Source organism: Lissotriton vulgaris, chromosome 5 (assembly GCF_964263255.1).
Source record: "Lissotriton vulgaris chromosome 5, aLisVul1.2, whole genome shotgun sequence".
Taxonomy (NCBI): domain Eukaryota; kingdom Metazoa; phylum Chordata; class Amphibia; order Caudata; family Salamandridae; genus Lissotriton; species Lissotriton vulgaris.
Genome location: NC_141693.1, coordinates 1,288,491,229 through 1,289,330,821, shown reverse-complemented (window position 1 = coordinate 1,289,330,821; position 839,593 = coordinate 1,288,491,229). Strand labels below are relative to the sequence as shown.

The 839,593-nt window shown below is 44.7% G+C and overlaps 1 protein-coding gene across 2 annotated transcripts; it reads right to left on the bottom strand.

Annotated features, from left to right (window-relative positions):
* Nucleotides 1–230,037: 230,037 nt before the first annotated feature.
* On the bottom strand, nucleotides 230,038–778,645 carry CACNA1S (calcium voltage-gated channel subunit alpha1 S). Of its 2 annotated transcripts, none has more exons than XM_086923168.1 (44): nucleotides 778,339–778,645; nucleotides 654,961–655,066; nucleotides 623,269–623,408; nucleotides 610,291–610,433; nucleotides 608,960–609,112; nucleotides 578,874–579,079; nucleotides 578,075–578,178; nucleotides 574,652–574,800; nucleotides 569,868–569,946; nucleotides 558,371–558,531; nucleotides 527,025–527,250; nucleotides 520,283–520,490; nucleotides 499,636–499,756; nucleotides 494,971–495,085; nucleotides 470,029–470,119; nucleotides 468,242–468,311; nucleotides 464,308–464,440; nucleotides 462,528–462,657; nucleotides 461,644–461,703; nucleotides 456,455–456,561; nucleotides 446,934–447,021; nucleotides 446,097–446,204; nucleotides 441,515–441,567; nucleotides 418,490–418,636; nucleotides 415,090–415,291; nucleotides 410,487–410,645; nucleotides 408,918–409,028; nucleotides 405,750–405,833; nucleotides 403,730–403,789; nucleotides 389,865–389,993; nucleotides 385,238–385,303; nucleotides 375,719–375,810; nucleotides 345,673–345,832; nucleotides 334,711–334,838; nucleotides 334,218–334,314; nucleotides 331,588–331,690; nucleotides 330,848–330,949; nucleotides 308,704–308,828; nucleotides 285,297–285,425; nucleotides 283,693–283,925; nucleotides 276,219–276,286; nucleotides 248,203–248,309; nucleotides 234,442–234,600; nucleotides 230,038–230,658 (listed from the first exon to the last, which is right to left on the bottom strand). In XM_086923168.1, exons 1-44 carry the CDS (start codon nucleotides 778,497–778,499, stop codon nucleotides 230,413–230,415), a joined length of 5,619 nt encoding a protein of 1,872 aa, XP_086779294.1. In that variant the 5' UTR covers nucleotides 778,500–778,645; the 3' UTR covers nucleotides 230,038–230,412. The 2 variants fall into 2 exon arrangements, with proteins under 2 accessions (XP_086779294.1, XP_086779295.1); XM_086923169.1 differs by having other exon boundaries at nucleotides 276,234–276,286.
* Between the last annotated feature and the right edge of the window lie 60,948 nt (nucleotides 778,646–839,593).

Sequence of the window (839,593 nt, the reverse complement as noted above, 5' to 3'; positions counted from 1 at the left end):
CAAAAATAGTGGATTATCATCTTCGAGATAGTACAGTGATGACGACCCATGCACTTTGTGGTATTAACCACAATGTCCTAGGCTTACATTTCAGCCCATAAAAGTAGCTGACTTAACAGAAAATTCATTAGGAGTGCAATATAGATTTTAAATAATAATAATTAATGAATATTTAATTAAATGAGAGTATATTTCAGACACATACCACTCATATGCCCAAACAGGCTTGCAAAGCGAGTAAGCTTAGGCTTGAGAACTAATAGTGGCTTTGCCATGCATTCTACCCAAGTGTGCGTCTATGTTACGCTTCAGGCTTTCTAATGTTTTTGCACTGGTGGCTCCCCCGCTAAGGCGGAGGAGCGACACCCCACTGCTTTTAAGCAGTGTCACTTAAGAACAAATAAAATGATAATAACTTTGTTATTATCATTTTCTTTTTTCCATGTTGTGGCAGCTTTGTGGAAGGGGCGTGGCTTCTCTGCTGATAGAGATGGGGAGGGGAGGAGTGGTTTGCACTCCCTAAAGTGCGCATGAATGTTTGGTCGGCCCTTTGGGGCCGGCCAAACAGTCCTGCACATTTTGCATGCTCTCCATGCAGGATTTGTTACAGCCTGCATAGGGAACATGCCCAGCCTCCTATTCTGTGGCTGAGCGTCAATCCACAGTGCTCAGACTAATCACAACGCTGGTTTGTGTTGTAATTGGCTATCTGGAGACTGGGAGCCGGGTGCATCCTGCTTCCGGCTTAAAGCCCTGGAAGCGGGCAAGAGGACAGAGAGGAGGCGGTGACGACGATGGGCGGCAGACAGTTAAGTGTGTATTTGAATTTTTTTGATTTCATTCCCTCCTCCCCCTAACACCTTAAAAAACCAACCACCACTTTCTCTTTGACAGAGTCCCACAAGATGTGACAGGTCGTGTCACACAGCCGCACCTGAATATAGCTCAACCAGGGTACTCTCATGGTGTTTCCTATTTGGCAGGCGCGTAACACAGGCCCACACATGCCCCGCAGTGCGGGGGCCCTCAGGATCAAGGGGGGCCCCTCAGCACTGCACTTCGGCCTGAGAGCTCCTAATAGAGTCCGGAGGGGGCCCCTCCACGTACCTGGCAGGGGGGCCCACCACTGCGATTTGGCGCACCCTTCTCACCATGTACTGGTAAAAGGCCGTACCCAAATAATCCTACAGAATCCAAGTAGCTACCTGGTCCTCCATGGGAGCAACCTTTAACCCAACTCTCCTACCAATCAGGGTGCTCGCTGGAATACCAATTCCAGGGAGCCTGCTGCAAGACTGTGCTCTTCTGTAGTGCTCTGGATTTAAAGTGCTTTTCCACTGTGGTGAAGTTGAGGATTTGATAAGGCATGTTGCAGTTCTCCTTTAGTAATGCCCTTGGTGTTGCACACAGTAGCACTGGAATCCCATGGGTTTGGGTTGATAATGAGGTGCATTCAGCAAACCCCAGCACAGTATTATTTTGGGAATGCTTTGTTTTTGGAGTTGCACTTAGACGGCGCGCTCTGGATTCGGCGCTCCAAATCATTACATGGATGCCGTGGGTTTGCAGTGTTGAGTATGAGACCCCTGCAGCTGCAGGGGGTTCTCCCACCCCTCGGCTGCCGCTGGAGTATCCCCGCTCCTTCACGGTACAGATCTGCAGAGCTGCACAGTGAATGGCTCGCTTCAGGATCCCGGAAGCCGGCTCTCCAGCCCTGTCACATGCTGCTTTATTCTCCCATCATGTGTGTCCCTTCCACAGTGCACAGTAGACACAGTGTCAGCTGCTCCTCGGCCAATGGCCGCGCTCGCTCCTCAGCAGACACAACGCCGAGCGAGAGGTGCCATGGCAATGGGGCTTCACTCAGACACCACCCGTCTCGTTCCTTCTGTTATTCCGATCGAATTTTACTTTATAAACAATACTTCTATGTTATGAAGGAATCAAGCAATATACGGTGAAAAGCGCGACTGGTCGCACGTAGCGCAGTTTAACACACATTTGCTGAGAGAGAGAGGGGGGGGGAGAGTGAGGGTGTGTGTTTGAGAGGGAGGGGGATTATGCTAATTGAATAGGTATGCTTTTGGCATCTTTCTGATTTACGGGACAGTTGTAGCCTTTCTGAAGTCGGTGATAATGTTCTTCTTGATCCCGATTACAAGGATGGAGAAGGCATGCTTTCTTGTTCATGTGGGTCGATTCACCAAAATGCCAGGGGTAGCAGAACACCACACTCCCTTTCACCTTAATGACATCACAGGTAGTGACATCATATGTCCCTTGACCCTGAATTTTCCCAGGAAGACCTGTTACTCGACCCGAACATCAATACTATTTATGTCGCTGACTTTCGAGTATAACTGCATGATTAATATCACAAGATGACACATGTCTTTTTTAGATACCACCTATTGTATGGGGCTGACCTGATTTTTGAAAGTTCTGGGACATAATATCAGCCCTGAATTGTAGTGAACAAGTGAAGCAAGTAAGCCAGACCTCTTCTAGAGGGTTTCTCTACCTGCGATTTTAAAAAAAGAATGGAGGATACCGTGTATTTTAAGGCACACTTTCACATACATTTGCTAAAATGTTGTTGGTGATGAAAGGACCCTCAATAAATATTCAAATCCTTTCATAGTGCACCAATTCAGTGAAACCTATGTTCCAGAGAAGTTGAGACATTTTTTTTCGAAGTGTGGTTTAAAGTGTGGAATCGGTTCCCCCGTATGTCAAAAATCACCTCCATTGTGACAGGGCCAGAATTTTGTAATGGCTGCCCCATATTACATGGTTGCCAACTTATAGAAAATTTGCCACAAAATATGCTAGTGCCACCATTTTGCTAATAGTTCTGTCCATGTACCATATTGTCACAAATTACCTCACTATGTCAGGGCAGCTGTTTGTCAAGGTTACTCTCCATATGCCAGGTTTTCCATCTTTATGCCAAGATTTACCTCCATTGTGCTAATACTGGCATTTTGCCACAGGTATTCCCATGACAAGAAATTCTTCGAGTCTGCCTGTACATTTCTCGGGGTACCTACATGCCATAAATTACCTATAGTATGCCAGTACCAGTATTTCATCATTGGGGTCTTTTATGCAAACATTTACTGCTAGTTCCTGTATATTGTCACAGGTGTTTACCACGACAATAATTTCCTTCTATATGCCAGGGACGGTGACAAACTCGCAATCATCACATTGCATTCGTGTTCACACTCCTATTCTCTTTTAGTCATACTGATTATCTCACTCATACATTGTAACTTTTATCGACACTCAAGCCCAGGTCTACCGTAGCTTTTCACCAGATTTCCATCTCGTTTGTGATGCAAACGCAGTGCATAGTGTTAGGGTGGTATTTGCCATCCAACGCAACACAGGATTATGTTGGATAGTATCGAAAAGTAATGCAAAGTTCTGCTATGTGCTGCTTTATGTTACTTTGCGTCAAGGGGATGTTCCATGGGTGGTGCAAGGGCATTTCCATGTAAACACCCATGAGTTTAGATGCAAATCCAAATCTACAAACACTGGTAGAACGTAATTTGCAGGAAAATCTTGTGTCTCCTTTAGGCAGGGGTAACACGAAGACATGTTTTGATTTTTCATTGTTTTCCAATTTTGCATTGTACAGCACATATAGAGAGTGAAGAAAGACTTAAATCATAGTTTTTGTACTGGAAAGTACTCCTTGCAGTATCAAACCTATGCTTCAGAGAACATGCACACCATTGCACTATGCAACTATGTTAGTAGATAAAGCACATTTTTCTCTCTCCCTTTGACGCAAGGCAGCACAGTAACTTTGGTGTAGAATTGCCTTGTGGCAAATATTAGTAAGCGTGGGCTCCAATCTCTTGCAATGTCACCCACTCCCTGTTACTGACTCTCAATTTCACTCACACACACATACAGACACACGTTCACATATAAACACAGTCTCTCACACATAAACACACTCTCACCCACAGGCATATAGGCACTATACATATAAAACATTTTTACTTACCTCAGCTGCCACCAAAGGTCCCTTTCCAGCTAAGTGTGCTTCATTTTTTTGGCACTGATAGTGAATTATAGCATAATATTCACTATTAGTGCAATGAAAAATGGTTTGAAAATAACGAATGCGGAACGACCCCAGTGTTCGTGGCACTGATTTTGCTACCTCGAAGGCCAGAGGTAGCAAATGCAGTGACAGACATCTCAAGGGGAAAGCCAAGAGTTGCAGATGTGACCCCTTTAGAGCCGTAACTGATGTCCATATTCATGCATCATAGTTTTTGCACTTCTATATTTTCAGACTTGGCCTCTGATGTGGCTTTGTCCACGTAGGGCGGCTAGCTTTGGGACAGTCACAGTATGGTATGGATCCCAATTGCTTTGTAAGTGATGACGTTGATCTAGAAAATGATATGGGTCTGAAGGGGAAGCCAATATAGTTATTTTAGCACTGGGGTGATATAGCATGCCTTTGAGGAGTTATTTGTGCTCGACAGCAATGCCTTTTTAAGGGTGGGGATCCGTAATTGATGGCGAACTGTATCAGGAACTGTAGATAGGTTTAGCAGGATCAGGAGGCAGGGGTAGTTTCTGTTGTTGATGAGAAGGGATTAGTCCTCTACTTGATGACTAGTTCTTTCTGTGCAGCAGTGTTGACTGAAGAGGTTTTGGTAGTCCTATAAAATGTTGTTCTTGTTGGTCTGGTTCTGTGGTTGGTTGGAGAATGTCTATGTGATGATTTTTCTTGTGAATGGTAGATGCAATGGAATTTGGCAAAGTCTTTTGGCTAGGCTACGGGGTATGTTTCATCTGCAAGGGCAACACTTTATTCAGTCATGAATCCTCTTTTTGCTGAAGGAGGAGCTGGCATTGTTGAGGGGGATTCAAAACACCATAAAGAGATTTAACAATGTGTGAGGGTAAAACGTCATCATCATGGGAAGTGATATTGAGAGTGTTGAGGCTGTTGGTGAGTTTCAATAGGAATTTGATTGCAGACCATATAGGGCTGGACTAATAGGGTTTCAGAGTTTGTGTGGATTTCTGACTTTAAACCTGGAATACAAATACTTTATCTGGAGTTATCTAGGATGTATTCAGAAAAGTATTCTGGAATAGCATACCAGGCAAGGATTTAGGCTTTGCTACTTTGGTGCATTGTTTTGCATAAGTCCTTGTTTCCTAGGATATTATCTCTCGCTCACTTGTTTCTTAAAAAGAGAAGCAAAAAGGATCCTCTTTTGTAGAGATTTGTTTTTGTTTTCTTTAGTCACATATTAATATTAAAGTATCATCAATGGTGGGGAAGCGCTTGCTTGTTGTCACAGTGAAGGCTCAATACTGATGTGTTCCTTGTTTTACAGCTGACGAGCTTATCATATTATGAATCATTCCTATCACAGATTTGCTTCACCATTCACTGAAGGTAATCACCATAGAAATGAGAATTTCTGGTATTCTTTTACATCTACGATAGAGATTCAATTTACATTTCAACTCTGAGAAGTCACATGGCTTCAACTTTCTGCAGAGAGTCAGAAATACAGAGATTAACAACATATAGATAATATATTAGTGTTAGAGACATAGATCTTAGAAGATTAAATACTTAAAGCAGGGGTCTCCAAACCGGTCCTGGAGGGCCGGATCCATGCCAGATTTTTTGGATATCCCCATTGAGATACATGTAGTTATTTTAAAAATCTGGCATGGATCCGGCCCTCCAGGACCGGTTTGGAGACCCCTGACTTAAAGAGTTATTTCATACTTTAGATATCAATGATTAGCTTAGCAAAGTGAAGATGTCCAATGTCCCTTTGTTTCTCTTGTCCCACTCATTTTTCCTTGGGCCTACTGAGAATCACTGACAGAATATCGAAGGTCAGAACATCGACCTACAGATATATCAAAGCAAGAATATCGCAGTCAATAATATCGACAGCCTAGCTACATTATGGTAAGTACAACAATATTCGAAAAAAATATCGATGTCAAGAATATGGTTGGTAAAAATATTGTTTTTTAGTTAAGTAAAAAAAAAAAGTAAAATAAAGTAAATAATACATATATTTAAAATAAACATAGTTTAAAAAATATTTCAAAATGTTTAAAAATTATAATATCTATATATATAACGTAAAATAAATATAAAATATACATATAATATATAATATATATCCTTACTTATTAATATCTTTTAATACTTATTTGAATAACTTATACATTGGTAAAAATATCTTAGGAATTATAAATAGATCTAAACACATAAAACAATAATATAAATACAAATTAAATAAATATATATAACAATTTTAAATTTAAAAAAAAATATTTTAAAAATTAATTATATACTACATTAACTAAAATAATACAAAAAATATTAGATAGCGGAGGGAATAAAATGAGTATTCCAACTGCAAACAGTGCAACAGTAGGGAAAGTGTTGGATAGCGTAAGGATAAAAATTACTATTCCAACTCCAAACAGTGCAAAAGTAGGGAAAGTGTTGGATAGCGTAGGGGTAAAAATTACTATCCAACTTCAGTGACTGCAACAGTAGAAAAATGTACTATTCCCACTCCAGTGAGTGCAACAGTAGGGAAAGTGTTGGATAGCGTAGGGGTTAAACTGTCATTCCCACTCCAGGAAGTGCAATAGTAGGAAAAGTATTGGATAGCGTGGGGGTAAAAATTACTATACTATTCCACTCCAGTGAGTGCAACTGTAGGGAAAGTGTTCGCTAGCATAGGGGTTAAAATGTCTATTCCCACTCCAGTGAGTGCAACAGTAGGGACAGTGTTTGATAGAGTAGGGGTCAAAATTACTATTCCGACTCCAGGAAGTGCAACAGTAGGGAAGGTGTTGAATAGCTTAGGAGTAAAAATTATTATTCTCACTCCAGTGAGTGCAACAGTAGGGAAAGTTTTGGATAGCGTAGGGGTTAAAATTACTATTCCAACTCCAGTGAGTGTAACAGTTGGGAAAATGTAGGATAGCGTAGGGGTTAAATTAACATACTTATTAATTAAATAATTTGTGTAAAATATATAACATATTAATAATCAATTAACAAAAAAATTAATAATAAAGACCAATAAAACGGAATTAATATTTACTTAAATAACAATAAATTACTTCCCACCCTATTCTCCCATAAACACACAACCCTATACACATAAAAAATAACACAATTCATTTAATTATCAATTAATAAAAAATTATTACCAATTAATAATAAATTAACAATTATTTAACAACACAAATAAATAAATAAATAATACATTTATTATAATTAATATAATGATAAATTAATCAATTGCTAACAATTAATTACCAATTAATAATGACCAATACACTAATAATCAATAACAATAAATAAAAAGATATTAACTAATTATAATTACATTACTATCCACCCTATTCCCCTATAAACTCACAACCTGCTCTGATACTAAAATGCAAAATGTAGATATTTTTTAAACTAATTTCTAAAAATGTAATACATATATTTACAACAATAAAAATACATTACAAAAAATGTTAAACATACATATACAATACGTACTAAAATACATAACACTAATATAAATATCGATATTATTAACAACTATAGTTTGCTAATGATATTACTTACTTTGATATTACTTACTTCGATATAAAAAAACAATATTACTTACCTGAAGGTCGATATTCTAGTCACCAATATTCTTGACATCGATATTTATTTATTTATTTATTTATTTATAACGTTTTATATAGCGCGAACTTGATCCCGAAGGATAAATATTTATTTATTTATTTATTTATTTATAACGTTTTATATAGCGCGAACTTGATCCCGAAGGATAAATATTTTAAAACTGTTGTTTTAAACTCGGACTTGCCTTACTTGCAGCGAGATAGCTTCGCCAGGCAGCATCTTCGGGACAGGCGCTGTTAATCGCCTCGCCGAACGGACCCGCCATCTTGGGTAGGGAAGGTCGACGGTCCAGTTGACCGCCCCTCCCGCCCTCCCTGGATACTTAAGGGCGGTCCCCTACATCTCTGGGATAGTTGCTGAACCTAAAACATCTTTACCCTGAGGCGGAAGCCGGGGCCCTTAGCGCTCTCTTGCGCACTCTTTGACCTAATTTGAATATTAGCTGATCGGATCGGAACAATATTACAAGCACAGGCTCTACTGGGTAGTTGTGCTCGAGCACACGCTAGTTGGTGCCGAGACACTTTTAAAAACTGTAAATATTTTAAAACTGTTGTTTTAAACTCGGACTTGCCTTACTTGCAGCGAGATAGCTTCGCCAGGCAGCATCTTCGGGACAGGCGCTGTTAATCGCCTCACCGAACGGACCCGCCATCTTGGGTAGGGAAGGTCGACGGTCCAGTTGACCGCCCCTCCCACCCTCATCCCTCCCCCCCTACCATGTATAAAAATAACGGACTTGCACGTCCGCGCAGCGGGCGGGCGCAGCGGGCGCGCCGGCGGCGCGCCAAAGGCGCGCCAAAGGCACGCCCGTCTGGGCCCGTCCGGGCCAGGCTGGGCACAGGGCCACCCACTATGCCCGTTTTGCACGAGCATCGTATTAGACATTCAAGGGACTACCTCCTTCAATTCTGCGAGGTAAATTCTCCCCCTACCCCGATCCCATTAATTACTTTCCATAACGATGCTCCTGTGATCTCCCCCAACCAGACAACCAATAGCTTCAGTCTGGCCCTATTGAACTGTAGATCGGCTGTCAAACATGCGTTAGAGATAAAAACACTTATTCAGGACCTACAACTAGATACTCTTTTCCTCACGGAAACCTGGCTAACGCCCCATTCAGATGCCGATATTGTGAGCATGCTACCCAAGGATTACCTCATACACCATCAAAACAGAATAAAAGGCATAGGAGGCGGATTAGCGATTATTTACAAGAATTCCATTACTTGTAGGTTACAAGAAGGAGGGATTGAGGACTGTGAAAGTGCTTACTTCTCACTCCAACTAACTCCCAATAAATCCATGTCTGGTCTTTTGATTTACCGCCCGCCGGGGGCCACAGGTAACTTCGTCAGATCATTACTGGACACCACCACTTCCTCTTGCACCGTGACCCCTAATTTTATCCTGCTCGGCGATTTAAACCTACATTGCGAGGACAGTACTAATAATACTGCGAGGGACCTTATCTCAGAACTGAAAGTACTTGACCTCCACCTGCTCAACTCCGAGGCAACCCACACCAAGGGTCACCTCCTTGATCCTATATTTGCCAATCTAACAAAAATTGAAACTCGCCCTGCACTCCCCCTCCCCTGGTCTGATCACTTTCTCATCCCTTTTATATGGCAAACCAGTAAACCCATTTGCCACTTGCAAACGCCTAGAGAACGCGACAGATCTTGGTCTAAAATACCTCTTGAAGAATGGACACAGGAGTTGACACGATCTACCCCCTACGCAGATCCTGATCCTGTGTTAGCCAACGATAACTTCACCAACTGGATTACTTCCACCTTGGATATAGTTGCCCCGAAGATAGATCTAAAGAAAAGAAGTACCACTTTTAAAACACCATGGTTCTCACAGGAACTCAGGAACCTTAAGAAAACCTGTAAAATCCATGAGCGTAAATGGAGGAAAACATGGGATCCTATTACCAAGGATGAATATAAAGCAGCGATGAGGACCTATAAAGCGGCGCGGAAAGCAGCCCAAGCCTCCTTCTTTGATAAAAAAATTAAAGCTGCCTCTAACTCTTCTCGTGAGACTTACAAAATAGTTAAGGAGCTCCTCACTATACCCAACACCCTCTCAAACCAACAACCCACAACTGACAGATGCAACCAAGTAGCCTGTTTCTTTCAAAATAAAATCATCAAGATCCTACAGTCACTTCCTCCTTTACACGATGACAATCCTCTGACTGCCCCATCAGTCACTGTCAGCGGCCCTACTTTAGACAATTTCAGTTTACTTTCCGAGGACGATTTTGTAAAAACCCTTTCAGACTTGAAAAGCGGTTCCCCTAATGATCCTGCACCTATCCACATTCTCAAACCAGTTGGACCCACCATTTCGTACCTGGCCACCAATCTTATTAATGCTTCGTTTAATCAGGGAGTGGTTCCCCCTAATTGGAAACATGCCATAGTGAAAGCCCTGCATAAAAAACCGGGTATGGACCCCACAGATTTGACTAACCTCCGCCCAATTTCACTCCTTCCTGGTTTAAGTAAGATAGCTGAGAAGGTAGTTAACAAGCAATTGTCTGCCTTCCTTGAAACCAACAACCTCCTTTGACCCACTCAGACAGGCTTCCGCCCAGGCCAAGGGACGGAAACAGCCCTTTTGAAGGTTGTTGAAGAGGCAAGATGCATCTTGGATTCGGGAGGATCAGTGCTACTGATCCTCCTGGATCTAAGCGCTGCATTCGATACGGTGGACCACAAAACCCTCATTAAGCGCCTTTCCGGTGTAGGTGTAAGGGGCACAGCCCTTTGCTGGTTCTCGTCGTTCTTAAAAGACAGAACATTTCAGGTCTGTGAAGGAAATGTGCGATCCGACATTCTCCCTCTCCAGTGTGGGGTCCCCCAGGGCTCCTCATTGAGCCCTACACTCTTCAATATATACATGGCCCCCCTGGATGACGTGGTCTCCCCTTTTGGGATAAAAGCCGTCACATACGCTGACGACACCCAAATGATCGTATCATTCTCCCTGGAAGAGGACAAGGTAAAAAATCTCCATGACTGTTTAGAGGGTATTCATGCATGGATGTCCGCCTCAAGGCTTAAGCTCAATGGTTCAAAAACTGAGCTCATGCTGTTGGGAAATAAAATATCTTCTCTTCCATCTGCTATGTGGCCAGCATGCTTAGGTCCTCTCCCTCAACCCAAGACTGAATTAAAAAGTCTAGGTTTCTGGCTTGAACAGGACCTTTCCCTCAAAACGCAAGCGGAAAAAACAGCCGGTACCTGTGTGGGGTTACTGCGTTCCATCAGAAAGATCCTCCCTTTACTTCCAGGACCCTCTCAGAAACTGCTTGTTCAAGGTCTAGTCTTATCAAGACTAGATTATTGCAATGCTCTCTTTCTTGCAGCCCCGGAATCCACGATCAACATTCTGCAAAGAACACAGAATGCCGCAGCCAGGATTCTCACTGGGACCTCTCGCAGGGTCTCAGCTAAACCCGCCCTCAAGGCACTACATTGGCTGCCGATCCGCGAAAGGGTCAAGTTTAAGGCCCTCTGCACGGCCCATAAAGCTTTGCAAAATCAAGGGCCTCCAATGCTAAAAAACATGATCTTTCCATACAGACCCAATAGGCCCCTTCGCTCAGCTCAAGGCCATCTGGCCACGGTCCACAAAATCAAAAAAGCCCGGACTGGAGGACGCCGTTTTTCGGTCACTGCGGCCACCTCCTGGAATGCTCTGCCATTTCACCTCCGCTCTGAGGCCAATCTGCTGAAATTTCGCAAGCTCCTAAAAACCCACCTCTTCCCGCAATATTCTTCTTCTCTTTCCCCGTCTTTCCCCCTCAGTAGTTCTGCAATATCAGCGCTGGGACGCTCACGGGCAGCCATGCGCTATATAAGTCCCAAATTTCATTTTATTTCATTTCAAATTTCATTTCATTTCATTTCATTTCATATCAGAGCGCTTTACAATTAGACGCAAAGGTAACAAATCAGAACATTAGTCTAACATTGGGAATCTAATGGGCATTGAATCAACTAGAACAAACATAACAGCTCAATATAACCTGATGATGTGGAGAGAGCATGTGGTGTGTCTAACTGATGTGGAGAGAGCATGTGGTGTGCGTTAGCAGATGATGTGGAGAGAGCATGTGGAATGTCTAATTGATGTGGAGAGCATGTGGTGTGTGCTATCAGATGAGGTGGAGAGAGCATGTGGCATGTCTAACTGATGTGGAGAGAGCATGTGGTGTGTGTTATCAGGTGATCTGTCCCTACGATATAAAAAATCGATATTAGTGTAGGTTGATATAAAAAAAAACGATTGTCTGACTGTGCACCCCTATTGATGACTGGCAAAGTGCTTTTTGGCATGGCTATCAGTTGATTTGAGTTTAGTGCAAATACCTTCTTCACATCAGTGATGCAAACAACTTTGTGTTGGGTACATGCACCTGGAAAGACATTTCTCTTGTGCCTAGATCATGCTTTGAAAGAAAGTCTGGGGCCTTACCCGAGTTTCCATAAGTAATAAAACCTTGCCATTTGTTGACTCAAAGACATCCTGTCAAAAATTTAAATATATAAAAACCATCAGTAGAGCGAAATGTCTAGTATTGTCACAAGTACGTCTTACCTCTCATTCTCAAAACACATTTTGCTTTCTGTAATCCATGCTTAACTGGAATACATACAGAACACTGTGCTATGTGCAGCACCTCATGGTCAATATGTTCTTCAATAAAACAAATGCTCTCTCTCTAAAATACTCTACTGCTCCTTCTGGTTTGTCTGCAGTATATCAAATTTCTAAAAGGTAAATTTGACTGTATCAGTAAAGGATCCTCTGAAATCTGTTCATGAAAAGGCTTGGAATCTTGGCAACGCAATTTGCTTGAGTGGTTTAAGCGTGTGGTAAATCATATATGGTCTGTTTAAGTGAAATCCAAAGAAAAATCTTTAGTTTTGGACAAGTATTATATGTTTGCTGAGTTAACAGAACACGACATCGGTGAGTAGAAGTAGGAACCCTTGGGGCCTGATTTAGAGTTTTGTGGATGGGTTTCTCCATCACAAATGCAACGGACAGTCTGTCCACATTATTCCAAGTGATGTAGGGTAGAATGCACTTTTGATGAGGTGGAAGGGATATCCTTCATGCTTGTGACTGAGTAAACCATTCCCCAAACTTCGAAATCAGGCCTTTAATTTCATTGTTAGTCGGGTAGACTGCATACACTGCTATCCCAGTATGGGATTCGTCCTCCATGTAACATTTACATGATGTGACTACCATCACTTTGTTCTGCCAAGTTTCAGAAAATAATTTTCACCCTGGGTTTTATATTAAAACGAATTTGGACCAAAATGTGTCAAGTCATCCTTTGTTTTTAGATTTGGTTTCAGGCAGCCTTAGCAGTATGAAAGACCTAAGTTCATCAATTCTTCAAAAAAGAACAATAGGAAGCAGAGAGAGAATGGGGTTTGGTCCAGCCTGCTTCAGCCATTATCTTTGTCATGTTTTGACGATTTGCCACTGCTTGCATGAGCCGTTCATCAAGACTGTGGCATTTCATGAATGTTTATTTACATTGTCTTATTTATGTTTCCCATAGGTTTTGGTGATGAGACTTCAAGTAGTCCTTTTGTTAGACTAGAACTAATGTATGTTTTTTGATCTATTTACTTTTCTGGCATGATACACTGTATTTGCTGGTCTGTGGTCTTTTAGTTTAGGAAGTGCGTGCTATATGCATGCATTTGCCTCCTAAATGACACAGTAATATTCACTAATTACCTTTTCAAATACATTTGTTTTTCACTGCTGTTATGACAACCTGTTGTTGTGTTTACAACTTTTTGATCACAAGCTAAAGAATTACGTAACCGCTCTTTAATGATGCAACAAAAATAGTCTCATTTTCAAAAAGTATCAAAAATGAAATATTTTGCTAGGCAAACATTATATTATGGTATAATTATTTACAGAGCACACCGGTTAGCCCAGAGTTGTTGTGTCACTGAATATGAGGACAATGAAAAGAATCTACTAAAAGATGCAGAGCTATGAATTAAATACGTACATGTTAGAGCTTTCTTAAATGCAAAATGATCACAGGGAACTTGTTTCTGGACTGGTAAAAGATTCCTTTGTTTGGCTGAAACAGCAAAAAAAATTGGACACCACATCTGTATAATGAGCCCCTTTTCTGCCCTGCTCCGGTGCAGAGGATTTTTGTTTGGAAAGTAAGTGCTTACTTTTTCATGAATGCACGTTGTTGATAGAATGTCTAATGAAGAAAACAGAGACCTATGAGTAGAATTAATTTACTGGAAGCTGTACCATTTATGTTCATCACTTACAATGTAAGCTTGGCCATCTGGCTAACTTTCTAAGCACATTTCTTTGAAACAGTTTAACTCTTGTAATTCCGCTTGTTCAAATAAGGCGTCTTAATCCCAGTTCCATATTGTTGTAAATCATTCATGATGTAGCTATATTATAGGACTTTTTTGCTCGGACACTTGGTGGCAACACACACAAAGGGGCATATTATCAAGGGGGTTTATCTCTGCTTTTTTGGCTTTAAAAGCCAAGAAAGCGGAGATAAAATTATCTCCCTATTACCTAGCTGTCGCTAACACCAGTTAGCAACAGCTAGTAGGAGATAGCGACCATCTTGGGCCCCGCTTTGCATGTCAGTGATATTTATCACTAATGACATGCAAAGTGGGCGTGCCAAGATGTTAGCGACTGAAAACAGTCGCTAACATCGCTATCTCCTATTACCAACTTTTGGAGATATTCGCGCTAAGCGCGAATATCTCCAAAAGCTAACACCTGCCCTGAGCAGTTCTTAGCCATGTTATCCAATGGTAGGTGGATAACATGGCTAGGAGCATTAGCTCGGTAATGCATGAATATCGCTGACTTTTCAGTGATATTCATGCATTTCAGCCGATTTTTATCGCTTAGGAGATAAACCTTGATAATAGCAAGGTTCCTAAGCGATAAAAATCGCCGCAGCTCGGCGATAAAAATATTGCCGCTAAGCCAACATAGCGATAATTATCGCTAGTTGTTGGTAATATGCCCCAAAGAGACCTATTACCAAACATTACCCCTAACCAAAAGCCATTCCTATTGGCTGAGATAAGTATTTGTTTTTTATTATAAAATTCTGACAATATAGTTTATCCGGTGCCTTTGATGTGACTGTCAAATACTGGTGAATTAAGTCATAGGCCCAACGCACAATTCATTTGTGCTTGTAAATCAGTTCTATAAACTCAATGGTTAGATTTAAGGTTGCAAGGAAATCCCAAAATGGGACCTTGCTGTTTTAAACCCTTTTACCTCAGCATAATATTGCCCCATGATTGTGTAACATTACACAGCAATACATTACAAGCAGTGGGTGGGACGTGGGTGTTTCAAAGTTGTGGTTAAACTTGACAGTTGACAGTTGGAGAAAATCCACAAACATGCGAGTGTGAGTATAGTCACAAAAACATCTTCAACTATTTCCCACTCTGAAAATGGTTGGAGATTTACTTCAGTCAAGGATTTGAGTAGGAAAGCGAACAGAACACCACAATCATATTGATGTGTACAGCTAGGGTTTTTTCATTGGGAAACATTTTCCAATGGAGAAATAAAATAAAGAGGAAAATCTGCCATTGCACAGAAGCATTAGATTCCTTTAGTTGAATTGTATAAGGTGTACAATTTCACAAAACGCTATTGTATAAGAAGAACAAGAAAAAGCAACTTTCCTAGGCTTTCTCCTAGATTCTGTAACAGGCTCGGCATTCCAGGTGTACTCCTGGAAACAGGAGTGTAGCTTAGTCAGTGAGATTTGAGGGGTGTGAATCTCAAATTTCCCTGCTAAAATAAGGAATGGGCTGCAGGGTGGAATGGTGTGGTGACCAAGGTCCGGGATCAGGGCCGGCTCTAGGCATGTGCAAGCTGTGCACCTGCACAGGGCCACCAAACCCCAGGGGCCACCACGCCAATATATATCCTTAATATATTAATCCTCTGAGGATGGATACATATTTGTGTGGTGGCCCCTGGAAGGGATTTGGCGGCCTCCGGCTCTGTTCCACTTCTAAACACCCTGACCCCCTCCCCTCTTTACTGGCCTGCGTGCTCCGCCCCGCCCGGACCCCTTCTTCCGGGCCCCCTACCTATGCTCCTTGCCCAGGGCCACCATGAGCCTAGAGCCGGCCCTGCCGGGATACTCATTTCTATCAGGAACGGTGTCAGTACTGATTTTCATTAGATGGGATCTGTTGAGAGTGGCACAGCAGGTGAAAAACGTAGGGTTGAAATGTTACCCTGAGCATTTGGCACTTGTTAGACTATTTGCAAGCATTCATACCATGATTATTTGGGTGTTTGATTGCCAGTAGTATGTCTGGAAACCTGAGGCTGGTACAGCTTCCAAAGCGTGCTACTGCCAATGTTTTTAAATTCCAAAAAGTAGTAAAATTACACCCATTGAAGGAGTACTTCTATGGGGGCAGATTTATTCATTTTTGATAAACTAGTCACTATATTTATTTAACTTTATGCTCCAAGAAATTACGTTAAATGCTTTTTATGAAATGAGAACAACAATAAAAACAAACACAGACATAGCAAACCCAACTCAGAGCCCCCAGACCCAACTACAAAGCCAAGAATACAGGCCCCATACACTTAATGAAGTGATGCCCCAACCCATTCAACACGGGCCTGGTAGTTCTCATGACTGTCACATACAACACACCGCCCTGAAGTCCCTAACCTGGGATCACTAATTTTAAATGTATTTTTATTGTACACACTCTTATTTGTCTCTGCTACGAGAAGACTTGATTGTAGAGTTGTCAAATCGGTGGATGTAGGCATGTTTCCAGTTCTCACCTTTCATAAAATCATTTTATCAAGTGACCAACAGTCTCAGGTACTAAGCGCAAGTCACAAATAAAGGAGGGCGCACCAGCAAATTAATAGGACGAGCCGAGCCTCTGTCTAGCTAAGCTCTAAGAGTCCATTCACTGGCCAAATCCTGATGGGACATTTATTGTGCAACAAACATAATGGAAAAATAATAATCATGGGGCATATTACCAAGCAATAGCGATAATTATCGCTATTGCTTGGTTAGAGACAAAAATTTACCGCAGAGGTGCGGCGATTTTTACCGCAAATAAACCTTGGTAAAGTTGGTAATAGGAGATAGCGATGTTAGCGACTGTTTTCAGTCGCTAACATCTTGGCACGCCCACTTTGCATGTCATTAGTGATAAATATCACTGACATGCAAAGTGGGGCCCAAGATGGTCGCTATCTCCTACTAGCTGTCGCTAACTGGTGTTAGCGACAGCTAGGTAATAGGGAGATAATTTTATCTCCGCTTTCTTGGCTTTTAAAGCCAAAAAAGCGGAGATAAACCCCCTTGATAATATGCCCCACAGTCTCTTCATAATTCACAAAATTATATTTCTTTACCATGCATACATTTTTCACCTTAGTACATTAGATTATATGACTGCATAGAAAACATTTATCAAAGGTTTTAAACATGACACCTCCCCCTACCCTCAAGGGGGCAATTGGATAAGGGGGTCAGCCTAGCACGAAAAATCTGTAATGTGGCACCACCAAACCAGCGGCCTATGGCTAGAAACCCTGTAACGAGAATTCTACGATGACTGTATGTTTTATGTTGTATGTAAAAATAATAAAAACATGTTGAAATTTTAAAAAAAAGAAACATCAATGGCTCACCCTTAACAATGCCATTAGTGAACTAAGAGGCAAGTCAGTAGTCTTGTAAACCCTAAATATGGCCTAGATTCTTATTATAGATGGAGTAACATTATTGTCTATGACATCAAACATGGGAGATACTTCTACAGCACACATCCTGAACTCAAAGTGCTCTCATGTGTGATAATAAAGAAAAACACGGCTGCAAAATAAATTTTGTAGGGAAGCTGGTATTTTGAAAAATTCAGCCACCAGATGTATCTGTCTCTCTCTCTCTCTCTCTCTGCTGTTTTAAATCAAAGGTCACTGTTCTTTCTTTTATTCTTTGAGAATTATGAAGACCGACACAGACACAGCAGACCGGACGCACGGCTCCCAGACCAAACTGTCAATCATTTATTTGGGGGTGTCACACCCCAAACACCCCTCTGAAGCTAAGCCCCTGCCTGGAAAGTTAGGAGAATTACACAAAGTCTTAAGTGTACACCCATGAGAGGTAGTAGAATTTATCCTGTGAGAAGCTGCCATGTTTTCAACGTTCTTGGCTTACAATGACTATCCCACTCAAGCACGCTATCACACCTGAATCTGATTGCCCCGTTTCAATGGAGAAAACAGAACAACCGCCACAACACCCTCCTGGATTTTGTCGACATTACACTGCTGTCTATCCTTTATCCCAATCATTGTAAAGTGACAGTCTGATGGCGTTACATTGATGCCTTTATAAAGAGACATGAATAAACACTAGGATAAATCCTCCATTAACTGAAAATCAAATTCAGAAAAGGGAATGCTTTTTAGTCGCAATTTTATTATGCATTCAATAATATTTTATAAAATCTGTTTGTACATTTGGAAATGAAGCATTGAAGGAAAAAACAAGAATTCAAAGGGGACACATGGAAAAACAATCACTTTGGAGCGAACCACCATTCATTCCTACAATCATATCACTTTCACCAACCATTCAACAGCATACAAACTACTCTCACACATACCATATATACATTATCTACAACGAGAGAATCAAAAACACTGGTGCTGCCTTAATGTGAACACGCTATTTGTACTCTGTAATGGAAAATAGAACATTAACACAGGTTTTACAATTTCAGAACAATCTTTTGCAAATCCAACGAAAATTAGAGGGAGTCCAACAAATAGCTAAGGATCTATGCAAAGTTGTGACTCTCAGATCAGTTGGCAGACCAGTATGAAGATGGGCCTACGCGTTTCGAATCTCCTCTAATCTCTTGGAGATTCTCATCAGGGCCTCGGGCAACTAAATAGAAAAGAAAAGAAGAAAAATAGAAATGAATTCTTGTGGATAACAGAAAAAATAGCCAATATATAGCAGGTAGACACATTAAAGATTCTCATAGAATAGTCACACACTTCAGAATCTCTTAAACTCAGTGGAATCCCAGCCTACACTATTCCTAATAGGAAATACATCCATGGCGTAGAGCACAATTATCAGGGCTCAATATGACTGGCAGCATATGCTGCTGCAGAACGAATTTAAACAGTGGAACAGTGACCCCTCAAAAAAATGAATGAAGGGATGCATCTGAGCAGGGTCAGGGCAGTAAGGGACTTACCACCTAATGTTGCTGGCGGTAGTCCGGGACAGAGAAGTATGGAAGCAGGGTGCCCAACCCTCTGTAGACAAAAAATGATGAAGTTAAGTTATGCTGTGGAGGTTTAAACGGAAGAATCGAGAAATCACGGGGTGTATGCCTCAATGGAGTATCTTACCACTAGAGCGAGCATAAAGTGTCCTAACGCGGTGTCAAGAGATGAAAGAAGATGAAAAACCTGAGCTGGCGGAACTGTAAGGCGTCGTGTCAAATGCTGAAGGAATCAGCGCGTCCTGTATAGTGAAAAAACAGGATGGAAGGTTTCAAGGCTCAGATCGAGCAAAAGCAAATCCATTTGGCTTCGCTGTTATATTAATAATCACCTTAAGATCCGGGACGGGGAGCTTGTGTTATTCAGGCATCCTCCGTAGGAAAAGTAGCGTCAGCACAAGCAGGCGGGTGTCCGGTGTGCTGTGGGAGCCTAAAACACACGGCGGCATAAGTTAAAAATAGCAGCGTGGGGAAAAAATGCTCACAAATGCAGAGCTGTGTGCTAGGGGGCTAGGGGGGCAGGTATAACTTACCAGGTTTTCAAGGCGGAAGTACTGGATACCCGCAAACGGTCGGCGTCGTTGCTAGCGCTGATCACTCGCGCATGCGCATTGCCTGATCGCGAGTGGCTGCACTTTATATATTGAGTCTCGCTAATCAAGTGGGATGGTTCAGGGGCGGTCCAAGGCGTGTTCGTGGCTCACAATGCTACAATATAGCATGGAACGCAGCGGGGCTTGCAGATACTCGGAAAATGTAATCTGACCTCAGGGGGTTGCAAGCTGTCGGCCCGGGGCATCCATCTAGGTTGGTGTACAGTGGGGCTTCCAGATACTGGGAAGATGTAATCTAGCCTCAGGGGATGGCAAGCTGTCGGCCCGAGGCGTCAGATATACACAAAAACACGTCCGGGGGTTACAATTTGAAAATTTCAGAAAGCTCATTTAAACCAGACACTGCAGTGTCAAATTTAACAATTAGCATGGCTTCTCTTCTGGACAACAAAACGCTCATATCGCCTCCTCCAGGGTTCTTTTCTATCTTGGAAATCACTGTCCATTTGAAGTCATTTAGTCCATGTTGCTTCTTGTTCCAATGGTTTACTAACGGGGCATTTTCAACTTTTCTCTTCAGTCTCGATTTGTGTTGCGTAATGCGTTGCCGCACTTCCTGCTCTGTCTTTCCAATGTACAGACAGTTACATGGGCATATGACTCCATAAACTACAAATTTCGATTTGCAGTTGCTGAAAACCTCATGTTTCCATGATATTCCCCTATGTTGAAAGACAGTGCCCTGTATAGTTGTTTCGCAACAAAGACAGGTGCCACATCTATGGTGACCTAAAACGGGTGTCAAACCCATCATTTCTCGTAGGGATGGTTGGTTCTGGGTGTGCATTGCGGCTCTCACCACATGGTTTGCCACGCTGTTCTCACGTTTGAAAGCAAAAAGCGGGGGGTCTTTTAGGCTCTCATCAAGGTTCCGCACCAGGTTCCAATTTTGGCCAATGATGCGTTTTAGCCGGTTTGCATTCGGACAGAAGGTGGTTACACAAACTTGTCGTTTCTGTTCAGGTTTCTTTTTGCGTTCCAACAAAGTTTCCAGAGGGGTCCACCTCGCTCGTCTCATGCAGTCCCTCACTAATCTTTTGGGGTACCCCCTATCACAAAGTTTGGACCCAAGTTTCTCTGCATGGTGGGAGAAATCATTCTCATAGGTGCAGTTTCTGCGTACGCGCAGAAACTGCCCATAAGGCAAGTTGTCCCTCAAGCTTCTAGGGTGATTACTCTGGTAGAGTAACGCTTTATTACGATCTGTGGGTTTAGTGAATAAGGTGGTTGCCAACCTTCCTGCTTTTGGAAAAACCTCCACATCTAAGAAGGCGATTTTAGCTTCAGAGTGGGAAAGACTAAATTGGATGTCCGGTGTCCTGTTGTTGAGCCATTGATGGAATTGTATCAAGTTGTTGACTCCCCCTGTCCATTTCATAAAGACATCGTCTATAAAACGATACCATTTGTGAATGTATGCTCCATAAAGCAGGAAGGTTGGCAACCACCTTATTCACTAAACCCACAGATCGTAATAAAGCGTTACTCTACCAGAGTAATCACCCTAGAAGCTTGAGGGACAACTTGCCTTATGGGCAGTTTCTGCGCGTACGCAGAAACTGCACCTATGAGAATGATTTCTCCCACCATGCAGAGAAACTTGGGTCCAAACTTTGTGATAGGGGGTACCCCAAAAGATTAGTGAGGGACTGCATGAGACGAGCGAGGTGGACCCCTCGGGAAACTTTGTTGGAACGCAAAAAGAAACCTGAACAGAAACGACAAGTTTGTGTAACCACCTTCTGTCCGAATGCAAACCGGCTAAAACGCATCATTGGCCAAAATTGGCACCTGGTGCGGAACCTTGATGAGAGCCTAAAAGACCCCCCGCTTTTTGCTTTCAAACGTGAGAACAGCGTGGCAAACCATGTGGTGAGAGCCGCAATGCACACCCAGAACCAACCATCCCTACGAGAAATGATGGGTTTGACACCCGTTTTAGGTCACCATAGATGTGGCACCTGTCTTTGTTGCGAAACAACTATACAGGGCACTGTCTTTCAACATAGGGGAATATCATGGAAACATGAGGTTTTCAGCAACTGCAAATCGAAATTTGTAGTTTATGGAGTCATATGCCCATGTAACTGTCTGTACATTGGAAAGACAGAGCAGGAAGTGCGGCAACGCATTACGCAACACAAATCGAGACTGAAGAGAAAAGTTGAAAATGCCCCGTTAGTAAACCATTGGAACAAGAAGCAACATGGACTAAATGACTTCAAATGGACAGTGATTTCCAAGATAGAAAAGAACCCTCGAGGAGGCGATATGAGCGTTTTGTTGTCCAGAAGAGAAGCCATGCTAATTGTTAAATTTGACACTGCAGTGTCTGGTTTAACCCCTTAAGTGCTGCTGACGGCCAATGGTCGTCAGCAGCGCTACCTCCCCAGTGCTGCGCACGACCATTGAACGTCCATTCAGCACTAGTTCTAATGGACAGCGCAGCACTGGGGAGGAATGTGTAATAGCAGGTATGAGGTTAAATGAGCTTTCTGAAATTTTCAAATTGTAACCCCCGGACGTGTTTTTGTGTATATCTGACGCCTCGGGCCGACAGCTTGCCATCCCCTGAGGCTAGATTACATCTTCCCAGTATCTGGAAGCCCCACTGTACACCAACCTAGATGGATGCCCCGGGCCGACAGCTTGCAACCCCCTGAGGTCAGATTACATTTTCCGAGTATCTGCAAGCCCCGCTGCGTTCCATGCTATATTGTAGCATTGTGAGCCACGAACACGCCTTGGACCGCCCCTGAACCATCCCACTTGATTAGCGAGACTCAATATATAAAGTGCAGCCACTCGCGATCAGGCAATGCGCATGCGCGAGTGATCAGCGCTAGCAACGACGCCGACCGTTTGCGGGTATCCAGTACCTCCGCCTTGAAAACCTGGTAAGTTATACCTGCCCCCCTAGCCCCCTAGCACACAGCTCTGCATTTGTGAGCATTTTTTCCCCACACTGCTATTTTTTACTTATGCCGCCGTGTGTTTTAGGCTCCCACAGCACACCGGACACCCGCCTGCTTGTGCTGACGCTACTTTTTCTACGGAGGATGCCTGAATAACACAAGCTCCCCGTCCCGGATCTTAAGGTGATTATTAATATAACAGCGAAGCCAAATGGATTTGCTTTTGCTCTATCTGAGCCTTGAAACCTTCCATCCTGTTTTTTCACTATACAGGAGGCGCTGATTCCTTCAGCATTTGACACAACGCCTTACAGTTCCGCCAGCTCAGGTTTTTCATCTTCTTTCATCTCTTGACACCGCGTTAGGACACTTTATGCTCGCTCTAGCGGTAAGATACTCCATTGAGGCATACACCCCGTGATTTCTCGATTCTTCCGTTTAAACCTCCACAGCATAACTTAACTTCATCATTTTTTGTCTACAGAGGGTTGGGCACCCTGCTTCCATACTTCTCTGTCCCGGACTACCGCCAGCAACATTAGGTGGTAAGTCCCTTACTGCCCTGACCCCGCTCAGATGCATCCCTTCATTCATTTTTTTGAGGGTCACTGTTCCACTGTTTAAATTCGTTCTGCAGCAGCATATGCTGCCAGTCATATTGAGCCCTGATAATTGTGCTCTACGCCATGGTTGTATTTCCTATTAGGAATAGTGTAGGCTGGGATTCCACTGAGTTTAAGAGATTCTGAAGTGTGTGACTATTCTATGAGAATCTTTAATGTGTCTACCTGCTATATATTGGCTATTTTTTCTGTTATCCACAAGAATTCATTTCTATTTAGTTGCCCGAGGCCCTGATGAGAATCTCCAAGAGATTAGAGGAGATTCGAAACGCGTAGGCCCATCTTCATACTGGTCTGCCAACTGATCTGAGAGTCACAACTTTGCATAGATCCTTAGCTATTTGTTGGACTCCATCTAATTTTCGTTGGATTTGCAAAAGATTGTTCTGAAATTGTAAAACCTGTGTTAATGTTCTATTTTCCATTACAGAGTACAAATAGCGTGTTCACATTAAGGCAGCACCAGTGTTTTCGATTCTCTCGTTGTAGATAATGTATATATGGTATGTGTGAGAGTAGTTCGTATGCTGTTGAATGGTTGGTGAAAGTGATATGATTGTAGGAATGAATGGTGGTTCGCTCCAAAGTGATTGTTTTTCCATGTGTCCCCTTTGAATTCTTGTTTTTTCCTTCAATGCTTCATTTCCAAATGTACAAACAGATTTTATAAAATATTATTGAATGCATAATAAAATTGCGACTAAAAAGCATTCCCTTTTCTGAATTTGATTTTCAGTTAATGGAGGATTTATCCTAGTGTTTATTCATGTTTATCAGCACTGGCACCCCATTTTGTTGTTTATGATATAGGCTCAGCCTTGCTGATCAGAGCCAGCCCTATTTTGTTTTTCATATTTATAAAGAGACAGCATCAATGGACTACTGATTAACCCAGGGCATGGAAGCATGAGCTGCGGAAGGGAGATATTGGACAGCAGAAGTAAGAGGGAAGGGTGGCAGGTGGGAGGGAGAGGGGGCATGTTGGCTCTGCAAGCAGGATCAACGCAGCTATGATGGGGCCAGCCGAGTTGGGAGTGGGTTTAAAAATGAGAGAAGTCTAAATCTACGCCTGATTGCATTTATTGACAGTCTATTTCGCTTAGACATACCATTGTATTTGTTTGAATTTAAACGTTCTAGAATGTGCATCTTGGGCATGCGTGGTGTGGTGATATCCCCAGAGAAGTGCCACACTGGAGCAAATGAATACCTCATAAAGCTGTGAAATGTTGTCAGATTAGGAACCCACCTTAATGTGCTGAACCGCATTCTTTTGAATCAGCACATAAAGGTGTGTATGTGACTTATGAAGGTGTGTATGTGACTTTGAATGGAAGCCTGGTCCCCCCCCACCGGTGAGTAGACTGATGCTTTGTGTCCTCCGCTACGGTGTGCACCCTGTTTGTTGATCCAATAAAGTGTCCGCTTCTTCAATGCATCATCAATACCCAGAGTTGTTAAGTGCATTTTTGTCGGAATGGCATTATATTTTGCAGTGCTGCACATTACTGACCTGCTTAGTCTAGCATTTTGCATGGCATGTGACATCAATTGAATGTACATTGTAAAGATTTATAACAACCTTCAGATATACATTACATTTATCCTCGGCTCCTGCTTCTTCAGCACATTTCAGGGACACTCCGGTATCAGCAGCTGTGACTTTCCTGAGAATCTCTCATAATACAATTTTTTCACAGAGAAAGGGAATCCCCTTATCCTATGTCTTGGGAGTACGTGCAAGTGTAGGGAAGTCCTTCCAGGGTTCTTATATCTATACATTTAGGCTTATTTACAATAATTTCCATTTACAGCTCTATATTCACTGAAAAAACAAAAGTAAGGTGCAGTTAGGTATACAAAACAAAGCCGAACAGCCACTGAAATTTGTCAACTACGATTAGGTAAACTAACAATAACTTACAGCCCCATCATGTGTTGCTTATGACCGTACATATGACATCGCTCATGAGGTTTTAAATGACATCATTATGGCATCAATCATGATGAGACAAATGAGTGTCTGATGATAAAACTGCTGACAGTATCCAGATATCCCAATAGTCTGCCTTTGGCCATGTACATGTGAAGTCTTCAACCAAATGATTAAGCTGGGGCGATTTCCAAGTGACTGGAAGGTAGCCTCTATTCTCCCTTTGCTTGCAAAAACTAATTTAGATCTTACAGACCCCAATAATTACTGGCCGATTTCGCGACTTCCTCTAATCGAAAAAGCCATAAACTCTCAGCGGACCTCCTTTATTGAGGTTTCTCACACACAAGAATGGGGGAGAGACACAACCACTACTGCAAGCTCCCCAATCACAACTGTAACGCACACAGGGAGGAGTAGTACGTATGAATCTCTTCGAGAGCGGTGGCACATGCTTTGTGAAAAAATGGGGGTGACAGTAACGTATTAGGAATTGCTTCACCCTCCTTACTGCCAAGTTGTCGACATGTTTCAGCTGTTTGACTTGTGCCTACAATTACAGGTCACCACAGCATTCAACAGGACCTTTCAGATCCCAGTTTCTTAAAATCCCTCAATGCCATGCTGAAAGTTGTCACGCACACTGGTTTGTCCATGTTCTGTTTTTCCACCTTCTCCAACCGGTTGTCCCTGTTGGTGTTAACAGCTCTCTTCCTTGCTTTTTTTACCACTCGTCTGGGGTATCCTCTGTCTTGTAGTTTCTCCTCCAGCAGGTCAGCTTCCTGGTGGAAGGTGGTGATGTCCGTGCAATTGCGTCGGAGGTGGAAAATTATCCCACCGGGAGGTTCCACCTCATTGTTTTAGGGTGGAAACTCTCAAAAGAGAGAAGGGAGATTTTGTCAGTCAGCTTGTGAAAAACCCATGTGGAAATTTTACTATTTCTGGGTTCTATCAAGAGGTCCAGGAAAGGCAGTTCTGTTGTCTTCATTATCGTGGAGGTGAAATGTAGTAGGGGGTTCCTGCTGTTCAAGAACTCAAGAAATTTCTTGACTGAATCCTCATCACCCCTCCAGATCACTCGGACGTCGTCTATAAATCTCCTCCACAGTTTGATGTTGTTGGTCCAGGGATTGCCCTCTTTATATATGTTATTATTTTCGAATGCTCCCACACAAAGTCCTGCCAGGCTGGGAGCCAGCGTACTCCCCATTGGTGTTCCGTGGGTCTGGATGTACAACGTGCCCTAAAATTCGAAGAAATTCCTCGTTAGGGCTATCTCCGCCAGGATTAAGATTTAGATTAAGTGTGATATTGCCATGCTTTTGTTTCTGTAAGACAGAGGTGGTACAAGCCTCCGTGGAGGTATTAACTATATACATTCTATAAAAAAGAGTGCTGGTTGGTTGGATGGTGTGATATATGTTGTACTTTACAACCGTCTCTTCGTGAACAGCTGGTTCCGGGGACTCCAAACTCGGGGCATTGAGGGATTTTAAGAAACTGGGATCTGAAAGGTCCTGATGAATGCTGTTATGACCTGTAATTTTAGGCACAAGTCAAACAGCTGAAACATGTTGACAACTCGGCAGTAAGGAGGGGTGAAGGAACTCCTAATACTTTCCTATCACCACTATCCTTCACGTTTTAATCCTAGTCAGTGGATCTAGGATTAAATTACTTACAAAAGACACCACTTTACTAGTTTAATCTTCACTGCACTTTTTCTTTCAGTGATCCCAGGATCCATTACCTATATTATTATTTTTTTATATGTTTGTATTGTCTTCCCCTCCCTTTTGCTCCATCCCAGGCGTTGGTCTGTGCATGGGTGTATTGAAAGAAGGCCGATGTTGATACATGTCACAATTTGTGAGTGAGGGCAGTATTTTTTCACGAAGCACGTGCCACCTCTCTCGTACAGATTCATACACACTACTCCTCTTTGTGTGTGTGACTCCTTTATTGAGGACCATAGCCATTTAGACCCCTGCCAATTCGGCTTTAGGAAACACCACAGCACCAAATTAGCCCTGGTACATGGAACGAATTAGACAGACGTTGGATGGTGGCCGCAACACTGTGCTAATTCTATTAGACTTAGCAGCAGCATTCAACAATGTCAATCACAATATCCTATTGAACTGGCTTGCAGACATTGGTATAAAGCCCTTTCTTTTAAATCTTTCTTGTCAGGCAGAAAGCAGTTGTTGCAGTAAACAACTTAAACTCTTCCTCTTTCTCCCTCCCATGTGGTGTCCTCGCGGCTTGCCTCTTAGCCCAACACTTTTTAATATATATGTGGCCCCTCTTGCCAAACTCATTAGATCATTTGGTTTCTCAGCAGCAACATACGCAGATGACACCTAAATAGTGGTCTCAGTTTCAACTAACCCTGCAGACACAGCAAGGCGGTTCTTTATCTGCATGCAGGAAATAGGGAAATGGATAGCCCAAAACTGTCCAAAGCTGAACTCAAGTAAAACTGAGATACTGCTCTTTGCAAAAGATTGCTCTTTCTCATCCCATGATTGTTAGCCATCTGACCTAGGTCAGCCCCCCACTCTGGTTAAGAAGGTAAAAAACCTTGGAGTAGTCTTTAACAACTAACTTAGCTTTGAAGGACATGTCAACCCTATCACCTCAGCCTCCTTTTTCACCATGAAACATAACAGACAAATGTTCCCTTTCATGCCCAAAGACCTACAGAAAACTGTAATTTCCACCCTGGTTCTCTCAAAAATAGATTACGCCAATGCGTCCTTTGTCAACATTAGAAAGAGAAGACTTAACAAATAGCAGATTCTGCAGAACTCTGCCGCACGCCTATTGTTAGGCATCCCCAAAAATAAATCAGCCTCAGCTGCTCTTCCCCTTCTTCATTGGCTACCCATAGAGAAAAGCATACATTTTAAAGCCCTATGTATTGCCTTCAGGGGAAAAATATCCTTTAGGACTAAGCCCCCAATCCAGCACCCCCTAAGGCAAGCCGTTATAGCGACTTGCATGCAGAACAAATGCGTGCTAAAGACACGTTTGTTCTAATGACAGCGTTTCCAAGGCATGCATGAAAAACGCATGCGGAATACCGTCATACATTCCTTCAAGGCACTCCATTGAGAATGTCCAGATTTCTTCAGGCTAAATTTTCGCTGGTACATCCCTCCCAGAACCCTGCATTGAGAATCTGCTTTTAACTTGGTCATTCCAAGCGCAAACAGAGCTCAGTGGGGAGGTAGAAGCTTTATCTGCAGTACCTTCCTATTTTGGCACCGTCTTCCATTGTCATTAAAGAAGGAGCGGACCATCTTACTTTCTGGAAAGCCCTTAAAACATGGGTCTTTAAACTATAAGTTCTCCATCACTCTTAGCTCTCCAACTCAGAGAATCTCGCGCCTAGACACCCCTGGGTAGTAGTGAGCGTTTTATTAATTAATACTTCATTTAATTACAATGGGGGCTAAGCAGAAGGCCAGGCCTTCTGCCTAACTGTCTGTTAATGACTAACCCTCAGTGTGCAAAGCCTATGGCTGTACACAACAGGTGGTTCACCACAGCTGGACCGTGCCACAGGGTGTAGATTTCAGCTAGGCCCTACAACCAACCCTCTGCAGGCTGCCAACCCCAGCTGTGTATGACCTCCAACTGTGCACCAGAGGGCCTAACCCTCCACTGGTATCCAGCCCCTATGGTGCATGACTTCACCCAAACAGCAGGGTCGACAGCGAATCCTACAAGAAATAAATTTTTAAAAATACTTATTTTATTGCCATGGGGGCCACTTTTAAGGCCTCCCACGTGGTCCTAGGTATGAGGGCAGTTCACCCCGCCCCTTTATGCCCTTTGTTCTTTTCATTTTTCCCAACACAGTTCTAGGTACACTGTGTTAGATAATGGCAGCTGAAGCAGAAATTTTTCAGTGTTGGCCAGCAAATGAGATCACGGTGTATTTATGAACCTACAGCAGGATTCATGAATCTGCAACGGGCAACAGAAGAAAAAGCTCACTAGATCAATGAAGTACCTTTAATTTTTTTGTTACTTGGATTTGTGAATCCTCTGAATTTGTGAATCTGCTGAGGATCCTTGAATTAACATTCCAGATAGCTATGAAATGTAACCTCTACGAGTCAGAACAGAAAAATTAAATCTCGAATTTCGCGAAAACGTTTGAAAGGCTTTACACCACCAAAACAATCACTTTCTTAAGTAAAGTTCAACTTACATGCACAGTTTGGTGTAATTCTGTTCATCCCTTTTTCTGTACTGAGGAGCAAATAGTCCTATGGGAGGCAAATGCTACTTTTGGGATGATCTGCTCTCTTTTAGGCCCCCTCTTGATGGATTTATACAAAACTTGCCATGTAGAACCCAAAGTGGAAGTACTTTTAAAAAAAAGTTCAGTCGAAGGGTGCCACAGTTATTAAGAAAATTTAAAAATGCCTTTTCTATGTAAACCGTATCCTTACCATAACTACAGTGGATCTATCACTGCCTCTGTAGTAACTAATTTGTATAGCAATACATGGCACACTTTTATTTGATTCTTCCCCACACAAACAATATACAACAGTTTTGGTGGTGTAAGAAGAGTTTTATTTTCGTGGTTGAGCGAGTTTGACAGCACGATTGAATATTGCAAAAGTAAGTTCAACCCTGAAACAATGTAAAGTGCATTTACATCCCTAGTTGGTCACATTGTCATATATTAATAGTTACAGAAATACTGCATGTTTCACAACTTTATTCAACAAAAAATCTGACAGAATCTGTCCTCATTAAAGACAACACTTGTATTTGTATCCCTAAAAATAGCAGTGCACCTCCTTAGTCCAGGAAAACTCTAATCTCATTCACTTGATCTATAAAGAAGCAAAACACACTTCTAGGTACTGACCCAGATGGACCAGCCTGGGGTGCCAGGTCCCTGAATTTTGTAATGTCTTAAACACAAGCCCAATTATGGGTGCCCCAGATAGGATGCAAAATGTATGGCACCATGTAAATTCTGATACCCAAGGGTTTGCAAGTTACAGAGTGCTGTAAATACTACCTATCAAAGTTCCTCCTCCTAAACGTGGGAAAAGCATGAAGGTCTTGGTGCTTTTCCACCAAAATCTAAATCTCTTGGAAATTTACTGGGTGTTTGGCCTGCTGAGTTTACAAAGGAAAAAATGCAGGGCATTCAGATTTCCCCACACCCACTACATTTTCTGTGTAGAGAAGTTCGCATGACTTCTGATATTTGCAGTACCTGCTGGTAGTGTGTATCTCCAAATACAGCATATAGTTTCAAGGGTGGTGTTTGGGGTGTTACAACCCCTAATAAATGTATCTGTAGTAAACAGTTGGGTATAGGTGCTCTCAGTCGAATAAGGTGAGGTCTCAGTCAAATTTCACCAGAATTTTTAAATACACACACAAGGGCCTGTATGTTAAATGCCACAAGGGGATAGCAGCACTCATTGTGCCATCCACTACAGTGACAATATAACCATTACTGCAGGACTGCCACCAGTAGCCTGATCTGCCAGTTTCAACTGGAAATTCAACCTGTCAAGATAACCCTCTTCTGATATGCCTACACCTTCTTTTTAAATATTTACTAGCAGCCCGTCCCAGCATTGCCTGGGGTAGAAAGGGGCTGGGGGCAGCATTGTAAGCCTCTGTGCACCGCACCGCACCCCCCCCCACATTGCCCTGTCCGCATCCCTCCCGCATCCCACCTTGACATTGGCTATACCGCCTCCCGCTTTGAGCCCGCCGCCCGCCGCCCCGACCTGACATTGAGCATTGAGCATAGCGCATAGCGCCGCTTTGAGCCCGCCGCCCGCCGCCCCCCGCCCCGACCCGACATTGAGCATTGAGCATAGCGCATAGCGCCTACCGCCTCCCTCCTCGCGCCTCGAATCTCCCGCCTCCTGCCCCGGCTTTGTAAACCCCCCCCCCCCAGGTCCCGACTTACCTCCCTGCCCTGCCACTGCTCCTCCGCTTCTCACCGCTCCATATTGCTGTTGCTGGTAACTCCGCTCCTCCCCTCAGGCAGACGCTACTCTTGTCCTCGCTCTTCCTGTTGCTGTGAACGACGTTACTCCCCTCACGCATACGTCGCGGCCGGCGCTACTTGCAAGGGACTACTTTATTTTTTATATGTAAATATTTTAAACAACGTTTTATTTTTATTTTTATGTAGCCTATGTCCTTCTGCTTGCCCTGAGGTTTTCTAAGATGTCTTGCGTGTTCAGATTGGTGGTGTAGTTTTCGAGTTTACCTTTCCCAAAGGTGCAAGTTCTCTCTTTATAATAGTAGTATAGATAACTCACCTAATTTTCCATTAGGCAAGCTATATGGTATTTAAAAGTAGAACATTTAAATGTTTTGTATTAAACATGTTCTTAGGGTGACTAGCGCCTCAAAGCTTTTTTCACTGTAGCAGGCTTGTTTGTTCAATAGGAAAGCACGTGGAAGCAATAATAAATACTAATATTGTATCTTGCTAGTTACAAACATAATTAAACCACTATTTTGAATAGTTATCAAAAACCTGTTTCAGGTTTGAAGTGGTATTGTTTTCTATACTTTGCAGAAAATTATCTTTTAGAAAGTTACCTTTACCTTGCCTGAAGTCACTGGAAGCTAAATCTGCATTTTGCTCTCCAACTTCTGAAACCAGTAATTAGCATTTGGATAGGCATACATGAGGTGTGAACTTGCTCAAATGACCAAAAATAGGCTGTGCTGAATGGGCAGAGATGACCCACCTGAACCTGGAATAATATTCAGGGAGGGGCAGGAAGATAAGTTTTGACATTAATGTGTTAATTATTGCTTGAATGTCACATCCTGCTTAACCACTTTGCTGGGGCTTTTCATTTGACACTTGGTGCACACTTCAAAGAGGCCTCCAAAGCCAAAGGCAAATGATAACTTACACGTGAAAAGTGCCTTTCTTTTGTCCCCTCAGCTAGCCAGGCTCCTATCACAGTGGACCTCTTTTTTGCATTACAGTGCCACTGACTGTTTCACAGGTCTGCTGAATTTACATACATAACATTTAGTGTGCACTGCAAAAGGATGACAAAACTATTATTGTGTATCCCGTGTCTGGTTGCTGACAACTCACCTTTGTTCTACAAGACTTCAGTCTCTGAGGTAATTGTGGGTACGTGACTGCATTAAACTGCATTTTGGTGTTAGAGGTTTGGGGACACTAGAATTACCATTGTGCAATTCCCATGCATATTCCCAGCCCTCGTAGCCCAAGCTTTGTGTGGGCGAAAACTTTAGATATCTTGAAAATGCCCTGTTGGACAGGCCACATGAAGGGCTCGCTCCCTCCCCGCACGACCAGGCCCGAGCCCGGCTCCTCAAGTGTTACACGCCACCACTACCCGTTTTCCGTCCCCTCTGGGACCCTTGCCTCTGAATATCTCGACCTCATGGGCCCGATCCCCTACCGGCCTGCTCGCCCGACCTGGGCGCCATCTTGGACACAGCACCACGAGGCCGCGTGGCCTCCGATCGACCCTAACCCTGGGCCTGGCCAGGCCCCGACATCCCGGCACCACCATCCACCCAGGAGGTGAGCGGACTACTTCGCAGGTCAATGGGAGAAAGAGGTGTCGATGGCTCTCCCCCGCCAAGGGCCGATCAACCCCAGCTCCCCCAGGCGCTGGCTCCACCCCCCTGCTGGGTGTCTGGACTCCCTCATCCCGGACCTCCCGACCTCCAAGTGCGAGGGTCCGGACATCAAAGGGCGCCAGACCTATAACTTGGGCAGCTCCAGAGCAGGAAGGCAGTTGTATCCTGGAGTCGAGAGACGCAGTGAAGAACTCATCCTTGACGGACTACTGGCGCTGCCGTAGCCCTACCTAGCGAACTATCGTCCTGCCTGCTGGCGCTGCCGCAACCTTCTGAAACCTTCATTGTCGTCGGGACCTGCTGGCGTGGCCGCGGACCGTTTGTAACTACCACCTTCATCGGGACCAGCTGGCTTCGCCGCGGACCGTCGCCTTCAACCATCTCGGGACCTGCTGGCTCCGCCGCGGCCCGATCATCTAGAACGCCGAGCTCGAGGATTGAGAGCTATTTCATCTAACCAATTGGTAACAAGACTGTCCCGCTACCCCTTTCCCCATCCAGAGACCAGAACCGAGGGGACCCCTGAGTCCAGACCTCCCTGTACCATTTTACCGTACTTAAAGAATTGCTTATAAAGTATCGTTGAACCTTATCCTTGTGTGGTGTACGTCTGTGGGGGGGAAGTTACTTGTCTGTACGATCGCTGGAGACGGTTCTCCCCGGAGACCTCTCCCCCTATCCTCGGCCGACCCTCCCGGTCCGTCTAACATTGGTGGCCAGCGGCGCGATCCGAATCACCGCATAATCGTACAGAGAGTAGCTCACCCCACGACGAAATCACAATGACAACCAAAGAAAGCGGATCCACCGAGAAATTCCAGATGGAGAAATTGGAAGAATATAGCCATCGTGAGTTGAAACAATTCTGCATTGAACTAGGTATCACTACCACCGGTCTAAGTACTAAAGACGATTTCAAGCACGCCCTTGAGTCCTGGGCAGAAACCGGGGCCGTCAGACCCCCGGACCAAAATGTCGCAGCAGCAGAAAAAGACACCACGGCTCCCGAGGAGCGAAGAACGGGTCTCTCGCAAGACGAGATCCAAGAACGAGAAAGAACCCGACTACATGAACTAGAAATGGCCCGGCTCAAAATGGACGGTGAACTCAAGTTAGCCGAACAGAAACTAAACCTAGAACATCTGCGGCTCCGAGAAGAACGGGAAGAGAAACAAAGACAAAGAGAGCTCGAGGAAAAGAGACTGGCATATGAACATGAGCGCAAATTAGCTGAGATAGGCTTACGCAAGCAGAACAAAGAATTAGGGGTGCCCGAGCAACCTCGCACCCCAGGGGCAACAGAGAAAAAGGTACACATCCCCAAGGATGTCGTTCGAGAATATTTCCGAGAGGACGACATCCAGCAATGGTTCAAGGCCTACGAGATCGCTATGACCTCCCACCGGATCGATCGAAGCGACTGGGGAGCCGGACTATGGGGGAGGTTCCTCAATGAGGGCCGCGATGCCCTGCTACAGCTCCCAGACCATCTGATGACCTCCTATGACCACATGAAAGCTGCCCTCCTCACCCGCTATGGGCTCACACCCGAAATGTACCGCCAGAGGTTCCGAGACTGCACCCGAATCCCGGGTACGACTTGGGTGGAATACGTGAACTATTTCAGCCGGGCCTTCGAGGGTTGGATCAAAGGAAGCAACGTCACAACTTACGAACAACTCTTCAATCTCATGGTATGGGAGCATCTGTCAAACAACTGCTTCATCGAGCTCAGGCAGCACCTCCTCGACAGCAAATTGACTGATCCACGGCAGCTCGCCGCCGAGGCTGACCGGTGGGAAATCACCCGAGTGGGCCAAAATGGGTCCTATGAACAGAACCGGAACCACCACGGTCAGCACCGTCCCCGAGAAGGAGAAGGGGGCCAAGGACGAGGAAAGGACAACGCTCCGGCCGCCCCCGCTACCACACCCCACCCCCGGCCAACCGGGGCAACACCCCGGCGCGGCCGGGATACAGAGCCAATGTCACGTGTCACCGATGCCAGCGAGTCGGCCACTACGCAAACGACCCAAATTGTCCACAGAGCCAGACTCCGAGACCCCGCCAGATGGCTGCCGCCGCCCTGGGGGAAGAACAAATCTCCGAGGAACATGAAGACTATGAGCAAGAACACCAAGAATGGGAGCCAGCCGCCATGACTCTAGCATGCTTAGGGGGAAGAGACATGGTCCCGCGGGTCCCCCTACCCGCCAACACCCGGAAGTACAGTCAATGGGTGAGCATTAATGGACGCCGGGCCGAAGCCCTACGTGACACCGGGGCCAGTGTAACAGCCGTCCGCTGTCACCTGGTGACCCCAGAACAGATCCTGCCGAACATTCTCTGCCCTGTCCGTTCAGCCGACAATTCGGAGAGTCTATGTCGGATGGCTTGCGTCCCCTTCGAGTGGGGAGGAGTCTCCGGCATGTTGAAAGTGACGGTCCGAGATGACGCCCCCGTAGACTGTCTCCTGGGGAATGACCTTGAAAGCTCCCCGTGGGCCGCCGTAGAAAGGAGAGAGCACCTGGGGATGTTGGGCATCCCGGACTGGGCGTGCATCACCACCCGGTCCATGGCCGCCCGTGCCATCCCCCGACCCGAAGAACCTGAATGGCCGGCACCTCCTCCCCCGGTTGCTCCAGTAGAAGACGCCGACCGGGCCGTCCCCCCAGAACAAACTCCCGAGGGGCCCGTTCAGCCGCAGGACCTTTCCGGCCTGGATCAGTGGCATCAGGAGGGGGGGCCCACCCAGGAACAGTTTCGCCAAGAACAGAAGACCTGTCCCTCCCTCGAGGGACTCCGCCAACAAGCCCTCGCTCAGAGCGCAGGGGATACTTCCGGAACACATTGGGTCTATTGGGACAATGACCTGTTGTACAGCGAACAGAGAATCACGGAGTTAGGGGCCAGTCGAGTGCTAGTGGTGCCCCTCCGCTTTCGAGACTTCTTGCTAAACCTGGCCCACGATGTCCCCCTGGCTGGCCACCTGGGTCAGGATAAAACCTACAGTCGCCTGGTGACCCACTTTTTCTGGCCTAAGATGAGGAACGATGTACTCCAGCACTGCCGGTCTTGCCCCACGTGCCAAGCCAGTGGGAAGAGCGGCCGCAAGCTGAAAGCCCCCCTGCAACCATTTCCAGTGATCACCACCCCGTTCGAGAGGGTGGGGATAGACATTGTGGGGCCCCTCGACCCCCGTACAGCACAAGGACATCGGTTCATCCTGGTACTGGTGGACCACGCCACCCGCTACCCTGACGCTGTTCCCCTGCGAACTGTGACAGCCCCGGTAGTCGGCCGGGCCCTGATGGGGATCTTCTCCCGTGTGGGCTTCCCCCGAGAAGTCGTCAGTGACCGGGGCACAAACTTTATTTCAAAATACATGAAGTCCCTCTGGCAACAGTGTGGGGTCACCTACCGATTCACGACCCCCTATCACCCTCAAGGAAACGGGCTCGTTGAGCGGTTCAACCGCACGCTCAAAGGGATGATTGGGGGGTTGGAAGAGCCCCTCCGTCGCCAGTGGGATGTGCTACTACCGTGCCTTCTCTTTGCCTACCGAGAAGTCCCCCAGAAGTCCCTCGGCTTCAGCCCGTTTGAACTCTTGTATGGACACCCGGTACGAGGGCCGCTCAGCCTAGTCAAAGAAGGCTGGGAAATGTCCCCTCTAAAGAACCCTCCAGATGTTTTCAAGTACCTCCTAACCCTCCGCAACCAGACCCGACGATTCAGAGAGATGGCAAAAGCAAACTTGGAGGCCAGTCAGGAGGACATGAAAAGGTGGTACGACCAAAATGCCTCCTCCATTGAATTTGAACCCGGCCAACAAGTATGGGTAATGTCCCCCACCGAACCATGCGCCCTGCAAGACAAATGGACGGGGCCCTTCAAAGTAATCGAGCGCAAGGGCCCTGTCACCTATCTCATCGATATGGAATCTTCACGGAACCCTCTCCGGGTTCTCCATGCTAATAGACTGAAACCCCATTTTGTGCGTTCAGAACTCAGCCTCCTGATGGCAACAGACAATGGAGCCGAGGAGGACTCCGAACCCCTCCCTGACCTCCTACGGACTCGGGAGAAGGACGGCTCCGTGGACGGGGTCCGACTCTCGGAGGCCCTCACCCTGGAACAACGCCAGGGATGCCGAGACCTCCTGCTGCAGTTCGCCAGCCTGTTCTCCCTCACCCCAGGGGTCACCCCCTGGTGCGTACACGACGTGGACACTGGGGACAGTCCCCCTATCCGCCACCGGGCCTACCGCGTACCAGATCGGGTACGGGCCTGCATCCAAGAGGAGGTGGCCAGGATGCTCACGCTCGGGGTCATCGAGCCCTCCGACAGCCCCTGGGCCAGCCCAGTAGTACTGGTCCCCAAAGCAGCCGCCCCCGGCGCCACACCACAACTCCGGTTCTGCGTCGACTACCGGGGCTTGAATGCGGTCACCAGAACAGACGCACATCCCATTCCCCGGGCAGATGAACTAATCGACCGCATGGGAGCTGCCCGCTACCTCAGTATCTTCGACCTGACGGCGGGCTACTGGCAGATCGGCCTCACACCCCGGGCCCAAGAACGATCTGCATTTTCCACTCCTGATGGACACTATCACTTCAAGGTCATGCCATTCGGCATGAAGAATGCCCCAGCAACGTTTCAGCGGCTAGTTAATCAGGTTCTGGCGGGGCTTGAAGAATTCAGCGCCGCCTACCTGGACGATATCGCTGTATACAGCCACCACTGGTCCGACCACCTCCACCACCTCCGAGAGGTACTACAGGCCCTTCAACGAGCTGGCCTCACGATCAAGGCCAGCAAATGCCAAATTGGCCAGGGGTCCGTGACCTATCTCGGACACCAGGTGGGAAGCGGTCTGGTGGCCCCTCTGCAACTCAAGATCGCTGCCATCCAGTCTTGGCAGCCCCCCATCACCCAGACCGAGGTACGCGCCTTTTTGGGACTCACAGACTACTACCGGCGGTTCGTGAGAGACTATGGCAGTATTGTGGGGCCCCTCACGGAACTCACATCCAAAAACCACCCAAAGAAGGTCAACTGGACCCCAGACTGTCAAGCGGCCTTCGAGAAGCTGAAGGCCGCCATGTGCTCCGCCCCGGTGCTCCAGGCCCCCGACTACAGTCGGGAATTTATCGTCCAGACGGATGCCTCCGACCATGGCATTGGGGCAGTCCTTTCCCAGTTGAACACCGAAGGACTTGACCAGCCAGTGGCTTTCATCAGCAGGCGACTCCTGGCCCGAGAACAACGCTGGAGCACCATCGAGAGGGAGGCCTTCGCCGTTGTATGGGCCCTCAAAAAGCTCCGGCCCTACCTCTTCGGCACCCACTTCCGGGTACAGACCGATCATCGGCCCCTGCAGTGGCTAATGCAGATGCGGGGGGAGAACCCGAAACTACTACGTTGGTCCATCTCCCTGCAGGGGATGGACTTCACTGTGGAACATCGACCTGGGCAAGACCACGCCAACGCAGATGGCCTGTCACGCTTTTTCCGCCTCGACGAGGAGAGTCCCCAAGAGGATGGGTGACTCTCCCCGCCTTCAGCTGGGGGGGACGCATGTTGGACAGGCCACATGAAGGGCTCGCTCCCTCCCCGCACGACCAGGCCCGAGCCCGGCTCCTCAAGTGTTACACTCCACCACTACCCGTTTTCCGTCCCCTCTGGGACCCTTGCCTCTGAATATCTCGACCTCATGGGCCCGATCCCCTACCGGCCTGCTCGCCCGACCTGGGCGCCATCTTGGACACAGCACCACGAGGCCGCGTGGCCTCCGATCGACCCTAACCCTGGGCCTGGCCAGGTCCCGACATCCCGGCACCACCATCCACCCAGGAGGTGAGCGGACTACTTGGCAGGTCAATGGGAGAAAGAGGTGTCGATGGCTCTCCCCCGCCAAGGGCCGATCAACCCCAGCTCCCCCAGGCGCTGGCTCCACCCCCCTGCTGGGTGTCTGGACTCCCTCATCCCGGACCTCCCGACCTCCAAGTGCGAGGGTCCGGACATCAAAGGGCGCCAGACCTATAACTGGGGCAGCTCCAGAGCAGGAAGGCAGTTGTATCCTGGAGTCGAGAGACGCAGTGAAGAACTCATCCTTGATGGACTACTGGCGCTGCCGTAGCCCTACCTTGCGAACTATCGTCCTGCCTGCTGGCACTGCCGCAACCTTCTGAAACCTTCATTGTTGTCGGGACCTGCTGGCGTGGCCGCGGACCGTTTGTAACTACCACCTTCATCGGGACCTGCTGGCTCCGCCGCGGCCCGATCATCTAGAACGCCGAGCTCGAGGATTGAGAGCTATTTCATCTAACCAATTGGTAACAAGACTGTCCCGCTACCCCTTTCCCCATCCAGAGACCAGAACCGAGGGGACCCCTGAGTCCAGACCTCCCTGTACCATTTTACCGTACTTAAAGAATTGCTTATAAAGTATCGTTGTGGGGGGGAAGTTACTTGTCTGTACGATCGCTGGAGACGGTTCTCCCCGGAGACCTCTCCCCCTATCCTCGGCCGACCCTCCCGGTCCGTCTAACATGCCCAAAGTGAGTAGGTATAACCGTTTGAACCGTCACTCCACTTGTTATGGGATCCCATGGGTCAATCCCGCCCACTAGCTTGATCCAAGCATAAATACGACATCAAATGTATCAAGGGGAGTGAAACCACACCATTCTCAGAAGTCTCTTAAAAAACTGTATTGAGGCTCTCAATCGCTAGTTTCTATCAATGGTATTTATTATCTCCACTGATGTACCAGAGGCGGATTGTTTCATCATTGGTTCTCACCCCCACAAGGAGGAAGAGCTTCTGGGTATACAGATGTGGTGGGATCTGTAAGTGTGGAGTAAAATTAACCCCTTTAATAAACTTTAATAAACCTGGGATTGGGTAAAGTTGGAAACGAGTTACACAATCTTCACATCTTGCAGTATGGTCAACATGTTTCAGTCATCTTGCACCTCGATAGGTTACAGGCTTTATTCAGGACTTCTAAATACCAGATTCCAATGTAACCAGCTAGGACTATCACTAATGGAACTTGAAAGTGAGTACATTTACTTACATATTCTGGGAATTGAAATGCCACTGCCTAGAGGAGGGTCTGTCTGTGCCCCATAGGATGTAGGGAAGAGGCGAGTAAATTACCAATGCAGCACCTTTGTTGAGAAAATGGCCCTTGCTCTGCCTGTAGCGTCCTCCCCATCCAGCATGGACAGGGGAGGTTGCTACAGGCCCAGAATATGTAAGTAAATGTACCTACTGTTAAGTTCCAGTAGAGATAGTCCTAGCTGGTTACATTGGGGTCTGGTATTTATACTCCCCATGATAACTTTTGGTATTGCAACAGGAAGCTGAGTGAACTCTTTATTGCTTCTTACTCCCCCTCCTTGATTTTTCTGATAGATGTGTCAAGCCCAGGCAACCACTTTAGAACACACCTGGACCTGTGTGAAGATGAGAAGAAGACTGAACCTGCGGTCTGACACCTGGGAAGAGCCTAGAAGACTAGATCTGCTGCCTAACACCTGGGAAGAACCTGGAAGACTGGACCTGCTCTCATTGCATCTTGGTTAATCCCGTCTGCTCTGTTCCATAGCTACCACAGGGCTGAGTTGATTTTTTTAATTTACATTAGGAATTTTCCCTGCAGAGGACTGTGATTACTACATGAGATAGGTTCTTATCCGCCTCGAATAATAACCCAATTTCTAGCACCCAATCTTCATGGCCAAGATACACCCCTTTCAGAGCTGATCTTGTGATCAGGCCTAACAGGAGAGCCTAATCCCCTCCAGGTCAGAAAACGTCCAAAGATGAAACTCTTGAGTCAATCATTCTGTTGATCGTATGCTTCAGTAAGTGCTGCACGACAGTAATACTAAAGACGGGCGGGTCAGCTCGCATTCAGGTGATAACCCTTCCTACTTTCTATGTACATTTTTTTAACTAGAAAATCTCTTTTCACTACTGGCTGCTGGGCAACAAGTTTAGTGATTTAAAGTGCTCTTTAATAAATAAACTAAAGAATATTATGCCAAATTTTGGGACTAAACGCAGCGTCTTTGGGGTGGGGCAATGGAGGCAGCTTGGCCCATCGCTACCTTCAGCAGGCCCGTTGATGGTTGGGGCGAGGCATTCCCCAGATCAGAGTGCACATTCACTAGTGTTTGTCAGCAGCAGATATTGTCAAGTTTGCAATATTTTCAAATCTGGAATTGAAACTATTTGAAAAATATATATTTTCTCGTCAATGTGACGTAGTACTCTTTTATAATTTTAAATCACCCCACGTAAATTTTCAATCTCATTTTCTTGTGTGGTATTTTTTAAGTGTGTATACAAAATGTTTTGCTCTCCTTTCACTCTTGATTCTGAGCTCAGTGGTTATGCCATGTGATAGGTCTACTGCTATGTGTTTCCACAAAATAACCCAATCCACGTAAGGTAATTACATTTAGCATAAGATATGGTAAGCAAAAAACATCAAATTCAGGACACGTTAAATATTTTGAATATTTCTCATCTTTAAAGCATTTTCACTATAAAGAGTGTTCATTTGACGGGACAAGCATTACATTGTATTTTATTAGACAACTATGCCTTGTCTTAGCTATTTAGCCTACAGATATTTGCATGCTGGGACGCGTAGTTTTGCTTTTCTCAACGTAGCTTAATAACAGAATTGACTAAAAGTGTCATGTGTAACACGGCGCCACTTGATAGTCATTGAATTACCGGAATTACTAGAGGCATTACCCTGTCCATCCGTCACCCAGCCTATCTCAGACCTAACAAGACGATATAATCAGACTCCTCCGCAGCCCTAACCCATAAACAACTCATCTCTGCGCCTCAGCCCCTCGCCGGCTCGTGTTGGGCGGCTGCCAAGCCAAGATCTTCGACGCCGCCATTATTTCCTGCCATCCTCCATAAAGCGGTCGCCTGATGGCTTTTCAATGATTGTTTAAGTGACTGCTCGGTTGACACAATGAGCGCCATCTATAATTCATGGAGCCAGGAGGGAGGGCGCCAGCTGCGGGGAGCGGGAGCCCTTCCGGGCAGCGGGGAAGCCCAGGGCCGAGGGCAGGTGAGCGAGGAGCGGGGACCGATGGGATCTTGGCTGGGCCCCGGCAGGCTGAAGTAGCCACACTTTGCATCTTTAAAAAAAAAATAAGGCGGTATTCCTGCTGAGCGCGCTCCGGCTCACCATAGATTTCATGCACAGTACGGACAATTCTCTGTAGAACGGATATATTTATACAAGGACAGCTCAGCACGATTGCTGTGCATTAGGCTCTGCACTGCCCAGTAGGATTAGCACAGTATTGGCATGGCTCACCACGGCTGCCATTCTTTGGGACAGGGCGGACATCGTTATATGCTTCATAGGACACCTGCACTTCTAAACAGAGATCCAAATATAAGGTTTTGATAACTGTCAACATCTGTCAACTGTAGTGAATGATGTATTTTTAATGGGGCAGTGTCAGCTCTATCTAGTAAGACTGCAGATTTAAAAGGCAGTGCACTGACACTTCTGATCAGGATAGCTGTTCTTTCAATGTAGCAGTTTAACCACTTCTTACCAAGGACGATCTGTTTTTAGGTTTTGCCTGGCGAAAAGATGCGCTCTGCGCATCTTTTTCGCGCAGGCGAAAACCTAATGAGAATAGTACGGGAGACAAGAACGGCCCTCGTCTTTCATTGGCTAGCTCCATAAATGGAGGCTAGCCATTGGAAGACGGGCCTGTCCGTCAATGCCGCACCAGATTCGGGGGCGTTACCGAGAATTTTTGGCTTTTGGCGACGTCACTCTACGTCAGCCAAAAGCCAGGAACGCCCCCGAATCTGGTCCGGCATGGTCACCCTGCCTGCCAGACGCTGCTCCCTCATTCCTCGCTCTGCTCGCAGCCCTCCGTGCCCACGCCTCATTGCTGCAGGCAGGCGTAGCTCACCAAAGCGCTTTCCGCGTGTGTAAAGAAACACCGTGAACATTTATGCAAAAAACTTGCAATAGTGAAGCTGCACTTTAAAACTTTTTATTCTCTACGGGGAAAATATTATTCTCCATGGAGAAGCCCACTCTCAAAAGGTTCTCTGTACTTATAAAAGAGCCTTCGGGTCACCTAACTTTAACTTGTGTGCGCAAAAAGCTTTGTGAATCTGGCGCATCTGGTGTGCTTCCAAAGCACCAGAACCTGTCCTCAGAATGGAGACAGTATTGCTCCCGGTTATTTTTAGAGAATATGAAATATTTACCAAAAATGTGCTGGCATTTGTATAACTTTCTTAGTTCTTCAGGTCAGCCGTTCCTTAATTCATACCAAATGCACATACAACGTTCCCCCAAACGTGTCTTTCTGTGCATCGATGACAGACGCAATTTGTACCTAAATAAACTGTAATTTCCAGAGGAATTGAATTACTGAGTCCTCCCTCTGGGGATCAGATCCAGCGGTGAACCCGAGGTCTCTGCAGCAGGCGCATTTACCAATGGAGCTGGCTAGAGCCCAGGATGTTTACGGCCATGTATCCTGCTGGGTACAAGGGGCCCCCGAGCCCGATAAAGTGCCAGGACCGCGTGTACCGCCGCGCTTCCCAGAGCCACCAGAGATCAGCCCCGCAGCCCACCCTCTCCCCCTTATAAGGCGGCTGCCCTCCCAGGCCACCCTGCCATTGGGCGGGCTCAGCCCTGTCTCCAGAAATCAGAGTAATCCTCAGTGACTTTATCCCACTCACTCCACCTCCGGGAGCTGCTGTTGCTGCTTCTGCTCGCTGTGGGATTAGCGCCCGTGGATTATTGCTGCGCACGGAGGGACAGAAGACCCTGCGCGCTCTCTGCTGACTGCGGCTCCCCGGGCGCAGCGGCCCCCTCCTCGGCGGGACCCCGTCCTTCACCTCCAGTCCTCGCGGCTCCCGGGACAGCGCGCAGCCCTCCAGAGACTTTTGGGCTCCTTGAAGACTTGCTGGCTTTTCACTCCCGGGGCCCCGCAACGGGCTGTCTCAGATAGACCACTCATCACATCTCCTTCTTTAGATGAGCCCTAGCAGTGCACCCCGGGGCAGAGAGACGGTCACCCCCGTTCGTGAGTCCCACGTGCATGCCAACACAAGCGCCTCGAGGCCGGAGCTGCGCATCCTTAACTCTGCACAAGTCTTCGCGCCAGGCCAGCGGTAACTGGACTGACAGCAACAGACAGGTGTGCCCTGGCCCCCTGAGCGGGCACGGAGCCTTCCATAGCCAAACACCGCCACCAGGGCACCTGGAAACACACCTTGGCCTGCAACTTCATAGGGGCCCGCGCCCTATGACCCTTAAGTGCACAAGCGAGTACAGAGGCTTGTGAGGGGCTTCAGCAACATGAACAGCCCCCGGGTTCTCCCCAGCTTGCATTGCTTACCTTAGGAATCAGGAGACATCTTCGAAGCAAACTTTGACCACGAGGGTGGGATGAGCCAACATCCAGAAGCCATTTAAATGTACCAAAGAAACTCAGTAACCTGGATACCAAGTTTGCTTTGCCTAGCGCCTTATTGCAATTGACATGCACTTTATATATTGACACTACACTTATCAATGCCCACCTCGATGATACTCCTTCTGTTATCTTCGAATGAATGAATTGTTGAGTTGGGCCCACCTTCTTTCGAACCTTTGGCCAACTGGGTCGGTCACACGCAAATTTTCATACCCCGCATTCAACCTACCAGTCTGCCACCAGCTGGGTGAGATGGCGCTGCCCGCTGACCTGCCTTCGATGATTGACACCAGGCGGACACCCCACCTTCTTCTGTAACCCCCATGGGAGGGTGCCACGCCGGTCTTGCGTTGGGCAGATGAATTGTCTTGCAGACTGTTGGCGCCTCAGCTGGTGGTCGCTAACCATGGATTGGCAGAGGAAGCCGTCAGGGCACCATGGCTGGTGCCAGGGGTGGCGGACGTGGAAGCTGTGGGCCTTGCTGTGGATTGTGGCCTCCAGCTGTCCGATGCCCGCGGCGGCTGCGCTGAAGCCAGGGACCCTGCCGGTGGAAACGTAAGCTCTCCATCTATCTATCTATCCATAGACTTCAGGCAACCCCGATGCAAAAATATCCCCTTTTTAATCGTTTCGGCTTATGTTTTAATACTGCCAAAAAGTCGAGCATGGCGGAATAGTCATTTAGCGCTTGAACAAAGGTCCTTTCGCGCGAGGCGCATGGCTTTTTCGATTGCATTTATTTTATTTAGTTATGATCTTGTCACAGGCCCGTTTCTTGGCGCTAGCGTAGATTGTAATCAGATGAGAGACGCTGCTCGTCGCCAGAGACATTTTGAGGCTTGTTCCAATCCGGGGGAGGATGGGTTAATGAGAGTCCGCAGCCAGAGAGGTGCCTTTATTCCATTTCACATGCAATCTCTGCAACTTATTTTTCTGCGATTTTTCCAATTCCATTTGTTGTAGTGTACAGAAAACAGGAACATTTGGCACGGTGGGCCCGGGGCCTGCTGTTGCATCACTCCTACGGCGCTGTGCTGCCGGCCAGGAGTTCGTTCGCTCGCTTTGCAATGGAGATATGTGCGCTGTGGCAGTGTCGCTGGCTGTGGGTTTATCTGTGTGCGCGTGCATGAGCATGTCATGTATGTAAGCATTTCTAGCTGAGAGAGTCTGTGAGACCATGTGCTGCGCGTGTGCTTTTTAGTGTCAATCATGTCTGCATGCGATGTGTGTGTTTCTTCGATGTGGGTGATGTGCCGCCGTGTTACCGCATGTGTGCTCTTGATGGCTGCATGACAGGAGATGCACAGGAACACATCCTGCCTTTGCTTGTAGGCGCATAGACGTATGTCACACAGGCGCTGGTATTCAAACACCGATTCGGTACTGGCACGACCTCTACATTCGCAAGTGTTGTGGGAGCGCCCCACATTCAGAAAGGGCACCCTTTTTCGCTGTGGCAGTGTCGCTGGCTGTGGGTTTATCTGTGTGCGCGTGCATGAGCATGTCATGTATGTAAGCATTTCTAGCTGAGAGAGTCTGTGAGACCATGTGCTGCGCGTGTGCTTTTTAGTGTCAATCATGTCTGCATGCGATGTGTGTGTTTCTTCGATGTGGGTGATGTGCCGCCGTGTTACCGCATGTGTGCTCTTGATGGCTGCATGACAGGAGATGCACAGGAACACATCCTGCCTTTGCTTGTAGGCGCATAGACGTATGTCACACAGGCGCTGGTATTCAAACACCGATTCGGTACTGGCACGACCTCTACATTCGCAAGTGTTGTGGGAGCGCCCCACATTCAGAAAGGGCACCCTTTTTCTTGTTTAAAAGGCTTTTATTGTTTTAATAGTTAATTTCAGCTGCTGGTTTGTTTCGTTTTTTCCCCTGGGCGTCTGGTGGTGTGTATGTAAACTGTCAGTTGGTCTGTGTGAGTCTTATGGTGTCTGTTGGTTTGTGGGTGTCTAGCCGTGTCCCCTAGTGTTGAATGACTTTTATTGGCCGCTGAGTCTCTGCCGGCGTCTGTTGGTGTGTGGGCATGTAATAATGAGTTCGTCTTTGACTTCTGACAGCTTGGATTGTGTTTTTTCAATGGTTGCTGGTTTCCGGCGTGCTTTTTTGATGTATAACTGTTGGTCAATGTGCAACTCAGTGTATTGATCTTTTGTGTCCGAGCTGCGTTCCCGTTTCTGGGTGTCTGGTCTGTGTTGGTCTTTTATAGTATGATGATGATGTTTGCTTTTGTGTTGTTGGGCAGTTTTTTGTCTTGTGTGTGACAATGTCTCTTCATTATTTGAGTACCTGACAGTGAATGTTTTTGTCGTGTGTTTGGCAGTGCCTGCGTGTTATATCACACCTGTTACTAGTTGTGCCTGTCTGTCCATTGGTGTGTAACTATCTAAGTGTCAGTGAGTGCTTGATGGGTGTCAGAGATTTTTCATTGGTCTTTGGTTGTCTGATAGTGGTTGCTCATCTTCGGTTAATTTTGTACTTTATATTTGTCTTTGACTCGAAATTTTGTTTGTTCATGATAAGTTTCTGACTTGAGGTTAAGAGTTCCTCCTCTTACCCTGGATCTCCACGTGATGTGACCGGCCTAGCTGGCGCTGTGGGTGTATTTCAGTTTGTTAGACGCCATGGCTGCATAGGTGTTTGCATGTCTCTACAAAGAAAGCAGGGGCTTGGGAACATATTTATGATGTGTGCATGCTGTGCTGTGCCGAGTATTACACAGTACCTGCATAATGTTTGCTGTGCAGAAAACTGCAACACAACATGTATATTTTTAAGAGCTACACAAAGTTAGCAGTTATGCATAAAGGGGGTTCACCACTCACCCAGTCCCCCTTGTGCTGAATAGGACTGAACATGTTAATGGCACGACATCCATGCATCCACCAACTCATCCATGCAAGCATTACAACAAGAGCCCGCAGCTCTCCTTCTCTCCTCGCCCCCCCCCCTTCCCTGAGCCCGCAGCTCTCCTTCGTCTCTCCTCGCCCCCTTCCCTGTGCCCTGCTATTGTAAATGACAATGCCATTTATTTATGTTACAAAAAAAAACATAAATAAAAATAATGTCAAGAGCAATGCCAATAGCTCTAACTTTAACAAAGGCAAAACCATTGCATTGTAAATGCTTGTTTTTAATGGTTTGTAGATCAAGCACTGGCAAAGGCAAAAGGTCTCGCCTTTCATAACAAGACACAGAGATATGGGCTTTCCCCAATGTTTGTATGGGTCGTGCATAGTTAAAAAAAAAAAAACAACAAAGGAAAAAAAATGTTTAATCGCTGCCGGTGTACAGGCACTCATGTGCAAAACTAAAAACCTAGGTGGCTTTTTGGGAGTCCTTTTAATTTAGTTTACAATAAAGAAAATTCAGGGTGGCAGGGATTGAGTGAGCATGTATAAGGTTGCATGGGCAGCAATCTTTTAATGTTTTTTATTGTAGGAAAGTGCCCCCTTTTGACATGGTCACCCCCACTTTTTGCCTAGTATTTGATGCAATTTTGACGGAAGTGCACGGAGTCCCTGCTAACCAGGTACCCAGTGCTCTTTCACTAAAACAGGGTAATTTTTCAATTGTTCTCCAGTGGGCAACACAATTAGCACCTCTATAGCACCTCTATAAGCCCCTAGCCAGTGGTACCCCTATTACATAGAGCATGGATACTAAGGGGCTGCAGCATGTATTGTGCACTCTTATGGGACCACCACTAAACTCAAGCAGACTGGAATTGCAGGCTGTGTGAAATTATGCAGATAAATGTGAAAGCACGGCAGGGCACACACACTGGTTACCATACCCCCAGACACTGCATGCAGTATATGTTAGTCACCCTATAGCAGGTCTCACATCTCCGTATGGCAGTGTACATTATATTACATGGGAGGACATATCTGCACAAGCAGATATGCACCTGTGCTGTCTAGTTCACTTACTAGGAAGTATAAGTGAACAGGGATCCCCTGCAGGTGAGAGCCCGAGCTCTCTGAAGCCAGGAACAATGCCTGCTCTGGAGGAAGGTGTTCACACAGGATGAGTAGTGAATCTGCATACCAAGGACAGGGACCTCAGAGCTCCTGTTGCCTTTGATATGCAACCCTGGCTTCTCCCAGGCCTAGGAGATGCCACCCCCTGCCCTAAGGCCCATTTGGCACAAGGACAGGTGGGAAATTAGCTATGATAGGAGGTGTGGGTCACTACCAGGCCACTCTTACCCCTAAGGTGGGCTGCCTGATGTGACCCACGAAACAAGGATTACACCATCTTGGTGGAATTAGGAACTCTGGGACAGGGTTATGCCCACTCGCCACAGGAAGTGAACATATATGGGGCATAGTGACCCCAAGAGTAAGTAGTCTATTGGCTACGACCCTTCACTCCCTTTAATGCCCCTAAATTCAGTATGTAGGTGGCCTCCTGACACTAGAAACATAGACTCACCTGACACAAGAAGAATGACCAAGAAGAGCAAAATAAGAAAGAACTGCAGACTACTAGTCGTTAACCCACATCCTTTCCCTTTTCTCGTTCACAATGAGTGGCACAAGGTCTCGGCATCTGTTCTCCCCAAAGTAAATGAAAATGGAACATAAACACTGTGTGTGTCAAAAAGAAAAAAATGCCGTCACGCAGCATATTTGTTTAGGAGATTAGACAAAGTAAATCACTGTTTTTCTCACAAAAAAAGCGTGAATGCCGAGTGTGATAAAATAAATGACGTCAGCAGAGCGCATTTGTTTCTGAAGCAAGCTAATCAAAGTTACCAATGTAAACAAAAATTCTGGCTCTATTGAAAACGGTGAAAAAAGTAAACACGTAAAAACGGACTCTGGAGCAAATGAGGTTGGATGAGGAGGAGCGCAGAAGGGGAGGCTGATGCTAGTGGGTGAGAGTGGAAAGCTGCAGCAAGTCTTGGGGTTTAGTGACAAATGGTGCTTTGAAGTTTGAACGCAAGCATTTTACCTTTTTTATATGACCTGGGCATGGCAGCAGACACAGGCAGGATGCTGCAGGCCACCCATTTAAGGACATTCCATTCGCTATCAATGGCAGCGTGAACAAAGCAAAGTGCGGCCACTATATTTAAAGAACACAGCTCAGGGTGCTCGATGCAACAATTAGAACAAGCACGGACCCGAAACTAAAAGGAGGACCGCGCTGCAGCCGGAGCATGGGGATCTCTTGTCTTTATCGGGCTATACGTTTAACACATGGCACCATAAAGATAAGAAAGTGTTTTGCGACAGACGCAAAGCAGGCCACAGAGTCCGGCAGGGAGGCGAAAGGGCGTCTACAAAAAACCCTAGATTCCAATGACAGGCCACGGTTAAGCATAAACGGTGATGCCAGTCAATGGAAATAAGGGGCAGGGCTTAAAGCCCGAATCTGAAAGTCCTAGTTAACAATAACTCTCGCGAGGCGAGCAGCGCATTCGCTGCCTCGCCACGCGAGACCTAAAAAGGGAATGTCGCAAGGTCATTGAGTACCATGCCTGTGAGACTCGAAATGGTGGAACGCGTAAGCGTTGGTTCCTATTGAAATTGAAGGAATGCTTTCACTGCTAGAGCACCCGGGTCTGGCATCCAACTGTAATATTTCTTCAGTTGAAACATCAGCCAGCTCGCAAAGGGATCTAACTCCAATGGACCTCAAATCGGTACAGTTTTCTGAAACAGCACCTGTTCAACTTCCAGCTTCTGAAATCCCATAAAAACCTTAAATTCCAGTCTGAGTAATGACGTTCCCTCACATAGGATGTGCCTGCCCCGAGCATTAAAGTAGCTGGTGTGCCAAAGGTGCTCCTAAAGCAAGCCCACCTGCACCCATCCACACCCAAATGGGACCAGGGGCAAAGGATGCTGCCAGTTTGTTTGTAGATAAATGTTGTTTGGTTCATACAAGGGAGGCCCTAATTACCCTTATGCCTAGGGAAGGTGTGATGAGGAGAGAGCAGCTATCCTGGAGGGGGGAGGACTGGAGCCAAGTTCCCTATGTGGCTGGACTATGGAGACTCCCTTTTTGAGGAATGGCTGTCACCAGAGTTGGCTTTCCCCGGGCACTCCAGAGTAGATCTGGGGAAGAGGATTCCCAGGACTAAGTATGTGCACTAGTGAATAATTGTTCCCTTTTTAAACATGGTCTGGATGTTAAGGAGAGGATCGAGACATCCCAGGTGGACTATTTGTTCATCACAGAGACCTGGACCAAAGAGGTCTCAGTGCCAGATTTTGCTTTAGCCACACCACCAGGTTTTGTGGTGGTGAGAGTGGACAGAATAGCTCGTGGAGGGAGGGGTATTAATTTTTTAGATTTGTTGCGCTGCACACTAGAGAGGGTCAACACCCCCATTGATGGGTGTAAGGAAGGACACTGGTGGAGCGATTATTGACCTATCGTCCGCCAGGCCCTAAAAAGGAATTTATTTCAAAGGGGAACCAAGACTTGAGCCTTTTATTGTTTGCAATATCCTTCTAATTTTGGGGGTTATTAATCTTTACCTGTAGCAAGAGGGGGACCGAGATATTAGTGCCTTCCTGAATCTTATGAGAAGTCTCGGTTTGACTCTTGAGTCAGGGCCCTACTCACAAGGCCGGTCATACATTAGATGGGATTTTCGCTAACCATGGGTGTGATAGAGCGCGCAGGTCACCCACTATAAATTTACCATACTCACCTGGGCCCATATTCAATAACTCATAATTTAATCAGGTAACCTTCGCTCTACTACCAGTTATTTCACTTTCTAGGTTCTATACCATTGACTTACCAATACTTGTCGCTGGTACTTGTAAACCTATTGGATCAGGGTGTTAGTTTGAAGATAGAGAAAAAATAACATTTACACTCATGTAATGCCCACAGACTCAGGAAGTTTTAAAATCTATATCTTAGTTTTTTTAAATGGTCATGATCCAAAGATTAAACGCCAAAAGACACTCAATAATGAAAATCAATACTAGAATTTAACTATGCAAAAGATGTATTAAACAGTTTTCAAATATTTAGCAATAGGGAGGGTAGAAAAGGAACATAATATGCAATCAAAATGATTTTGTGCGTTTATCAAAGGGAGGGTAAGAAGAAGGGAACATAATATGCAATCGAAGCTTTAACGGTAGGAAAGGTAAAGAGAAAGAAACAAAACAATGACAAACCCACACAAATGTATATTTACCTAGAATGGTGTGAAGACCAACCCTGGCCACAGGTCAGTTTTAAGGACAGAACCCCAAAAGTTGCAGTTGGCAGTAGGCTAGCAGGTGCAGGTAAAGCCCAATTGGATCAGGACAGTGATGGAGCAAGGATTCGAACGTTACGCGACTTGCTTGTACTCATGAACCTCGAATAAACATTAACGTCATAACAAACACGTTTGGTTTATTATTATTGCACTTTTACACTACACGGAGTTGTCCCAGTGACGCTTGCCTATGTGTTTACTAATCCTAACTACGCTTGCACCTAAAATGGTCGCTACTATGCGGGATTCTAGTCTGCGCATGGGTTGGTCATACCCATGTGATGTGACGCACTAGCAGTTCTGGAGGCAACTTTTCGCTCATGTGCAGTACAGCTAAATATGGCCGCTTTGTTCTAACATGCTCTTCGCTTGCACTGCTGCTTCAGCACAGCTATTCCGTTCTGTTTAACTCCTAATGCTATAGATATTATAAAGTAAGGGGTGTAGTATGGCCAATCATGGTATACAGTGTATTCATTTCTTCTATGTTTCTAAATTGTTTTCGCTTACTTTTCATGTATCGATCTTTGGGGGCCTGGGAGCGGTGCGCCACTCCATCTTTGAAGTTCGTGTGGTACTAATCACGTGATGAACGAAACGAGAACCTTACAGTAGTGGAACCCAGCCAGCTGGCAGCGAAAGCCAAGATGCTCCTGTGAATCGACCTGTTACCCAGCAAGACAAGCTGAATTGTACCTAATTTTGATACAATTGTATTAACTTATGTGTACTCTATTGTTTGCTGAATTTCTATGCCATGGGAACTGGAATGTAAGGGGTGGGTTCGAAAACTGAATAATTAGTATGGGAAAGTTCAAATTATAGGTGGTGTTATGACCTAACCACCTCTCTTGTCCAATCCGAAATTGGGGATCCTTCCACTTGCAACATTGGTGGGTGGTACACTGACCCGAAAACAGTATAACTAGCCTAGGTTTAGCTAGAGAAATTGTCCGACTTGTCCGAATAGCTGACCTGTCACTGACCCTACGAACTCTATAGGTGACTAATACAGAGAGCTGCGGAGCACTCTGTCCGTAATTTCCACAAACTCAGTCTGGGGTGGAGAAACCTTAAGTGCTGGCGGAGCACTTTGCTAGGATATTCGAGAACCCAATCGGGGTTATTGGCAGATTCCTTGCAGAGAGGGCATAGCGCAGGCGTTGCATCCGAAGCTGCAGGTGTTGGTTGTACCCTTTGATGAGCCCAGTCCTGATCCAAATCCTGGGGTTATCCTGTCCTGACTGTCCATGAGCTGTACCTGCTCGCCTACTGGCATTCCAAGTCCTTGAGGGTCCATTCCCGCCTTCCCCAACTGACCCGTGGCCAGGGTTAGTCTTCATTCTGTCCTAGGTAAATATAATATATGTGAGTGTTTATCTATCTAAATCTTTTCTCTCCTATTCTTCTGAATAAAGCAAACTTGCCTATGTGATTTCCTCTGACATCTGACTCTCACGTAAAGTATTATTCTAGCATGTTCCTTGTCTTCTCCCTACCTTTACTTAAACACTGAACTGTTTGCTCATCTAGTATGTTCCACTCTTACCCTCCCTATAGAAAATAAGTGCATCTTGAAAGGTATCGTTTCTTCTAAATCGTTTAGTATATTCAAATTAACAGTTAGTAGAATGTTCCCTTGTTCTTACCCCCCCTTAAGTAACTTGGTAAAAGTCTGTTAGACAAAATAAGCGTGTTCCCTTTTTCCCCATTTCCATTATTTTTCCCAAAATACTAGATGATCCTTGCTTTGATTCATAGTTACACTATTTTTCTAATCTTGGTTATAGATGTTTTAATCTGTGTAAATTTCATTCTCATGGCATACGACGAATTTGATGATTAGATATAGCTTTGAAAACTTCTTGTGTTTGTGGTTATTACAAAATATAAACAGTTTTGTAAATATACATGCTATTTCGTTTAGTATTATCTTCCTGCCCCTGCTAGCTCCTGATCTATCGTGATCATAGGTACCCGTGACAAGGATTTGGTAAGCCAGGTACACGGAAATAAATAGAAAGGAAACTCGAATTGCTGATAGTGGTGTGTAGGTTACCTGATTTATGAAATACAGTGATAAACACGTTATGGGCCCAGGAGTGTATATTTGGTAAAATAAGAGTCGGGTGACCTGCGCGCGCTATCAACAGGACCACCAAAGGTTAAGACCGGCACCCACATTTCAGTTGCAATGCCTGTGCTACTCCCTCTCTGCAGTTAACAGCCAGAACCCCAATTGGGTTATCGATTTCACCGACAAAGTGCTTCGTCAGCACTTCAGCTTACCAGAACCCCGATTGGGTTATCAAATCTTCTGACAGAGTGCTCTGCAGCCCTCTGCTCTTGGTCACCTATTGAGTGCGTTGGTTCAGTGACAGATCAGCTATTCGGACAAGTCAGACAAATTAATTAGCTAAGCCCACCCTAGTTATACTATTTTCCGAGTCAGTGTACCACCCCCCAATGTAGCAAGTGTAAGGATCCCCAAATTTGATTGGACAAAGAATGAGGAGAGGTCATCTCACCATCCCAAAATGAAACTTTTACCAAGGAATATTATAATAATGTTCCCGCCCATCAAATTTTATTTTCTTACGTATGTTTTATTCCACCCGACAATGAAGTTCCAATATTGGTTACATTTGAGTCCATTTGAGAACTTTAACTTCCTCCGGAGGGTCAAGAGGTAAGGTTCCCACAGGCATCTTCTAGCAAGTTGGCTCTTTGGCAGTGTTTCAAAGGTCATTCTGCTTCATGGACTTTGTGATTCGGGTGCAGTCACAGTTTCTCCAAGATGGAGTTCAGCAATAGGCGTCAGGCCCAAATTGATTTACATGTAAGAATAGAAAAGAAACAGTTTGAGAACACAGAATAAATTAATGCACTGTATACCACTTATCTCTACTCTATTCCCATTACTTTATATTTAACTATTGCGTTAAGGTTAAGCAGAACGAACAGCTTAGCAAAAGCAGCAGTGCAAGCTTCATGCATGCGGTTACACAGAGCAGCCATTTTAATTCTAGTGCGCAAAAGCGAAGTTTCCCCCAAGCGAAAGATACATCATGTCATGTGAGTATGACAGACGCATGTGCAGTAGGAAATCCCGCGTAGCAGCAGCCATTTTATTTGAAAGCGGATTAACATTAGTAAAAGCACATATGCAAGCTTCCTTTGGATGTCGTGTAATGCGATATTAATAAAACAAACATGTTGATTAGTATATTAACGTTATGTCGAGAGGACTGAATACAAGGAAGTCGCGTTACGTGCGAATCCTTGCTCCATTAGGTGGATGTTTGTTACTACCCTGGTCCAATCATAGCCTTGTCTTTTTTCAAGTGCAAAAGGCATGTGTGAAAATAAATAAGCAGAGTTTGCAGAGTACCATTTAGAGGATCGGGAATTGGGAAAATCAAAGGGGGAGCTCACTCAAGCCCTCGAAAAATCTAAAGACAAGGCTCTCAGAGGTCTAGGTGCCCCCGCAGAGAATTTCAATAATTTGGTTAGGTCAGCTGGGAAAGAGGTTGTGCCTCTGACGAGGATTGGTTCAAAGAGCAGAATGAAACCATCAGCCCTGTTATTCTCCAAGAAGTTTAAAGAGCTCCAAAGATGGGGGCGGAGCTTGCCTTGCTTCAAGATGATATTTATAACAAAGGAGGGAGGGAGAAAAAAGTGGATTCATCTCCCCGGGTATATTTCATAAACAAAGTGGAATCCACTCAGATAGTGATAGTGATCCCTACTGTGGTGGGGAGCACTCAGTGTTGTTTAAATACCCCTCACTCACCAACAGGCCCCTTGGTGTCATGCTTCATCATCGGGGTCTTCGCACCCCTCTACGGGATGCGGCGTGCTACGACCGATGACTACGTGGGATTCAGTAGTGATAAGTGATAGTTAAAAAATACCTGGCTCGTGGGGTGAAAAAACTTTTAGTTAGCCCCTGGGCTTGTATCATAAAAGGGGTGCGGTGAGAGGTTGTTAGTGTATAATTATGTACATCAACATCATATGTTGCTTCAAGATGGCCACAAGGTAGAATCTCTCTGCCATTCCGGCATACTATCCTTCACGATCCTATCAGTAATAACATGTAACTCACTGTGATGCTGCCGCCATCGACTTCCATTGACTGTCTTGTGCTACCGTTCCCCAGAAATTGGATGCTGAGTGCTGGTGAGGTCCCGACTGGAGGCGCCTGGATGGAGACCTTGGTGTGGCCTGGTGGCGGTGTGAGAAGAGACACGGTAACATATGTGGTGAGGGGGCTTACTCGGCCTCAGTGACGGCCACTGGCTGTGTAGGCTCCGGCCGATGTGCGGGTGTTGCAGAGTCCAGCCCAGTGTTTGCAGAGGGCTCTGTGCCTAAAGAGCGTGGCCGGGTGTGTCCTGACCTCCCTGTGATCTGAGGAGTCGGCCTGGACTAGCCCTGCCCGAGAGGAGGCTGCTGCTGGGAGTGGCGGGGGTGGACCTCCGCTCTGGGTCCCGACTCGGTCATGCTACTCAGGGGTGATGCCTGCATTGCGGGGGGCCAGGTTGGCGGCCCTGGTGACTGGTTTGGCCTTTGCTGCGGTGGCAGGGCCCGCAACGTTTTGGTACTTCTCCCCGGACAGAGAGCCATGATCTGAGAACACTGCTGGGGCTATTGCGCGGCAGCCCCCTCCAGGTGGCGGGGGAGCGGGCTGTGGCAGTTGCTGTGTGCCCCTGGAGTTTCTGGCACCATATAATTGCAGCAGTGGTCCCTCCCCACGTGAGGATAACTTCACACAGAGGTGGTGAGCTTTTTTATTTGTTTTCAACTGTATCTTGCTGGGGTATCTACGTTCGGCACTGCACCGCAGACTGTGTATCACGCTAATTTCCTGGTCTACGGTGAGAGTGGTGCCCTCTGTTGGGAGCCTTGGACATAGGGCACTGGGTGGAAGGCCTACAGCACGCCTTTGTGGACACTGCGATAACTTAGTGTCTGGCCGTCTCTAGAAAGTCATTGTAGGGTGACTGCAGGTATCGTGCAGTTGAATCCCATGACCACACGCCGCACCCCTGGTGACACTTGTGGACTTTCACCTTGGGAAAAACCGAGAAATCCCAATTCAAACTGCAATTTGAACCACGGAAATCACACAGGCAAGCTGAACAGGAACAAAATACCTCCAAGTTGGGTTCTGAGGCTGGAGATACTTCTACTGACTCGGATCTGAAACAGATACTGACAACCATGCAAAGTAGCCTGAATAAAATAGATGGGAAAATTGATTCATTATCATTTTTCATGGACAGGCTGTCTGAAAGACTAGATAAACATATACAGTTGAAAAAAAGGTCTCTGAGGCTGAGGATGCTTCAAATTCTACTTTGCTCTCTCATACGACCCTGGATAAACAGATCTGGAGTGTGCAGGCCAAAGTGGAGATTTCAGAAGCCTGGGCAAGGCTGAATGATACACAAATAATTGGAATTGTAGATTCCACAAACATTCCGAACATGGAACTCTTCGTGGAACAACTTCTAACTACACTGCTGAGGAGAGACTGTTATTCTACCATATATGTATTGGAGCATGCGCATGGCTCGCTGGCCCCTTGGCCGGTGCCTGGGGCACCACCATGCACAATTATAGCAAGGCATTACGAGGATCTCAACTGTGCGCTCCGGAGGGCTACAGAATTACAGGAACTCCAGTATAAAGGTATGGCTATTTTCCTCCATCCGGACTTTTCGCAACAAGTACAGGATGCTCTGCGTCAATTTGCATCTGTCAAAAGGAAGCTTCGGGAACTACCATTGGACCATAACATGATGTATCCTGCCAAGTGGAAAGTCTATGCTGATAGGAAGGTTCACATCTTTACTAACTCTACGCAAGCCTTGCAATTCCTCAAGAGGAGAGATGGCGTTAAATCAAAGAAAGGCTCAGCTAGCCCTCCGTCAGGGCTAAAGAACGACACTCCACAAGCTTAAGAATAAAGTCCTGTTGAAGTGCACTCCGGAGGACCTAAGACAAGAAATGCAGCAGATGTTAAAGGGATCTAACCCATAGCCTGGAGTTTGGTGTGCATAGTCGGGACATTATGTAATGAAGGCAACACACCAGTGGTCATACCAGCACGATTCAAAATGGTAGTTTGCCTACTTTGATGTATGCCATATTACAGAGCACCATGCAGTCAGTTGATCATCATAAGACCTTCAAGGAATGTGGACGATCTACAAGCTAGTAGCTATCTATATGGGGGCGTACACATTGGGCGGGTTAATTGGGAGGCATAATGAGTATAAAATATGGATATCATAGAGGTTAAGTTGACACTAGCATGGACAAGCATGCCGGGATGGAGAGCACTTTGAGCTGGGCAACATCTGCCATGTAGTGTGAACCACAAGGGGTGTGATCAATGTTTTCTTGCTGTTAGTTGTATTATTAGAATATCTTTCTTTCCTTTTCTTATTTTCAATTAGGGGGTTCGGGAGTTACTTAGACTATGCTCGTTTGGGGATGGCATAGCGTGGGTGGGGGCATTTGAGTTGCAAGTAGGAAGCATGCATAAGTGGACTCAAAGATTCACAGCTAGATTGGATAGGTTTATAAAACACATCATGATACATATAGATCATGTAAGGCAATGCAGAACCTGTGACAGACCTAAGGCTTGATAGGGGAGTGCGATTCCTAACATGGAATGTCAGGGAATTAAACAAACACAGAAAGGTGTGGAAAATTATGGTGTACCTGAAGAGACACTGTATAGATGTTGCTCTGCTCCAGGAGACACACTTGCCTCCTAACAGTAGTATGCTCATACAGAAATACCTTCAGGGCAAGTTTTGTGCTGCTGGGTTCAGTTTGCAGTCTAGAGGCGTCCTAATGTAGGTTAACCCAAATGTAAGAATTACGCTGCATGAATTTGAAGCCAATCAAAATGGAAGATATATTCTAGCGAGATGACAAAAAGATAACTTTACATTTAAATTGGTCAATGTATATGGACCTAACTATGATGACCCACAGTCTTATCACAGGTTAGGCTCTCAACTAATGTAAGATTCTAACATCAGACTAGTATTGGGAGGAGACTCCAATTTTATCCTAGACCCCGACAGAGACCGCTATAAGGGACCCACTCGCCGCCGGTCAGCGGCAGCCAGCGCTATTACTGACCTTATGGAAGAATTAGGCTTCATAAACGTGTGGAGGTGGGGTTCTCCGGACAAGGGGGCGCTCACTCACTACTCAGCACCCCACAACACTCACACTTGAATTGACTATTGGTTGGTCTCCAGAAGTTTGCTTCCCAGCGTTACTGCATGCTCCCCCCTCGCACGCACATATTAAGATCCTTAACTAGTACTTCAAGAATTAAAGGTTCCCACTGGGCAGGCTGCACCAATCTTCTGGAGCTTTCCCCCTTACTCATTAATGGACCCAGTATTTGCTACAGAAATAGCTACATCAATAAACATTTTCTTTGAAACGAATATTGTCTCAGTAGACAATTTTGTCACTATTTGGGAGGCTTTTAAGGTCTACATCAGAGGGATAGACATCTTTAAGTGTGCAGAGGTACTTTGGGCACTGAGGGACAGATTATCTAGGCTTGAAAAAGACATTTCAGCACTTGAACAATCTTTCCAGAGAGCAGGTGACAAAAATATTCCAGGGGATATAAGGGTAGCTCTCGAAACCTTCAGGATACCGCGGATAGTGAACTGAAACACCTCAGTAAATATGCTACAGCAAGAATCTATGGGCAGGGCGATCGACCAGTAGCTACATTAGCAGCACTACTGCATCCTAAAAGAGACGCAGACACAATTATAGAGATACTTGACGAGGAGGGCCTCGCCCTACATGAACATATAGACATTGCATGAAGGTTCAGCAAATACTACTCTGAGTTGTACACAACGCAAGCATCCCTGGGTGACGATGCTATTCAAGACTACTTGGAACATATTCAAATGGCATGGCTTACTAATTCATATAGGGAGCATCTTTAACCCCCTTGCTCCTGGTGAAATTAAGGCAGCACTTAAAACAAGCGTGCTAGTAGTGCCCCTGGGATAGACAGACTCACAGTAACCTTTTATAAGACTTTCCTGGATAAATTAGTACCCCACCTGATATTTCTATATGAGGACATGATTGGATCTGGAGCCATGCCCCCCTCCATGACAGAGGCCCTGATCATAATGCTATTGAAACCCGGAAAGGCTCCCAAAGCCGGCACATCATAGAGGACCCTTTCGTTGCTGAATGTAGACACAAAAATATTTTCCAAAATCTTGGCCAATCGGTTGGCTCCGTTGATACCGCTAGTAGTCCTGCCAGAGCAGGCGGGCTTTGTTCCAGGTTGCAATCTGACCCTTAATTTGAGAACAATTTTTGTTACTACTCAAAGACTTATTCAGGAAGCTAAAGCAGTGGCAGTCTTTTTAGATGCCGATAAAGCGTTTGATTCTGTTAAATGGGCCTTTATGAGGGGAGTCTTGAGGCGAATTGGTGTAGGTGAGATCTTCCTTAAATTCGTTACAGAGCTGTATACGCTCCCCACTGCTAGGATACGGTTGATTAGGATCCTCACATCCCCCATTGCTATCTCCAGAGGCACCCAGCAGGGTTGTCCCTTGTCCCTTCTCCCATAAGCTATAGTAGCCGAACCCTTGGCGTGTGCACTTCGAGAGTATCACAGCCACAGAGGTCTGCGGTTCCCAGGATATCATTTAATTATTTCAGCATATGTCAACTTGGCCCTGTCTGAACATCTTGTACGGACCAATGCCCTCGACCCCACACAAAACGGATTCCGTGCCGGCCACAGCACGGAAACCGCGTTACTTGTGATGGTGGAACATCTCCGTGAAAGGTTGGATGCTGGTCAAACGGCGGCGCTTATATTGTTAGACCTTAGCGCCGCCTTTGACACGGTAGACCACAGCATCCTCCTGCATCGGCTTGAGGAGACCGGCATTGGCGGTCAGGTGTTGCAATGGTTCCACTCCTTTCTAGATAACCGCTCCTTCTGTGTTGCCATCCCTCCCTTCAAGTCCAATTTCCAACCGCTGGCCATGGGGGTTCCGCAAGGGTCCTCGCTGAGTCCCACATTGTTCAATCTTTACGTGAGACCACTGGCTGATGTCGCTAGGCAGTGGGGCCTAACTTTGGTCTCATATGCCGACGACACACAGCTGGCGGTTACTCTCAGCGGGGATGCGGAGACTGAGGCCCCCAGGTTTCAGTCTGGACTGAAGGCGGTGGCTAGCTGGTTGACAGGCAACTGCCTTCAGCTAAATGCCACAAAAACGGAGGTGATGGTTGTCGGTAAGGGAGTGGAGCTGTGGGGTGACCAATGGTGGCCCTCTGAGCTGGGACCCACTCCGACCCCGGTATCTGAGGTGAAAAACCTGGGGGTCTGGCTGGATGCGGGCCTCTCCTTTGTAGGGCATACTAAAAAAACTGCGGCCTGTTGTTTCGGTCTCCTAAGGGGCTTGAGACCTATTCTCAAGTTCTTTGACGCCCCGACCAGGCAGCTGGTGATCCAGGCAACTATCATCTCCCGCCTGGATTATGCCAGCTCTCTTCTGGCTGGGGCTAACCAGGCCGAGCTAACCCGTCTGCAGCGGGTTCAGAATGCTGCGGCGTGGGCGATTGTCGGCCTGCCCAGATTCAGCTCTGTGGCAACTGTCCTTCGTACCCTACATTGGCTCCCTGTCAGGAAGCGCATCCTTTTTAAGGTCTTGTGTCTCGCTTTTAAGATTCTGAGAGGTATTGGCCCGGAAATCCTATCCAGCTGTCTTTCCTTTTATGTTCCCACCCGCACCCTCCGTTCCCAGGGTTTAGCCCTTGCGGTGGTCCCCAGATTTAGGCTTAGTCGCATGGGTGGCCGCTCGTTTAGTGTAAAGGCCGCGTCAGCATGGAACTCCCTTCCTGTTGAAATTCGTCTGATGGAGGACCTCTTGACTTTCTGGAGGGCTTTAAAAACTTTCCTGTTTTAGCTGCTTTCATGTTTTTAGTTTCCTGTTGTGTTATGTTCTACCTTGTCTCTGCGCCGGGACGCCCCTTGGCTGGGGTATCTGTGCGCATAATAAATCAATATAACATAACATAACATAACATAACATATGCTGAAGATACACTGCTTTATGTTCAAGAGCCAGATACACATCTTACTCCTGTTCTCTTGGAGGTGGTACAATTTGGGCAACTGTCAGGCCTCAAAATCAATTGGTCAAAATATGTGATTTTCCCACTGTCCCCCGCAGCTCCTCCTCCTAAATTAGACTTCCCTATGCAATGGTCCGATATCTTAGGATATAAATCCACACGGATCTTGACATAGTGATGGCAGAAAATTACGGGAAAGCCATTTCCAAACTTGAAGACGAAATTTCCAGAAGTATAAATTACCTCATTCCCTGATGAGATGAATCTCCATCATGAAAATTGTTGTACTCCCTAGATTCTTGTTTCTATTTTTACATATCTCTATGCTGCTACCACATCATATATTTGCTACTCTGAGAACACTGATGATAAAATTGGCTTGGGCTGTCAAGCACCAGAGGGTCAAATGGGAAATATTGGCCTTGCCATACTCTGCGGGGAACTTGGAGCCCCAGACCTGGAGCTATTATCATGTGGCACAGGCCTCACACACATGTGGTTGGATATATTGCCCATCGGACTTACCACACCTGTATATTGAGAGGGTAGGGGCTGATCCAGACACTCTACCACAAACCCAATTTAAACCCACAGTTAGGTGGCACAGCATCTTAGACTCCATCAACTCCACTAGGCATGCTTGACATAGGCTATTAGAGATCCAACAGAAGTCCTCATGTACTCACTGTTAACCCCGGTATAATGGTCTACGTGGTTTTCAACAGGAACGGAAAGGGATGTGCTCCGGTCACTGAAAATACTGGGCATATTTAAGATAGGGGATTTCTTTCAGGAAGGTGTCATATGTAGCTGGGAGGACTTGACAAGTGAGGGGCTGGAAGATTCACCGCTAGACCAATTTCAGTATCTTAGAGCTAGAAATGCGTGGAGAGGGATACTTGGAGAAGATATGCAAGAACCACCGGAAATGCTTGCACTTACACACATTATGTGTGCAGACTCTCCTGCAAAGTTAGTAACCACACTATATTCTCTCTCACAAGAGTCCAAGCGTACACAACCTCTTAAGGCCCTACAAGATTGACAGAGTGACTTGGATTTAGTCACGGCAAATGCTGGAAATACTACTATTAAGTCACTAAGCATATATCCTTAAATGTTAGACACAACTTAATACATTATAAGTAGGTTAACAGAGTAAATTTTACCCCGACAGACTGTTTCGTTATGGGTTGCTCAAAACTACTTGTTTTGATCGTTGCTCTGAACATGAAGCTGGGTTCCAACATGTTGCCTGGCCATGTCCTGATATCTTGGGATTCTGGCATTGGATCTTTTCAGTGCTGAGTGAGATTATGTATATAAGCAAAAATGGTTCTGTCGGGTAAGAAACAGTTAATAATAGATGCTCTAGATGAGTAGCATAAAATTCCAACACAACCTCTACATAAAAAAATATACATAATAACTGAAAAGATCAAGAGTGAGACAATCAACTCAAATTGTTACTTTTATATGAATTACGCCATTCAATGATATCCACAGTAAACAAAGAGAAATAAATGCTGTCAACAGGGAATTTACACATAAGTGACATGTGAAGTGACAAAGGTGTTTTCAGTGCTCCAATATGTGAACAATATATACAGTGCAGGCATAAATACAATTTAGCATATGTACAGTTTGGGAAGTCAGAGGTTTGATGGTGCAGTGAATCCTATCCTTAGTCTGATGAAATCCTGCAATCTCCTAACGTAGAAGTACGTTGACGTTTCGACCCTAGCGGTGCCCCAGTGGGTGGTCACAACAGGTCTTCCTCAGGACGGGAGAAGAGGTGGGGTAGGAGGGGTTTGCCTCCAGATGACAGCCTATGAAGTGAAAGAATGTGTGTGAGAGGTTGCACATTTCCACCAAGCACTCAAGAGTTATTCAGATAGTCCAAAAGTAAACTACAGATCCATATATTTCACTCTTCTTCTTTATTGCTTCATAAACTTTCTCATAGTAGATTTCATGTACACAGCCAACACGTGTTTCGTCTTGTCAGTATATGACAAAATGACTTCTTCAGGGCAAAAAAAACTCCTAGTGGATCAGTAAAATCACTTCTCTTCAAAATAGCGTATAGCTAAGTTCTGTCAACTTAAGTAAATGCAGCATATAACTTCCCAGCTTAGAACGCAGCTCATCTGTTTTACTGTCCGTAGTTATTCACAAGTCTTGCAACAATATCGACCATATGCGCAGTCCAATCCGCGTATCTGCAGGGACCCGTCTTCTTCGATTCCGGCGTGTGTGAGAGGTTGCCAAGAAATGGTCTCATTAGAGATGCATAACTGTAGGACGGGTTAATACTCACCCTAGTACGGCCCGAAGATTGCTGGCCTTGAGGAAATGGATGGCTGAGTCACCACTGCAAAGGAGAAATTAAAAATATGTGGTGTGTGGCTAATTAAAACAAAAACAGCACGCATAAGGGTTGCTGTTTGGAGGTACGAGAGAAGTGGGTAACTTCACTCACCCTCAATGGATCGAGAAATTCTTGGCCTGATGGGTGAGGCAATCCATGGCCACTGGAAGGGAAGGATTCAGAATCAAAGCCAAGGCGGGAATGCTCGAATCGAGTTAATGCAAGGAGTAACTCAAGTGTGATTAAACTAAGACATGCAGCCAAGCGGTTAATCAATAAGGCCATGTTGCGACGAGATGTGTTGGCATGGTATCAAGTGTGAAGCCAACTACGGGAGATCGATGTGACCCGTGTGTTCTATGCGGTTATTGCGGTTGATACCAGATGGAAGACTGTACGAGCCGTATTTGCATTCATATAGGTGAGCCTCAACACGCTGATCCGCAGATTAGATCACTATCTGGGGTTATACACCTTGTATAGATCGGGCTCGCACTTTGTTAAGCGTCATTCAATCTTGCATAGATCTGGTGCTCACATGGTCATGCGATCGCGCTGACTCGCAATTCCACTCGCTATGAAACACTTATTCACGCCTACCCTTTATTTTTATTTTTATTTTCATCTTTGCCGCGCTGGGCACGATATATTCGTCCTAGGTTTAATTTCACTCGGCATCCTCTCTCAATCATTTGAAACTGGGCAGGCACCTTGACAAAATGAATCACATGGTGATGTTTTTAACTTTGTTTACTTCATTCACTTCTTTTGTAATAACTGCATAGAACACACGGGTCACATCGATCTCCCATAGTTGGCTTCACACTTGATACCATGCCAACACATCTCGTCGCAGCATGGCCTTATTGATTAACAGCTTGGCTGCATGTCTTAGTTTATTCACACTTGAGTTACTCCTTGTATTAAACTCAATTCGAGCATTCCTGCCTTGACTTTGATTCTGAATCCTTCCCTTCCAGTGGCCACGGATTGACTCACCCATCAGGCCAAGAATTTCTCAATCCATTGAGAGTGAGTAATATTACCCACTTCTCTCGTACCTCCAAACAGCAACCCTTATGCATGCTGTTTTTGTATTAATTAGCCGCACACCACATATTTTTAATTTCTCCTTTGCAGTGGTGACTCAGCCATCCATTTCCTCAAGACCAGAAATCTTCGGGCAGTACTAGGGTGAGTAATAACCCGTCCTACAGTTATGCATCTCTAATGAGAGCATTTCTTAGCAACCTCTCACACACATTTTTCACGTCATAGGCTGTCTTCTGGAGGCAAACCCCTCCTCCCCCCCCTTCTCCCGTCCTGAGGAAGACCCGTTGTGACCACCCACTGGGGCACCACTAGGGTCGAAACGTCGACGTACTTCTACGTTCAGAGATTGCGGGATTCCATCAGACTAAGGATAGGAGTCACTGCATCATCAAACCTCTGACTTCCCAAACTGTACATATGCCAAATTGTATTTGTGCCTGCATTGTATATATTGTTCACATATTGAAGCACTGAAAACACCTTTGTCCCTTCACATGTCACTTATGTGTAAATTTCCTGTTGACAGCATTTATTTCTCTTTGTTTACTGTGGATATCATTGAATGGCGTAAGTCATATAAAAGTAACAATTTGAGTTGATTGTCTCACTCTTGATCTTTTCAGTTATTATGTATATTTTTTTGTGTAGAGGTTGTGTTGGAATGTTATGCTACTCATCTAGAGCATCTATTATTAACTGTTTCTTACCCGACAGAACATTTTTTTAATATATATATACCTACCCAGATTCTGAGGGACACAGGGTCACACCGTTTTGAATACTTACATTTTGAGTGAGATTATGTGGCATGACCTAGTGCCAGACCCGCTACTTGCACTGCTTGGGTATGATAAGGTAATAGATAAAAGTTATAGGAAGCTGGTGGCGATGGGCCTGCTGCAAGCGAAGCGCAGGGTAGGAATGCGTTGGGCTAAAGGGCTGACACCATTGATAGACGACTGGAGAGCAGACATGCTTTACTGCAATATGCAATCTGATATATACTATGAGCTGCTTCCACCACAGTGCCGCCCCAAGGGCTTTTTGGGACTATTTCAGCAGCACTTAAGAGGGCGAGAGACTGAGGTTCCGGTAGACCAAAATGGCAAAATAAGTAATCGCTGAGCGCCTACCTTAATTGCTGCCTTAACTACTCCACACGAACACAGCACGATCCCAAGAGGATTCCCCCTTCTTGCGTGGGGGTAGCCCCTGTAGATACTAGCCGGTGTCTGCATAATACCTTGTCAAGTGAATTCAGAATGTATGTCATGCTCAATCCACAACTTGATGTCTCTAAAAATGTATTTCAACAATGTTTAATTGTATGTATTGCTTTTTGCTTTTGTTTATACTTCCATTTCGTTGATCTGTGAGTAAATACTGTATGAGTTTTTGTTTGTATATTGCAAAATTCTATAAATAAATATTTTAAAAAATGAGAAGCTAAAATGTTTTCAGTAAAAGTTGTTTAATCATATTGGGGGGGGGGGAAGAGCTCCAAAGACAATGTAGGAGACAAGAACAGAAATGGAGATTTGCCCCGAAGCCGGCAGAGGAAATTAAAATAAGGGAGCTTATTCTCAAATATAAAAGTAAGATCAAAATAGCTATATCCACATAATTCCCCCTTAGGATATGGTCAGCCATGTATGTCCCAAGAGAGCTTTTTATTATTGTACACCTCTTGACGTCTCCTCCCAGGTAGCAGGGTTTGGAAGGCTCTTTTGCAATAAAGGAGCAGAATTCTTCAAGGAGAAGATCACAAAGATCTATGATGATTTTCTTCCGATCACCATTAACTCTGTAGACTCTTAAGGTAGTGCGGCCTCTTAGCGTGGAAGGTGGAGCCCCTGAGACTTCACACTTTCTCCCCGTTGACTGGGCCTACGATTTAAATCTTGGTAAGGGCTTTACATCGGGTTCTCCCGATGACCCTTGTCCCCCCAGGGTCATGCGGCTAGTTCCTGATTTTATGGCAGAGGCACAGGGACGTACTGGACTTGCACCCACAAGGTTGGAAGGAGGCGATTGTTATTCCCTTAAAGAAATAGCCGGAGGGTGACTCATTTGCTTAAAAAACCTGTGCCCTACTTCATCATTACCTGCTAAGTTCTTGAGAAGTATTTAACCAGGAATTAGCTAAGTACTTACTGGATCAAGAACTTCTAGAACCTTCGCAAAAAGGGTTCAGGAAACATCATAGCACTGAATATGCGCTTGTAACTACTTGCAATATTATTCCGAGACAAGTTGATCAGAGAGCCTTTGCTACCATATTTCCATCACTATTGATGCAGAGGCTTCGACAGGCAGGGCTGAAGGGGGTGGCCTTTAGACTGTTGAAATCTTACCTTTGAAATAGATCTATCACAGTCAGTTTCGGAGAATTTAGAGCTCCCACATTTCAGCTTCTCTGCTGGGTTCCCCAGGGTTATCCTTGAGCCCCACTTTATTTAACTTGCATGTTACCCCTTTAGCAAAACGGGTATGTTCTTTTGGGTTCCCAGGTCATCGTGTCTATATCTGATGACTGGGGCGTGGTGACGGACAGGATGCAAGAGATCAGCAGTTGAATGAGGGACAACTTGCTGAAAATTAATCGGGAAAAAACTGAGATCAGGTGTTTGGAGCTGATAGCTTCATTTGGACCAACCGTTGGTGGCCAGAAACATGTAGAACTCTCCCTAAACATGTGTTCGCGGCTAGAAATATGTGTGATTTTTGATAAAACCTTGTAGTTTGACACCCAGATTAATAGAAAAGCGAATTCTTGCATCTGGAGTATTGGCATTCTGAAAGAAATATTACCTTCCCTTCCAAATAATATGCTTTAAATAAGCTTAAAATTATCCAGAATGCTTCTGCATGCGCAGTTCTAGGCATACCCAAGTTCTCCTCAGTTAGGGAAGGACTGAGGTCTCTTCATTGGCTACCAGTAAAGAAGCGGGTGCACTTTAAAGCACCCTGCTTGACTCACAAAGCCCTCCACTCTCTGGAATCGAGTTATATCAAATCAACCCTGAATTGGTAAGTCCTGATCCTGATGAGATCACTGCATTCGGGTAATCAGTATATGGTAACTGTTACTCTGTGTAAGAATGTTAGGTGGGCCGAACAAGCCTTTACTGTGGCAGCTGCCAGGCTCTGGAATGGCCTTCCGGCGCATATAAGGTGCCTTAGGTCACACCTGTGATTTCGCAAGCAGGTGAAAACTTGGAGTTTTGTAGATTAATTTCTCTTTTGTAAGGTGATCTTTTTTTTGCTATAATTGCCAAGTTGCTTTCATAGCGCTTTGATGCCTGACTGGTCTCATTCGCTTTATAAATGCTACAAGTGCAAATACAAATGCAGTAACGTTCACCTTCCCAGGCAAATTGACTTCCTTCACGCTGATCTTGTGTTCCAAGCAAAATAACCAGAGCTTCTTTGCTTATTCTGACAGGTCTAAGGATCTTGTTCCACCTAAGCAATTTCTATACGCTGCTGCAGAAACATTTTCCATTTTTAGCAAAACCGCTGTGTCCTGTAAACAATGCTTGAAAGTCATAAGGGCATAAAGACCTGCTGTCATCTCTAAATAGTTTATATGATGCAACCTCTCTACGTGTGACCACAAGCTGCCAGTATCCAGAGCACCCAAGTCCGCCCCCTCAATCGGCTTACCTTGCATCCGACTCCATGTGTGAAGTCATGAGAGAGTCCAAAGATCGCCCTGCCATTCCAGGCATCCTAATTTTCCATCCAACAAGATAACTCTAATCTGGTTTTCCCATCCAGAAACACCTTATCTCCATACAACAACCCTTCCCTAAGGGCCTTTGCTTTTACCCTCTGCAAAGACTAATAATGTAAAGGGCCCGGAAAGATTGCCTGAATAGACAAAGACAAAAGACCTAGGAGCCAGGCTAGTTCCCTCGGTGCTGGAGATTGTCATTTGAGAACAAATCTTGTCTCTTTTCAAATTTTGGCAGGTGTGAATGGGCAATGAGAAACAGAGAGGTAGTATGGTCAAAACAAGAGTTCTTATTTGCTATTTCTTTACAAAGTCACCACGAGGAGTCCCTGTATCTTCAGTCTCCAGTGGAGCATAAAAATGAACAAAAGGAAGAAACACAGGTTTTAGGGAATGTGTTTGAGTCCTGCGCTTGTCAAAAAGGGGAGGGGAGTAAGGGAAGAACACCATCACACAGCACCACCACCGAGTGTTGCACGCTATGACGTAAGCAGACCATTACCCAGGCCTGAGCGCTTTACGTGGGGATCCTTTAGCCTTCCCCCTCCTTGCCTATGGAATCCTTCCCATAAGGCCTCTCCTTCCCGAACCACCCCCGGATACGACCACATACCTCGGGTAGCCACGCTCCTTCGGGAGCGCGGCTAGTTTGCTGGCGATACCGGATAGGGTCCGGCTCCCTCCTCTTTGTTTCTTGGTCCCAGAGTCCCTCTGCATCCTGTAATGTCTTCTGCCCGCTATCCACCGTAGGCTCGTCAAGCCGCACAATGGACTCCCTACTCCTCCCTTCTGGATACCGTCTGTTTGGCCTCTCTCCTGTCTCGAGCACCCGGCTATTTCCTTCAGCAAGCATATATCCCGTTAAGAGGTGAACTTCCTCATTTCTCTCTCGAGGCTCATTGGAGCATGTGATGAGGTCACGTGACATGGGGAGGATTCCAGGAAATACGGGGAATTAAAGGGACCATCACTGTCCTTGGCCATGGGTGACTGCAAATAAAGCACGGGGAAATATAAGGAGGCAATAGGTTGCCACATCCTTCGTCCAGGTCCTGGGATGTGACATTGTGACAGCAGGCTTCTTTAAGGGCAATAGCAGAAACCACGTTCACAGTATCTATTGTGAAGCCCAAGAACTCTAGAGACCTTGAGGGTGTAAGACCGGATTTCTCCTCATTTACAATGAAGCCCAAACTCTCCAAGAGGGGAATGACCATATGCAAGTCCCTCAAAATCTGCCCTTTGCATTGGGACATGATGAAGATGTTGTCCTACTAAACGATCATTGGTATACTTCTCTACCTGAGGTAGGATGCTACAGCTCTCATTATCTTGGTAAAACACCACAGTGCCGACGAGAGTCCAAAGAGTAGCGCACTGAATTGAAAAAGTGGACCATGCCAGGTGAATTGAAGGTAAGGTTGATACTCGCTGGCCATGGGAATCGTGAAGTAGGTATCTTTCATATCTAACTTCACTAGCCATTCCTTCCTTAGCAACATGTCCCTTAACATATGGTTCCTCTCCATCTTGAAGTGCCTGTAGTCTAGGAACTTGGCCAGATCTCCTAGGTGTATCACGGGTCTCAAATCCTTGTCCTTCCTTCCCACTAGGAACGGTGTTCTTATGAAAACCTTGTGCTCTAAAGGTACCTGTAGGATAGCTCCCTTCTGCAAAAGTATTTTTACCTCTTCTTCTATAATTTGCTGTTGAACAGTGGTCAAACTCCTCTCTCTTAGAGGAACTGCCTGAAAGGGTTCTTTCCAGGAATCAATTTTGAACCCACAGACCGTTTCTAAGACCCAAGGATTTTGTGTATATGTTTCCCAGACTTGGGGGAAAAATGTCTGAGGTGTCTCCCACCCTTCCCAGGGAAGAAGGTAAAATTGCAGTACTCACCCTGATATCCAGCCAGATGACCTTGTTAGAAATGGGGGTCTCTAGTTGGCTGAGGTAGGTACCTTTGTCCAAATAGGGGCCCTTGCTTCTTGTCAGGGTAAGGGGGATACACACTTTAGATACTCCCTGCTCACCCCTGGGTAGCTTGGCACAAGCAGACAGACTTATCCCAAAGGCAATGTGCAAAGTATTTGTAATCAAAACACACAGTAATATAGTGATAACACCACAAATGGACACCACCCCAGTTTAGAAAAATAAAGTATCTTTATCTAAACCCAATAAGACCAAAACATCAAAAATCCAACACACAAGTGATAAGAATATGACTTTAAAAAGGTTTCAAACAACTTGGCCCATAGAAAACTATGGATGCTTGATTTCTCTCAAAGTACCTGTAGTTGCGACAGCATTCACCAGGCCAAACAGCTGCTGAGATGGGAAGCATCAAAAAACAAAGAGATGCATCAGTTCCCGAGACCAAGGGGAGGCAATGCGGCAGTCCTGCTGCATGCAGGACAAGTGATGTGTCAAATCCGGTCTGTAGGGGGAAGTGATGCGTTGATTCTGAGATGGTTCTGGGCCGCTGGTGAAGCATTGTAAAACCTTGCCACACAGGTACGATGTGTGGAATTCTGGGATGCATTGGAGATCGATGCGGCTCCATAGAGTGGCACTGCGTTGGTTTCTTCAGCTACGATGCCTCGATGCATCAGTTCTTGCAGTGGTGACAGGTACTGTGTCGGTTTCTGCAGTGGCGCACAGATGCGTGGAGATTCTTCTCGCACAGCAATGATGCATCGGAAAAACTACCACAAGAAGAGCGATGCATCAATTTTCTTGTAGTTGTGTTGCTGTTCCAGCTCCCAACAGCAGGAAAAACCTCCAGAGGCCCAAAACAGACACAGGCACCTCCTGGCAGGTCTGAACTCCCAGCAAGGAGGTTCAGAGGAGCTGGGGGTGAAGTCTTTGTGTCCCTGAGATGACAGAACAGGACGCAAGCTCTAGTCAAGCCCTTGGAGATCTTCCTCAAGCAGGGGTACACAGCACACAGCAAAGTCATTTTCGTGTGCTTCGCAGAAACAGCTACTGCATGCCAACCGCAGAAAGCACACAGCAAAGGGGCAGTACTCTTCCTGCAGTTTCACCAGCTCTTCTCCTTGACAAAGGTTCCTCTTGATTCCAGAAGTTGTCTAAAGTTCAGGGGTTTTAGGTTTAATACCTATAACCCAACATTTCTTTGTTCTCTTTGTGAAAGGGTCTCTGAGCCCAGTGCAAACCAGTTCTGTCCTCACTGGTGCAGCATGACCACATGTCTCCCTTCTGAAGTGGATTCTGAATCCAGCGTTTAATTAACTTGGCTTCATGGTCAAGGGGCCATCATTCAGCACTCTTAGGGTGCTTGATGTTGTCTGGTGAGAACATTTCCTCTCCTAAGGGATTTTTGATTACATCCTTGGAGGTAGAGGGGGTGTCATCCTCCTTAAAGAGTTTGTCCTATCAAAGTCTCTTTGATCCAGGTCCAAAACATATTCATCTAAGGGGGTTTTGATAAGAGGTTCCTCCTCTCCCATAAATCAAAACTTGAATCCCACTTGGGACATCTGAATTACCTGCGGTGCATCGGACACCTTTCAGCTCTGTGACGCATAGGACACCATTACTCTGCATGGTGATTAGGGCTCCCTTCTCCTTTGAGACGCTTAGACTTCCCACCTTCCTACCGGTGCTTGGACCTTGCATCTCTTTAAATGGTATACCCCCTCTCTCAATGTGCTTGGGCTTTCTCTTCCTCTTACCTCATTTGCCACCTGGTGGATTGAAGCAGAATCTTCCCCTGAAATGGACTCATAATCCCCGTCATTTTCAGATCCTCTTATAACCATGACCTGATCAAGGGTCCCGCGTACAAAAGTATGCATCTCATGCTGAATTAGGTTTTTGATCAGCTCTTCATTGATTTTTTCTCTGTGAAATCTTAGAATTCTCTCCTTCCTCATGAGACATGTTAGTCTATAATGAGGAACAGTAAATATATATGTCAAAAGGGAGAGGCAAGTAATAGTCTGCAACAAGAAAGCTCTCAAAAAAGGGATTCAATCACAAGATCCTTAAATAACAGGCAAGCGCTGTGGGCTGAAGAGGAATTCAACGAAGGGCATGCACTTGGTGAATAGCTGATCATGGGGACATTGTAACTGTCAATGTGACGTGTTATAGTGTTTCCCATCAGCCGCCCCGGATGCTTGAAAGCATATTGCTGAATGCCCAAACAAAGATGGTGCTGGGTTATGATTAGGGATGTTGTCCGGAGATTTCCTCTAAGCCTGACCGAAGCGTCATTGCCTGCAGGGACGAGTTAGTTGAAAGAAGCTTACAACGAGCACCCTCAGGGTAGTCAGAGCTGCCCTAAAAACACCTGATAGGCTGCCACAGCAGTGCAGGGACAGCACTGCAGGGGCTATGGCAACCAGAGTTGTGCTGAGACAATCTTGTCTGTCTGAGCCCTGTAGTCAGAGACTGCCTCGAATCGACAGGCAAAGAAGGCCTCAGATCGTGCTCCTGGCAGACGCTCTGCGTCAAAAGGTATGCTTGCTTAGTTAGCAAGCGGCACAAAAACAGGGTTTACCACATTTAAACTAAAATAAACAAAAGGTATCAATCCATAACTTGATTAATAACAATTTAAGTAAATAAAATAAGAGATAACGATCCAGGGAATGGGTTCCATAAATTAGAAGCCACGTGACTAGCTAATCTTAACAAAACAAAATACCAAGCATAAGCAGACGAAAATAGTTAAATATAACAAGACACAGGGCTTTAAGTGGGTGGGGGGGGGTCTGAGCACCCCCAGTTTTTTTTTGGGGGGGCTCGAAAGGGGTTTCCAGGGGGCTCTACTTTCGGGTCTCAAGAAATCCTTTGAAGAGAGACACTTTCTCTCCGTATTTTGCACAACAATGTGACTGCAACTGCAATAATAAAACACATTGCACTGGAAATGCAACAAAGATTGGTCTGTTATATCAGACAACACAACCCAAAGATCACAGTATTAATTGATGAAAGAACTTCTATTAGCAATGCTTCTACCTCAATCATCTACCTCCGTGGCATTTTTGGAAATGAAAGTACCCCAGTGACCATCTATTTTGGCCTTCTGGAGCTGGCAGAAACAAATGCCCTTGGCGTAAAGACAGCTCTCCTAAGCTACTTCGTAAAAGTTAAACTCACAAAAAGTCTGCTACATGATATCTTGATTGCAGTATGTTCAGATGGAGCAGCAGTAATTTTTGGTAAAAAAAATGAGGAGTTAGTAGCATTGCTCAAATCAGAATTTCCAAATCTTGTACTGACATGGCACTGTTTGGCTCACAGACTAGAACTTGCTGTGGCCGATACAGTTGATGAGGTTGCCGGGGTCAATCACTTCAAGGATTTAATGGGCTCATTGTATGACACATACAGCATGTCACCAAAAAACCAGAGAGAGCTAAATCTGGCAGCCAGCGATATATGTGTACAGCTTCAGAAGATAGGGAAAATGCTTGATATTAGATGGGTAGCATCCAGTTACAGATCTGTGAAAACTGTTTGGAACTGCTTCCCTGCCTTGTGCAAACATTTTGAGAATGCTTCTAAAGACCCATCCAGACCCATAAGAGACCGGAGTAAGTATGAAGGTCTCTTAAAGAAGCTTACATCCTATTCTTTTATCGGAGATTTGGGGGTAATGTGAGATGCACTTCAAGAGCTCAAAGACTTATCACTCTCCTTACAGAGGAGGGATATTACAGTCGTTAATGCCCACAGACTTTTGGTTTGTCAAGTACGTATATTTAGAGAAATGAAGGACTCACCAGGGGAGTTTGCTTCTGCGGCTCAGAGAGCATTTGACGAGGGCAAATTCAAGAATGTTCCTCTTTTCCATGGTAGAAGTAACTTTGTTGCCCTTAATCAAAATCAGTTCTACCAATGTCTGTCTATAAATATCAATAAACGATGTGCCCCGGATTCTGAGAAAGTACTTATAGATACCTTCAGTGTGCTAGATGCAGGCAACTTGCCTTCTGGTGATGAATGCATTCTTTACGGCAGTGGTTCCCAAACTTTTTTGACCCGTGGCTCCCTTGCCCTAATTGGCAGTTGGCCGTGGCTCCCCCCCATTTTTTTACCGGTAGACGGGTGGGTGGGGATGTAAGCCCGACCTCGGGAGTACTTCCTGTTGCACTCTAACTGCCCCCTCTGTCCATGCCTGCCCCCACGCTCTCAGACTGCCCCTTCTGTGCATGCCTCCTTTCTTCGTGCCCTGAGACTCCCCCTCCTATCCATGCCTGCTCCCTTCGTGCCCTGAGACTGCCCCTTCCCTCCATGCCTCCTCCCTTTGTACCCTGAGACTGCCCCCTTCCTTCATGCCTTCTCCCTTCGTGCCCTGAGACTGCCCCTTACCTCCATGCCTGCTCCCTTCGTGCCCTGAGACTGCCCCTTCCCTCCATGCATTCTCCCTTTGTGCCCTGAGACTGCCCCTTCCCTCCATGCCTGCTCCCTTTGTGCCCTGAGACTGCCCCTTTCCTCCATGCCTTCTCTCTTCGTGCCCTGAGACTGCTCCATTCCTCCACGCCTTCTCCCTTTGTGCCCTGAAACTGCCCCTTCCCTCCATGCATTCTCCCTTTGTGCCCTGAGACTGCCCCTTCGCTCCATGCCTGCTCCCTTCGTGCCCTGAGACTGCCCCTTCCCTCCATGCCTTCTCTCTTTGTGCCCTGAGACTGCCGCTTTCCTCCATGCCTGCTCCCTTTGTGCCCTGAGACTGCCCCTTCTCTCCATGCCTTCTCACTTTGTGCCCTGAGACTACCCCTTTCCTCCATGCCTTCTCCCTTCATGCCCTGAGACTGCCCCTTCCCTCCATGCATTCTCCCTTTGTGCCCTGAGACTGCCCCTTCCCTCCATGCCTGCTCCCTTCGTGCCCTTAGACTGCCCCTTCCCTCCATGCCTGCTCCCTTTGTGCCCTGAGACTGCCCCTTCCCTCCATGCCTGCTCCCTTTGTGCCCTGAGACTGCCCCTTTCCTCCATGCCTGCTCCCTTCGTGCCCTGAGACTGCTATATACATTTACTCCTGCGTATAGGTGAATATACCAACCTCGCCCCTCCCCAAGTAACATCAGTCCATTTTTAGGTCTCGCCTCTCAATGCGCATGCGCATTGAGAAGAGCGAGACTATAGGGCTTTAAACAGACTTTACCCAACTGGCGATTTGGTGCTGTGCCCTTGCGCTTTTAGGTCAATGCGCAAGCGCATTGACCTAAAATGCGCGTGCACATCATCAAATCACCATCTGTTCCCTCATCCGCACTCCTCCCACACCTTTGAAGTGAAGCTTAACTTCACTTCAAAGGCCCTGCTGCTTCACACCCTCATCGCCGCTCCGCCCCCTCCCCTGCCTGCCGTGTCGCATTTATCTTCCCCTCTCCCCACAGCAATGCCCTCCTTCTTGGTTTTTTGTGCATTTTCTAGTACAATGATTATAAATTACATGTCCTACTGTGCCACACTTATTTTCACTGGCGGCATATTTTAGACACTCCCACTTACCAGTTTGTGTCTGGTACATAGGCATGTAAGTAATACCTTGAACTCTTACAATGCCTTTTCGCGATGCACTGCTCAAGAGGTTTCAGTAGGGTAGCAAGTGTGCGTCAGAGCTTTAAATTCATCTTAGCAGGACAATTAAAAAAAAATTGTTAGGAAAAATACAACGAACACGCGTTGCAGGAGGTACATTAAATTAATCAAACCCAAGCACGGCTAGAACCACGGTACTTCGATGGATTTGATATGCTCTCTAGACGGTTTCTAATGATGCCAGTAGGTGGCAGAGGTTCGTAAGATTCGACACTAGAAGAGGCCGGGACGAACCTAACTTGTGTTATATGTTTTGAAGGAAATATAATTTCGAAAAACCACGTCCAATGGACTGAATTCATTTTCGGCGTTGAAAAAGACTGCCTTTAAACCTGGGGGCCGGGATATCGAACGCACTTCTCTTCAATGGACTCGCTCCTACAAAATGTATGTTAACTTATCACTTAAGTTATTTGTATGTTGATTACTAAGGGGCGCCTTAATCGGTAGGGGAGTCGGGAGGGCTGCAAACACATACAGCAGAGAGAGGGGCCTCAAATCTGCAGGAGCGCACCCCCGGAAGCTTTGCTGCCATAACTTAGTCGAGCATTCATTGCACGTGGAGAAGTGTGGCTCAGGGGTTAGAGGCGGCAGACCCGGAAGCTGAGATCGGCCCTGGACCAGGGTTCAATTCCCCGCCTCGACGGGGGTTGGGCTCAATAATTCCATGGACTCGATAATTCTCGCTCCGGTGCCTACTCGACTCACGGGTTCACACTCTGTGACTCTGGGCAATAGCTTGCTTAATCTCCACAACGGCCCCTCGCGGCGGGATGCCAGGCTTTCACCTTGTGGATACCCTGCCGGGGTATCTCACAGGGGAATACCAGGACGGGTTCCCTAAGCAAGCGCATAGATGCATGCGATGTGGGCGATTTGCGCTATATAAATACATGTACATTTACATTTACGCTCATTTCAGCAACGCTACCCTTGTGCTGGGCTGCGCTGCAATCAGAGTGGTTTACGGGGGGTTTCCAATGCTCCCCGCACCACTCACAAATAATTTTAATACTAACCAAATTATATAAATAACGCATTCTATTAAAAATCAACGGATATCTTAAAAAAAGGACAAGGTATCTCGCTCTCTTCCCGCCTCCCTTCATACACATATGCCACCCCTTCACCCCTTCCCCCGGATCTATCCCCACCCGCTGTCCTTCTCCATCCTCCATCTGCCCCTGGGATTCCTCACCAGGATTCTGCCTATTCCACCACCACCGCTCCTTCAGCAGCATTTCAGCGGCGTCCGTTACCAGGGCAACAATCAGGTTGAAGGGCCGTGTGCACTGTGGTTGTGCCGACATGTAAGCTCGAGTAAGTACGACCCAGGCTTAAACTTATATTGAAAAACTTCAATAGCGAGTGTCTTCATATTTGTGTGTATATTTATTTTACATTTCATAATGTTTGATTCTATTCCTTTTCTAACTGCACAGCGTTTTTAATATTTGCAAACAGAAGTGTTTTGGTTGTTACTACGTTTATCAGAAGGCTATACTTTTGTCTTTAAAGATGGCTACTTCGCTGATGTCTGACTTTACTTTCTGCTTTATGCAAACGTGCCATTATGCATTGAGCATTTTTGTATTGCCATTGTGCAAGCGCATACAAATGTATTTTATTTTATTTTTATTTTATTCATCACACACCCTCACATCCTCCCACCGTCACACCCTCACCCACCCTCACACCCCCTCACCCTCACACCCTCACTCACCCCCTCATCCTCACCCCCCCTCACAACCCTCTCACCCTCACTCAGCCTCACACCCTCACCCTCACACACCCTCACCCTCACAGCCCCTCACTCACCCTCACACACTCACACACCCACTCACCCTCACCCTCACACCCCCTCACCCTCACACCCCCACACCACTCAGTGCTACAACTCATTGGTGTGTGTAGGTGCAAATGCAATGTTCTTGGATTTTCGTCACAATAAAATACACTGAACATAATCTTCACAAAATTTATTTACAAACGTTTAAGCTATTGCCATTATAAATTACAATAACTTTTATTTAAGTATTAATTATTTACGAAAATTAAAAGCCATTGTTATTTGTAATATCAATAGATCTAAGTCACGTAAATACAACACACATTGCATTACAAATGCTATAGGTGGCACATTTGCGAAAGTTAAAACTATTGACATTGTAACTGACAAAGCTATTAATTTTGCTATTTTCAAAACCAACACATAAATTAAAAAAGTGTCATTTACAATACCAATCGCTCAAACTTTCCTAATGCGAGACCTATTGCATTTCCAATGCTTGTTTTTAATGTCAATGGGTACCCCACACTGTACAATGGTTCTGTTCATCAATTCATGCCACGGGCATAGCTATCAGTAGTGCAGCAGATGAAGTGGCACCAGGGCTCATGTATGTTATACTTAGGTGTGGAATGAAAAGCTGGTAATGCACCGAGGATTTGGAACAATATCCCCATATCCATCTGGACAGCCCGCACACTACATCGTCATGCAGTAACAGACCACCAACCATCTACCCCTCCTATCAAATGTTGACTGAGTCTTTGGCTTTGGCCCTGTACAGAGGTCTGCAGACATTTGGCTAAGTTTGTGCTGTATTAATACCACATACATACAGGCATAATACACTAATCAAACAAAATTGGGGAATTTTCTTAAATATAGAAGACTTGGAGAGACCTAGGCCAAACCCTTCTGCCCACTCTGATTATAATGAAGTATTTCCTCTAAATAGAACTTCAAAATATATGTACCTATTTTATCAAGGTTATGATTTCGACTTTTTATGTTTTTCTGCTATCTTCATCAAGAAGGTTGCTTCTTGCAAAGGAGCTTCGGCAATAGTCAATCGCTGGCACCTCCTGTGATGTCATTGTCTGTGATGTCACAATGTAAGCAAATCAGAGGAGCTTCACTAATTTCCCCCCAGAAGCCTTGGGCCCTTCAGCCGTGACTGGATCCTGGGGTCCCAGGCCAGAGAGGCTTCCTCCTTGATGCTTGAGGGGATATTATTAGAAATACAGCAGAAGGAGAAGCTGAATTACCAAGATTATATTAGACAGAACAGCACGAAGCAGACTCCAGGTGTCAGTGGGGGCGAACCATTTTTTCTTATTCAGATAATCAAGTAGACATGTCCATGAAAAAAAAAGCCTCTGCTTGGTTTTATGGTTGAATATAGGCACTGAGATATTCTAGTCGAAGGACTATAGAAGATTAGCACACATATCACTTGAGAAAACCAGCTTCAATAATGTGCAGCTAACCTCTCTGGACAGCATGTTAAGCATCTGATTACACGAGCGGTGCACCCTACAGCAGCTGTACCACACTACATATCCCAGCATACAGCTCTTCAAAGCAGCTGTGATTCAGACAGTCATCAGCATCTCCTTCTGAGGACCGACCTCGTTCCTTTCACAGCCGGTGCTGCAAGCACAGCCAGCCACCGATGTGGCGACCAGTAAGGGGACAAAGCTGACCCTCAGCAGCCCCTCAGCTCCTTACACGTCAAGAGAGGTCTGTGCTCGCGAAGCAGTGAGGAGACCTGACGTGTGCTCCACCAGCACAATGGTTCCTGGTTGTCCAGAGACAGACAGCTGTCCGCTCGGGTCTGTGATTTCAGGCGGCGCACAGCCTAGGCAGGAGACCACGCTTCACTGTGAGGGGCACGTTCTTCAAACAAATGCCAGATAAATGCGCATGCCTACATCTTCTCAGACAGCAGTAGTGAGCAGAACCAGGTAACATTTATCCACTGTGATGGTGAAAGGAATGTGCTGTAACAGTGCACTAGACATGCACTCTGAAGAGGATGCATCCTGGTGTGAGACTGAATGCCTCGTGCACACCGGTAACGGTGCACACACACACACACACACTGTTCTTCTTGTTAGAGCGCACACACAGCCGCACCCCAGCACTTCACAGGTCGTTAAAAGACCATTTGCATGTCAATGAGGCCTTGCTGTTGTTTCACCCCTTCCACGATCCCCTACAGCTCACCCTTTCTTTCCATTCCTGTTTCCTTAAAGCGGCGGATCTGACACAATTATGCAGGTGTCATTTCTAAATTTCTAGCGCTGCCACTGCAATTTCCCACATCGTGCCGCGGCACCCCTGGCAACTGATAACGGCGCACCGGGGTGCCGCGGCGCACGGTTTAGGAACCACAGCTTTACGGTGAAACAGATATCCAGAAACTGTGTTCAGATTTTCAGCTGCCAGCAAGAGATACTATCCAAGCTTTTAGACTTTTCAAAGATTTTGGTGGAAAGAAAACCCCTGAAGCATTAAAAAAGTTAGTAGGTTGCATGAAAACCCTGCCAGCAAGTAATGCGGATTGCGAGAGTTTTCAGCGCAATTAACTTAATTGCTTGTCCAACAAGGGCCTCTATTCTTGTAGAGACCATTTTGTCATGCTTATGGGTAAAACTCAATGGTCCTCCATTTGAAACATTTGACGCAAAGCTGTATGTAAGGAGCTTGCAGGCAAAAGGTAGAAGGTCTGCTGAAGAAAACTGTTGTGAGAAACCCCAGCAAAATAGACACAGTGAATATCTTCAAGGGTTTTGGGAAATCCTGCAATAGATTTCTAAGTAATGTAAATAAGTTTTACATGTTTTTTAAAGTGTTTGGTATTTTATGGCTTATACTTAATAAATATACCTTTTTGCCTATTTTATTATCTTTTGCTGGATGCGACTTTATGATTTTCTTAAGCACACAATGCTAGTTATCTTGATTTAGACCACACCCCTACTAGGATAGGCCACACCCCTTTTAGAAATGTGCCACTCCCCTTTTAGAGCACCTCCAGTGTTTTCCCCTACTTAAAGCCCTGACAAGACATAATAGGGTACTTATGTGTGAGGAGCAATACTTAAAAGAGGCAGCTTGCTCGGTGTATGGACTTATTATATGTATTGAGTGCTCGGTAAGGTTTCTATTATGATGTTAAATTCTTTAAAGTGCTGCATGGAGTAGCATTAAAGGAATAAATACATAATGGTAGCCTCCGATCCTGTAATGAAATTCCAAAATGGGATGTCCCATTACCAATAGAGGGTGGAAGAACAGGCAATGAACTAATGTACCACACAGCGCCAAGGAGGACACAAGCAAGAATCTGAAGACCATCTCCCACCGATACTGCCAAGAGGGAGACCAGCAAACAGCTGTTATCTGTACTTACCTGCAGAACCATTGTTCCAAAGGTAGAACACCTACCGTAAGAGTGGAGAGAACGTGCTACCAGAAGTTAGTTATCATAAGCCAGAGAGAACATGAGGAATGAGAGCAGAATGACTGAGCCACCTACGAAGACTCAATGAAAGGGAGCAAGCAAGATCGAGCAGCAGAAGCAAAGCACGCACTGACAACCGACTTCCCCGTCTGCCCCCTGGTTCTCAGAAACCCTCAGACTGGAAAGGCAATGATGTAGAAACCTAGAAAGGCGATGGCGCAAACATTACGACAACAATGATAGATCTGCATACAAAAAAGCACTAGCCACATACAGAATTCTCCTCACCACAGAAAAAGGCAAATTTTACCTCACACAAATAGAATCAGCCCAAAACTCCGGCAAACAACTCTTACAGGTAGTTACAAAATTATCCCGTCCACCGGTGAGTGCAACCACAGAACCCTCTCAAACTTTCTGTAATTCTCTGGCAGACTTCTTTAAAGGAAAGGTCGACGACATCTACTCTAATTTCACATCCAAGGTCGCTATTAATCACCCAAATCACAACATAAGCTCCAATTCCCCCACCACCACATTCCGCGAAATTAGTCAAACCTCCACCACGCAGATATCAGAACTAATAGCAACTACCAAATCAGGATCCCCCCTCAACCCTTGCCCACCTTCCATCCTCAAGCCTGTTTCAAACCTAATAGGGCCTGCTCTTACTAAAATCTGCAACTCCATGTTCCTTTCAGGTTCTTATCCATCCATTTGGAAAAAGGCTATCATGAAACCTTTATTAAAAAAAAACCTAATCGTGATCCTGTAGAATCTAAAAGTTACAGACCCATTGCATCACTTCCCTTCCTATCCAAAATATTTGAAAAAATCATGAACATCCAGTTGTCCCAGTACATTGACCAGAATAACCTCCTTGACGACACACAATTTGGATTTAGGAAAGGCCATGGGACAGAAACTGCCCTCATAAAGGCATCTGACAAAATTAGGTTGATCCTTGACCAAGGCGGTGCGGCAGTCCTGATACTATTGGACCTGTCTGCGGCCTTTGACAAGGTCGATCACACCATCTTGATCGACCGTGTATCCTCCATTGGCATCCATCATAAAGCTAAAACCTTTCTGACCTCCTTTTTATCTGACTGTAAACAGTCAGTTAAACTTGGAGGCTACTATTCCCCTGTTTTCACTCTCCCTTGTGGAGTACCCCAAGCATCCTTGCTAAGTCCGCTTATTCAACATCTATGTGCCGGACTTGGCCAGGGTCATCAAAGCACATGGAATAAGGCTAACATGGTACGCCGACGATACCCAGTTGGTAGTGGCGGCACATAATGATGGAGGAGCTATTGCTGCCAACTTCCAAGAGGTCATGTTGGCTTTAGCTCCTGGATGGCATGTAACTGCCTAAAGGTTAACTCCGACAAAACGGAGGTTATGATCTTTGGCAGTCTTACCCCCTCATGGTCCCCAGTTTGGTGGCCTACAGATCTGGGCCCCCCTCCACTACCTGTCACGAAGGTCATAAACTTAGGAGTAATATTTGATGACAAATTGTCTTTTATCAGCCATGCAAATGCTGTGGTTTCTTCTTCATTCTACACCCTTAGAATGGTTAGAAAACTCCTGCCTTTACTCCCGCCTAGTGCCGGTAAGACCCTCATGTGCACCTTGGTACTGTCCAAGGTCGACTACGGTAACAGACTCTTATTAAATGCGCAGGAGAAAGTCCTCTACAAAATGCAGCTAATCCAGAATGCGGCAGCAAGAATTTTTGACCCGCACCCCAAAGTATACCTCAATATCTCCCATCATTCGACAACTTCACTGGCTGCCGGTCAGAAGCCGCACCGCTGTGCATCGCCTATAAAGCTATTAACAAAACAGCAAAAAGCTCTGCACACATACACCCCCAAAAGATTCCTACGCTCATCCTCTGCCCACCTGCTCACAATCCCGCGCACGAAAAACAGTAGCCTGGGGAGACAGACGATTCATAGTGCCCGTTTCCAGACTATGGAATACCCTCCCCCTCAACATAAAAAACAGTCCATCCTTGTTGCTATTCCGGAAACAAGTAAAAACCTGGCTCTTCAATCAGTAGCCCCATCAGCGTCTCTTGGATCACGTTCAGCGCCGAGACACCCCAGGGTATTTGGACGCTATATAAATCGCATAAATAAATAAATAAATAAATAAAATAAACAGACATAGGTTGAGAATGAGGGACAGACTGCAAAGAATTTGACCTTCACGCTGCATGAAAACATCATAAAATACCATTATGCCTCAGCTTCCTTATCTGCCAAAAACTGGCAGCACCAAGAGGCCACTTGGTTTGTTGTGCGTGCTATTGAAGAGCCTGTCTTCATTTGATCACTCACCCTTTCACAATTAGCTGATCCAAGTCGTATAGGTGGCCACATGTGAACTTACTCAGACCAAACCTTTCATTCTTTAGATGCTGACAAATACAAGAACCAGTTTCAAACGAGCAACAATTTTAACCTCATGGCAAGTGAATAAAATGGGAAAGGATCCACTGTGTAGTGCAGTTATAAACGACGCTTTCCAAATGCCTGCCCACATCTTCCCATTCAGCCTTTAGAGGCCAAATAACAGTGAGGGCATGGAAGTGTTCTGAGACATACACAATTCAATTCGTCCCTGAATTGTTACCAAGCAAACAACTCAGACTAATGTCTTGATGAAATGCAGTATGGCTTGATTATACTCTGTCGGATAGCTAGCTGCCAAATATGTTCAACAATCAAAGGCCTTGTTCTCTCTGCTTGGGACCTTCTGGAGTGATGTCACACTTCAAAAGTAATGACCCTTAGGAGCACATTTTAAGAAGTTATTTCAAATTTACGGTGACAAAGCAATTAATAACATAAGGTGTGCTGGATGAAAGCACTATAAGAACAAAACAACTGGTTTGTATGCTGATTAAAATCAATAAAATATGTTTTCAAAAAAAGAACAAAACAAATTAATATTGTAGTACTTGCTATTATTATCATCAGCAGCTTTGGCTACTATGAGATTCACGAGGATAAATTTGCTTTAATTTGTAGACAATTATTTTAATACTCCCTCATCCATACTGAACAAGGTGTCTCCCCTTTGAATTACTCAATGGCAGGATTGCACAATGGGACCTTGGCAGTACAGTCTGCTCCGTCTCCCCCTCGGGCTGGCTCTGCAGTTGAGCCAGTGTAGGAGGCTTGGCATGGAGTAGATCCTTCACAGCATGTTTATCCTGTGCGGTGGAGGCACCACAGGGAGGCGGTTACCCATCTGTGGTCAAACCATGCCTGGGAAACATACAGATTATGCAAACATCTGGTACAGCGGGCCAATAAGTGCTCTGTGATTGGCCGCTCTCTACCTTGCCCTGTGGGTCTGTACGTTTTCTCTATTATAACTAGGTGTGAGAAAGTGGCTTTGACCATCTGAGCATCCCAGATTTTTTGCTTTTTTACCACCTGGTTTTGGACCTTTTACTGTGGGAGAGCCTTATAACCTGGGACTCACCCACTGTAAACTCATGGTAAATTGGACTGCACATGTTTTCCGCAAGTGTCTGTCTTGTAAGATAAGGCCGCTGTGATGCTGCCAAAGTAAGGAGCACTGGGCTGATTGTATGTGGACATGTGTGTACACATGTGTGCACCCATGTAAGGGCTGCAAGGGGAAGATTCATGTTGTGTGCATCCTAGGAGTGTGTACAGATAGACTGGTGCAGAAGCGACTATGCAGAGTTGGGTGGTGACATGGAGTAGGCCTTATAATGTGGGGTACATATGTAAGGGATAGTCAGTATGCTTTACTGTTTCACTGTAGGAACACTCTATTATATTTCTCTGTAAAAGGAGGCCACATGGGGTAGTTTCAGTTCCCTTGGGCCTACAAACTGCAGACACGTATGAAAGCAACCTGTACATTGTGTGAAAATAACCATTCTGCTATGTCCAAAGGCATGTCTGTACTGTTTATGGGTCGTCCAGAAATGTCATATTCCTCTGACTCAGCTCAGAACCAGATCCCAGGCTTTGTGTGACCCTGCCAGGCTGGATTAATTACCTTACTCCCCAACCTGAAGCATCAGAAGCATAGCCCTTCACTGCCAGCATTCCCCAGGGCTGAGGTCTTCTGTCCAGGAGAGAAAGATGGGGTGAAACTGCAGGGCATTATTCAGCAGCTATTACCCGGTGCCAGTCACCAGGCCTGTTCCAGGCCCAGACAGTGATGTCAGCGAATGGGGGAAGTGGGGTTTTCACAGACCATGTGGCAGGGGACCCCTGGGCGATGCCATATTGAAGTATTCAGAGTCATGTTCAGGAAGGTGGGATCAGGGGCAGAGAGGTGATGTGGCACTGCAAGATAGGCCAGAGGTGCATTTATTGCTAACTCCCTCTGCCCCTCCTTAAAAGGTTTTGCGCAGGAAGAGGAGCTCTTTCTGGGAGGTGCGCTTGCTGAGGAACACTGGGACTGGAGGCTGACGCCATGGGCAGTTGGAAGGAGGAACTCCCTGACTGTCCCCAGGGCACTGGACTATGCCTCTGAGGGAGTCCTGGAATAGGGAGTGAAATCCTGAGTTTTGGGCAAGGAGAGAAGCCCAGCAGAGAAAACCAGGTAAAAAGCTAGCACAGGGAGCCAGTAAATCTTTCTCCCCTGCTGTGTACATCCTCTTGGGGACCAGAAGGCAGAAGGAGCGTTCTCCAGGTGGCTGGAGCTGGCCACCAGGAGCAAAAAGAGGCCAAGATTGTCAATATTAGCCCAACAGGGCCCGAGATATGCCCCCAGAATAAAGGCAACCTTTGACCTCTACTAAACCGATAGCGAAGCGCGTGGGCTCTGCCGCCAGTCTCCAACGGTCCCCTAGGGTGGGTCAGGTCCCAGGTGATGCCCCCAGAATAAGACAAAGCCGGTGAGCGGTGTTGTGCCTCCCATGAAGGGCTCTGAACAAAAGGGGGGAAGCGCTGTCGCGCCCCACCTGAAGGTATCCAAGAGGCCCAGGATCCCATCCCTGGGCCCGAAGAAGTGAAAACAGGGAGCGTCATTGCGTCCCTGCCCCAAGAAGATTCCAAGGAACCCAGGACCACAGCCCTGGGTCCCCGAGCAGTGAAGGAAGCCGGGATATGCCTCCAGAAGGTAGGCGACCTTTGACCTCTACTTAACCAACGACTAAGCACATGAGGCTCCGCCGCCAGTCTCCAATGGGCCCCCACGGTGGGTCAGGTCCAGGGCACTCACCCATAATAATAAAAAGCCGGGAAGAGCAGTCGTACTTCCAGTGAAGGGCCCTGAAGAAAAGTCAGGGAGTTCTTTCGCGCCCCCGTGAAGGTGACCAAGGGGCCCCAAAGAAGTGAAGACAGGGAGCGCCATTGCGTCCCTAACCCAAGAAGATTCCATGGGACCTAGCACCCCAACCCTGTGAAGACAGCCAGGGAGCACCGTCGCGCTCCCCATGAAGAAGCTCATGCGGCCACTAACCCGGTCATCCAGCACACGTCTGACCTGAGGAGGATGGCTGGCTCACATGGCAGCACACTAGTGTGCTTGCCGCACGGGTACCAGGTGAGAGCTGCCGGTGGTGGGCTCTCCAAGCTGCTCTCCAGCATCCTTCCTGTACGCGGGGTACAAGTGGGAACAGGCCTGAGAAAAATTGGAGCGCGGCTCTCCCCAGAACAACGGGGGAGCCGCTGCTCGAATGTGAACGCTCCACAGGGAGAGCTCCATAATGCACTGCTACTATGGTTGAAGGGTTTGTGGTCAAAATAAGTCCATTAAGAGTTTTCATGTTGTGCCACACTTTCTAGGGTTGGAAGGTGGTAAATGTGCAGATGTGCATTTACATAAAGATGGTCCCATGGGGACTAGATTTCACATGCATTGTTTTATGCTAAATATGATTTTTGAATACAGGTGACTAGCATCCATGACAAGGTGCCAGATTATAATTACATAGTCCTGTAATTTTAAATGTGATGCCCTTTAGGGGCTGTGATGGAATTTTATTCATGTTATCAGTTATGATAAGGTTACCACGCTTCCAAGTCATGCTTAGACATTTATTCTTGTGAATGCTTTAGTTGATTAAATCACAAGACTGTCAGCCACTGTGATGTAAGTGGTATACTTTATTGTCATGTATTACGTTCCAGGCCCAGACAGTGATGTCAGCAAATGGGGGAAGTGGGGTTTTCACAGAGCATGTGGCAAGGGACCCCTGGGCGATGCCATATTGAAGTATTCAGAGTCATGTTCAGGAAGGTGGGATCAGGGGCAGAGAGGTGATGTGGCACTGCAAGATAGGCCAGAGGTGCATTTATTGCTAACTCCCTCTGCCCCTCCTTAAAAGGTTTTGCGCCGGAAGAGGAGCTCTTTCTGGGAGGTGCGCTTGCTGACGAACACTGGGACTGGAGGCTGACGCCATGGGCAGTTGGAAGGAGGAACTCCCTGGCTGTCCCCAGGGCACTGGACTATGCCTCTGAGGGAGTCCTGGACCAGGGAGTGAAATCCTGAGTTTTGGGCAAGGAGAGAAGCCCAGCAGAGAAAACCAGGTAAAAAGCTAGCACAGGGAGCCAGTAAATCTTGCTCCCCTGCTGTGTACATCCTCTTGGGGACCAGAAGGCAGAAGGAGCGTTCTCCAGGTGGCTGGAGCTGGCCACCAGGAGCAAAAAGAGGCCAAGATTGTCAATATTAGCCCAACAGGGCCCGAGATATGCCCCCAGAATAAAGTCAACCTTTGACCTCTACTAAACCGATAGCGAAGCGCGTGGGCTCTGCCGCCGGTCTCCAACGGTCCCCTAGGGTGGGTCAGGTCCCAGGTGATGCCCCCAGAATAAGACACAGCCTGGGAGCGGTGTTGTGCCTCCCATGAAGGGCTCTGAACAAAAGGGGGGAAGCGCTGTCGCGCCCCACCTGAAGGTATCCAAGAGGCCCAGGATCCCATCCCTGGGCCCGAAGAAGTGAAAACAGGGAGCGTCATTGCGTCCCTGCCCCAAGAAGATTCCAAGGAACCCAGGACCACAGCCCTAGGTCCCCGAGCAGTGAAGGAAGCCGGGATATGCCTCCAGAAGTTAGGCGACCTTTGACCTCTACTTAACCAACGACTAAGCACATGAGGCTCCGCCGCCAGTCTCCAATGGGCCACCGGGGTGGGTCAGGTCCAGGGCACTCACCCATAATAATAAAAAGCCGGGAAGAGCAGTCGTACTTCCAGTGAAGGGCCCTGAAGAAAAGTCAGGGAGTTCTTTCGCGCCCCCGTGAAGGTGACCAAGGGGCCCCAAAGAAGTGAAGACAGGGAGCGCCATTGCGTCCCTAACCCAAGAAGATTCCATGGGACCTAGCACCCCAACCCTGTGAAGAAAGCCAGGGAGCACCGTCGCGCTCCCCATGAAGAAGCTCATGCGGCCACTAACCCGGTCATCCAGCACACGTCTGACCAGACGAGGATGGCTGGCTCACATGGCAGCACACTAGTGTGTTTGCCGCACGGGTACCAGGTGAGAGCTGCCGGTGGTGGGCTCTCCAAGCTGCTCTCCAGCGTCCTTCCTGTACGCGGGGTACAAGTGGGACCAGGCCCGAGAAAAATTGGAGCGCGGCTCTCCGCAGAACAACGGGGGAGCCGCTGCTCGAATGTGAACGCTCCACAGGGAGAGCTCCATAATGCACTGCTACTATGGTTGAAGGGTTTGTGGTCAAAATAAGTCCATTAAGAGTTTTCATGTTGTGCCACACTTTCTAGGGTTGGAAGGTGGTAAATGTGCAGTTGTGCATTTACATAAAGATGGTCCCATGGGGACTAGATTTCACATGCATTGTTTTATGCTAAATATGATTTTTGAATACAGGTGACTAGCATCCATGACAAGGTGCCAGATTATAATTACATAGTCCTGTAATTTTAAATGTGATGCCCTGTAGGGGCTGTGATGGAATTTTATTCATGTTATCAGTTATGATAAGGTTACCACGCTTCCAAGTCATGCTTAGACATTTATTCTTGTGAATGCTTTAGTTGATTGAATCACAAGACTGTCAGCCACTGTGATGTAAGTGGTATGGTTTATTGTCAGTATTACGTGCTCTCAGTCAGGGTTATTTGTAACTATTGAATGTGTTCCCACTATGAAATGCTGGTGCCAGTGGCAAGGGTCCTCACTCCAAGTTATGGTCAACCCTTGGCATTTAGGGACAAGATAATGTTTATACATGTGAGTGTTGTTATTAGACCCCCATCATGTGAGAGGGGTATGAATATTCACACAATGTAATCAGCTTACGTACATTTGTAAATTGTTGCATAGTATTGAGTAGTGTGTGTAATAAATGTACTTTTCCTTTTTCTAAAGAAACGCACAGACTGGACAATCATTTATTGAGTGTTATTATTGTGTATCTGTGAATGGTGATTATTAGCCTACACCTCCTTCCTTGAATAGGCCTTGGGCTGCTCTGCAACGCTTACCTATGAGAGTGAAGCACTATAATGGGGTGTTTGGTTCCCAGTGAAGGACAAATGTAGACCCATTACTTGTGCAGATCACACAACTAATGCCTCGTTTTCCAACATTGATGTCTAGCGACGGGATAGATAGTATCTTGCCCTTACAGACAACAGGAGCACCAAATGACAAACATGCAGTGACTGCGGCCTGGAGGCGTACACTCCTGGCCCGAGCCCAGCACTGAGAAAGACCTATTCAAAATGTGACAAGACGAACCATTTTGCATGAGTGTGCATGATTCGATAGAGAATATAGAACCCTATGTAGGTGCTGTGTCACCTCTCCATAAAAGACAAACCTCAACCAAGAATCATTCAACTCATGACCCAAGACATACAGAGCCAATACAAAGATGGCGATGAGGATATCTTCTGTCTATCATTCACAACTCCAGGCAATGAGAAACGACGACTCACAACTGATGTGTGAGGTAACCTTTATGGACACTACTGTGAGAGTGCTGATTGACACAGGCATGTCAGTCATTGTTATGTACATATACCAATAATAAGCTCTCATGTCCAAGCCAAATTTAACTTTCACAGGCACTCAAATCTATGCATATGGTGAGCATTGCCCACTACTGCTTGTGGGCATAATGGGAACAATGGTGCAGAATGGAAGCATCAAAATACTAACCAGTTTTCATATTACCTCTGACAGAGTGAAAATCTTGCTAAGTTGTCAGACCATGGAAATCTTAGGCCTGGTTATTATTAGTGTCAGGTTTAGGACATTATCAAACTTTTTCAAAATCGATTCCATAGACTAGGATGCCTAAATGTACTTCTGTCAAACTCCACATGGACAACACAGTGAAGTTCTTAGGCACAGAGTAATACCCTTTCACCTACAGATGGGAAAGAGTTAGAGACCCTAGAACAGTTGGTTGCCATTGAAAACAACAGTGGTCCCACAAATGGATATCGCCCACAGTCATGACAACAAAGCCTACACACCTGGAGTGGTGCAATTGTGCCAGGGAGCTAGATAGGGAAAAACACACAAACGGGAAAGAAGGAGGAAGAGAAAGATGGAAAAACCTTCACCAAGTGAGAGAGCAGGAACTTAAACATGCGACACAAAAGGACAGGGAGTGTCTTACAGTAGATTAAGGAAGTCTCAGGTGGATTCAGGACTACGTAGCTTTGGTTTTCACTGCATTGTCATTTAGAAGTGCCAGCTGATGGCTTTAGAGCATCAATTTGGGCGCTAGCACTCATTATTTCAAAAATTAAGCACTGAATTGTGCATTGACATGCAGCTACCTAACAGTCATCCAGCATGAACAGCACATCACACCAAGAATGGGCGATATCATTGCAGACCTTAATGGGGCGTTTTGGTTTTACAAATTTGATCTTAATGCCTGATACCACCAGCTACTGCTGGACCAAGGTAGTAGGTATATTAAATATTTTACATACTTGACCTAAGGAGGTATAGGTGCTTCATCTATGGAAGCCGAAGGGTTTCAGAATGCAATCAGGGAGACACTTTCTGGCCTGGAGGGTTTTATTAACATCAGAAATAATATCCTCATTTATTTTACAACCCTGAAGACTATTACTGCTTAATGGTGACCCTTCAAAGAGGAAAAAAACAAGGCTTGAGCCTTCATAAACACAAATGCTCCTTTTTCAAGAATACGAGGGAATTTATTGGTCTGAAGGCTGACACACAGAGGGAATCCAAAATGCTTCTGCCTCAATTAATGCAACAGAAGTAAGGCGCTTCTGGGCATGACCAATTATTTCAGGAGATTTGTTCCAAAATTGGCTGCACCATCTGAACCACTGAAGGGTTTTATAAAAGCCGATACCCGTTGGGCAAGGGGAAAATAAACACGCCAAAGAAGCTTTCACCATTTTCAAGAAACGCCTACTCCATGACACCAGGTTGGCCTACTTTGACCCAGGCAAAAGTACTGAACTTATTGTAGGTGCCATCCAGATGCAATAACATGACTAAGATGGATGAGCACTGTTAGATTTGGGGGTCTCTAGTAGGCACAGGTAGGTACTTGTTACAAATAGGGACCCTTGCCTCTAATCAGGATAAGGAGATTACACTCCTAAAATAACCCCTGCTCACCCCCTTGGTAGCTTGGCACGAGCAGACAGGCTTATCTCAGAGGCAGTGTATAAAGCATTTGTGATCACATACAGTAACCCAGTGACAACACTACAGATGGACACCACACAAGGTTTTATGTAAAAAATAAGTATACTTTATATAGATTTACCACAAGACCATAAACGACAAAAATACACAATGCTGTTACTTTATGATGGTAGATTTAGCTTAGTTTAGTTCAGTTCTTAAGATGCGACACTTTGGGGCAATGTACCTTACGATGCGTTGAGCTTCCACAACAAGCAATGTCGCAGCGAGGGAAATGTAGCAAAGTTCAGGTGCAAAGAAATAAAGACGTGAAGATCTTCCAGATGTGGAACGCTTCTTATGGGCCCCAATATTTAAACTCAAAAATCCTTTGTTCTCTGAGAGGAGAGTGGCCTTTGCCCAGTCCAAACCAGTTCTGAAGCACTCTGTTTACCAGACTTCTCCTTTCTTTTCACAGTGCAGGGCAGAAACATCAGACACCCCACAGAGGGTGGTGCCAGTATTGTGGAAGGCAAATACAGTCCTGGAGCACTTTGTTGACAGGACTCCTTCTCTTCTTTTATTGTGCAGGGCAGAGACATCAGCCGCTTCCCAGGAGGTGAAGCCAGCATTGTGGAAGGCAGGCACAGCCCGATTCAAGGTTCAGGTGCAACTCCCCCCTCCCATCTAGATGTAGATTTCTCTATTCACCACTGGGCTGACTCATCCTGTCTCTTGGAATCCCCCAGCCCTTTCACTCACAAAACCAGACAAAGGAATACACAACCTAGCACTGGCAGGCTTTGGATAGTTAGACAAGAAAATACCTACTATCTAAAAGTGGTATTTTCAAATACAGAATGTTAAAGCCGGCTTCACTAAATGATGCATTTTATCATTCTGAGTCCAGGAATACTAAACTCAAATTTCTACCATGTTCTCTGAGTCAGTTAGGATTATAAAATGTAATAATTCTAACAGCCCATTCTGGCCTATGGAGAACAGGTTGCCTTGCAATAGTGAAAAATGAAAATGGCTGTAATTCACTATTAGGACATGCCACACACCTCAGGGCTTGTCCTACCTTATACTTACAATGCACCCTGCCCTTGGGCCTATCATAGGGGTGACTGATATGAAGAAAAGGGAAGGTTTAGGGACTGACAAGTGGGTGCACTTGCCCAATCAGCATGACTGTACCAGACTGCACGCAAGCTCTGCAATGACAGATCTTAGACACATTTTACAAGGCTGCGTCTGTGGGTGGCCCAACCACTGCTGCAGGCCCACCAGCAGCATTTGGATTTACACACCCTGGGTACACTCAGTGCACTGTACTAGGGTCTGACAAGTAAACCAAATAGCCAAACATGGAACCACTGATTAATACATCAATTTACAATAGGGAGCACTTGCACTGTGGCACTGGATAGCAGTGCCACCGTGCCCAAAGCATCTAACACCAGCAAAAATAAATGAGGCAACAGCAAAAATGGAAGGGAGACCCACGCCAATGGTGCAAGGTCTAACAAGCACCCATCGCATTTGCAAGCCGGGCACTGACAGACACGCAGACCAGGTATGCCCAAAGAGAGCAGGAAGCATTGGCGATCAGTGTGCATGACGCACCCTTATCAAGGGGGTATGTAAGCATGTCCATCTATAGGTCTACAAGAGGGAGTTCTGGGACATGACAGACCACAAACTACTAGTTAACCTATATGCAAGGGCTTCACAACATCCGCGCCGAGAATTGAGATGTAGGTGGTTCAACTCCAGCAGTACACCTCCACAGTAACACACAGATCTGGGGTTAGTAGCCCTGCTGACTGCTTGTGAAAACATCCTCCACCACTTAGGCCATGAGCGGCGGCTACCAGAAATGAAGCAGAAGATGTGATCCAACTCGTAATACAAGGGACCTGTCCGAAGGGCATGTTGACAGGAGAGATAACAGATGCCTCCTGTGAAGATGAATGTATTCCAAAGGAAATGCAAGCAATGCGACAGCTTAGGTGGAAGGATTATCTGCGAGAGGCACACCTCTGGAACGCCAGAGACAAACTGATGCTCATTCAGATGCGGCAAGAGAGGGGAGATCTGAACACCTCAGAGGGAGGGCTGTTGCTGAGTGAATGCCATATAGTGATAGCAAACACACTTTATAGGAGGGGTTTCCAACTGGCACACTTAGGTCACCAGGGTATTGCCAAAATGAAATCCTGGCTGAGGGAGAGGCTGTGGTTCCCAGGGAGGGATGAGGTAGTAGAAGGCTGAATACAAGCATACCATACCTGTCAGGTAATGGGTACCATCTACCCAGACCCTGTGAAAAGATCAAGAGCCATCTAGGATACCAAGGTCTGGACTTATGTAGCTTTCCAGATAGACCCTTGACACTAGTGTTAATTGATTCAAAGTTTCCCGTAGCAAAGCTCACAGAATCAATAGCCCTGGGCAAGACACATCTGCTTCTACAGAAGGTGCTCTCCACGTTTGGGTTGCCTACTGAAGTCAAAATCGACAAAGTGCCTCAGTTCCAAGGATCTGAGTTCAGTGACAACCTAAGCCAACTAGGAATCAAACAAAGGAAATAAACACCACAATGGCCAGAAGCCAAGGGTGAGAAAGACTGCTTTATGCACTCCGTCAAAAAAGCGATACAGGTCGTAACATATCAAAGTGGCTATTTAGAATGGAGCCTTCACCGGTTCTTGAGGCTATATCGCAACACGCCAAGCAGAACCACCCAGTGTTCCACTATGTCCCTTACTTTTTCAAAGAACATCACATGATTGCATTTTTGCTGGACAGACATAGCACCCATGACACCATCCTGACCCAACAAGGGTGCAAGCACATAAATAAACTGGCAAGCCAAAATAAGAAAGCCAAGTACTCCACAATAATTTTTGACCAACACCTAGGGTGGAAATGTTGGAGTCTATTGGAGAGAGGTCTGTGGACAGTTGATGATATCAACACAGTTGTTAACAAAGGACTCATAATATGTCATGGTTTAGGATGAAGAAGCAGCAGAAGACCATGAGGGAGAAACGATTAATCGAATGGATACCCCATTCCCTAAAGTGGCACCAAACCTGACAGTGCGCCATCCCCGGAAGGCACACTTACCAGCAGTCCTAGTGGTAAAGAGTAGAACTGGAGCTCAGCTAGGGAGGAAGGCCATTTATTGAAAGGTCCCAAGCCAAGCCTCCAAGCCAAACATGTAACCTGCAACAACATCCAATCCCTAGCCACATTTCACTAGACTATGTATGTTGCACTCACCAAAATACCAATAACTCCAAAAATTGCAAATAACATGCATAAAGTGGGAAGTAGAAACCTATTGTACCCCCACTTAAAGGGGACATCGCATGAGAGTTCACCGGTGGGTGCAGCTGAGGAGATAAATAACAGGGAGATGGACGGATGTGTCCTCAGCCATTATTGCGTGCAGTGCATCAAGCCTAGCACCACATGCAGAGTAACTACTGTGAGACAAAGGTTGTGTTCTGGATTTTAGGAGACATTGCCTGAGATCTGCACTTTCTATTGAAGTAGCAGAGATTCTGCCTAGAAGCCTGCCTGCTGAGAGAAGGAATGAGTGGGTTTCTGGATCTGCAGGAGGAGAGACTGTTCAGGGGTAGAAGCCCAGTAGGCCCCAGTCATTGGGCACGAACAGAGAGAGTGAGTGACAACCAGGGAGCGAAGCCAGGAGGAGCCCATGTGTGGAGGGCTCCCATGTTGACCTAAGTTTTTTTTGTTGCTATAAAGCACTTTAAGAATTCTAACAAACTCTAACCAATATGCCTGACTAGCAGTAAGCCATGCTGCTGAGAGACCTCAACTCCTGAAGACATCTACACGATCAATATAAGCTTGGAGGCTGCACCTGCAATCCCAGTGTCCCCGCCACAGCTGGCCAAAGGAAGTCACTGCTACCGATGATGTTAACTGCTGCACAGAAATCTCACGTCCATCACAGGTTGCAACCTCAACTCCTACAGTTTAAAGCCTGCCACCGCAGGAGCAGGACGGGGAACAGCCATCACAACGCAGCTTTTACTATGCATTGCTATTACATTGCATGCGTTACAACGCATGCGATGTTACAATGCGTAGTAAAAACTACTCATACCATTACATTGCATGCGCTTTTACAACGCACGCGATGTATTGGCTATCTACGTCGTTGTGAGGAAACTGAGGCTGTTTCCTCACAACGATGTGCATCTCTGTGAAGCAGGAACCGGGAGCTGAGACGGCAACGCTGGAACTATGAGGAAAGGGTTAAGGCTGATTGGGTTATGGCTGGTGTAGGGGTAGTGTAGGGGAGGGAGTAGTGTTGGTAGTGTTGTAGTGTCATAGTGTTTTAGGGTTTAGAGTAGTGTAGGGGTGGGAGGAGTGTAGTGTTTTAGTGTTTGTTAGGGGTAGTGTAGGGGTGGGAGAAGTGTGGGTAGTGTTGTAGTGTCTTAGGGGCAGATGTATCAAAGCAATTTATAGTCCCAAACGCTGCGATTCGCAAAAAAAGCAGCATTTGTGACAAAAAATTAGCCAAACAGAATATATGAAGGAAATTGCATAGCAAAATTAAGGCATCGCAAAATTTGCGATTCCTTAATTTTGCGTAAGCATTTAAGGAATCGCAAATTGCGATTTCTTAAATGCTATGCATCAAGCATTAAATTATTGCGATTTCTCCTTAAGAAATCGCAAATTACCACCAACTTCAAGTTGGTGGTAATTTGCAATTTCTTTAACAAATGCATTTTTTGGCATTTGTGAAGGTGCTATATGGTGCACATACATGCCCTTAAGGAATGTATGTGCGCCATATGCGCACACATGTAAATTTCAGGGGTGTATCAGGGTGTCCTTATGACACCCTTGCACCCTTGAAATTATTCTTAATTTGCTATTCTCAAATTGTGGATCGCAAATTGAGAATAACTTCACATTCATTTCTATGGGCCTTCTGACCCATAGAAATGAATGGGAAATTATTCCTTAATTGCGATTAGCAATTTGCTAATCGCAATTGAGGAATTTTAAGAAATCGCTAAAAAATTGTGATTGTTTATATACATACCATTTTGATATTCTCAAATAGTGATTCTCAAAAAATCGCTATTTGAGAATCGCAAACAGGTATTTTGATACATCGTCCCCATAGTGTTTTAGGGTTTAGGGTAGTGTAGGGGTGGGAGTAGTGTGGGTACTGGTTTAGGGTAGTGTTGTAGTGTCAAAGTGTTTTAGGGTTAGGGTAGTGTAGGGGTGGGAGTAGTGTAGTGTTGTAGTGTTTATATAGTTAAGTGTTTTAGGATTTAGGGTAGAGTAGTAGTGTAGTGTTTTAGGGTTTAGGGTAGTGTTTTAGTGTAGTGTTTTAGGGTTTAGGGTAAGTTTGTAATGTTTGTGTAGTTAAGTGTTTTAGGGTAGTGTAGGGGGTAGTGTGGGTAGTGGTTTAGGGTAGTGTAGTAGTGGTTGTGTAGTGTAGTGGTTTAGGGTCAGGCTAGTGTTGTAGTGTTTGTATAGTGTAGTGTTTTAGGATTTAGGGTAGTGTAGTAGTGTAGTGTTTTAGAGTTTAGGGTAGTGTTGCAGTGTTTGTGTAGTGTAGTGTTTTAGGGTATATGGTAATGTTGTAGTGTTTGAGTAGTGTAGTGCATTACGGTATGGTTGTAGTGTTTGTATAGTGTAGTGTTTTAGGGTTAAGGGTAATGTTGTAGTGTTTGAGTAGTGTTTTAGGGTAGGGTAGAGTTGTAGTGTTTGTGTAGTGTAGTGTTTTAGGGTTTAGGGTAGTGTTGTAGTGTTTGTGTAGTGTAGTGGTTTACGGTCATGTTGTAGTGTAGTGTTTTAGGGTTTAGGGTAGTGTTGTAGTGATTGTGTAGTATAGTGGTTTACGGTAGTGTTGTAGAGTAGTGTTTTAGGGTTTAGGGTAGTTTTGTAGTGTTTGAGTAGTGTAGTGCATTAGGGTTTAGTGTAGTGTTGTAGTGGTTGTGTAGTGTTTTAAGAATTAGGGTAGTGTTGTAGTGTTTATGTAGTGTGTTTTAGGTTTTAGGGTAGTGTTGTAGTGTTTGTGTAGTGAAGTGTTTTAGGGTTTAGGGTAGTGTTGTAGTGTTTGTGTAGTGTAGTGTTTTAGGGTAGTGCTGTTGTGTAGTGTTTTAGGGTAGTGTCAGGGGGGTAGTGCAGGGTAGTGTAGTGTTGTTATAGGTAGAGGACTTGGGGTCGGGAAGGGTTGTGTAGGGGTAGGGTTGCCACTTACCTAGCAAACTTTAACCACAAGTATAGCTTTACCATGCATGCCTTTGCGTTGTAAGGCATGCGTGGTAAAGGCATACTTGTGGTAAAAAGTTGCGATGTGATGGCATGTCGTTGTCATTGACATCGCGTAGTAATACCCGCGTTGTTGATAGAGCGCGCAGGTCGCCCAAATCTTTATTTTACCAGATTTCACGCACTTGGGCCCATGACGTGTTTATGACAGTATTTTTGTGAATCGGGCGATTTTACATGACACCATCAATAATTCTATTTGTTTTCTTACCACTTTTACCAGAGTGCCTGACTTACCACAGGCACCTATTTTCCTGACGGATCAGGAGCTAGCAGTGGACAGGAGATAAGAATAACCAAAATACTTAATACATTTATTAGCACTTTATACCTTATATATAATGATCACAGACACCTGGAGGGTTTTAAAGATTTTATATAGTAAGTTTAAAATCAGAATGCCATGAGGATAACACTAATACAGATTAGAATATCAATAATCAAAATTATTACTACAATGTAACTGTGAATGAGAGCTAGCACCATTGAGTGCGAGTGGAAAACTACTGGGTAAGGGTAACAGGGAACATGCTATTCAGTTTTCAGGCTTATACTAAGGTAGGTGAGTTTAAAACATTTTAGTCAGTGAATTTGCTAAAGTCCTACAAGTGATTCAAACTGATCTTAGTCTAAATGCTAATTTTCGCCTAGATTCTAAACACACGTAAATTTAGATCACACTAATTAAGTAAAACAGTTTCAATAATATCCTACAGGTAGGGGAAAAAATGGAACATAGCTTATAAACAGTTTGCAGGTAAGTCTTTTGGAGATGACAGAGAGAAATACCATGGGCAACGATGCTTTATTAAAAGAAAAGAAGAAAAGAGGATAGATAGACGGACACCCACAATTATATTTACCTAGGACGGGAATGAGGACTAACCCTGGCCACGGGTCAGTTTGGCAAAGGCGAGGACAAGGACCCTCAAAGACTTAGGATGCCAGTAGGCGAGCAGGTACAGCTCATGGACAGTCAGGACAGGATACCCCTCAGGATTTGGATCTGGACTGGGCTCACCAAAGGGCCAGTGGCGTAACGAAACTGGAGGGGGCCCCCCTGCAAAGCACATGGAGGGGGCCCCCCACCCCTCGGCGGCCCGACTCACCACCTACTACTTTGCCCCACCACCCAGAAATCTAGTATATTTGATTTTAAACCTCCAACATTTAAATAAAATGCCTCTATATGGTCTTTCTCTAAGTACATTGGAACTACACTTACATCACATTCAAACCTGCTTCCTCTTCAAGACCAGCTACTGCACACACGACAACCAGAAACTATACCACTGCACACCTGGCAGAAAAAAAAACACCTCAGGCACACAGTGTTGTCTAGAAGGCAGGACATTGTCATATTAGAACCAAATTGTAAACACACTAAAAACAAAAGAAGGTTTTTCCTATGCAAGCAACCAGGAATTGGAATATCAACATCAGAAAGGCCCTATCCTGAAAGGACCTGAAGATTTGCCTTTTCAAGAATGTTACAATGCTTAGCAATAGAAATCCCCTTTGTAAGATTCAGCTTTTTGTAGATGATAATGAATCATATCCCTGGACTCTTAACAATGTAATTATTATTAATTAGCTTATAAAGCACACTGAAACCTAAACTGTATCCTGGTGCTGGGATAAACGACAGATTCCAATTACAATTAGATAAGAGTACCGGGTCAGGCATTTTGTTTATAAAGCCAGGTTTCTAAGCTTTACTAACACAACCGCTGTGGATCTTCTGCAAAGTTGAGCAACGTGTACCAATGTTGAACAGCTTTTTCTGAGGAGTTGCCTTCCAACTAAATTGCCGAACATAGCGTTCTGGCTGGAATAAAAAACGTCAACTTATTATGAGTTGCCTTCCAACTAAATTGCCGAACATAGCGTTCTGGCTGGAATAGGAATAAAAAACGACAACTTATTATGTATGTAACATGACCCTTACCATGTAGAGCCCAATGGGCCAAGCAATTAAGAGAATCCCATCCTAGGGAATCCAAAGGCATCCTCTGCCATTTTAAGGCTAGTTTTGCAGCCACATTCTGAATAAGCTATAAGCCCTTAAATATGCGTACTGCATATCCTAAGAATAAGAAATTGCCACTATCCATATGGTTCACAATTAATACCTAGACAACCACAGGCCAAGCTTGAGAAGGAACGAGTGGTTTAACATTCAAACCCTCCCTAGATAAGTCTGTGCTATGTGAATATACATATACACAAACCTGGCCATACCTAAGCAGTCAAAAGTACCTCACTTGGTTGTTTGGGACCTGTCCAGAGATTTACCAAAGTCTCACCTGATCATTATGTCCAGAACAGAGACCAGTCAGTTTCCCAGTTCATTACCACTAACTGGGTCACAGATTTGGGCGCCCGTAACAAAAAAAAGTGACCTGCTGCATCCCTCTGCCAATCTCAATCTATTACAAATGCCTATGAATCTCCAACTGTGCATCCCTAAATAGTTAAGCGTCCTGTAAGCATATAATGTCATCCTCCATTACATAGGGGCCTGTGAGCTCCATACAATGATAATAAATAACACTAGTAAAGTCTTCAAATTGTTCAACTGCCCTTTTCTGACCAGGTTCGGAGATATGCAGAATTTCATCTGCCAGTCCAGAGATGTGTGAGCTTTTAGCTCAGCTATTCTGGAGAAAACTGAACCTCCATTTAGCAACTCTTTACCAGTATCGAGACTTTCAGGTCTCCCAACAGGCCACCCCTTACCACCTGGCAAACAAAGAGTTTCCAACTAGCTATGTGAGAGATGATGTGAAATATGCAACTCTTTCACATGGACATCCCTAACCTCTTCAGAGACAAGCAGGTCACCTCCTTTGCTGTCCCTAACCAGGGTTAGAGATGCACACACATGCCATGCACTACTCAGGTTCACTGTTCCCACAAAGTGCTGGGTATTGATTAGGAAGCTGTAACTCACCTGCCCATCTGCCTAGCTCATATGTGGGCAGCCATTTAAGTAGGGCCTAAAGGCGTGCTAGATTCCTAGAAATAGATCTTTGGCCGACACAGGCTCAACACCACCTTGGCTTATCCACCTGTAAGATGAATGCAGTCCCTTCTCTTAAATGTATGTAAGAGGTTAAGTGTAACACCAACAATCAAGGCTCTGCTTTTTAGCTAAAAGCTTTTGTATTCTGGAATTCTACTTTCCTTTTAAAGTTTACATACGGATTGAAAACTCTCAGCACTCAAAGTGCTGCTGTTTGCTAAAAACTCAGCAACAGAAGTCAAACATGACATAAGGTAACTTGGCAGTTCCTTCACCACATCGTGCTACGATAAAGGGATACCATTATAAAATTAGAGGACATTCAGAAGTATTATTAAAAACATGAATTTTCAATTAACAGTTATGAACAAATGAAAAGATCAGTAGAGGGGTGTTGAGAGGACCTTGATATAAGAATTAAAAGGATTGGGACAGTTCTGGGTGAACACCAATCCTCAGGAAGCAAAGATACCGCTCAATACCTTGTAAGTACAAAAACAAGCTTGTGACTTCTGTTAGTATAGTGATAACAGCTGGACAGCGATTATCTAGTCTGCGAACTGGTATGTGTTCATTGGCAGTGCTAATAAAGTCTTCCAGGAGGTGTTCTCCAAAAATGACTGATGTCAGACCATCTCTTTGACATTAGAAATATGGTCGTTGCGATTTGGATTTAAAACGTCAGTGTTCTTTTTCACTATTGCATGCCAGGTTATCAGTGCTGTAAAGTGCCCTTGTATCCTTTATATATTTTATAACATATGGGAACACCCATGTAAATGATACACTGGTGACTCTCCAATCTTTTCTAATGGCTGTACAGGCAAGAGATGCAAACCAGTGTCATATTCATTACTGCAATGCTTATTTGTACTGTCAATGAACTAAAATATATTTAGTTCAAAGGAGAATTGTGCAAATGCTGCAGCACAACCATTGCAATTTTCATACGCCAATCGACTGCCTGCATGGAAACTGAAGGATTGGAGGCCGACTTTATGATGCCCTGGCGTCCTCCAAGGAGCCCTGCTCAAAATGCTGTGACAACAAACAACCAGGAGTTCCTAGCGTAACTTGAGCCCTCAGCCCTGGCTTAGACCAGGTATCATATTTAACTAAAAAGCACCCCGTTGGAGACAGCAATACCTTTGCCTCCAGTCAGCAAAAATGTGCTGTGCCCTGTAACTTCACAAGTAAGCCGACACACAAACCTATAAATTAATGTTATCAAGTCAAGAAAAAGTGAAGAAAATGAGTGTGGTATCAAAGAGCAATTGTGGACGTCAAGGTATGGGACATCCTGTGTGCAAGATAAGGGAGTAAAACAATGTCTATCAAACACCATTTTGTGTATATGGTATTGTAGGCTAAGTGTTGTTACATGAATAATTAACATTTATAACGAACAATACCCTCTTAATTGTTTTTGGCGGCTGCTGCGGGTGCATAATACACTCACCTATTTTACTGCAATTGGTACTTGTGACGGGCAAGATGCAAGAGAATATTCCACAACAAACACAGTAACCCAATGTAAAACATTACCAGAACACAAACCAGATACCTGCAGGTTGGTTACACGCAGGGAATCTAAACAGGGGCCTTTGTTTTTTCCAATTTTTATGTTTCAAACCTCTGACTAGTAGTTTGGAAACACCGGGTCTATGGGGTAGCTGCACAAATTTCCGAAGCCATCTTATTTAGTATTGAACCTTGAGGTGCTTGATACCTAGAAACCTATGTAACAAGCTCCTCAAGCTCATAGACAGTAGGTATATCTGTAACTAATAAAGTAAAAGAGAACATCAGTTGGTACGTGTTCATTTTTCTGGCAATATGTTGAGTAATTCTGTTTTTCAGTTATGTTTTTTTGAAACTCCTATGACGCATTGCTGTATGGCAAAGACTCATTATTACATGAAACAGGCCACAGTGCTGCTGCTGATGTAAATGCTGAGAGCAGTAAACGACAACCTCTGAGACCCTCTTGCCCTGAGGAAATTTCACTCACCGTTCCCTTGTTTGCACCTTAGTACCATCTTCGGTTCCGTTCAGTGGTGCTTCAATGCTTGTTCGGCCTTGTATGAGCGATGGCGGTTTAGAGTTTGTACAGCTAAGTTGCTGTGGGGGTGGTGTTTTGCTGCCTGCGCAAAAGTTGTAAGTTATGCTTCAATTCCACTTGGGGGAAGTGGGAAGCGTTACTGCTCAGGTGAGTTGTGGGAAAAGACTTCGTAGCCGGGCAGGCATGAGAGAAGACACTGGTGGGGCAAGGAGGCTACACCATTTAATATAAAAAGCCAGTAGTGGCTGGTGAAATGTGTAATTGGTAGGGCGTAAACACCTCTCTGAAATTGCAAGGAGCAGGCAGCAAGGCAAGCGAGCCCAAGTGATGGTGAGTAGATAAATGTATATAATATTGATGGTTCTTCTGAAAGGCACCATGACTGCAATCGGAAAATGCCTCAATCTCCCCATCCTCCTGAATTTTTTAGGCCCCTTTGAAGGGGTAGGGTCTTCATAGTGGCTTATTCACTTGTTAAGTTTACTTTGTATTATACATGTATGCCCTTTTTTTCTATATACTTTTTTCCATCAGCATACCTCACATCTTGTCCCTTTACCCTTCACACCTTCTTTTATTCTCTGCATTTTCGTTTAATTTTGTTTTGTTAATTTTTTGGCAACTGTATTTTCTTCACACATATTTGCACAATTTCAATTGGAATACGTGACCATTGCTCTGTGCGCTCTGCATGGAGGCTAACTATTGAATGACCATGTCCTCTGAACACCGTTTTGACACAGTGGCATGCATTGTAAGAAGCTTGTGCAGCTTTAACCACCAATTACAGAGCTCTCAGTCATGGCCAGTTACAAACACCTGGAAAGGACTCACTTCAAAGTACGCACTAAACAAGTGTAATAGGACTCATGAAAAAAAATATAGAAACACAGCATCCTGCAAATAGTGAACCCTTTTAGGGAATGCAATATTAAGTAAAACATGTGAACTATAAATAGAAATTAAATAGCTGATATAGATTACCTATAATGTTTTGCATTCATTATTTATAAACCGATCAGTGTTTTTGCCATTACAACTAGGAGCATCAATAAAGGACCCTAGGGTACCCGTTTCAGTGTCCGTTTTAAAGTATTACTGGCACTCTTAAAGCTCTGACCTCACCTGAAAGTATTGTCATAACCTAGGACACATGATATGCTGTGATTAAAGAGTGGCTAGCAGATGCACAGTCATATGGCAAACGTTTTTTTCACATTCCAAGGCACTGTAGCTCTGTCCTGCCGAAGAATACAAGTTACAAGGTGAGCCCTAGATTTTTTAGCAAATCTGAATTAATGCATGATATTCGATAAAGAATATCACTGACTGCAAACCTTGGAATGTTGAACAAGAATGTGTCCTGTATAGGCCGGCACTGTATTGACAAACTTTTGTGAAGGTGGAGGGATCCGCATTTGAAACTTGCTAAACTAGTGTTTTTCGTGGCCCAAATGCATTTTGCTATTTGGGGTCTTGGCAAGATTTCAAAATAATTTCAAATAATGCACGATTCTATAATTATTAACTTCCGTCCAATACACAGTTCCCTCTGTTCAACAGCAGCACTTTAACATTGTGAGGCCTACAAATCACCATGTTTCAAACCTTACCTCACTGAAGAATGAAGTTTCTACATCAGAAGCGCCAATATCCAGTAATTCTGAAGGGAGGGAGGCAGGGAGTTCCTGGAGAGTGGCCCGCACTGATGCTTAGGCTAACTGCCGATGACGCAATGAAAATATCCAGAGCCTCTTTTGAACCCGGCCCCTTTCACATTTCGTCACAGGGAGAGGTGGGATCTGTAAGTCTCGCTGATCACACCCTGCCCTGTGACGAGATGGAAACAGGGCCTCTTCGCTGGTTGACAGACACAGCCTCGGGAAGTACAGGGCTTAAGCCTAACATTCCCGTGCTGTGTTTAATTAGCGAGGCTGCACCATTAGGTTAAAGCCTGGCAAACTTGGGCCGGGGCTGAACTGAAGAAAGGCAAGCCCTGCAAATAATGGAACAGCAGCACATGTGTTTGTAAAACAGGGCCTTATTGTTTTAATGAGTAAAAATGCGGTTCGCGGCAGGGAATATAACAAATAAAAAATAGAAAGACAACAGGAAATCAGAAGGGGCTTGGCCCACTGAAAGGAACCCCCACTATAAAGAGCAGAGGCCCGGCCAGGCCTGCGCACCTTTTACTGAAAGAAGAGGCTTAAAATCCCGGCCGGCCCAGGGCCCCCGCGTGCGCAGATGCACACCATTCATTTAATGAAGAGCGAGCCTCTGAGACCCTGGGCCCCGACCGGGCGACAGGGCATGCACACCATGTAATTAATGAAGAGACTCTGAGGCCCGGCCGGGGCCCAGGCGTGCGTGTCATGTGCACCATTAAATGTATAAGAAGTCGGATGGGCGTGCCGTGCGCACCATTTTTAATCATGATTAGGTGAGGGGGCCCCTGGAGCGTGGGGGCCCCCCCGCAACGCTTGGGCTGCGGGGGCCTGTGTTACGCCCCTGCAAAGGGCACGACCAACACCTGCAGCTTTGGATGCAACGCCTGCGCTACTCCCTCTCTGCACGGAATCCGCCAGTAACCCCGATTGTGTTCTCGAATCTCCCAGCAAAGTGCTTCGCCAGCACTTAAGACTATTTCCACCCCTTGGAGTTTGTGGGAAATTTCGGACAGAGTGCTCCGCAGCTCTCTGTATCAATCACCTATAAAGTTCGTAGGGTCAGTGACAGGTCAGCTACTCAGACAAGTCGGACAATTTCTCTATCTAAAACTAGGCTAGTTATACTATTTTCGGGTCCCTAGACCACCCACAAATGTTGCAAGTGACAGGATCCCCACTTAGGATTGGTCAGGAGAGGTGGTTAGGTCATTGTCACCACCTAAAATTCTGTGTTCCCATCATTAATATTAAATTTTCGTTCCCACCCCTTACATTCCATTTCCCATGGCATGAGAAAGGTGTAAAACAATAGAACACACATAAACTCTATACATTTGTATCTATTTAGGTACAGCCGAAATCTTCTCCCAGTGCACGGAAGATTTTCCCAGGCGCATCTCAGCTTCAGAAGCCAGCTGGCTTGGTTTTGCTTCTGCGCGGTGTGGGTTTTCCCTCATCACGTGATTAGGGTGACATGGGTTTCAAAGATGGAGCGGCTCCCCACTCCCAGGCTCACAGATACGCGGTACATGAAAAGTAAGCGAAAACAAATTAGAAACACAGAAAAAATGAATACACTGTACACCATGATTAGCTACACTACACCCCTTACTTTATAATATCTATAGCATTAGGATTTTAGGCAGAAATAGACAGCTAGACAAAAGCAGCAGTAGCAAGCGGAGAGCATGTTAAAGACAAAGCGGCCATTTTAGCAATACTGCGCATGAGCGAAAAATCCCTCCAGAACTGCGAGTGCGTCACATCACATGGGTATGACCGACGCATGCGCAGACTGAATTTCTGCGAAGCAGCGATTCTGTAGTATGCAATGCCTCATTACGATTAATAGACACATAGGCAAGCATCTCTGGGACACCCGCGTGTAGTGTGAAAGTGCAATATTAATGACAAACATGTTGGTTAATGACATTATAGTCAGACCGAGGTTCTTGAATGTGAGCAAGTCGCTTTACGTGCGAATCCTTGCTCCATCAATCCCCTCTTTGATGATATTTACTATCATCACTATTAATGGAAACAGATGCCAACTTCAATTCTCATCCATCTCAATCTCCACAAATTTGTTGTTAATTCTTTTCCCTGCATCCTTATTAGGATGGAAATTCTTGGCCTTTTTGTATATTTGGTTTCTCAGCTCTTCTAATTCCAGTTCATCAACATTCCGTTTCACTCCTCTCTTATTTACTGTATACTTCTTTCTGCATTTTTGACATTTGCAGCAAATTATAATAATCAGCACAACCAAACGTATTCCCGCTATTGGCATCAGTATTTTCCCAACAAGACTAGGACCTATGTTAAGAAACCAACTACCTACAGAGGAGAGACCATCAGTTAGTCTCTTCCAGGCACTATCAACCTCCAGTGGTTTGAGTTTTTTTTCCAAATTAGTTATGTTTTGCACATATTTCTTAATTTCTACGCTCTTATCAGGAATGTAAGTGCAACAATGTTGCGCCTTCAGCATCCTGCAGACTCCGCCCTCTTTTGCCAATAAGGTATCAAGAGCAAGTCGATTCTGTAAAACCATTGATCTGATCGCAACCATTTCAGTATTGACCAGCAGGAATCCAGCAGCAGTGTCAGTTGATAACCGATCCACTACTGTAGACAATTTGCAAATTCGGTGAGTATTCAGAACCACTCCCACTCCAGGTATCAGTGCACTAAATATATCACCTATAATTTCTCCTACACTTTCTCGTCTACTACGTACTAAACTATTAGTATTTTCATTGCTTCCAGCGGCGTTGTTCACATGGTATATTTTCGGGAAGACAATGCCAAAATAGCAGCTTCCATACCAGTGATCCGGCAATTTGAAATAAGCCTTGTTTCCACATATATAATAAATTCCGGGAAACACAGGTTCTGACCCATTTTTGAAACCCCAACCTCCAATTACCTTGTAATTGTGTTCGCATTCACTGGAACCGATGAATACATTGTTATAATAACTAGTCTTTTCTCTATGAAGACAGAGTTTCCCTTTTCGTTCGAAGTCCAGCAACAATGCAGGATTAGCTTCACCATTTGAGGTGCTTTCTATGTTTTCAGCCCATTTAGGAGTTTTCTGTCTCTCGTCATTTGCCTTTCTCTGGAAACTCTCCCTTCTCTTTTCTGCCATTTTCAAGAACATCTTCTCTTGCTCATGTAATGAACAAGTCAAATTATCTCTACGTGCTTCATTTAAATCTATGTCACCTATAGTCAGAAAATATTCTCCCATATAACGAGTCACGTCACTTTTGGTATGTACAATGTTCAGGTTTCCCCGAATAGGAAGTTCAGAAAAGATTACGTCAGAGTTTGAATAGTAGTACTCTAAGGTGCTTCTATAAAATAAGCTTGCTAATATACTACAGGAAATTCCATAGGTCAGGGGTAGATGGTGATAGGTCACACCTTCAGCTACAGAAGTGGGTAGCTTCATACAGACATAGCAATCTTCTATTTCCATGGCTTCTACATAGTGCACTAAAAGATTTGCAAAGACATTTAAATGTGTTCTGTTTTTGATTCTGTGATAATGTAGTCCTTCCTCATCTGATGCATCTAAGTCAGGTCTGGTTTGTTTCAGGCTAACTGCATTCTCACGTCTTTCTACACTTCGTGGTGTTTCTTCGGTTTGTACAACTTCTGTGTCTGGCGTCACTTGTTTAATAGGGTACAGGTTAGTATCTTTACTTATCATAAAAGGTATAAAGACTGTTAGTCCTAACCATATTATCAGTACTATTGCTACGCTACATAAGCATATTTTACAGCATGTTTTACAACAGTTTCCTCTAGGTCTTCCATTCACATTTGAATCAGACATTTTGGCTCACAAGAAGCTTTCCAACCCCTCTTTGTAACTTTACACAAGAGGCTTACGCAGTTTCACTTTCAGGTTGGGTCTTCTTATTCGGAACCCTGATCAGTAATTGATTCTTTGTCACTTTTGTCGCTTTTTTCGAGATCATCAATTTCTTCCAGCACCAAGTAGGTCCATTCAGGACTTCGATAATTTTTGTTTTGTCTTTTTATTCTGGTACTTCGTCTGTTTGGCTGAATTCCTGTTTTCTGTCTTTCACTGGCAGCCCTTTTTCGGTCTTCTAATTTCTCTTCTACTGTCTTTAACCTCAGTTTCAGTCTTTTTATGTATCTGGGTTCACTTTTCTTTTTGAGCCCTTTAGTTGTCACTGTAATTTTGCTCTCTTCACGAGCCCTTTTATTTTCGTTCAGTTGTGGCACTGTTAATTTGACGGTATCTTTTTCCCTTCCTGTCTGACTAGTCCCAGGTCTTTCTTCAGTTTCTTTTGCCTGGTCTCTAAGCTGGCCTTGTTCAGGTATATTTTGGATTTGTCTTTGATTCTCAACTGTTTCAGCCTCGGCCTCCTGAACCCGTTCGTCTATTGCTATCTGTTCCTGTTCATGCACTTCGAACCCTTGATTTTCTTCCGCATGAACTTCAGCCCTAATTACTATCTGTCCCTTTTCAGTTTCTGGAGTCTTTGGAGGAGTGTCGATAACTTGGTCTGTCCCTACTTGACCTATTTCCGGATCAGGTCTGATGTGAATCTCGATAACCTGATCTTCTCCTTCTATTCCTGTCTCAACCTCACTATCCCACTCTCTGTCTAGGTAGGAATACTTTCTGGTTCTTATTGGATCAAGAATCAGATCGTCTGCTGGGAACCATTCGTCTTGACTGGTGCTCGGTAGTATGACATCAGCTAGATCCGGACCCTCATCTGGAGACTCCTCAGCTGCACCACCTTCAGCTTCAGTCGCTTCCTCTCCGGTTACCCGCTTAGTATGGCTGGCATGGATCCACTTCGGCACGCCTGCGCACTTTACTGCAGTTGTAGTGACTAGGATCACCTGTCTCGGTTTTCCCCACTTTGGTCCGAGGCAACTCTTCCGGGTGTGTTTCTTCAACACAACCCAATCACCAGGTTTCAGTTTATGAGCAGGAGTGGTTGGCCAGGCGACGGCGTCCTCCCCAATCTGGTGAGAGATAGAACGCACTTGGTCACCCAGCTGCCTGCAGTATTCTAGTACCAAATCATCAGAAATACTTAGCAGTTTGTGTCCAGGTACCCATGCCTGTCGCATCACTCCTCCCATTAGTATATCATGGGGACTCAGACCTGTCTATCGGTCTGGAATGCTTCTCAATCCCATCAGGACAAGGGGCAAGGCTTCTATCCAGTTCAATTTTGTAGAGTTACACATTTTTGCCAATCTTGATTTTATAGTGCCATTCACCTGTTCGACTACTCCAGAAGCCTCTGGATGATATGCACAGGGCAATTTTGGGGTAATCTTGAATGCTTTATAGAGTTCTGTTAAGATTTCGTTGGCAAAATGCCCACCTCTGTCTGTTTCAATTGTTTCTGGAAAACGGTACCTAGGTATTAGTTCCCTTAGTAACTATTTGGCTACAGTAATAACATCATTTTTCTTTGCTGGGTAGGCCTCCACCCACCTTGAGAATAGGCAGACTATAACCACGACATACCTATATCCTTTGCTCATGGGCAACTGAATAAAGTCAGCCTGTAGTCTGATAAAGGGACCTTCTGCCTTTCCAATCGTACTCTGGTCCACTACTGTTCTTTTTCCTGGGTTAAATTGCTGACAAACCAAGCACCTCTGGCAAATTGTCTCCGCAATGTTTCTGAACTTCGAATTGTACCACACTTCTTGGAAAACACGGCACATTGCATCCCTCCCTATGTGTGTGTCTCCATGTATCAATCGGGCCATAGGAGCAACCATACTGTCTGGCAATACAGGCATACCCTTCCCACAGACAATAACACCATCCCTATCCCTAGGTTGACATCCATCTGTCTCCCATCTTTCCTTTTCTTCTTCTTCTGCTGCTTGCTGCAACTCTTTCAGTTCCCTCCAAATAGATACATTCTCAAATACCATAAGTTGGCAGCTGTTTCCGCCTCCCCATAATTTGATTTTTAGGGACATTTTGTATCGGGCACAATATTGGGCAATTTGGTCAGCATATCGATTTCCGGCTGTCACATCGTCGTTGCCAGATTTGTGAGCAGCACACTTGACCACCGCCAATTCTTTGGACAACTAGATTGCTTCCAGTAGGTTCTGTACCACTTTTCCATTTCTGATAGGGGTACCTGAGGAAGTCATGAATTCTCTTTGCAACCACAACTGGCTGAAGTCATGAACAACCCCGTAACCATGTTTCCCTTGTTTACAAGCTATTGCCAATGCAATTAATTCAGCTACTTGGGCAGATTTTATTTCACTTAAGTAGGATGCCTCCAGGGTCATTTCTAGAGTGACTACGGCATAGGCAGCACTCAGACCTCCATCCTCATGTCTTAAACAGGAGCCATCCACAAACATCACAAGATCTTCTACAGGTAAGGCTGTTTCTTTTATATCAGGATGTGGTTTGGTGCTAAATTCAGTTAAGTCAATGCAGTTATGTTCCATATCACCCCCAATTTCTGCACTTTGGGTGTTTGGTAACAAGGTTGCAGGGTTCAGAATATTACATTGGGAAATTATCACATTTTCTGCACCTATAAGAATTCTCTCATACTTAGTCAGCCGACTGGGTGTGAGATACTGGGTCTTAGTTCGGGTCAGCAGAATCACAACTGAATGCGGAACATACACTGTTACAGGATGTCCCATAACAATGTTTTCACTTTATTCTAGACTAATGCAAGTTGCAGCTACTGCTTTCAGGCATCCAGGTAATCCAGCAGCCACCAGATCTAGAGTAGCCGAAAAGTAGGCCACTGGACGTCTAGTCAGACCATGTTCTTGTGTCAGGACTGAGAGTGCACAATTGTCTCGCGTATCACAAAACAATTCAAAGTTTTTTGAATAGTCAGGCATTCCCAATGCAGGAGCCGAACACAGACAATTTCTTAATTTTATCCAGGCTGCAATACTTTCGTCATCCCAGGTAACTGGATCTTGTACTCTTTTCTTGGTCATTTTTATCAATGGTTTGGCTAGAACAGCAAATCCCACAGTCCACTGTCTGCAGTACCCTACGACTCCCAGGAATATTCTGACTTCTTTCTGGGTTCTAGGTAATTCCATATCTCGAATTATTCTAATTCTTTCTGAAGTGACCCTTCGGATACCTCTCTCTATATGGTGCCCCAGATATTTCACCGAGTTCTTACAGAACTGCAATTTGTCAGGTGATACTTTATGTCCTCCCTTGCCTAGATGATTCAATAAGGCAATGGTGTCAGTAACACAGTCGTTCTGACTTTTAGACGCCACCAGAAGGTCGTCTATGTACTGAACCAAAACTGATTCTTTTGGCAGAATTAGTGATTCAAGACCTCTTTTTAAAATCTGAATGAAAATCGAAGGGCTTTCTGTCTACCCTTGAGGGACACGATTCCAGACATAAACATGACTGTCGAATTCAAATGAGAAAATAAATTTGCTGTCTGGATGCAATGGGATGGAAAAGAATGCGTGACACAAGTCAATAATGGTAAACCATTCGGCATTCCATGGGATCTGGTACAAAATCACTGCAGGGTTCGGCACAATAGGACAGCAAGGTACAACAATCTGGTTTACCTTTCGCAGGTCCTGTACTACCCTGTACTTTCCGCTAGGCTTTTTAATTCCAATTATGGGTGAATTACAAGGACTGCTCATTACTTCCTGTATTATGTTTGCCTCTAGCAACCTTTTTACTTCAATTGCAACTCCAGCTTTCACGTTTGCACTCATTTTATACTGTCTGGTTTTCGGGTAAAAAGCATTTGTTTTAATGGCTATTTTAACTGGGTCCACATTTGCCATTAAACCCACATCTCTCCCAGTGAAATCCCACACATCGGGTATCACTTTTTGTTGGAGCTTTTCAGGTAAGTCCTGTATTGTCAGTGTCTTCATTTCTGTGTCGGGCCTCAGTAACATCAATTTGTACAGGCCATCTTCATCTGGGGTCTGAATTTCGACGCCCTTTGGTGTGCAAAAGATGGTATAGTTCATTTTGCAAAATAATTCACGTCCCAGTAGGTTCACTGGACTAGAGTCACAGACAACACATCTGTGCATTTCTTTGAAGTTCCCTATAGAAACCTCCATTGGTTCAGTTACTGGAGTACTGATTATCTGATTTGACACACCCACTACTTGGATGGCTTCTCCCGAGAGGGGTAGGTTTGGAACGTTCACTGTTCTCACAGTAGAACGGGTAGCACCAGTGTCCAACAGAAAGGTGACGTCATTCCCTTCAACCTTTCCTTCAATGTATGGCCCTGTCTGGTTTACCGGTAAGGAGGCGCCAAGCAAGCACTCCTCGTCCTCCCCCCTCAGGCCCCGTCAGTATGGTTCATCACAGAGGAATGTATAATTTAACAGGAATTGCGAAGTTGCTGCATTTCTCTCATCCCCTCCTTCCCATACCTCGATCCCCTCATTTTGCTGAGCCTGATTCTTATAATTAGGTCTAGGAGCTCGAGGCAACGGATGCTGTTTTACCTGTTGCTGGTTCTTTCGGGGCCCCTCTTTCTGCACCTGTGGATTTAAACCATTTAAGGGGGCATTACCAGCCTGCAAATGTGGACACTCGTCTCTCCAGTGCCCTATCTGACCGCACCCGTGGCAGGGAAATTTCTTTTTGGCCTCTTCTTTACTCATCTTTACCTGAGGCTTCCCCCCTCCCCCAGAGGTAGTGTTTTGAGTATTATTATTCATTTTACTTAACTGTTTCTCTTGTTGTTCAGCCAATTTTACTTGCGCCCACATAACTTTTTCCTTCAGGGCTTTTCTTTTGTTCTCCAACTAATCTTCACAGTACTTAGCGTACTTGAGGACCTCATCTATGGGTTTACCCTGCCAACAGATTTTATTGTCTCTGATCCACTGGGATATTTCAGGCCTCAAACCCAACACGAATCGATAAATGAAATGGGTCATATCCTTCATTTCAATATTATCGATTCCACTGTAGGTTTTGAATACCAGTAGCAGTCGTTCATAGTAGGAATGCACTGTTTCATCACGATTTTGGGCAGTTCTATCTATTCGGGTCCAATCAGTTTCTTTTGCGGGCACTTTCTCTTTTAGGTATTGTATGACTTTATCATACTTTCTCATTACATCCGGCGAGGGAACTCCGGTTCTGGAGTCTCTCTCATATTCTTCACTGGGCCAATCAACTGCAATTTTGCATTCTGTCCACAAGTCTACGGGAACTACAATGTCAAAGAACCCATCCAGGTCCTTCAGGAGACATTTCTGAACCTTCACGAATCGCTCAACCTGCCTATACCATTCGACAGGTTTCTCTCTTAATTTTGGGAAATCATTGGTAAAGGACACAATATCCTGTCGGGACCATGGCACATGCACATATTTCCCACCTGGTACTTCTCTCATGGGATACAGATTTTCTGCCTTTTCTACCTCTTTTAGAACATATTCAGAAGTCTTTGGTTTGGCCTTACTGTCTTCCTTTTTCTTTGCCCACCTGGCTTTCCACTTATCTAGATCTCCCCATTTCTGTGTTATGTTCAGCAATTCCCTTATCTGTATCTTCTTCCCTGACACATTCATATTTTCTAAATCCTTGTCGACAAATTCTGTTCTGTAGGGTTTCTGTAATACCTTGGATCGACTAACATCTATTCCCATACTTGCGGCTGTGTCCACTAATTTTTCATGGAACACTCTAGTGTTCCGGGTAAGGCTTATGCACAGGAACAACAACTCTTCTTCCTCAAAGGTATTTAGCCTGTCTAATCCTACATTCCCAGCTGTCAGTTCCTCCAGCTCTATTCTTAGCTTGTATATATCTAATGGTTTCCGCTGAGGGGTTTCTTTTTCCAATTCTCTGGACCATCGTTCTATTTCTTCCGGAGTCACTACGGGGGCACTCCGAGTACCTGAAGCTGTTTCTATCAGGACTTCCTTTACCTTGGTCTGGTTTCCCGACCGTGGCACACTGGTTTCAGGTTCCCTTATGGGCAGATCCATCAGGGAGATCACTGACTCACATTCGCTTGCCTGATCATCAACTATGAGCGGCTCCTTTTCTAGGCGGTGCTACAATCGCCGTAATAACTGGAGTTCTTGGACTAGCCTGTCTATCCCGATAAATGGGAACAACTGGACCAATAGTAACTGGAATTGTCAAAGCTTCAGGACTGGGATTTATCTGAGCTATGGTCTGAATTAGCTCATTTCGCTGTTTAATCAATGCTTCTTTTTCTCGTTCGTGCAAAACCCTTTCCATAGAGTTGTCATGCATTACTTGGGGTACTAATGGAGGGTATATACTCGGGGCAGTTGGGATCGCCAAACTTGGTCTGTCATCCCCAAAGGGTCAGTAATTTGGGACCGCTGTGCCAGGTCTACAAAATACATCACTACCACTGATTTTGCTACCAGTACCAGCTACATCTGTCTCACTGGCCCTTCTACTTCTAGGATGTCGGAAAAATTGATTTTTTGAGCTTAGGGGCCCAGACTCTTCAGCATAAGGAGGTGGATTTTTCATTAATAAATCTTCCAGGTATTCATCCTCTGAGTCCCCCATAGCCATTAAATGTCGGGATTTCTCTGTCCTCTTTCCTCCCTCTTGTTCAGTTACCCCAAACATTGGAAACAGTCCCTCAACCATCATATTCTGTCTCCACTGTTTCATCTTTTTCTCCTTGGTTTTCCGCTGCAACTTTGGATACCACTTACTCACTCCCTTATCCATTCGGGGTCTATCTCTCTCTAGAGCCTCAATCTCCCATTTCTCTAAAGCTTCGTATTGCGTTAATCTGGGTCGGGGTGTAGTTCATTCATTCGGGTCCTCAAGTTAAACAGGATTCTACCATTAAAGGTACCATCGAGGGGAAATGCTAGGACTCCGTCATCTTCAGTATACTTTACCCAATTTTCCAACCATACACAGGTATGATACCCTTTATCAAACATCATAAATGATGCAGGAGTAGTAGGTGGTGCAATGATTACACCTTCTTTAGTTCTAATGGGCTTGTCTTTCTTGAAATAGTTCTTAATCTTTTCGGCAAACAACATTTTTCTCTTGCTTCCGTACATATTGTAAGTTCTACCTCTTAGCATCTGCTCCTTTTGAAAACCTAGATTTTTCGGATCAGGTAAAAATTCAGGATACCACATACACCTCTCCAAACTGTCTTCAAGCTCGGATTGATTAATTTTGTTTACAAAAAGGCTTCCAATGCTAGCGCGTCTTTCAATTCACAGCAACCAATCAGCGCAGAGGTTGCAAACACTCTTGACCAATGGGTGCGCGGCCCCTTCGTGAGACACAGTCTCACTCCTCGGCACTCACCCCTCCCTTACAATACTAGCTTCGCTACACACCCGCTGGCTCAACCAATACCAGCGCGGCACGGAGTGACGTCAGTGCAGCCTTGCGACCGACTCCCTCCTTCACAAGGTAACGGAAACTTTGAATTTTTCTTAAAGTGCAAGTGCTCAGTTTAGTTAACATTCGCCACTGTGCTTGAGGGTTTTAAATAGGAAAAGGGTTTTTCTCTTACTGCAAGTAAACCACTTCTGTCTACTTTTCATTCACTACGGATAGATCTCTTCTGCCTATCCTCTCACTCAAGCATTAGAGAACCTGCTACTCCTTTGACTTATCCACTTCTTTCCGGGATATATACTAAGTCAAACTTTCACCAGCGGACTCCTCTGCTATCACTCAAGCTCCGAAGAACCTATTACTCCTTCCACATGTGACCCTTACTAGGTGATATCACAACGGGAGTTTCAACAGTGGACTCGTAGCTATCATTTATTCAATAATTTATTCAGGAAAATCCTAATTAGTGCTTCTAGTTCTGCCTAACCATGCACTAATCTCCCTCCCAGCCAGTGACCTCACAGCCAAGTGGATTCTACTCACCACTTGCTATTCTATTTCCGCGGGGATTCTAGACAAACATAGAACAACCACTTACAATTTTGTTAATTACATGCAATAATATAGCAGCAATTCATAAATCTTATTTCAAACCTTTATAACATTTAAATGCAATAATAAAACTTATTTTAGCAGCAATAAACATTTTTTTTTTTAGCAGCACATTTTATTTTTCACAATTCATCAAACTATCTTAGCTACCTATCTTAACTAGTCCTAACCATCTTACTGCTGATAGAGCGCGCAGGTCGCCCGACTCTTTATTTTACCAGATTTCACGCACTTGGGCCCATGACGTGTTTTTGACTAAGGGTGGGCGTAAAATCCATTTCGCGGGCGAATTTGCGGATTTTCCGCGATTTCGCGATCCGTGAATCTCGCAAAATCGCTGTAAAATCCGCGAATCAGCGGGGACGAATTTTCAGCCAAGCAAGGGTTACAGCAGCAGGTGCAAAAGTTGAACCTAATTTCTTTGTAACCTTTTACAAAAGGGTTACAAACAAATTAACTTCTACTTGGACACCTGCTGCTAATTGCTTCCTGGCGCCTCGTTGCCTACTTGCAACTATTCTCTGACCCTGCTCTGACCCTTGAAGCAGGGTCAGAGAATAGTTACAAGTAGGCAACGAGGCACCTGTCCAAGGAATTAAACCTCATCAGGAAGCACTTACAGATATAAAAAACAGGTAGAAGGGAGAGGATGGCAAATACACCCATTTTGAGTTGTCAGGAGGGGTTAAACTAAAAGAGACCTTTACAGCACAATTTTCATATGCATTTTGCTAAAAATAAAAAGCTGTATGTTCTGTAGGGGCAACTCAGGAATCTGGTCCTTCAGAGATCTGGCCTCTCTTTCTTTCTCTCGTTCTCTCTCTCCCTCTCTCTTTCCCTCTCTTTCTCTCTCTTTCTATCTATCTATCTATCTATCTATCTATCTATCTATCTATCTATCTATCTATCTATCTATCTATCTATCTATCTATCTATCTATCTATCTGTCTGTCTGTCTATCTATCTATCTATCTATCTATCTATCTATCTATCTATCTATCTGTCTGTCTGTCTGTCTGTCTGTCTGTCTGTCTGTCTGTCTGTCTGTCTGTCTGTCTATCTATCTATCTATCTATCTATCTATCTATCTATCTGTCTGTCTGTCTATCTATCTATCTATCTATCTATCTATCTATCTATCTATCTATCTATCTATCTCTCCCTCTCCCATAAACGACTGCATGGGTAACTTCGCTATGCAAGCGGCTCACGAAGACGCAAAAAGCCAGTGAACACGCAAAAAACCCCGCGAACACGCAAAAAAACAGCGAACACACAAAAAAACACAAATCCGCGAATTCGCGCAAATTCGCGAATTTTGCGGATCGCGAAGTCGCAAATCCGCAAATTTGCGGATTGCAAATTTGCAAAATTCGCCCATGCTTATTTATGACAGTATTTTTGTGAATCGGGCGATTTTACTCAACACCATCAATAATTCTATGTGTTTTCTTACCACTTTTACCAGAGTACCTGACTTACCACAGGCACCTATTTTCCTGACGGATCAGGAGCTAGCAGTGGACAGGAGATAAGAATAACCAAAATACTTAATACATTTAATAGCACTTTATAGCTTATATATAATGATCACAGACACCTGTAGGGGTTTAAAGATTTTATATAGTAAATTTAAAATCAGAATGCCATGAGGATAACACTAATACAGATTAGAATATCAATAATCAAAATTATTACTACAATGTAACTGTGAATGAGAGCTAGCACCATTGAGTGCGAGTGGAAAACTACTGGGTAAGGGTAACAGGGAACATGCTATTCAGTTTTCAGGCTTATACTAAGGTAGGTGAGTTTAAAACATTTTAGTCAGTGAATTTGCTAAAGTCCTACAAGTGATTCAAACTGATCTTAGTCTAAATGCTAATTTTCGCCTAGATTCTAAACACACGTAAAATTAGATCACACTAATTAAGTAAAACAGTTTCAATAATATCCTACAGGTAGGGGAAAAATTGGAACATAGCTAATAAACAGTTTGCAGGTAAGTCTTTTGGAGATGACAGAGAGAAATACCATGGGCAACGATGCTTTATTAAAAAAAAAGAAGAAAAGAGGATAGATAGACGGACACCCACAATTATATTTACCTAGGACGGGAATGAGGACTAACCCTGGCCACGGTTCAGATTGGTAAAGGCGAGGACAAGGACCCTCAAAGACATAGGATGCCAGTAGGCGAGCAGGTACAGCTCATGGACAGTCAGGACAGGATACCCCTCAGGATTTGTATCTGGACTGGGCTCACCAAAGGGCACGACCAACACCTGCAGCTTCGGATGCAACGCCTGCGCTACTCCCTCTCTGCACGGAATCCGCCAGTAACCCCGATTGGGTTCTCGAATCTCCCAGCAAAAGCTTCGCCAGCACTTAAGACTATTTCCACCCCTTGGAGTTTGTGGAAAATTTCGGACAGAGTGCTCCGCAGCTCGTTGTATCAATCACCTATAAAGTTCGTAGGGTCGGTGACAGGTCAGCTACTCGGACAAGTCGGACAATTTCTCTAGCTAAAACTAGGCTAGTTATACTGTTTTCGGGTCCCTAGACCACCCACAAATGTTGCAAGTGACAGGATCCCCAACTTAGGATTGGTCAGGAGAGGTGGTTAGGTCATTGTCACCACCTAAAATTCAGTGTTCCCATCATTAATATTAAATTTTCGTACCCACCCCTTACATTCCAGTTCCCATGGCATGAGAAAGGTGTAAAACAATAGAACACATATAAACTCTATACATTTGTATCTATTTAGGTACAGCCGAAATCTTCTCCCAGTGCACGGAAGATTTTCCAAGGCGCATCTCAGCTTCAGAAGCCAGCTGGCTTGGTTTTGCTTCTGCGCGGTGTGGGTTTTCCCTCATCACATGAATAGGGTGACATGGGTTTCAAAGATGGAGCGGCTCCCCACTCCCAGGCCCACAGATACGCGGTACATGAAAAGTAAGCGAAAACAAATTAGAAACACAGAAAAAATGAATAAACTGTACACCATTATTAGCTACACTACACCCCTTACTTTATAATATCTATAGCATTAGGATTTTAGGCAGAAATAGACAGCTAAACAAAAGCAGCAGTAGCAAGCGGAGAGCATGTTAAAGACAAAGCGGCCATTTTAGCAATAATGCGCATGAGCGAAAAATCCCTCCAGAACTGCGAGTGCGTCACATCACATGGGTATGACCGAAGCATGTGCAGACTGGATTTCTGCGAAGCAGCGATTCTGTAGTATGCAAGCCTCATTACGATTAATAGACACATAGGCAAGCATCTCTGGGTCACCCGCTTGTAGTGTGAAAGTGCAATATTAATGACAAACATGTTTGTTAATGACATTATAGTTAGACCGAGGTTCTTGAATGTGAGCAAGTCGCTTTACGTGCGAATCCTTGCTCCATCATTGTAATGGCACTCGTGGTATTATTATGCGATGTAATGACATACAACCGAGCAGGACCGCTGTACATGTCCACCAAGCTCAATTCGAACTGCCACTACAGAAAACTGTGGGTGGAATGAGAGACTGAGGAAGTAGCTTTAGGGGTGCAAAATGAATTTAAGATTTTCATTGAGTAAGCACAAAGAGGTGAAAGCAAATTGAACTGCTGAGCACATGTACGTGAACTGGACTTGTTACTGATCAATCTCTTGTCGGGTACCAAATAGTGTAGCATCTCATGCAAGATTGCAAACAGGACAGCAACTGTTTCTCTGATTCCCTTGATTTTATGGCACGACACGGAGGCCATAGTATGCAAATCTCCTTTATTACCACAGATCAGTAGCAACAATAGAATAGAATTTAGGGAACATTCTGAAAAGATGACCAGTCCCTCTCTGACCAGGTATCTTCCTTCTTTGTTGCTGCTGCTCAGAAAGATAAGTACTACCTCTTCAAGCTTAATAACTTAACTTATGATTTGCTTTATTTATGGCACATGGTCTATGCTTGAATGTTAAACGGAATATATATAATCCTTATATGCCACTTGAACTGTCAGAAAGGATGTATTTATCTATTTTAAGCCTGATTTAAGCACTTCTTTTTTTTGTCAGCAGTGACTATTTATCTACTTTAAGCATGATTTAAGCACCCTTTGTCAGCAGTGACTACCTACTATATTCAATCTCTTAGATCACTATGTTTAGAGTGCGAGCGGTTTTGTGTTGAGGAAACAACCTTCACGCGCTTTATTGACTTCAACACTGATTTATTTTGGAGCGGTACGGTCCAAGTCGTGACCTGTGCACACATCATGGGTTCTGTTGCCCCTTGATTGCTACACAGGCTGTCCGTGTAGGCCCCCTGCTCTTATTCCACGTTCTTGTTTCAAACGGAATACTTTTGAAAAATACACCTCACGCGACGATACGCTAGAGGCCTCGCTCTCCTCCTGCACACAGCCTACCTCCACTCATCGTTGCCCGCACTGCTCTCATTCCGCTGACTCCGGGGGTTGGGCCGACTCCCTGCATACATGATTCACAGCAACACGATGGACACAACAAGTGGCACGCATTAGTGGGAACACGGCCATGATCTCTGCAATGACACACATTAAAGGAAAGTACATTAGCGAGAGACCAAGCACGCGTCGTAACGTGCGTCGCAACCATTTTGTGTACCTAACAACAACTGCTTATTTCGGCAATTGCGGTTACGACAACGGTCTTCTCACGATCAGCTATACTTCAACACGATTTACTCCCTAATTTCGCGCGATTTAATCGGTAATTTTTCCGAATAATTCAAAACCTGTACCTCACTATTTTTAGAGTTTATTTAGATAAAAAAAGGGCATATCTATTGACAATGACTATATCCCCATCTATTGACCAAAAGCTAGAAGAGCTCGTCAATAAGGCTTTAGAGAAAGCCTTGGGGTCAATTGACGATGCCATTAATAAAAAATTGGACTCTATTTCAAACTTATCCTATGTCCCCTCTACTAGCAAGGTCAATGGAGTAACCAAAACTAATAAAAAGAGAGCTATTACTGGGGCTCAATCTAAGAAGGGCGCAAAGAAGCCAAAGAGCTCTATTTCTACAGGCCCTAGGGGCGCTGACCGGATTGGTGCCTCGGGCACCCCAGATGGGCAAGATAAAGGCCCTGAGCTTCCTATCCACATCAACAGTGATGAGATCTGGAAGATGATCATACCAGAGGAACTGGAAGCTTGGAAGGAGCTTCTAAGGCCTCGGGGTCTAACACTATGCTCCTGGACCCATTTGGGGAAGAAATGTTCGATCCCCTACTAATTAAGCACCCTCTCTCTCCCGAATGGACCCCCTCACAACACATCGTTGACTACCTTTCCTTCTGGCTAAGAAAGGAAATACCTCAAGAAGTCAGATCTAGGCTTAGGTCTGAATGCCCACGCCCCTCCCTACCGAATAAAATTACAATGACCCCGGAATTAGATCCCAAAGTTGTGGCTTTTATAGCCAAAAAGTACAGAGACCCAAGGAAGGGTCTAGACAAAGGGTTAAAATCATGTCAAGACTGCCTTCTTGACGTTATAGGACCACCTACTAAAATATTTGAAATGACAGAATCCGCCTATGTAGGGAATAACCAAATTAATATAAAAGAACTCGGGGAATGGGTGCAAAGAGCCACATGCCTTGTTGGCAATGCGAATACTGCCATCTCCACCGAAAGAAGAAAAGGAGTTCTACTTAAAATAGATTCTAAACTCATTGAATTAGCCAAAAGAGACGGAGGTGCTGACTCACAAGGACTCCTCTTTGGTGAAGATTTCATCAAAGAAATGGCTAAATATGTGAGCGCCTTCAACTCAATACAAAAATCACAAAAAGAAATTTAAAAAGTATTCAATGATAGAGTTTTTACCAGGGCCGGGAGAATGCAGGGTCGTTTCCCCGGCCGCGGAGCACAATCCTCAAGACACTTCAACACCCGCGGGGAAGATTCTCCAATAGCTACGGCTCCCACCAATTCTTCCCACAAAGACAGAGAAACTGAGGACGCTCCTTCAGAGGCGAACGGAGACAGCGTTCCTTTTCTTCAGGTTGGAACCTTGAAAGACCATTCAGATACCCCTCCAAAGGTGGGAGGGAGACTACGCCAGTTCGCCTGGAACTGGAACTTAATAACACAAGACATTTGGGTCTTACATACAGTAAAGGGTTACAAAATAGACTTTGTAGGTATCCCTTTTCAGACACAATGCCCTTGCGAGATCTCATTCTCACTCAAAGACAGGGACCTGGTCTCCAAAGAAGTTCAAGAATTATTTAAAAAACGGAGCAATAGTCGAGGCAGAAAATATAGGCTTCCTCAGCAATGTTTTTCTAGTGGAAAAGAAAAACAAAGAACAAAGACCTGTAATAAACCTGAAAGACTTAAATCGTTGGGTAGTCTACCAACACTTCAAGATGGTGGGTATACACCTCCTAAGAGACATTTTGAGGAAAGGGGACTGGCTCACGAGGTTAGACTTGAAAGACGCTTACCTAACAATTCCCATCTGGGAACCCCACCAAAAATTCCTCCAGTTCACTTGGTTAGGAAAACTCTACCAATTTTGCAGTCTCCCCTTCGGACTATCGTCCGCCCCTTGGTGTTTTACCAAGGTACTACGCCCTGTAACCGCTTGGCTCAGAGAGAGACGGGTAAGATTGATCATATGCCTAGACAACATCCTTATAATGGCCCAATGACTGCATCTCTTCACACAAACCTTACAATCCGACTTCTAGAACATTTAGGTTTCATCATAAATACAAAGAAATCTTGTATAACTCCCAGCCAACAAACACAGTTTCTACTTTCTCACTCTGAAAGCAGAACTGAAATGACCTTCCGAAAAAGTCAGGAAAGTGAGAAAAGAATTGAGGAAAGCTCTCGCGAAGAAGACCTTCCCTCTAAGAGTACTAGCGAGAATCGTGGGCATCCTATCCCCAACGATCCAAGCTATTTTCCCGGGACCCCTCCATTAACGGGCACTCCAAAGGCTAAAGGCGAACGCTCTAAGATCAAACCACTCATACTCCCATATGATTGCTCTAGATCATGAGTCGAAGACAGAACTGCTCTGGTGGCTGAGGAATACGGAAGCATGGAACGGCAGAGCAATTTTCAGGGAGCAACCAGATCTGATAATAGAATCAGATGCGAGCTTGGAAGGATGGGGAGCGAGATGTGGGAATTACTCAACAGTCGGTCGTTGGACCGCACGAGAGAAGAGATTCCATATCAACTGCTTAGAATTACTGGCAGGTTCATTTGCAATTCGCTGTTTTACACCCAAAACAGCGAAATGCTGTGTGACATTACGGGTGGACAATGTGTCAGCAGTCCGTTATGTCAACAAACTGGGCAGACCACACTCCAAGGGCCTGGCGGACCTTGCGAAGAGCTTTTGGGAATACTGTTTGAACAAAGGTATTTCGGTTATAGCACAACACATTCCAGGGTTGAGCAATGGTGTGGCAGACTGGTACTCCAGGAATTTCAGGGCCTCAAGCAACTGGAGACTAGACAGACAAACCTTTTAAACTATTCAATCGATATGGGGTCCTTACAAGACAGACAATTTCGCGGACTGCATGAACACACAACTGAAGGAATTCTTCAGTTGGAAGCCGGACCCTCATGCTCAGAGGGTAGATGCCTTTCTACAAGACTGGAGGGGCCTGAAGCCTTATGCCTTCCCGCCCTTTGCACTGCTCCCTAGGCTTCTCCTCCATGCTCGACGCTACAACGACGATATGACTGTAATAACTCCTCTTTGGAGGTCCCAAGCCTGGTTTCCGGTCATTTTGGAAATGAGCATAGACTTCCCAATCCTGATACCCTCGTTCAGGGAAATACTCTTAGGCCCAGAGGGAGACGTTCATCCCCTCGTATTTCAGGGTCTTCTAATTCTGACGGCATGGAAGATTTCAGGAGAGAATGGAAAATACCGGGCTTTCGCCAAATGCTTTCAGACTCATCTCTGAGTCATGGGCTCAAGGCACAAGGAAGGCATATCGACTGGCGTGGAGAAAATGGGTTCGCTGGTGATTTCAATGGGTTCACGATCCAGTTTAAACTGATCTAGTTCATGTTATTAACTACCTATCTAACTCTTTACTTCAGAACTCTCTTATAGAACCGTCAATGTATATAGATCTGCAATGTCTGCAGGACACTCCCTTGTTGATGGTCTCTCTGTTGGACAAAACTTACTTACTAAAAAGATTATGAGAAGCATGAGAATCCTTAATCCTCCAACCGCTAAATATACCGCCCTTTGGGACGTTACACTGGTACTCCAAACCTTATCATCCTTGGGAGAGAACTCTTCTCTCTCCTTGAAACGTATCTCTTTCAAACTCACTGTTTTAATATGCCTGGTATCTTTCAGAAGAACCTCTGACGTCAAAGCTTTAGATATTTCTAGCAGATCTTTTCAACCAGAGGGTGTATGTTTCTACCTTAAGAAAAGAACCAAAACTTTATCTTCTTCTATTTTCTATCCCTTCTTTTCTCAAAATGAAAGACTATGCGTGGTTAAATGTCTGAAAGAGTATGAGAGGAGGACTGCTAATCTAAGATCGAATGAAACTCAATTATTAATTTCCTTTAGATTTCCCCATAAAGGAATTTCTTCACCAACTCTGGCTAGATGTGTGAAAGGAGTTATGTGTGAAAGTGGTGTGAACACCTCCATTTTTGGAGCTCATTCCCTTAGGGGCGCTTCTGCTTCCAAAGCCTATTTCCTTGGTGGTGGTTTACAAGAAATCCTTAAGGCGGCAGACTGGTCTACTGATAGTATGTTTAAATCTTGTTATTTTAGACCAATCTCTAATGTGATTGATAATGTCCTTAATGCACTTTGAACTTGCATAATATGGCCTCCGTGCCGTGCCATAAAATTTAGATTTTTCACAGCCTGCTGGGCAGAAAATCTGGATTTTATTAAGGACACGGAGGCTAATATTATCCCGCCTCTTTTTTGGTCTGTTTTTATAACCCACCCTTTTATTTGAACAATGTTTCGGAAATGTATTCTTCTTCTTTCAGAATAAGAAACTACTTCCCTCTGGACTAGGAGTTGAACATTTATTTGTTGGAATCCTGTTCTTTTCCTCATGTTGAACATCTTTCTTCGCAGCCTGACAAGAAGGAAGATACCTGGTCAGAGAGGGACTGGTCATCTCTTCAGAATGTTCACTGAGGGCCATATGTATCATCATCACTATTTGCGATTTCTAAATAGCGAATTTTAAGGAATCGCTATTTAGAAATCGCTAAATGGTATGTATGAACAAAATCGGTATTTTTTAGCGATTTCCAATTATTCCTTATTTGCGAATTCGCAATTTGCGAATTCACAAATAAGGAATAATTTCCCATTCATTTTTATGGGCCAGGAGGCCCATAGAAATGACTGTGAAATAATTCTCAATTTGCGAATTTGCAATTTGCTAATCGCAATTTGAGAATTATTTCAAGGGTGCAGGGGTGTCTCAAGGACACCCTGCTGCACCCCTATAAATTACATGTGTGTGCATATGGCACACATACATGCCCAATGGGCATGTATGTGCGTCATATGCCACCCTCACAAATGCACAATTGTGCATATTTACAAGAAATCGCAAATTACCACCAACTACAAGTTGGTGGTAATTTGCGATTTCTAAACCTGAAATCGCAATTTTAATAAGCTTCATACATAGCATTTAAGAAATTAGCAAAATTAGGAATCGCAATTTTTTGCAATTCCTTATTTTGCTAATTTTTCATACATTCCGAAATCGGTAAAAAGGCCGTTTGCAATTCGCTAGGGCTGAAATTCTGCGAATTTCGGCCTTAACGAATCGCAAAAGGCTTGATACGTATTGCCCTAAGTTCTATTCAATTGTTGCTACTGAGCTGTGGTAATAAAGGAGATTTGCATAATATTAGCCTCCGTGTCCTTAATAAAATCCAGATTTTCTGCCCAGCAGGCTATGAAAAATCAAAATTATGCTGTGTAGTATTACACTATGCTGCATGATTAAAATACTTTATTTGAATCCAAAAAACAATCACTAGATGGACAATATGGTTTTGTGCCTAATAGTTGACTGCTGAGTTCTGAGCTCTTGCTGCTCCACACCACCGCCCTGAGAAGCCTTTGACTGCTCGCTTTTGCTACACCGAGAGCAAAGTGCATAAAGATGTGCTTGGCCCTGTTTTAAGAGTCACAGTAGGAGCAAACCAGTTGTAAGACCTCAACCAACATGGTTGGGACCCAGTAGCTCCTATCAGCCTTATGCTCCCACCCCCTTTTCAAACCCTGAAACAGGGACCAACCGCCACTTTCCAAGAGAGCACCAGCGCCGTATTATACATAGGGCACATTTTGCCAGTTTGCACCATCACACAACTTTCAATAGGTGTGGCCAGAGCACACTGGGATAGTGTATCCTATTATAATGACTGCACTGTAAGCAGGACTGCCACAAACTTGTGCCTGCCCTGCCGGCAGAGCATTCAGTGAAAGACAGATTGGCTGCATTTTAAAGAAGTGAGTAGCTGCACCTGCCTGCAGATGAGATCTTGCGGGAGGCAATGCAATACTTGGGTCTGCCTTCAGTGTGCCTCATAAGGGCCTGTTTGCCTCTGCGCCCTCGTCCATGATAGGGCACAGGTGCAGAGACAAAGTTATTTACTTAATTTCCATGGGGCCACACCGCTCTGCAAATGGGGGTGTGCCCTCTCAAGATAGCACTGGTGCACATAGAGTGTCAACACTATTAGTATTACAGGGAGATTTGAACAAGAGTCTGCAGCCCCTTCTGTAATACCATAGTGCCGTATGGGCCCACAAAACGGGTGCACATGCCTGGTGCATCCCCCAGGGCAACATGAATAATACAATACACATACCCCAGTCTGACCATATTCATTTTCTTTCTTTACAAAAGCAGGTAAAGATTCCCCAGATCTGGAACAAGCTCCCGGATAATATGCACAGGGAAACCACTCTACTTCCGTTTAGGAGGAATCTCAAAACCATCTTGTTTACTGAGGTATTTGGATAATCCACCTACTGCGCACTTAGTATCCTTGGAACTAAGGGATTCCTGGCTCCTGGTCCATGCTGCAAGCACCTGGAGACCTTTGGTGATTGGTACTCTACAAATATAATCTAACAATAACAATGTCCAAACAATAACAATCTCTTGTGTTTAGTAAGAATCAGGGTCCTGTTCTGTATAATGCTGTGAGGATTTTGAATACACTCTCTAATTGAGGAGGTATATGTATTGGCTCTTTACACAGCCTGAGATGGAGGCCTTAAATGGCAGGGGAAGAGTCTGTGCATAGGAATGTAATGTAAATGTAAATGTGATTTGTAAAGTGCAGGCAAATGCTAGAGCGGGTCTTGGCGCTATAGGAGGCGGGCAGCAGTACGGAGCTGTCAGAGAAGGAAGATTTCTAACAGATGGTTGTGTGCCTTCTAGTCCTGTGAAAAGAGCGAGGTCTTCAAGGCCTTTCTGAAGGCCGGTAGGGAGGGAGCATCTTTTAGAGACAGTGGTAGGCTATTCCAAAGCACAGCGGAGGTCCTGAAAAAGCTCTTCCCGCCCCAGGTTGTCTCCTGATTGGGCGGAGTGTCAGGTTCATGGCAGAGCCTGAGCGGAGAGTCCGCCCTGGGACATAGCATCAGAGCTTCTCCTTGAAATGGACTGACCCCTGTCTATGCTGTGATTTGCAGGCCAGGCATGGGGCCTTGAACCTGCAATGTTGTCTTACTGGTAGCCATTGGAGATTCCTAATGGATCCTCTAGCAGATTCATATTTTAGAATTTTGAGAAGAAAGCATGCCACTGCTTTCTTCAGAGTCTGGAGTCTCTTCAGGGGGCCTGCTGCCAGGTTGAGGTAGAGGCTATTGCAGTAGTCGATCCTGGGTAGTGCCAGTGCAACAATTTCAGTTTTCAGAAGTTCCGGAGGCAGGAATTTTTCAATCTTTTTTACTAGCCTCAAGAAGCAGAAAGAAGCTGCAGTAATTGTATTCACTAGCGGCCACATGCATCATTGTAAGGTTTTGCGATTCCTTATTTGCGATTTTTAGGGAATCACAAATATGGAATCGCAAAATGGGATGCATGATTTTAATTGCATAATATTTGCGATTCGGTAAAAATCGCAATTTTTACTGAATCGCAAATATTATGCAAATTCTAATTTGCGATTTCGCAATTCCCGTTGATTCCTATGGGCCAAAAGGCCCATAGGAATCAATGGGAAGGCATTGACATTTTGCGAATTTCAATTAGCGATTTGCAAAATGTTAATGCATTCCATGGGTGCATGACAGTGTTTAAAATGCAAATTTGAGCATTTTAATACTTTTTCGCAAATTACCACGAGGTGCACCCTCGTGGTAATTTGCACCCCCTAATTGCGAATTCACAATTTTAAAAACAATCATGCATTGCTTTTAAGGAATCGCAAATTTGCGATTCCTTAAAATCAATTGCATTTTTGGAAATCGCTAAAAATAACGAATTTCACAAAAATGCATGATGCATCCCAAAAACTTATTTAGAAATCGCAAACGGCCGAATTTACCGATTCGCACCGTTTGCACTTCCTAAATAAGTTGATGCATGTGGCCGTTGGTCTTTGAGCTTCAGCTCTTTGTCTAGCTGAAATCCAAGATGTTTTACTTTATTTACTGGTTCAAGAGGATGGCCCAGCTCAGGCAGCCACATTTCCAGGGTTCAAAATTAGAGATTGTTGCTAAAAGTTATGACCTCAGTCTTTGCGGCATTCAATTTTAGACAATTGTTGTCCATCCAATCGCTAACTTTGCCCATGCAGGTCCTAAAAGCAGGGCCAGAATTGAGTTCAGATTTTGCTAATGATACCACAATTTCAGTGTCATCAGCGTATGATGCTAGGGAGAAGCCAGAGTTTTAATGAGGGTCATCAGTGGTGTGACATATAGATTAAACAATGTTGGGCTAAGTGCTGAGCCCTGGAGGTCTCCACAGGGCAGGGAGAAAAGCCTGGAAGTAAAATTCCCCGATACCACAGTTTGTTGTCTATTGGCCAGGAAAGATTGGAGTAAGTATAGTGCTGAATCCTCGAATCCCCAAACTCTGCATAATGTCAACTAGACTCTTATGGTTGACCGTATCAAATGCCGCTGATAGATCCAGCAGAATCAGAGCCGCCAACACCCCATTGTCCAGAGTTTCCAGCATGTCCCCCATGGCTACCAACAGGGCAGATGCTAGCGGATGGTCTTTGAAGGATAAAGAATAGAGATTGTTTTGATTCCACCAGACACAAGAGTGGTCAGAACTTCTGGGACTCTAAATCCTTCTTATTGGTAAGGACTGTTTTGGGACTGAAAAGTCCCTTGCATGGTGACAGATGTGCACCCTGCCCTGAGGGCCCCAGCTGTACTGATGTCTGCATCCCTTGTGCAGATTTTTGTTGTCATGGGGTAACACGGATCATGTGTGTGCAATATGACATAGGTCTCTCTCTTGGATTGTGATCTTGTTGGACAGGGAGGGGTGCCCAAAGTGTTACCCTCATAGCGGTGGAAGGCTTCTGTCTTTACCTGGAGTTAAGTCGAACAAGAACGGTGGGGCAGCATACCATGAACAGGAGTGAACAGGCCTTTTTACCTGTGTCACTGAACTGAAAACTACAGGCTCACTCATATAATGTTCTGTTGCTGCCTGCTTAACCCACCTTTAGCCTACATTAAGTTAGTGTGTAGCACTGTGAAGCTCACGTGGGGTTGCATTGGTGTACTGTGTGTATGCATGCCTGTGAATAGTAAAATAATCGAAGACGTGAAGGTCTATTTTGGGAAACCCAAGGTTGACTGGAGGAGCATGAGAAGATAGCAGAAACCCATGAGAAAGTCTTGTGGATTGCTGCATTCCTGTGAACTGGGTGGGACAAACCCTGGAGGAAGGAGAGCCAGGCTCTATAGTACACTTCAATGCGTGGCCTATGATGTAGAGAGGTCACTGGAAAGGGGCCTGGGCACATGTCAGGAAGGAGATGGAGCTAATAAGAGAATTATAAAAAGAAGGGCTGGGGCAACTTTTGGATGGACTAACAAAGAAGGTTGTAGGGGCTAGCACTGCCTGGTTAAACAATAGTATTCACGGTAATGGTCTGTAGCATGCTCCAAGAGGTATCGCTGTCTAGTCCATACATCATAATTCTAAACACAGTCTAATACAAAGTTGCCCCGTCACTGGGGAAGACTCCTCCAAGCACTGCAAAAAAGACTGAAAAAGTCTTGTTCACTAGGTTATGTTTAATAAAGTTTATACATCGATGATTGGTTCCCTCCCACAGACTACATACAGCGCTCCATTACCTCGAAGCGCTGTGACTCCCTCTTCGCTTTTGGGCAGAGTGGTCGCTCCCCAGTGTCTCAGACGACATCTGGTATCGTTGTGCTGCGCTTTCTATCAAAACTGCCTCATTATTATTGCCTGCAATCTGCCTTGCTTGCCGCTTTGCTCTGTATGCATTTTTAAATTGCCACTAATTTTGACTGTGATTGCGCGTTCTCCCCAAGCGCTCGGCTGTGCTCACCCCTCCGCTGCCATTTTGTTTGTTGTTGTCGTCCTATTAAGCCCGCCCCGCCTCCCAGCTGAGCCGCCCTCCCACAGACTACATACAGCGCTCCATTACCTCGAAGCGCTGTGACTCCCTCTTCGCTTTTGGGCAGAGTGGTCGCTCCCCAGTGTCTCAGACGACATCTGGTATCGTTGTGCTGCGCTTTCTATCAAAACTGCCTCATTATTATTGCCTGCAATCTGCCTTGCTTGCCGCTTTGCTCTGTATGCATTTTTAAATTGCCACTGTAATTTTGACTGTGATTGCGCGTTCTCCCCAAGCGCTCGGCTGTGCTCACCCCTCCGCTGCCATTTTGTTTGTTGTTGTCGTCCTATTAAGCCCGTCCCGCCTCCCAGCTGAGCCGCCCTCGTCCCTCCCCCTCCACTATCCATATATGACAGTTGCTCCCGCGCGCGTTTACGCGCAGCGATCGCGCCCCTTGCGCGCCGAAGGTGCGCCAAAGGTAAGCCCGTCTTTGCCCGTCCGCGCCTGGACCGCGCCCAGCACCAGAACCCCTGGTCCTCGTAATGTCCACCCCCCCCGCATTACCTACGATGCCACCACCCTCCTAGCCCTTAACCCCGGCCGCTCCCCCAACTGCGTCCAAGCTGCTCCTGGACAAACCCACGGACCTTTCTCATGCAAGTCCTGCAAATTCAACGGCACCGACACCAACTCCGCTACGATCACACCACAGATACCCGACCCCAACCACCTACAATGCATCTTGCTCAACACCCGATCGGTCCACAGGCACGCCATAGACCTATGGAATCTACTAGACACCATCTCTCCGGACGTCGCCTTCCTAACAGAAACATGGATGAACGCCTCTTCTTCCCCAGACATCACCATTGCCATCCCAGAAGATTATAAGATCATACGCAAGGACCGTTTCGGCCACACAGGAGGAGGAATCGCTATCGTCCATAAGAAATCCATCCACATCTCAACCAGCTCAGACGTCAATCTCGCCAACTCTGAACACCTTCACTTCCAGATCCATATAAACCCCAAAACCACACTCAGAGGCACCCTACTTTACAGACCTCCAGGACCCCGTGCACAATTTAGTGAGGACATCACGGACTTCATCACTCCACACGCGCTCCCCTCCAAAGATTACATCCTTCTGGGAGACCTCAACTTCCACCTTGAAAAGAACAACGACCGCAACTCCACCACCCTTCTGGACAACCTCGCCAACCTCGGACTTAAACAACTTGTCACTTCCCCCACCCACATCGCAGGTCACACACTCGACCCTGTCTTCACCTCCAGCAATCATGTCTCCTTCAGCCACACCACGGATCTCCTTTGGACTGACCACAGCTGCGTTCACTTTACCTACAACAAGCCCAAACCCAACAACAACCCCCAACCAACTCTGCAAAGAAACTGGAACAAAATCACCATCGACCAGATCTCCTCATCGCTTCTTCTAAACCCCCCAGCCCACTCCTCAAACCCCGATCAAGCCGCAACCAACCTCACCCTATGGTTATCCAACAGCGCCGACATCCTAGCACCACTGAAAAAACGACAAATCAAACTCGGCAGCAAGAAGGCCTCCTGGTTCAACGATGATCTTAAGAAATCCAAGAAACTCTGCCGCTCCCTTGAGAAGGCCTGGAAAAAAGACCCAACCACCAGCACCAAGGACGCCTTCAAAAACGCCACCCGCATACACCACCAACTGATCCGAAATGCCAAGAAAGCCGCTTTCAAGGACCGACTAGATAACAACGCCCACAACAGCAAGGAACTATTCAACATCGTCAAGGAATTTACCAATCCCTCGGCCAACTCCAACGACATCACCCTCTCCCAAGCCCTCTGCGACTCCCTAGCCTCATTCTTCCACAACAAAATTGCAGACATCCACAACAGCTTCGACAACCAACCCGAAGACCAACCCACCCATCCCCCTGCAGGACCCCCACCTCCCTTGAACACCCTCAATGATTGGAAGCCAATCTCCACTGAGGACACCATCCGTCTGATGAACTCTATCCACTCAGGATCCCCCACAGACCCATGCCCCCACCACATCTTTAACAAAGCAGACTCCATCATAGCACCGCACCTCCGAGACGTCATCAACTGCTCCCTCGACTGCGCAACCTTCCCGGAAAGCTGGAAACATGCCGAACTCAGCGCCCTCCTGAAGAAACCCACAGCTGACCCCACCGAACTCAAAAACTACCGCCCCATCTCGCTCCTTCCATTCCCGGCCAAAGTCATCGAGAAAGCAGTCAACAACCAGCTTGCCGCCTTCCTTGAAACAAACAAATCCCTCGACTCCTCACAATCCGGCTTCCGAGCCAAGCACAGCACTGAAACCGCCCTCATCGCTGCAACAGACGACATTCGAACTCTCCTGGACAATGGAGACACAGTCGCCCTCATCCTCCTTGACCTCTCTGCAGCCTTCGACACAGTCTGCCATAGCACCCTTCTACAACGTCTCAGAAACATTGGAATACAAGGAAATGCACTGAATGGACCACCTCGTTCCTCACCGCAAGAACCCAAAGAGTCCGCCTCCCACCATTCATCTCAGAAGCCACTGAAGTCATCTGCGGCGTACCCCAAGGGTCCTCACTCAGCCCCACCCTTTTCAACGTATACATGAGCCCCCTCGCGGCCATCGCACGCCAACACAACCTCAACATCATCTCCTACGCGGATGACACTCAACTGATCCTATCACTCACCAATGACCCTAGCACCGCCAAAACTAACCTACACGAAGGAATGAAAGAAGTAGCCGAATGGATGAAGCACAGCCGTCTGAAACTGAGCTCAGATAAAACAGAAGTCCTTATCTTAGGTACCTCCCCCTCTGCCTGGGACGACTCTTGGTGGCCAGAAGCCCTTGGAAAAGCACCCATCCCGACGGACCACGCACGGAACCTGGGCGTCATCCTGGATTCCTCACTTTCGATGATCAGACAAGTCAACGCCGTCTCTTCATCCTGCTTCAACATTCTTCGCATGCTCAAAAAAACATTTCGTTGGATCCCCATCGAAACTAGGAAAACGGTCACCCACGCTCTGGTCACGAGCCGACTGGACTACGGAAACACCCTCTACGCCGGAACTACCGCTAAACTCCAGAAAAAAACTCAAACGAATCCAGAATGCTTCAGCCAGGCTCATATTAGACATCCCGCATAAAGAACATATCTCTGGTCACCTGAAAAACCTCCACTGGCTCCCCGTCAATAAGAGGATCACTTTCCGGCTCCTAACCCACGCACACAAAGCACTCTACGAAACCGGACCCGAATGCCTCAACACACGACTGTCCTTCTACACCCCCCGCGCCAGCTACGATCATCCAACCAAGCCCTTGCCACTGTACCTCGCATCAACAAAACCACCATGGGAGGTAGATCCTTCTCCTACCTGGCAGCTAAAACCTGGAACTCACTTCCCACTTACCTTCGCCTTACTCAGAACCACCTAGCATTCAGAAAGCAACTTAAAACGTGGATATTTGACAAGTAATTCCCCACCCCTCTGCAAGCGCCTTGAGACCCTCTGGGTATGTAGCGCGCTATATACATTTTTTGACTTGACTTGACTTGACATGTATATTTTCAATCCATTAATTTCATGGTAATATCTGTTTTAAACATGTGATCAGTTGCTTGAAAAGTCAAATGCATATACCAACAGGTTTTATGTGTCCCAATGCATTACGGGCTCTCACGTCAGCCCTTCATCAGGGGATAACTCTACAAATAGAAAAAAGGCATGGCTGTCAGCCTAAAAGGAAACTTCCTATGTTGAACATAATCTCAGGGAATCTTAACCAAAAACGTGCATGGCGGTGCTGAACTTGTGAAGAACGGGCTGTGCATGAATAAGGCATGCAAGTGTCTTTTGTGGCGTTGTTCATGAATAATCAATGCTGTGAAAACCATTTGAAACGTGATGTGCAGTGAAAGTCGGTGTTTCCTAATCACCAGAGTTAAGAAACGCTAATGTCCATGCTTTTGGTCGCCATAAGTGTGGCAGGGTATGCTCAGACGTGAATCCCTTGCTCACTTTGCCACTGGATTCAAGCAAGCCGGGCTGAAGACGGCTGGAATGCCAGAAACCGGTCCTCGGAAGCTTGTTTTCGGTCCAGGGAAGACATGACTTGGCAGTTCGGGCTGGACTGTTCCCATGAGGCACAGGGTTAGACTGATTTGTATATAGCCATGTCTGAACTGGGGTCGCAGAGTGGGCTAAAGAACAGTGATGGATTAAACCCAGATCTTTTGACTGGGTGTGAGTGTTTGATTGAATCAGATGCTCCGTCCATCACCACCCCCTTTTGTACCACCAAATGTTACAGCATTTCTACATTGCGATTCACCAGAAGCCTAGAAGCCAAGTGTAAGTGAACAGGGTAAATGTGCAGTGTTATGGGCCCCACTGGTGCATGTTTTGAGTGTTTAAAGGTTTCAGGGAAATGGTGAGTGATGATTAGAAATTATTTCTGGAGCCACGCTGTAGCACCACCACAGCTGGGCATTGTAGCTCCTGCTTGCCCCGTGGTCCTCAGAGGGGGGGTTCTGACAGTCTGGGTTTGGGAGAGGACATTGGCTAATGCTCATTAGCCCACCAGTAATTTCCATTAAATATCACCAGACTCTGGGTGGGAAGACTTTGAGAAGCAAACATAACAAACTTCAACTATTACTCCCCAACTCAGCAGTGATTATTATTTTCTCTAACTTTGAAGGATGAAAGGCCAAATCGGCTTTGTGGCCTGCAGATTTCACACCGTTTTTTGCAGCAAACGTTCGAGTGTTTGAACTGCTCTCTGGATTTAGATATCAGCAACTATAGTAATTAACACCAAGAGCTCTCACGTTTCCCAGTTTAACACTTGATTAGCTCCCCTAGTTCAGGTATTTTCTTTAAATTCTGGTTCTTTTAGTCCTGATCTTATAATAGGTGAATCATGACTACAAATCCAAGCATGCGATGGCAAGAACCTACACGGGATGAGCTACTCACGCATGAAACTGGGTAATCTGAGACATATGTAACGCCATGCTTCCCCCTTACCTCTCCCTTGCTTTTACTCATTTCCTTCTTACCTCTGCAGTTTTCCCTTAGCGCTTTGAAGTGGCCTGAGGTTCGCATGAACGGTAACATAACACCACGTCCCCTCCTTCCTACCCATTCACGCCCCTTCCTTCCCTCTCTCATTCCACCTTCCCTTTTCTGTTTTGCTGCAGCATCACTGCGAAGTACTTTCAGTGCCGCTGAAGCGCTATATAGTACGGAATAGACTAATGCCCGTTATCGCCAAACGTGTCTTCTTTTCCCGATGTCCACCCATCCTACAGTTCCAAATAGTGGACTCGGACTCCTGCGGGCACCTACAGAAAGGTTTTGTTCCTCGTGCCTGGGTCAGGCTTGTAGTGTCCTGATCAGGGCTGCCCAAGGCTGGCAGGAGAGTGACTTCACCTCCAGATTTCTGCTGCTTCACCGCTGATTAGGGCGAATTAGAGCCTTCAGATTTAGGGCATGAATTAGGTCTTTCAGTGGAGATCGATAATAAGATCTTAAGCTGCGCTCTCGCTTGATTGGCAGCTGGCGCAGTGCATGCAGCTAATTAGGCACTCTCTAATTGGAAAATCTCCCTGGCAGTCTGAGCAGGCTGCGGGTCCAGCTGGGATGCTGAAGCGAGGATGCAGCTGCCAAGGGGCTCGGGACCAGACTACGGCACGTCAATGGGGACACAAGGCTCCAGTCCAGTGCGTTCATTTAAAACTCACTGCACTCCGCAATTTGTAGTCTGGGTTCGCGAAGAGTGATGAAGTTGAATCAAGTTAGTAAAGGGCCCGGATTCGGTTCACTGGGCTGCCAATGTCGCTGTGTCACGTAGATCTGCTTTAAAAGCCTGCTTCGGGGGGCATCGTGGGTCTGTATGCCACTGGAACACCCGGTTGCGAATCCTGAGATTCCATTGTGCAATGCCAAGTCTTTAAGCGGGATGAAAAAAGTGGCGGATCTCGAAAAGTGGGGTGGCACGTGTAATTAAGGGTGTGGCTTAAACATGTAAACTAAATTACTGAGGCGCGTGGAAGCTAGTGTTTTTCATAGTGTCTCAATCCGGTTTCCTCTATTCTAGACATGTACGCCCTTTTCATATCCCCATCTCGCCATCGGCATGTCTTACACCATATCTCTTTCCTCTTCAGCACCCTCTTTTCACTCTGCCCTGAATTTGCTTCATCGCTACTCCTTCACTTCACCACCACCCACCAACACACAATGCACTCATTCTCTAGTAAGCACTGCGTTTTCGTTTACTTTAGCCTTGTCAACAAGCCCACTCATCTCTGTGCTCTGCAGAGAGGCCAAGTACTGAATGGCCATATATTTCGAAGTACTTTTTTGACCCACAGAAAGGCTGGCCATATATTCTGAAGCACTTTTTGACCCACAGAAAGGCACAGTGAGAAACACACACAGCCTTCAGCCACAACTCTAGAACTCAATCGTGGCCTTTTTAAAATCCTGCAGGCGACTGAGTTCAAAGTATGCACTACACTAGAGTAAAAGTCTGCACACAAAAAACATACCCTTACACAACATTCTGGAAACAACTAACATTCCTAGGAAATGAAAGTAAAGCATGTGAAATATAAACTGGAGCTAAAAAGCTAAATAAGATTACTTTAAGATTTTTAACATTCATTGCTCAAAAACGATCAGTGCTTTTGTCATTAAAGTTAAGGACATGGGGACCATAGGGACCTGTTTCAATGTCCATTTTTAATTGCTATCAGTTCTCAGACCCAGAGGGACCCAGCCCACTTAAAGCCCTGGGCAAATGTTTAGTGAGATATGGGCACCTCCATCTATGCATGCTTGCTGCGGGCAATGCTTGTGGAGTTACCAGAGAAAACTAGCATTGGCAAAGCAAATAGGTCTTGCCTACTAAAGAGCTTTGCCAATATGTTTTAGCCATGTTGTATATCAGGGTGCCTGCTTATCAGTATGGCGAAAATTTAGTGGCATAAAAAATAATGGCATGGAGTGTAGTGAAGTGTCGGGGAGTAGAGTGCAGTGTTAAGGGGTGGCATAGAGAGTCATGGAGTGGGGCACAGTAGAGTTGAGTGGAGTGAAGTGGAGGGTCATGGAGTGGCGTGGAGTCTCATAGAGTGTTGTAGAGAGTAGAATGTTGCAGAATTAAAGAGCATAGAGTGGAATAGAGTGTTGTAGAGTTGGGTGGTGTAGAGTGGAGTGGCATAGAGTTTCATACAGTGGAGTGGAGTAGAGTGTCGAGGATTGAGTGGAGTGTCGCAGAGTGTCGTAAAGTGAATGGCCATAGAGTGTCTTAGAGTGGAGTTGCATAGAATGTCATGGAGTGGCCATAGAGCAGAGTGGAGTAGCATAGAGGGTGTTGCATAGAGTTGAGTAGAGTGTTGTAGAAAAGTGTGGTGTAGATCAGAGTAGATTGTCATAGAATGGAGAGGCATAGAGTGGAGTAGTGTAATAGAGTGGAATGGTATAGAGAGGAGTAAAACGTTGTAGAGTGGAGTGTCGTAGAGTGGCGTGGCATAGAGTGGGTGGAGTGAAGTGACATATAGTGGAATAGGGGAGCAGAGTAGTGTGTTTTAGAATATAGTAGAGTAAAGTAGCATGGATTGGCATAGAGGGAGTTGCGTAGAGTGTTTTATAGTGGAGTAGTGTTGCAGACTGGCAGAGAGTGGATTAGATTGTTGTAGAGTGGAGTAGAGTGTCAGAGTGGAGTAGAGTTTAATGGAGTAGAGCGTCATAGAGTTGAGTATTGTGAAGTGGAGTGTTGTAGATTGGAATAGAGTGACCTAGAGGGGAGTGGTGTAAAGTACTGTGGTGCAGAGTAGATTGATGTAGAGTGCAGTGGCGTAGAGAGCATTGTTTATGAGTAAAGTGGTCAATCAATCAATCAGGGGCATTGTAAGTGCGCTACTCACCCGTGAGGGTCTCAAGGCACTGAGGAGGGGGGCGCAGATCATTTTAGCCGAAGAGCCAGGTCTTGGGAGTCTTCCTGAAGGTGTTCAGGGACGGGGCGCGTCTGATATCTGCCGGTAGCTCGTTCCAGGTCTTGGCTGCAATGTGAGAGAAGGATCTTCCACCTGCTCTGGCTCTGTGGATGCTTGGGGTTTTGGCCAGTGCGAGGTTGGAAGATCGGAGGTTTCTTTTGGGTACGTGGAAGTTGATGCTGTCGTTGAGGTATTGGGTCCGTTGTTGTGTAAGCATTTGTAGGCGTGAGTGAGGGAAGCCAGTGTAGTCTTCATAGGTGTTGGATGATGTGTTCGTGCTGGGGGATGCAGAGGACGAGTCTGGCGGCGGTGTTTTCTATTGTCTGTAGTTTGTGGAATAGGGACTTATTGATGCTGGCATTGATTGCGTTTCCATAGTCCCGTCTCCTGGTGATGAGTGCATGGGTGACTGTCTTCCTTGACTCAGGGGTGATCCATTTGAAGGTCTTGCAAAGGATGCGGAGGGTGTTGAAGCAGCTGGAGGTGACGGCGTTGACCTGTCGGTTCATGGTGAGTGATGAGTTGAGTATGATGCCGAGGTTTTTGGTGTGGTCTGAGGGGGAAGGTGGGCTTCCAAAGGTGGTCGGCCATCAGGTGTTGTCCCATGTTGAGGGGGTGGTTCCAAGGACGAGCACTTATGTCTTCTCGGCATTGAGCTTCAGGCAGCTGTTGGTCATCCAGACTGCCACGTCTTGCATTCCTTTCTGGAAGTGGAGTTTGGCGGTGGTGGGTTCTCTGGTGAGGGAGAGGATGAGCTGGGTGTAGTTGGTGTAGGATACAATGTTGAGGCTGTGTTGTCGGAGGATGGTTGCGAGGGTCGCCTTGTTGATTTTGAAGAGGTTGGGCTCAGTGATGATCCTTGTGGGACTCTACAGGTGATTTTCGAGGAATCGGAGAGGAAGGGTGGTAGTCTGATTCTTTGGCTTCTTCCGATGATAAACGATTGGATCCAGTCCAGGACTGTTCCTTGTATGCCAGCGTCGTGCAGTCTCACGACTAGTGTGTGATGAGAGACAGTGTCAAAGGCCGCAGACAGGTTGAGGGCTGCGGAGTGGCCTTGGTCCAGGAGGGTGCATGTCATCTGTGGTGGTGAGTAGGGCGGTCTTGGTGCTGTGGTTGCTTCGGAATCTGGCTTGGGATGGGGCGGGATGGCGTTCTCTTTGATGAACTGTGTCAGTTTCCTGTTGACTGTTTTCTCTGCAACTTTGGCTGCGAAGAGGAGGAGCAAGATGGGCGGGTAGTTCTTGAGGTCGGTGGGGTCAGGTTTGGGCTTCTTGAGCAGGGGCCTAACTGGTTCCAAGACTGTCGCAGAGATATTGGGACAGGGTGATGTATGTGGCTTCGCTGCTTATGTTGGTGAATTCCTGAATGACACTGAAGAGTTCCTTGGAGTTGGTGAGGATTTTGTTGTGGATGAAGTTCCTCTTGGTGGTTCTGCTTTGGTTGTGGTAGTCCTTCATGGCATCCTTGTAGGTGAAGTAGTTTCGGTTGTCTTGGTGTTTCTCCAGTTCTTCGGCTTCTTGGAGATCAGTGGTGAACCAGGAGGCTTTCCTGGGGTGCTGTTTGTTGGGGTGCTTAGCGGGGCAAACTTGTCTGCGCAGTTGGAGATCCAAGTGTGGAGTTCTCTGGCTGCGATGTTTGCATTGGATGCCCAGGTGTGGTTGTCTTGGGTGAAGGTGAAGTTAAGTTGTTTGTCAGTAACCTTGCTCCAGTTTCTTTGTGGTGGGCGTGAGGCTGGTTTGGGTGCCTTGGGTTTGTCGACGGCGAAGTGTACGCAGTGGTGGTCGGTCCATGGCGGTTGCTTTGTGTGGCTGAAGTGAACGCTGTTTCCTGCAGTGAAGATGGGGTCAAAGGTGTGTCCTGCTCTGTGGGTGGGTGTGGTGGCGAGTTGTTTGAGTTCGATGTTGGCGAGGTTGTCACGGAGGATGGTGGAGTCGCTGGGGTTATTGAGGTGGAAGTTTAGGTCTCCAATGAGTATGTAGGTCATTGATGCGTTGGCATGTGGTGCGATGAAGTTAGTGATGGTGGTGGTGAAGTGTGTCCGGGGGTCTGTAGACGAGGGTTCCTCAGAGTGTAGCTTTGGGGCTGGTCAGGCTCTGGAAGTGCAGGTGTTCGGCAGAGGGTAAGATTTTGCTGGAGGTAGTGAGGCAGAGGGTGCTCTTGTGGGCGATGGCGAGGCCCCTTCCCGGGTGGTTGGGGCGGTCCTTCCTCTGGATCTTGTATCCGTCTGGGATGGCGGTGTGGACGTTGGGGCGGAGGAGGCATTGGTCCAGGTATCCGTAAAGATGGCAATGTTAGGCGAGAGAGAGTCGAGTAGGTTCCAGATTTCCATGACGCGTTTGTGTACGGAGCGCACGTTGAGGAGTATTCATCCTAGGGTGTCGCCGGTGCTGCCGTCGGTGGTGTTGGAGGCCGGGGTGGTGGTGAGGATCTGGCGGCACTGGAGGAAGGAGAATTGGCTGTGGGTCGTGTTCGGCGAGGCCTGTTAGCAGTCTCTGAGTCTTCCGGGTTTGAGTGCGAGGAGGGTGGTGGTGTCGTAGCGATTGATGGTCGGAGATCCAGGGTTTCTGGCGCTGGTCGCGGACGGGGGCAGACAGGCTTGCCTATGGTGCGCCTGTGGTGCGCAAGCGGCACGACCGGGCAGCAGCCACCATTAAGTAGGGGAAGGGGTGGGATGAGCAGCTGGGAGGCTGGAGGTGTCATGGAGAGGAGGGAAGGGCCACAAGGGCAGCAGTGGCGGGAAATGGAAGCGGGGAGAACGGAAAACAGGCACAAAACAGACAGATACTGCCACTAAAGTCTATGGCAAATGAATAACAAAACAAATAGCAGAGAATAAAAATAACACAACAAATATCAGGGAATACAAGCACCCAGGGGCGGAGTCAGGCAGAGGCAATCAGGCAGATTCACACAAAGGAATCTGCAGGCAGGAGTCTCGAATTTCTCCCAGGAAGAAGGTGGAGGCTCAGCCGTGGCGCAGTAGAAGCAGAGCTGCTGGGGAGAGAGTATGCCTTCGACCAAGGGTAAAAGGTTTTACTTTGGTGTAGAATGGATTGGCATAGAGTGAAGTGATATAGAGCTTTGGCCAGACGCTCACTGACCTGTGGGGGGTCATCCAGGCAGGGCTCCGGACTTCTGCAGCCTCAGCGCTGCCCTCTTCCAGCATTCCCCAGGCTCCCTGCTGCCTGCCGCTTAGCACGGACGCGGCGAGGCGGCAGATCGGGGACTTCATCCCCCAACACCTCTAGCGCCTTGGAAGGCGTGCTTCCGGTCCCGCCCCCCGGAGGTGCGCTAAAGGACAGCGCGAGCCCCGGGGGAGCGGGGAACTTTGGCCAGACGCTCACTGACCTGTGGGGGGTCATCCAGGCAGGGCTCCGGACTTCTGCACCCTCAGCGCTGCCCTCTTCCAGCATTCCCCAGGCTCCCTGCTGCCTGCCGCTTAGCACGGACGCGGCGAGGCGGCAGATCGGGGACTTCATCCCCCAACACCTCTAGCGCCTTGGAAGGCGTGCTTCCGGTCCCGCCCCCCGGAGGTGCGCTAAAGGACAGCGCGAGCCCCTGGGGAGCGGGGAACTTTGGCCAGACGCTCACTGACCTGTGGGGGGTCATCCAGGCAGGGCTCCGGACTTCTGCAGCCTCAGCGCTGCCCTCTTCCAGCATTCCCCAGGCTCCCTGCCGCCTGCCGCTTAGCACGGACGCGGCGAGGCGGCAGATCGGGGACTTCATCCCCCAACACCTCTAGCGCCTTGGAAGGCGTGCTTCCGGTCCCGCCCCCCGGAGGTGCGCTAAAGGACAGCGCGAGCCCCGGGGGAGCGGGGAACTTTGGCCAGACGCTCACTGACCTGTGGGGGGTCATCCAGGCAGGGCTCCGGACTTCTGCACCCTCAGCGCTGCCCTCTTCCAGCATTCCCCAGGCTCCCTGCTGCCTGCCGCTTAGCACCGACGCGGCGAGGCGGCAGATCGGGGACTTCATCCCCCAACACCTCTAGCGCCTTGGAAGGCGTGCTTCCGGTCCCGCCCCCCGGAGGTGCGCTAAAGGACAGCGCGAGCCCCGGGGGAGCGGGGAACTTTGGCCAGACGCTCACTGACCTGTGGGGGGTCATCCAGGCAGGGCTCCGGACTTCTGCAGCCTCAGCGCTGCCCTCTTCCAGCATTCCCCAGGCTCCCTGCCGCCTGCCGCTTAGCACGGACGCGGCGAGGCGGCAGATCGGGGACTTCATCCCCCAACACCTCTAGCGCCTTGGAAGGCGTGCTTCCGGTCCCGCCCCCCGGAGGTGCGCTAAAGGACCACGTGAGCCCCCCGCGTCGCGGGATCGCGCGCGGGAGAGCGCCCGGGGCTAAGCCCGGGCAAAGGGCGGGCCCTCTGTGGCCCTCAGAGGCACGAGGAGGACGGGACGGGCCACCACACTTGGCATCATCACAGGAGAAGGTACAGTCAGGTTCTATCCTTTCTATCCCTACCGCTTTGAGCTGTCTACTCTTGTCACCAGGATTCTGTCTCCCAACTACAATGTCCATCTGGGAAGAGCTGAATGCCCTCTGTGGCACAAACTATATCCCGGATGCACCAACCACCCCCATAGTGACCAGAGTCACTGATCAAGCAATTTGCACTCCCCAGGCATCCCCCGATACAACCCTCTTTCCATCTAATAACTGCAGCCCCTCTGTACCTGGCCCCAACCCAGCCTCATTACCATTGGATAAGGCTGAGACTCGATCCCCCCTACAATCGACCCTTCTGGCCCAAATTGAGCGACTGCTATACACTGCTCTATCTCCACTGGTAGTTAAAATTAATGATTTGGGGGACAGACTGTGCAGGATCGAGAAAACTGTAGTACGGTCATACCCACAAACCGGAAACACTGCTATTCCCACACGCTCTACTCCCACCAACACCCAGGAAAGGTCTACGAACAATGCCCCCAGGATACTGCAAACTTGTGACTCCCCTGTTATACCACCCATCCAAAGTGGTCGCAATGATACCCTTAATCACGATGATGCCCCACATAGAGCTCCTGTGATCGCACTAAAAAGAAGGCATCGCATTGATTTACCCCCCGAAGCAGCCCCATGCGTCACCGTTCTCTCTGGGGTCCCTGCACTCAGACCGGGAAAACGTGAACTGCATCAGGACCTACTGAACAAAGCCGTCTTTTGGCTCAAAAACAATAGACCACTACCTTCTGCGCTAGACGGTGGGATACTGAACGTCAGAAGGGTGGGGTGGCTTGGTCATCTGCCCAAAAATGTTCCGGGGGACTTGATTTTGGTTAAGTTTAAACACAGGAACATTGCCCCCTACTTGCGATCTACCCAGCCCAAACTTGGTGATGGCTCCATCTGTATTTGGGACCTGCATGACTTTTACCCTGGTCCCCGAGCACCGAATCACCATAACAGCGGGTGAAAAAGGGGGATTCTGTGTATCTTGGGTTGTTATTTTGAATGGTAAACTATTTTAGTTGGGTTTAAACCTATTTTCTTTTTAATTAGGCAATGTTATGTTGAGTTATTTTTGCATGTATTCATTTTTTTGTGTGTTGCTTTTATGGTCAAAAACCGAATAAAGCTTATTTGATGATGATGATATAGAGCAGAGTGGTGAAGAGTTGAATAGAGTGGAGTGGCACCGCATTCATTGCAGTGGCATAGAGTGGAGTGGCACAGAGTAGAGCAGCGTTGAATGCAGTGGAGCAAAGAAGATTGTTTCAGAGTAGAGTAAAGTGGAATAGAGTGGAGTGGTGCATGGTAGAGTGGAGTGGTACAGGGTAGAGTGCAGAGATGTAGAATAAATCAAGTGGCATAGAGTAGAGTGGTGTAGAGTGCTGTGGCATAGAGTGGAGTGATGCAGAGTAGAGTGGCATAGAGGGCACTGGCGTAGAGTGCAGTTGAGTGGTGCATTGGCCAGTTGTTTGTTCCGGTCTGAATTCTTTTTTGATCAGGCACCCACAAGTTGTCGGTGAGGAAACCAAGAACTAGGAGAGGAGTACAGGGGCTGGAATGCCTTTTTTTCAGACTCAGAAACTGGGGTCTAATAGAGTAGGTGCCCCTGTGACAGATTACTGGTGAAAGGAATTTGCCAGTCTAATGGAAGGAGCTGGGTGGCAGTTTCTCAGCTGTCCACCGGAGCAGAGATAGACGTGTCTGAGGCTTGTGGAGGCTTTCGTCTTCGAAACACAAGGAGACTTCAGACAGCTTTACAAGATAAGGAAACTTGCTGCACATCAACATCGAGGGAGATGGGGAAAGATCAATGTTATCATTGAAGGTGAGACTGATTCTCCCCTGATCCCTCCCCTGTGCTGTGGGAGTATGCGTGGGCTTCCGCTTACCATCTGTAGCAGAGGAAAAAGTTCCCTGTTGAAGAACTTACCATTTGAACCCTTGGTCCCTTCCACAGGACTCCACATAGTCACTATCTTTGTCCTTGCTTATGATGTAGTGGTAGCAAGTAGCATTGTCCCTGTGGGGGGCCTGCTCTTAAAAAATCTAGACTGTGAATAGTGGTATCATTGAGCGTACTGGCATTCTGGCCATCCACTACCCTCCTTCAGCTAGCTCACTGTCTACTGGACTAGTGGGACTCTAGTAACTGTGCCAAGACACCAGGCACCCCTATTCAGACCCCTGGCACCCCAGAAAAATGTCTTTGCCAAGGAAGGGTAGGCAACTCTGTTGCTTTGGGTGGTGATGTTTGGGTGATTCTGCTGTTTTAGTTACATTAAGCTGATATGCTCACATATGTTATCTGGTTACAGTTGCCCATCTACCAGTATGTTTCTCCCTGTAAATATGAGTTAGGAATACCTTTATGCACACATAAACTATTTCCATCTATATCACCAATTATAGAAGTTGGAGCATATCATCTTGAATATTTGAGGCCTCTATTCTTCTGTGAGCCTCATTTGTTTACGTAATTGCCATTTCTTTTATATCCTGGGAGCTGCCTTAGTTATCCGTGTTATGTTTTGTCTCCTTTGTTTGGTTATATTATTTTTTAAAGTTTTGCAGGAACTGAAAGGTTTGTGATTTCCCAAGCGGCCTCTTCCTTATTTTGGGAGGGTAAGACTACTGCACTATGTCTGCTTTGATACACTCTACTGTATGATACTTAATTATTCTCTTAGTAATGTGACAGCATGAGTTTGGCATCTTTTCACGTACAAATTTGCTCACTATGCCTGTGCATGTGGACACCACTTGTGAATGAAATGGGTTTAGTCTACCTAGTGATTTTATACAATTTTTAAGATTTTGTTTGGGTTTGTGTTATCTTTTGGGGTTACCTGACATAGGAAGTTCATAGTGTAAGTGACACAAGTATGTATAGCATTCCTAGTTTGAGAGAAATCTTACTCTTTTCTTGGTGAGGACTAGGTTAATTTCTTGATTTGTTTCACCCTGAAGAAACGCCAACTGCGGTGCGAAACATGCCGACCAATGCTTTGTAGTATTTCCATAAACAGATTTTTGTAGAGAAGGTAGGTAATATTGTTTCTGTAGTCTTCTTTCTTTGTTGTTTTTAATCTTGACATAGGTGCTCCTGGTTAGAGTAAAAGGTTACTATAGTACCTATAGGCAATTTTAGCTTCACACTTTCCAGTTCCTCACTGTGTCATACTTTAGAATTCACATTACTCCTTTAGTTCCCGTTGGCACTATTCAAAAAGATCTCAGGCCCGTCAGGTATTGCAGCGTCACCCCTACGAGGAGCAGGATTAATGTTGATGCACTCCACCTATCAATAGTTGTGGGATCTTGCTCCTAATTAGCAACTTGCCTCAGGTGACCGGTGTCCTCCCCTAACTAGGTTTGAGGAACATAATCCACGGAACAGTGTACTTAGTTGCTGTGGCTTTGGGAGGTGGGACAGTGGGTGCCCCGGAAAGATTTGATTTCATATCAACTGCTGAAACCCTTACACTGTAATACAAGTATTGGTACCATTGCTCTAGCTCTGAAGAGTAACCCTGTGCAACATGATCGGTTAAATGCAACGTTAATTGTGTTTTTATAGTGCTTAGTGTCTAGACACTAGGGGCCCGATACACAGAACTAATTTAAGACAAAATCCTAAACTTACTACCATGTTGGTATTCACAGAAGGCACTTACTCATTTTGGTATTCACAGAAGGCACTTACTCATTTCGGTATTCACAGAAGTCATTTAGGAGTCCTAAAGTTAGGAGTCCTAACTTTACTACTCCTAAACTGAGAAAAATCCTAACTTTAAGACTTTCGGTATTCACAGAATGCATTTAGGAGTCCTAAATGCATGCTTTCATGTCCCTGCTGCGGAAACATTAGTTACTGTATGTAAGAAAGTTAAATCAGGCTCCCCCCGTGATCCGGCCCCCCCCAAAGTACTCAATGCCAGTCTGAATGTGCTAGAGCCGCTGTTCAGACATGTTATCCAGCTGTCTCTCTCTTCGGCCACCCTGCCGGGTGACTGGAAGAAAGCCATAGTTTTACCGATAAAAAAAAAACCTAATGTAAGTCAGGATATAATGGAAAATCTCCGCCCAATATCTCTTTTACCTTACTTAGCTAAAGTGACGGAAAAATTGGTGAACACGCAGCTCATGGAATATTTAGAGTCTAACAATATGTTTCATGGCTCTCAGTCTGGCTTTCGTAAGAACTACTCCACTGAGACTGCCCTACTGAGAGCAACCGAAACTTTACGGATGGGCGCTGATGAGGGGAACACTATGGCACTCATCATGCTAGACCTCAGCGCTGCTTTCGACACCGTGGCACACTCCACCTTGCTACGGTGTCTGAGCAGAGCTGGGGTTACAAAGGCAGCTTGGGGATGGCTCAAGGACTTTCTCTCTGACCGTAGTTTCCAGGTTCAGAGAGGTATGTTCCTCTCCGACAGTGTGGCCTTAGAACAGGGGGTGCCTCAGGGCTCTGCCCTGAGTCCCACCCTGTTCAACCTGTATATGGCTCCATTGGCAGCGGTTGTTCAGTCATACGGCATAGATCTTGTATCTTATGCCGATGACACGCAGCTGCTCATCTCCCTGTCACAATCCCCGAAGCTAGCAGCAGCCAATTTTAAATCTTGCATGCAGGAGCTTGCTGGCTGGATGAATCAACACTGCCTTAAGCTCAATGGGGCTAAAACGGAGGTGCTAGTGATAGGGGGAGATGGGGCGAGCTGGACTCAGGAATGGTGGCCGCCATGCCTTGGCTCTCTGCCCATCCCATGCAGTGAGGCCAAGAACCTGGGGGTCTGGGTAGATCCTAAACTCTCGTTTGAGAGTCATGTGGACAAAGTGGTGGGGAAATGCTTTGGGGTTATGAAGACCCTAAACCGCACTCTGGACCTATTGCCACTGGAGGCCAGACGTATTATGATCCAAGCTCTGGTCACTTCTCGCATGGACTATGCGAATGTGCTGCTATTAGGGACCACGGAGAAGAATCTGAGGAGACTGCAAGTGCTGCAAAATACGGCGGCCCGGTTAGCCCTCAGACTCCCTAAAAGAACAGCATCCAAGCCTACTTTGGCTGCCCTTCATTGGCTGCCTGTGAAGAAAAGAATTCTTTTTAAAGCTCTCCTTTTTTGCTACAGGATAGCCTCTGCAGAAGCGCCAGGGTATTTGAAGGATCTTGCCATCCCCTATCTTCCCCAAAGAGCACTTCGCTCGGCAGGTATGGGTCTCCTGACAGTTCCTCGTGTTAGAAAGGCTAGGATGGGAGGCCGCTCCTTTCGGGTGCTGGCTACCACCCAGTGGAACTGCCTTCCACTTGGAATCAGACTAGCCAACAATGAAACCACGTTTCGGAAACTCTTGAAAACACATCTGTTTGCCCTAGAGTGATAGTTGCTTCTCCTCCTTTCTGACTCTTACTCCACAGCGCGGGGACACGCCGGGATGGCGTCACCAGGCGCTTTAGAAATCCCTTTATTATTATTATTATAAAGTTAGGACGCCTAACTATACTACTCCTAAACTGAGAAAAATCCTAACTTTAAAACTTTCGCTATTCACTGAAGGCATTTAGGAGTCCTAAAGTTAAGAGTCCTAACTTAAGATGAGCTCCTATTGGTGGAATACTTACATATTTTACAATGTTTCATTACCGCAAATCGGTGGTTAATACATGATTAATTACAATTAACCCCACACAGAACTTGTGTCACCCCGTATGTTCTAATCTTGCCGTGTATCGGCTAATGGCAGTCCCCCTATTTGGAACCGCAAATTGTGCTTCTATAATGTCTCCATTATATTTCTCAATCAAGCCGTGTATTGGCCAATTCATAATACCCATTTGTCTATGCATGTTTCAGAAGAGATGCAAAACAATCTATTCATTATAAAATTCATTCAGGAATTTATCTAAAAGCACTCATGTACACATACTAGATACCGAGGTATACTGTTAGCTCTTCACCACTGTTCAGTCCATTTGGAGTCTTCATTTGTAAATCAATAATATATCGTGACTCCAATCTCCTTAACTTTAACACTCTGCAGACTACCATTTTCGAAACCATAGACACACCAATACCAGTTACTACATATGCACTCACTGATTCCTAGGTCTACACACACATCCACTCATTCACCCATACAGTCACTCATACATGCAGTCACTCATCAATACAACCCTATCATATGCACTCGTTCACCTAAACAGGCAATCACACACCGCCACTCATCCAGAGTTACTCACACACCTAGTCAGTCATGCAAAGAATCAATCACACTTCCATTTACTCATCTATACAGTTATACATACACCACCTCACTTATTCATATAGATACTAACGCATACTTACTCTCTTAAACAATCTCTGATACAAGTACATACTCATCCATACAGCCACTCTCACAATCACTGACTCTCACGTATAGTCATTTATATACTCCAACTCTCACATACACTGTCTTTTAGATAAGTAGTTACTTGGACATGTACCACTGGGACATCCATTCACTCACTAACACGACCATACACACACTCACCCACCCATACAGCTGTTTCCACATGCACTCTTGAACCCATACACCCAGTGAATCAACCAATCACACACCTACATACACTCAGGCACCCATACAAATACTCAGGCAACCAATTATTAACCCACATAGACACTCATGTAGCTACTCAGCAACCCATGCAGCAGCTTACACAACAACAGACAGATGGATACAGACATCCACACAGTTTAGTCCCTAACCATTCAGTAAGACACATTTAATCACTCACTTATACAGTCAGTCACGCACCTACTAAATCTTCCATCCAGACACTTGATCACCCACTCATTCTTCAATACACCTTGGCATATATATAAAACAGATGTAAACTTTATAGAAACACACAGTAACTGGATGATGTCATCAGTGATGTCACTGACCATGTCATAAATAATGCAATATGTGATGTCATCAGCAGTGCATTGCGGGGGCGTGAGTTATAGTTAGCTGAACTAATTATAACGCCCAAATTTCTCTGGTTTTGTACGAGTGAAATGTCCAACTAACTATAACGTCCCTGAAAACTATGTTTTTGTTTCAGTCAATTTCTAAGGTTTTTTAAATGCTAATTTATACTATAAGGTGCCTGAAATATATGCTTTTTTCAGTAAATTTCAAAGGTTTATTAAATGCTAATTTCTAACTATAATATAGCAGTCGCGTTTGCAGAGTGGTGGAGAAAGGTGAGCATGGCCTCCAAACAACTTTTAGCAATCCCACTGTGTGGGATTTAGCGGAGGTAACAGGAGGGATAGTTAGCCCCCAACGTCAACCTTGGTTGCCAACTACCCCTTTTATTACCTCCAGTAAGTCCCACACAGAAGGATTGCTAACTTGTTATATCAGGCCACCTTGCAAATGAGCCCCCTGGCGCGTTGTTAGTTGGGGGATTAAGTCCCCTTGAATCTTGAGGGTCCCTGAGGGCCAAGTAGCCCACCAGGTACCTCCAGTAAGCGCCACAGAGCTGCGTTGCAGAGTGGTGTTCCGAGGCCCCGTCCTTTTTACACCACACTGCAAACGCGGCTTCTGGCACAATGCTGCTCGGAGTTTGAGGTCCACTTGTGTTCTGAAGTCCTCAGGACACAAGACAACCTCATCACCCCACCAGCAGTGCACCAGAAGCTGTGTTTGCAGAGTGGTGTAAAAAGGTGTGTGACCTCGGACCATCTCTCTGCAACGCAGCTCTGTGGCACATACTTGAGGTACCTGGTGGGCTAGTTGGTCACCAGAGACCCTCAGGATTGAAGGGGACTTAATCACCAAATTTAAAACGTGCCAGGGGTGTGTTTCCACACTTTTTATATCAGGCTCCTCCCTGCACCACTGTGCAAATGCGCCCACTGGCGTGTTGTAAGTTGTTGGGATTACGTCCCCTTGAATCCTGAGGGTCCCTGGGGGCCAACTAGCCCACCAGGTACCGCCAGTAAGCTCCACAGAGCTGAGTTGCAGAGAGGTGTAAAAAAGGGCGTGGCCTCAAACCACCTCTCTGCAAAGCAGCTCTGTGGCGCTTACTGGAGGTACCTGGTGGGCTAGGTCCCTCAGGATTGAAGGGGACTTAATCCCCCAATTTAGAACGCGCCACAATCGACATCTCTGCCATCAACAATTCAAATTTCCCCTCCACACGTTTTATCACCCACCCAGAGGAAACCACTCCTTTATTGAACATACCATGGAGATTATCTCCTCTAACAGAAATGGATATAAGAACCACATTTTCCTACGTGATTTTAACAAATCTCTGACAGAATATCGAGAGACAGGATATCGACAGACAAAATATCGATGCTGGAATATCGAAGGCAAGTATATCGACATCCTATCTACAACATGGTAAGTACAAAAATATCGAAAATAAAATATCGATGTTAAAAATATCGTAATTAAATATATCATTTCTTTTGTTATTCAAAAAAGAAATATAAAGTAAATAATACTTTTATATCATTTAAACTTATGGAAAAATATTTTAGAATGTTTAAAGTGAATAAATAAAACATATTTAATGTTAAACATTTAATTAAAATTAAACATACAATATGTAATATATATTTAATTAATTATAATATTTATTATTCTTTTAATTAATTTAAAAATATTAACAAATACTATAAATTACTAATACATCAACATTCATAAAATAATAACATAAATAATAATAAATATTTATATTTAATACATAAAAACAATGACATATACTTTCAATATTTAAAAAAGTAATTAAACACAACATTATGTAACATAATAAAAATATTATAAAATACATAAATAAATATAATTTATATTGGATAGCGTAAGGCTAAAAATTACTATTCAAATCCCATAGGGTGCAACAGTAGGGAAAGTGTTGGATAGCGGATAGGTAAAAATTACTATTTCCACTCCAATGAGTGCAACATTAGGGAAAGCGTTGGATAGCGTAAGGGTAAAAATTACAATTCCAACCCCAAAGGGTGCAACAGTAGGGAAAGCGTTAGATAGTGTAGGGGGTAAAATTAATATTCCCACTCCAGAGAGTGCAACAGTAGGGAAAGCGTTGGATAGCAAGTGGGTAAAAATTACTATTCCCACTCCAGTGAGTGCAACAGTAGGGAAAGCGTTGGATAGCGTACGGGTAAAAATTACTATTCCCTCTCCAGTGGGTGCAACAGTAGGGAAAGCGTTGGATAGTGTAGGGGTCACAATTACTATTCCCACTCCAGAGAGTGCAACAGTAGGGAAAGCGTTGGATAGCGGGTGGGTAAAAATTACTATTCCGACTCCAGTGAGTGCAACAGTAGGGAAAGCGTTGGATAGCGTACGGGAAAAAATTACTATTCCCACTCCAGTGGGTGCAACAGTAGGGAAAGCGTTGGATAGCGGGTGGGTAAAAATAACTATTCCCACTCCAGAGAGTGCAACAGCAGGGAAAGCGTTGGATAGCGGGTGGGTAAAAATTACTATTCCCACTCCAGTGGGAGCAACAATCGGAAAAGTGTTGGATAGTGTAGGGGTTAAAATTACTATTCCCACTCCAGAGAGTGCAACAGTAGGGAAAGCGTTAGATAGCGGGTGGGTAAAAATTACTATTCCCACTCCAGTGGGAGCAACAGTAGGGAAAGCGTTGGATAGCGGGTGGGTAAAAATAACTATTCCCACTCCAGAGAGTGCAACAGCAGGGAAAGCGTTGGATAGCGGGTGGGTAAAAATTACTATTCCCACTCCAGTGGGTGCAACAATCGGAAAAGTGTTGGATAGTGTAGGGGTTAAAATTACTATTCCCACTCCAGAGAGTGCAACAGTAGGGAAAGCGTTGGATAGCGGGTGGGTAAAAATTACTATTCCCACTCCAGTGAGTGCAACAGTAGGGAAAGCGTTGGATAGCGTACGGGTAAAAATTACTATTCCCACTCCAGTGGGTGCAACAGTAGGGAAAGCGTTGGATAGAGGGTAGGTAAAAATGACTATTTCCACTCCAATGAATGCAACAGTAGGGAATGCGTTGGATAGTGTAGGGGGTAAAATTACTATTCCCACTCCAGAGAGTGCAACAGTAGGGAAAGCTTTGGATAGCGTAGGGGGAACAATTACTATTCCAACTCCAAAGGGTGCAACAGTAGGGAAAGCGTTTAATAACATGGATTTTTATTTTAACATACTTCTAAATAATGTTTATATTTGAAATAATGTATAATTAATTTTTCAAATACATCAACATCAATAAAAATCAATTGATAATTAATAAAACCAATTACATTTGATTAATTAATTGACAATAAATTAACAATAAACACCAATAAATAATAATTATTGAATATTACACATCAAATAATAAATATTAAATAATAAATCATTTATCATAACAATAAAATATTATTTAAATGTAAATGAATATTAAATATTAAAATACATTATACACATTATTATTATTTTTTAAAATGTTTAACAAATAATTAAATAATTATTCTAGTTATGAAAAAATATTTACATATTACAAATATTAATTGACAATTTAAAAAATAAATATCCATTAAAATAATTAATTACCAATTAATAATTATTTAATACATTAATTATCCATAACTAAAAATGTATAAATAATTAAATATTTAAAATAACATTATTTTCCAACCAATACCCCTATAAACCCACAACACGCTCAGGTACTAAAACATAACATTTAATTAAAATTAACATTAATTACCAATTAAATAATTAATTCATCAATTAAAATAATTAATTGCCAATTAATAATTAATTGCAAAATAAATTATACATAAATAAATATTTTATTAATTACTATTACATTACTTCCCACCCTATTCCCATATACACCCACAACCTGCTCCGGTACTAAAACATAACATTTAATTAAAATTAACATTAATTACCAATTATATAATTAATTTATCAATTAAAATAATTAATTGCCAATTAATAATGAATTACTAATTTAATTATACATAAATAAATATTTTATTAATTACAATTAAATTACTTCCCTCCCTATTCCCCTATGAACCCACTACCCGCTCCGGTACTAAAATATATAATTTACTTATAAATAAATGTATTAATATATAAAATTAATACACATATAATATAATTTATTTTAAATAATTAACTAAAACATATAACACATACATAATAAAAAACAAAAAAATAATACAAATATCGATATTAGTATCATCAAAATTAGTTACATCGATATATATGCTATCGATATTACTAACTTCGATATTACTTACATCGATATAAAGAATTTCGATATTACTTACCTTAGAGTTGATATTCCGTCCAATGATATTCTTGACATCGATATTCTGCACCTTCGAAATTTCAAACACGATATTTTGGTAAGTCGAAATTTAAAACTCGATATTTTGACTGTGTACCGATTTCAACATTCACTAGAACAATATCAATGACCCGCTCGTGAACAGTTTCAGCTCATTTCCCGAGGACCTCAACCATATGCAAGTCTGCAACATCCTGACCAATATTAAAGGAGCCACCCTTGATCTAATCATTCCAAAAGAGAACACCTTACAAATTTACTTTATTCTTCCTTGCAACTGGACTGACCACCACTGCATCACCTTCTTCCTAAATAAAAAGGCAATCACCTTTAAGGGACAACCAACAAAAGCCAAACACTGGGTCTGTGATACCCATAACATTAACTCACTCACTATACCGACTATTTGTAATGACATCCTACTCCCGCCCTTCTCTATGATCGACGCCCAGGATCTCATTGATCGTTACTTCAACTCCATGTCCACAATCATGGATAACGTTGCCCACAAACAACTAACAAGCATTTGCAATGCAATAGGTCTTGCATTAGGAAAGTTTGAGCTATTGGTCTTGTAAATGACAATTTTTTTATTTATGTGTTGGTTTTGAAAATAGCTAAATTAATAGCTTTGTCATTTACAATGCCAATAGTTATAACTTTAACCACATCGCTGCTGTGGTTATTTTTCCCCTGTGCTGGAAATTGCCATTTTGCTGGTGTCATGACGAGCTCAGCTCGTCATCAGCACAGCTCAACTGTGCCTCATGACGAGCTGAGCTCGTCATGAGCATGGAAGGGGTTAAAAAATGTGACTCCCATAGCATTTGTAATGCACCATGCTTTGTATTTACGGTACTTAGATGTATTGATATTACAAATAACAATGGCTTTTAATTTTTTTAAATAATTAATACTTAAATAAAAATGATTGTAATTTATAATGACAATAGCTTAAACTTTTGTAAATAACTTTTGTGAAGATTATGTTCAGTGTATTTTATTGTGACGAAAATCTAAGAACAGAAGTGAAATATTAACATATTTTTTGTGACATTTGTAATAACGCTTGAAACATTGAGAGAACATATTTGAACCAGTGATGCTGTGATGGTACTGAGTGATGATGCTGTGGTTATACTGAGTGATGCTGTGGTTGTGCTGAGTGATGCTGTGGTTGCACTGAGTGATGCTGTGGTTGCGCTGAGTGATGCTGTGGTTTTGCTGAGTGATGCAGTGGTTGCGCTGATTGATGTTGTCGTTGCGCTGAGTGGTGCTGTGGTTTCGCTGAGTGGTTCTGTGGTTGCGCTGAGTGGTGCTGTGGTTGCGCTGAGTGGTGCTGTAGTGGTGCTGAGTGGTGCTGTGGTGGTGCTGAGTGGTGCTGTGGTGGTGCTGAGTGATGCTGTGGTGGTGCTGTGGTGGTGCTGGATGGTGCTGTGGTGGTGCTGAGTGATGCTGTGGTGGTGCTGAGTGGTGCTGTGGTGGTGCTGGGTGATAATGTGGTGGTGCTGAGTGATAATGTGGTGATGCTGAGTGATGCTGGGGTAGCGCTGAGTGATGATGTGGTGATGCAGAGGGCAGAAATGCACAAAAAACGAGTGTAACAGAGGGCAGAAGGGCAGAAAAAGAAGAGAAAAACGAGTCTAACAGAGGGCATAAGGGCACAAACACGAGTCTAACAGGGGGCCGAAAGGCACAAAAAACCAGCTCTATTGATTGTAAGCTCTAGAACCCTGTGCACACAAAACACTACTGCACGGCATTTTACATCATTCGAGAAAGATATTTATTTTCTGGATATTTCGACATTTCAAAGCACAGAAGAGAACAGCTGTTATTATACAGTTCAGGGGTGCACAAGTGAAATGCCAGGATATCCGTTTGGCATCAAGTAAAACAACTGTTTGCTGAAGGTACTTGTGAATCCATGATCTTAAAATATTTCTGCTCCCTTTTCAGAGACTTCTGTGCTATCCTTTACTCATTTTTCTTCCTTCCTCTCAGTTATCTTTAAAGCTGCAGTTGGCACCCAAAGGTGCTCTGTGGCTTAACGGCTACGGAGAACGACTTTGAAGCAGGGGGGCCAAGTTAGAGAAAAATTAATGTGTTCATCTGTAATGCATCTGGTGCTCATTTAAAGCGCTCGGATACCTTTGGGTCAAGACGTCTTTCTGTGGATGGAAACAAACCACCTCAAGTGCAACACAAGTAAGACAGAAATCCTCCCCATGGGGAAAAATGTCAACTTCTGTCCTCATCTTTGGTGGCCAGAGGATTCCACAGCCCCCCCCAGACCGTCACAACAGCAAGAAACCTTGGAGTCACCTTCGATACTGACCTATCCTTCGACCAACACGTCAGGAAGGTGGCAGGAAGTTGCTTCGGAATCATTAAATCCCTCAAAAAAAATTTTGACTTCCTACCAACGGATGCTAGAAAGGCGGTAGCTGTGGCGCTAATCCTCTCGCGCCTGGATTACTGCAATGGTCTAATGGCAGGTGTGAAAAAAGTCACACTCAAAAAACTGCAGAGCGTCCAGCATTCTGCTGCCAGACTGGTGCTCAAACTCCCCAGGAGATCTTCAGCATCTACTGCTCTGAGAACCCTCCACTGGTTGCCTTTGCACAAAAGGATTCTTTTTAAGATCCTAATCGTTGAATTCCGGGCATTTAACCACACTGGCCCCAAATACCTAATTAGTCGCTACCCCCACTACAATCCCCAGAGGACTCTGAGATCCTCCAATAATAACCTACTAAAACTAGCTAATTTCAACTTAAAAACTAAAGGGGGTAAAACCCTCACCCACCTATCTTCCAGAGCATGGAACTCCATGCCCCAGCACCTGAGGTCCCTGACCAAGGAAATCCACTTTAGGAAACAACTAAAAACATGGATCTTCAGTCTATCAGACGAGTATGTGCTGGACGCCATCTAATCCTGCCTAATTTCAACCTCATGCATACTTTCCAGTTAGCGCCAGGATGCTCCTTCCGGAGTGACAGTCGCGCTTTACAAATACCAATACCAATACCAATACCAATACCAAGTTCGCGCTACATAAACCTGCACATGCACAAAATACGATGCAACAGGCGAAACCTCAAAGACTAAATGCAATTTGGAACAAACGGACGAGTGCTGATGCCTTTCACATGCATCCACCGGCACAAATTAAGCACTGCGACCCATCCATCCTTCCCCCCCCCCCTCACGTCTACTCACTTATCCGTCCAACCACATATTGCGCATGATGAACCACTCCCGTCCTACACACAGAAGGCCTAAAGAACGGACTACACTGAAGCTAAAAGTCTGCACACACAATCCACACATGCTGCACAAAGGAAACACGATTACACAGAACTTCAAATATTACACACATATTAAACCCGAAAAACCTCATACATAGACACCCTAAATGTTATGTACACAGAGCCCTGAATGTTTTGCACAGAAGCCCCAAATACCGTGGCCATAAAATCCCTGGTATTTGCAGAGGCCTCAATAGTCCCCATACAGAGTACACTGAACACACTAGCCCCAAAGCTTGCACACAGACCACAAAATACTGTGAATATGGGACCCTAGAAAATACACACAAACCCAATATTCTACAAACGGAATCACAAGTTGATGCACACACCAGAACCCTGAATACCGCGCGCACAGAACTCAAAGGCTGCACATGACATCACCTTAACACATGGGGTGGCGGATGTTTAAAAAAGTGTGCAAGTGCACAGCATGTAAGCAATTAGGACTGTAAATACATGTGTGCAAAAGTCAAAGCATGCTACAACCAGGCGCACTGTTTGTGAAAAATTTCGCCCCATTGCGAATAGTGGGTGTTCAGTTCTCCGTAGTCCCGCAAAGTTGAAGGCGAGGCCTTTGGCAAAGATTAATTTACCACTTTTCGCTCTTACTTTAACTTTTACTGTATTAGAGTGCCAAACAGCTAAGAAGTGTGTGTGTTGTGGGGAGGGGGGGGGGCAGAGAACCGTATACAGCATTATTAGTTGTTAGGGGCAGCCTTCCCTCCATTCCTACCTGACTCTGTTGTACTGCGATGTGTTTGTCTGCTGCTCCTCCGGCGCCCCAGTCTCTACCCTGCCTCGTCTTCTCCCGGCCTTTGTGTCTCACCGTGCATCAAGTTAAGTTTCTTTTCCTGAGAAAGTGAAAGTGAAAGCTAAGACCAGCTTAGTCTGCAGCTGCTGACTCCACCTTCAGTGTTCGGGAAGGATGCAGAGGGGGCGGCGCGTGGAAACTCGCGCTCCGCAGGCAAGAGGTATATTTAGGGTGACAAGACTCCTAGCCCGTTATTAGGAGTGTGCAGTATCGGCAACAGAGTTGGTTGGAGTCACGACCCGTGAGAGAAGAGCGGCGGGGAGAGGAGACACCTTGCTCGGTGTGTGGCCAGGGAGCGGCGTGGGGCGTGCTCGCTGGCCAGGGATTCAGAGGCGTGTAGTGAGGCTGCGGTCGGGGAGCCGGATTTGAGCACAGGACATGGCAGCAGAGGAGGGTGAGCTCGCTGTGTACTGAAGTGGTGAGTATGTTGACTTCAAATATTCAACTCACATCGGTGCGCCGTGTATTACCCGATTACGAAGTGGACAGCGGAATGCCATTGCAGTGAATACGCACGTTATTCGTGTTCCACATTTCGGATCTATTTCATAGGTTATTTGCCACACAATACGGAGATTCGTGATCCTGTAGGCATCTAAGTCCGGTCGCACGTTTGCTTTTTAATTTCCGAAAAGTTAGACCTCGTCAGCTACACCAGGGAGACATACGCAGCGTTTTGATGACTGCGCTAAAGGGTCCGGTGATTGATCGATTTTAAATACACAAAGGGCTAACACCAGAAGTTTTCTTGAATCAGTGAGATTCCTGACGTTGTAGTGCAATATATGGCCACCTGAGAAAGCTTTAGCAGCCGAAACGCGCGTTGTGAACTACCCTGCCATATTGCAAAAATCACTTGTTGTGTTCTTTTTCTTAATTCATTATAAATACATTTTACTATATACGCGTTGAAAAGGAATGCACTTCTGTATATTTTTGTATAATAATTGATTCAATTGTTTATCATTTCACCGATTGCACATGTATTGTCTTTTTTATATATAGTAAAATGTATTTATAATGAATTAAGAAAAATAACTGCCATGAAAAAAAGAAGTTATAAAAATAAAATATCATAATAAATTAGTACTAGAGTGTTTCTAGTCATTAGTAGGTTAGTTTTCTCTCCCCTTTTTCAACCAGGCACCTAACCCGGTGCATATTTGCTCTCCTTTTACCCCCATATCCTTCTTCTTACTGCCTTGAACTCAAAACCCCACACATCATTGACAAATCCCTAGGTATAACCCTGGACAAAGACCTGTCCATGCAAAAATACATCAGCACCATCACCTGAGAAGCTAACCATCAGTTGCATATTTTTCGGAAGCTAAGACCTTTCCTCCCCTCGGTAGACCTCACAACTGCGGTACATGCACTTGTGCTATCAAGATTAGATTACGGTAGCACTACCATGGTGGGCCTCCAAAGAACCTCACTTGCACCATTGAAGGCTGCACTGAATGATGCAGCTAGGCTCTCCACAGGTTAAAAAACACACAATCATATCACCCCCGATCTTCAGTCACAGAAATGACTATCCCTCGAGGTCAGGATCCATCTCAAAATTGCCTGTATGACCCGTAAAGCATTACACCACAACATCCCCTCTTACCTGGCCCAGAAACTGACCCTATCAGGTGGTAACCCTCCAGAAGCACTAGTTCTTACTTCTTAAGCTTCAAAAACCCCAACAAAAGAAAACCTATCTCCTACATCAACATCAATAAAAATCAATTGATAATTAATAAAACCAATTACATTTGATTAATTAATTGACAATAAATTAACAATAAACACCAATAAATAATAATTATTGAATATTACACATCAAATAATAAATATTAAATAATAAATCATTTATCATAACAATAAAATATTATTTAAATTTAAATGAATATTAAATATTAAAATACATTATACACATTATTATTATTTTTTAAAATGTTTAACAAATAATTAAATAATTATTCTAGTTATGAAAAAATATTTACATATTACAAATATTAATTGACAATTTAAAAAATAAATATCCATTAAAATAATTAATTACCAATTAATAATTATTTAATACATTAATTATCCATAACTAAAAATGTATAAATAATTAAATATTTAAAATAACATTATTTTCCAACCAATACCCCTATAAACCCACAACACGCTCAGGTACTAAAACATAACATTTAATTAAAATTAACATTAATTACCAATTAAATAATTAATTCATCAATTAAAATAATTAATTGCCAATTAATAATTAATTGCAAAATAAATTATACATAAATAAATATTTTATTAATTACTATTACATTACTTCCCACCCTATTCCCATATACACCCACAACCTGCTCCGGTACTAAAACATAACATTTAATTAAAATTAACATTAATTACCAATTATATAATTAATTTATCAATTAAAATAATTAATTGCCAATTAATAATGAATTACTAATTTAATTATACATAAATAAATATTTTATTAATTACAATTAAATTACTTCCTTCCCTATTCCCCTATGAACCCACTACCCGCTCCGGTACTAAAATATATAATTTACTTATAAATAAATGTATTAATATATAAAATTAATACACATATAATATAATTTATTTTAAATACTTAACTAAAACATATAACACATACATAATAAAAAACAAAAAAATAATACAAATATCGATATTAGTATCATCAAAATTAGTTACATCGATATATATGCTATCGATATTACTAACTTCGATATTACTTACATCGATATAAAGAATTTCGATATTACTTACCTTAGAGTTGATATTCCGTCCAATGATATTCTTGACATCGATATTCTGCACCTTCGAAATTTCAAACACGATATTTTGGTAAGTCGAAATTTAAAACTCGATATTTTGACTGTGTACCGATTTCAACATTTACTAGAACAATATCAATGACCCGCTCGTGAACAGTTTCAGCTCATTTCCCGAGGACCTCAACCATATGCAAGTCTGCAACATCCTGACCAATATTAAAGGAGCCACCCTTGATCTAATCATTCCAAAAGAGAACACCTTACAAATTTACTTTATTCTTCCTTGCAACTGGACTGACCACCACTGCATCACCTTCTTCCTAAATAAAAAGGCAATCACCTTTAAGGGACAACCAACAAAAGCCAAACACTGGGTCTGTGATACCCATAACATTAACTCACTCACTATACCGACTATTTGTAATGACATCCTACTCCCGCCCTTCTCTATGATCGACGCCCAGGATCTCATTGATCGTTACTTCAACTCCATGTCCACAATCATGGATAACGTTGCCCACAAACAACTAACAAGCATTTGCAATGCAATAGGTCTTGCATTAGGAAAGTTTGAGCTATTGGTCTTGTAAATGACAATTTTTTTATTTATGTGTTGGTTTTGAAAATAGCTAAATTAATAGCTTTGTCATTTACAATGCCAATAGTTATAACTTTAACCACATCGCTGCTGTGGTTATTTTTCCCCTGTGCTGGAAATTGCCATTTTGCTGGTGTCATGACGAGCTCAGCTCGTCATCAGCACAGCTCAACTGTGCCTCATGACGAGCTGAGCTCGTCATGAGCATGGAAGGGGTTAAAAAATGTGACTCCCATAGCATTTGTAATGCACCATGCTTTGTATTTACGGTACTTAGATGTATTGATATTACAAATAACAATGGCCTTTAATTTTTTTAAATAATTAATACTTAAATAAAAATGATTGTAATTTATAATGACAATAGCTTAAACTTTTGTAAATAACTTTTGTGAAGATTATGTTCAGTGTATTTTATTGTGACGAAAATCTAAGAACAGAAGTGAAATATTAACATATTTTTTGTGACATTTGTAATAACGCTTGAAACATTGAGAGAACATATTTGAACCAGTGATGCTGTGGTGGTACTGAGTGATGCTGTGGTTGCGCTGAGTGATGCTGTGGTTATACTGAGTGATGCTGTGGTTGTGCTGAGTGATGCTGTGGTTGCACTGAGTGATGCTGTGGTTGCGCTGAGTGATGCTGTGGTTTTGCTGAGTGATGCAGTGGTTGCGCTGATTGATGTTGTCGTTGCGCTGAGTGGTGCTGTGGTTTCGCTGAGTGGTTCTGTGGTTGAGCTGAGTGGTGCTGTGGTTGCGCTGAGTGGTGCTGTAGTGGTGCTGAGTGGTGCTGTGGTGGTGCTGAGTGGTGCTGTGGTGGTGCTGAGTGATGCTGTGGTGGTGTTGTGGTGGTGCTGGATGGTGCTGTGGTGGTGCTGAGTGATGCTGTGGTGGTGCTGAGTGGTGCTGTGGTGGTGCTGAGTGATAATGTGGTGGTGCTGAGTGATAATGTGGTGATGCTGAGTGATGCTGGGGTAGCGCTGAGTGATGATGTGGTGATGCAGAGGGCAGAAATGCACAAAAAACGAGTGTAACAGAGGGCAGAAGGGCAGAAAAAGAAGAGAAAAACGAGTCTAACAGAGGGCATAAGGGCACAAAAACGAGTCTAACAGGGGGCCGAAAGGCACAAAAAACAAGCTCTATTGATTGTAAGCTCTAGAACCCTGTGCACACAAAACACTACTGCACGGCATTTTACATCATTCGAGAAAGATATTTATTTTCTGGATATTTCGACATTTCAAAGCACAGAAGAGAACAGCTGTTATTATACAGTTCAGGGGTGCACAAGTGAAATGCCAGGATATCCGTTTGGCATCAAGTAAAACAACTGTTTGCTGAAGGTACTTGTGAATCCATGATCTTAAAATATTTCTGCTCCCTTTTCAGAGACTTCTGTGCTATCCTTTACTCATTTTTCTTCCTTCCTCTCAGTTATCTTTAAAGCTGCAGTTGGCACCCAAAGGTGCTCTGTGGCTTAACGGCTACGGAGAACGACTTTGAAGCAGGGGGGCCAAGTTAGAGAAAAATTAATGTGTTCATCTGTAATGCATCTGGTGCTCATTTAAAGCGCTCGGATACCTTTGGGTCAAGACGTCTTTCTGTGGATGGAAACAAACCACCTCAAGTGCAACACAAGTAAGACAGAAATCCTCCCCATGGGGAAAAATGTCAACTTCTGTCCTCATCTTTGGTGGCCAGAGGATTCCACAGCCCCCCCAGACCGTCACAACAGCAAGAAACCTTGGAGTCACCTTCGATACTGACCTATCCTTCGACCAACACGTCAGGAAGGTGGCAGGAAGTTGCTTCGGAATCATTAAATCCCTCAAAATTTTTTTTGACTTCCTACCAACGGATGCTAGAAAGGCGGTAGCTGTGGCGCTAATCCTCTCGCGCCTGGATTACTGCAATGGTCTAATGGCAGGTGTGAAAAAAGTCACACTCAAAAAACTGCAGAGCGTCCAGCATTCTGCTGCCAGACTGGTGCTCAAACTCCCCAGGAGATCTTCAGCATCTACTGCTCTGAGAACCCTCCACTGGTTGCCTTTGCACAAAAGGATTCTTTTTAAGATCCTAATCGTTGAATTCCGGGCATTTAACCACACTGGCCCCAAATACCTAATTAGTCGCTACCCCCACTACAATCCCCAGAGGACTCTGAGATCCTCCAATAATAACCTACTAAAACTAGCTAATTTCAACTTAAAAACTAAAGGGGGTAAAACCCTCACCCACCTATCTTCCAGAGCATGGAACTCCATGCCCCAGCACCTGAGGTCCCTGACCAAGGAAATCCACTTTAGGAAACAACTAAAAACATGGATCTTCAGTCTATCAGACGAGTATGTGCTGGACGCCATCTAATCCTGCCTAATTTCAACCTCATGCATACTTTCCAGTTAGCGCCAGGATGCTCCTTCCGGAGTGACAGTCGCGCTTTACAAATACCAATACCAATACCAATACCAATACCAAGTTCGCGCTACATAAACCTGCACATGCACAAAATACGATGCAACAGGCGAAACCTCAAAGACTAAATGCAATTTGGAACACACGGACGAGTGCTGATGCCTTTCACATGCATCCACCGGCACAAATTAAGCACTGCGACCCATCCATCCTTCCCCCCCCCCCTTCACGTCTACTCACTTATCCGTCCAACCACATATTGCGCATGATGAACCACTCCCGTCCTACACACAGAAGGCCTAAAGAACGGACTACACTGAAGCTAAAAGTCTGCACACACAATCCACACATGCTGCACAAAGGAAACACGATTACACAGAACTTCAAATATTACACACATATTAAACCCGAAAAACCTCATACATAGACACCCTAAATGTTATGTACACAGAGCCCTGAATGTTTTGCACAGAAGCCCCAAATACCGTGGCCATAAAATCCCTGGTATTTGCAGAGGCCTCAATAGTCCCCATACAGAGTACACTGAACACACTAGCCCCAAAGCTTGCACACAGACCACAAAATACTGTGAATATGGGACCCTAGAAAATACACACAAACCCAATATTCTACAAACGGAATCACAAGTTGATGCACACACCAGAACCCTGAATACCGCGCGCACAGAACTCAAAGGCTGCACATGACATCACCTTAACACATGGGGTGGCGGATGTTTAAAAAAGTGTGCAAGTGCACAGCATGTAAGCAATTAGGACTGTAAATACATGTGTGCAAAAGTCAAAGCATGCTACAACCAGGCGCACTGTTTGTGAAAAATTTCGCCCCATTGCGAATAGTGGGTGTTCAGTTCTCCGTAGTCCCGCAAAGTTGAAGGCGAGGCCTTTGGCAAAGATTAATTTACCACTTTTCGCTCTTACTTTAACTTTTACTGTATTAGAGTGCCAAACAGCTAAGAAGTGTGTGTGTTGTGGGGAGGGGGGGGCAGAGAACCGTATACAGCATTATTAGTTGTTAGGGGCAGCCTTCCCTCCATTCCTACCTGACTCTGTTGTACTGCGATGTGTTTGTCTGCTGCTCCTCCGGCGCCCCAGTCTCTACCCTGCCTCGTCTTCTCCCGGCCTTTGTGTCTCACCGTGCATCAAGTTAAGTTTCTTTTCCTGAGAAAGTGAAAGTGAAAGCTAAGACCAGCTTAGTCTGCAGCTGCTGACTCCACCTTCAGTGTTCGGGAAGGATGCCGGGGGGGGAGGCGCGTGGAAACTCGCGCTCCGCAGGCAAGAGGTATATTTAGGGTGACAAGACTCCTAGCCCGTTATTAGGAGTGTGCAGTATCGGCAACAGCGTTGGTTGGAGTCACGACCCGTGAGAGAAGAGCGGCGGGGAGAGGAGACACCTTGCTCGGTGTGTGGCCAGGGAGCGGCGTGGGGCGTGCTCGCTGGCCAGGGATTCAGAGGCGTGTAGTGAGGCTGCGGTCGGGGAGCCGGATTTGAGCACAGGACATGGCAGCAGAGGAGGGTGAGCTCGCTGTGTACTGAAGTGGTGAGTATGTTGACTTCAAATATTCAACTCACATCGGAGCGCCGTGTATTACCCGATTACGAAGTGGACAGCGGAATGCCATTGCAGTGAATACGCACGTTATTCGTGTTCCACATTTCGGATCTATTTCATAGGTTATTTGCCACACAATACGGAGATTCGTGATCCTGTAGGCATCTAAGTCCGGTCGCACGTTTGCTTTTTAATTTCCGAAAAGTTAGACCTCGTCAGCTACACCAGGGAGACATACGCAGCGTTTTGATGACTGCGCTAAAGGGTCCGGTGATTGATCGATTTTAAATACACAAAGGGCTAACACCAGAAGTTTTCTTGAATCAGTGAGATTCCCGACGTTGTAGTGCAATATATGGCCACCTGAGGAAGCTTTAGCAGCCGAAACGCGCGTTGTGAACTACCCTGCCATATTGCAAAAATCACTTGTTGTGTTCTTTTTCTTAATTCATTATAAATACATTTTACTATATACGCGTTGAAAAGGAATGCACTTCTGTATATTTTTGTATAATAATTGATTCAATTGTTTATCATTTCACCGATTGCACATGTATTGTCTTTTTTATATATAGTAAAATGTATTTATAATGAATTAAGAAAAATAACTGCCATGAAAAAAAGAAGTTATAAAAATAAAATATCATAATAAATTAGTACTAGAGTGTTTCTAGTCATTAGTAGGTTAGTTTTCTCTCCCCTTTTTCAACCAGGCACCTAACCCGGTGCATATTTGCTCTCCTTTTACCCCCATATCCTTCTTCTTACTGCCTTGAACTCAAAACCCCACACATCATTGACAAATCCCTAGGTATAACCCTGGACAAAGACCTGTCCATGCAAAAATACATCAGCACCATCACCTGAGAAGCTAACCATCAGTTGCATATTTTTCGGAAGCTAAGACCTTTCCTCCCCTCGGTAGACCTCACAACTGCGGTACATGCACTTGTGCTATCAAGATTAGATTACGGTAGCACTACCATGGTGGGCCTCCAAAGAACCTCACTTGCACCATTGAAGGCTGCACTGAATGATGCAGCTAGGCTCTCCACAGGTTAAAAAACACACAATCATATCACCCCCGATCTTCAGTCACAGAAATGACTATCCCTCGAGGTCAGGATCCATCTCAAAATTGACTGTATGACCCACAAAGCATTACACCACAACATCCCCTCTTACCTGGCCCAGAAACTGACCCTATCAGGTGGTAACCCTCCAGAAGCACTAGTTCTTACTTCTTAAGCTTCAAAAACCCCAACAAAAGAAAACCTATCTCCTATCCTTTTCCAGAATTGCCACAAATATTTGAAACTCTATCCCTACTGAAATCAGATATAGACCCATCCACATCCACCTTCAAGAAAGAAGTAAAACTCTTAATATCCAACAAGCTCCTCTCACAGCGAGGACTCGCCCCATCTCCCCTAGATCAATCCCTCCTTCATATTCACCGCTACCTCTTATATCTCAGTAATATGTTCTAGACCCGGACTTATGATACATCATGTGCTCCTATTTCCTTATTAGCTATTAGATGATGTGTATATAACTGTATATTCCGTTTTTTTATTTAATGTTAATTTTCCTCCTGTTGAACCCTTTTTCTTCGTACACTATTTGAAAAGTGATCTATATATATATATATATATATATATATATATATATATATATATATATATATTACCTACTGGCGGTCGGCAGTAGGTAATTATAGTTAGGACCTATTTTCCATAGGAAATCCGCAACATTCTATTTGGAATAACTTTGGCGCCGGTTGACGAATCTTCGCGAAATTTTCAAAACTGGTGGGGCGCTCCGGTCTGCTCCTCTCCTGCAAGTCTCGGAGTAATTTGTGAAGCGGGGGCTTACGAAAAAGGGGGGTCCCAAAACGTGCTTTCCCCATGCAATTTTCCATAGGAACCATTCATCGCGGCTACATCCCGAACTGCTGAAAGGAATTTCACCAAATTTGGCAAAGAGGTAGTCCTTGGTTCAGACTCATGCTTATTGCTTAAATGGTGCAAATCCATTCAGTAGTTCCTGAGAAAATCACATTTAAAAGTACATATATATCTTTGGGCCGCTGGCCGCAGTGGATCCGCGTATCCTGAGTACACCCTAAGCGCACTGTGCCGATCGTGCGCTGAATGCTAATTGGCTGTCAAGTGGTTGTCAACACTCGAAACCAGGAAGTGTTGGCAGCCATTTTGTGCCTCTGTAGAAGCGAGGATCTAGAAATTATTGGAACAAGTGTTCAAAACGTATAAAGGGGGCAGGTTAGAAATATTTTGACCCGCTAGTCCTGCTTAGGGGGTCCCACAAGGACCCTAGTGCTCAAAAAAATGTTTTTTTTGCTGTTGAAAAAACAGAGAAATGTGCGCTGGGTGCATGGATCAGCCATAAAAAAAATAAAAGCCAAGCGCGGGCTCCTGTGCTTGTTTAAAAATTAGCTACCTGGAAGGGCCAAATCCCGGGGTCTAAAATATAACATTTGATGGGCGTTCAGAGGGGCCCTGTAGCCCGGGGACCGCCATTTCTCGGTGCTACAAAATAAAAGGGTGAGGGAGCTCAATGGTCCGTCAAAGCCCTGGGGATTACCAACCTCTTGGTCTTTTTATATTTTGGGAGGGGGACTGCGTGGTCCCCATTCTGGAGCAGTCCAAAGCCTTGGGGAACACCACCCCTCAGGAATGGCTCCTGCTGTGTCTTGGGATGCCTACCCTCGGGACACTGCTGTTTGCTATGGCAGGGTGAGAGTCGAGGTTCCCGCTCTGTAATAGCAAACTTGAGGGCATATTAACAAGTGCCATTTTGCCGCAATTTTAAAAAAAAGCCAAAAATGCAGTGAAAATTATATTGCCCTATTTACTAGGCGACTTTAAGATGCATTAACGCATGTTAGCAGTCGGTTTGCTAATGGCTTGCCTCGTTTCTCCAATGAGTTGCAATATAAGCGTTCCCAGTGGCAAGGTAGGTGTTCCTATGACAATATAACATGGAAGAGGGAGGTATGACAACTGAGGTTCCGTGACGATCATAAGTGGTGTTTTCGACTCGCACGAATATGGTCGAGTCTGGTATCTATGAACCGCAAATGACGAGTTTAGTGGGTGTACGCGTTTTCGCTGTGCTAGCCTAAACCGTTCGTTTGTTTCGTGGGTTTCTTCATCCGAGCCCACGGGTTCCATCTTAGATGCAGCATCCATTTTGTCTCTTGCCCTCAAGTAGCCAGCGAACGGACGCTGTCCGCTTCGCGACCCTGGGATTCCCAAACTTTTGCGGAAGACATGTTTCCTTTGACAGTGCCTTTATGATGAGGGGGATGGACCTGTAAGGCAGATGGCCCCGCTCGAGGCTCATCTTGCCGTGCCGGTCTATTGTCTAAGTTGTGCAATCATTAAGCACGTCCCCTTTGATGCCTGCAGCTCGTGTTTCCCGATACCACCCCTTTTACACCCTTTCCGATCTCCCCACTGTTTCTGCCTTCCTCTGCACCTGTTTCTGTCCCTTCCTCGATTTGTTTACTGCTGATTGGAATGTACTAATGGTGAGAAGATGGGCTTTTACAGTTGGGAACTACCAAACGTTTCTGTACTTATGTTCCGGGCCTTGAATACATGAAAGCAACCCCTTATGGTCTTTACGATGGGAACCGAGTTGTAAACCTTTGTGTACTATGATATCTTATGCATGAAAACTGTATATAAGGAGCGATCCACAGAGGCAAGTTGAAGCAGACTCCTCGAACCTACACGTGTTGTACTTCCTGTGACTTCTGTGTTCCCTGCAGTAATAAACCTCGAATCTTTGACGCCGAAGGAAGTGTCCCGTGTCTCTGTCATTTGTACGCCGGAACAGGTTACCCACGAAGGTTTTAGGTGTTATCCCTGGCACCGCTGGGTCTTAAGAAAACCCAGTCCTTCATTTGGCGCCCAACGTGGGGCTGCATCAGTGGTACCGGTCCAAGCCCGACGATCGTGAGGAACTTCGTGTGAAATCTCCGAGGGAAGGTGCACCCCGCTTCATCGATCCTGTTGTCGAAACAAGTGGCCCGACGACTTTTCCCGCGAAGATCCCCGCCTCCTGACGGCTGCGACGGACTGCTGCCCTGACTGTAGACCTGTTTTGGCGCCTGGCGTAGACCTTTGTACAGCGAGACGATTGACGGGCCTTCCTGGTGATGCCATCGATCTTTGAGTTAAGTATTTGTGGGTCGCTCCCAGAGTCCTTTGTTGTGGGTGCTTAGTTATTGCATGGTTCCATTGCATTTGTGGTTCTTAGTACTTGGTTCTTTGTTGTGATATTTGACGTCTGCAGTCGCCAAAAACCGAGGTTTTTTTTTTGCTCTATACAGGGACATTGTCAATCCTATAACCCTTGACGTTTGTGAAACTCGGTTAGTGTGCAAGATGCCTGGCCGTAGCACTTTGTTTAGTTGCTTTAGAAGTTGTGGTGCGGATTCCCGACTGGAGGACTCGTGTCCGATACCTCCGGTTGGAACTCCAACTTATGAGCTGTACAGTAAACACGGTTTAGGTCCAATTACATTCAATGAGTGTTGGGTTCGCTATACTAAAAAAGACGGTGTCCTTAGTTGGCCACCTCATGGTAGTTTTGAGACCCCGATTTTAGATAATCTTGAAGCTAAATTATTCCAGAGAAAAGCAAGGCCGGCCATGTTTGATTCCTTTCGGTTGTGGCGTAAAGAGGCCAAGCAGAGAGAAATCAAACAGATTAAACGTAATAAGAGAGAAGGAGTTGTTACCACGGTAAGAAAAGCAGAGCAGTTCCAGCGAGATAAGGAGGAAAAGGAAAAGGAAGTTTTCGATAGATTGCAGCGTATGTCTGTAGATAAGTGTTACCCCGCTTTACCGACGGGTACGGATAAGAAGGAGGAATCGGTAGAGGATCCCTTGTTGTCCTATCTCTTGAAATCACCACCTCCGTACGCACAGGGTACTGTAGCTCCTGTGGTTCCTCCTGCCCCTGTTCCTCCACCTGCTCCTGTTCCACAACCTGTCCCCGTTCTTCAACCCGTTCCTGCTCCTCTACCTGCTTCCGTCCCTACTGCTCCTCCGCTTGTACTTCCTCATACTCCTGCTCCCGCTGCTCCTGCTGTTCTGGTTACTTCTGCTGTTTCTTCTGTTCCTGGTACTTCACTTGTTACCCCGTTGTGTTACTCTTCTTCTCCATCTGTTCGACGTCGTACCCCTTCTGTTGCTGCTAACTTCTTTAATTCTCTTGGACCTATTCTTGAGTCCGCTGGTTCGGACGGTCCTCAAAGACGAAGTCAGCTTCCCGGTAGTAGGGAACGTGACGCACTGTATAACATGGCGATGGGTTGGATGAAATACCCCCTTAGAAATCCTCCACGTGTGGTGCTTGATACGTTCTGCCAATTCAACGTACCGACACAAAGGTTTGTGTTTGAAGAAATGTGTACGGTGCTACGTGACCAAATATCGGCTGATGCATCTGACGATGTCATGACTGCTTTGACTGATCTTCAGCTTCAGTTTGCGAGCGGAATGTTGGTGGGTACCAATGTTCGACGTGCTGTCGAGAAGTTGTTGTCTTTTCGTCCTTCTATAATGCCTCGGGCATTGTTTTTAGAAGACATTGAGGGACCATTAGCAGCGCCTGGTCAGTATCCCATGCTCGAAGTTCCACCAGTGTGGATGCCTGGTAATGCACAGGCTAATCCTGTTATTCTGCCACATTTTCAGAGAGTGTGGATACATCTTCCGTGGAAACGGTCGGAAGTTTTGCAGGTAAAGCAATCTTTGCCTGACCCTTGCAAAAATCCTGCAGGGTATTATAAAGAATTATCGCAGCTTGTGGATGCTACGATAATGAATCTTGCTGATATTGATATGTTGTTTGGCAATGTCGTGCCGCAACCGGTATGGGCAAAGATTCGTCAGGAAGACCATGCGGCGGAATTAGGCAGTGATTGGAATGCATTGGGGGCTGCTGATGCATTGCAAGTCGGTGGGGCCAAGCCCGAACAGCTAATTACGGCTTTGCCCCAGAGAATTATTACCCTTATGAAAACGCTTATGCCAGCTATGAAGGTGAATTGGGACAAACTGTCCGCTTGCAAGCAGAAGAAGGATGAGAGTGTCTCTGATTTCTTTATGAGATTTGAGGAGGCATTCATTGATCACAGTGGTCAAGATATGGGTACTGAGGGAGGTCAGCGATTGTTTGTGGAAAAGTTTGTCTCAAATTTGTTGCCGGACTTGAGCAACAAATTACGAAATTCAGAAAGTGCCTGGGCTGTTTCCACTTCTGCTCAAATATTGGCCACGGCCCAATACTATGAGAATAGAGAGAAAGAGGAGAATGATCGTGCTGATAAGAAGACGAAAGAACTCAAAACTAAAGTGTTGTTGCAGCAAGCGTATCCTCCACGTTCGAATCAGAATGATTCGCAACAACGGAATCGATCGCAGTCTCAGTCGAATAGGTCACAATCACGAAATGACTCCTCTTCGCAGAGATCTTCGTTAGGGTACAATCAGTGTGCCTATTGTAGGGGAGAGGGTCATTTGAAATTCGATTGTCCAGTTTTGCGTGATCGAAATAGTGTAATTCATCTAGAGGAGGTCGTGGTGGTCCTCAACAGACATCACGTGGTAGAGGTCGCGGTGCTCAAAATGATCGTTCCAACAATTCTTCTGATTCTAATAATTGTTTTGATCAGCGCGGATCGTCGCAAGGGCGATCTGCTCAGTACAATGTGGACGATTATTACGTCGATCAGGACGCTGACGGCGGTAATTACTAGGACAGCCGTGGACAAGGAGAGGGAGTAGTATCAGTTCCGGTTGATCAGAGAGGGCCTTACGTCGCAGTTGCCACCTCGGGCGTCGTTGAGCCTTTTCTGTTGGACACTGGTGCAGCGAAAAAGTTCCATAATACATTCGAAACTCCCTGGCGCACCTTTGTCTGGCTTAACAAATGTTTCCGTTGGATTCTCTGGCGCCCCTGTTAGCAATCCGGTTTCGTGCCCTTTGCCTCTTACAATTGGGCCTCGTGAGCTGAAAGCTCCGTTGATTTTGACTACTGGTTGTGGTGAAAATCTCTTGGGCCTGGATTTGCTGAAACGTCTGTATGCTACTTTGTATTGTTCTCCTGCGGGAGTAACACTTACGTTGGGTGAGAGAGCTGTCTCTCCTATGTACTTATCCATCGACAAGCTTCCACCGGAATTGAGTTCTCTTCCTGCATCTTTGTGGGCAACAGGTCCCAATGACGTGGGCCTGCTTGACATCTCCCCTTATATTGTTCACTTGAAATCTAATGTGCGACTGCCACGTATTCCCCAGTATCGTATCTCCCTTGATGGTGAACGAGCGTTGTTAGAAATCATCTACGATTTGATTGAGAAAGATGTTATTGAGGAGACTCGGGGAAACGTGTGCAATAGCCCTGTACTGCCCATTTGAAGCGCACTGATCCATCAAAACCCCCTGTTTATCGTTTTGTTATCGATTTACGGGAGGTGAATAAAATTGTGATTCCTCAGTTCCCTGTGGTGCCTGACATTACGGCTCTACTGACTCTGATTCCAGCCTCTGCCTCCTGGTTCTCAGTGATCGATCTGAAGAATGCTTTCTTCAGCATTCCGATTGCTGAGGAAAGTAGGGACCTTTTCGGTTTCTCTCTTGGTGGCCGCAGCTTCAGGTTTAAACGCGCTCCTCAGGGCTACTGTGAGAGTCCATCAATATACAACCAAGCCTTGAAGGGCCAACTTGATGCGTTTGTGTTGCCGGTCGGTGCGGCCCTGATCCAATATGTCGACGACTTATTGGTGGCTGCTGATATTCAGGACATTTGCAAACTTGCTACGGTTTCATTGTTGCAGCATCTCTGTGACTTACATCACAAGGTGTCACCTTCTAAACTGCAATATTGTTGTCAAGAAGTAACCTATCTCGGTCACTTATTGTCAAAGGAGGGAAGAAGGTTGACCCCTGAGAGAATTGCAGCGATTGCTCGAATGACTGTGCCAACGACTCAGAGAGATGTGCGTGCCTTTTTAGGTATCACGTCATACTGCAGGCAATGGATTCCAAATTTTTCATTGCTAGCGAAACCATTGGTGGCTCTTACGTGCAAGGATGTTCCAACTCCTTTACCATGGACGGAAGAAAGTCAGAAAAGTTTTTCTGAACTGCGTGATGCGTTGTGTTCGGCCCCTGTGTTAGGTACTCCTGACTACAGTAAGCCGTTTACAATATACGTTCACGAGAGGGAAGGTTGTGCGTTGAGTGTTTTGACGCAACAATTCGGCGGTAAGCAACGTCCATGTGCATATTTTTCCTCGACCTTGGACCCAGTAGCTAGAGCATTGCCGAGTTGTTTGAGAGCAACAGCGGCAGCTGCGGTGTCCATCCGACAATCTGCGGGATTGGTCATGGATAATATGCTTACGGTGATGGTTCCGCATGCAGTTGACACTCTTTTGAATCGTACGAAAACTCAACACCTGACGAGTGCAAGGTTGTCTGGGTATGAGTTGACGCTTTTGGCAAGTCACATTCAAATAAAACATTGCAACGTCCTGAACCCGGCGACTTTGTTGCCAATCAGTATGGAATCAGACGAAGTAGCACCTCATGACTGCTACTTACGAACGGAGGAAGAAACAAAAGGTCGTGTAGACCTGAAAAATACTCCATTAGAAGATCCCGATGGGACCCTGTATGTGGATGGGTCGTGTTTTAAGTTGCCGAATGGCGATGTAACGACTGTGTATGCTGTGGTGACATTGAGTACTGTTGTGGAAAGTGCGAGATTGAATCAGAATTCTGCTCAGGCGGCAGAGCTGATCGCTTTGACTAGAGCGTGCGTGTTGTCGAAAGCGAAACGGGTGAATGTGTTTACGGACAGCCAATACGCATTTGGCGTTGCCCATAGTTTCGGACGTTTGTGGAGAGAGAGAGGTTTTATGACATCGCATGGTACGAAGATTCAACACAGACAGCTCGTGAATGATCTTTTGGATGCACTTACATTGCCCAAGCAGGTGGCGATTATTAAATGCAGTGCACACCGTAAGGTGACGGATGATGTTGGTCGTGGCAATGCATTTGCGGATGGGATTGCTAAGGAGACTGCCCGGAATCTCAGTACTAGAATGTATGTGACGAGTTCGGTTAGGTGTCCTACAGAGACTGGTATGTGTGAGGACACCATCGAGAGTGTGAAAGCGATTCAGAACGAGGCCACTGAGTCTGAAAAGACGAAGTGGAAAGAGAGTACGGGAAAGTTGGATGCGAATGGTTGTTGGATTGATTTGTCGGAGAATAAGAGGTGGATGTTGCGGGATGCGTATGTACTAGCTGTTGTGACGATGGCACGCGGCTTGGCACATATTAGTGCGAAAGGTATCTGTAAGTTGTTGTCCCCTGTATGGAAGAATGATGGTATTACAAAGTGTGCTGAGAGATTGGTTAAGAATTGTATGATATGTATGATGTACAATCCTGGAAAGGGAACCCCTACACCTCCTGGCCATTTTGCTCCCCCTTCATGTCCCTTTGAAGTGATTCAGCTAGACTTCATCCATATGGAGCGATCAATAACCTGAAATACGTTTTAGTTGTGGTTTGCGCGTTCTCCCGATGGATCGAAGCCTACCCTCTCAAAGATAACACTGCTCTGTCCACTGCAAAAATCCTACTGAAGGAATACTTTCCTCGGCTTGGAATGCCACAAATTGTATGGTCTGATAACGGAAGTGAGTTTGTGGGGAGTGTGATGAAGAGTGTGTGTAAGGGCCTTGGAATCACACAGAAATTCCACAGCGCCAATCATCCCCAGTCAGCAGGTTTGGTTGAAGGGAATAATGGCACCCTTAAATTGAAGTTGGCGAAGATCCAGGCTACGACTGGTCTCTCGTGGCCTGACGCTTTGCCTTTAGCTCTTTTGTCAACAAGGGCGACTGTACACTCCCGAGTAGGGCTTAGTCCCTACGAGATTGTGTTCGGCCGCCCTGCAAATGTTTGGGGGGTCCCTAGACCGAGTGTGTATTCTGATCTTGAGTACCCAATGTTGATCGACTATCTGCATGATCTGACTGCTAAACTGAGGTTAATTCACCAACAGGTCTTTGAAGCACTGCCGACGCAGACGGAGGGTCCAGGCCACCAGCTCCAACCTGGAGACTGGGTGGTAACTCGAAACTTTGGACGGAAGCGCAACCTTGAGCCCCGTTTCACTGGACCCTATCAAGTGCTCCTTGCCACGAGGACTGCTGTTCGTTTGGAAGGACGCAAAAACTGGGTGCACGCCACCCATACTAAAAAGGTACCTATACCTTTACCAGCAGACTCGTGGGTGAGGAAGGGCATCGCCTCGTCCGAAACAGAAGCTGTGCAGACCTTCGTCCCTTTTAGCGACGCTCAGTCTGTTGGGGAGCCCTCAGTGCAGCAGGACGACATTGTTGAACATTTGTCATCGGAAGACTCAAGATCTGAACAATTGATTGATCAGCAGAACTCTGCCCCACCATCGGATCAGTTGTTTGACGAACAGACACGTCCTGGGAGAAGCCGATATTTTCTGCGATCCAATATCAAAGACTAATAAAGCTCTACTTTCTCCTTTGACATCCACGTTACCCCATTGACACCATTCAGTCTGAACACACTTGTATAATTGTGGTTTTTGTAATAGTGTGAGTTTGTTTCCATATATGTGTTTTGCTTCCACAGCTAGGAGATTTTGTATATATTTGTAAATAAAAAATACCTTACATGCGGGTGGACCGTGGGGCAGCGCGGGTACTTCCTTCTGGTTAGTAGGTCTTGACACTAGGTCGAAGGCCGTCGGTTCCTGGGAACTCCTGGGGATTGACTATTACTACACGGAACGAAGTGCGTCAAAAACGTTGCGGACGGTTTTAGAGGATGGCTTTCTCTAAGCTGGTGGATTTGGAAAAAGCTCAGGCCCAAAGATTCAAGTTGCAGCAAATTGCTCGTACAAAATGCTTCATGTTTCAGGTGTTCCTTCTGTTCTTAACTATTTCTTCGCTATTGGTGGGTGGGGTGTATTACATGATACAGTTGTTCTTGCCTTCTGCCTCACCTACCCCTTCTTCTGAACCTAAACCTACATCCACTGTTTCTCCTCATTCCTTCCACATCCTACCCCAACACGAGCAGGTCAGACGTGCAGAATTTATGAATAATTCCTTTGTTCAGCTCCTTCATCAGCATCAGTTGGTGGTTAACACTACCAATTGTTGGGTGTGTGGGTTAATGCCACATACCACCGATAAGGGAATTCCGTACTTGGTCCTCCCTTATAGTTCCCAGGGTTCAGCTCGAGCATTCCAAACAATGTTTCGAAGTGCACTAGATTCCTACCCCAATCGAGAGCCACGTCCTCCACACTTTGGTCCCGGTCCGTACCACAAGCCTTTGGCCATAGCGATTGCTGATTTAGATAGGGATATCTATGAGCCGTCGCTCATCCCAGAGGAAGAGGTGCGGGCCTATAGGGATCTGAGTGAGGCTGAGTATAGTGCGCTTGTGGGCGAAAGACAGCTTAAAAGCTCGTCCCCAATATGGATCGTACCCCACCTTGGTAATTTCTGTCTAAAAGGTCGTGGCCGAAGCCCGAGAGCTCATCTTGGAGAGAGTGCTTGCTCCGAGACGTATGTCTTACCGATGCTCTCTTCCCCTGTGTTTCTGACTGCCAAGGGTACGTACTTTGTCTGTTACGATCGTGCATATACATGGTTGCCCCTTGACTTTGCGGGCACATGTTATATTGCAAATTTGTTGCCACCGACTTTTACAGTCGCCTCCGATTACCAAAAGATCCGAATTGTGAGGGGCGTGATTAGCGAAGAGGACACTGCCGGTCAAGAGGCAGGAGACTTTTTCAAGGGTTTCTTTCCGTTTTGGGGACCTATGGTCAATAGTAGGAACCTGAGACAGTTGACCCGAGTGGTGGAATCGACAGCTAATATAACTGCCAGTGCCCTTGGTAATATCACAGCAGAGCTTCAGGCGGATAGGCTTATGACGTTACAAAACCGTATGGTTTTAGACGTTGTCTTAGCAGATCGAGGTGGAGTATGTAAGGTGATCCATTCGAGCTGTTGTATTTTCATTCCAGACAACGTTCCGACTGTCTATCAAGCCATCTCAAAGTTGCATAAGATCTCTGAGTCCATACACGTGGACGTAGGGGATTGGACGCTACTTGGGTGGTTTTGGGGCCTAATGTCGACTTGGGGTTGGAAAATTCTGATGATCATCGGGGCTGTTGTAGCATTCCTGTTCACGTGTTGTCTTTGTGTGCAGTGTGGTCCTGCCTTATGTGGCCTCTGTGCTACGACGTGTATAAGACAGCCGCCTGTTACCAAAGGAACTCTGATGGACAGAATTATGTTACAGCAACATCTAGATGGTCTGATGAATATCGAGATCGATTATGATTCCGACTAGTGCTTGCCTACATGAGGGCAAAAGGAGCGTCTGAGGTTCCGTGACGATCGTAAGTGGTGTTTTCGACTCGCACGAATATGGTAGAGTCTGGTATCTATGAACCGCAAATGACGAGTTTAGTGGGTGTACGCGTTTTCGCTGTGCTAGCCTAAACCGTTCGTTTGTTTCGTGGGTTTCTTCATCAGAGCCCACGGGTTCCATCTTAGATGCGGCATCCATTTTGTCTCTTGCCCTCAAGTAGCCAGCGAACGGACGCTGTCCGCTTCGCGACCCTGGGATTCCCAAACTTTTGCGGAAGACATGTTTCCTTTGACAGTGCCTTTATGATGAGGGGGATGGACCTGTAAGGCAGATGGCCCTGCTCGAGGCTCATCTTGCCGTGCCGGTCTATTGTCTAAGTTGTGCAATCATTAAGCACGTCCCCTTTGATGCCTGCAGCTCGTGTTTCCCGATACCACCCCTTTTACACCCTTTCCGATCTCCCCACTGTTTCTGCCTTCCTCTGCACCTGTTTCTGTCCCTTCCTCGATTTGTTTACTGCTGAATGGAATTTACTAATGGTGAGAAGATGGGCTTTTACAGTTGGGAACTACCAAACGTTTCTGTACTTATGTTCCGGGCCTTGAATACATGAAAGCAACCCCTTATGGTCTTTACGATGGGAACCGAGTTGTAAACCTTTGTGTACTATGATATCTTATGCATGAAAACTGTATATAAGGAGCGATCCACAGAGGCAAGTTGAAGCAGACTCCTCGAACCTACACGTGTTGTACCTGTGACTTCTGTGTTCCCTGCAGTAATAAACCTCGAATCTTTGACGCCGAAGGAAGTGTCCCGTGTCTCTGTCATTTGTACGCCGGAACAGGTTACCCACGAAGGTTTTAGGTGTTATCCTTGCACCGCTGGGTCTTAAGAAAACCCAGTCCTTCACAACAGCGTTGTATTTACAAGGTGGCCCTGGATTTGAGGACCGATAGCAAAACTCTTGGTAATTGCGGTTTATGTCAGATCCTAACATCGGTTCTGAAGTAGACTTAAGCATGGTTAATATGCGAGATGGATTGATATGTTAAGTCCACAGTCTTATATTAACAAGCTTTTCGCTTGTGAACATGAATTATTGCTGTATGTCTCACGATATTGGGGGTATATTTACAAGGACAGTGTTATAATTATTGTCCCTTTAGTGTTAGGAAAGTGTTGTTAAAGCGGCCAGAATGGGCTTAATAATAGGTTTTTGAGAATTCCAATAGAAGCCCAGGTTTACACCAGAACATTTTAACGCTATCCTTATAAATATACCCATTACAGACTCCTAATTTTACCGTAAAAACAAATATCACCTACTACTAATTTTTATTCTTCCTCGGGATCCCATTTCATGAGCGTATATTTAACGTTGGGGACTGTAGGTGGTGGCCCAATGTCCCTACGGTGCCAGTCAGCTCCCTGCGTCCTTCGGAAGCCACCATTACTTTTCCACAAAGGGACCTCCTAATATGCAGCTCCCCATGGGGAAAAGCATTCTTCTTTGCATTTTAAAAGAGAGAGTAGGTTTTTGTGTTCTCTCTTTCAAAATGCAAACCAAGTTTTCTATGGCAGGGCGGTAGCCTCGTCTCTCACCCTGCCATAGCAAAAAATATTCCGGTAAGACAACAAAGGATTTTAAAGTCCATTATTGGCGTTTTAGCTGTAGTTTGCTGCCGCCAAAGCGGCGATAATTTTAGCGCCCCTATGTTTTGGAATGTCGACAATCCCGTCTCCCATTTAAATAGGCACAAAGTATTTAGTGAAGTGCACACTGTGAATCATGAAGCAACAGTGTCTGATTGTGAATGATAAATAATTGCCCATTGTTGAGTACAGAGTAGGCAAATTGTACATGGGGTTTTGTAACGTCAGTGGCTATTCCTTGAGCCCTCTCTTGAGGTTAATTTGAAGAGTTGTCTACTTCTTTTGCTCGTAATGTACATAGTGTTCTGTCGTCTCAGTTTGTTTTTTCCTCTGTCATGTAGAGGATCCTGGGTAAATATAACGGCTTCTGTATAGCCAGTACCTTTCAACCCTACCCCCAAACTGCTTACTGCCTGTTACCATAGCAACAGTGCGTGGAACACTTAACTGAGCACACAGGTCACAAGTTCACCACACAATGTTGCTAATCCAAACAGCAATTGTGCTGGACTTTTTTTAATTTTCCATAGGAACTGTTAATCGCAGCTACAGACTCTGGTAAAGAGTTAGCCTCAGCATTATACTTCTAGTTATAAACATCATTTCTACTTTTGATTTTTAAATCTTCTCTAAGCATATGATTATCGCACTGAATAAAAGTGAAATGTTGTCTGGAAAGAAGACGTATACACTCAGTTTTTTAAAAATTTACTTTTACTAAAACAAAAATAAATAAATAGAAACATAACTTTAACATAACAGTATAATGAACAAAATGTGAGATGGACTCCAATTGTAGGAGCATAGGTAACCTTCAAAACAAAAATTAAAATAAGTCTTTAAAATTAGATCGATGTGATTGAAGGAGGTGAGAGATTACATATCTACAAAAAGCAAGATCATTTATTCTCACATGCACACTCAGGGTAGTGCACCCTACCCCTCCCACAGAATCACGCTCAACAGGAGTCTGTAGGGCAGAGCTGCTTGTAGGCTTAGGCCTATCTAATGGTATAGATGGTATTTAAAATGAGACAGAGATTTGACTGAATGAGGTCAAAGATCACAAATTGACATAACACTTGGCAATATTGCTTATTCGCACGTGTGCAGTGTGCCTGATACATACCACCCCTCTCATAGGCCCACGCTGAAGAGGTGTCTGTAGGGAAGTGCCTGCTGGCTCAGATCTACAGTATGGTCCAGCAGGTCTTTAACATGATTCAGAGATGAGACAGAATTAGGTGAGAGATCACGTCATTATGCAGGACAATATTTTTTATTTGCAACACGTTTAATTGGAGGCATTGTGTATCTAGGCCGCTCTGCTTACCTTTGGCAAACACTGTTTTCAGCAGTGCTCACAACTTGATTTCTGCTTTTGTTCTATACTGCAGACTGTATTAAATTCAGCCTTGATTTATTTATCGCAAAACACACAAGATGATGGACGGAATGTTGCACAATGGCAAAACATTCACCCAGAGTCACAGATCTGGGTTTAATCCATGATTATGTTGCTCACCAAGCCACCCCAGTTCAGACATGGCCATATGCAAATCAGTCTTGACCCTGTGCCTCATGGGAACAGTCCAGCCCAAACTGCCAAGCCATGTCTTCCCTGGACCAGAATCAGGCATCCTAGGACCGGTTTCTGGCCATCAGCCGTCTTCAGCCAGGATAGCTTGACTACAGTGGTGTAGTGAGCACGGGACCCACGTCTGGGCATACCCTTCCCACATGGGGTGAACAGCAAAACACACAAGATGATGGACGGAATGTTGCACAATGGCAAAACTTTTACCCCCAGTCACAGATCTGGGTTTAATCCATCGTTATTTTGCTCACCAAGCCACTCCAGTTCAGACATGGCAATATGCAAATCAGTCTTGAACCTGTGCCTCATGGGAACAGTGTAGCCCGAACTGCCAAGCCATGTCTTCCCTGGACCAGAATCAAGCATCCTAGGACCGGTTTCTGGCTATCAGCCATCTTCAGCCAGGATAGCTTGACTCCAGTGGCGTAGTGAGCACGGGACCCATGTCTGGACTGTTCTCATGAGGCACAGGGTCAGACTGATTTGCATATGGCCATGTCTGAACTGGGGTGGCGAAGTGAGCTAAAGAATGATGATGGATTAAACCCAGATCCGTTGACCGCGGGTGAGTGTTTGATTTGCTCAAGCGCTACGTCCATCATCCCCTTTGGTATCGCTTTGTTCGCCCTAAGTTGGCAGGGTATGCCCAGACGTGGGTCCCTTGCTCAATTTGCCACTGGATTCAAGATAGCCTGGCTGATGTGGGTTATGAACCCAAAACCTGTCCCAGGATGTTTGTTTCCGGTCCAAGGAAGACATGGCTTTGCAGTTCGGGCTGGACTGTTCCCATGAGGCACAGGGTCAGACTGATTTGCATATGGCCATGTCTGAATTGGGGTGGTGGAGGGAGCTAAAGAATGATGATGGATCAAAAATAAGATCCGTTGACTGGGGGTGAGTGTTTGATTTGCTCAAGCGCTCCGTCTATCATCCCCTTTGGTATTGCTTGATTTATTTATCTGCAGAGTGGACAGCAGCGTCCATAACTTGAAAAGAGAAACAATGTGAGAGAGATGGAGAGAGAGAAAGAAAGAAAAAACGACATTGAAAGTGTGAGAGAGAGAAAGTAATAGATGGAGCAAGAGAGCTAGTGTTGATTCTGGAGAAAATGTTCGTAGCTCACCTTTTTGCCTCCGGTGTGTGTCCAAGCATGTGCCAGTTCATAGTGCACCCTGAAGGTTAGTGATCTGAAAGATAGTATAGAATTATTAATAGCAGAGTACATACAACTGCACACGTATATTTCTGTGTTTTGCCTTTGGACACTCAGGATACTGTATTACATCAACTTACACTGCAAGGAGGTGTCTCTGTGCTCTTTTTCTCCCAACTACTATACCCATGCAGTCCCACTGCATAGCGGTGAGTTCTCATTACTGCGTACCCAGACTGTTGCACCCCATTGACTCCCAGTGTCTGGAGGTGAGTGCCCTTTCTTGCGCACCCAGACTGTTGCAACCTATCCACTCCCACTGCCTGGAGGTAATTATACATTTGTACGCAGTCAAGTTGCTGCACACTATCCACTCTCTCCGCCCACAGGTGACTTCTTGTTGCTTTGGAAACAAGCTTCTTTGCTCATCTTGTGCCATTGGCGTGATTCAAAGAGGGTTCACCACTTGTCAAAGCAGCCTTCTTATGCGTTATTACGATGGCCACGGATCATCGCAGAATCCTAAAACGTTGAGCTTTGGACATGTTGGGAGGGGAGAGGCGACACCAATTTGTGAAACACAACCTGTTAGATAAAAAGGAAGATAAGATTATATGTAATTTGTTCATCAAAGGAGAGAGGAAGTGAGAGAGTGACTGAAAAGAATATTCTCAGCTCACCTTTCTGCCACCGGTGTGTCTTCCACTACGTGCCAGGACATAGTGTACCTTAAGCTCTACATCTAAAAGATAGTAAAAGAAAGATGTTATGATTGGTAATTGTCACTCTCCTAATGTGGAGTAGAATAATATCGCCCTTTCACACACCTTACCTCCCGCATTAAAAATACAACTATTTGTACAGTTCCAACTTGTTTAATAGGCTTCGATTTATGAAGAATTGGTAAAGTAGTAATGTTTTCCATCCGGTTATAGAAAACAAGTGGTGCACAGTGATACACGTGGTTTCAATCATCACGAGCGACGGACTTTTGACCGACTATAAAAACTTTCCTGCTATAGGAAAAAAAATACAAATGCAATAAGGTACGGTATATAGGAGTGCGTACACCTAAATCGCTGCGTTGCCTTTTTGTATCCAGTCTGCTGCACCCCATCTACTCCCTCCGCTGCGCACCCAGGCCTCACTGCTCACCTTTTCGCGGACAGGGTACATTCTACATCATGCAGTCCTGCTCTGTCACCAAGAAGTCTCACATTTGGTGCTGAGTCTTGATATCACTATGGCAAAGGACATACTCGTGCACCCATCATCATCGTAGGTTCCTCACCTGCTCAGTCCTTGCGGTACCACTAACTCAGTGACCAAAGAGGCCACGCACGTGGTGGTGGGCCCCGTGTTCGGTAGTTCGGGCCTACTTGAGGCGTCTGAACCACCAGGACGGGCCATCACAGTGCTTGGGATGGGAGCAACTCTAAAATGGCGTATAGCACGTGCGCCCCGTCTTTTTTATTGGCAGGGTCACTTGTGTTGTGACGCATGTGCTGGATGGGTGTGGTGTGGGTGTATACCAGCTATGAGGGAGTGTGTGTGTGCCGTTCTGACAACTAGACCTGGAACTAAGAAATCAATACAATGGAAATCAGGGCCATGTAGTGTTGATGTGTTTTCTTGGAAGCGGAGTGGGCTGGACTGACGTATGCCAGTGCTATGCGAGGCTGTGAACGATGACTCCAGAGCTATGGGCGTGGTTCCGTCGTGAGCTATATGAGAAATCAACTGATTCGGGTGTCCGTGTTGTAGTGCTGCCGTCACCCGGGTCTTAAACCCAAATGTGTCATTATGTCTTTAAAGTCCCACAACATGGCCAACATGGAAGGCACGGGGTATCACTGACCCTATATTCATCCATAGTTACACACATAAAAGATGGTGGACATGACGCATTTCTGCGAATATGAATGTTTGTTGTACATTCAGTGGAGTGTAGTAGCTGTAGTAATACAGGGCTATGAAAGTTTTTTGGCACATGAAGGGCAGCTAATATATATATACGTATGTGGTCATTTGGGTATACTGTCAAACTTGGTGCTGGAAATCAGTGTTCGAGGCTTGTAGTCGCGTCCACATCCTGTTATTGTAGAGAAATAACGTAATCTATGCGTGCCTGAAAACGTACTGTAAATACAGTGCTCATGTAAATTGCTTCTATAATTTTGGGTCGACTTCGCACTATATAAATATGCTAAAAAAGAAAAGAATTTAGCAATAGCACACACTGATACATTTACTATGCACTTTGTTTGCATTACATTTAATGATCCCGTTTGTACGTTTGTATTTGTAGAATGAGCGAGAGAAAGTTATATAATCAAAGTTTTTGCTACTGGCAGAGGTAAAGATGGTTGCATACGCTATTTACAGCACAATATAATGTGGTAGGGGCAGGAGCAGCATTTTACAAACATAATAAATACACAGACACAGATAGATAGATAGTTGAAGTGGGTACGGGCACCTGTGCTCGACTCCATTTTATTACGTTGCTGTTGGTAACAAGTAGAATAGTAATCATGATATCATACACAGATATTCAATCATAAATGGTTTATGTCTTCTGCTGTGCAAAGGTAGGATATATGTGAAATAATACACAGAAGATTCTATCGTAAAGGGTTTATGAGTTGTGTTGCACTAAGGTAGGGTCGGTTTGTGTGGAGCCTGCGATCATGCGTGGTTCAGGCAGACCGCACTGGTAAGAATGTCTTTTGATGATTGAATTTTGCCTTAATAAGGCCACGTGGTGATTATTTATGGTGCACTGAGTTAGTGGCACATCTGGTGCTCAGCATGTGCGCACTGTGCGATGATGCATGGTTCGAGCGGTCTGCACTGGAAGCATTGTCTGTTGCCTACTGGACTGCATCATCTTTAATCAGATGAAATACAAGATGAAACATGTATGGAATACATTGTCGTAATATATATGTGTCAGGGACATTATAGCTCAAATTGGGACCTGTGCTGTCTGCAGTGTAGACTGCCATTGAGTGTGCCATTGCACTTGCAGCGTTAATTTTATTATTCAACTAAATCTATAACTGATATAAAAAAAGTCCGCAGTGTAGATCGAAGGCAGTAGTCGACACAGACATCGAGGAATGCTTTTTGTCACATCCTTTAACAAAATCTGAGGACATAGAGTACAATTGTCTCTGCCTTAAATAAATCGAGACTGAATTCAATGCTGTCTATAGTGTAGATGCTAAACTTGTATCAAGTTGTAAACTCTACTGTCCGCAGTGTAGATCGAAGGCAGTAGTCAATACAGACATAAGTCTGCGGTGCTGTGGCGCTGAGTTCGCAATGGGCCTGTATCGAGGAGGCACGTGGTAATGGCGGCAGCCAAGTGGCAGAGTGAGGACCTTCGCTGTGGCAGAGTCTTTTCTCTTTGCAGAAGTGAACCACGCCCAAGGCATAGCCTAATTATTTATACTCTTATGCTGGAGTTGCATACGTTGGACCAGCCCACTACGCTTCTGCTTCAATGGGGGGGGGAGACAACACAGCTACATGACCGAGATATTCCCCAGAGTCTGAGATAATATGGTTGTGTCCACTGTGCAGTACAGTACACGTATCAATAGTATATCTACACACGGAAAAGTTTTTGGTTTGTATAATGAGTTGTGTATAGCATTTCACTGGTAGTCTTGGTATTGTGTAAATTATTGTTGATGTGCATGTTTCCTCAATTATACATAGTTAGTTGCCACATCTCTGAACATTGAGCTAGTGTGCTGTTGTGGGGATATATTATTTTGGGACGGTCTGTTGTCCTGTTTTGCGCTGCCTCTGAGGTAGTAGAGGGGGAGGGGTCAGGAGGGGTGGTTGTAGTGGTGGCGGCGCTGGGTGTTGTAATTTTATTGTGTGTTGGAAGTGCATAATTAATACTTCTATCACATATTCATCTTTAAATATGGGTGTGAGTTGGATGTAATTCACGCATAGTCGACGTCCTTACACTAGTTAGATGTTGATATTAATTTGTTAGTGGTAAATGGAACTATCCACTCTTTTTTTAGGTAGCATTGCAGATTTGGTTTGTTGTTGAAAGTATGGGGAAGTGGTGTTTTTTTTTCTTTTTTTTCTACAGGAATGTCTCATTTGTATATTATTAACGTTAGTTGTGGTTGAGCAGCCTTCAGGCTAAGACTTGGAGACGAGTTAAGCGAGTTGTTTTACCATTTATAATCTCTTGAGTACCAAATGAAAGCACACGACACAAGGTATATATCAAATATATATGTAGTTATTCTAAACACAGCCCCTCTGCACTCTTTATGAGGTCAGAGGTAAAAGTACTATACAAGGAACTTAATTAGCATACGATAAATTGCACGGTATGCGTTATGCCCTAGGGGCCTCACAAACCATATACTAAAATAGTGGTATAAGAACCACGTGAGAGTTAGAAAGCAGACCTAGGGCCTCTGGAATCGCTGAGGCTGCCTAGAACCACCAAAGGTTAGGATGTAGGAGGCTTACGGGAGACGCGTGCAGTGTCTAAGCACAGACGCAGGTTACCTCAAACTTTCTATGGAGAACGAACAAGTTACAAATTTACAATTTAAGGGCACTTTTAGGTGAACTACGATGGAACCCTTTTAGACTAGGACACTTCGAGAGTCAAGACCCACGGGAGCACTGGAGTACTCATGTTACCTCACCCAGGGAAGCCGGGTACAAAGGTGCCTTTTAGTGTCGGGTTTCATCGTCGATTCCTATGGAGAGGTTGAAAGAAGTGCTGCAGGCGTCCAGAGGAAAAGTGTCCGGGTGGATCCAAGGGTGGATCAGAGATGTGAAGAACAGTGGCAGCTGGTGACATTTGAAAGTGGTAGGGCGTAAAACAATTGTCGTACCTCACTGCGGCGAGGGTGCGTAGCGTGCGAGCGTGAAGCATTTACTGAGGGTTGGGGGGTCTACCCCCCAAAGAAAATTTTGAAAAAAGAGTAGGCAAATGGTCTATTTTCAAGCAAATTTGAGAGTGTGATACAATCCCAGAAGTGCTGCAGGCTATGCTCAAAATATATATGTGTCATATATAATTGACCTTGTATTGAACCCCCATCGCCCAGCAGGCCCCTGCGTAATGCCCCTGCTGCCTCAAGGCTCCATTTAAAGTGTTGCTATGCTCCTGAGAAGTGCCGGCTATCACCTGGCTTGTCAGCAAGGCCTTGTTTCAAGTTTGCCATGCAAACCCTTCAAGCCATTACGGTGCTACACAACCTATGCATCTATTTTGACAAAATGAAGCACACAGTAGCATATCATCACATAAGGAAAAGCCACACAGTATAATAAAAAAGATTTGTAATATAAAGCAATGTAATTTACAAAACATAGTGCATTTGAACAAGCCATAGCATAGCATACTACACCTGCTTTCTTGCTCAGGAAGTTTCGGTTATATTTCCTAATTTTTTCAGGAAGGAGGAAAGAATTATCTGGATTTCGAGTACAGTTTTGAAAACCCATGTCCACCTGCCTGCCTGTCGAGGCCTACCAGTTTCTGGTAATGAATATTTCTCATCAGAATCTCATGTGATCCTGCTTCATCTTGTTAAAATTCCCTTTTTAGGATTGAAACAATATTTTCCTTGCTTAGGAATCACCTTGCATCAGGCATGTGTCGATCGAGTACCTGAGGTTTCAATTCCAAGGTCGACTCAGTTTTTTTAAGCCTTTCTCAAATATTTGCAGTAAGGGCAATAAAATAGAGAAACTATTTGTAAAATGATTTCCTCCCCTAATTGGAATATAAGTTTGCTGCAGAGGTCTAAATAACTGTTATTACTGTGTTCGGACCCACTTTTTCTGAGACTGCCCACGGACACCTGTTCAGGCCAAGATGAGAATGAGGGGCTCAATCAAACCCTTGAATGAAGTGCTTGTCAGATGTCTGTTTAGACTGCTGGTGACTGCCCTGCTTTTCCCCTACAGTGCTGGGAATGCCTCAGGCAGCAGCCCTCTCCACATGCCTTAGTTTTTGCAATAAAGAGTCCAGTTTTTCAAACAGTTGACTGAGTCACTATTCCCGGTCAAAACTGAAGTCACGTTTTTCACAACTTTTGTCATATGCTTTCAGCAAGCATTGTCTCTGATTTAATTCTCCTTCTACAATTCAGAGGTCCTTTTTTTAATTCAATGCATATTTCAAGTATTTTTTTAATTAGTGTCACATACTAGTACATAGATCATTGCATATCATTCTTATGATGCGGGTAATGCCTCCTTTAAATACAGTACAGATCTAATTTAACCTTTGGAAATAGGTTTTGGTTAAAGCAACTAGTATGGCGTTTATAGGAATGCATGGCTGCACATGAAAAATAAATGTGTACAAGAACCAATAAAACACTACATATTCAGAAAATGCAACCAAACAATAACAGGACACCACCATTTTCAGTGAATATGGTTATGGTTTCATTAGAAATTATTGGCAGCCTTCACCGAAAAGAACTCCATTTAGATAGTGTTATGTTGTCCTTCTTTATCTTGCATCTCCCTCATTAGATTCTAACCTCACTTGCTTAGAATAGGAATGCTTCAATGTTCTTAGAATAGGAATGTATTTGATATTCCAGGTCAGTTACGACCTGAAGCTGTTGGTGGATGAGGCAATTAAACCGGACTCGTAAACCTATATTTGTTTCCTATTTATTTCATCCTGGAAACACCACATTAATATTGGCGACGATCCTACCTCTCAAACGCCTCAACACACAGCTGTCTCCATTTCGAACTGCCTCCCCAGCGGCTGAGAAACATAGAAAGGAAGCGTTGTCTTCCCAGCGGCAGATCTGACGATTCAAAAGAAGATAGAAAACTGCTTGGTGCGGTGAGGAGCAAGGTGGGAGGTTAATTAAAATAAAAGGGGACTTAAAAAAGAAATAAATAAAACAGCGCGCTTTATCTAAAAGTATAAGCCGTTAGAAGTGCTCGCGTGTCAGTGCTCGCGCTGTTCGCGTGTTATCGCGCGATCCGGTTGACAGTGCGTTTCAAAGGAAGGCTTGGAGCGTTTCAATGACGCGCTACGCAAACGTGATCAGGAGGTCTCTATGCGTTCCAAGCTCCTGTGCGTTTCAATGACGCACATGCTGGTGAAACAAACAAACGCTGTCTAATCGCGTTCTAAATCTAAAAGAACGAAGGAAGCAAGAACGTTCTTTTTACAAGATTAGAACGTGGCATTGTTCCCAGGAACAAGCAAAGAGGGTATTCTCACAATTCTGATTCAATTATTACTTGAACAAAGACTTTTATAAAAAAAAAAGGAGAAACAAAGGGAATAGAAGTTAACAGATCTTTATTACACAACAACATATTTTACAATGAGAGTTCTTTTAAGGAAAAGTACATAATAAAGAGATTCTATTAAGAAAAAACACAGTAAAAAAAGGTGTGCACAAAAAAAAAGGGAAAGAAAATGCAAAATGTAACTCAACCTGCATTCTTTTTAATAAGTCCTGGTGAGCCAAATGTAAAGTGGCAGAAATGGAAGAAGATATTTGCAAATTATGCTGGGTTTGCGGCACAAACCTAAGTGCAGAAAGGAAACATTCTTTATTGTTACACTGTTTAGGAGGAGAAGGCCAAGATGTATTGGAACACTTGCCAGAACTCACAGCGGCAGAACAGAGAAACTTAAATGAGTATGAAATTGCTATAGAACAATTAGATCGGCATTACCTCCCAAGGTTGAGCACAATAATGGAGAGATACCATTTTGGACTAAGAGGTCAAAAGAGGGACGAGTCTGTGGAAGACTATGTATCAGCATTAAGAAAATTGGCCTCTTCGTGTAAATTTGGACAAACATTAGAGGAAAGAATAAGAGATCAGTTTGTTTTGAAGTGTGCTCATGACAGCATTCGAAAGGAACTATGGCTAAAGGATGAACCACCCTTGGAGGAAGTGCTTGTAATAGCAAAACAGGTAGAACACATGACCAAATGTGTAGATGAACTGAAAGGGGAAAAAGAGAAGATGGTGGAACCGGAAAAGAAAACTGAATCAAAAGTTGAAGAAGTCGTTTGTCAAGTTCAAAAAGAAGATAAAGTAGACAGTGGGAAAAATGACAATGGGATGAATAGATTCAATCCGAGTTTTAATATGTCTAACAAATTTTCTTGTTTCAGATGTGGCAACTCCGGTCATTTAGCTAATTCACCAAACTGTCCCGCATTGAAATCTATTTGCAATGATTGTGGAAGAAGAGGTCATTTTACAAAATGTTGTAGAACAAAAGGTAATAAAAGGGATGGTACATACAAGAAATGGACACAACCACAAGTGAAAACTGTAACTTTTCAAATTAGTACTGGGCCATTAGAACATCCCACACATTTAGTTAAGGTAGATGATGCCATGATTGAATTTAAATTTGATTCATGTTCTCAAATCACCATGATTGATGAAGAGTTATTGCACAAAACTTTTGGGAAAAATGTAAAATTGTTCAAGAGTGATATCTTACCCTTAGGGTATGGCAGTAAACCCATTAAGATTTTAGGTTATTTTATGGCCACTATGGAATTGGGATGCAGAATCATTCCAGGGAAAATTTATGTTATTAATTTTGGTGATGCCCTAATTAGTTGGAGGGACCAACGTGACCTTGGAGTTACACTTGATCCGAATGCCACACCTCAGGTGAGAATTCTTGAAGTTGAAAACCTGTCCGACATGTTTGCAGAAAAGTTTCCCTCTGTGTTTAAGGATAAGTTAGGATGTTTAATTGGCTATAAGCATTGTATCAAGCTTAAGAAAAATGCAATTCCTATAGTAGCAAAGGTTAGAAGGATTCCACTTGCAGAACAAGTGAAGGTGCAAGAAGAGATAGAGAAATTAATTGCAAATAACATAATAGAACCTGTAGAGGCCACAGAATGGTTGGCTCCCATTGTAGTAGCGAAGAAGCCAACTGGAGAGATTCGTTTGTGCATTGATCTAAGAGCGTTAAACAAGGAGGTGGTGGTAGACAGATTCCCGTTACCCAACATAGATGAAATCGTAGGCACGTTAGAGGGAGCGAGATACTTTACCACCCTGGATCTGGCATCTGCCTACCACAAAGTTGAATTGGATACTTCTTGTCAAGACTTAACTGCATTTGTAACACCAATGGGTACCTTTAGGTTCAAAAGAATGCCTTTTGGATTGATATCAGCTGCCTCTGTATTTCAGAGAATCATGACACACATACTTAAAGGTCTTCAAGGGGTAAAATGTTACCAAGATGATCTTCTAATATATGGGTCAGACTTGCAAGAACACAATGAACGTGTGTGTGATGTGTTGAGAAGATTGTCTGACTCTGGTTTGTCTCTCAAAAAGGAGAAATGTAAATTTGGCTTGGAAGAAGTAAATTACCTAGGTCACTGTATTAAGAGTGAAGGGGTTTTTCCAAAATCTGATCTAGTTGCTTCCATCAATAATGTGGCAGAGCCTGTTAATAGAGAGGAGTTGTTATCCTTTCTCGGGATGGTAGAATTTTATGGGAAATTTATCATACATTTTGCGGACAAGACAAAGAACATGAGGAGACTCACTGGGAAAAGTGTCACTTTTGTCTGGTCTGATGAGTGCAAAAAGGAATTTGAGGGTATAAAAGAGGAATTAAAGAAAGCTCCATGCTTACAAGCATTTGTTCCTGGTTTACCTGCGTTCATATTCACTGATGCAAGTGATAAGGGATTAGGAGCGGTTTTGGTACAAAATAAACATGACCATGATTCTTTAATTGCATGTGCATCCAGGTGTCTTCGTGGTCCGGAATTAAACTATTCCGTAATTGAAAATGAATCATTAGCGATATATTGGGCTCTAAAAAAAATTCAAAAATTTGGTTTGGGGGACTAAATTTATTGTCAAATCTGATCATAAGCCATTAAAAGAAGTTTTTTGTAAAAAGGGGTTAGATTCTATCTCTTCTCGGATTAGAAGGTGGATCATATCCTTACAAGAATTTGACTTGGAAGTGCAATATTTACCTGGTGTGTCAAACAAGGCTGCTGATTGCTTTTCTAGATTGGTGAAAAGTGATGATGCAGGCTGTGTAGATGACTATGTTGATGAAGATGATTATCTTAATGTTTGTGAGGTTACAGAGGGTGTAGTAGGTAAAGAAGATTGGAAAGAGGAATTGTTAAAGGATGAGGAGTTGGTTAAGGTAATGTCTCTATTAAAAGATAATAAGCGTATGGACAAACCTTGGTCCTTGGTTTCTCAGGAGCTATCAATTTCAGATGACATGCTAACTCGTGGTTTGAGGCTTATACCTCCTTTCTCTTTAAGGAAAAAGTTGTTGTTACATGCACACTCTGGACATTTGGGCATAGTAAAAACCAAGGAGATGATTCGTACCCAGTTTTGGTGGCCAGGAATGGACTTAGAAATAGAACGCATGGTTAGAGACTGCGTTGAATGCTGTGCAAGTGACAAGATTCTAAAAGTCAGGCAAATGCCTATGGTATGTAGAGAGTTACCCAATCATCCTTGGGATGAATTAGCCATTGACATTTTAGGGCCTCTCTCTGGAGTTTCTGACACACCTTACCTGATAGTTTTAATTGATTTGTATTCACGGTGGATTGAGGTACGCGCAGTTAGTGAGATTACGTCAAGTTCTGTCATCAAATTTTTATCTGATATATTCTTGAGAGAGAGTTTCCCAAATAGCATATTATCAGATAACGGTCCACAGTTCTGTTCTAGCTTGTTTGAGGAATATCTTAAAAAATGTGGGATATTACACAAGAGAACATCTTTATACCACCCTGAAACTAATGGTTCCGTTGAGAGGGTCAACCGTACATTGAAAGAATGCATTCAGCTCGCAAGAGCTAGTGGTTTGAGTTGGAAAGATGCACTAAGGGAAAGAATAGATGCTTATCGTTGCTCCCCTCACTCAACTACTGGAAAATCTCCTTTTGAGCTATTCAGGGGTAGAGTTCCGAACACGATGTGGTGTCCAGGTTGGATGAATCTGAAGAAGGGGTTTGTGGACAATCGTGTTGGTGCTTGGAGGGAGAGAGAAATAGAAAAACAAACTTGCAGGAAAGCATATTTTGACAAAGTTAAATGTGTTAAATTTCATGAAGTGAAGGTAGGTGACCTTGTAAAAATAAAGGCACCTGTAGGGAGAAGGTCTTGGTCCAAGTATACTAATATCAGGCCCGTCATTAAAGTCTTTGGTAATGCTATCAAAACACAAGATGGGAGGATTTGGAACAAAAGTCGAGTTGTGGTTGTTAAATCGAAAAATATTACTCAGGCTGACTCTGATACCAATTCTAATCTTTTTGGTATAAACAACCCTTCTCGCTCATGTGCCAACTTTTCACCCAACACTCGTGTGAGGAGTCAAAGATTACGCAGTGCTCCAATGTACATGAAAGATTATGTGTAAGCAATGTTCATTTTTTCTTCTTATTTGTTAACTTCTTTTATCTCTCTTTTACGTTTATTCTTCATGTCATTATTTATTGTAAAGAAGGGAGATGTGTTATGTTGTCCTTCTTTATCTTGCATCTCCCTCATTAGATTCTAACCTCACTTGCTTAGAATAGGAATGCTTCAATGTTCTTAGAATAGGAATGTATTTGATATTCCAGGTCAGTTACGACCTGAAGCTGTTGGTGGATGAGGCAATTAAACCGGACTCGTAAACCTATATTTGTTTCCTATTTATTTCATCCTGGAAACACCACAGATAGCAGTAGATGCCAAGACAGATAATAAGCCTTGTTGAAGGTAGTATGTAACCCAAGCCATGGAACACATGAGACCACGCAGAAATACGAAGTAAATAGGTGTTCCTCAGTGCACCCAGCACCTCCCACCACCACCAGTCAAGGAAACACTAAATAACTGCTTGTAGACAGTATGCATACTGTAATACTGATAACGGTTCTGTAATTGTTGTGAAGGCTGTGCATGATTTATGCAAAAATATAAATCATAGTACACAGAATTCTGCATGTGGCTGTAGATGGTAAGTATATTGTACGTAAACAGCTAAACAGTATGAATTTTTATGATGGCAGAGTAACCCGATGTGAAGCATGACTCTTAGGTTGGTGGGCGAGGGTTTGCCTCCATTTTTTGTGCATCCCACACCTTATCCGGAATATCCAGACAAACGTTCTACTCCAGCATGTGACTTGTTCACTTTTATTTGGCAGAACTTTTAGGATGACATGCAAAAGGTTCAGACAAGTAAACCTGGTAGTGAATTACTCTTTTTTTTTATATTTACTGACATGCCCAACACTCAAGTTTTCTCCAATCACACATCAGGCAAATAAACGTCATTTTCAGTACTTGCTCTGTCCTCGTTATGTCACAACATGACAAATGAAAACTGAGCCAAGACAGTTAAACGTTTTAGATTTTCTTTACTTAAAAAAATGACATCTCTTTGACTGGGCCTTACCTGATCTGTTGCTGAACTGCTCCCGAGTTCAGAGTCCTCCGCTCTGGCTCCTACTCTCCCGAGTCCGACATGACACAAGAGCAGTCACTACAGTGCAAAGGCACTGCGCTGCAGCTGACAACTCGGAATGCCTCTGGCTCCAAACACGCATGCAGTCTGATTATTTTCTTAAAATCCGTCTTCAATGTCGGATTGCCACTGCTGCAGAGACTTGCGCGGGAAGCAGACTGCGCAGACTCAATTTCTCCTTTCCACCTGCCACACCCATTCCCAACTCGTCACAGGGTAGGGTCCCACCCACGCCCTGTAACAAGTTGGGAAAGGGTGTGGTGCCAATGCTCTCCACTCTCTGATTGACGTGGAGGCTTAGAGATCCCGGGCTTGTATTTCAAACGCCCGGGGCTAACTTTGCCTCCACGCTATCAGGGGGTGGAGACTCGGCCCTGAAGCTAGGTCTTTGCCGAGCTGATGACATCACAGCCTTCAGGGCTGTGAGGTTCTCAGCCGGCAAACACCTAGGCTTCTTTGGGCCTCGCCTGCCCGGGGAGCAGCACGCATTGCAGTCATGTGACACTGGTGACGTGACCATTTGATTATGTTGTGCAGCCGTGAGTTGGGCAGACAGTGCCTGTCAAAAGTAAAAGGGGGAATTTTTCTGTAAAGCTTTTTTAAACTGTATAATCATTTTGATTTATGAGCACTGAGCAGCATTGTGAATTTAACGGGGCGGAGCCCTGACGCCCTCCTGCAGAAACCGCCACTGGTGAAGAACCTGAAAGCAGAGGGGAAAGAGTCTGGGCCACTAGCCAGTGAACAGGATGGCGATAGGAAGATGCCACCAGATGTTGAGTGATTTCAGGTGAAAAGGTGAAGCTTGTCTCTTCAGCCACGAGGACCAGGAGGTGTCGACGACAACCAGGAGCTTGATTAAAGGTGTCCCACAAACGATCTAGTTGACTGTGGTATCGGTATCCAGATTGGACCCAACATGCCTTGGCAAACGCAATCCATGCAGGATGTCGAGATGGGCTTAGGTGCAGACTAGTAAGGTCTGAGGAACTTCTCTTTTGAGGAGAAGTTGGGGCAAGCCTGGAGCAATCAGGAAAGCAAAGTAAATCAAGCATTGGTTTTCTTGGGGGCTCACTAGCCAGCAGACTAGGAACCGCAAAGATGCGTCAAGCGGAAATGCACAAAGCGGGCCATGGGACACTCGTGGAGTGTGGGCCTCTGAGCTTCAGTGCAAAAGGTGCTCAGGCTGGGGCTTCAAGCACCCCAATACACAACTGCAGAATACCTCAGGAAGTCAGTGCTGGAGCAGAAATAATAGACTTACACCTAAAAAACAAGCCAGTCCTAATGGCTTTGACAGTGCATGTTAGCAGTCTCAAATAAATGAGTAACAACAATGATTTTGTTGTGAATGATAACAATTGAAAATGTTTCAATTCTGAAAATTTGAGTTGGAACTAAAGATTGCTAAGATCCGTGGAAAAGGATGTGATCTTCAGAGTGTCTCAATCGCTTCAGTTGTTCCCCTTCACGTGAATTTCATCCGCATCTCTCACTCTGTTAGACTCTTATCCCTTTTTTCTTCCCACATCTTTCTGAAATCCTCCATCTCTAACACAAGCCACAAACAAATAAATGGAATTATGAACAATCATCGAGCCCTAAAGGTGTTTCCATGATTTAGACCTGTAAATAAACTTGTATTAAACAGCAACAGAGCAGAGGAAATAGAGAGTGCACTGAGGAAGGGTATTCCCCAGGGGGAAACCAATGGAAGCATCCCTAGTGTTAGGATCAGACTGAGTGTTGGGATTCACAGACAACACTGATGAAAGAATGGGTGATACCCAATAAGATCAAACACGACAAACAGACCAAATGTCCAAAAGCGACCCTGTAAAAACAGATCAGGTGATCAATCGGTTTGCAGATCAACAGCACCTAGGAGACAATTTAACTCCACTGGGCATCAAGGACGACAGCAACAACACCACACTGAAAAAGCTTCAGATGACTATAAACAGCCCAATGTTACATGGTAAGCAGTCGATAGATGACACAATGGAGAGGTGTTCTGGTAGGCAGACCCTGTTAATCTCAGAGTATCGGTCAAGGGCCGCTGGAACATTCTGGGGTTATTACAATCTCAGGAAATAACAATGGATATAATCACGAGTGACATAGAATCAATCCAGTTTGAGCACCCACAAGGAGATAACAAATAGGGTGCGACTTTGGTAACATGGGATACACCAACAATGACCAGGAAGATTTTTGCTATAAGCAGCGGAAGCTTTTGCTGCTGATGCTCAGCAGTACCTTTTGTATGAGGGATGAGCGGTGCACTTTTCGCTCTGAAGATGGGACACTTGGAAAGCACGCTGCTAATGCCTGGCTGTGCCTGTTCTTTGTGTGATGCTTGCACTGTTTGTGTGCTGTTCCTATTTTTAGAGGGAGAGAAGCTTGCACTTATTTCAGAAGCATCAATCACGACCACTATTTTGTACCTGTCTGTTGGTGCCATGGGAGTCCATCTGGCTGTGGTGTCTAACCATTATTGTGTGCATTAGGTGGATGTCCCTGACTTTGGTTAAAGACCTGCAGGAGGGTTCCCACCTTTCTTAGAGAAGAACACTCAACATCTCTGGGTATGCTGGGGTTATGGAAGGGTAAGGCGCTGATACTTAAAACACAGTTTGGGAAACTCTGTATATTATTCTTTTTTTAACCTAGCAATTCTGCCTGTTTGCATTAAATAATATTTCGGAGTTGTTTAGACAGCTCTAAAATACTTTTGATATGTTTTAATCTTGTAGTTGCTGATTTATGTTTATATTCAAAGGTGGAAAATTATGGATTGTGATGATTTTTGTGTTTTTTTTAACTGACCTGACATGAAAATAATGCCCAAAACAATGCTCCCGTTTCAGTTCTCTTAAAATTGCTTTAATAGTTAACACACCTTCACCAGAGCATTGCATGTAAAGTACAGTTAGATCTCATGTTTGTAGTCTGAAATAGATTGGAGGGCAATTTCTTGTGTTACAGATTGCCTTGTGTAACCGTTGCCCCATTTACTCCCTTCCTTTTGTATGTACCTAAAGACTCGCACCATCATTAGCCGGGTCTTGTGCCTTAGTGGACTAATGCGTCCACTGCAGGGGCCTTTGTTTGGCCTCATGGTGACAGGGTCAAATCCAGTCGGGTCCATTCAGACTTTCATCCTCCTGAGGTTGAAAGAATGACAACCACTGAGTTGGGTAACAATAAACTTCTGGGTTGGTGGTGGGGGTGTTGACTCATACTTGGTGTCTCGCATCCTCTTCCTGCCTCAGCCTGGTTTTATCCATCCTTTCCATCATTGTCTCATTTCAAGTCATTGTGTTGCGGTGTCTGTAATTTGCTAGGGGGTGAGGAGACATCTTCTGGGGAAATCAAACACCTACAAGCCATTCAGATGATTCAGTGTTTTCTAGATTAGTATGCATCCAGCTCGAGCTACATTAACTCATAACCCTACAACGACAGTGCCCATTAGATACAGTTCTTTTCACCATTATATGAATAATACAGCTCAAACTCATAAAAGTGTCTGTTTGCTCTTTCAATGGCATGTCCTTTCAAGTTATACTGACAAATAATATCCTATCATTAATTGACATATCCATTGTAAAAAATGTTTGGTCAACTTACTACATCTACAAACGCTTACAATCGCATTGAAGCCACATAATTAGGAAAGTTAGCTCAAAATATATGAACTACTTGAACCCGAGCAATGGACAATTGTGTACACCCCAGTAGAACTAAACACATTCCAATGAACTTCAGCACATTAATCCACATACATTCATAGCCTTAAATGTGTGATGCCATTTCTATATTTTCTATCAATAGGGAGAAAGAATGAAGAACCACTGGTTCCTTGCTATGTACCTCACCCTTTGTTAAGGGTTCTATGGTCCAGGTAGTTTCAAACTTTCTTCATTGCACACTGCTAAGGATTCCTCATCATATTCTATTATTATTCAGCTTTCACAAAGCCTTGCTTCATTTTATTCCTTTGTTACTCCAAGTGTGATCAGCTGCTGCACCTGGGCTACTGAAAGGCCTGCTTTTGCTGCATATGCCTGGTCTGCTGATGTTTGGTGACTCTGACCTATATTTCTCTGAGGAGAAAGTGGACTAGAGGGTACAATACAGTACAGACTATCCCATAAAGACCTTTTACTGGCTGGCCTTACATTTACAAGTAACAGAAAACAAACACCCCTAACCCTGTCCATTACTACTGTTCAGTGGCACCAGCCCCTCCTATCCTTTTTAGTTGGGTATACTTTGTTCCTTGTTGGGAAATCTCAGATCCACAATCCCTTAACATTGTTGATTAATCTACCCCCGTGCTAGTTCCAAGGCCTTCTTTAATTGCTTAAGTGCAGAATATAGCAATGTCTGACTCCAGCTCCTGCGCAATGATTTCGGAGTTCTATAAAAATTACATTTTACTGCTTAGGTGCAAATTTTCTCTTGTCAACAGGGTAGTTTTGTGTCTATTTGTTACAACACTGTGCTCGCTTGTGTTGAAACCTTAAGACCGCTGCCCGAAGTGACCTTACTTTACCACTATTCCTGCCTGAAGGTAACAGCAGGTATGGCCTTGAGACACCATTATGTATTTGGCCAGCCTGGATAATAAAACAAATCATACATTAAAAGTATACATACATAAATACAAACACTTAAGGGGGCGTGGCTTGGACGGCGATGTAGGCGGCAGCGGACCTCGGAGCTCCTCCGAGGCCGCCCTACTCCCGCAGACATCCTGAAAGCTTTCCTGGTCCCTCGAGCTCGGAACGGGCAGCTGATGCCATAGAGCCCGAGCCGACAGGGAGTTAATGTGAATTCGGGAACCCCGCAACGAGAGAGCACTTTTTACCGAGCGCGGGGCAGCCTGATTCACTTGGGGACAAAATGGCGGCCGGAGCGCAAGAGGGGAGCGCCTGACCGAGGCTCCCACCAGCCACAGGAGTGACCGCGGAGGACTGGCGATACAGGCGGTAGGAGCAGGACACTTGCCCCCATGGGCCCGCAGAGTAGGGGGCAAATAGAATTTCTAGTGGAGTGGTGTGGCTCACTGGTTAGAGGCGGCAGACCCGGGAGCAGAGGTCGGCCAGGACCACGGTTCAATTCCCGACGCGGCAGGGTCATGGACTTGGGTCAGCGGACTCGATAATTCTCGCTTCGGTGCCTACTCTAATCAGGAGTCCCACTCGGCAACTCTGGGCATTAGCTTGCCTAATCTCCACAACCGCCCCATCAACACCGGGGATGCCTGGCTCCACCTTGGGGACTCCCAGCAGGGACCATCCCACGGGGAAAGCCAGGACGGGTTCCCCAGCGTTATACAGTGCCAGGAAACCGACGGGTAGCAGTGCGCAGGGGAGCCCCACAAACGACCAGGCAGTAAAGTGCCTGACTTCAAAATGGCGGCGCCCACGCCGTACTTCGAGGCACATTGTTAAGGTGCTTGGGGGGGCAGCGTGAGGGCCAGAAGGGGTCATACCACTGCAGTTCCATGCCGACAGGAGCGTGTGGCCTAATACAGAGGGTTACAGACAACCACGGACACTGGCGGTCCACTAATAACTGCAAACTTGTCAAGGGGACTAGTAGGGACGCGTGGAATTGCCCTAGATAGAAGAAACCCACAGGCGGTGGCCTACTGAGGAACCACGAAGACCCACCCCGAAGCTGGGGAGGTGGGGAGCGAATAACGGTGACAGACGGAGGGGGCCTCCTGCTCTACTGGTGAGACTGGAGTATATGAGCAGCGGCACCTTCCGAACGGCGCGGCGGCCCCCGTTGGGGCTCCCTGAGAGGCAGGACTGGGCTCCTATGCGCTGCGAGGAAGAGCAGAAGACAACCCCATGTGCCGCCAGATATAGGAGTTCTACGGTCGGAGGGGAACTGCGGCGCTCCATGAATTGGCCGCTCCACGAGAGCCTCTGAAAGGGTGCTTCTGTCGCATTGAACATTGACGCAGAGGCCCAGTAACGCGGCGACGGAGGAGGTGCTGAGGGGCCGGACACTCACTGACCTACCCAACATGGGCAGAGTGACCAAAAAGAAGGGGTTTGAGGCCCTGTGACTGGATGACCCGGGAAACTCTATGGGGGACGAAGAATTGGTGCCGGAAGGTAGTGCTACCACGCATCCACAAGACCCTTCCTTGGGTGACATCATGCAGGCCATCATGGCATTGAGGGAGGCACTGGAGAAATGAATGGACTCTATCGGATCTGACCTCTCCATACTAAAAGATGACCATCGGAAACTCAGGGAACGAGTGGCATCTCACGAACTGACCATGAAGGACATTCCGGTCACGGTTGATGCCTTGTAAACGCAGCTCAATGAGGTGGTGCCGAAGGTCCGCGTGCTGGAGGTGAGAGCAGAGGACAGCGAAGGGCGCTCCAGATGTAATAATCTCCGCATTGTAGGAATTCCAGAGCGAGAGGAAGGATCCGACGCTGTGCACTTTCTTGAGACTTGGATAAAAGCGGAGGTGGCGCCTGAAGGTCTCTCTCCCTTCTACGCGCTGGAGCGAGCGCATAGGGTTCCGGCACGACCTCCAAAGCCAGGGGCCCACCACACCCGATGGTGGTGAGGCTCCTACACTACCCTGACCGCGACTACATCCCCCAGAGAGCCAGGGAGTTACAAAATCTGAGAATCGGCAACAGTAATGTAATGATTTTCCCGGACTACACCAGGGATGTGGAGCGCCAAAGAGCTTCCTTCATGGCGGTGAAGCGGAAATTGAGGGCCTTGCACCTTCCTTATGCAGTGCTATTCCCGGCTAGGTTGCGGGTCACTGCTGATGGGAATACGCACTTTTTCCTCGCACCTCAAGCCGCCTGGGATTGGCTAGAAACTCGTGGCAAGTCTGGAGGGAGATCACCAACTGCGACATCGCCTCAGCGTCGATCCCCGGCCGCTTTATCAAGGCATTGTCCAAGCTCCCCAGCAGAATGGCGACAGGAACAAGACAAGGCGGTTTTGGCAGTGGCGGTCATCAGCCACAGAGTGGTTATCCTGACCAGCAACACTTCAGAGCATACAAGAAGTGGAGAGTATAGCCCCAGTTCCAGCAGCATCCATGGGCTCTCGGAGACAGACTTACCAATCGTCACTCCACAAACGGCGGATGGGGTGTTTGGCTGACTGAACAGTTGCACGACCAGCCTGAAGTTGTGAGGTATTGGGGTGGCCTGGACTGGGTGCCTGATGGGGGGTGGACTGATGGAAAGGGCAGCGAAATTGATGGGGGGGACCAGGGTAGAGGGACATGTTTGCATGGGAGTGGGAAGGGGCTTAGGGGGACTTCTGAGATTATTAACTCGGAGCTCCAAGCAGCCTGAACTGATTGGACTTTCTACGTGCCTATTGTTTGGATGGGGATGCCGCGTTGGATGCCTGTCCTGGGGAGGGGGAGTTGGGGATGTTTGAATTGTTCTATTTGTGGGGCTGGTTTCAGGGGACCTAGGCGTGTCGGGGGGGCGATGAGATAGAACAGGACCTACAGCAATGGGACCAACATTAGGATACACATGTCTCACATGGAATGTGCGGGGCATGCATACTATGCATAGGCGACATAAGATACACTCCTTCTTGACACGTAGGGGGATACAAATTGCATTTCTCCAGGTGACCCACCTTACTGCAAAGGAGGGGAAGGCGCTCCAGCGCCACTGGAGGGATCAAGTTTACTACACTACATACTTGGCATATTTGAGGGGGATCTTAATATGGGTAAGAGCTGGAGTTCCCTTTCAGTGCACCTCACCATAAGTTGATCCAGAGGGCAGATACGTGGTGCTTCAGGGGAAGCTAGATGGTCGGGACTTAACGCTTGGGTGTTTATATGCCCCTAACCTCGATCCGCCAGCCTTTTTCTCATTGTTATCCCATAAATTGGCACCAGCTTTAGTAGGGCCTCTACTATTGGGGGGCGATTTTAATTGTGTCACTGACATCGATCTAGATCGCTCACAACCACCCTTGCCAAATGCACCAGTGGGTAAACTGGCAGAGACGCGGTCTACCTGGCAGCAGACTTGGGGATTGATTGACACTTGGAGGGTACAGCACCCTTTAGATAGGGATTACTCCTTATTCTCCACCCTCCACGAATTACATGTCCGCCTGGACGCATTCCTATGCTCCCCCGAAGTGCATGGGGAAATTACCAACAGCGAGTATCTAACTCGCACTATTTCTGACCATAACCCGCTGATGGTCCAGTTGAGGTGGTTGCAGCTGCGCCCCAGAATTCCTACCTGGAGACTGCGACCAGAAGCGCTTGAGGATCAAGTTTTCCGAACCGCTATAGCTAGGGCCATTGAGAAATATTTTCAACTTAATACAGGGACTACGGGATCGGTGACCACTGAATGGGACGCCTATAAGTCAGTAGTGCGAGGGAGTTGTATTTCGGCGGCATAGGGGCCCGGAAATCATTACTACAAGACATCAAAAGAAATGATGAGCGATTGCGTGCCCTGGAATTAGAACACCACGAACGGCCAGATAAGCAAGATGAGTTATTAGCAGTTAGGGAAGCAGTTGCAACGGCGGTAGAGCACCTACTGTGCTTTGACTACAAAGCCTACCTCGCACGGGCACATTCAGAGCGGGATAAGTCGGGAGCCCTTCTGGCCTGGTTGGCTAATCCGGCTAGGCGCGGCTCTGTTATATTGGAATTGAGAGATCAGACTGGGGCGGCCCACTATGACCAGCAGGGAATAAATGAGCTGTTTTTTGATTACTATACAGAGCTCTACCGTAGTAGGGTGCTTCCATCAGAGGTAGACTTACAGGCCTTCACCGGAGGGTTGGAGTTACCGGATTTGGGAGATGAGGATGCGAAACAACTGGGACGGAACATCGAGGTGCGGGAAGTGCGAGTTGCCATTAAAACCATGGCACGGAATAAAACGCTGGGATCCGACGGCTTTCTGGTGAATTTTATCTCACCTATATCAACCTCTGGGCACCTCGTCTGGCATGGCTCTATAACGAGGCCAAACGGTTGCGGGGGCTGCCGGAATCCACCAGGGAGGCGATCATTATCCCGTTATTGAAGGCCACGAAAGCAGCCCTGTGATAGAACGGCGTATCGCCCTTTATCCATGCTAAATCTGGATTACAAAATCCTGAGCAAAATCCTAGCGACCCTGCTGCTGCCCCACATGTCCACGTTGATCCATGCTGATCAGTCCGAGTTCATCCCCGCCCGCAACACAGCGCTTAATAAACGACGGCTCCTACATGTTCTGGAGGCTGACACCTATGAAGTAGATACCGCAGCGGTGTTTGCTGTAGACATCGAAAAGGCTTTCGATAGTCTGGAGTGGGATTACCTCTTCCATGTCATGCAACGGATGGGGCTGGGGCCGGATTTTGTGAGCTGGACGGCCTTGTTGTACAAAGACGCCCCGGCCAGAGTGCGAACGGGAGGGGTGATCTCCGAGGCATGTAAAGAGGGTAGGGGCACGCACCAGGGCTGCCCCCTTTCCCCGTTGTTGTTCGCTATGGCGGTGGAACCTCTTGCAGCGCATGCCCGCTTGGGGCAAGCATTCCAGGGACTGGACGTATAAGGGCAGATCCACCATATCGCACTTTATGGGGACGACCTATTAATATTTTTGGCAGATACGGGGGATGCCCTGCGGGGAGCAAAATCACTGCTGAGACCCCTAAGTGGGGTAGCAGGGCTGAAAGTCTACTGGACGAAGTCGTGCATATTCCCGACTCGCGGAGGCAGAGAATGCCCGCGATCTGCAGAAGGGGTGAACTGGGAAGAGAGACGTTTGCCCTACTTGGGTACAGTGATTTACCACGAACAGGGATACATCCTGGACGGAAACGTGGGGAAGGCGATTAGGAGTGCCAAAGCTAATTTTGAGTACTGGGGCACCCTCCCTTCATCTGTAGCGGGACGATTGGCACTGCTCAAAATGGTGACACTGCCACCCCTGCTCTACTACTTTAGGACTCTCCCGACCTGGATTCCGGCGAGCTACTTTCGGAGACATCGGGGAATGGTCAGTTCCTTTCTGTGGGGTTCGGGCAGGCACAGGGTGGCGCTTGGGACGCTCATGAGACCCGGAGCAGAGGGGGGATTAGCAGTCCCAGACTACGAGACATACTCCCTAGCTGCTCAACCTCAATGGCTCACCCAGAGGGTGGCGAGGGCCACTAGGGAAGAGGGGGAGGCAGGTGAACCGACGGGCCCCTTGCTGGTGCAATCTCGTATACTACTACGCCTCCCGCTTGGAGATATGCAGCTCACTCAGGAGTTTGCCAAAGCACGTAAATCTTGGCACAGATATTTAAGACGAGGGGTAATAGTGACCCCTTATGCGGCCGATATCCCTTTAAAAGTGTGTAGAGCACTGCCACACGGAGGGACCTGGCGCAGATTGGAGGACTGGGAGCAACAGGGTTTAGCGACAAGAGGAGACCTATACGAGGATGGCAATATGCTGCCATTTGATGTCCTCAGAGACCGTTTTGAATTTTCTGGGGGAGACTTCCTGGTGCATGCTACGCTCACGACAGCGATTCGAAAATACTGGAAGGCGGGCTTGATGGAACCGCCCCCCTCTATGGGCTGCCAGTATGCTGTGGTCGCGGCGGGTACAGTAAAGGCGGTCTCTTGCTTGTATATGCGCATGACCCACGGAGCCATAACACCAATGGTAGACTTGAAGACATAATGGGAAGCGGACATAGGAATGGAAATACCAGATCCGGCATGGGGCGGGATAGTGGAGAGAGCCTGGAAGAGTACGGTGCATTTTCACATTATACAAAGGGCGTACCTGACACCCGCCCGCTTACACAAATACTTTTCCAGCACTGTCCTCGGCCTGTCCGAGATGTACTCAGGAGGGCGCAGATTTCAAGCACATGGTATGGGCGTGTCCGGAGCTCGATTCCTTTTGTCAAGGGGTGACGGCACTATTAGGGGACGTTACCGAGAGGGACATACAACCCACTATGGCGCACTGCATACTTCATTGGTTTCCCCACACCCCAAAAAACAAAATCACTAGTAAATTTATTGATCTGGGTTTCCTCTTAGGCTAAATGAGCCATAACCTCGCAGTGGAAATCGAGCAAAGGTCCCACCGTAGATAAATGGAAGCAGGAGTTTAGTAAATGGGCCCGATGTGAGGGGGAGGTTAGTTTACAGATGGCGCATAGAACAGGTAATGAACAGGCGTTAGAGAGGGCGAGAGCCTGGGAGAGATTGTTCATGGAACTCACACTCCCTGCAGGCGAGGACGGAGGGACCCCTGCGCATAGCCCTTGGACACACCGGCCGTAGGGGGTCAAGAAGACAGGAAGTCGCTGAGTACTACTTGGTTGCACAGTGATACCCCACACTGGATAGTGAGATGCATCTTACTACATAGTATCTACTGGTCCAATTGCGAGATAGGAGTTTAGCAGACAACCCCTTTAAAGCCCAGTGGGACTGCACCACGACACGCCGAGGGGAGGTGGGGGTGGAGAGTATTGAGGGGGGGAGGTGGGAGGAAGGGGAGATTATAGTTAAAGTAGGGAATAGTGGTTGGAGGGGGGGCTCATGGGGGAGGGTAATTGGTCCGGTTGCAGTTGGTTACATTGCCACTTTAATAATTCAGAGCGCAATAGTATTGTGTACACAAATTCCACAGATGCATATGGTCATTAATGGCGTCATAGCCTGAGGGTAGGGCGCTGTCTACGATTATTTATTATCCTATAGAAATGTAATGCAGGACTTTAAGCAATGATCCAAGAGGACATTAAATATAACACTAAAGCCAGACCTACCCTGCGCACAAGTGTGAAATATCGCATGTATGTGCAGCTGCCAATGAGAGACCCCTCTGAAGCCTTTGTTACACTGCATCCAGAAGGAGAATTAGGGAGCTGGGTTTGGGGGCTATGCTCTATTCTTTGTACGAAAGTTGTTATATTGCATGCAGTTACGAACTTCATAGGGTCAATATTTGTATATGCTGAAAATATATTCCTTATGCTGCATTGTATGTGATAATTAAGACTAAATGCCACTAAAGTGTGTTTAAAAAAAAAATACAAACACTTAAGGGTTTTTGGTCAACCCTCTTCATCCTTCGGTTTTTTCAGCAGGTATTCACATTTTGCATTTCCCCTCCCTCCCAACCCACCTAGGCATTAAACATGGGGCAATGCATCAGCCCACTTCTCACACATAGGGCTTCATTTATGGGTTTATTGCTTTAGGGCAGCCCAGCAGGCCTTGCTGGTGTGCTGCCCTACAGCAAAAGAAAAGAGCAGGAATGCACTGTATCTATTATATATGGTGCATTCCTGTCCTTTTCCCCTGCGCTGGTGCACAATGGGCTGCTGTGCAAGGGTGCCTGCGTTGCGGGGATAATTATTGTTATTGCATATATATTATTGCACAAAAACAAACACAAGAGGCTTTTTCCTCTTTCTATGTGTGATGCAGAATGCAGCACACAGAAAGAGGAATAACGAGGAGAAACCAAGATATTTCTTCTCATAGTGCCCCACTTACGCCCTCCCGGGGAGGAGTATGTTTTTGGCACTGCCTCACAATTACAATTTCTCGTAAATCTGGGGCAGTGTCACAAAGCCATGGATGTTGCTGGGAATGCCCCCAGCAACACCGATGGAACAGCCCTTTCACGCAGTTTTCTGCGTGAAAGGAGCACATATTTATTAGGCCATGAAAAGCCACATAACGTGGCTTTACCTGGCTTTATAAATAAGCAATTGGCCCGTTGCTCCACCGGACCATCAAAAAAGGGACGTTCAAGTGGCGCAATAGGGCCCGTAGGGCCTAACAATTGAGGCCCTGAATCCCTTGCATTGCAAGTGAAAGCATTTCGCAAGATCACATGTCCACATCTGCCTAAAAAGAAGAGTCCTTCAGTGGCAGGTCTAGGGGACCAATAATTTATTTTGCAGGTGCTTTTTCTTTCTATTATTACAATTTTTTCTTATTAGTCATTCTTATGCTTTTTAACTATATCTTCAGGTTACACTAAATCAAAGACAATAGTAGCTTTTTTTTGCAATAATAAGAATGATATTTTGGAATGATGTGTTGTAAGTGCGCCTGCCTGCTAGGAACCACCAATGCTGTTCTAATGAAGATAATATGCAATTGTTATTAATTTTTTACATTTTAAAATGTTTATTGCAAGCATAAGTCTTCCATCTTTAGGGGCAAATCTGTTCTTTTTTTATTTTTGGGGCACATGATTGCAATAGAAAGTAAGGAGAAAAAAAAACTACACCCCAGACTAGACTAGACCTATTGGCTTTCCAAGTTTTTGTTTTCTTTCTCACAATATCCACACAGATAGGACAACAAATGGAGCCTGTCAGTGCTTCCTACACTGTTGCAACTGAAAATCAAAATCCCTCATTCTGCAGTGTTTATGTGAGGATATATCATTTTGTTGTCAGAGCACCAGACAAGGAAATCTGTCTCCCTCTTGGCTATAACAACGCATTAGTGTCATCCTTTCTCCAGCAGCCAGTTTTAAACTGCCTTAATTCAGGTCTTAAAAGATATGTATCTGGCATACTGAGTTATGATGCTTTTACAGGTTTACGCATTGTAGCTTTGCTCAATCAGTAGAGTGATAAACAGGGGTGGATGGTTGGAAGGTTGAGTTTGTAAGCGTTTGCTCATGCACGTGCGTCCGTGTGTCATTGCCAAGGATTGCTTTCTGTGTATTCTCATGATACGGCTAAAATACAATGAAATTAAACACACACCTTACACGCACTACAGTGCATGCACCAGAATGAAAAATCAAGACAATTGGTTTGATTTTTGTATAGTAGTGCATGCACACAGACTCACAACATTGATTTGAATAAATCATATATCAAGGTCCTCTATCTTGATGTGGACTACATGGATGACCAATGCTCCTCAAGGTAAGTTTAAAATGTCATAACACATAAGGGACTTAAGTACTGGAGGAGACATGTAAATTCTGTCCTATACTTCAGTATAGAAACCGGTTTTGACCTACATGTTCATGTTAAGTTATTTGAGAAGTCGCCTCACCCATAAGTTATCATGGCATTCTTCATCTTAGGCAACATCTCACACTGGACACATTAGCACTCCAGTGGACCCAACCAAACAATATTAGGGCTTCTTACATATTTTTTACAGGACAAATTCAAAGGTCCAGATCAAAAGTAAAAAAAAAAACAGGGGTATATACAAAGGGGATTTCTTTATTAATGGGTACCCCTAGTATAAGTGAAAAATAAAGCTGTGGTATAAAGTTTGGAAATAATTATTCACCTAACGATTTTAAAATAACTATTGACTCTCCCTTGGCCATTACAAGTTTAAAATGTATGTTACCACCACACCAACCTCACTACACTGGCCCTACATTGATCATAACCTGTTTTAAATGTAAAATAATTGTTTATTTTTTTATGGTAATTTGGTTTTCCTAAGTATAATTGCAAACCTATCAATTAATGTATTTTAATAAAATGCTATTTAATTACCTTAATTTAACCTTGATACTTAAACAGACACTATATTTAATTCTAAATAAAACACTTACTTTTGTAATGCTAACTATAAAACGAATCCTTAATTAATTGTAAATACATCCACACAAATAATTACTTTTCCTTAACTTGTCGTAACTCTTAAATAATATTAATTTATTCATAATTAGTTTAATGTACTAATTATCACTAACCAAACCTAACACTAACCTTAATGAGCTTACATAATTGACCCACGGCGGATAAAGAGGGAGGTGTGGAAGGGGCTTGTGACTCACAGAAAAAAAATCATTCTTGCACACTGAAAGCAACTCCTGCCTTGGCCTTGGGGGCTCTGCTCCTGGATGTGAAACGGAGCACAAAGATTCGTTAAACAAGAGACTGTCCCCGCCAACTTGCTAATTAGAACTCACTCCTTCAGCAGATGTCAAGTGATTATATGAGACCACCTGCCTGAATAAGTAGGCCTTCAAGAGGAAACAAAGGTGTCTTCACCTCATAAATAGGTCAAAAGCTATGGAAGCTTTCAAATTCTCTGAAACATGATTTACTGAAATAGTGAATGATGATGAGAGAGGAACAAGAGAGAAGAGCAAATATGTTGCATTCAGTCTTGATCAATCCAATAAAACGCAACGTATTAGGTGACATTTACATGCTGGTATTAAAAAAGTAATGAATATGAGATATTCGGCTGAGAAACGGTGTTATTGTAACATTCATAATGTTGGCCTCGATTTCAAAATGGATGTTGCTGCTTGTTGACATCTTCCTTTGCACATAGTCAATTCTCTGTCCTTTCCCACCACGATCGTTCATTTGTTAATAATGTTTTGAAACACGTCATTATAGTAATGTATGTTGGATTTATATAGCGCTCACCCAGGGGCCTCTAAGCGCTTGCCTTGGAAACCCGTCCTGGCTTTTCCCTGTGAGATAGTCCCTACAGGGTATCCACAAGGTGAAAGCCAGGCATCCCGCCGCGGGGGGCCGTTGTGGAGATTAAGCAAGCAATTGCCCAGAGTCGCAGAGCGTGAACCTGTGAATCGAGTAGGCACCAGAGCGAGAATTGTCGAGTCCATGGACATTTTAGGACTCAAGACCCCACCGAGCCGGGAATTGAACCCTGGTCCCAGGTCTGACCTCTGCTTCAGGGTCTGCCTGCTCTAACCAGTGAGCCACACTTCTCCACATGATGTACAACATGATGTTCATTCTCAAACATTGTTTTCATGCTTCCTTAGCAAACATCTTTGCAGTGGCATCGATGCAGAGTTATATTTATGCAGTGCAATCGATATTGTAGGGTTCTACCATAAGCAGCTAGGCAAATAGAAAAACGTAGAGCCAAACATCAATGGAGGTAGAGAGCAACTCATCTAGAGGCATCCATTCACACACAGACCATTAAACATATAAAGAACGAAGCACACGGATGACCAGTCATATATGTACATCTGCACACAGAACAAGCTTTCAACCAATTACCAAGACTAACAGAGATACAGGTGTCCTTTCACACGGATCAACATATAGGAGCTTCCACACAATTAATCACATGCAAAACTCAAAGAGGTATACATACACACAACACACACTCAATTACACAAAAGACAAGCAGCTTTGCATAGAGGACCCAGGATACAAACAGAGAGGGATGACTGAAAATATGAGTAGCAGATGTATACCGTGTTCATGTGCTCCTTAGCATCATTTTGTAGAGGAAATAACATTTAGAATGGAAAAAATATTAGAGTGTCAAGTTAACACTCATTTAAACCTGGGCCTCTCCTTGAATAATGGGTGATAGAAAAATTACGTTTTCATGCTCATCTAGTGGTCACGATGCAAACGAAAAGCAGAACAAAAAATTGAGAACACCTTGAGGATTTCTAAGTGCAGGATGGCTGATCAGTGCAGTCATTGAGTAATGGGCATGGGTGGGCAAAGTTTGTTACACTCACCCAGCTGGACGAAAGTAGAACATTTTATGCACTGGAAATTGGGATAATTTGGCCTCTATAAACTAGGCAAAGTTTCTCGACCTAGTCCAATTCGCAAAGGTGAAGTCAAGCTTCCCCACCTAAACAGGAAATGGTCATACCTTCCAGGAAATCCGGTGGGTGCAGTACCATTTCATTGGCAGTACTCCCTCTCACGCGCAGATGACTGACCGACTTCTCACTTCATTATCGCCAATGCACTGTGGCCAAATACCTAGGTTCAAAGTCACATGGCAGAATGAGCTCCAGGCTATGACACTTGCCCCTTTGTAGGGCAGAGACTGCCTAGCTGCAATAAGGCCTTTCCCAGTATGAGTGTGAGATTAGATTTGTCCGGGAGGGTTGGTGATATTCTTTGGTCCTTTCCGGGCCTTGGCCAGGGCTCTGGAAGAACTAGGGAAGAGTTTGTGGAAAGCTTGAGGCTGCCACCAGTTTTAGCTGCAGCATACGTACGCTGTAATAACCTTTATAGTCAATGACCTATGTCATTAGGGACTTGGATATATTTTGATAAAATCTAGGCAGGAAAAGTGTTAGGTTTGTATTTTGATTTCGCCAATCATGGCTGTGTTTTAATTTTAAAAACTGTGATACGCACTTGTTAAGATAGACAGCGTGAAAACGGTGGAAGCAGATAAAATGACTGCTTGTCGGGCATCTGAAGAAATGGCGGGGCCCGGGGTCGTAGATTTTCAGCCCTACTCTATTTAGATATTTTTGTATGGTCTTTATTTTACACTACACATTTTTGTAGTGCATATGCAGCCCCAACATCTTCAGTTCAAATATCTTTATTCGGCACTTCAAAAGATACCATAAAAGTACATAAAAACATTCAAAAACATGTTAAAAAGATAAAAGCCATTACATTCATACATATCGGGGGTTTCCTATTATCCAGTCTCTATTTACAGGGCATTACAATCACTTATCTCTCTCGTGTTTCTTATTCTCATTGCCACCCTAATAAAACTCGTTGTGCAAGACAGTGTGTGAGCATCTGTAGCCTTCTGCAAAAACAATAGGGCTGCCTTGGTGTGTTTGAATTTTGCTCGTTTCAAGATTCCCACTAGGAACTTACGTCTGGGAGATGAATAAAATGAGCATAACAATACGAAGTGAAGGGTATCCTGCGGAGACCTATTGTCGCAGCCGCAGGTACTTTTCTGCTCCACCGTTAAAGTAAAACCAGAGGGAACAGACAATAGGTGGTGCAACATGTTGAACCTAAAATGGGTTATGTAAAATCTGTCTTGTGCGCAATGAGTCACTGTTAAATAGGGTTCCATTCCACTTTCCGTTTTCAGTGATCTATAAGACACAACCGTGGATTTGCGCTCTTCTATGGCCACCCTGCTCATCGTTGTCCATTCGCCAAACAGTTTCTTGACCGTTGTCTTATTCTGGGCGATAAGGGCTTAAGGCACGGTATAGAAGTTCTTACAACCAATAGCCTCAAAAATGTCTTTAACATATTTTATCCAGGGGATGGAGCTCCCTTTGTCGCGATTCAGGCAGTCTTTGATGATTTGCCTGCTCAGACCAGCCTCAGGGTTAGTCCAGATTTTGACCCAGGCCAGGAGCGGCCTGATCTTGATTTGATCTTTAATATAAGGTTCTCCCAATTCATTGTGTATTATGTAGGATGGGGTGCTTTGTGGTACTTTCAAGATCCTTCTAAAAAACGTATTTTCTTCTGCCTGGACCTGGTATGTGTTTGCAAAGCCCCAAACTTCCGACCCATAGGCTTCTTTAGCGCAGCATATTGATCTGTACAATTTCATCAATTGCTCCGGGGACCATCTACCCAGTCTTCTCCCATCGCCCATTATAGCCCAGACGAGGCCACCAGATTTGCAGCGTGTTTTTCCGCAAGTGATTTAAACTTTAGAAGCCCGTCGAATAGTACACCTAGGTAAGAAAAGGACTGGACCAGACCTATTTTGTGGGAGCCTATCTTATAAGCATAATTCTTATTTGGTCTTGCCCCTGCTAACATGACATATGACTTGTCCAGGTTTGCTGATAGATCAATTGTGGCCATAAATCTTACGAATCCGTCAATCAACCTCTGCAGCCCCCGCGGTGTTCGGGCTAACAGCACCGCGTCGTCCGCGTAAAGCAGGACGGGAATTGGGCGGGAGCCTATTTGGGGGGAATCCACTCCAAGTTCACATAGTTCCCTGTTTAAGTTGTTAATGTACAGTGAGAACAAAAATGGAGCTAAAATACAGCCCTGCCGCACTCAGCTCGTGCATGGGAATGTTGAGGTCTTACTTCCATCATGATTATAGCGGACAGACGCAGATGTGTTCCAGTGTAGGGCCTTAAGGATGTCAACTAGATCTTGTTCCACCCCATGGCCTATCATCAGGGCCCATAGTTTCTCCCTGTTCACATGATCAAAAGCCGCGGAGAGGTCCATGAACCCTAGATAGACCACCTCCTTACTGGCTATGGTGTACTTAGCGATCAAGAGGTAGAGGTTCAGGCACTGATCCGTGGTTGACCTTCCCTCCCTAAACCCATATTGGATGTCTGTTATTTGCTGGTTACTATCAGCCCATTCTGACAGGCGTTTTAGAATGACACGTCCCAACACCTTCGCTGTGACATCGATGAGGGATATTGGGCGATAGCATTGGGGGTCATCCCGGTTCCCTTTTTTCAATATTGGTACAATCGTTGCCGAGGACCAAGAGCGTGGCACGCCTGCCTCTACTGCCGCATTCAAGACCCTCATGAGGATGGGAGCCCACAGTTCCACTTTGCTAAGGTAGAGGTCGGGGGGGGGGGTATACCATCTGGGCCAGGCGCTTTGTTTTTGGTAAGCCCCAGAATTGCCCCTTCCACTTCTGCCAGGGTGATCTCTAGCCGTGCAGTCATCTTTAGCCTCTGCCCTTCATCATGGTTTGTTTCGCCTGTATGATTTTACAAGTTCTGAAAGTGGGCCTGCCACTGCTCTGGTAGGATGGTGTTCAGGATTTGTGGGGTGTTTGAGTCCTGGAAACATGGTTTATTTATAATTTTCAAAAACTCGGACAGGTCTCTTCTTTCTGCAGCCTCCCTTAAATCCTCCCAGGCTTGTGTTTGGAGGCTAACTTTGCGAGTTTTTAGCATCTTTTTATATATCAATCTGCTTTGGGCTACTAGAGTATTATCCATGGGACGCTGTTTTAGGCTACATTTGAGGTCTTTATGTGCCTTTGAGCATTCTTTGTCAAACCATCGGGGTGTGGTGGCTACTGCCCTGATTTTGGTGGTCTTTAGGAGTCCGTCGATGAGGTGTGCCATCTCTTCGAATGCAGTCACTACCGCCACTCCCTCCTTATTTGGGTCGAGGCATACATTTATTGCATCTGACCCTGTGGTTATTAGGCTTTTATAAAACTTATCCCCGTCTATTTTGGCCCTTCTAAGCCTTCTCCCTTCGTCTGTTATCCTTTCTATCATATCTACTCTGGGTGGTGCATTCTTAAGTTTTAAACATTTTAGCCCCACCACCAATGGATTGAGGTCGCTAAATATACTGTTTTCAATTGCCGCCCTACTGACCTATGTTTTAAGTGTAGGGGAAACCATGATGAAATCTATATGCGAGTGACATCCTCTACCCTTGAAGGTTGGGCTGGGTTCTCCAACGCTACCCATCTCGACCATGTACATTGCATGGACCAGATTATGCCTTTTCTTCACCTTGTCTATTTCCCACCCCTCTGGAGAGTGCACAAAGTGTGGCCCTTTCTCAACTGTGCACCGTGACCAGTCCTTGTTTAGTGGTCTTAAATTCCCACAGAGGTGGCAGTTAAAGTACCCTACAAGGACGACACGAGGGGCGACTACTGCCTTTGCCGCCGATAGCTGGGCATTTAAGCGGGAGTCTAGTTCTTTTATTACATTTCCCCTGCTATTTGCACCTACAGCGTTATTCCAGTTTACCAGTATGATGTTTATCCCTTAAGAGCGAAGGCCTATCGCCTGCATATTCTGCAATTTCCAGTTACAGTTGGACCAACATCTATTTTTTAATCTATTTATATATACAACTGAAATTGGGAACATATGTGTTAGACAGGACTTCAAGAAAGTTAATTTCATTCCAGGTTCAAGAAACATCACAGTAAGAATCTCAGGATCACCATATACTATGTCGTAAGTGCTACCATGTCAGAATGAACATATTAATAAAGGTCACTACTTACCTGCTTCTGTAGATCACTTTGGAAGTCTGCAGCTTTTTTGCTTTTTCCTGACAAAGTCTTTTTTTGTGACCAGGGAACGTGTGCATTTTGATGCGGAGCAGAGAGTGTTGGCCAAGTAGCACCCTCACCAATAGTAGTGGCTGGGTAATATTACTTCACTAGGCCGTAGATTGCTAATGGTTGATGGTGGCTGAGGTTCTATTAAAGGCACACACCTTTTTTATTTGTACATTCAGGAGTGAAGTGTACCTACCATTCCTTTATACAATCAATTTAGATCCCCATTAAATAAGGTTTTGCTCCTCTCTGCATGTTTGTGGTGTATTATGACGGACAGCATGCATAGGACATATGTTCTCCCAATAGAAACTGCAAACGGAGCGCGAGGAAAAGGCTCCCCTAGGTGTTGCCTTTTGGCCATTAGCTTTCCCATAGTGATATCCCTGGATTGCCTTATAGTTTGCTTGGGGGAGAAAGAAACTATGAAATTATAAGGAATTTTCATTCAGTCACAGCCAGTCCTCATCCCTGCTAGAGCAAAAAAGACAAAACGTGTTTCTCTGCATTTGGCTTCTGTTTGCAGACCTCCCCAGGAACATAGAAATCCTGATAGGAGTGTCAAGTCAACCACTCCTTGAATCCACCTCCTGTGACTGCTTGTAGCCTCTCTTTGTTTTATCAGATGTTGGGAGTTGCCAGGACTTTGCAAAAAACACAGGAATTCCTCGGTATCATACCTGGTATGCACATTCTTCAAAATATTTGGCATATGTTTCACCCTTTTTAAAGGAAGCCTGGATGATAGGCCCAGCTCAGGTGGTCCAGAGTTATGAATTGTGAATGTGCCCCATCTTTCAGGTGGCTTTGGCTTCCTGTCCTGGCCCCAGGTTGACATAAGTACTGCTTCCCTTGACGAACTATATTGTATTCACCTGAGCTTGACATTTCTGCATCCCCAAGGTTGGGGGTGTGGCTAAGGGGTTGTTTATTTGTTGGCTGGCTGGTTGGTAGGGATCGCCCCTGATGTGGAGCACATGAGCAAGGACTAGCAGACTGAAGCAGGCCATCTAAAGGAAGTGATTTCTTCAGAACCTCACGGACCAGAAGACCACAAATGTTTGTTTCATAGTAAAGGATAAGAGGTACAGGAGGCATTCCATGACAGCGAGTGTGGTCAGATGCATCACTCAAACCCATCCGGTACTATCTCTGACTTTGTCACTACCAATATCACCCCTTATTCAGTCTTATGGCAATATGGGAGATATGTTTCAAATCCCTTCCCCAAACCAGTCGGCCAGACTATGAGCCCTGCAACTGACTAGAAACAGGGTTTAAGAAGCACAGAGTGTGTGCTCGGGCGCTCTGCCAGAGTATGCGCAAAAAAAAAAAGTGTAACGGTAAATGAATGGTTGTGGTGCAACAGGCGAGTGGAAAATCCCTTTAACCACTCAAAAGTATGTCAGGGGAAACTGACATACAACAATGTAAAACAAGGAAATGCCTATGCACACACGAAATAGGGTACATAATAGTGAAAAAGTTATGCCAACATGATTATATACTCTCCAAGACAACATAAGTAATCAGAATTAGAAAGCAATCAATGTTAGGATTTCGGAGTATGTTTAATGGTTCCACAACCAGCCAACACGTGAGCTGCACTCCAGTCTCCCAGGTCGCCGTGTTCCAACGTGTGGACACACATTGGAACACGGCGACCCAGGAGACTAGAGTGCAGCTTATGTCTTCTCCATACAAAACTCAAACTACGAGTGATCCCCTCGGTTTGAAATTAGAAGTCAGCAACTCCAGGGCTTTCCAAACTGGATTTCGTCTCTAGAGTACGACCACCACCCGAGTTGTCTCCCTTTGCGCCCTTTATCTTGACAGTGAGTTTTACGCCAACTTGACTGTGTTAACTTGAAACACTCTGGTTTAACCTTACAGATTGAGTCTACAAATTTGAATTCTACTTGATCTTTCACGTGCCCTGCCGGGGCGGAATTATCACCAGTGGAGCGACCTTTGAACCTTCTAGACAGACACCGCAGCCCTGAAGAGTCGCATGATTACTGTTCCAACGCGACAAAACACGTGTCGGCTGGTTGTGGAACCATTAAACATACTCCGAAATCCTAACATTGATTGCTTTCTAATTCTGATTACTTATGTTGTCTTGGAGCGTTTATAATCATGTTGGCATAACTTTTTCACTATTATGTGCCCTATTTCGTGTGTGCATAGGCATTTCCTTGTTTTAGACTATGAGCCCTGGTACGATGTCAGAAAGAGTTTCCTGCACATGACATCTCATGGGACCGACCAAAACCCGGTCGTGGTCCCAACCGACTAATTAGGATGAGACCGAACACTGTTCGGTTGTATTCCTATACTTTACAATGGGAGCTTGTATTCCGGCCAAAATGCATGCTCCCATTGTGCAATAGGATGCGCAGGTCATCCCTGCACCCTGTGGTAGGCACCTTGAGGTGCCTGCCACAGGGTGCAGGGATCAACAGAGGGCATCATAGATGCCCCCTTGGCCTCCAACCGGCATTTCTGTGTCGGAAAGGCTGGAACAGAAAAGTTGCTGAAACCTGACATCGTAATCCCAAGGGTGGAAAGACCCGCCTTTGGGATAACTGACAGCATTCCGACTGACGGACGGGCTCTCTGAGCCCGTCGGAAGCCAGTCTGAATGACCAGTCGGATTCCTTACTGACCGCCTCTATTGTAATGATGCGGGCGGAAAGGAATCCAACTGGCAAATTACGATGCTGTCAGAAAGGCTCCAACCGACGGTCGGAGCCTTTTCCCACAGTATCGTAATTGGCCCATTAGTGTTCCATTACTAAGGCTATTCATTTTGATTCAGAACCATGTGACCCACCTCTACCTCTCACAGTTCTGGGGATATCACAATTTCACAATAAGAATGTATTTTTGGACACAAACCACCAGTCCCTGTTTGTCTCTTGGTAGCAAGAACTGATGGATCCACTGGGTAACAAACCTCCTATGTACTCTCCTGACACCTAAAATGTAAACCACAACTAGTCAATCATGGAATAACATTGATGCTAGCTTGTGAAGTAGTGCGCTACCTGCAAAGCAGATGCACATGTTAATAAAGATGGAAGTGTGGGCATTCACCACACTTACAATTTAGACTGTCTCGACGTGTGGCCGCTTACTCTCTCTATGCTGGGACTCTCAACTTAATCCAATAAGTCCTAACAATTGTCAATGGAGTCAGAGTTTGTAGTTACTCTTTTTCAAGAGAACACATACTAAAAATAACTCCATTTTGAACTCACATTACTCATTGTTAAATTTTATTTATGTGAAGCATACATCTCTGAAATGCTGCACGACTATTTGCGTTGATGTTACTTCTTATTATCTGTGATCACAAGATGTCGCATGTCTCCACTGATTTAGATATCCTTATAGTTTTAAAAACCTTCAGATACAGAATAAAATCGGAAATTAAGTGATTTGTATCTTCTTACACTGAGGTATGGTAAGCAGGTTGTAATTCAATGGATGTCATTTGATGTCAAGTTAATGGTACCACACCTTAGGGCCAGTCTTGAGAAGATGTTTGCACCACTGAACTAAGTTAAATGATAATCTGTGGTCCGTGTAAGATGTCTTTCACTGCTAACGGCCTGAGATGAACCGGCATGCTCACATACATCTTTATTTAATTAGGTTTTCGTGGCTTTAACTAGAATCGGTGACACCAAGAGAGCACTCTTGTGATGTTCTTATTTGTGTACATTTCGTCTGGTTATTTCATTTCCTTTGTGAATTTACCCCTCATAGCAAGAATGGAATATGATTGTATTGCTATAGGCTGTATCATTTTAGTTGATATGGAAAGTGCCTTTATGATTTCCAATGCCATTAAATAGTTTTAAATACTGTTGGGTGAATATTTCTAGAGCGTCTTCACCAATTGTTTTTATTATCTCTACCAATTTTAGTTTGTGCAGTGTTCTAAAACGTTACAATACTCCTCCTTTCTCAGCTGTGTAGGAAATGTGCTGTATGTATGGCTGTTGGTGTTTTGTATTCCGATATGAATGCTTGCTGGGATCGGCTGCCATTTTAGACATTTGCTGTTTACCAATAAAAGTGTCTCTATGCATGAACTTCCTTTGAGCTGGGCTGAGCTTCTCAACTTAATGAGGTACCACGCTAGTGCATTTTCAGCACCACTAACCTCCCACTTTGAACAGTTTAATTTGGGAATCACTTTAGTTGGACCTAGAACTGGTTTTCCCCCAACTTTATCCAATGCCCCCGTCACTGGCCACTAGTGCCCATGCAACTCATTACATGCATACTTAACTTTGGGAAAATAGTAATTTAGCACCCTAAAACTATTATATTTTGGAGCTGGAAATCAATTTTGTCTTTTGTGGTCTTCTCTTAAAGAGAATGTAACACATAGTTGTACAGACACAGTTATCACAGCCCTTGAACTAAATAAACGAAGAGGAAGACAGTTACATCATCTGACAGCTCACAGTTGTGGTAATGAGCAAAGCTAGAAATCAGTCAATATTTTCAGACTGTCAGAGGCTGTGATTTGTGGCAGAATGCAAGTTCAGCATGACTGGGAACTGCATCACAGATCTTTCTTTAAATATATAGGCTTGGAGTGTTATTCAAGATGTGTTTGTAAATGAACTTTGATACTAGTGTGATATGCTTTCAAAATGCAAATGCATCTGAGCTCCTTTGTGGAATTGATTTCTCAGAGACTGGTCAGTTTCAACTGCTGGATGCCAATTTTATGAATTTCTATCATTGCTTTCTTGCCAAGGGAAAAGGCGACTCCTTCTCCCAGCTACCTTGTCATCTGCACAATCTAATTACATGAAGGGAACAAGTGTCTTCAAAGATAATCCACTAATTGGAGGAAAAAGCTAATAGGCTTAAAAAAAACCTTGGTATGTGCAATCAGGATTGGAGAGCAATATATACTGTAGAAGAGCAGACAGGCTGAATACAAGGAAAAAACTTGTGGGACAAAAAATATGGCCTGAATGGGCAAAGTGCGCGACAACTCCATGTGCAAGTTTTGGTTTTGAAATTTGGTGGGCTCAATAGTCAGACAGGGCATGCCATGCATTAATTCCCACACCAAACACTATACACCTTCTGTAATAGTAGCAAGCTATGCTTTCTGCCCGTAGTACCAGCATAGCATTCCCGATTATTTTCTTGGTCCTTCTTCCTTCATTTCAGAACAATTTCGCAGTCCTTTCCAAGGTTCCAGAGCTCCTTCTTTGAGAGGGTCTGGATTCCACTCATCTCTCAAGTCGCTGAACTTTGTATGAAAAGTGGCTGAATTAGCTCTATTGGGCCCATCTCTATGGTTATAATCTTGATAGGTTTACATTGTATAATCTACCTTTTTTGTTTTATCGTTATGTGTTTTACTTCTATTGTGCATATAATATTTGTTTGGGACTTGAATGCTTTCATGTTATTGTTCATAATCAACAAATAATGAAATAAACAACCTCTAAACACTGGTTCCTGAAAGAGTGTCAGTTTTAGGTATTTCGGAGCTGGGCGTCATATCTACGCCTATCAAACTCTCTACCAGAAACATTGCTTTAATTAAACACCATTCTGCTATGGTTCAGCACAGTATATAAATGCTATCAGTCACTTTAATGTATTAATGCTTAGGCTTGCCAACAAGAATATATATATATATATATATATATATATATATATATATATATATATATATATATATATATATATATATATATATATATATATATATATATATATATATATATATATATATATACATATATATATATATATATATATATATATATATATATATATATATATATATATATATATATATATATATATATATTTTTTTTAATTCTGGAAATTAATTCAAACATTGTGAAATGTTGTTTGGTTAAAAGTAGTCAGAGGACTATAGTTGACAATTCAGTGTTATCGCAGTCGTTCATTGGAAAAATCTTGAAAAACAAATTAATTAGATTTTGTTTCTAGGCAAAATATTAATCTTTTCTGGTTGTTACTAGTGGTATCTTGTCCAACATAACTTTAGTGGCAGGAACCGGAGTGATCTTTGGTTTCTGTAATCCCTTTCTGCCATAGTAGTTTATATCAATGGGTCAGATGAACCAGTGAGGCAGGTAAGTGTTGTATGGAAAGATTAACACATGTTCACCCACCAATTTATCATGTTGCTTCTCTATAAGAGCTCAAACCATTGTTGGCCTCCTTTCCGCGCTGCCCATTTAAAGCTATTGTATCCGGTAAATAGGATCGTCTAAAAGTGAAAAAGGTCTTTTTGGTTACAATAATCTCAACCAGGAAATTATGTGAGCAGAATGCATTCCTCTGCTACTAACTTTATACCATCACCCATAGGGATACTTGACCTCTTACTAATCTACGCTATGGAATGGCAATTTCCCTTGAGGTCCATGTAATTTTGCTACAGCCCTTTAGAATATTTTATTATTGTACATTTTGAATACCCTCATCATGGTGAAATAGATTTTAAGAGCAGGACCGCAGATGTATCCAATATCAAATGTGTTGATCTCAGAGTGTGAAGAGTGTAGTCTATCATTTGATTTGGAAGTAAGATCTCCATTTCTGAATCTGCCATTGTTATTGACTTTTTTAACCTCTTGATACACTCAATAGATTAGATGATGCACAGGCATTTCCAGTGGCTCCTACATTTGGATTATAAAAGGGACAAGTAGAAGTTTTGACATTCTTTACAAAACCTTCATTGTTCTGGATTACATTAGTTCTTTTTAGGTTTTCTCTGCCCCTTTCTAGGAATAATGGCTATTTGTTATCAAAATTAAAGTTTGCCAGCATGTAATCCTTACAAGACCCACTCTATTGTGAGTGCTTAGAAGAGCTCTAATACGAGATGAGGTTTGTAGAAGAAATTCACTGACTCACCGCTTTAATGAATAATTCGAAACATGTAACCAGCTCTACATTCCTCCAATAAGATATCCCTTCATTTATTGCATTATATGATTCATTTCTTCATCCACTTAAAATTACATTCATGCATCCATTCTTGTTTCATTGAGCGCATAAATTCATCCATTGAAGTACTTTGCAAATGTCATTCGAACTGATTAATCAATCAGCTGCATTTGCATAGTGCACTACTCCAAGAGGCGAGGATTACTCTGGACCCTCACTCACTTAGGGTTCAACAGTACACATACTTACGTAATAAGAACACTAATGATTTAATTCATCCACCCACATACTTACTATCCTTGGCCAACATTACAACTTTAGTTAAAATATTTTCTGGCATTATTATGACATCATTGACAGTCCACCAAGTAAGGGTCCCTGAGCATCATATGAGAGACCCTACTGAGTGTTAAGATGAATCATGCACAAATTACCACAACAGAATCCACTATCCGAATTGGGGAGCTGCACATACGAGGATTGGCATTGTACAGCCTTTGTGAAATGAGGGCTTACTTTACAGCTGTTCGGTATTCAAGGGTAACAATGGCAATGAATTTTTGTAGGTAGCACGATCAAGCAATTCAAACAATGAATAATGGAACATGTTTTGGCCATCAGGATGGGTGAAGAAAAACACCCCAAAACACCTAGTAGGTAGCTGTGAATGTAAGGAACAGCATGACTCAAATGATAAGCACCTTCAATTTACAGGTGTATGCCACCGAGGAGGCACCCAAGAGGTGACAACCGAGAGCTAAAACTACGACAAATGAAAAACACAATAGAAACTGGTGGCCTCAGTTCATGTGAAAGAATATGATATTTTCTTGACTCATGAACACCTCATAAAGTGTAAATGTAAATGTAGTGCTTTTATATAGCACACGTATCACCCCCGAAGGGGTCTCAAGGCGCTGTGCACATACCGCTGTGGAACCCTTCCTGGCCTTTCCCTGTGAAGTGCCCACTCCTGGGCACCCCCAAGGTGAAGCCAGGCATCCTAGCGCTGTTGGGGCCGTTGTGGAGATGAAGCAAGCTATTGCCCAGAGTTGCAGAGTGGGACCCATGATTGGAATAGGCACCGAGGCGAGAATTATCAGGTCCGGGGAAATTGAGCCCAAGACCCGCCGAGGCGGGAATTGAACCCTGGTCCGGGCCAGACCTCTGCATCAGGGTCTGCCGCTCTAACCATTGAGCCACACTTCTCCATACAGTAAAAACTTTTGGGCAGATTTATGTTGGTGATGCGCCACTTTTGCGTCACGCAACTGCGGCGTAAACGTGGCGCATCCCTACGACCCATTTACAATGTGACGCATCTAGGCAGATGATTTCACTCAGTCACTTTCAGGCCAATGCTGCGTCAAAACCCTGCGCCTGCTTGAAGCAGGCGTAAGGCTTGACGCAGCATTGGACAGATAGGGCACAGCATTGGACAGATAGGGCACCCCGAGCCTTGCTGGAGCTGCGTCGCGCTTGCGACGCAACTCCAGCAATGCGCCACCTTTACGGCACAGATGCGTCACGCATCTGTGCCGTTTTTGCCCCATGGTGCGCCGCATTGTAAATGCGGCGCACCCTGGGTGGCGGAGCAGCGACGCAAATAACTGGCGCATCCCCAATCCCTCTACATCAAGCCAAACTATAGAATTATATTTTTAGACCATATTACTTCTGAATAATTGACCTGGTTTATGAGTTGGAACCCTGGCATATGTAATTTTACATTGATTTTATTAGCTCTGGAGGTATTGACTGTATAATTGCTAGTATTTTAGATTTAACTTTGACATGTGGGATCGCATGTAGTCTCCTTTTATTATATACAATATATATATGTATTTACTACATATATATATGTCATTGACCAAGTTCCAAAAAGTGTAGGAGGCGGAGACAGGCTGAAAAAATTAAGGCGCCTCGAATCAAGGTACATTCTCGAACTCAATTCCAAGGCCCTGGGGGGGTTTGAACCGTGAAGAAGATCTGAGTACACATCTGTGACATGTCGTATAGCCCCATCTGAAATGCCAACTGTCCTGTAGTTATAAGTCTGTGCCCTAATAATGTTGGTCAAGTCAAGGAATGGAGAGCTGTGGTGACCTCAATTATACGTTCCACACTGTACAGTGAATTGTGTAAAAATGAAATGTTTTTAAAGAAGGGCACCTCCACTTTTTTCACTTTCCCTTTTCTTTCACCTTCACCTTCCCTTTTCTTTCACTTTCTTTGCCCGCACTACAGACAATAGTGGCATGAACGCCCACTGGGGCAAGATCTCTGAAAATATTGACGAATTGCAATTATCATGGTGTAATCAGTCTATGCCCACTATGGGCTCAATGTCAAACCTTTACGCGATGCTTATTTCAGACGTAATTTACACGCACTGTGCGATTAGTTTTCTAATCTTAATCTTAATTAAGTGTAATGCTTAAATGATTATGTAAATAAGGTTATTTTTACAATGAGCATGCAAAAGGTTCGAACACTAATGAATGTGTATCAAGTCATCATGACTGAATGCAAAACTACTAGTCTGTTTTCACTAGCAGTTGCTCTGTAGTTTTAATCACGTGACTGTTTGGTTGCACGAGTTTCTTTAAATGGCGTCTGTTATTTATTGAAGTATCGGTGAACAAGCCTGCTGGTCAGGCGAAACGCGTCCGAGGGCGACAGAGAAATAAAACACTTTGGTCTGCACAAGTCTCGTCACTGGTAGTTTTTCTGCCTAGGAGGTGAAGTGTTGTCGGGACTGGCTCCAGAGGTCCCGTGTGAGACGAGACGCCCGCTGTTTTGGAAGGTGGCAGTTTTTCTTCTGGAGAAGGAGGAGTAGAAGATATATATATATATATATATATATATATATATATATATATATATATATATATATATATATATATATATATATATATATATATGATTGTGTGTGGGGAATATATTTGTGTGTTCATACTTAGTGAAATGTATATTTCATCATTTAAAGTTAATGTTTTCATAATGAATTATTTATATTTTCCCTTTTTATGGTTTATACTGTATCATTATTGTGATTGAATATATTTAAACATATGAATTATTGTTATTGCACTTTACAGAAATAAATAGGCCTTCTGCCAGTTATGCATTACTAAATGTCCCGTCATTAATTATGATGGATAGGTAACAGAGATGTAATGAATTTACCTTGTGAAAGCCGACAGGGGTGGGTGAAACATCGGTTTATGAGTGACATCACTCACTCTTTTCACCTTTTTGCACATGCACACTGGCACTTTCAGAATGCACTTTCACAAATTCATATATTTTTTTAACCGCCAGTATAGAGCTGCTGACTTTTCATTTATCATGATTTATTATTGTTATCATTAACAGGTTAGACACGAGCCAAGGGCCTATAACTGGTAGCACTTGGTGGCTTTCATTGAAGTTCTGCACAGCATCCTGCAAGCCACACCCCCTATGAATCACATTCAGTGAGAAGAGGAGGTACCGCAGAGCCATTGGCCACCCAGAGACAGACTGCTCAACTCTGAGGGTGGAGCAGCTGGGTCAGAGTTCACACCGCACACATAAGCATCAAACAGCAGGAGGAGTGGGCACTGTGGAACTACTTCAAATCTAGACATTCATTGTTAGATACTGCCTACATTTTAAGCACTCTGCCTGGCTGCTCATAATATCTTGTTCCATTCCTTGCTTTAAATATAGCAATTAAATCCAGTGTCTCCGCAATCATAATCATGATGGAAACATTGTATTTATCTTATTTAATGTATAAATTTTAAGTGACAGCATATGTTTTCAAATCACTATGTTTTAGATTTATTTTTTGTATTTTTGGATCTAAATTTGAGGATGAAATGTACGTATCCAAAACATATTCTTTTTACAACGTACACTTTGGAGGAGGTAAAGATTCTACCTATCGATTCAATTAGATATTTATTAGTAAAAGCATTTAAGTAATAATGGTACGTAATATACTAATGCATTAAATACATGTGCTACATTGTTTTTTATATCACTTTTAATAAGGAGTTCAAATAGTTAGATAGATTCAATTAATTATGAGTTATAATGTATTCAATTAATTCAACTAAATCATTAATGAACTATTTGACTAGATTCCAGCGCCTTTTCATATCTTTTATAAATCAATAAATTCAACATGCACTAACATAATGAACTAGTTTATTATTTTAATACATCCATACAATGATTAATTCTTTATTCATTGCATTCCTTCTGATCATTCTACTTTTCTCCCACATTTTAATGGTTTACGTCCAGAAATAAGCACACTTGCTTATAAATTAATATTGTCGAAATTAATGAATATGCCATCATCAATAACATTAGTACATTGAATGACATTTTATGATGCTGTTTTTTCCCATTCAATTATTTAAATAATTCAACACATTGAATTATTTATAACGATTTATTTCATAGAATCTATCAATTCAATTATTTAACTGAATTAATGGCTTCCTTCAGTGAATTCAATTATGCATTCTGCCCATTACATCCATCACGCGCCCACCGAGGGCAGCTGCAAGGCATGGGAGATTCACAAGAACCAGCATCTAAGGGCAGCAATCAGGGGATTCTTCACCACAAAGTCATTTATTTTTCATGCACACTAAAAATTACAACTAATTCATTTACTTTGAGAAACTAAAAAAAAGAAAGTTATTTTGACTTCGGAAAACAAACTTTGTTGAATAAATTATCGTAATAAATACTCAAATCCTATATACTGTTGCACATTGTGGAGGCGTCAGGCCTGCTGCTTTGTAGAAAAAAACAATAAATGACATTTTTTTCTAGCTTCCCTGCATAAAGTTTATTGAGTGCAATGTATTTTGCTGAGGTATGAAGTGCAGGAAAATTCCCTCCACTCTTTCTCTGGCACCCTGACCACCCCACACACAAAAATATTAAATCCCCTCCTTAAGGGGCATTTTGGGTCTAACAACAGTAGGTGTACATTGCAATATTTCACACATTTTTTTTAAAGAAACAACATATACTAAAAAATAAATGTTAAAAAATGTGACTCTCGATCCATTGGGTTATTTCTCCTTTCTGCGTAGAGCTACCAGTATCTCATACAGATGGAGAAACACCCACAAACACATTCCTTTACATGAGGCCATTCACTCCTTATTGTTCCAAATATTTTTGAGATCTTGTTGGAACCATCAACTGCTATGCAAGCCCCTCGTCCCAAAACCTACTTTTACTCATGAGGCCTTATACCCATTACTTGCAAACGTTTGTGCTGAATCATTTATCGCTGCACAAGATTGGCTATCTTCGGAGCAGAATGCACAGTGGCAAGTCAATGTCAGAATGAAGACGACGCATCCACCCTGGATGTGCAGTGAGTCTCCTGATGGACAATGGGAAGGCAAACTGATGAAGAAAATAAAGACCAACCAAACACTCGGAAGTCGCATGTTTTGAACTGTTTAATGACCCATCTGGCTCAAAAGTAACAGAACGTTGACAGGAAGAGAAGGCTGGAAATCCCATTGGCTGACACTGTACAATCTCAATGACCATATAACACTTTCAAGGGTTATTCCAAGTATCAGTGCTCCTTTAAAGCAAAATAAATTTGCTCTGATGCTTCTAGCAGTGCCTCCCACCATGTTTGCACTGGCCCAAGACTAAACCAATCAGAACCTAGCGCAGAAAATAAAGAGCCAGGATTCCATAGTCACTCTTCAGCAACTGATGAAAGCTCCTTAGAGCACCAAGGTCATGATGGTGGTAAGTAAACTGCACCCTCTGTGGTGCGGTGCCCTCAGTAGACTAGGTGTGTTTCATACTCCAGTAATGAATGTTGCTCGGTCGATGGTGCTAGGACCATAGCACTCCCTCTTTACCAATGACGCATCGGAGGAAGCAGATGCAGACCTCTCAGGGGATGTCCTTTGCTTGACCAGCTGAGCAGCCTCCTTCTCAAGATCACCAATCTCCATGTCAACTGCCTCAGCCATTTCATGTTTTGTTATAGAGATAAAAGTGGGATCAAGGGCCAGGACATCAAGCCCACCGCAGATCAGAGCCTACAGGAAGAAAAGACAAAATGGAGGCAACAATGGTAAGTGGTTTGCTATTTTCAGATCAAGAATTAGTTCTTTATAATTTTCACATATCGATGGCCAACTATCGGGGCAACAATGTTTTTACTCTTAGGGGTAGATGTATCAATATACCCTTTTGCGATTTCTAAATAGCAATTTTTAAGGAATCGCTATTTAGAAATCGCAAAATGGGATGTATGTAGAAAATCGTTATTTTTTAGCGATTTCTTAATCTTCCTTATTTGCGAATTCGCAATTTGCGAATTCACAATTAAGGAATAATTTCCCATTCATTCCTATGGGCCAGGAGGCCCATAGGAATGATTGTGAAATAATTCTCAATTTGCGATTCGCAATTTGCTAATCGCAAATTGAGGATAATTTCAAGGGTGCAGGGGTGTCTCAAGGACACCCTGCTGCACCCCTGAAATGTACATGTTTGTGCATATGGCGCACAAACATGCCCTATGGGCATGTATGTGCGTCACATGCCACCTTCACAAATGCCAAATTGTGCATTTTTAAAAGAATTTGTAAATTACCACCAACTTCAAGTTGGTGGTAATTTGCGATTTCTTAACCTAAATTCGCAATTCCAAAATGCTACATACATAGCATTTAAGGAATCGCAAAATTGCGATTCCTTAAATGCTTAAGCAAAATAAGGATTAGCAAATTTTTGCGATTCCTTATTTTGCGAATTTTTGTTTCATGCCAAAACATGCAAAAAGACCGTTTGCGTTTCGCAAACGACTTGATACATCTAGCCCTTAGTGCTTTATGAAGGAATTTCAGTGAACATTTCAGAAAAGATGGATAGCCAGAATGCACTGTAAGATTATTTTTTAAGAAGCTTTCGCGCTAAGACTCTTGCACTTATATTGTTAGAGGACCTTTTGCTTAGTTCAATGAAAGCAAACCTGCCTGCACTCTTCATGAAGGTTATATTATCTCATCAAGCCCAGGAAAGTTATGTTGATCATGATCTGGCTCACTGGTGTCCATGAATGCACATGGGTGCCCCACTGAGAGTCTGTGGAAGCTGTAGTGCACTCACCCTGCTCAAGGAATTACCTATCCAGTGATATAAGACCTATCTCCCTACAGGGGCACTGCTTTGTTGTAGAGACTATCTAGTCCAAGCGCAACTGAAACCCATACCATGTCTTCGGCCACATCAGGTTGCAGCGTTTTATTATTTCTATGTACGTCTTTGCTCAGTGAACTAACCTGCAAATTGACCAACCCTGCCCTATTCCCTTCACATTGTGCTGAATTAACCCTCTAACTGGTGGCCTATATGATCTCCCGAGATCAAGGTCCGACTAAATGGAACGCCTTTTGAGTTTTCTGCTATTGTCGCTACTCTGGCTGGTGTTGTGCCACTCACAGCAGTACAACACTGTATCTGTATTCTGTTCCGACCCTTAGCGCCATTGACTGCAGTGTTTAATATATGGGCTCTGTGGCATATTTATAAGCACATATAATCATTTACAATTTCTAATACACCTTATTAAACCGTACTATAGATATATTAGCAAATGCTTCACTGAAAGAGCGCCTCATCTGCGCTCATGCGAATAATAATAATACATTATGTAATTGTGCACATCAGCGTGTGTATTTTACTTTTTATAGTACATTTCTCTAAATTACCCATAGATCTGTGCTCAACATTTTGATGGGGGCATCCATATGAGATTCTGCTTAGCATGGTTTTCCATACGGATCGTGAGAGCCAGATTTGTGATTTCAAATGATCATTTTGCACCTTTGTATCAATATGCATTTTTTTGCAGAGAACAAGATATCCACTTTTAACAATGGCCACCATTGCACAGAGAAATGGTTATAACAACTGAGGGGCATATTATAAAGGGGGTTTATCTCTGCTTTTTTGGCTTCAAAAGCCAAGAAAGCGGAGATAAAATTATCTCCCTATTACCTAGCTGTCGCTAACACCAGTTAGCGACAGCTAGTAGGAGATAGCGACCATCTTGGGCCCCACTTTGCATGTCAGTGATATTTATCACTGATGACATGCAAAGTGGGCGTGCCAAGATGTTAGTGACTGGAAACAGTCGCTAACATCGCTATCTCCTATTACCAACTTTTGGACATATTTGCGCTAAGCGTGAATATCTCCAAAAGCTAACACCTGCCCTGAGCAGTTCTTAGCCATGTTATCCAATGGGAGGTGGATAACATGGCTAAGAGCATTAGCTTGCTAATGCATGAATATCGCTGACTTTTCAGCGATATTCATGCATTGGGGCCGATTTTTATCGTATTTGCGATAAACCTTGGTAATACCAAGGTTTATCTGCAATACAAATCGCCGCAGCTCGGCGATCATTTTTTCACGCTAACCAAGCAATAGCGATAATTATCGCTATTGCTTGGTAATATGCCCCTTAGTGCTTTAATGTGCTTTTGCTTATATTCAGAAAAGATTCAGCTATAGCTACTGTTACCATAAGGTTGTGATTCGGAACATGGGGGCATATTATCCAGGGATTTGTTCTCTACTTTTTTGGCTTTAAAAGCCAAGAAAGCAGAGATAAAATTATCTCCCTATCAGCGACAGGGTGCTAACACGCAAATTCGCATGTTAGCACCCTTTTTCACTACGCTTCCCTTTGCATCTCTAATGAGATGCAAAGTGGGCGTTCCAGACCAAAATAATAGGAGAAATGTCGCTAAGCGACATTTCTCCTATTATCAAGCTTCACGCTAACCCTATTAGAGACAAAAAAAGCAGCGCTAACCACGATTAGCGCTGCTTTTTTTACACCTGGTATTTTTCTGACTTAGCCATGATATCCTATGGAAGGTGGATATCATGGCTAAGTTTGTGAGCCCCTATCATCAAGCTAACGCCAAACTTCGAGAGATTATCGTTGGTTTTCCAGCGATATTCTCTCATTTGGCAGTTAGCGTGAGGATTTTTATCACTTCTGAGATAAACGTTGCTAATAGCAAGTTATCTCAGCGATAATTTCCGGCGATGCTTAGCGATAAAAAAATCGTTGCAAAGCCTAGTTAGCGATAAATATAGCTACTCGTTGGTAATATGCCCCATGGCTAGCAACTGTGACTGAAGTAGCAAACCATTGACCCATTCTATTGTAACTCATTCCATGATGGCCAATCCTTTCACACCCGCCTCCTTCTGAATCGCAATTAGTCACAAAGGGCATTTTATAAGTCAGAAAATAATTTCATGCTCGAAATGTATACTTTGTATATGTTCCTTCTGTAGTTGCAAAGCCTGTGAGTTTGTGAATCATGGAATTGGCAACAGTGATAGGGCTTAGCATATGCTGCCCATGCAGTCTCAAGAAAATGTCCTCCTTTGCTGGGTATTTAGGTGGTTCAGCGGGTGTTGTTTTTACCCCTTAGGCTCAGGCTTTAAAGGCATTGGCCTATCTTGGTGCATATCCAACATGCTGAGAATAGAATAACAGGCTGCTGCAATATTATGACCAAAATATCAAGGACCAAAATATCAACAGGTAAGTATGTTTAGATATTCGGTACCTAATCACATATATATTTATTAATAATCTATATGCCTTCAAAATATGTAGACGTGGAGTTACGCATAGTAAATCTAAACTTCCTTAGATGCACCCACCTCCTCGATACTTTAGTTTTCAATATTTTGATTACAATATTGTGGCCACTTGATATTCCAGCCTACAAGCCCTACATGCTCCCAGCAAGCACGCAGTGCTCTTGGCATCACAGGACCAGCCTTACCTGTGTGATGAGATGGTCAGTAGCAGGGGTGTTAGAAGAGGAGTCAGCTCTCTGTTTGTTGTGACTGGAAACCTGGCTTCCCAGCAACTCAAAGTCCCATTCGGAGTCTTCAGTTCCATTCTCAAGGGGCAGTTGGTGGGCACTGCCAGTTCTGGAAAGCTAAAAGGAATATAATGAAAGTTGATGAGAAGGATTTCTAGCATTAGATGTAGGCTGATAGACATACATGATACGGTCTTAGTGCGCATACCTGGAAGGCACGGAATAGGCATGAGAGTTGCAGATACAGGATTATGAAGGAAGGGACAGGAAACAGTATGGCACATGGAAGTACAGAGGTGTTAAAAGACCAGTATAGTGTAAAGCAATAAGTGGATATGTGTCCCTGGGCAAACATGTGAATGTGAATGTGGAGAAGCAAGAGCAGGGAGATCTGTGGTTGGGCTTTTGATCAGTGGCATCCGGCACAGGTAAGAGCGGTGCGGTGGGGCGGGTGTGGGGCGGGTGTGGAGCGGGGTGGAGGGATAGTCGACAGATGATGGATTCGTTTAAATGAAATTAAAAAAAAAATTAAAAAACCTTGCACTCGCATAGTAAGTGGTTTTATTTTTTTGTAATTTAATTTGAACTAATCCGTCGTCTGTCGACTCCCCCCATCCGACCCTCCCCTGCCACGCCTCACCCCTCTTTCCTGTGCCAACTGCCACTGCTTATGATTCTCTGTTGTGCAGCAGACTCACAGACTTCCCTGTAGAGTTCAACAGCTGAGCACTATAGTCAGCCACTAAACACCACTCGTTATGGGATTAATCCAAGTTGCTTCAATGTTGAAGGATGGTAGTGAGAGAGGAGTAGACTATGAACACAGTGGAGGCAAGAAACTAAACAAGACCGACTGGAAACCAAAACAAGTCCTATTAAAAATGTTTACATCAGGCCCACACTGCAGGAAGTTGCGACTAGAATGGGGACATGGGGGCCTGGGTGGGCCCTGGCAGCTAATTTTTCTTTGAAAGCAGCCTCCTAGATTGTAGCAACCAGGGGAAATAGATGAAAGAACAGGCCTGTCCTGGGCCCAAGAATTGTGTCTGAGTTTAAGATAGGTGCAGACCATTAAAACACAGTGCTAACACCATTGGGGTTCCTTGAGCAGCATATGACTGGTCTGTTTATTAAGTGAAGGCTATGGGTTCCTCTTCGAAATAATCCACACACAGCTTCCAATTGTAATGTTTAATTACTATTGCTGTCTACTCACTCTGTGTGTCTGAAAATGAAAACAAGAATTGGCAAAGCCAATCTGTTTTGCATTGGCTGCCAACCTTCTGGCTTTTGCAATGCTTTGGTTTTGTTATGGTTTTTGAAAAACATTCCTGCTGGTCAAGCTGGTAGACCTGCATCAATTTAAATTAAAATAGTGAATAAAAGAAAACAATATGTTTGGGCCTCTAAAAGAAGACATTGCATTGGGTGTGCTCTTTGTAGAAAGGGCCATAGGCAGAAGCAGGCTGACCCATGCGGTATCCTCGGAAGCTTGTTTCCGGTCCAGGGAAGGCATGGCTTGGCAGTTCTGACTGGACTGTTCCCGTGAGGCACAGGGTCAGACTGATTTGCATATAGCCAGTGTCTAACCCAGGGTGGTGTGGAGTGCAAAGAAACAATGGATTTGGTCCCAGATCTCTGTAATGACTGGGGTGAATGTATGACTTTGTTCTTCATTCTGTCCATCAACTGTGGTTTTTGCGTATGCTGTAGTGGGTAGAAGAAGAATGTGAATGACACAATAGCATGCAAGTAGATAAGGAGGTTTGGCTGAAAGTCCCCAATGAGAAGTACTTATAACTTTAGTAAAATCAAGAGATCTTGGTTACGGTCCGACCTAAATATGAGCCAAAGATAACTCCTCTCTATTTAACCAGCACCAACAAGTATGATGCTATAAATATATTTTAATCATCTATTGTCCATCCTGTTTCTAAGTACTCCTCAACTCAAGATCGCCAAAGATGGTTGGCTAGCAGTTCTACGGGGAGCGAGTTCCAAAACTTGGGTGCCAGGTGGAGAAGGCTCTTCCTCCCCATTTCGTCCTCCTGAATCTGGGAACAGTAAGTAGATTTCTGGAGGCTGAGCGGAGAGTTCTGGTAGGGGTATAGAGGCTAATTAGCCCCTTCCATGCGGTCGCGATTCCCTTGGTGTGCTGTAAACAACACGAACAGGGGCGGGCCGTGACGAACCCCAATCGTCATCAGCACACGAGCACCGTAGTGCATGACGGCTGGGGTTCGTCATCAGCATGGAAGGGTTAAGGACCTGATCCCTTCTGAGCCCGAGCCATGGACAGCCCTGTGAGCGAGACATAGGAGTTTAAATTAGATCCTGGCCTGAATTGGCAACCAGTGAAGATCTTTGCTGGCCTTTGTTGCAGAGGAACGCCTAGGTAGAATTAAGACCATCCGAGCTGCGGCATTCTGGACCACCTGGAGACGCTGAAGTGATTTCTTGTTAATGCCTGCATAAAGCGCATTACAATAGTCAAGTCTGGACCCCACCAGGGCAACCGTTGATTGTCTACGGGCATCAGGTGATAGATAAGGGGCAATCTTTTTAGCGTCCGAATGATGGCACAGCATGTGGACACTGTTTTATTGACTTGAAGGTCGAAAGAGAGGTCAGGATCTATAAGAACTCCCCCAAGTAAGTAGGCCACCAGTCCCCAGACCAGAGATCGTAACTCCCTCCAAAGACCAGGACATCCGTCTTTTCTCCATTCAGCTTCAAATAGTTGAGGATCATCCAATGCGCAACTGCTTCCATGCAGGCTCTAAATTTAAAGGCAGAATCTTTTATTGACTTGGTGGTAGAGACGATAATCTGGGTATCGTCGGCATACGATAAAATCTGATACCCAAAAGATCGTATCATTTCAGCAAGTGGGGTCAGGTAGATGTTAAACAAAAGAGGGCTCAGCGGGGAGCCCTGCGGGATCCCACATTGCACCGCCTGGGAAGATGACAAAAATTTACCCAGTGTAACTCTCTGCCTTCTCTGATGTAAAAAGGAGGACAGCAGATTCAGGGCAATGCCCTCCACACCTATCCCCTTTAGCCGGTCAACCAAAATTGAGGGGGAAAGGGTGTCGAAGACTGCCGTTAGGTCCAGCAGCACCAACAGCGTGGTCTGTCCTCTGTCAACCTCTGATCTGATATTATTGATCACGACAGTGAGGGCAGACTCGGTGCTGTGGGCGGCACGAAACCCATGTTGGGAGCAGTCCAGCAAATTTGCACTCTCCAGATATGCGGCTAAATGGTGATTTAAGAGGGCCTCAAGCATTTTAGCGGGGGCTGGGAGCAGGGAGATAGGTCGATTTTTTTTAAGACTTCCGGATTCAGAGTTGGCTTTTTTAAAAGGGGTCTCACAACTGCTGTTTTCCAGGACTCTGGAAAGATCCCTTCTGAAATGGCTTTATTCATGACCTCTAGCAGAGGGGGGAGGACCACCTCTCTGCATGCCTTGAGCGTTTTTAGAGGGCAGGGGTCAAGGGGCGAACAGGGCTTAGTAGCGCCAAGAAGACGGTTGATATCTTCTCTTGACAGCAGAGGGAAACTTGCTAGGCAAAAGGGGGAACCAGGTTCAGAAATCTCAGGGGCAGAGACTGAAGGTTTAGGCGGAGATGCCTGAATGGCATCCAACTCCAGATTCAGAGATTCCAGGGAGCAGTGTATGTCCTCAATTCTAGTGAGAATGTGGTTTTACATTTAATTATACATGTACATACTGGTACTATTGTCTTTAAAGCACAAGTTACTTACCTTTGGTAACAATATATCTGTAAGAAACATTAGTAGTAATAGATGCCTTACCTTAGAATTACCCCCAGGCATCAGACTGGAGCCGGAAAGTTTTTCATCAGCAGTACCCCTGCGCGTTGGTAGGCATTGTCGTGCAGCTGTGTGTGTGTCGTTGGCTTCGTTGGCACCGTGATGACGTCTTTAGAGATACTTAGACGCGCCCACGCGTGCTGACGTCCTTTCTGTACACGACTTTCCGCGCCTAGAACGCAGAGCCATGCAAGATACTGACCACTGGTGCCATGATACCAGGGCCCTGAAAGGGATGACCGTAACCCTAGAAATCAGTTGGCAGAACAGGGAGGATGGGTGGGGCGGTAAGGAATCCATCACTACTAATGTTTCTTAGAGATATATCATTACCAAATAGTAAGTAACTTGTGCATCTGAAAGAAACACGTAGTGATAGATTCCTTACCTTAGAATAGATACCCCAGCAATACCAACCCCGGTGGAGGGTCTGCGAACCAAGATCACACCAGAAAGTCCTGGAGAACAGAACGTCCAAAGAAGTCGTGTCTCCGGACTTGGTTGTCCAGGCAGTAGTGCTGGGTAAACGTGTGTAGCGAGGCCCACATAGCTGCCTGACAAATGTCCTGCAAGGGAACGCCGCGTCCCAGAGCAGTAGTGGCTGCCATCGCCCTGGTAGAATGGGCGCGCAGCCCCACTGGAGGCTCATTTTTAGCCAAGGAATAACAAGCCTTTATGCACAGAACGGCCCACCGAGAAATGGTCCGTTTGTGCACCGCCTGGCCTTTCTTAGGGCCCACGTAGCCAACAAAGAGTTGGTCATCCACCTGGAACTGTTGTGTGCGGCTCAGATAGAAAGAGAGCGCACGTTTTGGGTCCAGACGATGGAACCTCTCTTCCTCTTTAGAAGGATGGGGGGGCAAAAAGAAAGTGGGCAAAGTGATGATCTGCCCGATGTGAAAGGCAGTGACAACCTTTTGCAAAAAGGAAGGACGAGTCCTCAGAACAGCTTTGTCCGGATGGACAGAAAGAAAAGGAGGTTTTGAAGAAAGAGCCTGGAGCTCACTCACTCTTCTGGCAAAGGTGATGGCAAACAGTAAAGCAGTCTTTAGAGTTACAAGATGTAGAGGGAAATTATGAAGTGGCTCAAAGGGAGCACATATCAGAAAGGTAAGAACAAGATTCAAGTCCCACTGAGGCATCACGAACGGAACAGGAGGAAACATGTGCATGATGCCTTTCAAGAATCTATTTACCACAGGGGACTTGAAAATGGAAAGGGTGATATGGGAGCCTCAGGAAGGCGGAAATGGCCGAGAGATAGCCCTTCATAGTGCCCAGAGCAGAGCCCTGCTGGGCCAAAGAAAAAAGAAAAAGAAGGACCTCTGAATGAGGGGCAGAAAGGGGATCCACAGCCTTTGCTGTGCACCATGCCACAAACGTATTCCACCTACAGGCGTATACCGTTTTTGTGGAGGGACCCTTGGCTGCCAAGATAACATTACAGACTTCAGTCGGCAGGTCAAAAGACGTCAACTGCCGCCGCTCAATCTCCACGCAAGGAGGTGGAGGCTGGAAAGGTTCGGGTGGAGGACCGTCCCCTGCTGCTGCGACAGAATATCATCCAGAAGAGGCAGGCGGATCGGAGGATCGATGCTCATACTGAGTAGCTCGGGATACCATACTCTTTGAGCCCAGTCCGGAGCCAAAAGAATAACTTGGGCCCGGTCGCGCCTGATCTTCTTCAGCACTCTGGGCAGAAGTGGTATAGGCGGAAAGGTGTACAACAGACCGCAACTCCACTTGTGATGAAAAGCGTTGCCGAGGGAGTGCCGCCTTGGAAAATCCAACGCGCAGAACTGATGACATTGCGCATTCACTTCAGTGGTGAACAGATCTAACCAAGGCTCTCCCCACTGCTGAAAGAGACCTTGTGGCACGTCCGAGTTCAGACGCCATTCGTGATCCATCATGCACTGACGTCTTAGTTCGTCCGCCCTGGTGCTCAGAGAACCTGCCAGGTGTTGAACCACCAGGGACATGCCCTGATGTTCCAGCCAAACCCAGAGACATAGAGCCTCCTGGCATAGGGTCCACGACCCCAACCCATCCTGTTTGTTGCAGTACCACATGGCGGTCCGTGAACACCTGCACTACACTTCCCCGGGCAGAGGGAAGGAATGCCTACAGTGCCAGTTGGATCACCCGAAGCTCGAACAGGTTGATGTGGAGCTGGGACTCCGCCAGAGACCAGAGGCCTCTGATCTCCGCCTCCCCCACGTTGGCGCCCCATCCCAGAAGGGACGCCTCAGTCGCAACTGTATGCTCCGGTAGGGGAAGGGAGAGGGATTTGCCATTGGCCCAATCGCAATCCGTGAGCCTTGCAGTGCCCTCCGAGATCTGGACGTGATCGGACATGTTGCCCTGTTGCTGTGCCCACTGGAACTTCAGGTCCCACTGCAGAGCCCGCATATGCCATCTGGCATGATCCACAAGCAGGATGCAGGAGGCCATCAAGCCCAGCAGCCGAAGGGTCATCCTGACCGAAACCCGAGACAGAGGCTGAAAGTTTGGAATTATAGCCTGAATGTCCCGGACTCGCTGTTCTGAAGGATAAACCCGAAACTGCGCCGAGTCCAGAACCGCTCCGATGAAAAGGAGCTTCCGTGAGGGAATTAGATGCGACTTCGGCAAGTTGATGGAGAACCCCAACAAATGCAGGAGGTCGGCCGTGGTCTGGAGGTGGGAGACAACTGGGGTGAGCCCGCCTTCAACAACCAGTCGTCGAGATAGGGGAAGACTGAACCCCTGATCTGCACAGATTAGCTGAGACCACCGCCATCACTTTCGTGAACACCCGAGGGGTGCTGGTAAGGCCAAAAGGGAGCACAGTGAACCAAAAATGCTTGTGGCCTACCATGATTCGTAGGTAGTGTCTGTGAGCAGGCAGGACGGGGATATGGATATAGGCGTCCTGCAAGTCCAATGCCACCATCCAGTCTTGCGGGTCAAGGGCAGACAAGATCTGAGCAAACGTGAGCATCTTGAACTTCTCCTTCCGGAGGAAGTTGTTGATGTTCTGAAGTTCTAGATTAGGATGCAGGCCCTTGTCCTTCTTTAGAACCAGAAAGTAGTGGGAATAACAACCACAACCTACTCCTGGCGTTGGAACGCAATTGATGGCCCCCTTGGCTAAGAGGGCAGCATCTTCCTGCTGGAGAAGCGCCAAGTGATCCCCCGACATGCGGTGGTACTAAGGTGGCATGGCTGGAGAGGTTGCCTTGAATGGGAGGGAGTAGCCCCTTCGGACAATTTGCAGCACCCACTTGTCCGAAGTGATGTTGCGCCAGTGGTGGAGATGATGGCGTATTTGTCCACCCACTGGCGTCTGATGGGCCTGAAAGGTGGGACTAGGAAGGCTTTGAAGTGGATGTTGCGGGGGTGGAAGTGGACTGGTCCGCCCACTGGCCCCCTGAACCGCCTCAATGGTTCCCACGTCCACGGCCACGCTGAGGTTGTTACTGCTGTGGCCTGTGGCTTTGCGAATGCTGTGGGGCTCCCCTTCCGTAGCCACGAAAGGAGCAAAAAGCAGAAGGCGGAGGAAACTAAGTGGCCGACAGGCCCAAGGACTTGGCCGTAGCCCGGGTGTCCTTGAAGCGCTCCAACGCACTGTCTGTCTTTTTGCCAAAAAGGCAAATGCCATCAAAGGGCATGTCCATCAAGGTGTTCTGCAATTTACAGGGGGTTGCCACATGCACAATATTTTTCCTCATTTAATTCTTGTTTTATTCCACTTGGTTAGTCATGCTTGTTTTCTTCAGCGTGCAGCCTCGGAAACGTGGCCTGCCCAAATGCCTCGTATGTGAATACATATCAAAAAGCTGGAGCAACATTCCACTCCATCCGGACGCACAGCTTATATTCCATAGTGTCTTCACTCAAGTACTCCACAAGTTTATCCATGTTTGCATGTTTTTATTCAATAACTTTCACTTTTAACTCCATCCTTAATTCTGTCACTTGCTGGGCAGTATATGTATAAAAGCATTTTTGATGCCACAGATATGCCTATCCAGGCCTTTTTCTGGGACATGATGTCATACATCAAACATTCTTAAGAGTGGATCATATAAACCCAATGCATTTCGAGCTTTAAATTGCCCTTCCTCAGGGGTTTACTGTAAACATTAAACATTGAAGCATAACATTAGTTCGATATTTTCAGACCACTTAAAAACAACAAATTTAGAGACAAATACCTGTTAACATGTTTAACTGAATATCTGACGTTATCCCTCTAAACACACATTTACATACTTTACACGATGTACCCAGAGAAGCCCTCCTAGCTACTTCCTTTACTCCATCTCCCCAATTATCAATGTTTTAAAATCACTAATCCCCGTGATTCACCCAGTCCACCTAAATAGATCGTACCTTTGTCCAATGTTACCATGTTCTCTTTCAAAGGCGTATCTGCTTTCTAACGCCCACGGGTATCAATACCCTCAAGCTGTTGCACCTATTTCAAAAGCTGTGCACTAAACTCCACCCTTCCCTTTCAATCAATCCCGTCACGAAGACTGCCTACACGACTACAGTTCCCATCAACCACTGTTGTTAACACCTGGTGTCTCACTTACTTCTGGGCCTCTCAACAAAACAATTGTGTGTGCCCCGCCCACCCTAGTTTGTCAATTACACGTCAGTAACCTATTTAGTCAATATTTGCAGCATTGGCATTTTCAAAACGAAGCATAAAGCTGATGTGACAACGTGCTGTTTTTATTGTTATACGGCTCTGTTATTCAGTCCGAAAAATAAAATGAAACCGTAATGTTTGTACTTCTCCGTTAATGATTTAATTGTTGCTGCGTTAAGGTGTTCTGGACATCCCCTGAGAAGCCAGTTGTCCTCAATCAGGCGTGGTGCCGAAGTGCCACCGTCGTGGAAATGGACCTGCCCAGTGAGTCAGCGGTATCCAGCCCACAACGTATGGTGAACTGGCCGCAATCGCTTGGGAGAGAACTGCCTGGGTCTCCTCCGGGCAGTTGGGCAGCAGCTGCACAACTGTGTCCCAAAGAGAGTGGGTCTGATGGCCCAAGAGGCATGCAGTGTTCACCGACCGCATCCCTAAGCTGGCAGATGAAAACAGTTTCTTGCCAAACTGATCCAGCTTCTCGGAGTCCGTATCCGGAGGTGCGTAGGGAACGTGCTTTGGGAAGCTGAGGCTTGGACATCCAAGCTCTCAGGGGTGTTATGTTGGGTAAGGAAGAGAGGGTTGCCCGGAGCCGGGCAATGGCGTTGGGCAATGTTCCTATCCACAGGAGCCCCTGTGTTGTGCCTGCACGAAATGCCCAAAAGAACAGCCGTCAGTGCTTCAATAAATGGCAGCAAGGGCTCCGAAGAGGTAGCAGCCGGTTGGAGCACTTCTGTCAGGAGGTTAGTCCTGACGGCCACCGTAGGGAGTTCAAGGTGGAGAGCCTTGGCTGCCCTATGCAACACCACTGCGTAACTGGCTCCCTCCTACGTAGCGATGGTAGGAGTCGACAGCTTTCCAGGGTCAGGTGAGGTGTCACTGGCCTCCTCCAAATCCTCTGCCCAGTCCGCATCATAAGCACAGCCTTCTGCTAGAGGGTCCTCAGACCCCTCCCAGTTCTCCCATTTCTCTGAAGTCTGTGGAACAGGCTCAAAATAAGATGGACAGACATAGGGCATTAAAGGCCACATCAGCGTCGGTATCGGCATCGAGCGACCTCAATCCGGCACCGTGTCCGGGCTGAAGCTGTGGACGATGTTGTCCCAAGGAGCGGGCGACGTCGGAAGCGGTGCCGGGGAGATCGGCGCCGGTGGAGGTGACACGAGGTCAACCGGTGTCGATCGGGGTCCGATCCCGGATCCCTGAGGGGCCTGCGGCGCTGGGGCCGGAGCTGGCAGCAACCCCGGGGCAGGATCCGCCAGAGATTGTAAAGCAGGAGCCCCTGTTGGGCCCGCAAGACCCGTAGGCACACTGGCGGGGCCAGACGGCCCAAAGAGTCGGGCTATGGCAGCAAGAAACTCTTGCACCTGGGCAGGCATCGCCCCCGCACCTGGACAGGGAGGGTAGACTGGAGGTGACGTTGCAGGCTCCGCCTGAACCTCGGGGTGGCACCGGGAAGAAGACTTAGGGCCAGATGTAGGTAGCCAAATACCGGTCGGTAACGGCCGATTTCGGCAGTTACCGACCGGTATTTGGCTTTTGAGATGTAGGGGGACAGAAACAGGCTCTTTCGGTATTTTTACCGAATCTGTAAATATACCGGTCGGTAAATTTACCGATCGGTATTTTTACAGATTCGGTAAAATTGAGATGTAGGTGGGACTCTTCTGAGTCCCACAAGCCTTACAGAATCGGTATTTTACCATCAAATTCAATTTGATGGTAAAATACCGATTCCGGTGTGTATGCACATGTGTGCATGCACACCTATGCCATATGACAGGCAGACCTGCCCTTAGGGCAGGTATGCCTGCCACATGGCACCCGAGCCTCTTGTGGGGGTGCCAGAGGGTGTCAAAGTGACACCCCCTGCACCCGTGTTAAATTCGGTATTTACCGATTCGGTAAATACCGAATCGGTAATGCCCATTCATTCCTATGGGCTTCAAAGCCCATAGGAATGAATGGGCATTACCGGTCGGTATTTACCGAATCGGTAAATACCGATTTTTACCGATTCGGTAACAAAAACATCTGGATAGTCCTACATGTCCCCCCTTCATATTTACCGATTCTTAATTACCGAATCGGTAAAATTCGGTAATTAAGAATCGGTAAATAAATCCTACCTACATCTGGCCCTTAGATCCAGAAGAGTGGTGATGACGACTCCGCGACCGGTCCCTCGACCTCCCACGGGACCGGGACCTTGAGCGACTTGGAGCCGACTCCCAGGCTTCAAGCAATCGGGACCGCTCGCGCAAAGTCTTCGGCGCCATGGCCCGGCGGTCGGGGGACAACTCAGGTCGTGGTCGCGCCCCAGGCAGTAGACAAACACGCAGTGGGAGTCCGTCACCGACATCATGCGATGACAGTCCCCACAGTTCTTGAAACCGGGCATCCCTACGACACCAGGAGGCGATCAATTCGAAAAGAGGAGGTAAAAGGCCTAGAAAAAGTCAGTCAAAAATTTACTGGGGGTACTTGCTCTTCCCGGATCTGCGCTTGCTGCCGCGGAAAAAGAAAGGACGGACGTCAGCGCGCGTGGACACGTCTAAATAGCTCCGACAACGTCATCACGGGCCAATTCTAAGGTAAAGAATCTATCACTACGTGTTTCTTTCAGATACAAATTTCTTATAATATGTAGAAGTGTGTTTTTCTGGCCTAAATTTGGGCCTAGCATCCATGGTTTTCAAAATGGATGCTTCCCTCCTGTTAATTTCACTGTTCGTTATTTCAACAGCACACTGTCAAGCTGAGTCATGCTTGTTTATTTCAACTTTCATTGTTTTTGCTGATGTTCTTGATGAATCTCCCCAGCTTGGTCACAAAACTGCAACTTATTTCAAGGTTCTTTCACTAGCTCACTGTACCCAATTAATTCATAATAGCTTGCTGTTGTTCATATATCTACTTTATTCAACCATCTCCAGATGGCATTCGCATAGAGTAGGCCAGAATCACTGTAATGATATTCATGTAGTGCCTGCTTAGGTGCTAAGGCAATATCACGCTTAATAAAACTGTGCTCTGAATTGAAGCAAAGGTAACACATTTGATTACACAACAATGATTCTGTAGTTTTACTGATTTAATATGCAAAAAAAATGTATAAAACCCTCCATTTTGGGTGTGAACCAGAAGACTATCCTGGAACACTTTCCTGTGCTGCTTGGGATGCCGTTCATTTCTCCCTTAGTTTATTTTGCTGCCCGCTTCGGACTTATAAAATGTTTGATTTTGCCCTTCTCTATTTGTCAAGATCCTTCATGGTAGTTAATCTGTACTGCATCTTTTGAATTTTGTAATAAAACCCTTACCATTTTTCAGCTGATCTAGAACTCAGTCATTGAGTTGTCCCTTTCAGTTAATTGATTGTTTTCTGATATTTTGATGGTTTGGGAGGTGCCTTACTTTAGGGCACATATTGTCTCATGAAATTGAGGCGTAACACTGTCTCAAATTCATCGAATTCTGGGCGTTGTGTTGAGGTAACTAACATTTGGGGAGTCAAAAGTTCAGGGTCCTGTGCGACCACATCATCTATGCCCTAAAAGTATTTTAGAGCAAGTGAGCAATGACATGTTGAAACATATTTTCTCAAATATGCTAACTGCTGCATCGTTTGAGAAAAATAGAAGCTCTTGGCTCCATGGGTGCAGGCTCTGAAGAGGCAGAGTCTGCCATGATGGCTGGCTGGTTGGTGCATTTAGTCTTAATTTCATGGGTTGAATTTTTAACTCTAATTTATATGTTCTGAAATTATTTTACAGAGGGCTTTGTAAAGTGGGAAATGTAAAAGTGTAAGCAGACAATAAAAGTGAGAAAAGACTTGGAACAGGGCTGAAAGAAGGCACCTGAATGGTAAGATAGGGCGAACTTTGGGGTACACCAGAGTGAAGCTACAGGGCCACACACAACCAACCTGTTCTGATTAGGTACACTATTATACGAAGAAAGGAAATCCATAGTTTCTCCAGTTTGGCCCATCAAGTTCATGCAACCGCACAGACATGTGGCTTTTGTGGTTTCCATAAGCAGGCCGTAGTGGGCACCGGGTGTTTCCCCGGTCGGTTGACGGGCTGGGGGCTGGTTTTGTACCCATGGTGGCTGGTTTTGTTACTGGGGGCTGGTTTTGCAGCAATGCTGCAATATCGGCCCCCTGTAACAAAAAAAGCGGGAGCAGTGCTTCTCAATAGCACCCCGCCCCACTCCAGGGCTGATCGAGCAGCTATTGGGCACGGCTGGCTGCTGTTCCTAGACTGGCCCTGGTGGTCTCCAACTAGCCTGTTTCTCCGAGTAATTCCAACATAGAAACATTGGGAATCCAGGGAACAGCCAACCTGTTCCTCCCCCAGGCATGCTACAAAAAGAATACTTGAAATCTGAGTGGGTCTGTTTCTCACTTGGAATCCTGGGAACAGCCAATCTGTTCCTCCCAGGCATACTTCCAAAGTGATAGTGAGAATCCGGGGAACAACCAGTCGGTTTCTCCCAGCCATGTTTCCAAAAGGATAGTTGGATTCCGGGGAACATCCCGCCTATTTCTCTTACTACAATGAAGTACTGGAAACAACTGTCTTGGTTCTCCCATGCAAGCTGCCAGAGGATGCATGAGTTCACCCACCCTTTTGCTGCTGGACAAGCTACTATATAGATACAAGAACTGCAAAACACTTCTCAAGTATTTCCTTCCTACATATGCTACTATACCAAGAGAAGGAACTCAGAGATCTTGCCAATCTGTTCCAACTACACATGCTCCTGTTATAATACAAGAAGAGCAGAGCCTTCTTCCAGTCTGCTGGACATCTAATATGCACTTACAAGAAACACTAAGCGCCTTCCAGCCTCTAATTTTTGACGTGCAGTCACATCTAAACAGGAAGTACAGTACTCTGCTCAAGCCTATAGCTGCTGAATGTACAACCATACATATAAAAGACATACACCTTACCGCTACACTGCTCTGTCTAACCATTATAAAGTAGTAATACTGCAAATGCAGAGATCCTTTCAGGCTGTTTCTTTTCACAGTGTTCTTCCTTACGCACAACGAAAACCTATACTTATGCTCTTATACTCCTATGTATAATACCATACATATATCAGAAGTGCAGAATGCTTTTCAACATGTTCCTCCAAAGTTCACTATCACACGGATGCAAGCCATGCACAGCTCCATGCTAACATAGGAAATCCAGTCCCTACCATGGAGCTCCAACCAGCCCGGCTTACCTGTTCTACAGGATCATGAGGCCTGGGTGTCTGGAGTGCTGTGTTGACAGTGGCAGAATTGTGATGGACGTTTCCTAGCATTTGCTTGCGGAGTGAGTGTTGGTGACCTGGGAAGAAGAAGACAGATAAGAAAGGAAAAAAAGGAAAAAGAAAAGAAAAGTTAGGAAAGGAAGAAACGCCTTAGGATGTCTCTTATTCTCAAGTGATTTAGGGGTGGGCAAAGGCCATAGGATAGATTAGATTCTTTGGTTCTAGAAGACGCGCCTGACCATGCTAAGAAAAGCAATATATGACTAGTTTTGAACATATTGCTTGAGTATGTACCCCTCTCAAGTGGTCACTGGGGTTCTATGGGAATTTTCGGAGGAACACCCACTATCCCCTGCATGTGTCATTAGGTTCCTGTACAAACTCAGAGAATGCCTCCGTCACAGGGCAGCTGAGGACGAAAGGATGATGGTACTTTATATATCACAATCCTTCCTTGTTATATGAAAGATAGATAATAGAGGAGTGTTGGACCTGGCCCTTTCTGCAGGGGCATCCCAGATTTCTGCGTTTCTTTGCTGAACCCCTTTTTGTTGGCTTTTTTACTACTAACCAGTCGTAAAGTGCATGTGCTGTCTTACGAAAACAGGGTGCAATTGGTCTACACCTGATTGGTACATTTAATTTGCTTGCAAATACAGAGCATATGGTACTAAATGTATTCCGGCTCTGTAAATTAAAAGCTAATAGGGCGCTGCATCACTCATTGTGCCACCCACTAAAGTAACCTATCAAAACACGTCTCACGCCTGCCGCCATAGCCTGTAGTGTAGATTTAAGCTGTCATATCAATCTGGCAAAATCCTAACCTTCCTTTTTAATACTCATAAGTGACCGCTAAGGTAGGCCCTAAAGGCTCATTGTGCCGGGTGCTTGGTATTTAAAAACGAAAGGACATAGGCTAACCCGGTCACTCCACTATCGCACGGCCCCGTGTGCCTGGATTCTGCTGCCCCTGCCTGCTTGGCCCTCTTGCTGCTGCCTCTCCTTAGAGCCTCTGCTCTCCAGGCTTGCCCTCGCTCTCGAGGCTTGCCCAGGCTTGCCCCGATCTCCAGGCTTGCCCAGGCTTGCCCTCGCTCTCCCCCGCTCCGCTTTCCCGATCTTTGCCCCCCTCTGCTCCCCGCCGCTGCTCTCCCGCAGCCCCGCCCCCTCTCCTGTTTCCCGCTCCCCATTCGCCACCCCGCTCCCGCCTCCCAGCTGCTCCTCCCTCCCACTTCGCCCTAAATGGCAGGGACCGCGCGTACGCGCAGTGGTCACGCGCAGCGGGCACGCCGATTGCGCCCGTCTACGCCCGTCCACGCCTGGACCGCACCCAGCGCCAGAACCCCTGGACCCCGCCAGAGCCAGCCAACCCGACTGAGCTACGACACCGCCACCACTCAAGACCGGCCAATATCCAGCCTGCTACCAAGCCACCCCGAAACGCACCCATGGAGCCTTCACCTATCACGCCTGCTACTTCACCTGCACTTGGTCCTGCACTGCGCCAGCCAAAACAGCCGCCAACAACAACCACCTCAAGTGCATCCTGCTCAAAACCCGCTCCATCCACAGGCACGCCATCGAACTATGGGACCTCCTGGACAAAACGGCACCAGACGTCGCCTTCTTCACGGACACCTGGATGAACGCCTCCTCAGCCCCCGACATCGCCATTGCCATCCCGGACGGCTACAAGATCATCCGCAGGGACTACGTTAACCAGACCGGAGGAGGCATCGCCATCGCCCACAGAAACACTATACGCATCAGGACCAACACCGACGACACCCTCGCCACCGCAGAGCACCTGCACTTCCAGATTCACACCGACCCCAAGACCACCCTCAGAGGAACCCTCATCTACAGTCCCCTGGGACCACGCTCACACTTCAGCGAGGCCATCGCAGACTTCATCAGCCCGCTCGCCTTCGCCCCCCCGACTACATCCTCCTAAAAGACCTCAACTTCCACCTGGAGAAGGACCAGGACAACAACACCACCGCCCTACTAGACAACCTCGCCAACCTCGGATTCAAGCAACTGGTCAACACCCCCACCCATTACGCCGGCCTCACGCTCGACCCTGTCTTCTCCTCCAGTAACCACATCTCTTTCAGCCACACCACGAGCTCAACTGGACCGACCAGAGCTGCGTACACTTCAACTTCAGGAAAACAACGACCCACCACCGCCCTCAACAAACCCCCCGAAGATGCTGGAGCAAGATCACCACCGACCAATTCACCACCTCCTTGCGCCTAAACCCTCCCACCAACACCACGGACACCAACGAAGGAGCCCGCAACCTCACACAGTGGATCACGGACTGCGTCGACACCCTTGCTCCACTGAAAAACCCTCCTAGCAACCTCAACAGCAAGAAAGCTGCGTGGTTCACCAACGATCTCAAAGACTCCAAGAAATCCTGCCGTGATCTCGAGAAAGCCTGGCGCCACAACCAGTCAACGGATAACATGACAGCCCTCAAGAACGCCACCCGCAAACACCACCAGCTGATCCGCACCACCAAAAGGTCATCCTTCAGAGAACGACTGGACAACAACACCCACAACAGCAAGGAACTCTTCAAAGTCGTGAAAGAGCTCTCCAACCCCAACGCCAGCGACAAGGACATAACACCTTCTCAAGACCTCTGCAACTCTCTGGCCACCTGTTTTTCACCGTAAGATCGTCGACATACACAACAGCTTCGGCGCTCAGAACACGTAACCCACCACTGAACCTACACCCCCCACCACCACCATGTGCGCCTGAACTCAGGTCAGCAGGGAAGATACCACCCACACGATGAACACCATCCACTCGGGCTCCCCAGCCGATCCCTGCCCACACCACATCTTTAACAAAGCTGACTCCATCATCGCACCCATACTTCGGGACATCATCAACAACTCCTTCATATCCGCCACCTTCCCGGAGAGCTGGAAGCATGCAGAGATCAGTGCCCTCCTGAAGAAACCCACCACAGACCCCTCAGACCTCAAGAACTTCCGCCCCGTCTCCCTAGACCCATCGCAGTCCGGATTTCGAGCGAACCACAGCACCGAGACAGCCCTCATCGTGGCCACCGACGACATCCGGACCCTGCTGGACAACGGAGAAACCGCCGCCCTCATCCTGCTCGACCTTTCAGCTGCGTTTGACACGGTCTGCCACCGCACCCTGACAACCCGCCTCCGCCAGGCCGGGATCCAAGGAAAGGCCCTGGAATGGATCACCTCCTTCCTCTCCGACAGAACCCAAAGAGTTGGTCTCCCGCTCTTCCTCGCAGAAGCCACCAAGATCATCTGCGGCGTACCTCAAGGCTCCTCGCTCAGCCCCACCCTCTTCAACGTCTACATGAGCCCCCTCGCAGGCATCGCACGCAAGCACAACCTCAATATCATCTCCTACGCCGACGATACCAAACTGATCCTCTCCCTCACCAACGACCACACCTCCGCCAGAGCCCGCTTCCAGGACGGAATGAAAGACATTGCAGACTGGATGAAGCTCAGCCACCTGAAACTGAACTCAGACAAGACGGAAGTCCTCATCCTCGGCCCATCCATCTCCGCCTGGGACGACTCCTGGTGGCCTCCTGATCTGGGCCCCCCACCCAAGCCCACGGACCACACCCGCAACCTGGGCTTCATCCTTGACTCCTCCCTCACGATGGCCAGCCAAGTTAACGCCGTTACCTCCTCCTGCTTCAACACACTCCGCATGCTCCATAAGATATTCCGCTGGATCCCCACTGGAACCAGGAAAACAGTCACCCAGGCCCTCGTCACCAGCTGTCTGGACTACGGGAACGCCCTCTTCGCTGGGACCACCGCCAAACTACAGAAAAGAATCCAGCGCATCCAGAACGCCTCAGCACGACTCGTCTTGGACATCCCACGACACAGCCACATCTACCCCCACCTGAGTGACCTGCACTGGCTCCCCGTCAGCAAAAGGATCACGTTCAGACTCCTCACCCACGCACACAAGGCTCTCCACGACTTGGGCCCCGAATACCTCAACAACCGCCTCACGTTTTACACGCCAACCCGCCAGCTCCGCTCCGCCAGCCTCGCCCTCACCACCGTCCCACGGATCCGCAGAACCACCACCGGAGGAAGATCCTTCACCTACCTGGCGGCCAAGACCTGGAACAATCTCCCCACCTACCCAGGACCATCTCTCCTTCAGGAAGCAACTCAAGACCTGACTTTTCGAGCAGTAGCAGGCCCCCCGCCCCCCCCAGCGCCTTGAGACCCTAGCGGGTGAGTAGCGTGCTTTACAAATACTCTTGATTGATTGATTGTTTTACATGCCCTGACAGTGAAAAACTTCGAAAGTGCTGACTCAGATTGGAAGCAGATAGAGAAGTGATTTTTACGCTCAAATAAATTGTAATTTAAAATCCTCTTTAATGGGGACGTCTGATTTTAAATTACAATTTGAAAAATGCCACCCTGCCTTTTTGCCAGTGTCCTGGGCTATTTGACTGTGAATGGCTTGGGTATTGGGTTGTGTATGGATCCCAGACATGGGAACCAAGAAGGCCTAGGTATAGAGGAGTAAGATCTTCCTGACAGAACGGCTGTTCCCAGTCCTGATTACACTTCAAAGGGCTTCCTGCAACATGCACAAAGGAACGTGACACCAGGCATGGTGCCTTTTGTCATCCAAGACAGTTTGGATCTAAACCCAGAAACCTAGGGTAAGAGGAGGAATGGACCAGTACCAGTTTTAGGTGTCGGTCAGGGAGTTCCCCTGCACAAAGGCTGGCAACAATGATACAAGTTTTATCTTCAGAACGACTCATCAGAACACTCCTGGACCTGTGGAAGATTCAAGACAAGGACTACCTGCTATCAGAAGGACTACACTGCAGCTGAAAGGACAGCTTTCCTGTCTGAAGAAGGAAGACTGGGCTTGCTGCATGGATCCCAGGCTACCCAGAGTGACCCCAATGGTCAGTTGTCTGACCACCGGTGTGAGATACAGGGACACACCAAGCTTCCAGGGACCTCCATGCAACTGCAGAGCTGACCAAAGCCAACTGGTCCAGCATGGACCTGCCCTGAGCCCTCTGCTGGCCTCTGCTGAAGTGAGTCCTGATTCCAAAGAGGTGCCCATTAGGACCTGGACCCTTGGCTGGCATCAGTGTGAACTCCTACTCAAGAATATGTGAAAATCCTGATGTTTGGGCTCCTCCTAACTGTGAAGTAACCTCTTTGTCTCAAGAATCGACTGCCTGCACTCACTGCTAATTCAAAGCTCCACAGGAACCTGTTCTTCAACCCGATAGTGGCCATCCACGACAGCCGGCAACGGGAGACTGGCATTTCACGCCAACAGTAACCTTACATGCCAGCCAATCATTTGGAAGCTCCTGCAATGACTGCCTCTTTGCAACTACAGCAACGACCTTCTGCAATAAGCGATCTACTCTTTGCGCCAAAAGCCTCCTCCTCAGCATCCCCTCCAATGCGAATAGAACTCTTTGCTCTGGTCACGTGAAAGGTAACTCTTGAACGGGACTAACATGGTCCCTGTATCTGACTTGTGCTTAATTGCAGTAGGTCTAAACATGTGACGTTGCCCCACTCCCGCATGACCAGATATTCATGAGTGGTTCTTTGTGCTACTTGGTGCTATTTTCCCCTAAAAACATTAAGAAATATTATCTCTGGTTCTACTGATTGGATTTGGTTCATTCTGGTACATTTTATGTATTAAAATATACTCTATTTTTCTAAATTCATTTGATGAGTTTACTTGGGTTATGTTTTCACTTTATTACTGTTTGAGTGCTGCATAAATACTTCACACATTACCTCTAAAGTTAAGCTTGTACACTTTTGTGCCAAGCTACTAGAAGGTTAAACACAAGTTAATTTAGTGACGTTTTTGGACTGTGGTTGGTGCTTGAATGGGGCTTCCACCCTTCTCAACTAATAACCCAATTTCTTACAAAGGGCGTTAGACCAAGCATGCAGAGCATAATGCCTGTGCTCCAATGAACCACTGGTCACTATCAACAAAGGACGCAGTACACAAGGTAGCTCCTCAACCAGCCAGTACAACTATCTTGATCTTCGTGAGGACTTTATTCAGTGTGAAACTCGCAAGGAAGAACTCATTGACAGAGAAAGAAAAGAGACGGTCCCCTGATATAACAAAAAATCCACAACTCACCATTCGTTAACGTGAGCTCCTCCAGTGGCTAGATATAAGCGGCCTGAGAAGAATGTCTACCTCAGCTACTGCCCGGTAGCTTGCTGGGTGTGTAAGGACACTAGTTCTGACAAGGAGGATCCCCCTCCTTGGGCCTCCCCACTAGTTGTCCATCCATTTGGGGAAAAGCGTACCCTTCTTACTTTACGTACCAGGAGTTATCTCTGCGTATGTGCAGCTCCTCTTTTTGCCTGGAGACTTATGTAAGTAGGTTGCTGTGAAGCCAGAAGGCTGCCTCCATGGGACTTTGGCGGAATGACTGCCACTGCCCCCCCCTTGACCTGGGAAAACCAATGCAGATAGCTTTCCAGTTCATCTTGTAGTGCCCCACTTGCTGCCCATCTATTCTTGCATCTATCCAGCTGTTCATCATCCAGCGACTGTAAGGTATTTTTGACCTATTTACACTTCTCCATGATGGTTCCACAGTGAACCCCTTACTCACAGGAGGACAGGCCATCCATCTTTAGATGAATACCCAAACGTTGGGCACTCTTTGAATGTTTCTGCTTTTCTGATGTCTGTATTGCATTCATTGTTATGCCTGGAATCCCATCTTTTTTTTCACATACCCTTGGTGCAGCCTTTCCTTGTCACTGTGTGCTACATCTTGCCCTTTCTTCCATCTCTTTCCCCATAGCCGGGCGAGGCCCTGGTTTCCTCATAACCACCAGAAACTACTAGACATACCTTAATTTACCTCCTCTTGTGCTTCACCGGCATGGATATCAATCCGTACCACCAACAACGACCTCTTCGATATTCCCACAAGTCCACCATCAAAACAAGACTACTGGGCTAGAGTGCGGTTCAGGGGAGAACCGAGTCCACTGGGCCCTGCTGTGAGTATTGTTACTAGATGTGTCTGTAATAGTGCATCAGCATATATCAGACGTCACATCAATTCCTGCTTTTAAAAGGGATCTGAAACATAATCTCCTTAACGACCTTTCATAATCTGTACCCACCGTTGTATTGGGTCTATTCAAATCCTCCAATGCAAAGATAATATCATCTTTTTATAGACCAAAAATTCCAGTTTTAATGACATGTTCTTTGTTTGTGTCGCTGTTATTCTACACCCTGTCTCTGTAGAGCACTCAGCCCCTTTGGGACAGATTTACAATAAAGTGATGCATCTATAGAGATGCGTGACTTTTCTTGCACCACCCTAAAAAATGCTTGCCTCACCATGGATGTGACGGTGTGCCCTGATGCATCTGTTGGGGCAAAAGTAACGCATTGCTGGACGCAACTCCAGCAATGCATTTTGTGGTCTATTACCACTACACTGCGTCACTCCTTACGCCTGCTTCAAGCAGGCGTAAGGTTTTGACGCAATGGCGTCCTAAAAGTAACGCAGTGAAATCTTGTAGAATTCACTGCGTCACTTTTACGAGGCATTCCTGCGTAGGAACGCCCCCCCCCGCATACATTATACCTGACGCAGTTATAATGTGATGCAGGGCTTTAAAACGTGAAGCATTTCCCTAGATGCGTCACGTTGTAAATAGGGCGCATTGTTTGCGCTGCCATTGCATCACAAAAAGTGATGCAATGGTGACACAAAGAGGCGCAAGGGGCTTGTAAATCTGACCCTTTGTTTCCAGGTGTTGATGCCCGGCATCAAGGACCTAAACATCTAATATATACAGAGGTAAACTCCAGATGCTAAAAGGCAGACTTAGTGGATCTCTACTTTGCTTTAAATTTTGGTATAGATTTTTTATGATTATTGTAGTAATATTATGATATTCACTCCAAAAAGTCCTTAATATGTGGTCTTCTTTTTTGTAGAGTATAGTAGTTATATGTGCCTTATGCAGCTGCAGTGGCTCCTGCTCATCTGTGATGTCCACTCATTTGCCATTAAGAGTCTGAGGGCATGCTTGCCACTTGTCTGCACCCACGTGCATCATTGATGATAGCCGGAAGTCCATTACACCGTCGAAACTGAGACACCTGCTGGACACCTTTCACTAAGGTCGAGTAATGAGGTGCTCTGCACTGAAGGCAGAACATCTCAGTCACCCTCCATTGCATGTCATCATCGCACTCTGATTAGAGTGCCCTTAATCCCCTTTGCTACCAACCCCAGCCTCGCCTTGTTTAAAGGCAAAAAGCAGAATTCATTTTCTGAAAGGAAACAATCCTCTCATGTATGTATATATATATATATATATATATATATATATATATATATATATATATATATATATATATTAGCAGCCCGTCCCGACGTTGTCCGGGTATGAATTGCTGCCGGCCAGTAGTATATTGTTTTGTAGGATTTCGTTTTGATAGCATTTCTTATCTGTGACAGGCCTGTGAAATGCTCCGGTTCACAGTGCACTGCTGATGCACTTAAGAGTGCGCGTTCAGTATGTGTGAACTCAAGTTTCCCTACTTTATTTTTTCTTGCAATATTATATAGCGCGAACTCGACAACATGGCATGAGCACAATTTACATTACAGAAGAACACATTCATTTGTGGTGGGCACAGGGAGACAAAGCGATTTGCCTGGAATCACAGGATGCCAAGATTCGAGCGTAGCTCCCCAGCTCTAAAGTTCGCAATTCTAGAACTTGTGGCAGGAGGTGTGCTAAAAGTGTATGTCGGTGCTGGCCATCAATGAGAGAGAACTGTGCATTTTTGAAATGGGTGGTGAGAAAATATGACATGATTGGTCCTCCCAGAGTTCCATTTTCAACTACCGTATATTAGGCAATTCAGTCAACCATCCTGCACATTCTGTTTTGGTCAGTTGAAGGATAAAAGCCATATTTGACTTCCTGAATATCATTTTTACTTATTTCTGTAAATCTGATTAATTGGAGTTTCCATTGAAAAGACCTCAGATTAGAGTGATCATCATTTCTCTTCTCTTGGCTACCTATCTTATTTCCTGTTCTCTTGTCATTACCTTATAAAAATGCCCCAATGCTGCTCAGTGATGGAGCACCAAGTAAAACTAAAACATAAGATAAATAGTAAATTAGGTTTTGTGGTGATCCCCAATGCTAGAAATGGAGTCTGTTTATGATCCTGAAGTCGATCCTAAAATGTGTGATACAGGGGTCTAAGCAAGTTGGCTCAGAGGGGTAAACTTGCTGTAAGTGTTCTGTGAGACAATATGTATTATGCAGGAGACAACTCAACAGGAAATTGATTTGGGTGCAAATCTTTTCTTCTCAAGATTTTCCCAACCATTCCTTTTGAGATTTACTGGAAATATGAAATATTTGGTGTCTAGTTTTTGGGTTCCTCCCAATCTATAATTACCCAAACAGCATTTGTAATAGATCTGTACATATTCTTGAGATTCTCTTTCAACTTTTTGTATTGTACATATTTGTTTTGTATGCAATATCTGATTTGTTTACATTTGATGACCAACACTATGCAAGTTTCTTTCATCCAGTAAAATTACTTTTTTTTACCATTGAAAGAGCATGTTGAATACACTCATTATGCTCCTTGTCTGGTGTTATTTACAACAAGGGGTGGTGAGGGACAGAGTCTCTGAATTAAACAGAATACTCTCACCCAGTCAAGAGATCAGGGCTAGATCCAACACCGTTTTTTAGCTCACTGCACCATCCCAGTTTCAGAACCTGGTTGTATGCAAATTAGTCTGTTCCTGTCCCAGTGCATGATGGGAACAGGGCAAACCAAACTACAAAAGCCAATTCTTACACTGGGAAGGAAACAAGCTACCGGGGACCGGTTTCTGGCATTTCAGCCTCTTCGGCCCGGCTTGCTTGAATCCTGATGGTGCAATGAGCAAGGGACTCACATCTGAGTATACCCTTCCACGCTTAGGGTGGACAAAAATATTTACAACAAGGGGTGGTGAGGGACAGAGTCTCTGAATTAAACAGAATACTCTCACCCAGTCAAGAGATCAGGGCTAGATCCAACACCGTTTTTTAGCTCACTGCACCATCCCAGTTTCAGAACCTGGTTGTATGCAAATTAGTCTGTTCCTGTCCCAGTGCATGATGGGAACAGGGCAAACCAAACTACAAAAGCCAATTCTTACACTGGGAAGGAAACAAGCTACCGGGGACCGGTTTCTGGCATTTCAGCCTCTTCGGCCCGGCTTGCTTGAATCCTGATGGTGCAATGAGCAAGGGACTCACATCTGAGTATACCCTTCCACGCTTAGGGTGGACAAAAATATTTACAACAAGGGGTGGTGAGGGACAGAGTCTCTGAATTAAACAGAATACTCTCACCCAGTCAAGAGATCAGGGCTAGATCCAACACCGTTTTTTAGCTCACTGCACCATCCCAGTTTCAGAACCTGGTTGTATGCAAATTAGTCTGTTCCTGTCCCAGTGCATGATGGGAACAGGGCAAACCAAACTACAAAAGCCAATTCTTACACTGGGAAGGAAACAAGCTACCGGGGACCGGTTTCTGGCATTTCAGCCTCTTCGGCCCGGCTTGCTTGAATCCTGATGGTGCAATGAGCAAGGGACTCACATCTGAGTATACCCTTCCACGCTTAGGGTGGACAAAAATATTTACAACAAGGGGTGGTGAGGGACAGAGTCTCTGAATTAAACAGAATACTCTCACCCAGTCAAGAGATCAGGGCTAGATCCAACACCGTTTTTTAGCTCACTGCACCATCCCAGTTTCAGAACCTGGTTGTATGCAAATTAGTCTGTTCCTGTCCCAGTGCATGATGGGAACAGGGCAAACCAAACTACAAAAGCCAATTCTTACACTGGGAAGGAAACAAGCTACCGGGGACCGGTTTCTGGCATTTCAGCCTCTTCGGCCCGGCTTGCTTGAATCCTGATGGTGCAATGAGCAAGGGACTCACATCTGAGTATACCCTTCCACGCTTAGGGTGGACAAAAATATTTACAACAAGGGGTGGTGAGGGACAGAGTCTCTGAATTAAACAGAATACTCTCACCCAGTCAAGAGATCAGGGCTAGATCCAACACCGTTTTTTAGCTCACTGCACCATCCCAGTTTCAGAACCTGGTTGTATGCAAATTAGTCTGTTCCTGTCCCAGTGCATGATGGGAACAGGGCAAACCAAACTACAAAAGCCAATTCTTACACTGGGAAGGAAACAAGCTACCGGGGACCGGTTTCTGGCATTTCAGCCTCTTCGGCCCGGCTTGCTTGAATCCTGATGGTGCAATGAGCAAGGGACTCACATCTGAGTATACCCTTCCACGCTTAGGGTGGACAAAAATAATTACAACAAGGGGTGGTGAGGGACAGAGTCTCTGAATTAAACAGAATACTCTCACCCAGTCAAGAGATCAGGGCTAGATCCAACACCGTTTTTTAGCTCACTGCACCATCCCAGTTTCAGAACCTGGTTGTATGCAAATTAGTCTGTTCCTGTCCCAGTGCATGATGGGAACAGGGCAAACCAAACTACAAAAGCCAATTCTTACACTGGGAAGGAAACAAGCTACCGGGGACCGGTTTCTGGCATTTCAGCCTCTTCGGCCCGGCTTGCTTGAATCCTGATGGTGCAATGAGCAAGGGACTCACATCTGAGTATACCCTTCCACGCTTAGGGTGGACAAAAATATTTACAACAAGGGGTGGTGAGGGACAGAGTCTCTGAATTAAACAGAATACTCTCAACCCAGTCAAGAGATCAGGGCTAGATCCAACACCGTTTTTTAGCTCACTGCACCATCCCAGTTTCAGAACCTGGTTGTATGCAAATTAGTCTGTTCCTGTCCCAGTGCATGATGGGAACAGGGCAAACCAAACTACAAAAGCCAATTCTTACACTGGGAAGGAAACAAGCTACCGGGGACCGGTTTCTGGCATTTCAGCCTCTTCGGCCCGGCTTGCTTGAATCCTGATGGTGCAATGAGCAAGGGACTCACATCTGAGTATACCCTTCCACGCTTAGGGTGGACAAAAATATTTACAACAAGGGGTGGTGAGGGACAGAGTCTCTGAATTAAACAGAATACTCTCACCCAGTCAAGAGATCAGGGCTAGATCCAACACCGTTTTTTAGCTCACTGCACCATCCCAGTTTCAGAACCTGGTTGTATGCAAATTAGTCTGTTCCTGTCCCAGTGCATGATGGGAACAGGGCAAACCAAACTACAAAAGCCAATTCTTACACTGGGAAGGAAACAAGCTACCGGGGACCGGTTTCTGGCATTTCAGCCTCTTCGGCCCGGCTTGCTTGAATCCTGATGGTGCAATGAGCAAGGGACTCACATCTGAGTATACCCTTCCACGCTTAGGGTGGACAAAAATATTTACAACAAGGGGTGGTGAGGGACAGAGTCTCTGAATTAAACAGAATACTCTCACCCAGTCAAGAGATCAGGGCTAGATCCAACACCGTTTTTTAGCTCACTGCACCATCCCAGTTTCAGAACCTGGTTGTATGCAAATTAGTCTGTTCCTGTCCCAGTGCATGATGGGAACAGGGCAAACCAAACTACAAAAGCCAATTCTTACACTGGGAAGGAAACAAGCTACCGGGGACCGGTTTCTGGCATTTCAGCCTCTTCGGCCCGGCTTGCTTGAATCCTGATGGTGCAATGAGCAAGGGACTCACATCTGAGTATACCCTTCCACGCTTAGGGTGGACAAAAATATTTACAACAAGGGGTGGTGAGGGACAGAGTCTCTGAATTAAACAGAATACTCTCACCCAGTCAAGAGATCAGGGCTAGATCCAACACCGTTTTTTAGCTCACTGCACCATCCCAGTTTCAGAACCTGGTTGTATGCAAATTAGTCTGTTCCTGTCCCAGTGCATGATGGGAACAGGGCAAACCAAACTACAAAAGCCAATTCTTACACTGGGAAGGAAACAAGCTACCGGGGACCGGTTTCTGGCATTTCAGCCTCTTCGGCCCGGCTTGCTTGAATCCTGATGGTGCAATGAGCAAGGGACTCACATCTGAGTATACCCTTCCACGCTTAGGGTGGACAAAAATATTTACAACAAGGGGTGGTGAGGGACAGAGTCTCTGAATTAAACAGAATACTCTCACCCAGTCAAGAGATCAGGGCTAGATCCAACACCGTTTTTTAGCTCACTGCACCATCCCAGTTTCAGAACCAGGTTGTATGCAAATTAGTCTGTTCCTGTCCCAGTGCATGATGGGAACAGGGCAAACCAAACTACAAAAGCCAATTCTTACACTGGGAAGGAAACAAGCTACCGGGGACCGGTTTCTGGCATTTCAGCCTCTTCGGCCCGGCTTGCTTGAATCCTGATGGTGCAATGAGCAAGGGACTCACATCTGAGTATACCCTTCCACGCTTAGGGTGGACAAAAATATTTACAACAAGGGGTGGTGAGGGACAGAGTCTCTGAATTAAACAGAATACTCTCACCCAGTCAAGAGATCAGGGCTAGATCCAACACCGTTTTTTAGCTCACTGCACCATCCCAGTTTCAGAACCTGGTTGTATGCAAATTAGTCTGTTCCTGTCCCAGTGCATGATGGGAACAGGGCAAACCAAACTACAAAAGCCAATTCTTACACTGGGAAGGAAACAAGCTACCGGGGACCGGTTTCTGGCATTTCAGCCTCTTCGGCCCGGCTTGCTTGAATCCTGATGGTGCAATGAGCAAGGGACTCACATCTGAGTATACCCTTCCACGCTTAGGGTGGACAAAAATATTTACAACAAGGGGTGGTGAGGGACAGAGTCTCTGAATTAAACAGAATACTCTCACACAGTCAAGAGATCAGGGCTAGATCCAACACCGTTTTTTAGCTCACTGCACCATCCCAGTTTCAGAACCTGGTTGTATGCAAATTAGTCTGTTCCTGTCCCAGTGCATGATGGGAACAGGGCAAACCAAACTACAAAAGCCAATTCTTACACTGGGAAGGAAACAAGCTACCGGGGACCGGTTTCTGGCATTTCAGCCTCTTCGGCCCGGCTTGCTTGAATCCTGATGGTGCAATGAGCAAGGGACTCACATCTGAGTATACCCTTCCACGCTTAGGGTGGACAAAAATATTTACAACAAGGGGTGGTGAGGGACAGAGTCTCTGAATTAAACAGAATACTCTCACCCAGTCAAGAGATCAGGGCTAGAACCAACACCGTTTTTTAGCTCACTGCACCATCCCAGTTTCAGAACCTGGTTGTATGCAAATTAGTCTGTTCCTGTCCCAGTGCATGATGGGAACAGGGCAAACCAAACTACAAAAGCCAATTCTTACACTGGGAAGGAAACAAGCTACCGGGGACCGGTTTCTGGCATTTCAGCCTCTTCGGCCCGGCTTGCTTGAATCCTGATGGTGCAATGAGCAAGGGACTCACATCTGAGTATACCCTTCCACGCTTAGGGTGGACAAAAATATTTACAACAAGGGGTGGTGAGGGACAGAGTCTCTGAATTAAACAGAATACTCTCACCCAGTCAAGAGATCAGGGCTAGATCCAACACCGTTTTTTAGCTCACTGCACCATCCCAGTTTCAGAACCTGGTTGTATGCAAATTAGTCTGTTCCTGTCCCAGTGCATGATGGGAACAGGGCAAACCAAACTACAAAAGCCAATTCTTACACTGGGAAGGAAACAAGCTACCGGGGACCGGTTTCTGGCATTTCAGCCTCTTCGGCCCGGCTTGCTTGAATCCTGATGGTGCAATGAGCAAGGGACTCACATCTGAGTATACCCTTCCACGCTTAGGGTGGACAAAAATATTTACAACAAGGGGTGGTGAGGGACAGAGTCTCTGAATTAAACAGAATACTCTGACCCAGTCAAGAGATCAGGGCTAGATCCAACACCGTTTTTTAGCTCACTGCACCATCCCAGTTTCAGAACCTGGTTGTATGCAAATTAGTCTGTTCCTGTCCCAGTGCATGATGGGAACAGGACAAACCAAACTACAAAAGCCAATTCTTACACTGGGAAGGAAACAAGCTACCGGGGACCGGTTTCTGGCATTTCAGCCTCTTCGGCCCGGCTTGCTTGAATCCTGATGGTGCAATGAGCAAGGGACTCACATCTGAGTATACCCTTCCACGCTTAGGGTGGACAAAAATATTTACAACAAGGGGTGGTGAGGGACAGAGTCTCTGAATTAAACAGAATACTCTCACCCAGTCAAGAGATCAGGGCTAGATCCAACACCGTTTTTTAGCTCACTGCACCATCCCAGTTTCAGAACCTGGTTGTATGCAAATTAGTCTGTTCCTGTCCCAGTGCATGATGGGAACAGGGCAAACCAAACTACAAAAGCCAATTCTTACACTGGGAAGGAAACAAGCTACCGGGGACCGGTTTCTGGCATTTCAGCCTCTTCGGCCCGGCTTGCTTGAATCCTGATGGTGCAATGAGCAAGGGACTCACATCTGAGTATACCCTTCCACGCTTAGGGTGGACAAAAATATTTACAACAAGGGGTGGTGAGGGACAGAGTCTCTGAATTAAACAGAATACTCTCACCCAGTCAAGAGATCAGGGCTAGATCCAACACCGTTTTTTAGCTCACTGCACCATCCCAGTTTCAGAACCTGGTTGTATGCAAATTAGTCTGTTCCTGTCCCAGTGCATGATGGGAACAGGGCAAACCAAACTACAAAAGCCAATTCTTACACTGGGAAGGAAACAAGCTACCGGGGACCGGTTTCTGGCATTTCAGCCTCTTCGGCCCGGCTTGCTTGAATCCTGATGGTGCAATGAGCAAGGGACTCACATCTGAGTATACCCTTCCACGCTTAGGGTGGACAAAAATATTTACAACAAGGGGTGGTGAGGGACAGAGTCTCTGAATTAAACAGAATACTCTCACCCAGTCAAGAGATCAGGGCTAGATCCAACACCGTTTTTTAGCTCACTGCACCATCCCAGTTTCAGAACCTGGTTGTATGCAAATTAGTCTGTTCCTGTCCCAGTGCATGATGGGAACAGGGCAAACCAAACTACAAAAGCCAATTCTTACACTGGGAAGGAAACAAGCTACCGGGGACCGGTTTCTGGCATTTCAGCCTCTTCGGCCCGGCTTGCTTGAATCCTGATGGTGCAATGAGCAAGGGACTCACATCTGAGTATACCCTTCCACGCTTAGGGTGGACAAAAATATTTACAACAAGGGGTGGTGAGGGACAGAGTCTCTGAATTAAACAGAATACTCTCACCCAGTCAAGAGATCAGGGCTAGATCCAACACCGTTTTTTAGCTCACTGCACCATCCCAGTTTCAGAACCTGGTTGTATGCAAATTAGTCTGTTCCTGTCCCAGTGCATGATGGGAACAGGACAAACCAAACTACAAAAGCCAATTCTTACACTGGGAAGGAAACAAGCTACCGGGGACCGGTTTCTGGCATTTCAGCCTCTTCGGCCCGGCTTGCTTGAATCCTGATGGTGCAATGAGCAAGGGACTCACATCTGAGTATACCCTTCCACGCTTAGGGTGGACAAAAATATTTACAACAAGGGGTGGTGAGGGACAGAGTCTCTGAATTAAACAGAATACTCTCACCCAGTCAAGAGATCAGGGCTAGATCCAACACCGTTTTTTAGCTCACTGCACCATCCCAGTTTCAGAACCTGGTTGTATGCAAATTAGTCTGTTCCTGTCCCAGTGCATGATGGGAACAGGGCAAACCAAACTACAAAAGCCAATTCTTACACTGGGAAGGAAACAAGCTACCGGGGACCGGTTTCTGGCATTTCAGCCTCTTCGGCCCGGCTTGCTTGAATCCTGATGGTGCAATGAGCAAGGGACTCACATCTGAGTATACCCTTCCACGCTTAGGGTGGACAAAAATATTTACAACAAGGGGTGGTGAGGGACAGAGTCTCTGAATTAAACAGAATACTCTCACCCAGTCAAGAGATCAGGGCTAGATCCAACACCGTTTTTTAGCTCACTGCACCATCCCAGTTTCAGAACCTGGTTGTATGCAAATTAGTCTGTTCCTGTCCCAGTGCATGATGGGAACAGGGCAAACCAAACTACAAAAGCCAATTCTTACACTGGGAAGGAAACAAGCTACCGGGGACCGGTTTCTGGCATTTCAGCCTCTTCGGCCCGGCTTGCTTGAATCCTGATGGTGCAATGAGCAAGGGACTCACATCTGAGTATACCCTTCCACGCTTAGGGTGGACAAAAATATTTACAACAAGGGGTGGTGAGGGACAGAGTCTCTGAATTAAACAGAATACTCTCACCCAGTCAAGAGATCAGGGCTAGATCCAACACCGTTTTTTAGCTCACTGCACCATCCCAGTTTCAGAACCTGGTTGTATGCAAATTAGTCTGTTCCTGTCCCAGTGCATGATGGGAACAGGGCAAACCAAACTACAAAAGCCAATTCTTACACTGGGAAGGAAACAAGCTACCGGGGACCGGTTTCTGGCATTTCAGCCTCTTCGGCCCGGCTTGCTTGAATCCTGATGGTGCAATGAGCAAGGGACTCACATCTGAGTATACCCTTCCACGCTTAGGGTGGACAAAAATATTTACAACAAAGGGTGGTGAGGGACAGAGTCTCTGAATTAAACAGAATACTCTCACCCAGTCAAGAGATCAGGGCTAGATCCAACACCGTTTTTTAGCTCACTGCACCATCCCAGTTTCAGAACCTGGTTGTATGCAAATTAGTCTGTTCCTGTCCCAGTGCATGATGGGAACAGGGCAAACCAAACTACAAAAGCCAATTCTTACACTGGGAAGGAAACAAGCTACCGGGGACCGGTTTCTGGCATTTCAGCCTCTTCGGCCCGGCTTGCTTGAATCCTGATGGTGCAATGAGCAAGGGACTCACATCTGAGTATACCCTTCCACGCTTAGGGTGGACAAAAATATTTACAACAAGGGGTGGTGAGGGACAGAGTCTCTGAATTAAACAGAATACTCTCACCCAGTCAAGAGATCAGGGCTAGATCCAACACCGTTTTTTAGCTCACTGCACCATCCCAGTTTCAGAACCTGGTTGTATGCAAATTAGTCTGTTCCTGTCCCAGTGCATGATGGGAACAGGCAAACCAAACTACAAAAGCCAATTCTTACACTGGGAAGGAAACAAGCTACCGGGGACCGGTTTCTGGCATTTCAGCCTCTTCGGCCCGGCTTGCTTGAATCCTGATGGTGCAATGAGCAAGGGACTCACATCTGAGTATACCCTTCCACGCTTAGGGTGGACAAAAATATTTACAAGAAGGGGTGGTGAGGGACAGAGTCTCTGAATTAAACAGAATACTCTCACCCAGTCAAGAGATCAGGGCTAGATCCAACACCGTTTTTTAGCTCACTGCATCATCCCAGTTTCAGAACCTGGTTGTATGCAAATTAGTCTGTTCCTGTCCCAGTGCATGATGGGAACAGGGCAAACCACCGTATACTCAGATGTGAGTCCCTTGCTTGAATCCTGATGGTGCAATGAGCAAGGGACTCACATCTGAGTATACCCTTCCACGCTTAGGGTGGACAAAAATATTTACAACAAGGGGTGGTGAGGGACAGAGTCTCTAAATTAAACAGAATACTCTCACCCAGTCAAGAGATCAGGGCTAGATCCAACACCGTTTTTTAGCTCACTGCACCATCCCAGTTTCAGAACCTGGTTGTATGCAAATTAGTCTGTTCCTGTCCCAGTGCATGATGGGAACAGGGCAAACCAAACTACAAAAGCCAATTCTTACACTGGGAAGGAAACAAGCTACCGGGGACCGGTTTCTGGCATTTCAGCCTCTTCGGCCCGGCTTGCTTGAATCCTGATGGTGCAATGAGCAAGGGACTCACATCTGAGTATACCCTTCCACGCTTAGGGTGGACAAAAATATTTACAACAAGGGGTGGTGAGGGACAGAGTCTCTGAATTAAACAGAATACTCTCACCCAGTCAAGAGATCAGGGCTAGATCCAACACCGTTTTTTAGCTCACTGCACCATCCCAGTTTCAGAACCTGGTTGTATGCAAATTAGTCTGTTCCTGTCCCAGTGCATGATGGGAACAGGGCAAACCAAACTACAAAAGCCAATTCTTACACTGGGAAGGAAACAAGCTACCGGGGACCGGTTTCTGGCATTTCAGCCTCTTCGGCCCGGCTTGCTTGAATCCTGATGGTGCAATGAGCAAGGGACTCACATCTGAGTATACCCTTCCACGCTTAGGGTGGACAAAAATATTTACAACAAGGGGTGGTGAGGGACAGAGTCTCTGAATTAAACAGAATACTCTCACCCAGTCAAGAGATCAGGGCTAGATCCAACACCGTTTTTTAGCTCACTGCACCATCCCAGTTTCAGAACCTGGTTGTATGCAAATTAGTCTGTTCCTGTCCCAGTGCATGATGGGAACAGGGCAAACCAAACTACAAAAGCCAATTCTTACACTGGGAAGGAAACAAGCTACCGGGGACCGGTTTCTGGCATTTCAGCCTCTTCGGCCCGGCTTGCTTGAATCCTGATGGTGCAATGAGCAAGGGACTCACATCTGAGTATACCCTTCCACGCTTAGGGTGGACAAAAATATTTACAACAAAGGGTGGTGAGGGACAGAGTCTCTGAATTAAACAGAATACTCTCACCCAGTCAAGAGATCAGGGCTAGATCCAACACCGTTTTTTAGCTCACTGCACCATCCCAGTTTCAGAACCTGGTTGTATGCAAATTAGTCTGTTCCTGTCCCAGTGCATGATGGGAACAGGGCAAACCAAACTACAAAAGCCAATTCTTACACTGGGAAGGAAACAAGCTACCGGGGACCGGTTTCTGGCATTTCAGCCTCTTCGGCCCGGCTTGCTTGAATCCTGATGGTGCAATGAGCAAGGGACTCACATCTGAGTATACCCTTCCACGCTTAGGGTGGACAAAAATATTTACAACAAGGGGTGGTGAGGGACAGAGTCTCTGAATTAAACAGAATACTCTCACCCAGTCAAGAGATCAGGGCTAGATCCAACACCGTTTTTTAGCTCACTGCACCATCCCAGTTTCAGAACCTGGTTGTATGCAAATTAGTCTGTTCCTGTCCCAGTGCATGATGGGAACAGGCAAACCAAACTACAAAAGCCAATTCTTACACTGGGAAGGAAACAAGCTACCGGGGACCGGTTTCTGGCATTTCAGCCTCTTCGGCCCGGCTTGCTTGAATCCTGATGGTGCAATGAGCAAGGGACTCACATCTGAGTATACCCTTCCACGCTTAGGGTGGACAAAAATATTTACAACAAGGGGTGGTGAGGGACAGAGTCTCTGAATTAAACAGAATACTCTCACCCAGTCAAGAGATCAGGGCTAGATCCAACACCGTTTTTTAGCTCACTGCACCATCCCAGTTTCAGAACCTGGTTGTATGCAAATTAGTCTGTTCCTGTCCCAGTGCATGATGGGAACAGGGCAAACCAAACTACAAAAGCCAATTTTTACACTGGGAAGGAAACAAGCTACCGGGGACCGGTTTCTGGCATTTCAGCCTCTTCGGCCCGGCTTGCTTGAATCCTGATGGTGCAATGAGCAAGGGACTCACATCTGAGTATACCCTTCCACGCTTAGGGTGGACAAAAATATTTACAACAAGGGGTGGTGAGGGACAGAGTCTCTGAATTAAACAGAATACTCTCACCCAGTCAAGAGATCAGGGCTAGATCCAACACCGTTTTTTAGCTCACTGCACCATCCCAGTTTCAGAACCTGGTTGTATGCAAATTAGTCTGTTCCTGTCCCAGTGCATGATGGGAACAGGGCAAAGCAAACTACAAAAGCCAATTCTTACACTGGGAAGGAAACAAGCTACCGGGGACCGGTTTCTGGCATTTCAGCCTCTTCGGCCCGGCTTGCTTGAATCCTGATGGTGCAATGAGCAAGGGACTCACATCTGAGTATACCCTTCCACGCTTAGGGTGGACAAAAATATTTACAACAAGGGGTGGTGAGGGACAGAGTCTCTGAATTAAACAGAATACTCTCACCCAGTCAAGAGATCAGGGCTAGATCCAACACCGTTTTTTAGCTCACTGCACCATCCCAGTTTCAGAACCTGGTTGTATGCAAATTAGTCTGTTCCTGTCCCAGTGCATGATGGGAACAGGGCAAACCAAACTACAAAAGCCAATTCTTACACTGGGAAGGAAACAAGCTACCCGGGACCGGTTTCTGGCATTTCAGCCTCTTCGGCCCGGCTTGCTTGAATCCTGATGGTGCAATGAGCAAGGGACTCACATCTGAGTATACCCTTCCACGCTTAGGGTGGACAAAAATATTTACAACAAGGGGTGGTGAGGGACAGAGTCTCTGAATTAAACAGAATACTCTCACCCAGTCAAGAGATCAGGGCTAGATCCAACACCGTTTTTTAGCTCACTGCACCATCCCAGTTTCAGAACCTGGTTGTATGCAAATTAGTCTGTTCCTGTCCCAGTGCATGATGGGAACAGGGCAAACCAAACTACAAAAGCCAATTCTTACACTGGGAAGGAAACAAGCTACCGGGGACCGGTTTCTGGCATTTCAGCCTCTTCGGCCCGGCTTGCTTGAATCCTGATGGTGCAATGAGCAAGGGACTCACATCTGAGTATACCCTTCCACGCTTAGGGTGGACAAAAATATTTACAACAAGGGGTGGTGAGGGACAGAGTCTCTGAATTAAACAGAATACTCTCACCCAGTCAAGAGATCAGGGCTAGATCCAACACCGTTTTTTAGCTCACTGCACCATCCCAGTTTCAGAACCTGGTTGTATGCAAATTAGTCTGTTCCTGTCCCAGTGCATGATGGGAACAGGGCAAACCAAACTACAAAAGCCAATTCTTACACTGGGAAGGAAACAAGCTACCGGGGACCGGTTTCTGGCATTTCAGCCTCTTCGGCCCGGCTTGCTTGAATCCTGATGGTGCAATGAGCAAGGGACTCACATCTGAGTATACCCTTCCACGCTTAGGGTGGACAAAAATATTTACAACAAGGGGTGGTGAGGGACAGAGTCTCTGAATTAAACAGAATACTCTCACCCAGTCAAGAGATCAGGGCTAGATCCAACACCGTTTTTTAGCTCACTGCATCATCCCAGTTTCAGAACCTGGTTGTATGCAAATTAGTCTGTTCCTGTCCCAGTGCATGATGGGAACAGGGCAAACCAAACTACAAAAGCCAATTCTTACACTGGGAAGGAAACAAGCTACCGGGGACCGGTTTCTGGCATTTCAGCCTCTTCGGCCCGGCTTGCTTGAATCCTGATGGTGCAATGAGCAAGGGACTCACATCTGAGTATACCCTTCCACGCTTAGGGTGGACAAAAATATTTACAACAAGGGGTGGTGAGGGACAGAGTCTCTGAATAAAACAGAATACTCTCACCCAGTCAAGAGATCAGGGCTAGATCCAACACCGTTTTTTAGCTCACTGCACCATCCCAGTTTCAGAACCTGGTTGTATGCAAATTAGTCTGTTCCTGTCCCAGTGCATGATGGGAACAGGGCAAACCAAACTACAAAAGCCAATTCTTACACTGGGAAGGAAACAAGCTACCGGGGACCGGTTTCTGGCATTTCAGCCTCTTCGGCCCGGCTTGCTTGAATCCTGATGGTGCAATGAGCAAGGGACTCACATCTGAGTATACCCTTCCACGCTTAGGGTGGACAAAAATATTTACAACAAGGGGTGGTGAGGGACAGAGTCTCTGAATTAAACAGAATACTCTCACCCAGTCAAGAGATCAGGGCTAGATCCAACACCGTTTTTTAGCTCACTGCACCATCCCAGTTTCAGAACCTGGTTGTATGCAAATTAGTCTGTTCCTGTCCCAGTGCATGATGGGAACAGGGCAAACCAAACTACAAAAGCCAATTCTTACACTGGGAAGGAAACAAGCTACCGGGGACCGGTTTCTGGCATTTCAACCTCTTCGGCCCGGCTTGCTTGAATCCTGATGGTGCAATGAGCAAGGGCTTGGTAGTTTAGTCTGCCCTGTTCCCATGATGCACTGGGCCAGGGACAGACTGATTTGCATATAGCCAGGTTCTGAGCTGGGATGGGGCAGTGAGATAAATAACGGTGATGGAACAAGCCCTGATCTTTGGACTGGGTAAGAGTGGTCTGCTCAATTCAGACACTCTGTTCATCACCACCCCCTTTTGTAAATCGATTTTGGCCACTATAGGTGTGCAGGGTATACTCAGACATGAGTCCCTTTCTCACTGCTCCATCAGGATTCAAGCAATCCGGGCCGAAGAGGCTGAAATGCCAGAAACCGGTCCCCGGTAGCTTGTCTCCTTTCTGGTAAAGAATTGGCTTGGTAGTTTAGTCTGCCCTGTTCCCATGATGCACTGGGCCAGGGACAGACTGATTTGCATATAGCCAGGTTCTGAGCTGGGATGGGGCAGTGAGATAAATAACGGTGATGGATCAAGCCCTGATCTTTGGACTGGGTAAGAGTGGTCTGCTCAATTCAGACACTCTGTTCATCACCACCCCCTTTTGTAAATCGATTTTGGCCACTATAGGTGTGGCAGGGTATACTCAGACATGAGTCCCTTTCTCACTGCTCCATCAGGATTCAAGCAAGCCGGGCCGAAGAGGCTGAAATGCCAGAAACCGGTCCCCGGTAGCTTGTCTCCTTTCTGGTAAAGAATTGGCTTGGTAGTTTAGTCTGCCCTGTTCCCATGATGCACTGGGCCAGGGACAGACTGATTTGCATATAGCCAGGTTCTGAGCTGGGATGGGGCAGTGAGATAAATAACGGTGATGGATCAAGCCCTGATCTTTGGACTGGGTAAGAGTGGTCTGCTCAATTCAGACACTCTGTTCATCACCACCCCCTTTTGTAAATCGATTTTGGCCACTATAGGTGTGGCAGGGTATACTCAGACATGAGTCCCTTTCTCACTGCTCCATCAGGATTCAAGCAAGCCGGGCCGAAGAGGCTGAAATGCCAGAAACCGGTCCCCGGTAGCTTGTCTCCTTTCTGGTAAAGAATTAGCTGGGTAGTTTAGTCTGCCCTGTTCCCATGATGCACTGGGCCAGGGACAGACTGATTTGCATATAGCCAGGTTCTGAGCTGGGATGGGGCAGTGAGATAAATAACGGTGATGGATCAAGCCCTGATCTTTGGACTGGGTAAGAGTGGTCTGCTCAATTCAGACACTCTGTTCATCACCACCCCCTTTTGTAAATCGATTTTGGCCACTATAGGTGTGGCAGGGTATACTCAGACATGAGTCCCTTTCTCACTGCTCCATCAGGATTCAAGCAAGCCGGGCCGAAGAGGCTGAAATGCCAGAAACCGGTCCCCGGTAGCTTGTCTCCTTTCTGGTAAAGAATTGGCTTGGTAGTTTAGTCTGCCCTGTTCCCATGATGCACTGGGCCAGGGACAGACTGATTTGCATATAGCCAGGTTCTGAGCTGGGATGGGGCAGTGAGATAAATAACGGTGATGGATCAAGCCCTGATCTGTGGACTGGGTAAGAGTGGTCTGCTCAATTCAGACGATTTTGGCCACTATAGGTGTGGCAGGGTATACTCAGACATGAGTCCCTTTCTCACTGCTCCATCAGGATTCAAGCAAGCCGGGCCGAAGAGGCTGAAATGCCAGAAACCGGTCCCCGGTAGCTTGTCTCCTTTCTGGTAAAGAATTGGCTTGGTAGTTTAGTCTGCCCTGTTCCCATGATGCACTGGGCCAGGGACAGACTGATTTGCATATAGCCAGGTTCTGCGCTGGGATGGGGCAGTGAGATAAATAACGGTGATGGATCAAGCCCTGATCTTTGGACTGGGTAAGAGTGGTCTGCTCAATTCAGACACTCTGTTCATCACCACCCCCTTTTGTAAATCGATTTTGGCCACTATAGGTGTGGCAGGGTATACTCAGACATGAGTCCCTTTCTCACTGCTCCATCAGGATTCAAGCAAGCCAGGCCGAAGAGGCTGAAATGCCAGAAACCGGTCCCCGGTAGCTTGTCTCCTTTCTGGTAAAGAATTGGCTTGGTAGTTTAGTCTGCCCTGTTCCCATGATGCACTGGGCCAGGGACAGACTGATTTGCATATAGCCAGGTTCTGAGCTGGGATGGGGCAGTGAGATAAATAACGGTGATGGATCAAGCCCTGATCTTTGGACTGGGTAAGAGTGGTCTGCTCAATTCAGACACTCTGTTCATCACCACCCCCTTTTGTAAATCGATTTTGGCCACTATAGGTGTGGCAGGGTATACTCAGACATGAGTCCCTTTCTCACTGCTCCATCAGGATTCAAGCAAGCCGGGCCGAAGAGGCTGAAATGCCAGAAACCGGTCCCCGGTAGCTTGTCTCCTTTCTGGTAAAGAATTGGCTTGGTAGTTTAGTCTGCCCTGTTCCCATGATGCACTGGGCCAGGGACAGACTGATTTGCATATAGCCAGGTTCTGAGCTGGGATGGGGCAGTGAGATAAATAACGGTGATGGATCAAGCCCTGATCTTTGGACTGGGTAAGAGTGGTCTGCTCAATTCAGACACTCTGTTCATCACCACCCCCTTTTGTAAATCGATTTTGGCCACTATAGGTGTGGCAGGGTATACTCAGACATGAGTCCCTTTCTCACTGCTCCATCAGGATTCAAGCAAGCCGGGCCGAAGAGGCTGAAATGCCAGAAACCGGTCCCCGGCAGCTTGTCTCCTTTCTGGTAAAGAATTGGCTTGGTAGTTTAGTCTGCCCTGTTCCCATGATGCACTGGGCCAGGGACAGACTGATTTGCATATAGCCAGGTTCTGAGCTGGGATGGGGCAGTGAGATAAATAACGGTGATGGATCAAGCCCTGATCTTTGGACTGGGTAAGAGTGGTCTGCTCAATTCAGACACTCTGTTCATCACCACCCCCTTTTGTAAATCGATTTTGGCCACTATAGGTGTGGCAGGGTATACTCAGACATGAGTCCCTTTCTCACTGCTCCATCAGGATTCAAACAAGCCGGGCCGAAGAGGCTGAAATGCCAGAAACCGGTCCCCGGTAGCTTGTCTCCTTTCTGGTAAAGAATTGGCTTGGTAGTTTAGTCTGCCCTGTTCCCATGATGCACTGGGCCAGGGACAGACTGATTTGCATATAGCCAGGTTCTGAGCTGGGATGGAGCAGTGAGATAAATAACGGTGATGGATCAAGCCCTGATCTTAGGACTGGGTAAGAGTGGTCTGCTCAATTCAGACACTCTGTTCATCACCACCCCCTTTTGTAAATCGATTTTGGCCACTATAGGTGTGGCAGGGTATACTCAGACATGAGTCCCTTTCTCACTGCTCCATCAGGATTCAAGCAAGCCGGGCCGAAGAGGCTGAAATGCCAGAAACCGGTCCCCGGTAGCTTGTCTCCTTTCTGGTAAAGAATTGGCTTGGTAGTTTAGTCTGCCCTGTTCCCATGATGCACTGGGCCAGGGACAGACTGATTTGCATATAGCCAGGTTCTGAGCTGGGATGGGGCAGTGAGATAAATAACGGTGATGGATCAAGCCCTGATCTTTGGACTGGGTAAGAGTGGTCTGCTCAATTCAGACACTCTGTTCATCACCACCCCCTTTTGTAAATCGATTTTGGCCACTATAGGTGTGGCAGGGTATACTCAGACATGAGTCCCTTTCTCACTGCTCCATCAGGATTCAAGCAAGCCGGGCCGAAGAGGCTGAAATGCCAGAAACCGGTCCCCGGTAGCTTGTCTCCTTTCTGGTAAAGAATTGGCTTGGTAGTTTAGTCTGCCCTGTTCCCATGATGCACTGGGCCAGGGACAGACTGATTTGCATATAGCCAGGTTCTGAGCTGGGATGGGGCAGTGAGATAAATAACGGTGATGGATCAAGCCCTGATCTTTGGACTGGGTAAGAGTGGTCTGCTCAATTCAGACACTCTGTTCATCACCACCCCCTTTTGTAAATCGATTTTGGCCACTATAGGTGTGGCAGGGTATACTCAGACATGAGTCCCTTTCTCACTGCTCCATCAGGATTCAAGCAAGCCGGGCCGAAGAGGCTGAAATGCCAGAAACCGGTCCCCGGTAGCTTGTCTCCTTTCTGGTAAAGAATTGGCTTGGTAGTTTAGTCTGCCCTTTTCCCATGATGCACTGGGCCAGGGACAGACTGATTTGCATATAGCCAGGTTCTGAGCTGGGATGGGGCAGTGAGATAAATAACGGTGATGGATCAAGCCCTGATCTTTGGACTGGGTAAGAGTGGTCTGCTCAATTCAGACACTCTGTTCATCACCACCCCCTTTTGTAAATCCTTGTCTGGTGTTGGCTTCTGGCGTCACTGACCCATCCCTGTGTGTTTGTCCACCTTGGCCAGCCAATGACAATAGAAATCTGTATTGAGTATCTGCCCTTCTACCAGCTAAACCTGCTTCCTGCTCCACTGACTTCTCTGGTAAAGCGTGTGAAAAGCCTTTCTCCACAGATTAGCGCAGCGCTCTACGGGGGTGGTTCAAACTCTACATGTGGCATACAATGCCCTCTCTTTTTTCTGTACACCACGCCTAAAGTCCGATCTGATGTTGAGCCAACATTCTGGAACCTGCAGTTTCAACTATCCCATGATACATGCTGACTTCCACGTCCCTGCAAATTGCTGCTGAATGAAGCACCAGTGCTGGTTGCTAACGTCCCCATGATATGGGACCACTTGTAAAGTATCTTGTGTCCTGACTAGTACTCAGTGGGATCCTATGTACGTTTTTTTCCCAGGGGCCTGACGTCAACTCATAGTAGGAGGTTTCTGCAGCAATAAGACACCATTTACAAAGAAGGAAGGTACTAAGACCAGGCTTGCTTGATATAGGCTGGCCTAGTACCACAATAAATCTGCTCCTACCAGAAGAACTCATACCAAGGACAGTGGTCAGCGGGGTCTGCTGCTTCCACTCAGCTGCTGCTTTCAACCTGAAAAAGAGGAACACCACAGGTCAGTCCAATGCAACATGGGCTTGAGTCAATCTGTGGGAGAAGTGAAGTGTTAAGGTTGGAGGATGGGTCAGAGATTGTCGCCTAAGACTACAGCATGAACATAAAGTATCACAGTCCAGAACAATACAATTCTAATCTACTAATCACAGTGTGAGGGACAGCAGGGGCCAGAGCATACGAGAGAACCTGGTTAGGAACCTTCAAACTGAGTATGGCAGAGAAGAGAATTAACAAATGGCGACGGAAACCATGATAATCTGGGCACAAAGAAATAGCAAGGCTGATAAATGTACAACTTCTGAGCCACTGAATTTATTCATTTTAGACAATTCCTATGTTGATTTTACATATTTCCAAGCACTTATTCAGATACAGGTGCAATGTGTTAACAGGTAAGTCACGGTGAAGTGTTCAATGTCTAGATAAATATACATGTTACAACGATAACTTACATAATGGACCCAAAACTGTCCGACAGCATATTAAATCAAGATATTAAGACCTCAAGCCAAGTCCTCTATGATGACTTGGAGCTGCATGCTCATAAAATCTGATATTTTAGAAGTACATGAATGTTATCATTTGTAATACCAGCATCACAAGTCTTCCCTGCGAAATGTTCTGCAGGAGATCTTTTTTCTCACCTAAAAAGGTGCATTTTAAGAAAACAGGCGTTGATATGTACATCTTCAAGCAGGTCCTGGTTACAGCCTCTGTGACTGAAGTTTCTGTCACCAACAGTTTGTGTGATGAAGAGCAGTGTATGGTGCATATTAACATGGCCACTCCCAGGAACCTTTAAAATGACTGCACTCCGTTACTCTGTATCACAGCACATCATATCCCTTAATCTGATATGTAACAAAGTGCTCTTAATTTGGCTTTTACATCCAAGACGGAAGGAACTTCAGGCTGCATGGAAATGGCCTGCTGTCACTCAGAAATGCCCTTAACCATGAGCAGTAACTTTACAATACAATATCTGCTACTCAGCAGCCAGGTGCACTAATATTTCCTAATGTCGAAAGTTCCTTTCCGGGACTTCCAGAACCAGGGAATGGACCTTAGTGGACTCTGGAGTCTGGGAGAAGAAGGAAATCAGCTGCAGGGCTCTTTCGGCAATGTGAGACAGCGGGAACATTTTGCCACTATCAGGTGGGGCTCCTTTTAGCTCCTTTTGTATTGTTTTATGCTTCCCCAGCTTTGCAAATTATTAAGCTGACAAGATCCGTGCACCCCTAATGTAACTTGTGGGTGTTGTACAGACCCCTTGCATCACTGTCTTCATTACCTACTGATGTAATACCTGCTGGTTATTTACTTTTGCCTCCAAAAACACAAATTAATAACATCTTAAAGATGTATGGTAGATCAGATTGCATAACTGTGTGTGACAGTTTTATACAACAGATAGCATGACAAATTGCATGATAAATTATTTACAAGCTGTGTGACAGCTGTGTCAAACAGAATGAAAAAGACTAACTTAATTTGCATGTCAAATGTTGCTAATCTTGTGAGTAGCCCTCGGAGTAGTATGTCTAACCTTGCATCCTCTCCTATGTAGTTCAGAAAACAACTAAAAATCTTCATATTTCCCAAATAACTCAGTTTAAGCATTGGCTTGGTTCAGGTTATTGTGGCACCAAGTAACCCAGATCGCAGTGAGCAGAGTCCAGGAAGTGGTAAGGAGACAGACTAGTGCTGTCTCTCCCCAAGACAAAACGTTGTTCAAAAAACGATTTTCACTTTCTGTGTTTACTGTCTATGCCTGTGGTTGTTACAGCTAAAAATGTTCGTTTTAGCCTGCCTGTGATTGCATATTTTATCACCTGTGTTGTGTTTTAAATTTGTGGATTTCTCTGCCAATGATTGCCTTCATTTAGTGTGTTGAACGGTGGGATTTGCAGTCCAACCTCTGTAGTTTGCCCCTCTCATTCCTTGGTGACAATTCTGTTTTCCCTCCAAATTTAGCCTTTGCTCTGTGCTAAGACCTGTATGTTAAAACAGTGCACTCCCAGCCACCATTTTGTGTTCACAAGCCAGTGAAACCAGCCCCCCTGTGCCCCCCCCCCCCCCAGCAACAGGGATTTTTTACATCAAAGGGTGCTTCTGTGAGCTGTTTAAACTGTGTTTTACTAGGACCTGTGCACTTTGTTTTTTGGCCAGCAGGCGGAGTAAAGTTTTATTCACACAGTATTGTTAGATCTCAAGTAAGTGATGCCCTTACCTGCTGAAGTCCAAAGTGTGGATTGAGCCTGTCTATCTCCTAGGAGATTCTGAACAGGAGAAGCAGCTGCCCACCCCCCACCCCCAGGCCAGCAGACCATTGGCTATTCAGATACCAGGCAAGTCTGGGCCCTCCTCTCATACCTGCCCAGGCCCCTTAAGGCCTTTCTGGGTGCACCCCAAATCATTCTCATCCATCTTGTGAGTTGCAGCCTACCTGTGCCCCAGATTGCAGTGAGCAGATTCCAGGATTCTGAACAGGAGAAGCAGCTTCAAACTCCCTGGCCAGCAAACCTTGTCTGAGGTCGCTGGGACCTTATATGGTCTGCTAGTGGTTGGTACATATCTACACTGATTGGTGGTTGTATCTGGTGTTTCTATTAGATTCGGATTAATGTCCTTATTGGTTGGGTATTTGAGGGTTCTGATTGGTTTCTGGGTCTGTGATTCAATCATTGTAGGGTTGGGACTAGGGCTAGGGTTAGGATTTATATTGGAAATAGGGACTAGGGCTTCCTATGTTATTGGTTGTTGGGAGTAGGGTGGGACTAGGGCTAGGGTTAGACCTTTATTTGGAAGCAGTGATTAGGGCTTCTGGTGTGATTGGTTGCTGGACTAGGTGTGGGACTTAGAGTAGGGTTAGGCTTTCTATTGGAAGTAGGGACTAGGGCTACCTGTGCCATTGGTTGCATGGATTTGTTTTGGGACTACAGGTAGGGCTGGGGCCTTTATTGGATGTAGAGATCAGGGTTTTTTAACTGATTGGGTGCTTGGACTAGAGCTAAGATTGGCTGTATGGTCCTGGTCTCCTATTGGTTCTAGATTTTAGGGCTAGTGTTGTGATTGGATAGTGTTAGGGCTAGGGTTCCCATTGGCTGAAGGGGTCACCTGGTTACTAGGGCTATAACAAAGGCCAGGGTTAGGGCGTCTCAGCCCGGGCGTTGAGGCTAAGGGCAAAGAGGACAAGGGCAGTTGCCTGTTTGAGCCTTTTAAGGGCAAAGAGGACAAGGGCAGTTGCCTGTTTGATCCTATTCGAGACTGGTCGGGACTAGGGCCAGAAATGCTGCCCTTTTTCTCATTTAGCAATACCCAGCCCACACCATTCACATCCACAAACAGAGCAACACACTATGCACAGATTAATGTACCAGCCTGCACTTCAAACCCAACCAAACAACATCTACACACCCTACTATCCCAACTACCACACATATCCACCATCACCTACAAACAGTACACAACTCTATCCTATATCACTAACCTATACACTCATCACTAACACAACGCCAATCAACAACATACATAACTACATCCCATTCAGACACACCCTTCCTGCTGTAATTACACCTACCAGACCACCTTTTATAACTAACAAACGTATAGTCATCCTTCAATCAGTTGTCCAACAAACACCCTCTTCTCCCTTCTACGATAATAACACTAATGCAAAACACACACACTGCACACCACCACACTTGGTAACTCTTGCAACAAACCAGTCTAAGATAAACACTCTCACCTCTACTTCATTCCTTCCTACACACAACATGCACTCTACTCAAACACATCACCACCCCGTTACATCACATCCTCCTCTCACAAACAATACTACACAACCAAATCAATTTCATGAAACATATACATCAGCACCCTTTTTCACTACTCATCAAAAGCAAAACATATCACACACACCAGCACAACAAGATCTTCAAAGCGCAACACCTCATAACACTTACCATCACAAAATACAAATGTATACCTACCTTTCAAACCACACAAAGTAACAAAATCCAATGCCAAGCTTTCACTCTTCCACCACACCTAACACAGATATAGCAATACAGCACCTCTCTTCTAACCGCCTCTCATTCATTGGACAATTTAGAACATTAATAGATGACCCATATGTTACACCACCTCCACTGATTCATACACCTTCCACCTTAAACACACACAATAAATATAAGCAACATGCCACACATCACAACTTTGCTTCACCATGTCTACTTCACAACAATGTTACACCACAAAAGCAACACAGCACTCCAAATCACTCTCAAACACCATCTCCAACACATACACCTGCAGACCCATCAAAATGCCATCTTAGCATGCTGGATAAGGAACACGATACAGAACAGCTACACGATTGCTATCCTAATACCAGCACTAAAAACACACCTGCTAAAACCCACACAATACTGATCACGTGTGGCGATTGGAAACATTACAACCCGCTTGCCGCATGGCCTGATGAACTGGGATCACTGCCTAAAGTGTCGAAGGAAGTAAGAAACCTCGGAACGACCATGGACTCCAAGCTGTCGATGAATGCTCAAGTGGATAGACTAGCAAGATCAAGCTTTGCTACTATAAAAAAGCTACAACAGATTTTCCCTCATTTGGGATTCCCACACAAGGTCCAAGCTACCATCTCCCTTGTTCTGTCCAAACTCGATTATGCCAATAGCCTCTATCACGGGTCACCTTTAACGACCATAAAAAGACTACAACGGATTCAGAACTCGGCTGCCAGACTACCCTTGCATATCAAACCGCGAGACCACATCTCCCCTGCCTTGAAAGCCCTGCATTGGTTACCGGTTGCCAGAAGATCCACGTTCAAGCTGCTTTGTATCACCCACAAAGCAATACATGGAATGGGACCGCTCTTCATCAGGAATAAAATCACCAAACACATTCAACAAAGAAACCTCCGCTCTAAAGGAGCATCTCGCCTCAAAATCCCACCATACAAGAAAAAAACCATGGGTGGCACATCCTTCTCAGTTCAAGCAGCCAAACTATGGAATTTTTTACCCCCCAACATAAGGTCCACCGACAACCACCTTATCTTCAGAGAACTACTCAAGATTTGGCTCTTCCCCACATAAGCACCATACGCAAAGAGAAATTTACAGCATATCCCTCTGTATACAATCATTTTTTTCTCACTATAGATATGTACCTATCTTTGTGTATTACTTTGTTAAACATGTCAAATAACTATGTTGTTGAGAGAAAAAATAATAATAAATAAATAAATAAAAATCATCTTTGGTCTACATGTACATACTTCCATTGTACATCTATGTACCTTCCATGCACTTGGATCTGTGTGTCTGTTACTTTTCTCCTGAAAAAGCATATCCAATGCACTACCCTATTTCTCACCCTGTGCCTCTATCAATATCTTTAATCTACATATACTTACCTCCTTTATGTATCTATATACTTTCAATGTAATTATGGATCTATATATTTATCACTTTCTTCTAATTTAGCATTTCCAATGCACTACCCTATTTATCAGCCTATACTTCACTCAATATATCTTCTAGCCTAACCTTCTGACTCATCTCAAACTTCTTCCACTACTCCTTCCAATGCACTACCCTATCTCTCATCCTATACATCAATCAATATATCCTCTACATCCACTCTCTCATTTATCCCAAACCCCATACCACTACTATGGTTGTCAAAATAACCCTTTCTAGACTCTCTCCTACTCTACCCCTCCTTGCACCATCTGACACCTCTTTTACTATACCGATACCCTAAAACACACCTTTCTAAACTCTTTCCTCTGAGTCCTCTCCTCCAAAACTCCTTTTTACTCATCCAAAAGCCCCCCCTCCTTTTGCTAAGACCTAAAAAAAAAATCACTCTTTTAACCCTCCACTATCCTTTTCAATCGAAATTAACAGACTAACATGTTAACTTATCAAATTCCATATTAAACTATACTAATATACTTCAAATAACTGAATAACATATCCACTACTCAAATTACTTCATTTTTTTTTTTTTTACTATACTAATTTTCAACAGAAATCCTTTATGGGTTCCGGAGTGGCGTGCTACTCGCCAGAAAAGTGATTCAACACCCATCAGGGATAACAATTTCTATATGAAGTAAATCTTTCTTCCCCTTTTATCCCTCCGCTATCCTTCTCACTCCAAGTAACTGACTAATATCCACCACTGAAATTACTTCATATTTCACCGTATTAATTCACCACTAATCCTTTGTAGGCTTCCTGAATAGCGTGCGTCAACAAGCGCTATATAAATACAAACCTTTGTCCTCCTCTATCCTTCTGCTATCATTCCAAATCCAAATAACTGACTAACCTATCTACCACTTAAAATGTACTTGCATGCTTCACTATACTAATTCAACACTAATCCTCTATGGGTCCCAGATTTGGGTGCTACCCGCACAAAAAGTGCTTTGACGCCTCGTCAGGGTTGTTATCGCTATATAAATGCAATTACAATACAATACAATACCATCACATCTATGCAGTGCATGGGGAACCAAAGTTTAACATCGATGAAATTGAGGTTTTGTATTGCGAACCTAATGCTCCTTCAGGTATTGTTTTTCATCAAAGTTATACAATTTTTACATGAAAAATGTTATTGTACAATATTTACTTAAAGTCAAACAACCAAAATGTTGAATGAGTAGATAATTGTCTCCTATTAAAATACAGACTTTACTAGCAGGTCTTTACTCTCGACTAATGCAAATGAGTAGAGTTAGACAAATGGTTAACAGTGCGGCTGGCACTGGTAAGATCGGCGGGGCCATGGGGCCAACTCGGTGATGCGGTGAGCTCACGGTAAGTGGTTTATTTTTCAATTTAAGATTACCTATCCTGTCATCTGTCATTTTAACGCCCACCCCGCCCCAACGCTCTTGCCTCATGCTGGCCGCTACTGATGGTTATGTGCTAACAGCACTTCACTTGATAGACAGATTGCCTTCATACTCTCACAAATATTTGTATACAATTAATGTGTGCAAACAGTGGGAGAGATTCACACACAAAACATATGATTTATGAATTAGTCAGATATTTTTTTTCATCCTATACAGCAATACCAAGTTTGGAGTTTGGAGTTCGAAACAGTGAAGAATATTTACTTGTGTAAAAGAAATACTTACTAATAAAATAACACAACACAAAATAATCCTGCCAAATCATAATCTTTGGAAATGATGTGTGTAGGATCATTGACCCACCAAAAGACAGAGATAAAACTGAGTCGAAACTTAAACATGTGCAAACACAAACATCTCCCAGACAGACAGACAGAAAGATACTTCTGCATGCACCACAAGGCAGAAACTTCTATCCCACCTTGAGACGCCATTGATGTTGCCATTGTTGAAGTTGCAGTTGTTGGCGTTGCTGTTGCGTTCCAAGGGGAAGAATTCCACCTCTGGCAGGAAGACTGGTGAATCCAGATCTTGCAGGTCATCGCTTCCAGCCTCCGAGAAGCGGAGTGGCCGCTGGCTGGCCCGATGGGACTGAATGGGGCTGCTGTGCTCAATGGGGAAAGAGTCGGCTTGACCGAAAAGACCTCCAGTTCTCTGAAAAAGAACAGAAACAGGACATGTTCTGTAATATCTAATGTGGCCTATTGGGAAAATCTGATTTTTTCTCAAACGTGAAAATTACTGAAAGAGAGAATGCCTAATGCAGACGTGAACCAGCAACTCAAAAGGGGTCTTTAGGGATCTTGGATGCTATATGAGACAATCATATTTTGAAATTGTCTGGAGTCGCCTGCGGGTCCCAATATATATGGATTTTAAACAAACAGCTAAATCCACTGCATTCAAAAGTAAAAAATGTTTCTTTACAGCAAAAAGGGAGGGTAGGCCATATATTCCAAACTGGAAATACAATTATTTAATACCTGTACTGTGCTAACAAGTGATGTACAAAAACTTTTTTTATTGGAGGTAAATGCAGGTCCAGCAAAGCTTCATCCACTAAAGATTTTCAGGACGACATCTAACTATGTAAATGTATCCCATTTAGATTAAATGTATATAGCGTATTGTACGTAAATAGCATGAAAACGTTGAATGGACCCAACCATCCTGGGCCTAAAACCGACTCCTCTTCACCAGAGGTTGTTACATTTCAGGACCACACTTCTGTTTCCTGGGATGTTACTGTGGTTGCTACAACTGCTTGAGTCTCATGAAGGGTCTGCAGTTTTGTTAAAGTCCAGTACACTAGACCGCCATGATTACAACTGAGGATTTCATAACCCACAACATGAAGAATTGTTCCCTGAATTGGAATGGCAACAAAGGCAAAGAAAAGCGTTGTACATAAAGTGGGTCTTTAAGTCAGAGAAGGTTGGGAGCAGAATGGTCTCAAAATAAAAAAAAGGACCCAGAAATTTTGAGTGTGCGTGTTATTCCCCATTCCAGGGACTCCAGCTCAGAATAAGTCAGAAACTTTAATTTAGAGAATATGATGTTCCCATACCTAAATCAAGCACTTAGTATTTCAAAACTGTGCCCAAATGGAAGACAGACTGTTACAGGTCTTCCATAGACCCTGAAGACAGACTAAATATAATTAAAGTCTGGAAGCAGAAAATCACTGTACAAGATCTGATGTATTCATAATAAAGGATGTATTTCAAGTGGATATGGTGTGCTGGTAGCTCAATATTGCACATGCAAATAGAATTGCTGGGTAAAATATATAGACTGAGGAACTGTCTAAATCCCACCTTGCAAGACTTGTTCTTTACATTTAGAGGGAAATTCTAGATCTTGTCTAAAGTGATGCCTCACCATAGCCTAGTTTTACAATAGCCTTACATATCAAATCAGTAAAGCAACTGGGCAACAATGGTCAGAGATAAAACTGAGAGACGGATAAACACAATGTCTGTATTCAGTGTCCCAATCCCCGAGCATCATTAGATCCAAACTCACCCTGTATATCCCATCCTCCAAGGCTGCCTCCTCCATGGCTCTCTCCAGCTCCTCCTCTGCGGTCAGATCTCCAGAAATTGCTCGGTGGATCTCATGACCAGCCTCCTCTTCGATGGTGCGCAGGCCAGCCTGAAAACGATCATAGAGACCAAAAATGTGAAAAGCAACACAGCCAGTTTGCCAACCACCACAAACCATCTACAAGAACAGCGCTTCCTGTAAAGCCACCAATACAATTTCTGAGGGGCATTAGGCGGCCATCACTGGCATGAGGAGTGGAGACACTCTATTACCAGCACTGATCTTGAACAGCCACTTGGCAGCCGACAGATATCAGGGATTGGATGTTTGTAAAGCTGAAGCTTTAGAGCCTCAAGTATATTTCATATGTGGGAAGAGCGGTCATGCATTATTCTGTGGTTACAGTGTTTTTTTTTCTTTTTCTACTGAAGTTCAAGCTCAAATCTCTGTCTGTCTCTCTACTGTTGAGGCATGGATGTCCACCTATTTTCAGAAACGTTATCCCAAAAACACATTTTACCCTGCTTCATCACATATCTCTCCTGCTCTTGCACTTTTTAACACTGTCAAATATATTTTCTGCATCACCTCGTGACCTTACATTTTATTTCGATGTTTGCTCCACTTTCTTTCCCAAATGCCTCTAATTCTAAAATCGGCCGTTTTCCTTTATACAGCATTTGTAAATGTGATCACCGCATCCCTTCTCTTCTTTGAGATATTAACTTTTTTCTAGAGTATCTTAATTATTGTTGTCCTCTTTGGTTTTCTCTAACCAAGCATATTAGAGTGGCACTCCAACTCCAAATTCTTCCTTTATTGTTCTTTGATTCTTGCATTCATATCATGACACGTCTCTCTGTACCTTGCTGAACTTCGTTGGCTACCCGTACTTGTACAATGTAGGTTTCACTTCTTCAAATGCATTCAGTTACTTCTTTTATCTTCAGTGTTCCTTAGTTTCCCTATATACTTTGCCGCAAACTCTTGGGTCTGCCTTTTTACTCATTATATACATTTCAAGACTTTAATTCAGTGCTTAATTTGAGCCTGGGCCCCAAACCTATAAGAATTGCTTGTGCGGCTGGTATTAGTTGTTGTAATGTACATTGCATTAATAAACAACTATTGTTCTGCTTATCTTTTAATTGTACAAACAGCGTAACCATGTTCAGCTGTCATAAGTGCCGGTGTCGACACTTTAGTGCGGGTGCCTTCCATCTGTCCAAGTACTATCCAAACTATGAAAAGAACATCGTCGTCCTGTCTCCATTAGGAGTCCATCAAACCTATCCAGGTGTAAAACGTTTCTGAATTTCCTTCAATTATCTAAGCATCCTTTTTGCAAATAAACATACGCTGCTTTAATGTCATTGGAGTCTTGCTCTGGGCAGTCTTTCTGCTTGTTATGTACAACCCCTTTGGTTACATCCGATATAAGAAGTACACATAAACATGTAAGTTACTGTGTTATAATGCATCATCACCCACTGGAGCAATGCGAAGCAATGTCCCAAGACGGCAGACGTTTTCACGTATAACAATTGGTTTGATTATTGCTCTGCCTAAGAAAGTTTTGAATGTTGAGGCTTTTTTAAAGAACATTTTCGAAGTGCTAATTAACAGTGTTTCATTTTTGGAGCTCGCAATCATGGTCGGTCGAGTTGGCCTTGTCGGGATTTAAAACAGTATATATAATCAAAGAGAGAGAAAGGGTAGGTAAGCCACTCTTAAACTCTTAGCGAGCGCCGCCTACGGGCGAGGATTTGTATGGTCCTGATGAATGCTGAGCTGACTATTGGCTCGCTCAAAGCAGAAACATGTCGACCTTTGCACTTTTATGTTTAGGACTCTTTGCTTCAAATTAACCAAACCATCTATATGTCCGACTTTCACCCTTTTTTAACGGAGTTAGAACTCTCCCTTCATTAAATAAATATTTTTCTGGTTTGGAGAATAGTCCATACTCCTTTTAATTCACCTCACACCGTTGGGTACTACTTCACGTACTCACAACAAGGACCCAATGAAGACAACTGACTACCAACTTTCAGTTGGTGCCTGAGGGTTCTTTTTCTTCACTGTGTCTGCAAAGCTCACCCTTTGTTTCCTTTCCTTTTTTGATTATACTTTTTGGTGGTGGTAACTGAATATCATTGATTCTGTCACGGGCACCTTGTTGGTGTATTCATGAAGCCCTCACCCACCAACCTAGTTGGTGGCATGCTTCATCATCGGGCCCACCCAGTGACACCTAGTATGTCCCGGGTGTGCTACGACGCCTGATTACAGCTGAGCTGGTATATTGCTGAGAGTGCAGTGAGGTTGGGTGAGTTGTGATTTAAAACGGCTTGGTGGTGGTCCCAGTACCCGAGGGTAAATTAAATTTTAATAACTGGGCCGTCACCAGCGGTTAAAAGTAAGGCTACAGGACGCGTAAGGGTGGCGAGTTACTGCCCCCTGCGTCCTTCAGATGGTCGACATGTTTCAGCCAGTGCCTTAGAGTATTCTGGCTTTCCTCAGGGCCGATTTTTAAAAAGGTGTGGTGAAATAAAACAGACTAGTGTTGTGGTACAGACTATGTGATACACACACTAAGGCGTTTTTCTATATGTGAGAGGGGGATTCCCTTCTCATTCATACCTGTACAAACAAACAATTATTAAGAACAAGGACAAAACATTTACAGAGAGAATCAGTAGTCAATTTAGACATATGGTCAACAATGCTTTGGTGGCCGGATCTATAGTGCAAGGTGAGAGGACTATAGTCGGCTAGGTGTGATGGTACGGGTGGTGCCATCAGAGTGAAAATACGCGACTAATTAGGAGCGTGGTGTGGCTAAAACACGGAAATCACACTGAAAGGAGTTGACTTAGTGTGGCAGGGCGCAAGAAAATTGTTCTTACGCTTTGGGTTATTAGCCAAGGCTTCCTGGAGGGAAGCGGTAAGGGGATGACCCTATGGGAGAAAAAGAGATAGGCTGTAGGGGTTAGGGACCTGTGAGGAAAGAAGCGCTTACCCAGTTTGTTGTTTGGAGGCTTGTCAGGTTTGTCAAACTCACAGTCTTACTGGTCAGAGCCTGCCTTGTACCTGTTGTCCTGCCCTCCAGGAAGCCATGGCTAATAACCCAAAGCGTAAGAACAATTTTCTTGCGCCCTGCCACACTAAGTCAACTCCTTTCAGTGTGATTTCCGTGTTTTAGCCACACCACGCTCCTAATTAGTCGCGTATTTTCACTCTGATGGCACCACCCGTACTATCACACCTAGCCGACTATAGTCCTCTCACCTTGCACTATAGATCCGGCCACCAAAGCATTGTTGACCATATGTCTAAATTGACTACTGACTCTCTCTGTAAATGTTTTGTCCTTGTTTGTTTGTACAGGTATGCATGAGAAGGGAATCCCCCTCTCACATATAGAAAAACGCCTTGGTGTGTGTATCACATAGTCTGTACCACAACACTAGTCTGTTTTATTTCACCACACCTTTCTAAAAATCGGCCCTGAGGAAAGCCAGAATACTCTAAGGCACTGGCTGAAACATGTCGACCATCTGAAGGACGCAGGGGGCAGTAACTCGCCACCCTTACGCGTCCTGTAGCCTTACTTTTAACCGCTGCTGACAGCCCAGTTATTAAAATTTAATTTACCACGGGTACTGGGACCACCACCAAGCCGTTTTAAATCACAACTCACCCAACCTCACTGCACTCTCAGCAATATACCAGCTCCGCTGTAATCAGGCGTCGTAGCACACCCGGGACATACTAGGTGTCACTGGGTGGGCCAGATGATGAAGCATGCCACCAACTAGGTTGGTGGGTGAGGGCTTCATGAATACACCAACAAGGTGCCCGTGACAGAACTAATTTGAGTACTGTAACACTTTGGTCAACTTAAGCTAGTCCTTTTTGTTTAATCACATATAAACCCTAGGGGACTCGGACTAGCTACCTAGTCCTCTCTCTCCCTCTTGTTATACGCAACTGAATATCATTACCTCTCCCCCCCTCCCTTTTTTTGTTTTTCGTTTCAGTCACTCTTCTGTTGTTTGATTGTGGGATTTAAAACAGTGACATTCAAGTCACACTGGATGTCACCTGTGATCACTCAGTTCACTGAGACGTCCTGTGGTTTTATGGAAGTGCATCTCACGGCGACTGCGCTCATTGGGTGCCTGCTGGCTCTGGCTGCCTTTGAGGGCACGTGAAAACTCGGGGTCCCTGCCTGTCAAAGCTTGGCAATATTGCGAGTTGTTTTGGAATTCAACATTGTACACTCAGCCTGTTCCTTTACCTTTTGTCAGTTTTTTTGACGTACATGTCCTTCATATCTGGTTTTCCCCGCCTTCTAGTACTGGCAGCCCTGGTGTTCTTCTGCCTTTCTGAACTTGTGGGAGTTTTCACCCCAGTTTAGGGTTTATATAACTGTTCTCTGCTCTTCGTTAAAATTGTTGTTGGTGGTTGTCTATCTGTTTACTCCATGTTTAAAATCAGCACGAGGGTTCTGCTTCTTTCTGCCACTCAAGTAGATGTCATACTCAAGCAGCAGCTTCTCAAAGCGAACAGAAGGTTTCTCAACGCGAGCGGTAGCGACCGTCCGCGAAGGCCCACGTTGATAAATCACGCCAGGAAGTGGTCTGGAGTAAGATTTTCCTCGCTCATGCTCGCCATCTTAACGTTGGTGAGAGAGGAAAAAACTCAGCTGACTTTTTCGGAACTCCGCACGCTACGCGGAGCGGGAAAAACTTTGCAAACTCCACGAGCGTAGTGGAATTTCATGCCAAGGCCTATTAATTACTTGCATTGCAAAATATCCATTCACAGGGACTTTCAAACACGCCTGCCTCATGAATGTTTATGGAACAGAAGTCAAATTGTGACTCCCTGCTAATGAGTGTTAATGTAAGGATGGAGGTCTGTAAGGGACAGCTCACTATCCATGCATTTGCAATCACTGAATGCTGTCATTTTGCTCCTTTCGACTGTTGGCGGCCAAACTGTGGAACTCCTTGCCTGTATCTATTCGTAGCATTGATGAGCTTCTCCCTTTTCGGAAAGCCATTAAGACTTATCTTTTCCCTCTGACTTAGGTTCTTTTCTCTCTCAGTTTCCTTTTCCGGTACAATGATACGGTTAGCGCCGGGACGCCCCTTAGCTGGGGCAGCTGCGCGCTCAAACAAAACATTAACATAACAAACATAACATTTTGTAAAACAGCCCCTGTGCCTTAAAGTGTACAGTACTGTGTTGCGTTGCATATATATGGTCACTCATTCAGGGCATAGCTAACAGTAGTGGAACAGGTACAGTGGCACCGTGGTTCAGGAGTGCAGGAGGTCCACTGTTCCTCTGTCTAAGCAATCTTTAGGAGGGCCCATTCACTGCTTGAATTAAAACCCATCACACCCTTTTTACACACATTCATGCGCACATGTGATGCATGCTTAGATCTCCTAAAGCCACTCTTTGGTTAATAATTTTATTTGCAAGTAATTAAGTCTTCTTAATTGAAATACTATTGCTTCAGTCTTCTCAACCCTACTCTAGTCAGATTTGCCTTTATTTGCACTCAATGCAGCATTGCGTTTCAGAGTCACACTGCTGTAGATCAGCAAATGAACTTTATGCAAGAGTCACTACTATGTTCATGATGAACAGTAACAGTGGGGTAGTCTTAATGCAAGGATGTAATGATGTATACCTGCTACGTGAATTCATTGTTAAGACATGTAAGCCCAATTTAGATTTAGCAACTTGTGCTCAAATAAGTGAGCAGACATGCCACATCAGCCTATAGTTTTCAATAGCAAACTGAACAGCTACCAGCCACCAAGCAGGCCCTCGTCTTATAGAAGACGCCAAGTAGCCCCTACTCAACTATGACATTTTTAGCCAGTACTTATTTTTTGCCAACAATACCACACTTGCTGGGTTATTTCAGACACATTTGTCAACCTTTCTGACTGTCACTGCATAAAGAACCCTAGTGGGACGAAAGGGCTTAGAGCCCGTTATAGCCTAAGAAATCTCTACTAACTTCTTTAAACTACTACAAGTCAGGCTTCTGAATCTGCCTCCCGGGTCTGAGGAGGATGCAAATCCCTTAACGGACATTTAGGGTGCAGGACCCACCACCCAGATGCTGGAAGCTTACTCCATGTAGAGGTTTCCATCTCATACCGTGTTCATCAGATGACATCAGGCCAGGTGAAGGTTGCTTATATCGTGTGACACACAGTAGGACTGTCTGATCTGATAGGTCTGTTAATATGAAAAGAGAAAAGTAGAACTACAAATCCCAGGATGTACAGTGCTTCTGACTAAAACGTCATGCCTGACAGAGCGTCAAACAAGACATGGGGCTCCTGAGAGCCATTGAAAAGCATTGCCTGACTCCATCGGTTTAACAGCTTAGTGCAATAATGTAGAGAAAATGCGTCTTCACCGTATAACACTGCAGGGTAATTGCACAGGTCATCAAAAATAAATAGACTTTGGGCTATTCAATCAAATTGTTCAGACACGAGATGAGATGATCTCGTCTTCTCGGAAGTCCTGTGCTCATTTACTGGAACATTCACCTTTAACAAGCGGCTGTGCAGTCACCTCATATTCATCATCGAAATTGAATGCCCTTTCATCCATGCCTTATATTAGTTCAGACATGTATAGTCTGCATGACGAAATGACTCTGATACAATTAATGTGCTATCTCCCTTGTAACCTGTGCTGCACGAGCTGGATCAAGTGTCTCCTGCAAGTGACACTGCAGTCACCTTCTTACTACAGTGGAGGCCATCTTTCATGGCGTGGGCCTCTGAATGACTGCTTGGAGAGAGGAATCAGGGTCCATACCAAAATACCATGGACCTGGGCAAGCTCACAACACCACTGAGCAAGGCCCTCATCCGGATGGTCCCAAATATGTACTGCACATTGCCTTAAAGGCAAAGAACGAGTAGGCAAAGGGTGCATGCAGAAAACCAAACTACTTGTACTGGGCCTTGCCAGGCAGAACACAACACCTTCGACTAGGTGGTTCAACTGAAAGAGTGTTTTAAAACTCTATTGCTGCATGTGGCACCCCTAAATAAATGACCAGGAACATGACATTAAAGCGGAAGGAACCTCTGACCATTCCAAAATGGATCACAGTTTTTTTAACCACTTGCACTCAGTGGCTTCACCATTAGGGTGGAGGAGCAATGTCCACTAATAAAAATGCCCCCAGAGAGAAAAAATTAAATGGTAATAAAGTTAATGTGTTACCATATCACCTTTCACTAACCTGTGTACAGAGCCAACTATCAGGACAGGGCGGGGACATTGCTGCTGAGTGGCAGCAGCTAGGAAGAGTGGTGGGCTGGGAACTTAAGCTTAAAGTGTATATGTCACTTTGGCCGGCTGTCTTACGACGGCCAGCCAGACATTCGCAATTTAAACCTGTCCAGCCCAGATGTCTCAGAGGCACTGGAGGCCTGTGCTTGCTCTCCACTCTGCTTAGACAGCTGGGTGGAGAGAGCAAGAACAGGCCTCCACTGCCTCAGGAGCACTAAGCGAGACCGCTCCATCCAATCCTGGTGCTTCTCTAATAGTGGTTAACAGCATGAGAACAGTGATAGGATTGGTTAGGTATGTTGGCTGGGGCTAGCTCTGGATGAGAGAAGAACACCGGGCCCGGAGCAAGGACATGCAGCAAGGTAAGTGAATTTTTTTTTTCTTCTTTTTTTTTTGAAAACCTTTATTGTGCTTAAAACATGATACAAATACGGGCCTACAACCGGCAGGCCGGCCACGATACTTTGAAGCACATGTGCAAGCATTACGTGTCCCCAGCGCCATCAGGCAATACAGCTAAAATTAACAGCAGTTACACTGAACGGAGACATGTCGCCAGGGAGAAGGAGCATTGAAGGTTAAATTTTAAAAATTTTTATCTGAAAATAACGCAGTGAAGAATAGAGTCAAGGAGAACTGAGTCCGTACATTCGCTTCACAGCATGGGCAGGCAGCATCAAGAGAACCAACAGTTAGTGAGAATCCTCCAGTCAGGATGGTAGTATTGCACAAGTCAACAGTAGAAACAGTTCGCGTCCACGTACCACCCCCAGCGCCACCCGCCCCCTACTGAACCCCGGTCACTCAGACCCAGAACAGAAAAGAGAAAATTATAAAAAGGAAATACATAGGCACCATAGAAACCAAGGAAAAATAAAATATAACCCCCCACCCTACACACATGCAGAGGCTACGGCCTGCCCCCCCCCCCAGCAGAGTGTTTGTCACCCCAAAAAACCCGAAATTTAGGAAGAAAAGGAAGGGAAGAAAGAGAGAGGAAGAAAAGACAAAGAAAACCATTCACTAGTGATAAGGGGAGCAAGGAAGAATAGTCCCAGATCTCCCACTGAAGGAGGTGGGGAGGAGCCAATACAATAACAAAACTCCCGGACACCCATCCATTAGCGAATCCCACGCCATTAAAATCTAAGGGGACTAAGGCCAACAACACAGGATATGAGCAGCTCCAATTCACGGTCGAAGGTGTCAGGATGGACAAGAAGCGGATAAATGTGAGGAGCTGTAGCGGTGATGCGCGCCAAGAAGGCGCCGCGATTCCAAATCACATCAAGTAGGCCAATACAAGTTGATACCCGGACCCCCTTAGTGCTATCTAAGTCGCAAGCGACCAATACACCACGGTACCCACCCAAAACCCCGCCCCAGCCAGAACAGAAACTAAGATGACCGCCCCGGGCAGTGCAGAGACAAAGAGTTAAAATGGACGCCACCCTATACAGGCAACCCCCCGTCCCAATAGTCGTTGTTGGCAAGTCAGACACCCCAAAAAAATTAACAGAGCCGATGGCTCCCTAGGTACCAGGGTAGTCAATTGTGGCTCCGACTGTGCCGTGAACAAGAATGCAGTAACACAAAGGAGGCGCTGGGAGCGAGAGCCAAGCGATATCCAATAACTCCCAACCAGCTGGAAAATTCAATTTGCACTCTGCGTGCGGTCCACACATTCCCCCCACACAGCATTTTGAACCCGACCCCCATCAGGTAAGAGAGCAATGCAGCAGACAAACAGTCTAGCCCTGACCCGATTTCGGACGCCCTTCAGTACACAACCCTCTATGAGTGTCGACCCCCTCATCAACAAAGGAACAAGATGGAAGCAGAGAGGAAGGGGGAGACTCACAAGCACAAAATGGACGACACCACCTACCCAATAATGCTTTGGTTACAATACAGAGAGCCCCAAAATTACTCTGAAAAACCAAATACAGCAGGGGAAAAGGCGAAGGTTCCAATGAACGAGTTTGCAAGGGGGCCAGGAGTAGAATAGCCAGCAGTCCCACCTCCGGTATTAGCAGCGATCGTGTTGAAACAGTAGCCGAGTGCAGGAACAATGTATCCCCGGCAGAGTCGGTATGCGATCGTCTGTAAACGCCAAGCATGGCAGGGCGGAACACAGTCTCACTGGAAACACTCGGCAACTCAGTATCCTTAGCAGGAGCCGTCAGGGGAGCGATCTGTTGTTGCTGAGAGCAGTCCCTCCGAATCTGCGCCAGGTCCAGGGCGATGTCGTCGAGCTTGTCACATAGCTCCTGGGAGTCTCGCCGCAGCGTCGCCCGTAGTTCACGTAGGGCAAGCAGGACATCTCCGTAGGACAGGGTAGGCAGTGTGCCCCCCCCGCCCCCATTATCGGAAGGTGCAGGCAATTCGATCTCCGGCGCGGCCATGGCATCACAGGCAAGGGGCAATGGCGGACGGTCTTCTCCGTCCCGCGGGTCAGCGGGGACTTCCATAGCGCCCACCAGCCAGGCACAGAAACAGGGGGGGTGCGATATGGGCCAGCAGTCGCTCCGTCCCCCACCGCTGCGAGCTGCTATGTAGCGTCGCCAGTGAGGAGCCCACGACAGCAAAGCCAGGCGGTTTGGGCGAACGGGCAGGCAGCAATATGCGGGCGAGTCCCGCAATGGAGCCGAGTCGCCCCCTCTCAACTCGAGACAATGGAGCCGGAGTGCTGTGCAATCTTCCCGGCAGTCACGTGGCAAGCACGATGTTCAGCACTCTACGGCACCCGGGATGCTGATATCCACGTTCCAGGGAGAGCAGCCCCTTCCAGAATGCGAGCGCTCCACAGGCAGGTTGCTCGTCTCCACTCCGCCGAGGTCCGGCATTAGGCGGCGAGGAGCGCTGGGGCAATGGCGTCGGGACTGGCACCAGGGTATCTCAGCCTTCCGGACGAGCCGAGAGTCCGGAAAAACATGGGCGAGATCAGCACGTCGCCCCCGTCGGAGCAGCCGATGAGTCAGACAGGATAACAGGCAGGATAGTTCGACGGGGCGCAAGGACTGGCGGAGCCGGGAGCTTACACGTCCGCTCCGGTCGCCATCTTGGCTCCTCCCCTCGGTAAGTGAATTTTTATTAACTTTTCTAATGTATTTAAATTGCTAATGTGCATTAAATCGCCGACATGCATTACATTACCATTTTTTTAAAGGTAAACATTTTAACTTTAAAACGATAATGTAATGCATGTCAGCACTTTAGATAGTTATGTGATTGCAAACATACACCCACCATGGCATTTGCCCGCCCCACCACTCGCCATAGTTGGCAGCTGCCACTGCTCATTACCCTGGGTAATAGGCGTGTTCCTTATCTTATGCACCAGAGCACAGTGCAGGCTGCAGCGACGTCTTACCAGTAAGGTGAGTGGAGAGTCAGGGACTGAATGTTGCAAATTGGTGGTGGTGCATTAGATTAAAGCGTATCACTACACCATGCTGAAATGCAACGCCTGCCATTGGTGGACTACTTGGCAGGAAGAGGAAAGATTTCCTATGAGAAGAGGAAGAGCTTTTGGAAGGAAATAGTGCTTTCGTTCACTTTCAACCAAAATGTAGCTTCCGTCTAAGAGCAGCACACCCAGATAGCAAAAGATGAAAATGCGGAATTCTACAAAAATGTAATTAATCAAGGGCATGGTCTGAAATTGAGTTGTCATTTCTCTTAAAAATTCTTGACTAGAGAAAAATGGGCAACTTAATACTGCTTTACATGTCGCAGCCTATAGCATGACTGAGCAATGTATTCAAAGGCAAGATGGCTCTGTGAGGTAATCAGTCACTGTTTAAATGTTTGCGATGTGCAGGTCACAGGTTTAGATACCAGCACACCCACCTTAGCCTCTTATTCTTATTGGGATGTTCAACTTAGCGGCATTAAACTGAGTAACGGTAAGACCTGTTATTTACAGTGCTTAAGATCAACGGTATTAAATGCTGCATAAAAACAAGTTGTTATTGTAATGTATCAACAGAGACTCATTGATAATAAAACCATCATCCAACCTTACATTTTGAAAACAGCTCCAGATAGACATTTTCCACCTGGCATTTTATGAATAAACACTCCCTCCATAGCCTGGCTCTGAGTCAGAATATATAAATACAGAAAAAAACTATTTATTGAATACCAAAAGAACAGACAAATAGTTTGCACTCTGGAAGGACTACCTTCTTTACCACTATCATTGTTTGCCAGGTGGTGGCTACCAACCGCTTATGTATTATGGCAGTGCGCACTTGCAACAATGGGATTGGTTAGCACTGTTGCATTGACAAAAGACTAAAGTTGCTTTGACAAAAGACTGATTTGGCACCATCAATTTTGAAAGATGATTAATAGCCACAGGGGGACATGTTAAAAATAGAGCGCGATTAGTTTCACCTTTCAAAGATTATTTAAAAAATTGCTTACGTTGACTGGCTTCAAGTTGTATTTTGCATATTTTAAGGACCTTATCCACAATAGCTCGATTCAGATGACCTGAGCCATCATCCATGCTGACATTTTTTGATTTTATACCCCGATTTTATGCGTGTGTTGAATTTTGACAGTCCTATTGGCCACCCTTATCCATTTCATGAGTCCCCACTCACATCCTCGGTGCCTATTGTGGAACTGAGGCCTCCAAAAAGATACCACCATTTGTGTCTATGTGTTGTGTGTTTGTGTGTATGTCTTGCACATAAAAAGAAAGATGACTGCTTGCCCACAGAAATGACAGGGATGGCCCACTGTCCACTTCGCCTTCCTTCTAGAAGCTATGGAACTGACATACACAACATTTCCAGACAGGCTGTCAACTGCCTGGTGGCACACAGGCAGAGCTCGCCTGCGCTGCCAAGCAACTACACCGCCAACCTTTCAAGCTGTCGAAGTCTGGAAAAAACATCTGTACTGTTAAAGAGTGATAATGCCAGCTGCAGTCGGATTGGTCAAAACCCACAATTTTAACACTGCTTTGAGTTTAAATGGAAGTGGACCACTGGCATAACTGCCAAGAAATTAACATAGAAACCAAAATTTTCTACACGTGATCTCATTTTTTTCATCTAAAATAAGGCTTTTCTTTTCATTTAAAATTGTCTTGGATGGAGAGTTTCCCTGAGATGGGTTAGAATCTGTCTTTTGGCTGATATAGCTCACCGGAAGATTACCCACTCCATGGTGACTAGTCTCTATGGGAATACACTTTGAGGTGCTTTTTTGAATGACGATATTACAGAGGCAATGAGTGAAAATGTGACATGTCCATGCACAGAAAAGGTATGTGACATGATTCGCCCCTACATCTATTGGATAATACAGATTTATCTACTGAGGTAATACAATAACAAGGTATCTAAAGCCTTTTCCCGTATCCTCAAAGTCTTACGGGCCATTTAGCAGTTAGCACCAAGATGCTGCATTTTTTCCTTGCTAACCAGGATACTGAGTAGTTGGAAAGCTGGGAGTTTAAGGCCTACAGGAGAAGCTTGGCTGTGAAGTCAAAAGTGTGGAGGTTGAATCTGACACAATACAACTAAGGAATAAAGATACTGTTTCAGTTAAGGGTATTGATTGAAAAGGAATAATTAACAAGAATTTTGGGGTTGCAGCACAGTAAACTTTGATATTTCTAGTGTTACTGGCCAAACGTTACAGACAATAAAAGTGTTTAGGCAAGGTCCTTGTTCTGAACTTCATAGACAGATTCTGATCCTTTTGGGGATTCGTTTAGAGGAACAACTCATTTCTGAGGGGGGCTCTGTATGTTTTTGGAAGACTGTAAAAGTTTGGGACCTATTGTTCACGGACTCTTGTGAAGGTTCTCTAATTGGTGTAAGAGATACGAGTATTTGTTATTCATTTATCTAGATGCGGGTAATTGCTCAAATTAACCAAAAGTATAGAAAAGGCCCTCATAGTCTCTCTATGAGGTACACATCAAAGAATTGGGGAGGCACTGTACAACTGCATGGCTCAGGAGGATCACAGGATTTGTGGAGACGGATTTGTGCTTACACCAAGCTGGATGGAGGGTATGGAATACCAGCGCTGTTTCAGAAGTGGGACGGAGAGTCCCACAGAAACACATAGAGCCAAGCAAACAGTAGCGCTGCGGAGCTTGCTCATCAGGGAGAGTCCTGTATCCTGTAGTTAGCTTACTTGCACTTGAAAACATGTGGACATGTGGAGCTGACTTGGAGAAGCACACAGGAGAGAGAGCGAGGGGAAAACAAAGCACAGTAAAGGTGGAAATAAGTACACGCGAGAGACAGCTGGAAAACATATGCACCCTTGTGCAGTGCTTAAACAATAAGAAACAAGCATTTGCAATGCAACAGGTCTCGCATTAGTTAGAGTTAGAGAATTTGGCATTGTTTATATTTAGCTGGATATGTTTGCTGGTTTGTGTACTGTGTGTGTTAGTGAATGGCAGGTTTGTATGTATCTGTCGAGTAAGTGTGTGTATTATATCGTTCCCATGCCATGTTTACATTGCCAGTGAGGCTAACAGTAGACATATACACAGAGACAAACATACAGAGAGACACATGCACCAATACACACATAGAGACAAACACACACAAACGCACACAGAGAGACAGGCACGCAGATAGAAACATACACACAGAGACACACAGACAGTCACGCACACATAGAGACAGACACACGTATAGAGACGCACACACAGACAGACACACATAAAAACAAAGATGCACACACAGAGAAGACACGTACTTACAGAGACGAATGCACATATAGAGACGCACACACATAGATAGAGACGCACACACAGAAAAATACACGCAGATAGAGACACGCACACCGAGACGAAGATGTGCACCGAGAGACAGAAACATGCACATGGAGATGCACACACAGACACAGATTCAGAAACGCGCACACAGCAAAAAACACACACAGACAGAGATATGCACACAAGACAGAGACATGCACACAGACACAGAAATGCACACACAGAGACAGAGGCGTATACATAGAGACGCACACACAGGGACAGACATGCACACACAGACTGAGACACACAGAGATACACAGACACACAGATACAGACACACAGACAGATAGTTAGGTAACTAAATGGGCTAAAGCATCCGCTACAGGGGCTTGTGCTTAACCTTACGTTTACAGTTGTTTTTAACTGTATGCCCACCCCTTACTGACCTTGCTCCCACAGGTGCGGATATGTTGCCCCTCAGTGTTTAAATACAGTACAAGGCAATAAAATATAGTTAATTGCTGTGGTGTTTATGTTTGGGTGATGAGTTTTAATGTTAATGCACATTTCGCGAAGTTGCTTCAAAAGGTGTCTTTCAGTTGGGCAGTATCAGCGATACTCCAGATGAAACAAGTACTGGCGCTTTAAAGCCACTGCCGCTTTTATAGCTTCAATGGGGCAGATAGTGCCATATATTCTGGAAAATAAGTATGGGAGATGCGGAGTGTCTACCCGACTTTAGTGGTGGGAAAGGGGGCTGGCATTTCTAAGGAGCACAGTAATGTTATTGATAAGCCAAGCACTGCCAGCGGTTGAGCTAACAGCAGGTACATACACTGCAAATTCTCCCTTGAAAACACTGGAGAAAGGGACCGGGATACAGCAGAAGCCTGCAGGGGCAGAGAGCCCCCTCCCCTGCAGCTGGAACGTCCAGGGAGGTCGGGCGGGCAGAGGGGAGTGAAGCAACAGGGTGTCACGTGGCCCGTAAGGAATGCAAACCAAACCAGACCAAGGGAAACAAGGACTGGGCGAGAAGGGAGGGGGGATGCCAGCAGGAAGGGAGGGGGTGGCAAATGGTGAGCATTTGGCGGACGCTTTGATGTTCTCAGTGGCCACGTGGCTCACTAAGAACATCAAAGCGGCCGCGAAAATGCTCCCAAAGGCTGTAGGAGGACAAATAGTGCGCGCGCCCGGCGCACATGCACTGTGCCCAATCCACCTGCAGACTTTGGGAGCATTTTTAAAAGCCCATTACTATACTCTCGCAAAGCATCGCTTTTGCGATTGCTATAGCAAGACCTACAGATAACCTTATTTATTGCCTGGATTTAGCGATCCACCAAAAATCAGGTTGTGACCCACAGATTGGGAAACACTAGACTATGTTGTTGCTTCATCTATGATAATAATCTAAGCCACACACAGGGTTCACATGACAGCTGATTTGCCTCTTAGTTCACAACTTTGTCAAGGTGTTGTCCTAAGAGTGGCAGGAATGTTTCTGTGTTTCGGTTTACAAACTAGCAGTTTAAAAAGCATACATGTCGCCGTAGTGATATAATCTGATGTACTAAGGTCAAACCCTTCACCATGTGACAGGAATATACATTTTTGAATTTTGAAGAGATTTTATCATATTTTTACACCATGATTGTAACACGATTTACATGACAAATATTCTTATCTCTTGGCTCGTGCATAGCCCCTTAGATGCGAGCCAGAACCTTGGCTCGGTTCTTCCTGATAATTTGTTGACTCACTCTCAGATTTAACAGGATGAACAGAAATGTAATGGAGGGAGGGGACGAAAGACACCAGGACAGGGTAAGAAGGGTACAGGAAGCAGTGAAGTGCGAAGGAGAGCACAGAGAGCGCTCAGCAGGAAATAACAGGCTGGGTGAGCGCAGGGAGTAATGTAGGGAAGGAAAGTACAGGTAGGAGAGCAGTGTGGGCACAGGAGCGATTGATCCTGGAGTAAAGGTAGGAGGAAGTGCAGAGATGGTGCTGAAGGAAGATGAGGGAGCTCATAATGAAGTGCAGGGAGGGTGCAGAGGCCGAGGCGGGAGCTTAGAAGGTAGTGCATGGAGCATGCATAGGGAAAATGCTGGAGCATAGAAGGAAGTGGCGGGAGCTTAGAAGTAAGTGCAGGAAGGATACAGAGGGAAGAAGCAGGAGCTTAGAAGGAAGTGCAGGGAGGATACAGAGGGAAGAAGCAGGACCTTAGAAGGAAGTGCAGGGAGGATACAGAGGGAAAAAGCAGGAGCTTAGAAGGAAGCGGAGGGAGCTCAGAAGTAAGTGCAGGGAGGATACAGGGGGAAGAAGCAGGAGCTTAGAAGGAAGTGCAGGGAGGATACAGAGGGAAGAATCAGGAGCTTAGAAGGAAGTGCAGGGAGGATGCAGAGGGAAGAAGCAGGAGTTTGAAGGATGTGGCAGGAGCTTAGAAGGAAGTGCAGGGAGAATACAGAGGGAAGAGGCGAGAGCTTAGAAGTAAGTGGCGGGTGCTTAGAAGTAAGTGCAGGGAGGATACAGAGGGAAGAAGCAGGAGCTTTGAAGGAAGTGGCGGGAGATTAGAAGGAAGTGCAGGGAGGATACAGAGGGAAGAGGTGGGAGCTTAGAAGGAAGTGCATGGAGGGCGTAGAGGGAAGAGGCGGGAGCTTAGAAGGAAGTGTAGGGAGGATACAGAGGGAAGAGGCGGGAGCTTAGAAGAAAGTGCATGGAGGGCGTAGAGGGGAGAGGCGGGAGCTTAGAAGTAAGTGCAGGGAGGATACAGAGGGAAGAGGCGGGAGCTTAGAAGGGAGTGTCCGGAGCTTAGAAGGAAGTGCAGGGAGGATACAGAGGGAAGAAGCAGGAGCTTTGAAGGAAGTGCAGAAGGGCGTAGAAGGAAGAGACATGAGCTTAGAAGAAAAGTACAGGGAGGATACAGAGGCAAGAGCAGGGCAGTGCTATTGGCGTAGGAGAGTAGTGCACTGGGAGTACCGAACCAAAGGGATTACGCAAGAGTGTGTCGAAACACCCAGACACCCAGTGCCCGCTCCACCCCCAATCTATGATATTCATAAGCTCCCTATAGTCTCCATAGGCCCCTGCACACGTCACACGGCCCCTCCGGGACAATTTACATTAATACCTTTATCAGGTTCATCTGTCACGCCCCTTGGGCGGGCTAGTCATGATGCGCATTTGTTGGACGTCCTTGCGCGAGCCACAGACCAAACCTATAGCGGGGAGGGCCCCTCACGCGCGGCTCAGGAAGGCAGCAGCACTATCTCCGGCCCCAACTCCGCCAACGGGGCAGCGGCGACGGAACACGCTGACCAGAGGAGTAGGCTAGCCCTCCAGGGGAAATGGTGGGGTGTTCCCAGTACAGGCCGGTGACCCTAAAGGTCCGGTAGAACTCGGATGCTGGTAGTGTAAGGCCAGAGGAAGTAACCGATTCCACCCCAGCCCTACCAGCCTCATAAAGGGCCTCAGAATGTCAGGCATTTTACTGCCAATTAAGCCTTGACCTTAGTATCAGTGACCATTTATGTAGTCCACACAACAAACTCTGATGCATCTTGCAGCTTTAACATCATATTCTTATTCCTATAAACTAACAGGTACTTTTTATCGACTTCAGAAGAATGACGGCTGAGCCAGTCCAACTGTGAGTTAGCGTGCGTGTTGCACGGCATTATGCGCAGCAGTTGCTCAACCAGCCGGACTATCTGACTTGCTTGATAACCCATATTGATTTCCCCATCCCTGTGAAGATGTCTGGGCAGTATGTCAGCCTCGCTGCCGGCTCTCCGTGGTGGCTGTGCCGCGCAGGCTGACTGGGGCAGGCGGCCTTAATGGAGTGCTCGGCGTGTGAGCCCACTGTGGCCTCCGTCCGGCACTCATCTCTTTCCGAGAACAGGTGGAGACAGCCTGGTGTTGGCGATTCCTTGACTGGTCCAAATGAGGCCCTGCAGGAGGGTACCGGTCAGCCGCCGCAGTTTCTTCAGACTCCGGTAACGGGGAGGGGCTGTGGAGCAGGCATCCGCTGCTGGGTCCGGCCATCATCCGGACCGCGAAGGGAGCCTGGGTGGGGTACCTGACCAACAGCAGAGCCGGACCAGCCACCTCACCTAGTCATGGAACAGAAAGGTATGGGGTGGGTGGGGGACGGGTTCCTAGTCGATAGCTGAGCTGGTGGTGAGGTAGAAATAGGACCCAGTCAGTAGTTTACTTGGTGGGATGACTTTGGGGCATGTTATGGACACATAGGAGGCTCGGAGCCCTGGCCACACTGCTCCTGAATTTCTGGGGAAAAAGCAACGAGCTAGAGACGCGGAATGGGGCGAGAGCACTTAACTGGCTCTGAGGACCGGAGCCGGCAGCGCCCGGAGCCCCGGGGATCTACTGCCTCGGCGGGCTAGTCCTGCTGGCGGTGGCGTCCTCTCTGTCCCGTAGCGGCCGACCTCCTTAGCTCCCCTGGCCGCGGTGTGCATCCCTGCGGGACGGAGCGAGCCTCTCCTCCCTTCAGCCCATGACCCGGGGTCTCGCTGCCCCATCCAGCCGTCGAGAAAAAAAGTTGCCTCAATGAAATTGTAAGCTTTGGACCAGCCTTTTCCAAATTCAGTCAGACGGCCCAGAACCCTGACGGCAGATTCATTTATACAATAAAAAAAGTTTGGTTTTGGCATGACAAGCAGCACAGCACTGAAAGCGATTGCTATTGTACCAAAAAAGAAAAAGCCTGTGAGTGGTGCGCGCACGCGCCACACTACGAGGCATATGTCTTCAATTATTGTGCCCGTGTCTGGCCGAGATAATTGAAGACATATGGGCTTTGGTGCGCGTAACAGACACCAATAGGCCATGGGTGGAGCTACGTGACCGCCTATGGCCTATTGCGTGTTCTGTTAAAAAACAGCACGCATGCAAATCCCAATGAAAATGGACCTTGGAAATGCACACGCACGAGCTGTGTGGAATTTCAAGATCCTTTTTCAAACCCTACCAAAAGGACTTTTCGCTTTGCGAGCCCTAAAAACTAGTGTTGGGAAAGTGTACAGTGGAAGGACACAGGTAATGCACCCAGGCTCAAGGGGAGAAACAAACTCAAGAAGAGGAAGGAGAGAGCTCAAACAAGCTGACGAATAAGAAGCAAGCAAATCAGACTGAAAATACGGCCAACCAATTTTAAGCTATGGTCGTGCTCTAAAGCCCACTGTAAGCTACAGCACATGCACTGTGTAGTATGCGAGACCTAAAAAAAAGAGTTTAGTTTTTGAGCTTAGTTTTAAATGCCTCAAGAGTGGGAGTTCATCAGAACTCTACTGGTATCGTGTTTCACAAGGAAGATCCGAGAGAACACAGATGCCTGACACCCATGGAGTAGAAACAGAAAGGAATGCTGAAGGCGTGACTAAGGTCCTGGTAGATAAGGGATCATCGTGACATACAGAGGCAAGACATTTCATGAATACTTTGGGGTTGGGCCATGATTGCACTTAAAAAACTGCATAAAACCTTGAAACAGATTGTAGACTGCACTGCGAAGCAGTGAAGCTATTGATCTCGCCTCAAATATATGCAGATTCTCGCTGAGGAGGATTAGGAACCGGGTGGACATATTTCCATTCTATAGTTTATTCAAAAACCCCAAATACATGATTTTTATTTTGAAAGCACCTCATATCCGGAAATACAATATTACAAAATACAAAAACAACAGTCTTGCTTTTTGGAAGATCTGGCATAATATTTTTCTGCAAAGTGCCAAATTAAAAGTTTTCACCACTAAATCTACTTATGATTGAATGGGCAGGGACTCTTCCAACATGCACCCTGGGTGTTTACTTATAATTGAGGAGTAAAATCCTGATAGAAAAACACAAAGGTGACTGTCCCAATTGTGACTCAGTGCCTTGCCTTTCTCACTGGCTCTTATAAAGGCACCTCAGTCTTTCCCCCACTGAACATAAGTCAGTTTGTGTGCACCATCACTGCATTTCATTAATCCTGCTTGCAATGCATCCAGTTCTCCAGAATCCATCTCCATCGCTTATGATCAACTGAGTGTCATCAATGTATAAATGGAAGCAAAAGTAATGACTCTGGATGGTGGTCATCAAAGTTCTGTATATATATATATATATTGAACAACATGAGAGAAAGGGGGATTCATGAAGAATACCAAAGGTGACACAGGATGAGGCTGAGAAGTACAGGCCTAACTTGTTCAATTGTTTCCTCTAAGGAAATATTGAAATCAGTTCAGAGAAATATGAGCTACTACCCCTACCACATGCATCCAATAGATCAAAATCTCACGATCCACCATAAAATGCTTCCTAGTTGCGTATTAAGACTACCATGCCCACAACTTCTCCACCAGAGAGCTGCCACATCCTATCCAGCGTGTCAAGAAGCGAGATCTCAGCTCCCTAGTTTGCTCTGAACTCCCATGATGTGGTGGCATGGATGTCACATTTACTCAGGTTTTTGTGCAACCGTTCAGACAAGAAATGTTTCAATATCCTCATTTATTAAGCAAAGACTTCCCATTAGACATCTACATTAGGTGGTCTGAGTGAGATGAGAAAGCCAGATATTTGGGTGTGAGTGGGATGGCTGTGTAAAACATCACATGAAGTCCGAGTCCCATGTAATGGGCTGTGTACTGGGAGTTATATGTGAAAAGCACTAGAATGGAATCCCTGTCGGCTAATAACACCTGTGAGTGTGACAAGTGGGGACAATGCCATTTCATGGAGGTTTTGCTTCAAAAAGAGTGAGTTCCAAAGTCAATGAGCCTGGCTCACAGGAGAGGGGACCCTCAACTGTTACTTGTACCTGTTAATAAGGGTAGGTTTCTTACCCCTCATCCCTTTTGTCTACACTCCTGATTTTATCAGTCCATGCTGTAGAAAATAAGTTGAATGGAAGCTAATTAGGGCTCGAGTCGGGGAACACGCAGGAGGACTACGTCCCCCCAATTATTTTACCCAGTCTTTACCAGGTGGACGCCATCCCCCCTGCCTCACTGTTCTTTCCTGGAAGAAGAGTTGGATGGAGTTGGATGCCTGAGGCTCCGGAGTTCTTCCGGGACAACCTGTGAGATGGACAGACACCAACAAATGCGACCATGCCAAGTTGGTGAGGTCGCGACCTGTAATTATACAAGATTTATAAGGCTGCGCGAGTTAATTGTGGTTTAAAAGCCTCAGCAATTTTGAACCCATAGGATAGAGCAGAGAGGTGACTGTTGCTGTTGAAATGCGTGAAGCTAGGAGTCACAAAGGGCATCCGGGCTGGCTCAGTGTGACAGAGGATCAAAGTGAAGGACTCCCTGTAATGAGAGGGGACTTCCTTTCGCGACGTCACTTCCTGTTGTGCTGTCACTTCCGGTGACCACCTAACTTGGAGCGTCTCCCCACATCTTTTTGAAGGACTTGTGCCCTGAAGTTAATCCACCCGCCCAGTGACTGTTTACACATTGCAGTACACCGAAAATCATTTAACTCGTGTTTGGGTCTTTACCACATATCAAAAAAACTGCCAGAGTAGCAGTAAAGGTTATTAACCACACCACCCAGACCAGAGAAGATAATAGGTAGGCAGCCAATATGGCTCAGTTTGGTGCATACCAAACCACAGACGTCTGTGTGTGAAGTACAGGTCACGTGTTTGAATCTTGCAACATCCAGCTCATCCTTCTCAGGTCAATAAAATGTGAGCCTTTGATTTGAGTCATCAAATGTCCCATTATTTAAGAATTAGCAGACAGAGCAGTGCGTGGGTATGCGCTCTACACAGATACACTAGAACACTCTCCCTTCCCCCTCACACGCAGCTGATGCACTGGACACGCTGCAATTCGCATTGGACCACCCTGTGGGGTCAGAGGCGCCAGGGCGGACTCAGCTGAATGCACCGCGCGCCGGATACTGTACATCCCTGACAATGGCAGCACGGTTCCTGTGCGCTCTTAGCAGGTAAGATGTCATGAGAACCGCCCGCCCTCCGGGGATGAGGCAGGAAGATGACAAAAGGCGTGGCAGGCGCCTCCCTGCCAGCCACACTAACCGCATTATACGAAGTGATCCCTGAATCTGGGACAGCAAAGGTGTCCGATTTACAGCGGTGAAAGCTGGGTTTCAAGAGAATCGTCTCCCCTCGACCAAAACAAAGGTATATAGTTCAGCTGTGGATTAATTGCTCCGATCTCGGTATCAGTGCTTGGCCTGGGGTGTGTGGGCAAGATGTATACGGTTACAGAGGTTGGACCTATTCCTGGGCGTCAGTGCACTTGCTAGGTTTGATTTAAAAAATAAAGCAGATTCTGTCGCTTTACGAAAGGCTACAGGGTTAATCACTGTTCCAGCCGCGCCGGCAGAGGGCAGTGGCACGAAGGATGCCTCAAATCAGCGAGGACCTTTCCCCCAGAGCCCCCACCTGATTGCTCGGCTCTCTGGACATGAGCCTCACTCGACCCGCGTTCTATCGGCCTTTTAGAGGCTTCGACTGCGTGACATGTACTGGTTTTACTATCGCCTTGCAACTGATCGAACAACGACACCGGCCGCCGCCTACCTGGCATCTGACTGGCTTGGCCCTCAGACCATTCCATGATCTATCACCTTTCAGTAACTGACTCTGATCAGAGTTTTAAAGACAGTGGTTTATTGATAACTGACCGATTCTGCAAGGAAAGGCACCAATGCTTGCTTCCATCTTTGGACCACCTGTGCACTAGCCTCCAGTCTCACAGCCTTCACACACGACTAAACCTTGAACTCTTTTTTCATGGAGTTAATATTCTATTGGATTCTGAATTCTTTATAATAAAACAAGGTGATATTTAGTATCCATAGGCATCAATAACCTGCCTTTTATTAAATAATGTTTAAACTATTGGGTGCTGACTTTTGTTATAATATAAATCACCTAACCAAGAAAAAGGCTTAGATTATTTGGGAGTATGACACACAGTTTGGAAGAGAGTTTAAATCTTTTTGAAAATTGCTACTTTTTTCAGGGAAAATCTCGCATCTTTTGAGACACATTATACAGGGGAGGGCTGTTTAATGTATTGAGATTTTCTCGTGTGCTTCTCAAACTCATTGGCAGTGGTTTCCAATGGCGTCATCCAGCAGGGTCAGATTAGACAATTATATATCAATGTAATAATATTGGAGTGTTGTCAGAAAAAAATTGATCTTGGTTTAGTGAAAGTAAATGGATTCATGTGCTTAAAAAGTTTATAAAACCATACTGTAGGTGCGCTGCAGATACCGATGTAACTTTCCTGGCACAAACTTCACCCACCTGAATTTGCACTGCGTTCTTTTTTGGTCGGTAGCCGTAGTATTCCTCCTGTCGCTTCATGAATTTCCGGAAATGCTCCTGGATCAGGAAGGTGGCATAAAATTTCCCTACTGTGACTTCATCATCTGTTGAGAGAAAATCAGGAGGAGATCATTACAGACAATACAGAAACTGACACCTCTTCTGAATTCAGAGGATTCGATAGGCTCATGTCTTTTTACCCCCTTATAAGGTTGAAAATACAGTCAAGGGTCCGGAAGAGCTTGACATAACTATCATTGACCAAGAGCTAGCAGACTTTGTGGGAATATCTGGATTTTTCCTATCGGACGGTTTCTGCCTGAGTGTATAGAACTAGCGGGTCCTGCTAAGTGAAGCAAAGGTTTTAAATAGTGACACTGTATCCCTTCAGAGCCAGAGGCTCTGGTGCAAAAATGACAAAGGAGAAGGGTACACTGGGAAAATGAAGCCATCATGCAGGAGAGGCTTCTTGGGCCAACATGTCAAATTGTCTCAAACAGTTTAGCATTTTCACTGGGAGACAGAATACACAGGGGTGCTAATAAAAGAACGATGGGTTAATTATTAGTCTATTCATTCTCATAGACAAACTTCACCTCTTGACCAAATCTCAACAAATATGCCATATTACTCCAATATTAATAAGCGAAAGTTTCTTTCCTGGCTTTACAGTGTAAATTGGCGATTTATAATTTCAGAAAGCCATTGAGAATAGAATAAATTATTTTATTATGACAAAAATTCTGAAACGCATGTTAACAAATTGCTTATTCTAGAGGTATTGGGTGGATCTCTGTAGAAAATAATAGATTGGTTCGTGTATACGTATGCAGTATTTATATAGGGCAAACCTACAAGCATTAGAGTTCTGAACAGGGACGCAGCAAAAATAAAATTACAGGAGTGTTTTCAGCAAGGAGGGAAGGTGTACTGCTGGGAAGAGGGAGGAAGGAGAGTATTTCCTGTGCTGAAAAGTAGTGCTCTTTCAAGGGGGTGTCTTCGTCTTTTTCCTGAATGGAAAGAGGGTAGGGGAGGCCTGATGGATACATAAATGCCTGTACAGTTGCTAGATGCATGATTAGAGAGGGCTTGTTTTGTGTTGTTCTGCTTGCAGAGTGTCGAGAGCGATGCAAAATAGTGAGCTGGGGAGCCAGGCTGGCAAGGCTTGCTGATTGTAACAGCTCTGTGGCCACTGTCTGCATGTGGTCTTAAAGATGGTGCAGGCTGGTGAGGTGAACAACTGAAGTTCCATCGGAGTGACTGTAATGTGTTGAAATGTCTTCAGACATTTAATGAGGTATTCTGCAGCATGTCAGATGCCTTTCAGGGACATCAGTGTGGTATTTGGGAGGCCGTTTCCACTATTTATATGTAAGAGTACAAAGACTGGGAAAGCAGTTCTGAAGTCACTTTAATGGAAGGATGGTTTGACTTTTTTATAGAAAGAAGTGGTGCCAAGCCATCTTGCTCTTTTTGAAAATGTGTTCCCCGAGAGTGAGGTTGGTGTCAAGGGTGAAACTGAGCTTTAGGGGATAGTTGCGGGTTGATTATGCCCAGATTCACTTGATTGAGCTAGGTTTATTTTTGATAAATTGGAGGAATACGGTTTTAGTTGTGTAGAATTTTTCAGGGAGGTGCTGACTATACAAGACTAGACAAGGTGCTGGCAGTTCTTGAGGCACTGGGTTTTTTGGCTGGTGTAAATGTAAATTTGTTTCTTTATCAGTTAATACTGTTGTTGGTGAGTAGAGTGCCAAGGGGCTCCAGTCTGTAGGCTCGATTTGATAGGCAACATGATGGATCCCAGTGTAACTCAGAGGAGGAAAGGGACCTTCTCAAATCTGAAGGCCCTTATATATGGCCACCTGATATCAGTTGAATTGATAGGCAACAACCAGTGGAGGACATTGCCAGTGATTCATTTGTGGGGAAACAGGTAAGGATGAGGGTGAGTTGGTTACCAGTGTTAAACGTGTCAGATAGGTCCAGAAAGATCAGAAGACAGGGGTTATCTTTACTTGTAGTTAGGAGAGATGTGTGGATTTTTATTGACTTTCTAGGAGTGAACTTAAGTTGTTGAGAAGACATTGAGGTTGGCTGTTAGAGCGTGGGTGGGAGTTATCCATGAAAGAGAATAAGGATAATTTGAGCTCTAGATTGCTCAGCGAGATATCCAAGAAGCTTCTGAATGTTTATTTACCTTGATGTGCTGGTTGCACATTCCAGATTTCTGCAACATCATAGATTCTATAGATTCCCCAAGTCAATCTTTGCTGTCATTCATGATTACATCATACAGACAGGATAAATAAAAAGTTGTTGAGGCCGTGTAATATATGTAGTCTTCCCTTATTTGCTCCTAACTAATAAATTGAAGATTAGTGTTATACAGCAAGGGCGTCAGGCCGGATGCCCGTGGGTGCTAGTTTGTGGTTAGGGGAAAAGCAGACACTCTAAGCCCTAGGCTGGTCTAGAACCTAACATCAGCCCTTGGAAAATTATTCCAACTAGCCCCACATTGCTTCATGCAAGAGAGCCTAGTGAGCCAGGGTGTCTCTGTGGTTTGTCTGTAGGCAGTGTTGTAACCCAAAGACAGTTTTAGAAATTGTTGAATTCTAAATCATGCAAATTAAAGCAATGTTTTTCAAATATATTAGCTAAGCACTATCAAACCTGGATCCTGCCAGCCAATCCATCTCTGAAAAAAGTTCCTTACCTTGAAGGCCACCGAAAAAGTGTCGTAATGGCCTGCCTGTGTCCCACGTTTTATGAAAGTGTCTACAATGCTGACCAAAGCTGTGTATATACGTCTTCCATCAACACACATGACTGTAGTAATAAGACTAATCATTCCTATTCCTTGAAGGTTATTTTTGGGGATGTTTCCTATACACACTGTGAGCTTTCTAGACCAGAGCGTCGATATGATAAACAAATTCCTCATGCAGTGCACATTGAAATAAGAGACTCCCGTGCTAGAATACAATTAAAAAGTTATAAATGAAGAGGAGAGTAGACCCCAAGAGAGGAATAAATGTGAAATTCGTCGAAGACCTGACAACACAGAAAAAAGCTATGACAACATGCACATTTGTTCTACATATAGTGATGAATCTTTTTCTTCCCTTGCTATGATCTGAATACAGTAATCAAAAGGTAAAGGTGGACAAATCGCTGAAATATGTGAGGTCGGAAATGGCTCCCTAATGTGCTTTTTTCCTAGGATATGTGGATTAAGCTAGTAGGGGGCGTGGGGGGGGGGGGTTTAGCAGGCACACTGTGGTTCCGAATTAAATTTACAAACGCATACAAGAATTCTATTTCTCAACAGAAGCTGCTTAGAGCGCTGGACACTGGAGGATGCCCCTGGCCTCCTTCATGGTGCGCTATATATGGGGAAACAACCTTAACAACGCTGTCATTACATCGCGTTACCTTTACAACGTGACTGTTACAACGCCTGCGTTGTTACATCTCAGTACATTACAACGCAAGTCGTTACGACTTGCTCTAGATGGCGCTCTAAACTAAGGAATAGTGTACTTTACTATTCCAACACCTTCCCTACTGTTACACACACTGGAGTTGGAGTAGTAAATTATACTATTCCTAAGTCCAGCGCACCATCTAGAGAAAGTCATTGTAACGACTCGTGTTGTAATGTACTGTGATGTAACAATGCATTCGGAGTAACAACCGCGTTGTATTCGCATGCGTTGTAAGCGCATGCAATGTTATGGTATATATTCTATATATGTATCTACTCCATCTTTCTGTAAAGCAGCATTGGTCACCTCTGGAAAACTGAGTTCAGTCCTGGAGGCCACATCTGGAGTAGAGTATACATTTGTAGAGGCCACATCTGGACTACTGAATCAAGTTGTGGAGTCTACATCTGTAATATACCTTTCCACCGTGGAGGCCACATGTGAAGGGTTGAATCAAGATACGGAGGCCACAACTGATGTTTTGTTTCCAGTTCTGAAGGCTACAATTTCAGAGAGAGGGACAGATTGGAGAGAGCCCAGTGGTTGGTGAAAGCACTTTGCCAAAAGTGAAACCGACATATATGAAGTTAATATTTTTAGGGTTCAGGGTCAAAGTTGAACTACACATTAGCTTGGAAAGATAGCTCATTTGTTTGAAAATCTTGTAACAACGGAGGGAGAAACAAAAAAAAAAGAATAAATAAAGGCAGTGGTAAGCAAAGAAGAACACAAGTACAGAGTAACCATAAGTGGAGCTAGAGACCTTGTCGGGCCTTACTATGATAGACAGACATGATACTGGCCTAGAAATCACATAAGCATTCAAATTCCATGACCCGGCAGTGCCAGCTGCCCCACCAGCATCTCCTATTACTACAAAAATGCAACGAGCGGTCTTCAGGTTCCACTGCAGCCACGGTCTGCCTGTGTCTCAGCCCTGGTCCCCTACTCTCAGGGACTAAGGAGGCTGCACCAGGCACCCCCTTGGTTTCGCCCCCTTTGGTTTAATTTTACTGCTGTATGTATCCAACATGCAACAATGTCCTAATTTGCTGTTTGCAATGACATCATGATGAATTACAAATTGGAGGTAAAATAAAAAGCAGTTTCTTTAGGCAACATTAAGGCGCTTTCTTAGTTTGTTTAAAGCGACAGATTTCTCAGCAGCTGCTTATGAATAGAGCTACCTGCTCCATTGCCTTTATGCATGGTCTGTGCTGCAGCCTGAAAGCCTCAATAAAGTGTTACACAGTTGCCCACCCTAGGCCTTTCCTTTATTTGACAAGTGTTCATCATCACAAATTGATACCCACGCATCAAGGGGCGCATTAGGTTTCATGCCTTTATCCACGGAGAGGGCGGAGTGTCACGCCCTCCCACACACCCCTGCTGAGAAAATTACCTTTTATGCAGCGCTCCGATACCAAAAGCGCCAAAGGCGCCGAGTGCTTCACTCCTAACAAAGGCCGTTTCTATTAATAAGAAGGTGAAACTGTTCCAGTGCAGGCATGTTTCACTCTATGTACAGCTGCAGGGAGTTATTGCAGGATCTCGGTACATAGGTGACAATCCTCTCCTTTGTTGTTTGGTTATTGCTGTGAATGGATCCTGAAAAGTCGCAGTGTACTGGGTGTCATTGTTCTTCTCTGTGGTACGTGAACACTTCTGGGTGGTCGCACATATTACCCAACAGGGACACACCGTTCGCAGCTGCTGTCATATATATTTCCGTGAAGTTTTGTAGGATGACTGTATCAGGACTGTCACAGGGACTTAGGAGAGCGGGGGGCAGAGATGGCTTTATGCCCCAGGTCGTGAACTCTCCAGGGCCTCACTGCCTTCAACATTTATTATAGATTTTGAATTGAAAGCAAGCTTGTCACCTCTCTTAATCATGATGCAGCATGTGTCTAGACCATTAGAGGGCACAAGAAGACATGTTTGCTCTTTCACTGAAGGACATTTTTAGGTCGAAGCCTGCCAGGCAGCACATTGTATATTGAAAGACTCTTTGGGGACATGTCAATGGGCATTTTGTTTTATCAATCTTATTTTCTTTCTTTCTATTCAATCGTTTTATTTGTTTCAGCCCACTCATTTAGTCTTTGTCCCTCCTGTGGAGGATAGCTTTTTACCATCTCTCTGATTGGCTACTTTATGGGAACTTGTTCTTGTTTTTCTAAACGCACTCCACGAGAGAGTATGCATTTCCACCTTCTCTTTGTCTTGCCACTTCTTCCAGCACATTTCTTTTCATGAGCATTCAATGAGAGTGTATGCATTTTTACCATGAAACATGCTTGCTTCTTTCTTTCAGAGCATTAGTTTTCATAGCATTACAAAAATTGTAATTTCCTACAACTCTGTACTTCGAGTCACTCTTATATATGCTTTCACTTTTATATGGCTTTGCCCTTAAAGACGCTCTCCTGTGCACTTTAATTTCTTCTTTGTTCGCTTCCATACTCCTCCACGATTTTCTGTTTCTAATTCCTTCCTTCCCTACAACCTCCATATTCCTTTCCCCATTCACACACTCTGCGTTGCGTCCCCTGAACGCACTGTGTTACACCCACCCACTCGCCATGTTGCTTCCTCTTGCCCTCCAGTTGCTTGTGTTATTTTGTAGGCGCATGCATATTTAGTGATGCAGCCAGCCTGTAGGCTTTTTTCCTGTTTAGTAGCCATCCTGCACAGCATTAGAAATGCTGTGCAGCATGGCTAAAACCATTGGCAAAGCCAAAAGGTCCCAAAGGTAATCCCTATTGGTTTTGCCAGTGCTCTCTTAATACTTAGAAAGAAGTGCTGCTTATAGCATCTGGCCAATATGGAAGAAGCATTCAGAGGACCCTGCACTAAATGTTGGCCCCTGGCTCACACTAACGTTCGACACGCGTGCTCTGTCTGATAGGGAAGTACAAGTTCCCTACCATCGGCCATACAGGGTCAGATGGATGCTCTGCTTCCTCTGCTGCTCATATATTTCCAAAGGTAGCCGAGACACAGACTGAAACCCCGGAACCATTTACCACACTGTTAAAGCAGCAAGGAGTGTGACATATTCCTTGTGGCTGCCTCATAAGAATCCTTGATACATGAGAATGTCCATCAGAATATTGTCTGTTTTTCAATACTCATACCATTTCAAGGACTTTCAAGAGGGGAAGAGATGTGGCCTAACTGCAAGAGCTGCTGACGTTGGAACTGAGGAACCAGGTACGAGTCCTGGCATCAGTTGAACATTATGTCATTCTGGCCAAATTACGTAATCTCCTCCGGTTTACAAAATACATTTAACAGTGTGTAATGTGATTTGGCGCTCAGGTAAAGGCCTTGAATTCCCTTGGGCACAGTTCATGCAGCTGATGTAAAGTCCTCCAATTCACACTATATAAAAATGCACAAAAAGGCACCAAAGCCCTGTCTGTCCATCTGGTGCTCACTGGAACATAAACTATAATGACTTGTTGCCATTGCTGCCTCCACTGCACCTTGGATGGAAGCAGTGGCAGGAAAAGGGTCATGGACTATATAGATTCATTAAAATGAAACTCTGTTACCAAAGACACTAGAGAACTAAAGATAATTAAAGAACTGCAATAAATGTATCTGATTGCCCTTGGCTGCCAGAGCAGGGATGATTGACAATAGCAATGTTACTGCTAGCCCTTCACCAGTTTTCCCAGCTGCCTTATAAATATGGTTTCCACTCTATTTATAATGCACCCTTCTATCTGAGTTTTTGTCCACTTTCAAAAACACATACACAATATCCTCTAATGTCTAAAAATCATGTACTCCTTATGAATGACACAATTGTCACGAGGAACGCTTTTTTTGTGTGACTTACCTCACATCATAACTGTGAACAGGTTAAAACAGTGAAGCCATTAAGTATGTAAAAGCAAGTTGAGAATTCACTGAACCATAATTTAAAGCACAGGCCAAAACTTTACACCAACTCCTTCAACATTTAAGATGCCATTGAGCACTTAAAATAGTAATACTTACCAAGTTTCCTTAAAAGAAAAGAAAGTGCCTCCCTATAATCTCTCAAAGATAAGACCCAAAGGGGCATATTATTAAGCAGGGCGTTAAAATTATCGCCGTTTTAGCGGGAGAAAACTGCAGCTAAAGCGGCGATAATGGGCTTGATAATATGCCCTGGAGACTTCCCATAGAAGCCCATGTTCACACCAGAACATGAGTTTCTATTGGAATTCCCTAGGGCATATTATCAAGCCCATTATCGCCGCCGCTTTAGCTGCAGTTTTCTGCCGCTAAACCAGCGATTATTTTTAATGACCTGCTTGATAATATGCCCCATAGGTCCCTCTTGAAAACTCATAAATAAAAGTCCACAACCTCAACCACTGTCACCTTGAGTAGGTCAAAATGTTTATAAATGCAGTCTGTAGAATCCCAAACACCTGCACAAAGGCAGGTGGCATATTCGCCTCCATTTGACATCCAACAGGGCATCAACCTCCTCATCAAACAGGCCCAGAAAATCTAAAACTTTCTGAAATAAAATGTGCTAAATACCTCTGTGCAAAGCCAAGGCAAGATCAGGGCTCCTTTCATGATGGAAGCAATGGTGACAGAGTGGGCTATACACAAAGGTAAACTTACAAGTGGGCTTATCTACACGTTTATGTTTACTCTTACACCATCTAGTAAATTTAGTACATTAGGCTACTCACCATTTACAAGTGTAAATTTACTACAAAGTGTAGACTTAAGTGTCTTTTCCACCCTTTCAAATGCAGGGGTGGAGCCCAATTTATGAGTGTAAAGTTACTACTTGCAACTATTCACGCATAGGTGCAGATCTCCATCACCAGGGTGCATATCACCCTACGGTAAAGTATATGGAACAGTTTAAAAGTGTAATAAAGTTTAAAAATATAAATGATTTATTTAAGATATATATTAATGTAAATTATTTAAAATATTTAATTTCAACATAGAACAAAATTAAAAAAATGGAGCATTCTTAATTTTGAATTGATTATTTAATTATTTTGTATATATTACATTTAAAGTATTTTGCTAAGATTCAAATACAATTCCCACTTAAAGTAGAACATTTATATTTACTTATTATGTAGTAAACATATTAAAAGTTATATACAGAATAAATGTAATTCCGTTTTTCAAATAAAAAAAGGTTAAAATATGTAGATTTTTTAAATGTTAACATAAGTTAACTTAATTTAAAATTATATCATTTTGGCTTTGATTGTATGCCCCTGCCTCAATTATTTATTATTTTCTTGCACTGTTACAGTACCAGTGGTTGGCAATGTGGAGTGCTGGGCTTTTTAAGTCTGTTTTTGCTGCATTGTGTCTGTTGTACCTATAGAAGTGCAGTCTGTGAATAGCAATTGTAAATTGTAAATTGTAAATTGATACTTGTATAGCTCACTACTCACCCGCAAGGGTCTCAAGGCGCTTGTACGAATACCGCTGTGGAACCCATCCTGGCTTTCCCTGTGAGGCGTCCACTCCTGGGCCCCCCTAAGGTGGAGGCCAGGCATCCTTAGCGTTGTGGGGCTTATTCTTTTGTGAGTAGGTGCATATCCCTAAATCTAACCCCCCCAACCCTCCTTTAAAGCCTTTTTCCTTTTCCCTTAACTCACCTCCATTAGTATCTTCAATATTCCAGCCCCGTTCTCCTGGCCCAACCCACATTTCCTATTAAAATGAGTACCTAATTGTATGGAGATAGGAAAGGTGGAGGCATTGACCTCTGTAAGTAGGTTTATGATTAGCATTTTGTAGTACATTAGAAATACTATTGTCGTAATACTATACGTACTACAAAATGCAGTTTGTAAATGGGACTCATAGTTTCACTGACAATTCATTTTTGATCAGTATCACATCTCACAAAATACTGGTAACTCTGGGGAGAACAAAAGCTGCACTTTTTAGTGTGTTTCGAACATATCCACATATTGATACTGCTAGAAATTGGGTTTCTATTTGGCTAGGGTATGTACCTATGCCAGGCTAAACCTACCACTCTAGTCACGTTAAAGGAGTTACACACCTAAGATTACCCTTGCTCATCCCCTTGGTAGCTTGGCAGAGCAGTCAGGCTTATCCCAGAGGCAATGTGTAAAGCATCTGCGCAACACACACACACACACACAATAGTGACATACAACATACACCATATATTCTTTATAAATCACACAGGCCTCAATCACATAAATCACGTTGCCACTAGGAAATTGTCATAACAATACATAGGTCATAAATCACTTTTCTATAAGGCCATTGTCATAACACAACAATTAGTGCAATAAGGCACATGTTTATAAGTTGCACATGCCATGAACACCATCACGAAAACATTACGCCTAACATCACAGTTCCAATGCTTGTGAGCCTGGCCAGTATAAGGCATACATCATATCCTTAAGGCATGAAAAGTGCAGTAGTTAGGTCACATTTAACACATAAATAACTCAAGGAGCAGCTGCACTCCTTACTGAAGTTTTATGGTTCACCAGAGTACAGGAACACCTGTCCTCCTATTAGGGACAATACAGCACTCCCAGGAAGGTTTCCCCTCTATGCGGCCAGTTTCTGATTGGGGGCCCCGTATTGGGCTCTCCCTGTGTTAGAAAAAATACACCCCAAGGTAAGTTACAACGGGGTGTGAGGACGCTCACACATGCACCGCCACAGGCAGCAGGAAGACCTCGCTGGGTCCCCACCCGCACATTCAGAGACAAGGCAGTTGCCCTTGGTAATGGGACTCACCCGCACTGTGGGTAAGTCAGAAATCCTTCTGGCGGCCTAGGACTCCCGCGGGGGCAAGCAGCACAGCCCCAGCAATCCCTGGTGAAGCTCTTCCTGGCTGCTCCTAGCGCTCCTCAAGGTGTGTGTAGAGGGGACCCCACATCCCGGGAGAAGCCACTCTATTAGCCGTGGCCATGAGGGGTGGGAGCACACTTCCTCACCGGGCTCAGCCCACCACACAAAGTCAGTGGAGCTCCTCCATCTGTGGTGAGGCTAATGCCCCTGGGATGTGCTGGGCTCCCTCTGTCGCTGCAGACTCCTCTTTCCTGCTGGGGGAGCTAGGAATCCCTCAAAGCTCTGCTGTGATTTCAGGGTGCTGAGGTCAGCGCTCACCACGCACCCTGTCCTGGGACCCGGGCAGCTTTTCCAGCCAGCACCAACAGGGGATCGGCCTTGCGTAGATCCCTTCATTTACCAGCAGCACCCACCATGCACTTCTTGACACAATCAATAGGGCAAATGAAGCGCACACCTTGCACTTTGTGGCACAACACAGGAAAAATGAAGAGCTCACCATGCACTCATTGTGGTTGGTTTTAAAACAGTGAAGAACAGTCCAATCCTTCTCCTGGTCCAGGCAGGGGAAGCCACTGCAGGCTGTCCTACCCACACGTATCGGCGCAGCGCTCCTCACACAGCATATCCAGCTTTCCTCCCAGGCAGGTTCGTTTTAGGTATAGCAAGTATCTGTGCTTGAAGGCTTTTATCCCCCTGAGACTTCAAATAGGAGGCAAGCACACACAAGCTGTTGGAGATTCTTCAGAAGCAGGATGCCACAGCAGGGTAAAAAGAGTCAGTCCTTTTCCTCCACCATAGACAGAAGCAGCAACTGCAGGCCAACCCACCCCTCACACAGAAAAGGTAGCACACCTCACACAGCTTTTCAGCTATTCTTCTTGTCAGGGTCCTTTTGTTTCCTGAAGTAATGTAAAGAACTGGGGTTTTGTCATTTTTCTCTTTGCTTCAGTCTCTGAGCTCAGTCCAAACGAGTTCTGTCCTCCCTGGTCCAGCATGACCACAGGGAGTGGAGACAGCATTGCAAGGAGCCACAGCCTATTCAGGTGCTAGCAAAACTACTCCCACCACTCTAAATGCAGACCAGGTCTATTCAGCCCAGCGATGAGTCACCCAGGCAAGGCAGGACACACCTCAACCCCTCTTGTGACTCTCTAGAGTGAATGCAAATCTCCACCTGCTATCACTCCAAAAACCAGATGCTAAATACATAAACAGCCAGAGGCACACAGAATAGTAAAGCAAGTAAATGGCCACTTTCTAAAAGTGGCATTTTCAAACCCACAATTTAAAAACCAACTTTACCGAAAGGTGTGTTCTAAATCCTTAGTTCAGAGAGCCTAAACTCAATTTTTCTATCTTGTCCCAATTGAAAGTTACACTTGTAAAATGTTACAGTACAGCTCCAATGATAGCCTCTCAACAGTTAAAAAATGAAATATCTAGTATTTCACAATCAGGATCTGTAAAACACACCAGTTTGATATTTACCCTTTCACATACACTGCAACCTGCCAATGGGATTACCTTCGGTCTACCTGAGGGATGCCTTACATGTAAGAAAAGGGAAGGTCAGGGCCTGGCAAGTGGGTGCACTTACCAGGTCAACATAGCAGTTAACAACTGCATGCACAGACACAACAGTGGTAGGTCTGAGACACATTTACAAGGCTTTGCATGAGGGTGGCGCAACCAGTGCTGAAAAAACCACTAGTAGCACTTGATTTACAGGCAGTGCCACACTCAGTGCAGTTTACTAGGGATTTACCAGTAGAGCAAATATGCCAGTCATGGATAATCAATAACAATCTCAATATGCAAAGAGAGCTTATTCACTTTAGCACTGATCAAAAGTGGTACAGGGCCCAGAATCCTACAGCCAACAAACACTGGGTCAGAAAAATAGGAGGCAAAAGGCAAAAAGTTTGGGGATGAACCTGGAAAAAGGGCCAGGTCTAACACATACCCACTCGTCTATAAATGCTGTAAGACTGCATTCTCATAAAACTTCAACGTGTCGATATGTTTAAGCACGCAGTGAGCATCTGCATAAACTTCCCCTTGTACTATTAAATAGTAGTCTGATTGAAAATTATCATTACAAGCACAAATCTTCTAACTTTCACACAATTTCTCAAATACTGTTTTTAGCAGGAGACCGGTAGAACCAGTAGATGTCTCACAGGAGCCAATTTCTCCTCAGCCCAGTACCCTTGCAGATGCACATGAATCTTTGAACAAGAGCTTTGCCATTATATTCAGTTTTCACACATGATACTGAAAAGTTAATTTTGTGAAATTACAAGTAGGATAATGTAATTTTTTTATGCAATTCCATAAAATAAAAATTTACAAGCCTATACAAATAATGAGTAAAGCAAAGGTGCAGTTCATGATTACTCAATGCCAAAGTATCAATTTTTCCCTACACAACATCGAAGGGACCACTTGCCTGCCCTGGTGGATATAATGCATGGTAGACGTTTTGTCCATCAACAACAAAACCTGCCTAGTACCCATAGAAGACAACTCATCTGAGCCAAACTGATCATCCTGAGCTCCAACAAAATAATGTGGAGACGCCTCACACTTTCTGACCAAACGCGCACTTGGTATTTTCCTTCTTGTCTGTGAAGAAGACGCAGTCGGAGACCATTTATCCTGGTTTCCTTATTGGATTATTGCCCTGATTCAACCACACCTTATCCCAGCTAATACTCGGTCTCACTAATACAAGATATGTAGGTTTTCAATGTTATAAATATGGAGTCCTCAGTCAACAGTGAGAAAACAATTCTTCAGCACTGTCTGTAGGACAAGCACAATATTTGTTGCTTTTAGGCCTATTAACGTTAACCGCTGAATCCATTAAACACCTTCTCTGGTAAGATTAAATAATTCTCTCAGTAGAAGTGATGAACAGCCAGTGTGTCCTGAGGACATCCCTTGAACAATGCGAAAAGAGGATCCTAGGCTAATTTGTCACCCCTATGTTGTCAAGTACAGTCAGCCACTCCACCAGCTACAGGGGGATCTCTGTTTCCCTTTGAATGTCAGCTGTTTCCCGCCTGCACAGTGAATGGAAGACTGGCTGCTTCAAATACCTGGTCCAACCTTCACTATTTCACTACCATGCTGTTCTCAATGCAGGCACAAGTTTGTGCCTGCACTTGTAACAGTACATATCTTGGACACAGGGCACTGTCAAAGTTTGAATTCCCTACAAACGCAGAAGAGTGGAACCCTCAGCCCGCAGGTGTATGAACACCTGTGAGATTAGCAAATCGGATTATGAAAATCCAAATTCTTTCTTTCTGCTGCTAGATTTTAAGCCATTTCTACCATCTTAGACTTTTTCCTTATTCATGTACCTGCTAAATAGTCTGCAGTATAAAATTGGCCTTTTAATTTCTATTTTGCTCATTTCGAGAATTAAAAGACATGAGGTTCTCATTGTGATTTGCACCCAGCTATGACACAACTGTAGCTAAATCCCATTATGCTGTCTTCTGATTAATGTGTTCTCAGCCCCTTGAGGATTCCAGCTTCTGAGACTGCCTTGCAGACGTGCAGCTTCAGTCTCCGAGACATTTCTCTCTGTCTAAAATCATTCAGACACCTCAAAAGTGGTCAACTTTCAAACCATATATACAATCCCCCCCAACCAGAATAATTATCGAATTCTTGGACTGGAAATCTAATGTGAAAGCACACAACCTAAGTCAGAAGTGATGTCTCAGAACTAGGAAAATGAGAACTCATGTGCAAAAGACTCAACTGAGTCAGTGCAAAGTACAATAATTTGTTCTAAAAGTCTATACCACCCGCCTGTCTCAAAAATTGTACCTAGTCCTGAAGCAAGTGGTCAATATCTTTCTCGGCCAAATACCACAATGAATACTGGTATCCAGCCAAATTACTGACGTTTTTCACTGACTACAATGCCAAAGTGGCAGAAGGAAATATTTATTTTGCCTTAGCACCCATTCCTTTTAAGTCCCTGTTACACAAATTAGGGAAAGCCGTAGACCATCCCCCTCTGCAATTAGCCGTATGAACCACCGGAGAGTCTGGTACTGGCTGACGTGTTAGGTAAAGCTGATCATTCACCTCACAGGCCTATTACTGAATGATCCATTTTACCTCTGTAAGGCAGTCTTACAAATATTTGGTACCAGAGATGAATATTCCTCTATACGCAATGAGATTTTTTAAAATGCCTCTTCAAACGGAATTAAGCCTGCCATCAATATCGTTACTATAGTGCCGGGCCCTCAACATCATACAAGCAATGGATTTTTGGCTGAATACCCGATGACCTTTCAATGGGTATATGTGCCAGTCTATAATCTTACCTTGGTGCTTTTACGACAACTTAAGAGACACTAAGGGTCATATTTAGGGTATGACAGGAGGCCCACTGTCTCACCCGGTCAAGAATAATTCCTAAAGAGGAAGTCTGTTTTTTGAAAAACAGTCAGTGACCCAAACCTGGAGACAGTTTCTCTCTGTACATGAGGGCATTGAGCAATGTACTCTCCCCCAGGCACCAAACCTAACATGGCAGTCCTGGCCAGGGAAATCTATTGACAGTTGCCTCGCCCTGAATAGGGCAGGGTGAGGGTCACCATGACCTGTTTGTCCTGAGGCAGGTGAATTTCAGGCCAGAGGTTTCTGACTGAGGAGCCACCTGAAGCATACACAGCTCTTCCTCAGACTCTAGAAAGAGCGAGGGATCCTCAAGTTTGCTGGGGCAAGAGTACTTCCCATTTTAAGGCTGTGTTCCCACTCCACAAATCTCTAAATACCCCAAAGGGTGCTTTTGCTTACAGTGAGCGCGAATCGTAGGGTCTACAAAAAACAAAACACTTTAAAAAAGCATTCAAACTTGTAGGACTAGTGGATATGGCCCTTAGCACTGAAACATGTGTGTGCTCAGGAGTCCTGAAACCTGGGTTTGGAAAAGGGAACTGAAACGGTAAAATGAGCTAACGCTCACATGCCTCCAGTGCCATGATTCTAGAATAGAAAGGTATATAGAGCCCAGCATTCCCTGGAACTAGCATGAAAGAGAAAGTGGAGAGAATGGCATCAATTTGATTGATCTTATTTGTTGCTAACGTATATTTCTATTCAGACAACAGTGGTCCCTTTAAGGAAGAATATACGAAGTGAATAAATATAAACTCAGTCGTAGCTGTATTGTTTGGACTTGTCCAGCCGGACAGAGGTCTAGTATTTACTTGCAATTGAATATAGGAAATGTTACACAACAATTCACAAAGTGGGGCACACGCCTGCACCCTACTTAACACATGTGCAACAGACATTCAGTGACAAAACTGAAAAAAGGGCTTATAGGCAAAAGCTGGAGGTTTGTAGTACCAGTAATTGCACAGTGTCAAGGTACAACAAAACAAACAAAGGTACAACAAAACATAACTAACACCTTTACATTACACATAAAAGTTTTGAGCTTGTATAAGGTGTTATGAGTGGTCGACGGCGTTTCGGTCGGGTAACTTGGTACACAGATCATCATCAGGACATAGATATTATGCCCAACAATTTGAAGCCTCAGATGCCTAGCGGGGAGAGAGGGAAAAAAGGCAATGGGCGAGGGGATTAGGAGTAGTGAAAGCTATTAAAATAACACATTTGACAACAGAAAATGGTGCTAAAGCATACTCCATGCACAATCGGTGTAAAATTGCATGTCAATGTCATGGACACAGTTCCTAAGAGTGGCATCAAAATCATTAGGAAGACTCGTGAGGGTGATCCGAAGATACAAGATCAGCTTGGAGCAACCTTCCATACTAAGGTGGTCAGTATCCAACTCATACTGTACAGTTAAGCTTAGAATGTAAACAATTTAAAACCATTTCACATTCGGCATTCGGCGCAGCATTGCCATTACAGGGTGTACTAGAGAGTGACGGTCGTGAGAGGGCAATTCCGGAGGTGAAAGCGGTACTGAGCCATCGTAAGGTGGAGATCATGCAAGCAAGGGCTCGAGCGGTTATGTGTGACCGCAAATTAAGGAGGCGGCAAGGTGATCACAGGGGCTGGAGTGCTTACAGAATAAGGGTGAGCCAGTGTATGTTGTAGCAGGAGGTCCTGAACCTTGATGCGGTAGTGCTCGGTGGTTCGATTCCTGTAGGGAGGGGACGGATTTAGACAAGGAACGGATGAGATAGCTGAATGGCGGGCCTCTCGATGGACGCTTACCTATTAGGGGTCGGTGGAGGCAGAAGCCGTCAATGTGGGTTTGGGCGCCCGAACCTGCAGGTAGACAGGTCGGCTCAGTTAAGTCCAAGGGGGGGTCCACTGGCATACTAGCCTACGAGTAAAGGAAGGGAATGAGGGGGTCAGAACTAGGAGGTTGAAGAAGCGGTACCATGAGGGTTACAAAACTTACCGGGCAAGGGAAGTGCAGTGGCACAATCGCGGGGTCTGCGTGGTAATGTTCACAGCGTTGGGGACGGACAGGAGAAGTTAAGTAGGCACGCAATTGGTGAATGAAAGGATCACTCGGTTAGAAGTGAAGAGCGAGAAGGGACTATGCGATAAAGTGCGATCCGGGTCTAGCGGCCATCTTAGATTGGTGAAGGGATTTGAGAAGCAATGAGGGCCATCTTGGTGGGGAAAGGAATGGTACAGAAGTGTAATGAGTCCTAGGCCTCGTGACAAGGAAATTTCAGTGACATTCAAGGTCTATAATTATAAAATTTACAAAATGCGGTGGATGCAACTCCTGACATTACGTTAAGCATGAGCAAGTATGTAAACAAGGAATTATCAATGTTACAGATTGACAACTGAATGTAGCCATGGGCATGCGCAATATCAGAGCAGTAATTCAAGGAAGGTTGATGCTTTTAACAGATTACATATGTACTGATAAAGCCTTGACAAGAGCGGGAAAGTGTCATTTATATCAGGACAGTCGGGTCCTCCAGCAGGTTCAGACCTGTATTGAGGCTATCAGTCCTTAAAATCCATTTGAGCTCTTCTTTATTAAGAATCCTTGAGATATTACCACCTCTTGGGGGCAATTTGATGGTGGTAATCACAGTCCATCTAATATCATTCTTCGAATGTCCATATCGTTCAAAGTGCTCAACCAGAGGTGCGTTGGCTGTTTTACACCTCAGTCTGCTCCGGTGTTGGGAAATACGCAGGTGGATCTTCTGTGTTGTCTGGCCTACGTATATCATGTTAAAGGGACAAAAGATGGCATACACTACATTGCACGTATTACAATTAGTAAAACCTGTCAATTCGTTCCTAAGGTCCTTATATACAATTCCTTGCAATCAATGGTGAATTCACATGCAACACAATTTCCGCATTTTGCATGGCCCTTAAGGGGTGTAAGGGCCCAGATGTCATGTAGGGTAGGATTGGGATTGTGGGTGATTGGCAGAGCTGCGCGGACCAGCTGGTCTTTGATATTCTTATTTTTCTTGAAAGCAAACATGGGCATGTCTAATTTGAGAGCGCCTGCATTCAAAATATGCCAATTTTTCTTAATAGTTTTGCGGATGCATTAGATATTGGAGAGATTGTTGTGACACAAACCAAGCGTTCAGTATCAGTTTTGGGCTTAGGTTCCAACAGTTTCCAACAACGGAGCAGACTAAGGTGTAAAACGGCCAACGCACCTCTGGTTGAGCACTTTACACAATATGGACATTCGAAGAATGATATTAGATGGACTGTGATTACTGCCATCAAATTGGCCCCAAGAGGTGGTGATATCTCAAGGATTCTTAATAAAAAAGAGCTCAAAAGGATTTTAAGGACTGATAGCCTAAATACAGGTCTGAACCTGCTCGAGGACTGGACTGTCCTGATATAAATGGCACTCTCCCGCTCTTGTCAAGGCTTTATCAGTATATATGTTATCTGTTAAATGCATCAACCTTCCTTAAATTACTGCTCTGATATTGCGCGTGCCCATGGCTACATTCGGTTGTCAATCTGTAACATTGATAATTCCTTGTATTACATACTTGCTCATGCTTAACGTAATGTCACGAGTTGCATCCACCGCTTTTTGTAAATTGTATAATTTCATGTTACCTATTCGGTCATAGACCTTCAATGTCACTGAAATTTCCATGTCACGAGTCCTAGGACTCATTACACTTCAGTACCTTTCCTTTCCCCTCCAAGATGGCCGCCATTGCTTCTCAAATCCCTTCACCAATCCAAGATGGCCGCTAGACCCCAATCGCACTTTATCGCATATTCCTTCTCGCTCTTCACTTCTAATCACGTGATCCTTTCATTCATCCGCCCCCAATGCTGTGAACATTACCACGCAGACCCCGCGATTGTGCCACTGCACTTCAATTGCCCGGTAAGTTTAGTAACCCCGTGGTACCGCTTCTTCAACCACCTAACTATCCAGTTCTGACCCCCTCATTCCCTTCCTTTACTCGTAGGCTACTATACCGTTGGCCGCCCGCCTTGGACTTAACTGAGCCGACCGGTCTACCTGCAGGTTCCGGCGCCCCAACTCGCATTGACGTAATCGTCCATCGAGAGGCCCGCCATTCAGCTATCTCATCCGTTCCTTGTCTAAATCTGTCCCCTACCCACAGGAATCGAACCACCGAGCACTACTGCATCAAGGTTGCAGGACCTCCTGCTACAACAGACACTGGCTTACCCTTATTCGGTAAGCACTCCAGCCCCTGTGATCACCTTGCCGCCTCCTTAATTCGCGGTCACACATCACCGCTCGAGCCTTTGCTTGCATGATCTCCACCTTTCGACGGCTCAGTACTGCGCTCACCTCTGGAATTGCCCTCTCACGACCGTCACTCTCTAGTACACCCTGTAATGGCAATGCTGCACCGAATGCCAAATGGCGAATGTGAAATGGTTTTAAATTTTTTTAATTCTAAGCTTAACTGTACAGTGTGAGTTGGATACTGAACACCTTAGTATGGAATGTTGCTCTAAGCTGATCTCGTATCTTCGGATCACCCTCACGAGTCTTTGTAATAATTTTGATGCCACTCTTAGGAACTGTGTCCATGACATTGAAACGCAATTTTACACCGATTGTGCATGGAGTATGCTTTAGCACCATTTTCTGTTGTCGAACGTGTTATTTTAATGGCTTTCACTACTCCTAATCCCCTCGCCCATTGCCTTTTTTTCCCTGTCTCCCCGCTAGGCATCTGAGGCTTCAAATTGTTAGGCATAATATCTATTTCCTGATGATGATCAGCGTATCAAGTTAACGGATCGAAACACCGTCGACCTCTCATAACACCTTATACTAGCTCAAAACCTTTATGTGTACTTCCAACGTAAAGGTGTTTGTTATGTTTTGTTGTACCTTGACACTGTGCAATTACTGGTACTACAAACCTCAAGCTTTTGCCTATAAGCCCCTTTGTTTCAGTTTTGTCACTGAATGTCTGTTGCACATGTGTTAAGTAGGGTGCAGGCTTGTGCCCCACTTTGTGAATTGTTGTGTTACATTTCCTATATTCAATTGCAAGTAAATACTAGACCTCTGTCCGGCTGGACAAGTCCAAACAATATAGCCACGACTGAGTCTATATTTATTCACTTCGTATATTCTTCCTTAAAGGGACCACTGTTGTCTGAATAGCATTATCCTCAAGGTCCCTTTCGACTTAATTGGGTTCCCTTGTTGATCTCAAATATAACCTATATTTCTAGGCAATTCAATGAGGTCAAACTATAAAGAGAGACAAAGTTTTCCTTTATCTGGCAAAAATATATCTCGTTGCTCTTAAGAAATAGCACTACACAGCAAACGCATTGTTTTTGATTTCTGATGAAAATGTCATGGAAGGTCCAGTCTTATGAACTTTGGATATTTCTCTCAGTATCAAAGAGTCCTCATTCTTCTTTGTTACATATCCAGGTCTCTCACAGAGTGGGTAGACTGTCCCACTGCAGGAGATAATGTACTTATTTAACTTCAATGGAGATGTAAATCAAAAAGCGATCTCTTGTCCAGCACATGAACGTGATACCTAATGTGTGACTACCATCAAGTCATAGAAATCAGCTACAAAATAAAATTCCCTACACTTTGAACCATACCTGTAATGGAAGAGAGCCAGGGAAGAAAGGATGATATTCACTAGAAAAGTTCCCTTCAATTTTACATTTTTCTTTTCATCAATTCTTTCCCAAGTTCATCCTCTTTTTACCCTTCTATCCTTCCTCCCATATTTCAATCCTTCCATCCAATCTTTCTCCTTTTGATATGTCCCTCCTTTCATCATTCCATCTTCTCCCCCTTTCTTTTACCAATATTTCCTTTCACCCTCCTACTCCTTCAACCTTACTTCAGTCTTCTTTCCATTCACGCTTCTTTCCACCTTCCAGAAAGGCCAATGTGCAAGCAATCCAATAGGGCCATAGTTTAATAACATCTTGGTAACAAAGGTCCAAATGCCCGCTGTATTGTTTGGGTGTAATGAGCATGCTAGGGACATGTCCTCATCTTGGGCTCCAACCCCTCCGCTTGGGACAACTCCAGGTGACCTGCAGCACTTGGAACCTCCCCACAAACCCAGCTATCAGTCACGAAACCGCTGCATCATCCTGGACTCCTCGCTCACCATGAATAACCAGAAAAACGCCGTCTCATCATCCTGTTTCCACGCGCTATGCCTGCCTCGAAAGATCTTAAAATTGATCCTCACAGAGTCCAGAAAGACAGTCACCCATGCACTCATCAGCAGCAGACTAGATTAGGGCAACACACTCTATGTCAGCATCACTCGGAAACTCCTCCAGAAACAACGGCAGGATATTCAGAATGCCACAGCCAGCCTTGTCCTCAATATCCCCCACCACAGTCACATCACCAGCCACCTGAAGGACCTCCACTGGCTCCCAGTCAGCAAAAGAATCACCTTCAAGCTCCTCACACATGCCTACAAAGCACTATACAACATGGGACCTGCGTACCTCAACCACCGCCTCATATTTCCCGCACCCACCAGAGACCTCCGCTCCACCCAACCTGCCCTGGCCACCATCCCATGTATCTGCAAGACCACAGGCGGAGGAAGATCCTTCTCCTACCTCACAGCAAAGACCTGGAACACCCTCTCCACCCCAGGCAATCACCATCAGAAGTGATTATACTGGAGTACAGCCATCATATGTTCTTTATCTATAGGAGATTTTCCGGCAAAAACCTCTTCCAGCCACCAAAATTCAGTTTTTCAGACAGTGGATGGAAGGGCATAGATAAACATCATTCTCTTAAACTTAAGTTGGGACCTGACAGGAGCTATATTTAGAAATTCAACATACTCTAAAGGAGGAATTTTTTTTGAATAACCCATGTTCATGCCTTTCTTCAACAAAGATTGGTACCATTTGTTAATCCCCAGTGAGTAGCATATTGGGCTAAACCTTGCACCAATGATCAATCCCTAGTTATTCAATTATTGCCTATTCACATGTACATTCCTCAAAGTCTCTTAAAAATGGTCTTTCAGTTTTGCAACAAGAAATGCTCCCTTATTAGCTTTTGTCTTGCTTTGAGCAGCCAGTGTCTTGGGAATGAGAAAATGTCAGCCTAAGCTTTGGTTTCATCTACCTATTTGACTCATTTCATCACCAAACTATTTCCTTCAACCGTCCCCTTCCCCAATGAATCATATACCTCTTGATGGCCAATCACTATTTTCTGAGAAGACTATTAGATATTGTACCAGTCCGCAGGTACATCTCTGCACATCTCTTTAGCCTAAAGCTCTCTATATTAGATGCAAGAAATTGATTGATAATACCTCCTATAGGTGGAATGACTTGGTCAAGCAGTTTCATGCTGGTTCTCTTCCAGATTTTCTTGATGATGGCTCGCAACTCCTCGTTAGCTTGCTCAAAGTTACCTATCAAGACAAAGACAATGATGTATTCAGTTTATTTGGAAAAGGGACATGATGCTTCACTTCAGTACTAGGACTATGTAAGGGCAGCAGTACTCAGCAGGCTGTCTTATAAAATGAAGCAAAAAATATCGGGTGGATAGAATATTGTGTCAAAAATAATGAGGACCAAAATATCGAGAAGGTAAGTGCAAATAGGTAAGTATAGCTTTAATATTCGTAAGTCCACATCTACGTACCTTGAAGATATATATCGACAATGCACTTATACATGGAGTTAATTAAAGTAAAACTTTGCTTACCCATATAAACTTACTTTCACAATATTTTTGAACTTGAGATTCTTGACACAATATTTTATACAAACATTATTTTTAACTTGATATTTTGGTATTTTGGATCAGGTACAAGACAGACAATGACTGTGATGGAATCACTGTATTACACTGACAAGCCCCTCGGGATTTTAAGAGCACAAGCGGGTAAGGAAATATCTGGACTTCCCTGTTGATCAATTAATCTCTGGAAAGGATGGGTACCGCAATTTATTTTAGGTTAAACTCACTGTCAGCAATTTTCACTAACTGCACAGAAAGTATGAACTGGGAAGCAGCCCTGGCCAAATAGAAGTTCCTTCTTACCTTCCGTTTTGATTTTGAGGGCTGTCCTGACGAGAGCGAAAAGTGTAGCATTGAAGGTGACAGTGCCGTCGCTGTTCAGCGGCATGTTCATACTGACTAGGCGCTGGGAAAAAACAGACACATATAAGTCACATTTCAGGTCACAGACACATCTGCAGAGTTTTGTGTGGCTCCTAGTATGATAATACCAGGGAACCCTCATCCAGGGACAAGAGAACCCTCATCCAGGGGCAAGAGCTAACCAACTGCTGCCATAGATGTATCTTCAGCACAAACAGCAGTATTGACCCACTGGATCAGAGAGAATCTTGAAACTCAGAGGAATGAGTTCTGTGGCAAAGCATCTAGCAGCAAGAAGCGAGAAGCAAACGGGTGCTTCAAAAAGGCCATTGTCGTCCCAAGTTGAGCGATGACCAAGAAGTTACAAGCATCAACAAGAGGCTGAACCAGCACAAAGACACAATGGTGGGTACTTAGCTTGTTTCTGTGGGTGATTTGACTGGGCACAAGGAAAATCTTAAGCTGCAATCCTGCCAGGACCAAGATCCCACTGCTAGCCCTGCCCCCACTTACCTGTGGCAGATGCCATTGGTTAGCAGCCGCGGCCCGTTGAGGGAGTGCCGTGGGGCAGAAAGGTGGGGCCGGGGAGGGGCAGGGTCGGGGGGTACTAAACACCAGAATATGGATAATAGGAGGTAAATAAACAATCAAATAAATAAAATTAATTTGGTAGCGTGCGCTGCTTCGCATTTTGCGATGCAGGGCGCGCTACGAAATTCGTTTTAATTATTTAATTGTTTACTTACCTCCAATTATCCATATTCCGGTGTTTAGTACCCCCACTCTGCCCCTTCCCCGCCCCAACTTTCTGCCCCACGGAACTCCCTCCACGGGCTGCGGCTGTTGGTTAGTGCAGAGTGCACACCTCTATTGGACCAGGGTAGAGACACTTATCTGCAATTGGTCGGCCTTGCAAAAGTGCCCCATATGGAAGAGCCTGCTTCCACTGACAGCAACGCTGGCAGGCACACCCTGCCTGCCAAATCTTTCTATGACTGAAAAGGTACTGTGACATTGAACCTGAACCGGAAGGGTGGGGAGTTCTAGAAACTAAAAAGTGACTGTGAGCATCCTGCATTCCATCGCCCCCTAGTACAATAGAGACCCCCTTTGTAAGGTAAAGAGCCAATGTGCTTTACCAACTGAGAATGTCCCTGAGATTTGTGTGTGTACTGGGCCCATTAGTACCCATAGGAAATGTCTGCTGTGATTTACGCATAGTAGTTTGTAGTTGTGCCTTCATTAATAAAGTATTTTTCTTTTTAGCAAAGGCTCAGTCCAGCGATTTACTAATGATGATTTGCTGTTGAGTCAAATGCTACTAGGAGTGAATTTGGTGAACAGTGTTTATTTATTTATTTATTTATGGGCTTATATAGCGCTATGAATAAACTCCCAAGGGAGTATCTCCGCGCTGTAACAGGCCGGTGCAAGACTGAAATTAGGGAGCGCATAGTTAAAAATGCTGTAAACAAGGGACACTCTAAAATGAACCAAACAGAAACGTTTTTAAATGTTTTCTGAATTGACAGTGGTCATTACATTTCCTTAGTGACAACGGAAGTGAGTTCCACAATTTGGGACCCACAACAGATAATGCTCTTCCACCGTACAAGGTTAAGCCTTAGGACATCAGTGCTAAACAGCCCGGAATCACCCAAGCCGGGCTGAGTAACCTTCGACTTCCCCAGGATGCCAGAAACATTCCAAATGAGGGTCTTGATACTGAAATTTTATGGTGAGCTTTATATAAAGATGGAGTTTCATTTGCAGAGTTTGGATTATTCTTTGAAGGAGTAGGTCGTGAGGACTGAGTTCCATCAGTAGAATCGCCCAGCGCACACAATTAGAGTATACAGCAGAGCTTTGATTGATAATGAAACTGCCCTTGGAAGAGATGAGTGTTGGTCACAGTACTTGATTATGAGGTATGGTGGAAGGTGCACTGGCAAAGTTGAGTCTGTAACAATGAGATACATCCTAAGACTGATTAAAAGTCTGACTGAATGCTCATGTATAGAAAGCCTACAATGAACAGATAACTATCTTCAGAAGGAGGGAAGTCTGCAAGTATATGCATTTAGGAGTAAGTATTTATTTATAAAGTTTTATACCTTAATATGTGCGAGTCTGTCAGGCATGTGGTTTGCATTTGTAGCTAAAGATGAACAGGGTGTTGTTGACATATAGTGGCAGAGGGAATACTACAAGGCCTGCCAGGGGAGGCTCTGGCTCCCGCACAATCCATGTATCACTGTATAACATCATCAGTGCTGCATCATAACTTTCTGCAACATTTCCTGGGTTTTAGCCAATGTCTTTGAAATGTGTACTGTACAATGAACCATTTGGCACAACATTTTTGAACGTTTTCTTAGGAAGATTTTCCCTCTTCCCAGTGTGGCAGGTTTGAGGATCATTGTGTGCTCCACGAACTTCAGAGTTGATCAATGTCCTTTATTGCAACAAGACAATCATTTAAGTACTGTGGTAAAATCACAATGGAAGCCAAGTCTGAGCCCTGCTTAATTTCCCCCCTTCTACCCTGGACTCCCCCTACGAGTCATTACCTTACAAGCGACCCGATGTGGACAGAACTTTCCGAAGCCAAGAGGGGGCTGGATCCGTCTCAGCAGTGTCACTACATCCAGATGTTTGATACGCCCTCTGCAGAAAAAAAAACACATGACCAGTGACCAACAATCATAAGGAAGATGATACCAGATTTGGATTTGTAATACAGAATTCAATTATAAGGTACATCATACAGCCCCATCCCCGGCAAGCACAGGCACTGGATCTATGAGCAATCCCAGAGATGTGAAATAACTGGAGGAGTTGGTCTTATTCATGAAGATGGGAAGATCAGACACAAACTTGAATACCTGTGGTAAGACATTCAAATTGCCAAGCCAAGAAAGATGGGTAACCATCCAATCCTTTGAAGAAACCCACTTTCGTTTCCTACACTGCTTCAAGCATAGGGGCAACGTTCACCAAGAAATATTATAAATTTAATTAGCAAGCAGAACCCTCCATTCTTGCCCATGAACTCCCACTTACTTAGCTTCAGGGTCATATTCGGCCCAAATTCTTTTGAATTCATCCAGGTGATGTGGACCCAGGATTGACCAATCACGGGTCAGATAATCAAAGTTGTCCATGATGACAGCTACAAAGAGATTGATGATCTGGAGAGAAATGGTAAGAAGTCGTATGAGTGGGGTAGCCAATATTCATGTCATGGTGGAAATATGAACAGGCAAACAGAGCCCTTTTTCTGCAACAGATCAATGCGTGAGATCTAGACTGACATTATCTTGTAAAATGAATTTAGTTGTGGCTCTCTTTATTGAGTTGTAAATGAATGGACAGATCCTATTATTCTGTACCTTTTGTTCCCTGGGATTGGATGAATAGTCATATGTCTGTTACGTCCAAGCAACAGAAGGCAAATTCATGTACTCGGTAAGTGATGTTGGAAGACGATAATCTAACCTCAAACGACCAATGCACACAAACAGGGGCTTGGATGAGTAGTGTGGATGCGGAGAAAATGCATTAACTGCAAACATGTCACTTTTTGCCTCATTTTGTACTAAGGTAAAGTAAGATTTTGCAAACACTGAGGAGTGGCATGGGATATTGTGCCAAGTAGAAAGTAGTGTTGAGACAATACTATATGTATTTGTTTCAAATTAAAAAGGTTGGTTATGTTTAGCACCCTTTTTTTTTTTTTTTTTTTGGTGTAAGAGGTTTATTTGCACTTATCACAGAAGGTAATACGTTACATGTGATTCGCCTACATCCATTTCTGGCCGGCTTCAGTTGTGTGTGCCCGAATGGGCTCGCTTGGTCATGTACACAGCCCATCAGCCGACATCCTGAGGACCGGCGGCGTCTTACAGTGTAATCACAGTTCTAGTATCAAGTGCTATATTCACTCATAACCATGCCAGGGTTCTTACTTTTTTGGTAACATTTTCTCCCAACTGTAACTGAATTTAACCATCCATTAAATTAACTCTGAAGTGTCCATCCGCAACGAATTATCTGTGTCACAGCATCCTCCCTCCCAATCCATTCCACGGTATTAGTGTTCAGCAGCTTGCCACCCTCCACGCATCTTTTCTAGTTGTTTACATTGACCTCCTCTGCCGCCCCGTGCTCCAATAAATAGTGTCTGAGGTACTCCCAATAATCCTTGGGCCTTGATCTAGTCGGTAGCTCCTCCTCATAAGTGGTCAGAGTATCGTGACAGTACGTCATATCTTCCAACCAGCTTTTAACCACCGGACCCCGTCTACTGTTCCAGTGTAGGGACACCCTCCTTTTGGCCAGTAACAGCGCTACTGCGCAGAACTTACGCTTCCTCGCTCTCAACTGTGGTTCAATACCCAAGAGGCAAAGTTTTGCATCACATAGCAAGGCAGAGCCCAACATTTCATTCAACGTTTGCACCACTTGTTCCCAATAGCCCGCCACCTTGCGACAGTGCCAAGCCAGGTGCATGAAGTCCGCCCCATCCTGTTTACACCTGTTGCATTTTGAGTCCTCCTGCAGCCCATATCTGTATAGTCTCTGAGGCGTATAGTACACCTGATGCAGATATTTGTAATGAATGATTCTTAAATTACCATTTGGCGTCAGCATGTCGGTTAGCATGCACGCAGATGCCCACTCCTCCTCAGTGAGGGGTGTCACAAGGCCCTCGCTCCACCTGTTCCTAGCTTTGTCAGTGCCTCCCCCTATTGCTCCCTGCAAGCTGGTGTATAGTTTAGAAACCAGGTGAGATGCCGTGGGCGTGGTGAGTAGGAGCTGCAGCGGCGCCAGTGGCGTCGGTTCCTCCGGGTGTGCTGGGTAATGTTCCTTAAGTGCCCTCTGTAGCCTATAATAGTTAAACCTAAATAGGAGGGACGGGTTACTGATGTATTGCATTGCGTCTAACGTTTGGAAGACCCCATTTTGATACAGGTCACCCATTTTATCTATGCCTGCCCACCTCAGCTGATCTATGCCTACCTGTTCTTGTGTAACCGAGATATGCGGGTGATGGGCCAGTGGAAGTGCCGGAGCGTACAGCGGCAGAGCGTTAGCCGCCTTACCCATCAGTCTCCAGGCCTCCGTGGTAGTGTCCAAAGTGTTGATGTCTCGTTCATGTAGTCTAGGGCGTTTGTGTAGTAATATGTTTGCCAGTGGTATCGGGTCCGTGTCCCCTGCCTCCACCGCCACGTGTGTCAAGAAGGGTACTTCGTGGTGCCAGTAATGCGCGAATTGCGCCTGAGCGCACAAGTAGTAGAGATAGAAGTCCGGCACCTTGAAGCCCCCCCTAGCATATGGGAGTGTCATAGTGTGCAACTCCATTCTCGCTTGCTTTCCGGCCCAGAGCAAACTAATCACCAAGGTGTTTATGTTGCGGAACACTGCCGCCGGTGGCTTAATTGGGATGTTGTTGAATAAGTACAGGAACTTGGGCAGGAGCACCATTTTTACAATGGCGGTCCGGTCTGCCAGGGATAACGGAAGTTTATTCCATGGTTTTATTTTATCCTCCAGGGCCGCTATTACTCGCCCATAGTTAGTGCGTATGACTATTTCTGGGTCCCTGTGAAACCATACCCCTAAGTACTTCGTAGGTTCTTCTTGCCACTCGAGTGGGTAGTCTAGGGGTATAGGACGTGTGCTGTCCGTCAGTGCTAGGATTAGAGATTTGTCCCAGTTGATTTGTAGTCCGGAGTGGCTCCCGAATTTGATGTACTCCCGCATCAGTGGATTTAGGTTTTGTGCCGGGTTCTTGACATATAGCACCATGTCATCCGCATATAGTGATATGTGTATGGGGCGTGATGGCATCTGTATGGCTGAGTAGTGATGGTGTTGTCTGATTTTACAGGCCAGAGGCTCCAGGACTAATGCAAAGAGCATTGGCGAGAGCGGGCAGCCCTGCCTAGTGCCTCTGCATATCTGAATGGGCTCTGAAATATGCCTATTTATTCTGATTAGTGCCGACAGGTTGGTATATAACATGGAGATCCACCCAAGGAACATCAGGGGAAACCCCATGCGCACCAGGACCGCCTGAATGAAGGACCATCCTATGGTGTCAAACGCCTTGGCAGCATCAAGTAACACTGCCACTGCTTTTGTGTCGGGAGATAAGTAGTGCGCCAGGGCAAACAGTGTGCGAGTGTTATGTGTGGTGGCTCTGTCAGGTATAAATCCTGATTGGTCTGGCCTGATTAAGAGGGGCATAAGTGGTTTTAGCCTGTCTGCCAGTAGGCTGGCGATTATTTTCGTGTCTACATTGTCTCAGAGGACTACATCCTTTTGGGAGACCTCAACTTTCACCTTGAAAAGAACAACGACCGCAACACCACCACCCTTTTGGACAACCTCGCAAACCTCGGACTTAAACAACTTGTCACTACCCCCACCCACATCGCAGGTCACACACTCGACCCCATCTTCACCTCCAGCAAGCATGTTTCCTTCAGCCACACCACAGCTCTCCTTTGGACTGACCACAGCTGCGTTCACTTCACCTACAACAAGCCTACATCCAACAACCACCCCCGACCCACATTGCAAAGAAACTGGAACAAAATCACCATCGACCAGATCTCATCATCGCTTCTTCAAAAGCCCCCCGCCCAATCCTCCAACTCCGACCAAGCAGCCACCAACCTCACCCAATGGCTATCCAACAGCGCCGACACCCTAGCACCACTGAAAAAACGACAAATCAAATTAGGCAGCAAGAAGGCCTCCTGGTTCAACGATGACCTTAAGAAATCCAAGAAATTCTGTCGCTCCCTCGAGAAGGCCTAGAAAAAAGACCCAACCACCAGCACCAAGGACACCTTCAAAAACGCCACCCGCATACACCACCAACTAATCCGAAATGCCAAGAAAGCAGCCTTCAAGGACCGTCTAGATAACAACACCCACAACAGCAAGGAATTATTCAACATCGTCAAGGAATTTACCAACCCATCAGCCAACTCCAACGACATCACCCCCTCTCAAGCCCTCTGCGACTCCCTAGCCTCATTCTTCTACAACAAAATTGCAGACATCCACAACAGCTTCGACAACCAACCCAGAGATCAACACACCCATTCCCCTGCAGGACCCCCTCCCCCCTGAACATCCTCAATGACTGGAAGCCAATCTCTACTGAGGACACCATCCGTCTGATGAACTCTATCCACTCAGGATCCCCCACAGACCCTTGCCCTCATTACATCTTTAACAAAGCAGACTCCATTATTGCACCGCACCTCCGAGACGTCATCAACTGCTCCCTCAACTCCGCAACCTTCCCGGAAAGTTGGAAACATGCCGAACTCAGCGCCCTCCTGAAGAAACCCACAGCTGACCCCACCGAACTCAAAAACTATCGCCCTATCTCACTCCTTCCATTCCCGGCCAAAGTCATCGAGAAAGCTGTCAACAACCAACTCGCCGCATTCCTCGAAACCAACAAATCCCTCGACTCCTCACAACCCGGCTTCCAAGCCAAGCACAGCACCGAAACCGCCCTCATCGCTGCAACAGACGACATTCGGACTCTACTGGACAATGGAGACACAGTCGCCCTCATCCTCCTCGACCTCTCCGCAGCCTTCGACACAGTCTGTCATAGCACCCTTTTACAGCGCCTCAGAAACGTTGGAATCCAAGGAAAAGCACTGGAATGGATCACCTCGTTCCTCACCGGAAGAACCCAGAGAGTCCGCCTTCCACCATTCAAGTCAGAGGCTACTGAAGTCATCTGCGGCGTACATCAAGGGTCCTCTCTCAGTCCCACCCTCTTCAACGTTTACATGAGCCCCCTCGCGACCATCGCACGTCAACATCACCTCAACATCATCTCCTACGCCGACGACACTCAACTGATCCTATCACTCACCAGAGACCCTAACACAGCCAAAACCAACCTACACGAAGGAATGAAAGAAGTAGCCGAATGGATGAAGCACAGCCGTCTGAAACCGAACTCGGACAAAACAGAAGTCCTCATCTTAGGTACCTCCCCCTCTGCCTGGGACGACTCCTGGTGGCCAGAGGCCCTTGGAAAAGCACCCATCCCGACGAACCACGCACGGAACCTGGGCGTCATCCTGGATTCCTCACTCTCGATGAACAGACAAGTCAACGCCGTATCCTCATCTTGCTTCAACATTCTTCACATGCTCAAAAAAACATTTCGCTGGATCCCTACCGAAACTAGAAAAACAGTCACCCACGCCCTGGTCACGAGCCGACTGGACTACGGAAACACCCTCTACGCCGGCACCACCGCAAAACTCCAGAAAAAACTACAACGCATCCAGAACGCCTCAGCCAGGCTCATATTAGACATCCCGCGTAAAGAACACATCTCTGATCACCTGAAAAACCTCCACTGGCTCCCCGTCAATAAGAGAATCACTTTCCGGCTCCTAACCCACGCACACAAAGCACTCTACGAAATCGGACCCGAATGCCTCAACACACGACTATCCTTCTACACCCCCTCCCGCCAGCTACGATCCTCCAACCAAGCCCTTGCCACTGTACCTCGCATCAACAAAACCACCATGGGAGGTAGATCCTTTTCCTACCTAGCAGCTAAAACTTGGAACTCACTTCCCACTCACCTTCGCCTTACTCAGAACCACCTAACATTCAGAAAGCAACTCAAAACATGGATATTCGACAAGTAACTCCCCACCCTTCTTCAAGCGCCTTGAGACCCTCCGGGTATGTAGCGCGCTATACAAATCTTTTGACTTGACTTGACTTGAATAGGGACAGGGGGCGATAGGAGTCACATTTATCTTCCTCCTTACCCGGCTTTAAGAGCGCAATGAGTAAGGCTTCTCTCATGGAGTCTGGCAGGGTTTGGGCCTCGTGCGCTGCCCCATAGAGCCTCACTTAGTGAGGCGCGAGCAGATCTGCGTATTCTTTGTAGAATTCCGTCACGTACCCATCTGGCCCGGTGCTTTGTTGTTCGGCAATCGCTTGATAGTATCCGTAACCTCCTCCACCGTGACAGGCCGCGCTAAGTATGCTCTGTGGCCATCTGACAGCCACGCTAATTCCACATCCTCCATATAAGCGAGCAATTCCTCCTGTGTAGGCGAGGGGCGTGCTGCGTAGAGGGCGCCGTAATGTGTCATGAATTCCGTTGTAATCCCTTTAACATCGTTCACCTTTTCCCCCGTGGCCCTACAGATGGCTGCTATGTTTTGAGGGGCCCTCCCCGAGCATATCTTGTCTGCCAGCGCCTTGCCCGGTCTGCCGCCCTCCCCATAGCGCCTGGCCGTTGCCCGTTTGGTGACATATTTGAGTTCGTCAGAGGCGAACTGTCTGTGTTCAGTCAGAAGGGTCTGTATGTCTCCCAGCACCCTAGTGTCCCCTGTGTGCGTGTACATTTGCTCCAGCCCCTGTATGGCCTCTTCGCGTGTGCGCAGTTGGTGTCGGATGTCCTTCAATATACCCTAGGACGTACTAATGCATACCCCCCTGATTGTGGCCTTAAACGCTTCCCACAGAAGACATGGGTCGTCCGTTGTCGGGCCGTTTATGTCGAAGTAGTCTACGATTGCTGCGTGTATCGTGGTGACATACAGTGGGTCTTTCAAGGCAGTCGCGTTGAAACGCCAAGTGAAGGGCGGCGGCTCACATTGCGGGACCGCTATTTTTAGCAAAACTGGGTTGTGATCTGACAGTGTTCTGGGCAGATGTGAAATGTGTTTGACCCAAGTTAGCATCTCCCGTGTACCCAACCAATAGTCCAGTCGCGCCCAGCTATTGTTCGCCGCATTAATGTGAGACGCAGCGGTGACCCCCGGGTTACTATCCCTCCATATGTCAGTCAATTGGAGATCTTCCATCGCGTCCTGCAACATGTGCCTTGCATTACCGTGGTGTTCCGTAGTATGTGCAGCTCGGTCTAACTGGTCCTGCAATGTTACATTAAAATCACCTCCCCACAGTACGTGGTCTATATGTTTGTCTGTGATTGTCTGCCACAGTTTCCTGTAAAACCCCGGGTCATCTACATTGGGGCCATACGTGTTCAGCAACAGGACCCTCTGCCCTCTGACCCTTCCCTCCACCATAACACTTCTACCCTCCGAGTCTCTGTTCACGCTCGTGATTGCAAAGTGCGTCCCTTTACGTATTAGGATACTGACCCCTCTGGAGTAGGTCGAGTAGTTCGAGCTTGTAACTGATTCTGCCCATCTATTACCCAATGTAGGTGTGTGTGTGGTGGCCTGGTGTGTTTCCTGCAAGAACACTATATCCACATGTATCCTGTCAAAGTAAGCAAACATCTGCCTGATCTTTTTCGGGTTGCCTAGGCCTCTAACATTCCACGTGAGAAGGGCCAATGTATTAACTCTCGACATTGTTACTTGTACTCATCAGGATGTATCGCACGAGGTGTAACCGCATTTTACGGTTCTGCACAGACACTGAACATTGGAGTGTGTGGTGCGTGATCCACAGCAAATCGGCGAAACTGATATAACAACTTGCATGGTTAGGTATGGTCAAGGAGGTCGCCATGCTTCTCAGACACAGAGTTTGTGTTTCGGACAACCCCGGTTCCCCCTCTTCCCCCCCACCCACTTTAGCACCCGAACTTTGCCAAAGCCATCCCTTAACAAACTGTACCCTCACTCGAAAACTTAGTGTGGGGCGCACCCGCTTGGGGGTGTCGCCAGGTTCACACATCTCCATCCACGTGGTGGACGTGGGCAGACGCCTATTCCGGCTTCAATGTCGTGTGTAAGATCTTTCACCCTTCTCCCTCCATCTGCCAACAAAAAGTAAGAGTATGACATCAAGTAACCCCAAACAACATAAGTCGACATACCCCAGTCTCACATGGCAGTAGAAGTTCAAGGCAGTGGTGGCAATAAGGATCAGCCCGGGGGCCTTCCAGTGTTCGCACCCCTGGTACATATTCAACTGTCAGGGGAGCTAGTGAGCCTCCCGATCATGTTGTCTCTCTGTGCGCCTTCCGGAGGCCACCTGCCCTCCAAATACTCACTGCGAGGATGTTCATCCCGGGCCCTACCGCTGTGATGTCTAGTCTGCATGTCGTTGTAGTCCCACAGTATCTGGCTGAGCACCTCGGGGCAGGCCAACGTTTTCTAGTCACAGCTTCCTGGGGCCCAGTGGAGTCCCTTTGCTGCTCCGGGGGCATCGAGGTATCTTGTCCGCACCACTCGTCATTCCACATCGCTCGTCGATTCCGCTCTGTTCTGCTCCTTCCGTCGCTTCCCTTGCTGTTTGATAAAGTCGTGCGCCGTCTGTACCGTCGGTAAAATGACCGTCTTGCCCAAGTTCGTGATTTTGAGTTTTGCAGGGTACAGCATGGCGTATTCGAGACCCAGGTCCCGTAGTTTCTTTTTCACCGGTGCAAATTATTTCCGCGCCAGCTGCACCGCCATGGTATGGTCGAGGTAGAATTCCAGAGTATTCCCCTGATGAGTAATTTTGCCCATGTCTCTGGCGAGTCGAAGGACTGTGTCTCTGTCCCTGTAGTTAAGTGTACGTGCTATGATCATTCTTGGGGCAGCCCCCGGTTTTGGTACAGGTGCCAGTGAGCGATGAGCCAGTTCGATCAGAAAAACCGAGGATAGTTTGTCAGCGCCAAATATATCTTTCAGGAGTGTTTCGACATAAGTTTCCATCTTCCCCGTGTTGGTGGATTCCGGCAGGCCCGAAATGCGGAGGTTGTTCCGCCTGGACCTGGCTTCCTGATCCTCCACCTTCGCGCGAAGGGTCTCCACAGTTTTCTCCAGCCCTCCGCATACCTTCGATGTGGTTTTATGCTCGTCTTCCACTCTAGAAATCCTCTGTTCCGCCTCTGCGAGCCGCCCGTCGTGGTTCTCTATTTTGGCCGCCATATTATCCACCCTCTGCATCACATTGTCCAGTTTTCCGTTCATTTCCTGCAAACTCTGCTGGATTGCGCGGAGCACCGATTCCATGGCCGACCCCTCCGCCATGTCTCCGTCGCCATCTACTTCAGGGGTGGTCGTTATATTTTTTGGCTGTTTCCTCGTTTCGAAGGGGAGCTTGGACTGTTGTTTCTCCGGCTTCCCCATGGTCCGCTGTGACAGAGGCGAGGAGTGCTCGGCCGTTTTTGGGCTGCTGGCCGTCTGCGTACTGTGTCTCGCTGGTGTCTGGGCCCCCCACCTCGGGGTACGTCTTCTCATCGACGTTGGCGGCGGCCAGGAGCGTTTTCGATGGTGTTATCTACTTGTAGGTTAACTAGTGGCAGAGTCCGTAGCGGAACCGCGCAATGGTGCGTTATATTGCTGGGTGCGGACTGGTTGTGGAGCGTGTTGCAAGTCTGCACAGCATCAGGGGGATCGCCACGTGCTTTTGTGACCCTGGAGCACTACGCACCTTCCCTAAGCGCGCAGAGTTGTTGGCGCGCTATCCAGGGGGGCAGCGGTTCGGTTACCACAGAGTCTAGTGCTGTGCCGGCTCACCTTGTGTGTGCTCACTCCGATGTCTGCTGTTATTTCTCTGTGCGCTGTGGCTCCGTTTCGCCTGCCCCGGGAACGGTCAACATTGCCGGTCTTATGCGTTCCAGCGCCGCCGCCATCTTGAATCCGGTGGAACGCATCGCTAAAGTCTCCGCATTCTGCCTCTGTCACCGACAACCGCTGTCCCGCGGTCCCGCAGCCCTCTCAGCATCACCAGTTCGCCTTGTCACCGTCGCGCGGCAGTCCTCAGCGCTCAGCAGGTGATGTTTCGTCTCAAAGCCGGCAAACGCCAGGCGCGGCCATTTTGAATGCGCTCCGGCGGTGCACCGCTTTTCCGCTGTTTTCTCGCTGTATGGCTCGTAGACAGCCACTAAAGTTACAGCATCGTGTCGGCTCCACTTTCCGACACAGGACGCAGTCCTTTGTTCAGTGGTAACGGCAGATGGAAGGGGCGAAAGGGCCGTTATGGTCGCGTCCGTCCGGCGGAGCCGACAGTTCAGCCAGCCATTCCGCAGTGCGCCCTCTAGCGCCCCCTATGTTTAGCACCCTTCATGGCGGGTCTACTTCAATCCTGGATGAGCAAGTAGGAAATTACTGTATAAACGTGCTCACTCAGAGAACTTTACAACTGCCCTTGATACTTCTTCTTGTGCACAGCCTGAAAATTTAAATCAGTCATTTTACAAATCCAAGAAATCTCATAGTGATCAAAACATGTCTCATAGTGAGAGGTGGTGTCTTACAGAGGTTAGTGTTATATGAAAGAGGTAAGTTGATTTCTGGAGATGGAGAGCAAAGAGAAGTCAAATAGAGAAAAATGTGGGAAGTAAAATCACACAGATATTATTAAAGTTTCACGTAGGTTTTGGTAACTCCCACAGTCGTCAAAGAAAGCTTACAGCAATAAGTACAGTTTTAGAGGTTAGTGAACTCCTACAGATGTAAATAAAAGAAGTAAAACTATAATTAGTGAACCTTTAAAGAGGTCACTGAGGATTTACAGATTTCTGTGACATCTCAGAGGCCAGGGAAATATGAAAGAGATTAGTGAAGTCTCACACACATTCAAATCCGAATGTTGTTAGCAAACTACCACAGAGTGTAGCGCTATGAGGGCTAATAAAACATTGAGATGTTAGAGGAGGCTCACAGTGAAGTTTCAGCACAGACATATTACATATGCAGGTATCACAGAAAATGAATGAGTGAAGTCCCATAGGGGCAGTCGAAGACTCAGAACAAGTAAGTCTTACCGATGAAAAGCAACCTCACACTACTCTCACAGGGATTAGCATTGATGTCAGGGAAGTCTCATAGAAGTCAGTCACAAAAATACTTTGATGTCAAATAGTACACAGCCTTTGAAGATCACCATGGTTTCCATAAGCCACTCTCATTGTAACTTAGCCAAGAAGATCTGAGGGAATTATGAGGTCCGAATGATGAGTGTCTGGCGATGTCTATTAAGGTGTATTGAAAAAGAATAAGTGAAATGAACAGGATCAGAAACAGCATGGCAAAAACTCACCAGGAAGGCACAGAGCATGTAGAAACTGATGAAATATAAGTATGCAAAGCTGGTTCCGCAGGTGTCCTCCTCTCCTGGGTTGTAATCTGATTCAGGGTCACACCGCTTCCCATAGCTGCAGGCCAGCAGAATCTCCTGCCAGGCCTCGCCTGTTGCACACCTAGAGTTACACAACAACAAACACATTAATGATGCGAACAGTAGCAACCACCTAATATCTCATACAGTTAGCACTATAGGTTCCTTAGAAGGGGATCAATTGAAGATGCCTATGACAAGATCTTAGGAGCATAGAACCTTAAATGTGAGACAGCGTCACAGACCCAATATAACCTCAACTTTCCCCCATCACTTACTCTAATAAACATTTTATCATGCATCATTCCCATACAAGAGTCTTTTGAGGCAGCCTAATTTTAGTTTCTGTTCTTCAGATCAACTCACACAGCTCTGCATTTGTATATCCTTATTCTCACTTATAGCTCTCTGTTATGGTTTGAACAGATGTGAGAATAGTGTGGGCTACTTGTGCACTAATATCCATTTTTGTGGGAGTGTAGCTGTGTGAGCTGCAGGGCGAATTTTTCTTCTCAGGTCTGTAATGTTAGCATTTTTGGCCTAAGATTCTCTCATCCCGAGTTATAGTTTCTTTATCTATTAAACCCTTCTGGAACTTGAAGCAATAACACACCCACTTACTCAGTGGGCCATATGTTTGTAGCATTGAAATTGGGTAAGTCACTGAGACAAGTGTAATTGTTCATTTTTAAAGGGAAATGGTGCACCGTTTACAAATCACTAAAGTTGGGGTGGAAGAAGTACTCCATGTTAAGCAAGATAAAGTCTAAGAGCACTCCACATGCATAGTGTTGTCATCAATGATGTCAGTTCAGATGTAATCAGTGATGTTATCAATGATGGGATAGAACATGCCATGAGTCATGTAATATGCAAGGTCATAAGCAGTGTATGACGAGGGTGTGAGTTATAGATACTTAAAGGCATGAGTTACAGTTACGTGAGATAACTATAACTGATGAATTTCAGTGATTTTTAGTTTAAAACATTATGTTTTAACTGACATTTTCGCCTATTTATAATGCCCTTTATCCTTTGCTTCTTTTCATTGAATTTCAAAGTTTTTTACACAAAAATATAAACTAAGATATTACAATTCCCAAGTAAAATGTCACTTTAACCTTTGTTTTTTTGGGTGAATTTCTATGTTTTTTTAAACGTAAAGTAAGATCTCCATCCTCCTGCATGGGGTTGGGGTCAGTGCCTGGCTTTATCAAAAAAGCGCGCCTATTGGCTTTATCAAGGGGCCAGCACATCAAAATATATAAAGATGACGTATTGGTTTTGTCAACAAATCAACACAACAATTTATCATGAACTATAATCAAATGTATTTCCATGCAAGCACATTCCAATGAATAATAATAATGAATAATAAATATTTGAAATAAAGAATTTATCTACAAATCAACCATAAGCATGTGTTGAGTCTTTCTTTAACATTCTTGAACATACCAAATGCAGCCATAGAACTAATTACAAGGGATCCCTGCTCTCCAGCTGAAGAACGTACAGGAATTGGATTACTCTGGAGTCTTACTGCAACATATTTTTTAATGTTCCTAGGGGGCAGCTGTAATCCCTGCAGGCCCCCACAACATTTAAAAAAGGGTTGGCAGTGCCCCAGCCCCTTCTGGGTCACTTCAAGCAACAGAAAATCTTTTTTTTTAAGAAGGCCTTGCAGGGCATTGTAAGGGGCTTCCCAGCTGGAGCACGGAATGTGAAATAAGAGGCTACGCCAACTCATTTCACATTTCTACTTTGCATTATATTTGTTTATGTGAGCAGATGGTCATGTGGCCTCCGTTCAATAGTTATTTAATGGCCCTGGGTGCCCCATCCCCAGGGGCAGAAGTATTTTTGTATTTTTGTATTGGGGAGGGGGGTGTGTTGTCCAGCACCGCAAGACTTCGAAAGGCCACCATCGCAAGGGAGTTATATCTTATTAATGGGGTGGGGGGCAAGCGGCCCCCTCCTGAAGCCTTCTGAAGGATCTGGGGACCCCAGGCCAATGTATTTTTTAACTGGGCCATTTGGCCCTGGTGACCGGTGGCAGCAGAGAGCGGGCTAGGGACAGAAATCCAACTACCGACCCCTCCGCCCGGGCAGAGAACACAGGTTTGCTCCCGCCCTGCAGGAGCAGAAAGAAATGCGGCTCCCGGGACTCTTGCGGAATCGTGAAAAGTAAAAAGGAGTAGGTGAGTTGGTGATACACCCTACTAGAAGAAATTGATATTGTGCCCCATATCATTGAGAGGAAGTGTATAAAACATAAGTACTTTAAAGAATAGAATTCAAATTCTTTAAAAAGAAATGTTACAATCTCATGAGACTCTCGCGGGATCGCGATTAATAGAAAGGAGTAGGTGTTCTTTGAATATACCCTGGCCTACACACTGTAGAAAGGAGTGTTAATGGAGATGGTGCTCATCAGAGTCTGCTATTTACAAATATTGGCTTGGGAAGAATTTGGAGTAGAGAGTTAAATCTCTCCCCATACCCTAATACGTACAGCAGTCAAAAAACAGAGGAGTCTCAGAAGAGAGGCAAGTCCCTCTGCACAACCTACTACAGACACCAGTTATATTAGAGAGAGGTCTCAATAAGAGGCCTGACCCTTCATACACCCTACTGAGTACACCTGTTATCCAGGAGAGAGGACTCAAAGTAGAGGCTAGTCTCTCCACACACCCTACTACGCACACCTGTCATCTGAGAGAGAGGTCTGAAAGGAGAAGCCAGTCCATCCCCACACCTTAGTACAAACACCCGTCATCTGAGACAGAGGTCTGAAAGGAGAGGCCAGTCCACCCCCACCCCCTACTATGCACACCCGACATCTGAGAGAGAGGTTTATTTCCTACCCACACCCTACTAGATTATCATTAAACACTCAGTGAACATGTGAAAAAGAACTCTAAACAATATTTTAGAACAAAATGTATAACTCTATAGTCTCGTAAGTTTCCCGTGAGCGGCTCTTGAGACTCCTGTGAGATTAATTAAACACTTTAAGAATAAATTTACTTAGTAAAAAACTAGTACTATACATTAATGCCAAAAATTATCAATCTCTTTCTGAATTATAATTACCTCTTTAATGTAAAAACACATACAGAGTCCTTGAAAGTGTGCTATTAGATTATTAACGAACTTGCTGGGAAGATCTCTCAATGTGAGAGATACAAGAACCCAGGAGACGGAAAATCCCAAATGAAATATTGTTGTATTACCCTGTATTATACTCAGACATAATTATTTAGAAAGAGTTTGCAAAATGAGCACCCTTTCCTTTTATGTTACAAATCAAAGCCTTTTCCTTTCACAATGATGTCCCCACACAGGATATATTCAAAAGTTATTCTACCATATATACACTCAAACAAATATGAATTTACTTTTTTTTTTTAAACCCTAGAAATTCACTGAAAAGCCAAAAAGTAGAGTAACTGTTATAATCATTAGTACTAGGTTTGTTCTGGTGTTGGCAGCTTCTTTCAAGAGGAATGTATTGATGTCACAGGGATTGAGACATAGGAGGGCGGTTGGGACGACGAGAGAAGCTGCACTGTCTGGCTGTATGGACACAGGTTTTTATCTGCAAATAAACTTTAAGTGTGTTCACCACCCAAGCCTCCAATCATGTGTGGAAGGTGGTTACAACATCATTTTGGCGACATGAGGTCAGGATGGGATCTGCTAGACACCGCAGAACTGACAGTCTACTTGTTAAAGGTTTTCTTTGGTGTGCGGCCCCACCCGAGTGTTTTGTACCTTTACCGGTGTCCTGTCCCATTTTGAGCTTCCTTAACTGACTTTGTTTTATTGGACAACACCCTGGCATGAGCACGACTCCACTGGTCTGCGCTGCCTCGAGCCTTTCACTATTACCTTATGTAAGTAACGTATGCTTTTGTAATCTGCTCTTTTGTAATGTTTCTCATTATGTTTCATTTCTGTTCCTAATGTGAAGCGCTCTGACGCCTTCGGGCAAAGTCCGCGCTATATAAAAATGCATAAATAAATAAAATAAAAATAAAATGCTGAGCGTTGTTGCTAATACCTCTGCATAGTTCACTAGTGCATTTATTTGGAAATGGCCAGCATAATGGAGATTTTTATTGTTTTGAAAAGTTGCACTGAGTATCCTTAGCTCGATCTGCCCCGCGCTGCCTTTTCTTGTCACGCTGCAGCCCTGGTTTTGTTCAAAGTCAACAACAGCACCACCTTGGCTATTGCATAGGATAGTACATCCTATCATACAGCCTGCAAGCTGATGGATCGAAGTTTGACCCGCAGTGCCATCTAGTGGTTATCTTGACATTTTGCACCCGTGGATTTTCTTTCATTTGATACAGCTTTTCCAGTTGGTGAACTTATTCGCCACCTAACATGAGCATCAATCAGTCGATTGTGATGCACGTTCATTCTTAATGCAGCAAAGGGACCCACCCATTGAGTGGGAGTATTAGGTCGAGAATTTTGAAATTTATTTGGTGGCTCTTGGAGGCTCCAATTTTTCACCTCTCAGAAAGGAACCATTATTGAGTGGGTGTATGGGCACGGAAGGTCAACACATTTTTAAATATTTGCCACAAGAGTATGAGGACAATGGTGATATCATTGAGGATGTGTACAAAGAAGCGAAGTTACGGCTACAAAAGCGTTTTGTCAAAACTGTGAACATTGTTATGCAACGTCACACATTTTACACACAACCACAGAGGCCCAATGTGTCGGAGGATGAATTTGTGGCCAGGTTAAGGGAGTTGGCCACAAAGTGCAGGTTTGGACCAATGACAGATGAGCTTATAAGGGATCAACTTATAGTCTAATGCAACAGCACGAAAATGCAGAAACGTCTTTGAGTTGCCAGTGATCCTACGTTAAAGCACCCTATCAAAATTGCTAAGATAGTAGAAGAATCAGACAAATACATGACGGAGATACAAAAGATGGACTGTAAAAGTACTGTTGAGGTAGCAGAGGTACTCCGTGACTCTGATCTGGTAGCGCTAGTAAAGAAAAACTTGGTGTATCTAGAATAACACTTGGAAAGGTGTGAGGTATGAGAACCACTAACCTTTCATCAGCGCAAAGTAAATACACAGCATGATGTTGCTACAGATGTGACAGTAATTTTCATACGGTAGACTCAAAGAATTGTTATGCCTGTCGGAAGAATGGTCACTTTGCACATGTATGTAAGGCATCTAACAGGAAAGTTGCCTCGATAGAAGATGCATAGGAGGTTATGGAGCATATAGTTCTTAGAACTAACTCTGATAGAGAAGATGTCGAGGAGGCAGAAACTAAAAGAAGGATACGTCCCAAAGTGGATTTTCGAGTGGATGGGAAAAAGATAGCCTTAATGGTTGATTCTGGATCACTACACACCATCATACCAAAACTTTTCTTTGATTCAGTATGGCCTGGAAGGATGTTATGTTTAATTGATGTAGTGTTGAAAGGTTATCAGGGGGCCGGCATTGGCATGATGGGTTATGAAAGTACTAGGATTGAGTTCATGGACCATCATACTTGGGGAAAGGTATACGTAGCTAGTGAGGGTCCACTAATTTTGGGATGGTCACACCAATATGACTTGAATATTGTGGTGAATCTCTGTGCTGCTAATCAAGTCATGATTGTGTATGATGGAGACATGAATGCATTGTTGGAACAATCAGAACCTGTGTTCCAGAACAAGTTGGGTTTGGTTAAGGACTTGTGTCATAGAATAATTTTGAGGAAAGATGCAATTCCTGTGAGGCACGTAGTCCGGAAAGTAAGATAATTGAATACATGATCCTAGATGGGGTTATGAAATTGGTGGAGGCCACATAATGGTTATCTCCGGTAGAGATAACAAAGAAGGCTGGAGTCATTGAGATTTTGTGTAGACTTTCGCAGTCCGACCCAGACTGTGGTCATGGACCACTTTCCTCTGCCTAATATTACTGAGTTAATTTTCCTGTTGTCTTGGTAAAATGCTTACCATCAGGTTAGCCTGCACCCAGGGTCTAAGCATTTAACTGCATTAATCACCTTTGAGGGGGTTTACTAGTTTAACAGAATGCCATTTGGGTTGTCATCAGCAGCAAGTGAGTGTTTTTCAAAGACTCATATCCAAAGTGGTATCTGAGGTCAGAAATGTTTTTTTTCAAGATGACATATGTGTTTTTTTGGGATAGTATTGAGACTCATTATAGCACTTTGCGTGTGGTGTTTACTCGGTTGTTGGAAGTAGGTCTTTCTCTGCTGAAAGAGAAGTGTACATTTTTGGTGCAAGAGGTTGACTATTTGGGGTATCTCATTTCTGAGGAGGGGGTGAGACCCAAAATGAGTCTGTTAAATGCTACGGTGAATGCAGACTCCTGATGATAAAGATAAACTATGTTCCTGCCTGGGACTTGTGGAATTTTACGCTAAGTTTGTGAGAAACTTTGCGGGTAAATCTGAACCATTAAGAGAGTTGTTGAGGAAGGGGAGAAAGTTTGAGTGAGGTGAGGTCCAGACAGCAGAGTTTGAGCAAGTCAAGTGTGACATTTCAAATGCTTACATATTGATTCCATTTCAATGTGATTTGAAAATTGTGCTAACTGTTGATGCTAGTGCTGTGTGTATTGGGGCTGTTCTCACCCAATTACATGGGAACATGGAAAGAACTGTGGCCTTTGCTTCCTGCTCATTGACAGATGCCCAGAGGAATTCATCTGTCATTGTGCGAGCGGCATGGCAGCCGCGTGGGCGACCAATTACTTTTGCACATTCATTGGGGAAATGAAGATTATGGGCCTGATTCACAGAACTAACTTAAGACCAAATCCTAAACTTACTATTTTTGGTATTCACAGAAGGCATTTAGTAGTAGTAAAGTTAGGATTTTGTCTTAAGTTTGAATTAAGACAAACTTAAGACAGACTTAAGATAGACTTAAGACAGAATTAAGACAGACTTAAGACAAACTTCAGACAGAGTTAAGACAGACTTAAGATAGGATTTTGTCTTAAGTTTGTCTTAAGTCTGTCTTAAGTCTGTCTTGAGTCAAACTTAAGACAAAATCCTAACTGTACTACTACTAAATGACTTCTGTGAATACCAAAAGTAGTAAGTTTAGGATTTTGTCTTAAGCTAGTTCTGTGAATCGGCCCCTATGTTCAGGGCCGATCACAAACCTTTGCGGAAAGTGCTGGGACCCAATGGGAGTAAGAATTGTTCAGGACGTCTGGCTAAGTTGGCGGTTAAAATGCAAGATTGTGACAATACCATTGAGTTCCTTCCCAGTTGGAAGAATAGAGTGGCTGATTGCTGGTCGAGATTGCCTGATAAAGCTGCTGATGAAGGGAGTTTGGACACAGAGGAGGTTGTAGCATATGTGGAGGATGTGGTGGACGACATGCAGGAGGCAACTTCTATGGAAGAGTGGACGAGTGCAATGAGGTAGTATGAGGATTTGAAGGCAGTGACAAGAGTAATAAGTTCGGAGGGAAAGTACGTACTTTGATGTCATAAAACCATATCACAAAGGGATTGAAGAGTTGTTTGTGAATGGGGACAAACTCATTGTTAGAGGAGAGAGGTTTATACCTTGCGGGGCTTTAAGAAACAAACTTGTGCGGTTAGCAGATTAAGGTCATATGGGACAAATCTTTACACTGAGGAAATTGAAGGATATTTATGGTGGCCCAAGATGGATGAGGAGGTTAAGAATTGGGTAAAGAAGTGTGTGGAATGTAAAAATTTGGAGAAGAGGTTGAAAGCAGGAATGTCAAGGGGCTTCAACAACATATGTCAGAAGCAGATTTTGTGTGGGAAAAGATTAGTCTGGATTTTATTGGGCCATTTGACTTTCTTGCCAGAACAAGAGGGCTTCGCTGCTGTACCGTTTGATGCCAAATCAAGGTGGTTTGAGGTTGTGTTTATGAGGAATGTGAAAACAAGTTCCACTAATTCCATGCTGGAAGTCTTCTTTTGAAGGAAACGTATACTGTCTAAACTGGTCGCTGACAACAGTATGCAGCTCACTTCCTACGAGATGAAGGGATTTCTGGAAGGGATTGGTGTGAAACATCTTTGCACTGCTCTACATTAACCGCCAAGGAAACGGTCAGGTGGAAAGGGTGAACAGTTTGATCAAAGGGACCATGGAATTGGCCAGCAGGGCAGGGTTGAGTGTTCAGAATGCAGTAAAGGATATGTTGTGGCATATCGCACCACTTCCAATGCTCTCACTGGGAAAACCCTTTTCGAGTTGATGAGGGGTAGAAACCGGGGACCAAGTTGGTTCCGTCATTGTTGAGGGAAGGATGTAGAGAGAAAGGAGTAGGCAGTATGGATGGAGGTCAAGGCATGATTGGTGTGGGTGATGGATACACCGGGTGGAGTTAGGCCAGGATTATCACATTTTCAGGGCCCCCACAGAGTGAAGGTTGTTGGACAAGGTTGGGTGAAGTTGGACAATGGTAAGACGTGGAATATGCAAAGAGTAGCTCTGTTTCAGAAAGGAGGTAATTGTCACCCAGTGAGAGATTGTGCACCTGGGCCTTGCTCAGGGTGGATGGGGATGAATGATGGTGACTTCTGAGTGGGGACGGAAGATAAAAGTGAGGAAGAGATGGTCAGTGAGGTTCAAGTGGCCAGGTTTGACCAAGTCACTAGGAATAATCAGGTGAAGGCTCGGAGGTGTCGTAGGCCACTGTGCTGGCTGGGAGACTATGTGTGTGGCTAGCTGGGTCTCCTTATGGCAGGGCACCTGTTCATTTGGTATTGTGTGGTGTGTGGGTGGAGAGGGGCCAACACCTCCTTGGGTTTGTGTCTTCTCTATGTGAAAATGGGGATGGGCCTTTATATATAGTTTACAACAATGTTGAAGGGGTGAGGTGTGTGTTATAATCAATAGTGCATTGTTTACTATAATGACATGACTGACAACATCATCCAATGAGTGTTTTATTTAGTTTTTTAGTTGAAATAGTGGCAGGCAAGTATCATATTACTTCTCTACCTAATTATTTACAGCTTGGGTCCAGCTAATTGGTGTACGTTTTAAAAAAACACATGTGCTCCTAATGCACCATAGGTGTGTAGATGTACTGAACACATATCAATCTTTGCATTCAAGAGTAACTCTGTGTGCAGGTGACAGTTGGCTTGAGTTAATTATGTTCCACACACGTTTTTGGTCTGCAGAAAAAGTTTCCAACAAGAGAAAGATTATACATAGTAGATACTAACTTTTGTAAGCAGCCTTGTGTTATTAGAGAATCCTGCCAGCATGACAAATTCAACTTAACATAGAAGACTGTGTGCACCAGGTACTAATCTATGTACATGTGCTGGTGTTGCTTCAGAGGATGGGCTATATGTATAGTTTTCAGCACAGTATGAAGGGTGCATGTAGTATGATATTTAACCGCATCGCTGCTGCGGTGATTTTTGCGCTGTGCGGCTTTTTTAAAAATACCGCGTTACATGACGAGCTCAGCTCGTCATCAGCACACGCCACCCGTGGCTGATGACGAGCTGAGCTCGTCATCAGCATCGAAGGGGTTAATACCTTCAGATCGTGGTTATCTTTAGCAAACAATGTATTTTTTTACAACTCTTGTATAAAGTGTACAATTAGATTCTTTTTAATACTCTGTGGTGAATTTCTTATGAAAGTTTCACTGTTTGCAAACTGTTTACAGCACCCATTTCTCGTGTGATATCAACTTCATTTCTCAATGGAGTTTCAGTGGTGTCAGGGGTTTGATACAAGTAAATGCTGTCCATGGTAGGGCATTAGTTTTGAGACAGACATTCACTATTTTTAGGAACTTGGCTTTCTGTAAACAGTTGTATACAGACTTAACACCCTACTAAATTAGGGTTTCCCATATATCTGACATTGATTGTTAATGTGAACTATGCTACCTGCAAAATGTATGGTATAGAGTCACTGTTGCACATAATGCTTGCATTCTACACCTAAGGGAGATGTGTCTGTGATGCCACTAATAATGTCTGATATTCTCCTGAGTTATTTTGTACTTACTGTCAGGCCTGTAATGCCATAGAAAGTTATAGAGCAATATGTGGTAAAATTAAGCTTAGATGTCACAGTGATGTCACAATGAGGTCACAGAACAGGTTATGAATGATGTCATATGCGAGATCATAAGCAGTGCGTGGCGGGGAGCAAGTTATAGTTAGCGCTGCTAACTATAGCTGGTGAATTTCTGTGTTTTCTTTTAGTTTGAAATGTTAATGTTGTCTGACAAATTCCCATTATTTTAACATTTGGTTTTGTTAAGTGAGCTGCTAAGGTTTTCTTTAATCAAAAACAGATTTTTTTTATCACATCTAACTGTATCATTAATTTTACCTTCATATACATATGCCCACACACATATAAACATATAAATACATGTGTGTTTAATAAAGGTCCATAATATAAGCAATATAAAGGTCAACACATGGTAATACATGCGTAATAAAGCATGTGTTCTATTAAATGTGTGATAAAGCATGTATTGTAATGGCATGCATGGTAACATCACATATCCTTTGAAGAGATGCCTTTCACAGAATTTTTTCTATCCCCTCCTTTTCAACATCAGAAACCACCTGAAAGGCTGAGAATGTACCAATAACATTGTAAACACATCCACATTTCTTCTAGATAAAAATCTGATTATCATCAAATGTTCTGAAAAAAAATCCTCCATTGCTCTGCTTTAAATAAAAATGTAACATTTAGGTTCTGAATAACAGTGAGCTCAGTCATGAGGTAATTGAACCTAAACTTACTTTTCTTTTGCCATCTTTGAATGACTGCAGGAAACTTTATCCAGTCAATCCTGCATCTACAATCCCCTGCATGCCTTTCTCTCCAAGCCATACATATTAGGCATCTCTAACACTAAGTAGTTTAGTATGGCTCTTGATCATAGACAGAACTATGACTGGGAAATTCTTATAAGACCTGGAGCTCAGATCTTTGCTCCCCTTCCATCAGACTTCTAACATCCTACTTCCCAACAAACCCTTACATCACATACCGAACCCCTTGCTCCACTCACCCCACCCAAATCTGTGTTGGAGAACAACTGCACCAGCAGTCACAGAAAAATAGAAGCAGGTTGAGCAACATTCATCATGGTCAGCAGGCACACCATGGTTTATCATTGGGAGGTTAGGAAATTCACCTTTCCTACCCAAATGGTAGATCCATATATTGGGTAATTTGACCTAACCCCACTTCAATTTTCACCTATATACGCTACTGGAACTGAAAAAAATGTCCATTTTGGCCAGTATACCTCCATTGAAACCCACTTAAGGTCACACACTTAAGCTGCATACATGGCCTAAGGAGATACTGCCAAGGGGATAAGAAACCCATGCAATTACAAGGAGACAACAAACAAGTACTGGAACTTTACCAAGACTAAAGCATGGGCACATTTACAATGTGAAAACAGGCTACTAACTAGCACATGGACTTGGCATACATTGCCACTAGGTCACAGAACATAGTGACAATAGGAAACAAATGCCCAGATGCATCAACCTTTTTAGGAAGTGCAAACGGTGCGATTCGCAAAAATCGGCCTTTTGCACTTCCTAAATTGGTTACTGGGATGCATCAAGCATTTTTGGAAAATCGCTATTTTTTGCGAGTTCCAAAAATGCGATTGCTTTTAAGGAATCGCAAATTTGCGATTCCTTAAATGCAATGCATCATCCTCAAAACATTTGCGATTTTAGAAATTGCAAATGCAAATTACCACGAAGTTGAACTTCGTGGTAATTTGCAAAAATGTTTAAAAACGCATAAAAATGCATTTTTTAAACGTGTACGTTACAGACACACATGTCCTTAGGACATGTGTGTATGTAACTCACATGTAAAAGTGCATTTCATGGGTGCAGGGGGGGGTCCTTTGGACCCCCCTCTTCACCCTTGAAAGGCTTTGATGCATTCCGATTTCAAATTGCGAATTCGCAATTCCCATTCATTCCTATGGGCATTTCAGCCCATAGGAATGAATGGGAATTGCGGATTCGCTATTTGGAACTCGCAATTTTATTGGAATTCGGTAAAAATTGCGATTTTTACCGAATCTCAATAAAATAGCGAAATTAATGATGCATTGCCATTTGCGATTCCTTATTTGCGATTCCTTATTTTTCGCAAATAAGGAATCGCAAATGACAACGTTGATGCATCTAGGGGAAAGAAACAAATATCTGAAGAAAGTCTGTCTCATTTGGAAAAATTGAAACACCAAAAACAAAACAGTGAGAAACTGTGCTGTTGGATTCTGACACTAAGACATATGCTAAGAAAAGAAAGTGTTGGGCACTCAGACAATTAACTCTAAAACAAAATAGACAAGCATATGAACAGTAGTAAGTATTAATGATAAAACTCCAGAAACTGAGTAATTAAGTCCGACATTAGAAACCCAGCAGCCATTAATTATAATACAGAGGACAGAGATATTGACATCATAAGCGAAACAAAAATCTTATTCTTCACATCATTGGAAAGAGTTGCAGCCAGTTAGAAATAGCCATAACCACCAGACAACAATATGCATAGAGACACTTTTGATCAATTTGCACAGGTTAGTGTAAGGTTACAAGATCACAACTAGCAGGAAACCGTTTATATGGACAGTTAGACATTGAGTTGCACATTGTAGCCGAAAAGAAAAACCACTGTGCACACTTGCACCAGAAAGTGGAAAGTGAGAAAAACAGATCCCCCTTCCACCTTTGAGGAACCCTCAAACCACTGACAACAGTTTATGCATTAAGGTACCCAACAGCATCAAAGAGCAAGTAATGAGCAAATGCTGCACCATGCAAACACTATGCAGCAGAACAACACAGACTAAAATTTTGTAGAACCATAACCATACTTGTGTTTTTTCTTTGGATATGGGAATCATTTTCATTTTACTTCCTATTTTAGGTCTCGGCTAGACATCTCGAAGAGACAAGTTGTATGTACTTTGTGGGCTTCAGCCCTGGCCATAAGCTTCCTATTTGCTGTCTCCATCATCGTTCTCATATTCTTTCTCCCCATTTGTTCATGACATGCATTTGGCATGCCTCTTCCTATGTTTAGCCCTCCCAGAGAGCAGGGCCCAATTACACTATTGCTCCACTGCTTCTATTTTAGGGTCTGTTTCAGCAACAACTTTTTTCTTTGTTAAAGAGCATCTAAGTCAGTGCTGTTTTCACTCACTGCTCCAACTCCTCTGTAAACAGGCCAGTAAATTTTGTTCTTATCTCATCACACTATCTGTGCATTCAAAGACCGAGTTCAAATGTCACACACTGTTCTTCGATGGTGCCTGTTTCTTTTCTTTATTTGACTTCAAAATGAGAGGATTTTTTTCTTCTCGTCCTCCAACCCCTTCCCACTCAGCTGCTTGTTTTGTGCTTGCCATCTGGTTTAAAACACACTTTTACCAGACATCTAGCTGCTCTAACCGTAAAGCGTTGGGCTGTTTATATAGTCTGACCTGAAACAATCCACTTTGAAAGTTGGGATATTGTTCTCGTTTTAAACATATGACATTGCGCCCACTCCGAAAATTTGCTTTTATAAAGCAGCAGAAAAAAAAGTTGATATTTGTCATCCGCAAGCTGTTCGATCACAAAGTGCCTCACCCTGTCCTCTAGTGGGTTCCGCTTGCACATGCTTACTGCAGATCTCATGACCGGCTGTCTTCAAACATGCTCAAATCATTTAAAAAAAGTTTTTTTATTGATTTTTTCCCCCAAAAAAATTGTTATATGTTAGTTTGTCATAGTTACTACATCTTCGTTAACAAATCAGATATGCTTTAAAACATTGCTTTATCTTAACAGCTCATTAATAGGAATCAAACAGGACATCTCATTCTTGGGAATCAAGGAAAAGAGGGAAAACACAAATTAAATTAATACTGTATTAATACATGATTCATAATATTATTAGGAAGACAAGAAAATGGGTAATGAAAAATGTCTTAGCATGCTAAACAGTTCTCTCTAACTATCTAGTGATAGGAGACCATATTTTCAGACCCCATTCTCGTCTCCTTGGTCCTCGCATCCGATATACAGAAGATTCAACATTATATAATGCTAATATCCTAGACCCCCAGTTAATGAACATTGGGGAGTCAGAACTAATCCACTGAGAAGTTATACATAATCTTATAATAGCCATAGCAATAAATACAAATCCAATCTCAGAGCCTCTACCGGAATGTCCCTTCTCATTTCATTCTTCCCCCAGAATGATTAAATCTGATGTGAGTATTACTGGAGTATCAAGAATCGAGTTCAGAAAAAATTCCATGTGACTTAAAAAATGTGCTATACCGGGACAAGCAAAAAACATGTGTACAGTATCTGCAGCCCATACCCCACATCTACTACGCAAACTACCCCGTGAACTTGCCCACTTAGATGTCTTTGCGGACTGTAATATAAGTCAAAAACTGATATAAAATGCTGAGTCTTCAGGCTACCGGATATAAACATCTGATTAGCTAGTTCCAATGATCCTTCCCAATCTATCCCTTTCTTTCCTATCTTTCTCTCCCAAAAAGCATTTTGGGTTATTAAAGCATCAGGAAACACATCCAGTAACATCTGATATATTTTCCCGATCCAAGATCGTTTCCGCATCGATTCTATCAGGCCAATTTCTCTCAAATTAGCATTTGCCCCTTGCACGGTTGTGTCTAAGAAGCTCGGGTTTGTAAAAACTTAAAAAAATCTCACCTAGAGAGGACAAACTTTTCTTGCAAAGACGTAAATGAGACTATTTGGTAGTCACCACTAACATCCCCCAAAACATTGATCCCTGCTAAACATGACTTTATCCTGAAATATTGATGGTAAGAGACCACACTCAGAGAAAGGGGCATATGCATTAATATTTGATATCTTGAGTCTGCGTCGTATCTTCCTCCAAATTAAGTAAGCTGACTGAATTATTTTAAATTTGGTCTTTTTGTGATAGCTAGGCTCTGAAATTTTAACTAAACTTTGCCTGGCTTCTTCTCCAAGCAGCATCTCATATATAGTGGGACTTACAGCATCAGACATCTCAGCCCTAGCTCCAACCACGAGTATCCCCATATGCTGCAGGAGTGCTGCCCAATGATATAAGAGAAAGAAGGGTACCCCCCATCCACTCCTAAGCTTAGGAAGAATCATCCACTTAATTACCCTTCTGGACCTACGATCTCCCCTTAGGAATCTGAAACAAACCCGTTCAGCTTTTGCGATACAAAATGTCGGAAATACCAAAGGAAATGTCTGAAAGATATATAGAAATCTTGGAAAAATTGACATTTTGATAACGTTGCAGCATCCATATATGATAAATGTAAATGGTCTAATCTCTCTAAATCCTTATTAACTGTATGTATCACTGGTAAGATATTGAGATCCGGTATACGCTCCACTGCTGCTGTGAATTTAACCCCCAGTTAGGTGGCTTCTGACATGATTGGGATATCTGCTGGAGACAGACTATCCGAATGTAAGCACTGAGTCTTAGCTACATTTAATTTAATTACATTAAAACAGTGCCAATTTGTTCCGCCAGATATTTCACTGCTGGGAGAGCTAACCTTAGGTTGCTTGTAAGAAAGGCAATGTCGTCAGCATACGCCAATGATTTATATCTAGTATTGCTGACCTTAACCGCTTCAATGTTCAAATCCACTTCCAATTTATTAAGGAAGGGGTCAATGTATAGCGAGAATAACAATGGAGAGCAGGGGCATCCCTGCCTTGTCCCTCTGCTAATACTGAAAGCTTTCGATAATTGTTCAGATATGCGGATGTGAGCTTCTGGTGATATGTAGACTGCCTGTACCGCTTGGGCAAATTCAGTAGCAAATCCCTTCCATTGTAAGACTGACCACAGAAACCACCAGGAGACCCTGTCAAACATTTTCTCTGTGTATAACAGGATCATCCCAAGTGGTGACTTTGTGGCCTGAGTCTAGTCAAAAAGGGCAATAACCAGCTTTACATGATCCGTTGTATCCCTGCCAGGGATACACCCATGTTGACGGATGGATACAAATGGAGTTATAATTCCCCCTAGCCTGGACGCCATTATTTTTTGGTAGATCTTATCTGCACCAGTGAGTTCAATGGGTCTATATGATGACGGACTAAGTTCAGGTTTAACTTTTTTAAAAACTACTACAGTGGTCTTCCGCCATGATTTAGGCGTCTGGCCCGATTGAGCAAGCTGAAATAAAGACACAAGCTCAGATCGCAGTGCTTGCCGGAACGTTCTAAAATATTCTAAGGGAATCCCATCTGGTCCCACAGCTTTGCCAGCGGCTAAGGAAATTATTGCTTTCTTGATCTCATGAGATCGGGGCAGGAAGAATCTCGTTTTGTTCGGATGTGACTTTCGCTATACATTGATCACTTAAAAATTCTATAATTCTGTCCGGAGTTGCCTCACCTTCTGCTGTGTATAATTGTTGATAAAAATGTTTAGAATACTTCTAGAATTTCAGTCGGAGAGTCCTGTATCTGATCAAATTGATCTAGAATTCTACATATTCTATTCGCCACCCCCCTCTGTTGTATGCGTTTGGCCAATAGCTTCCCAGTGTTTTCCATGAGTTCGTAAATATCAGCTCTGTGCTGTACATATGTAGCGGCTATATCTTCCCCAAAATATTGATGTATTTTAGCTTTGATGACCGCGATAAGCTGTTGACAGTCATCTATTTTTTGAGCATCTCTAATTTTCCTCATTAGCTCGATCTCAGCTAGCAGTAAATCATCCATCCATCCTCTAATTTTTCCCTTCACCACCCTCTGACGATATAAAGAGAAACAGAGGGTCTCCCCCCGCAAGGCAGCTTTAAAGGCAGTTGACACTATGGTTTCAGGAGCTGTGCCTCTGTTTATATAAAAAAATTCCATGATCCATTTGGCCATATGCACACAGTATGCTTGGTCCAATAACAGCTCCCTATCAAAGGTCCATGTCGGCTGAGATCTTAAAAAGCTGCTTATCAGGAGCTCCACTATCAGCGGATTATGGTCTGATATTATTCTCGGGGGAGTTCAATACTGACTTTTTCAGCTATTTGATATGAGATTAAAAAGTAGTGCAGCCGGACTAATTTATTATGGGGAGCCGAAAAGAAAGTAAAGCCAGGATCCCCCGGTCTGTGTCTGTGCCACACAGCAAGTCTGTGTTCCCTAACTAGCCCCTGTAGCACTTTGAAAGTCCTACCCTTTCTTCCTTGATACAGAAGATTACCAGCAAGATTAAAGCTACTTTTTAAATGAATGTTAAAGCCACCACAAAAAATTTGCGGAAATGGCCATGCGGCTAGCTCTAGACTCAAACAGTTCAATACTTCAGGATTGTCCAAATTTGAGTAATCAAAGGAACAGATTGAAACTGAAGTGCCATTGATAGCCGCTTTCAAAATCACCCATCGCCCCAGTTTGTCCTCCTTCATACGTTTACGGATTATAGCTCAATGCTTTGCTAAAACATGTACTTGCCAGTAAGTCTAAGCCCAGATCTTTAAGCCAATCTCATTTACTCCACGGAATGTGAGTCTCTTGTAAACACAGCATCTCTATTTGTATAAGCCGTATCAGTTTAGCAAATAAGCTTCCTTTTTTCCTGTCATTAAGATCACAGACATTTAATGAACATATACGTATTTTGTCCCTTCTATCCATTTTCCTGATAATACGGATTCTTTTTCAGAATTCACAAGATAATACAGACATTTCAGATAAACTTTAACAAAAGCACTATTAGATATTTTCATTTTGCTATGAAGATGTTCACCAAGACAATACACATTAGGCAGCAATTGTGCCCCCCCAACGCCCCCAAACTCCTGTGTCCCCCTCCACCACCACATAAGGCTTAAGGACCATCGGTCCCTGATGATGCTGAGCTAGACCATCACCCCTTCCTGAAACCTAACCTTCCCCTCCCCTAAAATATACCCCAGTAGAGATAAACCAGAAAAGAACCCAAAGCAAGGAGAAAAGGGAAAAGGAATTACTGTAAGGGCCCAATATTCGTTGGCTGTACATCTCATGAAGAGCACACCGTCTAAGGGGGAATATCTAAATCAGCCGGCCCCATACCCTTCCAACCACTACATTGATACCATAAATTCTTTTGCCTTAACTTCAGAACTTGAGAAACCACCTTCAGCTTGGCTGGATTGAGCAAGAAAACCTGAGCTCCTTTTGCCTGAAAATGAGGAATTAGCTGGCGCAATTGCCATCTTTTTTCAACTGTTGCCTGACAGAAATCAGGTCTTACAAAAAAATCCCTACCATTCCCTATCCTTTTCTTATCAGGCCTAGCCAAATTATATAGTGCTTCTTGGGCCATAAAGTTATTTAAACATATGAGAATTGCCCTTGGATGATTATCCACTTGTCCTCCTTTTTTACGTTGAAAAAAAATGGAAAAAAGGAAATTGGTGGGCCCTTTGTAGCTCAATTCTCCAATCCCATTGCTTAGGTTCTGGGAATGCCTCTTCAAAAAGTTCAATCACGAACTGCCGGGCAACCCCCCCCCCTCCTTGCCCTCCAGAATACCCAGAATTTGCAAGTTGTTCCTCTGGGAGGGATTTTCAAGATCAGTCAGTTTCCAGAATGTTTCCTCTTTCGTCTTTTTCAATAGACTCAGTCATGATCTTGTGTGCAGCCAACTCATATTCAAGCAGGGATATCCTGGCTTCTGCCTCACTAATTCTTACAGAGAAATCAGAACAGGTCTTAGCCACCCTGCGAATAGAGTTTTGTAATTTGCGGCATGCACCATGAGTATGAGAGCTCTCCGCCCGGGTCTCCTCCCGATGTGCCATAATGCTCCGGTAGATTGTTGATAGTGTGCAGGTTCTACAGGCTCATTTAAACTTGCTCCGTTATTTACTGAGGGTGCTTCTCCATTCTGTACCACCCTCCCATCTATTTTCGGCCGGAAAGAATAATCTCAAATCATAGAGCCAGCCAAGCCTAAGACCTTTGCAGAAGCAGCAACTTGATTTTTCTGCTTACGGACCACACCCGGCATGAGTGAGGTCTTTTCTCCTTCTTCCCAGCGCAACCTACTGCCGACACTATTGTCCTCAGCCCAGTCTTTCCCAAAACTATTGTCTCCGGAGGAATCGGAGTGGTCCGACAAAGAAAAAAATCCGACTCTTTAACAGTTCTTAATTCCTCTACTTGTAATGTCTGTGGACTGGGCATCTCCTTGTCAGACACCTTATTAATATTATTCCGGTCTGTAGAATCTGTAGCATTTATACCCTTGGGGATATCTGTCTGGACTTCAGCTCCCATAATGCAGCTATCTTGCTGTTTGGCCGCTATTCCACTAACTTCTTTTGAGAGGCACCCAGTGGATACCAAAGATCATATATTCTCATTTTGCCCATCAATCCCAGCGCGGCGTTCCCCCTCCAAAAGTTGTTTACCCCCTTAGCAGCCATTTTGAACACCAGATATTTAATTACAGTCCCGGCTGGAGGCAGTGCAATACCTTGAATTTGATCTTCTGCCGATATTGTCTGTGGTGTTTTGTCCTGAAGGAATGCCTTAATCTCTGCAGCTGGTTCGCACAGTGTCTTACTCTTGACGCTCTGCACTCTAAAGATAGCAGGGACCGTCCGCCATCCCCGTAGAGAGACACCATCTCGATCTTGATACCCCGCTCCAGGAAATCCGATTGCTGCTCCCGCAGTAGATCGGTGTCCTCCGGAACCGGCACTGGAAGACCCACCATCTCCATCTAGAATAACCTTCCCAGGACTACCGGGAACCGCAGGCAGTCCGCGGGTCTTGGAGCCCTGGGAGGGCGCTTTAGGCGGCATCGGCAAAACCGTACAGACAGGTGAAGTGAAGCTCCCGGTGAGTAAGTGGTCCCCGTGCACGCCAGTCTCGAAGGAGGAGGAAGCCCCCACAGCCACAACCACGAGCGCCAAATCATCCCCAATACTGTAGAACATTCATTTCTTTATCAGGCAGCATGATTGCAGTCACAAGCGGGAGGAAAAGGTTTAGAGGGAAGGAGTGATTTAGTCCACCTCACTCGGCCGATGCTTCGGCCGCCATCTTGCCTCAGATTGCCAAACATGCTCAAATCTTAGTTGAATTTGGAAATCCAAATAGCTAATTGAAACAGAACTCAGCACGGTCTTTTAAGACTCGATAATCCTAGCAGTGAGGTATGACCAGGCCATCTTATTGTTTATTGTTCCACTGTACCTAGTATTATTCTTTACTTTCATGCCCTGTTTTATCCTAGTATAACAATCTTGTATTCTTACCGATTGCAGCATAAAGAAAGCATTTCTCTGACAATGGCACATTTTTTACTTGAACATTATTGTGGCAATACATGTAACACTTGCAGGGAAGGATCCATTGAAAATAAATGGACTGGTGCATTACCAGAAAATAAAGCAGTCTCTCTCTCTGCATAAAATCAAAAATGTTTTTTGACTTTTGCATAGGGATTTGTTTATTTCTTCTCTGACATTTGTGTCACTCCCATTATTGTGTTTGGAAAAGTGAACATTTCTGTAGTTGACTGATAATATAAGGAAGTCATTGGTATGTTTAACCAGCCTAAACACACTTTATAAAGTAAAAAGTTCCAAGAGACCTGCACTTATTCAGCAATAATGTTTGCCTGTTGTTCCAGTACAAAAATGCAACTTATTGTATTTTGAACTTTTGTATTTTGTTTTCAAACTTGGTCAGTACTAAAGTTTGTGAACTACCTTTAACTTTAAAGTACTTAGAACAAATATGGAGTGCAAATTTCAGAGGTGCACAGTAAAGTGTTGCTTTTTCTGATACTTCATACAGAAATGTTCACATACGTTGGAATACTGCAGTGTACACACTTTGTGATGATACTACCCCCTCACAACTTCACAAACGTATTTAGCTTGCAGGTCTGGCCCCCGTGCTTTATACCTCACTTCTGCTGCTTCTAACCAGTGTAAATAACAGGTGTTACTGTTACCTATATTAATGAAGCACATATTACCTGCCTACCAAAAGAATGGAAGGCTGAATTGAACTTCCTTAAGTAACTCATGACCTGCAGATCACTGCATATTTCAGTGGCGAATGTTAACTCGCTGAGCCCTTCTGTCAGCATTACAGTGTAATTCATAGGCATGGTCAATGAATTATACCGCCAGAGTGGGCCAAATTATGCGGTGGAGTTTACAAAATATGCAGCAATAAAATGCACATTATGCTGCATAATTGTGATAGAATCAGTTCAATATCTTGTCATTTTTCCACATAGTAACACTGTCTGGACAAAGGTTTCACTTTAGTAGCATTAGTTTAACACCCAACTTGAAGGCAAACAGTCTATAATTTACTCCTATTCAATGTGTCAATCATTCTTTACTGGAGTAGCCACCAGACACACTGTAAGGTCTTTTAGGACTCGGCTATTAGACCGTGGCTTAAAAGTTTTGACAAACAAATAAGTCCCAAATGAGCGACCCAATGGCCTTGCCAATGCTTGTTAAGATTAAGTATTCTATGGAATTATATTTTGCACATTTTTGGAATAATGGTGCAGTCTATTTATCTATGTAGGGTAGAGTTGGTTAAGGGGTCTTAATGACCAATGTACAAAGTAATAGCATGGACCTTATTGCCAAAATGCAACACGCAAATTCATTGGGTCACCTCTAAAATGTCAGGAAAGTATAAGCTTGATGTCTAATCTCTAACGTACAATCCCTCCATCCTTTTATGTGAACTGTAACTCAAAATATAAAATCAGCAGAACGCATATCCGTTTATGCTGCTTAAAAATATAAAACTGGAAACATTATTTTGCACTAAGATGCTTTCCTCATAATAAACTAATGATTTATAGTCATGTTCAAAGCATCAGTCCTATCAGAGCAGCTGGTTATAGATCCTGACAGGCCAATGGTTAGGAGCACCTCTGGCACAAGACACACTGGAGGTCGATCCAACACTGCCTGGAGCAGATGAAACGCAGTTCCTTGTTCCAAAGCAGTTCATCACCCTCACGATCCTCGGGCCAGGCCCGCTCCTTTATCAATAGTAACAAGCATTGGTATAGCCAATAGATCTCGCTTTTGGGATCTTATAAGTGTTTAGCCATGCAACAATTGATGTTGTTTAATGAAGGATATTGTGCTGGATAACTAAACACTTACAATGTCCCAAAGGCGAGACCTATTGGCTATGCATTGGGGAGCATTATAAGTGTTTAGGTAGAGCTATTGACTTTGCTAATGTTTCTAAGCTGTGCTGTAGAGAAGTGTGGCTGCTGTGCAGCATGCTGAGAAGTTGTAATTAAAAAGTGTAAGAAGCACTGAGTGATGCTGTGATGTCGTTGGGTGATGCTCTGCTGGCTCTGAGTTATGCTGTGGTGGCGTTGAGTGATGCTGTGCTGGCCCTGAGTGATGCTGTTGGGACCCTGAGTGATGCTGTGGTGGTGCTGACTGATGCTGATTGATGCTGTTGTGGTGCAGAGTGATGCTGTGGTAGCACATAGTGATGCTGGGGTGGTACTGATTGATGCAGTGGTGGTACCGAGTGATGCTGTGGTGTTCCTGAGTGATGCTGTGGTATTCCTGAGTGATGCTGTGGTGAAGGTGAGTTATACTGTGGTAGCCCTGAGTGATGCTGTGGTGGGGCTAAGTGATGATGTGGTGGTGCTGACTGGTGCTTTGATAGTGTTGACTGATGCTGTGGTGACCCTGAGTGATGCTGTGGTGGTGCTGAGCCAGGCTGTGGTGGTGCTGACTGATGCTGTGGTAACGCTGAGTGATCTTGTGCTGGCCCGAGTGATGTTGTGGTGGTGCTAAGCGATGCTGTGGTGATGCTGTTTGATGCTGTGGCGCTGCAGAGTGATGCTGTGGTAGTACTGAGTAATGCTATGGTGTTCCTGAGTGATGATGTGGTGAAGGTGAGTGATGCTGTGGTGGCCCTGAGTGATGCTGTGGTCGCGCTGAGTGAAATTGTTGTGTCCCTGATGACGCCATGGTGGTGCTGAGTGATGCTGTGGTGGTGCTGAGTGTTGCTGTGGTGGAAACAAAAGTCCTTGCAATTTTAGCAACTTTTGATCAGTTTGAGCTAGAAACATTTTTGGGGTAATTTCTGAAGATTATGTAGAAAATAATGGATTATGTGGCATATGCAGCAAGCCCACAATTACTCGGTGCAGACTTATTATTAACAGTTGTTATTTTCACTTGTCTGTGGAACGCACAATTTCGACCTCTAAAGGATGAACCGGTAAGTCGGCCATGCCAGGTTTGAATGTGAATTATATGGTGCTTAAGCCAGGCACTCGCCCACCAAATGTTTTTGTTAGCATATCATGTATAGATCGGTGCCTTAAAAAAAAGGCTTTTTGCAGAGAGCAAAGCAGAATAAAAGTGCTCGAGGAGAGAGACCTTGGAGCCAAGTCACATCTATGGTACCATCTATAGCAGCATAGTTGTCTACGATGGCTTAGGGGTCTCTGTCTGCAGCAAGAGGAAAAATCTGTTCTAGCAATCCCAAGGGCATCCTATTATTCACCAAATATGAGCTTAAGATAGGGGTGCAAAATGACAAAGTACCCACTTAAAAAGAAGAGAGCACTCCCAAAACAGTGTCTCAACATATACGTAGACTTAATGCATGCAAATGTCTAAGTATGAGCAAGTTTAAATGTAAAACATTTCTGTATCTAAACCTGACAGCTAAGTTCAGCAAATCCAGAACCTTTTTAAAGAACCATTTCCCAGAGATGCAGAACCAAAGATTCATTGAATAAAAAACCCTCCTTCAGATTGGCCTCTCAGAGCTACATACTTAAATCCCAAAGCAAGGCTTTCTGAAAGCACTGGAGTAGACTTACTACTCCTGAATGCTTAGAAATGGGCTTCAGTAGAATAAGTGCGAAGGAAACAATGGTACTTTTTCAGCAAGATTACTTCTGAAGCCAATTAGTCATGCCAGATTCTCACCAAACGCTTTGGGCGGTGTTACAAAAGATTCCTTGTGGAAAGGTGCAGCCACACGGGCCATCTTGAATATCCATTTAGCAAAGCATAAACTCTGTTTGTCCAAATGCACCTTAAATATTATCTGAGCACCTCGAGGCTTGCTCCAGTGCCAAACTTGTCAAAGTTAGTGGAAAACAGTTGGTGTAAATCTGCAATGTTTCCAGCAGCTCCTTATTAGCTCTATGGCAAATTTCGGCGCACTGGTCACAAATATACCTCTGCATTGTCACTGGGATGTTAGTCAACAAGCTATCACGCAGGAAAATAACAACCACATCACATGTGTTCAAGGCACAACCCAGAGCCAGCACTGAAATTTCTTTTGCATGTAGCGCACTGTAGATGCAAAAGAAATTCCGAGTGGGGGAGGGCTCTTAATGCTAAGGGGGAGGTGGGAAGAAAAACAGCTTGAAGGAGCGTGCCGCAGCATGCAAAACAAAAGAAAGACTGAAGGAAATACCAAGTGGGCCGGAGGGCTCTTAATGCGTAGATTGAGGGGGGAAGAAAAAAGGCCAGATTTGCAGACTTTGGATCTGGGCAACCACATTCTAGTCTCAGCATTGGCTCAACATCCTGTGAATTTGGACAAATAAAATTAATCTCCCTGTGTCTACAAAAACAAAATGAATGTGTCCTAGAGTAATACAACCGGTTGCTCCTGTAAAGCGCTCAAATAACTTCCAATCAAAATCCTGAAAAAAAACAAAAACTGATCACACTGTGAAACAAAAATTGGCGATGATGGCTAAGGCCAGCCCGCACAGCTATTGTCAAAGGAAGTTACATTAACCAGTCCCCCACACATGGCACACACGAGGTGCGTGCAAAGATTGGGCCAGAGGAATGAAAATGGCACCCTAACAACTCCAAGGAACAAGGTGGCAGAGTAGGGAGTTAAGCATAGGGCGCCAAAAGCGTACGAAGTTTGAAGAAAGCACGTGAAAACGTCTAGCCAATGGAGGAAGAGGACAGCAATTAAATAGGACACAATCAGAGAGAAGGGGGCTGGGGTGATTTAAGTCCAGGAGCACCTTGAACGGTAACCGTACTAGTCGGCGTTTAAATAAAATGATTTAAAAAGATGCGGTTGTGTCTTGTTAGGAGCCGAAGGCGAGAGACCATGGATCTGAATTTTGTCAGGCATGGGCGGCTTATCATCCAAAAAGTACCAAACTGTTACACTGAAGAAGAAGAGCATCTATCTGAAGAAGGAACAAATTAAATATTGAGAAGCATCATGCCAGCCTTAGAAGTGATAAGCCAAGCGTGCAAAAAAAACGAAAAACAAGCCTCCCACATTAGGATCCAGTCCCCTGTGGCACTGCACAGAAGCTATCGGGTCCTCTGGCATAGACGATGCACTGGCCCATGGTTACAGCAGGCTTCTACGCCCCAGGCCATCAACGTGACTGCTCGCAGATGCTGGTTTCCACAGAGATGCCTGCTTGCAGGTCTGACGGCCATTGTGCAGAGAAGGAGGGGTTGTTGTTGCAAAAAAGGTGTGCGGACAACATTAGCTACTTTTCCGAGGAGGAAAAAAAGTGTGCGGCTGCTATAGTAAAAGCATGCAGAGCTTGCAAAGAGCCTGTGAGAAGGGGAGCAGGAGGTGAGCCCATGAGTGGTGCGCACGCTGACGAGAGAGGAAAGGCAGATGGCGCCTCTGCTCGTAAGGACAAAGTCGGCTTCCCCTCTGGACCCCTGTCCTTTGAAAGTTCTGAAGGAATGTAGGGACACTCTTCTGCCGCCTCTTTTCGAAGTGATGAATGGTGCCATGGCTCAGGGTACCTTTCCTTTGGTCTGGAAAAAGGCGATAGTGAAGCCCCTTCTTAAAAAACCCACCTTGGACCCCGAACAGCTTAAAAACTTCAGACCCATATCTTTGCTACCTGCCCCGGCAAAAATGCTCGAATCACACCTGAATTTTCATCTATCCACTTTCCTGGACTCTTCGGGGTTCTTAGATAGCTCTCAGCATGGATTCAGAAAATCCCATAGTACTGAATCGGCACTTACTATGGTGGTGAATAACATTTGCCGGAAGGTGGATATGGGCCAAACCACTGTGCTTGTCCTACTTGACCTCACAGCAGCGTTTGATACCCTGTCTCCCTCCACTTTAATATCTCGTCTGAGGGAGGCAGGGATAGCGGGGTCGGCCTTGAGCCTCCTGCACTCTTTTTTACATCTAAGAGAGCAGAGAGTCATGCCCGGAGAGTTCCTCTCCCCTGCTAAATCCTTGCAATATGGGGTGCCACAGGGGTCGGCCTTGAGTCCGACCCAATTCAACATCTATGTGGCCCCCCTTGCCAGGTTAGTAAAATCGCAGGGGATGGAGGTGGTGTCATACGCCGATGACACCCAAATCATGGTGTCCCTGGCTCACTTTGTTACTACATCCGTGGCCAACTTTAGGACTTGTATGCAGACAGTCGCGGAGTGGATGATCCAAAACTCCCTAAAGTTGAACGGCGATAAAACAGAGATCCTGGTCTTTGGCAAAGACCAGGACATCTGGTCTAGCGAGTGGTGGCCTCCCTCTCTGGGAATCTGCCCCTCTCCCTCCCATTCGGCCAGGAATCTCGGCGTTATATTTGACGCCTCGCTGTCCATGACTCTCCAGGTCAATAGAACGGTGGCCACTTGCTGGTGGAGAAGTGTGGCTCAATGGTTAGAGCGGCAGACCCTGATGCAGAGGTCTAGCCCGGGACCAGAGTTCAATTCCCCGCCTCGGTGGGTCTTGGGCTCAAAATTCCACGGACCTGATAATTCTCGCCGCGGTGCCTATTCCAATCATGGAGTCCCACTCTGCAACTCTGGGCAATAGCTTGCTTAATCTCCACAACGGCCCCCACAACGCTAAGGATGCCTGGCCTCCACCTTGGGGGTGCCCAGGAGTGGACTCCTCACAGGGAAAGCCAGGATGGGTTCCACAGCGGTATTCGTACAAGCGGCTTGAGACCCTTGCGGGTGAGTAGTGCGCTATACAAGTATCAATTTTTTCAATTTACATTAAGATCCTTAAAAGAATCCTGCACTATCTGTCTCCCCAAGCACGTAAGCAGACGGTGGTTGCATTAGTGGGTTCCAGGTTAGACTACTGCAATGCACTTTATGCAGATTCTAACAAGGGCCTCATCCAGCGCCTTCAGGTCGTGCAGAACGCGGCCGCGAGATTCGTTCTGGCTCTACCTAATGCTTCCTCTGCTACAATGGCCAGGAAGAGCCTGCACTGGCTTCCCATTCAACAGAGGATCTCATTTAAGCTCTTGTGCCTGGCCTATAGAGCTCTTGCGGCTGGTCCTTTGGATCCTTTGGGCTCTCTTCTAACCCGCCATGTTCCCAGCAGGACTCTCCGATCCTCGGAGATGAATCTGCTTGTAGTTCCCCGCGCAAGGAAGGTCAGATGGGGCAGCAGAGCATTTTCCATTGTTGCCCCTCGGTTATGGAATGCCCTCCCATTGGAGATTAAGGCCCAACTGTCTCTGTCCCTCTTTAAAAAAGCACTCAAAACTTGGTGCTTTATCAAGGCCTACCAGTAAGAGATTATATTTGTTCCAGCTAGCTTTTTTGGTTAGGCGCCTTGACGCCCATTGGGCTTAGTAGCGCTATACAAATTAGATTTCATTCATTCATTCATTCAAGCGCGCGTCCGCTCACGTAACCGCAAGCTCTAGGCCACAGTGGTAGCATTTTCTTAAGCCCACTTACTAAAAGTCTTGCCAGACAGCACATGTGCTGGCTCAGGCGAGACCTAAAAACAGGCTAAACTTTGAAGTACAAGATGGCATATTGCTTGTTCTCTTCACACCTGCATGGTAGTCTCTCTTCCTAATCCAATAAAAGAGCGTGTGATCCACAACATTTGTTTTTGCAACCAGCAATGAAGTTAGAATGTACCTTAGACCTAGTTATAGTTTATGGACCTGATGTTATCAATCTATATTACCTTGCTCAATCGATCAATAGATTTGTAGAATGCTACTTATCACCAGTGAGGACATCCAGGCGCTGGCAGGGTACAGTTGATTAGCTCCACTGCAGTGTATGTTCTTGCCATGGTGTCCTAGTTTTGTGCTCTGTTGTTCCACCTACTGGAGAAAGGAGATGCAGGAACAGAAAGTAGTACATCCTGTTCCAGTTCTTGTGTCCTCTTTCTCCACTAGGTGCAAGGCCTCAAAAACATACTTTGTCCACAACATAGTTTAGTGACAATTGCCTCATGTAAAACTAGAGAGATTAGAAAAGGGAGACTGGAGGAATATACTTCTTCTTTGTCTTGAAACACTCCTTCTTCTAATTCCCACTTTTGATGGGATTTGACACCATTTCCGCTGTGGGGCCCATATGAAAGTGGAAGCGGTGCCCTCTGCAAGGTCTTCTTGTGCTATGTTACATCATTGACCCCAAGATTATCTTACATTTACTGCATACCCTTTGTCAAAAGAAACTGACCTTAGCCGCAAAAAAGGACCTTTCAACAAACACCTATGAAACTGCCCTCAGTAGCCCAGGTCAAAAATGATAATTTTAAGCATCTCAACATAATCGTAATGGAATAGAGGATCTATATACCTCCACAATAAGCATGGGTGAATTTTGCGAATCTGGCGTTCGCGAATTTGCGTATTTGCGAACTCGCAATCCGCAAAATCCGCAAATTCTCGTGAATTTGCAGGTTTTTTATTTTTTTTTTGTGTTCGCAAGGGTTTCTGCCAGTTCGCGAGGGTTTTGTACCAGTTCGCAATTGCGAACTTACTTGTCGGCTCGCAAAATGTTGTTTCTACGTCTGGTTCATCATCACAGGTTCCCAGCACCCTCTGTTTCACCACCGCCACCCTCTGTTTCACCCATGCCACCTTCTAGTACATCAATGCCACCCTCTGGTTCATCATCACTGTAGATTATGGGGGGGGAAAAGCAAGCACACCTGCCTTGTTCAACTGACATGAATTAATTTGGGGTTGATTTATTAATGTGTCACTGTTTTAAAATTCCAGTCTGGCACCTGCTTCCTTATCTGTAATTTGCTTTCTGTTGCAGTGCAATTTTTTTTTCCAGGACCTATGTGGCCTACTTGTAGCTATTCTATGAGCCTGCTGTGAGGGTCAGAGCAGGGTCATAGAATTGTTGCAACTAGCAACTGAACCCTGGAGGGGCCCCAGTCAGGAAGCACTACAGGGAATGGTTACTAATGATGAGTTTGAACTTTTGCACCTGCTGAGTGCTTTCAGTTTTGCAAAACTCGTTTTTCTGCAGAACAGCAACTGTAATGCCCCAAACAAACTTACTTGTGAAAGTTGATTTCTAATCCAAAAGTGATCCAAAGAAAGTCAAAAGGCCTCAAATCCAAAAAGGTGCAGGCAAATGTCAACCTGAGGAGTTATTCTGATAAAAATCATCATTTTCAGAAGGTCTATGCTGCTTGCTAGTGGATTTCTTGTGCAGAATTGCAAATTTTGTAATTTCGCGAGTGCGAGATTGTTGCTGCCTGCCGCACCTACATGTTCACAATTGCGAACTCTCGCGATGCGCGAGAGTTCGCGGATTGCGAATTTACCGAAAATCCGCGAGCGGAACGGATTTTCCACCCATGCTTACTCCACAATTAGAGCAGACAAGCTATTTTATTTCATTCAGTTTTCCTTATAATTGATAGACGAGTGAAGCAAAGCAATCCCATCTCAACTTTAAAATCAAAGGCTAATTGGTGAAGGGATTAGGAATTTGATGGCAATTTGTACACAAGAATGAAAGTGGGAGTGGTCAAATAGATGCAGGCAGACAGGAACATCAACTTCAATGACCAGTAAAATAATAGACACATGGGGGATTTGTCTCAATGGGCCAAAACACAGAAAGGAAAATCACTTCAGGAGGATACAGACCTGAAGAGTAACAGCACTGCTTGAGGGAACGTCTGGAAGTTATTGTTCCGATTGATTTGGGTCCCATCCACCATAGCAATTTTACCAAAGACCTATGGAATAAAACATAATTGGTTGAAATCTTATAGACAGAGAATATCCTGTCTCAGGAGTGTGTAAGTACTAGCAGTGATGATGATACTTAGAAGAATCTCTGTTATACCACGTTTTCATAGATCTGTTCCACATGTGCCATGTGGTAAACAGACATAATATCGATTCCAAAATATCGATTGGACAAAATTTCGAGTAAAAAATATAGACTAGACAAAATATAGACTAGACAAAATATAGACAACAAAAATATTGAGTAATATCGACTAGAATAGCCAAAATATAGAATCAAAAATATAGACTAGACATTATATAGACTAGATAAAATATAGACAACAAAAATATCGAAAATAAGGTAAGTTATTAATATTTAATAATATTTGTGTAATATAAATCTGTAGCGGGTTGTGGGTTTATAGGGGAATAGGGTGGGAAGTAATTTAATTATAAATAATTAATTATGTAAATTTAATCTAATAGTTAATTAAATAATAATTGGTAATTAATTAAAATATAATTGTTAATTAATTTAAAATGAATAATTGATAAACAATTAATTTTTAGTAATTGATTTTCTGTAGCGGGTTGTGTGTTTACAGGGGAATAGGGTGGGAAGTAATTTAATTATAATTAATTAATTATGTAAATTTAATCTAATTGTTAATTAAATAATAATTGGTAATTAATTAAAATATAATTGGTAATTAATTAAAAATAAATAATTACATTTTTGAAATTTATTTTCTGTAGCAGGTTGTGTCTTTATAGGGGAATAGGGTGGGAAGTAATTTAATTTTAAATAAATAATTATGTAAATTATTTATATTTTTAAATTAATTATTAATTGGTAAACAATTAAAATATAATTGGTAATTAATTTAAAATAATTAATTGGGAATAGTAATTTTCACCCCTACGCTATACAACGTTTTCCCTACTGTTACACCCACTGGAGTTGGAATAGTAATTTTTACCCCTACGCTATCCAACGCTTTCCCTACTGTTGCACCCACTGGAGTGGGAATAGTAATTTTTACCCCTACGCTATCCAACGCTTTCCCTACTGTAGCACCCACTGGAGTGGGAATAGTAATTTTTACCCCTACGCTATCCAACGCTTTCCCTACTGTTGCACCCACTGGAGTGGGAATAGTAATTTTTACCCCTACGCTATCCAACGCTTTCCCTATTGTTGCACCCACTGGAGTGGGAATAGTAATTTTTCCCTCTACGCTATCCAACGCTTTCCCTACTGTAGCACCCACTGGAGTGGGAATAGTAATTTTTACCCCTACGCTATGCAACGCTTTCCCTACTGTTGCACCCACTGGAGTGGGAATAGTAATTTTTACCCCTACGCTATCCAACGCTTTCCATACTGTAGCACCCACTGGAGTGGAAATAGTAATTTTTACCCCTACGCTATCCAACGCTTTCCCTACTTTAGCACCCACTGGAGTGGGAATAGTAAATTTTACCCCTACGCTATCCAACGCTTTCCCTACTCTTGTACCCACTGAAATGGGAATAGTAATTTTTACCCTTACGCTATCCAACGATCTCTTTAATGTAGCACCCACTGGAGTGGTTACATTAAATTTAAACCTTTTGCTATGCTATGGTAAACATATTCTATATGTTTGATTAATAACAAGTATTTAAATATATATATGTATTATTATTATTAATTTTTAAAGTTACATTAATTATGTAATAATGTTACATTTATTTAATAATTTTAACAATGTTTATATTAAATATATTTATTATTATAATAGTTTTAACTTATTTTAAAGACATAAAAAAAACGATATTTTGACAGTCTATATTTTTAACACTCGATATTTTAAACTCGATATTTTTGTACTTACCTTAGTGAAGATAGAAAGTCGATATTATGTCCCTCGATATTTTGGCATCGATATTATGGCAACTCGATATTTTGGCAGTAGATATTATTTCAGTGATCCGTGCCATGTGTCTATATCGCTGTGTTTGTAAAGCGTCCTTGCTGTGACCCGTCCTGGACTTTGCACTACACTGGAAGTATTAATCCAGGAAGGTGTGAAGGAACTGTTCATAAGGAGTCACAGACATCATGCCTTGTTAACATGCAAGAAGCCACATTTATTTTGCTATTCATTGTGAATGTTCAATGCAAGAATGAAGGTCTGCTGTAGAGCTCCATCTTTGCACTAACGTTTGCAGTGTACCAGCATTGCTCTTCTATGCCTTAAAGATGACTGGTGCATTGAAGGAAATAGCCCTTCTGATAAAGGAACATAGGGAGAGCATTAAGCAGATGTAGGGGTGGCTGTTTCCTCCTCTGAAGCCGGCAGCTGTCACTCTCTGCCCCTCAAGTGCTGCTGCCACTTTGTGAATCATTACTGACTGTCCTTTGTACGTCAGTAACTACTCTATGGCTGGGAGTTATCAAAAAAGCACTGATATAATTCTTCAAAAGTCAACAGTGGGGGAAAAGCACATTTTCCGTCCGCGCCTTGCAGACTTACAGGTTTAATTGAAATTTTCCATAATCTCGTATAAAGCCATTGGTCCAGCATAAATTAGTGCCCCATATGTTATATACACATATATGATAATCATATTAATCTGTGTGCACTGCATTAATTAATCAACAATAGGTGGCTGCATATATTTTAGTGATATTCGGAATTTATAACTTATATTTTCATGTTAACTGTACTTGTTTGGAATGTATTTTTACAAATAAGTCAGCTTATGATGTAACCAGGTCCGAATAACTTGAATCCTATTTTATCAAATGTCTTGCCAGTGTCTTGTTTTCTCTCTTCTCTGCAGATGTCTTATCGTGTGTCTCATTAAGTTAGAATAAGCCTATTGTTTATTATTTTAGACTGGTAGACAACTGAACTTTAATTAGAAGTTAGCCTCAGATATGGATGCTGAATCGTGAGATCTTCATGTACTAGGCTGACCGAAATGATGGTACATCCAAGGTCTCCCAGATAATTGCTCCTTTGTTGAGTAATGGGAAATTAGGAAGTCTGCCTGGTCTTTGGATTGGTTCAATTGGTGGAAACTGATATGAAGAAGCGGTCTATAATTTTCTTTCATGCTGAAATTGTGTGATCTTTAGAATAGTTGAGCAGACCCTGTCTTGACTTCACTGAGAAAAGACTTGGTTGATTTCCCCTGCCCAGAGTGTTGAGCTTCATACTTGACCACTTACCCTTTCCCCTTGAACCTTAAACTTGGTTCATCTGATGTTGACACCTCCCTCATAGAATTTCCCCTTTCAATGCTTTATTCAGAATAGGGAAGTTCCTTTATAGAACCTGCTTAGTTGATTGATATTTTGCTTGCTGTATGTGATCCTGTTTTGAATTTTCTTCCTTATGATATACAAATTCAGACTGCATGATCATTTAAATATTTATATACTTACAATACTTTTCTTTCAATTTTGCTGACTGATCTAATTTGTAATCTGTACTAAATTGTTAAGAAAACCCTTAAGGTTTGAACACCATAATCTGTCATTCCTGTGGAGCAGATTCGGTTTCACTGTATTCGAAATATATTGTCGATGATAGCTGCTTTCTTACGCTTCAAGTCAACTATCGACGGCCCATACGACCAGTAGGGGGATTTTCATTGCTGATTTTACTGAGATTGAGATTCAAGCAACCCTGCTCTATCACCATCATCATAAAGAGATATTTCTGTAATGTAAACAAGAGGCAGAATCTCATATCACATATCAGAGGACTCCATATCACTCCATGCACTTGGAACTTCCTCTTTGTCTGTGGTTATCCACTAGCCAATGCAGTAAAGATCATATCTAATTAAGGTTTGTCTATTCACATGATTATATTGTGTATAAATGCGAACATTTGATTCAATTCAATGATCTTTATTTCGTTGCAATTGCATCATAAAAGATATACAAAAAAAACACAATATATTTAAAAATGCATATAAAAATACATAATACACATAATATACATGGCCACAATATCATCAACAAATATACAGGATATATAATTCAGAAAGTGCTAGTGCATGACCAAATGCTATCCCTAACCTTCTTAGTTAAATCACGGGGATGAGCTTAGAACAGTCAACTATAAATATAATTAAAAAGGAGTTTAAAATATTTACATGGTTAAAAAAAACATTAAATTGATTTATAACAGCCAGACACTTAAAATGCCAGTGATGATTTTTGCCTAATGAATTTTACTGCCAAAAGGAATCTACTGATACCAAACACTATTACTTGACTAGTGTCCGTAAGTAATATTCTTCCTGCTTCCTTATACGAAGTTGTTCCAATATTACGGCACAATGGCACTATCCATTTTTTTCTAGTTTCTGCGTAGCTTGGACAGAAAAACAAAATATGGAAAATGTCTTCTCTTGCATTATTTGTACATAAGGTACATTTGTCATTACTGGTTTTCCCCCATTTTGACTCGGTTTCCCGAGTTCTTAGTATACCGTACCTATACTTTATATTAGAACATTGGAATGTTGGGAGCTCCATTGAAAACAATGGGGTGCCCTGGGCTTATAATGGCTGGTATAAGCTTGGAGCTCCAACATTCCAAAGTTTCTTTGTTCACTGCTCTGGCTGTGAACAAAGGCTTCAGGGAACCTGAGGGGATTCCATGCCCCTCACGCTCCCAAAAGGCTTTGTTTTTTTTGTTAGAACATTCTGTCCTCTAGTGACAGAATGTTCTAATAGCCTTATAGCCCTTCGTAGATGGGCTATACCGCTATTAAATTCCCTCTCCCTTGTTAAAGGCCCTCGCCTTCGGCTCGGGCCTTTAACGCTGGAGAGGGCCTTTAATAGCTGGTATAGCCCTCTACGGCGGGCTATAAGGCTATATACAAGGTTTTCGCTAAAGGGGGTTGAATCTCATCAAGAAACATTTCAAACTGGGCTACATTTTTCACCAATAAAAATCTTTCGGTTAAGGGGCCATGTGCCCCAACATATACAGCATCATGGCTCGCTAAAGCCCAAAAAGAAAGTTTGACTATTTTCTTTGAGGACACAGTCAGTAATTCCGGTTGACTCCAAAAATGGGATAAGCCCAATTTTGTTAACCAGCTTTTAACATGTTTGAACCAAAGAATCTTATTACACGTGTCCAATTCCCGAACTTCAACCAACCCTTTTTTATATTCAGACAGCTCTGGGGTAATCCACAACCTGACCCATAACAATAATGGTCTTAATATTGCATGTAGTTCAGTACGTCGTATGTTCATATCAAGGAGTACGGGTAATAGTGGAGTACTACTAGGAACCTTTAATAGTCCCCTTAAAAACCTGTTCTCCATGATTTCAAAAGTCTTTCTACACACGGGTCCCCAGAGTTCAGCCCCATAAAGAACCGCTGACTGAACCTTGCATTTAAACAATTCTAACGCTGGGGTAACTGCTTTGCTAGCACAATTATTATGCCTTTTCAGTATTGGTAGACAATTTTGTTTGAAGACAATTTTAGATTTTTCTAATTGGGGTCTCCAACTTAAGGATGAATCTAATAGTACCCCCAAATAAGTAAAACTTAGTTCGTAATCAAGTTTTTCTCCATTCAATGTTAAATTTTTCCTGAAACTTTTGTGGGGATTAAGTGCCATATATTTAGTCTTTTTTACATTAACTTCTAACCCTTTTGTAATACAATACTGCTGGAACCTATCTAATAAAGTCTGTAGGCCCCGAGGAGTTTGAGAAATGAGAATCGTGTCATCCGCGAAGAGGAGGGCCGAAACTCGATCCCCCCCCAGGCGAGGTGAGTCATTGTCACAATTCTCCATATGAACTGCAATATCGTTAACATAAAGGGAAAAAAGTGTAGGTGCCAGCACGCACCCTTGGCGTACTCCCCTCTTACTAGGGATTTCACCTGTTAGTTCACCATTAGGACCCCATCTTACCCTGGCATAGTTATTCTGATGTAACCTAATCACTAGTTTCAAAAGATCATTTGGGAACCCCTGCTTTTTCAATGATTTCCACAATAGGTCACGGGGGATAAGGTCAAAAGCTGCTCGTAAATCTACAAAGGTAACATATAAATTGCCTCTGCGAATAATAACATATTTCCAGTACAAGCAGCATAGTCTTAATACCTGGTCGATAGTCCCAGTCTTTTCCCTAAACCCTGCCTGATACTTGGATAAAATTAGGTTTTCCTCTAGCCACGTGTTTACGCGGTTTAGAATATGTCTGGCGTAAATTTTCTGCGTTATATCTAAAAGACTAATGGGCCGATAGTTCGCTGGGTCCCCTCTATCCCCCTTTTTAAAAATGGTGATGATTTCAGCCCCATCCCATGTGTCAGGGATTTGGTCACCTGCTGCGATGACATTAAATAAATGATTTAGATAAGGTGCACAGATCTCCACATTATGTTTATAAAGATCACCAGGGATCTTATCCAGGCCCGGAGCCTTCCCTTGCTTCACAGAAGCAATTGCTGTTTCGGTCTCTTGTAAGTCAAAAATTACCAATGAGTTTTCAACATCCTCTCGCTGGGTTACTATTTCATTTGAATTTACCATAAGCTTTTCCTCTGTGATTTGGGCTGCATATAATGATGTAAAGTGATCAACCCATGTAGCTTCATTTAGGAATACCTCCCTTGAGCCTTTATCTGGCTTATTCCCTTTGGCTACTAACTCCCAGAACTGCCTGTGATCTTTAACTTTTGCAGCTGATAACATTCTGGACCATAGGTCCTCGTCCCAGGATGATTTTGCGGTAGCTATTGTTTTGTTATAAATTTTCCTTTTTACTTTAAGTTCTTCGGGGTTTTTTGTTTTTACCGCATTGATCAGGTCGGTCTTGGCTACTCGGCATTCCCTGTTAAACCATGGTTTGCCTACTAATTTAGTATTTGCCAACCCATTCCCGTTCCTTGGTTTTTTGGTAATGAGATCAATCAATTTTTTACAAAAGGATTTATGTAGACCAATAAATTCACCAGGTTTACAATCGTCCATGTTATAGAGCTCAAATGAGTTCACAAATGCCGAAAAAATATTAGCCAACAGGTCCTTTCTTTCTAGAATATATGCCCATTTAATAGCCCTTCGATTATTACTTAGTACAACATTATCACAGATTAGTGGTAATTCTGGGCTATGAATACCCTCAGTAACACCAGGTTCTTTCATGATACTTGACAAGAAACTCATTTCTAACGGGAAGTGATCACTCTCAAAGCGCTCTCTAACATTTAAATCATATGTATATGGCCACAAATTAAAAGAAACAGAAACATAATCTATCTTGCTACTACAGTTCCCCCTGCTAAAGGTAAATGCTCTCGGAGAGTCTGATGGCATGCGCCCATTACAAGCTCTTAGACCATAACTTGTGAACAACCTTGAGATCTGGAGGGCTAGTGTAGTTCCACGAACGGTTCCATTGTTAAGAACTGGTATCCCATGAGCGACATCCTCATCCTCATACAATTTAGTCATCCCCACAATCGGCTCAAAATTGCAATTTAGATCACCACATAAAATGATACTTTCATCATGGTCTATAGTGTCCATGAGCATTTCCAATTTCTCTATACATGGAGATTCCCTGTTAGCGGGACCTGGTCTATTGTACACATTTATGAGATTTATTATCCTCTTGTCGCTTGTAGTCAGTTTCAATCCAAGTATATCTAAGGAATCGGTGTTTAACATTTTTATCCCCACATCGATAGTTGTACTGATCCATATTACCAACCCTCCCGAGGCTCTCCCTCTTACTGAGGGGACAGCCGCCACTTGGTAGGTCCTATATCCTATTATATGGATCTGGTCCGTGGCCCATGTTTCTTGTAGCACACAGATATCAAATGAGTTAATATAACTATTCCAATCAGGATCACACATTTTTACACCTACACCTGCAATATTCCAAGAAACTAAGTTTAACAATGAGGATCTCTCTTTTGCACAATGTGTACTAGATTTAACAGTGGGGAGTAAATTATTATCAGTATTGGTACAGGTGTTTAAGTGCCTATCCACCGATGACCCACTGTTATCACTATCTCCTACCATTATATCACGGGGTCTTGTACATACTTCATGGTCATACTCTATCAAATTATTACTGTTGCAAAATTTTTCACAGCCTATCTCCTGATGATTAGATGGTGTATTCACTACCCCATTTCCCCTAGGAGATATAACATTAAGATTGTTTATAGAACATCGGGCCAGGGCCTGTTTTCAATTTAAGTGGTTTGATTGCCATCCAGGAATGTTTATTCTATGTAACAAGTTGTTAAAAGTCTGATAGTGTAATACTGTGAGGCACTTCTCTATGAGCGCACCATACATATTGCACAGGTTCCTATTAGGTTCACAGGTTATTCCTATATTTTCCAGGTGTTTATCCAGAAGTCACTAACATCTTTGAAGATGCTAGAACCTGACACATTAATTATTATTTATTTTGGAGCTAATAGAACTGGAAGACATAGCACTCTCCTGATGCAAACCACAGAGAGCATTTACTGCTACATGCCAACTATTCATCAGAGAGAATCTCTGGTATTAACCTCTGGGATGCTGTTGTTTTCAAACTAGGCTTGCGCTATACAGATATTATTACATACTTATTTCAACAGTAAATCAAACAGAGTTTCTCTTTCATACCAACTACAACAGATCTTGTATAACACGAGCCATTGTGGATACCAGTGCATCACAAAGATAAGCAGGGGGAGAGCATAAGCCTAATTTGTATGCTACTGTCGAGGGCATTATACCAGCTGAGACCAAGTGGCACAGCGATATACTATGTGTTCCCTCTAGTCAAGGGTCTTGGACAGATTTGTCTCTGTTGTTTTTTACAGGACATCATTGAAAACCAGAAAGCTACAATCGATGGACTCAATTTGGGTGTATGTTTTGCCTAACTATCCAAATAGGTCTGTTTAACTTAAACAGGATTTCCTTTATACCAAGACTGAGACTTGGCATTGATGCTGCACATACCATTGTTATATACATGGTAATTAAGATCATGTGTGAGATAACTGAGTAGGGGCATGAATGTGCTAAACAGGGTGGGACCAAAATGTGTCGAAGGAAGGTTGGATGTGGGGAGTGTCAAATGAATTAAGGCGTTCTTGTGTGAAGCAGAGGTTGGGGGGAGTGGTGGATGGTTGGAAGCACAGATAAAATAACTATTTGAAAGAAGGGACTGATAGAAGTATTTGTAGAGGAGCAAAACACAGATTGGAGGAAGCTAGACATGAATTGAAACAATACCCAACATATTTCATCTTTAGAATAACTGATATTTCTGGGCATTTTTAGCACCTTCCTGAGGCTACTTAAATTTCAACAGAGAGCATCCTTGGTTTTAGGTGATTCGAAGATGAGCCACTCATGCAGTTCGCCTCTTACCTGCATACCAATCACAGCATAGATGAAAAATAGCATGACAATCAACAGCGCCACATACGGCAGAGCCTAAAGGAGGAAAGAACATGGAATAGATGAGAAGGGGCAATTGTACCATGCAAACAGTGAGTAGATTCACAGGCTACTTTCAAATGTTCAAGCATACATGAAATACAAGTGTGTTTCATTTCCACACACTGCCACCCGTGGTGAACAGGCTCCACCATGTCCTGAGGTGCAAGCTGACCAAGATATGCTAGGCAGAGTTTCACTTTACATTTTGGTAGTGGACGCCATAAAAGGCCATGCCTAAAATGTGAAGGTAATTCTATGGCAAGACTAAGTAATCCTATGTTTAAATATAGTGAATAAATTGCTTCTGTAACAAATAAATGGGAGCCGATGGCTAGGTAGCGTGCTAGGAAAATTCTGCTATTTTGCGGAGCCTGGGAGCTCAAGGGAAAGCGAAGTGGCCAATCAGAATTATGACTTCAAATATGGCAGAGGGAGTAGATTGAGGATCTCAGGGAAATAACTGTGGCCTTCAGCTGGTATAGGAGCACTTATGAGGTCTCACAGTCGGAAATTAAATGCAAAATGAAAATCGATGGAAGAACAGGTGCACTCCTATTTTCGAGGTTTTGTGCAGGTGCCATTGGGTGAGTTGTGGCAATAGTTACCAAGGGAATGGTCGCCACGCTACGGAAAACCATTCTCTGTCACCCCTGAAACCATCTTAATCTGACTCAGCCCTAGTGTTCACCATTTATGAAGGTACAGTTGTAAACCTCCAAGGCCACACAGTCAAACAAGCCAATCAGGAGGTCCCACCACTGCCAGGTGAGTTTGACTCCTTTATATTTGGTGAGACCAGGGTAAGGCAGCATTGTGCTCATTCTGAGTAACCCCGGGCAAAGCACTACCCTACGCTCACGTAGTTTGCGAAGTTTGTGCAACTTCGCACTACGCAAACTGCATGTAGCACAGTGCAAACATGCGTAGCATAGCTTAGCGTAGTGCAGCAGTCATTTTTTGCTTGCTCGCGGTCCTCAACGTCAAGTTGGCGACCGCGAGCAAGCAAAATGGCATCCTCGTGAGACTTTTACTTTGTTCGCGATCAGCAACATCAAGTTGCTGATCACAAGCATGGAAAATAAACCTCCCTGCGAGATTCTCAACGAGGGGAGGTCAGGTTTCTCATTGCGAGTGGTCGCGCATGCCCGCGACCGCTCACAATGAGAAACTACCAGTCCGCGTTGAGAAAGCTGCAGCTCGAGTAAAAATCGACTCGAGCGGCAGAAAAGGTCAGCTCGCACTGTGCAAGATGCCGTTTTCAATGATTACACAGTGCCGGATGCTTGTCCGCACTGTGCAATCATTGAAAACGACATCTTCCACAGTGCGAACATGCTACTACGCAGTTCGTGTAGTGCTAGGCATAGCTCGAGTAGTGCGAAGTGCACTTTGCATAGATACGCGTAGCGCTACTTCGCGAACTACGCCCACCCCTAATTCTTGAGCTGCTCACTGTTGCCACCAGCCTTCGCCTCACAAGCACATCTGTAATCAAAACCTGCATGCCATGTGAGCACTTGCAAAATGAATGCATTCGCTACATTTGGCTTTGAGAAAACCCCTAGCACATTGCACCCCAACTGCGATATGCTCTACCCTCACCACAAAACTAAAGTAACGGTCAACACCCAAGAAAATTGCTTATGTGTAATCTGGATTTTTATTGTTTACCTAAAACAGCAACCTTCGCAGCATTTTTCAACATAAAAGAACAACCCATTCTAGAGCCAAGGCTGGCATCTTGGTTAATATAGATCCACCTCAGCAGAGCAGTACTTAGAAGCACCAATACCACAAGTCATGAAGCAACACAAAGGTGGTCTGAAGTATGGAGGCAGAGCTGTGCTTTGCAGAACATTGGATAAAAAACAGGAAGCTGGAAAGGAACTTAAGTCTCATAGACAATCTGGAGACCAAGACAGGTCCACTCTCATACACTGTGTAAGGAACTTCAAAGGTGATCTAATGACGTGAAACAACCATTAACAGATCACGGGCTGCGACACTCTACTCCAAACCTTGGGCGAAATGTACAAAGTCATTATGCGATGGTAAACTCTGCAATTCACACGGCCACAGGCTTGCAACCACAAAATGGCTTTTAGGTATGTACTAAACACATTTTACAAGTGGAATACGCCTTTCCGACGTACAAAATCCGCTCAGCAACCCAGACTGAATAGGAATTAAGAAGGGGTGTGAAAGGGGTGTACTCCTATAATTGCGATTTGATAGGCATACCTCAATGGTTTGCACCTGTTACTGAGGTCACAAGCCATTGATCATTTTCCAACACCTCAAAGGGAAATGCCTTTCTACTGTGGGGTAACTTTCCCCTTTTTGAACAGTGTCTAGTGAACTTGCGGGAGCCAGAGAACTACTGCCTATTCCTCCTGGAATTTTCCAAAATAGGAATAAAAAAAATAAAAAAATTAAATGGCCAATGTGTTACTTTTAAAGAATAGAGGCCACTTTAAAAACAAGTTTCCCATTTGGGAATGTAACTGCAATGAGGTTTTTCGGCTATTCCTTGCAGGCCACTATCCTAATGTTTGTAGCCAAGCATGAAGGCTGGAAATACAGATATGCCTAATTAATATTCTGGGGTGGCTGAGGGTGGCTGAGTGAGCTAAAGAATGGTGATGGATTAAACCGAGATCAGTTGACCGGGGTGAGTGTTTGATTTGCTCAAACGCTCCGTCCATCATCCCCTTTTGTATTGCTTTGTTCGCCCTGAGTTGGCAGGGTATGCTCAGACGTGAGTCCCTTGCTCACTTGGCCACTGGATTCAAGATAGCCTGGCTGATGAGGATTATGAATCCGAAACCGGTCCCAGGATGCTTGTTTCCAGTCCAGGGAAGACATGGCTTGGCGGTTTGGGCTGGACTGTTCCCATGAGGCACAGGGTCAGACTGATTTGCATATGGCCATGTCTGAACTGGGGTGGCTGAGTGAGCTAAAGAATGGTGATGGATTAAACCCAGATCAGTTGACTAGGGGTGAGTGTTTGATTTGCTCAAACGCTTCGTCCATCATCCCCTTTTGTATGGCTTTGTTCGCCCTAAGTTGGCAGGGTATGCTCAGATGTGAGTCCCTTGCTCACTTGGCCACTGGATTCAAGATGGCCTGGCTGATGAGGATTATGAATCCGAAACCGGTCCCAGGATGCTTGTTTCCGGTACAGGGAAGATATGGCTTGGCAGTTCGGGCTGGACTGTTCCCATGAGGCACAGGGTCAGACTGATTTCCATATGGCCATGTGTGAACTGGGGTTGCTGAGTGAGCTAAAGAATGGTGATGGATTAAATCCAGATCAGTTGACTGGGGGTGAGTGTTTGATTTGCTCAAACGCTCCGCCCATCATCCCCTTTTGTATCGCTTTGTTCGCCTTAAGTTAGCAGTATATGCTCAGACGCGAGTCCCTTGCTCACTTGGCCACTGGATTCAAGATAGCCTGGCTGATGAGGATTATGAATCCAAAACCGGTCCCAGGGTGCTTGTTTCCGGTCCAGGGAAGACATGACTTGGCAGTTCGGGCTGGACTGTTCCCATGAGGCACAGGGTCAGACTGATTTGCATTTGGCCACGTCTGAACTGGGGTGGCTGAGCGAGCTAAAGAATGATGATGGACTAAACCCAGATCCGTTGACTGGGGGTGAGTGTTTGATTTGCTCAAACGCTCTGTCCATCATCCCCTTTTGTATCGCTTTGTTCGCCCTAAATTGGCAGTGTATGCTCAGACGTAAGTCCCTTGCTCACTTGTCCACTGGATTCAAGATAGTCTGGCTGATGAGGATTATGAATCCGAAACAGGTCCCAGGGTGCTTGTTTCTGGTCCAGGGAAGACATGGCGTTGCAGGTCGGGCTGGACTGTTCCCATGAGGCACAGGGTCAGACTGATTTGCATATTGCCATGTCTGAACTGGGGTGGCTGAGTTAGCTAAAGAATGGTGATGGATTATACCCAGATCAGTTGACTGGGGGTGAGTGTTTGATTTGCTCAAACGCTCTGTCCATCATCCCCTTTTGTATCGCTTTGTTCGCCCTAAGTTGGCAGGGTATGCTCAGACGTGAGTTCCTTTCTCACTTCGCCACTGGATTCAAGATAGCCTGGCTGATGAGGATTATGAATCCAAAACCGGTACCAGGATGCTTGTTTCCGGTCCAGGGAAGACATGGCTTGGCAGTTCGGGATGGACTGTTCCCATGAGGCACAAGGTCAGACTGATTTGCATATGGCCATGTCTGAACTGGGGTGGCTGAGTGAGCTAAAGAATGGTGATGGATTAAACCCAGGTCAGTTGACTGGGGGTGAGTGTTTGATTTGCTCAAACGCTCCGTCCATCATCCTCTTTTGTATTAATTAATATTCTTTAGGCAGGTTGTTCTGCCACCCTCTGTGAGTGAACATTGTGTGATGTGCCTTATTAGTACTTAAGATGCTTCACAAGATCATAGAAAGGTTACAACGAGTCGGTGCGCACTTTTTACAACCTATCTCTGAGTACATCTGATCCTTGATCCTTAGACACGAAGGCAAAACAGTTTGAGTCACCTGGAAAGATTTGATGAAGGTCCAAAGTAGGGTGCGAACCCCTTCTCCACGACTCAGTAGCTTGACCAGCCGCATGACTCGGAAAAGCCGGAAGAAGGTGATGGAGATGCGAGCAGATTCCTCAGGATTCTGACAGAAAAGAGAAGAAAATCAGGGTTAGTATAGATGCCCGGAAGCAATATACGAAATGTTTCCCCATACCTTGAGTTAACGTGAAAACAGAAGCAGATTGGTGCCTGTTATTGTTCAAAATAATAGCACAATTGGTTGTCATTTCCATTCTCTGAAGCACAGTCACTCCAAATGCAGTATGGAATGCATTATACAAAAACACAAATAAATAACCACCAGAATTGCACTCACAACCTAAGGTTACAAGTCCCAGTGTATTCTTGTAAATGTGCTAATTCACAGAGCAATGCTCACATTGTAAATGAATGGTGCGCTTCACACAAAGCATTGCGAGGGGTAAGTTTGTGGGCTGGTTCAGATCTAGCATTCTGAAGACATGCTCCTTACATGTACAGCTTATAGGCCAGAATACAGATACACACCCCTATCGACAGTAGGGAAGGCCAAGCTAGCTTAATTAATCTACCCATTCCATGACTAAATTAAAGCCACAGCCTTTATCTCGTCTCCAGGAAAGACGAGTCAAACTATTGCCACTAAAAGCTTTGCAAAAGCAAACCTCACTAACAATGCCCAGAATATTTATTTACAGTTGTTTATTTTTGTAAGAAAGCAACGTAAGATCATGCCTCGGGATAAGAAAAGCAGCAAATACATTTGGGGCTGGTGCAACATGAGCACCCAAACTGGAGTGGGATTGCAGGAAAGTGAAGGACATCAGCTCAGGGCAGAAAGGGTATGTGGTATTTTCACCCATTCAAAAGCGTTTAAAAAATCATCAAGGCCCCAACAATACAAAATACACTCTGCAAAAGTTCTTATGAAAATGCTTTTGTAAGATTTTTTAAAACCATGGAAATCCCATGTTTCCCTTCCAAACTCACTTGGTGGACACTGAAAATCAACACTATATCCCTAACAGCACCTTATTTTTACGCATGCTTTAATGCCAGAGATGTATCTAAACTGGAAGTAATACTTAACACAGTTATGCCATTCAGTGTCTCACTGCTCCTAAACATTTAAAGGATGAAAGCCAAACTGGCATTGCCAGGACTCAGATCATAACCGGTAAATCACTCCAGGGGGATATTTACAAGCCAATTGCACCACTGGAGCATCACTTTTTTTGATGCTCCTGTCTGGCGGCGCAGTGTGCTGGCCCATATTTACGAAGCCATGCAAAGCCACCCTGCATGGCTTTTCATGGCTTTGTAAATATGGCCCCTTTTCAAGCATTACTCTGTGTGAAAGGGGAGTTCTATGGGTGTTGCTCAGGATGTTGCCACGTAACATCCATGGAACCTGACAAATTCCCAGATTCACAAGGTGTTGTTAAGCTGGGAACGCCTCAAATTCGAGCACCTCCCCAAGGGATGCTTTAACCCCTTCGCTGCGGGGGGTAATTCCCCCGCTGTGCTGGGGGGCGAGGGGGCGTGTACAGCGCCCCCATGCCCATGACGAGCTCAGCTCGTCATGAGGCATGGCGCTCCGGTGCTCATGACGAGCTCAGCTCGTCACAGCTGCACCCGTTCCAGTGGAACGCTCAGCACAGCAGGGGAATTATCCCCACGTGTGAGCGTTCTATGGCTCATGACGAGCTGAGCTCGTCATGAGCACCGGAGCAACGTGCCTCATGACGAGCTCAGCTCGTCATGAGGAAGGTGTTAAAGTAGCGCAGCAGGAAGGTGTTAAAGTAGCACAGCGAGGAGAACTACCTTTATTTCTCCTTATTTTTTGCTTTTTCTTTGTGTGCTACAGAATGCAGCACGCATAGGAGGAAAACCTCATCACTGACTGTTTATGTTTAGGAAGGTGTTCCTTCCTCCACAAAAACAATCATCCCTGCAATGCAGCCAATTGTGTGCCAGCGCAGAGGAATGCAAATGGATGCGTTGTTTTGTTATAAATATGACGCATCCCTGTACTTTTCTAATGACGCAGCTCAGCACAGTAAGATGGCATGCAGTGCCATGCTGCATCATTTTCCTGTAAATATGACCCCAGAAGTCACCTGCAACATTTACAGTTCTAGGCCAACTGCCACCCTTTGCATTAGTTTATCATACTTAATGAGACAACCTTACCTATGCCACTCATTTAAATGCTTCTTCAAATCTTAACTCATGAACTTGTGTTCTTGAAGGAAAACAACCTTTACAACGCGGTCATTACAACCAGGTATGTTTACATCGCAGGCATTACAACGCAAGTCGTTACAACGACTTGCACTGGATGGCGCTCTAAACTAAAGAATAGTATGATTTACTATTCCAACACCTTCCATACTGTTACGTAGGCTGGAGTTGGAATAGTAAATCATACTATTCCTGAGTCCAGCGCCCTCCAGCACAAGTCGTTGTAACGAATTGCGTTGTAACAAACGCAATGTAAAATACCTTGTTGTGAATGTATGCGTTGTAATATCATACATTCCTTCTAGAAGCATGCTGCCAACTAAACGAATTCGAGGCATATTTCCACTATTTTGGCATAGGGCAGCTCTGCAAGTCTTCAGCTGCGCTGCTCTACTTCAAATGAAAACGGCAAGAATGCACCATATCTACAAGTAAGGGCTACTCTCCATGACACTACCCCTGGTCTAAGGCCAACCTCATTCCCTGTACGATCACGCGGTGACAAGCATTCTAAGGGTGACAGGTCTGTTTTCCCGCATAGCTGCCCAGCCTATTCTCAGACTCAAATGACTGATTTTGCATTTACCTCCACTAGCCTTACCTTACTTTTAGTGCAAACGTTCTTTGGTACAATTGCTTTTCATTGATTCTTTCCTCATTTTATACAAATTGTAGAGCAGTCTAAGATACTGCAGAGTTGTAGAAAACAGTCAAATTGAATTTTTAGAAGGGACCAGTTGGGTGCTTAGCGTGTGGGAGCGGTATGCTTCTGCCTTCGGAAGCTCAAGCAGATTCACTTTACAATTTTTGCCAATGAATGACATTCAGCAGCTGAGGGGAGTTAGTCTGGATGATTTTGCATGGACGCAGAACATGTTTGGATGAAAAACTGCACTCACAAGTAGCAAAATAATGCAAGCTCTGACTGACTTCTGCAAAGACGATATTTGCACCTCTGAAAGGTAAAACCATTGGACCGGATTGATAAAGGGAATAGTAAATGGGCACCAGTAGAAGTGCTATTCCATATGGGTGCCGATTTAAGATTTTCCTCTATTCACAAACCTCAGTAGTAGTATGCATGTGCATCTGCATCTGCACCACTGGCAGCTTTACAGGTGTTCTACGGTGTGACAAGGGATTTCGGGGCATATTATCAACAAGTAGCAATATTTATTGCTAACTAAGCTTTGCAAAATTATTTCTATCGCCGTGCTTCGCCTGATTTTATCGCAGAGATAACTTGCTATTAGCAACGTTTATCTCAAATGCAATAAAATTTCAGGCGTTAGCAACGAAATGCGTGAATATCGTTTGTAATCCAGCGATATTCAAGCATTATCGCCAATGGGGACTTAGCCAAAATATCCACCTCCCATTGGATATAATGGCTAAGAACTGGTCTCAGCAGCCGTTAGTTTTCAGCGACATTCGCGCTTAGCGCACATTTTTTTTTTATTGCTACGCCTGGCTTGCTAATAGGCGATAGCGATATTAGAGAATGCTTTCAGTCGCTAACAGTTTGGGTACGCCCACTTTGCATGTCATTAGCGATAAATATCGTTGACATGCAAAGTGGGCCCCAAACCACTTGCTATCGCCTACAAACTGTCGCTAACTGCTGTTAGCAACAGCTTGCTAATAGGGCGATGAAATTATCGCCGCTTAGCGGCCGAAAACGGCCGCTAAAGCAAAGAAAATGTCATTTTGCCCTCCTTGATAATATGCCCCTTCGTTTTAGAGTCTTCTTCTGTCCCAATGTGTAATATTGTACATATATGCACTGAGGAAAGGTAGCCGGATGTGCAAATCCAAATTTTTCTTCATTCATGTTTTCTCCAACAGGAATATATTTTCCTTGTGGAGAAACCCTTTTCCTTACAACCACGACGTTTGGGAGTGTTCCACTTATTTTCCCATCCTGGAAGGGATGTTGCCCATTGTGCCAATGAGCTTATAGGTTCATGGGCGTTCATAAACTCTCAAGACAAGCCATGCCTTGAAACTTCCACCCCAGCTTAGAATGTACAATTAGAAATAGTAAAGCATTTACCTCCGACAAGTAGCCTCTTCTAAATAGCTGTCAGATGTAAAAGGACCCGGGGCGTGGCTTGACTGCCGCGCAAGATGGCCGGCTAGTTACGGAGCTCCGCCGCACCGAACAGCCTCCTTGCAGCTTTCCCGATGTGAAGGGGACTGCCTTCGCACCTCCTTACCGGATTCTCCTGTCGGAACCTCGGGAGAACTAGCGGAGCGGCTTTGCGGCTTTTGAACTGCCGTTCTACATCTGTTTACACGATGTTTCTGCTGCTCCTCACACAGCCGCCATTTTAGGCGTCCCTCGAACTACCGGACCTCCGCCTCCTCAACACGCCAGGACAACCTCGACTGCCATGTGTCACTCGGCAGCAACGACCTTGGGGGTGAGCAATTAAGGTGATTTTGGCTACGTTTATCTTGATATCTCTCTGAGGAATCTTCGCTCAGGCATTTCATCATGGCGTTTCATCTGTGAGACCCGCTTTCTTCGGACGCCTTGTCACCTCAGCGCTATTCATTGCAAGTGCGCCACTGCTATTCCTCATGGCTTTCTGCTGACTTTTTGACTATATGTTCATTCCATTACACCTCAGCTGCCTCATGACGCGCTTTCCCTAACTGCCATTCTCAGCGCCCTCTCTCTTTGAATTGCCAGCATATGCTCCATTCAACTCACTGGCGCTTTCTTGTGCAATTTACAAGCGCTTTCTCAGAGAGTTAATTTCATTCTCTCCTCTTCATGGTATGCTACCTTTCTGTCCTATGTTATCTATATACTACTTTTTCAAGTATAAGTTTGGGACCACATAAAGGTGTTTTGGTATACCCTGTCATGTTCACCTAAGTTCTTCAATGCTACTACTTCTCTCTTCTTGGCATTACTCGCAGTGCTGTATTTTTGAAGCAGCTTGTATTATTTGAGCGCCTGGCTTATTTTCTACTACGATGAACTTCTGAGAAATTGCCAACGCACTTTCTATACCTCTCAGGGCATTGCGATAAGTTATTAGCTGCAATACGAATTTCTATGGTGAGATTACGCAAACCTCAATTTGTCTTTGCTTCCTCTGGGAATACTTCGGTGGGTTTTTCAACTGGTGCATCTAAATCGACTCACTCTGCAAAAATGTCGAATTCTTCTTCTCAGAAAACCCCTTCGGCTCATCCAGCCTCCAGTAGAACCTCTCCACCTGCTCCGTCTGGCAAGCGTCTTAAGCAGAATTCTCCCACACCGGAGGATAACTCTTCCTCATCTCCTATTGACCAAATTTTGGAAGAACTTCGTGCAATGCGTCCTTTTGTCGAAGAGACAAGCAAGGATATGCAGCTTTTGAAGGACAAATGGGAGTCCATGGATGCTCGCCTTTCTTCTGTTGAGCTACAGATTCCTGAGGTTCAATCCAACACTCAACGCATTGCTGCATTAGAAAAGACTGTCCTCTCTTTACAAAAACATACGGAGGATTTGGAAAATCGCAATAGAAGAAACAACCTTCGTATTTACAATTTACCAGAAAATCTTGAGGGTGACAATCCAGTGACTTTCTTTACCACCTTTTTACCGAAACATTTGGACATGCCCCCCTCTACGTCCATCAGTATTCAAAGAGCTCATAGACTTGGTGCTAGAACAGATTCATCTCCTAAGCCTCGTGGAGTCATTATCCTATTTTTGAAATTCACGGATCTTCTCTTGATTCTTTCAGCAGCAAGGAGCAAAAAACTATTGACTTGGCAAGGTCAACGACTTTACCTATCTCAAGATGTCTCTAATGCCACTGCCTCCAGACGTAAGGAATTTTTAGCAATGCGCCCTTCTTTGCGATCCCTGGGAGCAAGATATGGCTTATTTCACCCTTGTACCTTCAGAGTCACTTATCGGAAAAAGACTTGGTCATTTCAAGATCCTGGTGAACTACGCAACTTCATCTTTTTGCAGAGTGAGGAGGGGATGGACGCTTCTTCCGCTCCTTCGACAAGTGGCTGAAATGTTTTTGTTGTCTCCATGTATTGTTCTCTAGTAGTGTTTTTCTGACTTCATGTACTCTTTTTCTACTCCTTTTCCTAGTCTTCTCATTCTTCTTATCTTGTTTATCTTCCTTTTTCCTGTGTCTATTTGCGTATGTTCTTCATAAATCTTTTTCTAATTTTTGGCTATATACGGTTTGTCAAATGTTCCGTATGTTAACAATTGTCTCGTTTTTCCCCTTGCAGATATATATTGGATGCTCCCTTCACCATCTTGTTCCATCCTTTGTTCCTTTTTTTTGTGAGGTCTCGGTGTGGTTCTGCTCCTGTTCCTGGCCCACCCGTCTTGTAACGCATCACCACCTCCCCACCTTCCCTTTGTGTATTTCCCCTTTCAGGTATGTTCATTACAGTCATCCTTTTGGATTTGTACTGTCTTCTATGCCTTCTCTCTTTTCTTTCTTCTTCTTCCTCTGCTGACCCTCTCTCCTTTTCCCTCATCTTTTTCCTTTCCCCTTCTCTTTCTCTTCCTCCTCCTATCCTTCCTTCTACCCTTTTAATGATTTTCATATTTTTTACCTCCTTAAAGTTTGCATTACTACTTGTAAAGTATGTTTTTGCATTTTTCAATTTTGATCATTCTACTCCTCTAATAGTTGTAATAGTTCTTACCCTCTTTACTTTGACTTGTTGCATATACAGTATATTTTTGCACCTGTTGTTTTTGAACAGTTTTATGCGTTTTCATATTTAAAGTTATTTCATGGAATGTGAAAGGATTTAATCATCCTATTAAGCGGCAGAGAGTACTTTCCCACCTCTCCTCTTACAACCCTGATATTGTCCTCATTCAAGAAACCCATCTTTCTGATGCTGAATCTTTGAAACTAAAAAGACTTTGGGTGGGCAATGTTTTCTTTTCACATGCCTCTCATAAAAAGAATGGTGTTGCTATCTTAGTTCATAAACGTCTCCAATGTAAGGTACTCCTTGAGGAGAAGGATGATGAGGGTCGTTGGGTTTTAGTTAAATTACTTATCAATGCTATCCCGATTACTTTATTGAATGTTTATGGTCCCACATGCTTTGATTCTTCCTTTTGGCCCTCGATCACAGCAAAATGTGTCCAATACAAAGATGATTCCTTTTTACTAGGCGGAGACTGTAACCAGATTGTTGACCCCTTTTTAGACCGTAAATCTTCTGTTCGTTTCACCCCTTACAAGCCCCACAAGCAGTTCCTTGATACTATCTCTCAGGTCCATCTTGTTGACTCATGGAGGATCACACACCCAGAAACCATAAATTTTTCCTTTTTCTCTCCCCCACATGCTTCTTTTTCCCGCTTGGATTACATCTTCCTCTCTTCTTCCTTATCTCAAAACCTTCTTTCCTCTTCCATTGAACCTATTGTCGTTTCTGATCATGCTCCTATTATTACTATCTTTGATCTTCTTCCTCCTGCTCCTAAGTCCTCTCGATGGCGTTTTAACTCCTCTCTTCTCACTGATCCTCTTTTCTCTTCTTCCTTTCGCTCTTTCACCTCAGAATTTTTCCAAATCAATTCTACCCCTGATACCCCTCTGCATATCCTTTGGGATTCCTTTAAAGCCACGGCCCGCGGCTTCATTATCGACTTTGTCTCAAAAAAAAAGAAAGCATTCCTTCAAAAACGCAAGGTCGTCCTATCACATATCAAATCACTAGAACACCAATTTTATACCTCCTCTCCAAATCAAATGTCTCCTGAACTTCTTAGATCTAAAATTGCCTTTAACAAACTCACTACAGATTCAGCCTCTTCCTATCTCCTCCGAAGTAGTGCTCGTTATTATGGCGGTCGTAACAAATCAGGTAAACTGCTTGCTAACTATCTAAAATCACGGAAAGAACGAACTATTATTGATTCTATTTACTCCCCTTCTAACACTCTTTTACACACGGACAAAGACATTTTGGAACAATTTCAATCTTTCTATGAATCTTTATATTCCCCTGAAAATCCTCCTACTCCAGATCTTCTTCAATCATACTTTGATCGTCTACCTGCGCCTGATACCTCCCAGCTCAACTTTTCTACTCTAGACTCTGATCTTAGTCTCTCTGAATTGTCCACTGCGTTGACGTCTCTCACCAAAGGCAAAACCCCCGGCCCCGATGGCTTCCCGGTTGAATTTTATCTCCATTTTTCCGACATTCTTTTGCCTCGTCTTTTCCTCCTTTTTCAGTCTTTTTGTTCCGACGGCCTGGCTCAAGGCTCGTTCCAAGACGCTACTATATGCCTCATCCCTAAAGAAGGACGTGATCCTAAATTTTGTAAAAATTATCGGCCAATATCTTTAGTCAACGTAGATTATAAACTGTTTGCTAAACTTCTAGCTCTTCGCCTTGATCCCCTTATGCCACACCTCATAGGGAAGGAGCAATGTGGCTTTGTTAAAGGTCGCCTCACTTCGGACAACTCCAGACTACTTCTTAATGTCCTTGGTAAAGCCTCCTCCTTATCTATTCCTCTTGCAGCCATCTCAGTTGATGCTGAAAAGGCATTTGACCGAGTTGATTGGTCCTTTTTGATAGCTTCCCTGAAGTGGCATGGTTTTGGCCCGAAATTCATTTCCTATATTTCCTTAATCTATTCTATGCCCAAAGCATCTGTTTTAGTCAATGGTAAACTTACCTCACCCTTTACACTTAAACGCGGTGTACGCCAGGGTTGTCCTCTTTCCCCCCTTTTGTTTATCCTGGCTCTTGAACCCTTTCTGACCTCCATTCGCAATAATCCTTCCATTTCTGGCTTTCCGTATGGACCCCACCAACTTAAATTATCTGCATATGCTGATGACATACTTTTATTTATTTCTGATCCTACTACCTCGGTCCCTTCCTTATTAGCTGAATTTGAGAACTTTTCTTTGGTTTCCGGTTATAAAATAAATTCGGATAAGACGGAGATTCTTCCCTTAACTAAATTTTGCCTTCCACACTTCTTTTCTTCCAGTGGTTTCGCTTGGAATAGTAAGAAAATAAAATATCTTGGTGTCCTTTTTTCCAACTCTATTTCATCTTCTGTCCAACTTAACATGAACGCGGTTATATCTAGGATAGACGCTCTACTTTCCTCCTGGAATCCCCTTTTCCTTTCTTGGTGGGGTCGTCTTGACTCCATCAAAATGATGGTTGCCCCAATCTTAATTTATTTACTTTCCATGCTCCCTATTCACATCCCGGTTCTTTACTTTCGTCGTATTGACTCTGTCTTGTCCAAGTTCCCCTGGAAACAGAAAAAAGCACGAATATCACTTTCATCCCTTCGTAAACCCAAAATTAATGGTGGAACTAATTTCCCGGATTTCCGTCTTTGCCATAAATCCTTTTCCCTCCGTCAAGCATCTTGTTGGTTGTCACAGGACATTTCCCTTTTTTCACCTCTTTGGCTTTCTGTTGAACGTGACCTGCTACTCCCTTATTCATTTCAGGAAGTTCTTCATTTTAACGCTAAAGCTCCATGTCTTCTCCCCCCTTTATTTAGGCACACTTCCTCTCTTTTACGACCCTTGGCATCAACTGCCCCTATTTCTCGTGAGTCCTTTCTATTATTACCCATCTGGTATAATCCACTCATTCTCATACGAAACAGACCCATTGCCTGGCCTACGTGGAGGTCGAGGGGTATTATCTGGGTCCACCATCTTTTCGATGGTTTATCTCCTCGTTCCTTTCCTCAATTTCAGTCCTTCTTCCATTGTCCTTCCTCCTTCGCAAAGAAATACTTCATTCTTATGGAAACTGTTCTTGACCGGTACTACTCTCTTGAATCAGACATCTCACCCTCATCACCCTCTTCCCTTCTTACACTTCTATCCAATGTTCCTAAGGCCTCTCTTATCTATAGATATTTCTCTGCTCCTGACCCTGATCGCCCCAAATCAAAACTGGAACTCTCTTGGGAAAGAGATCTAGATTCCACATGGCTGATTTGTCTTTGGGATAAAATCTGGGCTAAATCTCTGAAAACTTCCCGCAATGCCTCTCTTACTCAATCCCTCTTTTTCTTCTATCATAGACTCTACCTTTCTCCCCTCTCCCTGTCTCACTTTCTTTCCTCTTCTAGTGCTATTTGCTGGACCTGCAATGCTCCCAATGCGGATTCCTTTCATCTTTTCTTTATCTGCCCTTCTGTTCGTCTTTTTTGGACACAGGTGTGGACTCGTATTTCTCATATCTTTCACCTCTCTATCCCTTTCTCAGCCTCTTTGGTATTTCTGGGGAGTCTTTCAGAATCTCTTGACCTCCCTCCACACTCACGTGGCCTCCTAGACCTCATGTTAGCCCTTGCACTCCAACACATTTCTTCTAATTGGAAGTCTCTAAACAAACTTTCCATAATATGTTGGTGGAACTTACTTTGTCACTCCCATAGGCTCGACGTTGCCTTCGCAGCCTCCTGCAAACCCTCTCGTAATGTTGATTTGTACTGGTTACCCCTTACTCTCCATTTGCATCAATCCGCCAAAAAGAAACCCTCTACGTTCTCCTCTGCCAATTTTAAACCCCCTTGAATATTTGTACTCCTGCTTATAAGTACATTCCTTACTCTTTCACATTTACTGTTTTTATTAACTTCGTTCATATTTTCTCTAATGCCCTTAGGCCATATATTTGCTGTTATTTGTGCACTTACTGTACTTTATTGTGATTGCTGTTTATGATTATTGCAATTTTTCCATTTCTGATTTATTAATAGGTTTTTTCTCATCCCCCCCTCCCCCCCTCCCCCCTTCTCTTAAAAATTCAAAATGCTTTGTTCCTCATTTGTGCCATCGGCTTTATTATGATTATTTACCTCATATTTCCTCCTCCCCATTTATTTATGCTGTTGTCACCTTACTGTACTGATTGTTTACTTTAATAAAGCTTTCAAACATAAAAAAAAGATGTAAAAGGACCCAGATAATGACTGCGTGCACTCGTATGATCTTTTTCAGGCAGGGAGATGCATTGTGGAAATATGTTCTACAATGTAAGGGAGACCTGTAAGTGAGACCTGAAGGAATTGAAACCGGATGCGTAAAACGGGCATTTTGCCACCACTTTTACTAATAGGGTAGAGATGACAAACTGGATAAATAGGATAATACTGTCCTCTAGTGGTATTGTGGAAAGTTACAACCATTTTGTCATGCCCTTGTATTTCTAGTGAAGCGATTAACCCTCTCAGATCCATTGTATATCTTCAATTATTTTGTAACAGCTACATAACTTTCACTGGCTGTAAAAGCCAATTTTGGCAGCGTTATAAAGACATGGAGGGCAGACAAAATAATTATTCAGTCAAAGAGGTGTTAGGACGTTAAATACTAGGGGGCAGATTTATGTTGCCTGACGCATCTCTGCAAATCGGCAGAGATGCGCCAGGAAAGATACGGCACGCAAGTTTATCCTTGCGCCACCCATGATGCAGCGCATTTACAATGCGGTGCACCATGGCGCAGGAATAAACAGATACGTGTCGCATCTAGGGCCTGAAGTTGGCGCAGTGCTGAAGTTGTGTTGCGTGCGGCACGCAACTCCAGCACTATTCCAAATTGCCCTATCTCTAACGTGGTGCATCAAGCCTTCACACCTGCTTCAAGCAGGCGCAGGGTTTTTATGCATCAGCGTTGGGAAAGTGACTCAGTGAAATCTTGTAGATTTCACTGAGTCACTTTTCAGGGGTGTTCCTGCAACGGAACGCCCCCCTCCTCCCCTGCGTGGAAACGCCCACATGAAACCTGGCGCAGGTTTCATGTGGCGCAGGGCCTTACACCGTGATGCATCTCCATAGATGCGTCAGGATGTAAGTATGTTGCAACGTGGAGCAGGGTTTACGCCGCCGCCGCGTCACAGAAGTGACGCAACGGCGGGACAAAAGTGCCGCAAGTCCGACATAAATCTGCCCCTAGGTCTGGCAGGTGCAGTGTGTTGGCATCCGCTGGCTCTTTCTGCGGCTGTGCTTCTGACCAGCAGGAAGAGTGTTGTAAACCGGTGGGAGCAGCAGCAAAACGAGGAGCTGGGAGCAAGATGGTCACTCGGTATTATGAGCATTGCTGGCATAAATCCTGCCAGGAGACTAGTGCTGTTAGACTGCTCCTAAGTGTAATGAGGTCCTCTCCCAGCCACAGAGCGGGCTATAGTACACAAAAGGTTTATCCCTGATTATGAAGATGCTGGTCCCTCAATCTAGTGTTCTCGCCTTACGGAGGGAGAGGGGCATTATTTTTTATACATCACAGCGCCTATATATATATGTGTGTGGCTGTGAAGTGCTGTGTAAACTAGACAGAGAGTCTTGAATTAAGGCCTTTCTTTTGCTCCATCCATTTAGAAGTGGCAGTGAAACCCCAGCCCAGAAAGAGTTAGGGCTCACGATTCTCGGCTCTTGCGATTAATTCACAGCTGTTTGAACATTAAACGCAAGTACATTTTCTATTGAGAGTGGGTATTGAATACATAATAGAGTATAGTTCTTACTCGAGGATAATGTGCATAGCCTAAAAAATTCTTCTTGTAGGGAGTTGGTTTAGATATACTTTTTCCATAATAATTCATTCATTTTTCACTTCCCACCCCTGTGTTGTGAGATTATCTCTTTACCCAACTCGACTTATTATCAAATGTACACACTTTTGCAATTTTAGGTTTTTCAAGCAATATCTCTATCCTTTTCTTTAGAGGAATTGTCAACCGCAACATTTTAAATGCCATACATTATATCTACTTTCATATTAATGTGATTGTTTTCTGTCTTGGGTTGTTAACATAAGTCAAATAACAGGGAAAGCGAGGCGGCAGTAAACACAAAGGGGCTTATTGTGCCACTTTTGAGTAATTTTTAACATGGGAAAGTGGCGCAAGGGGCTTGTGAATCTGCCCCAAGCATCTTTAAACATCTATTGACCGCTGGCTCTACCACGATAACATATTCTGTAATACCAGCGACGAATATACAACTAGTAAAGAGAGGATTGTTCACCACCTGGAATGTGTTTGTGCAACTTAACTCCTAAACAAATGGACAGCTACTGTTTAACCCAATGGGAGACAGCATGATTTCAAGGCAACTACAATCCTTTAGGGGCTTGCATTGTTTTTCTTGTAGTTGGGCCTTATCCATCTTAACCCTGTCCCATGGACCCTACTTAAGAAAATTAACTTTGCTGCACACTTTTTTTATGTCACAGAAGTCGAAGTAGTCCAAGCTAGTGGTTGTGGAATGGACTGAAATGTTGGTACGACAATTATAGGTATATTTAGCATTTCTAGCTTCTTTGATGATTTATGTGTAATATGTCTGCAAAGTATGTGTGTGGTGATATCATTGGTGTCTTTCACGTGTGCTTTAGTGAATGCTATTTTTGCAAAAGGATTATATTGTGAGATAAGCATCTCAGACCAAGTTTATCCGCATGCAACTGAGAACATTCAACACAAATGCAAGTTTTAAAACAGTACCCAATCTTATAAAAACGTTCGCAGAACTGATGTCATAATCCTACAACTTGGACGAAAGGCAGAAAACACAGAATAATTAAGATAGTTGGTAATTACAACAGCCGCAGGGCATCCTCCGCTCAGGCAGTACAGGCCCCCCGTGGGTTCAAGGATAGTCTGGAAGGGAAAAAGAGATAAAGTAAGAGAAAGTTATCAGCTACATATCACGAGATTCTGAACCAGACAGGATGTCAATGAGACGGGGTAGGGAAAGGGAAAGGTAGAGAAACAGAGGATAGAGAATAAAGGGATCGGGGGATCATGGTTCAATCCCCGGAACCGGCGGCAGATTAGCCCAGCACCATGTGACTCTGGGCAATAGCTTGCTTAATCTTGCCGACGGCCCCCAGCGCCTAGAGACCCTAACGGGTGATGGTTCGCGCTTTACAAATGTGGATTATTATTATTATTATTATTATATTCGAGCAGACTTTCGTCTGGTATCTCCACTTCCGGGTCAGTGCAGCTCCGGAGAAGATGTCTAACCCAGAGATACTGTAAGTACTGGACTCTCTAGTTCTAAATGTATTTTGGCCACTGTGTGCGACAGGAACCACGTTTGTTCATCTGTCCATACCTTCAAGTAAAAATCAGTTTACAGGTGTGTTATGTCATTTAAATGCCTTCTAGTAATAACCACAATCAATAACCCACGACATTATGCAGAAAACATCTTTTAGGAAGGCTTACATTACAAAAACACCTTCGGCCCAGCAATGTAAGAAATATTGTATGAATGTTCCAAAATCTACTATAGGAGGTAAGATGCCTTAGGGCTGCATGCCGCCAGGTACACATCTACACATAATATGGGTAGGTGCACAGATCTGCTTGTTCTGGGAGGCTGTCAGATGCAAGATCTCCCAGCCTTGGAGGAGCCACAGGAACTGAACTTGGTAATGCTGGGCATATGGGGAGAACAAATGTTGGAAAATACTCCCTCCTCTTTTGCAACATGGCTCTGATGATTGCCACGTGTGATATTATTCTGAAATGAGGCTACACCGTGGCCCGACAGTCGGGCGGTGGGCGGATAACATGAATTGGTACATGAAAGCGGAGCAACAGACTTACCAATGACTACAGCACTCACTGAGCTTAGTATAACACGTCTCTAATCTTCTACGTGCAACCCAGTGGCGGCTCCTCCGCTAAGGTGGAGGAGCAATGCCCCACTACCCTGCAGCAGCAAAAGAAAGTAAAATGATAATAACTAATGTTATTATCATTCTATCTTGTCCTCCTGCAGCGGCAGCTTGCGTGAGGGTGTGGAGCTGCAGAGCAGGGGAGGAGTGGTACAACCCTCCTAAGTGCGTAATAACTTTTTGGTCAGCCCTCTCGGTCCGCCCAAAACAGTCATGTGCACTTCCCCTCTTCTCTATGCAGGCTGCATTATAACCTGCGTGCAGAACATGCCCACCCCTCCAGACAGTGGCTGAGTGCCGTGTCACGGCACCCAGATCAACCACAATGCAGCATTGCAGCGTTGTGATTGCTCAGGGGAGCCTGACTGTGCTTCTTGTTCCTGGAGTCGGTTGCAGGAGAGCAGGAGCAGAAACGCTGGACCCGGCGGCAAGGTAAGTTTGAATTGGTTTTTTTTCATTGCGCCCCGCTTGCCTTCCCCTGCATGTACCCGCCCCGCCACCCATGAGCTGAGTCAGCAGACACTGGTGCAACCGCGAACGCAACATTCTGAACCTGAATTCACTTCACTACGCTCTAATGCTCACATCGCATTTCTACAAAGTCCAACAGGAGCCACAAGGATTCTGTCATTACAAACTCACACAACACTACAAGGTCATAGATGAGTTCCCCCACAGTGGAAGGCTGCGGAGGACATGTGGAAATTAAGAAAAAAAGGAAGTCACACAGTTAAAAAAAATGCAGACGGATCTGTTGTCTTCCTAAAATGCATTTGCTAGGTAGGTTTCGATAAATACAACATAACGATGTCACTCACAAATTATATCACACTTAATTTATGAGATTCAAAAGATTTTCATTATTGGCTTGCATTAGCATGACATTCTACTGGCAAATTGTGATACACAAGCTTAACCAAACATCCACTTACGTCAATCTCACTCAGGATGACGTCAATGATGCTGCCAACGACGATCAGAAAGTCGAAGACATTCCAGGGGTCACCAAAATATCCCTAAGATGAAGAGGGGAGGAGACAAGAGGTGAAATAAAACAATTTAAAACTACCACTATAACCCTCCTGTTTTTTTATTGTTAAACATATGCTTTCATATGTGCTTTGGAGCTGCAAATCACTTATTTAATTAATTTAAAAATTTTATATAGTGCAAACATGACCCTAGAGGGTATCAGACTGCTTTACATACGAGTTACGGAACGCATAAGGTAGACAATTGTGCGAGAAAAGCAGCAATATACACAAATAACAACAGGTACGTAGTGCCCTCATAGCCTTAAATGGCTTTACTCTCTCACACTGTCTTACACACTCAATTGATTTGCTTCTGGGATGTACCTTTGTGCAATGTATTGGCATGGCGCACCTGGAGTCGGAGGCTAGCACTCTCCACTGAGGTGCATGATAAAGCCGCTGTGCACCGGATCCTACATATAGCATAGACAACAGCAATGGAACCTTCCCTCACATACAGAAAATAAGGATACAACCATTTGGGCTCAGTAATCACCTACACGCATGTATAAACACCCACCCACCCACACACACACACAAACGCCGCTACACACACCAGACACACACAGGAATTGCAGCTTTATGTCACACACAGGAAATAAAGCATGGGAATCATGAGTGGCATCGAGCTTCCTCTTATACAGCAGAGGTACCACATGTAACACAGCAGTGCGGCCTTCCTCTCTTGTGGTAGAGGTAAAGGGCAGGGCAGAAGTACGAGCTCCCTCATGCACAGAACAGGTACGCCAGGAGTATCAGAATGTATTCTGCCTGCACAGAACAGACACAGCACAAACTGTAGCAGTGGACACTTCCCTCAAACATAAACAGACTTCCATATGACGTAGTAAACCAGCTGCCTATTACTGCCATCAAATAGTAAAATACCAACAAAAGCCTAAAAAATGGCTTTATGCCGTTGTATGGTGAGTGCTCAATCTGGCAAAAAGTTATTTTCCTGAAGAACTGAAAAACCTTGCATCTCTCCTAATTTAATTTTCTTATTCTCTATTCCTGTGACTATGCTTTACATGAAATATTAAGAGTATGAATTTCAAATGTCCCTGCCTACAAACAATTATGTAAAGGACTTAATACAATCGTGATATTTAGATAAACTAAAAATATGGTGTAATGGATAAAAAAAAATTCTGTAATTTTCTGATTTCTTTTTGGATATAACTATCAGTTACAATGCAGCCAACTTTTAGGTTTTTCTACAGGTTTATTGTGTTTCTTCTCTTCACTCTCAGCCCTGATGAAGGGGTGTGTCCCCCAAACACTTGTTGGCAGTATTTGTGTAGAATCGTTGAGATGTTCTAATGATAGAATACAATGAAGCACTTTGTATTCGAAAATAAAGAAACCAACTGAAGTGGAATCTGCATGTGAGTGGGGCTTTTTTTGTCTTCATTATTGCCTCCTGGAGGACTCAATGAATTGATAACGCACCAGTGGGGCAGTGGTCCAGGAGGAATTAAGCCGCCGGGCTCTGTTCCTTATTTACCTTATGAACAGTTTTGACGAAAAACTGGGTAAACACACACAATTTCTAAAAATCTATGCTACATAAAAATCGAGATTTTTGTCAAACAAGAGTCTGGTCATCCAGCATCCCCACCTAACCTCAAAAAATAAAGTATCCCGCATGTGTGTGCTTCAACAATGGGGCCCGGGGTTGGGCAGCACCCAGGGAAACACAAGGCTGATTCCTTTTTAATAAACTATAGATGCAGGCAATGCAGGGTGGTGTGGCTTGCGTGGATCTCATTACATTTTCCTACACATAATCATATACAATGTCACATGATGGCTACAAAAGTCACACATTATGCACATGTATGCACCAGACATGTTCCAAACAGCAAAAGACCAAATTTCCATATCCACACTTCACTCGATCAAACAGTAACCAGGCAAAGAGTGATTAGGAAGAGAACAAGATCTCAGTAAAATCCTAAGAAAGTGGCAGCAGTGGTTGGGCCCTGGGTCAACAGGTAATCAGGGAACCCTACAACCACTTGGCATTTTTGAAAACTAGCGATTCAGTGGAATCCATGGGGATGTGACATTCATGGATCTCACCACTTATTCCTACCCAGAATACCCTTTATATGTTAAAATGTGACTTAAAACCACAATTTACCCCAGTTTTAGTGCCTCAATACAACCGAACTTGTGACCCATGGCAAAACCTGGGGTGAGCACCGGGGCTGTTCCTGGCCCACAGTGCAAAGATGTGACCTCTACACCCTTTGCACTGTGGATGTAATGCAGAGGGTGTACATGTCATGTAATTTACAACAATTCAGTTAGAACGTGCACTTTTCACTATCACCGAGCAAACGAAAAACATTGCCTAAGGGTAAGTGACATATATTTTTAAGAGTAAGTGGTAGCACAAAACATCATTACCTCTTAAAAAATACGAGCAGAGCATTTTATTTATGACAGTATGTATGCTAAGCGTGCATACATTTGGCTCGATAGCAGCCTGTGCTAATGACTTGTACACGTTGTTTGAGAAATGAACATCCTGGCAATAGGTGATCTAATTGGACTGACATGGTTTCTTGGGATAAAATCATTTTGACCTCTGCAGTTTGAAATGCTCCCGGAATCCTGGATTCAAAAGTCGCCCTAACCACAATACAAATGCTGTCATCAGCATAACCCATCCAAGATTCGTGGAATGAAACGTGCAGCTTCCTTGCCAAGGGGCTGCCGCCGCATGTTGTTAGACGTGCAGTTTTTCCAACTTAGCACTTTGAAATGACTACCAAGAGGCGCAAGAACTAGACCACTTCCCTCAACCCTTCCCCCCATATTAATAAATAACAACTTCGGGCACATCCAGATTTAAAACTGGGTTCTCTGAAGGGCGCAACATTACCATAGAGACCAACATCTGTTTATACGTGTGCGCTGCATCAATGCTATAGCACCAATAGAAATGTTACCATTGAGGAAGTGAGCACCTCTAGTGGCAGAGCCAGGGATTGCTCACTTCTCAGCTCCTACTGCACGCGTCAACCACACTTGACTCTTTCAGATTCGAGGACTCACCTTGGCTTTAAAAGCTGTGAGCTTCAGCACCATTTCCACAGTGAAGAGAACAGTGAATACTACATTCAGGATATCAGAGATGTGGTCGACCTCGGGAGACTGGCCATAGTGCTGCAAGGAAGGGAGGAGAAAAAAGGGCTTACGTGAAGAGACATCATGGATGTGAATGTCCACACCAAAGGCTTGCAGTGGACACAGAGGGTTGGTTAACCTATGCCACAAAGCTGTCGAAGGAATCCTCATGCACCAGTTTTACAATTGCTTTCAATCATCTTGTTCTGTGAGTGGCAGGGGCAGTTCTGAGAGTCACTGTTTGTCTGTAATTTGTTTTTTATCCAAATCAAGCAGTCCCTATGCTATTGTCGCTCATGTCAAGTTGCTGTTTCATGTGTGTAGCTTATATCTTAGTGTGCGGCCACTATGTCCAAACAGAGAGAAATGATGTGTAGTCCTTTGTGGAATCCTGACCCCTTAAGTAGAGCAAGGACCACCAGGGAGCGAGCAGTCCCTTGTCCCCATACGTGGCACCACATGTGGAGCAGTATGCAATGTGAGCGGGATGATGAGCGGGATTCCCATGTCTGAGGGTGGGTGATGGCAGTGTGCCGCAACCCGTGTGATAAATATATCTTTTTGGGGAAATATACAAGCATGGGGGTACAGTTCTAAAACAAAAAGGGAAGCTCTTTCCGTGGGCCGGGACCCATCCATGCCTTCAAGAACTAATCTCAGGTAATAACATATGTATACATCTAAATGGAAAACACGCACAAGACCCAGTGACGTCTGCATCTGCACAATAATTTAGGATAGTGGGACCAGTTTGACACGAGGCATCTGTGTAATTACTTACTCCGGGCTTTTCAGCCTAGTCTATCTCCTGGTCCCTGTAGATTGGTTCCTCTCTGAACCGGGGGCAGTGCAAGTCATTGTGAGGGGTGAGGCAATGCTGCAGGACCTAATGGTCTATGTTACGCAAATAAACTTTACTCTCTCTTTCTCTGACTGGGCTGCAACTACTTCAGAGTCAGGGTCCTATCCATACTTACATCTCACTTTCTTCCAGAAAAAGAGCTCAGCATTTAAGGAGGAGAAATGTGGGGCACTGTCTTCGGCCCAGACCCACCAGGATATGAACTTAGCCCAACTACTAGCTTGAATCTGGAATCTGGAATTTGGGTACTACCCCAGTCTGGGATCTAAACTGGTCATCTTTAGATCTTTTGATCTGTGGCCCTTTCCTGATCTGGCTGTGACATTAGGTTGTTAGCATGATACTGAGGAATTATGCAAGCATCCTGGGTGGTGAGCTTGATCACAGTTTGTACAGTGGCATAACAAAACTTGAGTGCTCCCCCATCCCCCTTGCAAAATACTTCGAGGGCTCACCCCCGGACCAGGTCAGAAGCTCTTAGTTGCCGCCCATGCAAAGGGGGGACCCTGGATCTACATGGCTGCACCACACAGCAGAAACGTTTGTTATGGCAGTGAGTTTGTGTTTGCATTTTTATTTACTCATGGTGTCAGCAGCTTTAGTGGAAATCATTCTTGCAGTTTCGGATTCCTTACCTGCATAGCTAGGCAGATGGTGTTCATCATGATCAAGGCAAACATGAGATACTCAAAGTAGGACGACGTGACTAAGTACCAGACCTTGTACTGATGCGGATTCTTGGGAATGTAGCGCCGCAGAGGCCGCGCTTTCAGTGCATACTGTACGCATTGGCGCTGAAGAAAGAGAGTACAGAAACAAATATCCATGTTAATTCCTCGGTTAGTTAGTAGATCACCAAAGAAGTCAATTCACAGCTATCCGAAGCATCGACCAGTTCTGAAACCATACGTCATCCACTTCATTACTAAACCATGATGCAAGCCATTACTATGTATCATGGAAATAACACGTCATGCTGAAGGATAAGACCAACATTGGGTGGATGAGTAGAGAGAAAATTAAATGAGAGATAGTGCTTTAAGAAAGTAAACTCCTGATTACCAAATACAAGCTGGTGAAAATAGAAAGTAAGCAATGTTTGCTAATCCTAAAAATTACCTTATTAGCATTAAGGATAAATGGTGGTGTTCACAATCAAAGGCCGCCAGGTTTGCAGTCACAACTTTTTGATTGTCACTTCCATCCAGCTCTGGCATCCAGCCAATCAGACAAACTCAGTGGCTGGTAATGGGACACACTGATGGACAGATACTGATAATACAACACTATTTTTTGTAGATGTTATCTTATATTTATTTCAGGATTCCACACAATATATATATATATATATATATATATATATATATATATATATATATATATATATATATATATATATATATATATATATATATATATATATATATATGTATATATATTAAGTTGCACACACAAAATGCAAACGGGAAATCTAGTTCATGTGATTCAAATAGCCAATTTGGATTACTGCTCTGCTGTCAAAAGAATTGCAACAGTTTAGATTTTCTTTCAACGCCGAGATTGGCAACATTGGAGACATCTGCCGTCTCAAAATCTGTTTAAAATTAACTCAATCGATCACTGGCATCGATGATGAATGCTGGCCATAAGAGAGAGAAATCAACATGGCTAGTGGATGTATTAAAATTGCTCCAGAAATTCTGGGAATACCAAATGAAGAAAGAATTAAAGAAGAAGAAGGATTATTACAATATGTACTGAAATGTTTGATATATGAGCTGCTCAGGGTTAATTGTGTAACTTACATTTGAGGAATTTCCTCCTCAGAAATTGGGAGTGATAGTGGCCACTCCTCTTTCCCTAGAGCACTAGATATGAGTTGAGAGTGACTAAATGGTACTTTAGTGTCAGCGCAACAGAACAACCTTGCCACATATTTTTTCTATTTCTTTTGTAGTAGATTGAATTTATAGAGTAGGTTTAACACATATAAACAAAGAAAATAAATTGCAGAGTGGGACAGTGTAACTGTTTGCTGACAGGGTTCTGCATTTACAATGTTTTATTTTCAGACACCGGGAAGGATTCACTAGTAGATGCTTGCATCAAGGATTGGCCTACAAGGATGAGTTTGTCAAGTGTGCTTATTAATGGTCTAAGAGCAGCACTGTCATTGTGAAATCATTTTTATTTTTTGGGGTTTATTTCCACCACTGAAAGAAAGATGAAAAACTGTGCTTATCTTTTGTATTTGTGTAGGGAAGCTAAAATATCCTGCAAATCAATTCAGTGGCTGTCCATTATGGGAAATAGTTTTCAGATAGACCTCTTGCCTGTGAATTCTAAGTTCTGCAACCACTCGAAAACATTCAATACGATGGCTTACCTACATATACATTGCCACTGTGTAGTTATAGTTAGGTCAGAGCTTCCATAGGAAGAGTGTTTTTTGCTTCGCTACTAACTTTGGTGCTGTCTGATAAATCTTCATGAAACTTTCTAAAACTTAAGTTCGTCCACTTCAGCTCCTCCAAGGAAAATTTAGGGTGCCCAATCAAGTGGGGTCAAAGAAAAAGGTGGAGATCCCAAAAACATTGATTTCTCATGCTAATCCCTGTAAGAGAATTATGTTGCAGCTACCATAAAATAGGCTGAATAGAATTACACCAAATTTGGCAGAAGGTTTAAACGTTATCCAGATTTCATTAAATGCTGTTTGAGAAATGTGTGTTTAAAATGGTATTCATTGTGGCCATGAAGGGGTTAAAAATAGGTATATCTGGATAGTTGGTACCACAAGAGTCCATTGATATAGTTAAAAAAAAACAGGGCTCTCTAATGGGCTGAGGGAGCTTTTTCTCACTGGCCTTATGCAGCGGAGGGTTGAGCACAGCGCTCTGGCCAGGCACAGCAGCCTTTTCCGCAGCTGTGCAGGGGCAAAGACCACTGGCAAGTGTGGGGGAAGGAAGGCCACATGTAGGGGGAAGCCAGAGGCAAGGAAAAGCGGCTAACCCCCACCTCTGTGCATGTGGGTGTGAACAGTGGGGTGACCACCCGTAGAGGGGCCATAGGCCAAGCACAGCAGGGGTTGGCTACCTGCAGGGGTTGTGAGCAGGGCCTGTTCTCTGACCACTAAACAAAGGTTGTGTGCAGAGTGGTGTAGGTCACCCAGATGTATTGGGTAAACATCAGGCTGTATGGCCAATCCTCAGCTTTGCAATGGTGAAGACCCTGAGAAGGGGGAGTTGGCCACCTGTGGGTGTGCATCCGGTGCGAATCTCCTGCTGTGCACTGCAGGGGGTACATAAAGGGTAGCGGATTGGTGACTGAGGGGGAGTTGAGTGTGTGGGATTGGGTGCAAGGCCTGCTAATAGGTTAGGCCTTGTCCCCAGCTACTTAGTCAGGAGTGTGACTCATTTATTTTTCTTTTGAGTAATGTAGGTACCATTATACCTCCAGGGTACCAGGAAGGACATTACTTCAATAAAATGGACAACATTTACCAAAAAATGCATACAAAGTAGATTTAAGTGGAACTAACACATAACAGAGAAAATGGGAAAGATCTGACAAGAGCCTCTGTGTTAATTGTGTTTTGTACACGCTTATAGGTAAAACTAGATACATTCCTTTATGTTCTGTAGGAAAATTCTTCTGCTCTGGCATGCACTCCATCCCTTCTGAATATACTAGTCATGCAAAAGTATTTGTTACTGTGGTATGTGGAGCTCATGCCGTAGTATCGGAGAAATGGCAAAATCACCTTATTAACAAGCTTCAAAGATTTCTCAGTGTTTGGAAAAAACTGATTGGACCACTGATTATTTTGCCTTTGGCATTAGTTGGAATAGACACAGGCAGTGCGGGGCAAGAGATTAATTACCTTCCACAAGGTTTCCTTCATTTGACTTGAGAGAGCTACCCCTGTCACTGTGCCCACATCATTTCCTCCACAGTGCACAATCATGACATTGTGATGCTCACAATTCAAAATGTTTTCCACCATAGGCAGTATTTGGTGCCATTTCATCCTTCTCTGGCCAATATAAGTAAGGTCCACTTTTAGAAACCCTACATCTTTGTCAATGGCACAATATTTGGCATACTCACAAGTCCAAAAGACAAAGTAGTGGCCCAGAATCAGACACAAACCATGATTCTGGTATCCTAGTGCAATACAGAGAAGGAGTCTGAAGCAGAATGAGAATGACCTGCAGTAGTAATGAGATTTGCCTTTACAAAGAGCAATGCAGTTGCTTGCCACCTACTGATTCAAAGTGAGTGAGGTGTACACGTACTACAGAAGAAGTAAAAACAGCAGTTTATCTGACAGAAACGTTTGTGGAATCCTCCGTTACTGACTGTGAATATATGTTAAATGAAGTCGGAAAGTAGGCCTAAAAACGAAGCAAAATCTTTTACTTGTAGACACCTTCAGAGCTTTAACTTTGTGCAGTCTGTGTGAAGATTGGAGTAGGTGAGAAAGGAGAATCCAAACTGAAACTTAAGTAGCTTGCCACATGCCAGAAAGCTTACATCAAAGAGAGCACACAAGCATTGGCTTTAAGGTGGGAAAGCCCTTACCGAAGTTGAATACTACATTTAGTGGTTAACCTGTCTTTTTATAGCATTCAAAAAATATTTTATGCCAATTTTAGTGTTCAATGGTGTTCTTTTTGAAATTCTAAAATTCCAGGAACTGCGGTACCACAATCAGTATTTCTGATATTACCACATATTTTGGTTGAAGTTAAACCAAAGTCTATAAAGGTAAGCATATCATTACACCAACTGGAACATTTCAATTTAAAATATAGTATGTATATTACGTTTTTCATAGGAAAATGCTGATATAAAATGGAAAAATGTGTATTTTAAGATAACATTCTCTTGTAAATGGAGCCTAGGACCATTTTAACTTATTAAAATATTCTGGGAAAAGTGGGCCGACTCTGAACAAGGAAAAGTACAGGATTTATCTTATGAGTGGGCAATAACTGAAAACTGAGAGAGATGCAAAGTAAATGAATCCAACCAAATGAACATTTTATTTTAGGATAGTGAAGTATTCCCCAAGATTGTTTATGACATATATATCTTCTCTCTGTCACTTGTCCATTTTTCACAAAATGGTTTTTGAAGTAAATTTTAAATGTTCCTCTATGATGCTTGCTTAACGTGCTGTCCTTAACGCGCAGCTCATTTCGTGAGCTCAGAAGGTTTTGTGATAGTCCTTACCTGATTCTTGTCCAGCTCGCAGTTCTTGTACTCCTGCTCTCCCTGCTCCTGGAAAGTGACGATGACAAAGCCTACAAATATGTTCATCATGAAGAATGCAATAAGAATAATGTAGATGATGAAGAAGATCGCCATCTCCACTCTGTAGTTATAGATGGGGCCCATGTCTTCTGTGTGAGAATCAATAGCCTTGTACAATATCCTGCAAGTAAAATGTAGACGTGAGAATTCTGTCATTTCTCCAGAATGTTGTAGTGTTTAAAGGGTGAATCTTCCTGGAGAAAACTGCTGAATGTGGGAACACTGTTCCTAAATTGTAATGCAGTGGCTTATTCAGTATTCCTTCATTTTTAATCAGTCATCTACTGCTGTATCATGGTTGCCTAGATGCCACCCAGAAGTTTCTTTCCTGACCTCTCACTTCTCACTCTTCTGTCTAGTAAAGATAGTTCTGCCCTCTCACCCTTTGCTGGATCTATTTCTGTCTTCTTAAATAAACCAATACTATCCCCTCGATGTCTAGGTAAATGTATGCTTTCTCTTCTATGGCTAAATATACTCCTCCCTTTCCCTCCCTGGCTGGATAATTGTCTTCGTCTCATTCAAACCCATATAAATGCATGATATTTCACCCTTGAGTAGATACATACCTACTATCTGACCAACAGATTGGTGTAAGTGTGCTTTTTAATGCCTTGATAGCACATTCATTATCAATCACCTTCTGCTGAAATCACCACAGTTTACTCACCCCAAGCTAGATATACTCGATTTCCCACATCTGTTGATGAATACATGCCTGTTCTCTCACTTCTGGATGGTTACTATAACTCATGCCCGCCATGGACAGTGTTGTCATCCATGATGTCATTTCAGAAGTTGCAGCATTGTTATCAAAGATGTCACAGATAATATAGTACATCACAACGCGATCTATTACATCGTGTGCTTTTAGAAAGCGGTTGCCACAACTACTATGGGCCTCATTTATGAAAAGTGACGCATCGCTGCGTGAAAACAGCGATGCGTCACTTTTCACTGCGCACTCCTTTCGACACCAATGATGCGTCATATTTAATGTATGACGCATCATGTCGCAAGGAGTTACAGATACGTCAGTATTACTGACGTATCTGGAAGCGCAAAAGTGACGCATTGCTGGAGTGTGTCACAAAAGTGACGCAACTCCAGCAATGCGTCCTTTCACATGGGGAAAGCCCCATGTGAAAGGGCTTGCGTCAGTCTTACGCCTGCTGTGAGGCAGGCACAAGATTTTGACGCAACAGCGTCCTAAAAGTGACGCAGTGAAATCTCATAGATTTCACTGCGTCACTATTACGAGGCTTTTTGCGGGGGAACGCCCCCCTCAGCATACATTATACCTGACGCAGGTATAATGTGGCGCAGGGGTTTAAAAGGTGACGCATCTACCTAACAGCGTCACTTTTTAAATATGGCGCAACAAGGCGCATGTTTTACGCCGCAGATGCGCCACAAAAAGTGACGCATCAGCAGCGCAAAACTGATGCAAGGCCTCATAAATGAGGCCCTATGTTGTTAGTACTTGATGCATTTAAATCGCAAGTCAATACAACGACTTGCAGTAGGGGGCGCGCTGGATTTAGGAAAAGTATTATTTACTATTCCTACTCCAGTTTGCACAACAGTGGGGAAGGTGTTAGAATCTATTTCCAATACCTCAGCTTCCCCTACAGCAAGTCGTTGTAATGACTTGCAATGTAAATGCATCGCGTAAGAACAATGTGGTCGTTGTAACGACTATGTTGTAATAGTACTGCAATGTAATAACAGCATTGTAAACTCTGTTTCCCGTCACAGAACATGTCATGTGTGATGTAATAAGTGAGGTCCTTAGCAGTGCAAGTCAAGGGAGTGAGTTATAGTTGCTTGAGATAACTATAACAGGTGAATTAAACTGGTTTTGTTCACTTAAAATCGTATGGTTTAACTGACATTTTCACCTCACAAGACAGTCCTTTTAACCATTGTTTGTTTTTGTGAGTTTGTACGTTTTTTGTAAATTTAGAATAAGATAAATACAAATCCTAACCATAACTTCATTTTAACCTTTGTATTTTTAGTGAATTTCCATGCTTTTTTTAAACTGAAAGTAAGATGTCCATTGCCTGCAGCCAAGCCCTACACCCAGCCCCGTCTGCACCATCTCCCAGCTGCTGCTGCTACTGACTATGTGATCTAACAATGTAAAGGGTGTCATTTTAAGTAACAAAGACCTACTGACTTTGTCAAAGGGTCAAAATACAAAAATCAGTGTGCCTATTAGCTTTCTGAAGAGATCAGCACATCAACATTTATAAAGTAGACCTATTGGCTTTGTCAAAAACCACTAATAACTATAATCAAATATATATGTTGGAATTTCACACATTGCAATGTTAAACAGTGATTGTCTCATTACATTTTTATGACAGCATTTTCAATATATACATCAAACATGTGTATGAGTCTGTTTTAACATGGAACTAACCTTGAAGGGGCTCTGCACTCCAGCTGAAGAGCACACAGCTCCAACTCAGAGTGCTTTAAATAATATGGTAAACTCTTCAGGGGGTCATCAATTTAATGGCCCAGGAGACTTACTGTGTTTTTTAGGCCGAAGCCTATCGTAAGACTGCGCACATGCGCAGTCTCTCTGACGAGATTTAGTGATATCAGGTGAGATTCACTAGCGGGCTTTAAGCCCTGCCCCTCTTTTCCATTAGCTGGCGTCACCGTTCATGCTAAACGGTGGCCAGCCATTGGAAAAGAGCTTACAGTGACGTACACTTTTCTCTTTATTGGAAGGCCCACTTGGACGGGCTTGTCCGACTTACTTCTGCTGTAAAAGGTTTCTAATCTTTATGGGGCCATTAAAACAGGAAGCCTTAATTATAATATGTTCTAATATTAAAAAGCTATAATTTGACACATATTTCTAAATTAAAAATGAATATGAACACAATATGAAATACAATATATAAACACTCTAAAAGAATATTAAACACTACAATTTAATAAGAAATATTTTAAACATCATTATTATAGTAAAATATATACTTACTCTCAAAATAAATTGGTAACTTGTTACTCCACATATTCTCAACAAACCTTTCTCAACAAAATGCTGAAATAATTAATCAGGAAGAATACCCTTCTGAAGGAAAAAAGTATGTTCTCTTTGCATTTGAGAGATACCATTACATCCTGTCACCCTAAGCTGACTGGATTTTCAGCTATCTAGATACATATTTTACTACTCCAGCTTGAACATATTTCTGTTCTTCGCATAAACTTGGCTTACTATGTGCATCTTTCTCCTATTAAGCTTGACATCCACCCATCTGCTGCATACTTATCATGTACACAAGTTTATACTCACTGGGGCCAGCCTTCAAATGTGGACATTGTAAAGAGTGACATCATAGCCGAAAGTACGTTGTCAAAGTGGAATTTATTGTGCACCCATTGTCTCTCGTGTACCTCTACTTGGGTTGGGTCACCATCCTTATAGACGATAAACTCCCCTCTGAAATTGAAATAAAAAAGGGATCAGACAGCCATCATGCATAGCTATCATTATTTTAGCAAGTTATGAAGGTGATTACATTTCCTTTGCATGAAGCAATTCAGCTGAGCTAAAGTGCAACATTTATACTTATGAAGGACCGGCCAAAGAGAAAACCTCACTGTGCTCAGTGAACATATATATTTGCCATTCATGTCATCTTTTAATCTTTAAAAAATTACAAACACAGAATTTGGAACATTATTTGCATTGTACCTTCTTTAGAAACTTGCATGAGTATGGTGATCCAATTTCCCACCAGTAAAGCACCAGGAAGCTCCCAAAGATTGCAGCGAGTATAGGCTGAAACCCAGATGAATGAGTGGTCCATACATTTGTGCTATCCACTCATGAAAAGGTTGTAGATGTGAGTTTTCAAGATATTATATATATAGGAGGAACGAAAAAGCTCAGTATTCCTACCTAGCATTGATTGAATGATAGGCCTCATGGAGTCAATATTATTTCAAATATGTTTTCTATATATTGAAGTAGAATGGTCACTATACCTTCAGTACACATGGTTTTATTTCCAACTAACCTTCCTACCCCTGCTCCTCTAATTTAATAAGGTCTATTTTTGTATCTCAAGAAGTTAAAGTCGATCTTTTGATCAGCTTGGTGCTCTGAAGTCATCTAAGATTACAGTCCATCAATATCCATGCAACGCGCACAAATAGCAACTCAAAGGAAGAAACATTGCTGGACAGCAATGTAAAACAAGAAATAGCAAGAGAAAGTTTTGCACTTATGACACATTTGTATGCAGAGGTGAACCATAGTACTGAGTTATGACTGTAGTCATGTTTGAAACAGTACCAGAAGAAAGGCTTGACTATGTAACCAACAGGTTTACTGCCTCATCTTCCTATTTCTTATTCGTTATCGTTATTTTGCCAACCAATTACAATTATGATGGTTATGTAGATATGACAGCCTGGTTTTCATATAGCTAGTCTGTCACATATTTGCCATTGTTTTATACCTTTTGTACAAATCAATAACTTTTTCAAATAAATGAATCTTTTAGCAGTAAATAAATACATTCTATCTCGAACAAGGCAGCAATGTTTGTGACCTCTTGCATGTTGTTGGCCACCCATGGTGTTTATGGGGCTGATTAGGACGTCTGGGGATAAAATCAGAAACCGGCCCACCCAACAGTCTGTCGGCGGTCCCGACATAGGCATTACAATGAGCCGCCACCACGGCAGTCGCAATGCCTATATTTTGCATTGTGGCGTGTGCTACTGCATGTATCGCTGCACTATGTGACAGGTACCATGTGGTGCCTCCCTCATAGTGCAGGGATACATAGAGGGGCACCCATATCTGGGTGCAGGTGACAAGGGGGGCCCGCTACGGGCCCCCAAAGTCACTTTCCGCCTGCCTTTTCAAAGGCAGGCAGAAAGGGACATTGTAATCCCGATGGTGGTGCCTGCCAGACACCGCCAACATTGTAGGGAATACAATTCCCGCCGATGCACCGGTGGGCTCAAGAAGCCCGTCGGATGCGTGGCAGTCGGTCTTTCTGACAGCCAACGCACTGCCCGCCATCTTAATGTGGCGGGCGGGGATATTGTTTAGGATGGCAGTGAGACCACCACCGATGGTCTGTCAGTGGCGGTCTCACCGCCATCCTAATCGGCCCCTAGCTGTCTCTTATTCAATGAGTGTTCTATATGTTATAGTTGGAAAATCAGTTGAATGTAGATGGTGAGCCAAATTATACCAGATTCCTGGTGATTTTATCCATATACTTGTTCTTGTGATGAAATGACTACGTGAGGAATAAACGAATGAACTATGAATGCTGCTCCTGGTCATCCTTCCAGCATGTGGCCACAAGTCATTTCAACATGTTTATGTATCTATTCTCAGAGCTTATATTGGTGAGGGAAGAAAGAAAGGCTTGTATTACATTAGGGATTCAGATGTTATAACACAGGATTTGCTTGCTTTCTGCATTAGAACAATGCTAGAACTAGGCAGAAAGGCCAGATTAGTTTTACTGCAGAGCTACATTCTATTGTATTGGTTGTCTTCTAAACTTATTGGGTCTGATTCTCAAAGTGTGAGGGAGAGGAGAAGACTACATGGGCAGAGATGCCAACCTTTAAACTTGGGAACAAGGTTTGAGTCTTGGTGATGGCTCAACAACGTGTGATTCTGGGCAAGTCACATAAACCACACCGTGCCTAAAAAAAATTATAATGTATTTATCCATGTGCAATGCAGCTGCTGCTCATGTAACATGCTCCACTACTTTCCAGTTGAGTTTACGTTATGTAAAAAATGATACATGTGCAGATTTACTTATGTGCATATTTACTCCTACACCTAGGTGTAACTCTCCTCTTTTTTGATAGTCAGCGTTTCCAAGTGAAACAAGCAGCTAGGAGTAACCTTACATTTTTAGGCCTCCTGGTCTCCAATGATTGCACTTATGAACATAAAGTTTCCACAGGTACATTTAAGGATGTATTTTATTTTGGCTTCCACATATTTGGTGGACATGTCCACCATGAGAATAAAGCCTCTGTATTGGCGATGGAGGTCTCTTTCTGAGAAATGTAATAAAGTATATTATGTAAAAACAAATTAAAGCATTTTAATGTATAATGACCTCACTGTTAATGAAACAGATGCAAGTACAATTGTAGTAAACCATCATACATCTGAAATTATATATCACATTACTCTTACTATCTTGACAGAGGTGACTAAGAATATAGTACCGTTTACTGGTTAGTGTATGTGATATTGTTTAACTTCATTTTGCTTTTATATTTGGTATAAATAGTGTGAGGTCATTAGCATTGCATTTGGTGTGCAAGTTATGGTTTGCATAGCTGCTGTGAGAGTTATCGATTGTGTTGTGTTCCTAACCACAACTTGCAAATTTCACAGGTTTTCTGTTTTAAGTTGTAACCATAACTGCACTTTAACCGTGTATGTTTTAAGTGAACTTCTACATTTTTTAAAACATGTAGTAATGCGTTTTTACCAAAGCTAATCAGAACTTCACTTAAGCCTTTGTTTTTTCAGTATTTTTTTTAATTATATACTAAATGTAACAGTTCACTGCAACCAACCAACCATGAACAGCTAACTCTTTTTATGCAAGGCCTTTTGCTGTGCATAAGGAGCGGTGGCCAAAGGTGCTAGCATACAGGCAGTCTTTGGTCACGTGCAGCATGGAAGGGCTGGGCAGCGGCCAGACTCAGCTCCAGTAGGCTGCATGTGGCTAATGTAGAACTAGAGCACTAAATACTTGTAAAAACTTTTTGATTTAAGAATATTGCAACATGTTTATGCATATATTCTTGGAGCTTATACTGGTGAGGGAAGAAAGGAAGGCTTGTATAACATTAGGGATTCAGATGTTATAACACAGGATTTATTTGCTTTCTGCATTAGAACAATGCGAGAACTAGGCAGAATGGCCAGATTAGTTTTACTGCAGAGCTCCATTCTAGTGTATTGGTTGTCTCCTAAACTTATTGGGTCTGCTTCTCAAAGGTAAATGTGCGAGGGAGAGGATAAGACTTAATGGGCAGAGATGCCAACTTTTAAACTTGGGAACAAGGTTTGAGTCTTGGTGATGGCTCAACAACGTAACGTATTTATCCATGTGCAATGCAACTGCTGCTCATGTAACTTGCTTCACTACTTTCCAGTTGAGTTTGCGTTATGTAAAAAATTATGTATGTGCATGTTTACTTATGTGCCTATTTACTCCTTCACCTAGGTGTAACTCTCCACTTTTTTAATAGTCAGTGTTTCCGAGTGGAACATGCAGCTAAGAGTAACCTTACATTTTTAGGCCTCCTGGTCTCCAATGATTGTACTTATGAACATAATGTTTCCACAGGTAAATTTAAGGATGTATTTTATTTTGGGTTCCACATATTTGGTGGACATGCCCACCATTAGAATAAAGCCAAAGCATTGGTGATGGAGGTCTCTTTCTGAGAAATGTAATAAAGTATATTATGTAAAAACAAATTAAAGCATTTTAATGTATAATGCCAGAATATGGGGTTGCATACATGTTTGTGGCTTCATCAATGGTGAAAGGTCACAGAAAATAGGATCCTTTGAGTTTTCCGAGATATGGTACATTTGAATTGAAAATCATTGATAGATTGGGAGAAAAGCTAAATGAAGTGAAGCCACCACATAGACCCACACAGTACAAAGCATTAAATGCTTGGGAGAAAACATCACATAATGAGGAAAGAGAGGAAAACCAGAATAGAACTACAAGAGCAGTGCGTATTTAAGCAGATGGTCAACAGAGGTGGAAAGAAAGCCATAGTTTAGGGGACTAGACAGTACCAGGCTATTACTAGTAAAAAACCTGAGAAGTAAAAAAATAATAAAGCAAAGGGAAATAAAGATGAAAAAGATGGAAGGAAATCAGATTTCGATAGTGATTCAGGGGATGACATTTTGAATGCAGTTAACCACGTGTACAACACCTTATGCGGCCCAGGTAACAGACACTGAAGGTGTTTTGACATATAATGCGACAATGGCTGAAGCTCCTGTTGACTCAAATGTGATTCAGACCAAAAGACCATTACAGATGACACAGCCTAATGTACAACGTGTTACATCTAATGTGGTGCCTGACTGAGTTGAGAAAGTTCCTACAGGGATACCCCCAGGTGTTACCACCTCTATTGTTACTGGCTGTATGTCGGAACCATGCAGGCATTTATCACACGCTCCTTAACAACGCGGTCAGAACCACAAATTCATGTTTACAACACATTATTTTACCAAGCAAGTCGTTCCAATGACATGCCTTAGTGAAAGTGCTGGACTCTGGAATAGTATAATTTATTATTCCAACTTCAGTCTGTGAAAGAATAGGGAATGTGTCGGACATAAAGTCTAACATCAGTCCAACAACTCACTCAAGGTAAAGCAATGTGTTGTAAATACGTTAATTTGTGGTTTGAACGGCATTGTTAAGGCATAGCATGGTTCAAACCACTGCTGTAAAGGCTGTTTCCCTTTGTAACTGTACCAGCACCTAGTACTATGGTTATAAAAGTACAGCCATTGGAGATTCCAAAACAGCTGCTCCAATCAATATTGTTCCAGATGCTGTAATTCCAAGAAATGCTGCATGAATGCCTGGGGCAGGGTTTATTCCGATATCGCAGAATTCACAAATTGTTGCTTGGGTACCAGCACAAACTGTTCAATCATTGACGGAAGGGAGAAGGTTTGGCTTTATGGCCCCAATACCACAGGGTGAGACTAACCTATTTCAGGATGGGATTTTTTCCAAATGGTTTTCAGAAACTGCAAACAATAAAAAAGCAGGAAACACAGAAAATCAGGTTCCCCTTGCCGACTAGACAGTGAAAGAAAGACGGCTAAATGTTTTGAGATTAAAAGTAGAGCTAAAAGAAATAAGCAGAGGATGTTTAGGTCTTGAGCATGTGAATCAGTAGCAAAGAAAAGAGCGGATATATTTGAGCAAAGACATTACTAGATGTGCAGAAGTTACTTATGATAAACTTATGATAAATAAGCCAGAAAATATAGAGTCAATCTTTTAAAAAGTGTCCCATTGCATAAACGTATCAGGGTACCATTGGATGATAAAGCTAGTGAGACAATGCGTTCTTCAGTAATGCGATTACACATTACTGAACTAGTAAAATGCATTCATAAATGGAGTGATGGTGAGAAATTAGAGAGAAAATGGGAACAGAAGAATGAGAAGATACAGAATCAATTAGAGCAAGATGAAGCAAATAATAAGACATCATCAAGTTCCCTAGATGAAGGAGGAGTCTCAGCTTTTCCTTTGAGAGAAATACCAGGTGGAGGGTACGTTCATGTACCCTTGGAGCAGAGGTGATCTTACAACATTTACAAATAATTTTCCAAAGTTGAGAGAGAAGCATGTACAGTGGCATACCTAAGTTGACTGATTTGTCAAAATTTTGAATGCGCTATGGACTGACTATAATACATTCTTTGATATTGTAGTGCAGAGTGATTTGTGGACAGCTTGTAGAATTGCTGTACAATGGCCACATGCAGAACCAATGAGAGATGCCCGTACTAATGCACCATTTCCTGTTATAATCAATTATTATAATGTGATTTCATTTCTGAAATGAAAAGTTACTTCAATACATACTGATTGGGTAAAGATAAAAAGAACCTCAAAAGAGCCATACGAATCAGTGCATGACTACTATGAGCGATTGCTTCAGGTATTTCAACAACACAGTGGACAGGAACATCCCAACAAGTTTGATTTGCTGGGAGAGCAAACCGTTAGATGAGATTTTGATGTATGTAAAATAATGTAGCAACGAACAGAGATGAATCAGAAAAAGCACAAAGAGAAGATCATGCTTGCCCAACTAGGTTGGCAAAGAAAGGTTTGCAGAATCCACCATTTGCAGGAAATCCGAGCAGGATGCAAAGGGTTGGCTTGGAGACTAAGGAAATCAAGACGGAATTGGTGCTTCACACTGTAGCAGTAGAAGTGTTCCGATAGATACGAAGTCTGGTGTGGATGTTGCAACACTGAAGAGAACCCTTGTCATTTTTGTAATAAAATTGGGCATTGGACAAGGAAATCTAGGCTGATTCCAGATAAAATGTGCAGAAATGGTCAAATGCAAGGAGGAAATCAAATGAAGAATGCATATGTTCAGCAAAGGCAAGTACCAATGCAGAAAGGTATTTCAATGAGGCAGGTTCCACAAGCCCCAATGGTCTCACAGAATATGGAAACTCCTAGATTTAATATGAATCAGATGCCCAAGGCAAACCAAAGCTCATTTAAGTACCAGAATCAGAATTAATTTCAACATTACCCTATTTAGATAAGGAAAGTTTTGGCTTCAACAATTCCCACCGACAGTGCCCGAGGGGGCCACTGATAATGCCTGAGGGAGGAAGGAAGACTGTTTGCCTGGCGCAGCCTTGGAGGTAGAGCAAAGTGGACCATTTATAGAAGGACACGTTAATGGCCACCAAGTGTCATTTTTGATTGACACCGGAGCTACCAGTTCCACTGTTAGAGCAGCAGAAGTACCGGACCTACCCCTCTCTGGAAAGAAAATCCAAGCTGTAGGAGTTACAAATAAAGAGATACCCGTTCCAGTTTTAGAAAAGGTCCCTGTAAAAATAGGTTAGATGAAGGAAAACCATCAGTTCGTTGTTTGTGATTCTAGTCCTGTAAACCTATTATGGAAAGACCTGTTGTGCAAGTTAAATTGCACTATTTACTGACACCAGAGGGTGTCCAATTTCAAATAAATGATGAAGATGTTGAATTGAAAAGGGCCCAACAAGCAAAGGCTGTAGGATTGTTCCCAGTAAGAACAGAAGAAGAATTGCCTCCTGATATATAGAAACTGTAGTCCCAGATTTATAGCACTTCACAGGGAAAGTATAGGACTTCAAAGGGAAAGCTATTTGACTGATTAAAGATGTAGAACTTGTTTGAGTCACAGTGAAACCAAATGCTGTATATCCACGATATACACCGTACAATATGACCCAAGAGACAGTTACAGGAATAACTTGGCCTGGGTGGAGCTTGTGGAGTTTAACTCCACGAAGTTCCGCATAGTTACTGAAAAACTCTGCGAGATTCCCCGGAGTTCCGCAATCGGGCAGAGAATGGATTGTAGGCAGATGTAAATGTGAGGCTGCAGAACACAGATTAATGTGCTGATGCTCACCCGGCCCTCTTAAAAAAATAATTGCATGGTTGTGTATTGTGCCTATAGAGTTACTATCCCATATATCTGAACAGTCGAAGGTGATAGAGTTCATGCAAAGGTGTACTTTGTGATGGGTAAGGTAGGCAGCTCACCTTTTTCACAGCTGTTCATTGTTGACACTATGATCAGATCCGTGTGCCCCATGCCACCTGAGAAGTGGATCTGATGTTCTAGGAGTCAGACAGCATTCCTGACGCAGTGCTACAGTTCTAAATGGTTCTGGGCAACACTCCAGTCACCAAGGTGCATTGTACCAAGCTCAGTGCCCCACTCCTTGCCTGCGCTTGTATCCTATTTTTTCAGCACATGCCTCCCCAGAGACTTGCACATGCAGGGCAGGGCTCACGAGGACAGGAGCATGAGGAAATGTCTGAGAAGGTGAGGTATCAAGTATCATTTGGTCCCACCCTAGAAGCAGTTTGTCACTAGAGGAGTTCCTGGCAGCTCCCGGTTCTGCATACACTTCTCTTGGTTGAAGAACAGTCAGCATCAGGTCACTAGTCTGAGGAATCGGGAGTAACTCAGTAAGCATCTCAGCACTCGGAGTCTATAACCTGCTCACTGATGAAAGACTGATGCATGCAGCAGCTAGATAGTATACTATGCCAGGGCAAACATTTTACAGTCTGGCAACCAATGAATGGCAAACTCATGTTCAATCACCCAATCCTGGGTCACAGTTCTGCCTCTGAAACCGGCTCTTACCTATCAAATATGGCATGCCAAGAGCTCCCACAGCTTGCCCCTTTCTGAGTGCACACCCACTAGTCCCCACCCCACAGGACCTGCCTTTCATTCCCTGTACTCCAGTCCTGTGTTTATTACTACTTTCACAACGGGTAAAGAGAGCAGAAAAAGTATGTTGGCGTGAGCACACCGATAAACTCTGCTCTGCCAGCGGTTGGCAGAATATTTTTCAAAACTCTGAAAACTTCACCAGCGGAGCGGGGTTTACCGTTCACCCCTAAGAACAACACCAGTAATTGAAGACATGTTGAGTAAAGGGATCCTAAAAGAGATTTGCTGAATGCCCTTATAAATCTCCAATCATGGGTTTGCAGAAACCTAATGGTAAATATTTGATTGTTCAAGAACTTCAAAACATTAACAGTATTGTTTTTCCATGTTGCCCTGTGGTGCAGAATCTAGCCACCATCCTTTTCTGAATTCCACGCACTGTAGATTGGTTTAATGTTGTGGACTTGTGCCAGGTTTCCTTTTCGTTCCATTGCACAAGGACAGCAGTTCTTATTCTCTTTTGTATTCTGACAGACAGTTTTAGAATGGTGCAGAGTTTCACAAGGATATTCAGAAAGCCCATCCATTTTCAATCAAATCTTGAAAAAGAATCTTGAGCTATTGCAGATGTCCTGCGGATCTGTTCCCATGCGTTATATATCAATGGCTTACTTGTGGCATCAGATCAAGGGAGTGGCCAGAAAATTAAAGAACCCCCCACCTTTGAAATAAAGCTCTGATGGCACAAAGCAAGTGCACACTTCTATCTACCTGCTGATATCCACTAATTCACCTCTACATTCATACATTCATTCTTTTTTGCATGCATCAATCAGTCTTTTCCCATTCCATCAATTCATCTTCTATGCCATCCACTGCACCATCCTTCCACTCTGCCATCTATAGATCTATGCCTCCTTCCATTCCCTGTGCCATCCATCCATCTATCCATCCTGCCATCAATCCATCCACCCTACCATTCATTCACCACACCACCCATCATCCTTCCATCCACTCTACCATCCACCCTACCATTCATTCACCACACCACCCATCATCCTTCCATCCACTCTACCATGCCTTCAATCATCCATCCACAATGCCATCCATTTGCTCATCCTTTCACCCACTCATCCATCCATCCCTTTACTCTACCATCCTTTGACCTTTCCATCCATTTATCCATCCCCTTACTCTATCATCCGTTGACCTGTCCATCCATCCATCCTTCCTTTCACCTGTCTACCTACCTATCCATTCAATCATTCATCCACCTACTCATCACTCTATCCTTCCTTTGAACCTTCCTTCTAGTCATTATTCCTTTTTTCTTTCCCTTTTCAATTTACTCCACTTTTATTTTTCCTTGCCTTGATGCTGTATTGCTTCATAGTGCTAATTATGAGAGTTTGTCTTGTGAGTAGCTGACAGAAGAGGCCCAAAAAGAGCCCCACCCCCGCTGGAGCTGCATCAGATACACAATAAGCTTGCAAACAGGGTACAATTACGTTGTTGAATCATATGGATGAGAATGGGCATAAAGTGTCTCGAGGTAAACTGCAATACTATCAAAAAGAAGTCCAAATCTTGGGACATTTCATTAAGAAAGGAACGAGAAAGGTGTCACAGGAGAGAGCAGAGACTATTCACCAGTCAAACCAACCCAGAACACAGAGAGAAGTCTGAATGTTTTTGGGAATGGTTGATTACTGAAGATAGTGGATACCAAACTTTTCCTTAGTGGCTAAGCCTTTACTGAGACCGACGAACAAACATGAGCCTGATATGCTTCCATGTAACAACAATTGCTTGAAAGCTTTCCTAGAGCTGGGAGACTATCTATGTCGTGCCCCATTACTAGAAACGTGAGATATTCACATTGATTTGCAGTGAGAGGGAGGGCTGCATTCTCTCAGTGCCTACTGAGATGAATGGAGATTCACGGAGACCTGTGGCTTATTTTTTGACTACCGTGGACCCTGTAGTTACAGGACTGTCTGGCTGCCTTGAATCGGTAGCTGCGGTTGATGTCAGTATTGAGTGATGTGAAAACATAGGGATGGGAAATCCCTTAACTGTTATGGTCCCACACTCTGTAGGAATATTACTCACTTGAACGAAAATACACTACATGACAAACAGCAGACTTAAAAAGTATGAACAGCAGATTCTTGCTGTTGAATATATCATTTTAAAAACATGCCCAATTTTAAATTCATCAACTTTGTTACCTGTGAATGAAATTGCCAGTGATGATGATGTTGAACATGGTTGTCTAGATATCACTGACTTATGCACCAAGCCCAGGCCAGTCATATAAGATGAACCTTTAAAAGAGCCTGAATATGTAGTTTTTGTGAATGGGTCATGTCTGAGAAACAATGAAGGTATCCGGAGAGCAGTCTATGTTGTTCTTATAATTGAAGAGGTTGTGGAAGATTCATGGCTTCGAGGGGCTGCCTCAGTACAAGTTGCAGAATGAATTGAAATTAGAACAGATCAATGGAGTGACTATATTTACAGAATAGTTAATATGGCTTTGGTGTTGTCCATGACTTTGGACCATTATGGTCCCAAACAGGTTCCATTACCTCATCTGGCTCACCAATAAGAAATGACAAACCTGTGAAAACATTGTTTGATGCCCTGCAAATACCTATAGAGTTTGCAGTGTTGAAATGTGCTGCTCATCAAAGTAGCAATGGATATGTCAGAGTTGGAAATAGATTTGCTGATGAAGTTGCTCTGTATTGTGCCCTTGTAGCTTGCACATTTAATATGGCTTACACAAACGTATCAGAAGAGGACACTGCTTTTTTCTGTCAGTAGCTGATACATGGGAAGAATTAAAGAGTTTGCAGGCAAATGTTTCAGAAGCAGAACAGCAGGGTTGGATCAGAGTGGGATGTGGGGAAAATGCAAACAAAATTTGGATTTCAACAGAAGGTAGACCAGTGTTGCCAGACAGTTTATTGTTTCCTATGACCCAACATTTCCATGACTCAACACATCTAGGAAGAGATGCAATAGAGATCTTAATCTGACAGAATTGGTGTACCCCGAGATTTAGGATGCTTTCAGAAGAATTGTCCAATTGATGTGTGACATGCCAACAGATGAACGTAAGGAAAAGAACACCAGCAACATTGAGTCACATAGGAAGATCGGGTGGTCTGTTGAACAGAATGCAAATAGACTTTATCAAAATGCCTGTTTGTAATGGGTTGAGATACGTCCCGGTTATAGGGCACATTTTCTCTCGAAGGGTTGAAGCTTACCTAACACAAAGAAACAGCAGTCTCACTGTAGCAAAATTGCTGTTCCTAGAGTTCATACCCAGGTACAGATTACCGGTTACTCTGGAATCATATTGTGGGACTTATTTCAACAATGAGGTCCTAAGGATGCTTGGTGCAGCATTATAGATCGAGCAGAGGTTACACCAACTTGCATGACTCCACATCACTAAAATGGCCAGATACTTTGCCTTGGGTGTTGATGAGTCTTCAAAGTAATCAGCACAGGAAGACAGGGTCATCCTCACATGAGATATTGATGGAGAGTGCAATAAGACTGCCAGCTGTACTTGCAAATGCGCTTTTGACCATCAAAAATTACATCATACTCAATTACTGCAAAGGATTGGCGTTTGTGGTGCATTCTGTCTCTCACCAGGTTGAAGCTGCTACCTTAAATCCGCATCAAGAACAGAGCTACGACCACAGTCCTGGTGACTGGAGGTTTCTGGAGGAGTAAAAGGGGAACAAATAGAGGATCCAGGTGAAGGTACAAGTACTGAATCAAGGACAGTCACCCGCAATGCTGAATAGCCACAAAAATATGGTCAAACAAATTTGAGATCCAGTGTGTCGGTTGATCGCTTACCACTGACAATTGCTGAGGAGACAGAATCAAGAAGAAGATCAATTGACAACAAGAATAAAGAGCGTATGTGCCTTGTTGAAGGTATTCTTCACAAGAATAGACACACTACATGAATCAAGTGCTGAATGTATCAGTGGAAGATTTGATTGACTTGAGGTCCGAAATGTTTGAGCCCCCTAGACGTCACACTAAAAGCAAATTTGGATAAAGCTGTTTGAAAAATATTTCTGAGAAAGAAACCAAAATTGAGGGACAATATTAAATAACAGAGTGCAAAAGACTGAAATATTTTTTTATTTTTTTTAAGAAGATTCCCTAGGTCCAAGGCTGCTGTTGAAGAGTAGGGATAACACTTCTAGAAGAAGATGAAGTAGGGTTAGGGATAACTATACAAAGAATGTTGTAAGTAAAGCTGAAAGTACTAACTGCAAAAGAAAAACACAAGAAACTGCGTGGGTGGGGATGAAGAAGCATGTGTGGAAGTCTTGCTTGAAAATTAGGTGGAAAGGCCCCTTCCATGTGATTCTCATCACAAACACTGCTGTTAAGTGTGCCGAGTACCAAACTGGGTGAATGCATTGCACACTCAGAGAATAAGAAGTCCATTTGAAGAAATAGTGTTCTTTGAACCAAACCCAAGAGCACTGGTGAAAGAATCAACACAAACTGGACAACTGCAAGGAACAATATCACAAAAGACATGAGAGCAAGCAAGAGAAAGTGGTGAAGAACTACAAACAGCCGCACCAATGCAGGTTCCTGTGATTTCACAAAGTGGCACTGAGGTTTCTGAAGGAGAAAAAGAAGAAGAGACCAGATCTCAGCTGAGAAAACAGTTGCAACTTTACCAGAACAAATAGATGATCCGGGTGAAGGAACAAGTACTGGATCAAGAACAGTCACCCACAATGCTGTATGGCCACACAAGTATGGTCAAAGAAAATTGAGATCAAGTGCGTTATCTGTTTGCATGCCACTGACAAATGGTGAAGAGACACAGTGAAGCAATGTAAGTGACAAAGAAGAAGATCACAGACAACAAGATCAAAAAAAAAACATGTGCCTTGTCAAAGGTATTCTTCACCTAAATGGTCATACTACATGGTTCAAGTGCTGAATGTATCAGTGGAAGATTTGGTTGAACTGAGATACAAACTGTTTGAGCCCCCATGACTTTAAACTAAAAGCAAAGTTGGATGAAGCTGTTTGAAAAATATTTCTGAGAAGAAATCAAAATTGAAAGACAATACTATATAACAGAGTACAAAAGATTGAAATAAACACGTTTTTTTATTTAAGAAGATTCCCTGGGCCCAAGCCTAATGTAGAAGAGTAGTGATAACACATTTAGAAGAAGACAGAGTAGGGTTAGGGATGACTATATGAAGATTATTGTAAATATAGGTGAAAGCACTAACTGCAAAAGAAAAACACATACAACTGCTTGAGAAGAAAGTGAACTGAACTATTAAATTATTGCTGCTATATTTTTGCTTAACAATCTGATTACAGTCAGACATATGCTTCCTTAACATAAATCGATACAAGAGCATTATGGGTATTATTACATTTTTGGCAACAGAGTTATTAATCATATCAAAATGAATAGAGTTTTATTTCACACTAGATAAAGAGAAAATTATATAAACACTTGCTCCTATGACATCTGCAAACACAACAGAAGAAGAAAAACTGAGGCATCATTTGTGAATTGCAAGAAAGAATATTGCTTAACAAATGTTTATTCTAGATTAGTTTCTAGAATACACATAGGCACTAGACACAAATGACTGCTATCTCTGTGCAAATTTACCTGCAATCACATGTATTATTTTGCTAAGTTTTGTGTATATGTGAAAACATTTTGAATAGTGCTAATCAAATTACGAAATGATTCTTTTAAGGGATGTATTACAGAAGTGCATGAATCTACACACATAAGCAAACAAAATGGATGCAGGTTGGTATTAGTTTAGACCATGCATGGCTATAGACACTGTTAAGGCAAATGAAAACAATGTAACTTACTTAATGAGACCCTTTCAGAAAGTATTCATTATGACATTAGAGGAAAGGAGAACAACCAATTCACAGAGTAAGAAAAGGGAAGTAGATATTTTTAAAAGGAGACAAAAAGGTAAGATTTGTGTTTACAGAAGAATAAACTAATTTATAAATAGACGCATGGGAATTAGCAGTTGGGAACACACCTTTCAAATTATGGGGGGCACACTGCAAAGTTTGCAGGGAGAAGAAACAGTCATTCCAGGAGTTTATTGTGCTTATGGGCAGAATACTCATTTTCAATTGTCTGCTGATTGGGAGGGAATTTGCTATTTAGCTTTACGCTTTCCTAAAATGTATCATGTATATAGTAAAGATGCATTAGCAATAACACCAGCACACAGGCATACATGTAGCATAGGTGATGGAACACAACTAGTTGGAGATATTGTTGGAGCAATAATACCAACAGTAGAAGATTAGAAAGCTTTCAACAGGTGTGGACACGTCAGCAAAGAGTACTTCTGGAGCTTTGTTAGTTGTAAATACGGAATTAGGGGCTAGTATATCAATGGTTTTACAAAATCGCTTAGCATTAGACATTTTACTCGCAGAAAAAGGCTAAGTCTGCAAGATGTGGAAAGCTCAGCATTGCTGCTCCTACATAGCTGACTGGACTGAGAAAAAGCTCCCAAAGAACATTTCTGATCTGAAACCTTAATTAGAACCTTTACAAGCTGCTGATATTTTAGAAAATGTACCTAAAGGAATTTCAACAATTTGCAATTGGTTTGCTGCTAACAAAGGAGGAATTTTGAAAGCTATATTTGTGCCAGTATTAATAATAGCAAAAAGAGCAAATGATGGACGGAATACTGAACAATGTCAAACACGCTCCCCTAGTACAGAGATCTGGGCCTACATTCATTGTTTCTTTGCTAACTACACCATTCGAGTTCGGACCCAGCCATATGCAAATCAGTCTTGACCCTGCTCCCAATGGGAACAGTCCAGCCCGAACTGCCAGGGCAGGGAGTACCAGACCTGGCAGTTTGGGCTGGTTTGTTCCTATGGAGAGCAGGGTCAAGACTGATTTGCATATGGCTGGGTCCAAACTGGGGTGGCGTTTTGAGGTTAAAAAATGATGTACTTAGGCCCAGATCCCTACACTGGGGTGAATGTTTGACATTGTTCAGCATTCCGTTCATCTATTGTTCTTTTTTAAGTATTAATAATAGGGCTTTGCTTATTGACCTTGTTGGCTTTTCATAAAATTTGTAGATATTGTTGTAATAGGAGAAATAACAGAGAGAGAAACAAACAGATAAAGAGGGAATTAGAATTAAATGATCACCTCAATCAAGAATACAAGAGGTTACAGGACTCTGAGAATTTGAAAAGAAAGACAAAATACACAACTGAGGACGAGCGTGAACTCTAAAGATTTATTTGGGAACAACATTTGATAGTTAGATAACAGTGAGAGGGGTGTGGGTGGAATTGGGCTAGTGCTAGACCTGTCATCCTTAGAGTAATATCCCCCCTGAAGTTTTGCCTTTAGCTTCTCAATTTTGCTGATTATTTTTGCTGGCTTCAGGACTTTGAGCACTTTATTACTGCTAACCAGAGCAAAAGTGCACGTGCTTTTCCCATAAACATGATGACATTGGTGTATACCTGATTGGCATATTTGTTGTACTGGTAAGTCTCATGTAAAGTGGTACACCATATACTGAGGGCCTGTACTTCAAGTGAGAGCTACTAGTGGGCTGCAGCACTGATTGTGCCACCAACAGAAGTAGCCTTTCCAACCTGTCTCAGGCATGCCACTGCAGTGCCTATGTGTGTAGTTTGCTGCCACTCAGCCTTGCATTTAAAACTACTTGCCAAGCCTTAAACCCCACTTTTATTACATATAAGTCACCCCTATGATAAGTCCTAACTAACTCTAAGATAGGGTACAATGTTAGTAGAATGTAGGACATGTACGTGTATGTTTTGCATGCCCTGGTAATGGCAAACAGCCTATTTCGTTTTTAATACTGTGAGGCCTACCCCTCTCATAAGCCAGCATTGGGAACTCCTTAATACAACTTTGAGCTGTAATTCCTAATCAGAGAAGAGTATCTTTTTCATGTTTCATATGTTTGGAATGGTAATGATGTATTTTCCTTACTTGTGAAGTTGGATTTCACATTACTATTTTAGAAATGCCACTTTTAGAAAGTGGACATTTCTCTGCATTTACTGCTCTTTGTGGCTGACAGCCTGTCTCCAACACATGTCTGGGCTGGCTGGAAGCTACACTTTGTGCATTCCCTCTAGGCAGCCACAAACACAGGAAGGTGAAGCTCATCTGCATGCTGAGCATTCATCTGCATTATGATGTGTCATCCTGGGCAAGGAAGAATGGGAGGGGCTGACGCCTACACTTCAATAGGTATGTCCTGTAAACACACAAAGCACTGATAGGCAGACAGGACTGGGTTGACAGTGATCCTTGGGCAGTTCAAAGAGTTCGTTTGGAGTCACCCCCTACATCAAAGACACTTTTAGGTATAAGTACTGGGTCTCTGAGCCCATAAAATCAGAATCTTCTGAATCTTGAACTGAACCTCTGGGCTGCTTAAAGGACCCAACTGGACTGCTTTTCGGGAAAGAATGCTTTTTCTGCTTGTTACCCTGATGCCTTCTGACTCTTCTAGAAGGAGAGTTGGACTCTGCCTTCCCTTCAAGTGATCTCTAAGGGCTTGCTGGCTTGCCTCCTGTTTTCTGAAGTCTCAAGGAAACAAAAGACCTCTGCCTTCTGTGATTCCTGCCCTTGCCTAAGGTGCTCCTTCCAAGTTCTGGGCCTCAGATGTGGGTTCTGTAGCTGTTTTCTACAAAAACCGATGTATTGCCCCAAGAGCGTGAGAAATTCCACAGCATCAACCTTCGACAACGATGCAGAGGCTGCTCGATGACATCATATCCACAGCCTGCGTGGCTCGCCGATGCTCGGTGCAGCAACAATGCATTGCATTCACTTCAACTGAGCTCAAGGACGACGCGGGACCCCCTTTGCGAGGCTGGACGATAACTCAGTAGGCGAGACCTGTCTGGGTCCTGTAGCTGGCCTGCCGTATTTTACAGATGGCCTGAACTTTGGATTAACCATAGTCTATTGTGGCCTGAAGTAACCTATCAGTGCTATTGACCTCTAAGCATTGTTTTTTGATTTAACCTTCGAAAAATTATATCTCAGCCTCTACGGATTGGATTTTGTCGTTCTGGTAATATCATGTTCAGACAAATATTCTCTATTTTTATAAGCCTGTGTGGAGTATTTTTGTGGTGTATTCATTCAATTACTGTGTATGTGTGTATACATATGTTTGTGTTGCATAAATACTTTACACATTGCCTCTTTAGATAAGCCTGATTGCTCTGTGCCAAGCTATCACAGTGTGAGCACACATTATCTTTTACTGTGTATATAGCTTACTCCAGCTAGAGTGGTAGTTCCTGCCTTGCCTGGGTGCCTACCTCAGCCAACCAGGAATCCCATTTCTAACAGGTAGTATTTAATACTAAAGAGAAAATAATATAGTTTATAATAGATGTGCAGAATTTATGTGAAAAGTAAAATGCATTTAAATGAAAAAAAATAGCAATAGCCAACTATATCTATTCCCACTGGGCCTCAATGCCTGAAACAGTACCGTCAAGCTAACATAACTAGAAAAAGCTTGATGGGCATAAAGTGCTTATTTCTGGACTTTTTCGTGGATATGCTTTTTCATAATAAATAACAGTTGCATAAATGTTTTCATCTAAACTTTGCAAAATGTTTCTACTTATACAAAGATCACTATTAACTAATGGTTAGAGATTTGTCATTTAGTGAGGTAATGAAGTAGTTCACACATGAAGATGCAGCATGTTTAACCAAAATTAATGGTTGCTATGCAAAATGTTTCTTTTCATTAAACAGTTTTCAACTTCCACATTGACCATTGATAGCAAATGAATAAAGTAGATATATTAGAAGGTTAGAAATCTAGTTTATACATGGGAAAATAGACTTAAATGGGAGAATGACTTATATGAAGTTAGAAATGATGCAACTAAGTAGCAAACTTAGACATCGCTGTCTGTGTGACTACTGTATTCCTGTGAGAAGATGGGGAGTGAATGAGTTCCCATGAGAGTATCAAAAGAAGATTGGCTTGCTGAAGAAACAAGGAACCACAAACTGCAACATTGATAATTTTACTTGTCTATAATAATCTGTGTTCTTAGAGTAGGTCACCTCGCTTATCATTGCAATTCTCTTACCCTGCCCAACCATTACGCTATTTTGAAACGGATGGTAGTGATTGATTCTTGAACTGATTTTATGCTTGCACTCTCACTCTCTCTCTAACTAGAACTCTTTATGGGTTCTGACTGACACAATTTTTCAACCCATCCCTAGAATAGGGATTATTTCCTTAATGGAATGTGCTTAATGCATTCATTGCAATTTATTGTTTGCTTATTGACTTCCAACAAGATTCTAAATACTGAAATTGGTGAATTTAACTTGTGACCTTAATAAAGATAACATACTGAAGATTTAAAATAAAACACTTTAACTCATACCAAACTCTCATTATTGACTGAAAATAAATTAGAAATTGTGATTAAAGTGTATGTTATGTACAGCTCCTGATCTTCTCTAAAAAGACCGCAAATATACACTCCATTGACAGCTGGAATTAGCCCAGATTATAGTAAATCGAGATTTTGATTGAAACTGATTCCCGCTACTGCAGCTCCATCAAAGAGTGACACATGTAGGGCATGATGGGAAGGCTTTTCAAAGAAGATTTTTAAAGAAGGCTTTTTAAAGAAGATTTTCAAAAACTGCTTTTCAAAGAAGATTGGTTAAATCCTCATTTCAGAACTGTTGCATAGGATTTCAGTCAGAGATGTATTGTAAGTCATCAGAATTATGTTGACTAAAGAACACATGTATTGATGGGCCATGTAGGAAAAAGCAGATGGTCCATTCACAAGACCGCACATTTTTTTTGTAGAAATGCGATAAGCTTAAGTATAGCTTAATGATTGTTTTTTTTTTTATAAAAACAAATTGAGGCATATTTAAAAAGGAGATTAGATGCACTAACTATTGTAAAATTACTACTTAGGGAAATGATCTCTAGAATTGGAAAGTCAATTGCCATTGAGTCGAATACAGGGACATTATTCAAAAAATAAAATATGATTTCCCTAGTGCCCCAATTAATATCTTGCTCAGAGACCTCAAAAATCCTTAAGACAGCACTGACTCGTAGCCATGTAAGTCCCTTCCCTGCATTCACCATTATGGCTTAGAATGTTCCTTCCCAACTGTTGCCTGTTCTGGCAATGCTATCACTCATCCTTTCCCCAAGTCATATGGTCTGGCCATTCATGCCTCCTCCAAAACCTTCACAATTTCTGCCCATGCAGTTACTTTTTTCAAGCAGGTTGCTCCCTTATTTGAAGCATGGCTGACCATGCAAGACCACCCACTGCATTCTAAAGTTTTGACCATACAAGTCCATCTTAAACTTCTCTGTGTTTCACCAGGTAGCTATTTGGTACCGTCTAACTCCCTCTCATGTTCACCATTTTGTTAATGCAGGCTCTTCCCCTCGTTTTTCAATAATGAGCATGTAGGCCCCTGTGCTACTTTCTGAATTTCGGAACATGACCCACACTTATCTGTTTTTGACCATTCAGACGACCTTCTCTATCTCTAGATATACAGCTTCCTCCCTTTTACTCCATTTTCCCCATGCAGGTCCTATGCTACACTCTGCATTACTGATTATGGAGCTTATTTCCCTTTGTGACCCAGTTTGCCACAAGTGCCCTGTCCATCCTTTGCTGCTCCACTTGCTGAAATAAACATCACTGCTTGTGAGACAATACTGCCCTCAACGCTATCAGAGACCCCAAAGAATGCAACATCTAGGTGAGTTGGAGTTGTAGGGGATTTCAGAGAAAACAAACTAAGAGAGTACCAATTCAAAGAAATCATTTCACCTAAACTACACAATCACAGTGTTCAAACATGAATGGCCCTCACCATTTGTTAACAAACAATTCATAGAATGTCTTTGCCTTTTACTTTTAAATGCTTTCGAGATGTGAAAGCCCATTTCCCCACCCATCTTTTTAATTGGCTCCTGTCCTTCCTAAATGGTTGCTTTTCATTTGTGAATAGTCCCTCCTTGGTACCGCCTTGTCTGCATTTGTTACCTCCCATAGTGTGTTACTGCGCAGGAAACCTTAACCGACGCATCCATCTCCATTCATAACACGGGTAAAACACGTTTCAGACAGCTGATAAAAAAGACGCACCAAAGTGCTTTAAAGACACATAGCTCTTACTCCCACGGCTTCCCATCAGTACAAAAACACATCTTCAAAGAACTGCAGAATTTGGCTTAAATCGATAAAAACACACGGGAACTGGGCAAAGTTGGCGCTAACAAATCTGCATGTACAGAGTAGGACAAAGCGGTCTGATTTATTGGTACACACATAGATACGTGCATTTACAGCCTGCAGATGATATAGACTCAAGTTTAGGTGCCTGCAGGGTCCACTCAGCATCTCATCCTTTCTAGGTTAATAGAGTGAACAGAAGGTTGTACTTGGTGATAATAATTGGATAAAAAATGTTGTATGTAAACAACTATAGGTAGAAGAGCCATATGTAGAAACAACTTTTGTAAAAGCATATCACTCTCGGCCCCTATCAGAGACCTTCTTGCCACTCTGAGGCTCATTGGAAATATGGACAGATGCACTGTGAGCAGGTCCCTCCTCGGGCAACCAGCACTGGCACGGCGTCACATAAAGCCTGTGACGTCACTCTGAAGGTGCAAGCAGTCTCATGCTTTCTCCCACTCACTGCTTACACACTTTTTGACTTCTGCCTTTCCTCTTCTGCTCCTGCCTTCCTGGCCAGCAATCAAGACACCAATGGGTCTCTGCCCACCATGCACCATCATTCTGCTAACCGTCATGCGATGTCTGGGAAATCATCCTAGTCGCGACCCTCTTCCCTGACTCTATCTACACCCTCCGTACTCCTTTCTTTCCATCTCCCCTCCCCTTCCCCAGCACCACAGCTCCTTGAGGCAGCCCTGGGGTTGCACATGCATAACTAGGACTTAACAAGCCATGGTTGGGGTGGTAAGGAGACACAGTGAGGGGACACGTCCGCTAACAGCCACACTTTGGTTGTGCCCAGAACAGACATTGTACAAAAATCAGGCTCCCAATGCCATCAGTGCCCAGGGGTAGAGCCAGGTTACCAGCTCCACACATTTCTAGGCCGGTGCCTCTAAATGGTTGTCAATATTAACACTGCCTGGAGCACTCTTGGCTGGGATCGCGATTCTCCAAGGCTCCGCAATCTGAAGAATAATAGGCAACCACATAGTCTTTGCTGTACACTTACCTTCTGCTCAGACCTCACCATTAGCTGTTTCCTTGAGTGCATTATACAGGATCAGCTTTTAACTCGCACAATAGCCACCTCCTGCCTAACAGAAGGTTTATCAATGAGAGCTCTACGAGCCCCACCCCCTGTGCGTGCTTTCTTGTTGCTTCCTGCTCATTGATTTAGCCGCCACTTAACTACCTCTCTGGCTAATGGGAATGAAAAAGAAAGCTTGTTTACTAACAGCTCTAAGCAGGCAGTAAATGACTGAGCAAACACAGGAGCAAGCGCAGTCTGTAACCATCTTCTAATGGTTATTTGTCTCACAACAGGGCTCCCTTCTAACATTAATAACCCGGAATATCCCATCTGGAACTGCCATCAAAGGTTGTATTACCTACTTCCTGCACTTCTTAAGAGCCATCACAAGTCTCAGTAGGTCGAGCTTTTGACCTGGTGGCACGTAGTGGTTCAAACTTTTTGACGCCTCGCAACCCACCATGACCTCCGCCTTGGACTCCCTCAAGTCTCCATAGTCCCTCTCTCACAAACGTTTAATTTGTTTAAATGCCTTTTATATATGTGTTGGTTTGCAAAACACATATATAAAAGGCATTGACATTTAGAATGACAATAGCTTAAACTCTCGCAAATGCAAGACCTATTGCATTGCAAATGCTTGTTTAACTTGTTTTTATGGGGGGGATTCTATACCACGATGCCTAGCATGTATCTCTCTACCATTGCCTCCTTACTACTTCAATTCATTTCAATGTTAAAATTAAGTTGGATCTCTAACCAGGATACACGATTGGATCTACATTATCTTCTTTTAACATCAGCTTTTTTTTTTTTTAGTAAATCAAGACTTATTTTCTGTTACTTAGGTTGTCAGTAACTGATCTCTCTTAAATGTTGGATTAACATATTACTCTACTTAGGTTTCACAAGGGTCACTGTATTTAGTATACATACTGGCACTCCTCCTCCGTCATCTTAGATATGTCGGTGCAGCTGATGAACATTCCCTGTGAAAGAGAAAACATATAATTGTTGCTTATTATAAACATGTATTCAAGTTTGAAGTTTTAAAGAAATCCTTTCAACAGTGAGATGCAATGAGGTGCACCAGCAATTCTTTGAAGGATGATCTTTCAACATAGTAGCGGTCCTAGCAGAGATGTTTTATTTATTATTTAGTGAAGCAAAGTTAAAACTGGATAAAGCAATAAAAAGGGCAGTATGACCAGTTCGTCCAAATGATATTACTAAGGATTTACAAAGTACCTCCTTGCTGATTTCCGGCGGACTAGTGAAGGTGATTGTTTTCACTGTTCTATGTTATTGATTGGCTACTTTCTATTTTTGGCAAATTGGATTGTTTTTCATAGACGTTTGCATTCTTGAGTAGTAACATATATTCCTCTTTAATCTGCACAACCCTCGAAATTCCACAATCCTATTGAGGTATTGTTGGGAGATTTCCCAGCCTGCATCCGCAGTTTTCTTAGTGAAAGTCAATGTCAAAACAGTGAAACCGCAGACCATAAAGTCAGTTCTCTAATGGTCTGTGATTCGCTGCCTAACACCTGGTCCCCACTGGACCAACGGAGGGATGGCAGGGGGGCAGGGGTGTTACGGGTGGCACTCTTCACCACCAGCTCCCCTTGTCAGCCGCAGTTTTGTTCAGACCACTTCTGTGAGGGAAATGGAGGCTGTGCTAATGAACTTCTTTTATAGAACAGCTAACAACATGGTACATTCAGAGAGGAGGCCAGGCCTTCAGTTGAGGAGGGAGAGGGAAGAAGCGGAAAATGGAGAGGGAGGGGGACAGGTATATATCATGTGTTGGCAAAGGATGAGGAGAGGTCACTGCTGAGAGAGTAGCTGGGGGGATGTCAGTCTTTTTTTGGATACAGATATTAGAGCATACTCATCAGGGTATATTCCAATTACAATATCCATCATGCACCTACATAACTGGTGAGAGCAATCACAGGAAGTCACATACAAGCAGTCAAGCAAATGCACAGCAGCCACTCACAGAGACACGCAGTACTGCCAGGCAAACAGAATCCAGCACTAAACCAATCACATTTGTAGGTACACACAGACAAGGATATAAGAACAGATCTACACCTTGATTCAAACTATCGACTTCTTTCTAGGCATGTCAAAAGCATGGAACGCTTTACCACTACACATAAAAAATGCACAAAATCTCTGGAGTTTTAGGAAACATCTGAAGACTTGGTTCCTGGGTATTTTGCTAGATGGTACCTATCCGTCAAATCTCTCTCCTTCATCAAAGCTAGTGCCAAGACACCCTTCAGTAATCAAGCGCTTTAGAAGAAATATTATCATAATATAACATACACACAAACACATATAAAAGAGACACACAAAGGCAGCCTCAGAGTAGCTTCCCACCGTCAGTTGGTAAGCAGCAAAGCCTAGGAAAGTCCGGAGCACCATAACAATGTAGGTGATAGTTTAGTGCAGTCATATACAACCATTCACTAAGGAGACTACTACAGAGATGACTGGGCAAAATATTCACAGAACAGGCACACACACAACACAGAAGGTGCACCGAAGGCATGCCAAAGGCAAGTACGTCTGAGCACAAGCCACAGTCAGCGCCCGGACTTAGCCCATCTATTTCATTGATATTCTCTAAGACCCCAGGGCAAGACATGCCCTACAGGGCCAATGCTACCCAATAAAGTCAAACGTATCTTCTCCTGTACGCCATGCCACTTCACTTGAGCTTCTACCACTACCACTTCTATGTGCCCCAAAGGCAGTTGGTCTGTCATTACTCGCACTTTTCCACTCAAGGTAATACTAAATGTATCACTTTCTTACCTAAATATCAACTTGAAATTTGTGACAGCATAGAAACTTCACAATTAGATGTTCCTTTCATTAAGGAAACTTGGTTGTGTGATATTTCCAACCTAGTAATTATTATCGCAGTCCCTGTGGGCTACTCTATGCTCAAGTTTGATTGGTAGTGGAAAATTGTAGGTGGTTTATCCATCATCCATGACTTTTCCTAAAAATGCTCCCAAATTTTAGAACTCCCCCATCCCTTTTTATGAGGGTCTCCTTCTTACCTTTTCTCATTATGCAAACACTGTACTCTCTGCTTCTCTGGTTTATCGCCACCAGGTCCAAGCCACACTTTTTATATCATTTTCAAAACTTATAGCTCTCCTTTAGTTTTATTGCAATTGGTATTTTCAGCTACCAAGTAGATAATCTTAATGATCACCCGCCGTTACTGAGGCTTTTGTCTCACTCAACAGTGATCAGCTGATCTCATTCCCTATCCGTTCAGCGGGACACACTGCTGCCTTGGCTTTTACCAAATCTCCTATTATCACTCCACAAAATCTCTTTACTCTTTTGTGAACAGATAATTGAGCAGCACCTTTTCTTTTCCATTATTCAGGCAAACAGAGATCAATTGAATCCTATGTATGCCATTTGATTGCCATCGATCTACAGTCAGTAATGACATCCTTTCGGGAACCATCCGTAACAGTTTCATCCCACAATCGTATATTCGGATTAGTCTTGCAGGTTTTCACACTACCTGGCTATTGGATGTTATTGGTATAATTCAAAGTTTTCAATTTACAAATCACCTCAACTTTGGTACACCAAAGAACAGCATCATCTTAAAAGCATTTAAAAAAAATGTAATGCCTTTGGTGCAAATATTGTTCTACCGAAGAAAAGACTACTTACAATACTCGTCTCAAAAGTTATCATATGGACATTTGAGCTCACAAGTTATAACATTTATCTACATTTGCAGCAGCAGCTAATTCAAGACATAAAATATTGTCTGTAATTTAAAGGATTTCCTCAACCTGCAACACTTGGCAATGCCAATACATTGTCTAGAAAACTCTGTGATGATCTTTCTTCCTTTTTTGTGGATAAAATAACCACATCTCATCTAATTTCCTCTCCATTTTTCAAGAGGTTCTTTATCCTGCCTTCACGATCAAACATTTTCTGTAAAGTTCCTTTCTAAGTTTCACCCTATTGAGACACGCTTTTTTCCTGCTCTCATATCCTCGGTTAAGTTTGGTTCCTCACTATAGCCATGTCCTTGCATCATGAATCCTAGGTCATTGATCTAAGTCTTTTTAAAACTTGCAATTTTCTCTAGTTATGGTGATAGTTCTCTGTATTTTGAAGCAGGCTATTGGCATCCTTCTTTTGAGGGCAATTTCTGCCAACTCTTCGCCTCTCAAAAACTACTATCCAATCTCACGGTTTACCTATCCATTGTAAATCTTGGACAAGCATGTTAATGAACAACTCTCCTCTTATTTGCCGTGTTATGACCTGCTAGACTATTCTCAACCTGATTTATGTTGTGGTGATAACACCAAGACTGATCTATTAGCAGTGACTTGAACATCTTAGACAAATTCTGGACCAAGGCAGATGCACAGCTCTGGGGATTTTGGACTTATCATCAGCCTCTGATAAAGTATCCCAATATAACCTTCTCACCATCCTACAGGAGTCAGTTATTTGCATTAAAGTCCTTAATTAGTCAGAATACTTCTCATTGACAGGTAACAGTCTGTGTTTCCATCCCCTTTACAGTCCATTGTGATATCCATTTCCTGTGGGGTCCTTCACTGCTCATCATTTAGTCCTATTCTATTTAATGTCTATGTGGCCCAGCATTTTTATGTGATATTTTGGTTTTAACACCATCTCATACATTAATGACACACAAATCATCCTGAACATTTCATTCAGCTCCTCTGCCACACAAGCGCCTTTTAGTTTTCTGTGTGATTTTTGTCACCAACAGTGAGAGAAAAAACAGGGTCGTTCTATTTGGCTATGAATCCTCTCCCTAGTTATCAACCTGGGGCCCTATTATGTATAGGGTGCACTTTCCCTGTTTGCACCCAGCGCACATTAAATAAGGTGCGCCGGGCGCAAGCAGGGGAAGTGCACCCTATTACATAGAATGTGCTGCCTCCATGGCAGCTGCAAACTCTCACTGCCCTTGGAGCAGGGGCTTCAGGTGAAAAACAAAGCAGCTTTGAAGCAGCCGCTCCATGTTTTCACTGTGAAGGCAGTAATCTGCTTGCACTTCTAAAGGGGATTAGAGATCTCCTTGCACCCAACTGCAAGGAGATGTCTTGCAGGGTCCACAGGACCCTCTTTACCCCCTCTAGACTGCTTCTATCAAGGGGGAGATGAGCCATAATACTAATAATATTAGTGACCAAATTGCAGCCACTCATATTGCCAAAGGTCACGCAGTCTACTTAACTGCATTAAATGCAATGCACCCACATTTAAAACTAATGCTACCAATATTATTTGACACTGAAGGCACATTTTGAGATGAGTTTGTGACATACAAATCCTATATCTAGTACTTGCATTAAGGTTGAAGGTTTATGCTAGATCAGTACATGTATGCACACAATGTTAAGAAGCTGAGAGCTACAGGTTACTGTTCTCTGTGCTGATGAATTCTGAAACTCGCCAATCCCAGATTCTACTTTACCTTGAAAAGCTGTACTCCGATGCATGCGAACATGAATTGCAGGAGAGTGGTGACCAGGACAATGTTGCCGATGGTCTTGATGGCCACGAAGACACACTGCACCACGTGCTGTGAAGGGCAAAAATAGACAGACAACTGGGTGTCAAGCACTGCTGGTAGAAACAATTTCTGTGAACTTCTCTCAAATGAAGCTGTCAGGGTCCCATCAAATCAATGCAGTGGTAGAAGAAATATCTTGTATATGATCACTCTAATAATATAACGAGAAGTGATACCACATACCATTCGGCCAAGACAACAGTTTATTGCACTTGTTTTACAAAATTAATTGAAAACTCTTTTAAATAGCCTCTCCTACAGAATGTTTGCTCCTAAAAGCACTACAACAAAGTATACTATTAGCAGATCTCAGCTGTTCATTTTATTAGTCTTGAAACTCTGAAATGTTAAGTCGGTCATGATGAGAATCAAACCTGTGCCCGAAGGTTCTGCAAACACCTCTGCAGTAAGTATTCAAACTCATGGGTTACATTGCAATTGGACAATCAGTCGGATCTCACTGTGCTTCACATTTTGGGTAATCAATCCCCTACCAACGTCTCTCATACTTGTATCAAAAAGATGATGGACCCACAGCTTTCCTGGCAGTTTGATAGGGCTATAACGATATCAATCACATGTAAAGCATGATATCGTAATAGACTATCTGGCTTTCAGAGGAACCGGACATTTTATTTGGGGAAAGGTTTTGTTATCCTTGAGCCAAAGTTTTGACAAATAAAAACATAAAATAATATGAAGGACTAATGGGCACTAGTGTCATAGTTCACCTCTCACCTTTAGTCCTTTTGCTCTGTTGATCGCCCTCAATGGACGGAGGACTCTTAGGACCCTCAAAATTTTCACCACAGATATGGCACTAGACCTGCACAAAGACAGAAGAGAGGGTGAGGCAGGGATACGGAGGAAGAGAAAAAAAAGAGAGAGAGTGGGAGGCATTTATGAAAGAAAGAGAGAAATGGAGCGACTGACAGAACATAATATATGCCCAAGAAGAGTGATCAGATTAACAAGGAGAAAAGTGTGCGAGAGTGATAGAACCATAGGCGCTAGAAGTAGAGGTGCTGGAGCACCTCCAAAATAACCATGCTGGAGTTCAGAAGAATAAATAGAAATAAAGATTTCTTTACATTTTATTATATCTTTGCTGTGCGTTCAAAGATAGAGGTCAAATGTCAGGCTATGTCGTCTGAAATAATTCTGCTTATTCTTTTAACATGGAGATTAGTTTTACTTATGCTTCTCTGACTGCAAATTGAGTGAACTATGTGACAATGTTGCTGGGGTACAGGGAATATGAAAGGAAAGTCTGTATGATAGACTTTTTTAGAACATAACACAATTAAAATACCTATAAACGAACTGTACCAATATTTCAAAATACATTATCAGTTAGGAAACCACAAATTAAGCAAATGTTGGGGAATTCTGAAGTGTGATGGAAACAGTGATTTTAAAAGGTTCAAAACAACTCAAGACACATTACTTGGTGATGCGCAAATGATACTTACTGAAACACAATTTTCACTATTATCATTTGTGCGCTATAAAGTTTTATCAGTAAAATTGAGTGCTCTAAAGTACACCACTGGCTACATACTACACCCTTACCGCTCTGCTGCTCAATACATTTGCTACACTTGTCCTTTGTGCGATACTTGGATTTTCACAATCCTTAGAAGTTCAAGGATGTAACATTATTTATTGGTAGCCCCACACTCTGAAAACTGTTCCAGCTCCACTGGATTGAACACATAAGAGAAGTTACTCAATAGTCAAGAGAAGAAAGTAAGGGAGCTAACAGTTCAGGGAACATCGATGAACAATATGTGTGTGTGTGTGTGTACACATCTGTTTCAGCATTTGTGTGTGTCTCTAAGAAAGTATGTTTGTCTGTGAGGGATCAAAAAAGAACAAACATAGAGAGTGGGAGTGACAAAGAAAGAAAGATAGAAGAAATAAAAGTACTGTCCGACTGGGAGAACCCTGAGTTTGCAGAAGCAGCATAATAGGTATTAGCTTGTGACATGATCAGCCCTTAAAAAATACATAAATGGAAAATGTTATTAATCTGTAATATTGTAGACATATTGGCAAACCCCAAATCATGTCACTAGAGAGAGGCAAATGGAGGTCACGGCTAAAGGGAGAAAGAAAGAAAGAAAGAAAGAAAGAAAGAAAGAAAGAAAGAAAGAAAGAAAGAACGAAAGAAAAAAAGAAAGAAAGAAAGAAAGAAAGAAAGAACGAAAGAAAAAAAGAAAGAAAGAAAGAAAGAAAGAAAGAAAGAAAGAAAGAAAGAAAGGTAAAATTAGAAGAATGCAGAACAATCAGTAGCCAAGTTGAGAATTCTCAATTGTGAGAACTTGTACCTTTCACCCTATCGAAGAAATTGGAGCAAATGGGGTTTAGAAAATTATTTTCAGAAGTATATGTAGTGCTTCTGCAGAATATGTGTACTTTGAAAGCCTGGAGGCATGTTTTAATCCCACCTTCCCCTTCCCTCAACTGTCCTGTTTCGTGAACAATTTGTTTTATTTAATTTGTTTCATTTTTCAAAAGCAATCATCTGTGGCTCTGCTCACAACTAAAACAATGTATGCGCACACCAGGCCTGCCTGGACATGAAAACTATTGTGGTTCATCATCTTTGCAATCATTCACTCAGTCCAATAAAAGGAAACCCTACCTGCGATGTAATGTAATGTAATGTAATGTAAAATTTTATTTATATCGCGCAGCAATCGCTCCAATGGAGCATCTAGGCGCTACCTCCTGCAAATTACCAGATGACAAAGTGACTCAGAGTTGGACCAAAAACAAAGGCATGCATCAAACTAGAGTTCTGGCCATGCTATCTTGCAGTTTGAATATCCAAGTTTTTAATTCTTTGCGGAACTCTGTTTCTTTATCCAGAGTTCTCAGGGCAGGAGGCAGAGTATTCCAAGCCTTTGCACCCAGTACTGCCAGGGACTTTCCTCCACAGGTTTTTAAACGGAACCTAGGAACCACCAAAGTATTGGAATTTGATGATCGTAGGCTTCTGGTTGGGCAGTATCTCTTGAATTTTTTCTGTAGATATAGTGGTCCTATTTTGTGCATTGCTCGAAATGTTATAATCAGAACTTTGAACAGGATCCTTTTTACAATGGGAAGCCAATGAAGAGCTTTTAATGCCCCTGAGGCTGACGATCTTTTTGGCCATTTTAGCACCAATCTGGCAGCGGCGCTTTGCACTAGCTGAAGCCTGTAAGTTACTTCTTTATTTGTGCCAGCATACAAACTGTTGCAATAATCTAAGCGCGGCGTTACCAGCGCTACTGCAACAGTTTTCCTCGCCTCTAATGGGAGTATATCAAAGAATTTCCTCAGGCTTTTAATTAAACCAAAGCACATTCCTGACACTTTTATTGCCTGCTGCTTGAAGGCAAGATTGGAATTAAACGTGACCCCCAGGTTCCGAGCCACTATGGTGGTATGAGGCGGTATTTCTGCCCTTTCTGGCCACCATTGCCTGGGAATAAAGTCATTATTAGGGCCTAGCGGAATGATCTCTGTTTTTCCTGTATTACATTTTAGGTGATTCTTCCGTATCCAATCGAAGGCGGCAGTTAAACATTCCTTGAATGTTTCTTCCGATGACTGGTTGTCCCTATCCGTAACCAGTATTAACTGAGTATCATCGGCTTATGCTACTACATCTATGCCAAAGGATGATATTAGTTTAATCAGGGGCGCAGTGTAGACATTGAATAATGTCGGACTAAGGCTGGACCCCTGGGGTACTCCCATCGTCTGATGTTTTTCCGTGGAGGTAAATTCCCCCAGGGTTACCACCTGTCTCCTGTCCCTTAGGTAATTTTCCAACCACTCTAGTACCGTCCCCTTCACGCCAGATGTTTTTAGCCGATCTAACAGGATGGCATGGGAGACCGTGTCGAAGGCCGCCGACAGATCTAATAAAATCAGGACGGCCTTCATTCCTTGGTCTAGGGCAGTACGAATGGTATCTGTCGTGTACAGTGGAGCTGATTCTGTTGAATGCTGGGCTCTAAACCCCGCCTGATTGGGATGCCATATCTCGTTGACTTCTAAGAACCTGGTCAGCTGTTTGTTAATCAGTGATTCAGTGATCTTACATAATGCTGGGAGAAGTGAGATAGGTCGCAGATTGGAAAGAGCCGCAGGGTCAGGAAGGGGTTTTTTCTGTAAGGGTTTCACTGCTGCAAGTTTCCATTCCAGTGGCACATTGGCCGTGGAAAGGGAATGATTTACGATTTCGTTAATCATAGGGTTTACTTCATCTACCATGAGATGCAGGAGTCTTATGGGACAGGGGTCAAATGGGGATCCAGATTTTGTGGTTAAGATTGTCTGCCTTGTTTCTTCCAGGCTAATTGGGTGGAAGGTTGCTAACTGGTTCATAATTTCATCAGCACTTCCACCTTCTCTACTGGGTTCCAGAGAGGGAATTTCAAAATCTTTGGTTAGACCCTGTACTTTGTCCTCAAAATAATCAGCTATATTTTCGCAGAGGTCTTTTGAGGGTGGAATTTCCTGTGTTAAAAATGTGGGTTTATTAAAATCATTTACAATGTTAAAAATACATTTTTGTTTGTTTTTTGCAGCGACTATGGCAGATTCGTAGAATTTCCCTTTTGTTGATTTAATTTGCGCATGGTAGGTGCTTATAGCCCTTTTATATTTACCCCGCACTTCCATGCTATAGTCTTTTCTCCATCTGCGTTCTGCTCTACGGAGCTCCCCCTGTGCTCTTTTTAATTCTTGATTGTACCATGGAGCTGATTTTTTCTTAGTATTCTGTTTTTGAGTCCTGTTTGGCCGACCTGTCCTATTTTTTAATTCAACCATCCATTCTCTGAAAGTGCTGGGGTCTGAGAACTCTGAGCCTGACACGGTAGGCTTACAATCCCTAGCCATCTCAATCAGATTTGGATTTGCCATTAAGGCCCTCCATTCTTGTAGGCCAGCCTGGTCGTACTTAACCTTATTATTGCATTCCTTAGGGCTCTGAATAGGGAACATGAATGGTACTAGAGCATGGTCTGTCCATGTTTGAGGTATTGGGCAGTTTGTCTTAAGCGATTGCAGATTGGTGGCTATACAGTCAAGGGCATGACCTGCGTCATGGGTAGCTTGAACTGTCCCAATCTCTAGTCCGAGGACTTCCATTAATTCTTTAAAAGAGACAGCTGCGGTATCGGTGGTAGACTCCAAGTGTATATTAACATCTCCCAATAATGTAAAATTGGAGTATCTGAGCACCAGAGGACTCAGTGCCTCTCCTATATTATCCAGGAAGTCTTTACATGTACCTGGTGGGCGGTAAATGAGGGCCCCCGCAAATGTCATGGTCTCGCTGATTTTGATGCAGAAACCCATCCCCTCCGCCTCCTTTAATTCAGGGAGTTCAATCACCGAACATATATATGCCTCCTTGTGAATTATAGCTATTCCTCCTCCTCGTTTATCTCCTCCCCTATCTCTCCTTTGCATACTGAATCCTGGTGGCAAGGAATGTACCATATCTGGGACACAACACGGATTTAGCCAGGTCTCCGTAGTAAATAAACAGTCCAAATTGTCCTCAGCCAAAAGATCAAAGACATGCTGGGCGTGTCTAGGTAGAGACCTAGCATTAAGAAGACCTCCTTTAAAAGTATCATTTAGTACAGGTCTGGGAATAATCTGTGACTAAAGGAGGGTATGGCCACAGTATAGGCAGGACTCTGGGCCAGTCCCTGAGGCGGGGTCTAACCTGTGACAATCATTGTAAGCTGGCCGTAGGGCGAGTAGTGCCTCTCTGCTATAATTTTCTATCCTGTCCTCACCTGCTGCGGTCCAGCCCGACGGCCCGTCCAAGGCGCGGACGGGCGCAGACGGGCTGGACTCAGACGTGACTCCGGCGTAGGTCCGGCGCGTCCGCTGCACGCGTCCGCTGCGCGGAGACATGGCTGACCGTTTAAATAGAGTGACTAGAGCGCTCGACCAATGTCAACCCTACTCAAGATGGCCGCCAAACTGCTACCATCCGGGACCCGGTGAGCTTAGCCCTGCGATCGGCCAAGCACCACCTGGGGAGCGGGGAAAGAGTACTAAAGTGCTAGTGTGCAATGTTATTTAATTTAGCCCCTGAAATTGTGCAAATTCCAGCTCGGGGGGGGGGGGGGGTCGGACACAAGGGATACAAAAACGATCAAGATACAATTGTAAAAGCTCTAAAAAGAATGACTGCTCGTAATGCAGCCTCTGGAGTCTGTGGGAGGTTTATTAACTGGATAATTGTAGGAACATTTAAGAGATGGGAAAAGAGTAAGATCCACCAGACAAGAACAACAAAATAAGAAATAAAGTTTGAGAAAAGGGGCAAAGAGAGTGATGAAAGAAGAGGGGCTGGAAAAATGAGAACCAGCAAGGCTGCACTTTGGTCGTGCTGGAATCCAACACATAAGAAGCAATGTTGCCAGTTAAGGATTCTTTACTCTTGTCCAAGAAAAGTTTACACTAAGGGAACTACCCTGTGTTTAGGCCTGGCATTGGCCAAGACCTTTTGATTTTACTAAAATTATAGGTATAAATGCATACTAATAGGCTAGTATACTAGTATATGCAGTAGGCCTTTGTACTCTCTACCATTCCTATGTGACTCTTAGAGTATATCCATTCGTATCCCTTCCCTATGTATATAGAGATAACTCTAATCACTAGTATATGCAGTAGACCTTTGTACTCTCTACCATTCCTACGTGACTCTTAAGAGTATATCCATTCGTATCCCTTCCCTATGTATATAGAGATAACTCTAATCACTAGTATATGCAGTAGACCTTTGTACTCTCTACCATTCCTACGTGACTCTTAAGAGTATATCCCTTCGTAGCCCTTCCCTATTTATGTAGAGATAACTCTAATCAAAAGTCTCTTCCTTGTGTGACTTTACATCTTGTTCATTTGCAATTTTTTCTGTTTGTATCTTTTATGTAACGCATGTAATCCTTAGTCCTTATGTTTTGCAACTGGTTCTTATGTAAAGCGCTCTGACACATCCGGGTACAGTTTGTGCTATATAAAATCGCATTAAATAAAAAATAAAAAATAAATCTATTGGTCTGTTATTGTGCTATTCACATTTTCTTTTGCCCACTACAGCATGGGCAGTGGGCAAGGCCACTTCAGTCATTAGCTTAGTTCACTGTGAGTAATGGCTTTGGCTCCCCATACAAAAATTAGTTCCCCTAAGTAGTGGGGCGGGGGGATCATTGGGCAACAGATGCTTTTTCAGACCAAAAATATTCTTTCTGTTAGCCATTTTTTTTTAAGATTGAAGGAGGCTCCAGCAGCTTCTGCATCAATACCGTTTGGCAAAACCCTTGGACAAAAACAATAATTGACAATGCCAAAGACTGATTGCCAACACCAGACCTATTGACTTTGCGGCACTTGTTTCTAATGTTGTTGGTAATACGTTGTTGAGATATCAAAGGTTCTTAATACAAATATTACATTCTTTGGGTTCAGCCAGTGGTAGATATTTCAGATAAAGGGTCCTCAGGCAGCCAGAATCCCAATCATGAAAAAAGTGTTGACCTGTTAAAAAACTTTATGTTGGAAATGCTATAATGGATGTCAGGAAATATTATTTCATCATTATTCGAAAGGATAGAGACTGCTCTATATAATCATTGTGGTGGCTGCCGATGCCAAAAACCAAAATTTTATGCCAGATGTTCCTGAAATCTCTGACCACAGCTTTCCCACCTCAGGCAGGTCGTTCATCACATGATTTCATGATCTTTGAGAATTACACATCATATTAGATTGGTTCATGAATAAAAGTGTACTTATAAGACACACTTATCTTAATTGAAAATCTAGTAGATCCCCCAGGCCTACATGAAGGGAAGCACGTGGCCAGTTCGAAAATATTTTGACTGGTGCCATTTTACGTCTGTGTTGATAGGCTAAGGCTGTGCTTCGTGCAAACACATTTTGCCGCAGTGTTATTAAAGCAAGCTTGTGGTAATGGTAATATGTGACAACAAGGTTTGTGTATATTTGTTGGGTGGTATTTTGCCACTGAGGTGGATTTGTGTTCGTTTGTTTCTGTGCTGCTGTGTTTTAGTGCTTTATTATTGTAATTTGTTGATATGTTGAACTGTGGTGGTTGTGCCTCATTCTTTCGACTGTTTGATATGTTGTGCTTTGATATGTTTTAATTTTATTGACATGTTGATTTGTGTGGTTATTGTGTTATGTTCTGTTGTTTAATTTATATGACAACAAATGCTGCTACATTTCCAGCACATGCAAGTAGAGGTCCAGTGTCAAGCAACCATTTACAACTCTGAGGTGATAAAATAGTGGTGCTACAGCTTTTGAACTACTGAAGACATCAGTCAGCCCAAAACTGGGGCAGAGATTCATCTTAAATTAGCACTTGTAGTGCTCACCTCATATGATACAGCCAGCAGTGTTTACAACCTAGGTCGATAGGCATTTAGAGCAGGGACTTTCCCCACGATTCACTGACAACATGGCTTCTCTAGATATATAGAGTTGCTTACCCTTATTCTTTCACACGTGTGCATGTCATCTAATGAATACATTGTTGTTTAAAGTACGACTCCATAAAGAGCATGCACTTGTGTAGGTTATTATCAGGCTGCCAAGGCTGATGAGGGGTGATACCCCGAAAACGGTCCTAGGTTGGTTGTTTCTGGTCCACGGAGGGCATGCGAAATCAGTTATACTGGGTGAATTCACCTTCCCTGCCTTTTCTCCTCCCTGTGGGTCCGTCAGGGATCCCCGCTTAGTCCTACCCTTTTTAAAATATATGTTTGGCCTTCGGCATATTTGATCCACTCCATTAGCTTTGCTTTAACATCATGTGCCGATGAAGGGAAATTGTTGTGTCATTTGCCTCAGAAGATAAAACTGTTGCCGGCAACTTCTGTGACATTATCAAAGCAGTCAGTCATTGGATGTTCATAAACGGACTCAAACTCAAGGCTAGTAAGACCAAGGTACTGTTGTTTGGGGCTCCACTATCTTTCCCGTCTCCTTGTTGGTGGCCGTCCGTACTTGGTTTACGACAAAATGAGAGAGAGAAGTAAACAATGATTAGAGAGAAAGAGAAAGTGGTAAGGAAGCGCAAAAAGTGCAAGGTATTAGAAAGGAGAAGCAAGGTGATAATAGGGAGTGAGAAACAGAAAAAGGAAGAGACAGAAAAGGAAAAGAGACAGATGAAGGGCATAGGAAGTAGAGAATGAAAGAAGGGGGGGATGCAAGGAGAAAAGGATGTCAATAGAGATAAGAAAAAACAGGTAAGACTTGTAAACCCATAAGGAGGCGCATATATTATTCATGTAGCAGGTGTAGTAACAATGGGGTCCTGGATTGTGAGTGGCCTTCTGCACTTAAATTAGCTCTCTAGTTTAATACCGACACAGTGTGACAAGGGGTCCAATTTCCTTTAGTCATCTAGGCTGATGGCCCCCAAGCCACCGGTTGTTAGCATTTTATGGTGTTCGGTTTCATGGTCAGGTTGGGTTGTCCAATTATTACAGGAAGCCCGCACAGACATAAAATCATTGTGCCAGTCCAGGCAAAGTGGGCACATAGTGCAGAAGTGGTGAGACACTCTTATCCACTTACTTACACTTAGGGCTTTTTGCCTCAACCCAAAAGTGAATGATCAGGTTTCTCATCTTTCAGTGATCTCCAGCTTTGGGTGCCTGACATCTTTGGGAACACCACGTGAGGGAAGCAAGATCAAGAAGTGTTTCACTGTTGAGTGCAGAAAAACACTAAAGTAGTAGAATAGCACTAAATTATAGCAGACTAAGGGAACAAGTTGTGCTGAAATTCATGCAGATCTCTTCAATGTAATCACACGTTGAGTGAACCCTTCTTTCAGATACTCGGGCATAATGAACAAGGTTCATGTGCCTAACCCCGGGGCATAATGAACAAGGCTATTTACACTGATGCTAGCACTTAAAAGAGAACCCAATCTATTTCTACCTTATATATCCCAAAGAGGCATATTCGGAGGGACTGTCTCCGACTGAAGGACTTGGACCTTCTGCGAGGCTCAGCAACTCTTGGTGCTTACACTATCAGAGACAACCTCTTCGATACTAAGCAACACTGTGGGAGCTCATTGCTCCTGACTACCTCAGAGCAGAGCCCATGAGTCTCAGAACCTTTTCATGATCTAGACTAACCTATGTGGCTCCAGTTGAGTGACAGACAGACAGACAAAAAGAGTGAGTCCTTACTCTATGCCAAATGAAACGAGGGAAACGCCCACCACCAAGAGATCCAAGATGTTGAAGCTGTTACGGCAGAAGGAGCCCTTGTGTAGAAAAGCGCCATAGGTGGTCATCTGTGAGAGAAAGGAGGAGAGAGACAGGAGGGAGCATGAGCTGCTGAAAGAGAGGGAGAAGGAGTACTGGAGAGGAAAAACAGAAAACTAGCAAACGAAAGGTGAAAGGAATGATATTAAACACCATGATCTTCCAGTCCTCTGGGAGCCTCCCCGCAGGGTGAAATCACTAGTTGTTTACCACTAAGCGATAAAACAAGGCAAAGTCCAGCGGAAACAATGAGACTCTACACAATGACCTGCCCACTTCCTGCCCCCGTGTATTAATGACCCACCCACTTCCCACCCTCGTGTATCAATTACCCGCCCATTTCCTGCCCCTGTGTATCAATCAGAAAGATGGGTGGGGCTCAGTGGGATTAATCCTATTGATTAAGTGACCAATACTAAAAACGTATACGTCTTATTAATAGTAAATTCGTTTTTAAAGTTATTATAAAGAGCTACAGCACAAAATATTACAGATAAAAGAATCCTTTCTATGCAATTAAAATACACAGTTAAACATAAACAAAGGAGAAAGTAGCTCGGAGTGGAACCTACAATGCTCTGACATACTCCAGCTGATCATTTTCCTTCACTTTTTAAAACTTAGTTCATGTACCTGGACTGCTAAAAGCTGTCAGGTGATGAGCAACCAATGAGCATGCTCAGCGGGAGTGACATCATACACCCTTTGGCCCTCCATTGACGTCAAAGGGATAGGCCTCTATTCCAACCACCGCCCATCAACAACCTGCTGTTTGCTGCTGAGATGCCAGGGAAAGGGCACAGAGGAGCAACAATACATAAATTAATGCCCTGTCTACTTTCTGGATCTTGTTGCCTTTCTGAATTCCAACACCAGGGGTAGCCAGGGCAGTGGCAGGGGCACTAGAAGAGAACTCAGAGTTGCCGCTGCTGTCTCTCGCTTTCTCTAATTGACACCTAAGCAAATGAGAGTGGCATTTATAAAAAAAAACACATATTGATAATGGCCCAAAAATCTTGTGAGTTTTAGTTTTCTGACAATATGTAGATGACAAACAAAAACCCTGCAGGACAGGTGTTTCTTTAGGGACCACCTCTCATATGCATGTAACAATGGAAATCAGACATTGTGCAGAATAAAACAACCACAACAGGGAGCATAAACACAAACTCGGTGGAAAAGGAATGCAATACTGGAAGGCAGTTTTCAGAATGCCTTGATGGCCCACTGGGTGCTGAATGAGCAGGTTTAGGTTACTTCCCCTGGACTAGTCTGTCTTGTTCTGGTGAAGAGGTGCTGTGCTTCTGCATGCTTTATATACCACCTGGTCTACGTAGATAGTGGATCACCGGGGGAGGGGGGGAAGGAATGTAGCGGGGAGGGGGGGAATTGCATGAGATATGGTTAAGAGTGAGTGCTGAAGTAGAGGAGGTGTGGCATGATTGACTGATGGGGAGGGAGGAGCAGTTAGAGCGTAGACAGGAGGAGCTAAAGCGTTGAGAAAAAAATTGGTGTGTCACTGGATATGAATAATACAGCAGAACAAAGGTGGGAGCTAATACTAATTAAGTGCTATGGGAATGTGGAAAGTATAAAATAAAGATTAGGGTGTATTTAGAGTCTTGCAGACAGGGTACTGTGCTACAAACGTGGCTGAGCACCCTGTCTGCCAAACTTTCAGTTCTCTCGCTCTCTATTTAGAGTCGTATAAGCCATCATATTTCCACCGGCAGAACCCAAACTGTCTTCACCGGTGAAAACCTTACAGCGATGGCCCTCACAGACGTAGGATGCTCTTACATGACTCTGAAAGTTAGCACTATTTAGAGAAGATGTTTGAGGTACTTTTTTCCTATTGATCCTGAACAGAACAATATAAATTACCCTCAAAACCTGGGAGAAAATTCCCATAGTGTCAGAGCCATGAGTTTTTGTTTTTTCAAAAGGCTGCTCTGCAACCTTACAGTGTCTTCAAAGGAACGGCCAAGGGGGTGACACCGGTGAAGACACAGATATCTCTATCAGAAACGTAGAGATCAGTAAATATGGGTAGCTGTAGTCCTCAAGGAGAGCACAGTGCATGCCTCCATTGCCTTAGCAGAGAAAAATACGACCATCCAACCCATACGTTACACAATAACTACAAGGAATGAAAAAACAGGAGCAAGGATTATATGGAGGGAAATAGGGCACTGAAACAGAAGAGAAGGAAGGCAAGAGAGAAAGAGAAAGAGAAATAAGCAAAGAAAGAAAGAAACCGGGAATGAAAGAGAGAGAATGGAACATAGTAAGATGAAGAGGTAGCCTAGAAAGTGAGCTACTGAAAGAAAGTAAGGGGCATGTCGGAGGAAGAAGGATTAGGTATTAAAAGCTGAAGGAGATAAATGGAGTGGGAGCATATAAAGTCAATAAAAAGGAGAAAGGAGGACAGAGCGTTTCGGAGAGGAAATGAGGACACACAATTAGTGTTTTTGTTGTTTTATCTATGTTTACATGCATACGTGGATTTCTATAGCAGGATGCTAATTATAAGTTATGGAGGGAGATGGCATAGAAATGGTAGGAACTAAAGAGGAAGGGAAGAGGAAACCTCCTTTCTCTGAGAGCAAAAAGCATCCTTTCAGGCATATGTGGAACTGGGGGATAACTGTGGCAGATGCTGTACAGAGATGAACTATTGGAAAAACGTGGCTTTCACAAAATGCATTTTTCTAGTATTGTTAACATTCTGCCCTTCGATCGTGGAGGGAAAATGAGGACATAGGTCTTCAGCTTGTTTTTTGTAAGACTACATAAAATATACATAGTCTCGCTAATCCTTTTAAATTGTCCACCCAAGTGTAAAATAAATAAAAAATGAATATAAGATAATGGGGTTTCGATGTACTTTTTTCCCATAAAAGATATAATCTCAGACTAATCTCTAGTACAGTTGAAGTAGCTAAAAGACAAAAAGCTAGAGGAAGTAAGTGGCAGACGGACTTGACTACAATTAAATCCTCTCTGGATTTGAACTGTACATGCACATGATCTTATAAAATCTCTACAGTAAAACGGAACATATGATCTAACTTATTTGTACCAATTCAGGGCCTCATTAGTGGTTAACCAGAGCGGTATCAACTGTGATGATAGGTCTTAAAACTACTACAAGTGGCCTGACAGTTCTGGATGGAGTAATCCCAGTTTCAGGAACACAACGTCCAGTTTTAACAAATGTGTATTCACACCCGTGGAAAAAGTGCCAAAGCTGTAGACAGAGCAGCACCGAGATGCTGCCGATCCCGCTCAGCATATGAATGGATCAGATAAATGCTTTCTCCAGCATAACCCTGCTCTGACGTGCCTTTCCCTGCCTGGTCTCAGATCCCGCAACACTCTCCTGCCGCTATTTACCACCCGTACAAAACAGGTGGTAAATTACACCTGTAAAAATCCCATTACGGGGTCAATAACTTGCAACACCCTTTATTTGGGGCGAGGTACTGGCTGGAATCCATTGTAACAGTATCCTTACACCAAAATAGGGTTCCTCGAAATGAGGGCCTCAGTTTTACCAGCTTTAGCAAACCATCCTAGTCAACATAATCATCATCACTTTGGCACGGGTCTTAGGGCAGGTGGAAGTACATTCCACACCTCTAGAACAGTGCTCTACAATGGATTGACTCCTAGGTTCAGGTGTGCCAAGATCTACAACTAAAATAAAGATGCCAATATTTAACGTCTATTGTGACCAACTTGCGTTTGACACAGACCACCAATTGGAACCATTGCAGATTGCATAGTATAGAGGAAAAGTAGGGATCTATTTTTTGAATGTATGGATGAAAGATAGGTATGTTGCTATATGGTCCACACCTTTATAAGGGTTACACCCTTGAGGCCAATCACAAAGGCATTTGTTAGTCTGTGAGGTAGAGGTATATATGTTTTACTTCACATAGTCATAAATGCCTTTCTTAATCATGTTCAATACCTCCTCTGGAGTTAAGAACGTTTCCTGTATGTTAGAGAGTTTGAAGTTCCAACAAAGGGCAACAGCTCATCAGACCAACAACAAATGGGTGAGTATTCTCCATCTACATGCTCCTCCATAGTCATTTCCAAGTGTGTGCTTTGATTTAGTTGGCCCTTTTCTATTCACCTTATGACATTTTGTACCCATTTCTCATAAGAGTGCATTTATAATAGGAGAATGGTATGCTGCAAGTTTCCGGATCTTGAGGGACACTGTACTTACAGCTATCACAATTCTTGAGCAGCGATACAATACACTGGTGTGATTGATTTACAGTCGTCGTGTGGGAGTTACGCTCTGATGATCGGCTATAGATACTCGCCTTTTTCTGTTCTTCCCATTTATTATTGCTATTACGGACTGCTTTGCCCTCCCATTCTGGAGTGAATTGATTATTATTACAGATAATGGCAGAATTGAGCTGTTTTAAGCGTTTCCACACTGATAGGACACTTTCTCCAATCCTCAAGTGACTTGGGTCTCCCTATCCTGTAGCGTCTCGTTTTTGAGATCAGCTACTTATGGACTACTGATCTCAGCCGACATTTAAAACGGATCACTATCGGACCAATTTCTTGTGCTTGGTTGCGGATTGGATTGGATATTCATTAAACCCTAAAAAGGAGCCTTTGTGAATATTACTTACGTCTTGAGTATGGCGACCAGTGTACTGTTGGACAACGAGCTCTTGCAAAATGGATAGACAAAGGCTGTGACTGGTACATTGCCAATTGATACTGTTTTCGCCCTGAGGAAGCTCCCTATGTGGGAGCGAAACGCGTTGACTGATGAACTGAATTGAATGTTTTTTAAGAGAACTAATTTCAAATAAAGAAGTGACTTTTCTACCTACTTTGGCCTGTTGGACTTTGTGAGCTGCGCACCCCCATTTGTTATATCATGCATTTGCACTATGGTCTCATCATTGATGTTCTCCACCTCACTTGGAATTCTATATGTACATCCTTTTTAAATTCTCAGTTTAATTCTTCTCCCTGTTATTTTTCTGTTTTATGGCTTTTTCCTTTTCCCATTATCTATGTAGGCCTTTTTTCACAGTCAGCTTCATACCTGTTACTGTTGCACTAACCTTCAACACAATTTCTATGGTGAAAACTGCAGTAAAGACGATGTCGGCTTTTGACAGAAGCTGGAATATAAGAACAACAAATATTATAATGGACACAAATTACAATCTGAAATATAGGCATTAGGTTTCCAGAATATAAATACATTTTTGTGTGTTGTTTTTTGTTGTTATTGTAGACGAAGACACACATTTAACAACCATATTGAGCATCAGGTAAAGCATAGTTGTCATGGTTGTTAACATACCACAGAGTATTGAGAGGTGCTGCAATGCTATACTAATAGAGATTGTGCACTACCCAAGTGGTAACTAACAATAACAAACACCACATAACATTAGCATACAGTGAAATCACGGTAAAATAGCCAAAATCTGATTTGAATGTTTTAAATTGATTACAGCAAATAAGTGAGTAATACTAATTGCCCATGTGAAACATAGAGAATACAATAGTTATACAAGTGTAGATGAATATAAAAATGCCACAGATCTTAGTAGGCTAGTAACAACATTTCAAAAACTGTACCAACAAACATTTATACGCTACACTCTGCAAAACACTGAACACTTCCACAGCCGCTGTAGCCAAGACCTACAAAAGAAACAAACACTGAAAATGCATAGACATAAACAAAGTGGAATTAGATATTTAGGGTTTTAGTAGTTAGTAAGACAGGTAAGTTCAATTCCACAACTTTTTGTTGAACAAATGGCCACTCATGACCCACGTAAGATTCTTTACTGGAACACGTGGCAACTTATGTAGGAACAATCAGGACTCTCTCGAAGAGTCTACTAAAATAAAAATGTGGATGGCTTTGTTGTAGTGTGTGCGGGCAGTGAGGCAGCAATAAGGTAGTCTTATGAAGTGATATAGACGTTACCATGTTCCTGAATGAATCCTGCCTGATGGGGTCCTCAGCAGCCAGGGAAATACTACTGAGGAGGATGAAGAGCAGGATAATATTGGTGAACGTTGTGGCATTGATAATTCGATGACACAGGATTCGAAACCTGAAAAGGTACAGACAAGATAGCCATTAAACAAGAGATCTTCGGACTCTACTTTCCCCCAGTCACGTGTCCCAGAGTTGTACTAGATATGTAACCCAGCCAGTGCAAGTATTCTATGCTGCCCACCTCAATACAAGACCAGAGAACCAGAGATCACTTGTTACCATATAAGCACAAAACCTAATCATCAGCAGTGTGTGAAGATGTGAGGTCCGCAGGTGATGAGCTGCAATCCACAAGTAGAGAACTGTCCACCTCTATGCTGATGACTGTCATTAAGTGCCAGCTTGACTTTTCTGGCCTTTCTAGAGTTTATTGTGGTGCTTACAAGGTAGTGAGGGATGTTGCTTGTTCAAGTTAATGGCTGTGACTAAACTGGCCATGTTGAATAAAACAATATTCATTAGGAGGTATTCCCTAGGGAGAGTTTAACAATATGATTAAGTAAGGGGAAGGCAATCAGACTCATGGTTTCCACCTAAGGAGAAAAGGGCACTTTTCCTGCACATGGCAGGAGGTTATTAGAACGCTACATTTAAATGATACATTTGGAGGCTCCGTTTTGGCAAGGTGTTAACAGTGTTTCAAGCCAATACAGTGGCCATAGACACGTTTTGCATTATGGAATTTAGAGCATAATTCCCATGCAGGTTCTGGTGGTTTTATTGGGTAGATGTAAGGAGTTTTCTTTGCAGACAGTAATGTTATCCTCAGAAATTAGATCAATACAGTACTAGTGAGGGATGGATCAGAGGCCAATGAAGCCTATTTGAAAAGGTGCAATGGAGCTTAGGCACGGTTATAAAGTGAAGCCGCTGGGATTGTTGTAAGGTGAGGAGCGCCAAAGGCCTGCACTGGGAAGGCTAATATCTAGGTCTTTGCAAAATGTAGGCTTGGGCCCAGCAGCGAATCCATGAGGAAGTATTTAAAGATGATTTAGCTCCAATGAGGCCAGCATTCCCTTCCCGACTGTAGCATGAATACCATGCTGACAAGCATGCTCTAACTTCCTTACAAAACAATATCCAGCTGGAATTCTAGTATACACTGTTGCTCCTCCTCCAGAGAATGCACATGGTTACTAAGTTACAGATTGTAAAGCTCCCCTTTAAAGATCTAATGAGATTATAGAGGAGAGGATCACCAAAGCCCTAGAGAGACTGGCTGCTGCCAATTTTAACTCAGAGCGGGACTGGCATTGTGAACGAGGGGTCTGATAAGGTCAGCACATGCTCAGCTCATAATGTTTGTGGGCAAACAGATCCTTGAGCAAGTGAGGAAGTAGTGGACTCAGGATATGCTTCGGCTCAGCAGTGCCACAAGAGCACTTGTCTTTTTTGCGATTTTACCATGGTTATTTCTGATTCTGATGTCATTTTTACTTCACGAAATACAGGAAAATGTGGTTCAAAATTAAAGGATTGTATAATTTATGGGATTATCTGTAAAGAAGAAGATTATAGGCATTCCCTACAAACTACATGTATGTGTTTAATTGAGGTATTTGACACCAACTCCAATGAGTGATGGAGAGCTCTAGATAGAGCACTTTTATTTAATCAGAAACCTCCCAAATATGAGGTTTTAACTGCTGCCAGCTGTTTCAAGAGGTCGATGTCAAGGAAGAGGGCGATAGGAAGCCAGACTTACTTGTTGGTTGGACTGAAGATGAAAAAGGAGCTGGCCTCGGGCATGGGCACAGCCTTCTCCTTCAGCTGGATGTCAGCTAGAGGACGCGGGCGTGGGCTGATGGGGATCTCCGGCTCCTCTTCCTCATCGTCCCCTGGAAGAAAAAAGTCAAGAGGTGTAAAAACCAGAGAGAGGTGCAGGGGTTGAAGTGCAAGAACCATATAATGAAAGAGGGAACACATGCATAATCCTTAGCCCACGAGCACAAAGAAATGGTGAACCATTTGTTCTACTTAAGGTGAATGTAACATTTACCTTGGTTGACCGCTTTTCAGTTGTATATAATATACTTATTGTACTACATGAATAGTAATGAAATAATGTATAATTTAGAAAATGTTGAAACTTTAAATGTTTAATCACTGGATTTTTAGAGATTAATCGCAGCAAGATATTTTACTTGTCCTACTGACTACCCTATAACCTTTATGCAAATTAACATTTGGCTCCGCACTAAAAGTAAACAGTTAAGAAAGAACATTTATCAGCTATCATTCATTGCACAGACATATTCACTCAAAGATATATCTACAGAGTCACACAAACCTAGTTCAATGGTCACTAGTTCTAGGTATGAGAATGGGGCTCCCACACCCTGGTTTGTCACTGAAGTGGAAGCAGGAATATCGCTTAATAGGGAAGATGGGATATTTCTAGGGAGTTCAAAGCATGGTATAAGCCAATGTGGTGGCTGCTGAGTGAAACTATTGCTAAATCACTGACTAACCAGTCTGACTGACCGTTCTGAAGCACAAACACAAAAAAAACAATGTTACTGTTCAATTGCTGTTCATGCACTTTGCCACCTCAACAAACTGTAAAGCAGTATGAGATTAGGAGTCAGAAAGTAATGGAGTACTGTAATGGTATGTGACGGTGCCCAGTGCACCTTCGATCACCACACCACCACCATGCTCTATTACTTTGTGATGTATTTTAATCTCATATTACATTGAGGGCCCCAACTTTATCAAACAAAGGCACAGATGTCACATTTTGTTAGAACTGGCATCTTTAGGGTGAACTTCTCCTGAACTTTTTGCTTTTTACCTCCACGTTTGCTAATTCTTATTGATGGCCTTAGGTCATGGAGCGCTTTACCACTGCTAACCAGCACTAAAGTTAATGTGCATCCCCCATATGTATGATGACATTGGTGTATACCTGTTTGGCATATTTATTGTACTGGTAAGTCCCTTGTAAATTGGTATAGCATATACCCAGGGCCTGTACTTCAAATGCTACTAGTGAGCTGCAGTTCTGACTGTGCCACCCACAGAAGCACCCATTCAAACCCGTCTCAGGCCTTCCACTGCAGTGTCTGTGTGTGCAGTTTACTGCCACTTCCACGTGGCATCTAAAACTACTTGCCAAGCCTTGCACTCCTATTTTATTATATATGTCAATCCTAAGGTAGGCCCTAAGTAACTCCAAATGGCAGGGAGCCATGTTAGTAAAAGGTATGGACATGTACTTGTACATTTTGCATGTCCCGGTAGTGACAAACAGCCTATTTCGTTTTCACTACTGTGACGCCTACCCCTCTCACAGGCCAGCAATGGGAAATCCTTAATACACTGTTAAGCTATAATTACTGATCGGAGAGGAATAGCATTTTCATATCTTTGGAATAGTAATGATAAATCCTCCTTACTGGTGAAGTTAGATTTACCATTACAGTTATAGAAAACCCACGTTTAGAAAGTCAACATTTCTCTGTACTTACTGCTTCTTTGTGCCCGATAACCTGTCTCCAATACTCGTCTGGGTTGGGTGATAGCAACACTGCATTCCCTTTAGACAGCCACAAATACAGGAAGGTGAGGCTCATCTCCATTCTGAGCACTAATCTGCATTAATCTGCATTCTGATGGGTGTTCCTGGGCAGGGCAAAATGGGAGGGGCTGCCACTTCCGCTTCAATAGGTAGTGTTCTGTCCACACACAAAGCACTGATTTACCCCCCACAGATAGCCTGGCTACAGGCCTGGGTTGAAAGGGATCCTTGTACACTTCAGAGAGCTGATTTGAAGTCACCAGCTACATCAAAAGCCCTTCTGGGTATAAGTTATGGTTTTCTTATCCCCTAAAATCAGACACCTCTGGATATTGAACTAAGCCTCTGTCAGAAGGACTCCTGGGCTGCTTAAAGGACTCAACTGGACTGCATTTTTGGAAGGACTGCTTTCCTGCTTGGTGCCTTGCTGCTCCCTGAATGTGTTGAAGGAGAGATGGACTCTGCCTTCTTTCCAAGGGATCTCCAAGGGCTTGCTGGCCTGCCTCCTGTTTTTGAAGTCTCAGGGACACATCCTCAGGGACCTTCTGCAATTCTGCTGGTGCTGCTGGTTTCAGCCCTCACTTTGCCTGAGGTGCCCTCTCCATGTTCTGGGCCTCAGAGGTGGGATCAGCAGCTGTTTTTCCACAAAACCAACATATTGTTACCACTGCGCTAGTCGGAAGCGAAGCAACGCTCTCCGCCCCAGATGCAGAGGCTGTTCAACAACAGCTATTCCACAGCCTGCGCAATCCAATGAATATATTCTTCACGGCTCGAGGACAGCGCATTGCCTGCACTTCAGGGAAGCTCTACGGGGAAGAGGCAACCCGAATGCATGGAAAAGATTGACACATCATGTTCTCAGTGTCGATGCTTTGCTCCATCAAAGGTACTTTCTCAGCGGGCCCTGCATGGGTCTTGAAGGCGGCGTGAACTTTGGATTTGCACCAATCCCTTGCGACCTCAAGTAGCCTTTTGACCACTAGTGACTTCTAACCACTGTGTTTGCATTTAATGTTTAAATATTCACATCTCTACTTCTGCTGATTGGTCTTTTGTCATTTTGGTCGTTTTTTGTTCAAATAATTATTCTCTGTTTTTCTAAACCTGAGTGGAGTATTTTTGTTGTGTATTAGTTGTGCTACTGTGTTTGTGTGTGTGTATGTGTGTGGGGGTGTGTGTTGTACAAATACTTTCCACATTACCGCTTTATATAAGCCTCTCTACTCTGTGCCAAGCTACCAGAGAGTGAACACAGGTTATCTTTTACTGTGTATCTAGCTTACCCTGACTAGAGTGGTGGTCTCTGCCTAGCCTGGGTGCATACCTCAGGTAACCAGGAATCCTAACTATACATGATTTGGTCCAAATGTTTCACCACTTGAAGAATATTGAAAGCAAACTCTGAATTACATGTAGGCCTCATGTAAAGCAGAGAAGCATTCTGCCTATGCCTACCACAGGGAGCCGGCAGCCAGAATAAGAATTGTGTGGGGATCCAATAAGTGGTTTCCCATTATGTCCTATAATGTAAATTTATAATAAATTTAAATGATGGCATCAAATACATCAACTTCTTGTGTCTATTATGGATTAAGCAATGATGGTCAAGGGTGTTAGTTGAGCATGTACTCTGATATAAAAGACACAAACATGCTCATGGGTAATTGGCCCTATGGTTATGCTATGTATGGTTGTAGCTGAACAAGGAGAAAAGAAGGAAGGACAGGACAACAAAAATGATTTGGGAAAGGAAAGTCAGCACAACAAGAGAATGTAGGGGACTTTGATAAGGGGGGATCAGATTACCACCAGAGGATGTAGGGAGGAAAGTAATGGATGAAAGATGTAAAACACAAGAGTAAGGAACATTTGTTTTGGGTTCAGAAATGCTGGAAAAGCCCCTAGAAGCAAATCTAAAGAGATCCCTCACTGTAGACTCAGGGCCCATCATTGCAAAGTATATTTTAAACCATATTCCTACTTTCCCCTAGTATCCATCCGAACCAACTACAGGCAAGGGTTAAACCATGCACCAGAGAAAAGAAACATCATACAGCTTCCAAGAGATAATTGCATGCCCTAATCCTGTTTCCTGAGTATAAGTTCCCATTCTCACCTGGAAAGTCAGCAGAAGGGTACGGGTCCTTAATTTCATTCACATTCGATTCAAACTCATCAATTTTCAGCTGAATAGGAATTGGGGAAAAAGAAAGAGTATGATATGTAAGAAATAAAAACATACAGTGATATTAAAGTCGGAAACTGATGGAAGACAAGACTAACTGCATAAACTACAAACATTTGGTGATGCCCAAAAATGTCTTATCTCTATTCCTATTTAGTGATAAACGTAAATATTCCCATCCATGACGAGAGAGTGATCTACATGTCTTCACTGCCACATGGTGTCATGGCCTTCAACAGCCATTATCCTAGAATGCTTAGCAAATTAGTATTGCAGTGAATTGTGCTATATGAGAAACAGCTTAAATAGAAACTACCTGCTGTAGACCACCAAGGCTTTCTAAACAGCTGCAAGGAGAAACTAAATCATCAATGTGTCTTTTCTCACTGAGATCACATCTTTTTTCACACACAATTTTATGTAGTAAAACACTGATTTAGAAGGTATTCTGTTTCCCAATATGGACTACTCTGCAGTTAGGTGAATCATATTTGGAACATGAAAAGTACATTGCCCTGTAAAGAAGCTAAGACAGGATTATGCAATGAGATAAAGATATGCGAGATATGCGAGCTGCATTTGGATCTTTCTTTACAAAGCAAAGATGATATTGATCTTCTCACCTATTAGGACTTCATCGTCCACCATGTTGTTTCAATGTTAGACAAAATATAAATGAGTATTCTCTTGCTTGATGAATTTAAATTAGACAATGAAACACAAATAATTTACTATTTTAGTAATTTCTGGACCAAATGAACTATTTTGTTATGGTACAGATCCTGGTACAAATTGGAATTGCAATCAATTAAAAATGGTGATATCAACAATGAAAACACAGAAGAAAGCAACCCTTTTTATTACCCATTTAGGTTACAAAAATGTATGAGTGAACTTTGTGGGGGATTTTGGCAAAAATGAGAGGTGTATGTCATTAGAATGCATGTAGAGGAATTCTTCTCAGCAAATGTTAGTGGTCTTCGAGCAGAATAAGTTAACTAAGTTTATGAGGTGGATGTGGCTGCTGGGCAAAGATAGGAATAATGCCAAGTCCCAACCACATATTCCTTCCACCATCTTCATTGGGTTTGTCAGGTGCCCATGAACAATAGAGATGAAAATCCAGAGTCTCAATATATCAAAGGAACTGCATCACTTTAGTGTCACTCTTACTAGAAAAGATCCTAAAGAATCGTCCTTGCCTCATGATGTATATCACTCTTTGTTTTTGCTGTACCAGCTCCTCAGAGACAACTATCGGGGGTAGGTTTCAAGAGCAGCCCATGCCTCTTTGAGGATGCTGCCTACATGTACATGGTTTGTTCAGCCTATCAGTCACAAGGTTCAGGTTGTGGGCCATTTCCCTGCATCGCACTGCATTGTAACTCAGACAATTGTGTCACTTTGACTTTATTCAGTGGTGTTATTTGTGCATGAGTCTCCAGTGGAGCACTCAGTGGAAAAAAATGGGCAAGTGACAGAATGCTTAGTTTTTAAAGCCGAGGGCTGACTAGATTACCACTACAGAAACTCAAGAAATTGATCAAATAGAAAGTACTTGACCTATACACACGATTGGATAAAAGGCAGTGGCAACAGATGATGTGGGATCATAATGCTATTTTTACTCATTATGGAGAGCTGCCCAGACATGCTTCTCCTACATCTGACCACAATTGTTGGCACTGTTGACTTGTCAGAATTTAGGGTAGGCAAACCTTGGCAGTGGTGGGAACTCCTTCTTTCGCCTTCTGCTCCAGTTTCTTGGCCAGCAGCAGTTTCTCCTCATCAGATTTCTCAGGGTATGATCTGAACAAGCGAGCCAAAGCCGTACAAATTGTTTTAATGCAACAATGACAGAAGCAAAGAAAGTGACAACAAAAGAAGAAAATGAATTTAAGAACATTAAAAGAGTTAAACATTGTATAAAAAGGCCCGACTTGTTTCAGACAAAAAGAGCAAACGTAAAAAAATTGTGAAAACAAATAACAAAAAATTATTTCAAGACTGCAAAATCACTTACCTTACACTGCCACTCAATGTTCTGCCACATGACCTCAATGTTCTGCAGCACATCCTCTGCACGCTAAGCCTACAGTCAGCACTCTCATCCAATCAAGACGCTGTTCTCAAGCTGTTAAGCAAGATGAGCAAAGCGGCTTGCTTGGCTGGAGCAGGCTGGCTCTGTGCTCTAAAAGGCACTGCAGGCCTGTGCTTGCTCTCCAACCCAGCTGCCCAAGCCAGCAGGTTGGAGAGTTTTGAATCGCGCATGTCGGTTTGGTCGTACCAAGGTAGACGGCCAAACCAACATGTGCACTTCAAACTTAAGTGGGCACTCCTCACTGCTGCGAAACATTGGCAGCAGTGACGTACTGGCCATGCCCTGCCCTCACACTTGGTTTGCTGGCAAAAAGTAAAAAAGTAAAATGGTAAATAAAATCATTTGATTAATATTTTATTCTTCAAGATTTCTGCGCAGCAGTGCAGGGTGGTGACAACTCCTCCGCTCCCATGGAGGAACCGCGATGGTTAAGTGGGATATACGAATGCGGTTGATGGAAAAATCTTCTCTCGTACAACCATTTACTTATGCCACAAATCCCTTTGTTAACGTGAATGCCTTACAGTCATAACATGCATTGGTAATGCATTGGTTTCCCATATGTAATAAATAAAGAACTGTTTTCATCAATCATCGTCGGGAAGAAGGAAAGAGTTCCCTGACAGATAACACAGGATTGGAAAGGATGTGTCGCAGTGGTCAGAGCTGCTGACTCGAGTGCTAGGGATCCCATTCGAGTCTTGGCAGCGCACACAACATTCTGTGATTCTATGCAAATCACTTAATCTCTCCAGATGATAAATTGTTATATAAATATGCTGCAAATGTAAAAGGCAAAACTTTATGAAAATGTAGTTCCACCAAAGCAGATGTTAACAGTATTTCGACGGCAGGAAACTGATAAGAGAAGCAGACCAGGAACAAGCATTGGTAAATGCAGGTAAATATGCTACAGCCAATAGAAATGGAGAAAGGGTAACTGGCACGCACTGGAACCAATGAGAAGCCAGGAAAGAGAGGAGGGATGTAAGTCCCCTTTAAGTTTACATGAAAAACAATAGATTTCTAAAGCACAGCGCAAGCACTGTGCAGGCGAATCCTAAAAAGGTAAATTATTTCATAGACATACATGTACAAATTAATTGACCTTTGAATAGGTTAGAAATGTATATATATATATATATATATATATATATATATATATATATATATATATATATATATATATATATATATATATATATATATATATATATATATATATATATATATATATATATATATATATATATCCAACAACAGAGTTACCCCTTGTAGAAAAGCCTCCATGCAGGTAGGTAAAATCTTCGTTTTTATTGCAGTTACAGCACAATGAAGAGAGAACAAAGTCCAGTTCAAATAGGCAGCCTGACGCGTTTCATGCTCATGGAGCATTTCTTCAGAGGCTTGTGAGCACACTGCGTGAAGCACTCAGGATTTTCAACCTTAAACACCTGCCATGTGGGCGTTGGCTCTCCTAGAGCCTGCTGGTGCAAGTAGTCCAATTTCATCGCTCCAGTGAGCTGCTCCAAACAGTGAAATTAATTCATGAAAATAAAGCCCCAAGTGGGTTTGGAATTTGTCCCACTATCTCTGTGCCTTTTATAAAATCTGCAACACGAACCTCCTGCCACTGATCATCCCGTGACTGCAGCTTAACCCACTTTCAAGTGGTGGGGCTTTTCCTCGACCAGGGCCGGCCGAAAAACAATCCAACAACAGAGTTACCCCTTGTAGAAAAGCTTCCATGCAGGTAGGTAAAATCTTCGTTTTTATTGCAGTTACAGCACAATGAAGAGAGAACAAAGTCCAGTTCAAATAGGCAGCCTGACGCGTTTCATGCTCATGGAGCATTTCTTCAGAGGCTTGTGAGCACACTGCGTGAAGCACTCGGGATTTTCAACCTTAAACACCTGCCATGTGGGCGTTGGCTCTCCTAGAGCCTGCTGGTGCAAGTAGTCCAATTTCATCGCTCCAGTGAGCTGCTCCAAACAGTGAAATTAATTCATGAAAATAAAGCCCCAAGTGGGTTTGGAATTTGTCCCACTATCTCTGTGCCTTTTATAAAATCTGCAACACGAACCTCCTGCCACTGATCATCCCGTGACTGCAGCTTAACCCACTTTCAAGTGGTGGGGCTTTTCCTCGACCAGGGCCGGCCGAAAAACAATCCAACAACAGAGTTACCCCTTGTAGAAAAGCCTCCATGCAGGTAGGTAAAATCTTCGTTTTTATTGCAGTTACAGCACAATGAAGAGAGAACAAAGTCCAGTTCAAATAGGCAGCCTGACGCGTTTCATGCTCATGGAGCATTTCTTCAGAGGCTTGTGAGCACACTGCGTGAAGCACTCGGGATTTTCAACCTTAAACACCTGCCATGTGGGCGTTGGCTCTCCTAGAGCCTGCTGGTGCAAGTAGTCCAATTTCATCGCTCCAGTGAGCTGCTCCAAACAGTGAAATTAATTCATGAAAATAAAGCCCCAAGTGGGTTTGGAATTTGTCCCACTATCTCTGTGCCTTTTATAAAATCTGCAACACGAACCTCCTGCCACTGATCATCCCGTGACTGCAGCTTAACCCACTTTCAAGTGGTGGGGCTTTTCCTCGACCAGGGCCGGCTGAAAAACAATCCAACAACAGAGTTACCCCTTGTAGAAAAGCCTCCATGCAGGTAGGTAAAATCTTCGTTTTTATTGCAGTTACAGCACAATGAAGAGAGAACAAAGTCCAGTTCAAATAGGCAGCCTGACGCGTTTCATGCTCATGGAGCATTTCTTCAGAGGCTTGTGAGCACACTGCGTGAAGCACTCGGGATTTTCAACCTTAAACACCTGCCATGTGGGCGTTGGCTCTCCTAGAGCCTGCTGGTGCAAGTAGTCCAATTTCATCGCTCCAGTGAGCTGCTCCAAACAGTGAAATTAATTCATGAAAATAAAGCCCCAAGTGGGTTTGGAATTTGTCCCACTATCTCTGTGCCTTTTATAAAATCTGCAACACGAACCTCCTACCACTGATCATCCCGTGACTGCAGCTTAACCCACTTTCAAGTGGTGGGGCTTTTCCTCGACCAGGGCCGGCCGAAAAACAATCCAACAACAGAGTTACCCCTTGTAGAAAAGCCTCCATGCAGGTAGGTAAAATCTTCGTTTTTATTGCAGTTACAGCACAATGAAGAGAGAACAAAGTCCAGTTCAAATAGGCAGCCTGACGCGTTTCATGCTCATGGAGCATTTCTTCAGAGGCTTGTGAGCACACTGCGTGAAGCACTCGGGATTTTCAACCTTAAACACCTGCCATGTGGGCGTTGGCTCTCCTAGAGCCTGCTGGTGCAAGTAGTCCAATTTCATCGCTCCAGTGAGCTGCTCCAAACAGTGAAATTAATTCATGAAAATAAAGCCCCAAGTGGGTTTGGAATTTGTCCCACTATCTCTGTGCCTTTTATAAAATCTGCAACACGAACCTCCTGCCACTGATCATCCCGTGACTGCAGCTTAACCCACTTTCAAGTGGTGGGGCTTTTCCTCGACCAGGGCCGGCCGAAAAACAATCCAACAACAGAGTTACCCCTTGTAGAAAAGCCTCCATGCAGGTAGGTAAAATCTTCGTTTTTATTGCAGTTACAGCACAATGAAGAGAGAACAAAGTCCAGTTCAAATAGGCAGCCTGACGCGTTTCATGCTCATGGAGCATTTCTTCAGAGGCTTGTGAGCACACTGCGTGAAGCACTCGGGATTTTCAACCTTAAACACCTGCCATGTGGGCGTTGGCTCTCCTAGAGCCTGCTGGTGCAAGTAGTCCAATTTCATCGCCCCAGTGAGCTGCTCCAAACAGTGAAATTAATTCATGAAAATAAAGCCCCAAGTGGGTTTGGAATTTGTCCCACTATCTCTGTGCCTTTTATAAAATCTGCAACACGAACCTCCTGCCACTGATCATCCCGTGACTGCAGCTTAACCCACTTTCAAGTGGTGGGGCTTTTCCTCGACCAGGGCCGGCCGAAAAACAATCCAACAACAGAGTTACCCCTTGTAGAAAAGCCTCCATGCAGGTAGGTAAAATCTTCGTTTTTATTGCAGTTACAGCACAATGAAGAGAGAACAAAGTCCAGTTCAAATAGGCAGCCTGACGCGTTTCATGCTCATGGAGCATTTCTTCAGAGGCTTGTGAGCACACTGCGTGAAGCACTCGGGATTTTCAACCTTAAACACCTGCCATGTGGGCGTTGGCTCTCCTAGAGCCTGCTGGTGCAAGTAGTCCAATTTCATCGCTCCAGTGAGCTGCTCCAAACAGTGAAATTAATTCATGAAAATAAAGCCCCAAGTGGGTTTGGAATTTGTCCCACTATCTCTGTGCCTTTTATAAAATCTGCAACACGAACCTCCTACCACTGATCATCCCGTGACTGCAGCTTAACCCACTTTCAAGTGGTGGGGCTTTTCCTCGACCAGGGCCGGCCGAAAAACAATCCAACAACAGAGTTACCCCTTGTAGAAAAGCCTCCATGCAGGTAGGTAAAATCTTCGTTTTTATTGCAGTTACAGCACAATGAAGAGAGAACAAAGTCCAGTTCAAATAGGCAGCCTGACGCGTTTCATGCTCATGGAGCATTTCTTCAGAGGCTTGTGAGCACACTGCGTGAAGCACTCGGGATTTTCAACCTTAAACACCTGCCATGTGGGCGTTGGCTCTCCTAGAGCCTGCTGGTGCAAGTAGTCCAATTTCATCGCTCCAGTGAGCTGCTCCAAACAGTGAAATTAATTCATGAAAATAAAGCCCCAAGTGGGTTTGGAATTTGTCCCACTATCTCTGTGCCTTTTATAAAATCTGCAACACGAACCTCCTGCCACTGATCATCCCGTGACTGCAGCTTAACCCACTTTCAAGTGGTGGGGCTTTTCCTCGACCAGGGCCGGCCGAAAAACAATCCAACAACAGAGTTACCCCTTGTAGAAAAGCCTCCATGCAGGTAGGTAAAATCTTCGTTTTTATTGCAGTTACAGCACAATGAAGAGAGAACAAAGTCCAGTTCAAATAGGCAGCCTGACGCGTTTCATGCTCATGGAGCATTTCTTCAGAGGCTTGTGAGCACACTGCGTGAAGCACTCGGGATTTTCAACCTTAAACACCTGCCATGTGGGCGTTGGCTCTCCTAGAGCCTGCTGGTGCAAGTAGTCCAATTTCATCGCTCCAGTGAGCTGCTCCAAACAGTGAAATTAATTCATGAAAATAAAGCCCCAAGTGGGTTTGGAATTTGTCCCACTATCTCTGTGCCTTTTATAAAATCTGCAACACGAACCTCCTGCCACTGATCATCCCGTGACTGCAGCTTAACCCACTTTCAAGTGGTGGGGCTTTTCCTCGACCAGGGCTGGCCGAAAAACAATCCAACAACAGAGTTACCCCTTGTAGAAAAGCCTCCATGCAGGTAGGTAAAATCTTTGTTTTTATTGCAGTTACAGCACAATGAAGAGAGAACAAAGTCCAGTTCAAATAGGCAGCCTGACGCGTTTCATGCTCATGGAGCATTTCTTCAGAGGCTTGTGAGCACACTGCGTGAAGCACTCGGGATTTTCAACCTTAAACACCTGCCATGTGGGCGTTGGCTCTCCTAGAGCCTGCTGGTGCAAGTAGTCCAATTTCATCGCTCCAGTGAGCTGCTCCAAACAGTGAAATTAATTCATGAAAATAAAGCCCCAAGTGGGTTTGGAATTTGTCCCACTATCTCTGTGCCTTTTATAAAATCTGCAACACGAACCTCCTGCCACTGATCATCCCGTGACTGCAGCTTAACCCACTTTCAAGTGGTGGGGCTTTTCCTCGACCAGGGCCGGCCGAAAAACAATCCAACAACAGAGTTACCCCTTGTAGAAAAGCCTCCATGCAGGTAGGTAAAATCTTCGTTTTTATTGCAGTTACAGCACAATGAAGAGAGAACAAAGTCCAGTTCAAATAGGCAGCCTGACGCGTTTCATGCTCATGGAGCATTTCTTCAGAGGCTTGTGAGCACACTGCGTGAAGCACTCGGGATTTTCAACCTTAAACACCTGCCATGTGGGCGTTGGCTCTCCTAGAGCCTGCTGGTGCAAGTAGTCCAATTTCATCGCTACAGTGAGCTGCTCCAAAAAGTGAAATTAATTCATGAAAATAAAGCCCCAAGTGGGTTTGGAATTTGTCCCACTATCTCTGTGCCTTTTATAAAATCTGCAACACGAACCTCCTGCCACTGATCATCCCGTGACTGCAGCTTAACCCACTTTCAAGCGGTGGGGCTTTTCCTCGACCAGGGCCGGCCGAAAAACAATCCAACAACAGAGTTACCCCTTGTAGAAAAGCCTCCATGCAGGTAGGTAAAATCTTCGTTTTTATTGCAGTTACAGCACAATGAAGAGAGAACAAAGTCCAGTTCAAATAGGCAGCCTGACGCGTTTCATGCTCATGGAGCATTTCTTCAGAGGCTTGTGAGCACACTGCGTGAAGCACTCGGGATTTTCAACCTTAAACACCTGCCATGTGGGCGTTGGCTCTCCTAGAGCCTGCTGGTGCAAGTAGTCCAATTTCATCGCTCCAGTGAGCTGCTCCAAACAGTGAAATTAATTCATGAAAATAAAGCCCCGAGTGGGTTTGGAATTTGTCCCACTATCTCTGTGCCTTTTATAAAATCTGCAACACGAACCTCCTGCCGCTGATCATCCCGTGACTGCAGCTTAACCCACTTTCAAGTGGTGGGGCTTTTCCTCGACCAGGGCCGGCCGAAAAACAATCCAACAACAGAGTTACCCCTTGTAGAAAAGCCTCCATGCAGGTAGGTAAAATCTTCGTTTTTATTGCACAGAGATAGTGGGACAAATTCCAAACCCACTTGGGGCTTTATTTTCATGAATTAATTTCACTGTTTGGAGCAGCTCACTGGAGCGATGAAATTGGACTACTTGCACCAGCAGGCTCTAGGAGAGCCAACGCCCACATGGCAGGTGTTTAAGGTTGAAAATCCCGAGTGCTTCACGCAGTGTGCTCACAAGCCTCTGAAGAAATGCTCCATGAGCATGAAACGCGTCAGGCTGCCTATTTGAACTGGACTTTGTTCTCTCTTCATTGTGCTGTAACTGCAATAAAAACGAAGATTTTACCTACCTGCATGGAGGCTTTTCTACAAGGGGTAACTCTGTTGTTGGATTGTTTTTCGGCCGGCCCTGGTCGAGGAAAAGCCCCACCACTTGAAAGTGGGTTAAGCTGCAGTCACGGGATGATCAGTGGCAGGAGGTTCGTGTTGCAGATTTTATAAAAGGCACAGAGATAGTGGGACAAATTCCAAACCCACTTGGGGCTTTATTTTCATGAATTAATTTCACTGTTTGGAGCAGCTCACTGGAGCGATGAAATTGGACTACTTGCACCAGCAGGCTCTAGGAGAGCCAACGCCCACATGGCAGGTGTTTAAGGTTGAAAATCCCGAGTGCTTCACACAGTGTGCTCACAAGCCTCTGAAGAAATGCTCCATGAGCATGAAACGCGTCAGGCTGCCTATTTGAACTGGACTTTGTTCTCTCTTCATTGTGCTGTAACTGCAATAAAAACGAAGATTTTACCTACCTGCATGGAGGCTTTTCTACAAGGGGTAACTCTGTTGTTGGATTGTTTTTCGGCCGGCCCTGGTCGAGGAAAAGCCCCACCACTTGAAAGTGGGTTAAGCTGCAGTCACGGGATGATCAGTGGCAGGAGGTTCGTGTTGCAGATTTTATAAAAGGCACAGAGATAGTGGGACAAATTCCAAACCCACTTGGGGCTTTATTTTCATGAATTAATTTCACTGTTTGGAGCAGCTCACTGGAGCGATGAAATTGGACTACTTGCACCAGCAGGCTCTAGGAGAGCCAACGCCCACATGGCAGGTGTTTAAGGTTGAAAATCCCGAGTGCTTCACGCAGTGTGCTCACAAGCCTCTGAAGAAATGCTCCATGAGCATGAAACGCGTCAGGCTGCCTATTTGAACTGGACTTTGTTCTCTCTTCATTGTGCTGTAACTGCAATAAAAACGAAGATTTTACCTACCTGCATGGAGGCTTTTCTACAAGGGGTAACTCTGTTGTTGGATTGTTTTTCGGCCGGCCCTGGTCGAGGAAAAGCCCCACCACTTGAAAGTGGGTTAAGCTGCAGTCACGGGATGATCAGTGGCAGGAGGTTCGTGTTGCAGATTTTATAAAAGGCACAGAGATAGTGGGACAAAATCCAAACCCACCTGGGGCTTTATTTTCATGAATTAATTTCACTGTTTGGAGCAGCTCACTGGAGCGATGAAATTGGACTACTTGCACCAGCAGGCTCTAGGAGAGCCAACGCCCACATGGCAGGTGTTTAAGGTTGAAAATCCCGAGTGCTTCACGCAGTGTGCTCACAAGCCTCTGAAGAAATGCTCCATGAGCATGAAACGCGTCAGGCTGCCTATTTGAACTGGACTTTGTTCTCTCTTCATTGTGCTGTAACTGCAATAAAAACGAAGATTTTACCTACCTGCATGGAGGCTTTTCTACAAGGGGTAATGGATTGTTTTTCGGCCGGCCCTGGTCGAGGAAAAGCCCCACCACTTGAAAGTGGGTTAAGCTGCAGTCACGGGATGATCAGTGGCAGGAGGTTCGTGTTGCAGATTTTATAAAAGGCACAGAGATAGTGGGACAAATTCCAAACCCACTTGGGGCTTTATTTTCATGAATTAATTTCACTGTTTGGAGCAGCTCACTGGAGCGATGAAATTGGACTACTTGCACCAGCAGGCTCTAGGAGAGCCAACGCCCACATGGCAGGTGTTTAAGGTTGAAAATCCCGAGTGCTTCACGCAGTGTGCTCACAAGCCTCTGAAGAAATGCTCCATGAGCATGAAACGCGTCAGGCTGCCTATTTGAACTGGACTTTGTTCTCTCTTCATTGTGCTGTAACTGCAATAAAAACGAAGATTTTACCTACCTGCATGGAGGCTTTTCTACAAGGGGTAACTCTGTTGTTGGATTGTTTTTCGGCCGGCCCTGGTCGAGGAAAAGCCCCACCACTTGAAAGTGGGTTAAGCTGCAGTCACGGGATGATCAGTGGCAGGAGGTTCGTGTTGCAGATTTTATAAAAGGCACAGAGATAGTGGGACAAATTCCAAACCCACTTGGGGCTTTATTTTCATGAATTAATTTCACTGTTTGGAGCAGCTCACTGGAGCGATGAAATTGGACTACTTGCACCAGCAGGCTCCAGGAGAGCCAACGCCCACATGGCAGGTGTTTAAGGTTGAAAATCCTGAGTGCTTCACGCAGTGTGCTCACAAGCCTCTGAAGAAATGCTCCATGAGCATGAAACGCGTCAGGCTGCCTATTTGAACTGGACTTTGTTCTCTCTTCATTGTGCTGTAACTGCAATAAAAACGAAGATTTTACCTACCTGCATGGAGGCTTTTCTACAAGGGGTAACTCTGTTGTTGGATTGTTTTTCGGACGGCCCTGGTCGAGGAAAAGCCCCACCACTTGAAAGTGGGTTAAGCTGCAGTCACGGGATGATCAGTGGCAGGAGGTTCGTGTTGCAGATTTTATAAAAGGCACAGAGATAGTGGGACAAATTCCAAACCCACTTGGGGCTTTATTTTCATGAATTAATTTCACTGTTTGGAGCAGCTCACTGGAGCGATGAAATTGGACTACTTGCACCAGCAGGCTCTAGGAGAGCCAACGCCCACATGGCAGGTGTTTAAGGTTGAAAATCCCGAGTGCTTCACGCAGTGTGCTCACAAGCCTCTGAAGAAATGCTCCATGAGCATGAAACGCGTCAGGCTGCCTATTTGAACTCGACTTTGTTCTCTCTTCATTGTGCTGTAACTGCAATAAAAACGAAGATTTTACCTACCTGCATGGAGGCTTTTCTACAAGGGGTAACTCTGTTGTTGGATTGTTTTTCGGCCGGCCCTGGTCGAGGAAAAGCCCCACCACTTGAAAGTGGGTTAAGCTGCAGTCACGGGATGATCAGTGGCAGGAGGTTCGTGTTGCAGATTTTATAAAAGGCACAGAGATAGTGGGACAAATTCCAAACCCACTTGGGGCTTTATTTTCATGAATTAATTTCACTGTTTGGAGCAGCTCACTGGAGCGATGAAATTGGACTACTTGCACCAGCAGGCTCTAGGAGAGCCAACGCCCACATGGCAGGTGTTTAAGGTTGAAAATCCCGAGTGCTTCACGCAGTGTACTCACAAGCCTCTGAAGAAATGCTCCATGAGCATGAAACGCGTCAGGCTGCCTATTTGAACTGGACTTTGTTCTCTCTTCATTGTGCTGTAACTGCAATAAAAACGAAGATTTTACCTACCTGCATGGAGGCTTTTCTACAAGGGGTAACTCTGTTGTTGGATTGTTTTTCGGCCGGCCCTGGTCGAGGAAAAGCCCCACCACTTGAAAGTGGGTTAAGCTGCAGTCACGGGATGATCAGTGGCAGGAGGTTCGTGTTGCAGATTTTATAAAAGGCACAGAGATAGTGGGACAAATTCCAAACCCACTTGGGGCTTTATTTTCATGAATTAATTTCACTGTTTGGAGCAGCTCACTGGAGCGATGAAATTGGACTACTTGCACCAGCAGGCTCTAGGAGAGCCAACGCCCACATGGCAGGTGTTTAAGGTTGAAAATCCCGAGTGCTTCACGCAGTGTGCTCACAAGCCTCTGAAGAAATGCTCCATGAGCATGAAACGCGTCAGGCTGCCTATTTGAACTGGACTTTGTTCTCTCTTCATTGTGCTGTAACTGCAATAAAAATGAAGATTTTACCTACCTGCATGGAGGCTTTTCTACAAGGGGTAACTCTGTTGTTGGATTGTTTTTCGGCCGGCCCTGGTCGAGGAAAAGCCCCACCACTTGAAAGTGGGTTAAGCTGCAGTCACGGGATGATCAGTGGCAGGAGGTTCGTGTTGCAGATTTTATAAAAGGCACAGAGATAGTGGGACAAATTCCAAACCCACTTGGGGCTTTATTTTCATGAATTAATTTCACTGTTTCGAGCAGCTCACTGGAGCGATGAAATTGGACTACTTGCACCAGCAGGCTCTAGGAGAGCCAACGCCCACATGGCAGGTGTTTAAGGTTGAAAATCCCGAGTGTTTCACGCAGTGTGCTCACAAGCCTCTGAAGAAATGCTCCATGAGCATGAAACGCGTCAGGCTGCCTATTTGAACTGGACTTTGTTCTCTCTTCATTGTGCTGTAACTGCAATAAAAACGAAGATTTTACCTACCTGCATGGAGGCTTTTCTACAAGGGGTAACTCTGTTGTTGGATTGTTTTTCGGCCGGCCCTGGTCGAGGAAAAGCCCCACCACTTGAAAGTGGGTTAAGCTGCAGTCACGGGATGATCAGTGGCAGGAGGTTCGTGTTGCAGATTTTATAAAAGGCACAGAGATAGTGGGACAAATTCCAAACCCACTTGGGGCTTTATTTTCATGAATTAATTTCACTGTTTGGAGCAGCTCACTGGAGCGATGAAATTGGACTACTTGCACCAGCAGGCTCTAGGAGAGCCAACGCCCACATGGCAGGTGTTTAAGGTTGAAAATCCCGAGTGCTTCACGCAGTGTGCTCACAAGCCTCTGAAGAAATGCTCCATGAGCATGAAACGCGTCAGGCTGCCTATTTGAACTGGACTTTGTTCTCTCTTCATTGTGCTGTAACTGCAATAAAAACGAAGATTTTACCTACCTGCATGGAGGCTTTTCTACAAGGGGTAACTCTGTTGTTGGATTGTTTTTCGGCCGGCCCTGGTCGAGGAAAAGCCCCACCACTTGAAAGTGGGTTAAGCTGCAGTCACGGGATGATCAGTGGCAGGAGGTTCGTGTTGCAGATTTTATAAAAGGCACAGAGATAGTGGGACAAATTCCAAACCCACTTGGGGCTTTATTTTCATGAATTAATTTCACTGTTTGGAGCAGCTCACTGGAGCGATGAAATTGGACTACTTGCACCAGCAGGCTCTAGGAGAGCCAACGCCCACATGTCAGGTGTTTAAGGTTGAAAATCCCGAGTGCTTCACGCAGTGTGCTCACAAGCCTCTGAAGAAATGCTCCATGAGCATGAAACGCGTCAGGCTGCCTATTTGAACTGGACTTTGTTCTCTCTTCATTGTGCTGTAACTGCAATAAAAATGAAGATTTTACCTACCTGCATGGAGGCTTTTCTACAAGGGGTAACTCTGTTGTTGGATTGTTTTTCGGCCGGCCCTGGTCGAGGAAAAGCCCCACCACTTGAAAGTGGGTTAAGCTGCAGTCACGGGATGATCAGTGGCAGGAGGTTCGTGTTGCAGATTTTATAAAAGGCACAGAGATAGTGGGACAAAATCCAAACCCACTTGGGGCTTTATTTTCATGAATTAATTTCACTGTTTGGAGCAGCTCACTGGAGCGATGAAATTGGACTACTTGCACCAGCAGGCTCTAGGAGAGCCAACGCCCACATGGCAGGTGTTTAAGGTTGAAAATCCCGAGTGCTTCACGCAGTGTGCTCACAAGCCTCTGAAGAAATGCTCCATGAGCATGAAACGCGTCAGGCTGCCTATTTGAACTGGACTTTGTTCTCTCTTCATTGTGCTGTAACTGCAATAAAAACGAAGATTTTACCTACCTGCATGGAGGCTTTTCTACAAGGGGTAACTCTGTTGTTGGATTGTTTTTCGGCCGGCCCTGGTCGAGGAAAAGCCCCACCACTTGAAAGTGGGTTAAGCTGCAGTCACGGGATGATCAGTGGCAGGAGGTTCGTGTTGCAGATTTTATAAAAGGCACAGAGATAGTGGGACAAAATCCAAACCCACTTGGGGCTTTATTTTCATGAATTAATTTCACTGTTTGGAGCAGCTCACTGGAGCGATGAAATTGGACTACTTGCACCAGCAGGCTCTAGGAGAGCCAACGCCCACATGGCAGGTGTTTAAGGTTGAAAATCCCGAGTGCTTCACGCAGTGTGCTCACAAGCCTCTGAAGAAATGCTCCATGAGCATGAAACGCGTCAGGCTGCCTATTTGAACTGGACTTTGTTCTCTCTTCATTGTGCTGTAACTGCAATAAAAACGAAGATTTTACCTACCTGCATGGAGGCTTTTCTACAAGGGGTAACTCTGTTGTTGGATTGTTTTTCGGCCGGCCCTGGTCGAGGAAAAGCCCCACCACTTGAAAGTGGGTTAAGCTGCAGTCACGGAATGATCAGTGGCAGGAGGTTCGTGTTGCAGATTTTATAAAAGGCACAGAGATAGTGGGACAAATTCCAAACCCACTTGGGGCTTTATTTTCATGAATTAATTTCACTGTTTGGAGCAGCTCACTGGAGCGATGAAATTGGACTACTTGCACCAGCAGGCTCTAGGAGAGCCAACGCCCACATGGCAGGTGTTTAGGGTTGAAAATCCCGAGTGCTTCACGCAGTGTGCTCACAAGCCTCTGAAGAAATGCTCAATGAGCATGAAACGCGTCAGGCTGCCTATTTGAACTGGACTTTGTTCTCTCTTCATTGTGCTGTAACTGCAATAAAAACGAAGATTTTACCTAACTGCATGGAGGCTTTTCTACAAGGGGTAACTCTGTTGTTGGATTGTTTTTTCGGCCGGCCCTGGTCGAGGAAAAGCCCCACCACTTGAAAGTGGGTTAAGCTGCAGTCACGGGATGATCAGTGGCAGGAGGTTCGTGTTGCAAATTTTATAAAAGGCACAGAGATAGTGGGACAAATTCCAAACCCACTTGGGGCTTTATTTTCATGAATTAATTTCACTGTTTGGAGCAGCTCACTGGAGTGATGAAATTGGACTACTTGCACCAGCAGGCTCTAGGAGAGCCAACGCCCACATGGCAGGTGTTTAAGGTTGAAAATCCCGAGTGCTTCACGCAGTGTGCTCACAAGCCTCTGAAGAAATGCTCCATGAGCATGAAACGCGTCAGGCTGCCTATTTGAACTGGACTTTGTTCTCTCTTCATTGTGCTGTAACTGCAATAAAAACGAAGATTTTACCTACCTGCATGGAGGCTTTTCTACAAGGGGTAACTCTGTTGTTGGATTGTTTTTCGGCCGGCCCTGGTCGAGGAAAAGCCCCACCACTTGAAAGTGGGTTAAGCTGCAGTCACGGGATGATCAGTGGCAGGAGGTTCGTGTTGCAGATTTTATAAAAGGCACAGAGATAGTGGGACAAATTCCAAACCCACTTGGGGCTTTATTTTCATGAATTAATTTCACTGTTTGGAGCAGCTCACTGGAGCGATGAAATTGGACTACTTGCACCAGCAGGCTCTAGGAGAGCCAACGCCCACATGGCAGGTGTTTAAGGTTGAAAATCCCGAGTGCTTCACGCAGTGTGCTCACAAGCCTCTGAAGAAATGCTCCATGAGCATGAAACGCGTCAGGCTGCCTATTTGAACTCGACTTTGTTCTCTCTTCATTGTGCTGTAACTGCAATAAAAACGAAGATTTTACCTACCTGCATGGAGGCTTTTCTACAAGGGGTAACTCTGTTGTTGGATTGTTTTTCGGCCGGCCCTGGTCGAGGAAAAGCCCCACCACTTGAAAGTGGGTTAAGCTGCAGTCACGGGATGATCAGTGGCAGGAGGTTCGTGTTGCAGATTTTATAAAAGGCACAGAGATAGTGGGACAAATTCCGAACCCACTTGGGGCTTTATTTTCATGAATTAATTTCACTGTTTGGAGCAGCTCACTGGAGCGATGAAATTGGACTACTTGCACCAGCAGGCTCTAGGAGAGCCAACGCCCACATGGCAGGTGTTTAAGGTTGAAAATCCCGAGTGCTTCACGCAGTGTACTCACAAGCCTCTGAAGAAATGCTCCATGAGCATGAAACGCGTCAGGCTGCCTATTTGAACTGGACTTTGTTCTCTCTTCATTGTGCTGTAACTGCAATAAAAACGAAGATTTTACCTACCTGCATGGAGGCTTTTCTACAAGGGGTAACTCTGTTGTTGGATTGTTTTTCGGCCGGCCCTGGTCGAGGAAAAGCCCCACCACTTGAAAGTGGGTTAAGCTGCAGTCACGGGATGATCAGTGGCAGGAGGTTCGTGTTGCAGATTTTATAAAAGGCACAGAGATAGTGGGACAAATTCCAAACCCACTTGGGGCTTTATTTTCATGAATTAATTTCACTGTTTGGAGCAGCTCACTGGAGCGATGAAATTGGACTACTTGCACCAGCAGGCTCTAGGAGAGCCAACGCCCACATGGCAGGTGTTTAAGGTTGAAAATCCCGAGTGCTTCACGCAGTGTGCTCACAAGCCTCTGAAGAAATGCTCCATGAGCATGAAACGCGTCAGGCTGCCTATTTGAACTGGACTTTGTTCTCTCTTCATTGTGCTGTAACTGCAATAAAAACGAAGATTTTACCTACCTGCATGGAGGCTTTTCTACAAGGGGTAACTCTGTTGTTGGATTGTTTTTCGGCCGGCCCTGGTCGAGGAAAAGCCCCACCACTTGAAAGTGGGTTAAGCTGCAGTCACGGGATGATCAGTGGCAGGAGGTTCGTGTTGCAGATTTTATAAAAGGCACAGAGATAGTGGGACAAATTCCAAACCCACTTGGGGCTTTATTTTCATGAATGAATTTCACTGTTTCGAGCAGCTCACTGGAGCGATGAAATTGGACTACTTGCACCAGCAGGCTCTAGGAGAGCCAACGCCCACATGGCAGGTGTTTAAGGTTGAAAATCCCGAGTGTTTCACGCAGTGTGCTCACAAGCCTCTGAAGAAATGCTCCATGAGCATGAAACGCGTCAGGCTGCCTATTTGAACTGGACTTTGTTCTCTCTTCATTGTGCTGTAACTGCAATAAAAACGAAGATTTTACCTACCTGCATGGAGGCTTTTCTACAAGGGGTAACTCTGTTGTTGGATTGTTTTTCGGCCGGCCCTGGTCGAGGAAAAGCCCCACCACTTGAAAGTGGGTTAAGCTGCAGTCACGGGATGATCAGTGGCAGGAGGTTCGTGTTGCAGATTTTATAAAAGGCACAGAGATAGTGGGACAAATTCCAAACCCACTTGGGGCTTTATTTTCATGAATTAATTTCACTGTTTGGAGCAGCTCACTGGAGCGATGAAATTGGACTACTTGCACCAGCAGGCTCTAGGAGAGCCAACGCCCACATGGCAGGTGTTTAAGGTTGAAAATCCCGAGTGCTTCACGCAGTGTGCTCACAAGCCTCTGAAGAAATGCTCCATGAGCATGAAACGCGTCAGGCTGCCTATTTGAACTGGACTTTGTTCTCTCTTCATTGTGCTGTAACTGCAATAAAAACGAAGATTTTACCTACCTGCATGGAGGCTTTTCTACAAGGGGTAACTCTGTTGTTTGGGATGTTTTTCGGCCGGCCCTGGTCGAGGAAAAGCCCCACCACTTGAAAGTGGGTTAAGCTGCAGTCACGGGATGATCAGTGGCAGGAGGTTCGTGTTGCAGATTTTATAAAAGGCACAGAGATAGTGGGACAAAATCCAAACCCACTTGGGGCTTTATTTTCATGAATTAATTTCACTGTTTGGAGCAGCTCACTGGAGCGATGAAATTGGACTACTTGCACCAGCAGGCTCTAGGAGAGCCAACGCCCACATGGCAGGTGTTTAAGGTTGAAAATCCCGAGTGCTTCACGCAGTGTGCTCACAAGCCTCTGAAGAAATGCTCCATGAGCATGAAACGCGTCAGGCTGCCTATTTGAACTGGACTTTGTTCTCTCTTCATTGTGCTGTAACTGCAATAAAAACGAAGATTTTACCTACCTGCATGGAGGCTTTTCTACAAGGGGTAACTCTGTTGTTGGATTGTTTTTCGGCCGGCCCTGGTCGAGGAAAAGCCCCACCACTTGAAAGTGGGTTAAGCTGCAGTCACGGGATGATCAGTGGCAGGAGGTTCGTGTTGCAGATTTTATAAAAGGCACAGAGATAGTGGGACAAATTCCAAACCCACTTGGGGCTTTATTTTCATGAATTAATTTCACTGTTTAGAGCAGCTCATTGGAGCGATGAAATTGGACTACTTGCACCAGCAGGCTCTAGGAGAGCCAACGCCCACATGGCAGGTGTTTAAGGTTGAAAATCCCGAGTGCTTCACGCAGTGTGCTCACAAGCCTCTGAAGAAATGCTCCATGAGCATGAAACGCGTCAGGCTGCCTATTTGAACTGGACTTTGTTCTCTCTTCATTGTGCTGTAACTGCAATAAAAACGAAGATTTTACCTACCTGCATGGAGGCTTTTCTACAAGGGGTAACTCTGTTGTTGGATTGTTTTTCGGCCGGCCCTGGTCGAGGAAAAGCCCCACCACTTGAAAGTGGGTTAAGCTGCAGTCACGGGATGATCAGTGGCAGGAGGTTCGTGTTGCAGATTTTATAAAAGGCACAGAGATAGTGGGACAAATTCCAAACCCACTTGGGGCTTTATTTTTCATGAATTAATTTCACTGTTTGGAGCAGCTCACTGGAGCGATGAAATTGGACTACTTGCACCAGCAGGCTCTAGGAGAGCCAACGCCCACATGGCAGGTGTTTAAGGTTGAAAATCCCGAGTGCTTCACGCAGTGTGCTCACAAGCCTCTGAAAAAATGCTCCATGAGCATGAAACGCGTCAGGCTGCCTATTTGAACTGGACTTTGTTCTCTCTTCATTGTGCTGTAACTGCAATAAAAACGAAGATTTTACCTACCTGCATGGAGGCTTTTCTACAAGGGGTAACTCTGTTGTTGGATTGTGTTTCGGCCGGCCCTGGTCGAGGAAAAGCCCCACCACTTGAAAGTGGGTTAAGCTGCAGTCACGGGATGATCAGTGGCAGGAGGTTCGTGTTGCAGATTTTATAAAAGGCATAGAGATAGTGGGACAAATTCCAAACCCACTTGGGGCTTTATTTTCATGAATTAATTTCACTGTTTGGAGCAGCTCACTGGAGCGATGAAATTGGACTACTTGCACCAGCAGGCTCTAGGAGAGCCAACGCCCACATGGCAGGTGTTTAAGGTTGAAAATCCTGAGTGCTTCACGCAGTGTGCTCACAAGCCTCTGAAGAAATGCTCCATGAGCATGAAACGCGTCAGGCTGCCTATTTGAACTGGACTTTGTTCTCTCTTCATTGTGCTGTAACTGCAATAAAAACGAAGATTTTACCTACCTGCATGGAGGCTTTTCTACAAGGGGTACCTCTGTTGTTGGATTGTTTTTCGGCCGGCCCTGGTCGAGGAAAAGCCCCACCACTTGAAAGTGGGTTAAGCTGCAGTCACGGGATGATCAGTGGCAGGAGGTTCGTGTTGCAGATTTTATAAAAGGCACAGAGATAGTGGGACAAATTCCAAACCCACTTGGGGCTTTATTTTCATGAATTAATTTCACTGTTTGGAGCAGCTCACTGGAGCGATGAAATTGGACTACTTGCACCAGCAGGCTCTAGGAGAGCCAACGCCCACATGGCAGGTGTTTAAGGTTGAAAATCCCGAGTGCTTCACGCAGTGTGCTCACAAGCCTCTGAAGAAATGCTCCATGACTGCAATAAAAACGAAGATTTTACCTACCTGCATGGAGGCTTTTCTACAAGGGGTAACTCTGTTGTTGGATATATATATATATATATATATATATATATATATATATATATATATATATATATTTTATGTAACAGACAAAACATGCTTATGTATGGAACACCTTCCCTTACAGCGCCTGGAAATGGGGGGGTCGGGGTCTCCGAGACACCCAATTTGTACACTTACTCCGGAGTTTTTGAGCTCCAACATTAAGTGTACAAACTGTGAAAATGAATTTAAAATATCTGTGAACACCCAAAAGGTTAGGTCCACCTTCCCTAAGGTTACCCACTTGCAGTGTGACGTGGGATCCACTAGACCTGCTCCACAAATCCTAAATTTATGATAAATTTACCAGAATACCTCATTATCAATGGTCAAAATGGTAATTTAAAGTTGAAAATTCTTTGAATCCTCATTTCGAAAGGGAAAATTCAGGATTTACGACCTTAAATCAAAATGTTTTCCAACTGTCAATAGCTGAAAAATGAAACATTACCTGTTAGTTCAGGGGAACGATGTCCACTTTTGCATTACAATTGTTCTCTCACTAGCAAATGTAATAGAATTTGAAGTTCCCAAATTCCAGAACAAATACCAGAAAAATACACATTCACCATTCCAAACAGACAGTGTTTGACCCAGGAAGGGACAGAGACTCCACTGTCTAGCATTTGGGATGATGTAATTACTTTGGCCTCCACATAGTCTCTGATGGAGAAATGAAAATTTTGCCAGACTCTCTTTATGGGGAAAAGATCTCAGATGCAACATTTACGTGGTGCCAATGATGAACCCAATAATCGCTCCAATGACCGGCCTATGTACATGACACCAAACTATGCTTATCAGTTAGTAAAGATCCATTCTGTACAAAATGCTCTCTATTTGTTTTGTTGGAATTTAAAGGTAAAGTCAATATTATCCTCCGTGGCCACAGACAAACTTTACAATGTAAAGGATTGAGTGAGTGAGTTATTATCTTCTCTAAATTTGGAGAGGTACTTAAACCATGTAAGAACAGAATGCTGGAATTATGGTTTAAAAAATAACTCTCTTAACACAACTGATAAGCTATATATTGACTTGAATTGAGGCCTGTTAAGGACTGCGATATTAAGATTTATAAGCATGAAAAGAGCGCTGAATTGAAGCAATTTATGAATAAGATTGAGACTGAAACCCAAACATCTTTGTTCAATGGGAATGCCTAAGTTGGGCCTGACTCAGGGGTTATATAATTATGTCCAAAACACATCTTGATAGAAGTAAACAAGACCTAGAGATGGTTTTGTTATCATCAGTGAAAGCAATGTTGATCTACGCCATAATATATGCAGCATTACAATGTCAATACCAGTAAATACGATGTTGATGTACGCTACGACAAATGTACGCATAATAATGAGAATGTTGGAAATGTGATATCAATGACCTCCATGTTATATATTCTTGTAATAACAAACTTGTATCATTGCTGTCAGATTCACCGGAGATGATCCCCCCTAATCAACCTCAGGTTAGAGATACATGGTCAGACAGGCCCTGGGACCCTAACTTAAGCCTATCAATTGAAAGGACACACGAGGGGTTACACTTAGCCCGAAGACAAATGTGCGAACATGGAAAACCTAGATCGATCCCACGGATCTGTTGTGGTGCAACTCACCACAACAGATCGTGGAGATTGGTCCTAATAAAACACATTTAGCCAAAGGTGCACATTCCCAAAATACCACAAAGTCAGATTCCACATATTGTTAGGAACACTTAGCCAATCAGAACATATCATGCACACTGCATGCGATGATCACGCACTCTCCATGCCAGACATCTGGACACACATACACTGGCACAAACTAGGTCTCCAACAAAATTGAGAGCCACCTGTGTCCCCCTTATCCGATGGTTGTATTTATGGTTCATGACTAGACCCAAATTTACATGCTTCACAAGAATGTGTATTCAATTTATTGTACCTCAAGAACTGTATTTAATAACGGCCAAAACTTCTGTACATCGAGACAGTCTTCAGACATGACTCTGTTGATAACTCCCAGCTTCTGCGTTTAATGAAACCAACTTGTTTCTGGTTTGCCAAACACCTCTAGTCTTTTCATATTTTCATGGTAAATTCATATCATGCTTGGCTACTTAAGGCATTAGACCACCTAGCTCCCCCAAAAAAATGCAGCCAAACCGCGTCAAACCTTCTGCGGCCTGGTTCTCGGAGTCATTACGGCTCGAGAGACAACGCTGCCGAAACCTGGAGCGGCGTTGGCGCAGGAACTATGCCAGCCCCGACCGGGAGACCTACAAGAACGCGATGACCAGCTACAAAAAGCTGATCACTGCCGAAAAATGTGCTTTTTATAGCACACAAATAGAAAATGCGCTCAACTCTAACAGACAGCTCTATAAGGTAGTGAAAGATCTAGCCAATCCCCCAGCTCCACCTTCCATCGAACCATCCCAATCATTTTGCAATAAGGTGGCAGACTTCTTTCAGGCCAAGGTTAACGATATTTTCGACAAATTCACCACAACACCGATGACAGATGGAGTCTCTTTGGTGACTCTTCCTCGGCCATCAAAACCAATTTTAGAGGCGTTTACGCCACCTGCATCTATGATGGAATTCATAAACACTGTTAAGTCAGGATCCCCTCTGGACCCTTGCCCCCCACGTATCATTAAATCAGTTTCTGACGTAATCGCCCCAGTACTTACCAATATCTGCCATGCTATATTTCAGACAGGTGTATTCCCCGCTATTTGGAAAAGGGCAACTGTAACACCACTTCTGAAAAAACCTGCACTAAACCCCTTAGAGCCTAAAAACTACCGTCCAATCGCCTCCCTTCCTTACCCCTCAAAAATAATCGAAAAGGTTATAAACCAACAGCTGTCGACCTTTATCGACCAGAACGATCTGCTTGATAACACGCAGTTCGGGTTTAGGAAGGGCCACGGGACAGAGACAGCGCTAATAAAAGCGTCAGAAGAGGTCAGGATTATCATGGACAGGGGCGGCGCCGCTGTCCTGATACTCCTGGACCTATCCGCGGCCTTCGACACGGTCGATCATTCTACTCTGATCGACCGTGTCGCCACCCTTGGCATTCAGGGCAGGGCCAGAGCAACGTTAGCATCCTTTCTGGCAAACAGGATACAGTCCGTAAAGATGGGAAATTTCAGCTCCCCTGATTTCTCTCTCCCGTGCGGTGTTCCCCAGGGCTCCTCGCTAAGTCCGACACTTTTCAATATCTATGTGTCGGACTTGGCGAGGGTAATTAAGTCATTTGGCATAGGGCTAACATCGTACGCCGATGACACACAATTGATCCTGGAAATACACAAAAACGGAGAAGCTGTGGCAGCTAATTTTCAGGCAGGCATGAAGGCCATCAGCACCTGGATGAACCAGAATTGCCTAAAGCTAAATTCCGACAAGACGGAGGTACTGGTTTTTGGCGAACTAACCCCGTCTTGGTCTCCAGTCTGGTGGCCTCCGAAATTGGGTATGCCTCCACTGCCAGTAATCAAGGTGAAAAACCTGGGCGTGCTTTTTGACAGCAAGCTCACGTTCCTTGGTCACGCCAATGCCGTGGTTTCGGCCTCTTTCTACACTTTGAGAATGGTGAAGAAACTGCTCCCTTTTCTTCCTCCTACTGCTGGCAAAACCCTAATGTCCTCCTTGGTACTATCCAAGGTGGATTATTGCAATGGCCTTCTGCTCAATGCACAGGAACAAGTGGTGAACAAACTTCAGCTTGTCCAAAATGCCGCTGCAAGGATCCTCATGGGGATTCCAAAATATACCTCTATCTCTCCCACAATTCGGGAGCTTCACTGGCTGCCTATAAGAAGCAGGATAAAGTTTAAAGCCATGTGCATTACTTACAAGGCGCTGAAAAATAATGGGCCTGACTTCTTTAAAAACGCTTTTAAAATCTACAAACCCAGCCGAACACTGCGGTCATCGACGGCTCAACAGCTCCAAATCCCCCCAACAAAAAAGGTGACATGGGGGGATAGACGTTTTGTAGTGGCGGCATCCAAATTATGGAACCAGGTTCCCTCTCAGATTAAGGAACACACCTCGTTGTTTTCCTTTCGAAAACATCTTAAAACCTGGCTCTTTAACCAGTAACATTCTGTAACCCTCGCAATCTGAAATATGCTAACATTAGCGCCGAGACGCCGTAAGGTATTTGCGCGCTTTAGAAATTTTATAAATAAATAAATAAATAAATAAATATCCGAGCAACAGTTTTCCACATGCGTCATGGTACATTCACCCACACTACCTCACTTGTAAGGGTAACGAATCTCACTGAAGCCACTGCAGGAGATGCCCATGCTCAATACTTTTCATGGATTGCTCTTTTTTTAGAATTTGCTCAGCTCAACTGAGAAGTTCTGGTTCTGTTCAGCAGGCAGTAAATATGTTTACTGTCTTCAGTAGTGATTGCTAGATCTATAGTATTACAGAAGACTCCAAGGGAATACTTGAGGGATGGCAACTCTAGAACACAGCGGTGATGAATCTTCACAAGACCATGTCGTTAACACTGTATTAAGTACCGTTTAGGCTTCTTCTATTTTAAATCTGTGACTGCTTACAGATTCTATCTCTTTTAGTAGAAAGTGTGAAGTTTTAGACACATGCAGAAGTGTCTTCCTCCTATATAGGATGAAATATTTTATTGTTTTTGTCATGAACACTGCATAACATTGTGTCCTCTTACTGTATAAGCTGACATGTTTCTATTGTTTTTAGTTATCGGAGCGTATAATCTGCATGTGTATCAAGATGACACATTTATCAAAAAGAACAGTTTTATTTTATGAACATATGATAGGACCGGTTGGAGGAGCTTCATGCTTCGATTATCATGCCAGAGGTAGCATCAGTTTGCAGTGACAACCAGGCTTCGGGAACTGTGCAGAGAAGTGGCCTTCAGTCTTGCACTGCTTATTGTTCCCTGGCAAAAGCCATGACAGAGACTAGCTAAAAGATATTTGTTTACAGAAAGAAGGTATGCTGCATGATTAATCTTAGAAAATATGATTTTTGCTTCTGCTAATATCTAACATTAGGGCTTAGAAATAGCAATATGGCTGCATGTATTTCCCATTCTGTGTGGTTACGATTCATATTTTATGCACTAGACTTAGGTTTTAGAAATACAAATTTAAAGTACATATTTTGTTTCTTAGAGCCATTTTGCATTTGTTTTTATATTAGAAAAGAGGTTTTGGTGTTCCACTGTGTCCCTAATACCATCTAGCTAGACTACCAGACAACACTTCCCGTACAGTACTGCTCAGTGAGTTGCGTACAGGACACAGTCCAACTTGAGTTCTAATGTATATTGGTGTATTGAACTAAACCCTTGCTCTGGGGATTAGAAAGCCCCTCTTCCTTTAGCCATGAGGCGGGTTCCCACACCCTGACTAAAGTGTAAATCGTACGCCCCTCAACCTACATCTTTCCAAAATCATATGAAGGACTATGGGATACATTCAACATGGGGCTTCTGAAGCTCCATACTTTTTTCATAGATGCACCCATTTTGGAGGTGTAAAGTTATTGCACGTGCATCTCATAGTATGCACAAGTTCAAAGTGTTCATATTGCAGGGGCAGTACTGCTTTAACCAACTGCAATCAAAATTCATGTGCATTTTCTCCCAAAAGAAAGCAATTCATAGAGACATTCAAGGATAACCAGCAAGACGGGCACTACCCTTGATCATTGTGATGTCAGTTATGCCAGAATTAATCCCAGGGGAGAGACGTCACATATTAAATCTGTACGTTTGGCTGAGATAGCAATGCAAGTTGAGCGGAGGAGCTCAATTTTTTACTAAGCGGTGTTCACTCCACACTAATTTCACAAATCTGCAAAGTCTTCAGTAATCATCATTAGTTGAAAGTGGTCAATGCCATGCTCACAGTTTCTGTTCTGAATTATTTTTTGATATTGCCCTATGGTTTTCTTACCTGGCCATTTTCCGTCGCTTTTTTTCCTCTGCTTTGGCTTTCTGTGCAGACGTCAGACTCTCTGCTTCAGCCAGATTATCCACCGCAATGGCCAAAAAGACATTTAGCAGAATATCTGGACAAGAAACCTGGCTAAGGAATAATGTAGGCACGCAGAGGATCTTCCTTCAGTGTCAGCTTTATTCACTCTATTGCACTGTGATTGCTGGTCTCAATCAACCTTTGCTGGTTCAGTCCTTATGTGGCATGTACTACAAGTCTTGTCTAACCTCCCATTTTATCTGCAGTTACCTATCACTCAAGGATTACACTATGTGGAGTGTACAATACATGTTTTGATACATATTAGAATCTGTAGAATTCACATTCCTAACAGTGTGCCTTGCAAGTCTGACTGCACCATGTAACACACACCAGATCTATTCGATCAAGAAATAGCATCCTAAATACTTTTTTCGTGCCACCTAATCCAATCAAAGATATAATCCTGTGCACTACATTGTAACTTCCCACATTCATCATTGAGTTCTAGTAGCTCATTATTATTCCAGAAGAAACCTTCTCAAATGCAGCAGTGGTGTCAGCCATGCAGACCACTTTACCTGTCAAAACACAGAAGAAAAGTAGGGTCCCGAATACACATGCTGCGCTGCTTTAGAAGTATTCGAACAGTCCAGAACAGAACAGAATCATTTAACTCACTTGTATGCACAGTAACACTACAATGCAACAATACAAAGCACACATGAGAAACTAAAAATCTTATGAAAAAACAGTAGACAATTGCGTTGTAATTTCCCACACAACACACTTACAGATCACAAAGTTATGGAATAAACATGTAAAACAAAACAAACTCTTCCATGAAAGCTGATCAGCGTTCAGAAAAAAGGGAGGGGGAGACAGTCATCGTGAGTATTAGAACCAATTTGTACATCACTCTAGACTAAGGCAATCAGACAACACTATCCTTTTGAAAATATCCTTAGGATATGAATTATGCTGCAGTAAGAGTCGTTATGTGACCTGGTTGTTCAAACTATGTGACAAGAAAAGGGGACTTATGTGGCGTTATGCAGCACAATCTGTAGCACTATATTGACATTTTAACACACTATTTTATGCTGCCTTAACTAAAATGTCCTTCTTTTAATGACTAAGTCCAGCAATCAACAGCTGAAAGGAGAATAATTATTTTTCGCAAAGTGTCTGGCAAAGCTTTGCACTCAGTGTGCAGGGATTTTAATAACTTTTGAACTGTTTGTTATATAAACACATATAATTGGTTACACTCTGCAAAAGAATTATGAGGAATATGTTGGATTCTGTGACAAATGCAGCAAATTGATATTTATATGGAAAACGCTGTGGCTGCACAAATCAGTTGCCCTGCATATTAATCAGGGAAAAAGATAGAAAAGTCAATAACCCCTTGTAGGCTTTGGAATTAGTATATATCAAGTAAAGTGCCGTACAAAAGGACCATTTCTGGTAATTTGGGATAATTTACAAACTTCTTCAAAAGCTACATAAAAAGACAAATGGATTTGATGAGATAGGCATTGAATGCTTGCAAACTATAAACAAATGTTAATTGGAATACTAGGCGTATAAACATTAAGGATTTCACTCAACGAGAATTTTAGGGAATGTACAAATCAAAATTAAAACAAATCAATAAATTATGGTACAATGGATCATACACTTCTCAATTATAAAGTAAATATGTTGATAAGTCTAAACCAGTTTTTGATAAATATATGATTCTTCACCATTGTCCACAGACTGTAAGATATTCGTTATGGATTTGATACTCTTAGATCATTAGATATAAAGGAAAGAAGTCGAACCACCGCTAATGTTTCAATCTCTGGTTCATTCAATATGTGAGACCATGCAGGGACTGCATTGAGTAGGGTTATAATAATGAACCCAAGAATAGAGCGTGATTGCAAATGCACTAAAAGTTGATTTCAATTGTTCTCATTATAAATCTCTTGGCTGCAAAAAACATTGTTGTTTGTGTTTTAACATGTGCATTGATTAAATCAACTCATATAGACCGCAGCAGCCCAGATCAAAGGGCAGCAAGGCAAGTTATTACTTTAAATCCCAAATCCTCTACTGAAGACACTTTATGTTATCATCCTCCTGGAGTGTAGAAATATCCCTGATGGACTTTCGAATTTCCTGCTTCCACTACTAGCTAGTCATAATACTTTTCTAATGTTGGTAAATTTCAGTTTTTGGGTAGAGCTTCCTACCAATCGGCAGGACGCAGTCAAGGTAAATTTGTGGAATGAATTGACAATATCCCTGTGGTATGATACGGTCATTTTTTAATTCTTGTTTAACTCTTTATATAGAGGTATCTGGTTATATGAGGATGAAAAGAAGGGGCACTAAAGTTTGTTCCTGGGTGAAAGTATCGAAGGAGAAATTCAGCAATGTTCTAAGAAGCTAGGTTTTTTTAAAAAGGAGACGGCTCAGTGAGCTCTGACTTTGAGAAGTACTCCAATTGGATCCTTTCTGCCTTAGATGTTGCTCTAACTTTATATCTCATTCATGGCACACATGTCCATCTGCTCTATGGTATGATGTCTCACTACAGCATGGAAATCCTGTAAGAAACTGATACAAACAGCTATGACCATTATTTTTGCAAATAGAATCTGAGAAGCTCATAACACCTTAAAGAGGCTCTTTCAGTTGTACAATTTCTCTCTTCCTTCTCGCCCTTGTACTGCTCAGATCTTGGACCCCTTGCTTACTGTGCCACTGGATTCAAGCCAGCCTGGCTGATGAGGGGTAATACCCCGAAACCAGTCCCAGGATGCTTGATTCCAATCCAGGGAGGACCTGGTCTGCCAGTTTGGGAAGGACTGTTACGATAAGAAGCAGGGTCAAGACTGATTTGCATATGGCGGGGTTCAAACTGGGGTGGCACAGTGAGCAAAGGAACGATCTATTAACCCAGATCCGTGACTGGATGAAAAGTTTCAGCACTCATCATCCTATTGTAATTGCTTTCAGTGGTCTAGGCAACCATTCGTAGTTTCCTGCACTTCTGCAATTCCCTTTTACTTGGTTAACTGGCTAGTTAGTCACAAGACCTAAATTCCATTGAGAGAGATTTGCGGGGCACGTCTTTCTCATTTAAGGCAGCCCTTCTGTGGGACTCCCTTCCTTCCTCTCTGCATACGTTAAACAACTACTGCTTAGAAAATCCTTAAAAACCTGCATTTATATACAATAAGTCTTTCATGTTTTTTATGTACATTTAGTTATTACCTCAGCACCATGACACCTTTACAGGTTGCAGTGCACTTTAGAAGCATTACTAGTAATAACACAATATTGACATTTGCACAAATAACAAAACTGGAAATACTGCCAACTCCATTCCAAAAGGCAATGATTCTCGAAACACATTTTTACTCAAAGATAACATTTGTCCTGCAAATTAAGGTTCAATTTACACTTGTTATTGATCCACCAAATGTAAACCCTCTTCTTGAGTGGAGTTATCAAATCCATAATTATAGCCTAATTGGACTACTGCAATATGGTCTCTATGCGTTCATTTATAGGCTACAACAAAAGAGTATTAACAGACTACTAAGCAAGGCAGCAGGCGAGGCACATATATAACTGAGAGTACTGCTCCCACTTATAACCTGCTGATCAAAGACAGAAAGTGTTAAGGCCTACATTTAAAGTGTTCTGAATGAAGTAGCCATGACCTCGCAGAGGTTGTGCACATGTTATATTTCACAAGCGCAGGCTTAACCTATTTGGTGGTCTGTAGAGGTACCACCAACACTCTCACAATGCCCCATCTCTCATCCCAGCAGAAACAAACTATCTACTCAGGAAACAAGTGAAAACTATTCTGATCTCAGGCAATGTGAGGCCAAAACTCTACAGTTAAAAACTATTGCATTGAGCAGCCACTTTATTTTCTTATTACAGGTGACTAGCAATAATACAACTAGACTGTAATAAAAATGAGAAAGGTTTTTTAATGTGCATATTGCATGCCTACAATACTGTAACTAAATATATGGCTGGCTTAATGGTTGTTCTCATATCCTACTCCCATACCACTTTCCCAAAAGTAGGCCATTCACCATTCACATAGGAATTGCTACTGTATAAGACTCGCTCGTAAGAATCCTAACATAGGTTTTTCTGGCTCTTCCACTGTAGATTGGCAATGAATCATTCAAACATCATTAGTAAAAGATGTGCAGAATATTGCAAAGATTTAGTCTATATCACACTCAACCAACAAGACAGCTTCTCAGGACTTTTGAAATCTGAAAACTGTTAGTACATGTTGAAAAATATCTATCTTGTGAGAAGTGTTGACTTTGTGCTTTATGCAATTAGTATGATTATTTTTCTCTAATGTTTGTGACTGGAGGACTTTTTTAAACTCTATGTGCACCCTATTCCAAGACCAAAGCATCTTCTAGGATGAGGACTATTAACAGTCTACAAGTACAAGATGTCAGAACAGCATCGGAGACCAAGGAATGATGCAGAAGAGATGCTTATAACTCATGGTTTCTTAGCTCCCAACCCCTTCCTTAATAAACCCACACACATAGAAACCCTATGTGAATAGGTAATGGAAACAACCAGGCAGCCTCTAAAGGATACAGTTGCCGCAAACAAAGAGAATGATGAAGTAGATGCACACAAGCACACCAGGGGATGAGGGCCCGCCGTAGGCTAAGATCCCATTGTTCATCACTGTGTTCCAGTCTTCTCCAGTCAGGATCTGCAAGATAAGCAACACGGGTTAGTTATAGAGTGTCCCTCTCCCACCACTTACACTACAAAGATTTTCAACGTGTCAATGTAGGTCATTTTACATAAATCAAAAAAGTCCTCTTTTTTAAACTGCTTCTTTCTCTAAGCACCAAGTTGCAAAGAAATATTATATTGGTCTGTCCAGTGTTGACAATTTTAAATAGGCAGTATGCTGTTTATCTGTAGGAAATCACATAGCTAATCTATGTTAGACAGAAGCCACAGTCTAGATGCTCCTGCAATGCAAAGAACCTACAACTTAAAATTATTTTTGTGAAAACCCCATACTTTTGCATCGTAGCAATGCACAACCAGAAAAACATTTCTTACCGCATGGCTAGTGGCACTCAATCAACATCTGACAAATAAAAACTATACTGTTTCCAAAACAGATTAGCTATCAAGGCCCCACAAACCAAAACCAGGAGGAGGCCTTGCAATCATCCACAAGGATACAATCACCTGCACCATCTCTTAGGTTAAACCAACTGCACTCATGGAACCCCTGCACTTTAAACTGCAGATCAGTCACGTGTGATCTTCACAGGCTTCCTTGCCTGCCAACCGCCGGGACCCCACACCGCTTTATGCAAGTTCTTCACCAACTTCATCACCCCCCTCACCCTCAGATCCAACTTCCTCATACTAGGCAACTTCAACTTCCATCTGGATTACCCCACAGACCGAAACGCCACCAACCTCCTAGAAAGTCATGACAAATTCGGCCTTAAGCAACTTGTACAAGGCCTGACTCATGCCATCCAACACACACTGAGCCAACTTTTTACATCCAGCAACAAGATCACCTTCAGCAACATGTTCCTTCTCACATGGACAGATCACTGCATTGCACAATTCTACATCAGCACACCCCACCACAACAAACCAAAACCGACCATCAAACTCAGTTGCAACTGGAGCAACAAAACAGAAGCAGACTGGATCCATGCCCTCACATCCAGATAACCAACTCTCACAAGCGACCTACAGCAAAACCTACCGACCTTTGCCAACTGGATCTCAGACTGTGCCAACAACCTAGCTCCATGAAAAAAAACAGACACACAAGAACTTGTGCTAAAGCTTGCTGGTACACCAAGGATCTCAGAGACTTCAAGTGCTATTGCAAGCAGCTGGAAGGAAGATAGAGAACCAGGCAAGACAACACCTCCAGCGACACCTACAAATCTGCTCTCAGAAGGTACCACACAAAGACCAAAGAAGTCAGAAAAAAAAATCCTGCTCCAACACAGACGAAGAACTCTTCAACATCGTCAAGGAATTCACCAACCTAACAGCTACCACCAATATCATCACCCCTATCATCTGCAACAACAGGTCTTTCACACAGAAATGCTCAAGATCTACTCCAACTTTGCACCACAACCCACAATTGAGGGCATCACTACGCAACCTCTCAACGCCACGAGGAGCATACACCTCCTAACAAACTGGAGCCCATCACCACAGAGGACACAACCAAAATCATGCTGACCATCCACTCAGGGACTCTCTCACACCCCTGCCCACACCACATGTACAACCTGGGCAGCACACTGATCAGCTCCAACCTCACCACCATCATCAACTCCTCCAATCCTCCGTGGATACTTCCTGGAGAGCTGAAAATACAAGGAAGTCACCACTCTGCTGAAGAACCCCCAGGTTGAACTAAGGATTTCAGTAACTATAGGCCCATCCCGACGGGGCGTGGCCGCGGCGTAACCGTAATGGCCGCTCTGCTGTGAAGCTCCTCCGGGCGGGCACCCACTTCGGACGAAAAGGAATGTGAACCGCGTCCCTGCCATCCCTAAATGCAGTGTCCAGCCTACTGATGGTCCAGGGCAGCCGGAGAGACGTTCCTGAGCCACGGGTGCGGCTGGCCGCGACGGCCACGGCGGAGGCGATCTGAGGCCTCCGGACCTCGGCGCCATCTTCCCTGCTGCGCTGGAGAGCCGGGTGAGTGCGACTGCGGCCGCTCCGCCGCTCCTTTAGGCTCCTGCCTCTGGCGCTCTCGCGCGCTGTTCCCCCCTAACCGCTCGGCCCGTCTTTTCCCTGGTTTGCGAGCTCTTGGGTGTGGCTGCGGTATTGGCCTGCTCGGGAGAGGGAGCCGGGGACTGGATTTCGGACTCGTGCGGAGTTGGTGGGGGGTGCTGCGGGTGCGTTCGGGGGTCGAGGGAGGAGCGGGGTGCGGGCTTGCTAGTCGGTCCGGGGGCGCTCCCTGGTAACGTACAGCGGCCCCGCCGTGCGCCCGAACAACGCGCCACCTTCCATCGCTGCCACAAGGCTTCTGCTGACTACGCCACGGCTGGGTGGCCTACTCCTGCACCTCGCGGCGCCATTTTGAGCTTCCCGGCCACCACCATCCCTTCTACTCTGACTGCGGCCTGAACATTCGCCTGCTGTCCTGTCCACGTGGCCGGTCATTGGAGGTCGGCCTGCTTTTACCATTGATCCCTGCTCACCACCACTGTCGCAGAGACTGCAGCCCCGCTACACATCCTCCACGATGGGGAAAAAGGATCCGGCCCAGAGGACTCTCAACTTCGACAAGACTCTCCCTGCCGCCGACCCCCCTCCGGGTACTGCTGCTGGAGCCCCAGTGACACAGGATGCTGGTGATGGGGCGTCCATGATGGCCACCATGATGGGGGAGATGCGTGCAGGTTTCAAAGCCCTTCATACTAGGTTCGACAGTCTGGAACAAAAGCTGTCTGCCATCAACTCAACCGTACAAGCCCACGATCGGCGTCTGGACTTGGCGGAGTCTAGGATATCCGACCTTGAAGACGACTCCTCCAAAACCCGAAAGAGACTCGAGAGGGTGGAGAAAATTCTTAAGGAGGTCGCCATTAAGAACGAGGATTTGGAGGCGCTTGGCCGGCGAAATAACATCAGAATCCTTGGTGTGGCGGAGACTACTGCCACGGGCCGGTTCGACACCTTTGTGGAAAATCTCAAAATTGTTTGGTAAAGACACGCTCACGGCTGGTTTTGTTGTGGAGAGAGCTCATAGGTCATTGGGGCCTAAGCCGCGCTCGGGACAGTTACCCCGGCCCATCATTGCCAGGATTATGAACTTTAGAGACCGTGATGCCGCGCTTCGGGCGGCTCGGGATATGGGTGAGGTGAGATGGCAGGGGAGCAGGTTGTCCTTCTTTCCGGACTATCCGGACTATACGGTCATGGTGCAAGAGGCTCGGAGAAAATACACCAGCGTCAAGGCGGCTCTCCGAAACCTGGGCCTAAAATACAGTATGCTCTACCCAGCTCGGCTGAAAGTGGACATCAATGGCCGGCATCGCATTTTTGACTCTCCAGCTGAGGTTCAGGACTTCTGTCACACGTATAAGACAGGGCCTGGATCGGCCCCTGGCTCTAGACCCACTTCTCCCCCGCAGCCAGACACGCAGGCCAGCGCTGACTTGTTTACAGACGCTGGACAGGGCTGAATGTACACTCCGCTCCAGTCTTGGTTCCTTCCTTTCTTGCGGGAGTGGCTAACATTCCTTTCATACTTATCCGTTTATGACATTCTCAATGTTCCGTTGGACTGCCCGCTCGGGGGCTAGTGTTGCCTCCCCCCCAAGCACGGGCTGATATGTTTCGTCGCTTCTTCTGGGGTTTCCTAGATTGTGTTGTGCAACCATTTTTGTATGCTTTTCCTACATGGCACTTGCTGTTATGCTTTTCAGATTTGCAAATTGGGGGTTTCTGCCTCTCACGGGGTGTTGGGAGGCTGGGTGGTGGGTGGGGGTGGGGATGTTTGTATTCTTTGTGTTATTTTCTTCCTTTTTATTATGATTGCGAGACACATGGCACTGGTTTGTTCGATGATCACTTCTTGCCCACGATTTTGGATTTGACTTTATGGCCCGGGTAGGTTTGCAGACTGGCCCTTCTAGTCTAACGTTGATGACTTGGAATGTCCGAGGCTTGAATTCCACCCGGAAACGGAAGCAGGTTTTACAATATGCAGTGAGACATAAAGTTGATATTCTAATTCTACAGGAGACGCACATGGTTCATTCAGACACACCTTCCTTTGCACGGAGTTGGGGCGCCCACAGAGTGTTTTCTAGCTTCAGTAGATATGCTCGTGGGGTGGCGGTTTTGATACACAAACACTTACCCTTTGTCCTGACTGGTAGCAAGGTGGATGGGGAGGGACGTTATGTGATTCTTCACGGGCTGCTGTTTGGTTACAAAATTTCCATTGTAGGGGTTTATGGTCCTAATGTTGACTCCCCGGCCTGCCTTCAGGACCTACACTTGTCTCTAATACACGCAGATATTGACCTGCTGGCGATGAGGGGCGACTTTAACTTACTGATGAACCCCGGCAGAGACAGCACATCCCCCTCCCCTGACCGCAAACCACTATCCCGCGCAGCGATGGCGGATATTTGTTCCCACTTTTCACTGCAGGACATTGAGGCTACTCGTCACACTGCCTCCCCGTCCTTCACGCACCACTCTGGCTACCACAACACGAGCACCAGGATTGATTACTGGCTCTTGTCCCCGGGCTTGGCGGGTTGGGTTACCGATTTGCGCACGCTACCGCGCACCATATCTGACCACTCTCCGGTGGTTCTGGCGCTGGCGATCCCCAGGTTGGGTGGGTATGAGAGGCAATGGAGATTTCCTGGGCGGGCTCTAGCGGACCCTGTTTTCACGGAGGAGATCCGCTCGGCGATAGAGGACTATTTCGACCTCAACACTGGCTCGGTGACTGCATGGGCCACACTATGGGAGGGATTCAAAGCTACCATCAGGGGGGTCTGCATCACTAAACATGTCGGAGCGCTGCGCGAAATACGGGCCACCCTGTCCCGCCTTGAGACCGACCTATCGGCCATTGAATCCCAGATCCTGACTGACCCCTCCCCAGTCAACGACGCCAAACGCATCAAGCTCCTTTTAGAGTTCAGAGACACGGCGGATAGGGAACTGAAATATTTGGGCAAGTACCATTCGGCACGCCAATACAGCGAGGGAGACAGACCGGGACGGTTATTGGCTCAATTACTGCGCCCCCCCCCGGCAGGCGGCGTACATTACACAGATTGTGGCTGCAGATGGCACACCTCACTTCAACACTCCAGACATTTGCAACACTTTCTTGTCTTACTATAAGCACCTTTATAAATCTGCCCGAACACCGCGACCCCGGTCCCTACATCAACGAAATAGCTATGGTATTCTTGGAAAAGTACATGCAAGACTATTTGGCGCACCCTATCACACCCGAGCTGATCGCAGAGGCGATAGACTCGCTGAGAGGTTCCTCGGCGCCGGGCCTGGACGGCTTCACGGCCGATTTTTATCAAACATACAAGGAGGAGTTGGTTCCAATCCTGGTCGAGGTCTACGCTGAGGCCCTGGAGTCCGGTATTCTCCCCCCTACGCTCCGTGAGGCGGTTATTGTCTTGCTCCCCAAACCTGGGCGCAACCCAATGGTCTGCAGCTCCTATCACCCGCTGTCACTCTTGAACCTGGACTATAAAATCCTTTCCAAGGTGCTCGCTATGCGGCTCGCGTTGCTGGTGAACTCTATCATTTCACCGGTTCAATCTGGCTTCGTACCTCAACGGTCGACATCCCTGAACCTTCGCACGGTCTTCTCGGTCCTCCATAGAATTGACCCAACCGTTCCGGCAGCTGCGGTCTTTCTGGACATGGAGAAGGCTTTTGACACCCTGGAGTGGCCCTTTTTTCTGGACGTGATGCGTAGGATGGGCATGCCCGCTATGTTTGTGGCGACCGTCAAATTGCTGTACACGGCACCCACGGCGCGTCTTCGCCTCAATGGTACTATCACCGACGGGTTCACCCTTTCTAGAGGTACCCGACAAGGCTGCCCCCTATCCCCCTTACTTTTTATTTTGGCTATGGATTCTCTGGTCCGGCACTTTCAGGAGAAACACTTGCACAGGGGGCTCCAGTTCCGCACCGGGCCTCTGCTTGTATTGCTCTACGCGGACGACATGGTTCTTTACGTCCGCACCCCGGAGACCAACCTGCAGCCTCTGCTGTCGGAGATTGTGCGTTTTGGTGACTATTCGGGCCGCAGGGTTAATTGGCACAAATCACAGCTGTTCCCCCTTACCCTTGCCACCTCGAGATGGCCTTGCTCCCTCCCACTGGAATGGTGCGAGGACTCCGTTAAATACCTAGGGATTCACATCCACTTAGATACCGTCTCTATTATTCGCATGAACTATGGACGCGCCCTCGATTTTTTGGAAGATAACACCGATAGGTGGCTCCGCCTTCCCCTGTCGATGGCTGGGCGCATTGCTATAGTGAAAATGGTGGTACTGCCCCGGTTCTTATATCTATTCAACAACATCCCCATCCCTCTCAAACAGGTTTTTTTTACCCAACTGCGCACTGCCCTACTGAGGCTGGTTTGGGGTGGGAAGCGCCCTCGCCTGGCCTGGAGCACGTTGACGCTGCCATACGAGAGGGGCGGCTTTGGAGTCCCAGACTTCTACCTTTATTACCTGGTTGCCCAGTGCTTGTATTCCCACTCCTGGTACCACCCGGACGCCAGGATTCAACATTTGAAACCTGAAGCAGACACCGCTCTCCCTGTGTCTCTGGACACTGTGCTCCCAAAGGGCCTTCCCCGCGATCCACATGACATACTTCCTCTCACCACTACGACTTGGGCCTGGGACAAACTCAGGCGCTTACTGCGTGTTGACGCTCTGTACTCACAGGCCCTCCCACTCCCCAATCCCCACTGGCTCCCCATAACAGGCGAACCATTGATCAGTCGTACACTAGCTAAATACCAACTGACTACAATCGGTGACTTGTTCCCAGATGGCCACGCTCTTTCCGTATCCGAAGACCCCCGCTTCTCAGAGCGCACTTTCATGGACACCTTTGTGTTTGCTAGACTCAAGGCATTGATGCGAGCCACGTTCCATACCTTCCCATTGCCACCGGATGACACTCTGGCACTAACTTCTATTATCCAGAACACTTCTGGGGCCCACGTGGTGTCCAAACTTTACAAACTCTGCCTGTCCTCACTTCCATCGTCAGATGAGGCGGTTCGTGCCGCATGGGAAAAGGATCTGGGCACCCAGATCTCTGACGATCAATGGGATGCATGCTGTGCCACGACCAGAGAGGTTTCAATGAATAACAGACACAAACTCATACACTTTAAATTCCTTCGTCGGCTATACCACACCCCAGCGATGGCCAACAAAATCGACCCTGCACGTCCCCACACCTGTCCCAAGTGCAACGCCCCTCAGGCGGACTTTGCCCATCTTTCCTGGACATGCCCGAAGCTCCACGCCTTTTGGGTTGACATACATGACACACTGGGTGCAATTTTAGGCCTGCCACTGTCCGTCCTACCGGAGATTGCCCTGATGGGCTACATGTCCAACTTTCCCCGCAAAATTCGCAAATTGGCATCGATCTGCTTCCTTCTGGCCAAGAGAGAGGTAGCGCTGCACTGGTGCTCGAGACGTGCTCCCACAGTTGCCGCTTGGCTACGAAGTGTGGCGTATTGCAATGTCAATAGTGTGGAATATTCTGACCAACTCCCTGCATCCTCCCGCCCCACAGACATTTGGGGTCCATACCGCCAATACATTGCGGGGAAGGCATCGGAAGCTCCCTCTCAGTCCCTACACCCCAATTTACCAACTGGGGTGGGCTAGGCCTCAGGACCCCCACTCTGTACTCCATCTATTATGGCTTATGCCACAACATGCTGCTCCCCTTTGGCGAGGGGCGGGGATGGTCCTTTACTCGCTAATTTAGCCTACTCTCGGTCCCCCATGGCACTTTTGTACTGTGCGATCTTCTGCTTTTACTCCTGCTCCTCCCTGGGTGGGATGATTCGTTACTTGCTGTTATAGAAACGTGGTCATTGTCTGCGATGCCTCCTAATGTGATACGGACTGATCTACTGTGCTGGTCTTGCAATCTGCTTCTTATGACTATTGTTTCTCTTATCTTTTCTTTGATTTTTTGTACTATGGCTTATGTTTGCTTTGCATTTCAGTTGCTTATCAGAAAATCTTACTATTGTGACATTTGTTATGCTTCATGGTGCCCACCAAACTGTTTATTTTGCTAGCGTCACTCTTATGTTACCTGAACTGCTTTGCGTCTACAAGCTTGGACGCTGTGGACAGACACTGTCTGATTTATTACTGTGGTTTGCATCATTTGCTTTAATAAAGTGTTTAAAAAAAAAAAACTATAGGCCCATCCCGCTCCTACCTTTCTCAGCCAAAGTCCTGAAGAGATGAACAAGCAGTACTCCACCCCTCTTGAAGAACACCACCTCCTGGACTCCAACAAATCAGGATTCTGCAGAAACCCCACACAGAGACCACCCTCCTGGCAGCAAACCATGACATCCACTCAAAATCATGGGCAGAGGAGAAACCACTGCACTCATCATGCTCAACCTCTCTGAAGGATTCAACGCCGTCTCTCATGGCACCCTCTCATTGCAGCCTCATCACCAGACTTCAGGAATCAGAAGTCCATGTACTGGCCCTAGGTTGGTTCTCCTCCTTCCTCTCCAACAGGACACAATGGGTCAGACTCTCCACTTTCACGTCTGGACCCAGGAAGCTCATCTGCAGAGTCCACCAGGGCTCCTCCCTCAGTCCGACTCTGTTCATCCTTTACATGGTTCCCACCACAACATAAGAACCCATGACATCAACATAGTCTCCTATGCTGATGACATTCAGCTCATCCTCTCCCTCACTGACACAAACACCACCACCAGGAACAACTTCACCAACTCTATGTACGATGTGGCAATCTGGAAGCGAGAGAACTTTGTCAAATGCAACACTGATAAAACAGAGATCCAGATCTTCGGAAATAAGATCTCCCTCTGGGACTCCTCTTGGTGGAAACCCACTTGGGCCATATACGCATCCCCACAGACCATGCCAGAAACCTCAAGATCATCCTGGAAGACAAGCTCTCTATGAAAAAACAAGTTAACTCTGTGATCGTATCCTGTTGCAACATCATCAGAATGCTTTGCATAATCTTCAAATGGCTCCCCAAACACACTAGATACAGGATCACCCAGGCCCTCATCACCAGAATACTTGACTATGGCAAAGCACTATCTGTTGACACCTCCAGCCTACTCACACAGAGACTCCAAACTATCTACAACACTGCCATCAGCCTTATCCTAAATATCCCCAGAAGAGCACACATTACACCCTACCTCGCATAATTGCACTGGCTGCCCATCCAGTGCTGCCAATTGCAAATTCAAGTATCTCATTCACGCCTACAAAGCCCTCCACAATGCAGGACCAGCCTACCGCAATGACCGACTACAAATCTACCAACACTCCAGACATCTACACTCCACTTCTCTCTCCCTTGCACAAATGCCCTGCATCCACAGAAGCAAGATAGGAGATCACGCTTTCTCCTTCATCGCAGCCAAAAGCTGGAATGAACTCCCTCTACACATCAGGACCACCACACCACTTCGCAACTTCTGCAGGAAGCTGAAGACCTGGATGTTCAACTAGGAGCACCTCCAGACCTACACTCCTGCCTCAGCACCTGGATACCTTCACAGGTAATAAGCTGTGCCATACAAATCAACTTATAAGAATTCTATAAACACAATGCCACCAAAACGAGGGTAATTTCATGGTATAGGAAAAAAGAATTAGAGTTGTTTTAGTTAACCAGCTCTTTTCAGTTCTATCAACAGGGACTCCTCACAAAATGATCACCAAGAGACAAAATTATATTAAATGTGTTGGCACTGTAGAAAACAATACAGCAAGCAGCTTGCTTTGATAAAAACACATTTGTATACAAGTTTTTTTTTTACATTTGTTGTAACAGATATACTTTTTTTAAATGTACCCTGATGTAAAGGAGTCTAAATTTTAAGGGCTAGTTTCTCAGACACCATTCCACGACTTCTACTTAAAAGTGGATCTCCAGTAATCTAGATAAGTGCCACAGCAAAATATCCAGTTCCTTCTCTTCCTCAGCATTTATCTGCACCAGCTTTCCTGTGGCAACAGGAACTTCTGCACCCCCCAAACATAATGACACGTTTATACAGGGCAGGCAGTTGAAACCTCCAGTAGCACCTGGTCCAACAGTTTCCTCCTGAAAATCCCAGCTGCAGGATAGGAGATTACCTTAAGCAGGACTTGGACAACTCTGTTGTTGGGATTCAGCAAGAGTTTCATGCAACAACGGGACGGAGCAGTTTTTTGGTCTCAAATACCCATGACAGAGCTTCTGACAAATGTTACCTTAGTCTCTGTCAGGCAGATAACAATTCTCAAATCAAAATGTTAGATAGTCTTTTGATTCTTTCATTGTACTCACCTTTAACACCTTCCATGCGGCCCCGATTTCCTCAGTGTGCTGGACATTCCATAACTGGGTGTGGTTGTGACGGAACCATTCCGTCATCAGCACAGCTCAACCGTGACTGATGACGGAATGGTTCCGTCACAAGCATCGAAGGGGTTAAGCTGGAAGTAGGCAATGAAGAGCAACAATAGTAACAATAATCTGTGATTGGTGATAAGTGCTAAGTAATAGAAGGTAAAATACCTGTACCTCCTCCTCCCAAGATTTGCACCAAATGGCTAAGTCATGTTACAGGAATATATTTGTGAAAAAGCTACCCCAGAATTCCTCCGAATTAATTTAATCTCACCAAGTATGAATGGAAATCTTTCCTTCTAAAGATTCTGGTTAGCACCCATGCAGGGTTTGGCCCCACTGGTTTCTCAGACGAACACAGTAAAGCATGAGCTATTCAAAAGGAGATGTGGGGTGAAATCTTTGACTAAATTGCCAGCTCTTTTTGAGATCATGATGTGTAAAGCTGACTATGACGTTCAAACTTTTGACGTCCGCAAATCCAGGGAAAATGAGGTGTGACAACCGGGGAAATGAGTATCCAAGAGGAGACCAACCGTAATGTGAACAACCTCCAAGCTAAACATGGCAGCTAAGCTTTCAACAGTGTATATTTAAATTTTAAAACATGGACAATAAGTAGTATAGGTATTCAAAGTAAAACATTTTCTTTGATTTTCACATCTAATTACCTTGGATGCTGTACACTGAAGTTTCTTAAATTTTCCTAACCAAAGTTAGGTAAATAGCTTTTTTGTATTCATGTTGTATATTTAAAAGCATTAACCAGGACTTTTGAAAGCACCATATCTTTAGGTGCGCAAGTGGAAAATATCTCCTGCACCACTGTGTGCCAAATATGAACTTGTGCCACAGCAAAAGTGTGCTCGCAATTCTAGTTGATTGTCAGTGATGCAAACTTTAAGAGTGTGGACATTGAGGTTATGAAGCAGTCTCGCTGCAGCATTGTGGATTCTCTGTAGGTTCTGAAAAGCATGGAGGAACACTAAATTGTATATAGTCCTCAGCGCACTGCATTGGCAGAGTTAAGACAGCAAGTGGGAAGGGTGGCCTGTATAGGAAAATAGACTGGTGAAGGGACCGTTAAATTGAGTCTCTTGGATCACTTTAATCCTCCATCGGTGGTTACGAAATAATGCTCTACAATTTAATTTGGATAAGACCGAAATTTTACACTGTGCAGTTGTGAAGGTTCCTCTGCTTCTTCCTCACAATTTTTGGCCTCTTCATACAGCTACTCCCCTGGCACCATCTAAGACGGTGCAAAACTTGGGAGTCATGTTCAATGCCAACTTTTCACTGGAGACGCAAGTGAATAAGACGGTGGGGTGGTGTTTTGATCTTATTACAGCATTGAGGAAGATCCTTCCGTTGCTTCCCATCTCGGTCAGAGCCTTGATAGTACGAGGTGCTATTTTAAGCAGACTTGACTACTGCAACACCTTACTGTTGGAGTCCCCCAAATATCTGATTTAGCGACTGCAACATGTTCAGAATACGGCAGCGAAATTAGCTCTTTCTAGACTACGAGGCTTTTCTGCCTCAATGTGTCTAGGTGAGCTACACTGGCTCCCAGTGCAGCAAACAATATCTTTCAAATCCCTATGTATAGGGTTTAGGGCTCTGCATGGATTCGGTCCTAAGCCGCTACAGAATAAATTGGTCTGATACACTCCCATCTTTAGCCTCCGATCCTCTTCTGGCTATCTGGCAAAGGACTCCAGGTTCAACAGGGTCAGACTGGGAGGAAGAACTTTTAGCATTGCCACAGTGAATCTATGGAATGAACTGCCACTTGAAATCAGGCAATGTAGTACCTTGCCCTTGTTTAGGAAAAGGATCAAAATGTGGCTGTTCTCCAGAAATTGATCCTGTCGCCTCGGAGTATTGCCCATTTTAGGTTCTGTCCTTCTCCCTTTACGTTGATCTGTGTTCACATATCTTTAGTGCCAGTGTACCTTTAGGGTGTTTGTTGTGCTTTATAAATGCTATATACAATACAATACAAGTACTATCCTGACAGCTGCTTTTAAGGGAAAACTTTAATAAGGAAATATTCAATGTAGGCATGCAAATATGTAATTGCTCCCCATGTAATGTGATTCAATTGAGGTATAAGGAAGAAGTATATTTAATTATGCTTAAATCCCATATTTGGTGTGATGAATTAAGAAGTGGGCCCAGTCTTTTGGCCAGAAGGCGGACCGATGGATTGCCACCAATTTACCACCCAATAATATCCAACATTTGTATGCCTTTAGCTTAAGATGATTTTTAGCATAAAGAGGCCCATAGCTAGTAGGCACTTGCTGATCAAGATGTAATATGTTATAAAGTGTAAGTTTCTTTTCTATATCCTCTGTGTAATTGCAGAGCTGAGGCTGAAGGAGAAGCGAGGATATGCTCTTCAGTAGTGAGCTGAGGTAGACAATAAAGAAGGAAACAAAAGTGGATCTTTGAGGAGTACCAGCTGTTCAAACAAAGTGAGCAGAAGAACAAGAGCTAGGATACCATTACAGATGTTGGTGATGAGTCTATGGAGTCGTGTTTCCAGTGCAATGTGGGATGGTGGGGCATATCAAAGGCAGCAGAAATGTCCAATAGCAGAACTGCAGATACTCCAGTTGAGTCAACTTTAGTTTTGATTTTGGCCCACACTGCTATCATGGCCGGTTCCATACTCCCACCACAAAGGAACCCTGTTTGCTTGTCAGAGAAAAGATTGTTTTCTTAAATGAAGACCGATAATTGCACATAGGCAGCTCTGTCAGTTTGCCTGGAAAAGACATACTGCAAATTAGGCAGCAGTTTACAGAGACCGCTACATCAGTGTCAGGTTCCTTTAGAATGGGTTTGTTGTAGGCCAGTTTGAGATCATCCGTGAGCTGACCAGTTTAAAAGTTCTCGAAATTGATCATCTGCTATTCCAGCTCTGGCTGTGGTGGCTACCAGGTTTTTGAGGATGCCCGTCAATATGTGTTATGGACATTGATCGACTGGCAATCCAGAGGTGTCTTGGGATTGTGTTCGACTGGCAAAGTAGTGGCAGTAAGAGAGTTGAATGAAAGTAGTCTTTTTCAAGGAATGAGTAGAGAGGACATGGACATATTTGAGTTGAGTTGCAAGTCCTCCTTAGGCTTTGCATTAATATAGGTCACAATATGTTTGGTATTAGAGATGGTGTGGTCTCTCATTCGTGGCATTCTTGTACGTGGCAAATTGTGAAAAGTTGAGCAATTTAGCTTAAAGAAGTTCCTGCACTGGAGAAGTTGCTTTACAGATTTCTTGAGTTTAGTGAAGTCTTTTAGCTTTTTTGCAGTTCTTCTTTAGATTCTCTGGTAGTATGCAGTGTCAGTTTATCAGTAAAGTTGTTTGTCTTTTTGATTGCATTTACAGATATCTATTATTTGATTTCAGTGATTTTAGCTCTGATTTCAAGCAATCAACTTTCTAACTCTGATATGAGGTTATTGTCCTCTTCAATGTACAGTGTTGTCAAGAACAGATGTGAGCAAATTGTGGAACAATTGAATTGACATTTTTGAGTTGTTAGGTAAAGCGCAGAAATTTGTAGCATAATAGGTGGGTCTGTTTTTTCACATTCTTACAGTTGTTTGGGGGTTCGTAGACACACTTAACTGGAGGATAAAGCATGTGGAGTAGGAACTGGATCACTGCATTGTCGTCCAGGTAACTCTAGGTAATGTTTAATCTGCCAGTCAACGTAAATGCACCCATATAGGTATGAACGGACATCATCTTGATGAGATTCATATATTCCAGGTTAAATAGCAGGCATGTATGGGCAATTTAAGCTTGTTGTACCAGGCACCGAAGTCTCAAAGCATGCAACATGTGTCATGTCTCTGAGGGAAAATCTGGTAAAGGCTGGATTATATTGTGGTGGTCTGTAGATAAGTAGAACTAATTATATGAAATAGGAAAACAGCAGATGAGCCTAAAATTGTATTCTGATGCAAAATAGTCTGTAAGGGTTTTTATAGGTACACAAACAGCAACTCTTCCTGCAGATTTGTATATGGAGGATTTTGTAGTCTGCTGGCACAGCTTCATGTAGTACTTGTGCTGTGTTATCGCTTAGCTAAATTTCAGTGATTAAGAGAAAGTTAACTTTAGAGAATGAAATAGATATTCAGGTAATACTTGTTCAAAGATCTTGCAGTCTTGAGCAGAAAAATCGGTGAGAGGATTTCAATAGGAATACAGTATTAGTTGAAGGCAGTCTTGTTTTTTAGGATAAAGGTATGAAAGGCAAGAAAAACTGAAGTTTCTCACTGAGTGAAGCAAATTTAGTAGTGATTTTATCAAATTTGAGGACGGTGAGGGTGAGGAGGGTAAAGTGCTAAAGAACTAGTTAGCAGGGCAGAAGTTTGAGGAAAAGCAAAGTGAAGGTGCAGAGGTGTGCTGAGAGGAAGAGAAATTAGAGAGATGGGAGGCTGAGACTATATATAACAAGTTAGAATAAAGTAAATAACAGAAGGATGGAAGGAGGGTGATGGTAAGAAAATAGTATGTAAGGGCGATACAAGTATTTATGGGTAAGAGTCAATGCTAGAAGAATAAGAGGAGGGAGAGAACAAGAGAATAACAGAAGATGAGGGGACAATTTGAGAATAAGTGGAGAGAAAGTAGCGAGGAGCATGACTTCACACACAGAGCCTGAATCCAGAGAATGGGAGGTTTTAGAGGGAGGAGAGTTTCGTGGTCTGGTCAAGATGAATGTGAGGAAGTGAGAAGGAGGCAAACACAAATAACACCAACAATCAGAACATCCTACATTTCTAAACAGAGCTTAAATTCTATTCCATGATGCTGGCACAAAGTGGTGGGTATAGGGAAGCACCAGTTAATCCATTCCAAAAGAAAGCTCATTTGGTTTTTCTGCTTCAATTGCTCATGTTCCATATATTAAAGTCCCAGGCAATTTGATCACAGTCTTTTTTTTCATACTTTGTTTAAGACCACTACACTCTTGGTATTCTATTAAGTGGCCAACTGCCAACTAGCATATCCTCAGTCTTACAGGAAGCATGGAATCAGAAACAAGAGTAGTATTTCTAATAACCCTAAACATTACACTTTGATAACTATCGGAGTGGATGCAGATTGGTAGCGCATTAGAGAAGGCATAAGAATGGACCAAAAGAGGTGGCAATGGGTGTAGAGGGCAGGAGGGAATGAGAGATAAAGGAAACGTACGAGTGCAGTAATTGGTAGAAAAATGTTTGTCATTTGTTCTATGTTGTAGACAAGTAGGCTAGAATTTTTTTGCATATTTTTATTTGCATGTTCACAAAATTGGTGGGAGGCAAGCTTCCTTGTCCAGATGCGTTATTGATTGTATTGGCTGTACTTGCATCTGAGTGGAAATACGTTGTCACTTTGGTGTGGATTGTTATTCATAAATTTCAGTCGCACACGATATGGTGGGGTGTTTAACACCGTAGCAGCAGAAGCTCAACATAGAATTTCAAGGTCTGCTGAAACACCATGAACCAGGCGGTGCCGAAACCTCCCACTGAAACTGAGAATGAGGAATTATCAGCGGAACCAGCCTAGGATTTATTAATCCCCACAGTTCTTCCTCATGACCCAGTGGGTTGCATTGTTCAAATCATAATCCCGGTTAAATCTGCACACCCTAGAATTAAGAATATCCCTGCTATCATTTACTGTGGGATGTGAAATGAACTAACCCACATCCATGTAATGTATAACGAGACGCTCTGTCTCTTAGATTGGGTAGTTGTGGATACTGATTGTTGGTAGTAGTTTTAAGACTGTTACAGAAAAAATCAGATTTCGGGCTATTTGGATATGTTGTAAGGAACTACATAGTGTGGTGAAGTGCTTTAAGGGAGCTCTTTGGCATAAGTGTGTCCGAATATTTTCATAAGGCTAGGAAAAAGTGTTTGAAATGCTCTTCTGTGACAGGGTAGTAGCCTAACGAATTACAGAACTATAATGGAAATCATGCTGGCTCTCCATCAAACCATGGTCATCAGTGATTGACCAAGGTGGAGCATGGATAGACCATGGATAGCCACAGTCAGTCACGTACAAACAGGTCAATTTTTCACTTTTACAGATAATTGCAGGATAATGGTATAAGGTATAACTTGTGCAAACTGTTTTTGCATAGATTCTGGGCATGTTTATATTCTGTTTTTAAGTTTAGTTTCAAAAGTAATTACCACCAGCAAAAAGCTAGTGGAAACGACTTGGCATACAGGAGCAAGAGCGATTTGTATCAGTTTTGCCACCAGTGCCTGGGTCTAAATAAGCTGACTATTGTTTAGTCAATATTCATGTTCAAAAATCTGTTATGGAGTCTTACAACTTTATATGACAATTTCAGATATCTTAACTATGTAGGTGCAACAGCAAAACTGGATTTAATCCTTACTTTCTAAAGAAACAGTTGTTTCTTGGATCATGTCCTTCTGCCATCTTGTGTCACTCAGTGCTTTTGACTTTGATATATTTCCAGGGGTGGGTGGTGTTAATGGGCGTAGGGTCGTTGCCCTACTACCCTGAGGGGAGAGGCAGAGAAGACGAGAAATAAAACCGAGCAGCTAGAGACAAATGTGCACTTGCTGTTCAGTAATAAACTGAGCCGAATCTTTATCTTTATTCTTTATCTTTATTCTTTCTCCTGAGGAAGACGGAAGTCAAATGAAATTTTAGATATGTCCTGCTGCGCATGTGTCAAAAAGGGGCGAGGTATTGCTTGACCTGCAGACACAGAGCGGCAGCAGTGACGTTATATTAGAGGGCGTGGTGAACTCCTGTGGAATCTATTAGGTTGGATTGGTGTCACTACAACGCATGCTTTTACATCGCATGCCTTTACAACGCGGTTTTTACCACGCAGTCCATTACAACGCATAATGCTTTTAGGCGCTGGATAGTAAATTATTTAATTTACTATTCCAACACCAGTCCCCGTGGATAGCAGGGAAGGTGTTGGATAGTAAATTAAATATATTCCCTATCCTAGAGCGCCCCCCAGCGCAATGCGTTGTAATGGTTTGCGTTGTAATGGTTGCGATGTAATGGTAGTGCGTTGTAAAAAATGCGTTGTAAGTGATGTTCCCCATTAGGTTGCATTTCGGGCGAACAGACGGGGGCCCTGGGAGGAGGTAACAAAACTCCATTCTTTTCAATGAGGTGGGGCGGGGCAGGCAGATGGGGTAGTGGGTGTGTCATCACGTGAGGGGGAGGGCTGTAGGAGGACTGCCTCGCTTCTGAATAGTTTGCTGGAACACAAACTTACTACTGAGTGGTTTTGAAAACAACTTTCGAAAATGCAGCCTGAGACGAAGCTTGTCGCTTCAGAATGTGCCTCGTCTAGTTTATTGCAACAGAGGCCCGAGAACACAGGGAACCAGCTGTGGCAATATAATAAATGTTAAGACACAGATCACCGGGAGGCCCACTGATCTGTGTAATCTGCCTGCGACAGATACCGAACACAGCCTTTCAACTGGCAGCAGGCAGTCAGGTCGGAAACTTCATCGCACTTTTTCAAACTGCTGATTTTTTTAGTCGGGGAGCATTTTGCAACACATACCAGGTGGAAACATGAAAAGGTGTCTTCAACATTTTAAAAATCCCTATTACTTTTGCAAACGGAAGACACTCTACTTAATAAATATATCCGATTTTGTGAACTTTATCAAAAGTGTGAGCTTTTAACCTCAACTGATGCAAGAACCCTGCCTTGATGACAATGACACTAGTGCTTAACTTATGATGCTGGCAGGGGCACTGTTTCTTTGGGACCGGCACCAATTTTAATTTTGCTGAATGCGCAGTGCCAATGTTGGATTAGGCTGCAGCTGTAGTGTATGCTGCGCAGGGAACACAGGTGACTGCACAGAACGGACTCCAGAGGGGTTTGCACCCCAAGCAGTCGCAGGATCCTCTATTCCTGCTCTGAAATGCTGTCCGGCCTCAGGCCCAGTACTGAGCCTGGCATTGCTGGATACAGGCCGAGACTGTACCTCAGCACTGCGGGGGTTTATTCTTGCACATCAATCAAATAACAGTAATATCTTCTCTGTCCAGGCATTACCAGAGATAGTAAGTCAATGTACTCTGATCTGTGAAATCTGGAATAATGTTATAAAACTATGGAGTGTGCAAGTTCTTAAGTATTTATGGGCATTTTTAATACATCTTTGCAATTTTGACACATTTTAAATTCTACATTTAAAACATGTTTTCAAAATCTAATGCACGTAAAATCAAAGCCTATTTTAAAGTGTTTACATTTTCTTCAGAATTTCTTTATCAAATGATGTGGTTTTTCTAGAGGTGTAAATTTTCTTGTGGTAAATCACAATTAAACAGTTGTTCCTGTATTTTCCTACTGGGGGCTACAAGAGGATAATTCTTGGTATGCGCGCTTTCCTTTCTGGTACATTATTTATTCGATCTCATCCTTGGCACTTCCTAACAGAACAATGATGTCCTATGTGAACCACCCTAAAAATATTTTAAATGTTGAAGGAAGAGATCAAGGTTTCTGTGGGCCTCTTCTATTCAAGCCCTCAGAGTGTTAGTCTATTGACCAAATGAGATGTGGAGAAAGGAGAGAGAGCAGTGGTTAAGGTGAGAAGCGAAGGAAATCAGGCCCAGAAGTGAATGATGTGAAAGAAATGTCAACAAGATGAGAGAGAGTAGGGAAGAAGGGATTGAGGAGAGAGGAGAGCCACCCAAATATAGCGGGGAAAGAAGGCACACCAGATGTGATGGAGAGAGAGAGAGATAGATGTGATAGTAGGGGAAATTAAGCAGGAATGGAGCTGAGAAAAACAAAACAGCTGAGAACGCGTAGAGAGGAAATCGAGAAGAGTAGAGGAAAAGTGGAGAGAGAGCTGTTAAGGACTACTGTATAGACAGTAAAGTGCTTTGTGAGAGGGGAGAGGGATAGAAGGGTTGAAAAGTGAATAGAATGAAGATGAGGGACAAAACCAATTAAAATGGTGGGAGAGAAATGACAGACCACTGTAGAACAAAGGAAGAATAGAAGGATTACATAGGAGTGAGGATGGCCAGTGGAGCAAGGATAGAGCAGAGTTGCATGGGTGGCAGGTGTTGCCATTAGGCCTCATCGCCTCCATGAATTAATGGAAACTGGTCACAAGAGCAGCAATGCCCAGGTGGCATCTGCAGACAGGGAGAAGCATGGTACTTGTTTTGCCAATGTTAGATTATATTGAGTAGCTCTGTGGGAAATGTTTAGTATAAATGGTACAAAACATTGTAGGTGCAATAGATATGTATTGCCAACAGTAAGGGGTCTCTATTACTGGGCTGTGAGCTTAGTATGAGGGAAGCCTTCTTGTCTGATTATGGCTTTGTTCGTGTTAGTGTTGCATAAAGGTCTAAATAGACAATAGAACTGTAGAAAGGGACTGCTGGCAGGAAGTATTGTACACAAATTCAAGTTTTCTGCTGTGATCTTAATTGTTCTTAAGTAAGTGCATACTTGCATTTGTGTGCAGTTAGGTCTAGGTGAAAATAATACGCACTGTGTTACTGCTGTACTTGTTACTGTGTAATGCAAAGATTTCGATGACCGGCACTGTGCTGTAAAATCTATAATTTGAATCTGTTTTGTTTGAAAATTTTCTCTGTGGGGAGGTGTATGAGAATATCCCCGCATAACTCTTTTTGAATTTGTCTCGCTCGCAGCACTCACACATTTTCAGGGCTACACTTTCCGCCTCACCATATTTAAAATCCACCAGCCGTCACTGATACATTCCTACATAAGTAGCCAGATGTGATTTAACGTAGCCTCCTCATTCCATGCATGAAGACTGTGGCAAATTTCAACACAATCTTGTACATCTTTCACATCATTAGCCTCACAAACAGAATTTCTCTCATTTCAAGCTTGAGTTTGTATGTGTTGCTATGGACAGTTACCTATTACCTTGCCAACAAAATGTACCTCTAAGAAAGTCATCTTCTCCCGAAACTTTTAAAATAAATTGGCTCGCAATTGCCTTGTCTGACTTACCTGGAAGACACTGATGAGAGCCTGAGGGAAGTTGTCGAAGGTGCTTCTTCGCACTACTAAGTCTTCAAAGTTATATTTCCCTCCAAAGAGTTGCATGCCCAGGAGGGAAAAGATGATCATGAAGAGGAAGAGGAGGAGAAGCAGGGAGGCAATTGAACGCACCGAGTTTAAGAGTGAGGCAACCAGGTTATTCAGGGATGTCCAGTACCTGGTGATGAGAGAAGAACATTTACAGCGAGTTAGGCATGCAGTGTGAGATCCAGAAACAGATCCTCGATTTGCTGCTGATCACTACCCAATGATGTACATACAACCACCTGCATGATGCTGGCTGGCTGCATATTGCTCAATGAATAATGATGAACAAACTGGGCTTCCCAGTCAAGTATTACACACGGATGTGCATTGTTGGAAAGACATATCACACCCAGACATTTTGGAATACTGAATTCAACTCTGCATTTCGCAAAGGTAGACGCAGAGTCCTAGGTTCCCACTCCTTGCCCAAACCTCATGTTGACACTCAGACTGACTGCCCCTCTCAACTTTTACAAAACTCTTATAGTGGATGAAGAACCATCCATAAATGTTGCCTGTTATATATTGCGCCTGTGATAGTGAACATAATCTTGATATGTGCTTTTCAAATAACATAATAAAAAGTAGACTACAGCTATCTGTTTATCTAAGAGTCTGTACCTAATGGAAGCAAGAAAGATCAAGCAACTGTGTATTATACATGACAATAACTAATCCAGTGTACATTAAAGAAGAAATTAAGCTTTTCACTTAGCACTACTTACCGCACAAAGTTTTGAGATTCTATAAATAACTAAAAACCCTTACCCTCTACTGTTCTCAATAAAGGCAGTTACTTTCCCACACACGCCGTGCGGCCCAAAACGAAAGTGATGTAGCAGTAGGAGTGGGTGGGAAATTGTACTACCTTTATAGCATAGGTGCAAAAGAAATTGATTGATCACTTTTGGCAGCTAATACCTGGGATAAGATGATAAACACCCTGATGGTGAAAGCTGAAGGTGTGTGTTTGAAGAAAAACACAAATCAGAGGTGGAAGCAGGACTAATGAATACAATGTACAGCACATATTGGTGACTCATAGCCGGGAGGGCAAACGAGTAGTGGGTGGTGTAGCGCTCTAGTGCTCCGAGGGTCTCGGGATGAGCCCCGGAAGCACTACTCACAAATGTATCACTTTCTGGCCAGGCGTGGCCAGAAAGCTTTAAATAAAGGGACGGAGGTGGCACGGCACTTCCTGTCCAGACCAGCGTAGCACGAGTGTCTGTGTCCAGTGATTTGCACCCTGCGAGCGGCGCAGCGCAGCGGGCCCAGCTAGGCCCTTGAACCCCCACACTGGCGACGAGGATGGGATCCGCCTAGACCAAGCAGCGCCAGCCAACAGCGCTACCTGCCCGACCAACGGCAGCTCGTACGCTCCAGCCGCAGCACCAGCGCGGAGTGAGGACAACGACGAAGAACAGCGCCAGCCACCCAAGGCAGGAAGACACCTACCGGTAAGCAGCAGATGCAAGGAGCTGCGTGTGGCACCGGCGAAGACAGCGGCAGGATGGCCCAGGCGAAGAAGCTCGCCGAGGAGAGCGACCCGGCAGCAGGCCCGGCAGTGCGCGCATGCGCAGAAGGAGAGGCGCCAACACAAGCGAGAGCGGCCCTGAGAGCGCGCGAGACAAGAGAGGCGCCTAAGGCCAGGTGAACGCGAGGCCCTGAACGCGTGCAGGCATCCCGCCGGAGAGAAGAGGAGATAGCTCACGGCACCGAGAAGAAGAGAAAAAGAAAAAAAGACAAACACAAGCGCGTGCAAGCACAACAAGCATAGGCAAACACAACTGTGCCAACCATACCTGCCTCAACAAGTACAAGCGCGTGCAAACGCAACAAGCATAGGCAAACACAACTGTGCCACACATACCTGCCTCAACAAGCACAAGCAAACCCAACCTGCGAAACAAGGAAAAACGCACAGTGAAAGAGCGCCAACCCCCCACGCAACATCAGAATGTCCACCAACACAGGAGGAGCAACAGGTGGAACACAGCAAGTGGCCGACCCAGCACTGCGAGCAGGACCCCAAGCACAGGCAACAGCCCCCGGGACACAACCACCAGCACCATCGGTCCACTCCCAGATCCAAGCACTGCCACCCTTCAGTGAACTAATAGACCCAGGCACTGCAGCGCCCAGATGGGCCGTGTGGCTAGGACAGCTCAACAACTACTTCACCGCTACCAGGGAGAAGGATAACGAAGTAAAAAGATCCCTGTTACTACACTTTGGGGGCACAGAGCTATACAAGTTATTCAAACACCTACCAGACACGGGGGACGACGACGACTATGACGCAGCAGTCAACGCGCTAAACGCACATTTTGACCCCCAACTAAACCCACATTACGAGCGCTTCAAATTCCGCCAGTCCAAACAGAGGGAAGGAGAAACTATGGACGCTTTTCATGCGCGGTTGAGAGACCACATAAGCACGTGCACCGATGATGACGAAAAGAAAGAAGTAACTGCGCAGCTCATCCAAGGTTGTCGCAATAAGCACCTGAGGACGCTGATTCTAAGGCAACCGCGCATTACACTTGAAGAAATACTAATCCTCGCCAGGTCCCACGAGCTGTCAGACGCACGTGCGACCGCGATGGAAGCGGCCCTGAACCCACGGGCGGAAGCAGGAACCGTGGTGAAGACAGAAAGAGTAGACGCGGTCCGCGGCGCCAGTCGAGGAAGCAGAGGAAGATGGCCGACCAGGACGCCGCGCCGAACACCATGCGGATACTGTGGCAGAGAAGAACACAACCAAGATGGCTGCCCAGCACGTGGCAAAACATGCTCGAAATGCGGAATACCCAACCATTTCGCTAGCGTATGTAGAGGTGGCTTCCGGGGAAGAGGAGCGTCAGGAAGAAAATCAATCACCGGAACCGTGAGGCAGTTGTCACTGGACGACGCAGCGTCATCCCGATCAAGCAAGTCGCCGAGGCAGGCGCAGTTTGACGAATCATCCACAGAGGATGAGGATGAATGTTACTACGTATCCTTCGTGAGTGAACTGAAGAGACGGTGAAGGCCCCAGCCTAAATGCCAAATACACATTGATGGGTCACCAGTGACCGGCGTCATCGACACGGGAGCCACCGTGAACGTCATTGGGATCCAGCACTATAAAGCACTGAAGCCGGGACCCAAGCTAGTCCCATCTAAAGCACGAATACTAACCTATGGCAGTCAAGACCCCCTCCCGCTGCGAGGGAAAATGGTAGTACGAGTTAAAGCGGAAGATAATGAAGTAATGACGACCTTCCATGTCATAGACAAAGAAGCCGACCTACTCGTGGGAAGCAACACGGCAGAAGACCTTCGCCTCATCGTGTTTGCGAACGCCGTCAAGGCACTCCAAACAGAAGACATCCTGCAAATGTTCCCCACGCTTTTTGAAGGCCTTGGAACCATCAAGCGACCGCCGATCAAACTACATATCGACCCCGCCATACAGCCAGTGGCGCTAAGACACAGAAGGATACCGTTTCACCTGCGCACCGCAGTAGAGAAAGAACTGAACCAACTAGAGGCACAAGAAGTGATCGAGAAGGTGTCGGGGCCAACACCATGGGTGTCCCCGATGGTGATAGCCGAGAAACCACGCCAACCAGGCAAGATCCGCATCTGCATAGATATGAGGATCCCGAACAAGGCCATACGACGGGAGCGACACCTCACCCCAACGGTAGACGACATCCTGACGTACTTGAATGGGGCCCAATGGTTCTCTAAGCTGGACCTCAACGCCGGATATCACCAGCTGAGACTAGCGGAGGAGAGCCGCTACATTACAACCTTTTCAACGCATTTAGGGCTGAGACGGTACAAACGACTTAACTTTGGAATATCATCCGCGGCTGAGATCTTTCAAAATACAATCAAAGAGATACTATCAGGACTTGAAGGGGTGCTGAACGTAAGCGACGACATCCTGATCCACGCCAAAACGAGTGAGGAACATCACCGAAGACTGAAAGCCACCCTGCAGAGACTCGCACAGTATGGTGTCACCTTGCACAAAGATAAATGTCAATTCTTCAGAAAATCGATAGAGTTCTTTGGATACGTGTTCGACTCAGACGGAGTGAAGGTGGACCCACGCAAGTCTCACGCCATCAAGAACGCCCCAGCACCCACAACCGCGTCCGAAGTGAGGAGTTTCTTAGGGATGGCACAATACTGTGCAAGGTTCATACCCAATCTAGCCACAATCGCAGAGCCCCTAAGAAATCTGACGAAAAAAGACAGCTCGTGGAAGTGGACAGACACCGAGGACAAAGCGTTTCAACAAGTCAAGGAGGCACTGCTTGACAGCACCACAATGGCATACTTCAACACAGCAAGACCCACCGAGATATTGGTGAATGCCAGCCCCGTAGGACTGGGAGCCCTACTCTCACAAGAATCCGAACCTGGGGTGTGGGCCCCGCTGGCATCTGCAAGCAAAGCTTTGACAGCAACAGAATCGAGATATTCGCAAATTGAAAGAGAGGCGTTGGCTGTAAAGTGGGCGTGCGCCCATTTTCACCTCTACATTTCTGGTCACCCATTCAGAATGGTGACGGACCACCAACCGCTAATTCCTTTATTCCGAGGCACAGCACCACACCCACCACCGAGGATTGAACGCTGGGCTATCCAAGTTCAACAATACCAAATGGACCTGGTGTATAGACCTGGGGCGAAGAACCCGGCTGACTTTCTATCACGCCACCCTTTCACGGAAGGAACTTATAATGCCGAACAGGAACATCAAACCGAAGAGTTCATCAACATGCTATCGACAGGAGCATGCCCCAGGGCTCTGACTGCAGACACCATCATTGCTCACTATGACAATGACACAGTTATCCAACGAGCGATAGAAGCTATACAATCAGGATCTTGGACCAACTTCCTGAAAGACGTCAGCGGGTGGAACGAGGCGGACAGAACACGCCTGCACCAATTCTGGAAAATACACAACGATCTCAGCTGCGCTGACAATGGACTGCTACTGAGAGGAGCTCGCGTAGTCATCCCCAAGACCTTACAAGAGAGGGCGACCACCCTGGCACACGAAGGACACCAAGGCACCCGCAGGATGAAAGCAAGGATGCGAGAGAAAATATGGTTCCCCAACCTAGACGAGTGCGTTGACGCCACCGTACGAGAGTGCCGAGCATGCCAAATAACCAGCAGCCCTGAAGTACCTGCCCCAGTAATCACTGAAGACCATGCCCCGTCGCCGTGGGCATGGCTAAGTCTAGACTTTGGAAGCTTTCCGGATGGGAAGATCACGGTAGTACTGATTGACAGTTACACCAAATACCCCATAGTGGAAACGGCAGCATCCACCAGCTTCGCGAACATTCGCCCAGTTCTCAGCAAAGCATTCGCGATGTTCGGCATCCCGCTGGTCATCAAGACGGACAATGGACCCCCATTCCAGGGGAGCGAGTTCAAAGAGTTTCTACAGAACCTGGGAATCAAACATCACCGAATCACTCCCCAATGGCCTCAAGCCAACGGGGAGGTAGAAAGGTTTATGCGGACAGTCAACAAAGTTCTGCGAATATCGTCTGCAGAAGAGAGTGACCCAGAGGAAGCACTGCAAGCCTTTCTAAGGGAATACAGAAGCACACCGCACAGTACCACCTCACAATCACCGTGGGCGTTGATGTTGGCTGGACCAAGGAGGGACCTGCTACCTATGGCCGACAACTGGACTCCAGCACCATACTCGCCAGCAGGCACCCAGGAACGGAGAAGAAGGACCAATGAGAAAGCAAGTCTCAAAAGAAGAGCCCAAACAAGAACCTTGAACCCTGGCGAGACAGTCCTAATCCGTACCAGGAGACCGGGAGGAAAGTTCAAAACACCCTTCGAACCAGAACCCTGGGTCATCAAGGAGACCAAGGGGACGGCAATCACAGTCAGCCGAGACGGAGAGGAGGTGACTCGAAATGTATCATGGTTCAAACAAATCCCACCACCGAAAGAACAAGACTCAAGCCATGAACCATCTGCAGCGAGGGAAGAAGTAGGGAACACAGCCACAACCCGCACATGTCAGCTCCCAGACGCCGCAGAAGAGTCACCCCTACCATCACCAAGGCCGGCTCGAGACCAGACACCTCTGAGAGGCAAGTGGCAATACAATCTTAGACCCAATCCAAGGCCTAACCACAGACTGGCTGACTTTGCATGTTGAACTGTTCAATTTCAGTTATTTTCAAAATCCAAGTTGGGAAGGGATATAGCTCTCTAGTGCTCCGAGGGTCTCGGGATGAGCCCCGGAAGCACTACTCACAATTGTATCACTTTCTGGCCAGGCGTGGCCAGAAAGCTTTAAATAAAGGGACGGAGGTGGCACGGCACTTCCTGTCCAGACCAGCGTAGCACGAGTGTCTGTGTCCAGTGATTTGCACCCCGCGAGCGGCGCAGTGCAGTGGGCCCAGCTAGGCCCTTGAACCCCCAAAGGTGGGAGGGATTTACGCATTTAAATACCATGTGTGGTTCGGCAGCAGGTCAAACTCAGAAAATAAGATCTTGATACGTTTGTTTCAACAAAACGTGGAAAAAGTGACATTGTTCATAGTTTGGGAGATCATTGGCTTACCTGTGCAGGAACACAAGAGAGATGGAATAAGTAGAGATGTGACTAAACATTAGACGTTACCTGGTTATCTTGAAGATCCTGAGAAGTCGGATGCATCGGAGGACAGAGATGCCCAGGGTAGACATAATGCTCATTTTCACCAGCATAGCCTCCAGGAGGCCGCTACACACCACAAAGCAGTCAAAGCGATTAAAGAGAGACAGGAAGTACGACTGGAACCCCAGGGCATACATCTTCAGAATCATCTCTGCCGTGAACAGAGCCAGCAGCACTTGGTTAGCTATGTCTGTTGTACAAAAGGAGAGATGGATGGAGCGTTATATGCACAAGTACTGTTCATAACCATTTAGGTTTAGCTGCAAAAAATGCAAGAATGCTCGTCATTGTGATGGCCCTACATTTCCACGCAAGTATACTGCAGTTTCTGGAGTCTCCACATTACTGCTAGTGATCCTGGACTGCCCTCCACATGCCTGAAAATGGCCCCCCTGGTGATCATGCGCCAAGCAGGAAGCAAAACCTGTGTCAAATTATCCCTAAGCAACATACGCGATTGACTGCCTTCTTATACTGGGATTCAGAAAATGTGGCATTGTGAGATTGCCATCATTGGGTTAGACAAGAATTATATCCTTCTCTCAGGGAAAATACTTAGACAAAAATACATGTCGTAAACAGCCACATATATTTAGATACCAAAAAAAAGCAGCCACCAATCGAAAGATACATGAGCAGCACTAAAATAAGGATACTGCCGAAAAAGTGCAAACAAACAAACGGAACAAATGTGGGGTGTCATTTGTAATGAGAAAAAATAGGAACACAAATTTAGCCAACCAGCAAAATGTCGCAGCTGTTTTAAGTGGGTGCCCTTAAGCACAAGTGGTAAATACCAGCTATCAGGGAAAAACTGTGAGGATGTGATAATTATAGAACAATTCGTAATTCAGATCACTGGGCAAATAAGCGTTTGAGGGAAGCCCCTTCGCTTTGGCAGGGAGCGAAATACTGTACATTTTAATTAAAGACACACATGTAATAAACCATTTACAGGGGGTTCTTCTATAACAAAAGAATACTGCAAATTTCAGGCAAAAGATAACATTTGAACTAGTTCCCAACCGAAAACACTCCTTGATGTATTGAAGTTTAGGTGATGACTACTTCATCTGGTACATACCCACTGACGTCCATTCATGTAATTGTGAGCGGACCCCCGGGTTACTCGACCAACCTACTCACTTGGCTGCAATCGACTAGAAACACATGAGGGTCTCACTCAGTGCCCTGCTCTGTACTGTGACGTTTCTATTATTGTGGCGTCAGCACGTTTACACGTTGCAGTGTATTCTCCACTGGTTTGCTTTACGGCGTTGCTGGTGCTCCTTAAACATCTCAAAAATTGTTTTGAAATTATGGTTTTACAGAGCCTAAAGCTTCGAATTTTAACGCTATATCTCAAAAATATTTACCCCACGTGGCTTAAAAAAACAAATATTCTGGGTTTAAGTAGCGCGGTGGCAATAAAATATGATAGAAGTGTCAAAATTCCTAAAGCTACAAGGACCAGCGGTAGGTGCGGTCTGCCCTCTGGTGGTAAGGTTTGACAGGTGCAGGTAGTAAGGCAGAAGAAAGTAAACCTTGTCCTAAAAACCTGCACCGTCCCAATAACCTCACCTAGTCTGCCCAATGCACAACCATCCATCTTTCTGTAAACTCTTGGAGAAAGCAGTATCCAAGCAACAGCTGCATTGTCTGCATAGGAATAATGCCCTGGACGGCAATCAATTTGACTCTTACTACCTACACCAGGGCCGGTTCTAGGAATTTTGGGGCCTGGGCCGAAAGGGAATGTGCCAGGCCCCTCTAAATTGCATAGAAGTGACCCTTTAAGGGCTGTTTGCATCTGAATAGTTGCCCCTGCTCCTGAAGCTGCAGCCCCTTCCTCTCAGCTACCTTTAAGATAAGTGTTGTATATTTGTGCTTCTCTCAACATACGAACAGTGAGTTGTGGGAAAGCGGTAGAATAAATTGATTGCAGGCACCTCTGACGTCACTCTCCATAACCGTGAGCCACGCTCAGAGTGCGTGCGTTCCTCCCCACATGCGCCAAACCTTCACACTCCAAGGCTTGCTAGGAAGCGGAGTTACCACGGAGCAGCGTCTCCAATAGGGATTTCTCTCCGCGTTGCAGCTTTCTCACAGTGTAGCCACGCAACGCAGAACGTTACAACGCAGCGTAAGGCAGCCATGTTGTGTGTCATTTCTCACTGTACCGCTGCATTCATACACTATCATTTCTGGCGGCTGGATTTTGGACAGCAATTATGGAAAAGCACAGGGGCATATTACCAACAACCAGCGATAATTATCGCTATGTTAGTTTAGCGGCAATATTTTTATCGCCGAGCTGCGGCGATTATTATCGCTTAGAAACCTTGCTATTATCAAGGTTTATCTCCTAAGCGATAAATATCGGCCGAAATGCATGAATATCGCTGAAAAGTCAGCGATATTCATGCATTACCAAGCTAATGCTCTTAGCCATGTTATCCACCTACCATTGGATAACATGGCTAAGAACTGCTCAGGGGCAGGTGCTAGCTTTTGGAGATATTCGCGCTTAGCGCAAATATCTCCAAAAGTTGGTAATAGGAGATAGCGATGTTAGCGACTGTTTCCACTCGCTAACATCTTGGCACGCCCACTTTGCATGTCATTAGTGATAAATATCACTGACATGCAAAGCGGGCCCAAGATGGTCGCTATCTCCTACTAGCTATCGCTAACTGGTGTTAGCGACAGCTAGGTAATAGGGAGATACATTTATCTCCGCTTTCTTGGTTTTTAAAGCCAAGAAAGCGGAGATAAACCCCCTTGATAATATGCCGCACATTCTTTGAGGTAAGCGGTGGCAGGCAAACTATAGCGTCTTGTACATAGAGCACATGGAGAAATCATTAAAAACTTTTAATTCAAAGGTTGAAGATTCATATCAAAGTGGAGAGTCCGTCAGATATTGTGTTGTTACTACATTGCCACGCACTCCCAGATGTGGGTCAAATAACTCAATATCAGGGACAGAGACCAGGACTGGCACAGGGTATCAGGGTCAGAGAGTCCTGAACCGGGTCCAAGAGCCCAGGACTGGCACAGTGTACGACGACAAGAATCTAAAATGGGCACAAAGGTCCCGCAACTAGAACCGAGTCGGAGAGCCCACAGAATGAAGAAAAAGAGCCCAAAACAAAACAAAAACATTTTTAATTAAATAAAATGGACCAGAGAGTTCATAACCAACAAAAAAGAGAGGCATAGAACCAGAGATAAAAGGCCCATAACGGAAGAAATGAAATGAAATTAAATGAAATTTGATTTATAAAGCGCATGGCTGCCCAAGAGCGTCCCAGTGCTAACACAACAAAGAACAGGAACAAACTGAGAGGGGTACCGTTACTTAGAAGTTCTTGGGAAAGAGAAAAGTTTTAAGGGACTTTCGGAACTTAAGATAACAGGGTTCGGTCCGGATCTGCCTGGGGAGAGAGTTCCAATTTTTTGCCGCATTTACCGTGAAACGGCGTCCCCCTGTGCGTGTCTTCCTCAGTCTTGGGACTATGGCTAGGTTTCCCAAATCTGACCGGTGAGCCCGGGAGGATTGATAGGGGCAGATCAGGCACCTAAGAGCCGGAGGTCCTTTACCCTGGAGCGCCTTGTGGGTGATACATAGTGATTTGAAGATAATTCTTTCACGTATTGGCAGCCAGTGAAGGGCTCTCAGAACTGGTCTGTACGACGATCTTCTTGAGGCCCCGGAAAGCATCCTGGCTGCTGCATTCTGCACCCGTTGAAGAATATTAGTGGTGGCTTCCGGCGCCGCTAAGAATAAGGCGTTGCTATAGACTAGTCTGGATAAAATTAATCCCTGGATCAGTAGCTTCCTGGACTGGAAAGGCAAAAGAGGAAGAACTTTCCGCACTGCTCGAAGCAGGCCAAAGCAGATGCCTGCGACTTTCTGAAGAAGTCTAGAACCTGATAAAGAAGTCTTGAACCGGAGAAAGAGAATCAGAACCAGGACATATAGTCCAAAACTGGGACAGAGAAAGAACGGACTTCAACAATTTCTACGCTCCTTTGTCTTATTTTGTTGATGTTCACCCTTCACCCCGATACACTTATTTGTCTTCGCAAACTAAAAAATTCAAGACGTTGTAGACCTCCTACCTGTCTTAATGTTTACGAACTAAAAAGTTCAAGATGTCGTAGACCTCCAACCTGTCTTAATGATTATTGTTGTTGTCTTCCATACATTAAGCTTCATTTTTGTGTTTTGTTTCATTATTTCTTTTTTTCTGTAAAGGAGGAAGAGGTGTTGTATATTTGTGCTTCTCTCAACATTAGGCCTTCCTTTGTGTTCCCACCTCCTCAGCCTCTCAGAATACTTGTGAGTGTTCTAACTTGTACCGGTGTGTTCCACTCTTGTCAGTCAGTCAGTCAAAAAGTATTTTATTTGGTTAATTAAAACCATAAAAAAACATTCTATACACAGAATTTTAAATTGATATACCGTTTGTTAGCAGCAAAAATGTTACACTAATTATAAACATAGAATAATCAAAGACAAACAGTTTAAAATACGACATTAAAAACACCTTTTTCCTCCTTATTCTAACTGCTACAGTAAGGAAACTCGCTATACTAAAAATCTCCCAAACATCGGACAGCAACTGTAAATACATAAGTGCTGGTTTCGCTTGTAAACATCCTTTGTCCTTTAGAATTGGGAGGATAAAACGTTACTGAATGTGCAAAAAATGCTCACAAAGTAAAACAAAGTGCAATGTGTCCTGGGTGGAGAAGTTGTCAAATGAACATACTCCCAAATCCTCCACCCTTCTCCTTCCCGGCGGATCAGCAAGGAGAAAATGTAGCTGGTTCAGCCTGAATCTTACCAGAAGAAAGCAGTGGTTAGAGTTGGTTACCACATTCAAATAAGGTTCAATTGCACAAGACGTTTTTAGCAATTGGTGAGCAAGTACCATTGGTTTTGCCAACTTCCTTTCTTCTCTTTCTATAAAAGCCATATCCAAGTAAGATTTCTTCACCCACGGCATATCACCCTTTTCTAATTTGTCTGGGGAATTAAATAATTCTGGTTGTCCCAGTTTCACTGCCAGCCTTTTGACATGACACAGCCAAGGGATACTACTAGCTTGATCTAGAGATAAACAATCTCTCATGACTTTGCGATTCATGTCTAGTTTTGGGTTTAACCAGGTTGAAATCCATTTTAAGAGAGGTGCTATTACAATTAAATCCTCCACAAAGCCTGTCCCAGTCTCTCGGTGAATTATACATGTTGGCGTGGATTGTGGTACCGATAACAAGTTTCTTAAAAATGTGTTCACAATTATTTGAATTTCCTTTGCTTCTCTAAAACCCAATATATCTGCGCCATAGATTGCAATAGAGGTACATTTTGCTCTATATGCTTTTAACAATGCTTGCATTGGTTTAGCCCCTAACCTGCGTGCAAAGCCTAGAACTGCAGATGTTTTTCTGGCCAATACATTTCTCTTTGCATGTAATTGCACGATCCACGTTGCTCAGTCGTCAAATAAAACACCTAGGTAAGAGAAAGTGGTAACCCTAGTAATCACATTACCCTCACAGTGGAGTGTTTTGACCCTTTTAGGCTAGGAACCAATTATCATTGTATGTAATTTTGAAAACTTAACACTTAGGTCCAAGGATTTCATAAAAGCAGCAAAGGAGGTTAAAAGACATTGTAGGCCAACCGCAGTTCTTGCTAAAAGGGCAGCATCATCCCCGTATAGGAGTGCCGGAATCAATCGCTCCCCAGAACACAGAATATCTTTACTGGCTTCCCCTAAGACTTGATCCAGGTTATTATTATAAAGGGTAAAGAGTAAGGGGGCCAAAATACACCTTTGCCTAACACCATTTGCGATGTGTATTCGCTGGGTACAGTTCCCCCTTTGATCGTACCTCACTGTGGAAGTCAGATCTCTATGCAAGTCAGCAAGGAAATGAACAATATTTCTGTCCACACCTAATTTGAGGAGTATAGCCCATAATTTGGATCTATTCACTCGGTCAAAGACCGAGGAAAGATCCATGAACGCCAAGTACAGTGTTCCCTTCTTGGCAATAGGTGCAGATTAAGGCACTGATCAGTGGTGCCTCTTCCTTTCCTAAATCCGTATTGCAAATCTGAAAGGGTATTGGATTCAGTTAACCAAGCCATGAGTTTACTGAGTACCATCCTTCCAAGCACCTTCACAGCAGAGTCAATGAGTGATATTGGTCTGTAGCAGCTTGGGTCTCCTCTATTACCCCTTACTCTTGTCAGTTGATGGTCTGGTCAGCTGGCGAGGTGTGCACTCAGCTGCGGCTCCTAAGTAAATATACTCTTGAACTTAATGGAAGTATCTTGTTCCTGTGTAACTCTATTTACAACAATAAGCACCTCTTAACAGCTCATCAAGGGCTGAAGGTGTCAGGGCTGTCGATCGCCAGAGATAGTTAATACTGCCACGGAGCTAAACAGCAGGGCAATAGCCATCCCGCTGTGCTTCTGCGTGGGTGGGGGGGGGATGGTGGAGGCCTAATTGCCAGACAAACCTGAGTTTGCAACTAATATGGGGACAGGAGCCCCCTCCCCTCGGGTTCCCCTTGCTACACCATAGCAGTGAGTCCAGGGGAGGAGGACTCCTAAGGCAGCACCGTTCATGCTTTGGCCGGACTGTCACATTGGTGCGAGGCCCCAAGTTGGAGGGCTGAAAGCAGGGCCCTGGGCAGCGGCCCACACTGCGGATGCCTAGCGCCGGCCCTGACCTTCACAAAACTGCTGTTACCCTAGAGGAACTTTTCGAATGGAAATCTTAGGGAGCAGCTATATTTGTTAGCTGCTAGGTTGTCCTGAGTCGTGAAAGCTGCATTATGTTCTAAGGGGTAAAGAATGAGATGGATTCTGTTGGGGAATTTTTAAATCGTGAAATCAATCCTAGATCACAGAATAAAACCTGTGCCCGGGTCCTGCCAAGTGCAGCCACCAGCTGACATGCAGAATGCTGAAAGAGGCAGCCCGTGCCAGCCTTCTAGGAATTGTACATGGTGTATTCACCTTTCACCCCCTTCAGTGTGAGCTGGAAATGTATGCCCCAGTACAGGGATGATTCATTGTTGAAACTTGAAATGAAAGGTGTAAGTGATGTATAGTCTCACAGCCTTATAGAGAAGGGGGCAGCCAGTGGGCTCTACATAGAGGCACAGAAACTCAAAGCTCTTTGGGGTCTGAGGAGAACGTGAAATCTTCAAATTACTGGAGGACACTAAATATGGAGTAGAATTTACTAGCTGAATTTATTCTACCATAATGACAGTACTGGGGGAAAAATCCAGCCAGTGGATTCTATTCCATATACGTAGTTTCCACATACATTTGAGAATGTGAAAGTCCCTCCAAACACATGACAGGGCAGCCAAAAAAGGCTCCAAGACAAATCAATTGCAAGGAAGAACTTTTTTGCCATTAGAATTTCACCAGACTCCAGAAAGCTTCCTTAAACCAATGAACTTTGGAGACCTGATTCATCAGTAACCCTCCTTTGATCCACACAGCAAGTTAGTTACTTGCCACTGCTTTTTTACTCTTCAATCTAAAGTGCTTTCTCCCACTCAGGACACTTCAAAGCCATAACCTGGAATCTAATCATTTCCCTTATTGTTTGTAAAAATTGAATGTTAGCTGACCTATGTGAATTTACCCTACCCTCCTCAGAATTAAAACACAGTTTCCTGGCTACTTGCAGGACTGAGGCATCAAAACCAGCGCCACCTTCTGGTCCTCAATAAAAATTAAAGTGTATTTTTCAAAAAGCACTATAATATGATGGATGTCTCACAAAGAAGTAGGTCAGGAGTGTTTAGGACCTCATCACAGTAAACCTCCAATCAAAATGTAACTTGTTACTCCTCATAATCCCAAAGAAAACTCCTTGTCCTTGTCCTTGTGCATGGCCCAAGGAAAATGGCAGAAGCCGTCTAGCGGAGCAGACGCGCGTTAGCGACCCGCTCTGAACTGTTTAACTCCTTCGTGATGATTGAGTAAATTACCGGATTATACACGGGTAGCCACGTAGGAGATTACAACATATCGTGGCTTAAAATAACTCAACGGAAACACCACCAGAGCCACTATTGGATATTGGAAATTAACACAAATGGATCCTGATAATTAATAAACAGATTGCCAGTGACTAGGATTACACAAGGACTAATGCCTTTCTAAATAGATATTCTTCAAATATATAAGAAGACCAACTGATTGGAATGAACATCAGGATGTGTAACTCTTGAAGAACTGGCGCAACCACCCCTACCTGCCCCCGTCCTGAAGAAGACCCGCTAGAGACCCATAAATAAGGTGTCCCAGGGTCGAAACGTCGACAGACTCACAAAAAGGACCAGTCAACCATGTCCAACATAATACATCCATTGAATATAGTTTGTTGGTCTTAAGTGTCAGCTTAATGAGAATCGGCCTTCCTAATTCATTTCTTCCCTTTTTATAGACCTGTTTTCACGCACGTGTATATAGATCACTTGATGTCACTTTGTCACATTTATTTCACACTATGTCACTTCGCTCACTAAACTGAATTGTTGCGCCGCTTTTTTAAAGTTTTTTGTAAATTTTATTGCATATTCAAAGGTGTCAGTCGATAAGAACAAAGCAAAAATTATGAATGAAAAATGATTCAATGATTAAAATGTCGTACTGACCCTTATCAGTGTTTGGTAATTGCACTTCTTGGCCTAACAGAGGTGGCATAATAAGTAGAAACGTTATGTCTACGACTAAGTTAAAGATAAATACGTGATTTAAAGCAATTGTGGTCGTACCCGACGGAGCCATTGTTGAAACTATTACCAAGGAAAATGGCGGCTGGTCCCTGACTCTCCCGGGACAGCGGAGAAGGCGCCAGACCTGGCGTGCTACTCACCGCCTGCACAGATCCCCAAATGATCGCATAGTCGGCTGAGAAGGTGCTGCGTACAATGAGGAATTCCTGAACCACCGCAACAGCCTTTAAGCAGCGTTTCACTGCTGTTGGCGCAACAAAGCAGCTTCGTCACAGAAGCGGCCGCCATCTTAAATTGCGCTCCGTATGAAATTTCACTGCGCATTTCACCTGTGGTGACTCATTTCTTCATGACCCCACCAAAACTTGTTGGTAATTGAAGCAACTTGTGCCAGCGAATATGGAATATAATAGTTTCTGCCTTTACTGAAAGTATATATTCATGTATATCATTGAAGATAAACTCTTCATTCGATGTATGCTTTCTTCGACGTATTGCAACAAACTAAATAGCTCTGGAGAGTACATTGTCTAAATATTTTGGGGTTGCCACCTCAGCATATTAGGAAGCGTTATATTAAGGACTAAGGATATGGCTAAGATCCTCTCAGCGCATCTTCCTTCTGAATTGATACCGCTCTAGTTATACTTGACTTTATTGTGAGACTTGGCTAAGCAAGAGTTAACTTTGGTGATTAGGGCCATGGAGGTATCTCTCCCCTTTGCTTCTAACTAATTATAGCTACAGATGAGGAAACCAAATAGTGGCATTTACAGGAAGGTGCTTTGAATGTTGCAAAGTGGTTCCACCTCTTATGTTACTCCTGCAGCGGTTCGTTAACATACACCCTTACTTCACCTTTTTTTACTCCTACTGCACATGGAATTTCAAATTTTGGAAATCTTTATACTACTTTAGGACTGTTAATGCCAAACATAGACGTTTCTTTTTCTGGAAACAGATATACTTTGATCTTTCCATGCTTGGTTGTATAGGCAAACTAATTTATCCTGTTCACCCCCTCTGACACGCAAACTATCAACTCACTTTAAATCTCGCCTCTATTTCTCTTCAATGGGAGACTTAACGAATATATCGTCTAAAGGTGCCACAGCTTCTACCAATGCAGATTCCTCTGGCACGAACAAAACGGCAAGCAAACGTCTCAAAAGTCCCTCCTTCTCCCCACAAGCAACCATCTTCAGTCTCTTTGGACTTACTACTAGAGGAAATTAGAGCTCTTCGTCCATTTGTTGGGGAGACTAACTCTAAGCTACAACTTCTAACTGACAGAGGGTCAAGTTTGGAGTAGAACAAAACATTGAGGGTATATTTATGAGGCCATGCATCAGTTTTGCCCTGCTGTTGAGTCACTTTTTGTCACGCAACAGCAGCATAAAACATGCCCCCTGTTGCTTTCTATTTACAAAGTGACGCATCTAAGCAGATGCGTGACTTTGTAAACCCCTACGCTACATTATACCTGTGCCAGGTATAACGTATGCAGAGTGGGCATTCCCACGCAAGTAAGCTTTGTAGAAGTGACACAGTGAAATCTCTGAGATTTCACTGCGTCACTTCTGGGGAGCCATTGCGTCAATATCTTATGCCTGCCTCACAGCAGGCATAAGACTGACGCAGGCCCTTTCGCATGGGGCTTGCCCCACGTGAAAGGACACATTGCTGGAGTTGTGTCACTTTTGTGACACACTCCAGCAATGCGTCACTTTTGCGCCTACAGATACGTCAGAAATCCTGACGAATCTGTAACTCCTTGCGACATGATGCGTCATACTGTAAATATAACGCATCCATCATGTCGCAAGGTGGGTGCACTGAGAAGTGATGCATCGCTGCTTTCACACAGCAATGCGTCATTTCTCATAAATGAGGCCCTGAATCCTTAACCACTGCCAGCAGCAAAATGGAAGCTCTTCATTCTCAAGTGTTGACGCTCCAAAAGCAAGTCGAAATCCTTGAAAAGAGAAACAGATGGAACAACATCCGCATTTATGGCTTACCAGAAGGCTCAGAGGGTTTGGACCCCATCAATTTCTTCAAATCTTTTCTTCTTAAGGTTCTGAATTTGCCACAGGATACACAACTCAATATCCAATGAGCTCACTGACTGGGCCTTGCTTCTGCAACAACTTCATTCCCCGCAAGGAAACCGAGAGGAATCATTTTATATTTTCTAGAACATACTGACCTGCTCAAGATTCTCTCAGCTGCCAGAGCAATCAACCACAGGCAATCCTCTGTTCTTCTCTCAGGACTATTAAAAATCCATCGCGGATAGACGCAGAGATTTACTGGCATTGAGACCGCAACTTTTCTCTCTTGAGGCACCCTACGGTCTTTTCTACCCATGCCTCTTTAAGGTGACCATTAACAATAAGTCTACTACATATGAGGAACCTATAAAGTTGAAAAGTGTTCTCAACACCTGCCTTGCGGAGTCAATAAATACATCTTTATCATCCTCATCGCATAAAAAATAGATGTTTTTGCTCTTATCTTGCTTGATATCTTAACTTTTGCTATATATTGTTAATCACTTTCTTCATGTTAAATTGGTTGAAGTTAATGTTCCTCCTTGCTTGACTGTTTTGAATGATCATTAACCTCCTTTTTCCTTGCAGGTTTTGTTCCCCTTGTTGTACTTTCCCCTGTGTTTACTACTCATCAGTTCTTGTTCCTTCCTGCTCCCCCTTAAAGTCTGGATTCGTCATTGTTCCATGTGGCCTCATCTCCCCCCACTTTACATATGTCTCAGATTATTTGTAAGTATGTCATTTGTGTTTTCTCCATTGTTCTAATTATCTCTCTTCATTTTCTTGCTTCTTTCTCTTTTTCTCTCCTTTCTTATGTCATTTGGCCACCCTGGACCCGGACACCCTTAAGAACTTCAGGCCGATTTCCTTACTGCCTGCTCCAGCCAAAATGTTGGAATCGCATCTCAATCATCATCTGACTGCTTTCCTTGATGCCTCTGGGTTCCTGGACCAGTCTCAACATGGCTTTCGAAAATTCCACAGTACTGAGTCGGCCCTTACAGTAGTGACGGACAATATACGATCAAAGGTCGACCAAGGCCAGACCACTTTTTTGGTCCTCTTAGACCTGACCGCCGCCTTTGATACCCTATCTCCCTCGACTTTAACTGCTCGTCTGAGGGAGATAGGGGTGGAGGGTCCTGCACTGAGCTTGCTGTCCTCTTTCCTTGTTCAGAGAGAACAGAGGGTCAAGCTAGGAGAGTTCCTCTCCTCTGTTAAGCCTGTGCAATGTGGGGTTCCACAGGGGTCGGCCTTGAGCCCGACCCTCTTTAACATTTATGTGGCCCCACTTGCCAGACTAGTAAAAGCTCAGGGGATGGAGGTGGTGTCATACGCCGATGACACCCAGATCATGGTGTCCCTCTCCCACTCGGTGAGTACCTCAGCGCTCAGCTTCAGGAATTGCATGCAAGCTGTCTCCGACTGGATGATCTTAAACGCCCTGAAGCTGAACGGAGAGAAAACAGAGGTCTTGATCTTTGGAAAAGATCAAAACAGCTGGTCCAATGAATGGTGGCCTCCCTCTCTTGGAGCTTGTCCCGTACCGTCAAATTCCGCCCGGAATCTTGGCGTGATTTTTGACACCTCTCTAGACATGTCACTACAGGTCAATAGAACTGTTTCTACCTGTTGGGGAGTGATCAAAGTACTTAGAAAAATCGCCCACTATCTTTCCCCTCAAGCTCGCAAACAGACCGTGGTGGCCTTAGTTACATCACGGCTGGACTATTGTAACGCCCTGTATGCAGGCATCAATAAAGGCCTCATCCAACGCCTCCAGTCCATCCAGAACGCGGCTGCCAGATTTGTTCTGGACCTCCCTAACACCGCTTCTGTCTCTCTTGCAAGGAAGAGTCTTCACTGGCTCCCGATTCAGTCTAGAGTCTCTTTTAAAATCCTATGCCTAGTCTTCAGTGCCCTATCCGACGGCAGCTCTGAGGCCATAGGTTCCCTTCTGAGTCCCTACGCCCCCAGCAGAAACCTTCGTTCTTCCAATAAGAACCTTCTCACCATCCCTCGGACAAACAAGGTTAGATGGGGCGGAAGAGCTTTTTCATTTGTGGCCCCTAATTTATGGAATGCCCTCCCCTCTGAGATCAAATCTCAACCCACCATGGTTCTCTTTAAGAAGGCTTTAAAGACGTGGTGTTTCATCAAGGCCTATCATTAATCATGCTCTCTGACCGTATCATTTTATTTGGTTAGGCGCCTTGATGCCCTCTGGGGCTAAGTTGCGCGATATAAATCTCATTTCATTCATTCATTCATTCATTCATTTTCGCTATTTCCTGAGTTGTACTTCCTCTTCTTCCATTCCTTTTTTCTTAATCTTCTCTTCTGCCTACGAGACATCTTTTATTCCGATCTTGTTCACCTGTCATATTTTCTTCATCGTTCATATTTTCATCAATTGACCTTTATCATGTTTAACTTCGTACTTATTCTGAGTTCTACATTTGAAAAAGGATATGTAACTACCTATTCATATACGTTTTCTTCTATTTACATTACCTATGTTCTTAACAGTTGTCACTTGGAATGTCAGATGCTTAAACTCTCCCATTAAAAGACAACGTGTTCTTTCCCACCTATTTAAGATGAATGCTAATATAGCTATGATCCAAGAATCCCATCTCACAGAAAGTGAATCACTAAAGCTTAGAGGAATTTGGCGGGAGAGGTTTTCTTTTCACCAGGAGATGGTAAAAGAAACAGAGTTATAACTTTATGTAATAAAGCACTAAATGCTAAACTCATCTCACAGGAATTAGGCAACGAAGGTAGATGGCTGTTTACTACTTATTGCTAGGGAAAACTCCCATATCCTTGTTTAATATTTATGCTCCTACCAGTGGTGATGTCTCATTTTGGTCTCGTATTTCGCAATTACTTTTAAAATACCTCACAGAAAGTTTTATTTTTGCAGGTGACTGTAACCAAGTGATGGATCCCTTCCTTGATCGGAATTCTAATGTCCCCTTCATCCCAAACAAATCACACAAAGCTTTTTTACAAACTATAGAGCAAAGATATTTGGTAGATGCCTGGGGACTATGCAACCCGTCTTCGAGGGAAAACTTATTTTTTTCCCCACCCCATCAGACACAGTCCAGAATAGATTTTTTTATTATGCATAATGTTTCTCAATCTCTGCTTTCAGCTGATATAGGTCCCATACTCATTTCTGACCATGCTCCTATTACGCTTTAACTGGACATCCTACATTAACCTAACTCACCTAAAAGATTACGCTTCAATAACTCTTTACTTCTTGACCCCAATTTTATTGCATCCTTTACATCCCTTCTTCATGAATTCTTTCAAACCAACCTATCTGATGATCTAGCCCTTCCAGGTAGGCATGGGCGGAAAATCCGTTCCGCTCGCGGACTTTGCGGATTTTCAGGAAATCCGCAATCCGCGAGATTCGCGAATCTCCCGCAAAATCCGCAAATCCGCGAGCAGCGGATTTTGCTCGCACTGCTCGCACTGTTCGCGTGAGTTCGCGCCCCGCGAATAAGTGCAAAATTGCAGAAATACGATCTTAGCAAAACTGAAAGTAACTACTTACCAGGTTCAAAAGTTCAGGCTCATCATTAGTAGCCATTTCCTGTAGTGCTTCCTGAGGGGCCCCTCCAGAGTTCAGTTGCCAGTTGAAACTATTATGTGACCCTGCTCTGAACCTCAGAATAGTTACACATATGCCACAAAGGTCCTGAATTACAGCTAAGGGAGACAAGCAGGAGCCAGGCTGGAAGTTAAAATCCATTAATCAGCCCCTAATTCATTATTGTCAGTTGGGGCAGGGCAGGTGTTTTAACTAATTTTGCAACAATGAAAGCACTTAGCAAGTGCAAAAGATCACTAATCAGGGCGCACTAAGGAAGCAGGTGCCAGCTAAAAAAATATTCTGTCACACATTAATCAGCCCCAAATTAATTCAGGTCACTTGAGGCAGGGAAGGTGTGCTTTGCTTTGCCGAAAATAATGTACACTGGACAACCAGAGGGTGTGGTGATGAAACAGAGGGTGGCATGGGTGGGCCAGAGGGTGGCATGAGTAGTCAGAGAGTGGCAGTGGTGACAGAGAGTGGCAGTGATGAAGAAGAGTGTCCCAAACAGGCTGGACACGTAGAAACAACAAGTTCGCGAAACTTGCGACCCGACAGGTAAGTTCGCAATTTGCGAAAGTGTACAAAACCCTCGCGAACTGGCAGAAACACGGGCGAACACAAAAAAAAAAAAATCCGCAAATTCGCGGGAACTCGCGGATTTTGCGGATTGCGAATCCGCAAATCCACAAAATTCGCGAACGCGAGATCCGCAAAATTCGCTCATGCTTACTTCCAGGCTATTTGGGATGCTTTTTAAGCTACCTCTCGAGACTTCATTATTAGATATACATCAAACAAGCGTAAATCATCCTGAACATTTCACAACGCACTTCTTACTAACATTAAAACACTAGAACACACCTTTTATACCTCCAACTGAAAACCAGTTAAGAAGAGCTTATAAACGCTAAAATAGCTTTCAATAAAACATCGACTGAAAAAGCCTCCTTGTTTCTACTGAAAACGAGTGCAAAATACTATGTTGGCCAAAACGAATCAGGTAAATTATTAGACAATTATCTTAAAATCAAGCAAAACAGGTTTCACATTGATTCTATTATTGATGAAAATCAAGCACCAAAACATAAAGACCCCAAAATCCTTCAAGAATTTGTCAGTTTTTACGAATCTCTCTATAAGCCAGAAAAGGTGCCCCCGGATACAGCAATTCATCATTACTTTTCCAATGTCCAAAAGTGTGATTTCCACCCTTCCAGTCTGGATATCTTGGAAGCTGACTTAACACAAGTTGAACTGTTAAATGCAAAGAAGACCCTTAAAAAAGATAAAGCCCCGGGCTCTGATGGATTTAAAGTGGAATTTTTCTTACACTTTTCCCAGTTGTTTATTCCGTGTTTATATACTCTCATTTCTTGTTTCACATCTTCTGGGAATTCATCAGGTTCCTTTTTGGAGGCCTTAGTTTGTCTAATACTGTAAGATTGCAAGGACCCTAGATACTGAAAAAATATGTAGATTATAAAATTTTCTTGAAAGCAATAGCTACGCAATTAGAACCACACCTTCCTTCGTTGCTAGGTACAGAGCAATCAGGATTTGTTAAAGGTCGAAACATCACTGACAACACGAGATTATTCTTTGACATTTTTTCCAGAATGTCTCATCACTCAGATTCACTAGCTGCAATTGCCCTTGATGCGAAGAAAGCCTTCGACAAAGTCTCATGGTCTTTTATTTTTCATGCCCTCAAATGGTTTGGATTTGGCCCAAAAATTACCTCCCTGATTGCTGTGCTCTATTCAGAAGCTAAGGTGGCCATTTCTGTCAATGGTCTTGTCTCTCCCTCTTTTAATCTTAAAAGAGGAGTCCGTCAAGATTGCCCTTTGTCCCCTTTCCTTTTTACCTTAGCGTTGGAACCATTCCTGTCTAGAATTCGGCAGAACCAATCTATTTCCAGTTTTACATTCAAGTCCCAGCACATCAATTTAGCAGCATATGTAGATGACATATTAATTTTCCTTTCTCAGCCACAATCTTCACTCCCTGCATTTTTACAGGAGATTGAGGTCTTTGGTTTAGTTTCTGGGTACAAATTAAATATTGACAAATGTGAAGTTATGCCTTTAAGCAAATATACTTATAGAGAGGATTTTCAGACATCCAATTTTGCATGGAATTCTCAACACATAAAGAATCTTGGATTATGGTTCTCTTCTTCCAGAGCACACTCCATCTTGCTAAACTTTGATAAATGTATAGATAAATTAAAAATGCTTACTGCAAGATGGCATCTACTTCATCTCTCTTGATGGGGACGTCTTGACACCATTAAGATGATGCTCACCCCTATCATACTTTACACCATTTACAATATACCAGTATCCATACCAGCTAAATTTTTCACAAGATCAATTCTATACTTATATCTTTTTTTATGGAATGACAAAAAACCAAGAATGGCATTACAAAAATTAATACGTCCAAAATCAGTAGGAGGTGTTCATTTTCCCGATTTTTCCAATTACCATAAAATGTTTCAACTAAAACATTTATCAAATTGGATTTCTGATCAAACCTCTAATAGGCCATTATGGCTTGATCTTGAAGCTTTGTTTATAGCACCTTTTTCATTTCAAGAATATCTTTCTTTTTCTCGCAAACCGCAAAAGAATTATACACCAGTAATTAAACACTCATGCAAACTATTACAAGCTACTCTTCCTCTGGCCCCTTATTACTTTGACACTTTTCTCAAATCCACAATTTGGCATAATAGGTCTATACTTATTAAGAACAGACCAATATATTGGAAAGTATGGAGAAATAAAGGTTTGGTTTGGATGCACCAGTTTTTTGATCTGGGCACACTACTTCAATTTTCACAGATACAGGACCTCTATCACCTACCTACTTCCTTCCGGCATACTTAAAACTTGTGCTCAATTTGCACGTTCGTCTTTTTCAGCTTCCCTGACTAATAACAATTGGAATAGTCTTGTACGTACACATCTTAGAGCCTATACCATTTATTCTCGTTTAGATCAACCTCCTATAAATAGAAATAAATCTAAAATGGAACCCTCCTGAGAGACTGACATGGGTTTTGAATGGCTTGTCTCTTTATGGAATAGAATATAGCTGAAAATAAGGCAGTATTCCCAGAGCAGCAAGGACCACACAAACAATTTTCTCCATTTACAACAGATTGCTTTTTACACCCGCACATTTACACAAGATACATGCTGCTACTCCCAGTATATGTTGGACTTGCTCTCACGATATCGCGGACTTAAACATATGTTGTATACCTGCCAATATGTATTTCAATTTTGGGAGCAGGTTTGGTCTCAAATTAGCATAATATTTAGCAGCACTGTCCCTCTTTCTTTTATTAATATTATCTTAGATAGCTCGTCCTCTGAGTGGAAGAAAAGACATTCACACGCGCAAATCATTGACTTACTATTAGCAGCTACTTTTCAGCAAATAGCAAAGAATTGGAAGGACACTTCTAAATTATCATATCTTGCTGGTGGTATGCCAGCTGTCAGAATCACTGATTGGATATGACTCTTGTGTATCCAATTTCACTTGCTACAAAACGATTGCACCTTTGGTCCCCTGTCAGACAATTTCTCGATGATAGTGCAAAAAAATCCTTTATACCCCAACCTTCATCACAAGAAGTTACTAAGCCTCCTTGACTTTCCTTATACTGTATTGACACTGCTTAGATGTCTAATTTCAGCACTTTATACATGCAAACATTTTGAAATAATATCATTTTTTTCTCTTCTTTGTTTTGTGACATATTTAACATGAACCAGAATCTTTTTGCCTTTTAGAAAAAAAATGTCATTGTACTTCCTTCTTCAATTTTGTTGTAGCTATGTATTTTCAACATCCTTTATTTCCACTTCCTCACTTATGATATTTTGTATTGAACACATGTGCAAAGTATTGTTGTTTTGACTACTAGTCTTAAATAAACTTATCTATGAACTTAAAAAGTCCTTGTGCGTTGTATTAAAGGATCTGCTCCCCAGACAAAATGCTTCTTTTGTCAAACAAAAACTATGCATTCTATCAACAAGCTGAGGAGACTATGTGAACGCTCAGAATGCAATTGACAGGCCTCTTCAGAAACCTAGCAGCTCAAGTTTTTAGATCTCGCCTAAGCAGCACTTGCGCTGTCTCTTCAAGGCATGCTGTATGTAGGGAATGGACTTGAAGCTCCGTCTTTTTTTTGCCCATCTTTTCAATTGGCTCATGTTACTGTCCTTTCTAAATGGCTGCTTTTGATTCATGGAAAGGCTTAGTAGACCCTGCTTATTATATATAGCCTTTTCTCTTTTTGTACCCTCCGATGAGGATGGCCCTCTTGCGTGTGTTGTTACTTGGTATGTTTTATTTACAGTCTGTGAGCACTATTTTCTTTAATGACTTTCTCCTGCCTGCCGGAGGACATGTTCTCCCACAACTGCTTTTTTTTTAACCAGCGCATGTCTTCCTTCATGCGTTGCTTTCCATATGAGGTAAACAAACAAATGCTTTTATTTTTTAAAGCGTTGCGGCGTTGTGCTCCAACTTTAAATATTATATATATTTTTTTCAATGCACCACACCCCACTGTAGATTTAACACGGCAGCCACGTGCCTTTTTGTTTGGGCTGCGCGACTCGCCTACATCAACGTTTAAAAATCCTTTTTTTTTCAACAGCGGGAAAATGCTGCGCTTTAACTTTAACAATGGCGTCAGTGCACCAATTATCACCAGTTTGGCGACTTCTAACATTTTCGCCGTGTTTCCCTACATGATCGTGTTGGCGCTGTTGTGTTGCCTGGACAATGCAGGTCCTATTTTTTTCAACAGCGGCAAAATGCTGTGGTTTTTTTTTTTGCAATGGCACCTGTGCACCTATTGTCAGCAGTTCGGCGTTGTCCGCTTTCCCTACATGACAGCGTTGGCGCCGTTGTGTTGCCTGTAGAAGTGAGATGCCTAGAGCCCCTGCAGACATGACGGACAGCAGCAGAAGGTTTGTTTACTTTAGCTGCTCCTTCTCCCTTCATCCGAACATCTCTCCGAAAGCTTGTTGCTCTGGGAGTGGCTCTTGTTTGAGAGTCTTATGACTTTATGTGGGAAACAATATCTGAGTCATATTGCATAGGGCCCTGCAGATTGTGGCCGGATTTCCAGTTTAATGAAATGATGGGCATTCACTTACCAAGTTGGTAATTGTTTTCTTTTGAACTGTCCATTTTCTACTACCAAATGGAGCGCAATGTCAAAAATATATTGATTATGCGTCTGGTGAAGGCCTGATAACTCATTGCCTGTCCTCAGGCCTCCTGGGGAAATTGACGGTTTCCTGTTCTGCTTGTGATCAATAAAAGCGCCCTTTATAGCCCACAAACACCACTTCATCTTGGCAGCTTTGGTAAATAACACCATGTGCTTACCCATTTGTTGTGGGAATAAGATAGAGATAATGTGGTAATACTGCAGGACTGTAGGTTAGAAATGTACTTGCGTTTTCCAAATTTTGTGTTTGTATACCTTGTTTAAAGAAGTTAAATGACAGGCGTCTTCTGACTGAAACAGTTTTGACGAATATATTGGTTGCTGGCAAAATAAATTCTAGAAATAAATTAGGTGGGGATGGTAGTTTTGAGTTAAGAACATTTAAAAACAAAAGTGATTTTTTAATGAAAGATTCTCAGTTGCGATATATCCTGCTATACCCTGTACGTTAGTGGTTTATACTGTAAAACGGTGGTTTAGTTTACACGGGCACAATGGCTTCACCCCCATACATTACATTCTCACCTTAAGTCCCCTCCCCTCTCAGTTAATCCTCCATTTTCTCTGCATCTCCATAAATACTGGGCAAGTCCGTCCTATGCCTAAACGATGGGCCTCTGGAATTATGTGATTTTGTGATTGCAGCATATTCTGCTTTAATTATGGAAAGGGGCGACCATTCGGTCCCCCCGAACGTATGGCGGAGTACCACGATCCCCCCGGGAAGCCATCTTGGGCGGGAGGCGAGTCTCGGCTGGTATGCCCGAAGCGGCGTAGCCGGGGCGCGCCTTTTTCCCGCCCTGGAGTGGGCTGGCCTAGACACTGACGCGGCCGGGCCACGCCCTCGGGGCAGGCCGGGGCGGGTTTACGCCCGCCCTGAAGACGGATAAAAGGAGCAACAAGCCAAGGAAGCATCCTCTTGTTCCTGTGCTCTGAAGCTGCACCACCTTGCTGCACGTGAGCTCGAGACGGGACGAAGAGCCAATTTTGAGCGTTGTAATCTTTCTTGTTTGTTTTTTAGATACTCTGTCGTGAGAATGCCTAAGAAGGCGGGAAAGCGAATGACTACCGACCAGATGCTGCGTGTTCTCATGAAGGAGGTGACCGACTTAAAGAAGCGAATGGCGGAGAAAGACGAGGAAGGGGGGCCGAAACGTCCTCTGGCAGGAGCAGCTCCAGTGGGAAAAGGCAAGAGGCCCAGAAGGGGAGCAGCTGGGGGAGACAACCCAGTTCCCTGTACCCCACTCGAAGCACCCACTCCTTTGCCAGAGGAAGGTAATCCGATTCCCGTAGTGGTCACCCCCGTGTCCGGGGAGGATATGCCGCCCGAGCTGGCAGCTCAATTAGCAGCGTGGTTGGGTAAAGGTAGCAAGGGCGCCACGGCTGACGACGCGCAGGTGTTACTGAGGCAGCTGCGGGAAACAAGGGAAGCGACGACGGCACCATCGCCATCAGTTTCAGTCGCAGATACAGCTTCCGGTTCAGGTAAGCGGCCATTGCCGATTGCGAGGGATGAGTCGGCACCCTCTCGGAGGGAAAAATTGGGTCAACATGTCCCCCTGGCTATTAAAGAGAAGATATGGGCAGGGGAATATATAAACATCTTCTCGTTGCTTACCGACCATTATGAAATGGAGCATGTTAAGGGCCAGAAGGAGCTCATGCATCCAAGTGTTTGGCGCGCAAAGATGGCCGCCTTTAAGGTAAATGAAAACATTGGTAATTGGGGCAAGGCATGGGGGGTTTTTACATCCATCTTGGGTGAACGTAGGCCCGAATTGCTGCCCGAATTGCCGATTTATCAGTCACGGATCATGGGGTACTCTGTATCTCACGAGGGCAATCATTGGTTTTGTTACGACAATATTTTCAGGAAAGCGAAAGAGCATGATAAAAACTTAACTTGGGATTGTTATGATTCTGTGTCCTGGTCCAAAATGGAGGACTCTGGTATGTTGAAGGTGCCATTGGTAGGAAGTAATGTTGGTGAATCCTCCCGCCAATATGCGGGGACGCCCTTTCGATCAGGTACGAGTAACGACAATCACTCGAGGCCAGCCGGCAACGCAAATAAAAGGGGGGTTTGTTGGAACTTTAACAGGGGGAAATGTACTAGGCCCCAGGGGTCATGCAAATTTAGGCACGAATGTGGGGGGTGTGGGCAATCATCCCATCCTGAGTCCATGTGCAGAGCCAAAACGGGTGATAACGGGGGTAGAGGAGGCGCCAAACAGGTCTGACATAGTCCGAGGGGCGCCTTTACCTACCCCGATTGATACCATGGCAATGATTCCCTGGCTCAGCGAATACCCGGATCACGCTTCCGCTGGGGTGTTGCGCAACGGATTTTCATATGGTTTCCGCATCCCAGTGGGAGAGTTTCAGGGTATGCCACAATGTAAAAACCAGATATCGGTCTTACAGCATACGACCGTGGTACAAGAAAAGATCGGGAAGGAGGTGGCTCGAGGTCGAGTCGCCGGTCCATTTAATGTGCCACCAGTTGCTAACTTTGTTTGTTCCCCTTTAGGGGTGGTCCCCAAAAAGGACCCGGGGGAGTTTCGGCTGATACACAATTTATCAGCCCCACGTGGTCTTTCAGTAAACGATGCGATAGACCCGGAAGTGTGTTCGGTGCGGTACGCATCCTTCGATGAGGCCGTAGCCATTTTGAATCGCCTGGGGCCCGGTGCGCTGATGGCAAAATCTGATATCGAGTCAGCGTTCCGGTTGCTCCCGGTACATCCAGACGATCAGCGTCTCCTTGGTTTCATGTTTCAGGGTCATTATTACATGGATAGGTGTATGCCGATGAGGTGCTCTATATCTTGTGCCTATTTTGAAAAGTTCAGTTGCTTCCTGCAATGGGTCTTCACGAGGAAAACGGGGTTTCAACATGTGATGCATTATCTCGATGACTTTTTGTTTCTGGGGGCAGCCGGGGATCCCGAATGTGGACAGGCTTTGACTGCATTTTGTGTTTTGATGAATCAGTTTGGCGTGCCATTGGCACCAGGTAAGACTGTGGGTCCCTCGACTCGCCTCGAGTTTCTGGGGATCGAGCTTGATTCCGAGGAAGGTTGTTTTCGTCTACCAGGGGACAAAGTGTTAAGATTCAGGGCATCCCTGCAAATGTGTATAAGTGAGTCTAAGGTTAGGCTACATTAATTACAGCAATTGGTGGGACAGTTGAATTTTGCCCTAAGAGTTATACCGATGGCCCGCCCCTTTTCTCGCTCGATCGCTCAAGCCATGGTCGGCCTGAAGGAGGGTCATCATCGCACAAGGCTCTCGGCAGAGGTCCGCCAGGACATGCGCATTTGGTTGGCATTTCTGGCGGATTTCAATGGCCGAATTGTCTGGAACAAACCGGCCGTGTCCTCCGAGGAGCTGGGGCTGTGGACAGATTCGGCAGGGAGCATTGGTTTTGGCGCCATATTCGGCACTCAGTGGTCGGCGCAGAAATGGCCGTCATGGTGGCATGAGAGTGGTCTGACAAGTAACATTGCTTTCCTTGAACTTTTTCCCATTCTGGTGGCCCTGAGAACTTGGCCCGAGGGGTTCAGAGATCACTCTGTGGTATTCTGGTCTGATAACATGACCGTTGTTGAGTGTATCAATAGCCAGGCAGCTCGATGCAAGTGGATTCTGAGATTGCTCAAAGAAATTGTGTTATTATGTATGCAATTGAATGTAGTATTTAAGGCGAGACATGTCCCGGGGGTGATGAACCAGGCGGCTGATGCGCTTTCTCGTTTTCGTATGCAGGCCTTCTGGAGTTTTCTGCCCACAGCGGACCCGGTGGCAGCACCCTTTCCCGAAGCTCTCTGGTCTCTCGGTGCCCCGAACTACAGAACCTCGTGGGAGAGAGTTTAGCACCCAGGACGAGGAAGGCATATGAAGGGGCGTTCCGTTCCTATTGGGCCTTTTTGGGGGCAGCTAGAGGGGAGCTTTGGGGCCAGGAGGAGTTGGTAGTGAAATTCCTGCTATCGTTACGTCATGCAGGCAAATCAGTGGCTACGGCCCAGAGGCATCGGGCCGCCATTTCCTTTGTGGCTAGGGCTCATGGGATCCAGGACCCGACAGCGTCTTTCGTTGTGCAAAAAGCGCTACGTGGGTGGCAACGCCTTGAGGGTCGCAGAGTAGATGATAGGCGCCCGATAGGTCTGGATAGGTTGGCTTTGTTGTTATCTGTACTTCCTGCAACATGTTCATCCCAGTATGAAGCAGTGTTATTCCGAGCCGCTTTTGTGCTAGCATTCCATGGGGCTATGCGGGTAAGCGAATTAGTGGCAAGGAACAAGCAGGATACCAGGGGGGGACTGTGCCGAGAGCACATCCAAGTCAGGGGGGAGACAATGACTGTCTCATTTGTCAAGTCCAAGACCGATCAGGGTTCAATGGGGGACTGCATAATGATACGAAGGATCCCCGGGTCCTCCATGTGCCCGGTGAGTTGTGTAGAGGAGTATTTGGCACAGAGGGTGGCATCATGGGGGGGGACCTTGTTGAGACACGCTGACGCCACCCCACTGACGAGGTTTCAGTTTCAGCGGGTGCTTGCGATGTCGATTACGGCTGCGGGCTTGAACCCGAGCGAGTTTGGGACCCATTCCTTTCGGATAGGGGCTGCTACAGAGGCTACGGCCAGGGGTCTGAATGTTGAACAAATTAAACGTGTGGGGCGTTGGTCCTCTAATTGTTATAAGAGGTATGTGCGGTTGCACATGTTGTGAAGCTGTAACGATGTACTCACGCTTCTTGTTTTTGTTTGGTTTCAGTTGCGCAAGCCTACGAGGCGGGGCGGACTATGCAGTCGACCCAACACCGGGCCAGCGGTCATACTTCACCGGCTGTGAAAAAGGAGGTGTGGGTCGTGGGCCACTCATACGTGAGGCGAGCCGCGGACGTATTCAAAGCAGGTGACATGAATCACGTGGCTGGGGAATACGGGTACAGTGTGTCCTTCTACGGAAAGGGCGGACTCTGTATTGACCAGTTTCAATCATTTTTTGAGGGTTTGCTAGGGCGGATGAGGTCACCGCCGTCTATAGTCATAGTACATCTTGGGGGCAATGATTTGGTCACCACTGGTAGACGACTTCTTCTTGAGGCGATGCTTTCCACTGTAAGTTGGTTGGCGAGGAGAGTTCCAGGGTGCACGATTGCATGGTCACATATGATCCCACGTAAAGTATGGCGGGGGCTGTTTCTGTTTCTGCTTTAAACCATTCAGTAAGGAAAATTAATAACAAAGTGAGTAGATTGTTCCGTTCCAATACACTGCATTCTATTTCGCATGGTTGTATTACTGGTGACAGTATGTATTTGGGGGATGGTGTTCATTTGTCCCGGGTGGGGAACGAGTTACTCATAGGAGACTGTATAGCTTGGCTAAAGACTTTAGGACATGACCTTTAGGTAGGAGTGTTGTGGGGGGTCCGGATAGCCGGTCAACTATCCGGCCTGTGGCGGTAAGGTCATGATCGGTGAGCACTAATTGGAAGATCCCTATGAGTGGGCGTCACCCATTACGGATGGGAGCGCTCGAAGGAGGTGGCCATTGGCCCCTCAACGGGGAAGGCGGTCCCTTCTAAGGGTGGGACGCCGAAAGGAAAGGAAAGGCGGTCAAGGCCCCTTCCTGGGTAGGGGGGGCTACAGCCCCCTCCCGGAGAATTTCCCGGGGCCAGGACATCTGCGACGGCAGATGTGGTAAGTTGTGTGGGGTTTGGGGGGGGAGTCTACGCTACCTTCTAGATTCCTCACACGAGTCCTCGGACGACCTTTAAGTGGCGTCGAGTTTATTGGGGCCCCCGTCAAGTCAAGGGAAATTGGTAGTTGCACTCGAGGTACACCTCTGTGCGGTCGCCCCTCACAAGTGAGGGGGATATTTCTGGTTAGGGATCTTGACACCGGTTACGACCTTGCCGTTGGCCCTTAAACGTTAGGATGTACAATTTCAAAATTTCAAGTTAGATGTTTTGTAGGATGTTAGTTCGGCTAGGAGAACCTTTGTATTAGAGAATATGTTAAGGTTAGCCAAACATCGCAATGTGGTAATGAAATTGTACATAATATGAAACTGTTATTTTAATGTTTTAATTTTGTTTCATATTTTAATAAATACGGCCGGGAGGGTCACTCCCTCCCGTCTTCCAAAAGTTCATAACTGTTTCCGGTTTCCCATCCTTGGGGATTGTGTTGAGAGGGGGTGGCGGGTATCTCAGCCATATGGAAAGGGGCGACCATTCGGTCCCCCCGAACGTATGGCGGAGTACCACGATCCCCCCGGGAAGCCATCTTGGGCGGGAGGCGAGTCTCGGCTGGTATGCCCGAAGCGGCGTAGCCGGGGCGCGCCTTTTTCCCGCCCTGGAGTGGGCTGGCCTAGACACTGACGCGGCCGGGCCACGCCCTCGGGGCAGGCCGGGGCGGGTTTACGCCCGCCCTGAAGACGGATAAAAGGAGCAACAAGCCAAGGAAGCATCCTCTTGTTCCTGTGCCCTGAAGCTGCACCACCTCGCTGCACGTGAGCTCGAGACGGGACGAAGAGCCAATTTTGACCCACCCACCAGCCCCTGAAGACAGCAAGTAGTTTTGAATAAAGTTTGATGTGGTAACTCTTTTATTTACAGGTCGGATTATTATCGTGATAACCATGAATATGCAATAAAGAAATGGTCAATTTGTGGTATGTGTTGCAAATAAAGTAATCTTGCTCTAGTGTTGATCAGTAGCATGTTTTAATAAAATTGTTGCTTTTAACTGTCTTTTAAGTAATTTAGTCATTTAGTTTAGAACTCATTTAGTTTAGAACTGTCGTATTTATTTTGGTCGGGCGGTAAGGTCATGATCGGTGAGCACTAATTGGAAGATCCCTATGAGTGGGCGTCACCCATTACGGATGGGAGCGCTCGAAGGAGGTGGCCATTGGCCCCTCAACGGGGAAGGCGGTCCCTTCTAAGGATGGGACGCCGAAAGGAAAGGAAAGGCGGTCAAGGCCCCTTCCTGGGTAGGGGGGGCTACAGCCCCCTCCCGGAGAATTTCCCGGGGCCAGGACATCTGCGACGGCAGATGTGGTAAGTTGTGTGGGGTTTGGGGGGGGGTCAACGCTACCTTCTAGATTCCTCACACGAGTCCTCGGACGACCTTTAAGTGGCGTCGAGTTTATTGGGGCCCCCGTCAAGTCAAGGGAAATTGGTAGTTGCACTCGAGGTACACCTCTGTGCGGTCGCCCCTCACAAGTGAGGGGGATATTTCTGGTTAGGGATCTTGACACCGGTTACGACCTTGCCGTTGGCCCTTAAACGTTAGGATGTACAATTTCAAAATTTCAAGTTAGATGTTTTGTAGGATGTTAGTTCGGCTAGGAGAACCTTTGTATTAGAGAATATGTTAAGGTTAGCCAAACATCGGTAATGAAATTGTACATAATATGAAACTGTTATTTTAATGTTTTAATTTTGTTTCATATTTTAATAAATACGGCCGGGAGGGTCACTCCCTCCCGTCTTCCAAAAGTTCAGAACTGTTTCCGGTTTCCCATCCTTGGGGATTGTGTTGAGAGGGGGTGGCGGGTATCTCAGCCATATGTATTTACCGCAACATTGCATTTTAACTTCAAACATATGTTTTTTTCACTGCGCCATACCACGCTGCAGATTTAACATGGCAACTGTGTGCCTTTTTTTGTGCTGCATGGCTTGCCTAAATCAACTTTTAAAAATACTTATTTTTTTTCAACAGCAGGAAAATGACGCGCATCGGTGCACCTATTATCAACAGTTCGTCGGCTTCTAACATTTTCGCCCTCTTTCCCTACATGACCGCTTTGGTGCCTTTGTGTTGCCTGGACGATGCAGGTACTATTTCTTCTACCCCTCCCGTTCCCCCTGCCCACTTTGCCAAGGCATGCCTATGTGCCGACATTGCTTAATGCTTCTTATAGTTGTACTGACTAGACAGTTAGTACCAAAAACAAGTTTCATAGTCTTAGCCAGTGTATTTTCTTTTGAATTATATTGGTATATCTGACATTAAAGGACAGCTACCTGATTATCAAAGCCATCATTCTCCCCGTCCCGGTCACCTCTTTAAAAATACGAAACCATTTAATGTTGGGTTTCATTTGATAAACTGTAGCATAAACTGTACCTGGAAACGTTTAATTGTATTTATCATGCCGGTTTTGAGAGATTGTAAAAGGCTACTAGTTGCACCACTCTTTTTCTGATGTCATTTCACATGCACCTTACTGTATCTAACAAGTCTCTTTGGATGTATGTTGTTACAACGCATGCTTTTTCCACGCATGCCTTTACAACGCAGGTTTTACAACGCAAGTCGTTACAACGACTTGCGTTGGGGGGCGCTGGATAGTGAATAGTTTAATTTACTATTCCAACTCCAGTCCCCGTGGATAGTAGGGAATGTTTTGGATAGTAAATTAAACTATTCCCTATCCTACAGCGCCCTCCGGCGCAAGTCGTTGTAACGACTTGCGTTGTAAATCCTGCGTTGTAAAGGTACTGCGTGGAAAAAGTTTTGTTGTAAAGGATGTTTCCCCGTCTCTTTAATATGCATGCTTCCTCCCCCAACTTTTGAATGTTTGGTACTGTTGAATTTTCTTTTTTACACATTTTAAACTACGGTTGCTTTAATTTAGTACAGACATTTTAATAGAGATCTAAAACACAAACTATTTACTCTTAACTGTAACACAGAAGGTTTTGCTTTCCATCGATTTATTAAAATTATAGTCTTTCTATATCAAAATCCCTTCTGTAAACAACTTCTGCAAATGGGGTCATGTCAGTGAAGTATACTACAGATACCTATGTGATGTATGTCAGGACATGAAGTGTGCACCATATTAATGTCTCTTTATTGGGATCCCACCACGTCCCTTGCATCGCAATATTTACAGAGTGAGATGCGCGGGCCCGGATACACTTACCTCTCACTTTCTTTCCTTCAAATAAACAATTCTCTATGGGACAGATTTACAAGCCCCTTGCGTAACTTTTGCACCACCGTTGCGTCACATTTGTGACTCAGCCGCGGCGTAAATGTTGCGGCCAATTTACAACGTGACACAACTAAGGAGATGCGTCACGTTGTAAAGCCATGCGTCACATTATACCTGCATCAGGTATAATGTATGCAGGGTGGGCGTTCCCATGCAAAAACCCATGTAGAACTGACGCAGTGAAATCTATAAGATTTCACTGCGTCACTCTACGCCTTCACTGCATCAAGAACCCTACGCCTCCTCAGACCAGGCGTATGGAATGACGCAGGGCTTTTTGCATGGGACTTACCCATCTATCGTGGCGCATTGCTGGAGTTGCGTCACTTTCCCGAGCAACTCCAACAATGCGGCAATTTTGCACCAAGAGATGCAGCAGAATTTCTAGGCATCTGTTAATCCTTGTGCCATGGAGCGCTTTCTTGTAAATGCAGCGCATCCATAGTGGCGCAAGGACATTTGGCGCTGACTCAAGGAAACTGATGCATCTTTGCAGCTGCGTCAGTTACTTGTAAATCTGCCCCAACATGTTTATTTCTCCAGCTCTGTCTTTCTCTGCAGTGTCGCTCTTTTTCTCCCCGTTTTCGCTTGTCGCTTTTCCCTGCTTTCATCTTCCAGCATTAGTATCCATTCACAGGAGGTGTCCCCTACCCCCAGAAGCTCAAATTGCAAGCTTTCACTTTCGCAAATGCTTTCAAATAAACCTAAACAAATTTACAAAATAAAAATGTGGTATGTTTGTGTTTCGATTGTGGATTCCCACGTTTAAAATAAATACGTAGTTCCATTTCTAGTTTTCTTTTAGCAATAATAAATGGAAACATACCTTAATAGGGGGCCACTTAGTCTGCTTGTGACTATTTACAAAACAATACTGGTAATTTGGCTATTCTTGCGAAACAACAACTTGCAGTGATACAGATTCCTGAGGCATTCTTTCTGTTATGTATTTTTCTGTGCTGCTGCCTGTATAGCAGGCTGTGCTATAAATAAGTAAATACTCTAGTTATCAGCCCCAGTGCAGAATTACTAGGTCTGTGGAAACACAAAAGGCCTGTCATGTTTCCCTACGAGATTCTTGCAGCTCAACACAGTTGAAATCTTCAGGTGAAATTGCAAGTGCGGAGGAATAGAAGTCATTACTGCTAAAATGTCTTGTCTGCATAATTGGCCTCTACAAAGGTCCCTCAATGCAGCCTTATCGTTGACACTCACCCCACACTGAGTCTCTGCCTGCTCACCTCATGCACCTCTAGCAAACCCCATGCAGCCAGAGGCTTTATTACTTCTCTGCAGAGCCAAACTGCCCTTAAGCGTGTTTTGGCAGTACCCATTGGGTTTGTCTGACAGATCCATGTGTGGGCTGTTTTTAAGGCGTTCATGGACCTGTTTCATGGGCAGGTAGGCCATTTTTTTTTACAATACAACACATCTATCCCTTGCTCTTGCACCAACCCTGTCATCTCTTCCCCACAAACCCACAGCCCCATCATCTCTACCTCGCACTCCCACTCTCATCTCGCAGTCCCACTGCCCCCTCTCATCCCTCCCTCACACTCCCTGTCTCCACTCTCTACTGCCTGCTCACACATGCTGCCTTTCTGTACCTCCTCACTCCTCACTAGTACACCTCTCTTCTCCCCCGGGGGCCCCTTCATCTCGTCCCTCTGTCTCTCTTGTATTCTCACCCCTCTCTCTTGCTCCCAGACCCACTGTTCCCACCTTTCTCATATGATTGACTTAAGGTCTTCAAACACAGTTTCTTTCCGAGCCTTTTTAAAGTTTTAGTCCCTCAAACCCACGCTGTCCTCCACTCCTTAGGATGTCTTCTGCGTACACAGGTGCTCCTTCTTCATGCTTCTGTACCCTGCTCTCCCCTTCTTTCTCTCTTTCTCACGCACTTTCTGCTCCTCTGTCTCAAGTTCATTCACCACTTTCTGATCAAATTACCTATCCCTCCCTACCTTCCTTTCTTTCTATTCTGTGCAGCTCTCACCCCATCTCCTCACCATACCGCATAATTCCACGACACAAATAAATTCCACACCACACAATTTGTCCCCCCCACAATTCCACAACTAACAAGTCCAATGCAACCCGCATCAGAGGCGCAACTAGAGCCAAATTTCGGGGGGGGGGGGCTAAGAAAAAATTTCGGGGGGCTGAACCTTTAATCAGTAGGCAGAGTGGAGCTGCAGGGGGTCTTAGAAGGGGTGAAACACCTGCAAGGCCTAATTAACATTCAAACGGTCTTTTAAAGACCATTGAAACGTTCGGGTGCGGCTCTGTGTGTGCCCGGGATCTGTCTCGTCCCGGCTGCCACACACGACGGGGGGGCTGAAGCCCGGAGAGTCCAATGGGTGTTGCGCGCCTGACCCACATAATTCAACATCACATACATCCACTACACTCCAAACTAAAACACATAGGTAAAAGACATTGTCATTTACAATGCCAATAGCTATCACAAATGTGAAACCTATTTCATTGCAAATTCTTGCTTTAATAGAGTGTTGCATCATCCAGTTATTTCCCTGTCCACCAACTAATCACGGTTCTCACCTTGCGCATCTGTTACCCATTGCGATTGGTTGTGATGCTCTGTGGCGATGGTGATCGTGTTGAGAAAGATTACCAGAATCACCACCCAGTAGAAAAAGTTGGATTTCACTAGGTCCCGGCACTTCCTGCGGAACAGGCGGTTCCAGCGCCTCCAGCGTCGGCTGTGGAAAAGAAGCAATGAGTGTGAAGCGTGATGCAGTTGAGGAGCATGTGGCATCAGAAAGAAACGTAAACAAACAGGAAGGGTATAGCTATAGATATTGGTTATTTGTAAAGTTAGTTGCGTACATTCAGCGCACACACGTGCAATGCATGGTAGTACAGTGGAGTATTTTCTGCCAAAGCTGCAGTGGCGGCTGCTCTATTTGAGGAGGAGAGCCACCCGCCACCACCAGTAAATAAAACAATAATAATAAAATGGGTTTAGAACCCGTTTTATTATTGTTTTATTTTAATCTCCTGGACCCGCCCCCTCTGATGAGTCTTACGGTGGGTCCAGGGGATGACACTGCTGGTTAGGGGGGGGGGGGAGTAGTGGGCACTCGCTTCACTGCGCATGAGGTGTTTGGTTGGCTGTTTAAGACCAATCCTGCAGCTGCCATCATGCAGCTTAAGAATTGGCTGCAGGGCAGGCTGAGATCCTGTGCCCCTGAGCGAGAAAAACTGATGCGTGGATATTTAGGGGCAGATTTATGTTAACTCGTGCATCCTCAGGGATGCGCCAGTTAATGTGCGCCACAGTGCGCTACAGCTCCGCCACCCATGTTGTGCCGCATTTACAATGCGGTGCACCATGGTGCAAGGCAGGGAAGATGCGTGACACATCTTTCGGCGTACGGGCGGCGCATTGCTGGAGTCATGTCGCAAGTGCGACATGACTCCTGCAATGCACAGGGGCCACCCCTACATTGCATGGTGCATCACCCTTACGCCTGCTTCAAGCAGGCGTAAGGAATTGACGTAGAAAGTGACTCAGTGAAATCTTGTAGATTTCACTGAGTCACTTTCCAGGGGCGTTCCTGCGACGGAACGCCCCCCCCCCCCCTTCACCGGAACGCCTACATGAAACCTGACGCAGGTTTCATGTGGCGCAGGGCCTTACACGGTGACGCATCTGCATAGATGCATCACGTTGTAAATGCTTCGTAGGGATGGGCCACGTTTACACCGCCTTGCGTGACGCAACAGCGGCATAAATGTGGCGCAAGGGCCTCATAAATCTGCCCCTTTGGCAGGTGACGGGCCATTACTGCAAAGTTGCAAAGTTCCGTGCAGTTATGGACTGACAGTAAGCCTTCATCTACGTGTGGAGCAGTCAAGATATGCGCACAATCGATCAAATTAGCACATTCTTCTGAGGTGCAAGTTCCCCATCTGTACGTCTCATTCTTACCTCACGCAAAACTAATCACAATGTCTTCTTACAATTTCATATATATTTGTATACCATATATACATACCACGGCCATGAAAACATTGAGTGTGCCTGAGTGGGTTGATGTAAACTGGTGTTTATGTGCGTAACTTACTTTGAACATGCATATATTATGAAATGGGAACTGGCAGTGGACTTCAAAATATGGGTAGACTCGGATAGGTCAGACTTGCACAATCTCCTTATTCGCATATCCCAAGTGGAAGTTTTCAAGGAGTGGGTAGAGACAGCAAATGAAAATTACGTTTGTACCTTCAAAGAAACTCCTTCGTAAGAATGTTCGGATTCACAAAGCTAAGGCAAATGAGTTGCAGTATTTTACCTAGGTCTTAGGAAGCACCAATTACATCCTGGCATGACTCAGAAAATGCACTGAGGCATGTTGATGTAAATGGGCTTGTATAGTTTCCCCAATAAATCCTGAAGAGGAACACTTTTTCCAGCATAGTTGAGCACTCCCATTCTTAAATTGACAAATAATCCTTTTTTCTCATGGGACTTAACCAAGTACAATCACATTTGGTAATCATGCCTATCAGAAAAATATTCTTAAAAGGATTCAAAATGTTCCCGGTCAAATTTTTAGCAATTTGCTTTACTACAGAAGAAAATGATTGTGATTCATCAAAACATGCACATTTTGGCAGGGGCGGGGATAACTGGACGAAAATCACAAAACCTTGCGCCTTTAGCACATGGACGCAACTATAAAGCAAATACCCCCAAGCTTAATTATCTGCCTGTAAATATTCTAAGTGCTGCAAAAACACGGGTTAACCCAAGAAGTCACTGGGACCTGGGCGGAATATTGATACAAACAAAGTGGTCCCAGATCAATACACAATCAACTCAACCGTAACAACAATTAGGTAAATACAAAGACAATTATAACAGCATTGTTTTTAATCACAACGTGTATCGTAAAAGATTCATTCATAAAATAAGTACATGATAAATCACATATAATGCCCCTAAGAAGTGGAGTAGGGAAGGGTAGTGCTGGGATAGTGAAAGTATAGAAATTAGAACATGGGTCACTGAGACCTGAATACACCAGGAATAATGATAAGTTAACACAATGGAACAAATAACTCATCAATTAATTTAACAATCATGCCTCAAATAAAATCACAAATGATAAATCAGGGAGGAGGCTGAACACAAGAGGAAGTGTCGACGTTTCGACCCAAGTAGATGCAGGCGTGGTATAAACTTTGCTAGAGGGTCTTCATCGGGACGTTTCGTCTATCCTCACTTACTCTGTGACTCAAGCGCTTCGTCTTTGTAATTGGCGATGGTACTAATATATTGCCCCGCTATCCTGTAGATCCCGTTGTTTGATCTAATGACGAGCCGCATAACCAACAGTCCAGCGGTCACTGGTGTATGCCACAACTATGATCGAACCCCTGCGTTCCGTGGTATTTCTCCTGTCGACAGATTCTGTTTTGTGGATCTAACTACGATCTCCACAACTCATAATTCAGCGGTGACTAACGCATGCCACTGTTAACAACTATAACTGAACCCCTGCCTGCCGCTGTATTTCTGTTCTTGGCAGATCCCGCATTCTTGTGCCCAACTACGACCTTCATAACCCATAGTTCGGCAGCGATCAGTATATGCCATCCTATACATCCATATGTGAACCCCCGCTGTCAACGGCATTTCTTTACTGACAGATTCCCAGCTATTCGAACTATCCCATCCCTATATACAGCATTGGCGGAAGACGTAACCTCATTACCTTATCTCCGAGAGCCTATCACTATTGAACCCAACCCATTGCATTACAGTACCAACTTAAGATCCATTGTCCCATTTCCCGCATCCCCTGTCCTGATGAAGACCCTCTAGCAAGGTTTATACCACGCCTGCATCTACTTGGGTCGAAACTTCGACACTTCCTCTTGTGTTCAGCCTCCTCCCTGATTTATCATTTGTGATTTTATTTGAGGCATGATTGTTAAATTAATTGATGAGTTATTTGTTCCATTGTGTTAACTTATCATTATTCCTGGTGTATTCAGGTCTCAGTGACCCATGTTCTAATTTATATACTTTCACTATCCCAGAACTACCCTTCCCTACTCCACTTCTTAGGGGCATTATATGTGATTTATCATGTACTTATTTTATGAATGAATCTTTTACGATACACGTTGTGATTAAAAACAATGCTGTTATAATTGTCTTTGTATTTACCTAATTGTTGTTACGGTTGAGTTGATTGTGTATTTATCTGGGACCGCTTTGTTTGTATCTGTAAATATTCTCAATCAGTGATGTAGACCCCACATTTCACAGTTGGGTAAATACATGAGAGGAACAAAATTGTGCTCCCCCTCCCAAAAATTAGCAGTGGAAATGTAAATCTTTCCTTTCACATGGACTGTCTCTCATAGATCCATACATATCAATGATTTCCCAAGAGTGACATTCGTGAAGGGGCAGGAACTTGATGACATTAGCAGGTTCATGTAACTTCACTCACTTCCCTCCCGGGAATATATGCACTACATATGAGTGAGCATGCGCCATAGAACTGTAATGCATGGAGAATCGAAGCAACTCTGTGTGTGCTGTTGTAGTGCTGATGGCTTGTCCAATGCCTCTGCTTCCTATTGCAAAAGTGCCACCTGTGGTTTTGTGAATCCACCATCGTGTGCTCAGTCGCAGGTGCATTTTTGAAAACCATAAAAGCTTTGGATCAGATCTGAAAAGCTTTGACTTCACTGCTCAAAATCAGGTGATGCTTGACTGACTTTTACCTGAAGAGCTTTATATACCGCCCTAGGTCTAGATAAGTACGGGAGGCAGTTAGAGCAGTTTCTAAGGATGTGTAAAGGATACGTGTAAGCATAAGGGGCGCTGCAGCAGGCTTTGATTTTCAACCCACCTATTTATGATGTAGGTCTGAGAGGAGATGTGCGTATTCCAAGCACATGGCATCTGCTCCTGTTTTACACAGAATCACAGTCGCCATATGAGAAATGTATGTAGTGCCTCTACTTCATTACCTCCTCGTCCGTCTTCCTCGCCACAGTAATCACTAATGAGCATCCTACTCCCACAGAAACTCCAAGCAAAGTTAACATACTAGTCTCCCTATCCCTCCAACATGGCCCCCAGTGGCAACCACCAATCACATAAAAGGATATAAGATCCACAGCACAACCTGTTTTTTTGTTTCTGTTCCTGTTTATTCAGGTGAGTTGGGGGCTGCGGTCATGCTTTGGTGGACTCTTTGGCCCCATTCTGATGGGGGAGAGTTGGTTTTCACGCTTGTATTGCCTGTTTCACTCCCCCCTTGGTTGGCGCTTAGGGCGTTTTCCCTGTCCTGCTTAGGGGAAACTGGGAATTGCTGTGCCTGTCTCTTTTGTTTGTACTATTGGGAGGGGGGGGGTGGCTGGTGTGTCTCATGCGGGTTCTCCCTTCCTCCCACATGCTTGTTTCTTTTTACTGTACTGCCAAGTCACTGTTTTATTGCCACCCGGGGGGGCTAGTGAGTCGCATATGGGTTCCCCTCCTCCCTCCTGCATGCTTCTTTTGGCTATCCTACCGAGTCCTGCTTTAGCGGACTCGGAGTGTCTTCATTGTTTTTATGCCTACATGGGGGGGGGGGGGGGGGGGTGAGGGCTGGTGGTTCGCTCGCCGGTTCCCTCCCTCCCACGTACATGTTTGTTTTGGCTGTACTGCCCAGTCCTGCTTTAGCGGACTCGGCGTGCCTTGCTTCTTTTCGGACCTCCCAGTGGTGCTGGTGAGTTGCAAAGGGCTCCCTCCTTCCTCGAGGTTGTCTGCTTCCGCGTCTCCAGCGGCTGAGCCCGGTAGGCTCGTTTGCCGGCCAGGGTGGGGGTGTGGCTTCATACCGTATTGCTGTGGTTTAGCGTGCTGTTTGCTCTGCGCCTTCTGGCAGATGGTGGAGGTGTTGTGCTTGATATGGTCACTTCTTGACTTGCTTGTAAGTATGTGGGTATTTCCCCCTCTAAAGATTCGGTGGGTTGACATCCTGACTCTGGCTTCTGTCATGATTTTCTTGGGTTGGGCCGATGGCCGGCCTGGGACATTTTCCTTATGGGGGGCGGCGGTCCTGCTTTAGCGGACTCTTGAGCTCCGTTTTGGGGGGATGCAGTGTAATTTGTTCTGTTTTTATCCCCCCTTGTTGTGCACTTTATGCATCTTCCCCCATCCTGCTTTAGCGGACTAGCGGGGTCTTGCTTTTAGTGCTTGTTCTGTTTCTGCTGCTGACTCCGAGTCTTGCCTTTGCAGGCTCGGCGTCTTGTCTGGGGGCCTGATATTGTTACTCGTGTTGCCAAGTCCACCTCTAGCGGACTCAGCATGTTTCTTGGTGCCTCCTGATAACGCCATTGTGCTTGTAGCAGTCCCGGCGTGTTTTCCGGGGTGCCCGCCCTCCCGGACCAGGGTTCGAATCCTGCCTGTTCTGTGATGCTTTTTCGTAAGTCCACTGTGCATTTCCCTGCACGCCTTCCTGTTTGTGGACACGGCATTTGGTTCCCTGCTGTTGGTCATTTTTTATGGCAGGCAGGTGGCGGGGGGGGGGCTGCATTCGCTCGCGGTTTGTGTCCGCTTCTGATACTGCATGTATTTTTGGGGCACTTGCCTCGCGGGTGCTTGTCGGTTTGGTGTTTCCCTCTGCTTGTGCTTCTGCATTCTCTGTATGTTATTGGCCTCCCTCCGGGTCACGCTGGTGGGTCCCATACGTGTTCTCTACTCCTGACTGCCCCTCTCGTTTTGCATGTATCTGTCCTACTTTAGCAGACTTGATGTTCACTGCTTTTGGGCCTCCCTGTTTTGCTCGCGTGGGAGGGGGTTTGTCTGTGGGTTTGTGGTTCCCTGGTTCTATCCCGGGTTTCGTCACAGTTTGGACATCTGCTTTGGATGTAGCGGAGCTGTTTGGTGTCGATTCGTTTTGGCGCTCTTCATTTTTTAGTCCTTTATTTGCTGCGCTTCTTGGGGTCCTACGGTGTCAAGCCTGCAGCGTGCTGCTCCCGGACTGTGGCTCTTTCTCTGGTTTCCATGGTGTTGGTACGCTTTTGAGGTGCTTCTACTTACCATGATGATGTTGCTGGTCATTCTTTTTCCGTGACCTTGGAGGGTTCTTCTGGTTCCCTGGACTCAGTCCCTTGCCTTGCGTGTTTCAGCAGATATTGGTTCCTGCGGTGGCGGCTGACTTGCATGTTCGGGAATAGCTTCCCCCTCCCGTGTGGGCCAGCTATGTTCCGGGTCCTTCCTGTGTCACGGTGAGGGTGGAGGTTGTGGACCTGCATGGTCTTTTTATGCTGGGTCGGATCTTGGGGTTATTCTTCAACGCTTCTGTTCCTTCCTATTGTTTCCCAGGTCCGTGATGGATTTCCCCTGGTTTCTGTTTTGGTTGGTGGGATGTCTCACGGAGGCCTATGTCCGGTGTTGGATCTGCCTTGGTTGGATGCTGTTTTGGTTCCGTCACATACCAGTTGGTGTCCTTGGAGGTGTTCCTGCCTCTGCTCATTCTTTGGGCTTATGGATTCCTTCGGTTCGCAGGATGCTTCTCTCCATGCCCCTGTCCTTTTGGCCTCTCGTATTGGTTTGCCTTTTGGCCTATGTTCCTCCCCTCGTGTCTTTGCTGAGGTTCTGGCGCCTCAGATGCTTCCTGATTCCTTCTAAGGATCGGATGTACGTTGGGGCTCTCTTGGGACACTGTTGGGTTTGGTGTTCGGGCATCATACACTGGCTTTGCCTCTGGTGTCTTTTTTCGGTCCCTGGTGTCGGGGACTTGCCCTCCAGTGTGGCTTCGGTTGGGGGTCCGGGTTTTCTGTCCGCCTGCTTGTTGGTGGTGCCTTGGGCTCCCCTCCCTTTGTCTCTTATGATGAGTTGTCTTGTTTTTCTCATTGACGCCCCTTTGGTCTGAATTTCGATCTGGGGGTTCCTGTTCCTGCCCTGGTGAGGGTGGTTCTGTGTTGGTGGCTGGATCGATGTTGGCCATCTGTTCCTATGTCGTCCGTTTCTGTTTGTTCCCTCTCGGATGGTCACTACGCGTGTCTGTCTGTGGCCTTGGGGGGCTTTTTCTGGAAGGCTCTTTGATGCGGACTGGTGGTCGGTGGCTCTGCTTTCTTGTTCTCCGTTGCAGGGGGCTGATGGCTGTTCAGTTGGGTCACTGGACGTTTACCGGCCTTACTGGCGGTTCGCCGTTTTGGTGTCAGGGCAGACTCTCGTGCAGTCTTGTTCTGCTTCTCTCTGAAGGAAGGGTTACGTTGTTCATTCCCTCAGTTTCCTCTGTCGTTCCAGGCCGGGGTCATGGTTGACCTCACTGTCAGCGGTTTCTCTCCTGCACTGGGGGAGTGTGTTGACGGGCTGTCTGTGTGGGTTCTTCCCTCCGTGGGTTCTTTTTGTCTGCTACGGATGGTATTCCTGCCATTGTTGTGGTGTTTTGAATGTCGGATGGGGGTCTTGTTTGCTTCTTTGGTCCTTGACATGTTCCGTTGTTTCTCCTCTTTTATGCCTTTTCCGTGGGCTTGGAGGTGGATGCGTTGTCCTTCCGGTGGCCGAGGGGCCTGTTGTCCGCCTTCCTCTGGTTATCCTGCTTCCGGCACTTGTGCTGGGGTTTGGGTGCGTTGGGGCTTTGGTGCCTCTGGTGGTTCCGGGTTGGCTTCGCCCCTGTGGTTTCCTCTGTTGTTGGTGGCGGCGTTGCGTCCGGGTTGGACGTTGCCGTTCCTTTCATATCCATTATTGGACCCTCCGGTTCCTCTTCCGGTGTTCCATACGTGTTCCTTCTGGATTGGCTCTTGTGCAGTGTTCCCTGTTCCTGGATGATTGTTCATTGGAGTTGCGGGCCTTGTTCCACTGTGGGGGCGCCCCTTTGCTTTATGGTCTTTCGCTGCGCTTTGGGTCTCCTTTGCTATTGGGGTCTGCACTATGATTTGGCTCCTGGTTGGGTCCTGGATATTTTTTGGGGGGTTCAGTGTTGGTTGGGCTTGGCCCTTTCTACCCCTCTACCTTTGGAGCTTTTCTTGGTATCCCTTTTTTGTCTGTGGGGCCTTTTTGAGGCTCGTCTTTCGCGTCTCTGGTCCTTCTACCCCCTTGTCCTTGGTTGTCTCCTCCCTGTGGGACCTTCTGTTGGTGTTGGTACATTGCACGGGGTTCCATTGGTCAGTTGGAGTACGGGGTGTGCCCTTCTTAGATCTGTCGGTGAGGGTGTTGCTTCCTGTTGACTCCTTTGCACATTTTTGGATGTGCGTTCTTGGTCTTGCATGGCTGTTTTTTTTGTTGTGGTCTCTTGTTTGTCATTTTGACTGCTGTGTAGGTCTCTGTTGCCATCTCTTCAGCTCTCATCCTGTGGTTTTGGGTGGCTCTCCTTTTGGTGCCTGTTTCAGTCGGTGGTTCCCTCTCGTACGTTTCGGGGGCGTTCTTCTGGGTTGTTGCGGTTTCTTTGTCCGCCTTTCCGGTTGTTTCCATGGGTGTTTGGCTGGTCGACCTCTTGGTCTTCCCCTCGTGCCTTCTTTTCTCGTTACCGGCTTGAGGTTGGTGCTTCTGTTGCCATTGCCTCTTTGGTTCTGTACTCAGTGGTTTCTTGGGGTGTATCTCTCTCCTTTGTTGTCACTGTTGTTTTTGTTGTGCTGCCTTCCGTGTGTGGGCTGTGTTTCCTATCCATGAAGCTGATATTGCTTTGGTATCTGCTCATTAGTGATTACTGTGGCGAGGAAGACGGACGAGGAGGTAATGCTCCGGTTACTTACGGTAATCTTCATTACTCTGAGTCCTAGTCTTGCTCGCCACAGTATAGTTTCCCTTCACTCCCGGCCCTTTGTTGTGGCTTCATGTATGCAGCTTTGGTTTTCAGGTTGTGCTGTGAATCTTGTATCCTTTTATGTGATTGGTGGTTGCCACTGGGGGGCATGTTGGAGGGATAGGGAGACTAGTATGTTAACTTTGCTTGGAGTTTCTGTGGGAGCAGGATGCTCATTAGTGATTACTGTGGCAAGGAAGACTAGGACTCGGAGTAATGAAGATTACGGTAAGTAACCGGGGCATATGTCTTGCTCTACTTCATCCCACTCCAGACATAAGGGCATAATGGCAGTCGCTGCGTTTTCCACCCCATGGCAGCACCATTAAAGCGCGGGGGAGGAGTGTTGCTGGCGAGATTCGGTGCTGATTGCCTCCCCTTGGCAGCCGCAATTTAAAGCGGGGGGAGGAGTTATTGCCGCCCCTGAGTATGGCAGGTAAGAGCGGGAGGAGGTCGCTGCACCTAAAACTCCTGCCGCCCGGGGCAGATCGCCCGCCTTGCTACTTCCCTGAGCATATGTCTTTGGTGGCTCACTGGCATCAGTTAAAACAAAAGATTTGCCAATGATCACAGTGACACAATAAGAGCAGTCTGTTACTCAAACCTGACAAATGAACACCTCCTACATAAAATACGCTCACAAGCGACAATCTTCCAAGCAGACACAACAACAAAATACATTTGAGGCATTCTATCTGAACCTATGGGCACTGGTAAGAGCAACACTGGCCATTGTGCATAACACCAAATAGCTTTCCACAGAGACCACACTACACCCCATATTCCACAATCCTTCCAACCAAGCACAACCTGTGGCACAGCATGCTATCCACACACTAATGCACTTGGACATCCCATCAGGGGTATGAAAAACTATTTAAATGCAACTACAATATGATCAAATCCACAGGAGAGTAAAAGGCATGAGGAGAAACAACAGGAAGAAGTCCAAATATTGAACAGTAAGGATACAGAGTGCAAATTGTTTCCAAAGGTGCAGGCAAGGGGCAAACCAGATGCAACTGGTTCTTGAGCACTTTGTTTTACGCAGCCCCTCTGCCTATTCACAGGATGGATCAGGGGCATCAGACACACCACAGGGGGTGGAGCCAGCATTGTGGAGGGAATGCCCAGTCCTATTCAGGTGCCAGGTGCACTCCTCCCTTCCATCAACATGCAGATCTCTCCATTCACCACTGGGGCAGACCCATCCTGACTCCTGGAGCCAGGCACACCAGCCAGCTCCAGCCAATCACAAGTCAGACAGTCAATTCACATTTACTGCACAGACATGCCAACTTCTAGAAGTGGCACTTCCACACTAGACACTATAAATCCGTGCACATCCTTGCGCAGCATTTAATCACATGAGTGCGCACATACCATAATCGACCCTGCACTCCCCACACATCAGGAACTACCATGGTGGTCACACATATTCCCCATGCATTCCTATGGGAGGGCAGGCCACTCTCACCACACATACACAGAGAGCGCACAAACTTTACACTGGACCACAGTGAAAAAGTGCGCAGAGGCCTAAAATCACCAACACCAGGTTACAGAAACAGGCTAGGCAAATGCAAAAAGTTTCGGAGTGAACCTGCCAAAAAGGCCTAGTCCAACAGATTAGTTACCTAAAGGTTCCAGCAAAAGAACGTGCCTAAGATGTAAGCCTTGTCCTGGGCCCTGCACATTGAGTGCTGCACTGAAACGCTCACATGAGTTTCTAAGTCTATGCTCTAGATGATGCTTGTCTCAACTGCATTGACTAAGAGGATGTTAACACCATCCCTACTGATGATATCCTTCTCCTGTGCTGGGCCATAATGAAAACGGGCGCGGTCATGACGAGCTCAGCTCGTCATGAGCATCGAAGGGCTTAAGCATCACAGAACTTCACCAACAGTATACATTATTACATTCGTTTTGTGGAAATGAACCTTTGCAATTTACAGCCATGTTGGAAAACATAAATAGTTGCCACTTGGTCAATTTTGGAGGGGTTCAATCTTGGTCAGCTAGACCAAAACAAGGGAGATTTTCAGCTTTTGTATTTGGTACTGGACTTGCTCTGCCCTCTTATGCTTTTATATGATGCTACGTGGATTGCCTTGTTGGCCTATCCACCTTTTCACAAGATGACTATGTAAGAGGGCCTGTAACTGTTATGCATGTAGGCCATGGAAGATGGTGCATGTGCTGGTTCCACAGAATCAGTGCCATGTGGCTATTCCACCTGAAGGAAACAAGCAGCTTGGTACCAGGGCTCTACTTACAAGAAGAGTATGTATTTGTTCATCCCTTCAATCTCGTACAGGCTGTCTGTATCCGAGCCCCTCTCATCTGAAGCAGCACCTGACAAAAGTAAAAATAAAGGGAAACTGAAGCCATATCACAGGATGAGGAAAGGAAACAACAGAAGGCAGAGGAGCACGAGCACAAAAAGTAGCCAACAGGTATGCATGGTTTGCAAGATAAATTAAGAGCTGAAATAAGACCAACTGCGACATAAGTGTACAGGCTCAATCAGAGAAGTGTTGTTGGGTGCCCCAGGTGCCTATAGGGTTGTACAGGCCTCTCTAGCCTAAACACATTTGTTCAAGGCAGATAGCTGTGCAAGAAGTAGAAAAGATTACGTTTTCACTAGTCTACTTATCACCTCTGGGAAACGAGGTTAGCCTTAGAATTTAATCAATGAGCCCCTTGTTGGCAATGAATTGGCTAATATCTTGTTTATGATTTTAAGGTTAGAAAATCCAAAATACTTGAAAGTATAAATACCAAGATCGCCAGGAACTTGAAAGGCTGCAGTGAGTTCAAAATATGGCTTCCAACTTTGGATTGGCATATGTGCAAATGTTGCAAAAAATGTGGCCTCGGAGCACTGGAAATGCCTGTCAGTTTTGTATTTGCCCCTGAATGCCTCCATATCTACTTCCCTCTCTTGTCTGTGGCAGTATGATATCATCCCCTTTTGCAGCTTTTGCTTCAGTTGTTTCAGAATTGAAAATCATACATAGGAAGTGTCTCCCTTTCAAGTGATTTCACTAGTGACCACAGATTATATGTTATTAAAGACACTTAAAGGGTTTAAAGCTTTGATTAGTATAAACTTCAAAAATTATTTAGATATTGCTCAAAAGGTAAGCGACAATCTTTCTGTCTTTTCAGATGTTTTGTCATCGCTATGAATCTTAGGGCATAAACTCTCTATAATACCCATAAAGTTCCAAATAATTTAGAGCTCTGGGGTCTTCATCGAATCCAGAAGCTAGCCAGGACTCCCTAACACCAGTTGAACATTCTCAATTAATTGAAGCAACTACTATGTATTATAAGTGGTTTAATATATTATGTGTATTTGGAAAGCGTACTTCACCCACAAGTATATCCTGGCACTGAGCTGGTGTGTGTGCCTAGTCCTGCCTATGGCACGTTGGTTTATTGAAAAGCCAGGTCTTCAGCTTCTTGCGGAATTCAACCAGAGAGGAGGAGACTGTGATGTGGAATGGGAAGCCATTCCATGCTATAAGAGTGATGAAAGAGAATGTCCTTCCTCATGATCTGGTTCTGATTATGTATGGGATGTGTGCGAGTAGGAGTCCTACGGCTTTTAGCTGTGAACTGTCTGGGTAACTCGTGAAAGGAGACATAACTGTTCAGGTAAGTGGCCCTAAGTTCCTTGAATGGGTGTGTAGGAATTTTAAATTAGGCCGTTTGTGTATCGGGAACCTGTGGAGATGCCTGAGTTGTGATGTGATTAAGCATGGGCGAATTTTGCGAATTCGCGATCCGCGAATTTGCGGATTTGCGAATTCGCGATCCGCAAAATTCGCGAATTTGCGGATTTTTGTTTTTTGCGTGTTCGCGGGGATTTTTGCGTCTTCGCGAGCCGCTTGCATAGCGAAGTTATCCTCTCCCTTCTTCCTGTTTTTTATATCTGTAAGTACTTCCTGATGAGGTTTAATTCCTTGGACAGGTGCCTCATTGCCTACTTGTAACTGTTTTCTGACCCTGCTTCAAGGGTCAGAGCAGGGTCAGAGAATAGTTGCAAGTAGGCAACGACGCGCCAGGAAGCAATTAGCAGCAGGTGTCCAAGTTGAAGTTAATTTGTTTGTAACCCTTTTGTAAAAGGTTGCAAAGAAATTACGTTCAACTTTTGCACCTGCTGCTGTAACCCTTGTTTGGCTGAAAATTCGTCCCCGCTGATTCGCGGATTTTACCGCGATTTCGCGAGATTCGCGGATCGCGAAATTGCGGAAAATCCGCAAATTCGCCCGCGAAACGGATTTTACGCCCACCCTTAGATGTGATGTGAGTTCTCTGTGGGAGGTTAAAGAGGTGTCTGGTACAGAGTTCTGGATGGTTTGTAGTCTTCCAGTGAGTTGCATGGTGATCACGGTGCTCCAGTAGCCCAACCTACTGGTGACTTGGGGATGAGTGTGAATTTTCTAGTGTTCCTTTGGAGCCATTTGAAGGCCTTCAAAGTACGGAAGCAGGATGCAGTTTCAACGTTGACTTGGTTGCATCTGGGAGAGAGGGAGGTGGGACACACTTACATTTGTATAGACTGTATCCTACCCTCACACATAGGGCTAATGTATCTCCTTTTGATGTCTGAAGCCAGGGTTGAAGTTGAAAGGGAGTGTTGTACAACTTTAAGGTTTCTTTAGAAGTGTCCCCTAGATCAGAAATATGTTGAGTAGAAGTACGGGGGCTCTACCTCATGTTGTTAGAGCACTGGGACCAAATCTCTGTCAGATGGACTGCTGTGCTACTCAAGGGACTCTTCTGGACTGCTCTTCTGATGTTGCCCTATTACCTGCTACTTGCTGGGTAGCCCAAAGGAATCAATGGATTGCTTTTATGTGTGTTGCCCTGCTGCCAGCTGATCCCTGACTCTTATGTCAAGTCACTGTTTTGCTGCCAGGAGAAATCGCCATTGTTTTTACCTGCTTTGTTCTGCTGGTCTACCTGCCCATTGCTGGTGTCCCCATAAGTGCCCTCCCAGGAGCCAAGCGTTTGGTGTGGGTTGGTTGTTGCTCCTGGACTCTGAAATCACAAGAGCCTGTGGAGTGCTTTTATTCTACAGCCCAGCGTGGGGCAAGTGCTGGCTGTAGCTACTGGCCTCTTCAAAAGGTGCATTTGGAGTACCTTAAATCTTGCAAAGCATGGGCCCTGATCGGGCATGCTGAGCCACTGAGGATTAGTTCACTGACAGCCGGGTTGCAGAGACACAAAGAGGCCCAGACAACTTCCGTGCCACCTCTACTTTGCCCCCCCCCCCACTTCCCCCAGAGAACAGAATCCAGCGTGGTGCGACTGCATCTATTTCTACTCTGTCAGCAACCCTCCAGACCTGGCTGGAGTAGGCACTGCGTGCAGCTGTGCAGTCCATGTGCACCTTGACCATAGGCTCTGGTCTGCCAGCATTGGCAAGCGTGCTCATAGGTGGTTGCCCTGTGGCCAGTCTGAATGCAGGGGACCCCATCAACGTCAACGGTATGTGTGCCTTCTCAGGCAACCCCCCCCCCCCCCATGTTCTGGAGCATGTAACTTGGGGGATACTGACTTCATGCCTGTGACGGGGTAAAACTTCGATGAAAACTCCCTGGCTTCGCCAAAAAGAAGTTCTCCAAAATCACCATAGCCCATGTAGTAGGTGTGCAGGCATTCCAGTGGCCTACCTTTATGTCTGCAATGATGTAAATGGGACTCATCGGCTACTGTGAATACTGCCTAACACATAATAAAAGTGCAGGTGCTCTGTGTCTCTACGACTCCTATATTTGTCGACAACTATCCTATATGATTATGGTGTGATCCAGTGGTCCCTATCCTGATGGTGGCATTTTTCTGGTTCTAGAGTGGTTCTAATGGTGCTACATGCAGATTACTCATAATTCGTGCCTAACATATCGGGTATATATAACTCATTCCGAATGTCCTAAGCATTTATGAGACATGTACTTTTTGTCCCAAATCAAATTGCTGCATTTCATGGCCTGAGGTTGTAATGTATGTCATGCAGCAGCGGCCCGTGCAAGTAAGAGCGGTGGGGGTACTGGGGCCAGGTCGGGGGGGGGGGGAGAATTTCTACAGAAGACAATGAGGGAAAATGTATCATTTCTTTCATTTTCTTTCATGGTCGTTTGTCAAATCAACCCCCGACCGCCACCCGGCTCCACCGCTCTTACCTGAACGGGCCGCTGCTGATGTCGTGTTCATTCTTGCCTTGTCAGGATAACGAGTACTATCCCAGGATTTGCATAATATGCACGGTGTTTGTGATTCATGTTGTAAATACACTATATGTCTTTATATAATCCTGTGTGAAGTCTCTTTTGTGGTGTATTGATTGTGTTGCTGGTTTGAGTGTATTGAGCAAAAGCTTTACACATTGCCTCTGATGAAAAGCCTGACTGCTCTGCGTGAGGCTACCAGAGGGTGAGCACAGGTTATCCTTGGTGTGTAACTAACCCTGTCTAGAGTGGTGGTATTTGCCTGGCTTAGGTGCATGCCTTAACCAACCAGAATCCCTATTTCTCACATATTCCATTTCACAACTCTGAGAAACCCTGGACTCAAAAAGCAAAAACACATCTATGTATCCAAAACTTAAAATATCAGTGACCCCTATGGAAGCTTGTCCAATGAAATGAGCATAAAGACATTTTCCTAAGCAAATGTCATGGCCAACAAAGTGATGGTTTATATGTGTGTCAGTTCATCTCTAGCAGGGTCAGATGCACAAGATCCTACACTGCTGATGTCTCCTCCCCTCCTGCCAGTCTCCCCTGTGAAGCATTATGAGTGCTGCAAATACTTGTTATCTAGATGTTGGTATGTGAGAGCTGGATGGAATAGAACAGGAGTAGACAGCTTTTGTTGTAGTTGAGGCCATGGTGCAAAATGGCTCATGGCCAGAACAGAACTATGGCGTCTATTTCTCGAGAATGGAAGTATGAGATGGTGGGAGTGGACGCTTGAAAGAGCATCATGTAAGCTGTAACGGTATAAAGAATGGGACCCTGGATCACTCTGGTAATAGAGAATGTACCTTCTCCTTTCTCCATATCAATGTCCATTACTTCTGCTTGCACAATCCAGTCCATGTACCCCTTTATGTCCTCATCCAGCTGCTGTTTCTCCCGCAGTTTCTGAAATGTGCCCCTTGACTTTGCCTTTTCTCTCTCCTTGGTAAACTCTCTGGAAAGTAAAGAAAAGATGCATGAATCAGATACATGTAACAGGACGTATCTTCATTAAATAAGAGGGGTATAATCTGTAAAACAAAAAGTAGAGGTTGATGATCTTGTCATTTTCTGAGGTTTATCTTTAGGTTCATAACAAAGATGTGGTCTTTCATATCTAGTCTTGTGTGGAGTCAGATGATCGGTGCAGGGGCACCAACTATTTCACATGAAGGACATAGGATGTACAGAAGACTGACACAGTGAGCCCGATTCACAGAATGAACTTAAAACTAAATCCTAAACTTACTACTATTTGGTATTCATAGAATGCACTTACTACTTTCGGGATTCACAGAGTGAACTTACTACTTTCGGGATTCACAGAATGAACTTACTACTTTCGGTGTTCACAGAATAGATTTAAGACTACTAACTTTACGTCCGCACTCGGGCTGGAAATTCCGGCCCGGAAGCTGAGTTTCCGGCCCGGAGCCGGAGCTTCCGGATTGGGGGCAGAGCTTGCGGCCCGGTGGCAGAGCTTCCGGGCCGGAGGCATAGCTTGCGGCTCAGAGGTGGAGATTTCAGCCATGGCTAAATCCCAACATCCAAGCCGGAAGCTCCGCCTCCAAGCTGCAAGCTCCGCCTCCGGCCCGGAAGCTCTACCTCCGTGCCGCAAGCTCCGCCCCAAGCCGGAAACTCCGCCTCCGGCCCGAGTGCAGACGTAAAGTTGGTAGTCTTAAATCTATTCTGTGAATACCGAAAGTAGTAAGTTCATTCTGTGAATCCCGAAAGTAGTAAGTTCACTCTGTGAATCTCGAAAGTGGTAAGTGCATTCTGTGAATACCAAATAGTAGTAAGTTTAGGATTTAGTCTTAAGTTCATTCTGTGAATCGGGCCCAGTGATTGGGGGCCTGTCATTCCTAGGTTTAGTTGACTGAGGGTTTTGGTACAAACATAGGGATTCTTTCAGTGCCAGGCTATATTCGCAGGGTAACAAATTGATGGATTCAGGTATTTAATCAATCAATCAATCAGTGGGCTTAAAGCACGCTACTCACCCTTGAGGGTCTCAAGGCACTAGGGGGAGTGGCCATTCGCTGCTTCGTGTCCCTTGAAGAGCCAGGTCTTAAGGTCTTTCCTGAAGGTTTCCAGGTTAGGAGAGCGTCCGATGCTCACAGGGAGCTTGTTCCATGTCTTCGCCGCGATGAAGGAGAAAGCCCTCCCGCCTGTTCTGGTTCTGCGGTTGCGAAGGACTTCTGCCAGGGCGAGGTTCTTTGACCGGAGGTTTCTTTCGGGCACGTGGAAAGAGAGTCGTTCATTGAGGTATGTTAGGCCGGCATCGTTGAGGCTCTTGTATGCATGGGTGAGGAGCTTGAAAGTGATCCTATCTTCCACGGGCAGCCAGTGGAGTGTGCGGAGGTGTGGGGTCATGTGTTCACGACGGTGCGCACCCAGCACTAGTCTGGCGGCGGTGTTCTGGATGGTTTGTAGTTTGTGGGTCAGGGTTTTGTTAGTCCCGGCGTAAGGTGCGTTGCTGTAGTCCAGTCTGCTGGTGACAAGTGCGTGGGGGATGGTCTTCCTGCAGTCCTCGGGGATCCACTTGAAAGTCTTACAGAGGATGCGAAGACAGTTGAAGGTGGTGGAGGCCACAGAGTTAATTTGGCAAAGCATGGAGAGGAAGGAGTCGAGGATGATGCCTAGGTTTCGAGCGTGGTCAGTGGGGGTGGGCGGCGTGCTGAGGGAGGCGGGCCAACAGGTGTGGTCCCAGGCTGACTGGCAGGGTCAGAGGATGAGGATCTCGGTTTTGTCAGAGTTCAGTTTCAGGCAGTTGTCCTTCATCCATTCAGCCACGTTCCTCATTCCTGCGTCTGGTGTCCTCTGGGTTATGTGTGAGGGAGAGGCTAAGCTGTGTGTCGTCGGCGTAGGAGACAATGTTGAGTCCGTGTTGACGTACAATGGCGGCAATAGGGGCCATGTATATGCTGAAGAGGGTCGGGCTCAGGGATAACTCCTGGGGTCCCCCGCAGATGACGTTGGTGGGTTTGGAGAGGAACGGTGGGAGTCTGATCCTTTGAGTTCGGCCTATCAGGAAGGATCTGATCCAGTCGAGGGTGTTGTCCTGGACTCTGGCATCGTAGAGTCTAGATGCCAGAGTGTGATGCGAGACAGTGTCGATGGCCGCTGAGAGGTCCAGTAGGATGAAGGCTGCGGTCTGTCCATGATCACGTAGCCGGCGGATGTCATCGGTGGCGGCGAGGAGGGTGGTCTCGGTGTTGTGGTTCTTGCGGAAGCCGGACTGAGAGGCATCCAGGATCGAGTTTGCTTTGATGAAGGTGGTTAGTTGGGTGTTGACGAGTCTCTCTGTGACTTTGGCTGGGAAAGGCAGGAGGGAGATGGGTCGATAGTTCTTCCGATCTGAAGGGTCGGCTGTGGGCTTCTTGAGGAGGGGCTTCACCACGGCCCTTTTCCAGATGCTGGGGAAGATGCAAATTTCGAAGGAGGGGGTGATGGTCCGGTGTAGCTCGGGTGCTATGGTGGTGGCTGCCCTGTGGAATACATGGGGAGGGCAGGGGTATTGGCATAATGATGCAAACATTCTCTCTAGACTGAAACCTCTTGGGTGCTTTGCCATTCTGTTTAACTGACTGGACCTTTTTCTCTTGTTATCTCTTGGGGAAGAGGGTGTCAAAGAACTGACACATAGATACGGTGTCTTTCCTATTGTGCAGTCTGACACATAAAAACATAGCCTTTTAACACTAGGATAACATAGTTCAGAGTCCCACACACAGACACCCAGGTTGATCCTTGCAGGACTATATGAACTATGGGAGTCATTGGAGGATATAGAGCCCTTGATCGCTAGAGTTTGATGGTGGAATTCTTACACAGGAATAAAGAGCCCTGAATCTCTCAGCTCAACTATAGTAGGTTTTACCTTCTAGGACCTTGGTTCCTGGGTCTGACACTTGGACCAGGTGCCTTTCATCCCTAGATCATATGGGCTCAGTGAACTGACTTGGAATACAGGACCTTTCGCCTGTAGATTCCGATGTCTCAAGGGACTGGCACAGTACAAAAAGCATAGATTTAATGTGTAACTGGTGTGGCACAACTGTACACGTTTTCAGGTCTTGAAATGATTAGTTTAAGGTTGTAACACAAATATGGAAAACATTTTAGAGGAATAATTTGAGGGTCTGGCACCAATATGGCAAACATTTCACCCCTCTCTAGAATTACACAGCAGGCAGTTCACGTCAAAAGGCATACAAGGCAGCACTTACCCACTTAACACACCCAGCACCAGGTTCATCACAAAGAAGGAACCCAGTAGGATGAGGCTCACAAAATATATCCAGGGCCACTCATTTCCGATGGCATCATTCACCTGAGACAGAAATGGAAAAGACAGCTGTGACTGTGGAGCCTAAGTGTGAGCAGTGAGAGATGACCATATTTTGTGGCTTCTTTTGATGGATACGGAGAGGCTAAATTCTCTGCTTTTACAGAATAACAAGTAATGGCTACATGTCTTGCCTTAAAGTGAATAAGAGATGGAGACTATGGGCCTCTTTCAGAATAGTTTGTTTTCTTTCACAACATTAAACATTGACGTTACCTCTCAGCAAGTTCTTTATGGATAAGTTGCACAAAACCACTTTGCTCCTTCCAAACTTATGTAAAGAATCTCCACAATTTGTGCTGCCATAATAGGAAAGCTTATCTATTCCTACTTGTTTTACAATTATTTTCAAATTAAATGAAATGTGTAAATTGAGGACAGCGGAAAGTGCCTATCGTCACCTGGCTCAACTTTGTAAAATTCCATTTCATTTATGAATCCTACCCTGTGAGACAAAAGAGTCTACTGCCTTCTCATGATTTTCCCGAGGTATGACTTCCTTCCCATTTTTCTTAGATCAGCAGCACGTATGAACTGGTTTCGAGTGTAATATGTTCCCTAATACCTGAGTCAACCACTGGCCGGTGCTTACCTTTCCTGCCTGGCTGCTACCAAAGGGGGGCAGCAGGTGGTAAAAATAACCCCCCTTCCCTCTGAGGGAAAAAGCAATTGAAGCTTACCCAGTACAGCACATCAGTCCAGCTCTCCATTGTTATGCACTGGTAAACTGTCAGCATGGAAAAACCAAAGTTGTCAAACTTAGTGATGCCTTGGTTGGGGCCTACCCAACCGCCCCTGCACTCAGTGCCAGGTATGGTGCAGGGCCTGCCATGCCCTGTGGCGGCACAGGGAGACGGCTCCTCGTTCTCCACCGTTGCAATAATATCTGAAACAGACAGAAAAATAGGAATTACATCGAAGCGAGCAACTAATATATACTATCTAAAGAGTGTAATACTGAATATTTAAAGGGAGGGAACATTTCAGGAAAGAGCAATTGAGGAAATATTATATAATATAGAGTGACATCTAAGGCTAAGTAGTCTATGAAGAAAAGGACAGAGATGAGCCAGAGCAGTTGGGGAGGGATTCAATGCAGGGCCTGCTTTAGCACTTGTGGCGCCCTGTGCGACAATGTTTGTTGGCGCCCGCCCCCCAATGACCACATCTACCACGGATTCCCATTTAACAGTGCTCCTCAAGTCTTTAAAACCTCTCTCTCTCAGACTGATTTAGTTTTATAGCGCCACTCATACCGGTGTAGGGTGTCAGAGCACTTTAAATCACACTCACATTGGCACAGAGACAATCATATGTGTGTAAATCAGTGTATGGGAAATGTTACATAAGACAGAGGACTACAAGTTGTAGTAGGAGTCACATGTCATCCACACTGGTAGGCAGTATACTTTAAGATTCCTTGGTCTGGAAAAGCACAAATAAAGAATTTAAAACTAACACAGCATTGTTAGGGGTTTTCTTTAATGAAAACGGATTTCTTTTACCCGAATGAACCCTTTTTAGGTCTCGCTGTAACCATCCCATTAGGGATGCTTTGCAAGATTATATTCAAAATTACACCACTTAGGCATACAAATATATACACGTATTTTTTTTAATAGAACAAAGAGAAAAGGCTTGAGCAGTCCCTCTATTTAACTCACGCTCTTATTATTTAATGAATTGTCGGATATTGGATTTTAGCAATCTTTACATTCAAAGTATTGTATGTGTACTGCAGACCATTGTGTGGATTATGCGATATCAACACGCTTCAGAACAAATTATCGCATTCGAAACAGTTATCAATATTCATACTACGCATATAAATATAGGAATTTGTCAATTAGTATAATTTTCAATGAACACTTACAGAATAAAATAAAAAAACACGGTGATCTTCCAAAACAGGTGAAAGGATTATACATATTTTTAAATATATTTTTTCCTATGAACTGAATTCACGAACGCAGAAAAAGTATAATATCTTTGATTTTTTAATTGAACATTTAATTTGATAGCTCAACAGCGATTTAGTCTGTTTGTGGGCAATTCTAACTTCTCCAATCGTGTTGCACTCACTTATACTGCCGCTTTTTATTGGCTAATGCTTTACATTCACATGTTATTGAAGTCCCAGTGCGCTTTAGGGTAAAGGAAGTGTCTTACTTAAGTTAAAACTAGGCCACCTGGTGGGGAAACATTTTCATTTCAAAGGACCACCAGAGCCTAGAGAATGTTCACTTTATTTCGACCATTTAGCACTCTTTTTGAACGTGTGTTCTGTTGTGTATTTTTCTCAGCACTTTCCTGAATTTAACCACTTATAAACATGTTTTTGTTATCGAAATTCCTGAAGTATCATACACTCTTTCCCTTCTTGGTATTGACTTCAGGGCACCTGCTGTACAGTGAATCTAAGCCGAATGCCGGATTTATCCCAGCAGCCAGCTTCGCTTCTGTTCCAGCAATGTTTCACCAAATGCTTAGTTTGTTTACTGTCCTTTCTTTATTTACTGCCCCTGAACGCGCGCAGCAGCATTTGGAAGATGCAGAAAGTGAATTATTTACACAGAACCGGGATTTCAAATCTAAAGTGACAAAAAGGTGAGGGACTTGGGCGGGAAAAGAAGCGCTGGTGTGAATTGGTGTCGTCCTATTTCACTGTAGCGCCTAACTTATAACTACCGCGTCTCAAACGCATGTCACTTGTTACATCCACTACCACCACCAGGTCCAGCTGAAGAGCTCGTGGAGAGGCACCTGCGCGCCTGGAGAGATACTACGTTCCTAGGATACGGCAGCCTGCTCAACAACCCCAAATAATACCTAATCTCTGCTGATGACAGATAATAATCTAGAAACACGTGTCCAGAGATGGCCAGCACTAATCTGCACCCACCTGGTGAAACACTCTGAAGACTTTGCAAGTGTACTCGCTTGTCGGACTGCATCTGCCAGGATGCTTAGGGGCGACCCTGCTGGGAGGTGAAGCAGTGTGCTCCCACACCAATTTTCTACTTGAAGGCTCCTTCGAGCCGCTGTGGGCTGACGAGCTCGTGGAGAGGCACCTGCGCGCCTGGAGAGATACTACGTTCCAAGGATACGGCAGCCTGCTCAGCAACCCCAAATAATGCCTAATCTCTGCTGATGACAGATAATAATCTAGAAACACGTGTCCAGAGATGGCCAGCACTAATCTGCACCCACCTGGTGAAACACTCTGAAGACTTTGCAAGTGTACTCGCTTGTCGGACTGCATCTGCCATGATGCTTAGGGGCGACCCTGCTGGGAGGTGAAGCAGTGTGCTCCCACACCAATTTTCTACTTGAAGGCTCCCTCGAGCCGCTGTGGGCTGACGAGCTCGTGGAGAGGCACCTGCGCGCCTGGAGAGATACTACGTTCCAAGGATACGGCAGCCTGCTCAGCAACCCCAAATAATGCCTAATCTCTGCTGATGACAGATAATAATCTAGAAACACGTGTCCAGAGATGGCCAGCACTAATCTGCACCCACCTGGTGAAACACTCTGAAGACTTTGCAAGTGTACTCGCTTGTCGGACTGCATCTGCCATGATGCTTAGGGGCGACCCTGCTGGGAGGTGAAGCAGTGTGCTCCCACACCAATTTTCTACTTGAAGGCTCCCTCGAGCCGCTGTGGGCTGACGAGCTCGTGGAGAGGCACCTGCGCGCCTGGAGAGATACTACGTTCCAAGGATACGGCAGCCTGCTCAGCAACCCCAAATAATGCCTAATCTCTGCTGATGACAGATAATAATCTAGAAACACGTGTCCAGAGATGGCCAGCACTAATCTGCACCCACCTGGTGAAACACTCTGAAGACTTTGCAAGTGTACTCGCTTGTCGGACTGCATCTGCCATGATGCTTAGGGGCGACCCTGCTGGGAGGTGAAGCAGTGTGCTCCCACACCAATTTTCTACTTGAAGGCTCCCTCGAGCCGCTGTGGGCTGACGAGCTCGTGGAGAGGCACCTGCGCGCCTGGAGAGATACTACGTTCCAAGGATACGGCAGCCTGCTCAGCAACCCCAAATAATGCCTAATCTCTGCTGATGACAGATAATAATCTAGAAACACGTGTCCAGAGATGGCCAGCACTAATCTGCACCCACCTGGTGAAACACTCTGAAGACTTTGCAAGTGTACTCGCTTGTCGGACTGCATCTGCCATGATGCTTAGGGGCGACCCTGCTGGGAGGTGAAGCAGTGTGCTCCCACACCAATTTTCTACTTGAAGGCTCCCTCGAGCCGCTGTGGGCTGACGAGCTCGTGGAGAGGCACCTGCGCGCCTGGAGAGATACTACGTTCCAAGGATACGGCAGCCTGCTCAGCAACCCCAAATAATGCCTAATCTCTGCTGATGACAGATAATAATCTAGAAACACGTGTCCAGAGATGGCCAGCACTAATCTGCACCCACCTGGTGAAACACTCTGAAGACTTTGCAAGTGTACTCGCTTGTCGGACTGCATCTGCCATGATGCTTAGGCGCGACCCTGCTGGGAGGTGAAGCAGTGTGCTCCCACACCAATTTTCTACTTGAAGGCTCCCTCGAGCCGCTGTGGGCTGACGAGCTCGTGGAGAGGCACCTGCGCGCCTGGAGAGATACTACGTTCCAAGGATACGGCAGCCTGCTCAGCAACCCCAAATAATGCCTAATCTCTGCTGATGACAGATAATAATCTAGAAACACGTGTCCAGAGATGGCCAGCACTAATCTGCACCCACCTGGTGAAACACTCTGAAGACTTTGCAAGTGTACTCGCTTGTCGGACTGCATCTGCCATGATGCTTAGGGGCGACCCTGCTGGGAGGTGAAGCAGTGTGCTCCCACACCAATTTTCTACTTGAAGGCTCCCTCGAGCCGCTGTGGGCTGACGAGCTCGTGGAGAGGCACCTGCGCGCCTGGAGAGATACTACGTTCCAAGGATACGGCAGCCTGCTCAGCAACCCCAAATAATGCCTAATCTCTGCTGATGACAGATAATAATCTAGAAACACGTGTCCAGAGATGGCCAGCACTAATCTGCACCCACCTGGTGAAACACTCTGAAGACTTTGCAAGTGTACTCGCTTGTCAGACTGCATCTGCCATGATGCTTAGGGGCGACCCTGCTGGGAGGTGAAGCAGTGTGCTCCCACACCAATTTTCTACTTGAAGGCTCCCTCGAGCCGCTGTGGGCTGACGAGCTCGTGGAGAGGCACCTGCGCGCCTGGAGAGATACTACGTTCCAAGGATACGGCAGCCTGCTCAGCAACCCCAAATAATGCCTAATCTCTGCTGATGACAGATAATAATCTAGAAACACGTGTCCAGAGATGGCCAGCACTAATCTGCACCCACCTGGTGAAACACTCTGAAGACTTTGCAAGTGTACTCGCTTGTCGGACTGCATCTGCCATGATGCTTAGGGGCGACCCTGCTGGGAGGTGAAGCAGTGTGCTCCCACACCAATTTTCTACTTGAAGGCTCCCTCGAGCCGCTGTGGGCTGACGAGCTCGTGGAGAGGCACCTGCGCGCCTGGAGAGATACTACGTTCCAAGGATACGGCAGCCTGCTCAGCAACCCCAAATAATGCCTAATCTCTGCTGATGACAGATAATAATCTAGAAACACGTGTCCAGAGATGGCCAGCACTAATCTGCACCCACCTGGTGAAACACTCTGAAGACTTTGCAAGTGTACTCGCTTGTCGGACTGCATCTGCCATGATGCTTAGGGGCGACCCTGCTGGGAGGTGAAGCAGTGTGCTCCCACACCAATTTTCTACTTGAAGGCTCCCTCGAGCCGCTGTGGGCTGACGAGCTCGTGGAGAGGCACCTGCGCGCCTGGAGAGATACTACGTTCCAAGGATACGGCAGCCTGCTCAGCAACCCCAAATAATGCCCTAATCTCTACTGATGACAGATAATAATCTAGAAACACGTGTCCAGAGATGGCCAGCACTAATCTGCACCCACCTGGTGAAACACTCTGAAGACTTTGCAAGTGTACTCGCTTGTCGGACTGCATCTGCCATGATGCTTAGGGGCGACCCTGCTGGGAGGTGAAGCAGTGTGCTCCCACACCAATTTTCTACTTGAAGGCTCCCTCGAGCCGCTGTGGGCTGACGAGCTCGTGGAGAGGCACCTGCGCGCCTGGAGAGATACTACGTTCCAAGGATACGGCAGCCTGCTCAGCAACCCCAAATAATGCCTAATCTCTGCTGATGACAGATAATAATCTAGAAACACGTGTCCAGAGATGGCCAGCACTAATCTGCACCCACCTGGTGAAACACTCTGAAGACTTTGCAAGTGTACTCGCTTGTCGGACTGCATCTGCCATGATGCTTAGGGGCGACCCTGCTGGGAGGTGAAGCAGTGTGCTCCCACACCAATTTTCTACTTGAAGGCTCCCTCGAGCCGCTGTGGGCTGACGAGCTCGTGGAGAGGCACCTGCGCGCCTGGAGAGATACTACGTTCCAAGGATACGGCAGCCTGCTCAGCAACCCCAAATAATGCCTAATCTCTGCTGATGACAGATAATAATCTAGAAACACGTGTCCAGAGATGGCCAGCACTAATCTGCACCCACCTGGTGAAACACTCTGAAGACTTTGCAAGTGTACTCGCTTGTCGGACTGCATCTGCCATGATGCTCAGGGGCGACCCTGCTGGGAGGTGAAGCAGTGTGCTCCCACACCAATTTTCTACTTGAAGGCTCCCTCGAGCCGCTGTGGGCTGACGAGCTCGTGGAGAGGCACCTGCGCGCCTGGAGAGATACTACGTTCCAAGGATACGGCAGCCTGCTCAGCAACCCCAAATAATGCCTAATCTCTGCTGATGACAGATAATAATCTAGAAACACGTGTCCAGAGATGGCCAGCACTAATCTGCACCCACCTGGTGAAACACTCTGAAGACTTTGCAAGTGCACTCGCTTGTCGGACTGCATCTGCCATGATGCTTAGGGGCGACCCTGCTGGGAGGTGAAGCAGTGTGCTCCCACACCAATTTTCTACTTGAAGGCTCCCTCGAGCCGCTGTGGGCTGACGAGCTCGTGGAGAGGCACCTGTGCGCCTGGAGAGATACTACGTTCCAAGGATACGGCAGCCTGCTCAGCAACCCCAAATAATGCCTAATCTCTGCTGATGACAGATAATAATCTAGAAACACGTGTCCAGAGATGGCCAGCACTAATCTGCACCCACCTGGTGAAACACTCTGAAGACTTTGCAAGTGTACTCGCTTGTCGGACTGCATCTGCCATGATGCTTAGGGGCGACCCTGCTGGGAGGTGAAGCAGTGTGCTCCCACACCAATTTTCTACTTGAGGGCTCCCTCGAGCCGCTGTGGGCTGACGAGCTCGTGGAGAGGCACCTGCGCGCCTGGAGAGATACTACGTTCCAAGGATACGGCAGCCTGCTCAGCAACCCCAAATAATGCCTAATCTCTGCTGATGACAAGTAATAATCTAGAAACACGTGTCCAGAGATGGCCAGCACTAATCTGCACCTACCTGGTGAAACACTCTGAAGACTTTGCAAGTGTACTCGCTTGTCGGACTGCATCTGCCATGATGCTTAGGGGCGACCCTGCTGGGAGGTGAAGCAGTGTGCTCCCACACCAATTTTCTACTTGAAGGCTCCCTCGAGCCGCTGTGGGCTGACGAGCTCGTGGAGAGGCACCTGCGCGCCTGGAGAGATACTACGTTCCAAGGATACGGCAGCCTGCTCAGCAACCCCAAATAATGCCTAATCTCTGCTGATGACAGATAATAATCTAGAAACACGTGTCCAGAGATGGCCAGCACTAATCTGCACCCACCTGGTGAAACACTCTGAAGACTTTGCAAGTGCACTCGCTTGTCGGACTGCATCTGCCATGATGCTTAGGGGCGACCCTGCTGGGAGGTGAAGCAGTGTGCTTCCACACCAATTTTCTACTTGAAGGCTCCCTCGAGCCGCTGTGGGCTGACGAGCTCGTGGAGAGGCACCTGCGCGCCTGGAGAGATACTACGTTCCAAGGATACGGCAGCCTGCTCAGCAACCCCAAATAATGCCTAATCTCTGCTGATGACAGATAATCTAGAAACACGTGTCCAGAGATGGCCAGCACTAATCTGCACCCACCTGGTGAAACACTCTGAGAACTTACTTTGCAAGTGTACTCGCTTGTCGGACTGCATCTGCCATGATGCTTAGGGGCGACCCTGCTGGGAGGTGAAGCAGTGTGCTCCCACACCAATTTTCTACTTGAAGGCTCCCTCGAGCCGCTGTGGGCTGACGAGCTCGTGGAGAGGCACCTGCGCGCCTGGAGAGATACTACGTTCCAAGGATACGGCAGCCTGCTCAGCAACCCCAAATAATGCCTAATCTCTGCTGATGACAGATAATAATCTAGAAACACGTGTCCAGAGATGGCCAGCACTAATCTGCACCCACCTGGTGAAACACTCTGAAGACTTTGCAAGTGTACTCGCTTGTCGGACTGCATCTGCCATGATGCTTAGGGGCGACCCTGCTGGGAGGTGAAGCAGTGTGCTCCCACACCAATTTTCTACTTGAAGGCCCCCTCGAGCCGCTGTGGGCTGACGAGCTCGTGGAGAGGCACCTGCGCGCCTGGAGAGATACTACGTTCCAAGGATACGGCAGCCTGCTCAGCAACCCCCAACTAATGCCTAATCTCTGCTGATGACAGATAATAATCTAGAAACACGTGTCCAGAGATGGCCAGCACTAATCTGCACCCACCTGGTGAAACACTCTGAAGACTTTGCAAGTGTACTCGCTTGTCGGACTGCATCTGCCATGATGCTTAGGGGCGACCCTGCTGGGAGGTGAAGCAGTGTGCTCCCACACCAATTTTCTGGTGTGAATTGGTGTCGTCCTATTTCACTGTAGCGCCTAACTTAGAACTACCGCGTCTCAAACGCATGTCACTTGTTACATCCACTACCACCACCAGGTCCAGCACCAAGTCCACCACCACATCCACCACTACCACGTCCACCACCACCACGGCCACCACCATGTCCACCAACACCACGTCCACCACCACGGCCACCACCACCGTGTCCACCACCACATCCACCACCGCCACCATGACCACTACCACCATGTCCAACACCACCACATCCACCACGTCCACCACCACCACGTCCACCACCACATCCACAACCACCACGTCCACCACCACATCCACAACCACCACGTCCACAACCACCACGTCCACAACCACCACCTCCACCACCACATCCACCATGTCCACCACCACTATGTCCACCACCACTACGTCCACCACCACTACGTCCACCACCATCACGTCAACCACCACCACGTCCACCACCACCACGTCCACCACCACCACACCCACCTCCACCACACCCACCCCCACCACCACCACACCCACCTCCACTTCCACCACCACGTCCTCCACCACTACCACCACCACCACGTCCACCACCACCATGTCCACCACCACCACCATGTCCACCACCAACACCACCACATCCACCACCACCAATTCCACCACCACCACGTCCACCACCACCACGTCCACCACCACCACGTCCACCACCACCACATCCACCACCACTAGGTCCACCAACACCATGTCCACCACCACCACGTCCACCACCACCACACCCACCTCCACCACCACCAGGTCCATCACCACCACCACCATGTCCACCACATCCACCACCACACCCACCTCCATCACCACCACACCCATCTCCACCTCGTCCACCACCAGGTCCAGCACCACCACCACCATGTCCACCACATTCACCACCACATCCACCGCCACCACACACACCTCCTCCTCAACCTCGTCCACCACTACTAACACCACCATCACATCCATCACCACCACCACCATGTCCACCACCAACACCACCACATCCAACACCACCACCACCACGTCCACCACCACCACGTCCACCACCACCACGTCCACCACCACGTCCACCACGTCCACCACCACAATGTCCACCACCAACACCACCACCTCCACTACCTTGTCCACAACCACCACCTCCAGCACCATGTCCACCACCACCACGTCCACAACCACCATGTCCACCACCACCACCTCCACCACCACCACATCCACCACGTCCACCACCACTATGTCCACCACCACCACGTCAACCACCACCACCACCACACCCACCTCCACAACACCCACCTCCACCACCACCACACCCACCTCCACCACCACGTCCTCCACCACTAACACCACCACCACGTCCACCACCATCATGTCCACCACCACCACCACCACCAACACCACCACATCCACCACCACCATGTCCACCACCACATCCACCACCACTACGTCCACCAACACCATGTCCACCACGCCCACCACACCCACCTCCACCACCATCATGTCCATCACCACCACCACCATGTCCACCACGTCTACCACCACACCCACCTCCACCACCACCACACCCACCTCCACCTCGTTCACCACCACCACCATGTCCACCACATCCACCACCACATCCACCGCCACCACACACACCTCCTCCTCAACCTCGTCCACCACCACTAACACCACCATCATGTCCATCACCACCACCACCATGTCCACCACCAACACCACCACATCCAACACCACCACCACCACCACCACCACCACATCCACCACCACCACATCCACCGCGTCCACCACGTCCACCACCACCATGTCCACAACCACCACCTCCAGCACCATGTCCACCACCACCACGTCCACCGCCACCACCATGTCCACCACCACCACACCCACCTCCACCACCACCATGTCCACCACGTCCACCACCACCACGTCCACCAACACAACGTCCACCTCCAACACATCCACCTCCAACACATCCACCTCCACCACATCCACCTCCATCAATTTCCACCACCACCATGTCTACCACATCCACTACCACGTCCACCACCACCGTGTCCACCACCACGGCCACCACCACGTCCACCACAAGGCCACCTCACTCCATCTATCTATCGCCCTCACTCTATCTATCCGTCGCCCTCACTCTATCTATCTGTCGCCCTCACTCTATCTATCTATCTATCGCCCGCACTCTATCTGTCTCCCTTACTCTATCTATCTGACTCCCTCACTCTATCTGTCTCCCTCACTCTATCTGTCGCCCTCACTCTATCGCCCTCACTCTATCTATCTATCTATCTATCTATCTATCTATCTATCTATCTATCTATCTATCTATCTATCGCCCTCACTCTATCTATATATCTATCTATCGCTGGTACACTCCTGCAGGATTACCACCACACCTACCTCCACCACCACCACGTCCACATCAATCACCACCACCACCATGTCCACCACCACTAACCCCACCACATCCACCACCACATCCACCACCACCACATCCACCACCACCACGTCCACCACCACCACGTCCGCGTCCACCACCACCATGTCCACCACCACCATGTCTACCACATCCACTACCACATCCACCACCACCATGTCCACCACCACCACCTCTACCACCACCACATCCACCACGTCCACCACCACTACGTCCACCACCACTACATCCACCACCACCATGTCAACCACCACCACGTCCCACCAGCACCACACCCACCTCCACCACCACCACACCCACCTCCACTGCCACTTCCTCCACCACTACCACCACCACCACCACGTCCACCACCACCATGTCCACCACCACCACCATGTCCACCACCAACACCACCACATCCACCACCACCACATCCACCACCACCACGTCCACCACCACATCCACCACCACTATGTCCACCAACACCATGTCCACCACCACCACATCCACCACCACCACACCCACCTCAACCACCACCACGTCCATCACCACCACCACCATGTCCACCACGTCCACCACCACACCCATCTCCACCACCACCACACCCACCTCCACCACCAGGTCCACCACCACCACCACCATGTCCACCACATCCACCGCCACATCCACCGCCACCACACACACCTCCTCCTCAACCTCGTCCACCACCACTAGCACCACCATCATGTCCATCACCACCACCACCATGTCCACCACCAACACCACCACATCCAACACCACCACCACCACGTCCACCACCACCACGTCCACCACCACCGCGTCCACCACGTCCACCACCACCATGTCCACCACCAACACCACCCCCACCATGTCCACAACCACCACCTCCAGCACCATGTCCACCACCACCACATCCACCACCACCACCATGTCCACCACCACCACACCCACCTCCACCACCACCACCATGTCCACCACGTCCACCACCACCATGTCCACCAACACCACGTCCACCTCCAACACATCCACCTCCAACACATCCACCACCACCATGTCCACCACCATGTCTACCACATCCACTACCACGTCCACCACCACCGTGTCGAGCACCACCACCACGTCCACCACAAGGCCACCTCACTCTATCTATCTATCGCCCTCACTCTATATATCTATCGCCCTCACTCTATCTATCTGTCGCCCTCACTCTATCTATCTATCGCCCGCACTCTATCTATCTGTCTCCCTCACTCTATCTATCTGTCTCCCTCACTCTATCTGTCTCCCTCACTCTATCTGTCTCCCTCACTCTATCTGTCGCCCTCACTCTATCTATCGCCCTCACTCTATCTATCTATCTATCTATCTATCTATCTATCTATCTATCTATCTATCTATCTATCTATCTATTTATATATCTATATATCGCCCTCACTCTATCTATATATCTATCTTTCGCTGGTAGACTCCTGCAGGATTACCACCACACCTACCTCCACCACCACCACGTCCACATCAATCACCACCACCACCATGTCCACCACCACTACCACCACCACCACATCCACCACCACCACATCTACCACCACCACGTCCACCACCACCACGCCCACGTCCACCACCACCACGTCCACCACCACCACGCCCACGTCCACCACCATCACGTCCACCATCACCACCACCACATCCACCACCCCTACGTCCACCACCACCTTGTCCACCACCACTACATCCACCACCACCATGTCCACCACCAACATGTCCACCACCACCACATCCACCACCACAACATCATTCAGGGGCACCACAACATCACTATGCGCTACCAGCGCATCACTGAACGCCACAGCATCACTCGTCGCCACTACAACATCACTCAGCGCCACCACAGCATCAATCTGTGCAACCATTCAACAACAACTGGTTCAAATTAGGCATGGGCGGAAAATCCGTTCCGCTCGCGGATTTTGCGGATTTTCGGGAAATCCGCAATCCGCGAGATTTGCGAATTTCCCGCAAAATCCGCAAATCCGCGAGCAGCGGATTTTGCTCGCACTGCTCGCACTGTTCGCGTGAGTTCGCGCCCCGCGAATAAGTGCAAAATTGCAGAAATACGATCTTAGCAAAACTGAAAGTAACTACTTACCAGGTTCAAAAGTTCAGGCTCATCATTAGTAGCCATTTCCTGGAGTGCTTCCTGAGGGGCCCCTCCAGAGTTCAGTTGCCAGTTGAAACTATTATGTGACCCTGCTCTGAACCTCAGAATAGTTACACATATGCCACAAAGGTCCTGAATTACAGCTAAGGGAGACAAGCAGGAGCCAGGCTGGAAGTTAAAATCCATTAATCAGCCCCTAATTCATTATTGTCAGTTGGGGCAGGGCAGGTGTTGTAACTAATTTTGCAACAATGAAAGCACTTAGCAAGTGCAAAAGATCACTAATCAGGGCGCACTAAGGAAGCAGGTGCCAGCTAAAAAAATATTCTGTGACACATGAATCAGCCCCAAATTAATTCAGGTCACTTGAGGCAGGGAAGGTGTGCTTTGCTTTGCCGAAAATAATGTACACTGGACAACCAGAGGGTGTGGTGATGAAACAGAGGGTGGCATGGGTGGGCCAGAGGGTGGCATGAGTAGTCAGAGAGTGGCAGTGGTGACAGAGAGTGGCAGTGATGAAGAAGAGTGTCCCAAACAGGCTGGACACGTAGAAACAACAAGTTCGCGAAACTTGCGACCCGACAGGTAAGTTCGCAATTTGCGAAAGTGTACAAAACCCTCGCGAACTGGCAGAAACACGGGCGAACACAAAAAAAAAAAATCCGCAAATTCGCGGGAATTCGCGGATTTTGCGGATTGCGAATCCGCAAATCCGCAAAATTCGCGAACGCGAGATCCGCAAAATTCGCTCATGGGTCAAATATGTTCACTAAATGTTCCAAGCTTTATTACAAATGTCACAAAAATATGTTAATATTTTACTTCTGTTCTTTGTATTACATCACAATAAAATACACTGAACATAATCTTCACAAAAGTTATATACGAAAGTTTAAGCTATTGCAATTATAAATTACAATAGCTTTTATTTAAGTATTAATTATTTAAAAACAATAAAAGCCATTGTTATTTGTAATATCAATACATCTAAGTCACGTAAATACAACACATATTGCATTTCAAATGCTATAGGTGTCACATTTGCGAAAGTTAAAACTATTGGCATTGTAAATGACAAAGTTATTCATTTCGGTATTTTCAAAACCAACATATAAATCCAAAATGTGTCATTTACAATACCAATAGCTCAAACTTTCCTAATGCGAGACCTATTGCATTGCAAATGCTTGTTCAGTTTAGGATAATGAAGACTACACTACCTTAGGATGGGGTAAAACTTCCACTAGACAAACCTACGATCTCTCTCCAGCAGATACATCAATCACTGAAGTGATCTTGACGTTTTAATTGATGCCTGAAAATTGCTGGATTTACAAAAGGGGGTGGTGATGAACAGAGTGTCTGAATTGAGCAGACCACTCTTACCCAGTCCAAAGATCAGGGCTTGATCCATCACCGTTATTTATCTCACTGCCCCATCCCAGCTCAGAATCTGGCTATATGCAAATCAGTCTGTCCCTGGCCCAGTGCATCATGGGAACAGGGCAGACTAAACTACCAAGCCAATTCTTTACCAGAAAGGAGACAAGCTACCGGGGACCGGTTTCTGGCATTTCAGCCTCTTCGGCCCGGCTTCCTTGAATCCTGATGGAGCAGTGAGAAAGGGACTCATGTCTGAGCATACCCTGCCACACCTATAGTGGCCAAAATCGATTTACAAAAGGGGGTGGTGATGAACAGAGTGTCTGAATTGAGCAGACCACTCTTACCCAGTCCAAAGATCAGGGCTTGATCCATCACCGTTATTTATCTCACTGCCCCATCCCAGCTCAGAATCTGGCTATATGCAAATCAGTCTGTCCCTGGCCCAGTGCATCATGGGAACAGGGCAGACTAAACTACCAAGCCAATTCTTTACCAGAAAGGAGACAAGCTACCGGGGACCGGTTTCTGGCATTTCAGCCTCTTCGGCCCGGCTTCCTTGAATCCTGATGGAGCAGTGAGAAAGGGACTCATGTCTGAGCATACCCTGCCACACCTATAGTGGCCAAAATCGATTTACAAAAGGGGGTGGTGATGAACAGAGTGTCTGAATTGAGCAGACCACTCTTACCCAGTCCAAAGATCAGGGCTTGATCCATCACCGTTATTTATCTCACTGCCCCATCCCAGCTCAGAATCTGGCTATATGCAAATCAGTCTGTCCCTGGCCCAGTGCATCATGGGAACAGGGCAGACTAAACTACCAAGCCAATTCTTTACCAGAAAGGAGACAAGCTACCGGGGACCGGTTTCTGGCATTTCAGCCTCTTCGGCCCGGCTTCCTTGAATCCTGATGGAGCAGTGAGAAAGGGACTCATGTCTGAGCATACCCTGCCACACCTATAGTGGCCAAAATCGATTTACAAAAGGGGGTGGTGATGAACAGAGTGTCTGAATTGAGCAGACCACTCTTACCCAGTCCAAAGATCAGGGCTTGATCCATCACCGTTATTTATCTCACTGCCCCATCCCAGCTCAGAATCTGGCTATATGCAAATCAGTCTGTCCCTGGCCCAGTGCATCATGGGAACAGGGCAGACTAAACTACCAAGCCAATTCTTTACCAGAAAGGAGACAAGCTACCGGGGACCGGTTTCTGGCATTTCAGCCTCTTCGGCCCGGCTTCCTTGAATCCTGATGGAGCAGTGAGAAAGGGACTCATGTCTGAGCATACCCTGCCACACCTATAGTGGCCAAAATCGATTTACAAAAGGGGGTGGTGATGAACAGAGTGTCTGAATTGAGCAGACCACTCTTACCCAGTCCAAAGATCAGGGCTTGATCCATCACCGTTATTTATCTCACTGCCCCATCCCAGCTCAGAATCTGGCTATATGCAAATCAGTCTGTCCCTGGCCCAGTGCATCATGGGAACAGGGCAGACTAAACTACCAAGCCAATTCTTTACCAGAAAGGAGACAAGCTACCGGGGACCGGTTTCTGGCATTTCAGCCTCTTCGGCCCGGCTTCCTTGAATCCTGATGGAGCAGTGAGAAAGGGACTCATGTCTGAGCATACCCTGCCACACCTATAGTGGCCAAAATCGATTTACAAAAGGGGGTGGTGATGAACAGAGTGTCTGAATTGAGCAGACCACTCTTACCCAGTCCAAAGATCAGGGCTTGATCCATCACCGTTATTTATCTCACTGCCCCATCCCAGCTCAGAATCTGGCTATATGCAAATCAGTCTGTCCCTGGCCCAGTGCATCATGGGAACAGGGCAGACTAAACTACCAAGCCAATTCTTTACCAGAAAGGAGACAAGCTACCGGGGACCGGTTTCTGGCATTTCAGCCTCTTCGGCCCGGCTTCCTTGAATCCTGATGGAGCAGTGAGAAAGGGACTCATGTCTGAGCATACCCTGCCACACCTATAGTGGCCAAAATCGATTTACAAAAGGGGGTGGTGATGAACAGAGTGTCTGAATTGAGCAGACCACTCTTACCCAGTCCAAAGATCAGGGCTTGATCCATCACCGTTATTTATCTCACTGCCCCATCCCAGCTCAGAATCTGGCTATATGCAAATCAGTCTGTCCCTGGCCCAGTGCATCATGGGAACAGGGCAGACTAAACTACCAAGCCAATTCTTTACCAGAAAGGAGACAAGCTACCGGGGACCGGTTTCTGGCATTTCAGCCTCTTCGGCCCGGCTTCCTTGAATCCTGATGGAGCAGTGAGAAAGGGACTCATGTCTGAGCATACCCTGCCACACCTATAGTGGCCAAAATCGATTTACGAAAGGGGGTGGTGATGAACAGAGTGTCTGAATTGAGCAGACCACTCTTACCCAGTCCAAAGATCAGGGCTTGATCCATCACCGTTATTTATCTCACTGCCCCATCCCAGCTCAGAATCTGGCTATATGCAAATCAGTCTGTCCCTGGCCCAGTGCATCATGGGAACAGGGCAGACTAAACTACCAAGCCAATTCTTTACCAGAAAGGAGACAAGCTACCGGGGACCGGTTTCTGGCATTTCAGCCTCTTCGGCCCGGCTTCCTTGAATCCTGATGGAGCAGTGAGAAAGGGACTCATGTCTGAGCATACCCTGCCACACCTATAGTGGCCAAAATGGTGCAGTGAGCTAAAAAACGGTGTTGGATCTAGCCCTGATCTCTTGACTGGGTGAGAGTATTCTGTTTAATTCAGAGACTCTGTCCCTCACCACCCCTTGTTGTATATATTTTTGTCCACCCTAAGCGTGGAAGGGTATACTCAGATGTGAGTCCCTTGCTCATTGCACCATCAGGATTCAAGCAAGCCGGGCCGAAGAGGCTGAAATGCCAGAAACCGGTCCCCGGTAGCTTGTTTCCTTCCCAGTGTAAGAATTGGCTTTTGTAGTTTGGTTTGCCCTGTTCCCATCATGCACTGGGACAGGAACAGACTAATTTGCATACAGTCAGGTTCTGAAACTGGGATGGTGCAGTGAGCTAAAAAACGGTGTTGGATCTAGCCCTGATCTCTTGACTGGGTGAGAGTATTCTGTTTAATTCAGAGACTCTGTCCCTCACCACCCCTTGTTGTATATATTTTTGTCCACCCTAAGCGTGGAAGGGTATACTCAGATGTGAGTCCCTTGCTCATTGCACCATCAGGATTCAAGCAAGCCGGGCCGAAGAGGCTGAAATGCCAGAAACCGGTCCCCGGTAGCTTGTTTCCTTCCCAGTGTAAGAATTGGCTTTTGTAGTTTGGTTTGCCCTGTTCCCATCATGCACTGGGACAGGAACAGACTAAATTGCATACAGTCAGGTTCTGAAACTGGGATGGTGCAGTGAGCTAAAAAACGGTGTTGGATCTAGCCCTGATCTCTTGACTGGGTGAGAGTATTCTGTTTAATTCAGAGACTCTGTCCCTCACCACCCCTTGTTGTATATATTTTTGTCCACCCTAAGCGTGGAAGGGTATACTCAGATGTGAGTCCCTTGCTCATTGCACCATCAGGATTCAAGCAAGCCGGGCCGAAGAGGCTGAAATGCCAGAAACCGGTCCCCGGTAGCTTGTTTCCTTCCCAGTGTAAGAATTGGCTTTTGTAGTTTGGTTTGCCCTGTTCCCATCATGCACTGGGACAGGAACAGACTAATTTGCATACAGTCAGGTTCTGAAACTGGGATGGTGCAGTGAGCTAAAAAACGGTGTTGGATCTAGCCCTGATCTCTTGACTGGGTGAGAGTATTCTGTTTAATTCAGAGACTCTGTTCCTCACCACCCCTTGTTGTATATATTTTTGTCCACCCTAAGCGTGGAAGGGTATACTCAGATGTGAGTCCCTTGCTCATTGCACCATCAGGATTCAAGCAAGCCGGGCCGAAGAGGCTGAAATGCCAGAAACCGGTCCCCGGTAGCTTGTTTCCTTCCCAGTGTAAGAATTGGCTTTTGTAGTTTGGTTTGCCCTGTTCCCATCATGCACTGGGACAGGAACAGACTAATTTGCATACAGTCAGGTTCTGAAACTGGGATGGTGCAGTGAGCTAAAAAACGGTGTTGGATCTAGCCCTGATCTCTTGACTGGGTGAGAGTATTCTGTTTAATTCAGAGACTCTGTCCCTCACCACCCCTTGTTGTATATATTTTTGTCCACCCTAAGCGTGGAAGGGTATACTCAGATGTGAGTCCCTTGCTCATTGCACCATCAGGATTCAAGCAAGCCGGGCCGAAGAGGCTGAAATGCCAGAAACCGGTCCCCGGTAGCTTGTTTCCTTCCCAGTGTAAGAATTGGCTTTTGTAGTTTGGTTTGCCCTGTTCCCACCATGCACTGGGACAGGAACAGACTAATTTGCATACAGTCAGGTTCTGAAACTGGGATGGTGCAGTGAGCTAAAAAACGGTGTTGGATCTAGCCCTGATCTCTTGACTGGGTGAGAGTATTCTGTTTAATTCAGAGACTCTGTCCCTCACCACCCCTTGTTGTATATATTTTTGTCCACCCTAAGCGTGGAAGGGTATACTCAGATGTGAGTCCCTTGCTCATTGCACCATCAGGATTCAAGCAAGCCGGGCCGAAGAGGCTGAAATGCCAGAAACCGGTCCCCGGTAGCTTGTTTCCTTCCCAGTGTAAGAATTGGCTTTTGTAGTTTGGTTTGCCCTGTTCCCATCATGCACTGGGACAGGAACAGACTAATTTGCATACAGTCAGGTTCTGAAACTGGGATGGTGCAGTGAGCTAAAAAACGGTGTTGGATCTAGCCCTGATCTCTTGACTGGGTGAGAGTATTCTGTTTAATTCAGAGACTCTGTCCCTCACCACCCCTTGTTGTATATATTTTTGTCCACCCTAAGCGTGGAAGGGTATACTCAGATGTGAGTCCCTTGCTCATTGCACCATCAGGATTCAAGCAAGCCGGGCCGAAGAGGCTGAAATGCCAGAAACCGGTCCCCGGTAGCTTGTTTCCTTCCCAGTGTAAGAATTGGCTTTTGTAGTTTGGTTTGCCCTGTTCCCATCATGCACTGGGACAGGAACAGACTAATTTGCATACAGTCAGGTTCTGAAACTGGGATGGTGCAGTGAGCTAAAAAACGGTGTTGGATCTAGCCCTGATCTCTTGACTGGGTGAGAGTATTCTGTTTAATTCAGAGACTCTGTCCCTCACCACCCCTTGTTGTATATATAGAAAATTGCTGGAAGCACAGAATGTGGCAACAGGTGCTTTTTAAAGGAAAATACACTTGCATCAGGCGCCCCCCCCTCCCCCCCCCCCCCCAAGTCAGCACCCGGTGCGGTGGCACTGATTGCACCGCCCTAGAGCTGGCCCTGATTCAATGTGCATGAGAGCATGTCTGGGTTGCATTTTGGAGTTTGACTTATTTCATGATGATTATGCTTGTTGCATTATGATATGGCTGGATAAACATAGCTCAACATTATTGCTCTTCAACATCCCCATTGCGATTTTAGGCTGCTTGAAGTGTAGCCTTGATGGCCCAAGGGGACAATGGTCTTTGGGAGGATTATGAAGTATAGCCTGCTTTCAACTCTTGTCCTTGTGTTTATACTCCATGGTTCGGTTAAAAAGTTTGAATCTATGTTTATCAGTATGATAGCATGTATATCATTTAAAGTTGTGTGCACCTGAGTCCCGCACGCTATTCGCCTTCTGGCCCCCCTATTTTTTATACTTGAAGGGCCATATGTACAATAAGTGTTGGCAATGCCAATAGGTCTCACCTATGCAAGAGCTATTGGCTTTGCCAATAAGTTTTAGCAATGTTGTACACCAGAATGGCTGCTTTCAGCATGGCTAACAGTTAGTAGGATAAAGGAGAGTGGAGTGTTGTAAACTGGAGTAGAGTGGGGTGTTATGGAGTGACAGAGTGGCATAGAGTGGTGTACAGTACAGTTGAGTGCCATGGAGAGCAGAGGAGGGAAAGGGAGTGTCATGGAGTAGCATACAGTGTTGTGGAGTGTCGTGGAGGGAGTAGACTGTTGCAGAGTGGAATGGCATAGAGTTGAGTACAGTTCCAGAATTGAGTAGAGTGTCATACAGTGGAGTGGCATAGAGTGTCAAGTAGTGCATAGCTGCCAAGGTTCCACTTTGCTATGTATGACATTTTCATAATTTCAGAGTACTCATGAGTGACATGTCATCGAATATGATTGGCACTTTCTCATGAGCAAAATCAAGCAATGAAGATGAGGGAAACATAAGTATCAGAAATTACCCCCATTTGAGAAACGAGAAAGCATCAGTAATGGAAGGGCACTAGCCAGAGACAGACTGCTTGACTGCAGTTCTCAGCAATAGACAACATAGCAGCAAAGTTTTCAGTTGGCTGACGTGTGACATTTTCATGATTTTAGCATGTTTTTGTGTGACATTTCAAGCCTTAATGTGTGACACATTGAGAGACACTTTATCTGAAGTGGAACAAAGCAGTTATGTTCCTGTAAAGTTATAAAATGAAAGAATGAGCAATTGTTGACCTGCATTGTGTAGCTTGGATACATCAACACCATAATAAGATAATAGGAAGAGCCCTGCTACACCTCCCTCACACAGTCCTACAAAGCTATACACAACACGCATTCATGCAACACTGTGCAAATCCTATTGCATTATTGATAGTTGTTTTAAGTGCTCTTACCAGCACAGAGTACCTTTTCTGAAAATTACAAGATCCTGAGGTAAATAAAAAAAGAAACTGGGCTGTGTTTGTGACCTGAAGGTAGATGGACAGGAGAACGAGGCCACTATAAAACTATTGTCATTTGCTGCTTTATAGGAAACAAGGGCACTGATACTTTAAACGTCCATGCCATGAATAGAACATGAGCTGGGAAAGCATTTTATACTGTACTGGTTTTTAAAATCATGAGTCAGATAAAAAAAAAAAAATACAAACGCACCAAAGTCAAAGTGAAATCTTTCATTTTTCTCTGTAGTTTATTGCACAAACTCGACCTGAAGGTATTGTAGCGGTTTGCATGTGCTGCAGTTAAATTACACAAAGTTACATTCTTTTGTTTTTCTTTTCATTTGTGATTCTGGATTTGTCCAGAATCACAGTAACTTGAACCGACGCTGACACTAAAACCTGTTTCCCCAGTTCTAATGTCAGCATCCTCTCTTATATTTTACTAGTAGAAACACTTGGAGGTATAGTGATTGGATCTCCGAGGGAAAATAGCTTGCATTTCCAATGAACATTTCCATTCATATATTCACTGCATCAAACAACAGGGGTGACCAAAATGCAGGTTTTAGGAACACAATTTTTCTTACTTCAATTGCTGTCCCATGAGGTTAACTACTAATGTTGGCCCATAGGTGATCATCCAGTACAATGGGTGGCCAGTGGTTGTTATAGCACTAACAACGTAGCTGTCCCTTCCATCATACCAAAGACTGATGCGGATTCTGGCTTCACACTCTGTGTGGGCCAGTGGTGTAGAGTGCAGTAGAGTGAATTGGTGCAGGGCTGTATTGTATGGGCATAGATTGCACGTGCATGGAGTGAACAATTGTGTTGTGTGCTAAAAAAAATAATATTGCACAGCAGACCCCAGTAGCCAGCATGATTGTCACATAAATACTCTCACTTTGAAGTCAGAAAAAGAGAAATAAACACCAAGCTCCCTGGAAGATAAGGCATGACAATTGAAACTGTATCTTTGAATGCACAGCAAATGTGACAAGATAAGAACAAGATTTAAAGGCCTGTTTACAGAAAGCGAGTTTGTGGTAAGAAGATTTGGGCAACGGGAGGGACAAACTCGAGCTGGACAGCTTAAAGCAAATAAAGCCTGCAAGTAGAGAGCCAGAAAATGTGAGTCACAAAGCCAATGGTAAGCAATGGGTGGAATGCATTCCTAGGTCAACTTTCTGAATGTCTCCAAGATGTGTTTAGCAAACCAGACAGGTCTGCTGTCTGTTAGGCTGTGACCTAAAAATCTAGAGTTGCAATTTCCGAATCGTAATTCTAACCAAATTGCAGTTAGGAAATTGCAATTCCTAACTGTGTAACTAATTCAAACAGTGTACTTTTTCTTACATCAGGAAATTGCAATTCCTGATGTAAGAAAAAGTACACTGTTTGAATAGCGATTACTAGGGTTGCAAATTGAATAACCTCATGAATATTAATGAGATAGGTCATAGTGTGCAACCCATTAGGAAATGCAGCCATCACAAGGACCATCATGTTTGTGATTGCTTTTAAATAAAGTAACCTTTTTTAAATTATTTTTTAAAGCAGCCTGTTTTCCTTAACCCCTTCAGCGCTGGTGACAAAGCCAGCTCGTCATGGGCGTTACCTGCGCTACGCGGATGACGAGCTGGCTTTGTCACAAACCATGCATTTTTGAAATCCCAGCGCACAGCGGGAAAACGCGGTAGCGCGGTAGAAGTTAAACGAAATTAGGATGAGCTTAAAAAACAGAAAATCAGATTCATTTTTTTAGGAGCAGGCAGTGGTCCGTGGGGGGCCCCTTCCCATTTGCAAATGGTTACCATGTCCATTGAGGTGGCAGTAAAAATATGTTTTGCAGTTGTAATTTGGTCTCAAGACATTCATACATACCACTGCAATTCTGTATTTTGAGGGGATGCCCCAAAAAACGCACCTTTCAAATCCTGAATTGTTAAACACAAATTGTTATTCAGTAACATGTTACTGAATCACACATTGTGCTTTGTACATATGAAAATGCATTTTGGCGGTCATAAACGCTGACCGCAAAAATGCTTTGTACATATGACCCTTAGTTTTGCATATTTATCTGTATTGAGAGACTAGACTACACTTGTTTTATGTCCTGTTATCACTTCTTAGTGAGGCTTCACATGAGGGCCTTGTTACCCCGGTTCCCAGTAACAAGGCTGCTTGTCACAGATATCTAATTTCTATGTGTTGGTTACACTCAGAAAATATTTCCATGAGAGGGCAAGTCTTGCAACCTACTCTGACATCTAATCTGATTGTCTGTCATCTAGTCACTTTGAATGAAGGAGGGTTCTAGATGTTTTCTCTCTCCTCCCATGAATGGCAAAGTCATTGCCGAAATGGTAACATTAAAAACCTGTTCATAAAAGTTATTCTGTAACATTATTAGTAAAATACTATAATCACTGAAGTGATTTACAATGATACTATACGTCAGCAAAACGTTTAAACTATCCCCATGAGATAATGGCATTTAGATGGCCTGGTAATGTCATTCAGGTGATTCTGGTAAATTAACAGGTGGGGAACACTTGATTTGCCCCTAATTATTGTTACCTCCTTGTCTCAGTCCTTACAACAGGTATAAGGGCAGGTGTGATTGTCGCAATTTAATTGTTGAATCTGTGTCTAAACTTCTGACTGAATTGGTTTGAAACAATTTTTTAAATAAATATTTCTAAATACTGTTGATTACAATTGCTTAAACACTGCTATTGAAACTGTGTATTCGTTTTTCAAAATACTGTGGGGGTTTAAAATAATTAGATTAAAAGATGAAAGCACAGCTGTAAACTCTGAATAATTTGATCTAAAGGCGCCATTTTGTCCTTCCACCACATTGCCATTTCAGGCTGCCATTTTGATCATGCGTGCTCTACCTTATGTAACCATGTGGGGGAGGTCATTCATCCTTGGGGGCAGCATAAAACTCAAGCTGTGGCGCGAACGCACTGGCTGGTGTAAGAGTCGGTGTGATTATCGCAACATAATTGTTGAATCTGTGTCTAAACATTTGCCTGGTTAAAAATTGGATTGGTTTCAAACAATTTTTAAATGAATATTTATCTACACTGTTGATTGCAATTGCTTGAACACTAAAATTGAAACTTTGAATTGATTTTTAAAAATACTGAGGGGGCTTAAAAAAATTTAGATTGAAAGTGAATGCACTAGCTCGCTGTGAAAGATTGTTTTTTCAGTGCTGTAAGCTCAGAATAATGTTATCTTTGGGTATTATTTGTCCTCCCACCACATTGCCATTTCAGGCCTCAATTTTGACCATGGGCATCTATTGTTTGTGGCCAGGAGTGGCGGTCATTCAGCCTTGGGGTGGGGTGGGCATAAAATGCAGACTGTGGCATGGACTTGCAGGAGGTGCACCACTGCCGCGACAAAGGCAACCCATCTGGACAAGTCAATGTCTGGCTCACATCCAACACGAGCCATGCTGCTCAACTGGTGAGAGATGGGACTGGGGTTGCCCCTACTACAACTGCTAATATCAACCTGCCTGACATCGGGACCATGATGGAGGGCATTGCTACTCAAGGCCATCTCATAAATACTAGATTCCTTGTCAAACATAAGTTTGAAATATGGTCGCTGCTATCAGACCATGAATGGGACCATGAATGGACCATGAATGGAACCTAATATTTATCACAAAGACGGATTAATCCTGCTGCACTTTCCTAGCTGGGATTTTTCACATTACATTCTCAATGATGGTAAGTAGACTTGAGGACTCATCGTTTCAGTTAAAATCTCTGAGATCTTCTCCTTTTTGGGTGTCCTGGTTTATAGACCCCTTGGAAAACTGGGTAACTTCCTCAACAAATTATGCTAACCTCACAGTCTTGGGGGACTTTAACATTCAAATAGATGCCATCAGTGACACAGCAGGTCAAGCTTTAATAACTACATTGAAGGACTTGAATATACCCCCAAGATCAATGGTCTCTACGCTTACCGGGGGTCACCAATTGGACATCATATTTTCCAACTGTGAATCGCTACTCTTTCCGTTTTGCCATTGATCTGGTCAGACCATGCACTGATCCCATTTACTTTTGGCTTTCAGGGTCCTAGTAGCTGGCATCAGGCAGGAGAAGATAAAACAAGGTCCTGGCACAAAATCACGGAAACCACTTTTGGATAGGATTTTGACTCTCGTATGATAGTGACTGAGTTTACTGAGGTAGGTGTGGATACACTTAAAAACATTGTGGGGGCATTAGATAGGATTGCGCCCTTTAAAATGTCCTCAGAGAAATGTGCGAATCCATCTGCTGCACAGTACACTAAAGAGCTAAGGTAGTACATGCGCAAATGTAAAAGGCTCAAAAGAACCTGGAGGACTAATTACAATGTGGATGACAACGCCCCATACTAGGCCACCCTATTCAGGAACAATCCTGTCCTCACTGGCAGAAAAGATTTCTCTGGACCTATCCAAAGCTTCTAATGATCCCAAGGTGACCTTTAAAATAGTAAAAACTTCCTTGGATCCTAGTGCCTATCTGCAACATACCCCTCCTTCTTGGGTGCTATGTGGCTCTCTGGAAGTCTTCTTTTCCGATAAGATCCAGAGAACACTTACAGGCAATTTAAACAGGTCTCTGAGTCCAAAAAGCCAGCGACAGTAGAAGTCTGCCCATAAATATTGCTTGCCATCTTTCATTCATCTTACTTTGGACAAACCAGGGCAGCTCTTGGTCCGGTGCAACTCAGGTTCGCCTTTTGAATCAATGTCCAGCCCAGGTTTAAAAACCTTGGGGCTGGGGATTATTCTGATTGCTACGGAGGTACTAAGCAGTTCTCTGGCTTTGGCCTTTGTGCCTACCGGACTGAAGAAGGCACAGGTAGTCCCACGGCTAAAGAAAGTTGGGGCAGACCCATCAGACTCTTCTAACTTATTTAGTTATAAATCCCTATTCAGTGTATACATAAAACTATAAAAGTTCAAGATAAAAAGTACAGGTAACATTTTACCCTTTAACATTTAACAATTAAAAAAGAAAAAACAGAATCACATATCTCAGTACCCACACCTAATGACTGGGATAATAATTAGAGTGTAGTGACACAGGCTAAGTAAACCTACAAATAGACCCTTCTAACTATAGGCCCATTTCCCTGCTTCCAGCGCTTTCTACAACTCTGGAAAAAGAGGTAAATAGTCAGCTTTTTGCAGTAGAATGATGTGTTACATTCTACACAGCCTGGTTTCAAGTCAGGCTTCGGGACTGAGGTGACTCTTCTGGAGATCACGGATTTCATCCTGAACCTTGACCAGGGCAATAAAGCACTAGTGGTATTATTAGATCTCTTGACAAGTGTCTTTCCAGATTCTTTTGAATCATCTGAAGGCCATAGGAATGAGAGTTCTGGCATGGCACTGGTCAAGGTCCTTTTTGGCTGATAGATAACAAGCTGTCCGGCTGACTCCTTTCCTCTCTTTCTACTGGCAGTTGGTACATGGTGTTCCGCAAGGCTCAGCTCTGAGTCCATCATTGTTTAACATCTAAGTGTCCCCACTGGTGGAAGTGGTGGAAACATGGGACTTCACTGTTGTTCCCTACACGCACAACATCCTCAAATCAGATAAAAAATCCAGGGTTTCCTCAATAGAGTAGCAGAATGGATGAAGAAGAGTGGTCTCAAACGTAATGTGGAGAAATCTGAGATACTCTTTTTGGAAACTCCCTCCCCAAGGACTTATAAAACTGGTGGCCTTCAGAACTTGGCAATCCCTGGCCCCTTTCACAGTAGTAATGAACCTAGGGCCCTATAAAGCAAATAGCACACTTTCCCTGTTTGTGCCCGGCGCATCTTATAACAGGTGTGCCTGACACAAACAGGAAAACTGCTCCCAATTACATGGAATGTGCTGCCCTAGAGCAGCTGCGAATGGGTGTTGCCCTGGGGGCAGCGCATGCAGGTGAAATATGGAGCCCCTTTAAAGCAGCCGCTCCTTGTCTCACTGTTCAGGCGGCAACCCACCTGCACTTTTAAAGGTGATTTGGGATCCCCTTGCAGGCGGGTGCAGTGAGTGACTACAATCAGGGGGCGCACTGATAGTGTACCATCTTTTAAGTGGCACACTGTCAGTGCACCTCCTGACAGCTTATTTGCCTCTGCAGCTGCATCTATAATATGTGGTGGGCACTGAGGCAACAGAATTCCCTCATTTACCTGGAGCCATGCCCCCATGCAAATGAAGGAACACCCTCTGAAGATAGCGCTTGCTCTTTATGTGAGCCAGAGCTATCAATATCACAGAAGGGATTGCACAAGCGTCAGTGGCTCCTTCTGTAATACTAAAGTGCCCTAGGGGCACAAAGCAGGTACAAACGCCCAGTGCACCCCCGGGGCACTTCCATAATACAGGCTGTGGAAGTCAAGCTCGAACTAGGCTTGTCCTTTGAAATACAGATTCAGGAAGTGGTAGGCACATGCTTACTCATGATGACATCATTAAGATCTTTCTTAAAATATCACATGAAGGACTCCAGGAAGACCATTGTACATGCTCTGGTTACATCCAGGTTGGATTATTCGAGTGCTCTTTACCTGGGGGCTCCAGCTACATTGACCAACAGATTGCAGAGGGTTCAGAATGTTGCAGCAAGGCTCATTGTCAATCTGCCATGCAGACACTCACTGAGCCAACATTGAGGAACCTACACTGGCTCCCAGTCGAGAAGAGAATTCTTTATAAGTCCCCGCTTATTACCTCCATGAACGTTTTGAGGGATACCCCCCCACATGCACTGCGCTCAACCACTTTAGGACTTCTACAAATTCCCAAGATCAGCAGGGTCGGGAAGGGTGGTCAATTCTTCACCTTCCTGGTGGGCGGGGCTTGGAGCACCTTGCTGCCTTCCCAAAGACAGGCTCCCACTGTGGACATATTTATGGAAACACATATTTAAAATTGTTAAGCCTCTTGCTCTCTTCACAGCTCACAGTGCCGGGATGCTCCTAAGGAAGCAGCTGTAGCGCTATGCAAAACTGTTTTATTCATTCATTCACACACTATACCTCAAGGATGTGTACTGGTATATTCTAAACATGTTTGCTTGCAGATCACTTCCTTTATCATTTGCCGATCTGCTGTTTGATCTGGCTTTAGATCCAGGAATCGTCAGAAAGGTACCTGCATGAGCAGGGCAGCAGAATGTATCCTTTACTTAGACGACTGGCTGATATATAGATATTTTTTTATTTAAGAGTTTTATATAGCGCAAACTAGAGCACCAATTTAGTTAGATGGGCACATTCATTTTTGTTAGGCACAGGGAGATTAAGTAATTTGCCTTGAATCACAGGATGTTGAGCATCGTTGCCGAGACCTGAACCCAGTTCTCCAGCTTTGAGGTACACCACTCTAACAGTAAGGCTACATCATCTTCCCTATATCTGCTTCTTCTTTTTTAACAGGCAGACAAGGATACTTAGCGGGTATAAGAAATTCTTAAAAATGTCCTCCCGTTGAATCAAGAGAAGTCATTTTGGGGTCTATTTCAAGATCTGCAGCCTATTGAGGGGAACGTCAGAACAAACCCAGGCAGAATTATATTACTAGTGAAGGGAGCTCTTTTACAGCAGTCTCTTCTATGTCAAATAATGGTGTCAGAAAAAGTGTCACAGAAACAGCGGTTTCTCCTCCAAGGTCGTTTGGCGGCAACAAAAGCCGTGAGTCAGGCTGCATCTAAAGCTCCTTCTATTCCATGTGTCTCCAGTAGCAGGAAATTACAGATGTTTACATCCGATAATTGACAGACTAAAGAAGGAACTTCTTTAGTGGTTGAATGTGGAAAACCTACCATAAGGTTTCCTGTAGGCCTCCCTGTTGTCAATAACTTGGGATGGAGGGCAGTGATTATAGGAGGTACAGCAATATTGGAACCAAGAGGAATCCTGTCAATTATCAAACTGGAGGGGAAGAACCACAATCCACAGAGCTTTTCTATATTTAGATCACATGTTGATCACCAACTACAGAGGAACAGTGACGTCTTATATCAACAAGCAGGGATAGACGCATTCCTCATCACATAATAGTGTCAATTGTAGGGGTCCCATTTGGAAAACCAGACAGTGCTCTATCTTGCAGGGATGGAGAATATGCATGCAGGTAGATTTAGCAGAATTCTCACTTCCTCAGGCCGTTGTCATCTGCAGCCCAATGTGTTTCAACAGAGAGGTGGAGCTTTACAAACAATGTACTGGCAAGAGACACCTGTGCACTGGAAGACGCTGTTCTTGTGTAAGACACTGACCCATACAGAGGGATTAAAAGGCCATGAAAGAAACAATCTTGATGGGAAACACTAAGATATGTCTTGGTATCTGAATGTCTTCCTGCCAGCATCATCCTGCTTACTGGAAGAAAGTGACTTTGATGAGTGACACTAATCTGTGCCTTGTTAGTAGCTTATCTTGGTTTGACCTCATGTTTAACCTTGAGTAGAATAACCTCGTGTATGACACTCACCTGTGTCCTTGTAGGAGCAGATATTGAACTCACTTGTGCTCTAGAAAATGCAGGTATTTGTGAAGGTCCTACATGTGCACAAAAAGAAACCGATCTTGCTGCAAGGAGCTCCCCTGTGACCTGGAGGTGGAAGGCTTTAGTGTGCAATATGTACCTGTTGCCAGTAAGGTGCAGATTTTGTGAGAGCGTCAGGTAAGTCCTGGAAGAAGATTACCTTGACATGTGACACTCACCAGTGCTGAGGCCGAAGCTTAGCATGGTGAGTCAACTGTAAGTAATACTGTACATTGAACATCTTTGCCCTAGTAGTATCAGTGCTCTGGCTGTCAAAAGCCTTGGTCAGCGACTCCTATCTGTGCCCTGGTAGAAGCAGGTCTTGGTGTATCGAACGTACCAGGTTGAGAGTAATAATGTACATTGAACTTCTTTTCTTTGAATTAACACTCCGAAGTGCCCTGGCGATGGAAGTCCTTGGTCTGCGACACTTATTTCTGCTATGGTAAAAGCAGGCCTTAGTGAATTGCATGTACCAGTTTGATAGCAAAAATATAAGTTAAACCTCTTTCCCATGTAGCACCACTTCAATGTGCCCAGGATATTGACGTCCTCGTGGTCAACACATACCTGTACCTACGTAGTAACAAGTTTTGTGCATCTTCCCAATGAACAGCTCGAGACCCACAATGGCGTAGATGATGATCATAAAAAGGACCAACACACCGATATGTAGTAGAGGAAGCATGGCCTGGATGATGGAGTTTAGGACCACCTGGAGACCTGCAAAGCAAGTTACACATCAATGATATGTTGCCAGTAAACAAAATCATGCCGGCTGCAGACTTCATAAAAGCGCTATACAGTACTTCTGCCCATCCTACCTGGATCCCACAATTCGTCACCTGTGGATTATGCTAGCCTGTACGTCACCTTGCCCTCAACACGTCTGGAGCCCCTCCATGCCACCTGAAGGCATTATATAGGTCACCTGCACTTCCCTCCCTGCACAGCCAGGAGCCCTAGAAATAGGAGCTTCCGGCCCGGAGGTGGGGATTCCGGCCGGTGATGGAGATTTAGCCATGGCCGAAATCTCCACCTCTGGGCCGGAAGCTCCGCCTCCAAGCCGGAAGCTCTGCCTCTGGGCCGGAAGCTCCGCCTCAGTGCCGGAATCTCCGGCCTGAGTGCGGCCGTAAAGTTAGTAGTCGTAAATCCATTCTGTGAATACCAAAAGTAGTAAGTGCATTCTGTGAATACCAAAAGTAGTGAGTGCATTCTGTGAATACCAAAAGTAGTAAGTTTAGGATTTTGTCTTCAGTTAGTTCTGTGAATCGGGCCCCACATCTCCTTTTAGGATTAGGCTGTTTTAGCTGTGTAATAAATATGGTATTTTACATTCTAATCTACTACCCTTGCAAACTCCACCTCAGAATGAAGACGTACAATTTAGAGGTCTATTCATGAAAAAAATATCAGAAAGGTCCGGACGAGATCTCAGACTCTGTTTGCACATATTTTTCAGCATTTTCACTATTTGTCGACATTCCCAGGAATCCTCCTGGGAAGTTCAAGCAACCCACACGCAATCCTGTTCCTGCTGAGCTATGACAGGTGTCAACGTATGGAGAAATTCTTCAATATCTTTAAACATGGATAATACGTTACTATTTCTCTCTCTCTTAAGCTTGTAATCTGGCGTTAGAAGAGGAGAGCACAGTTACAGAAGGCAAGGATGCCGCAAAGGTTGCATTTCCTCCAAACTGTCTTTCATAATCTTAACCAAAGAAACTGCATAACATATATATAGGCTTTGTGGTGAACGAACCTCGTTGGCCCCTAAAGCTTGTATGTGGACATTGCAAGGATGGCTGTAGGGCAAAGCCACAACAATAATATACTGAGGAAAGAGAAGACAATGGTAAACCAGCACAATGCAGTTTTGCAGGACAACCTAGCCTTACTTGGGACGCCGGACACCAGCCGCAGCGGTCTCAGAACTCGGAATGCTCGCAGTGCTTTTACATCAAAACCGCCTCCTTTTCCAGTCACTTGTGCTCCCACACCGTGCATGCGGTTGATTTGCTCCAGGACTACAGTGAAAAGTCTGCAAAAGAGGGAAATAGAGGCAAATAATGAAATTATTAGGAAAACATAGGTGTAAAAATTAGTAATAGGATCTGAAAGACAAACACTGACATGAAAAGTTCATACTGGCCCCATGTTGAGAACTCGCAGGAAGTATAGCCACCTGGCTCCACATCATTGAGATCATTCTGAGACCCATGGCATCAATTTGAAGGAGATATATGCCTGACACCAAGATGAAGAATGTCCTGTTTCACATTGTGAGAACATATCTAGCTGATACCCAAACAAACATTGTTAGACCTGGCATCCTTGGTGTGGGTTTCCTGTATTTTTGCCTTTACCTCTTGTTAATTTGCTGTGAGTCGGACTTCATTTTTGCTGGTCTAGATGCTTTGGTCACTTTGCCACTGTTGTTCAGTGCCAAAGTGCAAGTCCTCCCTGTAGATTTGTATAATGGCTTGGTGATTCCATGATTGTCATATTTGATTTACTAGTCAGTCCCTAGTACAGTGCACTGTGTGTGCTCAAGGCCTATAAATCAGATGCTGCTAGTGGGCCTGCAACACTGATTGTGCCACCCACAAAAGCAGCTTGTAAATGTAACTCAGACCTGCCACTGCAGTGTCTGTGCGCAGTTTGGTTCATCCATGTCGCTCTGACAGGTGCACCAACTTGCAAGGCCCTAACCTTCCCTTTGCTTACATGTTACTCACCACTATGGTAGGTCCAAAGTACCCCTACAGACAGTGTGAAAGGGTATGTGAAAGGTCCTACATGCCCTGATGTGTGTGGCATGACCTGATAGTGAAATATTGGCAATTACATTTTCCACTATTGGAAAGCTATCGGTCCTATAGGATAGAATGGGGAGTTTGCTTATAACATCTTATAAGCATAATTGCCCATGGGAATAAGATGGGAAAATAAAGTTTGATACGCTTGAACTAAGAATGTTAAAATGCATCTTTTAGTGAGGGTGATTTTTACATTCTGGGTTTGAAAATACCACTTTTAGAAAGTAGGTATTTTCCTGCCTAACCATCCAGTGTGCCTCTACTAGGCTGTGCATTGACTGTCTGGCTTTGGAGTGACATGGGCTGGGGATGTGCATTCTGTTCAGACAGCAACTTGGGGATGTTAGGTGTGGCCTGCCTTTCGAGGGTGAATCAGGGCTGGGCTGAATGGACCTGGGCTGCATTCAGAGTAGGGGGAGGAGATTTCTTTCACACCTGAATGGGCTTGGTCTGCCTTAGACAGTGCTGTCTCTACCTCCTGCCAGGAAGCTGCACCAAAGAGGACAGAACTGGTTTTGGCGGGGCAAAGAGCTTCTCTGCCACGGAGAACAAAGGATCTTGTATTATAAGAAGAGGGGCCCAGACCCCAGAATTTTGAATCACTTCTGGGAATCATGAGGAACCTTTGCCGAGGAGAGGAGCTGGAGAAACTGAGGAGGAATACTGCCCCTGTGCTGTTTGCTGTCTGGGGTTGGGCTGCAATTGCTACTTTCTGCCAAGGAAAGGAGAAAGACTTTGCTGTGTCCCCTGCTTGAGGATGATCTCCAAGGACTTGATATAGAGCTTGCCTCCCGTTCTGAAGTCTCTGGGACTCAAAGACTTCACCCCAGCTCCCCTGCACTCCTTTGCAGGGAGTTCTGACCTTCTGAGAGGTGCCTTCCAGTGTTCTGGACCTCTGGAGTTTGTTTTAGGACTGGAAACTTCAAGAACTGCGACACAGGACCTGCTCACGTCTGAAGTGTCTACTGTGCAATGAATCCTGTGCACTGATCTCCAGCACCGATTCTGACGTAGGCCCTGTTGTGGAAGAACCAATGCATCGAAGGGACGTGGCGGAAATCATTGCAGATCATCCTGGGTCTTCACGCATGACATTATATCAGATTGTCATGCATCGCATCGAAGCATCAAGTCTGTCGCATCATTGGAGGACGCAGTAAGAAACCGACGCATCACCTCTCCACACAGTATGAAACCGACACATCACCTCCTCTTTGGTAAGGAACTGATGCAACACCTTCCCTGGACAGCAGTAAGGAACAGATGCATCAGCTCCCCCGGAGCAAGGAACCAACGCATCACCTTCCCTGAGTGTAAGGAACCAACGCATCACCTTTCCTACAACCCTTTTTGCTTGCATTTTTCGACGCATCCAAGGTACTCTGTGTAAAACTGTTGCATCCAACATTTTCTTGGCACAGAACTGTTTCTACCTTTTAAGGATCATATTTTTAGTACTGTATTGAGGATTTTTGTCGTTTTGGTTTAGATAAAGATTACCTATTTTTCTAAACTGGTGTGGTGCATGTCTGTGGTGTTTTCACTGTATTACTGAATGTTTTCACAAATGCTTTACACACTGTCTCTGAGACAAGCCTGTCTGCTCATGCCAAGCTACCAAGGGGGTGAGCAGGGGTTATTTTGGATATATATCCCCTTACCCTGACTAGGAAGAAGGGTCCCTACTTGGACAAAGATATCTACCTCTGCCAACTAGAGACCCCTATTTCTAACAGACATCCTTTCATGTTTTAACTTTGAGTCCTTGAAGGCCAAGTTACTACCTTGCAGATAGTCTGAATCTGGGCCCTTCTTAAAAAAGCTTAAGGAGCCAACATAACCCCAGTAGACTGAATAAATAAGCACTCTTCAGCTTCCTCGCAACAAAGGCAAACCATCAAAGACAGACACTTTGATATTGTCTGTCTCATGTGCCCTATGCCCAATAACCTAAAGTTAAGCATTAAATAATATTTTTATTTTGCATTGCGCAAAGTACATGATACATTCTCGTGGTTCTTTCAATGTGATCTTGGGCCAGATACATGTGAAACCACACGGAGGTGAAGAAGTTTAGTCCTGTAGACAAACAATAGCACAAGGTCATGGTTTTGAGGGAGCTGTATGTAGTAGCTCCTGAAGTTGGAGAAATAAGACAAGGCAGGCTCAAGTGCCAGGTAAGAGTAGTTTATTCTTGGTCGTCCGCTCTCAACACTGAGAATCCAACATTCTAACCTGAGCTCCCGGGAATACTATGGGACAGAGAAGAGGAGGGGTGGAAGGAAGGTACCAAGAAGAGGACAGGATTACAACACTGTACAGTCTTCATTTTGGGTATTAGGACCTTAAAGACTGGGAGGCTGTTGCTTTGGAGGTCATGTCTACTGATATTTAGTATTGCAAATTAACAGGAGTGGTCAGTGCAGGTAAGCGCAGTGGGGGGTTGAGGGGGGTTAACAGATGACAATGAGGTAAAGTGAAATAAAAAAAAGAAAACCACTTACCTTGCACTCTCCGCATTGCCGACTTTGTGATGCAGAATGCGCTAGGTAAGTGGTTTTCTTTTCTTTTAATTTAAATTTACCTTGTCGTCATTTGTCAACTCCACCCTCCACCCCACCCCATCACTCTTACCTGCACGGGCTGCTCCTGCAAATTATAAGGGAAAATGGTCCAGTTGCTTGACGTTAAAGTTAGGGGAGTTCTGCTCCTTTGCTGTAACAGGCAAAGGTTTATGTTTCCTTTTGGCAAAGAGATAGGCAGGGGTAGCTCATTATTGGGAGTATCGGACTTCCGCCTCCACCTTCCATATTTTTCAGTGCAAAATGAGTGTCTTATAGGCTATGTGAGGGTCGGCCCGACAGGCACTCGCCATGTCAGGGTCAGGCAGCCAGATGCTTTTCATGCACTGAAACCCACATGCCACCCAGTCAAGCTTTGCTGGCCTGAAGATCTCACAGCTCTGGCTGCAGTGACCTCATCACCCTGGGAAAACGCTATGACGATCCTTCCTTGGTGACACATAGCAATGGCACCAAACAAAAAAGTCTTGGGTTCATTAGGTTTAAGCAGTTAAGTGCATCGGGCTGACTGTCAATCAGAAAAGCCTCACACCTTTTTCTAATTTGTTACAGTGTTGTAAGGCCAGCAAGACTCAATGGCCCCGGCCCAGCCTCTGACAAACTGGGAAATTCCCCCTTTGGTTGGATGATGCTTCACGATGTTGATTAATGATAGATGGCAACAGAATCTTCTGGTAATATAAAGCACGTTTTAGACATTGGTGCCTTACAAAGGCCAGGCTTTCTTTGTTGGTGCTTCCTTCTCCTTTAAGCCCCCAACCAGTCAGCTCTCCTATCCCGATGAGCCTCAAATGCACTAATTTGGGCCTGCAGCCCCCTACTCGCCTCTCACAGCACCCAGTCTCCTAATCCCTCCTTGGACATCATGACTCCTTGTCCCGCATTTGCTCCTCCCACCACCCGGTATGCATTCTACGCGAAGCAGAGCCCCTGTCACTGCTGCAGTCTACCAGGTAAAAGGGTCATTTAATATTTTGCTACGTGTGTATTTATGAATAGGTATTGTGTGTTTCAATTGACATGGACTTGCACAATATGCCACAAATATTGGTCTAGGACAATTAAGACGTTGGCTGAAGTACTACAGATCCCGTCATATTCTCCCCGAAATAAGTATTAACGATGATGGATGAAGAAGGCACTTGACGGGGACTTGCCAAATACTCAAAAAATATTGGTCTATGATAGTTAGGACGTTGGCTGAAGTTCTACAGGTCCCTGTCACTTTGGCCCACATGCATCAATAAGGCCATTTGTGATTCCTTATTAGCGAAAAATAAGGATTCGCTAATAAGGAATAGCAAAAGGCTATGCATGAAGAAATCGGATCACTGACAGAACATCGACAGACAAAATATCGAGAGGACAAAATATCGAGGTCAAAATATCGACTGCAAAAATACCGACTACCTATCTTCAAACAGGCAAGTACAAAAATATCGACTCCAAAATATCAAGTGTAAAAAATATAGACTGTCAAAATATTGAATTTTTTAAATGTCTTAAAAGTAAATTAAAAGTAATATAATAATAAATTAAATTAATTTAAACATATTTAAAATACTTAAATGTAAAATTGAGAAATATATTAATGTAACTTAAAAAAAAAATTTAAGACATATATATATATACATATTATTTACAAAACATATACAATGTTTTTACCGTAGGATAGCGAAAGGGTTATATTTACTGTTCCAACTCCAGAGAGTGCAACAGTAGGGAAAGCATTGGATAGCGTAGGGGTAAAAAATACTATTCCCACTCCAGAGAGTGAAGCAGTAGGAAAAGCGTTGGATAGCGTAGGGGTAAAAATTACTATTCCCACTCCAGAGAGTTGAACAGTAGGTAAAGTGTTGGATAGCGTAGGTGTAAAAATTACTATTCCCACTCCAGAGAGTGCAACAGTAGGGAAAGCGTTGGATAGCGTAGGGTTTAAAATTACTATTCCAACTCCAGTGAGTGCAACAGTAGGGAAAGCGTTGGATAGCGTAGGGGTAAAAATTACTATTCCAACTCCAGAGAGTGCAACTGTAGGGAAAGCGTTGGATAGCGTAGGGGTAAAAATTACTATTCCCACTCTAGAGAGTGCAACAGTAGGGAAAGCGTTGGATAGCGTAGGGGTAAAAATTACTATTCTCACTCCAGAGAGTGCAACAGTAGGGAAAGCGTTGGATAGCGTAGAGGCAAGAATTACTATTCCCACTCCAGAGAGTGCAAAAGTAGGGAAAGCATTGGATAGCGTAGGGGTAAAAATTACTATTCCCACTCCAGCGAGTGCAACAGTAGGGAAAACATTGGATAGCGTAGGGGTAAAAATTACTATTACCACTCCAGAGAGTGCAACAGTAGGGAAAGCGTTGGATAGCGTAGAGGTAAAAATTACTATTCCCACTCCAGTGAGTGCAACAGTAGGGAAAGCGTTGGATAGCATAGTGGTTTAAATTACTATTCCAACTCCAGTGAGTGTAACAGTAGTGTAAGCGTTGGATAGTGTAGGAGTAAAAATTACTATTCCAACTCCAGTGAGTGCAACAGTAGGGAAAGCGTTGGATAGCGTAGAGGTAAAAATTACTATTCCCACTCCAGAGAGTGCAAAAGTAGGGAAAGCGTTGGATAGCGTAGGGGTAAAAATTACTATTCCCACTCCAGCGAGTGCAACAGTAGGGAAAACATTGGATAGCATAGGGGTAAAAATTACTATTACCACTCCAGAGAGTGCAACAGTAGGGAAAGCGTTGGATAGCGTAGGGGTAAAAATTACTATTCCCACTCCAGTGAGTGCAACAGTAGGGAAAGCGTTGGATAGCGTAGGGTTAAAATTTACTATTCCCACTCCAGTGAGTGCAACAGTAGGGAAAGCGTTGGCTACGTAGGGGTAAAAATTACTATTCCCACTCCAGTGAGTGCAACAGTAGGGAAAGCGTTGGATAGCGTAGGGGTAAAAATTACTATTCCCACTCCAGTGAGTGCAACAGTAGGGAAAGCGTTGGATAGCGTAGGGGTAACAATTACGATTCCCACTCCAGTGAGTGCAACAGTAGGGAAAACGTTGGATAGCGTAGGGGTAAAAATTATTATTCCAACTCCAGTGAGTGCAACAGTAGGGAACGCGTTGAATAGCGTAGGGTTAAAATTAATATTTCAACTACAGTGAGTGCAATAGTAGGGCAAGTAAATACTTCTTATTTAAATATAAATAATATAAATAGTAACACCAATTTCAAATTCATTAAAATATTTTACAATTGTGTAAAATATATTAAATAATCAATTTGAAATACAAATAAAAATTATTTAATAATAAAAATTACCTACTAATAGTAAATATTTACCTATTAAAAATACAATAATTAACAATTTAAAAGTATTTTAAAAATTAACAATACATTTTTTATTCAAAAATGTAATAAATTACAATTAAATTACTTCACAAGCTATTCCCCTAAAAACACACAACCCACTACAGAAATTAATTTAATAAAAGTAACATAATTATCAATAAATCAATTACAATACATTTCAAAATGTAAATGTAAAAATTGATACTTGTATAGCGCACTACTCAAATATATTTTAATGAATCACAAATTAATAATTATTTTCCGATTAATTCTAAATAAATACCAATAATTAAAATAACATATTTAAATAATTATAATTAAATTACTTCCCACCCTATTCCCCTGTAAACCCACAACCTGCTACAGAAAATAAATTACTAAAATTAACATATTCATCAATCAAATAAGTGTAATTACCAATTATATTTTAATTATTTGCCAATTAATAATTAATTAACAATTAATTCTAAATAAATACCCCAAAATTAAATTACATATTTAACTAATTATAATAAAGTTAATTCCCACCCTATTCCCCTATAAACCCACAACCCACTACATGAAAAAAATTAATGACATTACCATATTTATCAATTAATCAATTACAATTAAATACCAATTATAATGTAATTAATTGCCAATTAATAATTAATTAACAATTAATTCGAAATAAATACCCAAAATTAAATTACATATTTAATTAATTATAATAAAATTACTTCCCATCCTATTCCCCTAAAAACCCACAACCGCTACATAAAAAAAAATGAATAACATTAACATATTTTTTTGTAGTCTATATTATGTCTAGTCGATATTATGTCTATTCTATATTTTTGACTCGATATTATGTCTAGTCGAAATTAAAAACTCGATATTTTGACTAGTTACCGAAGAAATCACAAAAAAAATTGTGATTTCTTAATATTCCTTAATTGCGACTCGCAAATTGCGAGTCCCAAATAAGCAATACCTCCCCGCTCATTCCTATGGGCCTAGAGGCCCATAGGAATGAATGGGAAGACAATCTCAATTTGCGAATCGCAATTAGCGAATCGCAAATTGAGAATGCAATTGCAAGGGTGCAGGGGTGTTCAAAGGACACCCTGTTGCACCCCTGAAATGGATCTGTGCACATATGTTGCGCAAACACATGCCCTTAGGGCATGTGTGTGCGCAACATGAAACTTTGAAAAATGCACAAAAGTGGATTTTTCAAAGTTTTTGAAAAGTACCATGAAGTTGAACTTCATGGTAATTTGATACTCCCATTAGTGAAATCGCTTATTTTTTTACTTTGATGCATTGCATTTAAGGAATCTCAATTTGGGATTCCTTAAATGCAATCGCAATTTAAGGATCTCAATTTAGAGATGCATCCCAAATGTAAAAATACCGGTCGCAAATGGGCAGATTCTGAGCTTGATGCATGTGGCTGCATATCCCTGAAATTAGAATTCGTAATTATGATTAAGAAGGATTCCCAAAATGTGCTAGAATTCTGATTGGACTGGGATCAATTAGGAAAGCACAATGTAGTCAAACAATGGATATCACATACAGCGCCACCGACAAGGGAATGTAAACAGGGCATCAATAGGTGTGCAGTTATGGAGAACACAATTTATGAAGGAGGAGGTTGCCCAAAAAACATGATAACATTTGGGGACCATAGAAATGTTACTTTGACCTACGTGTATGATGCAACGCCGGACAATACTGATGAGATTAATAAATACTCTGAAATGAACAAGTTATTGTACTTACTACGAAAAGTGAAAATGTGCCTATGTATAATGTGTCGTTGTTGATAATGTTTATAAAAACTCAATAAAATGATTTATTAAAAAAGAATAGGTTTGTCTCTTAGCACATGTGAATGTGCAAATGTGTGTACTAGTAATAAGTGAGTGTGAGTGAGTATTTGTGCTGTGAATGGGTGAGGTGAGCATGTATGAGTATGCATGTTTGCTAACTTTGGTTATGAACAATAGGTAACCCCTAAAACTCCCCTAGGAGACTGGCTACAACTAGATCAAAACACAGGATGACTCCTGGAGGACCAATTTGACAAAGAATTCCTTAATTATACAATTGATATCAAATGTATACAATCACGATTGAGAAATTAAAATATATAAACAACACAGGTGGTTACGAACTAAGGGCCAGATGTACAAAATCGCATTTTTACAAATTTCTAATAGCGAATTTTAGTGATTCACTATTAGGAAATCGCAAACTGTGATGTACAAAAGCGTGTTTGCGTGATTCGCAGTGGGTCATAAATGAACCTGCCTCATCAATATTCATGAGGCAGGTCGCAATTTGCAAACCATTGTGAATGGCTACAATCACAAGGATAGTGGCCTGCTGGGGTCAGCAGACCACTATGTCTGTGATTGCTTTTTAAATAAAGCTATATGTTTTTTGCAATGCAGTCCGTGGGACCACTGCCTGCTCTTAAAAAATGTTGAAGCCAACATTCACAAAGGGGAAGTGGTCTCTTTGGGACCCCTTCCTGTGTGCAAATAGATTGGTGGTAACTCAAATGTTTTTCTACCGCATTCCAGGTCGTTAAAATTCATACATACCATGGCTACTCGATTTTAGGAAGGGACGCCCTAATATGCCCCTTCCTAATATCAAATGCCAAAAGCAAAATGTGATTCAGTAACAAGTTACGGAGTCGCCTTCTGTACATGTCAAAATGCATTTTAAAGGTCACAAACAGCCCAATGGTCTGGGTAATTTGCGACCAGTAAAATGCTTTGTACATCTGTCCCTAAGTCGTTATGAAATCTGACTCTGTAGAGGTTTGTCAAAAACCAGTTTCATTTACTGCGCGTTTTTCTTTTGATTTGGTTTCTTACAATTGGTTTGTACACCAGCACTTAGGGCCGGATTACAATAGCGGTGAGACCGCCATCGTAAGGCCATCAGTGACGGTCTCACTTGCATCTGCCTCTGCAGGTCCTGCCGCCGCATTACAATGGTGGGCAGATGATGGGCTGGCAGAGAGACTGACCGCCACGCAACCCACAGGCTCAAGGAGCCGTTGGACCGTCTGAGGGACTGCAATCCCTACAATAGTGGCGGTGCCTGCTCAGGCACTGCTGTAAGGATTACAATGTCCCTTTCCGTTGTATGTGCAGAGATGTTTAGGGGGGCATCTTAGATGCCCCCCAGGGCCCATAGCGGAGGGCCTGGAGGGAAGGGGAGCCCGCATGGGGCCCGGAAAGTCACCTTCCGCCTACCTTTTCAAGGTGGGTTAACCGCTATGAAATGGCCGGCGGAAAGGTACATTGTAATTCCTACAGCAGTGCCTGAGCAGGCACCGTCACTATCATAGGGATTGCCGTCCCTCTGACGGTGCCTGCCACATAGTGCAGGGATGTTTCAAATGTGTGTTTTTTGTACTGCAGCATGCGCTGCAGTTAAAAATTCAAAATATACACATTGCAACCACCGTGAAGGCTGTCACACCATAATGCAGCCAGCTGGAACTCCGACACCTAGTCGGGCAGTCCCGCTTCCTTGTTGGTGTTACGTCCGCCCGATATCATAATCAGGCCCTTAGTCTTAATATGAGTCTACAATTGTTGTTATCTCATCACTCTGAAATTGAGAAACGTCGAAGTCATGATCAATACAGATTTTTCCTAATGGACTATAAGCTGACATTGGACCAGAGAACAATTAGTTTGTCACATGGAGTTATAAAAAAATGTTGAGTGGTTGACCTCACTGTCTTCAATCACTACTTAGTATATCCCAAGATTTATGACTAGTCAGGCTTCTAGGATGTGCTTAGACCAGATGAAAGGATGCATATCAACTAACAACGGATTATTGTTATTGTTTATTGTTATTGTTTAAAATAAATAAAAATTGTCTCCGAACTTTTGTTTACAGAGTACGCTGCATATGTATTTTATTTTTCATAATTCATATTTTCATTTTTGAATGGTGATTGGATACATTTGATACTAATTGACTAACTAAGAAATTATTTGTCAAATTACTTCTTTCTGAGATATTAGAGCTTTTGATTTGTGTGTGACCTTCAGCATGGGTTTCTGCTTTTTACAGCAGGTGACTGAGAAGTATGAACCCCCCGTCGAAGCAAATCAAAACGTAAGCATTGGCCCACTACTTTAAAGTTCACCAACCACCACTCCTGCTGGATCACAGAATCCTGGTGGATGAAGAGTGAGGGATCAGTAGTGGTAGATTTTTGGGGTTCTTACGCCATATTACTGTGCAAATTGTGCACAGCACATGGATTTTTTTTTTGCCTTGGTATTACAACTGCAGCGGTTATAAACATAGAAGTAATACTACCTCTTATGTTCCACAGTCATTGCCACTTGGCTAAGTAAACTAACATTGTTGCTTTAAGGGTCTCACCCACTATAACACTAGGCTATAATTCAGCCCTATTACATTCACTGTGACATCAATATCTAATATATTATTGCCATCCATTAACATTAAGGTAAACAATTCATCATAGTTGAATTTCATGTGACCCCTCATACTGACACCAAGGGAAACATTCTTACGATATAGATAAAACTGACCTTTGAGAGCTCAGCCAAGTTCTCAATTCCTCGGAATTTTACATCTTGTGGGTCCCACACTCACTGTTTCAATGTTCGGAGTTGTTAATTTTTATGATTTCTAGCATTCCACACCTCCACCACTCCAGTGGGACAACTTCTGGGGTCCCGCCCTAACTGACACTAAGCAAATAACTCTATATTATTACTATGTCAGGGTTTCCACATGCATTGACATCACACATCAAGCATCTCAAGACATAGTAAGTATAGCTCATGTCCCCACACTCACTGACACCAAGTGAAACACTCTTTTGTACCAAAACCCCAGAAGTTTAGTCCCTGAAACAGCAAGGAAAGATTATCTACCCCAATATTACAGACTCATAGGTTTCACACTCATTAATACCGAAATTAGATGTTTCGATTGAAAAGTCCATCCAAAAGGTCGCCTCAAGGTGTGTGAGAAGTTGGTAACATGATAGGATATGGTGATTCCCGTGCATCCCTGTCACCTTACCAGACTTCCCACAGTTTTTTCCACATCCATAAATAAATCTGAATATCTGCATCGAAATAATCCAGTACCTCAAATATTTCCTTTTATGGCAGACATATTGGTCCGCAGGTTCATGGGCAAGAATATAAATGAACTTTGCAATTACATTTATAGTAGGCTCACAGGTACAGCAATGCTGGCACAATGGTGCTCACTTATTGTTCACAGCTTCTCCTGCCTTCCACGTTCAAACATCAAACTACATATTCAAAAAATTAAAGTTGATGAATACTACACTAACACCAGCCTGAACACTCTTTAACATGACAGCTTCATGGATACTACACACATTGCCATCAGTATGTGCCTTCAAAAATATTATAGACTTATGAGTTCGAGATTTTTAGACACCAAGCTTTGTGTTTATGAATATTTGCAGCTGAAGGGCTTCACACTACTGATAACAAGCTACATTTTCGTTAAAAAAGCGATTGGGCACCATAACTATTGGCACTAAGCTGTGTAGCAAACTTTATAACAGCTGTTGGGAATGATGCTCACTGACATCAAGAGTGTGTTGATATATAAATGTATAAATATGACAGTCAATGAACATAAAACTCGTTGACTGGCACCCTACTCAAATAGCATCACGCACACACCATTATAGTATGATTGACAATGAACATCACTTACTGGAAACAAGCTAGACGAGGGTCACATTTGCAGCAACAAGGACCAACACCAGTCCACATTGTTGTATACTACCAGCTGATGGCACCATGCTCACTGACACCAAGATAAAGCACTGAAAGTGTTATTCACTTCTGGGTACAATAGTCAGACAATTAAATGGTCACTAAAGCCATGCTAAAAAAGTCAAACCCACCCACTCTAATATTCCACATGAAACAAATAATGCAAAGATTTCTAAACATAGGACAACCCACCTTCATAGAGAAGACATTGAGTGGACCACTGGAACACATCTCATAGCGTTATCATTCAGACTAGAGGAGAGTTAAGAGATTATCACAAAGACCCACAGCTTGTGCTGGAGAGTTACATACCCCACAAAAACAATGGTGAAGTCCATAAGGTTCCAGCCGTTCCTCAAGTAGGCATCTGGGTGGAACAGGAACCCGTACGCCACAATCTTCAGGAAGGCTTCAATGGTGAAGATGATTAGGAAGAGGTACTCCACTTTCTCCTGCAAGTGAGGAAAGAGAGGCCAGTGGATAATGAGCACAACAAGACAGTGAACCCCCCCTCCCAAGTAAGAGTTTAACATTGTTTTGATACAGAATAATAATTACAACCCTTTGTAAACAGGAGGTGATATTTCAACTTTTGTCAGTTTTTTAAGTGTATATCTGTTTTCTAACCGAAAAAGTTAATTTACAGTTCGTTTGGCAACCAGCCATCCTCCGTTTCCTCTGGTGCTCTGGCGGACTGCATCCTGCCCTATCAGGAACTGCACCTCAATGGCACTGGGCATTCACTGAGCCATACGGCCACTCAGCAGACTTTTTTGCTTTAGTAAAACAATCTCCCAAAGTAGGAGTTTATTTATGTAAAACAAAAATAGAATTGCCCTGACACAATAGTATCAAAATTTGGAGAAATACGCTTAGGCGTTCAATAGGAAAAGGGATATACGTGAATTTTTTAAGGTTTGAGATATCTACGACAAGTTCTTAAACAATTTGACAACCTAGCAGGGCTTACCAATGTGCTCTCTGGTGCTTCTATCTTTAGGAGCCTTGTTATGTCTGTCCCACAATGTTGTTGAACAGTGCTACAATACAGCGTAAACCACGTTTTGAGGGTGGAAACTGTGAAACGTATGGTTTGCTATGTAACAAAGATACAAGGAAGCTTATACACTTTTTGGCAAATTAACCTGTAAAAGGTAGAGCATGACTGGAGAGTGTGATCATGTTTTTATTGTGTTAAGTTTATGATTAAAAAAAGAATACATCATTTAGCTAATAAAAAGAGATGCAAGGTAAAGTATAAATACGGATATCGATTGAAGCAGGAAGACTTGTCTGCCTTTTTAAGGTTTGTTTCCTAAGAAGTGATGGAAAATAGGTGAATATGAGTAGTCTTTTTTATTTAAATAGAAACACAGAATAGTGTTTTTCAAAAATATATTGCAAAACAAATGAATATATGGATATGTGATCAACCTATGGGATCCTCTCAACTTACAGATTTTTTTAAAGTGTTCTTTAAATAAAGGTAGAGTTCAGGACATGCTATATGTTGGTTGACTTTAAATCCAAGGGCAGATCTAACTGGATAACCGGAGCTTTCGTGTTTTCAATTTGGTATTATGATTCTCCCTGTTTAATGTGAGGGGTATGAGAAAATAATATAACAGAACATGCCAAGGTATGCGCCAGCTTCAAGCCTCATGATCTGCAAAGTCTGGGCTAGTCTTTCAATTTCACAAAGCCTGGGCTAGTCTTTCAATTTCAGTGTCGTTATAGAGTGTAAGTCACATGTAAGACCACAGCTCTCTGCCTCGGCAGACGGTAAAATCAAGCCACCAAAGAGGAAATATCATCCAGCCTTTAAGTACCAGACACTGACACTGCAAGGTCTGCATGAGTTTTTTGCCACACTGAAGGACCAGGCAGTACACTACACCTGCTTCACCTACCAATTTCAATGTTCCTTTTTCTTGTACAGACGCCACTATCTCTTTATGTTTAACACATTTTTATTGAAAAACACATGAGAAGTTACATCTCTAAATGCTGAATACAGAAGGAATATCAATTTGAAAAAAGTAGCCCTGGAGTCACAGTAGAGTCAAACATTGCTCTCTGTTTATACCTAACTAGCAGCCCGCCCCAGCGTTGCCCAGGGCAGAAGGGGGCTGGGGGCAGCATTTCAGGCTTGCGTGCACTCCCGCCCCAGCCCCCGCCCACCACGACATTGTCTGTGTCCCGGACAATGTCGTGGCAGGTGGGGGCCGGGGCGGGAGTGCACGCAAGCCTGAAATGCTGTCCCCAGACCCTGAGATTACCGCAGTTGTTCCGGGCCAACCTCCCGCACCGGCTCCCTCCCGTCCCGTGTCCCAGAGCCTTACCTGAGCCGCCGCTCCTCCCCGAGCTCCTCACTTCACCGCCGCTCCTCATCGTCATCACGTACGTTGCGGCCAGCGCTACGTCGTGGCCATCAGCGTCGCGGCCGGCGCTACATTCAGGGCACTACTTTTTTTTAAAGTTATATTTTGAAATGTACGTTTTTTTTTATATAGCCTATGTCCATCTGCACACCCTGAGGATTACAACAATGTATTGGGTGTGTGGATTGGCTCAGTGGTTCCCGAGTTTACCTTGCCAAAAGGTTTGTGTTCTCTCTTTATAATAGTAGTATAGATACCACTCATTCTTAGAGGTAGGGGGTAAAAGCAATGGAAAGGGGAAAACTAATGAAAGATTCTCAGTGTGAAAGAGGCATAAAATACTACCTTGTAAATACTGTTCTTTGTATATACTGAAAATGAGGACCTTAGTGGGGGCAAACTGAGGCCGGGGTAGCTGGTGGCAGACATAGAGCCAGAAACAGCACAAACAGCAGCCACAGGTAAGGACATTCAAGATGGAAGTTTGTGGTTAAAGTGGTAGACTGTTTGCCTTTGTAAGTAAAGCTTCATTTGTTTTTATACATATCCTGGAACAATATGTTTGTTATATTCTTGTTAATAGTGTGATCATGGATTCGAATTGATGAGAACTGAAGAGATGATGTTTCAGAAAGGAGATATAAAAATATTCTTTGAAAAGGGATGGTTTGGTCCTTTGGTATATAGTATACACACTTAGAAAATACAGCGCAACGAGAAATGAAGGAAAGAAACAAGCACTTATTGTGTAGCTAAGATCACCAAGACCGCAAGGGAAGGATTGGGTTACAATGTGCATGTAATTTGATCGTTTCACGGAGATCTGTGAAAAGTTTGGGTTTAACAGCCACAACAGAGCTAGTTCAGATTGTGGTTTCAAGCAGGTGTATAAGAGACATGCCAGTGTATATATTATATGTAAAAGTTAAAAAAAGGTACAAAAAATTAAAGAAATACTAAAAGTTTATTTATTTATTTATTTAGTATATTTGTAGAGCGCAAAACCTGTCACCCAAAGGGCATCCTGGCGCTTGATCTAGAACCATAGACTTTAACAAACTCAGGCCATTTATGGAAACAGGTGGGTTTTTAACGCTTTTCTAAAAGGAAGGTAGTCCTTGTGGCTTCTCAGAGAGAGTGGCAGGGAGTTCCAAAGTTTGGCCGCTGCGACCCTGAAGGAGCGGCCACCCATCCTCACTCTGTGAAACCTCGGAACTACAAGAAGATGCGCCGAAGAAGAGCGGAGGGGCCGCGAAGCAGAGTACCATGCAAACATCTTTTGCAAAGGAATGGGGCCCTGTTGGTGAACAGCTTTAAACACAAGACACGCAGCTTTATATTGTACCCGCAGATGAACCGGGAGCCAGTGTAGGTCTCTTAAAGCAAGAGTGGAGGAGCTGGACCTAGGGCAAGAGAGAGACAGTTTGGCGGCCATGTTTTGCACCCGCTGTAGCTTACCGGTCAGGTTTTTTGGGGCCTCCAAAAGAAGCCCATTGCAGTAGTCGAGGCGACTTAATATGGTCCCACGAACTAATTCCGGCCTTGCTTGAGCGGGGAGAAGGGGCAAAACCTTGCGCAGCATGCGCAGCAGCATCATGCACGTAGAAGTGGTTTATAAACCTAGAAAGAAGAAACGTGGCACGTTTTCAACCTAATTAAAGTACTGCTTGTGTATATATGTAATTGTTTTAGGCCCTGATGAAGTTCATATGAGGAGTGAAACTCGTTGGCTGGGTTTGCCAAAAAAGGACTTGTAAGTTGCCTAGAATAAAGAACAATTTGAAAAAAATCTAAATGCTTGGAGAATTTTTCCCAACAGAAGTAAAAGACTGTGCTAATGAACTTTAGATCTAAAGTGATTACAGCTATATGCAAGGAAAATGGATATATGAACGAGCTAATAGATATAGTATGTTGCCCTCTTAATAAAAATAATTTGGATTATTGCTGTTGAGTTTTGCAGGCAGTCTAAACCCTAGGAGAAGGCACAAGATACTCAGGAATTTGTGGATATGGACCGGTGTAGTTTGAAGGATCACTACTACCATTGGCTTTGAATCTCTAGACTAACATCAGTGTTCATCTGTTCTTGGTCTTCTTCCTACACTACCAGGTCCTTCAGTGCCTTTAGGCTTTGGTGCTTCTCCCAGGCCTGTTCTAAGTCGTCCTTTTCTGGGTTGTTTTGGTTCACCCGATCCTCATCATGGCCATGGGCTAACTAGTCCGGGTCACCTTGATACTGGTTTCATGAATCTGGGAGTCCAAACAGTAGTCCTCCTGACCCTGGTCTTCCTGGTCCTGCTTTTGGCTCATCCTTGGATTAGTCCTTCTTCGGCCTCCTGAAGCTGGTACCACTGATCCTCGTCCTGATCCTAGTAGGCCCTTATCCACCGAACCCTATTGTTCTGGTTCTCCTAGGACTGTCACTTCTAGTGTTTGTGGTTTGGGTCATCCAGATTCTCCTTTCCCTGGTCCTTGTCGTTGTGGACCGCCTGGTACTGCTGCCATTGGTTCTCCTTATTGGGTCCTCTTGGGCTTGTCATTTTGTTCTAGATCTGGACCCATTAGTCCTCGTGGACGTGGCTGTCCAGGTTCCCCTGATCTTCACCAGCCTGCTCCCAATACCACAGTTCCTAGTGCTCCGGCTCGACTTGGAAGTTCAGGTGCTGGTCCCTTGGTTCTTACCTCTCTAGACCTCCTAGCACTGTTCCTGGTTCTGCTTATTCTTAGTGGGGGCAAACTGAGGCCGGGGTAGCTGGGGGCAGACACAGAGCCAGACACAGCACAAACAGCGGCCACATGCAAGGACATTCAAGATGGAAGTTTGTGGTTAAAGTGGTAGACTGTTTGCCTTTGTAAGTAAAGCTTGATTTATTTTTATACATATCCTGGAACAATATGTTTTTTATATTCTTGTTAATAGTGTGATCATGGATTCGAATTGATGAGAACTGAAGAGATGACGTTTCAGAAAGAAGATATAAAAATATTCTTTGGTAAGGAATGGTCTGGTCCTTTGGTATATAATATACACACTTAGAAAATACAGTGCAACGAGAAATGAAGGAAAGAGACAAGCACTTAGCGTGTAGCTAAGATCACCAAGACCGCAAGGAAAGGATTGTGTTAAGATGTGCATGTAATTTGATTGTTTCACAGAAATCTGTGAAAAGTTTGGGTTTAATAGGCATAACAGGGCTAGTTCAGATTGTGGTTTCAAGCAGGTGTATAAGACACATGCCAGTGTATATATTATATGTAAAAGTTACAAAAGTTTCAAACAATTGAAGAATGGTAAAAATTTATAAAACTAGAAAGAAGAAACGTGCCACGTTTTTAATCTAATTAAAGTACTGATTTTGTGTATACGTAATTGTTTTAGGCCCTGATGAAGTTCATATGAGGAGTGAAACTTGAAAGTTGCCTAGAATAAAGAACAATTTGAAAAAAATCTAAATGCTTGGAGATTTATTCCCAACAGAAGTAAAAGACTGTGCTAATGAACTTTCCAACTAATCCTTCTCCATCTGTTTGTGGTATTAATGGCCCTTGTCCACCTACTGCTAACCAGACTACTTCTTCTGGTCCTCCTCCAACCTGTCATAATACTCTTGGCCATGGTCTTCCTGCCTCTTACCATCTTGGACTAACTTGTCCATTTTATCCTGATCCTCCTTGTTCAGATCATCATGTTCTTAACTACCCAGCTTAGTCATCATAGTGTTCCTGGTTCTGATCCTAGTCCTCCTTTTCCTCCTCATCCTGATCCTGCTTGTTCTAGTATGCTAAGTCCTGATACTCTGGGCCTCTGGGAATTAAGATTCCTTTCCCACTTGGTTGGGATTCCACTGATCCTCAGTGCCCTAGACCTCTTAGCTCTTGCCCTGCTGGCTCGTGTTGCCTGGCCATTCCATCTTTTTTGTTCAGGTCCTGTTCTGCTATTCTTCCTCACTCTCAATCTGGTTTGCCTATCGATTGTCTTCCTATTCCTGGCCCTCACGGTGCTCTTTCTGATTTGTGCCCACTAGACTTGATCCTTTTACTTCTGGTCCTCCTTGTTTGAATATTTGTATAACTAATCCTCTTGGTTCTGCTCCTTCTGACCATCCTGGGCCTTTCAGGGCCTCTGCTCCTAGCGCTTTCTTTTCTTTCTTGTTCCTCTTGACCCTCGTTCTTCTCACTTCACTCATCTGATTCCAAGTACATCGGTTCTTAGTCCTGCTGTTCCTTTTGGTCTACCTGAACTCTGGTGTCTTCTCCTCTTAGGCCTTTCCCTCTTAGCTCTTGGCTCTTGTCTTCCTGCTTTGGATCATCCATGTCCTCTTGGCCCTTTGCCTTGTCCTCGCGGTCCTTTTGGCACTGCACCCAATGGTCTGCTCCCTCTTGGTCCTGGTTCTTTTTGTTTGGGTCCTTCTGAGCCTCTTCATTTTGGTCCTGGTCCTCCTTGACAGCCAAGTCTAGCCCCCCTTGTCTTCCTGGCTCTGACTGTTCTGGTCCTCTTGATCTCCCTTACACTGGTCCTGTTACTCCCGGGTCTTGGTCTTTCTGCTCCACTTGGTACTGGGTCCTGGTGGTTGTATGATTATAGGCCCTGGCACTCGTAAGCATGTTCCTGGTCCCATTGGTGCTGGTCCTTGTAATGCTCCTTGCTCTGGACCTGGTCCTGGTGGCCCTGGTCCTCCTGGTATTCTTCGTACTGGCCCCCTGTTTGTTCCTTGCTTATTCTGGCCTCTGGTCCGATGGACTGGATCTTGTCTTTCTGCGTCTGGGCCTGATTATCTTGGCTCTGGTCTTCCTGATGTTTGTCCTGATGCTGTGACACAAACTCATCATGGTATTCCTTTATGTGGTCCTCATTGGGCCTGGCCACCCTATTGTTCATCTTCCTGGTCATCCTGTTGCTAGCTCTGTATCCTGGAGTTCCAGGCTGTGATCAGCTTGTCCTTCTTTTCCTCTTCACCCTGGTCCTCCTGGTACTGATACTTAAGGTCCTGGTTCTCTTTTCTCTAATCTCTCTGGACCCCTTAGTCCTTTGGTTCCTGGTCCTCTTAGAACGTTTCCTTCTGACTCTGGCTGCTTGTGTCCTTGGTATCAGTTATCTGTCACTCCTGGTCAAGATTCTGTGGCCATTGTCCCTGATCCTCTTGGTCCTGTTACTTATAGGGTTGGTTCCCTGAACATAGTTCTCCTGGACCTGGCCCACCTGCTATCTTAGTTTTTGTGTCCTTAGTCGTGGTCTTCCTGGTCCTTCTGGTCCTATTGTGCTTGTTATCATAACATTTTTCTTTTGGCCATCATAGTCCTTCCTCGTTCCCACAGTCTTGGCCCATCTGGCCTTGCTCGTTTGTGTTCCTCTTATTCCTTATCACCTTGTCCTGGTTCTCCTCACCATCCACCTCCTAGACTGATCCTGGTCCATCTTGCTTCTTGTGCCTTGGCACTCTTAGTGTTTAGCTCGAAAGAGCGCGATTATGTTCTTTTATTTGTAGGGGTGCATCATACTCACGAGTAGTTTGCACCTACATTTATCCTTTTGTCATATTAACATGGGATAATAGAATGTGTTCTGTAATAATGTGAAAGGTGATGTGCTAGGTATATTTTTCATATAAATGTGAAGAAATTAATGTTGCAATATACATGTTAATTGAAAACATTAACATGCAGAATTTGTGTAGGATGCTCACACTTTTACATATATTTGATGTGCTCATGCAACATGGACTTAAAAATGCTCAGCAAAAATGATCATTTATCTGTAGTTTTATGAGGTCTATGTCCTATTTTCTAATGTTGGCTGATTTCTGTAGGCCTGAAATGCATTCTCCCTGGAAGCTCTGGTATTAGAGATTTAAGAGTTGAATTTCATGTACATGTTGAATTTGTTCTTTTTTCACGTTTCCATTGCAGGTGAAGAAATTTGCCTTTGTTAGTTAGAATAATGCTTTTGTTTTAGGAGCTAGGCATAGGGAGGAGAGGATACATTTGTACAAAGAGTGCTGAAAATATGAGACAGTGTTCTTTCTCACTGGAATCAAGGTCATCGAGCCAGGAGCTGGGAGTATCAAAACTGCGTGGAAATTTACCTATGAGGAAGTGGCCAGTGGGATAAGGCGATCAGATGATGCGTAATGGGTGTGTTTTATGATTTTGGTGTTGGAATATGGTATAGTGCCCGGGGGTTGAGTTAGGAGAAGAGAGGAGATCGATGGAAAGGGAAGGAACATCTTAGAATGAGTTCTTTAGCCTTAGGCTACTTGACCCATACAATGTGAGTGCACTTCTTAGGAAGTCTTCACACGCTGACACCTTTTCCTGACTTGCCTGGGGATAAGTAGGGATGTCACTTTAGTGATAGTGTAGGGACAGACTAATGCTTTATACTTATGAACCTTCAATGAAGTCTGATCTTGATGTGGGGGCACATGTGTTCTGATTTTGGAATTCGTCATTCCTTTCATGATCCAAAGACTGAATATTGCACGTAGGCTTGTCCAGTTATTTTTGGCTTTGTAATAAATCCACTAACCTAGAACTTGGAGTCTGTGGTTCTTTGGAGTCATGAATCATTGTGTTTGTGAACCTGGTGTGACAAGCTAATTCTCCCCTCTACACTTCTAAGCAAGCACCAACGGTCAATTGACTGAGGGTTCCAGAGTATACTGGAAACAGGAAGTCCTGCCCCATCAGCCTCTTGGTTTGAGTTGTCCTTGTTCTCCTGGATCTGTTCCTTGTCTATTTAGTCCTGTCGGTATTGCAGCCATTAATCCAGGTTCTCCTGGTTCAGGTCATCCCGAGCCTGGCCATTTTAGTTCTAGTCCTCCTGCCCACCACTGTCCATTCCACTTGATGTTCAGATGATGGTTCGCCTTCATACCTCAGGTCCTCCTCACCCTGCTACTTATAATGATTGTTCTATCGCTTTTGGTAAACCGACCTGCTTAGCGTTGTTTGCAGTCCTCCTGGTCATGATCCTTTTAGTTTAACTAGTCTGCTTGCTATGGTCTTCTGGGTGCCCCTGGCACTGCCTCCCTCAGTCTTTCTAATCTGTGCCCTGCTTATCCTTGTATCATGAACATACTGGCCACTTCCCTTCAGGCCCTGATGTCTTCTTGGCCCTCATAATCCTGCTCCTTGCGGCATGGCCACGCAATAACTTGTCCTGTCATAGATGATTGTAGCCTTTCCTAGTTCTGATGTCCCAATACCTCCGGTTTGTGCTAGTCTAAGAACATCCTGGCCCTGCACTTTTTGGTCCTGGTTTGAGTAGTCATCATTCCCATGTACTCTTACTCCTAGCCATTTGGATCCTGGGTCTCCTGTTTCACGGGCTCCCGGACCTTGTCCATTTCCTCCTCCTCCTCCCCCTAATTCTCGTCCATCAGTCCTCCCATACTGCTCCCCTGGTTTATCTAGCCCCCTTTGTTTGCTTGTTTCTAATCCTTCTGATCCTGGTCACCATTGTCCATGTAGTCCTGGTCTTACTTCTGGCTCTCATGTATTGGGTATTCTGGTGCTAGTTCCACAGGCATTGTTTTCCCTAGCCTTCTTAGTCCTCGGCCCTCCTATCTCATAATAGGCCTCCAGGTTTGCCTATTCTACCGTGTTCTCGTTTATCTGACCATGGGCCCCTATATCATGGTTCTCATAGTAATGGTCCTATTGGGTCCGTTCTTCCTCATCCCTCTCGCACTTGTCCTCCTACTTCCTATGTTGTGGGCCATCTTAGTTCATGTGGTTCTTGTCACCCTGGTTAGAATCCCCCTGAGTCTGACACTTCTTGGACTTCTGATCCTGGTCCCACTGGGCCTAGATTTCTTTGTCCTTTATAACCCCTGGTCATTCTGATCTTGGGTCTCCAGGTACTGATACTATGCCAGTTCTGGTTGTGGTCTTCTTAGTCATGATCCTTTTGCTTCTGGCTGCTTATTCCTCCTTGATCCTATGTCTGTGGCTTTGGCCCTCATGTCACTGGTCTTCTCCATTGGTCTCCTGGGACTGATCGTCACTGGTCTGTCTGTTTGGGTCTGCTACTCCACACTCAGGTTGTCTTTGTCCCTCTGGTCCTGGTTGGTGCGCATGAGACCTCATAGCCCTCCTTGTCATTATGGTCCAGGGCGTTCTGTTCCTTCTACCTCTGGTCCTTCTGTTCCTTCAGGCCCTTCTCCACTGGGGTGAGATCCTCCTGTTCGCATCCTCCTGGCCCTACTGAGCCTTCTAACCCTGGCCCCAGTAACCCTAGTACTGTTATTCATAATCCTGTTCCTCTTTGCCTATTTGTTCCTAGTCCCCTCTGCCATTGGTACCCCTGGTCCCCATAGATTAGATCGCCTTGGGCCTGGTTCTTCTTGTTCTGGTCCTCACCACTCTGGATGTCCTAGCCTTTCTAGTGGTTTACCTCTAGGCCCTTATTCTCTGACTTTTCACCCTCCTCCTCCTACTGCTTCTTTCCCCAACACCCATCCAAAGTGACTTTAGTCAGGTACAATCTCCAGCCTGTCACAAATATTTTCTTTTTTTACTTCTAGATGTCTTTTGGTGAGAAAATTACTGTCAAGTACTGAAATGAGGGCCCAGTAGAGACAGGACCTTACACTGCTTAAATTTTCTAAAATCTAAATTACTTTTCCCAAGATGCATTGTGCAGGTGATTAAAATGACAGTGTGGCTGAAGGTGCCACTCTTGATGGGACCAATAAGCATCAACGCCGTAAACCTACTCTGCTGGGTGAATAATATTGAAAAGTGTGTCTATTCACAGGTAGCAAAATGACCTCCTCCTGTGAATTACCCAGATGGATTACTTACCTGTCTCCTACTTTCCCTTTCCCTTTCTACAAAAGCCCCAGTACACTGTCTCACGTGATTCACCTCATGCCCCTACCCACCAATTCCCTACTGTATGTGTCCCTCCCTCTGGGACTCAGATACCACCTCATTTTTGCATTCCATGTGATAGAGCGCAATGATGTTCTGAAATCAGTATGGGTGCATCATAATCACAGATAGTCAGCACACACATATATAAAGGAATGTATTAACGCATAGGCATTAGAAATGTGCTACTAAAAACAGTATATATTAGAGTGAATAGAAACGTAACTGTGTCATTCATGCAGATTAATGTTGTGTTTAATCAAAAATGTGTTTTAGATGATTCAAAGTGAATTAGTTCACGCGTAAAGTGATGCATTAGATTTAAACGTGTATCCTATTAAAGTCTGCACGTGTAGTTTTGCTTATTATGTATGCAGAGTAATGAAGTCTTATAAAGTGATTTTAGAAACATATGTGTAAATGGTTAAAGGCCTATTTGATTTCCTATGCTTTGCAATGAGAAGGCCTGTCTATGACTTCTTATGCTAGCTGAATATAGTAGGCTTGAAAAGTATTTTTCCTTGGAAAGGCTCTTCTTAGTCGAATGTAGTTAATGGATTTTGTGTGCGTGCAAGGTTGTTCTGTTCACATGGTTCTTTTTGCAGGTGCAAGGACATACATCTCGTTAGGCAGAATAACCCTTTGTTTCAGGAGTCAGGATTGTGGGAGAAGCCGCCATGGGAATGTATAGAAATGTATATATGATACTTTCGGCGGAGAAGGTGCCCGGGACCCAAGGACACCAACGGTTTCTGGATGAAGACGGAGAGGCGATGGAAAAGTATGCAAAGAAGACCTGTCCGAAGGGGCATGCCCAAGGAGTGTGCTACTCTTTTGTGATTTTGTATTAGGGACAGTGCCCCAAGGGAGGAGACTAGGAGGAGGGGGTCCCAGTGTGAGAGTGATATATTGTATACAAATCAAAAATTATTTTACACAAACACTGAATGGATCCACATTGTTTTATTCACAATGGGATTAAGTATACTGAATATACAAACAATTGATCAAAAGTTCTAAACGGTTGTACAGTGCCCCGGGGGGGAAGTAGGGGGGAGGGAAGTGGTGATCAGGTGAGGATGTGGTGATGGAAGGAATTAGTGACAGTAAAATCAGCCAGTTGACAAAACTGTATTGGCGAATTGTATACAGAACAAAAGGACCAATAGTTTGGCGTTTAAATCAAAACATCATACTTCACATAATACAATGTATGTAAAAATGGTGGCGTGAAGTTGACAATGAAATAGGTTGTTGTCGACTTTTCGACCCTCAGAGATACACAGGGATTAGTCGTGCCCTTGCTGTGGGGTCTTCTTCAGGACCAGATAGGGGGCAGGCAACTTAGTTATTGTATATAAAATAAAGAATTATTCATGGGGGAGGGACATGTATCGTAGTTCCCTAAGTAAGATCAATATCAGTATAGGCACACAAAGGTCAATTGGGGAGTTATCGCTCTTGATATAAATTATTTGCTCCGCAAGCGTAACCGTACAGTACCACCGGCGGGCGGAGGTTCTGTGATAGAATAATGCAGTACGTGGAAACAGTTAAAGAATGGATTTAAATCATGCTGGCGCATTGAAGCGTCGTTCAATTGAGTTAAATAGAGCGTTAGGATCTGAGAATTGGCACGAGGGAAGGTGGTGGCCATCTCTAGAACAGGACATAAAACAGTAATTAGAGGGTACCTTGATTTGTAGATTGGCACAGGGTCAAGGATTGACATCACACAGGGTCCCTTCACATAGTGCGTGTCTGAAACAGAACACGGGAAATGAGTGGTACAAGGACCATTTATACTGTTCTAGAGATGGCCACCACCTTCCCTCGTGCCAATTCTCAGATCCTAACGCTCTATTTAACTCAATAGACCGACGCTTCAATGCGCCAGCATGATTTAAATCCATTCTTTAACTGTTTCCACGTACTGCATTATTCTATCACAGAACTTCCGCCCGCCGGCGGTACTGTACGGTTACGCTTGCGGAGCAAATAATTTATATCAAGAGCGATAACTCCCCAATTGACCTTTGTGTGCCTATACTGATATTGATCTTACTTAGGGAACTACGATACATGTCCCTCCCCCATGAATAATTCTTTATTTTATATACAATAACTAGGTTGCCTGCCCCCTATCTGGTCCTGAAGAAGACCCCACAGCAAGGGCATGACTAATCCCTGCGTATCTCTGAGGGTCGAAACGTCGACAACAACCTATTTCATTGTCAACTTCACGCCACCATTTTTACATACATTGTATTAATGTGAAGTATGATGTTTTGATTTAAACGCCAAACTATTGGTCCTTTTGTTCTGTATATAATTCGCCAATACAGTTTTGTCAACTGGCTGATTTTACTGTCACTAATTCCTTCCATCACCACATCCTCACCTGATCACCACTTCCCTCCCCCCTACTTCCCCCCTGGGGCACTGTACAACCGTTTAGAACTTTTGATCAATTGTTTGTATATTCAATATACTTAATCCCATTGTGAATAAAACAATGTGGATCCATTCAGTGTTTGTGTAAAATAATTTTTGATTTGTATACATTATATCACTCTCACACTGGGACCCCCGCCTCCTAGTACCCTTAGAACCCAGGTCCCAGTGACCATGTTTGGGTAAAACCCCCCTATTTATACACCAAGGGAGGAGAGTCAGAACGAGAAGAAGAGAGACTGGGAAAGGGCAGGATAGGAGAAAGTGCGTTTTAGAACGAGCTCAAGTGAGTGTACTTCTGAGGAAGTCTTCACTGCTTACTCCTTTTACTCTGTGGCCTGGGACAAATGCTAAGTAGGGACAGAATAATCATCTTTCCTTTTTAGGTTAATGAGCAGTATATTGCAGATTGGAGCAATCATTGTGTGTCTGATGCTTTTAGAACTGACTATCCTCCTTATTCTGAGTCAGATGAGACTTCTGCGTAGGATTATGTTTGTGCTAGTGCCCGTTTATTTCCTTAACCTCGCACTGAGGTGCTTGTATGTTCAGCTATTTTTGACTTTGCAATAAATTCTTGAAATCATTTTGTGGTCTTGGAGTCTGGATTATTTTGGTCATGCGAAAATCTCAAGTGAGATGGTCTTTCTCCCCTTTACACTTCTTAGCTATTAATAAGGGAGAAATTGGCGTTATCACCTGTTTGCTGCTTTGATGACTGCTGCTCTGTTGCCAGATTAGAAATACTAAGCAAGCACAATCCCACTTAAACCGAATTTTACGGCTAACACAAAGCCTTCTTCCATAAAAAGCCCAAAAATAACCCAGCCCTCAAAAATCCTTAAAAGGAGCATCATGAACACTAAAAATAAACCAATGTATTCTAATGAACTGAGTTTTTTTTTGCACTTGTTTGAATATTAAGTTTACATAAATATTATTGTTCAAAATTGATTTTACCTATTTTTTATTTGTAAACAGCTTTCTTTAACCTCTTGGGCATGGCCGGAATTTTGCCGTGGTGCAGCAAAATTCCACGTGTGCGCAGATCAGACGGCCCCCGGCTGTTCGACGGTCATGCCCACAGTGGTGTCAGACAGCCGGGGGCCATCCGACGCATGCAAGGGGTTAATTCATGCACTTACCGTTGTACAAATTATTGTACATTTGTATATGCACTTACTTTCAAATGCTTCACATATGTTGCATCCCCATTACAAGATGGCCACCACACTACCAACGCCGGCTAAATGAAAACCTCTTTCACACTATTCATCTGGCCATTGCCCAAATTGAACATTATCTCTACTACTTAGTGTATGGCTGGCTAAACAGCGGAGATAAGGTACTATTTTGCCAGCTTCTGGGTTAATAGCAAAGATTTTTTACTATTTGACCGGCACTGGGTAAATAGAAACTTCCTATAAGAAAACTATTTATTTTAATCCTGTTGTTCTTAGAGTTCCTGGCATTACCATATCCAACCCCAAAATGGAGATAAGGAGACTCTTGAAGGAGGCAAGAAGTCTGTTCAGTGACATAACGTCTACAGCCTGTTGCTTTCTTGCCGTAATGTGTCATGGACTATTGGGTAGTCGCTTTCTGTAATGTCATTCTTTTGCAGCTAGAACTACCAACCACAAGGGCACCGTAGGACATAAATGAAGCTTTTACTTCATCATTCCAGCATGTGTCTCCTCATAACATTGGTGATTACAATGGGAAGATGAAGATCTGGTCTTATCATTGAACTCACCACTGGACAAGAGTATTCTGTCCATTTGAGTTGCTCGGGTGCAGAACAGTTAGTGAGCTGAATCCAGATGGTGGAATTAAAAAGTGAGGGAGCTATTGCATGCTAAAATGTATGATTCAACATTTAAGAAAAATATGTCTGAAAGCAAGCCAAGGAGAAAGAATGTTTTATTACCAAATATGTTTGTGTCAGAAAAGTATGTGATTTAGTGAAGGTAAAACAAATGTGGAGCAAGAATGAGTGTCCCAGGTTCTGTGGAGCAAGTGGAGAAAAACGCTGTTGAGATGAAAAATGGTTCTTTATGGAACCTGGGCCAGATTGTGACATTCTGTAGTGTAAAGGAGTTCAGTAACTGAGAGGGTACCTGAATTAAGTTATTCCTTGGTTCAACAAGTGAAAAATAATTGTGCAATAAGTGGAATTCTGAATGTAAAGGAGCAGTGGCGTGGTGAGTGGAATCCATCACAGCGGCAATGAGATAATGGACCATAGCTGCCACCATGGAAGAGAGTAGAATAGTGACCACAGCATCAACAACTGCTGTGACCATACTGCATCACCATGATAGCAATAATACATGTACCCATAGTTGCAAGAACAGCAGGAATAGCATCAGTGATCACACGTTCCACCACATCTGTAACTACAGCAGGGATGATAGTAATGACCCCATGTGCCACCAACACAGAGACTATTATACAAAACAAGGGAAACCCAGAAGGTATGCCATAGGGACCTTGGGCAGTAACATGTTTTAGAGAACAGTGGTCCCTATTTTGGAAGGAAAAATGGACAACCACAATAATCATACGCTTAAATAGATCGTATGTCTTTCGTCCAGCCGGACAAGAATTTATTTTTATATATAATTTCAGTTGATTGTGATTCAAAACATTAAATGACAAGTGGGCACAGCCGTGACCCACAGAACACAAGACAAACCAACGAAAAACAGAATGGCCAAAGGCAGGGTATAGCATGTGACACGCTATCCAGCGCCAGCAGGAGCCCCCGTGCCCTGACTTTCCACCGTTATTCAAGAGGTGCAACCTGGCACCTAGCGGAATTGTTACTTAATCAAAAGCCTCAAGTGGGATCCGGCAATGACATATATTGATATCAGGAATTAAACCATACAAGGAAGGCCCATAGCCTATTGACGATTTAGTGGCTGTCAGCCCCCGTTACGGATCTACTGGGCCGTATTACAAGCGTATTACCGTTGAACCTTGTTCATCCTTCAAACTAATGCGATATAGGCAAAATATGTGAATAAGCTTAAGACAACAATGAACTATCCTTTGTCCTGAAGATGATGCTTTATATTGTTGTGAATAGCATCGAAACGTCGTCGACACTAAAAGCACCATATGCAATATGATTTTATAATATTGTAATGATTAATGGTGTGAAAATGGATATTTAAGTCTGTCATAGTGATTACAAACAAACAGGCACATCTTATACCCTGCCTTTGGCCATTCTGTTTTTTGTTCGTTTGTCTTGTGTTCTGTAGGTCACGGCTGTGCCCACTTGTCATTTAATGTTTTGAATCACAATCAACTGAACTTATATATAAAAATAAATTCTTGTCCGGCTGGACGAAAGACATACGATCTATTTAAGCGTATGATTATTGTGGTTGTCCATTTTTCCTTCCAAAATAGGGACCACTGTTCTCTAAAACAACCAACACAGAGACAACAGTAGTGACCACAGCTGTAACCACAGGAAACACAATAGCTGCAACCCTGACAGGAGCAATAACAGCTGTCATCACAGCAGGGGCGACAACATCTGCCACAATAGCTTGTACCACAGCAACAACCATACTGTAACCTCAGCACAAGCAATAGCAGCAACAAACATCACAACAGAATGTCCACAGCAGCCACAACTTAGTGATCACAACAAGGACCTAGCAGTGACCACAGCTGCCACAAAGGCAGGAACAACAGCATTGACCACAACTGTAACCACAACAGGGACAACAGCAACATCTGCTAAAAGAGATGAAACCACTAAAGTCACAACGGCTGCCACCACAACAGGGACAACAACCACAGCAACAACAGCCACCAAGGTAGAGTCAAATGTAACAACAACAGTTGTTGTAACCACTCAGAAAAATATAAAGATGGAATGTTTCAGTCAACTGTAATTACTGTGGTCTGCATTCTAACAAATCTTGTTTTACCTCTGTGCCACAAAGAGGGATCAACCATATGCTAAGCTTTCTGAGGCCATTGTCAGGAAGTGAGTAGCACTGTACAAAACCTCTAAATAAGAATGAAAAAATATGTGATTGAGCTTTGGTCTTACTCCAATAGAAACAGTCTACTCTGAACCGCTAAGCCATGTCCCCTCTGAACTGAAACACATGCAACCACAGATCAGTGCTTACTTTTTATGACTAATCACTTAAACACAACTTATGAACATAGGACCTATGTCTGTGTATCGCCTTTGCACCTAAGGCATGCCCATGAGAAAATCTAACAAGCAGTGCAAAACCAAAAGGTCTTCTTTTAATGTGCTAACATATGTAAACACATAGTTGTACAAATGTATAAATACTATTTGTGCCGCATCTATATGCAACCTATAAGTGCATGTGCATGGTTGTCTTAGCATGCAGTTGCACGTTAAAGCGAGACTTCCTGATATTGCCAATGGTGAATTGGTTTAGTAAAAAAATCATCTAAAAACCTTAAGGCATATAAGTGCTGCTAAATCAAGTCATTATTATTAGTTAAACGTTGCTTGGAGTTTTAGGATTTCATTACAACCCATAAAGCAGATTTAGTATTTGTATTTGTAACTGAGACCTAGTTTAAGGATCCTTCGGGACTTGACATGGAAGTCGTGGTCCCCCCTCAATACCTTATTGTTAGGGTGGATCGTCATGACTGAACTATTAAAAATATACCTTCTCACTTCAGCTTTTCACTACATCCACTATTACCAAAGTAGAACGCCTTCTTGCTTGACTCCAGCATGAACTTCATTACCTTTTAGATTTGCAGTTGTTGGTCACCTCCCAGCATCCCCCATATGAACTCTAACAATGTTGTTGTTCTGAGCAAGTCTAATCTGCAAAGGACCGCCTAAATGAAAGTACAGCTAGACTTCTGAAAGAAAGCTGCATCTACCTAGGCTCCAGCTTAACCAATTTGTATACATTCGCCACTAACTGTGTCCATCTCAACTACTTCCACATCTCTTAAAATATTAGCATAGTTTACCTGTCCGCACGGCCTAAGATTGACTCTGATGCTGACCTTTTTAACAATTGGTTCACCTTGCCCCTTAATAAATCTTTAAACAAAAAAAAGCTACTAAATCGAAACATACTTGTCCTTCGGCACCCTAGTTCTCAGTTGAGTTAAGGTAGAGTATACAGGTAAGTAAACATCTTAAATGTTCTTGAACAACATGTTATCACTCCTCAGATAAGTCTAACTTTCATCAGGGACTGAAAGAGCATAAAAAGAATGTCCGTTCTGCTAAGTCCAATTTTTATTGCCACACAATTACCCAGGCCCCAACAAAATTAAGACAACCTTTCAAATACTTATATCTCTCCAAAACAGCGAATGCTGCAGTTGTTTTACACTACATCCCAAGAGTCTCTGTGTCAATGTAACTGTTTTGGATAAAATCAGGAACCTCTTAAACACTTTCAAGGACAGCTGTTGCCAGGGATGCTCGCAAAAATATGGAAGCAGGCCTTAGTTGTTCCTCTTTTAAAGAAGCCCTCCAACAGCCCCGAGCTCCCAACTTTCAGATCTATTTATTTTCTTTTTCTTGCCCCTGGAGTCATACATAAATGAGGAAGTGTCATCCTTTCTCAAAACCAACAACTATTTTGACACCCACCAGTCTAACTTTAGACCCGGTTTTAGTACGGAGTCAGTCTCCAGCAGCGGCCCGTGCAGGTAATAGTGGTGGGGTAGTGGGGCCGGTCGGGGGGGATATCGACAGAGGGTGACAAGGGAAAAATAAAAAATAATTAATTTCCCCTTGTCATCATCTGTTGAAATCCACCCCTTCTGGCTTCATCACTCATACCTGCACCGACCGGGGCTGCGACTGAGGCTTATGGTCTCACACCACATCCTTCTGCAAAGATTTCGGGAGACTGGGTTGAGAGGACATGCCCTTGACTGGTTTCATTTGTTTATCTCCAACAGAACCCAAGTTGTGCATCTCCCTCTTTTCCAATCCAGATTCTCCAAAACCACATGTGGGGCTTCTCAGGGTTCAGTCCTGAGCTCCACCCTTTTTAATTTCTATGTCACACCTCTGGTTAACATTATCTGTTCTTTCGGCTCATCTATTTTTTATACGCCGATGACACTCAACTGATCAAAAGACCTGAAGATGATTTATCTGCACCCAAGTAAAGATTAAATCAAGTCAAGTCAAAAAAATCTTTTTTTGAGCAGATACTGGTTAAAATTAAATCATTAAATGTTGGAAATTACAGACAGGATGAATAACGATTTACTGGTGTTGAACTCTTTTTAAGACTGAGGTGCTGGCCTTTGGTTATCCCTTTACCTGGGACTCCGATTGGTGGCCTTCTGCTTCGCACCGCCTCGGTCGGCAAATTAGACATAATGTTTTACAGCTCTCTCACTTTTAAACACCAAATCTTGGGGACTGTTTCGACATGCACCATCACTTGGTAAAATCTGAAAAATGTCATTCCTCCTTTGCCCAAGATTGGTAGAAAACTTTACACTAATCCACCATCCTATCCAGGATGAACTATTGCAATTACATATACATTGGCCTCACTCTAAAATGGAAAACAAACTTTACAACGCAACGTTTACAACGCACTACCATTACAACGCAGTAATTACATCGCAACATCCCTTACATCGCATGCCATTACAACGCAACCATTACATCACATGACACTACAACGCATACCATTACAACGCATGTCATTACAACGCATGTCATTACAACGCATACCATTACAATGCATACCATTACAACGCATAGTACCCTTACACTATCCAACACCTACCCTACTGTTGCACCCCCTGGTGTTAGAATAGTAATTTTTACCCCTACACTATCCAACACTTACCCTACTGTTGCACCCCCTGGAGTTAGAATAGTCATTTTTACCCCTACACTATCCAACACTTACCCTACTGTTGCACCCCCTGGAGTTAGACAATAATTTTTACCCCTATACTATCCAATACTTACCATATATGCAAAGTAATGGTATGCATTGTAAAGGTAGTATGCGTTGTAATGGAATGCGTTGTAAAGGTAGTTTTAGACAATTCGTTTTAATGGCATGCGTTGTAATGGAATGTGTTGTAAAGGATGTTGCGTTGTGAAAAATGTGTTGTAAAGGCAAGCGTTGTAAAAGTATGCGTTGTAACATCATACAACCCTCTAAAATACCTTCATATACTTCCAGGCATTAAGAATGCTCCTGTCCGGCTTGTGCTGGTCATTCAGAAATGTGAACTGATATCGACCCATCTTTAGGCTTTGCACTGGCTCCCGCTGAAAAAAAGATGCATATTCAAAGCCCTATGCTTTCTACTGCAAGGCCACTGGAGAGCCAAGGCCTATAAATATCAGGAGTCTTTTTCTTCCTTTGGCTCCATTGCCCATTCTTAGATCTTCATCTGCCAATCTTATCCGAATCCCCTACATCAAGAAATCCAGAACTTGTTGGTGCACTTTCAATTTTCTCACAGCCTTTGTATGAATTAAGCTTTCACTATCACTCCATATTACCTCTCCCCATTTGAAGTTAAGGAAATATCCTACAGCATGACATTTCTAATTACTTTCTCTGTTCCGCTTTTTCCAACTTGTTAATATTTTCAGTGCCAAAACACCACCCAATGGCAGCAGTTCGGTCTATAAAACACTTTTTTACAGCTTTTTCGAAATTGAATGATTTGTCGTTGGGCAAAATATAATAAATTTACAGGCAAAATAGCTCTGCGGTGGGATTACATAAATGACAGAAGATTGGATAAATAAGGAATTATAGCTAATGTTGGGTAAAGAAATGAGGCCTGAGTCAACTAGAACAGCAGTTTGGGCTTCATTTAGAGGTGGCTATGGGTTACAGTTTATACCACTCTCGTGCTTGCAAACCCTGCGGACTGCTTTGCGACTCTCTTAACATCACTTGAGTAATTTTGAACTTTTCAGAGCAACAATGCCTCCAGCTTTGGCCAATTTCAGAAGCCAGGCAGCTAATTCAACAACATCCTCAGTTACTCTGAAAAAGCAATTTTACATGCTTAAAATCATATAACCAATGCACAAAAGTGAACTTTTACAATGATAACATTAGACAATGAGAGAGCTGATGATTTTGGGGGTCCCCCTAACCTAGGGGGAGGACCAAACAGGTGCCTTGAACACAAAGAGCATAAACAAAAAGCACATTTTGTTGAACTTCAGTGGTGGTCCCATCCTCTTAAGACCACCCCAAGCACAGTTATTGGCAAAAAAACAATCCCAACCAAAGGCCCTGCAAAGCATTATGGGACGAGATTAGCAGTGGGCAGTGAATATTATAGTATCCAATATCAAAATAATTCTACAAAGAGCTGCAGTTCATCTAGTCATTACTAGATGCCCCTCATGAGTCAAATGCAAAGCATTGAAATTATTCTTACATCAAGCTGCAGTTCCACTAGTCGTTACTAGATGTCCCTCACGAGTCAAATGCAAAACCATTGAAACCCTTTCATCAAGCATTTGCATTTGACTATGAGGGACATCTAGTAACCACCAGTTGAACTGCAGCACTTTGTAGAATTATTTTGATATTGGATACTATATAATATTCACTGCCCACAGCTAATCTCATCCCATAATGCTTTGCAGGGCCTTTGGTTGGAATTTTTGTTGCCAATAACTGTGCTTGGGGTGGTCCTAAAAGGATGGGACCACTACCAAATCGTTCAATAAGATGTGCTTTTTTATTTTCAAGGCATCTGTTTGGTACTCCCCCTAGGTTAGGGAGGATCCCAAAATCATCACCTCTCTCACTGCTTGCTAATTCTTCAGTTGTACTTTTGTGAAAGTACTATATGCACTTTAGGATATAAAGGTAGAGATACTTATTTTATCATAACTTGCACTGTGCAGGATGCCATTTGCAATTATTTTGCAATTTTTTCACAGTGCAGACAAGTACACAGTGTCATCAGCTACAGTCACTCAATTTCTCGATAGGCTGAGCCCGTGAACACAGTCTATCTAGCTGGGTCTTTGCTGGGCAAAACTGTTGTGGCTACCACCTCATGGGCATCAGTCTTCAAAATCAACGGGGTGTCTTTTAATGTATGTATGTAAGCTTTCCGCCATTTCAAGCTTTCAATTTGCTGAGCAACGTGCAATCAATAGTCAAACGTCATAGTGTACAAATGTAAAGGTGTGCCTTAGTCGGGAGAGTAATTCACATTCAGATGTGGTTTATGCATCAAAAAACCTAACAAAAAGAATTAATTCTCACTCTTCACTCTTGTTTAATAACTGAAGTTCCGCATCAACCAATCCTCTGGCAGCTCTTGAGCAAAATATATTATAGTCATTGGTACAGAGTGAATAGCCGCCCAGTGGCTGCATGTCACGTGACACACTTTTTGCCAGTCCCAGGTATTTATATGCCAGCACTTTCTATGATGGAACAGTGCGGCCTAGAACTACAGTGGGCCCCAGAACTCAAAATATACTAACTAAAAAGCCATTACTGGACATAAAACGCGGCCAGGGGAAAGGACTACGAGTCCTTTTTGTCATAAGACCAATAGTGACATTTGTAAATTCAAAAGAAAACTCAAAATGTTTGCTTTCACCTTTAAGACAGGGGAACCTGTGGTTGTTTTCAAAGTAAACAACTTCCAAAATGTCCAAATATTTAAACAATCAACAGATATATGCACATGATGGGAACGTTGCATGCCTACTATTATTGATATGGGAACCGGAAAAATATCCCAATTCATTAGCATAAAAGGTGTACCGCTTTACCTTACTATACTGATTACTGTTCCTATCTTCCTGTCTTTGTCCCAGCCTTTTCCATAATGTTGACACAAAGTACCACGGTGAACGAATAAATAAATCAAAAGTAAAAATCGGGCCCGAAAACAGGCCCACATACAGACAAAAAACTGGCCGCACACTGACCTGTCACACCAGCCCTTCTGGCACTGTTTGAGACACCTGTGGGCCGTTCCGAATTGCCTACCTCTCCACACTGATGTGAAACAGCTATTAGACAGTCAATGTTTTTGGTTGGGTTCATTGCAGTTCAGAGATGCACCGTCTCTTCCACAGCCTGCATCCATCCCAAAGATCAGTTTTTTGAAGCAGAGGAGGAAATACTCAGGCTGTAATAATCTAGTACAGTTGAGTTGTGAGGTCATAATGCCTGCTGCCAGAGGCAGCAGCCAATGAGAAAGACAGAGAAAACAAGAACTGGCTTTTCATTTTCTGATATATTATATATATATATATATATATATATATATATATTCACTGAAAAAAACCATAGGTTTCACACCAGTTATAGTTAGGAATTAGCATATAGAAAAACCTATTAAAATCACTGAAAAAAACCATAGGTTTCACACCAGTTATAGTTAGCTGCAAATTTTACTGACATAAAACCATTGAAATTCCATGTTATAGTTAGTTGGACTCACTATAACTTGCGCGTGTAATGCACTGCTGATTACGTCACATATTACATCACTCATGACATGGTCAGTGACATCACTCATGACATCACTGATGACACCATCCAGTGAATGTGTATCTTTATGAAAAATAAATATTTTTTATATATGTATATGCAAAGGTCGATAGAAGAATAAATGTTTAAATAAATGTTTTAATGAATGTTTTATAAAAAAAAAATGATTGGTTAACTGGCTTATTAAGTGTATCTTAGTGAATACATATATTAGCGAGTAATGTTAAAATATTTAAATATATGTATCAGTGTTTCACTTTGTGTATAAATGGCTACATGGGTTGGTGAGTAGCTACATGTGTGTGTATATGGGTTATTAGATGTTTTTTTAGTATCAGTATGAGTGTCTGTATGGTTTGTTGGGGGTATTACTTTGCACATAGATGCATCAATGACTGACTCACTGTTTGTATGTGTTTTGAAGACAGCATATGTGCAGGACTATATGGGTGGATGAGTGTGTATATGTGTGTGTTAGTGAGTGAATGACTGTCTCACTAGTGTCTTTATCAGTAACGACATATGTTTTAATCTAGTATATGTGAGTATTGATGTTTATAAGTGAGTATATGTGAGATTGTAAGAGTTCCTGTTTAAATAAGTATGTGTTTCTATAAGTGATTGTTTAAGAGAGTAAGTATGTGTAAGTTTCCTTAGAAGTAAGGTGGTAGTGTGTGTATAGTTGTAAATGCAAATAAATGGATGTTCAATAGTTTATTTGCATGTGTGAGTATGTGTGTGAGTAACTTTTGGATGACTGTCGGTGTGTAACAGGATGTATTGGTGTATTACTACATATGATGAGTGAGTATATCTATGAGTGACTATATAGAACTGTTGGTGAATGAGTGGATGTGTATATAGATGGTGGTATTACTGAATTGGTTGTTGTAACTGGTATAGATATCTCCATTTTTTTGAAAATTTTAATTTCTATTTTTGAATATGTGTTTCAAGGGTTACATTACACTGAAAGGAGGTCTGTCACTCTCTCACAAAGATGCTGTCATCAGTGATGTCATGAGTGATGTCACTGACCGTGTCATGAGTGATGTAATATGTGACGTCATCAGCAGTGCATTACACGCGCAAGTTATAGTGAGTCCAACTAACTATAACGTGGAATTTCAATGGTTTTATGTCAGTAAAATTTGCAGCTAACAATAACTGGTGTGAAACCTATGGTTTTTTCAGTGAATTTAATAGGTTTTTTATATGCTAATTCCGAACTATAACTGGTGTGAAACCTATGGTTTTTTCAGTGAATTTCATAGGTTTTTTAAATGCTAATTCCTAACTATATATAAGGCCCCAAACCTATGTTTTTTTCTTTGAAGTTCAAAATTTGGTTAATAGCAAATGTCTATAGCTATGAAATGTAATATTTTTGAAAATGAATTAATCCTATATTTTATTTGTATTTTAAACAAATTTTTTTTTTCTTTGACCCTGGAGCGCTCCCGGGGCGCGCCCCGGTGAGCGCCCCGGAGAGCGTAGTCGTTTGAAGCGCCCCGATGTGCGAACCGGGAAGCGCCCCGTTAGCGCCAATGTCGCGAATGAAAACATGATCCTGACGTATCGCGTAGCCGCATCATACGCACGGCGTAAGCGCACCCGGAAGCACTCGAGCGAATACGATCGCGCAACGTAAACTTCCGATGCGCTTACGCGACGCAACCCTGGTCATGTGACCTGAAAATAACACTTTTAATTGGTGCAGAACAGTTTTACTTTCATAATGATGAAATCCCTGGTCTTGTGACCTGAAAATAACACTTCTCATTGGTTCAGGCCTTTTTTTTTTCCAAATGATGAAAGACCCCACCTTTTTTCCTTATTCTGACTTTGTCCTTTGACTGAGGAAGACCTGTTTCAGTAATAGAGAGAGAACTATTTTGTACTTTCTAATGGCTACTGTAGCTGCATCAGCTGGAGCATCTGCACCACCACCACCACCACCACCACCAGGAGGACCACCACAACAGTACATTGGTGGTCAAGAAGAGGAGGATAGGAAGAGGAAGAGGAGGATGGGAGAAGATGGCTGCCTGAACAAAATACCCTATACAAGCCCAAGTCACACATTGTATGGGAGTTTTTTTCACTCCCAGAGGGCAAGAAAAAAGTGAATGCGGCCAAGGTAACTTGCCTAATCTGTAAGGAACAACTCTCAAGGGGCAACCCAAACAAAAAGTATTCCTTTGGTAACAATACCATGATTCGACATATGATCCGTAAGCACCCTAACAACTATTCTCGTGCAGAGCTCAGGGAACTGGCCAGTAACCTCCCCCGGTCATCAAGGACCACCTCCCAAAGAAACAAACCCACTTCATCGGGACCAGAAACATCAGAGATGATGCCTTGTATTCAGCAACGATTTGCTGATTTTAAAATCACTTGTACTGCATGTGGCAAGCTTATCGCCTATGGTGAAAAGAGCGTAAAGCTCATCGTCCTTGCAGGTGACAATCACAAGTGCCCCAAAAAGAAGTAATTTTTTTCTTTTTTTCTTTTTTGCTCCAGTTGAGCCAGTTTCAATTCCCTTTTTTTTGTTTCTCCCGCTAAAAAAATACAAAAAAAATATAAAACTGTTTTGAAAAGCCAAAAAAAGTACAAAATGTTCAAAAAACATTAAAAAAATATAAAACAAAGAGGGAAATGACCATAAGGGGGCAGGGTAGACCCCCCTGACCCCCTAGGTTTGATGTGGGGGCTATAAAAGGGCGTTTTGCGCGGGGGGAGCGCCCGGTACGCGCCCGGTCCGCTCCCCGGTGTGCGTACCGGGCGCTCCCCCTGCGCAAAACGCCCTTTTATAGCCCCCACATCAAACCTAGGGGGTCAGGGGGGTCTACCCTGCCCCCTTATGGTCATTTCCCCCTTTGTTTTGGCCACCTCTTGTGTCTCGATCCTACCGAGACACAAGATGGCGGCCGCTCCGGACTGTTTCGAATGTTTACAGACACCCGAAAGCCAATCAGCTTTCCGTGCGCAAGTCGCGGGTCACGCCCGGGGCGCACCCCGGTGCCCGTACCGGGGCGCTGCCATAGATATATATATTTTTTTTAACCTAAATTACTCAAAATCCACTCTTAAGACATAGCAAAGGCAAATCGGGCTACCAGTCCCTACAATTTTGCCAAGTTTGGTGCAAATCCATTCAGCCGTTCGGGCTAAAAGTGAGTTCGACCGCCCTATGGAAATTAACATGGGGAAAACACGTTTTGGGACCCCCCTTTTATCTCGGCCCCCGCTTGACGAATCCCCCCGAAACTTTCAAGGAAGGACCGGAGCTCCGCGGGGCAAATTTAAGGAAGTTTTCAGGCAGATTCGTCAACCGGCGCCAAAGTTATTCCAAATAGAATTTTGAGATTTTGCATTGAAAAAAATCCTAACTATAACTACCTACTGGCGACCGCCAGTAGGTGATATATATATATATATATATATATATATATATATATATATATATATATATATATATATATATATATATATTTCCAAGTACAAAAGCTCCTTCTGGTCGAGTGGGCACCATGGAAGGTGGCGCATACGCCGGCGGAGCACGCCGGTAATAACTTTCCAATGCAACAGGGAATTCGGATCCCATACGCTCTCAGCAAACAAAAAACCGCCAGCTCAGATCCATCGTTAAGGGTGTTTATTCAGCAACACCATGTTTTGGCTTAAGGAAGCCTTGTTCCCGTATCTATACTACTAGTATAAAGAGAGAACAGAAACCTTTTGGCAAGGTAAACACGGGAACCACAGCGCCAATCTACACACCCAATACATTGTTGGAATGCTCAGGGTGTGTAGATGGACATAGGCGACATAAAATAAAATAAAAACGTAAATTAAAAAATTAAAATTTCAAAACAAAGTAGTCCCCTAAAACTAGCGCCGGCCGCGACGTAGCGTTGCCTGGGGCAGAAGGGGGCTGGGGGCTGAATTTCCAGATTGCGGCAGCATTGCCCGGGGCAGAAGGGGGCTGGGGGCAACATTTCAGGCTTGGGTGCAGTCCCGCCCCGGCCCCCGCCCGCCCCGACATTGCCCAGACCGCCTCCCGCCCGCCTCCTGCCTCCCGCCTGCCGCCTCCCCTTTGCCTTTGCCTTACCCGGCCGCTCCGACATTGCCCAGACCGCCTCCCGCCTCGCCTTTGCCTTACCTGAGCCGCCGCTCTTCCCCGCGCTCCGGACTTCACCGCCACTCCTCGCTGCTCGTCACCGCTCGTCACCGCTCCTCCCCGCTTGTCATCATCACGCACGTTGCGGACATCGCTAGGTCGCGGCCAGCGCTACGTCGCGGCCGGCGCTACTTTTAGGGGACTACTTTGTTTTTAAAGTTTAATTTTTTAATTTACGTTTTTTTTTAATTTTATGCAGCCTATGTCCATCTACACACCCTGGGGATTACACCAATGTATTGGGTGTGTGGATTGGCGCTGTGGTTCCCGAGTTTACCTTGCCAAAAGGTTTCTGTTCTCTCTTTATAATAGTAGTATAGATATATATTGTAATCAGCATTGATCAGCAGAATTGAAATAATTATGGTAACGTGTTTATTGTTTGCATTCTATGGACCATTAAAGGAAAAACATAATCTACCTGCATATTTCTGCACACTATGAACTACAGCATTTTTTTATCTGTTTAACATAAAAGAGATTGTAATATCTTTTTGTAAATCAATTGCTTTTTAGTGTATTCAATTATGCACTACAGATTCCCCTTTTATTCTTCATGTGTTCATTCAAACGATCTTCTATAAAAGAGCAATTCACCATGGATTTAAATGCTTTATGAGGTGACGGTGACCATGTATTATTCGGCTGGAATTGTGCTGTCTCAAATGTTAGAGAGGCCACACTGATGAGTGGGAATAAAGAATTTTCATCAACCCACATACTTTGTAACTACTACACAGTAGACTGCCTTCTTCCACCAACTCAAAGTACATTAGTTTGGTTTTATCAGAGCACACATCACATCTACTCTCAGGTACCTCTTTCCTCCCTAAGCATGTCCTTCTTTTTAACTGTCTGTCTACTTGAATAAATCAAATGTATTTTCCTTACTAATTTGCTTAGTAATTGCTCAGTAATTTCTCCTAACTTACACAATTACTGTAAAAAATAATAATTTTTGTGAGTCATCAAATGAAAGAGAATGTCAAGATTACCTATAAGCAGTCTGGGAATTACCTCCGCATGACTTTTCCTCAGTTTGTCAGTAGTGATGAGTCCTACCCACGTAAACACCAGTCTTTGGGACAAAATAAAACAGAGCCCTCCCCGATGAGTTTATTTGACATTTTCAGACCAGATGAATTTATTTATTCCAAAACTGACGAAGCAGCTCTCACACAGCATATGATACATTGGAGTCCCTCACTAGAAATGATTACAACCAGGGTAGAAGAACTACATTTTAGATCTGATCCATGTGCTCTCTGAAATGGTGAACACTTCCTAACTAAACTAGATGCTCCAAAGTTACACATTTTCGGATCTCGGAGAAAGCACCTGACCTCCCCAAAACCAGTAATACTGCCCTCCACACACCAGAGCAACAAAGATGTCCTACTTCTCCTTTTGCTGACTAAAGAAATCAGACGGCAATAGATTAAGTGAAAATGAAATGAATGATCTCTCTTGGATGTCACTGAAAGGGTTATTTTGACTTATCAGCATCCCCAGATCACTGTAGAGCTCAACCATGGAGAAGCGGAATAATGGAAAAATAGCCCGCGATACAAAACCAGAATGTGTAGCTGAGGGATGGATAACCATACCACCTAGCTCAAAGAAGCCAACTTCAGTGAGTTTCAGCACACACATCAATTCAAGTCATACTACACATAAATCTGCACTGGCTCTATGGGGACACTATCCAATAGAATATCAAAAAATACACACCAACATCCCTTTCACAATCATATCGGATGCCCCACTAAACAATATGAAAGACAACCAAATACAACATCAACAAACCATTTGAATTCTAGTCAAAAAGAATCCCAGAATCTAGATTTCAAAGTGCTTTGGTACTATTCAACTTAGGAATGCACTATACAAATGCGCCAAAAATAACTTAAAATGAAGGGACACAAAAGGTAGGTGAGGCAGAAACCGAGTTTGCTTAACATCAGTATAAGAGCAGTGAATAATGGAACTTCATAAACGGAGACTGTTGTTGATTCTGGTGAATTTTACAGTCACAGCACAAGCAGTGCAAGTTGTACTTTTTTAATAGGAGTAGTAGTGGAAGTAGATATCGTCGTTCTGTTAATCATCCATCGATGGATTACTTGAAAATGTGGTGATTTCTAGTCTAGTAAGTGTTCTTAATCTATTGGTGACATTTCAAGAATGTATGGTCTCACTGACTACCTGTTCGGCTGATAATTCATTAAAATTTAACTCTGACAAGACAGAGGTCTTGTTTTGTTTGGGTCATGATTCTCTTCAAGCTCTTCTTCAAGGTTTCAGGCCTGCATCCTTAGAAGCAGCTCCAAGTCAATTACTTATTCGCCATTTGTTTCTCCTTCATGCGACTGTTCCTCAAAACCCTTCCCTTACTTCCTGCACAAGTTCACCCACTGGTGCTGCAGGAGATGATTCTGAGTAACTTAGATTACTGTGATATAATATTTGTTGGATTAACTATGGGGTTGCTGGAACACCGCCAATGAATTCAAAATGATGCGGCAAGACACACAATAGAATGGCCTTGTTTGTCATCTACATCGATGGCCCTGAACATGCCTAACTGGCTGCCAATTTCCAAATGTTTTATTTTCAAGTTACTTCTTGTGCCTTTTATGCGTGTGGCGCTTGTTATTTCCAAAAGACCTTTTGTTACCTTCAGACCAAAAAGCTGAGATCCTCCTGTGCTCACCTGGCTATGATTCCTTGGTTCAGTGGCTCTAGTAAGAGTGATTGTACTTTTTGGTAAAAGCAGCAGAGCTTTAAACCTCTGTCTCTCGCTCTGTGAATGCTTCAGCAGCTGCCATCTTTTGTAAACCTTTGAAGACCTGGCTTTTCACACAGTCACTTGATCTGTGTATGTTAGCACCAGACCCCAAAGTCAAGTCACCTTTTCAGGTAGCAGTTACCTTCTCTAAGTTATATTTACATTACAATGCTCCATTCTCCTTGGAACCTTTGAAAGAGGTGGTAAGCAATACAACTTTGTGATTACAACACAGTCTTAACAAGCAGAACCCTAACTACCAAGTAGTGATACCTACCGCAACTCTGTAAGTGTAAACCAGCCGTGATCAGCTGCATCATCTGCAACTTCACTAAAGGTACCCTTTTCCAGCACCCCAAGTGTCGTAACCCTATGCATCCATGCAATACAGACTCAGCTCTTGCCTGTTCCGGCCCCTCAATGCCAGGTGCTAGTAACCCCACACTTCTCTGACTACCAACTATGCTTGAACCTGTCAATTCAGGCGCACCTTGTCATGTAGTGCCCGCTGTTGTCCCAGTTCAGGTATCCATGCATTCTAATCAATGAATTCAGCCTGGACCTACAGCCCGCTCCCACCCCCCACATTCTAGTAGGGATGCTGCATGCAGCTGTCAGTCAACTTTCCTACTCCCTGATACTACTGTGCTGCAGCCACCAGCTGCAAGAGAGACACTATTCTTTACGGGACGTGCAGCCATTTTTCTGATATTATGTTCCCTGTTTGTAGAATTTCCAGAGCCTAGTTCACAGCATCACATAAACACATCGCATCAAGTGCAAAGAAAGGAAGTGTCTTACCAGGCTGGAGTTGGAGGAGTTGGTGTCATCTTCGGGCATGGGCAGGAACACGGCCAGGGCGATGCAGTTGGCGAAGATGGTCATGAGAATGATGATCTCGAAGGGTCTGATGTCTGAGGTTAAGGCAAAGAACACAGAAGGATCCCCCCTACTCCACACATATAAGAGGAAAGTGAACCTTGTAAAGGGAAGTGAACTGCAGACAGGAGCATCCCTAACACCATATACCAGATATGCAAGCCTCCGAGGGAAGACCAGTGCTGCACAGCACAAACAGACAGCACGAAGGACAAGCACAGCAAGGCGGGAATGCTCATACCATCAAAGTACTTGAATGTTAATCTGTCGCCATTCAGGGGAGTGCTGATGTGCATTATCCAATCGAAAAAGGTGAGATGGTGCTTTTGAAAAGAAAAGCAATAGGTAATGAATATCGTTAAGGCAATCAAAAGGGTAGCAAAGTTACTTTGAAGCCAAGGTATAAAGTACGGGGAAAGGGGCTGTGACGACACAAGAGCAAAATAAGCGCATCTCCGAGCACTGCCAGAGCCAACCATGAATACAGCCACCAGTACACGTCACTTCAGTGTTGCGTGATGGACACAAGGCAGAGGAGTGTAAAATGGAGGGCGGGAGGGTTTAAGGAAAGGAGGGGAGGTGGTCAGAATACTAAACCAGTGGTCTTCAAAACATTTAGGGCCAGATGTATGACCAGCAAAATTGTGCCTCGCAAATGCGACACATTTGCGTGTCGCAATTTCGAGGTGCAATTTGCCATGTACAACAGTGTGTTTAACACTGTTTGCGATTCCCAATGGGGTCACAAATTGCAAGACGCATTAATATTAATGAGCCTCTCGCAATTTGCGAGCCCATTGGGAATGACAGGCCCTCCCAGGTATGGTGGCCTGCTGGGCTCAGCAGACCACCATGCCTGGGACTACTTTTAAATGAAGCAGTTTAAAAATAAAAAAAATACAGCCAGTATTCTTTAACCCGTTGACCGCGGCTGGAATTCCACTGCGGTGCGGGTGATTTATTACTGGGCGTGGTCAGGACAGCCCCCGGTCGTCCTCCGCACATGCCCACGGTGACGTCGTTTCATTTTTTAGAGGCAGGTAGTGGTCCCTGTGACCACTGCCTGCCTTTAAAAAATATTTTTAGAGACAGTCACGAAGTGAAAGGGGTCCCCTGGGGACCTCTTCCAAATTGCTTCTGCATTACCACCTTCTTGATGAGGGTAGTAATTTGCAAGTGTTTTGTGACCTCAATTGCGGTCACAAAACATTCATACTTTGCGACTCGCTATTTAGGAATTGTACATGGCCCTGGGCCATTTTGCATGCACAAACGGGTCACAAAGCCATTTGCGCATGTATTTTAGGGCCGTACATCTGACCCCCTAATGCATACAGAAAATAAAATGGTCAAGCCTCTCAAAATAACGAATCTATTTTTCTCACAATGAGTAGGTAAAATAAACACAGAAATGAAAGTAAAAATTATAGTGAAGCATGAAGGAACACCCTAAGATTAGTGTAGACATAACTGATACCTGTAATGCTTTTCAAGTTAATACAACAACTATGCAGTGTAAATCATAACAAGCAGTCAACCATTAAGGGCATTTGGGGGTCAGTGGAGTTTAAAAGAAAGTTCAGAACACTTGGTTCTGAATGGCTTTGTTGCAATAAATTCTGATTAATTAAAAAAATATTCTGTATGAAGGGACACGAAATGTCTAAGGGACTTTGGGGGCGCATGCCAGAAGTTTTCAACAGAACATTCTTCGGTTTTATTTTCTTATATTAAGTGAAAAAGCTGTCAATTGGTCTTGCTTTCGACAACTCCTATATCTACAACTTACATTTTAGTCAATGGCATTCTCTACGCTGGGATTGGATTGTTGGGCGCACACTTACAATTTTCAAAGTGAAAGTCCAAAATGTAATGCGCTGTGGGCTAGACGTTATGACTGGATAAAAAGCTCCACACATCACCCGGGTCACTTAGCAGGTATGGGTATATTTAACATTTTAGACGTTGCAGAGATGTTCGATTAGCCCTTAACCACAGCAAACGACATTAGCCACAAACTACCGACCAACCTTGGAGTAATGTGCCTAGTGTGATTCTTTATCAGACCGAGCACAGGGATTACTTCGAGGGGTTCTCCTTTCAGAAAATCTAGCCTCTGTTTAACAGAAGTTTGTTACAAATATATTGGCTTCAAGGCCGTGGGTTTACCAGGCAGTTCTGAAAAGGGACTCATTAGATATTTTAATACTGTATGTGGCAATTAGAAAAAATGTGCTCCGAAGAGGGATGGGTTGGATGGCTAAAGGTACCGTTCTAAGTGCCCACCGAGACGCGTATTCTATGCCTTATTTGGTGCGTTGTGAACCACTCGGTGAAATATGAGCGCTTTTCAACTGCTGATTATTTTGTTTCGAACGTGCTATATATAAAAGGCAGCTAATCATGACCCTGCATCACCCATCCACTTTTTAGGTGTGAACTCCGTTGATGCTTAAAGATGGAACAAAGAAAATCGGATATTTGCATAAAGTAGGAAAGGTCAATGGGTATCAGTGGTGGTGATCCATTGATTATTGACTGTTCTCTAAACCTCATAGCAGGCCTGTGTTTTATACGGACAATTAAAAGTCCTTGTTAAAAAAATCATTTACAGTGTAATTCCGAAAGGCTAAATTGACTACAATACATTTGGCTTTGCATTTTATTCTATAGATTACATTTAATAGGACACCTAAAGCACCTAAAGCACCTAAAGACTGTTTTGTAACACTTTAAACAATCTTGAGAAGCAGAAAGAGAAAGAGAGAGAGAGAAATAGAAAGAGCGAGCGAGTGAGAGAGGGAGAGAGAGAGAGAGAGAGAGAGAGAGGGAGAGAGAGAGAGAAAGAGAGAGAGAGAGAGAGAGAGGACGGTACTAAGCAGCTGCGGCCCGTGCAGGTAAGAGAGGTGGGGCCGGGTTGGGGGATTTTGAACAGTTGACCAAAGGAGAAATTTAAATAAATACTTAATTTTCCCTTGGCGGCGTCAGTCAAAATCCACTCCCCACCCAGCCCTGCCACCCCATCGCTCTTAGCTGCACAGGCAGCAGCTGGTACCAAGTGGTGTTCTCCTTTGACCTTCCACCCAGTCAGAATGTGACTGACCAAAGGAATTTCAGGTAGACCATCACAGGGTGAACAAGGTTCACCATGTTTTCTTTAATTAAGCATGGGTCTGTTTCATTGCACAATAGGTTTGTCCTGAGGCCCCTCGGATAGAATAAGGGCTCCTATATACACATCCCCATTCATTCTTCCTTGAAATCCCTTTGTGTCCCTGATGAGAGGGAGGTGTGTCAGGAGATAGGTAGCCACTTGTTATGTTGCCCTTTAATTCCTTTAGAATGTTTCTGTATGTATTCTACTGTATCCTAGTTTCCCCTCCCTAGCAACTATGGTAGTTGCTGATTAAGAAGTCCTGTGTAGGTTGTTCCCTACCTTGCTCCTGTGTTCCTTCAATAAACTACACTTCTAATCCTATTTGTGTGGTTTCAACTTTACAATTTTGGCGACTTGGCTTCAAGGAACACCAGGAATCTGAAGAACCCAACTCTACTATTATTTTTCATTTTCTACAATTCCGTTATTTCCCATTTACATGGAGAAAAGGCTTCAAAAGAACTAATTTTCTTTATTCTGAAGAGGAAATTTCATCTGCTCAAGTCTACTATTTATTACAGTTGATTTTCCAAGATTTCATCGTTTTAAGCCTTTCAGCAAGAACTTTGTGAGTAAAAGCTCTGCAAGAACTTCGTGAGTAACTTTTACTTATTTGCGCACTCCAGCGGCTAACATTCTTTCCTCGCACCCCAGCGAACATTATTCTGTCCGTTTTGCATCTTTGACTTTTTACTCATTTCCGAGGCTTAAAGTTACTGTGCTTGCATCTTTTAAAAACACAGCGAGACCGTTACCTTCTGCGCGACATTCTCCTTCAGCGCGCTCTGAACTGGCTCGCCCTCCATTTCTCTCTCTGCCACTTGTGACGTTACCGACGTACCTCGTCAAGCTACGTTGCTCGTCAAGTTGAGCGCGTCATGACGTCTTAAAAAGCGCTTCACGCATGGACGCTTCAAGAATAGGAAATTATCTCCATGACAACACAGTAGCGCGCTCCACGCATTGACGCTTCAGAGAAAGGAAATCATCTCCATGACAACACAGTAACGCTTCGCTTTTCTTAACGCGTTTGAAGAGCGTTTTTGAGTATATCCGCTCATTAATTAAACGGAATTGTCTAATTCTTTTTACAAGTACTGAAAAATAATTTAAATAAGTTTAATAAGTAATTTTCTCAACTTACTTATTTTCGTTTTTCATTATTTTAAAAGCGTTCTATTCTCAAGCAATCCTGTTGCACCTGTCTTCTGGAAACTCCAAGTAAGATTTATTTATTTATTTATCACTCATCTAATTCACAATGACTTCTCAAAACTTCACAATTCAATCACCACAACCCTTTTGGCCCTCTGGTTTGGAACCTTGTATGAAATGGCTTCAATGGAAAGCGTATTTTATGAACTTTATTGACACTATTGATGAGGATGGTAAAATGAAACCTGAAAGAAAGAAAAAACTATTTTTACACTCATTAGGTGCTGGTGGTCTTAAAGTTTATGAAGAAATGCCTAAAAGTGGTGGTAGTGGTGATTCTAATGTTTTTGATGACATTCTAAAAGACTTTGACAGTCATTTTTCGCCAAAGGTTTGTATAGGTATTACTCGTTACAAGTTTTTTCACAGGAAACAAAGACCTGGAGAAAACATTGACGTTTATATTGCTGAACTTAAAAAAATAGCTGAAGATTGTAAATTCGACCATCTTCAAGAACAGTTTATCAGAGACCAAGTAGTTATGCATGCTTCTGATCCTTCCATTCAGGACAGACTTTGGATAAACGGAGATTCAGACCTCAAAGATATATTAGCCATTGTCAGAAAGGCAGAACTTTCTGGTCGAAGCTCTAAAGCTATTAAAAATGAAGTAAAGGCTATTTCTGATTCTAAAACTACTAGCGATCAAACTGTTTCAAAAGTTCAAGGAAAATCCAACTATAAGCAAAAACTTCAATATAAAAACAAACCTACTGAATTTAAAAAGAATGATAATTTAAAATGCTTTCGTTGTGGGAGCAGTTCTCACTTAGCTAATTACAAGTTTTGTCCAGCATTGAAGGAAAAGTGTTCTAATTGCAGTTTAATTGGACATTACTCCAGAGCTTGCAATAGACTGAAAAGTAAAAAAGTTAAAATTGTTTATGATTCATCTTCTGACGATGAAGAAGATTTAAGTAACAAAGTTATGCATTGTTATGTTGATAATGATTGCGTGAAGAGTATTACTCCTTGCTCTATGAATGAGACCTGCATACCTAAACCCCTTGAGAAAGTTTACATTTTTAATATTAATGACTCAGGGAAAAGGAATGTCCTTAAGAAGCCTATTTGTAATATGCTTATCGGTGGGGTCCCTATTGATATTTATGCTGACTCCGGTTCCCCATATACTATTATCAATGAAAATGTTTGGAATTCTAAATTTGTTCGTTATTTAGGAAATGATCTCTATTCTCCTGACATCTCTGCTGAAGGATTTTCTGGTGGTAAGATCGATGTAATTGGTTACAAACCTTTATTATTCAAGTTTAAAGGTAGAGAATCCTTGTGCAAATTGTATGTTGCTAAAGTTGGACCTTCTGTCCTAGGATGGAGAGATCAGTGGGATTTAGATATTGTTTTGAATCCCAACAGTCCAGATCCTGTTTTAGTTATTAATGAGGGAACTGAAATTGGTGATGCTATGCTTAAAAAATTTCCTAAAGTTTTTAGTGGTAAAATCGGAAATTTTCAAGGTTTTTCCCACCACATCGTCCTGAAAGATAATGCTAACCCTAAAATTTTTAAAGCCAGAAACATTCCTATTCTGGTTCGGGGCGATGTTGAAAAAGAATTAGAAAAACTTGTCAAAGAAGACATTATTGAACCAATAGAGTCCTCTAATTGGATTTCTCCAGTAGTTATCGCAAGGCGTGCCAATGGCAAAATCCGTCTTTGCGTGGACCTCCGCCACTTAAATGAGAATATTGTCGTAGACAAATTCCCATTACCCAAAATTAATGAAATGCTGTCTCTAGTTAATGGTGCTATGTATTTTTCCACAATAGATTTATCCTCCGCATACCATCAGATTTCCCTAGACACTGAGAGTAGACAACTTACTGCGTTCATCACTCCCATGGGGTGTTTCCAATTTAAACGCATGCCATTTGGTTTAGCGTCTGCCGCTGCCATTTTCCAGCGCATCATGCACCAACTTTTTGGGAAACATCCTAAGGTTAAATTCTTTCAGGATGATATTCTAGTTTACGGTAAAGATAAAGATGAACATAATACCATCCTAGAAGAAGTTCTAGGCATTCTTGAGAATAAGGGTTTAACCATTGAATATTCTAAATGCCATTTTGCAGTCAAATCTGTGACTTATCTTGGACACGTGTTGTGTTGTGATGGTGTTTCAACCAAGGCTAAGTTAGTTGATGCCATAAAAGATGCTCCTCCTCCCACCAGTAGAGATGATGTAAGATCATTTCTAGGAATGGTAGAATTTTATTCTAAATTTGTTAAAAATTTCTCATCCAAAGTATTCAATATTAGACAACTCCTAAAAAGCAAAGTTAAATTTGAATGGTCTCCTTTTTGTGAAGATGAGTTCAACAGTATCAAACTAGACATCATTAATGCTCCTGTGTTATGCCCTTTTGATTTAGATCTAAGTTCTGTAGTCACAGTGGATGCTAGTAATAAAGGCCTGGGAAGTGTTTTATCTCAAATTGACAGCTCAGGTAAAGAACGCATTGTAGCATTTGCGTCAAGAGCACTTTCTGTTCCGGAGAGTAAATTCTCAGTTATTGAGAAGGAAACTTTAGCTGTAGTATGGGCTCTTGAGCACTTTCGCAGTTTTGTATGGGGAAGGGAGTGTATTGTGCGATCAGACCATAAACCTCTCACTAAACTCCTTTCTACTGAAGGCCTTTACAATGCCACTGCTAGAATTGCAAGAATGTCCATGCGGCTACAAGATTTTATTGTTAAAATTGAATATCTACCTGGTAAAAGCAATGTTATTGCTGACTTTCTCTCCCGGATGCCTACTGATCTACAAGAATGTGAAGTGAATGAGTGGGATTCCCTTCATGTCGCTTATATTCTTGATAGTAATCCCTTTTGCATAGATAAAAAGTTGTGGAAGGATGATTATCTTAAAGACAATATTTTAATTTCTGTTATCTCCTTAATTCGGGAAGGTTGGACAGATAAGAAAGATTTATCGTCCGATCTTAAGCCCTATTGGGAGGTTAGAAATGAACTAACTGTTTGTGATGATACAATTTTTAGAGGTTGAAAAAGCCATTCCTCCTTCTTCTTTAAGGAAAGGCATTATTGACCTGTGTCACAAAGATCATTGTGGTATTGTGAAAACCAAACAAAATGTTAAACAATGGTATTGGTGGCCAGGTATTGATGTTCTTACAGAAAGAATCGTTCGTGAATGCGTCACTTGTGCCAATTCTGATAAAGTTCTCAATACGCTCAAACCCGACATGTGTGAACCCTTGGTTCCAGAGGGTCCTTGGCATACTGTTGCCATAGACATTATGGGACCAATTGGAGACGATCATAAATTTATAATCTCTATGATTGATGTATTTTCTAGATGGCCCAATATCACCATTGTAGACAAGGTTGATTCTTCTTCTGTTTTGAATTTTATTGACAGAGTTTTCATTGAAGAAGGCCTGCCCAACCAAGTCATTAGTGATAATGGCGTTCAGTTCACGTCCAAATTAACTAAATCCTATTTTGAGCGTGTAGGTATTGTCCATAAGACTACCTCTCTTTACAACCCAAGTGGTAATGGACTTTGCGAGAGGTTCAACAGGGTCTTGAAGAATGCAATACAAATAGCTGTACAAAATGGTGAGGATTGGGAAACCTCAGCCTTCAAAGCTGTCTGGTCCTATAGGACCAATATTCATGATGCCTTAAAAATGTCTCCTTTTGAGATCATGAGAGGTCGTGTTGCCAGAACTAAATGTAATCCCAAATGGTTACACAAAAAATCTTGTTTAGACATTTGCATGAATAAAGTCAGATCTGATGTTATTGATAAACACCTAGAGTATAAGAGAAATTTTGATAAGAAATGTTGCTCTAGCACTGCCGATGTTAATGTTGGTATGTGGGTTAAGGTAAAAAAAACCTGGAAAGTCCGTAAGGGGGATTCCCAGTTTTCTGAACCTATTATGGTCAAGAAAATACTTCGCAATGCTGTCCTTCTTAGCGACGGTAAAGTGTGAAGTCTTAAAAGAATTGCCATCTACAGAGGAAAAAATTGTCTAACTGATGACTCTGTTATTTCTCCTAATCCATCTTGTACTACCACTCCTAATTCTACTCCTTGTGAGGATCATGGGGGTTTTAGTGTTTCTGAAAATCTTTCCTCCAATTCAAACCCTTCCTCCTCCGATGTAATTAATGTTCCTCCCTCTAGTGTTCCTGCTACCCTTGATTCTATTCCACCGAATCATGATTTCAATTCAACATCTGTTAATGAACTTCCATGTAGTAGTGATGTATTTGTAAACCGGAAACGCATTTGCTCTAAACCCAAGTGGCTAGAAGACTTTGTTTGCTGATTGTTTTATTTTTTGTTTTCCTTCTTTTCTCCATTTATAAAAGGGGAAGATGTGTTATGTTGCCCTTTAATTCCTTTAGAATGTTTCTGTATGTATTCTACTGTATCCTAGTTTCCCCTCCCTAGCAACTATGGTAGTTGCTGATGAAGAAGTCCTGTGTAGGTTGTTCCCTACCTTGCTCCTGTGTTCCTTCAATAAACTACACTTCTAATCCTATTTGTGTGGTTTCAACTTTACACCACTGGTGTATATATTCCAAATATCGGGCAGTTAGGTGCTCCTCCTACAGGCAAACTGTCAGGAATATCTGCTCCCTGTGCTAGTTCACAAGAAGACACCCAGTTACAGAAATCTCTGTCACTAGAAGCCTTAACAGATAGTTCATCAACATTGTAAGCAATGTTTGATTGTGAAATGTATATAGCTCTGTTTAAGGGAGAGTGACAAGGGATAATATAAAAGATGGAGGAAGTGGGAGGTTAGAAGAGAAAGCCTTGACAAGGAAGGAAACGATGGATGGACAGATATCAAACTGGGCCGACTCCAGCTCCCCTCCCCTGATTCCTAAAACCTACCCTCCTCCCTGAAAAACGACCCCCCCCCTCCAAGACCCGGCCCCAGCCCCACTTATCTCACCACGTACCCTCCCTCTTCCTGATCATCCTTCCTCTTCCTGCCTTCCTCTCTCGCCCATCACTCTGCATCTAGACCGCGCATTGCCTTAACCACGCACAGCATATGCATGGTTATGGGAAGAGTGGTTCTGCTTGCGGGCAATCAGCGCGCGACTGAGCAGACATTGTTAAGGCTGTTTCCCTGCAGAAGATGCTGCTGTTCAATAGATGAAACGGATTGTTTGACCCAGAAGTGCTACTATACCTGATCTTTTATAGTGGGTGTAAACCACAGTTGGATGGACTGTTCCATACATATTCATGCAACAAATATAACTGCAATGCATGCAGTTTAGATATGCGTTTGTGGCTAGAAGACATGATTAAACACAAAATATTTCTGTCGCTTTCTCTCTCTCTCTGTTCCTGTCTCTCTGGTCCACCTCCCATGAGCAATGCTTAACAAAGGTCGGAGGCTAGGTATTTAGCAGTTGACGGTGGGCGGTAGCAGTGACACCGATTGGTTACAAACATTTCTTATGTATATATTTTCCAGAAGTATTCCTGATAATCTATTTAGGGTAAATATAGAAAACAAGTACAAGGGACACACAGTTTTGCTACACTTTGCGAGACCAACCACTCAAGTCCACCCAAGCATATCGAATATTTTTTCAATTTACCAATCGATTGGGAGAGTATGACCAGAATTTCCAAAACTTTAAGGGTCTGCTTACCAGAAAACGACCTCTGTTTGTTTGTCAGTTTCATTGGTTGAATTAAACAAGCATTTGCAATGCAATAGGTCTCGCATTAGGAAAGTTTGAACTATTGGTATTGTAAATGACAATTTTTTTATTCATGTGTTGGTTTTGAAAATAGCGCAATTAATAGCTTTGTCATTTACAATGCCAATAGTTTTAACTTTTGCAAACGTGACACCTATAGCATTTGTAATGCAATATGTGTTGTATTTACATGACTTAGATGTATTAGCCCCTTCGCTGCGGTGGCTATTCCGCCGCAGCGCTAAGGGGGTGGGGCGGCCGCGCGGCGGTTCCGTGCTTGTGACGGAACCGCTCCGTCACGGCTCGCGGGTGAGCTGTGCTTGTGACGGAACGGTTCCGTCACGGCCCGCCCGTTCTTTAGAACGTTAGCGCAGGCGCGGCATTCGTGCCGCGCAGGCGCGGCGGCAGGGCCGTGACGGAACAGTTCCGTCACCAGCACAGCCCACCCGTGGCTCGTGACGGAACGGTTCCGTCACGAGCATGGAAGAGGTTAATATTACAAATAACAATGGCTTTTATTTTTTTTAATAACTAATACTTAAATAACTGGTATTGTCATTTATAATGGCAATAGCTTAAACTTTTGTAAATAACTTTTGGGAAGATTATGTTCAGTGTATTTTATTGTGATGAAAATCCAAGAACAGAAGTGAAACATTAACATCTTTTTGTGACATTTGTAAAAAAGATTGAAACATTGGAGAACATATTAGAACCAGTTGTTGTTGAATGGTTGCACAGAGTGATGCTGTGGCGTTCAGTGGTGCCGAGTGATGCTGTGGCCTTCTGTGGTGCTGAGTGATGCTGTGGCCTTCAGTGGTGCTGTCATGCTGTGGCGTTCAGTGGTGCTGAGTGATGCTGTGGCATTCAGTGGTGCTGAGTGATGCTGTGGCATTCAGTGGTGCTGAGTGTTGCTGTGGCGTTGATTGATGCTGTGGCATTGAGTGATGCTGTGGCATTGAGTGATGCTGTGGCGTTGAGTGGTGCTGAGTGATGCTGTGGCGTTGAGTGATGCTGTGGCATTGAGTGCTGCTGTGGCATTGAGTGATGCTGTAGCTTTTAGTGATGCTGTGGCATTGAGTGATGCTGAGGCATTGAGTGATGCTGTGGCGTTGAGTGATGCTGTGATGTTGAGTGATGCTGTGACGTTGAGTGGTGCTGTGGCGTTGAGTGGTGCTGTTGTGTTGAGTGGTGCTGTGGCATTGAGTGGTGCTGTGGCATTGAGTGGTGATGTGGCATTGAGTGGTGCTTTGGCATTGAGTGGTGCTGTGGTGTTGAGTGGTGCTGTGGTGTTGAGTGGTGCTGTGGTGCTGAGTGGTGCTGTGGCATTGAGTGGTGCTGTGGCATTGAGTGGTGCTGTGGTGTTGAGTGGTGCTGTGCCATTGAGTGGTGCTGAGTAATGCTGTAGCGTTGAGTGATGCTGTCGCATTGAGTGATGCTGTGGTGTTGAGTGATGCTGTGGCGTTGAGTGATGCTGTGGCATTGAGTGATGCTGTGGCATTGAGTAATGCTGTGGCATTGAGGGATGCTGTGCGCTGAGTGGTGCTGTGTCGTTGAGTGGCGTTGTGGCTTTGAGTGGTGCTGTGGTTCAGGGGTGCTGTGGCATTCAGTTCTGCTGAGTGATTCTGTGGAACTGAGTGATTGTGGCGTTGAGTGTTGCTGTGGTGTTGAGTGTTGCTGTGGTGTTGAGTGGTGCTGTAGTGTTGAGTGGTTCTGTGGCATTGAGTGGTGCTGTGGCATTTAGTGGTGCTGAGTGATGCTGTGTCGTTGATTGATGCTGTGTCGTTGAGTGATGCTGTGGTGTTGAGTGATGCTGTGGTGTTGAGTGATGCTGTGGTGTTGAGTGATGCTGTTGCGTTGAGTGATGCTGTTTCGTTGAGTGGTGCTGTGGCAATGAGTGGTGCTGAGTGATGCTGTGGCATTGAGTGATGCTGGGGCTTTGAGTAATGATGTGGCATTGAGTGATGCTGTGGCATTGAGTGATGCTGTGGTGCTTAGTGGTGCTGTGGCGCTGAGTGGTGCTGTGGCGTTGAGTGGTGCTGTGGCGTTGAGTGGTGCTGTGGTGTTGAGTAGTGCTGTGGCATTGAGTGGTGCTGTGGCGTGCTGTGGCATTGAGTGATGCTGTGGCATTGAGTGGTGCTGTGGCATGCTGTGGCATTGAGTGATACTGTGGCATTGAGTAGTGCTGTGGCGTTGAGTGGTGCTGAGTGATGCTGTTGCGTTGAGTGATGCTGTGGCTTTTAGTAATGCTGTGGCATTGAGTGATGCTGTGGCGTTGAGTGATGCTGTGGCGCTGAGTGGTGCTGTGGCATTGAGTGGTGCTGTGGCATTGAGTGGTGCTTTGGCATTGATTGGTGCTGTGGTGTTGAGTGGTGCTGTGTCATTGATTGGTGCTGTGGAGTTGAATGGTGCTGTGGCGTTGAGTGGCATTGAGTGGTGCTGTGGCATTGAGTGATGCTGTGGCATTGAGGGATGCTGTGGCGTTGAGGGATGCTGTGGCATTGAGGGATGCTGTGGCGTTGAGGGATGCTGTGGCATTGAGGGCTGCTGTGGCGTTGAGGGATGCTGTGGCATTGAGGGATGCTGTGGTGTTGAGTGGTGCTGTGGCGTTGAGTGGTCCAATGCAGTAGGTCTCACAATTATGCGGGTTTGAGCTATTGAATTGTAAATGACAATGCCTTTTATTTAGGTTTTTGTTTGTAAAACATAAATAAAAGGCATTGGCATTTACAATGGCAATAGCTTAAACTTCCGTAAATGTGAGACCTATTGCTTTGCAAATGCTTGTTTGAAGAAGGTTTTGCAGTGTGTGGCCATATTGTAGGAGTGCTGACTATTGGCAGTCACGGGAAGCACGAGGGGAGGAGAACCTGGCATGGAAGGGTGGTTTAAATTTACAGATGCAGCAGTGCGGCGAGGTACTCTTGGATGCCGCTCAAACACAAACAATTTGTTTTTAAAGCTGGCTCCACTAAACAAGCAATGCGTGCAACTAAATAAATAATTAAAAGCGGGCAGAAGTGAAAGGGGAGAAGAACCTGGCAGGGAATGAGGGGGTTTGAATTTACAGATGTAACAGTGCAGAGAGGGGATCTTGGGTGGCGCCTGAACACATAAAAAAACAAGATATGTTCATGTGGGAAATAGATCTGGAGGTATTCTATTGGAGAAAATATCCAGTGGTTTAATTGCGCAGGAGCGGACTATGGACACCTATAGATTAATTAGATTGTCTTCCCATTTTTTTGTGACGCTGCAACATAAATGTAAAGGATAATGTTTTGTATGTCTTAAAATGCTTAAAAATGTGTTAAAAGTAGTCACTACCTGCTCCCCCTCAAAGCATGCCACAAATGTTATTTTGCTGGAAAATGACAACTTTCCTGAAATGCAATAGTCATGTGACAATAGAAAACAAGAGGCTCCGAACCAAATAAAAAACGAGTCTTGAAAGCATGCCTGTGCCTCTGCTATTGGGAGTGCTTAGGATCAGTAGTGGGAAATTGTGGAAAGTTATCATGTTGGCTGTAAATATGCTTTCAGTCTTTGGAAATGGGCCGAGGGAGCTTGAGGCGGAAATAACATTGTTTACATCACGTCTCTCTAGAGAGGCTGTTCGATGAGAAGCTAATGAGAGTCGGTAGGCTGCATGTAATTGGCATCTAGATACGTGTCTGACAGGAAGAGAAATTAGATTCTCTTATTTAAATGGGAGCTCAGATGCCAGCACCGGAGGGGAAAGCAATGGGTGTGGAATATAGGAACGAGTTAAAGAGACACAGGGCAATGAGAAATGATTTGGCATCTGGGCAGCAGTCACAGAAAGTGCATATATATCTGGTTTTCCAAGTTAGATGGGTGGGAGGGTCAACCAGTGTCAATCATTTTTTCAGGATACAACATAATCTAGTCAGTGAGGCGTCGCGCTTCAAGAGCCTGGTGGGTGGGCGGGGGACCCAGCGAGTGGGAGGGAGGGAAGGAGCATATGGAGATGGGGTTTGAGTGAGGGGGAGCAGAAGCCTTTGATGTGGTGTGCGAGGCCAAGCGCGCGCTGGAGAAGCGTCACGCTTCAAGAGTTAACATGTGAACCCAAGAGTTAACCCAAGTGAGCAGCACATCACTGATCTAGTTCTGTCAAACTTTAAAAAACGCCTGTCTGTGGCCCGTCAGAAGTGTGAGAAACTGAAGGCATGTACGAGAATAAACACGCAAGTAGATAACTATGAGGCCGATTGTTTAAACCTCAGACGTCATATAAATACCAACATGATTGACATGGAAAGAGGAGTTGAAAGGATCGGCCGTCAATAGGAGCCATATTGTGATTGGCTGCAAGTATACATGTATAGGGATGTGGCTCGAGATGCCGACTTTGAGGCGTAGGTAACAGTATCGCTGGCTCTATTTTAAAAATGCAGACGTAATAATTCAATTTAAAGGCATCCAGGATCCGGTAAACAAACATTCTGGAGCAAAATAAAACAAGGGTTGGGGGCAATGCACGGAGCAGGCGCCCTCAAACCGCCCTGATCAAAGACATTCAAATGCTGCTCGAAAGCCAAAGCGGGAGGGGGAAGTGCACGGATGCATGGAAAAAAGCCCTGGAACCACGTTAGATTAGAAATGCCCTCTGACTGAGTCAGATTAGCAGGAAACTTAGAAACGCAAATGCTGTGTGTGAGCTCTAAAAGTGAAGAGTCGACCAAAACAAGCTGGGCCTGAAGAGCAGATAAATTCAGAAGCGAGCTGCCGACTTTGGGCGTAGGAAACAGTGTTTGAGTCCCAAAAACAAGTCGGATGGGGGTGGGAGGCGGGGGAGAAGGGGAGTGAGCGAGTGGGAGGGAAGCGCTGGTGAAGCGTTGTGCTTCAATAGCCTGGTGGGGGGGGGCGGGGGAGCCAGCGAGTGGGAGGGTGGAAAGGAGCATATGGGGATGGGGTGTGAGTTAGGGGGAGCAGAAGCCTATGATGGTGGTGTGCGAGGTCAAGCTCGCGCTGGAGAAGCGTCACGCTTCAAGAGTTAACATGCATTGTGATAAATCCGCATGGAATCTGCTTGGTCAGAGAGTTTGTTTCAACTACATTATTCACGTCTATTTATCCCTGCGGGATATAATAGTCGAGACCTAAAAAGCTGTGGCGAGAAGCCAAGTCTTGGGTCAACCATATCATTAAAACTACATTGATCTTTGTAATTAAATAAAATACAAATACGGATCCATGCCAGATAATAATGATACTTACATCGAATACATGGACATACTGTACATTCACATAGGAATTATTTATACAGTCAGTGGTTATTTATTCAAAGTATGGCAATGATCAGTACATTGTCAATCAATATTGGGCAAACTGAAACTAATATAGTGCTCTGAAGCAACCAAAAGGAACTCTTAAATAATTCAGTTATGACAACTTGACCCTGTAATATACACCAATCGAAAGTTTGGACTTCAAGGACTTCCAATGTGACATTTTATATGCTTTAAAATGGCCATCCAATTAGTAATATCACAACAATTCAAAGTGATTCCAAATACTCTTGTCTCAAATGGGAACATTCTGAAATCTTTATAGTGGAGCATGGTAGTGGTACAAAATTAATATGGATTTTTTCTTTTTCTTTGATTGGACCCTCTACTGTAAACTTGTTGGAAGGAGTGTGTTATTCTGTATAAAATACGAAGAAGAAACCTCCATCATTTACCACACTCCTTTCTTCCAACCTTAACCTTAGCTGATTTTACCCTTCCACCTCATTTATTTATCACATAATATTGTTATACCCATCCCCAAATGTGAAACCAGACATGCTTTAAAAAAACACAGAGCGTTCACATAGGTGAGCCACTTATATGAAGTTGTGCAAACCTACAACCACATTGTGATACGGCCACAAACTGTGCCTTACCAGGTTAGGAGAGGTTGAACTATGGCACATTGAATCCACCCAGTTGCCGTGTTCACCTCTCTCCTGTCAGTTCCACAAATGGATATTCAACACACAGCATCTCAACGGGCCACTGTTCAGCCCGGGATAACGAGTGGGTCTTCAAGACACCGTAACACATGAACTAGAATAAATGTTACCATAGAACATATATTCTCCTTACTCTGCTGCTTAGGTCACTGCATTCCCAACCATTAGAAACAAGGTCCTGAATCAAACCTCTGAAAGGATGCCAAAAGATGCAGCTAGGTGAATTATCAGGTGACCAAGAACTCAGCTCGAGCTGGTCAAACTGGAATTACATTCATCATATGGGAAATTGCAGCGGGCGTCCATGGGAGGTCTGCGTGCAGGTGCAGCCCAGCGCCAGCCTGGCAGTGTTATCACCCTTCACAGGGTGGCACACAGTCCCGGAAGACCCACGGCACAGAAATAAGTTCATTTGCTGCACAAGGTTTCCAAGCTGATGGAGAACAAGCCTGAATATCCGGAGTATCGCCATGACGCCATTTTAGATGGGCGACTGCTGCCCACAGTAGCTGTATGGGCAATCCCATAAGCAGCTGCTTGTGGGAAACACTCCCACTCAGGATTCCCAGCACAGGAAGTGTGGGATGGCCCCAGAGGACCCGTCAAAAGCAAAGGAAGAACCCTTGGAGGTGGACGTTCGGATGGGACCTGTTACAGAAGAGATGGCCAGATCTGTTAAACTTGGAGGCTTTGGGAACACCAGGACCTGCGACAATTCTCCTCACGGAGCAGGACAAAGTCTGCCATCCTGCTTTACATAGTACGTCTATGGTGCACATGTCTGCCCTGGGCATGATGGCCCCTCCAGAATGTCTGTGGATGAAGCACTCTTCTCTTTCTGGAAACAACCAGGGTACTCTGGGGCAACTTCTGACCTGGGGCCTGAGCACAGAAAAAAATGCACCGGACCACGGTCTGATTTAGGGAGGGACCAATAGCAATAGGGCAGCAATGGTGTGTTAGGGTGCACTCACGTATAATATCACACCAGTTTAAAGCAGTGAACAAGAGAAACCAGCAATAATCGAGTAAATATGGGATGCTACATCTTGATGAAAACCCTGCCACACAAACGCAGAAACTGTTGCCATAAGAGTGTGTGGCATGGAAATATATCAGCACTCCACATACTATTAATTAATTAACAATAGGCCAACGTGGAGAAACCCTTCAATTACAGATACAGCAAATGCAATATTTGTATACAGATAGCAATAATACATAAAGGAAATGTACGTAGAGTACTTGCACTAAAGTTAATATGCTTGATACAGTTACTGTGCAATATAGACAAATACAGCAAGAAAATGTAAAGGACTGTAGATAAAGATCGCTACAAGAAATGTACGTCTAAGCCGTAACAAAGGCTTGAATACTATACCGATTGCACCCACAACCCTTCAGTCTATCTTTTGAAGTTTTCGCTATAACTTTATTGGACAACATTTATTGTCAGAGAGGTTACAGAATGCTATGTCCATTTTTCGATTAGGTAATAATATATATATAGTGCATGGTGCAATGAAAGTTCTTTGTATGGTGGCTTGTGCGACTTTTAGAGGTCTGTGTGGATATCTGAACTTTAGTAGCAAACTTGGGGAACAACGCAGCATGCCAATTCAGACACAAGCTCTGCTGAGGTCTGGATGTCCGCTAGTATACCAGTTTTTGGGAAGCATAGAAAAGGACTACCAAAATGTCCCCTATTTAAAGCATACAATGAATTATTCAAATATTTAACTCCCTCCAAAATGTTTATATGATGGAGAGGGCCAGTTTAATAAACTGGTTAATTTGAGGTTTATCCGTCTTTGGGGTTTATCTGTCTTAGTCCAGAACCAAAAATTACTTAGCCATGATGACATAACAATAGGAGGGACCGCACATAAGCTACCACCATGAGCCTATTGGGTTGCCGTCTCAACCAGCCACTGCATCCACCGTAGGCAGATCACCTTCCTGTAGGGAAAAAAAATCAACCCCATAGAAATGAATTTCCAAACACACAAGTAGGGGAACAAACAGAATGGCCATTTCTGCAGGGTTTTCCCCAATTTGTTTGCCTTCCTCCGCCCGTTTTACTGACCTTCTTTTAGCTGGTTTTAGGACTTTGGGCACTTTACCACTGCTAATCAGTGCATGTGCTCTCTCCTCTAAACATGGTGGGATTGGTTTACATCTGTTTGGCATATTTGATTTACTTGTAAGTCCCTTGTAAAGTGTTTTACTGTATACCCATGGCCTGTAAATTAAATATTACTAGTACACTGCTCGTGCCACCCACAGAAGTAGCCTTTCAAACCTGTCTCAGGCCTGCCACTGCAGGGTCTGTGTGCACAGTTTATTGCCACTTCCACTTTGTATTGAAAACTACTTTCCAAGTCTTAAAGTTACCTTTTGTTACACATAGGTCACCCCTACGGTAGTCCCTAGGTAGACCTACGGCTAGGGCGCTACGTAAGTTAAAGGTAGGACATGTGCCTTTATGTGTGGCATGTCCTGGTAGTGAAAAACAACCTATTTCATTTTTCACTGCTGAGAGGCATATTCCTCAGTTAGGCCAGCATTGGGAGTTCCCTTATATACATAGTGGTGATATTTATGCTAGATCTACCATCTGCATCGAATGAGATATGTTTAAGCCTGGGCAGAGTTTGAGAAGTGACAAAAAAACTCTGCGGTGCTACGCGGAGTCCCGCGAGTGGCAGAGTGCATTAAGGTCTTGCCGTTTGTGGTGATTTTGAGCGCCGGGTGTTTGTCCTGCGCTGTAAAATCATCGCGAATAGCACCATGCGCAGCACAAGAGGGCACATCTTCCTTTCTGCTGCTCTAGTAGATTTTCTATTTGAGCGGCAGCTTTCTCAATGCAAATGGAAGGTTTCTCAACGCGGGTGGTCGTGACCTCGCAATGAGAAATCTGACCACCCACGTTGAGAAATCTCAGCAGGACGTTGATTTTCCTCACTCGTGCTCGCCATTTAACGTTGGGGAGCGAGGAATTGGAAACTTTGCGTGCTCCTTGGAGTGTGGAAAACTCGGCAAACTTCGCAAACAGAGCGGAGTTCACCGCCCAGGGTTAGATATGTTAAGATTGCGTACCTGGGAAAGTACCATCATGTTACATTCCTTTTTGAGTGAAATGTGCACATCTCCATGGAGTATTTGTATGGCTCATATTGGTCATGATAATAAATGGAATTGGATGGCAACAGCCTTAAATGTTCAGAAAGTGGAATGACTTCCCACAAAGGGTAAATGCGCCAATATTAGAACCGTAAAATTCCTCTCTTGGAATATCGCGGGTGCAAAAAAGGAACTAGAGGAAGAGAATACACCAGCGTATTGGGAACATTATGACATCATCGCACTCCAAGAAACATGGATGATGGAGTGTAAGGATGTGGCTAACTATACACTTCATCAAGTAAAGGCAACTAGAACATACAAATATGGAAGGCCAAAGGGTGGCTTAGCAATTTACTTTTCAACTGCTCTAAATCTAAAAACAGAACAACTACCGAGTACGACAGCAGACCTACAAGTAATTAAAATGGTTCAGGGGAAAAAAAATCAAACAACAGTAATACTAATAAATCTCTACCCTCATCCAAACTTGAGGAAAAAAGAGGTTCACGAGTCTTAAATGGGAGAACTGAAGATGATACTCCTCCGCGCTGGACCTATCAGGGTGCCCACGCGCAGTCAATCTTATATTATACCATTTTAACGCTTCCTCTACTCGCTCGCGTGACGAAGTATCAGATCAAATATTCCACCCGAAGTGATCATTCATATCAGGTATTCGAACTGGATACAGGCTATTAAAAACATCATCTAGCTCCCATCGAGATGGGTCAATTGACCCCAATAAATTTGAAAAGAATAAGATGGTCAGCAGAAAACTTACCAAAGCTAAAAGCATTAGCAAAAGAAATATTTGAAGCTAAGATTACATCAGGTAAAAATCTCGTAGAGAGTGGGCCCATATTTGCTAATGCACTATTGATTCATGCACCCAAAGTTAATTATGACCTAGAAGGATCAAGCCCGATATAAAGAAGTCCAGGAAGGCCTATGTGCTAAGAAAAGAGCTGGGAAAGATGGTGAGGAAAAACAACACACAGAAAGTCCCAAATCATTTATGGCGGGATATAAAGACCATCAAGAAGCGGTATAAAAACCAAATCTGGAAGGATCAGAAAACATAGCAGGAGACCTTCTGGACAAAGCTACTCTTTAGTGCTAAGCAAGAAACAATAAGCTCTTTTGGGAACTAGTAAACGGCACAATAAGATCAAGAAAAGCGATCAACAATGCCTCGGTATCAGAGAATGTAGGGGGCAGTCCATCTAAATAAAATATTTGAAGATCACACATCGTCCACGGAAGGTGCATTCAATGTTAATAGCAAAACCCTTATTACAGAACTATTAGGGAAGAACTACCCACAATCCCAAGATGCCTGTACTATTATAGCCCTGGAAAGGCAATGCCACACAGTAGAAGATCCTTCCAGAATAATAAAAAAGGGTCGTAACGATGGGGCCCCAGGCCCAAATGGCATCCTCCAGGCCATATTCAAGGCTGATCCTGACTATTGGGCAAAATCGTTATCAGGTCTCTATAACGAAATCAGTTTAACAACGACCATCCCCACAAGCTGGAAGGGATCAATCATAAATCCGATCTTCAAGGGAGGTGATAGAGCTGATACGGCAAATTATCGGTTAATTGCACTTATGGATGTGGAAGCGAAATATTTTGCCTCATTAATCGTGGAGGACCTGGTAGAATGGTCAAATGCAAACGGGCTGATTCCATTAAATCAAACCGGATTCCGTTAAGGATGTGGCACTACAACAAATATCTTAGCTCTCACCATAATAGCTGAAAAGTGCAAACGCCAGCGAAGACCGCTACAATTGTGTTTCATAGATTTCAAATCCACATTTGACCGCGTGAATCGCGGACTACTTTGGACCAAACTACAGAATTTCGGTCTCTCAAAAACAATATTACGTCCCATTATACAACTGTATACAGGTATGTGGGTCCGGGTCAAATTGGTGAATGGAACTAAATTATCCAAAAAGATACTGAGACTGGATTAAAACAAGGCTGTGTATTAGCCCCCCATTTATTTAATCTCTTTATGTCAGACCTTTCACCCCGACTGGATCAAGCAAATACACATCCACCCCGCTTGGGAACATTGCCCATAACGCACCTCTCGTATGCAGACGATATAGTTTTGTTTAGCCTGACCCGAGTAGGTCTCCGAAGAGCACTTAATGAACTTTTGATGTTCACTAATACCAACGCATTGGAAATAAATAATACGAAAACAAAAACTATGTCACTCACGAACTGCACACGTTATCAATATCAATTCAAAATGGGAGAGACGTGCCTTGGAATAGTAAACACCTACAAGTATTTGGGGGAATACATAGACAAAAGACTAAACTTTCAATTTCAGAAACAATATCTTGAAAAAAAAGGAAATGGAATTATTTATGCTTTTTGTGCTACCGTAAAAAAGCTATTTGGTCCGTCATTCACGCCACTATTTTATTTATTTATTTATGGTCTTGTATCGCGCATGAATCAGCCCCGAAGGGGTATCTCCGCGCGTGGCTTCTGAGTGAGTTAGGCAAAACTATAAATCAGAAAAGGCAGAAGGGAGGCTGAGTTAGTCCTGTGTAAATAAGTAAGTTTTCAATTGCTTCCTGAAATTAAAAAGGTGATGAGTATGTCTTAGCTGGGGGGGAGGGAATTCCACAGCATTGGACCTTTAAGGGAGGGGGCACGGCCACCCTGTCTTGCTCTGTTTACTTTAGGCACATATAGCAACATAGTGTTGCTGGAGCGTAAAATGCGTCCAGGGGAATAAGGAAGAAAAATGTCCTTCAGGTATCTGGGACCAGAGCCATAGATACATTTGTGCATGATACAGCAAAGCTTAAAATGAATCCGCTGTTGCACTGGGAGCCAATGAAGGTGGGAGAGGAGGGGGCGGGAAGGGGTACGGGGGGGGGCATTCAGGATAAGTCTTGCAGCGGTGTTCTGTACCACCTGCAGTCTGCGAAGTTGTTCCTGGTTGGCGGATATGAGTAAGCTGTTGCAATAGTCCACCCGTCCAAGGACTAGTGCCTGAACCAGCGTCTTCCTATGGGTGTTTGGTAGGAGAGGGAAGATACGCCGTAGAAGACCAATTGTGCGGAAGCACATTCCTGCAACCTGACTGACGTGATCTTTCATGATCAGGGTTTGGTCCAGGCGTACCCCCAAGTTCTTGATGGTTTGCTTGGGCGCTGGGACAGGTCCGAGCTCAGGTGGCCACCATTCCGGGGACCAAAGCAGGGTGGCCCCTCCAAACAGCATGACCTCAGTTTTGGTCACGTTGCATTGGAGGAAGTTCTGGGCCATCCAACCTGCCACCGCTCTCATGCCGTCTTGGAAAGATTGCATGACTGCAGGTGTAATGGTTTGAAAGGGGAAAAGCAGCTGAGTATCATCAGCATAAGAGATTGGTGAGAACCCGTGAGATCTAATGATCTCTGCCAGGGGGGCCACATATACGTTGAATAACGTGGGGCTTAGACATGAGCCCTGTGGCACCCCCTTGGTGAGCTTCCTGCAGACAGATTTGTAGGAGCCTAATTTGACCCCTTGTTGTCTGTCCTCAAGGAAGCTTTCCAGCCACGCAAGGGCGGTCCCTTCTACTCCAACTCCCTTCAGACGGCCGAGAAGAACTTCATGCGACACCGTGTCGAAGGCAGCGGACAAATCCAATAGCACCAGAATCACTGAGCTCCCTCTGTCAAGTGACATTCTGATGTTATCTGTCACTGACAGAAGGGCTGATTCGGTGCTATGGTTGGGCCTAAAACCAGATTGTGAGTGGTCTAGGCCGCCCGCTGCCTCGATGTAGTTGGACAGGTGTGCGTTGACATGCTTCTCGTGATGGCTGCGAAGCTGCTACCGGCAATAACCTATCCTAGCATAGTGTTAAATGGTAAAGACGAAAAAATCCTTGACTCTTTACAAATTAAGGCCTACAAAAAAGTCTTTGGTCTACCGCAGTCAGCAGCTCCGGCATAAGTCCGATTGGAATTTGGCCTTATCAAGCAAGAAATTGGGAGAAAATATGCTGTGATTAAAACTTGGTATAAACTGGCAGAATCGATCCAATTTATTAAATGACGCCTTGTGGCAAGCCCAGGACGACCCAAACTCAAGTTATGGCAAATTCTTGAAAATAGCATTGAACGACACCGAGACGATGGATCTATGGGCAAAAAACCCCTCCTTCCAAGTCTTCCGTAGAATACCAAATAAGGTGGCAAAACTACAATCACTACTGGAAGATAAAGGTACCCTAGCAAAAAGATCCCACGCCTGGATGGTTCTGCAATCTTACACATCACTCCGACAGGCGGAATATCTCGGCGCAACATACTTGCCCCACTTAAAACGCAAACTAATGGCAACTACATTTGGGGTATTACCAAGCCTGGCTGAACAACCATCATGGAAGCATACCGGCGTCAAATCGTGTAGCCTATGTGGTATAGCAAGGCAAGATATTATCCATCTAATATGTAGCTGCCCCTGCCTAAAAATGAAACGCATTGCTCTACTAAAAAAGGCTTTTAATGATAGAGGTATTCGAACTTGTAGATCTGCAATCATTAGAGGACTTGGCACTACAGACCCAAAGCTGACTTGTAAATTGATGAAATTCCGATTGTTTTATGAAAAAAATAATGTCTCACTACAAGATCAATAATGTCTAGTAATCTAAAGGAACATAATAACAATGATGTTCAGAACTTTATTGCAATTTTATAAAAATGTTTAACATGTTTTATATGTCATTTAGCAGCAAAAACCATAATTTGACAATAATATGATCTTGTAGAATTTTTAAACACATTTTTAAAGTGCCTCATGATAAGGACACCGCTATTGGTTTTCAGGTCTAAAATAATTAATACTTTTTTTAAACTTTTGTATATAGTTCACATGGATTCCATATTTGTACTATGATATTGTTATGGTTTTAAATAACTTAAACAATAAAGATTATTATTATTATTATTAAAAAAAAGACTCACATTGGTTATCATATATGAGCCTTGTCTTTTTTTGCAATATGTATGTAATTTAACCTAATAATCTGCATTATATGCAAAGTATTTATGATTCTGTTGCTTTGGTCAGGTTTTAAGTACAATATAATATATATTTTATATAATGCTGTGTGGAGTCTATTTTGTGATATGTTCAATGTGTCGCTGATTGAGTGTGTTGCACAAATGCTTTACACCTGCCTGCTCTCTGCCAAGCTACTAGAGGGTGAGCACAGGTTATCTTTGGTGTGTAACTGACTTGCCCTGAGGGGTGGGTTCTGCTTGGCTGGGGTACAAACCTTAGCCAACCAGAACGCCCATTTCTAATAGTCATCCCGAGACAAAGAAGCTGTTAGTGGGTGCAATTTACACCCCAGTGAAATGGGGAAGGGTGTCCCAGGGACCCCCCACGCAACACCCTGCAAGCAGGGGAGTCTCTGTCCCACTCTGAAGTGCAGACTATGTTTTCATCTGCAGAGTGAAAGGAGGCCCGCTGCTTCAAAGAGCTAGTCCGCCTTTCAATTAATGTGCTTTACCTAGGACAGATACAAGTTGGATACTGCCATGGGGAGGGCATTAACTGCAATAGGATACACTGACCTGATCTGTGCCTAGTGCGCCAGGTTAAAGGTGTGCTGTAGTGCCCTGTGCCTTATCTGTGGCATGGACCCAGATCAAGCGGAGAACAAGTACACTGCTTTTACAGGTAACGATCAGAATAAGGAAACTGCAGGGTAGATAAAGATCAGAACATACACACTGCTAACCAATCCAATATCAGCACCTGGCTGCTGTATCACTGGAGGTGGAGCTGGAAAAAAACCAAGGCAGAAGCAGGAACAGACTAAGGACAGGGGCAATATTAAACCCAGGAGATGTATATCGGTTTCCACAAACAAACAACATAGTGAGTGGTGTTCATAACAAAGGGGCTGTGAAACAGGTCTGGATCGAAACCAGGTGAATGTTAGACCGAGACATACAACCAGAACGTGACATGGGCACAAGCAGGAATACATCCAGGACAGCACCTGGACCAGAACCAGGACTGCTGACTCTGCGGAGCGGGCCATATGCAAAACTACGACACAGTCAAACAGCCACAGTTTCACATGCCTCCGCCCTGCCCCGTGGTTTAATATTAGGCGTGCATCAGCTGGCATTACGACAAGGAATAGTCACCCTAAGCTGAAAGAGGCCGTCAAAATAGAAGTGATGGCATTCCAGGCTCTGCTGACCGACCGCCCCGCCCATGGACCTCTGCTCTCCACCCACAGTCTCATACTACAGTCCCCCTGTGGCTGTTCAATCACCCTGACTGCCTTGGAAGGGGCTTAACACTTGCTGTGATGTCAGAGAGCAGCTGTCCTCCCACGAAAATACTGTGTCTCAGGAATCCTTCTCAGAAGAAGGCTTTATTGGACTCGACAGTGGTGAAATCGGGACATTTCCTGTCAGACAGCGCCCTAAAAGGCTGGCAGGGCTGTGGCAGAATCAGACATACATAGGTCAGGCCTTTCCATTTACACACACCATTTTCTAAATGTATCACTGCATTATCAAATGTGCTTTTCATTTGATCATCTCCATAAAGGTAACACGCCAAGTTGTCCCTGCTGGCTTTAAACCTGCACATAGACCACCGACCTTAACCCCCATACCGACTTAATCATCCACATAGCTTTCAAATGTACCAAAAGCGAAACAAATGTATACTCTAAAAAAGGATTTAATTAGAAAAAAAACATATGTTATGAGATCATAAATACCAGAAAACAACAAAAAAGGTTGGTTATAAGTGTAATAAAATTGTACGGACAAATCGAAGGAAAGCTGACTGGCAGGGCATAATATGCTGCTAAGGCTAGTCAATTTCTGTACATTATACTGTTAGGACGCTCCCAAAGAGCTTAATTTGAACCATGCCAGTTGGGGATAGCTCATTGAAACCTGAAACTTTTTTGTAGTCTGATACCTCCAAGTTTGATTTTGCACTTACAAATGCAGCACTACGTGCGTTTCTTAACTTCGCAAGTACTTATTCCTCCAAGTTAGAGCGATGAATGACAGCTGAAAGCAAAAAGACTGCACTTCCTTAGAAAAAGAAGGTTTTATTTTTGATGTTCTGTAACTGCCCAAGCAAGAGGCCGAATGACAACATAAAAATGGTATCTTCCATGAAAACTCTCCTGGGTTTTTGTTTTTTCAAATGAAAGGTTGCTGATATGTATGCCTTATTTCCTCCACACTTGTTGTGTGCACTAAGTGATCATTTTGCCTGAGTGTTTTCACTATTGGTGGTAAACGCTTCAACTATGTGAAGCTTTGCACAGCGTTACAGAGGTGAATATTTCAGCAGAAAGAGTTTTCTTGCCAACTATTGTTCTGTGAAAATAGGTTTTTTGTAAACGTTACAAACCTTAGAAACTCAAAATGTGCAAAGTTAAAAAAAAAACGATAAGAGAATTTTTGGGGGACTATTGAAGTAGGCCCTATTTCTTTTGCACTTCACAGATCACCTTACCCTACTGCACATTAATTACTACCTCATTATTACCTCCACTCTACATAATCACACATACACATACCTTATTTCCCTACACACTGCACAACTAGAACCCTCTGTTACATTTGGACCTTGATCCCCGATAACTACATCTATCACTTACAACCTACGCTACTACCTAAACACTAATAAGCAACCAATAGTGTCACCTACTTCACAAACATACACACTGCAATGTAAACTACACCTGTAGTCTTCAACCTTTTATTTCAAGGCCACTCACGTAAAATAAATAATCTAGGTCTCCCAATATGCCACAATATTGTCTTACAATTCCAAAAATTTATTTTCTGTGTTGCATTTAACTTACAATAATTTGGTTTGAGTATTTAAAAGTGGTGTGAAAAAGCTCAAATATTTGAGGCAATTTTTGTTGAACAGATTTAAAAAAAAATGATGATATGTTATGTTACAGTGATTTATAGCGCGCATGGCTACTCATGAGTGTCCCGGCGCGAGAGCAGAATCGAAAACTGTAGGGAACTAAGAGAGAGTACCGATTAGATAAACAGCAGAGTTTTTTGCCTTTTCTTGAACAGAGAAGAGTCATGAATACTACACAGTTCAAGAGAAAGGGAGTTCCAAGCTTCGGCCGCTTTGAAAGATAGAGAACTGCCACCAATTCTAACCAGCCAGAAGCGAGGGATCGATGCCAGGCACTGAGAGGCGGAGCGCAGATGTCTTCAAGAGACATAGAAAGTAAACCATTTCCTCAAATAGAGTGGCCTTGATCCATAAAGGGCTGAGTGGGCCATCGTGAGAGCCTTAAAGTTGACTCTTTGAGCCACTGGGAGCCAGTGCAGATCCTGCAGATGATGTTTTACGCTAGACCTGCCCGAAATGCCCATCAGAGCTTTGGCCGCAGCATTCTGTACTACCTGGAGTTCCTTGAGCTGATATCGTGGTAGGCCAATATAAAGTGCATTGGCATAGTCAAGGCGGCTGAGGATCAAAGCACGCGTGACCATCTCCTTAGCAGTCCTAGGTAGTAAAGGTAGAAACTTCCTAAGGGACTTTAGTGTGCCAAATCACTGGCCTGCCAGTTTCTTTATTTGAGTAGCGAAACGGAGATTCTCCTCGAACCAGACTCCCAAGTTCTTAACGGCCTGTCCCGTAGAACTGGGAAGGGGGTAGTCTGGCGGCCAGAGGGCTTCCCTGAATTGTGGGGGAAAGGATCCGTATAAGAGGATTTCTGACTTCTCCTTGTTACGCTTTAACCCCTTCGATGCTCATGACGAGCTCAGCTCGTCATGAAGTACACTGGTCGTGTGCTCATGACGAGCTGAGCTCATCATGATCCATGAAGTTTAAGATTCCTGAGCACAGGGGGGGAATTGCTGCAGCACTGATGGTGTTAACTGAGCTGCTGCAAGCCATTTAAATATGGCTTTTAGACAGTTTTTGGTTGCGTTGGAAAAGTATGAGACTCCTTCTATGTGAAGAGGAGCAGGGTATCATCTGCGTAAGCGATGATCTTAGCTCCCAGCTCCTCAGCAAGATAGACCAAAGGGGTGACATATAAAATAAAAAAGGAGCGGGCTCAGGGTAGAACCCTGAGGTACTCCAGTAATCACCTTTTGTGGGGCTGATGAAAAAGGGGGTAATCACACTTGTTGCGATCTATCTTGCACATCTGACACATAAGGCAAAAGCTACTTCCTGCTCGCTGTGGACTCGTGCTTGTACTTCATCACGCTAGCTGCTGCAGGTCGTGTTTTTATTCTCGCTCCTATTTTAAAATTACTGTGTTTTGCAAGCACTTTTATTGTGTTAAATTTACCTAAGTGCCTGATACTGCTGATCACTGCTCACTTGCTTCACCAGCCACTCCGCCCCTACCCCGGTCCACCACGGGCTAGTCCCGATTGTTGTGGAGGGTAGGGCGGCCAATCACCACGCAGAACGCTGGGCGGAGGGAGGGGGCAGCGTGTATGACACGTAAGGCAAAAGCAACTTCCTGCTCGCTGTGGACGCGCGCTTGTACTTCATCGCGCTAGCTGCTGCAGGTCGTGTTTTTACTCTCGCTCTTATTTTAAAATTACTGTGTTTTGCAAGCACTTTTATTGTGTTAAATTTACCTGTGTGCCTGATACTGCCGATCACTGCTTACTTGCTCCACCAGCCACTCCGCCCCTACCCCGGTCCACCACTGGCTAGTCTCGATTGTTGTGGAGGGTAGGGCGGCCATCACCACGCAGAATGCTGGGAGGCGGAGGTAGGGGGCAGCGCGTATGACACATAAGGAGACTCACTTCAGGACGCGCAGGGGACGCGCGCAGCTGGCGCCCCAAAGGCAAGCCCGTCTGCGCCCGTCCGCGCCTGTGCCGCGGCCAGCGCCAGCCATGCTGCCGGCAGCCCCACAGGGAGGCGAATCTGCTGGTCGAGGTCCCAATTATGGGCTTTGAGACCCAAGACTGATGCCAGAAACTCTAAATGCAATCCCCTCAGACTGCCTGGTGAGCACTTGGCATGTAGTAATTGCTCATTCTCCCTCACCTCGATTCCTATCGGCCCTCAAGCTAATATGAGTGAGGTATCTTGCCAAGTACCATTGCGAAAGATAAAAGCATGCCTCCTTAACTGTCGTTCTCTGCCACGACATGCGAGTGACATCTCGCTATCCCTTTCCACGCACTCCTGGGACATGATGTTTCTAACTGAAACTTGGATAAAAGACGCTTCCAACCCTGACATCTCCTTAGCAACTTCCCAGACTATCAGTTTGTCGGGGTCAATAGGCCTGGCTCTAAAATAGGAGGAGGGATTGCTATAATTCTACGTTCCCACTGGAAAATATCCTCAAGGAGAATAGTCAATACAGGCCCAATTGAATCAATGTACTTCAGTATCATTGATGCTTCTCAGTTTATTCTGGCAGGGGTACTGGTCTATAATCCTCCTAACTCTCAGCCCTCTCATCTTACGGAGTTACTTGATACCCTCGCTGGCCTATCCCTGAAACACCCCCATTTCAACATTTTGGGTGATTTTAATCTGCATGTTGATGATAGGTCATGTGCAAAAGCTTGGTCCGTGGTTGAAACACTGGCGGGCATAAATTTAGACCAAAGAGTACTTGGCCCCACCCACAAAGCAGGTCATACCTTGGACCTTGTCTTCTCGAATCTCCCGGCTCTCACTACCTTGCTGCCACTCCCCCTGACCTGGTCTGACCATTGTCTTGTCCCGGTTAACCTGACCATTACCCCCCCTCTGACCTCTTACGGTAGGCCAGAGAATTGGGGGAGAAAATGGTATAAAATTACCGGTGATGCGCTCGAACCGGTGACAACCAACTGGAACTGGCAACTCTCAGACAGTCTGAATACCTATGTTGAGAACTTCAATAAGTATCTTTCCACTGCCATTGACACCATTGCCCCCTTACACTCCTTCTCATCGGCCCGAACAAAACCTTCTGCCCCCTGGTTCTCCCCTTTGTTGCGTGAAGAAAAATCCAAATGCAAAAGACTGGAACGCTCTTGGCGAGCTACCTATGACCCTGCCACCAAAATCACTTACAGATCTGCTTTGAAAAAAATTCACAAATTAAAACAGTCTGCTATGAAAGAACACTTTGCTCATAAAATCAGCACTGCAGATAACTCAGCAAAAACTCTATTCCAAATTGTGAAAGATTTCACCAAACCGACGGCTCTTACTCACCCTGTAAAACCTAGCCAAGGGCTCTGTGATGGGCTGTCTGATTTCTTTCATAAGAAAATTGTGGATATCTTTTCCTCATTCAACCACCCGGACTCACCCGGTGAAGTGATCATAGCCCAGCTTAACTCACCTCCCAGTACTATCAACAAAACTCCCAAACATTTCAATGTCGAATATTCCCATTTTTGAGCTCATAAGGGGTAAACAAATCTCTAGGATAGGCACACTATATGAATTAATGCTCGAACAACAATATGATGATCTGGAGAGAACTGAATCACTCTGGTCATCAAAATTGAACAACCCGAATGCCGACATTGATATGGTCCTTTTGCTCTCTACCAGGGTATTCTTAACATCAACCCTTAAGGCCCAACTCTATAAGACTATATATAGCTTATACTTTACACCCGCAAAACTGCATACATGGGGGAAAAGAATAGATGACAACTGTCCCAGGTGCGGTATAGGTCCGGCCCATCTAATACACATGTTTGTGGAATGTAGTAAATTGACCACCCTTAAATTAAAAATTTCGGAATACTGGGAAGAGGTGTTCGGGCACAGAGTCTCTGTGTCCCCAACTCTTTTCCTGTGAGGACATGACAATACCCTTGGGCATAGCAAAGAAGAAGAAATATGCTTGTTCCTGGGTATGGCTGTATATAGGCTAATTCTGGCTACCCGATGGAAAGATCCCGATTCTCCTAATTTCCAAGTTTGGATAACCCGTTTTTTGGGGATATTCAATCAAGAAATGGCAATTTATACAGCTAAGGGTAAAAAGGCTAGACAGCGTGGGTTACAAATTTGGCACCCTATTACCACCTGGAAAGATAGGTTTTAGCCGTACTCAAGGTGTTAAGTTTATCTATTTAAACAAATGTAAAAAAATAGGTTTATGTGAGATATGCCTGTGGTAAGAATTTATAGTTTTTTTTAATGCATCAATATGTTTCTATTGTATTATATATCTCTTAATGGATTTAAGTATATTATTGAAATATTTTTGTAATCTTTTTTATATTCTTGTATGCACTGAAGTTGCTAAATAAAAATTTATTTAAAAAAAAAAGAAAATTGTGGATATCTTTTCCTCATTCAACCCCCCGGACTCACCCGGTGAAGTGATCATAGCCCAGCGTAACTCACCTCCCAGTGAGAATATGCTTCGTAAGTTTAAAACTATTTCCCTGGACACCGCATTGAAAAAAATGCAGCAGTGTAAATCAGGATCACCCTTTGAACCGGTTCCTGCCAAGGTGTTCACCTCCCTGGCACCAATCATCATCCAACCTCTTATCACAATATAGAATGCCTCCCTTCTTTCGGGTCATTTTCCGCTAGCATGAAAACAGGCTATACTGATGCCCATTTTTAAAAAAACAGAGGCGGATCTCATAGTCCACATTAACTACGGGCCTATATCCCTTCTCCCCAAACATGCAAAAATTTGGGAAAAAATTGTTCAAGAACAGCTAGCCAACCACCTGGAGATGTGCAACCTCCTCCACGACTCACAGTCTGGTATTAATTCCGGCTATAGCACGGAGACGGCACTACTAGAGGTCACAGAGACTATTAGGAAAAGCGTGGACAGAGGCGAGATAGCAATGTTGGTGCTCCTCGATCTGTCCGCAGCCTTCGATACCGTCTCCCACTGCATACTGCTGGACAGGCTCCATAATGTAGGGATACGTGACATACCTCTGGCCTGGATAAAATCCTTTCTATCAGAAAGAACGCAACAAGTATGGTGCCGCCCCAACTTTTCTAAAGATAGAAAGCCCCTTGACTGTGGAGTCCCCCAGGGATAGGCTCTCAGACCCCTTTTTTTTAACGTGTACCTTTCACCTTTGGCTGAAGTCATAGAGATTTCGGAGTCAGAGTGGTCTCATACACTGATGATACACAGCTAATTTTTTCTTTTAGAGACCACTCTGACAATGGACTCCAGAATTTTAAAGTTTGTTTATCCAACATTGTATCATGGATCACCCAAAACACCTTAAAACTTAACACTGACAAGACGGAGGTGTTGTTTTTCAATCAAGTAACACCTCTATCACCATCCATATGGTGGCCGTCTGAGCTGAACCCTCCCCCCTTCCCAGTGAAAGTGGCACGAAACCTTGGCTTTCAAATCGACAACGAGCTATCGTACAAAACCCAGATTCACAAAGTAACTTCCGCGTGTTTTGGCAAGTTGCATATGATAAAAAAGATTTCACCTTACCTCCCTGCTGATGCACTGAAGACCGTAGTGCACGCCCTTATTACCACTCACCTAGACTGCTCCAATAGTCTATATACGGGTTCCCCGGCATATCTTCTTCAACGGTTGCAGACTGTTCAGAATGCTGCAAAATCCCCTACCGCCACTCTATCTCCCCCCACCTAAGGAACTTGCACTTGCTCCCGATATCCTCTCGCATCCGGTTCAAGGCCCTGGTCCTTGCCTTCAGGGCTCTGAATGGCAGGGGTCCAGTGTACCTCAGACGTAGACTGAGGTTAGTCCACTCTGCTCGCGATCCTAGATAAAACCACCTCCGTCTTCTACTCCCCCCTCGATTTCATCGGGTTAGAAAAGGAGGTAGAGCCTTCACAGTGGTCAGGTCAAAACTGTGGAACTCCCTTCCACTCAATCTCCGCCTGCTAAAATCCGAATCCCTGTTCAGAGGCAAATTGAAGACATGGCTATTCTCTGGCTACTAGTTTTGAAGTTCTTGTTGTTGCGGTCCACACCGCCGGGACAACCCCGTCGGGGGTAGCCGTGCGCTCAATAAATGTTATTATAATAATAATAATTTAAAAAATGATTTAATCCAGTCCCACGCTAGGCCAACAACTCCAATGTTTGCAAGGCGGGATAATAATAAAGAGTGTGGCACCGCATCGAAGGCGGCAGGGAGGTCTAATAAAATCAGTGCCGCTCTCCCTCCCCCATCCAAGCACTCTCTGCAGCCGCGGCCGGTAGTGGGAGTACTGGCCAGGGGGTGACGTGGGGAGGGGCAGGGTGGGGGTAGTAATGTATGGATTACGGAGTTTAACAGGTAAGTAAGCATATAAATAAAAAAACAAATTTCATTGCGCGCACTGCATCGCATTTGGTGATACAGTGCACGCAACATATTTGTTTTATGTATTTATATGTTTACTTACCTGTTAAACTCCGTAATCCATACATTGCTACCCCCCACTCTGCCCCTCCCCCTCCCCACGTCACCACCCGGCCGGTACTCTCACTACCGGCCACGGCTGACTCTCAGATAGCTTCAGATATTTCCACAAGCGCTGTCTCCGTACAATAAGTAGGTCTAAACCCTGACTGAGCAGGATGTAATGAGCCAGAAGCTTCTACAAAATTGGCCAACTGCTTCAAAACCGCAATTTCGCACACCTTAGCCACATCTGGAAGAAGGGAAATGGGACGATAGTTTGCAGGGTTGGCCGGGTCTAGAGAGGGCCTTTTTAGCAGAGGGAGAAGTTTGGCTTGCTTCCACTCAGGCGGAACCGTGGCAGATTGGAGGGACAAATTGATGAGGAAATTATCTTCTGGGTTGACAACTTCTGCCACAGCAGCCAGCAACCGAGCCTGACAGGGATCATTTGAGGGAGCCCGATTTCAATGATTTCAAAATAGTCCGTGCATCTTGGTAAGCAACAGCAGAGAATTCAGACAAGAAGAAGGACGAGCTGGAGGCATCTTGACTAGGACAAGAAATATTCAGATGGAGAGACAGTTCCCGGTCAGAGTTAGATGCATTAAAACTAGCTTGTATCAGCTGAATTTTATCAATGAATAAACTCGAAAGTTTCTCACACTAAATAACTGACGAAGGTAGGGATTTATACCCTGCGCTGGGGTCACAAAACTTTGAACAATGAAGAAAATCTCCTTAGCATTATTTCAGGACTGGGCTATGCACTCTGCATAGTGCCAACTTTTAGCTACGTTTATGGAAGCGTAATATCCTTTCTGGGCCTTTCTGAATGCTATTTTGACAAAAGGGCAGTAGGCCACTCTCCAATTACGTTCCAGTTTTTGCAATATCCTTTTTGCTCTTTAAGCTCCCTTGAAAACCAAGGCTTGGATGGAGAGATTCCAACCCGCTTCGAAGAGCCGGGCGGGGCTAACTGTTCCCCCCCTCTGTGAAATCCAACTCTTAAAGTTTTCCACTGCTCCATCCAAGCTGGTAGAAGATGGAGGTCAGGAGCCTGACAAGGGTAAGCTTAAGGCCGAGGGATCAATTCTATGATGAGCCTCCCCTAGACATGCGTACTTGGAACATGAGGCACCGGAATGGTTCATTGAAAATGTAATCAAAAAATGATCGAACCATTATACTTGGAGGAGCTCATTTATGCATAGGGGAAAATTGCAGCAGACCAGATCTAAAGTAGGCCCTCCCCAATGCATAGGGGAGTTAACCCATTGAGTAAGTTGAACAAGGGTCAAAGAATCATATAGTTCCCTGGTGTAACTCGCCTCTACACAGTCCATATGGGTGTTAAAATCCACAAGAAGTAAAAAGTTAGAAAATTGCAGTGCTTGAGGGACAATAATATCATCAAGTGCCTTCAGGAAAGCTCCAGTGGGGCTCGGGGGGTCTTTAAACCACCGTACCACCCAACGTAAAATGAAGCGAGATAATAATAGAGAAGTCGAGAACCTCTCCTTCTTCAACTGCGGAGATCTCGCCACGCCGGAAGGTCCATTTGTCTTTAAACACCACTGCAATGCCCTTTCTTCCCATTTTTCGATCAGCCCTGGAGATATTTTACCCCCTTGGGATAGCAAATTCAATGGCAGGATTAGAAAATTCATTAAGCCATGTTTCTGTAATGAAAAATAGATCCAACTGTTCATCAGAAAGTAGTTAATAGATTTCCTGGGAGTGTTTGACCAAAGAGCGAGCATTGATCAATGCAGCCTGGATGGTGGGCCCTAAAATGATGCTAGGAGCTCGAGAACCCTGTAATGTAGAATTAGCCCCTTTAGTATGCAAACTAAAATTGCAGTTCTCGCAGGTCAGATGCAAAGCATCTTTGATGCCCACCCGCCAACACACTTACTGCCCTTTATGGTGGAGCGCCCACTGCTCATCACAGCTATAAGAGAGACCTGGGCCATGCGCCTCCACAGACAAACGGGCAGCATGGCTGGCGCTGGCTGCTCTCGGGACGCGGACGGGCGCAGACAGGCCTGCCTCAGGCACGCCTTCGGCATGCCAGCGGCGCTTCCGCGAAGCGTGCCTATTAGTGAGCATTCCCCGGTAACAACTAGAGCGCTGCCTGCCTAAGCATTAGGTTATTGTACCCTTCTTTTTTTTCCTATTAGGCTCGTTAGTGTTTGGAACATTGCAATGATGTTCAGTTGCCCGTTTTAAAGTACAAGTACCCCAAAGTAGCTTACTTTAACAATACCAGCACATACACCGATCCAAGTAGATACCTGTAACCACACCAGCACATACACCCATCCCACTTACATAACCACCCTTGTCACAATTTTATACCTATAGGCTCAAAGAATTCCGAGAGGCCTCCGAATATCCCTCAAACCGTCACTATGCAAAAACACCAAACAATTCACAGAAAAATGGTATGCCATACTCAATAAATGTAGTCTCGACTTGATTCTGTTAATAATAGAAGAACTGTCCAAAATATTGGAGGAACTAAACATGGAAATTTAGAATGCAAAGGAAGAATTGAATAAACTAATATCACCGGAAGAATTGACCAACATATTAGAGGATATTAACAAACAGCTGGCAAAACACACACAAGAAGTCAATGACAGAAAAATAAGAAAATATTGACGAGACACCTTGGATTATAAATTGGAAGTGGTATACACTTGGGCAGACATATACGCCAAAAGGAGACAAAACAAACCATATATGTCACAAACGGATACCTCATCAACAGGTAGAGAATCATTGACCACCCAAAGAACCAGTCAATCGAACACACAAAAAACACCAACAACAGCCACTACATCTTCGGACCAGTCTTTTTTAGAAAGACGCCAAGAGGAAAGGGGAGACCCCGGAGGGGACAAGGAAAAAGAAAAAAATCTCCCACAAACAAGGACCGTAACGGCCAGGAAGGACAAGAAAAAACATCAGACAACCTAGTGTTAAATATCTCACAGTGGCCTTTAAATGAAGTACAATCCAACACTCTGCAAAAAGGTACATCATTCGTTCCCACAGCAGGCACCAATGTCTTAGAACTAGACATTAGTTTATTCAAACTGACGAGGAAAATAAGATTGAGAAACTTTTTTGACAACATCATGATAGAGAACAAACAGCAAGAAGAAGATCAACTTAAGGGACTAAAACCATCAAGCACATTTATGGCTCCAGTGAGCCATAAAACGATAGACTTATTTGAACAATTATGTAAACAAGACATTCATCATCTTAACACCAACAAAGCGAAGAGGTTTCAGAACATGACGACAAAACAACAGGGAATAATCAGAGCTATCAGCAACAACGACAATATCATATGTCAAAAAGCAGACAAAGGGGGAGCCCTAGTCATAACGGACAAGTCATACTATGAAACACAAGTGATGGAACATCTGGAGGATGAAAATCTGTATAGGCGATTGGATAAAGACCCAACCCAAGAGATACAAAAAACATTGCAACTCATCATACAAAAAGCAACAAACAAAGGAGTTATACAGGAACGTACCAAAAAGAACATCCAAAGATGCCAACCTTTTGTATGGTACCCAAAGTGCATAAAGACTTCAAACGACCGCCTTGTCGACCTATTGTGTCCACCAGAAACAGCATACAAGAACCCATAGGGAAATTTTTAGATAAATATGTACAACCCTGTGCCATGGCAGCGCAATCATACATAAAGGACACGACAGATTTCTTGAACAAACTATCCAACACAGTCATTAATGATCATCAACAAATCATATTGGCAACCATCGACGTCAAATCTTTATACACTTCGATACCACACAACTTAGGCCTGGAAGCAACAGAGAAAGCACTTTTAGAGAGCAACTACGATCAAGATCTGAAAGTATTTCTTATTGAACTATTACAATTTATACTCATGCACAGCTATTTCACCTATCAAGGAAAATGGTATCTACAAAAAAGTGGTACTTCGATGGGGAATCCAGCTGATCCTACTTATGCCAAAATTTTCATGAAAAACTTCGAAGAAACCAACATTCTACAAAAACCACCATGGAAAAGACACGTTCGACTATATGCACGATTCATAGATGATATCTTTATAGCGTGGGAAGGACCACAAGACACCCTGATCAAGCAAATAATTGAACTTAATGCCATAGACGAGAGGATTCAATTCACATGGGAAACCAGCAAGGATGTTATACATTTCTTGGATGTTGAAGTGACCAACAAACCTACGGGTTTCAAAACCAACCTTTTTAGGAAAAACAGACAGAAACAACACTCTCAAGTTTGAAAGTTTTCATCCCCCATCCCTTAAAAATCACTTACCTTACTCACAATTGATGAGGGTCAAGAGAGTCGTTTCGGAACCAGAAGACCTAGAGATCCAAACCAACATTATGATTAACAGGTTCAAAACCAGAGGGTACCCAGACACAGTGTTACAAACAGCTCAAGAAAGAATTTCTAATAAAACCAGAGAAGAGCTATTAATCCAACAAACCAAACCCGAAGAGCAAAGAATCACATGTGTGAGCAAATACTCCACCATGAGTCATCACTTCAAGAAAATCATTAAAAAAACATTGGCCCTTACTAACAGCAGAACCAGACTTTAAAGGGACATTCTCAAATGAACCATTGTTTGCATATACCCGATCAAAGAACATCGGACAATTGATAAAACCAAGGAATTTCAAGACACCAGTGGAGAGATATAGAGGGACAATACCCTGTTTAAACTGCCATAATTGTGCAAACATAATGAAAGGAGATAGCATTCGACATCCCGTCACTGGAAAAGCCTTCAACTGAAAGTGAATGGAACTTGTGATTCCACCAATATAATATACCTCTTAAGTTGCCCATGTGGCAAAGGTTACGTGGGGCAAACAGAGAGAAAACTGAAAGTAAGGCTCAATGAACACAAAAGCAATATACGAACTAAAATGATGAAATCCACCATTGCTACACATTTCATTGAAGCCCAACACCAAATGGACCAATTAAAAGCTTGCATTTTAGAACAGGTGGAAAGACAAGCAGGAATGGACAATAAGAAAACCATGCTCAAACGAGAAAACCACTGGATTTATTTTTTCCAGACCATGAAACCGAGAGGTGCAGCGGTTAAACATCGTTTACCACAATATGATGAAGAACCAGAATGTTTTCATAGCATCGTGTTTTGACAAAATGTATAAAACAGTCACGCTTCTAAAATCAGTATACTCAGTCAGGGAGAACGTTATTTAAAATTACAAGACAGATGTAAGAGCATTTATCAAACATGTTATTATGTTTATATGGTGGCATCAGTAAGCGTAAGAAAATTCTGAATGTTATATCGTTTTTTTGACAGATTAATCCCTTGATAAAGGCGTATGACGCCGAAATGCATCCGGAAATGGCAAAGTGGTATATATATTATTGTTGAAAACGATACAAAGCATGAATATGTACTACAAAAATGAAATCAGATGTGAAATGAACATCTAAAACTATGAAACAACGTTGAATAAACAGATTTACGAACAGTATCTTTCAAGAACTTTCATTCTCACTAATATAGAGCTGAGTTCACAGCATACACAGTGCCCAGGGAGACAGACCGAGTGTTTGGGATCTGCAAATCACGATATTATCACACTCCAGAGTAGGGAGTGATACCCAGGAGCACGTAAACTAAAGAACAGAAAAGGAAACAATATCGCAGTGCACACCCACTATCCATTAATACCTACACTTACACCATGTATATCATCATCCACGACGGAATTGACAGAGTTCCGCTACAAAGAACTCCGCAAAGTGACAAAAAAAATCTGCTGCACTCTGCAAGCGGCATTGTAAGGTAAGGTGCGCTGATAGTGCTGATTTTTAGAGACGGGCATTTGTCCCGGCATGTAAAGTCAGCACAAACAGCACCATGCACAGTGCTTGAAGGGCGCAGCTTCTGCCCCTTGAGTAGATGTTTACTCGAGCTGCAGCTTCCTCAACAGGAGCAGCTGGTTTCTTAACGCAAGCGGTTGTGACCTGCTGCAACCGCCCCATTAAGAAATCTCGCCGGGAGGTGGTCTAGCATTAGATTTTCCTCGCGCTCGCCAACTTAACGTTGGCATGCCGCAAGGGAAGAAAAACTCTGCATTGCTACGCTGAGTTTTTCAGAACTCTGCGCTCTACACAGAGCATGGAGTGGGAAAAACTCCACAAACTCTACGAGCGGAGTTTACAACCCAGGCCTAGTATACCTTACACAACATGCAACAGGCACAAGCTGCGCTCAATAACTACATACAACCTACATGTAAACCACCAATGACGATCACACAGCACAGATATCCAATTCACAATGCAGAACCTATACCACATGTACCCTTTATCCTTTCAAAACTAAAACCTACAAGACCACTATACCATTACCTATACAACCATTTTATACTATGTTCAACACAACCTACTTCATACACCAACTACAATCTGCTTAAAAACCTACAAAGTATGGAATCTACAACACTACCTAGACATTTCACCGCCACGTCACCACTAAATGATGCCTACATATGCACCCTACATTACCTAGACCTTATGTCGCGCACTACAAACTGCACATTCTAGTTGACTGAGATGAGGCCCTAGCCAGGCAGAACCTATCACTCCAGTCAGGAGTGGGTGATTACATTCACTGTAAAGCCTGCGCTCACCCTTGGGTAGCTTGGCACTGAGCAGTCAGGTTTATCACAAAGGCAATGTGTAAAGCATTGGCACAGCACTCTCACACAATAAAAACCCTGGGCATCACAAAAAGAGACTTCACAAGTGGTGTATGTAAATAACATTTGTATTCAACACTCACATTTACTAACACAACATGAACATCGTGTTTTTATGGGGATAAATCACATATTGCTAGCCGTACTAGACCCAACTGTGTTAAAATGTCTTCAGTAATATGCACTCTTAGGAAAGGTCCTATTTTATCCCCCTGCCCCCCAGCACCCTTCTGCGGTGTGAAATGTTGTCAGAACGAGGCTCACCCTAGCAATTGTTACAATTCAATACCACAAAGTTACAGAGTGCACCCCAGATCACTACAATTTCAGAATTGTGTACAACTACAAACAGATAATTACAATACTTTTAAGCAGCACCCTGGGCTAAGGCTGCACGGATCAAAACCAATGTTAAATGTAGTATTCCTTGGCAAGGAATTAATGTGTAATGCAACACTGCCATGAGGTGTAATTTTATCACAGGCAGTCACTCCAACACACTTCCTCTGCAACGATTTGTGGGGCCACAGTTATCAGGAAGGTCTGTATGGAGCGCACTCGCACACACATGCACACAGCACTGTGATGCGGTGCAACTGATATCCAGCAGGTCCGTTGATAATGCACATGCTGCCCCATGGGCCCAAACCCTCCTCCACCCTCCAGCTAATCCCGACTACCCTACACCCACGGGCTGGAGATAGAGACAACATTCCCCTTGATACTAGGCCGATTGTGGACAGAGTCACACTCAGTCAGGGTCCCAGGGCAGAAGATGTCAGTAGGCAGCCCAATTCTGGCAATGTTACCTGACTACATAAAGTAATCGGGCCTGGTGAGGAGAGGGCAGTTTGGTCCATGCCACTGAGGGAACAAAAAGTAGAATGCGGGATGAAGCAGGGGAGCCTGTCGGAAGAAGGAGGAACCCTGTAAGACCCTTGCCAATCAAAGTAGACAAGGCAATCCGGGCCCCACCAAAACACGTATCCGCTCCTCCGTACCTTCATCAAAATGAGGCACAGCGTCTTTTGCATGCTGGTATGAGTCGCACCAGACAGTTCCGGACATACAAAATGTCATCACAACTTCAGTACCTCTCTGGAAATGAGTAGGCATGGGCGGACTTCAAGGAGTTCCACTGCATGGAATGCCGCAAAGTGACCCAAAAACTTTACCACAATACGCGGAGTTCCGCAAGCGGCCAAGTGCATTGTTGCGCTGGTAGTGCTGATTGTTTGTCTCACGGTGGAAAATCAACTGCAACATGAGCAGCCCAACATGGCACTGCTTCTTTCTGCTGCCCAAGTAGCTGCTCTACCGGAGCGTCAAATTCCTCAATGCGAACGTAAGGTTTCCCAATGCGAGTGGTAGGGCCAACCCAGAATCCCCGCTTTGAGAAATCTCACTGGGAGGTGGTCTGGAGTTAGGTTTTTCTCACATGCGCTCATCAATTCAACATTAGTGAGTGAGGAAAATACATTCCCGGAGTGGAGTTTTTGGGAACTACGCAGAGCTTGGAGTGGGAAAAACTCTGCAAACTCCGCTAGCGGATGGTAAGTTCACGCCCAGGCTTAGATGAGGCACAATTTTTGGTGCGCATTGAGCTGAGTCACACCATGCATTTCTTGTCACACACAAAGAAGAGTTCCTTACCTCCCTGGAAATGAGGCACAATGTCTGGTACACGTTGATCTGAGTTGCACCAGACAATTATGGTCACACACACAGGAGCAAATTCAGACTAGGAAGAATGAGGCACTACAATGGGCACACTCTCAGCGCTGAGGGCTGCAACCTGTGAATCGGACACCACATGCAAATAGCATGCAGTCGGCGTGTTGCACAAGGGAGATGCAACATGATTGATGAAGTAAACCTCGCAGGGTCCTGCAACTGGTGAATCTGCTCACCATTAACAAGACACTTATGCGTGTCATGGCCCTATGATGCAGGGGTCACACTCCTAAAATGCAGGCAGTTCTTTTGATGCTCTGCACAAGGCAAACCAGTTCTACGTTCACACCATGCTCACAGTTATGAAGCTTGAGTCCGGTCCAGGGAAGACATGGCTTGGCAGTTCGGGCTGGACTGTTCCCATGAGGCACAGGGTCAGATTGATTTGCATATGGCCATGTCTGAACTAGGGTGGCGGAGTGAGCTAAAGAACGGTGATGGATTAAACCCAGATCTTATGACTGGGTGTGAGTGTTTGATTGATTCAGATGCTCCGTCCATCACCACCCCCTTTTGTACCGCTTGATTGACACTGGGCATTGTTGCCAGGGCTATCTGTTTGGACACTGTGTATATTGTGAATTTGTTTTGTGGAAAATTGGTAATCTCGGTGTCCAATGCTGTCTGATTTCAGAACAGTGCCTGCTGTACGACTTGAAGCCTGTACACATTTACGAATGCTGATGTGGCCACTGCAAGGATAAGGCAAGCCACCAGGCTCCTGGAGCCAGGATATTATTTGGTAGTCTGCAGGGCCCTGTAATGAATGGTCATTGTCATAGCAAAAAGAGGACAGGGGCCAGCAAGTGACAACTTGGTCACAAGGACATCTGTGCCGCGTGCAGTTGAAGTGGCCACCGGAAAAATTATTTTACAGCATTCAAGGGATGGAAAATCTGGCTATAAAAAATCTTCAATTTCGTCCGAACCTGAAAAGTCCCCTCTTGTCTTCTGAACGAACCCCCCCCCCCACTCTCCCCTCCCCCCGAACCACCATTAAGATGTTTGAGCTTGCTCGCTCGCCACGGTACACTCAGAGAAAGTTAACTCCTCACCACTTTCAAATGTCACCAGCCGCCCCTGCACCTACACAACATGCCTACACAACTGTCTACACAATACAGCTACTCACATGCTACTACACACCAAAAACTACTTATTAAACAATCCCCACTCCAACACCCACAACCTACCCATATCCTACTTTATCTATTTACTGCACCATCAACTACATATTTCACTCTGATCTACATATTGTATTACCTATATCAGCTTTCTACACATTACACAACAACATACCCCCAAAACCACCACCTACAACTTGCATAAATGCTTACACCATTGACCACAAAAAAAGTTTTTTGATTTGAGATGCCAGAGGGAGAGAGCGGGGCTTCAATTTGAGCCACTGCTAACACGTATCCGTGTTTGGTTGTGAGACGAGGCAGCACTACATGACGGTCGCCCTGTCTTGACTTTATTTAAGGCGGAAATATTGTCCGTAGCAAATACTCAACATAGGACTCGCTGCATTACTGGCGTCCCGCCAATTGATTTGAATAGACATTCCGGCCTCCATATAATCTTTATCTACTTTTGCCCACCATAAATTTGGTTACCCTTCCGGGTTGGAATTATCACCGGAACTGGGCCTTGCTAATTTTGGATACAGCGATTAAGCCCTGAGGAGTTGTAGAACACTGTTTGTCTACAATGAAACACGTGTCGGCTGGCTGTATGGAACCTGTATCAGATGACCAATTAAAAGGGAGAACTTATACTCCAGAATTTACGACAACGTTGGATGATTTCTATAGAACATTGACTTACACATTGTGTGTTGTTATAATTTGAGTGTGCAGGACTTTTGTGAATTTATGCGTCTGCCTGTGTATGTGTTTGGCATTGCATTTCCTCCTGATAAATGGGTTTGCTCCCTGAAATCTATGCCTGTCAAGGACTACCCAAGCATATGTGGAATCCCATCATACCAGGTTCATATCTAGCGCAGTGTTTTAAGTTCCTGGCACAATAATTGTCACGCTCAAAATACTTTCTGCTTTCATGGCCTAATTGTGCATATTGGCAGCCATCAATGATATACTGTGAAAATAATTTCAACCACTTATGACATAATGACGGCCATCCCTGGCTTAATAATGGCCCTGACTGACTTATTATGAGCATTCTAGCCATTATAGTGTCCAACCCTGGCACAATGGTGACTCCGGCATAATGGCGACCATTATTGGCACAGTAAAGGCATCCTTGGCATTATGCTGAGCATCCACAGCATTTGATAGTAAATCTTAGACATTCAAAGCAGATTCTGTCTATGTGAAGCATTTTAATGAGAGCACTTGATGAAAATGATAATCTGATGTTTGGGGACCATATATTTACTAAAAAATAAAAACAGAATTTTTAAATTAAAAAATAATATATTTATTTTTAGAATTTTTATTTTTTTACCCAAAATATAAAATGTATTTATAAAAAAAAGTTTATTTCCAGGAACTGATATGCTGATGAAATAAATGTTTACATTTCCAATACATATTTAAAGCTGATAATTGAATGGCGCTCAAGTAGATTTAGAGAGAGTTACTGCTCGCAGTATATTCTTTGTGCCAGAGAGCGCTTGCTGCTTCAGCTGGTATTTCTTTATTCATGCAGAGGCATTACATTTATAAAACATGTCCTTACAGTTCTGTTGATAACTCCACCTGAAATGTCTGGGTGATCACTAGTGTTTCGTTAATGCATATTGTCACCATTGCACAGTGATAAAAGAAGCTCGTAGAGACTTTCCTTGAGCAGAAAGCCTGCATTATAGAAAAGGTTAGAGACCCTGTATTATTACATATACCACCTACACCCTTCATATGCCCCTCTACCGATGCACCACATACATCACTAACTACACTCTACACTATCGCCTACTTCCCATATGCAGCAAACACCCTAAACCGCCTTCTACACCACAACATACAACCGGATGCACTGTCCCACCCTAATATCAACTACATCCTGCACCACAACCACAAGCTATTCCATCCCAATCAATATGCGAGTGTCTAACTCTTCACTGACACCAACACAACCACCCAATGCAGTATGCAACAGCCACCAAAAACGTATTCCCACCATCATCCAATAACATCACCTAGAGCACATAAAACTGTATCACAACCTACGATATACACCATCTGCACCCTACTTTACTAGCCCACTAAACAATTAAAGACACTTTTTAATACCACTTAAACCTTTCACTACCCTTAAATGCTTCACTGCTTACACCATCCATGCGTCTTCTACACAACACACTGCCTACACTCGATGCTACAACATATTTCATACATTACTTACGCAACATAATCCCTACACCACCATCAAAGTATTCTAAACCACCTACACGTTTTACCGTAACAACCTATGCCCTATTACATACACCCCTCACCCATCTTTCACTCCTCCCCAGTACCTGCAGTACCCAGTCTACATTCTGATCAGTCTGCCTGTACCACTTTCATATTTCTAAAGAATGTGATGAAATGTGATGCTCTTAAGTAATTCAACTGCATTTAGCTTTCTATATTGAAGCCAGAGGTCTCCCGATGGATCTTTATATATGCCATCAATTCCAGCGAACTATCTTGCACGTTTCTGAAATATTGAAACGCCTCTTTTTACCTCCAGGACACCAAATAGGAACTAACTTGAAAAACATCGCTATCATTTTGCTGCTTGAAACTTCGGGATTAAGTGCTGAACAGAGACATCCTCCAAGTTTAAAATATTTATATAGGTATGTTTTTGGCATTAAACTAAACCCATTTCTGATACCATAAGGACATACCACTGGTTGACGATCCAAAACAGGATCAAGTTTAAATCACTTTGCATAGTCTATAAGGCACTTCACGATCAAGGACCACGCCCCCTCAAGGACCAGCTTACTCCTTATAAACCGGTCAGACAGCTCCGATCTACAACTCTCAACCAATTAGTGGTTCCACGTTCCAGAACAGTCTCCTGGGGTGACCATCGCTTTTCAGTTGCGGCTCCTAAGATATGGAATACCTTGCCACAACACATCAAAACCAGTCCCTCACTTTTGCAGTTTCGAAAGAGACTAAAAACCTGGCTGTTTAACCAGTGACAAGGCATAGCGATCTGCCTTAGTTTCTAATCTATGGGGAAAGACATCTCAGTAGTCTAGCGCCAAGACGCCTACGGGTATTCGTTCGCGCTCAATAAATGTCAGTAATAATAAATAAATTATAGCTTATTGTCGCAAACAAGTTTCGGTGATTTAGGGACAAGGCTTTAAAACGACTGCAGAGATGGACTGGGGTCAGTCAGGTATCTGGTATTGTCCCTATGAGCAAATTCATCTGATTGCCAAAACTTTCATGGTCCGATTTACCAAACAATTATTCGTGCATTTTTCATGCAATGCTTGGAGTACGTTTCTGAGTTTTTGGAATTAACAAAAGTTGTCAATAGTACTCCTGATAACCTTTGACAGTCGGAGCTTCCCATGAGTACACCTGGAAACACAGGGCGCGCCTACATGTATGTCAAATGTCCCTCAAGAGAGCAATAAATAAATTGAAGGGCTCACATTGCAATCAATTACATTTCACACGGAACAAACACTACGCCATCTCTTCCCACCACAGATAGCACATCCCCAGCAGTCACCACAGGTGCACTGGGCCCACTCCAACTCGCCACACCCACATAGGGCTCTAAATCGGCCAGCTAACGTATGTCTCTGCACCCACACAGGCCACACTGGTGTCACTCCGGTCCCAGGCGAAACACCACAATCTCATTACACATGCGTACAGTACAACCAATCCACCCAACTTCAGCAAGTTGAAAATAAGAAAGCGCCCATTAATTGACCCAACATTAGCAATGTGAATTCATACTGATTGCAATGGTGAGCACACGTTCAGCAAAGTAAAACTCACACTGTACAATCTGGTACACACAACGTCAGGAATAAAGATGAGCACTCCACAGTACACATGCTAGTGCACACAGCTTCCTCTCTGCAACCCCGTGCGCTCAAATACCATAATACAGCAAAAATGAAAATTACACTAATGGCAGCCATCACGTGTAAAGTCTGCGCCGCATTGTACACATGTTCAGTAAAGTAACCACATGTTCAGTAAAGAAATAAAACACTCCTGAAAATTCCTTTAGATTATTAGCAATCCAGCATCACATGTAACAATAAAATTTGACAAACTGTTGTTTTAAATTATAATTATGAAGGGTCAGTCAACCGAAAAGATGCCGAACCATTTCAGTACCCTTGCAAAGAAAATGTAGGTGCCCAAAATAATGTTTTGGCATTCAGGAATCAATGTTTAACATTTCATTGGTACCCAAAGTCAAACGTGCTGGTGCACTAAAGTAATACCTGCATCAACCATGAACTCGCTATCTGCTGCTGGAGGCATAAACTGACCTCTGCAAAGAGTCAAGACCTGTTCAAACATAACAATTCTCATTTCACAGTGGTAATGACTGATAATCAACTGTTCAGCCACTAATATAAAACCATTGGTCTGGGGCGTGGCTTAGCGCCCGATACGGATGGATGTCCCGGGGTAGAGCTCCGTCTAAACCGGAGTTTCGTGGCGGTTCTACCCTTCGTAGACGACAATGCCCTGCACCGAACGACGTCGGAACACTCCGTGCTCCTCCTAAGCTGTCTTCCGCTTCTAGACCCCCTCAGCCTCGCCCAGCAGCTCCCGTTTTCTTTCGGTCGCGGCTTTGCTTCAGCCGCGACCGCCATTTTGTCGTTTCTGACGGCGCTCGTCTGAGGAGCGAGTCTGCGACGGTTACAGCCTCCTGACACCAGCGCTTCACCGAAAATGTCGCAATTCACCAGGAAATGAGGACAAATCACCAGAACCCTCACAGGTGACTTTATTCTTTTTTTTTGGAACCGTTTTTTTTTCTATTTTTACTTGGATTCCTGCCTTCTCCTCAGTATCGGCTTGGCAGCCATTTTAGGTTCCCTGTTACCTCAGTTGTGAACTGCTTCTACTACAACCTGACTTTCCTCAGTTTCATTGCCATAATTCACCGATTCCTTCAAGTATCTGTTGCATTTGGTGCTGGCTCCTCCTCCTATTGACTCTGTTGCGTCTTCCTAATAACTGCAGTGCTCACTAGCCCATACTTTATTGCTGACTCTTTATCTCAGTGTTCTCATGGCGGAGGGCCCTGGTAAAACCCCCAAACGGAATTTCATCAAAAATTCAAAGCTTTTTACTGCGTTGGCTAATTTAGACGCTTCTGCAGAGTCCTCCATTGGTGAACCATCTCTTACCATGGAAGTACCTCCGCAACCAGGGTCGAAAAACACTATCAAGAGGCTGAAACAAAATCCACCGTCTCCCCCAAAGTCAACATCAGCCATTTCTATAGAATTACTCCTCGAGGAAATAAGAGCATTGCGCCCATTCATGGAGGAGACAAATTCCAAGCTGCAAACTTTAACTGACAACTGGTCCTTAATGGACACTAGGGTCTCCAAGGTGGAAAAATCTGTCTCATCCTTCCAGGAAGCTACCACCAAGGTTGTCCACATGGAAACGCAAATCTCGTCACTCCAGAAGCAGGTGGAGGACCTTGAAAACAGAAATAGGCGCAATAACCTACGCCTCTACGGCCTGAAGGAAGGTTGCGAGGGGAATGATGCCATTGCCTTCTTTACATCCTTCCTGCCCAAGCTTTTGCACCTCCCTGAAGGCACCTCTCTCAATATTCAACGAGCACATAGGCTAGGGCGAGCGCCTTCCACCATCTCCCCTACAACAAAGCCTAGAGGTGTAATTATTTATTTTCTTGAATACACAGATTTGCTGAAGGTTCTACTAGCGGCTAAAGCTATATCTCATCTCAAATGGTCGGATTCCACCTTATTCTTCGCCCAAGATTATGCCAAGGCTACTGCTTCACGCCGCAAAGCATTTCTTGATATGAGACCGGAACTGCGTTCCATTGGAGCCAGATATGGACTTTTCCATCCATGCTTATTCAAAGTCACTCATAACAACAAGACTATGACTTTTGAGGATCCTCTCCGACTTCGAAGTTTTCTGAATTCCTTTGGTACAGCTGACATGGAGTGTTCTGGCCCTTCCTCTTCATTTCCACCCTGACTCTTGTCGCTGATATTTTTGGATTACCTTGAAACTCATGGTTCCTAGTTTTTCATATATTGTTATGTTCTTTTTTTTTCCCACAGGTTCCTCAGTTATCGCATAACTTTCATGTTCATTGCCTGTGATGGTCCGTTCCTGTTACTCAACTGTTTAATCTTGTTTTTTTTTTTTTTTTGTTCCCTTTTCCTTATGTACCTGGAAATACGTCGTTCACCTGGTTCTAATAATATTGTTTTCCTTATCTTTCACAGAACACCTCCCTATGTTCCGTCACGTCTCTCCGGTTGGACGTCTTGTGGCCCCGTTTACCTACCCGCCGTTGGTTGGTCTTCCCCCCCTCTTCTCATCTCCATTTTTCCCCTTGTGTTCAGCCCTCTGAACGTATCCACTTCCCACCATCCCTTGTAAGTTTCGCCCTGTTTTTTCCTCTTCCATTGTTGACATGCTCCCTATTGTTTTACATGTTCTTGTCTTGATTTTTACATGGTTATTGTTTAATCCTTTGACATCACTCTCTTACAAACTACTCTTCTTCTTCTTTTTGATCTTACTATTTCATTCTCTTACTGCTATTCTGCTCCTTCTCCCTTTTTCTAGTTTTACTCTGCAATTTTCTGCTACACCCTCTTTACTCTTATGTAATATTCCACAGTTCTCTCCAATTTTTCTTCTTTTTCCAAATCTTATGGCTTACTTCTCTTCTTGCCTTATGTTCTCTTCTACTCAGTTGACTATTATCCTCTTATCACGATTTTCTTCTTATCTCCCAACGCTTCTCCTCTCCAATGTCTTATCTCATTCTCTTATATCTGTTCTTCTCTTCTTCAGGCTTTCTTATTCTTTTTTCTCGTGTCCCTCCTTTCTCGATTTATATGAGGCTTTCTTCCATTTCTTATTTACATTCTCTCTCTCTAATTGTTCTTAATGTCAGTGCGCATTGTTTCTTGGAACGTTAAAGGTTTAAATTCACCTATCAAGAGGCAAAAGATCCTTTCCCATTTAGCTAAACTGAATGTAGATGTTGCCTTTCTTCAAGAAACCCATTTATCTGATACTGAGGCTGCTAAGCTCCAAAGAGGTTGGGTGGGAAGGGTTTTTTCAGCTCCGGGTGATGGCAAAAGAAATGGTGTTGTTTTGCTAGTTCGAAAGTCCTTTTCTCACTCTGTATTGCACTCCGAATCTGATCCCGAAGGCAGATGGTTATTTGTTAAACTTTCCTCTAAAGGTGTCCCTTTTTCCTTGCTTAATGTCTATGCCCCCACAGGTGGGAATCCTACTTTCTGGAGTGCGTTTGCCTCTCGTATTACTCAATGCATTGAAGACAACTTTATTCTAGCAGGCGATTGCAACCTGCCACTGGATCCCTTTTTGGACAGGAATTCCAAATCTTTTTTTGTCCCTAATAAATCCCATAAGCTCTTCACACACGCCATTTCTCAGCATAAACTGATAGACGCCTGGCGACTATGCAACCCAACCAGCAAAGAATTTACATTCTATTCCCCTGTTCACCATTCCCAGTCACGTATTGATTATATTTTTCTCTCTCACCACTTATCCCAATCCCTCACCCAAGCTGAAATAGGCCCCATTGTGTTTTCGGATCATGCCCCAGTTCTAATCAACATTGACATCTTACCCAAATCCACTGGTCCCAAACGATGGCGTTTCAATAATGCCCTCCTTCTTGATCCCAAATTTACGGCCTCCTTTATTGAGTTTACTACCGAATTGTTTGTTATAAATGATACCCCCTCCTTAGCTACCCACACTATATGGGACGCTTATAAAGCTGCAGCCAGAGACTTTATCCTCAGACATGTTGCTGCAAAGCGTAGCCTTGCCCGTAAACGCACCAATGATCTTTTATCTCAGATCAAAGCTTTGGAACATGCCTTTTATACCTCTCATACACAGGAAAGTTTAACAGCTCTTGTTAATGCGAAAATGAACTATAACAAACAGTCTACTGATGATGCATCATTGTACTTATTGAAATCCAGCTCGAAATTTTATGGTGGGAAGAATAAGGCGGGGAAAGTTCTCGCTAACTATTTGAAGGTTAAACAAAATAAGCTGAATATTGAATCTGTTTTTGATGCTAATTTAGTTCTGCAACATAAAGATGCGGATATTTTAGAGGAATTCTCCAGCTTTTACTCTACACTTTACTCTTCTGGCACTCAACCTTCTGATCACTCCCTTTCCACTTTCTTCACAAGCATTCAACCTCCCTCCAACTTTCCCGTTGACCTAACCTCCCTTGAAACTCCCCTCACCGTTCGGGAATTACACACGGCACTTCAATCCCTCAAGAAAAACAAAGCTCCAGGTCCAGATGGTTTCACTGTCGAATTTTATCAACATTTTGCCACTCTTTTGTTGCCCAAATTATTTCACCTTTTGGAGTCTTTTAAAACTAACGGAGCCTCTTCAGGCACTTTTTCTGATGCTTATATTTGTACTATACCAAAAGAGGGGAAAGACACTCAATACTGTAAGAATTACAGACCGATATCACTGGTCAACATCGATTACAAGATATATGCCAAATCTTTAGCCATTAGATTAGACTCCTTTCTCCCGGAACACCTTGGCCCTGAACAATCTGGATTTGTTAAAGGGCGCTTCATTTCAGACAACACTAGACTCCTCTTTAATGTCTTATCTAAGTCATCACGCTTCAGTAATTCCCTAGCCGCAATTGCTCTTGACGCCGAGAAGGCATTCGATAGAGTAGAATGGTCATTCCTATTCTCCGCATTAAAATGGTTTGGGTTTGGCCCTAATTTTATTTTCCTCATCTCCTTTCTTTATGCAAACCCTAGAGCAGCGGTCTGTGCTAATGGTTTAATTTCCTCCTTTTTCAACCTTGGCAGAGGCGTAAGACAGGGTTGCCCCCTCTCCCCCTTTCTTTTCAACCTTGCTCTAGAACCTTTCCTATCTAAATTACGTCAAAATCCGAACATTCACGGCTTCCCTCTATCCCATTCGCAAATCAAATTAGCTGCCTATGCTGACGACATTCTACTTTTCATTTCGAACCCGTCGGTTTCCATCCCAGCTTTTCTTGCCGAAGTCAATGTATATTCTCATCTTTCCGGTTATAAATTGAACAACGACAAGTGCGAAATTTTACCCCTTACCAAATTCACCTTTAAGCCTGACTTTGCAGCTTCTAACTTCAAATGGAGCCCATCCCATATAAAATACCTCGGTTTGCATATTACCCCTTCTGTCTCGGATACTATCTCCTTATGCCTTACTAAATGTACTCAGAAGTTATCTGACCTCACCTCCAGGTGGCATCCCTTATATCTTTCCTGGTGGGGTCGATTTGACACCATTAAGATGATGCTCTCCCCAATTGTCCTCTACACCATTTCTAATATCCCCGTTTCCATCCCTGCCAATTTTTTTGCCAAAATCAATACCACCTTATCCTCCTTTTTATGGTCTGGAAAGAAACCGCGCATGTCTTTATCAAGACTGCGTCTCCCCAAAGCGGAAGGTGGGGTTAATTTTCCAAACTTTCCCGCTTATCATAAAGCCTTCCTTCTAAAACAGGCCGCTATCTGGCTTAAAGATCCTACCGAACCTCTTCCCCTTTGGGCTAAACTTGAGCACCTTTCTCTCTCTCCCTCCTCCTTTGCCGAATATCTCTCCTTTTCTTGCAAACCCCAATTCGTATCCACTCCAATCCACAAATACACTACGAAACTACTTTTAGCCTTTACCCCGCCTCCTACTTCTTCTACCGCTGAACTTCTCACCACCACGATTTGGTATAATAGCAGTATTCTTATCAAACTAAAACCCTTCTACTGGAAATCTTGGAGGCAACGTGGTTTAATATGGGTCTCCCAACTTTTTACTGGTTCTGTCTTTACACCTTTTCCTGTTCTAAGCCGAAACTTCTCTCTCGCATCCTCTTTTGCCCACAAATATATACTACTCAAGACTGCAGTCATGTCCGCATATGACTCCCTTTCTCATTCTCCTCCACTTACGATTTCTACTTCTCCGATTTCCTCTTTACATTCCCAATTGCGTTCCAACCCTTCAGCGTCTTCCATTTATCACTCCTTTCACAATCCCCCATTACCCCGGCCTAAAACTGCGGTGGAGGGGCAGTGGGAATCTGAACTCGACGTCTCTTGGTCCACCTCTTTATGGGATAAAATTTGGATTAAGCTTCGCAAGTCTTCCAGAGCTGCTTCTCTTACACAAACACTTTTCTTTCTTTACAATCGACTCCTTTACACGCCATCTCTCCTTCACAAAAGATTCCCTACAACTCCGGACCTTTGCTGGTCTTGCTCCGCCCCCAATGCCACGCTTTTTCACATGCTTTTCCTTTGTCCTCTCACGCAAGCATTCTGGATCAGAGTATGGGATCAAATCAATTCTATCTTCCACACTTCTATCCCTTTCTCTATCACTGACATTTTCCTCGGCTCACTATCCTCTTCCTGGACTGAAGTTGAAATGAATATTCATATTATTGATTTGCTATTAGCCGTTGCGTTTCAACAGATCACTTTTAACTGGAAGAATTCTGAGGGTATTACGTTTAAAGCCTGGTGGTTCAATGTATGCTATAATCATAGATTAGATACTGCATTTGTTTATCCCATTACCCTGGCCCCGAAAAGACATGCGTTGTGGCTCCCTGTTACCCTTTACTTGGATGTTTGCGCCAAACGCTCGTCTCACCTTTCCCCATTGCAGCAAGAGGTTTCGAAACCCCCATAAATTACCTTTTGTTCCTTCTTTTTCTTTAATACTTAACTTCCCGCATATATTTGCATTGTCTCCCGTAGTACAAAGCCTCATCGAGTGTACACTTTTCATTCCAAGCCTCATTTATTATTTTTTGTTTCCCCTTTTCCTCTTTTTCCCCCTACACTCTTTAATTTGATGTAACTTATTGTTGGTACCCTAGCTTATTATTCTTATTGCTATTGTTGTATTCCATATCACTTTTTGTAATGACAATTTTGTTTACCCTAATAAAATTTTATTTGAACTTAAAAAATAAAACCATTGGTCTGAAAACGAGGCAAGTAACTTAGATTGTAAGAGAGCTCTGTACCTCTAGCAGGGCTTTAAGTGGGCCGGGTCTCAAGGGGCCTGAGCACCGGCAGTTTTTTAAAGGGGGCCTCGAAAAGGGTCTCTATCGGGCTCTGTTTTGAGCCCTGACACAGGCGGTCCCTTTATTCCGGACAGCAGTGACAGCAGTTTGCAGTCCGGAAAAAGTGCCAGGGTGCAAAACAGCCCAATAGAGACCCGTTTCGAGACAGCAGGCACATCGATGTGTGCTGCCCTCACTTCTAACTAGCGGAGAAGTTACGGCATGACGTCATGCCAGGTGAGCGTTGTGGGGGAAGGGAAATCCTTTAAAGAGTCATTTTCTTTCTGGATTTCCCTTCTCTTTCTGAAACGCAAGAGGAGCAACATTGTGGTAGGGTCACCAGGGTTTTAATTGGAAGCTTTTTCAATATTATATGTAAAAAGCCATAGCTGCAGCTTGTTTATCTTATGCATGCAACTAACACCTATTGTCAACGCCAATAGTCCTGACTAGCTGTAGGTATGATTTTACTTGTTGTATCACATATCTGGATGCACTGACAGAAACAGCAAAATACAAGTCGGGCAGCACACTATGCTAAACACAGATTTTTAGCGTAAGTGTTTTAAAGCCACGCCGCTAATTACACTGGCCACGCCCCTTTGAGAGGCAGCCCAGTTTTTTCATCCCACTTAAAGCCCTGACCTCTAGCCTCCTGGATCAATCCACTCAACATGGAGGCTTAAAAAAAACCATTTATGTGTCAGACAAAAAAACTGTCCACCGTGCCCATGACTGCTCAACATACGACACAATGCTCGCTGCGTGACGCAAACAACCTTGTGCAGTGACAATACTATGTGCATGCACACAATGTACGCTAAATATTGCGACTTAGATGTAGGGGTAGGCGGAACTCGCAGAGTTTTAGTCTGCTGGCTTTCACAGAGTTACATAGAAACGGTGCGTCATTCAACGGAGTTCTGCCTTCGGGTAGAAAATATACATGTCGCACTGCTCGGCCTTCAATTTAGCGTCAGTAGCATGAGCAGTACAGAAAAATCAGGGTGAACTGCACCATGTGGTGTACAAGAGTGCGCAGACTTTCAAGTTGATTATGCTGCCACTAGAGTAGAAAATCTACTTGAGCAGCAGCAAATCTACTCAAGAAGCAGCCCTCTGACTGCTCACAACCACCCGCATTAGAAAATCGTGCTAGGGAATACCAAATACTGCTCAAACTCGCCAGCTCGCATTTCCGGAGCCGAGCAGGCAAAGAATTCCACCACAGGGCGATTGGTGGAATTTGGCTGGAATTTTGCGTTACAAGACTAACATCGAGTTGCCAAAGTCCACCAGTTCTATGGGCAGAAAGAAGCATTCCGCTAACCCCTGCTGAGCTATAGCAAGTTTTCTTGCTACAATAGTGCCTCCCACAACAAACAGAGAGAGGAGCACAGCAAACCCCTTCAGCATTCAAGCCGTACCCTAGCATTTTCATGGCAGTTGTCACGATACAACAGCATCTATATTACTGGTGTGTCATTGCGCAGGCCCAGTTTCCTACTACACAGCTCGTCGACCTCCGTGTCCCCTCTCACTAGTCTCTGTCCCAGAAGAACTTTGCTCATGACATAAGCTGGATTTGGACCTAGCAATCTTGCCAGATCCATGGATATAGAGTCTTCTCGGGACGAGTTATAGCATTTAATCTTTCAGCAGGCAGCAACATTGTATGTCTTCTGGGTTACACCTTCACGAGTGGCATTAACTTTTTAACTGCAGCAGTATTTTCTGTTTTATGCACTAGAAGGGGCTTCCATAATTTTTTGATAAATTAAATTCCTTTCTAATGGACAGCAATAGACCTCTTAAGTATTCACTCTAGCGACTCTTGTTTTGGACCAACTCACATAGATCTGTGATAGGAACACACACAGACATCCCCTCCACCTCCCAGTATAATAATAATAATAATAATAATAATAATAATAATAATGATAATGATAACGATAATAATGACAATGCCTGTGTGAAAAGTAAGTAAATAATTATGAGGATTGATGCGTAGAATCTGGACTATGTGAGTCTTCGCAAAGTTAGCACAAAGCCAAATCAATTTACTTGTGCAAGACAGGATCAAACCTGTTGGACATTGGGTTACTGGTTGAAGGAAGTGAACCCCTACTCAAGCAGCAATCACAATCTCTTTCAGGGCGAAACACAAGCAAACCCTAAATTAAACTGTGCTTAACCCTCTGGTAGATTGGCACAAAAGTTATCAGGCTTACCTTAGATCCAATGTGTAAAGTATTTATGCAGTAATTCAAACAGTACTAAATTGTGAACACAACACACAAAACACACACCAATTTAGAAAAAGTGAGCACCATTTAATATATTATTTGACAACATAATGACAAGAATCCAATCAGCAGAACCGGAAATAAGCAATATAAAATATTTCAGGTAAATAAAGCGCCTAAAAGCACAAAGCACCACTCCCTGTATTTGGTTGTGCGAGACAGGGTGAAAGTCACAAGTACAGGCCAACCACGATTGAGTGCGGACCAGATATAGGGACCAGTTTAGTCCCACTGACATAGTTAACTATAAAGCATGAAGAGTTCTATTTGTGATGGAAGTGTCAGGGACAGCATTGTGGATAGTCATCAATCTAGCTCAAAGAGCAGGCCAGGCATTACAGATGGTTGTCACTGTAGCATGAAGGTCCTGTCAGGTGTCGTGGACGGTCATTGCTGGTGATTCGTGTAGGCGCTCACCACAAGCTGTAGCCTGATGTGCAGGTCTTGCGCTGCCAGGTGTCATTAGTTGTCACTGTGGAGCGAAGAGTCGGGTTCTCCAGAACTTTGCGTTGGCAGCCTGTGAGGGCAGCAAGATTTTGTATCAGTTTGCTTCCATGAAGAGCCCAAAACTTCAGGATTTATGTTTTTCTCAACTGAGCCACACACAGGGTCCAGGACAAGAGGGGTACCACTTGGGAGTCAGGAAATCACTCCAGCTGAGACCAGCTGTGCTCAGGCAGGTCCAATTGCAGGTCCAGGCACCACATCACCGGGCTGTTGCAGGGAACCTCAGGAGCTAGTTATGTCCCTGTAGCTTAAAACAGGAAGTCAGCTGCTGACCCTTGGAGTCTCTTCAGCCTGGATGAAGGGTGCAGGTTCATTATTCCTTTTAAGAAAGTGTGGCAGCTGGCAGTACAGCAGAAGACTAGCTTGGATCCCTATTATACCAAAATATTAATGTTCACACATTTTTGCTTGGGATAGAACCATAAGTATTAATATGATTTTTAACCTAACACTGAATAATAATTTTCAGGGACAAATATTTTTATGTAAAATTATTACTTTGGGAAAAAATATTTTGCAACTTTAAGAATATTAAAAACAAATTCTCAGAAATGTTCTGCAATTTAAAAAGGTGTGAAAAATTGCCTTGGAGGGCCTGTGGTTATCTAAACATAATATGTTACCATTGCAAAGTTGAATCCTCACCAAACGTGTGGGCTAGGCATCGGTGTAATTCACGTAATTTTGGAAAATTCACATTTTGCTCGTTACACAAAATTCCAGAAATTATGTAATTGTACCACTTTGCGTGAGTATGCACCATTCATAGTAAAAACTACTACGAATGCGCTATTTGCCCTAAAACTTTACGTGAGCGGCTGTTTACAGTGCCTTTTTTAATTTTTTTTGTTACCGCGAAATGTGTTCGTGTGTCAAAAACTAATGCTAGGGCGCATTTCACACTAAAATATAGAGTTAAGTATCAGTTGTGCATTTTGAGAATGTATACATAATTTTGCAGCTATTTAGCTTACACGAAAGCAAATTAAGCACCTTTCACAAACCCTACGCAGATACTGTGTCCAATTGTGTTGGTCTGACCTCCAGAAAGCAGAAATTGATCACTTTAGATAAAGTCAAGATGCACTAGAAATTACCTAAATAGAGTTAATAGGGTTCCGTCTAGAAAGTCTGAACGAAATGAGAGAGTGAAAACAAATTTAAAACATTTGTAATGCCTCTGCTACAGGCAGATTGTTTGATTTAATTATAGTTGGATTAGCATGCCAACTCGATTTTAAGTATATAAAGTGATTTCTACAGTAACGTATTGTTGCATAAGAATTTATACCCAGTTTCCTGTAAAAATATTGAGTCACCCTAGCATATTTGATTTTTTTTTGTTATGACAGGGCGGGGCTAAAGGTAACCGAGAAATCAGGAGTCTTTAGGTGGGAGGGATAAAGGAACATGGAAACAAGGAACAAGGAAGTGCTAGGAGGAAAATAGTACATGATCACACCGCTAGCAGTGGATAGGCAGCAAAAGGGTACTAATCAAGCTAAATCGTCAGTAATTTGTCCATGCTCAACAAAAAAGAAGAAGAAGTGAAGCTGGCATGTGCTGGGCAATTAAGAGGCAGCAAAGAAGAGTGACAATGAAGCCAATGAATGGTAAGCAATGGACGGGCTACATTCCCCTTATAGGAAACAATGTCCCTTGCAGCGACAGCACATGCACTGTCTGCTGGCGAGCAAGGAAAAAGGGAATGGGCATACAGGGGGGAAATAATTATGTATTAGCAAGCCAATATCTAGTTCTGTCTTTAGAAGGGATTATTAAGAGTCATGTGTGCACAATCAATGATCTTGGGATGGAAAAATGTTTGAGCCAAAGAAGTTGCACCCTTATTAATCCTTTCACCCTAGTGTGGGTAAAAACATATGTGGGCCCTCTTGCAAGTTTGGGGCTCAATTCCGATCTCTGTGCAAACAGCAGGGATCAAAATTTCAAGGAATAATCACACCCTACTAGGGATTGCCTGTTAGATACCAGCAGTAAAACCTGGCTAAATTTACGTATGGAAAAAAACAGAAACATTGAATTAAGTGTATTGATTAATGATTCTAGGTAGGATGTATGACACCTAGCTTTTACTGTCTGGCAGAAGGTGTTAGGAAAACCCCAAGTGCGGTTACCTTCTACATGGCTTGGAAACCCAGCTCTAACAAAACTATTCTTTTGATGTTATAGCTCTTTCTTTCGTCCCCTCTCCTTTTACTGATGCAATTTGTAGATGAGATATGGCTTTTCTTATTATCAGTACTTAACTGATGTGATGCTGCTGAGTGCTGTTTCTGTAAAGCACCACACTGTACCTATTATGAGGTTTGCATTATGCAAATATATTAAATAAAAAGAGCTTAAATCTATATAAACAGTATTCAATTTATTAAGGATGCATTCTGTGAGAAAAATGTTGACTTTGCCAAGAAATAAGTCTTGAATCTGCAAACATTTAAAGTGCTCAAGTGTCTCTTTAGGACTGGGGCGGGAAGAAGGTGTGGTTTTAATGTGGTCTCAAAGGACTTTATTTAGAGTTTTAGGAGAAGATACTCCAGCACAAACGTGGCAGATGTCCTGGCTGCTGTACTAAAAACGTTATAGGCTATAATAATAGACTTGTAATCAAGTGGACGGGATATCATCAGTTGCAGCCAGCACGACTAGCTTGGGGGGGTCGCGCACAGGTGGGGATGGGGGTGCTGGGTTCCGTGTCTTCTCTGCTCTCCTGCTCTCCAGGAACAGGAAGCAGAAGCGGTCAGCCAGGCTCCCTCCCTCCCCTAAGCCAATCACAATGCTGCTCAAGTAGCGTTGTGATTGGACGAGACACCGACCAGCCAATGGCTAATGTGGAGGCCATTTTCACCATATCGGCTGCATGCAACCTACATGGAGAAAAGGCAGAGTGTGCATGACTGATTTGTGCGGCCCTAGTCTTTGCGTACTCTAGAGAGGGCAGGCACACCACTCCTCCCCTCCCCTCCCCTGCTGTCAGAGCAGCCCCGCCCACCTGCAACCAAACATAAAATGGTAATAACGGAAAGTTATTACCATTTTAGATGCTGCTTCCCGCACTGTGAGAAGCAGTGGAGCAACGCTCCTCTGCCGTAATGGAGAAGCCGCCCCTGAATATCATCCACGTTTGTGAAGGAGTATCTGTCCATCAAACTTTTAATCAGACCCCAAAGGTATGGCCCTGCTCTGTTGTTGGACTGTTACATAAAGGGTGATCTTCAAAGCCATGCATTTCAGCCTCCTCATTTAATGTAAAATTTACCGTCATGGCCAGATGTGACTCTGTCCGCATGGGAGGAGTTGCTTTAGGTTGAGTGGTGGGATTTTGGCCAAATATCCACCAAGCCCTGTGATGGATCCCAGCTTTGGTTCTGAAATTTGTGGCAGAAAATTTGGGGTACATTGTCAATGCCCATGTATCTGACCTATCTAACATGACGGGGTTGCTTCCTTGCATGTTACGAACACAACACAAACCTTTTAATGAAAAATGTGCAACCTCGTGCACGATGCTCCTACATGGAGATAAATAAATATATGAAGAAACATCTATGGCAGAGTTACCCCCTTGGTGGACCCCATGCCAAAGCTGGAGTGCTGTCTGCCTGTGGGATGTCCGCCATGTAGCGAGCTTCAAACTGGGTGGTAAAACTTCTGGAGGCGTGGACAATCGCAAAGATGAAGATGTGGACACAGGGTGTGAAGTGTTTTTGGCAGATTTCACATTACTGGAGAGACCAAAAAGAAATCATTGTAGTTTCAATGCAGTTGAAGGTAATTCCACTACCGATTTCAGGTTGTCCTGCATCATGAGTAAATTTGAGGATGTTTCTTCTTTTGCATTCAGTGACTCTATATATATATATTAATATATATAAAATGGAGCCATACAATCTGAGCAAGGTTGATGGTCTAGATGATAATAGAAAGGGAAAAGGGTACTTACACTGAGCACTTAAAAATGGTCTAGACCCCAGGGACTCTATGGTCCAGTGGAAGGCTAGGAGTAGTCGAAACGCGTAGGCCGTCCGTTTTGATGCAAGCAATTATCTTGCACATGGTGTGTTAATAAAAAACTATTTATAAAAAATCTTACCTGTTGCTGTGCCGTGACTTCTGCCGATGGATGTAAGGCGAGGAGAGTCTGAGACATATATATATATATATACATATATAGTCACTGATAAAAACATAGGTTTCAGGGACGATATATTTATTTGGAGATTTCACTCGTACAAAACCTGAGAAATTCCGCCGTTATAGTTAGCTCAGCTAACTATAACTCGCGCCCCCTCAATGCACTGCTGATGACGTCACATACTACATCATTCATGACATGGTCAGTGACATCACTGATGACATCATCCAGTGACTGGGTATTTCTATGAAGTTTAAATAAGTATAAATATGTTTTATATATATGACAAGGTGTACTGAAGAATGAGTGGGTTTATAAGTGTCGGGATGGAAGATTTAGTAGGTGCGTGACTGACTGTATAAGTGAGTGATTAAATGTGTTTTACTGAATGCATGGGTTAGCGGCTAAACTGTGTGAATGTCTATATCAGTCTGTCTGTCATTCTGTAAGCTGCTGCATGGGTTGGCAAGTAGCAACATGAGTGTCTATATGGGTTATTGATTGGTTGCCTGAGTATGTGTATGGGTGCCTTAGTGTATGTGTTGATGGGTGGGAGGTGTGTGACTGTGCACAGATGTGTGAGTGGTTGATTCACTGGGTGTAAGGGTTCGAGAGTGCATGTGGAAACAGCTGTATGGGTGGGGAAGTGTGTGTATGGGTGTGTTGGTGAGTGAATGGATGGCTCAGTGGTCCATGTCCAAGTAACTACATATCTAAAAGGCAGTGTATGTGAGAGTTGGAGTATATAAATGACTATACATGAGAGTCAGTTATTGTGGGAGTCGCTGTATGGATGAGTGTGTACTTGTATCAGTGACTGTATAAGAGAGTAAGTATGCATTAGTATCTGTATGAATAAGTGAGGTGGTGTGTTTATAACTGTATAGTTGAGTAAATGGAAGTGTGATTGATTCTTTGCATGACTGACTACGTGTGTGTATAGCTCTGGATGAGTGGCGGTGTGTGAGTGCCTGTATAGGTGTATGAATGTATATGATAGTGTTGTATTGATGAGTGACTGTATGGGTGAATGAGTGGATGTGTGTATAGACCTAGGAATCAGTGAGTGCTTAGGGAGTAATTGGTATTGGTGTGTCTATAGTTTCAAAAATGGTATTTTAGAGTGGGTGTATCAAAGGTTATATTAAAGTGTGAGGAGGTGCATCAGATTTTCATGTGGATGATGTCATCAGTGATGTCATTTGAGATGTCATCAGTGATGTCACTGGCCATGTCATGAATGATGTAACATGTGACAACATCAGCAGTGCATTGCGGGGGCGTGAGTTATAGTTAGCTGAACTAACTATAATGGCAGAATTTCTCAGGTTTTGGCTGAGTGAAATGTCCAACTAACTATAACATCCCTGAAACCTATGGTTTTTTCAGTGAATTTCTAAGGTTTTTTTAAATGCTAATTTCCAACTATAACGTGCATGAAACATAGCAGTCGCGTTTGCAGAGTGGTGGAGAAAGGGGAGCGTGACCTCCAAACACCTTTTAGCAATGCCACTGTGTGGGATTTAGCGGAGGTAACAGGAGGGATAGTTAGCCCCCAAAGTCACCCTCAGGGGCCAACTACCCCTTTTATTACCTCCAGTAAGTCCCACACAGCAGGATTGCTAACTTGTTATATCAGGCCCCACCCCCTCCCTGCACCACTGTGGAAAGGCGCCTCCTGGCTCATTGTAAGTTGGGGATTAAGTCCCCTTGAATCTTGAGGGTCCCTGGGGGCCAAGTAGCACACCAGGTACCTCCAGTAAGCTCCACAGAGCTGCGTTGCAGAGAGGTGTACAAGCCACGTTCCTTTTTACACCACACTGCAAACACGACTTCTGGCGCACTGCTGCTCAGAGTATGAAGTCCACTTGTGTCCTAAGGTCCTCAGGACACAAGAGGACCTCATCGCTCCACCAGCAGTGCACCAGATGCCACGTTTGCAGAATGGTGTAAAAAGGGGCATGAGCTCAGACCACGTCTCCTCAACGCAGCTCTGTGGCACCTACTGGAGGTACCTGGTGGGCTAGTTGGCCCCCAGGGCCCCTCATGATTGAAGAGGACTTAATTTCCTAATTTACATTGCGCTAGGGGGGGTGTTTGCAAACTTGTTATATCAGGCCCCTCCCTGCACCACTGTGCAAACGCGCCTCCTGGCGTGTTGTAAATTGGGGGATTATGTCCCCTTAAATCCTGAGGGTCCCTGGGCACCAACTAGCCCACCAGGTACCTTTAGTAAGCGCCACAGAGCTGTGTTGCAGAGAGGTGTAAAATGGGACGTGGCCTCGAACCACCTCTCTGCAATGCAGCTCTGTGGTGCTTACTGGAGGTATCTGGTGGGCTTGTTGGCCCCCAGGGACCCTCAGGATTGAAGAGGACTTAATCCCCCAATTTACAACGCACCAGGGGGCACAATAGCACATTTGTTATGTCAGGCCCACCCCCTCCCCGCACCACTGTGCAAATGCGCCCCGGCGCATTGTAAGCTGGGGTATTAAGTCCCATTGAACCCTGAGGGTCCCTGGGGGCCAACTAGCCCACCAGGTACCTCCAGTAAGCGCCACAGAGCTGCGTTGCACAGAGGTGTAAAAAGGGGCTTTGCCACAGACCACCTCTCTGCAACGCAGCTCTGTGGCGCTTACTGAAGGTACCTGGTGAGCTAGTTGGCCCCCAGGGACCCTCAGGATTCAAGGGGAATTAATCCCCCAACTTAGAACGCACCAGGGGGGCGCGTTTGCAGGGTGCTGCAAGGAGGGGGTGAAGAGGGGCGGGGATTCCGGCGAGCTGCCTGTTTATTTAATTCTTATTTTCCGGGAGGGGGTTGCGTTGCCCCACTTCTCTGGGCCAGGTTTGGCCCCGGGGACCCCATCCACTGGGGCTTGAGCATTTTCTTATTTTTTTAAACGGGAAGGGGGCCACATGGCCCCCTTCCCTGGGCCACTATTGGCCCTGGGGACCCCATCTCCCAGGGCCTGGCCTGGTTCATGTTTTTTTCTTATATTTGCGGAGAGGGGGGCCGCGCTGCTCTCCTCCCCTAGGCCATTTTTGGCCCCGGGGACCCAATCCTCGGGACCCGCCCTTTTTTAAAAAATTAACACGGAAGGGGACACGTGGCCCCCTCCCGAGCCACTCCTGGCCCCAAGGGCCCTATCCCCCAGGGCCAGCCCTTTGCGTTGGGGACCGTGGGGGGAGCCCCAATGCCCCCACGGTCTCGCTGGATCCCCGCCTCCTGCGGGATCCGGCATTGCTTTTGAGCAAGGGGAGCTGCTGACATGCAGCTCCCCTTGCTCAAAAACAATCACCTGCTTTGCTTTGTTGAAGTGAGAGCAGGTTTCCCTGCTCTCACTTGAACGAAGCAAAGCAGAGTTTGCTATGGCAGGGCGGGAGCAAACTAGAAAAGTGAGGAGTGGTTTGGACTTGCATTGATGGTTAATACATTCAACAATAACCACTTTAAATTCTCAAGTGGTTATGGTGCTATTATTCCACCTCTATTTATTTCATTTAAGTACAAACATGGTTAATATTGAAATCATGTCATCGAGAAAGATACTACACAAAACAATTCAAAACTGAAATGATACCGACATATTAGACATTTTACACAAAACACACACATCAAAAAGCAAACACATGTTTACAAATAACACAATGGAACAATGGACAACAGACTAGTCCTTGTTTGTAAGACAGTGCAGAAAATTACAGTTTTTTTTACAAATTGCAACATGCTAGGTACAGCTAGACCACACACTAGCTGAGAGGGGTCGATGCGTTTCTGAACCCCATTCAATTTGGGGGTTCTCCTAAGGATCAGGACGTGGTCAGATGCTATAAAACATAATGGAGAAAGGTTCATGAGTTGTGGATCCCTGTGTTATGAGAGATGAACTTTTGTCTAGTGATGCAACAGATTCTTACTAATTATAATAGAAGAATCCGTATACAACTTTGTTAGGCGGAGAGTACAGCATGGAGTCACGGGATTAGAAAGCTATTCTAAAAAATAAGGGAAATTGACTATAATGGAAATCAAAAAACTATTATCCTATGGAAACTAGGTCCTAACTATAACTACCTACTAGCGACAGCCAGTAGGTAATATATATATATATATATATATATAAAAAAAAATTCATCCTGACAGCGTACGCAAAACAGGCACCGACTCCGTGATTCTAGATGACACAGGTAGCTTTTATTTCATATTTACAATGTCAGACGCGTTTCGGCGGTATAACCGCCTTGGTCACTGCATTCCGAGCACTGTTGGAATGCTTCTACATATATACAAGTGGATTCTCCCTTGGTTGCCCAGGCAACCAGAAAGTCAGCCGTAGACATAGAAAAATGTTATCTGGCTGTACTTAAATGACATTGCATTTTCAAACTTAAGAAAACAGAATAAACGTAAAACATGTAAAATAATAATTACACAATTGGGTTGAATCACCGCACTCAGAATTGTAGTAAAAATCAAAAAATGAAACTTTTCAATTACCCCATTTTACGCGCTGCTTTGTTAATGCACTGTTGCACTAGGCCTGTGTGCCCATAGCGCTGTGTTCTCTCTATGTTGTTGATCGGCCCCCACTGACAATGATACTGTCTACCTATAAATATATATATATATATATATATATATATATATATATATATATATATATATATATATATACACATACATACATACATACATACATACATACATACATACATACATACATACATACATACATATATATATATATATATATAAGATATATAGATATATATTTGATTTGAAGTTGGAAATTCCACCCCAGTGGGCTGACGATATCGAGTATGTCAAAACTTCTTTATATTCAATTACCTATAATAGGGCTTAGTGACTAGCAGAGTCATTTCTGGGGTTGAATTTGGAATTTCAAATACCAACGTGCATTGCTCACTTGAGGCCTGATGTGAGCAAAATTGCTATTAAAGGAAGTTTGTGACGTTAATGAGCATGTGGCCAGTGATAAAGGACTGAACGGTTTGAAACTCGAATGACTAATGAAATATTGTGTTACTCACCGGAGTTGTTTGAGCTGCATTTATAAAAAGATAGCCTGCAAGAGGAATGCGCATCCGTCTTGGGTCATTTGTGCATTTGATATAATATATATTTTTTTGTTTTGAGGAAATCAAAACTAGAAATAAAATCACGACTGGTTGAGAGGCAGCACATAGAACTGGGGTCACAGAGATCTCTTTAGGTCTTTCTTCTTTGCACAGTGTTGTGGATGTTTACATCCAAGCCATCCTTCCTTAATTCTTTTCCTTCCATTCTCACCCGTGTCTTTGCATTATTTTATGTTAAACCTGAAACGTCATCGGTCTGGCGCGCCCTTTTCACCCACCGAGGCATTTCTCTCCCCCCACCAATGAATTTTCTATTTAAAATAGACGTTACGGTAAACCTCTTAAATTTCACTGACCATGAACATTTCACCGAGAGACAAAAATACACTGGTGAGGCCTAGCATCTCCAGCTCATCAGCACTGAGTTCAGTAGCAGCAAAGCTCTGCTGCTCTCTTGCTCATTTCTTACTCAGTCTGTGTAGCACAAACCTCTTCTTTCTTTTCCTTATAATTCCTTGAATTTTTCTTTGAAAGGTTTTATCCGACATTTTGTCTTTGCCAGGCTGTATTGCAGATGCTGGAAAGTATTAACAAAAACAAAAAAAAGAGCAGACTGATTGGCCCCAGTGTGACGACATACGCATGCCCTTACGTCACCTTGATTGCACACATATGGGTTATGACGCTGCAGCCGGTATTATTCTTTTTTTACCTTGAATTTACAGTTTCAAGATAGTGGATGCCTACGTTGGAGTGACTAATTGACAGATACAACGTGAGTGAAAGTTCATTAGAGAAAAAAGGAGTGACTCGTAGCAAATTGCAGCTGCTAGTCTCCCCAAAAAGGAAAAAAAATGTAAATTAAAAGATTAAACGGTAAGAAGAGGGATGAGGTAGAAACTCAGATCTGCTGAGCAGCGGGGAGTAGCAGTGGAGCATGGAGGGTGCAGAGCATCATTGCGCCGAGCAGGAGAGCAAGAGAGCAAGGGAGGACCTGAGGAGGGGTCAAATATTTTTTCGGTCTCGGCTAGCGTAGGCTGCGCTTGCGCAGCCTCGCTGGTGAGATTTTATGTTTTCTAGTACGGAGGTAAACAAGATAGCTCTTCTCCATTGGCTGGCTTCCTAAAGGGCGGCCAGCCATTAGAGAAGAGCTTTGTCTGTCACTTTAAGCCTCGTCCGTTTCGGATTGAGGGGCGTGTTTTTTGCTGTCCTTTCTCTCCGTGACGTCTTCAGTCACTCAACAAAAAACACGCCCCCCCCAGTCCGAAAAGGACAGGGCATAGCTGGCTCCTCCCTTATTGGTTGCAACATATCATATTTGGCTCTGCTCTTGCTGGCAGAAGCATGCTAGCTGCAGTCCACACAGCTCTAGAGCACAAGCCTATCACAGACAGCTCTTGGCCACCCCCAGGATGAGAGCTGTGCACCCCCTCTATGCATCGCACGCGGAGTGATTACTCCGCCCTTTATTCTAGCGTGGCCGGATGTGTCACAACATATATTAACCCGTAACTGGTCTGAAGGGGTCTCAAATGACCAGTTCCCGTTCCCCAGCCCTGCATCTTTAACAATCAGCACCAATGGGCGTTCTAGAATGGTCTTTTGTTTGGTGACGTCAACAGAAGTTTTAGCACCAATTGTGTCACAGGATGGCCCATTTAGGACTTCTACACGCCCTTTTATTGTTGTGCGTATGTGGGCGTACATTCAAATGAAATATGTATGTCGGGAGTTTTGAAATTTTTTATTTGCATCATAGCGTTTTATTAGGTGTTAAAAACACGTTTCTCGGACAGCATTCCTAATCCGGAGTGAACCCCTTAGATTTAGTTTAGACCCATGGAATTGGTATGGCCGTCACTAGAGAGTCTAAGGCCCCTCCCAGTTCTACAGACAGGGACTGAAGGGAAGCTGTTGACAGACCAGGAGAGGGCAGAGGAGGGACACGTGTCTGCCCTCATACAGAGGGCTTTAATCCCGCCTGCAAGGAAAGCAGCACTCCCTCGGTGCACCCACGGGGAACAGGGACAGATAACCTCTGGAGCTACAAAGAATGGAGACAAGTTTTACTTCTGCCCCCCCTAGACTACAGCCCTTTCCCAAGTGTTTGCAAAGTAGACCCAGCACGGTAGGTCCAGGGTGAACAGAGGCCATTGGCCGGCACTCTGCAGAGGAGACATTGGCGCGCTGGAGGCGGGGGCTCTCTAATGTGCTTCCTGGCACCGTGAAATCACATGTCCCTGCAGAGACGGGACCCCATCGGCGCAGGTTGATTAGTAAGAGCACACAGGTGGGGGCCAGCAAAAAGTTTGCCGTCAGAATGGTCCGGGATGCGGGCCCTCCGAGGACGCAACTGAGTCTGGAAAGAACGGTCATTCCCTCATGATGAGCGTATCACCTCCACCAATGTTATTTCCTAAGTGCCGATCCAGCTTCAATGTATGCGGTGCGAGGATTCAGTGACGTGGCCTAACGTAGGCTCTCACTGGTCACACCCAGTGCTGTGCAGTGATGTTTGGTCACTGAGACGCTCTAAGACTTCTCTTCATTTTCCTTTCTAAAACTCTTCCTAGTATCTTATAAAGTCTTTCACTGGCCAGATGGTTATTGTGCTGGCTGCTTTCTACCTTCGCCTCAAGTGACGTCACACCTTACAGCTTGGCCTCTGCTTTCAATGGTGAAAAGAGGGCCTTTGAGTGAAGCCTCGCGCCGCACATCTGCCTGTCCACTCTTGCACGCTCAGGCATTAGAAGATCAGGCTACACCAGCCCTGATGCCACAACAGTGTCCCTCTGGTAGTGGCGGAGTCTGGCCAGAGTGCCGCATTTCCTTGCGGGTGCTGTGCGTGGACTGGGCATACTAGTGACCGGCTCTTCCAGAATCAAACCCTCGCTCTCTGCATACGTGGGGCCCAGGCCTCAAGAGGTTCCAATGGCTGATCCTATATGCCGGAAGTTTTGCTTAAACGCGACATTTGCTTTTTTGTGGTGCACGAAGAGCGAGGCACACAGCCTGCATAAATAAGAGTGATTTGCATGGTGAGTAACTGGCCAGGCCTCATCTACAACATGCTGTACACCTCTGGAAGAAGGCATACTCCGTGTAAAAGTAGTAAGATAGATCAGTGTGTTGAGCGCATGCTGCCGAGATCTGCGCATACGGATGTGGACGGAAATCAATCCCATGAAGCTCATGGGGGAAGTCAATGCCGGGGAGATACACTGGGACGTCTATAAGGAAAGTGTCAAGAAGCCCGAGGAATAAACCCACAAATACGTCACATGTGCAGAGTACACTGCAGAACTGAGGAATACAGGGTGGAGTAAGTAGGTGCACGGGAGCTCAGCTCCTGTCAGTGGCATTGAAATGCACACTTCTGCGACAGTACCACTCAATGGGTATTAATATCACTGTTTCGGTCACTGAGTTTGATTTATAAAACTAGAAAAACCCTAGCCCCTGGGCTGAGAGTGGAGTTTAGTTACCTGCGCTGACAGGTAAGGTGATACCTGACCTTCACCTTTAGTGAGGGTACTGGGGGGCTCCCTGCAGGAACACCCTGATAATATGGGGAAGGAGTGCACTCAGGAGAGCCACCAACCCCTGGCTAAGAGTGGTGTTCAGTCACCTGCACGCACAGGTAGAGACAACTGACTTTCTCCTCTGTAGGGATGCTTTTGGGCGGAACCCTGCGCAGGCAGACCCCTCTCCCGCTCATGTGAAGAGGAGGGTGAGGTGCACCCAGAACAGACTCCCAGTCCTCGGGCTGAGATTGGTGACATGAGTTACCCGCATGGACAGGTAGGGAGATACCCAACCTCTGCCCCCTATGGAAGGTGCTCTCCGGAGAGACAATTTCTTGTGTTAGGGGTGTAGTCAGGTTTATGGAACCACTGGAGAATCCACAACGCGCACTGGCACACTGTGAACGTGCAAGCACTGGCACTCGGGGAAGGCGCCATCACTGGCACATACTGAAGGCACGGCCACCTGTCAGGTGAGAGCGGCTCGCGCCATCGGTGTCCTGTCACTGACGGCTGGGGAGGAGGGAGGCTGTCAGTCGGGGGTTTCCAGCCAGGGCCAGGGGGGGGGGGGGGAGGGGGCGCTGCTCCTGTCACCGAGGGAGCGCTGGCTGCTAGAGTGGGTCCCCAGGACCGCTGTCCTGAAAGGGGGAGAGTGCTTGGGGGTGGGGGGGCAGTGTCTTGAAAGTGGGAGAGTGAGCGCAACTAGAGCCAAATTTCGGGGAGGGGGGCCTGAGGAAGAAATTCGGTGGGGGGCTGAACCTTTAATCAATAGGCAGAGTGGAGCTGCAGGGGCTCTTAGAAGGGGTGAAACAACAGCAAGGCCTCATTAACATATAAATTGTCTTAAAGACCTGTGAAGTGCTCGGGTGCGGTGGTGTGTGTGCCCGGGAGGCTGTCTCATCCTGGGCTGCAACACCCGACGGGGGGACTGAAGCCCTTTCTGTCCAATGGGTGTTGCACGCCTGCGCCAGTGTCAGAATGCCCTGCAAGAGGGAGACTGAGCTGTCAGTGGGGAGGGAGGGCTGCGTCATCAGTGGAATGCTGTGACACTCCTGAAAGTGCCCCGTCAGTGGAGAGGGCAGTGGGAGAATGCCTGGTCAGTGACGGAATGGCATGCCAGTGGGAAGGGAGTGTGCTACAAATGTAATAATGGCCATCAGTGCCCTGCAGGGGGAGACTGACCTGTCAGTGGGGAGGGCAGACAGCTACCAGTAGGAGAATGCCCCTCAGTGTCAGCAGGGGGGACAATGCCATGCCAGTGGGGAGGGCAGTGTGCTACAAGTTGGAGAATACCCTCAGTGTCAGCAGTGCCCTGCAAGTGGGAGAATGCCATGCCAGTGGGAGGGAAGTGTGCTATAAGTGGGAGAATGCCCCTCAGTGTCAGCAGTGCCCTGCAGAGGGGGGATTACCTTGGCAGTGGAGGGAGCAGTGTCATCTGTGGAATTCTCCGACAGTGTTGAAAGTGCCCCAACAGTGGAGTGGGCAAGAGGGGGAATTCTTGATCAGCGAGGGAATGCCATGCCAGTGGGAGGGCAATGTTTTGCAAATCAAAAAGCAATGCACGATGAATAGCCCTTTGTGATGTAATTTTAGCATTGCACCTTAACAAAAAAAGATTTCAGAAGTCTGTGTGTGTGTGGCTCTGTGTGTGTGTGGCTCTGTGTGTGTGTGGCTCTGTGTGTGTGTGTGGCTCTGTGTGTGGCTCTGTGTGTGTGCGGCTCTGTGTGTGTGTGGCTCTGTGTGTGTGTGTGTGTGTGGCTCTGTGTGTGTGGGTGGCTCTGTGTGTGTGTGTGTCATATACTATATATGACTCACTACACTACATCGATTTCTATCTACTAACTTTCATTACTCACTACTACTCTGTCTCTGCTACTCACTAACTCATACACACTCTCTACACACTATCTACTACTTACTCTATACTACTCTCCACTAATCACTAAGTATTATTGCCTACAACTCACTCCTACACTACTCTATAAAAGTATACTCTCTATTAATAAACTCTCTACTAACAATTAATCACTACTAATACTCTACTACTCTCTAATGCTTAACAATTGCAATTGTAAATGGCAATACCATATATTTATGGGTTAAAAACATGAAAAAATAAACATTTGCAATACCAATAGCTCTAACTTTAACAAAGACGAGACCATTGCATTGTAAATGCTTTTTTAAAGCTGAAAAAAGCCAAGGGGGACAGGAGGGGCAGGGAAAGCTAGAGACAAGGTTCAGGGGAGCTTGACAGAGAGCACAAGGTTAGCAAGAATGTGAGGGGGAAGCAGTGCACATGGAAAGCAAGAAAGGGTAGTGAAAGGGTATAACTCATCCACACCGATACACTGAAAAACGAATTATGCTCCCCAGGGGAATAACAAACACAAGAAGAGGAAGAAACTCCACTGAATAAGCAGCACCAAAAGAGGTATACAGAAAGCTAACCAATCATGAGTAATGGGCTGACCCAGCATCCACCCTATCAGTACTGATATTGTACACAATAGGTCTTTTGACAACTAACGGCTAAAGCTGCCTGTACGCAAGACCTTAAAACAATTGTATGATTGGAAGAGGAAGAGAGATGGGTTTTTTCACTTGTTTGCAATTTTGGAGAAAACCCTCACCCTTTCGTCAAATATTTCCGAATTCTTTTTTCAAAATGAATCCTGTGCAAGCCCTTCTTTTTAATATAATTTTTGCACTAATGTCTATTCACATGATTACAGACATGCATCTTTAATGACTTAAATCAACCTGCACCCCCATCCTGCCTTACCTCTATCTACCCTTTTTTTGTGTTATTTGTGGAGAATACCCACACTCTTACGCATTTTCTTACTCTGCTCTTAATCATTCTATTCCTAACCCTATTCTGCAGTTCATCTATCCTTACATACCGTAGTGCCTATAAAGTGGCCTAGAGTCCCGCAATGCATTGATCATCATCTGATAGATTATGTCACTGACATGGATAACATCATCAAAAACATCACTGGTGACATCCCATACAACCATTAGCAACTACAAGAAGCATCCATAAAGACTTTGATGGTGAGTACATGGTCTGGTCAAAGTGCAATCACTGCATCTACAACGTTACACCCATCATCAAAAAATAAACACAATTCTGTAAGAAAAAGTGCATATGGCACACCAGCAAAAAAGACTCCAGAAGCGAAGAAATTCCACACCTAGAAAGAATTATTACCAAAGATAACAAGTGATAAAGCCCTGATGAGAACCCGTAGAATGAGATAACGAGTTCAAAACGCGTCGGCAAAAAGGAGTCAATTAACTTCTAGCAGAAAGGAGCAAATTAATCTTTGGCTTGGCAAAAAGGAGTCAATTAACTTCTAGCAGAAAGGAGCAAATTAATCTTTGGATTGACTATAATATTGATTAATTCGTATAGTCAAATATATTTTTCTTTAATAAATTTGTTTCTATCTCCTTTTGAACGTGACGTTATCCTTTAAATATTTGATGAAACACAATGCAAAGATTGAATATTTGCTGCATAATAATGGTGCAATATGTATATAATGTGCATAGAATGAACTGTTGCATTTATGTATAATGTTATGAATTAAGTATATGTGTAATGTCTAAATGTTATGTTTTTTTCTCATGCAAACAAATTTCTATTGACCAAATGAAAAAGTAAAGAAAAAGTAAATGGTATAAATAAACTATACCGAACAAATTTAGAAATAAGACTGATTTGTTGCTCTAATTAAAGAGCTCTAATAAACAAACTGTAGGGCCAGCACCCTGTTTTTCAAAAAGTATTCAGTCTGAGGGCTTTCATTCCGCCCCTAGAATCCCATTGGTTAAAGTGTGTGCCATTTGGAAAAGCTTGTTTCTGTATGGTTTGGTTAACTATATGTCATGCCTTCTCCTGTTTAGTTTCCTCCCCTGGAGTATTTGTCTATTACGGGAATCCTATCTCAGGAGTGTTTTTCCTTTTGTGCTCAAGCACTCTTTTTTGTGTGTTTTGTTGCAGAGCACACGTGTTTTCATTGATCAGCACAGCGCCCTCATCTTGAGCGCCATGCTGCGCTATGTTTTACAGATGCTCGCTCTCCTCCCCCTGCAAGTATTTCCTGGCTCAGCGCCAGTCATGCATTTGTGTTTCGATTTGGAGAAAAAAATGCCAACAGCTGTCAAGTGTGAAATTTACAAGAAATGCATGCCTTCTTGAATAATTGAACATGCCAGCTATGCCAAAATGTTTTCTTTTTAGTAAAACCCCCGTGATGTAACAATACGCCATGGTCCTGTCACTCTCTTATTTATTTTATATTGAAAAATCATCACTGCGTTTCAATAAAATAACATGAGTGACCTGCATGATGTTGATGATTTCTAGGGGTGGCCAATATTTGTTGTGTTTGAATAATTTAGATTTTTATGTTGACTGATCTTTTGATCATAAGTCTGTCACTTTAAACATAGGGGCAGATTTATGTTGGGAATGCGCCACGTTTGCGTCACGCAACTGCGGCGTAAACGTGGCGCATCCCTATGACCCATTTACAGCGTGACGCATCTAGGCAGATGCGTCACGTTGTAAAGCCCTGCGCCACTTGTGGGCGTTCCGGCGCAGGGTGGGCGTTCCGGGGCAGGTGCGCCTCGCAAAAGTGGCTGAGTGAAATCTATAAGATTTCACTCAGTCACATTCAGGCCAATGCTGCGTCAAAACCCTGCGCCTGCTTGAAGCAGGCGTAGGTCTTGACGCAGCATTGTAAAGATGGGGCACCCCCGAGCCTTGCTGGAGCTGCGTCGCGCTTGCGACGCAACTCCAGAAATGCGCCACCTTTATGGCACAGATGCGTCACGCATCTGTGCCGTTTTTGCCCCATGGTGCGCCGCATTGTAAATGCGGCGCACTATGGGTGGCGGAGCAGCGGCGCAAAATAACTGGCGCATCCCTGGGGATGCGCCAGTTATCATAAATCTGCCCCAAAATTCCTAATTTGGGGAGCCTCGGTCCTTTGATAAAAGGGGACACTCCAAGATGGCGTATATGAAATAGCTATTTTTTCATTTACGGTTTTCAAGATACTTACTGATGTGTTCGGTTCAATCAAAACGTGTGCTTGATGCAACATGAACGACTGTTTGCTTTAATTGTCCTTTCCGGCATCTGAGTATTATTCTCGTCATCTGATCGTTTTAAATGAAATATGGGAGGTTAAAACACGTGCTTATTGAACACAGGTAATACAGCGTGGGTTTAAAACTCTGATGTTGCAACCAATGCACATATTTCATTCTGAATCACTGGATTTGTGTAAGTTGGTGTGGATATGATAACAAAGATTGGTTTATAAAGGAGTCAGAGGACTTATCATATTTACTTAAATATTCCAAGATGGCGAGTGCGGTTTTGTTTGTTCATAGCATATCCCCCCCACCACGCAGGTAGTGTCAATGATCAGAGATATTTAAACTGTGAAATTCCCAGTGCAGCATTTCCGTTCGTTTCAAATCTGTCAAGGGGATGATGTTGAAAGCGACCATGATCATTAGTAAGGAGCAGCAGGGATTGGGCTGGGTGAGGGTTGATGTGGCTCTTGCCTTTCACTCTATCCGCACTAATTTTGAGTTGGTATATGCTGTACCGCATAGGGATACTGTCATGAGATGCATGCTCTGATATGGTGAAATCACTGAAAATACTGTATTCGGCCTAAAACAATTTGCTAATTGGACAGATTTGATTTGAGAGAAATAAGATCTATAGTTCCAGGCATAAGCCCCTTACCTCAGTGTCTCTCTACTGCTCCTTCCCTCCTTCCTTGTTAGGTACAATACATTACCATTTACAATGCCAATAACTCTAACTCAAAGAAATACGCGACCTAATGCATTTCCAATGCTTGTTTTTAATGTTAGCACATAATCCTGGATCCTCATGGAAGGTCTACGTAACCTTACACTCCTAGGAATCGTAACACTGTTCGCACCTGTGTTTTTGACACAATACTTTTCTGTCACATCTAGAAAGACATTGCCCATGCAATAGCAAGAACAAACTCTCTTTTCCTTTAACAGCGACACACTGTTGAGTTTCCAGACACTCCCCCTCTCTACTCACACAGCATTCCTAAAAACTTCAATGACCCATGTGGGAACCAACCAACATGCAACCCCTTTGCCATCCACTTTTCCTTTCTTGAGGCGAACCATGTCTCCACTCTCCACCCCTTGCTGCTTGCTAACAGCTGCATTTGGTTTCTTAAAAATGTTTCTAATTTTTAACTTATGTTATATTCCTCCACTCTACACCAGGTCCCGTTAAAATCCACCTCCGCAGCCTCACCAACAACTATCTTTTTGATGATTTTTAGCCACCAGGGAACTCATTTTGTGCTAGGTTTCCATCCCTCAATAACTTAAAGGACTCACAGAAGTCACTGAATTGGGAGAAGTCCTGTATGCCATCAGCTTAGACTGTAATGCATTCCTCCAATTCAAACCACCCTTCACAGGCCACTGCATTACTTCTTTAACTACGTGTTTGAACCTTTCTACAGGACCATTCGCCTTGGGATGAAACATAGCATTTCTTTTATATGTCACCCCACACTTCTCCAAATAACTCTCCATGTATTTACTGGCAAAATGAGAACCATTATCCGTTACCACTTCCTGGGGCATACACCCTCTGCAGAAACTTCATCGAAGAACTACATGACATTTTCTGAAGTGACATCCATTGCCATTTTACCTTTTTGGCCATTTTGAGTAATAATCAACCAATACTATGTCAAACGCCTCCTGTCTAGGTAACACAGAAAGTGAGCCAATGATTTTCAGACCCAACTTCCACCATGGTGCGTTAGGAAACTCAACCAGCTAAGGGTCAGGAGTTAATGCCTTGGCCGATTTGTTTCTTGAAGAACACTTACTGCACATCCTTACTTGGGGTTCAACAAATATGGCTATTCCTGGCCAGCAAAAATTCACCCTGACTTGTCTCCTAGTACTTGAAATGCCCATGTGTCCTTCATGAGCAATGTCCACAACAGGCTTCCTTAGATTGAAGCCAGCAATACATTTGTCATCTCTCACCATAATACCGTTTTCCACTGCCAATTCCTCCTGTACCTTAAAGTAACCAATGAATTCGCCTGAGATCTTCCTTTCCTCTGGCCAACCACTCATAATAAAATGGACTACCTTGCTCAACTCAGCAATCTTCTCCATCTCCTCTTTCCATATAGCTTCCTGAACAACAGGCTGCTCTAGGCTTAATAAATTAATATTCTGCAACATGAATGCACCCTCACATTCTGCGTCATAGTGATCATCTCCCAGTAATGGTAACCTGGGCATGCAATCTGCAAGCATGTTATTTGTTCCTGGCACATACTCCACACGACACTGAAAACTTTGCAATCCAGAGGCCCGACTGGCCAATCTTGCACTCCCACACCAGCTGCATCATGTGCAGCCACAGTTTGTGATCTGTCTTTATAATAAATTTGGTTCCTCACAAAAATGTTCAAAAATGATATGCCCCACACACACAAGCCTACAACTCCCTATCACTGAGTGCTTCTTCTTAGCATCTCGCAAAGCTCTTGATGGATAGGATACAATCCATCCCCAGTCAAGATCTCTTTGTATTCAAATGCCACCCAATTCACAGCTACTGGCATAAACATCCTACACCTCCAGAGGAGCGCAAATCCTTAGCCATTTGGCAGAGCTTTGACCCCATCTCTGAAGATGCCCTTCTCAAGTGCATTCACGAAACAAAGCCCTCCAACCATTCTCTTGACCCTATCCCCAGTGCCATTGCCTTGGACTTCTATACCCATTCCCTGTCCTATTGGACCACTCTGATCAACCTCTCCCTCTGGCAAGGCTCCCTTCCTGTCTCCTTCAAAACTGGGCAGGTCACCCCTCTGCTTAAAAAGCCCACTGCTGATGCGAAGGACCTCAACAACTTCCGCCCAATCACTAACCTTCCCTTCCTTGCGAAGATCACAGAAAGATGTGTAGCAAAACAACTCTCTCGTCATATCAAGGACAATGATCTTCTTGACAATTGCCAGTCTGGCTTCATCCAAAACGGCAGCACTGAAACAGCCCTACTGCAAGTGGTTGATGACGCACTGAGGATACTCGATTCGGGGGGGTCCTGTCTTCTAATTCTCCTTGACCTTTCCACAGCCTTTGACACTGTCAATCACAACACCCTCCTCAATATCCTTCAACAGAGAATGGGCATGGAGGGCACTGTGCTTAAATGGTTTGCATCCTTCCTCTCTGACAGATCCCAAATGATCAAAATAGCGAACAGTCTTTCTTCTCCTGTGGCGGTAGGTCAGGGTGTTCCTCAAGGCTCTATACTTGCACCCACATTGTTCAATCTCTACTTAGAACCACTGGGAAACCTCCTAAGCAAATCCGGGATTCACTATCATCTCTATGCAGACGATACTCAACTCTACCTCAAGGTTGCCTCCACTCATGATCTCTCCTTCCTAAGCTCTACTCTGGACTCCATCCAAAACTGGATGTCAACTCATCAACTGATTCTGAATCCCTCCAAAACTGAATTCCTCCTCTTCTCCTCCTCACTCTCTCCTCCCCCGGTCCAATCATGGATGGATCAGATGAATCTACTAAACAATAAACCCAGCATTGTCGACAGCGCTAAATCCCTTGGAGTCATTCTAGACAAAAAACTCAACCTAAATCCCCACATCAATTCTATTGCTAAATCTGCTCGTTACCAACTGCGCCTTCTTTGGGGAATCCGACGCTTCTTCCCGGAGCAGGACCTCATCACCCTGGTGCAATCGCTGGTCCTCTCCAGACTTGACTACTGCAATTCTCTTCTTACTGGCCTCCCCAAATCTCACCTGTCCCCACTTAAGTCTGTTTTCCATTCTGCAGCTCGCTTCATTTATGGGGCCAAAAGAAGCGATCACATCACACCAATGTTATCCACCCTCCGCTGGCTTCCCTTCGAGGCTAGAGCTATCTACAAGACTGCTTGTATCACCCACAAAGCCTTGCACTCCTCCTCTCCTCGCTACCTGGCGAATAAACTGAAACTCTCTGGAGGCTCTAGACCTTCACGCAATGCGGAGAATCTACTACTTGAACCTCCCACTTTCAAGAAGGAGCGAACAATGGCCCAATCCTTTTCAGGCAACGCAGTGAGAATCTGGAACTCCCTTCCGCCTCAGCTCCGGACCACCGCCTCCTCCCAGGCCTTCAAAAGGGACCTCAAAGTTCTCCTCCTCCAGAGACACCTCCAAAAGTAATTCACGTCCTCTTGTTATTTGGAGGAAGGCTTCCCACTACTGATAATTTCCACGACCATGGAAGTGCCTTCCCAGTGTATTCCTGGGGTTGGAGTGTCTGCCTCTTTGGAGTATTTTCCATGTACCTGTGTTTTGTGCCCTTTTGTAACATGCACACACCACTTTGTCCTTGTAACACACGATTTGCGACCTCTCACATGTTTTTACCTTTGATACTGGCACAAGTGCCACCTCTGCCTACATAACACTTGTTCTTGTGCCGGAGTGTCTAGCACCTTTTGCAGTATTATACCCCAAATGATACTTTGTCTTCTCTTGTAACTGCACACTTGTCACTTTTTCCTCCTGTGCACTTTTTACTACCTCATGTATTTTTGGATGTGCACTATTTTTACTACCTCATGTATTTTGTTTGCTCACAATTGTCACTATTACCTTTACTACCTCATGTATTTTTGATTGCTCACAATTTTTACTACCTCATGTATTTTGTTTGCTCACAAATGTCACTATTACCTTATGTACTGTAACGTATGCGTTTGCAATCTGTTCTTTTGTAATGTTTCTCATTATGTTTCATTTCTGTTCCTTATGTGAAGCGCTCTGACACCTTCGGGTAAAGTCCGCGCTATATAAAAATGCATAAATAAATAAATAAAAAAATAAAAAAAATAAACCATTACCATTACCACACTCTCCTTCCTTACTACAAAGGGTTTAAGGCAAGGTGCATCCACTATCAATGCTTTCAATGCATAGAACACTTCTGACATGCTTTCAGTCCATTCAAACCTCACATTTGATTTTAGCAAACACGTAAATGGGTCCACCATGGATGTGTAATTAGGGTTGAACTTTGAATCGAATTTGGTTAACCCAAGGAAAGCCACACGCTTCTCTTTGCAGTTGGGAACAGGACCATTAGTGATGTTTTCCACAAGATTATGTTTGGGTTTAATACCCACCCCACAAATGCAATGCCCAAGACACTCCACTCCACGTTTCTTACATTTACATTTGTCTGAGTATAGCGTAAGACCTTTAGAGGACAGTGCTGTTAAAACATTTCTCAAATTGTTATCATGTTCCTCTGCATTTTTGCCAAAAACCAAAATCTCGTCCTGTGGCTTTTATTCCTTTCAAGAGTTTCCTTTATCAGCCTCTGAAATACCTATGTTACACTGGCCAATCCAAAAGGCATCTGGCAAAAGCTAAACAACCCTTCTGGCGTGATGAAGGGCGTAAGATTTTTTGATTAATTGTTTAGTCAAATTTGGTGGTATGCACTTGCTAGATCTAAGCAGGAAAATACTAGTGTTCCTGCTAGGGTGGTAATCATCTTGTGCCAATTAGGAAGAGGGTTGGCATCCGCCCAAATTGCGCTGTTAAAAGCAATTTCAATGGCCACATAGAGCAACAGGTCAGTATTAGTCCATAGTCTTTCCAGGATTTTCTTATTGGTCCTCAATAAAATGTGATCCCTCAATACTTGCTCATACATGATATGTTTAAAATCACAACATTCAGCGAGTGATCTAAGCACAGATACATAAACCTCTATGGACTCATCAGGACTCTGTTTCCTAGAGTAAAAAGTGATCCTTTCCATCACTACCTTAGTTTTCGTTCCGCATCGTATTCATAACTGATTTGATGTATACTGATAAACATTAATGTTTGCAGGATTAATTAATGCTGGCAAAATTCTTAAACTCCTTCAACTCTATACCTCCAAGATAGTGTTTTAAAAGGGCCAATTGTCTTTTTGGCCCACCATCATCCCCTAAGACTGCATATGCCAGAAAAAACACCTCCCAGGTCTCCCAGTCCATGGGTGGTTCACCAGGTGCTGTGCGAAATGAAGTCGGAGACACAATACCAGACATGGTCCTTTTGAAACATTAATACCCCAAACCACACCACAACAGTTGAACAGTTTGAGAATAACACAATATAAATGGTCACCGTCATCAATGTTACATAGGAGGTGTGTGTGTCACATCAAGAGAACACGCTATTAATAATCCAGTAGACAATCCATACGTTCTGAAACTCTCATTGCTTTAATGACAGCTGCGACCACAAGCAAAATTCCTCCAGAAATGCTTAGTTAAGGAAACACTCCCCGTAGTAAGACATAGAAAACCGCAGCAACAGACAGGTAAAAGACCAATCAGCATCCACATTTAACCAACCAAAGTAGACCAATAACACAGTGGTAACCCCAAAGGCAATGCTGCTACACTTGTTACCCCTTTAATGGGCGATAACATTTCCAGCCAACTAATCGAAACATATGGAATACACGAGCCAATCACAGCACCTCCTTGTGCACCAATAGCATCACAGCCATGAGTCCAGTCGAAAATCTGGAAGATATTCCTGCGTTAGTCCATGCCATTGCCAGCTCGTTGCCGGTGTAACAAAGAGTGCCTATGGCACACCAGCAAAGAAAACTCCAGAAGCAAAGAAGTTCCAAACGAAGAGCGTGTGATAAAAGTCCAGCAAAGCAAGTGATACCAGTAACTGCCTTCCCACTGTACATGCATATATTCCAACCGGCCCTCCAACTCCCCTTTGAAAATACACCACCCCCACGTGTTGTGTACCAGTGTATGCACGCCTGTGACGCAACAGGCGTGCGGCGTGAAAGACACGTGATAGGCATATAATAAAAGGGGCCCCGCACGTACGTCGGCACTTGGGGTCGGCGTGCAGAGCCACACAGACGTACCCCAGTGTCCGCAACATATTTATTAAAGTGGCCAGGTGAAGGCCGTAAATCATGCTACAGGTGCCCCCTGAGAGTAGGCCCCATAGAGCTGGTCCCTAGCTGTCCCTGGCACCGCCGACACAACAACTGGCGACGAGGGTGGTCGTGCCCTCGCTGTGCGCGCCACGTGTGCATCTGGGTGTGGGGCGGCTGCAAGACGCTGATCACCGCTTGCAGTGCTCGTGCCCCGATTGCTGCCCATGCTGGGTGTGGAGGAGTGCAGCCTTTGACTCCCATCGTGACGCAGGTGAGCGATTGCCTGACCTTGTGCCTCGCCCCCGAGCAAGACGCCGCCCGACACTGCCCGCTGGCAGCGAGTGTCGCTGCACCTGCCCGGGGCCACAACATCCCTGCGCCTGCCCCCAAGTCCCGTGCAGCGCCGCACCCGCGGGGATTGCTGGTGCGTGAATCACGCTGCACAGGGGAAACCGGTCCGGTCCTCGGATGCTTGATTCTATTCTGGGAAGGACATGGCTTTTGTAGTTCGGACTGGACTATTACCATGGGGCACAGGGTCAGAGCTGATTTGCATATCGCCATTGTCTAACCCAGGGTGGTGTGGAGTGCAAAAAAACGATGGATTTGGGCCCAGATCTTAGGACTGGGGTGAATGTGTGACATTGATCCACATTCTGTCCATCACCTGTTTTGTTTGCAATACCACCATAAGTGCGCTGGGGATGCTCAGACGTGGGTCCCAGGCACTCCACACCACTGGAGTCAAGCTAGCCGGGCTGATGAGAGGTGTTACCTCGAAACCGGTCCGGTCCTCGGATGCTTGATTCCGTTCTGGGAAGGACATGGCTTTTGTAGTTCGGACTGGACTGTTCCCATGGGGCACAGGGTCAGAGCTGATTTGCATATCGCCATTGTCTAACCCAGGGTGGTGTGGAGTGCAAAAAAACGATGGATTTGGGCCCAGATCTTTGGACTGGGGTGAGTGTGTGACATTGATCCACATTCTGTCCATCACCTGTTGTGTTTGCATATTCCGCCCTAGGTGCGCTGGGGATGCCCAGACGTGGGTCCCAGGCACTCCACACTACTGGAGTCAAGCTAGCCGGGCTGATGAGAGGTGTTACCTCAAAACCGGTCCAGTCCTCGGATGCTTGATTCCGTTCTGAGAAGGACATGGCTTTTGTAGTTCGGACTGGACTGTTCCCATGGGGCACAGGGTCAGAGCTGATTTGCATATCGCCATTGTCTAACCCAGGGTGGTGTGGAGTGCAAAAAAATGATGGATTTGGGCCCAGATCTTTGGACTGGGGTGAGTGTGTGACATTGATCCACATTCGGTCCATCACCTGTTGTGTTTGCATATTTCGCCCTAAGTGCGCTGGGGATGCCCAGACGTGGGTCCCAGGCACTCCACACCACTGGAGTCAAGCTAGCCGGGCTGATGAGAGGTGTTACCTCGAAACCGGTCCGGTCCTCGGATGCTTGATTCCGTTCTGGGAAGGACATGGCTTTTGTAGTTCGGACTGGACTGTTCCCATGGGGCACAAGGTCAGAGCTGATTTGCATACTGCCATTGTCTAACCCAGGGTGGTGTGGAGTGCAAAAAAACAATGGATTTGGGCCCAGATCTTTGGACTGGGGTGTGTGTGACATTGATCCACATTCGGTCCATCACCTGTTGTGTTTGCATATTCCGCCCTAAGTGCGCTGGGGATGCCCAGACGTGGGTCCCAGGCACTCCACACCACTGGAGTCAAGCTAGCCGGGCTGATGAGAGGTGTTACCTCGAAACAGGTCCGGTCCTCGGATGCTTTATTCCGTTCTGGGAAGGACATGGCTTTTGTAGTTCGGACTGGACTGTTCCCATGGGGCACAGGGTCAGAGCTGATTTGCATATCGCCATTGTCTAACCCAGGGTGGTGTGGAGTGCAAACAAACAATGGATTTGGGCCCAGATCTTTGGACTGGGGTGAGTGTGTGACATTGATCCACATTCGGTCCATCACCTGTTGTGTTTGCATATTCCGCACAGGGTGAAGCAGCGCCGGGGTGCGCACCGGCCGGGCCCCGCCCCTTGCGGCCGCGTAGACTGGGCGCGGCCTGCCCAGCCCCACGCATCTCGCGGGCGTGCCTGCCAAGGGCGAATCTCGTTGCCATCCTCACTCTGAGGGACACCGTGGGGTCATCGCGCACTCAGGGGAGACAAAAGGAGGACGTGCACGTCGTCGAACGCTGGTGGGAGAAAACAGCTCAGGCCGGCCCCAGGACAGCACACGCACCTGGTACACTCCACCACCAGCGCCCACCTAGCACGAGTTGCTGCGCCCTCCCCCATCACCTCACCACAAGGGTAACGCACTCCATAGAATCCACGACTTAAGTGACACTCCGGACACAGTAACACCACACAAGAATCATGGCCACAATACCCCCCATCGAGCCGTTTGTGGTCGAAGGCTCACCATCCTCGCTGGCCCCCAAATGGAAAGACTGGGTGGACCGCCTACTCATATTCTTTGAGGCCACAAAGGTTCATAAGGAACAGAAGAGGGTCATGGTGCTCCATCTAGGAGGCAAAGATGTCCACAACATTGCTAAAACCTTAGTGGAGGCCACACCAAAGACTCATAGTTCACTCATCAATGCCCTGAATGCGTACTTTGAGCCAATGGCAAATCAGGATTATGAGAGATTCATCTTTAGACAAGCCAGACAACTGCCGGAGGAGTCACTAGACACGTATCATGCGCGACTGAAACGATTGGCAATGTCGTGTGGGTTTGTGGATGTCACTGAAGAGATAAGGGGTCAAATAATCCAGGGTTGCGCCTCGGCCAAGCTCAGGGAACGAATCTTGGAGGAGTCAGGGAAGCCCTTAGCCGACATCCTGACCTTGGGCCGCACAAAAGAACTGTCTAAAGCTCGAGCTGCCCACATGGAGGCAGCTCTCCAAGCACCGGTAAAAGCTGAACCAGTTAACAAGATCCAAGCAAAGTCACCGGCCAAATGGAATAAGAAGCCCCCTGGAAACTCGGTGGGAGCCGCGGGAAGTCATGTGGATACTGTGGAGGTTCACCCCACCAAGCATCGGAATGCCCAGCCCGAGGGAAGAGGTGCTCAGGATGTGGTCGATTCAATCACTTTGAAAAAGTGTGCCGATCAAAGAAGTTCCGCAAACCACGGCAAGTGGTGAACGCCCTACCAGAAGGGGACCCCAGCCAGAGTGATATGGACGATGATGAGGAAGAGGAAAGGACAGTGCACAAAGTGCACATGATTGGCACGGCCACTCGACGAGCCAGGAAACTCCCCAGTGCTGTATCAGAGTCGCAGACCAAGAAGTTATGGCGGTGGTTGACACAGGAGCAACAATCAACCTCATGAGTGCAGCCCTATATCGGACAATGGACTGCCCACCAACACTGAGCCCCTCGCCCATCACCGTATTTGCCTATGGTCAGGACACTCCGTTACAAATCAGAGGAAAATTCAGGACAGCAATCAATCATGGCGACAGGATTGCACCACTAACGTATTCGTATCAGAGGACGGACAAGGCATGCTACTTGGATGCCGAGCCGCGGAGGACCTGAGAGTAGTCACATTCGCATTCGGGGTTCACCAAGAGTCAGTGCAGCAGCTTATAGCTGACTTCTCAGACATCTTCAAGGGAATCGGGAAATTCACAGGTCGACAAATACACCTACACGTTGACCAGGCGGTCCAACCAGTGGCACTCAGGCATCGCCGCATCGCGTTCCATCTCCGACCACTGGTAGAAGAAGAACTCAAGAAGCTGGAGGCAGCGGGCATCATAGAAAAAGTGATAGGCCCCACCCCTTGGGTATCACCCATCGTGGTCACCCGAAAACCGAAACAACCGGGCGCCGTCCGGATATGCGTAGACATGCGCCTCCCCAATGTTGCCATCAAGAGGGAACACCACATCACGCCCACGATCGATGACCTCATAGGGGAAATGTTACTATAGAAAATGCCACCCCACTTTGTTATGTTTGCTCTTAATTATAAGCAACAGATCAATCTTAATTTTGATATGTTAGGTATATTTATTTTTACCTTTTCTTTAAATTCTCTTTTTTGAAAAAATCGTTGGTTCTATGTCAGAAAAACAACACAACATATATAACACATATGTACATCAACTTATATGCAACATTTACCCAAAAAAATTATTACATCAATATATACAATACATTCACTGTACACAACATGACTTATGTATATCTATTTTGGGCTGTTCCAAGAGGCAAGTATCAGTTCCTCGCCTTATTAACCATCAGTGATTTACAATGAAAAGAACAGTAGTGGACAAAGTCACGATCAAAAGGAGATAACACACAACATTAATTCTATAAGTCATTAATTATTAGTATTTTTAAATTTTATCTCCGTTCTGCCGACGCGTTTCGAACTCCATACAACAGTTATGGGTTCTCCTCAGGGCCTTGTCACTTCTATCTGGATGTGTGTAGGGAAAAGAAAACACCAATCAATGTTTCAGTGTCAATTCCCATAGCCTCATATTTTCACTCGGCTTACATTCTACTACATATAAGGTCCATGTTACCTTTACTGTAGCTGTAGTTGTCCTGTGTCTGATTCTAGGTCTTTTGAGCTGCAGTCTAAAGGATATTAACAAATCCCATTAGAGCCAAACTCAATTCTAGCCTCTCGGTCACTTTAGCAAAAACACTGAATTGACACTGAAACATTGTCCACTACTGTTCTTTTCATTGCAAATCACTGATGGTTAATAAGGCGAGGAACTGATACTTGCCTCTTGGAACAGTCCAAAATAGATATACATAAGTCATGTTGTGTACAGTGAATGTATTGTATATATTGATGTAATAATGTTTTTTGGTAAATGTTGCATATAAGTTGATGTACATATGTGTTATATATGTTGTGTTGTTTTTCTGGCTTAGAACCAACGATTTTTTCAAAAAAGAGAATTTAAAGAAAAGGTAAAAATAAATATACCTAACATATCAAAATTAAGATTGATCTGTTGCTTATAATTAAGAGCAAACATAACAAAGTGGGGTGGCATTTTCTATAGTAACGTATATATAAGGCCCAGCCATTCCCACACTTTAAGGGCCTAACTCCTTTACACGAAAACTCATAGGGGAAATGGCGGGGGCGTGCTGGTTCTCGAAGCTGGATCTCCGATCAGGGTACCACCAACTAGTCCTCGATGAAGAGTCGCGGAATATAACAACCTTCTCGACACATGTGAGACTCCGGAGGTACACTCGACTTAGTTTTGGCGTGTCCAGCGCAGCAGAAGTATTCCAAAACGTGATCCAAGAATTGATTGTGGACATACCAGGGGTAATCAACGTCAGTGACGACATCATGGTGCATGCCCGCACCATACCCGAACACAACCAGAGGCTAGCCCAAGTGTTCCGGAAATTGAGAGATGCTGGTCTCACCCTACACAGGGAAAAATGCGAATTCCTGAGGCAGAGAATAGGATTCTTTGGGTACACGTTTTCAGCTGATGGAGTCAACCCTGACCCGGAGAAGGTAAAAGATGTTAAAGAGGCTGCTCCACCTACATCGGTCACCGAAGTCTGCAGTTTTTTAGAGATGGTCAACTACTGCGGGCGATTCATTCGGGACCTGGCCAACTTGACATTACCACTGCGAGAACTCACGAAAGAGTCCATGCCCTGGACATGGGGACCGGAGCAAGAAAAGGCTTTCAAGGACATCAATGCCGCTCTCTCAGATAACACCACCCTGGCATTCTTCGACCCCCGGAAACAGACCCTGGTGGCGGTGGATGCTGGTCCTGCAGGATTAGGAGCGGTACTCATGCAAAAACAACGAGACGAGATGGACTGGAACCCCGTCGCGTTTGCCAGCCGTTCACTTACAGACACGGAACAGCGGTATTCCCAGATCGAAAAGGAAGCCATTGCCATACACTGGGGCTGCAGACACTTCCACCTATACCTGTACAGGAAACCGTTCACGGTAGTCACAGATCACAAACCACTGGTTGCCCTATTCTCGGGGACCTCTACAAAACCCCCACCTCGCATAGAAAAATGGATGCTACAGCTACAGGACTACAACTGCCAGATAGAATACCAGCCAGGGTCCCGAAATCCGATGGACTACCTTTCACGACACCCTAGAGCAGCCACCCCGGAGGAAATAGAAGAAGCCGAGGATACGGAGGCCTACGTCAGGTGTGTCACCGCGCGATCCTGCCCGAGGCCCCTATCCATCAGCAACATAGCGGAGGCCACCCTGAAGGATGACTGTCTGCAGAGAGCGAGGAGAGCCCTCCAAAGTGGGAATTGGCGTCGGGCCAAGGACGAGTGGAAACTACTCACACCACATGCTCAACGCATCATGGAAAGTCTATACAATGTGAGAGGAGAACTGAACGAAGACGACTCCGGATGCCTAGTAAGGGGTCACCGGCTGGTGATACCCTCGGCCCTGACAGATCAGGTGGTGCAACTGGCCCACATTGGCCACCAAGGGATGGTAAAAACGAAGGCAAGATTAAGGACCAAGGTGTGGTTTCCGCTCATGGATGATCTAGTGGAGGAGACCGTAAGATCCTGTGCGGCCTGTCAAGTCACGGGAGATGCCCCGCGGGAAGCCCCCGTCATGGTTGAGCCTCGACCTCAGAAACCATGGGAATGTGTCAGCATGGACTTCGGAAGTCTCCCAGATGGACGACACACTATAGTTGTGATAGATGATCACTCCAAGTATCCAGAGGTTGAATTAATAACCACTACTAGTGCCACCGAAGTGATACCCAAATTGGAAAAGATCATAGCGGCTCACGGGGTAATGCGAGAGCTCAGGACGGACAATGGTCCTCCTTTTCAAGGTCAGGAACTAGCCAATTACTTGCAGGCCCTAGGAACACGAGACCGGCGCATCACTCCTCGCTGGTCACAAGCTAACGGTGCAGCTGAGCGGTTCATGAGAACGCTCAATAAAGTCATCCGAATTGCACATGACAAGGGACAATCGCTGGAGATGGCAATATTCACATTCCTGCGGAGCTATCGCCAAACACCCCACACCACCACAGGGGTAGCTCCAGCACATGTTCTCATGGGACGGGTAGTGGCTGATTCCATTCCCCATCACCCCCAGTGGACACCCGCGATAGCCAATGAAAGCAGGATTGAGGCGAAGCGACAAAAGTCATATGCCCAAGTCAGCCTGCGGAGGCGAACCACTCATACTCGAATTGAATGAGGCGATCTTGTACTGCTGAAGAACAGAGTGACCAGTGGAAAGTTTAGGCTAACGTATGAGAAAAGACCGTGGAAAGTCATCAGTGTGAAAGGCTCTCGCATCATTGCAACCCGAGGCCGAGAAGTAGTAACAAGGAGCGTGTCCCATTTCAAACCATTTCACCAGGAGGCGGAGATGACCACCAATGCAGAGTGTCTAGCGCCGCGAGTGACAGTGAGCCCAGCTGCTGAGATTCTTCAGGAACCCAGCAATGATCCCTGGAGAGCCATCTCTCCCACTACAGTGAGCAAAAACCCAGATGAGGCCGAGAGCGCCAGTGCACCCCCGTAGGCTCCGGAAGATGAACCTGTCAGCCACAGCCCCACTCCCCCGGCCGGGGGTGATGTCCCGAGAAACCGGGGGACTGCCACCTATAAACTGAGAAGCAACCCGGCATCGTCCTGCCGCCTTCGGGACCACCTCATGTAAGATTGTTCCATTATGCTAGACGTGTATTTTGTATTGACTTATCCTCTATGCAGATCATGAGCCTGAACAGTGCTGCAAACGCTGTGGTGCGGCATGGTGCACTCAGAGACTAAGCTGATGTTTCAGATATCTGTTTTTTTTTTTTTATATTTTAGGAGGAATGTTGTGTTCCAGTGTATGCACGCCTGTGACACAACAGGCGTGCGGTGTGAAAGACACGTGATCGGCATTTAATAAAAGGGGCCCCGCACGTACGTCGGCACTTGGCGTCGGCGTGCAGAGCCACACAGACATACCCCAGTGTCCGCGTCATATTTATTAAAGTGGCCAGGTGAAGGCCGTAATTCATGCTACAGGTGCCCCCTGAGAGTAGGCCCCATAGAGCTGGTCCCTAGCTGTCCCTGGCCCCGCCGACACAACACCACGAGCTGTACAAAACCCATTACAACTTGAAGAACTGCATCATACGAAATAGGCATGACCATAACATAGTACGTCACGCTTGTGTCTATATCGTTACAAATGCAGCAGCATATGAAAGAACACACGAGAACATAACACCCAAAGGCATGATATGAATTTGGCATTAGAGTAACATAGCATGTCTCGCTCGTTCATATTAAACCATATAACAACGTTCCTGATGATTGCAGCGTTGAGCACAGGGTGTAAGAATTTTCCCATCTCTCCGACTGCCGGGATGTGCAGCGTAACTTCAGAGCCTAGTGGACATGTATTAATTATTTACAATGGTCCTCCATGAACTTTTGTGAGTGAACCAAATGCATCAAACAGTTATTTATTGGTCACAAAATTCCGAAACGATATTGGCTTCTGGAGGTGCGCTTTTCCAATTGAATTGGCTCTTTTCAAGCCCTTGAAGGTTTCTTGAATTCTTCTGTGTGGGCTGATTTATTTCATAACGATGTAATGAAATATTCGTTATCTTTTCTCCATTAATATCTCTTCAGCCAACTTCTTGAGGGTTCCCAATTTATTTCCGCCTACTCGGGCTGGATCTTCCTTCTCATATGAAACAGATGTTTTACCAAATTGTTCAGGATGCTCAGAAAGCTAATTTTATGTGTTGATGATGACTGTGAATGTTTACAACGGTCGAAATGTCGCCGACGATATATGTGGCCGCAAATAATGAAGGACACATTTTTATGTTTTTGTGTTGTTTCAGTTTTGTTCTGAACTCCCTAACCATGTACAAACCCTTCCCACAACCACTATTTTGAATACACATTGTATTGTTGATTATCTTTATTGTTTGTGTACCGTGTTGAGAGTCATTGTTTTATGTGTTTGTACTAATACATTTTGTATGAATTTATAATTGTCTTTGTTGTACATAGGATTCTTGATTATCTCCCTTCCCTTTTTCCTTCTATATTGCTTTTCTTTTCTCTGATATGTTAAATTGATATATTTCTGTGTAGTTTAAGGTATAGTTATTTTTTGTTGCCTTGAACCTCTGTTAGGATTCCATTGTAGGTTCCTGCGGCAGGTGTCAAGGGAGATCACAGCCCTGCTCACAGAGCTTACTATGCAAGATTGAAGGTCATATAAGATGAATATGTAGCATTGATTAAATGGTCCTGGTCCTTGTCCTTTGCCCAAGGATAGGCCTTGCACCCAAATGCATGAGATATGGTATAGAGGCAGGCCATGTGGGCTCATGTGGTGGGGTCACTGAATACAAGTCCTTAAAAATGATTGGGTTGGCCATCAGAGCCTATTTATCATGGCTTAAATAGGCCCGGGGCTAAGCAGCCCTTCCCACTCACCATGGAAGTGGCCATCGAAAGGCCAGTGGCTTACACACAGGTTTTTCTCGGAGAATTCTAATGTAGAGCATAGAGGGCGTAGCAGGCCAGTGCCTTTGAGTAGCGTCAGGGATGCCGAAGTCAAATTAACAGGGTCACTGGTGACACAATTATGTCATTTGTGACATCATATAACTGGTCATGACCAATGTATTTTTGAAGAATATTTATGGACCCATAGTTCTACATAATCCTCGAATTTCAGTGGTTCTTCAGTTTTTGGGCTGTAACCACAAGCAAATATTTATGAATTGAAGTTTTTTTTTTAGGTTCAAACTTTCTCTATTGGTTATTCAAAAGTATATCATTACAGGACATCCATTTACAGTTTCTGTTTCACAATAAATAGTCTCTTTAACCACCACAATATCATTTGAGCTACTATAGGGAGATACAGCAAGCCCAATTAAGGTAATAGCAAATCAAGGAGTTGTGTGCTAACCAAGCAAATACTCCCGACCAGATCGAAATTCTTACCCGGAGCCATGGCCACGAACAGATCCTTTAGGGAGACCTCTGTCAAAGGCATGTTGAAAAACAATGGATCCAAATCAGATAATGCAGCAAAATCTCCCTGGGGACTGACAAAGCTGTGGTCCACCAGCATATTCTGGAGTTGCCATTGCAGAAGAATTCCTCCAGAAGTTATTAAAAGAAATCCAGAATATGGACATGATTCACCTCAGAGATCTGCAGTATGAGGTACCTATACTATGTAGTAGTGCAGACGACTTAATACATACAGCTTATGAACGAGCTGAAGAGATGCCTAAAGCAAGGAACACTTAAAGAGCAATACGACAACCTTGCTCTTAAATATGAGCACTTATAAACCACATCCAGGCAAAACAACATTAGAATAAAGGGGCTTCCCGTGCCATTCTGCCTCATCCGACATTCAAAGCTTCGTCCAACGACTTCTGAAACACATGCACAACAGACCTGATGACCTGGGTCAGACTTCATCGAACACACAGGACGATTCCTGGGACCCAGTAAACGGAGGCACCCCTTGACATGATCACAAGAGTCGATTTCCTTGACGAAAAAGTAGATATGTGTTGTACATGGACGTTGCCAAACATCAAATTCGGGGTCGTAAGTTTTTACACTCCATAATAATAATAATAATAATAATAATACTGTGATTTATAGAGCGCGAACAGCTACCTCACAAGGAGGTGTCCCGGCGCTAAAACGTACTACAGAGGTCCAGGGACAGGAGTGGGAGACCTAGCGAGGCTGGGAGAAGAGCCAAGTCTTTAGCAACTTCCTAAAGCAGGGTTCAGATGGAGCCTGCTGGATTGCTTGAGGTAGGGAGTTCCACAGCGCAGAAACATTTGCTGAAAAGGTGCGACCACCAAGGCGTGCCTTTTTTGCTCGTGGGACAGCCAGCAGGATTCGGTCATTAGACCGTAAAACACGGTGTTGGGTATACCTTGGAAGGCGTTTTTTTAGGTAGAGTGGGCAGGAGCCATGCAAAGATCTGAACGCGAGTGTCAGGGCTTTGAATTTTATCCGGTTGGCGACAGGGAGCCAATGCAGGGTTCTAAGATGCGGAGAGACTGACTGTTTGAAAGGAATTCGCAGTAGCAGCCTCGCAGCCGCATTTTGAACTACCTGCAGTTTATGGGTTAAGAATTTTGGGAGGCCCAGGTAAAGACCATTGGCGTAGTCCAGCCGTGAAGTGACAGTTGCATGGACTACCATTTTTCTGCAGCTCTCGGGGAGAAGTTTAAGAAATTTACGGAGGTTTCTTAATTTACTTAGGCAGCAGCCGGCCACTTGTTGGATATGGGAAGAGAAAGACATCTTATCATCCCATCTCACTCCAAGGTTTTTTGCCGAATGACTGGGCAAGGGTGAGGGACCCATTTCCACCGGCCACCATAGCTCTGGGGCGGGGACAGGGCCTTTACCGAAGAAAATGACTTCGGTTTTGTTGGCGTTTAATTTTAGTTTGTTGGTATTCATCCAGTGTGCAATGTCCTGGAGACAGCCTTTAAAATTTGCAAAAGATTCCTGTGTCATTTCCGTGTAAGGGAATACCAACTGGGTGTCGTCGGCATATGAAATTGCCTTAACACCCCAGTTGGCAATGAGCGTGAAGAGGGGGGCCAGGTAGATATTGAATAAGAGAGGGCTGAGGGCCGAGCCCTGCGGGACTCCACAGTTGAGGGTTTTAGGTGTGGAAGAGATCGTCCCGAGTGCCACCTTCTGCGTTCTCTGAGATAGATACGACTTAATCCAGCTCAGCGCGTGGTCTTGAATGCCTATCTCTGCCAGCCGACTAAGTAATCTGGCGTGGTCCACCGTGTCGAAGGCGGCCGATAGATCCAGGAGTACCAGCATAGCTGAGCTTCCTGCATCCAACGACCACCTCACTGACTCGGCTACCTCTAAGAGCGCTGTTTCAGTACTGAAACCGGGCCGGAAGCCAGTCTGAGTTTCATGGAGAATGTTGCTGGTTTCCACAAATTTACTCAGTTGGCGTTGTATCACTTTTTCCAGCATTTTTCCCGGTGCGGCTAGAAGGGATATTGGGCGGAGGTTCGTCAGATCATCTGGATCCCCATTTGGTTTTTTCTTTAGGGGGAGAAGCGTGGCATGCTTCCAGACGTCAGGGAAGATTCCTGACGTAATGGAAGAATTCCAGATACTTTGGAGTGTGGGCGCTACAGAGTCCGCTATGGTGCTCCAAAGTCTAGCCGGACAGGGGTCATCAGGTGAACCGGATTTGCAACGGTTGAGCTCTTGCCTCACCTCGTTCATAGGGGCAAGCGCGAACTGGATGAGGGTTTCTTCTGACTCGCTATTGTACGCTGTGTCCTGTTTCTCAGTATTTATAACTGGACCAAAGGAATCATATACTTTCTTGATTTTATGGTCGAAGTATTCTGAGATTTGCTCACAAAGTAATGGTGTGGGGATAACCTCTCTTTCAATGCATTGAGGTTTGAGGAAGGACTGAACTACTTTGAACACTTGTTTGCTGGATTGTTCTGCCTGCCTAATCGAGTCAGCATAGAAGCGCTTTTTATTATTCCTAATGGCTTTCCGGAATTTTTTTAATGCATCCTTATATAAAGCTTTTTCTTCTAGACCGTAATTTTCTCTCCAGAGTCTTTCCAGTTTTTTACAGGCCGCTTTCTCCTCTCTAAGTTCCTGCGTGAACCAGGGCGCTGAGGGGGATTGTCTTTTAGATAGAGCACGAGAGGCAGGGGCAATAGAGGATACCATTCCTCCTATCCATTCATTAAGTAGCACTGCGTCCCTATTGGGATTATTTGTCAGGAGGGGGGTGGTACGCGCCAGAACCGGGAGCATAACCTCGGGGGTCAGTTTTTTCCACTGTCTTTTCATAAAGTAGCACTTACTAGACACCTTGATATCGCTTCGGATGTTCAGAGTGAATGTGATAAGTGAATGATCTGACCATACCAGGGGGAGAGGTTTTTCAGGTCGCACATCCTTAATATTAGTAAAGATGAGATCAATCGTATGGCCCCCAGTATGTGTGGGGCCCTCATTGATCAGTCTGAGGCCGGCCGCGTCTAACGTTGTACGGAGTGTCTCTGCCAAGGCACATTCTACTTTATCCATATGGATATTGAAATCACCCATCACTAGAAAAAGGGGATGAAGAAGTGAACTCTGTACTATTGTATCTAATAGGGTAGTGAGGATGGAATCCGCGCTGGCCGGGGGGCGATATATCACTAGCCCTGCTAGTGAGAGCTGAGGGCTTACTTGAAAGCAGAAGTGAAGACCTTCAATACCTTGAATCGTCGTGGCAGCCGAGGATGTCAGTACTAGGTGCTCTTTAAAAATAATCGCTACGCCACCGCCTCTTTTTGTCCCAGGTCGGTTGGCGAGGCATATTTTAAATCCCAGAGGGATAGCCAAAGCGGTAGAGGACAGGCTGTCCTCTTTAATCCATGTTTCAGTTAGGAACAGGATATCCCAATTCTGCTCTTCTAATAAGATCCAGATCTCATCAGTGTGTTTAACAAGGGATCTACAATTGAGTAGGCCCGCTTTGATGTTGGTTTGAGGGGGGGTTTTAGGGTTGGGCTGTATTGCGGGGGCGGCGCTGACGAATGTTATCCCACAGTTGCTACAAGTTTGGACGGGGTCAGGAGTTGCTGGGTCTATAGAGTGGGGGCAACAGTTGGATGGTAGGTTGAATACCTTTAAATCCTCACCGGACCATACTATCTGTCCTCCAGATGTACCGTTTTTGGCAGCATGTCTGGCCCCGGCCGCAGTCTGGTCGCGGACGGGCGCAGACGGGCTTGCCTTAGGCGCGCCTTCGGCGCGCAAACGGCGCTCCCGCTGCGCTCGTCCGCTGCGCTTCCTGGCGAGGCACATAATTTATGACTGAAGGGGAGGGCGTCACGGGGGCGTGGCCAGCTGAGGTGGGCGTGTCCGATGACGCGCCTCGCCCTCGGTAGTGGCGATGTCAGGGGAACGTTGCAGCGTTACAACACGCTGTTCAAGAGAGACAGAGCAAGTTTTAAAAGGTGTTTACAAAGTATCACAGACAATAATTAAAATTCGTGACAGCACACTCCCGGCTTCCGCCTCAGGAGACTCGTGGATTCGTGGGAGTCGCGCTTGGAGCTGCGCGCTCTTTTATAGTCAGGGAGGGGGAGGGGGTAATGATACAGCAGCAGCTACTCTCCAGATGTGATGCAGCATAAAAACAATAATAAACCATCGCTGCACACACAAGGTTCCTTACCAATGGGCTTACCCTTTCACCAGGGGAGAGGAGATGGCATAACTAGGGCGGTCGTCCTCGAATCTGGGGAACTGGGTTTGAGTCTCGGCAGTAACGCTGAACATTCTGTGATTCTGGACAAATCACTTAATTTTCCCCGTGCCTAAATAATGAATGTGTCCTCATGTAACGCAACTGCTGCTGTGTAAAGCGCTCTGATACCCAATACCGGGTCAAGTTCGCTCTATATAAAACTCTGTAAAAAACAAAAAAACTTGTCATTATCCTGGGATGGTCAGAGGCACCGATCACAACACCATAAGAGGCACTACGAATTCTGGGTCTCATGGGTGTTGACCCCGCCAGTGACAGCCACCGACAGTGAAAGGGGTAAGGCTCTGGCTGCAAATGGCATTCCATCAAGAGGAATCGCAATGATCACTCTGCCCTATATTTTAGAGCAAGCAAAAACAGCAGCCATGAAGGTAGATGAAAAGGTGGTGGACAAGATGGGAGTTACAATTTCTACCCCCCTCAGAGAAGAGCATATTCCCGAGATCTCGCCCAAATAGCCCCATGTAAGCCACCCAGCAGTTTTAGGACAAGGCGGTACACTGGGTAGTGAAGGAGTGTCTGTCTGGTGGAAGATGAGGGCAGCGAGCCAAACGTAGAACCTGAAGGAAGATGACCATGCCAATCTTTTCCACAAGTAATGAATCTCTCTGTAATAATGTTTGTTTGTCTTACTATAACAGATTTCATAGGAAGACGAAGTGAGTGGGAGATAGAAGTGGTCCATCTAGGCTTGTTCAAAATGTTCCCAAATAAAGAATACTTACCTTACATGGAAGGTATCATTACAGATACCAAACAACACAGACATTTTTATTGACCTTCCACATGGTCAATATTATTAGTCTGAACGTGAAGGGTCTAAACGCCCCTTTCTAAGAGAGTGACAATTCACAGCTTTCTAAAATAATCAATAGCAGACATTTACTTGCTTCATGAGATACATCTCCTATCAAATGACATCTACAGGCTAAAATCCTACTAAACAATTCTTCATCTTGACAGCTACAAAGTGTGTAGGTGTAATGTTCTTCTGCAGTAAAGATTTCACTGATGATATCCATGATGATATTTTTGTAATACACTCAGAGAAAGTTTTTATAGACTAAGGGCCATATGTATCAAGATACCCATTTGCGATTCTTAAATAGCGATTTTTAAGAAATCCCTATTTGAGAATCGCAAATGGGTATGTATGTACAAAATCGCATTTTGTTTGCGATTCCTTAGAATTCCCTAATTGCGATTAGCAAATTGCGAATCGCAATTAAGGAATACTTTCCCATTCATTTCTATGGGCCAGAAGGCCCATAGGAATGAATGGGAAGTAATTCTCAATTTGCGATTCACAATTTGCTAATCACAAATTGAGAATAATTTCAAGGGTGCAGGGGTGTCCAAAGGACACCCTGTTGCACCCCTGAAATATGCATGGGTGCACATGTGGCGCACATACTTGCCCTAAGGGCATGCATGTGCGTCACATGGCACTTTGAAAAATGCACAAATGTGCATTTTTCAAGGAATTCGCAACTTACCACCAACTAGAAGTTGGTGGTAATTTGCGATTCCTTAACCACATCCGTGCAGCGCAGATTTCCCCCCGGTGCTGGGCCTTAATAAAAACGGGCGTGGTCTTGACGGAACGGTTCCGTCATGAGCACAGCTCGACCAATGCTCATGACGGAACCGTTCCGTCATGAGCATCGAAGGGGTTAAGGGCATGTTGCTAATTTTTTTTGCTACATACATTGCATTTAAGGAATCGCAAAATTTGCGATTCCTTAAATGCAATTGCAAAGTAAGGAATCGCAAATTTTGCGATTCCTTATTTTGCACCAGTTTTGCATCATACATTTCATTTAGCAAATTTGCATTCGCAAACGCCGAAATTCGGCGAATTTCGGCCTTTGCGATTGCGAATTTGCGTGATACATATGGACCTTAGGCATCACAGTCCTATTGGGCTCTAATCTCTAAACAATCCTTAATGTCTATGCGCCCAACACATGCCAATAATAATTTCTTAAAACATGACAATATACATGGGACAACCTCTCAGTGGGTGGGTCATGCAGATTGCCATGGACAATACAACTGACAGGACACCCATACAATATGACTCCACAGGGATGGCCTCTACCCAAACTCGAGAGAGGCTGGGGGTATTAGGTTACATGACTGGTTTGGCTCCACGAGTGCGACAGGGAATTTACTTACTGCTCTACCACACAAAAGTCATACAACTGAGTGGATTACTTCCTCTTAATGGATAAGGTGATGGAGTCTGTGTCTCAACTAGAGAGACTAAGTCACCTTGTCAGATCATGCCCCACTCACACTATTGTTTGTGGTACAGAAATGTGACGTTCTCACCATGGAACCTCAATAAATACCTCCTCCACGACGAAGCCAATCAGGCTCAGATTGAAGAAGAACTTGACTCCTTTGTGCTAAACAGTGATACTGCAGAAGTTTCCACTAATATCCTAATGGACTCCAGACTCATAGGAGATAAGAAAAGACTAATTGAAGCAGGCCACAGATCAACACCTACAATTCACCTGAAATAAAAATTGGCATAAAGTTACAGCAGCTAGGATTCAGCTCTGGGCTTTAGATTGGGACAGAGAGGCTTATGTGTTACTCCTCACTAAAGATAGATACTACAATGCGTCCAATAAAGCAGGGAAGTTGCTAGCGGCACAACTATGAGCCGGAGCAGGCTCAGAAAGGGTTCAAAGAATGTCACGTCTAAGAACACCCTGATCCAAGGAGACGCAGAGTAGAAGATTCCTTCAGGTCATTTTATCAACAACTCTAAGCTAGCCAACCAGTCGAGTCAGACTGGGTCTCTCAAAATAAGGAAACTAATCTCAGGGATACTATGCCGCAAATCTGGCAACAGTCCTTAAATGAACCAGTTGGACTAGGGGAAGTAATAGCCGTCATTAAAAAAAACATAAACCGGGCAAGGCGCCAGCTCCAGATTTTATATAAGCTGTTTCAAGCTAGTCCTGATCCTCATGCGCCTCTTTAATGAGATAAGTGACACTGGCCTGCTTACTACTTCTATGTGTGAAGCACCAGTAATGTTATTCCAAAACCGGCGAAAGACCCCACACAAATGTGCTCCTTATCGACCTATCTGGCTGTTGAATGTTGATGTTAAACTACTAACCAGGATACTAGCAGCCAAATTAGGCCCACTCTTACCAAAGATAGTGCGATCAGATCAGGGGGAGGATTTATCCCAGTAAGACAATGCCGTGATCATAGAAGAAAATGCTTCATATTCTAGAGAACGTCCAGAGAAAACTCAGGAAAATCAGCCTGATAGGGAAAAAGCATTAGATAGAGTGGAATGGACATACAAGGGTTGTTTTACATAAATTAGGCCTGGGTCTGTGCTTTATTGGGTGGGCAATGGGTAATTATCGAATGCCAACAGCAAGCAGCTGGGTTAAGGGGAGGCTATCACAAGCAATCTGTAAAGAGTGAGAGAAAAGGCAGGGCCACCCACTCCCACTCCCTGCTTTGCCCTCTCATTAGAAGAACCTTTGACAAAAGCTATAAGAAGTTGGGAAAACATAAGAGGCATCCAGATACACAAAGTCACCTACAAGCTGACAATGTCTGCTGATGATGTTCTGCTTTCCTTGATGGACCTCTAGACTGTCCCACAGCTATTGGAGGAGCTGTGGACCTTTCAAGCGATTTCCAGCTTTAAAATAAATGTAAGCAAATTGAAGGCAGTCCCTTTATACCCGGCTCTGGGCCAGCTAGACCAACTGCAATGACTTATACCCATCTCCTGGTCATCAGAGATGGTGATGTAGCATGCAAAGAATAAAGGTATGCATATTACCTCAATCTCCAGAACACATAGAATATGTAGCGGTTGATAATGTACTGCAAAGAGGTCACTCCAACAGAAACAGAAACCATGCCTCTTAATAGCATAGAGTATTACAATAAAGAAACAATCTTCCAATTTTTCTGAACCTATAAGCACATCAAGTGTCAGATCCATTAAAATATTAATGTTGTTATTGAATCCTCCAGGGGCAAGGTTCATTATGAATGCAATATTTGATATGAATTTCTCTAAAATTCCTTTGAGAAGAATGACCATATTTTCTATAAGAGTTTCCTCCTAAATGCATATACTAATTATAGTAATTAGCCTGGACTGGGAAGCAAATGGGCATCCTTGAGTGGGGCACAAACGAAACACCCGGCAGACAACATGGTTATCAGTTTGCCATTGTGACACTCGAACAAGTAGGGCACTAAGGAGTGTTTACATTGTGCAATGATTTTGCATTGCCAATCTATTATACAAAATATCAGAGTTATGCTGCTTTTGGCTATCTCAGGCTTAGTTTGACAGCAGGATAATATTTCTCAAACATTTAGCAGCCAAACTACACTAGTTTAAAGATGCATGGCACACTGATACAATGCCTATCCCAGGAGAGCACTTTTGTACTTCCTCTGCATAGACACCATCTCGGGGAAAAACACTCAAGCTATATATTAAAGCAAATTCTATATATTAGAGCAATGCACTCTGAGAAACTGACCTTAGAGGTGATTACTTTAGGCAGAAGAGGGATGAGTCTGGTTAGATATAAAGTGTATGTTCAAGCTTCATGTAGCTGGGCTATGTCTCAGTCTACGCACGGGTCAGGCACCAGATACCTGAGCGATCCCTCATGTTACAATGCTCTATCACCAATTGAACGAGTCACATCTGCTCGATTTCTTCTAAAACTGCCACTAGGTCCATGTTTAGTGCATGAGGATACCCACTACATATATTGAGAACCTATGTATGCAACATATGAATGGAGTTGTTATTTAAAATGTGCAACAAACATCCTTAGGCATCTATGCAATGAACTGACTAACAACATCAGAAAATACGTGAAGATAATCAATAAAACAGAAGGATTTTAACCCTTTGACCACGGCGCCATGCTCATGATGGAGCCACTCCGTCACGAGCCAGGGGCGCGCTGTGCTCATGACGGAGTGGTTCCGTCACGGCCCCGCCCGCTCATTAAAACGGCCGCGCAGGCGCGGAATTCCTGCAGCGTGGGCGGGGCGGCCGCGCCGTGACGAACCACTCCGTCATGAGCAAAGGGCACCCATGGCTCGTGACGGAGTGGTTCTGTCACGAGCACCGAACGGGTTAAAGCCTTACTATACATATAATGGTCCTCTATTTTCGGTGGGTCAAGGTGGAGTGCATTTCAAATTGAGGAAGCAACAAAAGAGATGGAACTTTGTGACAAGCCATACTGCCATATTCTGAATGCCTTGAAACTTGTAAATAACTGACTGAGGAAGGCCAATGTAACAACACAAGATTTAATGCAGCTTAGAATAAAAAGACTGTTGTTCTTGAGGATCCTCATTTGGAAATAATAGAACAACACAATTGCAACAGCAGGATGTGGCATGTAGAAATGTCATCAATGTAATTTCGTCTGGCATAGTTCAGTAAACCACATGGGCAATCTCAATGCCTAAACCAGAATTTAAACTCAGCTTGATAGCATCTAGTAACTGGTGCTCTTCAAGACGTTTCCAAAGCTGGTGAGTCTGAACTTCTCACCGATGGTATTCACTGCTGGCAAAATAAAGAGAAACCTTTGCTAAGCTTCTGCCCTGGGGCCTAAATTTGACTTCTTTAAAATGGATTAGACAGCTCCTTTTTTCCATCCACTAGGGACAGTGAAAGATGAACAGAGGGGTTAACGAAAAAGGTAAAAGAAGATGTAGCAAGAAACCTATCTGGACATTCAAAATCGGGAGTACTCGACTATAAAGAGTTAAGCAAGGAGTAAACCTTTACTTCCTTTATCGTTGGAAAAGCAGTGATAGGAGTGATGAAAAGAACAAAGACTTGTAATTATAATGCAAGGGGCAAGATGAAAATTTAAGCTGGACGGTAGAATCATGAATGTCCTTGATCTCTTGATCTTCTCATACAAAATAAGAAGCAAAATTGTCACAAACAACTTGGGAGGGGAAATAGTCATTTTGAGACAGGACTGATTGGGGGGATTAGAGCCCTTGAAGAGTTGGAGGCTTAAGAAAAAGAATTTGAAATAAAATACATGTCTTACTAGCAGTAAGAGACAATTTCCAATGCCTGAGCTCTTGACACGTACTTGGTGCTTTCACAGTCTTGGTCTGTGCGTATATACTTGGCATGTGTGTATATACAAGTTTGTGTTTTGTTAAAAGAAAAACTGTACATGTTTCACATACAAAGGTGGTGGGTTTGCAACTCGGTTTTTTCCCCTAACTTCAGCCGGATATGCCTAAATTACCTCCAGCTTGTCCTGTTCTCTAAAGAACGATGCTTTTCTGTTTTTCAGACAGTTTTTGGTGTTTTCTTTAGCTCTATATACTTCATGCTGGCAGATTCAAAGCGCCAGGTCAAAGGTAAAACTAAGGCCTTTTGTTCTTTCAGTCACAGAATGGATCTGGAAGGACTATGCATATCACTGTACAAACATGCATCAACCAGAATTCAGTTCTGCGACAGGTTACAAAAATGGACATCTACAGTGATCACATTAACCAACTAAGCTTTCTTAACATGTAAACGTGCATTTCTCATTGATTACTTTAACACAGTTTCTATACTTTTTAATGAACTTCAACCTGTGGATGAGCTGCAAAACAGTATATACAAGGCACCCACCTGCAGCCCAGACCAGTATACGTGTGTGTCCTGGAAGCTAAAGCAGGCCGGGCTAAGACACATAATGCAATGTGAAACTGAAGCCCTATTAGCTCAAGGTGCAATGCTTGCTTCTTTGGGGCCCGGGACTGACACTTATTCTTATGATCTGGCTTGAAAGCGCATCTGTCACTAGACAATTTTGGGAGAGTCATCAAAAGAGGGGCATTGGCTCTGCCCAAATGTTGGGAGCCAGGAGTACAGATTTTGCTTGGGCTGAAGTTGAGTGCTTCCCCCCAAAAAAGTGCTTGTCCTCAACACAGTTGTGTTCATTTTGTTTACTTATCCAGCTGCTTGAGCTTGAACTTTCAGTAGCCTACACTTGACATTGTAATGCTGTCAAAGTGTCTTAGATAACTAGATAATTTATTGTGTTTTTCTCTGGCAGCAGTATAGATGGGGGAGCACAGTTTCAACCTACATGGATGTTTAGGTCTGGCTTGACAGTGCAACCGTCACTTGACCTTTTAACCTACACCAATATTATTCTACAGTTATTTGTTTCCATATAAATACATATCCATTCTCATGCTATTTACTCTTAATGCATCACATTACCATGCAACATTGCTTTAAAGCCAGTCCGATTGGCTGTGCCTGTCCGTGCCCCCCAGACCGCCCACAACAAGAGAAAGAAAATCTTACAAGGGGTAAAGAAGAAGGAAGAGAAAGATGGAATAACTGTGCCAAAGGGAGAAATCGAGGATGAGAATGAACCTGCAGGAGTAAGATAAAGGTGCAGGGAGTGCCTAGGGATAGAAAAGAGAGGAATAAGGTGGAATCACAAATAGGCAGCCCTGGTATTTGGCATCCAGACACTTAACAGTGGCGGGTACTGGCTCTAAGCAAACCTTTGGTTCCTGACACTCATTCTTTTACAAATGATCCTTTACAGGCTGCTCTGGAACCCTGGACACGAGCAATATAAGAAACTGAAAAAGCAATCCATCGATATTACTAATATCTAAAATAGCTTATATATCAATAATATGCTTACTAGTGATCTCCACATTAACAACTGTAATTCTACAATACACCTTCATGAACATCTTAAAAGATGGCATTTCGAGAGGGGGGCCTAATGGGTCCTATACCCAGCTCGGTTTGTCCTAGTCCCACCCTATAGGCCCCATCACCGTAGTTGTTGAATGTGGCAACACATAAAAAAAGACACTGCATCTTGTCACGCATAGTTGTCTTTGCACCTTTCACTACAAAGCAGTATTTGTTTGAGGTAATGCACAAGCCTACATGTTTGATTCAAAATGTTTCAATCAGACTTTGTATATATATATGTATCTATATATAAATATATAGACAGAGAAATATACACATATCCTTACAAAATCAGAATTATACATTTTAAGCAATATGCCTCTATATATGTGAGTGTGTGTGTGTATACATATAATTAATTAAATAAATAAATTATATATATATATATATATATATATATATATATATATATATTACCTACTGGCTATCGCCAGTAGGTATATATAGTTAGGATTAATTCCCTATGGGATTTCTGAAAATTCTATGTCTAATAACTTTGGCGTTTGTGGACGGAATCGCCTGAAATTTTCAGGAAAATGGCACATTTTGTTTCTGAGCAGCTCCTGGAAATTTGGGGGGGTTTCGTCAAGGGGGGGCTGAGAAAAAAGGGGGGTCCCAAAACGCGTTTTTTACATTGAGTTTTCCATAGGGCAGTTGGACTCACTTTTAGCTCGAACGGCTGAATGGATTTGCACGAAACTTGGCAAAATTGTAGGGACTGTTAGCCCGATGTGCCTTTGCTAGGTCTCAATATATGTGCTTCAGTGGATTTTGAGAAATTAACGTTTAAATCAAGATATATATCTGTAACAGCGCTCCGGGCAGCGATCCGGTCCGCTTACTTTTCGCGTTTTGGAACTTTGCGCGCAGAAAGCTGATTGGCTCTCCGGTGTCTGTCAACATTCTAAACAGTCCGGAGCGGCCGCCATCTTGTCTCTCGGTAGGATCGAGAGAGAAGAAGAGGTGAAAAACGAAAGGGGAATTTAATGAAAGGGGGCAAGGTATCCCCCTCTTGACCCCCTAGGAATGTTGTTGGGGTTATTAAAGGGTCCAGTGGGGAAAAGAAAAAAAAAATGATTTTTCACGGTAGAAGCGCTTCACGGGCCGCGAACTGGGCCGCAAACTGGTAGCGAAACGGGAATTCGCCATTTTGTGCTTCGTTAATTAAATTACTAGGTATAAGAGGGTGCGGGAGACGTATCCTAATCCCCTATGTTTCCTGAGGGTGGCTGAGGAGGCTGATACATGTTGATACATCTCTTCCAGCGGCTGTGCGTGAGCTTTTTTTTTTTTTGCTGCGTGACAGTCCGGAGCGGCCGCCATCTTGTCTCTCGGTAGGATCGAGAGAGAAGAAGAGGTGAAAAACGAAAGGGGAATTTAATGAAAGGGGGCAAGGTATCCCCCTCTTGACCCCCTAGGAATGTTGTTGGGGTTATTAAAGGGTCCCGTGGGGAAAAAAAAAAAAAATGATTTTTCACGGTAGAAGCGCTTCACGGGCCGCGAACTGGGCCGCAAACTGGTAGCGAAACGGGAATTCGCCATTTTGTGCTTCGTTAATTAAATTACTAGGTATAAGGGGGTGCGGGAGACGTATCCTAACCCCCTATGTTTCCTGAGGGTGGCTGAGGAGGCTGATATATGTTGATACATCTCTTCCAGCGGCTGCGCCATCTTGCCTTTTTTCCAATGCCACAATTTTGTCGTGCACGGCAGCCATTTTAGATGCCAGGCTGGTCCCAGGCTATCACCTACCCCTGCGGATGTAGTTTATGGCCCCAGCTGTAGAGAATTCAGACATGCCAACCCTCCCGATTCAGGCGTGTGACTACTGATTTCAGTGCTAGTCTCCCGCCTCCCGATTTCTGCAAGCAAAAACCCGGGGGCATATTACGAACAACTAGCGATAATTTTTGTCTCTAACTTGTTTAGAGACAAAAATTATCGCCGCACATCGGCGATTTTTATCGCAGATAAACCTTGCTATTATCGCAGAAAAGTCAGCGATATTCATGTATTATCGAGCAAATGCTCTTAGCCATGTTATCCACCTCCCATTAGATAACATGGCTAAGAACTGCTCAGGGCAGGTGTTAGATTTTGGAGATATTCGCGCTTAGCGCGAATATCTCCAAAAGTTGGTAATAGAAGATAGCGATGTTAGGGACTGTTTCCAGTCGCTAACATCTTGGCACGCCACTTCGCATGTCATTAGTGATAAGTATCACTGACATGCAAAGCGGGGCCCAAGATGGTCGCTATCTCCTTTTAGCTGTCACTAACTGGTGTTAGCGACAGCTTGGTAATAGGGAGATAATTTTATCTCCGCTTTCATGGCTTTTAAAGCCAAAAAAAGCGGAGATAAACCCCCTTGATAATATGCCCCACGATTCCTTGGGGGTTTCAGCTGACAGGGCTTGGTATTGTGTTACATTGTAATTTTTCCAGGAAACGTCAGAGGGTCGATGCAGGGGTTCTAGAAGAGGTGATAAACCATTTAAGCCTCATGAACAAGCGCATGGTCTTTTAAAGATTTGTGAAGTACTCGGGGCGGCGGTGTGTGTGTGCCCTCTTTCAGGAGCGGGCGGGGGGGCACTGCCAGCAACTTGCCAGGTCAGGTAGTGTTCAACACGTGCATCACCCTTTCTCTGCCTGCTATTGCGCTCCATGCTTCGGAAAGGTAAGAAAAAGAACGTGCATTTGAGTTTGAAATGTCCGATCCTGCAGCAGCACACTTCCAAAGCCCACACATGACAATAACCCGATTCAAGGCCCCATTCACCCGTTTTAAAAAAAATAGATAACACTCCAACAAAGTAAGATTATAAAACTTTATTAACTATTAACTTTAACGAACGGAACAAAAACTAAAAACATTTAAACATTTTTCAACACAAAAAGCAACAATGGTTAGAAGCTGTCTTTTGTGCGAATAGTCCCAAGGCAGCACAATGTGCAGAGTTCTGGACGGCACCCAGGTGATGTCGCCTGGGTGCCGCACTGGTTTTGGGATCCTACAATGCTGCTCCGTATTTTTTGAACACTTTTTTGTTTTTTTTGTTGTTTTTTTAAAGGGGGCATAAGGGGGCATAGTAGATCCTCGCTGACCCCCTAGGTTTTATGTAGAGGTTGTAAAAGGTCCCAGCCTGGTGAGCGCCTAGTACGCGAACCGGAAAGCGTTATGGGCAGCGTACTTTAAGGATATAGAATGATAGATTTTTGTAATACTGTATGTTAATTGTTTGTTGTTTTCGTTGTTTTTTTTGTTTTCTTTAATTTTGAAAATTTGGGGTTAGCTCCCGGTTCGCGTACCAGAGAGCTAACCGGAAAGCAAACTAAAAAAAAACAGCTTGCCAGAGTGTTACACTTTCTAGCAATTTTTGTAAAAAGGGGAGGTAGTTCTGAAAAGAACTTTATTTTTTTCTTTTTATTTTTTTTTTTTTACTTTTTTGAACATTATTTCATTTTTTTGTATTTTTTGAACACTTTTTTGTTTTTTTGTTGTTTTTTTAAAGGGAAAGAACAGAAAGAGGCATTGAAAATGGCTCAACAGGAGCAAAAAAAAAAATTAAAACTTCTTGCGTTTGGAACATTGGTGTTTCTCGAAAGCCAGATTAATCAATTTCACACTCATGTTAGCGCATGAAATTAGTGTTCCACAATACAAGCATGTCAGTTTCAGATGCACAAAATTTTTTTGTATGTTGGGCACTGTTTCGTTCGCCTCTGCCACTGACAGAGACAGATCAGAAGATGTTGAAGGCACCGAAGTTGGGGGGTTTTGTTGCAGTTCACGCATCTCTCCACGACTGTAGTTCATTGGATGCCACCTCTGCATATGTCGGTGCATTGTGTGATTTCCAAAGCTGTATTTTTTATTTGTTCCTCGGGATAATTTTTGTTTGCAGATAAGGCACTTAGCATATCGTGCATTGACTTTTTTTTCTCCAGAAGGAATGCTAAAAAATTGCCATATAAAGCTTTCTTTCCGATGAAATACCCGGGGTAACTCTTGGACAAATTGTGGTCCCTCTTCTTCCTCTCCGTCTTCTTCTTCCTCTTCCTCCTCTATGTTTCCAATAAATTGTGGAGGGGGTCCTCTCTTCCTATTAGGAGATGGGGGTGGTGGTGGTGGGGGTGCAGAAGCTGAAGCTACTATTGAAGCCATCACAGAAAATTTTCAGGTCTTCCTTTCTCAAAGTTGAAAGTCAGAGTGAGAAAAAAGGTGGGGGCTTTCATCATTTGGGAAAAGAAATAGTTCTAAACCAATGAAAAGTGTTATTTTTAGGTCATATGACCTAGTGTTACATCATTAGGAAACCAAAAGTGAAATGAACCAATGAAAAGTTTTATAAACAAGTCACATGACCTGTTCCGCTCACGTTACGCGGAGCGCGCCGCGCCGCGGCTCGCTTCCGGTTCGCGGCCCGGAGCACTTCCGGGAGCGCTAACGCGGCGCGTCTTAAGACGCATTACGCGACAACGTGATACGTCGCGCTTCCGCGACGCGTCACGATGTTGATTTCTAGTTGCGCTAAAGGAACGTTTACCGGTTAGCAGACCGGGTCGCGGCATCAAATTGAGCTAACGGAAAGCTGACCGGTTCGCGGACTGGGAGCGAAACATAAATTTTTTTTTTAAAAATGGATAAAAAACATGTAAAATATATTTTTGGATTTAAAGAAGAATACATTTTACAGCTATAGATATTAGCTTTTAAAAAACCAATGAAATTCACTGAAAAAACCATAGGTTATAGACCATATATAGTTAGGGATTAGCATTTACAAAACCTTATTTTACTCGCACAAAACCATTGAAATTATATATATCGTTAGTTGCACTAACTATATATCGCGCACCCGCAATCCACTGCTGATGATGTCATATATTACATCATTCCTGACATGGTCCGTGACATCACTGATGACATCACTGATGACATCTCAAATGACATCACTGATGACATCACTGATGACAACATCCAGTGACTGTATGTTTCTGTAAAGTTAAAATATGTCTTACATATTGAAGAATGCGTGGATGTATAAGTGTCTGGATGAAGGATTTAGTAGGTGCATGACTGACTGTATGAGTGAGTGATTAAATGTGTCTCACTGAGTGCATGGGTTAGTGACTAAACTGTCTTAATTTGTGCATCATTATGTCTGTTGTTCTGTAAACTGTTGCATGTGTTGATAAGTAGCTATATGAGTAACTATATGGGTTATTGATTGGTTGCCCAAGTATTTGTATGGGAGACTGAGTGTGTGTGTGGGTGGCTGGGAGGTGTATGACTCTGTGCATAGATGAGTGAGCAGTTGATTCACTAGATGTATGGGTTCAAAAGTGCATGTGGAAACAGCTGTATGGGCGGTTGACTGTGTGCATGAGTGTATTAGTGAGTGAATGGATATCTCAGTGCTACATGTCAAAGTAAGTACATATGTAAAACACAGTACATGTGAGAGTTGACATATATAAATAACTGTGCATAAGAGCCAGTGAATGTGTCAGTGGCTGTATGGATCATTGTGAACTTGTATCAGGGATTGTATAAGAGAGTAAATATGTGTTAGTATATGTTTGAATAAGTAAGGTGTGTATAACTGTATAGTTGAGGAAATGGAGGTGTGATTGATGCTTTGCATGATTGACTAGGTGTGTGAGTAACTCCATGGTTGAGTGACAGTCTGTGAGTGTCTGTTTACACTGAGTGTATCTAAGGTTATATTAGAGTCTGGAGAGGTTCATCGTATTATCACATGAATGATGTCATCAGTGATGTGATCAGTAATGTCAAATGAGATCTCATCAGTGATGTCATCGGTGATGTCATTTGAGATGTCATCAGTGATGTCATCAGTAATGTCAAATGAGATGTCCTCAGTGATGTCATCAGTGATGTCATTTGAGATGTCATCAGTGATGTCATCAGTGATGTCACTGACCATGTCAGGAATGATGTAATATATGACATCATCAGCAGTGGATTGCGGGTGCGCGATATATAGTTAGTGCAACTAACTATATATGGAATTTCAATGGTTTTGTGCGAGTAAAATAAGGTTTTGTAAATGCTAATCCCTAACTATATATGGTCTATAACCTATGTTTTTTTCAGTGAATATATATATATATATATATATATATATATATATATATATATATATATATATATATTTACATGCACCACGCATACACTCTTACAATTGCCTTTTGCATCTGGCCCTGGCCCACCCAGATTTACCTGTGGTCCATTAGGTGCCCCACCCCCTAATAAAATCACTTCTAGAGACGCCATTAATTTAATGAGCAAGAACAAGGTCCAGTTCCGAAACCAGGTGAAACTAAAATGGTAACAGCAAAAACAACATCAGAAATAAATATCTTTGCATGTGTTAGAAATGGGGTTTCTGGTTGGCTAATGTAGGCACCTAAGCCAGGTAGAACCAATGGCAGCTCCTCCGCTAAAGAGGAAGATCGTCGCACCACCGCTTTTCAGCAGTGAAAATATAAAATAATAATATTGTAATGTTATTAGCATTTTATTTTTCCATAGTGGCTGAGTTGTAGGTATGGTATGGGGCTGGGCAGTCAAGAGCAGAGGGAGGAGTGGTGGGCACTCCCTAAGTGCGCATGTAGGTTTCGCCGGCCGTCTTGGACTGGCCAAACAGTCATGTATACTTAGCATTTTCTACACCAGGATCTATTGCACAGCCTGGGTGGAGAACTTGAACAGGCTCCCACATCCTGTCTGAGCACCAAACCACGGTGCTCAGACCAATCACGAGGCTGCTGACAGACAGCGTTGTGATTGACCTAGAGGAGCCTGTGTGCTTCCTGCTGTCGAGATTAGTCAGGAACAAAAGCGGAGGAGACATAGTGGAGGAGAGATGGCGGCTGTGAAGAGGCAAGTGTAAAAATTTTTTTTACCCCCTCCCTCCCACTCACTCTCCCCAGCCTCGCCCCCCCTGATCTGTACTTACCGCCAATGGGTAGAACCAACCACTCTAGTCAGGGCAAGTTAGAAACACACCAAAAATAGCCTGTGCTCACCCTCCGTCAGCTTGGTGCAGATCAGGCAGACTTATTATCAGAGGCAATATGTAAAGCATTTGTGCAACACATTCACACAGAAACACAATGAATACACCACAAAATAGATTCCACAATGATTGTATAAAAATATATTGATTATATTGTACATAAAACCAGACCAAAACAATATGAAATATAAGTACTGTGCATACTAACCAGTTACTTAGATCGTACTCAGTATCCTGAACAACACAAGGCAAAACTGACATACATCAGATTCTTAGTGCATATAATGCAAGTTAGATTAGGAACCAAAGCACATGAATCTCAGTAGGCAAACATAGGGCACAGAACACCTGTGCTCCTACTACCAGGATTACAATAACTTCAATGAGCCCCCTTACATCGATTGCAGTCAGACACAAAACATATGGCGCAGAGGCACCTGTACACCTATTTAGCATTACACAGTAATTCCTGCGAGGTCTCCCAAAGATAAGTTAGGAATTACTCCAGGAAAAGCAATCCAGGGCCTTGAGATCACCCATAAGGTGGTCACGTGAGTTAATGCCCATCTTGGGGCAGTCTCCTGCAAGCTATACAAATGTTAAGTGTGACTCAACTCTCCCTCTCCCAGCCCAGGAAGACTATCAGTATGCAGATGTGTCTCCTATCACACCCAGCCCAGACATGTATTGGATTCAGACTGCACAGAACAAAGAGTCATAAGCACAGAGAAATGCCCACTTCTGAAAGTAATGATTCAGAAAAGGGGTCGGTGATGGACAGAGTATCTGAATTAAACAGAACACTCATACCCAGTCAAGAGATCAGGGCTTCATCCATCACCGTTTTTTAGCTCACTGCACCATCCCAGCTCAGAACATGGCTACATGCAAATTAGTCTGTCCCTGGCCCAGTGCATTATGGGAACAGGGCAAACCAAACTACCAAGCCAATTCTTATACTGGGAAGGAAACAAGCTTCCGGGAACCAGTTTCTGGCATTACAGCCGTCTTCGGCCCGGCTTGCTTGAATCCTGATGGTGCAATGAGCAAGGGACTCACATCTGAGTATACCCTTCCACGCTTATGGTGGACAAAACGATTCAGAAAAGGGGTTGGTGATGGACAGAGTATCTGAATTAAACAGAACACTCATACCCAGTCAAGAGATCAGGGCTTGATCCATCACCGTTTTTTAGCTCACTGCACCATCCCAGCTCAGAACCTGGCTACATGCAAATTAGTCTGTCCCTGGCCCAGTGCATTATGGGAACAGGGCAAACCAAACTACCAAGCCAATTTTTATACTGGGAAGGAAACAAGCTTCCGGGGACCGGTTTCTGGCATTACAGCCGTCTTCGGCCCGGCTTGCTTGAATCCTGATGGTGCAATGAGCAAGGGACTCACATCTGAGTATACCCTTCCACGCTTATGGTGGACAAACCGATTCAGAAAAGGGGTCGGTGATGGACAGAGTATCTGAATTAAACAGAACACTCATACCCAGTCAAGAGATCAGGGCTTGATCCATCACCGTTTTTTAGCTCACTGCACCATCCCAGCTCAGAACCTGGCTACATGCAAATTAGTCTGTCCCTGGCCCAGTGCATTATGGGAACAGGGCAAACCAAACTACCAAGCCAATTCTTATACTGGGAAGGAAACAAGCTTCCGGGGACCGGTTTCTGGTATTACAGCCGTCTTCGGCCCGGCTTGCTTGAATCCTGATGGTGCAATGAGCAAAGGACTCACATCTGAGTATACCCTTCCACGCTTATGGTGGACAAAACGATTCAGAAAAGGGGTCGGTGATGGACAGAGTATCTGAATTAAACAGAACACTCATACCCAGTCAAGAGATCAGGGCTTGATCCATCACCGTTTTTTAGCTCACTGCACCATCCCAGCTCAGAACCTGGCTACATGCAAATTAGTCTGTCCCTGGCCCAGTGCATTATGGGAACAGGGCAAACCAAACTACCAAGCCAATTCTTATACTGGGAAGGAAACAAGCTTCCGGGGACCGGTTTCTGGCATTACAGCCGTCTTCGGCCCGGCTTGCTTGAATCCTGATGGTGCAATGAGCAAGGGACTCACATCTGAGTATACCCTTCCACGCTTATGGTGGACAAAACGATTCAGAAAAGGGGTCGGTGATGGACAGGGTATCTGAATTAAACAGAACACTCATACCCAGTCAAGAGATCAGGGCTTGATCCATCACCGTTTTTTAGCTCACTGCACCATCCCAGCTCAGAACCTGGCTACATGCAAATTAGTCTGTCCCTGGCCCAGTGCATTATGGGAACAGGGCAAACCAAACTACCAAGCCAATTCTTATACTGGGAAGGAAAAAAGCTTCCGGGGACCGGTTTCTGGCATTACAGCCGTCTTCGGCCCGGCTTGCTTGAATCCTGATGGTGCAATGAGCAAGGGACTCACATCTGAGTATACCCTTCCACGCTTATGGTAGACAAAACGATTCAGAAAAGGGGTCGGTGATGGACAGAGTATCTGAATTAAACAGAACACTCATACCCAGTCAAGAGATCAGGGCTTGATCCATCACCGTTTTTTAGCTCACTGCACCATCCCAGCTCAGAACCTGGCTACATGCAAATTAGTCTGTCCCTGGCCCAGTGCATTATGGGAACAGGGCAAACCAAACTACCAAGCCAATTCTTATACTGGGAAGGAAACAAGCTTCCCGGGACCGGTTTCTGGCATTACAGCCGTCTTCGGCCCGGCTTGCTTGAATCCTGATGGTGCAATGAGCAAGGGACTCACATCTGAGTATACCCTTCCACGCTTATGGTGGACAAAACAATTCAGAAAAGGGGTCGGTGATGGACAGAGTATCTGAATTAAACAGAACACTCATACCCAGTCAAGAGATCAGGGCTTGATCCATCACCGTTTTTTAGCTCACTGCACCATCCCAGCTCAGAACCTGGCTACCTGCAAATTAGTCTGTCCCTGGCCCAGTGCATTATGGGAACAGGGCAAACCAAACTGCCAAGCCAATTCTTATACTGGGAAGGAAACAAGCTTCCGGGGACCGGTTTCTGGCATTACAGCCGTCTTCGGCCCGGCTTGCTTGAATCCTGATGGTGCAATGAGCAAGGGACTCACATCTGAGTATACCCTTCCACGCTTATGGTGGACAAAACGATTCAGAAAAGGGGTCGGTGATGGACAGAGTATCTGAATTAAACAGAACACTCATACCCAGTCAAGAGATCAGGGCTTGATCCATCACCGTTTTTTAGCTCACTGCACCATCCCAGCTCAGAACCTGGCTACATGCAAATTAGTCTGTCCCTGGCCCAGTGCATTATGGGAACAGGGCAAAGCAAACTACCAAGCCAATTCTTATAATGGGAAGGAAACAAGCTTTGAATTTTGAAGAATTGGCTTGGTAGTTTAGTCTGCCCTGTTCCCATGATGCACTGGGCCAGGGACAGATTGATTTGCATATAGCCAGGTTCTGAGCTGGGATGGTGCAGTGAGATAAATAACGGTGATGGATCAAGCCCTTATCTTTGGACTGGGTAAGAGTGGTCTGCTTAATTCAGACACTCTGTTCATCACCACCCCCTTTTCTGAATCGTTTTTGGCCACTATAGGTGTGGCAGGGTATACTCAGACATGGGTCCCTTTCTCACTGCTCCATCAGGATTCAAGCAAGCCGGGCCGAAGAAGGCTGAAATGCCAGAAACCGGTCCCCGGTAGCTTGTCTCCTTTCTGGTGAAGAATTGGCTTGGTAGTTTAGTCTGCCCTGTTCCCATGATGCACTGGGCCAGGGACAGACTGATTTGCATATAGCCAGGTTCTGAGCTGGGATGGTGCAGTGAGATAAAAAACGGTGATGGATCAAGCCCTGATCTTTGGACTGGGTAAGAGTGGTCTGCTTAATTCAGACACTCTGTTCATCACCACCCCCTTTTCTGAATCACTTCTGAAAGTGGCATTTTTAAAATAGTAATGTAAAATCCAACTACACCAGCAAGTAGGATTTACCACCAATATTCTAATCATAGCAAACAAGGCAACACCACTCCGCTCTGATCAGGAATTACCACTTTAAAGTATATATGGGAATTTCCAATGCTTGCCTCTGAGAGGAGTAGGCCTTACAGCAATGATAATGGAATAGGCTGTTGTCACTACCAGGACATGCCACACATGACAGCAAATATCCTACCTTTTACTTACCTAGCACCCTGCCCATAGGGCTACCTAGTGCCCACTTTAGAGGTAACCTATGTGTCCTAAAAGGGGAGTTTAAGGCTTGGCAAGCAGTTTTAAATGCCAAGGTGAAGTGACAGTACACTGCGCACGCAAGCTTTGAAGTGGCAGGCATGATACAGGTTTGAAAGACTACATCTGTAGGTGGCACAAGCAGGCCCACTAGTAGCATTTAATTTGCAGGTCCTACTCATGGTCTATGATAGCAACCGTTTTCTTATGACCCTTAGATCCGAATCCAAACCCTGAGTATTCAGTTAGCTGCTAAAAGTAAGACAGTTCTCTTGCAAGGCATAGGAGAGTGTTTACTCAGTTCATTATCTGTTAGGAGCTAGCACCAGGACACATATTTGGGCAAAAGTTGTGCTTCATTCATTAAGTCATTACCTGCTAATTTATGATAATTTTTTTTATATAATGCTTCATACCACACTTCTGTCATTTCTATGCAGTGTAAATAACAGAGATCACGCTTACCCAATGAAATGGTCCTCAATTATCCAACCACATAAGGAGGGTAGGTTGATTCAGCCTTGCTGGGTTTCAAACTTGTGACCCAAAGATCACATCATATGTGATTGGCAAGTACGCTGACCACTTTATTCTAGGTGAATAGTGGCATGCAGGTGCGGCCAGCACAGGTAAGAGTGGTGGGGTGGGAGTCGACAAACGACTAGGTAGGTAAATCAGCGATGTGGGGAGTGCAAGATAAGTGGGTTTTTTTAATTAAATGTTACCTATACCGTTGTCTGCCGACTTTCACCCCTGCCCCACCCTGCCCACATCCCACTCTACTGCTCTTACGTGGGCCAGCTGTGCCTGCCTGCACGCTTGAACTTTTCACCTGCAAATCATTTATTTTAGGTGCATTAGTCTAACTAGCTCAATTGGAGCAAAGAAAGACTACAACACCTAGAATGGGATAGGATACCATCAAAGTCCCGGATGAAGATAGAGTCATTAATGAACTAGGGAGTGGCAGTCGCCTTATTGGTGAGTCTTGAGTCACTGAGCCGTATTGGAGTATTTTGGTATTTGTTATTTATGCAATATAAATGTATCACCTTGTCAGCAGAAAGTAGTTCAGCCAGTCATGATTTCCATTTATCTACTTGAAGGTTTTTTTATCCTCATCTCAAAGCTAAGACGGCACCTACCCGAAAAAATAAAACTACTGACACCTGATTTGGATCACCTTCATATCGCTGTGCTCTTGACATATATTATTTGATTGATGAAGGAAAGTATCATAGCTGTGGGGAAGAAGGTCCCTCTACAAGACACATTCTTGTATTGATCATAAAAATAGTATCAGATTTCAAACTGGTAAAAAATGATGTATGATGAAGTGTTTAATATGTCCTTCCACATGCCTTCCACATGGTGGCAAGACGAGCAAAATGTTTTACATTTTGGCCCAAAAACCTGATTTTATCTCTTGGATATATTTTTCTTTCCAGGGAGTGCTGTGCTCTGTATACAGTGGACTATTGAACTCACAGAAAGAGACAACAACCGGTACCACACTCTCAAATTGGCCTTTGCCCCTCCACACTGATTCTCAGAGGTGTCTGGCGAATAACAAAAGCAGATCAAAGGATACAAACAACAGAATGTCTATGGTGTTTATCGCGTACAAGTGTCCCTCCTAAATAGTTATTACTGAAAGAAAACCTTCAGCTGAGATACAGGGTTTTAGCAAAAGATTTTAAGAAACATTAAAAAACCTGATTTACAGGTTTGTATGTTGGAATATCCAGTAGAAAAATATCGCTGTACAAAAATATTGTACTTAGAATATTGACTACAAAAATATTGTGCCTTTTGACTCTTGGGGATGTCTCTTTAATTATGAGATGATGCTTCTTTTACTTGTAGATTGGAATTAGGTGCATGGGGATAGATCAGAATACCTTTTAGGTTTTTATTTTACTTGGAGTAAGTGGCAACTGTTCTCACTAACCTTCGCCACCTTTCAGACATAGAGCCAATGAGTAATTTGACATCCATCCAAATTCAGAGTATTATGGATTTTTCGACGTGTTTGAGATACATTGTTAGGTCAGGATTTTTATCCTTATTTTATACTTTTCAAGATACTGACAAGTCGCATTTGAATTTGGACTCTCAGAACCATTTCTTCTTCATATGCACATTTGGTAAATTTGCTTCTTGTTAAATTTACCCTTTCGTTATTTTATTGTTGCAGATTAATAACACAGAAACTATATAGTCGTTAGGAATGGAAGTGTTCTCTTTATTTTGACAATATAGAGGAATCTGGATTTTGAGAGTGCCTCTCCCATTAATGACTCACAGGTTTCTGTGGTGGTCGGTTTGTGGAGGTGAACACTAGTTGTTGGTGTACATATGACAGATTTAGGTACACATATATGTAGAGTTAAGAATACTAAAGCTGTACTTCCCTGTATATACACTGATCGTCACAATATTGTGGCAATTGATACTCTTGACTAGACAACATTCTTATAGGATAATATTTCACTACTTAGGTGAAAATGATGCTTACACTTCCAGAGGATTCCAGTAGTCAGAAAGTCATCCTTCCCTATCTGACTCCTTCATATCAGTCTTGGGACTGAAAGTTCAACTCCACATAAAGCACATGGCTCAGAAAATGTAAGAACTGGATCTCCACATGATCTCTTTCCCACTCCTTGGATAAGGTCATGATAATGAACTTATGGTAATGTTAGGCTTGGGGTTATGTCCTCTCTCTCCCAGACAAAGCATGAATCCAATAAACACTGTCTATGTTAAGGAAGAAAGTCAACCACCCACCACTGAAGATCAGACTGGTTCAATGCCATGATCGCACATGCTTGACGAACGTTTAAGCCATTCCTTTCCAAAGCTGTCTGGGGGCTGGCTGCCATGGACGACATACCCACCCTGGCCACATCATCTGTCAGCCTTCCCATAAGTATCATATATTACTAGAAATCAGCTCCATTGCCTTTGTGTCCCCACAGATTCCCAGTTAGTGGCGGAACTATCAATAATGCAACAGATGCCGTGGCTCTAGGCCAGAGATGTGAAGGGTCAATTGCACCCAAAAAAAAGAATCTGTAGTTTTTTCCTCCCAGGCTGGGCGGAGGAGGGCATTACCTTTGCTTGCATTTGGGCACCCGAAAACTTTGCTCTGCCACTCTTCCCTGTGTAATTGATTTCATCTTAACTGTCCACCAACACACACAAAAGTCAACAGCAATTTCTCAAATAAAACAACAAGTCATAACCCTTCTTAAACTGCCTCTGTCCTAAGCCTTAGATTGCTAATGTACAGGTGGTTCAAGAACACACGACCCTTCAGAAGAGATTTTCACAGCCTACACACCGGCGTATCTAGGGGGGGGCGAGGGGGGCGGTCCGCCCCAGGCGGCACAATTTTGCAGGCGGCGCGAGGCACTGGTGGCCCGTTTCGGCGGCCTTTGTAATTTATTTGAGGACACTCATTGACACTACTGTCAGTCACAGTAGTGTCAGTGTCCCCAAATTAATTATAAAGGCCGCCGTAATGGGCCACCAGCACCGCGTGCGCGGCCCCTTTGAAGACGTGCAAGCGCAGGATCGCACATGACCAGTGGCCGCTTCTTGTAACTGCTGCAGCAGTGCTGCCAATTGCGCCCGCGACGGACTTACCGCGTTTGCTGTGCGCATTTTTTTTTTGAGCTGGGGGGGTGCCTCAGCAGTGCCGGACATTTTATCATCATTGGCTGCCATCCCTTAGCGAATGGGGACAGGTGGCGCACTCGCGCAGCATGACTGGGCTTGATTGGCCAGTATGCCGCACTGCACGCACCACCTTAAAGTGTACCTTGATGTTTGGGTTTCAGGGCCGTCAATCAGGTTGTGCGCGAAAGCGCAACCAATGACGGCCCTGCAAACTTTATTGTCGAGAGCACGCCCGCAGCAGTTAGCAGCAGCACGTGTAAGTGTGTGTGTCTGCAAGCACACCTGCTGCATCGTGTTGCCAGCCACCTAAGTGAATAGTACTGTGGATGTTCAGTGTGTGGGTCTCTCGGCGCAGGTGAAGTGTGTCGGGATTTGCTTTTCCACACTGTCACTGTCTCGTCACTGTACTAGAGGTACAGTGAGTTACTGAGTGAAACCAACGCCGCAATGGACTTCCAAGAGTCCCACTTCGGGAAACAGATAGAAAATCCGGTAAGCAGACAGACAGAAAGGTAGAGGATGTTGACGAGGGTGGAAGAGGGCAGTGAATGAAAAGGTAGGAGCACTAATTGAGGAATATTATGTGGGACAAAGACGTAACTGCTAAATATTGTCAACCCCCCAGTGCTATGTTCCCATCAAAGACTATTTGAATACTGTGAATTCCTCTAAATACAACACAGGGTTCTCTTTGATACTGCGAGAAGCCAGCCTGAATACTGCATGCCCCACCTAAATTACACGAAGACCTGCATGCACCAGCCCCTTTCTAATGCTGAGCAAAGTCACTGTGCATTCTCTGTCACCCAGTGTGACTCCCCCACCCCGCTCCTAAATTCAGTGCCAACAGTCCCCAAAGTCTCTACGTTTATCACTTTAATCCCTACATTGGATACAACTTCTTAGTTTCTGCACATTATTTGTTAATCACTGTTGTCTGGTGTTTTAATCCAAATGATCAAACTGAACTACAACAAGACTACAAGTCCTAAAATTAACGAACTAGGTAAATTAAGTACTAAGCCAGAAAATTTGTGCTTCTGATGGACTCTTAATATGTCGCTATTCTTAATTAAATATACCTCGTGTGTAGTCCTCTCCTACCAATGATTACCTGTGACGTTCCTCGGAATTTCTTAAAAAAGAATGTACTGGGCAGCCAGTGGTTTACTACACGTGCATTTCCACTCAAGGACCATATTCAATCCTGGTCTGCAGGCCTGCTATTTCTGTATATATGCAAACAGTACTCTATGATCATACAATAGGTTGCTGTGTTGTGAATAGACATGTTTGGAACAAATCCACATGTTGCTCTGAAGCACACTTTGGCATTTAATGCATATGTCTCACTTTGGTACGAACTGTGCCAGCATTGCTCCAGAGTGTAAGCTAAAAGAAGGATTCTTCCCTGAGCCAGGTGTTTAGTGATTTTTTTACAGATGCTTTTCGTTAAATGAAAGATGGGAAATTTACAGTGGCAACATTTGTTATCACGTGAAGATGCTGTGAGCCCTATTTATTTATTTGGTTGTTTTTTATCATGCTGACTAGACCGTGAGGTAATGGAGTGCTTTATTTAGGTGTATACACAGTTTAGTATATCCTGTTAGTATTTTCGTCATTGTATACAATAATGTAGGGCGCCATCTCACTGTGACAAAGAGGTATGTTTGATTGATTGACCATTTAGCAACATCTTTATTTTTCCTTACCAGAGTGGCACCTCCTCTGGTCGAGGCGCAACCCTTCATTGCTGTTCTAGGGCAGAGCTTGGCATGCTTGACTGGCTCTAGGCAAGGTATTTCTGCAGATACTGCTACACCTTTACCCCCTCCCATCCCTCTCCCCCACCCATGCTTTGCCCCTAGGCAGACATTGCCACTGCCTATGATGAAAAACATCTTCCCAGCCCGTCACATATGTTGTAGGGGGCAGAGCGGATGACCTGGCTGTAGTAGCATCTGAGCAGCATTTGCGATGTCCCAGCGCTGCTCTGCTACTTGAGGGGCTTTGGGCTTGGGATGGGTCTCAAAATCTAGCAACACTGGCCCTGGGCATCATTTTGGCCAGCCCTCATGATGAGAACATAGCAGTGACGCATCACACGCTTCACCACTACGTGCCTTTGCCTACTCGCCCCCTGGATCCTCCTAGTGGCAATCAATCAAATCAGATGCTGCACAGCATCACTCAGTGGACTCCAGGCCACTCTCTGTCCCATGTGCAACACAGCCCAGGATGTGAGCCCCCAACAGCATGGATCTCTCTCTGTCTTCACAACTGGAGTGCCTAAATAAAATTACAAGTTAGTCAACACAGTCAGCTGACAAGTCGGGGACAATGAGCATTGGGCAAGCCTCAGGCTAAGCCATACAGTCATGTCACATAGCTCCCAGCTGGCAGCCAGCTCGATGTGGTGCTCTCAACCAAATTATTAACATGAAGTGGTTACGGTCGGTGTACCACCTCTGGCTCCAGTCCTGCAGTCAGCAGCACAGATGAGCTCTCAGCTGCCTAAGTATAGTAAGTTTTAAAAGTCTAGCTGTCAGCACACAGAGTCAGTACTACCTGCTGACTGACTCGACAGCAGCAGCACCGGGCTGCATTGCTTGGGCAAGCCTCAGGCTAAGGCACTACAGCGCAGCAAGTGCTGTAATATTTTTAAAAGTACATCTTCGCGGCTATTAAAAAAGAATACATTATAGCAGCCCTCCTGCTGTGCTCTGTGCTACTGGCAGCACACACCCAGGCCGGCAAGTGACATCTGCGGGAGGGCGCAGGCCAGCCACACAGGCACTCAACCAAGTTAGCAGCCTGGAGTGGCCATTAGTGTACTGGAATAGCGCTTTGTGTGACAGCAGAGAGAGTGGAATCAAATGCGTGACTATGAATTTCAATGAGGTGATGCGGCGCACCACACTGAAATGCTTTAGTCTAACGCCTGATGTCACAGATGTATTCAACTGTGTAGCCTTAGATTGTGTCGTCATCTATGTGCATGTAACTTGCATGATCGAGGTAAACATTAGCGGCGATACTATGTGTCTCTCTTTTTCACGAGCACCCCCACAGGGGCGGCAATCTGAGGGATAGCCCCGGGCGCCACAAGCTCTAGCTACGCCCCTGAGCCTACAACTTGTGTTGGTCTCTCCCACAGTACTCCCTTCATTACAACCCGGCCCTCTCGATTTTTAACTTCAATACCTTTAGCTCATGAAAGACTGGGCTTGGAGGCTGACTTCCTGCCGTTAGGCCCACGCTGAGGCCAAGAGCAATGCTCCTAATGATAAACTATTGGAATTCACTACTATTCCCTCACATGCTTCCACATATAAATGTGCCTAAGCACAATGTCAATGTGCACATTTAGCAACACTACTCAGAACCTGACATGTGCCACCGAACTCTTCTCTAATAGGCCCCAGTGCAGAAGATGCCTTACTCATGTGTGTATATTCAATAGTATGTCTATAGCGCGAACCTAGTCATAAGACAGCAGAGCGCAGTGCATGAACAAAGACAATATTTAAGTCAAGGAGTAATAGAAGAGGAAGCCGGGTTGTGCAGGGTTAATGCTATTACTTAGTACAATTTAGGCTCAATTTATACATTGGGATAAGAACTGTCCGGTGTGTGCCTCAGAACATAAACACACCGGAATTAAGAACAGTAATATTATAAAGAGCGGGAAGTGGGGGTCTGAAAGGCCACCCGAAAGGCCCTGTCATTTTGGAAGGTACAGATAAAAAAAAGTTCAGTTTTTGCTTAAAAGTAGAGATGGTCATAGTGAGTTGCGGAGGGTCTGTAGACATAAATAGGCCCCCAGCTTCAAGTCGACTGGGCCCAGCTTGACAAGTTTAGACAGGTTCAGCTTATGGAGAGGCTGGTGCAATCTTACCTCGTTTCTCAGCCATACAACTTCTTCCTTTCCAAATTGCCCCAACAAACCCATAAGTATTACGATTTCCAGGTTTCTTTCCTCCCCACGCGTTGTCCGTCCACTGCGTACAACTTTTTCTGTTTTTATCCAATCAGAAAAGGATACTTCCATTCGACGATGCTGATGCAGGCCTTCCGCAGGGGGTTCTTGAGGTCCAGGCAGAAGAGCGCTCTCGGCGGGCGGAGGGGGGCCCGCGTCAGGGCCCTCTTGGCTTTTTCCTTCTGTTTCCTCTGAAGCGACCCGTCGTCTACGGGGCTCAACTCCATGTTGGCGTTGGGCGCAGTCCTTGCCTCCTCCGGCTGGTGGTTACGGTCCTACACTTCCACTTGTTCCCCTATTTTGTGTCTCCCCCTTATATTTCTTCTGCCCTGGACGGTTACCCCCTTCCCGGTTTATCCGGGGCTTACACTGGTGCCCCCCCGGCTTCTCTCCCTGGCGAGTCCGGTCCTCCGCGATGGCAAGGAAGAGGGTGGGGGCAAAATGAGGGGAGGAAAATAGGACGAACACAGAGACGGAGCAGGGGGGTTAAATTTAGAAGCGGCAGCTCTCCCGCTGCCCTGTCAGAGTTCCTGAGACAGCAAAAGAGCTGGAAGCAGCAGCTGTTGTGGCCCAACTTATTCCGAGGCCAAGAACGGCAGGACGAGGGCCGGGTGCCGAGTTACACTTACTGGAGCGCTAAAGAATCAAACAACACCTGCAGAGCGGGCTGGGACAGGCACCCGCATGGCTTTTTAGTGAGGTGGCTGTATGACGCCACATCACTGGGGCCACCCTTGCCAGCCCGGGTCTTCTCTTTTCTTCTCTTTTATGGTCGGTTTTTACTTTAACCTAGCAGAGTTTCTTGAACAGAACAAAGACTACATCTCCCAGAATGCATTAGTTTGTAATAGAAACTGGCAGAAATGGAACCACGACCTGATTTGGTGGTGTTGCTACCTTTAGCATTGCAGCCTCTATGTCTTGTGCATTCCATAGTGTGCATAGCCTGCATGCACTGATCAATTGCTTGATGCACAGTATACTAGGTACAGGCATTTAAAGTGCTCTTGGCTAAGAAGTCAAATGTCACTCCTTGGTGTGCAAAGGTGGTCTGGGGTTTTTTCGTCCTCACAAACTTTGTGTACTATTTATCTTTGTCTCATTCGCACATATTTTTATTTAGGAGGACTAATTAACAAAATTGTATTCTTTACCTGGGCGATGTTATTGTGAATAGAAACGCTCTAAAAATGCAAACTTGCAAAGAAAAAAATTGCATACACTTGACATTGGGGGTAGTATTGTACAGATAAAAAGCCCATGCTTTCCGGCTCGGGTGGGTTCCATGAGAATGCATGTTATTTCGATATGTAAATCGAATTATCGCAATGTAGAAAAGTACTTTTCGTGTGTAAAGTGAACCTTTGCAACCTTCACGATAGGCATACGGTGTGAACTTTGCAAAACTTCTCTGACAGAAATAACTGCACGGCCGCTAACAAGGGCGACTTTAATCTGTGCGTTTTGTTGTCAGAGAAACAATCCAGTCTCCCACAGCTGTTTACTTCATCCTCTGTCTTGTGAGATATTTAAATATCCGTAACCCCTGCAGTGCCAAACAGGACGGCATCAAAATACAACTACCAGAATGTCTGCGCTCAACCACATGAACATACAACTTTAGTTCTGAATTTACATATGTTTGGAGGCTTAAACGGGACGCTTCTGAAGGTCTATTTTTGTTTCCCAGCAGATACCTAAGTCCACCACCACCCAATATAACGAACTCTCACCCAATAAAAGGACACCACTTGAAAGATAATGGAGCAGAAAAGAGTTCAGGGCAGTTTGTCAAGAATATTTCCCATAGTGCCAAAGAGTAATTGGATACCCATTCAAATTTCCCAGCGTGTTTTTGTAGTTTTGTAAAGAGGTGCTGCTCACGCGGAAGAACTGACAGGTGCAGAAGGACAGGGCGAGGACAGATCTGAGCACCCTCAGTTTTATAAAAGGCTTGCTTTTTAAAAGAACATGAATGCAAGTACAACTCGCGGATATACATCAAAACCCGAAAATACGACACTAGGGGAGAGAGAAGAACAGTGACAACGCCACTCTTTCCCCCCTTTGTATTGCTAAAATATGACAGGACAGGTGTCACATGGCGCAAGAATGCAGGCACACGCAGAGCAAATAACACACCCACACGCAGGCCGACCGCCAACCCCAAACAAAAACACGAGAAAAAGTAGCGCAGGCAGGCTTCACTCTTGCAGATGGTGTACTACAGTGGACGATTGCCTCTGTGGGTCGGGGAGCAGGCCATACGTGTTGCAGCATGTCGGAAGTGTCCATTTGTGAGGAGGCATGGAAAAGAAAACAAGGACTGCAGGCATGGAGGCGAAGGGGTGTTATTTTCAGTTTAAATAATATGTGCTTTTTAAAAACAAATTTTGCAATTGAAACAATACTGCTGTGGTGTACAGAAATGTGTTTTAATTATTCCTGACTCCACTTTGGATTTAGAATTAAACATGTTCTTCTCATTGACACCACACACAGTAATATATGAACTGATGCTTTAAAATGCACAGCGATGCTTTAAAACGTGCACTGATGCTTTACAATGTACACTGATGCTTTAAAATGTGCAATGATGCTTTAAAACGGGCACTGATGCTTTAAAATGTACACTGAACTGATGCTTTAAAATGCACACTGATGCTTTAAAATGTGCAATGATGCTTTAAAACGTGCACTGATGCTTTAAAATGTACACTGAACTGATGCTTTAAAATGCACACTGATGCTTTAAAACGTGCACTGATGCTTTACAATGTACACTGATGCTTTAAAATGTGCAATGATGCTTTAAAAAGTGCACTGATGCTTTAAAATGTACACTGAACTGATGCTTTAAAATGCACACTGATGCTTTAAAATGTGCAATGATGCTTTAAAACGTGCACTGATGCTTTAAAATGTACACTGAACTGATGCTTTAAAATGCACACTGATGCTTTAAAACGTGCACTGATGCTTTACAATGTACACTGATGCTTTAAAATGTGCACTGATGCTTTAAAACGTGCACTGATGCTTTAAAATGTACACTGAACTGATGCTTTAAAATGCACACTGATGCTTTAAAACGTGCACTGATGCTTTAAAATGTACACTGAACTGATGCTTTAAAATGCACACTGATGCTTTAAAACGTGCACTGATGCTTTACAATGTACACTGATGCTTTAAAATGTGCAATGATACTTTGCGTTCCTGAAGAGCTTTGGAGGAAGTTCTTTAATGCTATTGTTTCATTACAAGGTTTCTTCCTGCTCTGCTTACTGCAGGTCTATTGATTTATAAGGCAGGTATTATTTATGAAACCAGATTTGTGGTATCACGTACAGTGACATTAGGTCACAGGATATTCATCAATATTCATTTAGGGGACAGGAATAGTGCTAGGATGATGGTATTATATGACATTTTATAATGTATTGATGGTGTGATGATACATTTGCTAACCCTACACTGAGGTGTGTGGTTTCCATAGCTTTGTATGGTGAATTTTGTTATAAAAAGAATGTTTTCTGGGGTGAGCCAGATAACATCCTCTTGGTCTTTATAGATGCTGTACGATTTACAATCGATTTGCTACATATTCTGGATGTAGACTTTTTCAGATGTTAATTATAAGAAAAAATTGAAAAAAAGAGACAAAATAAAAATATTTTTCTAAGAAAGTATGCATTCTGTGTAAGTATAATTGTTGCATTTCATATCATTAAGGGAGAGCCCAATAGAGCTAGTGTTGGCCAAAGCGAATTAGTGGGTGGTCGAGTGGGAGGTCTATATATTTGCAGTGTTTGTTTCCCCTTTTCTCCAAGACCACCCAATCTTGATTAAGGGGTACCTTATTTTAGTATGACTTTGTCTCTGACTCACTACTCTTTCCATGATCTATCACCATACGTCACTACTCATTTTGCTCCCCTCTGTATTTACCCAGTCTCTAACTTGCATCTCTTTATACTTGTTTCCCTACTTCACCTCCCTGTCTACCTCTGTCCCTCTATTATAACTCACAACTCTTTCTGCCTTAGCCCCTTGTAAGTATTGCCCTTTGGAGTAAATCACCCCTCTCCCTCACACCACATTTCATGTTTGATATCTCTTCGTCTTTCTACATATATCTGTACCTCTTTATCTCTACCTATGTCTTCCCTCTGTCTACTTCTCTGTAGCTTTCTTTTCTAGCTACCTTACCTTTTCATTACTTTACCTCATCTTTCTCCCTACCTCATCTTTCGCTCTATTTCCTCTCTGGGTCTAGCTCCTCTCCCTTTACTTCACCTCTTTTGCAGAACCATTCTCTTTACTTCTCTGCTCTTCTGTGTCCTTCCTCCTGCAATGTTTCTTATTCAGCAGAGCTGGAGGTCACTGTCTGGTCCGGGAAGGGTACAGATAGACAGAGGAAACAAAGCAGAGGAAGATAATTAAGGAGGAAATTATCAGAATCCACCCAATGGAATGCTGTAAATCATTGGAACAGCACCTTGATTTTCTTCGTTGCACCAAGGATGACTGTTGTGAAAGGGAATGTATTTGTATTGAGCGACCACTGCGCCCACCACGGCCTGGTCGCCCCACGCCCCCTGCCTGCTCCTCCATACCTGCTGCCTGTTGCCTGACGCCTGAAGCCGATCCCACGCCCCAGCCGCCACAGGGCCGCCCCAGCGCCCCAGCCGCCGCAGGGCCGCCAGCCGAGCCCCCAGCTTTCCCGCTGTTCAAGACGCGAACCCGCCCCCCCGCCTGCCGATTGGTCCCCGCGCTCCCCGCCTCCCAGCGGACCCTCCCTCCCGGCTCCCTTCTTAAGGGGACCCACACCTCAGTCCAGGAGCGACCACTGCGCCCACCACGGCCTGGTCGCCCCCACGCCCCCTGCCTGCTCCTCCATACCTGCTGCCTGTTGCCTGACGCCTGAAGCCGATCCCACGCCCCAGCCGCCGCAGGGCCGCCCCAGCACCCCAGCTGCCGCAGGGCCACCAGCCGAGGCCCCAGCTTTCCCGCCGTTCAAGACGCGAAACCGCCCCCCGCCTGCCGATTGGTCCCCGCGCTCCCCGCTTCCCAGCGGACCCGATCTCCCGGCTCCCTTCTTAAGGGGACCCACACCTCAGTCCAGGAGCGACCACTGCGCCCACCACGGCCTGGTCGCCCCCACGTCCCCTGCCTGCTCCTCCATACCTGCTGCCTGTTGCCTGATGCCTGAAGCCGATCCCACGCCCTAGCCGCCGCAGGGCCGCCCCAGCGCCCCAGCCGCCGCAGGGCCGCTAGCCGAGCCCCCAGCTTTTCCCGCCGTTCAAGACGCGAACCCGCCCCCCCGCCTGCCGATTGGTCCCCGCGCTCCCCGCCTCCCAGCGGACCCTCCCTCCCGGCTCCCTTCTTATGGCGCCCCCAGAGCGACCGCGCAGTGGACGCGCGCAGCGGGAGCACCGATTGAGCGCCAAAGGTGCGCCAAAGGTAAGCCCGTCTGTGCCCGTCCGCGTCTGGACCGCGCCCAGTGCCAGGACCCCTGGGCCCCGCAGACACCAGCCCACCCGCCGGACCTACGACGCCGCCACCCTCAACGCACTCAACACCGGCCGAACCCCCGGGATGCTACCGAGCCACCCCGAGACGAACCCACGGACCCTTCAGCTGCCACGCCTGCAAGTTCACCTGCATCCGTACCTGCCCCGCACCAGCACCCGCCAAGCCGAACACCAGCAGCAACCACCTCAAGTGCATCCTGCTCAACACCCGCTCCGTCCACAGACACGCCATCGAACTCTGGAACCTCCTCGACACCACAGCTCCTGACGTCGCCTTCCTCACGGAAACCTGGATGAACGACTCCTCAGCGCCTGACATCGCCATCGCCATCCCAGAGGGCTACAAGATCTCCCGAAGAGACCGCGACAACCAGACTGGAGGAGGCATCGCCATCATCTACAGGGACACCATCCGCATCAAGACCAACACCGACGACACCCTGACATCCGCCGAACACCTGCACTTCCAGATCGACACGGACCCCAAAACCACCCTCAGAGGCACCCTCATCTACCGACCCCCGGGACCACGCACACAATTCAGCGAAGACATCGCCGACTTCATCAGCCCGCACGCCCTCCCCTCCGCTGACTACATCCTCCTGGGGGACATCAACTTCCAACTGGAGAACAACAACGACCGCAACACCACCACCCTGCTTGACAACCTCGCCATCCACGGACTCAAGCAGCTGGTGACCACCCCCACCCACCTCGCCGGACACACACTCGATGCTGTCTTCTCATCCAGCAAGGACATCGTCTTCAGCCACGCCACTGGACTCCACTGGACGGACCACAGCTGCGTCCACTTCACCTTCAGAAGATCCACGATCCACCACCACCAGCAACAGGTTGCTCGAAGAAACTGGAACAAGATCACAGCAGACCAGCTCGCCGCTTCCCTGAGCCAGCACCCTCCCGTCAGCTCAGAGAACCCCAGCCAGGCCGCCGACAACCTCACGAAGTGGATCAGCAACTGCGCAGATGACCTCGCCCCACTGAGGACCCCGCCTAGCAGACCCGGCAGCAAGGAGGCCCCATGGTTCACCGACGAACTCAAGAGCTCCAAGAAGAACTGCCGAGCCCTCGAGAAAGCCTGGAGAAGGGAGCCAACACCGGACAACATGACCACCCTCAAGCTCGCCACCCGGAAACACCATCAACTGATCCACGCCACCAAGAAAACAGCATTCAAGGACCGGCTGGACAACAACGCACACAACTTTAAGGAACTCTTCAACATCGTGAAAGAGCTCTCCAACCCCAACGCCGGAAACAACGACATCACCCCGTCGCAAGACCTCTGCAACTCCCTCGCCTCTTACTTCCACAACAAGATCGCTGACATACACAACAGCTTCAGCCCACAAACAACGCTCCCCACGACCGCACCAACGCCCCACACCACCACCCTCAGAGCCTGGACCCATATCAACACAGAAGACACCATCCGCACAATGAACTCTATCCACTCCGTATCTCCGACCGACCCCTGCCCCCACCACGTCTTCAACAAGGCCGACGCTGTCATCGCAACCCACCTACGGGACATCATCAACACCTCCTTCGACACCGCCACCTTCCCTGAGTGCTAGAAGCCCTTCGAACTCAGCGCTCTACTAAAGAAACCAACAGCGGACCCCACCGAACTCAAGAATTACCGCCCAATCTCGCTCCTCCCGTTTCCAGCCAAAGTCATCGAGAAGACCGTCAACAAGCAGCTGGCCGCCTTCCTCGAGACGAATGGATCCCTCGACCCCTCACAGTCTGGCTTCCGAGCCAACCACAGCACCGAGACCGCCCTCATCGCTGCCACCGATGACATCCGAGCCCTGCTGGACAACGGAGAAACAGCGGCCCTCATCCTCCTAGACCTCTCCGCGGCGTTCGACACTGTTTGCCACCGCACCCTAATACAGCGCCTCAGCAACATCGGAATCCAGGAGAAGGCACTGGAGTGGATCATCTCCTTCCTTGCTGGAAGGACACAGAGAGTCCGCCTACCACCGTTCAGATCTGCAGCCACGGAAGTCATCTGCGGCGTTCCTCAGGGCTCCTCGCTCAGCCCCACCCTCTTCAACGTCTACATGAGCCCCCTTGCGGCCATCGCACGCCAACACAACCTCAACATCATCTCCTACGCCGACGACACCCAGCTGATCCTCTCCCTGACCAACGACCCCGCCGCCGCCAGAACTAACCTCCACGAAGGGATGAAAAACGTAGCCTAGTGGATGACGATCAGCCGCCTAAAACTGAACTCAGACAAGACGTAAGTCCTCATCCTGGGCTCCTCGCCCTCCGCCTGGGACGACTCCTGGTGGCCCCCCGCCCTGGGCACCGCACCCAAACTGACAGACCACGCACGCAACCTGGGTTTCATCCTGGACTCCTCGCTCTCCATGACCAGACAAGTCAACGCCGTCTCCTCGTCCTGTTTCAACATCCTGCGCATGCTACGGGAGATCTTCCGGTGGATCCCCACCGAGACCAGGAAGACGGTCACCCAGACCCTCGTCACCAGCCGACTGGACTACGGCAACGCCCTCTACGCCGGAACCACCGCCAAGCTCCAGAAAAGACTCCAGCAAATCCAGAACGCCTCAGCCAGACTCATCCTCGACGTCCCAGACGCAGCCACATCTCCGGACATCTGAGAGACCTGCACTGGCTCCCCGTCAACAAGAGAATCACCTTCCGTCTCCTCACCCATGCACACAAAGCCCTACACGACCAAGGCCCGAGCTACCTCAACAACCGCCTCAAATTCTACGCTCCCAAACGCCACCTCCGATCGACCAATCACGCCCTCGCCGCCGTCCCCCGCATCCGAAGAGCGACAACAGGAGGAAGGTCCTTCTCCTACCTGGCCGCCAAGACCTGGAACACCCTCCCGACCGACCTTCGCCTGACCCAAGATCAATTCTCCTTCAGGAAGAAGCTCAAGACCTGGCTGTTCGAGCAGTAGCAGCACCCCCCCCCCCCCCAAGCATCTTGAAACCCACCGGGTGAGTAGTGCGCTCTATAAATGCCTTGATTGATTGATTGATTGATTGACGAATAACTGGCAATTAATGCTAAAATGTCAAACATCGTGTGCTATTTTACTATAAAGCACTACTCCACTAAGCATCCACCACATCACACTTATCATGACTTTCTAACAATGAGAGAGACAGACTGATTGGACATTGAATTCCAGGTGGATTACCGTGTTGCAAAACAAAACATCCAGATGCAAAGAGGCCCCAAAGCAAAATACTTTATCAATGCATGTTCAAGCTTTGCTTTGGTGATGTCAGTCTTAAAGCCCAGCAATGCTGCTCAATGGGATGATGTAACAGCTGCAGAGATAAGTGTTTAACCTGTGGGTCACAGGTTCACTACACAGTGGGAACTTCCCAGCCCTTTGTTGTTTTTTTTTTTAAAAAGCAATAGATCTCGTTTTTGGGACATATTGGTTTTATCAATGCCTTTTTTACAGGATCAACAACAACAAGATTGCCTAAACTAAACTCTCTTTTTAAGATTTTATAATTCTTGCTTAGTTGCCAAACACAACTTCTTTTTGTTTGTACCAGTATTTTATTTATACCTTTTGATTTCAAATTTTTTTCCCCAATATTTTCATTAGATCATTTACGTGTTAAAAGAAAAAAATTAAGGAAACAAATAATCCATTCTTCTGTACAATATATACAAACACTTAAGCAAAATTATTTACAACAATCAAATTAAGGTCCACATAATCACTAGGACATGTACTTAACAAACTACATCTACATACACAATTTTACATGAAACAAACAAATCAGTTCGAAATGACAGTTAAAATCGCCCCCGATAATTCTGTATATCGGTGGGGGAAATAAAAAAGGAGTTCCTCGAGGGCTTCTAGCACAGATAATCCCAACTGGTGGGGCGTAGAACGTAGATAGATATTAAACACCACCACCATTGAACATCCAAGTATTTAAGTACAATACAGAGGATATCAGGTGAGTGAGAATCTGTTACCTTAACTGAACACCCCAGGTGTGTAGCAACCCAGATACACAACCCCCCGAAGGTCTTCCCTTGGGTCCCTGCACAGCCGGTATATAGAATGTTGCAAAACCCACCCTTGAAGGGGCAGTCAACAGCCAAGTCTCTTGGAACAAGCACAAATCGTACCTGTCCATCAACTCTCCCCATTCTGGGTTGACTAGCTTAGGACCTAGCCCTGCTATGTTCCAGGACCCAATTAAAGATCTGCGAGACTCTGCCCTAACAGAGCTGGCTATAGTGGATAGTAACGCATTAGAAGGAGGAGATCCTATATAGGTATCCGACTCCATTCCAACTCCTAAAAAGCTAGTATTTAAGCTTAAGCTTAGTCGGATTGTTATCATACCCTTGTCCTTAGTCCTAATAGCCATCTGGGGTAAGCCCTCCTTAACTCTCTCGCCCACCTCCACAGGACACCTGACTACATTGGAGACCATTTCATTGGGCCTCAGTGGTTGAGGTAGTCAATCCACATTATTCAGGGCACTGAAACTATGGGCTACGGGTATATTATATTCTAGTTCCTGCCCCCCATGATGGAAATAGGTTGGTGCAGGCCCGCCCGGTGCTGAATCTCGTGAGTAGAAGTACCCCAAGTGGAGAGTATTGATTGAGCCCGGGTTATAGCCGGGATCTCTGAAGTTAACAATCACACAGTCCCCTCTAATATCTTTAGGTTTAGTCTCAGCCAGCTGACTCTTCTAGCAAATAAAATGTCCCTGTGGCCTGAACTCATTAAAGGTCTATATTTGTTCAGCCAGAAAATGATTTTGTTCTTCAACTCAGGGAATGTTTTGCCTCGCTCGCCTGCCAGCAAATGAACTCCTGTTAAAACCACCACATACGGAGAAGCCTCAGGTGGTAACTGGGGGCAAGGAGGAGGTTGTTGGATTCTATTGCCAGAAGGTATCATAGCAGGATTTTGAAGCGCCAAACCCGGTTCTGGCCGCTGCTTTCTAGGTGCTTTTGGGGTCGGAGGTGCATCTCGGGGAATCAGGCTAGCTGTCTCAGGATGGACCCCAGGTGGGATAGCAGGACCAGGAACAATAGTGGCAGAGGTACGTTTGTGCGGGTTTGGTGCCACCAAACCCTGTGCCGGGTTGTCTAGATAAAGGCCTTCATTTAAACTATGGCCTTGAGTGGCCTGATTGATACTGCCTAAAACCCCTTTCACAGTATTATTCCCAGCTGAAATAGGTTGCTTTTCTCCACCTCCACCTTTGTTATTTATCAATGAAACTACTTTATCAATTCTACACATCAAGATTTTAACACCTTGGCTGCTAGGTGTTTTCCCCTCCTGTGCTGATATTTCATCATTCCTTTGGTTTCATGACGAGCTCAGCTCGTCATCAGCACAGCTCAACCGTGCATCATGACGAGCTGAGCTCGTCATCAGCATCGAAAGGGTTGAAGTGAGAATTGATGAGCTGTTCCATTTGGGCTTGGAGGTCAATTAGTAAATGAGTGGCCAAGACCGGGGGTGCTAAAGTGGAATAAAGGAGGCCTGCCTCTGTCAGTGGGGGATCAGGAGTAGGTATAGTTCTCTTGGGAACTTGTTTGAGAGATTTCAGCTTCTTAGTTCTAGGACGGGGCTTACATACCATTTTACCTGCCTGGGGGTCTAGAGACGGTACAGGATTAATAGAGGAGCTAGCATCTGGCACGAACTGTGCACATGGAAGTACGGCAAAGGAGGACACTAGCCTTGAGTCAGGAGAATTAACAGTGGCTAGGGATACATCCCTGGTAGACAAAGGGGGGGCATAGCAGGAGTGAGTGAAAGGCATCTTTCAGTATTCTCTATAGCCGACGCAACCACTCCTATTGTTTTTTGTAGCATTTTGTCGATAGCTGTTAGGCTCGGTACTGGGGATGTTGAGGCCGCTTTTTGCCTTGTGAGAGGGCGAGAGGTTGGGAGGTTAGTTTTGCCCATCTTGCTCAGCATGAGAGTCTTCTTGGTCTATATTTACAAAAACTCAGATTAGCATTCCAAAATAAATTAAATTTAAAAGAAATAAACTAATCATTACAGGATAATAAGGCCCTAAGCAGAGTTTCAATAGTCAATATAGAAATGGCGCAATAGGGCCTAGCTTTGACTGAATAAAATAGTAGCAACAAAAAAGTCCAGTCCATTCACTTCCAGAGGAGCCCGGCCTCCTTCAGTCCCTGACGGCCACAGACGGCCCGCCCTTTGCCCTTTGCCCGGGCTTAGCCCTGCGCCCACCTGTGCGTGTCCCGCGTGGCGGAAGCAGCTAGATGGTTAAATCCACCCCGGTGGGAGGGGGAGGGGCAGGCAGTCCGGTCGTGGCCCGCTGACACCTGGGAGCTATAGGCGCTGCAAACACCCCGCGCTGGCTCTCCAACAAACAAACAGCCCACCCGCGATGCGTCACCCGCGAAGCTGGAGGCGCAAGCAGTCTTTGAAGCTCCCGGCGGGAGGAGGAGGGGCAGGCAGTCCGGTCGTGGCCCCGCTGACACCTGGGAGCTGTAGGCGCTACAAACACCCCGCGCTGGCTATCCAACAAACAAACAGCCCACCGGCGATTCGTCTCCCGCGAAGCGGGAGGCGCAAGCAGTCTTTGAAGCCCCCAGCGGGAGGGGGGAAGGGAAGGCAGTCGGGTCGTGGCCCCGCTGACAGCTAGGAGCTGTAGGTGCTGCAAACACCCCACGCTGGCTCTCCAACAAACAAACAGCCCACCGGCGATGCGCCTCCCGCGAAGCGGGAGGCGCAAGCAGTCTTTGAAGCCCCCGTCAGGAGGGGGAGGGGCAGGCAGTCCGGTCGTGGTCCCGCTGACACCTGGGAGCTGTAGGCGCTGTAAACACCCCGCACTGGCTCTCCAACAAACAAACGGCCCACCGGAGATGCATATTTGATTCGAAAATGTATTAGTGCCCAGACTGGATTGAACAATTTGTTGGAAATATCCAGAATTTAAAAGTGTTCTGCTTTACTTGCCGCCTAATTATTCGATAAGAACTTTGTGCCCCATAATGCAGTATTTATGGTGGAAAGGAATAGCCTGTTTGGTTTAAGCGCTACGTTACCCAGCATTCATAGTAAGGTTATAAAAATAGAGGCTCCGCCTCTATGGAGTCCACTACATTTTTCGAATAGCCGACTTCGGGCTGCAAAGTCGATATGTAGGTATGAAGTGGACTTATACGAGGCTAACTCCAATATTGCGGACGTCCCACTTGGTAATGTATCAAAATAAATTCCCGTTGTTCTTATTGGGACCACCACGATAGAGAGCAAATGATATAAGAAGCAGGGCGACCGACGAAAACGCCATTACAGGGTACACGTTCGTCTATGCTGCTGTAAAACCGCTTGCATTTAACTTGATTCAAAAGTAGCAGGGAAAGATATTTCATATGTATTCCTTTCCCGGCAGTTCCCCGAATTGAATGCTGTGAGGATTAAATTATGAACGTAAATTAAAAAGAGACGCGTATAACCAGGAATGTTGCGAGGTACGCGTTTTCTTTTGTTTGAACAAGTAGTTCTTTTTAAACAAATACCTCAATAGAGGTACTAATATATGCATTCCTCACCCTTTCAGGCGTGTAACGAATATAGCGACGGTAACGCTCTAGCTGAAAACCAACATATTCTCTTTTTTTGGGGAAAAAGAAAAAAAGCCTAGAGGTATGCGTTCCGACAAATTTTAAATACCAGTAATGTGAGACACTGCTCTGCATATGTTTTGAATGAGATTATTCCATTCCTTGAAACAAAGTTCCTTTTTTTGTAGAGCGTAAACATGGTGGACAAAACTTTGATATAAGAAAAGACCCGAAAACCTGAAATAAAGCTTATTTTCATAAGAAAGCATATCTGCAGTTTATCCAGGTATATCATTATGTTGAATGTACAGGTAGTGATAATGCATAGAAAGGCAGGAAGCATAAAACATATTGTAAATGTTTTCTGTTTTTTATACATCTTGTACAGAAAATCAGAAAAGCCCTGATGAGAATCTAGGTATTGATTCCCCTTGATTCGAAACGCGTCGGCACATCTAAGGAGCAAAATAAGACAAGAAATCAAGATCCTGTTTTCAAACAGTTTGAATCAAATTCTGTTTTTGATGAAATATGTCATTATTGTTTTGTAGCTCCTTTTGACTATAAGGATTTGGTCTTAAAATGTTGATAATGATTCACTGATTTGCAATTTATTATATAAGTATTTGTTTGTTTCATGTGAAATTGTGTATTTAGATGTTGTTCGTTAAGTACATGTCCTAGTGAATATGTGAATCTTAAATGGTTTGTTGTAAATAATTTTGCATAAGTGTTTGTATATATTGTCTAGAAGAGTGGATTATTTGTTTCCTTTATTTTTTCCTTCTCACACGTAAAAGATCTAACGAAAATGTTGATTTTTTTTTAAATCAAAAGGCATAAATAAAATACCGGTACAAACAAAAAGAAGTTGTGTTTGGCCATTTAGAAAGAATTATAAAAGCTTTAAAAGAAAGTGTGGTTTAGCAAATCTTGTTGTTGTTGATTGTTATATGGCCCTCCCTAAATCCACTTCCCTTTGGGCCTAACTCCTCATTTTTTTACAACATCAGCATGGCGAAAAGTTAAAAAACTAAAAAGCATGATGATGCGCTGCTTCAATTTGTTGGAGCATGCATGCTCTACTATGCACATGTGCCTACAAATTGCCACGGGCACAAATTTTTAAATTTACCAATCACAGATGGAATGGAAAATAAAAGAAGAACAGAAGTAGCTCAAAGCTCTTTTAATATGGACAAGCTGTCAGCAATTTGCTGTCTGGTCGGCCACAAGAAATAAACTAATTTAAAAAAAATGGCTGGAGAGAGGGTTGCATAGGGGAGCAGGAGTGTGGGAGGGGGGACCAATGGAGAGTGGAAAAGGGAAGCAACGGGGAGCGTACGGGTGGGATTTAGAAGAAGCACTAAAGAGAGAAGTACACGAGCGAGACAGCAAGTGGGGGAGAGCATACAAGAATGAGCACAACACGAAGTGGGGTGGGACAGAAGTTCATGGGTGAGAGAGAGCAACATGAAGTGCAAAGGAGGAAGAGAAGTAAGTACATATGAATTGCTTAACCACAAAGAAAAATGAAGTTCCTGAAAAATAAGCAGTGGAAGCACATACGTAATAAGGCTATGCTCAATTAGAATGACAACAACGAGGAAGGAACCCCACACAAGCTAACAAATAAAAGGCAAACAAATGAGAGTAACAATATATCCAGCAAATAATAAGCAATAGGTGGGATCTAAGCCCACTCTAAGCTGCCAATAAGTCTTTTTGCAAATAGGCAGCTTGACTGTCTGGTGAGCGAGACCTACAAAGAATGAGTGCTGTAAAACTGTATACTAATAATACCACCCTTTTATTTACATTTCACAATATTTGACACACCTACTCTATTATTTGTTCAAGATCAAAAATCTTGGTTTTGATCAGTAATAGTGTTGCCAATACAGCCTATTTGCGTCCCTGATCAATTTTTTATAACACTCTGTATAGTAAAATTATGCAGCCCGCGAAGGAATGTTAGATTTGTCTGATTTTATTTCCCAACTCAAGGATAATACTGGTTCCAGCCAATAAAGGATGAAAAGTTGAGCGTGCCTTGCAAGGTTCTAACTGCTCACCAATGGAGGTCATCCATACGTTAAGCGATCTCACGGGAGGTGGAACCTTGATCTGAATTCTACATCGGATTGATCAACTGAGCTATGTTCCCACTTTTAAGAATGGCGGCAAGCAGGTTTCACACAGATCTCTACAGTAGCTGTATTCTTCTGCACATTTCTCATGTCCTTAGCACTATATGAAGATTTCAGATACAGATGGGCTTAAGTTAATTAAATTATGAAAGAAGTAAAAATGCAATTGTTTTCCAACAAAACTATATTTGAACGCTAACTTTCTTCAAGTTCCATTGTGCACACTATGGGGCATATTCTCAAGGATTTATCGCTGAGTTTTTTTGTACGTTAACGCACCCAAAGTGGTGATAACTTTATCGCTCCATTCACAAGCTGGTGCTAACAGACGATATCACCAGCTTACCTGAGATAGCAGCAAAAAACATCGCCACAGATGACCCAGGCAACTAACGCGAATGAGATGCAGAGTAGGCGTTCCCGTGCAAAAAGCAGCAAAAACACCACTCCGCAACATTCTCAATGACCAGCCATATCAGCGATCCGATCACAAAACAGGCGTAAGGCGCGTTAGCAGCAGGGATTGTAAAGTCGTACGACAACCTGCACCATAAAAGGGAGCCCAGCCCAGAGCCACTGATCATGCAGCTCGGAGCCCCAAGAAGGCAACAATACCCACCACCACCACCCCCAGGCCCGCCACCCCCGCCTCCCCTTCCAGACTACCACAGAGGCAGCACAGACGAAGACAGTGGACCTTCTGGAAATGCACCAGCCTCACAGACTTAACACCAGAGGATGCCATTGCCCACGACAGGCTCAAAAGTATAACCATCTCTCCACATCCTGAACAACATTGCCCACAGGCTGACGGCACCAACACAGCGGACAACCAACATCCCACCTCAGACAAAGCTGCAGGCCGTGCTGCACTTGTTGGCCTCTGGTACCTTCCAACCAACAACCGCCAAAGTCGGAGGAGTCTCACAGCCAGCCCTATCAAAGTTCATCACAACTGTCTTGGATGCCATCATCAGGCTGGTACCCCAGCACCTTCACTTACCCCACACTGTGCAGGCTTCCCCGCCCCTGCACACCCAGGCCTCTCTGCTCACCTGCCGACACCTGTGTGTGTCAAAGAGGGCCCACCACGTACCAGTGCAAGCTCCAAGCCCAAGGCCTGCGACTTTAGCAGCCTCCTCCGACCATCATGGCCTCCGCTACACAGGCCCGCAGTACTCCTTTCTCGTTGATGAACTCCACCGCTGCCTCCGGCCTACATTGCGGTCTAGTAGGTCACACATTTGGTACTGAGTCTTGATTTCTCTATGGCAGAGTTCATATGTTAATGGCACATTTGATATAACTGTACTCCCTTCGATTGGTATGCTTAGACGTGAGTCCCATGCTCTCTCCACACCACTGGAGTCAAGCTATCCTGGTTGAAGACGGCTGATAGCCAGAAACCGGTCCTAGGATGCTTGATTCCGGTCCAGGAAAGACATGGCTTGGCAGTTCGGGCTGGACTGTTCCCATGAGGCACAGGGACAAGGCTGATTTGCATATGGCCATGTCTGAACTGGGGTGGTGTGGAGTGCAAAAAAATGATGGATGTAGGCCCAGATCTCTGTACTGGGGTGAATGTATGACATTGTTCTGCATTCTGTCCATCAATTGTTGTTTTTGCACCAACTCTGTGTATAGCATGCCAATGAACCGTGTCTGTGGTCCCTTGCTGACTACTGTCTTCGGCCTACACTGCGGTCAAATAGGTTACACATTTAGAACTAAGTCTTGATTTCTCAATGGCAGCATACACATCATTGTACGCAAGGAGAGGAGTAAGAGGAAGTAGTGGTTCAGTCCGGAGGAAAAAAAGGATCACCGTTACGGAGTTGATCGAACACTACCAACAACTGCTCTGGTGCCACTAACTCTGTATTTTGCAAGCCAATGACACGTGGCTGTGGTCGCTTGCTGACAGCTGCCTATGGCCTACACTGCGGTCAAGTAGGTCACACATTTGGAACTGATTTATTTATTGCAGAGTTTATATCAATGTACAGGCCTCATCGCAGACTGCATCCCCTTCCTGCCCTCGTGCCACTGACTCTGTGCCCCAGAATACATGGACACTCTCTGGTTGAACTTCAGTGGTGTCTGAGTCAATGGCCTGGGGTTGTCTTCATCATCATGTAAATGATACTGACTTGGTGGTAAAAATGAGTCTTTAGCATTCCACTCCTCCATTTGCCTGTTTCTGCTTGCTTCTGCCCTCTGCATCATGCCTTGGAGGAACACCTTCCACTGTCCCCCGAAACACTCCGCAACATTCTCCTTGGACATCAACGAGGACCCGCTCAGCTCCCGCGGCCCTACCTCAGTTCACCGCAAGTCACCACCCCATTGCGGTGCGTCTGTGCCGGCAGCAGTGCATCCGGGGCCACTAACTATGTGCAGCTCAAGTCATGGACCCTGTGCGATTGAATATTGGATGGCCTCTGGGTCGATGGCATGGAGGTCATCAACGCCATGTGTCTGTGGCCCTGCGCTGTTCACTGCCTCCGGCCTCAACTGCGGTCCACCAGGGCAGACACATCAAATCAAGTCCTGACCTGCCGGGACGTCGCATCACCGCAGGATGCACACACCACCACTGCCAGGACCACCTCTAACCAACAACTGCCAGAGTCGAAAGAGTCCTACTGCCAGAATATCACAGTTGCTCACACCTGTTGTGGATGCCATCATTAGCTTGATACCCTGCTCAGCTCTTCATGTGCCACTAACTCAGTGCACCACAACTCATGGACCATTTCTGATTGAGTTTTGTGCTGTGGACAGCTCATACAGCAATGTCACCTCAGGCAGTGTGGAAGACCTGGGACGATGATGAGGAATATGATGCAGGTGTGACACACCCCACTGCAGCTGCAGCAGGAATATCCTGTAGGGACAAAATCCTTGACAATTTATCACATGAGCAAGCTCAGCTCTGGTGCCCCAACCTCAGTGCACTGCAACTCACCGACCCTTCTGATTGCATATTGGGTGACCTCTGTACTTGCTTCGGCTACCACCATGATGCTTCAGAGTTGTTTCTGTTATACTGGTGTTTTCTGTTTCTGCTTTAATAATGATCACTGTTTAAGTTGTTGCCAACACCAACCACTCCATGAGGGCTGGCTTACACTCACCCCACACAAAGCCAGCACAGGCGTCACTGTACATGTGACCCTGGAAATAAAGGTGCCGGGCGCACGTGCCCTTAGCCAGTTCCACAAACTATCTGAGTGTGTCCATGTGGTCATAATGAATGTAAAAGGCCCTGGGCCCTACAACATTATATTGTGCTGTGTACAGCGGACGCAACCATGTCACCGCAGGCAGTGGCTAAGACCTTGGACATGTTGCTTTGTCGCCCCCCACTCAATGTGTAAGAGGAGTGGACTGGGCCGGCATACGAAAGTTCAGCGTGGGGGTGTGAATGATAATCCCGGGATTCTGGGCGTGGTTCAGTACTGTAAATGTGCAGATGCATGTGTCTGTCGCAGTGTGGGTGTCCGTTGGGGAGTGCAAGTGGTCCCTGATGGGACTTAGACACCCACGTTTGTGAACTAGTTCGGCTTCCATGAGGTCAAACCCCACCTCACCAGTTCGGCCACCTCCTTCTGGCAGTCTAACACCTGACCTTGGAATGCGATGTGTGCTTCGGTGAGGTGCTGGGAGCCAGCCATGGTGGTGGGTGCTAACTGCTGTGTGGTCTGTGCAGAGGGTGGGGTCTCCTCGATGTAGCTGGGCTGCCCTGCTCCTGGAGGTAGGTTGCCTAAGATGTCCATGAGCTTTTGAAGGGCGTCGGTGTCGTAGGTGTGGAGGTCCTCTTCAGCATCACTGATGAGTTGTCTGGTCTGCTCTGCTGGAGGTGTTGTTTGTCCCTCTGCAATTTGAATGGGAGCTGCATTTTGACATTGTGTTGACATGTATGTTGATACCTTGTTCAAGTTTACATACAGACTGCATGACAATGTACATTGTGACTGTTTGGGAGGAGCTGACTATTCGATGCGGGATAGTGGACATTTGTACTACATCACGGATGTGAGGTTGTACACGTACATTTTCATCTCACAGTTTCCTGCTATGTCAGATGTGATTGGCCAGTTTCTACGCACAAGCGGACCCAGTTGTGTCCTCTGTTCTGCAGTGTAAGAGTTGCATTTTGTACCACATTGTCATCAATGTAGATGCGCTGTTATTGCCATGTGTGTGTGCTGCATTGTGGGAGTCGCTCCTGCAGTAGTGATTTTGCTGCCCCTTATCCCTTTGAGGGAGTGTGCCTTTGACTTTTGTTCTTTTACGGTGCTGGGATGTTGGCGACTTGGGTCATTTGTGCTCTTGGATGGTTTTTGTAAACTTGTGCATTGTTTGTGTGCAGATGCATTGTTGTCTTCAGTGGTTGTTTGTGCACATGGATTTGTCAGAGTATGACCTGCTCCTTTCCCGATGTGGTCCACACTCAGTGCTGTGGCGTGCACAGTGTCATGATGATTGTACTGCAGCCATGCTGATCGTTATGTAGTGTCACTTGCATTGTCAGTGTGGCTCACAAATACGCATCTTTGCTGGGTTTCGCCCGTGTGCATGTGTTGGTTGTGAGATTGGTGATGTGTGGGATGTGACCCCTTTGGGCACATGGTGGACGGGAGCCTACTTGGTGTTTGTATGTGTGATGCAGTGTGCCACAAGGATCAGGGACATGATCCATGGTCATTGTGGGGGTGCACATCATTGTACATGTGTTCCATTGTGCCCATCTCCCCCGTAACCCCAGTCCTTGGTCATTACTCACATTGTTGATGGTTGTGTCAGGTCATGTCGAGCTGTGTACGGACTCCCAACTCCTTGCACCGTCTCCACACTGATGACTGTGGACACCATTTTCTCCAGCTCATCCTGTGGGGCAGGACTCCCACATCCAGTCCCCATTGCTGCCTTCCTGTTGGCAGCGGGTTTATGCTTGGTTATGCTTTTCACATCATGCCAGCGCCTCTTGACCCCCTCGACACTCTGAATGCATTCACGTTGTTCACTATGGACTGCCATATTTCCGTTTGTGTTGCCAATGACACAGTGGAGGTGACGAACAGTTGTTAGTAGTGTTCTATCACCTCCGTGATGATGATATTTTTTTTCCGCAAACTGAACCCCGTCTTCCTCTTCTCCTTGGCCTTCTCCGACCCCAAGGTTCGTTGCTGGTAGTCTGTGGAGCTTGTGGGGGTTGCATTGACCTCTGCACTTGATCCAGGTGCATCCAAGGTGGTACGCAGTTTATTTTTTTCCCTTTTTGTTTTGTTCTGCATTTATGATGCATTTTCCCGCATGACGCGTGGGAATTGCAGGCCTGTCGCTGGTTATCGCAGATTTTTGAATCACGATTGGCCTCATCACAACTATTTTCACTTTGTGTTTCGCATTTTACCAGCATCACATTATTTTTAACACAGTCATTTAACACGTTGTCAAGAGACTATCGTATAGTACCGCCGTGTTGACAATACAACATTAACACAGCGTTATTTTCCCGCGATAGACTGCGATGTGAAGAGTTGCGTTAAGCTAATTTTGCAACAATTATCACACATTCTTGAGAATATCCCTCAATGTAGGAAGATCAGTGGGTTGAACCCTTTTTTACTAAAATCTGTGTATGATTGGCAAGCCAGAGGTTCAAGTCCAAGCACAGGCCAATTCAGCCTTGCATTCTCCCAAGGTCAATCAAATGAGTGCACCGGTTTCGAATGATGAGTAAGTTTATGAAACATTATAGGTAGCATCAGCCTGTCAAGCTGATAACACCAGCACAGTTCAGGTCCACACGCACACTGACAACAAACACACAAATGGTGTCCCATGTGAAACAGCATAAAAACCAAACCCTGTCAACTTAAACAAGGATGACTTACTTCAGCTGAAGTATTACACAAATATCTCTGATAATGCATTTATGTACAGAAATTCTGTGCAGAGATATCCATGCGGCTACACATGCTCGCAGTCGGATTCTAGTGACTCTTCCAGAGTGTAGGAAATATCGCTTTGCCTTTGGATGCAAACTGCCCCCTCCCGATGAGGCCGAACAAGGCCGAAACTGGTCTGGCTTGTATTCCCATTCAGAGCGGACCCAACCCGAACAGCCTTGTCTTGACAATACCTCGGGGGTTGGGGCCTCGAGTGGTGTGCATATCGGCCATTGTCTGAAAATTCACAGATTGTCTAAAACCAATGGAATGGAATACATACCCGACCAATTACTGGGGATTGAGATAAACCCAAGCATGCCACCCGTCAATACTGTGCAGTCTAAAACTGAGCTGGCATTTAAAAGCAAAGACTCTTCTCATGTGACTTTAGCCAGGACTGGTTACTGCCGCAGTGGGCAGGGTAGGGGAAATTAGTGAAGTCTCATCAGAGGAAAGCAGCTGCCTGGGTAGAAACTAAGAACCGAGGTTCAAGTGATAATCAGGAATCTTTAATGAACTTTGCATGCCTCTAAGTGTCCCTCGTTCATTTTTTTAATTAAAAAGTGAAAATCATGTTTTACATCTAATCATTTTGTGGACTATCCTGTTAGTTCTCATGATTTTAATAAATGACTGTTTGTTGAGTCTTTAGCTAATCAATTTTAGGCATTTTATGAGAGGGCTGGCATAGAGCAGCACACAATACAAGACCTACCGGCTGTAGACAACCCCATCAACAAGTGTGACGATGCACCCACAACATGCCAACTTTCCACTGAAATCATCCTGGGCTTAAAAGGGGTTTGTAACATGAGTCTAACTTCTCCCTGGCAAGGTTCAGTTCCAGGCCGGGCACCAAAAGCTTTAGGAATGGTGCCAAGAAGTGAATTGGCAGACGCTATCAGATGGCTTGTAGCGGGCAACCTACAGCTGTAGCTGTGCAGACCAAATCCATCAACTGTTGTGTGCACTACATATCCCCCATCACTGCATGCTAGGGGAGTAATTCTATTTTATCTTTTTATACGCCTGTACTGAAGAGTCTCAGCATGGTATATGCCTTTCATGTAAAACCCATGATTAATCTTGGTGTATCACATCAACGCGCTCACAATGGAACATCTCTCCAATCACAACCCGCATGCCCAATATCTGGTGGTACATTTACACAGAACATTTACACACACTTCCATCACAGCACAGATACACCATATAGTTGTGTGCCACCATACTGCCACCAAAACAAACCATTCAGAAAAGGGGGTGGTGATGAACAGAGTGTCTGAATTAAGCAGACCGCTCTTACCCAGTCCAAAGATCAGGGCTTGATGCATCACCGTTATTTAGCTCACTGCACCATCCCAGCTCAGAACCTGGCTATATGCAAATCAGTCTGTCCCTGGCCCAGTGCATCACGGGAACAGGGCAGACTAAACTACCAAGCCAATTCTTCACCAGAAAGGAGACAAGCTACCGGGGACCGGTTTCTGGCATTTCAGCCGTCGTCGGCCCGGCTTGCTTGAATCCTGATGGTGCAGTGAGCAAGGGACTCATGTCTGAGTATACCCTGCCACACCTATAGTGGCCAAAAACGATTCAGAAAAGGGGGTGGTGATGAACAGAGTGTCTGAATTAAGCAGACCACTCTTACCCAGTCCAAAGATCAGGGCTTGATCCATCACCGTTATTTAGGTCACTGCACCTTCCCAGCTCAGAACCTGGCTATATGCAAATCAGTCTGTCCCTGGCCCAGTGCATCATGGGAACAGGGCAGACTAAACTACCAAGCCAATTCTTCACCAGAAAGGAGACAAGCTACCGGGGACTGGTTTCTAGCATTTCAGCCGTCGTCGGCCCCGCTTGCTTGAATCCTGATGGTGCAATGAGCAAGGGACTCATGTTTGAGTATTCCCTGCCACACCTATAGTGGCCAAAAACGATTCAGAAAAGGGGGTGGTGATGAACAGAGTGTCTGAATTAAGCAGACCACTCTTACCCAGTCCAAAGATCAAGGCTTGATCCATCACCGTTATTTAGCTCACTGCACCATCCCAGCTCAGAACCTGGCTATATGCAAATCAGTCTGTCCCTGGCCCAGTGCATCATGGGAACAGGGCAGACTAAACTACCAAGCCAATTCTTCACCAGAAAGGAGACAAGCTACCGGGGACTGGTTTCTAGCATTTCAGCCGTCGTCGGCCCCGCTTGCTTGAATCCTGATGGTGCAATGAGCAAGGGACTCATGTTTGAGTATTCCCTGCCACACCTATAGTGGCCAAAAACGATTCAGAAAAGGGGGTGGTGATGAACAGAGTGTCTGAATTAAGCAGACCACTCTTACCCAGTCCAAAGATCAAGGCTTGATCCATCACCGTTATTTAGCTCACTGCACCATCCCAGCTCAGAACCTGGCTATATGCAAATCAGCCTGTCCCTGGCCCAGTGCATCATGGGAACAGGGCAGACTAAACTACCAAGCCAATTCTTCACCAGAAAGGAGACAAGCTACCGCGGACCGGTTTCTGGCATTTCAGCCGTCGTCGGCCCGGCTTGCTTGAATCCTGATGGTGCAGTGAGCAAGGGACTCATGTCTGAGTATACCCTGCCACACCTATAGTGGCCAAAAACGATTCAGAAAAGGGGTTGGTGATGAACAGAGTGTCTGAATTAAGCAGACCACTCTTACCCAGTCCAAAGATCAGGGCTTGATCCATCACCGTTATTTAGCTCACTGCACCATCCCAGCTCAGAACCTGGCTATATGCAAATCAGTCTGTCCCTGGCCCAGTGCATCATGGGAACAAGACACATAAAGGACCACATTGGTAATTTCCTCAGATTTACACCTACAAGCTCAAGTGAGTCCAGTTCCATCCCTGCTGTACTGGTGGTGCTGTGATCTATGCTTAACACTTCCTAAAGTCTGACTCAGAGCGTGGAACCGAAACGTGTTTGTACAGCTGGCCTGTCCATTATGCGTGACTGGAATGCATAACATCGTAGCCCATCTTAAGCGTGTGGGAATGAATAATTGCTGAGTTCAGTCTTCAACAGGTTTCTATTTGTGAGTGGTTCTCTGCCCTTGATCCTGTGCACCAGTGACCTTCATTTTTAACAGTTTCCTTGCACCGTCTCATCTTTTAGACAGTAAGGTCTAAGAAAGTGGCTCTGTATTTACTGGACCAAAGTAAGGTACAGTGTGCACAGAGTCCACAGTCCCCAGAAGTTTGGCAGAGGCTAAAGTTAGATATAACCTTACTCTCTAAAGACTTTTAAGTACATTAGTTACAGTTGTTGTCATAGGCAATACAATTTCAAATGCAATGTGACATTGACCTCAATGGGAATTTCTAGTTAAATGCAATTAATTACTTTATGGATTACTTTTCTAACCACAGGACTGGATCCTAGATTCAGTCCTGGGATATCTCCTGTAAACAGTTGAGTAAAAGCATTTCGGTTACAGTTGTAATTTTTAATGAATATTATTGTATTTCAAAAGTTGGCACATAAACTTTTTCACATAGAATCACCAATGTTATCCTATTGGAGGAAATTCACATAACAGGTAAGTAGTGTTATTGTTACTTTTTCTTACTCAGTGGTGGATCCTGGATCCAGCACTGGTGCATCTCCTGAAAACAATTGAAAGAATGCGTTTGTTATGCAGGCGATTTTTAACTAATATTTGTAAGTTTCAAAAATCGACACAAAACCTTTTTCAGCAAAAACCAAGCAATGTTAGACTATGGAAGGAAATTCAAGTTACTGGTAAGTACTGTTAGAATTACTTTTCACGGTCAGTGCTGGGCACCAAGATTCAGCACTGGGATCTCTCCTGATAACAGGTGAGTATTTCCGTTTTTGTGATTTGGCTGATTTTTGATGAATATTTTAAAGTTTCAAAACTCCACACTTAGAAGAATTTCCAAGTGAAACAAGTCAATGTTACCCTATGGAAGAAAAGTGAGTTATCGCTTTTGGGTAAGTACTCAACTGGCAGAGTTAAGGTTCTGGGCATAGACTCAGGGGTCTCCCAGGGTCAGGTAGGTACAGTTGTTACACCCTCAGCGGCAAAGGGGCAGCCGGGTGCAGAGAGAGTAGGCCCAATGTTATTTTATAGAGGAGCCTTTGGTTGGTGGCTGCTAGAAGGCAGGCCACGCAGCTGTGGGAGCTGAGCTCCTGGTCACTAACACAGGGCAACTGGGGAAGTAAGATAGGGTAGTTGCTGCACTTCCAGCGGCACTCGGGCGGCTGGGTGCAGGGTGCTTTTGGGCCTTCAGGCGCCCAATGTTAGTCAATGGGAAAGTTTAAAGTTGAACAAAGGCTGCAGGCTCAGGGTTGAAGATTCTTCAGAAGAGACCACCAGTTTGAGAGCTAAGTTGGGACCTAGGAGGATAGGTAGGCACCCAGGAGTCAGGCACAGGGGGCCGTGGGGCACCGGGTACAGGGGTGTCTTTTGACGTTGGGAAATCTTACCCTCTGCGGGTCGCTGTTGGAGGGGTCCCTTGTTGTGAGGTTGCAGGCATCGTCTGGGTCATCGAGGAGGGTCCTTGGGCACTGATTTCATTGTAAAAATTGCTGTGGGGATGTCCTTGTGGTCTATGTCCACTCAGGCACAGGCCGGGCTCGGCGGGTGCAGAGTGTGCTGGATTCGCAGTTCCTGGCTGGCACCAGGGGTGTTGCTTGTTTGAGCAGAACTACTACTCGTGGTAGAGCCACAAGACAGTCAGGTCCTCCTGTCTTTTTGAGGTTGCTGACCACTGAAGGCACCAGATTTTAGCAGGAGCAGGGTCAAGCATCAACAGGCTGGTAGGGCTGGGGCCAAGTCAATTGGTATTGTCCTCTTCTTAGCAGCTGCACAGCAGGTCTACTTGTTTCTTGATCTTCTTGCTTGTTTCAAAACGGGATCTGAGGAAGGAAGGTTCAAGGAGCCCCTAAATAAATGTAGGGGTATTACAGGTAGGGTAAGGGCAGGGACCAATGGGTGCCTCTCCTGGGGTGAGTACACCCCCTATCCTGCTACTCTCCTGTCGAAGGGGGGCAGGAGCCTATCTCTGATTGGGCAGGGCTCCCCATACTCAAGATGGCCGGAGCCCAGAGTTGTGCTTCATCTCGCCTCTCCTACCTGAGGGGTGGAGTTGGCAGAGGCTGGCACACCCCCTTTTCCCACTTAGGGTTTCCCGCCTGTCTTCCCACCAGAGTGGGGGTCGGAAACGGTGGGGGACAGTTGCTTAGTACAGCAAGTGGCCTGGAGAAGCTCACAAAGGCGGCATTCCTTTGAAGCTTCCCCTGTCCATCCTCGGGGGAGGAGCCTTGGCACCTCGTCCCAGGATGTGCATTGTTTCAGGCCCTCGAGAGTAGCCAGCTCTCGACCCAAGGATCCAGAAACATGTCTGGTGGTGGCAGCCTCAGTGACCACGCAGTCAGGACACTGGGAGTTGGTTAGGTTTCAGGGGGCATCTCTAAGATGCCCTCTGTAGTGCATTTTACATTAATTCCCATACTGGCATCAGTGTGGGTTTAATGTGCTGAGAAGTTTGATATCAAACTTGTCAGTCTTCAGTGTAGCCATTATGGTGCTCTGGAGTTCGTAATTACAACCTATCAGCACCATATACTTTTAATGGCATCACTGCACTTACAGTGTCCAGGAATGGCCCTGGGCACTGTAGGGGCACAGGGCGCATGCACCTGTGCCCACACCACTAGCATAGTGCACCCAGCTAGAGGGGTGACTGATGTATGCCAGGGTAGTGTGTTTGTGGGCATGGCACACAGGGATGTGTGCCATGTCAACTCTCTGTTTAGTTCTGCACCAATACATTCAGCCTGCAAAGGCAGTGTGTGGGTGTCAGGGAACAGGACCCCTAAGGGTGGCACAATAAGTGCTGCAGCCCTTGCGGGTCTTCTTTGGTCACAACGCCCTGGGTACCTAGGGTAACATTTACCAGGGGCTGACATGTGGCCAGAGATGCCAATTGGGTTCAGGCTTTAGTACAGGTTTTAGGGAAGGAACACAGGCCCTGGGTACCTAATTGGCAAGGACCCAGGGCACACCAAGGAAAAGTGCTTCAGGTATCAGGGAAAAAGTGGGGGGGGGTTACTGCACCCGGGGAATCCAGGATAGGGTGACTTGTCTGGCTCTCACCAGGTTCTGTTACCCAGAATCCCTTGCAAATTTCAAAATGAGTTTAAAAAAAACACATTTTCCTCAAATTTGTGTGGTGGAACGTTCTGGAATCTGCATGGATCCACAAAAGTCCACCCACCTCGCATTTCCTAAAGTCTTACAAGACAAATGGTACCTCACTTGTGTGGATATGCCTAGGGCTCGCAACAAGAAATGGCCCACAATGCAACGAGGACACACCACATTTTCGCAGTGAAAAAAACGGACCCTTTTTTGCAAAGTGCTGACCTATAGATTTTGAACCCGAGCTCTGCCAGCACCGACCTATATTCAACGGTTACTTTCCATAAAGACACCTTAAAGGATCTACATAAATGAGCCCTTGCCAAATTTAGAATTTTATCCATTTTTCTAAAATGTATAGCTTTCCAGGATCTATGAATGTTTTCATACACATTTCTACCATTAACTGGAAGGAGGTTGAAAACACAAAAAATTGCAAAAAATATGCTATGTCCCAGAAAAATGCCAAAACTGTGTAAAAAATTTAGGTTTTCTGTCAAAAGTCTTTTTGTCCCTGAAAGCTGAGAAGATGGTGATTTCAGCACCACAACCCATTTTTTTATACAATTTGCAGGGAATAAACCAGACACTTTTGTCTGTAGCTCTTTTTCTTCATTTATCCCTAAAAAAAAGAACTTAAGCTCTATTTTTGTTAATTTCTGGGTCCCCTCCAGGGGAATCCCCAAACTCTGGGTACTTTTAGAATCCCCATGAAGTTGGAAGAAAAGGACGCAAATTTGGCTTTGATACCTTATGTGGTCTAGAAGTTACAGGGACCTAAGCTCAAACTACCCCAAATAGCCAAAAAAAAGGCTCACCACAGGAGGGGTGAAAGGCCTAGCAGCGAAGGGGTTAAAAATGATAGCTGAGTTAAAAACAATTTTAGTTAAAAATAGTCCAACTCAAAAGTTCCCACTACATGGAAATCCAGATGTTTACATGCTCCGAGTCGCAGACAAAACACTGCTGTTCCCAGCATCCCCAGGCAACATTCCCAGAGGGGTACCTCAGAGCAAGTTGATAGAGCAAGCATGTTCCCATCCAACCTCGACAGCAGCCGATGGGGGAGTGTAAACAGCCACCTGATGTTCCATAGCGACAGAGCTTAGACACAATCCACCAGGTGCGTAGGCTACCCAGAGTAGCTCATAGCACGTGGTCAGGTGCCAATAAATCCACATGGGACAGCTGCACAGAAGGGCCTTCAGCAGGTCCACCAGCCTGTGTATGTCAGAGGGTTCATCCAATTGCAACCCCAAACACAAATCCAATGCACACTCCTAAGTGCACAAGAAGCAACAGAACACATGCTGAATGCAATGAAGCCACACAGGCCAAAAGGACAGGAAACAGTGCTCATCCAGTTCTCGAAGCAAAGGTACACCAAAGAAATGTACCCTGCGTTCACTGCACAGTTGAACAAGAGGCAGTTCCAGCTCCATTCGAACTTGCACTGCGACATCCACTGCGGTTAAAACATACTAAAAGTAATATCCCTGCAACTAGGAGCAGGACCAGCGGTAAGCCCCCCAAAATACTTTCGAATATGGAATGGATGAACGATGGAATAACTTTAAACACTGTCTGGAAGGTGCTGACCAACCCAGAGCCAATGTTCCAAAAAAACCCTCACAATTCCACTTGTATTGGACATGTTAAAAATACGATGGACCAGCTCCCCAAATTGTCGTAGGACATTAGTACATAGGAGCCCCTGTATCTCAGACGACAAACATGCCCCCTGAAGTTCAAACGTGTCTTTGGCCAAAGTTAAGGCCACATCTTTTTTAAACAATAAGGGTTTCAGTTTGCTCAGACTGTCAAAACGCACATTAGCAAGGTTAATTAAAGTCCACAGTGTATCGTCCCTAGCTGCACGAACAGGTGGAAATACGACTAGTGTGCAACATATTACAATGGAAGAGACAGTAACCACATAAGCGACCTCCGGCTTCCTTCCATAGTAACCCTGAGTGTTCAACATCAGGTAACTCCCATTCGAGAGTAATCTGAAAGTCAGACTGTGAGGAGGGACTCACTGAGGTAGCAATATGGGCAGAATCTTCCCATTGTCAGCCGGAGCTACGAGGGAGCCGGGTCGACCAAAGGAATCCCGATCCTGATTCTGAACCTCCACGCCGTATTTCCATGTCATACAGAGAACCGGGAGTCGGGACCCGGAAGGGGTTGGGAGCAACCTCGGAAGTAGCTATAAGGAACGAATGAAAGGCCGGCATTGTGAAGAGGAGGGCGGGCAGTTATGGAGATCCAGGAAGGACGAGAAGACGCCAGAAGGAGGAGCCGACGAGAGGAATGACCGTGACCAGACCGGCATGAAGGAGCCTCGGAGAGAAGACGTCGGGGAAGAGGAGCTGGACGAGCCGTGGAATGAGGACTGGTGGAGTCCCCCGGAGGATGCTGGAGAGCGGCCGTAACTCTGGAGAGTTACGGCAGGGTCGGTGAGTGAGGGTGTTACGGGAGTTGGAGGGTGGAATTCGGGAGATAGAGGGGAGGTGGTAACAGGAGGGGCACGGGAAGGTGAAAGCGCACAGAAGCATGCCTTAAAGTACAGTACTGTGACTCATATCCTGACACTGATGCACCTTATTTGACCAATGTTTGCACATAAAGCCTGCCTGAGCACAGCATAGCGTTCCTATTCTTATCCTGACATGGTACCTGATTTCGGGTTTATTGAATACTCGGTTGTTCATCCTAATAGGTGGTGTTGACCTGTTTCCTTTAGTTTACGTTCTTTTCTTCACCACTATAACCCTTCTTGATTCACATGCCCAAAGGAAAGACCCGATAACAAACACTCTCTGGTGTGGTGACGGTTTTACACCTTAAGTCACTTTAGGAACTAGTGTTCTGACGGCCCCTTTCTTTTTGCCTCTTTTATGAGCCTCCGGGGACACCCTGTGGATTCTGATGATGAGGAGCCTGGAACAACAGCCTTAACAGCCCTGGTTCAAGAGGAAGAAACGCCGGAAGAAGAATACAGTGATGCACAAACTTTAGTTTCACCTGAACGTAAGCCTATTATAAATAAACAGCCTGTTCGCACCTATATTCTGCCTCCGCGCCTGTTTATCAGTCCTGCGCTTCCACACAGACATATCCTTTCAAGTAGCAAGACAAGTTCATTACTGACGCTTTGCATGCCCCATGCAACTAAACGTCCTTGCGCACTAGGAAATCACTCAAAGTGTACTCACAGTCTATGCCGCTGAGAAAGACATCAGTGTCCCTATTCCTTTCCCGGAATTCAAAAGGAATTTTCCATTGCTCGTGTATGAGCCCTTTATCTGCCCGGATCACTGACAGAATATCGAAATCACAAATATCGACCTACAAGAATATCGAGTCAACAATATCGAAGGCAAAAATATCGACATCCTATCTACAACATGGTAAGTACAAAAATATCGAAAATTTAATATCGATGTAAAAAATATCGATGTTAAAAATATCGATATTTTTTTAAATATATATAAATGTAAAATTAAGTATATAACACTAATAAATAAATTATACATATTTAAAAGTATCTAAAAATGTTTAAAATTAAATAATTAATACATATATATTACTAATACATTAATTAAATATATACACTAAATATATAATATATAAATACAGAACAATAAGTATTAATACTTATTTTACTAATTTATAAATTAATAAAATATATTCTAATTTACTAATTAACATTTACAAACATAAAACAATAACATAAATAAAATGTAAGTAATAAAAAATGAAAAAATTTTTTTTTACAATTAATTATATAAAACATTGGATAACATAAGGGTAAAAATTACTATTCCTACTCCAGAGAGTGCAACAGTAGTCAAAACTGACCCTGATCCCTAAAAATACCCCTTTACCCAAAAACTGAAAACTGACCCTGAAGCCTAAAAATACCTTTACCCAAAAACTGAAAACTGACCCTGAACCCTAAAAATACCCCTTTACCCAAAAACTGAAAACTGACCCTGAACCCTAAAAATACGCCTTTAACCAAAAACTGAAAACTGACCCTGAAGCCTAAAAATACCCCTTTACCCAAAAACTGAAAACTGACCCTGAAGCCTAAAAATACCCCTTTACCCAAAAACTGAAAACTGACCCTGAACCCTAAAAATACCCCTTTACCCAAAAACTGAAAACTGACCCTGAAGCCTAAAAATACGCCTTTACCCAAAAACTGAAAACTGACCCTGAAGCCTAAAAATACCCCTTTACCCAAAAACTGAAAACTGACCCTGAAGCCTAAAAATACCCCTTTACCCAAAAACTGAAAACTGACCCTGAACCCTAAAAATACCCCTTTACCCAAAAACTGAAAACTGACCCTGAAGCCTAAAAATACCCCTTTACCCAAAAACTGAAAACTGACCCTGAACCCTAAAAATACCCCTTTACCCAAAAACTGAAAACTGACCCTGAAGCCTAAAAATACCCCTTTACCCAAAAACTGAAAACTGACCCTGAACCCTAAAAATACCCCTTTACCCAAAAACTGAAAACTGACCCTGAACCCTAAAAATACCCCTTTACCCAAAAACTGAAAACTGACCCTGAACCCTAAAAATACCCCTTTACCCAAAAACTGAAAACTGACCCTGAAGCCTAAAAATACCCCTTTACCCAAAAACTGAAAACTGAAAACTGACCCTGAACCCTAAAAATACCCCTTTACCCAAAAACTGAAAACTGACCCTGAACCCTAAAAATACCCCATTACCCAAAAACTGAAAACTGACTCTGAACCATAAATATACCCCTTTACCCAAAAACTGAAAACTGACCCTAACACTAAAAGTACTCCTTTACCCAAAATTAATTAATATTACAATTATATTACTTCCCACCCTATTCCCCTATAAACCCACAACCCGCTCCAGTAGTAAAACATATAATTTACTTAAAAATATACATAAATTATCAATTAATTAATCAATTAATAAATTAAAATAATTAATTGACAATTAATATTTAATTGTAAAATAATTAATCTTTTAAAAAAAATTATTTAATTAAAAATAAATTACTTCCCACCCTATTCCCCTATAAACCCACAACCCGCTCCAGTAGTAAAACATATAATTTACTTAAAAATATACATAAATTATCAATTAATTAATCAATTAATCAATTAAAATAATTCATTGGCAATTAATATTTCATTGAAAAATAAATTAATCATTAAAAAATAATTATTTAATTACAAATAAATTACTTCCCACCCTATTCCCCTAAAAACCCACAACCCGCTCTGGTAGTAAAACATATAATTTACTTTTATATTTCTTTAAGTTATAAAAACATATTAAACACATATTATAACAATTACTTTAAATACTTAACTAAAATTTCTAACACATATTAGTAAATCGAAATTACTTACATCGATATATATGCTATCGATATTAGTGATTTCGATATTACTTACATCGATATATATGCTATCGATATAAGTAATTTCGATATTACTTACCTTAGGGTCGATATTCTGGCCATCGATATTCTGGCCATCGATATTCTGTCCTATCGATATTTGCAACTCGATATTAGTGTGGTCGAAATTACTGTAATCGATATTTTGACTGTTTACCATCTGCCCACTTGATGATGTTGTAAACAGTACTGAAAGTGAAAATTTGAGATTGGCGGTGTAATGTACCCATGGATTATCCAATCCGCGGATGCTATCTCAGCAATCGGTAAAAGGTAACTTGTCTAACCGTTCTATGTGTAGCATTGTATATTTCATATCTTTTCATACCATTGCTATCTGTGGGTCAGAAAGATGGTAAGGTGAAAACAAATTTGTGATGTTAATGTGTTGCCAAGGCATGTGACCTGAATTTAATGTTTGTAGTGTACAGCTTACCAATTAGGTAGACCTCAGTTGGGATTGCCCATGTTGTAATGCAGACAAGACTACTTGAAGCACATCTATTGTTGAAGAAACCGTTACCCCGGGGATCAATTGTAGATGATAAGGTAGTCATACCTTTGTCTAGTACTGCAAGAGCCTTTTTTAAGTTAGCCCTATCAATCTCATGCAGCCTTTCAGCAGCTTCTTGTTGAGATATTTTCCATATCTCGTTATAGACAGCACATAAGAAGCACTTTTGGCGTGGTTTCAGAGGACCTATCAAAAAGTCTTGTAAGTCAAAGTCCTCAGATAAAAGGGACAAGTTCTGTTGTACCTGTAACAGTGTGGAGGTTTGAAGTCAATCAAGGCACAACTTTCCAACACGGTAAGTTGTTACCACCCCCAAATGCATATTACACGTCTGGCCTATTGGCTGTGAATCCATTGATGTTACCCAGGCATCTTTCCTGACACATGTTAGTGTCTAGAGGCCATACTAACCCTCTCCTCCAATCAGTATCTGATGAGTTATGTCTACCCTTACGTAGTACAGAGTCAATTGTTTTTTCATCATAGTGTGTTGACTACTGCCAGTTATCAAACCGTTGAAGGGCGGAAACACTTGGTGTGTTCAAATCCTTCCTTTTGGCTAGGCCAAGACACAATGTCTGTTGCACTGTTTTATTCAGGAAAATCATTTGTTCTGGTGTCAAACAGGCCCGAAATAACCTCAGTTTCCTAAACCTGCCAGTCTTTTATCCCCCAAATAGACTTTACATCTATCGTATCCCTCCAGAAGTCGAAACCCTGTGTAGAAAGTTGGAAAATGAAAGAAGTAGAGTATATCAGCTTGGTATCTGTTAACATATTTTTCTTTGCAGGTGATAGTGCAAGCCTGTAATAAACGAAGATAGGTAAGATGTGTCATCATAAGCAGAAGAATAGTCAAACGTTTGTTCAAACACTTTGGAACTACCCTTTGGTGGTGTTGGGCAATGTTCTCATTGAGTAAAGTTAAACACTTTACGAGGTGTACTAACCTTATTTAAGAAATTATGACCATAATGTTGATAACAGAACATCTCTTCAAGATTGGCTGTACCATCATAAAATTAATTAGAAGAAAACACAGTTGTATGTTCTAGATCTTCTAACATTTCATATACTGTATCAATATCCCAATCATCAGAAACAGTGCTGGGGTGATAATGTAATTCAATTACTTTTTAAACAAATGGTGAATTTGTAAAAGTTCAGTGGGACCATACACATCAAATGATACCTTATCCAATACAATCCCATCCAGACCTGGAAGAGCCAAAATGTTCACCAGGGACAAGTCTCTTTGTTCCTGGTGTAATGATGCATGGTCTCAGAACAAAGTTCACAGCTTGTACTGCAGAGAGTTTGGGGACAAAATGTTAATTTAAGAGAAGAAAGAACACAGTCACACAACCAATTCTGAGAACCAGGAAAAGTGATGCAATTGTAATCCAAAGGTGTAGCCATGAAGCAACAAAGTTGGTTAGTTTTAGCCAGCGATAGAAGACGTCACCTTCAGTTCAAACGGGAGGGGTGATGGTGAAGGAACCTCTGTTGAGTCCCAGGAGAAGTCATCAAAGACGATGATTTAACAAGATGCCATCTGGTCTATCTTTGGCAGCTCAGCAGGTAGTGTTTTACGTGATGCAGACACAATCTGTGAAATATTGAAATAGACCTTGTTTATTTCAGGACTCCGAAATGAAATCTGATGTTCTGTACTTTTAGATTGCATTGTTGGGGTTGTTTTTTGAACAGGTAGAAGACATACTTGATTGTTATTCACCGTAGTTTCATATTAAAGAGAGCAGGCTTCATTGGCTCTTGAAGCTTCCATCTGAATCTCCTGTAGGGCAACAAGAGGAGATCGATAGCTGCTCAGGCGTCCACGCAGCTTACTGTTGAGAATCAGCCACATAATGTGGTTTGATCAGCTCAATCAAGGCAAATCTTTTGTCACGTTGTCTGACAAGGGGCGGAAGAAGTACAGTCCCTGTATCGTCAACAGCCAGAACAGGCACAGGTGCTCTGTAAGATGGCCTGAACTCCTTTTCGTCCAATATCTGTTCTCTGACCAGATCCCCAATATTTTGTATCCAGCCTGTTCTTGCTAGAACAACCTTCACTTCTCCAGTGGCAGTGTATTTTACTTGGAAGTTGCTTTGCTCGTCCCGGAAATTCTTTACTTCATGGTAAACAGCATTTCATTCATTAATGTCAAATGGTGTTTCTGCCGCCACTGTGCTGGCAATATCAACCTCCCTATGAGCTCTTAATCCCAAACAGGATCTCATAGCCTTCTGGACCCCACATAGGTGATGGACCCAACTACTGCCTTAGCCTAATGCCCTTGCTTTTAAAGACTGCTTTAAGTCCCGGTTTTTCCTCTCCACAACAGAATTTCTCTCAGGATGATATGGAGATGGGATACATAGGGCCACACCCAAACTTTCAATGGCCTCTTTGTAAATCAGAGAGCTAAATGCTGAGCCATGGTCTGAATGTAATATGCCAACTGCATATGGTTCCAATAAAGACTCACACATTTTTTATAACAGTTTGGGCGTCAGTAAATGGCTGTGGCCATACCCACAGGAATTGAGAGCAGGAATCCACTGTCACCAAGATGTACTTGCAGACCCGGTCAGACGACAAGGGGCTACAGTGGTCCAAATACACACAAGCATAGGGTTGTTTGAAATCAAAAGAGGTGCCTGAGGTGGACGTGCCAAGGTGGATCCCTTCATCTGCTGACGGATGTCGCATCTCAGGACATAGTCCTTGGTCTGTTTGTAAAGACTCGCAACCAATAATGTTGCTGTAATAGTAAAATTGTGACAGCCACCCCTGCATGTGCAGAAGCCAGACCCTCATGTGCAGCCAGTATTAGCCCCAGCCTGCGATCATTGTTTGGTATTACTCTGTCCCCCACTCCTGGAATCTGAGCATACGGTATGTTTTATGCAACTAACTTGTAGGCGTACTTGAGGGGAAACCCTTTTGGCAGGTGTGTGTCACTGTGCACAGCATTGACCGCCACCATTATGTCTCTGTCTATTCTGGTACTTGAACGAATTATCGCAGTAACCGCGGCAGAAGGAACTGTCGCTTTTGTGGCTTCATCAGCCAATTAATTCACTGCAACGTGTATGTTAACATGTTGATCACTCAATGTATGAATAGCATGAGCCTGTGGCAACCATTCTTCCAGCTTTGCCACCTGTTCCCAAAGCATCTTATGCTTCAGTGTGCAGCCTTTCGAATCCCTAAATCCATTCTGACTCCAATATTGAGCATATTAATTATAAGACTGCACACAGTAATCACACACAATAAGTGTGGGGAATCCAGCATCTGTATTCTATAGTGCAAGTATTAGAGCCTTAAGTTCTGCCAACTTTGCTGTGCAATCACCTAGTGACTGCGTGTAGGGTTTCTCAGGATGGAATGTTCCCTCATGCATACAGCCTTTTATGACTCTGAATGTGGCTGAATGTTGCTGTTTTGTCCCTATGGCAGGTTGAGCAGAACCATCAGTGTAACCGATGTAGTCATAGCTATTCAGAGGCATAATTTCATTAGGTAGAGGATATTCTTGCTCATACTGTAGAAATGCTTGTGTTTGTAGTGTAGAATTGAATATGTAATCTACATCTTCTGCAGTGAGGGAGTTTGCCCATTGTATCCATCTTGTATGCAGAGTCTTTTCAGTTGGTGCAAAATGCATTTCCTCATTTGTATAGAGATGTAATTTCTATACAATTGGTTCCTAGTCACCTTCATTGAATGTGACATAAGTAAATCCTGATGAACCTGCGACTATGCGGGCCACCAAGTTTGGAGTGTTTACACGTGTGTGTAGATGCTTTGAAGCAATCATGTCAGCTTGGACGGAACATACAATTTCTGTGTCATCCTGTGTCCATTGTATCCCTCAAAAATCTGGAAGTATAATATTGTAGAATGGTTTTACACTTTTTGCATAATCAGAAATGTATGTTCTGTCAAATTTTGGAAATCCTAATGTGGATTGTAATCTTTTCAGAGTTGTTGGAGGTTCTAGCAACACACATTTTTCCTAAAAATGGGTTGCCTTCACTTGCGAGCTCATATCCCAAAAACAGAACACTGAGGTGGGCAATTCCTGATTTTCTGAAATTAAATCTTTAGCCCATGTGAGTGAACCCCAGGATTATTTGGTCCACTCTGGACAAGAGCTCCATTAGGGCATCATCTCTTAAGTATATGTCAGCGACATAGGACAATGCCTGTTTGTCAAAGTTCTCTAATAGTTCTGTTACTCTGGCTGAAAACAACCCAAGGCTATCCTTATACCCTTGAGGCAAACAGCAAAATTGCGTCTGTGAACCAAGTGCAGTAAAGGCAGTCAAATATCTGCTTCCATGTGCTATATTTTGTCAGAAAAAAAATTAAAGATGTCTGACATAGTTTTATATCTTTTCCGCACAATATTATTCATTAGTGTGACACTATGTGCATTTTGTACTGCAAATGTGAGAGTAGCTGTCTTCAAAAGTCTGTAGTCTAATACCAGATGGTATGTGTGGTCTGATTTCATTTATGGAAATAGGGGTTTATTCATTGAAGAGGTGCATGTTACAATTAGCCGTTGGCATTCAAGTTGCTCTAATATTTCTCTAACATGTTGTTTAGCTTCAGTTTTTATTGGGTATTGTCTTTGAGGTTGTGGGGTCGTTGTAGGAAGGTAGGATCCTTCTGCATGGTTATCCCCTTTATGCCCGGTGTTGTAATGGTTTCTTACTAGTTTTACTGGGATCCTGCTAAGCAGGATCCCAGTCCTCAGTGCTTTCTCCCCTAAATTTGATTTGGTGAGTGTTAGAAATGGGGGTCTCTATTTGGTAATGGTTTGCCCCTTTGTCCAAGTAGGGACCTTTCTTCCTAGTGAGGGTAAAGGGGGATACACTTCTAAAATAACCCCATCTCACCCCCTTGGTTGCTTGGCATGAACAGACAAGCTTATCTCAGAGGCAGTGTGTAAATAATTTGTGTAAACATACAGCAATATAGTGAAAATACTACAAATAAACACCACATCAGTTTAGAAAAATAAGTAATCTTTATCTAAACCAAACAAGACCAAAACGATAAAAACCCACAATACACTAATGAAAAGATGGCTTTTAAAAGGTCAAAACAGTTACGACACTTTCAACACAAAGTACTTTGAATCCGTCACAGTCACAAACAAAAACTGCCACAGGGAAGGTGATGCGTTGGTTCCTTGCGCCCAGGGAAGGTGATGTGTCAGTGCCTTACTGCCATGCATCGGTTCCTTCCTGAAGGGGGGGGGGGGGTGCATTGGATTCTTACTGGGACCCCAGCGTTCTTGCAGGTGTGGTGCCCAGGTGTGATGCATGATGATCAGGGATGCGTCAATTCGCGATGCGGCGGTGGGGCCAACCCTGCATTGGCATCTTCAGCCACAATGCGTTGGTTCTTGGAGCCGCACTGCAGGGCCTTCATTAAAATTGGTGCAGTGATCTCAGACTTCGGAGATTGGTGCACAGGATTTGGCGTGCAGTGATTTCGCGAGCAGGCATTGCATGGATTTATTCAACCATGCATTAAAAACAGGTGCGGACCTGGGCACACACAGTGCACTGTACTAGGGACTTAGTAGTAAGTCAGACAAGCCAATCATGGAAAGACCAATCCATATTCACAATTTACAGGGAGAGAAAATGCACTTTAGCACTGATCAGCAGTGTTAAAGTGCCCAGAGTCATAAAACCAACACAAACCGGGTTAGAAACAGGAGGCCAAAAAGCAAAAGGTCTGGGGATAAACCCACTGGAAAAGACAGGTTAATAGTGAGTACTTGGTACATCCCAGATTGCCTACTGGTGTACCCTTATAACTCCCTAGTGTATGGCACTGAGGTACCCAGGGCATAAGTACACCAGGGCATAGGTACACCAGGGCTGAAGCATGTATTATGCCACCCATGGAAGACCACTTAAACTATTACTACAGACCTGCCATTGCAGTCTGTGTAAGCTGGTGCTAGCACCACTTACGGCAGATATAACTTTGTGTATATCTGAGGACACTGCACTTAAACCTATAAGTCAGCCCTAAGGCAGGCCTTTCAATCCTGAAGGTGGGTGCTCAGTTCAAAGTGTGAGGGTACCCCTGCATGAGCAGGACACTCCTACAATCTTCGGAATCCATTCTCCTGAGTTGTAAGTGCATCAGCTATTACGATATATAGAGTACTCATGCGTCATTACACAATGACCATCTCTAAACAGGCTGGAACAAACCCTGCTGTGTTTGGTATCAAACATATTGGAATCATAAATGATACCGTGATGGTGCGGGAGGTATAATCCCATGCTCTGTAAAACTCCTCAGGGAGGCCCTCAGTGCTCTCGGTACCTGTCTTCTAGACCCGGACAGCCAACTATGGCTGCTGCTGACCAAAGACACGATTCTACCCTCCTGCTCCTTAGTCAAGCTCGAGCAGAGGAAGGTAGGACAGGTAGGACAATAGGTATCCTGTACAGGGAGGTGTGACCACCTCCCAGACAGGACTTGTTGAATTAAGACAGGGTGGGGCGTCTTGCCAGTGGCACTAAGTCTGCTTGAATTGCACATTTGGTGCCGTTCTTGCATACTCCATTTCAAACCAGCTCAGGGTGCCGCTGGCTCCCACTCTGGCATAAAACTGGACAAAGGCCATGGGAGTATCCTCCCCACTGCTCTGCCCCTCCTCTGGGAATCGTCCCAACCCTTTCCTTAGGGCACTTAGCGGCTTACCTGTGGGTGGGTCCCTAGATTCATCATGGAACAAGATTCATATCAAGACGGGACGTGGATTGGACGGCAGCGGCAATGGCTGCCTAAGCGCGTCGCTCGGCAGACACATAGGCCGGTTTCAGGGGAGAAACCTTCAATCTTGCCTCTACTTGCCACGCTGCACATAATGCTGTTACGGCTTTCAACCTTAGTGCCCGGTAAATGCTGATTTTACTGACCCTACAGCCTCATATCTACTATGCTCAACCTCAAAATGGCAGCTCACCGAAATTCGTAGCCGATCCAAACCTGACATCTAACCACGGAGCTGATGAACCCCGGACTGCCGCACAGCACTGTTTCGCTGCACCAGCCTGGCGCCACTGAAGGTGGGTGATTCCAATAGCGCCCACTGCAAAAGAGCGAGAATTGCACCCAGACTTCGCTTTGCCTGACCTTGTAATGGTGATTAGAAACTAACAAGTACCGGTATGGCACCAGCTTTCCTAGCCGTCTGAGACCATAAGCAGCTTCACGCACAGCATCGCGAGGAGCACAGCACAGCCTTTATCCCCCTCTCGCCTGCTAGCTGCTTTGGGAATAGAGAGAAAGACCTGATTTGCTTTGGACACCCCTCACTCTCTGCCCGGACTCTAAAATGGCGGCGACAACGGATCATGAACCCGCGCTACGCTGATGCTTGCAACCTTCAGCCTCAATGTCCTCTTGAAGTCTCAGCAATGTACACTGCTCTTAATGGTCCTCCCGCCCAGCTCCTGATCTCCAATCTGAGTCTCCGTTTCAGCTTATGTGTTCAGTTCAACTGTTCAGGTATGCTGCAAAACTCCAGCAGTCGCCTGCTTGTATACGAGCTGCAGCTACCATTCACCCTCTGCTGACCTGCCTGCACATGTGCTACTGCTACCATTCAACCCTGCTGGTCTGCTACTCACTTGGCTCACTGTACCCACTGACTTTAACAACTGTAAATTAACTGTGTAGGAAGCTGGAGTTGACCTAGCCGAAAACCATGTTCTGTGCACCATTCTGTTCTCCACTGCACGCATACCAGGATAGAGGAGGCATACCCCTACAGAGACTCTCTGCCAATACTATCATCCCGCCTACTTCACCACTTCATAGCCCGCAGAAAACACTGGTCTCCCATAGGCTGATTGCCTCTCCACAACCCATAAACAACACCACGGGCCCGATTCACAGAATGAACTTAAGACTAAATCCTTAACTTACTACTATTTTGGTATTCACAGAATGCACTTACTGCTTTTGGCATTCACGGAATGAACTTACTACTTTCGGGATTCACAGAATGAACGTACTACTTTCGGTATTCACAAAATAAACTTACGACTAATAACTTTACGTCCGCCGCCGGGCCGTAATTTCCGCCGCCGGCCGGAATTTACGGCTCTTTGGCGGATTTTACAATTCCGGCCCGCAATTTACGGAATAGTGCCGCAATTTACAATTACGGGCCAGAAATTCCGATTACGGGCCAGAAGATACGAATTTTGGCAGTTGGTCACGTTAGCCAAGGGTAAACACCTGTTCAAGTGCCTACCATCCCCCACCATTGATCAGCTGACACACTGCAGCCAATCCCAGCCCACCAACATGGATAAATGCAGAGCAGACACAAACAAACCTTTTCAGGATGTCACTGAACGTGTTCGTAGCACTGCCCCTTGCCATGCGGCAAAACTACTTGAGGAGGAGGAGGAGAGCTGAGAGGATTTTCGGGCAGAGGATCAACCTATTTGGAATGACAAGCCAAGATGTAAGGGCCAGGTACCTTTTCCCACCAGAAGTCATCTTGGATATGGTCTGTGAGTGGGAGCAGGAACTTGATTCTCTGTGACCTGCTGCTCACATGCAATACCAGCATATCTCAAGATCCTGTCTGCCCTACACTTCTTTGCCACTGGGTAATTCCAAAGGGTCACCAGTGACCTTGTGGGCATTTTTCAGGCGAGCCAGTCGCGGTGCCTGCATCAGGTACTGAGATGCATCACTGCTAGACCCCCCAACTACATACAAATGCCACATACACTGGCCATGAGACAAACGGCAGCAAGAGATTTTTATCTCCTTGCACAATTCCCACGTGTGCTGGTGCAATTGACTGCACCCATGTGGCCCTTCAGCACCCCGCCACATTGCACACATCTTCTGCAACAGACACAGATGGTATTCCATCAATGTGCAAGCTGTCTGTGATGCCAGTGGGAGGATCATCGACGTGCATGCAGTGTTCCCAGGAAGTACGCAGGACAGCTTCATATTCTGCATGTCACCTCTTTCCCGGCGTATGGCTGCAGGAGAATTTGGCAACATGTGGCTACTGGGTAAGTACCAAGCACTAAAAATGAGTGAAATGTGCCATTAAAATGTCTGAATGCCCCCCCAAATATTAACCATTGTACAATGAGAATCATGGCCCAACAGACACTGCATGTAAGAACGTATAGATCATGTTCTGTGCAAGTTAAAAAGGGAAACTGCTCTTTCTTCCCTCCTCAGGCGATGCTGGCCATGCACTCTCCCCACATCTCCTCACCCCTTGCAGGCGTGCAAACACTGTACCTCAGCGTAGGTACAATGCGGCACACATACGGACTCGAGCCCTCATAGAGTGCACTTTTGGGCTGTTGAAGTCGCGATTCAGATGTCTCCACCGTACAGGGGGTGTGCTGCAGTACTCCCCAGAAGTCATGTGCAAGATTATATTAGCTGTTGTGTTTTGCACAACATTGCTTTAACGCATGGCTTACACATGCCTTTGGAACCTCGGCTAGCTCTGAATCTGGGAAACCGGGCCATTGCACATGACCGACGGCAGGGCGTGCAAGTCCGTGATCAGCTCGTTGCCACGTTTTTCACATGAGCAACCTGTAGTGTCATGGACAAAATGTGGTTTGCTGTCTGTTGTCAATGATGAAACTTGGATAGACACGACAGTGTCAATAAATCCCACCCTGAGACAACTTTGCAAGCCACACGAACTGCATGCAAATCACAGCCGCTGACAGTAGTCAAAAGGTGGAGTGTGACTCGGGTCATGTACCGATGTCAGCGATCAGTGTAGTGGACATCCCTAAAATCAACTATTCACGCTGATGACAAACAATACATGTCCTGAGAAACACACCTGGACCACATAAGTATGGGTCACCAATTCACAAAAGGTTGCATACTTAGGCCTGTAACCTCAACAGATTTGACTCCACCACAAATGATGGGCCCTGAATGTGAGTGATGATGTCATGGGAGAATCAGGCATGATTGGCCAGATCTACAATAACTGGTGCATCCCAGCATATCAGCAGGGATGCCCTAGTTATTGTACCTCACAGCAGACACCCCTAGCGCCATCATGGATGTGCTGCATTTACAATGCGGCGCTCCATTGGGCAAGTATAGACAGAAGCGTGACGCATATGCTGCTATAAAGGTGAAGCACTGCTGGAGTTGTGTTGAAAGCGCAACGCAGCTCCAGCAAGGCAAGCGGTGACCCTGTGCCTAACATGCTGCATCAATCCTTACGCCATCAACAAGCAGGCGCAGGGTTCTGACGCAACATGGCCATTAAAGTGACCGAGTGAAATCTTTTAGATTTCACTCTGCCACTTTTAGGAGGCGTTCCTGTGCTGGAACCCCCCCCCCCCCCCTCCCTGCGCAGGAACGCTCAACTGTGGCACAGGGCCTGACAACATGACACATTTTCCAGATGCCTCACGTTGAAAATAGGCCACAGCATGGCGTTGGATTTGCGCTGCGGCTGCGTCACAAAAGTGATGCAACTGTGGCGCAAATGTGGCATACAGGGCTCGTACATCTACCCGCATGTGCCTGTGACATATCCACACAGCTCCACACCAATGTTACGTAACACATCACACAACTCTGATACCGAGCACTCAATATGGACTACATGTCCCATAATGCAGAGTATGAGAAAATGAAACTGGGCTCTGATGTTATGCCATTCCCCCCCTGCCTGTGCAGAAATGTCATGAAATGATCTGTTCCCCCTTTAGATACATATTCATGATTCACACCTGCACTGTAATTTCACTTTTTACTACAACAGAACAACAGGATGGCAGTGGATTTGATTACTGATTGTGGATGGACCATGATGAATTCAAAATGGCTGCCAATTACTTCCTGTGATGTTTTTCCTGTCTCCCACTTCCTGTATAACATCTCCTGTATGATATAATGTGTTCCGGGTCATTTTCGGAAGTTACGGCGCAACATCGTAAGTTCCGGTGTCGCGCCGTAGTGCGCGTGCGCGTAAACGACGATCCCAATCCGGAAACTACGTTTCCGGGCCGCAAATTCCGAAAATAAACTGGAGCACATCATTTCATACAGACAATGTTATACAGGAAGTGGGATACAGGAAATACATCACAGGAAGTAATTGGCAGCCATTTTGAATTCATCTTGGCAGCATTTCCAGCAACCACAGATGATTTTGAAGTTAGTTTGAACTGTGTACTGCATTTACCAGGATGCAAAGGGGCAAACAGTGCTGGGACTATGAGGCAGTGTGCTCCCAACCCCCATTAAGTCCATAAAGACTGAGGGGCAGATTTACAAGGCACTTGCACCTCTTTTACACCGCCATTGGGTCACTTTTGTGACGCAGCGGCGGAGCAAACAAAGCACCATGCTGCTGGGTAATTACAACATGAAACATCTGGTGCAGGAACGCCTCCTAAAAGTGGCTGAGTGAAATCTACAAGATTTCACTCAGTCACTTTTAGGGCCATGCTGGGTCAAAACTCTGCGCCTGCTTGAAGCAGGTGTAAGGATTGACGCAGTATGTCAGCGATCGTGCACCCCCGAGCTTTGCTGGAGTGGGTTCGCACTTGCCACGCCACTCCAGAAAAGCACCGCTATTCCACCTGGGATGCAGCACGCATCTGCCCACCCAAGCGCCACGGTGTGCCGCATTGTAAATGCTGTGCTTCAGGGGTGGCGCACGGGTAGACAGATGCGTTGCAACTCTTCTGGCACACCTCTGCTGATTAGCAGAGATGCGCCAGAAGTTGTAAATCGGCCCTGACAACTGTAGAGTGTGATCAGAGGAGAAAAAAATCTGACCTTGGCTTATCTATGTATGTGTATCGTCCTGCATAAAACAACCACCACACCAGGATTTTGCTTACACTTCTGCAGGCACGGCTGGTGAGACAGAAGATACGCAGGAACAAGTCCGGAGCAGGAGGACATCAGTCTGCCGGCGGCTACACCCTCTTTCCACCAGCGAGGAAGAGGAGGAGGAGGGGCCCTCTACATCTCCAGACCAGGGGGTTGCGCCCACCCGGGATGAGGAAGAACAAGACTCTGGTACGAAGTCCCGGGTGGAGGCTGTGGACATTGTAGGGGGGAGGACCGGACACCTCGGACCATGATGTGGTGGAGAGCTACTCACCACCCACACACTCTTCACCAGTGGGTCACAAAGAGGTGTCCCCGGGGCAGGCCAACATTCAATCTGGGTCTGCCACCTGCCCATCCCTAACTCTAGAGTCCCCCATGCCATCGGGGGCTCCAGCTCGATCCCCTGAAACCTGTCCTCCTCCTTGTAGCCGCCAAGCCGAACAAATCAGCTCTGGACCAGAGGCACCACATCCCTTCTGTCCCCCGACCTCTCCCGGTGTTGCTCCTTCTGTGGCTGTGCCAGGGGACTTGAGTTGGATGGTCAAGGGTCAACCTGACAGGTCCGCTCGCATGTTCCTACAAGTGTGTCTCAAGATATGCTCTGTGCAAGCGGACCTTGTCCAATCAATGGACAACCTCGGCACCCACATGCAGTCCATGAGCACAGCCATGTCGTCTTTTGTCTCCCAAATCCCTTCCCATACCACCGTCAATGTGTCCCCCGTCCGTTGCCCCACACAGTTTTCCCCCGTACTCCTCGTGTGTCATGTCCCTATTTGGTGCCTGTTCCTGCACAAGCCAGCCGTGTGGATGTGTCAGACCCTGAGGATCTAGACAATGTGGTCCTTGAGGATGACCAGAAAGACACTTGACTTTTGGACTGAGACATTGTTCTGGACGAAGATTTCTTTTTCCCCTTGTAAATAGACTGGTTTCCCTGACGCTCCCTGATGTATTATATTTGTTTTGCTCCACCCCAATCCAAGTTCCCTTCTCCTTCTGCATTAAGATCATCATTTGCTTTCCTTTCTCCCTTCCAAACAGACTGTCAGTTTTTTTCCTACATAAATATCTTTGAGTAACTCTACTTTGTTTAACTTGTTTGACTTCATTTTGAATGTCTGTTTCCAAAGATGGACACATATTTATTGAGTCATATGCTATGCACATAATAACGTGTTGCTATGATGTGTTACACTTGTAACTGTCTCACACACACACACACACGCCTACGTTGTTAGACAGGACATGATACACAACAGGATATTGGAGAAGTGTGGCTCACTGGTTAGAGGAGGCATACCTGGAAGCAGAGGTCTGCCCGGGACCAGGGTTCAATTCCCGGCTTGGCAGGGTCTTGAGTCCTAAAATGTCCATGGACTCGACAATTCTTGCTCCGGTGCCACTCGATTCACGGGTTCACACTCTGCAACTCTGGGCAATAGCTTACTTAATCTCCACAGCGGCCCCTCGCGGCGGGATGCCTGGCTTTCACCTTGCGGATACCCTGCCAGGGTTATCTCACAGGGGAATACCAGGACGGGTTCCCTAAGCAAGCGCTTAGAAACCGCTCAGTGATTTGCGCTATATAAATTCCTGTACATTTACGTCTTACTTTTGTAGATCTTTATTTTCACGATACACCTAAGGACCCCAAGACAAATTGCCCACGTGAATGTCACTGGCGATCGTGTTTGTGTCTCCGCAATAGTGAGGGTGATGAACGCGGTGAGGGGTGAGGTTGAGCTTGTCGCCTTCGTGTATGTGGGTGTTGTACAGGCTGATCAAGAGGTACAGGCAGGGCTTTAAGTGGGCCGGGTCTCAAGGGGTCTGAGCACCGGCAGTTTTTTTTAGGGAGCCTCGAAACGGGTCTCTATCGAGCTCTGTTTTGAGCCCTGGCACAGGCGGTCCGTTTTTTTCCGGACTGCAGTGACAGCAGTTTGCTGTCACTGCATTCCGGAAAAAAGTGCCAGGGCGCAAAATAATCCTATAGAGACCTGTTTCGAGACAGCAGGCACATCGATGTGCGCTGCTCACACTGCTCACTTCTCACTAGTGGATAAGTTACGGCATGACGACGTCATGCCAGGTGAGCGTTGTAGGGGAAGGGAAATCCTTTACAGAGTCATTTTCTCTCTGGATTTCCCTTCACTTTCTGAAAAAAAATGTAGTTTCTTATATAGCGCACGTATCACCACAAAGGGTATCTCGGCGCTTGCTTTGGGAACCTGTCCTCTTTTTTCCCTGTGGGATAGCCCAGCTGGGCACCCCCAAGGTGAAAGCCAGGCATCCCGCCGCGGGGGCCGTAGTGGAGATTGAGCAAGCTATTGCCTAGAGTTGCAGAGCGTGAACCCCTGATTCAAGTAGGCACCAAAGCGAGAATTATCAGGTCCGTGGACATTTGGGCTCCAAACCCTGCCGCGTCGGGAATTGAACCCTGGTCCGGGCCGACCTCTGCTTCTGGGTCTGCCTCCTCTAACCGGTGAGCCACACTTCTCCACGCAAGAGCAGCAACAATGAGGTAGGATACCGAGGGCTTTAATTGGAAGCTGTATCAATATTATATGTAACAAGCCATAGCTGCAGCTTATTCATCTTATACAACTAATAACCATTGACAAGGCCAATAGTCCTGGCTTGTTGTAGGTATGATGTTACTTGTTGTATCACATATCTGGATGCAATGACAGAAACAGCAAAATACAAGTCGGGCGGCACACTATGCTAAACACAGATTTTTAGCCCAATTGTTTTAAGGCCACGCCCCAAACTACACTGGCCACGCCCCTTTGAGAGACCCCCTAGTTTTTTCATCCCACTTAAAGCCCTGGGTACAGGTGCAGATGGTGTCTGCACATTTGGTGTCTGTACCTGGACAAGGGCTGGTTGTGCAGTTGGTGGAAGTGACTTTCCAGAGGTTGGTGGTGTTTGTGCAGGTGGTAGGGTGGTGGGAGTGACTGTCCAGAGGTTGGTGGTGTTTGTGCAGATGATGGGGGTGGTGGGAGTGACTGTCCAGAGGTTGGTAGTGTTTGTGCAGGTGGTGGGGGTGGTGGGAGTGACTGTCCAGAGGTTGGTGGTGTTTGTGCAGGTGGTGGGGGTGCCTGTTCATGGTGCTGGTGTGTTTGTGTACCCTAGCTGTGGTGCTGTGCAGTTGGTGTTACAGGTGTGTAGATGTCCTGCAGGCCGATATGATTGTTCTCCTTCCTGCGTTGGCCGTGAAGGTAGACTTTGGATCACTCTCACCATGCCCTCCATCATCTTCATGGCCAAGGCATGGCGTCTTGCACTCTCTTCCCTTTGGATGGATATCAGGTCAGTCATATTCCTAGACATTTCCTGCCAAGTGCTATCTATCCTATCCAAAGCTTGGCACACCCTGTCCACCCCCTGAGGGAATTGGACCATGTCCTGCAGGGACCCTGACACGACTGACAGTGTAGCCCCTATGGCATGAATGTCCTGCCTCACATCTGCCTGCTGTTGGTAGAAGTCCTGCTCCCACTGGCCACCATCGCCACGTGCAGGCCCCCTCTGCAGGTGTCTGCCAGGGATAAGATGAGCAGGTCGAACAACAGAGGGGTGGCAGGTGGAAGACTGTGGGCAGGAGAAGGGTGCCCAGGGGATACCTACACCACAACAGGGCTGGTACTTTCCACAGATAATAGAGAGGATGGCAGGGATACACTGCGTAGAGAAGAGCGGGTAGGGGAACCACCATGTTGGTCCCGGACGTGAGAGCTGTGAGGGAGTGATGTCTGTGATTGGATGTGTGTGAGCTGTGGCTGGTTTGATTTATGCCGAGTTTGTTTGAGAAGAGGCAGACGAGCGTTGCTTGGCAGAGGATGTGATGCCGTGACGTCAGTACCGTCATCCCCAGAGTCAATGTATATGTGCTCATCATCCTCCTCAAAGTCAACGTCCTCATGATCTCGAGCCTCCTCTTGGGCATGAGTTGCTGCCGACATTACTGCCTGGAGGATCAGGGGATTCTCCCCTCTGATTCCCTGGCCCGCAATGATTGTCAGTCTGTCAGCCTCTCCCTCAGCATCATCTGAAACACAGAGGTTGCAACCTTATTAGTGATAGACCAGGTATTACATGTGCTGCAACACCAGGGTTGTTTTACCTGTACTTTGCATTAGCAGATGAGGATCATGTGATCTGGTTAGGGTACCACCACAAATGACCGCTCACACCATAGCACTGAGGTGTTACACAGAGATGTACATAATACTAGCAAACTCACCAGCTCCAAACACAACTCTCTGTCCCTTCACATTTCCCCCCTGGTGTATCCTGCTGCACCTGTCTCCTCATAGTTGTTGTAGACATAGCTGTAGAGGGTAGAAACTACATTCTCAATGATCTGCATCACCAATTGACAGACAGGCATATGTGACACTCCTGGTTTGTATTTCACTTTGTAAACAACAACTGTTGATTCCATGCAGAAGGGGATCTTGATCTCTGTCATGGCTTAGTAATCTAAGCTGGTGACACACCTCATGCCCGATTTACCTAAAGGACAGGTGCGCAACGGTTTCACAGCTGCAGCCAGGATCTCATGTATCCCCCGGGATGTTGTCTGCTGCGGTGGTCTCATCCTGTCAGCACCTGTGATGGTAAAAACATGTCCATATTTTAGTACAACAGATTGTAGCTATGAGCCAACATGTTATTCTCATTAACCATTTGCGGATAATCAAGGACGATTTGCAGCATGTTTACCTCATTGACTTTACATGTGGGCACCTGCTCACAAGCAGCATTTGACAGCTGTTACATCCATGCAGCACTGACACCAATAAGATGACACATCAACTGACAAACTTGTATTAGAAGGTTACTGATATTTCAAGGAAGGGGATAAATGACCCTGACTCATCTGCATCACACTGATTTCACCTTTACCATTGAGACTAACTTTTATCATGGGTGTAATGTTGTCTGTTAACAAGCCAGAAAGGAGTTCATATGTGAGATGTGCAGTTGTCAGGAACATGATGTTGCCCATTTGTGCTTACCTACCCATGAGGTCACACAGCTCATTTTTGAATGAGAGAACACAGATTACTAATGTCAATCCTTTGAGTGTTCTCTGTTCCCATACTCCATTTCCAACATCATGGTACTACTTACATGACTACGGATGGTGTCTTGTGCAGCAGACATCCAAACCTCATTTGTCAAACACTCACCTATACATGTGAATACAATAGAAGGGAGGCAAGAAGAAAACAACATTTGGTGATGATCACACATTGCAGATGAGGTGAGAAGCTTTGAGGCTTCCCGCATGCACTGGATTATCGTGTTGCTCTTCAGCCAATTCATTTTGCAGGTGTAACTGCATAAAGAGTCACCTTTGCAGCCCCTACACCCATCTGAAAGGTACACAAATGGCACCAGTGTGTGACTCAGCCATACCAATTTAATTTTGATTTAACCATGTACAGTGTGCTAGGGATTCATCCTATCATTGAATTGCAAGCCTATAGTGTTTTGGCCAGTTCATTTGACACATTATTCTATTGTATGTCCATTCTGCACACACTTGGCATACATTTGTGCCAGCCTCTCATTTGCCACCAGGGTCTGATCGGCCATGTGTTCAAATGTCCTATGTGAGCATATTGTGATGCAGGACAACAGTTTTGTACAACACATACGATGGAGGTAAAAGGCACAATTAATGAGCATTCAGCCAGGTTGACCTTGGCCCGGCACCGGAGCAGTGTGTGGTCCCTGGACAGATGTCAAGTCCAACCTAGTAGCAGAAGTCACTGTGCGTCTTTGATTCTGGGAGGACCGCATTGTACCTACAATGATAAGTGTGTTTTGCAACTCTACATTCTTGCTGCCACATGTGATGCATTCAATTTCTGGCACAGAGGACAAGCACAAGCAGTTGTGGGCACCGCCGTTGCAGTAGTGTGTCTTACATAATGTAAGCAGTGAACCCACATATCACTTACAATGGGCCCACTACATTGATGCTACCTATACCACAATGACATGCCTACGAATTCAGAGGTAAGGTCCACTGTTGTGTTTTGTTGATGCCCAGAAAATTATCCATCCAATGTACGCAGTACATGACCAGCTGTGTGGACTGTGCAATTTAATGTATGTTGGTAAGATTTAAAGTTGGACAGTGCATGCATTGTCAATACTACAGAGACTGGTATCTCTCCGTTTGTTTTTCATTTCCATATCTGTGCAAATAGACTTTCTTGATTAGGTCTACAGACACTATTACAATATAGTGGGTACACCCTTTTGACTAGTTGTGGGCCTAGATTACTGGATTGGTTTCCCCGGTCTGGGTCTGTTGGTGAAATGCATGTTGTGTACCACAATTACAAAGGTATGATGAGCCAAGACATTTTATATTTTATCTTTCACTGTTGACAAATGTCATATGGTAAAGGTGAATATCCATTGACAACTCCAATTGAAATTAAGCAAATTTTGCATCACTCGTTGACTTACATAGGTGTCCTTCTGCCGTCTCCTGACAATGTATGCACTTTGACCATCTCCTGGCCAGTTTGACTTACCAGTTAATGTAGTTGTCATGCCTTCCTCTGTACGTTGCTGATTTCTCCCATTAGATGCGGTGACCTCTGCTACTGCAGTTGTCTGTGCTCTGGCTGGATGTGTCAATGGGTGAGAATAGAGAAAAGTGAACAAATGGGTAATGTGCTTGTGGAACCTTTCAGGGATTTACCCATATCTTCTCCGTGCTAACAGGGTTGTGGAGTACTGACACAGATGGGGCAGGTAGGAGCAATTGTGTGTTGGGGATGTAATGGCGTGGCAGAGTGGAAAATGGACAACAGAATATGTGTATGACATATTTACATCTGATGATACTCTCACCTTCTGCTTTGTGATTTAGGCAGGCACAGGGTGATGTACTTCTTGGCGAATTTGTGGCAGGTTTACAAGCCCCTTGAATAAGATTTGCACTGCTGTTGCATCACTTCTGTGACACAACGATGGTGTACAACAGACAACACATTTAGAATTATTCGCAACGTGACGTTTCTATAGTTAAGCTTTTATGGTGAAGCGTCACATTGTGAGGCTCTGCGCAACATTGAACCTGCATCAGCTTTGATGTAGCCAGGGTGGGCATTCCTTTGGGATATGCCGCGTACAAGTGATTCAGTGAAATCTACAAGGTTTCACAGAGTCACTTTTCAGAGGCCGCTGCGACGCAACCGTACGCCTGCTTGAAGGCGTAAGGAGTGGCGCAGCACGTTAGGTATGGGCAGTGCATGGGCATTATTGGAGTTGCATGGCTCTTGCGACATGACTCCAGCAAAGCCCCCCCTACACACCATCAGATTCAACACACATCTGTCTATCCCTGCACCACAGTGCACCACCATCTGAACAAAACGCATCTGTGTTTGCGCAAGGGTTGAATTGCATGTCAAATTGGTACTGGCCCTTCCCTGCTAATAATTGTCAATAGCTATTTTACATTTCGTACTTTACTTAGCATTTCCATATAGCATTGCACGTTTTCAGTCAATATGAATAGTTATTGAATTTGCAGGGTTGTGTATGTACGGCTGCAGTAATGTGCCAATGTTTTCAAAAGGGGGAGAGGGATTAGCCATTTCTAATGCAAAGGATTCTGGGACTTGTGGTGCTACATACAGAGGGTGACACATGAGTCTCTAACTGACTATATTTTTTTATACACTTTGGACAAGTTCCTTAATACCAATGACAGCATAACACAGACAATCTTTTCATGCACTTTTTCTTTTCATTCCACTTACCTGGTACCACGTAGCAGACGTCACTGACAGGCAGCCCATGGATCAAACTGGGGTGTATTGTTGTGAGGATATCCTCCTCCAGTGGGGTGAGCCAGATACGGGGTCCAGGGCATGCAGCAGGGAGGATCTTGCTTAGTTCAATCCAGGAGTATTTCTCCTTCACCCTCTGCCTTTCGTCCTGCCACTTTTTTTTTATGTCCTGTACTGTGCGCCTCTCCTCCCCCAAGGCTGAGACAGCAGTGGCTATCTGCTGCCATAGCTCTGCCTTCTGTGCCCCACTGGTGCAGTAGGGTGGGAATCCATATAGGCGCTTGTGGTGCCTGACTATGAACTTCACAAGCATGGTGGTCTCCTCTTCTGTAACGTTCCTTTTTCTCCTCATCTGTGAGCGCTGTAGACACACCTGTTCCTTCAATGTGTGCTTCTTTTATGCTTCTTTTATGTCTTTTCTAGTGCTGGTCAATTATTGCTAGTTGGCTTCAGCTGGAACGTGGAGGGGGATGGTAGGCACTAGCAACATTCACCATGCCAAAAGGCAGCTGTTGGCTGGGATTGGCTGCAGTGTATCAGCTGATCCATGGTGGGGGATGGTAGGCACTTGGACAGGTGTTTAACCTTGGCTAACATGACCAACGGCCAAAATTTGTATCTTCCTGCCCGTAATTGGAATTTCCGGCCCGTAATCGTAAATTCGCACTATTCCGGAAATTGCGGGCCGGAATAGTAAAATCTGCCAAAGAGCCGTAAATTCCGCCCAGGTGGTGGAAATTCCAGTTAGTCGTCGTAAGTATATTCTGTGAATAGCGAAAGTAGTACATTCATTTTGTGAATCCCGAAAGTAGTAAGTTCATTCCATGAATGGCAAAAGTAGTAAGTGCATTCTGTGCATACCAAAATAGTAGGAAGTTTAGGATTTAGTCTTAAGTTCATTCTGTGAATCGGGCCCCGCATTCCTGCCTGCTATTCACCATAGCTCTGGAATAATAATCTATACCGGGTCCCTGCACTCCGTTCTCTTCGCATCCACTAATGCAAACGCAAACTTTTGGAACAAAGTGGGACTCAACAGAGCCTGTCCAGTCTGCTCGAAGGTGCAGAAGTACGAGAGCGTACGAGAGGGGACAGGTGGGAAGATAGCGAGACCAATATCGAGTTCACTCACAATTGCGACCGAACAACCTAATTCACTCCTACACCCGCCTACACCCTCCCTGACAATGGCTGACAGAGACAGAGACAACAGAACCAACAACAAGAAAGTACGCCCGGAACTGTCACCCTCAGAATCTCCAATCAAAGCCAGACCTGACAAGCACTATGGACATGATCTTAAAAAAGCTAGCAGAAGTCCATGATTTAGCGAAATCAACTAAAAGCAACATGGACACCATGCAATTAGAACTTACGGCGATCCGGGCAGATATGAGCACGATGAATAAGAGCATCAATAAAGCCTAACAGCACCTAAGCGATGTGGAGGACAGAACCTCTCAGTCTTCCAAAATCATAAAGCATCTCCAAAGCACTACAAATGAGCTTAAAAGACAAAACGCCAAATTAGAAGATCGAAACAGGAGAGGGAACATACGCATCTTCGGTGTAGGATATTCAGAGTAGGATGTGGGATCGTGTGTAGCCTTCCTTGAAGCCTGGATACCAATGATCACAGGGATCAAATCCCAACACGGCCTGGAGCTTGACAGAGCACATAGAATTCCAACTTTTAATGTCCAGGGGAGGAAAGGCCCTCGACCCCTGATCTGCAAACCTCTCCGGGACCAACACGTTGAGACCATTCTGCAGTTCACCAGGAGAAATCACCACATCACCTGGGAAGGTCAACGCATAATATTCACCCAAGACTACTCTAAGGAGACCGTTGAAATGAGGAAAGGTTTCCTTCTTCTAAGGTATAAGCTGAGGGCAAAAGATATCCAATTTTCCTTTGCAGGTCCATCGAAGTTCAAAATCATTGAAAACGGCAGAGCACATCTCTTTTCGAGTCCCCAAGATCTTGCACACCTTCAGGAGGCCTCCCCAACACAGAGCATGGATCTGTCTAGCGGTTCTTCAAACAATCCAGGACTCTCTCACTTCATGATCTGCCGGGTCGTGCACCCCACTGGTATTGTTGTTTGTCCTAACTTGTTGGCTTCCTCCTAGCCAGGTGCCTTTCTAAATTGCTTTCTGAATTGCTTCCTGTTGTTAAATGTGCCGACTTCACACCATTACATGCTCCTACAGGGGCAGTTCACCAGAATCCTCCAGGTTGCCCTAGACGGCGTTTATGTACCTCCAATCCAACCTCGCTGTTTGCCAAGGGTGCATTTTGCCGAATCCGTTGCGAAGGGCTAGTCCACGTGCTAGTCGCTGGTTTGGATCTTTGCTTTAAAGAGTTCTTTCACGTGCCAGACTCTGCTTTAGGTGTTCTGTGTCTTGACACTTACATTCTTGCATTGTAGTTTCAACGTTGTCAAGTTCTCTCTCAGATATACCCTAAAGATATGTTAGTCATGTGTTTTATACCACCTGTGTTCCTTAGCAGCACCATGCCTATGCTGTGATGTAGCTCTCATTCCATAAATCTCCTGAAAATTCATTACTCCAGTTTACCTCTCTATGCTGCCTCCAGGCGGTACTGCCGGCGCAGCTCCGTGTGTTCGATTCTTCCGGGTGGGAGGGGGTCCGTAGGGAGGGAAGGGAGGGATGGAGAGGGAAGGAGGGCAGGAGGGAAGGGGAGGGTGGGAGTTGGAGGGTTGAGTGTAGATGTGTTAATGGTTGTTCCCCTTTTGTTTATTTGTTGCCCAGTATTTTTTGTTGACATCATCTCTTCCGTAGTATCACACGAAACATACACCATTTGCAGGCTCCTACTCAGACATCACACTTGTCCTTGCAGGAAGGAATGTCCACAAACTACCAGGCGCGCACTTAGCCGCGCTTACTATGCAATGGATGACACTCATTGGCATCGACGACCGAGTATAGCTTCCATTAGGACATCCACCCACCCAGAGATCAACACCCTCTAGATGGCTAAAAATAAATCCTTGCTGGGAAACCTCACCATAGTGTCTTTGAACATAAAGGGCCTCAATCACCCAGTGAAGCATAGGAAGGTCTTTGACTACCTAGCAAAATCAAAAGGGGACATCATCCTACCCCAAGAGACTAAGCTATCGGAGGAAGATATGAGTTTTATAAGGCTCAACTGGGTTTTTCCCACACCTTATGCTCCCTGGCCACACACAAGAAGGGAGTGGTGATCACACTAGTCTCAAAGAAATCAAATATCACCATTATCTCACATCTCATGACACAGACGGTAGACTTCTAATCATCCACATGATGACAGACGAAGACCCCATTCATGCAGTAAATATTTATGGCCCTAACTCTGACGACACAGACTTCTGGGAAGCTGTCTCATCCTCCATTGAAAGCATTCCCAATGATGAACTCTTGATTATAGGGGGCGGCTTCAACCTCCCGTTAAACCCCCTAATAGGCCGCCAATCCAAATGCACTTACCAGCCATCCCATTCCCACGAGGCGCTCACGCGCATGTGCTTCAAATTTAACTTAAAAGGTTCCTGGAGCCTCCAACACCCCGATGGGAGGGACTACACATTCTATTCGGCCCCACATAATTCTTACTCCAGAATTGACTATATCCTAATTTCTAGCCCCTTCACTCATCTTATCGACGAAACAGATATTGCACCTAAACTAGTTTCTGACCATTCTTGCATCAGTACTAAACTCGCAGGCTCTCACTCCATATTTACCCCCTAAGCGATGGCGCTTCAATGAGGAAATCCTATAAATCCTGAGAATAAGCGGCAAATAGAAAATTCTTTCAGGGATTATGTTACATTCAACGATTCCCCAGACACGAACACCTCCATCGTTTGGGATGCTCTTAAAGCTACAATCAGGGGCGTCATTATAGGCATTAGAGCGCGCACCAATAAAAAATTAAACAAGGAACTTGACACACTTGAAAAAGACATCAAGGCTCTAGAGATTGCCCATTTAGCCAACCTAGACAGTAAACACTCTCTGGACCTGCTTATTAAAAAGAAATATGAATATAATGCGATAGTAAGAAAATGCGCCAGGGTATGGATCAATAAGTTCAAGTCACTCAAACTGTGCGAGGGGAACAGGGCAGTAAAACTGCTCGCGTCTTATGTCAAACACAGACAGAAACAATTTACAATATCTTCTATTAAAGACTCTGCCAATAATGTCCACACCAAACAAGACAAAATTCTAGCCATGGTTCAGGCCTTCTACGAGGACCTCTACAAGAATAAGCTGGCATACGAGCCAGAAGATTGCGTTAATTATCTGGACGCTCTAAATCTCCCTAAACTCTCATAAGAGGATAGCACCACACTAGGATCCCCCTTCACAGACAAAGAAATTTCCTTCGTTATTAAAACTCTCAAAAATAACAAGGCTCCAGGCCCAGGCGGCTTCTCTGCAAGCTTTTACAAAGCATTTGATAAACCTCTTAACCCCATATTGTTAAAAGTATTCAACTCGATTAACACAGGTAGTGCCTCAGACTCAATGGGTGAAGCCACCATAATTTTTATTCTGAAGGAGAGTAAAGACCCCCTCTTAACGAAAAACTATCACCCTATCTCACTCATAAACCTGGACTGCAACATCTATGCTAACATTTTAGCTAACAGACTTAATAATCTTCTGCCAAAATTGATCAGCAACTCACAAGTTGGTTTCCTTAAGTACTGCATGTCCGATGACAACACAAGACGTCTGTGTCATATCCTGGAGAAGGGTAAAATAACCTCCCCCCCTCTGTCGCCATCACCCTGGATGCAGAAAAAACGTTTGACAGGGTGTCCTGGTCTTTTTTAAAACATTGTATGCATGCTTTTAACCTAGGGAAGCCCTACATTGACATGGTAATGGCTCTTTACTCCTCTCCATTTGCCAGGATCGCCATAAATGGCACCCTGTCGGACCCTTTCCAATTAGAACAGGGAACCAGACAAGGCTGCCCTCTCTCACCAGCACTTTTTCTCCTGGCCCTCGAACCCCTCATAACGGATATACAACAAAGCAAAGACAATACGGGGGGGCTTCGGAAACATGCGGCTGAAACTGGCGGCATACGCGGACGATATCCTGGTGGTTATGGAGAACCCAGAGACTTCCATCGAGGCTCTCATGAACACCACAGAAAGATACTCATCCCATTCTGGGTACAAATTAAACCGGGACAAATCAGAGGTTAAGCCCCTAAACATCCTTGGAACCAGAGACATGCTGGGAACCTCTGGTCTCTCATGGCAGACTGGCTTTCTTAAGTATCTAGGTATCGAATTTGGCAGCTCCCTTCTTGAGACCCTACACCGCAACGAATCCACCACATTAGAAAAAATTAAATCACAACTAGACGGCTGGTCTCCCGCTTCATAACTTGGTGGGGAAGGGTCGAGACCATCAAAATGATGATCTCTCCTCTAGTAAACTACCTCTTCACAATGCTACTTCTCACCCTGTCCCAAGACTTTCATCACAAATTAGACATTTTACTCTCTAAGTTCCTATGGAAAGGAAAAAAGGCAAGGATTAAAATACAAAAGCTTTGTCTTGATAAATCCCTGGGAGGGGTCAACCTGGCGGACTTCAAATTGTACCAGATGGCCTTCCTTGCCAAACAAGGCTCCTATTGGCTTTCACCCCCTACTGGCTACACCCCTGTGTGGCTAGCCGTAGAGAAAGCTATTTTTTGGGACCTCACCCCAGCCGCCGTCCTAACTGCTAACCCCAGTACGGCCTCTTGCTCAAAACCTATCTCTCAGAATACGAAAAATGCCTTGTTAAAAATTGTTAAACTCCTGGAGCGTAGTATAAGACATTCTAACTGGGAATCGCTATGGCCTAACCGTGCAATACTTTACAAAGTGAAAGCGCTACACAACGAGCTATAGATCAGAAAGAGTATCTTCTTCCCGTACCAATTACTCTGTAACTCCTAACCCCTCTCCTTCAAGGAACTCCAATCCATCTATGACTTAGACTCGCTGGAGTTCTACAATTTTCTGAGTATTAAAGCAGTGATCTCTAAAGCAAAACTGTCCACAAATCCCTCCTCTCTTATGAAATATCTAGCTAATCTCAATAAACCCGGACACCAGATCTCTTGGCTGTATAAATTACTACGGCCGCAATAGTCTAACCTCAATAAACACCTCACTCAGTTCTGGGAATCTCACTCCTCTCTTCCAATTTTGGATTTGGATTGGTCCTAAACCTGGGAGTCGACTACGAAACACAAACTAAGCCCTACACTCTCCCAGACGAAGTTTTGGCTTCTCCATAATGCTTTCTGGACCCCGGGGCACCTCTTCTCACACAACATTAGAGAAAATCCAACTTGCTGGAATTGCAACGACAAAGACAGAGACTTGGAACACCTATTATCGCAATGTGTATGTGTGGTACCCTTCTGGGACAAGTTCTTCACCTTTCTCTCAAATATTTTCCCCTTCTCTCCCACTAGGGAGTTATCCACCTTAGTTTTCGGGTTTTTAAGAGACGACTCTCTCACAGATAACGATAGGGCCCTACTAGACTTACTTCTCACTGCCGGTGTTAAAACTGTTCTTTACAATTGGAAGCACATCCGAAAATCCTCTTTTAAATGCTGGTTGAATTGGGTTACCTGCCTTAGAAGGGCTGATAACATTTCACTTCAAAATACTCCATGGCGTCCTTCCCACAGACAAACGTGGGCTTCTCTTGATGACTACTTCATCAGGCACAAACCTTCTTGAAGCCCTCAACTACTCCTCTGCCCCACCCCATCACAATCGCATATACTCTTTGATGACTCTAAAACAACTTGCCCTTACACTCTCTCTCTGCGCTACACCAACAAGTCCATCGTTCTCAAAAAATGTAATCACCTGCAGGCCACTACACCTGGGTGGATACTACTGATGCAATACACTTGTGTTAATACTACCTATGCAATGTACTAGTGCTGATCCTACCTATGCAATGTATAAGATTGTTGTCATGTCTTTTCTTTTCTTTTCTTCTCCTCCTCCTAATTTCCATTTTGTTTCCCTAGACTCTACTATCGCCCGGACATTTATTTCTGATTATTTATACAGCAGGCCGCCATTTTCATTGTACCCATCATTGTCTTCTATGCTTGCTTTATTGTATTTACATGTCTTTTGTATCCTTTGTGAAAGCAGCCAATAAAAACTTTTGAAATGAAAAGATTCATATCAAGACACCACTTCATCTTTTGTCACCAGGCAGGTCGCTCCCCCCATCCGCCACGCAGCCCCCTGTGGTCTGAACCTCAGCTGACGTTTTTCTTTCCACCTGACTGCTCGCCCCCTTCCTTTTTTTATACCCCTGCGCCGGCCTCTGTGCCACTTGCTTTATTTTTCTCATTTTGTGCCCCTGTGTTTGCTTCTGTATCCCTGTGCCCTGTTTTCCCTCTCCCGCCATCCCTTTCCCGCCGTTTTTCTCCCGCCGTTTTTTTCCCGAGTTTTCCCCGGGCTCTCCCTCGCCGCTGAGCCCCTGCGGCCCCGCCCCCTTCTCTCCCATTGGCTGCCCCGCTCCCACCTCCCAGCTGCTCCTCCCTCCCTCTGCCCTCATATGGAGGCCGCGGAGCTGCCGCACGCAGCGGGCGCGCCTAAGGCAAGCCCGTCTGCGCCCGTCCGCGCCTGGACCGAGCCCAGCACCAGGACCTCTACCCCCAACGATGCCAGCCCACACGACAGACTTACGACACCGCCACCCTCCACACACTCAACGCCGGACGGAACCCCGCCTGCTACCGAGCCACCCCGAAACGCACCCACGGCCCCTCACCTGCCAAGCCTGCAAATTCACCTGCCTCCGAACCTGCACCGCTCCCGCCAAGCCAGACACCAGCAACACTCACTTCAAGTGAGTGAGTGAGTTAAAATTTGTATAGCGCAACTTAGCCCATAGGCATCAAGGCGCATCGAGATGGTACCGCTGTTTGAGATGTAAAGACATGTGCCGACTACAGGTAAGCTTCTATGAAGAGCCAGGTCTTTAAGGCTTTGCGGAAGAGCACGAGGGATGCCTGGCCCTTGAGCTCAGCTAGAAGCATGTTCCACAATCTGGGGG

What these genes read in the sequence shown, in the direction of transcription:
- CACNA1S (XM_086923168.1), bottom strand. Translation starts at nt 778,499, where the DNA reads ATGGAGTTGAGCCCCGTAGACGACGGGTCGCTTCAGAGGAAACAGAAG. An exon ending in TTGTTACTACGTAGGTACAG is followed by an intron (nt 579,080 to 608,959) that starts GTATGTGTTGAC and finishes TGTCTGTTTCAG; the next exon opens with ATATTATTGCAACGGTGGAG. An exon ending in CCTTGGTATGAGTTCTTCTG is followed by an intron (nt 248,310 to 276,218) that starts GTAGGAGCAGAT and finishes TCTTCTTCCCAG; the next exon opens with GTCACCAACACTCACTCCGC.